We start from the raw sequence: 1,127,778 nt of genomic DNA on the forward strand, positions 1-1,127,778 counted from the left end.
ACTGGCCAAGAGAGCCAACGTTTGTCCGCAGAGAGTTTTTCCAGGTCATGTGGCCAGCATGACGAAGCTGCTTCTGGCGAACCAGAGCAGCGCACGGAAACGCCGTTTACCTTCCTGCTAGAGCCGTACCTATTTATCTACTTGCACTTTGACGTGCTTTCGAACTGCTAGGTTGGCAGGAGCAGGGACCGAGCAACGGGAGCTCACCCCGTCGCGGGGATTCAAACCACTGACCTTCTGATCGGCAAGTCCTAGGCTCTGTGGTTTAACCCACAGGGCCACCTGCGTCCCGCTATTTGCTAACTCCTTCCTTTAATTTTAAAGCCCCATCCATTTGCCCCTGGTATTTTGTTCAGACTGAAAAAAAGACAGTTGGAGTCAGGGCAGATCATTTTATTCTCTACAATCATTCAAGTTAGATTTATAAATATAATTCACAGTGTTTACCTTTTGCCGCCTTTTTGAACCGCCTTGAACTAGACTGAGGCCTGTTAATCAGTTCCAATCGAGAAATCTCAGAGCTTTTTTTGTTTGCTGGCAGAGAAGATTTCAAACTGCCAGTTGATAATTGCAACATCCAAATAGCTCACTTGCCTCAATTCTACCATCTGGTAAGGCCGGCCAAGGGGAAGTCAGATCTGCATTCCCCAGGGACTCAAACTAAATAAAGAAATAAATAGATCAGCTTAAAAACTGGCCGGTCTTGCGCTAGGAGATGAGTGTTAGCAGGTCTTCAGTACCCAGCCAAAAACGGGAAATTTGCATGAGAACAGAGTCATTTTGCTTTCGTTATATTGGTGCCATTTCCATGGCTGTTTGCAGGGGGGTGCAAACCAGGACAGGATCTTACTTTGCCTTCGCTCCCTGCAAGGAAGGAGACCACCCCTTCTCTTTATAGCCGCATCTCAGGTTCTTGAGGAAGGAGCTGTCTAGGCCCCCATTGGCGATGTTATAAGAATTTTAAGGTCTCAAATCTAGAATAAATGTTCATAAATGCACACATATCTAAATATATGAACCATGTGTCTGAAATAGTACAGGAGAGCAATCCTGGGGCCATTTTGACTCTCCCAATGGCTTCAAATATTCCTCTGCAATAGGGAGGCAAATGGGGGAAGCCTTCCCTTTGTCTTTTTGCTTGCAAATCCTGTCTTAAAGGCGCATTTGGGTGTGAATAGGGTGAGCCTGTGACCTGGATTCAGGAACTAAAGTATTAACCATCACAAAAGAATGGCCAGGCTGCCCAGGTAATGCAATCAGTGACCATTATCAGGTATCCTGGCAGGCAGGATTTCTGCTGTAGACTGCCTCTTCCTGTGATGTATGTATGATTGGGGGGGGGTCTTGGGCAACTGGGTGGGCAATTTCAAAACTCTCTATAAGGCCTTGCACACCATTGTTCAGGGTTCTCTCTCCTGTGTGTGGTGAGAGGGGACCGTTCCTTGAAGATCAGGCTTATTAGCTGCTTTGCTTCTGTTAACGGAGAAATCTGAGGGCTCCCTTGGACAAAAAAAACCAAGGACACCAGCCAGGAATACCAGAGCAAAACAGCAGCCAGTAGGCTTGGTCTTTATTGAAGACTGTGGTGACAGGACTCCCACCTGCCACCAGGTGGAACAAGATGGAAGCCCTGAACAAAAGAAGACCCCAACTTTTATTAGCTACTACTCCCCCATGCTACACCCCTAAGACTACATCATGACTACATCATTGACACATCACAAAGAGGAGGGGTTCAGGGAGGAGTTGTGGTAACCTGAGTGTCTTGTCACCTGTCCGGTCCCTCCTTTCCCCCTCCCCATGATTGCATTCCTGAGGACAAAGAGGAGTTCACTGTTTCCTGCCCCCAGAGGGAAGGGCTGGTCACTGTCCTTTGTTTCAGTCGGTACTGAATCCACTTCCATATGCAGGTCCTTTGTGAGTGTAATGATCTTCTGTCTAGGACCATCAAGGTTGGCATGCCAACTGGGTAGGGCTCCCTGCAGACGTGTTGGCTGCCTTGTGTCAAGTCACCCTCCTTTGATTGTCCTTCCTTCATGGTGTAAAATAAAAGTGGAACGGTACAGATCCGATGTACGGCTGATTTTCTATGAATTTATAATAGAAGTGTCACGTATGTCATGTGTGTGTGTCATGTTTGTACAAACTGAATGATGAGGGGGGCGTTTCTGCAACACTTCTCAATATTCTCTGGTTGGCCTCTGTTATTTCCTCCTACCGATAAGGGACCCACTTAAGGACTCTGTATGGGCTCTGGAATACCCCATAAGGGAAATGGAGCAGTTTTTCCTATAACAGTGACATCTCCCATCACTGGAGACCCATCCAGGTGAGCTGGGCCATGCCGTCGGGAATGGCCCGGAAGTACTGCAGGCTGGTCCTGTGAATCCGCCACTTATACTTGCCACAGGCCTTGACATACTGCATGAAATGAGGCGCGCCAGGGAAGATGATGTTGTCGGCCACGATGGTGGCCCCTTCCAGGAGGAGGTCGTGGGCCTCCAACAGCTGCAGGTCTCTCAGGTAGCAGCGTTTCCAGTGGTCCATGAAGATGAAGTCCACGTGGCTCAGCCCGTATTTCTCCTTCAGCTGGGGGATGACTTCCTGCGAGGGTCCCCGGATGAGCTCCACCTGCGCGAGAGAAGCGGTTGAAAGCGGCATTTGACAAGGTGCCCCATGATATTCTTGTAAAGAAGCTGGTAAAATGCGGACTTGACTATGCTACCACTCAGTGGATTTGTAACTGGCTGACTGACCGAACCCAAAGGGTGCTCATCAATGGTTCCTCTTCATCCTGGAGAAGAGTGACTAGTGGGGTGCCACAGGGTTCTGTCTTGGGCCCCGTCTTATTCAACATCTTTATCAATGACTTGGATGATGGACTCAAGGGCATCCTGATCAAATTTGCAGATGACACCAAACTGGGAGGGGTGGCTAACACCCCAGAGGACAGGATCACACTTCAAAACGACCTTGACAGATTAGAGAACTGGGCCCAAACAAACAAGATGAATTTTAACAGGGAGAAATGTAAAGTATTGCACTTCGGCAAAAAAAATGAGAGGCACAAATACAAGATGGGTGACACCTGGCTTGAGAGCAGTACATGTGAAAAGGATCTAGGAGTCTTGGTTGACCACAAACTTGACATGAGCCAACAGTGTGACGCGGCAGCTAAAAAAGCCAATGCAATTCTGGGCTGCATCAATAGGAGTATAGCATCTAGATCAAGGGAAGTAATAGCGCCACTGTATTCTGCTCTGGTCAGACCTCACCTGGAGTACTGTGTCCAGTTCTGGGCACCACAGTTCAAGAAGGACACTGACAAACTGGAACATGTCCAGAGGAGGGCAACCAAAATGGTCAAAGGCCTGGAAATAATGCCTTATGAGGAACGGCTAAGGGAGCTGGGCATGTTTAGCCTGGAGAAGAGGAAGTTAAGGGGTGATATGATAGCCATGTTCAAATATATAAAAGGATGTCACATAGAGGAGGGAGAAAGGTTGTTTTCTGCTGCTCCAGAGAAGCGGACACAGAACAATGGTTCCAAACTACAAGAAAGAAGATTCCACCTAAACATTAGGAAGAACTTCCTGACAGTAAGAGCTGTTCGACATTTTGACTCTCCCAATGACCTCAAATATTCCCCTGCAGGAAGGGAGGCAAATGGAGAAAGCCTTCCTACTTTCCTTTAGCTTGCAGTTCTTGTCTTAAGGGTGTACTTGTGTATGAATAGGGTGAGCCTATGACCTGGGACTCAAATATTTACAATCGCAAAAGAATGGCCAGGCTGCCCAGGTAAAGCAATCAGTGACCATTATCAGGTATCCTGGCAGACAGGATTTCTGCTGTAGACCGCCTCCTGTGATGTATTTCTTCTGTAGACCTGCCTCCTCCTGTGATGTATGTATGATGTTTTGGGGGGTGGTCTTGGGCTACAGGGTGGGCAATTTTAAAAGTCTATACAGTGGTACCTCAGGATGCGTATGGGATCCGTTCCGGAGCCCCGTTCGCATCCTGGAGCGAATGCAACCGTGCGGGTCACAATTCGCCGCTTCCGTGCATGCGGGTGACATCATTTAGACCGTCTGCGTGAGCAGAGAAACCCGGAAGTAACGCGTTCCGTTACTTACGAGTCGCCGTGGAGCGCAACCCGAAAGCGCTCAACCTGAAGCAACTTCAGCCCGAGGTATGACTGTACAGTGGTACCTCAGGTTACATATGCTTCAGGTTACAGACTCGGCTAACCCAGAAATATTACCTCGAGTTAAGAACTTTGCTTCAGGATGAGAACAGAAATCGTGCTCCGGCGGTGCGGCAGCAGCGGGAGGCCCCATTAGCTAAAGTGGTACCTCAGGTTAAGAACTGTTTCAGGTTAAGAACGGACCTCCAGAACGAATTAAGTACGTAAGCAGAGGTACCATTGTATAAGGGTTTGCGCACCGTTGTTCTGGGTCCCTCCTCCCTCCTGCGTGTGATGATAATAATAATAATAATAATAATAATAATAATAATAATAATAATAATAATAATTTTTTATTTATACCCCGCCCTCCCCAGCCAAGGCCGGGCTCGGAGCGGCTTACAAACAATAATAAAAACAAGAAGAATGATTACAACTTAAAAACAAAAATAAAATACAACATTAAAATAATGGAACATTAAAATATTAAAATGTAGCCTCATCGTAGGAGGAGAAGGAAAAGAAAAAGAGAGAGAGGGAGGGAGGGAATCAAATTGCCTCCAAGCCAAAGGCCAGGCGGAAGATGAGTGGGGACCCTGTTGCAACAGTTTAATAAAGATCAGGCTCACTAATTGCTTTGCTTCTCAATATACTCTGGTTGGCCTCTGTTATTTCCTCCTATTGATAGGCAACCTGCTTAAGGACTCAGCTGTGGAAGCCCAAGGCACTCACGGTGTCATCGTCGAAGCCAGCCAGGCGGATAACCTTCTCGGCCACGGCCGCTTTGCGCTCGTCCATCTCCACGGTGTACAGCCGGGCGCCCAGTGGCAACAGCTGCGCGATGAGGATGGTGGCATATCCGCAGTAGGTGCCCAGCTCCAAGACTCGGAGGGGAGCCTTCTCATAGATCAGCCGCTCCAGGATCTTGGCTAGAAGGCATCAAATCAAGGTTGCGTTTGGGGTGAGGAAGGATGGAGGGCGCCCAGCAGCCAGCCACCTCTTCCCAATTTATTCCCTGCGGTTATTCTAAGACAGCGTTTTCCAAGACGGTGCCCTCCACGGGGCTGGCCAGGACTGTTGGGAGCCAGAGTATGAAACCTCAGGAGGGCACCGTCTTGGGGAAGGCTGTGAAACCCAAAAGCCCACCAAGGCGAGAATATTACTAGCGAAGAATTGGAAGAAACAAGATTTACCAACTATAGAAGAATGGCAGACAAAGATGATGGACTATATGGAACTTGCCGAATTGACCGGGAGACTCCGAGAGAGAAGAGACGGTGGAAGAAGACTGGAAGAAGTTTAAAGAATATTTGGAAAAAATACGTTAATATTTAAATCTTAGAATAGCTTTGGAAGTGGATATAGGCTGTAGGGTTAGAAGTAGAAGACAGTGTGTTTTAAAATAGTATTATTAGTGAGTGATGAAATGTAAAGATTTTTAAGGTAAAAGTAAGTGTGATAAAAAATGGTTTAAATTTATGATATATGAAACTGCTAAAGATGAGGTAAAATGAAAATCAGATGGGGGGACTTTTTAAACACCTAATAATGTTTAGAAAAAATAAGGGTAAGACAAGAATTTGTATTGTTTGTATTTCTGTTTGTATTGTTTATTTGTGTTATAAAATGATTAAAAAATATTGGGGGGGGGGGGAGCCCACCAGGGCCCTACGAATAGCTGCTGCCTTCACAGTCCGAGGGCTAAAGTCTCATGCGGCGTGTACAGCTGTAGAAGCTATTTGGGGCCTGCTAATTTTGGCCGGCCGGCTGGACTTAGGGAGCTCAGTCTCCTGCCTGGATCAAGGCAGAAATGTGATCCTCTGGCTCCAAGCCCAAGGTTTTAGTGCTGTGGTTCCTCCGTGCCAGAGGTAAAGACTCTCTGCCCGTGCTCAGAGGCAATCTCTCCTCTTAGCTGGCTGGAGCGTGGTGCTGATAACGCCCAGGTTGCAGGTTCAATCCCTGCAAGGGGGGGGCGGACTACATGATCCTCAGGGTCCCTTCCAGCTCTAGAATTCTATTTTTTTAAATAATATTTTATTAAGTTTTGTCAAAGAAAAAGGTTACATAAAGAAAAACACAAAATAATATAAACATACAAAAAACATCAGAATACAATAAAAACAAGCAATTAACATATAAGAATAAAAAGAAAAAAGAAAAAAAGAAAAATAAAAGGAAAAATTAAAACACTAAAAGAGAATTCAAAAAGTTAAAAAAGAAAATCCCTCTCTTTAATTTCTTACCATTCATAATCCTATTTTCTTGACTTCCTCACACCCCCTTTCTTGTATTCCAATTTAAAATTAATTACCAAATTCCTTCTTATTAATTTTATCCTGAATTATCTTTCTTCACATATTGTTTGTTCCTAATTTTCATCTAATATCTATCCCTTCTTTCATATTCTTATTTTACCTTTTTTACTAGAACCCATTCATTTCATTTCAATGTCATCAACATTCAAAAATTTTACAATGTTTTTGTAGGTAGATTTTCAATTTCTTCCAGTCGTCTTCCAACAACTCTTCTCCCTGATCTCGGATTCTGCCCGTCATTTCTGCCATTTCCATAGAGTCCACCAGCTCTAGAATTCTAAGGGATGTGCTGTGACGCCGAAACCCGGTTGGCAGGCAGCTTCAGTGTTCCAACAGCCAATGCAGCAGGGGCACAACACTATTTGCAGCTGCCCTGTTGGCTCCTCGGCCAGAAACTGGCACAAAGCAACCAAAAGTCTATTAACATGATTCTTTGCTTGTGTTGGCTGTGGGTTGGGCCCTCTGGGAGGGGGTGGGAACTGCTTCCGCCATGCCTCTTTCGTGAATGTTGGTTCACTTAAACGCTTTGAAACTTCATCCTTTGAAAACCAACCGGTCCCTGGTGAGGGAACACCTGAGACCGGATGCCACTGGCTCCTACGAGTCTCTTTTACAATCGTATACTGAGTGTCTTGAAGCATAAGGGGGGAAATATAACTTAATAATAATTGTAATGCAAATTAATGCAATAATCAGTCCCTCAAACAGCCCAGGTGCATCAGGGCTAAAAGATGTTCCAAAGTGAATAACTAAAAGAGATGGTGAGCTTAGAAGCTCATTGAAACCAGGTTGTTTTCAATAACTGTTATATAGGTGCCTGGCTCGATTGCTGTAAATCAGGCATGCCCAAAGTCTGTTTCAGGGGCGTAATCCGGCCTGCCGGTCGGTTGAATCTGGCCCCTGTGGCAGTTTATTATTGGTCTCAACTAGGGCCAGGGCCTTTTCAGTACTGGCCCCGGCTTGGTGGAACGCTCTGTCACAAGAGACCAGGGCCCTGCGGGACTTGACATCTTTCCACAGGGTCTGCAAGATGGAGCTGTTCTGCCTGGCCTTTGGTGTGGACTCAGTCTGACCCTTATGTTTCCCTTCCCTTTTGGTTTTGATCAATGGGCTATTTTTAAAATGAGGCTGCATTTTAACCTGTATTTTAAATTAGGGTTGTTTTTCCCCCCTGTTATGTTTTTCCTGTAATTTTACTGATGTTAGCAGCTCTGAGCCCTGGCCGGGGAGGGCAGGGTATAAATAAATTATTATTATTATTATTATTATTATTATTATTATTATTATTATTAATTTCCTGGGGTAAAAGCCTAAAAAAAACCTCAACAACTTCAATCCAAAAGAAGCTCAACAGCTTCTATTCTTAAAAAAGCTCAACAATTTTGGTTGGCCCTTTGGTTGGCCCTTCACTTCATCAAATCTGGCCCTCTTTGAAAAAGTTTGGACATCACTGCTGTAAATGGCAGGGGGTTGGACTAGATGATGCTTAGGAAACCTTTCCAACTCTGCAATTCTGTGGTTCTACATTCCTTAATGCCTGCCGCGGTCTCTCTAGTCTTTGGCACAGCCTTCTACCAGAGGCGGTCTGGAACACTTTAAATAGGCAGAAAGAAAGAGGGATTGTGTGACCTGGCCTTATCTATTTGCGATTTGTGCTTCTAGCCTGCCCTTCACCAAATATTTCCAGGGCAGGTTACTGATTACTGCAACTGACATTAGTACAACGTATGCCCAAAATTCTATCTAGACTAAAACCACAAAAAAACGGCCACAGCTATAAATAAAAAACTCTGATTCGGGATCAGCAGTTTTGCTGCCTGCTTTAGAAGTTTGATTGCTTCCGCTATGATCTGCTTCTAAATGTGTAGATGTACTGTATTGGCCTGAATATAAGCCTCACTCCCCCCCCCCCCCCCAATTCTGATTGTGGAAAGTTACAGTGCGGCTTAAATTTGCGACCTAACAAAAATTGGCTTTTATGATATCGCTGCTGAAACAGACATACGGTAAAATGAAACGGGTGTGAGTGACTGCAGAATTTTAAGGGAGAGGCTTATATTCTGGTATTGTCTTTTTTTCTCCCCCCTCCCCCCCCGAATTTTAAAGGTGTGACTTATATTCAGGTGCGGCTTATATTCGGGCCAATACGATGCATCTAATAAAACAGCATCTTGAAGGGGCAACAGGAAGTTTTAAAACTACAGAATTCTCTCCCCCAGGAGGCAGTGAGGGCCACCAGTTCGGATGGCTTTAAAAGAAGATTCAACAAATTCACGGAGGAGACAGCTGCTAGACATGGTGGCCATTTTCTTTCTCTGCTGTTGTGCCTCTGAAGGGACCCCAGGATCATCTAGTCCAACCCCCTGCAATGATCTAGCACGGCTCTCCTTATGTCAGGCATGTCCAAAGTCCGTTTCGGGGGTCTAATCCGGCCCTCACTTCATCAAATCTGGCCCTCTTTGAAAAAAAGTTTGGGCACCTCTGCTTATGTCCTTACCAGTCTGTGCTCTCCCTCTCATTACAGTTAGACCTAAGAAGAGCCCATTCCCTGGAACTCCCCACCACTTGATTAAGTCAAGGGGCCAAGGCAATCGCATCGTGTCTCAGGCCTTCAACATGGGGTAGGTTGTTCAGAAAGAAACAGAGGCAAATTAAAAACAGACGGATCCAGGCTTCCTCACTGCATTCCCATCCCATCCAACATATCTCTGGTGAAAATAGGGATGTCCTATTCGATCCCCTCTGACAATTCTCCAGTAAAAATAAGGGCGTTCTATTCCATTTCTCCCAATGGAAACAGTGACGTCTTATTCCATCCCCTCCAACATTTCTCCGAGGGAAACAGGGACGTCCAATTCCATCCCCTCCAACATTCCTCCCATGGAAATAGGGACATCCTCTTCTATCCCCTCCAACATTTCTCCCATGAAAATCAGGATGTCCTATTCCATCCCCTCCAACATTTCTCCCATGAAAATCAAGACGTCCTATTCCATCCCCTCCAACATTTCTCAGATGCAAGCAGGGACATTCCCCTGTCCCCATCGCACACCTTTTTGGGGTCCCAGGTTGCTGAGATACTCGCAGTGGTAGCTCCAGTGGTCAAAGGTCTCCAAGATGTGCTGGGGGTCTCCTGGGATGGTGTGGGTCAAGACGTACTGGAAGGCCCTCTCTTCCTTGGGGATACCCGTCAGGTAGTCCCGCACCCGCCGCACCAGCACCGCCCGGTAAAAGAGGCAGAAGTAGTGCCGGTAGCGGATGAGCAGCGTCACCACGAAAGGGATGAACGCCAGCGCAATAGCCGGGGAGACCATGGCGATGTGTCGAGAAGCGGGCCGCTGTCCTCAGACCTGTGGGAGACACAAGCGGGGCAGGGAAGGCCTGGGTGACACCCCCAAATTCTGGATCAGCCTGCAGTCTCATGTTTATTTCCCTGGGAGCGAGTGCTGATCCCGGGGGGAAGGTTACCATTGGCGTAGTCAAAGTCCGGTCCTGGGTCACTAGCCTGGAATCAGTCCACAAGGAGCGGGGCGAGGTCCGAAGTAGGAAGCTGGGCGGGGACAGGAACACTGGAGGGTCAGGTCTGGGTCCGGGCAGGAACAGGTACTCAACAACGACGTTGCTCCCACAACCTGGGACCGGGCCGACTGGCCTTTATCTGTTCTGAGGCCAGGAGCGGTCCCGGCCCCTAGGAGACCCACCTCTCTTGGCCTTAAGGAGAGCACTCCTCCTGGGAGAAACCAGTTCCCTTCGCCTCTCTGCCCTGAGCCTCTGCAGTTCAGGAGAGGCTGAAGGGTTACTGGGCCCAGGGGGAGACTCACCTGCAGGCACTGAGTCCTCAACCACCTCTGGAGCCAGAGTGGAATCACCTGGTGCCTGCTCCTGAGGATCCGACACAGGTGCAGGCGCTTCAGAATCAAGGCCCTGCCCCAGTTCAGCTGGCCCTGGAGGCGGGGACTCGTGTGCAGGTTGGGATTCCTCTGGTTCAGCCTCTGAATCGGAATCCCAGGCCATCACAGAGCAAACTTCACAGATCTGGATGGAACTTACTTCTGAGTAGACATGAATAGACACCGTTAGTCCCTTTTATATGTCTTGGGCCCAGGATATCTGAAGGAGTGTTTTATCCCAAACGAATCTGCCCGGGGGGGAGCCCTTCTCTCTGTCCCTCCACCCTCTCAGACATCTTTGGTGGAGATGCAGGAGAAGACCTTCTTGGTGAAGAAGAAGAAGAAGAGGAGGAGTTTGGATTTGATATCCCGCTTTATCACTACCCAAAGGAGTCTCAAAGCGGCTCTCATTCTCCTTTCCCTTCCTCCCCCACAACAAACACTCTGTGAGGTGAGTGAGGCTGAGAGACTTCAGAGAAGTGTGACTGGCCTAAGGTCACCCAGCAGCTGCATGAGGAGGAGTGGGGAAGCGAACCTGGTTCCCCAGATTACGAGTCCACCACTCTTAACCATTACACCACACTAGTGGTGGCTTTCAAACAAAGATGTGCTCTTCTAAGCCCACATCCCCAGCCTGTTCACATTCCTGTCTATGCTGGCTTGGTCACATTCACGGAATGGAAGATGCAAGGTCCCCAAGGATGTTCTCTACCGGGAGCTGGCTTCAGCGCAAGGCCAGTTGGCAGGCTAACTTCGCTACGAAGATGTCTACAAACATGCCATGAGGGCTGGCAGCACCAAGCTGCCCGGTGGGAATCCCTTGCGGACGACTGCAGTGCCTGGAGACCGGCAGTCGAGTTGTGTATCTGTAGCAGTGACCAGAGGAGGAATGACCTCTGGGAGGAGCACAGAGAGAAGAAATGCCTGGGTGCATCTGCAACAACACAACCGGATGCCTTCCTCTGCCCCAGCTGCAACAAAACATGTCTCTCCTCTATCAGTCTCTACAGTAGGCACTGCAGCCTTCCAGCAGTTTGACTTCAGCCCCAAAGGCATGTTCCTCCATTGGTTGTAAAGAGTCTGGCACTCTAACCACTACACCTCACAGTCAGTGAGACCCTCCACCCAGACTGCATTATTCCAAAGCATGTAGCTTTTCTAACAAACCACATCCAGGATAACTGCTGGCTGCCTGCCTTGCTTTTAAGAGACCTCCAATATAGATAGGGGTGTCTTTTGAATTTGGTATCCACATCAACTCTTCTGGGCGGGGATAGTTCTGTAACATCAGTGCCAGCTGTCATTGGACAGATATAGTTCGCCATAAGGTGGTCATTCAGCATGTGAAATTGAAGAGGCAACTATTATACAGCGGTCATTTTATCATCAGAAGGGAATGGGGGGGGGGTCCAAAAAGACAAAGAAATAACCTCATGCGTTTTGCAAAGAACTTTCGGGGTAGGATCTGTGTGGAGCAGTTTAATAGAATGAGTAATAAACCAAAGGGAATTGGTTTCCTCACGGATTCTGAGCTCTGGGAGTGACCAAGAACCAGTGGGGTGTAGTGGTCAGAGCAGGGGTAGGCAACCTAAGGCCCGGGGGCCGGATGTGGCCCAATCGCCTTCTCAATCCAGCCCACAGATGGTCTGGGAATCAGCGTGTTTTTATATGAGAAGAATGTGTCCTTTTATTTACAATGCATCTCTGGGCTATTTGTGGGGCATAGGAATTCATTCCTTTTTTTCCCTTCCAAAATATAGTCCGGCCCCCCACATGGTCTGAGGGATGGTGGACCGGCCCCCTGCTGAAAAAGGCTGCTGACCCCTGGGTTAGAGTGTCGGACTAAGACTTTGGAGAGACCAGGGTTCAAATTCCCATTTGACCACTCGAAGCTCGCTTGGTGGGACGTTGGGGGCCAGTCGCTGTCTCTCAGCCTGCCCTACCTCACAGGGTTGTTGTGGGGATCAAATGAGGAGGGGGAGAATCATGCAGGCCATCTTTGGAGAAAAAGGCGATGGAGCAAATGAATAAAAATGCTTCCTCTCCTCTCTGCCTCACCTGAAATAACAGAGGCAGCGCTTCCGCAGGATGCTGAGGACACGGGGGGGGGGGCAGGGAGGCAGTTCTTACCTGCTCAGTTGTGTCCCACCTGGAGGCCGGGATGTGGAGACCCTCTTGACTCCCCTAGACGTCTGGGGCGAGAGGCCGAGCGGAGCAGCATCCCTCCTGCTCTGAGCCATAAATGATGGATGGTGTCACCTAAGCCGCCTCTTGGGTTTCGCTTCGCACCTGCCGTCATCCTGGCACAGGTGGCAAGGCAGAGGGAGCTCCGCTTCCGAGGGAAAGGTGGAGGCCCCTGAAGCCTCAGCAGAAGCGAAATAAGCGGTTTCGCAGGGTTACTGGGAGGATAAAAGGAGGGGAGCTATATCTATGAACCTTTGCATGAAGGGTGGCTCAATAATAATAATAATAATAATAATAATAATAATAATAATAATAATTTATTATTTATTATTTGTACCCTGCCCATCTGGCTGGGCTTCCCCAGCCACTCTGGGCAGCTTCCAACAAAAGTTTAAAAATACATTAAAATGTCACACATTTAAAACTTCCCTGAACAGAGCTGCGTTCAGATGTTTTCTAAAAGTCAGGTAGTTGTTTATTTCTTTGACATCTGGTGGGAGGGCGTTTCACAGGCTGGGCGCCACTACCGAGAAGGCCCTCTGCCTGGTTCCCTGTAACTTGGCTTCTTGCAGGGAGGGAACTGCCAGAAGGCCCTCGGAGCTGGACCTCAGTGTCCGGGCAGAACGATGGGGGTGGAGACGCTCCTTCAGGTCTACTGGGCCAAGGCCGTTTAGGGCTTTAAAGGTCAACACCAACACTTTGAATTGTGCTCGGAAACGTACTGGGAGCCAATGCAGATCTCTCAGGACCAGTGTTATGTGGTCCTGGCGGCCATTCCCAGTAACCAGTCAAGATGCCACATTCTGGATTAGTTGCAGTTTGCGGGTCACCTTCAAAGGTAGCCCCACGCAGAGCGCATCGCAGTAGTCCAAGCGGGAGATAACCAGAGCATGCACCACTGGCCAGACAGTCTGCGGGCAGGTAGGGTCTCATCCTGCATACCAGATAGAGCTGGGAGACAGCTGCTCTGGACACAGAATTGACCTGCGCCTCCATAGACACCTGTGAGTCCAGAATGACTCCCAGGCATGGCAATGCGTTCCAGCAATGGAGAGAGCCCTTTTTGCATCTATGTTCTTGATTAGGAGATTTTCAAAAACCAAATTCCTCAGCGCCAAAGAGCATAACTGGGAACACGCTGGAACAAATCTCATTTCACCTCGGTTGTTTCGGTTCCCTTTGAGAGGGGCCAGTTTCTCCTCCCCTGATCCCACCCGCAAGAGATTAGCCCAGGCTGTGCATTTAGCTGGAATGCTGCAAGGAAAGCAGAAGCTGAGCCTGTTGAACTTCTGCCTGCCATTCAGCTTGCACCACTATAGTTGCTACAGTGCTCCCTTGGGTTAAGTACAGTACTTAATTCATCCCGGAGGTCCGTACTTGACCTGAAACTGTTCTTAACCTGAAGCACCACTTTAGATAATGGGGCCTCCCACTGCCACCGCACGATTTCTGTTCTCATCCTGAGGTAAAGTTCTTAACCCAAAGTACTATTTCTGGGTTAGCGGAGTCTGTAACCTGAAGTGTATGTAACCTGAAGTGTACGTAGCCCAAGGTACCACTGTATTTATTAAATTTGCTGATGGCATCATTTTGCCATGCTCAAGAACCACCACCAATGCTGTGGTGGCAAATGCCAACAGTTTGCAGACTGGCTCACTGTCTCAGATTCCTTAAAAGACCCAGGCTGGCAGGATAAGAGTGTCAGACTGGGACCTGGGAGAGACCCGGGTTCAAGTCCCCTCCCTCGGCCATGAAGCTCGATGGGTGAGTTTCAGGCACCAATCACTGCCTTCTCTCAGCCTCATTGACCTCACAGAGTTGTCGTAGGGATTGAATCAGGTGTCAGGGAGAGAACAACATGTGGCACCTCCTCGGAGGAAAAGGTGGGATATAAATGGAATACACAAATAATAAATAAGAGGAGCTCCGTGGATGAAGAGATGCTTAATGAACAGCCCCTGCCCAAGTTCTTAACCTGAGAGAGACACTTATTTGACTTGTGGAACACATGTGCCTCTGAGTATGTGCAGAGTGCCTTTCCCCCTCATCACTGAGCTAACCAGAGCCTGCTCCTCCCCTTTTTCTCAATACATGTCTGAGTCCTTTCTGCTGAGGCCCCGTCCGACTTCAGCTTCCCTCCCAGCCAGAAACCAAGAAGAAAGCAAGAAAAAAGCACACCAAGTGGAAATGTAAAGAAAAAGAGGGTACCTTTTATCACATGTGGTGGACCTGCCCCAAGGTGAAAGACTTCTGGGAGAAGATTTATAATGAATTGAAAAAAATGTTGAAATATACATTTATTAAGAAACCAGAGGCCTTACTTCTTGGAATAACAGGTCTGCAACTATCCAAGAAAGATGTTAGATTGTTTTTGTATGCCACAACTGCAGCTAGAATTTTGTTAGCTAAGAATTGGAAAACACAAGAAGTTCCAACAGTGGAGGAATGGCAGAGGAAGATGATGGAGTTTTCGGAGCTAGCCGACCTCACCGGAAGAGCCCAGGAGGAATGGAAGAAATTCAAAGACTATTTAGTTAAATATGCTAAGATAACTTAATTGGAAAAACTTGCAAATACCAGATAGGCCTAGGATTTAAATATGTGATGTTAGAAAATAATATGTTTAAAGTTAAAATGAAAAAAAAGGAAGAAAGATGTTGTGATTAAATTAATTTTATGAGAAAATTGGTTTTGGAAAACTGTCACAATGAAATACACTGAAATTTAGCTAGGGGGATTTGAGGAAGTCACTTAACAATGTTACTAAAATTGGATTAAGTACAGCTAAAATGTATGTTTGTTTGTTTAAAAATTCTGGAAAATCAATAAAAAAAATTTGGGGGAAAAAGCACACCAAGAACTCAGGCCAATTTAAGTTAATAATCAATTGTAACAAAAACTAATCCATTCAAAAGTATGTATTCTGACAAGGATTACAAACTCAAATAGAGATTACAAACAGAGATTACAAACTCAAACTCATAAAGATATGTATAACACAATAATTCGTTACAGAATTAGAGATAAGAGTTTATGAGTAGAGATAAATTCATGTTAGTCCATAGTCAGATTTGACGTGAAGGTCTTAGTTTCAATCATTGAGGAGAAGTCAGAAGTCAATTATGGAACAGAAACCAGGACAGGGCCCTGTTTCGACGTATTCACCTTCATCAGCTAATTTTTTTAAGGGTTGTGTAAATTTGAAGACTTTCGGATAAATATATCCTGTTATTTTCTACGTTTCTAAGGGATAACAACTACGTGTGGTGTGCTTTTTTCTTGGTATATTTAATAAGAAGAACTCCAATTTATTTAATGTTAGAAACCAAGAAGGAGCTTTCACAAACAGCCGTATATTTATTGATTCATGTGTTGAAACAAATGTTTTAGTGGATAAACAAGCCACGAAATGTGAACACGCAGTATAAAATGCTGGATTTCGGGGAAATATCACACACACACACACACCCCGTAGTCTACTAATTTGAGGCTGGGGAGGGACAAATGTCTTTATCACTGCTGTTTCCACGCAGAGGTAAATTCTAATCCGGATGGAAGTTTGGAATGGTGGCACCCTAGAGCTGGAAACTGGCTAGCAAGAGAGGCCTTTTGGATAGGAAAGGAAGTTGCTTTTGTGCCTGAAATTGAGCATAAATTCAACGCCTCGCCTCTGCCAAGTTGCATCAGCGCATGGCACCTCTGTGTTTCTGGCGACCAACAAAGGCCAACTTCCCCAACCCCTCGCCAGTGAACTTTTATCCAATATTAGATACCATATCCTAACACCATCTGGAGGAAGTGTTGGGCACGCCAGAAGCCTGGCTAAATCTAAACGCATTGTCTGGCTTGAATCATAGACGTGCAAAGTCGGAAGGGACCCCACAAGGTCATCCATCCCAACCCCCCGTGATGCAGGAATTCCGCAGCAGAAGATAAATCGCAGAACCTGGTTGGGAGGGGAGGGGAGGAGGAAATGCGGCCGCCTCTTAACACTGCATTTTCCGCACGGCCCTGGTGAACTTCTTCAGCTCCTTCTCCCCCCGCCGCCACCTCCGGACCCAGGAGAGGACGAGCCGGCCAGCTACCCTGTGCCCCATGGCAAGGACCACGGACCCAGGCTCTGCCGCCGTCACTTCCTCGCAGGAGCAGGCCTCTCCGTCGGTCAGCCACAGAACCGGCTTCTTCAGCTCTTCCTCCGACCAGCCGTCCTGCCTGTAAAGGGTGCGCCCCCGGAGGTCAGGGGTCACCTGGAGGTCCCCGTCGATGGCAGATGAAGATTTGATGCTCATTTTTAAGGCTGCGGGAGACAGGGAGACATGGGGGAAAGGGACAGGGTTAATGGGGAGGCTCCTCTGCAAGTTGGGTTTTTTCCCTCCTCGCTCCCTGCCGTCAAGGGCTGCCCCTGGAATTCCGGTACCCATAGCTGTCAATTTTTCCCTTTTCTTGCGAGGAATCCTATTTGGAATAAGGGAATTTCCCTTTAAAAAAAGGAAAAAGTTGGCAGCGATGCCTGTACCATTTCCGGTGGCCATTGGCTAGGACCCCTCGACCGCGACCTCCGTGTGCCTCTTCACCAGGGCTGGATTCAGTTTGATGATGCCCTAAGCTCCTGAAGGTAATGGGGCCCTTTATATGCCCAGCTATCCTTTGTCAACAGCAAACCGTCACTGTTTTGAATATATGCTATCTGGTAATTTATGGACCCAATAGGTATCTAAAGCCATTTGCACATAACAAAATATGCATTTTATCAAAGTAATTGTTGAACTGAAATACAGTTAAGAAGTACATTAATAGTGAAATAATTAAGCTCTAACTTAAAATGATTTTTTATTCATAACAAACTTAATAATGCAAACACATTGGCATTTGGCGATAACAAACGTTCCTTTAGAAACACAATTTGTAAAGACTCATAATCTAGTCTCTAGAAACTTGCTATAACATGAAATAATGATAGGTGTAAATATATGATGCAAACTACAAATAATGATAAATAGCAGAATGTAGGCACCCTTTATATAGAAATGAGCAAACCAGTGATATTTTAGGGAGCAGGCTAGCAGGCGGGGCCCATGACTTACATCACAGGAGCCTACACAACACAAAACACTGTTGCTGTAGGTAGGTTTTATTTTATTTGTTTCTTATCTTATATTTTGGAAAGGTACATCCAGGTTTTCCCCCCTTTACATTTTTTGGGGGCCCCCAAGAGAGCGGGGCCCTAAGCTATAGCTTGTTTAGCTTATACGTAAATCCGGCACTGCTCCTCATAGAATTACAAGGTTGGGAGGGACCCAAAGGTCATCTAGTCCGACCTCCCACAATGCACGAACCACGGCTAATTTGGGGCAGGCAGGCAGGGTTGTAGATGCTGATTCCGTTCACAATCGTGGCTTGAAACACGTTAATATCATTCCATCCACCGTTGCATTTCAAGCTGCATTTGCACACAGAGGTGTTTTCTGTTATTTATCAATCAAATTTATATACTACCAGCCCTCTAAAGATCTCAGGGCGGTTCACATCAGAAAGAGGGGTGGGGTATGCCTTCAACAAATGTGCAGGACTTTTGGGGGTGGCCTCCACCGCAACCTCTCCCCCCCGCCCGATGTTCACGAAGCTGTCAAATGCACCAGCATAATGGCTGTTAGGGGGTGTCCACATTGTGGCTTACCCCGTATCCAGTTTTGTAATTGGTTTGATGAAGGGGGGGGGGCATCAAAAAGCAGCACTAGCCAAGAAACTACAAAACCGATATGGATTTTGCTGAACGTCTTGCGAATGTGGCTTCAAAAATTAGATAATAAAAAATAATAATAATTTTTTATTTATACCCCACCCTTCCCAGTTCAGAAAACCGGGCTCAGGGCGGCTAACAACATATTTAAAACACTTAATTGTTGCAACAAAAAACAGTGTAAAATACAGTATAAAATGTGATTAACAATAAATTCAAAAATCAAAAATCAATTTAGGGGGGAAATCCATCCAATAAACATTAGATGATCACCAGGGCTAGCTGGCTAAATTAGTCCTATTTGGGCCAGTGAGGAGACCAGGGGAGAATTAGCTGTGGGATCCCAGAGCGGGTAATCGTCATAAAAAGGGGGAGGGGGGAAGGAAGGGGAATAAAAGATGCGGAATAATTGGTAATGGGAGCATATTCCGAGTCAATGCGCCAGTTGAGCAACATCCGTGAGTGCAATGAATGAATTGGTCTTCCTTCTTCTCTCCCCAGGCACTTCCCAAACCACTTCTGGGGATCCCCCAGTAATTTGGGGGTTGAAGGAAAAGAGAAGGAAGTGCCATTGCACTTGTGGGCGGTTTTCCATTCACGTGAATTTTTCTCCCCAGACATACAGCACCACTTTTCCTCGGCTAGCACACAGAACGAGAGACTCACCAAAGTCCTGACTGCAGACGTTCTCCAGGAATTCCTTCTCCCCAATCTCAGTATGCAGACAGGCAGCACACACTGTGTCTGGAGGAGCAAAGGAGATATATCCTAAATATACCCAGCTCCTTCAACCGTTCCTCATCAGGCATGTATCCCGGGCCCTTGGTCCATCTTGTTCGCCCTTCTTTGCACACCTTCCAGCTTCTCAACTTCCTTCTTCAATTGAGGTGCTCAGAAATGGACGCTGCCTTTCCCAATTGAATCACAGCATACTTATATTGATATCTGTCGGGGCAGGTACCCAGCTGACCGGGTCGCATGGACACACTGATTTATTTTATGCCTTGCGTTTCTGTTTTGTCTATTGCACTTGCTCAAGGAAATAATATGTCCGACCTGCCTCTCCAAGGAGCTCAAGGTGCTGCACGCAGTTCTTTCCCCCTCCTCATTTAAAACCCCAACAACAACTCTGCGAGGTAGACTGGGGTGAGAGAAGTCAGCAAAGGGCGCCCAAGGGAGCTTCATGGCCGAGGGAGGGTGTGTGATGGCCTGGGGCTTGGGCTCAGAACCAGAGGAGACTCAGTCCGCACCAGATCCTCTGCCTCAGGCATCATCTCAACCAAGTCTGGGGCCTGATTCTGAAGAGCCCCAGTCTGCACAGGTTCCCCTGCAACAAGCACCAGCTGGGCCGAGTCAGGGGCCTGAGCCTGCCCTGGCTCCAGTTGCGGGGATGACCTCGTTGCCTCCAGCTGGACCATCACTTACAGCTGCTCCACTACCGGTTGGGTCAGGGGAGGCTGAGGCAGCCCCTCGGTCTAGTAACCCACCGACATCTCCTGAGCTGCAGAGACTCAGGTCGGAAAGAAGGAGAGACCTGAGTACTCGCAGGAGGAGTGCTCGCCTTCGGGTGAGACAGGGAGGTGAGTCACCGGGGGATCAGGACCGACCGTTACCCCGACAAAGATAAAAGGCTTTTGGACCCTGCCCCAGGTTGTGGGAGCAACATTGCTGTATGCTAGATCCTGCCCGAGATCCTGTGCCTGTCCTTGCCTGTTTTCCTGCCTTGTGTCCTGCCTTGTTGAAAGTACACTGAACAGGATATACCAAGAGCTCTGGCCAAAAGTTTCAATACTTCTAGCATTCTGTTGCGGATCCGTGATCGATGTTCGTTTATGCGTAGTTTAAATTTACTATTATGCGTTGTGTTTAAACTTACTATTATTTTAAAACTGTCGCACTTATACGTTGTGTTTAAATTTACTATTAGTTTAACACTGGTATTCTTAGCAGAATATACACGCTTTTCTTTTCAACTCTCGAGTAGGAATTATTCCTTGTATTGAAACTTTTGGCCAGAGCTCTTGGTATATCCTGTTTCGTGTCCTGCCTTGGCCGTGTCGGACTGAGGTCCTGGACTGCGTTTCACGGGTTACCAGCACAGGGTGCATGATTCGAACCCATGTCTCCCAAGTCCTTGTCCGACCCTCTGAGGGAAGCAGTGAGGGGGGGAAAGGCAGCTCAGAGGGAAGGGATAATTGGGCTGCTTGTGCCCCTTGCCCTGGTCCTCCCTGGGGGCTTTCCCGCCCCGGCCACCCGGCCCGCTCACCTCTCGCCTACCTTCTTTTGGGAGCCGCACCCTGTCGGCGGGGCCGGCAGGCGGGACGCAGAGCTCGTTCCCCCGGGGGAAGCGGCTGCAGTTGAGCATCTCCGGCCAAGGGAAGCCGAAGGCAGCCATGACGGGGGTGCAGCCGTCCCGGACGGCCTCGCAGAGGGAGCGGCAGGGGAAGATGGGCTCGTCCAGCTCACTGATGCAGACGGGGGCGAAGAGAGAGCAGAGGAACTTCTTGGTGTCTCGGTGGCACTGCTTGGTGAGGAGGGGCACCCAGGAGGCGGCTTGTTGCAGCGCCTCCTTCATGGTCTCGTGGCCCAGCAGGTTGGGCAAGCGCATCTCGCTGTAGCCCACGCCGTGGCACAGGCTCATGCTGCTGGGCACGGGCTTGCAGCTGCTGCGGCGGCTGCTCAGCTGGGCCAGCTGGTAGGCGAAGGAGGGCGAGGAGGAGCAGGAGGAGGGGAAGGTGCAGCTCCAGGCGGCCAGGAGGAGAGCAAGTGGGATCGGGACCTCCATCAGGAGCCTGGAGGGGATAGAGGGAACGACAGTGGTACCTTGGTTCTCAAACGCCTTGGTACTCAAACACCGAAAACCAGGAAGGAAGTGCTCCCTCCACCAAAAAAGAACAAATAATAAAACAAATCACCTCGCATATAAAATAAAATTCTTCCATATATCGGGACTTCTGTCATCCTCGATAGGGGTCCATCATTACCTTGTTGACTGCATAATTGCATTTTTTAAACTTATTGTCAATTGTCCACATTCTTGGTAGAATATAATTGCAGAAGTTGTTCAAAACATGTCAAAGATTTTATCTGAGAACAATGTTCTTTTAAATATAATTGGAATCAAACTCATTCTTTGTTAAATTCTTGGTTTGTCTGATTCCTAATTTTCCCTGTCATCTTTGCCAAGTCTACATATTCAAATAACTTCACCTGCCATTCTAATTTAGTTGGTACAGTATTTTATCTCCCTTCCACCATCTAGCTATTAACATTCTCGCCACAGCAGTTGCGTACATAAATACCTTTCTTAATTCTTTCGCTATATCTGCAGCAATAATACCTAACAAGAAGGCTCCCAGCTTTTTGATTTGAACGTTTTTGAAAGCTCATTAGAGATGATTTCCCAAGTTTTTTAAAAAATCTTTATGACATTTCTACCACATGTAATACATTGTTCCCTCTGATTCTTTACATCTCCAGCAAAGATTTGAGCTGGTTTTATACATTTTTGCCAGTTTGCTTGGTGTAACGTACCATCGGTAGAACATCTTCATAGAATTTTCTTTTAAAATATAGCAAGCCATAAACTTTAAGTCACTTCTCCAAAGCTTTTCCCAAGAGGGCATTCATAATAATTAGTATTATGAGATGATTACACCTGCCGTTATCTATTAAACGGCTCTGAGGGTGTGATCGAAGCAGGGATGGGATAGAGGTTTGGGGGCTAAGCATGGAGGAGCAGGGTTGTGGAAAGTAAACTTGAAATATACAGACTGCATATTATTGAGAGACAATTATATGAAAATGATGTATAGATGGTATGTATCACCAGTTAATCGGCAAAAATGTATAAAAAAGAAAGAGTGTTGGAGGTGTGAAGCAGAAGGTACGTTTTATCATATGTGGTGGGATTGCAAAAAGGTAAAAGCTTATTGGGAAATGATATATAATGAGTTGAAGAAAATGTTGAAAATAACATTTGTAAAAAACCCCAGAAGCCTTTCTACTAGGTATCTTAGGCCAAGATATACTGAAAGAAAAGAGGACTTGATTTATGGATGCCACTACAGCTGCGAGAATGTTGATTGCACAAAATTGGAAGACTGGAGAAATACCAACTAAAGAACAATGGCAAGAGAAGTTGATGAACTATGCAGAACTAGCAAAATTGGCAGACAGACTAAGAGAAAAAGGCAACAGAGACTTTGAAAAAGAATGGGAACCATTTATATTATACTTGCAGAAACAAAGAAAGTCTATAGACTTGATGGCAGGATTTAAATAAACTTTCACATCATTAGTCTTAGAAAATGTGTAGAAGATAGAGAAATAATATGGTGTACTTATTTCCATCTTTATGTTTTTAGGTTAGATGTTATTGTATAAATATGTTATTAGCATTATTTTCTTTTAGGAGGGAACAAAGTGGGTGAAAGGAGAAACAAACCAGAAGTGGAAGTTGGGGGAAGCCCAGGAGGGGAGGGAGGGAGGAATGCATAGTAAATGTTATGAATATGAGATGTATGTAATGAATGAAAATGAAAAATGAATATTTTTTTTTAAAAAAAAGCAAGGAGGAGCAGGGAAGGAGCATTGGTGCAACTGTCACCAACCCACATCTGAAGATGCCTGAATAGGTTTTCACATAGGCAAATATAGCCAAGTCTCTGCTGCCATGGAGCTTACAGAAAAGGGCTTGGGTTCAAGAAGCAGGGGACAACTGGCGTCTGTGTGCTATTCTAGGCATGGGGAGCAGGAGGGCAGAAGTCACGAAATGGGGGAGAAAGAAGGAACAGGAAGGAGACAAAGAGGGTTCAGCAAAGCAGGGGAGTGGAGTCAGGCAGAAATGCCACTGGGAGAGGACAATGTGCTACTAGAAGGCGGGGAGAGTTAAATATTTGGCATACAGTGGATATTTCATGCATTGTTTTCCAGGCTTGTTACCTTTTCTTCCTTCCTCTGGCCCAGGCTTCCTCAAACTCGGCCCTCCAGATGTTTTGAGACTACAATTCCCATCATCCCTGACCACTGGTCCTGCTAGCTAGGGTTCATGGGAGTTGCAGGCCAAAAACATCTGGAGGGCGAAGCTTGAGGAAGCCTGCTCTGGCCAGTTGGTTAGACCATGGTGCTGATAACGCCAAAGGTTGCAGGTTCGATCCCCATATGGGACAGCTGCATATTCCTGCATTGCTGAGGGTTGGACTGGATGATCCTCAGGGTCCCCTTCCAACTCTGAAATTCTATGTGTTGCCCCATAAGAGGACCATAACATAGGGTTCCCTTAGCCCAACATTCCCCATAATAATAATAATAATAATAATAATAATAATAATTTGTATCCCGCCCTCCCCTGCCAAGGCTGGGCTCAGAGCAGCTAACATCATATAAAAACACAATATAAATAAAAACAAACAATTGATTAAAATGCATCCCAAAAGTATTTCAAATAAATTAAAATTAGACTGGAGAAATGGCCACCCTCAAGTTAAAATTGAAATAATATTAATAATAATATTATTAATAATTATTATTATTATTTATATCCCGCCCTCCCCAGCCAAAGCCGGGCTCAGAGCGGCTAACAACAGAAAGTGGTTAATACTCGTCAGGACCAACTATTTCCACTGATATTATAAGGACCTGTGAACGGGCTCGGAAACCTCCTTCCTACTTGTTCATACAAACAGAAAATGAGTCAGACTGAACCCTGGCCAAAGGCCTCGCGGAACAGTTCTGTCTTGCAGGCCCTGCAAAAAGATGTCAAATCTTGCAGGGCCCTGGTCTCTTGTGAGGGAGCGTTCTACCAGGCCAGGGCCACAACCGAAAAGGCCCTGGCTCCGGTCAAGGCCAGTCTAAACTCCCTGGGCATCGGGATCTTCAGAGTGTTGTTATTTGTAGACCGTAAGGTCCTCTGTTCGGCATACCAGGAGAGGCAGTCCCATAGGTATGCGGGTCCTAGACCGTATAGGGCTTGAAAGGTTAAAACCAGCACCTTAAACCTGATCCTGTACTCCACCGGGAGCCAGCGTAGCTGGTATAGCACTGGGTGAATGTGATCCTGAAGCAAAGATGCCGTAAGGAGTCTCGCTGTGACATTCGGCACCCGCTGGAGTTTCTGGGTCAGTTTCAAGGGCAGCCCCGCGTAGAGCGAGTTACAATAGTCAAGCCTGGAGGTGACCGTCGCGTGGATCACTGTGGCCAGGTCAGGGCGGGAAAGGTAAGGGACCAACTGCTTAGCTTGGCGGAGATGGGAAAATGCCCCCTTTGTATAGCTGCAATCTGCGCCTCCATAGAAAGGGAGGTGTCAAAGATTACACCCAAACTCTTGACGGAAGGCGCTGGCACTAGTTGCGCCCCCACAAAAGATGGGACGTCGGTCCATTCGGCTCCGAATTGCCCACCCAGCCTGGCAGTGCCCCCCCCCCCAGGGCTTTGTGGAGAGGGAGCATTCCCAGCCCTACCTGAAGATGCGTGGGGTGGGGTTGGGGTGCGAACCTGCCTCCTCCTTCTGCAAGCCAAGCAGCTGCCCTGCATCTGAGCAACAAACTCCTTTTCTGCAGCTCTGCAATTTGCGCCTGGTTCCAAGCTCACAAGCTTCCCCTCCAGTCTGGGGTTTTGCTTCAGCCCTTTGCCCTCCGTCTGACTTTCACCCCCTTTGAGAAGAGCCTCCCCAGGTTAAGGTTTTACCTGGCTGGGTCTGGCTGGGCAGGAAGCCCTCCTGAAGCCAGGATGTTTTCAGGTCCTCTGGAGAGGCGAGGCTGCAGCAGCAGCAGCAGCAGCCAGGGATGCGTTTGGTCTTGAATGAGCAAGACGGGGAAATTTAACTGCAGGGAATCCGGTGGGGCTCACAAAAGGGCTGTAAAAGGCAGAGGGGGGGGGAACCCACACCACCCTGTAATTATACCTTAGTTCTCTCTCCAGAACAATAAACTGGAGGCTGTTTGTTTCCCCCACCCACCCAAACTGAGGTCCCCCTCCTTCTCCTAGTTTTGGCTAAGGCACATATGCCATGCTAAATGGTTTCTGCCTTGGAAAGCAAAAAAAACCCCCAACCCACTTCAGAGCAAAAGCCACTATCTCTCCCAGCCATCAGGGGGAAAAAAAGGTTGAAAACTTCAAGAGAAGAGAGGGAGGGAGACCCCAAACAGCAATGCATTTCCTTAAAAGCCTAGATAAGGAGGAATTCGCTTCTCCTCTTGCCCCCAAGCACATTTAGTCTGCATACACTTCAGTGGGGCTTCCTCCCCGTTGAGCATGTCTAGGACCTCCGCCTTACAATCACTGTTTTTTCCTCTTTTCTCTTGCCATGGTGCAGAAGTCAATTAGCGAAATCTACCCCCCATAGGGAAGTCCGAACATCTGCATGAATAACAGCAAGGCCCAGAAGGGCTCCAAAAGGAGCTCTCTGTTGGAGGTGGTCAAATGGCAAATGCAATTCAGTGCAAACAAGTTTAAAATGATGTGCGTGGGTGCAAAAAAATAAATAAATCCCTAATTTCACTTATTGACTCATGGGGCCTGATCTGGCGGTGATGGACCAGGACCAGGAGCAGCAGTGAACAGCGGTGAGCTCAGTGAAGATGTCAACCCAGTGAAACAGGCAAATTCCATGCTAGGGATAATTAGGAAACACAATTAAAACGGCCGATATCACAGTGCCATTATGCGAGTCTATTGTGCGACCACATTTTGAGTACTGTGTACAGTTCTGGTTGCTTTGCCTCTAAAATATTATTGTAGAGTTGGAAAAGGTTCAGAAAGCGGTGACCAAAATGATTATCAGGATAGAGTGACTCTCCTATGAAATGAAGTCTGTTTTGAGACTTTGCAGTTTAGAGGAAAGGCGAGCGTGAGACAACATGGCAAAGGTTTATGCAGTTGTGCCAGGCATGGAAGAAGTGGACAGAATAAAGTTGTTCTCCCTCTCTCATAAAACTGGAACCGGTGAACATTCGGTGAAGCTGAAAGTTGGGAAATCCAGGACAGATTAAAAAAGGGACTTCTTCATGCAGCACAGGGTTAAACTGTGGAACTCCCTCCCACAGGAAACAGTGATGGCCACCAACCTGGATGGCTTTAAAAGAGGACTAAGCAGGTTCATGGCGAAGGCAGCCAATGGCTAGTGTTGTAAACAAAAATCTGCCCTTTTTCCTTTATGGGGTATCCAAGATCCCATATAGAGTCCTTATATAGGTTCCCTATTGGTAGGAGAAAATAACAGAGGCCAACCAGAGAATACTGAGAAGTAAAGCAGCTAGTAAGCCTGATCTTTATTTTTCTGTTGCAACAGGGTCCTCACTCACCACACGCAGGAGGGAGGAGGAACCCAGAAAAATGGCGTACAAGGCCTTATATAGACATTTTAAATTCCCTGCTCTGGAGCTCAAGACCATCCCTCCAGATAAATCATACATACATCACAGAAGGGGTGTAGCTCAAGACCACCCTCCCAGATACATCATACCTACATTACAGAAAAGGTGGTCTACAGCAGAAATCTGAGTGCTTTATTTACCTCCTGTCTGCCAGGTTACCTGTTTACTGGTCACTTGATTGGATTGCCTAGGGAGCCAGGCCAGTCTTTTGTAATGATAAATACTTAGTTCCTGAGCCAGGTCATAGGCTTACACCCTATTCATATCTTAAATGTGCCCTTTCCTTCACAGGATTTGTGAAGGAAAAGGCAATGGAGAGGCTTTTCCATTTTCCTTTGACCTTGCAGAGAAAACATTTGCTCAGTTTGGGAATAAAAAATGGTTTCAGGTCGGTCTTTCTGTGCTGATCTATGTACATGCTTGGTTGGTACACTTATGAACATTTAACGTATATCTAAGACCTCAAAATTCCTATCACACTGGCAGCCACAATGGCTTTGTGGCCAGAGGCAGTATGTTTCTGAATATCATTTGCAGATGGGGAATATCGCAGGTGGGGAGAATAACCTTGCGCTGGAGTCTTGCTTGGATGTTTTCGACAGGCATCAGGCTGGCCACGGTGAAAGCAGGATACTGAACTAGATAGCCTCTTCTTGTGTACTTAGGGTAATGCTTAAAAATGTGAGGACAACGTGCAGTGGAGAGGGAAGGTCACTTAATTGGAATAAGGGTTGATGAACCTGTGTACATAAAGATTAAAGGACAAAGGGATTCATTCGTGGAGAAAAAGAGGTGATACTTGTCATGTTTCGGTTCATCATCTTGAGTCAACATTGAAGAATACTGCTGTCCTTTTCCAAACTATATACAGTGGTGCCTTGGTTCTCAAACGCCTTGGTTCCCAAACACCGAAAACCTGGAAGTGTTCCACTTTTCAAACGTTTTTTGGAAGCTGAATGTCCAATGAGGCTGTCAGCTATTGTTTCCGGGGCACCTTCACCAATCAGAAGCTACGCCTTGGTTTTCAAACATTTCGGAAGTTGAACGGAGTTCCGGCACAGGTTAAGTTTGGCGCTTTTGTTTTTGCTATTTATTTTGTGCTTTTGTTTTTGAGGCTTTTCCGGTTAGTTTGCTTTTGTGAGTGTGGAACCCAGCTCAGCTACTGATTGATTGTGTGATTGCAGAAATGGATAAAAGCCCCCCATCCAAAGAATTACTATCAGTGCAGGTAAAGAAAAAAATTAATTTTAATCTTTATCATCTACAATACAGTGGTACCTCAGGTTAAGTACTTACCGTAATTTGTTCTGGAGGTCCGTACTTAACCTGAAACTGTTCTTAACCTGAAGCACCATTTTAGCTAATGGAGCCTCCCGCTGCTGCCGCGCTGCCAGAGCACGATTTCTGTTCTTATCCTGAAGCAAAGTTCTTAACCTGAAGCACTATTTCTGGGTTAGCGGAGTCTGTAACCTGAAGCGTATGTAACTCTGAAGCGTATGTAACCTGAGGTACCACTGTAATGTCTTATTTATTTTATAGTACAGAACATTGATTATTGCTTTCATTTTATGGATCACTGGTCTCGTTAGATAGTAAAATCCATGTTAAATTGCTGTTTTAGGGGTTGTTTTTAAAAGTCTGGAACGGATTAATCCGTTTTGCATTACTTTCTATGGAAAGCGCGCCTTGGTTTTGAAACGCTTTGGTTTTGGAACGGACTTCCAGAATGGATTATGTTTGAGAACCAAAGTACCACTGTACAGGAAGCCCTCGACTTATGTGGGCATTATGTTCCAGAGACAGTGCCCAAACCAAAATCACATATAGTCAAAACACGTTGAGTGCAATGGCAGGTGAGAGTGCCAAAGTGTCCACCCCCTTTCAATTTTTCATCTTTTTCCTCAAGCACATAAAGTTGAAGGCACACAAGTTGGTGACTTTATCCCTGATCTTACCAATGTGGCGCTCAGTGCTTAAATCAGAAAAAAGAAAGACCGAAGAACTCAAGAGAACAGGCAGAGGGGTTTTCTCTCCAGTCTGGTTTGGAGATAAAGCTCTGGGGACTTGGCTGAGCACTTCCGGTGGCTTGCTAGAGCGCATCTGGTCAACAATCCAGCCCTGGTTTAAATTATGCACTGCCTGAAGTACTACCTCAGACCCTACAACATTTCTCTGATGGAAATAGGAACGTCCTATTTAACCATAACCGTAATTTTATTATGTATATGTCACCCATTAAACATTTAAAAAACTTCCCTATGCAGGGCTGCCTTCAGGTGTCTTCTAAAGGTTCTGTAGTTACTTATCTCCTTGGCGACGTGGATGGCGCTGTGGTCTAAACCACTGAGCCTAGGACATGCCAATCGGAAGGTTGGCGGTTCGAATCCCCGCGATGGAGTGAGCTCCCGTTGCTCAGTCCCAGCTCCTGCCAACCTAGCAGTTCTAAAGCACGTCAAAGTGCAAGTAGATAAATAGGTACCGCTCTGGCGAGAAGGTAAACGGCGTTTCCGTGCGCTGCTCTGGTTCACCAGAAGCGGCTTAGTCATGCTGGCCACATGACCCAGAAAAACTCTCTGCGGACAAACATTGGCTCTCTCGGCCAGTAAAGCGAGATGAGTGCCGCAAGCCCAGAGTCGTTTGCGACTGGACTTAACTGTCAGGGGTCCTTTACCTTTATACCTGCCAACATTTCTCTGATGAAAACAGGGATGTCCTAAGGAAAAGCGAACCATCCTGAGACCTCTGGGTATAGAGCGGTTTGTTTTTTTATTTATAAAATGAATGAATATTCCAGGATCAATAAGAAAGTGGGACGGCTTCTGCAAAACCAGGACTGTGCCTGGAGCATGGGTAGGCAAACTAAGGCCTGGGGGCAGGATGCGGCCCAATCATCTTCTCAATCCGGCTCGCGGATGGTCCGGGAATCGGCGTGTTTTTACATGAGTAGAATGCGTCCTTTTATTTAAAATGCATCTCTGGGTTATTGTGTCGTTCATTTTCTCCCCCCCAAAAAATATAGTCCGGCCCCCCACAAGGTCTGAGGGACAGTGGATCGACCCACAGCTGAAAAAGTTTGCTGACCCCTGACTTGGAGGGTCTGCTTTGCTCTGTCCTGAAGTTTGGCTGGATGATCTCACTGGGGCATTTCTTCCTGGGGGGAGGCTGGCGCAACCTGAAACCCAAACATCACCTGGCCGAGAGCAATCTCTCAAGGCTGCTGCTCCCTCCCACATTCCATCCCAAGCATTTCCAGAGCTGGAGGCAGCTTTCTCCTTCTAAGCATCCAAGGCTAAGACAACAAGGAGTCTTTGGACACATCTCTAGCCAGGCATTTTCATAAACATTCTGTACAGTGGTACCTCAAGTTAAGTACTTAATTTGTTCCGGAGGTCCGTACTTAACCTGAAACTGTTCTTAACCTGAAGCACCACTTTAGCTAACGGGGCCTCCTGCTGCCTCAGCGCTGCCAGAGCACGATTTCTGTTCTCATCCTGAAGCAAAGTTCTTAACCTGAAGCACTATTTCTGGGTTAGCAGAGTCTGTAACCTGAAGCGTATGTAACCTGAAGCGTACGTAAACTGAGGTACCACTGTACTGTTTTTAATGGTTTTTCGTTGGCATCGTGTACACAGTGCTGTACATTGATATTTTATGAGATGGTGGTGCATAAATGCTTATAGGAAACCACAGGAGGGGAGAGTATTGCTCTCGTGCTCGGATCCTGCTTGCAGGCTTCTCATTGAGGCATTTGGTTGGCGACTGTGAGAACAGGATGCTGGACTAGATGGGCCACTGGCCTGATCCAGCAGGCTCTCCTTATGTTCTTTTGGTGGCAAACACCTCTGTGGACTATTGAAGCACATCTGACATGGACTGTAGTCCACAAAAGCTTGTGCTATAACGTCACACAGCCATCCCAGCAGTCTCCAAGGGGGAAGGTATTCCAGGGTTCTGTTTCCTTTGGAAGAGGTCAGTGGAGACCTCCTTGTATCTTTAGGATAATAATAATAATAATAATAATAATAATAATAATAATAATAATTAAAAAAAAAATTTATTATTTATACCCCGCCCATCTGGCTGGGCCTCCCCAGCCACTCTGGGCGGCTTCCATAGAAAGCAAAAATACAATAAAATGTCACACATTAAAAACTTCCCTTAACAGGGCTGCCTTAAGATGTCTTTTGAATGTCAGGTAGTTGTTTATTGCTTTGACATCTGCTGGAAGGGCATTCCACAGGGCGGGGGCCACTACCGAGAAGGCCCTCTGCCTGGTTCCCTGTAGCTTTACTTCTCGCAATGAGGGAACCTCCATGAGGCCCTCGGAGCTGGACCTCAGCGTCCAGGCAGAATGATGGGGGTGGAGACGCTCCTTCAGGTATACTGGATATGTGGTTTAACTGACACATATATGCAAGCTGAGCATAGGATGGAGGGGCTCACGGTGCTAGCACTCCCATAGGTTCCCCCTTGGTTTTCCAAATTCTACCGCAGCGCTGTGATAAGAATTTTGAGGTCTTAGATATGTAATAAATGTTCATAAAAGTACCAAGCAAACATGTACATAAATATATAAGCCACATGTCTGAAAACCCCACAGAAAAAAAGGCCTGAACAAATTGACTTCAATTATTTCTCTGCAAGGTCAAAGTGGGAAACCTCCCCATTGTCTTTTTCCTTCACAAATCCTGTCTTAAGGGCACATTTAAGATATGAATAGGGTGTGAGCATGACCTGGCTCAGGAACTAAGTATTTATCATTACAAAAGACTAGCCAGGCAATCCAGTCAAGTGACCATTAAACTAGTAACCTGTCAGATGAGAAAAACAGATGAGATTTCTGCTGCAGACTGCCTTTTCTGTGATATAGGTATGATGTATCTGGGGGGGGGGTGGTCTTAGGTTACACCCCTTCTGTGATGTACGTATGATGTATGGAGGGGTGGTCTTGAGCTCCAGGGCAGGGAATTTAAAATGTCTATATAAGGCCTTACAGTAGCACCTTAAAGACCAACTGAGTTAGTTCTAGGTATGAGCTCATACCTAGAACTAACTCAGTTGGTCTTTAAGGTGCTACTGGAAGGAATTTTTTTATTTTGTTTTGACCATGGCAGACCAACACGGCTACCTATCTGTAACTGTATATAAGGCCTTGCGTGCCATTGTTCTGGGTTCCTCCTCCCTCCTGCGTGTGGTGAGTGAGGACCACGTTGCAACAGAAAAATAAAGATCAGGCTTACTAGCTGCTTTGCTTCTCAATATTCTCTGGTTGGCCTCTGTTATTTTCTCCTACCAATAGGGAACCTACACAAGGACTCTGTATGGGCTCTTGGGTATACCATAAGGGGAAAAAGGGCAGATTTTTGTTTACAACACCGCAAGACATCTTGTTGTGTCCTGCAGCTTCCAGCCTTCATCATCCAGTCTTTTTCCGTTCTCTCACACAACAACCCCAGTTGTTCCTTCTTCCATCTACCAGCCAAGGGAAGGAAAAATGCCTACCCCCCCCCCTTTCCCAGAGAGCGCCATCACTAGAGCTGCAGCTCTTGAAACCTGGCACATTCTTTGAGATGAGGATGACTCCATTAAACTGGCCAGCTGTTACGGCTAAAATCTGGGTGCGGGGCTACTCTCCCACCCAGCTCGTTGGACTAAGTGTCCCCGGGTCCCTGCGGAAGAAAATGAGCTCAGCCAGGCACAGGAGCAAACTACAGAAGATCCAAGTTTATTGCGCAACAGGTTCAAGACCAGATTGAACAGCGAGAAAGGGGTGACATCAACTTTTGAAACTTCCCTCCATGTCCCAGAATACAGTGCAAAATACATCATAGTTACATCATGAATACATTAAAGAGAGGTTGGGTTACACAGATTACATCATGAATACATTAAGAAGAGGTTGGGTTACACGGATTAACATATGGAGGAGGGAGGGGGGAATATGCAGAGCTGGAGATATGCGCAGATAAGCACATCCTGATGAGAAGACAATGGTCCATGTACTGAGAAGACAATGGTCCATGTACTGGCATTTCCTGTAGGAAAGGCTTGGCAGAGTGATTTGACAGGATTAGGGTCTTGACACCTTGCTTGAGGGATTATGGAGGACAGGGGAGGTGTGAGGGAGTCCTAGAGAAATTGAGCAAATTGGCACATTGATTTTCTATGGATTTTATAGATTTTTGTCCCTTTTGACATTGACAATTGGGAATAAATGGATATATTGTAGCGAAGAAGGTGAAGAAGACATGCCCCCCCTTCCGTAACACCAGCCAAAGCCCTTAACAAAGGAACAGGTTTGGCAGGCTCCGCTGCCTTTCCTACTCAGTTCTAGCCCTTGCTGGATGCAGGATCAGAGGCCTGGAAGGGATCCAGGTGACCCCCCCCAAAAAAACAACAACAACCCCTGTAACAATAAATCTGTAAGTGCTTAAAGTGCCTCTAGATGCTTTGTCATCTAAGTATGTGACTAAACACAGACCACAAAGCACCATGACCTTCCTTTTTTGCTTTTAACTTCCAGCTGAGGCATCTAATCATAAGCCTGCATTTTTATCAAAGCTTCTATATATTTCAATCAAGGTTTGTATTTAAAAATGAGCTTAAAAAAAGGATTTTCAAATGTTTCATGCCAGGCAAAAGACCAGCTGCCTAAAAGAACCTTGGCAAGATGTTTTTCCTCCTAAAACAAGAAGGGCCCCATTGATTTATAGTAGAAAAACAATTCTCAAAGTCATAAAAAAGGGAGAATTACATATGCTGCCCCAAGGCTGAGAAAACACCATTAGGAATGGGGAAAGATAATACTAATGTGCCTCCCAGTAAAATGAGCCAGATCTTCTTTCTAAGGTTGAAAGGCCAGGAGCAAATGGAAGGAAAAACATTTAGCTAGAAAGAAAGAGAGCATTTTTGGGGAAGTCTCTTCTAAAGCTGTTTCTTAAACTAAGAGAGTTAAAAAAGGTTAAAATGTGTTAAATGTTGGAAAGGCAACTGGCTTGGCAGAAGAAGCAGCTTCTTCCTATTTTATTTTGAGGCTGGAGAGGAGGGGGAAAGGGGGAGGTGCAAACTGAAGAGGCTTCTTTTAAAAGCTGTGTTTTATTGAGTTCCTTCCTTTTTACTTTGAAAAGCTTTATTCTTTTAAGAGGCTACCTATGATAAATGTATGAAATATATTAGCTTAAATATATTGGCTTAAATGTAATTATGCAAAGGATTTAAGGAATGCTAGATTCTTATTTCATATGGTTGTAAGAGTTGTATTTATCCTGAAATTAAGTCAGCCACCAGCCCCCCCCTTGCCAGACAGAAGACGCCATCCGGGCAGTCTTGATATATAGTTGTCAGGCATTTTGTTTAGAAACATTAAATGAAGGAAATCTTTCAATGTTGATGTGAAACTCAAGATCCTTGACATCTGTTGAACATAAAATGTAAGATTAAACCATTTGTTTTAGAAGGCAATAGGGCAAGAAGGGCAAGAGGTGAGCTGGTAATTAAGATTCCATGTAAGATATATTATTACTTATTTGTCATTTATATATAGCTCTTTGTCTCCCATATAAGGGCAAGGAAGTGGGTGTATCTTTTGTGGGTGTATCTTTTGTGATTGGCTCTAGCAAACAGCCAATAGGAATTTCAACCAGGCTGATTGGACAGAGGCAGCCACAGGAGGAGCAAAGGGGGCTGGATTAAGGGAATATAAGTGCTGGCCAGAATGGCAGGAGGCCAGGCCAGAGCTTGGTAACCACGTACCACTGAGCCTCTTATTTATTTGTCTGACAAATAAATTACTATTTTAATTTCTCTATTGCTGCGTTGAATATTTCATTCCAGCTAAGCGTTAACCACAAGCAGGGTGCTACATTTTATGGTGCCCTGTGACTCGGATAAGTGGTCTGCTGGAACGCAGCCCCTTCGCCCTACTGGGCAGGGTACAAGAGAGAGGACAACTGCTTACCCAAAGCGCGCACTGGTAAATTTTTCCAGGGGGAACGCAGAAGACTCGTCTGTCTGATACCCTGCTCACTGGCGGCGACGGACCGGGGGAAACAGGGAACCAACCAAGGGTAAGTGCACAAAGGGATTTTTGGCCCTCCAATTAATTGGGAGGAAGAGAAGTCTTGATCAAACTTCTGCGTCTCAGTAAGGGGAAACTGAGTACGCTAGGTGGTTGGGTACATCAGATGGTGATCTGGTGTAGGGAAAGGGAAAAATTGGGAGGTAGAGTGTGGTGAAGTATCCAGCGCATTGTATGTGTGAGAAAGTACAGAGCAATCTGTAGCTGACCCGAGTGTGGAGTGGGCAGTACTTCGGTTCCTAGTAAGGCGACTTCACTAGGCAAGGAAACCCACGAAGCGCGTCTGTGAGTGACTGAGTGGATACTTCACAGGGCCATACAATGGGAGTTGGGGGTTCAAAGGGGGAAAATACACCTCTTGAGTGTATGTTAAATAATTTTAAGAAAGCCTTCTCAGGGGCATATGGAGTCAAAATGACGCCAGAGCGCTTGAGAACGTTATGTGAACTAGAATGGCCAAAACAAATTACTGGATGGCCATCCCAGGGAACCTTTGATATAAATTTAGTAAGCAAACTTTGGACTGATATCGCCAAAGAAACTGGAGGGTGCCCAGAACAATTTCCATATATAGATTCCTGGCTGAGCACATTAAATAAAAATCCTCCATGGATAAGGGAATGCAAAGTCAAACGATGCAAATTATTGGCTGTAAAAGCCGAAGCTAGGAAAGGAATCTTGCCAAATAAACTCAAACCCATTTTTGAGGGGCCAGAGGAAGAGGTGCTTCCACCTCCACCCTATGCTCCACATCGAAGGGAGCTTAATCCAAACACTCCACCAGTTGTAACCACAAGGCAAGAAACTGGAATGAATAATGGGAGTGGAGTCACAGAGCTTGATTCCTTGATAGATTATGATAAATATCTTCAGGAGGCATTGGAGTCCTATAATAAAGCCCAAGCAGAAGTGGTTATTCCACCTGTGACTCCTAATAGACCTCCATCTACAGTCTCCTTTAGTGGAACAACTGATTGCCCACCCCAAACCCCTGTACATCCAAGTCCCAGAGAAATGTTACAGAAGTTACAGGGAGACCTTGCTCGGTCAGCAAGCAATACAGCCAGGCGTATAAAGCTGCTAAAAGAACGCCTTGCGACAGATACCATCCCCTATGATTTGAGGCCCCTAGAGCAAAGTGAAGAGAAAGATCACGTAGTAGCCCCTCTTAGAAGAGTATTTGATGCACTTGAGGAGCCTGCGCTGGTTAATGGGCAACCCGGACCACGGCCACCTCGAACTTCGACCCTGCAATATATTCCATTCACAACTACAGATCTGATGAATTGGAAAACACACACCCCATCTTTTGCAGAAAAACCTCAGGCTATGATGGACTTGGTGACTTCAATAGTAAATACTCATAGCCCTACTTGGACAGATTGTCGCCAGCTCCTAAATACTCTGTTCACCACTGAGGAAAGGAGAGACATAATTGAAAAGGCACAGATATATTTGCGTGAGCAGGCCAGAGCGGGAAATATTTATAATATTGACCGTCATCTCCAAGATAACTTTCCCTTGGAAGATCCTAATTGGGATCCAAACAATGCAATTCACCTGGCCAGACTCACCACCTACCGCCAGACACTTGTGCAAGGTATCCGCAGGGCATGCCAGAAGCCCACTAATATGTCTAAAGTCTCAGAAGTAGAACAAAAACCAAATGAGAGTCCGGGAGACTTTTTAGAGAGGCTGCAAGAAGCCTATCGTATATGGACTCCTTTTGACCCTGAAGCCCCTGAAAACAGTAGAATGATTACTGCTACATTTGTGGCCCAGTGCGCTTCTGACATTCGTAAGAAAATTCAGAAATCAGAAGGATGGGAAGGGATGCTGATGAGCCAAATTATGGCCATTGCACGCCGAGTTTATCGGAATAGGGATGAGGCTGAGAAGCAAGAGAAGAAGAAGTGGCAGAAGGAAAAGATGGTAATGCTAGCCACAGCAGTGAAGCAAGACCACCGCCCCTTAAATGGAGGGCGAGGGCGAGGAAGGAATCCACCACTGGGAAGGAATCAATGTGCAAATTGCAAGAAGGAGGGTCATTGGAAGCGGGAGTGTCCTGAACCCCTGAGGTTGGAAGAAGTACGCCCAGGCCCAGGCCCAGGCTCCGGCTCCGGCCCAAGAAACCAGGGACGGGGACGGGGAATGATCCGAGATGGAAGATATCAGAGACCAGGACAGGGACGGAGTAGAGACAATTTCATTGGACTGGCAGAAGAGGATTTTACCCAAGACTAGGAACGACCGGACTCCATAAAGTTAGGCTTCCAGGAGCCCACGGTCACGATTCAATTAGGGAGCCATTTAATAGATTTTATGATTGATACTGGGGCTGAATACTCAGTACTCCCAGAACTATTGCAGAAAAAGGCATCCAAAAGTGTAGTCATTAAAAGTGCTACTGGACAGTCAGCTAAGAGGTCTTTCCTCCAACCTTTGGAATGCCAGATTGGGGGACATCGTTTAACCCATCAGTTTTTGTATATACCTGAGTGTCCAATACCTCTCTTAGGTAGAGATATGCTGTCCAAATTGCAGGCCCAAATCACTTTCACTCCTCGAGGTCCAGAAATGAAACTGCCATCAAAAGCAGCAGGAATAATTACCCTCTCAGTACCTAAGGAACAATCATGGCGCTTAATGTCAGCCTTGCAAGTCCAACCCACATTGGATACAGAATTAGACAAGCTCCTCCGAACTCTACAGGTGCCACCAGGAGTATGGGCCGAAAATAGCCCACCAGGAATGGCTAAGAATATAGCCCCAATTGTAGTAACCCTAAAACCTATGGCTACCCCTGTATCTGTAAAGCAATATCCCTTACCCCGGCGAGCAGCGGAGGGCATCCAGAAACATTTGGACCGCCTATTAAAATATGGTCTGCTTAAGCCTTGCCAATCAGAATGGAACACACCCCTTTTGCCTGTTCGAAAACCTGGGACAGATGAATACAGGCCAGTGCAGGACTTGAGGCTCGTAAACCAGGCTATCGAGACCTTGCACCCAAATGTACCAAACCCATATACCTTGCTGAGTTTGATCCCACCAGAAGCAACATTTTTTACTGTATTGGACTTGAAAGATGCATTCTTCTGTTGCCGGCTGGCACCACAGAGCCAACCTATATTTGCCTTCCAGTGGGAAGACCCTTTGACAGGAACAAAAGGCCAGCTAACCTGGACAAGATTGCCCCAAGGATTCAAAAATTCCCCAACTTTATTTGGCACTGCCTTGGCGAGGGATCTAACAAGTTACCCCTCAATACCGGGAGAAAAGGTGGTTCTGCAATATGTGGATGATCTTATACTAGCTGCAAAGGATTTTGATACCTGTAAAGAAGGGACAGAGGAACTGCTCCACTTGCTCTGGGAAGCTGGCTACCGAGTTTCCCAGAAAAAGGCACAGTTATGTTTAGAAAAGGTCAAATATTTGGGCTTTGACATCTCACACCAACAACGAGCATTGAGACCAGAGAGGAAAGAAGCTATTTGCCTTATCAAGGAACCTACCACAAGAAAACAACTTAGGGGATTCCTGGGAACAGCAGGGTTTTGTAGACTATGGATACCTGATTTCAGCAGTCTGGCCAAGCCCTTACATGAAAGCACTCGAGGTGCAGAAAAGGACCCATTCGTATGGGGACCTGAGCAGAAACAAGCCTTTTTAGTTATCAAACAGCGACTTATGGAGGCACCAGCCCTTGGATTGCCTAATTCGGAAAAACCCTTTCAGCTGTATGTACATGAACAGAATGGGATTGCAGCAGCAGTCCTGACCCAGAGATTAGGAAGTTGGAACCGTCCAGTAGCTTATTTGTCTAAACAATTGGACTCAGTAGCAAAAGGATGGCCTCCATGCCTAAGGGCAGTAGCGGCCACTGCGAGCCTTGTCAAAGAAGCTGATAAATTTACCTTTGGCCAGACGATGTATGTGAATGTACCTCATGCTGTTCTGACACTCATGGAATATAAGGGTAGTTATTGGCTAACGAACCCAAGGATGGCTAGATACCAAGGCCTATTGTGTGAAAATCCCAGGATTCATCTACGAGTAGTGAATATGCTCAATCCAGCGACTTTGCTGCCCCTACCAGAGGTAGATGATGAGGAATCACATGATTGTCTCCAAGTAATGGATGAAGTTTATTCCAGTAGACCTGATCTGAAAGATGAACCATTAAAAAATCCAGATGTTGTATATTATACTGATGGTAGCAGTTACCTGCATGAAGGTGCCAGACGAGCAGGATATGCTGTGGTCACCAATGAGGAAGTTGTGGAAGCTGAGGCTTTGCCTGCTGGCACCTCAGCACAAAAGGCTGAACTTATAGGTTTAACTAGAGCTCTGCAATTGGCAGCCGGATGTAAGGCAAACATCTATACTGACTCAAAATATGCCTTCTTAACCCTGCATGCACATGGAGCTCTATGGAAAGAAAGAGGTCTAATCGGAGCCCACGGGAAGGCTTTGAAATATGGACCTGAAGTAGAAATCCTGTTAGAAGCAGTATGGGCTCCAGAACAGATTGCTGTAATGCACTGCAAAGGTCATGGACGAGGAAGGGATCCAATAACCAGAGGAAATCATGCTGCTGACAAAGCAGCCCGAGAGGCAGCCCAAAAGCCTGTGGGAGGATTTATAGCAGCCCTCATACCAGAGGTAGTTCCAGAAGATGTTAAACCTCACTATACCCCAGAAGAGAGGAAGTGGGCTGAACAGGAAAGAGCAGTTGTGAAGGACGGTTGGATGATCCTGCCGGACAATAGGATTTATGTACCTCATCATCTAGCAGGCACAATTGTAAGAAATTATCATGAATCTACTCACCTTGGCGGTACTGCAACTAGAGAGAGTCTCAGTCGGAAGTTGTATATTATTAATCTATCACAATTAGCAACTTGCATTTCACAGAAATGTGTTCTTTGTGCTAAAAACAATCCCAGGCAGGGACCGGTACAACCTCCTGGAATTCAGCATGTGGGATACGTCCCCATGGAAAGCCTAATTGTGGACTTCACAGAGCTGGTCCCTTCTAAGGGATTCAAGTATCTCCTTGTGTTTGTAGATACTCTTACCGGATGGGTTGAAGCTTTTCCCACCCGAACTGAAAAGGCACGAGAGGTAACTAAAAGACTCCTCACTGAATTGATCCCAAGGTTTGGATTACCTAGATGCATTGGAAGTGATAATGGGCCAGCGTTCATTGATCAAGTAGTACAAGATGTATGTCGAGTCCTACAAGTAAAATGGAGACTGCATACAGCATATAGGCCTCAGAGTTCAGGGAAAACTGAAAGAATGAATCGGACTCTGAAAACCCAATTGGCAAAATTAACCCAGGAAACGGGATTGGGATGGGTAGATGTGTTACCCATAACACTGTTTCGTGTTCGGTGTGCACCCACAAAAAGACTTAAGTTGTCACCTTTTGAGCTCCTGTATGGGAGACCGCCCTCCTTTGTTCAGGATATTCCAGCTGACCTTAAACAAATAGGAGATCATGTGACACAGGGACAAGTGCAATCTCTCTCCCGTGTTTTTGTTTCTCTTAACAGGTGGGCCCTCGAGCGCACGCCGTGCAGCATTGCCGAGCCGATTCATCAGTTCCAGGCTGGCGATAGCGTATGGGTGAAAGAGTGGAAACGCGATCCACTTGCACCTAAGTGGCGTGGACCTTACACCGTCTTGCTCTCTACTCCAACAGCGGTGAAGGTAGCTGAGGTGACCCCCTGGATTCATCACTCTCGTTTGAAGAAGTCTGAAGGCAGTTGGACGTGCAAAGGTGACCCCTCTAATCCTTTAAAACTAACTCTCTCCAAAAACCCCTGTATCTAGCCCTACCGGGAACGGGCTAGGTCACGGGCAACATTTGACGACCGGCCTGCTGCAGCCACAACCTGGAAGCTGGCTGACCTGCGCACGCCTGAAGCTTGAGGAGCGTCTGAACCAGCGACTGTGAACGGAAAGATTCTCTAATACAATTGATTGACTGCCCCCCCCTTGTGGAACAATTATCAGAGATATTACTCATTGGGGATCCTCGGGATATATGTTTTGGTCTTGGTGGTTCCCCATTTCTGTCACTGGGGGAATTATATTGGGGCTAATAATTATTTGCTATCACAATAAGGTAATCTTTTGTGGAAGGAATGCATATACTAGACATCAACATGATTTTATTAATCCTGATCCCTTGGGAAGGGGAAGGGTCCTTGAATCTGACCAAATTGGCTAAATATGGATTCAGCCATGACCACAATATGTGGGTAGGTTTAGCTGAAATGGTAGCTAATGTTGCAAATAGGACCAATTGCCTTGTTTGCTCTCTTGGGCCAGATGATTCAGAGGGAGGTATGCCGTTATTACCGATACCATTAGATGCTATTGGTATGGTAAGCGAAATGCCACACCAAACTGAAATACAGAATTTCCCCGGATGGAACTCAACTAAACCATTACGAGTTATACCTGTACAAGGGGAATTCTGTGTACATAAATCATCAGATGCAGCTGATTCTCCCATGATAGGCTCTTCTCATTGTCACTATACTTGGGATTATAAGAAGAATAGTCATACCTGGGCACACGGTACTACCTATCGAACTCGGAATGCCTTGCCCTGTGCACCTCCTTTTATTCATGCATGGAAAGTGGTGTGGAACATAACTGTGACAGAAGAAGGCAATCTAACATACTGCACTGTGAACTCTCTACCCCTTTTGGTATTTCGCCTTCTGTATTCCCCGTACCAAAAACCTCAGACCCGATGGTTGTGGTGGATATGTGGAGAATGGGCATACAAGAAACTCCCTTCCAAATGGAGTGGGACTTGTTTCTTGGGTTGGGTATTACCACCAATGTGGATTATGCCCACTAGTTCGGCCAGGCGAACACGAAGGAATGCTGATATTTCTCATATAGCAGGAGGAAGTACCCAAAGTTGGAGCGGTACTGATGATTGGCCGCCAGAGCGCATTATAGCCTATTATGATCCTGCCTCCTGGAATCCTGGTGAGCTCATACAAGGGGCACGGGATCCTATTTATAATCTAAACAGAATAATTCGATTGCAAGCAGTAGTGGAACTTGTAACCAATGCAACGGCCCAGAGTTTGAGACTTATTGCACAACAGTTGGATGAAAGTAGAGCCGCCATTTTGCAGCTGAAAATGGGAATGGATTATGTACTTGCCAGGCAGGGAGGCCTATGTGGAGTCTTGAACTTGACAGGGAATGCCTGTTGCTTTAACATTTCTGATAATGGTGAGGCAATCCGTGTGTTGGCCACAAAGATGGAGAATATAGCACATGTCCCAGTACAAACATGGGAAGGATGGGATATGGGATGGCTCACCAATTGGTTACCTAATGTCACAGGACTCAAAGGGATACTATTGTCTTGCTTGTTTTTCTTGACAGTAGTAGTATTGGTTTTATGTATGATGCCATGTATCATTTCATGTTTTAGAAGTACAATTAGCAAGATGGTTTCAAATGAAACTCTACCTCATATCATGGCCCTATACAGAGCTTTACCTCAGGAATATGATGAAGGTCAAGCTATCAAGGACACTTGGGATGAAGGTCCTTGAGCTTGAAAGGGGGGAATGAGGCATCTAATCATAAGCCTGCATTTTTATCAAAGCTTCTATATATTTCAATCAAGGTTTGTATTTAAAAATGAGCTTAAAAAAAGGATTTTCAAATGTTTCATGCCAGGCAAAAGACCAGCTGCCTAAAAGAACCTTGGCAAGATGTTTTTCCTCCTAAAACAAGAAGGGCCCCATTGATTTATAGTAGAAAAACAATTCTCAAAGTCATAAAAAAGGGAGAATTACATATGCTGCCCCAAGGCTGAGAAAACACCATTAGGAATGGGGAAAGATAATACTAATGTGCCTCCCAGTAAAATGAGCCAGATCTTCTTTCTAAGGTTGAAAGGCCAGGAGCAAATGGAAGGAAAAACATTTAGCTAGAAAGAAAGAGAGCATTTTTGGGGAAGTCTCTTCTAAAGCTGTTTCTTAAACTAAGAGAGTTAAAAAAGGTTAAAATGTGTTAAATGTTGGAAAGGCAACTGGCTTGGCAGAAGAAGCAGCTTCTTCCTATTTTATTTTGAGGCTGGAGAGGAGGGGGAAAGGGGGAGGTGCAAACTGAAGAGGCTTCTTTTAAAAGCTGTGTTTTATTGAGTTCCTTCCTTTTTACTTTGAAAAGCTTTATTCTTTTAAGAGGCTACCTATGATAAATGTATGAAATATATTAGCTTAAATATATTGGCTTAAATGTAATTATGCAAAGGATTTAAGGAATGCTAGATTCTTATTTCATATGGTTGTAAGAGTTGTATTTATCCTGAAATTAAGTCAGCCACCAGCCCCCCCCTTGCCAGACAGAAGACGCCATCCGGGCAGTCTTGATATATAGTTGTCAGGCATTTTGTTTAGAAACATTAAATGAAGGAAATCTTTCAATGTTGATGTGAAACTCAAGATCCTTGACATCTGTTGAACATAAAATGTAAGATTAAACCATTTGTTTTAGAAGGCAATAGGGCAAGAAGGGCAAGAGGTGAGCTGGTAATTAAGATTCCATGTAAGATATATTATTACTTATTTGTCATTTATATATAGCTCTTTGTCTCCCATATAAGGGCAAGGAAGTGGGTGTATCTTTTGTGGGTGTATCTTTTGTGATTGGCTCTAGCAAACAGCCAATAGGAATTTCAACCAGGCTGATTGGACAGAGGCAGCCACAGGAGGAGCAAAGGGGGCTGGATTAAGGGAATATAAGTGCTGGCCAGAATGGCAGGAGGCCAGGCCAGAGCTTGGTAACCACGTACCACTGAGCCTCTTATTTATTTGTCTGACAAATAAATTACTATTTTAATTTCTCTATTGCTGCGTTGAATATTTCATTCCAGCTAAGCGTTAACCACAAGCAGGGTGCTACACAGCCAGAGGAAGAGTTCTGGAAAGCTTGCCTGCTGTTAAGTCATCTTTTGCTTTGTGCTAAGAGATTTTACAGTTGGTTTTACAGGCATCGAGGATCCCTGGATTTATTATTTTCCTGATGGACCAAGAGCTTATGTCAGGGGTAGGCAACCTAAGGCCCCCACGGGGGCCAGATGCGGACCAGTCACCTTCTAAATCCGGCCTGTGGGTGGTCCGGGAATCAGCGTGTTTTTACATGAGCAGAATGTGTCCTTTTATTTAAAATGCATCTCTGGGTCATTTGTGGGGCATAGGAATTTGTGATCTGAGGGATGGTGGACCGGCCCACGGCTGAAAAAGGTTGCTGACCCCTGGCTTATGTTGTTTCTTGCAATGCTGCCGCTTAGTGGACGATTGTATCAGGGCTATCAGCAGCCACACTCTTGTCTCCCAATTCTTCTTCTTCTTTGACGATAACTTGTAGCCGAGTAAGATTGACTTTGTTATAAGAATTTTAAGGTCTTATACGTATAAAATAGATGTTCATAAATGTACCAAGCAAACATATACAAATATGTAAACCACATGTCTGAAACCCACAGAAAAGTACTGAAACCATTTTCTCTCTCCCAAAATGACCTCAAATATTTCTCTGCAAGGTCAAAGGAAATGGGAAATCTCCCCATGTCTCTGTGCTCACAAATTCTGCCTTAAGAGCACATTTAAGGTGTGAATTGGGTGAGCCTTTGACCTGGATTCAGGAATTAAGTAGTTATAATAACAAAAACATGAGTTTGATCAAACTGCGGGAGGCAGTGGAAGACAGGAGTGCCTGGCGTGCTCTGGTCCATGGGACGCGGGTGGCGCTGTGGGTAAAACCTCAGTGCCTAGGACTTGCTGATCGTAAGGTCAGCAGTTCGAATCCCCGCGGCAGGTTGAGCTCCCGTCGTTCGGTCCCAGCTCCTGCCCACCTAGCAGTTTGAAAGCACCCCTAAGTGCAAGTAGATAAATAGGTACTGCTTTATAGCGGGAAGGTAAACGGCGTTTCCGTGTGTGGTGCTGGTGCTGGCTCGCCAGCTGCAGCTTTGTCACACTGGCCACATGACCCGGAAGTGTCTTCGGACGGCGCTGGCTCCCGGCCTCTTGAGCGAGATGAGCGCGCAACCCTAGAGTCGGTCACGACTGGCCCGGACAGGCAGGGGTACCTTTACCTTTACTTTTGACCTGGATTCAGGAATTAAGTAGTTATAATAACAAAAGCATGAGTTTGATCAAACTGCGGGAGGCAGTGGAAGACAGGAGTGCCTGGCGTGCTCTAGTCCAGGGGGTCACGAAGAGTCGGACACGACTAAAGGACTAAACAACAACAATAACAAAAAAGTGGCCAAAACCCAGATAATGCAATCAGGTAAATGGCAGACTTTATGGTGCTGGAGGAGACTCTTGAGAGTCCCATGGACTGCAAGAAGATCAAACCTCTCCATTCTAAAGGAAATCAGCCCTGAGTGCTCACTGGAAGGACAGATCCTGAATCTGAGGCTCCAAGACTTTGGCCACCTCATGAGAAGAGAAGACTCCCTGGAAAAGACCCTGATGTTGGGAAAGATGGAGGGCACAAGGAGAAGGGGACGACAGAAGACGAGATGGTTGGACAGTGTCCTCGAAGCTACCAGCATGAGTTTGACCAAACTGCGGGAGGCAGTGGAAGACAGAAGTGCCTGGCGTGCTCTAGTTCAGGGGGTCACGAAGAGTCAGACACGACTAAACGACTAAACAACAACAAAATGGCAGACAGGAGATAAACAACACACTCAGGATTCTGTTTTATATCGCCCCCTGTGATGTATGTATGATGTATTGGAGGAGGTGGTCCTGGGATACACGCTTTCTGTGATATATGTATGATGTTTCTGGGGGTGGTCTGGAATTTGAGGGTGGACAATTTAAAAAGTCTATATAAGGGCGGGCACACCTTTGTTTGGGGTTCCTCCCCACCTCCTGTGTGTGTGGGAGCTCCCTGTTGCAACAGCTTCAATAAAGATTAGGCTTACTAGCTGCTTTGTTTCTCAATATTCTCTGGTTGGTCTCTGTTATTTTCTCCTACTGATAGAGAACCTACAAAAGGACTCTATATGGGCTCTTGGGTACACCATATGGGAAAAGGAGCAGTTTTTTTCTCATAGCATCTTTCATGAACATGGTCTTAACAGTGAGTCCGTAAGTGACTATGGAGGCCAATTCTGGGTCCACATGTCCTTCCACAGTGGGGACATAGGTTTCCAGGCGGGAGTTGATCACGGTGTGGATTTACCAAGCGTGCCTTCCTCTTAGCGTGTTTCTCCCTTGCGTCCTTAGTTCTAGTGTCTTCAAAATCCATGACACCTTTGGTAAAGACTGTTCTCCAACTGGATCGCTCGCAGGCCAGTGTTTCCCAATTGTTGGTGTTTTAGATTTGCCTTGAATACGCCTATGCTGTTGCCTCTGGGCAGACAACACCTGTCACAGCCCTAGATAGCAAGCTCATCATCTATTAACCCACCAACTTTCCTCCCTGGAACAAAGGTGTTATGAGAATTCTGCCATAGCCAGATAGCAGCGGCTATTTCTGTTATGTATTGAAGTTCTCACCCTGGCCAAAAGGAGTATCGTGTATGTAGTTTTCACTCAGGTCCACGTCAGTTATTTTAGGCGGGAAACCCTGGGTTGTTGTTGCTACAATGTTGACAGCCGGCTGCCTATAAAAGCAGGCCGGCTGAGCTGTTTGCTGCTCAGTTCTGTTCCAGCTTACATATAAAGAGCTGCTTTGGAGAAATCGCTGCGTCGTCTGCTATGCCGACGCACTATTCAACACTGGTGACGAGGATGGGATCGATGGACATTGGAACACAGCCAGACGCGGCCACCCTCTGAAATGAGCTGAATCACGGAGCTGAAACACTGAGCGAAATCACGGAGCAGAACCAATTCAGAGCTGACCGTTCTGGCTAGAGCATGGTGTTCCATCCATTGCCTCCACGCCAGCATCGGAACCATGGCTTCACTCGTGCCTCTACCGCCGTTTGCCCCAGCCTCTGAATCATGGGACTCCTACCTTGCTCGGTTCGACTGCTACCTCCAAGCAAATGAGCAGACAAGAGGGTCTGTAGAGCAGAAGCAGGGCCTCTTCCTTAGCCTTGTGGCCCTGAGGTGTTCGCGATGGCCCGAGCATTGGTTGTGCCTTTAGCAGTCCAGACAGTGCCATGGGACACGATCCAAGAGAAGCTCTGCAACCACTACGCGCCAAAGCCGTCCAAGATTGCTGCCCGCCATGCGTTCTACCACCGGAACCAGGCAGAGGGGGAGTCAATCAACAACTACACCACCGCCCTGCGACAGGCTGCAATACACTGCGAGTTCCGAGACTTAGACGATGCCCTGATGGATCGAATCGTCTGCGGGGTCCGGGACATCCATCTGCAACGGCGTCTCCTCGCCAAGCCAGACCTCACGCTACAGAAAACCATTGAGGAGGCCGTGGCCTCAGAAGCTGCTTAACTCTCCGCCCTGGAAATCCGCAAGGCCACCCGGACTCTGGTACTGGCCCTCGGCGATCCAGCAGGGTTTCCAAGTTCCAAGCGTATTTAAGAGACTATGTTCACTGGAGAAACCCTGGGTTGTTGTTGCTACAATGTTGACAGCCGGCTGCCTATAAAAGCAGGCCAGCTGAGATGTTTGCTGTTCAGTTCTGTTCCAGCTTACAAATAAAGAGTTGCTTTGGAGAAATCGCTGCGTCGTCTGCTACGTCTACCCACTATTCAACAATTTCTGCGTCTGAATCAGCCAAAGAAGACAATTTATTTACCATATTTTTCCATCTATAAGATACCCCCTATTTTGGGGGAGTCAGATTTAAGAAAATCCACCCTCAGCACTCCGTGTATAAGACGCCCCCTAATTTTGGACATTATTTTTTAGGAAAAAAACCTAGTCTTATACACAGAAAAATATGGTATATCCCCCTAAAAGTGGTTTTGTTCAATGTGATAATAGTGGAGATTTTTTTCATCTAATAGGTTGACACGGGTGTACTGTATAACTTTTTAAGGGCACTCAAAGAATCATGGACTTTAAACACTTCCATCCTGCAGTCTCCCTCAGGAGGCGGTGGACTCTCCTTCCTTGGAGGTTTTTAAGGAGAGGCTGGGTGGCCTGCTGTCAGGGACGCTTTAGCGGAGAGGCCTGCCTTGTGGGGATGGGGTGGACTAGAGGACCCCTGGGGTCCCTTCCCACTCCACGGTTATTAAGGCCCAGCATTTCCCCTCCTCTCACTGCCCTTACTTCCATTTCTTATTCTTCCCACAGCCTGCATTGTAAGCTCCTTGGGGCATGGCCCTGCAGGACTGTGCAGAGGGTGGCGTTTCAGGAAGAAGCAGTGGAGGCTCTGGAATTACTTGACAGTGAATTTACTCTCCATTCCTAAGAGCTGTTTTAAGTAAGGGACAATTAAGGGAAGGATATTATTCCTCTTGATAAGAAGTCTACTTTCCTTGTTAAGTAACAATTAAGGCCTTGACATTAATGTTTATTCTTATTACAATTAAGGCATTGACATTAATGCTTAATCCTATTTTTATCATCAATACGATTAAGGCCTTGACATTAATGTTTTTTATTATTTTTATTATTTTTATTATTTTTATTATTATTATTATTATTATTATTATTATTACAATTAGGGCCTTGACATTATTCAGGCCTTGACATTAATGTGTTTTTGTAAAAATTATTATTATTAATAATATTAATTATTACAGTTAGGGCCTTGACATTAATGCTTATTCAGGCCTTGACATTAATGTTTATTCAGGCCTTGACATTAATGCTTATTATTATTATTATTATTTATTACAATTAGGGTCTTGACATTAATGTTTATTCCTATTATTATTATTGTTGTTGTTGTTGTTGCTATTAATTATTATTACAATTAGGGTCTTGCCATTAATGTTTATTCCTATTATTATGCCCGCCCTCAGCGAGCATGCGCACTCGCCGCCGTACGATTTCTCCCTGGGAAACGCCTTTTCTCCGACTGCGCACGCGCGCCCCGTCCGCGCGGCCGGTTGGCGCGGCCGGAGAGGGAAACAAAAAACAAACGCCCTCCAAGCTCCTCCCCCTATTCCTCCTGTTCCGCATCACGTGAGCTCGCCTCCCTCCTCCCCCGCCCGGCCTTCGCCTGCCCCGGATGTTGTAGCCGCGCGGTCACGTGACAAAACACCTTTCCTCCCCCCGTAGGGCGAGCGTCACGTGGCCGGAAGAAGGGCAGGGAGGGGAAGAAGCACGAGAGAGCGGCAGCGCCAGGCGGGCGGGGGTCGCCGACGCCGCATGTGACCCGCCAGGCCAGGCCGCTCTCCGGACGCCGCCATGGGGTGTTGCTACAGCAGCGAGAACGAGGCCTCGGACCAGGTGAGAGGGGAGGGGAGGCCTCTTCCGCGGTCCGGCCTCTCCTGGCCACGCTCCCCGCCTCTCGGCTGGGCAGGCGGGTCTGAGGCTGGGGTGGCCCCTGGGGCCGGGGAGAAGAGGGGGCGGGTGAGGGGGCTCTAAGGTCCCCCTGACCCGTTCGAGGGGGCGCTGACATACAAGCTACGGGACAAGGACCACTTGGGAAGCCCTTACCCGAGTATTTGAAGGCGCAACAGAGCGAACTGGACTCCTTGGCTGGCTTGGAATAAACAGCCACAAACTTCTTTATGGATAATAATCAGCGAAATAGTTTGAGGATCTGTACAACTGCGCAACATGCAGAATACAGCATTCTTTGAGAAATAAAAGACTGGTACTGAGGGAAGTTGGGGGGGTGGGGGAGGGAGGGAGGGGAAAAATAAGGATGACATGTTTCTGGATAATATGTTTTGTTTTAATAAAAAAAGCTTAAAAAGAAAAAGAGGAGGCGCTTCCCTCCCAGGCATGGTGCGCGTGGAGACCCTCAGTGCCAACTCCCAGGGGCCAGGTCCCTTTGCCCCCCCCCCCAGTTCAAGCTTTGCCCTCCCCCTGGCGACGGGCATGGCCCTTCAGATGGTGTGCATGTGACCAATTCTGCGGGGTGGGGCCTAGCCCTCCCCCCCCCAAATATTGTGTCCAAGTAGCCACCCCTGGGGGAGACCCCCTGCCATGCCTACGCCTCGGGGCGGGGGGCTGGAGAGGGCGCTTGGTGGGCTCTGAGCATGTGCCCAGAAATGCATTGCTGGGGAGCAAGAAGGAAGCCGAGGAAATCGGGCTTGGGGAGGCGTGGGAAGGAATCGCCCTCTGCTTCCCTGCCTACACTACTGGCCAGTTGCGGCTTAAGCAATGCTGGCCTCCATCTTTCGCATCCTGAGTCTTCCTCCGCCTCCTTTGTCACTGTGGTTTCTCCGCCTGTTGCTCTTTCCTGCGCCCCGTTCTCTTATTGTCATTTGTGAAACTTTGTTCCTTCACATTGTCATGCCTTAGTAAGGAGAAGACATGTGCAACTTGCAGGCAAGGCTCTCTCTTGTCTTCTTCAGTCTCCTGATCTCACGTAGCACGGTCTGTGGTGCTATATGTCCCTAGTACCTGTTGCTTAAGAGTTTAAGAAATTTATCTTTGGGGGGGAAACGCTACCGTTGTTCAGTTCTCGTTGCCTTTCTTGGTTTCTGGCAAAGCCTTCAGTTGGGTCTGCTCCCACATTGCAGGTGAGGCAACCTGCAGCCCAGATGGGTGTGGCCCAAGGAAGCCTGTTTTGCTTCTTTCTAGCTTGCCTCTCTGGTGTGGTGTGTTTTGGCTCCTGCAGCATGTGAAGCAACAGGGTACCTCTTTGAGCCCCAGTGTTCAGCCTTCCCCTTTGCCTAAAGCACAACTTCCCAAATTCAAGTCATATGACTTCCCTGTAATGAAATGCAAGATCTGTTACATTCTCACTGCTCTCAAACGTGCAGGCTTGGTAAGTAAGGCAGGGAAAGGGAGCCCAGGCAGGCCTAGGAAAATATTTTGCATTCCAAGCAGCCAAGGTGGAGTTGTGAGGAGAAGTCCGGGCCATGAAGCGGCATTGGAAATTACTCTGATGTGTTTTACCTGAATGTCAGTTTACCCTGCGATGTGCAGCCTGAATGAAACAAAACTCTGGTTGCCTGGAGGCTCTTCGCAGGTGCCCTTGTTAGTGGCTGGCATATAGCACATTGTATAAGGCCAGAATAATAACCATAATCAGTAAGCAGAATTACTAATATAAAACAGCTGATGTATTGCTAGGCACCTAGGCTTGGTTTGTTTTTGGTTTTTGTTGAAGCATAGGAGAGAATCCTCTTTCTATTTGTAGTAGATTCTGCACAGAACTTGCTTCTCACATGACCAAGATAGAGAGGTCTTCAGAAATATCCTCTTCCCTTCAGATCTGAGGTTGCATCTTTTGTTGCTCATGCCTTGGCCAGGTTGTGTGTATTTGGGCAGTTGGGGGGGGGAGAGTGCAGAAATGCCTTGGCCTGAACTCACAGATCTCTGTTACTTGGCAAGCCCAGCCAGATCAGCTGTTCTGGGCTGTCAGCCTACTCACTTTCTATCTCTCCTGCTGCTATTCTTGGTGGCCTCTATTGCTGTCATCTTGAAGGGCACCTGTGAAACTGTCACCAGAGCCGTCAGAGGGTGGGGGAATAATCTGTGTGTGTGAGAGATAGAGAGAGATAGCGATTATCCAAGCATTTGTACTAGCCTTTCAACCAGCTAGCATTGCTAGCCTCCTAACAACATGGTTTATTTTTTCATTTAAAATACCTTTATGCTGCCTTCAAGGTTGCACCCACAGTACAATAGTTAGAAGTGGGATACTTCTTCTTTTTGTTTACTTTCTCTGCCGATCTTATCACAGTGAAGGGAAGAGTGGATCATGTCAGCCCTTTCCTGGAATCATTGTGTTTACCTCTGGCACACTGGCACGTCAGTTTCCATTGGCCCTTACTGTTTAATGCTCTCTGTGTTTGTGTGCTGTGGGTGGAGCATGCACAGCCTGAAAGGGAGAAGGGGCCCCTTCAGCCACCCATGTTCGTTTCTCCTGAGGTGACTTTTTACTTTGGCCACTGGTCTGACATTATTATTATTATTATTATTATTATTATTATTATTATTATTATTATTATTTATATACTGCCCTATACCTGGAGGTCTCAGGACAGTTCACAGAATAAAATCAAAATATAAAGCCACAAAATACATAATCAAAATACAGTGGTACCTCAGGTTACATTCGCTTCAGGTTACAGACCTCGCTAACCCAGATATAGTGCTTCAGGTTAAGAACTCTGCTTCAGGATGAGAACAGAAATTGTGCTCCGGAGGCGCGGCAGCAGCGGGAGGCCCCATTAGCTAAAGTGGTGCTTCAGGTTAAGAACAGTTTCAGGTTAAGAACAGACCTCCGGAACGAATTAAGTACTTAACCCGAGGTACCTTCGGGAGGCATGAAGACTTGGGAGTCAGGGGAACCCTCTTGATGCCGGGAATTCTGCACGTTTTTGCATTAAAGGAACTGAAGTGAAAATGTATCACTTTGTCCATCCTTCACCCCTTCTGGCAAGACAAAAAGTTCACTTCTTAGCATTGTGGCCGAGAAAGAAAGCAGAACTTTTCAAAACAGATCTTCCTCGTATGTTCTCCAGCCCTCTTTGGTTCAAACTCTGAAAGAAAGAACAGAAAGTTCTCTTGCGTAGATTCTGTGTAGCTTCCTTTTACTTTTGCCTTTCCAGCCTGTCCGGGGCTCGCGAGGCACCTCTTAAAACACGAAGGAACTTGGCGCTGGGGAGGGTCCTTGTTGCACTTCAAGATTTTGTTCGACTGTTGCAGGGCACTCTTGGAAGTCACACTTGGCGTGGGTCCTGCAAGGCTGCCTTGGTTTTGTTTAGGACTAGCACAGCCGTCTGCCCTGGTGGTCGCACTTCATGGGACTCCTTTCCCACTTTGACATGGCTGAGTCCCATATAGGCTTCATGGGCATTGGGGAGCAGTTAAGACTTTTGAGGGAGCTCTTGTCAGGCGTTGCCATGGAACAGAGAGCCCTTTGCTTGGGAAGGGCCAGAAGGACCAGAAGCACTCAGCAGCCGGGAAGGTGACTCAGAGGTTCTGGTGGAATCCCCTTCACAGGCAGGGAGAGCGTTTGCCCATTGCGCAACAGGCGTGGATGTCTCTGAGGCCTGGAGTGGGAACTCTGCAAGCAGTAGCTAGAGGGGGGAATTGTTTTCCTTCTGTAGTCTTGCTCGGGTACTATTGCATGCTTGGTGCAGCCAAGTGAGCTCTGTTGTCAGGCAAGAGGAGTGGGGAAGGGGGAGCCCTCTACCTCATGCCCTCAGTATTAGGTTTATCTATCTATGTGCTCAGGCTCTGTATCCCAGATATGCACAGATCTGTCTTTCCCTCTGCTTCCTTTCAAATGCAGAGATGTGGCTGAGGGTTGAGTAAGCTTGTGCCGGACCACTCGGGCTCCACGTGCCCACACAGTGCCCATAAGAGGTTGGGCCACGGCAGTGCTATTTTTCTAGAGAAAGAGGTGACATAACTCACCAAGGCACTGTGGTCTAAACCACAGGTCCTAGGGCTTGCCGATCAGAAGGTCGGCAGTTCGAATCCCTGCGACGGGGTGAGCTTCCGTTGTTCGGTCCCAGCTCCTGCCCCCCTAGCAGTTCGAAAGCACGTCAAAGTGCAAGTAGATAAATAGGTACCGCTCTGGCGGGAAGGTAAACGGCGTTTCAGTGCGCTGCTCTGGTTCACCAGAAGCGGTTTAGTCCTGCTGGCCACATGACCCGGAAGCTGTCTGCGGACAAACACCGGCTCCCTTGGCCAGTAAAGCGAGATGAGCGCCGCAACCCCAGAGTCTTCTGCGACTGGACTTAACGGTCAGGGGTCCCTTTACCTTTTAACTCACCATGAACGCCTCCCTCCTATGATAATGGCAACAGCACCCACCTGAGAAGGGCTGGAACTGAGTTGTGGTGAGTTCCGTCTGAAATAAAAGCCCTGGGCCCAGGTGCCCCCAAGGAGTTTGCCCAGAGACATGGGACTGCCTTTTCTGGGGCTGGGGACAAAGATTGGTTGCTCTTCCTCACACTGTTGTGGGTAGCAAGCCAGGCAGCTGAAGTTGGCTGCCATCAGGAGGGAACAAGGTCTTGGTCTGTTTCCAATTATGAGGACAGCAGTGGTAGTGGGAGCAACACCTTGGAGGGCTCAGGTTTCAGGAGCTTCAGGGAACTGCCTTGCCAGAGTTTGTGCTCTGAGCATTCCTGAGAGAGGCCCGGTGGGTCTGTCTGGCTGTATGAATGAGAGGCGAGTACTTGCTGGAAGCCGAGTGGCCCTTTGGAGTGATTTGGGACCTGCCCGGGGGGGCCACTAGGGGACGCATCGGAAGATGGCTGACAATAACATCTCTCCGATCCACACGAGGTAATTTGGAGGCAATGATGGGAGTAATTAGCCTCCCTACCACCCCAGGATGGTGGGGGGGGGACTGCCCTTGCCTGCTGTGCCCTATACCACCCCCGAATTTGTGGGGATGGGGGCACTAGGCACAAAGCCCTCCTGTGGGATTCCGGCACTCCTGGACGCCGTCCCTGATCCGCGTCACTAGCTGCAAGAACTTCAAAAGAAACAATTTGGATGAAGGAATGCACATATCTCAAGGAAGGAGGGGGAGTAAAGACTGCTAACAGAAGAGATCTCTGATAAAACAAGTCAAGAATAAAACATGAGAATATACGCCAAGATACGGTATGGCAAATGACTGATGGGGGAGGGGAAAAAACTTTCCTTTCTTTCCTTATGTGATTAAACAAGAATCCCCTCCCCTCACGAGTCAGAATTGTCGTTTTAAGGACTTAAGCTGTGCATTTAAGGCTGTGTGGAGATAAACTTTTGAACCAAAGCATGTTTTAAGAAGAGCGTGGAATGTATAAGAGCTTTGGAATGACGCAGTTAAAAATGCCGTCGCCATATTGGGAAGTTCTGTCGGAGGACTTAAGTCTGAGAGGAGAAATAGAGCTGTTTTTATATTGTGGGTGAAACTCCTCAGTGGGACTTAAGAGCGACAGTTTTGCGAGATTAATGATGGAAAGAGCGATGTTATCTATGAAGGCGATGATATATGGAAACCATCTCGATTTGAGGAGTGGAAGAACGGAAAATTCACACAGGATTATTATTGGTGTTTATCGGTTTAAGGAGACTATCAGAAGAGATCATAAAGAAAAAAGAGAAAATATATGAACAAGATGTGATGTGGAAACAGCAAGATAAGACTGGATAGAATTATGAACTCTCTTTGGATTGATTTGGACTGATTTGGACGTTAACGCAGTAGCAAGAAGATGATCAGAATCCCCCTTCGGATCTTGAAATATGGGTCCCCCCAACAAAATTTAAAATTCGGCTTTGTAATTCGGAATTTATGTGATGTGATGTGATTTAATTTGATTTGATTGGCCAGTTAATAAAAATTATAAATAAATAAAAAGATTTGGGACCTGCCCAGGGGGTTGAAAGCCAAGGAGGAGAGGACACCAGGTTGGAGAAAAGGTGTCATGGTACGTCAGCCTCCTTTTCCAGAAGGATGCTCAGAAATGTGGTCCCCTCGTGAAGGGTTGCTACCCAGTCAGGGCCAAAGGTGACCTGTGCTTGTTGGGCTACTTGTGAGCAGGAGGAACTTGTTATGCTGAGCCGAGTTGATTTAATATTTGTATCCTGCTTTCCCAGCAACAGATGTCGAGCTCAAAGTGGCTCACAATGATTGCAGTGGCATTAAAAAACAACACACATTGCTATCATTTTAATGCCAAAGACAGTAGCGTATAAGGCAAACAACAACAACAACAAATTCAAATGAAAACAACAAAACGATACAATTCAGTAAAGTCATAGTATTGCCAGGATCCTTCATGATCACATGGACTCTTGCTCCAGAACAACAAAAAACAGATTAGCTGTTTGTTGTCCAACGCATTGCTTTTTAGCACTGCAATGGGTGAAAGCCACATTCGCTGTTCATTCACTGTAGGCATTTACATGGAACTATCCAATTTGGGGTGGGTGGGCAAGGGGTGTCCAGAGCAACACCAGCGGGGAGAGGCTCAGGAAACCAGCCGCTAGTTGCTCCTCAGCCCAGAATTCTGTCGCTTTTCTAGCTGAGCCAGTGCAGGCAAGGGAGGGGATCTGCAGCCAAGGTGGATTTGATTTAAATCACTAGTCAGTAAGACTTGATTTAAATCATATTTTTTTACAGACTCTTTCTTGGTGGTATAATCTTAATATTTAGAACTGGGAAGAAGGGCCTGGAACCAGTGAACTCTTACTACTTGATTGGCAAGCACTTCAAGGTCTCACCAAGGACTTACAGATTCCAGTTACTATTTCCACCCCCACCCACCCCCTTTGGATTTGCTTCTACATTCAGGTGCCTATTCTGTGCAGTTAAGTGTTAGTGCAGTTGTTGGAACCCAAAGTGCTAGTGCAGTTGTTGGGACCTGGTGGGATTGGGAAGAGGTTGCCAGTCCTGAAGAGCCTTCAGCGCTTGCCTCAAGTTCTGAGTTGCACAGATATGCAACTGACTTGCACAATCGTTACACAAAGATCCCAAGACTTGTGGAGTATTCTGCTCACATGGTTGCACTTTCATTTTTACTGCTTCACACTTAGCTACTTGCGCATGTCCCTGACTCATTTCTCACCTGCCCACTGCCCACCCCTCTTACAAGCAGCCTCTGCTCCTGGGGAAGAAGCACTGAATTCGGCGAAGGGAGAGAGGAAGACTTAGGCACGGAAGTCTGAAGCACATTCTGTGTTCAGAGGAACTGCTAGGCTGCCTGGTTCTCTCAACTAGCAGCTCCTATAGAGGGGACAGGGGCCTGTTGGGGGCTTTGTCAGGCAAGATGATGTGCTAGGCAGTTTGCACAGTGGTCTGGCTCCAGCAGCGGGCTGTCTGTGTGCTGAGAGGAGGGGTGCATACCCTATTCCATTGTGCATTTGTCGTCATCCCCCGCCCAGAATGTCTGAACCAGGGTTGAACATTGAGCCGTTCTAACTCCTGTGTTCTAACTCCTGTGTGCACGCAATCTGCAGCAAGTGAACACTGGATTGGGACCCTTCCCTTGCCTGCCAGTGGCTGCTGGGTCCTCTGCAAATTCTGACCTCTGTCTTTCTTTTCCTCCTTGCTTTCCCCACCTTAGGGCGATGAGTCTAAGCCCCTGCTGCCCACTCCCTCCAGCCCACCCAAGCCCTTAAATGGAGCCGAGCACAACTGCCACAACCTGCCTTCAGCCCGGACGGACGAGCAGGCTCTGCTGTCATCGATCCTCGCCAAGACAGCCATGTGAGTTGAGTGTGTTTTTTCTTCAACGAGGAGGTGAAAAGTCAAAACAGATTCATAAAAACATAGGATTGCAGAGTTGGAAAGAACCCAAAGGGCCATTTAAGCCAACCCCCCTGCGATGCAGGAACAGAACGACTAGGACCAAAACAGGCTGTACTGCACCAAAAGCAGCCTTCCCCACCCGGGCGACGTTTTTGACTACAGTTCCCATCAACCCCAGGTTCCTACGTGGTGTTGGGGATGCTGGGAGTTGTAGTTCAAAACGTCTGGGCAGCTCCAGTTTGGCAAGAGCTGGCCTCTTGTATCTCTGGCGGAGGAGCCTCCTGAACCACCTTTTGCAGAGCTCTGAGGGTGCGTGCTCAGAGGACCAAGGATTGGGAGGCAAGCAGGGGAAAGGGCTGTGCCCCTCCTGGCATGCCTGTGGTCTTCCAGTGGGGCGCCCGGTTGGCCTCTGGGGGGTACAGGCTATGCTGGTCTCACACATTCTAAGGGAAACCTCCAAGGAAGGGGGGACCCTGTGACCTCTCAGATAGTTTGGGTTAATTTCTCCTTCAGGGAGCGGGTCTTCCCAAGGCTGGGCAATTAAGATTCTGGGCCAGCGACAGCTAAAGTTCGCAACACCCAAAAAATCGGAATAAAAAAGGGAGAAGAGTCGGTGGAAGAAGATTGGAAGAAATTTAAAGTTTATTTACAGAAACATTGTAAAATTAAGGAATGTTAGAGGGAGGCTGGAATGAAGTTATGTGGCTTTAGCGGAAATATTATAAAGGATTAAGTAAAAATAGATTGTTAATGGATGAAAGGAGGAAAGGTAAAGTTACATTATATTAAGATAATTTATAGGATAAAAATTGGGAAAGATGGAAAGGATTTGATGAAAAAGCTAACCGAACTAGAATACAAAAAAAGGGAGGTGCGAGGAGGTCAAGGAAACAAGTAAATGAAAGATAAGTTATGGGAAGGTTCGTTGTGTTTTTTAATTGTTTCTATTTTTCTGTTTTTCTGTTTTTTTAAAAATTATTATTATTATTATTTCTATTCTCTTCTTTTTTTACTGTGATGTGTTGTTATGTTTTTGTTTAACTTGGAATTATGTCTTTTTCTTCTTGTAACATTTAAAACTTTAATAAATATTATTTAAAAAAGAAAAATAAAAAGAAAAATCGGAATAAAAAGTACAGTGCAGAAGCTGCCTATCCGTGCTTGGCATGCTGACAGAGGGTCCATTCTCAGGTCTCCGTCAGCTGCTGGGAGGGTGGGTATGCGCAGGATATTTACTTTTATTAAATTTATATCCCACCTGTCAGGGAGCTGCCATTGGAACAGGTGAGGGAGCCAGGGAGATACAGAGAGCCTCCGGCGCCGCGATACAGAGAGTCTCCTCAAGCGGTGGGGAAAGCCATGCCTTCAGTGGAGCAGAGGGGGAAGGGGGGAGCCAAGCGAGGGGAGGGCTCAAGGACGCTACTGAGAGCCCAAGCCCCTAACTTAGCCCGGCTGGCCAGGAGGCAGTCATGCCGTTTCCGTCGCCCAGCTTACGCAGAGGGGTGAAACTGAAGGAGGGGAGGCGGAGATTTGGGGTGTCTAAGTTCTTATTCTGGGGGGGGGGGACCGGAAGGGGCCACTCTCGGAATCTGCAAGTGACTAAGATGGAGATGAACTTTGTAGATCTGCACTGTAAATAGTTTTGTACAATAAAACCTGTAAAAGACAGGTTGGAGTCTTGACTGGTTACTCACGAGCAACCAGCAGCAGCATCTGACACCCCCCTTCCTCTCAAGGGTGGCAAGCACATCAACGATAAAACAAGTTGAAAGGTCTTTAAAAAACAATTCAAAGGAAAAGAGAGAGAGAAAACAATTGTGCATGGTGAGGTATAAGATAAGGAGATTAGAGAGAGAGAGAGAGAAATTTACAAAAGAGGCAATACAGCAGTATTCCAAGGTCAGACGTATAAACAGCGGGTCAAAAACCTTTATAACCGAAACCAGTGTTGGATGAATTGGCGTTTGGGTTGGATTTGCTACCCACGAGATGATCGTTAAATGAGCTATTAAAAAACACACCAGTCCAGTGCATCCGCTTCCCCTCTGAGAACCTGCAGCGGGTGGGTCAGGGTCTCTGATCTCTGCCCTGGCTTTCTTGCAGCAACATCATTGACGTTTCGGCCGCAGATCAGCAAGGCATGGAGCAGCACGAGTACATGGATAGAGCCAGGCAGTACAGGTAGGTTCCCACACACCCCGGAGAGCCCAGAGCAACTCTGTCCTGCTTCTGTCCCGGAAATCCCCCCCCCCCCAATTTCCTCCCCACCTGCTTCTTTGCCCTTCACCTGCCAATTGTCGGGACCCTAAACTTAAGAGGTGGGCTGCTAAACACACGAATTAGGTACCAGGCAACTGAGAATTGCTCTGCTGTGGGACTCCATACTGGTCGGGGACTGAGATGCTTCACAGGCCTGGCCCTGCTTCACCTAGAAATGGAAATAATGTTCTCCCTTTAGAGCTGGGGTGGGCAGATCAGAGTCTATGGACTTGCTTTGAGTCGCTGAACTGATCCATTCCTGACTATCCCACCGTTTATTTGTTTGAGCTGGATAATTTAGTCGGGGGGTGGGGTGGAGTGGCGAGGGAATAATTTTGCTGTTATTTTAGGGGCCAGAAGTGTCTGCTGGAAAACACCCAGATCCATAGCTGTCAACTTTTCCCTTTTCTTGCAAGGAATCCTATTTGGAATAAGGGAATTTCCCTTAAAAAAGGGAAATGTTGACAGCTATGCCCAGATTGGTCTTAGGGCAGCAGTTCCCGAACTCCCCAGACTGGACCACTGAAAAATTCTGAGCATCTCGGTGGACCATTTAGTGATCTTTTCTTTATTTTTGCCTTTTATAACAATTGCAATACGCTGTACTAGATGCAGCTTTATGTTTTACAAACATCAAATGACCTGGACCACAGGTGGACCACAGACCCCGTCGTCATCCCACACCTTAGAGCAAAGTCTAGATGCCCACTTCCTTCTTTTTGCTCCCTGCTGGTCGGTCTCTCTCTCTCACACACACCACTCCCTTTTCTTCTCCTTCCTTTCCTTCCAGCACCAGGCTGGCCATGTTGAGCAGCAACCTGATGCACTGGAAGAAGCTCTCGACGCTCCCATCGCTCACCACGCAGCCCCATCAAGTGCTTGCCAGCGACCCCGTTCCCTTCGCAGACTTGCAGCAGGTGGGTACGCTCCCCCCAGGGCCTCGAGGCTCTGACGCCCACTTCTGCCGTCCCCCTGAAGCACGGCTGGAGAACACCTGTGGCCCTGCAGGTGGTGGGGTTGGACCGCGACCCTGTCGTCCCGAAAGAGAGCTCACATGGCATAGTGGGTAGAGTGTCAGCCTAGGACATGGAAGACAGGTCCAAATCCCCACTCAGGAATGAAGCTCCCTCCATGGCCAACCTTTGGGGCATCAGCTGAACCTCCCTCACAGGGTTGTTGTGGGGGGGGGGGACTCTGAATTCCAGCCCTGCTTTGGCTCTTGAAGCTGGCAGAGTGAGCTGGCCATGTGCACCATCAATGCTCAGCTGCAGGGCTGGGGCACGCCACCCTTCAGTATCTAATCAATAGATTAGATCCTCTTTTTAAAAAGGGAGCTGGCCAGAGTCACTCTGTGGTTATCAGCAGCTGCTGCCATGGTGCCTCTCAGGACTGGTTGTTGAGAAGCAGCCATGGGAGACGGTTCTGGCTGCCTTCCTCTGCTTTTGTGGGTCGCTGGATGTGCCCAGGAGGACCACTGGGCTGGATGAATCTGCAGGTGGATCCAGGTCCACTTTCTCGCCCCAGATCGGCATGTCCTGCCCGATTATGTATGCTGCTTCAGAAAGTTTTCTGATTAAGCAGTCTCTACAGTTTTTGTGGGACGCGGATGGTGCTGTGGGTTAAACCACAGAGCCTAGGACTTGCCGATCGGAAGGTCGGCGGTTCGAATCCCCGCAACGGGGTGAGCTCCCGTTGCTCGGTCCCTGCTCCTGCCAACCTAGCAGTTCAAAAGCACATCAAAGTGCAAGTAGATAAATAGGTACCACTCCGGCAGGAAGGTAAACGGCGTTTCCGTGCGCTGCTCTGGTTTCACCAGAAGCAGCTTAGTCATGCTGGCCACATGACCCAGAACCTGTCTGTGGACAAATGTCGGCTCCCTTGGCTAGTAAAGCGAGATGAGCGCCGCAACCCCAGAGTCATTCGTGACTGGACTTAACTGTCAGGGGTCCCTTTACCTTTACAGTTTTTGTATTTACTTATTTTTTTACATTTGCATACCGCCCTATACCCATAGATCTCAGGGGAGATCACAGTGTAAAATTACAATATAAACAGCACAAAATGTGTAAGAAAAATATGAACAAAAACAGAAAAACCTGGGCCCTACCTCCCCGTTTTACATTTCTGCCGCTCTGCGTGTTCACAAAGCACTTTGGGTGGGTGGAATCGGCCCCATGGAAGCCGCAAGGGGTGGGGTAAATGTCGCATGACCACGGTGTGATGAGACATCATCCTCCCTAAAAAAAAGAAGGCATTGGGGGCAGGCAAGGCCGGCCCTTCCAGGAGGCAGAGGGAAGCAGCTGCCTCGGGCGGCAAATTCCGCAGGGCCAAAACCGGCCAGGAACGTGAGCTTGTGTGGTCTGCCCAGAGCTAGTCTGCTGCCGCAGGGTGCGGTGGAGGACTGTTGCATCCCCAGCTCTGAAGAGTCAGCTTTTGCCCGGAATTTTTGCATTTGGGCAGCAAACAGGCTGCTCATAGCAGCAGAGGCATTGCGTCCTCACCTGTGGCCTTGCGCACCAGCCATATCCATTTCAGCCTTCGCCACGCAGGGGACCACGGGTTGTTTTGGCCTCTGTGTGCTGGTTGGGGCTGATGGGCGTTCGGATTCCGAAACATCTAGAGGTCCCCATTTTGGCAAAAGCTGAATCACTGGCGCTTTTGAGTTTGCATACGGGCCTTGTCTAAAACTGAAAAAGGCTTGGTCCCCCCTCCCCCAGCCCTGAGTTCAAATCTTGCCCCTTAGAATATGCTGGTTTTTGGGTGACGTGAATCTTCTCCTGGAGTGCCCTGTATACGGCTCACCCCTCCCTTCTCCCTGTCTCTCCCCAGGTCTCCCGGATAGCTGCATACGCCTTCAGTGCTCTCTCCCAGATCCGAGTGGATGCGAAAGAAGAACTGGTTGTACAGTTTGGGATCCCCTGATGCCGATCCCGCAGACGTCTGCAACTTCTTGTTTTTTAACAACCTCCCACTTTTCCTTTCCTCTCCTTCGCCACAGTCGGCTTTTCACTGCAGTGGGACTTGTACGGATCAGCGATACACTGAACTTCCTGCCACTTGCGCCCCAGAGACAGTCGCCTCCGCCGGCTGCCAGCTCCCCGGGGCTGGTCGGACCCACGTTTCTTTCCCCTCCCGTGTGTGTTTGTGTGTGTGGGGGGGGGGCATATTGGTGCCAGCCTGTACATGAATTGGTTTGAGGACGGGGCAGGCCCTGAGCACTGCATGCTAAGCCCAGTTCTAAAGAGGTGAGCACCGCACTATTGGTCATCGAGGGGACAGGGGACGGGATCCTGAGGCCCACTGGCGATGGGGGGGGGACAGCTGTGCTCGCTTTCATTATTTACCCTTTCCCCCCGTAATAAGGCCCTGAAATTCTGGCCTCCGGGGTTAGGGGGCTGAGATGCGTTGCAGCTGCTGCCTGCCCCCCCCCTTCCCTGCATTACTTTCCCGTTGCTGCCCGCAGAATGCTGGGCCTTCTTTTTAGGATTTGGGGGGGAACCAACGAAGGGTGCGTTGGCTTGTCTTCTTCTTCCTGATAGGAAGGAGGGGAGGGAAGAAGGCAAAGAGCAGCTTGGGTGGGGTGGGGGTGGGGAGCGGGACACACCCTGCAGCTCCTCTTTTTTTGGTGTCTCACCCATCACCGCCCTCTTTTTAAGTGGCTCGACTGTCGTTTCGTTTTAATTTTTTGGTTTCCTTTTTTTTTTTTTGCTAAAGTAGATAAAATATAAGTACGTTCATCATCCACGCAAAAGGCTCCTGGTTGTTTTGTCGTGCGACTCGGTCGATCCAGGGGATGGAGTGACCCCCGCCCCCCACCCCGTGAATAAACTTTGCGGCATCGGGGGCTTTTACGTTAACAGGAGAAGGCGAGGAAGAGGGAACTTGATAAAACCTTATACAGTGGTACCTCTGGTTACATACTTAATTCGTTCCAGAGGATTGCTCTTAACCTGAAGCACCACTTTTGCTAATGGGGCCTCCTTCTGCCGCTGCGCAATTTCTGTTCTTATCCTGAAGCAAAGTTCTTAAGCCGAGGTACTATTTCTGGGTTAGCGGAGTCTGTAACCTGAAGCGTATGTAACCTGAAGTGTATGTAACCCGAGGTGCCACTGTAAAGTGATGCACGGCACAGAGAAAGGGAGGGAGGAACACCAAAATTCTCAATCATCCAATGAAGCGGAGCGTTGGGGGATTTAGGACAGACAAAAGAAAAGGCCTTCACGCAGTGTGTAGTTAAGCTATGGGGCATCCAATGGAGGATATGGCAGCTACCAATTTGGATGGCTTTAAAAGAGTAGAGAGAGACGCGGGTGGCACTGTGGTCTAAACCACAGAGCCTAGGAAAAGGTCGGCGGTTCGAATCCCCGTGACGGGGTGAGCTCCCGTTGCTCGGTCCCTGCTCCTGCCCACCTAGCAGTTCGAAAGCACGTCAAAGTGCAAGCAGATAAATAGGTACCATTCCGGCGGGAAGGTAAACAGCATTTCCGTGCGCTGCTCTGGTTCGCCAGAAGCGGCTTAGTCATGCTGGCCACATGACCCGGAAGCTGTACACCGGCTCCCTCGGCCAGTAAAGCGAGATGAGCGCCGCAACCTCAGAGTTGGCCACGACTGGACCTAATGGTCAGGGGTCCCTTTACCTTTACCCTAAAAGACTAGAGAAATTCATGGAGGAGGAGGTGGCTGTTAGCCAGGATGGCTTTCTTCTGCCTCCCCAGTTGGAGGCAGAAGTGCTTCTGAATCCCAGTTGCTGGAAACCTCAGGAGGGGAGAGTTGCTCTTGTGCTCGGATCCTGCTACTGTATATCCCACTGGGGCACCTGGTTGCCCCTGTGAAAAGAGGATGCTGGGCTTCCGGTTTTTCCCGCTTCCCGAGACTGGTGCGCTCCATGGGCTTTCCGAAAAGGAGTGGTTGTTGGAGGAAAAAATTGGGGCAACGCGGCGTTTTGATATTTTTTAATTCAAATTAATAAAGATTTAATGAAAAGGGGGTGGGGGAGGATGCTGGACTAGATGGGCCACCGGCCTGATCCAGCAGCCTTTTCCTAGTTTCCTTCGTTAAGGGAGCGAGAGGAAACAGGAGCTGCCGTGTGGGGTGGAGTTGGGGAACGTGGGCCCTCCAAGCTCTGGAAGGAGGTGGGTGCTGGGATCTGAGTACTCTCTTTAAGTAAACAGCAGAACTGGAGGGCTGATACACCTGGTGCCACTTGGACAAGCATTTTTATTGGAAAAGAAACCGGCGAACGCCAACGAAGATACACAGCAGTGGGGGCGCCACCCTGCAAAAAGCAATTCCCCCGCACAAACGCCACTGAACGGAAACGGGTCTTGCAGCAGGTCTGGCGACTCTCCCTCAAGCTCCATAGGGACCAGGAGGTGCTCTCTGGTGCAGAGGTCTTTCCCGTCACTTAGGAGATTGAGATGGCAGGATCTGAACCCAGGACTCCCTGCGGGTGCTCTGCCACCAAGCCAGGGATAGGGGGAACCAAACTCCCAGTGTGTGAGGGCTGCACTTCCATGGGGAAGGGGGGGAAGGAGGAGAAGGGACTCAAGGCTGGCACAAGGAAAGGGTCTGGGAGGTGTCATTCCCTGTTCCCCCCACCGCCTCACCCCATTGTTAGGAGAATTTGGAGAGCAGCTGCTTTAAATCCACAGTGGCTGCATCCTTTGTGCGTCTGTTATGCTGCGCCAGAATCCTTGTTGGGTTTGCAGTGGCTTCACTTTGGCCAAGGGCAGCCTTCCCCTGCCCTCCAAGATGGCTGCCACCACGCAGGGGCTGATGGGAATGGAGAGTCCAGCACATCTGCAGGTCAGGAAAGGCAGGCTGGCTGGCTGGCTCCGGCCATCTGAAACAAAAAGGAAAAACGAAGGTGCCTTGCACACCTTCGGTTTGCAGAAGGTGGGGCTGGATGACTCTCCCGGCGCTACAATTCTCTGATCTCCTGGAGCGCTGCAGGTGCCCTAGTGTACACCGCTTGTTTTCCGCTGCTCCAGAAACCAACGGCTTCGAACGGCAAGAAAAGGAGATTCCGACTAAACACCAGGAAAAAGTTTCTGGCACTAAGAGCCGCCTGACCATGGAACGGACTCTCTTGGAAAATGATGGACTCTCCTAACTTGGAGGTTTTTAATTGTAGGTAGTGGGGGGGGGGCCATCTGCCAGGGATTCCTTACCTGCGATTTCTGCACTACATGGGATTGGGCTAGAGGATCCTTGTGTGTCCCTTCCGACAGCACAGTTCCAGGATCCCATGAACCACAGATTCCCCAACCTGACGCATCCCGGAAAGCGGGGAGGCTGAGGCCGTTGGGCACAACTGCAGGAAAGGCTCCCAGCCCCGCACCCCCCTAGGCCCTCTCCCTTCCCCCATCCATGCTCTACCATGCCAAGGTGCTCTAACTCTTTATTCCCAATTGAGGCTGGGGGTTGCAGGGTCCTCTCCCTGCTGCCAGAGCAGTGGGGCCATCAGTAGTCGTCCCTTCTCTTCCGGACTTTCTTGGGCCTGATGTTCATGCGCCTCCAGACGGCCGCGGTGGTGCGGTCGAGCTTCGTGACGCCGCTGAAATCGAAGGACTTCAAGTGGGGAAGAGTGGACAGGACGTAGCTCCTGCGCAACGTGCAAAGTACAGTGCTGGGGTCAGCGTTTGGAGGACAGCCTGCCTGCCTGCCTGGCTCCCCTGTCCTGTGTGCCCCACACTCCTGTTCCCTAAGAGGTTTTCTTTTTGGAGGGCGAGTGTTTACCTGTAGCCCTTCTCCTCCTCGACGGGGTTTCCGTGCAGCGTCAGGTTGCGCAGGTGCGGGAGCACCGCCAGCTTGTCCACCTCCGAAAGCTGCTGGATGGCGTTCCCGTGAAGGTTGAGGTGGCGCAGGTTGTAGAAGGAAGTCAGCACCTGGGCAGAGAAGCCGGCAAGCGGCGGGCTCAGAAAGGCAACAGCAGCCGGGCAGGCTGCAATCTGCCGGGTGCTGCGCTCGGCGGAGATCCCTACCGGTTTCCAAATCCAGCCCCCTTCTGGCAACATCCAGGCTGGACTACTGCAACGCACTCTCCGTGGGGCTGCCCTTGAAGGTGACTTCCGTTAGTTCAAAACACAGTCTGGGGCTCTATTTAGATCACATACCTTTTTCCCTGGTTGGTTTGTTGTATTAATATAATTTTTATTTAAAACTTTGTTTTTAATAAAACAAAGTTTTATTGTTTTAAAAACAGCTTCTCCCAGTTTCTGGGCCCCATTCAAGGTGCACAATTTGGTATTTAAATGACACAGACCCCAGATATCTGAAAGGTTGCCTCTTTCCCTACAGATCCTCTTGGGTGCTGAGATTGAAAGAGGGGGGCCCTTTTGTTTGTTCCTCCACCCCCAGAGGCCCAGGGGGAAAGGGCCTTCTCTGTGGCAGCCCCTAAGCCGTGGGACTCCCTCCCCACAGAGATCTGTCTGGCGCCTTCACTGCACCTCTTCATCCTGCCTTTTGAAGCTATCGTTGGGATTTCAAGCTGTTTTAAATGGGTTCTGATGTTGTGTTTTAATGCCGTAACCTGCCCTGGGAGCTCAGAGTGAAGGGCGGGTAATCAAATAAATGAAATAAATAATAGCTCCAGCACTCAACTGAGGCAGCTGCACCCCAGTTAGCATCTTGATGGCCCCCCACCAACAAACTTATCTGATGGCGGCAAGGACGGTGTTGCCGGTGCGTTGATCTGCTTTGCGGAGCAACAGTAAAATCTGTTTAAAGGAGCTCTGGGGAACGGACTACGCTACCGGGTCGATGATGGGCAGGTCATTGAAGGAGAGGTCGATCCAGTAGATGTCCTCTGGGTACTCCAGGAGCTTTCCCACAGTCTCCGTGAATTGGGTCAGCTCCCCGAGGGTGTTGTTGTTCAGCCAGATGGCCTGCGTCAGCAGCCGGCCCCCTTCGGACCGATGGATGGGCTTCAGGCCGGCCCTCGGCTCCTCCGTCAGCAGGTCTGGGGGTGGGAGAGAACCGGCAAGGCAGGTTCAGGGAAGCAGGAAAGGAGCACTTGCTGTGCATCCTTCCTGCGCGGCTAAGCTCTGCTGAAGCAGCAGACAGTGCCTCTGAGCACGCGCAGAGGACATTTCCATTGCCACCATGCAGCCGCTGCCTGCTTGTAGTGATGTTACAGGGAACCAGACAGAGGGCCTTCTTGGTAGTGGCGCCCGCCCTGTGGAAGATCCTGCCTTCAGACGTGAAGGAAATAAGCAGCTATCCTATCTTTAAAAGACATCTGAAGGCAGCCCTGTCTAGGGAAGTTTTTAGTATTTAATGTTGTAATGTTTTTAACACTTGATTGGGAGCCACCCAGAGTGGCTGGGGAAACTCAGCCAGATGGGCGGGGTATAAATAATGAATTATTATTATATTCTTGTAACGCTTGAGACCAGGGGTTCCCAGGTTTTAGGGGACCACCGTCCCCCTCAGTTCCATAAACTCACCTGCAGTGCCCCCTATCCTATAAAAAGCGTTATTCATAACAGCAGTTTGCATGACCCACTTAGGAAGGCAATAGCCCGATATAATTCAATTCATTCAAAATGCATTTAAAACGAGTTGAATTAATTCACCCAAAATGAATGACCTTGAGCCATTGTTCTGAATACGGCTATTAAATAGGGGGTGCTGGGGTGAGTTTGGGAACCGCCGGGTTCTTCCATACCTTGCATGAAGCTGATGCCCCGAAATGAGTAGTCCAACGGAGGCGCCTGGAGGGAGGCCGTGCTGTAGTTCCACCGGGCACAAGTCTTTCCCCCTGTGCTAACAAAACACAATCGCACACGCAGGAAGGTTGGTGCCATTTGTCCTTGGGGGGGGGTGTGTGTGTGTGTATTAGTTACACAGGGGGCCTTGCTCCCTCCTTGGTTGCTCTGCCCTGCCCACCTTGGCACTCCTTGCAATGTGTGGGACTTACAAACTCATTTAGGTAGGTAGCCGTGTTGGACTGACGCAGTAGAAATATATATATAAAATAAAAAAATTGTCCAGTAGCACGTTAAAAGGTAAAGGTAAAGGTAACCCTGCCCGTACGGGCCAGTCTTGACAGACTCTGGGGTTGTGCGCCCATCTCAAGAGGCCGGGGGCCAGCGCTGTCCAGAGACACTTCCGGGTCACGTGGCCAGCGTGACATCGCTGCTCTGGCGAGCCAGAGCCGCACACGGAAACGCCGTTTACCTTCCCGCTAGTAAGCAGTCCCTATTTATCTACTTGCACCCGGGGGTGCTTTCGAACTGCTAGGTTGGCAGGCGCTGGGACCGAGCAGCGGGAGCGTACCCCGCCGCGGGGATTCGAACCGCCGACCTTTTGATCGGCAAGCCCTAGGCGCTGAGGCTTTTACCCACAGCGCCACCCGCGTCCCTAGTAGCACGTTAGAGACCGACTAAGTTTGTTCTTGGTATGAGCTTTCGTGTGCATGCACACTTCTTCAGATACACTGAAATAGAAGTCACCAGACCTTTATATATAGTGAGAGGGTGGGGAGGGGTAGTGGCACCCGCCCTGTGGAATGCCCTCCCACCAGATGTCAAAGAGAACTACAGTGGTACCTCAGGTTACGTACGCTTCAGGTGTGCAGAGTGGTGACGTGTGCTTCTCGGGAAGTATCTTGTTCACCACTGCAAGCTGTCTTTAGGGGGTCTCTCCAAGAGCGACCGCCTTTCGTTACAACACAGGCGTTGCCTTGAAGTCAAACTGGGAGGGGGGTGGGTGGGAATGGCAAACACTGCAGGGCTGGCGCCAGAGACTGGTGGTGGGGCCGCGCCGCCTGTCTCCAGCGGAGGGCAGCAGTGTTCCTCTCGCTTTTGCTTCAGAGCAAAGGACACATTTCTATCCTTGCCTGCCACCATTACCAAAGGAGGCCAGAGGCTGTGCACACATCGTATGAATGGGGCCTTCAGACACTCCTCTCTCGCAATGCAAATACTGTGGTGGTCATAAAATTGAAGGCTGCCTGTTTTTGCTGTACGCGGCAAGCCATGCATCATGACTGCTTCTGCCAAACTAGGGCCTTCTAGATATTTTCTAAAGCTGGTCTATACTAACATGGAGCCAGCGGAGCTAAGATCCTTGCAAGAATTTTGCCAGCTGCAGGCGAACTAATATCAGTGTTCTCGCAGAAGCAAAGATCACCAGTGTTGAAGCAATGATTCTGGCCATGTTGTGCGGATGCCTGATTATCGTCTTCCAAAGCAACTACTCCATTCCAAACTTAAAAATGGAAAGCGTAATGCTGGTGGTCAACAAAAGAGGTTCAAAGACTGTCTCAAGGCAAATCTTTAAAAATGTAATATGAACACTGGCAATTGGGAAACACTGGCCTGTGAGCACTCCAGTTGGAGAACAGCCTTTACCAAAGGTGTCATGGGCTTTGAAGACACTCAAACTCAGGGCGCAAGGGAGAAACGTGCCAAGAGGAAGGCACGCTTGGCAAACCCTCACCATGATCAACTCACGCCTGGAAACCAATGTCCCCACAGTGGAAGGATGTGTGGATCCAGAATTGGCCTCCACAGTCACTTACGGACTCATTGTTCAAACCATGTTCATGGAAGACAATCTTACTCGGCGACGAGGGATCGCCAAAGAAGACGAAGGAGCAAGTGGGGCGTAGTGGTTAGAACATCGGACTAAGACCTGGGAGACCAGGGTTCGAATCCCCCCTTGGCCATAGGAAGCTCACTGGGTGACCTCGGGCCAGTCCCTCTCAGCCTGGCCTACTTTGCAGGGTCGTTGTGGGGACTAGAGGAGGGGAAGAACCATACAAGCTCCTTGGAGAAAAAGGTGGGCTATAAACAACACAATAGTTCTGAATCGGCTCTCACTAGCTAGGAGAGAAATCTTGTGGCGATAGTAGAAAGCTTTCTGAAAATGCAGTTTTTGCAGTATTAAAAAAAAACGCAGCAAGTAGAATTTTTAGAATTCTTAACAGCACAAATCTGTAGCAAAACTGTGTCAAGGTCGCGACTCACCTGGGAAACGATATCGCAGAACTAGCCTGAGGGAGATGGAAAAAGAAAGAAGCAAAGTGTATTATCAGCAGGGAGATCCAACATGCAGAGAAGTCTCACCTAGATATGGACAGCTGAATTTGTCCCCCCCCCACCAACAATTCAATGGGGCTGTGTACCCCATTCTACCAAGGTGTGAATTAAGAAGTCTGCCCCTCCCAAAGCAAATGGTTGTGAAGGTGTAAAACAACAATAAAAAACAGAGATTGGTTTTACTATACAGTGGTACCTTTGGATGTGAACAGGATCTGCTCTGGAGCCCCGTTCGCATCCAGAAGCGAATGCAACCTGCGGACGCATGTGCCACGATTTGTCGCTTCCGCGCATGACGTCATTTTGACTGTGCATGCACGAGTGGCGAAACCCGGAAGTAATGCGCTCCGTTACTTCAGGGTCAACGCAGTGCGCAACCCAAAAATACTTATCCCGAAGCTATTTCAATCCAAGGTATGACTGTATACACAGGCAAGCTACCCAATACAGAGTCAGGCCTTTAGTCCACCCAGCTCAGTACTGCCTGCACTGGCTGGCAGCAGCTCCCCAGGGTTTCAGCAGTGCCGTCTCCCAGCCCCACCTGGGATTTTCTGACACTGAGTAGGGCACCTCTATGCTTCATGAGAGTTGCCCTGGGGACACCTTGGCGCACATGCTCCACAACTGTGGAGGCTCTTGCTGGAAATGCTGCTCCAAAGCCGAGCTGCTTATGCTTCTAGCGCTCAGAGCCATGCCTGAAGGAGAGAGAGGCCCCCAAGCAGTTGGGAGTCTTGAGGATTGCAGAAGGGCTCCATTGAGAGACGAGGAAGGAAAGCTGTTGAGATCCATCACCTTGCAAACAGAAGGACCCTGGAGGAGCCCCCTAAACATGATAGCTAGCAGGCTTAAAAACAACAAACAAACCAGAAACCCATAGTTCTTTCCCCAATGCAACACTGGGGAGCCTCCATCCTGTTGTGGCAGGTGCTTTGCAAAATTGCTGCTCCGACAGCAGGGCCTACAAAGCAATGTGATTCCATGAAGAAGCAGCAGAGCAATTGCACGAAGGGATGCGGGGCTTCGGCCAGGTCCTGCACGCTCTCCTCCTTTTTCTTTCTTTTCTTTTTTCTTTTCTTTCTTTTTTTATATATATATTTTACTGGTTTTTTTAACATATCATTTCCAACAATCATTTAACCTAACTTCTAATCTTACACAATATTTTAGACTTCCGTCAACAACCTCTGAAGATTTTCCGTTCTTCATCACTTGTTCTGCATTTCTTAATTTCTCTTTTACTTATAATTATCATTAACTAATCATTCTTTTCAGGGTCTTCCTTGCAATATTTCACAAAGTCCTCCTTGTAAGAACGTCTTGCAGTCCTACTAGCGTCATCTGTTGATTACAATTGCTTTTCAAATAGTTCAAATATTTACTCCAGTCTTCTAAGAATTTCTGATCCCGCAGGCTTCGAATCCTTCCTCTTAATTTATCTAATTCCGCGAAATTAATTCCATTAACTTCCTTTGCCATTCTTCTTTCGCAGGCAATTCTCCATGCTCCCATTTTTTTGTGCCAAGCTCTCCTCCTTTTTTCACACGAGCCCCGCTGCGTTGCACTGATCCTGGCATTTGCACGCGCACCCCCGACGTGCCGCTTGCACGGATCCCTTCTCCGTCCCCGCGCCCGCCTTTGCACGCGCACTCACCATGCCCGCCGCTTCGCCCGCCTCTCTCTCTCTGCCTTGCACATTGGAACGCGGCGCGGACAGAGGGCGGGGCCGTCGCCACGGCAACCGAAACACACACACACACCGCGTGGGCGGAGTCTCCTTCGCGCCCGCCCGCCCGCCGCCGCGGCGCCCGCCGGGAAACGTAGTCCTTTAAACTCCTCGGCCACGCAGGGCTTGCCGGGAAACGAAGCCTTCCCTCCCGCGGGCGCGCGCAGGGCCCGCCGGGAAACGTAGTTCTCCGCCTCAGGCGCAGTCTCCGCCTCTGGGCTTCGAGGCCTCAGCCTTGTGGCTTCTCGGGCGCTTTATTTTTCTATTTTGTTCGGAAGTTTTTCACCCTCGCGGCGGCGCCTCTCCTGTCCCTTGGGCCGCGGGGGCGACCGAGGCCTAGCCGCTTGGATCCGGAGGCCGACTCGCGAGGAGGACGGCGGAGAGGAGGCCCCGCGGCAGGTAGGCGGGCGGGCGCGCGGGAAGATTTACCTCAGGAAGGCAGCCCTCCCCTCCCCGCTCTTCCTCTGGTGTGGTTTTTTTTGGGGGGGGCGCTCCCCAACTCCTGGAAAGGGAACGAGCCTCTCCGGTACTTTCCTTCCCCGTGTGTAAAATTGAAATTTAAAAAGAAAAGAAGAATCCCGCGAGGGGGGGGAGGGGCAGGTTCCTTTCGCGTCGTTTCATTTACCTCATGAAAGTAGGTTTTGGGACGGCCTCAAAGCGAGAGAACAAGGGGAAAAAACAAACAAACCCCCAAAGTGTTACTACCCATTTAAGAAAAGTTAACGCTGGGCTGTAAAACCACTTTTGTTTTTTCCCCTCATTTCATTTTAAAACTCGTTAAGATCTGGACAGGGTCGTCCGAAGGGGTTACAGAAAATGGAAATGTTTTCCGGCGGCGCCCAAAAGCGGGAGGGCGAACGAGGCGCTTCTCTTTTCCCCTCGTGTCAAGTGGCGGGTAGTTCCGCTTCCCCCGCCTGCTTTCTCAGTTAGCCTGGGGAAAGTGAGCAGCCCCGAGTTCGCCTGGAGGAGGAGGAGGGTGAGGAAGCCCCTCTCCCAACTGGCCTCTTAGTAAATAAATAATTTTAATGGTTTCTTTCACTTGCCTCCCACCTGTGGATACCAGGCCAGTTGTGAAATACAAAAGCGGCAATTATGTGTTTTCTCTGTTTATTGCAATTACAGTGGTGCCCTGCAAGACGAAATTAATCCGTTCCGTGAGGCTCTACGTATAGCGGTTTTTTCGTCTTGCGAAGCAAGCCCATTGACAGCTTAGCGGATTAGCGCTATTAGCGGCTTAGCGGCTTTTAGCGGATCAGCTGATAAGCGGCTTAGCGGCTTAGGAAAAGGGGAAAAAAGGGGAAAAACCCCGCAGGAACTCGCAAGACATTTTCGTCTTGCGAAGCAAGCCCATAGGGAAATTCGTTTTGCGAAGCGCCTCCAAAACGGAAAACCCTTTTGTCTAGCGGGTTTTCCGTCTTGCGAGGCGTTCGTCTTGCGAGGCACCACTGTACCGTATTTTTCGCCCTATAGGACACACTTTTCCCCCTCCAAAAATGAAGGGGAAATGTGTGTGCGCCCTATGGGGCGAATGCAGGCTTTCGCTGAAGCCTGGAGAGCGAGAGGCGTCGGTGCGCACCGATCTCCCTCGCTCTCCAGGCTTCAGGAAGCTCTCCGCAAGCCTGGGGAGCCCGGCGGGAACTCCTCAAGGCTTGCAAGGCTTGCGGATAGCAGCCTATTCTGGGGGCTGGGGTAGGGGAAAGCTCGGGCTTCCCCCGCCCCCAGCCTCACAAGCAAGCTCCCAGACCCTAGGCTAAAAACGAAGCCAGGACAGCGAGCGGGATCCGTCCATCTTTATTCCCCCACCCCAAAATAAGTGCGTCCTATGGGCCGGTGCGCCCTATAGGGCGAAAAATACGGTATATTTCCCGCATTTTCCCTCCCAAGGAGCTCCCTCCTTCCTCATTTAGTCCCCACAACAACCCTGCAAGGTAGCTGAGGCCGAGAGAGGCAGTGAGTGGCTCCCAAGGTCACACCTAGTGAGCTTCATCGCCAAATGGGGATTTGAACCCGGGTCTCTTCCAGGTCCTGGCTATGAAATTGACAAGAAGAGTGGGGATTTGGACCTGGGGTCCCTAATCCAGCAGCATTACCACTTTGCCACACGGGCTCGGAGTTGCTATATTGCTGCTTCTCTTTAGATCTGTTTTGAGGTTTATTGCTCTTTTCTTCGGTATGTATTTCTTCCTCCCTCCGTGAGCCTGGGCTTGAGTTTGCTTCCTTTTGGCACTCTGGACAGCCCTGCAAAGTAGGTTGAGCTGAGAGAAGGGATAAACACGGGCTGACCCAAAACTGGCCAAGTGGCAAATGGCCTTAATCTGAGGCTCTTAAACTTCTGCAGCTGCTTTATTTTGTAAAAAGAAAAGCAAGCATTTATGTTTCTGTCTTAAAAATGTAGAAGACCTTTCCTTCCGACCCCCCCACCCCCTTGCAAGTCACAAGCATTGGTGAATTAATTCAGAAAAAAAGTTTTAAAAGATGAAATCAGCCAGAAAACAAATACTCGCTTATCCAACGGCGCTCCCTCTGCCCAGTTCACAACAGAAGAGCCATATGTTGTACAATGAAGCATTTCAGATGAATTGAATATTTTGGTGGCACTTCTATCTGGGTATCTTGCACTTAATAATACTAGTAGCAATAGCAGTTCATCTTCAGTGTTTATAAATGCTCTGTATAGGGAAAGATCCGCTTTGCTAGCCCTTTGCATATATTGTTATCCATTACAGCCCCACCGAAGATGTAAGGGTAACTGCCCCAGGTTTGTGTGGTGCTTTGCATCCTGAATTGAAGATCACCCGCCCTGAGATCCCACAGCTAATTCTCCCCTGGCCCCCTCGCTGGCCCAAGTAGGACCAATTCAGCCAGCTAGCCCTGGGGATTATCTAATGCTTATTTCCCCTAAATTGATTTTTGAATTTTATTCTTATTCATGTTTTTATACTGTATTTTATGCTGCTTTTATAATTAAGTATTTTAAATTTGTTGTTAGCCGCCCTGAGCCTGATTTTTGAACCAGGAAGGGCGGGGTATAAATACAAATTTATTATGTTGATGATGAATTGGAACCGGCATGTCTGTCCCCCGTCTGGTGTCGTGGTCAGAATACTGACTCAGCAACCCAAGGCTCAGCTCTCCCCCTAAGCCATGGAACCTGTTGCTCGCAGCCCAGCACAGAGCGGTGTGGATAGAAAAGAGAAACACACACTGCTCTCAGCTCCTTGGAGGAAGAGCGGGAAACCAGTGGTAACTTTTTAAAAGTGCCCCACCAGGATCTGTGTGAGGGAGATGGCTGGGTGTGGCTGGTTAAATTATTTTTAGTTCTGCTTAGCAAGGGGAGGGAGGGGCCTTTTGGGTGGAGTCCAAATCAAGTACAGTGGGGCGGGTTATCAGGTTTGATGTATGGCAAGTGGCAGCTATTGATAGGGCCTTTTCTGTGGGGGTGTCCAGAGAAGTCTGCCCAGGTGTTAAAGTGTTATTTTTTTTGCAATACTTCACTGAACAATAACAGTGATACTTTTTTTTTACTTTTTTTCTTTTTATTTATTTTTTATTAAGGATTTTCTTGTTTTACAGAAGTGTAGTGCCTCGTGTATTTTTTTTCTTCTTCTTCTTCCATGTAACATTTTTACAAATCCGTTTCATTTGTTGAGGCATTAGGGGGAGAAGAAAACAGAAAGAAAAAAGAAAGGGGGGGTGGGGAGAGGGAGGATGGATGGGGGTGGGGTCGGGTGGCGGTGTTTCTATTATGTTTAATGTATGTAGAGTTTGGTGTCAGCGTTGCTTGTGTTGTTCACTTGTGTTCCTTTGGTGATGAGAGAGGTTGGGGTTGGCTTAGGGTGTGATTGTTTGCTTGTGATTGGCTGTGGTGATCTTTGTTTTCGTGTGTGAGTGAGGTGGGTGGGTGTTTTGGATCAGGTTAGCCATATTGATTTGTATGCTGTTGGTGGATTATTGTCATTGTCCTGTTGGGATAACAGTGATACTTGTCACTCCTGTGGAATTGTATTTTTTGCGCTGTGTTTAGTCTGCTCTCCTTTTTTCTCCTTTTGCCCTGTGTTTGTATTTTATGGCTGCCTTGTCAGTGTTGTTAAATTGAAAGGTGGTTTGCAAATAATGAGTCAGCTCAGCTATTCACCATCTCTTTGTGGTGGGAAAACAAGTACAGCGTTTCTAAGAGTTTTGTCACTATGCAGTTTCAATTAGTTGCCTATGATTAGGTCATTTTAATTGTATTTTAATTACTAAGTACAGTACAGACTTGAAAAACTAGTTACTGATAGCTTATTTGTTTAGTCGTGTCTGACTCTTCGGACACGACTTAACGACTTATTATGAATAGCTTATTATGGATTGTTATATGCAGGGAAAAGCCGGGATATAAATAAAATAATAGTAACAACAACAACATCCTGGCCAGCAACTGTTTTCAGTATATGTATGGTGAAAACTTAAAAACGTAATCTCAGAGTCTTTGTCTATAATTTTTGAGAATTCTCTGAGAACAGGTGAGGTCCCAGGCAGACTGAAGGCAAGGAAATGTCCCCATCTTCAAAAAGGGGAAATAAGAAGACCCAGGTAACTACTGACCAGTGAGCTTGACATCTATACTCAGAAAGGTCCTAGAACAGATAATTCAACAGTTGGTCGGTGAGCACTTAGAAAAGGATGCTGTGATTACTAAGACCCAGCATGAGTTTCTCAAAAACAAATCATGCCAGACAAATCTCATTTCTTTTTTTGATAAAGTTACAAGCTTGGAAAGTCAGGGAAATGCTGTGGACATAGTGTATCTTGATTTCAGTAAGACTTTTGACAAAGTTCCCTATGATATTCTTGCGAGAAAGCTGGTAAAATGTGGCTTGAACAAGGTAACTGTTAGGTGAATTTGTAGCTGGTTGACTGACTGAACCCAAAGATTGCTCAGTAATGGTTCCTCATCATCCTGGAAAAAAGTGACAAGTGGGGTGCCACAGGGTTCTGACCTGAGTGTATTATTGTTCAACATCTTCTTAAATGTCTTGGATGAAGGAATTGAGGGGATGCTCATCAAATTTGCAGATTACACTGAACTGGGAGGGGTAGCTAATGCTGTAGAAGATGGAATTCAAAATTACCATAACAAGATTATAAAACTGGGCCCAAACTAACCAGATACTTTACAGTTTCACAGCACGCTCACTCCGTGTCCCTGGTTGCATTGCATAGGATAGGTGGTGCTAAAGCGGGGGGGTGGGGTGTTTGCAACCATCTTTCGGGGGGGGGCTACATTCTCTCAAGGGTAATCTATGAGAAGAGGCAGAGGGAGGGCCGCTTTCACTCCCCTCCCTTCTCTTTATGTATTTTAGCTGGATACAAGGGTATGAAGATTGCTCTGTACTTTTGGGAAGAAATTTGAATGGGGAAAGGTGGCCCTCCATACTTCTTCCAAGAGGGACTTCCAAACATGTTTTTGTACAATGTTGTAGTTTTATAGTCATATGATATGAGGGTCACCTTATGAGGTCTAACCCCAAAATGTATATACAAATAATAAAACTAGGGGCAGAAAGGAAGAAGTCACGAAGGGCAAGATAGATAGTCAAGCCTAAGAAAGTCCAGAACCTCAAAGAGGTGGGTGTGGAAAAGAATGGAAAGGAAAAGAGGAGAGGCTCAAGAGTGAGCAACAATTGTTCCAGACTAGATGTGTGCAAAAGTACTAGAATCTATGTCGTAATTATTAGATAAACTAAACACATACACAATGTGCAACTAAATCTAAACAGTTTGGGAAACTGCTGAGGGTGGTTTGATGAGCCAACCAGCTAATTCATGCTTCCAAATTCCAAGATAATAAGATGAATCTCAAAACTTCCTGGAAAAAGACCAGCTGCAAACAGGCTTGTGTATACCTGCCCAATAATCCACTTTGTGCAGAACCTAACTTTAAATAAGCCCAGCAAATAGTCAACTCTTGCATTATACAAATGCAAGACATAGCAATACTTTAAAATGGTGGGTACAGAGAAATAATAAAAACTGATAGCAGAAGCAGCAGTCCTTTCTATTGTTTGATCCTGCTGAAATCTTCCCCAAAGGCTATCTGTACCCCTCAGAAGGGTGGCTAGAACAGCAAGCAGTAACTGGCCATGCTCTAAAAACCCTGTTTCAGCTTCAAGACTAACATTTGGAATACTGTGTCCTGTTCTGGGCGCCACAATTTAAGAAGGATGTTGACAAGCTGTAACGTGACAACTCTTTAGATATTTGAAGATAGTTATCGTGTCTCCTTTCAGTTTCCTCTTCTCCAGGCTAAACATACCCAGCTCCTTCAACAGTTCCTCATAAGGCTTAGTCTCCAGACCCTTGATCATCTTGGTTGCCCTCCTCTGCACACGTTGTAGCTTATCAACATCCTTCTTAAAGTGTGTTGTCCAGAACTGTACACAGTATTCCAGGTTTGGCCAAATAGAGTGGTATTATTGCTTTCCTTGATCTGGATACTATATATCTGTTGATGCAGGCTAGAATAGCATTAGCTTTTTTGCTGCTGCATCACACTGTTGGCTTGGGTTAACCCCTAGATCCTTTCCGCATGTACTACTGGCAAGCCAGGTGTCCGCGATCTTATATTTGTGCAGCTGGTTCTTCCTGCTTAAGTGCAGAACCTTACATTTGTCCCTACTGAAATTCACTTGATTAGTTTGGGCCCAGTTCTCCAAGCTGTTAAGGTCTTATTGAATCCTGATTCTGTCTTCTGTGGCATTAGCTGCTCCTCCCAGTACAGTGGTGCCCCGCAAGATGAACGCCTCGCAAGACGGAAAGCCCGCTAGACGAAAGGGTTTTCCGTTTTGGAGGCTCTTCGCTAAACGAATTTCTCTATGGGGTTGCTTCGCAAGACGAAAAAATCTTGCGAGTTCCCGCAGGTTTTTTTCGCTTTTTTCGCCCTTTTCCTAAGCCGCTAAGTCGCTTAACAGCTGATCCGCTGATAAGCCGCTTCTCAGCTGATCGCTAAAAAATCCGCTAAGCTGTCAATGGGCTTGCTTCGCAAGACGAAAAAACTGCTAGACGAAGAGAATCGCGGAACGGATTCTTTTTGTCTTGCGAGGCACCACTGTATGGTGTCATTTGCAAATTTGATGAACATCCCCTCAATTCCATCGTCCAAGTTGTTTATAAAGACATTGAACAACAACTCTGCGGCAATCCACTTACTATCTTTTTCAGGATGACGAGGAACCATTAGTGAGCACTCTTTGCGTTCAGTCAGTCAGCCAGCTACAAATCCTCCTAATAGGAAAGCAGTAAATAGCAATAAAGAGGTGGAGAGATCAGGTAGCAGAAAGGAGAAGGTCATTGTTGTTCACTGAAGTGATCTCAGAAGTGGGTTAGTAGAATCCAGATGTTGAAGCCTTTTTGAAGCCAAGGGGCTAGCTAGAGAGACGATGGCTGCTTCCAGGAGAGGAAGGTTGCCTGGAAAATGTTCTAAACTGGAAGTATTGCTGTTTGAACTCTGCCTCAAAAAGCAGAGGAGTAAACGAAGGAGCACTTGTGCTTGTTTTGTTTGTTGTAAATGCCAGGCGTGGGGGAGGGTGGTTGCTCAATCCAGAGCTGGAAAAATTCCAAGACCAGGAAAATTCTGTGTTGATGCCTAAGAACTTTTGGAACTTTTTCCATCCTTGACAGAGCAAACTCGAGAAACATTCTATTCCGCCTGCCACTTGAGAATGGGATGTCATCCCTGCCCCTCCCCTGGCTGAACACAAATTTGAGTGTGTGGAGGGGGATTTGATGTGTGGTGGAAGGTGGAAGTTGAGGTACTCAGAAAAAGGGGTTTACTTCTAAGCATGATGACCTCAGTGGTTCCAAACATTTAGCTCGTTGCCAGCGTTCTTCATTCTCATAGTATACCCATTGAAATTAATGGATGTGACTTATTCTGCTTAACGGGGACTTCCTGAATAGACATGGTGAGGCTTGCACTGTAACCATTCATTTCTTTGGGTCTCCTCTGACAAAAACTAGTGTTGGATGCAACTCCATTGTCTCAATTTTTGTTTGTTTGTTTGTTTTTTGTATCACGCTTTATGATCCATGGGTGGTGTGATTACTTTTTTAGGTTACATTTTATAGCCTACCCAGTGCCAGAGGGCTTAATTAACTCAGGTAAATCTGATTGTAATGCCTTAAACCAAAAGCAAATGAAAACCTTCCATCTCAGCATAGTTTTATTAAAAAATATATCAATCAGTCTCATCAAGCGTGACCTTTATAGTGAGGACTCTTTGATTTCATCATTCCAACTGCTTGCTTCAGAAATGCAATGCAAATTTAAATCATATGGCATGCCATTCTTCCATCTAAGAGTTCATCTTGAGAACATGAGGGCTGCTGCTATCATGATTAAATATTGCCACATTCCTGAGTGGGATGTGGCCTTGGAGAATCTCAAGTCAGAAATGAGGTCACCCAGTGCCAGAATACAGGAGCAGCATTTGTCATCTCAGAGCATCGGTACAATGCTTGACCTTTTAGGAACACTGAATATGTGACATTATTCCTACACAGAAATAGTTAACTGTACTGTCCAAAGTGTTGTGGTAGCCACTTTCCCAACTTTTGCCCTGCCCTTTGACACCTGAGGTGTATGTTTTAAAGACCCACTCCACTTTTTTTATTGCAAATTGATTTTAATGTTGCCATGGGACCTTATGGTGAAAGTCAAGTAATAAATCTAAATCATCGTTATCATCTACCCTGGGGCTCCCCGAAGAGCTGGTTGACGAGCTGAAGGTAAATGAGGAGAAGCCCAGGTCGGGGGAAGAACACCAGCAGGTCCTGTGGATATCACAAATGGCCTGAGAACATTTTGCTGTTACATTGTTTTGTGTTTTGTTTTATTCTTTTGTTTCCATATTTTAAATTCTAAGCTGACTGAAAAGCAGTACAGACAACTCCCAGTTTCTGCGGGGGTTATTTTCTGTGTCATTGTGCCCAATGGTGGAGTGCACATAAGTCCATTCCACCCCCTTTTCCGGCCACTCACAGGTTGCCACAATGAGTGTGTGCATGGTTGTGCATTGATTGCACCCATGTAAATCGGTTGTCGCCTGTATATGGTGGTCAGTGAGAGTTTGCACCTGTGCCAGTCAGACTACTCTGAGAACTGTAGGAAGTGGTGTCGTCAAGGTCTGGAATGTTAACAGGTAAATCAAGTTAAACTGGGTGTGTGATGAGAAGTCCCACGAGTCTTTGTGGCAAGCTGACCAGGGCAGACTCCTCAGTGCCTTATGTAATTATTTAGTGCATGCATGCCACAAAGACTCATGGGGCTTCTGAGTTGTGGGTCTGAGTTAAGATACATTGGCCTCTGCCCGTAAGACACTGGGTGAAACTGCCCCAGCTTTCACTTCAAGGGCTGAGGAGGTTTCACCCAGGCGTTTGCAGGCTCGGACAATGCAGCCTGTTTGTGCCACTCATCTGGGGATCGGGAAGGTTCCCTCTTCCCAGCTGAGACAGCCCCAGTGCTCTCACCGCTCACGTATGAGTGGATGGAGCATCTGGGCTCCTTTAACTGCTCGCTGCGAGGAGTGACAACTGCGCTTCCCTCAACTAAGCAGTTTCACAGAGCACCCACTTTGCTGCCAGCTTGTGGGAGCTGGAGCTGGGTTGGGGGCTCCTATAACAGCTCAACTGAGGCAAGGACAGCTGCACATTCCTTACTCAAGCAGTTTAAAGATGCAGAGGGAGGAACAAGCTGTATTGGCACCTTGCCAAAACAGCTTGTTTCTTCCTCTGTGACGTATGAAGACAGGGTGGAATGGCGATTTTCATTCAGCAGTGTATCCTTGGTGAAACTGCCACAGCTCCAGAGTCCCTCTGCTAGCAGCGCCCACTGGAGGAAGGAACTCTTCACTCCCCCCAGTGGACGCTGCTAGTGGAGGGACTCGGGAGCGGCAGCGATACACTGCTGAATGAAGCCAACATTGCGGTCTGCTCCTCATACCGGTCCTGGGCGATATATAGATATTTTGGCAGGCCTAGTCTGAGCATTGGACAGACCTCCTTTAAAAGGAGGGGGACAGTTGCTTGGATAGACCTGAGCAGAAACAGGACTGGTGTGTTTGCGAGGGGAGCAGCCTTCAGCATTTGTCCCAGGCGCTTTGTACCTGCATTAGCCTGGCTTGCTATTCAAGTTGGATAGGGGTACAGCCAATGCAGCTGATGTTGCACTGAAAAACTGTGCATTTGAGTGGCTAAGCTTACAGTTCCACCTGCAATTCAGCAGCTGCTGTTTGTTTGTGAAAGACTGAAAGTATGACATTGAGTGGGGTGGGGGGGAACACAATGAGAAAGATGGACACTGCTCCCTTTTACTCCCTGAATGTTCTTCTTGGGACTACTTTTGATGTAATGTTGGTCTTCAGAAAATAGATGAAAATAAAACCTACCTCCTTTATCCCTGTTCTTTATCTGATTAGCTCAGAATTTTGACCTTGTCTCCTTCCTGTTCCCCTCATGGGTGTAGCCAGGAGGGGCAGCTGCCCCCCCAATAAGTAAAAATCAATACAAAACTGAGGTTCTTCCCCCCCCTAACAAAAGCGTGCCCCCTAACAACAATCCTGGCAAGACCCATGCCCCTCCTCCTACCAGCAGAAAGGTAGCTATTTAAATGTGTGGTTTTTTTGCAAATAGAACATGTTTTATTTATAATTTATACAAAATACAGTTACATAAAATGATAGGAACATAATGAAATATTGTTGAAGCAAAAAAACCAAACAAACAAAAAACCAGAATCATGGAGCTGGAAGGGACCCCAATAGTCATCTTTCAAGTGCAACCCCTTGAAATGTAGGAAAATCAGCTAAAGCATCCATGACAGAGACCTGCTTAGAGACCAAGGGAGGAGAGTCCAGTACCTCCCGAGGGAGATCCATCTTCCATGTGTAATAAAAAGTAAGCAACACTTATTGGACCGCAGTTATTTGACACAGAGGGGGAAACCTACGGATACAGTCCAAAAGGCGCACAGGGAGTTCTGTATATATGGGAGAATTTTAAAAAGCATGTGGTCCTCACTGATGATGCAAAAAGATATTGTCATCTGGAGGAGCCCTGGTTGCCTACATAAAACACTATAGCTCCCCTGCCCTGTTGTTGTTCTTGAGTCGTGTCCAAATCTTTGTGACCCCATGGACCAGAGCACACCAGGCACTCCTGTCTTCAACTGCCTCCCACAGTTTGGTCAAACTCATGTTCGTAGCTTCGAGAACACTGTCCAACCATCTCGTCCTCTGTCATCCCCTTCTCCTTGTGCCCTCCATCTTTCCTAACATCAGGGTCTTTTTGAGGGAGTCTTCTCTTCTCATGAGGTGGCCTAAGTATTGGAGTCTCAGCTTCACGATCTGTCCTTCCAGTGAGCACTCAGGGCTGATTTCCTTAAGAATGGAGAGGTTTGATCTTCTTGCAGTCCATGGGACTCTCAAGAGTCTCCTCCAACACCAGAATTCAAAAGCATCAATTCTTCGGCAATCAGCCTTCTTTATGGTCCAGCTCTCACTTCCATACATCACTACTGGGAAAACCATACCTTTAACTATACGGACCTTTGTCAGCAAGGTGATGTCTCTGCTTTTTAAGATGCTGTTTAGGTTTGTCATCACTTTTCTCCCAAGAAGCAGGCTTCTTTTAATTTCATGACTGCTGTCATCATCTGCAGTGATCGTGGAATCCAAGAAAGTAAAATTTCTCACTGCCTCATAGAATCATAGAATCATAGAGTTGGAAGAGACCACAAGGTCCATCGAGTCCAACCCCCTGCCAAGCAGGAAACACCATCAGAGCACTCCTGACATATGGTTGTCAAGCCTCTGCTTAAAGACCTCCAAAGAAGGAGACTCCACCACACTCCTTGGCAGCAAATTCCACTGTCGAACAGCTCTTACTGTCAGGAAGTTCTTCCTAATGTTTTGGTGGAATCTTCTTTCTTGTAGTTTGGAACCATTGCTCCGTGTCCGCTGCTCTGGAGCAGCAGAAAACAACCTTTCTCCCTCCTCTATGTGACATCCTTTTATATATTTGAACATGGCTATCATATCACCCCTTAACCTCCTCTTCTCCAGGCTAAACATGCCCAGCTCCCTTAGCCGTTCCTCATAAGGCATCGTTTCCAGGCGTTTGACCATTTTGGTTGCCCTCCTCTGGACACGTTCCAGTTTGTCAGTGTCCTTCTTGAACTGTGGTGCCCAGAACTGGACACAGTACTCCAGGTGAGGTCTGACCAGAGCAGAATACAGTGGCACTATTACTTCCCTTGCTCTAGATGCTATACTCCTATTGATGCAGCCCAGAATTGCATTGGCTTTTTTAGCTGCCGCGTCACACTGTTGCCTCCACTTCTTCCCCTTCTATTTGCCGGGAGGTGATGGGCCCAGTGTCCATGATCTTCGTTTTTTTTGATGTTGAGCTTCAGACCATATTTTGCGCTCTCCTCTTTCACCCTCATTAAAAGGTTCTTTAATTCCTCCTCACTTTCTGCCATCAAAGTTGTGTCATCTGCATATCTGAGGTTGTTGATATTTCTTCCAGCAATCTTCCAGCTTGGGATTCATCCAGTCCAGCCTTTCGCATGATGAAATATAAGTTAAATAAGCAGGGAGACAATATACAGCCTTGTCTAGGCTTCCTCAACCTTGGCTCTCCAGATGTTTTTGGCCTACAACTCCCATGATCCCTAGCTAGCAGGACCAGTGGTCAGGAATGATGGGAATTGTAATCTCAAAAAATCTGAAGGCCCGAGGTTGAGGAAGCCTGACCCTGTTGTACTCCTTTCCCAATTTTGAACCAATTAGTTGTTCCATATCCAGTTCTAACTGCAGCTTCTTGTCCCACTTAGAGATTTCTCAGGAGACAGATGAGGTGATCAGGCACTTCCATTTCTTTAAGGACTTGCCATAGTTTGCTGTGGTCAACACAGTCAAAGGCTTTTGCATAGTCAATGAAGCAGAAGTACAGTGGTGCCTCGCAAGACGAAATTAATCCGTTCCGTGAGGCTCTTCGTATAGCGGTTTTTTCGTCTTGCGAAGCAAGCCCATTGACAGCTTAGCGGATTAGCGCTATTAGCGGTTTAGCGGCTTTTAGCGATCAGCTGTTAAGCGGCTTATCAGCGGATCAGCAGATAAGCGGCTTAGCGGCTTAGGAAAAGGGGGGGGAAAGGGGGGAAAAACCCGCAGGAACTCGCAAGACATTTCGTCTTGCGAAGCAAGCCCATAGGGAAATTCGTTTTGCGAAGCGCCTCCAAAACGGAAAACCCTTTTGTCTAGCGGGTTTTCCGTCTTGCGAGGCGTCTTGCGGGGCACCACTGTAAATGTTTTTCTGGAACTCTCTAGCTTTCTCTACAATCCAGCACATGTTTGCAATTTGGTCTCTGGTTCCTCTGCCTCTTTGAAATCTAGCTTGCACTTCTGGGAGTAAGGCCCACTCAACTCAGTGTGACTTTCTTCTGAATAGACAGTTATTTACTAGATGAAGTCAGCAGCACCAGACAACCACACTCGACTAGGTGCTAGAGTGGATTTCACCCCACGTCTTGCAATGCCAGGCCGATGCTGCCTTCGGATCCTGCACCCCTCGGCAACATCCGAAGGCCCTGATCCACTAGGTGCTGAGGTGGATTGCATCCTGCGCCTTGCAGAGTCAGGCCCAGGCTGCCACCGGGCCCAGCACTGGCAGCAGCAACAAGCAGCTGTGGCTCTCCTAGCCCAACCCATTGCCACCCCACCATTGCACTTACCGGACATGGGGGTCCTAGATTGTGGGCTCTACTGGTCAAACCAGGAGCCTCAGTGATCGCCTTTTTCCTCCAGAAACTGCTCCAAGAAAACGCCTGGCTGCGCCCTTACAAGCTTGTGATTGGCCAAGCGGATAGCCAGCCAATCAGGATTTTTTGTTAAAAAAATGTTTTTTCCCCTTCACTTCTTCTCTGGCCCCCTAGCCACATTTACGTATTTTTCACCTGTGTCCCCCTTGGAATATCCTGCCCCCCCCCAGGGGGCCATATGGCCCGTGGTTGGGAAACACTGATATACATTATGTCCTCCCACCTTTGTTGTCATAGCAAACTTGAGGCACAGGTTAGTTAGACTGAGATAGTAATTGACCAAACTTACCTACTAAGCTTCATAACTGTGTGGGGATTTAAATCTCACTGTCCTCGGTCGAAGGCCAGTCCTCTGCCTACCATATGACACTGGCTGTCTTCAAACTGGCACTCATATTTGCTGTCTTCAAACTGGCACTCATATTTGCTCATAGCCTTGAGCAGGAAACATTTGTACTGGCCCTGAGCATTTCTTTTTTTAAATAATAAGATTTTTTATGCTATTCTCTAAGGAGCTCATAGTGGTATACTACAACATTCTGTTCTTCCAGTCTCTCCATAAAAGGCTATTAACATGTCTTCATTCATTCCAGGGTATATTATCATGTCAGGGTCATCGTATCTCTATGCTAAGATGAACGAAACACATTGCTCTCCTCAAATACTTCTGGCCTGTGAATGCCACAAGGTGGGAAGGAACAATGTGAGGTTGAAATGGAGCCCCCTCCTCAGCTCAAATGGCTTGTACAGAAGGATTCCCTCCGACATCTTTGGTCACGAAACCAAACTGCAGATAGTTTTTCCAAAGAGAAGGGGGTGGGATTTCTGGTTGTGCAACAGACAAGTTAAGCCAGAAAATTGGTTCCCTTTGCCTCCTGATGGGGCCTCCTTCTAAGGAGGCCCAACTCAATCGTTGCTGGCTGACAGTAACTAAAGAAGTTTGCAAAACCTTGAGCTGTAACCTGTAAGTGTTACTTTGTCAAGTAGATTGTGGATTGCTTGATAGGATCCTGCTTTTTCTGTTAAACTAAATTTTTGGTTTCTCACATTTCCAAACTCCTTTTCAGAGAGAGATGTTTGTAGTATTTCAGTGTTCTTATTTCTTTGTGCTGCTTCATTTAGCTGCCAACCTCAGTGTTGTTAAAGAAAAAATTATGGGAGTACGGGCTTTACGCCGCTTCCCCCAGGGTTCCCTCCGGTCAGCAAAAGGAGGAGACTGCAGCCAAGTTGAAGAAGCAAAACAGCGGTCAGTAGACCTGATCTTTATTTGTTGCAACAAAGGTTCAAACAAAAAAAGAGAAACAACCCCGTGCAAGGAGTTGCAAGAGATTTTAAAACCTTCCCGCTTTCCCATGAAACATCACTCATAATCATCATCAAAATGTTACAAAACCAGCAGAAAAGAGGAGTGGTTGCCAGGCAGAAACATGAAACTGGTTGCTACCCCTGTTAATCAAGTAAGTTCCCAACACCTTCCAGCTACCTCTTCCCAAAGAACAATACAGTGGTACCTCTAGTTATGAACTTAATTCATTCCAGAGGTCCATTCTTAACCTGAAACTGTTCTTAACCAGAGGTGTGCTTTCACTAATGGGGCCTCTTGCTGCCTCTGCGCCGCTGGCACACGATTTCTGTTCTCATCCTGGGGCAAAGTTCTCAACTCGAGGTAAGTCTTCCAGGTTAGCGGAGTTTGTAACCTGAAGCGTTTGTAACCTGAGGTGTTTCTAACTCTAGGTGCCACTGTAAAAGTATTTACATATCCTCTAGCAGTGAGGCTTTTCAGAGCATCCTTTGAGAGAATCAGGCTTCAATGTACTAACTATACTGATGGATTTCTGTCTGGGGTACTTGTCCTTGAACACCTGCCTCACATTGTGAAGCTAAGGTCACACCTTAGGGAGGAGCAAGGAGTACATGACCTTATGCTCGTGGGATTATGAAGCCCTGGATTCCCCACTTCAAGAGGAGTCATTTGTTGATGGTGGTCAAATTGTTGAAATTTAATGATTATTTGAAGTTTCTGTAGGTTCTAGTCTCAGGTTTCAAGTTGCCATTGACCCTCTTTGCTGAAGATTAGTCGTACCTTGGTTTTCGAACAGCTTAGTTCTCAAACATTTTGGCTCCCGAACGCCACAAACCCAGAAATGAGTGTTCCGGTTTGTGAACTACTTTTAGAAGCCGAGCGTCTGACATGGCTTCCACGGTTTCTGTTTGACTGCAGGAGCTTTCTGCAGCCAATCGGAAGCCGTGTCTTGGTTTCAGAACATTTTGGAAGTCTTAACAGACTTCCAGAACGGATTCTGTTTGAGAACCAAGGTACAACTGTACTAGTAAGAAGGGCAAAAGGGGATTTTGTGTTTGTGTGGTGGCGAAGGGGATATTCAGGCTCATCGTCCTGACTGGGCTTAGGCATGGAGGGGATGTCATATATGTCACCCCCCACCCCACGGCAGTAACAGTGTATTACTGATTTCCAGAGGCATACTTGCTGATAAGGATCTAATTGGCTCCCCCCTCTTTGTTGGGGTATAAAAGGAAAGCTACTAGTCATCCTTGGCCATGAGATCTGAATGGTACAAAACTGGAAAGCAAATAAGAACTCTAAATGCTTTCGTAGCACTTTTAAGACTGCAATGTTATCCATGCTTTGTATGGAGTAAGCCACATAGAACTCGATTGGACCTAACTTCTAACTGAACATTCATAGGATTGGGTTTCAAGTGCCTTGCAATCATTTTCTCCTTCATTCTTTTAAAGACCCTACAAAGCAAGGCACTGTTGGTTCTTTTTAAAGTTACAGGCGGGGAACTGAGGCTGAGCAAATTGTAAAAGGCTACCTAGTGAGTATACAGCTTATGGCAGAGACTCTGGTTTCTTTTCTGTGTATCACTCACTTAGACATTCTGCTTGTAGGCTTCCTTCAGCTTGTATAATTCAAAACTCTTATGTGATTGTGGGGTTTATGGCAGAGAATGTTGGAAACTCTTCCCTGAAGAGAGTTAGAAAATCAAAGGCACAGTGAATTTGGACTCAGATCCCCACTCAGCTGTCACTGAGATACATTTTACAAGTTTGGTTTAGAAATTTAATAAACAAACAAATGTTTCAAAGTGGTATTAAAATTATAAAATAGAATAACTGTTTTTTTAACACATTAATTACATTTTAGCATGAAAAGTGATTGTGGCATCATACAACTATACTATATACATAATAATAAGTATATATTCTACTGAGGTCCCCTTTGAAATATTTTATCAATGGACAATAAAACATGCAGTTGACCTTAACAGAAACTTTATTCTTTGAGCCACAAATAGTAGCTGCGTATGAGGTTCCCCACCTCTGTTGTAAACAGGCAAACATGGGTCAGGGACAGTGGTGCATGTATTGTTTCTAATGTTCTGTTTCTCTGTGAGTTGAGATTCCAGTTTTACCCCACAGTAGGCAGGTGAGAAGCAGAGCAGGCAGCAACAGTATCTGTCTCCTCCCCACCCACCTTGTCCCCCCTGACCTTCCCTCAACCACACTGGAATGTTAAAGTTACTGGCAGGGGCTCTGGCATGCAGCTGCTTCAAGGTTTTTTCTTTTCCCCCAATCAAGTGGTATATAAATTTTAATAATAACAGTAATAAAATGGCAATCCCAATGACTGATGTTGGTTTTCCTGCACTCCCATTAAGGAGCCCAGGGAAATTTGGAGATGCATTGGCAAGTGTTAAGTCTGTTTGCAGGCCTCACAGCTCAAATTAGGTGCCCCTTAAATAACAAGGAATGCCCTTCTCAGGCAGGAAAATAATAGTCTCACCTATATTGTGATTGTGCTACAATTGTGTGTTGGGGCAGCCATTTTGGTTTATTCTTGCAGCTGAACCTGCTGCGAGCAGACTTGTTCTATTCCAGAAAACAAAATTGCTTTGATACCTCTCTGAGGGCAGTGGGATAATAGCAGCAAGAGGTAAGCCCCCCCCCCCCTCATTGGTTGGAGGCCTTTAATGTCCCATGGGACTGTTGCAGGAATGTGCCTCAGCCTTTAACAGCTGTTTCCAATGTAGTGTCTTGCAGTTCAGCAGACAGAGAAAGGGCTAAAGATATGGCAACCTCTTTTCTCTCTCTCCCAGTCACGGCATTTCTCTACATTTCATTTTTATGTTGGTTCTCCCTTGTTTAAGCAATTAGCTTGCTTGTCCATTCTCTCTGTGTGTAAATGTTAATGGCTTGTTATACACGTGTTGTGCTGTGCTTTCCATCTGATGAGGACTGAAGCTATAAAAATGCTGAAAGCCCATTTGCACTGTATTATCATTACCGCATCAAGAGAAAGAGGAATCCTTGCATTACCGTGTGTTCATTTGGGCCAGTGAGTTTTTGTGGTGCCTGCAGGCAGCTTTTTTTTCTCAGTTTCCTATGCAAGCTTGAGGGATGAGTTAAAAATCACTCCCAGGAAATGCAAAAACTCACTGGTCCACTGCAACCCACAGGTCATGATTTTCCTGGCCCTTCCTATTTTAGTGCTAATACACTTCCATTTGTGCATAATGCTGCTGGTCTTACAAGTTCAGAAACCAGAGGACCCCCAGATGCTCTTTCCAAATGGAGGCTCTTGAAGGTCTGGCTAGTGTTGCTAACCCCTTGTAAGACACTACCAGGAGTCCTGGCCTTCCCAATGGGCTATGAAAGGTGGTTCTAAAATTATTCCCTTCCTAATCCCCTGGAGACCAACTCTGAGCTGGAGTAGAAAGCATCACAATTGTGGCAGCAGTTCTGTTGTAGACCGCCTTTTCTGTGATGTAGTTATGATGTTTCTGGGGATGGTCTTGGACTCCAGGGCGGGCAATTTAAAATGTCCATATAAGGGCTTGCACACATGGCTTGGGGTCCTCCTCTTCTCTCCTGTGTGTGGGGGAGCACCCTGTTGCAACAGTTAATAAAGATCAGGCTTACTAGCTGCTTTGCTTCTAAAAAAATGCAATTGTGGCAGCGGGGGGGCCCCCCCAAACTGATTAGGGTATCTTCCTCTTTGTTGAAAATATGTGGATTAGCTTAAATGAGTGAAAGACTCCCTGCCAGAAGCTACTTTGCTTCTCATCACAGCAGGTCATCAATTGAACAGAGATGTGATGCAGCACATGCTTTTTCAAAGGAGGGTTTCTACACAAAGTATTTCCAGGACACAGCTATAGGGTATTTGTTGGTTTGTTTATTTGAAAAAAATTACAAACTGCCTCTGCTCTAATAGGAGCCCTTGCTTCATAATAAATACAAAAACTAAAGAACCTCAAGCAGTAAAATTAACAAGCACCTTGATTACAACAAGTGCAGTAAGATCATGTTTTATATTTTAAGTATAACATTTTAATCTCCTCCGTTCTAGGAACTAAAGTCATTATACGTGCTGTCCCTTGCCCATTCCTCCCATGTGGTGGTTAAGCTATGATGCTGTACCTGACCCCTGCTGAGCTTCATGGCTGAGCAAGCATCTGGACCCCCAGCTCCCTTGTCAAAGCTGAATATTCAAGCCATTACTAAGGTCTTTGGTTTCCACCTGAAAGGCAGTAGAGGAGTTGCAAATGGAACCTCTTTAGGCAGGGAGTTTCAACTCTGGGGTCTCAGCATCCAGAAGACTCTTGCCCACCTACTGCACAAGGTAGAGGCACTTGCAAGAGGGTCTTCTTGGAGTGCAAGGGATGGCATATAGGGTTGGAGTGATTCCTTTGAATCACAAGAAGCAAGGCAGCTGGCAAGTTCAAAGCAAGCCCTTTGCCTTGAGCAGAAAACGTAAAGGTAAAGGACGCCTAAAGGTAAAGGACGCCTGACAGTTAAGTCCAGTCGCGAACGACTCCCTCACTTTACTGGCTGAGGGAGTCAATGTTCGATGTTCGTCTGCAGAGAGTTTTTCCGGGTCATGTGGCCAGCATGACTAAGCCGCTTCTGGCGAACCAGAGCAGTACACGGAAATGCTGTTTACCTTCCTGCTGGAGTGGTACCTATTTATCTACTTGCACTTTGATGTGCTTTTGAATTGCTAGGTTGGTAGGAGCTGGGACAGAGCAACGGGAGCTCACCCCGTCGTAGGGTTCAACCTTCGATCAGCAAGCCCTAGGCTCAGGTTTAGACCACAGCACCACCTGCAGAAAACTAGCAGCTCACATATGCAGGTCTTGAGGACCTGATAAAATCCCACGTGGCTGTCCTTCCAGCCCTTGCTGTGTCGGAGCCATCTTCAGAGGTAGCATCTGTTGCCCGAACCCAGAGCTCCATCTTGTAGGTTTTGTAACCAGCTCCTGGCCTGCCTGTGGCAAATCGGGACTTCCTGGCCTCTGGGCGAGTAGGAGCCACCTCGCGCCCTCCTCCGTCGAAGGACAACTTGGCAATGAAAGGCGGCGAGGAGAAGACCCGCCTGGCCTTCGGGGCGCCCCTGTTCGCCTTGAAGGCCAGGAGGCGCAGGGCATCGCGCTCGCCTGTCTCTGCGTCGGGGTGGGGAGAAGCATTTAGCAGGCTGGCGCGCGGGGGGGGGGGATCCGAGTGGCTCAGCCGGCGCTCCTCCTTCCCTGGGCCGGGCGCCTTTAAAGCCTGCCGACTCCTTGCTGTGTGACGTGCGCCTGGCTCCTGGCCCGGCGAGGGGAGGAGCGGTGGCGCCGCTGCTGGTGCGGAGGGACCCTCTCCTCCGCCTCCTGCTGCTGCTGCTGTCAGCCCGCCCGCCTCCCTCTCCGAGAAGCGAAGCCACAACTTTTCTTTTGTGCGCGCGCGTTCACTCCCCCCTCCCCTTGGCTCTCTCCTCTCCAGATTTTAAACCCTAATGACGGATTAAAAATCTGGCGCCCAGAAACTGTGGCTTTAGAAGTCCGGTAAGGCCTGAACAAAGACTCTCTCTCTCTTTCTCTCGCTCTTTCCTTTTTCTGCTCTGCCTGGTTTGATTTGCACACAACCTGCGGGGAGGGGGCCGCCTCTCGCCTTTCCCCCTTACGGCTGTTCCTCGTCCCACTCCCCAGAGTCCCGCGGCCGCGAGAGGCGCCGAGCAAGGAGTCTCCTCCGTGCCCGCCTTTTGTCCGAAGCAGCGCAAAGCAGACGGGCATTGCCTGCTGGGGCGAAGTTGGCATTTGCCAACATCCGGGAGTTCGGCGGCTTGGTCGCTTTCCCGAAAGGGGAGGGCTGGATGGGGGGGGGAGAGAGCATGTTCTCTTTGCCTGTTTTCTGCCGCCGCCCAGGCCCGAGGCTCGAAGTGAGCGGGCTTCGGGGAGGTGCGCGCTTGTGTGTGTTTGTGCTTGCCTGCCCGAAGGAGCCCCATCGAGCCGAGCGGCGAGCCTCCAGGCCAGCCCCGCGGACTACGTGCTGGCTGGGCTCTTGGAGAGCGGAGCACGCCCCCTCCAGTCGCCTCCCTCCGCCTGGCCTCTTAATCTGCGCCAGAGCTTGGAGGGACCGGAGGGGGAAGAGCAGAGCGTAAACAAGGGCGGGAGGAGAAAGCGACCTGGGGCGCTCTCGCTTCCTCCTCCTCCTCGAGCCCCTTCTGCAAAGGTGCCCGTGGGCTGTAGGCAAGCTCCCCCGAAAGGCGGCCTTCGCCGCTGCTCCGCGCCGCCTGCTCGCGCCACAAGCCGATTGGTCGGGCGCTCTGCTGCCGCCATGACTCTCGGCTGCGCGGCATTACTGCTCTTCGCCCCGCAAGCCTGGAGGGGGGTGCGCTACGCCTTGCTTGGCCTCCAGTTCGAGGGATCGAGGTACAAAAGTGCGCGCTTGCAAAGCGCATCAGAAGTGTTGTTGCGTTTGCCTCGAAGATGCCCAAGAAACGTTGCCCTTGCCACTCTGGTGTGCAGCTTTGGCTGGCAGGCTTTCAAGAAGACAAGGCCTGCCTTTCGCAATGAGAGGATCAGGTCTGCTGCGTTTCGCCATTCCCGCCTGCCGACCTCTCTTCATTGAAATTAAGAAGCTCGCTCTTTCTGGACCTGCAGCCTCCCCAAAGCACTGGGTGCAGCTGCTGTGCCTCATACCTAAAGGCAGACCCCTTTTCGTTCTCTGCCAAGCAGTGGGGAAAATGCAGGGCCACAGAATTTGGTAAACTCCATAAAATAATTTGAGACATTGGGATTAGGTCGCCCGCTTCTGTAAGCAGCCTCTCTGTGTGTTGCCGCCCCCTCCCCCCCCCACATGGTTGAACTGTAGGCTATTGGAGTTTTTCTGTTCTCCAGAATCCCAGTGAATCCGTAGGAAAATTAGGGGGATTGCAACAAAAAATTGCAGTGCATCTCCAGCTCCTAAGAGGAATGCTGCTGTTCAGGGTTTCCAAATATCCTGGAATGTGAGCTTTGTAATAATGTTTAGGCATTGGAGAGGAATAAGGGACACCTTTTCTCTTCCCCGGCTGTGTTGTATAGTGCTAGAGGGCTGCTAGTTCCCACCTAGGCATTTTATTGCAATATAGTGTATATAATGGTTGTTTTGGAAAAGAAGTCTTTTTCCTCAATAAACAAAAATTCTGGAATACTGGAGGGACAGATGTGTTCCTCTTCCTTGAAGCCCCATCTGCGGAACAACAGTCCACTTTTCTGAAGTTGCCTGTCCCATGCTCTCAACAAATGAGCCAACATTTTTGTGTATGAAGTCCAAGACATCTACAAAAAGTGAAGTGCTCACACAAATGTTTTGTAGTCATTCATGGCACATAATTTGTATGAAAAGTCTCTGAGCCTTCTCTACTTCACATGTCCTTTTGAGTCTGGATACCTGCAGGCAGTTCTTTCCACTGGTAATCTGGCAGGTGGTTATCTAAAAGTCTGCCTTCAAAATACCTTCTTTCCTTTATGCAGAAACATGCCATATTTATGTGGATGAGGCTCAGTGGGCTTTCTAAGTTATGTCTAATGCCATCTTCCTGCCCAGAGCTAACAAGAAAGCAGGACTGGATGGGATGTTGGTCTGAACTGGAGGGGGGAGAGGGCGTTGATGGAACCAGAAGGTAGCCTTATTTTCATTTCTTAATTACAGCTAAAAGAGATTACTGTAATAGAAAATTGAGGCATCTTGCAGGTTTGACACCTAGGATTTTTGCTTAGCCTGCTCAAAAATAAATAGTTGTAGACAATTAGTTATCTGACTCTTAAAATTATTGCCTCTCTTAATTCCTAAAGTTCTGTTGCCCCAGAAATCTGCAGCATAGAGGTAGAACATCATTCCTTGCTTTTTATTGAAGCTGTGAGGCGAAAAGAGATTTTGGAAGGACACTTCATGAATTGAAGTTCTTAATTGCTGTACCATTTGTGGGTTAGATGGGAGAAACACACACCACATTTATCACTTTCATTACCTTCATCAGGCATAGGATGTTCCTACCAAGTCTGAACTATTGAAGTGACTGCTTTTCTGGGGATAAATTGTCTGGTTTGCTTGTGCCTGGTGACAGATTAACTTGCCTCAGAGTTTTCTGCCTTGCCACTGAGCCACAGGGGTAAAGTCCAAAGGGGTATGGCAGAGTGCTGGAGTAGCAGTTGTTCCAGTCAGAGTTCAGGTCCACACTGTGCTCACTGGATTAGTTTTTTAGCTCTAAAAGACAACGGTAGCATGCAAGCTGAGTGGGCTAAATAAATGTTGCAAGCCAGCTGTGGGAAGAAAAATCCTTTAAATATTTAGGTAGGGCATGAAATAGTATCCAGCCATTGAGCAGTCCCCACATCCCCATCACTGAGGCAGCCTTGGAAGCAGAGATAGGCTACAGCAGCATCATACTCACATTGACCAATTTAAAGTGGCTTATTACTGTGCTTTTATACTGCCTGCCTGTTGACAAACTTAGGGGCTTGCAATCTCCAATATTAAAACAAAACAGGATGCAGAAGTTGGACCAATAAAATAGAATTTTCACTTGTCATTCATAACCTGTTCAGGATCTCCCTTGACAGGCTCTCTCCTTCCATTTTCCTCTCAGTTCACACAGTTCTTTAATACCCAGGATGTTGTGGTTTCCCCAGCTGAACTTTCTCAGTTCTGGAGCTGATGGCATGAACTTGCTAGCTTGGGCTTAGAACAACAGTTCCCTGAGGAAGTACCTAAACTTATTTATTTGCCCTTTGCACAACAGAAGATGCAAACAGGGACTTGCCGCAAAACATTGCAGTGAATCCCCATCCCTAGCGGAGTGGAACAGCAGTCTTGTGGTTAGGCTCACGGAGGGCACCTTCTTTGCTACCTTCCCGAAAACTTCCCCAGCTGTGTTATAAAGTGCTAAAGCCCTCGCTTCACCCAGCTGCTCCTGTTTCTAGAGCAAGCAACTCTGGTGGTGGCAACACACACCATTACTTCAGATTGGCCTATTGTAATATGCTCCATGTGGATTTGCATTTGGGAATTTGTAAGAGAATGCTGGAGAATTTGTGGAGAATGCTGTTGCACTCATAGGAACATAACAGTAGCCTACTGGATCAGGCCAGTGGTCCATCCATTCCAGCATCCTGTTCTCACAGTGGCCAACCAGATGCCTGTGGGAAACTAGTGGGCAAGAGGCCCCATTAGCCAAAGCATGCCTCTAGTTAAGAACAGTTTCAGGTTAAGAACTAACCTCCGGAATGAATTAAGTTCATAACTAGAGGTACCACTATAATTCCCCCCCCCCCCGTCCTGAATCTTCCAATTAAGCTTCATTGGATGTCTACTAGTTCTAGTGTTACAAGAGATGGAGTAAAACTTTTCTTTATACACTTTCTTCTTTCCATGCATAACTTTATAAACTTTATAGAGAGAACCAGTGTGGTGTAGTGGTTAGGAGCGGTAGTCTCGTAATCTGGGGAACCGGGTTCGCGTCTCCGCTCCTCCACATGCCGCTGCTGGGTGACCTTGGGCCAGTCACACTTTGAAGTCTCTCAGCCCCACTCACCTCACAGAGTGTTTGTTGTGGGGGAGGAAGGGAAAGGAGAATGTTAGCCGCTTTGAGACTCCTGAAGGGGAGTGAAAGGCGGGATATCAAATCCAAACTCTTATTCTTTATAATCCCTTGCCTTTTCCCTGAACTAAAAAAGTCGCAACTGCTGCAACCTTTCTACATAGGGCAGTCGCTCCATCCCCTTGATCATTTTGATTGCCCTTTCCAACTCTACAATATCCTTTTTGAGTTGAGGTGACTAGAACTGTGCACAGTATTCCAAATGTGGATGCACCGTAGATTTGTGCAATGGCATGATATTGGTAGTTTTATTTTCAATTGTGCTGTGCACTTCTCAGAGGCGTCTGGTTGGCCAATGTGAGAATAATATATCCTTTTCTTCTCCCCCTTCTAACTATTCCACTTGTAACTTCATTTTGTGTATCTGCTTGGTCACTCTGTCATAGTATTTCCTAGAAGACAGAAATCCTTAGTTGAGTATAAGTGCTCCCTTAGTGTTCACATTTCACGGTTTAATGAAAAAGTGCTGTTGAGAAGCCTCCAGTTTGGATGTCCATATAGAATTCCCGCTAAAATTTGACACGCAAAGTAACTTTCTCAGCATTAACACAGCAGAGGCAGAATTGTAAATAGGAGGCTTTGTTAGGTGTGGTATGCGCTTGCATTAAGGTATATTTAAAAGTAGCCACCCCTATAACTTGTTCAGGGGGGTGGGGAACCTACTTAAGTCTGGGGGCCAGATTGGAACTTGTCCAACCTTTTGGGGGCCACATTCCAATGGTGAGTAGGGCACCTCTCAAATGCATGCAGCTCTGTCCCCCCTCCCCCTGGTCACAAGCACACATGCACTAGCCACACATATATCACAGAACTGGTACAGTGGTGCCTCGCAAGATGAAATTAATTCGTTCCGTGAGTTTTTTCGTCTTGTGATTTTTCCGTCTTGCGAAGCATGGACTTTGGAAAAGCTTCAAAAAGCACCAAAGTCTTCAAAAACCTCAAAAAAGGCTACCACACCGTGTGCTATGAGTTGCTCCTCGAAGTGAATGCACGGTTTTAAGAAAAAGGAAACAAACTCGCAAGACAAAGGAAACAAACTTGCAAGACGTTTTCGTCTTGTGAAGCAAGCCCATAGGGAAATCCGTCTTGCGAAGCAACTCAAAAAACAAAAAACCCTTTCGTTTTGCGAGTTTTTCGTCTTCCGAGGCATTCGTCTTGCGAGGTACCACTGTAGTTGTGTTCATGTATACACACTTAACACAATCAACACTTTCAGTCCACTCCACCACACTTGTGGGGACTGGAAAGCTATGTAGAGGTGATCTTTATAAACAGCAGGCAGAGGAATTTTATCTCTCCCGTCTTAGCACTAAAACTTACATATGTGTACAGTACTACGCAGGAAATTTTGTGGTATAATCATGGAATTGTAGAGTTGGAAGGAATGACTGAGAGTCCTCAGTCCAACCCCCTGCAACATTGCCAAATGATGTGCTTCCATCTTAAATGTTTGGTTAAAAAGTGCTGCAAGTGTTAAGAATCTTTGTACCCTGTGCAACTTTGCTAAAGCCAGTGTTCGAAATTCCCATTGTTCTGGGCGCATTTTGTGACAAGGAATTTCATTAGCGTGAGCAGTTTCTGAGCTCTGGACGCAGTACTGCGCCTAGGATTTCAGATTAAAACTGCAGAGTGGAAGAAAAGAAGGACCTTTTTCCTTCTCCCCACTTCCAGCTACTCTCTGAAGGCTGGAGAAGAGACCCTCTTAAGAATATTAGGGGGGTGGGCAGGGCAAGGACTAGACCATGTGAAAAATGAACATAATATTTTAGTGGCAGTTCATTAATCTTCAGCTTTATCGTTCTTGTTATTAAAAAAGTGTGCCTATACATTCTGTTGTTGACCCATGACCTAGGTTTAAGGTGCCATTTAGCTCCTAGCCTTCATATCTCAGTTTCTAACACTGGCTAACATCCTGCTTATCTGTTTGTGTGTGTTGCTTGAATCTGGCATGCTGCTTGCCTTGTTGTAAACTGTAAGACTGAAGGGCAGAAGGGTCAACAGAGGACTATAGCAAATGTGAATCTATTAAATTTTTATAGCTTTTCCCCAAAAATCTGAAGCTTTGCTAGCCAAGGGATATTAATGTAACTCATTCGTAGCACATCAATAGTGTGGGGGAAAGCCTATTTTCATGCAGTTTCCATGAACCAAGGATTACAGAATCCCAGCATTAAAAAGGAACACCAAATTTGCATGAAATTGTATTTTAATCCTTTTGCCCAGGGATGGGATTTCTAGCCAAAGCAGATAGGATCAAAATAAAATTTGGATATATAGGGAAGGTGCTGTGGCCATGAAACTGCACAGAGTCAGTATTTAGAAAATTTGCTGCACAGGGCATAGAAATCTCCCTGTGTGTTGGAAGCTTGCTTGTTTAATTTCTGAACCCCAAGCAGGTAGTTACAGCACTCTTGCAAGTTTTAACCTGCAATTATGAAATATAGACACTTACCCTTTTTTTGTATTATGAAAGCTGACATTGTCAGTTTTGATATTTCAGTACAGTGGTGCCCCGCAAGACGAACGCCTCGCAAGACGGAAAACTCGCTAGACGAAAGGGTTTTCCGTTTTTCGAGGTGCTTTGCAAGACGAATTTCCCTATGGGCTTGCTTCGCAAGACGAAAACGTCTGGCGAGTTTGCTTCCTTTTTCGTAAAACTGTTAATACCCAGGGAATCCGCGCTCTGCAAGACGAAAAAATCGCAAGGCGGAGCGACTCGTGGAACGAATTCTTTTTGTCTTGCGAGGCACCACTGTACAAAATCTGTTCGTGTGAAAAAAGCAAGTGGTTCCCAAATGCTCATGCCATAGTGGATTAGCTTGTCTCTAAGGTGCCACAAGAGCCTTCTGTTAGCAGTCTAGGGGATTATTTGAGGTGATGTGTTTCTCTTCTATAAGGATTGCATTAAGTGCTTATGTTTAGTGTATTTTCCCACATGGAATTTTTATTTTTTCATTCTGCTTTGCCAACTTCTCTACCAATCCCATGTCAGTGTTTGTAAAAAGCAAAAAAAGAAAGGAAAAGGTTCTGACCTCCCTTTGTCTCTTCAGCCTGGTCCTCGGACCCTTATCTGCATAAAAGAGTCCACGAGAATATCCTTGCAGAGTTTTATTCTTAAAAGTCTTTGTGCAAAACACGACTGAATAACTATACACACCAGCACTAACTAACTAACCAACCAAAACACCAGCCTCAGCAACCTACTAACATTTCTCACTCTATATACAGTGGTGCCTCGCAAGACAAAATTAATCTGTTCTGTGAGGCTCTTCGTATAGCGGTTTTTTCGTCTTGCGAAGCAAGCCCATTGACAGCTTAGCGGATTAGCGCTATTAGCGGATTAGCGGCTTTTAGCGATCAGCTGTTAAGCGGCTTATCAGCGGATCAGCTGATAAGCGGCTTAGCGGCTTAGGAAAAGGGGGGAAAAAGGGGAAAAACCCCGCAGGAACTCGCAAGACATTTTCGTCTTGCAAAGCAAGCCCATAGGGAAATTTGTTTTGCGAAGCGCCTCCAAAACGGAAAACCCTTTCGTCTAGCGGGTTTTCCGTCTTGCAAGGCGTTCGTCTTGCGGGGCACCACTGTATACAACTTGGTGCAGGCCGCTGAGTCATGCAGACCCAGCTTTATTCGCATTAAAGAAACAGCGGCCATTTTAGCCGTGACATCCCAGTTCTGCAGCGGGGATTAGTGTATGTGTGAGTGTGTGTGTGAGAGAGAGAGGTATGTACTTGTGTGCTGCATGTCTTAAGTGTGTAGGTTCTGTATGTGTGAGGGTATGTGATACAGTCTGGCATAAGGATTTAGAAGCAATCACCAGCCCCTTGAATTAAGCCCAGAAGTTGATAAGCCGCCAGTGCAACTTCTGCAATGTTGGCTAAAGGTGCTTTCTTCTCCTGACATTTGGCAGTTGCTCAGTGATTTATTGCACCTGCTGTGCTTCTGAATTGTCTTCAAGGGCAGCCCCGTATAAAGTGCACTGCAGTAGTATACCCTCAAGATGACGGGAGCTGGCGGAAATGACTGGCAGAATCCGAGACCAGGGAGAAGAGTTGGTGGAAGAAGATTGGAAAAAATTTAAAGATTATTTACAGAAATATTGTAAAATTAACGAATGTTAGAAAATGATGGAATGATGTTATATGGCTTTAGCAGAAATGTGATAAGGAACTAGGTACAGATAGATTGTCAATGTATTAAAGGGAAAAAACAAGGTTAGAATATGTTAAGATAAATTACAGGACAGAAAACAGAGGAAGATGGAAAGGAATTGCTGAAACAGTTAATTGAAGTGGAAAACAAAAAGGGAGGTGTGAGGAGGTCGCTGAAACAAGTGAACAAAAGTTATGATATCGAAATTAATGGATGTGTTTTTAATTGTTTTCGTTTTGTTTGGTTGATTCAATGTTTTAGGGTTTCGGTTGTGTGGTGTTTTTGTTTTTGTATTGTCTTGTCTTGTTTAATTCTTTTTCTTTTCTTTTGTAATCTTTAAACTGCTAATAAATATTATTTAAAAAAAACAACAAGATGACCAAAGCAGAGATAATTATGATGAGATCCCCCTGCAAAATAAGTGGAGCTAATGCACTAGGTGAAACTTACCTTATAAGGGGTGTTTCTGACCACCACCGCTATCTTTCCTACAAGCAAAACACAAGGACAATGTGGAACTATCCACGATGAGTCTGTGCTCTGCTTTATAGAGACAAAGTTGTTTTTTGTCTTGATGATGGGAAAAAATGGGGAAGACGAATCTGTAAATGTTCAAATAAATGATTTTTTCCAATAGATTTTAGAGATGTGGAGATTGCAGTTCTGCAGGCAGCTGTTAGGGAGGAGCAGTTCACAAGAGAGAACTGCTCTTTGCTCCGGGGTGTTTGATCTCCTCTTGTCAGCTGTGGTTTGACAGCCACAGGAAGCAAAGGCTGCTCTAGCTGAGGTGGCCTGGCAAGAAAGAGTGATACTGGAGCTCTTTGTGTGTCTGTGTACATATGTCTGCACATGCATGCACACACATGGAATAGGGTGTCTCACCCTGGAGTTCCTCTGGAGACTGGAACCTTAGTATGTGGCTTCTGTCTAGTTGCTTAAGAGCTTGTTCCTTGGTGCTATCACATTTAGACAGGAGTTTGTGTGCTGTGAAACAATATAGAAATTTTCATTCCACTTCCGGTAGGGATAAGACAAAAAGGCCTAGTTGCATGCAGAAATGGCAGATCTTCTTCATGACAGTCTTAATAATATTCACACATTTCATAAAGCTCTGGAGCAAATCAGGCTTGGTGACTTACAGTAATTGTAGAAATGTATACAGTACTTTAACCTTTGGCGTAAGTAGTTTATACCATAAAGTACACACAAAGGAGCCTTTGGTGGTCCTGTGCCTTGTTTTCTAACTGAGCTTCTTAGTTTCCTCCCCACTTTTCAATGTGTGATGGATGTTCTTTACGGCCAAATCAGCCTTTAGAGTTTTCTCTTTTCATCTTGCTGGGTTTTTTTGCGTGGGGTGGGGTGGAGTGAGGGAATGCCTAATGGAGGAGTGGCTTCTCTTTTGGAGATTTTGGATTGTGGCCTGAGTTAATGTTGACCAAAATTGAATGGAGAGCAGGAAGTTCAGTGTAAAGATATTTTATTAGGAAACTGAGAAAGGCCAGTTATGATCATATTTTTATTTACAGCATTTTACCAAAACCAGTTTGCATGCCAGAGTTCATTAAGTCATGCTCTCCGGGGGTCCAGGAGCACAATACCAGCAGAGTATTTTGTTAGCACTGTCCTAAGTGAGTATATTTGTAAACAGTAGCCAAGGTTATCCATAGCATTTATGCCACATAGGCAGGTTCTGCCTTGGCAAGGCATGTGTTGGCATCTCCCAGTCCAGATGGCATCTCTAAGAATCTGAGCCATGCAAAACTGTCCCACTGGGCATGATTTGTATTTACAAATGCAGCTCAGGTCTTCCCTTGCTTCATATCCCAAGGTCTGATCTCTGGCTTCAGTACTTGTTAACATGGATAGATGGCTGATGTCAGTTCCATGAAATATAAGCAGATACTGTACCTACACTAGATCAAAAGGAAACTTCTAGAAAGTAGTTAGTCCTTATTTGACCTTGAATTTGTGTCAAAATATGACTTGTTGACAAATGTGCGTGTGCATATGATGGGCCTAAACGTTTGGAGAAGGTTTAAATAAATATATGTACTGGCAGTAACTTTTCTGCATTGGGTTTGGGTTTCCTCTGTCTTAGCCAGCCTGAGGCATTTTCCTAGCCTCTTTAGTTGTTTCTAGAAAATGCAGACAGTGAGCATATGGAGTGTTTCAACGAAAATGCTGTTCACACTAAAAGCCCTGCTCTGAGTTACTGTGGAGCAGGTTTCTAAGAGATCATTTCCTTCTTCCTCAGAGTGACCAAGACCCTCATTCTCCATGACAGCGTGGCAGCTGTCAAGTCCCCAAAGGCCTTGTCCACCAACCTCTCTCAGCTTCTGCAGGTCAACCATTTTGGCCTTGGGAGAATGAACTTGGTTCCCTGAGGGCCAGGAACGTATTGCACTAAGCACACCCCCACGACTTCTGTCCAGAAGGCAGACAGCTGCATTTATAGTATTCTGTACAATACACTGCATGCTGTGCCCCAGCTGGCTTTCTCTCTGCATATCTGTTTTTACAGGTTATTGAGTTAGTTTCCTTTGGGAACTTAGGATTTGTAGTGAGGAGAGTAGTCTTCCCTGTCCTCCTTGCTCTGCTGTTGAATTCACTCTGCTGCTTTGTCACTGGGGCTGAGATGCCACATCTGGTGAGACTTTCCTCTTGCTCATCCAGTGGGCTTCTTCTCTGGGTGGTTCCGAATTTAAAGTCCTGACTGGCTTCCCTCTAGGTTTTGATGACTAAGCTGTCCGGGAGAGGCAAACGGGAAAAGATGAAAGGACAGAAACCAGCAGTTATAGAGAGCCTAAAGAGATTATCAGCAGCTTGTCGTCTGACAATCAGTCTGACGTAGAGGGGGAGGAGGATGAGCCTGGGACAAGTCATGCTGTACACAGAGGAAGTAAGGGGAGGAGTTTTCGCAGACTTGCATGCTGGGTGCGGAAAAGGAGGAAGTAACATTAGAGGGAGCAACTGCGCACAAGGGGAAGAAGGTTAATGGAAACGCTGGAGATGTACGTTTGAACTTTGTCAAATAAATCAATTGTTTGGAACTGGCTGGGAGCCCGGAGTCTTATCTATGGCCAGCTGGACAGCACTAAGCCTCTGACATAAGCGGTATATAAATCCTGTTACATAAATAAATGGCACCAGGTCATTGACATGTGGGTGGCCTCCTCCACCTGTCAGTGTTGGCCGGTGGGCTCTTGAATCTAGGATCTCTAAAGTATGGTGTGTGTCCCTCCTTTTGTGTTTTAAAGAGCCCTTGTGATTGTAACACCAACCCTACATTTTATAGGCAGCAATAGAAACTAATGGGGAGCAGCAAAAGAAACTAATGGGGAGCCATAGAGGTTCCCAGTGTTTCCTCAGGGGCCTTGATCACCCCTTCCAGCAGTAAACTTGTGTGCTTGTAATTTGGAAACGAAACAGCACTATCCAAAAACAATAGTGGCTTCCTCTACATATTCAGGGGACACCCTTGGTACACAGGGTTTTATATATATATTTTTAAAAAAATCACCTGTTTGTGTAATCCAGTAAACTGCATAAACTTACTACTCCAAGTTGAGTCTTGGGAAGTGGGGGCATGCAGATAAAATGTGTGAGTCCTTTGAGAGTTATGACTGGCATGTAGGCAGTTACAGAAAAAACAACTGATATGGGGCTTCATACATGACATTTTAATGTGCTGCTTTGTGAACCTGATGGCTTGTAACAGGTTACTGTGTAGAATTACTAAAGCCCAATATTACAAATGCCTGTTTTGCATGTTTCTATTTCAGCCGCGTCGTTTTGTGTACATTAGCACAGGATTCCAAGCCAGCTTCCCACATATTTCCTGTCAACTAACTGCTTTTTATGCTGGAAGACTCACACATTGAAGGAAAAGGCCTTCTAGAATTCTAGAATGAGGAAATGTTGCAGCTCAGAACTTGTGTGAAATCCAAGCTTGCCTCAGTTGTGCCACAAGTAAACCAGGGCATTTTGTTGCCGATTTGAAGTGAGCATTCTGCTTTTTCTTGATTTTTCTGCTGACTTATATTTTCCTTTGCTTTAAATTGGAGAGCGTAGCTAAAAAGAGCTGTTATTTCCTATAGTTGTGGTCTCTCTGAAGTCCTGGAAAGAGCTGTGAGGGACATTACTTGTGCTTTCTTGAGGAAATAGTATGTTTAGCATTGACCGTAGTCCTGGCTTTTCAGTCTTCTATAACTATCAGACATGCTGCTCTGAAGGTTGAGTAATGCCTTGGTTTTTATTCTTCCAAGCAGGTGCAGCGATTAACATTTTGCAGTGGTCTCCCTCAGAAGGTGGTGGACTCTCCTTCCTTGGAGGTTTTATGGCAGAGGCTGGATGGCCATCTGTCATTATGCTTTATTTGAGATTTCCTACATTGCAGGGGGTTGGACTGGATGATCCCTGGAATCCCTTCCAACTCTGCAGTTCTGTGAGTCTATAAATATATGACACTCAATTAGTCAAACTGTTAAACACTTGTGTTTCTGTATAATATAGATAGATAACTTGCTTCCACCTGGAAGCTGCATATATTTCTCCAGGAGGGTTTTCCCATCATCATTTTATTTGTATGCCATCTTTCCATAATTAAAACCATGCTCAATGCGTCTTACAACATAACAAGATTTACATAATTACAAACGTAACAGAAATAGTCAGAATAAATGAAACACATCAAAAAGTACACAACTGAATTGAAACAGTGTCCACATAAATCATAAGAATAAATCTTCCAGGACTTGCAAGACCCTCCAGAATGCTGTGATGCCATGTTGCCAGAAGCACTGAGGGTCCCCCAGGGTTTTGCGCTTTTTTTTTTTTTTAAACTGACTGCTCCTATAGGTACTCTGTTGTGATACTGTGATGCCCAAAGGTTTTTGCAAGGGGCCCAAAGCCCCTCAAGAATTGCCACAGAATATCTTGGCCTGTGGTCCCTGAAGGGTTTGACCATGGGTCACTGTGGTCCTTCACATAAGAAATGGTTAGCCACTGCTGATGCAAAATAACAGCAAGGAGTAAAAATATTTGACACATAAGACAAAACACTAGGAAGGAAACACTAGGCTCAAAACTTCCATGCCTATGGTTTTCAATGGTTGGTTCCAGGTTTTCCCCTTCCCTTTGATGTTGGTTCATAACAAGGTTCAAAGAAGGCCTGTCATTAGTAACAAGTGGCAAGTCAAAACAGATTGAATGACATCCCATTCTGCCCCCCTTCCCAGGCCAAATAAGAGGGGCAAATAGCAGCCCTATCTTAGGGCAGGCTAAATCTTGTTTTGGTTGGGGTTGCAAGAGGGGCCTTGTGTTTGCTTTGCTTCTGGACAGTTGTTTTCCTATTTCTTCTTCAAAGTCGCTGTTTGCAAAAGCCCTACTTTTACTAAAGGTTCTCAATACTCCATGAGCTTGTTTAGTTTCCGTGCTAGTTTTGTATGCGGAGATCGTAACAACAGGAAGCCTCTGTGATCCACTATTTTGTCACAACTGTTCCTCTCCACTTGGAGCCAGTCCAGGCATTCCCAGGTCATTTTTTAGACTTTTGAATAGCACGGTACTGTCATATGTATACTTGTAGGGGTTTGCATATTTGAATGTTCACTAGCATGTTTTGCCTATGCGTTGTCTAAAAGCTTTCAAATATACAGTCATCCTCCTAGACGTCTAAGATGGTACAGTCCTCTGTGCCTGTTTTTGTTTTAAAGAAAACAGACTGGCCTTGGCCAGGGCAAAAGATAACTGACTCAGCTTTTACAAAATCATTGCAGGATGTGGGGGTAGAAAGACTGGTAGCTGGAGAAGTGGAGCTGTCATGATGGATTGGTTTTATATTGCTGAAAGAAATCCTGTTTGAATCAAGTTCCCCATTGGTATGTCACATTAATACAGAAAAATGCATACTATTTGACTGGCCTAACCATGAAACATTGTTAATACAAACGTTGTTGGCCGGCCCTTCATATGAGCCTACATTTACAGTCTTGCTATCAAGGAATAACACTAAACCTTTCTGCGAGCCTTAGCATTGCATTTTCTGCTGGTTAAGAGATCTGAGGTAGGCTAAGGAGCCATGAAAGCAATAAGTGTGTTTCTCTCTCTTTACCTGTAAAAACATTGAACAAAGCCAGATACTTGAGTAATAGCTGTCCAGAACTTTAAAGAAGCAAGGGCTGATTATAAAGCTTTAAGCCCACTTTCCCTTTTATCGGAGGAGCTGAGGTTCCCACAAGGGACAGAACAGATACTCTTTTATGTTATTTGCTGTTGGAGTGTGATTTCTTGATGGGGAGTGAAAATTAATTTCAAACTTTAAATTCTTTCACCCTTTCTCTTGGCCTTTTTAGGTTGGAAGGTAACCTGGCAAAGCACCAAGATGTCGCTTCACAACACGAGAGCCTCAGCTCTCCTTGCTTGGGTAAGATGCCTCTTCTTTATTCTTTGTAGCTGCTTAGGATGTGGCCACACCTTGTGCTCTGGTGCCTTCTTTTCCCTCTGCGCTAACTGTGCTCTGTTATCCTTGTCCAAAGTGCTTTGTATAGCTGACAGTTCCCTTTGCGACACTGCGTTTTTGATCCAGCAGATCTTCCCTGTGAGAAACAAGTTACTGGGATGTAAAACATCTTACTTTAGGAAAGGCAAAACTGGCAGTAAAAACAGGGCAGTTGTAGCGAGAGAACCAGCTGTGTTTCAGTGACAAAACGGGCAATGAGATGTCCGTAACTCAATTGTAGGGCATCTTTTTTTTCTTTTTCTTTTCTTTTTTTGGTACACAGAAGGTTCTGGGTTCAGTTCCCAGAGTCTCCAGGTAGGGTTGAGGGAGACCTCTGCCTGAAGCCCTGGAGAGTGTTTAGTGTAAATTTTAAGTTGTCAGTTAACATGGTTTATTAGCCACATCCGCTCCATTATTTAGAAAATGTGCATAGAAGTATGCATGGGGAACTAGATTTAAGTCAGCTTCTCCCCCCCCCCCCATGTATGTAATGGGTTTAAATCAATGGCACCCTGAGGAAGCATGTCATTTGGGGGGGGGTTCTTTCCTTAGATGCTCTGTAAAGCTTTCAGATATGCTTAGTTCAGATAAGTATTGAGACCTTGGATTTAATCCAAAACTTCTGGATTTTATTTGCTTTTTATCAGGAAAGGGGTGGAGATGAGGAGTTGGACCTCTTTTTGAATGCCTAGAAAGCTCCTGGTGCTTCCTGGACGTTATGTTAATTGTCAGTTGCTCCCACTCCCTCAGACCCCTTAAAGATATTGATGAGATTTACGCATGTTTGGAAAAGGCCATGGTTAATGTGAGAGCTGTTTAAATTAAGTCTCCCGTAACTAGGAAAAAAATTCAGATACCCCCAGGCAGTCATGAAGAATGAGGGTTCATCGGAGCAATGTTGTTCAGTGGTTCCCATATAGAACTGTTTGTATTAGTTCCTACGTGGGGTTAAGGCACCAAGGCAGGGCACGTAAGAAAATCCCTGCTGAAACGATATAAATGTCTATCTGGTCCATCACTGTGAGCACCCAGAGCCCTCTGAGACGCTCACAAGCAGGACATGAGAGTACCATCCTTCTCCCACTGGTAACTGAGGCCTGCTGTCTCCTCTGGAGGTAGCATCTGGCCACTGGGACTTGTAGACTAAAATCCATGTAGAGTTGTATCAAGCAGGAGGCAAGGAAAGGAAATAATTTGTACTTCTTCTGCACCCTATTCCAAAGCCTCATGATCAGTTGTGATGTACCCATTAAGTTTTTTGCTTTATGGCAGATGGGTAGGGCATGTTCCTGTTGATGTGCTGAAGGCTATTATCTATCACTCATCTTTATGTCTGATCTGAGATCCTTCCATCTCCTAGTGCAAGGTGTATGTAGTGCTTGTATGTTTTCCTTAATGGGGTTTCCACCAAGCTTATGTGTGGGTAAACTCCAATTGGCACATTACCACAAGTTTCAGAATTGATACACTGACTGAGCTGTAAGATGCTGACCTTATTCCTTAACTTGCCAGCAAGTGGATTTCTAGCCTGTGATTTGATTCATCTTCTCTTCTTCAGGTGAACAGTCTGAAGCTGGATGATACCCTGAATTCATTGTCTCAGCTCCAAGACTGCAGCATCTTCATCAAGATAATCAACAAAATGTAAGAGGCACCGAGGACACCTTCCTTTTTCCTTGCTATACTGTGAAGTCAGTGTGCATTGCAATGTTGTTGTTTTTTAAGTCTTGTAGGGACAGAGGCTGAATGCTACAGCCAGTGAACAGCAGTAGCAAATAATGTACAAAAAGTGATCAGTATAACTGCTAGTCATAAAGATGATCAAGCTTTGAAGAGCCCTGCAGGCGCATCCCCTGGTGCTGGAAAACCTTTTAGTTAGTTCCCATCCCTCTAGTGCTTTTACCTCTACAGTGGTGCCCCACAAGACGAAATTAATCTGTTCCGCGAGTCTCTTCGTCTTGCGGTTTTTTCGTCTTGCGAAGCACGGCTATTAGCGGCTTAGCGGCTATTAGCGGCTTAGCGGCTTTAAGAAAAAGGAAACAAACTCGCGAGACATTTCGTCTTGCGAAGCAAGCCCATAGGGAAATTCGTCTTGCGGAACGACTCAAAAAATGGAAAACTCTTTCGTCTTGCGCCTTTTTCATCTTGCGAGGCATTCGTCTTGCGAGGTACCACTGTATGCTGTAGGCCACTCTTTGCAGTAACAAGTGCTTGGAAACCAGCTGCTTTAATAATGCACCTCCCTCCGAATGCTAATACAGAATTATGTACTTGTGTAAATTCTCATTTCCCCATAGCCCTGACAGTGAGCTTCCTCCCTTCCAGTGTTGTTCAAGTGCATAGGTGAAATCTGTAGCACTTTCAGAGTCTTAGGAATAACCGTAGTGGAACTCGGAGGTTTTAAGGAATAGTAGCCTGTTTGCTGTTGATTACATTCTTTGTCTCTTAATTGGATTCTGAATTAAATGCAGAACATATTCTGATACAGTGTTTTTTTTTATTTGATGAAAGTTATTTTTGTACTTTACATCCTAAGCTGGGAGAGCCTCTCTTGATGCACCTATTGTTACCTGTCCTGCTGGACAGCTGGAGGTGCATTTAAGAAATGATTCCCAGTTGTGTAGGAGGAGGTAGTGAAGAGGACTTCCTTCAGAGCCTGTATTTACTCAAAGCCTACTTAATCCCATTCCATCTGGTTTTGAACTCTGATAAACAAATCCATGAAACAAGCTGCGAGGTTAGGCCCTTTTCCTGCACTGTAAGGACTTTGGGGTTTGTGTAAAAGTTTGGGGAGGATGAGGAGACTCGGTTCAAAAACTGTAAATGATCTGTACCTCAGTTTATGAAGTACTGTGTGTAAAAGTGGTGTCAGGTTTTCTTTTAAGCCTCCTGCTGGATTTCAGGAATTAGTGGTGTCCCTCCATTGCAGTTCTGTATATACTTAATTTTCATCTTCTCTTGGTAATTGTTCTAGGAGCATATTAGAGGTGTGCAGGCAGCCTCACAATTTCTCTTGAAATGGTTGAAAGCACAAAGCACCCTGAAATTCAGCTTATACTGCCCAGATACCATCTTAATGTTTTATCTGTCTGGTGTTTTCATCATGCTAAGATGCTTAAACTACTTTTCTACAAATGTACCCAAAGAAACATATAAAAATAAATGCTAACTACTAGAATGTTGCAGGCAACCAAACAATCACAAAACAAACAGCAGACAAAAGTCAGAACTCTAAAACAGGAGGGCACCATTAAAAGTATTGTTAAATTTTGTTTTAAAAGTGTTACTCTGATATCCAAGTACTGATAAGAAGGTGCTGAACAATTTTGTTGGTGTTCCAAAAATGAGGTGCCACCATGCTCTCCCCACCAGACCGTGGAAGGTTTCAGAGGTTAGTCACATGTGGGTGAAGGTGACCCTCAATGTACTCGGTCCCAAGGTATTCACCACCCTGGATTCCTTTTGGGAGGAAGGGTGGGATATGAATTGAATCTTAATAAATTTGCTATTCTATACCTGCCTGGTTCAAGCACCTTGCAGTGAAGCAAATCCCTTCCTTGAATTTTTAGAGCTAACATTTTAATTCTTGGCAGTTTGCTGTGTCAGACTCTGAAGCTGTTTGGGTTCTGCTGAGCAGCCTGAGCTCAGAGTAGATGAGTGTGGGTGCTTGGCTGAAAAAATGCCACTGATCAAACGTCCTAAAATTGTGAAGCGTGGAACTGGGATAGCTCAAAAGTTGGTAGAGCATGAGCCTCTTGATCTCAGGGTTGTGGGTTCAAGACCCACATTGAGCAGAGGGTTCCTGCATTGCAGAGGGTTGGGCTAGATGACCCTTGCGGTCCTTTTCCAACTCTGCAGCTCCATGATTCTCAGATTGTTGTTTCAGGCAGTATAGTACAGGGGTTGTTCCAGGCTTGACTCTTAGTGTCGCAAACTTGAGAAGCAGCACAATTGGCTCCCCCTCGTGGCTCTTTTGGGTGCATCATTGTGAAGTCTCTAGTGGGCGTTGCTCACAATGTAAACAAGGAAGTAAACAGAATCTAATCGTTAGTAATTAAGTCTGGGGAGTTCTGCAAAGGATAAGTGGAGGACACCAGGGATAGCTGTTGTCTTTCTGAGGGTTCATTTTGTGTTCTGGTCTGTGTTAGTCTTGCAGTCTGATCATCAAGTCTTTTCCCCACCCACCGTTCCCAGTATGAACCCAGTCAGATGCTCCCATAGTTTCTGGTCATACAGAGATACCAATGACATTGATAAGCAGCTGGCAATTGTGGTGTTTCCCACTGCTGCCTTTTCAAGAACAATCAGATCAGCTTTCCCCAACCTGGTGCCCTCCGGATGTTTTGGACTACAACTGCTATCAGGCCCAGCACCATATGGTCATGATCATTGGGACTCATGGGAGTTGTAGTCCAAATCAACAGGAGATCATGGGGAGGGCTTGATTGGACAGCTTTAGGGACTGATACATCATTTAATCTTCTATGTTCATAGGAAGTCTATTTCAGATTGCTTTATTGTATGAATGCCCTTTACGAAGCAAGCAAAAAAAATCCTTTGCTTTGTCTTTTAGCTAGATCTCCTGCTTCATTAATGGCGTAATAGCTTAAAAATGCATACTCTTTTTCACTTAATGACACTTCTCCCTGCCCACAAATACACCAGCCTGCTTTGAATTGGAACTAGTTGTACCCAGACTACTTCCCTGTCCAGTTTCGCAAGGGAAACGGCTACCGTTTTACCATGTTACATAGCTTCAGGCTTCAAAGAGGTCCATTCTAGGTGCCACAGTAAACAGGCTGGACTGTAGATGTGAACTGCATTAATGTGTGTCCCTCTTCCTCATTTGTTTCCGATTCTCATCATCCCTCTGGTCAAATAGTTCATCAGGAATGACTCTGTCTCTCTGTTGAAGTGCTTGCTTTGTTCTCTTCCAGTCATGGCTCTGAAGAGGGACGGGACCCTTTGCAGCAGAGTTTGCCAGACCGGGTTGCCTATGTCGTCGGCTTTCTCAAGAGTAAGAGCTCCTGCCACTTGGTGCATCTTGGCTCTTTTCTGATTTAGATAATCTGTTGTCTACACATCAGCTTGAGCCTCCATCTGGCACACTCTCCAATGTGGGGGAAGCTGGCACACAAAGCTGTTGTTAATGCAGAAACTTCTTAACATTCTCCCCTGTTCCTAGAAGATGGCTAGAGTTGGTGGCAAGAGTGGCACTTTTCCATACTGCACTGCTTTTTCCCACTCATACAGTTAAAAATTACAAGAGTATGTGAGCCTATGTGCAGCTCCCACAATGATTTTGTGAAGATTGAGCATTGGAAGAAAGTAGCCAGGAGGTCCCTCTACCCATGTAAGGCCAGGGGAGGGGAGGGGAATAAACATGGCAAGACTTGCTAGACTTAAGTTCCCTTTCTGCCTGCTGGTCCCCCCTTGTGCAGGAGAGAAGAGAGAAAACTCAGCCAGAGACATTTAGCTGCCCAGAGGTGATTCTTACTTGCCTTGGGTCCACTTGGTTAAAGGCTATTTCAAGCCTGATCTCAGGTGCAGTCCAAAGGTGCTCACGGCAAGCTGCCCCAGCTAAAGGAGAGGAAGCCATTGGAACGCCTCTGCTGCTTCTGAGCAGTAAATGCCCCAGAGAAGCTAAAAGGATGGAAGTGTACATAGATGTAAAGCAATCTAAGCTTTAGAGGCGAAATGGACAAAAATGTAGTCGCTACACTCCTCATTTTTGCAGCCAAAAACCTTCCTAGACCTTTTTGATAAACCACCCCTGCACTCTCAGTTTGGCAGCCTTCCACCTGTGGATGGGGTGCAGGTGTGGGATTGTTTTGGGTTCCATAACTAGTCTAGACCTTTTCCTTGGGGGTTGGTGCTGTGATTGAATTCAAAGATGCCTTTTTAAAATTCACATTCCTCTTCCAGAACGTTGCAAGCACAAATCTACAGCACAGAACTTGGTATCTGAGGAGAAGCTTCTAGCAGCGGAGGAGTTGGAACTAGCCAAGGTATGCACACACCTGCTGCTCTCTCTCTTTAGGGGCTCAGGCTGGCAAGTTAAATCTCATTGTGGGAGATGGTGGTTAGCAGCGTCAAGAGGACATGCTAATGAGATTCTTAACATGCCCCAGAGGATGAGAGGGTGGTGCTCAAACAGGGCTCAATAAGCTGAAATGCATTAGAAAATAAATATTTTAAAGTCATCGACAGAAGAAAACACATTGCAGCTTATAAAACGGGTGAGCGTAATGGTATGAAGGAGCAATCAACAGTACATGGTACATGAATAAATATTGGGAAAGGGAAAAATAATGAACAATGTTATGCGGATGATGATTATATGGAAAGCAAAATAGAATATGAATATGTGACTTTGCTATTAGACTTTGGAAAGCAATATGCAAGATTAAAGTTAGCCATTGGTGGGTCATATGCTGCCTTCCCCCACAAACTCCACCAGCCCTCTAGATTTCCATCATGAGCTAGTCTCTTAACCAAAGTTTTATTCCACTCCACAGCTCTCCTAGATCACCTTCACTATGCATGCAGATGTGCCCTCACAGTGAAGTTCATTAACACAAGTCATTGTTTTAAACACATACAATGGTGGCCTGATAAGTGGGAGGAGCTATTTCCAAATTACGCACCAGGCTTATTTTAGAAAGGTTCTAAGGACATCTGTAGAAAGTGCTATACACATCAGAGTTCGCATCTTCTGACGGGCAAAATGCACAGTCTTGCGCTCTCTTTGTATGTATGTTAAATCACTCTGTCTCTGCCGTTGTTCAGGTGGTCATGCTGCTGTTTTACTATGCCTCCATGAGTGATAAGATTCCCAGAGAATGGACCACGGTTGAGTATGATCTCCAGGTAACTCAAACATTCTGCCTCCAGCTATAGATGCCTTATCAGCTAAGTGACCATTTGGAGCCTGGAAGAACTGTCTGTGGTGATGGTTGTGGGGTGGGTCACGTTCCACAAAGGATAGTCCAATCACAAGCTGCAGAGGAGAAAGCTTGCTTGAAGGGCAGGATACCTTCCTCTGGCTTTACATATGACCAGACGTGCCTTTGGCTGGGAACCACAAGTAGGGAGGGCTACATATTTCCTCCAGTGGGGACATCTGGTTGGCCACTGTGGGAAGAGCCGTATGCTGAACTAGAGGAGCCATTTGCCTCATCCAGCAATGAAGGCTGCTCTTGGGTTCACAGTTGCTCATTCTGCCCTGTCTCTTCCTCCTCCTCCCCCTCCTCCTCCCTGTTCCCTCAGGCGGAGATGGCTAAGTCACTGAACTTCATGTTGTACAATGAAGATTGCCTCGGTGAGAATCTGGAGACCTTCCTTCAAAAGAAAAGTAAGTGCCGGGTGAGCATGCAGGACTGAAATACCTTCAGGGGCACAAGGTTGCCCTGCTGACTTCAGTGGCTCAACCCAGATCAGGCCACACAGTTTGATCTCATGGCTGCCACACTGCAGGTTTGTTGGAACAGCAGTGAGCAGCTGGAGGGGGGCAGAGGTTCCTATACAGTGAGTCTAAAGAGGATAAAGACTGAGTCACTAGTTGGGGGTGGCATTATTTGGTGAGCTATCTGTTGAGGTGCAAGTGTTCTTGGTGAGGTTAAGGCATTGGTTCAAAAGCTACTGCCTGGCTTTTCCACAGGCTCTTTCAAAGCAAGTAGGAGCCAGGTGGACGCATTAGCATGGCAGAATTTACAGAGGTGGGGAGAGTCAAAGGGAACGATGCTGGCTGAGCTCTTGCAAATTGGTCGGAGTGAGCAGGAGCTTTAAGGGCCGGAAATACTGCATTGATGCAGAATACTGCTGTCCAGAGCTGACAGCCCTTATGTGGCGGCTTCTGAAAAACATTTCCCTGTGGAGGTACTCTGTCTGGCAGACAAAGCCTCTTCTTGCTTCTGGCCCATTGGCATGCAACATCTGCACACCAGTGATGCACATCTCCAGCCTCAATCAAGTTGTATATCTGCATGCAAATGAGTCAGAATAAGATTTTATGCCTTGTAAACTTTACATGTGGGATACAGAGTAAACATCATTATGCAGCCTCTGTATGGGGGCCCTAAACTGCAGAGAATCCTGAAAAGTGGTTTTCTCCTTGTCCTCACAAGACACTTTGATTGTGTGTTGTGTTTGCCTTTAGATTGGCTGGCTGTTACTGTCAGTGAAAGGCCCTTTATGCCTTGGGAACATACTATCTCCCATTTGGTATTCCTGATTCTATAAGCCACTCGTAGCCCCTCTTGCTTGCTTTTTTCTTCCTCCGCTAAAAAAACACAACTGAAACATTTTCTTCATAAGCTGGTTGATCTGTCCACTTAATAAACCGAATTGTTCATTCCTTGAACTTCTTCAGCTGACCCAAGCGGGGTGGATGGGGGGGGTGAATGGACCCTGGGCTTAAGGTTTTGCTTCTTTTGCTTCTTTCTTTGCTGCTGCCAAGCTGGCTCTGACATCCTGCGCACCTTCCCTCTTCCTCCAGTGCCACAATCATCCAGTATCTCCAGCACCAGCTCGGAGGAGACCACCCCACCAAGGCGAGAGGTACACTTCTTGAAGCTGCAGAAAGTCGCTTCTTCATCCGGCTTGAATAAGTAAGTTATTGACAAGTTGCTTCCCAGGATTCATGGTTGTGATTCCAGCAGTCTGATGCCACACAGGCAGATGGAAACCCTCCTTTCAGGGCACTTGCAGGATTTGATATGGCCCCTGCCTGAGGAAACCAAATTCTGTTCCAAGGAGACACCAGATCTCTGCTTTTGATCTAACTAAGTTACTTGAGGCTTTTTCCTCAGCTTGTGAAGGTGGAATCTGATTTTTTGTAGAATTCTGAGTTGCCTTTGGAAGCGTGGAATTTGTGGTTTGCACAGAAACTGGCAGGGAGAGAATAAAGAGGTGGTGAAGAGATGATAAGGAGTTGTATAGGCAGTGAAGCCCCATACCATAATTATTATTATTGCATTATCGCCTGCCCTTCACCAGCAGATTCTAGGTGGGTTATAACAAAATAAGACACAGAACTGAAAACAGCTGAAGGAAATTCAGTCGCAGGAATAGGCCGGGTTGTGAAAATATGTTGTACTTCTGGTCAAGAGCTGGAGTAAAGAGACTTCCTGGGGTATCCAGGTGAGGCCTGGGAACAGAGTTCTTCCTCCACCACAGCACCCCCATGTGGCCAAGCTGTGTGTCTGCTAAAAACAGAATTGGTGAATCCCATTGTGGTTGCAGGTGGGCTAAGAGACCTTAAATGTCAGTTTGGAAAGCCTATGTGTGCCTGCTCAATTCATGTTTCTAGTGATATGCCCAAGGAAGGAGGTTACATTTAAGCCAACTTAATGGAAACTTCTAAAAATAGAAGATAATAACATAAAAATGTATGCGAATGACAATATATCAAATATCATCTAGATTATAGAGTCAGCTGAGTAGCTGTAAGACTTCACAAGACCTTGGGTCTCTATGGTTCCTTAGATCACTTAATAACATTTTCATTAGATCTAGGTTCCCCCCACTCCGCACAGTGTTTTTCTGGTGAACAGTTGAAGGGAAACTCAGGAAAATACAGTGCATTCACCTGAGACAGTTCTTTTAAGCAGCTCTCACTCCAGCCCTTTAAATAGTTCCAAGTAAAATTTTTAAAAGCAATGTTGTTAGGTTCTGCTTCAGGGGAAGGGGCAGTAGCTCCATGGTAGAGAGCCTGCTTTGCATTGAGGAAGCGCCAGGATTAGTCCCCACAGGCACCTCCAGGTGAGACCCCTGCCTGAAATCCTGGAGAGCCACTGCCAGTCAGTGTAGGCTGTACTGAGCTGGATGGACCAGGGTTTGACTCAGGAACACAGGAAATTGCCTCACACTGCCTGCCAAGTGGGGCCAGAAGAATTCTGGAAGCCTGATTGGGAGCGAGTTCTGCCGTCAGCCGTAATGGAAGGTGGGGCATGTCGTAGAGCCTGAACCGTGTCCACTTCTTGGCAGTCTCTTTGTGATCTCACAGAGGGCCTTGTTCAGCTGAGCTCTCATTGCTGTCTGCAGTGACACAACTGCGGGTGTTGCTGACGTTGGCCGTGCTCTCATTGGCTGAGTGGCATGGGATAAGCCGGGATTTGAACTCTGCTTCAACCTCTTTGCAGCTTGCATGGTGGTATCCCTGGCTCTCCATTGCTAGTATTTGCTGAACTTGTGCAGAGAGAAGCTAGGAACAGATGCTTTCGTTGTCTTGCTCTAGACCATCTTCCCTGTTACAATGGCAGGGATGGCTTTCTAAGACCATATTACTTGCCCTGTAGCCTGAGTGAGGTTAGCACAGCATGTTTGGGGACATTGCAAAACCCATCTCTTTGTGTGTCAGCTAGATAAATGGGATGGCTGGGTCATGTTTCTTGGCAAAATGTGGAATTTTTAATAGTGCTTGTAGAATCTGTCTGGTTAACCATTTATACTTGTTTCCTTTTGGATGTCATAACATGAACCACATTTTGCTCAGCAAGCGTTTTGTGCAAGCGTCTTTCACATGTAAAAAATAAAAATTCAAATGCAGATGGCTGGTACTTCTTTGCAGGTTGCTCCCTGGCTCCTCTGCCTCTCCTATGGGTGACATCATGCATTCACCCCAGTTTCAGATAAGGAAGCTGAAGAAGCTGCTGGAAGACGAGAGAGAAAATCGGGATGAGCTGGAACACGAGCTGGCAGAGAGCCGAAAGCTCGTTGATGAGAAAGGTGAGGGGGTCAGCCACTGGAGTGGAGTGGTTGCTGCCAAGGCGCTGAGACAAGCAGAGCCCTTTTCTCAAGCACTTTTTGTGGGAAGAAGCAATGAAAGTGCTCCTGAACCTCTCAGTTGCAGGAAAAGAGGGTGGTAGCAGTGAACCATCGGGGATGGGTGTGGCGGCAAAAGCAATGCTAGCGGTTCCTTGGAGACTGTAGGTGTGGGTTTTTTCCTGCTGTTTTAACTGATGTTGTATGGCTGCCCTGGGCTCCTAGAGGGAGCTTGGGACAAAAAAAATTATTAATAGTTGTTGCACTCCACCCCAATCTCAGTGGGCAAGATTCCAGTGGTTCCAGGTCCGCTTACCCAGGGTTCGTGTTTCCTTTTGGAAATGAGGCACGGCTCAGACTGTGGTGTCTTTAGGATATATGGTTTGTTTATGCATATATACAACCTGAACCTGCGATGGAGGGACTCAGAGCATTAGCACCACAAAGGGCCTTGTTTGCATAGCTGCAGCCTTGAATTCAAACAAATTCACCATTGTGTGCTGACCCTCTCTCCAGCTTGCTGCCTTTGCCAGCCTGCAACCATTTTTCATCGCTAGGTCAGATTGCAGCCAACCCTAAAGACTCCACTTTAAACTCTCCCTCTGTCTTCTAACCAACTCTCTCATTTGCTATCGGCCCAGAGCCCCCTCCTTCTTTAGTTTTCCTAATGGCTTACCTTCCCAGTGTTCTCTAAATGGCTCATCTCCCAAGCTCTTACCTCAGGGATAGGCAAACTCCGGCCCTCCAGATGTTTGGGACTACAATTCCCATCATCCCTAGCTACCAGGACCAGCGGTCAGGGATGATGAGAATTGTAGTCCCAAACATCTGGAGGGCCGGAGATTACCTATGCCTGGCCTACCTCATCAGGAAACTGGCCTGGCTTCTATTTTAACATTTACCTTGATTAAATCCCAACCCCTATTGAACCCAGGAGTTTTAGGGAAGTCTGGTACCCACAAGTGCATAACATATCATAATCTAACTAGAAGGAATATTATCTAGATAAGAACTTGATGATCTGTTAGGATCCTAATGGAACTTTCCATGGACTAGAACTTAAAATCCTGCTCCTAATTGTGGTCAGCTGTAGATCCATCTGGCAAACCTCTTTACTGGCCCCACAAGTTCTCCTTTCTGTTAAAGAGGGCGCATGCCAGACGCAAACTCCCTCACTCTCCTCCCTCCAAATTCTGCAGTCAGATTAAATTTCTGCAAAGTGAGCAAGTTGCCTAATCCTGCGTTCAGATGCTATTGTTATTTGTCTTTGTTCCCTGTGCTGCTCTGTCTATTGTGCAACCCTGTTGTTGGGTTGCTGGGAGGCAGCGCAACACACAGCCCATCCAGAGTCGCTGTGTCTAGATGGAGAGGAGCCTGGTTGCTGTACAGGGGGAAGCCACCATGTGCCTTTTAGTTTCTGAATAATCAGTGCCCTCTCTTCTCCCCTCCTGCTTCAGAAACGCGGATCCTGATGATGAAGCAGCGGATCGACCGCCTGACCCTCCTACATGAGAAGCAAGCAGCGGATCAGCTGGAATCCAAGGAAATGGAGGAACTCAGAGAAAAAAACGAGAGGTACTTCCTCCCTCGGGCTGGAATGTCCCACTAGGGCAGCCCTTCTGGTTCTCTTCATTTTGTGTCTTGCTCACTACTTTGAAGACTTAGGTCGAAAAGTGGGATAGAAACCTACTAAATAATACTGATTTGCTCTGTTGGACTTTCCTGGCTCAGATCTGGGGTGCTGGGTTGTTTTGAAGAAGACTTTGCCGGGTAAGAAAATAGTGCTGGCCTCTGGCTTCACCTGCTGGTCAAAGGTGGTGAGGACACCTTGGGAACTAGGCAGTTCCCACCGTGCACCTCAGTTGTTCCTACCTTTAATCGAAGCAGCCAGGGTCTCTCCTTAGCTCCTACCCTTTTCATTATCCTTATTTGTCTTATTATCTTACTTGTTTTTGCTGCCCTTCACTATCTTTTGTGTGCTGTTTCGGCCTGTAGTGCCTTCCTTGCCATGACTGGTGCCTTTGCCTTAAAAGGCTCCAACCAATTTGCTCTCCACCCTCCTAGCATCTTTGCTTATCTTGTCTACCCTCCACCTTGTCCTTTCTATCAGCTATGAAGCTCACCCACTGACCCAGGGCCGGTTGCTGTCTCTGACTTAACCTGCTTCGTAGCATTATTGTCAAGAAAATTCAAAGGATCCATGTGCATTTGCTCTAGACCAGCTCCTTGAAAGAAAGGAGAGGGAGGAAACGCTGTCAGTGCTCTAGGGACTGTGCCACTGCTGTGGTGTTATAGCATCTGGCACATGGGTGCCATTTAAGAAACAGCTGAGAGTCATTTGCAAATCTCTTCCCTAGGCACACCTGGCTTTTGATTATATCCTATTATATCCTAGAGATCCATGGTAAGCAGGAACTGATGTGCTCAGTCTAGGGCAGGGTTTCCCAAACTTGGGTCTCTGGCTGTTTTTGGACTACAATTCCCATCATCCCTGACAACTTGTTCTGCTAGCTAGGGATGATGGGAGTTGTAGTCCAACAAAAGCTGGAGACCCAAGTTTGGGAAACCCTGGACTAGGATTTGTTGGCCCTCTGCTGTTGCTTTGACTAAACCCCCTTTTCAGAAGTTGACTTGGGCCCTGAGTAAGGGATGCTGGTTTGTCAGCCCCAAAGAGCCTTGTGCGTGGCATCTTTCAAAATCTACTGTATTGGACTTTGGATTTCATAGTACTTAAAGGGAGCTGAGCTGTTCTAAGCATGGAGCTCCCTCAAGAAGTCATAGCAGCAGCAGCAGCCCTTAATAGCTGTGGAGCAAGGCAGGCAACCAGGCTTTCTTTCAACCCAAAGAGCTCTCAGCCTTGTAGTGGAGGCTCAAGCCCCGCCTGTGTGTTGCCTGCTTCCTACGATCATAGAATCTGCAATGCAGGAATCTCAGCCGAAGCATCCATGACAGATGACCATCCAGCCTCTGCTTAAAAACCTCCAAGGAAGGAGGTGATCCGCACCCTGTGTTGGGAGAGGTTCCCTGAGGTGCTGCTCTGCTCTTGGCTCCAGAGCCCAGGCCAAGGGAGGGAGCCACTCTTGCTTCTTGTCATGCCCGCTTCTCTCTCTTTCTCCCTCAGCCTCCTCATGCGCCTACATGAGACACTGAAGCAGTGCCAAGACCTGAAAACTGAAAAAGGCCAGATGGACCGGAAAATCAACCAGCTCTCAGAAGAGAATGGGGATCTTGCTTTCAGGGTACGTGAGCACCTGTTTTCTGTTGCTGCAGCAGCCTTGTAGTCCCCAAATGTGGGGTTGGGGGTGGGAAGAAGCACAATTATACTAGACCTGCAGGCTTCCGTTTTGGAAAGGAACTAAGCGAGGTTGAGGTACTGCCTCTGCCTGAAACTCAGGTGACCCTTGATTCCTTTTCTGTGCCTTGAGAACCTGGAAAGGGTTCGTTGAGTTTTGGTCTTGGAGCAGAAAGGCATTGAGGTGGCACCCTGGAGAAATGTGCCCTGTTCTCAGCTCATGTGTCATAAGACCACAGGGAATCTTGAAACTCAAGTGGTTATTTTGTTTATTTATTAAAAATATTTCTATCCTGCCCTTCATCTATACAAATAGCAAGAAACAGTACATAAAACAAACCATATAATAATTACAAAACACAGCATCAGAATAAAGAGAGGCAAGTAAAAACTACAGCAGCAGAGCGGGTTACACAAGTCCCCATGTGAAGGCCTTAGAGGAACAGAGTCAGGCCACTGGTCCATCTTGTCTGCTCTGACTGGCCGTGGTTCCCTGGGACCCTCAGGTAGACAGAGGGGTCTCTTCCCCATTACCTTCTCCACCCTGAGCTATGAGGTCCCTTTCGTAAAACCTCGATCCCCCAATTCAAAGCCCCTTAGCAATGCTTATGCTTGTCTTTGAATTGAACACAGGGACCTCAGAGGAATCCCAACAAGGCCGACTGAGCTATAACCACCTGTATTCCACCAGTAGCGTCAATACTGTTAGCAGACGGCACAGCTTGGGTAAATTAGATTGGAATAATAACTTAATTTCTGGAGTTCAGAGGCTTTATTGATGTAGGAACTATTAATAGGATTTGTGGATCTGCGAGAGATGAAATTTTGCATCCTGTCTCAACAAGTTGGGAGAAAACAGCAACAAAATTGGTCAGTTTTTAAGCGGTGGAGTTAGCCTATAGAGACTTACAAGCAAGTGCAGGCTAGGTTGCTAGACAGTGTCCTCCTGTGGTTTAAAGTAACACGTGAATTGTCTTAGAAGTTCATTGAGAAGGAAATGTTATTTGCTTGTCTCCAACAAATGCCAGCCACATTTTGCTGCTGCCTTCTTCATCTTTCATTACACACTTGCAGTAGAGGGTTTGTTCTGCACAGTCTGCCACAATTTCAGGGCAGGGGAGTTTGTACCAATGCTAAAGACAAAGGCAGCAAGTGTCAAATAAATCCTTTCCCTGTTTTTGCAACACAGCTGCGGGAATTTGCTCACGTTCACACGGAGCTTCAGGAAGCCATGAATGAGCTCTCGGAAGAGCACAACACAGCTCTAAGGGAATGGGAGGAGCGGAGGAGCCGCCTGGAGAGGGAGCTGAGCAGTGCCCTCAGTGAGAAGGTCAGTGGGCAGGAAGAGACACCCCCCTTCCACCCCCAGGGGGTAAGGCCAGGAGGTCTGTTCTCCTTGTCCATATGGTCATCACCGTCATTGATTTTCTGCAGTAAAGGATGCTTCAGCCTGCTAACAAATACATAATTTCACTAAGCTACAAAATACAGGATTTTTTAAACAAGTTAATGAAAATGTCTCATTAACAAATAATCAGATTAAACAACCCCCCTCTAATTCATAAGAAGGCTGAACAACAAAAAGACAAAAAAAAATAAACAGCAAAAACAATGTGCCACCAGAATGAAAGCCCATAAACAGCCCCCTGCCCTGATTACCTCTAGACCTCCTGAGCAGCGTGTTTCTCTGGACTGGCAGGTAAGTTGGCCTCTGGCAACTCCAGCAGCAGCTTTTGTAGTTGGGATCAGTCTTGGCTTTCCCAGGCAGAGTGGAAATAGGCCAGTAAAGTAAGAAGCAGGTTAGATTGGCTCTGGTACCTTCAGCAGTAGCTTTTATAGCCCGTAATAGGAATGGCATGAAGAAGTAGGTGCGCCATTTGTACATCCTACAGTGTGCCGAAAAGGGATTTGTAACAACACGGATTGAGTTCCCAGTGCCTCTGCTTCTGGTCAGGGATATTTGCCTTTCAACAGATGCTTCTGTCATGCTTCCTGGGCTCTGAGTATGCTCAAAACATAGTTGCTGCTTGTGGCTGCCACTTCTGTTGTGCTCTCCCCCAAGAAGAGCTATTTAAGGGGGTTGTAGGTATGTGCCGTAATGGTGGTGGCTGTTCAGTTGTTATTCTTCACACATTTCACTCATGAAAGCCCGGCCAGGAGTTCTAACAAGCAGGGAGCCCTCCCCCTTAATGGAGAGGAGGTCATCCCTGGGTTCAGTCTTGGGCAACGGGTTTGTTTAGGGTGGGGGGAGTGAGTTGCAGATAAGTAATGTGGCTTTTTCCTTGTTGGACACCACACAGTCACATGGGTAGATCCCTGGAAAGGTTCACTAGATGGAAAAGGAGGAGGCACTGTGTGCTCATTGCCCATGGTCCTTTGCCTCCGTGGACCAGAAGAGGTGTGAGCAGGTGCATCTTCCTCCAGCAGTCAGAGGTGATGCGGTCTTCTGTGGCGGTGGCTGTTGCTGGTGGGGGTGGGGGTTGGACCAACTGGGTTGATGGGATGGTTCTTTCCAACTCTGGTTCCACAATTCCATTCCCCACTTGTGTCTTGTTCTCCAGAGGTGCTTGGAAGAGAAGCTGGAGATTCTGCAGGGAAAGTACTCCTTGCTGGAGGACCAGATGGCGAAGCTAAAGGAGACCACTTCCTTGCCAGAGAAAGGAGAGGTCATGGGTGACATTCTGAAGGTAGGAGCAGGGCCCTGGTGAGACGGATCCCAGTAGAGAAATGTCACTTGTCACACGGGGGGCCGGGGCGGTCAGGCGGCTCGCTCTCTGAAACCCTTGATAACGCCTTGTCACCAACTAGTTGAACTGCATGGTTGTATAAAAAGGAGTGTATATTTCAGGTGCCACATAACACCCCTTCCGCATTTGTAAGAACTCTCTTACCTTTTTGAGTGGCAGCACCTGCACTTTGGATCTCCCTGACTGTTGACGTCAGGCAGGCACCTTCACTGTACCCTTTTCAGCGCCTGCTAAAAACAGTTTTGTTTAGACAAGCCTACCCGGATGTTTAGAAAGTTGAAGCAAATGTTAAATCTGTTTTTAGTCTATTGTTCTTTTAACTTTCTGAATGTCCCCCAAAATCATTGTTGCTAATTTTTCTTGGTGATAATTTTGTTTTGTCTTTTGGGGGGGGGGTCACTCTGAAGGTGTGTGTTTTTTCCACAATCAAGCAGTGTATAAATCTTATGAAATTATAAAAAAGGGATGTTCTTGATTAAAATATACATTCATGCTTGTCCCATGTCCTCAGAACAGATATTTTTGTTGAATAAGAGGTGGGGTAACTAATGTTGCCCAATGGACTGGATGAAAAGGTGGCCAAACTCAGCTGACGGGCATTTGGTGCCAGATTCAAACTGCCAAATGCCAGCTGTGCAGGACACTTGGGATGGCACTTTGAGTGCCTGGCTTCCCATGGTTCCTTGCCAGCTGTGGCTTTACCTGTCCCAGGCCTGGTGGCATATGACATTGAGTGAGTGGCAAAGGGGTGTGGCTGGCTGGAAAGGGCCTCACGGACCAGGGATTCCCCACCTCTGAATTAGACTTTAGAGCTAGTTTCTTACGATAAGTGTGCCCACGGGAACTATTTGCCAAGGGATTCTGCATCAGCTCTGCTCGGAGGCACAGGCCAGTAACTCATCTATGTTAGGCTCGTGGTTTTAGTCATGAAACTCCGTAACGGAAAACCACATCTGGGCAGTTCAGGCCACTCTTTGCAGAGTTAATGCAGGCACTTGTGGCTTTTTATTGTTAATTCAAAAAAACATTAGCTTCTTTGACTTTTTGCATGTTAACATTGGGTATATTTATAGAGACACTTCCCTAAAAAAGAGTGTGACTTGAGGGAATTTCTGCCTTCGTTATTGCTAGCAGTCCTAACTAACCACAACACTGTTAACTTGGACCATTGTAAAAATATTTGATTCAGTTTCTGTTGTTAATGGACTATAACTAACCTGAAAAGTCCCTTCAGTTGTAGGAGTTGTCTCTCTCTGTGTATTCCCAGATATTGTTAGGTGGTGTTTTGGTCCACTGATTGTTAGCCTGGTCCACTGTATTGCAGTCCACTGTATTGCCTTATCTCTGGACTTGCCTACTCCTTCCGCTCCCTACAGCTTCAGCCTGCCTTACTGGCCAGTACATGTATCTTGTGGTCCACCCTGAGATCTTTGGATGAAGGGCAGTATATAAAATAAAGTAAGTCTGCCCCTGGCATTTCAAATGCTTTAGTCAGGCTCTGTTGTCTTTAAAAACAAACAACAGCAGCAAAACAAAAGCCAAACAAACAAATTTAAAACAGCCTCCACATTCATTAAAGGTACGAAGTGGGGGAAGTGACCTGTGGCATACACAGTCCGGCAGTTTGGATCCTCTGCCTTGGCTGGCTTCTGCTTCCGATAGGCAGAGCTGACGTCTCGAGTGTGGTGTTGAAGGCTGATGAGTACAAATCATGGCCTTCTGTCTAGGCACAGCCTCATTCTCACTGAGGAGTGGTATGTTCAACTCAACTTGATGCGGAGGTTACTTCCGGGGATAGCATGTAAACCCAACATCGCAAACAGTCAAAACAACCCTTTAAAGGCCATAAAAAGCACAGGGCTACACTTACTGTACACTCCCAAGGTCGCCCTGCACACCTGAATGCTCTCCCAGGGCGAGTGCAATGGCAGGTAGGATTGCTGGCTGTCTTCCCCCCTTTTGACTCCCCCACCTCTTCCACATGTTAGAGGGGGATTTTCCACTGGTGGCAGACGACAGAGACCGTGACACACTGAGACCGGTGTAAAACCAAACTAAATAAAGACTTTATTTCAAAACAACAAACAGCAAAGCAAGTGGGTGTTTTTCCTGCAGGCAGAGTACAAACCGCAGCTTTTCTCCTTTTGTAGCCATGGCCAGCTGCACCCAATTAGCCCAGAGCTCACAAAAACTGTTCTTAAAGGTAGAAACATGTTTCTGTGCAGAATGTCTCCCAACACCACACACGCTCCTTTAAAAAAAAATAAATTGGTCAAGCACGTAAAATTGAGATTCTGTAAGTTAAGTGCATAAGCTGTGAGTCTGTATTTGGGCAGTGTTGGAGGGGAAGGAGCAAGGCTCGTTCTGTGTGTTCTCTGGGTGCATAACCTTGTTCGCTGTTCCTTGTCCCACCAGCTTGAAGAACTGAACCAGCAGGTGGCCTGCCTGAGTGGCCAGCAGACTGAGCTGCAGGCAACAGTCCTCCGCCTCGAAGAGGAGAAGCACCTGCTTGAGGCCAACCTCCAGTCCGAGAGAAGCAGCTTTGAGGCAGAGAAGCGCCAGCTGACAGGCCTGCTCACGGAGCTGCAGAAGTCCCTCTCTGAGAGCTCTCGAGGCAAGGAGAAGCTGGAGCAGGATTTGCGAGCCCAGGAGGAGAGCCTGGTCGCTCAGGTCAACGCCCTGACGGCTGAGATTGCCAAGCTGATGGGCTTTCTCCATCAGAAGGACCAGGACCTGCTGGTTCTGCAGCAGCAGAAGGGCCAGCTGGCTGAGGACTTGCAGAAGAGCGAGCAGGCCTCCCGGGCAGCCCTTCAGGAGCTGAGCCTCCAGGTAGACCAGCTGACCAGCACGCTGCAGCAGAGCAGCCAGAAGCTGACGCAGGTGGAGGCTGCAGGCCAGGAAGCATACAACAAGGCTGCCCAGGAGAAAGAGCTGGCCCTGAGGCAACTCCAGGAGAAGGAGGCAGAACTGTCTACCCTGACCGAGCGGCTGCGTGCTCAGAGTGCCACTGCCACGGAAGCCCAGAGGGAGAAGGCCGATCTGAGCCACAAGGTCCAGGAGCTGGAGGCCAGGATCTTGACCCTCACTGCCCAGTGCCAGCAGAGCGAGGCCCAAGCAGGAGCTGTATCGGTGCTGAAAGGCCAGCTTCGTGAGGCACAGCAGAAGCTGGCTGACAAGGAGAAGCTGGCCAAGGAGAACACCCGTCTCCAGGAGCGGCTGCTGATCCTGGAGGAGTCCGTCTGCAACACAGAAGGCATCTTGGAGGATGAGAAGAGGCGGGCGGCCGAGTCCCTGGAGGGCAACCTTCGGCGGATTGCAGAGCTGGAGGAGCAGATTCAGGAACTGAGTAAGCACCGGGACCAGGTCCTGCGGGAGATGGGTGAGGAGAAGACCCAGAGGCAAGCCTTGGAGCGACAAGTGCAGCAGCTGGGGGAAGCGTCCAGGACCAAGGTGGAGGAGCTGCAGCACCAGATGGCAGAGCTCTCCTCTGTGGCTGCCAAAGGAGACCCAGGGGAGCTGGGGAGCCTTAAGGAGAAGGTCCGAGCGCTGAGCGGGGAGCAGGAGCAGGCCCACCTGAGGCTGCAGGCCGAGCAGCAGAAGGTGGCAGAACTGGAGGCTCAGGTGAAGCACCTGAACAGCAAGCACCAAGGAGCACTGGCTGAGCTCCAGGCGGACTTGGCTCGTGCCACGTCGCAGGTCAAGGAGAAGGAGGGCACAGAGGACCAGCTCCGGGCAGAGATTGCCTCTCTGCAGGAGAAGGTGGCTGTGGCTCAGAGGGAGGCTGCCCAGAGCCTGGCCAAAGGGAAGAAGGAGGGGCACGAAGCAGCCCAGGCGCTGGAAGTTGTCACCAGGGAGCTGGCAGAGGAGAAGCGCAAGGTAGCCGAGCTGGAGGCTCAAGTGAGGCTGGCAGGGGATCAGAGCCATAAGGACCTGAGTGCAGCTGAGTCCAGCCTCTCTAGCACCAGGGCAGCCCTGAAGGAGAAGGAGCGCGAGACAGAGAAGCTGTCTGGCCAGCTGAAGTCCCTGAAGGCCAAGCTGGAAGAGGCCTCCCAGCAGCAGAAGCAGGAGCTGGCCCTGCACAAGGAGGAAACCAAACGGCTGGCAGGCCAGGAGGAACGGGCCAGGGCGGAACTGGCCGCTGAGAAAGTCAGCAAGGCAGCCCTGGAGGTGCAGCTGCAGAATGTCACCAACGAGCACCGAGTGGAAGTCTCTGGGCTCCAGGAGGAGGTAGCCAGGGCCCAGGAGCTGGTTGGGGAGAAAGAGCGGGAGCTGGAGGAGTTGCGCCTCAAGAACATCTCCCGCAGCGAGGAGCTAAGGGACCTGCAGAAGACGGTCAGCAAGCTGAAGGGGGAACTGGCCTCCGCTGAGGCCCTGAAGGAGAGGGCTGCCAAGATGGAGAGCGAGCTGCAAGGGTTCCTGGAGGCAGCCCGGACCCAAAAGGCCGAGATGGACAGCATCAAGTCGATGATGCACTCCAAGGACGCCTCCCTCAAGAGCCTGGAGGAGCAGAAGCGGCAGCAGGAGCAGGAGTCCACCTCCAGCCGAGAGCTCTACCAGGGGCAGCTGAAGGAGTGCGAGGCTCTCCGCGCGCAGGTGGAGAGGCTGGAGAAGCAGTGCAAGGAGCAGCAGATCACTGTTGCCCGGCTGGAGAAGGTGGCAGCCGCCTCTGAGCGGGAGCAGCAGGTGGAGGCGGAGGCTTTGAAGCGGGAGGTGGCGCAGCACAAGGAGAGGGCCGCGGAGCAGGAGCAGCTCCTGGAGGCATCCAAGTCCAGTCTAGAGAAGCTGAAGAGGGAGCTCCATGACAAAGGAAAGGAGCTGACCCAGAGCAGAGAGGCAGCATCCCGAGCCGAGAAGGAGCTAGTCGTCCTACGTGCTGCAGCCCAGGAGAAGAGCAAGTCTGAGGAGAGCTGGAAGGAGCAGCTGTCACGCTGTGCCCAGGAATCGGAGCGCCAGGCCAGCATCATCAGCAGCATGGAGAAGGAGACCTCCATCATGCAAAGGCAGCAGCTGGAGAAGGAGGGGGAGATCAAGGACCTGAGGCGGCTGGCCCTGGCTGAGTCCGAGAAGAGCAAGAAGCTGGAGGAGAGGCTGCGGATCCTGCAGTCGGAAATGGCCACCGCCGCTTCCCGGGCAGCTGAGAGGTGCTCAACCATGAAAGCCGAAGCGCAGAGCTCCCAGGAGCAGGCGGAGAAGCTTCGGGTGTCGGTGGAGGCCCTGAAGAAGGAGCAGAGCGCTGCCTCCAAGCGGCAGGAGGACCTCTGCAAGGAGCTTAAGTCCTGGCAGGAGAAGGCCTTCCAGAAGGAGCAGCAGCTCTCCGCCCAGCAGCAGGAGTTTGCAGGGGCCCAGGCCCTGATCGCAGAGCTGATGCCCATCAAGTGCCTCTACCAGCAGCTGCAGGCCTCGCAGGCCTCGCAGGAGAGCAAGCACCGCGAGAAGCTGGAGCAGATGCAGAGCGCCGCCGGCCTCCTGCAGGCGGAGCTGGCCAGGGCCAAGCTGGAGCAGGCAGAGCTGCAGGCGGTGAAGGAGAGGCTCCTGGAGCGGGAGCGGGCCATCCAGCAGCTGCAGGCGGAGAAGGCCAGCTATGTGGGGCAGCTGGCCACCCTCCAGCAGGGCCAGGCGCAGCTGGCCGAGGAGAACCGGGGGCTGCAGCACCTGCCGGCAGAGCTGGCCCAGGTCAAGAAGCAGCACACGCGGGAGATGGAGTTGGTCAGGCTCGACTCGGAGAAGCGGGTGGCCGCCATGAAGCGGGTGCTCGAGGACACCCAGAAGAAGTACGAGGAGAGCAAGCAGAGGCAGCTGGTGCAGGTAAGGCCCCACACAGGATTCGGTTGCTTTGAGGGTTGGGGGTTGCCCAGGGGCTAGCCCTAGGCAGCTGCATCTTCCCAACCCACCCTGTGGTTTCTTTGCCCTCTTAAAACAGGGTGAAGGGGTGGGGGGCAAAGCTCATCCTCTTTGCGCCCCCCCCCACTTCGTCCCTACTCCCTTGCTTCACTTGGGGGCAGCCCTGCCTCTGGAGTAAACCGTCTGGGATCCGGCCTAGGTTTGCCTGCTGGACAGAAAATGATGGTGGCTCTTAATGGTTTTCCATGCTGCTTAGAAATTCTGGTTCCAGTTCGCTTAATGAAGGGGACAGCTCTGCAGGGCCACCCTTGAGCCACGGAAGCATCGCTCTCAGGATTGGATGAGGTTGCAAGACACCTGGGGGTGGGGGCGCACCTTGCTGCATTCTGTGTAGTGCAGTTCAGATTGAGGGAATGTTCAGAAGCAAGATGTGGCCTGAAAGGCTCAGCAGACCTTATTTGGCTCATGGGGTGCATCTTGAGCAATGGGGACCCTCCTTCCATCTCTAGCCCTCTAGAACATGGGTAGGCAAACTAAGGCCCAGGGGCTGGATCCGGCCCAATCGCCTTCTATATCCAGCCCGTGGACGGTCCGGGAATCAGTGTGTTTTTACATGAGTAGAATGTGTTCTTTTATTTAAAATGCATCTCTGGGTTATTTGTGGGGCATAGGAATTTGTTCACCCCACCAAAAAAATATATATATATAGTCCGGCCCCCCACAAGGTCTGAGGGACAGTGGACCGGCCCCTTGCTGAAAAAGTTTGCTGACCCCTGCTCTAGAACTTTGGTGTCTGCTGTAGGCCAGTAGTAGATACTTTCCCTGAAAGTTAAAGCATGTAAGTTAACAAAGGGGGTGCTGCTGTCCAGGAGCCATGTTTGCTTGAGATGCTGGCTATATGTTATCCTTGAATGGGCTCCCTTTTGCTCCTGCATGTACGCAGTGTTCTAGCATTGCCCCTCCAGGTTCCACAAGTCTTCTCCTCTGATTTATATACTACCCTCTCAGCTCTGAGCCTCTGGGGAAGGGATGAGCAACACCCTCTCGGTCTGGATTGGGTTGGCAGTTGAGTTCCCACCCTTGCCACAAGTTGCTCCAGCTGCTTTTTGTGGTGTTTTCACGTCTGCCTTCATTGCTTCCCCCTCCCACCCACCCCCCAATCCTACAGGTGGAGCAGCTAGAGGTATATCAGAAAGAGCGAGCTAATGCATGCCAGGTAATGCATGCCAGGTGTCAGCTGCTTAAACGGTGACAGTGCATGACGTAGCTGCTGCTGCTGCTTCCCCTCCATCATGGCTGCCATCTCCTGTTGTGAACTGTTTGCAATGGGGGCTTACAGAGGACAAGTAATAAGGCCGCCGCCACCCTCGTTTGGGGGCTGTGTGGGAAAACAGGGCTTCACAATACCTCTCTAAAACGCTGCACCTTATGCCCAGATGCCTCCTCACACAGGTCAGCAAAACTTTTGTTCTCTTACTTTGACAAAAAAAAATTACTTGGCAAGAGCAGAAAGCACACAAATCCTGTCCTTTGCCCCAAAGGCAAGACTGTCCATAGCTATGTGGCAAAGCCAAGGCTGGCAAAGGAAGTTGCGCCAGCGGGCAGCAAAGTCAGTCTACTTGGGATTGTTGCCCTTCCAGCAGGTCTCATAGTAGTATGAGGGCTTGCTACACACCCACACACCATTTTTTGTTGCCCTCCCCTTTAAAGATCTCCTTGGTGCCTCTTTTTCTGATAGCACCGCAGTACAGCACCGCATGCATTCTTTTGCGCCCTCTCATCCCAACACCTGGGAAGCCTTGGGAGCAGCTTGGGGCGTACCAATTACTTGCCCTGTAGAATTTCCCACTTCTCTTTGTAACTCCTAGTGGAACAACCTGCTGGAAGAGGCCAATGGCCCATCTAGTCGTCCATCCTGTTCCCAGTGTGGCCAAGCAGGTCCCCAAAAGGGAAACCCCCTCACAGGATTTGAGCACAAGAGCAACCTTCCCCTCCTGCAGTTTCCAGCAACTGGGATCCAGAAGTGCTGCTGCTTCCAGCTGTGGAGGCAGAGCATAGCCGCCAGGGGCTAGTAGCCATGGGGAACCTTTTCTCCTCCATGAATTTATCTGATCCTTGTTCAAAGCTATCTAGGTTGGTGGCCATGGCTGCTTCCTGGGGGAGTGAGTTTCATTATTTAGCTATGTGCTGTGCGACGGGGTGAGCTCCTGTTGCTGTGTCCCAGCTCCTGCCAACCTAGCAGTTCGAAAGCACACCAGTGCAAGTAGATAAATAGGTACCACTGCGTTGGGAAGGTAAACGGTGTTTCTGTGCACTCTAGCTTCTGCCACCGTGTCCCATTATGCCAGAAGTGGTTTAGTCCTGCTGGCCACATGATCTGGAAAGCTGTCTGTGGACAAATGCCGGCTCCCTCGGCCTGAAAGTGAGATGAGAGCCGCAACCCCATAGTCACCTTTGACTGGTCTTAACCATCCAGGGGTTCTTTACCCACCTTTACCTGCATCTGGCGCACTTTCTCCAGTTCTGGGCACCACTTTTTAAGACTACTGCGCCAAGAGGGGAGTAGCCATATGAAGCCAGAGGTCCTTTCTCCGAGGTCCTTTCCCGCTCCAGCTGCTGCATCTTTTGGCATATTCTGTCTTCTGTCTTCCCCATCTCCTTCCTATATTTTCCTTCGGTATAGGAGAGAATCTCTGTGAATGATACTGCTCTCGGGAGGGGAGACCTTGAGCTCCAGGCAGAGTGCAGGGTCTGCAATGCAGGGGGGCCAGCCCTCTAACCTTCAGGGTTACCAGGAGCTAAAAGCACCACCACCTCTCTTAGCCATCTGCAAGCATGGTTGCACCTGAAGACAAGTCCACCCCCTCACCCCTGTGTTTTAAATCCCTCCATTAAGAGCAAACCAGCTTAAACTAGAATCCCCTGAAACGGCCCCCTCCACTTCAGAAACCCTCTTGGATTCTAACCTTCAATGTTTCCGTGGATCCCTGATGCTCCCTTGCCCCCGAGCGCACGAGAGGCAAACAGTTGGCAATGGAGACCCTGCTTTGGGGTTGCTGGGGAGACCTGGAGGTGGGAAATGCAGGACGGTGGGTGTGGCTAATTAACTTCCAGCATCACTTTCATCGCATGTCAGAGCATCTGCTTGCAGCACACCCCAGCTCTTCTGCTTGTAGAGAGCTGCTCTTCCTGGGAAGCTGCTAACCCCCATGCACCATTTCTGCTCTGAAGCCCACTGACCCAACCTGCAGCTGGAATGTGGTGTTTGCGCAGCATAGATGTGTCGGTGGAGGGTTGGAGGCTGCTCTGGCACGCTCTCTGCTGCTGCTTCCAGGAAGCTCTTGCAGGGGCAGAATGTTTAGGACAAGGGGCTCCAGTGATACTGATGCTTCCTGGGTGGAAGGGAACCTGTCGGAGGGTATGCCTGGAATGTGGGTATGCCTGGAATGTGCTTCCAGGCATAGAGGACTCTGGCCCGCTGCATGCAGTTCTTTCTGTGTTCCTGTAGTAACTCTTGAGGGTCTGTGGCATTTGACAGAATTCAGACTATGGCATCATGGTTGCAAAAAGAAGCTTGAAAAAGGTGTGTAGTTCTGGGGGAAACGCCCTCAGTCTCAGGGAGGCTGAGCAGTGCGTGCATTGAATTGGGGCCTCACAGCTGTTTTCCTCCTAGCAATCAGAGTCCTTATCCAAAAACACATTCAGTGACCTATTAGTGTTGCTTTTACCAGGTGCAGAACTTGGCCCTCCCCCCTCTTTCTTTCTTTCGCATGGGGCTTGACTTACAAGAGAAGTCTTTGATGCTGAAGGGGCCAAGCTGAGTAACATAGACAGCACCAGATTCCTCCTTCCAACCCCCAAACTGGATAAAGTGGTCAGTCCCGAGATGTCCTAAACTGTGACTCTCTGATGCCTTGCTCATAGAATCATAGACCCCAAAGGGTCATCTAGTCCAATCTGCTGCAATGCAGGAGTCACAGCTTTTGGTAAAAGGGGGAGACTTCCTTGGCCTCCTGCCAGCCAGTCCTTTTCTAGGCATGGCTGTTCCAGTACAGTAGGTTTAGGAGGGGGACAGAGATTGCTGAATGGGCGGCTCTGTGCAGAGCCTCAAAGAGCCAGGAGGGAGTGGCTGACAGCGCTTTGAGCAGGAGGGGGAGGGGTTGGAATAACTATTCTCTCTCTCTCCCCCCCCTTTCCTTTCCAGCTGGAGGAGCTGAAACAGAAGTACGCTCAGCAGGAGAAGGTCACTCAAGCCCAGCAGCAGAGAGCCCAGGTGAGCTTCCAGGGATGGAGCCTGGAGAGAGTTCTCCTAGTGCAGAGGTGCCCAAGCTTTTGGGGGGCACTGTCCCATTGGCTTCATAAATTTATCCCCAGATCCCCACCCTACCCTATAAAAAGCATTCAGAATAGTGGTTTGCATGACCCACTAGTCTAATCCCCTGCAATCGAGGGCAAGGGGAATCAGGGAAGATAATAACAAGAAATGTGAAACAGTAACAATTTATTGCCTTTCCCCCCCCCAAATCCAATTAAAGCTATTTAGTTTTCACCGATGCCAGCTTTTCAAAGACAAGGGGTGGAAAGGACCCTTGTAAGTCTACTGAGCAACCTCACTCAGCTGGTGCAAGAGTCATGGGGATGAAAGAAAACAATTTCCCTCTCTGGCACTGTAAGGGAATATCTGGGTCTCTCCTCAGCAGGTGCATGAAGAAGAGCTTAAGCACCAGAATGAGAAGATCTTGGATCTCCAGTCTCAGGTGGCCCAGAAGGAACAAGCTGCTGAGCATTACAAGACACAGGTAGAAAAAGGGGAGCTGTCTCCCTCTGGGGCAGAAGTGAGGGGTGGGAGGGGAGAAAACTATCACCCTGGCTTCTACCCTGTATTAAACAGACACAGTTAAGGCAAGTACTAATTGCAAATGTGGGTGTGTGGAGGGTAAGAACACTTTGTGACGTTGCACAACGACATGGCTTAGCAAGGGTCTCTTAAGGAAGCACCAGCCTTGGCACCAGCCTTTTATTGTTTTTTGTTTATATTGTCTTATTTGTGTTTTGTTTTGTTTTTTTGTTTTTTTGTTTGTTTGTTTCTTAAAGGGGTTATTTTGTTCTTAAGGGGAGGGGTCAGGGCTGCCGGGGAATGGGCCCCAGCCCACAAAATGGCTGGGATATGCTTCACAGGGGGGAATGCACTGGGACAACCGATCTCAGTGATCACGGGTAGGAGGAGGAGTTACGCTAAGACCAGACCATGTCATTACAGAGGAGGCAGGTTTAGTCGTTGTCTGAGGACTATCCCTGCCTCTGGGTCTGGTCCTGACCGGATGAATACTAGAATCAGCAAGGGATACCCACATGACCTGAAAGTGTTGCTGTGCAATGCCAGGTCAATGATTCATAAGACCACTGCCATCCATGACTTGATCATGGATGGAGGACTTGACCTGGCATGTGTAACAGAGACTTGGTTGGATGAAGCAGATGGGCCTGTCCTTGCCGCTGCTTGTCCACCAGGTTTCTCTTACGCACAGCAACCCAGGTCATGTGGGCGGGGAGGGGGGGTTGCAGTGATTTTTAGGAAGTCATTAGTTTGCACCAGGCGTCCTATTGGGAAGACCCAGTTTTCTGAGTGCATGTTCTGGAAGTTGGGCAATAGGGGCAGTACAGGATTCCTTTTGGTGTACCGACCTCCCCGCTGCACCAAGGATTCCCTGCCCGAGCTGCTTCAGGTCGTGGCGGATGTTCTCCTGGAGACACCTAGCTTGGTCGTCCTAGGGGATTTTAACATCCATGCCGACACGACCTTACAAGGGGCCGCTCGGGACTTCGTGGAAAGCATGGCCTCCATGGGGCTGTCCCTGAATAAGTCTGACCCAACCCATAGCCGCGGACATGCCTTGGACCTGGTGTTTACCTCTACGGATGTTGGTGATCTGACACTAAGTAAAAGCGAAACGAAAGAAGTGCCATGGTCAGATCACTTCCTGGTGCAACTGGACTTCTCCGCGACCCATCCCCTCTGCAGAGAGGTGGGACCGATTCGGATGGTCCGCCCCCGCCACTTAATGGATCCAAATGGTTTCCAGAGAGTGGTTGGGGATGCTTTATCCCATGTTGATGGACTTTCAGCCGATTCCCTGGTGGCCCGCTGGAATGTGGAGTTAACCAGGGCTATTGACTGTTTGGCTCCGAAGCGCCCTCTCCGATTGCATGAAGCCCAGAGAGCCCCGTGGTTTTCCACGGATCTGAGGGCAATGAAACAATCGTTGAGACGGCTAGAGCGCCGGTGGCGGATAACTCATTCTGAATCTGACCGGACACGGGTTAGAGCTCAACGTCGAGCCTACCAAGTGGCGATAGCGACGGCGAAGAAGACTTTCTTCACCGCCTCTATTGCATCTGCAGAAAACAGCAGCAGGAGACTCTTTCAGGTGGTTCGCAATTTAGCGGAACCACCTGTAACATCGGGGCCCAGTACGGGCCACATGTTCTCCTGCAATGATTTTGCAAATTTTTTTGCAGATAAAATCGCTCAGATTCGGGAAGAAGTAGACTCCACCGTGGGAGCAGGGCCGGGGCGGGAGAGTGCTAGAGTCCTGTCTGGTCAAGTTGTGTGGGATCAATTTCAATCTGTTACCTCCGAGGATGTGGACAGGCTGCTTGGACGAGTGAAGCCAACCACCTGTCTCCTGGATCCTTGCCCATCCTGGCTTATAAAAGCTAGCCGGGAAGGACTGGGCGATGGGCTTCGTGGGGTGGTGAATGCTTCCCTCCGTGAGGGAGCCTTCCCAGACCCGCTGAAAGAGGCGGTTATTAAACCGCTTCTTAAAAAACCATCTTTAGATGCGGCCACGATGGCCAATTATCGCCCAGTCTCAAACCTCCCATTCTTGGGCAAGGTGATTGAGCGAGTGGTTGCTGAACAACTCCAGGCACGCCTGGAAGAAGCGGACCATTTGGATCCCTTCCAGTCGGGATTCAGGCCTCATCATGGGACTGAAACTGCCTTGGTCACACTGGTTGATGATCTCCGGCGGGCTAGGGACAAAGGTGAGAGCTGTTTCCTAGTTCTGCTGGATCTCTCAGCGGCGTTTGATACCATCGACCATGACATCCTTCTGGACCGTCTTGAGGGGCTGGGAGCTGGGGGCACTGTCATACAGTGGTTCCGCTCCTTCCTCCTGGGCCGTGTTCAGAAAGTGGTGGTGGGGGATGAGTGTTCAGACCCCTGGCCGCTCACTTGTGGGGTGCCTCAGGGTTCTGTCCTCTCCCCCATGCTTTTCAACATCTACATGCAGCCGCTGGGAGGGATCATCAGGAGGTTTGGGCTGGGTGTTCATCAGTATGCAGATGATACCCAGCTCTACCTCTCTTTTAAATCAGAACCAGTGAAGGCGGTAAAGGTCCTGTGTGAGTGTCTGGAAGCGGTTGGAGGATGGATGGCGGCTAACAGATTGAGGTTGAATCCTGACAAGACAGAAGTACTGTTTTGGGGGGACAGGAGGCGGGCAGGTGTGGAGGATTCCCTGGTCCTGAATGGGGTAACTGTGCCCCTGAAGGACCAGGTGCGCAGCCTGGGAGTCATTTTGGACTCACAGCTGTCCATGGAGGCACAGGTCAAATCTGTATCCAGGGCAGCTGTTTACCAGCTCCATCTGGTACGTAGGCTGAGACCCTATCTGCCTGCGGACTGTCTCGCCAGAGTGGTACATGCTCTGGTTATCTCCCGCTTGGACTACTGCAATGCGCTCTACGTGGGGCTACCTTTGAAGGTGACCCGGAAACTACAACTAATACAGAATGCGGCAGCTAGACTGGTGACTGGGAGCAGCCACCGAGACCATATAACACCGGTCTTGAAAGACCTACATTGGCTCCCAGTACGTTTCCGAGCACAATTCAAAGTGTTGGTGTTGACCTTTAAAGCCCTAAATGGCCTCGGTCCAGTATATCTGAAGGAGCATCTCCTCCCCCATCGTTCTGCCCGGACACTGAGGTCCAGCTCCGAGGGCCTTCTGGCGGTTCCCTCACTGCGAGAGTCCAAGTTGCAGGGAACCAGGCAGAGGGCCTTCTCGGTGGTGGCGCCCGCCCTGTGGAATGCCCTCCCATCGGATGTCAAGGCGATGGACAACTACCTGACATTCAGAAGACATCTGAAGGCAGCCCTGTTCAGGGAAGTTTTTAATATGTGACATTTTAGTGTATTTTTTATCTCTGTTGGAAGCCGCCCAGAGTGGCTGGGGAAACCCAGCCAGATGGGCGGGGTACAAATAATAAATTATTATTATTATTATTATTATTATTATTATTATTATTATTATTATTATTATTCCGATGTCCCGGCTTTGCGGGAAATTGGCTCAAGACTGGCAGGTGTTGTGCTTGACCGTTGTCTCACTTTTCCTCGCCCCTCAGATGGAGAAGGCCAAGACCCACTACGACGCAAAGAAGCAACAAAACCAGGAGCTGCTTGAGAGACTGGGAGTCCTGGAGGAGGTGGAGAGGGAGAACGCGGAGCTGAAGGCCAAATCAGAGCGCCTTATGAAGGAGCAGCAGGATTTGGTGAGGCAGATGCAGGAGGCCCAGCTCACCTCCAAGAACCTCTGCAGCCTCGAGGCACAGGTAGGGCCGAGGGGCGGTGGCTGAGGAGGCAGGGTGTGTGTCCACAGCAGGGCCCAGTCATTTCCATTCCAGGCCCTGCCCACCCACCTGCATTTCCCCTTGCAAGAAGGATCTGTGGGGTCCCTAGGTGCAGGAGGCACTCCTGGGCAGGTTAGATTCCCAGATAATTCAGTTTTTGGCAAAGATCAGGAGGGCTGTGGCTCAGTGGTAGAGCATCTGCTTTGCATGCAGAAAGTGCAGAGGCATTTGTAGGTGGTGGGAAAGGCCCTCCACCTGAGACTCCAAAGAGCCAGATGAAATCCTATGAGGGGTCCTTGGAGGCCTGCTAGTCCAACCCCCTGCTCACTGCAAGGAGCCCAGGGTTAGAGCACACCCCACCAGCACATGCATGACACGCTAGCCTCTACATGAAGACCTCCAGTGAGGGGGAGGCTCCACCAGCCCTCTGCGTAATCCCCACAAGGGCTTTTCTCCCAAGTTTTCCTCTGGAATCTGCCCTCCTGAAACTGAAGTCCTTGGAAACCTCATCTGGGGCAGCAGAGAGCGAGCCTTGGCCCTTGGAGCAGACAATGCTGGGCCAGAGGGACCCAGCCTGACTTGGGCTAAGGCAGCTTCCTGTGCACATGAGAGTGGGCGGGGCTCCACAGGTGTTGAGAGGAAGCAGGGAAGGACACACCAGCCCCAAAAACCAAGGTATGCATGGAGGGGAACGCTTGGGCATGCCAGATGCCACCGGTGGAATCCTTGGTGCCTGTGGCTGAGAATTAAGCTCCTGTCTCCAGGAGAGCCCCTGCAAGTCACAGCAGGCAAGACTGGGCGAGGGGAATCAAGCATCTGCTCTGAGGCTGTGGCTGCCTCCTTGTATGGTGTTAAGTGCCTTTGTAATTAGGCAAATAACATGGTAAATGGCTCGTGGTAGGTTTCCAGGACCTGCCCAGTGGTGTCTTGAAGTTGGTGAGAAGGGCTGGTGCAAAGTTGAGTAGGACAGTAGCGTGGGTGGGTGACCTGCACCAACAATCTCTATACTTTCTGTGCTAAGTGATGCTTAAGCGGCCCCCCACCCCCCGGCTTCTTGAACTGGGAAGCCACTGCCCCCCAAACTGGCAAAGAATCGGCCATGTGAGCTAGCCACTTCTGACAGACAACCTCTCCCCCATAATATAACAAGCCCATATTGTGTGAATGCTTCCCCCTTTGTAGCGTAGTCTTCCTGGCTAAGATGCAAAGCTTTAATAACTTGGAACCATCCTTTCAAACTTGGTGCTGCTTAATCTTAGACTTGCCCTAGAACTGAAGTTGAAAAACCTTCTGCCATATGCACAGAGCAGAGCAGCAGGCAAAGCACACCCTGCATATATCATCAAGGAAACGGAAAGTTCTGTGCGTCATGTATCTTAGCCTGTTTTCTGTACCCCAGGGATGAAGCCCAGGTGTTGCTGGGCTTCAAATCCCTCCAGCTCTAGCCAGGAAGCCAAAGGACATGGGGTGATGGGCGCTGGAGTCCAGCAACCTCTGGAGAGCCATGGGTTCCCATGCTTAGTATATATAGCAACATATTTACCTGCAACTGAAGTGAGGTGGACTTAGCCCAGTTACGTAGATGCATGCAAAGTAACATTTAATTAGCCATTTTGGTTCTAGCGGGTCTCTTGACTTCCTTGGTGCGCGTCTTGCTCGTGGCACCTTGCCCCTTACCGTTAACCAACCCAAACGCAGGTGGAGTTTGCAGATCGCCAGCTGCGAGAGCAGGGCAAGTTCCAGCTGGCCACAGATTCATTAAAAAGCCGCATCACCTTCCAGGAAAGCCCAGCCGACGTCAGCACAGACAGCCTGGACATGAGCACCAGCGATGAAGCACAGCCACTCAACTCCACCAGGTACTGGCCCTCAGCTTAGAAGGCAAACAGGCGGCTGCAGCAGAGCAGCTCAGCTTCCGTGCCAGATTTCTTTCCTCCTCCTCCTCCTTAGCTCTTTGATCGGCCATAGAGCAGAGGCTTCCCACCCTTGCAGCTCTAGGACCAAATGCATATTTCCCCAAGGGTGGCCACTTGCAGGGTCCTTCATTTGGCAGGCCTGACACTGAAGCAACTTTGGAGACATGGGGCGTTGTTGTTAGTTTTATACGCCACCCAACTGACTGGGTTGCCCCAGCCACTTTGGGCTGCTTCCAACACATTAAGACATCAAACACAGTAGTAAAACATCAGACATTAAACATTTCTAAAAGTCAGATAGTTGTTTATTTCCCTGACATCTGATGAAGGGAGGGTGTTCCACAGGGCGGGTGCCACTACCGAGAAAGCCCTCTGCCTGGTTCCCTGTAACTTCACTTCTCTCAGTGAGGGAACCACCAGAAGGCCTCAGAGGAGGACCTCGGTGTCCAGGCTGGACGATGGGGGTGGAGGCGCTCCTTCAGGTATACTGGGCTGAGGCCGTTTAGGGCTTGAAAGGTCAGCACCAACACTTTGAATTGTATTGTGAAAACTTCTCAGTTTCCTTGTTCTTGGGAATGTGAAGAGAGGGTTCTGTGGTTGTGGCCTCCCTGCCAGTTTCATGACACCCCCGCCCCCCATCTCTCTTCACAGCAGGAGGTCTCGCCGTTCTACCTCCGAATCTGGGACAGCAGAGCCGTCCAAGGCTTCCCACCGGCTGCCTCGGAAGGTGGAGTCTCTGGAGAGCCTTTATTTCACGCCCATCCCCACCCGCACGAGGTCCAAACTGGAGAACAGCGTTAACTCCACGGGCGACGTTTCCTTTGAGTCGGGGCGGAAAACACTCTCTGGCCGCCGGCGCACCACACAGGTCATCAACATCACCATGATCAAAGTAATGTGGGGGCCACCTAGGGATGGGAGCCAAGGTGTGGTGATGGTGGCTGTGGAGATAGGTGGCATCCAGGGCTGCTCAAATGTGCATCCTCCATAACCAGGTCCATCATACACTTTTAGCAGCCTGCTTCCCTGGGTGGGGGGGGGGGGCTAGCAGGCGACCCCTGCTGTTAGCGGTGGATTCAGGAGAGATGGGAGCTGCCCTCTTGAGGTGGTTTACTAGGAACAAGGAGTGATGAATCTGAGCTGGCAGACGGTTTAAGGATTTGGAAAAGCTCCAAGACAAGCTCTCCAAGTGGGGTAAACAGGCAGTAAAGCGGCAAATGCACTTCCGTGTAATCGAGTGTAAAATGATGTATGTCAAGGCCAAGAACACGAGCTTCACCTCCGCTCTCGTGGGGTCTGAGTTGACAGTGGTCATGAACGAGACCTTGGGGTCATCGTGGATAGCTTGATGAAGCTGTGGACCCGGTGTGTGGCAGCTGGGAATTGCTAGGGAAGAGAGGAAAGGAATTGGAAATAAAACTGCCGGTGCCATAATGCCATTATACAAACCTGTGGTGCAACCTCATTTGGGATGCTGTGTACAGATCCTCAGAAAGGATATTATAGAGTTGGAAAAGGTTCAGAAAAGGGCAGCAAAAATAATCTAGGGTTTGGAGTAACTCTCGAGTGAAGAAAGAATGCAGCGTTTGGTGCTTGTTAGCTTACAGGAAAGCCGAGTAAGGGATAGGGGAAGACAGGGCAGAGGCGTCTAATATTCTGTCTGGAGTGATGGAGGTGAAGAGGAGCAGCTTGGCGGGTGGGGGCAGAGTTAAGCAGCACCAGCAGCTCCTCTTTATACTCACCCTCCTCTTCCTCCTCCTTGTGCTTCTACACAGAAACACGCTGAGCCGGAAACTCCCCCGAGTGCTGACGCCTCTTTCCTCAGTGTGCAGTCCTCTGCTGCGTCTCAGAGCAGCAGCTCGAGCCAAGAGCCGGTCAAGACGCGCCTGCGTTCCGCATCCGCTTCCTCCACCCGCTCCCTCGCCAGCCTCCCCTCTCAGGAATCCCTCACCAGGCTGGGCACCTCTTCCCCCAACAACACGGCGTTGATGAGCCTGCCCGGCTATCGGCCTGCCACCCGCAGCTCCATGAGACGCTCCCAGGCCGGAGGGGCCAGCTCTGGTGAGTGCTGGGGGTTGTGGCGGCAGGACTGGGGCAGCCTTCACCTTGGTGGGCCCCTCTAGACGACGTCCTGGACTACAACTCCTGACAGCCCCCAGCCGAGCATGGCTGGATGATGCTGGGGCCATTGGGAGTCATAGCCCAAAGCATCTGGAGGAGCAGAAGAAGCTGGGCAAAGGCTGTTCTAGAGCTTCGCCCTCTGTGCCAGTCAGCAGAGTACAGCAATTGCTCTGGTGAATCTCAGAGGAGTCCAGTGAGCTCAGTGATCCACACAGAATCAGAGAATATGTTTGAAGGGACCCCAAGGGTCTTCTAGTCCACCCCCTGCACAGCAGGAATCACAGCTAAAGAGTCCCACCTCTGTTTATGAGCCTCCAACAAGGAGAGCCCACCACCTTCCACGGGGGTCTGTTCCATGGCAGACAACTCCTGCCCTAATAATAATAATAATAATAATAATAATAATAATAATAATAATTTATTACTTATACCCCGTCCATCTGGCTAAGTCTCCCCAGCCACTCTGGCATAACACTAACAATATCAGTTTTATTGTTTATACCCATCTACTCTGGGCAGCTTCCAACTCATATAAAAACATAATAAAATGATTTTAAAAGATATCCAGATGTGTGTCAGGAGAGCCGTGTGTGTGTGTGTGTGTGAGAGAGAGAGAGAGAGACAGACAGACAGACAGACAGACAGACAGACAGACAGACAGACAGACAGACAGGTGATGACCTGTCCCCTTGTGCATTTCTTAGGTTTTCCTTGCTCCTTGGTGTGAGTCTCCCAGAGTGAGACTTCCTCCCTTGGAGCCTGTTGGCAAACTGCCCGCTCCATGACTGTGGCCGGTGATGGCATGAATGTGAAGGTGGCACTGCTTGGCTCCTCCCTTCTCAAAAGCATCTCGTAGACAGCCCTCGCAAAGCCTGGAATGGCCATGCATAGAACAGCCAGCAGAGGTGGGACACCGGGAGAGCCAGGATGGATAAAAGGAAGGGCTTCTTCACGCAGTACATAATTATTCTGTGGAACTCACTTCTGCAGGAGGCAGTGAGAGCTACCAACTTGAACAACTTAAAATAAGATTGGACACATTCACGCTCTCCCTCCACAATTAGGGGAAGCAAGGCTTCTGAATGCCAGTTGCCTGTACCAGCAGGGTTCTTCTGAATGTTCTTTTGCAGTTGAGAAAGGCTGGCTCAGTTAACTGTGCACGGGGTGCTCTGTTTTGCCCTCTTTCCTCTTCGTGCCCATGGAGTGGGTGGGGGCAGAGGAATCTCTTTGCAACCTCCTTCCTTGATTGGGATTACTGTTGTCGATTATCTTGTGGAGAGCCACTTGGGGTGCCTCCCTTCTGTGTGGCAGGTGATGCAACCTGGGAAGTAAGCAGCTGACACCCTCCCCTGTTGTCCCCCCCCCCTTTCTCAGGGCGCAGCAGCTTCTACATGGGCACCTGCCAGGAGGAGCCAGAAGTGCTTGACGACTGGAGCCGCATCGCTGAGCTCCAGCAGCGCAACAGGATCTGCCCACCTCACCTGAAGACTTGCTACCCCCTGGAGTCTCGGGTGAGTGTCGCCAAAGGGCCAGCTATCCCTGACTCCCACAGCAGCTAGCGATAGGTTTTCAAGGCCAGGGAGGGCAGGGGGTGGGGATGCGATGCCTGCTGCTCCTGCTGCTGATTTAGTCAACGCCTGGAGAATTCTGTGAATGGAAAATTAGATTCTACAATGGAGATCAAGTTGGGGGGTTGGATTCCCACCGCCCAAAAAAACATGGCCCTTTGAGGGCTAGTGCATATTTATGTGAATATATGGGGGAGGGGAGGAGGGGTTTGGGAAGAGTGTGAAAGGGGTGCATAGACAGGGATGGTGAGCGGAGCAAGCAGGGGTGGCAGCCCCTTGTATGTGTGTTTGTGCATGTAAATCTTGCTCAGTCCTGGTCAATAGACACCTGGGGAGCTTCCTCCCCTGTGTGTTTTGGGGGCTGTTCCACTTTTGCAGTAGGCTCAACCTGGTGTGCGTGTGCACACAAAGAGCCTCCGTCTGATGACTGCACTGCTCCTCTTCCCCACCTGCCAGCCATCCCTGTCACTGGCCACCATCACAGATGAGGATATGAAGACAGGGGACCCCAGAGAGACCCTCCGCCGTGCCAGCATGCTGCCCTCCCAGGTTTCCGAGGGCCCAGCCACCCGCCGCAGCACCCTGAGCTCCGCGGCGGCAGCAGGGGGCATTGCCACTCGGCAGCAGAGGAAGCGCATTTCAGATGAATCCCACCAGGCTGCAGGGACCCCTGAGGTGAGTGGCAGTGGCTCTGCGGCACATTCAGCTGGCCTGAACCCCTTTCAAGCTGGGCGGGGTGGGGATATAGGGGAGGGTTATTATGGGAGTATTGGGTATGCCCAGAGTGTAATGGGGCAAGTTCGCCTGTGTCTTCTAGGGCAGGTGCTGGTGGGGTCCAGGGACCCTTCAGTCCCTCTGGGATTGCAGCTCCCATCATCCCTGAGCGTTGGGTGTGGCTGGCTGTGGTCGCTGGGAGTTGCAGTCCAGCGACATCTCCTGCTCCCCATTTCTCAGCTGCCCACCTTGGCGGGGAGGTGAAAGGCACCGTTGTCTTTTGCTCAGTCGCATCAGGCCCCAACTAATCTCTCTTCCACACACCCCTTTTCTCCGTTCAGTCCAAGAAATCTGCCAGCTGCTTCCCACGGCCCCAGACTCCCAAACTGCGGAGCGAGGAGCACAAGCACAGCACCCAAGCGGGAAGCAAGAAGGACAAAGCCCAGGCAGCCAAGCAGGTAAGGGAGCCTCGGAGCCTCTCGCTCTTCCATCGGGCTGGCAGAGCAGGGCGCAGGGAGCCTCTGAGGCTGCGGCATTGCTGAAGCAGAGCAGGCTGCGAGACCACCCCTACTCAGGCAGGGAAGTTTTTAAACAAAGGTTGGATTACCACCTGTCAGGGATTCTTTAGCTGTGATTCCTGTGTTGCAGGAGCATGGGGTCCTTCGAGCTTTACAGTTCCATGGTTCTACAAAGTATGATCTCTCCTTTCTGCCTATCTATACACAAACACCAGACTACCACATAACACAAATTCAATCTCTCCCTAGCTTCAGACATAGGCCTGGTGCTTCTCTGCAGTGATTATAATAACTGGGGTGGGGGGGTGGAGGAGGCGGTATGCCAAGGAATGCGAACTCTTCCCTTGAGTTCCCTTGCCGTGGGGATGAGAGAGCACAGAAGTGCTGCTGAGGTCTCCTGATTCTCCGGACTCCTTCCCCTTTTCCTGCAGCCCAACAGGCGCCAGTCGATGGCCTTCAGCATTCTGAACACTCCGAAGAAGCTGGGCAACAGCCTCCTGCGCCGGGGGCCCAACCGCAAAGTGACTCCCAAAAGCTCCCCCCGGAGCAGCAGCCGGAGATCCCCGAGGGCAGCGTCATCACCTAAGGGCAAGGTAGGAGGGAGAAGGGGCCTCCCCACGAGTCTCTCGTTCCCAGCATCCCCTTGGAGCAAGCATGGGCGGGAGAGAGATTTCGCCTGGAATGTGAGCCTGCATTTTAGTGTATTTAGATATATAGTCTGGTGGAGCTAATAGAGAGAGAAGAGGGCTGTGAAAAGCCATGAGTCTGGTACTCCTTGGAGCACAGAAGGCGGTTTGCCCGCAAAAGAACACCGGAAGAGGCTGCTGGATCAGGCCAATGGCCCATCCAGATGCCTGTGGGAGTCGAGCAAGGGCTGGGTCCATTGCTCAGTCGTAGGGTCGGGCACCCCCGCGTGCCAGGCCTGACTCCCCATCCTTTTGCTCCTTCAGGTCTCATGGGCTGCCAGAGCAGGCTGGCCTCTCCTTGTGCAGTGCGAGCAGGCCTGTATGGAACCTCTTCTGGCTGGGTCACACCAGGGGCAGCACGGACCTCCCCTTGGGCTGCCATCCCCTCCCTTCCCACTGGTGGTGTGTGGTTTCTGGGCTTTGCAGCACCTGTCCTGGGTGTGGGACTCTGCCCTAGGGGCTGACTTCACCTGCTGTCTTCTTCCTGATCTGCTGCCATGCAGAAGAGTGATAAGAGCTGCTCATCGTTCTCATAAGACTGCAGAGTTCAGCTTGGGTTTATCAAATCTGAGGGGCGGGGTGGGGGAATGAAGCAGCAGCGCTCCATCTTTTTTGTCCTCCTCTCTGGGTTTCCAATTAAGAGGCATGGCAAAGCAAGGCAGCTTCCTCAGGCAGCAGACTTTGGTGCCCTTGAAGGTGGCACGCTGGGAGTATTGTCCCCATGGGGCACTAGGTGTGGCTCAAACCAGCAGGAGAGCAGTGGGGTTGGCACGAGAGTTCTGCCCAAAGCTGTCCTTGGTTCGGTGGGGCTTGTACAGGAGAAAATCCCAGAGGATTGTAGAAACAGTGGGGTGGGGGGTCCCAATTAGATCCTTCTGCCTTTTGCGCTTCTAAAATCCCAGCAGGAGCCATTGAGCCCACCCAACTTCTGTCTTCTTTTTCCCTTCCTGCAGGCGAACTCCAGGTCCACGAGGAACAGCAAGTTCTAACACCGTTTTTCCTGGCTGAAAACTCCCCCGCCTGCCGCATCTCCCCAGAAGGAAGGGAGCCAGGTGCCAAGGCCCCCCAGTCTCTGCTACCAGCTGAGCCGCCAGCAGCCTTCCTCCCCCTCCTGGTCTTCCCTCCCAGCTCTGATGTGGCCTGAGAGCCCATCCCCAGCCTTTTGGTCAGGATGCCAACTGGTGCACGGACTCTTCTCCCGCCCCCTGGTTTCCACATGATGGTGGGTGGTGAGCCTCCTTGGCTGAGAGATTGGGGAGGGGGCTTTCCCCTCTGTGATGATGGCGTGTCGAGGGGGACGGGACAGTCTCCAAACCATTCCAGGGTCTGGCCCTTAATACCAGCCACTGTTCCATCAGGCAGGAATCAGGAGTGCTTGGCAAAGGAGGACTAGGCTGGCAGTATTTTACGCTCCCAGGGAGGCAGTGTCATAATATTGACCACCTTTGCCAATGCAACACCCCCTCCCAGAGTGGCACCTCCTATTGAGAAGCTAGGTCCCCCTCTCCTGACCCCCCCCCCAACGAATGCTCCCTCCCTTTCACGCTGAGTGAGGACGGGCGCTCTCTGCTTGCCTCATTGGCGCAGTGAACAGCCCAAGGCACCGAAGTCGGAGATGTTTTCTCCACCCGGCTCTCCTTTCCACTCACAAGGGGACCCTCTTCCCAGCCTCCTTGGTTCCTTAAAAAAAAAAAGTAAAGCAAGGGCCAACAGACTAGAGAATTGGGGTGGGAAGCTTCTGTCAGGCATTGAGGACTAGTCGCTTACTCATTACCAGAAGCAGTGGGGGGAAACACATTTCTCTCCTGTGAAAAACTTTGCCCTGGTTGTCATAGAGTCATGTGCCTGCTTCCTGGTGATCAGAGAAATCCTTTGGGAGCTGGGGTGGCTTTTGTGCAAGGGGGTGTTAAAAAATAAATAAATCCCTTGAGCCTGGCTAGAGGAGGAATCATTCCCTGGAGGAGGTGGGAGCGCTAGCTGCCTGAAGGGCCCCTCGCTGGTGGCTGGGCTGGAGGAGGAGGAGGAGGAGAAAGCTCCATTATGTACAGGCTGTGCATTCTCACCCTCCCCTTATTCCGCAGGCTTTACTTAGCTGTGTTGCTTTGTATTGTACTCTGTAGGCACTGGCATGAAGTGGGGCAGGGGGGAGGCCTCACTGCAGTGTCCCTCCTAAAAAGGGGGTGGAGGGATGCGTGGCTGTGCCGGGGCAGCAGTGGGGCCGGTGCCCACGCGTGGATCTTGGGGCCACAATCCGGCCGGACCTTTTCCTGCAGATGCTCCATCAGAGTGCACAGGAGCTGTGCAAAGGCCCCCGCTTCGGTTCCCTTCCGTGGGCAAGCGTCCCACAGCGGGGCTTGGCCCTCAGGAGATGCCCGCTGGATCTCCCTGGTGAGCTGTTTCCTGGACTGGGGGGCGGACACTGCCTGAGGGTGCCCCCACCGCCACCACTCGCAGCCCTCTAATACTCGCCTTTGTAGAGAAATTAGCAATCAAATGTGTCATTTTAAATAATGTTTCTACTTGTAAATAAATGGTATTTTTCTCCCAAAAAACAGTGGCTTGGAGATATTTCCTCCTGCTTTGAGTATAGCGGAGGGAGGGCACAGCCCAGAAAGTGGCTTTAGGTTAGATCAGGGCGTTAGGGCCAAGAGGTACGAGGAGCTGCCTCTGAGCTTTTTGGACAAAGTGCATTTTCTCTCAGCGCTTTTGAGTTTCCACAAAGATCAATTCCCCCAAACCCTTGAAAGGTGGCTTTTATTGAAAACTTTGGCACAGGACAGAGTCCGCCACTGTCCCTGCTGAGCAAGTCCTGTTCCAAACCTACCCACACCTGAGGCAGAACAGCCCCTTCCTTCTGGGGCATTAAAATAGCACTGCCTCCACCAGGAAAGTGCTGTCCAGCAGCTAGAGGAGCGGCCCTGGCCATTCACTGGGGACAGGCAGCGGCCACATTTGGGGCGGGGGGGGGAGATACTTGGAGCGTGGTGGATAATGGCATGGACTTGATTTTCAACTGAGTAACAAGGTGCGCTGAGAAGGGCTTCAGTCGGTGGCGGCTGCATAGTAAGGCCAGTGGAATTGTGTGTGTGCCAGTCAGCTTTAGGTAGGTTTTAAAATAGAATTCTGGAGGTGGAAGGGTCTAGCCCAACTTCCCGTAATGTTCTCAATCACTGCCTGACGGTCAAATGGTGGGATGCAAAAGGCCCCAAAAGGGTGAAGGTCCTATTGCTTTCCTAGGCGGATTTTGTTGGCCCCAGAGGGACATTGGAGGATAGATCCCTGGCCTGATCCATCAGGACTCTATATGTTTTTATCAAGAAAAAGTAGACCTCGCCTCTCCAGACCAGTGTCCCTTCTCAAGGTTTAGTTTCTGTTAATTCACCCTTCTCCCTTGCTCCTCTGAGGCAGTCCTTCGTAGAAGCCCCAGCCAGACCTGATGGCAGAAGGAAAGCAGAAGCAGAGTTGTGGGTCACCAGGTGGTTGACCTAACCAGCCTCTCCAGGCAGCTATACGAGGGTATTCAAAAAGCACATGAGCCAGGACGGGACTCTGCAAGGCCCTACAGCACAGTGCACTGCCCCTCACAAGAGCAGAGCTGTCTCTGCCCCCCCCCCACCACCTGGGGCCTGCCTGACCCCTGACAGTGGGACAGAGCCCTTTGCCACCCCTCCCCACGCGAGTGGCCCAGGAGGATTTTGTGGCCTCTTAAAGTTGCTGAGAGCCAAGAGGGTTGCATTCTCTCTATTCCTTGCCTCATCCAGGTTGTCCACCCCGAAGTCAGGCTGAAATAGACACAAACACCTGAGACAGGTACACCTACCACCTGTCTGCTTTATTGTCCAAAGGCAGGGCCTCTTTCCAGGGAAGGCGCTGCCCAGTTTTGCAGGAGCAAGACCTCAGAGGAGGATCTTGGTGCAAGGGAGAACATGGGACTCCCTTGTCCCTGACTCTTACATCTTTCTAAGACCAAACTAGCCCTGTGTGATGGGCCCGGCCCCCAAACTGGAAGCCAGTGAGAAGAGCATTTCACATATGAATTAAGCCCGTGCATATCTGTTGTCCAAAGAGGACCTTAGCTCAGTGATGGAGCACATCCTCCACCAGGGGAAGGAGCTTGGGATGCGAAGCTACTTAAAAGCGTCGTATTTCAGGCTCCTCCTGGGAGTGGAGGCGAGACGACGAAGGCAGCAGGAAAAACCAGCGGCAGCAGTCCACTTGTTCAAGCTGGAACTTAAAGAGGAGATACCTCTAGCTTTTATTTAATAGTTCTACATACTGCTGGGAGCTATATAGGTCAGGTTTAAAATCCTCCAGGAATTTTGCTACCTTTCCCATGCCCTCGAATGTCCCATTTGTTTTCCTTCTTCCTTGAGGAATGAGGTCTCCTTTCTTCCTCGGGAGTGGGTGGCAGAGGAGGTGCTGCCTGGAGCAGAGAGAGAGAGGTTGTGTGAGCCAACGGAGAGCAGAAGCAACCGGAAACTGGTCACCCAGCAGCCACAACACTTGCTCTTCTCCCATCCCTCGGCTGCTGTGCCGCACCGCTGCCCTCCTGCCTCTTGTGTCCCTGCGGAACCGCGAAATACAGAAAGGGTCGGTTTTCAGAGCAGCTACTGTATGTAGCACAAGATGCCACAGGCCTGAGGCCACCTCGTCAGATGTAGGGAGGAGGCGATTTCTCCTGTACCTACAAAGCAAGCTTTCCCCCAACATGGGGCTGATGGGAGTTGTAGTTCAAAACGTCTGGAGGGCACCAGGTTGGGGAAGCCTGGCTATTATACCACTGTACAGTACAGTGGTGCCCTGCAAGACGAATGCCTCGCAAGACAAAAAACCCGCTAGACAAAAGGGTTTTCCTTTTTTCGAGGCGCTTCGCAAGACAAATTTCCCTATGGGCTTGCTTCGCAAGACGAAAAAACCGCAAGACGAAGAGACTCGCAGAACGGATTCTTTTCGTCTTGCGAGGCACCACTGTAATACCTTGGTTCTCAAACTTAATCTGTTCCGGGAGTCCGTTCGACTCATGAAACAGTTTGAAGAGCAAGGCGCCACTTTCAATTGGCTGCAGGAGCTTCCTTCACTCAATCGGAAGCCGTGTCGGACGTTCAGCTTCCGAAAAACGTTAGCAAACCGGAAGACTTACTTACGAGTTTGCAGCGTTTGGGAGCCAAGCTGTTTGGTTACCAAGGTACCACTGTATACATAAAGGAAGAAAAATAGGTTGCAGGGGCTTAAATGATCCATTGGGTGCCTTCCAACACTACAATTCTCTCTCTCTCTCTCTCTCTCTCTCTCTCTCTCTCACACACACACACACACACACACACACACATGACACACACAAATGCATGCAAGCCACTTTGTGGGCATTTTTTTAACAAGTGGTGTATATTTTGGGGGGAAATAATGAGGCCACAATGTCAGGCTGTAGGCCTGTGTCAGTACAATGCAGAGCGTCAGAGGAGTGCAAGATCAACTCAGTGCTGGTGTAACTGGCTCATATCTTGTCAGAGAAAGCCCTGCTACCCCACCTGGGACTGCCAACAATTGCAGCTGCCTCTTTGCTGGAGAGCATCTCTCAGAATCTCCCATAAACAGGCACAAAGGTGGGGCCTTGCCGTTTTTGTGTCACAGGGCAAAGGGGGACCCTGAGCTGCTGCCACCTTAACAAGATGACAAAACCTGTTTTGCATTTAGAATTGTAGAGTGGGAAGGGACTGCCAGGGGCCATCTAGTCCTAGCCCCAGCAATGCAGGAATCTCAGCTAAAGTACCCCTGACAGGTGACGATATGCTTAAAGACCTTTACAGCTGGAAAGCCTGGGGACAGCGTTGCTGCGAGTGCCCAGCAAACACTTTTGCAGAATGCATTCTCCTTGCTGCCACACGGTTCTTCCGCTTGGAGAGAAATGTGGTGCTTCACAGGTCCAGTCCTTCCTCTTCTAGGCAAGGCCTCGCGCTCACAATTCTTGCACACAAGGAATTGGAAGGTGCAGAGAGTTTAGGGGAGCTGCCTGTTTACCTCCAAAGCTCTTGAAGTCCTTAGGCGCTGCTGCTGTCGATCTGCTCTGGGACTTTGCCAGGCTGATTCCTGAAACGCTTTTTCGGCTTCCATGTGACAGCCTTTCGCGCTGCGCCTGCTGGATCGAGGATGATGCATTCAAATTTTGTGTTCTGTATCTTCTTTGTGAAGGTGTTGATGATCAGCTCCCTTTTCAGGGACAGGCCTACGCCCTTGGCTTTCTCCCTGGGGTGGGGAAGAGAAAGAAGGCAGAAAATAAGTTGGAAGGGGGAACAGCGGACCTTGAGAGAGAACGAGATGGGGAAAGTGCGTGCCTTTGTTTAGTGTTGGTTGCATGAAATTTATACACTGCTTGGTTCTGGAAAAGCCTCAGAGGCTGACAAAAAGAGCAACACGGCGGGATTATTAGCAAAAACTTTAAATTGTTGGGAAAAGTTTGAAGCCAGCAATGACCTAAAAAACACATGGGCGTTCTAAACATTCTGGGTGGACGTCTCTAAACAAAAATGTTTTCTGCAGAGGCCCAAAAGAGCACATCTCTGCCTGGCATCAATAGGCAGGGAGATCCAGAGTGCAAGTGCTAGCACACTAGAAGACTGATTTCTTACAAATGCAGAACAGGTATAATGTACACCTGTAACACTGCCAGTTCCACAGATCAATGCAGTCGAACGGGCACCTGGATGCTTTAGTTGAGATTCCTGCATGGCTGGGGGTTGGACTAGATGTCCCTTGGGGGTCCCAACTCTGATTCTATGTGGAGTAAGGTGATCTTGCAAGTAACTGGTCCCAAGTTATTATGGGCTTCATATACACCTAAGAACATAAGGAGAGTCTGCAGAGTGAGGCCAGTGGGCCACCTAGCCCAATCCTTTGATCTCAAAGTGGCCGAGCAGATGTCCGTGGGAAGCCAGCGAGCAGGATCCGAGCCCAAGAGCCACTCCCCTCCTGTACTTTCCAACAACTAGTCCCCAGAAGTATTGCTACCTCCAGCTGTGTAGACAGAGCAATAGCCATTGTGGCTGGTAAAGGTAAAGGGACCCCTGACCATTAGGTCCCATCATGGCCAACTCTGGGGTTGCGGCGCTCATCTCGTTTTATTGGCCGAGGGAGCCGGTGTACAGCTTCCGGGTCATGTGGCCAGCATGACTAAGCCGCTTCTGGCAAACCAGAGCAGCGCACGGAAACGCCGTTTACCTTCCCACTGGAGTGGTACCTATTTATCTAATTGCACTTTGACGTGCTTTCAAACTGCTAGGTTGGCAGGAGCAGGGACCAAGCAACGGGAGCTCACCCCGTCCATCGCGGGGATTCGAACCGCGACCTTCTGATCGGCAAGTCCTAGGCTCTGTGGTTTAACCCACAGCGCCACCCGCGTCCCTTCATTTTGGCTGGTAGCCGTTAATAATTGGACCAACTTGAACGTGGCGAGGTGTAACAGCAGAGGCAGGTCCTCCGAAAGCTGCAGGCTGCTGCAGATGCCACATGGAAATGCTGGAGCCCAAGCAAAGCATCTCCTCCTTGTGGCCCCGAGAGTTGGGCTCATGGGGAAACCATGGAAGACCATTTCCCCTACTTTCCGTCCATGAGAGGCTGCCTTGGAGGGGAGTCAGCCAGCTGCTCCATTGAGCTCCTCTGACCAGCAGCAGTCGCTCTTCATGGGGTCAGAAGGGAAGGGGTTTCCAGCTCTGTCTAGAGGGGCTGCCACTGGGGACAGAACCTGGCACCTTCTGCATGCAAGGCAGGTGCTCTGACATTTCAGAACCATAGAACTGCAGTTACAGATAGGTAGCCGTGTTGGTCTGCCATAGTCAAAACAAAAAATTCCTTCCAGTAGCACCTTAAAGACCAACTAAGTCAGTTCTAGGTATGAGCTTTCGTGTGCATGCACACGAAAGCTCATACCTAGAACTAACTTAGTTGGTCTTTAAGGTGCTACTGGAAGGAATTTTTTGATAGAACTGCAGGTGTTTTTTTTGGGGGGGGGGGAATCCCAAGGTCCATCTAGCCCAACCCCTTGCAGTGAAATGGACCGACTGCCGGGTCCCCTGGAAGCCGCAGGGTTTACTCACTCAGTGTGCCCCTCGCTCACTTCTCCACCTGGGTACAATTCTGACACGAACTGGCCGTTGGCCAGCCAGTACATGATGCCACTGTCTTCGTAATCTGTGTAGCCCTCGCATGGGATGTGGATCTGTTTTCCTGAAGAGGAGGAGGAGGAGGAGAAGAGATCACACGGAGTCACCCGGCAGGGTCCGAAAGGAAGGCCAAATGGCCACCCCTTTGGAGGGAGTGGTTCTGGAGGACCAGGCACATGGCGCGTGAAATTACTGGGGTGCAGTTTAAATTCTGTTGCAGTATTCAAGGAACTTCAGTCTCCTTTAAATTGGGGGGGGGGCTAGCAGGTTCTCCCAGCTTCCCCCACCCTCTGGAATACAAGTTCCAAATGGCTGCCCAGGTGTGGGCAAATATATAAGAGGGTGCTGGATCAGGCCAACAGCCCATCTGTTCCAGCATCTTCTCACAGTGGCCAACCAGGTGCCCTGATGGGAAACACGCAGGCAGGATTCGAACACAAGAACCCCCTCTCCTCCTTCAGAAGCATTGATGATGCCCCCTGCAGGGGATCCAGAGCAAAGCAAGCCTGACTAGGAGCCATCAGTAGCCCTCCTCCATAAGTTCATCTAATCCTGCTTTAAATCCATTCAAGTTGGTGGCCATCACTGCCTCCTGTGGCAGGGAGTTCCACAGTTTAACTACGTGCTTCATAAAGAAGTCCTTTCTTCTCTCTCTCCTGGGTCTCCCAACATCCAGCTTCATTGGGTACCCACGAGCTTGCTGCTTGTGGGCTGCTTTGAGGTACCTGCTGGATTTGAGACAATATTCCTTGTGCAAAGAAATAATTCCCTGTAGGGGCTTTAATCCTTCTGCATCTAAATATTGGGAGTTCTCCAAGGAGAGGCTGACCGATTCTTCCTGACAAGTCTTGCGCTCTATACTAAGGACGACTCCAGCTGCTCCTGGTGGCTCTTGGAGGGGCAACCTTCATGTTCCGGGGGGGGGGGGAGGTTCCCAAAGCTAGGCTTCTTTTTTTTAAAAAAAAATAATTTTTATTCAATTTTTAAAACACATAATTAAAAGACAAACACATCACAAAACACAAACAAACATAAACAAATCAAACATAAATAAATTCATAGTCTTATTTTCTTGTAACTTCTTTCAATCGACTTCCCCATACCTCCCTTTCGCTGCATCCTTATTTTAGAAAGAATTTTTTTAGCAACCCTTTAGTCAATTTATCCATTTAGTTCCCTTCATTAAATTCCCATAAATTTGTTGGTTACAGCTGTAATTCTCTGCTTCTTACCCCTTGACATCTTAACACTCATCAATTTTACAACAGTTTTTAAGATATATTTTAAATTTCTTCCAGTCTTCTTCCACTGCCTCTTTCCCCTGGTCACGAATTCTGCCGGTCATCTCTGCCAGTCCCATGAAGTCAATCACCTTTGTCTGCCATTCTTCCAGAGTAGGTAGTTCTTGCATCTTCCAATACTTTGCCAGAACCCAAAGCTAGGCTTCATTGGCTATCGTCCCTCCATGGACCAATAGTTCCCTCGGACCCCCAGCACCCCTCTCGAGCTGGTCTGACTTGCTTGTGCAAAGCGGGCGGGACTTACCACAGGAAGGCTTCTGCATGACAAGGTCAGAAGAAATGTGTGGCTGCACATTTGCGGCTGCATCTGAAAAGAGAATTATTGGTAAGCCTTTTCTTCTGGTGCAGACAGGTGACCTCCTAACCTTCCCGATATGACCGGTGTGCGGTTTTAGATGGAGAAGCACGGCTTGACCTGCTTATTGTGTTGCAAAAAAGAGAACACTTTCCAAAAAGTGCAAAGGCATTCAGGCCACACACCCCTTGAAGGCATCATATGGACTCCTGAGCATCTTGGTAGACCACCACTGCCCCTTACTCTCTGGTTACCAAGCGCTGGCAAGCCCTGGGCCACAAAAGCCTGCGGAACAGTCTGCTCAGGGATTTGCAGACAGTTTCTGCTTGGCTCTCCCTTTGCATTTAACATCTGTTTCAGAGTTCCATGCTCTGGTGTCGCACCCGCTGTTGGCTCTGGAGCCTGTGGATTAGGCCCCTGCCTCATCCCTGCCAAAGAGCCAACAGGCTCTTTGTTCTGGGTAGAATTGTAGGGTTGGAAGGGGCTCCCAAGGGTCATCCAGTCTTGCAAGGCAGAAATCTCAGCTAAAGAATCCCTGGCAGATCCATACTGCCCCCCCACTTCTGCTTTAAACTCTCCAGTGAAGGAGAGTCCACCACCTTCCAAGTCCGCTCCACATTTGAACAGCTTTTACCACCAGAAAATTCTTCCTGGTAATAATAATAATAATTTATTATTTCTACCCCTCCCATCTGGTTTCCCCAGCCACTCTGGGCGGCTTCCAACAAAACATTAAAATACAATAGTCTGTTAAACATTAAAGGCTTCCCTAAACAGGGCTGCCTTCAGATGTCTGGGACAGCTATCACATCGCCTGTCATTCTTCTCCAGGCTAAACATGCCCAACTCCTTCAACCGTTCCTCACCAGGCTGGGTTTCCAGACGGAGATGTTGCCAAAGATGATGGAGACCCTCTGGAAAGGTCTGGCTGTGAACATTGTGGGGCAGCCGATCCCTGACTGCTAATCACTCACTTTTAAAAGGCCAATGGGGTTTTTTAAAGGGAGGGGGTGTTGTTAGAGGGTTATCTCCTCCCCACTGGCTGCTTTGCCTTACCTTGGAAGGAGGCGCCGCTGCAGATCAGGGCCAAGAGCAGGCAGCCTGCCTGGGGGCGGAGGCCTGGAAAGAGAGCGGGGGGGGGAGAGAGAGAGACAGTTAGCATGGGCAGCCAGCAAGAGTCTCCATCAGCTCATTGCTTGGCTCCGGAGCCCCCAGACCCCAAGGGAACCTCTCCCCAGCTCACAAGGTGCAAAGCGCTCCTTTGCACATTGTGAACCTTGGGAACTGCCTGCTGCAGGATGCTGCAGTGGCCACTGGCTTAGATGGCTTTGACAGGTTAAGAGAGAAAGGAGGTGGTCTAGCCATGTGCCTGGTTGTCGAATGGCCATGGCTGGAGCACAGGTTGGGGCTGAGCAGCAAAAGTGCTGCTTTGAGGCATCTAAAATGCCTGCCTGCAAAGATCTGCTTCTTTCCATTCCTTTGCCCATTAGCCTCCTTGTACCACAAAGGTCAGCAATGACAAACCTAGACAGCATCCTAAAAAGCAGAGACATCACCTTGCCAGGAAAGGTCCATATATTTAAAGCTATGGTTTTCCTAGTAGTGATGTATGGAAATGAGAGCTGGACCACAAAGAAGGCTGATTGCCAAAGAATTGATGCTTTTGAATTCTGGTGCTGGAGGAGACTCTAGAGAATCCCATGGACTGCAAGAAGATCAAACCTCTCCATTCTGAAGGAAATCAGCCCTGAGTGCTCACTGGAAGAACAGATCGTGAAGCTGAGGCTCCAAGACTTTGGCCACCTCATGAGAAGAGAAGACTCCCTGGAAAAGACCCTGATGTTGGGAAAGATGGAGGGCACAAGGAGAAGGGGACGACAGAGGACGAGATGGTTGGACAGTGTTCTCGAAGCTACCAGCATGAGTCTGACCAAACTGCGGGAGGCAGTGGAAGACAGGAGTGCCTGGCGTGCTCTGGTCCAGGGGGTCAGAAAGAGCTGGACACGACTAAACAACAACAACAAGAACAACAACCACAAAGGTCTCAAGGTGACATACAGCAAATGCAAAACAAAAGCAAAGCATGAGTGCCAGAGGTCCTAAGACGTAATAAAATGCGAAAAGTGACCAAGCGCTTAGTTCCCAGCAAGGGATTCCTTCCTCTCCCTCAAAGGGGGGCAGTCAGGCCAAGAGGAGCCCAGGGTACCCCCCGTCACACTGTCCCCAAGGCCACCACTGGGCCAGCTGTACGTCCTCCAGCCATTCATGGATGTGTCTTAGCATTTTAACTTTGTGTAGCACCTTGGCAGAAAGGCAAGGTGGAAGTGCAAGGAATAAATAAACGAGTAAATGCCGGCATAAAATGAATGGACAAATCATTATCTTTATCGCTATTACACCATGTTGAAAATGGCCGTTCACAAATGCCCCCATAGAACAAAATTGTAAGGGACCACAATGCAGGAACATACTCTCTAACATTTCCCTGATGAAAATAGAGAAGGATGATTTTACTGTTCATACCCGCACATCTTACTGGGTTACCCCAGACACTCTGGGCAGCCTCCAACATATATAAAAACACATTAAAACATTTTAAAAAACCCTTCCCTATACAGGATTGCCTTCAGATGGCTCGGGAGTCAGATAACTCCATACCTTCCAACATTCCTCCAATGAAAATAGAGACACCCTAAGGAAAAGTGGAACACTCCGCAGAGGATCAAATCAGAAACCAGGACGGCTTCTCTAAATCAGGGACGTCCCTGGAAAATAAGGACGCTTGGAGGGTCTGCAGGAATGAACAGCTCAAGAATCCCTGACCGAGACCCACCTCCCACTGTTGAACATCTCTTCCTGTCAGAAGTTGCTTCCTGCTGCTGAGTCGGAATCTCCTTCCTTGCTATTTGGATCCCTTGGTTCTGATCCCTCCCTCTGGAGCAGCAGAAATCTAGCTTGCTCCATCTTCCCCCTGGAAGGCATCTGAAGATGTCTTTCCTGCCTCCTCTCCGTCTCCTCCATTCCAGGCTCAGCATCCCCAGCTCCCTCAACTGTTCCTCACAAGGCTTGGTTTCCCTCACAGAACTACAGTTCCCAGCCCCCTTTGCTAACCACAGTTCCCAGGATTCTTCAGGGAAGTTGGGCTTTGAAGGTGCGCAGCCTCGGTTTGAAGTGTACAGACTTAGAAAGTTCCCCTTGGACCCGCAGCTGCTTCCTCCCTCTTTCCGGTGCCACTGAAGGGGCACGTCCGTGTGGGCGCAGATGGCGCCACTGAGGCTGCAGAGAGTGTGGCTAAGAAGCCTTGGCAGAGGCGGCAGAGGCGGCTGGCTCCCTACCTGTGGCTGAAGACATCCTCTTCGTCCTCTTTGCAAGGGGGATGTCTGAGCGGAGGGAGAAGGAAGAGCTTTATACATCTGGTTCCTGAGTCACAAAGGAAAGCCCTGCCTCCCACCCACATGCCCCCAGCAGCCAAAACAAAACAAAATGCCACATTCTTCACCAAATATTTTAAATTGTTTTTTAAGCATGGTTTAGAGCAGGGGTCAGCAAACTTTTTCAGCAGGGGTCCAGTCTACTGTCCCTCAGACCTTGTGGGGGGCCGGACTATATTTTTTTTGGAGGGGGAAATGAACAAATTCGTATGCCCCACAAATAACCCAGAGATGCATTTTAAATAAAAGGACACATTCTACTCGTGTAAAAACATGCTGATTCCTGGACTGTCCATGGGCTGGATTGAGAAGGCAATTGGGCTGGATCTGGCCCCTGGGCCTTAGTTTGCCTACCTATGCATGGCCTAGAGGTACCCATAAAATCTGCAGCACCTGTTTTTAACTAAAAGCTCTTTAATACTTCCAGGAAACCTGACAACTTCTCGTAAGATGTGGTTTGTCCCTTTCCCAGCAGAACATGAGCACGAGAGCACCTGGCCCTCCCGTGATTTCCAGGAACTGGCATGCGGAAGCATCGCTGCCTCTGACTGGCGAGGCAGAGCCGAGCCCTCCAGGCTAGGAGCTGCTTAGGGAAGTTTTTAATATCTGACGCTGTGTTGTTTTTAATATTCGGTTGGAAGCCGCCCAGAGTGGCTGGGGAAACCCAGCCAGATGGGCGGGGTATAAATCATGAATTATTATTATTATTATTATTATTATTATTATTATTATTATTATTATTATTATTTTATTTCCTCTGTGAATTTCTTTAAGACCGTCCAACTTGGTGGCCTTCGCTGTCGCCTGTGGGAGGGAGATCCATGCCTGAAAAAGTCCTCTCTTTCCTTTGCACTGAATCTTCGAACATTCGGCTTCTTGGGATGTCCACAAGTTCTGGTGGTCCACAAGAGAGGGGGGAAAGCTTTTCTCCAACCTCTTTCTCCATTCCATGCATAATTTGCCAACTTCCTATCATGTCGCCTCTTCTCTAAACTAAAATTACCAGTTTGTTTTTTCAATGAATCCGGGGACACTTTTCAACTTCCTATTAAATAGATAGATTTTGTCAGGGGACTGATTTGTAAATCCGGGGACTGTCGCCGGGAAACGGGGACGTCTGGTAACCTTACTCAAAACCAAAAAGTCCCAAATGCTGCAACCTTTCTTCGCAGGGGAGTCCCCCGGGATTCCAGTGCTATTTTTCTAGAGAAAGTGGTGCCAAAACTCACCCTGAATGCCTCCCTTGCTCTCTTAGACTGGCAATGGCGCCCACCTGAGAGGGTGGGGAGGAAAACCCTGTCTGGATCATTTCAGTTGCCCTTTTCCGAAGTCCAGTTTGTTTTCTACTGTTTTGTGAGTTTCGTCTGTTTCTGTAAATATGTACCATCCAGGCTTGCCCTTTCTCAATGTCTCCACTCAAAAAGAGGGCTGAAAGAGACTTGGGGGGAAAGGTTTCCTTGCATGGAGAAGCAGGTGGGTTGCAGAGGTCCTGGGGTGCTTTTGGGGGTCAGCACAGCATGTCTGCGTTCCAGCCTCTCTGCCCCCTGTTAGGATATACAGTGGTACCTCGGGTTAAGTACTTAATTCGTTCCGGTGGTCCATTCTTAACCTGAAGCACCACTTTAGTTAATGGGGACTCTGCCACTGCGCCACCACCGCGCGATTTCTGTTCTCATCCTGAAGCAAAGTTCTTAACCTGAGGTACTATTTCTGGGTTAGCAGAGTCCGTAACCTGAAGCGTATGTAACCTGAGGTACCACTGTAGTTCCATTCCACCTTAAAAGGGTGCAGGCATGACTGTTGTGTGTCACTTGCCTGTTTATTTCCAGCACAGTCTGCTGGGAACTTCCGTTTGTATATAGTGTTTGTTGTTGCTGTTTTGCTGGAGACGAAGGGAAGCAGACATGTTCTTTCCTTTGTTCCTGAACTATGCTGAATAAACGCTTGTAAATACTGCTTACACATGGCTCTGTCCGCCTCTTCCACTGTGCAAAGATTTATTCACTCTGCTCTAAATGTATCTGAGGCTTGTGCCACTGTTTGATGCTATTCCAAGGGAGACTGGTGATCGCCCGGCTGCCGGCCGGTGGCTGGAGCCAGCTGGGGGCCTGCCTGATGCCCCTGTCTGCCCAGTATCCCAAAACCCCCACGATGCACCAGTAAGTCAAAAAAGGACCAGACAAACCTGATGTTCGTTCTTTCAAGGACTCCCAGGAACATTTTGTGGATTGCTGATCCTTCAAAAGCCAACTTGGACTTCCCCCTTTCCTGGAAGCGGCAGCGCAACACCACTTCTGCGCCTCTCAGTTTTGCTTTACATTTCCGCTGGCATTGCTAAGTCATGGGAAACCCATTTCAAGACACAGATTACACTAATAATCCGAAAAATCTAGATGGTGTAGGGGGGAAAACCCTGCACAAGCTCAGAATGAATGTGATGTCTGGTGGGAAAGAACGCTGGCTCTTTCTCAACTTTTGTGCTGAGCTAGATTTAGCGCCACATGAGCTTCTGGTGCAAAGGCTTTCTGTTTTCTTTAGATAAGCCCTTTCTCACTCACTGCCCTCCTCGCCAGGAGTTCTGGTATCGTTCTTGAGCTCCGGACTGCAGAAAGTGCTTTTGTCCGAAATAAAGCCCTTAAGTCCACAACTGACCTGGAGTTGGAGTTCACTGCACTGACTCTGGGTAACTGTTCAGATTTCCACCTGCCAACCCTAGGAGTCAAGGGGTTTTTGCCCCCCCCCCATAAAATATTTGAGGGGGCCGCCCCCCCAAAAAAGTTGAAGGGCATTGCCATTCAAATGGTGTGAATCTAGCAGTGACCAGAGGAGGAATGGCCACTGGGAGGAGCACAGAGAGATGGAATGCCCTGGTGCATCTGCCTTAGTGAAACTGGACACCTTCATCTGCCCTAGCTGCAACCAAACATGTCTCTCGCTTTTCAGTTTCTACTACAGCCACAGCAGGTGCTATTGTTGGAAATTCAAGCCCTTTATCAGGAAGAAGCTGGCAGCAGTCCAGGCACCCCGGCTTGATTCCCTGATGACCTCCCTGGCTGCATTCCCCAGCAGACGCAGGCAAGGTCTCGATCGGCGATTCTCAAACGTGAGGAGAACACACCCCTCTTTCCTGCCTCCCCCCCAGGCAGGGGAAAGAGATAGACAGAAACGTATTTACATGCTTTTATTTCTGTCTTTGCAGCGTTACAGAAAATGTGACTGCTCTCTCCATACTCCAGCAGTGTTGTGATAAACACTCCCTGTACATCCTGTACAGCTCATATTACTCTGTGAGGTAATTCCGGTGCTGCGCACTGAGAAATGACTGCCACTCTGTTCCCACAGCAGTCCCAACATTCCCATCATGTTTACACTTCAAGCTAGGACTTTGCAGCTGCATTGCTTCATTTTCGTAACAGCTATAACTCCCCAATGATTTGACTTGACCCCCTGAAGGTGCACTCCTTCGTTGTCTCCCAAGACAGTGGTGGGAAGTAGGGGGAGGAGAGGTGGGGAAATCTTGTTAAAAAGGTGTAGTCATAGGTATAAGGTAAAGGTAAAGGGAGCCCTGACCATTAGGTCCAATTGTGACTGACTCTGGGGTTGCGGCGCTCATCTCGCTTTACTGGCCGAGGGAGCTGGCGTACAGCTTCTGGGTCATCTGGCCAGCAGGACTAAGCCGCTTCTGGCGAACCAGAGCAGCGCATGGAAACACCGTTTACCTTCCCGCTGGAGCAGTACCTATTTATCTACTTGCTCTTTGGCGTGCTTTTGAACTGCTAGGTTGGCAGGAGCAGGGACTGAGCAACGGGAGCTCATCCCGTCGCGGGGATTCGAACCGCCGACCTTCTGATCAGCAAGTCCTAGGCTCTGTGGTTTAAATTAAAAATAATAATAAAAAAATTGGAAAAGGAAATATTCTAAAACGGTTTTTTTTTTAATCATACCAACTTCCTAACCTTTAGGTTGGCACAGGCTGCAATACTACGGGTTTAATTTCTTTTGTCGCCTTAATAATTAACCTCTGGGAATGTGCAGTCAACCGCCTGCCTTTGTATCCTTAACACGTCCGCATTGCTGGGCACTTAATGTCTCTGCCCAAATTGTGCCCATTGGAACACTCTGTCCAGCCATCTGCCCACCCACCCACTGATCCTTCCTTCCTTCCTCCACCTCCTCCGCCTCCTTCTGGGAAACATAGTTCAGCTGCCGTCAACAGTCATGGTGAGCTCAGCGGGTCACTGGCTCTTCCCTAGCCTGGGGCGAGAGTGACTTCATAGCTCAGCCACGCTGCTGCCCATTGCCCACCTGCTTTGAATCAGTTAATGATGGAAGCCAGCTGTGGAGTTCTTTCTCCCAATGCAGAGGGATGGGAAGGGAAGCCCCCAAGCCCCATTGTTATGTACTGAGTTGAATAGGATCCAAAATGCAGCAGTCTGATTGGTCCTAGAACAATAGGATTCAGAATGCAGCAGTCTGATTGGTCCTAGAACAATGCAGCAGTCTGATTGGTCCGCAGGAGCCACCCAATCCAGCTCCAGGTGGAAGTGAACCCACAACCTGATTGGTCTACAGGAGAATCCCGGAATTAGCCAATCACGTGGGGCCCATTGTGTAAATGATGTATATAAAGCAGATATTGAATAATATCTATGAGCTGAATAAAGAGCAGGAAATCCACTCTCGACTCCGAGTATATTTCACTCATGGATGGCCATGGGGATTTCTTCGCAAATGGCCTGACGGTTGAAGGAATTGGGTTAGGTTTAGCCTGGAGAAGAAGCGTCCGAAGGGATATGAGAGCCATTTTCAAATGTCTCGAGGACTGTCCTGCGGAAGAAAGAGCAAGCTTGTTTTCTCCTGCTCCAGAAGGCAGGACCTGGACTGATGGACATGGCAAGAAAGGAGATCCCGACTAAACGTTCGGAAGATTTTTCTGTGATGATTTTTTTATTAAGGTTTTCAGTATTACAACAGATAGACAGATGTAACAAATACAAAATAAGGCAAAGACAAAAAACATAGCAGGCAGAGGACTGAAGGCCTATCTCCAAGGCAACTGACTAATCTGGAAAATACATATATCGCTGAATAGGAATAAGTCCAGGAAGAGAGTCTTATCACACCCATATTGCTCTCAAAACCAGTCAGAAGAGAAGAGCGGCAGATGAAGGTGACAGACTTTGCAGAACTGGCGAAGCTGACAGGAAAAATCCGAAACCAGCATGATCAAGTATTCCAAAATGACGGGAGTTGTCTGAAGACTTGTAATGAGAAATTTTCTATCTTTCTATCTTTCTTTAAATTTTTGAGATATTTTGCAATGGGTGTGATTGGAAAATGTATAAATTGCAATGATATAAAGGTTAATTTTGAAAGCCAGGAGGTGGTAGGGAAGGAAGTCGATAGGCTCTAAGAGCCAAGGCAGTATAGTGGATAAAGATGATGTGAATGTATAATGTTAAATGGAAAACAAATAAAAATTATATTTAAAAAACAAACAAACAAACAAACCCAGTGAGAGGAATTGATTTAGGTGCTCATCATTGGTAGATTGAACAAAGTCCCATCAAACCGCCACAAAAGAGTCCAGTTTGTTTTTTCAAGATAAAAATCCCATGTTCCATTTTACATTTTCTTGTAAGGCAATGCTCTAGATGCCGTTCCACGAATGTGATGTCCAATAAAGTTTTCTGATTTGGACAATCATGAAATGAGTTACCAGCCGCAAAAATATCAAGAGTTCTTTTGATTTGATCTTTACCTTCTGAAGGAATTATGGTTCTGACGAATTATGTTCAGGGCAATATCTACATCCACGAAAATCAGGGATTTTCTGATACAAACTAAATCTATTTCATTTCCCCCTGCAGCTCTGGCTTGAAACCTAACCAAGGCAAGAGGGGGAATTAACAATCTCCATCTTTGCTAGCAAGTGCCTTGACAAATACACCTGGAAAATTATGTTTGCTTTTAAAGGAAGAAAGTTTGACGTATAAATGAGGCCACCACTTCAGTGCTTTTGAAGATGAAAAGCCTAAAATAAAATTAAAAAACAGGAAGAGAAACAAGAGGCGGTTACCCACTTTGATTCAGAGACTGGTGCTTGACAGTCAGACATGCTCAGTGACTTGAACTCATGACAGATTTGAGTCAAAAAGAGCAAAATTATTCCACAGTCGAACTTTGGCCTTCAAACCAGCCGTGTGATTTGCACAGCAATTTATACGGGAATCAGGTGTTTTTTTCTAAAGGACCTGTTTGCATGCTTTGTCTAGGACAGCCATGCAAGATTTGAAATTATGCAGGGTCTGAGTTTTCTGAGGCTGACTGTTAGCTGCAGCAATAGCCTCACTGAAGTGGCCCTTGGCAACTTTTAGCACTAGGTGAGGTGACTGCAAAGGATTTGGCGCTGCCCTCTGGAAACATAAGCTGCTGCTCTAAAGGACAGTCTGTTCTAAAGTGACACAATTGGTTCTGCAGTTTGTTTCTTCTGAACGGGACTCTAGGCTCTATTTTTGGCCTCGAGAAGCCTCCATGTGGCCCTCAGTATCTCGAGGAATACATAATACCTGCAACATCACCTCAGCCCATAAATGCCTCACCAGCGGAACTGGCTGGGTTACAAGCTCCACCTAAGATCGCTTCAACATTTGTGGGAACTTGACATTTTAGTATGGCATAACAAGAGCAGGGATGCCCTCGCCTTTGTATACCTCGCCTTTGTAGACCTGACAAATGTGGGAATGTTCAGGGAGGCAGGAGAAGATATATCGTTTGTTAATATCCTTCCTGACTTGCGCTAGAAAGTTCCTTTACTTAGCAGAGTTTCACATTCCCCTTTTAAACGCACAGCAGATAGCTGGTTGCAGACTTGTGTAAGCCTCTCACTATTAGGTTCCTGGTAAGTTCCCTTCTATCCCTCTTAAAAGAATAAACATGCCACAATCTTGTTTAAAGTATATAAAAGAAGTTTACTCACATCATCAGTTCACAGTTGAATCCCTGAAGGCAGACTTAGTTGCATGTGGATCTATCCCATATGGGGATAATCCCAGTGTCCTCTGTTGGATGAAAACCAATAGAGCATTTCTAGCTAAAAAGCTGCTCCAATGACGGAGGAAGTCAAAGAGAGAGAGAGAGTGCTGTGTGACTCGTCCTTTTATCACCTAGACAGGTAAGGTCACGCCCACCTCTAGTCACATGCAAATGAAGTATGCCCCAGCCAGGAGGAAACAGGAAATTTTCAACTGGCTGCACCAAACATTCCCCCGCATGTCCACTCTAGGAAAACAAGGAATGTTGTACTTGACTGCTAGACATCACCTTGCCAACAAAGGTCCGTATAGTTAAAGCTGTAGTTTTCCCCGTAGTGATGTATGGAAGTGAGAGCTGGACCATAAAGAAGGCTGACCGCCAAAGTATTGATGCTTTTGAATTCTGGTGCTGGAGGAGACTCTTGAGAGTCCCATGGACTGCAAGAAGATCAAACCAATCCATTCTGAAGGAAATCAGCCCTGAGTGCTCACTGAAAGAACAGATTGTGAAGCTGAGGCTCCAATACTTTGGCCACCTCATGAGAAGAGAAGACTCCCTGGAAAAGACCCTGATGCTGGGAAAGATGGAGGGCACAAGGAGAAGGGGACAACGGAGGACGAGATGGTGGGACAGTGTTCTCGAAGCTACCAGCATGAGTTTGACCAAACTGCGGGAGGCAGTGGAAGACAGAAGTGCCTGGCGTGCTCTGGTCCAGGGGGTCACGAAGAGTCTGGCACAACTAAACAACTAAACAACAACAACACTTATGAATCACATCCCACAACAAAGGCCTTGGACCTCATCAGCCGAAAGGGGCTTTTCACGCTGCTCAACACGACAGGGTGCCCCCCATTATCATGCCATCTAGTAGCCTCGGATGCCTTCCTTGGAAAAGTGGTGTGAAACAGGGCTGTGTTCTCGCCCCAATGCTCTTTGGCACTTTGTTCTCCCTGTTGCTCTCCTGTGCCTTCAGCTCAACTGATGATAGTGTCATTATAGGAAAAAACTGCTCCTTTTCCCTTATGAGGTATCCAAGAGCCCGTCTAGTCCTTAAGTAGGTTTCCTTTCGGGAGGAGAAAATAACAGAGGCCAACCAGAAAATATTGAAATTGCCCATCCTGTAGCCCAAGACCCCCCCCCCAAAAAAAACAACAACATACATACATCACAGATGGAGGCGGTCTACAGCAGAAATCCTGTCTGCCAGGAAACCTGATAATGGTCACTGATTGCATTACCTGGGCAGCCTGGCCATTCTTTTGTGATGGTTAATAGTTTACTTCCTGAATCCAGGTTACAGGCTCACCCTAGTCATACACAAATATGCCTTTAAGACAGGATTTGCAAGCAAAAAGACAAAGGGAAGGCTTTCCCCATTTTCCTCCCTACTGCAGAGGAATATTTGAGGCCACTGGGAGTCAAAATGGCTTCAGGATTGTACTATTTCAGACACATGTTTTATATACTTATGTGTTTGCCTTGTAAATTTATGAATGTTTAATTTATTTTTGAGACCTTGAATTCTTATAAGAGTGTGTACATCCATACAAGGAGAGACAGGGGTCTGCTCACTCTGCAAGTCTCCGTGCCCAGACGAAAGTGTGGCAGATTCCTATCTGAGAGATGTTGCTTGCACATGATGGAGCCTTGACAGCGCACTCTGAGGAAGCTCAGCATAGGTTCATCATGGCTGCTGGGAGGAGAACAGAGAGATGAAACGCCCGGTGCATCTGCACAAACAGACAGACACCTTCATTTGCCCTGGCTGCAACAAAACATGTCTCTCCCCATCTGTCTCTACAGCCACGGCAGGCACTGTAACTCCCCAATGGTTTGACTTCACCCCCAAAGGTGAAGTCTTCTCCTCCATTGGCTACTGAGACAGATGGTTGAGTGACTGAATGCACCAGTTTGAAGCCTGTTTAATTTATTTTTTACACTTTTGCCTGGCTCTTCTTGCAAGGAATTCAGGGTGACATGGGTGGTTCTTCCGATCGCCAGCAGCTTTACCCTCACAATGGCCCTGTGAGGTAGGTCAGGCCAAGAGACAGGAGCTGTCCCAAGGCAGCCCAGTGAGTTCCATGGGTGAGAGCGGAATTTGCACCCAGGTCCCCTCAGTCTTGATCTGCATCGGTGAGCCTTAAGAGAACGCATACCAGTTAGAGGAACTGGGACTCAAATTACAGATAGGTAGCCGTGTTGGTCTGTCATAGTCAAAACAAAACACTCTTAACGACTGCAATAGGTCTTACAGGAAAAAGCAAGGGGTGAAAAGGTGACAAATGGCTTTGTCATGTATAATGAGATAAGAATCCAAGGTCTTTGTTCAGACCAGGTTTCTCCCCTTGCTTTTTCCTGTAAGACCTATTGCAGTCGTTAAGAGTCATCAACAGGCTCATCACAGCTATCTGCCAATCACCCATTCCCACCACCCTTCTGAGTAATACCCCTCCCCACCTTCTCACTATATAGAAGGGTCTGGAAACTTCTGTTTCAGTGTATCTGAAGAAGTGTGCATGCACACGAAAGCTCATACCAAGAACTGACTTAGTTGGTCTTTAAGGTGCTACTGGAAGGAATTTGTTTTGTTGGGACTCAAATTGTCAAGTTTGCCTGAAAAGCACAGTCACGATGAGTTTGAGTTAATCCAGATTCCCAATAATTGCAAAACTGATAATGATAATCTCTCTCTTCCCATTTCTCCAAAGTACTAGCAAGCTCTGAGTGAGTCCCACAACTCCAGAAATAGGCACTGCCTAAAACAATAATAATAATAAAACAGGAAGAGGAACAAGAGGTGGTTACCCACTTTGATTCAGAGACTGGTGCTTGACCATCAGACATGCTCAATGACTCGAACTCATGACAGATTTGAGTCAAAAAGGGCGAAATTATTCCACGGCCGAACTTTGGCCTTCAAATAGGGAGTTGTTGCAATTTTGGTCAGCAAGGGGGCATGATCCTGAGGAGCCCACAAGTAGTTTCCATTACACATTCTAGTGCTTGCGCTTCAGCCGATCACACCACAAAATCACCATGAATAATCACAGAGTGTGAGTGTGCGCGAGACAGGTTTATTTTATTAAACTTGTATCCTGTCCTCCCCAAAGGATCGCAGAGCAGAAAACATCAAAATGTTAAAACAATGCAACTGGAAATATCTGCAAGCAATTTAAAACCATCCAAATTGTGCCCGTGTCCCACATGGACTTGCTTGTGAAGATGTGACTAATTTCACTTGCCCTGAGAACTAGGGGTGAACATGAGACCAAACCTGCCCCATGGCAAAGTGCCTGTGAGGGATTTGGGCTCCTCTGAGGTGAGGTGCCATATGCTAGAGCAGTAAGGTAAAGGGACCCCTGACCATTAGGTCCAGTCGTGGCCGACTCTGGGGTTGCGGCGCTCATCTTGCTTTACTGGCCGAGGGAGCCGGCGTACAGCTTCCAGGTCATGTGGCCAGCAGGACTAAGCCGCTTCTGGCGAACCAGAGCAGCACACGGAAACGTCGTTTACCTTCCCGCCGGAGCGGTACCTATTTATCTACTTGCACTTTGACGTGCTCTCAAACTTCTAGATTGGCAGGAGCAGGGACCGAGCAACAGGAGCTCACTCCATCACGGGGATTCGAACTGCTGACCTTCTGATCGGCAAGCCCTAGGCTCAGTAGTTTAACCCACAGCACCACCCTCGCCCTATGTTAGAGCAGTAGCAGGATGCTTAAAGGCGACAAAAACCCACTGCAATTGCAACACTTCTGGAGTGTTATAAAATTTTAAGGTGCGCACACATAGCAGTTGTGCACGCCACAGAAAACCAATCCTTCACCCTGCAAAATTTAGGTAATATTGCCTGAGAAAATTACACCTTATTTTAGTGCACAGAGCAATCCCAAAAAGCCTTATGCAGAAGGGAAATACCGTATTTTTCGCCCTATAGGACACACTTTCCCCCCTCCAAAAATGAAGGGGAAATGTGTGTGCATCCTATGGGGCGAATACAGGCTTTCACTGAAGCCTGGGGAGCGAGAGGCGTCGGTGCGCACCAACCCCTCTCACTCTCCAGGCTTCAGGAAGCTACAGTGGTGCCTCGCAAGATGAAATTAATCCGTTCCGCGAGTCTCTTTGTCTAGCGGTTTTTTCATCTTGCGAAGCAAGGCCATTGACGGCTTAGCGGATTAGCGCTATTAGCGCTATTAGCGGCTTATCGGCTTAGCGGATAAGCAGATAAGCGGCTTAGCGGCTTAGAAAAGGGGGGGGGGAGGAAAAAAAACCCGCAGGAACTCGCAAGACATTTTCGTCTTGCGACGCAAGCCCATAGGAAATTTGTTTTGCGAAGCACCTCCAAAACGGAAAACCCTTTCGTCTAGCGGGTCTTCCGTCTTGCAAGGCATTCATCTTGCGGGGCACCACTGTATCCGCAAGCCTGCGGAGTCCGGCGCGACTTCCGGCTGGGCTCCCAAGGCTTGCAGATAGCAGTCTGTTCTGGGGGCTGGGGTCGGGGAGAGCTCAGGCTCCCGCTGCCCCAGCCCCACGCCTGGGGGGGGGGTCTTTATTCCCCCCCAAAAAAACTAGGTCCGCCCTATGGGCCGGTGCGCCCTATAGGGCGAAAAATACAGTATATTGAAGAAAGCTTTCCCAATAGCTCTTTCCACTTACAAATCCTTCAAATCCTGTCTTAAGGGCATATTTGGTGTATGAATAGGATGGGCCTGTGACCTGGATTCAAGAACTAAAGTATTTACCACCTCAAAAGAATGGCTAGGCTGCCCAGGTAACGCAACCATTAAAACATTATCAGGTATCTTGGCAGAGAGGAGAGAAGCCATACAGACCACCTCTTTTTGTGCTTTTAGGGTATAGGTAAAAGGACCCCTGACCATTAGGTCCAGTTGCGGACGACTCTGGGATTGCAGTGCTCATCTCAATTTACTGGCCAAGGGAGCTGACGTTTGTCTGCAGTTTTTCCGGGTCATGTGGCCAGCAGGACTAAGCCGTTTCTGGCAAAACCAGAGCAGCGCACAGAAACGGCGTTTACCTTCCCACCGGAGCAGTACCTATTTATCTATTTGCACTTTGACATGCTTTTGAACTGCTAGGTTGGCAGGAGCAGGAACTGAGCAATGGGAGCTCACCCCGTTGCGGGGATTTGAACCGCTGACCTTCCGATTGGCAAGCCCTAGGCTCAGTGGTTTAGACCCACATGCTTTCAGGGTAGTCTTTGTCTAAAGGATTGGACAATGTCGGGGACTTCCGGGTTAGCGCCTCCAGTAATGGCTGAATTCCTCTGATCGGGAGGAATTTGCCTCGTGGAAATCTGGGTCTGGCTGCCACGGCGAAGGCGGAAACCCACTAGAAATCACAGGCGGGTAAAGCCTGTGAACGTGGGATTCGGCTGGCACCTTTTGCGCCTCCCCTACTCGCGGGGAGACCCGGTTTCGGGGATCCGGAGCGACGTGAGGTGAGCGGCGCAGTGCTTCAAACTGACTGCTTCTTCCAGGGAATGAAGCTGCATAGCTGTTGCCGGAGAGCGCTGACTTTTTCCTGTGGACAATTTGATCTTAAAGCAACTACCCGTGAGTAGAGCTGAGAATTGGATTTTTAAACGTCTTAATTTGGTGCCGAAACGGGGAGGTCTAAAACAGGAAGTCCATCTTCCCCTTTTGTAAATAGATTGAAGCAATGAGGATGCAAGCTGAAGTCTCGGAAAGTCTATTGTAAAGGACTAAATTTCCATCAGTAAAAAATACCAATCCCCCTTGGTGGTAGGAGACGAGGGGGGAAAGTTTTGGACTGAGTATACCTGCAGGAGAGAGCGAACAGAGTTAATATACCACCGCTCCGATCCTGGAAACGGGCTGCCAACAGGACTGCCGTGATTAGAACGTTCACTGACAGTTAGTTAAATAAGAGGAATACATTGTTTCCATGGTCTCCATCTGCGTTTAAAAAGGAGTAAAAGTAACAGAAAAATGAAACCAACTTTATTGTTTGAATTGAGTTTAAAAGGACTAATACAAATAGAAACTGTTTCCCTCTAGAGGAACTGTTTCCCTCTAGAGGAAGCTTTTGAAACTGTCACAAGAGTTGAGCTGGGGGAATCTCCAGCTGCAAGATAAAAACCTGTGAGATTCTGGGGACCTTGAATCGGTTAAGAATGTTGACAGAAGAGGCCTTAGTGGTTGTATTATGTAAGATAAGTGACTCACTGGAACAGCTTCACAAAAAGGTGGATGTGGTAACCACCAAAATTGACAATTTGGGACAAAAAGTGAACACCAATATAGAAACTATTCAGAAACTGACACAGGAATCTACTTTGACATGGCAAACTGTGGAGAAGGCTAGGGAGAAAGTTATTGCTGTTGAACCTAAAGTAACACAATTGGAGAGAGAGTCCCAGCCTTACAGATGCAATTTGATGATCAAAAGTTGATGCCTGCTATGATTGAATTTAAAGAAAATCAGATCTTGAGGATCAGAGCCCTACCTGAACTGGAGAAGGAAAGTTTGATAGATTTCCTTACACAGGAATTTGATGACTTTTGGGACCAGGACTTGGGTCAAGAAGAGGTTAAAACTGTGAGGGCTCTCAGTCTTGGAAGAGGAGGGAAAAAAGAAAAGAATAAAATAAGAGACTGTTGGAAATACCAGAGGAACTTAGAAGAACAACAGTCAAGAGTGGAAATTTTGAAAGACGTCCTGAAATACCTTTTGTATCTTAAATTTAACTACGGAGATTTGGTTGCCCTGTCGAGAAGGAATAAAATCATCTTTAGGTGGGAGTTTCCCCGAGATCTACTCTTTAGCCTCAAAGGAAGGAAAATGAAAATAAGATCAGTGGAAGACAAGGTAAAGTTCATGTATAAATATGAAGAAGACTCGCAGAAGGGACTTGGAAAATAGTTAAGAGCATCGGACAGAAGATCACCAGGTTGATGGACTATAGGGAATTGGCGGATATGACTGGCAGAATCCGGGACCAGGGAGAAGAGTCGGTGGAAGAAGATTGGAAAAAGTTTAGGACTTCCGGGTTAGCGCGAACGGCTAATGGCGGATTCCCTCCGAGCTCCGGAGGGAATCGGCTCTACTGAGGACGGGTCTTGCCGTGCCGGCGACACGGGGACCCTCAGAAACCGCAGGCGTGGAAGCCTGCGGACTTGGTGACTCGGTGGGCACCTTAAGCGCCCTCCCCGACCCACGAAGAGCCTTTTTAAAGGCTGCGGAGAGGGTACGGAGAGTGGCGTGGTGCTGAGAGTAGACCGCTACTTCAGTGGAGTGAAGCCGCAAGCCATGGCCGGAGAGCGCTGACTTTCTTCCCAAAATTTGGACTGGATAACAAAGGACCCGTGAGTAGTGGAATTTGGACTTTAAAAATTTTATCCTGTGAATTCGGCACGATCGGGGGATGTGTTAAAGGGAAGTCCGCACCCCCTCTACTTATAGACGATTCAAAGCAAGGAACGGAGAATTAAGGCGGAAGGAATACTGTTTTGATGATTTAAAAGTTTTTCACAAATTTGATAGAAGAAGATTTTGTGCTGGAGAGAAAGGGAATTTTGGAACTTTGTGTGTAATCCCCCCCAAAAACCCGGGAGTGTCCTATTTGGATGCCGGAGGAAGAAGTGAAAGGAGTTTGACAGCTGTCAAAGAAGCTGTCAAACGGGCGGACAAAGTAAAGAATTTTGTTATTTAACAACTCTTGGAATTAAAGCTGATACATTTGGACTGAGGCGATTGGAAACAAAGTATTGATAATAACAAAGTAACAGATTATTGGAAAAGGACTACTAAATAACTGAAAGCCCCCTAGGGGGAATTAGTGACATTACAATGGCTGCAGAGGGAAAATTACTGGCGGAGATAGAAAAAATGTTCTTTCTCGTGGGAATCCTGCAGGAGCAGAGTATGGCTCTGAGTAAAGTTTTCATGACCTTGAATTCTGAAACAAACAACTCTGCTGAATGCACAAAGGAGACGCATGATAAAAACTCTGCAGCTGAGCAGGAAGAGATGCCTTTGGAATTGACAGAGAAGAAAGAAGGAGTTCAGACACTACAAGTGGAAAATATCAACCAGGAATCTGCATTGTTAGAGTATGAGCAAGAAGACCTTTGGATTACAAACCTGCGAAAGATGAGAAAGAAGAAGAGAGAAGTCCCTGGAGTACTTGGAATATTAAAACTAAAAAGAAATAAGCAACATGATTGGGACCTTTCTCTTGAGTATGGAAAACTAGATGGTCTTTCGCAGCAAACACTCTTTAACATTCTGGATGAAAGAAAATATGATGTGACTCTGACTGAACTCCTTCGGGGTCTTGGGACCAACAAAGAGGATTACCAACATAGTTGGCAGAGAGGGACTGACAGAGAATCAGACGCCTCGGACGTGAGGAATCCGGGCTAAGAACTATTTTTTGTTTGTTTTTCGGACATTTGTCTGGGAAGGGACAGAAACCGGGGCGGGGGGGGGGGAGAGAATAGAACTATAAAATGTTATGTTTTGTTTTACTTGGTCAATGTGACCTATAATTAATATAATAAAGGGAAATTTGTGGAGGGGAAGTTAGATCGACCTTAAAAAAAAAAAGAAATTAATGATTATAAGAGAATTGGATAAGTTGAATATAGATAAACAAAAAGAATTTAATTTTTAAAAACAATATTGTCAGGGGTTCAGGGAGAGAGACGCAGAGTGAGGGGGAAGGATTCCAGACTGACGAGGAAGAGGATGACAATGACCCAAGATTGTCCATGAGTCCGTCCAGTGAATCGGAGGACTCCCAAAAGGGAGCCCCTCTGGTCAAGCCAAGGGGAGCTAGAGGGGGAAGCAGTCAGGAGCAGGGAAAGGAAGGGGGAACCCCCAGTGGGAGTTGGAGAGCGAGACCGGCTGCTCCGCTGGAACGGAGTGAGGGGGGAGGAGTGACCAGTGTGTCAGAAGGAGCAGAACAGGAAGCAGAGAGGGGAAGGAGATCAGGGCAAAACATGCTGCCGGAAGGGGAGGAAAGTAGTATTGAGGGCAATGTAACTGTCGAAAGGAAGGTCAAGAGCAACGTAAGCGCGCCAAGTTCAAAATGGGAGGCGCGCGGAAATGAAGAGAGTCCTGGGGAGGAGCCTGGTCCCAAAGCCCGAAGGAGGGGGGAGGAGGCGGCAGAGGATTCAGCCTCGGGAGAGTCCCGAAGGGAGAGAACACAGGGGGGCAGAAAGACCCTGCGGAAAAGGAAAGAGAGAAAGAGGTGGACCAGTACAAGCCTCTTAAACTGGTGTCGAGGGGGGAGCGAGTCAGAGGGGACTTCAGCGGTCTAAGGGTAACAGACGTAGGGTCACGGACCTCGGATCTAAAGCTACTGATGTTCTTGAATAAAAGCTTTTGTACATAAGCTGGAGTGGACTTTGGTCTCTTGTGAGCTGGGACCACGGGTGACTCTGACAGTAAGTCCCCTCTCTTAGAACGCAAAATTTTTTTTTGCAAAGCTCACGAACGGTGGCAGCCATGAGTGCGGAGGAACAGCTGACAACACTGCGCAACGCAGTTACGGAACTCACCGCTGCAGTCATTGCATCTCAGAAGAAGAGTGATGAAGCGGAGAAGCGCTGCCAGGACCTGCAAATAAGGTGGGAGCGTGCTAGCAAGGAGGGGTTCCCAGGGTCCAGATCAGAGGGAATTGGACTTGGAAGGCGGGGGGGGCAGTCTAGTCACCCACTTCGATGGGAACCTAAAGCACTACCCAAGTTTCAGAGCAGACGTCTTGTATGCACTGCATTTGCTTCGTAATGACTTTAAAGATGAAGAGGAGAAAGTGGGGTTTATTGTGTCTCATTTGCATGGGGAGGCAAGAGCTTGGTTGCGCAATTTGTGGCGCGAAGACGGCCCTGCCCGCCGCGATTCTGATGAATTTATTAAAGCGATGGATGCTTGTTTCCAGTCAACCGTGGATCTTGATCTTGCACGCAGGGAAATGCACGGGTTGCGGCAAGGGAGAGCCACTGTGCGTCAGTATCATTCGCGATTTTTCGCCTTACTGACTGTATTGGGCTGGGAGAAGCACTGCAAACCAGTGAGAGATTTGTTCTGGGAGGGTCTCAGCGGCCCCATAAAAGATGAACTTGCCAGGGGAGACAGACCTCAGACCCTGGAGGACGTCGTGCAGAGGGCTCTTGCAATAGGGGTACGCCACGAAGAACGTCCTTGGCACAATGAGGAGGGACGCCAGGCGCGTGCACCGGCAAGGACGCCTCCTTTTCTCCCCAGAGACTTCAGCCAGGCACATCCCTCGCCTCTGGCGCGGCAGGGGGAGGAACCAATGGAAATTGGTGGTGCTAAGGCTCAGGCAACAGCCAGAGTTCCAGCATCCGGTGCAGTAAAGGCGAAGCCTCCTAGAGGGACCAGGAAATGTTACATCTGTGACAGTGCACTACACATGGCGAAAGAGTGTCCCCAGAGGCCCCAGAAGCACACTGCAGCCTTAGCAACAGTGGCAGCAGAAGTGATGCAAGAGGAGCAGTCTCAGGGAAACGACAGTGCCTGGCTGGAAGCAGAGCTGCTGGGGCTCAGCCAGGCGAATCTGTAGAGCAGTCCCCAGTGCCTTTGCAACGTACAGACCCTTTACCACCCAAGCCAACGGTGCAGCTCACTGCAACACTCCAGTTGCCGAACGGAACCACCCTGGAAGTCCCCATCACGATCGATTCTGGGAGCAACGCGGACTTTGTGGGGGTGCAGTTCGTCAAGCAGCATCGCATAGCGCTTCTGCCCGCGACAACGCCTCTAAACGTAGTCACGGTTGATGGCAGGAAATTGCTGGGAGGACAAGTTGTGCAACAGATGCCTCCCATGGAGATGCGGATTGGACATCATAGAGAAGTCATCAGCTTCAATGTCACCCGCCTGTCGGACACGCCTATAGTACTAGGCATGAGTTGGCTGGAGAGACACAGTCCTGCGATAGCGTGGTACCAACGGCAGATCACCTTTTGCTCATCGTACTGTGCTCAACATTGTATCCAGTCCAGCCAGGAGGAAGGGGCGGTGCAGCAGCTGCAACTTGGCATGGCGCAGGCAGTTCCTCGCAAGTACGAGAGTTTCCTGGAGGTTTTCTGCGAGAAGGAAGCTGACCGGCTGCCGCCCCACAGACCTTACGATTGCGCGATCGACCTGTTGCCGGGGGCGCAGCTGCCGACTGCGAAGCTGTATTCCATGTCTGAGGACGAGATGCAAGAACTCAGGGAGTTCATAGAGCATAATTTGAAGCGTGGATTCATCCGGGAGTCCAAAGCAGTGGGGGGCAGTCCTGTGTTTTTTGTAAAGAAGAAAGACACGCCCCAGAAAAGACTCATTGTGGATTTCAGGGCCATAAATTCCATGACCAAGCCCAAGGCCTTCCCCATGCCCAAGATTGATGACCTCCTAGCGACCGTGCGGAAGGGGAAGATCTTCACCAAGTTGGATCTGCGTGGAGCGTATAATCTCATCCGTATCCGGGAGGGCGATGAGTGGAAGACGGCCATGTTCACGCCTCTGGGCACGTATGAATACAGAGTTATGCCGTTTGGTCTCCAAAATGGATCTCACGTCTTCCAAGCCTTTATGCATCACGTGCTGGCGGGGCTCCTCTACAAGAAGTGTGTGTGTTTCCTCGACGACATCCTGATCTTTTCGGAATCGCAGGAGACTCATGAGAGAGACGTGAAGGAGGTCCTGCAGAGACTGCGAGAACACAGGCTCTACGCCAAGTTGGAGAAATGCCAGTTTGATGTGACGGAGGTGGATTTCCTCGGCTACAAGCTGTCTGACAAGGGGCTGGCCATGGACAGCGTCAAGGTCCGCGCCGTGTTAGACTGGAAGAGCCCACGCAATCGGAAGGAGGTCCAGAGATCTGTCGGGTTCGCCAATTTCTACCACAAATTCATCAGGGGTTTTGCAAAGGAGACAGCAGCAATCACGGACACCCTCAGTTCCAAAAAGAAGAAGTTCGCTTGGACGGAACAGGCAGAGCGCTCTTTTAGGAAGCTTAAAAGCCTCTTCGCTTCCGAGGAGCAGCTGCTGCACGTGAATCCGGGCAGACCCATGCGAGTAGAGACCGACGCCTCAGACAGAGCGGTGGGAGCCGTACTCCTGCAAGAAGATTCCCAAGGAGATTGGAGACCCTGTGCCTTTTACTCCCGAAAGCTCAGCAAGGCGGAGCAAAACTACACCATATGGGACAGAGAGCTGTTGGCCATCCACGCTGCCTTCAAAGCATGGCGACACTTCCTCATAGGTGCCAAGCACACAGTGCAGGTCCGCACAGATCACAAGAACTTAGAGTATTGGCGCACGGCGAAGCTCCAGAGCCAAAGACACATGCGCTGGGCTGAATTCTTCGCGGATTTCGACTTCAGGATAGAATACATCCCGGGAGAATCCAACGTTATAGCCGACGCGCTCTCCAGGAAACCGCAATATCTCGAGGAAGCAGCGCCAGTGGCAGCCAAGCACATTTTCGCACCGCAGGCGTGGACGTGCGCTACCATCGCAGTCGACCTGGACGCGGTGCGACGTGCGTTGCAAGTAGATCGATTTGCACAATTCAAGATGGAGGCGCTGCGCAGGGGTTCGCAGAGAGAAGATGAGTTCCAATTACGCGACGGGCTGTTAACTCACAAAGGTGCCCTCTACGTACCGGGCGAAGAGCTCCGCGCGAGGGTTCTGCAGCAGTTGCACGACGCCCCCAGTGCGGGCCACTTCGGCAAGGAGAAGACAATAGAACTGGTGGCCAGGGACTTTTGGTGGCCCCAGATGCGGGGAGAGATAGCGGATTACGTCGCCAGGTGTGACACTTGTCAGAGGTCCAAGCCAGTGCACCAGAAGCCAGCGGGGTTACTGGAACCGCTGGAGACGCCACAGCAACCGTGGGAGAGGGTGGCGCTGGACTTCGTCACTGACCTGCCCAGCTCCAGAGGCAAGACGGCGGTGCTGGTGGTGGTGGACTTGTTCACCAAGATGGCGCACTTCATTCCTTGCGCGAAGGTGGCGACGGCGGAACAGACCGCCAAACTCTTCATCGATCACGTGTTCAAGGTGCATGGGCTGCCACAATCCGTCCTGTCCGACAGGGGGCGCCAATTTGTTTCTACTTTTTGGTGGAAGCTTCTAGGTATCCTGCATGTCAAGATCAACCTAACGTCGGCAAGGCATCCGCAGACCAACGGCCAAGCAGAGAGAGTCAACGCGATCATGCAGCAGTACCTGAGATGTTACGCCAATCAGCGCCCGGCGGCGTGGGTAGGCTACCTGCCGATGGCGGAGTTTGCCTACAACAACACGAAGCATGCGTCGACGGGGGTGACGCCGTTCTTCGCGAACAATGGTCGTCATCCCAGAACCTTCCCGGGGTTCGTAACACCGGGAGAGGGGGTGACGCAAGAGGCCGACCAGTTCGCAGCAGAGCTGCAAGAGGTGCACGAGGAGCTGCGGAGACATTTGGAGCTAGCCAAACAAGCATATAAGGTGCAGGCAGACAAAAACAGGAGAGTGGGAGAGGACATCCAGGTGGGGGACTGGGTATGGTTAGCGGCCCAAGCGATGCCAGCCAGGTCGTTGGCTAAGAAGAAGCTGGGACACAGGCAGCTAGGGCCATACCAGGTGGAGGCTAGGATTAACCCTGTAGCTTTTTGACTGGCCCTCCCCGAAGGTTCCAGAGTGCACCCGGTCTTTCATAGGTCGGTGCTCACTCCCTACAAGACCCCGCACAGGTTTCAGGAGTCTGACACAGTACCGCACGCACGCACTCAGTCACCCGAGAGGGAGGGGGCGCCCAGGGCCGAACCACTCAACGAGGTCACTGAGATCCTGGACTCGAGATGGGGGGTAGAGGGAGTAGAATACTTTCTAGCCAGAGAGGGTACCCCGGCCAGTGCCAATATTTGGGTGCCGGACTACGCTTTAGACGAACCTCTTCTGAAAGACGAGTTCCATGCACTTTTCCCGCATAGACCCATGCCAGCCAAATATTTTGATGACTGGCTCTTTACGCCCACACTTTCAGACAGTACTTTCAGGGGCTTTTCTTCCGCCGAGGAGAGAACGCCAGAATCAAGCCCGCCCAGGGGATCGAGTTCGGGGGTAGACACAGAACCCTCTTACTGGTGGGACGAGCAACCAGAGGACGACTGGCGCAAGAAATGGCTGACGGGGCCTTGGCAGGCAGCACCAGACGAAGTAGCAATGGAAGAGGGAGCCGAGAACACCTTGGGTGAAGAACCCGCATTTGAACACACATACACCGAGCTGCTAGCAGAGGACATTGAAGCAAACGAACTGTATCCTGCATCTACCTCCGAGGAGATGCGGCTCCCACGACCTGCCTCCGAGGGCCGGGAGGGGGGAAGGGGGGGCTTCGAGAGGGGGATGGATGTCAGGGGTTCAGGGAGAGAGACGCCGAGTGAGGGGGAAGGATTCCAGACTGACGAGGAAGAGGATGACAATGACCCAAGATTGTCCATGAGTCCGTCCAGTGAATCGGAGGACTCCCAAAAGGGAGCCCCTCTGGTCAAGCCAAGGGGAGCTAGAGGGGGAAGCAGTCAGGAGCAGGGAAAGGAAGGGGGAACCCCCAGTGGGAGTTGGAGAGCGAGACCGGCTGCTCCGCTGGAACGGAGTGAGGGGGGAGGAGTGACCAGTGTGTCAGAAGGAGCAGAACAGGAAGCAGAGAGGGGAAGGAGATCAGGGCAAAACGTGCTGCCGGAAGGGGAGGAAAGTAGTATTGAGGGCAATGTAACTGTCGAAAGGAAGGTCAAGAGCAACGTAAGCGCGCCAAGTTCAAAATGGGAGGCGCGCGGAAATGAAGAGAGTCCTGGGGAGGAGCCTGGTCCCAAAGCCCGAAGGAGGGGGGAGGAGGCGGCAGAGGATTCAGCCTCGGGAGAGTCCCGAAGGGAGAGAACACAGGGGGGCAGAAAGACCCTGCGGAAAAGGAAAGAGAGAAAGAGGTGGACCAGTACAAGCCTCTTAAACTGGTGTCGAGGGGGGAGCGAGTCAGAGGGGACTTCAGCGGTCTAAGGGTAACAGACGTAGGGTCACGGACCTCGGATCTAAAGCTACTGATGTTCTTGAATAAAAGCTTTTGTACATAAGCTGGAGTGGACTTTGGTCTCTTGTGAGCTGGGACCACGGGTGACTCTGACAAATATGAATATCTTTAAGAGGTTAGGTAAGAACTTGCTGAATTAATTTTGGAACTGGGATGTAAGAGGAGGGGGTGGGGGGAAGTCAATGAAAGTGGGTAAAGAAAATTAGGGTATGTAATTGTATTTGTGTGTTCTTGTCTTTGTGTGTGTGTTTGTTGTTATAAAATGTAAAAACCCAATAAAAATTATTTTTTTTAAAAAAAGGAAAAAGTTTAAAGACTATTTATAAAAATATTGTAAAATTAATGAGTGTTAGAAAAATGTTGGAAAGGAGCTATATGGCTTTAGTAGAAATGTTACAAGGAATTAAGTACAAATAGATTATTAGAGTATTAAAGGGATAATAAAGTTAAAATATGTTAAGACAATTATATATTAAAGGGAAAAATAAGGTTAGAATATGTTAAGATAAATTACAGGACAGAAAACAGAGGAAGATGGAAAGGAATTGCTGAAACAGTTAATTAAAGTGGAATACAAAAAGGGAGGTGTGAGGAGGTCGTTGAAACAAGTAAATGAAAGTTAAGATACTGAACTTATTAGATGTGTTTTAAATTGTATTTGTTTGGTTTTGTTAATGTTTGGGGGTTGGTGTTGTGTGGTGTTTTTGTTTTTGCATTGTATTGTTTTGTTTTGTTTAATTTTTTGTCTTTCTTTTACAGTCTTTAAAATGTTAATAAATATTATTTAAAAAAAAAGGATTGGACAATGTCAAAAGTCTTCAAAGGTTCCTGCAAACTTTGTTCTTGGTCTCTCTTACCTCCTTGCAAGGTGGGGGGTGGGTGGGACTCTATTGCAACAAAAAATGAAAGATCTCCTTGCTTTCACGGGATCTTGCCTCCATCCATTCTTCTCTGACAGATCATGGACTTAGGGGGTGCAGAATCCCTTGGGGAGGTGGGCAGCAGAAGCCAACCCCCAATTCTTCTACAGCAGGAGGACAGGGTCAAAACCACCCCTGCTTCTCTCTTCTTCCTCCTTGCAATCAAAATTTAGATTCCTGTATGCTCTGTGAAGGCAGGGACCTGCTGTTTTATTCCTGCTTCTGAGATATGTTAAGCACCACGTTCCAATGATGATGGAAATTTACTACAGCCCAGAGTGCTGCTCTGTTAACCGAGTCAAAATGGACATGTTTCCCCCCTGCAAAGTCAGCACAGTGTAAATTAATGTCAAAAGTCTGAGTCACAGCAAGTCATCAGAATTATTTTGCTTTATTTTCCTTTCAAGGAACCCTGACGTGTTTTCATGTACAGAGTACCATTTGAGAAAAGAAACAGGAACCCTTCCGTCTTTCTCTCCCCTGACCCAAACTGCTCCAGCGCACGGTTCAGGCAAACCATTCCTAGACAGCCCAGACACCACTGGGATGGGAGCTGAAACAACCATAAACTGCTCAAGTGCATTTGGGTGGGGAGCATAAATAACGCTTTGCTTTTGAAAAGGGCTGGTAGGACCTGCAATAAAATGTTGCAGCACAGGGCTCCTGTTCACTGCTCCAGCCAGCCAGCCATGGCCTCTCCCCTGATGTTCAGCTGTACGATACTACATTCAGTTCCCTCTCAACAGTCAGGAGACCACCCGCACTGTGCATTGAAAGCACTATAACGCCACTTTCAGGCATCCAGGGTTTCTCCCAAAGAACCATGGGAACTCTTATTTTCTAAGGGCGCTGAGACTTTTCGGAGGTCCTGTCCCCTTTGCAGAGCTACAGTTCCCAAGCTTCCTGGTAACTGGAATTGCTTAAAGCGGTGCGATCCTGCTTTCAATGCATAGTGTGCCTATCACCACTTTTAGCTATTTCTTCAAAATGCCTCCCCCCCCCCCTTCTGCAAAGTTCCTCCCTGGGGACTGCAAGGGCCTTCCTCTTGAATGTGGATGTTGCTGCTTTGGCTACAAGGGACACATATAATACCACTAAGAGAGGAAATGATGCCCTCCTTGGTTAAATAGGAAAAGAAATCCATTCAAAATGCCTTTCAGACCTCGTCTGACGCACAAGACCCTCCCAGCCAAACAAGGAACTTCTTGGGAATACAAGGAGCATGCAGTTCGGCAGAATTTATTACACATTCGTTTAGGGGAGAAAAAGAATTAAGCCACGCTATGCCTTTCAAAAGATCTTTTCGCAGAAGAGATATCAGATTGCAAATGTCTGGTTTGTGGATTACACGGTGCAGACACAGAGTCAAACCAGACCTCCTCAGTGTGCATAACTAAATACGCTTCTTGGGGGGTGGCAAACGGGTGCAGAGTGTGGCTCAGCCCCATTGAAGCCTCTGCACCCTTACATAACTTGACTCTCCCCAAATTGCACCGTACCTTTTTGGATAGCGAGGTCACCCCACAAGGGATCCAGCGACACATTTTGACCCTCTGCCCCACTGGCTGCCCAACAGAACCCCCAAATACTGGCATGCATTGGGGCGAGGAAATTCTTGCAACATGCAGAACGTTATATCTGCCACCCTCGGAACTTCCCCCGTCTGACATCCCACTTGAAGCTTAGCGCAGAACCAGGAAGGTGCCCCCAGGAAAAGTGGGGCGGGTGGGTCCAGTTGCCGAGGAAGGTTTATTTCAGCCCTTGGAGACACCTCCCTCTCGCCCCAGGAAAGATTCCTCCCAATGCACTGGGGCTTTTTCACCCTCTTTCACACATGCACCTGCCTTTGGACTCCCAGCATCAAAACAGTGCAGAACAGGATGTTCTCATGAAGATCCTACTTTTGATCAAAAGTCCAGGAACAAGTCAGAGATGGCGGCAATCCTCAGCTGCAGCTCTGGAGAGCAATTCAGCATTTGCCACAGGGCAGGGGGCAAAATGCAAGGCTCGAGAGACCCCTCTCTCTCATCCATCCACAATATACCCAACTGGCCTAGCCACAAGCGGCGTTGCCCACAGCTTTCCCTATCCAGGGGCCTTGCAAATCCCGGGGCTGATGGGATTTGTGGTCCAAAACATCAGGAGAGTCCCAGGGGCAAAGGGAGGCTGAGCGATTCCAATGGGGGTGCCATTTCCCGCGGACTTCCTACGTCTGAGTCACCCCAACTGCACTGGAATCGGACGGACGGTGCCATCACTCTCCCCTGGGAGTTTTGGCTTCATGGGGTGACGCCAGGCTGCACAAGGAAGGCTTGGAGGCCAAGGGGTGATTGCCCATCTCGCCCCAGGAGGGTCCAGCCCGGCCTGTTTCCCATCACGGTGCGCCCAATATTCTGGAGAAGCCGGTTCTCGTCACCCAAAGGTGGCCGGTGGTGTGGGCAGCAGCCGAGCAGCAGGACAGACACAGCCTCTCTCACTGGCTCGGGGTTGTGGCACCCTTGCTTGCCAATTCCCTGCTGAGCGGCACCCTATTGCACACACAGGCCCACACTTTCCGTGGGGCTGCTTGGGTGAGGAGGAGTGGGAGTTCGGAAAGGGTTTCCCTCCGCCAAGAGCTCCCTCTTCTCTGTAGTTTGTCATCAACGTGCTTTCGGGAGAAACACCCGCATGCGTTCCTGCAGTTATGTCCAAACGCGGAAAGAACAGAGGTTGCAGGCAGAAATCGTCCCGCGGGATCCAAGGCGGCCGGCTTGTCCTTTTCGGGGAGAAGGGAAGAGTCGGCATGACAGGTCCCGATTCGCAGCTCCTGTTTGTCGAGAGCTGGTGGGCCCTGCCTCTTCTAACAAGAGACCAGCGAGACATGCTCTCGTAGAAAAGGAACTCACTGTACAAAAAAATGCCCGGCTACCAACAGGGATGTTGTAAGAGGAAAAATAGTGCAAAAATACAGAGAGAGAAAGAGAAAGCGAGGAGGAGGAGGAGATTTTTCTGAACCAGCCCAGGTTTATAAACCTAAGGCAAGCCAGGGGGTGGTTACTACTTTCAGCAAGGCAAGATACGTGAAGAAAGTTGGGAAAAGGCTGCTCCGAGCTGGAACACTCAAAGAGGGTTCTCTCCCTCCAACAAAATGCACATTATTGCTGCTACCCCCCCTCCTCTCCAGGCCGTTCCTGGGCAGCTGGTCTCACTTTGCCGGCCCCTCTCCTGTATCAGGATGGTGATGGGGTGGCAGGCAGAGACATTGCCCTCCCAGGCCTCATTTGGGCAGCCCAGCTGCATCCCACAGCCAAGTCTTGATTCTCAGAACTGCTGTGCTGGCTAGGAGGGGACCCCAGTGCGGATCCTGATCCCCCACAAGGGATGGGGCAGGGCTGGCCAGCAAGGACAGAAGGTCTGGGGCTGACAGTGCTGCTGCTGCTGCAGAACAGATCCTCTCTGCTTATTTCTTTTGCTCTATGGCAACCATAATAACTAAGGACGGCAGGGGAGCCCCCCCCCCCAAGGTTCTGTTTCCTTTCACATCAGCAATAAAAAGGTTTTAAATATGCTCATTAAAATAATTCTTTTCTTTTCTCTCTTTTTTTCTTAAAAAACAGATTCCTCTCCCTCCCAACCCAAGCGGCGGCAACACCCCCTTTTGTGCAAAGTCCTTCCCACCCCCCCAAATTCCAGCTGTCGCAGCAGCTGCTGAGCAAGAGGCCGTGATCCTGAGAGGTCAGTGATTCAAAACGCATCTCCTCCTTTGGGTGTCCTCAGCGCCGCCCTCCGCCACACGCAGCTCGGTGGCCGCAGCTCCCCAGACGCGACCTGGACAGAGGTGGGAGGAGGGAGCCGGCGGGGGGAGGGAGAGCGGGGTTACTCCAAGCCCAGGATGTAGTTGATTCCTTGGACCAGTCCGATGATGACCGGCTGCCAGGCCACCAGGTAGCGGAGCCAGTCGAGGAGCTGTCCGTACATGACGTGCGGCCGTTCCCAGCTGCGGCGGAAAGAGTTAAAAGGAAACTCGAGGTGCAAAAACCAGGGGGGCCCAAAGCCGGTGGGATACCTGCTCCTCCCGCTTAGAATTGCCCAAATTAACGAGTAATGAGTTTCAGACCCCTGCAGGTCCGAAGCTTTGGCAGCTGCAGGGAGAAGGTTCTTCCAGAGGAACATACCGTATTTTTCGCTCCACACACGTTTTCCCTCCTAAAAAGTAAAGGGAAATGTGTGTGCATCTTATGGAGCGAATGCAGGCGGGAGGCCGGCAGGAAAAGCCCCCAAGAGCCACACACCCTTTAAAGAGCGCATGGTTCTTGCTGGCTTTTGCGGGAGGTGGGGGAAGGGACAGAGGGCAGCCCCACCTCCCCGGAAAAGCCCCCAAGAGCCGCACTCCCTTTCACAAGCTGCCTGGAGGCTTTCCCCCCGAGGAAAGTCTGCGAGCACCGCACACACGCTCCACGCGGCTCCTGAAAGGGAGCGCTGAGCAGAGCCTGGAATGCGTACAGGCTCTGCTCAGCACTCCCTTTCAAAAAAAAATTTTCCCTTGCATTCCCCCTCTAAAAACTAGGTGCGTCTTATGGTGCGAAAAATATGGTAGTTAAAACTGTGGAGCTCTCTGCTGGAGGAAAGTGGTGGCAGCCAACCTAGAGGATTGGACAAATTCATGGAGGGCTGTTGATGCCTGCTAGCTCTGCCTCCATGCTTCTGAACACCAGTTGCTGGAAACCACAGGAGAGGAGAGGGCTCTTCTGGTCGGCTCCTGCGTGATGGTTTCCCATAGGCTGGCCACTGGGAGAAGAGGATGCAGGACCAGATCAGCCATTGGCCTGATCCAGCAGGCTCTTCTGACGTTAAGCCCAGGGCTAATCCCTTCCTCTCCTCCATGAATCTGCCCAGTCCTGCTTTAAAGCCATCTAGCCTCATGTGGGAGGGAGTTCCATAGGTTAACTGTGTGTCCTTTCTTTTTATCTCCGCTGGATGCCCGCGAGATCCGGGGTGATGACAGAGGAAAGGAAACTTTTCTCTGCCTGTCCCTTTGCCAGACCATGTATCATTTCAGGCACTACAGTGGTACCTTGGTTCTCAAACGCCTTGCTATTCAAACAACTTGGAACCTAAACACAGCAAACCTGGAAGTAAGTGTCCCGGTTTGCGAACTTTTTCCAGAAGCCAAACGTGCTCCGTTTTGAGTGTTACGCTGAGGTCTGCCTGTTTTCACTATTTTGCGTTTTTGTTTTTGCGACTGTGTGGAACCCGGTTCTGCTACTGATTGAATGATTGTGTGACTGCAGTAAGTTGATTATTGCTTTCATTTTATGGATCAATGGTCTCGTTAGATAGTAAAATCCATGTTAAGTTGCTGTTTTAGGGGTTGTTTTTAAAAGCTTAGAACAGATTAATCCATTTTGCATTACAGTGGTACCTCAGGTTAAGAACTTACCGTATTTTTCGCTCTATAACACGCACCCGACCATAACACGCACGTAGTTTTTAGAGGAGGAAAACAAGAAAAAAAATATTCTAAACGAAACAGTGGATGTATGATTTTTGTGGTTCATGCTGTGGCCACAGACGTGATCTGACGGTGAGTTTGGGGTAGCCCAGTGCAAAAATCCTGAGGATCCATGTGGTTCCATGCAGGCGAGGGGTTTAAGGGGACAAGGAGCACGCGTGGGGCGTGTGGAAAAGGAGCTTTTCCGAGAGCTGAGCGGGGAGGGGGGAGGGAAAGAGCACTGTTGCTTTAAAGGAGCCAACTGGACAGCAGCCACTTACAGCAGTGTAAGCAGCTCCTTTCCTCTCCCGCTTTCTTCCTTCTCTCCCTCTTTGCTTTACGCAGCTAATGGCGAACCCCCTGCAACCCAAGTCCTGCTCAGCGGATCAGCTGAGACGCTGGGAGAATCGTAATTTCCCCCTCTCCCTCATCCCGTGCCCTCCTGTCCCCAGCAGCCTTTTAAAAAACTTTTTTACTGGTTTTCACTGCGCTCGTGGCTCAGAGCCCTCCTGTGCCCTGCCGTCCCTCTCCAGCCTCATTGCTCCGTTTAGAGAGCGCACGGACTTTTGCTAGCTGAGGCTGCAGCAGCTGTTGCTGGCTACGCGGCGCTTTTTCCAGCTCGCTATGGCTCCCGTCTGTCCCTCCTCCCGTGTAAGCGGCTGCTGCCCGCTTTGCTGCCATGGCTCTCCTTCCCTCCCTCCTCCTCGGCTCCTCCCCCTCCTCCTGGCTGTAAAGCAAGCAAAGCTAGAGCGGGACAGAAGCCCTGCAAGCGGCTCCCGCTTTGCTTGACTGACGGCAGCCATGAGTGCATTCGCTCCGTAACACGCACAGGCATTTTCCCTTACTTTCTAGGAGCAAAAAAGCACGTGTTTTGGAGCGAAAATTACGGTAATTAGTTCTGGAGGTCTGTTCTTAACCTGAAACAGTTCTTAACCTGAGGTACCACTTTAGCTAATGGGGCCTCCCACTGCCGCTGCACAATTTCTGTTCTCATCCTAAAGCAAAGTTCTTAACCCGAGGTAATATTTCTGGGTTAGCAGAGTCTGTAACCTGAAGCACCTGTAACCTGAATTGTCTGTAACCCGAGGTACCACTGTACTTTCTATGGGAAAGCATGCCTTGCTTTTGGAACGGACTTCTGGAACGGATTAAGTTTGAGAGCCAAGGTACCACTGCCCTGCCATGGCTGCAACCTCTGAGGGACTGGGCAGATGAAGCTGCTCCTCTCCAGCCTGTGCCCAGCCATAGGCTGCTGTTTTTCAGTCAAAGGAGCTGCTTGGTGTGCCTGTTCTGGCTGCAGACGCTTCCGAGCTTCCTGAGCCACCCTTCCTCCCCTCTCCTGCAGACCCCCTTCCTTGAAGGATACGGGTTGCTGAACATCCTCTTCAGGTCCACCTTCTCTTTGCAGTAGGGGCAGGTCTGCTTCTTCCCAACGATGCACCAGCCGCGGATGCAGAACTCGTGGAAGCTGGAAGGGGCAGCGAGTTAAGGGCAGCGGGGGGAGGAGAGAGAAAAACCAGGCACACCCATGCACACACGGACTCGGGGAGGCAGCAGAGAGATCTGGCTGAGGGAGCCAAGCGCAGAAAAGGCAACAACATGATGGTCTGCTGCTGGCTGCCTACAGGGGTGGGGTGGGGTTCAGGTTCCACCCTGTGAAATGGGGGAGAGGAGGGACAGAGAGCCCCACGCCCCCCCAAATGTCCATCAGAAGCACCTGCTGCCTCTGACTTGCCCTGGCTGCAGCTGGACTTCTTGTTCACTGAGATTCCTGCACCGCAGGGGGTTAGACTAGATGACTTTCTGGGCCGCTTCTGAGTCCAGTTCTATGGTTCCAAAGGACCTGGCGGAGCTCCTGTGGTTAGGCAGAGGGCTCCAATTGGAGAACAGCCTTTAGCGAAGGCGCCATAGGCTTTGAAGACACTCGAACTCAGGACGCAAGGGAGAAACGTGCTAAGAGGATGGCACGCTTGGCAAATCCACGCCGTGATCAACTCCCGCCCGGAAACCTATGTCCCCACTGTGGAAGGACGTGTGGGTCCAGAATTGGCCTCCACAGTCACTTACGGACTCACTGTTAAGACCGTGTTTATAGAAGACAATCTTACTCGGCTACGAGGGATCGCCAGAGAAGAAGAAGAATGGTTCCATGTATATAATATGTGACCATACTTGTGATGCTGTCTTTGTGATTCATTGCCTGTACGCGGGTACATTCAAATGGAAAGCGGAATAGCGATGCAATAAATCAAATTGAATCCAAGCCCAATGCAGCCATTGGCTAGTTGGGCCCCTCCTGCCTTTGAAAGAGAAGCCTGCAAAAGTCATGTAGGGAAACGTACGCATGTACATAGATTCCAGCCATGACTGGACACCGAACTGTCATAGTAACAGGGAAGAAAAACAAACACACGAGGATCCCCCAGCGCTTGTGACGGACGCTTGCCAGTTCCACGCCTCTGCCTTCATGTGTCACTCCTGGTTCCTCTTTCTCCAACCACAACCACACACTAGGGAGCCGCAAGGGCTCTGCTGCGTCACTAACCAGGACTCCTGTCACAAAGCTCAAAGGCTGCGCTCAGGATCCCTAGAATCACGGAAATGTGGAGTCGGAAGGGAACCCCGAAGGTCCTCTAGCCCACCCCCTGGAACGCAGGACTCTTTCACGCAATGTGGAGTTCGAACCCACAACCTTGGGATTAAGAGTCTTGTGCTCTAACAACTGTGCTGCCTGGGGCTGCTGGGAGTCGTAGTCTGAAACAGCCAGCGGGTACCATGCTGGGAAAGACTGCTATGCAGCAAAGGATTTTCTCCCTCCCTCTTTGCTCGCTTTCCGCTCAAGCCTCCCTATGAAAGAGTGCAGAGGTACGAAATGTTTCCGGCTGAAACCAGCGGCCACAAGTCATGACATTTCAGCACAAGCCGCAAGGAGTCTTGCTCCCCCGGCGCACATGGAGGAAGCCACAAACCACCTCCCAGCCGCAGGGAGGCAGCGTCACAGAAACTGGGCCGGGGAGGCAGTCGTGAATTTAGTCAGGGCCTCAACGCTTCCCCTGGCTGCGGTGTGGGCGAACACACATGGGGATGACGGCACCCCTGCAAAGTCACAGCTTCCGGGAGAAGGGGCTTGGCCCTCTGAAGAATGAGAACGTCAGCACTTAGAATTGTAGAACTGTATAGAGTTGGAAAGGGACCCCCAAGGCTCATCCAGTCCAACCCCCCCCCCCCCGCAATGCAGGAATCTCAACTACACCATCCTTGAGAGGTGGCCAGCCAACCTCTGCATAGAAACTTCCAATGACGGACAGCCCACTGTATTCAGGGGCCGTGGAATCACAGAATTGTCGGGTTGGAAGGAGCCCCCCAGAACCACCTGTTCCACCCCACCCCCCGCGATGCCAGAATTACAGACAGCACCCCCGCCAAAGGATACACGTGATTGCAGGACAGCCTGTACGTGTTCTCGATGATCCCTTCTTCGTTGACGTCCACAAAGATCTGCTGGCCACAGACGGCACAGACACTGTCCGAGAGGTGCTTCGTGGGCATCCCTGACGCGCTGTAGAACTGCTCCGGAGGTGCCGAGAGGCCGGGAGGAAGACACAGAGGACCCGGGTGAGTGGAGGCATCTCAACTCAGGCTCCCTCCTGGGGGGAATACCAGCAAACTAGCCCCAGAGACCACCTTGGGTGCGAGTCCTTCAAGACCTGCTTCTCAGGATCTGCAGACTCACTTTAGGGGGTTTAGTTTGGGTCATGATTTAACTTTCACTGTTACTGTCATAAATTTCCCGTTTCTTTAATTTTAGATCTTTCCTGGGGTTTGCTTAATTTTGTTCCATGTGCCTTCAAATGTATTTATTTGCTGCTTACGACTACTTTTGTTACGTTTTCATTATTAGATGAACTTCTTGTGTTGCTAGCTGCCTTGAGCAGGGCTACAACTGTGGAAAAGCGGCTCAGGAATGAACTACGGTGATGATGAAGGCTGCAGCGAGAGCGCAGAGTAACCGCAGCCAGGTGGCAGCAGGTGACAAAACCTTAGCCATGAGAGGACCCCCCATCCGAGAAGCAAGACCTCATCCAGGGAGCTGAGGGTGGCTGCAAAAGGGTCAGGGGGTGATACTTTGTCACCCTTTGATTGCTGTGTTTATTATTTTAGCATAGTGGTACCTTGGTTGTCAAATGGCTTGGCTCCTGAGCAAATCAGCTCCTGAATGCCACAAACTTGGAAGTAAGTGTTCCGGTTTTTGAAAGTTTTTCGGAAGCCGAACGTCCGCCGCGACTTCTGCTTGAGTGCAGGAAGCTCCTGCAGCCAATCAGAAGCCGCGCCTTGGTTTTCGAACTGTTCCAGGAGTCGAATGGACTTCCAGAACAGATTAAGTTTGACAACCAAGGTATCACTGTGTTGTTAATGTTGTTCACTACTATTTATACAGCTGGTATGTTTCCTCTCCCAACAGTTTGCTATATGAAACATTCATGTATTATATGATTTCCTCTCCACCAACCATGACATTCTGTATTGTGTATCTTTCTTAATGGAGACTTTTGGGTCACAAGTGACTAATAAGTGTAATAAATGAAATGAGAGAGGTTGACACGAGACTTCCTCCAGCCTGGCTTCCTCGCTCTAGACCAGGGGTCCTCACACTTTTTAAACACGGGGCCAGTTCACTGTCCCTCAGACACTGTTGTGGGCCGGACTATAGTTTGAAAAAAATATGAACGAATTCCTATGCACACTGCACATATAATAAATTATTATTACTACGTATTATTAAGGAGGTTAAAACTTGGTACTCTGTTTCTAGTTTGATGTAGGCGCTGTGAGTCACTTTTATACTTCATTTCTTCTGGGTTATTTTTGATGTTGTTGTTCCTCATGCATATGACTTTCTATGCATTGAAGTTTATTTTCAAACTTGGGGAAGTGTGGGTGGAGAGCTCTATTTGAAAGGTTAACCCTCCACTATTTACATGGAGATTCCCTTGTACAATATACTGTTGTGATTCAGACTTCTCTTCTTGCTAATTCTATTTGCATATCTTGCCTGTGTTTTTGGTGCTTCCCTAAATTTTGAGGTTGCCAAGGTTGCCGGCCGCATGGGACCCGCAAGTGCGACAAGGAGGCAATCGGCCGGCGAGGCATGGCTCCGGTGGGTACGGAGCCGGCCTGAGGGGAAGGGCTGGCGTGGCAGGGGTTCCTTTGCCACCGTCCCATCCTCCGCCGACTTAAAGGGGCAGTGCGCCGTTACCAAGCAGCTGGTGGTGGCGCTAGCTACCGCATTACCAAGGCTTTGTTACACACGCACGCTTTTACCTCAGGGCTCTTCCCGCCCAGCCCCTTCTGAGCCTCGGGCCTTGCTGGTGGTGGTGGTGGTGGGGGGTTAGGAGCGATCTGGCAGGCTGGCCGGATCTGGCCCACAGGCTGTAGTTTGAGGACCCCTGCTCCAGATGGTTCGGGGCTACAAATCTGATCACCCTTGAATGTGTCAAGCGTGGCTGTCATGCACACATCTCTGAATGCTTCCCTCTGGAAACCGAGCGCATAGTCTGCCCCGTGTGGCTGCACTTTGCATCCTGAGGCGATTATGAAGAGTGCTTCTCAAAGAAGCTCTCTGGCACCGACTGGTGGCCAGAGTTTATCACGGAGGCAGAGAGAGACACCCCTCTGTCACTGCAATCACAGTATGACCTGCCAGCTCATCCTCCTGGTACAGTGGTGCCCCGCAAGACGAACGCCTCGCAAGACGGAAAACCCGCTAGACGAAAGGGTTTTCCGTTTTGGAGGTGCTTCGCAAAACGAATTTTCTATGGGCTTGCTTCGCAAGACGAAAATGTCTTGCGAGTTCCTGCGGGGTTTTTTTTCCCTTTCTCCCCCCTTTTTCTAAGCCGCTAAGCCGCTTATCTGCTTATCCGCTAAGCCGCTAATAGCGCTAAGCCGCTAAGCCGCTAATAGGGATGCTTCGCAAGACGAAAAAACCGCTAGATGAAGAGACTCGCGGAACGGATTCTTTTCGTCTTGCGAGGCACCACTCTACTGAGATCAGCTGTGGCATTAAAACCCTCCTTGCCCAGGGGAAAGCCTCCCCCCCCCAGTGTAAAATACTAGTCTAATACCTGGCGCTTGGCTTAGCTGAAAACCCAAGTGAAAGGCGGCTTTCACACTCAGAATTCAGCTGCCACCCAAGCTCAGGGCAGAGCAGCCCTCAGAAGCAGGATGCTGCCCAGGAAGAGCAGCCTCAAGGCAGTTGGGGCAGCAACACCGCCAGGCACCACCATCATGCCTCTTAGCCCTCTTTTCCGTTCCCGTTCTGTGCCTTGCAAAAACCCCATCGTTCCCACTGAACTGAAACTTGATTGAGCAAAATCTCTGGTTCAGCGGGTGAGACTGGATTTTTGCAGAATGACCAGAAAAGCTCTCGAACCCGGGGGTGGGGTGGGGAATTAATCGGGACACAATATGACCAAAATACGGGCCAAGTGAAAGTGTGGGTGAGCCCTTGGTGACCGACAAGATCGGATTATAAGCAACTCCCCCCACCCCACCCTCCTTTGTTTGTAACTTTTGGACTGAAGCACATCAATAAATTTCTAAAATTACTTGGGGCCCTATCAAGGGAGCTCCCCAACTATCTCTGCAGCCCGTTTTTAAGGATCTGAGCGTGGACATTCGGCCAAAGGACTGACTTGTGCTGCTGGATGCTGCCAGATTATCCATTGCTTGAAAGGGGAAAAGTATTACAAAACCTAAATATTTGTTTGGGGTATGTTAATGTCTGGGACTTGGCCATATCAGATGAGATGAAAAAAGGATCTGAGGATGCAGAAACTCAAGAGGGCATTTATCACAAATGCCAACGCTGACAATTTACAGCGCTCTTTTATCTGCACCACTGTATAAAACCTAGAATTCATCAACACTGATTATTTGTTGGTTTTTCAAAGTTTTGCCTACCCCCGTGTCAGATGGGACAGCGTTACTTGGCTTTCCTAAATTTATGTTTGTTATTTTGTTTCCCAAGGTTACGTTAACCCTTTTCTTTAAAAAGCAGCTTGCCCTGCATGAATCTTACCCCTATAGTGGAGGCCATGTAGTCAGCACACATTTCGGCAAAGTCTCGCTCCAGTACTCCGTAATAGAGGCCATAGAAGAGGAGAGAAATCCCAAAGTCCATTCCATCTTCTGGCTTGATTCTATCGAAGGGAACAGCCTTTCGTAAGTCCCACACTGACAGACAGCTCAGGGCAACTGCTAGGGCCTTTACTGAACACACCATGCAGAAGCCACGCTGCAGGTTCTCTCACGCCTGCTTAATTTCACCTCTTACGGGGGCAGAGGGAGCCTGTCTCAGGAAAACGTCTCCCTTCAGAACAAGATGCTCAGGGGCAGGCACGGTGGTTAGACTTCAAAATGAACAAACTCCCAGCGTATCTGTGGATCAGCCCCTTGGGAACTGTAGTTCCCCCAGACTTTCTGGAACTACAACCCCCCCCCAGCGAGTGGGGCCAATGGATGGGGCTGATGGGAGCCTGGGGGACTTCCTAGCTGCATGCTCAAGTGAACCAGGCCCTGCAGGTGCCTGAGGGGTTTGGCTTCCTCCCGGGTCCCTGATTCCTCGCTTTGCCCCGTGCTGCACTCTCTGAATGAGGCCCGATGTCTTCTGCACACCCAGCGTTTCTCAGCGCTAATGCAGAATCAGGGATCTGGCACGGAACTGGTGCCCTGAACACATCAGCTAGCATTTCTTCCTTTTTACAGAGAAAGGGGCTTGTGTCTCCCAGGAGAGTGGGATTCCTAGAAGTCAGGAAGTAAACATGGAGCAAGCCTTCCTGTATTTAAATGGGGAGGAGCTGCACGTCGCCCCCTCCTGGCCGCTGCTGCTTCCTGTGTTCCTCTCCATTCCTCTTTGCCTTTTGTCCCCCAATGCTGGATGATTTGGGTCTCTTTCTGGCACAGATCATGCTCAGATCCACTGACCGCATTCATGAGACAGACTGTGAGGGGAACTGAGAGTTTTGCCTGGGGTTTGTCTCTCTTCTGGGTCACGCTCAGCATCCCGACTCCCCAATTCAACAGTGAAGCAGGAGGGGGCAGAAGGGAGAGTGTGGGAACACCCCCTTGGGGCTGGGCATCTTCTGTGGCAACTGCACCACACCTGCTTAATTTAGGGCTGGCTTGGCTGTTTATTTGGACAGTAAAAGGTGCTCTGAGGCAGCATGAGATACAAAAGGTGCACCCCGTGAATAATATCCTCTCCCTGGGATCCTTGGTCCCTATTCCTGGGGCATGCCTCTCAGATCACAGGATGACGCTGGGAAAATGTCTCCTTTTCTGATTTCTAAGCATTTCACAGGGATAGAGCAGAGCCAGCGGGATGCAGTGGTTACGAATGCTGGACATCTCATAGCCCCGCACCCCTCATGTCTCGCTCTGTGCTGCCAGATTTGTGCCCATTTGACTGCCCCACTTCCCCAAACTATTCTTCTAATACGCCATGTACTAAGACAAGGACACATCTATGAAGAGGGCAGTTTCTGCAGCTAGTGGGAGACTTGAAAGCTAGATCTCTTGTAATGCCAAAAACAGAGGGGTTCTCTCACCTGAATAATAGGTTAAGCCCAAAGAGCGTGAACATCACAGCCATGTAGCCCACAATTCCCGTGGCGTAGCTGATCTTGTATATTAGCAGAAACCACTTGTACACCAACCTATGTGCAAAAGAGAGAAGCGGGAAAGAATGTATAATATTGATTAAGATTTGAAAGAGGGTAAGGAGCTGCTAAATTTGATTGTGTAAAGGGGAATGCAGGAAAGGGAGACGTGAGGAAGTCAGGAAAGAGGGTTATAAAGATAAGAATTCAAAAACTAATTTTTCTTTATTCTCTGTTCTTTTTTATTTTTTCTGTCAAATGTTTCTATATTGTGTTTTTTATCTCTGTTGGATTATGTTGTTTTTTATTGTATTTCTTTGTTGTTTTGTTTGATTGCAATATCTGTTTTATTATATAAAATCAAAATAAATATCTTTTTAAAAAAAGAAAACAAAAGAGAGAAGCGGGAAGACAGATTCAGGGCAGAGAGTCCTTCATGGAGCGCAGAGTTAAACTGTGGAACTCCTTCCGGCAGGAGGGAGGGATGGCCCCCAATCTGGATGGCTTTGAAAGAGGACAGGACAAATTCACAGAGGAGGAGAGGGCTATTGATGGCTCCTGGCCAGGATGGCTCTGCTCTGCCTCCACAGCTGGGAGCAGCAATGCTTCTGAATTGTTGGAAACCGCAGGAGGAGAGAGAGTTGCTCTAGTGCTCAAATCTTGTTTGCAGGTTTCCCTTTTGGGCGTCTGGTTGAGCACTGAGAGAACGGGAGGCTGGGTCTGGTGTGCCATTGGCTCCTGCGTTCCTATGTAAGAGCCAAGAGGTATCTGCTCACCTGGGAGTCGTCTGGACGAGAGGTTTGCGTGTTGCTCTGAACGTGACGAAAGCTGTGACGACCGAGAAGAAGACCCAGATTACCAGGAACCGCCACCAGTGCAGCTTGACTGTGAAGTAGAGGGGGACGACCCACATCTGGAAGAGGGTCACCATCTGCAGCAAGGGAAGAGAAGGAAAGAGTTCTGGGCAACGCAATTTAAGGAGGTTGTCAACAAGCTGGAGCGAGTGCAGAGGACGGGGACCAAGATGATCCAGGGTCTGGAATCCAAGCCTTAGGAGGAACGATTGAGGGAGTTGGGGATGTTTAACCTAGAAAAGAGCAGACTGAGAGGAGATATGGTCACCATCTTCAAATATCTCCAGGATGGAAGATGGAGCAAACTATACCACTGCCAAACACAGAATGCAAGCTGGGTTCATTCACATTTTCTAGTGTACTATTTGCACTGGGTTTTTTTGCTGCTTGCCCAGTGGGATACCATGTGAGTGGGCCTTCTGCCCAAAGAGAGAAGTCATAGCCACAAAGCCCAGCCCCACCTACAGAATGCAGCCTCATCCCCTTTCAGGTGGGGTTTCCATAGGTGGCACCCCTGTGAGGATGGTGGAGGGGTCTCGAGAACATGTACCCTGGGGAGGGGGCAGCTTACGTTATAGGAGCGGGGGTGCCTCTGCTTCCACTGCACCAGGAGGAGCTGAGCCACCACCAGGGTGGCGATCAGGATGAGGACCATCTCGGCGTGCATGGCCTCGTGGCCGCGGTGCTTGGCATGCATCCGAGCGTGTTCGACCCTGGAACGAGAGCAGAGCAAGTCAGGTCTCTCACACACTCACGGTCTTTGCAGCTCTTGCATCTCACGTAAGCACAGAGGGTTCTTGGCAGCATCACACCTGCATGGCAAACTGGACTCTGCAAGAAGACACGGAAGCAGGTGTGTGTGTGTGTGTGTGTGTGTGGGTCGTGGGCTGCAGGAAACATGGAGTTTGGTACAGTACGATTGCACACATTTAACTTCTTGCGGTTTCAACCGTACGTGGTTGGAGGGAGGCTTACTGAAACTGCACAAGTTAAATCAAGCAAGGCAGAGAGCTGAACAGTTTTTTGTTTCTTTTTTTGCAATAGGTTAGGGTTCTTAAAATGGAGGAAGGTTCCTGAATTGGTCCCTGTAGGAAGACAGTGGAATTTGCTGCCAAGGAGTGTGGTGGAGTCTCCTTCTTTGGAGGTCTTTAAGCAGAGGCTTGACAACCATATGTCAGGAGTGCTCTGATGGTGTTTCCTGCTTGGCAGGGGGTTGGACTCGATGGCCCTTGTGGTCTTTTCCAACTCTATGATTCTATGATGCGAAATGCCAGACCAATATGATCTTTGGCACCTTGAACACAAACAAGGATGGAAAGGAGCTACGAAGTGAATAAAAATTACACAGAGTAAGTAGCAGATGCATAACAATGTATTGGAAAAAAGCAATGGAAACAGGCTGGCTGGCGCTATTCGTCCAGGTTGCAAAGCTGGGCGGCGTTTGGCACAGGTGATGAGGTTGCACAGCCCAACGGTGGGCTCAAGCGCCGGGGGCATCTGTAGCTAAGCTGAACTATGGCCGCCTCCCTCAGTCAAAACAAGGGAGGGGAGTAGGACCCTTTTAAAGGAACCACCATCCAAATGTATCAACTGTTTGAGGTCCAGACCTGCTGCTCTGCCAGATACCATCTTAATACAGGATCTGTCAAGTTTTAAATGACCCCAAAATAGAGCGGCAGTTCAGCTCTCCTGCAAAGACTGTTGTTATAAAACAGAGAAGAGGGAGGAGACAGGAGATTCTTTTGAGAGGCACATGCAAACTGCATAATTTTACATTTCCACAAGTGCTTTGTGCAACAGCCATAAAGAAATCTGCACCAGGCAGGGAACTTGGTCTTTAAGGACCCAATAGAAGAGAATACAGGTGTCATCTGACAAGTCCATGAACCTGGCAGGCAGGCAGGCAGGCTCTTCACTCACCTCCATCTCTCCTCGGGAGCCAAATGCGATAAATCAACCTATGGGACACAAGAACAAGCAGTTACAGCATAAGCCTGGGAGAGAGAGTGAGAGAACGCAGGCGACAATCTCTAGCTTGAGCAAGAACCAAGCACAAAAACTGCTCCTGGATTCTTCCACGTGCCACGGGGCAGGGTTCAAGGAATGGCCCAAGGTGTGTCTGTGCATGCCTGTATTTAACAGACCTTTGGCTACAAACCAGGGAGAGGGAGGGGCATACATACATCAAAAGTCATGTCCAGAGGAGGGGAGCTAAACCCACTCCTTCCCCAACACTCTCTTGCTTCCAGCTCTTTGGTGGAAAGAAGGCAAGCCATCCCACCAAACGCACTTTAGAGTCGGCAAGGAGGCATAAGTGATTTGGCCCCGATCTCTCTGGAATGCAAAGCAAAGTTTGATAGAAGCTTGAGGTGCTCCACGAGCGCCACGTGGTTTTCTTTCAAAATACTTTTCTTAAATTGAAAGTGTGAACTTAAGACCCTGGAATAAAAACATGACATTCTCTCATTTCGCATGCCAGTTACTACTGCACCCTGCGCCGAGCCATCCCATGAGCAGCCTTGCCCAACCTGGCGCCCTCCAGAGGGGTTGGACTACAGCCCCCATCAGTTCACACCAGCATAGGCACAAGAGGGGCTAATGGGGGTTGGACTCCAAGACGTCTGCAAGGTATGACATTGGTTATCCCTGCCATACATAAAAATGAACCACATCTAATTGAAATGAGATTTCATTTCAAAATTAAGCCATTAAAGGTAAAGGTAAAGGGACCCCTGACCATTAGGTCCAGTCGTGAACGACTCTGGGGTTGCGGCGCTCATCTCACTTTATTGTCCGAGGGAGCTGGGCATACAGCTTCCGGGTCATGTGGCCAGCATGACTAAGCCGCTTCTGGTGAACCAGAGCAGCACACGGAAACACTGCTAACCTTCCCGCCGGAGTGGTACCTATTTATCTACTTGCACTTTGATGTGCTTTCGAACTGCTAGGTTGGCAGGAGCAGGGACCGAGCAATGGGAGCTCACCCCATGGCGGGGATTTGAACCGCTGACCTTCTGATTGGCAAGTCCTAGGCTCAGTGGTTTAGACCACAGTGACACCTGCGTCTCCAGAACCCTTAAGCAGTAACAGCAACAATAAGAATAATAATTTATTATTATTTGTACCCCGCCCATCTGACTGAGTTGCCCCAGCCAAGTGTTAAGCAGCGCTTCATGCAGGAATGCCAGGATCCCAGAAGGGATTTAGTGCTGCACCAACAATATTCAATTATTCCCTCCATTCTGGGCAGATTCCATGTACTCTTTTGCCAGCATGGAATCCCAGGGAGTGCGAAACCTCATTGTCACACGCTGGTAAATGACACAGGAATACACATGCGTAACCTGATTCATCCACTGCGTTTTCCGAGGGATCCAGGCACCGAGATCATTCAACCCCTATCTGGAAGTCTCCCTCAAGTTACCCAGGGGTAGCTGTGTTGCTACAGCACAAAGTACTTGTGGCATCTTGAAGAATCTATTTGCTGTCGCCATGGCTTCTCTGCTTTAGTGCAAGACAGGCATAGCTATAGAGAGACGTGCCATCAACCACGCCACTCACCTTTAGGACAGCCATCTCAACTCTTCAAAGCAGACAAGCATGGCTGACCTTCGACTCCCTTCCTCAAACTCGGCCTCTGTGAAATGCCAATCGGCCTTCCAACCCCCCCACTGCACTGAGAAACATACAGAACCTTTGCAGCCCCACAGATTCCACCTGTATTGTTAGGTCACCTTCTAGGAGAGGCTAGGGAAGATTCTTAGAGAAGTGCCAAACACCCCCCCCCCCCGCTTCCTTGGGGGTCGATTGGAATTTTGTCGGCACCATCTATGCCCCGCTGCACTTTTTACAGAGTAACATAACCAAAATGGCAGGTCCCTATCCCCAAAGAGATTACAATCCAATTTTGACTCTGGGGTGGTGTGAGAGTCTGATGGGGCTCCTGTGTGTAGCTCATCGCCTCCCAAGTTTCTTTGCAAGGCTGAAGGGAGGCAGCTGTCTCTTTTGCACAAAGGAGCTGCCTGTCTGGAGCTCAATAATTTAAAATGAGGTTGAATGATGGCCTGAAGATTATCTGGAAAGATTATACTATTAAAAAAAAACACAACTTCAAGGATTTCCCAAAGGTTGTGGCGGGGGGGGGGGGGGAGAATAAACATCTTTAACAGTGAAATCTTATATATGCCGTCTCAGATTGAGTTCAGAGGACCTTACTCCTGTGTAAGCATGCAATAAGGTTTAGACTAAGTGATAATCTGAAAAGATCAAGAACCTGAAGCAAAATGCATCTACCCAGCTACTATGCAGTCATATATTAGCTCCTAAAAGACCAGCAGATTTTACAGCTGAGACACCGTTGTGATTTCTCCTTGTTTCTGATTTTTCTCTGCACTCTTGAAAAATTGAGCCATCTCCCTTTAAAACCACGAGAATCAAAAACGCCCAGAATTTTACAACAAGGGCCTTTTGGTCATGAGAAATGTGTACGGTCTTTAGGAGACCTGCTTTAGTCCACCCTGGCACAGCAAAATATTTTAAGGCAAGAGGTAGAATTTCAATCTGCCGGTGGACCAAGGCCAACTTCCGGATTCTTGTAACAAGTGCTGGACTCTGAGGACTCCTCCAGCTAGCAAGCGTGTGCATATTTAGGATCACCAGACACACACTGAGTCATGCTCCTTAAAGGTCAAGAGACCACTAAGGCCCCCTCTCGCACCGTAAATTTAAGATGCAGCTGGTGGATCGCTGAATAACAAAAAACAGACCGAGCATCAGCCCCACCCTGGCTGTACGTGGCAACAGGTAGCCTGTGCCGGGGCTTACCTTACAGAGGGCAAAAGGACAAGCAAGGAGGAAAGAGCAGGCAAGAGCATGACTTAAGCAGCTGCTTGCAACACGAGGCGGCAGGCAGGGCAGATCTTGCTGTTTACTGCCACACCGGGGGGAAAGTGGGCCAACTCTCTCACCAACTCAGCTAACGAAGAAGGCTGATGCTGCAGCAGGAGTCTCTCTGCCCAGCCAACAAGCAGGGCAGGAAAACAACCTTTTTCCATGCAAGAGGGAAAGAAGCCCAGCAATACACCTGCTCACCAGATCTCTTAATGTCAAATGAGAAGCTCCGAGGTGTCTGCAATTATCTTGGAAGGTGCCGGAAGTGACTGCCAGCAACCTACTCAAGTAAACACGGTTTCTTGCTCAGAGGGACACATTGACATGGGCTTCCCCCGCATTGCTGTAGGTGCCCCATAGTGCCAACATTGGGGGCAGCCACACACGGGTCCTGCCCACATGCCCAGGGCTCGCCATGCAAGCACTGCCACTGCCATGGATCCTCGTGCACCCATGTTCCTTGTGTAGGAAAAGTACAGCAGAATTATTATCTATCAGCAACTCCGTCTGCAGGCAGAAATGAGGAGAAAAGCACTGCATGGCTCTTCCTTCCCCTGTCTAACCCCAGCTCCTCTCGTTGCAGTTTGCTGACTTCTGTCTTCCTATTAGCCCCCAAATTACTGGAATATCCAAGTATTAACAGGAGAAGGATTGCATGTTCACTTATTCTGAAATGTAGGATTTCTTAATTTTGCAGTTTGCAGAAATTATGTAACTAACTTCTTGTTTCTAAGAAAGGAGAATCCATGGAAGCTTTCCCTCAAATACCACATCCGAGACTGCTCAAGGAACCAGGAGCTTCCGTTGTCTAATTTCACACTGGGGTGACTGGGAGCCATCCATCTCTCCACCTTATCTTAGACACACAAGTCAGGAACTAAAGGTTTTTAAATGAACACATGCAATCTCTGCCTCCCTCTCAATCTTATGTCTCTTGGAAAACAATCCTAGGTACGCAGAACTGAACTGAGCAATAAGGCTATCAATAGCAACCAGCCAGGATGGCAACCAGGTTTTACTGATATGTCTGACTTTTAAAAATGGTTTTCATTTAAAATACAGTGCACTTCATAAATATTCAAATAAATAAAGTGGGGTTCTTAAAAAAATATCAGTAGGCATTTTAACAGAAGCTTGATTTTATAGTTTTAACTTGTTTTTATTTTGTATTGCATCTTTGTACGCTGCGTAGAAACTACTGCAGTTACACGGTATACAAATTATATTTAAAAAACTACTGCAGTTACATGGTATACAAATTATATTTTAAAAAAACTTTCGATATGAGAGGCAGCCAGTGATGGCTGGTGCCCACTGGGCCTGGTGAGGTGGAAGGCAGGGAGGCAAGCAGTAGGCAAGCCTATGCCAACGGCTTCTAGTTTTGTCTCCATCCTCCATCCAGGGTGACACTGAGGCAGAGGAGGAGGAAGCTGGTAGGCAGGGCCACCTGTTGGACTGTTGTAAGAAGGCACGTGAAGGTTGGCGGAGGGCAGACTGAGGTTGGTGGGGCAATGCCCCATTTGCCCTACTGGGCTGGCTCCACTAGAGGTGTGGTGTCTTTCTGAATACCAGCCACCAGGGTATCCAAGTAGAGGAAAGTGCTGCTGCCTTCATGTCCTGCCTCTGGGCTTCCCATTGGGGGGAGAGAGATTTTGTGTCTTTTCTATTGTGATTTTATGTTGTGAACTGCCCTGAGACCTACGGGTACAGGGCACTATACAAATTCTAATAATAATAATAATAATAATAATAATAATAATAATACAATTGATGATGGCCTAGATGGACGCCCTTTGATCTGATCTAGCAACCAGGGCCTTGTTACTCTTCCCCTGCCTCTGTAACATTTTTAACACTGTATGTTCCTTGGATGGAAGTGAGAGCTGGACCATAAAGAAGGCTGATCGCAGAAGAATTGATGCTTTTGAATTCTGGTGCTGGAGAAGACTCTTGAGAGTCCCATGGACTGCAAGAAGGTCAAACCGATCCATTCTGAAGGAAATCAGCCCTGAGTGCTCACTGGAAGGACAGATCGTGAAGCTGAGGCTCCAAGACTTTGGCCACCTCATGAGAAGAGAAGACTCCCTGGAAAAGACCCTGATGTTGGGAAAGATGGAGGGCACAAGGAGAAGGGGACGACAGAGGATGAGGTGGTTGGACAGTGTTCTCAAAGCTACAAACATGAGTCTGACCAAACTGCGGGAGGCAGTGGAGGACAGGAGTGCCTGGCGTGCTCTGGTCCAGGGGGGCATGAAGAGTTGGACATGACTAAACGACTAAACAACAACAAATGTTCCTTGGGGCAGGGACCAGCTTCTTTGCTTAAGCTGTATATTCAAGCCCCGCTCATTGGCAATCACACTATATGTGCAACAGCAACTGTAGCAGCAGCAGCAGCAGCAAAAAGGTGTGATTACTCTGGGTATTGGGCAAGGAATGTGACACTGGATTTAAAACAACAGAATTATAGAGTTGGAAGGGACTCAGAGGATCCTAGTAGCTCAACCCCCAGCAATGAAGGAATCACAGCTAATTTTATAGCACACCTGGAGCTCTGTGTCCTGTTCTGGGCATCCTGGTTTAAGAAGGATATTGACAAGCTGTGTGCAGAGGAGAATGACCAAGAGGAACAAGGGTCTGGAAACCAAGCCTGATGAGGAACAGTTGAAAAAGCTGGGCATTTTTAGCCTGTAAAAGATAAGACTGAGAGGAGATAGAAAAGCTGTCTTCAAATATCTCAAGGGCTGTCACGTGGCTATAATAATTTATTTGTACCCCACCCATCTGACTGGGTTGCCCCAGCCACTCTGGGGGGCTTCCGGCACATATAAAAACACAGTACAGTGGTGCCCCGCAAGACGAATGCCTCGCAAGACGGAAAACCCGCTAGACGAAAGGGTTTTCCGTTTTGGAGGTGCTTCGCAAAACGCATTTCCTATGGGCTTGCTTCACAAGACAAAAATGTCTTGCGAGTTCCTGCGGGTTTCCCCCCCTTTTTCTAAGCCGCTAAGCCGCTTATCTGCTTATCCGCTAAGCCAGTGTTTCCCAACCTTGGGCCTCCAGCTGTTTTTGGACTACAACTCCCATCATCCCTAGCTAGCAAGACCAGTGGTCAGGGATGATGGGAATTATAGTTCAAAAACAGCTGGAGGCCCAAGGTTGGGAAACACTGCGCTAAGCCGCTAATAGCGCTAATCCGCTAAGCCGACAATGGGCTTGTTTTGCAAGATGAAAAAACCGCTAGACGAAGAGATTCGCGGAACGGATTCTTTTCGTCTTGCGAGACACCGCTGTATGTGCTGGAGGAGGGAACAAGCTTGTTTTCTACTGTTTCAGAGGCTAGGACCGAAAGCAATGGCTTCAAGTTGCAAGAAAGGAGATTCTGACTAAATTTCTGATGGTAAGAGCCGTTCAGCAGTGGAATGGACTCCCTCAGAAGGTGTCATGGATGCTTTTGCTGAGATTTCTGCCTTGCAGCGGGTTGGACTAGATGATCCGCAGGAGTCCCGTTCCGACTTTATGATTCTTTGGTCTGAGAGGAGGGATGGTGAGAGAGAGAGAGAGAGAGAGAGATGGCAAAGTCTCGGGGTCCAGACTTGGGCGGCAGCCACGGCGCTCCCTGGGCGACCTTGGGCCGGCCGCAGCCCAGCCTACCTGGCAGGGTTATTGTGAGGGCAAATTGAGACCGGCCCGGGGGAGGAATGGAGCTGGGGGGCGGGTGGGGGGCGAGGGGGATACGCAGATGCCTCTGAGGAAGGGGAGAGGATTTTGTCTGTCAGGGGAAGGAAATGCAATGGAGAAACCAAAAGGGATAAGGTGCTACCATTGATTTGATAAAATAAAATAAAATAAAATAAAATAAAATAAAATAAAATAAAATAAAATAAAATAAATAAAATAAAATAAATAAAATAAAATAAAATAAAATAAAATAAAATAAAATAAAATAAAATAAAATAAAATAAAATAAAATAAAATAAATAAAATAAAATAAAATAGTTTAACCTAAGAAGCGAGTGGAGGTTAAACCGAGCATTAAGTGGCAAAGGCTGAGGTCCCCTGAGATTATATTTAATTAAGAAAAATGACAATGAAGCTGTTAATGATGTGGCAACAGTAATAATAGTACTAATAGTAATAATACTACCGGCGGTTAGGATGCTGCCCCTCCCCCTCCGGAGCCCCCCCGACCTCCGCCCCCCCACCCCTCCCCCCACAGGCCCCTCCCACCGCCGCCGTGGGGCAGCAAGCCCCGCCCTCACCTCCTCCACGTCGTGGTCCAGGGGGCCCCCAACCTCCACTTCCACCACCGCCGCCATCTTGCCCCCTCTCCCTCCCTCCAGCGCCGCGGCCAGGTGGCCCGCTCGCTTCCGCCGGAGCCCGCCAATCGCCGCTCACTGCCGGTTCCCGCTCGGCCAATCGCCCGGCGCGCGAGCCGCCGCCGGAGGGGCCGATTGGAGGGGGCGGGTCCGGGGGGCGGGTCCGAGCTGGCCAAAGGGGCCTGTCAAAGCGGGCGAGGGAGCGTCCGACATGTGGCAGCTTCGTAGGCGGGCGCAAAAAGGCCTGTCTGGCCGACAAGGCGCTCAGGGACCGAGTCCCGGCAGGCTGCGTTTTCACAGGCATTTTCTGGCAACCGCCGCAACAGACTTCACGGGATGGCCGGGTACTTTCTACGTTTCTTAGGCCAGCAGGAAATTGAGGGACGCTCCCTGGCGTCTGCCCCGCCCCTTAAATCCAGCTGCGCGAGGCGCTTTCGAGGCCGGCGGGAGGAAGGACTACGGTTCCCAGCATGCTTTGCGGCCTCTCCTGTCAGAGTTCCTTGTTTTAAAAAAATAAGGAACAAATTTAGCGTCGTGGTTCGAAACGAAGTTGGCTCTGCCATGTAGTAGAAAGCATTTATTTATTTATTTTGAAAACTTTTTTTTTAAAAAAACCAGTCCGTTAACGATCGACCTCGGTGACGTCACGAGGAGAGACGAGCAGCCAGCCAATCAGCGTCGAGGGTCAAGGGGCGGGCAGTATTGGCGGGAGATTGAGAAACCCCGGGAAACTGAGGAAGGCGCTCCCGGGATCCCTGGGGCGGGGAGAGAGATCTCTCTCATTTGCATATGTTAATTCCCGGGTCCCGCGGGTGCTGAGAGAAGCCCCCTCGGGAAGAGAAAGAGGTAAGTGCTGCAATCCCGGCTGTCGATTTCTACTTTTTGTATATTTTAGTTTTTGTCGTTTAGTTTTGGTTATTGTTTTTTTCTGGTCTTCTCTCCCCCCTTTTTCTTTTTAAGTGCTATTTTATTTATCTGAGATCCCTAAATATTTTTACTATGCACTTTTTTTTTATCTTAGTCTAATAATGATGATAATTTATTATTTATACCCCTCCCATCTGGGTGGGTTTCCCCAGCCACTCTGGGCGGCTTCCAACAGAATATTAAAATACAATAGTCTATTAAACATTAAAAGCTTCCCTGAACAGGGCTGCCTTCAGATGTCTTCTGAAAGTCTGGTAGTTGTTGTTCTCTTTGACATCTGGTGGGAGGGCATTCCACAGGGCGGGTGCCACCACCGAGAAGGCCCTCTGCCTGCTTCCCTGTAACTTGGCTTCTCGCAGCGGGAATGTAATGTATATGTAATGTAAGATCGATTTATCCTTTTTAAGCTTGCTGTGTACAATTATTTGGGGGGAAATCATTCACTCGTTTTGTTTTGTTTTGGCTGCTGGGGGCAGGGCTTTCCTGTGAGTCAGGAACCAGATATATAAAGCTCTTCCTTCTCCCTCCGCTCAGACACCCCCCTTGCGAAGAGGACAAAGAGGATGTCTTCAGCCACAGGTAGGGAGCCAGCCACCACCACCGCCTCTGCCAAGGCTTCTTAGCCACACTCTCTGCAGCCTCAGTGGCGCCATCTGCGCCCACACGGACATGCCCCTTCAGTGGCATCAAAAAGAGGGAGGAAGCAGCTGCAGGTCCAAGGGGAACTTTCTAAGTCTGTACACTTCAAACTGAGGCTGCGCATCTTCAAAGCCCAACTTCCCTGAAGAATCCTGGGAACTGTGGTTAGCAAAGGGGGCTGGGAACTGTAGTTCTGTGAGGGAAACCAAGCCTTGTGAGGAACAGTTGAGGGAGCTGGGGATGCTGAGCCTGGAATGGAAGAGACGGAGAGGAGGCAGGAAAGACATCTTCAGATGCCTTCCAGGGGGAAGATGGAGCAAGCTAGATTTCTGCTGCTCCAGAGGGAGGGATCAGAACCAAGGGATCCAAATAGCAAGGAAGGAGATTCCGACTCAGCAGCAGGAAGCAACTTCTGACAGGAAGAGATGTTCGACAGTGGGAGGTGGGTCTCGGTCAGGGATTCTTGAGCTGTTCATTCCTGCAGACCCTCCAAGCGTCCTTATTTTCCAGGGACGTCCCTGATTTAGAGAAGCTGTCCTGGTTTCTGATTTGATCCTCTGCGGAGTGTCCCACTTTTCCTTAGGGTGTCTCTATTTTCATTGGAGGAATGTTAGAGCTCTTCAGACACCCCCCTTGCGAAGAGGATGTATAGTGGACGCTCGGGTTGCGAACAGGATCCGTGCGGGATGCACGTTCGCAACCCGCAGTGTTTGCAACCCACGTCTGCGGATGCGTAGGTTGCTATTCGGCACTTCTGCACATGTGCAAAGCATGATTTAGCGCTTCTGCACATGCGTGACCGCCGAAACTCGTAACCCGTTCTGGTACTTCTGGGTTTCGGCAGTCCACAACCCCCCCAAAAAGGAACCTGAAGCGCCTGTAACCCGAGGTTTGACTGTATTTAGTGCAGTTATTACATTGTTATTGTGCCTCTTCGTTTAATCCCCGACACAACCTCCCTGCGAGGTAGGACAGGGCCGAGAGGAGGCCGTGGTCTTCTTCCCAATCCACCCGCCACAGGGTTGCAGGCATTGAGCTCTGTGGCCGAGAGGGAGAGGAGGATTTGAGCGCCCCCCCCCCAGGTTGGGGGTGAATTGTGGCTGGGCTGTGTCCTCACCTACGGAACAGAAGTGAAGGCCCCGGGCATCTCATCCCGAGGGAGCAAGAAGCGGAAAAGAAAACAAAGAAATCCATCTCTCTTCCCCCCCAAACCAGGTGGGACTCGGGATGGGAAAGCCCCATAAGCGGAAATGAAAACCTGAGCAAATGAGGGTGACTCACTGAATCCTTGGAAATGGCTCCAGTCAAAATCAAATACGTTGTGTCTTTCACATTTCAGGTAACATCCATGTTCTTTTAAATTAAGGGAAATAGGGAGTTACAAAACAAGCTGAGCTCAAAACATCCAGTATATTAGTAGGCAAACTAAAAATAGTAAAAAGCTTTAAATGTTGATTTTTTAAAAAAATAAAAAACACCAGTTAATATCATGTCACTAATTCATCATATAACTGGCTCTTTTTGTGTTCCAAATGGTAATCAGTTGATTTTATTATTTTACTAGCAGTGCAATGGGGAGCTTAGACCCAGAGTCTCTCCCCTATTAGTTCTCGCCCTCTTCTGACTCTAGGACCTTCTGGCATATGCATTTTCAAATTAAGGACTATAAACTTGCAGGAAAAGAGATCTGAGCATCTTGAGATGCCAATTCTAGTGCCAAATAGTGGACTGTGCAGTTCTGCAGCAATCTAGTGCGTGCAGAGGGATAAATACCGCCCTGAGGATATACAAAAGTAAGAGTCGTGTGCTGTGCTTCTCAGTTGTTCCTTCTCGCTCCCTTTCTGGGGCAGGATCCCAAGTCCCCGGTGGAGAACCTGCTGCTTGAAGAAGGGGTTCGGCCCTGGCTCAGCTCTCCCCAGGACCGGAGCAGGCAACTGAAAGCAGAGCTGCAGTTGGAACACGCAATCCGCATTGGCTACATTGATGTGGGTAAGCATGTGGGAGGAGGTCGCAAAGGAACCCCCCCTCCGGGAACAAAAGGGATAGAGAGAAGTTTTTATCCCTCTCTCACAACACTGGAACTTGTTGAAATCCAACGAACTGAATGTTGAGAGATTCAGCAAACATTAAAGTACGTTTCCAAGCACAATTCAAAGTGTTGGTGTTGACCTTTAAAGCCCTAAACGGCCTCGGTCCAGTATACAGTGGTGCCTCGCAAGACGAAAAACCCGCTAGACGAAAGGGTTTTCCGTTTTTCGAGGCGCTTCGCAATACGAAAACGGCTTGCGAGTCTTGCGATTTTTTTCGCTTTTTTCTCCCTTTTTCTAAGCCGCTAATAGCCGCTAAGCCGCTAATAGCACTAATCTGCTAATAGGGTTGCTTCGCAAGACGAAAAAACCGCTAGACGAAGAGAATCACGGAACGGATTCTTTTCGTCTTGCGAGGCACCACTGTATCTGAAGGAGCATCTCCACCCCCATCGTTCAGCCTGGACACTGAGGTCCAGCTCCAAGGGCCTTCTGGCGGTTCCCTCACTGTGAGAAGCAAAGCTATAGGGAACCAGGCAGAGGGCCTTCTCGGTAGTGGCGCCCGCCCTGTGGAATGCCCTCCCATCAGATGTCAAAGAGATAAACAACTACCTGACATTCAGAAGACATCTTAAGGCAACCCTGTTTAGGGAAGCTTTTAATGTTTGGTGCATTACTGTATTTTAATATTATGTTGGAAGCTGCCCAGAGTGGCTGGGGAGACCCAGCCAGATGAGCGGGATATAAATAATAAAGAATAATTATTATTATTATTATTATTGTTTTTCACGCAGCACAGAGTTGAACTGTGGAACTCCCTCCCACAGGAGACAGTGATGGCCACCAACCTGGATGGTTTTGAAAGAGGTTTAGACAAATTCATGGAGGAGAAGGCTTACCAGTAGCTGCTAACCATGATTGCTTTGCCTCTGTGGTTGGAGGCAGTAGTGATTCTGAATGCCGGGTGCTGGGAACCACAGGAGGGGAGGGTGTTGCTCTTGTGCTTGGATCCTGCTTGCAGCTTTCACATCATGGGCATCTGGTTGGCCCCTGTGAGAACAAGATGCTGGACTAGAAAGGCTTGATCCAGGAGGCCCTTCTTGTGTTCTTAAGGGCTGATGCTGTAACTGCAAGGCGGGATTACAAGCACAGAGCAAGTGACACACTGCTTTAAATTTAAAATATGTTAAGACAGCGTGTTCTTCAATGAGGTTTTGGCATTCTGAGCAAATGTATTGCAGTGTAGGTTTGTGTCCAGGTGATGGCTGGGTAGCTGAGTCCATGGCTCTTCAATACAGTTTTAAGTTTGAATTTATATATTTTTTAACTGTTGCTATATTTGTATTGGGACGCGGGTGACACTGTGGGTTCAACCACAGAGCCTAGGACTTGCTGATCAGAAGGTCGGCGGTTCGAATCCCTGCGACGGGATGAGCTCCTGTTGTTCAGTCCCTGCTCCTGCCAACCTAGCAGTTCGAAAGCATGTCAAAGTGCAAGTAGATAAATAGGTAACGCTCAGGAGGGAAGGAAAACGGTGTTTCCGTGCGCTGCTCTGGTTCGCCAGAAGCGGCTTCGTCATGCTGGCCACATGACCTGGAAGCTGTACGCCGGCTCCCTTGGCCAATAAAGCGAGATGAGCGCCGCAACCCCAGAGTCAGCCACAACTGCACCTAATGGTCAGGGGCCCCTTTACCTTTATATCTGTATTGTCCCTGTTATACCTGATTGCAAATTCAAATGTATCCCTGTTGTGTATTATAACTTCCTTGATATTGTTTGTGGGCTAGAACTGGTCTGTGACCGAAATAATAAATTTAAAAAGTGAAAAATTAATAAATGAAAAAACAAAAGGAGCAGGAGACTAGGGCAGGCTGCAGGGCTCTGAGTCTGAATGTTTGTGAACCCCATATGAGTGCACTGCAACTCAACTAAATTGAGGGGGAAAGGAAGGCAGGGCCAGCAGGAGACAACTTTCGGACGTTTGATAGTCAAAGTGCAAGTTCTTTGGTGCAGAACTTGATCTTCTGTTTGTGCTCTTCAGGGAACTGTGGCTCTGCCTTTCTTCAGATAGACGTGGGGCGATCCTCCTGGCCTCTAGACCAGAGCTACCTCACTCTGTTGCCCACCACAGCCTTGATGATGCCCGCCGATGCAAAGCTGGATAAGAATCGTTCTGCGGTCCGGATGTTTAAAGAAGGTAAGAAGGTGGGCACTCTTCAGCCACGTGGAGCCACCTGAGGACTGTAAATGGCCTGGATTGTATTTGCTCGGCATCTCCCTCTCTGTGCCCCACAGGAGACTTTCTGGCTTCAGCTCTAGGCGAGAAGTGGGATCGTGTCAGACTCACTTGTAGCCAGCCCTTCAACAAGCGCACGCAGTTCGGTCTCTCCTTCATCCGAATCCGCACTCCACAGGACGTAGACGACAGCAAGTCAGGCCCAGTCTCAATTCCTAGTCAGGTACAGATCCATGGGTCATGGGTAGCTATCCTGCAATTTTACGCAAGCATAGGGGCCGAAATCCAGAAAGTAAAGAATATTGTGCACAAACTGGGCGTTAAACTAGTGAAGTTGTTTGTGTAAATAAAATACTAAATACTAAAATACTAAAATACCAAAATAAAGTGTGCACAAGCTCCCCATGTATTTATTTTTTCAAAATTAAAATACAGTGGTACCTCTGGTTAAGAACTTAATTCATTCTGGAGGTGTGTTCTTAACCTGAAATTGTTCTTAACCTGAAGCACCACTTTAGCTAATGGGGCCTCTCGCTGCCGCCGTGCTGCTGCTGCTGCTGCACAATTTCTATTCTCATCCTGAAGCAAAGTTCTTAACCCGAGTTACTATTTCTGGGTTAGCGGAGTCTGTAACCTGAAGCGTATGTAACTTGAAGTGTCTGTAACCCGAGGTACCACTGTAATTAGCAGGCTGCCAATTCTGCTGTTTGTCTGCTCAAAAGCCACCCTCTCCCCCAGGAAGTCCATAAAATTATCCATGGAGGAAGTGAATAGAGAAAATACTAGAACTAGAACACTAGAACTTTTCGACATCCAGTGAAGCTGAAGATTCAGAGCAGATAAAGAAAGTGTTTTACGCATCGCATAGTTGAATTACGGTACTTGTTCGCAGGAGGCAGTGATTGCCACCTGCCTAGATGGCTTCAAAAGGTTAGACAAATTCATGGGGTATAAAGCTCTCAATGGCTACTAGCCATTGTGTGTTCCACTTCTACTGCCAGTGGCAGTAAGGCTTCTGAATACCAGTTGCTGGGAATTGCAGGAGGTGAGAGTCCTGTAGTGCTCAGGTCCTGCTTGCTGGGTTCCCACAGGGATAATAATAATAATAATAATAAAAATAAAAATAATAATAATAAATTTTATTTATATCCCGCCCTCCCCAGCTGAAGCCGGGCTCAGGGCAGCTAACAATAAAACAGTACAAAAGTACAGCAGAAACAACACTCTAAAATAATTCATTATAAAATTAAATAATAATAAAATAATAAAATTAAATAATAATAAAATCTGGTTACGAGAAGAGGATGCTGGGCTTTGGCCTGATCCAGCAGGTGGTTCTTATGTTCCCTGCAATATGAAATCACTCGAGGGATTTTTGAAGGTCTACTGTTCCTAGCAGCCACCATTATTCAGAAGCACAGTGACCTTGTTCTACCTTGCTTTGCCTGCCAGACGCTGGCAGGGATGCCCTGCTTGTGAACATCCCTGAGGCCTTTGATTGGCAGGATACTGAGCCAGGTGGGCTGTTGTTCTAGCCCAGAATGACCACTCTTATACTGATGAGCAAAATCTGTTGTTTGTTTTTTTTTTGTATTTGAGCTGAGCTATAGAAGCGGGGGACAAAAGGAGTTTAAGTCTAGTATCTTACACAGGACTTCCTCAGTTTGCTAATTATTGATCTAATTATTGATCTCTCAAATGTTACTTCTCTTCTTTCTTCCTATTTGTTGCCCACAGGCTCCTTCCGAGTCCAGCAGCAGCCCATGGCTCTCCAATGCAGCCTTCTGCAGGACGTTCTTCCCAGAGACGCCATCGTAAGTACCTGCGTGTGTGCATCCATTTCTCGCACCCACCCACCTCTGGCACAGGACCCCCAGAAAGATGGACAGAAGGGAATGCAGGCCTTAGCCTGAAAAAATGTTAGTTTGAAACTTCTGGAGGTCTTCAGGATAAGGCTGGACTGTCATCAGTGTGCTTTATGTGCAATACATTCCATTTTTGGACGGGGCAGGTTGGAGCAATGGAGAACAGACAGTCCTATTCCAGTTTCTGACTCTGTTCTTGTGGTTCTTTTGCTCACGTTCGTCTCTTGGTAGCAGCATTGCTTCCAGGAAGCTGGAGTCTTGGTTCTGCAGTGGCCTCTTGAGGAAGCAGCTGTTGGGTTTCTCTTTGCAGGAGCACCGAGCAGGAAGCGGTGCTAAAAAGCCGGCTGCAGCAGCTGGACCCAGCCTCCAGCCCTGGCACCTGTATGAGCCGCCCGGCCAGGATGGTGCTGCAGGGGGCCTGTGCCCGCAAAAGAGCCTTGCCCCTGGTGCCTGGCCCCAGCCCTCCTTCTGCAGAGAGCAAAGAGGGCGGGCAGAGCCAGCAGGAAGCTCAGGAGCCAGTTGCGTCGCGTGAGTATTGGGGATGTGGAGGGGGGCAGAGAGATGGGGACACTTCTGTCTGCCAATAAGCTACTCCTCCAAGCACCAGAATGGGGGCAGATCCACAAGGGGCAATTCAAACTACGTTTGATGTGTTGAGCTGATCTTGTGAATATTCCATCCCGTGTCAGAGAGAACGCCTTGAGCACACTGGAATAGTGCCCGACAAAATCTTAAAACCTTGGACTGACTAAGCCAGATTCCTTTTTCATTTCATTTCATTTTTTATTTGCATGCCGCCTTTCTACAGTTTAAAAAACAATGTTCAAGGCGGCTTACAGCATGATGTTTAAAGCCCTAAACGGCTTCAAAGGCCCAGTATACCTGAAGGAGCATCTCCACCCACATCGTCCAGCCCGGACACTGAGGTCCAGCTCCGAGGGCCTTCTGGCGGTTCCCTCCCTACGGGAAGTGATGTTACAGGGAACCAGGCAGAGGGCCTTCTTGGTGGTGGCGCCCGCCCTGTGGAACACACTCCCATCAGGTGTCAAAGAGAAAAATAACTTAAACTTTTAGAAGACATCTGAAGGCAGCCCTGTTTAGGGAAGCTTTTAATGTTTAATGGATTATTGTATTTTAGTGTTTTGTTGGAAACCGCCCAGAGTGGCTGGGGGGACCCACCCAGATGGGCGGGGTATAAATAATAAATTATTACTATTATATAACAAGATTTACATAATTACAAAAATCAAAAACAATAAATAAACCACAAAAAATGCACAACCAAATGGGGAACCATTTCCACATTAATCAAAATCTAAAACTAAGAATACAGTACAGCGTTAATATCACAGTTTAAAATGACATAGTTAAAAAATAACAGCAATTTAAACAAAAACAAAACAAAACGGAGCCCTCTCTGCCCAGCAGCAGCAGTGGCAGCAGTCCTTTATAGAGCCCATCAGGTGTAGAGCCCTGGGCCAGGTGTTGAGTGGCAGGACTGGGGCCCTCAGGCGCTGAGCAGGGGAGTCCTGATGGATCTGTGCTGCTGATTGGGGTTTTTTTCCTGGATCCTTAGTTGTGTCTAGAGGTGCAGGTGGCCTTGGTGGCAAAGAGTGCATTCTACCAGATTAGGCGTGTGGCCCAACTATGACCCTTTCTGGACAGGGATAGCTTGACTTCAGTTATCTTTTTTTTAAAAAAAATAATATTTATTCAGAATTTTAAAAATTACAAAAAGAAAAAAGAAAAATAAAAAATACAGAAAAAATACAATCACTTAAAAAAAAAGAACAGATTAAACCTTTACATAACTTGCTTCCTTTACTTATTTCCTTGACCTCCTCACACCTCCCATTTTTGTATTCTAGTTCAAATTATTATTTCAGCAAATCCTTCCAACCTTGTTTTTATCTTAATAATTTGTTTTAATATATTGTAATTTTACGTTCTCACTTTCATCAATTCATTTTTACTTAATCCTTGATATCATTTCTACCAAAACCACATAATTTTCTTTTTACAACATCTTTCTAACAATCCTTAATTTTACAATATTTTTGAAGATATACTTTAAATTTTTTCCAATCTTCTTCCACCGACTCTTCTTGGTCCCGGATTCTGCCAGTCATCTCCACCAATTCCATATATTCCATCACCTTCGTCTGCCATTCTTCCCGGTTGGGTGGATCTTGTGTCTTCCAATACTTTGCGATGAGTATTCTTGCTGCTGTTGTAGCGTACATAAAAAAAGTTCTCTCCTCCCTTCGCACCAGTTGGCCGACCATGCCCAGGAGAAAGGCCTCTGGTTTCTTCTGAAAGGTATATTTAAATACCTTTTTAATTTCATTATATATCATCTCCCAGAAGACCTTAATCTTTGGGCATGTCCACCAAAGGTGAAAGAATGTGCCCTCAATCTCTTTACATTTCCAACATTTATTATCGGGCAAATGATAGATTTTTGCAAGCTTGACTGGTGTCATGTACCACCTGTATCTCATTTTCATAACATTCTCTCGTAGGGCATTACATGCCGTAAATTTCATACCTGTGGTCCACAACTGTTCCCAGTCAGAAAACATAATGTTATGTCCAACATCTTGTGCCCATTTAATCATAGCAGATTTTACCGTTTCATCCTGAGTATTCCATTTCAACAGCAAGTTATACATTCTTGATAATATCTTAGCTTGACTTCAGTTATCAGGTGTGCAGCCTGGGAGTCATTTTGGACTCACCGCTGTCCATGGAGGTGCAGGTCAGTTCTGTGTCCAGGGCAGCTGCCTACCAGCTCCATATGGTATGCAGGATGAGACCCTCCCTGTCTGCAGACTGTCTCGCCAGAGTGGTGCATGCTCTGGTTATCTCTCGCTTGGACTACTGCAATGCGCTCTACGTGGGGCTACCTTTGAAGGTGACCTGGAAACTACAACTAATCTAGAATGCGGCAGCCAGACTGGTGACTGGGAGCGGCCGCCGAGACCACATAACACCGGTCCTGAAAGACCTACATTGGCTCCCAGTACATTTCTGAGCAAGGGACGCGGGTGGCGCTGTGGGTAAAACCTCAGCGCCAAGGACTTGCCAATCGCATGGTCGGCGGTTCGAATCCCCACGGCGGGGTGAGCTCCCGTCGTTTGGTCCCAGCTCCTGCCCACCTAGCAGTTCGAAAGCACCCTTAAGTGCAAGTAGATAAATAGGTACCGCTTTATGGCGGGAAGGTAAATGGCGTTTCCATGGCAGATGCAGCTGATGGATTATATGCAACTGGCCGAGATGACTGGCAGAATCCGAGACCTGGGAGAAGAGAGGATTGAGGAAGACTGGAAGAAATTTAAGATGTATTTACAAAAACATTGCAATTTGGTTGAATGTTAAGAAGGATGCTAGATTATAAAAAATTGGCCACCACTAAATTAGATTTAAATTGGATGATAAGTGAGATTAAAGAAAACATAATTTTTTTGGAGAATTGCTAGATTATATTTAAATGAGTGGATATAAGATTGTAAAAAAGTTGATAATTTGCTTGGAAAAACCTTTTAACGATGTAAATGGGAGCGGGAGACGCGAGGGAGTCCAAAGAAGTGATGAAACCACGTTGTGATAGAAGTAAGATTGTTTATTATTTGTGCATTTGTATTCAAAAACTCTAATAAATATTTAAAAAAATAAAAAAAAATGGCGTTTCCATGTGCTGCTCTGGTGCCAGTTCACCAGAGCAGCTTCGTCATGCTAGCCACGTGACCCGGAAGTGTCTGCCGACAGCGCTGACTCCCGGCCTCTAGAATGAGATGAGCGCACAACCCTAGAGTCTGTCAAGACTGGCCCGTACGGGCAGGGGTACCTTTACCTTTACCTTTTTACATTTCTGAGCACAATTCAAAATGTTGGTGCTGACCTTTCAAACCCTAAACGGCCTCAGTCCAGTAGACCTGTAGGAGCGTCTCCACCCCCATCGTTCTGCCCAAACACTGAGGTCCAGTGCTGAGGGCCTTCTGGCGGTTCCCTCCCTGCGAGAAGCCAAGTTGCAGGGAACCAGGCAGAGGGCCTTCTTGGTGGTGGTGCCTGCCCTGTGGAACACTCTCCCACCAGATGCCAAGGAAATAAGCAGATATCTGACTTTTGGAAGACATCTGAAGGCAGCTCTGTTTAGGGAAATTTTTAATGTCTGATGTTTTAGTATCTTCTGATGCTACCCAGAGTGGGTGGGGTAATCATCAATCAATCAATCAATCAATCAATCAATCAATCAATCAATGCTCTGGGAATCTCAAGACTGAACTATTTGTTGGTTTGCAAGCCCCCTCCATAGAGGCTGGCCCCTCTCACTGTCCTCGGAGCTTGCATACCGGTAACCTCCTCTGGCTGATATCCAGACAGACCAGGGAGATTTTGATAGGCGACATTTTCCCAAGCATGGGCAAAATGCACCACCCCTTCCTCCTGCTTCCGCAGGGGAAAGAAAACAAGTCAGAAATCTATTTACGTGGTGTTTATTTCTGACATTACAGCACTAAAGAAAAACACGTCCTTTCAGTTCAGTTCTTCCAGCAAGTCTGACAAACTTCCTGAACATGTGCAGACGGAAGGTTTCAGATTACACTCTTCACAAAGACTTATCCAGCCTGTGAACGTCCTGGGAAATTCTTCTTTCCCACAGACAGGCGCATCATGTGATGTCAACAAACTGGCTGTCTGCAGCGGTGATGTTTCCATATACTGACACTATTGTGATGTGCTTTATGAGGGGATGCCTTTGAAAATGGTTTGGAAGCATCGCTTGGTGCCTAAGCCACTGAAGAGAACTATAGACCTCCCTCACAGCCTACTATGAGCCACTAGAGGGAGGAAGAGAACCCATTATGGAGTCTCTGGCCAGTCAGTTCTTCCCTGCTGTCTTCTAGCTGCAGAGTAGATCAGCTACAATCTTATCCTGCCTGCAAAGATGAAAATAATTTAGACTGTTTAGCTTGGAAGGATAAAAAGGGAGAAGGGGGGGACAATAGCACTCTCCAAACAGGATGGCATGGATGAGGTTATTCTGTTTTCATCCTCACAGTAACCCTGTACAGATTGGTCTGTCGACAAACCAAGATGTGATGCAGGTGGCCTGTGAATGGCACCTTCCACTAAAACAGCGCAGGAGGGAGGGTTTTTTTTAAAAAAAAAGCCTCCTCAAGTGCCGTAGCATACTCCCCCCCCCCCCCCCGTTCCCCCACCTAGTGACTACTGGGTTGAGATCCTGCTTGTGAGTCTCCGGCTCAGTCCCCCAAGACTCTCCAAGACACATCCAATGGCTTTTTTGAGCTGTGGCGATTTTAATTATTTGTTTAAAAAATATTTGTATACTGCTGTATCATTAACATATCTATATATCTATATCTATATCTATATCTATATCTATATCTATATCTATATCTATATCTATATCTATATCTATATCTATATCTATATCTATATCTATATCTATATCTATATCTATATCTATCTATAAAGTTGTTTACAGAAATAAAAATCAGACAGAGGGCCTTCTTGGTGGTGGCGCCCACCCTGTGGAACGCCCTCCCATCAGATGTCAAGGAAATAAACAACTTTTCTGACTTTTAGAAGACATCTGAAGGCAGCCCTGTTTAGGGAAGTTTTTAACGTTTGATGTTTTATTGTGTTTTTAATATTCTGTTGGGAGCTGCCCAGAGTGGCTGGGGAAGCCTAGCCAGATGGTGTAGAAATAAATTGTTGTTGTTGTTGTTAGAACATAAAACCAATAAAAAGTTGACAGCTTTGAGCTCTGGTCTCCTCAGCTGAAGTCCCCACCTCTACCCACTATGTGTGACAGTGGATGTCTGCTTGGGGTACAGACAATGGTGGACAAAGGCGGGGGCTCGCCGCTCACCCCTCCCAAAGCGTGCCATGCCCCTGGATGTACACTGCTCCTGGTACCAGAGCAGGTAGCTCTGCCACTGGGTACAGCATGGCAGAATAATAATGATGATGATGATGATGATGATGATGATGTGTATCCCGCCCATCTGGCTGGGTTTCCCCAGCCACTGTGGAGTAAAGGTTTTCATCAGTGAGCAAGATCCCCTCTTTGGTGATCCTTTGTTTCCATCTCTCTCTGTGGGATCTCATTTGCTGTGGAGCAGTCAGCCCCACAGGTGAGTCTTAGCAGACACACCAGCCCTGCATGACTAATGCTGCTGACTTGGTTCATCTTGCAGGGCCCAAGCGGGAATCGTCTGCCAGAAGAGGGGGCACAAAAACGAGTCGAAGACGGGCATCATGCAGCAACCTGACGAGGTGATTTGGCCGTGTGGGGAATTTCCTTCCTGTTCAGTCCCAGTCAGCTGCCCTTCGGATGCAGCTCAGGGTTCAAGGTGGTGGTTTCCCAGAGCAAATCTGTGGCCATCTCTGCATCCTGCAGCTTCCGTTAACCCAGCAAAAAGAGATAGTGTTTCAGGACTCCTAAAGGGTGTGATACTGGCGGAATGACCTGAATGCAGCTGTTATAATGAGGGAAATAAACGCAGTCTGATTTGTTACCTCCCTGAAGATAAAAGACGAAGTACATTCATACCTCAGGATGAATACGCTTCAGCTTAAATATTTTCGGGTTGTGCTCCGTGGCGACCCGGAAGTAACGGAGCATGTTACTTCCAGGTTTTGCCGCTCACGCATGCGCAGATGCTCAAAATGACGTCACACGCATGCGCAGAAGCGGCGAAACGCGACCCGCAGATGTGCTGTTGCGTCTTGCATTCCATTCAGGATGCGAACGGGGCTCTAGAATGAATCCCGTTCGCATCCTGAGGTACCACTGTATACTCTCAAAGGGAAAATATCACCATGCATAGTAGTTGTTTTGAATAAATAGTGTATGTGTGCTGAGCTGTGTGTGGTATAAAGGGAGACTTTAAAAGGGACGCGGGTGGTGCTGTGGTCTAAATCACAGAGCCTAGTGCTTGCCTATCAGAAGGTTGGTGGTTCGAATCCCTGCGACGGGGTGAGCTCCCACTGTTCGGTTCCTTCTCCTGCCCACCTAGCAGTTCGAAAGCACGTCAAAGTGCAAGTGGATAAATAGGTACCACTCCAGCGGGAAGGTAAACGGCATTTCCATGTTCTGCTTTGGTTCTCCAGAAGCAGCTTAGTCATACTGGCCACATGACCGGGAAGCTGTCTGCGGACAAACGCCGGCTTCCTCAGCCTATAGAGCGAGATGACCACGCAACCCCAGAGTTGTCTGCGACTGGACGTAATGGTCAGGGGTACCTTTACCTTTTTTTAAAAAAGGGAGACTTTAAAATCTTTTAAATAAGCAACAACCTTCTCCACAGGTCTGCAGCAGCTTCTTCTGTCAAGCGTAGGGGTAATTCTCGAAGGGAGCGAAGAGCCGCAGGCCAGCAGGGAAGACGGAGGAACATGGAATGTGAAGGTGAAGAGGAAGAGAGATGGCCTAGAAAGAGAGCGGTGGGGTTGGGTGTGTGCCCCATCTGTGCAGGTGAGTAATAGAATGGAAAGAATAGCTAAAAGAGGAAACATGACGAGGACTCGGGGCTTGAAAAAGCATGTCGCTAGTAACAGATGGCAAATTCAAATAAGCTGCCTGCCAGGACCGGTGCGACCATTGGGCAGAGGGAGGCAGCTGCCTCAGAAGACAGATGAGCTGAGGGGCGGTAGCAGTACCACCTCCTTGGCTGCTCCCTTCTGTTAGAGGGCAGAAGCGGAGGTGCACGACACCCCCTAAACTAGCCGGCAGCCCTCAGGTGTGCTGGGGGATGCTGATGTCCTGTTGTCACCTTCTGAACATGGAAGGGGTCACACCATCTTGTCCATTGCCTCTGGCAGCAAAATGTCTTGGGCCAGCTCTGCTATCTGCAGTCAATCGCTGAGTAGCCATTTATTTTTCAATGATGCTTTCTTAGTGTTTGTTTGCGTGATGTTTCCCGTCTTCGATTTGCAACACGTGGCACTATTTGGCGGGGAGAAATTGTTGGGAGAAGATAGTGTTTTGTTTGCACCCTGCTGATTGGGGGAGAGAGCGCATTGTTTGCACCACGCTAAAGGGATTGGCATCGTATTTGCAACGTGCAGGAGGGTTGCACGTAATGGGGTTGCAGTAGTATTCTAACCTCAACTGGCAATCTCAGAGTGGATTGTGGCCAGAGACAGGGGTGGGAGAGAAGGGAGGTTCTAGCTTCTGATGGATCTTGTCAGACCCTGTTGCCTCCTTCCGCAGGCCATTTCCCCAGCAATCTCTTACCAGCTCATGCCTCCAGCTGTGGAGAAGAGGATTTTGAAACGAGATCTTCCTCCTCGTCTCCACCTTCGTGGGAAGAGCTTGTTGCAGACTGCGTCCACTGCCCCATCTGCCAGTTCAGTTTCCCCGCTGCTGAGATAGAGAGACACGCCAGCAACTGCGGGGAGCCGACTGAGGCCTTGGTGAATGAGCCCTCCTGGCTTTGGGCAGAACAGGGCGAGTAGATTGGGTCAAGTGCCCCAGGGCAGGCGGCCGTCGCTGGTCAAGTCTTTAACCATTCAGTCGCACGTTTGGTGATCAGCTGGGATCAGGATGTAGCCAGAACAAGGAGCTCACAAAGGACACACAGTGCTGCCACAGGGTTGGAAGTGAGACTAACGAGAAGAGAGTGAGAACTCCAGTAATCGGAGCGAGGAACATGTTCTTTGGGTTGCAGTGCCAGCACCTCTTACTCTCCCTCTGGTCTGATCCTTCTCATCAACATCAGCACACGCCAGAGCGCTGGGGCTCATCCTGACTTGTTGCTGTAGTTCATGGCCAAGACTGTCGGAAAGATTCCTTGGAAAGGCGGCTTTCTTCCCCGCTCACCTTCTCCTCTCCCTCAAGGAAGCTGAGGGGCAGGCACTGCGCAGCCCATACTCTTTTCCGTACTGACCAGCAGCACAAAAAACGAAGAGTGAATTAAATGTTTGCAAGACTTGCCAAACTCCTGTGCCCCCCTGGCTGGGCTGCTGGGGGCTGTAAGTTCTGCAACATGTGGAGGCTGCAGGTTCAAGACCATTTGGACCAAGGGGCCAGTTCTAGGAATGTGCCGGTGACAATCTTTGTTGTTAAAAATTGGGGGTTTTTTCCCCTGAAAAGTTGTGTTCTGTGTCACTGAATGAACCGACTGTCCTTTTTCTGAATTTTCCTCTGCACATTCATAGGCACCAATATTCCAAAGGCAACCCCTGTCCTGCACTACAATTTAGTGGGGAGCTTCATGCTTCTTCCCCTTCCCCTGGACCTCTCTTTCCGATACTTTCTGTTGTTGCAGAAATGCCCCACCGTAATGGTATCTTAGTGACCCACTGCTATTATTTGTGAGCTACCTCTTTAAAAGGAAAGAAAAGCGGCTGCCCTCATTGCTCCGCCCACTTTTAGCTCTGGCGCCACCCACCACTGGAGTGCGGCCCTCAGAATGTTGGCCAGAAGGGAAGGCGGTCCTTGGGGTGGAAAAGGTCCCCCAGCCCTGTTCCAGTTGCCCCAGATGGTCCAGATTTCATTCCAAAATGCTGAATGGCACTTTGGCTGTTCTCCTTGGTTAATGTTTTGAATGATATCCTGCTATTGTAACAGCAGTCCACTCCTCTTGTATGCCGCCTGCATCAACGGCCATGTGCTGTTGGGCTGGGGGCACTTGGACCCTGCTCCTGCGTGGGAAGCCTGCAAACACTCTGTCTCCAAGCAAGTGTTATTCCGAGGCACGAGTAGCAATCGAACCTAGCTGATATAGAAAAAGCCTGCTCCTTTTCCCTTGTGGGGTATCCAAGAGCGCATATGGAGTCCTTAAGTAGGTTTCCTATCAGTAGGAAGTCAACCAGAGTTTATTGAGTACCGTATATACTCGAGTATAAGCTGACTTTTTCAGCACATTTCTTATACTGGAAAAGCCCCCATGGCTTATACTAGAGTGAGGCGGGCGAAGCCGGCAGAGGGATGAGTGGCCTGAAAGGAGCCCTTTCTCGCCGCTGGTCCTGCTGCCGCCCGCCCGCCTCTCACAAGGGCAGGCATAGGAGCCGCCGTTGGGAGAGACACTACGCTGCACTGTGCCTCTCCCAACTGCGGCTCCTATGCCCGCTCTTGCGAGCGGCAGAGGCAGTGGAGGAGGGATGAGCAGCCCAAAAGGAGACCTTTCGGGCTGCTCCTTCCTCTTCCTCCGCCTTTGCCGGTGGCGGTGGCGGTGGCGGTGGCGGTGTTCTCCCTCCGCTGCTGCAGCCACCGCCAGGTTTGTGGTGTGGAAAATAAGTTTTCCCAGTTTTTTGTGCTAAAATTACCCTATTTTTCACCCTATAGGACGCACCATCCCATAAGGCGCACCTAGTTTTTGGGGGGGGAAATAAAGGGGAAAAATTATTTCCCCCCCCCCAGACGCGGGGCTGGGGTGGGGGAGGCCTGAGCTTCCCCCGCCCCAGGCCCCAAACAGGCAGCTCTCTGCAAGCCGTGGGAGCCCAGCGCTGGCTCTCACGGCTTGCAGAGAGGTCCGCAAAGCCTGGATGCGCTGAGCTCAGCGCGCGCAGGCTTCTGCATGCAGGCAACTCTCCGCAAGCAGCGGGAGAGGTCCGCAAAGCCTGCAGAGCGAGAGGGGTCGGTGCGCATCGACCCCTCTCGCTCTCCAGGCTTCAGCGAAAGCCTGCATTCGCCCCATAGGACGCACACACATTTCCCCTTCATTTTTGGAGGGGAAAAAGTGCGTCCTATTAGGCGAAAAATATGGTAGGTGCCTCGGCTTATATTCGGGTCGGCTTATACTTGAGTATATACGGTATATTGAGAAGCAAGGCAGCTAATAAGCCTGATCTTTATTAACTGTTGCAGCAGGGAGCTCACTGCCACACGCAGGAGGCAGGAGGGACCCAGAACAATGGTGCGCCAGCCCCTATATAGGCTTTTGAATTTGCCCACCCTGTCGCTCAGGACCACCCCCGAAAACATCATACATACATCACATCTACAGCAGAAATCTGCCAGGATACCTGATAATGGTCACTGATTGCTTTACCTGGGCAGCCTGGCCATTCTTTTGTGATGGCAAATACTTTAATTCCTGAAACCGGGTCACAGGCTCACCCTGTTCATATACGCATACGCCCTCCACACAGCTAAGCAAGAGACAATGGGAAAGCTTTTCCATTTCCTTCCTTCTGCAGAGAAATATTTGAGGTCAATTTGGGAGAGTCAAAATGGTTTGGGAGAGTCAAAATGGCTTCAGGACTGCTCTCCTGTACTATTTCAGACACGTGGGTTATATACTTGCCTCGTACGCTTATGAGCATTTATTTTATGTTTGAGAACTTAGAATTCTTGTAACACTAGCCATGGTGCTTGATGAAGCACACACTCTTCTCTTTAATAAAGGTAAAAGGACCCCTGACGATTAGGTCCAGTCGTGGCCGACTCTGGGGTTGCAGCGCTCCTCTCGCTTTACTGGCCAAGGGAGCCGACATTTGTCCGCAGACAGTATTTCCGGGTCATGTGGGCAGTATGACTAAGCCGCTTCTGACGAACCAGAGCAGTGCACAGAAACGCTGTTTACCTTCCCGCCAGAGCAGTACCTATTGATCTACTTGCACTTTGACGTGCTTTTGAACTGCTAGGTTGGCAGCAGCAGGGACCGAGCAATGGGAGCTCACCCCGTCGCGGGGATTTGAACCGCCGACCTTCTGATCGGCAAGTCCTAGGCTCAGTGGTTTATACCACAGTGCCACCTGTGCCCCTCTCTTTAATAAAGCAAGCCCCAAATGACTGGGGGGCGGGGCGGGGGAAACTGAACAGAAGCTGAATTGACCTCAACCCACCCAGTGAATTACCTGGGAAGGAAATCACAAAAGGAGAGAATTGCGCCTCTGTTCAAGGCTCCATTCCCCAGCCGTCCCCCTTTCTGCCACCCCAGTCCCTTTCCATGTTGGCCTGAGAGAAGGAAGGGGCTGGGGGCTAGCAGGGCAGATGTGCAAAGGGAGAGCCTAGGCAGGGAGGGAGGAGGGAGCTGAGAGCAGGAACCGGCTGCGGTGACAAACAGCCCAGGCTCCTGGGGGAGCAGGGTGAGGCCTTGCTGGAGGCTGCCCATGGCGTTCATGTGGCAACCCAGCCCCCTGGGGGGTTGGCAGGTGGGCCCCACTGTGCTCCTGCCCCTGCCAGGGAAAAACAAGAGATCCACACAGGCAGAGGGCTGGAGAGGAAAGCCTGGAGGAGAAGCAGGACGCCACCTTTTCAGCCAGGCCTTCCCCGGTTTCGTTCTGCTGGAAGGAGACGGACCTGGAGCATCCTTTGCCAGACACACCTGTAAGGAGCTGGCACTTCTGCCCTGGGCAAGATGGCCCTGGAGTTCGATGGAATCGCGGTGAGTGCAGAGCGGGGAGGGGGGCTCCCCAAGACTTTTCATGTGTGTACATACAGACATGTATGCTTCCTTGCTGTCTGCTTCTCTACTAAGATTGTCTGAACTACTTGTCCTGTAGTTCCTGGACTGCACTACTGCAGACCTTGGTGCCAATCCAAGGATTTATTCTCACAGTTGTTTCTGTAGCAAAAATTAGTTGCTCCCTTTCCTGTCTCTCCTGCTCCTGCTTCAAAGCCCGGCTCCTCCTGCCCTTGGGCTCTGGGTGAGAGTCACAGAGGTCCTTTGAATGTGCACAAAGCAATAAACCTTTCTATATAAAATTTCCAATATATTCAGAAAGCAATAAATCCTTAATTGTTATCCACATTCAGTTATAAGATAAAACATATGCGATGGGACTTGAAAGGAAGTCAGAATTGAAGAAAAGATTTTGTAAGATAAAAGGGGGAAAATATTTATTTTCATTATTATCATTATTGTGTGTGTGTGTGTGTGTGTGTATGGGATGTTTGAGAGGAAACAAGACGGTAAATAACAAATACCAAAGTATTGATGTACGTAATTTTTATTTCTCAGTTGTATTTTGTGGTAGTATGGTTGTATTATTTTTTGTAGTATAAAATCATTCAATATATATATATATATATATATTTTAAAAAAAGAGAGAGAGTCACAGAGGTCCTTCAGCCTTGCTTTTTAGCCATCCTGCATTAAAGCTCCCTCTCCATTGCACTGCCATTTACTCTCGGGTGCTAAATGGCCGGCAGCAATGCAAACCCTGATGCGGCAACCTTCTGTATCCTTTGGTATCCCTCACCCGGATAATGCCTCTTGGGCACCCTGCAGGCCTCTTCGGATAGCAAGGGAGGTGCTCCACTCCAGATGCAGCCTTCTTAGCTTTGTTACCTGGGCCTTTTCCGAGTGGCTGTCAGCAAGCCCCCCCCCCCCCTTGCCTTCTTCCTCAACAAGCAGCTTCCCCGGGGACTCTTTTTCAAATCCATTTGGCCCTCCTGTGCCAAGGCAACTGCTTGCGAATTCAATCGGGCGCAGCCAAGAGGGGAAGTGGAAATGGCACTTGGAAAGCAAGGGACTTAATTACAGAAGAGGTAATGAGTTGGGGCTCTGGGGAGGCAGGGAAACCACCTGGGCCAGGTTGGTTCTTTCCATCGCCTTTTGTGATGCGAGCAATTGCAGCAAATAAACACGGCCCCCTAATGCAGCTTTTGCCAACCGGGTGCCGATAACACCTAGCTGGCAGGCTGGACATCTGTCCAGGAAAGGTTTGTTCTAAGTGCCATCTAAGTGCCGAAAAGGTCTGACTCAAGATCCAGATGTCAGCATCAGTTCCCCTCGCTGTGAAATCTCCAAACATCTGCTCTGCTCTCCACCCTCTTCCCCACGCTTCCGTCCCTTCTGAGAGCCGTGTTACGTTTTTTCCTTTCACTTTTAAATTGTATGCTACCTTTCTATATCAGCCAAGGCAGTTTTGTTGTTGTTTAGTCGTGTCCGACTCTTCGTGACCCCCTGGACCAGAGCACGCCAGGCACTCCTGTCTTCCACTGCCTCGAGAACACTGTCCAACCATCTCGCCCTCTGCCGTCCCCTTCTCCTTGTGCCCTCCATCTTTCCCAACATCAGGGTCTTTTCCAGGGAGTCTTCTCTTCTCATTAGGAGGCCAAAGTACTGGAGCCTCAGCTTCAGGATCTGTCCTTCCAGTGAGCACTCAGGGCTGATTTCCTTCAGAATGGAGAGGTTTGGTCTTCTTGCAGCCCGCCTCCCAACACTACTACCTCCCCAAGCCAGCGCTGGGGGAGGCTTGGGAGTGGCCGGTGGGCTGCACACCATTGCCCCATGCTCCCAGGCTGCTTCCTGGGGGTGGGGCTGCTTTGCTGGCGGCCTCCCCCCTTCCTTACGATGGCTTGGGGGGGTGGGCTTGGGAGATGCAGTCGAGATGGGTGCCGTCCTGCACCCCTGACGGCCCTTGTGGGACCAGTTTCAGCAGCAATACTGTAGGGTGGCGAATATAAGCCGCACAATGGGAATTTGGAAAAAAAGTGTGGCTTATATTCGGGCCAAGACGATAATAGAGTTGCTTTGCCCAGGGGGAGTTTGAATAGAACAGCTCCTGCCAGGGAGGGCAATGGCCAAGTGAGTGCCTTTGTCCCCTCTGGCCTTCCATGCAGGCAGGGTTGCAGCATGGGCTAGACCACCTCCTCTTTTCCTTGTTCCCTGGGTGAGGACACCCCTCACCCAGCCCCCTGCTCCTGCCTTCATCCCTCAGCCCCTCTGCTTCCAGACCTGCTCCTTCCCAGTGTTATGAGAATTATAAGGCCTAAGATATAAAATAAATGTAGCAGGCAAACACATACATGAATATATAAGCCACATGTCTGAATCAGTACAGGAAAAGTCCTGAAACCATTTTGCCTCTCCCAAATTGACTTCAAACGTTTTTCTGCAAGGACAAAGGAAATGGGAAAAACTCCCAGTTGTCTCTGTGCTCATAAAGGGCGTATCTGTGTGTGAATAGGCTGAGCCTGTGACCTGAATTCAGGAACTGAGTATTTATCATCACAAAGGAATCACCAGGCTGCCCAAATAATGCAGTCAGTGATCATTCTCAGGTAACCTGGCAGACAGGTTTTGTGCTGCAGACTGCCTCTTCAGTGATGTATGTATGATGTATTGGGGGGTGGTAGTCTTGAGCTAAAAATCTTTCACTATTAGGTAGAGTGTTGACTATAAAGATGACTGTGTTACCAAGAATGTTATTTTTGTTTCAATCAATTCCGGTGATTGGCAAGACAGATTGTTTCAATGCATGGCAAAAATATATTTCTTAATATATTTGGCAAGGGAAAAAACCGAGAATAAAAAAATATAATATTGATAGAAAGAAAGAGGAGGTTTTTCCCTGTCTTTGTTGGTTGAAGGAATAGATAACATTAGAGAATTCACATATTCTATATATTTAAAGAAGATGAAATAAATGAGCAAATTAAGTTAATTTCGATATGCAGAAGATATTAAAAATAAATTTAAGAAACCGCAGAAAGAGGGTGAAGGAAGTTAAGTTTTAAAGTGGCAAAATGATTGTAAAATTAGTGAAATCTATAAAATTAGTGAAATGTATAAACTTGAAAAGTATAAATAAATAAATGGGGAAAAAAGAGATTGACCCTTGTTGTCTTTCCATCCACCCCCCTAGCAACCCGACTGGAAAGAAATCGTGAACAAGAAGTTGAAGTTCCCGGAAGGCCTCCTCAACGCCATCCAAGACGGGCAGCTGGTGAAGGTCCAGCAGCTGCTGCAGGTGAGTGACGGGATCCTGAGGCAGCTGGATGAGGCCGAGGACCGGGCGTGGCGAGAGGCTCTCAACCTGGCCATCCGCACGGGCGGCGAGGAGATCACCAAGACGCTGCTGCGCATTGTCAAGTTTGACTTCCGTCAGATCCATGAGGCCTTGCTGGTTGCCGTGGATACCAACCAGCCCACCGTGGTCAAGCTGCTGCTGGACCGCCTGGACCAGGAGAAAGGCCGCAAGATGGACATCAAGTCCTTCTCCTCGGCCTTGTTTGACAACTCCATCGACAACTCCCGCTTTGCCCCGGGCGTGACGCCCCTCACCTTGGCTTGCGAGAAGGACCTCTACGAAATCGTGGACATGCTGATGAAGAAAGGCCACGCCATCCCGGGGCCGCACAAGGTCTCGTGCTCCTGCCTGGAGTGCTCCAACGGCCGCAAGTTTGACCTGCTCAAGTTCTCGCTTTCTCGCATCAACACTTACAAGGGCATCGCCAGCCGGGCGCACCTCTCCATCGCCAGCGAAGACGCCATGTTGACGGCCTTCAAGCTCAGCCGAGAGCTCAAGCGCCTCTCCAAGAAGGAGCCTGAATTCAAGGTCTGTCTCTTGCCACACCAAGCATGTAGGTCAAGGTGGGGAACATCTACAGCCCTCCAGGTACTGGTGGACCACAACTCCCATCATCCCTGAACATTGGCCATGTGGGCTGGGAGTCCAACAACAACTGGAAGGCCACCAGATGTTCCTCAGCCCTGACATTGATGTTGCTTTTTAATTCCACAATATTCACATCACAAGCCTAACTCTTTTTAGAGGAAGGAGTTGGGGTGGGGAGTCCATGTAGACCACGCTGTGCATCTGGGCAATTCAGATTCTGCACACAGAAAAGCCGTTCTCTTCAGAATTGGGCTGGGCCCTTGTGCTGCACTTCCGAGTCAGAGCCAGACCCTTCCTTCCTTGACCCTGCCTTGTCCTTGTCCCCCTGTCCAGCCCGAGTACCTGGCCCTGGAGCAGCTGTGCCAGGAGTTTGCCTTTGAGCTGCTGGGAATGTGCCGCAACCAGAGCGAGGTGACGGCTGTCTTGAATGATGTTGCGGATTCCTCGAATGACGAGGAAGAGGAGGACTTTGATGACCAGGCCTTCGAGGAGGGCATCCCCAACTTGGCGAGGCTTCGCCTGGCTGTCAACTACAACCAGAAGCGGGTGAGCTTGTCAGAGGAACATGGTCCAGGGGCAGATGGGAGCAGTGCTGGATTTAAGGCAGTGTGGACCGTTCTCCTGCACAGGGCACCGAGCCAAGAGGGTGCAAAGCTATGACGTAGCACGCTTGAGAGTATGCACAGAATGGAGGGGGGGGGAGGGCGCCAAATTTTGTCCTCAGGGCACCATATTACCAAAGCCTGCTGCTGGTGGAAGGAAGGTCTTGCGGTGGGTTGGAGGTGTCTCACATACTGCCAGCCACAATGGCCAGCAGCATTTTCCGTTGTCAAAGATGCCATGGCACTTGTGTTCTGGTTGTGGACTTTCCTTGGGGGCCACCTGGTTGGCCACTGTGAGAACAGGATGCTGGGCTGGATGGGCCATCGGCCTGATCCAGTACAGGGGTTGCCGAAATGTGCGGAATCAGGTTTGAGAGAGCTGTTGCTTGTAATCTTCTCATGGCTTCCTAGTTTCATCTGGTTGGCCACAGTGGAGAAGTCTTCAGAAACTGCCCCAAGTACAGTGGTGCCTCGCAAGATGAAAAGAATCCGTTCCGCGAGTCTCTTCGTCTAGCGGTTTTTTTGTCTTGCGAAGCAAGCCCATTGACGGCTTAGCGGATTAGCGCTATTAGCGGCTTTTAGCGGCCTATCGGCTTAACGGATAAGCAGATAAGCGGCTTAGCGGCTTAGAAAGGGGGGGGGGAACCCGCAGGAACTCGCAAGACATTTTCGTCTTGCAAAGCAAGCCCATAGGAAATTCGTTTTGCGAAGCGCCTCCAAAACGGAAAACCCTTTCGTCTAGCAGGTTTTCCGTCTTGCGAGGCATTCGTCTTGCGGGGCACCACTGTACCTTTAAGACCCCAGTATATCTGTCTGTCTTGCCTTTCATAAACCAACAACCTTGTTCAAAAGTCCATCCTGCCTCTTGTGTTGTGTCCATCTCACGCTTATACCGGCCATATATAGTGGTACCTAGGTTTACGAACTTAATCCGTTCTGGAAGTCCGTTCTTAAACCGAAACCGTTCTTAAACCAAGGCATGCTCTCCCTAATGAGGCCTCCCGCCACCACTGCCCTTCCACTGTTCGATTTCCGTTCTTAGACCGAGGTAAAATTCACAAACCGTGACACTACTTCCGGTTTTGTGGAGTTTGTAAACCGAATCGTTCGTAAACAGGGCTGTTCTTAAGCTGAGGTACCACTGTAAACCATTAAGGGTTTTTCAGAGCCATTCTTAATGAGACCCTAAACAGCAGTGGGGCAGGTAGTCCTGAGACCACCAGGCAGGCCTTTGCTTTTTGAGCAGGTCAGCAACCTTTTTCAGCCATGGGCCGGTCCACCATCCCTCAGACCTTGTGGTGGGCTGGAATATATTTTGGGGGATAAATTAATGAACGAATTCCTATGTCCCACAAATAACCCAGAGATGCATTTTAAATAAAAAGACACATTCTACTCATGTAAAAACACGTTGATTCCTGGACCGTCTGCCGGCTGGATTGAGAAGGCAATTGGGCCGCATCTGGCCCCCAGGCCTTAGGTTGCCTACCCCTGGCTTTGAACCAGGAGCGACCTTTTCATCTTATTTCTGTCATGAATTCTACTCAATATACTGATCCAGAGCAGAACTCCAATGTATAGTTAGCAGAGTAAAAACTTAAAACATGTTGCAGGATTCCCCCCCCCCCAAAAAAAACAGACCAGAGGCAATTATATTTCATCTAGCAGAGCTTTACTGCTACTGAAGGCAAATGAGCATAATGGTCCCAAATCCCATACATTCAGGATTGGCCCTGTCCATACGAAATCCAGTTGCAGCAGACTTAACAAACTTACAATAACTTATAATAAGGCACTAAAATTTAACACTAAGCATACTGTGTTCAGAATAGCACGCCAGAAGGAAAAGATATAGAAAGAGAAAGTGAAACCCAGGCTCCTTCTGGCCTTACTTTTTAAACCAGCATCACCTTAACAGAAGAGATAAGAGAACCAGTTTAAGCCAGCTGTACTCAGCTTCTCTGAAGGAATAACCCAAACACGATGCACCTTCTACTTGTTTCTTTCACACAGAGAAGCTGCCAGAACCCTCTTGAATTAATTAGAATACACCAGTTCTGCAAAACTGCCAAAAATGACAGACAGACTACGAGAAAAAGACAACAGTGACTTTGACAAAGAATGGGAACCATTTATATCATATTTGCAGAAACAAAGAAAGTCTATAGACTTGATGGCAGGATTTAAATAAACATTCACATCATTAGTATTAGAAAATGTGCAGAAGATAGAGAAATATTGTGTACTTACTTTCATCTTTATGTTTTTAGGTTAGATGTTATTGTATAAATATGTTGTCAGTAATTTTTCTTTTAGGAGGTAGCAAAGTGGGTGAAACAAATCAGAAGCGGAAGTTGGGGGAAGCCCAGGAGGGGAGGGAGGGAGGAATGCATAGTAAATGTCATGGATATGAGATGTATGTAATGAATGAAAAAGGGAATTGAATACTTTTTTTTTTTAAAAAAAGAATGAATTAGAATAGGAGAGATCTCTGCACATCAGATCAATACTTTCTGCACTAAGAAATGCAATCTGACAATTCCCCTTCCCGCAGTTTGTCGCCCACCCCATCTGCCAACAAGTGCTGTCGTCCATCTGGTGTGGGAGCCTTCAGAGCTGGAGAGGCAGCACCTCGCTCTGGAAGGTCTTTGTCTCCTGTTCCATCTTCATGGGGATGCCGTTCCTGTGCCTCGTCTACTACGTGGCCCCCAAATCCAAGGTGAGGGGTTCGTGGCCGGGCTCCTTTCTTGGCCTCCACAACAGACAGATCAGCTTTATTATTTATACCCCGCCCATCTGGCTGGGGAAACCCAGCCAATCTGGGTGGCTTCCAACAAAAGATTAAAATACATTAAAATTAAAAATACATTAAAATTTAGACTACAATTCCCAAAACACCTAGGGGCATCAGGTTTTGGGGGTGCTGATGTACGACCATGGTGTGTGTGCCCCCTCTTTAAAACACTGTGTGCAACTCGCTGTGTGTTTTCTCATTCCTCCTCAGTTTGGCAAAATGCTGAAGATCCCCGTGATCAAGTTCCTTCTGCATTCGGCCTCGTATGTCTGGTTCCTGGTCTTCCTGCTGGCAGAGTCCCTGGTGCTGGAGCACAACAGCGAGACCTTTTCGGGGCGGAACCAGGACATGTGGGAGACGTCGCTGCACATGATATGGGTGGCAGGTCTGTGGCCCAGGGCAGACAGGCAGGGGAGGGCAAGGATGTGGGCAGGAGATAATTCTCCACTACCACCTTGAGGGCAACCCTGTGTTAGAATTCCTGCTCCATGATTGCAGTCATGGGATTGATGTCTATCACATGTCTGTATATGTTTTGACTCCACAGAGTGGCAAGTGATGGAGACCGGCTGTTTGTGTCACTGTGTTCCATGAAGTAGAACTATTGTCCTTTGTCTCTTTGCTGTCTGATGCTAGAGAGAGAGGGAGCCATGTTGCAGAGCTCCGTGTGTGTTTATATGTAAATAAAGTAGATTAGCCGAAATGCTGAGTTGCTGAGGTCTGTCGCGCAAGCTGCGAAGACTCTGTGGATTCCTAAGTGTGCCGATGTCTGTTGGCATCGGTTGCTGTGATGTTCGGGCTGAAGAAAGCTTTTGAAGCTCCCAAACCATCGTCCAGGAGGGAGGGAACATGCCAGTTGGGCATGTGTCTCTGCCAGGGTCCTACTCGAGTGTAGAACAAGCTCCTGACACCCGGATCCCTCAGTCCCACACTCTGTGTGGGCTATTATGTGTCGTCCAGGTAAAGATCTCCGCTTAAAAGAGCCAGTGCGGTGTAGTGGTTAAAAGCGGTGGACTCGTAATCTGGTGAACCGGGTTTGCGTCTCCACTCCTCCACATGCAGCTGCTGGGTGACCTTGGGCCAGTCGCACTTCTCTGAAGTCTCTCAGCCCCACTCACCTCACAGAGTGTTTGTTGTGGGGGAGGAAGGGAAAGGAGAATGTGAGCCGCTTTGAGACTCCTGAAGGGGAGTGAAAGGCGGGATATCAAATCCACACTGCTCCTCCTCCTCTTCTTCTTCTTGTAAAAGGAAAGCATTCAGCAGGCACTGAAAAAAAAAAAAAGAAATGGCACCTGCCTGATGTGTGTCAGGTTCAAGTTGCAGAGGATAGGTCACCCCCCCCAAAGACCCAATTCCTGTATGCCACGGACGTCCAACTCCCAAGAGACTGCAATCTACTCCCAGAATAAAAAACTTGTAGGGGGTGCCAAGGTTATTTTGCTTTGGAGGGCAGGAGCTAGGCCATAAATCGCTCACAAAAAAATAAAGCACACAGCGATAACTTTGTCTTGCGTTTTTGCAATCGTGCGCGAATGAAGGACAGAGCGAGGGGGTAGGGCCAGATGTCCGCCTCCACCCCCCCACAGAGGAAAATGAGCCTGCGATCGACCACTATCACCCAGGGATCAATCTGTCGATCGCTTTCGACCGGTTGGACATCCCTTCTGTATGCCACACAGAACAGACCAGCTGATGAATATTATTTTAAAAGCCACAGATTAACAAGCTATGGTTTATAGGCCAACAAAAAATCACTTCACATTGTGGCTTGCTGCCAGGAAACAAGTCATGGATTGGGCTGGGTTCCCACATTCAGGGCTGGGTATTCCCATTCAGACAAATCATCGTTAGTCTGAAGAAGCCGTGACCTTAGCATTATGGGCAAACGGAGACGAAGAGGGTAAGCTTAAGTGGAGAAAAAGAGATTGAGAAGAGGCATCAGAGGTTGACAGATGTTCTGCCCCTGGCAGTAGTCCCAGCTGGGTGATGGAGCTCTGGCCAAGTCAGGGACACCAGTTCACATACCACCGGGACCACTTCCAGGTTCAAGAAACAGAGTCAGGTCAGGTTCCAGCAGGGCAAAGTCAGACCAAGCAGAGTGTCATCCCAAATAAGCAATATCAGGCAAGGCAGAGGTCAAAACCAAAAAGGCAAAGAAGCAAGGTAGGTTTATAGATTCCAATATTTGGGAGTTTGGTTACAACATAACCTTAGATGGAAGGCCCATGTAGCTTATGTTACAAATAGAGCCAAAGCTATCTCCTTGGCGATCTTGCGGTTCTTCTTCACCGATGGGGCCCTTCATATCCCATCGGCGTTGAAAGTCTTCAAGGCCAAGGTGATCCCGACAATTGCTTATGCCATCTCAATTTGGGGGACTTTTGTCAACCTATCTCACCTGGAGGTTATTCAAAATCAGTTTTTAAGAGGGATATTGAAACTGCCCAACTGTGTAAGTAATACAGCGTTACGCATAGAACTTAATACTGTATCCCTGGAAAATGCTCTGTGGAAGCACATACTTTGTCACTGGTTATCTCTATGGCACAATCTCCCAAACTTGTACTTGATACAATGTATGTGGAGAGATGATTTCCAGAGCCCATGGGTAAAAAATTTACAGCTGAAAATTACGGCAATGGGAATCTCCCCATCCAAATTACTAGAGCAGGACATAGTTCCAGCTAAAAGAACAGTAACCTGTAAACTAGAGGAGATGGACTTGCAGCAGAAAATGGTCTTGGGCAATGGTACCTGCTCACCCCTAAATCTTGGTTTATTACCCCTCTTAAGGCTCCCAAACTATTTGAATTCCTTAACTTCTTCAGCTCATAGATATGCCTTTGTAAAGGCAAGTTTTCAGGGGAGCCTAGGCTGGAAGTTGGACAAGGCAGGCTTGAATGTTGCTTCAGCAGCTGAACAACCCAGGTGGAGCCTCAAAGAGGACTCCAGCTTCCTCTGAGCATCCATCCGTGTTGGGCAAAGCCTCTGAAAAAGACAGCCTGTTTTAGGAGCTCTTGAGGCTGGGTCTCCACTATGGTCTCCTCTTCAGGCCAGGGAGGGGCTGGCATCACAGACCACCTGGTGCTGGAACTTCTGAGGAGCCCGAGATGTCAAAAGACTAGCTCCCAGGGCACACACTCCTCCTCGCAGCCCAATATGTCTCCTAAACCCATGGCCTCTTCCCCCAAGGATGGGGACCCAGAGCCCTGGGCCATGGCAATGACCAGCCAAGGTTGCCCCTCCTCCAGCTGTGCCCAGTGGTGGGTTTTGATCCCCTGTGCTTTCCTCCTCCAGGTTTCTTCTGGTTTGAGTGCAAAGAGGTTTGGATCGAGGGCTTCCGCAGCTACCTCTTGGACTGGTGGAACTTCCTGGACATTGTCATGCTCAGCATGTACTTGGCCTCCTTTGTCCTCAGGCTCCTGATATTCTTCCAGGGCCGTGTTTTCTGTCTGGATAACAAGGAGTCTGCAGAATGCCGTTACTACACAAAAGCGGGTGAGCACCTCCCACAAGCTGGGATCTCATAGAATCATAGAATCCTAGAGTTGGAAGAGACCACAAGGGCCATCGAGTCCACCCCCCTGGCAAGCAGGAAACACCATCAGAGCACTCCTGACATATGGTTGTCAAGCCTCTGCTTAAAGACCTCCAAAGAAGGAGACTCCACCACACTCCTTGGCAGCAAATTCCACTGTCAAACAGCTCTTACTGTCAGGAAGTTCTTCCTAATGTTTAGGTGGAATCTTCTTTCTTGTAGTTTGGATCCATTGCTCCGTGTCCACTTCTCTGGAGCAGCAGAAAACAACCTTTCTCCCTCCTCTATGTGACATCCTTTGATATATTTGAACATGGCTATCATATCACCCCTTAACCTCCTCTTCTCCAGGCTAAACATGCCCAGCTCCCTTAGCCGTTCCTCATAAGGCATCGTTTCCAGGCCTTTGACCATTTTGGTTGCCCTCCTCTGGACACGTTCCAGTTTGTCAGTGTCCTTCTTCTGCATTGGGCACTGACTCCATAGGTGCATCGGCTTGTGAGTTCGATAGAACATAGATAGATATAGATAGATAGATAGATATAGATAGATAATACCTGGCTTTCTCTCTGACATGGTGCTGGAGGCAGGGAGGCACTGAGTGCAAAAGCACTTCGACTGTTGGTAACCCTCCAATGCTGCCATTAAGAAGCAGTGTTTCTTCTGTTCATTGAGAATTTAATTAGGATTAATGTACAGACACCTGCTGGTAATGATGGGACAAGATCAAAAACTGCCGAATTGAAAAGCTACAAGGCCGTACAGATTTAAATCGGAAAGAAGACTTCATTTGATCTAAAGGACTGTATGTGTGTGTGGGGGGGGGAGCCAATGGCTTTATAAATGACTTGGCAACCCCCTGAGAATACTCCTTTGTTGTTGTTGTTGTTTAGTCCTTTAGTTGTGTCCAACTCTTCGTGACCCCATGGACCAGAGCATGCCAGGCACTCCTGTCTTCCACTGCCTCCCGCAGTTTGGTCAAACTCATGCTGGTAGCTTCGAGAACACTGTCCCACCATCTTGTCCTCTGTCGTCCCCTTCTCCTTGGGCCCTCCATCTTTCCCAACATCAGGGTCTTTTCCAGGGAGTCTTCTCTTCTCATGAGGTGGCCAAAGTACTGGAGCCTCAGCTTCACGATCTGTACTACTACTACTAATAATTCATACAGCAAGTGAAGATGAAGGGAGTCGGGAGTATAGATATGGATTGCAATGACAAACAGAACTGTGTGAGGAAAATATCATAGTAATAATTTTAGGCATAAAGGATCAATTGATTAAAACTAATACAGTGGTACCTCAGGTTACAGATACTTCAGGTTACAGATGCTTCAGGTTACAGACTCCGCTAACCTAGAAATAGTACCTCAGGCTAAGAACTTTGCTTCAGGATGAGAACAGAAATTGTGCGGCGGCAGCGGGAGGCCCCATTAGCTAAAGTGGTGCTTCAGGTTAAGAGCAGTTTCAGGTTAAGAACGGACCTCCGGAACGAATTAAGTTCTTAACCAGAGGTACCACTGTACCTCACACAGGAAGAAGAAAGGAGAACTTCACTAGCGAACTTATAAATTATTAAATGTCTTAATACGAATTGAAGTTAAATCATTGTAGCTGTGGTATAAGGGATTTTATCAAGACTGGATTCTAATTGGACTGAGCAATAGTTTGGAAGCAGAATTAAACCGAATTATTAGACCTTGAAGCATGGGGGGCCATGTACATTTTATAATTGGCTATGTGGTTGATTTGTATTTGAATTGGCATTGTAATTTGGTTAATTGATAATGAAAAAAAATATTTAATATAATAATAATAATAAATGGACTGGGGCTGATGGGAGTTCAGATTGTCTGGAGGGTCCCAGCTTGCGGAAGAGAGTCTTTGGAATGTAAAGGCTTCAGACATGGGTACAGGGCTGTGACCAACATAAACCTTGCCCCATGAGAAGCTGTCTTGCAGAATGTGCGCCACACACCCAGCACAGATGCCCCTTGCTTCTCTCTGACCCTTCCTCCCCTTTCTGACCCAGACCGTCAGGAGTGGCACACTGAAGACCCCCAGTTCATCGCTGAGGTGCTGTTTGCCGTGACCAGCATGCTGAGCTTCACCCGCCTGGCTTCCATCTTGCCCGCCCACGAAACCTTGGGGACCCTGCAGATCTCCATTGGCAAGATGATTGATGACATGATCAGGTTTTTTGGGGTGTGGGGTGTGGAGGGGAATCAGGATCTTTCCCCGCCATCATCCTTGTTGGCTCTGCAGTGCACTGAGCCTTCTCTCTCAGTGAATCCCATGTCTCCCAAGTCTCTGGGGCATCACCTTGGCCCCTGAATGCAGTCCCAATATAGGACATGACTAGTTCTTGCCTTGAAGCGGAGACCTGTTTTGGCAAGGAGGCCAGAGTAGCAAGCTCAAGGCCAGCTGGGAGGAATGGGGCAGCAGCCTGTGTCTGTGACATGAGATAGTTGTCCTGAATGACTCAAATGACCCCAAGTATAGGATAGACCACCTCCTCCCCTACCATTAAGATGGGCAGAAAGGCCACTCTTGGTAGTTCCATTGCCCTCAGAAGTTTGGCACCCTGGGAGAGGGCTTTATCTGGGGCAGACTCTACCCCAGGGAATTCCTTCCCCATGGAGGTGTGTCTAGTATCCTCATTGAATAGCTTCCATCATATGCTAAAGAAACACCTCTTGACCTGGGCCATGGACACCCGAGATACATATTTTAAACCCACTCTTCTTGACTTTGTTTTAGATGGTTTTAGGTCTTTTTATTAGCTTTTTGGGTTCCTTGTGCTTCTTCCCCTCTCTAGGTTCATGTTCATCATGATGATCATCTTGACTGCTTTCTTGTGTGGGATGAACAACATCTACGTCCACTACCAAGAGTCTGAAAAGCTGGGGAGGTACGCCAACCTGCTTGTACTTTCTACAGAAAGCACAATCAGCTCACACGAAATCAGTATACAGTCACACCTTGGAAGCCAAACAACTTAGTTCCCAGATGTTTTGGCTCCCGAACGCCGCAAACCCGGAAGTGACTGTTCCGGTTTGCAAACTATTTTTGGAAGCCGAACATCCGACGGGGCTTCTGTGGCTTCCGATTAGCTGCAGGAGATTCCTGCAGCCAATCAGAAGTCGCAGTTTGGTTTTCGAATGTTTTGGAAGTCAAATGGACTTGCGGAATGGATTCCGTTCGATTTCCACAGTACGACTGTAGTCGAAAAACAAGGTTGGCTGCAGTCCTTCTTTTTTTGGTCTCAGGAGAAAATCCAGAATCAAATGTCAGTGCCACCACCACGTGCAAATCGCAAAACTTTGCCAGAGGCGAATCACCTGTGGGTGCCCCCCCAGGCTATTAGTATTTTTCAAGAAGTATTTGAGCGTGTGCTGGAACTTTAGGTTTGCAGAATTAAAATGAATTCAGGAGCTCTGTTGTTCTAGTGCGACAAATCCACAGTCTGGAATGTGATAGCAGAATGCATTGAAACATGTGGGATGAATGAATGATTAACAGGAAGACACGTAAACACCCCACAAGCAAATCGGGATGCTCATTCTCCTATAAGCATGCCATAATCAACAAATAAAAAGGAACGCTCAGCAAAGACTGGATATAATCAAACTTCCACATAAGCTTTGAGCAAGTAGATCAGGATGCATGTTGAATAAATATTGAATAAAGAGGTTTTCTGAACGTTATAAGAAAAAACCTGCTGCTTTTCCCTTATGGGGTTCCCGAGAGCCCATATAGAGTCCTTTTGTAGGTTCTCTATCGGTAGGAGAAAATAACAGAAACCAACCAGAGAATATTGAGAAGCAAAGCAGCTAGTAAGCCTAATCTTTATTGATCTGTTGCAACAGGGTGCTTCCCTCACACTCAGGAAAGGAGGAGGAACCCGAACAAAGGTGTGCCTGCCCTTATATAGACATTTTAAGTTCTTTGCCCTGGAGCTCCAGACCACCCCTCCATACATCATACATACATCACAGAAAAGGTGGTCTACAACAGAAATTTGAGTGTTGTTGTTTTTCCTGTCTGGCAGGTTTTCTGATAATGCCTTATCTGATTGCCTTTCCTGATAGTCTGTCACCCTTTGAAATGGTGATTACTCAATTCCTGAGACAATGGGAAGGCTCCCTGAGCCCCTCCCTCCTTGCAGAGAAAACATTTGGTCAGTTTGGGAGTCAAATTGGTTTCAGGTCAGTCTTCCTGCACTGATTGATCTATGTACGTGCTTGGTTGGTACATTTATGAACATTTATTATATGTCTTTGTTGGTACCTTTGTTGGTAAGGTGATGTCTCTTACCAACAAAGGTCCGTATAGTTAAAGCCATGGTTTTCCCAGTAGTGATGTATGGAAGTGAGAGCTGGACCATCAAGAAGGCTGATCGCCCAAGAATTGATGCTTTTGAATTCTGGTGCTGGAGGAGACTCTTGAGAGTCCCATGGACTGCAAGAAGAACAAACCGATCCATTCTTAAGGAAATCAGCCCTGAGTGCTCACTGGAAGGACAGATCCTGAAGCTGAGGCTCCAAGACTTTGGCCACCTCATGAGAAGAGAAGACTCCCTGGAAAAGGCGCTGATGCTGGGAAAGATGGAGGGGACAAGGAGAAGGAGACGACAGAGGACGAGATGGTTGGACAGTGTTCTCGAAGCTACCAGCATGAGTTTGAGCAAACTGTGGGAGGCAGTGGAAGACAGGAGGGCCTGGCGTGCTCTGGTCCATGGGGTCACGAAGAGTCGGACACGACTAAACGACTAAACAATAACAACAACATTATATGTCTAAGACCTTAAAATTATTATCACAATACAAATGCAGTAAAGAAGCAACGCTGTAGGGAGGAGTCACCCGCCCCCTGCCCCAGCTCTTTCAGCTTGCTATCCCTTCTCCCCTGCAGCTTCAACGAGACATTCCAGTTCCTCTTCTGGACCATGCTTGGGATGGAAGAGCACGATGTGGTGGACATGCCCCAGTTCCTCATGGCTCAGCTGGTGGGGAGGGTGCTGTACGGGGTCTTCACCATCGTCATGGTGGTCGTCCTCCTCAACATGCTCATCGCCATGATCACCAACTGCTTCCAGAAAATTGAGGTGAGTGCTGCTGCCGGGGGTGGGGGAGGGGATTGAGAGGTGGCCTTTAAGGTGCACTGGAACGGGACTGGGGGGTACAAAGGGACAGGTGAATGCCCCACTTGCCGCTAGGGATGTAAGGAGGCTGTGATTTCTCTCCTATTCGGCATTTGTCAAAATCAGTTCTGTTCCGCTACAGTTCAGCTTCCACTAAACCCTGTGTTGTTCGTCCTGCTATCTGCTGTGTCTGAAACTTACATTCCTTCATTATTTGATATATTTCAAAGGAAGGGAAGTGTCAGTGCTGTAAATAATCACGCCTGTAACATTTTCAGGCTACTGGCAGGTATGCGAACGGCAGGGATTTCCATTTTTGATGGAATTCTCCAAACATCTCTAATTTCATATCCACCAGCAGTAATGGCCCTTTCCTGCTATTGGTCAGACTTGGTATAAGTTAAAGTAAAGGTAAAGGGACTCCGGACCATTAGGTCCAGTCGTGACTGACTCTGGGGTTGCGGCGCTCATCTTGCTTTATTGGCCGAGGAAGCCGGTGTACAGCTTCCGGGTCATGTGGCCAGCATGACTAAGCGGCTTCTGGTGAACCAGAGCAGCGCATGGAAACGCCATTTACCTTCCCGCCGGAGCGGTACCTATTTATCTACTTGCACTTTGACGTGCTTTCGAACTGCTAGGTTGGCAGGAGCAGGGACCGAGCAATGGGAGCTCACCCCATGGCGGGGATTCGAACCGCCAACCTTCTGGTTAGCAAGTCCTAGGCTCAGTGGTTTAACCCACAGCACCACCTGGTATAAGTTAGGGCTGCCATATTTCCAAAAGTGAAAAATCTGGACACACAAAAAAATCACACAAAAATAATAATGAAGTTTCGAGCTATTTTTAAGGAAATACGCCAAAATCTACACTTCCAGCATGGGGTACGGATTCCAGCATATATGTACGGATTTCCCCAGGCACTTCAGTGATTTCTACCCGAATCCTGGCTATGTATGCCACCCCTAGTATACATCATCTTCAGCCATTCCTGGGCTGTGCCAGCTTAACCACGGTGGTCCTTGCATTGGTGACCTGAAGACTTGGTTACTGAAACACACTTTCCATGGGGCTGCCCCTGTGTTGGGTCCAGAAGCTCTACCCACCCAGGAAGAATGGCAGATGAAGGTGATGGACTATATGGGACTGGCAGAAATGACTGGCAGAATCCGAGACCAGGGAGAAGAGTCGGCGGAAGAAGACTGGAAGAAATTTAAAGACTACTTGCAGAAATATTGTAAAATTAATGAATGTTAGAAAGATGTTGGACAGAAATTAAGTGGTTTCTAGCTGTAATGCTTAAGAGAATATGAAAAAAAGGTTTAGAAATAAGTAAAAACTAATGGTGAGGATTTGCTGAACTAAATTTGAATTGGAATACAAAAAAGGGAGGTATGAGGTGGTCTGGAAAATAAGTTAAAAGAAAATAAGTAATGGAAATTCTATGTGTTTTTAATTGTTTTTATTTTTGTATTTTTGTTATTTTTCCTTTTTATTTTACATTGTATTATTTTTGAAAACTTTAATAAATATTCTATAAAAAAACAACAACAGAAGCTTCAGCGCGTGCAAATTGCAGCAGCTAGACTGCTTACAGGATCTAATCGCTGGCAACGTGCTACTCCACCGCTGAGAGAGCCAGGCCGATTGTCAATTTGCTACTGGGCCAATTTCAAAGTACTTGTGTTAGTTCACAAAGCCCTAAACAACTCAGGCCAAAAGTGGCTTTAGAGTGATTCAATGTTCTAAACTGAGATCACCACGATCCTCTAATGGGTTTGATGGTTCCCTGCAACCCTCTGACATTTCGTTGGCCATCACTTTAGTGCCCTGTGGAACTCCCTGCCAGTAGAGGTTCACCAGAAACCATCCCTGCTATATTTCAGATGCTTTTGGTTTTTGGAAAACTACATAGTTTAGGCAGGTCTTTGTAACAGGATTTTTGTGTGTGGAACCAATCAGCATTTATTGATATTGTTATATTTTTAGGGATACCCTAGCTTCTTCTATTCTCACATTCCTGCGGGCAAGCACTGTCTTGTTTCTAATAATAATAATAATAATAATAATAATAATAATAATAATAATAATCTTTATTGTCATTGCCCCCTCTCGGGGACAACGAAAATTACTTGGCTGCTCCATCCACCCAGGTAGGGCACTCCACACAAAATCAGAACAACGATAAAAACACTAATTAAAACAATACAGTATAATACAGCAAGGAAGATTAGATGACTTTCAAAGTCCAGGTTTCCCATTCAGGGCCGAGATCGCTCTGGAGAAGAAGCTGTTCTTGAGACGGCTCGTTCTTGTCTTCATCGTCCTGTATCTCCGTCCTGACGGCAGGAGCTCGAAGAGACAGTGACCAGGATGTGATGGATCTTTTACTATGTCCAGTGCCTTCCTCTGGCACCTTGTGGCATAAATCTGCTCTAAGGTGGAGAGTGGGCAGCCAACAATGCTCTCTGCTGCCTTAACAACTCTGCACAACCCCATCCTGTCCTGGGTAGTACAGCTTCCATACCACACACATAAGCCATAAGTGAGCACGCTCTCAATGGCACAGTGATAGAAGGCAAGCAGCAGTTTCTGCGGAAGATAGTTTTTCCTTAGGATTCTCAGAAAGTACTTGATAGTCTTGATAGTTCTATTGATCTTCTGTAAGGTCCCCTGGGAGACTTTTTGTGGGGCTGAAGAGCAGGGCAAAGATGCTCTAGATAAATAAAGAGCTCCCCTCGTATTTACCAGAGTCTTCCTTGCTGCCTCTTCTCTCCTGTGCTCTTCAGAACGATGCTGACGTGGAGTGGAAGTTTGCCCGCTCCAAGCTCTACTTGTCTTTCTTCAGAGAAGGCTTGACGCTGCCGGTGCCCTTCAACATCATCCCGTCACCAAAGTCCATCTTCTACGCCGTCAGGTAATTTGTCAGGCTGCTCCTGGGACCTTTGAGGTGGGGAGACTCTGGTAGTTCTGGGTTAAACTTAGCCTTTGGCAGCAGAGGACTGGTTTAAAGATTGGCAGACTCTGCAAAACTTTTGCTTTTACAAGCACAATGCCCCATCGTTCTGTCCGGACACTGAGTTCCAGCTCCGAGGGCCTTCTGGCGGTTCCCTCGCTGTGAGAAGCCAAGTCACAGGGAACCAGGCAGAGGGCCTTCTCGGTGGTGGCGCCAGCCCTGTGGAACGCCCTCCCATCAAAGAGAACAACAACTACCAGAATTTTAGAAGACATCTGAAGGTAGCCCTGTTTAGGGAAGCTTTTAATGTTTAATAGACTATTGTATTTTAATATTCTGTTGAAAGCCTTCCAGAGTGGCTGGGGAAACCCAGACAGATGGGTGGGGTGTAAATAAATTATTATTATTATTATTATTATCATCATCATCATCATCATTATCATTATCATTATCCTGCATTTGCCGGGAACCAGTCCTTGAATGTGACAGCCCATAATAGCAGGGCGCCATCATTGCATTATTTCTGGAACCCACCCCAAACTTCTCCCCCCCCAGGCAAGGTTATTCAGTCATGTTATTTTAAAATGAACTTTTATTATGTTTAATGCTTTCAAGATCTTATTCCCTTTTAAAATGGTTTTGGGGGGGGGCATATTGGGTTACTGTTTTTATTTTTTATTAGGTATTTTGTGGGTTTTTTATCTTGATTTTATTCTGTGAACCAACCTGAGACCCCCAGGTATAGGGAGGTATATAAATTCAATAAGTCAATAAAATCAATAAAAAAGATTTCTGATTTTGTTTATATTTTGATGCTGAGTATGTTTTTAATCCTGGCTGTTATTGAAATATCTTGATGAATAGTTTCTCTTTTGCAAAACAGGATATATATTTTTTCAAATAAACAGTATGTAAATTTAGTTAAATTTATTTTTAATAATAATAAATATTACAGTCAGCCTTGCTCACGGGCCTCTCGGCTCACCTCTTTCTTCCCCCATCTTCTCCCAGGGGCCTCTTCCGCTTCCTGTGCTGTTACAAACCAAAGCGCCAGCAGAAATACCCCCCCATCTCAACCATCGTAAGTTCCCTTTGTGGCTGTTTCAAGGGGGTGTTCCTTGCACCAAAGACTCTGCTTGCAGTAGGTTGTCACGCTCCCTTCCTAAACTTTTGGGGAGATTGGGGGAGAGATGCCCATTCCCCGCCCCACGAGTGCCTCTTGGCAGTAGCAGTTGAGAGGGTCGTGTGGGAGTCCTGCATCCCTGATGTTGTAAACAAAATTTGCCCTTTTTCCCTTATGGGGTATCCAAGAGCCCATATAGAGTCCTTACGTGGGTTCCCTATTGGTAGAAGAAAATAACAGAGGCCAACCAGAGAATATTGAGAAGCAAAGCAGCTAGTAAGTCTGATCTTTATTGATCAGTTGCAACAGGGTACTCCCCTCACACGCAGAAAAGGAGGAGGAACCCAGAACAATGGCGCGCAAGGCCTTATAAAGACATTTTAAATTCCCTGCCCTGGAGCTCAAGACCACCCCTCCATACATCATACATACATCACAGAAAAGGTGGTCTACAACAGAAATTTGAGTGCTGTTGTTTTTCCTGTCTGCCAGGTTATCTGATAATGCCTTATCTGATTGCCTTTCCTGGTAGTCTGGCCATTCCTTTGATTCCCCAATTCCTGTAACAAGGAAGGTTTTTTCCTCCCTCCTTGCAGAAAAACATTTGGTCAGCTTGGGAGTAAAAATGGTTTCAGGTCGGTCTTCCTGTGCTGATCTATGTATGTGCTTGGTTGGTACATTTATGAGCATTTGTTATTTATATATATAAGACCTTAAATTTTATTATTACACTGATGACATCACGGGCCCTCTTGAATTGACAACAATGGACCTTGGGTTAGGGTGGCTGACCTGACCTCCCAGCGGTGGACTCACCTCTGCACTGTGTGTGTGTGGGGGGGCTCCTGCTGGTGAATTTGCACAGGAATGACCTCCCCATTGTCTTGCCCCTTGCACTCTTCCTCCCAGTAAACGGCAGCAACTCTGTTGCCAGGAGGTCAGGTCTGTGGGAATGTTCTGGGGTGCAGGAGAGGATATATTGACTAATTATATCCTTATCCAACTTGTGCTAACAAGTTCCCAAAATATCAGCAGAGTTTATAGACATTCCCCTTTAAGTTCGCAACGGTAACGCCTGCACAGGTTCGCTAGAACCTCTATAATAATTACTCTGGTAATTTCCCCTTTTGTTCCCTCTTAAAATACAAGACACGACACAGTCTTTATAAAAGTATAAAAGAGTTTACTCACGTTCTGTTCACAATATGATCCCAGAAGGCAGACAGGCTTAAAAAGGTTACATACACTCAGAATCTATCTTATAGGAAGATAGTAGTCCTCTCTTGGCTGAGAGCCAAGAAGGCATCCTTAGATGTTTCCCCATCAAAGGAAGATGGCAGAGAGAGAGAGATGGCTGCCTGCCCTGTGCTTTTATCATTTACCTGCACAGGTGAGGCCACACCCACCTCTGGTCACATGCGGAGGAAGTCCGTCCCCAGGAAGTTTACCTGCTTGCTGGACAGACATCCCTCCCCATGTTCTAACATATACACTCTAGGAATGTTGTCATTGACTGCTCCTGTGTTTTACATCCCACAAGGTCCATACCTCCCCCTGACCCCTCCAGGCACTACCTATTGAACCCATTTTCCTCCATTCAATGACATTTATAAAAGACTGTTGCATCAATTAAAAGCAGTTAGGCCAAGTGCTTCTGTGCTGCACCAAGAAGCCTGTGCGCTCCTGGGGCCATAATTGTTGGGATGTGTCCAAGGAAACGGGGGCAATTGGCAGGCCCCCCATTAGCTCCAGCCCACCGGCCGGTAGCTGGACGATCTCCAGTCCTTGGATCAGCGTGTAACTGCGACTCGAGCTTCAGAAACCTTCAGAAGCTGAGCACGCAAGCCAGCAGAGTAAAAGAACTCTTCGCAACAGAAGGGCAGATAGAGGCTGTGTAAAGTGTATTTACAGGCATTTTATTCAGCATCAGGACAAAGGGAAAAACATGTCTGCTCTCCTTCATGTCTAAGAGCAGGAAGCATGAGGCAAAAGCTATACACAAACGGAAGTTCCCAGCAAGCTGTGCTGGAATGTAAATAGACAGGTGACATACAACAAGTCCACACATCTGCTAAGGTGGAACGGAATAGCATAACATCCTCCCCCTTTCCGTGTAACCTGTATCACCTGTGGTTCAACCCAATTGCAGCCGCTGTACACAAACCTCAAGCTGTTCTTTGTTAACAACCTTAGACAACAGATCTGCAGGAATTTCGTTTCCTGGCATGTAGGACACCTGAATGAGTTCTTTCTGAATACACTCTCTTGCACGATGTAACTTAATCTGCAAGTATTTGGTTATAATGTCCTGCTGTCTACTGCTTTTCAAATAATTGCATCTGTTTGTTTTTTGACTAATTATTTTGGAAGCCATGCCTCTCTGGGCACGCTGAAGCATGCGCAGAGTGCTTTGCAGCCACAACCTCCTGCCTGCTAGCCTCCAGATGTAGGCCTCCCCCCCAGGGCCCTTCCAGGAGGTGTGACCCCCTTCTGCCATGTTTCGTTTGGGAACCCTGTCACCCCCTGACTCTGCCCTTCTTCCCCCCCAGTCTAACCCCTCCACGGATGAGGGCGGCCAGCGTATGGAAGGCCGCGCTGCCTACCGGCGCCAAGTGCTGAAGGCACTGGTGCAGCGCTACATCGACACGGCCCGGCGGGAGTTTGAGGAGAGCCGCAGGAAAGGTAAGCAGTGTTGCCTCGGAAGGGGGATCCTGATGGGGTGCCATGTCCAGAAGGGCTTGCCCACCACCCTCCCTGCCAGACCTCTGCAACCGGGTGCCCTCAGCTGTCTCAACCACAGCTCCATCAGCCCCAGCCAGCTCTGGTGTAGGTTCTGGGAGTCCAAACCAACTGGTGGGCGTTCCCTGCTCCCTTTCTGCTCGGTTCCCGTATCTCTTTCTGTGAGGCCTCTGTCTCTTCCAACCCCCATTGCCCCTACGGTCCCTGCTTTGCAACCCATCTGTCCTGCTTCCTGCAGCCACCCTGGTTCTTCTTGGTGCCCCCACCCCGGTTGCCCCCACAACTTGATACTTTGCTACCCCTCAAGCCTTACTGTCTCTCCCACTTTGGGTGGGATTCAGTCAGAAAAACCAGATTCAGGTTGCACATTGAGAGCTGATTGGGCAGCCTTGCGCAACAAACCCACTTCCCCAAATGCTCTCTCTTTTTGCCCTAAGGAACGTAGTGGGCATAATGCCCTGGAAAGTGTGGGATGATGCTTGCTTTGACGCAGCATCGTCTAACCTTCCTGCAAGCAAATCGGAATGAAGGCTCAGTAGATAATCCACAATATCAAACATCCCTACAGATTAGTGCTCCTCATGGAGGAGCTGTCTCCAAAGCCTAGAGGAGGGGAAGCAGTAGGATTCCTAAGTGACTGGAATTTCCATGGGGCCTGGGCAGAATGTCACTCCCACGAGGGTTCCCTCTTTTGTGTCCTTTTTGTGGGAATGTTCAGGGTGGCAGGAGAGGATATATTGTTTATTAATATCCTTCCTACTTTGCGCTTGCAAGTTCCTTTACTTAGCAGAGTTTACATCCCCCTTTTTACAAGCACAGCAGAGAGCTGGTTGCAGGCTCGTGTGAGCCTCTCACTATTATACAATTCAGCCTGTCTATGATTGAATTGTACGTTCCTGGTAAGTTCACTTGAATACCTCTTAAAAGAATAAAGACGCCAGTGGCAAAACTACTTGCCCCACTACTGGGGGTGGAGATCAGGCGGGGTGTGGCTGGCGCCCCCTGGGGGCATGGCACGCATCCTGGGGGCATGGTATGCTGCCCACAAGGGCATGGCGCGCCTCCCGAAGGGGTGTGACTCACATTCTGGGGCGTGATGTGCCACCTGGCGCACGGGGGGGCGGGCGGGGGCGGTGCAGCATGAGTCTGGGAGGGGCGCTGTGATGGCACCCTACTGGAATAATGATGCCGGGGGTGAGCTGCTCCCTCCACACACCCATTCCTCCGCCAGTGAAAGACGCGACACTCTTATTCAAAGTCAATAAAAGAAGTTTACTCACATCAGTTTACAGCTGGATTCCTGAAGGCAGACTTAGTTACAAATATGTACATGTGGATCTACCCCATATGGGGAATAATCCCAGTGCTTCTGCTAGCTGAGAGCTGGCAGAGCAGTCCTAGCTAGAAGCTGGTCAAACGAAGAAGGAAGTGAAAAAGAGAGAGGTGTGCTGCGTGACTCGTCCTTTTGTTACCTGGACAGGTTAGGTCACGCCCACCTTCTATCACATGCGAAAGGAAGGATGCTCCAGCCAGGAGGAACAAGGAAGTTTCGTCTGGCTGGACCAAACATTCCATCAAATGTCTTCTCTAGCATAACAAGGAATGTTGTACCTGACTGCCTCTCATGGATCACATCCTGCACTTTTTGCCCACAGATCTGGGGAACCGCCTGACAGAGCTGAACAAGTCTGTGCTGCGCCTCCTCTCCGACATGAAGCAGCTGCGCCACACCGTGGCCGACAACGGCACGGCGGACAACCCCTTGAACGGGACCAGTGTCCTTCACAAGTACATCATGAAGGTGCGCAGCAGCTTCCAGAGCTACGACAATGGAGCAGGCGGCTCTGTGCAGGCAGCCCCCACGGACGCGGCCTTGCCCCAGGATGGCGCCGTTGCCAACGAGGACGCAACGCCGTTGCCTCAGGAACTCTCTGAGGGACAGGAGGAAGCTGAGGAAGGGCCGCTGCAGGTGGAAGCGGAGGAGAGACATCCTGGGGTGGAGGCTGAGGAGAGGCCGCTGGAGGTGGAAGCTGAGGAGAGGCCACCCCAGGTGGAAGTAGAGGTGGCAATTGAAGAGAACCCTGTAGGAGAGCCAGAGACTTGATCTGTCTTCTCTCCAAAGACGAGGGATCCACTGTAGAGGGTGGCGTTTCCATAGCAGCCTAGGGAGGAGTCGTGCTTGTAGAGTCTGCCCTGTTTCTGACATGTCCAAGGGGCAACACAGTGTCCTTTCTTAAGCCAACATCCTTTGCCAAGCGAGAGAATATGTATTTCACTTATCTGGCATGAGGGCTCTTTACTGAGCAGAACCATAGCTGTGAACCTTCCCTTTTTTTGCGGGAAATTCCCTTATTTCAGTGCTGTTTCCCACTGCTTCCTGCTGCTATCCCGGATTGTTAGATATCCCGTAGACTTTCCGTGGGACTGGTGAGGCTGCTGATCCCTTATTTTCAAATCCGAAAGTTGACAGCTATGAGCAGAACGGGAAGACTGTGAAGAGCTACAGTGGTACCTTTGGTTACATACGCTTCAGGTTACATACACTTCAGGTTACAGACTCCGCTAACCCAGAAATAGTACCTCGGGTTAAGAACTTTGCTTCAGGATGAGAACAGAAATTGTGCTCTGGTGGCGTAGCGGCGGCAGCGGGAGGCCCCATTAGCTAAAGTGGTGCTTCAGGTTAAGAACAGTTTCAGGTTAAGAACGGACCTCCGGAATGAATTAAGTACTTAACCTGAGGTACCACTGTACTTTATAAAGCCCCCCAAAAGCCGGACTCCTGCTATTGGCATTTTACCAAACCTTCAATGCACTTTGAATTCTGTTCTGCTTAAGATTTGAGATGGAGGTTTGTAAGATTCCACGAGGCCACCGTAACGGCTGCCCCCAGTATCTGGGGCCCACCTGGCCTACGAGGTGCAAACATCTGGGTCGGGGTGGTGGTGAAATGGAGGAAGCCTACCCAGATGGGGTTAGAAGCAGCGCAGTGAAGACGGGAAGGGAGGTGGCAGTTGCAAAACACCAGTCCTACTCTAGCAGTCTCTACCTCAGATTCCTTGACTGCCACAAAGTGCTTTTAGGCCTCATTGGGGCCAGAGGTTCCCCCAAACAGTCACTAAGAGGAGCGCCTCCCCCCCAAAATTTGCTACAATAACTGCATCTTTGTGCGCAGATTATGCAGTGTGTGTATATCCAGCTTCTTTACATTAAATTTATTAATCAAGTAAATGGATGTTATTAACTAAACTTAATAAATATGCTATGGGTAATATGCACTCCTGTGGTCCGGTGTTTGTTTAGCTAATATCTTTTTTTATTAATGTAAAATCAAAAGTACAGACAAAAAAAAAAGGGAAAGCATGGGAATTACAAAACAAGGAGCAGGTACAAAGACTGTATTTTCTAAATAGAGAGCATACAGTGTTGAAAAATAAAAGCAGCAACACATCATGAAAGTCAAATTTTGCAATTTGATGAGGGAAGAAAAGTGAGGTTACAGGGAACCAGGCAGAGGGTCTTCTTGGTGGTGGCGCCCGCCCTGTGAAACTCCCTCCCACCAGATGTCAAGGAAATAAGACAACTATCTGACTTTTAGAAGATATCTGAAGGCAGCCCTGTTTAGGGAAGTTTTTTAATGACTGGAGTTTTAATGTATTTTTAATCTCCTGTTGGAAGCTGCCCAGAGTGGGCCAGATGGGCGGGGTCTAAGTAAATAATAATAATAATAATAATAATAATAATAATAATAATAATAATAATAATATTGTGGGTTATTCTTTTCTGCAAAAGCCAGAGTCCACCTATTCTTGTACTACAACAAGAGGTTTAAGTCCTGTAGTGTCTTCTTATTTTGGTCCAGAGAATATCTCACTGCTTCCAGCATCCACATAAGAAGTCCCCTAAATTGGAAAACGGCTGTTTCATCTTCCCATGAGTTCATAAAGGCAAGTCCCATCTCTTCCCAGAAGGGCGCTGCCACTGCCATCCTAAGAGAATGAGGGAGGTGTTCATGGTGAGTTCTGGCACCTCTTTTTCTAGAAAAGTCACACTGTGTATGCTAAGGTACGGAAAGGAGATTCTACTCCCTCAAAATGAGATTGGCAAAATAAAATGTTAGAATATGAAGAACTAGCAAGATTCCGAGACCATACAGTTCAACTATTTAATAAAGACTGGAATATTTGCAGAGAATATTTTAAAGAACGTTGTAACAACATAAATTCTTTGGCAAGCCTGGATTGATTTCTGCATGAATTAACTACAGAATTAACAAAAAAGAGTATTTTAGGAGAGAGAAAGTTAGGTGTGCAGCTGTAAAATGAAACTTAGGAAGCACAATGGGGGGGGGGGTTGGAAGTTGTGTTATAATTAGTAACCACACAATTAAACCCCTGTGTTGCAAACAATTATCAGTAATATCCAAGGCAACACGATGACCAAGTACAACAATGCGATGTCAATATGAACTCTTTATGTAATCTATACAGAACATTGAACGGTATGAAATATATGAAATATGCACTCGCTGCAAAACCAAATAAAGAGAAATCTTACAAATCTCTGAAAGTCACAAAATAGGCACTCTTAATGGATACTCTTGAACACATAAAACCAAATAATAATAAGTCTTTTAAGTCTTTGTTTTGTTTTTAAAACTAATAAAGAATTAAAGAGGGAGAGAGGCAAGAGAAATATGTCCTCGACCTCTCAGTGGCTTTTGATGCCAACGACCATGGCAACCTTCTGGAGCAGCTGTCTGAGTGAAGGGTGGGTGGCATCGCTTTGCGGTTCTTCTGGTCCTACTTGGATGGTCATTTCCGGAGGGTGATGCTTGGCCCCATGGATCCTTCACTGTGGGGTTCCTTAGGGTTCAATGTTATCCCCCATGAAACTGCTGAGCGGGGATTTTAGGAGTATGTTGCCAACAATTTGCTGTCTACTAGACCAGACCAACATTAAAAAGAGCTTTTAATTGATGTGGGAGGACCATTCCTCTGGAGATCCTCATAGTTCGAGCTACGGAGCGCAGAGTTTCTGACAGTGTGATACACCAAGTTCCAAAAGACAACCCAGCCGGTGATTTACCTGGGAAGGAAATCACGAAAGGAGAGAATTGCGCCATCCGTTCAAGGCTCCATTCCCCTTTCTGCCACCCCAGTTGCTTTCCATGCTGGCCTGAGAGAAGGAAGGGGCTGGGGGCTAGCAGGGCAGATGTGCAAAGGGAGAGCCTAGGCAGGGAGGGAGGAGGGAGCTGAGAGCAGGAACCGGCTGCGGTGACAAACAGCCCAGGCTCCTGGGGGAGCAGGGTGAGGCCTTGCTGGAGGCTGCCCATGGCGTTCATGTGGCAACCCAGCCCCCTGGGGGGTTGGCAGGTGGGCCCCACTGTGCTCCTGCCTGCTCCTGCCCCTGCCAGGGAAAAACAAGAGATCCACACAGGCAGAGGGCTGGAGAGGAAAGCCTGGAGGAGAAGCAGGACGCCACCTTTTCAGCCAGGCCTTCCCCGGTTTTGTTCTGCTGGAAGGAGACGGACCTGGAGCATCGCTTGCCAGACACACCTGTAAGGAGCTGGCACTTCTGCCCTGGGCAAGATGGCCCTGGAGTTCGATGGAATCGCGGTGAGTGCAGAGCGGGGAGGGGGGCTCCATGATGTGATAGACAGATAGACAGATTGATAGATATGCCCTTTTGGTTTGGGTGACTTTCTCTACTGTCGGCTGCTTCTTCTCTGCTAGATTTTCTTTCCTACCTTTAAAAAAAAAAAAATTCATTAAGAATTTCAGCATAACAATTTATCAAAGACAGATCATCCTCACCCTCCCTGTTTTTCTCTCCCCCCTCCCCAAGAAAATAACACCCTCCCACCCCTGCCCAGACTTTCCTCGGCTCCCCTCTCTGGTTTTTCAGCACATGTTATTCTCTGCATATTATAAAATTGTAAAGATCTTTAAATTATCTGTCTATATGTTACCAATAATAAATTTGTTTTTGTTTATTCAAAACCTGCCAAGGAGTCCAGTTCATCTTGTTGTTTCTTTAAGTACTTTGTAAAAGGTTCCTATTCTTCTTTAAAGTCACAGTTGTCCTTATCATGGAGTTTGTGCGTCAATTTCGCCAGTTTGATATAGTCCATCAATTTCCCTTGCCACAGTTCTTTGGTCGGGATTTCTTCATTCTCCCATCCTTCTGCTATTAAGACTCCTGCTGCCGTTGTCACATACATGAATATGTTCTTCAGTTTCCTTGGCAGGTCTTTTCCTACAATCCCTAACAAAAATGCTTCAGGTTTTTTTTACAAATGTTAATTGGAACATTTTCTTCAATTGATTGTATATCATTTCCCAGAATTTTTTAATTTCACTACAATCCCACCACATGTGATAAAAATAAATCTCTGCTAGATTTTCTGAACTGCTGAGAGGCAAGCTTACATTTTGCCCCAGCAGGGAAAGGTCTCAGCCCTCTCGAGGGCGCAGGGCGCAGGGCGGAAAACGAATTTATTTCCTGGAGACTTTCAATAAAAGAGGAGGCAGCTTCCTGTCCACCTCCTGCGTCAGCCAAAGGCTCCTTCTGTCTTTAGGTTCTGAGTGAGAGTCACGGGGTCCTGCAGCCTCATTTTTTTTAGCTACCATACCTGACAGCTTCCTGCGCCCTCCCCCTTTGTCTCTGCTCCTAGTCTCCACCACCACAGATGATCCACCCCTTTCAGGTGTCCCTTTTGCAGCCCGTCATTCATTCAATACTATTTTTTAAAAAAATAAAAAGTCAAAGCCGAAAGTGACCATTTGGTGGGGCTTGCGCACTTGTGATGCTCTCCCTGAGTTCCTCCATGTACGTGTGCAATGTTGCTGCCCCAGAACATGAGTATTGACGCCTGAACTTAATACTTTAGAGGTTACTGACTATAACCACTTCCCAAAGCGCCCAGCGCAGCTTCCCTGGTGGCAGACGACAAGAGCTGTAGTCACACTCGAATGCACTGTTAAGAAATTACATTATGCAAGCATAATTGCCAATGCAATTCTGGGCTGCATCAATAGGAGTATAGCATCTAGATCAAGGGAAGTAATAGTGCCACTGTATTCTGCTCTGGTCAGACCTCACCTGGAGTACTGTGTCCAGTTCTGGGCACCACAGTTCAAGAAGGACACTGACAAACTGGAACGTGTCCAGAGGAGGGCAACCAAAATGGTCAAAGGCCTGGAAACGATGCCTTATGAGGAACGGCTAAGGGAGCTGGGCATGTTTAGCCTGGAGAAGAGGAGGTTAAGGGGTGATATGATAGCCATGTTCAAATATATCAAAGGATGTCACATAGAGGAGGGAGAAAGGTTGTTTTCTGCTGCTCCAGAGAAGCGGACACAGAACAATGGTTCCAAACTACAAGAAAGAAGATTCCACCTAAACATTAGGAAGAACTTCCTGACAGTAAGAGCTGTTTGACAGTGGAATTTGCTGCCAAGGAGTGTGGTGGAGTCTCCTTCTTTGGAGGTCTTTAAGCAGAGGCTTGACAACCATATGTCAGGAGTGCTCTGATGGTGTTTCCTGCTTGGCAGGGGGTTGGACTCGATGGCCCTTGGGGTCTCTTCCAACTCTAGGATTCTATGATTTGAGTATACAAGCATTTAAGCTACAGTCATACCTCGGGTTACAGATGCTTCAGGTTGAGTTTTTTTGGACCCGCCGAAACCCGGAAGTACCGGAACGGGTTACTTCTGGGTTTCGGGGGTCGCACATGCACACAAGCGCTAAATCGTGCTTTGCGCATGTGCAGAAGCCCCGAATTACAACTTGTGCGTGCACAGACGCGCTGCTGCGGGTTGCGAATGCTGCGGGTTGCGAACATGCATCCTGCACAGATCACATTCGCAACCCGAGTGTCCTCTGTACTAGTATTTACAAGTTCTTTAGAATGTGTGCTCTCCTCTTGCCCCCTCAAAATTGCAAACTCATCTCCCTTCCTGACACCAATTAAGCCTGGAGTGCCACTCCCACACATTGCAGAAACTTCTGGAAGGCTTTTTTAAACCTTATCTGTTTCATGAAGAATGTACAGTGGTGCCTCGCAAGACGACATTAATCCGTTCCGTGAGGCTCTTCGTATAGCGGTTTTTTCGTCTTGCGAAGCAAGCCCATTGACGGCTTAGCGGATTAGTGCTATTAGCGGTTTAGCGGCTTTTAGCGGATCAGCTGATAAGCAGCTTAGTGGCTTAGGAAAAGGGGGAAAAAGGGGGGAAAACCTGCAGGAACTCGCAAGACATTTCGTCTTGCGAAGCAAGCCCATAGGGAAATTCGTTTTGCGAAGCGCCTCCAAAACGGAAAACCCTTTCGTCTAGCGGGTTTTCTGTCTTGCGGGGCACCACTGTATTGCTAACGAAACAGGCCAGTGGTTGCTGCTGGATACTCTGTGGGTGTGAAAGGGCTTGAAGCACTGCAAACCCTGATATAGAGGCAGCTTTCTCCCTTGCTCTGCTGCACCCTCAGGCGCCCCTCAGGCCAATCGGCATAGGAAGGGAGGTGCCACAGTTAATTCAGCGTTGCAGCTGTAGCTTTTCTGAGTGGCTGTTAGCAAACCCCCCACTCCTTTTGCCTGTCGTCTCCCCTGGGGAACTTGTAGGTTGCATTCGAGGAAACTGCTGCAAACTGTTTTGAAACCAATAGAGAGGAGGAGTGTGACGGGAATCTAACCAGTAAATAATAAAGAGTTGCTTTGCCCAAGGGGGAATTTGAAGAGAACAGGGATGGCAATGGCTAAACAAGCAAAGCGCTTCTGGAGGCAGCCACTGGCGCTCCAGATGAGCAGAGCCACACAAGCAGCACAAATGGTGTGGAAACAGGATTCTGCTGAATTCATCCCTCAGGCCCTCTGCTTCCAGACCTGCTCCTTTCCAGTGGTACCCGGTGGAATCCTGCCTTGCCCTCCTGCCCTTAGGGCAGCTCAGCCAATCCCTGCAAGAGGCGTCAGTGTTCTTCATTGCTCTCAAAATCCTTTTGCAGACTGCAATGCAGACCCTTCTATCACCTTGCAAACCTAGATTCCCCAAGGGCAGAAACATCTTGCATTTCTCAAGTCCATTTTAGAAAACCCAAACAACAGCCCACAACTTTGAGAATGACCCTTGTTGTCTTTCCATCCACCCCCTCAGCAACCCGACTGGAAAGAAATCGTGAACAAGAAGTTGAAGTTCCCGGAAGGCCTCCTCAACGCCATCCAAGACGGGCAGCTGGTGAAGGTCCAGCAGCTGCTGCAGGTGAGCGACGGGATCCTGAGGCAGCTGGATGAGGCCGAGGACCGGGCGTGGCGAGAGGCTCTCAACCTGGCCATCCGCACGGGCGGCGAGGAGATCACCAAGACGCTGCTGCGCATTGTCAAGTTTGACTTCCGTCAGATCCATGAGGCCTTGCTGGTTGCCGTGGATACCAACCAGCCCACCGTGGTCAAGCTGCTGCTGGACCGCCTGGACCAGGAGAAAGGCCGCAAGATGGACATCAAGTCCTTCTCCTCGGCCTTGTTTGACAACTCCATCGACAACTCCCGCTTTGCCCCGGGCGTGACGCCCCTCACCTTGGCTTGCGAGAAGGACCTCTACGAAATCGTGGACATGCTGATGAAGAAAGGCCACGCCATCCCGGGGCCGCACAAGGTCTCGTGCTCCTGCCTGGAGTGCTCCAACGGCCGCAAGTTTGACCTGCTCAAGTTCTCGCTTTCTCGCATCAACACTTACAAGGGCATCGCCAGCCGGGCGCACCTCTCCATCGCCAGCGAAGACGCCATGTTGACGGCCTTCAAGCTCAGCCGAGAGCTCAAGCGCCTCTCCAAGAAGGAGCCCGAATTCAAGGTCTGTCTCTTGCCACACCAAGCATGTAGGTCAAGGTGGGGAACATCTACAGCCCTCCAGGTACTGGTGGACCACAACTCCCATCATCCCTGAACATTGGCCATGTGGGCTGGGAGTCCAACAACATCTGGAAGGCCACCGGTTGTTCCTCAGCCCTGACACTGATGTTGCATTTTAATTCCACAATATTCACATCACAAACCTAATTCTTTTAGAGGAAGGAGTTGGGGTGGGGAGTCCATGGAGACCACGCTATGCATCTGGGCAATTCAGATTCTGCACACAGAAAAGCCGTTCTCTTCAGAATTGGGGTGGGACCTTGTGCTGCACTTCCAAGTCAGAGCCAGACCCTTCCTTCCTTGACCCTGCCTTGTCCTTTTCCCCCTGTCCAGCCCGAGTACCTGGCCCTGGAGCAGTTGTGCCAGGAGTTTGCCTTTGAGCTGCTGGGAATGTGCCGCAACCAGAGCGAGGTGACGGCCATCTTGAATGACGTGGCGGATTCCTCGAATGACGAGGAAGAGGAGGACTTCAATGACCAGGCCTTCGAGGAGGGGATCCCCAACTTGGCGAGACTTCGCCTGGCTGTCAACTACAACCAGAAGCAGGTGGGCTTTTTATTTATATCCCGCCCTTCCCCGTTCAGAAAACCAGGCTCAGGGAGGCTAACAACAGATTTAAAACTCTTCATTGATGCAACAAAAGACCAGCATAAAATACAGTATGAAACGTGAATAATAAATTCAGAATTCAAATATCAATTTAGGGGGGAAATCCATCTAATAAACATTAGATGATCACCAGGGCTAGCTGGCTGAGTTGGTCCTACTTGGGCCAGCGAGGAGACCAGGGGAGAATTAGCTGTGGGGTCTCAGAGCGGGGAATCTTCATAAAAAGGGGAGGGAAGGAAGGGGAATAAAAGATCAGGCTAAATTCAGATTGAAAGCCAGGCAGAATAGCTCTGTCTTACAGGCCCTGCAGAAGGAAGTTAAATCCTGCAGGGCCCTGGTCTCCTGGGACAGAGCATTCCACCAGGTCGGAGCCATCACTGAGAAGGCCCTGGTGGAGGATAATCTGACTTCCTTAGGGCCCGGGACCTCTAAACTATGATTATTCATGGACCTTAAGGTCCTCTGCGGGGCAAACCAGGAGAGGCAGTCCCATAAATACTAGGGCCCTAAGCTACAAAGTGCCGGATTTAAGGCAGTGTATGTGGGCCGTTCTCCTGCACAGGGTACCGAACCTTTGCTTTGATCCAGGAGAGACCTTTCCACCTTATTTCCCCCCCAGTTTGTCGCCCACCCCATCTGCCAGCAAGTGCTGTCATCCATCTGGTGTGGGAGCCTGCAGAGCTGGAGGGGCAGCACCAATCTCTGGAAGGTCTTCATCTCCAGCTCCATCTTCATGGGAATGCCTTTCCTGTGCCTCCTCTACTACGTGGCCCCCAGATCCAAGGTGGGTGGTTTGTGTCAAGCATAACACACCGCCCTCTTCCCAACCAACGTGGTCTTGGCCTCTTCAGCCCGTAGGCAGCTTGGGGGACCTCCTTGTTGATTTCCTGGTGCCTATTGAATACTTATTCCAGCATGCTTTTTAAAAAAAATTTGCAGTCTGTATTGTAAACCCCTGAAAGACTACTGTAGTTAATTGCTATTTATGCAGATTTCTTTTCTTTAAACATAATTTTTTTATTAGTTTTTTATCATATCATTTTCAACAGTTATTAAACATACTTTTATATCTTATCCAGTTTTTTTTTACTTCCATCAATCACACCTGAAAATTTTCCAATCTTATCTCTTAATATACACTTCTTATTTTCACTATTACATTTAAATCTCATAACTAATGTCTCTCTTCTTTCTCTTCTTTACAATATTTCATATATTTCTCCTTACAAAACTTCTTGTAGTCCTACTACCATAATTTGTTGATTACAGTTGCTCTTCAAATAGTTCGTATATTTCTTCCAATCTTCTGTAAATCTCTGGTCCCGCAGGTTTTGAATCCTTCCTGGCATTTTATCTAATTCTGCATAGTCCATTAATTTCGTCTGCCATTCTTATTTCGTCGGTATTTCTTCTTGCTTCCATTTCTGGGCTAACAATACTCTTGCCACTGTTGTTGCATATAAGAACAAATTTACATCCTATTAATATCCTCACCTATAATGCCAAGTAAAGATGCTTCTGTTTTTTTTTTAAGAAATATTATTTCTTAATATTTTTGATGGAACAGAAATGGCCTTTGTGACATTATCCATGCCAGACTTGCACATCACCATAGCTGGTTGGGGCTGGTGGGTGTTATAGCCCAAAACACCTGGAAGGTAGCAGGTTAAGGCAGGCTGATGTGCACCTATGGGGCGCATGCCCTCTCCTAACATGCTGTGTGCCACTTCTCTCATCAGCCTGCCAAAATGCTGAAGATCCCAGTGATCAAGTTCCTTCTGCATTCGGCCTCGTATGTCTGGTTCCTGGTCTTCCTGCTGGCAGAGTCGCTGGTGCTGGAGTACAACAACGAGACCTTTTCGGGGCGGAACCAGGACTTCTGGGAGACTTCGCTGCACATGATATGGGTGGCAGGTCTGTGTGGCCCAGGTCAGACTGGCAGTGGCACCCCTCCTCGCGGCCCAAGATGTCCCCTGAACCCATGGCCTCTTCCCCCAAGGATGGGGATCCAGAGCCCTGGGCCATGGCAATGACCAGCCAAGGTTGCCCCTCCTCCAGCTGTGCCCAGTGGTGGGTTTTGATCCCCTGTGCTTTCTTCCTCCAGGTTTCTTCTGGTTTGAGTGCAAAGAGGTTTGGATCGAGGGCTTCCGCAGCTACCTCTTGGACTGGTGGAACTTCCTGGACATTGTCATGCTCAGCATGTACTTGGCCTCCTTTGTCCTCAGGCTCCTGATATTCTTCCAGGGCCGTGTTTTCTGTCTGGATAACAAGGAGTCTGCAGAATGCCGTTACTACACAAAAGCGGGTGAGCACCTCCCACAAGCTGGGACCTCGTTCCTTCTTCTGTGTTGCGATTCCGTGAGTTCTGGCTTCCGTCACGGGGTCCCATTGCATCAGAAGCGGTTTAGTCATCTTCTCTAATCTTCTCTAATCTAGAGAAGATTGGGAAACGTTTTTTGAATATATGGGAAATAATGGTGTACAGCTGAAAACGCTGGAAGCATTAAGATAAATTCAGCAGTGTAAATCAGTTTTGATGGATGCAATAATGGAATACTGAATGGTATAGTTTTTGTAAATTATGCAGGGATTTGTGATATGTAAAATGAACCATGGAAAGAGAAGAAGTCAAGTCATTGATATCTTAAGGATGTAAAAATGAGTTCTTTAAATTGTGAAGCAGAAAGTTTAATAAAAATTATATACACAAAGAAGAAGAAGAAGTGGTTTAGTCCTGCTGGCCACATGACCCGGAAAGCTGTCTGTGGACAAACGCCGGCTCCCTCGGCCTGAAAGCGAGATGAGCGCCACAACCCCATAGTCGCCTTTGACTGGACTTAGCCGTCCAGGCGTCCTTTACCTTTTGACCTTTTACTGGCTCCATTGGTGCACCTGTTTGAAAGTTCAGCATAGAGGAAGTAAAATTCACATTTCCCTTTGACATTAGATTGCATGAGATCATGTGAGTTTCAATTAACCACAATGGCTATGTTTCACTTCCACTGTGTGAAGTCCCAGGGCTTGGAGACTCAGGTGGTTCCCGCTATTGGGTTTCCCTTTGGGGAATCTGATTGGCCACTGTCAGAACAGGGATGCTGGACTAGATGGGCCTTTGGCCTGATCCCATGGCCAGTTTCTTCTAAGATTCCTAAAATTCTTCATTCTCTTTACATCTTAAATTCAGTTCTTGCTTGTCACAAATGTGAGAGACGTGAAATTCCGGCCATTTTTAAAATTCTTCATTAATTTAGAGAAATCCTGGCTCCAAACCGAGCCCCTTGTAATATTTGCCTCCAAGACAGGTAAGCATATGCACACCTGCACATTGTTGAAATAATATTGCCGTGCAAATGGGAAAGATTTGTTTGTTTTTCCTTTGGGAGAGGATGATACAAACTGGGAATTGCTGTCACATGATTAAACACGATCCAGGTCCCCACTGACCTCGCCCAGCCTTGCCCCCCCCCCTGCTGCCCTCCAGACATTTTGGACTGCATCTCCCATCAGCCCAAGAAAAATATGGCCACTCTGGCAGGGGCTGACGGGAGTCGGGGAAGGCAGCCTTTAGAACAAGGGGTTCCCAAACTAAGGCCTGCGGGCTGGATAAGGCCCGAGGGACTCATTTATCTGGCCTGCGGCGACCCCCGCCACCCGCTGCTGTCACCTCCTCTTAGTGGCGCTGCGCTGCACGGCTGCCCACTTCCGGGTCGGAGGAGCACCGGAAATAGCTTGAGTTATTTGCGCATGCACAAGCGTTATTTCCGGTGCACATCCGCGTCGGAGGAGGCCCGTGCACATGCGCACAAGCTATTTCCGGTGCTCCTCCGACCCGGAAGTGCGCCGGAAACAGCATGTGCGCACGCGTATGTGTACGCGCTCCCCTGCCCTCTGGCCCACCGCGTAATCGGTGCTGAAGACACCGGCCTGAGGCATGGTAAGTTTGCTGACCCCTGCTTTAGAAGGTAAAGGAAAAGGCTTCAGACGTTGGTACAGGAACGTACAAGGAAGGGCTGTGGCCAACAGAAACCTTTGGCGCACGGAGACAATGGAGCAGGGAAGCTGACTTGCAAAAGGTGTGACCACCTGACACAGACGTCACCTGGCACTCATCCCCCTCCCTTTTGTGACACAGACCGTCAGGAGTGGCACACCGAAGACCCCCAGTTCATGGCCGAGGTGCTCTTTGCAGTGACCAGCATGCTGAGCTTCACCCGTATGGCTTACATCTTGCCCGCCCACGAAACTTTGGGGACCCTGCAGATCTCCATTGGCAAGATGATTGACGACATGATCAGGTGTGTGTGGGGGGGGGATGCTGCCCTGGCCTTTTGACTTTGTTTTGCTGGTTTTAATGTTGTATTTGTAAAGAAATCTAATTTTGAGAACAAGAATAGCTGTTATAGGCTGTTTTCCCTTATGGGGTATCCAAGAGCCTGCATAGAGTCCTTAAGTAGGTTCCCTGTCGATAGGAGAAAACAACAGAGGCCAACCAGAGAATATTGTGAAGCAAAGTGACTAGTGAGCCCGATCTTTATTAAACTCTTGCAACAGGGTCCCCACTCACCACACACAGGAGGGAGGAGGAACCCAGAACAATGGTGCGCAAACCCTTATATAGACTTTTGAAACTGCCCACCCTCTTGCTCAAGACCACCCCCAAAAATATCATGCATACATCACAGAAGGAGGCAGGTCTACAGCAGAAATACATCACAGAAGGAGGCGGTCTACAGCAGAAATCCTGTCTGCCAGGATACCTGATAATGGTCACTGATTGCTTTACCTGGGCAGCCTGGCCATTCTTTTGTGATGGTAAATACTTCAGTTCCTGAGTCCCAGGTCATAGGCTCAACCTATTCATGCACAAATACACGGCCTTAAGACAGGATTTGTAAGCAAAAAGACAAAGGGAAGGCTTTCCCCATTTCCTCCCTCCTTTGGGAGAGTCAAAATGGTTTCAGGATTGCTCTCTGGTACTATATCAGACACATGGTTTATATACTTATGTATGTGTTTGCCTTGTACATTTATGAACGTTTATTTTATATTTGGGACCTTTGAATTCTTATAACAACAGGTGACCTGCTTTTCTTTAGCTTTTTGGCTTGTGCTTCTCCTCTTCAGGTTCATGTTCATCATGGTGATCATCTTGACCGCCTTCCTGTGTGGGATGAACAACGTCTACGTCCACTACCAAGACTCTGAGAAGCTGGGGAGGTACGGCAGCTGGCTTGGAGGCATCAAGGGTGGCCAAAAAGGATGAGATTGGACAGCTAGGAGATTGTCCAGGGTGCTGGCTCAAAGTCCAGTGTTTTGACATCCATGCCAAGCAGGTTCTGAACCTGGTCAGTACTCAAAGTGGGAGACCACCCAGGAACCCCATGTTTGTTTGGCCCCCACTAAACAAAGATAGGAGCAAAACCCATTGCTCCACCTACATTTGCCTCCAGCTCTGCCCACCATGGGAATGCAGCCCCTGAGAATGGTCCCCACGAGGGAAAGAAGCTCTTGAGCTGAAGATGGTTACCTAGACCTGATCTTGGCACTCAGACTCTTTGCGTCTATAGCAGGAAGCAGTTGTCAGGTAGCAGCTCTTTCCCTGCCTCAGGAGGGGTCCAAGATACCCATTTATTGTTATTTACATAATTTATATTCCACAAAAGTAAGAAATCAGCTTACACAAAATCAGCATAGTATAAAAAATAAGGCTGAATGCAATTCAGCTGTTTGGGTCTCAGGAGAAAACCCAAAATCCAGTCTCACCACCTGTTCAAATGGCAAAACCGGTGAGTTGCCTGTGGGCACCGCCAGACTGTCAGTATTTCACGAGAGGGATTCAAGCGTGTGCTGGAACTTCAGGTGCGCACAATTAGAATGAATTGAGGGGCTCTGTTGTCCACTTAAAGTGGCGTTTTACAGATTGGAAAGTGGCAGGGAAATAATGGAATAATAGAATCTTAGAGCTGGAAGGGACACAAGGGTCATCTAGTCCAACCCCTGTAGTACAGGAGTCTCAGCGAAAGCAGTAGCTTTAATTGCAGTAGCAGGAAGACCAGGGCCGGATTTAGGTTTGATGAGGCCCTAAGCTACTGGAGGTAATGGGGCCCTTTCTATGTCCAGTTGTCCTTTGTCAACAACAAATGGTTGCTGTTTTTTGTGTTGAATATATGCTATATGGTAGTTTATGAACCCAGTAGGTATCTAAAGCCACTTGCACATAACAAAATATGTATTTTATCAAAGTAATTGTTGAACTGAAAACCAATTAAGAAGAAGTATATTAATAGTGAAATAATTATTAAGCTCTAACTTAAAATGATTTTTTATTCATAACAAACTTAATAATGCGAACACATTCGCATTTGGCAACAACAAAAGTTCCTTTAGAAACACAATTTACCAAGACTCATAATCTAGTCTCTAGAAACTTGCTATAACATGAAATAATAATAGGTGTAAAGATATGATGCAAACTACTAATAATGATAAATAGCAGAATGTAGGCACCCTATATATAGAAAGGAGCAAAGCAGGGATATTTTAGGGAGCAGGCTAGCAGGTGGGGCCCATGACTTACATCACAGGAGCCTACACAACACAACACAAAACACTGTTGCTGTATGTAGGTTTTATTTTATTTGTTTTTTATCTTATATTTTGCAAATGTACATCCAGTTTTTTTCCCTTTAATTTTTTTTGGGGCGCCCAAGAGAGTGGGGCCCTAAGCTAGAGCTTGTTTAGCTTATACGTAAATCCAGTACTGAGGAAGATGTGTAAATACCCCACATGTATCAGGATGCTCTTTGTCCTATAACTGCCCCACAAGCAAATCAAAATGAGAGGTCAATGAAGACTGGATATAGTAATCTAACCTCTACATAAGCTTTGTGCAAGCAGATCAGGATGAATGTTGAAATAAACATTGAACGAGAATGTCCCCTGGAGGAAGCCTGGTGGGAGAGGGTACCCTGACCCGAAACCCCCAGCTGTTTCAGCTTGCTATCCCTTCTCCCATGCAGCTTCAACGAGACATTTCAGTTTCTCTTCTGGACCATGCTTGGGATGGAGAAACACGATGTGGTGGACATGCCCAATTTCTTCGTAGCTCAGCTGGTGGGGAGGGTACTGTACGGGGTCTTCACCATTGTCATGGTGGTCGTCCTCCTCAACATGCTCATTGCCATGATTACAAGGTCCTTCCAGAAAATCGAGGTGAGTGCTGAACCAGGAGGCGAGTAAGAGGGACCCCGCCTTATCCTTTGCATGGCATCTTACGTCTACTGGAATTGGACCGGGGTTTGGGAAGTGTGGAACAGTGAGATGGATTTCCAGATCCAGATCCACACTCTACATCAGCGGTTCTCAACCTGTGGGTCCCCAGATGTTGGACTACAACTCCCATCAACCCTGAGCTCTGGCCTTGCTAGCTAGGGGTGATGGGAGTTGTAGTTCAACAACATCTGGGGACCCACAGGTTGAGAAAGGCTGCTCTACATTCTCCAGGGACTTGCAGCTAGAGATGGGAGAGGGCAGCAACTTCCATCTTGTGCTGGGTTCATCACAACTCAGGGCTGTTTCCCTTCCACTACAATTCATCTTCCTCTTGCTGTCTGCTGTGGCCTGTAATTAATTTCAGTGGAAAGGAAACATCAAAAACAATACAGCAGATCAGACATAGGCAAACTTGGCCCTCCAGATGTTTTGGGGACTACAACTCCCATCCTCCCTGACCACTGGTCCTGTTAGCTAGGGTGATGGGAGTTGTAGTCCCAAAACATCTGGAGGGCCGAGTTTGCCTATGTCTGCAGTAGATAGACTAGAAGAAAAAAAAGAGAGCAAATGCCCACTTGTGTTTCCTTGTGTGGTGGTTTCCATTCCATTGTGTGGGGTTTCCACTCCCATTTGCATTTTCAACGGGCTCCTCTGACACATCCCTACTTGTAGCCAACAGAGGCAGCTCAGTGTACCATATCCACCATGTTTCTGGGTGGTGCACAATGGCTCTCTATTGCTATTCAGTCAGATTCACTGGGGCCTCCCCCTTGCACTGCTGATCTCCAGACGATGCTGCTACTCCCGGGAGACGCAGCTGCTGTTGGTCTTTGCTGTCCATTCCGTGTTTCTGGATTGCAAAATGGTACAGCAATTGCTCTGCACGCAGAGAGTCGCAGGCTCAATCTCCAACTAGGACTAGGCAAGACACGCACCCACCACACCCCCTCTGGAGAGTTGCTGCCAGCCATTAAGCTAGCTCAGGGTTTCCCAGACTTGGGTCTCCAGCTGTTTTTGGACTACTGTTCACATCTGGTCCCGCTAGCTAGGGATGATGTGAGTTGTAGTCCAAAAACAGCGGGAGACCCAAGTTTGGGAAACCCTGAGTGGATGGACTCAAAGGACTGGCTCAAAATGAAGTAGCTCCTTGCGTTCCTGTGTCTTCAAGGAAGACCCACAGCTCAGAGGTAGCACACCCGCTTGCGTGCAAAAGGTTCAGTCTCCCATGGCAGCTCCAGGCAGGGCTAGTAATGCCCCCCCCCCCAATCTGAAACCCTGGAGAGCCATTGCCTGGCACTGTTAATAATCCTGAGACAGATGGACCAATTGTCTGACAACTTGCCTGTGTTCCTATGTAAGCCTGCAGGCAAGGCCTGGGGGTTTGTATTCTTTCCTTAATGATCTTTTTGGACCGAAGAGCAGGGCAAAGATGCTCTAGATAGATAGATAGATAGATAGATAGATAGATAGATAGATAGATAGATATAGACAAATAATAATAATAATAATAATAAATTTTATTTATACCCCGCCTTACCCAGTCCAGACCGGGCTCAGGGCAGCTGACACCAGGTATAAAAACAATTGATTAAAATACAACTTAAAAACAAGATTAAAATACAACATTAAAATGCAGCCTCATCTCAGCAGAAACTCAAATCAAAAACTTTTGGGGGGATGAAAACGTCAAGTCTTCACCAAGGCTAACTATCCAGACTGCTCCTACGTGGGCCAGAAAAAAGACAGGGAAGTCCCCAAATAGGAGTTCCATCACAGAAGGTGAAAAGAAAAAGGAAAGAGGAAAGAGGGGAAGGGGATCGAGTTGATTCCAAGCCAAAGGCCAGGCAGAACAACTCTGTCTTACAGGCCCTGCGGAAAGAAATCAGATCCTGCAGGGCCCTGGTCTCGTGAGACAGAGCATTCCACCAAGTTGGGGCCAGTGCTAAAAAGGCCCCGGCTCTGGTTGAGGCTAATCTGACTTATTTAGGGCCCGGGACCTCTAGGGTGTTGCTATTTATGGACCTTAAGGTCCTCCATGGGGCATACCACCTCTCGTATTTACCAGAGTCTTCCTTGCTGCCTCTTCTCTCCTGTGATCTTCAGAACGATGCCGACGTGGAGTGGAAGTTTGCCCGCTCCAAGCTCTACTTGTCTTTCTTCAGAGAAGGCTTGACGCTGCCGGTGCCCTTCAACATCATCCCGTCACCAAAGTCCATCTTCTACGCCGTCAGGTAATTTGTCAGGCTGCTCCTGGGACCCTTGAAGTGGGGAGACTCTGGTAGTTCTGGGTTAAACTTAGCCCTCGGCAGCAGAGGACTAGCTTACTTTATGAACTGGCATGTTCTATACATGCCCCCTCTCTGCAGAACTGTTGCTGCTTTTACAAGCATAATGCTCCTTCCGCATTTGCCAGGAACCAGTCCTTGAATTTGACAGCCCATAATAGGAGGCTACCGTCATTGTTTTATTTTTGGAACCCACCCAAACTTTTTTTTTTTTTTTTTGGATTAAAAAAGGTAAAGGGACCCCTGACAGTTAAGTCCAGTCACAAACGAATCTGGGGTTGCGGCACTCATCTCGCTTTATTGGCCGAGGGAGCCGGCATACAGCTTCCAGGTCATGTGGCCAGCATGACTAAAACGCTTCTGGTGAACCAGAGCAGCGCACAGAAACGCTGTTTACCTTCCCGCTGGAGCGGTATCTATTTATCTACTTGCACTTTGACGTGCTTTTGAACTGCTAGGTTGGCAGGAGCAGGGACCGAGCAACGGGAGCTCACCCTGTCGCGGGAATTCGAACTGCCGACCTTCTGATCAGCAAGCCCAAGAGGCTCGGTGGTTTACTTATGTTATTTTAAAATGAACTTTAGTTTGTATAATTGTTTTAAGATTGCTGACTTTATTTCTGTTTATATGTCAAATTTGTTTCTAATCCATGCTTTCGTCGAAATATTATCAAGCAATACTTGAGGGCTTATCCACACATCCTCTTGTTCCTGCCGCTTTCCCCTGGGGGGAAGACGCCGCTTAGTGCTCCATCAGAGCAAGCAGCAATTTAGTCCCCAGATTGCCATTGGTTCCAATCTATCGCTAAGCATGTGCATGTTTTCCCTTGGAAAGGAGAGGAGGAAGGGGGAAAGTGCTCAGACCTCTGCCTAGAAGGTGCAGATGAAGTAGAAAACCACTCAGACTTGCATACCCCCCAACATTTCTCCACTGAAAATAGGGACATCCTATTTAACAACAACAACAACATTTATACCTTGCCCATCTGACTGGGTTGCCCCAGCTGCTCTGTGGGGCTTCTAACTTATATAAGAACATCATTAAACATAAAAAAAACTTCCCTATACAGGGCTGCCTTCAGTTACTGATCTCCTTGGCTCAGGGCAGTCATGCAACTCCATACACTCCAACATTTCTCCAATGAAAATCGGGACATCCTAAGGAAAAGTGGGACATTCCAAAATCAGGTCAGAAACCAGGACGGCTTCTGTAAATCCGGGACTGTCCCTAGAAAATAGGAACACTTGCTTTCTAGGCAAGACAGAAGCAAACATTTGTCCTTTGCAAAACACTTGAGGATTTTTGTCAAGTAATCAGCATGTAAATTTTGTTAAATTAGTAATAATAATAATAAACATCACAGTCAGCCTTGTTCACGGGCCTCTCGGCTCACCTCTTTCTTCCCCCATCTTCTCCCAGGGGCCTCTTCCGCTTTCTGTGCTGTTACAAACCAAAGCGCCAGCAGAAATACCCCCCCATCTCAACCATTGTAAGTTCCCTTTGGGGCTGTTTCAAGGGGCTGTTGCTTGCACCGAGGACTCTGCTTGCAGTGGGCTGTCGCACTCTCTTGCTCAGCCTTTGGATTTGTGCTGGGAGTGGCGAGGGAGAAGACCATCTAGCTAGCACATTAGAAGTGCTTTTGGCAGGGCAGCCACTGCTGCCTGCAAGGAGGGACAGAGGGAGGGGGAGGCAGTGGGGAGACTGGGGCCGAGAACCTGCGACTTCAGTTTCAGTGCCCCTTGTGCTCCATTCGGTGACATTTATGAAAGACTGTTGCATCAATTAAAAAATAGTTTATAGGCCAAGTTGCTTCCGTGCTGCACCAAGAAGCCTGTGCGCTCCTAGTGCCATAATGTCCTGTCGTCTTCTGCTTTTCAAATAACTGCACAAAACAAATGAAATACCGTGAAAATCCCTGAAACAAGATGTAATCAACTAGAAACATTATCTTATGGAAATAAACTAAATAATAAAAATCATAAAGTTTAAGGAAACAATTAGAAAAACCTAAAACTGAACAAAGACTTAACAGGATGCCGGCTACAAACCTCGTTTCACTGAACCATTCAGTTTCCTCAGAAAGAAATAGAAAAATAAACCTTAAATGACCAAAATTCAAAAAAGGGGGTAGAACTCCCAAAAATTCTGAAGTATTATAATCTTAGCTCGACCTAGGTGAAGCAAAGTGCAGTAATAAAGGATCTGTTTGCATCTGTTTGCTTTTCAACTAATTATTTCGGAGGCCATGCCTCTCTGGGCATGCTGAAGCATGCGCAGAGTGCTTTGTAGCCACAACCACCTGCCTTCTAGCCTCCAGATGCAGGCCTCCCCCCAGGGTGCTTCCGGGAGGTGTTACCCCCTCCTACTATGTCTCGTTTGGGAACCCTGTCACCCCCTGACTCTGCCCTTCTGCCCCCCCAGTCTAACCCCTCCACAGATGAGGGTGGCCAGCGTATGGAGGGCCGCGCTGCCTACCGGCACCAAGTGCTGAAGGCGCTGGTGCAGCGCTACATCGACACGGCCCGGCGGGAGTTTGAGGAGAGCCGCAGGAAAGGTAAGCAGTGTTGCCTCGGAAGGGGGATCCTGATGGGGTGCCATGTCCAGAAGGGCTTGCCCACCACCCTCCCTGCCACACTTCTGTAACCGGGTGTGGGGTTTCTGTTTGTGCCACTGTGCAGTGCTTTGGAGTCACAAGACTCTGTTTACATTCCAGAGATTCCAGACTGTTGGAAGTCTCACGGGGAGACGGATGTTGATATTACTGGTTTCCTGTTTCTTTGTACCAGTTGCCTCTCTGCTTTCACAGAGAGAGGGTGTATATTCTTTTCTGTCTGCATAGTTAGAAATAAAATTCAGGTTATTCAGGTTAAGAACTTTGCTTCAGGATGAGAACAGAAATCGGGCTCCGGCGGCGTGGCAGCAGCAGGAGGCCCCATTAGCTAAAGTGGTGCTTCAGGTTAAGAACAGTTTCAGGTTAAGTACGGACCTCCAGAACGAATTAAGTACTTAACCTGAAGTACCACTGTACTTCGTAATATATAAAGCAGCCAGTTAGGCTGCAGTCAGTCTGATTCCAGGAGCAGTTCTAACTGCTGCAATAGAGAGCTGTGCCCTTCGTCCATCTTTCCCACTATTCAACACCTGTCTTCTGCAGAAGCTGCATTCTTGGGCAACAGTTTCTCATGCATTTATCCTGAGAAAGCTGAATGTTTATGATTCTTCCCTCAGACCTTGTGCGGGGCCGGACTATATTTTGAAAAAAACATATAAATGAATTCTTATGCCCCACAAATAACCCAGAGATTTTAAATAAAAGGGCACATTCTACTCACGTAAAACCACGCTGATTCCTGAACCGTCCGCGGGGCGGATTGAGAAGGCGATTGGGCTGGATCCGGCCCCTGGGCCTTAGTTTGCCTACCCATGCTTTACAGTGTTTCTGTAGATACAGCCTAAACAGTTCCCAGTCTTTAAAAAAAATTCTCTCTATTGTCAATGTCCGCAGATCTGGGGAACCGCTTGACGGAGCTGAACAAGTCCGTGGTGCGCCTCCACTCGGAGATGAAACATCTGCGCCACACCGTGGCCACCAACGGAACAGCGGCCAACCCCTTGGACGGGGCCAGCGTCCTCCACAAGTACATCATGAAGGTGCGCAGCAGCTTCCAGGGCTACGACAATGATACAGGCAGCTCTGGGGAGGGGTCCCCTGTGGAAGCTGTTGTGCACCAGGATGGCGCCGTTGCCGAAGAGGACGCAACGCCGTTGCCTCAGGAACCCTCTGAGGGACAAAAGGCGGAAGCTGAGGAAGGGCCGCCCCAGGTGGAAGCGGAGGAGAGACAGCCTGGTGTGGAGGCTGAGGAGAGACCACTGGAGGTGGAAGCTGAGGAGAGGCCACTTCAGGTGGAGTTGAGGGTGCCAGAGGTGGTGATAGATCTGGCACCAGAAGAGAACCCTGTAGGAGAGCCAGAGACCTGAGCCGCCTTTCCTCCAAAGAGGAGCGATCTGTTTCATTCTCAGCCGGGATCCGCTGTAGAGTTCAGGGTGGCATTTCCTTAGCAGCCTAGAGGAAAGTCATGCTTGTAGAATCTGCCCCGTTATCTGAGATGTACAAGGTGCACACACAGGACAACACAGTGTCCTTTCTTAAACCAACATCCTTTGCCAAGGAGAGATAATGTGTAATTCATCCAGCTGGCACAAGGGCTTTTTACTGAGAGGAATGGGAAGGCAGTGAAGAGTTACTTAATACAGGCAAATGATTCTTAGAGCTGGGCTCCTGCTATTGGCAGTTGACCAAGCCTTCAACCCACGTTGATTTCTGTTGTGCTTTGGGGGTGGAGCTTGGGTGGCAGAACAGGTGGCACTGCAAGAAACAGTCTGATTTTGACATGCCACAAGCCAGCAGCCGGAGAATCACTGGGGCCAGAAGTTCCCCAAAGAGTCACCATTTCTTTTGGGGGGGAGAGAGCAGCCACCCCCCCAAATTGCTCTACAATAACTTCAACTTTGTGCACAGATTATGCAGTGTGTGTGCCTCCAGCTTTCTTACATTAAATTTGTTAATCAAGCAAATGGATGTTATTAACTAAACTTAATAAATCTTTTATGGGTAGTGAGTACTCCTGTGGTCCAGTGATTCTTAGCCAATATGTTGGGAAAGTTGGGCCATGCTACACGGCACAGATGTTTTTATAGGACTAGGTCAAAATGGGGGGCTCCGTTTCCTGAATGCTGATCCCACCCCTCCAGCAAGATTTCCCGGGTCACATAAACATGGGCAGGATCACTGTTCCTTTAGAGGAGAGGCAAATGCTTCTCCTGATTAATCTCCAGGCGGATGAAGCAAAAGCAATAGTAAAACAAGCCCCACAAGAGGGATAATAACTTTGGACTCGTCCCCTGTTATGTACTGAGCTTGGATCCTAGGAAAATAGGCAGGTAGGATCCCAAAATGCAACAACTTGATTGGCCTGCAGGAGCAGCCCAATCAGGCTCCAGGAGGGAAGCAGAGCTAGCCAATCACATGGGACCCATTGCGTAAATAATGTATATAAAGCCAGAGGTTTTGGGGGGAAATTCATTCACTGTTTACAAGCTGCAGCAAAGAGCATGAAATCACTACACGACTTGGGAGTATATTTCATCCCCACTTTCTCTTTGGTTTGATCCTGTCGTGCCTCAGTTGATTTCCCAGGCTCTGAGAGCTTTTCTAATTGCCTTGTGAATATTCAACCTTGCCTGCTGAATCGGATCTTATCAGATGCGCAAAAGATGCAAAGAGAGATTTTGCTTAACTGAGCTTCAGTTCAGTGGGTAAGATCAGATTTTCGCAAGGCAACATCAAGAAAAGCCTTTGGACCTGGGGGAATTAATTGGGGAGCAATACCATTCAAATAGGGGTGAAGAGAAAGTGTGGGTGAGCCCTTTGGGTGGTGAGCCAACTATTCCCAGAATTTGTTGAAGCCAAGTTCCAGCGTGTCAGATTCCTGCCCAGTGGCTTCACACTCCAGTCTCCCTTCAAAATTCTTCCTGGGTCAGGGCAGCTTCATTGTCCTGGGACAGCCTCCCTCAAGCTGGCTGGGGCTGGTGGAAGTCGTAGTCCTAAATATCTGGAGGGTACTGGCTTGGCTAAGGTTGTGTGTTACGGGGTGCAAGATTCCCCCTGGAGGTGGTTCTTCGTTAAAACAATTTTTGTTAAAGATTTTCTTGGTTTACAAAAATACGTGCATTGTCTCTTTTTTTCAGGCTGTGTTTTCTACAGATCAGCTGCATTTGTTGTGGGATGTTAGTGTTAAGGTTGGGGAAGCAAAGAAGGGGTGGCGAGAGGGGGTTGGCGTGGTGAAACCTATATTCTTTTAGCTGGTTAACGTGTGGGGTTTTGTGTCAGGAGATTCTGAGGCTTACCTGGTGCCCTCTGTCTTGTGACAGTTCATCACATCACCTGCTTTTAATTTATTTATCTGGAAATTTGCAATCCGCTCTTTCATTAAAAAAAAAAGAGGTGGCTCAGCAGACAAAATACAACAAAACGTACGGTAATTTAAAACACTGGTAAATTCTGATTGGTTTAAAGAAAAATTCATGCGGTGAAGGCCTGTACAGTTTTCAGAAGGCATCTGAAGAAAGACAAGAATGTTTCTTGCTGAAGGTCTATTGGCAGGGAGTTCCACAGGACACAGCCTGCCATGTTAAAGGTTTGGTCCCTAGTGGAGGCCAAGTGAACCTCAGGAGCTGCATGGGGAACCACATGAAGCCCCCCATCAGAGGATCTAAGTGATCAAGGATCTGCTGAGCTCTCTAGTTTGCCTGTCAGCCTCTAGCTCTTGTGTAATTAGGGGGTTGGCAGCCCAGGACCTCCAGACACACTGCCCAGGTTTGTGCCCCAGAGGGGTCGTTTGGGTGCTGTTAATGCTGCAAAAATGAGTTATAAGTGCAAGCTGATTGGCCTCCAGTGTGAATGCTGCGGGTTGCCTTCGTTGGTGGGAGAGATCATCCTGTCTCACTGGTCAGCTACCCTTAAGTTGGGCAGCTCCTGGTCAACCCACAACAGTGACTGGAGGAGGAATGACCTCTGGGGGGAGTGAAGAGAGGAGAAACCCCCTGCCACATCTGCAGCAGCACAATCGGACACCTCCATCCGCCCCAGCTGCAATAAAACATCTCTCTCGGAGAGCCAGTGTGGTGTAGTGGTTAAGAGCGGTAGACTCGTAATCTGGGGAACCGGGTTCGCGTCTCCGCTCCTCCAGCTGCTGGGGTGACCCTGGGCTAGTCAGACTTCTCTGAAGTCTCTCAGCCTCACTCACCTCACAGAGTGTTTGTAGTGGGGGAGGAAGGGAAAGGAGAACGTTAGCTGCTTGGAGACTCCTTAAAGGGAGTGAAAGGCGGGATATCAAATCCAAATTCTCCTTCTTCTTCTTCTCTCCCGTATCGGTTTCCTCAGCCACATCAGGCGCTGCAACTCTTCAGCAATTTGACTTCACCTGCAAGGCGCACTCCTCCATTGTCTCCCGACACAGACAGATGCCAACCAGCTGGTTGATCCAGGACTTTCTCTCAACATGTTGACCCAGCAGGAGCCCCTGCCCTGTAGCGGAGGTGGGTGGCGCTGTGGTCTAAACCACTGAGCCTCTTGGGCTTGCTGATCGGAAGGTCAGTGGTTGGAATCCGTGCGACAGTGGTGAGCTCCCATTGCTCTGTCCCAGCTCCTGCCAACCTAGCAGTTCAAAAGCACACCAGTGCAAGTAGATAAATAGGTACCGCTCCAGCGGGAAGGTAAAGGGTGTTTCCGTGCGCTCTGGTTTCTGTCACGGTGTTTCATTGCACCAGAAGCGGTTTAGTCATGCTGGCCACATGACCCGGAAAGCTGTCTATGGACAAACGCCAGCTCCTTCTGCCTGAAAGCGACATGAGCGCCGCAACCCCGTCGTCGCCTTTGACTGGACTTAACCATCCAGGGGTCCTTTACCTTTACCTTTTACCCTGCCCTGTATTCGAGAGGGATGCCTGACTATATTATTTACCTTTGGTATTCAACTCTGTTTTACTCAGGGTAGACCCACCAAAATTAATGAAGTTCAGGTCCATTCATTTGCTCTGAGTAAAACTCTGTTGATTCTGCCAGGGATCCTTGAGCTGAGATTCCTGCATTGCCAGGGACTGGACTAGATGACTCTCAGTGTCCCCCTGCCCATGCCACAGTTCTATGAATACCACCCAATGCATTCAATGCGAGCAAAATTGTTGGAGGGCTCTTGAATATTAATAGCTCAAGGGTGAGCAGCGCTGGCGGAGATTTCCAGTGGGTTCTATAAAAAGCCCCTTTGCCACCTGTCACGTCCAGAGAACAGCGTCCCACAGCTGAGAGGAGCCACCCGGGCGTGAGAAGCGGCTGCAGAGAGGGAACAGGGCCACAGATAAGTCTGACCATTTTATTTTCTGATGGTGAGAGAGAAAGAAGTCAAGGGATTGCTGCTTCTTTGAACCCAGTGTAAGAACAATTTCTTGCTCTTTGAAGCCGAGCTTCCGGCCTTGCAGCGGGTTGGGCTAGATGCCCTCGGGGTTCCTTCCAGCTCTACAATTCTATTATTCATCCCTGCCCTGAACTCCTTAAAACTGGGTGGATGATGCTGCAGGTTATTTCAGATGAGCTGTTTACTGAGCCTTCATCCTGATACTTCTGCCCAATGCTCACATGGAAGTTAGATTATATCCAGATTTATTGATTTCTTATAGAGCATTTGTTCTGATTTCTTGGCAAGGCAGTTATAACAACCATGAGCATTCACTCTGCATTCATCTTGGGTTGCTTGCAGAATGTCTACCTGCCTTCCGGCGTGCCATTTGTTGATCTCAGTATATTTACCCCATTGCTTTCCAAATTGCAAAAAAGAAGAAGTGGATTTGTTGTTTTTCTGGTATGCACTTGAATCCCTCCTGCAGGATACTGAGCCCAGAGGCACCTCTGTCAGGAGCTGCAATTCTCTGCTTCTGAATTGTTTCCCGGCACACTTCTATTTGCATATGCTGTGGGTTAAACCACAGAGCCTAGGGCTTGCCGATCTGAAGGTCAGCAGTTCGAATCCCTGTGACGGGGTGAGCTCCCGTTGCTCGGTCCCCGCTCTTGCCAACCTAGCAGTTTGAAAGCACGTCAAAGTGCAAGTAGATAAATAGGTACCACTCCGGCAGGAAGATAAATGGCATTTCTGTGCACTGCTCTGGTTCGCCAGAAGCGGCTTAGTCCTGCTGGCCACATGACCCGGAAGCTGTACGCCGGCTCCCTCGGCCAGTAAAGTGACATGAGTGCTGCAACCCCAGAGTCGGCCACGACTGGACCTAATGGTCAGGGGTCCCTTTACCTTTATTACAGAATAGAAATTCTAACCAATCACCCTGCTATTCGGGGGCATCGTGGGGGCAAAATCTCTGAAGCCTTTCCTACCTAACTGCTTATGCTGGGAGCAGATTGAGCAGCCTAGAATCACAGAGCTGCAGAGTTGGAAGGGATATCAAGGGTCATCTAGTCCAGTCCCCTGCAAGGCAGGAATCACAACTCAAGGATCCCTGACAGGTGGCAATCCTTAAAAAACACTTTTTTGGAGTCTGCTCCCAACATGAACATCACTTGGGATTCAACCACACTTCTGTACTTTCTTAGGAACGGATCTGAGAGGCTTCACTTTTGATCTACCACTTTCCCTGGGAAAATCTGCTGTTTACCACGGAATAGGAACAAATGTCAAACTGCAGAAAACCCAGCTGACCTTTGTTATGATTCAGAAGGAAACAGTAGGTTTTCCAGGGGAAAGAAGTAAGGCAAAAGGAGAACCTCTCAGACCCAGGCCTAAGAAGTATGCTTTGAGCAGAAATGTGGATGAGATCTCAGAAAGCTATTTCTAGTTATCAGTCAGACTCTCCTTTCTTTGCCATTTGAATCCAGCGGCTCGGTTCCTACCCTCTGGAGCAGCAGAAACCAAGTTTGCTCCATGAAACAATCTGCCTGTTGCTTTTCCTCTCCTCCCTTGGCAATTGTGCTATATAAAGGACTGAAAATATTGGCTGCAATACCTCGACAGCCAAAGTTAACGAAACATACTTTTAGGCTTGTAATTTGGGGTGTCCTCCCCCCGACTTTGTGGTTTGGGAGGAAGACAAAGTTTATTTTTGTTTTGATGCAAATCAAAAGCTTGAACCTTACCTTGAATTCACCAGATCTGTGAACCCCCAGGTCTGTTTTCAAAGGGTCAAGACACGGCTGTGAGATATCCAGGCTGGAGAGAAAAACTTGCTTCTTTTGTTTTGTTTTCAAAGGAGAGGGCGGTGAAGATGGCCTCTTTCTCTGTGATCCTGCTGCTTCACCTGGTGGGAATATTCCCAGGAGACCTTCAGGTATGAAGAGGGTGCAAGCAGTGGGAATTAAAAATCAAGATACACACACACTTCCACCCATCAGCCTCCTCAAGCCATCTCCTCGTCTATTCCTTACTGTGGTTATAAGTATTGCACCTATGGAAGCAATAGAATGAATAAAAACCGACTCTTCTTGGAAATAAAATATGATGGCTTCAAAGCTTTACTCACAGAACTTTCTTCAAAGCAGACTTAAAACAATAGTGATACATCCAAATAGTTGCATAAAACCATGTGCTTTTCAAGCCCGGGTTCAGCTCCTTAGAAATGTAAAATTACTCCAAACAGAACTGGAATCAAAACTCTTACACTCCACACAGACTCCATTCCAGCCTGAGGCTGTTCCCTCCTAGAAAGAATCATCACTAGTACAACCTTTTGTTTTGGTGGTTTGAGAACAAAGACCACTCCCTCAAAATGGAGATTTGCAACTGAATATTTTACTTGTGTGGTCTAAAGTTAAACATCACGTGAGAGTAGCAGGGAGACATTCTCAGCTGATTATCAACCTGTTAGGTACCAGAGATATCTTACTTAGCTTCAATGGAATTTTCCAAGTTCCCTTTAGCAATACACATAAGAGCTATTTTCCATTTTGATGTAAATTAAACAATTAACATTTCTTTCTGCTCCAGGTCCTCTGTTTCCCCATCCAAAGGAGAGACCTCTTCCCCATCAAAGTGTCCCCACTCGACATGGCCTTGACCTCTTTTGATGACCAGTACAAGGGATGTGCGGAGCAGATGGAGGCTGAGCTGGCCGAGCTGAACCGCACGGAGTTCGCCCAAAACAGAGTCTACGCCGAGGCCTGGGAAGAGGCCTCCTCCCAGTGGGAGGGGAGGAAAACCCCTTTGCCCGCAGGGCTCAAGCCCGAGTACGTCATCGCCATCATGGCTTACACCATCCAAGGGCGCCTCCACAGGGATTTCAACGCAGCCGTGAGGGAAGCCGGGCGCACGAGAGACTCTTACCTCAACAACTTCAACTTCAAGACCCTTCACTTCCTCCTGACCAGGGCCCTCCACGCCTTGGGGACCACCTCTCACCCCAGGTGCCAAAAGGTGTACCGTGGGGTGCGAAACGTCCGCTTCATCTCCGAGCGCCTCAAGGCAGTCCGCTTTGGTCACTTCACGTCCTCGTCGCTGAAGAACGAGAGCGCCCTGCAGTTCGGCACGGACACCTTCTTCACCATCGAGACCTGCTATGGGGTCAACATCAAGAACTTCTCCTTCTTCCCTGGCGAGGAAGAGGTCCTCATCCCCCCCTTTGAGAAGTTCAAGGTGGCCAACTTCACCAAAGCCAAGGAGACGACTTACATCCAGCTCCTCTCCCTCGAAGACGCCAGCGTCCACAACTGTGTCTTTGTGAAAGGTAACAGTCCTGTTGTTGCTGGGGAGCAACAGAGTTAAAAAAATAATAACCCCCTATATAGCACCCATAGATGTGCAAGGTCGCCACATTCTCCTTTCTATGTAATCCAAACAGCGCAGGTGGCTCAAGACAGCCAGCCAAGCTGCATCTGGAACAAAAGAAAAAAGGAAACTTCCAGGTCATTCAGCAAGCCAATCAAAAGGGAGTGGGGATTTTGGATTGCAGATATCACAACCCTTGAGTGCCTGGATGTGTACAAACCTATTCAGATGATCCAGTCAAAATTTGGGGGAAGACCACAGCTGAACTCTACAACGTGACAACCCTGATGAAATCGCAGGGGGAGCATTTTATGCTTAGCCATCCAATACCTTGGTAACCCCTCCCTTAGAGAGGCACTAAACATGTTATTATCTGCAATGTAGAGATCCCCCTGGCTCTGCGGGGTGGGGAAGAGGGACATATTCTGTGTCCCAGTCTAAATTTCTTGAGCTGCTCAGTAATGACACTCATGATGTTTTGTAATGTCAGTGTTTCCAGAAAGCAGGTAACTGTCCTTGTTTGAGGAACACTAGACCAGTGATTCCCAAATATTACCTAGCTGGGCTCTTAGAGGGAAGGAGGTGTCTGGGGTGTCTGCTGGAGGTGTAAATGAACTATCAGACTTTGACAAGCTGGTCAGACCCCTGGATCAAGCTTGTGCGTTTTGTTGACTTAATCAAACTAAACCATGCTAAATGGATTTTGCAAAACTGTGCAATTAATTGTTTTGCATTTTATTGTGTTGCTATCCTCCTTGGTGGGTTGTGTGAACCTCTGTTCTGAATAATGAAGGTGGACTCTCCTTCCTTGGAGGTTATTAAGCAGAGGTCGGATGCCCCTCTGTCGGGGGATTTTTAGTCGAGATTCCTGCATTGCAAGGGGGCTGGACTAGATGACCCTGAGGAGTCCCCTTCAACTCTACAATGCTATGATTCTATGAATGACTTGCTTATAACTATCTTTGCTTTACTCTTTGCAGAGAAAAAGTGCAAGCCCCCAAGGTGCCGGACCAGTTCAGGTGAGGGAGTAGCTGATAATTCTCTCCCCACACCCCACCCCAGACACTCATGCTATTAAAAGTATGCTAAAGTCCCCTCCTTTTTTTCTTATATTGACAGGTGCAAGTCAGAGCCATCTCTCTGCCAGTGTCCAAATGTCCTTCTTTCTCTGGGGTTCCCTCCTCCTTGCTGGCACCCTGGGACCCCCAGACCTCCTCTGATCTCCAGGATCAAACCTCTGCTTCTCCTCCACCCTTCGCATAGTCCGCTCCTGGGGAAGCAAAACAGGAGCAAATCGAGTGCGGCTGAGAGCGAACGTTAGTCTTTGCTTGAGTTAAGAGCCAAGCGGGTCGGCAGCTGCAAATAAGCCGCTTTCTAAACCCAGAGTGTGTTGCTGGCAAGAGCTCCATGGCATCTCACCCCATTATCCCTTTGCTGTTGCAGTAGCAATTTACGTAAATGGCGGTAACAGACCCTCCAATAACTCCTATTTTCCAGGAACAGTCTTGGATTTACAGCAGACGTCCCGGTTTATGATTTGATCCCGGAATGTCCCACTTTCCCTTTGTTGTTGTTGTTGTTTAGGCGTTTAGTCATGTCCGACTCTTCGTGACCCCATGGATCAGAGCACGCCAGGCACTCCTGTCTTCCACTGCCTCCCGCAGTTTGGTCAAACTCATGCTGGTAGCTTCGAGAACACTGTCCCACCATCTCGTCCTCTGTCGTCCCCTTCTCCTTGTGCCCTCCATCTTTCCCAACATCAGGGTCTTTTCCTGGGAGTCTTCTCTTCTCATGAGGTGGCCAAAGTCTTGGAGCCTCAGCTTCAGGATCTGTCCTTTCAGTGAGCACTCAGGGCTGATTTCCTTCAGAACGGAGAGGTTTGATCTCCTTGCAGTCCATGGGACTCTCAAGAGTCTCCTCCAGCACAATAATTCAAAAGCATCCATACATCACTACTGGGAAAACCATAGCTTTAACTATATGGACCTTTGCCGGCAAAGTGATGTCTCTGCTTTTTAAGATGCTGTCTAGCACTTTCCCTTAGGATGTTCCTATTCTCATCGGCGAAATGTTGGAGGGTATGGAGTCATGTGACCCCCAAACCAAGGAGATAAGTAACTAGACAACCTTTGGAAGACATCTGAAGGTAGCCCTGTCTAGGGAAGATTTTTAACGCTTGATGTTTTATTGTGTTTTTAATATGTGTTAGGAGCTGGGGTATAAATGTTATTGTTATTATTATTATGGAACAGGGCACCCCTCTTTTCATTGGAGAAATGTTGGAGGGTCTGTGTTAGGCTGCTAACCAGGGGAACCTGTGCTCTGCGCTGCGTTCATTGGACTCCAGCTCCCATTGGGCCATGCTTGGTGGGGCAGATGGGAGTTGGAGTCCAACAAGATCTGGAGCTCACCAGGTTAGCCAAGAAGGGCTGGACTAGAGGACCTCTGGGGGACCCTTCCAACTCTGCGATTCTATGATTCGAAGAGCCTGGCTGCTAGAGCAGAGCAAAGGAGGCCCACCTAGGCCACCTCCATCGGTCCCACCAAGCAGATGAATCTCCTGGGAAGGCCCCTGGCAGGACCAGAGGCCAATTCACCACTTAACTCCTGTGTTTCGTGACTCTGCATTTGGACAAAACCAGCCTCCGGAGAATTGGCTAGTGGGGTGCCAAGCAAGACAGCCCCATGCGGGGTGTCTGATCTCAGCAACCCCAGCTGTAACCAGCAGGGCATCTATCTCAGTGTTCAGAAGGAATCCTCCTTTCCCAGGAATGGCCATAGCTGGCCCAGCCCTGCAGCCTCAGTTCAGAAGGTTATGGGCTCTCCTTCTTCGGAGGCTTTTAAGCAGAAGTTGGATGGCCACCTGCCAGGGAGCCCCCTCCCCTTTAATGCTTTTTATTGATTTCCAACACAACAAAAATTATACATTCCAAATAAAACACAAAAGAAACAACAATTTTCCAAATAAACCAATACATACCAATATATATACAAATCCTTAAAGAGACCTAAGTCTTTTTCCTGATTCACAAATTCTTTTTTTAAAAAAATGAATATTTATTAGCTTTTTCAAAAAACACACAAAAACAAATTTAAACAAAAAACAACAAAAATACAAAATTCCAAAACTTAAAAAAGACAATAAAAAAAAACAAAAAAACACATAAAATTTCAATTACTTATTTTCATTTAACTTGATTCTCAGACCTCCTCTCACCTCCCCTTCTTGTATTCCAATTTGAATTATTAATTCAGCAAATCCTTATTACCTTATTTTCATTTAACTTAAACCATTTTAAAAGCCAATTTTAACTTATCCCAATTTAAACATCGGTACTTATACATTGTTACTCATTCTTAAGCATTTTCCCTAATGTCGACCGAAATTTCCCTTCCACAGCTTTCCCCAATTCCATACAGATAACAAAACAAAATAACAACAAAGCAAGTTATAGTTATATACCCTTTGGATTCCCAGACTCCACCCACCCCTTTCCCGGTTTCAGTCCCCAACAAGTGTTCATCAGTTCAATATATTACTTAGCCTGGAGATCTCACGTCCGAGGCTCTTAAATCTCTTTCAGTTCCTCTCTGCCGGCCTTTTTGATAGTCCTTAATGTTGAACCCCAAATCTCGGAGAGGCTTCGGCCCAACAGGATCCATATTTTTTCCAGTCAGCCCTCCATACTTAAAAATAGAGCCTATGGGGTACTCCAAATCTTGTTTCATGCTCCTTTCAAGTCCAAATGTCCCCAAAGCTCCAACTTCCACCTTAATCAAATTTGTAATCCTTCGGTCTTCAGATCTCCACATGAGGAGATCTCTCAATTTTAGGCTCTCCAGTTCAGGCCAGGCTTTCCACATCAAGTTTTTATTCTCCTTTGTTGCCTTCATGTCAGGCCACCAATTACAACTCTCCTTTAACATCTGCAAAATTACAGCTCCTCCTTCCTTTTCTTCAGGGGCAGCATATGTCTCCTTCTCCATATTCTCATGACTCTCAAATTTCTCTATTTGCCCAATTGTATGGGCTTCCTGCTTCAAGTCCTTATCAGCTTCAACAATGTTGTTTACTGCTAAGACCAAAGTTGTGACGCTTGTAGCCAAAACATCAATTTCACCTTGTAACTTTCCCAAGAGAACAAATGTTCTATCCAATTCAGTCTGGATTTTCCCTCCTCCAGCCATTCTTGTAATGTCCTAAACCCCCTCTAGGGGGATTTTAGTTCCTTAATGTCTTTCAGCTAAAGTCCAATAGTCAAGTTAGTTTGTATCAGCCCTTCCTTATTTTCAACAAATTTGTAACAAATATATATTTTTTTAAATATATATTTTATTAAAGTTTTTAAACATAAATGCAAAGATAGAAAACAGTATAACATATATCATAACATACTTTCGTAACTTCTTTGGACTCCCTCACATCTCCCGCTCCCATTTGCATCATTGTCAATTCTTGCCTGCAATTTATCATCTTGTTTACAATCTTGTGTCACATTCATTTAACTCTAATCTGTTAATTCTCCAATAGGTTTATAATTTTTCCTCAACTTACTCGTCATCTTAATTCCATCTAGTTTAGTGGTGCACAATTATTTATGATCTAGCATCCTTTCTTAACATTCAACCAAATTACAATGTTTTTTTTAATAAATCTTAAATTTCTTCCAGTCTTCTTCAACCCTCTCCTCTCCCAGGTCTCGGATTCTGCCAGTCATCTCGGCCAGTTCCATATAGTCCATCAGTTGCATCTGCCACTCTTCCAGTGTGGGTAGATCTTGAGTTTTCCAGTTCTTAGCGATGAGTATCCTTGCTGCCGTTGTTGCGTACATAAAAAATGTTCGGTCCTTCTTTAACACCTTCGGGCCGACAATACCCAGAAGGAAGGCCTCTGGTTTCTTGGTGAAGGTATACTTAAATATCTTTTTCAGCTCATTATATATCATTTCCCAGAAAGCCTTCACCCTAGGGCAAGTCCACCAGAGGTGAAAGAATGTACCTTCATTTTCTTTACATTTCCAACATTTATTATCAGACAAATGGTATATCTTGGCAAGTTTAACTGGGGTCATGTACCATCTATATATCATTTTCATTACATTTTCCTTCAAAGCATTACATGCAGTGAAGTTCAACCCAATGGTCCACAACCTTTCCCAGTCCTCAAACATAATGTTATGCCCAATATCCTGTGCCCACTTTATCATAGCCGATTTAACCATTTCATCTTGTGTGTTCCATTTTAACAGCAAGTTATACATTCTTGAAAGTACCTTAGTCTTAGGTTCTAACAGTTCTGTTTCCAACTTCGATTTCTCCACCTGGAACCCTAACTTTTTGTCATTTTTAAAAACTTCTTTAATCTGAGCGTAGTGTAACCAGTCTCGCACTTTATCCTTCATTTTCTCCAAACTCTGCAATTCTCTGCAAATTTGTAACAAATATAACCAGCAGAAGCGATGAAAACAAAGTTCTCTATTTCCTGCTGACAGCCAATTTGACAGCTGTCAAACTCTTCAATAGTTCATTCTCAGGCTCTGTCGCGGGACGCTCCCGGGTCCGGGGGGGGTGAAACTTCAGCTCTCAAAATTAATCTTTTATCCTCCAGTAAAGTTTATTATAGTGCCAAACCGTGAAGGTTGGAATCTTTTTTAAAAAAGAAAGAAAAGATTCTCTCGACCTTAGATAGCAGGTTCTTTGCTTTAGATTATTTACAAAGGGGGGGCGGACTTCCTTTTTAACCCTTCCCCGCTCGTTCCTAATTCAAGAAAGATTTCCCTTTAAATTCCAAATTCCGTATTACTCACGGGTTGTTACTTTAGAGTCCAATTGTTCCAAGGAAAAAGTCAGCGCTCTCCGACAATGGCTTGAGGCTTCGCTCCGCAGAAGGAGCAGTCTACTCACAGCACCGCGCCGCACCCCGTCCCCGTTCCGAAGCCTTTAAAAAGGCTCCCTCGCGGTTTGGGGGGGCGCAAATGGTGCCCGCCGAGTCACCACATTCACAGGCATCCGCGCCTGTGATTTTTAAGGGTCCCCGCCGCGGACAAGACCCAATCCTGCGGAGTCGATTCCCTCCGGAGCTCGGAGGGAATCCGCCATTAGTCGATGGCGCCAAACTGGAAGTCCCCCTGATTCACAAATTATTGATTCCTCCATATGACTCCCAACCTCCGCTCTGAGGGTTCCTCCCACCCTTTTATTATCACTGCTTTCGTTTTGTCTCATGTATTCTTCGTCTAACTTGCAGCTTGCAGAGCTTGGTCAAAATATGTCCAGGTTTTCACTTGTGGACAATGTTTAATTAAATATCGTTTATAAATCCCCCCAGGAACTGTACTGCCAGGGAGCCTTTAGCTGTGATTCCTGCCTTGTGGGAGGGGGATGGACTAGATGACCCTCGGGTCCCCCTTCCCAACTCTACAATTCCAGGGAAAGGCACTTTTCATCACAGCTGACTCCCTAAAACAACCCCTAGCTCACCATGATCCCCCAAGGCATGGTCCCCTCTAGAACAGGTGGAGCCTCCAGTGGTGAACCTACATTTCTGGGGTCCTGAATCTTGAACTCTTATGGGGACCCCTTTGCCATCAGCAATGATGTCTGGGAAACCGCTATTATCTTCTTCCGAGGGCCTGTTCCATCGCAGGCCACTATATCTTTACAGCATCTGTGCCACAGACTCTCAAACTTTGGGATTGTTGAAATATACACAACAGAAAATCAATCCACTTGAGTCCTGTGACTCACCATATTTTTCGCTCCATAAGACGCACTTTTTTCTACCTGGAGCCGAATTGCCCACGGACAAAAAGCAGGTGATGCTTTTTCTTTTCTTTTTTTGGAAGAGGGAAGTGGATTGTTGAAACAAAGCCGTTGATCATTTGCTGATCGGGGAGAGAGATAAGGGACGCTAGAGATAAAGGAGGCTGCCTGGGACAGGGGAGGTAAATACAGCAAACTTGCAAAGGGGGGGGGCAGGAAGACTAAAGCAATGAGGAGAGAAATTAGAAGAAAAGGAAGAGCAAAAAACTGCTCCAGCTAAGGAAAAAACACTAAGGCAAACAAGAGGGAAGGGAGTGTTGAAAGGAAACAGCTGATTGGTGGAATTGGAAGAGAGATAAGGGACACTAGCGGAGGCTGCCAGGGAGGGGGGAGGTAAAAGCCCATAGATCCTCAGGATTTTTACATTGGGTCACCCCAAATTCACCATCAGATCACATAGCTTGTCCATGGTTACAGTCCACACCAAAAAAAATCACGCACCCACTGTTGCATGGGACCGCAATGGAGCAAAAACATGGTTACAAAGCACGGATCCACATGGATCCTCAGGATTTTTGCATTGGGTCACCCCAAATTCACCATCAGATCACATATCTCTGGCCACAGCATGAACCACAAAAATCATACATCCACTGTTTCGTTCAGAACCCCCCCCCCCTTGTTTTCCTCCTCTAAAAACTAGGTGCGTCTTATTTTCAGGTTCATCTTATGGAGCGAAAAATACGGGGTCTACAAGACCCAACAATTGTGCCCTAAAGTCACTGCTGGGGTCCCTCCGGGGTTAGGAGCCCTGAAGCTGAACTTTCATTGGTTTCAGACGAGATCTGCTCCTGGGAGCTTCCACGCCAGCTGAGCTTCTCACCACGAACATCTCCTTCTTGAATGTATTAAGTTTTCTCCATCTTCATCCAGCTTGCATGTTTGCACACTGGAGGTCAGGGAATTTGTCTACTGGGCCCCAGTGTTTCCTCTGCCTCTGACACTCCAGGGTCCCCCCCCCAAACTCCTACTTCTTGAATCCTTTTTCAAATGGAAGACACCAGGAATTGATCTTGGAACCTTCTGCCTACAAAGCAGGTGCTCTGCTTGCGAGATCTGGTCCTTTCAGTTTTCAGAGTGTGTGTCCCCTCCCTTCACAGGCGAGTGATGTATACATTATATGAAATAAAAACAAAAATTGAGCTGAGTGTTATTGGCATCGTTACAGTGGGGCTGGTTTCAGTGTACATGATACTCGTGGGCCCTTTCTAAAGGAATTGATGGTCGGTTTGTTGCAGAAGTTATTTAGCTTGCTCCTCTTCAGCTCTATAACATAAGAGGAATATTCCTAGGAAGCTGCCTCGGACACGGTCAGTCCTATGACCCATCGACCTCAGCAGCACCTGCACTGACTGGCAGAAGCTCTCCAGGGTTTTGGACGGGGGGGGGCAGACATTCCCAGCCCCCCCCCCCGGAGATGCCGCCCAGGACAGAAGACCTGCATGCAAAGCACATGGTCCAATCCTGCGCTATGGAGACCCCTGGCCTGCCTGGGAGGATGTGGGGCTGGCCTCCCTTTGGGAATTGGGCTGCAGGAAGAAGGTGGTGAAAGGAAGATGCAGCCCAGGGGCAGGCGGAACTGCAGGGGCCTCCAAGTTCTGAAGGTGGAGCATAAAAACCAATACACCAATAGCAATGAAAAACAACAACAACACACATCTTATATTTCATATCTCCATCCTTCATTTACTTGTTTCATCGACCTCACACCTCCCTTTTTGTGTTCTAATTTAGTTATTTGTTTCAGCAAATTCTTTCCATCTTTCTCAATTTTTATTAGGTAATTTGTCTTAACAGTCTAATCTATTAGTTAACTCAGCAAATCCTTTCCATCTTTCACTATATTCTGTCATTCAATTTACCTTAATTTATTTTGACCTTATCTTACTATAAGATACCTTAAAGCTTAAAACTTAATATTTACAGTTATAGATAGGTAGCCGTGTTGGTCTGCCATAGTCAAAACAAAATAAAAAAATTTCCTTCCAGTAGCACCTTAAAGACCAACTAAGTTAGTTCTAGGTATGAGCTTTCGTGTGCATGCACACTTCTTCAGGTATCTGAAGAAGTGTGCATGCACACGAAAGCTCATACCAAGAACTGACTTAGTTGGTCTTTAAGGTGCTACTGGAAGGAATTTGTTTTGTTTTGACTATGGCAGACCAACACGGCTACCTATCTGTAACTGAAACAGAAGTCACCAGACCATTCTAAATAGTGGGAAGGTGGGGAGGGGTATTACTCAGAAGGGTGGTGGGAATGGGTGATTGGCAGATAGCTGTGATGAGCCTGTTGACGACTCTTAACGACTGCAATAGGTCTTACAGGAAAAAGCAAGGGGTGAGAAGGTGAAAAATGGCTTTGTCATGTATAATGAGATAAGAATCCAATGTCTTTGTTAAGACCAGGTCTCTCCATGGTTTTAAGTTTGGTAATAAGTTGCAATTCAGCAGCTTCTCTTTCCAGTCTATTTCTGAAATTCCTTTGTAATAGAACAGCTACTTTGAGATCTTGTATAGAATGTCCTGGGAGATTGAAATGTTCTCCTACTGGTTTCTCTGTCTTGTGATTCCTGATGTCAGATTTATGTCCGTTTATTCTTTGGCGTAAGGTTTGGCCTGTTTGTCCAATATAGAGAGCTGAAGGACACTGTTGGCATTTGATGGCATACACAATGTTAGATGATGAGCAATTAAATAGTCCCGAGATGGTATGTGTGATGTTGTTGGGGCCAGTAATGGTGTTGTCCGGGTGTATGTGGCAGCAAAGTTGGCATCTGGGTTTATTGCAGGCTCTGGTGCCAGTGTCCGTGTTAAGTCTGGTAGTAGTATTATTGTGGGTTAGGAGTTGTTTAAGATTGGGTGGCTGTCTGTAGGCAATGAAAGGTCTTCCTCCTAGAGCTTGAGAAAGAGAACTGTCATTGTCCAGGAGAGGTTGTAGATCTCTGATGATGCGTTGTACTGTTTTAACTTGTATGTGATGACTAGAGGTGTTCTGTTATTTTCTTTTTTGGGTCTGTCTTGCAGCAAGTTCTCTCTGGGTATCAGTCTGGCTCTGTTGATCTGTTGTCTAACTTCATCTGCTGGGTATTTTAGTTCTAAAAAGGTTTGCTGTAGATCTCTTAGGTGAGAGTCTCTGTCTGTAGAATTGGAACAGATGCGGCTGTAACGTAGTGCCTGGCTATACACAATGGACTGTTTGGTATGTTTGGGATGGTAGCTAGAGGCATGTAGATATGTTTGTCGGTCAGTTGGTTTACGGTATAAGGTGGTGTCTATGCGCCCATCCTGTATTTTTATAGTAGTGTCCAAAAAATGTATTTCTTGCATAGATTGATTCATTGTTAGGTTGATTGTGGGGTGAAAATCATTGAATTTCTGGTGGAAGGTGTCCAGGGTCTGTTGACCATGTGTCCAGATGATAAAAATATCGTCAATGTATCGCAGGTACAAGAGAGGATTGAGTGGGTAGGAGTTTAGGAAACGTTGTTCTAAATCTGCCATGAAGATGTTGGCATACTGTGGGGCCATGCGGGTGCCCATTGCTGTGCCGCTGATCTGAAGGAACAGGTCATCGCCGAATTTGAAGTTGTTGTGGGTAAGGACAAATTGGCAGAGTTTGGTAGCAAAGTCCGCTGTGGTTTTATCTGAAATGGTGTTCCTTATAGCTTGTAAACCATCGTTGTGTGGGATGTTGGTATACAGAGATTCCACATCCATAGTAGCTAGTATAGTATTGTTAGGAAGATTATTTAAAGATTGTATTTTCCTCAGAAAATCTGTGGTGTCACGTACATAGCTGGGAGCACTGATGGCATATGGTTTCAGAACAGAGTCCATATAACCGGAGACACCCACTGTAATAGTGCCAATACCTGAAATGATGGGGCGTCCTGGATTTCCTGGTTTGTGTATTTTAGGTAGAAGATAGAAAGTTCCTGGTCGAGGTTCTGTTGGTGTGTTTGTGAGGATCTGTTCTTGTTCTGTTCTTTTTTGTATTCTTGTGTGGGGTCTGAGTCCAATTTTATGTAAAAGGCGGTATTGGAAAGTTGTCTGTGAGCCTACTGAATGTAGTCAGTTTTGTTCATGATGACGACAGCTCCACCTTTGTCCGCTTCTTTAATTATAATGTCTGGGTTGTTTCTGAGATTATCTATGGCTCTCCTTTCAGCATGGTTTAGATTTTGTTGTAAGCGATGGTGATTTCTGGTCACATCTGTTTGGATTCTGTGGCGGAAGCAGTCAATGTACAAGTCCAGTGTGGCATTGCTTCCATCAGGAGGGGTCCATGTGGAGTCCCTTTTTGTGTAACACTTTTTCGGTGGTAGTTGGTGGTCAGTGTTCTGTTGGGAGGGTGGTTGTTGTTCTCCAGTGGGTTGAGAGGTGTTGTGTTGTGAAGTTGTTGCTTGTTCTGCTTTGTCTTGTTGTTGTGTGTGTTGAAAATACTCCTTCAGGCGTAAACGGCGGAAAAATGCTTCCAAGTCCCCACAGAACTGAATCATGAGCGGGGATTTGGCAGGGCAGAATGACAGTCCACGTGAAAGGACTGATTCCTCAGCTGGGCTGAGTGCTTGCTGTGAGAGATTGACAATATTGTTGATCTTGTTTTGGTTAGTAGCCTGTAGGTTGGAGAGATTAGAGAGTTTCTTGTTTTTCTGTTTTTTCAGTAGCTCCAGTTGAGAGTGGTAAATGTTTTGTTTGAATTTTTTTATTTTGTTTTAACTTAATATTTATTTATACATAATTCCTTGTTTGTTTGAATTTTTTTATTTTGTTTTAACTTAATATTTATTTATACATAATTCCTTGTTTGTTTGAATTTTTTTATTTTGTTTTAACTTAATATTTATTTATACATAATTCCTTGTATCATTTCTACTAAAGCCAAATATTTTCATTCCAACATTTTTCCTAATGCACCTTAACTTTACATTAATTCCCAAAATAATTTAAAAAAAAAAAAAAATTCTTCCAATCTTCCTCCAGCGTCTCTTTTTCCTGGTCTCGGGTTATGTCAATCCTTACTATCCATTCCATCTAATCCATCAACCTGGTAATCTTATGTCTGAGGTTCTTAAGTCTTTTCCATGTCCCTTCTGCAGATCTTCTTCTTGTTTGTACTTGCACTTTACCTCATCTTTTGTTGATCTCTTTCTTAATTTCTTTCCTTTCTCATTGAGGAGTAGGTCTCGGGGATGTTCCAACTCACAAATATCTCCGTCTCTCCTCAGCAGATCGGCCCATTCCCCACAGTCAACAGAAAAACCCAGAAAATATTTAAGGGCATATTTCAAAGTCCCTCCAAACTTAAGGGCCCCCACAACTCCAGACCCCCCCGGCCCACTCCAGATTCAACCTTCAACAACAACGGCTTATACTCCTGTACGGCCTCGGGCTTCTCCATTTGTATTACTTGAGGTTCAACGGCAGCCTCCTCCATTATCTTCTGCGTTTGCACTTGCTCTATCAAAACAGATTCTTGAGTTGGCTCCTGGATGATTTCTGTATAAATATTCACTGTTTGTCCAAAATTTTTGACTGCAACAGTCATCAAATCCATCTTCTCATGCATCTGCTCCAACAAAGCACTTGTCTTGCAAAAAGCAAGCACCAAAGCTTCTTCCAAACACATCTTTGTTCAAGGTCACAGTCTGATCCCACGATCCTTATCATCACAGCTGTAAAATCCCCAGATCGACTCCAGCAGCAATTTAACAAGCTCCCTCTAGAGGAGACAATTTCTATTTGTATCCATCTTTTGAAAGCAGATCCAACAAAAGAAAATTACTTTCATTTTTCAGATTTTTTGTTTCTTTTAAATGCAAAAGGCAACATTGGAGACAATTTATTTCTCTTCTTTAACTATCTGTCAACGAATGTTACTTTCACCAAGAAATCTCTGTCTCTGACACCCCATTCCCAGGTTTGAGACGGTGGAAATTTGTCTTTCTTTACTCTCTCTCCTGCAGGCTTAAACAGTCAAAAATCCCCCTCTTTACTCCTGCATCCAAGAGGGGTTTAGATGGTTAAATGCGAGGAATTTTAAACCTTTATGTACAACTTTCCAGACTTTAGCTTGCATGATTTTTGCTTCAGGCTATTTACAAAAACGGAAGGCGGACTTTCTGTTTTAGACCTTCCCGCTTGAGTGCCAAATTAAAGTGTTTCTAGCCCAATTTTCCGTTCTACTCACGGGTACTTGTTTAGAGTCCAATTGTCCACAGGAAAAAGTCAGCGCTCTCCGGCAACGGCTGTGCAGCTTCACTCCGTAAAAATAGCGGTCGATTCAAAACACTGCACCGCTTTCCCCATGTCGCTTCGGATCCCCGAAAAGGGGTTTCCTTGCGTGTAGGGGGGGTGCTCCTGGTGTCAGCCGAATCCCACGTTCCCAGGCTTCCTCCGCCTGGGATTTTTGAGGGGTCTCCGCCTTCGCCGCGGCGGCAAGACCCGATTTTCGCGGAGCAAATTCCTCTGGATCAGAAGAATTCCGCCATTGCCGATGGCGCTAACCCAGAAGTCCTGCTCAGGACTCAAAATCTCTTCTCTCTTTTCCTTCCTTGCCCTCCGGGGACCTGCTGGCTTGAACATGGAAGTGAAGTGGCACTTCCATAATCTGCTCTGACAGAGACCCCCAATGCTCCGCACCTCCTTCTTCTGCTTAGCATAAGTGTCCTGATGGCATCAGAGATGGTAAAGGGATGCCAGGGACTCTGTGGTGGGGGCAATGGGGGCCTCTTTGGCCCAGACTGGCCCCTGACCCTGAGACGCTCTTTCCTCCCACAGGACCTCCGATGTTACGCCCTTTGGGAAAGTGGGGAGCAACAGAAACCAGCAGCCAACAGCATCCCTTCTCTGCTGGTCTTTGCCCGAAGGTTCCCCCATCTCAGAGCAAGTAGCTCTCCCTCATGGATTCAGTCCTTTCAAAACTTCCATCTCCCCAAGAGGCTTCCAAGGCTACTCATCCTCTGCAGTTGAGAACAGACCTAACTGAAAAGAACGGCTTCCTCTTCTGGTGACACCTGAGAATTCTAGAAGACATTCACCCTTTCCATAGCAGTATGGATGCACGACAGTTCTTTAGTTGGAATCTCCTTTCTCGCAAGTCATTTGGGTCCTTGTCTCCAGAGCAGGAGCAGGCGCAAGCTTCTTGCAACTTCCATGTGGGAACCCTTTGGGCATTTGAAGACGGCTCTCAAGTCACGTCTCCGTCTCCCCTTCTCCAGGCTAAACATCCCCAACTGTGAAATCCACTTAAAAACTAATAATAATCTGGCCTTTTTGCAGTTTGGAAAATGAAGGGTAAATGCATTGAAAAGTGTGGTGGGAAGACTTTTAAGAAATTGGGGTGAGTGCTCATGGTCCTATACCTGCCCCACAAAGAAAACTGAATTGGATAGAATCTGATCTCCGTGTGCAGAACCTTAGATTTGCCCCTCTTGAAATTATTTCCTGCTCTGTGCCAGACTCCAAAGCTGGGCTTGGGGCTTTATGGGAAACCTAATGCAGAAGCAAGATCTGTAAGGGGGGGTGCTAAGAGCCCCTCCATCCTATGCTCAGGTTGTATATATGTGCAAATAAAGCCAGGTATCCTAAAGACTCTACAGTCTCTGCTAACCTTCCTTCCCAGAAAACTAAACCCCGGGTAAGGAGAAGCACCCCTGGAGTTTCTTGTTGCACAGAGATTGGGGTGCTGGGTAAGAAAAGGACACACCCTAGAGGTCAGAGCAATGGCGGATCGTGGCATCTCAAATGGTGGTGCTGCCCTGGACGATGCCAAATTCTGGCACCACCTCCCCCTTGCCTCACACTTTCCTCCACCCCCCCAGCTTTATTAATATCCTTACAATACATTATATATAGATAGATGGATAGTACACCTTGTAAAATAGATTAAAGTTTCAATCACATATATACAGACACACAAAAAGGAACATATACCTGTCTTTTCTTACATATTTATGAACCTTACGCTTCAACTGTATTATTTTTTTATGTGATATCCTATGTCCAGCTATGTGCACTGCTACACGTGCAAATAGCCTTAAGAGGAGGAGGAGGAGGAGGAGGAGGAGGAGGAGGAGGAGAAGGAGAAGAAGAAAAGGAGTTTGGATTTGATATCCCGCTTTATCACTACTCTAAGGAATCTCAAAGCGGCTAACATTCTCCTTTCCCTTCCTCCCCCACAACAAACACCCTGTGAGGTGAGTGGGGCTGAGGAGAGACTTCACAGAAGTGTGACTGGCCCAAGGTCACCCAGCAGCTGCATGTAGAGGAGCAGGGAAGCGAACCCGGTTCCCCAGATTACGAGTCCACCGCTCTGAACCACTACACCACACTGGCTCTCAAGATGCCTGACATGCAAGTCTCTTAAGATTTACACTAAGGCATCCATTTACAACAAACCAGGTTATTATTTGTGGGGCAACAATTTTTTAGAAAAAAATTATAGCCCTAAAGGGGGAAATGGTTAAAATATTTTTTTAGGATATACTATATAAATGTTCCTCAATGTACCAAGCAAATACATATATAAATATATAAACCACATGCCCAAAACCCACAGGAAAAGCCCTAAAGCCATTTTGACTCTTTCACTCACCTCAACTATTTCTCTACAAGGTCGAAGGAAATGCAGAAACCTCCCCGTTGTCTTTGTCCTCACAAATCCTGCCTTAAGGGCACATTTAAGGTGTGAATAGAGTGGGCCTGTGACCTGGCTCAGGAATGAAGTATTATCATTACAAAAGAATGGCCAGGCTCCCCAGGTAATCCAGTCAAGTGACCATTTACAGGTAACCTGGCAGACAAGGTAAAAACAACGCACTCAGATTTCTGTTGTAGACCGCTTTTTCTGTGACGTAGGTATGATGCATCTGGGGGGTAGTCTTGGGCTACACCCCTTCTGTGATGTATGTATGATGTATCTGGGGGTGGTCTTGGACTCCAGGGCGGGCAATTAAAAATGTCTATAGAAGGGCTTTCATGCAGGGCTCGGGGTCCTCCTCCTCTCTCCTACTTGTGGATGGAGAACCCTGTTGCAACAGTTAATAAAGAACAGGTTTAATAGCTGCTTTGCTTCTCAATATTCTCTGGTTGGTCTCTGCTATTTTCTCCTACCAATAGAGAACCTACAAAAGGGGAGACTTCCGGGTTAGCGCCATCGGTAATGGCGGAATCCTTCTGACTAGGAGGGATTTGCCTCGAGGAAATTGGGTCTGTCCGCTACGGCGAAAGCGGAGACCCTTCAAAAATCACAGGCGGGTGAAGCCTGTGAGCGTGGGGTTCGGCGGGCACCTTTTGCGCCCCCCCAATTCACAGGGAAACCCGACTACGGGTTCCGGAGCGAAGCGGGGTGAGTGGCGCGGTGCTGTGAATCAACTGCTTCTTCCTCGGAGCGAAGCCGCACAGCCGTTACCGGAGAGCGTTGACTTCTTCCTGTGACAGTTCGATCTTAAAAGCAAATTGGAAGAATAAAAGGAGGAAAAAGGCTTAATTTGGCACCTGTGCTGGTCCGGGGGGAGGTTACCATGGGGCGAGGTCCAGGACCTGAGCTGAGGGTCGGCAGACAGTCCTCCACGGGCGAAGCGGGGTCCACAGCGAGAAGCCGGGCAAGGACAGGAACTCTGGGTGAACAGGACTGGATGCTGGCTGAAACAGCTCTTCAACAATGTTGCTCCCGCAACCTGGGACCGGGCTGACTGGCCTTTATCTTCTCTGAGGCCAGGGGTGGTCCCGGCCCCCAGGAGACCTGCCTCTCCTGGCCTTAAGGCGAGCACTCCTCCTGGGAGAAACCAGTTCACTTCGCCTCTCTGCCCTGAGCCTCTGCAGTTCAGGAGAGGCTGAAGGGTTACTGGGCCCAGGGGGAGGACTCACCTGTAGGCACTGAGTCCTCAACCACCTCTGGAGCCAGAGTGGATTCACCTGGTGCCTGCTCCTGAGGATCCAGCACAGGTGCAGGCGCTTCAGAATCAAGGCCCTGCCCCAGTTCAGCTGGCCCTGGAGGCGGGGACTCCTGTGCAGGCTGGGATTCCTCCGGTTCAGCCTCTGACTCGGAATCCCAGGCCATCACAGCACCGAAGCGGGGAGGTTTAAATAGGAAGTCCGCCTTCCGCTTTTGTAAATAGATCAAAACAAAGAGAATACAAGCTAAAGTCCTGGAAAATCGTTTGGAAAGGACTAAATTCCTAACACAAAAAAGTATCAAACCCCCCCCCCCTTGAAAGCAGGGGAAGGAGGGAGGAAGTTTTGGACCATATATACCTGCAAGAGAGAGGGAAGTTAAAATCCACTGCTCAAAACTTGGGAATGGGCTGCCAATAGACAATAAGACTGCCGTACTTTGAATTGCGTATTGGCTGTGAATAGACCACTCGCTGACATTGTTGTTAGCTGTCCTCTTCTGTTCTTAAAAAGGAGGAAAAGTAACTGGAAAGTAACAGAAAATTGGAACTGTTTATTTTTTTTTGTCGGAGTTTAAAAGGTGTCACTTTGGACTATTGCAACTGTTTCCCCCTAGAGGAAGTTTCTGAAATTGAAACTAGGGGAATTTTCCACTTGGAAGATAAACTGTGTAGCTGAGGGACTGACCTTGGCTCTTTTATTGTTTAAGTGTTATGGCAGATGGGAAAGAAAAAGTAGATTCGTCACTCCCAGACAAAACAACAAGGTCTGGGAAGACTTGGCAGCGAAGGCCATCAGCCGCTGGTCTCTCTACCCCATCTGCGACTGTACTAACACAATCTAAGCCTAGTGCAATGTCATCAGAAGAAGCTCTAGCGATTGCATTAGCTAAGATTAATGAATATTTGGAGCAACTTAATAAGAGGGTTGAGGAGACAAAGACGATAGTGGACGAGACAAAGGTGAAAGTGGATTCCACAAATGCGAAGGTAGATGCAGCAACTACTAAAATCGACTTAAATACAGAAAGCTTAAATAGTTTGGGACAAAAGGTGAATACCAATACAGAATCTATTGAGAAATTGTTGTAGGAATCTACTTTGATCCGACAGACCACAGATGAAGCTAAGGAAAATGTTGCTGCTGTGGAAGTTAAGATAACACAACTGGAAACAGAGAGAGTCCCAGACTTACAGAGGCAACTTGAGGACCATAAGTTGATGCTTTCTATGATTGAACTTAAGGAAAAACAGACGAATTTGAGGATTAGAGCTGTACCTGAATTGGAGAAGGGCAGTTTGAAAGATTTTCTGACGCAGGAGTTTGCAGAGTTTTGGAAGTTGGACTTGGGACAAGAAGAATTTAAAATCGTGAGGGCCTTCAGACTTGGAAGAGGAGGGAAGAAGAATAAAATAAGGGACTGTCTGATTACTCTCCGATCTAAAGAAGAGAGAGATAAAATTTTTGGGTTTGCACTATCAGAATACTTTGACAATTTTGCAGTCAAGAGTGGAAATATTTAAAGATATTCCGAAACATCTTTTGGACCTTAGGTCCAATTTTGGAGATTTGGTTGCCCTGCTGAGAAGGAACAATATCATCTTCAGGTGGGAATTTCCCCAAGGCCTATCCTTTAGCTTTAAAGGAAAAAAGAAAAAATAAGATCAGTAGAGGAGAAAGAAAAGTTTTTGGAAAATCACGGAAAAGATCTGCAGAAAGAACTCGGAAAAGAGCCAGGAGCATTGGACAGAAGATCACCAAAAAGAGGGATACCAACACCACTGACAGAACTAGAACAAGCATTGGGTGCTGTTGGAGGAGAAGCAGAGTAACTACATCATGGCACTGCAAGCATTAAGCTGGAATGTGAATGGACTCAATTCCCCGGAAAAGAGACGGAGAGTCTTTCATTTATTAAAAAAAGAACAATTGGACTTGATTTGCCTACAAGAAACACATGTGATAAGGCTACACAGGAAGATATTGAGCAATAAAAGTTTGGGACATGAATTTATTTCATCAGACAAAGGTAAGAAAAGAGGAGTAGTACTTTACACAAAGGAGAGCCTATCACCGAAATTTTTATTTAAAGATGATCAAGGAAGATTTGTTGCAATTGAAATTCAATCACAAGGAGAGAAAATTTTGATAGTAGGCATCTATGCACCAAACGAGGGGAAATCGGAATTTTTCAAGAAGTTACATGAAACTCTGATGGACTATTTGGATTACAATATGATTTTGATGGGAGACATGAATGGAGTGGTGTCTACAAATATGGACAAGGCACAGAGACAGGTAGTTACTAAAGATGGTAGACTACCAAAAACTTTTTTTGACATGACTGACAATATGGATTTAGTTGACATTTGGAGAGCCAAGAACCCCTTGGGAAGAGAGGGAACTTTCTTCTCTGAGGCCAAAATGACATGGACAAGAATTGACCAAATTTGGGTAACTAGAGGGCTGGCCCCGAAGACTAGAAAAGTGGAAATCTGTCCTAAAACTTGCTCCGACCACAATGCTGTGAAGATGGAAATGAAACTAACACCAATTGGTTCCTTTAGATGGAGGATGAATGACACTTTGCTTAGGAACGAAGAAGTGACCAAGAAGGCCCAAAAAACCTTGAGAGACTATTTTGAGATAAATATGAACACCACTGTGGAAAAAAGAGTAATTTGGGACGCAAGTAAAGCAGTTATGAGAGGGTTTTTGATATAACGGAATGCAATATAGAAGAGAGCTCAAAATGGAAAAAAAAGATAAGATTTTGGAGAAAATAAAGGAAGGAGAGAAGAAACTGAGAATGAAACCAAAGTCACAGGAGATTCTGAAAGAGATAAAGTTATATCAAGTACAATATATGAAAATGATGTACCAGGAAATAGAATGGAAAATTAAACAGATGAGACAAAAGACATTTGAATCGGCAAATAAATGCGGGAAACTGCTGGCTTGGCAAATGAAAAAAAGACAAAAACTTAACACTATTACAAATTTGGAAGTGGAGGGAAAGAATATACAGAATCCAGTGGAGATCACTGATCGATTTTTAAAAATAAATGGATTACAAAAAATCTCTCAAGAAAATAAGCTAATGTTGAATTATAAAATAACAGTCCAGGAGGTAGAAGGAGCCATTCAGAACATGCAATTAGGCAAATCCCCGGGGCCAGATGGTTTGACTTCAAGATATTATAGATCCTTGAAAGAATGGTTAGTACAGCCTTTAAAGGAAGTTTGTAATGAAATATTGGAAGGGAAAAAGGCACCAGAGTCATGGAAGGAAGCTTATATTACACTTATACTGAAAACAGAGTCTGAGAAGACACAGGTTAAGAACTACCGCCCCATATCTTTGCTCAATGTGGATTACAAAATTTTTGCTGATATTATGGCTAAAAGACTAAAAAAGGTTTTAGTAGAAGAAATACATAAAGATCAAGCAGGCTTTCTCCCGGGCAGGCACTTGTCTGACAATACGAGGAACATAATGAACATTTTAGAAAAATTACAAGTGGATATTAATACCAAAGCAGTTTTGATATTTGTGGATGCAGAGAAAGCCTTTGATAATATTTCCTGGAGTTTTATGAAGAAAAATTTACAGGGTATGGGGGTAGGCCAAGGTTTTGAAAATGGTATAGGTGCAATCTATTCAGAACAGAAAGCAAAATTAATTGTGAACAATGTAGTCACAGAAGAGTTTAAGATTGAGAAAGGAACACAACAAGGTTGCTAAATCTCTCCATTGCTCTTTATATCGGTCCTGGAGGTTCTGCTAAATATGATTAAAAAGGACCAATTGGTTAAAGGTATACAAGTCGGAGCCAAACAGTACAAATTGAAAGCATTTGCTGATGATCTGGTATTGACATTACAGGAACCAGAATCCAGTACCAAAAGAGTATTGGAATTGATTCAAGAATTTGGTCAGGTAGCGGGATTTAAGTTGAATAAGATGAAAACTAAGGTTTTAGAGAAAAATCTAACAGTGATTGAGAGAGAGAGGTTTCAGAAGGAGACAGGATTAACACTGGTTAAGAAAGTGAAATACCTAGGGGTTAATATGACTGCCAAGAATGTGAATTTATTTAAAGATATTTATGAAAAATGTTGGACGGAAGTGAAAAAGGATTTAGAAATATGGTCAAATTTGAAGTTATCATTGCTAGGCCAAATTGCTGTGATAAAAATGAATGTATTGCCAAGGATCCTGTTTTTGTTTCAAACACTGCAAATTTTGGACAAAATGGACTGTTTCAAGAAGTGGCAGAGAGATATCTCTAGATTTGTCTGGCAGGGCAAGAAGCCTCGAATAAAATTTAAGATATTAACTGATGCCAAAGAAAGAGGTGGATTTGCCCTGCCAGACCTTAAGCTTTACTATGAATCAGCCGCATTTTGTTGGCTGAAAGAATGGCTGCTTCTTGAAAACACGGACTATTCTGGACTTAGAAGGTTTTAATAATGTTTTGGGGTGGCATGCATATTTGTGGTATGACAAGGTCAAAGTACATAAAGCGTTTAAAAACCATATTGTCAGGAAAGCAGTGTTTAATGTCTGGATAAGATATAAGGATTTCCTTGAAAACAAAACTCCAAGGTGGTTGTCACCAATGGAAGCGAAGGCTCAGAAAAAGCTCAATATGGAGGCCAAATGGCCGAAATATTGGGAAATTTTGGAACAAGAGGGAGATAGATTAAAACTGCAGAGTTTTGAAAAACTAAAAAACAAAGTGCAAGATTGGCTCCATTATTACCAAATAATGGAGGCTTATAATTTGGATAAGAAAATTGGCTTCCAGGTAGAAAAATCAAAATTGGAAACAGAACTGTTAGATCCCAAAACTAAGAACTTGTTAAGAATGTATAACTTGCTGTAGAAATGGAACACTCAGGATGAAACGGTGAAATCTGCTATGATTAAATGGGCACAAGATGTTGGACATAATATTATGATGGCTGACTGGGAACAGTTATGGACCACAGGTATGAAGTTTATGGCATGTAATGCCTTAAGAGAGAATATAATGAAAATGATCTATAGGTGGTACATGACACCAGTCAAGCTGGCAAAAATTTATCATTTGCCCGAAAATAAATGTTGGAAATGTAAAGAGACTGAAGGTACATTCTTTCACCTTTGATGGACATGCCCAAGGATTAAGACTTTCTGGGAGATGATCTATAATGAAATGAAAAAGGTATTTAAGTATACCTTTCTGAAGAAACCAGAGGCCTTTCTCCTGGCCATGGTCGGCCAATTGGTGCCAAAGAAGGATAGAACTTTCTTTATGTATGCTACAACAGCAGCAAGAATACTTATTGGAAAGTACTGGAAGACACAAGATCTACCCACCCGGGAAGAATGGCAGATGAAGGTGATGGACTATATGGAGCTGACGGAGATGACTGGCAGAATTCGAGACCAAGGAGAAGAGTTGGTGGAAGAAGATTGGAAGAAATTCAAAGTTTATCTACAGAAATATTGTAAAATTAAGGAATGTTAGAAGGATGTTGGAATGAAGTTATGTGGTTTTAGCAGAAATGATATAAAGGATTAAGTAAAAATGGATTATTAGTGAAAGAAGAGAATGCAAAATTATAGTATATTAAGATAAATTATTAGGATAAAAATAAAGATGGAAATGATTTGCTGAAATATCTAATTGAACTAGAATACAAAAAAGGGAGGTGTGAGGAGGTCAAGGAGATAAGAAAAAGAAAGTTATGTAAAGGTTGGATTTGTTTTTTAATTGTCTGTATTTACTTTTGTCTTTTTTCTTTTCTTTTTTTGATGTTGTTTGTTTTTATGCATTGTTTTGTTTGTTTTTTGTTTAACTTGGTGTTTTTTCTATTTTTCTTTTTGTAACCTTTAAAATCTTAATAAAAATCTATCAAGTAAAAAAAAAAAGAGAGAACCTACAAAAGGGCTGTATATGGGCCCTTGGGTACCCCATAAGGAAAAAGGAGCAGGTTTTTCTCCTTATATCACCTGCAATCATGTGTGGCGAGTTAGCAATTCACTCCTCCCGTTGCTGGATATTTGGCTAGTATGTCACATGCCCCTGTTTACTTTCCTAGGCTTGGGAAGTGTAAGAACAGAAGTTAGTCTTATCTCTTCCACTCTGCTGTGCTTTTGCACTGTTCTTTGTCTCCCTGTCTGTTGCTGAAGAAGGGAGAGGAGGATGCCATTATGATCCATTTAGTGTCATCTGCAAATGTGATGAGCATCCCTTCAGTTCCTTCATCCATGTCATTTATCAAGACCCTGCAGCACCCCTCTTGTCACTTTTCCCCAGGATGAGGAGGAACCATGAAGGAGTCCTCTTTGGGTTCGGTCAGTCAAATCCACCTAACAGTTACCTCATTCAGCCTCATTTTGCCAGCTTCCTCACATAAATGTCGCAGGGGACTTTGTCAAAAGCCTTACTGAAATTGAGATGCACTACTTCCAAAGCAATTCCCTGATCAACAAAGTTTGTAACTCCATCCAAAAAAAGAAAAGAATAAAAAATGAGATTTCTCTGGCTTGATTTGTTTGTGAGAAAGCCATGCTTTCATCCTGTATGTTTATATTGTAAATTTTCAGATGAAGGGCAAATAAATTTTAAAAAGAATAAATGAGGATATTGACAAGCTGGAACATGTGCAAAGGAAGGAGATTTATGTATTTTTTTAAATTGGGAAACCACCCGAACCAGTGGTGCCGACTCAAATAAAATATTGGTGGGGGGCCAGGTAAGGCCCGCCTTGCACTATCAATCACATGGTGCATGCATGCCATTTGAATGGCAATGCCTATAATGGCAGCAACTTTTTAAAAAAGTAATATTTTGAGCCCGTAGTTCAATTTCCCAGCAGCTCCCCTTGCCCCAGAGACACTTCTAGCATTCCATCTCCTCTACCTGTGGCATTGTTCAGCAGTGGGGAAAGTGACCTCTTCACAACGGATGTCCATTTGGTATGGCCCTTTCCAGGTTTTTTCCTGCCCCTTATGTTTGTCTTTCATTTGTTCTCCTATGTGTGTTCCCAGTAGAAGCCACAATTCTGTGGGTACTCTAGGTGGTGCAGAAAGCACCTAGAAGCTCCCTAGAGGTAGAAGTGCCAATCAAACTTCAATTTTGCGATCTATAAATTCCAATTAGCCAACAGAGGGTGTCACAGGGCCAGCCTACTTTCCCTTTAAAGCAAACTTGGGTCTCTAGCTGTTTTTGGACTACAGCTCTCATCATCCCTAGCTAGCAGGACCAATGGGGAAGGATGATGGGAACTGTAGTCCGGGAGCAGTTGGGGACCCAAGTTTGGGAAACCTGCTTTAAAGCAACTTTTGTGTTTGTTCCGCAAAGATGGGACCTGTCCACGTTTGTATTTTGTTTTTCTAATGACCTTTGTGCGTTTATTTTTTAATTTTTTAAGAGGGCAAATTGAAAGAGAAATTGTATGGCAAGTAGCAGAAGAAGAAAAAGGTTGCATTTGAAAAAACACAAAGAAAACCTGGGGGTGGCCTCCTCAAATATTTTAAGGGGGGGCAAACACCCCTAGGAATTTAAGAGTGGCTGTATTCCCTACACCCACATGTCTCAATGCTTAGAACATAAAAACACAACATAAAAACATAAAACATCACATGTTAAAATAGCATTAGATGTCAATAAGAAAAACGCCTGGTTAAAAAGGTGCGGATTTGCCTGGCTCCTAAAGCTATATAATGGTTTTTCCAACCTTTGTATGGATTCTTTGATGGGAAGTGAGTTTAGAGCTAACAGTGAAGCTCTTTCCACATTCCACACACTGATAGGGTTTCTCCCCTGTATGATGTCTCTGATGCTTAGTGAAATTGGAGCTATGAGTGAAGCTCTTTCCACATTCTACGCACTGATAGGGTTTCTCCCCTGTATGAATTCTTTGATGGGAAGTGAGATGGGAGCTCTGACTGAAGCTCTTTCCACATTCTATGCACTGATAGGGTTTCTCCCCTGTATGAATTCTTTGATGGGAAGTGAGAGAGGAGCTATCAGTGAAGCTCTTTCCACATTCCACACACTGATAGGGTTTCTCCCCTGTATGAATTCTTTGATGCTTAGTGAGATCGGAGCTATCAGTGAAGCTCTTTCCACATTCCACACACTGATAGGGTTTTTCCCCTGTATGAATTCTTTGATGGAAAGTGAGATGGGACCTATGAGTGAAGCTCTTTCCACATTCCACACAATGATAGGGTTTCTCCCCTGTATGAATTCTTTGATGGGAAGTGAGAGAGGAGCTACATGTGAAGCTCTTTCCACATTCCACACACTGATAGGGTTTTTCCCCTGTATGAATTCTTTGATGGGAAGTGAGAGAGGAGCTACATGTGAAGCTCTTTCCACATTCCACACACTGATAGGGTTTCTCCCCTGTATGAATTCTGTGATGGGAAGTGAGAGAGGAGCTCTGACTGAAGCTCTTTCCACATTCTACGCACTGATAGGGCTTCTCCCCTGTATGAATTCTGTGATGGTAAATGAGATCGGACCTCTTCCTGAAGCTCTTTCCACATTCCACACACTGATAGGGTTTCTCCCCTGTATGAATTCTTTGATGGGAAGTGAGACTGTGGCTGTGAGTGAAGCTCTTTCCACATTCCACACACTGATAGGGCTTTTCCCCTGTGTGAATTCTTTGATGATAAGTGAGAGAGGAGCTATGAGTGAAGCTTTTTCCACATTCCATGCACTGATAGAGTTTCTTTCCAATGAGATTTTGTTGATGGGAAGTGGAATGGGAGCTCTGACTGCAGCTTTCTCCACACTCCAAATTTTTGTGTGGCTTCTCCTCTCTGGGGAATTTTTCGTTGTCACCTTTGCTCTCAATTTCCAATTCATCACAATCTGCAATGGAGACAAAAAGGGATTAGAGCCTCAGGAACAAATGGAGAAGAACTAAAGGAATGTGGGTGGGTGTTCATTACCTGTATTTTTTTGTCATTAACCAACATATTTTTAATGAGATTCTGATGAGTTGTTGAATGTTGCTTTGTTTGATATACAGTAGTGGTCAAAATTGTGGAAGACTTTTGGAAAAAAGTGTATTTCAGAGGTTTGCTGGCTCATAACACCACTTCATTTGGAGTAATGTCATAAAATTATGTATCAGTGGAAAGATAATTCGATCAAGAATACAATCGAGATTGCAATCCAACAAAGTTTGTTCAATTACCCGTATTCTATCAAAATTATATCCAAATAACCAGAAAAAGAAAGCACAACTTGCTTAGGTTGACTTTTGTCGGTGTGTTATGTGATTGCTAACAAGTTGGTTTTGTGTGTTCTTTCATTTAGTGAGGAGTAAAACATAATAAAATTATAGAAATGGCACAAAGAGTTGACTTCTCCCCAGAAAGTGAGTAAGATTGTACTATTAAGTGAAGAAGGCTACAGTTATGGAGAAATTAGAAGAGAGATTGGAGTAAACATAACGAAAGCTGGCATTTCTATATTTTTGAAGAGGTATAAGGAGACTCAGTCACTACAAAATCAGACTTGACCCAGACTTGACTTCCGGGTTGGCGCCATCGCCGAATGGCGGACTCCCTCCGAGCTCCGGAGGGAGCCTGCTCGGCAGGGGTTGGGTCCCACTGCGCCGGCGACGCGGGGACCCTCAAAAACCATGGGCGCAGAAGCCCATGGACTTTGTGACTCGGCGGGCACCGTTTGCGCCCCCCCGACCCGCGAAGAAGCCTTTTTAAAGGCTTCGGAGCGGGGGATGGGGGGTGGTGTGGTGCTATGAGTCCTCCGCTTCCCCTGCCGAGCGAAGCCGCATGCCATTCGACGGAGAGCGCTGACTTCTTCTATTGAAAATTTGGACTGAAAATAATAACCCGTGAGTAATTGGAAAATCGGACTTAAAAGGAATTTTTTTAAAAAAAAATTGGAACGAGCGGGGGAGGTGCAAAAAGGAAGTTCACCTCCCCCCTGTTGTAGAGGATTTAAAGCAAGGATTTGATAATTAAGATCAAGAGAAGAGTTTGTTTTTTATTGAGAAAAGTTATTAATTTCATGATGGAAAATTATAAGATTGTGCTGGAGGAGAAAAGTGGATTGTGTGGATTAAAGTGCAACCCCCCCGGGAACCGGGAGTGATCCGTGAGAGTGCCTGGTGAGGAGATATAGAGATTTTGACAGCTGTCAAAGTAGCTGTCAAAGTTGGAGAATAAAAAGAGAACTTTGTTACGATGACTTTGCCGGTTAGATTCGTTACAATCTGGATATAAATTGTTGAAAACAAGGGATAACAAGTTACTTTGACTTTTGGGTGTGATCTGGAAGGAAATTGAGTTACCACAATCCCTGTAGAGGGGGTTTTGGGACACTACAAGAATTGATGCAAGTGGAAAAATACTTATGGAACTGAATAGGACTTTTTATCTCCTGGGAAAGCTGCAAAAATGAAACATTGTTTTGTCTACAGAGGTCTCTACACTAAAGGAGACAATAGATATATCTATTGAAGAACGGAAGGGACTTAACGCAAGTTTTTGTTCCTGAACAAATAAAGCCTCTGTAGAGGAACTAGAAGCTTTTGGAATTAGAACGTTTTTGCAGCGGAACAGGAAAAGAAACCAGAGGAAAGAGAGGAAGAGAACAACAAGAATTGGACAAAGTTGGAAGTGGGAACATTTGGGACATTCAGACTTAAAAAGGATTAAGAAACAAAATTTGAGTTTTACTCTTAAATATAGAGATCTGGATGGAAAAAAATGGACCTTCTTGAGATAGAGTTTTTCCAAGATGGGGAGTTTGAAACCAAAAACTATCAAAAAGATGGCAAAGACTATCAAAAAGACGGCAAAGTGGAGTAGAGAGAGATTTGGACATGGATGTGGGGTTCCCAGGCTGACAGCAGACTTGATGGACATGGGGGATCGAAACCAGGAAAGGGGGGTTGGAAATTCGGAATCCAAAGGGTATAAAATTATATTATGTTTGTGATGGGATGATGAGCTGCTAGTGCGTAAAAGCTTAGTCCCTCAGAGCTGGGGCCTGGTTGTCAAAGCTCTGTCTATAGCGGAGCCCCTTAAACATGACTCCCTCAATCGTTGGCAGAATCCGACAGTGGGCGTTTGCGGAATCTCTTCCAACATAAAAGTTCCTTAACGGAAACGCGTCTTCGGGATTCTCGGCGCGATAGTTTCCTGCGAGGAGTGGGTGTACCTATAGGAGGTCCTGAAACCTCTCCACTGTTTTCGCTGGAAGTCTCCCTGAGCCATCCCTCCGACTCACTTTCCCTTGGAGCTCCCTCTCTCCCCCTGCTGGTTCCCTCTTCCGCTGCCGAGTCTCTCCTAGCCTCTGTGAGCCCTTCCACCACCTGCCTCTCCGATGGCAGTTCCCTGACATCCACCTCCCCTCCAGGGCCCCCTTCACCCCCTCCCGTCCCTTCCTCCACGGGTGGTGAGGATGCAAAACCCCGGAAGGAACCTCCCTCATCTTCCGAAGACTCGAACACTTTCCTCCACCGGCTGCCGTCCCTTGTCCCCAAGTACTCCTCCTCATCGGAGTCTACTCCTTCTTCCAGCTCCGATTCTGGGAACCCTTCGAACTCCTCTTCCTCGTCGGTGGTGCCAAAGTATTCCCTCCGGAACCTCGTTACAGACTGAGGTTTCCTTGGGAACCGTTGATGAAACGTTTCTATTAAAACCTCGTCATTGACTTCCTCCTCTGTTACCCAGGTGTTCTCTGACTCTGGTTCCCCTTCCCAAGCTACCAAATACTCCACCTGATTTCCCTTCCACCTGGAGTCAATGATTTCTGCCACGTGGCTGTTACGTTCCCTCTCTTCTATGACTCGTCCCTGCGTACCCTCCCCTTCATGTCCCCCTCTGTACGGTGACAGTAAGGACCTGTGGAATACTGGGTGCAGTTTCATGTGGTCCGGTAACCTGAGTTTGAACGCCACCGGATTGACCTGTTGTACGACTTCAAATGGTCCGAATCTTTTGGGTCTCAATTTCTTACACCCCCCTTTGAACGGCAACCCTTGGGTCGATAACCACACTCGGTCCCCCACCCTTATGGTTTCACCTTCCCTTCTGTTCCTGTCTGCTTGCTTCTTGTATACTTCTTTGGCCCTTTCTAAGTTGAGTTGGAGCTGACGATGGATTGCTTCCATTTCTTCTACAAAGTGTTCCGCTGCCGGGACACTCCATCTTTCCCCTCCTTCCCCTGGAAATGCCCTGGGATGACACCCATAGTTGGCCAAAAAGGGACTCATCCCTGTGGACACATTCTCCGCGTTATTGTATGCAAATTCTGCCAGAGCCAACTTTTCTACCCAATCATTTTCTCTGTCATTGACATAACACCTTAAGTATTGTTGGAGAATACTGTTTGCTCTTTCCGCCTGCCCATTAGTTTCTGGGTGTCGGGCAGTCGAAAAATTAACCTCTACGTGCAGTAAGCTCATGAGTTACCTCCAGAACCTGGACGTAAATTGTTTCCCTCGGTCTGAGACCACCCTCAAGGGGGCCCCATGCAACCTAAAAATGTGTTCTACAAACAACTTGGCTGTCTCTTCTGCCGTGACTGCATGTGAGCAGGCTATAAAGTGGCACATCTTGGTTAATAGGTCTACCACAACCATGATAGCTGTTTTCCCCTTGGATTTCGGCAGATCCGTCATAAAATCTATGGATACTGCCTCCCATGGTCGTTCTGGTGTGGGTAATGGTTCCAATAACCCGGCCGGTGCCCGCCTCTCCCCTTTAGCCCGCTGGCATCGGTCACACCCTCTTACATATTCACGTACATCTTCCCTCACCTTGGGCCACCAAAACTCTCTGGTAACCAACCACATGGTTTTGTGTTGCCCCGCTGAGGGGCTGTCGTGCAACTGTTTGAGTACTCTCCCCCTCTGTTCTCCTTCGGGTATATATAGTGCCCCTTTGTAATACAATGCCCCATTCCTTTCCTCAAAACCCCCTGGGTTCTCTCCCTCCTCCCGGAGTCCTCTGAGCTTATCTTGGGCGTATTCATCATTCTCAGTTCCCTCTACCAGTTCTCTTTGCCCCACCAATGCCGCCCCACACACCCAGTGGTCCTCAGGGATGATATGTCTCTCTTCTGGCGCTTCCTCCCCCTTCAAATACTCTGGTTTTCTAGAGAGAGCGTCCGCCCTGACGTTCTCCGGCCCTGGCATGTAGCAAATTTCAAAGTGGAATTTGGAGAACTCCTGGGCCCATCTCACTTGTCGTTGGTTAAGTACTCGGGCCGTTCTCCAATACTCTAGATTCTTGTGGTCAGTGCACACTTGGACTTTGTGTTGTGCACCAATCAGCAAGTGTCGCCATCTCCGGAACGCTTCATGAATGGCGAGTAGTTCTCGGTCATACACGGTGTAGTTTCTCTCGGATTTATTCAACTTTCGCGAGAAGAAGGCACACGGTCTCCACTCCGACGCACTCTTCCCCGGCTGAAGAAGCACCGCCCCTACCGTTCGGTCTGATGCATCAGTTTCTACTCTCATCGGTTTTTGTAGATCCACGTGCAGGAGCTCTTCTTCCGACGCAAATGCTTTCTTTAACCTTTCGAACGCTCGCTGCGCCTCTGCCGTCCAACTAAATTTCTTCTTGCTGCTGAGACAATCAGTGATGGGAGCCGTCAAGTGGGCAAAGTTCTTGATGAACTTCCGATAGAAGTTCCCAAACCCTAGGAACCTTTGCACGTCTTTCTTTGTTTTAGGGGTCTTCCATTCCAGTACCGCCTGAACCTTGCCTGGATCCATGGCCAATCCCTTGTCTGACAAACGGTACCCCAGGAATTCCACCTCTCTGGTATGAAACTGACACTTCTCCAGTTTCACCCACAGCTGGTTTTCTTGCAACCTGCTCAGTACTTCCCTGACGTCTCGCACATGCTGCTCCTCATTCTCTGAGTACACCAATACGTCATCTAAGAATGCCACGCAATTCTTATAGAGCAAAGGTCCCAGGAGGTGATTCATGAATGATTGGAAGCAGGTGGAGCCCCCCTGTAGACCGAAGGGCATAACGAGGTACTCAAAGGCTCCCAAGGGGGTGAACATGGTGGTTTTCCATTCATCTCCCTTCCTCATCCGTATCAGGTTATACGCCCCCCCTCAGGTCCAGTTTGGTAAAAATCTTTCCCTTCCTCACTCAGGTCAAAATGTCATCAATTCTGGGCATGGGGAAAGCCACGGGTTCTGACACGGCATTCACGGCCCTGTAATCCACTACCAACCTGGGTTTATCCGTGTCTTTTTTGTCCACAAAGAATACTGGGCTACCCCCCACCTCTCTTGACTCCCTGATAAAACCGCGCTTGAGGTTCTTGTCAATGAACTCCCTTAACTCCTGCATCTCCCTGTCAGACATGGCGTACAGCTTGCCCACTGGCAGCTGGGCTCCAGGGAGTAGGTTAATTTGACAGTCGAAGGGTCTATGCGGGGGCAGTTTATCTGCTTCTCTTTCGCTGAAGACGTTACCCAGGTCGGCGTATTGTCGTGGTACCTTCCCTTTATCTGTTACTTCCATCCCTGCTAGAGTGGCCTTGGCTCCTCCCTGAGCCTCCCCCTCCTTGCAGTGTTCTAGGCAATGTGCTGACCCAAAGGAAACTACCCGCTGGTGCCATCCCACTAGCGGATCATGCAGCGCTAGCCAGCTCATTCCCAATATGATGGGCGCTCCTCCCAGGGTGGCCACATTGAACGCTATCACCTCCGTGTGTCTTGCCACCCTCATTATCATTGGGACAGTCTGTTGGTTAACTTCTCCCCCCAACAGCTCCCTCCCATCAATCGTTGTCACCTGCAAAGGGTTACTTAAAGGGATAGTCTGTATCTGGTGTTCGGCTGCAAACTCCTTACTCATAAAATTACAGGAGCTGCCTGAGTCCAATAGAGCTTTTATCTTTAGCGGGTGTCCGTTGGGTAGCTCTAGCAACACCTCTACAACAAGCGCTGGTCTTGGGGGTTCCGGCGTGGGCACGTTCACTGCTCTTTGGCCTGGCTGCTGTGCCCCGATGCTGGCAGCCAGGCGTTGGCTTTTACCTGCTCCTTAACCCCCTCCTCCTCACTCCCAACAGCTCCCGCCATCCCTTGCCATCCTTTCCTTTGAGGGCAGACTCTGGCAAAGTGACCTGGCTGTTGGCAGAGGAAGCATTTCTTGGCGCTCTTTCCCTCCTTCTTCCGCCCTTCATTGGGGTTTGAAACTCCGCGCACGCGCGCTGTTCCAATCTCCATCGGCTCTACTGGCGGGGAATGCTGCTCTGGCATCTCTGGAATGCGGAACTCACTCCAACGTTCCCCTTTCCCTTCCCGCTTCTCCAAGGCTCTCGCCTCCTGGCGCGCTCCTATGGCCAGCGCGGATTTGGTCAGCTGGTCCATAGACTCCGCCCTGGGCGCCCGGGAAAGTTCATCCTTCACCGCTGAGGATAATCCTTCTTCGAACAGCATTTGTATCGGGTCCGCAGACAGGTCCCACCCCAATTTATGGATCAACATGGTGAACTCAGTCCAGTACTCTCGGACGGATCGGTTCCCCTGTTTACACGCCATTAACTGTCTGCGCACCACTCCCTGCTCAATCTCGCTGGAAAACATCAGATCCATGGCGCGAAAAAACTTTCTCGAGTCCTTTATTCGCTGCCATCAGGGGCCTCACCCAGTCTTTCGCCCCTCCTTCAAGATGCCCAATAACATACGCCACTCTCGATTCCTCATCGGGGAAGTCATCAAACTGCAGACTGAGGGCGTACTGCATCTCAGTTCTAAAGGCTTGGTAATTTCTGGGATCACCCCCAAACTTTTGCACCAATCCTGGCACCTTCCTCGCAAGTGGGGTGGCCTTTCCCTTATCTGCATCCTGAGCCCGCCTCTCCTCGAGCCTCGCCGTTTGCAGCGCTAGCTGGAGCTCCAACACCCTGTACCTTTCTTCCAGGCTTGGACCCGCTCCAGCTCCTCCTGCGTCTCCGGCTCCTGTTGGGTTGCTCATGATGCCTCTCCTTGCACAAGCAGCTTTCAGGGACTGTCGGATTGCTGTGATGGGATGATGAGCTGCTAGTGCGTAAAAGCTTAGTCCCTCAGAGCTGGGGCCTGGTTGTCAAAGCTCTGTCTATAGCGGAGCCCCTTAAACATGACTCCCTCAATCGCTGGCAGAATCCGACAGTGGGCGTTTGCGGAATCTCTTCCAACATAAAAGTTCCTTAACGGAAACGCGTCTTCGGGATTCTCGGCGCGATAGTTTCCGCCGTGGAGTGGGTGTACCTATAGGAGGTCCTGAAACCTCTCCACTGTTTTCGCTGGAAGTCTCCCTGAGCCATCCCTCCGACTCACTTTCCCTTGGAGCTCCCTCTCTCCCCCTGCTGGTTCCCTCTTCCGCTGCCGAGTCTCTCCTAGCCTCTGTGAGCCCTTCCACCACCTGCCTCTCCGATGGCAGTTCCCTGACAATGTTCTTTATTCTTTTTTTTGTTCTGTTCTGCGTATTAAAGAGGGGAATTCGTGGAAGGGAACAGGGGTCGATCTTAGGGGGGAAAAATATTTTTAAGTTGAAGAACGGTTTGAATATTGGATCAATGATAATAAGCTTAAAAGTTGGGGTAAGAACTTGTTGAACTAACTTAATGGAAATGGAATACAAGAGGGGGTGGGGTGGGGAAGTCCTGGAAGGATGTTAATGAAAGTAAGGCCTAAATGCAAATGTTTCTTTTTTTATTTTTCTCTTTCTTCTTTCTGTTATTTTTTTTTTGGAAATTTCAATAAATATTATTTAAAAAAAACCAAAAAACAAACAAAATCAGACTTGATAAGGCAGGGAATGTGTACAAAGGCAAGTGATGATGGACGAGTGGAGAGACTGTGCCTACATGACAGAAGAAAATCATCTGGGTGTATACAAGATGACATGGAGCCATGTAATGGGAAGTTGAGTGCAAGGACTGGTCAAAATGTTAGAATTCTAAGGAAAAAGCCTTTGTTATCTGTCAAGCAAAGGTTGAAAAGATTAAACCCATGTTAACTGGACAGCGGAACAATGGGACACTACCTTACTTGACAGGTTGTTTCAAGATATGGCAAAGAGAAATTTCCCAATTCCTGTGGGAAGGGAAGAAACCTAGGATTAAACACCTGATCTTAATAGACATAAAAGAGAGAGGAGGCTTTTCCCTACCTGACCTAAAACTTTACTACGAGGCAGCCTGTTTCACCTGGCTAAAAGGATTGGTGCACGTTGCAGGATCCGGACCTCCTGGACCTGGAAGGTTTTGACAATCGTTCGGGATGGCACGCCTACCTGATATATGGAAAAGCGAAAATTCATAAAAAATTTACCAACCATATAATAAGAAAGTCACTCTTTGCTGTATGGGAAAAATATAAAGACCTGATGGAGGGATAATAATGGAGGGATACAATCTATTTCAGAGAAACAGACCAGACAAGAAAGGAGGAGGAGTGGCGTTATATGTCAGGGATGTGTATACCTGTGAAGAGATCCAAGATTTAGAACCTCGAAGCCAAAGTGAGAGTATTTGGGTCAAAATTAAGGGAGAGAAGAATAACAGTGACCTCATTGTGGGAGTTTACTATAGATCCCCAAGCCAAACGGAGGACATAGATGATGCCTTCCTGGAACAGATGGCCAAGCATGCAAAAGGAAGGGAGATAGTAGTAATGGGGGACTTCAATTACCCGGATATTTGTTGGATGTCAAACTCAGCCAAGAGCATAAGGTCAAACAGATTCCTCACTGGCCTTGCAGACAACTTCATTGTCCAGAAAGTGGGAGAAGCAACAAGAGGAACAGCCATTTTAGATCTGGTCCTAACCAATGTTGATGACCTGGTTAGTGGGGTAGAAGTGGAAGGATCATTAGGCGCGAGTGATCATGCTCTTCTGAAGTTTACTATACAGCGGAAAGGAGCAGCCAAGCATACTAGGACTCAATTTCTTGACTTTAAGAAAGCCGACTTCATAAAACTTAGGGAAGTGCTGGGTGAGATCCCATGGACAGTAATACTAAAAGGAAAGGGAGTTCATGATGGCTGGGAGTTTGTTAAGAGGGAGATAGTAAAAGCACAACTTCAGGCAATACCAATGAGACGGAAACATGGAAGGTGCCTAAAGAAGCCAGGGTGGCTATCTAAAGAACTTATAAGTGAGTTAAGATTGAAAAAGGATGTGTACAAAAAATGGAAAAGGGGGGAAACCACCAAAGAGGAATTCAAACAAATAGCCAGCATGTGTAGACACAAAGTCAGAAAAGCTAAAGCACAGAATGAACTCAGGCTTGCTAGAGAGGTTAAAAGCAACAAAAAAGGCTTTTATGGGTATGTTCGTAGCAAAAGGAAGAAGAAAGAAACAGTGGGGTCACTCAGAGGAGAAGATGGTGAAATGCAAGCAGGGGACACAGAAAGGGCTGAACTCCTCAATGCCTTCTTTGCCTCAGTCTTCTCCGATAAAGAAAACAATGCCCAACCTGAAGAATTTGGAGCAAATGATTCAGCAGAGGAAACACAGCCCAGAACAACTAAGCAGAGAGTACAAGAATACTTGGCTAGTTTAGATGTATTCAAGTCTCCAGGGCCAGATGAACTGCATCCAAGAGTATTAAAAGAACTGGCAGATGTGATCTCAGAACCACTGGCAGTCATCTTTGAGAATTCCTGGAGAACAGGCGAAGTCCCGGCAGACTGGAGGAGGGCAAATGTCCCTAATTTTCAAAAAGGGGAAAAGAGAGGACCCAAATAATTACCGCCCAGTCAGTCTGACATCAGTACCAGGGAAGATTCTGGAGCAGGTCATTAAGCAAACAGTCTGTGAGCACCTAAAAAGGAATGCTGTGATCACCAATAGTCAGCATGGATTTCTGAAAAATAAGTCATGTCAGACTAACCTGATCTCATTTTTTGACAGAATTACAAGCCTGGTAGTTGAAGGGAACGCAGTGGATGTAGCCTACCTTGATTTCAGCAAGGCATTTGACAAGGTGCTCCATGATATTCTTGTAAAGAAGCTGGTAAAATGCGGTCTTGACTATGCTACCACTCAGTGGATTTGTAACTGGCTGACTGACCGAACCCAAAGGGTGCTCATCAATGGTTCCTCTTCATCCTAGAGAAGAGTGACTAGTGGGGTGCCACAGGGTTCTGTCTTGGGCCCGGTCTTATTCAACATCTTTATCAACGACTTGGATGATGGACTCAAGGGCATCCTGATCAAATTTGCAGATGACACCAAACTGGGAGGGGTGGCTAACACCCCAGAGGACAGGATCACACTTCAAAACGACCTCGACAGATTAGAAAACTGGGCCAAAACAAACAAGATGAATTTTAATAGGGAGAAATGTAAAGTATTGCACTTGGGCAAAAAAAATGAGAGGCACAAATACAAGATGGGGGACACCTGGCTTGAGAGCAGTACATGTGAAAAGGATCTAGGAGTCTTGGTTGACCACAAACTTGACATGAGCCAACAGTGTGACGCGGCAGCTAAAAAAGCCAATGCAATTCAGGGCTGCATCAATAGGAGTATTGCATCTAGATCAAGGGAAGTAATAGTGCCACTGTATTCTGCTCTGGTCAGACCTCACCTGGAGTACTGTGTCCAGTTCTGGGCACCACAGTTCAAGAAGGACACTGACAAACTGGAACGTGTCCAGAGGAGGGCAACCAAAATGGTCAAAGGCCTGGAAACGATGCCTTATGAAGAACGGCTAAGGGAGCTGGGCATGTTTAGCCTGGAGAATAGGGGGTTAAGGGGTGATATGATAGCCATGTTCAAATATATAAAAGGATGTCACATAGAGGAGGGAGAAAGGTTGTTTTCTGCTGCTCCAGAGAAGCGGACACGGAGCAATGGTTCCAAACTACAAGAAAGAAGATTCCACCTAAACATTAGGAAGAACTTCCTGACAGTAAGAGCTGTTCGACAGTGGAATTTGCTGCCAAGGAGTGTGGTGGAGTCTCCTTCTTTGGAGGTCTTTAAGCAGAGGCTTGACAACCATATGTCAGGAGTGCTCTGGTGGTGTTTCCTGCTTGGCAGGGGGTTGGACTCGATGGCCCTTGTGGTCTCTTCCAACTCTAGGATTCTATGATTCTATGATTCTACCTCCTGGGAATAACAGATTTGGATATTCCACAAAAGAGGAAGGGTATCTTTTTATATGCGACGACGGCAGCAAGAGTTTTGATCGCAGCAAAATGGAAGAGTAATGAAATCCCCTCTATACAAAATTGGATCCCAAAGCTGACAGAATATGCCAAATTAGATGGTTTATCACAAAAAATAAAGAATAAATCAAAACAGGAATTTGTTTCAAAATGGGAGGTTTTCAAAGAATATCTGAAAAATAAATATAGTAGTTTAAATTCTGTCGCAGCATTCGAGGAACTTCAGTAATGGTTGCAAGGTAGATATATGAAATTAGATTTATTAAGAATAAGTTTAATTATGATAAAAGTGTGTATTGGCAATAAGTAATATGAATTTGAAATATGGAATAGACGGGAGGTTGGGTCTTTAGTGTTAAGACCAATAGATATTTTATTGTTTGCTAAGAAAATTATGTGTCTATGGTTATTTTTGTAATTTGTGTGTAATTTGGTATTTGTGTTTTTTTTCTTTTTTCTTGTTGTATAAATAAAAAACTTTATTTTTTTTTTAAAAAGGACACTACCTTGCTTCAGATAGGTAGCCGTGTTGGTCTGCCATAGTCAAAACAAAATAAAAAAATTCCTTCCAGTAGCACCTTAAAGACCAACTAAGTTAGTTCTTGGTATGAGCTTTCGTGTGCATGCACACTTCTTCAGATACACACTGAAGAAGAAGAAGTGTATCTGAAGAAGTGTGCATGCACACGAAAGCTCATACCAAGAACTAACTTAGTTGGTCTTTAAGGTGCTACTGGAAGGAATTTTTTTATTTTGTTTTGACTACCTTGCTTGGTAGTGATGGCAAGAAATACGCGAGTTTCTTTAATCGGAGGAGAAGAATCAGAGGAGAAGAATCAGAGAAGATTTACATCCTACTTGCATTACACCGACCGTGAAACACCCAGACAGTGTGATGATCTGGGGTTGTATGGCAGCAAAAGGTGTGGGCAGAATTAATGGCAATATAAATGCTCCAAAATGCATAAATGAAATATTTGTTTTTTTTTTTTTTTTTTATAATAATTTTTATTGATTTTACAACATAAAGAAAAAACAAAACAAACATAATGCGACTTCCCCAAACCTCCCCTTCACTGCATCCAAATTTCAAAATTTTTAGCAATTCTTCATCCCATTTTTATATTTAATTCTCTTTAAAAAGAGTTTCTGCTTTATAAATTTCGATTTATAGCTGTAATTCTTAGTGTCCAATCCCCTGACATCTTAACATTCCGAAATTTTACAACAATTTTTAAGGTAGATTTTAAATTTTTTCCAGTCCTCCTCCACTGTCTCTTTCTTCTGGTCACGGATTCTGCCGGTCATCTCTGCCAGTCCCATAAATTCAGTCACCTTGGTCTGCCATTCTTCCAGAGTAGGTAGTTCTTTAGTCTTCCAGTACTTCGCCAAAAGGATTCTTGCTGCTGTTGTTGCGTACATAAAAAAGGTCCTATCTTTCTTTGGTACCAATTGGCCGACCATGCCCAAGAGAAAAGCCTCCGGTTTCTTTACAAATGTCCACTTAAGGATTTTCTTAATTTCATTATAGATCATTTCCCAGTAGGCCTTAATCTTTGGGCAGGTCCACCAAAGGTGATAAAAAGTTCCTTCACATTCATTACACTTCCAGCAATTGTTATTGGGCAAATGATATATCTTTGCAAGCTTGACTGGGGTCATGTACCACCTATAGATCATTTTCATTATGTTCTCTTTCAGGGCACTACATGCCGTAAATTTAATACCTGTGGTCCATAACTGCTCCCAGTCAGCAAACATAATATCATGACCAATATCTTGTGCCCACTTAATCATGGCTGATTTAACCGTTTCATCTTGTGTGTTCCATTTTAGCAGCAGATTATACATTCTAGACAAATTCTTAGTATTGGGTTCTAGCAATTCTGTTTCTAACTTTGACCTCTCCTTCTGAAATCCTAGTTTTCTGTCCTGCTTAAAAGTTTCATTAATCTGGTAATAATGTAACCAGTCTCGGACTTTAGGTTTCAATTTCTCAAAACTCTGTAGTTTCAGCTTTTCACCATCATATTCTACAATTTCACAATATTCACAATGAAATATTTGAGCCCAAACTGAAGTGTTCCGCAGGTGATCTTTTCCCAGATACCGAAGCATTTAAATATTTTCAGCAGGATTCAGCTCTATGTCATGTTGCTGCTGTGTGCAAAAGGTACATTCAAGATAATGATATTTCACTGCTGGAATGGCCTGGGAATAATAATAATAATAATAATAATAATAATAATAATAATAATAATAAATTATTTTATTTATATCCCGCCCTCCCCAGCCGAAACCGGGCTCAGGGCAGCTAACAACAATAAAACAGTACAACAGTACAACACAACACTCTAAAATCATTCATTATAAAATTAATTCAAATCAAACCAATGGCAACCATTGGGCCAGAGCTCCGTGAAGATTGCCGAAGGAGGGAGTCAGGCTGTGCCCTGACCAAAGGCCTGGCGGAACAGCTCTGTCTTGCAGGCCCTGCGGAAAGATGTCAAGTCCTGCAGGGCCCTAGTCTCTTGTGACAGAGCGTTCCACCAGATCAAAGCCACAGCCGAAAAAGCCCTGGCTCTAGTTGAAGCCAGCCTAACCTCTCTGTGGCCTGGGACCTCCAAGATGTTTTTATTTGAAGATCGTAAGTTTCTCTGTGGGACATACTAGGAGAGGCGGTCCCGTAGGTACGAGGGTCCTAGGCCGTATAGAGCTTTAAAGGTTAAAACCAGCACCTTAAACCTGATCCTGTACTCCACCGGGAGCCAGTGCAGCTGGTATAGCACCGGGTGAATGTGATCTCGCAGCGAGGACCCTGTAAGGAGTCTCGCTGCAGCATTCTGCACCCGCTGGAGTTTCTGGGTCAGTCTCAAGGGCAGCCCCACGTAGAGCGAGTTACAATAATCCAGTCTGGAGGTGACCGTCTCGTGGATCACAGTGGCTAGGTCAGGGCAAGAGAGGTAAGGAGCCAACTGCTTAGCTTGGCAAAGATGGAAAAATGCCCCCTTTGTTATAGCTGCAATCTGCGCCTCCATGGAAAGGGAGGTGTTGAAGATTACACCCAAACTCTTAACAGACAGTGCTGGCACTAATTGCGCCCCCGCAAGAGATGGGAGTTGCCCCCCCAATCCCATATCGTCCCGTCCCAGCCACAGGACCTCTGTCTTCGAAGGATTTAGCTTCAACCGGCTCCCACGTAACCATCCAGCCACAGCTTCCAAACATCTGGTCAGTGTGTCTGGGGCCGAGTCAGGATGGCCATCCATCAACAGATAGAGTTGGGTGTCATCAGCATACTGATGGCGGCCTGAATAGCCCACACTTTAGTCCATACTGAATAGCCCACACTTTAACCCAATCAGAAATCTTTGGAGACGACGAAAGAAACTTGTTATTCAGAAGCAACCCAGCAATAAAGCCCAATTAACAGAGGCAATAATTCAGTCTTGGTTTCACATTCTTACAGCTGCAGAACTAAAAACTTGGTTCACTTCATGGGAAGGCATTGTAAGGCCGTAATTAAAGCTAAAGGTTACCAATGGTTACCAAAGGTTTCACATTTTTTCTTTATCACTGCTGTTCCAATAAATACTCCTTCATAAAAGTCATCGCATCTTCATTAAATTATCTTTCCATTGCTATATAATTTTATGGTATTACTCCACACAAAAGTGGTGTTATGAGCCATCAAACCTCAGAAATACACTTTTCACAAAAGGTTTCCACAATTTTGGCCACTAGTATAAGTTGTTCATTTTAAAGTTAAAGTTCTTTATATATGGGATCAGATTATTACTATTTATGTTTCATTTTTATATGTGTGTTTTGGAAGCTGCCCAGAGTGGCTGGGGGAATGCAGCCAGATGGGCAGGGTATAAATAAAAATTATTATTATTACTACAGTGGTACCTTGATTTAAGAACAGTCCTGTTCCGGAAAGTTTGTAAACCGAGGTACCACTGTATCATCATCATCATCATCATCATCATCATCATCATCACTGCTACTTCTACCTGAAATTCAATAAGTCTAGCTCTTCTCTGGGATGAATTTTGTTTGGCCCAGTCATGGCATCCCCTCCATCTCCAATGTCAGTCATCTCTTTGGTCAAACCAAGATTGACAGGAGCAAAAACAAAAGCAGAAAACCTGAAGCTACTTATCTTTCCTAACAATTCTGAAGCTGACAGTGAAGATGGCCTGGGCAGTTGAGACCAGCCCAATCGTGGTAGAAAAAGGAATAATCTGAGGAAGATTGTTCAAAGAGAAAACTATAATTTACTGTTTATTGTGGGGGTGTTAGGTTCCCAGGTGTTATAGGGGCCACTATTGAGCTCTGTGAAAATATGTTAGGTTGGTCTATAGACGTATTTTTTGAATTTCCAGGCAGATAGGACGATCCCACAGGGAGCCTTACCAAGAGAGGCCACGATCCCACGATTCTCCTCCATGACGTCCTTATGCAGAGCTCTCTGGTCAGGATCCAGCAACGCCCACTCCTCGTCCGTGAAATGAACAGAGACATCTTCAAAGCACACTGGACCCTAAAAGAAAAAGGGAAATGTCCTCCTCTGAGACAGCAGAAATATGATCTGCTCCAGAATGCTATGTTGTTTCCTTCCTGTAAATTGCGGTGTTGTTTCAATAGGATTGTTTTGCAGCACATTTTAATTATGGGTGCTTATTTTATTCTGCGTTTTAATTATGGGTATTTGTCTTTGTGCAAATAGGTGTTACTCCGCCTTGTGTTTTCCAAGTCATTCTGCCTACGCAAGCATTCCAGTTTCCCCGATGGAAGGATCCACTTTCTCCTCTCCTAGTGAGCTGTTCCAGGAAGGTTCCCTCCCAATGCCCTAGAGCCAAATTCAAGGGGTTCAGGGCGGCATGGAGAGGGGGAGGATTGGGGGGCAGGCCCCATTTTTCATCCGATGGGGCCGGTTAGGTGAATCCAGGCCACTATTTGTTCTCATTTGTCCACTGCTTAGAAAACAATTTTAGCATTCAGTGATCAATCTACAATTAAAATAAGCCTATTTTGGTCTCCTGGCTCTGAGAGACAAGCCGGAAGGGTGGCTTCTGGCAAAAGGAGAGGGAGCCACCGGTGGCTCTTACTTATCCTGACTCACCTCTGCCTCTCAACCTTCCTCTCCCACTCGCCTCCTCCCTCTTCTGCCTCTGATTCTGCCACAGAGTCTCCCAGCTCACTAAGCTCTGTAACCCCTTCAGCTTCTGACACCTCCTCTTCCCAGGCTTCTCCCTCTTCTCCCTCTACCCGCTCATCCTTCCTCCACTTCCACTCCTTCGGCTCTGAGCCATCTTCCCTTCCTGGTTCCCCGGCTGCTTCCTCCCACCATTCCTCTGTGCCCAACCAGTCCATGACATTGCTCCATCCCTCGGCCTCTGTCCCCACAAGGCAGCTTCCCCTGACCTGATCTGGTTCCACAGCCGCTGCTTCCCTTCTGCCTCCATGAAAAGGCGGATCAGGAGGTTTTGCTGGCATCCTTCTGCCATCTGCAAGAGAAAAAAGGTAAGCAGGACGCCAGGAGTGCCTGCATCTCTCACAGGTGAAACAGGGCATCTCAAACTGCAGATGGGCCTTTGAGAAATGCTTACCTACTGAGAGTATTTGGACGTTTGTGCCCATTTCATATGTTTGTTTGTGCAGAAATACATCTCCTCTCCTCTGGACCCTTGTTCCCAACTGTCTCCCCCCAAAACAAGATGAAAAAACCCTCAGATGAGTTGGGAAACCAACAGAATGAGACCAGTGGAGAAAAACCACCTTCCTCCTTACCCAGTGGCCTCTCTCTGGTGTCCAATGGAGGCCTCTCTGCCTCACAGGAATCCAGGTCCATTTCTGCAAAGAGATCCTTTCCCTGAGAAAGAAACAAGGATTCAAAACAGAGAATGGTGAGAAAAACTAGAAAGAGAATGACAAAGACTTGAAGGGTGTGAGATCTCATTCCATGGATGCTTTCCCAGAAAACGGATGGGCCATCAGCAGACCATTATGGGATGTTCTCTGTTTGGAGCCCCTTGGGAGTATCCAGAGGAAAGTCTCTCTCACCTGCTTTCTCTCCTCTGCCTGACTCAGGAGGAAACCTTCGGCCAGGGCCACCGCCTGGGAACTCGTCTCCACTCCGCATTCCCTCACCCAGCTCTCCATCTCCAGGGGAAGGACAGCCAGGAACTGCTCCAAGATCACCAAGTCCAGCATCTCAGCTTTCGTGTGCCTTTCTGGCTTCATCCACTGATGGTCAAGGTGGTAGAGTCGGCTGCAAACCTCTCGGGGTCCTTTGGCCTCCTGGCAGCAGAACTGCCTCACCTGCTGGCTCTGCACCTCTGAGCATAGAGTGTCTTCCTCACCCAGGATCTTCTGCACTGGGTTTTCCCAGAACCCCCCACTGCTCCCAGTTTGGCTGGCATGGCCTCTTCCTGCTTCAGGGCCAGCTGAGTCTCGCTCATCCATCCGTGCTCTCAGGAAGCCTCTGAGAGGTCAGAAGGAAGCCTTCGGTCTTCTGCCAAGTTCTGTCCGTCTAAATGAGAAGCTCTAGCAAATCTTACAAAGCAAATACATTGTTCTGTTACAGAATTTGTAGGACGGGGGGGGGGGGAATGGTTCCCTGAGGAAGAATGATGCTTCTTGCTGGGAACAAGGGCTGAAGTGCACCGCATCCCAGACCATGAGATATCTTTTTGAAAAGAAAGAGGAGGAAGAGGAGAAGAAATAAGTCTTTAGCCTTCAAGCAATGCAGAATGTGGAGGCAACTGAAGGGATTTCTGGGAGATTAATCAACCTGGTTTCTCCATCCTTCCAGTCAATGCATGAAGTCAGAACTGAATGACAAGGGAGTCATTTGTATCTTGTGATAAATGGATGCTTTTCTCTGGTGGGGGTCCTGACCTGGGGGTTCTCTGGAGTTGCTCCCCCCAGTCCCACCCTCACCCCACCTCCACTCCCTGCTTCTGTCTCCTTTTCTGCAATTTCTGCCGCTGTCCAGACAGATTCGTGGGGTGAGATCTCTTTTTCTCTCTTCTGAGGGCCAGGAATGTATCTGGCCAACCCCCAGAGGGCCAGGTGGGCGGGGCCAAAGACATCTCCCTTCATTTTTTTTATTTTTTGTTGTTCTATTAGATAGCTTAACACAAACTGGCTTGCAATGCAGCAGCCAGACTATGGCCTGGGATCCCTCTCTTTATTCCTGGCCTCTTTCCTACTTTTCCTTCCTTCCTGCCCGTTGGGTTTTTTTTGGGGGGGGGGCTAGTCCACCTCCTCGTTCAGCTTTGGAAAACCATTTGCACATGTTTCCTCCGTTGTGCAATGAGGCTGAGCGATGTCACAAAGAGTTAAAGTCCCAGGGACTCCTGCTGATCCCTTATTTTCAAATCTGAAAGTTGACAGCTATGGACTCACCAGATCCCAGGAGGGGACAGCGAGGCAGCCCTTGCAGGAGAGACCCCCAAGCAAGGAAAGGACTGGGGAGGGAGGGAGGGGGCTTGGCTCTGGAGGACCTGCCCCCTCTTGCTTCCTGGCCTCTCTAGGAAGGCAGCTCACTTCCCTTTAACCCTTGCCAAGCCGGGTCCCTCCAGCTCAGCCCTCTCTCGCTTGGCAGAACCTCAGATTTCTATTATTTCTTATGGATTTAGGGGGGCAGCTGCCCCCCTGGCTACGCCCATGCCCAGATATCCTTTTGGGGGTGAGGCTCTTGGCTGGACTCTGAGCATCTCCCTCCCTTGGCCAGAAACCAGAGGAAGAGCTTGCAGGGAAAAGGGCTTTGCAGGAGGCAAGGAAGCTCCTCCTGGAATTCAGGAGTGGAGAGAGAGGAGGGGATCCCAGGGTCATCTAGTCCAACCCGAAGCAAGAGGGGGCCGGGTCTAGTTCTATAATTATTATTACAACCCCCAGCAATGCAGGAATCTCAGCTCAAGCATCCATGGCGGATGGCCGTCCGATCTCTGCGTAGAAACCTCCAAGGAAGGAGAGTCCCCCACCTCCCAAGGGAGACCTTTCCCCTGCCCAACTACTCTTAGATGTCCCTCAAGGCAGAGGGTCCTGAGTTCTAGCCCTGCTGAAACAATTGCACTGGCTGCCAAGGAGGAACCAAGCAAATTTCAAAATAAATAAATCCTATTCTCATCATAAATGAGTAATACTTTCTTATGCACGCTTATGTACGCAACAAAAGTATGCCATTTCCCTTTCTAGAAATGCTTAATTGCTAATTCAATGGACTGAAAATGGATGGTTGTTGTTATTATGTTTAGGGAAGCTTTTAATATTTGATGGACTATTGTATTTTAATATTTTGTTGGAAGCCGCCCAGAGTGGCTGGGGAGCCCAGCCAGATGGGTGCGGTATAAATTATTATTATTATTATTATTATTATTATTATTATTATTATTATTCAGGTGAGTGTTCTTTCAAAAGAGGCAGGTGGAATCTCCATGGTTGCTAATAGTATAACGTTGTAAGTGCCGGGAAATATGGGGAGCCCTAGAGCATCTGCTTGGCATGCAGAATGTCCCAGGGTCAACCCCTGACATCTTCTGCAAGGGCTAGACGAGATCCCTGCCTGAAACTCTGGGGAGCTGCTGCCAGTCAGTGTAGACCAGGGGTCCTCAAACTATGTCCCGCGGGCCGAATCCAGCCCTCCAGGGTCGTGAATCTGGCCTGCACGACCATTTCAGAACCCACCAAGTGTTCAAGGCTGAAAGCATCTCGCCACCCGCTCAGTTAGTCCCTGCGCCGTGCTGAAGTATAACACCGGTCTTGAAAGACCTACATTGGCTCCCACTACGTTTCCGAGCACAAATCAAAGTGTTGCTTCTGACCTTCTGGCCGCTGGTGTAGCATACATAAGTAATATCCATTTTTCTTTTGGCAGCGCTTGGTTTGGGATACCTACATAGGCGCTGACTCCATGGGGCCTGAGGGGGCCCGAGCCCCCTCAAAAATTCGTTTGGGGGGGCTCAGCCCCCCCAATAATTTAAGAAAATTGCACACTTAGAATTTGTCCGGTGCGCGGACTTTCCCCTCTCTCTTCTTTTGCCCCGCGGATGGATAGGAAGGAAAGGACGAGGCTGCGAGCTCCCCAGCCCAGGCTCCTTGCAACGCTTCAAGCCCCGGCAAGCTGCACCCTCTCGGCGGCGGCGCGCTGCAGGTGCTTCCCCAATCCCGTCCGAGCACTAAGAGCAGGAAGTCGCCCTGCCGGCTCGGAGGAGGCAGCCCAGAAACGGGGCGGGAGAGCAGGACGCCGCCGCCCCCGCGCCACCTCGCCTCAGGCGCCGCCTTCTGCGCGCACACTCGTTTGCCGCTAGAAGCCCTGCAGAAAAGGGCGTCGGGTGCAGGAGCGGTGCCTACGTCGCGCTTCCCGGAGGGGGCGCGTCGCCCGGCATTGGCACGCGTTTGGGCGGGCTGCGGAGGGCGCGAGCGTGCGCCCCAGGAGGCCGGCGAGGGCGGGAAAGCGGGCAGCTCGCTCCTCCCGCGCGCCCGAAGGGGCTTTTTTGGTGGTTCTCCCGCTGCTACGAAGTCCTAAGCCAGTGTTTCCCAACCTTTTTTGGGCAAAGGCACACTTGTTTCATGAAAAAAATCTCGAGGCACACCACCATTAGAAAATGTTTAAAAAATTAACTCTGTGCCTATATTGACTATATATAAAGTAACTCTCTTTAATAGGCATCAAATAAACACAAAGAAAGTATTTTATAATTACTTTATTATGAAATAGTAAGTACCGTATTTTTAGGACGCTCCGTCCCATAGGACGCACCTACTTTTTTTGGGGGGGGGGAAATAAAGGAAATTTTTTTTCCCTTTATTTCCCCCTCCCCAAAACCAGGTCGGGGAACAGTGGGATGGCGGTGCTGCACCTCCCCGCTGTCCCCCGAGCTTGTGGGGCTGGCCCATGTCTGCCTGGTGCGAGGGGCGCTCTGCTTCAGGGCGCCCCGCGCGTCGGGCGGCAGGCTACAGTCCGCAGCATGGGGAACCCTCTGTTTCAGGGCGCCCCACGCGCCCCCCCGGGTGCGCAAGGCTTGCCAACACGAGCGCGGAGCACGGGGCGTCCTCCGAAGGGCGCCCCGTGCTCCGCGCCGCCCGCAAGCCTTGCGCTCTCGGGGGGAGATCCCCCGGGTGCGCAAGGCTGGCCAACACCAGCGCGGAGCACGGGGCGTCCTCCGAAGGGCGCCCCGTGCTCCGTGCTGCCAGCTGCCGCCCGCAAGCCTTGCGCTCCTGGGGGGAGATCCCCCGGGTGCGCAAGGCTGGCCAACACCAGCGCGGAGCACGGGGCGGCCTCCGAAGGGCGCCCCGTGCTCCGTGCTGCCGGCTTCCACCCACAAGCCTTGCGCTCTCGGGGGGAGATTCCCCGGGTGCGCAAGGCTGGCCAACACCAGCGCGGAGCACGGGGCGGCCTCCGAAGGGCGCCCCGTGCTCCGTGCTGCCGGCTTCCGCCCGCAAGCCTTGCGCTCTTGGGGGGAGATCCCCCGGGTGCGCAAGGCTGGCCAACACCAGCGCCGAGCACGGGGCGTCCTCCAAAGGGCGCGCAAGGCTTGCCGACACCAGCGCGGAGCACGGGGCGGCCGGCCGAAGCGAGCGGCGATGGGATGTGGGAGGGAGCTTGCTTGCCGCCCCGCGTGTGCTCGCCGCCGCCGCCCCGCCTCTCGCCGCCCGACTCGCCCGCCTCCCTCCCACGGCACACCAGGCAACGTCTCGCGGCACACTAGTGTGCCGCGGAACACCGGTTGGGAAACACTGTCCTAAGCAACGAGAAGGAAAGCGAGAAGGAAAGCGCCTCATGAGCATAGCACTGGAGGGTGAGTCTCAACTTTTCTGGACGAGCACTCAATGTGTTGCAGATATTAAGCATAAGAAACGCTCCTCATTGTCCACACCCATAAAAATATCCATTTTTTTTTAAATAAATATTTTATTAAATTTTCAAATACATAATACAAGATCCCTACACCAAAAAGCCAGAACCAAAATACCAAAGAGCCATATAGAAAGAAAGAAATAAAAAAGAAAAAAGAGAAAAATATAACCAACCATTCAGTACAACTTTTCTTATATAACTGATTGGACTTCCTCACATCTCCTTACCCTGCATTATTTATAATAAGAATGTCAGCAAATTATTACCTTGTTTCATACCTTATTTTGTACTTTCCAAATATTATACTTCTAAATTTAAAACAATTTTTATCAATTGCTCATACCTTAAAATTAAACGTAGTGTTGCCTTAAATTTCGACCTTTTCTTACTTATAACTTAATTTTCTATTTTACAAAGTCTATTTGCTGGAACTGATATTTTCTAAATCGTGCAAATACTTAACATTCATACAACTTATAATGTTTTTGTAGATAGTTCTTAAACTTCTTCCAGTCCTCTTCCATTGTTTCTTCTCCCTGGTCTCGGATTCTGCCAGTCATTTCAGCCAATTCCATATAGTCCATCAATTGCGTCTGCCACTCTTCCAGTGTGGGCAAGTCTTGTGTCTTCCAATACTTTGCAATAAGTATTCTTGCTGCTGTTGTCGCATACATAAAGAAACTTCTGTCCTTTTTTAACACTTTCTGGCCGACAATGCCCAAGAGGAAGGCCTCCGGTTTCTTAACAAAGGTATATTTAAATACCTTTTTTAGTTCATTATAGATCATTTCCCAGAAGGCTTTCACTTTAGGGCATGTCCACCAGAGGTGAAAGAATGTCCCCTCAGCCTCTCTACATTTCCAACATTTATTATCAGACAGGTGATATATTTTTGCGAGCTTGACTGGGGTCATGTACCACCTATATATCATTTTCATAATATTCTCCTTCAAGGCATTACATGCCGTGAATTTTATTCCGGTGGTCCATAACCTTTCCCAGTCCTCAAACATAATGTTATACCCTATATCCTGGGCCCATTTTATCATGGCTGATTTAACAGTCTCATCCTGTGTGTTCCATTTAAGCAGCAAGTTATACATTCTCGACAGTACCTTAGTCTTTGGTTCCAACAGTTCTGTCTCTAATTTCGACTTCTCCACCTGGAATCCTATCTTTTTGTCCAATTTAAAAACCTCTTGAATTTGAGCGTAATGTAACCAATCTTGCACCTTATTCTTTAATTTATCCAAGCTCTGCAACCTCCATTTATCTCCAATTTTTTCTATTATTTCCCAATATTTCGGCCAAAGTGCTATTACTGTGCGACAGCAATATTTTATGTTTTATTCTTTTAATGATAGTTTAGGATTTATTTAAATATCATTTCAGTCTTTTCAGAGCTATATATTCACTGCTCTGTAATAGTCTATAAGCATAATTGTTACTGTAAATTAAATTAGCTTTTTACGAAAATACCGTGCGTGTTTATGTTTTGTTTCTTTTTTCAAAGCCAAAAAGTGTTTCAGGCTTGTCGAGTTTCCCGGAGTGTGGAGTTATAGAGAGTCGAGTTTTCGGGGTTCTAATGTTGATCATATGACTCTATTTTTTTTTATAATATTTTTTATTAAGTTTATGGAATACAGAAACAAAAAGATTAAGGAACAGATATAACAAATAAAGTAAAAAAGTTACAAATTTCCATATTCCTTTTTTTCCCAAACTAGTGGACTTCCCCACATCTTCCAAACCCTGCATTCTCTGTAATACAGAACATCAGCAATTTGTTAACTTGTTTCAAAACTTATTGTATCCTTCGTTTTATCATGTTACCTAATTTCCAAGATGTTATAACCCAAATCATTTTCGTTTAACCACAATAAAGTTATTTCATTATTATACCTCTGGCTTCTTGTACCTTAATTTCCATTTCTTTAATTTACAATTGCTGAAGCTAAAATTTCCTAAAAAGTGCATTTTCTTAACATTCATACAACTTATAATATTTTTGCAAATAGTCCTTAAATTTTTTCCAGTCTTCTTCCATTACTTCTTCTCCCAAGTCTCGGATTCTGCCAGTCATTTCGGCCAGTTCCATGTAGTCCATCAACTGCGTCTGCCATTCCTCCAGAGTGGGTAAATCTTGTGTCTTTCAATGCTTCGCAATCAGGATCCTTGCTGCGGTAGTAGCGTACATAAAGAAAGTTCTATCCTTCTTTAACACACTCTGGTCTACCATGCCCAGAAGAAAGGCCTCCGGTTTCTTAGGAAAGGTATATCTAAATACCTTTTTTAGCTCATTATAAATCATCTCCCAGAAGGCCTTCACTTTCAGACATGTCCACCAGAGGTGAAAGAATGTCCCTTCCGCGTCCTTACACTTCCAACATTTATTATCAGACAGGTGGTATATCTTAGCCAGCATATGACTCTAAAATACTTTTAAAAAACTTTAAAACTCACTAATTTTCATCTAAAATTTAGAAAACTTCCCGGGGCAGGACCCCGGTATGGGCCCCCCCAATATTTTTTATAAGTCGGCGCCCCTGGATACCTAACAAAAAGGGTGTTTAAGAAAGTTCATTTTGAACATGACGCTGTTTACTTTCCTAGGCTTGGAAAGTGTAAGAACGGAAGTCAGTCTTATCTCTTCCACTCTGCTGTGCTTTTGCACTGTTCTGTGTCTCCCTGTCTGTTGCTGAAGAAGAGAGAGGGTGCCATTATAATCTCTTTGGTGTTGTCTTCAAATGTGAGGAGCATTCCCTCAGTTCCTTCATCCATGTCATTTATCAAGACGTTGAACAACAACGGGCCCAGGACAGAACCCTGCAGCACCCCTCTGGTCACTTTTCCCCAGGATGAGGAGGAACCATGAAGGAGTCCTTTTTGGGTTCGGTCAGTCAAATCCACATAACAGTTACCTCATTCAGTCTCGTGTTACCAGCTTCCTCACATAAATATCATGGGGGGCTTTGTCAAAAGCCTTACTGAAATTGAGATGCACTATTTCCACAACAGTCCATTGATCAACGAAGTTTTTAATCCATCCAAGAAAAGAAAAGAAGAAAAGGAGAGATTTCTCTAGCTTGTCTTGTTTTTGACCCCTGGGCTCTCACTTGTGGGGTGCCTCAGGGTTCTGTCCTCTCCCCCATGTTTTTCAACATCTACATGCAGCCACTGGGAGAGATCATCAGGGGGTTTGGACTGGGTGTCCATCAATATGCAGATGATACCCAGCTCTAACTCTCCTTTAAATAGGAACCAGTGAAGGCGGTGAAGGTCCTCTGTGAGTGTCTGGAGGCGGTTGGAGGATGGATGGCGGCTAACAGATTGAGGTTGAATCCTGACAAGACAGAAGTACTGTTTCTGGGGGACAGGAGGCGGGCAGGTATGGAGGATTCCCTGGTCCTGAATGGGGTAACTGTGTCCCTGAAGGACCAGGTGCGCAGCCTGGGAGTCATTTTGGACTCACAGCTGTCCATGGAGGCACAGGTCAAATCTGTGTCCAGGGCAGCTGTTTACCAGCTCCATCTGGTACGTAGGCTGAGACCCTATCTGCCTGCGGACTGTCTCGCCAGAGTGGTGCATGCTCTGGTTATCTCCCGCTTGGACTACTGCAATGCACTCTACGTGGGGCTACCTTTGAAGGTAACTCGGAAACTACAACTAATCCAGAATGCGGCTGGTGACTGGTAGCGGCCGCCGAGACCATATAACACCGGTCTTGAAAGACCTACATTGGCTCCCGGTACGTTTCCGAGCACAACTCAAAGTGTTGGTGCTGACCTTTAAAGCCCTAAACGGCCTCGGTCCAGTAAGAGCGTCTCCACCCCCATCATTCTGCCCGGACGCTGAGGTCCAGCGCTGAGGGCCTTCTGGTGGTTCCCTCATTGCGAGAAGCAAAGCTACAGGGAACCAGGCAGAGGGCCTTCTCGGTAGTGGCGCTCGCCCTGTGGAACGCCCTTCCAGCAGATGTCAAAGCAATAAACAACTACCTGACATTCAGAAGACATCTTAAGGCAGCCCTGCTCAGGGAAGTTTTTAACATGTGATTTTACTGTATTATTGGTGTCAGGGGTTCAGGGAGAGAGGCGCAGATGAGGGAGGAGACAGAGAGCGAGGGGGAAGGATTCCAGGGTGACGAGGAAGAGGACGACAATGACCCGAGATTGTCCATGAGTCCGTCCAGTGAATCGGAGGACTCCCAAAAGGGAGCCCCCCTGGTCAAGCCAAGGGGAGCTAGAGGGGGAAGCAGTCAGGAGCAGGGGAACGAAGGGGGAACCCCCAGTGGGAGTTGGAGATCGGGACCGGCTTCTCCGCCGGAACGGAGTGAAGGGGGTGGAGTGACCAGTGTGTCAGAAGGAGCAGAACAGGAAGCAGAGAGGGGAAGGAGATCGGGGCAAGACGTCCTGCCGGAAGGGGCGGAGAGTAGTACCGAGAGCAGTGTAACTGTCGAAGGGAAGGTCAGGAGCAACGTACGCGCGCCAAGTTCAAAATGGGAGGCGCGCGGAAGTGAAGAGAGTCCTGGGGAGGAGCCTGGTCCCAAAGCGCGAAGCAGGGGGGAGCAGGCGTCAGAGGATTCAGCCTCTGGGGAGTCCCGAAGGGAGAGAACACAGGGGGGCAGAAAGACCCTGCGGAAAAGGAAGGAGAGGAAGAGGTGGACCAGTACAAGCCTCTTAAACTGGTGTAGAGGCGGGACTGACTCAGAGGGGACTTCGGCGGTCTAAGCGTAACAGACGTAGAGCCACGGAGCTCGGATGTAAAGCTAAGAATGTTCTTCAATAAAAGCTTTTGTACATAAGCCGGACTGGACTTTGGTCTCTTGTGAGCTGGGACCACGGGTGGCTCTGACAATTGGTTTTTATGGAAGCCGCCAAAAGTGGCTGGGGAGGCCCAGCCAGATGGGCAGGGTATAAATAATAAATTATTATTATTATTATTATTATTATTATTATTATTATTATTATTATTATTATTGAGAAAGCCATGCTTTCATCCTGTATGTTTATATTGTAAAAACTTCAGATGAAGGGCAAATAAATTTTTAAAAGCATAAATGAGGATATTGACAAGCTAGAACTTGTGCAAAGGAGGGAGATTTATGTCTTTAATTTGGAAACCACATGACCCAGTGGTGCTGACTTTGATAAAATATTGGTGGGGGGCCAGGTAAGTCCTGCCTTGCACAATCCATCATATGATGCATGTGTGGGAATGTTCAGGGATGCAGGAAAGGATAAGTTGTCTAAGTATATCCTTATCCAACTTGTGTTAACAACTTCCACAATATCAGCAGAGTAACATTCCCTTTTATTTTAAATTTGCAGCATCTGCGTTTGCTCAGGCTCGCTAAAGCCTCTATAATAACTGTTCTGGTAATTTCCCCTTATTCCCTCATAAAATAGTAAAGACGACACAGTCTTTTACAAAAATATAAAGAGTTTACTCACATTCTGTTCACAATCAGATCCCAGAAGGCAGACTTAGCTTAATGAAGTAACATACACTTGGAGTCTATCCCTTAAGAAGACAGTCCCTTTTTCCTCTCTTGGCTGGAAGCCAAGAGGGCATCTCTGGCTTAGTAGATGTTGTGTCTTCGATGCATGTGGTGAAAGAGAGAGAGAGATGGCTGCCCTGCCCTGTGCTTTTGTCATTACCTGCACAGGTGAGGCCACACCCACCTCTAGTTACATGCAGAGGAAGTCTGTCTCGGCCCAGAAGGAAACAGGAAGTTTACCTGCTGGCTGGACAAACATCCCTCTCCATGTGTAAACATGTTCACTCTAGGAATGTTGTACTTGACTGCTCTTGTGTTTCACAGCATGCATGCCATTAGAATGGCAATGCCTATAATGGCAGCAACTTTTTAAAAAAGTAATATTTTGAGCCCGTAGTTCAATTTCCCAGCAGCTCCCCTTGCCCCAGAGACACTTCTAGCATTCCATCTCCTCTACCTGTGGCATTGTTCAGCAGTGGGGAAAGTGACCTCTTCACAACGGATGTCCATTTGGTATGGCCCTTTCCAGGTTTTTTCCTGCCCCTTGTGTTTGTCTTTCATTTGTTCTCCTATGTGTGTTGTCAGTAGAAGCCACAATTCTGTGGGTACTCTAGGTGGTGCAGAAAGCACCTAGAAGCTGACTAGAGGTTGAAGTGCCGATCAAGCTTCAGTTTTGCGCTCTATTAATTCCAGTTAGCAGTACTGGGGGTGGTTCACATTCTGGGGCAGTGCTTTTGGCCAGCAGAGGGTGTCACAGGGCCAGCCTACTTTCCCTTTAAAGCAAACTTGGGTCTCCAGCTGTTTTTGGACTACAACTCCCATCATCCTAGCTACCAGGACCAGTGGGAAGGGATGATGGGAACTGTAGTCCAGGAGCTGCTGGGGACCCAAGTGTGGGAAAGCCTGCTTCAAAGCATCTTTTCCATTTTGCCCACAAAGATGGGACCTGTCCACGTTTGTATCTTCTTGTATTTTGTTTTCCTCATGACCTTTCTGTGTTTGTTTTTTATTTTTTAAGAGGGCAAATTGAAAGAGAAATTGTATGGCACGTTGCAGAAGAATAAAAGGTTGTGTTTGAAAAAAACACACCAAAATCTGGGGGGTGGCATCCTTAAATATTTTATTGGGGGTGGGGCAAAGACCACTAGGCCTTTAAGAGTTGGCGCCTATTCCCTACACCCACAGGTCTCAGGATGGTTACAAAATTTAAAAAAAGATAAAAAACACCACATATTAAAAGGGCATTAGATGTGAATTAGCCAAAAGCCTGGTTAAAAAGGTGCAGATTTGCCTGGCTCCTAAAGCTGTATAATGGTTTTTCTGACCATTGTATGGATTCTTTGATGAGAAGTAAGATTGGCACTCTGACTGAAGCTCTTTCCACATTCCACACACTGCTAGGGTTTCTCCCCTGTATGAATTCTTTGATGGGAAGTGAGATTGGAGCTACATGTGAAGCTCTTTCCACATTCCACACACTGATAGGGTTTCTCCCCTGTATGAATTCTTTGATGGGAAGTGAGACTGTGGCGGCGACTAAAGCTCTTTCCACATTCAAAGCACTGATAGGGTTTCTCCCCTGTATGAATTCTGTGATGGGAAGTCAGATCGGAGCTACATGTGAAGCTCTTTCCACATTCCCCACACTGATAGGGTTTCTCCCCTGTATGAATTCTTTGATGGGAAGTGAGATTGGAGCTATATGTGAAGCTCTTTCCACATTCCTCACACTGATAGGGTTTCTCCCCTGTATGAATTCTTTGATGGAAAGTGAGAGAGGAGCTACATGTGAAGCTCTTTCCACATTCCACGCACTGATAGGGTTTTTCCCCTGTATGAATTCTTTGATGGGAAGTGAGAGAGGAGCTCTGAGTGAAGCTCTTTCCACATTCCTCACACTGATAGGGTTTTTCCCCTGTATGAATTCTTTGATGGGAAGTAAGGGAGAATCTCCTCCTGAAGCTCTTTCCACATTCCACACACTGATAGGGTTTCTCCCCTGTATGAATTCTTTTATGGGAAGTGAGACTGTCGTTGTGAATGAACCTCTTTCCACATTCCACACACTGATAGGGTTTCTCCCCTGTATGAATTCTTTTATGGGAAGTGAGATTTTGCTTCTGACAGAAGCTCTTTCCACATTCTGCACACTGATAGGGTTTCTCCCCTGTATGAACTATTTGATGGGAAGTAAGATTGGCCCTCTGACTGAAGCTCTTTCCACATTCCATGCACTGATAGGGTTTCTCCCCTGTATGAATTCTGTGATGGGAAGTGAGATTGGAGCTACATGTGAAGCTCTTTCCACATTCCACGCACTGATAGGGTTTCTCCCCTGTATGAATTCTTTGATGGGAAGTGAGAGAGGAGCTGCATGTGAAGCTCTTTCCACATTCCACGCACTGATAGGGTTTCTCCCCTGTATGAATTGTTTGATGGGAAGTGAGAGAGGAGCTACATGTGAAGCTCTTTCCACATTCCACGCACTGATAGGGTTTCTCACCTGTATGAATTCTTTGATGGGAAGTGAGAGAGGAGCTGCATGTGAAGCTCTTTCCACATTCCTCACACTGATAGAGTTTCTCCCCTGTATGAATTCTTTGATGGAAAGTGAGAGGGGAGCTACATTTGAAGCTCTTTCCACATTCCACGCACTGATAGGGTTTCTCCCCTGTATGAATTCTTTGATGGGAAGTGAGATTGGAGCTCTGACTGAAGCTTTTTCCACATTCCATGCACTGATAGAGTTTCTTTCCAATGAGATTTTGTTGATGGGAAGTGGAATGGGAGCTCTGACTGCAGCTTTCTCCACACTCCAAATTTTTACGTGGCTTCTCCTCCCTGGGGATTTTATCGTGGTCACCTTTGCTCTCAATTTCCAATTCATCAGAATCTGCAATGGAGACAAAAAGGGATTAGAGCCTCAGGAACAAATGTTGAAGAAATGAAACGAGTTGGGTGTGTGTTCATTACCTGTGTTGTTTGTCATTTTACCAACATATTTCTTATTAGATTCTGAAGAGTTGTTGAATGTTGTTTTCTCTGATATATAGTAGTGGTCAAAATTGTGGAAGGTTGAAGCTGACACTGAAGATGGCCTGGGAAGTTCTTCACACCAGCCCAATCGTGGTAGAAAAAGCAATATTTTGAAGAAGATTGTTCAAAGAAAAAACTGTAAGTTTCTGTTTATTGTGGGAGTGTTAGGTTCCCAGGTGTTATAGGGGGCAATGTTGAACTCTGTGAAAATAGATGAGGTTGGCCCACAGACGTATTTTTTGAATTTCCAGGCAGATATGACGATCCCGCAGGGAGCCTTACCAAGAGAGGCCAATATCCCACGATTCTCCTCCATGACGTCCTTATGCAGAGCTCTCTGGTCAGGATCCAGCAACGCCCACTCCTCGTCCGTGAAACGAACAGTGACATCTTCAAAGCACACTGGGCCCTAAAAGAAAAAGGGAAATGTCCTCCTATGAGACAGCAGAAATATGATCTGCTACACAATGCTCTGTTGTTTCCTTCCTGTTAATAACAACAACAACAACAACAACAACAACAACAACAACAACAACAACATATTATTTATAGCCCGCCCATCTGGCAACAACAACAACAACAACAACAATATATTATTTATAGCCCGCCCATCTGGCTGGGTTTCCCCAGCCATTCTGGGCGGCTTCCAAAAAACACTAAAAGACAATAATCTCTTAAACATTAAAAGTGTCCCTAAACAGGGCTGCCTTTAGATGTCTTCTAAAAGTTTGGTAGTTATTTTTCTCCTTGACATCTGGTGGGAGGGCGTTCCACAAGGCGGGTGCCACTACCGAGAAGGCCCTCTGCCTGGTTCCCTGTAACTTGACTTCTCACAGCGAAGGAACCGCCAGAAGGCCCTCAGCACTAGATCTCAGTGTCTGGGAAGAACGATGGAGGTGGAGACGCTCCTTCAGGTATACTGGACCGAGGCCGTTTAGGGCTTTCAAGGTCAGCAGAAACACTTTGAATTGTGCTCAGAAACGTTCTGGGAGCCAGCGTAGGTCTTTCAAGACCGGTGTTATATGGTCTCGGCGGTCGCTCCCAGTCACCAGTCTAGCTGCTGCATTTTTGATTAGTTGTAGTTTCCTGGTCACCTTCAAAGGTAGCCCCACATAGAGCGCATTGCAGTAGTCCAAGCGAGAGATAACCAGAGCACGCACCACTCTGGAGAGACAGTCTGCGGGCAGGTAGGGTCTCAGCCTGCATACCAGATGGAGCTGATAAACAGCTGCCATGGACACACAATTGACCTGTGCCTCCATGGACAGCTGCGAGTCCAGAATGACTCCCAGGCTGTGCACCTGGTCCTTCAGGGGCACAGTTACCCCATTCAGGACCAGGGAGTCCCCCACACCACGCCTCCTGTCTCCCCAAAATAGTAATTCTGTCTTGTCAGGATTCAACCTCAATCTGTTAGCCGCCATCCATCCTCCAACCGCCTCTAGACACACAGAAATTTCACCGCCTTCACTGGTTCCGATTTGAAAGAGAGGTACAGCTGGCTATCATCTTTATACTGATGAACACCCAGCCCCAACCCCCTGATGATCTCTCCCAGCGGCTGCATGTAGATGTTGAAAAGCATGGGGGAGAGGACGGAACCCTGAGGCACCCCACAAGTGAGAGCCCAGGGGTCTGAACACTCATCCCCCACCACCACTTTTTGGACACGGCCCAGGAGGAAGGAGCGGAACCACTGTATGTCAGTGCCCCCAGCTCCCAGCCCCTCACCACGGTCCAGAAGGATGTTATGGTCGATGGTGTCAAAGGCCGCTGAGAGATCCAGCAGAACTAGGAAACAGCTCTCACCTTTGTCCCTGGTCCACCGGACTTCATCGAACCAGTGCGACCAAGGCAGTTTCAGTCCCAATATGAGGCCTGAATCCCGACTGGAAGGGATGCAAATGGTGCACTTCTTCCAGGCGTGCCTGGAGTTGTTCAGCAACCACTCGCTCAATCACCTTGCCCAAGAATGGAAGATTTGAGACTGGGCGATAGTTAGCCACATTGGCACCATCTAAAGATGGTTCTTTAATAAGCGGTTTGATAACCGCCTTTTTCAGCAGTTCTGGGAAGGCTCCCTCACAGAGAGAAGCATTCACGACCCCACGAAGCCCATCTCCCAGCCCTTCCCAGCTAGCTTTTATAAGCCAGGATGGGCAAGAATCAAGGAGACAGGTGGTTGGTTTCACTTGTCCAAGCAGCCGGTCCACATCCTCGGAGGTAACAGATTGGAACCGATCCCACACAACTTGACTAGACAGGACACTATCTCTCTCCCGCCCCGGCCCTGCTCCCACGGTGGAGTCTACCTCTTCCTGAATCTGAGTGACTTTATCTGCAAAAAACTTTGCAAAATCATTGCAGGAGATCATGTGGCCCATACTGGGCCCCGATGTAGCAGGTGGTTCCACTAAATTGCGAACCCCCTGAAAAAGTCTCCTGCTGCTGTTTTCTGCAGATGCAATAGAGGCGGCGAAGAAAGTCTTCTTTGCTGTCACTACCGCCACTTGGTAGGCTCGACATTGAGCTGTAACCCGTTTCCGGTCAGCTTCAGAATGAGTTATCCATCACCGGCGCTCTAGCCATCTCAGCGATTGTTTCATTGCCCTCAGTTATCAATCTAGAAATAAAGTAAGCCTCTTTTGGATGGCCATCTGTCTTGGATGATCTAGCAGATTCCTGCATTGCAGGGGGTGCCTGGAAGCGGTTGGAGGTTGGATGGCGGCTAACAGATTGAGGTTGAATCCTGACAAGACAGAAGTACTGTTTTTGGGGGACAGGAGGCGGGCAGGTGTGGAGGATTCCCTGGTCCTGAATGGGGTAACTGTGCCCCTGAAGGACCAGGTGTGCAGCCTGGGAGTCATTTTGGACTCACAGCTGTCCATGGAGGCGCAGATTAACTCTGTATCCAGGGCAGCTGTCTACCAGCTCCACCTGGTACGCAGGCTAAGACCCTACCTCCCCGCGGACTGTCTCGCCAGAGTGGTGCATGCTCTAGTTATCTCACGCTTGGACTACTGCAATGCGCTCTACGTGGGGCTACCTTTGAAGGTGACCCGGAAACTGCAATTAATCCAGAATGCGGCAGCTAGACTGGTGACTGGGAGTGGCCGCCGGGACCACATAACACCGGTTCTGAGAGATCTGCATTGGCTCCCAGTACGTTTCCGAGCACGATTCAAAGTGTTGGTGCTGACCTTTAAAGCCCTAAACGGCCTCAGTCCTGTATACCTGAAGGAGCGTCTCCACCCCCATCGTTCAGCCCGGACACTGAGATCCAGCGCCGAGGGCCTTCTGGCAGTTCCCTCATTGCGAGAAGTGAGGCTACAGGGAACCAGACAGAGGGCCTTCTCGGTAGTGGCGCCCGCCCTGTGGAACGCCCTCCCATCAGATGTCAAAGAGATAAAGAATTACCTGACGTTCAGAAGACATCTTAAGGCAGCCCTGTTCAGGGATGTTTTTAATATGTAATGCTGTATTGTTTTTAATACTGATTGGGAGCCGCCCAGAGTGGCTGGGAAACTCAGCCAGATGGGCGGGGTATAAATAATAAATTATTATTATTATTATTATTGACTCTGGGAGACAAGCAGAGAGGGTGGCTTCTGGCAGAAGGAAGAGGGAACCACCGGTGGCTTCTCCTTCTCCTGACTCACCTCAGCCTCTCGACTTTCCTCTCCAACTTGCCTCCTTCCTCTTCTGCCTCTGATTCTGCACTGCATTCTTCTACAGAGTCTCCCAGCTCACTAAGCCCTGTTTCCCCTTCAGCTTCTGACACCTCCTCTTCCCAGGCTTCTCCCTCTTCCCGCTCATGCTTCCTCCACTTCCACTCCTTCGGCTCTGAGCCATCTTCCCTTCCTGGTTCCCCGGCTTCTTCCTCCCACCATTCCTCTGTGCCCAACCAGTCCAAGATACTGCTCCATCCCTCGGCCTCTGTCCCCACAAGGCAGCTTCCCCTGACCTGATCTGGTTCCACAGCCGCTGCTTCCCTTCTGCCCCCATGAAAAGGTGGATCAGGAGGTCTTTCCGACATCCTTCTGCCATCTGCAAGAGAAAAAAGGTAAGCAGGACGTCTGGAGTGCCAGTTTCTCACAGGTGAAACAGGGCATCTCTAACTGCAGATGGGCCTTTGAGAAAGCCTTTCCTGCTGAGAGCATTTGGAGGTTTGTGCCCATTTCATGTTTGTTTGTGCAGAAATACATCTCTCCTCCTCTGGACCCTTCTTCCCAACTGTCTCCCCCAAAACAAGATGAAAAGAACCCTCAGATGAGTTGGAAAACTACAGAACGAGACCAAATGGAGAAAAGCCTCCTTCCTCCTTACCCAGTGACCTCTCTCTGGTGTCCAACGGAGGCCTCTCTGCCTCACAGGAATCCAGGTCCATTTCTGCAAAGAGATCCTTTCCCTGAAAAAGAAACAAGGATTCAAAACAGAGAATGGGGAGAAATACTAGAAAGAGAATGACAAAGACTTGAAGGGTGTGAGATCTCATTCCATGGATGCTTTCCCAGAAAACGGATGGGCCATCAGCAGACCATTATGGGATGTTTTCTGTCCTGTTTGGAGCCCCTTGGGAGTATCCAGAGGAAAGTCTCTCTCACCTGCTTTCTCTCCTCTGCCTGACTCAGGAGGAAACCTTCGGCCAGGGCCACCGCCTGGGAACTGGTCTCCGCTCCGCATTCCCTCACCCAGCTCTCCATCTCTGGGGGAAGGACAGCCAGGAACTGCTCCAAGATCACCAGGTCCAGCATCTCAGCTTTTGTGTGCCTTTCCGGCTTCAGCCACTGGTGGCAAAAGTGGTAGAGTCGGCTGCAAACCTCTCGGGGTCCTTTGGCCTCCTGGCAGCAGAACTGCCTCATCTGCTGGCTCTGCACCTCTGAGCGGAGGGTGTCCTCCTCACCCAGAATCTTCTGCACTGGGTTTTCCCAGAACCCCCCACTGCTCCCAGTTTGGTTGGCATGGCCTCTTCCTGCTTTGGGGCCAGCTGAGTCTTGCTCATCCATCTGTGCTCTCAGGAAGCCTCTGAAAGATCGGAAGGAACCCTTTGGTCTTCTACCAAGTTCTATCCGTCTAAATATGAAGCTGTAGCAAATCCTACAAAGCAAATACATTGTTCTGTTACAGAATTTGTAGGACGGGGAGGGGGGGGGGAATGGTTCCCTGAGCAAGTACAGATGAGTCTTGCTGGGAACCAGGGCTGGACTGCACCACATCCCAGACCATGAGCTATCTTTTTGAAAAGAAAGAGGAGGAGGAAGAGGAGAAGAAATACATCTCTAGCCTTCTAGCAATGCAAAATGTGGAGGCAACGGAAGGGATTTCTGTCAGATTAATCAACCTGGTTTCTCCATCCTTCTAGTCAATGCATGAAGTCAGAACCGAATGACAAGGGAGTCATTTGTATCTTGTGATAAATGGATGCTTTTCTCTGGTGGGGGTCCTGACCTGGGGGTCCTCAGGAGTTGCTCCCCAGCCCCAGCCCCACACTCACCCCACCTCCACTCCCTGCTTCTGTCTCCTTTTCTGCAATCTCTGCCGCTGTCCAGACAGATTCGTGGGGTGAGATCTCTTTTTCTCTCTTCTGAGGGCCAGGAATGTATCTGGCCAACCCCCAGAGGGCCAAGTGGGCGGGGCCAAAGACATCTCCCTTGATTTTTTGATTTTTTTGTTGTTCTATTAGATAGCTTAACACAAACTGGTATGCAATGCAGCAGCCAGACTATGGCCTGGGATCCCTCTCTTTATTCCTGGCCTCTCTTTCCTACTTTTCCTTCCTGCCTGCCAGTTGTTTTTTTTGGGGGGGGGGGCTAGTCCACCTCCTCCTCCAGCTTTGGAAAACCATTTGCACATGTTTCCTCCGTTGTGCAACAATGAGGCTGAGCGATGTCACACAGAGTTAAAGTGCCAGGGACTCCTTTGTTTCAAAAAGGGAGATTTTGTGGGAGTCAGGGATCCTCTGATCTGCAGGAAGGAGAGCGTGGCAGACCTGGCCCCTCCCTGGCAGGACCCTCTCCTCCCTGACTTGGGGTCCCCCCCTGCAGGAGCACATCTGGCCCCCCAGGCATCCTCTCCAGCTGCAGCCCTGGGACCCCCGTCTCCCCACTGCACCCTTTGGGGGGAGAGAGAGGAGACTCACCCATAGCTGGCAACCTTCCCTTTTTTTGCGGGAAATTCCCTTATTGCAGCGCCGTTTCCCCGCTGCTTCCTGCTGCTATCCCGGATTGGTAGATAGGAGAGGCTGCTGATCCCTTATTTTCAAGGCTGCTGATCCCTTATTTTCAAGGCTGCTGATCCCTTATTTTCAAGGCTGCTGATCCCTTATTTTCAAGGCTGCTGATCCCTTATTTTCAAGGCTGCTGATCCCTTATTTTCAAGGCTGCTGATCCCTTATTTTCAAGGCTGCTGATCCCTTATTTTCAAATCTGAATGTTGACAGCTATGGACTCACCTGATCCCAGGAGGGGGCTGCGATTCGGCCCTTGCAGGAGAGACACCAAAGTAACACCCCCCCCCTCCTTGCAGGAAAGGACTGGGGAGGGAGGGGCCTTGGCTCTGGAGGACCAGCCCCCTCTTGCTTCCTGGCCTCTCTAGGAAGGCAGCTCACTTCCCTTTAACCCTTGCCAAGCCGAGTCCCTCCAGCTCAGCCCTCTCTCGCTTGGCAGAACCTCAGATTCTTATTATTTTTTATGGATTTAGGGGGCAGCTGCACCCCTGGCTACGCCCATGCCCAGATATCCTTTTGGGGGTGAGGTTCTTGGCTGGACTCTGAGCATCTCCCTCCCTTGGCCAGAAACCAGAGGAAGAGCTTGCAGGGAAAAGGGCTTTGCAGGAGGCAAGGAAGCTCCTCCTAGAATTCCGGAGTGGAGAGAGAGGAGGGGATCCCAGGGTCATCTAGTCCAACCCCCAGCAATGCAGGAATCTCCGCTCAAGCATCCATGGCAGATGGCCGTCCGGTCTCTGCTTAGAAACCTCCAAGGAAGGAGAGTCCCCCACCTCCCAAGGGAGACCTTTCCCCTGCCAAAATGAGCAATAACGAGTATATAATTAAATGGGTAAATGAGTAATTTCTCATGCATGCTTTTTATGCTAATATACAAAAGTATGCCATTTCCCTTTCCAGAAATGCTTAATTGCTAATTTAATGGACTGAAAATGGATGGTTGTTGTTATTATGTTTAGGGAAGCTTTTAATATTTGATGGACAATTGTATTTTAATATTTTGTTGGAAGCTGCCCAGAGTGGCTGGGGAACCCAGCCAGATGGGTGGGGTATACATTATTATTATTATTATTATTATTATTATTATTATTATTATTATTATTATTCAGGTGAGTGTTCTTTCAAAAGAGGCAGGTGGAATCTCCACGGTTGCTAATAGTATAACATTGTAAGTGCAGGGATATATGGGGAACCCTAGATTATCTGCTTGGCATGCAGAATGTCCCAGGGTCAGCCCCTGACATCTCCTGCCAGGGCTGGACAAAATCCCTGCCTGAAACTCTGGGGAGCTGCTGCCAGTCAGTGTAGACCAGGGGTCCTCAAACTATGTTCCACGGGCCGAATCCAGCCCTCCAGGGTCGTGAATCTGGCCTGCACGACCATTTCAGAACCCACCAAGTGTTCGAGGCTGAAAGCATCTCGCCACCCGCTCAGTCAGTCCCTGCGCCGTGCTGAGGTATAACGCCGGTCTTGAAAGACCTACATTGGCTCCCACTACGTTTCCGAGCACAATTCAAAGTGCTGGTGCTGACCTTTAAAGCCCTAAACGGCCTCGGCCCAGCATACCCAAAAGAGCGTCTCCACCCCCATTGTTCTGCCCGGACACTGAGGTCCAGCTCCAAGGGCCTTTAGGCGGTTCCCTCATTGCGAGAAACAAAGCTACAGGGAACCAGGCAGAGGGCCTTCTCGGTAGTGGCCCCCGCCCTGTGGAATGCCCTTCCAGCAGATGTCAAAGCAATAAACAACTACCTGACATTCAGAAGACATCTTAAGGCAGCCCTGTTAAGGGAAGTTTTTAATGTGTGACATTTTTGTGTATTTTTGGTTGCTGTGGAAGCCGCTTAGAGTGGCTGGGGAAACCCAGCCAGATGGGCGGGGTAGAAATAAATTATTATTATTATTATTATTATTATTATTATTATTATTATTATTATTTGCTTTTGTTGTTGTTGTTGTTTAGTCGTTTAGTCGTGTCCGACTCTTCGTGACCCCATGGACCAGAGCACGCCAGGCACTCCTGTCTTCCACTGCCTCCCGTAGTTTGGTCGCTCATGTTTGTAGCTTCGAGAACACTATCCAACCATCTCGTCCTCTGTCGTCCCCTTCTTCTTGTGCCCTCCATCTTTCCCAACATTAGGGTCTTTCCCAGGGAGTCTTCTCTTCTCATGAGGTGGGCAAAATACTGGAGCCTCAGCTTCAGGATCTGTCCTTCCAGTGAGCACTCAGGGCTGATTTCCTTCAGAATGGATGCGTTTGATCCATGGGACTCTCAAGAGTCTCCTCCAGCACCATAATTCAAAAGCATCAATTCTTCGGCGATCAGCCTTCTTTATGGTCCAGCTCTCACTTCATACACCACCACTGGGTAAACCATGGCTTTAACTATACGGACCTTTGTTGGCAAGGTGATGTCTCTGCTTTCTAGGACGCTGTCTAGGTTTGCCATCGCCTTTCTCCCAAGGAGCAGGCGTCTTTTAATTTTGTGACTGCTGTCACAAAATTTATCATTATTATTATTAGGTAAACGCCACCAGTGTGGTGGCGGTTATACCAATGAAAGGCCAGGGGTTTTGCCCGGGGACGGGGAAGGGTTGTCTTTTGGCTTGAAGCGTGAAGTTGAGTTCGGAGTTAACCACGCAGCTAACCAATTATTTTAGGAAGGCAAGTCCAATACCAACTGCCCAAACTTTGGCACGCAAAATGCCCTAGAAGCCAACCGTAATTGCTAAATTGGAATTCACGGCACCTAGCACTTTAACTCAATTGATTTAAATTAACTTACTCGGAGTCACACCAATTAAATTCACAATTTGACTGTAGGAAACCTTAGCCATTAAATTTAGTCCCTTTGCATAAGAACCAATTAAAGTAAGGAATTGACCGCAGAAAAACCTAACCCTCAGCAACTAAAAATATATTAAATCCCTCCTGATCACGATTAAATTCCTAGCACTTTCGTAACTCCCCAGAGAAAGAGCCCTTATAACAACCCCCCTGAGCAGCCGTGTGGCAAGCAAGCACCCCCCCCCCACTGGGACAGCAGTTGAACCAAAAAAGTGCGCTTGCCAGAACCTAATGAAATCAAATGCCGTATGCTGAAACTCCGCCCTTGTCCTTATGTTCTTATAATTAAAGCGCAATGAGAAATTGAAGCCGATAAGCTAGGGGTGGAGTCTATTAGCCTCTCCCAAGATGGCGCCGATAATCCCCATAGCCGAGGAACCACGTGGTTTACTCAGAATGGCGACGCTGCGTCGTGCCACCCCGGCAAGCGAAAAATTCATATAACAGCTCGAATCGGTCAGTGGTAGCCCTAATGCGCCGCTGCCCCTTTTTTCCTCTGTTTGGCTTCTCGTGAGGGAATTTAGCCCCAAAGCCCGAAGAACGCTGCGCAAGACAAACCTGAGGCGGGGAATTGCCACACTTAAAATGGCCGCCTTGATCAACCCCCTAACACACAGGTGGGGCACACATGTGGGCCTACCGCGAGCGACGCTGTGCCGTGTAACCTAGGCCCGCTTAATAAAAATTAAACCAGATTACAAGAAAGGGGGACAGTCCCGCAGCCCGTTAAACAATTAACCCAATCGGGCCGCCCGAAACAAATCCAGCCCCCGGGCAGTGCTCCCCAATACGGTACCACCTCAGACGGAGGGTGCTTAGCCGCCCAGGAAGCGGCAGGCAGGCGCCCGGGGAAGGGAAGGGGATGCCGAGATAAAGCACCTCGAGCGCCGTTTCCACGCCGATGTCGTTGCACGCTCTGAATACGCTTCCGCCAGCGGCAACAGGGAAGAAGCAGCGAAAACAACCCTAAAAATCAACCCCCCCCCCCAGCGATTTCAGTTCTGAACACGGAAAAAAATATATCTGGCAAGAGCCTGGTCACCACGAGGCCAGGAGCCCATTGGCTGGTGGCCGCGATCTGCCGGTCGGAGCCGAAAAAGAGAGCTCGCGGAGGCCAAAAGAGAGCTCGCTAGCGGTCCGAAGGAGATCCAAATGAAAGTGACCCGAAGCAACCCAAGCCCAGCCAGAACCCTGCGCGTGATTTCAGCTCTTTCAAAGGCGTCCGGCAGCGGCTTCTTCGGCGAGGCGGGAGTGCGCGGACGGCCTGGCGCGCCCCGTGGGGTCGGAGGGCTACGCACGGGTCGCGGGTGAAAAGATAGACCGACTAAGAAGTGAGCAGGGAAGCAGTGCGAAAACTGGAGCAAAAGCAGCAAGGAGCGAATCCAGCCCGTCAGCATCGTGAATCTGGCCTGCATGACCATTTCAGAACCCGCCAAGTGTCCGAGGCTCAAAGCATCTCGGCCGGCCGCTCAGTCAGTCCCCGTGAGGTACATGCCACTGGCGTGATGGCGGCTCTACCCATGAAAGGCCAGGGGGTTTCACCCGGGGACGGGGAAGTGTTGTCTTTTGGCTTGAAGAGCGAAGTTCAGGTTAGTGGAGGAAGGCAGACTTGGGTCGATTCGGTTTCATTACGTAGACGTTTAAAGGTGGGAGAAGGAAGTACAGTCCTATTTCTGTGAGTGGCACAGGGGTCTTTCCACTCCTGTGGTTTACATGCTCTGAAAGCTAGGATCTGTTTTGATATTTCAATTTTAACAGGATGGAGTGGAACCGGAGATTGACCATCTTGTTAGCCTGGGGCAGGGGGCAGCAACCTTTCTCAGCCATGTGGGCCAGTCCACCGTCCCTCAGACCATGTGGGGGGCCAGACTATATTTTTTTTGGGGGGGGGATGAACAAATTCCTATACCCCACAAATAACCCAGAGATGCATTTTAAATAAAAGGACACATTCTACGCATCTGAAAACACACTGATTCCTGAATCGTCTGTGGGCCGGATTGAGAAGCCGATTCCGCATCCGGCCCCCAGGCCTTAGTTTGCCTACCCCTGGCCTGGGGAGCCACATTCTGGTTGAAGGAGGCCAGGACTGGCCCCCAAGGCCTGGGGTGTCCCTCCTCCCCTGCAGTAGGGCTTGGAATCCAGGAGAAAACTCTTGGAATAGCCTTGCCAGGAGCTCAGAGACGGACTCACCTGTCCCCATGTCCTTCTCTTTGCAGATGTGCTGTGGTTGCGCATCCCTCCCCCAGGGGTGAGTATTGGAGAGAACCAGAGCAGGGACTCAGACCTGCCCTCCTTGCCCCCCACTCTGCCCTCTCGGAGGTGGAGAAGCCCTCCCTTCGTGAGGAACTGACAGACTGACTTTTGCCTTTCAGCTGCTGGAGGGAGATCAGCTGTACCTGCCGGAGGTGATCCTGGTTGCCAGACAGCTCAGCTGAGGGGGCTCTGAAGGAGGAGGACCCTACTGGCCTAGGTTCACATACCCTGTTTGAAAGGGGAATCATCAATATTATGAAAATGATGTACAGATGGTACATGACCCCAGTCAAGCTTGCAAAAATTTATCATTCGCCCGATAATAAATGCTGGAAATGTAAAGAAACTGAAGGTACATTCTTTCACCTTTGGTGGACGTGCCCAAGGATTAAGGCTTTCTGGGAGATGATTTATAATCAAATGAAAAAGGTATTTAAGTATACCTTCCTGAAGAAACCAGAGGCCTTTCTCCTGGGCATGGTCGGCCAATGGTCTGGAACAAAGGACAATAATCAGCTCTTCCCTCTGGGGGCAGGAAACTGCAAACTCCCCTCAGTCCCACTCAGAGGAAGACTCTTTGGAGCCTCTCTCAATTAACAAACATTTGCACACTTCATTCTCATTTTTGTCCTGTTTAAGATTGATAAGGCCCAACATGGCTTCCTTAGATTTTAGTGGTTAAGAGTGGTGGACTTGTAAACTGGTGAACCGGGTTCGCTTCCCTGCTCCTCCACCTGCAGCTGCTGGGTGACCTTGGGCCAGTCACACTTCTCTGAAGTCTCTCAGCCCCACTCACCTCACAGAGTGTTTGTTGTGGGGGAGAAAGGGAAAGGAGATTGTTAGCCGCTTTGAGACTCCTGAAGGGGAGTAAAAGGCGGGATATCAAATCCAAACTCTTCTTCTTCTCTTCTTCTTCTTCATTTATAGAGAAGCTAAGATCTCTAATGCGTGGGCTCTCAGGCTGGGTTATTATTATATCTACTGCCTTCTGAGCCCCATTAAGTTTACGGTTTCATGTTCTAGCTTTAGGTTATAGTTTAACAACACAAATTTGATGTGCTCAGCTCTCCCTAAGGGTTCACACCTTGATTTTGTTGAAGGATCCCTGAGGTGGCCGCTGTGTCCTGGGTTCCAGGTGGTGGGCCTAAGCCACCCATTAAAAGTTACAACGGTCTCACAATTTGGACTTGGAAAGACCATTTCGCCCCTTTAATTTATTTTATTTTATATATTTTTCCCAATTGGAGATGACAAACTGGAGGGGCGTATTAGAATCCTCTCTGGGGCAAAAAGGCTTCATGGAAGCTTTGTTGTCAGGAAGAGTCCCGCTAGGGTGTTTAGAAGAGTGAGCTCCCATTTCCCTCTAATACCGAGCGGGGGTTGCTCGATAACAAGTTACACAAGGAGATACATAAACAGAGATACAAGAGATGGACAAAGGGGGGGGGGGAGAGAGAAAAGAATATCCTATCAGTATTATTCAGTCTAACACTCAAGTGCCCCTCTCGGCCCTTTCTGGGCAAAACTCCGACGGATCGGACCGGAGAAGGCTAGCAGAAATCCAAAGGCAATCCCTGCCTATAACTTAAACCACAGACAACTAGCCTGGAAACAATGGGTCTCTTAACCCGGAAAAACCATGGATCCGGAATTCACTCAGCGCTGCTCACAAAACTAATCCTAGTGCGGGGCCCCGTCTTCTTCCTGAACCTCCCGCTCTACCGTCCACAACAGCCTCCTGCCTGATCTTAGAACTATGTCCGGAACTCCCTACTGGACGCTTGCACAGTGCAGTGCCAGACTGGGGTCCGAGAAGACAAAGGTTTGAAAGGAAGCAAATGACACACACACAGAGAGAGAGATTTTCCATGACCCTTCCGGCCACGCTCCGAAAGAAGGCGTCAAGGAGAGAAAAAAGAGATTTTCCACGATCCCTTTGGCTACACTCCGAAGAAGAGAAGGACTTCCAGGACGCTTCCGGCCGCACTCCGAGAGAAGACGTCAAGGAGAGGAAAAAGAAAAGTTCAGCTGCCGTGGAGACATTATTCTTCCACCCCCCTCCCACCGTACTAACTTCAAACCATACTCACATCCTTGAATGTCCCTCGTGGATCCCAGGATCCTTTTATTTGGCCGGCTTGACCTTGCCTTTGCTCCCCTGGTTGAGCTTTCTGGTGATGATTGATTACCGCCCGCAAAGAGGAGGCAAGGAGAGGAAAAAGGATCCCTGGGCTAAGGTTGCCCAGTGGCGCCCGATCCCCTCTATCTCCCCCCTCACCTTCACAGGAGGACCAAGAGTCCCTGAGCATGGTCGCCAAATTGTTAACGGAAAAATCCGAGGGCTCCCTTGGACAAAAACAAAGATACCAACCAGGATAACTTGGAGCAAAACAGCAGCCTGTAGGCTTGGCCTTTATTGAGCTGTTGCAACAGGGTGCTCCCCTCACTTGCAGGAGAGAGGAAGGACCCAGAAAAATGGTGTGCAAGGCCTTATAAAGACTTTTGAAGTTGCCACCCTGTAGATCAAGCCCACCCCCAGAAACATCATACATACATCACAGAAGGGGTGTAACCCAAGACCACCCCTCAGATACATCACATCTACATCACAGAAAAGAGGGGTTGAGGGAGGGGTTGTGGTGGTAACCTGAGTGTCCTGTCACCTGGCAGGTTCTTCCTTTCCCCCTCCCCATGAGTACTTTCCAGGTGACAGAGGGGAGTTTGCAGTTTCCTGCCCCCAGAGGGAAGAGCTGATTATTGTCCTTTGTTCCAGACCATGCTGAATCCACGCCCATAAGCAAGTTCTTTGTGATCTTGATGGTCTTCTGTCTAGGACCATCAGGGTTGGCATAGCAACTGGGCAGGGCTCCTGTGTATGTGCTGGTATGCTCAAGGGATTATGGCTGCCCTCTTTCAAACCTTCCCCATTTTGTACACCTTCCTTCATGGAGTAAAATAAAAGTAGAACAGTGTAAATCTGATGTATGGTTGATTTTCTATGAATTTATAACAGAAGCGTAGCGTATGTAGTGTGTGAGTGTGTGAAGTTTGTACAAACTGAATGTTTGGGGGGGGGTTCCTGTGACATCACAATATCATGGGCTTCATCCGATGTACATATTCTAAGTAATGTAAATGAATATAATGTCATAATTCAACATATTTTAACAAATTAACAAACCTGTGTATGGATAAAGTTTGTTTTACATTTGTTGTTTTAAAAGGCTCACTTTAAGAAGAAAACCTTACAGCTGCAGATTGCTGTCACCTGTAACTAAAATCAATGCTGCGCCTGTCTACATACATTGTAAGACTTGTTGTTCACTGCAGAAACCACTATAAGTTCCATTATCTGGATACTTCATATATGGTATGTACTTTTACAGCATGATTTTTTATATAATTTTAATTTGTTAGATGATCTTGTGGTCGATCCACAACTCTGGTCACTGCTCCCTGAGAAAAGCTCAAGAACTCTGGGCAAAGACAATGGGTAGATCACTGGCAGGATTTTTATTACTGAACTCTGGGCAAAGACAATGGGTAGATCACTGGCAGGATTGTTATTACTGGGAGTAGATCTCAGTCTCTTGGAAGTTCTGGCATTGTGGCTAGTTCAAGGTACCAGCACAACTTTAATTGCCACTCATCTTGTTGATGTTAACTCATTTTCCAGTATTTTGCTATTAACATCCTAACCGCTATTGCCGTGTAAAGAACCAAAGCTTTCCTATTTAACTTTCTAATGATAAGCATACCAAATGAAAAATCATTAGAATGTTAAATAGGAAAGCTTTGGTTTTCTTTAAAATAAATAGCATTTATTTTATTTTATTTTATTTTCCCTTTGGGGACATATCCACCACATGTGGAATAAGGTTCCCTCATTTTGTCTGCATCTCCAACACTTATTGCTGATATTTATTTATTTTGACTGATTTGGATGGGGTCAGGTACCATCTAAAAATCAAATAGCATGTGGTGAATTTTAAGTCTTTTCCCATAATTTCCCTCATTTTGCATCTTCATTGGATATCCACAATCGTGTGTCCATTTCACCATCACCTCCTTCACCTCCTAGTCCTTAAGGTTCCAGTCCAGTAACAATCTGTGTGGTTTTGATAATTTGTTTGTATTATTTAATATATATATATATTTTAAAAATCCGCTGTTGTTCTGTCAAGTCCATTTATTTTTTATCTGGAAAAAATTGTTTAACTGGTAATCTTTCTTTTTTACTTTTGAATTCCTTTTATATTTTTACTTTTTTGTAATTTTAGCATATAATAACAGTAGTAATTATATGGAAATAGGATAATAATATTGTAATGAATAAAATGCTTAACTCGCCAAGATTTTTATTGTTTGCAGCTTCCCAAGAAAACTGAAGGAGATTCTCTCCTTTTTGGCTTTTATCTCTTCCCTTTATAACTGTCTCTTTAAGTCCCAACAGTCCTGCCCCACCCTCCCATTTACAGGATATCCTTTCTACAGATGTCAACGCAGACCCAATGATGGAAAACCCTCCGCCCAATTCCTCGTGACCACAAGGCTATTTATTACCTGCAGCAACACCAACAAAAGCCACCAGAGTGGCCACAGCTATCTCTTTCCAAAGGATATAGACTGACAGGGAGGGGGCTGACAGTCTTTTCTGTGATGTGGGTATGATGTATCTGGGGGGGGGGTCCTTGGGCTACACCTCTTCTATGATGTATGTATGATGTTTCTTGGGGTGGTCTTGGACTCCAGGGTGGGCAATTAAAAATGTCTATATAGGGGCTTTCATGCATTGCTCGGGGTCCTCCTCCTCTCTCCTGCGTGTGGGGGAGCACCCTGTTGCTAGTATGTCACATGCCCCTGTTTACTTTCCTAGGCTTGGGAAGTGTAAGAACAGAAGTCAGTCTTATCTCTTCCACTCTGCTGTGCTTTTGCACTGTTCTGTGTCTCCCTGTCTGTTGCTGAAGAAGAGAGAGGGTGCCATTATGATCAGTTTGGTGTTGTCTTCAAATGTGAGGAGCATCCCCTCAGTTCCTTCATCCATGTCATTTATCAAGACGCTGAACAACAACGGGCCCAGGACAGAACCCTGCAGCACCCCTCTGGTCACTTTTCCCAGGATGAGGAGGAACCATGAAGGAGTCCTTTTTGGGTTCGGTCAGTCAAATCCACCTAACAGTTACCTCATTCACTCACACTTTACCAGCTTCTTCACATAAATATCACAGAGGACTCTGTCCAAAGCCTTACTGAAATCGAGGTGCACTATTTCCACAACAGTCCACTGATCAACGAAGTTTGTAACTCCATCCAAGAAAAGAAAAAAAGAAAAGGAGAGATTTCTCTGGCTTGTCTTGTTTTTGACCCCTGGGCTTTCACTTGTGGGGTGCCTCAGGGTTCCGTCCTCTCCCCCATGCTTTTCAACATTTACATGCAGCCGCTGGGAGAGATCATCAGGAGGTTTGGGCTGGGTGTTCATCAGTATGCAGATGATACCCAGCTCTACCTCTCTTTCAAATCAGAACCAGTGAAGGCGGTGAAGGTCCTCTGTGAGTGTCTGGAGGCGGTTGGAGGATGGATGGCGGCTAACAGATTGAGGTTGAATCCTGACAAGACAGAAATACTGTTTTGGGGGGACAGGAGGCGGGCAGGTGTGGAGGATTCCTTGGTCCTGAATGGGGTAACTGTGTCCCTGAAGGACCAGGTGCGCAGCCTGGGAGTCATTTTGGACTCATAGCTGTCCATGGAGGCACAGGTCAAATCTGTGTCCAGGGCAGCTGTTTATCAGCTCCATCTGGTACGTAGGCTGAGACCCTATCTGCCTGCGGACTGTCTCACCAGAGTGGTGCATGCTCTGGTTATCTCCCGCTTGGACTACTGCAATGCACTCTACATGGGGCTACCTTGGAAGGTGACTCGGAAACTACAACTAATCCAGAATGCGGCAGCTAGACTGGTGACTGGGGGTGGCCGCCGAGACCATATAACACCGGTCTTGAAAGACCTACATTGGCTCCCAGTACGTTTCCGGGCACAATTCAAAGTGTTGGTGCTGACCTTTAAAGCCCTAAACGGCCTCGGTCCAGTATACCTGAAGGAGCGTCTCCACCCCCATCATTCTGCCCGGACGCTGAGGTCCAGCACCGAGGACCTTCTGGTGGTTCCCTCATTGCGAGAAGCAAAGCTACAGGGAACCAGGCAGAGGGCCTTCTCGGTAGTGGCGCCCGCCCTGTGGAACGCCCTTCCAGCAGATGTCAAAGCAATAAACAACTACCTGACATTCAGAAGACATCTTAAGGCAGCCCTGTTCAGGGAAGTTTTTAACATGTGATTTTACTGTATTATTGGTTTTTATGGAAGCCGCCAAGAGTGGCTGGGGAGGCCCAGCCAGATGGGCGGGGTATAAATAATAAATTATTCTTATTCTTATTCTTATTCTTGAGAAAGCCATGCTTTCATCCTGTATGTTTATATTGTAAAAACTTCAGATGAAGGGCAAATAAATTTTTAAAAGCATAAATGAGGATATTGACAAGCTGGAACTTGTGCAAAGGAAGGAGATTTATGTCTTTAATTTGGAAACCACATGACCCAGTGGTGCTGACTTGGATAAAATATTGGTGGGGGGCCAAGTAAGTCCTGCCTTGAACAATCCATCATATGATGCATGTGTGGGAATGTTCAGGGATGCAGGAAAGGATATGTTGTCAGAGTATATCCTTATCCAACTTGTGTTAACAACTTCCACAATATCAGCAGAGTAACATTCCCTTTTATTTTAAATTTGCAGAGTCTGCCTTTGCTCAGGCTCGCTAAAGCCTCTATAATAACTGTTCTGGTATTTTCCCCTTATTCCCTCATAAAATAGTAAAGACGACACAGTCTTTTACAAAAATATAAAAAGAGTTTACTCACATTCTGTTCACAATCAGATCCCAGAAGGCAGACTTAGCTTAATGAAGTAACATACACTTGGAGTCTATCCCTTAAGAAGACAGTCCCTTTTTCCTCTCTTGGCTGGAAGCCAAGAGGGCATCTCTGGCTTAGTAGATGTTGTGTCTTCGATGCATGTGGTGAAAGAGAGAGAGAGAGATGGCTGCCCTGCCCTGTGCTTTTGTCATTACCTGCACAGGTGAGGCCACACCCACCTCTAGTTACATGCAGAGGAAGTCTGTCTCGGCCCAGAAGGAAACAGGAAGTTTACCTGCTGGCTGGACAAACATCCCTCTCCATGTGTAAACATGTTCACTCTAGGAATGTTGTACTTGACTGCTCTTGTGTTTCACAGCATGCATGCCATTAGAATGGCAATGCCTATAATGGCAGCAACTTTTTAAAAAAGTAATACTTTGAGCCCATACTTCAATTTCCCAGCAGCTCCCCTTGCCCCAGAGACACTTCTAGCATTCCACCTCCTCTACCTGTGGCATTGTTCAGCAGTGGGGAAAGTGACCTCTTCACAACGGATGTCCATTTGATATGGCCCTTTCCAGGTTTTTTCCTGCCCCTTGTGTTTGTCTTTCATTTGTTCTCCTATGTGTGTTGTCAGTAGAAGCCACAATTCTGTGGGTACTCTAGGTGGTGCAGAAAGCACCTAGAAGCTGACTAGAGGTTGAAGTGCCGATCAAACTTCAGTTTTGCGCTCTATGAATTCCAGTTAGCAGTACTGGGGGTGGTTCACATTCTGGGGCAGTGCTTTTGGCCAGCAGAGGGTGTCACAGGGCCAGCCTACTTTCCCTTTAAAGCAAACTTGGGTCTCCAGCTGTTTTTGGACTACAACTCCCATCATCCTAGCTACCAGGACCAGTGGGAAGGGATGATGGGAACTGTAGTCCAGGAGCTGCTTGGGACCCAAGTGTGGGAAAGCCTGCTTCAAAGCAGCTTTTCCATTTTGCCCACAAAGATGGGACCTGTCCACGTTTGTATCTTCTTGTATTTTGTTTTCCTCATGACCTTTCTGTGTTTGTTTTTTATTTTTTAAGAGAGCAAATTGAAAGAGAAATTGTATGGCACATTGCAGAAGAATAAAAGGTTGTGTTTGAAAAAAACACACCAAAAACTGGGGGGTGGCATCCTTAAATGTTTTATTAGGGGTGGGGCAAAGACCACTAGGCCTTTAAGAGTTGGCGCCTATTCCCTACACCCACAGGTCTCAGGATGGTTACAGAATTAAAAAAAAAAAAAAACGATAAAAAACACCACATATTAAAAGGGCATTAGATGTGAATTAGCCGAAAGCCTGGTTAAAAAGGTGCGGATTTGCCTGGCTCCTAAAGCTGTATAATGGTTTTTCTGACCATTGTATGGATTCTTTGATGAGAAGTAAGATTGGCACTCTGACTGAAGCTCTTTCCACATTCCACACACTGATAGGGTTTCTCCCCTGTATGAATTCTTTGATGGGAAGTGAGATTGGAGCTATCAGTGAAGCTCTTTCCACATTCCACGCACTGATAGGGTTTTTCCCCTGTATGAATTCTTTGATGGGAAGTGAGATTGGAGCTACATGTGAAGCTCTTTCCACATTCCACACACTAATAGGGTTTCTCCCCTGTATGAATTCTTTGATGAGAAGTAAGGGAGAAGCTCTTCCTGAAGCTCTTTCCACATTCCAAGCACTGATAGGGTTTCTCCCCTGTATGAATTCTGTGATGGGAAGTCAGATCGGAGCTACATGTGAAGCTCTTTCCACATTCCCCACACTGATAGGGTTTCTCCCCTGTATGAATTCTTTGATGGGAAGTGAGAGAGGAGCTACATGTGAAGCTCTTTCCACATTCCTCACACTGATAGGGTTTCTCCCCTGTATGAATTCTTTGATGGAAAGTGAGAGAGGAGCTCCGAGTGAAGCTCTTTCCACATTCCTGACACTGATAGGGTTTTTCCCCTGTATGAATTCTTTGATGGGAAGTGAGAGAGGAGCTCTGAGTGAAGCTTTTTCCACATTCCACACACTGATAGGGTGTTTCCCCTGTATGAATTCTTTGATGGGAAGTAAGGGAGGATCTCTTCCTGAAGCTCTTTCCACATTCCACACACTGATAGGGTTTCTCCCCTGTATGAATTCTGTGATGGAAAGTGAGACTGTCGTTGTGAATGAACCTCTTTCCACATTCCACACACTGATAGGGTTTCTCCCCTGTATGAATTCTTTGATGGGAAGTGAAATTTTGCTTCTTACAGAAGCTCTTTCCACATTCTGCACACTGATAGGGCTTCTCCCCTGTATGAACTATTTGATGGGAAGTAAGATTGACCCTCTGACTGAAGCTCTTTCCACATTCCATGCACTGATAGGGTTTCTCCCCTGTATGAATTCTGTGATGGGAAGTGAGATTGGACCTATCAGTGAAGCTCTTTCCACATTCCATGCACTGATAGGGTTTCTCCCCTGTATGAATTCTTTGATGGGAAGTGAGATTGGACCTATCAGTGAAGCTCTTTCCACATTCCATGCACTGATAGGGTTTCTCCCCTGTATGAATTCTTTGATGGGAAGTGAGAGAGGAGCTGCATGTGAAGCTCTTTCCACATTCCACGCACTGATAGGGTTTCTCCGCTGTATGAATTCTTTGATGGGAAGTGAGATTGGAGCTATCAGTGAAGCTCTTTCCACATTCCATGCACTGATAGGGTTTCTCCCCTGTATGAATTCTTTGATGGGAAGTGAGAGAGGAGCTGCATGTGAAGCTCTTTCCACATTCCACACACTGATAGGGTTTCTCCGCTGTATGAATTCTTTGATGGGAAGTGAGATTGGAGCTATCAGTGAAGCTCTTTCCACATTCCACGCACTGATAGGGTTTCTCCCCTGTATGAATTCTTTGATGGGAAGTAAGGGAGGAGCTCTTCCTGAAGCTTTTTCCACATTCCATGCACTGATAGAGTTTCTTTCCAATGATATTTTGTTGATGGGAAGTGGAATGGGAGCTCTGGCTGCAGCTTTCTCCACACTCCAAATTTTTATGTGGCTTCTCCTCCCTGGGGATTTTATCATGGTCACCTTTTCTCTCAATTTCCAATTCATCAGAATCTGCAATGGAGACAAAAAGGGATTAGAGCCTCAGGAACAAATGGAGAAGAAATGAAACGAGTTGGGTGTGTGTTCATTACCTGTGTTGTTTGTCATTTTACCAACATATTTCTTATTAGATTCTGAAGAGTTGTTGAATGTTGTTTTCTCTGATACATAGTAGTGGTCAAAATTGTGGAAGGTTGAAGCTGACACTGAAGATGGCCTGGGAAGTTCACACCAGCCCAATCGTGGTAGAAAAAGCAATATTTTGATGAAGATTGTTCAAAGAAAAAACTGTAAGTTTCTGTTTATTGTGGGGGTGTTAGGTTCCCAGGTGTTATAGGGGGCAATGTTGAACTCTGTGAAAATATATGAGGTTGGCCCACAGATGTATTTTTTGAATTTCCAGGCAGTTATGACGATCCCACAGGGAGCCTTACCAAGAGAGGCCAATATCCCACGATTCTCCTCCATGACGTCCTTATGCAGAGCTCTCTGGTCAGGATCCAGCAACACCCACTCCTCGTCCGTGAAACGAACAGTGACATCTTCAAAGCACACTGGACCCTAAAAGAAAAAGGGAAATGTCCTCCTCTGAGACAGCAGAAATATGATCTGCTACACAATGCTCTGTTGTTTCCTTCCTGTTAATAATAATAATAATAATAATAATAATAATAATAATAATAATAATATATTATTTATACCCCACCCATCTGGCTGGGTTTCCCCAGCCATTCTGGGTGGCTTCCAAAAAACGCTAAAAGACAATAATCTCTTAAACATTAAAAGTGTCCCTAAACAGGGCTGCCTTTAGATGTCTTCTAAAAGTTTGGTAGTTATTTTTCTCCTTGACATCTGGTGGGAGGGCGTTCCACAGGGCGGGTGCCACTACCAAGAAGGCCCTCTGCCTGGTTCCCTGTAACTTGGCTTCTCGCAGCGAGGGAACCGCCAGAAGGCCCTCAGCACTAGATCTCAGTGTCTGGGAAGAACGATGGAGGTGGAGGCGCTCCTTCACGTATACTGGACCGAGGCCGTTTAGGGCTTTCAAGGTCAGCAGAAACACTTTGAATTGTGCTCAGAAACGTTCTGGGAGCCAGTGTAGGTCTTTCAAGACCGGTGTTATATGGTCTCGGCGGTCGCTCCCAGTCACCAGTCTAGCTGCTGCATTTTTGATTAGTTGTAGTTTCCGGGTCACCTTCAAAGGTAGCCCCACATACAGCGCATTGCAGTAGTCCAAGGGAGAGATAACCAGAGCACGCACCACTCTGGAGATACAGTCTGCGGGTAGGGAGGGTCTCAGCCTGCATACCAGATGGAGCTGATAAACAGCTGCCATGGACACACAATTGACCTGTGCCTCCATGGACAGCTGCGAGTCCAGAATGACTCCCAGGCTGTGCACCTGGTCCTTCACCTCAATCTGTTAGCCGCCATCCATCCTCCAACTGCCACAGAAATTTCACCGCCTTCACTGGTTCCGATTTGAGAGGTAGAGTTGGGTATCATCCACATACTGATGAGCACCCAGCCCAAACCCCCTGATGATCTCTCCCAGCGGCTGCATGTAGATGTTGAAAAGCATGGGGGAGAGGACGGAACCCTGAGGCACCCCACAAGTGAGAGCCCAGGGGTCTGAACACTCTGCTAGATGATCTAGCAGATTCCTGCATTGCAGGGGGTCTCTTGACTCTGGGAGACAAGCAGAGAGGGTGGCTTCTGGCAGAAGGAACAGGGAGCCACCGGTGACTCCTCCTTCTCCTGATTCACCTCAGCCTCTCGACTTTCCTCTCCAACTTGCCTCCTTCCTCTTCTGCCTCTGATTCTGCACTGCATTCTTCTACAGAGTCTCCCAGCTCACTAAGCCCTGTTTCCCCTTCAGCTTCTGACACCTCCTCTTCCCAGGCTTCTCCCTCTTCCCGCTCATGCTTCCTCCACTTCCACTCCTTCGGCTCTGAGCCATCTTCCCTTCCTGGTTCCCCGGCTTCTTCCTCCCACCATTCCTCTGTGCCCAACCAGTCCAAGATACTGCTCCATCCCTCGGCCTCTGTCCCCACAAGGCAGCTTCCCCTGACCTGATCTGGTTCCACAGCCGCTGCTTCCCTTCTGCCCCCATGAAAAGACGGATCAGGAGGTCTTGCTGGCATCCTTCTGCCATCTGCAAGAGAAAAAAGGTAAGCAGGACGTCTGGAGTGCCAGTTTCTCACAGGTGAAACAGGGCATCTCTAACTGCAGATGGGCCTTTGAGAAAGCCTTTCCTGCTGAGAGCATTTGGAGGTTTGTGCCCATTTCATGTTTGTTTGTGCAGAAATACATCTCTCCTCCTCTGGACCCTTCTTCCCAACTGTCTCCCCCAAAACAAGATGAAAAGAACCCTCAGATGAGTTGGAAAACTACAGAACGAGACCAAATGGAGAAAAGCCTCCTTCCTCCTTACCCAGTGGCCTCTCTCTGGTGTCCAACGGAGGCCTCTCTGCCTCACAGGAATCCAGGTCCATTTCTGCAAAGAGATCCTTTCCCTGAAAAAGAAACAAGGATTCAAAACAGAGAATGCGGAGAAATACTAGAAAGAGAATGACAAAGACTTGAAGGGTGTGAGATCTCATTCCATGGATGCTTTCCCAGAAAACGGATGGGCCATCAGCAGACCATTATGGGATGTTTTCTGTCCTGTTTGGAGCCCCTTGGGAGTATCCAGAGGAAAGTCTCTCTCACCTGCTTTCTCTCCTCTGCCTGACTCAGGAGGAAACCTTCGGCCAGGGCCACCGCCTGGGAACTGGTCTCCGCTCCGCATTCCCTCACCCAGCTCTCCATCTCCAGTGGAAGGACAGCCAGGAACTGCTCCAAGATCACCAGGTCCAGCATCTCAGCTTTCGTGTGCCTTTCTGGCTTCAGCCACTGGTGGCAAAAGTGGTAGAGTCGGCTGCAAACCTCTCGGGGTCCTTTGGCCTCTTGGCAGCAGAACTGCCTCAACTGCTGGCTCTGCACCTCTGAGCGGAGGGTGTCCTCCTCACCCAGAATCTTCTGCACAGAGTTTTCCCAGAACCCCCCACTGCTCCCAGTTTGGCTGCCATGGCCTCTTCCTGCTTTGGGGCCAGCTGAGTCTTGCTCATCCATCTGTGCTCTCAGGAAGCCTCTGACAGATCGGAAGGAACCCTTTGGTCTTCTGCCAAGTTCTGCCCGTCTTAATGAGGGGCTCTAGCAAATCCTACAAAGCAAATACATTGTTCTGTTACAGAATTTGTAGGACGAGGGGGAAATGGTTCCCTGAGCAAGCATGGATGAGTCTTGCTGGGAACCAGGGCTGGACTGCACCGCATCCCAGACCATGAGCTATCTTTTTGAAAAGAAAGAGGAGGAGGAAGAGGAGAAGAAATAAGTCTCTAGCCTTCTAGCAATGCAAAATGTGGAGGCAACGGAAGGGATTTCTGTCAGATTAATCAACCTGGTTTCTCCATCCTTCTAGTCAATGCATGAAGTCAGAACCGAATGACAAGGGAGTCATCTTGTGAAAAATGGATGCTTTTCTCTACTTGGGGTCCTGACCTGGGGGTTCTCTGGAGTTGCTCCCCCCAGTCCCACCCTCACCCCACCTCCACTCCCTGCTTCTGTCTCCTTTTCTGCAACATCTGCCGCTGTCCAGACAGATTTGTGGGGTGAGATCTCTTTTTCTCTCTTCCGAGGGCCAGGAATGTATCTGGCCAACCCCCAGAGGGCCAAGTGGGCGGGGCCAAAGACATCTCCCTTGATTTTTTGATTTTTTTGTTGTTCTATTAGATAGCTTAACACAAACTGGCTTGCAATGCAGCAGCCAGACTATGGCCTGGGATCCCTCTCTTTATTCCTGGCCTCTCTTTGCTACTTTTCCTTCCTTCCTGCCAGTTGTTTTTTTGGGGGGGTGGGGGCTAGTCCACCTCTTCCTCCAGCTTTGGAAAACCATTTGCACATGTTTCCTCCGTTGTGCAACAATGAGGCTGAGCGATGTCACACAGAGTTAAAGAGCCAGGGACTTCTTTCTTTTAAAAAGGGAGATTTTGTGGGAGTCAGGGATCCTCTGATCTGCAGGAAGGAGAGCGTGGCAGACCTGGCCCCTCCCTGGCAGGACCCTCTCCTCCTCCCTGACTTGGGGTCCCCTCCTGCAGGTGCAGATCCGGCCCCCCAGGCACCCTCTCCTGCTGCAGCCCTGGGACCCCCCCCCCCGTCTCCCCACTGCACCCTCTGGGGGGAGAGAGAGGAGCTTCAACCCATAGCTGGCAACCTTCCCTTTTTTTGCGGGAAATTCCCTTATTGCAGCGCCGTTTCCCGCTGCTTCCTGCTGCTATCCCGGATTGGTAGATAGGTGAGGCTGCTGATCCCTTATTTTCAAGGCTGCTGATCCCTTATTTTCAAGGCTGCTGATCCCTTATTTTCAAGGCTGCTGATCCCTTATTTTCAAGGCTGCTGATCCCTTATTTTCCAGGCTGCTGATCCCTTATTTTCAAATCTGAAAGTTGACAGCTATGGACTCACCAGATCCCAGGAGGGGGCTGCGATTCGGCCCTTGCAGGAGAGACACCAAAGTAACACCCCCCCTTCCTTGCAGGAAAGGACTGGGGAGGGAGGGAGGGGCCTTGGCTCTGGAGGACCTGCCCCCTCTTGCTTCCTGGCCTCTCTAGGAAGGCAGCTCACTTCCTTTTAACCCTTGCCAAGCCGAGTCCCTCCAGCTCAGCCTCTCTCGCTTGGCACAACCTCAGATTCTTATTATTTTGTATGGATTTAGGGGGCAGCTGCCCCCCTGGCTACGCCCATGCCCAGATATCCTTTTGGGGGTGAGGCTCTTGGCTGGACTCTGAGCATCTCCCTCCCTTGGCCAGAAACCAGAGGAAGAGCTTGCAGGGAAAAGGGCTTTGCAGGAGGCAAGGAAGCTCCTCCTAGAATTCCGGAGTGGAGAGAGAGGAGGGGATCCCAGGGTCATCTAGTCCAACCCCCAGCAATGCAGGAATCTCAGCTCAAGCATCCATGGCAGATGGCCGTCCGGTCTCTCCTTAGAAACCTCCAAGGAAGGAGAGTCTCCCACCTCCCAAGGAAGACCTTTCCCCTGCCAAAATGAGTAATAATGAGTAATAAATTAAATGAGTAAATGAGTAAAAATTTCTTATGCGTGCTTTTCATACTAATATACAAAAGTAAGCCATTTCCCTTTCCAGAAATGCTTAATTGCTAATTCAATGGACTGAAAATGGATGGCTGTTGTTATTATGTTTAGGGAAGCTTTTAATATTTGATGGACAATTGTATTTTAATATTTTGTTGGAAGCCGCCCAGAGTGGCTGGGGAACCCAGCCAGATGGGTGGGGTATACATTATTATTATTATTATTATTATTATTATTATTATTCATCATCAGGTGAGTGTTCTCCTTTCAAAAGAGGCAGGTGGAATCTCCACGGTTGCTAATAGTATAACATTGTAAGTGCAGAGAAATATGGGGAACCCTAGATTATCTGCTTGGCATGCAGAATGTCCCAGGGTCAGCCCCTGACATCTCCTGCCAGGGCTGGACAAAATCCCTGCCTGAAACTCTGGGGAGCTGCTGCCAGTCAGTGTAGACCAGGGGTCCTCAAACTATGTTCCGCGGGCCGAATCCAGCCCTCCAGGGTCGTGAATCTGGCCTGCACGACCATTTCAGAACCCACCAAGTGTTCGAGGCTGAAAGCATCTCGCCACCCGCTCAGTCAGTCCCTGCGCCGTGCTGAGGTATAACACCGGTCTTGAAAGACCTACATTGGCTCCCACTACGTTTCCGAGCACAATTCAAAGTGCTGGTGCTGACCTTTAAAGCCCTAAACGGCCTCGGCCCAGCATACCCAAAAGAGCGTCTCCACCCCCATTGTTCTGCCCGGACACTGAGGTCCAGCTCCAAGGGCCTTTAGGCGGTTCCCTCATTGCGAGAAGCAAAGCTACAGGGAACCAGGCAGAGGGCCTTCTCGGTAGTGGCCCCTGCCCTGTGGAACGCCCTCCCATCAGATGTCAAAGCGATAAACAACTACCTGACATTCAGAAGACATCTTAAGGCAGCCCTGTTAAGGGAAGTTTTTAATGTGTGACATTTTTGTGTATTTTGGGTTGCTGTGGAAGCCGCTTAGAGTGGCTGGGGAAACCCAGCCAGATGGGCGGGGTACAAATAAATTATTATTATTATTATTATTATTATTATTATTATTATTATTATTATTGTTGTTATTAGTTGCTTTTGTTGTTGTTGTTGTTTAGTCGTTTAGTCGTGTCCGACTCTTCGTGACCCCATGGACCAGAGCACGCCAGGCACTCCTGTCTTCCACTGCCTCCCGTAGTTTGGTCGCTCATGTTTGTAGCTTCGAGAACACTATCCAACCATCTCGTCCTCTGTCGTCCCCTTCTTCTTGTGCCCTCCATCTTTCCCAACATTAGGGTCTTTCCCAGGGAGTCTTCTCTTCTCATGAGGTGGGCAAAATACTGGAGCCTCAGCTTCAGGATCTGTCCTTCCAGTGAGCACTCAGGGCTGATTTCCTTCAGAATGGATGCGTTTGATCCATGGGACTCTCAAGAGTCTCCTCCAGCACCATAATTCAAAAGCATCAATTCTTCGGCGATCAGCCTTCTTTATGGTCCAGCTCTCACTTCATACACCACCACTGGGTAAACCATGGCTTTAACTATACGGACCTTTGTTGGCAAGGTGATGTCTCTGTTTTCTAGGACGCTGTCTAGGTTTGCCCTCGCCTTTCTCCCAAGGAGCAGGCGTCTTTTAATTTCGTGACTGCTGTCACAAAATTTATCATTATTATTATTAGGTAAACGCCACCAGTGTGGTGGCAGTTATACCAATGAAAGGCCAGGGGTTTTGCCCGGGGACGGGGAAGGGTTGTCTTTTGGCTTGAAGCGTGAAGTTGAGTTCGGAGTTAACCACGCAGCTAACCAATTATTTTAGGAAGGCAAGTCCAATACCAACTGCCCAAACTTTGGCACGCAAAATGCCCTAGAAGCCAACCGTAATTGCTAAATTGGAATTCACGGCACCTAGCAGTTTAACTCAATTGATTTAAATTAACTTACTCGGAGTCACACCAATTAAATTCACAATTTGACTGTAGGAAACCTTAGCCATTAAATTAACTCCCTTTGCATAAGAACCAATTAAAGTAAGGAATTGACCGCAGAAAAACCTAACCCTCAGCAACTAAAAATGTATTAAATCCCTCCTGATCACGACTAAATTCCTAGCACTTTTGTAACTCCCCAGAGAAAGAGCCCTTATAACAACCCCCCTGAGCAGCCGTGTGGCAAGCAAGCACCCCCCCCCCCACTGGGACAGCAGTTGAACCAAAAAAGTGCGCTTGCCAGAACCTAATGAAATCAAATGCCGTATGCTGAAACTCCGCCCTTGTCCTTATGTTCTTATAATTAAAGCGCAATGAGAAATTGAAGCCGATAAGCTAGGGGTGGAGTCTATTAGCCTCTCCCAAGATGGCGCCGATAATCCCCGTAGCCGAGGAACCACGTGGTTTACTCAGAATGGCGACGCTGCGTCGTGCCACCCCGGCAAGCGAAAAATTAATATAACAGCTCGAATCGGTCAGTGGTAGCCCTAACGCGCCGCTGCCCCCTTTTCCCTCTGTTTGGCTTCTCGTGAGGGAATTTAGCCCCAAAGCCCGAAGAACGCTGCGCAAGACAAACCTGAGGCGGGGAATTGCCACACTGAAAATGGCCGCCTTGATCAACCCCCTAACACACAGGTGGGGCACCCGCGTGGGCCTACCGCGAGCGACGCTGTGCCGTGTAACCTAGGCCCGCTTAAGAAAAATTAAACCAGATTACAAGAAAGGGGGACAGTCCCGCAGCCCGTTAAACCATTAACCCAATCGGGCCGCCCGAAACAAATCCAGCCCCCGAGCAGTGCTCCCCAATACGGTACCCCCTCAGACGGAGGGTGCTTAGCCGCCCAGGAAGCGGCAGGCAGGCGCCCGGGGAAGGGAAGGGGATGCCGAGATAAAGCACCTCGAGCGCCGTTTCCACGCCGATGTCGTTGCACGCTCTGAATACGCTTCCGCCAGCGGCAACAGGAAAGAAGCAGCGAAAACAACCCTAAAAATCACCCCCCCCCCAGCGATTTCAGCTCTGAACACGGAAAAAAATATATCTGGCAAGAGCCTGGTCACCACGAGGCCAGGAGCCCATTGGCTGGTGGCCGCGATCTGCCGGTCGGAGCCGAAAAAGAGAGCTCGCGGAGGCAAAAAGAGAGCTCGCTAGCGGTCCGAAGGAGATCCAAATGAAAGTGACCCGAAGCAACCCAAGCCCAGCCAGAACCCTGCGCGTGATTTCAGCTCTTTCAAAGGCGTCCGGCAGCGGCTTCTTCGGCGAGGCGGGAGTGCGCGGACGGCCTGGCGCGCCCCGTGGGGTCGGAGGGCTACGCACGGGTCGCGGGTGAAAAGATAGACCGACTAAGAAGCGAGCAGGGAAGCAGTGCGAAAACTGGAGCAAAAGCAGCAAGGAGCGAATCCAGCCCGTCAGCATCGTGAATCTGGCCTGCATGACCATTTCAGAACCCGCCAAGTGTCCGAGGCTCAAAGCATCTCGGCCGGCCGCTCAGTCAGTCCCCGTGAGGTACATGCCACAGGCGTGGTGGCGGCTCTACCCATGAAAGGCCAGGGGGTTTCACCCGGGGACGGGGAAGTGTTGTCTTTTGGCTTGAAGAGCGAAGTTCAGGTTAGTGGAGGAAGGCAGACTTGGGTCGATTCGGTTTCATTACGTAGACGTTTAAAGGTGGGAGAAGGAAGTACAGTCCTATTTCTGTGAGTGGCACAGGGGTCTTTCCACTCCTGTGGTTTACATGCTCTGAAAGCTAGGATCTGTTTTGATATTTCAATTTTAACAGGATGGAGTGGAACCGGAGATTGACCATCTTGTTAGCCTGGGGCAGGGGGCAGCAACCTTTCTCAGCCATGTGGGCCAGTCCACCGTCCCTCAGACCATGTGGGGGGCCAGACTATATTTTTTTTGGGGGGGGGGATGAACAAATTCCTATACCCCACAAATAACCCAGAGATGCATTTTAAATAAAAGGACACATTCTACGCATCTGAAAACACACTGATTCCTGAATCGTCTGTGGGCCGGATTGAGAAGCCGATTCCGCATCCGGCCCCCAGGCCTTAAGGGGTAGTAAGGGGTAGTTTGCCTACCCCTGGCCTGGGGAGCCACATTCTGGTTGAAGGAGGCCAGGACTGGCCCCCAAGGCCTGGGGTGTCCCTCCTCCCCTGCAGTAGGGCTTGGAATCCAGGAGAAAACTCTTGGAATAGCCTTGCCAGGAGCTCAGAGACGGACTCACCTGTCCCCATGTCCTTCTCTTTGCAGATGTGCTGTGGTTGCGCATCCCTCCCCCAGGGGTGAGTATTGGAGAGAACCAGAGCAGGGACTCAGACCTGCCCTCCTTGCCCCCCACTCTGCCCTCTCGGAGGTGGAGAAGCCCTCCCTTCGTGAGGAACTGACAGACTGACTTTTGCCTTTCAGCTGCTGGAGGGAGATCAGCTGTACCTGCCGGAGGTGATCCTGGTTGCCAGACAGCTCAGCTGAGGGGGCTCTGAAGGAGGAGGACCCTACTGGCCTAGGTTCACATACCCTGTTTGAAAGGGGAATCATCAATATTATGAAAATGATGTACAGATGGTACATGACCCCAGTCAAGCTTGCAAAAATTTATCATTCGCCCGATAATAAATGCTGGAAATGTAAAGAAACTGAAGGTACATTCTTTCACCTTTGGTGGACGTGCCCAAGGATTAAGGCTTTCTGGGAGATGATTTATAATCAAATGAAAAAGGTATTTAAGTATACCTTCCTGAAGAAACCAGAGGCCTTTCTCCTGGGCATGGTCGGCCAATGGTCTGGAACAAAGGACAATAATCAGCTCTTCCCTCTGGGGGCAGGAAACTGCAAACTCCCCTCAGTCCCACTCAGAGGAAGACTCTTTGGAGCCTCTCTCAATTAACAAACATTTGCACACTTCATTCTCATTTTTGTCCTGTTTAAGATTGATAAGGCCCAACATGGCTTCCTTAGATTTTAGTGGTTAAGAGTGGTGGACTTGTAAACTGGTGAACCGGGTTCGCTTCCCTGCTCCTCCACCTGCAGCTGCTGGGTGACCTTGGGCCAGTCACACTTCTCTGAAGTCTCTCAGCCCCACTCACCTCACAGAGTGTTTGTTGTGGGGGAGAAAGGGAAAGGAGATTGTTAGCCGCTTTGAGACTCCTGAAGGGGAGTAAAAGGCGGGATATCAAATCCAAACTCTTCTTCTTCTCTTCTTCTTCTTCATTTATAGAGAAGCTAAGATCTCTAATGCGTGGGCTCTCAGGCTGGGTTATTATTATATCTACTGCCTTCTGAGCCCCATTAAGTTTACGGTTTCATGTTCTAGCTTTAGGTTATAGTTTAACAACACAAATTTGATGTGCTCAGCTCTCCCTAAGGGTTCACACCTTGATTTTGTTGAAGGATCCCTGAGGTGGCCGCTGTGTCCTGGGTTCCAGGTGGTGGGCCTAAGCCACCCATTAAAAGTTACAACGGTCTCACAATTTGGACTTGGAAAGACCATTTCGCCCCTTTAATTTATTTTATTTTATATATTTTTCCCAATTGGAGATGACAAACTGGAGGGGCGTATTAGAATCCTCTCTGGGGCAAAAAGGCTTCATGGAAGCTTTGTTGTCAGGAAGAGTCCCGCTAGGGTGTTTAGAAGAGTGAGCTCCCATCTCCCTCTAATACCGAGCGGGGGTTGCTCGATAACAAGTTACACAAGGAGATACATAAACAGAGATACAAGAGATGGACAAAGGGGGGGGGGGAGAGAGAAAAGAATATCCTATCAGTATTATTCAGTCTAACACTCAAGTGCCCCTCTCGGCCCTTTCTGGGCAAAACTCCGACGGATCGGACCGGAGAAGGCTAGGGGTCCGAGAAGACAAAGGTTTGAAAGGAAGCAAATGACACACACACAGAGAGAGAGATTTTCCATGACCCTTCCGGCCACGCTCCGAAAGAAGGCGTCAAGGAGAGAAAAAAGAGATTTTCCACGATCCCTTTGGCTACACTCCGAAGAAGAGAAGGACTTCCAGGACGCTTCCGGCCGCACTCCGAGAGAAGACGTCAAGGAGAGGAAAAAGAAAAGTTCAGCTGCCGTGGAGACATTATTCTTCCACCCCCCTCCCACCGTACTAACTTCAAACCATACTCACATCCTTGAATGTCCCTCGTGGATCCCAGGATCCTTTTATTTGGCCGGCTTGACCTTGCCTTTGCTCCCCTGGTTGAGCTTTCTGGTGATGATTGATTACCGCCCGCAAAGAGGAGGCAAGGAGAGGAAAAAGGATCCCTGGGCTAAGGTTGCCCAGTGGCGCCCGATCCCCTCTATCTCCCCCCTCACCTTCACAGGAGGACCAAGAGTCCCTGAGCATGGTCGCCAAATTGTTAACGGAAAAATCCGAGGGCTCCCTTGGACAAAAACAAAGATACCAACCAGGATAACTTGGAGCAAAACAGCAGCCTGTAGGCTTGGCCTTTATTGAGCTGTTGCAACAGGGTGCTCCCCTCACTTGCAGGAGAGAGGAAGGACCCAGAAAAATGGTGTGCAAGGCCTTATAAAGACTTTTGAAGTTGCCACCCTGTAGATCAAGCCCACCCCCAGAAACATCATACATACATCACAGAAGGGGTGTAACCCAAGACCACCCCTCAGATACATCACATCTACATCACAGAAAAGAGGGGTTGAGGGAGGGGTTGTGGTGGTAACCTGAGTGTCCTGTCACCTGGCAGGTTCTTCCTTTCCCCCTCCCCATGAGTACTTTCCAGGTGACAGAGGGGAGTTTGCAGTTTCCTGCCCCCAGAGGGAAGAGCTGATTATTGTCCTTTGTTCCAGACCATGCTGAATCCACGCCCATAAGCAAGTTCTTTGTGATCTTGATGGTCTTCTGTCTAGGACCATCAGGGTTGGCATAGCAACTGGGCAGGGCTCCTGTGTATGTGCTGGTATGCTCAAGGGATTATGGCTGCCCTCTTTCAAACCTTCCCCATTTTGTACACCTTCCTTCATGGAGTAAAATAAAAGTAGAACAGTGTAAATCTGATGTATGGTTGATTTTCTATGAATTTATAACAGAAGCGTAGCGTATGTAGTGTGTGAGTGTGTGAAGTTTGTACAAACTGAATGTTTGGGGGGGGGGGGTTCCTGTGACATTATCACAATATCATGGGCTTCATCCGATGTACATATTCTAAGTAATGTAAATGAATATAATGTCATAATTCAACATATTTTAACAAATTAACAAACCTGTGTATGGATAAAGTTTGTTTTACATTTGTTGTTTTAAAAGGCTCACTTTAAGAAGAAAACCTTACAGCTGCAGATTGCTGTCACCTGTAACTAAAATCAATGCTGCGCCTGTCTACATACATTGTAAGACTTGTTGTTCACTGCAGAAACCACTATAAGTTCCATTATCTGGATACTTCATATATGGTATGTACTTTTACAGCATGATTGTTTATATAATTTTAATTTGTTAGATGATCTTGTGGTCGATCCACAACTCTGGTCACTGCTCCCTGAGAAAAGCTCAAGAATTCTGGGCAAAGACAATGGGTAGATCACTGGCAGGATTTTTATTACTGAACTCTGGGCAAAGACAATGGGTAGATCACTGGCAGGATTGTTATTACTGGGAGTAGATCTCAGTCTCTTGGAAGTTCTGGCATTGTGGCTAGTTCAAGGTACCAGCACAACTTTAATTGCCACTCATCTTGTTGATGTTAACTCATTTTCCAGTATTTTGCTATTAACATCCTAACCGCTATTGCCGTGTAAAGAACCAAAGCTTTCCTATTTAACTTTCTAATGATAAGCATACCAAATGAAAAATCATTAGAATGTTAAATAGGAAAGCTTTGGTTTTCTTTAAAATAAATAGCATTTATTTTATTTTATTTTCCCTTTGGGGACATATCCACCACATGTGGAATAAGGTTCCCTCATTTTGTCTGCATCTCCAACACTTATTGCTGATATTTATTTATTTTGACTGATTTGGATGGGGTCAGGTACCATCTAAAAATCAAATAGCATGTGGTGAATTTTAAGTCTTTTCCCATAATTTCCCTCATTTTGCATCTTCATTGGATATCCACAATCGTGTGTCCATTTCACCATCACCTCCTTCACCTCCTAGTCCTTAAGGTTCCAGTCCAGTAACAATCTGTGTGGTTTTGATAATTTGTTTGTATTATTTAATATATATATATATTTTAAAAATCCGCTGTTGTTCTGTCAAGTCCATTTATTTTTTATCTGGAAAAAATTGTTTAACTGGTAATCTTTCTTTTTTACTTTTGAATTCCTTTTATATTTTTACTTTTTTGTAATTTTAGCATATAATAACAGTAGTAATTATATGGAAATAGGATAATAATATTGTAATGAATAAAATGCTTAACTCGCCAAGATTTTTATTGTTTGCAGCTTCCCAAGAAAACTGAAGGAGATTCTCTCCTTTTTGGCTTTTATCTCTTCCCTTTATAACTGTCTCTTTAAGTCCCAACAGTCCTGCCCCACCCTCCCATTTACAGGATATCCTTTCTACAGATGTCAACGCAGACCCAATGATGGAAAACCCTCCGCCCAATTCCTCGTGACCACAAGGCTATTTATTACCTGCAGCAACACCAACAAAAGCCACCAGAGTGGCCACAGCTATCTCTTTCCAAAGGATATAGACTGACAGGGAGGGGGCTGACAGTCTTTTCTGTGATGTGGGTATGATGTATCTGGGGGGGGGGGGTCCTTGGGCTACACCTCTTCTATGATGTATGTATGATGTTTCTTGGGGTGGTCTTGGACTCCAGGGTGGGCAATTAAAAATGTCTATATAGGGGCTTTCATGCATTGCTCGGGGTCCTCCTCCTCTCTCCTGCGTGTGGGGGAGCACCCTGTTGCTAGTATGTCACATGCCCCTGTTTACTTTCCTAGGCTTGGGAAGTGTAAGAACAGAAGTCAGTCTTATCTCTTCCACTCTGCTGTGCTTTTGCACTGTTCTGTGTCTCCCTGTCTGTTGCTGAAGAAGAGAGAGGGTGCCATTATGATCAGTTTGGTGTTGTCTTCAAATGTGAGGAGCATCCCCTCAGTTCCTTCATCCATGTCATTTATCAAGACGCTGAACAACAACGGGCCCAGGACAGAACCCTGCAGCACCCCTCTGGTCACTTTTCCCAGGATGAGGAGGAACCATGAAGGAGTCCTTTTTGGGTTCGGTCAGTCAAATCCACCTAACAGTTACCTCATTCACTCACACTTTACCAGCTTCTTCACATAAATATCACAGAGGACTCTGTCCAAAGCCTTACTGAAATCGAGGTGCACTATTTCCACAACAGTCCACTGATCAACGAAGTTTGTAACTCCATCCAAGAAAAGAAAAAAAGAAAAGGAGAGATTTCTCTGGCTTGTCTTGTTTTTGACCCCTGGGCTTTCACTTGTGGGGTGCCTCAGGGTTCCGTCCTCTCCCCCATGCTTTTCAACATTTACATGCAGCCGCTGGGAGAGATCATCAGGAGGTTTGGGCTGGGTGTTCATCAGTATGCAGATGATACCCAGCTCTACCTCTCTTTCAAATCAGAACCAGTGAAGGCGGTGAAGGTCCTCTGTGAGTGTCTGGAGGCGGTTGGAGGATGGATGGCGGCTAACAGATTGAGGTTGAATCCTGACAAGACAGAAATACTGTTTTGGGGGGACAGGAGGCGGGCAGGTGTGGAGGATTCCTTGGTCCTGAATGGGGTAACTGTGTCCCTGAAGGACCAGGTGCGCAGCCTGGGAGTCATTTTGGACTCATAGCTGTCCATGGAGGCACAGGTCAAATCTGTGTCCAGGGCAGCTGTTTATCAGCTCCATCTGGTACGTAGGCTGAGACCCTATCTGCCTGCGGACTGTCTCACCAGAGTGGTGCATGCTCTGGTTATCTCCCGCTTGGACTACTGCAATGCACTCTACATGGGGCTACCTTGGAAGGTGACTCGGAAACTACAACTAATCCAGAATGCGGCAGCTAGACTGGTGACTGGGGGTGGCCGCCGAGACCATATAACACCGGTCTTGAAAGACCTACATTGGCTCCCAGTACGTTTCCGGGCACAATTCAAAGTGTTGGTGCTGACCTTTAAAGCCCTAAACGGCCTCGGTCCAGTATACCTGAAGGAGCGTCTCCACCCCCATCATTCTGCCCGGACGCTGAGGTCCAGCACCGAGGACCTTCTGGTGGTTCCCTCATTGCGAGAAGCAAAGCTACAGGGAACCAGGCAGAGGGCCTTCTCGGTAGTGGCGCCCGCCCTGTGGAACGCCCTTCCAGCAGATGTCAAAGCAATAAACAACTACCTGACATTCAGAAGACATCTTAAGGCAGCCCTGTTCAGGGAAGTTTTTAACATGTGATTTTACTGTATTATTGGTTTTTATGGAAGCCGCCAAGAGTGGCTGGGGAGGCCCAGCCAGATGGGCGGGGTATAAATAATAAATTATTCTTATTCTTATTCTTATTCTTGAGAAAGCCATGCTTTCATCCTGTATGTTTATATTGTAAAAACTTCAGATGAAGGGCAAATAAATTTTTAAAAGCATAAATGAGGATATTGACAAGCTAGAACTTGTGCAGAGGAAGGAGATTTATGTCTTTAATTTGGAAACCACATGACCCAGTGGTGCTGACTTGGATAAAATATTGGTGGGGGGCCAAGTAAGTCCTGCCTTGAACAATCCATCATATGATGCATGTGTGGGAATGTTCAGGGATGCAGGAAAGGATATGTTGTCAGAGTATATCCTTATCCAACTTGTGTTAACAACTTCCACAATATCAGCAGAGTAACATTCCCTTTTATTTTAAATTTGCAGAGTCTGCCTTTGCTCAGGCTCGCTAAAGCCTCTATAATAACTGTTCTGGTATTTTCCCCTTATTCCCTCATAAAATAGTAAAGACGACACAGTCTTTTACAAAAATATAAAAAGAGTTTACTCACATTCTGTTCACAATCAGATCCCAGAAGGCAGACTTAGCTTAATGAAGTAACATACACTTGGAGTCTATCCCTTAAGAAGACAGTCCCTTTTTCCTCTCTTGGCTGGAAGCCAAGAGGGCATCTCTGGCTTAGTAGATGTTGTGTCTTCGATGCATGTGGTGAAAGAGAGAGAGAGAGATGGCTGCCCTGCCCTGTGCTTTTGTCATTACCTGCACAGGTGAGGCCACACCCACCTCTAGTTACATGCAGAGGAAGTCTGTCTCGGCCCAGAAGGAAACAGGAAGTTTACCTGCTGGCTGGACAAACATCCCTCTCCATGTGTAAACATGTTCACTCTAGGAATGTTGTACTTGACTGCTCTTGTGTTTCACAGCATGCATGCCATTAGAATGGCAATGCCTATAATGGCAGCAACTTTTTAAAAAAGTAATACTTTGAGCCCATACTTCAATTTCCCAGCAGCTCCCCTTGCCCCAGAGACACTTCTAGCATTCCACCTCCTCTACCTGTGGCATTGTTCAGCAGTGGGGAAAGTGACCTCTTCACAACGGATGTCCATTTGATATGGCCCTTTCCAGGTTTTTTCCTGCCCCTTGTGTTTGTCTTTCATTTGTTCTCCTATGTGTGTTGTCAGTAGAAGCCACAATTCTGTGGGTACTCTAGGTGGTGCAGAAAGCACCTAGAAGCTGACTAGAGGTTGAAGTGCCGATCAAACTTCAGTTTTGCGCTCTATGAATTCCAGTTAGCAGTACTGGGGGTGGTTCACATTCTGGGGCAGTGCTTTTGGCCAGCAGAGGGTGTCACAGGGCCAGCCTACTTTCCCTTTAAAGCAAACTTGGGTCTCCAGCTGTTTTTGGACTACAACTCCCATCATCCTAGCTACCAGGACCAGTGGGAAGGGATGATGGGAACTGTAGTCCAGGAGCTGCTGGGGACCCAAGTGTGGGAAAGCCTGCTTCAAAGCAGCTTTTCCATTTTGCCCACAAAGATGGGACCTGTCCACGTTTGTATCTTCTTGTATTTTGTTTTCCTCATGACCTTTCTGTGTTTGTTTTTTATTTTTTAAGAGAGCAAATTGAAAGAGAAATTGTATGGCACATTGCAGAAGAATAAAAGGTTGTGTTTGAAAAAAACACACCAAAAACTGGGGGGTGGCATCCTTAAATGTTTTATTAGGGGTGGGGCAAAGACCACTAGGCCTTTAAGAGTTGGCGCCTATTCCCTACACCCACAGGTCTCAGGATGGTTACAGAATTAAAAAAAAAAAAACACGATAAAAAACACCACATATTAAAAGGGCATTAGATGTGAATTAGCCGAAAGCCTGGTTAAAAAGGTGCGGATTTGCCTGGCTCCTAAAGCTGTATAATGGTTTTTCTGACCATTGTATGGATTCTTTGATGAGAAGTAAGATTGGCACTCTGACTGAAGCTCTTTCCACATTCCACACACTGATAGGGTTTCTCCCCTGTATGAATTCTTTGATGGGAAGTGAGATTGGAGCTATCAGTGAAGCTCTTTCCACATTCCACGCACTGATAGGGTTTTTCCCCTGTATGAATTCTTTGATGGGAAGTGAGATTGGAGCTACATGTGAAGCTCTTTCCACATTCCACACACTAATAGGGTTTCTCCCCTGTATGAATTCTTTGATGAGAAGTAAGGGAGAAGCTCTTCCTGAAGCTCTTTCCACATTCCAAGCACTGATAGGGTTTCTCCCCTGTATGAATTCTGTGATGGGAAGTCAGATCGGAGCTACATGTGAAGCTCTTTCCACATTCCCCACACTGATAGGGTTTCTCCCCTGTATGAATTCTTTGATGGGAAGTGAGAGAGGAGCTACATGTGAAGCTCTTTCCACATTCCTCACACTGATAGGGTTTCTCCCCTGTATGAATTCTTTGATGGAAAGTGAGAGAGGAGCTCCGAGTGAAGCTCTTTCCACATTCCTGACACTGATAGGGTTTTTCCCCTGTATGAATTCTTTGATGGGAAGTGAGAGAGGAGCTCTGAGTGAAGCTTTTTCCACATTCCACACACTGATAGGGTGTTTCCCCTGTATGAATTCTTTGATGGGAAGTAAGGGAGGATCTATTCCTGAAGCTCTTTCCACATTCCACACACTGATAGGGTTTCTCCCCTGTATGAATTCTGTGATGGAAAGTGAGACTGTCGTTGTGAATGAACCTCTTTCCACATTCCACACACTGATAGGGTTTCTCCCCTGTATGAATTCTTTGATGGGAAGTGAAATTTTGCTTCTTACAGAAGCTCTTTCCACATTCTGCACACTGATAGGGCTTCTCCCCTGTATGAACTATTTGATGGGAAGTAAGATTGACCCTCTGACTGAAGCTCTTTCCACATTCCATGCACTGATAGGGTTTCTCCCCTGTATGAATTCTGTGATGGGAAGTGAGATTGGACCTATCAGTGAAGCTCTTTCCACATTCCATGCACTGATAGGGTTTCTCCCCTGTATGAATTCTTTGATGGGAAGTGAGATTGGACCTATCAGTGAAGCTCTTTCCACATTCCATGCACTGATAGGGTTTCTCCCCTGTATGAATTCTTTGATGGGAAGTGAGAGAGGAGCTGCATGTGAAGCTCTTTCCACATTCCACGCACTGATAGGGTTTCTCCGCTGTATGAATTCTTTGATGGGAAGTGAGATTGGAGCTATCAGTGAAGCTCTTTCCACATTCCATGCACTGATAGGGTTTCTCCCCTGTATGAATTCTTTGATGGGAAGTGAGAGAGGAGCTGCATGTGAAGCTCTTTCCACATTCCACACACTGATAGGGTTTCTCCGCTGTATGAATTCTTTGATGGGAAGTGAGATTGGAGCTATCAGTGAAGCTCTTTCCACATTCCACGCACTGATAGGGTTTCTCCCCTGTATGAATTCTTTGATGGGAAGTAAGGGAGGAGCTCTTCCTGAAGCTTTTTCCACATTCCATGCACTGATAGAGTTTCTTTCCAATGATATTTTGTTGATGGGAAGTGGAATGGGAGCTCTGGCTGCAGCTTTCTCCACACTCCAAATTTTTATGTGGCTTCTCCTCCCTGGGGATTTTATCATGGTCACCTTTTCTCTCAATTTCCAATTCATCAGAATCTGCAATGGAGACAAAAAGGGATTAGAGCCTCAGGAACAAATGGAGAAGAAATGAAACGAGTTGGGTGTGTGTTCATTACCTGTGTTGTTTGTCATTTTACCAACATATTTCTTATTAGATTCTGAAGAGTTGTTGAATGTTGTTTTCTCTGATACATAGTAGTGGTCAAAATTGTGGAAGGTTGAAGCTGACACTGAAGATGGCCTGGGAAGTTCACACCAGCCCAATCGTGGTAGAAAAAGCAATATTTTGATGAAGATTGTTCAAAGAAAAAACTGTAAGTTTCTGTTTATTGTGGGGGTGTTAGGTTCCCAGGTGTTATAGGGGGCAATGTTGAACTCTGTGAAAATATATGAGGTTGGCCCACAGATGTATTTTTTGAATTTCCAGGCAGTTATGACGATCCCACAGGGAGCCTTACCAAGAGAGGCCAATATCCCACGATTCTCCTCCATGACGTCCTTATGCAGAGCTCTCTGGTCAGGATCCAGCAACACCCACTCCTCGTCCGTGAAACGAACAGTGACATCTTCAAAGCACACTGGACCCTAAAAGAAAAAGGGAAATGTCCTCCTCTGAGACAGCAGAAATATGATCTGCTACACAATGCTCTGTTGTTTCCTTCCTGTTAATAATAATAATAATAATAATAATAATAATAATAATAATAATAATATATTATTTATACCCCACCCATCTGGCTGGGTTTCCCCAGCCATTCTGGGTGGCTTCCAAAAAACGCTAAAAGACAATAATCTCTTAAACATTAAAAGTGTCCCTAAACAGGGCTGCCTTTAGATGTCTTCTAAAAGTTTGGTAGTTATTTTTCTCCTTGACATCTGGTGGGAGGGCGTTCCACAGGGCGGGTGCCACTACCAAGAAGGCCCTCTGCCTGGTTCCCTGTAACTTGGCTTCTCGCAGCGAGGGAACCGCCAGAAGGCCCTCAGCACTAGATCTCAGTGTCTGGGAAGAACGATGGAGGTGGAGGCGCTCCTTCACGTATACTGGACCGAGGCCGTTTAGGGCTTTCAAGGTCAGCAGAAACACTTTGAATTGTGCTCAGAAACGTTCTGGGAGCCAGTGTAGGTCTTTCAAGACCGGTGTTATATGGTCTCGGCGGTCGCTCCCAGTCACCAGTCTAGCTGCTGCATTTTTGATTAGTTGTAGTTTCCGGGTCACCTTCAAAGGTAGCCCCACATACAGCGCATTGCAGTAGTCCAAGGGAGAGATAACCAGAGCACGCACCACTCTGGAGATACAGTCTGCGGGTAGGGAGGGTCTCAGCCTGCATACCAGATGGAGCTGATAAACAGCTGCCATGGACACACAATTGACCTGTGCCTCCATGGACAGCTGCGAGTCCAGAATGACTCCCAGGCTGTGCACCTGGTCCTTCACCTCAATCTGTTAGCCGCCATCCATCCTCCAACTGCCACAGAAATTTCACCGCCTTCACTGGTTCCGATTTGAGAGGTAGAGTTGGGTATCATCCACATACTGATGAGCACCCAGCCCAAACCCCCTGATGATCTCTCCCAGCGGCTGCATGTAGATGTTGAAAAGCATGGGGGAGAGGACGGAACCCTGAGGCACCCCACAAGTGAGAGCCCAGGGGTCTGAACACTCATCCCCCACCACCACTTTTTGGACACGGCCCAGGAGGAAGGAGCGGAACCACTGTATGTCAGTGCCCCCGGCTCCCAGCCCCTCACCACGGTCCAGAAGGATGTTATGGTCGATGGTGTCAAAGGCCGCTGAGAGATCCAGCAGAACTAGGAAACAGCTCTCACCTTTGTCCCTGGTCCACCGGACTTCATCGAACCAGTGCGACCAAGGCAGTTTCAGTCCCAATATGAGGCCTGAATCCCGACTGGAAGGGATGCAAATGGTGCACTTCTTCCAGGCGTGCCTGGAGTTGTTCAGCAACCACTCGCTCCATCACCTTGCCCAAGAATGGAAGATTTGAGACTGGGCGATAGTTAGCCATATTGGCACCATCTAAAGATGGTTCTTTAATAAGCGGTTTGATAACCGCCTTTTTCAGCGGTTCTGGGAAGGCTCCCTCACAGAGAAAAGCATTCACGACCCCTCAAAGCCCATCGCCCAGCCCTTCCCGGCTAGCTTTTATAAGCCAGGATGGGCAAGAATCAAGGAGACAGGTGGTTGGTTTCACTTGTCCAAGCAGCCGGTCCACATACTCGGAGGTTAACAGATTGGAACCGATCCCACACAACTTGACTAGACAGGACACTAGCACTCTCCCACCCCAGCCCTGCTCCCACGGTGGAGTCTACCTCTTCCTGAATCTGAGTGACTTTATCTGCAAAAAACTTTGCAAAATCATTGCAGGAGATCATGTGGCCCATACTGGGCCCCGATGTAGCAGGTGGTTCCACTAAATTGCGAACCCCCTGAAAAAGTCTCCTGCGGCTGTTTTCTGCAGATGCAATAGAGGCGGCGAAGAAAGTCTTCTTTGCCGTCACTACCGCCACTTGGTAGGCTCAACATTGAGCTCTAACCCGTGTCCGGTCAGCTTCAGAATGAGTTATCCATCACCGGCGCTCTAGCCATCTCAGCGATTGTTTCATTGCCCTCAGTTATCAATCTAGAAATAAAGTAAGCCTCTTTTGGATGGCCATCTGTCTTGGATGATCTAGCAGATTCCTGCATTGCAGGGGGTCTCTTGACTCTGGGAGACAAGCAGAGAGGGTGGCTTCTGGCAGAAGGAACAGGGAGCCACCGGTGACTCCTCCTTCTCCTGACTCACCTCAGCCTCTCGACTTTCCTCTCCAACTTGCCTCCTTCCTCTTCTGCCTCTGATTCTGCACTGCATTCTTCTACAGAGTCTCCCAGCTCACTAAGCCCTGTTTCCCCTTCAGCTTCTGACACCTCCTCTTCCCAGGCTTCTCCCTCTTCCCGCTCATGCTTCCTCCACTTCCACTCCTTCGGCTCTGAGCCATCTTCCCTTCCTGGTTCCCCGGCTTCTTCCTCCCACCATTCCTCTGTGCCCAACCAGTCCAAGATACTGCTCCATCCCTCGGCCTCTGTCCCCACAAGGCAGCTTCCCCTGACCTGATCTGGTTCCACAGCCGCTGCTTCCCTTCTGCCCCCATGAAAAGGTGGATCAGGAGGTCTTTCCGACATCCTTCTGCCATCTGCAGGAGAAAAAAGGTAAGCAGGACGTCTGGACTGCCTGTTTCTCACAGGTGAAACAGGGCATCTCTAACTGCAGATGGGCCTTTGAGAAAGCCTTTCCTGCTGAGAGCATTTGGAGGTTTGTGCCCATTTCATGTTTGTTTGTGCAGAAATACATCTCTCCTCCTCTGGACCCTTCTTCCCAACTGTCTCCCCCAAAACAAGATGAAAAGAACCCTCAGATGAGTTGGAAAACTACAGAACGAGACCAAATGGAGAAAAGCCTCCTTCCTCCTTACCCAGTGGCCTCTCTCTGGTGTCCAACGGAGGCCTCTCTGCCTCACAGGAATCCAGGTCCATTTCTGCAAAGAGATCCTTTCCCTGAAAAAGAAACAAGGATTCAAAACAGAGAATGGGGAGAAATACTAGAAAGAGAATGACAAAGACTTGAAGGGTGTGAGATCTCATTCCATGGATGCTTTCCCAGAAAACGGATGGGCCATCAGCAGACCATTATGGGATGTTTTCTGTCCTGTTTGGAGCCCCTTGGGAGTATCCAGAGGAAAGTCTCTCTCACCTGCTTTCTCTCCTCTGCCTGACTCAGGAGGAAACCTTCGGCCAGGGCCACCGCCTGGGAACTGGTCTCCGCTCCGCATTCCCTCACCCAGCTCTCCATCTCCAGTGGAAGGACAGCCAGGAACTGCTCCAAGATCACCAGGTCCAGCATCTCAGCTTTCGTGTGCCTTTCTGGCTTCAGCCACTGGTGGCAAAAGTGGTAGAGTCGGCTGCAAACCTCTCGGGGTCCTTTGGCCTCTTGGCAGCAGAACTGCCTCAACTGCTGGCTCTGCACCTCTGAGCGGAGGGTGTCCTCCTCACCCAGAATCTTCTGCACAGAGTTTTCCCAGAACCCCCCACTGCTCCCAGTTTGGCTGCCATGGCCTCTTCCTGCTTTGGGGCCAGCTGAGTCTTGCTCATCCATCTGTGCTCTCAGGAAGCCTCTGACAGATCGGAAGGAACCCTTTGGTCTTCTGCCAAGTTCTGCCCGTCTTAATGAGGGGCTCTAGCAAATCCTACAAAGCAAATACATTGTTCTGTTACAGAATTTGTAGGACGAGGGGGAAATGGTTCCCTGAGCAAGCATGGATGAGTCTTGCTGGGAACCAGGGCTGGACTGCACCGCATCCCAGACCATGAGCTATCTTTTTGAAAAGAAAGAGGAGGAGGAAGAGGAGAAGAAATAAGTCTCTAGCCTTCTAGCAATGCAAAATGTGGAGGCAACGGAAGGGATTTCTGTCAGATTAATCAACCTGGTTTCTCCATCCTTCCAGTCAATGCATGAAGTCAGAACCGAATGACAAGGGAGTCATCTTGTGAAAAATGGATGCTTTTCTCTACTTGGGGTCCTGACCTGGGGGTTCTCTGGAGTTGCTCCCCCCAGTCCCACCCTCACCCCACCTCCACTCCCTGCTTCTGTCTCCTTTTCTGCAACATCTGCCGCTGTCCAGACAGATTTGTGGGGTGAGATCTCTTTTTCTCTCTTCTGAGGGCCAGGAATGTATCTGGCCAACCCCCAGAGGGCCAAGTGGGCGGGGCCAAAGACATCTCCCTTGATTTTTTGATTTTTTTGTTGTTCTATTAGATAGCTTAACACAAACTGGCTTGCAATGCAGCAGCCAGACTATGGCCTGGGATCCCTCTCTTTATTCCTGGCCTCTCTTTGCTACTTTTCCTTCCTTCCTGCCAGTTGTTTTTTTTGGGGGGTGGGGGCTAGTCCACCTCCTCCTCCAGCTTTGGAAAACCATTTGCACATGTTTCCTCCGTTGTGCAACAATGAGGCTGAGCGATGTCACACAGAGTTAAAGAGCCAGGGACTTCTTTCTTTTAAAAAGGGAGATTTTGTGGGAGTCAGGGATCCTCTGATCTGCAGGAAGGAGAGCGTGGCAGACCTGGCCCCTCCCTGGCAGGACCCTCTCCTCCTCCCTGACTTGGGGTCCCCTCCTGCAGGTGCAGATCCGGCCCCCCAGGCACCCTCTCCTGCTGCAGCCCTGGGACCCCACCCCCGTCTCCCCACTGCACCCTCTGGGGGGAGAGAGAGGAGCTTCAACCCATAGCTGGCAACCTTCCCTTTTTTTGTGGGAAATTCCCTTATTGCAGCGCCGTTTCCCGCTGCTTCCTGCTGCTATCCCGGATTGGTAGATAGGTGAGGCTGCTGATCCCTTATATTTTCAAGGCTGCTGATCCCTTATATTTTCAAGGCTGCTGATCCCTTATTTTCAAGGCTGCTGATCCCTTATTTTCAAGGCTGCTGATCCCTTATTTTCAAATCTGAAAGTTGACAGCTATGGACTCACCAGATCCCAGGAGGGGGCTGCGATTCGGCCCTTGCAGGAGAGACACCAAAGTAACACCCCCCCCTTCCTTGCAGGAAAGGACTGGGGAGGGAGGGGCCTTGGCTGTAGAGGACCTGGCCCCCCCTTGCTTCCTGGCCTCTCTAGGAAGGCAGCTCACTTCCTTTTAACCCTTGCCAAGCCGAGTCCCTCCAGCTCAGCCTCTCTCGCTTGGCACAACCTCAGATTCTTATTATTTTGTATGGATTTAGGGGGCAGCTGCCCCCCTGGCTCCGCCCACGCCCAGATATCCTTTTGGGGGTGAGGCTCTTGGCTGGACTCTGAGCATCTCCCTCCCTTGGCCAGAAACCAGAGGAAGAGCTTGCAGGGAAAAGGGCTTTGCAGGAGGCAAGGAAGCTCCTCCTAGAATTCCGGAGTGGAGAGAGAGGAGGGGATCCCAGGGTCATCTAGTCCAACCCCCAGCAATGCAGGAATCTCAGCTCAAGCATCCATGGCAGATGGCCGTCCGGTCTCTCCTTAGAAACCTCCAAGGAAGGAGAGTCTCCCACCTCCCAAGGAAGACCTTTCCCCTGCCAAAATGAGTAATAATGAGTAATAAATTAAATGAGTAAATGAGTAAAAATTTCTTATGCGTGCTTTTCATACTAATATACAAAAGTAAGCCATTTCCCTTTCCAGAAATGCTTAATTGCTAATTCAATGGACTGAAAATGGATGGCTGTTGTTATTATGTTTAGGGAAGCTTTTAATATTTGATGGACAATTGTATTTTAATATTTTGTTGGAAGCCGCCCAGAGTGGCTGGGGAACCCAGCCAGATGGGTGGGGTATACATTATTATTATTATTATTATTATTATTATTATTCATCATCAGGTGAGTGTTCTCCTTTCAAAAGAGGCAGGTGGAATCTCCACGGTTGCTAATAGTATAACATTGTAAGTGCAGAGAAATATGGGGAACCCTAGATTATCTGCTTGGCATGCAGAATGTCCCAGGGTCAGCCCCTGACATCTCCTGCCAGGGCTGGACAAAATCCCTGCCTGAAACTCTGGGGAGCTGCTGCCAGTCAGTGTAGACCAGGGGTCCTCAAACTATGTTCCGCGGGCCGAATCCAGCCCTCCAGGGTCGTGAATCTGGCCTGCACGACCATTTCAGAACCCACCAAGTGTTCGAGGCTGAAAGCATCTCGCCACCCGCTCAGTCAGTCCCTGCGCCGTGCTGAGGTATAACACCGGTCTTGAAAGACCTACATTGGCTCCCACTACGTTTCCGAGCACAATTCAAAGTGCTGGTGCTGACCTTTAAAGCCCTAAACGGCCTCGGCCCAGCATACCCAAAAGAGCGTCTCCACCCCCATTGTTCTGCCCGGACACTGAGGTCCAGCTCCAAGGGCCTTTAGGCGGTTCCCTCATTGCGAGAAGCAAAGCTACAGGGAACCAGGCAGAGGGCCTTCTCGGTAGTGGCCCCTGCCCTGTGGAACGCCCTCCCATCAGATGTCAAAGCGATAAACAACTACCTGACATTCAGAAGACATCTTAAGGCAGCCCTGTTAAGGGAAGTTTTTAATGTGTGACATTTTTGTGTATTTTGGGTTGCTGTGGAAGCCGCTTAGAGTGGCTGGGGAAACCCAGCCAGATGGGCGGGGTACAAATAAATTATTATTATTATTATTATTATTATTATTATTATTATTATTATTAGTTGCTTTTGTTGTTGTTGTTGTTTAGTCGTTTAGTCGTGTCCGACTCTTCGTGACCCCATGGACCAGAGCACGCCAGGCACTCCTGTCTTCCACTGCCTCCCGTAGTTTGGTCGCTCATGTTTGTAGCTTCGAGAACACTATCCAACCATCTCGTCCTCTGTCGTCCCCTTCTTCTTGTGCCCTCCATCTTTCCCAACATTAGGGTCTTTTCCAGGGAGTCTTCTCTTCTCATGAGGTGGGCAAAATACTGGAGCCTCAGCTTCAGGATCTGTCCTTCCAGTGAGCACTCAGGGCTGATTTCCTTCAGAATGGATGCGTTTGATCCATGGGACTCTCAAGAGTCTCCTCCAGCACCATAATTCAAAAGCATCAATTCTTCGGCGATCAGCCTTCTTTATGGTCCAGCTCTCACTTCATACACCACCACTGGGTAAACCATGGCTTTAACTATACGGACCTTTGTTGGCAAGGTGATGTCTCTGCTTTCTAGGACGCTGTCTAGGTTTGCCATCGCCTTTCTCCCAAGGAGCAGGCGTCTTTTAATTTCGTGACTGCTGTCACAAAATTTATTATTATTATTAGGTATATATAGGTTATACCAATATAGGTATATAGGTTATACCAATGAAAGGCCAGGGGTTTTGCCCGGGGACGGGGAAGGGTTGTCTTTTGGCTTGAAGCGTGAAGTTGAGTTCGGAGTTAACCACGCAGCTAACCAATTATTTTAGGAAGGCAAGTCCAATACCAACTGCCCAAACTTTGGCACGCAAAATGCCCTAGAAGCCAACCGTAATTGCTAAATTGGAATTCACGGCACCTAGCACTTTAACTCAATTGATTTAAATTAACTTACTCGGAGTCACACCAATTAAATTCACAATTTGACTGTAGGAAACCTTAGCCATTAAATTAACTCCCTTTGCATAAGAACCAATTAAAGTAAGGAATTGACTGCAGAAAAACCTAACCCTTAGCAACTAAAAATGTATTAAATCCCTCCTGATCACGACTAAATTCCTAGCACTTTCGTAACTCCCCAGAGAAAGAGCCCTTATAACAACCCCCCTGAGCAGCCGTGTGGCAAGCAAGCACCCCCCCCCCCACTGGGACAGCAGTTGAACCAAAAAAGTGCGCTTGCCAGAACCTAATGAAATCAAATGCCGTATGCTGAAACTCCGCCCTTGTCCTTATGTTCTTATAATTAAAGCGCAATGAGAAATTGAAGCCGATAAGCTAGGGGTGGAGTCTATTAGCCTCTCCCAAGATGGCGCCGATAATCCCCATAGCCGAGGAACCACGTGGTTTACTCAGAATGGCGACGCTGCGTCGTGCCACCCCGGCAAGCGAAAAATTCATATAACAGCTCGAATCGGTCAGTGGTAGCCCTAATGCGCCGCTGCCCCTTTTTTCCTCTGTTTGGCTTCTCGTGAGGGAATTTAGCCCCAAAGCCCGAAGAACGCTGCGCAAGACAAACCTGAGGCGGGGAATTGCCACACTTAAAATGGCCGCCTTGATCAACCCCCTAACACACAGGTGGGGCACACATGTGGGCCTACCGCGAGCGACGCTGTGCCGTGTAACCTAGGCCCGCTTAATAAAAATTAAACCAGATTACAAGAAAGGGGGACAGTCCCGCAGCCCGTTAAACCATTAACCCAATCGGGCCGCCCGAAACAAATCCAGCCCCCGGGCAGTGCTCCCCAATACGGTACCACCTCAGACGGAGGGTGCTTAGCCGCCCAGGAAGCGGCAGGCAGGCGCCCGGGGAAGGGAAGGGGATGCCGAGATAAAGCACCTCGAGCGCCGTTTCCACGCCGATGTCGTTGCACGCTCTGAATACGCTTCCGCCAGCGGCAACAGGGAAGAAGCAGCGAAAACAACCCTAAAAATCAAACCCCCCCCAGCGATTTCAGTTCTGAACACGGAAAAAAATATATCTGGCAAGAGCCTGGTCACCACGAGGCCAGGAGCCCGTTGGCTGGTGGCCGCGATCTGCCGGTCGGAGCCGAAAAAGAGAGCTCGCGGAGGCCAAAAGAGAGCTCGCTAGCGGTCCGAAGGAGATCCAAATGAAAGTGACCCGAAGCAACCCAAGCCCAGCCAGAACCCTGCGCGTGATTTCAGCTCTTTCAAAGGCGTCCGGCAGCGGCTTCTTCGGCGAGGCGGCAATGCGCGGACGGCCTGGCGCGCCCCGTGGGGTCGGAGGGCTACGCACGGGTCGCGGGTGAAAAGATAGACCGACTAAGAAGTGAGCAGGGAAGCAGTGCGAAAACTGGAGCAAAAGCAGCAAGGAGCGAATCCAGCCCGTCAGCATCGTGAATCTGGCCTGCATGACCATTTCAGAACCCGCCAAGTGTCCGAGGCTCAAAGCATCTCGGCCGGCCGCTCAGTCAGTCCCCGTGAGGTACATGCCACTGGCGTGATGGCGGCTCTACCCATGAAAGGCCAGGGGGTTTCACCCGGGGACGGGGAAGTGTTGTCTTTTGGCTTGAAGAGCGAAGTTCAGGTTAGTGGAGGAAGGCAGACTTGGGTCGATTCGGTTTCATTACGTTGACGTTTAAAGGTGGGAGAAGGAAGTACAGTCCTATTTCTGTGAGTGGCACAGGGGTCTTTCCACTCCTGTGGTTTACATGCTCTGAAAGCTAGGATCTGTTTTGATATTTCAATTTTAACAGGATGGAGTGGAACCGGAGATTGACCATCTTGTTAGCCTGGGGCAGGGGGCAGCAACCTTTCTCAGCCATGTGGGCCAGTCCACCGTCCCTCAGACCATGTGGGGGGCCAGACTATATTTTTTTGGGGGGGGGATGAACAAATTCCTATACCCCACAAATAACCCAGAGATGCATTTTAAATAAAAGGACACATTCTACGCATCTGAAAACACACTGATTCCTGAATCGTCTGTGGGCCGGATTGAGAAGCCGATTCCGCATCCGGCCCCCAGGCCTTAGTTTGCCTACCCCTGGCCTGGGGAGCCACATTCTGGTTGAAGGAGGCCAGGACTGGCCCCCAAGGCCTGGGGTGTCCCTCCTCCCCTGCAGTAGGGCTTGGAATCCAGGAGAAAACTCTTGGAATAGCCTTGCCAGGAGCTCAGAGACGGACTCACCTGTCCCCATGTCCTTCTCTTTGCAGATGTGCTGTGGTTGCGCATCCCTCCCCCAGGGGTGAGTATTGGAGAGAACCAGAGCAGGGACTCAGACCTGCCCTCCTTGCCCCCCACTCTGCCCTCTCGGAGGTGGAGAAGCCCTCCCTTCGTGAGGAACTGACAGACTGACTTTTGCCTTTCAGCTGCTGGAGGGAGATCAGCTGTACCTGCCGGAGGTGATCCTGGTTGCCAGACAGCTCAGCTGAGGGGGCTCTGAAGGAGGAGGACCCTACTGGCCTAGGTTCACATACCCTGTTTGAAAGGGGAATCATCAATATTATGAAAATGATGTACAGATGGTACATGACCCCAGTCAAGCTTGCAAAAATTTATCATTCGCCCGATAATAAATGCTGGAAATGTAAAGAAACTGAAGGTACATTCTTTCACCTTTGGTGGACGTGCCCAAGGATTAAGGCTTTCTGGGAGATGATTTATAATCAAATGAAAAAGGTATTTAAGTATACCTTCCTGAAGAAACCAGAGGCCTTTCTCCTGGGCATGGTCGGCCAATGGTCTGGAACAAAGGACAATAATCAGCTCTTCCCTCTGGGGGCAGGAAACTGCAAACTCCCCTCAGTCCCACTCAGAGGAAGACTCTTTGGAGCCTCTCTCAATTAACAAACATTTGCACACTTCATTCTCATTTTTGTCCTGTTTAAGATTGATAAGGCCCAACATGGCTTCCTTAGATTTTAGTGGTTAAGAGTGGTGGACTTGTAAACTGGTGAACCGGGTTCGCTTCCCTGCTCCTCCACCTGCAGCTGCTGGGTGACCTTGGGCCAGTCACACTTCTCTGAAGTCTCTCAGCCCCACTCACCTCACAGAGTGTTTGTTGTGGGGGAGAAAGGGAAAGGAGATTGTTAGCCGCTTTGAGACTCCTGAAGGGGAGTAAAAGGCGGGATATCAAATCCAAACTCTTCTTCTTCTCTTCTTCTTCTTCATTTATAGAGAAGCTAAGATCTCTAATGCGTGGGCTCTCAGGCTGGGTTATTATTATATCTACTGCCTTCTGAGCCCCATTAAGTTTACGGTTTCATGTTCTAGCTTTAGGTTATAGTTTAACAACACAAATTTGATGTGCTCAGCTCTCCCTAAGGGTTCACACCTTGATTTTGTTGAAGGATCCCTGAGGTGGCCGCTGTGTCCTGGGTTCCAGGTGGTGGGCCTAAGCCACCCATTAAAAGTTACAACGGTCTCACAATTTGGACTTGGAAAGACCATTTCGCCCCTTTAATTTATTTTATTTTATATATTTTTCCCAATTGGAGATGACAAACTGGAGGGGCGTATTAGAATCCTCTCTGGGGCAAAAAGGCTTCATGGAAGCTTTGTTGTCAGGAAGAGTCCCGCTAGGGTGTTTAGAAGAGTGAGCTCCCATTTCCCTCTAATACCGAGCGGGGGTTGCTCGATAACAAGTTACACAAGGAGATACATAAACAGAGATACAAGAGATGGACAAAGGGGGGGGGAGAGAGAAAAGAATATCCTATCAGTATTATTCAGTCTAACACTCAAGTGCCCCTCTCGGCCCTTTCTGGGCAAAACTCCGACGGATCGGACCGGAGAAGGCTAGCAGAAATCCAAAGGCAATCCCTGCCTATAACTTAAACCACAGACAACTAGCCTGGAAACAATGGGTCTCTTAACCCGGAAAAACCATGGATCCGGAATTCACTCAGCGCTGCTCACAAAACTAATCCTAGTGCGGGGCCCCGTCTTCTTCCTGAACCTCCCGCTCTACCGTCCACAACAGCCTCCTGCCTGATCTTAGAACTATGTCCGGAACTCCCTACTGGACGCTTGCACAGTGCAGTGCCAGACTGGGGTCCGAGAAGACAAAGGTTTGAAAGGAAGCAAATGACACACACACAGAGAGAGAGATTTTCCATGACCCTTCCGGCCACGCTCCGAAAGAAGGCGTCAAGGAGAGAAAAAAGAGATTTTCCACGATCCCTTTGGCTACACTCCGAAGAAGAGAAGGACTTCCAGGACGCTTCCGGCCGCACTCCGAGAGAAGACGTCAAGGAGAGGAAAAAGAAAAGTTCAGCTGCCGTGGAGACATTATTCTTCCACCCCCCTCCCACCGTACTAACTTCAAACCATACTCACATCCTTGAATGTCCCTCGTGGATCCCAGGATCCTTTTATTTGGCCGGCTTGACCTTGCCTTTGCTCCCCTGGTTGAGCTTTCTGGTGATGATTGATTACCGCCCGCAAAGAGGAGGCAAGGAGAGGAAAAAGGATCCCTGGGCTAAGGTTGCCCAGTGGCGCCCGATCCCCTCTATCTCCCCCCTCACCTTCACAGGAGGACCAAGAGTCCCTGAGCATGGTCGCCAAATTGTTAACGGAAAAATCCGAGGGCTCCCTTGGACAAAAACAAAGATACCAACCAGGATAACTTGGAGCAAAACAGCAGCCTGTAGGCTTGGCCTTTATTGAGCTGTTGCAACAGGGTGCTCCCCTCACTTGCAGGAGAGAGGAAGGACCCAGAAAAATGGTGTGCAAGGCCTTATAAAGACTTTTGAAGTTGCCACCCTGTAGATCAAGCCCACCCCCAGAAACATCATACATACATCACAGAAGGGGTGTAACCCAAGACCACCCCTCAGATACATCACATCTACATCACAGAAAAGAGGGGTTGAGGGAGGGGTTGTGGTGGTAACCTGAGTGTCCTGTCACCTGGCAGGTTCTTCCTTTCCCCCTCCCCATGAGTACTTTCCAGGTGACAGAGGGGAGTTTGCAGTTTCCTGCCCCCAGAGGGAAGAGCTGATTATTGTCCTTTGTTCCAGACCATGCTGAATCCACGCCCATAAGCAAGTTCTTTGTGATCTTGATGGTCTTCTGTCTAGGACCATCAGGGTTGGCATAGCAACTGGGCAGGGCTCCTGTGTATGTGCTGGTATGCTCAAGGGATTATGGCTGCCCTCTTTCAAACCTTCCCCATTTTGTACACCTTCCTTCATGGAGTAAAATAAAAGTAGAACAGTGTAAATCTGATGTATGGTTGATTTTCTATGAATTTATAACAGAAGCGTAGCGTATGTAGTGTGTGAGTGTGTGAAGTTTGTACAAACTGAATGTTTGGGGGGGGGTTCCTGTGACATCACAATATCATGGGCTTCATCCGATGTACATATTCTAAGTAATGTAAATGAATATAATGTCATAATTCAACATATTTTAACAAATTAACAAACCTGTGTATGGATAAAGTTTGTTTTACATTTGTTGTTTTAAAAGGCTCACTTTAAGAAGAAAACCTTACAGCTGCAGATTGCTGTCACCTGTAACTAAAATCAATGCTGCGCCTGTCTACATACATTGTAAGACTTGTTGTTCACTGCAGAAACCACTATAAGTTCCATTATCTGGATACTTCATATATGGTATGTACTTTTACAGCATGATTTTTTATATAATTTTAATTTGTTAGATGATCTTGTGGTCGATCCACAACTCTGGTCACTGCTCCCTGAGAAAAGCTCAAGAACTCTGGGCAAAGACAATGGGTAGATCACTGGCAGGATTTTTATTACTGAACTCTGGGCAAAGACAATGGGTAGATCACTGGCAGGATTGTTATTACTGGGAGTAGATCTCAGTCTCTTGGAAGTTCTGGCATTGTGGCTAGTTCAAGGTACCAGCACAACTTTAATTGCCACTCATCTTGTTGATGTTAACTCATTTTCCAGTATTTTGCTATTAACATCCTAACCGCTATTGCCGTGTAAAGAACCAAAGCTTTCCTATTTAACTTTCTAATGATAAGCATACCAAATGAAAAATCATTAGAATGTTAAATAGGAAAGCTTTGGTTTTCTTTAAAATAAATAGCATTTATTTTATTTTATTTTATTTTCCCTTTGGGGACATATCCACCACATGTGGAATAAGGTTCCCTCATTTTGTCTGCATCTCCAACACTTATTGCTGATATTTATTTATTTTGACTGATTTGGATGGGGTCAGGTACCATCTAAAAATCAAATAGCATGTGGTGAATTTTAAGTCTTTTCCCATAATTTCCCTCATTTTGCATCTTCATTGGATATCCACAATCGTGTGTCCATTTCACCATCACCTCCTTCACCTCCTAGTCCTTAAGGTTCCAGTCCAGTAACAATCTGTGTGGTTTTGATAATTTGTTTGTATTATTTAATATATATATATATATTTTAAAAATCCGCTGTTGTTCTGTCAAGTCCATTTATTTTTTATCTGGAAAAAATTGTTTAACTGGTAATCTTTCTTTTTTACTTTTGAATTCCTTTTATATTTTTACTTTTTTGTAATTTTAGCATATAATAACAGTAGTAATTATATGGAAATAGGATAATAATATTGTAATGAATAAAATGCTTAACTCGCCAAGATTTTTATTGTTTGCAGCTTCCCAAGAAAACTGAAGGAGATTCTCTCCTTTTTGGCTTTTATCTCTTCCCTTTATAACTGTCTCTTTAAGTCCCAACAGTCCTGCCCCACCCTCCCATTTACAGGATATCCTTTCTACAGATGTCAACGCAGACCCAATGATGGAAAACCCTCCGCCCAATTCCTCATGACCACAAGGCTATTTATTACCTGCAGCAACACCAACAAAAGCCACCAGAGTGGCCACAGCTATCTCTTTCCAAAGGATATAGACTGACAGGGAGGGGGCTGACAGTCTTTTCTGTGATGTGGGTATGATGTATCTGGGGGGGGGGGGTCCTTGGGCTACACCTCTTCTATGATGTATGTATGATGTTTCTTGGGGTGGTCTTGGACTCCAGGGTGGGCAATTAAAAATGTCTATATAGGGGCTTTCATGCATTGCTCGGGGTCCTCCTCCTCTCTCCTGCGTGTGGGGAAGCACCCTGTTGCTAGTATGTCACATGCCCCTGTTTACTTTCCTAGGCTTGGGAAGTGTAAGAACAGAAGTCAGTCTTATCTCTTCCACTCTGCTGTGCTTTTGCACTGTTCTGTGTCTCCCTGTCTGTTGCTGAAGAAGAGAGAGGGTGCCATTATGATCAGTTTGGTGTTGTCTTCAAATGTGAGGAGCATCCCCTCAGTTCCTTCATCCATGTCATTTATCAAGACGCTGAACAACAACGGGCCCAGGACAGAACCCTGCAGCACCCCTCTGGTCACTTTTCCCAGGATGAGGAGGAACCATGAAGGAGTCCTTTTTGGGTTCGGTCAGTCAAATCCACCTAACAGTTACCTCATTCACTCACACTTTACCAGCTTCTTCACATAAATATCACAGAGGACTCTGTCCAAAGCCTTACTGAAATCGAGGTGCACTATTTCCACAACAGTCCACTGATCAACGAAGTTTGTAACTCCATCCAAGAAAAGAAAAAAAGAAAAGGAGAGATTTCTCTGGCTTGTCTTGTTTTTGACCCCTGGGCTTTCACTTGTGGGGTGCCTCAGGGTTCCGTCCTCTCCCCCATGCTTTTCAACATTTACATGCAGCCGCTGGGAGAGATCATCAGGAGGTTTGGGCTGGGTGTTCATCAGTATGCAGATGATACCCAGCTCTACCTCTCTTTCAAATCAGAACCAGTGAAGGCGGTGAAGGTCCTCTGTGAGTGTCTGGAGGCGGTTGGAGGATGGATGGCGGCTAACAGATTGAGGTTGAATCCTGACAAGACAGAAATACTGTTTTGGGGGGACAGGAGGCGGGCAGGTGTGGAGGATTCCTTGGTCCTGAATGGGGTAACTGTGTCCCTGAAGGACCAGGTGCGCAGCCTGGGAGTCATTTTGGACTCATAGCTGTCCATGGAGGCACAGGTCAAATCTGTGTCCAGGGCAGCTGTTTATCAGCTCCATCTGGTACGTAGGCTGAGACCCTATCTGCCTGCGGACTGTCTCACCAGAGTGGTGCATGCTCTGGTTATCTCCCGCTTGGACTACTGCAATGCACTCTACATGGGGCTACCTTTGAAGGTGACTCGGAAACTACAACTAATCCAGAATGCGGCAGCTAGACTGGTGACTGGGGGTGGCCGCCGAGACCATATAACACCGGTCTTGAAAGACCTACATTGGCTCCCAGTACGTTTCCGGGCACAATTCAAAGTGTTGGTGCTGACCTTTAAAGCCCTAAACGGCCTCGGTCCAGTATACCTGAAGGAGCGTCTCCACCCCCATCATTCTGCCCGGACGCTGAGGTCCAGCACCGAGGACCTTCTGGTGGTTCCCTCATTGCGAGAAGCAAAGCTACAGGGAACCAGGCAGAGGGCCTTCTCGGTAGTGGCGCCCGCCCTGTGGAACGCCCTTCCAGCAGATGTCAAAGCAATAAACAACTACCTGACATTCAGAAGACATCTTAAGGCAGCCCTGTTCAGGGAAGTTTTTAACATGTGATTTTACTGTATTATTGGTTTTTATGGAAGCCGCCAAGAGTGGCTGGGGAGGCCCAGCCAGATGGGCGGGGTATAAATAATAAATTATTCTTATTCTTATTCTTATTCTTATTCTTGAGAAAGCCATGCTTTCATCCTGTATGTTTATATTGTAAAAACTTCAGATGAAGGGCAAATAAATTTTTAAAAGCATAAATGAGGATATTGACAAGCTGGAACTTGTGCAAAGGAAGGAGATTTATGTCTTTAATTTGGAAACCACATGACCCAGTGGTGCTGACTTGGATAAAATATTGGTGGGGGGCCAGGTAAGTCCTGCCTTGAACAATCCATCATATGATGCATGTGTGGGAATGTTCAGGGATGCAGGAAAGGATATGTTGTCAGAGTATATCCTTATCCAACTTGTGTTAACAACTTCCACAATATCAGCAGAGTAACATTCCCTTTTATTTTAAATTTGCAGAGTCTGCCTTTGCTCAGGCTCGCTAAAGCCTCTATAATAACTGTTCTGGTAATTTCCCCTTATTCCCTCATAAAATAGTAAAGACGACACAGTCTTTTACAAAAATATAAAAAGAGTTTACTCACATTCTGTTCACAATCAGATCCCAGAAGGCAGACTTAGCTTAATGAAGTAACATACACTTGGAGTCTATCCCTTAAGAAGACAGTCCCTTTTTCCTCTCTTGGCTGGAAGCCAAGAGGGCATCTCTGGCTTAGTAGATGTTGTGTCTTCGATGCATGTGGTGAAAGAGAGAGAGAGAGATGGCTGCCCTGCCCTGTGCTTTTGTCATTACCTGCACAGGTGAGGCCACACCCACCTCTAGTTACATGCAGAGGAAGTCTGTCTCGGCCCAGAAGGAAACAGGAAGTTTACCTGCTGGCTGGACAAACATCCCTCCCCATGTGTAAACATGTTCACTCTAGGAATGTTGTACTTGACTGCTCTTGTGTTTCACAGCATGCATGCCATTAGAATGGCAATGCCTATAATAGCAGCAACTTTTTAAAAAAGTAATACTTTGAGCCCATACTTCAATTTCCCAGCAGCTCCCCTTGCCCCGGAGAACACTTCTAGCATTCCATCTCCTCTACCTGTGGCATTGTTCAGCAGTGGGGAAAGTGACCTCTTCACAACAGATGTCCATTTGATATGGCCCTTTCCAGGTTTTTTCCTGCCCCTTGTGTTTGTCTTTCATTTGTTCTCCTATGTGTGTTGTCAGTAGAAGCCACAATTCTGTGGGTACTCTAGGTGGTGCAGAAAGCACCTAGAAGCTGACTAGAGGTTGAAGTGCCGATCAAACTTCAGTTTTGCGCTCTATGAATTCCAGTTAGCAGTACTGGGGGTGGTTCACATTCTGGGGCAGTGCTTTTGGCCAGCAGAGGGTGTCACAGGGCCAGCCTACTTTCCCTTTAAAGCAAACTTGGGTCTCCAGCTGTTTTTGGACTACAACTCCCATCATCCTAGCTACCAGGACCAGTGGGAAGGGATGATGGGAACTGTAGTCCAGGAGCTGCTTGGGACCCAAGTGTGGGAAAGCCTGCTTCAAAGCAGCTTTTCCATTTTGCCCACAAAGATGGGACCTGTCCACGTTTGTATCTTCTTGTATTTTGTTTTCCTCATGACCTTTCTGTGTTTGTTTTTTATTTTTTAAGAGAGCAAATTGAAAGAGAAATTGTATGGCACATTGCAGAAGAATAAAAGGTTGTGTTTGAAAAAAACACACCAAAAACTGGGGGGTGGCATCCTTAAATGTTTTATTAGGGGTGGGGCAAAGACCACTAGGCCTTTAAGAGTTGGCGCCTATTCCCTACACCCACAGGTCTCAGGATGGTTACAGAATTAAAAAAAAAAAAAAACGATAAAAAACACCACATATTAAAAGGGCATTAGATGTGAATTAGCCGAAAGCCTGGTTAAAAAGGTGCGGATTTGCCTGGCTCCTAAAGCTGTATAATGGTTTTTCTGACCATTGTATGGATTCTTTGATGAGAAGTAAGATTGGCACTCTGACTGAAGCTCTTTCCACATTCCACACACTGATAGGGTTTCTCCCCTGTATGAATTCTTTGATGGGAAGTGAGATTGGAGCTATCAGTGAAGCTCTTTCCACATTCCACGCACTGATAGGGTTTTTCCCCTGTATGAATTCTTTGATGGGAAGTGAGATTGGAGCTACATGTGAAGCTCTTTCCACATTCCACACACTAATAGGGTTTCTCCCCTGTATGAATTCTTTGATGAGAAGTAAGGGAGAAGCTCTTCCTGAAGCTCTTTCCACATTCCAAGCACTGATAGGGTTTCTCCCCTGTATGAATTCTGTGATGGGAAGTCAGATCGGAGCTACATGTGAAGCTCTTTCCACATTCCCCACACTGATAGGGTTTCTCCCCTGTATGAATTCTTTGATGGGAAGTGAGAGAGGAGCTACATGTGAAGCTCTTTCCACATTCCTCACACTGATAGGGTTTCTCCCCTGTATGAATTCTTTGATGGAAAGTGAGAGAGGAGCTCCGAGTGAAGCTCTTTCCACATTCCTGACACTGATAGGGTTTTTCCCCTGTATGAATTCTTTGATGGGAAGTGAGAGAGGAGCTCTGAGTGAAGCTTTTTCCACATTCCACACACTGATAGGGTGTTTCCCCTGTATGAATTCTTTGATGGGAAGTAAGGGAGGATCTCTTCCTGAAGCTCTTTCCACATTCCACACACTGATAGGGTTTCTCCCCTGTATGAATTCTGTGATGGAAAGTGAGACTGTCGTTGTGAATGAACCTCTTTCCACATTCCACACACTGATAGGGTTTCTCCCCTGTATGAATTCTTTGATGGGAAGTGAAATTTTGCTTCTTACAGAAGCTCTTTCCACATTCTGCACACTGATAGGGCTTCTCCCCTGTATGAACTATTTGATGGGAAGTAAGATTGACCCTCTGACTGAAGCTCTTTCCACATTCCATGCACTGATAGGGTTTCTCCCCTGTATGAATTCTGTGATGGGAAGTGAGATTGGACCTATCAGTGAAGCTCTTTCCACATTCCATGCACTGATAGGGTTTCTCCCCTGTATGAATTCTTTGATGGGAAGTGAGATTGGACCTATCAGTGAAGCTCTTTCCACATTCCATGCACTGATAGGGTTTCTCCCCTGTATGAATTCTTTGATGGGAAGTGAGAGAGGAGCTGCATGTGAAGCTCTTTCCACATTCCACGCACTGATAGGGTTTCTCCGCTGTATGAATTCTTTGATGGGAAGTGAGATTGGAGCTATCAGTGAAGCTCTTTCCACATTCCATGCACTGATAGGGTTTCTCCCCTGTATGAATTCTTTGATGGGAAGTGAGAGAGGAGCTGCATGTGAAGCTCTTTCCACATTCCACACACTGATAGGGTTTCTCCGCTGTATGAATTCTTTGATGGGAAGTGAGATTGGAGCTATCAGTGAAGCTCTTTCCACATTCCACGCACTGATAGGGTTTCTCCCCTGTATGAATTCTTTGATGGGAAGTAAGGGAGGAGCTCTTCCTGAAGCTTTTTCCACATTCCATGCACTGATAGAGTTTCTTTCCAATGATATTTTGTTGATGGGAAGTGGAATGGGAGCTCTGGCTGCAGCTTTCTCCACACTCCAAATTTTTATGTGGCTTCTCCTCCCTGGGGATTTTATCATGGTCACCTTTTCTCTCAATTTCCAATTCATCAGAATCTGCAATGGAGACAAAAAGGGATTAGAGCCTCAGGAACAAATGGAGAAGAAATGAAACGAGTTGGGTGTGTGTTCATTACCTGTGTTGTTTGTCATTTTACCAACATATTTCTTATTAGATTCTGAAGAGTTGTTGAATGTTGTTTTCTCTGATACATAGTAGTGGTCAAAATTGTGGAAGGTTGAAGCTGACACTGAAGATGGCCTGGGAAGTTCACACCAGCCCAATCGTGGTAGAAAAAGCAATATTTTGATGAAGATTGTTCAAAGAAAAAACTGTAAGTTTCTGTTTATTGTGGGGGTGTTAGGTTCCCAGGTGTTATAGGGGGCAATGTTGAACTCTGTGAAAATATATGAGGTTGGCCCACAGATGTATTTTTTGAATTTCCAGGCAGTTATGACGATCCCACAGGGAGCCTTACCAAGAGAGGCCAATATCCCACGATTCTCCTCCATGACGTCCTTATGCAGAGCTCTCTGGTCAGGATCCAGCAACACCCACTCCTCGTCCGTGAAACGAACAGTGACATCTTCAAAGCACACTGGACCCTAAAAGAAAAAGGGAAATGTCCTCCTCTGAGACAGCAGAAATATGATCTGCTACACAATGCTCTGTTGTTTCCTTCCTGTTAATAATAATAATAATAATAATAATAATAATAATAATAATAATAATATATTATTTATACCCCACCCATCTGGCTGGGTTTCCCCAGCCATTCTGGGTGGCTTCCAAAAAACGCTAAAAGACAATAATCTCTTAAACATTAAAAGTGTCCCTAAACAGGGCTGCCTTTAGATGTCTTCTAAAAGTTTGGTAGTTATTTTTCTCCTTGACATCTGGTGGGAGGGCGTTCCACAGGGCGGGTGCCACTACCAAGAAGGCCCTCTGCCTGGTTCCCTGTAACTTGGCTTCTCGCAGCGAGGGAACCGCCAGAAGGCCCTCAGCACTAGATCTCAGTGTCTGGGAAGAACGATGGAGGTGGAGGCGCTCCTTCACGTATACTGGACCGAGGCCGTTTAGGGCTTTCAAGGTCAGCAGAAACACTTTGAATTGTGCTCAGAAACGTTCTGGGAGCCAGTGTAGGTCTTTCAAGACCGGTGTTATATGGTCTCGGCGGTCGCTCCCAGTCACCAGTCTAGCTGCTGCATTTTTGATTAGTTGTAGTTTCCGGGTCACCTTCAAAGGTAGCCCCACATACAGCGCATTGCAGTAGTCCAAGGGAGAGATAACCAGAGCACGCACCACTCTGGAGATACAGTCTGCGGGTAGGGAGGGTCTCAGCCTGCATACCAGATGGAGCTGATAAACAGCTGCCATGGACACACAATTGACCTGTGCCTCCATGGACAGCTGCGAGTCCAGAATGACTCCCAGGCTGTGCACCTGGTCCTTCACCTCAATCTGTTAGCCGCCATCCATCCTCCAACTGCCACAGAAATTTCACCGCCTTCACTGGTTCCGATTTGAGAGGTAGAGTTGGGTATCATCCACATACTGATGAGCACCCAGCCCAAACCCCCTGATGATCTCTCCCAGCGGCTGCATGTAGATGTTGAAAAGCATGGGGGAGAGGACGGAACCCTGAGGCACCCCACAAGTGAGAGCCCAGGGGTCTGAACACTCATCCCCCACCACCACTTTCTGGACACGGCCCAGGAGGAAGGAGCGGAACCACTGTATGTCAGTGCCCCCGGCTCCCAGCCCCTCACCACGGTCCAGAAGGATGTTATGGTCGATGGTGTCAAAGGCCGCTGAGAGATCCAGCAGAACTAGGAAACAGCTCTCACCTTTGTCCCTGGTCCACCGGACTTCATCGAACCAGTGCGACCAAGGCAGTTTCAGTCCCAATATGAGGCCTGAATCCCGACTGGAAGGGATGCAAATGGTGCACTTCTTCCAGGCGTGCCTGGAGTTGTTCAGCAACCACTCGCTCCATCACCTTGCCCAAGAATGGAAGATTTGAGACTGGGCGATAGTTAGCCATATTGGCACCATCTAAAGATGGTTCTTTAATAAGCGGTTTGATAACCGCCTTTTTCAGCGGTTCTGGGAAGGCTCCCTCACAGAGAAAAGCATTCACAACCCCTCAAAGCCCATCGCCCAGCCCTTCCCGGCTAGCTTTTATAAGCCAGGATGGGCAAGAATCAAGGAGACAGGTGGTTGGTTTCACTTGTCCAAGCAGCCGGTCCACATACTCGGAGGTTAACAGATTGGAACCGATCCCACACAACTTGACTAGACAGGACACTAGCACTCTCCAACCCCAGCCCTGCTCCCACGGTGGAGTCTACCTCTTCCTGAATCTGAGTGACTTTATCTGCAAAAAACTTTGCAAAATCATTGCAGGAGATCATGTGGCCCATACTGGGCCCCGATGTAGCAGGTGGTTCCACTAAATTGCGAACCCCCTGAAAAAGTCTCCTGCGGCTGTTTTCTGCAGATGCAATAGAGGCGGCGAAGAAAGTCTTCTTTGCCGTCACTACCGCCACTTGGTAGGCTCAACATTGAGCTCTAACCCGTGTCCGGTCAGCTTCAGAATGAGTTATCCATCACCGGCGCTCTAGCCATCTCAGCGATTGTTTCATTGCCCTCAGTTATCAATCTAGAAATAAAGTAAGCCTCTTTTGGATGGCCATCTGTCTTGGATGATCTAGCAGATTCCTGCATTGCAGGGGGTCTCTTGACTCTGGGAGACAAGCAGAGAGGGTGGCTTCTGGCAGAAGGAACAGGGAGCCACCGGTGACTCCTCCTTCTCCTGATTCACCTCAGCCTCTCGACTTTCCTCTCCAACTTGCCTCCTTCCTCTTCTGCCTCTGATTCTGCACTGCATTCTTCTACAGAGTCTCCCAGCTCACTAAGCCTTGTTTCCCCTTCAGCTTCTGACACCTCCTCTTCCCAGGCTTCTCCCTCTTCCCGCTCATGCTTCCTCCACTTCCACTCCTTCGGCTCTGAGCCATCTTCCCTTCCTGGTTCCCCGGCTTCTTCCTCCCACCATTCCTCTGTGCCCAACCAGTCCAAGATACTGCTCCATCCCTCGGCCTCTGTCCCCACAAGGCAGCTTCCCCTGACCTGATCTGGTTCCACAGCCGCTGCTTCCCTTCTGCCCCCATGAAAAGACGGATCAGGAGGTCTTGCTGGCATCCTTCTGCCATCTGCAAGAGAAAAAAGGTAAGCAGGACGTCTGGAGTGCCAGTTTCTCACAGGTGAAACAGGGCATCTCTAACTGCAGATGGGCCTTTGAGAAAGCCTTTCCTGCTGAGAGCATTTGGAGGTTTGTGCCCATTTCATGTTTGTTTGTGCAGAAATACATCTCTCCTCCTCTGGACCCTTCTTCCCAACTGTCTCCCCCAAAACAAGATGAAAAGAACCCTCAGATGAGTTGGAAAACTACAGAACGAATGGAATGGTTGGAATGAGTGGCACAGGGAAAACAAGAGCAGCCAAAGCTAAAGAAAGAGAAAAAGAAAAAGAAAAAGAAAGGAAGCCTGTGCAACTCGTCCAAACAACTTTAGCTCATCATCGCAGATCATCTGTTCCAACCGTCCTGATAGCACAGGAGGTGGAGGCCGAACAGCCTGCTGAAGAGGACATGGCAACAGGAGGATCTGACACAGTTTTGAAACAAATTCTAGAACAACTAGCAATTTTAAATCAAAAGGTGGACAGTCAATCACTAAAAATAGACCAAGCAACAACTACTATTGGCGTACTTTCTGAAAAGGTCTCTCAGAACACACAGGCAATTGAGAATCTACAAGGAGCTACAGCTGAAAATCATAAATTAGCTGTGGAAGCCTATCAAAAAGCGGAGCAAGCAAGTAAAAAAGTTGATGAGATTAAAGGCGAAATCAAGCCTCTGCAAAGACAGGTAGGGGAACAACAGGCCTACCTGTCGATGGTGGAATTGAGAAACAAGGAGAATAACCTCAGGTTGAGAGCTGTCCCAGAATTGGAGGAAGGCAACTTGGAGGGATTTTTGACACTTTTATTCTCCAAATTTTGGGGAATTGAAGAGGATAAAGACTTCAAAATTGTAACTGCATTTAGACTGGGCAGATCGGTGAAGAAAGACAAGTCCAGAGATTGTTTGGTTATTCTGAAATCAAGAGAGGAAAGAGACAAGATACTAGGCCTACACTTCAAAAAACCTCTAGAGATAGAAGGTAAAAAGGCTGAAATTTACAGAGATATACCCAAATTGTTATTGGATCTTAGAGCCTCATACTTGGAACTGGCTAAGTTGCTGAGAAACAACACAATTCCTTATAGGTGGGAGTTCCCGCAAGGACTATCATTTAGCTATAAAGGAAGGAAAACTAGAATCAGAACACCAGAGGACCAGCAGAAGTTTCTTCACGACAACGGGGAAGACCTCCAGAAAGGAGCAGTTGCGTCTTGGCCACCTCTACCACCAGGAACTAAACAGCCTGGAGCTGGACCATCACTGCCACCGCCGGGAACGGGAGATCTAGACACCCCATTGTAAGGCCTATAAATTGACTCAGGATGTCTCTGCAACTTCTTAGTTGGAATATAAATGGCGGAAATTCCCCAGAAAAAAGAAGGAAAGTATTCCATATATTGAAGAAAGAGCAATTGGACATTATTTGCCTGCAAGAAACACATGTGACAAGGCTTCATCGGAAAGTGCTAATCAATAAAAGGCTAGGCCAAGAATTTATTTCTTCGGACAGAGTTAAGAAAAGAGGAGTAGTGATCTACGCAAAGGAGAGCCTGTCACCGAAATTTCTATTTAAAGATGAACAAGGCAGAATTTTGGCTATTGAAATTTACATACATGGTGAAAAATTTTTGATTTTAGGAATTTATGCGCCAAATGATGGAAAATCGGAATTTTTTAAGAAGCTGCATGAGACTTTATTGGACTATTTGGATTATGACAACATTATTATGTTGGGAGATATGAATGGGGTTGTCTCCGTAAATATGGATAAGTCGCAGAGTGTAAATATAACAAAAGAAGGCAGACTACCTAAAACTTTTTTTGAAATGACAGACAATATGGATTTGATTGATATATGGAGAGTCAAGAACCCCCTAGGAAAAGAAGGAACTTTCTTTTCTGAAGCTCATTTGACATGGACACGAATCGACCAAATATGGATAACTAAAGGACTGGCACCTAAAACTAGAAAAGTGGAAATCTGCCCAAAAACTTGCTCCGACCATAATGCTTTGAAAATGGAATTGAGACTAAATATAACCGGATCCTTCAGATGGAAAATGAATGACACTTTATTCAGAGATCAGGAGATTGTGAAGAAGGCCCAAAAAACTTTGAAAGATTACTTTGAGATAAATCTGAACACTACGGTGGAAAAAAGAACAATCTGGGACGCAAGTAAAGCGGTGATGAGAGGGTTTCTAATACAACAAAACACTGTAAAGAAAAGACTCTGGAATGAAAAGAAGCAGAAGATACTGGAGAGAATAAGTGAGGGTGAAAGGAAATTAAGATCTAGGCCCAAGTCTAAGGAAGTGTTGAGAGAAGTGAAATTTTTCCAGGCCCAATATATGAAACTGATAAACCAAGAAGTGGAGTGGAAAATTAAACAAATGAGACAAAGATCTTTCGATTCAGCAAATAAATGTGGGAAACTGCTAGCATGGCAGTTGAAAAAAAGACAAAAATTAAATACAGTTACAAATCTAGAGATTGAAGGAAGAATGGTTCAGAAGCCTGAAGAAATTAGGAAATGTTTCCAGAGATATTTCAAAGATCTCTATGCACAAGGGCCGCAGAAAGAATCCGAGATAGATCAATTTATTAAAACTAACGGATTACAAAAAATTCCTCAGGAAATGAGAACAACCCTGAATGTTAAAGTTACACAGCAGGAAATCGAGAGTGCCATACAGAACCTCCAATTAGGCAAATCTCCAGGCCCTGATGGACTTACCTCCAAATATTATAAGGTTTTGAAGGACTATTTGATACAACCCTTGATGGAGGTATGTAACCAGATTATGGAGGGTAAGAAGGCACCAGAAACGTGGAAAGAAGCTTTCATCACATTGATTCCTAAAACAGAAACTGAAAAGACTCAACTTAAGAACTACCGTCCCATCTCACTCCTAAACGTGGATTACAAAATTTTTGCAGACATTTTGGCAAATAGATTTAAAAAGGTATTGAATGAAGTGATCCACAAGGACCAAGCAGGCTTTCTCCCGGGTAGGCATTTGTTTGACAACACGAGAAACATTATTGACATCTTGGAACTCTTACAAACAAATATCAATACTAGAGCAGCGTTAATTTTTATTGATGCGGAGAAAGCCTTTGACAACATTTCTTGGATGTTCATGAAGAAAAATTTGGAAGGGATGGGAGTGGGACGGGGGTTTGAAAATGGTATAGAAGCAATATATTCAGACCAAAAAGCTAAATTGATAGTAAACAATGTGGTGACGGAGGAATTCAATATTGAAAAAGGGACACGGCAAGGGTGCCCCCTATCCCCATTACTGTTTATCTCGGTCCTGGAGGTGCTTTTGAACATGATTAGAAGGGACCGGTCAGTTCGGGGCATTGAGGTCGGAGTGAAACAATATAAACTGAAAGCATTTGCAGATGACTTGGTATTAACATTACAGGAGCCAGTTTCTAGCACAAAAAGAGTTTTGGATTTAATATCTGATTATGGTCGGGTGGCGGGATTTAAGTTGAACAAGCAAAAGACTAAGGTCTTAGCTAAGAACCTAACGTCTACAGAAACAGATGAGTTTTTGAAAGAGACAGGATTAAATGTGGTTAAAAAGGTAAAATATTTAGGGGTGTTCTTGACTTCTAAAAACTTGAATTTGTTTAAGGACAACTATGAGAAATGTTGGTCAGAAATCAAAAGGGATTTGGAAATTTGGACAAGACTAAAACTTTCCTTGTTAGGCCGAATAGCAGCTATAAAGATGAATGTTTTGCCGAAAATGTTATTTTTGTTTCAGACCCTGCAGATTGTGGACAAAGTGGTATGCTTCGAAAAGTGGCAGAGGGATATTTCTAAGTTTGTTTGGCAGGGCAAAAAGCCCCGAATTAAGTTTAAAATACTAACAGATGCGAAAGAAAGGGGGGGATTTGCCCTGCCAGACTTGAGGTTATATTATGAATCTGCAGCCTTCTGCTGGTTGAAAGATTGGTTTTTGTTAGAGAACACCGATGTCCTAGATCTGGAAGGGTTTGATAACGCTTTTGGGTGGCATGCGTATTTGTGGTATGACAAGGTTAAAGTTCATAAAATGTTCAAAAACCATATTGTTAGAAGAGCAATCTTTATGGTCTGGACAAAATATAAAGACTTATTGGAGAGTAAAACTCCAAGGTGGCTTTCACCGGCAGAGGCCAAGGCACGCAAGAGACTTAACATGGAGGCCTACTGGCCAAAATATTGGGAATTAATAGAAAAAGATGGTGACAATTGGAAGCTGCAGAGTTTTGAAAATGCAAAAAGTAAGGTGCGAGACTGGTTGCATTATGCCCAAATTCGAGAAATTTTCAAAACAGACAAAAAGGTTGGGTTCCAGGTGGAAAAATCGAAATTAGAGACAGAATTGTTAGAACCTAAAGACAAATTACTTTCAAGAATGTATAACTTGCTGCTCAAATGGAATACACAGGATGAGACAGTCAAATCCGCCATGATAAAGTGGGCACAGGATATTGGACATAACATTATGTTTGAGGACTGGGAAAGGTTATGGACCACCGGATTGAAATTCACGGCATGTAGTGCCCTGAAAGAAAATATTATGAAAATGATATACCGGTGGTACATGACCCCAGTCAAGCTTGCTAAGATATATCACCTGTCTGATAATAAATGCTGGAAGTGTAAAGAGGCGGAAGGGACATTCTTTCATCTCTGGTGGACATGTCCGAAAGTGAAGGCCTTTTGGGAAATGATCTATAATGAGTTAAAAAAGGTATTTAGATATACCTTGCCTAAGAAACCGGAGGCCTTCCTTCTGGGCATTGTAGACCAGAATGTGTTAAAGAAAGATAGAACTTTTTTTATGTATGCTACAACAGCAGCAAGAATTCTCATCGCAAAGTGTTGGAAGACACAAGATTTACCCACACTGGAGGAATGGCAGACGCAGTTGATGGACTATATGGAACTGGCGGAAATGACTGGCAGAATCCGAGACTTGGGAGAAGAAAAAATGGAAGAGGACTGGAAAAAATTTAAGGACTATTTACAAAAATATTATAAGCTGTATGAATGTTAAGAAAATGTACTTTTTAGGAAATATTAGCCCCAGCAATGGTAATTAGGTGAAATTAAAATTAAGGCACAAGAAAAGAGAGGTGAAATTAAGAAAAATCTTTATTGCATTACGTTCTAATCACAATATATAAGATTATGGTTACAATAACTTTGATTTTGGTAACATGAAATTGAAAGATACAATAATGAATTGAAAGATACAATAAGTAATGAAATAAGACAATAAATAGCTGAAGATTTTGTATTATGAACATTGGGTTATAAATATATTGAAAAGGGTAATATGACAAAATGAAAGATACAATAAGTGATGAAACAAGATAACAAAATGCTGAAATTGGTATTATAAATAATGCAGATTCGGGATGATGTGGGGAAGTCCAAAAGATTCTGTAAAAGAAATATGATTTATGAAACTTTTGTATTTTATTTTTTGTTCTTTTCTATTCTGTAAAATTAATAAAAATTTTTTAAAAAAAAAAAAAAGGAAAACTACAGAACGAGACCAAATGGAGAAAAGCCTCCTTCCTCCTTACCCAGTGGCCTCTCTCTGGTGTCCAACGGAGGCCTCTCTGCCTCACAGGAATCCAGGTCCATTTCTGCAAAGAGATCCTTTCCCTGAAAAAGAAACAAGGATTCAAAACAGAGAATGCGGAGAAATACTAGAAAGAGAATGACAAAGACTTGAAGGGTGTGAGATCTCATTCCATGGATGCTTTCCCAGAAAACGGATGGGCCATCAGCAGACCATTATGGGATGTTTTCTGTCCTGTTTGGAGCCCCTTGGGAGTATCCAGAGGAAAGTCTCTCTCACCTGCTTTCTCTCCTCTGCCTGACTCAGGAGGAAACCTTCGGCCAGGGCCACCGCCTGGGAACTGGTCTCCGCTCCACAGTCCCTCACCCAGCTCTCCATCTCCAGTGGAAGGACAGCCAGGAACTGCTCCAAGATCACCAGGTCCAGCATCTCAGCTTTCGTGTGCCTTTCCGGCTTCAGCCACTGGTGGCAAAAGTGGTAGAGTCGGCTGCAAACCTCTCGGGGTCCTTTGGCCTCCTGGCAGCAGAACTGCCTCAACTGCTGGCTCTGCACCTCTGAGCGGAGGGTGTGCACCTCACCCAGGATCTTCTGCACTGGGTTTTCCCAGAATCTCCCACTGCTCCCAGTTTGGCTGCCATGGTCTCTTCCTGCTTTGGGGCCAGCTGTGTCTCGCTCATCCATCTGTGCTCTCAGGAAGCCTCTGAGAGATCGGAAGGAACCCTTTGGTCTTCTGCCAAGTTCTGTCCGTCTTAATGAGGGGCTCTAGCAAATCCTACAAAGCAAATACATTGTTCTGTTACAGAATTTGTAGGACGAGGGGGAAATGGTTCCCTGAGCAAGCATGGATGAGTCTTGCTGGGAACCAGGGCTGGACTGCACCGCATCCCAGACCATGAGCTATCTTTTTGAAAAGAAAGAGGAGGAGGAAGAGGAGAAGAAATACATCTCTAGCCTTCTAGCAATGCAAAATGTGGAGGCAACGGAAGGGATTTCTGTCAGATTAATCAACCTGGTTTCTCCATCCTTCTAGTCAATGCATGAAGTCAGAACCGAATGACAAGGGAGTCATCTTGTGAAAAATGGATGCTTTTCTCTACTTGGGGTCCTGACCTGGGGGTTCTCTGGAGTTGCTCCCCCCAGTCCCACCCTCACCCCACCTCCACTCCCTGCTTCTGTCTCCTTTTCTGCAACATCTGCCGCTGTCCAGACAGATTTGTGGGGTGAGATCTCTTTTTCTCTCTTCCGAGGGCCAGGAATGTATCTGGCCAACCCCCAGAGGGCCAAGTGGGCGGGGCCAAAGACATCTCCCTTGATTTTTTGATTTTTTTGTTGTTCTATTAGATAGCTTAACACAAACTGGCTTGCAATGCAGCAGCCAGACTATGGCCTGGGATCCCTCTCTTTATTCCTGGCCTCTCTTTGCTACTTTTCCTTCCTTCCTGCCAGTTGTTTTTTTTGGGGGGTGGGGGCTAGTCCACCTCCTCCTCCAGCTTTGGAAAACCATTTGCACATGTTTCCTCCGTTGTGCAACAATGAGGCTGAGCGATGTCACACAGAGTTAAAGAGCCAGGGACTTCTTTCTTTTAAAAAGGGAGATTTTGTGGGAGTCAGGGATCCTCTGATCTGCAGGAAGGAGAGCGTGGCAGACCTGGCCCCTCCCTGGCAGGACCCTCTCCTCCTCCCTGACTTGGGGTCCCCTCCTGCAGGTGCAGATCCGGCCCCCCAGGCACCCTCTCCTGCTGCAGCCCTGGGACCCCCCCCCCCCCGTCTCCCCACTGCACCCTCTGGGGGGAGAGAGAGGAGCTTCAACCCATAGCTGGCAACCTTCCCTTTTTTTGCGGGAAATTCCCTTATTGCAGCGCCGTTTCCCGCTGCTTCCTGCTGCTATCCCGGATTGGTAGATAGGTGAGGCTGCTGATCCCTTATTTTCAAGGCTGCTGATCCCTTATTTTCAAGGCTGCTGATCCCTTATTTTCAAGGCTGCTGATCCCTTATTTTCAAGGCTGCTGATCCCTTATTTTCAAGGCTGCTGATCCCTTATTTTCAAGGCTGCTGATCCCTTATTTTCAAATCTGAAAGTTGACAGCTATGGACTCACCAGATCCCAGGAGGGGGCTGCGATTCGGCCCTTGCAGGAGAGACACCAAAGTAACACCCCCCCTTCCTTGCAGGAAAGGACTGGGGAGGGAGGGGCCTTGGCTGTAGAGGACCTGGCCCCCCCTTGCTTCCTGGCCTCTCTAGGAAGGCAGCTCACTTCCTTTTAACCCTTGCCAAGCCGAGTCCCTCCAGCTCAGCCTCTCTCGCTTGGCACAACCTCAGATTCTTATTATTTTGTATGGATTTAGGGGGCAGCTGCCCCCCTGGCTACGCCCATGCCCAGATATCCTTTTGGGGGTGAGGCTCTTGGCTGGACTCTGAGCATCTCCCTCCCTTGGCCAGAAACCAGAGGAAGAGCTTGCAGGGAAAAGGGCTTTGCAGGAGGCAAGGAAGCTCCTCCTAGAATTCCGGAGTGGAGAGAGAGGAGGGGATCCCAGGGTCATCTAGTCCAACCCCCAGCAATGCAGGAATCTCAGCTCAAGCATCCATGGCAGATGGCCGTCCGGTCTCTCCTTAGAAACCTCCAAGGAAGGAGAGTCTCCCACCTCCCAAGGAAGACCTTTCCCCTGCCAAAATGAGTAATAATGAGTAATAAATTAAATGAGTAAATGAGTAAAAATTTCTTATGCGTGCTTTTCATACTAATATACAAAAGTAAGCCATTTCCCTTTCCAGAAATGCTTAATTGCTAATTCAATGGACTGAAAATGGATGGCTGTTGTTATTATGTTTAGGGAAGCTTTTAATATTTGATGGACAATTGTATTTTAATATTTTGTTGGAAGCCGCCCAGAGTGGCTGGGGAACCCAGCCAGATGGGTGGGGTATACATTATTATTATTATTATTATTATTATTATTATTATTATTCATCATCAGGTGAGTGTTCTCCTTTCAAAAGAGGCAGGTGGAATCTCCACGGTTGCTAATAGTATAACATTGTAAGTGCAGAGAAATATGGGGAACCCTAGATTATCTGCTTGGCATGCAGAATGTCCCAGGGTCAGCCCCTGACATCTCCTGCCAGGGCTGGACAAAATCCCTGCCTGAAACTCTGGGGAGCTGCTGCCAGTCAGTGTAGACCAGGGGTCCTCAAACTATGTTCCGCGGGCCGAATCCAGCCCTCCAGGGTCGTGAATCTGGCCTGCACGACCATTTCAGAACCCACCAAGTGTTCGAGGCTGAAAGCATCTCGCCACCCGCTCAGTCAGTCCCTGCGCCGTGCTGAGGTATAACACCGGTCTTGAAAGACCTACATTGGCTCCCACTACGTTTCCGAGCACAATTCAAAGTGCTGGTGCTGACCTTTAAAGCCCTAAACGGCCTCGGCCCAGCATACCCAAAAGAGCGTCTCCACCCCCATTGTTCTGCCCGGACACTGAGGTCCAGCTCCAAGGGCCTTTAGGCGGTTCCCTCATTGCGAGAAGCAAAGCTACAGGGAACCAGGCAGAGGGCCTTCTCGGTAGTGGCCCCTGCCCTGTGGAACGCCCTCCCATCAGATGTCAAAGCGATAAACAACTACCTGACATTCAGAAGACATCTTAAGGCAGCCCTGTTAAGGGAAGTTTTTAATGTGTGACGTTTTTGTGTATTTTGGGTTGCTGTGGAAGCCGCTTAGAGTGGCTGGGGAAACCCAGCCAGATGGGCGGGGTACAAATAAATTATTATTATTATTATTATTATTATTATTATTATTATTATTATTATTGTTATTAGTTGCTTTTGTTGTTGTTGTTGTTTAGTCGTTTAGTCGTGTCCGACTCTTCGTGACCCCATGGACCAGAGCACGCCAGGCACTCCTGTCTTCCACTGCCTCCCGTAGTTTGGTCGCTCATGTTTGTAGCTTCGAGAACACTATCCAACCATCTCGTCCTCTGTCGTCCCCTTCTTCTTGTGCCCTCCATCTTTCCCAACATTAGGGTCTTTTCCAGGGAGTCTTCTCTTCTCATGAGGTGGGCAAAATACTGGAGCCTCAGCTTCAGGATCTGTCCTTCCAGTGAGCACTCAGGGCTGATTTCCTTCAGAATGGATGCGTTTGATCCATGGGACTCTCAAGAGTCTCCTCCAGCACCATAATTCAAAAGCATCAATTCTTCGGCGATCAGCCTTCTTTATGGTCCAGCTCTCACTTCATACACCACCACTGGGTAAACCATGGCTTTAACTATACGGACCTTTGTTGGCAAGGTGATGTCTCTGTTTTCTAGGACGCTGTCTAGGTTTGCCCTCGCCTTTCTCCCAAGGAGCAGGCGTCTTTTAATTTCGTGACTGCTGTCACAAAATTTATCATTATTATTATTAGGTAAACGCCACCAGTGTGGTGGTAGTTATACCAATGAAAGGCCAGGGGTTTTGCCCGGGGACGGGGAAGGGTTGTCTTTTGGCTTGAAGCGTGAAGTTGAGTTCGGAGTTAACCACGCAGCTAACCAATTATTTTAGGAAGGCAAGTCCAATACCAACTGCCCAAACTTTGGCACGCAAAATGCCCTAGAAGCCAACCGTAATTGCTAAATTGGAATTCACGGCACCTAGCACTTTAACTCAATTGATTTAAATTAACTTACTCGGAGTCACACCAATTAAATTCACAATTTGACTGTAGGAAACCTTAGCCATTAAATTAAGTCCCTTTGCATAAGAACCAATTAAAGTAAGGAATTGACCGCAGAAAAACCTAACCCTCAGCAACTAAAAATATATTAAATCCCTCCTGATCACGACTAAATTCCTAGCACTTTTGTAACTCCACAGAGAAAGAGCCCTTATAACAACCCCCTGAGCAGCTGCATGGTAAGCAAGCACCCCCCCCCCACTGGGACAGCAGTTGAACCAAAAAAGTGCGCTTGCCAGAACCTAATGAAATCAAATGCCGTATGCTGAAACTCCGCCCTTCTCCTTATGTTCTTATAATTAAAGCACAATGAGAAATTGAAGCCGATAAGCTAGGGGTGGAGTCTATTAGCCTCTCCCAAGATGGCGCCGATAATCCCCATAGCCGAGGAACCACGTGGTTTACTCAGAATGGCGACGCTGCGTCGTGCCACCCCGGCAAGCGAAAAATTCATATAACAGCTCGAATCGGTCAGTGGTAGCCCTAACGCGCCGCTGCCCCTTTTTTCCTCTGTTTGGCTTCTCGTGAGGGAATTTAGCCCCAAAGCCCGAAGAACGCTGCGCAAGACAAACCTGAGGCGGGGAATTGCCACACTGAAAATGGCCGCCTTGATCAACCCCCTAACACACAGGTGGGGCACACATGTGGGCCTACCGCGAGCGACGCTGTGCCGTGTAACCTAGGCCTGCTTAATAAAAATTAAACCAGATTACAAGAAAGGGGGACAGTCCCGCAGCCCGTTAAACCATTAACCCAATCGGGCCGCCCGAAACAAATCCAGCCCCCGAGCAGTGCTCCCCAATACGGTACCCCCTCAGACAGAGGGTGCTTAGCCGCCCAGGAAGCGGCAGGCAGGCGCCCGGGGAAGGGAAGGGGATGCCGAGATAAAGCACCTCGAGCGCCGTTTCCACGCCGATGTCGTTGCACGCTCTGAATACGCTTCCGCCAGCGGCAACAGGAAAGAAGCAGCGAAAACAACCCTAAAACTGCAAACTCCCCTCTGTCCCACTCAGAGGAAGACTCTTTGGAGCCTCTCTCAAATAACAAACATTTGCACACTTCATTCTCATTTTTGTCCTGTTTAAGATTGATAAGGCCCAACATGGCTTCCTTAGATTTAAAATTTAAAAACTATGTGCACTTAAGAACATAGTCTGTGGATGCTGAAGCCAATGTAAGCACAAATCCTTTAAATCTAAATCTTGGAGTACATCTCTTATTCATTTCAGAGAGCCAGTGTGGTGTAGTGGTTAAGAGTCACGTAATCTGGTCTCCGCTTCTCCACCTGCAGCTGCTGGGTGACCTTGGGCCAGTCACACTTCTCTGAAGTCTCTCAGCCCCACTCACCCCACAGAGTGTTTGTTGTGGGGGAGAAAGGGAAAGGAGATTGTGAGCCGCTTTGAGACTCCTGAAGGGGAGTAAAAGGCGGGATATCAAATCCAAACTCTTCTTCTTCTCTTCTTCTTCTTCATTTATAGAGAAGCTAAGATCTCTAATGCGTGGGCTCTCAGGCTGGGTTATTATTATATCTACTGCCTTCTGAGCCCCATTAAGTTTACGGTTTCATGTTCTAGCTTTAGGTTATAGTTTAACAACACAAATTTGATGTGCTCAGCTCTCCCTAAGGGTTCACACCTTGATTTTGTTGAAGGATCCCTGAGGTGGCCGCTGTGTCCTGGGTTCCAGGTGGTGGGCCTAAGCCACCCATTAAAAGTTACAACGGTCTCACAATTTGGACTTGGAAAGACCATTTCGCCCCTTTAATTTATTTTATTTTATATATTTTTCCCAATTGGAGATGACAAACTGGAGGGGCGTATTAGAATCCTCTCTGGGGCAAAAAGGCTTCATGGAAGCTTTGTTGTCAGGAAGAGTCCCGCTAGGGTGTTTAGAAGAGTGAGCTCCCATTTCCCTCTAATACCGAGCGGGGGTTGCTCGATAACAAGTTACACAAGGAGATACATAAACAGAGATACAAGAGATGGACAAAGGGGGGGGGAGAGAGAAAAGAATATCCTATCAGTATTATTCAGTCTAACACTCAAGTGCCCCTCTCGGCCCTTTCTGGGCAAAACTCCGACGGATCGGACCGGAGAAGGCTAGCAGAAATCCAAAGGCAATCCCTGCCTATAACTTAAACCACAGACAACTAGCCTGGAAACAATGGGTCTCTTAACCCGGAAAAGCCATGGATCCGGAATTCACTCAGCGCTGCTCACAAAACTAATCCTAGTGCGGGGCCCCGTCTTCTTCCTGAACCTCCCGCTCTACCGTCCACAACAGCCTCCTGCCTGATCTTAGAACTATGTCCGGAACTCCCTACTGGACGCTTGCACAGTGCAGTGCCAGACTGGGGTCCGAGAAGACAAAGGTTTGAAAGGAAGCAAATGACACACACACAGAGAGAGAGATTTTCCATGACCCTTCCGGCCACGCTCCGAAAGAAGGCGTCAAGGAGAGAAAAAAGAGATTTTCCACGATCCCTTTGGCTACACTCCGAAGAAGAGAAGGACTTCCAGGACGCTTCCGGCCGCACTCCGAGAGAAGACGTCAAGGAGAGGAAAAAGAAAAGTTCAGCTGCCGTGGAGACATTATTCTTCCACCCCCCCTCCCACCGTACTAACTTCAAACCATACTCACATCTTTGAATGTCCCTCGTGGATCCCAGGATCCTTTTATTTGGCCGGCTTGACCTTGCCTTTGCTCCCCTGGTTGAGCTTTCTGGTGATGATTGATTACCGCCCGCAAAGAGGAGGCAAGGAGAGGAAAAAGGATCCCTGGGCTAAGGTTGCCCAGTGGCGCCCGATCTCCTCTATCTCCCCCCTCACCTTCACAGGAGGACCAAGAGTCCCTGAGCATGGTCGCCAAATTGTTAACGGAAAAATCCGAGGGCTCCCTTGGACAAAAACAAAGATACCAACCAGGATAACTTGGAGCAAAACAGCAGCCTGTAGGCTTGGCCTTTATTGAGCTGTTGCAACAGGGTGCTCCCCTCACTTGCAGGAGGAAGGACCCAGAAAAATGGTGTGCAAGGCCTTATAAAGACTTTTGAAGTTGCCACCCTGTAGATCAAGCCCACCCCCAGAAACATCATACATACATCACAGAAGGGGTGTAACCCAAGACCACCCCTCAGATACATCACATCTACATCACAGAAAGGAGGGGTTGAGGGAGGGGTTGTGGTGGTAACCTGAGTGTCCTGTCACCTGGCTGGTTCTTCCTTTCCCCCTCCCCATGAGTACTTTCCAGGTGACAGAGGGGAGTTCACTGTTTCCTGCCCCCAGAGGGAAGAGCTGATCTCTGTCCTTTGTTCCAGTCCGTGCTGAATCCACTCCCATAAGCAAGTTCTTTGTGATCTTGATGGTCTTCTGTCTAGGACCATCAGGGTTGGCATAGCAACTGGGCAGGGCTCCTGTGTATGTGCTGGTATGCTCAAGGGATTATGGCTGCCCTCTTTCAAACCTTCCCCATTTTGTAGACCTTCCTTCATGGAGTAAAATAAAAATGGAACAGTGTAAATTTGATGTATGGTTGATTTTCTATGAATTTATAACAGAAGCGTAGCGTATGTAGTGTGTGAGTGTGAGTGTGTGTGTGTGAAGTTTGTACAAACAATGTTGGGGGTGGTCCTGCGATATTATCACAATATCATGGGCTTCATCCGTTGTACATATTCTAAGTAATGTAAATGAGTATAATGCCATAATTCAACATATTTTAACAAATTAACAAACCTGTGTATGGATAAAGTTTGTTTTACATTTGTTGTTTTAAAAGGCTCACTTTAAGAAGAAAACCTTACAGCTGCAGATTGCTGTCACCTGTAACTAAAATCAATGCTGCGCCTGTCTACATACATTGTAAGACTTGTTGTTCACTGCAGAAACCACTATAAGTTCCATTATCTGGATACTTCATATATGGCATGTACTTTTACAGCACAATTGTTTTTATAATTTTAATTTGTTAGATGATCTAGTGGTCGATCCACAACTCTGGTCACTGCTCCCTGAGAAAAGCTCAAGAACTCTGGGCAAAGACAATGGGTAGATCACTGGCAGGATTTTTATTACTGGGAGTAGATCTCAGTCTCTTGGAAGTTCTGTCATTGTGGCCATTTCAAGGTACCAGCACAACTTTAATTGCCACTCATCTTTTGTTGATATTAACTCATTTTCCAGTATTTTGCTATTAACATCCTAGCTGCTATTGCCGTGTAAAGAACCAAAGCTTTCCTATTTAACATTCTAATGATAAGCATACCAAATGAAAAATCATTAGAATGTTAAATAGGAAAGCTTTGGTTTTCTTTAAAATAAATAGCATTTCTTTTATTTTATTTTCCCTTTGGGGACATGTCCACCACATGTGGAATAAGGTTCCATCATTTTGTCTGCATCTCCAACACTTATTGCTGATATTTATTTATTTTGACTGATTTGGATGTGGTCAGGTACCATCTAAGAATCAAATAGCATGTGGTGAATTTTAAGTCTTTTCCCATAATTTCCCTCATTTTTCATCTTCATTGGATATCCACAATCGTGTGTCCATTTCACCATCACCTCCTTCACCTCCTAGTCCTTAAGGTTCCAGTCCAGTAACAATCTGTGTGGTTTTGATAATATCTTTGTATTATTTAATATTTTTTTAAAAAAATCCGCTGTTGTTCTGTCAAGTCCATTTATTTTTTATCTGGAAAAAATGGTTTAACTGGTAATCTTTCTTTTTTACTTTTGATTTCCTTTTATATTTTTACTTTTTTGTAATTTTAGCATATAATAACAGTAGTAATTATATGGAAATGGGATAATAATATTGTAATGAATAAAATGCTTAACTCGCCAAGATTTTTATTGTTTGCAGCTTCCCAAGAAAACTGAAGGAGATTCTCTCCTTTTTGGCTTTTATCTCTTCCCTTTATAACTGTCTCTTTAAGTCCCAACAGTCCTGCCCCACCCTCCCATTTACAGGATATCCTTTCTACAGATGTCAACGCAGACCCAATGATGGAAAACCCTCCGCCCAATTCCTCATGACCACAAGGCTATTTATTACCTGCAGCAACACCAACAAAAGCCACCAGAGTGGCCACAGCTATCTCTTTCCAAAGATATAGACTGACAGGGAGGGGGCTGACAGTCTTTTCTGTGATGTGGTATGATGTATCGGGGGGGGGGGTTGTCCTTGGGCTACACCTCTTCTATGATGTATGTATGATGTTTCTTGGGGTGGTCTTGGACTCCAGGGTGGGCAATTAAAAATGTCTATATAGGGGCTTTCATGCATTGCTCGGGGTCCTCCTTCTCTCTCCTGCGTGTGGGGGAGCACCCTGTTGCTAGTATGTCACATGCCCCTATTTACTTTCCTGGGCTTGGGAAGTGTAAGAACAGAAGTCAGTCTTATCTCTTCTGCTCTGCTGTGCTTTTGCACTGTTCTTTGTCTCCCTGTCTGTTGCTGAAGAAGAGAGAGGGTGCCATTATGATCCGGTTGGTGTCGTTTGCAGTCGTTTGGTGTCGTCTGCAGATGTGATGAGCATCCCCTCAGTTCCTTCATCCATGTCATTTATAAAGACGCTGAACAACAACGGGCCCAGGACAGAACCCTGCAGCACCCCTCTTGTCACTTTTCCCAGGATGAGGAGGAACCATGAAGGAGTCCTCTTTGGGTTCGGTCAGTCAAATCCACCTAACAGTTACCTCATTCAGTCTCATTTTACCACCTTCCTCTCATAAATATCACAGAGGACTCTGTCAAAAGCCTTACTGAAATCGAGGTGCACTATTTCCACAACAGTCCACTGATCAACAAAGTTTTTAATCCATCCAAGAAAAGAAAAAAAGAAAAGGAGAGATTTCTCTGGCTTGTCTTGTTTTTGACCCCTGGGCTCTCACTTGTGGGGTGCCTCAGGGTTCCGTCCTCTCCCCCATGCTTTTCAACATTTACATGCAGCCGCTGGGAGAGATCATCCGGAGGTTTGGCCTGGGTGTTCATCAGTATGCGGATGATACCCAGCTCTACCTCTCTTTCAAATCAGAACCAGTGAAGGCGGTGAAGGTCCTCTGTGAGTGTCTGGAGGCGGCTAACAGATTGAGGTTGAATCCTGACAAGACAGAATTACTGTTTTGGGGGGACAGGAGGCGGGCAGGTGTGGAGGATTCCTTGGTCCTGAATGGGGTAACTGTGCCCCTGAAGGACCAGGTGCGCAGCCTGGGAGTCATTTTGGACTCATAGCTGTCCATGGAGGCACAGGTCAAATCTGTGTCCAGGGCAGCTGTTTACCAGCTCCATCTGGTACGTAGGCTGAGACCCTATCTGCCTGCGGACTGCCTCGCCAGAGTGGTGCATGCTCTGGTTATCTCCCGCTTGGACTACTGCAATGCGCTCTACGTGGGGCTACCTTTGAAGGTGACTCGGAAACTACAACTAATCCAGAATGCGGCAGCTAGACTGGTGACTGGGGGCGGCCACCGAGACCATATAACACCGGTCTTGAACGACCTACATTGGCTCCCAGTACATTTCCGAGCACAATTCAAAGTGTTGGTGCTGACCTTGAAAGCCCTAAACGGCCTCGGTCCAGTATACCTGAAGGAGCGTCTCCACCCCCATCATTCTGCCCGGACACTGAGGTCCAGCGCCAAGGGCCTTCTGGCAGTTCCCTCATTGTGAGAAGCAAAGCTACAGGGAACCAGGCAGAGGGCCTTCTCGGTAGTGGCGCCCGCCCTGTGGAACGCCCTTCCAGCAGATGTCAAAGCAATAAACAACTACCTGACATTCAGAAGACATCTTAAGGCAGCCCTGTTCAGGGAAGTTTTTAACATGTGATTTTACTGTATTATTGGTTTTTATGGAAGCCGCCAAGAGTGGCTGGGGAGGCCCAGCCAGATGGGTGGGGTATAAATAATAAATTATTATTATTATTATTATTATTATTATTATTATTATTAAGAAAGCCATGCTTTCATCCTGTATGTTTATATTGTAAAAACTTCAGATGAAGGGCAAATAAATTTTAAAAAGCATAAATGAGGATATTGACAAGCTAGAACTTGTGCAAAGGAGGGAGATTTATGTCTTTAATTCGGAAACCACATAACCCAGTGGTGCTGACTTTGATAAAATATTGGTGGGGGGCCAGGTAAGTCCTGCCTTGCACAATCCATCATATGATGCATGTGTGGGAATGTTCAGGGATGCAGGAAAGGATAAGTTGTCTGAGTATATCCTTATCCAACTTGTGTTAACAACTTCTACAATATCAGCAGAGTAACATTCCCTTTTATTTTAAATTTGCAGCGTCTGCGTTTGCTCAGGCTCGCTAAAGCCTCTATAATAACTGTTCTGGTATTTTCCCCTTATTCCCTCATAAAATAGAAGAGACGACACAGTCTTTTACAAAAATATAAAAAGAGTTTACTCACATTCTGTTCACAATCAGATTCCAGAAGGCAGACTTAGCTTAATGAAGTAACATACACTTGGAGTCTATCTCTTAAGAAGACAGTCCCTTTTTCCTCTCTTGGCTGGAAGCCAAGAGGGCATCTCTGCTTAGTAGATGTTGTGTCTTCGATGCATGTGGTGAAAGAGAGAGATGGCTGCCCTGCCCTGTGCTTTTGTCATTACCTGCACAGGTGAGGCCACACCCACCTCTAGTTACATGCAGAGGAAGTCTGTCCCAGCCCAGAAGGAAACAGGAAGTTTACCTGCTGGCTGGACAAACATCCCTCCCCATGTGTAAACATGTTCACTCTAGGAATGTTGTACTTGACTGCTCTTGTGTTTCACAGCATGCATGCCATTAGAATGGCAATGTCTATAATGGCAGCGACTTTTTAAAAAAGTAATATTTTGCGCCCGTAGTTCAATTTCCCAGTGGCTCCCCTTGCCCCAGAGACACTTCTAGCATTCCATCTCCTCTACCTGTGGCATTGTTCAGCAGTGGGGAAAGTGACCTCTTCACAACGGATGTCCATTTGGTATGGCCCTTTCCAGGTTTTTGCCTGCTCATTGTGTTTGTCTTTCATTTGTTCCCCTGTGTGTGTTGCCAGTAGAAGCCACAATTCTGTGGGTACTCTAGGTGGTTCAGAAAGCACCTAGAAGCTGACTAGAGGTTGAAGTGCCGATCAAGCTTCAGTTTTGCGCTCTATTAATTCCAGGTAGCAGTACTGGGGGTGGTTCACATTCTGGGGCAGTGCTTTTGGCCAGCAGAGGGTGTCACAGGGCCAGCCTACTTTCCCTTTAAAGCAAACTTGGGTCTCCAGCTGTTTTTGGACTACAACTCCCATCATCCCTAGCTAGCAGGACCAGTGGGGAGGGATGATGGGAACTGTAGTCCAGGAGCTGCTGGGGACCCAAGTGTGGGAAAGCCTGCTTCAAAGCATCTTTTCCATTTTGCCCACAAAGATGGAACCTGTCCACGTTTCTATCTTCTTGTATTCTGTTTTCCTCATGACCTTTGTGCGTTTGTTTTTTTATTTATTAAGAGGGCAAATTGAAAGAGAAATTGTATGGCAAGTTGCAGAAGAATAAAAGGTTGTGTTTGAAAAAAACACACCAAAAACTGGGGGGTGGCATCCTTAAATATTTTATTGGGGGTGGGGCAAAGACCACTAGGCCTTTAAGAGTTGGCGCCTATTCCCTACACCCACAGGTCTCAGGATGGTTACAACATTAAAAGAAAAACGATAAAAAACACCACATATTAAAAGGGCATTAGATGTGAATTAGCCAAAGGTCTGGTTAAAAAGGTATGGATTTGCCTGGCTCCCAAAGCTGTATAATGGTTTTTCTGACCATTGTATGGATTCTTTGATGAGAAGTAAGATTGGCACTCTGACTGAAGCTCTTTCCACATTCCACACACTGATAGGGTTTCTCCCCTGTATGAATTCTTTGATGGGAAGTGAGATTTTGGTTCTGACTGAAGCTCTTTCCACATTCTGCACACTGATAGGGTTTCTCCCCTGTATGAATTCTGTGATGGGAAGTGAGAGAGGAGCTACATGTGAAGCTCTTTCCACATTCCACACATTGATAGGGTTTCTCCCCTGTATGAATTCTTTGATGGGAAGTGAGAGAGGAGCTGTTTCTGAAGCTCTTTCCACATTCCACACACTGATAGGGTTTTTCCCCTGTATGAATTCTTTGATGGGAAATAAGGGAGGAGCTCTTCCTGAAATTCTTTCCACATTCCACGCACTGATAGGGTTTCTCCCCTGTATGAATTCTTTGATGGGAAGTGAGACTGTGGTTGTGAGTGAAGCTCTTTCCACATTCCACACACTGATAGGGTTTCTCCCCTGTATGAATTCTTTGATGGGAAGTGAGAGAGGAGCTCTGACTGAAGCTCTTTCCACATTCCACACACTGATAGGGTTTCTCCCCTGTATGAATTGTTTGATGGAAAATGAGACTGTGGTTGTGAATGAAGCTCTTCCCACATTCCACACACTGATAGGGTTTCTCCCCTGTATGAATTCTTTGATGGGAAGTGAGAGAGGAGCTTTCAGTGAAGCTCTTTCCACATTTGACACACTGATAGGGTTTCTCCCCTGTATGAATTCTCTGATGCTTAGTGAGATTGGAACTCTTCCTGAAGTTCTTTCCACATTCCACGCACTGATATGGTTTCTCCCCTGTATGAATTCTTTGATGGAAAGTGAGAGAGGAGCTCTGACTGAAGCTCTTGCCACATTCCACGCACTGATAGGGTTTCTCCCCTGTATGAATTCTTTTATGGGAAATGAGAGAGGAACTATGTGTGAAGCTCTTTCCACATTCCACACACTGATAGGGTTTTTCCCCTGTATGAATTCTTTGATGGAAAGTAAGATGGGAGCTATTCCTGAAGTTCTTTCCACATTCCACGCACTGATAGGGTTTCTCCCCTGTATGAATTCTTTGATGGGAAGTAAGGGAGGAGCTCTTCCTGAAGCTTTTTCCACATTCCATGCACTGATAGAGTTTCTTTCCAATGAGATTTTGTTGATGGGAAGTGGAATGGGAGCTCTGACTGCGGCTTTCTCCACACTCCAAATTTTTATGTGGCTTCTCCTCCCTGGGGATTTTATCGTGGTCACCTTTGCTCTCAATTTCTAATTCATCAGAATCTGCAATGGAGACAAAAAGGGATTAGAGCCTCAGGAACAAATGGAGAAGAAATGAAACGAGTTGGGTGTGTGTTCATTACCTGTGTTGTTTGTCATTTTACCAACATATTTCTTATTAGATTCTGAAGAGTTGTTGAATGTTGTTTTCTCTGATATATAGTAGTGGTCAAAATTGTGGAAGGTTGAAGCTGACACTGAAGATGGCCTGGGTAGTTCACACCAGCCCAATCGTGGTAGAAAAAGCAATATTTTGAAGAAGATTGTTCAAAGAAAAAACTGTAAGTTTCTGTTTATTGTGGGGGTGTTAGGTTCCCAGGTGTTATAGGGGGCAATGTTGAACTCTGTGAAAATATATGAGGTTGGCCCATAGACGTATTTTTTGAATTTCCAGGCAGATATGACAATCCTGCAGGGAGCCTTACCAAGAGAGGCCAATATCCCACGATTCTCCTCCATGACGTCCTTATGCAGAGCTCTCTGGTCAGGATCCAGCAACGCCCACTCCTCGTCCGTGAAACGAACAGTGACATCTTCAAAGCACACTGGACCCTAAAAGAAAAAGGGAAATGTCCTCCTCTGAGACAGCAGAAATATGATCTGCTACACAATGCTCTGTTGTTTCCTTCCTGTTAATAATAATAATAATAATAATAATAATAATAATAATAATAATATATTATTTATACCCCGCCCATCTGGCTGGGTTTCCCCAGCCACTCTGGGCGGCTTCCCAAAAACACTAAAATACAATAATCTATTAAACATTAAAAGTGTCCCTAAACAGGGCTGCCTTTAGATGTCTTCTAAAAGTTTGGTAGTTATTTTTCTCTTTGACATCTGGTGGGAGGGCGTTCCACAGGGCGGGTGCCACTACCGAGAAGGCCCTCTGCCTGGTTCCCTGTAACTTGGCTTCTCGCAGCGAGGGAACCGCCAGAAGGCCCTCGGCGCTGGACCTCAGTGTCCGGGCAGAACAATGGGGGTGGAGACGCTCCTTCAGGTATACTGGACCGAGGCCGTTTAGGGCTTTCAAGGTCAGCACCAACACTTTGAATTGTGCTCAGAAACGTTCTGGGAGCCAGCGTAGGTCTTTCAAGACCGGTGTTATATGGTCTCGGTGGCCGCTCCCAGTCACCAGTCTAGCTGCCGCATTTTTGATTAGTTGTAGTTTCCGGGTCACCTTCAAAGGTAGCCCCACATAGAGCGCATTGCAGTAGTCCAAGCGAGAGATAACCAGAGCACGCACCACTCTGGAGAGACAGTCTGCGGGTAGGTAGGGTCTCAGCCTGCATACCAGATGGAGCTGATAAACAGCTGCTGTGGACACACAATTGACCTGTGCCTCCATGGACAGCTGCAAGTCCAGAATGACTCCCAGGCTGCGCACCTGGTCCTTCAGGGGCACACTTACCCCATTCAGGACCAGGGAGTCCCCCACACCACGCCTCCTGTCTCCCCAAAATAGTACTTCTGTCTTGTCAGGATTCAACCTCAATCTGTTAGCCGCCATCCATCCTCCAACCGCCTCTAGACACTCACACAGAAATTTCACCGCCTTCACTGGTTCCGATTTGAAAGAGAGGTACAGCTGGCTATCATCTTTATACTGATGAACACCCAGCCCAAACCCCCTGATGATCTCTCCCAGCGGCTGCATTTAGATGTTGAAAACCATGGGGGAGAGGACAGAACCCTGAGGCACCCCACAAGTGAGAGCCCAGGGGTCTGAACACTCATCCCCCCCCCACCACCTTCTGAACACGGCCCAGAAGGAAGGAGCGTAACCACTGTATAACAGTGCCCCCAGCTCCCATCCCCGAAGGATGTTATGGTCGATGGTGTCAAAGGCCGCTGAGAGATCCAGTAGAACTAGGAAACAGCTCTCACCTTTGTCCCTGGTCCACCGGAGATCATCGAACCAGTGCGACCAAGGCAGTTTCAGTCCCAATATGAGGCCTGAATCCCGACTGGAAGGGATCCAAATGGTGCACTTCTTCCAGGCATGCCTGGAGTTGTTCAGCAACCACTCACTCAATCACCTTGCCCAAGAATGGAAGATTTGAGACTGGGCAATAGTTAGCCATATTGACAGCATCTAAAGATGGTTCTTTAATAAGCGGTTTAATAACCGCCTTTTTCAGCGGTTCTGGGAAGGCTCCCTCACAGAGAGAAGCATTCACGACCCCACGAAGCCCATCTCCCAGCCCTTCCCAGCTAGCTTTTATAAGCCAGGATGGGCAAGAATCAAGGAGACAGGTGGGTGGTTTCACTTGTCCATGCAGCCTGTCCACATCCTCGGAGGTAACAGATTGGAACTGATCCCACACAACTTGACTAGACAGGACACTAGCACTCTCCCGCCCCGGCCCTGCCCGGCTGTACCTCTTCCTGAATCTGAGCGACTGTATCTGTCAAAAACTTTGCAAAATCATTGCAGGAGATCATGTGGCCCATACTGGGCCCCGATGTAGCAGGTGGTTCCACTAAATTGCGAACCCCCTGAAAAAGTCTCCTTCTGCTGTTTTCTGCAGATGCAATAGAGGCGGCGAAGAAAGTCTTCTTTGCCGTCACTACCGCCACTTGGTAGGCTCGACATTGAGCTCTAACCCGTGTCCAGTCAGCTTCAGAATGAGTTATCCGTCACCGGCGCTCTAGCCATCTCAGCGATTGTTTCATTGCCCTCAGTTATCAATCTAGAAATAAAATAAGCCTCTTTTGGATGGCCATCTGTCTTGGATGATCTAGCAGATTCCTGCATTGCAGGGGGTCTCTTGACTCTGGGAGACAAGCAGAGAGGGTGGCTTCTGGCAGAAGGAAGAGGGAGCCACCGGTGGCTCCTCCTTCTCCTGACTCACCTCAGCCTCTCGACTTTCCTCTCCAACTTGCCTCCTTCCTCTTCTGCCTCTGATTCTGCACTGCATTCTTCTACAGAGTCTCCCAGCTCACTAAGCCCTGTTTCCCCTTCAGCTTCTGACACCTCCTCTTCCCAGGCTTATCCCTCTTCCCCCTATCATTCTTCTACCTCCACTCCTTCGGCTCTGAGCTGTCTTCCCTTCCTGGTTCCCCAGCTGCTTCCTCCCACCATTCCTCTGTGCCCAACCAGTCCATGACATTGCTCCATCCCTCGGCCTCTGTCCCCACAAGGCAGCTTCCCCTGACCTGATCTGGTTCCACAGCCGCTGCTTCCCTTCTGCCCCCATGAAAAGACGGATCAGGAGGTCTTGCCGGCATCAATCTGTCACCTGCAAGAGAAAAAAGGTAAGCAGGACGCCAGGAGTGCCTGCTTCTCTCACAGGTGAAACAGGGCATCTCTAACTGCAGGTGGGCCTTTGAGAAAGCCTTATCTGCTGAGTGCATTTGGATGTTTGTGCCCATTTCATATATGTTTGTTTGTGCAGAAATACATCTCCCCTCTTCTGGACCCTTGTTCCCAACTGTCTACCCCCAAAACAAGATGAAAAGAACCCTCAGATGAGTTGGAAAACCAACAGAATGAAACCAGTGGAGAAAAACCACCTTCCTCCTTACCCAGTGGCCTCTCTCTGGTGTCCAACGGAGGCCTCTCTGCCTCACAGGAATCCAGGTCCATTTCTGCAAAGAGATCCTTTCCCTGAAAAAGAAACAAGGATTCAAAACAGAGAATGGGGAGAAATACTAGAAAGAGAATGACAAAGACTGGAAGGGTGTGAGATCTCATTCCATGGATGCTTTCCCAGAAATAGGATGGGCCATCAGCAGACCATTATGGGATGTTCTCTGTCCTGTTTGGAGCCCCTTGGGAGTATCCAGAGGAAAGTCTCTCTCACCTGCTTTCTCTCCTCTGCCTGACTCAGGAGGAAACCTTCGGCCAGGGCCACCGCCTGGGAACTGTTCTCCGCTCCGCATTCCCTCACCCAGCTCTCCATCTCCAGTGGAAGGACAGCCAGGAACTGCTCCAAGATCACCAGGTCCAGCATCTCAGCTTTCGTGTGCCTTTCCGGCTTCAGCCACTGATGGTCAAGGTGGTAGAGTCGGCTGCAAACCTCTCGGGGTCCTTTGGCCTCCTGGCAGCAGAACTGCCTCACCTGCTGGCTCTGCACCTCTGAGCGGAGGGTGTTCTCCTCATCATGGATCTTCTGCACAGAGTTTTCCCAGAACCCCCCACTGTTCCCAGTTTTGATGGCATGGCCTCTTCCTGTTCCAGGGCCAGCTGAGTCTTGCTCATCCATCTGTGCTCTCAGGAAGCCTTTGAGAGATCGGAAGGAACCCTTTGGTCTTCTGACAAGTTCTGTCCGTCTTAATGAGAGGCTCTAGCAAATCCTACAAAGCAAATACATTGTTCTGTTACAGAATTTGTAGGACGGGGGTGGGGTGGGGATGGTTCCCTGAGCAAGTACGGATGAGTCTTGCTGGGAACAAGAGGAGGAAGAAGAGGAGAAGAAACAAGTCTCTAGCCTTCTAGCAATGCAAAATGTGGAGGCAACTGAAGGGATTTCTGAGCGATTAATCAACCTGGTTTCTCCATCCTTCCAGTCAATTGATGACGTCGGAACCTACTGACAAACGAGTCGTTTCTATCTTGTGAAATATGGATGCTTGTTTCTAGTGGGAGTCCTCACCTGGGGGTCCTCAGGAGTTGCTCCCCCCACCCCCACTCCACTGCTTCTGTCTCCTTTTCTTGCAGTTGGACTCTCTGCCGCTCTCCAGACAGACTCCTGGGGTGGGGTCCCTTTATCTTTGCCCTGAGGGCCAGGTATGTATCTGGCCAACCCTCTGAGGGCCAAGTGGGCAGGGCCAAAGACATCTCCTTTGAAATTTAGGAGGGTAATTTTTTATTCTTATATTATTATTATTATTATTATTATTAACGCGCACACAGCCATTGATGCCAAGGTCCCTGGAGGCTGGGTGAGTAGGAGCGCCCATTTCCAGGTGGTTTTCCAGCAACAATCCCTTTGGGGCAGAGAGGATGTGGTCCTGGGATGCTATGCTCTGGTTGCGAGGGGATTGCTGCAGTGGCGGGGAGCTGCCCTTGGAGACGATTGGGAAAGAGACTGCCCTTTGTCTCCCACATTAACTTCCTCCCTCCCTGTAGGGTGTTTTTTGGGAGGGGGCTAGTCCACCTCCTCGTCCAGCTTTGGAAAACCATTTGCACATGTTTCCTCTGTTGTGCAATGAGGCTGAGCGATGTCACACAATGTGACTCCTTTGTTTAAAGAAGGGAGATTTTTTACTGAAAGGGGGGGGGCGGAGGGCCAGGTGAGTTTGGGATCCTCTGATCTCCAGGAAGGAGAGCGTGGCAGACCTGGCCCCTCCCGGATCAGGCCCCCCAGGGATCCTCCCCTGCTGCAGCCCTGGGACCCCCCCCCGTCTCCCCACTGCACCCTCTGGGGGGAGAGAGAGGAGACTCACCAGATCCCAGGAGGGGACAGCGAGGCAGCCCTTGCAGGAGAGACCCCCAAGCAAGGAAAGGACTGGGGAGGGAGGGAGGGAGGGGCCTTGGCTCTGGAGGACCTGCCCCCTCTTGCTTCCTGGCCTCTCTAGGAAGGCAGCTCACTTCCCGTTAACCCTTGCCAAGCCGAGTCCCTCCAGCTCAGCCCTCTCTCGCTTGGCACAACCTCAGATTCTTATTATTTTTAATGGATTAAGGGGGGGCAGCTGCCCCCCTGGCTAGGCCCATGCCCAGATATCCTTTTGGGGGTGAGGCTCTTGGCTGGACTCTGAGCATCTCCCTCCCTTGGCCAGAAACCAGAGGAAGAGCTTGCAGGGAAAAGGGCTTTGCAGGAGGCAAGGAAGCTCCTCCTGGAATTCAGGAGGGGAGAGATAGGAGGGGATCCCAGGGTCATCTAGTCCAACCCGAAGCAAGAGGGGTCTAGTTCCCTAAACAGGCAGCCCTGTTTAGGGAAGCTTTTAATGTTTAATAGGTTATTGTATTTTAGTGTTTTATTGGAAGCCACCCAGAGTGGGTGGGGAAACCCAGCCAGATGGGCGGGGTATAAATAATGAATTATTATTATTATTATTATTATTATTATTATTATCATCATCATCATCATCATCATCATCATCATCATCATTATTATTACAACCCCCAGCAATGCAGGAATCTCAGCTAAAGCATCCATGGCAGATGGCCGTCCGATCTCTTCTTAGAAACCTCCAAGGAAGGAGAGTCCCCCACCTCCCAAAGGAGACCTTTCCCCTGCCCAACTTTAATATTTGTTGGACTATTGTATTTTAATATTTTGTTGGAATCTGCCCAGAGTGGCTGGGGAAACCCAACCAGATGGGCAGAGTATAAATGTATGATTATTATTATTATTTATTAAATTGATTAGGTGAGTTTTCTCCTTTCGAAAGAAGGAGGTGGAATCTCCACGGTTGCTAATAGCATAGCGTTGAAAGACTAAGGAAATATGGGGAGCCCTAGAGCATCTGCTTGGCATGCAGAATGTCCCAGGGTCAACCCCTGACTTCTCCTTCAAGGGCTGGACGAAATCCCTGCCTGAAACTCTGGGGAGCTGCTGCCAGTCAGTGTAGGCCAGGGGTCCACAAACTATGTCCCATGGGCCAAATCCAGCCCTCCAGGGGCGTGAATCTGGCCTGTACGGTCATTTCAGAACCCGCCAAGTGTCGGAGGCTGAAAGCATCTCGCCACCTGCTCAGCCATTCCTCGTGCAGCGCTGAGGTAAACACTACCAGCGTGGCGGCAGCTCTACCAATTAATCCTATTTCTGTAAGTGGCACAGGGGTCTTTCCATTCATGTGGTTTACATGTTCTGAGAGATGGGATCTATTTTGTTATTTTAATTTTAAAAGGGTGGAGTGGAACCGGAGATTGACCATCTTGTTAGCCTGGGGCATTGGTCAGCAACCTTTTTCAGCCGTGGGCTGGTCCACTGTCCCTCAGACCATGTAGGGGGGCCAGACTATATGGGGGGGGGGGAACGAACGAATTCCTATGCCCCACAAATAACCCAGAGACGCGTTTTAGATAAAAGGACACATTCTACTCATGTAAAAACACACTGATTCCCGAATTGTCCGCGGGCCAGATTGAGAAGCTGATTGGGCCACACCCGGCCCCCAGGCCTTAGCTTGCCTACCCCTGGCCTGGGGAGCCACATTCTGGTTGAAGGAGGCCAGGACTGGCCCCCACGGCTTGGGATGTCCCTCCTCCCCTGCAGTAGGAATTTGGAATCAGGAGGAAACTCTTGGAATAGCCTTGCCAGGAGCTCAGAGACAGACTCACCTGTCCCCATGTCCTTCTCTTGGCAGATGTGCTGCGGTTGCACATCTGTCGCTCAGAGGTGAGTATTGGAGAGAACCAGAGCAGGGACTCAGACCTGCCCTCCTTGCCCCCCACTCTGTACTCTCGGATGTGGAGAAGCCCTCCCTTCGTGAGGAACTTTTGTCTTTCAGCTGCTGGAGGAAGACCAGCTGTACCTGCCAGAGGTGATTCATCACTGCCAGGCAGCTCAGCTCAGGGGGCTCCTAACCCTGAAGTGCTCCAAGCAGAAGACAACCAAAGCCATCCTGGTGACTGATGGGTGGTGTGGGGGACCCCCACGGGGAAGTGGGGGAGGGAGGGGCTTTGGAGAAGGGGTTGTCTGTCTGCCAGAGAGGAGGACCGAACTGGCCTGGGTTCACGTATCCTGTTTGAAAGGGGAATCATCTGAGGGACTTCCTGTGAACATCTGGGTCAGGAATGCTGTTCCTGGAATGGACAAACACAAGACGTTCATCCATAAAGACCAAATGTCGGCTAGTTTCTGTTCCACATACGTTCATAAAGTCCAAATTGGGGACTACTACAGTTCCACAGTGTTGACAAGGTCTGATGGCCTGGGATTCAGACTTGGATGCTGAAACTGAGGGATCCCAGCCTGCACAGGATTCCCCACCTCCAGAACCAGCTGAGCCAGGGCTGGGGCATGAGCCTGAAGAGTCCTCACCTGTGCTGGATCCCCAGGTGCAGGCACCAGCTGAGTCTGCTCTGGCTCTTGAGGTGATGGAGGGCCCATTGCCTGCAGGTGCTCCACTCTCAGCCCCGTCAGAGAAAGCTGAGGTTGCCTCTGGGTCCGGTAACCCTCCAGCCTCTCCTGAGCTGCAGAGGCGGAGGGAACTAAGTTCCCGCAGGAGGAGCGCTCGCCTCCAGGCCAGGAGAGGTGAGTCACCAGAGGATCAGGGCCGCCCTGTGCCTCGGGGCAGATAAAAGCCAGCCAGCCCCAGTCCCCAGTTGCAGGAGCAACATTGTTGGTTGCTAGTTCCTGCCTGAGCTCCTGACCCACCCTGGCTACCTGCTTGCAAGCCTGTTCCTAACTTCACCCAACTCCCTGCCCTGCACCCAGCTTCAGCTACTACGGACTGTCTCCACATTGCACCTTTGACCACGGACCGGACTTGGATCTAGCCTCTCGGGTAACCCATGGGACCAGCACAGTTTGCTCCCGCCACACCCGCACTCCACCTTCATTGGGGTGTGTTCGGGAGGAACCAGAAGCCATGGCTGACCAGGCGGCTGTGCTGGTGGCATTGGCTCAGGAAAACCAGGTCTTGACCCACACCATTCGGCAGCTAAGCAATGCAGTTACAGTGCTTCAGCAGCGTTTGGACGCCTTAACAGCTTCTGGTGCCGACGCCCCAGCTTCTGGCAAGTAACCAGTGGCCCTGCCAGAGAAATTCAATGGGTCCCCGGCCAGCTTTCCCATGTTTCTTTTCTTTTCCCATGCCCAGGCCAAGCTGTATATTCAGGGGCGAGCCCGGCATTTCCCCGATGACCGCACCAAGGTGCACTTCCTGATCAGCTTGCTGAAGGACCGGGCAGCCAAGTGGGCATTGCCGCTGCTCCGGCAAGACTCTCCTTTGCTGACAGACTATACAGGGTTTTGCAACCATCTGGAAACCGCGTTCGGCAACCCTCAGAAGGGGAGTCAAGCCAATCAGGCGATTTGGCAGTTGAAACAGGACAAGTACACTGTGGCCGCCTATGCCACAGAATTTTTGGCACAGGACTTGTCCTGGAATGACTGCAACCTTCAGGACCAGTATCTCAAAGGGCTTTTGGATGAGATACTGGACCAGCTGGCCATGATGGATTGACCCACCACGGTGGACACCCTCATTCAACGGAGCCTGCAGATAGACGATCGGTTGGAGGACAGTTGCCAGGCTCAGGCGCTCCCGGCACTCCCGGCTCCCGGCTCTGGTCCTTCCCAGCAGTTCCACAGCCACAGCCAAGTCGCTGGAGGAGCCAATGCAGCTCGGGGCAGCGCTGCCTCGCCTCTCCCCCTCGGAGAAGACTCACCATCTGGAGGGGAACCTGTGTCTCTACTGCGGCGGGAGTGGACACAATGCGTAATCTTGTCCCGAGAAAACGCCGGCCACAGGGAAATGGCCAACCCCAGTAGCCGATAGCCCATAATAATAATATAATAATAATAATTTATTATTTGTACCCCGCCCATCTGGCTGGGTTTCCCCAGCCACTCTGGGCGGCTTCCAACAGAGATAAAAAATACACTAAAATGTCACATATTAAAAACTTCCCTGAACAGGGCTGCCTTCAGATGTCTTCTGAATGTCAGGTAGTTGTCCATCGCCTTGACATCCGATGGGAGGGCATTCCACAGGGCGGGCGCCACCACCGAGAAGGCCCTCTGCCTGGTTCCCTGCAACTTGGCCTCTCGCAGTGAGGGAACCGCCAGAAGGCCCTCGGAGCTGGACCTCAGTGTCCGGGCAGAACGATGGGGGAGGAGACGCTCCTTCAGATATACTGGACCGAGGCCATTTAGGGCTTTAAAGGTCAGCACCAACACTTTGAATTGTGCTCGGAAACGTACTGGGAGCCAATGTAGGTCTTTCAAGACCGGTGTTATATGGTCTCGGCGGCCGCTCCCAGTCACCAGTCTAGCTGCCGCATTCTGTATTAGTTGTAGTTTCCGGGTCACCTTCAAAGGTAGCCCCACGTAGAGCGCATTGCAGTAGTCCAAGCGGGAGATAACCAGAGCATGTACCACTCTGGCGAGACAGTCCGCAGGCAGATAGGGTCTCAGCCTACGTACCAGATGGAGCTGGTAAACAGCTGCCCTGGATACAGATTTGACCTGTGCCTCCATGGACAGCTGTGAGTCCAAAATGACTCCCAGGCTGCGCACCTGGTCCTTCAGGGGCACAGTTACCGCATTCAGGACCAGGGAATCCTCCACACCTGCCCGCCTCCTGTCCCCCAAAAACAGTACTTCTGTCTTGTCAGGATTCAACCTCAATCTGTTAGCCGCCATCCATCCTCCAACCGCCTCCAGACACTCACACAGGACCTTTACCGCCTTCACTGGTTCTGATTTAAAAGAGAGGTAGAGCTGGGTATCATCTGCATACTGATGAACACCCAGCCCAAACCTCCTGATGATCGCTCCCAGCGGCTGCATGTAGATGTTGAAAAGCATGGGGGAGAGGACAGAACCCTGAGGCACCCCACAAGTGAGCGGCCAGGGGTCTGAACACTCATCCCCCACCACCACTTTCTGAACACGGCCCAGGAGGAAGGAGCGGAACCACTGTATGACAGTGCCCCCAGCTCCCAGCCCCTCAAGACGGTCCAGAAGGATGTCATGGTCGATGGTATCAAACGCCGCTGAGAGATCCAGCAGAACTAGGAAACAGCTCTCACCTTTGTCCCTAGCCCGCCGGAGATCATCAACCAGTGCGACCAAGGCAGTTTCAGTCCCATGATGAGGCCTGAATCCCGACTGGAAGGGATCCAAATGGTCCGCTTCTTCCAGGCGTGCCTGGAGTTGTTCAGCAACCACTCGCTCAATCACCTTGCCCAAGAATGGGAGGTTTGAGACTGGGCGATAATTGGCCATCGTGGCCGCATCTAAAGATGGTTTTTTAAGAAGCGGTTTAATAACCGCCTCTTTCAGCGGGTCTGGGAAGGCTCCCTCACGGAGGGAAGCATTCACCACCCCACGAAGCCCATCGCCCAGTCCTTCCCGGCTAGCTTTTATAAGCCAGGATGGGCAAGGATCCAGGAGACAGGTGGTTGGCTTCACTCGTCCAAGCAGCCTGTCCACATCCTCGGAGGTAACAGATTGAAATTGATCCCACACAACTTGACCAGACAGGACTCTAGCACTCTCCCGCCCCGGCCCTGCTCCCACGGTGGAGTCTACTTCTTCCCGAATCTGAGCGATTTTATCTGCAAAAAAATTTGCAAAATCATTGCAGGAGAACATGTGGCCCGTACTGGGCCCCGATGTTACAGGTGGTTCCGCTAAATTGCGAACCACCTGAAAGAGTCTCCTGCTGCTGTTTTCTGCAGATGCAATAGAGGCGGTGAAGAAAGTCTTCTTCGCCGTCGCTATCGCCACTTGGTAGGCTCGACGTTGAGCTCTAACCCGTGTCCGGTCAGATTCAGAATGAGTTATCCGCCACCGGCGCTCTAGCTGTCTCAACGATTGTTTCATTGCCCTCAGATCCGTGGAAAACCACGGGGCTCTCCGGGCTTCATGCAATCGGAGAGGGCGCTTCGGAGCCAAACAGTCAATAGCCCTGGTTAACTCCACATTCCAGCGGGCCACCAGGGAATCGGCTGAAAGGCCATCAACATGGGATAAAGCATCCCCAACCACTCTCTGGAAACCATTTGGATCCATTAAGTGGCGGGGGCGGACCATCCGAATCGGTCCCACCTCCCTGCAGAGGGGATGGGTCGCGGAGAAGTCCAGTTGCACCAGGAAGTGATCTGACCATGGCACTTCTTTCGTTTCGCTATTACTTAGTGTCAGATCACCAACATCCGTAGAGGTAAACACCAGGTCCAAGGCATGTCCGCGGCTATGGGTTGGGCCAGACTTATTCAGGGACAGCCCCATGGAGGCCATGCTTTCCACGAAGTCCCGAGCGGCCCCTTGTAAGGTCGTGTCGGCATGGATGTTAAAATCCCCTAGGACGACCAAGCTAGGTGTCTCCAGGAGAACATCCGCCACGACCTGAAGCAGCTCGGGCAGGGAATCCTTGGTGCAGCGGGGAGGTCGGTACACCAAAAGGAATCCTGTACTGCCCCTATTGCCCAACTTCCAGAACATGCACTCAGAAAACTGGGTCTTCCCAATAGGACGCCTGGTGCAAACTAATGACTTCCTAAAAATCACTGCAACCCCCCCTCCCCGCCCACATGACCTGGGTTGCTGTGCGTAAGAGAAACCTGGTGGACAAGCAGCGGCAAGGACAGGCCCATCTGCTTCATCCAACCAAGTCTCTGTTACACATGCCAGGTCAAGTCCTCCATCCATGATCAAGTCATGGATGGCAGTGGTCTTATGAATCATTGACCTGGCATTGCACAGCAACACTTTCAGATCATGTGGGTATCCCTTGCTGATTCTAGTATTCATCCAGTCAGGACCAGACCCAGAGGCAGGGATAGTCCTCAGACAACGACTAAACCTGCCTCCTCTGTAATGACATGGTCTGGTCTTAGCGTAACTCCTCCTCCTACCCGTGATCACTGAGATCGGTTGTCCCAGTGCATTCCCCCCTGTGAAGCATATCCCAGCCATTTTATGGGCTGGGGCCCATTCCCCGGCAGCCCTGACCCCTCCCCTTAAGAACAAAATAACCCCTTTAAGAAACAAACAAACAAACAAAAAACCACAAATAAGACAATATAAACAAAAAACAATAGAAATTACAAAAATTACAAAAACATAAAATCAAACAAATTCCCAGGCCCAATAAACATCCACCGCACCCCCCCCCACATACAAAAAATTCAAAATAAAAATTTTAAAACATTTTAAAAGCACTCTGCACCCCTCCGGCAGTAACAGCAACTGTTCCAGTGAGGCCCGTCAGGCCCTGCCCCAGGCCAGATGGTGAATGGCAGGAAGGAGCAGGGCCCTCAGACACTCACATGCAGGAGAGTCCTCCCGGGCAGCAGAGTCCAGCAGTCCTTTATGAGGCTTCAGGCCCCGCCCCAGGCCAGATGGTGAGTGGCAGGAAGGAGCAGGGCCCTCAGACACTCACATGCAGGAGAGTCCTCCCGGGCAGCAGAGTCCAGCAGTCCTTTATGAGGCTTCAGGCCCCGCCCCAGGCCAGATGGTGAATGGCAGGAAGGAGCAGGGCCCTCAGACACTCACATGCAGGAGAGTCCTCCCGGGCAGCAGAGTCCAGCAGTCCTTTATGAGGCTTCAGGCCCCGCCCCAGGCCAGATGGTGAGTGGCAGGAAGGAGCAGGGCCCTCAGACACTCACATGCAGGAGAGTCCTCCCGGGCAGCAGAGTCCAGCAGTCCTTTATGAGGCTTCAGGCCCCGCCCCAGGCCAGATGGTGAGTGGCAGGAAGGAGCAGGGCCCTCAGACACTCACATGCAGGAGAGTCCTCCCGGGCAGCAGAGTCCAGCAGTCCTTTATGAGGCTTCAGGCCCCGCCCCAGGCCAGATGGTGAGTGGCAGGAAGGAGCAGGGCCCTCAGACACTCACATGCAGGAGTCCCAGGCTACCTGGGGTCCCAAACTTCGCATGATGGGCCCTCACTGGTGGAATTGGAACACCTCATGGTTCTGGTGCGTCTATACCCCCCCGGCGGGCCCTGGTTTCTCACCCACACTCTGGTAGATTCATGTGAGAGTTCAGAACTTAACTGGTTAAGTGTTCTGAGATGTGCGTCACTTTCTGACGTCAGCTTGGAAGCTGGGAGGAGTCTGGGAGGAGACTGTACTTGTTGTTCTCTCTGTGTGTTTGAGAGAGACGGACATGTTTTCTCCCTGTGTTTGAGAGATGGCTGCAAGCAGCGATGGGCTGAAATGTTTCAATAAAGAGCTGTAAATAGACAAACCTGTCTGTGTATGCTTGCATGGAGCAAAGGAGAAAAAGACTGCTTTACACCGCTGTATGCTACTCTGCTAAGCCGTGGCTAAAGAGACAGCAGAATTTGTTGCGCAGCTAGGAAGGAAGTGTGCTGGACGCAGTAAAAGACTGATTGGGATCGTAAACCTATCAGAGGCCACGGCTCAAAGATCGGGGTCCAAAGATCGTTATCTCAACAGGTTATGGAGGTCAGTAAACGCTCGTAAAACAGTCGGCTTTGAGCCACTGGAATGCTTTGAAGTCCGCACGGAAGCTAGCCGGAGGTTGGAGGCTGCATTCCGTGAGTCTAGCCTGGTGCCGGGAAGCAGAGGGAGTTTTTGCCTGCTTCTGAGAGGCAAGAGAGCTGCTGAGAGACAGAGCTAAACGCTAAGAGCAGCTGAAATCGTTCCTCCACGGAAGGCTGAGCCGGAGCAGCTGGGCCGTTTCTCCACGTACAGGAGCCGGAATCAGCTGGTACTGAGTAAGTACAGCTTGTGGGGCACCTTGGGAGAACGGGAGAAAATGGCAGAGAGCCAGGACATGCCGGTGGAAAAGCTCACTTTAAAAAGTTGGGCAACCTGGAGCAGAAGAATAAGGGGCTGGTTCCTGGTCCATGGGCTTTGGGAAGGAAGCCAGAGGGAGCCAAAAGCAACACCCCTTAGCTGGCAAGCAGCTGGAGCAGGCGTTGCAGGCTGTGGGGCTGAAGACAGCCAGCAGAAAATGCTTCAGAGAGAGCTGGATATGCTCAGAGCATGCGTTCATGCATCGCTGAGACCCCATTTGGAGGGTGTACAGTCAGCAAGGGCTGCCTGGGATGTGCTGAAGGGCTTGTGTGAAGCTTCAGCAGAAGGCCAGAGCCCTGGAGACGCTGGACTGGCAGGCACATTTCCCGATGTATCGGCCTCTAGGAGCGCTGGTGAGCAGATCGGGGGGGCGAAGAGTTCCAAAGGCAAGTTTAAGAAACTTTCCACAGGAAGTGCTGAAGCGAAGAGGAGCTTCAATGGGGGCCAGGCTGGTGGGAGGCGCCGTTCCAGGAGAAGGAAGGCCAGGCCAGCTGGGAGGAGCCCCGGGCAGTGTTTTTCCACTGGAGTTCAACGTCTGCGTGGCAGTTGCCCCCACCGGAGCACACAGGCACGGCAGGATGTTGTGAAGGACACTTCTCATGGGAATCAGGCGGGTTTCCATGGCAACAAGCCTGCAAAGGCAGGTAAGCGTGGGATTGAGTCCGGCCGTCGTGGTAAACAACAGGAAGAGTCTTATCAAGTCACTGCTAGCATGGCTTTGTTTGAGAACAGCTGTGTGGAAAATTCCGAACTTAGCTTTGTCATCGACTCTGCAGCTAACCGCAACATGGTTCCAGAGACCCCTGCAGTCGAGATGTGGAATTGCACGGCAGTTCCAAAGGGGCAGGGACAGACTGTTAAGTTTGCAAATGGACAAAGAGCTGAAGTTTATAAGTTTGCTAATGCCTATTTTTCTGTTTTGCAGGAAAGGATGGAGTTTTGTATTGTCCCAGAGGTGCATCACTGTTTGTTATCTGTGCCTTATTTGTTGAAAAAAGGGTTTCAGGTTTGTTTCCAGGATGATGTCTGCACAATCTCCAAAGGGGAGAGGGTACTTGCCAAGGTTAAGAAGGGGCAGAATGATCTTTTCATTCTTAAAACGTCTCTTGGGGGTGAGGGGAAGGATGAGAGAGCACAGGCGCAGCGTGCTACAGTTCCCACTCATGTTCAATGTGCTTGTGCATGGCATCAGAGGACCAATCATAGTCCTGTAGAGGATTTGCAGGTTTTACCTGAGGTTACCAGAGGGTGTAAAATTAGAAATTGTAAAAGTGCCGTTAATTGCGCCACTTGCAAGCAGGCGAAGAAGAAAGGGTGCAGTTACCCAAAGGTGGAACGGGTAACCACTAAACCTTTTCAGCTGGTACACATAGATCTGTTCAATCCTGTCAGGGAACAGAGTCTAGGGGGGGCCAGGTATCTGCTAACGTTTCAGGATGATTTTTCGCAGAGCACCTGGACTCACGGTCTCAAATCCAGGGAGGATGCAGCACAGCTGATCAAGAGCTGGATTGAGGGGGTGGAACTAAGGTTCTCCACCAAGGTGAAAGCAATCGTCAGTGACAGAAATGCTAGGTACACTGGTTCTGCTTTGCAGCAGTTCTTTCACAAAAGAGGGATAAGTTACACAGGTACTTCACCCAGTAAGAGGGGGGTGGCAGAGCTGAGGAGTGAAGCTCTGGTTAAGGCTGCACAGGTGATGCTAACGGAAGCTAGGTTACCTCCAAAGTTTTGGCTGGAGGCAATCCGTTGTGTGTCTTTCACCTGGAATTGTGTCTACAACTCACTGGTAGGTGACACACCGTACTCTTTGTTGAATGGCAGAAAACCCCAGGTTCACTTTCTGCGCAAGTTTGGATCTCCTGCGGTTGTCCCTGTGCCTAAGGCTTTGCAAGGGCCAGATGGAGCCAAAGTCCAGAAAATGATCTTCTGTGGGTATGAGCCAGACGCTCGTGCATGGAGATTTGCTTACCCGTCAGGTGATCAGAGTAAGGTGCTGATCAGTAAACACGCTGAGTTCTTTGAGCAGGATGAAAGGCCAAAGATTTCTGCACAGCATGATGTTCTTTCAGAATGTCTCTCTGATCCAGAGGACAGTTCTGTTGAGGAGGAAGGAGAGGCTGAGTCTGCTGATGACGATCAGGTCACTGACCAAGGTCAGGAGCAGGATGGGGCGTCCCCACAAGTTGTTAGAAAAGGACAGCCCAAGAGTGAGCCTAGTTCTCCTGTGAGTGTAATGGAAAGGATTCGAAGACGCTTTAAGTCAGAGGGGCAATCCTGTGATGCAGAGGACACACCTGCTGGTGACAGTGAGCCAGAGGAAACACCAGAGTTTGTGCCCAGGCGATCCAGTCGCACAACCAAGGGTATTCCACCTGAGAGGTACCAGTCCACAGGTGCGTGGGTAAGTTTCGCACAGTGCGATTCTGAGAGTTGTGAGGTGATTCCACAGATGCCTAACAGGTACTCCAAGGGAGGGCGCAAGGCATTGGGGAAGGGATTGATCTCACAGGGTGTTGCTGAAGATGTTACACAGGTCTTGTCAGAAAGCAACGCAAGGGTGTGTGTGAGAGTTCAGAACTTAACTGGTTAAGTGTTCTGAGATGTGCGTCACTTTCTGACGTCAGCTTGGAAGCTGGGAGGAGTCTGGGAGGAGACTGTACTTGTTGTTCTCTCTGTGTGTTTGAGAGAGACGGACATGTTTTCTCTCTGTGTTTGAGAGAGAGATGGCTGCAAGCAGCGATGGGCTGAAATGTTTCAATAAAGAGCTGTAAATAGACAAACCTGTCTGTGTATGCTTGCATGGAGCAAAGGAGAAAAAGACTGCTTTACACCGCTGTATGCTACTCTGCTAAGCCGTGGCTAAAGAGACAGCAGAATTTGTTGCGCAGCTAGGAAGGAAGTGTGCTGGACGCAGTAAAAGACTGATTGGGATCGTAAACCTATCAGAGGCCACGGCTCAAAGATCGGGGTCCAAAGATCGTTATCTCAACAATTCAGGGGCAACCCGCTCCTATATGGACATTGCCACCATGCCCCGGTTTCCCCTGGTGCTCGGGATGGACTGGCTGGAGTCTCACAATCTTCAAATCGACTGTGTCAATCAGACTGTGTGCTTTCCAGAACCATGTCTCCATGCTCGGTCCAAGATGCTAGTGGCGCCCCCACAGGGGAAGCTGTGTCAACGCTCCCCGCTGCTTACCAGGACTACCAAGAAGTGTTTGAGGAACTGGGGGCAGAGCAGCTGCCGCCTCTGTAGTAAAGTTAGTACTAGTAGTAGCTGTTCTTTGGTCAAGTGGAGAGTGAGGCCTTGTGGGAAACCAGTAAGGATTATGAGAGCCGTCCTGTTGCTTTAATTTGTGGGCCCATTGGCTCCAAGGGCGTGAGGATTTCTATGGGAAAGGAATTGTCGGGCTAAATTGAAGGTTTAACACCTGTGTTCAAAGCTATGAACATACCCTCTGTAATGTTATCTATCCTTGATTGCTTGGGAATGTGCATCTGCCTAAGCACCACCAATCTCCATGGGAAGGGAGGAAACACCTTGATCTAGGTTCTGAAGGCTTAATTGGCTCAGCTGCCACAAGTTAGAATTATTAGCCCACAAACTGGTCATTGGAGAATTCAAATGTAATCAAGGGATTCTGATTGGTCCTGGGGTTTCTGATTCCACGTGCAAATTATGGATAAAAGATCTAGAGAATGGTTTGAAAGCGCGCGCTCTGCAATTCGCAAAGAATCGCGCGGCTGCTGACGTCCACCAAGCAGCCGTCCTTTCGTCCTTTTGCACTGAAGATTTTCTGAGACCTTTGGATGCGGATTTCTGAAAGACTCTAACTAACCTATCTTTGCCTTAGAGTATAGAAGTGAGTACTAGCTAGCTATATTTTACAACGTTCTTATTTTTCTCTGTACTTGTATTTCACAAAAAGTTGTGCCTGCTTATTAGCATGTTCTTTATACTTTTTAAATAAATTTTAAGAAAGAACTTTCTTTTGTCTTGTGTGTGCCTATCCGGGGGAATGGCTAATTCCAATGCCTAGACTTCTTGGTCGCGCTGTATCAAAGGATTTCTGCCTGCAAGCTTGTGGAAGCAACTTGTAGTTTGGGGGTTAGCCGGTAGCAAAGGAGCACAGCTGACTCCCTTGAGCTGTGGCTTCTGGTAACCCTGGGTCGAGGGAGTGGTGGCAGCCCTACCAGTTCTATTATGTCCTGTTTCTGAAAAGCAAACAGGTTTGCCAGCCTTGCCCAAGAAACCTGATCTGGCTGGAGAGCAAAGACAGGTGAGGGAGGGGCAAGACATTGGGCGTCTGTTTACCACAGCCTCATTGGTCTTTCGACTGTGGCATAGACCTCCAGCCCTGGGTGCCCCTGCCTGTGAGCCGCCTATACTTTCTTACGGAGCCAGAGCGCTAAGCCTTGCAGGACTTCCTTCGCAATAACCTGGAGAGCGGGTTCATTTGGCCCTCTACCTCACTCACCGCTTCTCCAGTACTCTTCCATAAGAAGTGTGGGGAGCTACGTCCCTGCCATGATTACCAGGCCCTGAATAAGATTCCACCAGCGGTCAGTGGACTTCGTCAGTCACCAACTCTCCCCTGATGGGGTGCAGATGGATCCCGGGAATGTGGTAGCAGTTCGGGAGTGGGCAGCAACCCGGAATTGCAAGGACCTACAGCGATTCCTGGAATTCGCCAACTATTACTGGACCTTCATTGTGGACTATGCTCATCATGCCACCCTGCTAACCTGACTGCTGTGCCCCAGGACACCGTTCTCCTGGGACAAGGAGGCAGAGGTGGCGTTTCAGGGGTTGAAAGCCTGTCTCCAGAGGGCGCCGCTTTTACAGCATCCTAATCCCTCTCGTCCCTTCGTGGTGGAGACAGACGCCTCCAGTACGGCTCTCGGTGCCGTCTTGTCCCAGCAGCACGGTCCTGATGCGGGGCTGTTACTCTGCGCCTACTATTCCTACCAGCTTCTTCTGGCAGAGTGTAACTATACCATGTGGGAGCGGGAACTACTGGCCATCAAGGTGGCCTTTGAGGTCTGGGGCCATCATCTTGAGGGGGCAAGACACTTGGTGGAACTGAGAACCGACCACCGGAACCTGGAGTACCTCCAGACTGGGTCGACCACTTGCCATTGGAGGAGTTCGCTTACAACAACGCGGTGAACGCCTCCACCCAGCAGACCCTGTTCCAGGCCATGTACGGTTACCATCCGTGTTTGTTCCTGGATGTGCTGCCAGCATCTGCGGTCCCCACGGTGACAGATTGGCTCCAGGAGCTCCAGTCTCAGTACCAACTATTGATGGAGCAACTGCACCACGCCAAGGATGCATACAAGGCCCAGGCCAACCGCCGCCACCAAGTGGGACCGGAACTCCACATCGGCGAGCCATGGGGCTATATAAATTCTAATTGGACTCTGCTTGAATTGGGCAAGTGTATCCAGGCTGCAATTAGCTTTTTGGTCCCTTAGGAACAACTGAGCAAATTCCTTAGAGTGCAAGACCAGAGCCTATAATAATAAAAATCCCATAAAAAGGCCAAGGCACAGACATCTCTCTCAAGAAATGTCCCAACCTGCACCACTACAAGGTGACATGGTCAATATGAAAGCCCTATGGGGATTCACCAGGGATTGTTGCTGCTGTGATATGATGGAGGTGGGAGACCAGATGAGAGCTAGCTTTGACACCTGGGAGCACACACAAAAGGCAGAAACAAAACAAACTGCATTTTTCACTCATTATTTGACCTTCCCGCTAAGTGTAAAGCAGAGACCACAATTGAGAAAGTTTCTCCTAAGCTGCTAGAATGCCACAAGTAATTTAGTACAAAATGCAACATGTGTTATTTTTTATGTGATATCCTATGTCCAGCTATGTGCACTGCTATACCTGCAAATAGCCTTAAGAGGCCTGACATGCAAGTCTCTTAAGATTTACATGAAGGCATCCATTTACAACATACCAGGTTATTATTTGTGGGGCAACTATTTTTTAGGGGAAAACAAAATATCCCCCAAGGGGGGAATTGTTATAACAATTTTTAGGATATCTATATAGATATAGATATACGTACCAAGCAAACACATATTTTATGGGGGGGCAAAGACTCCTAGGAATTTAAGAGTGGCTGTATTCCCTACACCCACATGTCTCAATGCTTAGAACATAAAAGCACAACATAAAAACACAAAACATCACATGTTAAAATAGTATTAGATGTCAATAAGAAAAAGGCCTGGTTAAAAAGGTGTGGATTTGCCAGGCTCCTAAAGCTGTATACTGGTTTTTCCAACCATTGTATGGATTCTTTGATGGGAAGTGAGTTTAAAGCTATCAGTGAAGCTCTTTCCACATTCCACACACTGATATGGTTTCTCCCCTATATGAATTCTTTGATGGGAAGTGAGAGAGGAACTCTTTCTGTAGCTCTTTCCACATTCCACACACTGATAGGGTTTCTCCCCTGTATGAATTCTTTGATGGGAAGTGAAATTGGACCTCCTACTGAAACTCTTTCCACATTCCACACACTGATATGGTTTCTCCCCCGTATGAATTCTTTGATGGGAAGTGAGATGGGCACTCGTCCTGTAGCTCTTTCCACATTCCGCACACTGATAGGGCTTCTCCCCTGTATGAATTCTTTGATGCTTAGTGAGATCAGAGCTCTGACTGAAGCTCTTTCCACATTCCGCACACTGATAGGGTTTCTCCCCTGTATGAAGTCTCTGATGCCTAGTGAAACTGGAGCTATCACTGAAGCTCTTTCCACATTCTACGCACTGATAGGGTTTTTCCCCTGTATGAATTCTCTGGTGCTTAGTGAGAGAGGAGCTATCTGTGAAGCTCTTTGCACATTCCACACACTGATAGGGTTTCTCCCCTGTATGAATTCTTTGATGGGAAGTGAGATCAGAGCTCTTCCTAAAGCTCCTTCCACATTCCACACACTGATAGTGTTTCTCCCCTGTATGAATACTGTGATGGGAAGTGAGAGAGGAGCTCTTCCTGAAGCTCTTTCCACATTCCACACACTGATAGGGTTTCTCCCCTGTATGAATTCTTTGATGGGAAGTGAGATTCTGGGTGTGACTGAAGCTCTTTCCACATTCCACACACTGATAGGGTTTCTCCCCTGTATGAATTCTGTGATGGGAAGTGAGATGGAAGCTCTTCCTGAAGCTCTTTCCACATACAAAGCACTGAAAGGGTTTTTCCCCTGTATGAATTCTTTGATGGGAAGTGAGAGAGGAGCTCTTCCTGAAGCTCTTTCCACATTCCACACACTGATAGGGTTTTTCCCCTGTATGAATTCTCTGATGCTTAGTGAGATTGGAGCTGTTCCTGAAGCTCTTTCCACATTCCACACACTGATAGGGTTTCTCCCCTGTATGAATTCTTTGATGGGAAGTGAGTTTGGAGCTTTCAGTGAAGCTCTTTCCACATTCCACACACTGATAGGGTTTCTCGCCTGTATGAATTCTTTGGTGGGAAGTGAGAGAGGAGCTGTGAGTGAAGCTCTTTTCACATTCCACACACTGATAGGGTTTCTCCCCTTTATGAATTCTTTGATGGGAGGTGAGATTGGAGCTGTTCCTGAAGCTCTTTCCACATTCCGCACACTGATAGACTTTCTTTCCAATGATATTTTGTTGATGGGAAGTGGAATGGGATTTTTGACTGCAGCTTTCTCCACACTCCAAATTTTTACGTGGCTTCTCCTCCCTGGGGATTTTATCGTGGTCACCTTTGTTCTCAATTTCCGATTCATCACAATCTGCAATGGAGACAAAAGGGATTGGAGCCTTTAAACAAATGGATAAGAACTCAAGGGAGTTGGGTGTGTGTTCATTACCTGTGTTGTTTTCATTAACCAACATATTTATTATGAGATTCTGATGCGTTGTTGAATGTTGCTTTGTTTGATTTAAAGTAGTGGTCAAAATTGTTGGAAAAAAGTGCTGTTCTTGTTTTGGAGTAATATTGTAAATTTATATATCAATGGAAAGATAATTTGATCAAGAATGCAATCCAACGAAGTTTTTTCAATTACCCATATTCTATCAAACCATATAGCCAAATAACCAGGAAAAGGAAGCACAACTTGCTTAGGTTGACTTTTGTCAGTGTCTTATGTGATTGCTATCAAGTTGGTCATTTAGTGAGGTTGAAAAACATAATCAAATTTTAAAAATGGCACAAAGAGTTGACTGGTCACCCAGAATGTGATGTAAAATTGTACTATTAAGTGAACAAGGCTACAGTTATGAAGAAATTAGATGAAAGATTGGGAAAAACTTAACCAAAGCTGGCCTTTCTATATTTTTGAAGAGGTATAAGGAGACTCAAAGTCAGTACAGGAAAAACACCCACAAGCTTTGCTGTTTGTTGTTTTATAATAAAACCTTTATTTAATTTGGTTTTACACCAGTCTTGTGGTGTCACAGGTTCTGTCATCTGCCACCAGTGTAAAATCCCCCTGTAACAGGTTATGGGCCCAGTCCTGAGTGGACAGAGACAGAACATGAAAATAACCCAGAGACTAGAAGCAACTCAGCGTTTCTCAAGCAGCTGGCTGTGTGGAGGCGCCAGCAGAGAGTGTCTGTTTGAGACCAGGAGCCGAACAATTCTTCAAGCCACGTGTGAGTAAAGACTGAGTGGAAAGCTGAAAGCTGAGTGGAGCCATGGCTGGACTTGGACTTGGAGCTGGAGCTCAAGGGAGAGCTTCATATTTTCCAGTAGAGAAACTGGGAGAGTCCGAAAATAGGATTTCAGAAGGAGAGGTCAAAATTAGAAACAGAATTGTTAGAACCCAATACAAAAAATTTGTCAAGAATGTATAACTTGCTGTTGAAATGGAATACACAGGATGAAATGGTGAAATCAGCTATGATTAAATGGGCACAAGACATCGGTCATGACATTATGTTTGCTGACTGGGAACAGTTATGGACCACCGGTGTTAAATTTACGGCATGTAATGCCTTAAAAGAAAACATAATGAAAATGATCTATAGGTGGTACATGACCCCAGTCAAGCTTGCATGAGAGGGGGTGTTGGAAACATTCGGCACAGAAAAGATGTTTGTACCTTTAAGAACAGTTTCTGTAAGCTCTGGGTAAATTGGGTACAGCTGGCCATGACTACAAAAGGAGAAAAGCTGCAGTTTGAACCTGCCTGCAGGAAAAACACCCACAAGCTTTGCTGTTTGTTGTTTTATAATAAAACCTTTATTTAATTTGGTTTTACACCAGTCTTGTGGTGTCACAGTTTCTGTCATCTTCCTACTAGTGGAAAATCCCCCTCTAACAGGAAAAGGTGCACAAAGGCAAGTGACGGTTGAAGAATGGAGAGACTGTGCCTACATGACAGAAGAAAATCATCTGGGTGTATACAAGATGACATGGCACAATGTAATGTGAAGTTGAGTGCAAGGACTGGTCTAAATGTTAGAATTCTAAGGGAAAAGCCATTGTTATCTCTCAAGCAAAGGTTGGAAAGATTAAATGCGTGTTAACTGGACAGCGGAACAATGGGACACTACCTTGCTTGGTAGTGATGGCATGAAATACGCAAGTTTCTTTAATCGGATAAGAGGAGAAGAATCAGAGAAGATTTACATCCTACTTGCATTACACCGACCGTGAAACACCCAGACAGTGTGATGATCTGGGGTTGTATGGCAGCAAAAGGTGTGGGCAGAATTAATGGGAATATAAATGCTCCAAGATGCAGAAATGAAATATTTGAGCCTAAACTGAAGTGTTCCGCAGGTGATCTTTTCCCAGATACTGAAGCATTTATATATATTTAATATATATAATTCCAAAATGGCGTCGTCGTTAGTGGTAGCGTCGCATCAGTTGATGCTGTTTTTATTATTTTTATCCCTTTTTATTAGCTTTTATCAGCCTCAGTATTTTATCTTTGTTATTTGGTAAGCATTAATTTACAATGCTTGGAAGGTGCCTAAAGAAGCCAGGGTGGCTATCTAAAGAACTTTTAACTGAGTTAAGATTAAAAAAGGATGTGTACAAAAAATGGAAAAGGGGGAAACCACCAAAGAGGAATTCAAACAAATAGCCAGCACGTGTAGACACAAAGTCAGAAAAGCTAAAGCACAGAATGAACTCAGGCTTGCTAGAGAGGTTAAAAGCAACAAAAAAGGCTTTTATGGGTTTGTTCGTAGCAAAAGGAAGAACAAAGAAACAGTGGGGTCACTCAGAGGAGAAGATGGTGAAATGCAAACAGGGGACACAGAAAGGGCTGAACTCCTCAATGCCTTCTTTGCCTCAGTCTTCTCCAATAAAGAAAACAATGCCCGACCTGAAGAATTTGGAGCAAATGATTCAGCAGAGGAAACACAGCCCAGAATAACTAAGGAGATAGTACAAGAATACTTGGCTAGTTTAGATGTATTCAAGTCTCCAGGGCCAGATGAACTGCATCCAAGAGTATTAAAAGAACTGGCAGATGTGATCTCAGAACCACTGGCAGTCATCTTTGAGAATTCCTGGAGAACAAGCGAAGTCCCGGCAGACTGGAGGAGGGCAAATGTTGTCCCAATTTTCAAAAAGGGGAAAAGAGAGGACCCAAATAATTACCGCCCAGTCAGTCTGACATCAATACCAGGGAAGATTCTGGAGCAGATCATTAAGCAAACAGTCTGTGAGCACCTAGAAAGGAATGCTGTGATCACCAATAGTCAGCATGGATTTCTGAAAAATAAGTCATGTCAGACTAACCTGATCTCATTTTTGACAGAATTACAAGCCTGGTAGATGAAGGGAATGCAGTGGATGTAGCCTACCTTGATTTCAGCAAGGCATTTGACAAGGTGCCCCATGATATTCTTGTAAAGAAGCTGGTAAAATGCGGTCTTGACTATGCTACCACTCAGTGGATTTGTAACTGGCTGACTGACCGAACCCAAAGGGTGCTCATCAATGGTTCCTCTTCATCCTGGAGAAGAGTGACTAGTGGGGTGCCACAGGGTTCTGTCTTGGGCCCGGTCTTATTCAACATCTTTATCAATGACTTGGATGATGGACTCAAGGGCATCCTGATAAAATTTGCAAATGATCATTCAAAATGATCTTGACAGATTAGAGAACTGGGCCAAAACAAACAAGATGAATTTTAACAGGGAGAAATGTAAAGTATTGCACTTGGGCAAAAAAAATGAGAGGCACAAATACAAGATGGGTGACACCTGGCTTGAGAGCAGTACATGTGAAAAGGATCTAGGAGTCTTGGTTGACCACAAACTTGACATGAGCCAACAGTGTGACGCGGCAGCTAAAAAAGCCAATGCAATTCTGGGCTGCATCAATAGGAGTATTGCATCTAGATCAAGGGAAGTAATAGTGCCACTGTATTCTGCTCTGGTCAGACCTCACCTGGAGTACTGTGTCCAGTTCTGGGCACCACAGTTCAAGAAGGACACTGACAAACTGGAACGTGTCCAGAGGAGGGCAACCAAAATGGTCAAAGGCCTGGAAACGATGCCTTATGAGGATTGGCTAAGGGAGCTGGGCCTGTTTAGCCTGGAGAAGAGGAGGTTAAGGGGTGATATGATAGCCATGTTCAAATATATCAAAGGATGTCACATAGAGGATGTTTTCTGCTGCTCCAGAGAAGCGGACACGGAGCAATGGATCCAAACTACAAGAAAGAAGATTCCACCTAAACATTAGGAAGAACTTCCTGAGAGTAAGAGCTGTGCGGCAGTGGACTTTGCTGCCAAGGAGTGTGGTGGAGTCTCCTTCTTTGGAGGTCTTTAAGCAGAGGCTTGACAACCATATGTCAGGAGTGCTCTGATGGTGTTTCCTGCTTGGCAGGGGGTTGGACTCGATGGCCCTTGTGGTCTCTTCCAACTCTATGATCTTCCAACTCTGTGATCATACAGGATCTTGGAAGCACCATTGGCAAACCTCCCTTCAAGAGGCGGAGATTACAAAGCTAGCCATACATAGATTCTTCTTCACAAAGGGCGGCAAATATGTTCCAGCAGCCTTAAGGGTTTTCAACGCAAAGCCCGTTTCCCAACTCCTGTATGCAGGAAATGTCTGGCATAATGGGGACCTGCCAAAGCTAGATGGCTTTCAGGCAAAATTTATATGATCTCTGCTGCAGGTACCTAACTGTGTCCCCAGCTCCGTACTTCTGTTAGAAGCTGGTGAATGCCCAATTTCAACTAAAGCGTGGTGGTCTGCCCTAAAACATTGGCTCAGGATTTCAGTGTTTGATCTAGGGAAGGGTCTGTACCAACATCTGACCCAATGAAGAATTTGTCAGCAAATGGCAGAAAACCATGGCTAGAAAAGCCACCTCTATTGGTCTGTCTCCCCCCCCCAACTGTTTTACCTGGGTTATGAAGGCGCCCTAAAGACGTTAAAGCAAAGATTATGGGACAATGCACACAGTGACTTGAGATCTCGATCACACGCAGTCTGTAGTCCGCTGGCAGCAGGAGTTCAATATGGGTATGTCTTTAAGTTAACATCTTACATCAAAAACCTGACAGTATCTAATTACCGAAGGCTTTTCACCAAAGCCAGACTAAATGTCTTCCCCTCTGCAGTGTTGGATGGTAGGTTTAGAGGAGTTCCCTACCAGGACAGACTTTGCTCGTGTGCTCAAGACATCGATTCCATAAATCATATTTTGTTGCATTGTGCAAAATATGAGCAGGCCAGGGCTGAACTGATACTACCCTTGCTGGTACCTTTCCTGGGAAAATCAGAGGCTCACTATGTCAGGTTCCTACTGGAAGACCGGACAAAAACTAGAACGTTAGCAGTGGCAAAGTTTTTATCAGTGGTTGCAAGAACAAATGAGTCCTATATTCTAAACAAAATGCTTGATTAACCCGGAGGTAGGCTGTATGAACTGTGTATTGATTTGTAATGATTTGTTGGGTCTCTGGACCGTGATAAAGATTGTTGTTGTTGTTGTTATATATATTTATATATTTATATTTATTATTTCAACAGGATTCAGCTCCATGTCATGTTGCTGCTGTGTGCAAAAGGTGCTTTCAAAATAATGATATTTCACTGCCGGAATGGACTGGGAATAGCCCAAACTTTAACCCAATCAGAAATCTTTGGAGCCGACTAAAGAAACTTGTTATTCAGAAGGAACCCAGCAATAAAGCCCAATTAGCAGAGGAAATGATTCAGTCTTGGTTTCACATTATTACAGTTGCAGAACTAAAAACTAGGTTCACTTCATGGGAAGGTGTTGTAAGGTCGTAATTAAAGCTAAAGGTTACCAATGGTTACCAAAGGTTTCACATTTTTTCTTTATGATTGCTGTTCTAATAAATGCTCCTTCATAAAAGTCATCACATTACATTCTTCATTAAATTATCTTTCCATTGCTATATAATTTTATGGCATTACTCCACACAAAAGTGGTGTTATGAGCCATCAAACCTCAGAAATACACTTTTCACAAATGGTTTCCACAATTTCGGCCACTAGTATAAGTTGTTCATTTTAAAGTTAAAGTTCTTTATATATCGGATCAGATTATTATTATTTATGTTTCATTTTTATATGTGTGTTTTGGAAGCTGCCCAGAGTGGCTGGGGGAATGCAGCCAGATGGGCAGGGTATAAATAAAAATTATTATTATTACTACTACAGTGGTACCTTGATTTAAGAACAGTCCTGTTCCGGAAAAGATTAAGTTTGTAAACCGAGGTACCACTGTATCATCATCATCATCATCATCCTCATCATCATCATCATCATCCTCATCACTGCTACTACTACCTGAGATTCCATAAGCCTAGCTCTTCTCTGAGATGAATTTTGTTTGGCCCAGTCATGGTATCCCCTCCATCTCCAATGTCAGTCGTCTCTTTGGGTCAACCCAAGACTGACAGGAGCAAAAACAAAAGCAGAAAACCTGAAGCTACTTATCTTTCCTAACAATTCTGAAGCTGACATTTTAGATGGCCTGTGAAGTTCAGACCAGCCCAAAACTGGTAGGAAAAGGGATAATTTGAGGGAAATTGTTCAAAGAAAAAACTGTAAGTTACTGTTTATTGTGGGGGTGTTAGGTTCCCAGGTGTTGTAGGGGACGCTGTTGAGCTCTGTGAAAATTTATGAGGTTGGTCCATAGAGGTATTTTTTGAATTTCCAGGCAGATACGACAATCCCACAGGGAGCCTTACCAAGAGAGGCCACGATCCCACAATTCTCCTCCATGACGTCCTTATGCAGAGCTCTCTGGTCAGGATCCAGCAACACCCACTCCTCGTCCGTGAAACAAACAGCGACATCTTCAAAGCACACTGGAGCCTAAAAGAAAAAGGGAAATATCTTCCTCTGAGACAGCAGAAATATGATCTGCTACACAATGCGGTGTTGCTTCCAGTTTGCCTGATGGAAGGATCCACTTTCTCCTCTCCTCTTGAGCTCTTCCACGAAGGTTCCCTCCCAATGCCGTAAAGCCAAATTCAAGGGGTCCATGGGAGCATGGAGAGGGGGAGGATTGGGGGGCAGGCCCCATTTTTCATCCGATGTGGCTGGTTAGGTGAATCCAGGCCACTATTTGTTCTCATTTGTCCACTGCTTAGAAAACAATTTTAGCATTCAGTGATCAATCTACAATTAAAATAAGCCTATTTTGGTCTCCTGGCTCTGAGAGACAAGCAGGGAGGGTGGCTTCTGGCAAAAGGAGAGGGAGCCACCAGTGGCTCCTCCTTCTCCTGACTCACCTCTGCCTCTCGACCTTCCTCTCCCACTCATCTCCTTCTTCTTCTGAGGCAAGGGAGAAGGGCTACCCCTATGCTATCCACATAATCAGTTATCAGAAACCAATATATTCAATATATATCCAAATATGCTTATACAAATCAAGGATTACAGTACTTTATAATCCATTTTGAATCAAAAGGGAAGCTGTGCTTTAGCAAACTGCAAACTGCTTGAAACAGCAAAATTAGGAGCCGACCTTTCCCCTAAACATCTGTGCACCCCGGACAAGGGGGAAAGACATGAATCAGAGATTCTGATACAAATTCCCCTCAGATACAGGCTAAATTAATCCACAGAACAGGAAGAGCAAAACCACAGAATGTCCAAGCTCCCTGTCCCGTCATAATTGGGGGAAAGGTTAAACAGAGCGTCACTGCAAGCATCGGAAAGCAGAACTAGAATCCGGTGCTGACCAAGGTTTGACCGGGGGTCAAGTAGCGTGACAACCGCTTGCTGATTGGCTGATTCTCGCTGACAATATTGTGAATCCCTCATGATTGTCTCATGATCAATGATTTGCTGTGTTCTGCTCAGGTATAAAGACCTCTGGATTTCTGTCAATCGGGGTCCCAGTTCTTTGGAAAATATTCCAACTGGGTCCTTATTGCCTGGCAATAAACCTCACCTTCTTATTCCCCAATTGCTGTCTGGCTGATCCTTATTTAAACACTTCGCGGATACCTATTTGCTTCACTTCTGCCTCTGATTCTGCACTGCATTCCGCCACAGAGTCTCCCAGCTCACTAAGCCCTGTTTCCCCTTCAGCTTCTGACACTTCCTCTTCCCAGGCTTCTCCCTCTTCCCCCTCTGACCGCCCAACCTTCTTCTACCTCCACTTCTTGGGCTCTCAGCCATCTTCCCTTCCTGGTTCCCCGGCTGCTTCCTCCCACCATTCCTCTGTGCCCAACCAGTAAATGACATTGCTCCATCCCTCGGCCTCTGTCCCCACAAGGCAGCTTCCCCTGACCTGATCTGGTTCCACAGCCGCTGCTTCCCTTCTGCCCCCATGAAAAGATGGATCAGGAGGTCTTGCCGGCATCCTTCTGTCACCTGCAAGAGAAAAAAACATAAACAGGACGCCTGGAGTGCCTGCTTCTCTCACAGGTGAAACAGGGCATCTCTAACTGCAGGTCGGCCTTTGAGAAAGCCTTACCTACTGAGAGCATTTGGATGTTTGTGGCCATTTCATATGTTAGTTGTGCAGAAATACATCTCCCCTCCTCTGGACCCTCCTTCCCAACTGTCTCCCCCCAAAACAAGATGAAAAGAACCCTCAGATGAGTTGGAAAACCAACAGAATGAGACTAAACTGGGAAAAACCACCTTCCTCCTTACCCAGTGGCCTCTCTCTGGTGTCCAACGGAGGCCTCTCTGCCTCACAGGAATCCAGGTCCATTTCTGCAAAGAGATCCTTTCCCTGAAAAAGAAACAAGGATTCAAAACAGAGAATGGGGAGAAATACTAGAAAGAGAATGACTAAGACATGAAGGGTGTGAGATCTCATTCCATGTATGCTTTCCTAGAAAACAGATGGGCAATCAGCAGACCATTATGGGATGTTCTCTGTCCTGTTTGGAGCCCCTTGGGAGTATCCAGAGGAAAGTCTCTCTCACCTGCTTTCTCTTCTCTGCCAGACTCAGGAGGAAACCTTCGGCCAGGGCCACCGCCTGGGAACTGGTCTCCGCTCCGCATTCCCTCACCCAGCTCTCCATCTCCAGGGGAAGGACAGCCAGGAACTGCTCCAAGATCACCAGGTCCAGCATCTCAGCTTTTGTGTGCCTTTCCGGCTTCAGCCACTGATGGTCAAGGTGGTAGAGTCGGCTGCAAACTTCTCGGGGTCCTTTGGCCTCCTGGCAGCAGAACTGCCTCACCTGCTGGCTCTGCACCTCTGAGCAGAGGGTGTCCACCTCACCCAGGATCTTCTGCACTGGGTTTTCCCAGAATCCCCCACTGCTCCCAGTTTGGTTAGCAGGGCCCCTTCCTGCTTCAGGGCCAGCTGAGTCTCGTTCATCCATCTGTGCTCTCAGAAAGCCTCTGAGAGATCAGAAGAAATCCTTTGGTCTTCTGACAAGTTCTGTTTGTCGTAATCAAAAGCTCTAGGAAATCCTACGAAGCAAATACATTGTTCTGTTACAGAATTTGTAGGACGTGGGGGAAATGGTTCCCTGAGCAAGAATGGATGAGTCTTGCTGGGAACAAGGGCTGGACTTTACCGCATCCGAAACTTTCTTTTTTGAAAAGAAAGAGGAGGAAGAGGAAAAGAAATAAGTCTCTCGCCTTCTAGCAATGCAAAATGTGGAGGCAACTGAAGGGATTTCTGGGAGATTAATCAACCTGGTTTCTGCTGCCTTCCAGTAAATGCATGAAGTCAGAACCAACAGAGAGAAGAATTGTTTGTATCTTGTGAAAAATGGATGTTTGGCTCTAGTGGGGGTCCTCACCCGGGGGTCCTCAGGAGTTGCTCCCCACCCCCACTCCCCTGCTTCTGTCTCCTTTTCTTGTACTTTGACTCTCTGCCGCTCTCCAGAAAGACTCCTGGGGTGGGGTCCCTTTTTATTTGCTCTGAGGGCCAGGTATGTATCTGGCCAAACCCCTGAGGGCCAAGTGGGCAGGGCCAAAGACATCTCCTTTGAAATTTAGGAGGGTAATTTTTTATTCTTATATTATTATTATTATTATTATTATTATTATTATTATTATTATTAACGCGCACACAGCCATTGATGCCAAGGTCCCTGGAGGCTGGGTGAGTAGGAGCGCCCATTTCCAGGTGGTTTTCCAGCAACAATCCCTTTGGGGCAGAGAGGATGTGGTCCTGGGATGCTATGCTCTGGTTGCGAGGGGATTGCTGCAGTGGCGGGGAGCTGCCCTTGGAGACGATTGGGAAAGAGACTGCCCTTTGTCTCCCACATTAACTTCCTCCCTCCCTGTAGGGTGTTTTTTGGGAGGGGGCTAGTCCACCTCCTCGTCCAGCTTTGGAAAACCATTTGCACATGTTTCCTCTGTTGTGCAATGAGGCTGAGCGATGTCACACAGAGTTAAAGTCCCAGGGACTCCTTTGTTTAAAGAAGGGAGATTTTTTTTCTGACAAGGGGGGGGGGGCGGAGGGCCAGATGAGTTTGGGATCCTCTGATCTGCAGGAAGGAGAGCGTGGCAGACCTGGCCCCTCCCGGATCAGGCCCCCCAGGCCTCCTCCCCTGCTGCAGCCCTGGGACCCCCCCCGTCTCCCCACTGCACCCTCTGGGGGGAGAGAGAGGAGACTCACCAGATCCCCGGAGGGGACAGCGAGGCAGCCCTTGCAGGAGAGACCCCCAAGCAAGGAAAGGACTGGGGAGGGAGGGAGGGGCCTTGGCTCTGGAGGACCTGCCCCCTCTTGCTTCCTGGCCTCTCTAGGAAGGCAGCTCGCTTCCCTTTAACCCTTGCCAAGCCGAGTCCCTCCAGCTCAGCCTCTCTCGCTTGGCAGAACCTCAGATTTCTATTATTTTTTTATGGATTTAGGGGGGGCAGATGCCCAGATGCCCAGATATCCTTTTGGGGGTGAGGCTCTTGGCTGGACTCTGAGCATCTCCCTCCCTTGGCCAGAAACCAGAGGAAGAGCTTGCAGGGAAAAGGGCTTTGCAGGAGGCAAGGAAGCTCCTCCTGGAATTCAGGAGGGGAGAGATAGGAGGGGATCCCAGGGTCATCTAGTCCAACCCCCAGCAATGCAGGAATCTCAGCTCAAGCATCCATGGCAGATGGCCGTCCGGTCTCTGCTTAGAAACCTCCAAGGAAGGAGAGTCCCTCACCTCCCAAGGGAGACCTTTCCCCTGCCAACATGAGTAATAACGAGTAATAAATTAAATGGGTAAATGAGTAATTTCTCATACATGCTTTTTATGCTAATATACAAAAGTATGCCATTTCCCTTTCCAGAAATGCTTAATTGCTAATTTAATGGACTGAAAATGGATGGTTGTTGTTATTATGTTTAGGGAAGTTTTTAATATTTGATGGACTATTGTATTTTAATATTTTGTTGGAAGCCGCCCAGAGTGGCTTGGGAACCCGGCCAGGTGGGGAGGGTATAAATATATTATTATTATTATTATTATTATTATTATTATTATTATTATTTAAATTGATTAAATTGATTATTAAATTATTATTATTATATGATCAGGAGAGTGTTCTCCTTTCGTTTTTTTAAAAATAATTTTTATTAATTTTCATAAAACCAAAAAACACACAAATAAACAACACATGACTTCCCCACGCCTCCCCTTCACTGCACCCCTGTTTCAGAAATTTTTAGCAATCCTTCATTCCTTTTCAATATTTCGTTTCCCTCAAAATTTTCTTAACTTAACTATTTACAGCTATAGTTCTTTATTTCTTGACCCTTAACATTTTATCAGTCCGAAATTTTGCAACAGTTCTTAAGATATAGTTTAAATTTTTTCCAGTCTTCTTCCACCGTCTCTCTCCTTTGATCACGGATTCTGCCGGTCATCTCTGCCAGTCCCATAAATTCAGTCACCTTCGTCTGCCATTCTTCCAGAGTAGGTAATTCTTGCATCTTCCAATACTTTGCCAGGAGAATTCTTGCTGCTGTGGTTGCGTACATAAAAAAGGTTTTATCTTTCTTTGGTACCAATTGGCCGACCATGCCCAAGAGAAAAGCCTCCGGTTTCTTTGCAAATGTCCACTTAAGGACTTTCTTAATTTCATTATAGATCATTTCCCAGTAGGCTTTAACCTTTGGGCAGGTCCACCAAAGATGATAGAAAGTTCCTTCGCATTCATTACATTCATTACATTTCCAGCATTTATTATTGGGCAAATGATATATCTTTGCAAGCTTGACTGGAGTCATGTACCACCTATAGATCATTTTCATTATGTTTTCTTTCAAGGCACTACATGCCGTAAATTTAAGGCCTGTGGTCCATAACTGCTCCCAGTCAGCAAACATAATATCATGACCAACATCTTGTGCCCACTTAATCATAGCTGATTTAACTGTTTCATCCTGTGTATTCCATTTCAGCAACAAGTTATACATTTTAGACAAATTCTTAATATTGGTCTCTAACAGTTCTGTTTCCAATTTTGACCTCTCTTTCTGAAATCCTAATTTCTTGTCCTGCTTAAAAGTCTCATTTATCTGATAATAATGTAACCAATCTCGAACTTTGGATTTTAATTTCTCAAAGCTCTGTAATTTGACTTTTTCACCATCATACTCTATAATTTCACTATATTTTGGCCAATTTGAATCCATATTAAGTTTTTTAACTGCTCTAGCTTCCATTGGTGACAACCATCTGGGTGTTTTATTTTCCAACAAATCCTTATATCGATTCCAAACATTATATAAAGCTTTCCTGACAATATGATTTTTAAAGCCTTTATAGATCTTTGCCTTGTCATACCATAAATATGCATGCCAGCCAAAATTGTTATCATACCCTTCCAAATCTAAAATATCTGTGTTTTCAAGAAGTAGCCATTGCTTCAGCTAGCAGAAAGCTGCTGCTTCATAATAGAGTCTTAAGTCCGGCAGCGCAAAACCCCCCCTTTCTTTTGCATCAGTTAAAATCTTAAATTTTATTCTGGGTTTTTTGCCCTGCCAGACAAATTTTGATATATCTTTCTGCCACTTCTTGAAACAATCCATCTTATCTATAATTTGTAGTGTCTGGAACAAAAAGGAGAGTGTTCTCCTTTCGAAAGAGGCAGGTGGAATCTCCAGGGTTGCTAATAGCAAAACGTTGAAAGGCTAGGGAAATATGGGGAGCATCTGCTTGGCATGCAGAATGTCCCAGGGTCAACCCCTGACTTCTCCTTCAAGGGCTGGACGAAATCCCTGCCTGAAACTCTGGGGAGCTGCTGCCAGTCAGTGTAGGCCAGGGGTCCACAAACTATGTCCCATGGGCCAAATCCAGCCCTCCAGGGGCGTGAATCTGGCCTGCACGGTCATTTCAGAACCCGCCAAGTGTCGGAGGCTGAAAGCATCTCGCCACCTGCTCAGCCATTCCTCGTGCAGCGCTGAAACTCTGGGGAGCAGCTGCCAGTCAGTGTAGGCCAGGGGTCCTCAAACTATGTTCCGCAGGATGAATCCAGCCCCCCAGGGTCGTCAATATAGCCTGCACAGCCATTTTAGAACCAGCCAAGTGTCAAGGCTGAAAGCATCTCGCTATCCGCTCAGTCAGTCCCCGTACCGCACTGAGGTATAACACTGGTCTTGAAAGACCTACATTGGCTCCCAGTATGTTTCCGAGCACAACTCAAAGTGTTGGTGCTGACCTTGAAAGCCCTAAATGACCTTAAAGGCTCAGTATACCTGAAGGAGTGTCTCCACCCCCATCGTTCTGCCTGGACGCGGAGGTCCAGCTCCGAGGGCCTTCTGGCGGTTCCTTCATTGCGAGAAGCAAAGCTACAGGGAACCAGGCAGAGGGCCTTCTCGGTAATGGCGCCCGCCCTGTGGAACGCCCTCCCATCAGATGTCAAAGTGATAAACAACTACCTGACATTCAGGCAGCCCTGTTCAGGGAAGTTTTTAATGTGTGAGATTTTAGTGTATTTTTGGTCGCTGTGGAAGCCGCCCAGAGTGGCTGGGGAAACCCAGCCAGATGGACGGGGTACAAATAATAAATTATTATTATTATTATTATTATTATTATTATTAGGTAAACGCCACCAGTGTTGGCGCTGCTTTCCCCCACCGCCAGCCTCAAAGACCAGACTCTCCTGGTTTCAGCGAAAGCAACTCCAAGCCTCCGGAGTGCACGCTTCAGAGGCTTCGGGTTGCTATCGCTGAAGCCAGGGAGCCTGCATTCGCTCCATAGGACGCACACACATTTCCCCTTAATTTTGAGAAGTTGAGAAGAACTGACAGTCTGACATTTGCTGGAGCCAGAACAAGACCTCTTCCTCCAGGTGATGCAGAGCTGCCAGGCAGCTGCCGTTTAAAAAAGTAATACTTTGAGCCCGTAGTTCACTTTCCCAGCAGCTCCCCTTGCCCCGGAGACACTTCTAGCATTTCAAATCCTCTACCTGTGGCATTGTTCAGCAGTGGGGAAGGTGACCTCTTCACACCGGATGTCCACTTGGTATGGCCCTTTCCAGGTTTTTTCCTGCCCCTTGTGTTTGTCTTTCATTTGTTCTCCTCTGAGTGTTGCCAGTAGACGCCACAATTCTGTGGGTACTCTAGGTGGTGCAGAAAGCGCCTAGAAGCTCCCTAGAAGTTGACGTGCTGGGGGAGGGGACCACTAGGGGCTCATCAGAAGATGGCTGACAATAACATCTCTCCGACCCACACGATGTAAATTGGAGGCTGTGATGGGAGTAAATAGCCTCCCTACCCCCCAGGATTTTGGTGGGGGACTGCTCTTGCCTGCTGTTCACCCCCGAATTTGTGGGCACTAGGCACAATGCCCTCCTGTGGGTTGGGTTTTTTGCTTTTGTTCTTTTTGTTTTTGCTGCTGGTTGCTTAATTTTTTCCTTCCCGATCCAACCCCTTCTGTGCCCTGCCATCCCTCTGCATCCTCATTGCTCCGTTAAGAGACAGCGCGGACCTTTGCTAGCTGAGGCTGCAGCAGCTGTTGCTGGCTACGCAACGCTTTTAAAAGCGCCTGCTGGCGTTTAACCGCCTGCCTCCTTCCGACTCGCTATGGCTCCCGTCTGTCCCTCCTCCCGTGTAAGCGGCTGCTGCCCGCTTTGCTGCCATGGCTCTCCTTACCTCCCTCCTCCTCGGCTCCTCCGTAGGTTGCTTTAAAGCAAGCAAAGCGAGAGCCGCGCAAAGCAGGACAGACGCTTTGCTTGACTGACGGCAGCCAGGGCTCCAGTCCAGTGCATTCGCTCTGTAACACGTACAGGCATTTACCCTTACTTTCTAGGAGCAAAAAAGTGCGTGTTATGGAGCGAAAATTACGGTAGTTATTCTCCTGATCAATCAGCATTACATATCTAAGGCAAATAAACATTTACTAACCTGTTATTACACCATTCACATCCCACATAACATTGGTACATCAATTACTTTGTTCTTGCAAAATATACATTTATACATAAAACCTGATATATCTTAGGTATTCAGTTAACTACAGAAAAATTATAACCGTGCACTGGTTAACTTTCAACCGCAGGTCTTTTTGATAAGGCATCTGCAATGGCGTTCAGGGACCCTTTCACATTTTTAATTGTAAAATTAAAGTCACCTCATCAACTTACTATTCTTCATTGTTCTCAGCCACAGCAAGGGTGAATGGTCAGTACATAAGATAAAAGTTTGGCCCCTGATGTACAGCTTCAGTTTCTGTAACGCCCACACGATGGCAAGGCATTCCTTCTCGATGGTCGAAAATGTATTTCCTTCGAAAATAATTTCTTGCTTATAAAGTTGATTGGATGCAGGTCGTCCTTCTCTCCCTGTTGACACAGTACGGCCCCGATCCCAGCATTGGAGGCATCGGTGAAGATGGTGAACTCACGATCATAATTAGGAGCGACAAGGACTGGTCCTTGTCCTGACGTCAAGGCGCATTTAAGGCATCAAAGGCCTGCTGACACGCTGCTGTCCATTTAACCATATCTGGCTCCTTCTTCCGAGTTAGGTCAGATAAAGGTACTGCTAACTGACTAAATTTTGGAATAAATATTCGATAATACCCGGCTAGTCCTAGGAAAGCTCTGACTTTCTTCTTGGAGGTAGGGATAGGCCATTTTGAAATGGCTTCTACCTTTGTCTCTAAAGGTTTCATCACTCCTCCCAACATGTGTCCCAGGTATTGAATAATCGAGCCCCCTATCTGGCATTTGTTGGCTTTGATGGTTAAGCCCACCTCTTTAATTCGCTGTAGCACTATCCCGAAGTGCTCTTTGTGTTTATCCTGAGTTGGACTGTACAAAGCAATATCGTCTAAATAAGCAACTGTGATCCCTCGTAATCTGTTCAGGATTTTGTCCACCAGTCGCTGAAAAGTGGCTGGCGCATTCTTTAAACTCAAACTGCCCGAAGCGACTTCTAAAACCAGTTTTCTCCTGGTTCCTAGGGTCCATTTTTACTTGATAGTATCCCTTTGTTAAGTCTAGGCAGGTGATGTAATGACACTGGCCTATAGCTTTGATCAGGTCATCTAAATGTGGCATTGGATATGCATCTGCTTTAGTGACATGGTTCAGCTTCCTATAATCCAGGCAAAATCTGATAGATCCCTCAGGTTTGTCTAACAACACTTTGGATGCTACCCAGGGGCTTTCCGAAGGGGTTATGATCCCTGCCTTCAACATCTCATTTACCTCATTGCTAACTTTCCCCACATATTCTCCTGTTATCCTATAGGGGGTTACAGCAATGGGCTCAGCATCCCCGGTGTCGATATGATGTGCAACTCCCTTAGCTCTACCTGGAGTATTACTGAAAATTTCCTTATAATCTTGTAGGATCTGTTTAACCTCCACCTGCTGATTAAGGGTTAATGTAGGAGCTATCTTAATTTCTTGTAGATTGCACAATTGCTCCCCTCTCCCTTCCCAGCATGTTCTATCGGCTTCCTCTGGATCTACACGTGTTGCATACACTGTCCAGCCTTCTGGTCTAAGATAAGGCTTTAACATGTTCACACAAACCACCTGACGCCCTTCTTCCCCTTGTTGGATTACGTAATTTACATCACTCATTTTGGGCACGATTTTGTATGGCTCCTTCCATGCTAGTTGCATTTTATTTCCTTTGGTTGGTCTCAGTAGCAACACTTCACTATTGGGTTCAAAAGTTCTTACTCTGGCCTTTTTGTCGTACCAGGTTTTCTGCTTTGTTTGGGCTGCCTCAAAACAATTAATTAAATCAGCATCCTCTTTCTGTTCTTGGGCAAAACTAGGTTTTTGGTTTTTTGTAAAAGGAACCAGTAGGGCTTCATTTCTCCCCTCAGAGATCTGTTCCTCAGCTTTGTCTCCTTTGACAACAGTAGCATTCCCCTCAGCATCGGGTGACTGTTGAACCCCCCCTTGGAGTGAGTAACTACAAAAGAACTCTGTTCATGCTCTAAGAGATCCCATCCGATCAGCACAGCGGTGGGAATCTCCTCAGAAATAGCAACCTGCCACTGTCCTGACCAATCTTGGAACTTAACATGGATCTCTGCAACGGGGAATACCTCAGGCTGCTTTGAAATTCCTTTTAATCGCATAACTTTCCCTGGAATTATTTTGGTGGGACAGATTATCTCTGGGTGGACAATAGTGACTTGCGAGCCTGCATCTTTTAACCCTAGAAATCTCCTCCCTTCAATCCAAATAATTTCCCCAGCGTTTTTCAAAAAAGGTTGTCTTGTTTAATGGCATAGCAATGTGCCACTTTAGCCTCCACCACTTCAGCAGGCTTCGGCCTATCCTGACTAGCTTGGCTCTCCTCAGCTGCTTTGATACAATATGTTTTTTTTTGGAGGGCTAACATTTCCCCTCCAGTTCTACGATTAAAATTTTTGTGGCCAAATTTTCCACATCCCCAGCATTTCGGTTCTTTGAGATTTGTATAATTTGTTTTCCACTCTTTCTCCTCAGTGAGACTGGTGTTTGCTTGGGCCTTGTCATTTTGCCCTTTTGACAATGGCCTATTTCCCTTGTCTGTCTCTGAAGATGGGTTTCCCTTTGCCTGTTGGAATCTATTTCTGGTAGTCCCCCACACCAGTGTGGTGTAGTGGTTAAGAGCAGTGGACTCGTAATCTGGGGAACCGGGTTCGATTCCCTGCTCCTCCACCTGCAGCTGCTGGGTGACCTTGGGCCAGTCACACTTCTCTGAAGTCTCTCAGCCCCACTCACCTCACAGAGTGTTTGTTGTGGGGGAGGAAGGGAAAGGAGAATGTTAGCCGCTTTGAGACTCCTTAAAGGGAGTGAAAGGCGGGATATCAAATCCAAACTCTTCTTCTTCTTCTTTCCCGCCAAAACTTGGTTCATCACACCTATGGTCCCTTATTTCATTTATTCAGTCAGCTAAGTTAGCGGCTTCTTGAAGTGATTGAGGGTGTCTTTCCTTTATAAGATATTTTAATTGGCCGTTTATCATTTCATAAAATTGTTCCAGAGCAAACACTTCTGATTTTTGGAACGGAGTCTGCCCTCTCCTGTTCTAAGCATTTTGTGAGGTAGTTTGAGATTTTAGCCCCAAACTGAGCGTATGTCTCCTCCCTCACTTTAGTCACACTTCTAAATTTCTTTCTCAGTTGTTCTGGGGTAATCCCAAACCTGGTATATATTAGTTGCTTAAACATATCAACATTTTTGGATTGGTCCTCAGTCATTTGGGCATAGATTTCAGCTAATGCACCACTTATTTTGGCTCTAAGTATCTTCATCTTATCTTCATCTCTCACTTGAAAATCTTGACAAACTCTTTCAAATGATATAATAAAAGTCTCGGGGCTATCTTTTTCCTTAAACACAGGAAAACGCTTTAAATCTACCTTCACTTGAGTTTGACTAATGGTGTTATTACTATTATTTTGATTTTCCATAGCTGCTAATTCCAGTTTCCTCATCTCCAGCTGAAATTGCATTCTTTCACTCACTTTCCCTCTCCTGCTCAGCTCTCATTCTTTCGCTCTCCTGCTAAGCCCTAATTCTTTAGCTCTCACTTTCAGCTTTAATTCTATTTCTTGTACAGATCTAATCTTTTCTAAATCCAATTTATATTCTTGTTCTAACTTCCACTTTAAAAGTCTTCAGAGAATTTTGGACCTCCTGCCTCAGGTTGAATGTTAGTTACATTTTCTAAACACTGCTCTCCCCTCTGAGGATTTCCATTCTCCTCTCCTTCAGAACTTTCATAAGTTGTTTCCCTCACAGGGTTTCTTATCTTTTTGGGCGGCATAATGTGTGAGTGAGAATTGTCAGTAAATTAAAAAAAATAAGAGAAATTTCCTCTCAGTACCGTTCCCTCTGGCTAGGCTTCTCTCAAGACTCTGGTCCCAAAGTTCTGCTATGGGTTTTCTCTCTAACCCTTCAAGCTTACTTCCTCTGACCACGAGCCTAAACCCTCTGCCAGAACAGATTTTGAGCTCTCTTTTTCCTTGTTATTTTGGCTTTGTGGCTTACCTTGGGTATTTTACAACTACACACTCAGGCTAGGTAATCACTTCACAGATTTACCCTTCCCCCTCCAAGTGTATTGTTTTCCCCAACACAGGCGTATCTATCTGATCCCGCCTCAAACATATTGATTTGGATCCCACTGCTGCTGTCGCTTTTTTGGTGACTAGGCGCAACAATCTAAATATCCCACCACAGGGTATTGAATGGATCTCACAGGCGTATTGATGTTATCCCACCGCTGCCAACACTTTTGTGGCGTTCACACAGGGTCCCCGGACGTTTGACAGTCTATTGATCCCTGTGCCACCACTGGATCGCTTCCCCGCTGCCACCAAGCCGTTTCTCTCAGGTACACATTGCATCTAGACAGTTGTTAACATTAAACCAAATAAACAAGTTTATTTTATAAGCATTAACAAGTTTATGGTTTCAGATAATTTTTCTTTTTTTTAATGAATATTTATTAGCATTTTCAAAAAAGAACAACACATATAACAACAAAGACAAAGATAAACAAACAAAAAGAAAAAATACAAAAATCCAAAACTTAAAAATAAAAACAATTAAAAACACCTGAAAGTTCAAATACTTATTTTCTTTTAACTTGTTTCTCAGACCTCCTCACACCTCCCCTTCTTGTATTCCAATTTAAATTATTGGCTCAGCAAAACCTTAATTTACTTCTCCATTTTAACTTAATTTAATTTATTCTAACATATTGTTATTTTATTTTTCTTCTTTCTTCCATTTCCTCAATTTATATTTACAAACCTTATTTTCCTTTAATTTTAGCCATTTAAAAAAAAGATCAATTTTAACTTAACCAAATTTACACCTACAATATTTATACCTCATTATTTTTTCTTAAACAAAACGTATTTCCTAAAGTCGACCAAAATTTCCCTTCCACGTCTTTCCCAATTTCCATACCAATAACAAAGCAAAATAAAAATAAAACAAACTATATTTATATACCCTTTGGATTCCCAGATTCCACCCACCCTTTTCCCGGTTTCAGTCCTCAACAAAAATCCATCAGTCTCAATATACTGTTTAGCCTGGAGATCTCACGTCCGAGGCTCTCAATTCTCTCTCAGTTCCTCTCTGCCGGTCTTTTTGATAGTCTTTTATGTTAAACTCCAAGTCTCGAAGAGGCTCCAGCCCAACAGGATCCAAATCTCTAAGAAACTCCGGCCCAACAGGATCCATATTTCTACCAGCCAGACCTCCATTTTTAGTGATAAAGCTTATGGGGTACTTCAAATCTTGTTTTATACTCCTTTCAGGTCCAAATGTCCCCCAGGCTCCAACTTCCACCTCCAATTCAGGCCAGGCTCTCCACATCAGATTTTTATTTTCCTTTTTTGTCATCATGTCAGGCTTCAAAATGTTGCTCTCCTTTAACTTCTGCACAGTTTCAGCTCCTCCTTCCTTTTCTTCAGGGACAACATCTGCCACCTGCTCCATATTGTCAAAGCTCTCCGTTTTCTCTATTTGTTCAATTGGATAGGCTCCTTGTTTCAAGTCCTTATCAGGTTCAACAATGTTCTTTACTGCTGAATCCAGAGCTGTAACATTTCATAGCCAAAACATCAGATTGGCCTCGTAACTTTCCCAAGAGAACAAATGCTCTGTCCAATTCAGCCTGAATTTTCCTTCCTCCAGCCATTCCTGTAATGTCACTAAACCCCTCTAGGGGGATTTTAGTTCCTTAGTATTCCTTTCAGCTCAAGTCCAAAAGTCAGGTTATTTTGTATCAGCCCTTCCTTATTTTCAACAAATTATTACAAATTAACCAACAGAAGCAACAGAAACTAGGTTCTCCTTTTCCGTCTCGACAGCCAACTTGACAGCTGTCAAACTTTCCAGTCTTTCATCAACAGACTCTCTCGTGGGACATTCCCGGGTCCGGGGGGGGGGTGTGAAACTTCAGCTCCCAAAATTAATCTTTTAATCCTCCAGCAAAAATTCTTATAATGTCAAAACCGTGAAATTAAAGTCTTTTACTAAAAAAAAAAAAAAAAAAGAAAGAAAAAAAGATTCTCTCGACCTTAGCTAGCAGGTCCTTTGCTTTAAATTGTTTACAAAAAGGGGGGTGGACTTCCTTTTTAACCCTTCCCCGCTCGTTCCTGACCCGCAAATTTTTTCTTTAAGATTCCAATTTCCGTATTACTCACGGGTTGCTGTTTTAAAGTCCGAATGTTCCAAGGAAAAAGTCAGCGCTCTCCGATAATGGCTCGTGGCTTCACTCCGCAGATGAAGGAGTACTCTCAGCACCGCGCAGCACCCCGTCCCCGTTCCGAAGCCTTTAAAAAGGCTCCTTCCTGGATTGGGGGGGCCCAAATGGTGCCCGCCGAGTCACTACGCTCACAGGCTTCTACGCCTGTGATTTTAAGGGTCGCCGCGTCGCCGCAGCGGTAAGACCCGGTCTCTGCAGAGCCGATTCCCTCCGGAGCTCGGAGGGAATCCGCCATTAAACGATGGGTCCAACCCGGAAGTCCCGGTTTCAGATAATTTTTCTTGTCAGTTTCTTAACCTTAGTTTCATTACCGGCCTATACCTTCCTAATACCTTCTAACTGATTATCCCAGCTGCTTAACTGACTCCTCTTAACAGATTCTCTCACTCTCTCGCATCAAACTAGCCCAACCCAATGACTTATCCTCCCTCTCCCTTCTCTAACTCCAGACTCACTTCTTAACAACTCTAACTCCTCCCCTTGGGTTCCTATTGGTTAATCATTTTACACTTAGTTAACCCTTTCCTTATGACCCAGTATGATGCCATACACCTAGGAGGGCAAACGCCACAGGCCAAATTAAAAATTTAATGGGGGGGAGAAGCCTAGGTCTTTAAATATTGGCGCATATTCCTACACCCACAGGTCTCAGGATGGTTACAACATTAAAACACAAAACACCACATGTTCAAAAGGCATTAGATGTCAATCAGCCAAACACAAGGTAATAAAGGTGCGGATTTCTTAGCTCCTAAAGCTGTAAAATGGTTTTTCCGACCTTTGAATGGATTCTTTTATGTGAAGTGAGTTTGGAGCTTTGACTGAAGCTCTTTCCACATTCCACACACTGATAGGGTTTCTCCCCTGTATGAATTATGTGATGAGAAGTGAGAGAGGAGCTCTGACTAAAGCTCTTTCCACATTCCATGCACTGATAGGGTTTCTCCCCTGTATGAATTCTTTGATGAGAAGTGAGACCATTGCTGTGACTAAAGCTCTTTCCACATTCCACACACTGATAGGGTTTCTCCCCTGTATGAATTCTTTGATGGGAAGTGAGATGGTAGTTCATCCTGAAGGTCTTTCCACATTCTACACACTGATAAGGTTTCTCACCTGTATGAATTTTTTGATGGGAAGTGAGATGGGAGCTCTTCATGAAGCTCTTTCCACATTCCACACACTGATAGGGTTTCTCCCCTGTATGAATTCTTTGATGGCAAGTGAGATCGCAGCTCTTCCTGAAGCTCTTTCCACATTCCACACACTGATAGGGTTTCTCCCCTGTATGAATTCTTTGATGGGCAGTGAGATGGGAGCTCTGACTGAACCATTTTCCACATTCCACACACTGATAGGGTTTCTCCCCTGTATGAATTCTCTGATGGGAGGTGAGACTGTGGCTGTCACAGAAGCTCTTTCCACATTCCACACACTGATATGGTTTCACCCCTGTATGAATTTTTTGATGTGAAGTGAGACTGCGGCTGTTACTGAAGCTCTTTCCACATTCCACACACTGATAGGGTTTCTCTCCTGTATGAATTCTTTGATGGCAAGTGAGATCGCAGCTCTTCCTGAAACTCTTTCCACATTCCACACACTGATATGGTTTGTTTCCAATGAGATTATGTTGATGGGAAGTGGAATGGGAGCTCTGACTGCAGCTTTCTCCACACTCTAAATTTTTACATGGCTTCTCCTCTCTGGGGATTTTATCGTGGTCACCTTTGTTCTCGATTTCCGATTCATCACAATCTGCAATGCAGACAAAAAGGGTTAGAGCCTCCGAGAAGAACTGAAGGGAGTTGGGTGTGTGTTCATTACCTGTGTTGTTTGTCATTAACCAACATATTTATTATGATATTCTGATGTGTTGTTGAATGTTGCTTTGTTTGATATGCAGTATTGGTGAAAATTGCAGAAGCCTTTGGAGAAAAATTTCAGAGGCTTGATGGCTCAAAACTCTGCTTCTTTTGGAGTAATATTATAAAATTATATATCAATGGAAAGATAATTTAATTTAATCAAGAATGCAATTCAAGAAAGTTTCTTTAATTACCCGTATTCTATCAAACATTATAGCGAAAAAAACAGAAAAAGGAAGCACAACTTGCTTAGGTTGACTTTTGTCAGTGTGTTACGTGATTGCTAACAAGTTGGTTGGTTTTCTGTCTTCTTTCATTTAGTGAGGTTGAACAACATAATAAAATTAAAGAAATGTCACAAAGAGTTGATTGGTCACCCAGAAAGTGATGTAAAATAGTACTATTAAGTGAACAGGGCTACAGTTATTAAGAAATTAGAAGAAAGATTGTGGAAAACATAACCAAAGCTGGCCTTTCTATATTTTTGAAGACGTATATGGAGACTCAGTCACTAAAAAATCAGACTGGTTAAGGCAGGAAAAGGTGCACAAAGGCAAGTGACGATCGAAGAATGGAGAGACTGTCCCTACATGACAGAAGAATATCATCTGGGTGTATACAAGATGACATGGCGCAATGTAATGTGAAGTTGAGTGCAAGGACTGGTCGAAATGTTAGAATTCTAAGGAAAAAGCCATTGTTATCTCTCAAGCAAAGCTTGAAAGACTAAACCCTTGTTAAGTGGACAGTGGAAGAATGGGACAGTGTTATTTGAAGGGATGAGACCCAAATCTCCTTGCTTGGTAGTGATGGCATGAAATACGCGAGGAGAAGAATCAGAGAACATTTACATCCTACTTGCATTACGCCGACCGTGAAACACCCAGATAGTGTGATGATCTGGGGTTGTATGGCAACAAAAGGTGTGGGCAGAATTTGCGTCATTAATGGAAATGTAAATGCCCCCAAATACATAAAGGAAATACCTTAGCCCAAACTGAAGTGTTCCACAGGTGATATTTTCCCTGATATTTATTTATTTATTTTTCTATTTCAACAAGATTCAGCTCCATGTCATGTTGCTGGTGTGTGCAAGTGGTGCTTTCAAGATAATTCTATTCCACTGCCAGAATGTCCTGGGAATAGCTCAGATTTTAACCCAATCGGAAGCCCAATTAATAGAGGCAATAATTCAGTCTTGGTTTCACATTCTCACAGCTGCAGAACTAAAAACTTCATGGGAAGGCATTGTAAGGCCGTAATTAAAGCTAATTAATTAATTATGTTAATTAATTAATTTTAATTAATGATGCAGCCCTGGGACCCCCCCCCCCGTCTCCCCACTGCACCCTCTGGGGGGAGAGAGAGTAGCCTCACCCATAGCTGGCAACCTTCCCTTTTTTTGCGGGAAATTCCCTTATTCCAGCGCCCTTTCCCGCTGCTACCCCGGATTGGTAGATAGGTGAGGCTGCTGATCCCTGATTTTCAAGGCTGCTGATCCCTTATTTTCAAATCTGAAAGTTGACAGCTATGGACTCACCAGATCCCAGGAGGGGACAGCGAGGCAGCCCTTGCAGGAGAGACCCCAAAGCAAGGAAAGGACTGGGGAGGGAGGGAGGGGCCTTGGCTCTGGAGGACCTGGCCCCCTCTTGCTTCCTGGCCTCTCTAGGAAGGCAGCTCACTTCCCTTTAACCCTTCCCAAGCCGAGTCCTCCCTCGCTCAGCCCTCTCTCAGATTTTTATTATTTCTTATGGATTTAGGGGGGCAGCTGCCCCCCCCCCCCGGCTACGCCAATGCCCAGATATCCTTTTGGGGGTGAGGCTCTTGGCTGGACTCTGAGCATCTCCCTCCCTTGGCCAGAAACCAGAGGAAGAGCTTGCAGGGAAAAGGGCTTTGCAGGAGGCAAGGAAGCTCCTCCTAGAATTCAGGAGTGGAGAGAGAGGAGGGGATCCCAGGGTCATCTAGTCCAACCCCCAGCAATGCAGGAATCTCCGCTAAAGCATCCATGGCAGATGGCCATCCAATCTCTGCTTAGAAACCTCCACAGAAGGAGAGTCCCCCACCTCCCAAGGGAGACCTTCTCCCTGCCCAACTGCTCTTAGATGTCCCTCAAGGCAGCGGGTCCTGAGTTCTAGCCCTGCTGAAACAATCGCACTGGCTGCCAAGGAGGAACCAAGCGAAGTTCAAAATAAATTAATCCTATTCTCATCATAAATGAGCAATACTTTCTCATGCATGCTTTAATGCTAATATACAAAAGTATGCCATTTCCCTTTCCAGAAATGCTTAATTATTAATTCATTTGACTGAAAATGGATTGTTGTTATTTTTATGTTTAGGGAAGCTTTTAATATTTGATGGACTATTGTATTTTAATATTTTGTTGGAAGCCGCCCAGAGTGGCTTGGGAACCCAGCCAGTGGGCAGGGTATAAATATATGATGATGATGATGATGATGATGATGATGATTTGATCAGGAGAGTGTTCTCCTTTCGAAAGAGGCAGGTGGAATCTCCAGGGTTGCTATAGCATAACATTAAATGGCTAGTGAAATATGGGGAGCCCTAGAGCAGTGTTTCCCAACCGGTGTTCCGCGGCACACTAGTGTGCCGCCAGACGTTGCCTGGTGTGCCGTGGGAGGGAGGCGGGCGAGAGCGCAAGGCCTGGGGCGGCAGCTGGCAGCGCGGAGCACGGGGCGCCCTTCGGAGGGCTCCCTGTGCTTCGGGCAACAGGCTGCCGCCCCAAGCCTTGCGCGCCCGGCGGGAGCTCCGCGCGGGGCAGACATCTGCAGCTTAGGGAGCCCTGCAGGACTTCCCCGCAGGGCTCTCCAAGCTGCGGATAGCAGCCTGCTGCCCCGCACGAGGGGCGCTCTTAAGCAGAGCGCCCCTCGCGTGGGGCAGACATCTGCAGCTTGGGGAGCCCTGCAGGACTTCCCCGCAGGGCTCTCCAAGCTGCGGATAGCAGCCTGCTGCCCCCCACGAGGGGTGCTCTTAAGCAGAGCGCCCCTTGGGCGGGGCAGACATCTGCAGCTTGGGGAGCCCTGCAGGACTTCCCCGCAGGGCTTTCCAAGCTGCGGATAGCAGCCTGCTGCCCCGCACGAGGGGTGCTCTTAAGCAGAGCGCTCCTTGGGCGGGGCAGACATTCACAGCTTGGAGAGCCCTGCAGGACTTCCCCGCAGGGCTCTCCAAGCTGCGGATAGCAGCCTGCTGCCCCGGACCTGTCCTGAAGGCTTGCAGCGGGAGGAGGGCTTTCCTCCCCACCGCCAACATTCAGAATGCTGTTCTGAATGTTGGCGGTGGGGAGGAAAAACCCTCCTCCCACCGCAAGCCCCGGGAAGAGAGGAGAAGCTGTGCGCCTTCTCTTCTGTTCCCGGACCTCCCACCGCAAGCCTTCAGGACAGGTCCCAGAACAGAGGGGAAGGCGCGCAGCTTCTCCTCTCTTCCCGGGGCTTGCGGTGGGAGGAGGGTTTTTCCTCCCCACCGCCAACATTCAGAACAGCATTCTGAATGTTGGCGGTGGGGAGGAAAGCCCTCCTCCCGCCGCAGGCCTTCAGGACAGGTCCGGGAACAGAGGGGAAGGTGCGCAGCTTCTCCTCTGTTCCCAGGGCTTGCGGTGGGAGGAGGGTTCCCCGCTGTCCCGGAGATTTCCCTATGGGCTTTCGTCTTGCGAAGCAAGCCCATAGGGAAATTCATCTTGCGAAGCCGCTAAAAAATCGGAAAACCCTTTCGTCTTGCGGGTTTTTCGTTTAGCGAGGCATTCGTCTTGCGGGGCACCACTGTACTTTATATATAGTCAATATAGGCACAGAGTTAATTTTTTAAACATTTTCTAATGGTGGTGTGCCTCGAGATTTTTTTCATGAAACAAGTGTGCCTTTGCCCAAAAAAGGTTGGGAAACACTGCCCTAGAGCATCTGCTTGGCATGCAGAATGTCCCAGGGTCAACCCCTGACATCTCCTTCAAGGGCTGGATGAAATCCCTGCCTGAAACTCTGGGGAGCTGCTGCCAGTCAGTGTAGACCAGGGGTCCTCAAACTATGTCCCACGGGCTGAATCCAGCCCCCCAGGGTCGTGAATCTGGCCTGCACGGTCATTTCTGAACCCACCAAGTGTCTGATGCTGAAAGCATCTCACCATCCACTCAGTCCTTGCGTCACACAGAGGTAAACACCACAGGTGGCCAAGTGACTGAGGCTGAAAGCATGAAGCCGTCAGCTCAGTCAGTCCCCGTGAGGAAGCTTTTAATATTTGATGTACTACTGTATTTTAATATTTTGTTGGAAGCCGCCCAGAGTGGCTGGGGAACCCAGCCAGATGGGCGGGGTATAAATATTATTATTATTATTATTATTATTATTATTAAAATTGATCAGGTGAGTGTTCTCCTTTCGAAATACTTCCATCTCCCCAAGAGGCTCCCAAGGCTACTCATCCTCTGCAGTTGATAACAGACCTAACTGAAAAGAACGGCTTCCTCTTCTGGTGACACCAGAGAATTCTAGAAGACATTCACCCTTTCCATAGCAGTATGGATGCACGATTCCCACAGACAAGTTTCTTGGCAAGACAAGGGCCTTTCCTGGCCATAGAGTGTCCTCCTCAGCATCCCCAACGAAGGAGCTGGGTTGCAAGAGCTGCAGCTAATGGGGGGCTGTCCTCCCCCCTCCCATCTCACCTGGCTGCTAGGTAGAAAAGCAAGACCCAGAGAGAGTTGTGGGAAACCCCGAAACCAGCTTGCTCTGTGCTGGAGCCAAAGCTGCCACTAATTTAGAAGCAAGATCTGTTCGGGTGTTGATGCTGTGAGCCCCTCCGGTTGTGTATACGAATAAATAAAACTAGATATCATAAAGACAACACAGTCTCCACTGATTTTCGTTCCAAGGAAACCGAAGATGGGGAAGTTCCTGGGACCCTTGGAATCTCACCCCTCAGAGACTGGGGTAGTTTGCAAATACAAACACACACACAATAATTTGTGCCTGTGTTCCTAATAGATAACTAAGTGTGAAGAGCATGTCATGTGCTTTAGCAACAGCCCTCCTGTAAATAAGGAAATGCAACCCCCATTGCTGGTTGACTCAAAAAAACAACAAGGGAATCTGCTCTGGTGTCCCATGAGGTCTGTGCGGCCCTTAAGTAAGAGGAGCCACTTTTAATAACTGAATTAAAGAAATTTTAACATAATAAAACATTCAAATTACATTTTACAATTTTAATTAACACCCCCCCGCCGCCATGTGACTTCCCCCAACTTCTCTTCCTGGTTTATAACACCTCTGTTTCTTTTGCTTATAATTTTGTATTCCTTATATATTAAAATGTTATAACATTTGTCTCTTCCTTCTCATTTTTACCTCATAATTGTATTTTCTGTTTGTATTTGTCCACTGTAAGTGTATCACTCAAATCCTGCCAGTGAGTTCATTTCTATGCACTGTTTCTCTATATACATCTTAAAAGGTTCCCAATCTTTTAAAAAGTCATTATTGTCCTTATCTTTAAGTCTCTCAGTTAGCTTCGCCATTTCAGCCTATTCCATCAACTTTTCTTGCCAGTGTTCTTTCGCTGGTATTTCATCGCCTTTCCATCTTTGAGCTAGTAAAATTCTGACCGCTGTTGTCACATACATGAAGAGATTTCTCTTATCTTTTTAGTAAATCCTGCCCTAAAATACCTACTAAAAACCCTTCTGATCTTCTAACAAAGGTTATCTTAAAACATTTTTTTCATTTCACTATAGATCATCTCCCAATAGGTGGAGCCAGGTGGGCCCAGGTCCAGGTGAGGGGGGGGTTGCCATGGTGACAAGGACCACAGACTTGCAGGCAGCCATTTTGTTTTACCAGTGAGGCGAGTGGAGGAGAGAGCAGTTGCTGGCAGTTGACGGAGGACAAGGCGAGGCAATCAGTGGATTCTTATTGTCTCAGCTTCTTATTTCATTTATTACTTGTTTTTCTCTTCTTGAAGATGTGCCACAGGCTTTCTTCATCCAGCAATGGTGAGTATTGGAGGAAACAAGAGTAGGGAGAGCATAGCTGTCAACGTTTCCCCTTTTTTTAAGGGAAATTCCCTTATTCCGAATAGGATTCCTCGCAAGAAAAGGGAAAAGTTGACAGCTATGAGGGAGAGGATCCCAAAGAACTGCTCCCCGCTGGGAGGAACGTGACAGCCTGACTTTTGCTGGAGCCGGAGCAAGACCTCTTCCTCCAGGTGATGCCGAGCTGCCAGGCAGCTGCCCTGAGAGGCCTCCAGGCCCTTCAGGTGTCCAAGCACCAGACAGCGGAGGCCATTCTGGGGAGGGACCCCCATGGGGAGGTGGGGGAGGGAGGGGCTTTGGGGAAGGGGTTGTCCGTCTGCCGGAGAGGAAGACCCTGCTGGCCCAGGTTCACGTATCCTGTTTGAAAGGGGAATCATCTGAGGGACTTCCTGTGAAATTCTGGGTCAGGAATGCGGTTCCTACAATGGAGGCATGTGCAACACTACTACACTGTGGAACTGTAGCAGGCTCCAATTTGGACTTTATGAACATATGTGGAACAGAAACTAGCAGACACTTGGTCTTTATGAATGAACTGATTTATTGCACTTTATGTGTTGTTTATGTGCAAGATAAACATTTGATATTGTGATAAGAATATATAGAAGAGTATTGTTTATGTGAATCCACAGCCGGTTACGTCTTGTGTTTGTCGAATGTATTTCAAGTAACGCAAGGTTTGATGTTGTTTTACAAATTCCTAGAATGGAATCTTGGAAGTTGGACGTCCCTTCTATAATGCATAGGTAAAGGTAAAGGGACTCCTGACCATTAGGTCCAGTCATGGCCGACTCTGGGGTTGCGGCGCTCATCTTGCTTTATTGGCCGAGGGAGCCGGCGTACAGCTTCCGGGTCATGTGGCCAGCATGATTAAGCCGCTTCTGGCGAACCAGAGCAGCGCACAGAAACGGAAGGCGAAGGGGTAGATTTAAGAGACCAAATTCCCAACGGCATAAAACCTCTTCAGTCAGTTTAAAATCCACTTTCCCAGTTTGATGTCCTAAGGCATATATCTCATTCAGCCCACATTTTACCAGCTTCCTCACATAAATCTCACGGAGGACTTTGTCAAAAGCCTCACTGAAATCAAGATGCACAATTTCCACAGCAGTCCCCTGATCAACAAAGTTTGTAACTCCATCCAAAAAAAGAAAAGGAGAGATTTCTCTGGCTTGACTTGTTTTTGAGAAAGCCATGCTTTGATCCTGTATGTTGTAAAATCTCCAGATGAAGGGTGAATAAATTTTAAAAATAATAAAAGAGGATATTGACATGTGCAAAGGAAGGAGATTTATGCATTTATTTAATTTGTAAACCAACCAACCCAGTGGTGCCAACTTGAATAAAATATTGGTGGGGGGCCAGGTAAGGCCCGCCTTGCACAATCAATCACATGATGCATGCACACCATTTGAATGGCAATGCCTATAATGGCAGTAACCTTTAAAAAAAGTAATGTTTTGAGCCCATACTTCAATTTCCCAGCAGCTCCCCTTGCCCTGGAGAACACTTCTAGCATTTCACATCCTCTACCTGTGGCATTGTTCAGCAGTGGGGACCTCTTCACACCGGATGTCCATTTGGTATGGCCCTTTCCAGGTTTTTGCCTGCTCATTGTGTTTGTCTTTCATTTGTTCTCCTATGTGTGTTGCCAGTAGAAGCCACAATTCTGTGGGTACTCTAGGTGGCGCAGAAAGCACCTAGAAGCTCCCTAGAGGTTGAAGTGCCGATCAAACGTCAGTTTTGCGCTCTATAAATTTCAATTAGCAGTACTGGGGGTTGTTCAGATTCTGGGGCAGTGCTTTTGTCCAGCAGAGGGTGTCACAGGGCCAGCCTACTTTCCCTTTAAAGCAAACTTGTGTCTCCAGCTGCTTTTGGATTACAAGTCCCATCACCCCTAGCTAGCAGGACCAATGGGGAGTGATGATGGGAACTGTAGTCCGCAAAACTTTTGCGTTTTGCCCGTAAAGATGGGACCTGTCTACAGGGTCCCCGGACATTTGACGGTCTATTGATCCCTGTGCCACCACTGTGATCACTTCCCAGTTGCCACCAACCCATTTCTCTCGGCTACACACTGAGTCCAGACAGTTGTTAAAATTAAACCAAATAAACAAGTTTATTTTATAAGCACTAACAAGTTTATGGTTTCAGATAATTTTTCTTGTCAGTTTCTTAACCTTAGTTTCTTTACCGGCCTATACCTTCCTAATACCTTCTGATTATCCCAACTGACTCCTCTTAACAGATTCTCTCACTCTCTCATATCAGACTAGCCCAACCCACAGACTTATGCTCCCTCCTTCTCTAACTCCAGACTCACCTCTTAACAACTCTCACTCCTCCCCTTGGGTTCCTATTGGTTAATCATTTTATACTTAGTTAACCCTTTCCTTATGACCCAGTATGATGTCACACGCCTAGGAGGGCAAACCCCACAGGCCTCCTTAAATATTTTATGGGGGGGGGGGAGACGCCTAGGTCTTTAAGCATTGGCGCCTATTCCTATACCTACAGGTCTCAGGATGGTTACAACATACAAACACAAAACACCACATGTTTAAAAGGCATTAGATGTCAATCAGCCAAACACCAGTTAATAAAGGTGTGGATTTCTTGGCTCCTAAAGCTATATAATGGTTTTCCCGACCTTTGTATGGATTCTTTTATGGGAAGTAAGTTTGTCCTTCTTACTGAAGCTCTTTTCACATTCCACACACTGATAGGGTTTCTCCCCTGTATGAACTCTTTGATGGGAAGTGAGAGAGGAGCTACATGTGAAGCTCTTTCCACATTCCACACATTCATAGGGTTTCTCCCCTGTATGAATTCTTTGATGGGAAGTGAGATGGGACTTCTGACTGAAGCTCTTTCCACATTCCACACATTCATAGGGTTTCTCCCCTGTATGAATTCTTTGATGGGAAGTGAGACTCTGGCTGTGACTAAAGCTCTTTCCACATTCCACACACTGATAGGGTTTCTCCCCTGTATGAATTCTTTGATGGGAAGTGAGAAGGGAGCTCTTCCTGAAGCTCTTTCCACATTCCACACATTCATAGGGTTTCTCCCCTGTATGAATCCTTTGATGAAATGTGAGAATGTCCTTCTTCCTGAAGCTCTTTCCACATTCCACACACTGATAGGGTTTCTCCCCTGTATGAATTCTTTGATGGCAAGTGAGATGGGACTTCTGACTGAAGCTCTTTCCACATTCCACACATTCATAGGGTTTCTCCCCTGTATGAATTCTTTGATGGGAAGTGAGACTCTGGCTGTGACTAAAGCTCTTTCCACATTCCATGCACTGATAGCGTTTCTCCCCTGTATGAACTCTTTGATGGGAAGTGAGAGAGGAGCTACATGTGAAGCTCTTTCCACATTCCACACATTCATAGGGTTTCTCCCCTGTATGAACTCTTTGATGGCAAGTGAGATGGGACTTCTGACTGAAGCTCTTTCCACATTCCACACATTCATAGCGTTTCTCCCCTGTATGAATTCTTTGATGGGAAGTGAGACTCTGGCTGTGACTAAAGCTCTTTCCACATTCCATGCACTGATAGCGTTTCTCCCCTGTATGAACTCTTTGATGGGAAGTGAGAGAGGAGCTGCATGTGAAGCTCTTTCCACATTCCACACATTCATAGGGTTTCTCCCCTGTATGAACTCTTTGATGGCAAGGGAGATGGGAGCTCTGACTGAAGCTCTTTCCACATTCCACACATTCATAGCGTTTCTCCCCTGTATGAATTCTTTGATGGGAAGTGAGAGAGGAGCTACATGTGAAGCTCTTTCCACATTCCACACATTCATAGGGTTTCTCCCCTGTATGAACTCTTTGATGGCAAGTGAGATGGGAGCTCTGACTGAAGTTCTTTCCACATTCCACACATTCATAGGGTTTCTCCCCTGTATGAATTCTTTGATGGGAAGTGAGACTCTGGCTGTGACTAAAGCTCTTTCCACATTCCATGCACCGATAGGGTTTCTCCCCTGTATGAATTCTTTGATGGGAAGTGAGAAGGGAGCTCTTCCTGAAGCTCTTTCCACATTCCACACATTCATAGGGTTTCTCCCCTGTATGAATTCTTTGATGGGAAGTGAGAGAGGAGCTACATGTGAAGCTCTTTCCACATTCCACACACTGATAGGGTTTCTCTCCTGTATGAATTCTTTGGTGGGAAGTGAGAGAGGATCTCTGATTGAAGCTCTTTCCACATTCCACACACTGATAGGGTTTCTCCCCTGTATGAATTCTCCGATGCTTAGTGAGATTGGAGCTCTTCCTGAAGCTCTTTCCACATTCCACACATTCATAGGGTTTCTCCCCTGTATGAATTCTTTGATGGGAAGAGAGAGAGGAGCTACATGTGAAGCTCTTTCCACATTCCACACATTCATAGGGTTTCTCCCCTGTATGAATTCTGTGATGGGAAGTGAGATGGGAGCTATGACTGAAGCTCTTTCCACATTCAACACACTGATAGGGTTTCTCCCCTGTATGAATTCTTTGATGGGAAGCAAGACTGTCCTTCTTACTGAAGCTCTTTCCACATTCCACACACTGATATGGTTTCTTTCCAATGAGATTTTGTTGATGGGAAATGGAATGGGAGCTCTGACTGCAGCTTTCTCCACACTCTAAATTTTTACGTGGCTTCTCCTCTCTGGGGATTTTATCTTGGTCACCTTTGTTCTCGATTTCCAATTCATTACAATCTGCAATGGAGACAAAAAGGGGTTAGACACTCATGAACAAATGGAGAAGAACTGAAGGGAGCTCGGGGGGGGGTGTTCATTACCTGTGTTGTTTGTCATTAACCAACATATTTATTATGAGATTCTGATGTGTTGTTGAATGTTGCTTTGTTTGATATACGGTAGTGGTCAAAATTGCAGAAGCCTTTTGGAGAAAAGTGCATTTCAGAGGTTTGATGGCTCAAAACTCTGCTTCTTTTGGAGTACTATCATAAAATTATATATCAATGGAAAGTTAATTTTATTAAGAATGCAATTCAACAAAGTTTGTTTAATTATCCATATTCTATGAAACATTATAGCCAAATAACCAGAAAAAGGAAGCACAACTTGCTTAGGTTGACTTTTGTTGGTGTGTTACGTGATTGCTAACAAGTTGGTTGGTTTTCTGTCTTCTTTCATTTAGTGAGGTTGAAAAACATAATAAAATTATAGAAATGGCACAAAGAGTTCACTGGTCACCCAGAAAGCGATGTAAAAATGTACTATTAAGTGAACAGGGCTACAGTTATGAAGAAATTAGAAGAAAGATTGGGGAAAACCTACCGTATTTTTCGCACCATAGGACGCACTTTTCCCCCTCCAAAAATGAAGGGGAAATGTGTGTGCGTCCTATGGTGCGAATGCAGGCTTTCGCTGAAGCCTGGAGAGTGAGAGGGGTCGGTGCGCACCGACCCCTCACGCTCTCCAGGCTTCGCACACCTCTCCGCAAGCAGTGGGAGCCCAGCGCTGGCACACCTCTCCGCAAGCAGTGGGAGCCCAGCATGACGAAGCCTGCGCGCGCTGAGCTCAGCGCGCCCAGGCTTCACGGACCTCTCCGCAAGCAGCGGGAGCGCTCCCCCTGCTTGCGGAGACTTGCCTGCATGTTGAAGCCTGTGCGCGCTGAGCCCAGCGCGCCCAGGCTTTGCGGACCTCTCCACAAGCAGCGGGAGTGCTCCCACGGCTTGCAGAGAGCTGCCTGTTTGGGGGCTGGGGTCGGGGGAAGCTCGAGCTTCCCCCGCCCCAGCCCCCGCCTGGGGGGGAAATAATTTCCCCCCCTTTATTTCCCCCCCAAAAAACTGGGTGCGCCCTATGGTCCGGTGCGCCCTATGGTGCGAAAAATACGGTAACCAAAGCTGGCATTTCTATATTTTGGAAGAGGTATAAGGAGACTCAGTGACCATGAAATCATACCGTTAAAGGCAAGAAAAGGTGCACAAAGGCAAGTGACGATTGAAGAATGGAGAGACTGTGACAGAAAAATATCATCTGGGTGTATACAAGATTACATGGCGCAATGCAATGTGAAGTTGAGTGCAAGGACTGGTCTAAATGTTAGAGTTCTAAGGAAAAAGCCATTGTTATCTCTCAAGCAAAGCTTGAAAAGATAGAAGAAGAAGAAGAAGAAGAAGAAGAAGAAGAAGAAGAAGAAGAAGAAGAGTAGTAGTAGTAGTAGTAGTTTGGATTTGATATCCCACCTTTCACTCCCCTTCAGGAGTCTCAAAGCGGCTAACAATCTCATTTCCCTTCCTCCCCCACAACAAACACTCTGTGAGGTGAGTGGGGCTGAGAGACTTCAGAGAAGTGGGACTGGCCCAAGGTCACCCAGCAGCTGCATGTGGAGGAGTGGAGACGCGAACCCAGTTCACCAGATTACGAGTCTACCGCTCTTAACCACTACACCACGCCATGACTAAACCCTTGTTAAGTGGACAGTGGAACAATGGGACAGTGTTATTTGGAGGGATGAGAGCCAAATCTCCTTGCTTGGTAGTGATGGCATGAAATACGCGAGGAGAAGAATCAGAGAAGATTTACATCCTACTTGCATTACACCGACCGTGAAACACCCAGATAATGTGATGATCTGGGGTTGTACGGCAGCAAAAGGTGTGGGCAGAATTTGCGTCATTAATGGGAATGTAAATGCCCCAAAACACATAAATGAAATACTTTAGCCAAATTGAAGCCTTCCGCAGGTGATCTTTTCCCTGATACTGAAGCATATATATATATATATATATATATATATATATATATATATATATATATATGCAGGTTTTGGTGTCCTCGGGTGTCTTCCCGTGTAAAAGTTGGGGTGTCTAGGCGACGTTTCGACGAGGTCTCACTCGTCATCTTCAGGCTGGTGCTTTCGGCTTCTTGTTACTGGAACAGAGCAGGATCTCAGTGTTTGAGTTCCTATAAATACTGTAGAGGGGGTGTGGTGTATAGCCTCCAATGTTCTGGGCAGAGAGGAAGTTCCCAGGCTAGTGTGCCTTTTCTTCTTTTGTTCCTTAATTACTTGAGAGATATCTTGAGTGATTTCTTGAGTGATATCCTGAGTACCACTTAGGTGGGTCATTAGGTGTGGATTAGTTGCTAAAGTCTTTGTGTCTTGACCTCTTGAACTTTGTGAAGAGTTTTCCTGAGAAGATGGCTGTACTGTACTTAGTTGTGCTCTGGCTTGGCTTCGTGTATAGGGGCGAGCTGTGGTTTTGTGGCTTGTGTCAGCCAGATCTGTGTAGGGATTGCAGGGGGGTGCAGCATCCGGAGGTGCCACCATGGATTGGCTACTGGATGGTGTCTGTAATTCATCTGTGGAGAGGGTCTGGGTTTGGGTCTGGTGTGGTTGATTGGTGTTGGCGTTCTGTGTGCCTCTGGATCTGGTGTCAGTTTTTGTGGGGAGGGCTAATTTCCAGATGTCTGGCAAGCGGGATGTGTCGTCACGCTTGTTCATGTTGTGAGGGTGTTTCTCTATCTTGATGGCTTCCATGATTATTCTCTTGTGGTGATGTTCCGTGTTAAAGAGCAATTTGGAATCTGCAAAATTAATTTCGTGTCCTGTTTCTTTCATGTGTTGGAAAAGAGAAGAAGTTTTTTCTTCTTTTTTGACGGCATTCTTGTGTTCTGCGATACGTGCATTTATTCGTCTGTTTGTTTGTCCAATGTACGTGGCTGGGCAGACTTTGCAGGGTATTTCATAGATCCCTTGGTTTTCCAACTGGATTTTATCCTTGGGGTTTCTGAGGATATTGGCTATTTTTTGGTTGGTGCAAAAGGCTGTTTTGATATTGTGTTTATGGAGGATTTTGCTAATTTTATCTGTAGTGCCCTTGATATAAGGAAGGAGGGCCATGCCATTGTTTTCTTCTGTGTCTTGGTTTTTGGGGGGTGTTTCCTTTTGGATTAGCTTCGTAATCCTGTTTTGCTGGTATCCATTGGCAATTAACACGTTTGAGAGATTCTGTAACTCAGTTGTCAAGTGGTCTTTGTCAGCCAGGCGTTTGGTTCTGGAGATGAGAGTCTTGGCTACGGAGTTTATTTGTGCAGGGTGGTGGTGTGATTGTGCATGTAAGTAGCGGTTGGTGTGTGTTTTTTTCCGGTAGATAGTGTGTCCTAGGGAGCCATCAGGTTTTTTGTAGATTAGGACGTCAAGGAAGGGAAGTTGGTTGTTGGCTTCTATTTCCATAGTGAATTGTATTTTGGGGTGTAAGTTGTTGAGATGTGTGAGGAAGCTATCCAGTTTTTCCTGAAACACCCTCACAACATGAACAAGCGTGACGACACATCCCGCTTGCCAGACATCTGGAAATTAGCCCTCCCCACAAAAACTGACACCAGATCCAGAGGCACACAGAACGCCAACACCAATCAACCACACCAGACCCAAACCCAGACCCTCTCCACAGATGAATTACAGACACCATCCAGTAGCCAATCCATGGTGGCACCTCCGGATGCTGCACCCCCCTGCAATCCCTACACAGATCTGGCTGACACAAGCCACAAAACCACAGCTCGCCCCTATACACGAAGCCAAGCCAGAGCACAACTAAGTACAGTACAGCCATCTTCTCAGGAAAACTCTTCACAAAGTTCAAGAGGTCAAGACACAAAGACTTTAGCAACTAATCCACACCTAATGACCCACCTAAGTGGTACTCAGGATATCACTCAAGAAATCACTCAAGATATCTCTCAAGTAATTAAGGAACAAAAGAAGAAAAGGCACACTAGCCTGGGAACTTCCTCTCTGCCCAGAACATTGGAGGCTATACACCACACCCCCTCTACAGTATTTATAGGAACTCAAACACTGAGATCCTGCTCTGTTCCAGTAACAAGAAGCCGAAAGCACCAGCCTGAAGATGACGAGTGAGACCTCGTCGAAACGTCGCCTAGACACCCCAACTTTTACACGGGAAGACACCCGAGGACACCAAAACCTGCATTCCTGTACCCGTGAAAATCTACGAAAGCAAATATATATATATATATATATATAATATTTATTTATGTAACTATCTATCGTCTATCTATCTATCTATCTATCATCATCTATCTATTTTTCTATTTCAACAAGATTCAGCTCCATGTCATGTTGCTGCTGTGTGCAAACGGTGCTTTCAAGATAATCCTATTCCACTACCAGAATGTCCTGGGAATAGCTCAAACTTTAACCCAATCGGAATTCTATGGGGCCGACTAAAGAAACTTGTTAATCAAAGGCAACCCAGCAATAAAGCCCAATTAAAAGATGCAATAATTCAGTCTTGGTTTCACATTCTCACAGCTGTAGAACTAAAAACTTCATGGGAAGGCGTTGTAAGGCCATAATGAAAGCTAATGGTTACCAAAGGTTTCACGTTTTTTCACAAAAGGTTTCCACAATTTTGACCACCAGTGTAAGTTGTTCATTTTAAGTTAATGTTCTTTTTATATGGGATCAGAATATTATTATTTATGTTTCATGTTTATATATGTGTTGGAAGCCGCCCAGAGTGACTGGGGCAACCCAGTCAGATGGGCAGGGTAGAAATAAAAATGTCAGCTTTGTTCCGGATTGACAGAGGCTGGAATGTATGAAAGCAGGTAAAGAGAGAGAAGGACACTGGAATGTGAGCCGGAATGTGAGAGGGAGGAGGGGCAGCCGAGTGGCAGAGCTTCAGAGAACATAGAGCAGGCAGCAGGTAGCAAAGATCCACAAAATACCAATCTTAGCTCAGAGACAGAAGGGGAGAGGCCAGGAATAGCTAGCCCAAAAACTCGAAGGCGCAAAAAGGTCAGTGAGAGGAGGGGGAAAGAGAGGAAGTGAAAGGGTTTTTCACCTCTTGGAAGAGGAAGGGGCGGAGTTTAGACTTGGCAACTGCAAACTTGAAGTCAGACACGGAGTGAAGGAGCTCCGGAGTGATTTATGTGTTTGAGCAATAAACCCGAGATAATTACTGCCGGTGTCTCGCTTCTGTGGGGGAGCCAAGCCATTACAAAAAATTATTATTATTACTACAGTGGTACCTGTTCTGGAAAAAATTAAGTTTGTAAACCGAGGTACCACTGTATCATCATCCTCATCCTCATCACTGCTACTACTACCTGAGATTCCATAAGCCTAGCTCTTCTCTGGGATGGATTTTGTTTGGCCCAGTCATGGCATCCCCTCCATCTCCAATGTCAGTCCTTGTTATGGCTTGGTCTCTCCCACAAACGTGAGACGACTCTGGCTGTTAATAATTTCAGATTTACTGCTAAAACAACAAACTTGGACGGAGCTCCTCTACTCTTCGTCCTCCCCACAAGATGGAGTTGCCCAGGCAGAGCTCCTCCCCCTTCCCCAGAACGGAAGCCCCCACCTTCTCTTCCAGTATCTTTAAATTTGGCAGAGAATGCTTCCTGCATTCCAGCCTCTGACTCACTCCTGTAGCTCTCACACAGCTGTCTGTCACTCTGTCTCTCTTTTTCTTCTCCCCTTTGTTCAGAGCTCAGATGACAGTTCCTCTCCCCCTCCTCTCGGCCTTCCGCTGCTAACTCTCCTCTCCCTAGGCCTGCTTCTTCTCTGGCTGGCAGCACCTGAGCTTCACTGCCAGTCGTCTCTTTGGTCAACCCAAGACTGACAAGAGCAAAAACCAAAACCTGAAGCTACTTAGCTTTCCTAACAATTCTGAAGCTGACGGTGAAGGTGGCCTGGGAAGTTCAGACCAGCCCAATCTCTTGGGATGCGTCCAAGGGAAGCGGGGGCATTTGGCAGGCTCCCAGCTGGCTCCAGCCCACCAACCGGTAACCGGGCAAACTCCGGTCCGCGGAACAGCATCAAACAACGACCCGCAGCTTCAGAACTCTTCAGAAGCTGGAGCACCCTCTAATCAGCAGAGTAATTAACTCTTTGCGACAGAAGGGTGGAAGGGGAGGAAACCCAGAATTAAATGCAAATTACGGATTCCAAAGAAAGAGGGGGATTCTCTCTGTCAGACTTAAAAATCTATTTTGAAGCTGCCACACTTTGTTGGATTAAACAATGGATGAAATTAGAAGATACAGATTTACTAGATTTGGAGGGATTTGATAATGTGTTTGGTTGGCATGCATATTTGTGGTATGATAAAGTAAAAGCCCATAAAGCATTTAAAAATCATATAATTCGGAAATCGTTGTATAATGTTTGGATAAAATACAAAGACCTTTTAGAAAGAAAGACGCCCAGATGGCTTTCACCAATGGAGGCAAAAGCCCAGAAAAAAATAAATATGGATACCAAATGGTTGAGATATTATGATTTATTAATAGAAGAAGAGGAAGGTTATAAATTAGGACCATTTGAGCAAATTAAAGATAAGCAAAATTGGCTACATTACCACCAGATTAATGAATTGTATAAACTGGATAAGAAAAATGGTTTTGCCTTGGAAAAATCTAAGTTGGAGATGGAGTTGTTAGATACTGAAGGTAAAAACTGATCTAAAATGTACAAGCTTTTGCTGGAGTGGCATACGAAAGATGAAGAAGTTAAATTGGTGATGATAGATGGGGCAAGAGATTTAGGACATAACATAATGTTTGAGGACTGGGAAAGATTGTGGCAGAAAGGGGTTAAGTTCACCGCATGTACTTTGTTAAAGGAAAATATTATGAAAATGATGTATAGATGGTATTTGACTCCTGTAAAATTAGCAAAGATGTATCATAATTGTGATAATATATGTTGGAAATGTAAAGAAAAGGAAGGAACATTCTTTCATATGTGGTGGACCTGCTCCAAGGTGAAAGACTTCTGGGAAAAGATTTATAACGAATTGAAAAAAATGTTGAAATATACATTTATAAAGGAACCAGAGGCCTTTCTTCTTGGAATAACAGTTTCGGAATTGCTCAAGAAAGATGTTAATCTGTTTTTGTATGCAACAACTGCGGCTCGTATTTTGTTAGCTAAAAAGTGGAAAACTCAAGAATTACCAACAGTAGAAGAATGGCAGATGAAGATGATGGATTTTATGGAGCTAGCTGATCTAACCAGAAGAGTCCGCAACCAGAAGGAGGAGGAGCACCACGAAGAATGGAAGAAATTTAATGATTATTTAGCTAAATTTGTTAAGCTAAAATAACTGGAAATGGCGCCCACATACTTAATGGGTTTAGGATTGTATTTATGTTAACTGATAAAATAATATGTTTAATACAAGAAGGAGAAGATTTAAAGATGTTAATGTTTAATTTAAAGGGTTACAGATAGGTAGCCGTGTTGGTCTGCCATGGTCAAAACAAAATAAAAAAATTCCTTCCAGTAGCACCAGATAGGTAGCCGTGTTGGTCTGCCATGGTCAAAACAAAATAAAAAAATTCCTTCCAGTAGCACAGATAGGTAGCCGTGTTGGTCTGCCATGGTCAAAACAAAATAAAAAAATTCCTTCCAGTAGCACAGTGCTACTGGAAGGAATTTTTTTATTTAATTTAAAGGGTATTAAAATTGGGATTTGGAAAACCGTTATAAGGATATGCAATGAAAGGATATGCAATGAAATTCAACTAAGGGGGAACGAGGAAGTCGTTTTACAAAGTAAATAACTTATTTTCAATAAGGTTATGATTTATGTTTGTTATGTTTTGTTTGTTTTATATTTTTGTTTGTTGTTGATATTGTAAAAACTAATAAAATGTGTCTTTTTTAAAAAAAAGAAGGGTGGACAGAGGCATATGTAAAGCATATTTACAAGCAGTTTATTCAGCATAGATCAAGACAAAGAAAAGCATGTCGGCTCTCCTTCATGTCTAAGAGCAGGAAGGATGAGGCAAAAGCTATACACAAACGGAAGTTCCCAGCAAGCTGTGCTGGAATGTAAACAGACATGTGACATACAATAGCTCCACACATCTGTTTAGGCGGAACGGAACATCAATATCCTAACACAATCATGGTAGAAAAAGGAATAATTTGAGGAAGATTGTTCAAAGAAAAAACTGTAATTTACTGTTTATTGTGGGGGTGTTAGGTTCCCAGGTGATATAGGGGCCACGGTTGAGCTCCGTGAAAATATATGAGGTTGGTCCCATAGAGGTATGCTTTGAATTTCCAGGCAGCTATAACATTCCCACAGGGAGCCTTACCAAGAGAGGCCAGGATCCCACGATTCTCCTCCATGACGCCCTTATGCAGAGCTCTCTGGTCAGGATCCAGCAACGCCCATTCCTCATCCGTGAAATGAACAGCAATATCTTCAAAGCACACTGGACCCTAAAAGAAAAAGGGAAATATCTTCCTCTGAGACAGCAGAAATATGATCTGCTACACAATGCTCTGTTGTTTCCATCCTGTACATTGTGGTGTTGTTTTAATACGATTGCTTTGCTGCACATTTTAATTATGGATGCTTATTTTAATCTGCATTTTAATTATGGGTATTCGTTTCTGCGCAAATAGATGGTACTCCACCTTGTGTTTTTCAAGTCATTCTGCCCACGCAAACATTCTAGTTTCCCCAAGGAAGGATCCACTTTCTCATCTCCTTGTGAGCCGTTCTGGGAAGGTTCCCTCCCAATGCCCTAGAGTCAAATCCGAGGGGGTCATGGGGGCATGGAGAGGGGGAGAAATGTGGAGCAAGCCCCATTTTGCAGTAGATGGGGCTGGTTAGGTGAATCCAGGCCACTATTTGTTCTCATTTGTCCACTGCTTAGAAACCAATTTTTGCAATCAGTGATCAATCTAGAAATAAAATAAGCCTCTTTTGGATGGGCATCTGTCTTGGATGATCTAGCAGAGATTCCTGCAATGCAGGGGGGTCTCCTGGGTCTGAGAGACAAGCAGGGAGGGCGGCTTCTGGCAAAAGGAGAGGGAGCCACCGGTGGCTCTTACTTATCCTGACTCACCTCTGCCTCTCGACCTCCCTCCTCCCACTCGCCTCCTTCCTCTTCTGCCTCTGATTCTGCACTGCATTCTGCCACAGAGTCTCCCAGCTCACTAAGCCCTGTAACCCCTTCAGCTTCTGACACCTCCTCTACCCAGGCTTCTCCCTCTTCCCCCTCTGACCGCCCATCCTTCCTCCACCTCCACTCCTTCGGCTCTGAGCCATCTTCCCTTCCTGGTTCCCCGGCTGCTTCCTCCCACCATTCCTCTGTGCCCAACCAGTCCATGACATTGCTCCATCCCTCGGCCTCTGTCCCCACAAGGCAGCTTCCCCATACCTGATCTGGTTCCACAGCCACTGCTTCCCTTCTGCCCCCATGAAAAGGCAGGTCAGGAGATCTTGCCGGCATCCTTCTGCCACCTGCAAGAGAAAAAAGGTAAGCAGGATGCCAGGAGTGCCTGCTTCTCTCACAGGTGAAACAGGGCATCTCTAACAGCAGATGTGCCTTTGAGAAAGCCTTATCTGCTGAGAGCATTTGGATGTTTGTGCCCATTTCATATGTTTGTGGTGCAAAAATACATCTCCCCCCCCCCCTCTGGACCCTTTTCCCCAACTGTCTACCCCCAAAGCAAGATGAAAAGAACCCTCAGATGAGTTGGAAAACCAACAGAATGAGACCAGACAGAGAAAAATCACCTTCCTCCTTACCCAGTGGCCTCTCTCTGGGGTCCAACGGAGGCCTCTCTGCCTCACAGGAATCCAGGTCCATTTCTGCAAAGAGATCCTTTCCCTGAGAAAGAAACAAGGATTCAAAACAGAGAAAGGGGAGAAATACTAGAAAGAGAATGACAAAGACTTGAAGGGTGTGAGATCTCATTCCATAGATGCTTTCCTAGAAAATGGATGGGCCATCAGCAGACCATTATGGGATGTTCTCTGTCCTGTCTGGAGCCCCTTGGGAGTATCCAGAGGAAAGTCTCTCTCACCTGCTTTCTCTCCTCTGCCGTCTGACTCAGGAGGAAACCTTCGGCCAGGGCCACCGCCTGGGAACTGGTCTTCGCTCCGCATTCCCTCACCCAGCTCTCCATCTCCGGGGGAAGGACAGCCAGGAACTGCTCCAAGATCACCAGGTCCAGCATCTCAGCTTTCGTGTGCCTTTCCGGCTTCAGCCACTGATGGCAAAAGTGGTAGAGTCGGCTGCAAACCTCTCGGGGTCCTTTGGCCTCCTGGCAGCAGAACTCCCTCAACTGCTGACTCTGCACCTCTGAGCGGAGGGTGTCCTCCTCACCCAGAATCTTCTGCACTGGGTTTTCCCAGAATCCCCCACTGCTCCCAGTTTGGCTGGCATGGCCTCTTCCTGCCTCAGGGCCAGCTGAATCTTGCTCATCCATCTGTGCTCTCAGGAAGTCTTTGAGAGATCGGAAGAAACCCTTTAGTCTTCTGACAAGTTCTGCCCTTCTAAATGAGAAGCTGTGGCAAATCCTACAAAGCAAATACATTGTTCTGTTACAAAATTTGTAGGACAGGAAAATAAATATTTCCCTGAGCAAGCATGGATGAGTCTTGCTGGGAACCAGGGCTGGACTGCACCGCATCCCAGACCATGAGCTATCTTTTTGAAAAGAAATAGGAGGAAGAGGAGAAGAAATAAGTCTCTAGCCTTTTAGCAAGGCAAAATGTGGAGGCAACTGAAGGGAATTCTGGGAGATTAATCAACATGGTTTCTGCAGCCTTCCAGTCAAGACATGAAGTCAGAACCAACAGACAAGAGAATCGTTTGTATCTTATGAAAATGGATGCTTGGCTCTAGTGGGGGTCCTCACCCGGGGGTCCTCAGGAGTTGATCCCCCCCACTCCCCAGCTTCTGTCTCCTTTTCTTGCAGTTGGACTCTCTGCCACTCCCAGACAGACTCCTGGGGTGGGGTCCCTTTTTATTTGCTCTGAGGGCCAGATATGTATCTGACCAACCCCCTAAAGGCCAAGTGGGCTGGGCCAAAAACATCTCCCTTGAAATTTAGGCGGGTAATTATTATTATTATTATTATTATTATTATTATTATTATTATTATTATTATGTTAGATAGCTTAACACACACACAGCCATTGATGCCAAGGTCCCTGGAGGCTCGGTGAGTAGCTGCGCCAATTTCCGGCTGCTTTGCCAGCAACAATCCCTTTGGGACAGCGAGGATGTGGTCCTGGGATGCCATGCTCTGGGTGCGAAGGGATTGCTGCAGTGGCCTCTGTGGGGAGCTGCCCTGGGAGACGACTGGGAAACTGGTCCGCAATGCAGCAGCCAGACTATGGGCTGGGATCCCTCTCTTTATTCCTCTCCTTTCTCTCCCACCTTTCCTTCCTTCCTCCACGTGGGGTTTTCTTTTGGGGGGAGGCTAGTCCACCTCCTCGTCCAGCTTTGGAAAACCATTTGCACATGTTCCCTCTGTTGTGCAATGAGGCTGAGCGATGTCACACAGAGTTAAATCCCAGGGACTCCTTTGGTTAAAGAAGGGAGATTTTTTTCTGAAAGGGGGGGGGGCGGAGGGCCAGGTGAGTTTGGGATCCTCTGATCTCCAGGAAGGAGAGCGTGGCAGACCTGGCCCCTCCCGGATCAGGCCCCCCAGGCCTCCTCCCCTGCTGCAGCCCTGGGACCCCCCCCCCGTCTCCCCACTGCACCCTCTGGGGGGAGAGAGAGGAGACTCACCAGATCCCAGGAGGGGACAGCGAGGCAGCCCTTGCAGGAGAGACCCCCAAGCAAGGAAAGGACTGGGGAGGGAGGGAGGGAGGGGCCTTGGCTCTGGAGGACCTGCCCCCTCTTGCTTCCTGGCCTCTCTAGGAAGGCAGCTCACTTCCCTTTAACCCTTCCCAAGCCGAGTCCCTCCAGCTCAGCCCTCTCTCGCTTGGCACAACCTCAGATTCTTATTATTTTTAATGGATTAAGGGGGGGCAGCTGCCCCCCTGGCTAGGCCCATGCCCAGATATCCTTTTGGGGGTGAGGCTCTTGGCTGGACTCTGAGCATCTCCCTCCCTTGGCCAGAAACCAGAGGAAGAGCTTGCAGGGAAAAGGGCTTTGCAGGAGGCAAGGAAGCTCCTCCTGGAATTCAGGAGGGGAGAGAGAGGAGGGGATCCCAGGGTCATCTAGTCCAACCCCCAGCAATGCAGGAATCTCAGCTCAAGCATCCATGGCAGATGGCCGTCCGATCTCTGCTTAGAAACCTCCAAGGAAGGAGAGTCCCCCACCTCCCAAGGGAGACCTTTCCCCTGCCCAACTGCTCTTAGATGTCCCTCAAGGCAGCGGGTCCTGAGTTCTAGCCCTGCTGAAACAATCGCACTGGCTGCCAAGGAGGAACCAAGCGAAGTTCAAAATAAATAAATCCTATTCTCATCATAAATGAGTAATACTTTCTTATGCATCTTTTTATGCTAATGAAAGAAGTATGCCATTTCCCTTTCCAGAAATGCTTAATTGCTAATTCAATGGACTGAAAATGGATGGTTGTTGTTATTATGTTTAGGGAAGCTTTTAATATTTGATGGACTATTGTATTTTAATATTTTGTTGGAAGTCGCCCAGAGTGGCTGGGGAAACCCAGCCAGATGGGCAGTGTATAAATAAATTATTATTATTATTATTATTATTGTTGTTGTTGTTGTTGTTGTTGTTGTTGTTGTTGAAATTGATCAGGAGAGTGTTCTCCTTTTCAAAGAAGCAGGTGCTAATAGCATAACGTTGAAAGGCTAGGGAAATATGGGGAGCCCTAGAGCATCAACCCCTGACATCTCCTGCAAGGGCTGGACCAAATTGCTGCCTGAAACTCTGGGGAGCTGCTGCCAGTCAATATAGACCAGGGGTCCTCAAACTATGTCCCGTGGGCCGAATCCAGCCTGTCAGGGTCATGAATCTGGCCTGCACAGCCAGGAACCCGCCAAGTGTCCGAGGCTGAAAGCATCTTGCCACCCGCTCAGTCAGTCCCCACGCCTCGCTGAGGTAAGCGCCACAAGTGTGGTGGCGGTTCTACCAATGAAAGGCCAGGGGTTTCGCCTGGGGACGGGAAAGTGTTGTCTTTTGGCTTGAACAGTGAAGCTGAGGTTCCTTACTGTTAAGTTGTGGGCGAACATAGCAGATGACACAGCGATTTCTCCAAAGCAGCTCTTTATTTGTAAGCTGGACAGAACTGAACAGCAAACAGCTCAAATCCAGGGTTTCCCGCCTAAAATAACTGACGTGGACCTGAGTGAAAACTATCTACAGTATCCCCATGCTGGCCCAGGCTGAGAACGTCAGTACATAACACTTACGTATACCTTAAAGGTGGGAGAAAGAGGTATAGTCCCATTTCTGTGAGTGGAGCAGCGGTCATTCCACTCCTGTGATTTACATGCTCTGAAAGTTGGGATCTGTTTTGATATTTAAATTTTAAAAGGGTGGAGTGAAACCAGATATTGACCATCTTGTTAGCCTGAGGAGCCACATTCTGGTTGAAGGAGGCCAGGATTAGCCCCCAAGGCCTGGGGTGTCCCTCCTCCCCTGTAGTAGGACTTGGAATCCAGGAGAAAACTCTTGGAATAGCCTTGCCAGGTGCTCAGGGACGGAGTCACCTGTCCCCATGTCCTTCTCTTTGCAGATGTCCTGCAAACTGTGTTAAAATGTGACATCAAGCTTTATTTACAGCGGAAAATAACAAAGAAACATGGCGTGAGCTGTCTTCCACAGCCGTCTCCTCCTCGGTCAGAGTAAAAGAGAAGAAAGGATGGAAGTGATTTACAGACTGACTTCCATTCTTACACAGACAGTACAGAAGGTGTAAACATGGATATCATGTTACACTAGCAATGGGAGAATGAAATACTGACAGTTTGACCCCCAATTTGGTCCACAACCAAAGTTGGCAACCCTCATGGCCCAGGAGTGTCAGGGACTCCGTGGTGGGGGCAGTGGGGGGTGCTTTGGCCCAGACTGGCCCCTGACTCTGAGGCATCTTTCCTCCCGCAGGACCTCCGATGTTACGCCCTCTGTGACAATGGGGAAGAGCGGAAACCAGCAGCCAACAGCATCCCTTCTCTGCTGGTCTTTGCCCTAAGGTCCCCCATCTCAGAGCAAGTAGTTCTCCCTCATGGATTCAGTCCTTTCAAAACTTCCATCTCCCAAAGAGGCTCCCAAGGCTACTCATCCTCTGCAGTTGATAACAGACCTAACTGAAAAGAACGGCTTCCTCTTCTGGTGACACCAGAGAATTCTAGAAGACATTCACCCTTTCCATAGGATTATCCTCTTGGTTCATGTGGGAACCAATGACACTGCAAGCAATAGCCTCCAGAAGATCAAAAGAGACTATGAGGCTCTGGGCAGGAAATTGAAGCAATTAAATGCACAAATTGTCATCTCATCTGTCCTCCCAGTTGAACGACGTGGCCCAGGGAGAGAGAGAAAAATAGTGGAAGTGAACAGCTGGCTTCGCAAATGGTGTAAACAGGAACGGTTTGGATTCTTAGATCACGGACTGCAGTTTCTTGAAGATGGACTTCTGGCAAGCGATGGGCTGCACCTCACAACAGTTGGGAGGAATGTTTTTGCTAAAAATCTCAGAAACCTCATCAGGAGGGCTTTAAACTGACTAATGTGGGGGAGGGAGACAGTGCTCCTGAAGGTAGCAGTCTATCAATTGATGAAGATGATCATCCAAATGTCATAGACCAAGTGGAGCAAACAGCACACAGACCTAGTGGTGGGAGGAAAAAAATCCTTAAATAAGAGACACGGGGGAATGATTAATGGACTTCAATGTCTGTACACTAATGCGCAAAGCATGGGTAATAAACAAGATGAGCTTGAGCTCTTGGTACAGCAAACTAAATATGACATAATAGGCATCACTGAAACCTGGTGGGATACAACCTGGTGAGGAACAGCCATTCACACAGGGGAGAAACCTTATCAGTGTGTGGAATGTGGAAAGAGCTTCAGTCAGAGCCACAATCTCACTTCCCATCAAAGAATCCATACAAAGGTGGGAAAAACCATTATACAGCTTTAGAATCCAGGCCTTTGGCTAATTAACGTGTATGAAGATCAAAGTATTATGGGTCTTAATTAATCATGAGTTTAAAAAAGTGTTTGGAATAACCTTTCTAAAAAGACCAGAGGGATTTCTGTTGCGTATTGTTGGCAGGGACATCCCGAATGCCTTTAGAGAGGTATTTTTATATGCAACGGCCACAGCTCAGACTTAGGTGGGAAAGGGGTGGAAGGAAGACAAAAACGGACTGGCATAACAAGTTACAAGAATTTGCTGAAATGGTGCAGTTGACAAATAGCCTGAGAGGCACTTCAAAACAAAAAATTATTTAAAAACGGGATAGATATATGTTCAAAAATACAGTAAAGTTTCGCTATCTATGCTAGCATTCAATTGACGTTGGAAAGAGACTGAGTTGAGAAATAAGACCAAGGGTACATATTGATATAGGAATGTATTAGAAAAAAATGTAAAGAAATATACAATAATAAGAATACATTCATTTGTGAAAAAGGAATATACAACGGGATAGACAGGAAGTCTCAAGTGTTGGTACATATATGATTTTTGAATAATTTTTTGTCCTTGTTTTTTTTTTCTTTTAGCATGTCAACTTTGTATACATGTTGAAAATTATAGTAAAATAAGCCTTGTGATGTAACATGATCATGTTTACCGATGTAACATAAGAACATTAATAAATATTTTTTAAAAAATATATCTAATGCCCTTTTAACATGTGATGTTTTGTGTTTTTATGTGGTGTTTTTATGTTGTAACCATCCTGAGACCTGTGGGTGTAGGTAATAGGCTACAACCCTTAAAGGCCTAGGGGACTTTGACCCATCCCCCAATAAAATATTTGAGGATGCCACCCCCCAGTTTTTGGTGTGTCCCCCCCCCCCAACACAACCTTTTATCCTTCTCTTAAAAAATAAAAAAAACTCACAAATGTCATGAGGAAAACAAAATACAATAAAATACAAATGTGGACAGGTCCCATCTTTCTGGGCAAAACGCAAAAGTTTCTTTAAAAGAGGCTTTCCCAAACTTGGGTCCCCAGCAGCTCCCGGACTACAGCTCCCATCATCCCTCCCTATTGGTCCTGCTAGCTAGGGATGATGGGAGCCGTAGTCCAAAACCAGCTGGAGACCCAAGTTTGCTTTAAAGGGAAAGTAGGCTGGCCCTGCGACACCCTCTGCTGGCCAAAAGCACTGCCCCAGAATCTGAACCACCCCCAGTACTGCTAACTGGAATTAATAGAGTGCAAAACAGAAGTTTTGTGCTGATCCCGGGGGGAAGGTTACCGTAGGCGTAGTCAAAATCCAGTCCTGGGTCACTAGCCTGGAATCAGTTCACAAGGAGCGGGGCGAGGTCCGAAACAGGAAGCCGGGCGGGGACAGGAGCACTGGAGAGTCAGGTCTGGGTCCGGGCAGGAACAGGTACTCAACAACGACGACGTTGCTCTCACAACCTGGGACCGGGCCGACTGGCCTTTATCTGTTCTGAGGCCAGGAGCAGTCCCGGCCCCTAGGAGACCCGCCTCTCCTGGCCTTAAGGCGAGCACTCCTCCTGGGAGAAACCAGTTCCCTTCGCCTCTCTGCCCTGAGCCTCTGCAGTTCAGGAGAGGCTGAAGGGTTACTGGGCCCAGGGGGAGACTCACCTGCAGGCACTGAGTCCTCAACCACCTCCGGAGCCAGAGTGGAATCACCTGGTGCCTGCTCCTGAGGATCCGGCACAGGTGCAGGCGCTTCAGAGTCAAGGCCCTGCCCCAGTTCAGCCGGCCCTGGAGGCGGGGACTCCTGTGCAGGCTGGGATTCCTCTGGTTCAGCCTCTGAATCGGAATCCCAGGCCATCACAAGTTTGATCAGCACTTCAACCTTTAGGGAGCTTCTAGGTGCTTTCTGCGCCACCTAGAGTACCCACACATAGGAGAACAAATGAAAGACAAACACAAGGGGCAGAAAAAAACCTGGAAAGGGCCATACCAAATGGAGATCCGGTGTGAAGAGGTCACATTCCCCACTGCTGAACAATGCCACAGGTAGAGGAGATGGAATGCTAGAAGTGTCTCTGGGGCAAGGGGAGCTGCTGGGAAATTGAAGTACGGGCTCAAAGTATTACTTTTTTAAAAAGTTGCCCCCTTTATAGGCATTGCCATTCAAATGGCATGCATGCATCATGTGATTGATTGTGCAAGGCGGGCCTTACCTGGCCCCCCATCAATATTTTATTCAAGTCGGCAGCACTGGGTCGTGTGGTTTACAAATTAGATAAAGACATGAATCTCCTTCCTTTGCACATGTTCCAGCTTGTCAATATGCTCATTTATTCTTTTTAAAATTTATTTGCGTGCATCTGAAGATTTTACAATACAGGATGAAAGCATGGCTTTCTCAAAAACAAGTGAAGCCAGAGAAACCTATTTCTTTTTTTGGATGGAGTTACAAACTTTTTTGATCTGGGAACTGCTGTTGAAATAGTGCATCTCGATTTCAGTAAGGCTTTTGACAAAGTCCCCTGTGATATTTATGTGAGGAAGGTGGTAAAATGTGGGCTGAATTAGGTAACTGTTAGGTGGATTTGACTGACCGAACCCAAAGAGGACTCCTTCATGGTTCCTCCTCATCCTGGGGAAAAGTGACAAGAGGGGTGCTGCAGGGTTCTGTCCTGGGCCCGTTGTTGTTCAACGTCTTGATAAATGACATGGATGAAGGAACTGAGGGGATGCTCATCACATTTGCAGACAACACCAAAGGGAAAGACACGGGGGAATGATTAATGGACTTCAATGTCTGTACACTAATGCGCAAAGCATGGGTAATAAACAAGATGAGCTTGAGCTCTTGGTACAGCAAACTAAATATGACATAATAGGCATCACTGAAACCTGGTGGGATACCGGTAAGTCCCACGACTGGAATGTAATAATGGAGAGATACAATCTATTTCAGAGAAACAGACCAGACAAGAAAGGAGGAGGAGTGGCGTTATATGTCAGGGATGTGTATACCTGTGAAGAGATCCAAGATTTAGAACCTCAAAGCCAAAGTGAGAGCATTTGGGTCAAAATTAAGGGAGAGAAGAATAACAGGGACCTCATTGTGGGAGTTTACTATAGATCCCCAAGCCAAACGGAGGACATAGATGATGCCTTCCTGGAACAGATGGCCAAGCATGCAAAAGGAAGGGACTTAGTAGTAATGGGGGACTTCAATTACCCGGATATTTGCTGGATGTCAAACTCAGCCAAGAGCATAAGGTCAAACAGATTCCTCACTGGCCTTGCAAACAACTTCGTTGTCCAGAAAGTGGGAGAAGCAACAAGAGGAACAGCCATTTTAGATCTGGTCCTAACCAATGTTGATGACCTGGTTAGTGGGGTTGAAGTGGAAGGATCATTAGGTGTGAGTGATCATGCTCTTCTGAAGTTTACTATACAGCGGAAAGGAGCAGCCAAGCATACTAGGACTCAATTTCTTGACTTTAAGAAAGCCGAATTCATAAAACTTAGGGAATTGCTGGGTGAGATCCCATGGACAGTAATACTAAAAGGAAAGGGAGTTCATGATGGCTGGGAGTTTGTTAAGAGGGAGATAGTAAAAGCACAACTTCAGGCAATACCAATGAGACGGAAACATGGAAGGTGCCTAAAGAAGTCAGGGTGGCTATCTAAAGAACTTTTAACTGAGTTAACATTAAAAAAGAATGTGTACAAAAAATGGAAAAGGGGGGAAACCACCAAAGAGGAATTCAAACAAATAGCCAGCACGTGTAGACACAAAGTCAGAAAAGCTAAAGCACAGAATGAACTCAGGCTTGCTAGAGAGGTTAAAAGCAACAAAAAAGGCTTTTATGGGTATGTTCGTAGCAAAAGGAAGAACAAAGAAACCGTGGGGTCACTCAGAGGAGAAGATGGTGAAATGCAAACAGGGGACACAGAAAGGGCTGAACTCCTCAATGCCTTCTTTGCCTCAGTCTTCTCCGATAAAGAAAACAATGCCCAACCTGAAGAATTTGGAGCAAATGATTCAGCAGAGGAAACACAGCCCAGAATAACTAAGGAGATAGTACAAGAATACTTGGCTAGTTTAGATGTATTCAAGTCTCCAGGGCCAGATGAACTGCATCCAAGAGTATTAAAAGAACTGGCAGATGTGATCTCAGAACCACTGGCAGTCATCTTTGAGAATTCCTGGAGAACAGGCGAAGTCCCGGCAGACTGGAGGAGGGCAAATGTTGTCCCTATTTTCAAAAAGGGGAAAAGAGAGGACCCAAATAAGTACCACCCAGTCAGTCTGACATCAATACCAGGGAAGATTCTGGAGCAGATCATTAAGCAAACAGTCTGTGAGCACCTAGAAAGGAATACTGTGATCACCAATAGTCAGCATGGATTTCTGAAAAATAAGTCATGTCAGACTAACCTGATCTCATTTTTTGACAGCACTACAAGCCTGGTAGATGAAGGGAACGCAGTGGATGTAGCCTACCTTGATTTCAGCAAGGCATTTGACAAGGTGCCCCATGATATTCTTGTAAAGAAGCTGGTAAAATGCGGATTTGACTATGCTACCACTCAGTGGATTTGTAACTGGCTGACTGACCGAACCCAAAGGGTGCTCATCAATGGTTCCTCTTCATCCTGGAGAAGAGTGACTAGTGGGGTGCCACAGGGTTCTGTCTTGGGCCCGGTCTTATTCAACATCTTTATCAACGACTTGGATGATGGCCTCAAGGGCATCCTGAAAAAATTTGCAGATGACACCAAACTGGGAGGGGTGGCTAACTCCCCAGAGGACAGGATCACACTTCAAAACGACCTTGACAGATTAGAGAACTGGGCCAAAACAAACAAGATGAATTTTAACAGAGAGAAATGTAAAGTATTGCACTTGGGCAAAAAAAATGAGAGGCACAAATACCAGATGGGTAACACCTGGCTTGAGAGCAGTACATGTGAAAAGGATCTAGGAGTCTTGGTTGACCACAAACTTGACATGAGCCAACAGTGTGATGCGGCAGCTAAAAAAGCCAATGCAATTCTGGGCTACATCAATAGGAGTATAGCATCTAGATCAAGGGAAGTAATAGTGCCACTGTATTCTGCTCTGGTCAGACCTCACCTGGAGTACTGTGTCCAGTTCTGGGCACCACAGTTCAAAAAGGACACTGACAAACTGGAACGTGTCCATAGGAGGGCAACCAAAATGGTCAAAGGCCTGGAAACGATGCCTTATGAGGAACGGCTAAGGGAGCTGGGCATGTTTAGCCTGGAGAAGAGGAGGTTAAGGGGTGATGTGATAGCCATGTTCAAATATATAAAAGGATGTCACATAGAGGAGGGAGAAAGGTTGTTTTCTGCTGCTCCAGAGACGCGGACACGGAGCAATGGTTCCAAACTACAAGAAATAAGATGCCACCTAAACATTAGGAAGAACTTCCTGACAGTAAGAGCTGTTTGACAGTGGAATTTGCTGCCAAGGAGTGTGGTGGAGTCTCCTTCTTTGGAGGTCTTTACGCAGAGGCTTGACAACCATATGTCAGGAGTGCTCTGATGGTGTTTCCTGCTTGGCAGGGGGTTGGACTCGATGGCCCTTGGGGTCTCTTCCAACTCTATGAGTCTATTATTCTATGATTCTAGGTGTCCAAACACCGGACAGCAGAGGCTGTTCTGGGGAGGGACCCCCATGGGGAAGTGGGGGAGGATGGGGCTTTGGGGAAGGGGTTGTCCATTTGCTGGAGAGGAGGACTCTACTGGCCTAGGTTCACATATCCTGTTTGAAAGGGAAATCACCCTAGGGACTTCCTGTGAAATTCTGCGTCAGGAATGCTGTTCCTACAATGGAGGCACGTGCAACACTACTACACTGTGGAACTGTAGCAGGCTCCAATTTGGACTTTATGAACATATGTGGAACAGAAACTAGCAGACATTTGGTCTTTATGAATGAACTGATTTATTGCACTTTATGTGTTGTTTATGTGCAAGATAAACATTTGATATTGTGATAAGAATATATAGAAGAGTATTGTTTATGTGAATCCACAGCCAGTTACGTCTTGTGTTTGTCGAATGTATTTCATGTAACGGAAGGTTTGATGTTGTTTTGCAAATTCCTAGAATGGAATCTTGGAAGTTGGACGTCCCTTCTATAATGCATAGGTAAAGGTAAAGGGACTCCTGACCATTAGGTCCAGTCATGGCCGACTCTGGGGTTGCGGCGCTCATCTTACTTTATTGGCCGAGGGAGCCGGCGTACAGCTTCCGGGTCATGTGGCCAGCATGATTAAGCCGCTTCTGGCGAACCAGAGCAGCGCACAGAAACGGAAGGCGAAGGGGTAGATTTAAGAGACCAAATTCCCAACGGCATAAAACCTCTTCAGTCAGTTTAAAATCCACTTTCCCAGTTTGATGTCCTAAGGCATATATCTCATTCAGCCCACATTTTACCAGCTTCCTCACATAAATCTCACGGAGGACTTTGTCAAAAGCCTCACTGAAATCAAGATGCACAATTTCCACAGCAGTCCCCTGATCAACAAAGTTTGTAACTCCATCCAAAAAAAGAAAAGGAGAGATTTCTCTGGCTTGACTTGTTTTTGAGAAAGCCATGCTTTGATCCTGTATGTTGTAAAATCTTCAGATGAAGGGTGAATAAATTTTAAAAATAATAAAATATTGACATGTGCAAAGGAAGGAGATTTATGTATTTATTTAATTTCTAAACCAACCAACCCAGTGGTGCCGACCTGAATAAAATATTGGTGGGGGGCCAGGTAAGGCCTGCCTTGCACAATCAATCACATGATGCATGCACACCATTTGAATGGCAATGCCTATAATTGCAACAACTTTTTAAAAAAGTAATATTTTGAGCCCGTAGTTGTTTCCCAGCAGCTCCCCTCGCCCCGCAGAACACTTCTAGCATTCCATCTCCTCTACCTGTGGCATTGTTCAGCAGTGGGGAAAGTGACCTCTTCACACCGGATGTCCATTTGGTATGGCCCTTTCCAGGTTTTTTTCCTGCCCCTTGTGTTTGTCTTTCATTTGTTCTCCTATGTGTGGGTACTCTAGGTGGCGCAGAAAGCACCTAGAAGCTCCCTAGAGGTTGAAGTGCCGATCAAACTTCAGTTTTGCGCTCTATTAATTCCAATTAGCAGTACTGGGAGTGGTTCAGATTCTGGGCCAGTGCTTTTGTCCAGCAGAGGGTGTCACAGGGACAGCCTACTTTCCCTTTAAAGCAAACTTGGGTCTCCAGCTGCTTTTGGATTACAACTCCCATCACCCCTAGCTAGCAGGACCAATGGGGAGTGATGATGGGAACTGTAGTCCGGGAGCTGCTGGGGACCAAAGTTTGGCCCGTAAAGATGGGACCTGTCCACAGGGTCCCCGGACGTTTGACGGTCTATTGATCCCTGTGCCACCACTGTGATCACTTCCCCGCTGCCACCAACCCATTTCTCTCGGGTACACACCGAGTCCAGACAGTTAACATTAAACCAAATAAACAAGTTTATTTCATAAGCATTAACAAGTTTATGGTTTCAGATAATTTTTCTTGTCAGTTTCTTAACCTTAGTTTCTTTACCGGCCTATACCTTCCTAATACCTTCTGATTATCCCAACTGACTCCTCTTAACAGATTCTCTCACTCTCTCATATCAGACTAGCCCAACCCACAGACTTATGCTCCCTCCTTCTCTAACTCCAGACTCACCTCTTAACAACTCTCACTCCTCCCCTTGGGTTCCTATTGGTTAATCATTTTATACTTAGTTAACCCTTTCCTTATGACCCAGAAGGATGTCACACGCCTAGGAGGGCAAACCCCACAGGCCTCCTTAAATATTTTAGGGGGGGGGAGACGCCTAGGTCTTTAAGCATTGGCGCCTATTCCTACACCCACAGGTCTCAGGATGGATACAACATACAAACACAAAACACCACATGTTAAAAAGGCATTAGATGTCAATCAGCCAAACGCCAGGTAATAAAGGTGCGGATTTCTTGGCTCCTAAAGCTGTATAATGGTTTTCCCGACCTTTGTATGGATTCTTTTATGGGAAGTGAGTTTGGAGCTTTGACTGAAGCTCTTTCCACATTCCACACACTGATAGGGTTTCTCCCCTGTATGAATTATGTGATGAGAAGTGAGAGAGGAGCTCTGACTAAAGCTCTTTCCACATTCCATGCACTGATAGGGTTTCTCCCCTGTATGAATTCTTTGATGAGAAGTGAGATCGGACCTCTTCCTGAAGCTCTTTCCACATTCCACACACTGATAGGGTTTCAACCCTGTATGAATTCTTTGATGGCAAGTGAGTTGGTCCTTCCTCCTGAAGCTCTTTCCACATTCTACACACTGATAGGGTTTCTCCCCTGTATGAATTCTGTGATGGGAAGTGAGATCGGACCTCTTCCTGAAGCTCTTTGCACATTCCACACACTGATAGGGTTTCTCCCCTGTATGAACTCTGTGATGGGAAGTGAGATTGTGGCTGTGACTAAAGCTCTTTCCACATTCCATGCACTGATAGCGTTTCTCCCCTGTATGAATTCTTTGATGGGAAGTGAGACTGGAGCTATCAGTGAAGCTCTTTCCACATTCCACACATTCATAGGGTTTCTCCCCTGTATGAATTCTGTGATGGGAAGTGAGACTGTGGCTGTGACTGAAGCTCTTTCCACATTCAAAGCACTGATAGGGTTTCTCCCCTGTATGAATTATTTGATGGCAAGTGAGATGGGAGCTCTGACTGAAGCTCTTTCCACATTCCATACACTGATAGGGTTTTTCCCCTGTATGAATTCTGTGATGGGAAGTGAGATCGGACCTCTTCCTGAAGCTCTTTGCACATTCCACACACTGATAGGGTTTCTCCCCTGTATGAATTCGCTTATGGGAAGTGAGACTGGAGCTGTGACTGAAGCTCTTTCCACATTCCACACACTGATAGGATTTCTCCCCTGTATGAATTCGCTTATGGGAAGTGAGACTGATGTTGTGACTGAAGCTCTTTCCACATTCTACACACTGATAGGGTTTCTCCCCTGTATGAATTCGCTTATGGGAAGTGAGACTGAAGCTGTGACTGAAGCTCTTTCCACATTCCACACACTGATAGGGTTTCTCCCCTGTATGAATTCTTTGATGAAATGTGAGAATGTCCTTCCTCCTGAAGCTCTTTCCACATTCCACACACTGATAGGGTTTCTCCCCTGTATGAACTCTTTGATGGGAAGTGAGAGAGGAGCTCTTCCTGAAGCTCTTTCCACATTCTACACACTGATAGGGTTTCTCCCCTGTATGAATTCGCTTATGGGAAGTGAGACTAAAGCTTTGACTGAAGCTCTTTCCACATTCCACACACTGATAGGGTTTCTCCCCTGTATGAATTCTGTGATGGGAAGTGAGAGAGGAGCTACCTGTGAAAGTCTTTTCACATTCCACACACTGATAGGGTTTCTCCCCTGTATGAACTCTTTGATGGGAAGTGAGATCGGAGCTCTTCCTGAAGCTCTTTCCACATTCTACACACTGATAGGGTTTCTCCCCTGTATGAATTCTCTGATGGCAAGTGAGATAGGAGCTCTGACTGAAGCTCTTTCCACATTCTACACACTGATAGGGTTTCTCCCCTGTATGAATTCTTTGATGGGAAGCAAGACTGTTCTTCTTGCTGAAGCTCTTTCCACATTCCACACACTGATGGGGTTTCTCCCCTGTATGAATTCTGTGATGGGAAGTGAGAGAGGACCTACCTGTGAAAGTCTTTTCACATTCCACACACTGATAGGGTTTCTCCCCTGTATGAACTCTTTGATGGGAAGTGAGATCGGAGCTCTTCCTGAAGCTCTTTCCACATTCTACACACTGATAGGGTTTCTCCCCTGTATGAATTCTCTGATGGAAAGTGAGATGGGAGCTCTGACTGAAGCTCTTTCCACATTCCACACACTGATAGGGTTTCTCCCCTGTATGAATTCTTTGATGGGAAGCAAGACTGTTCTTCTTACTAAAGCTCTTTCCACATTCCACACACTGATATGGTTTCTTTCCAATGAGATTTTGTTGATGGGAAGTGGAATGGGAGCTCTGACTGCAGCTTTCTCCACACTCTAAATTTTTACGTGGCTTCTCCTCTCTGGGGATTTTATCTTGGTCACCTTTGTTCTCGATTTCCGATTCATTACAATCTGCAATGGAGACAAAAAGGGATTAGACACTCATGAACAAATGGAGAAGAACTGAAGGGAGCTCGGGGGGGGGGTGTTCATTACCTGTGTTGTTTGTCATTAACCAACATATTTATTATGAGATTCTGATGTGTTGTTGAATGTTGCTTTGTTTGATATACAGTAGTGGTCAAAATTGCAGAAGCCTTTTGGAGAAAAGTGTATTTCAGAGGCTTGATGGCTCAAAACTCCGCTTCTTTTGGAGTACTATCATAAAATTATATATCAATGGAAGGTTAATTTTATCAAGAATGCAATTCAACAAAGTTTGTTTAATTATCCATATTCTATGAAACATTATAGCCAAATAACCAGAAAAGGAAGCACAACTTGCTTAGGTTGACTTTTGTCAGTGTGTTACGTGATTGCTAACAAGTTGGTTGGTTTTCTGTCTTCTTTCATTTAGTGAGGTTGAAAAACATCATAAAATTATAGAAATGGCACAAAGAGTTGACAGGTCACCCAGAAAGCGATGTAAAATTGTACTATTAAGTGAACAGGGCTACAGTTATGAAGAAATTAGAAGAAAGATTGGGGAAAACTTAACCAAAGCTGGCATTTCTATATTTTGGAAGAGGTATAAGGAGACTCAGTGACTACAAAATCAGGCCGGTAAAGGCAGGAAAAGGTGCACAAAGGCAAGTGACGATCGAAGAATAGAGAGACTGTCCCTACATGACAGAAGAATATCATCTGGGTGTATACAAGATGACATGGTGCAATGCAATGTGAAGTTGAGTGCAAGGATTGGTCTAAATGTTAGAGTTCTAAGGAAAAAGCCATTGTTATCTCTCAAGCAAAGCTTGAAAAGATAGGAGGAGGAGGAGGAGGAGGAGGAGGAGGAGGAGGAGGAGGAGTTTGGATTTGATATCCCACCTTTCACTCACCTTCAGGAGTCTCAAAGCGCCTAACAATCTCCTTTCCCTTCCTCCCCCACAACAAACACTCGGTGAGGTGAGTGGGGCTGAGAGACTTCAAAGAAGTGTGACTGGCCCAAGGTCACCCAGCAGCTGCATGTGGAGGAGTGGAGACGCGAACCCGGTTCACCAGATTACGAGTCTACCGCTCTTAACCACTACACCACGCCATGACTAAACCCTTGTTAAGTGGACCGTGGAACAATGGGACAGTGTTATTTGGAGGGATGAGAGCCAAATCTCCTTGCTTAGTAGTGATGGCATGAAATACGCGAGGAGAAGAATCAGAGAAGATTTACATCCTACTTGCATTACACCGACTGTGAAACACCCAGATAGTGTGATGATCTGGGGTTGCATGGCAGCAAAAGGTGTGGGCAGAATTTGCAACATTAATGGGAATGTAAGTGCCCCCAAATACATAAATGAAATACTTTAGCCCAAACTGAAGCCTTCCGCAGATTATCTTTTCCCTGATACTGAAGCATACATATATATATATATATATATATATATATATTTGCTTTCGTATTTATTTATTTATTATTATTTATTTATGTAACTATCTATCGTCTATCTATCTATCTATCATCATCTATCTATTTTTCTATTTCAACAAGATTCAGCTCCATGTCATGTTGCTGCTGTGTGCAAACGGTGCTTTCAAGATAATGATATTTCACTGCTGGAATGTCCTGGGAATAGCTCAAACTTTAACCCAATCGGAATTCTATGGGGCCGACTAAAGAAACTTGTTAATCAAAGGCAACCCAGCAAAAAAGCCCAATTAAAAGAGGCAATAATTCAGGTTTCGTTTCACATTCTCACAGCTGTAGAACTAAAAACTTCATGGGAAGGCGTTGTAAGGCCGTAATGAAAGCTAATGGTTACCAAAGGTTTCACGTTTTTTCACAAAAGGTTTCCACAATTCTGACCACCAGTATAAGTTGTTCATTTTAAGTTAATGTTCTTTTTATATGGGATCAGAATATTACTATTTATGTTTCATGTTTATATATGTGTTGGAAGCCGCCCAGAGTGGCTGTGGCAACCCAGCCAGACGGGCAGGGTAGAAATAAAAAGCCCTTTGTTCAGAGCTCAGATGACAGTTCCTCTCCCCCTCCTCTCTGCCTTCCGCTGCTAACTCTCCTCTCCCTAGGCCTGCTACTTCTCTTGCTGGCAGCACCTGAGCTTCGCTGCCAGTCGTCTCTTTGGTCAACCCAAGACTGACAGGAGCAAAAACAAAAACCTGAAGCTACTTATCTTTCCTAACAATTCTGAAGCTGACATTGAAGATGGCCTCAGTAGTTCAGACCAGCCCAATCCTGGTAGAAAAAGGAATAATTTGAGGAAGACTGTTCAAAGAAAAAACTGTAATTTACTCTTTATTGTGAGGGTGTTAGGTTCCCAGGTGTTGTAAGGGGCGCTGTTGAGCTCTGTGAAAATAGATGAGGTTGGTCACATTGAGGTATTTTTTAAATTTCCAGACAGGGAGCCTTACCAAGAGAGGCCACGATCCCACGATTCTCCTCCATGACGTCCTTATGCAGAGCTCTCTGGTCAGGATCCATCAACGCCCACTCCTTGTCCATGAAACGAACAGCAACATCTTCAAAGCACACTGGACCCTAAAAGAAAAAGGGAAATGTCCTCTTTTGAGACAGCAGAAATATGATCTGCTACACAATGCACTGTTGTTACCTTCCTGTTAATAATAATAATAATAATTTACTATTTATACCCCGCCCATCTGGCTGGGTTTCCCTAGCCACTCTGGGCGGCTTCCAACAAAACACTAAAATACAATAATCTATTCAATATTAAAAGCTTCGCTAAACAGGGCTGCCTTTAGATGTCTTCTAAAAGTTTGGTAGTTATTTTTCTCTTTGACATCTGGTGGGAGGGCATTCCACAGGGCGGGTGCCACTACCACTAAGGCCCTCTGCCTGGTTCCCTGTAACTTGGCTTCTCGCAGCGAGGGAACCGCCAGAAGGCCCTCGGCACTGGACCTCAGTGTCTGGGCAGAACGATGGAGGTGGAGACGCTCCTTCAGGTATACAGGACCGAGGCCGTTTAGGGCTTTAAAGGTCAGCACCAACACTTTGAGTTGTGCTCGGAAACGTACTGGGAGCCAGTGTAGGTCTTTCAAGACCAGTTTATATGGTCTCGACAATCGCTCCCAGTCACCAGTCTAGCTGCCACATTTTAGATTAGTTGTAGTTTCTGGGTCACCTTCAAAAGTAGCCCCACATAGAGCGCATTGCAGTAGTCCAAGCGAGAGATAACTAGGGCATGTACCACTCTGGTGAGACAGTCTGAGGGCAGATAGGGTCTCAGCCTACGGACCAGATGGAGCTGATAAACAGCTGCCCTGGACACACAACTGACCTGTGCCTCCATGGACAGCTGCGAGTCCAGAATGACTCCCAGGCTGCACACGTGGTCCTTCAGGGACACAGTTACCCCATTCAGGACCAGGGAGTTCTCTACACCTGCCCGCCTCCTGTCCCCCAAAAACAGTACTTCTGTCTTGTCAGGATTCAACCTCAATCTGTTAGCCGCCATCCATCCTCCAACAGCCTCCAGACACTCACACAGGACTTTCACCTCCTTCACTGGTTCTGATTTAAAAGAGAGGTAGAGCTGGGTATCATCCACATACTGATGAACACCCAGCCCAAACCTCCTGATGATCTCTCCCAGCGGCTGCATGTAAATGTTGAAAAGCATGGGGGAGAGGACAGAACCCTGAGGCACCCCACAAGTGAGAGCCCAGGGGTCTGAACACTCACCCCCCCCACTTTCTGAACACGGCCCAGGAGAAAGGAGCGGAACCACTGTATGACAGTGCCCCCAGCTCCCAGCCCCTCAAGACAGTCCAGAAGTATGTTATGGTCGATGGTATCAAATGCCGCTGAGAGATCCAGCAGAACTAGGAAACAGCTCTCACCTTTGTCCCTAGCCCGCCGGAGATCATCAACCAGTGCGACCAAGGCAGTTTCAGTCCCATGATGAGGCCTGAATCCCGACTGGAAGGGATCCAAATGGTCCGCTTCTTCCAGGTGTGCCTGGAGTTGTTCGGCAACCGCTCGCTCAATCACCTTGCCCAAGAATGGAAGATTTGAGACTGGGCGATAGTTAGCAGCATCTAAATATTATTAGATTACTAGATATTAGCAGCATCTAAAAATGGTTTTTTAAGAAGCGGTTTAATGACCGCCTCTTTCAGCGGGTCTGGGAAGGCTCCCTCACGGAGGGAAGCATTCACCACCCTACGAAGCCCATCGCCCAGTACTCCCTGGCTAGCTTTTATAAGCCAGGATGGGCAAGGATCCAGGAGACAGGTGGTTGGTTTCACTCGTCCAAGCAGCCTGTCCACATCCTCGGAGGTAACAGATTGGAATTGATCCCACTCAACTTGACTAGACAGAACTCTAGCACTCTCCCGCCCCGGCCCTGCTCTCACGGTGGAGTCTACTTCTTCCCGAATCTGACCGATTTTATCTGCAAAAAACTTTGCAAAATACATTGTTCTGTTACAGAATTTGTAGAACGGGGGGGAGAGGGGAATGGTTCCCTGAGGAAGCATGGATGAGTCTTGCTGGGAACCAGGGCTGGACTGCACCGCATCTGAGACCGTGAGCTATCTTTTTGAAAAGAAAGAGGAGGAAGAGACCAGACAGAAATAAGAAATAAGTCTCTCGCCTTCTAGCAATGCAAAATGTGGAGGCAACTGAAGGGATTTCTGGGAGATTAATCAACCTGGTCTCTGCTGCCTTCCAGTCAATGCATGAAGTCAGAACCGACTGACAAGGAAATCGTTTCTATCTTGTGAAAAATGGATGCTTGGCTCTAGTGGGGGTCCTCACCCTGGGGGTCCTCAGGAGTTGCTCCCCCCACTCCCCTGCTTCTGTCTCCTTTTCTTGCAGCTGGACTCTCTGCCGCTCTCCAGACAGACTCCTGGGGTGGGGTCCCTTTTTCTTTGCTATGAGGGCCAGGTATGTATCTGATCAACCACATGAGGTCCAAGTGGGCAGGGCCAAAGACATCTCCCTTGAAATTTAGGCGGGTAATTTATTATTATTATTCCGCTAGATAGCTTAACACACACACAGCCATTCATGCAAGGTCCCTGGAGGCTTGGTGAGTAGCAGCGCCCATTTCCGGCTGCTTTGCCAGCAACAATCCCTTTGGGACAGCGAGGATGTGGTCCTGGGATGCCATGCTCTGGGTGCGAGGGGATTGCTGCAGTGGCCTCTGTGGGGAGGTGGGGAGCTGCCCTGGGAGACGACTGGGAAACTGGTCCGCAATGCAGCAGCCAGAATGTGGGCTGGGAAATCTCTTTTTAATCCTGGCCTTTCTCTCCCACCTTTCCTTCCTTCCTTCCTCCCCGTTTTTCTTTTTTTTGGGGGGGGGGGGCGGCTAGTCCAGCTTTGGAAAACCATTTGCACATGTTCCCTCTGTTGTGCAATGAGGCTGAGCGATGTCACACAATGTGACTCCTTTGTTTAAAAAAGGGAGATTTTTTTCTGAAAGGGGGGGGGCGGAGGGCCAAGTGAGTTTGGGATCCTCTGATCTGCAGGAAGGAGAGCGTGGCAGACCTGCCCCCCCCCTCCCGGATCAGGCCCCCCAGGCCTCCTCCCCTGCTGCAGCCCTGGGACCCCCCCCCCCGTCTCCCCACTGCACCCTCTGGGGGGAGAGAGAGGAGACTCACCAGATCCCAGGAGGGGACAGCGAGGCAGCCCTTGCAGGAGAGACCCCCAAGCAAGGAAAGGACTGGGGAGGGAGGGAGGGGCCTTGGCTCTGGAGGACCTGCCCCCTCTTGCTTCCTGGCCTCTCTAGGAAGGCAGCTCACTTCCCTTTAACCCCTGCCAAGCCGAGTCCCTCCAGCTCAGCCCTCTCTCGCTTGGCACAACCTCAGATTTCTATTATTTTTTATGGATTTAGGGGGCAGCTGCCCCCCTGGCTACGCCCACGCCCAGATATCCTTTTGGGGGTGAGGCTCTTGGCTGGACTCTGAGCATCTCCCTCCCTTGGCCAGAAACCAGAGGAAGAGCCTGCAGGGAAAAGGGCTTTGCAGGAGGCAAGGAAGCTCCTCCTGGAATTCAGGAGTGGAGAGATAGGAGGGGATCCCAGGGTCATCTAGTCCAACCCCCAGCAATGCAGGAATCTCAGCTCAAGCATCCATGGCAGATGGCCGTCCGGTCTCTGCTTAGAAACCTCCCAGGAAGGAGAGTCCCCCACCTCCCAAGGGAGAGCTTTCCCCTGCCCAACTGCTCTTAGATGTCCCTCAAGGCAGCGGGTCCTGAGTTCTAGCCCTGATGAAACAATCACACTGGCTGCCAAGGAGGAACCCAGCGAATTTCAAAATAAATTAATCCTATTCTCATCATAAATGAGTAATACTTTCTTATGCATGCTTTTTATGTTGTTGTTGTTTAGTCGTGTCCGACTCTTCGTGACCCCATGGACCAGAGCACGCCAGGCACCTCTGTCCTCCACTGCCTCCCGCAGTTTGATCAAACTCATGCTGGTAACCTCGAAAACACTATCCAACCATCTCGTCCTCTGCCGTCCCCTTCTCCTTGTGCCCTCCATCTTTCCCAACATCAGGGTCTTCTCCAGGGAGTCTTCTCTTCTCATGAGGTGGCCAAAGTACTGGAGCCTCAGCTTCACAATCTGTCCTTCCAGTGAGCACTCAGGGTTGATTTCCTTCAGTATGGAGAGGTTTGATCTTCTTGCAGTCCATGGGACTCTCAAGAGTCTCCTCCAGCACCATAATTCAAAAGCATCAATTCTTCGGCGATCAGCCTTCTTTATGGTCCAGCTCTCACTTCCATACATCACTACTGGGAAAACCATAGCTTTAACTATACGAACCTTTGTTGGCAAGGTGATGTCTCTACTTCTCAAGATGCTGTCTAGGCCTGTCACTGCCCTTCTTCCAAGAAGCAGGCGTCTTTTAATTTCGTGGCTGCTGTCACCATCTGCAGTGATCATTGAGCCCAAGAAAGTAAAATCTCTCACTACCTCCATTTCTTCCCCTTCTATTTGCCAGGAGGTGATGGGACCAGTGGCCATGATCTTCGTTTTTTTGATGTTGAGCTTCAGACCATATTTTGCGCTCTCCTCTTTCACCCTCATTAAAAGGTTCTTTAATTCCTCCTCACTTTCTGCCATCAAGGTTGTGTCATCTGCATATCTGAGGTTGTTGATATTACTTCCGGCAATCTTAATTCCGGCTAGGGATTCATCCAGCCCCGCCTTTCGCATGATGAATTCTGCATATAAGTTAAATAAGCAGGGAGACAAAATACAGCCTTGTCGTACTCCTTTCCCAATTTTGAACCAATCAGTTGTTCCATATCCAGTTCTAACTGTAGCTTCTTGTCCCACATAGAGATTTCTCAGGAGACAGATGAGGTGATCTGGCACTCCCATTTCTTTAAGAACTTGCCATAGTTTGCCGTGGTCGACACAGTCAAAGGCTTTTGCATAGTCAATGAAGCAGAAGTAGATGTCTTTCTGGAACTCTCTAGCTTTCTCCATAATCCAGCGAATGTTTGCAATTTGGTCTCTGGTTCCTCTGCCTCTTCTAAATCCAGCTTGCACTTCTGGGAGTTCTCGGTCCACATACTGCTTGAGCCTTCCTTGTAGAATTTTAAGCATAACCTTGCTAGCGTGTGAAATGAGTGCAATTGTGCGATAGTTGGAGCATTCTTTGGCACTGCCCTTCTTTGGGATTGGGATGTAGACTGATCTTCTCCAATCTTCTGGCCACTGCTGAGTTTTCCAAACTTGCTGGCATATTGAGTGTAGCACCTTAACAGCATCATGCTTTTTATGCTAATATACAAAGTATGCCATTTCCCTTTCCAGAAATGCTTGATTGCTAATTGAATGGACTGAAAATGGATTGTTGTTATTTTTATGTTTAATATTTGATGGACTATTGTATTTTAATATTTTGTTGGAAGCCGCCCAGAGTGGCTGGTAAAACCCTACGGGCGGGGTATTATTTGTTTATTTGTTTGTTTATTAGATTGATCAGGTGAGTGTTCTCCTTTCGAAAGAGGCATGTGGAATCTCCACGGTTGCTAACAGCATAGCGTTGAAAGACTAAGGAAATATGGGGAGCCCTAGAGCATCTGCTTGGCATGCAGAATGTCCCAGGGTCAACCCCTGAAATCTCCTTCAAGGGCTGGGCGAAATCCCTGCCTGAAACTCTGGGGAGCTGCTGCCAGTCAGTGTAGACCAGGGGTCCTCAAACTATGTCCCACGGGCCGAATCCAGCCTGCCGGGGGCGTGAATCTGGCCTGCATGGCCATTTCAGAACCCGCCAAGTGTCTGAGGCTGAAAGCATCTCATCATCCGCTCAGTCCCCGCACTGCACTGAGGTAAACGCCACAGGCGTGGTGGCGGCTCTACCAATGGAAGGCCAGCGGGTTTCGCCCAGGGACAGGGAAGTGTTGTCTTTTGGCTTGAAGAGCAAAATTGAGTTTGGCGGAGGAATGCAGACTTGGGTCAATTTGGTTTCGTTACGTAGAGGTTTACTTTAAAGGTGGGAGAAGGGAGTATAGTCCTATTTTTGTGTGTTCTTTCCACTCATGTGGTTTACATGCTCTGAAAGTTGGGATCTGTTTTGATATTTAAATTTTAAAAGGGTGGAGTGGAACCGGAGACTGACCATCTCCTTAGCCTGGGGAGCCATATTCTGGTTGAAGGAGGTCAGGATTTCCCCCCAAGGCCTGGGGAGTCCCTCCTCCCCTGCAGTAGGGCTTGGAATCCAGGAGAAAACACTTGGAATAGCCTTGCCAGGTGCTCAGGGAGGGATTCACCTGTCCCCATGTCCTTCTCTTTGCAGATGTGCTGCAGTTGTACATCCCTCCCCCAGGGGTGAGTATTGGAGAGAACCAGAGCAGGGACTCAGACCTGCCCTCCTTGCCCCCCACTCTGCCCTCTCGGATGTGGAGAAGCCCTCCCTTCCTGAGGAACTGACTTTTGCCTTTCAGCTGCTGGAGGAAGATCAGCTGTACCTGCAGGAGGTGATTCATCACTGCCAGGCAGCTCAGCTCAGGGGGCTCTGAACCCTGAAGTGCTCCAAGCAGGAGACGGCCAAAGCCATCCTGTTGAGTGATGGGTAGTGTGGGGGACCCCCATGAGGAAGTGGGGAGGGAGGGGCTTTGGGGAAGGGGTTCTCCGTCTGCCGGTGAGGAGGACCCTACTGGCCTAGGTTCACGTATCCTGTTTGAAAGGGGAATCATCTTAGGGACTTCCAGGGAAAATCGGGGTCAGGAATGCTGTTCCCGGAATTGACAAACACACAAGATCATAGAATCATAGAGTTGGAAGAGACCACAAGGGCCATCGAGTCCAACCCCCTGCCAAGCAGGAAACACCATCAGAGCACTCCTGACATATGGTTGTCAAGCCTCTGCTTAAAGACCTCCAAAGGAGACTCCACCACACTCCTTGGCAGCAAATTCCACTGTCGAACAGCTCTTACTGTCAGGAAGTTCTTCCTAATGTTTAGGTGGAATCTTCTTTCTTGTAGTTTGGAACCATTGCTCCATGTCCGCTTCTCTGGAGCAGCAGAAAACAACCTTTCTCCCTCCTCTATGTGACATCCTTTTATATATTTGAACATGGCTATCATATCACCCCTTAACCTCCTCTTCTCCAGGCTAAACATGCCCAGCTCCCTTAGCCGTTCCTCATAAGGCATCGTTTCTAGGCCTTTGACCATTTTGGTTGCCCTCCTCTGGACACGTTCCAGTTTGTCAGTGTCCTTCTTGAACTGTGGTGCCCAGAACTGGACACAGTACTCCAGGTGAGGTCTGACCAGAGCAGAATACAGTGGCACTATTACTTCCTGCTTGGCAGGGGGTTGGACTCGATGGCCCTTGTGGTCTCTTCCAACGCTATGATTATATGATTCCCTTGATCTAGATGCTATACTCCTATTGATGCAGCCCAGAATTGCATTGGCTTTTTTGGCTGCCGCATCACACTTTTGGCTCATGTCAAGTTTGTGGTCAACCAAGACTCCTAGATCCTTTTCACATGTACTGCTCTCAAGCCAGGTGTCACCCATCTTGTATTTGTGCCTCTCATTTTTTTGCCTAAGTGCAATACTTTACATTTCTCCCTGTTAAAATTCATCTTGTTTGTTTTGGCCCAGTTCTCTAATCTGTCAAGATGTAATCGGCTGTGCATTCACATAAACAATACTCTTCTATACATTCTTATCACAATATCAAAGGTTTATCTTGCACATAAACAACACATAAATTGCAATAATAAGTCCCCAGTAAATCAGTTCATTCGAAAGACCAAATGTCTGCTAGTTTCTTTTTTTTATATATAAAATATTTATTAGGGTTTTTTATAAAAGAAATACAAAGATAATAAACAGCATTGCTTTGTTTTAACAAAATTTCATAACTTCTTTGGACTTCCTCACGTCTCCCGCTCCCACTTACATCGTTAATAAATTTTTTCAAGCAAATTATCATCTTATTTGCAAATTTATAACCGCTCAATTCAATATAATGTAACAATTCTCCAACAAATTTTGTTTCTCTTAATCTCATTTATCGTCAATTTCCGATCCAATTTAGTGATGGCCAATTGTTTATAACCAAGCATCCTTATTAACATTCCTCTAAATCACAATACTTTTGTAGATAAATCTTGAATTTCTTCCAGTCTTCTTCAATCCTTTCTTCTCCCAGGTCTCGAATTCTGCCAGTCATCTCCGCCAATTGCATATAGTCCATCAGCTGCATCTGCCATTCTTCCAGTGTGGGTAGATCTTGAGTTTTCCAGTTCTTAGCGATGAGTATCCTTGCTGCCGTTGTTGCATACATAAAGAATGTTCTATCCTTCTTTAACACCTTCTGGCCGACAATACCCAGAAGGAAGGCCTCTGGTTTCTTAGTGAAGGTATACTTAAATACCTTTTTCAGCTCATTATATATCATTTCCCAGAAGACCTTCACTTTAGGGCAGGTCCACCGGAGGTGAAAGAATGTTCCTTCGTTTTCTTTACATTTCCAACATTTATTATCAGACAAATGGTATATTTTGGCAAGTTTAACTGGGGTCATGTACCATCTGTATATCATTTTCATTACATTTTCCTTTAAAGCATTACATGCAGTAAAGTTCAGCCCAGTGGTCCACAACCTTTCCCAGTCCTCAAACATAATGTTATGCCCAATATCCTGTGCCCATTTTATCATAGCCGATTTAACCATTTCGTCTTGTGTATTCCATTTCAACAGCAAGTTATACATTCTTGAGAGTACCTTAGTCTTAGGTTCTAACAGCTCTGTTTCCAACTTTGATTTCTCCACCTGGAACCCTAACTTTTTGTCATTTTTAAAAACTTCTTTAATCTGAGCGTAATGTAACCAGTCTCGCACTTTATCCTTCATTTTCTCCAAACTCTGCAATTTCCAATTATTTCCATCTTTTTCTAAAATTTCCCAATATTTTGGCCAGTCGGCTTCCATATTGGGTCTTTTTCGGGCCTTAGCTTCCAGAGGTGAAAGCCACCTTGGAGTTTTATTTTCCAATAAGTCTTTGTATTTTGTCCAGACATTAAATACTGCTTTCCTGACAATATGGTTCTTAAAGGCCTTATTGATCTTAACTTTGTCATACCATAAGTATGCATGCCAACCAAAAGCATTGTTAAAACCTTCCAAATCCAGCACGTCAGTGTCTTCGAGAAGTAGCCAGTCTTTTAGCCAGCAGAAAGCTGCGGCTTCATAGTACAACCTTAAGTCTGGCAGGGCAAAGCCCCCTCTTTCTTTCGCATCGGTTAATATCTTAAACTTGATTCTGGGCTTTTTGCCCTGCCAGACAAATTTGGAAATATCTCTCTGCCACTTCCGGAAGCACTCCGTTTTGTCCACAATTTGCAACGTTTGGAACAAAAATAGCATCTTTGGCAATACATTCATCTTAATAGCTGCAATTCGGCCTAACAAAGAAAGCTTCAATTTTGTCCAGCTGTCCAAGTCTCTCTTGATTTCAGACCAGCATTTTTCATAATTATCCTTAAATAGACTCAGATTTTTTGCTGTTATATTTACCCCTAGGTACTTTACCTTTTTGACCAATGATAATTCTGTTTCTCTCTGAAACCGTTCTGACTCTGTATCTGTCAAATTTTTTCCCAACACCTTTGTTTTCTGTTTATTTAGCTTAAATCCCGCCACCCGACCAAAATCATGAATCAATTGTAATACTCTTTTCGTACTAGATTCTGGCTCCTGCAATGTCAAAACTAGGTCATCTGCAAAGGCTTTAAGTTTATATTGTTTCGCTCCGACCTGAATCCCTTGCACCAACCGGTCCCCTCTAATCAAATTCAAGAGCACCTCCAAAACTGAGATAAATAACAAAGGAGAGATCGGGCAGCCTTGTCGTGTTCCTTTTTCAATTCTAAACTCTTCTGTTACCACATTGTTAACTATCAATTTTGCCTTTTGTTCTGAATATATCGTGTCAATCCCATTTTCAAAACCCCGCCCCACTCCCATTTCTTTTAAATTTCCCTTCATGAATTTCCAAGAGATGTTGTCAAAGGCCTTCTCCGCGTCTATAAAGATTAGCACTGCTTTAGTGTTTATATCTGTTTGCAAAAGTTCCAAAATGTCAATAATGTTCCTTGTATTAGCAAACATGTGTCTACCTGGGAGAAAGCCAGCCTGATCTTTATGTATTACTTCATTTAAAACTCTTTTAAGTCTGCCTGCCAAAACATCAGCAAATATTTTATAATCCACATTTAAAAGGGAGATGGGGCGATAGTTCTTGAGTTGTGTCTTTTCAGTTTCTGATTTGGGTATCAATGTGATAAAAGCTTCCTTCCACGATTCCAGCGCCTTCTTTCCCTCCATAATTTCATTGCTAACCTCCAACAATGGTTGAATCAAATAGTCACTTAATATCTTATAGTACTTGGAGGTCAAGCCATCTGGCCCTGGAGATTTGCCCAATTTCATGTTCTGAATGGCACGTTCGATCTCTTGTCGTGTTATTTTGCTGTTCAGGAGTAATCTGTTTTCTTGTGACAGTTTTTTAAGTCCATTTTTTCCCCAAAATTGTTCAATCTCAGCCTCATTTTGCGGCCCTTGAGTATATAGTTTTTTAAAATATTTCTGGAAACACTTTCTAATCTCCACAGGGTTCTGAATATTTCTTCCTTCAATTTCCAAATTTGTTACTATATTCAACTTTTGTCTCTTCTTCAACTGCCAGGCCAGCAGTTTCCCACATTTATTTGCCGATTCAAACGTTTTTTGTTTCATTGATTTAATCTTCCATTCTATTTCCTGGTTTATCAGTTTAGAATATTGTGCCTGATGAAGTTTAATTTCTCTCAAGATCAGCTGTGATTTCGTATTTATTCTTAACTTCTTCTCTAATTCTTTAATTTTCCCCAAAATCTTTTCTTTCTTTTCATTTTGTGTTCTTTTCTTTATAGCATTCTGTTGTATCAAGAACCCTCTCATCACGGCTTTGCTTGCGTCCCAAATTATTCTCTTTTCCACCGAAGTGTTCAAATTTATCTCAAAATAGTCCTTTAAAACTTTTTGGGCCTTCTTAATGATATCCTGATCTCTGAACAAGTTGTCATTCATCTTCCATCTAAAGGAGCCAGTTGGTAATAGTGTCATATCCATTTTCAAAGCGTTATGGTCGGAGCAGGTCTTTGGGCAGATTTCCACTTTCCTGACCTTAGGTGCCAGACCTCTAGTAATCCATATTTGGTCGATTCTTGTCCAAGTCAGCTGGGCTTCAGAGAAGAATGTTCCTTCTTTTCCCAGGGGGTTCTTGGTTCTCCATATATCAATCCAGTCCATATTGTCTGTCATTTCGAAAAAAGTCTTTGGTAGTCTGCCATCTTTAGTAACTTTTTGGCTTTGTGACTTATCCATGTTAGTTGATACAATCCCGTTCATATCTCCCATCATAATGATGTTATCATAATCCAGATATTCCAGCATGCTCTCATGCAACTTCTTATAGAATTCCGATTTCCCATCATTTGGTGCATAAATTCCTAATAACAAAATTTTTTCTCCTTGATGTTGTATTTCAATTGCCAAAATTCTGCCATGTTCATCTTTGAATAGAAATTTAGGTGAAAGGCTCTCTTTTGCATATATCACCACCCCTCTCTTCTTCACTATGTCTGAAGATATAAATTCCTGGCCAAGTCTTTTGTTTATCAACACTTTTCTGTGGAGCCTAGTCACATGTGTTTCTTGCAGACAGATAATGTCCAATTGTTCCTTTTTTAATATATGAAAAATTTTCCTCCTTTTTTCTGGAATGTTACAGCCATTTATATTCCAGCTCAAAAGTTGCAGAGACATCCTGAATAAATCTGGTTATTTTTCTGGGGGTGGTACCTTATTCGCTGGATCTTCAGGATCCAAGGGTGCAGGTGCCTCTGGTGCTCCAGGCCCCGAAGGTAATCCAAGTCCTTTATGAAGGTCTTCTCCGTGCTGGTTCAGAAACTTATCTCTGTCTTCCAATGTTCTAATTTTATTCTTCCTCCCTCTGAAAGTAAAAGATAGTCCTTGCGGAAAGTCCCACCTAAAAATGATGGAGTTGCTCCTCAGCAGTCTTGCTAGTTCCAAATATTCAGATCTCAAATCCAAAAGCTGTTTAGGAATATCCTTGTAAATTTCAATCCTTTTGTCCAAAATGTCCAGTGACTTCCCGTAGTGTAGGCCCAAAATCTTGTCCCTCTCCTCCTTTGATCTCAGTGTTATCAAGCAGTCTCTGGGTTTGTCTTTTTTTGTCAATCTTCCAAGTCTGAAAGCTGATGTAATCTTGAAGTCTTTCTCCTCTAAATTCCAGTGCTTGGAAAATATTTTGGTCAGAAACTCAGCCAGGTTATCTTCTTCCACTTCCGGTACCAGCCTTATCCTTAAATTAGTCTCCCTATTTTTCAATTCAATCATCGAGAGGTAGGTCTGATGTTCGCCTACTTGTTTGTTGAGTGGTCTCACCTCTTTTTCTAGCTTTCCAAGTCTTTGGCTAGTGTCTTCAGCCAATTTCCTGTTCTCCCCTGTAGCCTCCTTCAATTCTGCAATTGTTTGGGCGTTCTGTGCCACTTGTCCAGTTAGTCTATTTAAACTTTCTGTGTTTTGATCTATTTTAAATGTTTGTTCATCGGCCTTTTTATCCAAAGATTCCACTTTCTTGTCCAAAGATTCCAATTTTTCATAGATTTTTTCTAAGATAGAAGCAGCTGTTCCTGAGGCCATATCTTCCAGTTGTAATTCCTCTGTTTCTCCTTCCCCTGCACATGGCAGTGAAGCGGTTTCTTCCTCAGAAAGCAAAATAGGCACAGACGATCTGCGTTGCTGTAAAGTTGAGGCTAAGGTTGTTTGTCTAGTTCTTGGTCTTTGTTCTTTTTCTTTAGGCTCCTTTTTCTTTGCGCCACTCATTCCAAATTTATCTAAAAGTCAAGGTCAGGCTGAGTTGTTCCCATGAGAAAGAGACGGCCCAGATGGTAACAGTCAGCCAGGAGGCCGGGAAATAGAAAGTAAAACAGTGTCACTGCTGTAAAGTCCAAAAGCCTCTAGGGGGGGCTTAAAATGTCTTTCAGGAAGGAATCAGTTAGTACAATTCACAGAGAAAATGAAATTAATGTCCAAAAACCTTCAAATGTTAGATTTTCAGCAGAGTTGGTGTTAGATAAACACAATGTCTCAAACAGTGCTTGCTGGTACTTCTAATGGTGTTTCAAAGTAACAAAGTCCAAATCCCTCAGATTTTTTCCCCAGTTTATGTTTCAAAGTATTTAAGTCTGCAGACTGACTGCTACTGTTACCAGGCAGTTCCAGTACCTGGGTTTCTTCTTTAAATTGTAAATTCAACAGAGGAAGATTCCACCATCCAAATCAAAGCATAAATCCAATGCTTACAGTCCTTTTCTGCATTAAAAAAGATTCAATGAATGCTCAGATCCAATTTGTTAAAAGTTCAGTCACTGCCTCCACTCCTCCTGCTCTTTGCTTTGAAGTTTAGTGACAGCGGAAGACGGACTTCCTTTTTTTTCGTCCTCCGCTTTCAGCCAAATTTTGCAGCTTTTGATCTTTAAATTGTTTAAAAGTCCTTATTACTCACGGGTTGCTGCTTTCCAAAGTGCCAAATCCAGGAAGAAAGGTCAGCGCTCACCGGCAACAGCTACGCGGCTTCACTCCGCCGATTGCGGAACGACCCTCAGCGCCGCAGCCTCCTCCACGATCCGGAGCCCCTTACGGGGTTCCTTCAACGTTTTGGGGGCCGCTCCTGGCGCCCGCCGGGTCCCAGGACTGCAGGCTTCTGCCGCCTACGGTTTTCCGTTGTGGGTCTCCGCTTCGCCGTAGCGGACGACCCGTTCTCGAGCGGAGCTCCCTTCCCGGTTAGGAAAGGGCAGCCATTACCCTTCGCGCCGCCTCCGGAAGTCCAAATGTCTGCTAGTTTCTGTTCCACATACGTTCATAAAGTCCAAATTGGAGCCTACTACAGTTCCACAGTGTTGACAAGGATTTCTGGAATAATGCCTTGTTTCACTCTCATGGGCTTCATCTGTTGCACATATTCTAAGTAATATAAATGAATACAATGTTGTAATTCAACATATTTTAACAAATTAACAAACCTGTGAATGAATAAAGTTTGTTTTACATTTGTTGTTTTAAAGGGGTCACTTAAAGAAGAAAACCTTACAGCTGCAGATTTCTGTCACCTGAAGCTAATATAAATGCTGCGCCTGTCTATATACTATTCGTGTGAATATAAATCCTGCGTCCAGCCAGGCTTCCCTGCGCAGCCTCTGTGTCTCCGAAGCTGGCCTAGCAGGATAGCAGAGTAGCAGCGGTCCTGCGTCCGTGTGAGAAAAGGGATAAATCAAGTCCAGAGACAGCTCGGTTCTTATCTCTAGAAGCGTTTATTTACAAGCCATAAATCAGTCTCTTTCCATCGGAACTTTCCGGCATCGTGCTCCAAAGCACACACACAGCTTGCAGCCTCGGAGCTGTGCTGTGTCTCTCAGGCAGAAGCGAAAGCAACTCTGCTCACAGACTGTGACACACTTCTCTGCGTGAAGCTCCTCCCAGATACAGGACACCATGGAGTTTTAACCCAGTCAGTTCCAAACTCCACACCCCCTCTTGTCCTGCATCTGGGGACAATAGCCAACAATGCTTTCCCCATACACAAACCCTCAGAGAACTCCTCGTGCTTCTGGAAGGTCAATGGTTTTGTGAAACCATCAGCGAGGTTCTTGGATGAGGGACAGTATTTCAGAGCAACTAGCCCCTCACGAACGCTCTGACACACATTCTGAAAACATATGTCCAAATGTTTGGTCCTCGCCTTGAACTGCCCCGTCTCAGCCAAGTTAAGACACAGTTGATTGTCTTCATGCACAACGGGCAGACAATTCTCTCCACAGTTTTCCTTGACCAAACACACTTCTCTGCGTCAAGCTCCTCCCAGATACAGGACACCACGGAGTTTTAACCCTGTCAGTTCCAAACTCCACATATACCGTATTTTTCGCCCTATAGGACACACTTTTTCCCCTCCAAAAATGAAGGGGAAATGTGTGTGCGTCATTGGCTTCAGCGATAGCAACGGAGGCTTCACATTGCTTTCCAGAGACTTCGCGTTGCTTTCGCTGAAGCCAGGAGAGTCTGCTCTTTGAGGCTGGCAGTGGGGGAAAGCAGCGCTTCTCCCCACCGCCTGCCCCACAAGCTGGGGGGGGGCAGCGGGAAGATGCGTGACGCCTAAGCGCTGCTCCATGACCCGGCTTTGAGGCTGGCGGTGGGGAAAAGCAGCGCCAGCCCCACAAGCTGGGTTGAAAAGCCCGCAGGAGCCGCGCGCTCTTTAAAGTCCCTTCTCCCTCCTGTGGGCTTTTGCGGGAGATGGGGGAATTCCCCCACCTCCAGCAAATGCCCGCAGGAGCCGCGCGCTCTTTAAAGGGTGTGTGGCTTCTGCGGGCTTTTCTACGAGGTGGGGGAATTCCCCCACCTCATAGAAAATCCTGCAGGAGCCGTGCAGCCTTTAAAGAGCGTGCCACTCTTGGGGGCTTTTCCCCAAGGAGGGAGAAGGGAATGACTGGCTGAGTAAGTCCCTTCTCCCTCCTGTGGGCTTTTGCGGGAGATGGGGGAATTCCGCCACCTCCCGCAAAAGCAGGGAGAAGGTCTTGGAGTAGCGCACAGGCTCCCAGAGCTTAGGGGGGTGATCATATATTTTTCCTTGATTTCCCCCCCTGAAAAATAGGTGCGCCCTATGGACCAGTGTGCCCTATAGGACGAAAAATACGGTACATTGTAAGAGTTGTCGTTCACTGAAGAAACCACTGTGTTAAAAGTTCTGTTATCTGGATACTTCATATATGGCATGTACTTTTATAGCACAATTGTTTATATAATTTTAATTTGTTAAATGATCTAGTGATCGATCCACAACTCTGGTCACTGCTCAGTGAGAAAAGCTCAAGAACTCTGGGCAAAGACAATGGGTAGATCACTGGCAGGATTTTTATTACTGGGAGTAGATCTCAGTCTCCTGGAAGTTCTGGCATTGTGGCTAGTTCACGGTACTAGCACAACTTAATTGCCACTCATCTTTTGTTGATATTAACTAATTTTCCAGTATTTTGCTATTAATATCCTAGCCGCTGTTGTCGTGTAAAGAAACACTCTTTTATTTTCATTTGGTATGCTTATTGTTAGAATATCAAATAGGAAATCTTTGGTTTTCTTTAAAATAAATAGCATTTATTTTATTTTATTTTACTTTATTTGTGAAATAAGGTTCCCTCATTATTTTTTATCTGGAAAAAAATGTTTAACCGGTAATCTTTCTTACTTTTGTTTTCTTTTTATATTTTTACTTTTTTTGTATTTTTAGCATATAATAACAGTAGTAAATACTGGTATATGGAAATGTGATCATAATATTGAAATGAATAAAATGCTAAACTCACTAAAATAATAACAGTGAAATGAATAAAATGCGTGCAGCTTCCCAAGAAAACTCAAGAAGATTCTCCCCTTTTTGGCTTTTACCTCTTCCCTTTATAACTGTGTCTTTAAGTCCCAAAAGTCCTGCCACCCCCCCACCCCCCGCTTACAAGATATCCCTTCTCCAGATGTCAACGCAGACCTCGTCACAAGACTATTCATTACCTGCAACAACAAAAACAACAAAAGACACCAGAGTGGCCCCAGCTATCTCTTTCCAAAGGATATAGACTGATGGGGGGGGGCTGACAAAGGGGGGAAAGTTGAATTGCAAGCACATTCTCTCACCTTTTAAACCTCAAGACTCTGTGCCCCAGGATTGAAAAGATATGTAAAAGATCACAATTGCCTCAAGATATGTAACTGAGATTTTCCGTATTTTTTGCTCTATAGGACGCACCCGACCATAGGACGCACCTTGCTTTAGAGTGGGGAGACCATGGGGGGAAAAATCTCCCTCTCTCTGCAGAGTGCCCCTTCAGCGAAGCGGCAGGAGAAACGGAGCCCCTTCCATTTCTCCTCCCGCTTAGCTGAAGGGGCGCTGCACCTTAGCTGAAGGGGCACCTACCCTTCAGTGAAGGCAACCCCGAAGCCTCTGGAGTGCAGCGGGAGCTCCGGCCGCGCTCCGGAGGCTTCAGGCGGCTATCCTTGAAGCCTGGAGAGCGAGAGAGGACAGTGCGCACTGACCCCTCTCGCTCTCCAGGCTTCAGCGAAAGCAATGTGAAGCCTCTGGAGCATGGCAGCAGCGCTCCCACTGCGCTTCGGAGGCTTCGCGTTGCTATCGCTGAAGCCAAGGAGCCTGCATCCATAAGACGCACACACATTTCCCCTTAATTTTTGGAGGGGAAAATGTGTGTCTTATAGAGTGAAAAATATGGTAATTAGTATGTGGTGTATTGTGTGATATTATGTAGGAATGCTAACATGTGTCTGACAGTATGTTATTTCCGCAAAGATTGGGACCCAAATTTTGTGTATAATTGCTATTATGCTCAATGTATAGTGTCTTATTGCCTACACCCCAATGGAGGATTCTCATGCATTTTAAGCTTTCAAATAGAGCAGGCTATTGTGTAGTCCAGTATTTAGATTAGATGAATTTAAGTGGTTAAAATGAATATTCTGCCAAAAATGATATTCCTCTTTCAATCAGTCCCAGTAATTGTGAAAGATGAATGTTTCAAAAAATGGCAGAAAGAAATTTCCAAGTTTATCGGGGGGGGGGGGGTCGAGGATATGATACTTACAGACATAACAGACAGAGGTAGTTTTGCCCTCCCAGACCTTTCATTATATTATGAAGCTGCATGCCTGGTATGGATTAGGGACTGGGTGAAGTTGGAAAAGGAAGAAGCATTAGAATTGGAAGGACATGACAAAAGATTTGGCTGGCATGCATATTTATGGCATGGGAAAGGGAAGGTATATAAAAGTTTTTATAACCATATAATTAGGAAATCACTAATGAGCATATGGGAGAGATATAGTGGTACCCCAGGTTAAGTACTTAATTTATTCCGGAGGTCTGTTCTTAACCTGAAACTGTTCTTAACCTGAAGCACCACTTTAGCTAATGGGGCCTCCTGCTGCCGCTGCGCTGCAGGAGCCCGATTTCTGTTCTTATCCTGAAGCAAAGTTCTTAACCTGAAGCACTATTTCCGGGTTAGCGGAGTGTGTAACCTGAAGCGTATGTAACCCGATTTACCACTGTATAAAGATATGTAAGAACAGAAGACCCCTTGGTGGCTTTCACCACATGAAGCTTTACTGCTCAAACCACTTGGAAAAATAGGAAAGTGGCTTACGTATGCTGACTTGTTAAAGGATCAAGAAGGAAAATGGAAATGAAGAGATTACGCGGAAAGAAAATACCACTTTCAGAGTTGGTTACGCTATCGGCAACAACATGAAATATACAAAGAAGAGAATAAGAAAGGATTTAGCTACACGACATCTAGATTTCAAAAGGAAGTTGTAGAAGGGAAAGGGAAGTTGCTGAAAGATGCATATAGTATTCTGCTAGAATGGGAAACAAAAGATGAAGAGGTGAAATCAGTCATGATTAAATGGGCACAAGATATAGGTCATAATTTAATGTTGGAAGATTGGGGAAGATTGTGGAAAACTGATTTAAAATTTAAAGACCGCTCTTTGCTGAAAGAAAATTACATGAAAATGATGTATAGATGGTATATATCACCAGCGCAGATAGGAAGAATGTCTAAAACTGGCTCAAATATATGTTAGAAATCTAAGGAAAAAGAAGGGACTTTTTACCATATGTAGTGGGCTTGTAATAAAATTTTAAAAAAAATCCTTCCAGTAGCACCTTAAAGACCAACTGAGTTAGTTCTAGGTATGAGCTTTCGTGTGCATGCACACTTCTTCAGATACACTGAAACAGAAGTCACCGGACCTTTCTATATAGTGAGAAGGTGGGGAGGGGTATTACTCAGAAGGGTGGTGGGAATGGGTGATTGGCAGATAGCTGCGATGAGCCTGTTGACAACTCTTAACGACTGCAATAGGTCTAACAGGAAAAAGCAAGGGGTGAGAAGGTGAAAAATGGCTTTGTCATGTATAATGAGATAAGAATCCAATGTCTTTGTTCAAACCAGGTCTCTCTATAGTTTTAAGTTTGGTGATAAGTTGCAATTCAGCAGCTTCTCTTTCCAGTCTATTTCTGAAATTCCTTTGTAATAGAACAGCTACTTTGAGATCTTGTATAGAATGTCCTGGGAGATTGAAGTGTTCTCCTACTGGTTTTTCTGTCTTGTGGTTCCTGATGTCGGATTTATGTCCGTTTATTCTTTGGCGTAAGGTCTGGCCTGTTTGTCCAATATAGAGAGCTGAAGGACACTGTTGGCATTTTATGGCATACACAATGTTAGACGATGAGCAATTAAATAGACCCGAGATGGTATGTGTGATGTTGTTGGGGCCAGTAATGGTGTTGTCCGGGTGTATGTGGCAGCAAAGTTGGCATCTGGGTTTATTGCAGGCTCTGGTGCCAGTGTCCGTGTTAGGTCTGGTTGTAGTATTATTGTGGGTTAGGAGTTGTTTAAGACTGGGTGGCTGTCTGTAGGCAATGAAAGGTCTTCCTCCCAGAGCTTGAGAAAGAGAACTGTCATTGTCCAGGAGAGGTTGTAGATCTCTGATGATGCGTTGTACTGTTTTAACTTGGGAGCTGTATGTGATGACTAGAGGTGTTCTGTTATTTTCTTTTTTGGGTCTGTCTTGCAGCAAGTTCTCTCTGGGTATCAGTCTGGCTCTGTTGATCTGTTGTCTAACTTCATCTGTTGGGTATTTTAGTTCTAAAAAGGTTTGCTGTAGATCTCTTAGGTGAGAGTCTCTGTCTGTAGAATTCTTATCTCATTATACATGACAAAGCCATTTTTCACCTTCTCACCCCTTGCTTTTTCCTGTTAGACCTATTGCAGTCGTTAAGAGTCGTCAACAGGCTCATCGCAGCTATCTGCCAATCACCCATTCCCACCACCCTTCTGAGTAATACCCCTCCCCACCTTCTCACTATATAGAAAGGTCCGGTGACTTCTGTTTCAGTGTATCTGAAGAAGTGTGCATGCACACGAAAGCTCATACCTAGAACTAACTCAGTTGGTCTTTAAGGTGCTACTGGAAGGATTTTTTTTATTTTGTTTTGACCATGGCAGACCAACACGGCTACCTATCTGTAAATAAAATTTTAAAAATTCTGGAAAATGATATACAATTGAGTTGAAGAAAATGTTCCAATTAACTTTTGTAAAAAAAGCCTGAAGCATTATTGTTCAGGATTGTAGGAAAAGAAGAAGAAGAAATGCACCTTGGGCTTCTTGCCGTGCAGCAGAAAATAGGGCGTGTCCCCTACTACAGAACTGTAAGAAAGATTCAGAGTGAAGGACGCAGATTTCCACGCTTCCACCCAAAACTGCTGGGGCAACCCTGTTGCATGGCTTCGGTTGCCTCCTGCAGCGTTCTCTCCCTGCATTCTGCAACTCCATTCTCCTGAGGAGAATTTGCTAGTCAACCTGTGGCGTATGCCTTTCTGGCAGAAGAAGTTCTGCAACGCAGACCTGGTGAACTCTCCACCGCGATCTGATTGAAAGCTCTTGACCCGCAGTGAGAACTGTAGTTCTACTGCCGTTATCCAGTCTTTCACCAAAGCAGCGCCTCTCACTTGTGCTTCAGAGAGAAAATGCACCCATTTCTGGAGGAATCATCGACCAGAGATAGCAAAAATTTGGCCCCGCCCAGACTGGCAACTGGCATAGGGCCCCAAAGGTATGCAAGGACTAGCTCAAAAGGTTTTGTGGTTACCCTGTCAGACCTAGGATAAGAGCATGTCTGAACCTTAGTTTTCTTGAAGGCCCTGCATTCCAAGTATTTGTCACATACCTTCATCTTGCACCCCTCAGTGCACCCTGGGACCTTCTTCACGTACCTCCAGTTGACATATGACATTCTCTGGTGCCAAACGCCATGATGTCACCCATCATGGATGGGAACCTTAGCACACTGTGCTTGTGGATCCTCAGTGGGACCTTTACCTGCAATAGGCGTTTCTAGCACAACCAGCCTGTCTTTGCACTCAACACTGACCAGTTGTCGCCCACCTCTGGAAAAGGAACACACATTATTTTCAAAACACACTTTGAACCCATCATTGACAAGAGAGGAAACAGAAAGCAAACAGCACTGCATCTCTGGAACGACATAGGCCTAAATCTTTGCCTGTAAAAAAGAACAATAAACAGAGCCAGACATAGTTAGTTGGCGCTTGGAACCATCTGCAAGAGTTACACTTCTTCCAGTTTTCAGAGCCTTGCAGTTCCACAAAAAACCACTAGATGGCGATGGCATGAGATGGTGACTGGTCCCACTGTCAATCACCCAGCTCAGCCCATGGCCCTGGTCGCAGTTTTTCACTGTTGCCATAGCAGCAGCCAAATGATGCTGTGACGACATGTCTCTGCCACTTCTCTTGGGACTTTTGTGAGGCTTCTCACACTTGGCAACTGCTGCTATCTCGTTGCCACAGAAAACGGCCTTGGAGACATCCTGTCCCTCCACTGGACAATTCCGGACCAGGTGGAATTCAGAGCCACACCGGAAACGTCGGGAAGAAAAAGCTTTCACTGTTTCTTCACTTCTCCCTTCTCCCTTCACCCCCCCTCTTGGGCGCAACACAGCCTGGGCCTGCTCACCCTCCAGCTTTCTCCCTGTAATGCCTATAATGGCAGCAACTTTTTAAAAAAGTAATATTTTGAGCCCGTAGTTCAATTTCCCAGCAGCTCCCCTTGCCCCGAAGAACACTTCTAGCATTTCAAATCCTCTACCTGTGGCATGGTTCAGGAGTGGGAAAAGTGACCTCTTCACACCAGAGGTCCATTTGGTATGGCCCTTTCCAGGTTTTTTCCTGCCCCTTGTGTTTGTCTTTCGTTCTCCTCTGCGTGTTGCCAGTAGAAGCCGCAATTCTGTGGGTACTCTATGTGGTGCAGAAAGTTGGCAGCAATTCCCTACACCCACAGGTCTCAGGATAGTTACAACATAAAAAAACACCAAAAAAACACACAAAACACCACATTTTAAAAGGGCATTAAATGTCAATCAGCCAAAGGCCTGGTTAAAAAGTGTGGATTTGCCTGGCTCCTAAATCTGTATAATGGTTTTTCCAACCTTTGTATGGATTCTTTGATGGGAAGTGAGATTCTGCCTGTGACTAAAGCTCTTTCCACATTCCACACACTGATAGGGTTTCGCCCCTGTATGAATTCTTTGATGGGAAGTGAGATGGGAGTTCTGAATGAAGTTCTTTCCACATTCCACACACTGATAGGGTTTCTCCCCTGTATGAATTCTTTGATGGGAAGTGAGATTGGAGCTATCAGTGAAGCTCTTTCCACATTCCACACACTGATAGGGTTTCTCCCCTGTATGAATTCTCTGATGCTTAGTGAGATTGGAGCTCTGAGTGAAGCTCTTTCCACATTCCACACACTCATAGGGTTCCTCGCCTGTATGAATTCTTTGATGGGAAGTGAGACTCTGGCTGTGGCTGAAGCTCTTTCCACATTCCTCACACTGATAGGGTTTCTCCCCTATATGAATTCTTTGATGGGAAGTGAGATTCTGACTGTGACTGAAGCTCTTTCCACATTCCACACATTGATATGGTTTCTCCCCTGTATTAATTCTTTGATGTGAAGTGAGACTGTGGCTTTTTCTGAAGCTTTTTCCACATTCCACACACTGATATGGTTTCTCCCCTGTATGAATTCTTTGATGGGAAGTGAGACTGTGGCTGTGACTGAAGCTTTTTCCACATTCCACACACTGATAGGGTTTCTCCCCTGTATGAATTCTTTGATGGGAAGTGAGACTGTGGCTGTGACTGAAGCTTTTTCCACATTCCACACACTGATAGGGTTTCTCCCCTGTATGAATTCTTTGATGGGAAGTGAGATGGGAGCTCTGACTGAAGCTTTTTCCACATTCCACACACTGATAGGGTTTCTCCCCTGTGTGAATTCTTTGATGGGAAGTGAGATGGGAGCTCTGACTGAAGCTTTTTCCACATTCCACACACTGATAGGGTTTCTCCCCTGTATGAATTCTTTGATGGGAAGTGAGATCGGAGCCCTGACTGAAGCTCTTTCCACATTCCACACACTGATAGGGTTTCTCCCCTGTATGAATTCGCTTATGGGAAGTGAGATCGGAGCCCTGACTGAAGCTCTTTCCACATTCCACACACTGATAGGGTTTCTCCCCTGTATGAATTCTTACATGAGAAGTTAGAATGCCCTTCGTCCTGAAGCTCTTTCCACATTCCACACACTGATAGTGTTTCACACCTGTATGAAGTCTCTTATGGGACGTGAGATCGGAGCTCTTCCTGAAGCTCTTTCCACATTCTACACACTGATAGAGTTTATCTCCCGCATGAATTCTTTTATGTAAAGTGAGATTGTGGCTGTTTCTGAAGCTCTTTCCACATTCCACACACTGATAGGGTTTCTCCCCTGTATGAATTCTTTCATGGGAAGTGAGAGAGGAGCTCTGTCTGAAGCTCTTTCCAAATTCCATGCACTGATAGAGTTTCTTTCCAATGAGATTTTGTTGATGGGAAGTGGAATGGGAGCTCTGACTGCAGCTTTCTCCACCCTCCAAATTTTTGCGTGGCTTCTCCTCTCTGGGGATTTTTTCGTGGTCACCTTTGTTCTCGATTTCCGATTCATCACAATCTGCAATGGAAACAAAAAGGGATTAGAGCCTCAGGAACAAATGGAGAAGAACTGAAGGGAGTTTGGGGGGGTGTTCACTACCTGTGTTGTTTGTCATTAACCAACATATTTATTATGAGTTTCTGGAGATTTGTTGAATCTTGCTTTGTTTGATATACAGTAATGGTCAAAATTGTGGAAGCCTTCTGGAGAAAAGTGTATTTCAGAGGTTTAATGGCTCAAAACTCTGCTTCTTTTGGGGTAATATTATAAAATTATATATCAATGGAAATATAATGTTATCAAGAATGCAATTCAACAAAGTTTATTTAATTATCCGTATTCTATCAAACGTTATAGCCAAATAATCAGAAAAACGAAGCACAACTTGCTTAGGTTGACTTTTGTCAGTTTGTTATGTGATTGCTATCAAGTTGGTTGGGGTTTTTTTGTTCTTTCATTTAGTGACATTGTAAGACATAATAAAAATATAGAAATGGCACAAAGAGTTGACTGGTCACCCAGAAAGCGATGTAAAATTGTACTATTAAGTGAACAAGGCAACTGTTATGAAGAAATTAGAAGTGAGATTGGGGAAAACATAACCAAAGCTTCCTTTCTATATTTTGGGAGAGGTATAAGGAGACTCAGTCACTATAAAATCAGACTGGTAAAGGCAGGAAAAGGTCACAAAGGCAAGTGACGATCGAAGAATGGAGAGACTGTCCCTACATGACAGAAGAATATCATCTGGATCTTGCCGCTGCGGCAAAGGCGGAGACCCCTTAAAAATCCCAGGCGGAGGAAGCCTGGGAACGTGGGATTCGGCTGACACCAGGAGCACCCCCCTACACGCAAGGAAACCCCTTTTTCGGGGATCCGAAGCAACGTGGAGTGGCGCTGTGTCTTGAATCGACCGCTATTTTTTACGGAGTGAAGCCGCACAGTCGTTGCCGGAGAGCGCTGACTTTTTCCTGTGGACAATTGGACTCTAAAACAAGTACCTGTGAGTAGAACGGAAAATTGGGCTAAGAAACATTTTAATTTGGCACTCAAGCGGGAAGGTTCTAAACAGGAAGTCCGCCTTCCGCTTTTGTAAATAGTCTGAAGCAAAAATTGTGCAAGCTAAAGTCTGAAAAGCTGTTCATAAAGGTCTAAAATCCCTCCTGTTTTAACCATCTAAACCCCTCTTTGAAGCAGGAGTAAAGAGGGGGAATTTTGACTGTTTAAGCCTGCAGGAGAGAGAGTAAAGAAAGATAAAATTTCCGGAGGACTTCCGGGTTAGCGCCATCGACTAATGGCGGATCCCCTCCGAGCTCCGGAGGGAATCGGCTCCGCAGGATTGGGTCTTGTCCGCACCGGTGACGCGGGGACCCTTAAAAATTGCAGGCGCTGATGCCTGTGAGCGTGGTGACTCGGCGGGCACCATTTGCGCCCCCCCAAACTGCGAAGGAGCCTTTTTAAAGGCTCCGGAACGGGGACGGGGTACGGCGCGGTGCTGTGCTGTGAGTAGATTGCACCTTCTGCGGAGCGAAGCCGCATGCCATTGTCAGAGAAGCGCTGACTTTTTCCTTGGAACATTTGGACTCAAAAACAAGAACCCGTGAGTAAATATGGAATTCGGAATTTAAACAAATTTTTGCTGAATTGGAAACGAGCGGGGAAGGGTCAAAAAGGAATTCGCCCCCCCTCTTTGTAGATACTTTAAAGCAAAGAGTCTGCAACCTAAGGTCGAGAGAATTCTTTCTTTTTTAAAAAACAAAGCCTTTAACCATCACGGCTTGACGCTACAGAATTTTACCGGAGGATAAACGTATCGTTAGGAGCTAAAGTTTCACCCCCCCGAACCCGGGGGCGTCCCGTGAGAGAGCCTGCTGAGGAAGTATTGAAGAATTTGACAGCTGTCAAATTAGCTGTCAAAGGGAAAGGAAAAAGGGAACTTTGTCTTTGTTGCATCTGCTGGCTATATTTGTTGCAATTTCCTGAAAATAAGGGAGAGCTGTTACAAATTAACTTGTTTACTGGTTTTAAACTGAAAGACATTAAAGAAACAAAATCCCCCTTGCGGGGGACAGAGACATTACAAGAATGGCTGAAGGAAGTAAAAATCAGACTAAACTTAACAAAATACTGGTTCTCCTGGGAAAGTTACAAGATCAGACTGATGTTTTGACTACAAGTGTGAACACTCTGGTCCTGGCAGTAAATAACATTGTTGAAACTGACAGGGAGTGGAGGCAAGAAGTTTACACAAATAAACAACAAGAGAAATCTGAGAGCCATGAGATTGTGGAAGAGACACATGCTGTTTTTGAAGAAAAGGAAGGAGGAGTGGTAATTTCGCAGATGTCAAGGGAGAATTACATTTTGGGGCCTGACATCCAGACAACTAAGGAGAATAAAAATTCGAGGTGGAAAGTGTGGGCTGAGCTGGAAATTGTAAAATTGAGAGCGGAGCACCTCATAAGCACCAATCTTAAACATGAAGGGTCAACTGGAAATATCATGGATCTTGTTGGGTCAGAGCCCCTCTGAGCTCTGGGGCTCAATTTAAAGGACTATCCAAGAGGCCGGCAGAGAGGAACTGAGGATGACTTGAGAGCCTCGGATGTGAGATCTCCAGGCTAAACAGTATTGACTGATGAACACTAATTGGGGACTAAAACCGGGAAAGGGAGGGGGTGATGTTTGGTAATCCAAAGGGTACATAATTATTAACTATTTTGTTTTAATTTGTTCTGTTATTTGTATGGAAGTTGGGAAAGCCGTGGAAGGGAAAAATTGATCGACTTTAAGAAATATGTTAAAGAATAAGAAATGAGGTATAAGATATTTTAGATTAGATGAGTTAAAATTGGTTTTTAGAATGGTTAAAAGGAAATGAAATTAAGGCATGTAAAAGTAATTAAATGGAAGAAAGAGGAAAGGTAAAACAACAGTATGTAAAAATTATTAAGTGAAGGTTGAGAAATAAGTAATAAGGATTTGTGGGATTAATAACTTGAATGGGAATACAAGAAGGGGAGGGGTGAGGAGGTCTGAGAAAGAAGTTATATGAAAATAAGCAACTGAAATTTTATTTGTTTTTAATAGCTTTTTAAAGTTTTTTGTATTTTTTTGTTATTTTCTCTTTTTCTTTTTTTGTGTTTATGTTTATTATTGAAAATGCTAATAAACATTTATTTAAAAAAAAAAAAGAAAGATAAATTTCCACCGTCTCAAACCTGGGAACGGGGTGTCAGAGACAGAGATTTTTGGTGAAGTTCATTGACTGGGAAAGGAACATCTTTTTGACAGATAGCTAAAGAAGAGAAACAAATTATCTCCAATGTTGCCTTTTGCATTTAAAAGAAACTAAAAACTCAAAAAGTGAAAGTAACTTTCTTTTGTTGGATTTGCTTTCAAAAAATCATAGAATCATAGAGTTGGAAGAGACCACAAGGGCCATCGAGTCCAACCCCCTGCCAAGCAGGAAACACCATCAGAGCACTCCTGACATATGGTTGTCAAAAAAAAAAAGATGGATACAAATAGAAATTGTCTCCTCTAGAGGGAGTTTGTTAAATTGTTGCCGGAGTCGATCTGGGGATTTTCTAGCTGTGGTGATTAGGATCCTGGGAACAGACTGTGACCTTGAACAAAAATGTGTTTGGAAGAAGCTTTGGTGCTTGCTTTTTGCAAGACAAGCGCCTTGTTGGAGCAGTTGCATGAGAAGATGGATTTGATGACTGTTGCAGTCAAAAATTTTGGACAAACAGTGAATATTTATACAGGAATTATCCAGGAGCCAACTCAAGAACCTGATTTGATAGAGCAAGTGCAAATGTAGAAGATAAGGGAGAAGGTTGCTGTTGAACTTCAAGCAATACAAATGGAGAAGCCCGAGGCCCTACAGGATCATAAGCCGTTGTTGAAGGTTGAATCTGGAGTGGGCTGGGGGGGTGGAGTTGTGGGGGCCCTTAAGTTTGGAGGGTCTTTGATATTTTCGAGTTGGAACATTCCCGAGACCTACTCTTCAATGAGAAAGGAAAGAAACTTAGAAAGAGATTAACAAAAGATAAGGTAAAGTACAAGTACAAACAAGAAGATCTGCAGAAGGGACATGGAAGAGACTTAAGAGCCTCGGACACAAGATTACCAGGTTGATGGACTAGAAGAAATGGACAATAAGGACTGACATAACCCGAGACCAGGAAAAAGAGACGCTGGATGAAGACTGGAAGAAAGTTTTTAAAGATTTATTTTGAGAATTAGTGTAAAATTAATGAATATTAGGAAAAACGTTGGAATGAAACTATTTGGCTTTAGTAGAAATGATATAAGGAGTTATGTATAAATATTAGGTCTTAAGCTTTAAGGTATTTTATGGTAAGATAAGGTTAAAATAAATTAAGGTAAATTGAATGACAGAATATAGTAGAGAAAGATGGAAGGACTTGTTGAGTTAATTAAGAGGTTAGACTTTTAAGATAAATTACTTAATAAAAATTGAGGGTTATTAGGTGAAAATGTAAAGTTATAACATATTAAGATGAATTATCAAGATAAAAGCAAAAATGGAAAGGATTTGCTGAAATTACTAATTGAACTAGAATACAAAAAAGGGAGGTGTGAGGAGGTCAGGGAAACAAGTAAATGAAAGACAAGACATGGAAAGGATGATGTGTTTTTAAATTGTTTCTACTTTTTTGTATTTTGTATTTTTTGTTTATTTTTTCTTTTTGTATTTCCTCTTTTTCCTATCTTTGTAACCTCTTTGAAACTTTAATAAATATTATTTTAAAAAAACAAAAAACAGAAGAATATCATCTGGATGTATACAAGATGACGGTGCAATGTAATGTGAAGTTGATTGCAAGGACTCGTCTAAAGGCTAGAATTCTAAGGAAAATGCCATTGTTACCTCTCAAGCAAAGTTGAAAGACTAAACCCATGTTAACTGCACAGTGGAACAATGGGACAGTATTATTTCGAGCGATGAGACCCAAATCTCTTTGCTTGGTTGTGGTGGCATGAAATACACGAGGAGAAGATTCAGATAAGATTTACATCCTAAATGCATTACACTGACCGTGAAACACCCAGATAGCGTGGTGATCTGGGGTTGTATGGCAGCAAAAGGTGTGGGTGGAATTTGCGTCATTAATGGGAATGTACCGTATTTTTCGTTCTATAGGACGCACATTTTCCCCTCCAAAAATTAAGGGGAAATGTGTGTGCGTCCTATAGAGCGAATGCAGGCTGCGCCACTAAGCCCAAAGCCAGAACAGGAAGACGGAGCACTGCGGAACGCTCCGCCTCGCTGCTCTAGCTTGGGGACGGCTGTGCGCACAGCCTCTCCAGGGCAGTGGGTTGCCTTCACCCCGCTGTCCTGCAGAACCTAGCAAGGCTGTTCCCAAGCCAGAACAGCGAGGGCTTGGGGACGGCTCCGCGCAAAGCCTCTGCAGGGCAGCGGGGCGCTGCGCTCCAAAGGCTTCAGGGATCTTTGAGGCTGGCGGTGGGGGAAAGCAGCGCTTCCCCCCACCGCCAGCCCCACAAGCTCTGGTGAGTGCACCTTGAACGCACCTTGTTTTAGAGGGGGAGAACAAGAAAAAAATATATCCCCTGTTCTCCCCCTCCTATGGTCCGGTGCGTCCTATGTTCCGGTGCGTCCAATGGAGCGAAAAATACGGTAAATGCCCCAAAATACATAAATGAAATACTTTAGTCCAAACTGAAGCGTTCCACAGCTGATCTTTTCGCAGATATTGAAGCATTTATATATATTTTTATAAATATTTATTTATTTATTTATTTATCTATTTCAACAGGACTCAGCTCCATGTCATGTTGCTGCTGTGTGCAAACGGTGCTTTCAAGATAATCCTATTCCGCTGCCGGAATGGCCTGGGAATAGCCAAAACTTTAACCCAATTGGAAATCTATGGGGCCGACTAAAGAAACTTGTTAATCAAAGGCAACCCGGCAATAAAGCCCAATTAACAGAGGCAATAATTCAGTCTTGGTTTCACATTACAGTGGTACCTCACAAGACGAATGCCTCGCAAGACGAAAAACGCGCAAGACGAAAGAGTTTTCCGTTTTTTAAGTCGTTCCACAAGACGAATTTCCCTATGGGCTTGCTTCGCAAAACGAAATGTCTTGCGAGTTCTTGCGAGTTTGTTTCCTTTTTCTTAAAGCCGCTAAGCCATTAATAGCCGCTAAGCCGCTAAGAGCCGTGCTTCACAAGACGAAAAAACCGCAAGACGAAGAGACTCACGGAACGGATTAATTTCGTCTTGCGAGGCACCACTGTATTAGAGCTGCAGAACGAAAAACTTGGTTCACTTCAAAGGAAGGCTTTGTAAGGCCGTAATTAAAGCTAAAAGTTACCAATGGTTACCAAAGCTTTCACGTTTTTTCTTTATGACTGCTGTTCCAATAAATACTCCTTCATTAAAGTCATTGCATTACATTCTTCATTAAATTATGTTTCCATTGATTGCTATATAATTTTATGGTATTACGCAACACAAAAGTGGTGTTATGAGCCATCAAATCTCAGAAATGCACTTTTCACAAAAGGTTTCCACAATTTTGGCCACTAGTAGTTGTTGTTAGATCTATCCAATTACCGCCCGGTCTCGAATCTTCCATTCCTGGGTAAGGTGATTGAGAGAGCGGTTGCTGAACAGCTTGGTAGGTTTCTGGATGAAACATCTGCTCTGGATCCATTCCAGTCTGGCTTCCACGCTGGTCATGGGACCGAGACGGCTCTGGTCGCCCTAACAGATGATCTCTGCAGGCAGCTGGATCGAGGCGGGTCGGGGCTGCTGATTCTTCTAGACCTGTCAGCAGCCTTCGACATGGTCGATCACAAACTCCTCGACCACCGCCTTGCCGACGTGGGGATCCAGGGCACAGTCCTTCAATGGCTGCGCTCGTTTCTCTCTGGTCGGGGACAGAGGGTGGCGCTTGGGGGGGAATTGTCATCGCGCCACTCCTTGGTGTGTGGAGTGCCTCAGGGTGCGATTCTCTCCCCGATGCTTTTTAACATCTTTATGCACCCCCTCGCCCAGCTTGTCCGGAGTTTTGGGCTGGGTTGCCATCAGTATGCTGATGACACCCAACTCTATCTGTTGATGGATGGCCATCCTGACTCGGCCCCAGACACACTGGCGAGATGTCTGGAAGCTGTGGCTGGATGGTTACGTAGGAGCCGGTTGAAGTTAAATCCTTTGAAGACAGAGGTCCTCTGGCTGGGGCGGGACGATATGGGATTGAGGGGGCAACTCCCATCTCTTGTGGGGGTGCAATTAGTGCCAGCACCGTCCGTTAAGAGTTTGGGTGTAATCTTCGATACCTCCCTCTCTATGGAGGCGCAGATTACAGCTATAACAAAGGCGGCATTTTTTCATCTCCGCCAAGCTAAGCAGTTGGCCCCTTATCTCTCTCGCCCTGAGCTAGCCACTGTGATCCATGCGACAGTCACCTCCAGACTGGATTATTGTAACTTGCTCTACGTGGGGCTGCCCTTAAGACTGACCCAGAAACTCCAGCGGGTGCAGAATGCCGCGGCGAGACTCCTTATGGGGTCTTCGCTGCGAGATCACATTCATCCGGTACTTTACCAGCTGCACTGGCTCCCGGTGGAGTACAGGATCAGGTTTAAGGTGCTGGTTTTAACCTTTAAAGCCCTATACGGCCTAGGACCCTCGTACCTACGGGACCGCCTCTCCTGGTATGCCCCACAGAGAAACCTACGGTCTGCAAATAATAACATCCTCAAGGTCCCAGGCCTCAGAGAGGTTAGGCTGGCCTCAACTAGAGCCAGGGCCTTCTCGGCTGCGGCTCCAATCTGGTGGAACGCTCTGTCACAAGAGACTAGGGCCCTGCGGGACCTGACATCCTTCCGCAGGGCCTGCAAGACAGAGTTCTTCCACCAGGCCTTTGGTCAGGGCGCAGCCTGACTCCCTCCTCTGGCAACCTGCACAGAATCTTGCTTAATCAGTTGCCATTAATTTGATTTTAATTGATTTGTATAATGAAATATTTTTAGAATGTGCGATTATCTGATTGTTTGATTGTTTGTTTGTTGTTAGCCGCCCTGAGCCCGGCTTTGGCTGGGGAGGGTGGGATATAAATAAAATTTATTATTATTATTATTATTATTATTATTGTTCATTTTCAAGTTAATGTTCTTTTTATATGGAATCAGATTATTGTTTTTTATGTTTCATAATTATATATGTGTTGGAAGCCAGAGTAGCTAGGGCAACCCAGCCAGATGGGCAGGGTAGAAATAAAAATTATTATTATTATTACTACAGTGGTACCTCGATTTAAGAACAGTTCTGTTCAGGAAAAGATTAAGTTTGTAAACCGAGGTACCACTGTATTACTATTGCTATCATCATCATCCTCATCATCATCATCCTCATCACTGCTACTACTACCTGAGATTCCATAAGCCTAGCTCTTCTCTGGGATGGATTTTGTTTGGCCCAGTCATGTCATCCCCTCCATCTCCAATGTCAGTCCTTGTTATGGCTTGGTCATGAGACGACTCTGGCTGTTAATAATTTCAGATTTATTGCTTAAACAACAAACTTGGACAGAGCTCCTCTACTCATCGTCCTCCCCACAAGATGGAGTTGCCCGGACTGAGCTCCTCCCCCTTCCCCCAAAAGGAAGCCCCCACCATCTCTTCCAGTATCTTAAAATTTGGCAGAGAATGCTTCCTGCATTCCAGCGTTTGACTCACTCCTGTAGCTCTCATAGAGCTGTCACTCTGTCTCTCTTTTTCTTTTCCCCTTGTTCAGAGCTCAGATGACAGTTGCTCCTATCTGCCTTCCGCTGCTAACTCTCCTCTCCCTAGGCCTGCTTCTTCTCTTGCTGGCAGCACCTGAGCTTCACTGCCAGTCATCTCTTTGGTCAACCCAAGACTGACAGGAGCAAAAACAGAAACAGAAACCCTGATGCTACTTATCTTTCCTGAAAATTATGAAGCTGACATTTTAGATGGCCTGTGAAGTTCAGACCAGTCCTATTGTGGTAGAAAAAGGAATCATTGGAGGAAATTGTTCAAAGAAAAAACTATAATTTACTCTTTATTGTGGGGGTGTTAGGTTTCCAGGTGTTATAGGGGGCGCTGTTGAGCTTTGTGAAAACAAATGAGGTTGGGCCCATAGAGGTATTTTTTGAATTTCCAGGCAAATATGACGATCCCACAGGAGCCTTACCAAGAGAGGCTACTATCCCACGATTCTCCTCCATGACGTCCTTATGCAGAGCTCTTTGGTCAGGATCCAGCAACGCCCACTCCTCGTCCGTGAAAACAACAGCAACGTCTTCAAAGCACACTGGAGCCTAAAAGAAAAAGGGAAATGTGTTCCTCTGAGACAGCAGAAATATGATCTGCTACACAATGCTCTGTTGTTTCCTTCCAATGCGGTGTTGTTTCAATAGGATTGCTTTACTGCACATTTTAAATATGAATGCTTATTTTAGTCTGCATTTTAATTATGGGTGTTTATCTTTGTGCAAATAGGTGGTGCACCACCTTGTGTTGTCCATTCTGCCTATGAAAGCATTCCAGTTTTCCCAATGGAAGGATCCACTTTCTCCTCTCCTCCTGAGATGTTCTGTGGAGTTCCCTCCCAATGCCCTAGAGCCAAATACAAGGGGGTCTTTGAGAGGGGAAGGAATGAGGGGCCGGCCCCTTGTTGTAGCGGATGGGGCTGGTTTGGTGAATCCAGGCCACTATTTGTTTTCATTTGTCCAGTGCTTAGAAGACTATTTTAGCATTCAAAGATCAATATAGAAATAAAATAAGCTTGTCTTGGATGACCATCTGTCTTGGATGATCTAGCAGAGATTTCTGCAATGTACGGGATCTGCTGGCTCTGAGAGACAAGCCGGGAGGGTGGCTTCTGGCAAAAGGAGAGGGAGCCACCGGTGGCTCTTCCTTATGCTGACTCACCTCTGCCTCTTGACCTTCCTCTCCCACTCGCCTCCTTCCTCTTCTTCCTCTGATTCTGCACTGCATTCTGCCACTGTCTCCCAGCTCACTAAGCCTCTAACCCCTTCAGCTTCTGACACCTCCTCTTCCCAGCCTTCTCCCTCTTCTCCCTCTGACCGTCCAACCTTCTTCTACCTCCACTTCTTGGGCTCTCAGCCGTCTTCCCTTCCTGGTTCCCCAGCTGTATCCTCCCACCATTCCTCTGTGCCCACCTAGTCCATGACATTGCTCCATCCCTCGGCCTCTGTCCCCACAAGGCAGCTTCCCCTGACCTGATCTGGTTCCACAGCCGCTGCTTCCCTTCTGCCCCCATGAAAAGACGGATCAGGAGGTCTTGCCAGCATCCTTCTGCCATCTGCAAGAGAAAAAAACATAAACAGGACGCCAGGAGTGCCTGCTTCTCTCAGAGGTGAAACAGAGCATCTCTAACTGCAGGTGGGCCTTTGAGAAAGCCTTACCTACTGAGAGCATTTGGAAATTTGTGCCCATTTCATATTTTAGTTGTGCAGAAATACATCTCCCCTCCTCTGAACCCTTCTTCCCAACTGTCTCCCCCCAAAACAAGATGAAAAGAACCCTCAGATGAGTTGGAAAACCAACAGAATGAGACCAAACGGAGAAAAACCACCTTCCTCCTTACCCAGTGGCCTCTCTCTGGTGTCCAACGGAGGCCTCTCTGCCTCACAGGAATCCAGGTCCATTTCTGCACAGAGATCCATTCCCTGAAAAAGAAACAAGGATTCAAAACAGAGAATGGTGAGAAATATTAGACAGAGAATGAAAAAGACTTGAAGGGTGTGAGATCTCATTCCATAGATGCTTTCCCAGAAAACGGATGGGCCATCAGCAGACCATTATGGGATGTTCTTTGTCCTGTTTGGAGCCCCTTGGGAGTATCCAGAGGAAAGTCTCTCTCACCTGCTTTCTCTCCTCTGCCAGACTCAGGAGGAAACCTTCAGCCAGGGCCACCGCCTGGGAACTGGTCTCTGCTCCACAGTCCCTCACCCAGCTCTCCATCTCCAGGGGAAGGACAGCCAGGAACTGCTCCAAGATCACCAGGTCCAGCATCTCAGCTTTCGTGTGCCTTTCCGGCTTCAGCCACTGATGGTCAAGGTGGTAGAGTCGGCTGCAAACCTCTCGGGGTCCTTTGGCTTCCTGGCAGCAGAACTGCCTCAACTGCTGGCTCAGCACCTCTGATCGGAGGGTGTTCTCCTCATCATGGATCTTCTGCACTGGGATTTCCCAGAATCCCCCACTGCTCCCAGTTTGGCTGGCATGGCCTCTTCCTGCTTCAGAGCCAGCTAAGTCTTGCTCATCCATCTGTGCTCTCAGGAAGCCTCTGAGAGATCGGAAGGAAACCTTTGGTCTTCTGACAAGTTCTGTCTGTCGTAATGAAAAGCTCTAGGAAATCCTACGAAGCAAATACATTGTTCTGTTACAGAATTTGTAGGACGAGGGGGGGGGACATGGTTCCCTGAGCAAGCATGGATGAGTCTTGCTGGGAACCAGGGCTAGACTGCACCGCATCCCAGACCATGAGCTATCTTTTTGAAAAGGAAGAGGAGGAGGAAGAGGAGAAGAACTAAGTCTCTAGCCTTCTAGCCACGCAAAATGTGGAGGCAACTGAAGGGATTTCTGGGAGATTAATCGACCTGGTTTCTGCTGCCTTCCAGTCAATGCATGAAGTCAGAACCAATAGACAAGAGAATCGTTTGTATCTTGTGAAAAACGGATGCTTGGTCTAGTGGGGGTCCTCACCCGGGGGGTCCTCAAGAGTTGCTCCCCCCCACTCCCCTGCTTCTGTCTCCTTTTTTTGCACTTGGACTCTGCCGCTCTCCAGACAGACTCCTGGGGTGGGGTCCCTTTTTGTTTACTATGAGGGCCAGGTATGTATCTGATCAACCCCCTGAGGGCCAAACGGGCAGGGCCAAAGACATCTCCCTTGAAATTTAGGCGGGTAATTTATTATTATTATTCTGTTAGATAGCTTAACACACACACAGACAGGCATTCACGCCAAGGTCCCTGGAGGCTTGGTGAGTAGCAGCGCCCATTTCCGGCTGCTTTGCCAGCAACAATCCCTTTGGGACAGCGAGGATGTGGTCCTGGGATGCCATGCTCTGGGTGCGAGGGGATTGCTGCAGTGGCCTCCGTGGGGAGGTGGGGAGCTGCCCTGGGAGACGACTGGGAAACTGGTTTGCAATGCAGCAGCCGGACTATGGGCTGGGATCCCTCTCTTTGTTCCTCGCCTTTCTCTCTCACCTTTCCTTCCTTCCTTCCTTCCTTCCTCCATGTGGGGTTTTCTTTTTTTTGGGGGGGGGAGGCTAGTCCACCTCCTCGTCCAGCTTTGGAAAACCATTTGCACATGTTCCCTCTGTTGTGCAATGAGGCTGAGCGATGTCACACAGAGTTAAAGTCCCAGGGACTCCTTTGTTTAAAGAAGGGAGATTTTTTTTCTGAAAGGGGGGGGGTGGCGGAGGGCCAGATGAGTTTGGGATCCTCTGATCTCCAGGAAGGAGAGCGTGGCAGACCTGGCCCCTCCCGGATCAGGCCCCCCAGGCCTCCTCCCCTGCTGCAGCCCTGGGACCCCCCCCCCGTCTCCCCACTGCACCCTCTGGGGGGAGAGAGAGGAGACTCACCAGATCCCAGGAGGGGACAGCGAGGCAGCCCTTGCAGGAGAGACCCCCAAGCAAGGAAAGGACTGGGGAGGGAGGGAGGGAGGGGCCTTGGCTCTGGAGGACCTGCCCCCTCTTGCTTCCTGGCCTCTCTAGGAAGGCAGCTCACTTCCCTTTAACCCTTGCCAAGCCGAGTCCCTCCAGCTCAGCCCTCTCTCGCTTGGCACAACCTCAGATTTCTTTTTTTTTTTTACGGATTTAGGGGGGGTAGATGCCCAGATGCCCAGATATCCTTTTGGGGGTGAGGCTCTTGGCTGGACTCTGAGCATCTCCCTCCCTTGGCCAGAAACCAGAGGAAGAGCTTGCAGGGAAAAGGGCTTTGCAGGAGGCAAGGAAGCTCCTCCTGGAATTCAGGAGGGGAGAGAGAGGAGGGGATCCCAGGGTCATCTAGTCCAACCCCCAGCAATGCAGGAATCTCAGCTCAAGCATCCATGGCAGATGGCCGTCCGGTCTCTGCTTAGAAACCTCCAAGGAAGGAGAGTCCCCCACCTCCCAAGGGAGACCTTTCCCCTGCCCAGCTGCTCTTAGATGTCCCTCAAGGCAGCGGGTCCTGAGTTCTAGCCCTGCTGAAACAATTGCACTGGCTACCAAGGAGGAACCAAGCGAAGTTCAAAATAAATAAATCCTATTCTCATCATAAATGAGTAATGCTTTCTCATGCATGCTTTTTATGCTAATAAAAGAAGTATGCCATTTCCCTTTCCAGAAATGCTTAATTGCTAATTCAATGGACTGAAAATCAATGGTTGCTGTTATTATGTTTTGGGAAGCTTTTAATATTGGATGGACTATTGTATTTTGATATTTTGTTGGAAGCCGCCCAGAGTGGCTGGGGAAATCCAGCCAGATGGGCGGGGTATAAATATATTATCATTATTATTATTAATTGATTAAATTGATCAGGTGAGTTTTCTCCTTTCAAAAGAGGCAGGTGGAATCTCCACGGTTGCTAATAGCATAACGTTGAAAGGCTAGTGAAATATGGGGAGCCCTAGAGCATCTGCTTGGCATGCAGAATGTCCCAGTCAGTATAGACCAGGGGTCCTCAAACTATGTCCTGCACGGCTATTTCAGAACCCGCCAAGTGTCTGAGGCTGAAAGCATGTCATCAGTCCCCGCACTGCACTGAGGTAAACGCCACAGGCCAATGGAAGGCCAGGGGGTTTCGCCCAGGGATGGGGAAGTGTTGTCTTTTGGCTTGAGGGGCAAAGTTGAGGTTGGTGGAGGAAGGCAGGCTTGGGCCAATTCGGTTTCGTTACGTAGAGGTTTACTTTAAAGGTGGGAGAAGGAAGTATAGTCCTATTTTTGTGCATGGAACAGCGGTATTTCCACTCATGTGGTTTACATGCTCTGAAAGCTGGGATCTGTTTTGATATTTAGATTTTTAAAGGGTGGAGTGGAACCGGATATTGGCCACCTTGTTATCCTGGGGCAGGGGTCAGCAACCTTTTTCAGCCATGGGCCAGTCCACCGTCCCTCAGACCATGTGGGGGGCCAGACTATTTATTTTTGGGGGGGGGTTGAACAATTCCTATGCCCCACAAATAACCCAGAGAGGCATTTTAAATAAAAGGACACATTCTACTCATCTAAAAACACACTGATTCCCGAATTGTCCGCGAGCCGGATTGAGAAGGCGATTGGGCCAGATCCAGCCCCCATGCCTTAATTTGCCTACCCCTGGCCTGAGGAGCCACATTCTGCTTGAAGCAGACCAGGATTAGCCCCCAAGGCCAGGAGCTCAGAGACGGACTCACCTGTCCCCATGTCCTTCTCTTTGCAGATGTGCTGCGGTTGCACATCTGTCGCTCAGAGGTGAGTATTGGAGAGAACCAGAGCAGGGACTCAGACCTGCCCTGCTTGCCCCCCACTCTGCCCTCTCGGAGGTGGAGAAGCCCTCCCTTCTTGAGGAACTGACTTTTGCCTTTCAGCTGCTGGAGGAAGAGCAGCTGTACCTGCCGGAGGTGATTCATCACTGCCAGGCAGCTCAGCTCAGGGGGCTCTGAACCCAGAAGTGCTCCAAGCAGGAGACGGCCAAAGCCATCCTGGTGAGTGATGGATGGTGTGGGGGACCCTCATGGGGAAGTGGGGGAGGGAGGGGCTTTGGAGAAGGGGCTGTCCGTCTGCCAGAGGAGGAGGACCATGTTGGTCTAGGTTCACATATCCTGCTTGAAAGGGGAATAATCTTAGGCACTTCCTGTGAAAATCTGGGTCAGGAATGCTGTTCCTGGAATGTACAAACACACAAAACATAACAGTCTGTGGATTCACATAAACAATACTCTTCTATATATTCTCATCACAATATCAAATGTTTATCTTGCACATAAACAACACATAAATTGCAATAATATAGACGGAAGTCCCAATAAATCAGTTCATTCAGAAGACCAAATGTCGGCTAGTTTCTGTTCCATATACGTTCCATAAAGTCCAAATTGGAGCCTATTACAGTTCCACAGTGTTGACAAGGATTTCCGGAATAATGCCTTTTTTCGCTCTCATGGGCTTCATTCGTTGTACATATTCTAAGTAATATAAATGACCATAATGTCACAATTCAACATATTTTAACAAATTAACAAACCTGTGTATGGATCAAGTTTGCTTTACATTTGTTGTTTTAAAGGGGTCACTTAAAGAAGAAAACCTTGCAGCTACAGATTGCTGTCACCTGTAACTAAAATCAATGCTGCGCCTGTCTATATACATTGTAAGAGTTGTTGTTCACTGAAGAAACCACTGTGTTATAAGTTCCATTATCTGGATACTTCATATATGGTATGTACTATTATAGCACAGTTGTTTTTATAATTTTAATTTGTTAAATGATCTAGTGGTCGATCCACAACTCTGGTCACTGCTCCCTGAGAAAAGCTCAAGAACTCTGGGCAAAGACAATGGGTAGATCACTTGCAGGATTTTTATTACTGGGAGTAGATCTCAGTCTCTTGGAAGTTCTGGCATTGTGGCCATTTCAAGGTACTAGCACAACGTTAATTGCCACTCATCTTTTGTTGATATTAACTCATTTTCCAGTATTTTGCTATTAACATCCTAGCCGCTGTTGTCGTGTAAAGAAACACTCTTTTATTTTCATTTGGTATGCTTATTGTAAGAATATAAAATAGGAAAGCTTTGGTTTTCTTTAAAATAAATAGCATTTATTTAATTTTATTTTCCCTTTGGGGACATGTCCACCACATGTGGAATAAGGTTCCCTCATTTTGTCTGCATCTCCAACATTTATTGCTGATATTTATTTTGACTGATTTGGATGTGGTCAGGTACCATCTAAATATGTCTTTTTCCATAATGTCTTTTTCCATAATTCCCCCCATTTTTCATCTTGATTGGATAGCTACAATCGTGTGCCCATTTCGCCATCACCTCCTCCACCTCCTAGTCTTTAAGGTTCCTGTCTAGTAACAATCTGTGTGGTTTTGATAATATCTTTGTATTGTTTAATAATGTTATTTAAAAAAAAAAAACAACCCGCTGTTGTTCTGTCAAGTCCATTTATTTTTTGTCTGGAAAAAAGTGTTTAGCTGGTTATCTATCTTTTTTACTTTTGTTTTCCTTTTATATTTTTCTTTTTTGTATTTTTAGCATATAATAACAGTCGTAATTATATGGAAATGTGATAATATTGAAATGAATAAAATGCTTAACTCGCCAAGATTTTTATTGTTTGCGGCTTCCCAAGAAAACTCAAGGAGATTCTCTCCTTTTTGGCTTTTACCTCTTACCTTTATAACTGTGTCTTTATGTCCCAAAAGTCCTGCCCCACCCTCCCGCTTACAGGATATCCCTTCTACAGATGTCAACACAGACCCAACGATGGAAAACCCTCAGCCCAATTCCTCGTGACCACAAGACTATTTATTACCTGCAGCAACAACAACAAAAGACACCAGAGTGGCCACAGCTATCTCTTTCCAAAGGATATAGACTGACGGGGGGGGCTGACAAAGGGGGGAAAGTTGAATTGCAAGCACATTCTCTTACCTCTTAAACCTCAAGACTCGGTGCCCCAGGATTGAATAGATATGTAAAAGATCACGATTGCCTCAAGATATGGAACTGAGATTTCATTAGTATGTTGTGTGTTATTATGTAGGAATGCTGTGTCTGACAGTATGTTATTTTCACAAAGGGGGGATTCAATTTTTGTGTATAATTGTTTTTATGTTCAATGTATAGTGTCTTATTGCCTGCACCCCAATGGAGGATTCTCATGCATTTTAAGCTTTCTAATAGATCAGACTATTGCGGAGTCCAGTATTGAGATTAGATCAATTTATGACCACATTTCCTTGTTCCACCTGGCACTCTGCAGTGTGCCAACCTTCTCTATCCATTTTTAAATGGTTTCAAATTCACTTCGCCAAGACAAAGCTTCAGGAGCCATTAAACAGCAGATACATGAAGGTGTATATGCTTTGACTTAGCAGGAATGGTCCCTTATAGAGTTAAAATGACTAATTTGAACAACTGCCCTTTTTAGAATGGTTTTTCACAGACATAAAAGACAGAGTCGGTTTTGTCCTCCCAGACTTTAAATTATATTATGAAGCTGCATGCCTGATATGGATTAGGGACTGGGTGAAGTTGGAAAAGCAAGAAGCATTAGAATTGGAAGGACATGACAATAGATTTGGCTGGCACGCATATTTATGGCATGGGAAAGGGAAGGTACATAAAAGTTTTTATAACCATATAATTTTGAAATCACTAATGAGTGTATGAGAGAGATATAAAGATTTGTAAGAACAGCAACCCCCTTGGTGGCTTTCACCACATGAAGCTTTACTGCTCAAACCTCTTGGAAAGAAAGGAAAGTGGCTTACCTATGCTGACTTGTTAAAGGATCAAGAAGGAAAATGGAAACGAAGAGATTACGAGGAAATAAAAGACCATTTTCAGAGTTGGTTACAAGAAGACAATAAGAAATGATTTCGCTACACAAGATCTAGATTTCAAAAGGAAGTCATAGAAGGGAAAGGGAAGTTGCTGAAAGGTGCATTCTGCTAGAATGGGAAACAAAAGATGAAGAGGTGAAATCAGTCATGATTAAATGGGCACAAGATATAGGTCATAATATAATGTGGGAAGGGAGGTTTTCTTTCTGGGGGGAGGGGAAAATGGGGGGAATGAGGATGATGTGTTTTTTATAAATTGCTGTTGAAATTCCTAATAAAAAATATTCAAAAAAAAAAGTTGAGAACCATGGGGCTATATAAATTCTAATCGGAATCAGTTTGAATTGGGCAAGTGTATCCAGGCTGCAATTATCTTTTTGGTCCCTTAGGAACTGTGGGGTTAGGCTCTGCGATCCAGAGCCTGTGGAGTCCGATACTCTTACGCTGCGACTCAGCTTCCTGGACTTGTAGCAGAGAAACACAGCTTTGTGCTTGTGTGTGTAAGCATGCAGAAAACAGCATCTATACACAGCCACTTTCTAATCTAAGCAGCTTTATTTATGTACAGAAGCAAAAATAAATCATCCGTTCTGGGAGCGGCAGATATCGCTACTCCTTTCGTCTTGGTCAGAAAACGAAAGCAGAAAGACAAATAAGAGATCCCGCATGTAGGGATCTCCACCCCTCAGTGGGCACAACACAAGACTCTGAGCTGTTTTAACCCTGTAAGCTCTGATTCTCCTCACACCCCCTCTTGTCCTGCACTGCTGGGGCTCGTAAGCATCAACACTTACCCCCAAAACAACCCTGCACAGAATTCACTGTGCCTCTGGAAACTCAAAAGGTTTAGTAAACCCATCTGCCAGATTCTGCTGGCTTGGACAGTACTTCAGCATCACCAAGCCTGACTGGACATTCTGACACACATTTTGGAAACGTATGTCCAAATGTTTGGTTCTGGCCTTAAACTGCCCAGACTCTGCCAACTTCAGACAGGGTTGATTATCCTCCCAAACAGTGACGGGCAAACAACAATCCCTGCAGATTTCTTGGACCAAACACGTGTAAAACTCTAGTTCTCTGCAAAGCTCTGACAATGCACTGAATTCAGCTTCAGTAGAGGAAAGCGCAATGAGACTCTACTTCCACCCAACTAGAGTGTCCCCAAACTTTATTCCCATCCCAGGCACAGACTTCCTGTCTTCCAGATTCGCCCAGTCGCTATCAGTTCAGAACGTAAGCTTGGTTTCACCCTTAGCCGACAGTTTGAGACAGAAATCTTTGGTATCCTGCAGGTAACCCAGCATCCTCTTGATACCATTCCAGGCACTCACACTTGGCCTTGTAGCTTCCCTGCTGAGCAGATTGGTAGCAAATGCTAGCGTATGTCTGGTCTGCTCCACTGGGAGAGATACAGCAAACTACCCAGAGCTGACTGAAAGATCTCAGTGTTTTCGAACTTGGCACATTCCCCTAGCTGACTGTCTTTCATGTAGCTTGTCTCCACGGGTGTACTGACCCCTGCACATTCAGACATTCTGAACTTCTCAAGCAACTGCTCAATCTGGCCTTTCTGACTGAGCAAGAAGCTTCCGTCCTGGGACCTATCTATCTGGACGCCTAGGTAAACTTTCACTGGATCTAGGTTTTTGAGTTGGAAATGTTTTCCAAGCTCTGTGGCAAACCCTTGAACCTCTTTCCCTGTCTTTGCCACATAGATTGTATCATCCACAAAAATCAAGACCACCTCTTGTGACTCCTGACCCTTTCAGGTACAGGCAGCTATCAGCAAGACTCCTCTTGAAACACATGCTCTCTAAGGCTTCATTCAGACACAAGTTCCAGTTCCTGGCCGATTGCTTCAGACCGTAAATGGACTTATGAAGCTTCCCCACTGCATCTGGCCTATTGCTCTCAAGCCCTGGAGGAGGATGCATGTACAGATCCTACTGGAGGTCTGAGCTCAAATAGGCTACATCCACATCAAAGTGATGCACCTGATCAGTGGCGTAGCGTGGGTTGTCAGCACCCGGGGCAAGGCAAGTAATTTGCACCCCCTAACCCGTGGATTTGCGCCCCCTAACCCGTGGATTTGCGCCCCCTAACCCGTGGATTTGCCCTAACCCCAGATGTTGCGCCCGGTGCGGCCGGCCCTCCCTGCACCCCCCACGCTACGCCACTGCACCTGATGACCTCTCTGTGCAGCAATGGCTAAGAGCATGCACAGACTTTTACTTCTGGAAGTAGGAGCATACACCTCAGTGTAAGGCAGCAGTTCCACTGCGTAAACCCTCTGGCTACCAGTCTAGCCTTGTACTGCGGTTCTCCAGTTGCTGTGGGTTTAAGACGGTAAACCCGGCGGCTGCTCACGGCCTGCTTGCCTGCTGGCAGCATCGTGATGGAGAACACACCTAGAGACTCCATTGAGTTCATTTCCTTCTGCATTGCCTCTTGCCACTTCCTGGCTTCCTCTTCAGGCAACTTCTGAACTTCCTCAATACTCTCTGGTTCACACTGAGCCACACCAATCCACACGCTAGAGACCTCAAACCTTTCAGGTGGTTTTCCTTTAGTAGTGTGAGCTGAACACCTCAGCACAACCTCAGGTACCCCCTCTGACCCACTAGGGCCAACTAGTATGTTCTTGCTCTCCCCTCTGACTTACTGCGCATTCTGGATTTCTCAACTGGACTTGTGGGTGAGGAGGAGCACGCTTTGGCTCTAGCTTAACAGCTTTAGGAGATGCCCTTTCCTGTTCCTGCTCTGGGTTGGGACTCTGAGCCTCAGCAGCAGGATCAGTTTCTACCTTTCCTTCATCAGCAGAGTCAAGCAGACTCTCTGAAAGAATGTCTGGATTCCCATGTATGCATTTCCACCCACTCTGCTCACAGAACTCAGCACTCCTGCTGACTAGAACCCTAGACTGATTGCCTTCTAGATAGGCAAATCTCCACCACTTGGTCCCTGGCTCATACCCACAAAGGATCATTCTCTGGGACCTAGGGCCACCCTTTCTGTGTTTGGCACAAGGACCCAAGCCGCACATCCAAAGACAACTTCATTCAAGGTATTTGTCACATACCTTCATCTTGCACCCCTCAGTGCACCCTGGGACCTTCTTCACGTACCCCCAGTTGATATGTGACATTCTCCGGTGCCAAACGCCATGATGGCACCCATCATGAATAGGAAGGTTACCACACTGTGCTTGTGCATCCTCAGTGGGACCTTTACGTGCAATAGGCGATTCTAGCACAAACAGCCTGTCTTTGCACTCAACACTGACCAGTTGTCGCCCACCTCTGGAAATAGAATAAACATTATTTTCAAAACACACTTTGAACCCAACATGGACAAGAGAGGAAACAGAAAGGAAACAGCACTGCATCTCTGGAACGACATAGGCCTCAATCTCCGCCTGTAAAAAAGAACAATAAACAGAGCCAGACATAGCGCTTGGAACCATCTGCAAGAGTTACACTTCTTTCAGTTTTCACAGCCTTGCAGTTCCACAAAAAACCACTAGATAGCAATGACATCAGGTGGTGACTGGCCCCACTGACAATCACCCAGCTCAGCATATGGCCCTGGTCGCAGTTTTTCACTGTTGCCATAGCAGCAGCCAAATGATACTGTGACGACAGGTCTCTGCCAGTTTCCTTGAGACCTTTTGAGGCTTCCCACACTTGGCAGCTCCTGTTATCTGGTTGCCAAAGAAAACAGCCTTGGAGACATCCTGTACCTCCACTGGACAATTCCGGACCGCATGGAATTCAGAGCTGCACCGGAAACGCATCGGGAAGAAAAATCTTTCAGTCTCTTCACTTCTCCCTTCTCCCTTCACCCCCCCTCTTGGGTGCAGCACAGCCTGGGCCTGCTCACCCTCCAGCTTTCTGCCTGTAATGCCTATAATGGCAGGTATTTTTTTAAAAAAGTAATATTTTGAGCCCGTAGTTCAATTTCCCAGCAGCTCCCCTTGCCTGGGAGAACACTTCTAGCATTCCATCTCCTCTACCTGTGGCATTGTTCAGCAGTGGGGAAATGACCTCTTCACAACAGATGTCCATTTGGTATGGCCCTTTCCAGGTTTTTGCCTGCTCATTGTGTTTTGTCTTTCATTTGTTCTCCTTTGTGTGTTGCCAGTAGAAGCCATAATTCTATGGGTACTATAGGTGGTGCAGAAAGTTGGCAGCTATTCCCTACACCCACAGGTCTCAGGAGGTTACAACATAAAAAAACAAAATAAAAACACAAAACACCACATTTTAAAAGGGCATTAAATGTCAATCAGCCAAAGGCCAGGTTTAAAAAGTGTGGATTTGCCTGGCTCCTAAATCTGTAAAATGGTTTTTCTAACCTTTGTATGGATTCTTTGATGGGAAGTAAGATTGCCCCTCTGACTGAAGCTTTTTCCACATTCCACACACTGATATGGTTTCTCCCCTGTATGAATTCTTCGATGGGAAGTGAGACCGGAGCTGTGACTGAAGCTCTTTCCGCATTCCACACACTGATAGGGTTTCTCCCCTGTATGAATTCTCTTATGGGAAGTGAGATCGTGGCTCATTCTGAAGCTCTTTCCGCATTCCACACACTGATAGGGTTTCTCCCCTGTATGAATTCTTCGATGGGAAGTGAGAGAGGAGCTTTCAGGGAAGCTCTTTCCACATTCCACACACAGATAGGGTTTCTCCCCTGTATGAATTCTTCGATGGTAAGTGAGACCGGAGCTGTGACTGAAGCTCTTTCCGCATTCCACACACTGATAGGGTTTCTCCCCTGTATGAATTCTCTTATGGGAAGTGAGATCGTGGCTCATTCTGAAGCTCTTTCCGCATTCCACACACTGATAGGGTTTCTCCCCTGTATGAATTCTCTTATGGGAAGTGAGAGAGGAGCTTTCAGGGAAGCTCTTTCCACATTCCACACACTGATAGGGTTTCTCCCCTGTATGAATTCTTCGATGGCAAGTGAGAGAGGAGCTTTCAGGGAAGCTCTTTCCACATTCCACACACTGATAGGGTTTCTCCCCTGTATGAATTCTTTGATGGTAAGTGAGACCGGAGCTGTGACTGAAGCTCTTTCCGCATTCCACACACTGATAGGGTTTCTCCCCTCTATGAATTCTTTGATGGTAAGTGAGACCGGAGATCTGACTGAAGCTCTTTCCGCATTCCACACACTGATAGGGTTTCTCCCCTGTATGAATTCTCTTATGGGAAGTGAGATCGTGGCTCATTCTGAAGCTCTTTCCGCATTCCACACACGGATAGGGTTTCTCCCCTGTATGAATTCTTTGATGGTAAGTGAGATCGGAGCTCTTCCTGAAGCTCTTTCCACATTCCGCACACTGATAGGGTTTCTCCCCTGTATGAATTCTTCGATGTGAAGTGAGAGAGGAGCTCTGAATGAAGCTCTTTCCACATTCCACACACTGATAGGGTTTTTCCCCTGTATGAATTCTTTGATGGGAAGTGAGATGGGAGATCCAACTGAAGCTCTTTCCACATTCCACACACTGATGGAGTTTCTCCCCTGTGTGAATTCTTTGATGGGAAGTAAGAGAGGAGCTTTGGCTGAAGGTTTTTCCACATTCCATGCACTGATAGAGTTTATTTCCAATGAGATTTTGTTGATGGGAAGTGGAATTGGAGCTCTGATTGCAGCTTTCTCCACACTCTAAATTTTTACGCGGCTTCTCCTCTCTGGGGATTTTATCGTGGTCACCTTTGTTCTCAATTTTCGATTCATCACAATCTGCAATGGAGACAAAAGGGGATTAGAGCCTCAGGAACAAATGGAGAAGAACTGAATGGAGTTGGGTGTGTGTTCATTACCTGTGTTGTTTGTCATTAACCATCATATTTATTATTATGTTCTGATGAGTTGTTGAATGTTGGTTTGTTTGATATACAGTAGTGGTCAAAATTGTGGAAGACTTTTGGAAAAAAGTGTATTTCAGAGTTTTGATGGCTTATAACACCACTTCATTTGGAGTAATATCATAAAATAATATATTAATGGAAAGATAATTTAATGAAGACTGCAATTCAACAAAGGTTGTTCAATTACCCATATTCTATCAAATGTTATAGTCAAATAACCAGAAAAAGGAAGCACAACTTGCTTAGGTTGACTTTTGTCAGTGTGTTATGTGATTGCTGTCAAGTTGGGTTTTTGTTTTTTTTGTTCTTTCATTTAGTGAGGTTGTAAAACATAATAAAATTATAGAAATGGCACAAAGAGTTGACTGGTCACCCAGAAAGCAATGAAAAATTGTAGTATTAAGTGAACAGGGCAACAGTTATGAAGAAATTAGATGAAAGATTGGGGAAAACTTAACCAAAGCTGGCATTTCAATATTATTGAAGAGGTATAAGGAGACTCAGCAACTATAAAATCAGACTGGTAAAGGCAGGAAAAGGTGCACAAAGGCAAGTGACGATCGAAGAATAGAGAGACTGTCCCTACATGACAGAAGAAAATCATTTTGGTGTATACAAGATGACATGGTGAGATGTAATGTGAAGTTGAGTGCAAGGACTGCTCTAAATGTTAGAATTCTAAGGAAAAAGCCATTGTTATCTCTCAAGCATGAGTTTAACCAAACTGCGGGAGGCAGTGGAAGACAATAGGACCTGGCGTGCTCTGGTCCATGGGGTCACAAAGAGTCGTACACGACTAAACGATTAAAGAAAATCTCTCAAGCAAAGCTTGAAAAGATTAAACCCATGTTAACTGGACAGCGGAACAATGGGACAATGTTTTTGGAGGGATGTGACCCAAATCTCCTTGCTTGGTAGTGATGGATTTCCCGTCGTCAATCCTCAATTCCAGATGGTTCCCATAAATCGTCACCTTCGGAGATAAGATCACTTTTCCCCTCGTAAATTATAGCTCTGTCGCTCTTAAGACCTCTTTGAGGAGTTTCTCCCACGATGTAAGAACGCTCTCTTTCACTCTTCCTTCTCCCGGACTTAGTCCTCCGACAGAGCTTCCCAAAATGGTGACGGGATTTTTGACTGTGTCAGAACAAAGCTCTTATACAAAAAAGTTAGGGTTCCAGGTGGAGAAATCGAAGTTAGAAACAGAATTGTTAGAACCAAAGACTAAGGTACTATCTAGAATGTATAACTTGCTGTTAAAATGGAATACACAAGACGAAATGGTAAAATCGGCTATGATAAAGTGGGCGCAGGACATTGGGCATAACATTATGTTTGAGGATTGGGAAAGGTTGTGGACCACTGAGCTGAACTTCACCGCATGTAATGCTCTGAAGGAAAATGTAATGAAAATGATATATAGATGGTACATGACCCCAGTTAAACTTGCCAAAATATACCATTCGTCTGATAATAAATGTTGGAAATGTAAAGAAAATGAAGGAACATTCTTTCACCTCTGGTGGACATGCCCTAGGGTGAAGGCCTTCTGGGAAATGATATATAATGAGCTGAAAAAGGTATTTAAGTATACCTTTACTAAGAAACCAGAGGCCTTCCTTCTGGGTATTGTCGGCCAGAAGGTGCTAAAGAAGGACCGAACATTCTTTATGTATGCAACAACGGCAGCAAGGATACTCATCGCAAAAAACTGGAAAACTCAAGATCTACCCACACTGGAAGAGTGGCAAATGCAGCTGATGGACTATATGCAACTGGCCGAGATGACTGGCAGAATCCGAGACCTGGGAGAAGAGAAGATGGAGGAAGACTGGAAGAAATTTAAGATGTATCTACAAAAACATTGTAATTTGGTTGAATGTTAAGAAGGATGCTAGATTATAAAAAATTGGCCACCACTAAATTAGATTTAAATTTGATGATAAGTGAGACTAAAGAAAATATAAAATTTTTTGGAAGAATTGCTAGATTATATTTGAATGAGTGGATATGAGATTGTAAACAAGTTGATAATTTGTTTGGAAAAAAACTTTTAACGATGTAAATGGGAGCGGGAGACGCGAGGGAGTCCAAAGAAGTGATGAAACTATGTTTGTGACAGAAGTAAGATTGTTTATTATTTGTGCATTTATATTTAAAAACTTTAATAAATATTTATTATAATTAGAACAAAGCTCTTATACATTCCACAGTCTTCTAGAAACATGCTTTGGTTCGAAAGTTTATCTCCACACAGCCTTAGATTCACAGCTTAAGTCCTTAAAACTGTTGTAATCTCTAGCCTTGTCAGAGGAATTTGCCATTCTCCATGCACCCGGCTTAGATTACTGTTGACCTCCCTGTCCGCGACTCCCGGCAGGAGACAGGCGGGGTCTCTATCGGCGATCCTCCTCAAACATGAGAAGAACACAACACTCTTCCCTCCTCCCTGCATTCCCCAGGAGGGGGAAAGAGACAAACAGAAATTTATTTACATGCCTTTATTTCTGTCTATGCAGCAGTACAGAGAAACATGTCTGCACTCTCCAAACACCAACAGCAGAGAGAGAAACTCCACCCCTGTACTTCCAGTACAGATCAGATGACACTCTGAGCTAACATCTGGTGCTCAGTACAGTGAATAGACTGCCCCTTTGCTCCCATGGTACAGTCCCAAACATCAACATCCTGTTTGGCTTTCCAGCCAGCTGCAGCTCGCTGCTACATTGCTCCTTTTCTCATTTCTGGCTTTTGCCTCTTGAAGGGAGGGGATTCTTGGGTTTAATCACATAAGTAGGAAAATAAAACATTTTTCCCCTCCCCCTTCAGTCCTTTGCCATACCGTATCTTGACATGTCTTCTCATAATTTAAATCTTATTTTTCCAGAGACCTCTTCTGTTGCAGTCTTCACTCCTCCTCATTTCCTGAAGCATGTGCATTCCTTCGTGCCAAATTGTTTCTTTTGAAGTTCTTGCAGCTAGTGGCGCAGGTCAGAGACAGCGTCCAGGAGTGCCGAGATCCCACAGGAGGGGTTTTGTGCCTAATGCCCCCATCCCCCTCAAAAATTCGGGGGTGATATTGGGCACAGCAGGCAAACGGCCCCACTCACCGTCTTGAGTGTGTAGGGAGCCTAATTACTCCCAACATAGCCTCCAAATTACCTCCTGTGGGTCGGAGAGATGTTTTTGTCGGCCATCTTCCTATGCGCCCCCTAGTGGCCCACCGCAAAGGTTGAAAAGATTAAACCCATGTTAATTGGACGCGGAACAATGGGACAATGTTTTTGGAGGGATGTGACCCAAATCTCCTTGCTTGGTAGTGATGCCATGAAATACACAAGGGGAAGAATCAGAGAAGATTTACATGCTACTTGCATTACACCAACCGTGAAACACCCAGATAGTGTGATGATCTGAGGTTGTATGGCAGCAAAAGGTGTGGGCAGAATTTTCATCATTAAAGGGAATGGAAATGCCCCCAAATAAAAAATGAAATACTTTAGCCCAAACTGAAGCCTTCCGCAGGTGATCTTTTATTAGGTTTCATATTACCGAATTAAACACATCAAACCAATTAGTCCAAATTATAACAATACATAATCCAATTATTTTCCAAATTATAAATTTTTGTGGGGGGTACTGTGATGGGATGATGAGCTGCTTGTGCGTAAAAGCTTAGTCCCTCAGAGCTTGGGCATGGTTCTCAAAACTCTGTCTTTAGCGGAGCCCCCTTAAACATGACTCCCTTAATCGCTGGCAGAATCCGACAGTGGGCGTTTGCGGAATCTACTCCAACATAAAAGTTCCTTAACGGAAACGCGTCTTCGGGATTCTCGGCGCGACAGTTTCCGGCGAGGAGTGGGTGTACCTATAGGGGGTCCCGAGACTTCTCCACTGTTTTCACTAGAAGTCTCTCGGAGCCCTCCCTCCGACTCACTTTCTCTCTGCGCTCCTTCTCTCCCCCTGCTGGTACCTTCCTCCGCTGCCGAGTCTCTCATGGCGTCCGAGAGCCCCTCCACTGCCTGCCTTTCCGATGGCAGTTCCCTGACATCCACCTCCCCTCCAGGGCCCCCTTCACCCCCTCCCGCCCCCTCCTCTACGGGCGGTGAGGATGGAAACCCCCGGAAAGAACCTCCCTCCTCGTCAGAGGACTCGAAAACATCTCTCCACTGACTCCCGTTTCTTCTTCCTGAGTACTCCTCCTCATCGGAGTCTATTCCCTCTTCCAGCCCTGATTCTGGGAACCCTTCGAACTCCTCTTCCTCATCGGTGGTGCCGAAGTGTTCCCTCCTGAACCGTGTCACCGGCTGAGGTTTCCTTGGGAACCGTCGATGAAACGTTTCTATTAAAACCTCATCATTGACCTCTTCTGCCGGTACCCATGTGTTCTCTGACTCCGGTTCCCCTTCCCATTCTACCAAATACTCCACCTGATTCCCCTTCCACCTGGAATCAACGATTTCTGCCACATGATTGTTGCGTTCCCTTTCTTCTATGACTGGTGTCTGTGTAACCTTCCTCTCACGTCCCCCCCACTCCCGCCCCTCTCAGTACGGCGACAGTAAGGACCTGTGAAATACTGGGTGTAGTTTCATGTGGTTGGGCAACCTGAGTTTGAATGCCACTGGGTTGACCTGTTGTATCACCTCAAATGGTCCCAGTCGTTTAGGTTTCAATTTCTTACACCCGCCCTTGAACGGCAGCCCTTGGGTGGACAACCACACCCGGTCCCCCACCCTTATGGTTTCACCTTCCCGTCTGTTTCTGTCTGCTTGCTTCTTGTATTCTTCTTTGGCCCTCTCTAAATTAAGTTGGAGTTGCCGGTGGATCGCTTCCATTTCTTCTACAAAGTGTTCCGCTGCCGGGACACTCCATCTTTCCCCTCCTTCTCCTGGAAATGCTCTGGGATGACACCCATAATTAGCCAGGAATGGACTCATCCCTGTGGACACATTCTCCGCGTTGTTGTAGGCAAATTCTGCCAGTGCCAACTTATCTACCCAATCATTTTCTCTGTCATTTACATAACACCTCAGGTATTGTTGTAAAATCCCGTTTGCCCTTTCCGCCTGCCCATTGGTTTCTGGGTGCCGGGCAGTCGAAAAATTGACCTCTACGTGCTGTAAGCTCATGAGCTTCCTCCAGAACCTGGAAGTAAATTGTTTCCCGCGGTCTGAGACCACCCTCAAGGGGGCGCCATGCAACCTAAAAATATGTTTTACAACCAACTGGGCGGTTTCCTCCGCTGTGACCGCATGCGAACAGGCTATAAAGTGGCACATCTTGGTTAATAGGTCTACCACCACCATGACAGCTGTTTTCCCTTTGGATTTTGGCAGATCCGTCATAAAATCTATGAATACTGCCTCCCATGGCCTTTCTGGTGTGGGTAAGGGTTCCAGTAGCCCCACCGGTGCCAGCCTCTCCCCTTTTGCCCGCTGGCAGCGGTCGCACCCCCTTACATATTCCCTTACGTCTTCCCTCACCTTGGGCCACCAAAACTCCCTGGTAACCAACCACATGGTTTTGTGTTGCCCGAAGTGCCCTGCTGTGGGGCTGTCGTGCAATTGTTTGAGTATCCGGCCCCTCAGTTCTCCTTCGGGTATGTACAGTGCCCCCTTGTAATACAACGCTCCGTTCCTTTCCTCAAACCCCCGTGTTCTCTCCACCTCCCCGGAGTCCTCTGAGCTTATCTTGGGCGTATTCATCGTTCTCGGTTCCCTCTACCAGTTCTCTCGGCCCTACCAATGCGGCCCCACACACCCAGTGGTCCTCGGGGATGATATGTCTCTCCTCTGGCGCTCCCTCCCCCTCTAAATACTCTGGTTTTCGAGAGAGAGCGTCCGCTCTGACATTCTCCGGCCCTGGCACGTAGCAAATTTCAAAATGGAATTTGGAGAACTCCTGGGCCCATCTCACTTGTCTCTGGTTCAATACTCGGGCAGTTCTCCAGTATTCTAGATTTTTGTGGTCGGTGCACACTTGGACCTTGTGCTGTGCTCCAATCAGCAAGTGCCACCATCTCCGGAACGCTTCATGAATGGCGAGTAGTTCTCGGTCGTACACGGTGTAGTTCCTCTCGGATTTGTTCAATTTCCGTGAGAAGAAGGCACACGGTCTCCATTCCGACGTATCCTTTCCCGGCTGAAGAAGCACCGCCCCCACCGCTCGGTCTGATGCGTCTGTTTCTACTCTCATCGGTTGCTGCAGATCCACGTGCAAAAGTTGTTCTTCCGACGCGAACGCCTTCTTTAGCTTTTCGAACGCTCGCTGCGCCTCTTCCGTCCAGACAACTTTCTTCTTGCTGCTGAGACAATCAGTGATGGGCGCCGTTAAGTGGGCGAAGTTCTTGATGAACTTCCGGTAGAAGTTTCCAAACCCCAGGAACCTTTGCACGTCCTTCTTTGTTCTCGGTGTCTTCCATTCCAGCACCGCTTGAACCTTGCTGGGATCCATGGCCAATCCCTTGTCTGACAAACGGTACCCCAGGAATTCCACCTCTCAGGTATGAAACTGACACTTCTCCAGTTTCACCCACAGCTGGTTTGCTTGCAGTCTGCTCAGTACCTCTCTTACGTCCTGCACATGCTGCTCCTCATTCTCTGAGTACTCCAATACGTCATCTAAGAATGCCACACAGTTTTTGTACAGTAAAGGTCCCAGGACGTGATTCATGAATGATTGAAAACAGGCTGAGCCCCCCTGTAGACCGAAGGGCATAATGAGGTACTCAAAGGCCCCCAAGGGGGTGAACATGGTAGTTTTCCATTCGTCTCCCTTTCTCATTCGTATCAGGTTATACGCCCCCCTCAGGTCCAGTTGGGTAAAAATTTTCCCCTTCCTCACTCGGGTCAAAATGTCATCGATTCTGGGCATGGGGAAAGTCACGGGTTCAGACACTGCATTTACGACCCGGTAATCCACTACCAACCTGGGTTTATCCGTGTCTTTTTTGTCCACAAAGAACACTGGACTGCCCCCCACCGCTCGTGACTCCCTGATGAAACCTCGTTTGAGGTTCTTGTCAATGAACTCCCTTAACTCCTGCATCTCCTTGTCGGACATGGCATACAGCTTGCCCACTGGTAGCTGGGCTCCTGGGAGTAGGTTAATTTGACAGTCAAAGGGTCTATGCGGGGGCAGTTTATCTGCTTCTCTTTCGCTAAAGACGTTACCCAGGTCGGCGTATTGTCGTGGTACCTTCCCTTTATCTGTTACTTCCATCCCTGCTAGAGTGGCCTGGGCTCCTCCCTGAGCCTCCCCCCCCCTGCAGTGTGCTAGGCAATGTGCTGACCCAAAGGAAACTACCCGCTGGTGCCATCCCACTAGCGGATCATGTAGTGCTAGCCACCTCATTCCCAATATGATGGGCGCTCCTCCCAGGGTGGCCACATTAAACGCTATCACCTCCGTGTGTCTTGCCACCTTCATTATCATGGGGACAGTTTGTTGGTTAACTTCTCCACCCAACAGTTCCCTCCCATCAATCGCTGTCACCTGCAAAGGGTTACTTAAAGGGATAGTCTGTATCTGGTGTTCAGCTGCAAACTCCTTGCTCATAAAATTGCAGGAGCTGCCTGAGTCCAATAGCGCCTTTATCTTTAGCGGATGTCCGTTTGGTAGCTCTAGCACCACCTCTACGACAAGCGCTGGTCTTGGGGGTTCAGGCTTGGGCACATTCACTGATCCTTGGCCTGGCTGCTGTGCCCCGATGCTGGCAACCAGGCGTTGGCTTTTACCTGCTCCTTAACCCCCTCCTCTTCACCCCCAACAGCTCCCGCCATTCCTTGCCATCCCTTCCTTTGAGGGCAGACTCTGGCAAAGTGACCTGGCTGTTGGCAGAGGAAACATTTCTTGGCGCTCTTTCCCTCCTTCTTCCGCCCTTCGTTGGTGTTTGAAACTCCGTGCGCACGCGCTGTCCCAATCTCCATCGGTTCTACTGGCGGGGAATGCTGCTCTGGCATCTCTGGAATGCGGAACTCACTCCAACGTTCCCCTTTCCCTTCCCGCTTTTCCAAGGCTCTCGCCTCCTGGCGTGCTCCTATGGCAAGCGCGGATTTGGTCAGCTGGTCCATAGACTCCGCCCTGGGTGCGCGGGAAAGTTCGTCCTTCACCGCCGAGGATAACCCTTCTTCGAACAGCATTTGTATCGGATCCGCAGACAGGTCCCACCCCAATTTATGGATCAGCATGGTAAACTCGGTCCAGTACTCTCGGACGGATCGGTTTCCCTGTTTACACGCCATCAACTGTCTGCGCACCACCCCTTGCTCAATCTCGCTTGAAAACATCAGGTCCATGGTGCAAAAAAACTTTCTCGAGTCTTTTAGAGCGTCATTATTCGCCGCCATCAGGGGCCTCACCCAGTCTTTCGCCCCCCCCTTCGAGATGCCCAATGACAAACGCCACTCTCGATTCCTCATCGGGAAAGTCATCAAACTGCAGATTGAGGGCGTATTGCATCTCTGTTCTAAAGGCTTGATAATTTCTGGGATCACCCCCAAACTTTTGCACCAACCCTGGCACCTTTCTTGCGAGTGGGGTGGTTTTTCCCTTGTCTGCATCCTGAGCCCGCCTCTCTTCGAGCCTCGCCGTTTGCAGCACTAGCTGGAGTTCCAACACCCTGTACCTTTCTTCCAGGCTTGGACCCGCTCCAGCTCCTCCTGCGTCTCCAGCTCCGGTTGGGTTGCTCATGATGCCTCTCCTTGCACAAGCGGCTTTCAGGGTCTGTCGGATTGCTGTGATGGGATGATGAGCTGCTTGTGTGTAAAAGCTTAGTCCCTCAGAGCTTGGGCATGGTTCTCAAAACTCTGTCTTTAGCGGAGCCCCTTAAACATGACTCCCTTAATCGCTGGCAGAATCCGACAGTGGGCGTTTGCAGAATCTACTCCAACATAAAAGTTCCTTAACGGAAAAGCGTCTTCGGGATTCTCGGCGCGACAGTTTCCGGCGAGGAGTGGGTGTACCTATAGGGGGTCCCGAGACTTCTCCACTGTTTTCACTAGAAGTCTCTCGGAGCCCTCCCTCCGACTCACTTTCTCTCTGCGCTCCTTCTCTCCCCCTGCTGGTACCTTCCTCCGCTGCCGAGTCTCTCATGGCGTCCGAGAGCCCCTCCACCGCCTGCCTTTCCGATGGCAGTTCCCTGACAGGTACCCATGCTTCTTGATCGGCAGGAGTCCAATCCTCGAATATTTTCTGCTGCTTTCATATTAAGAATGATATTTCCAGTCCCTTCTTCTAAATCCTTGTCATAACTCATTTTCCTTTTCATTAACCTCCAAATTGCTCCGCAAGTGGGTTGAAAGAAACAGTCTTGTTTGTATTTCTGTGTGGGCTTTGTACTGCTCTCTCGTAAATCCCAATAATCCAGGCATTTCCGCTCAAGCAAGCCATCGCCTTCTTGTTGTTCTGATGAAATACAGTCCAAAAGCTCGCTCTTTAACTTTCCCGACCTGTTGCATCGTAAATTAGTCTTTTTCCAGGAGGGCTGCCCCTTCCAGTTCACAATCTCATCGAAAGTAATAAATCTTCGGCTCGCCCTCCCCAAGACCAAACCTCCTGCAACACAGGTCTCGTATCAAATCTCCATTCTAACTGCGTCACAAAGAGAGCCCTTCTTTCCAAATCCTTTACAGAGTAAAACCTTTAAATTCATATTATTCCCACACAGTTCCTTTTTAGTCCCATTTGCCAATTAGTTGCTGTGATGGATATTCTAAGAGGGAGGGTTATTAGTTAATCACACAGAGCAAAAAAAGATTAAAAGTCATTCCCCCCCCCTTTAGTTCTGTTGCACTCCAATCCACATACCAGCATGTCTGTAGTTCTTTGATGTAATCTTCTGTCTCAGTCTTCTTCATTTCAGTGGTAAAATTGTTAGGAGATAAAAACCTCCTGCCTCTCTTGAAGCTTGTGCGTTATCTTTCACCAATCTTTTTCCTTTTAAGTAACACTAGTTTCGCTCCTGGAAGTAGCTTCGGAGGAGTTCCGAGGCCCGCCGAGGGTTGTGCATCCAGTGCCTCACCCCCTCCTTCTTCCGAACTCGGGGGTGATTTATGGCAACAGCGAGTGAAAACTGCATCTCTCCCCCCTGGAGAGATGAGGGAGACTGATTTACTCCCTATAATCAGCCTCTAATTACCTCGTGCAAGCTGGATAGATGTTAATATCCGCCACCTTCCAAGGCGCCCCTAGCGGCCCCCTCCTACTTATATATTTATTTTCTATTTCAACAGGACTCAGCTCCATGTCCTGTTGCTGCTGTGTGAAAAAGGTGCTTTCAAGATAATCCTATTCCACTGCCGGAATGGCTTGGGAATAGCCCAAACATTAACCCAATCAGAAACTCAGTCAGCTTTGTTCCGGAGCTGACAGAGACTGGAATGTATGAAAGCAGGCAAAGAGAGATAAGGACACTGGAATGTGAGCTGGAATGTGGGGGGGGGGGGCAGCCGAGTGGCAGAGCTTCAGAGAACATAGAGCAGGCAGCAGGTAGCAAAGATCCACAAAATACCAATCTTAGCTCAGAGACAGAAGGGGAGAGGCCAGGAATGGCTAGCCCAAAAACTCGAAGGCGCAAAAAGGTCAGTGAGAGGAGGGGAAAGAGCGGAAGTGAAAGGGTTTTTTCCCCCTCTTGGAAGAGGAAGGGGCGGAGTTTAGACTTGGCAACTGCAAACTTGAAGTCAGACACGGAGTGAAGGAGCTCCGGAGTGATTTATGTGTTTGAGCAATAAACCCGAGATAATTACTGCCAGTGTCTCGCTTCTGTGGGAGAGCCAAGCCATTACAAAAAATTATTATTATTACTACAGTGGTACCTGTTCTGGAAAAAATTAAGTTTGTAAACCGAGGTACCACTGTATCATCATCCTCATCCTCATCACTGCTACTACTACCTGAGATTCCATAAGCCTAGCTCTTCTCTGGGATGAATTTTGTTTGGCCCAGTCATGGCATCCCCTCCATCTCCAATGTCAGTCCTTGTTATGGCTTGGTCTCTCCCACAAACGTGAGACGACTCTGGCTGTTAATAATTTCAGATTTACTGCTAAAACAACAAACTTGGACGGAGCTCCTCTACTCTTCGTCCTCCCCACAAGATGGAGTTGCCCAGACTGAGCTCCTCCCCCTTCCCCAGCACGGAAGCCCCCACCTTCTCTTCCAGTATCTTTTGCGCTCAGATCCTACGAGATTTGGCAGAGAATGCTTCCTGCATTCCAGCCTCTGACTCACTCCTGTAGCTCTCACACAGCTGTCTGTCACTCTGTCTCTCTTTTTCTTCTCCCCTTTGTTCAGAGCTCAGATGACAGTTCCTCTCCTCCTCCTCTCGGCCTTCCGCTGCTAACTCTCCTCTCCCTAGGCCTGCTTCTTCTCTGGCTGGCAGCACCTGAGCTTCGCTGCCAGTCGTCTCTTTGGTCAACCCAAGACTGACAAGAGCAAAAACCAAAACCTGAAGCTACTTAGCTTTCCTAACAATTCTGAAGCTGACGGTGAAGGTGGCCTGGGAAGTTCAGACCAGCCCAATCTCTTGGGATGCGTCCAAGGGAAGCGGGGGCATTTGGCAGGCTCCCAGCTGGCTCCAGCCCACCGACCGGTAACCGGGCAAACTCCGGTCCGCAGAACAGCATCAAACAACGACCCGCAGCTTCAGAACTCTTCAGAAGCTGGAGCACCCTCTAATCAGCAGAGTAATTAACTCTTTGCGACAGAAGGGTGGAAGGGGAGGAAACCCAGAATTAAATGCAAATTACTGATTCCAAAGAAAGAGGGGGATTCTCTCTGTCAGACTTAAAAATCTATTTTGAAGCTGCCACACTTTTTTGGATTAAACAATGGATGAAATTAGGAGATACAGATTTACTAGATTTGGAGGGATTTGATAATGTGTTTGGTTGGCATGCATATTTGTGGTATGATAAAGTAAAAGCCCATAAAGCATTTAAAAATCATATAATTCAGGCCTTCCGGGTTGGCGCCATCGCCAAATGGCGGACTCCCTCCGAGCTCCGGAGGGAGCCTGCTCGGCAGGGGCTGGGTCCTACCGCGCCGGCGACGCGGGGACCCTCAAAAACCATGGGCGCTGAAACCCATGGGCATGGTGACTCGGCGGGCACCGTTTGCGCCCCCCCGACCCGCGAAGGAGCCTTTTTAAAGGCTGCGGAGCGGGTGATGGGGGGGTGCGATGAGTCCTCCGCTTTCCCTGCCGAGCGAAGCCGCATGCCATTCGACGGAGAGCGCTGGCTTCTTCCATTGAAAATTTGGACTTAAAAGAATAACCCGTGAGTAATTGGAACTTGGATTAAAAAGGGGATTTTTTTTAAAAAAAAATTCGGAGCGAGCGGGGGAGGTGCAAAAAGGAAGTCAGCCTCCCCCGTTGTAGAGGAGTTAAAGCAAAGGATTTGACAACTGGATCGAGTGCAACCTTATTTTGATAAAGTCATTAATTTCGCGATGGAAAATTACAAGACTGGGCTGGAGGAGAAAAGTGGAATGTGAATTAAAATGCACCCCCCCCCCCGGAAACCCCGGGAGCGATCCGTGAGAGCGCCGGGAGAGGAGAAATAGAGGTTTTGACAGCTGTCAAAGGAGCTGTCAAAGCGGAAGAACAAAAAGAGAACTTTGTTACGAGGACTTTGCCGGTTACATTTGTTACAAATTGGATATAAATTGTTTAAAACAAGGAATAATAAGTTATTTTGACTGTTGGGTGTGATCGGGAAGGAAACTGAGTTACCATAATCCCTCTAGAGGAGCTGTGGGACACTACAAGTATTGCTGGCATGGAATTTGAATAGGACTTTTTATCTCCTGGGAAACTGCAGAAATGGAACACTATTTTGTCTACAGAGGTCTATACACTAAAGGAGACAATAGATTTATCTACTGAAGTATGGAAGGGACTTGACGTAATGTTTTGTTCCTGAATAACAAAGCCTCTGCAGAGGAATTAGAAGCTTTTGGAATTAGAACATTTGTGCAGGAGAGCAGGGAAAAAAAGAAAAAAAAGGGGGGAGAGAGATCAACAAGAACAACAAGAATTGGACAAAGTTGGAAGTGGGAACATTTGGGACATCCAGATCTGAAAGGTCTAAAGAAATAAAATTGGAGTTTTTACTCTTAAGTACAAAGATCTGGATGGAAAAAATGGACCTTTTTGAGACAGAATCCTTCCAAGATTGGACATTCGAAACTAAAGATGACCAAAAGACGGCAAAGACTATTAAAAAGACGGCAAAGCGGACTGGTGAAAGACTATGGTTTAGATGTGGGAGCTCCAGGATGACAGTAGACATTGACGGACATTGGGAACGCAACCGGGAAAGGGGGGAGGGAAATCTGGAATCCAAAGGGTTTTAAATTACATTTTATTCTTTTTTATATTTTTTTTTACATTAATCTGTATTGCATATTAAAGAGGGGAACTCGTGGAAGGGAACAGGTCGATTTTAGGGGATGGGAAATTTTTTTTAAGTTGGGACAATGATAATAATTTTAAAACTTGGGGTAAGAATTTGTTGAATTTATTTGAAAGAATTGGAATACAAGAGGGGGAGGGGAGGGGAAGTCCTGGAAAGATGCCATTGAAAATAAGGTTTTAAATTTGGATGTTTTTCTTTTTCTGTTATATTTGAAAATCTTTAATAAATATTAATAAAAAAAATAAAAATAAAAATCATATAATTCGGAAATCGTTGTATAATGTTTGGATAAAATACAAAGACCTTTTAGAAAGAAAGACGCCCAGAAGGCAAAAGCCCAGAATGGAGGCAAAAGCCCAGAAAAAAATTAAATATGGATACCAAATGGTTGAGATATTATGATTTATTAATAGAAGAGGAAGGTTATAAATTAGGACCATTTGAGCAAATTAAAGATAAGCAAAATTGGCTACATTACCACCAGATTAATGAATTGTATAAACTGGATAAGAAAAATGGTTTTGCCTTGGAAAAATCTAAGTTGGAGATGGAGTTGTTAGATACTGAAGGTAAAAACTGATCTAAAATGTACAAGCTTTTGCTGGAGTGGCATACGAAAGATGAACAAGTTAAATTGGTGATGATAGATGGGGCAAGAGATTTAGGACATAACATAATGTTTGAGGACTGGGAAAGATTGTGGAAGAAAGGGGTTAAGTTCACCGCATGTACTTTGTTAAAGGAAAATATTATGAAAATGATGTATAGATGGTATTTGACTCCTGTAAAATTAGCAAAGATGTATCATAATTGTGATAATATATGTTGGAAATGTAAAGAAAAGGAAGGAACATTCTTTCATATGTGGTGGACCTGCTCCAAGGTGAAAGACTTCTGGGAAAAGATTTATAACGAATTGAAAAAAATGTTGAAATATACATTTATAAAGGAACCAGAGGCCTTTCTTCTTGGAATAACAGTTTCGGAATTGCCCAAGAAAGATGTTAATCTGTTTTTGTATGCAACAACTGCGGCTCGTATTTTGTTAGCTAAAAAGTGGAAAACTCAAGAATTACCAACAGTAGAAGAATGGCAGATGAAGATGATGGATTTTATGGAGCTAGCTGATCTAACCGGAAGAGTCCGCGACCAGAAGGAGGAGGAGCACCACGAAGAATGGAAGAAATTTAATGATTATTTAGCTAAATTTGTTAAGCTAAAATAACTGGAAATGGCGCCCACATACTTAATGGGTTTAGGATTGTATTTATGTTAACTGATCAAATAATATGTTTAATACAAGAAGGAGAAGATTTAAAGATGTTAATGTTTAATTTAAAGGGTATTAAAATTGGGATTTGGAAAACCGTTATAAGGATATGCAATGAAATTCAACTAAGGGGGAACGAGGAAGTCGTTTTACAAAGTAAATAACTTATTTTCAATAAGGTTATGATTTATGTTTGTTATGTTTTGTTTGTTTTATATTTTTGTTTGTCGTTGATATTGTAAAAACTAATAAAATGTGTTTTTTTTAAAAAAAAGAAGGGTGGACAGAGGAATATGTAAAGCATATTTACAAGCAGTTTATTCAGCATAGATCAAGACAAAGAAAAGCATGACTGCTCTCCTTCATGTCTAAGAGCAGGAAGGATGAGGCAAAAGCTATACACAAACGGAAGTTCCCAGCAAGCTGTGCTGGAATGTAAACAGACATGTGACATAAAATAGCTCCACACATCTGTTTAGGTGGAACGGAACATCAATATCCTAATACAATCATGGTAGAAAAATGAATAATTTGAGGAAGATTCTTCAAAGAAAAAACTGTAATTTACTGTTTATTGTGGGGGTGTTAGGTTCCCAGGTGATATAGGGGCCACGGTTGAGCTCCGTGAAAATATATGAGGTTGGTCCCATAGAGGTATGCTTTGAATTTCCAGGCAGCTATAACATTCCCACAGGGAGCCTTACCAAGAGAGGCCAGGATCCCACGATTCTCCTCCATGACGTCCTTATGCAGAGCTCTCTGGTCAGGATCCAGCAACGCCCATTCCTCATCCGTGAAACGAACAGCAATATCTTCAAAGCACACTGGACCCTAAAAGAAAAAGGGAAATATCTTCCTCTGAGACAGCAGAAATATGATGTGCTCCACAATGCTCTGTTGTTTCCTTCCTGTACATTGTGGTGTTGTTTTAATACGATTGCTTTGCTGCACATTTTAATTATGGATGCTTATTTTAACCTGCATTTTAATTATGGGTATTCGTTTCTGCGCAAATAGATGGTACTCCACCTTGTGTTTTTCAAGTCATTCTGCCTAGGCAAGCATTCCAGTTTACCCAAAGGAAGGATCCACCTTCTCCTCTCCTCCTGAGCTGTTCTGGGGAGTTCCCTCCCAATGCCCTAGAGCCAAATCCAAGGGGGTCATGGGGGCATGGAGAGGGGGAGGAATGTGGAGCAAGCCCCATTTTGCAGTAGATGGGGCTGGTTAGGTGAATCCAGGCCACTATTTGTTCTCATTTGTCCACTGCTTAGAAACCAATTTTTGCATTCAGTTATCAATCTAGAAATAAAATAAGCCTCTTTTGGATGGGCATCTGTCTTGGATGATCTAGCAGAGATTCCTGCAATGCAGGGGGGTCTCCTGGGTCTGAGAGACAAGCAGGGAGGGCGGCTTCTGGCAAAAGGAGAGGGAGCCACCGGTGGCTCTTACTTATCCTGACTCACCTCTGCCTCTCGACCTCCCTCCTCCCACTCGCCTCCTTCCTCTTCTGCCTCTGATTCTGCACTGCATTCTGCCACAGAGTCTCCCAGCTCACTAAGCCCTGTTACCCCTTCAGCTTCTGACACCTCCTCTTCCCAGGCTTCTCCCTCTTGCCCCTCTTCCCGCTCATCCTCCCTCCACCTCCACTCCTTCGGCTCTGAGCCGTCTTCCCTTCCTGGTTCCCCGGCTGCTTCCTCCCACCATTTCTCTGTGCCCAACCAGTCCATGACATTGCTCCATCCCTCAGCCTCTGTCCCCACAAGGCAGCTTCCCCATACCTGATCTGATTCCACAGCCACTGCTTCCCTTCTGCCCCCATGAAAAGGCGGATCAGGAAGTCTTCCTGGGATCACTCTGTCACCTGCAAAAGATAAAAGGTAAACAGGATGCCAGGAGTGCCTGCTTCTCTCACAGGTGAAACAGGGCATCTCTAACTGCAGATGTGCCTTTGAGAAAGCCTTATCTGCTGAGAGCATTTGGATGTTTGTGCCCATTTCATATGTTTGTGGTGCAAAAATACATCTCCCCCCCTCTGGACCCTTTCCCCCAACTGTCTACCCCCAAAGCAAGATGAAAAGAACCCCCAGATGAGTTGGAAAACCAACAGAATGAGACCAAACGGAGAAAAACCACCTTCCTCCTTACCCAGTGGCCTCTCTCTGGTGTCCAACGGAGGCCTCTCTGCCGCACAGGAATCCAGGTCCATTTCTGCAAAGAGATCCTTTCCCTGAGAAAGAAACAAGGATTCAAAACAGAGAAAGGGGAGAAATACTAGAAAGAGAATGACAAAGACTTGAAGGGTGTGAGATCTCATTCCATAGATGCTTTCCCAGAAAAAGGATGGGCCATCAGCAGACCATTATGGGATGTTCTCTGTCCTGTTTGGAGCCCCTTGGGAGTAACCAGAGGAAAGTCTCTCTCACCTGCTTCCTCTCCTCTGCCAGACTCAGGAGGAAACCTTCAGCCAGGGCCACCGCCTGGGAACTGGTCTCCGCTCCGCATTCCCTCACCCAGCTCTCCATCTCCGGGGGAAGGACAGCCAGGAACTGCTCCAAGATCACTAGGTCCAGCATCTCAGCTTTCGTGTGCCTTTCTGGCTTCAGCCACTGGTGGCAAAAGTGGTAGAGTCGACTGCAAACCTCTCGGGGTCCTTTGGCCTCCTGGCAGCAGAACTGCCTCATCTGCTGGCTCTGCACCTCTGAGCGGAGGGTGTGCACCTCACCCAGGATCTTCTGCACTGGGTTTTCCCAGAATCGCCCACTGCTCCCAGTTTGGCTGGCATGGCCTCTTCCTGTTCCAGGGCCAGCTGAATCTTGTTCATCCATCTGTGCTCTCAGGAAGCCTCTGAGAGATTGGAAGGAACCCTTCGGTCTTCTGCCAATTTCTGCCCTTCTAAATGAGAAGCTGTAGCATATCCTAAAAAGCAAATACATTGTTCTGTTACAGAATTTGTGTGTGAGGAGGGGGAATGGTTCCCTGAGCAAGCATGGATGAGTCTTGCTGGGAACCAGGGCTGGACTGCACCGCATCTGAGACCAGGAGCTATCTTTTTGAAAAGAAAGAGGAGGAAGAGGAGAAGAACTAAATCTCTAGCCTTCTAGCAATGCAAAATGTGGAGGCAACTGAAGGGATTTCTGGGAGATTAATCAACCTGGTTTCTGCTGCCTTCCAGTCAATGTATGAAGTCAGAACCGACTGAGAAGGGAGTCATTTGTATCTTGTGAAAAATGGATGCTTGGTCTAATGGGGGTTCTCACCCGGGGGTCCTCAGGAGTTGCTCCCCCCCACTCCCCTGCTTCTGTCTCCTTTTCTTGCACTTGGACTCTGCCGCTCTGCAGACAGACTCCTGGGGTGGGGTCCCTTTTTGTTTACTATGAGGGCCAGGGATGTATCTGATCAACCCCCTGAGGGCCAAACGGGCAGGGCCAAAGACATCTCCCTTGAAATTTAGGCGGGTAATTTATTATTATTATTCTGTTAGATAGCTTAACACACACACAGACAGGCATTCACGCCAAGGTCCCTGGAGGCTTGGTGAGTAGCAGCGCCCATTTCCGGCTGCTTTGCCAGCAACAATCCCTTTGGGACAGCGAGGATGTGGTCCTGGGATGCCATGTTCTGGGTGCGAGGGGATTGCTGCAGTGGCCTCCGTGGGGAGCTGCCCTTGGAGACGACTGGGAAACTGGTCCGCAATGCAGCAGCCAGACTATGGGCTGGGATCCCTCTCTTTGTTCTTGGCCTTTCTTCCCCACCTTTCCTTCCTTTCTCCCTGTTGTTCTTTTGGGGGGGGGGCTAGTCCCCCTCCTCGTCCAGCTTTGGAAAACCATTTGCACATGTTTCCTCTGTTGTGCAATGAGGCTGAGCGATGTCACACAGAGTTAAATCCAAGGGACTCCTTTGTTTAAAGAAGGGAGATTTTTTTCTGAAAGGGGGGGGGGGCGGAGGGCCAGATGAGTTTGGGATCCTCTGATCTCCAGGAAGGAGAGCGTGGCAGACCTGGCCCCTCCCGGATCAGGCCCCCCAGGCCTCCTCCCCTGCTGCAGCCCTGGGACCCCCCCCCCCGTCTCCCCACTGCACCCTCTGGGGGGAGAGAGAGGAGACTCACCAGATCCCAGGAGGGGACAGCGAGGCAGCCCTTGCAGGAGAGACCCCCAAGCAAGGAAAGGACTGGGGAGGGAGGGAGGGGCCTTGGCTCTGGAGGACCTGCCCCCTCTTGCTTCCTGGCCTCTCTAGGAAGGCAGCTCACTTCCCGTTAACCCTTGCCAAGCCGAGTCCCTCCAGCTCAGCCCTCTCTCGCTTGGCAGAACCTCAGATTTCTATTATTTTTTATGGATTTAGGGGGCAGCTGCCCCCCTGGCTCCGCCCATGCCCAGATATCCTTTTGGGGGGTGAGGCTCTTGGCTGGACTCTGAGCATCTCCCTCCCTTGGCCAGAAACCAGAGGAAGAGCTTGCAGGGAAAAGGGCTTTGCAGGAGGCAAGGAAGCTCCTCCTGGAATTCAGGAGGGGAGAGAGAGGAGGGGATCCCAGGGTCATCTAGTCCAACCCCCAGCAATGCAGGAATCTCCGCTAAAGCATCCATGGCAGATGGCCGTCCGGTCTCTGCTTAGAAACCTCCAAGGAAGGAGAGTCCCTCACCTCCCAAGGGAGACCTTTCCCCTGCCAACATGAGTAATAATGAGTAATAAATTAAATGAGTAAATTAGTAATACTTTCTTATGCATGCTTTTTATGCTAATATACAAAGTATGCCATTTACCTATCCAGAAATGCTTAATTGCTAATTTAATGGACTGAAAATGGATGGTTGTTGTTATTATCTTTAGGGAAGTTTTTAATATTTGATGGACTATTGTATTTTAATATTTTGTCGGAAGCCACCCAGAGTGGCTGGGGAACCCAGCCAGATGGGCGGGGTATAAATATATGCTTATGTTTATGATTATGATTATTTATTAAATGAAAGAGGTAGGCGGAATCTCCATGGTGGCTAATAGCATAACACTGAAAGGCTAGTGAACTATGGGGAACCCTAGAGCATCTGCTTGGCATGCAGAATGTCCCAGTCAGTGTAGACCAGGGGTCCTCAAACTATGTTCCACGGGATGAATCCAGCCCGTCAGGGTCGTGAATCTGGCCTGCACAGCCATTTCAGAACCCGCCAAGTGTCGGAGGCTGAAAGCATCTCGCCACCCGCTCAGTCCTTGCGTCGCACTGTGGTAAACGCCACAGGCGTGGTGGCGGCTCTACCAATGGAAGGCCAGGGGGTTTCGCCCGGGGACGGGGTTGTCTTTTGGCTTGAAGAGCGAAATTGAGGTGGGTGGAGAAAGGCAGACTTGGATCAATTTGGTTTCGTTACATAGACATTTACTTTAAAGGTGGGAGAAGGAAGTATAGTCCTATTTTTGTGCCTGGAGCAGCGGTCTTTCCACGCATGTGGTTTACATGCTCTGAAAGCTGGTGTCTGTTTTGATATTGAAATTTTAAAAGGGTGGAGTGGAACCGGATTTTGACCATCTTGTTAGCCTGGGGCAACCTTTTTCAGCCATGGGACAGTCCACCGTCCCTCAGACCATGTGGGGGGCCAGACTATATATTTTTTTGGGGGGGGGGGAAATGTCCATCTGCCAGAGAGGAGGACCATGCTGGCCTAGGTTCACGTATCCTGTTTGAAAGGGGAATCATCTTAGGGACTTCCTGTGAAAATCTGGGTGAGGAATGCTGTTCCTGGAATGTACAACACACAAGACGTAACCGGCTGTGCATTCACATAAACAATACTCTTCTATACATTCTTATCACAATATCAAAGTTTATCTTGCACATAAACAGCACATAAAGTGCAATAATATAGAGGGAAGTCCCCAATAAATCATTCATAAAGACCAAATGTCGGCTAGTTTCTGTTCCACATACGTTCATAAAGTCCAAATTGGAGCCTACTACAGTTCCACAGTCTTGACAAGGATTTCCGGAATAATGCCTTGTTTCGCTCTCATGGGCTCCATCCGTTGTACATATTCTAAGTAATATAAATGAATATAATGTTGTAATTCAACATATTTTAACAAATTAACAAACCTGTGTATGGATAAAGTTTGTTTTACATTTATTGTTTTAAAGGGGTCACTTAAAGAAGAAAACCTTACAGCTGCAGATTTCTGTCACCTGTAGCTAAAATCAATGCTGCGCCTGTCTATATACATTGTAAGAGTTGTTGTTCACTGGAGAAACCACTGTGTTAAAAGTTCTATTATCTGGATACTTCATATATGGTATGTACTATTATAGCACAGTTGTTTTTATAATTTTAATTTGTTAAATGATCTAGTGGTCGATCCACAACTCTGGTCACTGCTCCCTGAGAAAAGCTCAAGAACTCTGGGCAAAGACAATGGGTAGATCACTGGCAGGATTTTTATTACTGGGAGTAGATCTCAGTCTCTTGGAAGTTCTGGCATTGTGGCCATTTCAAGGTACTAGCACAACTTTAATTGCCACTCATCTTTTGTTGATATTAACTCATTTTCCAGTATTTTGCTATTAACATCCTAGCCACTGTTGTCATGTAAAGAAACACTCTTTGATTTTCATTTGGCATGCTTATTGTTAGAATATAAAATAGGAAAGCTTTGGTTTTCTTTAAAATAAATAGCATTTATTTTACTTTATTTTATTTTCCCTTTGGGGACATGTCCACCACTTGTGGAATAAGGTTCCCTCATTTTGTCTGCGTGTCCAACCTACTGCTGATATTTATTTATTTTGACTGATTTGGATGGGGTCAGGTACCATCTAAAAATCAGATAGCACGTGGTGAATTTTATGTCTTTCCCCATAATTCCCCCCATTTTTCATCTTGATTGGATAGCCACAATCGTGTGCCCATTTCAACATCACCTCCTTCACCTCCTAGTCCTTAAGGTTCCAGTCCAGTAACAATCTGTGTGGTTTTGATAATATCTTTGTATTATTTAATATTTAATAATAACTTTTTAAAAAATCTGCTAACTTTGAATCAAGTCCATTTATTTTTTATCTGGAAAAAATGTTTAACTGGTAATCTATCTTTTTTACTTTTGTTTTCTTTTTATATTTTTCCATTTTTTGTATTTTTAGCATATAATAACAGTAGTAAATACCGGTATATGGAAATGTGATCATAATATTGAAATGACTAAAATGCTTAACTCGCTAAGATAATAATAGTGAAATGAATAAAATGCTTGGAGCTTCCCAAGAAAACTCAAGGAGATTCTCCCCTTTTGGGCTTTTACCTCTTCTCTTTATAACTGTGTCTTTAAGTCCCAAAAATCCTGCCACCCCCACCCCCACCCCCGCTTACAGGATATCCCTTCTACAGATGTCAACGCAGACCTCGTCACCACAAGACTATTCATTACCTGCAGCAGCAACAACAAAAGACACGAGAGTGGCCCCAGCTATCTCTTTCCAAAGGATATAGACTGACGGGGGGGGGGGCTGACAAAGGGGGGAAAGTTGAATTGCAAGCACATTCTCTCACCTTTTAAACCTCAAGATTCTGTGCCCCAGGATTGAAAAGACATGTAAAAGATCATGATTGCCTCAAGATATGTAACTGAGATTTAATTAGTATGTGGTGTATTGTGTGATATTATGTAGGAATGCTAACATGTGTCTGGCAGTATGTTATTTCCACAAAGGGGGGGACCCAATTTTTATGTATAATTGTTTTTATGTTCAATGTATAGTGTCTTATTACCTACAGCCCAAAGGAGGATTCTCATGCATTTTAAGCTTTTAAATAGATCAGGCTATTGTGTAGTCCAGTATTTAGATTAGATCAATTTATGTGGTTAAAATGAATTTTCTGCCAAAAATGATATTCCTCTTTCAATCAGCCCCAGTAATTGTGAAAGATGAATGTTTCAAAAAATGGCAGAAAGAAATTTCCAAGTTTATCGGGGGGGGGGGGCAAAAGGTCGAGGATATGATACTTACAGACATAACAGACAGAGGTGGTTTTGCCCTCCCAGACCTTTCATTATATTATGAAGCTGCATGCCTGGTATGGATTAGGGACTGGGTGAACTTGGAAAAGCAAGAAGCATTAGAATTGTAAGGACATGACAAAAGATTTGGCTGGCACACATATTTATGGCATGGGAAAGGGAAGGTACATAAAAGTTTTTATAACCATATAATTAGGAAATCACTAATGAGCATATGGGAGAAATACAGTGGTACCTCAGGTTAAGTACTTAATTCGTTCTGGAGGTCTGTTCGTAACCTGAAACTGTTCTTAACCTGAAGCATCACTTTAGCTAAAGGGGCCTCCTGCTGCCGCTGCGCCACCGGAGCCCGATTTCTGTTCTTATCCTGAAGCAGAGTTCTTAACCTGAAGCACTATTTCTGGGTTAGCGGAGTGTGTAACCTGAAGCGTATGTAACCTGAAGTGTATGTAACCCGAGGTACCACTGTATAAAGATATGTAAGAACAGAAGACCCCTTGGTGGCTTTCACCACATGAATCTTTACTGCTCAAACCACTTGAAAAGAAAGGAAAGTGGTTTACGTATGCTGACTTGTCAAAGGATCAAGAAGGAAAATGGAAACAAAAAGATTACGCGGAAATAAAATACCACTTTCAGAGTTGGTTACGCTATCGGCAAATACATGAAATATACAAAGAAGACAATAAGAAAGGATTTAGCTACACGACATCTAGATTTCAAAAGGAAGTCGTAGAAGGGAAAGTGAAGTTGCTGAAAGGTGCATATAGTATTCTGCTATAATGGGAAACAAAAGATGAAGAGGTGAAATCAGTCATGATTAAATGGGCACAAGATATATGTCATAATATAATGTTTGAAGATTGGGAACGATTGTGGAAAACTGATTTAAAATTTAAAGACTGCGGGGGGGGGGCCACCAGGTGGCGCATTGGAAGATGGCCGACAATAACATCTCTCTGACCCAAACAAGGTAATTAAGGGGCTGCTATGGGAAGTATGCAGTCTTCCTCCCCCCCCAGGAGATGGGGGGCGCTGCCTTGCCAGCGGTGTTCACAATGCACCCCCAGATCCGTGAGAAGGGGGTGCTGAACACTGGGCGCGAGCCCTCGGTGGAGTCAGATCATCCTGACGCCGATTCCAATTAGCGCGTGCTGGTTGCTTCAGCTCAGAATTATAATTGGAAACAAATGATTGGAAATGAAGCTGAAGCACATACATCAAGTAATGCTTGAGGATAAGACTGCTGATTAATGGATCTCTGTGACTGGGAGTGACGGATGGATAAGTAAATCTTCTGATGAATCTGTTAGGATATTTCCGTTCCACCTTAAAAGGGAGCAGGCTATGTGAGTCACAGAGTCTGCGTATTTCCTGTTCACAGGATGTTTGTGTTTTGATAGAGCTGTTGTCTCTCTCTCTCCCTCCTGCGCCAGAACACGCAAGCAGGCAGTCATGTTTTTTCTTTGTTCTGACCAACGCTGAATAAACTTCTAAATAATGCTCTCCTGAGTGCATCTTTCGCTGTATGAACTCTGAGATAGAGCGTGCATGTGCTCTGGAATGTGAAAAGCTATTTTCTGGAGCTTGTGTCGCTAATTGCTGATACTGTATCTACGGGAGGTCAATGGACGTCCGGAATCGACGTGGAGGCAGTGATGGCCTGTCTCCCTGGCAGTATCCCAACAGAATCACCACTAGGAGACTGTATGTATGGAACGAAGGGGGGTGGAGGAAAAAGCTCTTTTTTTCTCTTTGCATGATGTGATATTAATTACCCTTCACCCCAGATAGAAATAAGATTGTTGCGTTTTTATTAAACACAAGGAGGAATTCAAGAACTGTGTGGGATGGATTATAACAGGACAGAGGATTGAACGGTGAGAAAGAGGAAATTTTTTATGACACAGTTTAAAAATGGCGACTCGCCAAGACAGGCTTGCCAGAGAAAGGACAGGGGGAGGAGAATCAGGATTGTTCGAAAGAGAAGGAATGTTGGGACGCAAGCTTGACCTGACAGAGCCCCCTGACTCACTCATTTGATTTATTTGGCAAGCCTGAGAAAAATAAAGGACAGACCGAAGATTAATTTTGTTTATGGAAGTGTTGAACAGAGGCTGTTCCTGAGCGATATGATCTTTGAGTACAAAACCCACACAGAGATGCCTGTTTTCAATCTGCTTGTGAAAATCATCAGAGATTGCAAAGAAAGGAATATACGATAACAACAAGAAGAGAAAGAAAGTAATAAAGGACTATCCGGATCGAACTGGATAGAACTGTCTAATTAAAGCAGTAATATAAGTGATGCTTGGACTTGTCCGGAGTTTTGGACTCGTGCGGAACATGATGTATGGGTACCCCCAACAAAATTTAAAATTTGGCCGTATAATTTGGAACTAATGTGATTTGGATAATGTGATGTGATTGGCCTGTTAATAAAAATTATTTTAAAATAAAATAAAATTTAAAGACTGCTCTTTGCTAAAAGAAAATTACATGAAAATGATGTATAGATGGTATATATCACCAGTGCAGATAGGAAGAATGTATAAAACAGGCTCAAATATATGTTGGAAATGTAAGGAAAAAGAAGGGACTTTTTACCATATGTGGTGGGATTGTAATAAAATTTTAAAAATCTGGGAAATGATATACAATGAGTTGAAGAAAATGTTCCAATTAACCTTTGTAAAAAAAAGCCTGAAGCATTATTGTTAGGGATTGTAGGAAAAGAAGAAGAAATGCACCTTGGGCTTCTTGCCGTGCAGCAGAAAATAGGGCGTGTCCCCTACTACAGAACTGTAAGAAAGGTTCAGAGTGAAGGACACAGATTTCCACGCTTCCACCCAAAACTGCTGGGGCAACCCTGTGTCAAAGAGCATGGCTTCGGTTGCCTCCTGCAGCGTTCTCTACCTGCATTCTGCAACTCCATTCTCCTAAGGAGAATTTGATACAGTCAACCTGTGGTGTATGCCTTTCTGGCAGAAGAAGTTCTGCAAGGCAGACCTGGTGAACTCTCCACCGCGATCTGATTGAAAGCTCTTGACCCGCAGTGAGAATTGTAGTCCTACTGCCGTTATCCAGTCTTTCACCAAAGCAACGGCCTCTCACTTGTGCTTCAGAGAGAAAATCCACCCATTTCTGGAATCATCATCCACCAGAGATAGCACAAATTGACTTCAAGATATTATAGATCCTTGAAAGAATGGTTAGTACAGCCTTTAAAGGAAGTTTGTAATGAAATATTGGAAGGGGAAAAGGCACCAGAGTCGTGGAAGGAAGCTTATATTACACTTATACCGAAAACAAAGTCTGAGAAGACACAGCTTAAGAACTACCGCCCCATATCTTTGCTCAATGTGGATTACAAAATTTTTGCTGATATTATGGCTAAAAGACTAAAAAAAGGTTTTAGTAGAAGAAATACATAAAGATCAAGCGGGCAGGCACTTGTCTGACAATACGAGGAACATAATGAACATTTTAGAAAAATTACAAGTGAATATTAACACCAAAGCAGTTTTGATATTTGTGGACGCGGAGAAAGCCTTTGACAATATTTCCTGGAGTTTCATGAAGAAAAATTTACAGGGTATGGGGGTAGGCCAAGTTTTTGAAAATGGTATAGGTGCAATTTATTCAGAACAAAAAGCAAAATTAATTGTGAAAAATGTAGTCACAGAAGAGTTTAAGATTGAGAAAGGAACACAACCAGGTTGCTAAATCTCTCCATTGCTCTTTATATCAGTCCTGGAGGTTCTGCTAAATATGATTAGAAAGGACCAATTGGTTAAAGGTATACAAGTCGGAGCCAAACAGTACAAATTGAAAGCATTTGCTGATGATCTGGTATTGACATTACAGGAACCAGTACCAAAAGAGTATTGGAATTGATTAAAGAATTTGGTCAGGTAGCGGGATTTAAGTTGAATAAGATGAAGACTAAGGTTTTAGAGAAAAATCTAACAGTGATTGAGAGAGATTTCAGAAGGAGACAGGATTAACATTGGTTAAGAAAGTGAAATACCTAGGGGTTAATATGACTGCCAAGAATGTGAATCTATTTAAAGGTAACTATGAAAAATGTTGGACAGAAGTGAAAAAGGATTTAGAAATATGGTCAAATTTGAAGTTATCATTGAGAGGCAGAATTGCTGTGATAAAAATGAATGTATTGCCAAGGATGCTGTTTTTGTTTCAGTCATTCCAAATTTTGGACAAAATGGATTGTTTCAAGAAGTGGCAGAGAGATATCTCTAGATTTGTCTGGCAGGGCAAGAAGCCTCGAATAAAATTAAGATATTAACAGATGCCAAAGAAAGAGGTGGATTTGCCCTGCCAGACCTTAAGCTTTACTATGAATCAGCTGCATTTTGTTGGCTGAGAGAATGGCTGCTTCTTGAAAACATGGACATTTTGGACTTAGAAGGTTTTAGTAATGTTTTTGGGTGGCATGCATATTTGTGGTATGACAAGGTCAAAGCACATAAAGCGTTTAAAGACCATATTGTCAGGAAAGCAGTGTTTAATGTCAGCATAAGATATAAGGATTTGCTTGAAAACAAAACTCCAAGGTGGCTGTCACCAATGGAAGCGAAGGCTCAGAAAAAGCTCAATATGGAGACCAAATGGCCGAAATATTGGGAAATCCTGGAACAAGAGGGAGATAAATTAAAACTGCAGAGTTTTGAAAAACTAAAAAACAAAGTGCGAGATTGGCTCCATTATTACCAAATAATGGAGGCTTATAATTTGGACAAGAAAATTGGCTTCCAGGTGGAAAAATCAAAATTGGAAACAGAACTGTTAGATCCCAAAACTAAGAACTTGTCAAGAATGTACAACTTGCTGTTGAAATGGGGTACTCAGGATGAAACGGTGAAATCGGTTATGATTAAATGGGCACAAGATGTTGGACATAACATTATGATGGCTGACTGGGAACAGTTATGGACCACAGGTATGAAGTTCACGGCATGTAATGCCTTAAGAGAGAATATAATGAAAATGATCTACAGGTGGTACATGACACCAGTCAAGCTTGCAAAAATTTATCATTTGCCCAAAAATAAATGTTGGAAATGCAAAGAGACTGAAGGTACATTCTTTCACCTTTGGTGGACATGCCCAAGGATTAAGGCTTTCTGGGAGATGATCTATAATGAAATGAAAAAGGTATTTAAATATACCTTTCTGAAGAAACCAGAGGCCCTTCTCCTTGGCATGGTCGGCCAATTGGTGTCAAAGAAGGATAGAACTTTCTTTATGTATGCTACAACAGCAGCAAGAATACTTATTGCAAAGTATTGGAAGACACAAGATCTACCCACCTGGGAAGAATAGCAGATGAAGGTGATGGACTACATGGAATTGGCGGAAATGACTGGCAGAATCCGAGACCAGGGAGAAGTGTCGGTGGAAGAAGATTGGAAGAAATTTAAAGTTTATTTACAGAAACATTGTAAAATTAAGGAATGTTAGAAGGATGTTGGAATGAAGTTATGTGGTTTTAGCAGAAGCGTTATAAAGGACTAAGTAAAAATGGATTGTTAATCAGCGAAAGAAGAGAATGTAAGAATATAGTATATTAAGATAAATTATTAGGATAAAAACAAAGAAGGAAAGGATTTGCTGAAATATCTAATTGAACTAGAATACAAAAAAGGTAGGTGTGAGGAGGTCAAGGAAATAAGGAAAGGAAAGAAAGTTATGTAAAGGTTTGATTTGTTTTTCAATTGTCTGCATGTTTTTGTCTTTTTTTGTTTTTTTGATGTTGTATGCATTTTTTTTCTTTTTTGTTTAACTCGGTATTTTTTCTATTTTTCTTTCTGTAACCTTTAAAACCTTAATAAAAATCTATTAAAAAAAGAAAAAAGAAAATCCACCCATTTCTGGAATAATCATCCACCAGAGATAGCACAAATTTGGCCCCGCCCAGACTGGCACCTGGCATAGGGCCCCAAAGGTCTGCATGGACTAGCTCAAAAGGTTTTGTGGTTACCCTGTCAGACCTAGGATAAGAGCATGTCTGAACCTTGGCTTTCTTGAAGGCCCTACATTCCAGGTATTTGTCACATGCCTTCATCTTGCACCCCTCAGTGCACCATGGGACCTTATTCACGTACCCCCAGTTGATATGTGACATTCTCTGGTGCCAAACGCCATGATGTCACCCATCATGAATGGGAACCTTAGCACTCTGTGCTTGTGGATCCTCAGTGGGACCTTTACCTGCAATAGGCGTTTCTAGCACAAACAGCCTGTCTTTGCACTCAACACTGACCAGTTGTCGCCCACCTCTGGAAATGGAATAAACATTATTTTCAGAACACACTTTGAACCCATCATGGACAAGAGAGGAAACAGAAAGCAAACAGCACTGCATCTCTGGAACGACATAGGCCTCAATCTCCGCCTGTAAAAAAGAACAATAAACAGAGCCAGACTTAGCACTTGGAACCATCCGCAAGAGTTACACTTCTTCCAGTTTTCACAGCCTTGCAGTTCCACAAAAAATCACTAGATGGCGATGGCATGAGGTGGTGACTGGCCCCACTGTCAATCACCCAGCTCAGCCCGTGGCCCTGGTCGCAGTTTTTCACTGTTGCCGTAGCAGCAGCCAAATGATGCTGTGACAACATGTCTCTGCCAGTTTCCTTGAGACCTTTGCGAGGCTTCCCACGCTTGGCAGCTCCTGTTATCTGGTTGCCAAAGAAAATGGCCTTGGAGACATCCTGTGGCTCCACTGGACAATTCCGGACCGGGTGGGAATCAGAGCCGCACCGGAAATGTCGGGAAGAAAAAATTTCCACGGTTTCTGAAGGAATGGGTTTCTGTGTAGTAAGCTTAAAAACTGACTCAACCTCCCCTTTTGTTCTTTCAAAAGAGAGCACTTTTAAATGCGTAAACTTGAACTGTTGAGCAAAACCATAATAAGGACACAACTGCATAAACAGTTCTCTCCTTTATCAGGACAGGCAAGGGATGGCCCTGGCTCTCCAGGGGAACAAAGAAAACACGTCAGAACTTTATCTTATGTGCTGACCACAAAATACGCGTAAGACCAATGTCCAGGAAAAATGCCAAAAGCGTGTTCCCGGAGATTATGACCTCTTCCCAGATAAGAGTAGAAAGAGGAAGATCCTTTTATGGTCAGAAGTACAGGAAGGAAGATCCTTTTATGGTTGAGAGTACCAGAGCAGGAACATATGTGATGTCAACCTGCGTATACAAGTTGACGTGGCTGGGGAAGGGGGAGAGGATGCCTGGAGGATATATATACTGCATGAAACTTGTCATGTCTTTGGACTTGTCGTGGACTTGATCACACAAGTGCCTTCTGCTATCCGGAGAGCAGAATAAACTCTTTCTTTGAATCCACCTCAGTGTCGTTTTAACTTCCTTCCTCCTGTTCAGGAGCAACGCAGACCCAATCGGTGAACTCCAAAAAGGCTACATTTCACTTCTCCCTTCACCCCCCCTCTTGGGTGCAGCACAGCCTGGGCCTGCTCACCCTCCAGCATTCTGCCTGTAATGCCTATAATGGCAGCAACTTTTAAAAAAAGTAATATTTTGAGCCCGTAGTTCAATTTCCCAGCAGCTCCCCTTGCCCCGGAGAACACTTCTAGCATTCCATCTCCTCTACCTGTGGCATTGTTCAGCAGTGGAGAACAGCAGAAGCCCAGAATAAAATTTAAGATATTAACTGATGTAAAGGAAAGGGTTGGATTTGCCCTGCAAGACTTTAAACTCTACTATGAATCAGCAGCATTTTGCTGGTTGAAAGACTGGCTACTTCTTGAGAACACAGACATTTTGGACTTAGAAGGATTTAATAATGCTTTTGGGTGGCATGCATATTTGTGGTACGACAAGGTTAAAGTACATAAAGCATTTAAAAACCATATTGTCAGGAAAGCTTTGTTTAATGTCTGGATAAGATACAAAGATTTATTGGAAAACAAAACCCCAAGGTGGTTGTCACCAATGGAAGCGAAAGCTTTCAAAAGACTTAATATGGAGTCCAAATGGCCAAAATATTGGGGAATTTTGGAACAAGAGGGAGACAAATTGAAATTGCAGAGTTTTGAGAAACTAAAAAATAAAGTGCGAGACTGGCTTCATTATTATCAGATAATGGAAGCTTACAAATTGGACAAGAAAATTGGATTCCAGGTGGAAAAATCAAAATTAGAAACAGAATTGTTAGAACCTAAAACTAAGATTTTGTCAAAGATGTATAACTTGCTGCTGAAATGGAACACTCAGGATGAAACGGTGAAGTCTGCTATGATTAAATGGGCACAGGATGTTGGACATAATATTATGTTTGCTGACTGGGAACAGTTATGGACCACCGGTTTGAAATTTACGGCATGTAATGCCTTAAGAGAGAATATTATGAAAATGATTTATAGGTGGTACATGACCCCAGTCAAGCTTGCAAAAATTTATCATTTGCCCGATAATAAATGTTGGAAATGCAAAGAGACTGAAGGTACATTCTTTCACCTCTGGTGTATGTGCCCAAGGATTAAGGCTTTCTGGGAAATGATTTATAATGAAATGAAAAAGGTATTTAAATATACCTTCTTGAAGAAACCAGAGGCCTTTCTCCTAGGCATGGTTGGCCAATTGGTGCCAAAGAAGGACAGAATTTTTTTTATGTATGCGACAACAGCAGCAAGAATACTTATCGCAAAATACAGTAGTGCCCCGCAAGACGAATGCCTCGCAAGACAAAAAACTCGCTAGACGAAAGGAGTTTTCGTCCGCGATTTGCCTCGCAAGACGAATTCCCCTATGGGCTTGCTTCGCAAAACGAAAACGTCTCGCGACTTTGTTTCCTTTGTGTAAAAACCGTTAAAACCAAGGGTGCTTAGCTTGAGCAGCTGCAGTTGCGACTTGACTTCGAGGAGCAACTGTTAGCGCGTGGTTTGGTAGCCTTTTCTCAGACTTTGCTCACTTTTGAAGATTTTCCAAAACTTTTCCAGAACTTCTCTTTCATCCATTTGGTAAGTTAAACTTTTAAAACTTTTTTGGGGGGTTTTGGATTTTGGGTTGGGGTGTTTGGGATTCAAGGACTTGGTGTTGGGAAGGGGTTTGCGATAATCTGGGGGCTTGTGGGCCTTTTTTGGGAATTTTTATGATTTTCTGTGACCACTGGGCCAGGTTGGTTTTTTTTTGAAAATTTTTCTGAGTTTGAATTTCTGAGTGCTGGCTGGCTAGGGGAACAGTTGGGGAGGTTTCTGCAGAAATCTGGGACCATGTGGGGTTTTTTGGGGAATTTTTATGATTTTCTGTGACCACTAGGCATGGTTGTTTATTTTCAATTTTTTTTTTCTGAGTTTGAATTTCTGAGTGCTGGCTGGCTAGGGGAACAGTTGAGGAGGTTTCTGCAGAAATCTGGGACCATGTGGGGTTTTTTGGGGAATTTTTATGATTTTCTGTGACCACTAGGCATGGTTGTTTATTTTCAAATTTTTTTTTCTGAGTTTGAATTTCTGAGTGCTGGCTGGCTAGGGGAACAGTTGAGGAGGTTTCTGCAGAAATCTGGGACCATGTGGGGTTTTTTGGGGAATTTTTATGATTTTCTGTGACCACTGGGCCAGGTTGGTTTTTTTTTGAAAATTTTTCTGAGTTTGAATTTCTGAGTGCTGGCTGGCTAGGGGAACAGTTGGGGAGGTTTCTGCAGAAATCTGGGACCATGTGGGGTTTTTTTGGGAATTTTTATGATTTTCTGTGACCACGAGGCATAGTTGTTTATTTTCAATTTTTTTTTTCTGAGTTTGAATTTCTGAGTGCTGGCTGGCTAGGGGAACAGTTGGGGAGGTTTCTGCAGAAATCTGGGACCATGTGGGGTTTTTTGGGGAATTTTTATGATTTTCTGTGACCACGAGGCATGGTTGTTTATTTTCAATTTTTTTTTCTGAGTTTGAATTTCTGAGTGCTGGCTGGCTAGGGGAACAGTTGGGGAGGTTTCTGCAGAAATCTGGGACCATGTGGGGTTTTTTGGGGAATTTTTATGATTTTCTGTGACCACGAGGCATGGTTGTTTATTTTCAATTTTTTTTTCTGAGTTTGAATTTCTGAGTGCTGGCTGGCTAGGGGAACAGTTGGGGAGGTTTCTGCAGAAATCTGGGACCATGTGGGGTTTTTTGGGGAATTTTTATGATTTTCTGTGACCACTGGGCCAGGTTGTTTTTTTTTGAAAATTTTTCTGAGTTTGAATTTCTGAGTGCTGGCCATGTTGTTATTTTTTGAAATTTTTTTTTGTCTGGGTGGGGAAGCAGTTGGGGAGGGGTTTGCAGCAGTTGGGGAGGGGCTGGGGGAGCAGTTGGGGAGGGGTTTGCAATTTCTGTGTTGTGGGTGGGTTGGTGCGTGTCTGTGGGAGCAGTTGAGGTTTTTGAAGACATTGGTGATTTTTGAAGCTTTTCCTAAACTTATTTTGCAGCCATTTGAGGTTTCTGAGGACTTCGGTGGTTGATTGTTGAAGCTTTTCCAGAACTTCTCTTTCATCCATTTGGTAAGCTAAACTTTTAAAACTTTTTTGGGGGTTTTTGGATTTTGGATTTGGGGTTGGGGTGCTTGGGATTCAAGGCCTTGGTTCTGGGTTTTAATTTCTGTGTGGTGGGTGGCTGGCTGCTTTTGTATTTTTTGGGTTTGAAGCACATCACTGATTTTTTTTTTTCTGAGTTTACGAAGGTAGGAGCTGTGCTGCCATGGGACCCAAGAAGACTGCTGCTGCGGTGGCCGGCGAGAGGAAGAAGGAGAAGGTGACGCTGGAAATGAAGAAGGAGATCATCTGGAAGCACGACGGCGGAATGCGTGTGACGGACATCGCCAGGGAGTACGGCAGGAACCCATCGACCATCGGGACCATCCTGAAGATGAGGGAGAAGATCCTGGCGACTGATGCAGCCAAGGGAGTCACCAGGATCGTGAAGAACCGCCCAGCTGTCCTGGAGGAGGTCGAGAAGTTGCTGCTCATCTGGATAGAAGAGAAGCAGCGTGCAGGGGACACAGTGTCTGAGGCCGTCATTTGTGAGAAGGCCAAGGCCTTGCACGCTGACCTCATCCGGGAACAGCCAGGAACCTCAGCCGAGCCAGAAGTCTTCAAGGCTAGCAGAGGTTGGTTTGACCGGTTCAAGACAAGATCTGGCATCCACAGCGTGGTCAGGCATGGAGAGGCTGCCAGTTCTGATGTTCCTGCGGCTGAAGACTTTGCAGCGGAGTTCCTGGAGGTTGTGACGACGGAGGGCTACGTTCCGCAGCAGGTCTTCAACTGCGACGAGACCGGGCTGTTTTGGAAGAGGATGCCCAAAAGGACTTTCATCACTCAGGAGGAGTCCAGGCTGCCTGGCCACAAGCCCATGAAGGACCGCCTGACCCTGCTCTTCTGTGCCAACGCAAGCGGCGACCTGAAGATCAAGCCCCTGCTGGTGTACCACTCGGAGAACCCACGGGCCTTCAAGAGACACAAGATCGACAAGGAGCGGCTGAGTGTCATGTGGCGATCCAACAGCAAGGCTTGGGTCACACGTGTGCTGTTTGTGGACTGGGTCAATCTTGCTTTTGGCCCTGCTGTCAAGCAGTACCTGCTGGACAACGACCTGCCGCTGAAGGCTTTGCTTCTGATGGACAATGCTCCTGCCCATCCTAAAGGCCTTGAGGTGGACTTGTTGGAGGAGTTCAGCTTCATCAACATCATGTTCCTGCCGCCTAACACCACGCCACTGCTCCAGCCGATGGATCAGCAGGTCATCGCCAATTTCAAAAAACTCTACACCAAGGAGCTTTTCAGGCGATGCTTCGAGGTGACTGACTGCACCACCATCACCCTGCGGGAATTCTGGAAGGACCACTTCGACATCATCACCTGCTTGAAGATGGTCAACACGGCCTGGAAAGGGATCAGCCAGAGAAATTTGAATTGCGCTTGGCGCAGCCTGTGGCCGGACTGTGTGGCACCAAGTGACTCTGATGCACCAGAGTCAACAGTGGTGCAGGACATTGTTGCCTTGGGGAGGACCATGGGCCTGGAGGTCACGGAGGAGGACGTCTGCGAGCTGGTGGAGGGGCACGACGACGAGCTGACCACCGTGGAGCTGGTCGAACTGCAGGCAGAGGCTGCGCAGGAGCAGGCCTCACTGGAAGAGGAGGAAGCAACTGAGGAACGGCTGTCCTCCGAAAGACTGAGGGACATTTGCCAGAAGTGGAAGGAGGTGCAGACTTTTGCAGATCTACACCACCATGAGAAGCACGTGGCACATGACGCTGGGAACTTTTATGATACGAGGGTCATGTCGTCTTTCAGGGAGCTACTGAAAAGGCGGATAAAGCAGCAGACTATGGACAGGTTCTTGACCAAGAAGCAAAGAGTGGAAGAGGAGCCTTCTTCGAGTGGTCCCCCAGAGTCTTAGAAAATGTACTGTACACTTTGTTGATTTTTAAATGTTTTTCTGTCATGTTTATAAAGTTAATTTATTTTCCCTTCAATTTTTGAACTGCTCTTTACAGTATGTGTGACTTTAAAGAGCAGTTAATAAACTGTTGTTGTACCAAATTTGGCTTTGTTTGGACTTTTTTTGACCATAGGAACGCATTAATTGATTTTCAATGCATTCCTATGGGATTTCGTGCTTCGCAAGACGAAAAATTCGCTAGACGACAAAAATTGCGGAACGAATTAATTTCGTCTTGCGGGGCACCACTGTATTGGAAGACACAAGATTTACCCACTCTGGAAGAATGGCAGATGAAGTTGATCGACTATATGGGATTGGCAGAAATGACCGGCAGAATCCGAGACCAGGGAAAAGAGTCGGCGGAAGAGGATTGGAGGAAATTTAAAGATTACTTGCAGAAATATTGTAAAATTTTTGAATGTTAGAATGATGTTGGACAGAAATCAAATGGTTACCAGCTGTAATGCAAAGGTAGAGCAATAAGTTATCTTAAGTTACAATAAGGATTTGCTGAGTTAAGAATTTGAATTGGAATACAAAAGGGGGAGGTGAGAGGAGGTCCGGGAAACAAGGTAATGGAAATAAGTAATGGGAATTATACTTGTTTTGGTTTTTTTGTCTTTTTTAATTGTGTATTTTTGTATTTTTGTTATTATTTGTGCATTTTTTTGGTTTTTTGTTGGTTTTGTATTAAATTGGAAATTCTAATAAATATCTTAAAAACAAAACAAAACAAAACAGAAAGCACCTAGAAGCTGACTAGAGGTTGACGTGCCAATCAAACTTCAGTTTTGTGCTCTATAAATTCCAATTAGCAGTACTGGGGGTGTTTCACATTCTGGGGCAGTGTTTTTGGCCAGCAGAGGGTGTCACAGGGCCAGCCTACTTTCCCTTTAAAGCAAACTTGGGTCTCTAGCTGTTTTTGGACTACAACTCCCATCATCCCTAGCTAGCAAAACAATTGGGAAGGGATTATGGGAACTGTAGTCCAGGAGCTGCTGGGGACCTAAGCTTGGGAAAGCCTGCTTTAAAGCAACTTTTCCGTTTTGCCCACAAAGATGGCAAGGGTATATGTTTGTATTTTCTTTTCCTCATGACCATTCTGCGTTTGTTTGTTTGTTTGTTTGTTTGTTTGTTTAAGAGGGCAAATTGAAAGAGAAATTGTATGGCAAGTAGCGGAATAAAAGGTTGCATTTGGAAAAAAAGAAAAAGACCCCGGGGGGGGGGCCTCCTAAAATATTTTATTGGGAGGGAGACGCCTAGGTCTTTAAGCATTGGCACCTATTCCTACACCAACAGGTCTCAGGATGGTTACAACATACAAACACAAAACACCACATGTTAAAAGGGCATTAGATGTCAATTAGCAAAAGGGCTGGTAATAAAGTTGCGAATTTCCTGGCTCCTAAAGCTGTAAAATGGTATTCCCGACTTTTGTATGGATTCTTTCATGGGAAGTGAGAGTCTGATTGTGACTGAAGCTCTTTCCACATTCCACACACTGATAGGGTTTCTCCCCTGTATGAATTCTTTTATGGGAAGTGAGATCGGAGCTCTTCCTGAAGCTCTTTCCACATTCGACACACTGATAGGGTTTTCCCCCTGTATGAATTCTTTGATGGGAAGTGAGAGAGGAGCTCTGAATGAAGCTCTTTCCACATTCCACACACTGATAGGGTTTCTCCCCTGTATGAATTCTTAGATGAGAAGTTAGAATGTCCTTCGTCCTGAAGCTCTTTCTACATTCCACACAGTGATAGGGTTTCTCCCCTGTATGAATTCGCTTATGGGAAGTGAGATGGTAGTTCTGACTGAAGCTCTTTCCACATTCTACACACTGATAGGGTTTCTCCCCTGTATGAATTCTTTGATGGGAAGTGAGAGAGGAGCTATGAGTGAAGCTCTTTCCACATTCCACGCACTGATAGGGATTCTCTCCTGTATGAATTCTCTTATGGGTAGTGAGATTGTGGGTGATTCTGAAGCTCTTTCCACATTCCACACACTGATAGGGTTTCTCCCCTGTATGAATTCTTTGATGGAAAGTGAGAAGGGAGTTCTGACTGAAGCTCTTTCCACATTCCTCACATTGATAAGGTTTCTCCCCTGTATGAATTCTTCGATGGGAAGTGAGATTCTGACTGTGACTGAAGCTCTTTCCACATTCCACACACTGATATGGTTTCTCCCCTGTATGAATTCTTTGATGTGAAGTGAGACTGTGGCTGTGACTGAAGCTCTTTCCACATTCCACACACTGATAGGGTTTCGCTCCTGTATGAATTCTTTGATGGGAAGTGAGAGAGGAACTCTGACTGAAGCTCTTTCCACATTCCACACACTGATAGGGTTTCTCCCCTGTATGAATCCTTTGATGGGAGGTGAGAGAGGAGCTATCAGTGAAGCTCTTTCCACATTCCACACACTGATAGGGTTTCTCCCCTGTATGAATTCGCTTATGGGAAGTGAGATGGGTGCTCTGACTGAAGCTCTTTCCACATTCCACACACTGATAGGGTTTCTCCCCTGTATGAATTCTCTTATGGGAAGTGAGATCGTGGGTGATTCTGAAGCTCTTTCCACATTCCACACACTGATAGGGTTTCTCCCCTGTATGAATTCTTTGATGGGAAGTGAGATGGGAGTTCTGACTGAAGCTTTTTCCACATTCCATGCACTGATAGAGTTTCTTTCCAATGTGATTTTGTTGATGGGAAGTGGAATGGGAGCTCTGACTACACATTTCTCCACACTCCAAATTTTTACGTGGCTTGTCCTCTCTGGGGATTTTGTCATGGTCACCTTTGTTCTCTATTTCCGTTTCATCACAATCTGCAATGGAGACAAAAAGGGGTTAGAGCCTCAGGAACAAATGGAGAAGAACTGAAGGGTGTGTGTTCATTACCTGTGTTGTTTGTCATTAACCAACATATTAATTATGAGATTGTGATGTGTTGTTGAATTTGCTTTGTTTGATATACAGTAGTGGTCAAAATTATGGAAGCTTTTTAGAAACCAGAGGCCTTCCTTCTGGGCATTGTTGGCCAATCAGTGCTAAAGAAAGACAGAACACTCTTTATTTATGTAACAACTGCAGCAAGAATACTTATCGCAAAGTATTGGAAGACACAAGAATTACCCACCTTGGAAGAATGGCAGATGCAACTGATAGACTATATGGAATTGGCAGAAATGACTGGCAGAATCCGAGACCTGGGAGAAGAGTCGGTGGAAGAGGACTGGAAGAAATTCAAAGATTACCTCCAAAAACATTGTAAAATGTTTGAATGTTAAAATGATGTTTGGATGTGGAGATAACATGGCATCAGTGACATAGTAAAAAGAAATATGTAAAAATGTTTTAAGGGAAAAATGGGTAAGACCAGAGTAATATTATTATGTTGAAGCTGAACAAATGGTATAAGGGATTAAGTTATTAAGAATATGTGATAAATCGAATTAAAAGGAAAGGGAAAATGAAGATATAATAGGGTGAAATGTATAATATTAAATAAGATCTGAAAGAGGGCAAGGAATTGCTGAATTTGATTGTGTAAAGGGGAACACAGAAAAGGGAGATGTGAGGAAGTCAGAAAAGAAGGTTACAATGATAGTAAGTTAAAAAGCGGATTCTTTTTTTTTTGTTCTGTCATTGTCTTACTTATGTTTTTATTCGCTTTTCTTTTTTATTTTTTTCTTTGATGTGATGTATTCTGTATTTTGTATTCTCTGCTTTTCTTTCTCTTTATTTTTGTATTTTTTTGAAACTTTAATAAATATTATTTTTAAAAAAATAAAAATTATGGAAGCTTTTTGGAAAATAGTATATTTCAGAGGTTTGATGGCTCATAACACCACTTCTTTTGGAGTAATATCATAAAATTATATATCAATGGGAAGATAATTTAATCAAGAATGCAATTCAACAAAGTTCATTTAATTATCCGTATTCTAGCAAATGTTATAGCCAAGTAATCAGAGAAAGGAAGCACAATTTGCTTAGGTTGTAAAATAAAATTATAGAAATGGCACAAAAAGTTGGCTGGTCACCCAGAAAGAGATGTAAAATTGTAGTATTAAGTGAACAAGGCTACCTTTATGAAGAAATTAGATGAAAGATTGGGAAAAACTTAACCAAAGATGGCCTTTCTATATTTTTGAAGAGGTATAAGGAGACTCAATCACTATAAAATCAGACTGGTAAAGGCAGGAAAAAGTGCACAAAGGCAGATAACGATCAAAGAATGGAGAGACTGTCCCTACATGACAGAAGAAAATCATATGGGTGTATACAAGATGACATAGAGCAATGTACTGTGAAGTTGAGTGCTAGGACTGGTCAAAATGTTAGAATTTTAAGAAAAAAAGCCATTGTTATCTCTCAAGCAAAGCTTGAAAAGATTAAACCCATATTAACTGGACAGCGGAACAATGGGACAGTGTTATTTGGAGCATTGAGACCCAAATCTCCTTGCTTGGTGGTGATGGCATGAAATATGCGAGAAGAATCAGAGATTTACATCCTACTTGCATTACACTGACCGTGAAACACGCAGATAGTGTGATGATCTGGGGTTGCATGGCAGCAAAAGGTGTGGGCAGAACGTGCGTCATTAATGGGAATGTAAAACGCATCACCATAAAGAAGGCTGATCGCTGAAGAATGGATGCTTTTGAATTATGGTGCTGGAGGAGACTCTTGAGAGTCCCATGGATTGCAAGAAGATCAAACCTCTCCATTCTGAAGGAAATCAGCCCTGAGTGCTCACTGGAAGGACAGATCGTGAAGCTGAGGCTCCAATACTTTGGCCACCTCATGAGAAGAATAGACTCCCTGGAAAAGACCCTGATGTTGGGAAAGATGGAGGGCACAAGGAGAAGGGAACGACAGAGGACGAGATGGTTGGACAGTGTTCTCGAAGCTACAAACATGAGTCTGACCAAACTACGGGAGGCAGTGGAAGACAGGAGTGCCTGGCGTGCTCTGGTCCATGGGGTCACGAAGAGTAGGACACGACTAAACAACAACAAAACGCATCATGGAGCAAATAGCACGCAGACCTAGTGATGGGAGGAAAAAATCCTTAAATAAGAGACACGGGGGAATGATTAATGGACTTCAATGTCTGTACAGTAATGCGCAAAGCATGGGTAATAAACAAGATGAGCTTGAGCTCTTGGTACAGCAAACTAAATATGACATAATAGGCATCACTGAAACCTGGTGGGATAAGTCCCACGACTGGAATGTAATAATGGAGGGATACAATCTATTTCAGAGAAACAGACCAGACAAGAAAGGAGGAGGAGTGGCGTTATATGTCAGGGATGTGTATACCTGTGAAGAGATCCAAGATTTAGAACCTCAAAGCCAAAGTGAGAGCATTTGGGTCAAAATTAAGGGAGAGAAGAATAACAGGGACCTCATTGTGGGAGTTTACTATAGATCCCCAAGCCAAACGGAGGACATAGATGATGCCTTCCTGGAACAGATGGCCAAGCATGCAAAAGGAAGGGAGATAGTAGTAATGGGGGACTTCAATTACCCGGATATGTGCTGGATGTCAAACTCAGCCAAGAGCAAACAGATTCCTCACTGGCCTTGCAGACAACTTCATTGTCCAGAAAGTGGGAGAAGCAACAAGAGGAACAGCCATTTTAGATCCGGTCCTAACCAATATTGATGACCTGGTTAGTGGGGTAGAAGTGGAAGGATCATTAGGCGCGAGTGATCATGCTCTTCTGAAGTTTACTATACAGCGGAAAGGAGCAGCCAAGCATACTAGGACTCAATTTCTTGACTTTAAGAAAGCCGACTTCATAAAACTTAGGGAAGTGCTGGGTGAGATCCCATGGACAGTAATACTAAAAGGAAAGGGAGTTCATGATGGCTGGGAGTTTGTTAAGAGGGAGATAGTAAAAGCACAACTTCAGGCAATACCAATGAGACGGAAACATGGAAGGTGCCTAAAGAAGCCAGGGTGGCTATCTAAAGAACTTTTAACTGAGTTAAGATTAAAAAAGGATGTGTACAAAAAATGGAAAAGGGGGGAAACCACCAAAGAGGAATTCAAACAAATAGCCAGCACGTGTAGACACAAAGTCAGAAAAGCTAAAGCACAGAATGAACTCAGGCTTGCTAGAGAGGTTAAAAGCAACAAAAAAGGCTTTTATGGGTATGTTCGTAGCAAAAGGAAGAACAAAGAAACAGTGGGGTCGCTCAGAGGAGAAGATGGTGAAATGCAAACAGGGGATACAGAAAGGGCTGAACTCCTCAATGCCTTCTTTGCCTCAGTCTTCTCCGATAAAGAAAACAATGCCCGACCTGAAGAATTTGGAGCAAAAGATTCAGCAGAGGAAACACAGCCCAGAATAACTAAGGAGATAGTACAAGAATCCTTGGCTAGTTTAGATGTATTCAAGTCTCCAGGGCCAGATGAACTGCATCCAAGAGTATTAAAAGAACTGGCAGATGTGATCTCAGAACCACTGGCACTCATCTTTGAGAATTCCTGGAGAACAGGCGAAGTCCCGGCAGACTGGAGGAGGGCAAATGTTGTCCCTATTTTCAAAAAGGGGAAAAGAGAGGACCCAAATAATTACCGCCCAGTCAGTCTGACATCAATACCAGGGAAGATTCTGGAGCAGATCATTAAGCAAACAGTCTGTGAGCACCTAGAAAGGAATACTGTGATCACCAATAGTCAGCATGGATTTCTGAAAAATAAGTCATGTCAGACTAACCTGATCTCGTTTTTTGACAGAATTACAAGCCTGGTAGTTGAAGGGAATGCAGTGGATGTAGCCTACCTTGATTTCAGCAAGGCATTTGACAAGGTGCCCCATGATATTCTTGTAAAGAAGCTGGTAAAATACGGACTTGACTATGCTACCACTCAGTGGATTTGTAACTGGCTGACTGACCGAACCCAAAGGGTGCTCATCAATGGTTCCTCTTCATCCTGGAGAAGAGTGACTAGTGGGGTGCCACAGGGTTCTGTCTTGGGCCTGGTCTTATTCAACATCTTTATCAACGACTTGGATGATGGACTCAAGGGCATCCTGATCAAATTTGCAGATGACACCAAACTGGGAGGGGTGGCTAACACCCCAGAGGACAGGATCACACTTCAAAATGACCTTGACAGATTAGAGAACTGGGCCAAAACAAACAAGATGAATTTTAACAGGGAGAAATGTAAAGTATTGCACTTGGGCAAAAAAAATGAGAGGCACAAATACAAGATGGGTGACACCTGGCTTGAGAGCAGTACATGTGAAAAGGATCTAGGAGTCTTGGTTGACCACAAACTTGACATGAGCCAACAGTGTGATGCGGCAGCTAAAAAAGCCAATGCAATTCTGGGCTGCATCAATAGGAGTATAGCATCTAGATCAAGGGAAGTAATAGTGCCACTGTATTCTGCTCTGGTCAGACCTCACCTGGAGTACTGTGTCCAGTTCTGGGCACCACAGTTCAAGAAGGACACTGACAAACTGGAACGTGTCCAGAGGAGGGCAACCAAAATGGTCAAAGGCCTGGAAACGATGCCTTATGAGGAACGGCTAAAGGAGCTGGGCATGTTTAGCCTGGAGAAGAGGAGGTTAAGGGGTGATGTGATAGCCATGTTCAAATATATAAAAGGATGTCACATAGAGGAGGGAGAAAGGTTGTTTTCTGCTGCTCCAGAGAAGCGGACACGGAGCAATGGTTCCAAACTACAAGAAAAAAGATTCCACCTAAACATTAGGAAGAACTTCCTGACAGTAAGAGCTGTTCGACAGTGGAATTTGCTGCCAAGGAGTGTGGTGGAGTCTCCTTTGGAGGTCTTTAAGCAGAGGCTTGACAACCATATGTCAGGAGTGCTCTGATGGTGTTTCCTGCTTGGCAGGGGGTTGGACTCGATGGCCCTTGTGGTCTCTTCCAACTCTATGATTCTATGATTCTATGATCAATGAAATACTTGAGCCCAAACTGAAGCGTTCCGCAGGTGATCTTTACCCAGATACGGAAGCATTTATATTTGTTTGTTTGTTTGTTTTCTATTTCAACAAGATTCAGCTCCATGTCATGTTGCTGCTGTGTGCAAAAGGTGCTTTCAAGATAAACTTATTTCACTGCCGGAATGGCCTGGGAATAGCCCAAGCATTAACCCAATCAGAAATCTATAGAGCCGACTAAAGAAACTTATTAGTCAGAAGCAACCCAGCAATAAAGCCCAATTAATAGAGACAATAATTCAGTCTTGGTTTGGCATTCTTACAGCTGCAGAACTAAAAACTTGGTTCACTTCATGGGAAGGCGTTGTAAGGCCGTAATGAAAGCTAAAGGTTACCAATGGTTACCAAAGGTTTCACGTTTTTTCTTTATGATTGCTGTTCTAATAAATACTCCTTCATAAAAGTCATTGCAATACATTCTTCATTAAATTGTCTTTCCATTGCTCTATAATTTTATGGTATTACTCCACACAAAAGTGGTGTTATGAGACATCAAACCTCAAAAATACACGTTTCACAAAAGATTTACACAAGTTTGGCCTCTGGTATAAGTTGTTAATTTTAAAGTTAATGTTCTTTTTATATGGGTTCAGATTATTATTATTTATGTTTCATGATTATATATGTATTGTGCCGCTCAGAGTGGCTGAGGCAACCCAGCCAGATGGGCAGGATAGAAATAAAAATTGTATTACTATCATCATCATCATCATCCTCATCCTCATCACTGCTACTACTACCTGAGAATCCATAAGCCTAGCTCTTCTCTGGGATGGATTTTGTTTGGCCCAGTCATGGCATCCCCTCCATCTCCAATGTCCGTCGTCTCTTTGGTCAACCCAAGACCAACAGGAGCAAAAACAAAAACCTGAAGCTACTTATCTTTCCTAACAATTCTGAAGCTGACCTTTAAGATGGCCTCAGAAGTTCAGACAAGCCGAATCCTGGTAAAAAAAGGAATAATTTGAGAAAGATTGTTCAAAGAAAAAACTGTAATATACTCTTTATTGTGGGGGTGTTAGGTTCCCAGGTGTTATAGGGGGCGCTGTTGAGCTCTGTGAAAATAGATGAGGTTGGTCCCATTGAGGTATTTTTTGAAGTTCCAGGCTGATATGGCGATCCCACAGGGAGGCTTACCAAGAGAGGCCACAATCCCACGATTCTCCTCCATGACATCCTTATGCAGAGCTCTCTGGTCAGGATCCAGCAACGCCCACTCCTTGTCCGTGAAATGAACAGAGACATCTTCAAAGCACACTGGACCCTAAAAGAAAAAGGGAAATGTCCTCCTCTGAGACAGCAGAAATATGATCTGCTACACAATGCTCTGTTGTTTCCTTCCTGTACATTATGGTGTTGTTTCAATAGGGTTGCTTTGCTGCACATTTCAAATATGGATGCTTATTTTATTCTGCGTTTTAATTATGGGTATTTGTCTCTGTGCAAATATGTGGTTCTCCACGTTGTGTTTTCCAAGTCATTTTGCCTGCGTAAGCATTCCAGTTTGCCTGATGGAAGGATCCACTTTCTCCTTTCCTCCTGAGCTGTTCTGGGGAGTTCCCTCCCAATGCCCTAGAGCCAAATTCAAGGGGTTCATGGGGGCATGGAGGGGGGAGCAATGGGGGGCAGGCCCCGTTTTGCAGCCAATGGGGCTGGTTAGGTGAATCCAGGCCACTATTTGTTCACATTTGTCCACCACTTAGAAACCAATTTTAGCATTCATTGATGAATCTTGTATAAGGTTACCAGATTTTTTTCAATGAATCCGGGGACACTAAGTATAAATATATAAATAAATAATACTACATGTGTGGGACGTTGACATAGGCGCCGACTCCATGGGGCCTGAGGGGATCTGAGCCCCCTCAAAAATTCAAAAATTCAGCCCCTCTCTCTCTCTATGGCCAAGGAGGAGAAGAAGCCCTTCAGCCAGTCTATGGCCGAGTGGCGGAGGTTCATCTACAACCCCAACAGCGGCGAGTTCCTGGGGCGAACGGCCAAGAGCTGGGGTGAGGAGGGCGAGCGAGCGAGCGAGCGCGCGCGCGCGGGGAAGGGAGGGGAGGGGGCGGCCGGCACGAGGGGCGGTGGGAGGCGAGGCGTGGCACTTGCCTTGCCCACCACGCATCTCTCTCCTTCTCGGTCTCTCTCCCTCCCTCAGCTGGCGAGGGGGCCACGAAGCGGGCGGCAGCAGCAGCAACGGGCCGGGAGCGGCTCTTAGAAAACTTCCCGGGGCAGGACCCCGGTATGGGCCCCCCCAATATTTTTTATAAGTCGGCGCCCCTGGACATTGATGCTGCAGCGATGGAGGTGGAAGAGGGGCGGCCACCACCTTGACCTCAACCGCCACAGTTCCCATTCCTCCAAGGCTTTTTCTCCTTTCTCCATGAGCCTGGGTAGCCCCTGAGTTGTTGGTTCTTCGGTGGTGGTGGTGGTGGTGGGGAAGCGCTGGGCGGTGGGTCAGGCATGGAAGGCGAAGAAGGAAGGCCAAGAGCAGCGGCAAGGCTCGGGCAGCGCGATGCCTCCCTTCTCATCGGAGCAGCCCCAATTCCATTCCTACTTGCATGCTAGCAGGAGGGAGCGTAGATCCCTTAGCTGCGAAGCGAGGCTTTACACTGCCTTTCGGAGCAGCCCCATCCCAACTGCTACTTGCGTGCAAGCAGGAGGGGGCAGGGATCTCTCAGGCAGCTCTGGGCTGCTGAGACTGTCACTGCTGCGTTTCCAGGGGACATTAGATGAAATCTGGGGACATGCCAGGGATGGTATTTGTCCACAGACTTATTCACAAATCCAAGGACAGTCCCTGGGAAACAGGGACGTCTGGTAACCGAAGTCAAGAAAAAAAATAAGACTATTTTGAATGGCCATCTGTCTCTAGCATGATCTAGCAGAGATTCCTGCAATGCACAGGGTCTCCTGGCTCTGAGAGACAAGCAGGGAGGGTGGCTTCTGGCAAAAGGAAAGGGAGCCACCGTTGGCTCTTCCTTCTCCTGACTCACCTCTACCTCTCAACCTTCCTCTCCCACTCGCTTCCTTCCTCTTCCTTCCTCTTCTTCTGCTGATTCTGTACTGCTTCTGCCACAGAGTCTCCCAGCTCACTAAGCCCTGTAACCCCTTCAGCTTCTGACACCTCCTCTTCCCAGGCTTCTCCCTCTTCCCCCTCTGACCACCCATCCTTCTTCTACCTCCACTTCTTGGGCTCTCAGCCATCTTCCCTTCCTGGTTCCCCGGCTGCTTCCTCCCGCCATTCCTCTGTGCCCAACCAGTCCATGACATTGCTCCATCCCTCGGCCTCTGTCCCCACAAGGCAGCTTCCCCTGACCTGATCTGGTTCCACAGCCACTGCTTCCCTTCTGTCCCCATGAAAAGACGGATCAGGAGTTCTTGCCGGCATCCTTCTGTCACCTGCAAGAGAAAAAAACATAAACAGGACGCCAGGAGTGCCTGCTTCTCTCAGAGGTGAAACAGAGCATCTCTAACTGCAGGTGGGCCTTTGAGAAAGCCTTACCTACTGAGAGCATTTGGATGTTTGTGGCCATTTCATATGTTAGTTGTGCAGAAATACATCTCCCCTCCTCTGGACCCTCCTTCCCAACTGTCTCCCCCCAAAACAAGATGAAAAGAACCCCCAGATGAGTTGGAAAACCAACAGAATGAGACTAAACTGGGAAAAACCACCTTCCTCCTTACCCAGTGGCCTCTCTCTGGTGTCCAACGGAGGCCTCTCTGCCTCACAGGAATCCAGGTCCATTTCTGCAAAGAGATCCTTTCCCTGAAAAAGAAACAAGGATTCAAAACAGAGAATGGTGAGAAATATTAGAAAGAGAATGGCAAAGACTTGAAGGCTGTGAGATCTCATTCCATGGATGCTTTCCCAGAAAAAGGATGGGCCATCAGCAGACCATTATGGGATGTTCTCTGTCCTGTTTGGAGCCCCTTGGGAGTAACCAGAGGAAAGTCTCTCTCACCTGCTTTCTCTCCTCTGCCTGACTCAGGAGGAAACCTTCGGCCAGGGCCACCGCCTGGGAACTGGTCTCTGCTCTGCATTCCCTCACCCAGCTCTCCATCTCCGGGGGAAGGACAGCCAGGAACTGCTCCAAGATCACCAGGTCCAGCATCTCAGCTTTCGTGTGCCTTTCTGGCTTCAGCCACTGGTGGCAAAAGTGGTAGAGTCGACTGCAAACCTCTCGGGGTCCTTTGGCCTCCTGGCAGCAGAACTGCCTCAACTGCTGGCTCTGTACCTCTGAGCATAGAGTGTCCTTCTCACCCAGGATCTTCTGCACTGGGTTTTCCCAGAATTTTCCACTGCTCCCAGTTTGGCTGGCATGGCCTCTTCCTGTTCCAGGGACAGCTGAGTTTCGCTCATCCATCTGTGCTCTCAGGAAGCCTCTGAGAGATCGGAAGGAACCCTTTGGTCTTCTGCCAAGTTCTGCCCTTCTAAATGAAAAGCTCTAGGAAATCCTACAAAGCAAATACATTTTTCTGTTACAGAATTTGTAGGACCGGGGGGGGGGGGGATGGTTCCCTGAGCAAGCATGGGAGATTAATCAACCTGGTTTCTGCTGCTTTCCAGTCAATGCATGAAGTCAGAACCGACTGACAAGAGAATTGTTTGTATCTTGTGAAAAATGGATGCTTGGCTCTAGTGGGGGTTCTCACCCGGGGGTCCTCAGGAGTTGCTCCCCCCCCCACTCCCCTACTTCTATCTCCTTTTCTTGCACTTGGACTCTCTGCCGCTCTCAGACAGACTCCTGGGGTGGGGTCCCTTTTTCTTTGCTCTGAGGGCCAGGTATGTATCTGATCAACCCCCTGAGGGCCAAACGGGCAGGGCCAAAGACATCTCCCTTGAAATTTAGGCGGGTAATTTATTATTATTATTTCACTAGATAACTTAACACACACACAGCCATTGATGCCAAGGTCCCTGCAGGTTCGGTGAGTAGCAGCGCCCATTTCCGGCTGCTTTGCCAGCAACAATCCCTTTGGGACAGCGAGGATGTGGTCCTGGGATGCCATGCTCTGGGTGCGAGGGGATTGCTGCAGTGGCCTCCGTGGGGAGCTGCCCTGGGAGACGACTGGGAAACTGGTCCGCAATGCAGCAGCCAGACTATGGGCTGGGATCCCTCTCTTTGTTCCTGGCCTTTCTTCCCCACTTTACCTTCATTTCTCCCCGTTGTTCTGGGGGGGGGGGCTAGTCCCCCTCCTCGTCCAGCTTTGGAAAACCATTTGCACATGTTTCCTCTGTTGTGCAATGAGACTGAGCGATGTCACAAAGAGTTAAAGTCCCAGGGACTCCTTTGTTTAAAGAAGGGAGTTTTTTCTGAAAGGGGGGGGCGGAGGGCCAGATGAGTTTGGGATCCTCTGATCTGCAGGAAGGAGAGCGTGGCAGACCTGGCCCCTCCCGGATCAGGCCCCCCAGGCCTCCTCCCCTGCTGCAGCCCTGGGACCCCCCCCCCCCGTCTCCCCACTGCACCCTCTGGGGGGAGAGAGAGGAGACTCACCAGATCCCAGGAGGGGACAGCGAGGCAGCCCTTGCAGGAGAGACCCCCAAGCAAGGAAAGGACTGGGGAGGGAGGGAGGGGCCTTGGCTCTGGAGGACCTGCCCCCTCTTGCTTCCTGGCCTCTCTAGGAAGGCAGCTCACTTCCCTTTAACCCTTGCCAAGCCGAGTCCCTCCAGCTCAGCCCTCTCTCGCTTGGCAGAACCTCAGATTCTTATTATTTTTTATGCATTTAGGGGGCAGCTGCCCCCCTGGCTACGCCCATGCCCAGATATCCTTTTGGGGGTGAGGCTCTTGGCTGGACTCTGAGCATCTCCCTCCCTTGGCCAGAAACCAGAGGAAGAGCCTGCAGGGAAAAGGGCTTTGCAGGAGGCAAGGAAGCTCCTCCTGGAATTCAGGAGTGGAGAGAGAGGAGGGGATCCCAGGGTCATCTAGTCCAACCCCCAGCAATGCAGGAATCTCCGCTAAAGCATCCATGGCAGATGGCCGTCCGATCTCTGCTTAGAAACCTCCAAGGAAGGAGAGTCCCCCACCTCCCAAGAGAGACCTTTCCCCTGCCAAAATGAGTAATAATGAGTAATAAATTAAATGAGTAAATGAGTAATACTTTCTTATGCATGCTTTTTATGCTAATATGCAAAAGTATGCCATTTACCTATCCAGAAATGCTTAATCGCTAATTCAATGGACTGAAAATGGATGGTTGCTGTTATTATGTTTTGGGAAGCTTTTAATATTTGATGGACTATTGTATTTTAATATTTTGTTGGAAGCCGCCTAGAGTGGCTGGGGAAATCCAGCCAGATGGGTGGCATATAAATAAATTATTATTATTATTATTATTATTATTATTATTATTATTATTACTATTATTCAGGTGAGTGTTATCCTTTCGAAAGAGGCAGGTGGAATCTCCATGGTTGCTAATAGCATAACGTTGAAAGGCTAGGGAAATATAGGGAGCCCTGGAGCATCTGCTTGGCATGCAGAATGTCCCAGGGTCAACCCCTGACACCTCCTGCAAGGGCTGGACGAATTCCCTGCCTGAAACTCTGGGGAGAAGCTGCCAGTCAGTGTAGGCCAGGGGTCCTCAAACTACCGTTTTTTTTGCTCTATAAGACGCACCAGACCACAAGACGCACCTAGTTTTTGGAGGAGGAAAACAAGAAGAAAAAAAATTCTGAATCTCAGAAGTCAGAACAGCAAGAGGAATCACTGTGCAGTGAAAGCAGCAATCCATCTTGCTGTTCTGGCTTCTGGGATAGCTGTGCAGCCTGCATTCGCTCCATAAGATGCACACACATATCCCCTTACTTTTTAGGGGGGGGGGGAAGTCTTACAGAGCAAAAAATATGGTATGTTTCACAGGATGAATCCAGCCTGCCAGGGTCGTGAATCTGGCCTGCACGGCCATTTCAGAACCCGCCAAGTGTCTGAGGCTGAAAGCATCTTGCGGCCCCCCTCAGTCAGTCCCTGCGCTGAAGTAAATGCCACAAGCGTGGTGGTGGCTCCAGCAATGAAAAGCCAGGGGGTTTCGCCCAGGGACGGGGAAGTGTTGTCTTTGGCTTGAAGAGCAAAATTGCGGTTGGAAGAGGAAGACAGACTTGGGTCGATTTGGTTTCCTTACGTAGACATTTACTTTAAAGGTGGGAGAAGGAAGTATAGTCCTATTTCTGTGAGTGGCGCAGCGGTTTTCCACTCCTGTGATTTACATGCTCTGAAAGTTGGGATCTGTTTTGATATTTTAAAATTTAAGGGTGGAGTGAAACCAGATATTGACCATCTTGTTAGCCTGGGGAGCCACATTCTGGTTGAAGGAGGCCAGGATTAGCCCCCAAGGTCTGGGGTGTCCCTCCCCTGTAGTAGGACTTGGAATCCAGGAGAAAAATCTTGGTATAGCCTTGCCAGGTGCTCAGGGACGGAGTCACCTGTCCCCATGTCCTTCTCTTTGCAGATGTGCTGCAAACTGTGTTGGAATGTGAAATCAAGCTTTATTTACAGCGGAAAATAACAAAGAAACATGGCGTGAGCTGTCTTCCACAGCCGTCTCCTCGGTCAGAGTAAAAGAAAACAAAGGATGGAAGTGATTTACAGACTGACTTCCATTCTTACACAGACAGTAGAGAAGGTGTAAACATGGATATCATTTTACACTAGCAATGGGAGAATGAAATACTGACAGTTTGGCCCCCAATTTGGTCCAAGACAAAGATCTGCAACCCTCATGGTCCAGGAGTGTCAGGGACTCCGTGGTGGGGGCAGTGGGGGCCACTTTGGCCCAGATTGGCCCGACTCCGAGACGCTCTTTCCTCCCGCAGGACCTCCGATGTTACGCCCTTTGAGAAAGTGGGGAGCAACAGAAACCAGCAGCCAACAGCATCCCTTCTCTGCTGGTCTTTGCCCGAAGGTTCCCCCATCTCAGAGCAAGTAGCTCTCCCTCATGGATTCAGTCTTTTCATCACTTCCATCTCCCCAAGAGGCTTCCAAGGCTACTCATCCTCTGCAGTTGAGAACAGACCTAACTGAAAAGAACGGCTTCCTCTTCTGGTGACACCAGAGAATTCTAGAAGACATTCACCCTTTCCATAGCAGTATGGATGCACGATTCCCACAGACAAGTTTCTTGGCAAGACAAGGGCCTTCGCTGGCCATAGAGTGTCCTCCTCAGCATCCCCAATGAAGGAGCTGGGTTGCAAGAGCTGCAGCTAATGGGGGGGGGTTGTCCTTCCCCCTCCCATCTCACCTGGCTGCTAGGTAGAAAAGCAAGACCCACAGCTTGCTCTGTGCTGGAGCCAAAGCTGCCACTAATAGAGAAGCAAGATCTGTTCGGGTCTTGATGCTGTGAGCCCCTCCGTCCTACACTCCGGTTGTGTATGTGAGTAAAACTAGATATCATAAAGACACCACAGCCTCCGCTGACCTTCGTTCCAAGGAAACCGAAGATGGGGAAGCGCCTGGGACCCCTGGAATCTCACCCCTCAGAGACTGGGGTAGTTTGCAAATACAAACACACACACAATAATTTGTGCCTGTGCTTCTAATAGATAACTAAGTGTGAAGAGCATGTCGTGTGCTTTAGCAACAGCCCTCCTGGAAATAAGGAAATGCAACCCCCATTGCTGGTTGACTCAAAAAAACAACAAGGGAATCTGCTCTGGTGTCCCATGAGGTCTGTGCGGCCCTTAAGTAAGAGGAGCCATTGCTTTTCTTTCTTTTCTTTTTTTTTAAAATAAGTTAATTAAAGAAATTTTAACATAATCAAATATTCAAATTTCATTTTACAATTTCAATTAACACCCCCCCCCCCGCCATGCAAATTCCCTCAACTTCCCTTCCTGGTTTATAACATCTCTGTTTCTTTTGCTTATAAATTTGTATTCCTTATATATTAAAATGAAGGTTATAACATTTGTCTCTTCCTTCTCATTTTTACCTCATAACTGCATTTTCTGTTTGTATTTGTCCATTGTAAGTGTATCACTCAAATCCTGCCTGTGAGTTCATCTCTATGCATTGTTTCTGTATATACATCTTAAAAGGTTCCCGATCCTTTTTAAAGTCATTATTGTCCTTATCTTTAAGTCTCTCAGTTAGCTTCACCATTTCAGCCTATTCCATCAACTTTTCTTGCCAGTGTTCTTGCACTGATATTTCATCGCTTTTCCATCTTTGAGCTAGTAAAATTCCAGCCGCTTTTGTCACATACATGAATAGATTTCTCTTATCTTTTTAGTAAATCCTGCCCTAAAATACCTACTAAAAACCCTTCTGGTCTTTTAACAAAGGTTATCTTAAAACATTTTTTTCATTTCACTATAGATCATCTCCCAATAGGTGGAGCCAGGTGGGCCCAGGTCCAGGTGAGGGGGGGGTTGCCATGGTGACAAGGACCACAGACTTGCAGGCGGCCATTTTGGGTTAGCAGTGAGGCGAGTGGAGGAGAGAGCAGTTGGTGGCAGTTGACGGAGGACAAGGCGAGGCAATCAGTGGATTCTTATTGTCTCAGCTTCTTATTTCATTTATTACTTGTTTTTCTCTTCTTGAAGATGTGCCACAGGCTTTCTTCATCCAGCAATGGTGAGTATTGGAGGAAACAAGAGTAGGGAGAGCATAGCTGTCAACTTTTCCCTTTTTTGAAGGAAAATTCCCTCATTCCGAACAGGATTCCTCGCATGAAAAGGGAAAAGTTGACAGCTATGAGGGAGAGGATCCCAAAGACCTGCTCCCTGCTGCGAGGAACGTGACAGCCTGACTTTTGCTGGAGCCGGAGCAAGACCTCTTCCTCCAGGTGATGCAGAGCTGCCAGGCAGCTGCCCTGAGAGGCCTCCAGGCCCTTCAGGTGTCCAAGCACCAGACAGCGGAGGCCATTCTGGGGAGGGACCCCCATGGGGAGGTGGGGGAGGGAGGGGCTTTGGGGAAGGGGTTGTCCGTCTGCCGGAGAGGAAGACCCTGCTGGCCTAGGTTCACGTATCCTGTCTGAAAGTGGAATCATCTGAGGGACTTCCTGTGAAATTCTGGGTCAGGGATGCTGTTCCTAGAATGGAGGCACGTGCAACAGGTCAGTCGCAATCTGCTGGTGGATCCACAACTCTGGTCACTGCTCCCTGAGAAAAGCTCAGCAACCCTGGGCAAAGACAATGGGTAGATCACTGGCAGGTTTTTTATTACTGGGAGTAGATCTCAGCATCTTGGAAGTTGGACGTCCTGTAGCCTTTCTAGGCCTTTTAACCATGGGTAGGAAAACGTTGCAGCCGGGCAGAGACGAAAAGGGTCAATCGACACCAAGGCTTAAATCCAGAGAAAGAGCTTTATTCTGCCATGGATGGGGGGGGGGCAGAGGCACCTGTGCGATGGATTCACAAAACAGGCCGCAGAAAAAAACATTTTACAGCAGGTTTTTATCCTTTTCCCCCAACCCCCATTTTGCCTTTCCCCCTTCGCAGGATTGCATAGAAATGTTTCTCTTGTTCCCTGGCTCTGTTCCCGGAAAAGTTTGCCACAATCTAGATGTACCGTTTGACAAGGTCAGCTAGGCCTGAGAAGCGAAAAGGCTTTGTTCTAATTCAGCTACCTTTGTTACATAGAAAGATGCTGAGCTAAAAGCTTTTAGCCTTAGAGAGAGAAAAACTTTGAAAAGTGCAGTTTGAAAAGTGCTTGAGGCTTTGAGGCCTGGCTGGGGGAGGAAATTCACAAACAGTTTTAGGGAAACCTAACTGTTCCCCCTAACTGTCCCCCTTCAGTCCCTGCTATAATGCATAGGTATATACACACAAAACAAAACCTGGTAAAATCGATAAAAAATCCATTAAATAAAACAACTACTCGGAGACAATTCAGAGTGGGAGAACTCTGAAATTTACCTGTGGAAAGAATCTTGCATGTTAGATTTGGACCTTGGCAACCTTTCTTCCATAGTTGATGGTTCAGTACTTCACCATTATTTCCCCTTTGGGACCCCCTAGGGCAAAGATTTGGGGCAACCAACCATTTTACACAAACACACAAAAGGGGTCCTTCTCACTGCCGTTCCCTCAATGGCTCCCAAATTTACAAAAAGAAATTTGAATCAAGTTTCATGTGCAGAGCATAGCTTTGTCACCTCTTGGTTTAAACCTACTTTTTCTTTTCTTTTCTTCTTCTTTTAAACTAAGGTAGCCACTGTACATGTACAGGGTACATGATTCAGCAATCTATTATACCATTTGAAGTGTTGCATCACCTGACTAAATTACCATTTGAATAAATCCATGATTGGCTTTTCTTACCAGGGACTCAAGGAAGGTGAAGGGGTAGATTTAAGATTCCCAAGGGCATAAAACCTTTTCAGTTAGTTTAAAATCCACTTTCCCAGTTTGATGTCCTAAGACATTTCTGATACGTACGCTTTCCTGTTTCTTTTTGCTTAGCAAGCAGGCTTATAGATCTGAAACTTTAAATAGATCAGAACTTCAACATTCAGACAACCCAACAACTCAACTTTCCCACCAAAAGCCAGTAATAAAAGTTTGGTCAAGGCACATTCCACCTAATTATGAATTTGTATGTGCTTTAAACTTTGGCTGGACTTTAGCATATTTGAAGTCTGATTTGAATAAAAAGACAAAGTGATGAAAATCCCCAGATAATCACTCAAATGCTTGATATCGCCAGCTCTGCTCCAAAACATCACTTCCTTCACCTCCCACTTCTTAACACTCTATTCCAAACTCGGAAAACCAATCCTTCCATCTTTTTCTACCAAAGAGCAAAGCTTGGCTGAATTTCAGCCCATCACCCCACCCCACCCCACCATAACTTAAAATTCACTCTCCAATGCTTGCAGACACGACCCTTCTCCTTCGGTGATGCCCAGAATTCACATTGTGGCAACTTTAAAGATGTGCCACCCCATGTCATTTCCGTAACACCTGCAATCATGTGTGTTGTGTTAGTAATTCACTCCTCCCGTTGCTGGATATGTGGCTAGTATGTCACATGTCTCTGTTTACTTTTTTAAATGAATATTTATTGAATTTTATAACAAATAAAAATACAGATCTCAATCATCATGTTATTTGCCATTGTTTTCCCTCCCCTCTTCTGGACTTCCCTCAACTTCCCCTCTGCTGAGTTATTTAGCTTTATTTGTTGTATCCTGCTTTTCTTATATAAAAGCAATTTCCCAAATCATTTCTCTAAAGTGTCTGTTACTGAAATAAAGTTGTGAACGTTTATTCAAACCCTGCCACTGAATCCAGTCCATTTTGTTGCTTCTGCAAATAGACTGTAAATGGTTCCCAGACTCTTTTGAAGTCCTTTTTGTCCTTCTCTCATAGTTTATCTGTTAGCTTAGCCAACTCTGCATAGTTCATCAGTTTTTCTTGCCTTTATTCCTTTGATGATATGTCTTCTGTCTTCCAATATTGTGCAATCAAGATTCTGGCCGCTGGTGTAGCATACATAAGTAATATCCATTTTTCTTTTGGCAGCGCTTGGTTTGGGATACCTAACAAAAAGGGTGTTTAAGAAAGTTCATTTTGAACATGAAGCTGTTTACTTTCCTAGGCTTGGAAAGTGTAAGAACGGAAGTCAGTCTTATCTCTTTCGCTCTGCTGTGCTTTTGCACTGTTCTGTGTCTCCCTGTCTGTTGCTGGAGAAGAGAGAGGATGCCATTATAATCTGTTTGGTCTCGTCTGCAAATGTGATGAGCATCCCCTCAGTTCCTTCATCCATGTCATTTATCAAGACGTTGAACAACAACCGGCCCAGAACAGAACCCTGCAACACCCCTCTGGTCACTTTTCCCCAGGATGAGGAGGAACCATGAAGGAGTCCTCTTTGGGTTCGGTCAGTCAAATCCACCTAACAGTTACCTCATTCAGCCCCACATTTTACCACCTTTTTTTTTTTTTTAATGAATATTTATTGGCATTTTCCATAACAAACACAACAAAAATAAACACAAAAAAGATAACAAAACTACAAAAACAAAAACTTAAAAAGAAAACAGTTAAAAACACAAAAAAATTCAAATGCTTATTTTCATACAACTTATTTCATCGACCTCCTCGCACCTCCCCTTCTTGTATTCCAATTCATGTTGTTAACCCAGCAAGTCCTTGTTACTTATTTCTCAACCTTAACTTAATAATCTTATTTTTTCACACTGTAATTTTATTTTACCTCTCTCTCCATTTCCTCAATTTATCTTTGCAAATCTTATTTTAAATTTTTTCCATTTCCTCAATTTACTTTTGCCAGCCTTATTTTCATTTCATTTCAACCACTCTAAAAATAAATTTTAACTTATCTAAACATCAATACTTATACATCTTTACTTATTCTTGAACATACTTCTTAAAGTCGACCGGATTTTCCCATCCACGGCCCTCCCAACTTCCATATAAATAACCAAACAGTCAAAACAAAATAAATTATGCTTATATACCCTTTGGATTACCAAACTCTATCCGCCCCCTTTCCCGGTTTTAGTCCCCAACAAATGATCATCAGTCTAATATACTGCTTAGCCTGGGGATCTCACGTCCGAGGCTCTCAAGTCCCCCTCAGTTCCTTTCTGCCGGCCTCTTTGACAGTCCTTGATGTTGAACCCCTTAAGATTGATGCTTGTGGGGTACTCCAAACCTGGCTTCATCTTCCTCCCAAGTCCAAAGGCTCCCCAAACTCCAACTTCCAAATTGGTCAAGTTTGTAATCCTTAGGTCTTCAGATCCCCACCTAAGGGGGTCTCTCAATTTTGCAGCTTCCAACTTAAACCAAACTTTCCACTTCAAACTTTTATTCTCCTTTATTGCCTTCATATCAGTCCCCAAATTGTAACTCTCCTTTGACATCTGCGAGGTTGCAACTTCTCCCTCCTTTTCTTCGGCATCATGTGTCTTTTTCTCCACAATCTCAAGGCTCTCAAATTTCCCTAACTGTTCAGTTAGAACTTCTTGCTTCAAATCTTTATCAGCTTCCACAATGTTATTTAATGTCAAGGCCAAAGTGTTCACACTTGTAGTCAAAACATCGGTTTGGTCTTGTAACTTTCCCAAGAGAACAAGTATTCTGTTAAGTTCAGTATGAGTTTTACTTCCTTCAGCCATTCTTGTGATGTCTCTACCCCCCACCAGGGGGATTTTTAGTTTAAATGCCTTTCCGTTTAAATCAAGTAAACAAATTAGTTTGTATCAAGAAATTGCAGCCAATATGTCCAGCAGAAGCGGCAGAAACAAAGTTCCCCTTTCCTTTCTTTTTGACAGCTAATTTGACAGCTGTCAAGTTCTTCGATACTTCCTCCACAGGCTGTCTCGCGGGACACCCCCGGGTTCGGGGGGGGGTAAAACTTTAGCTCCCAAAGTTACTTTTATCCTCCGGTAAGATTCTTTTAACGTCAAACCATGAAGGTTAAACACTTTTAGAAAAAAGAAGAGATTTTCTCGACCTTAAATAGCAAGCTCTTTGCTTTAAAATATTTACAAGGGGGGGGGGCGACTTCCTTTTTGACCCTTCCCTGCTCGTGCCTAATTCAGCAAAATTTCTTTAAATTTCAAATTCCCTATTAACTCACGGGTTCTTACTTTAAGTCCGAATGTTCCAAGGAAAAAGTCAGCGCTTCTCCGACAATGGCTTGCGGCTTCACTCCGCAGAAGGAGCAGTCTACTCACAGCACCGCGCCGTACCCCATCCCCGTTCCGGAGCCTTTAAAAAGGCTCCTTCGCAGTTTGGGGGGGCGCAAATGGTGCCCGCCGAGTCACCACGCTCACAGGCATCTGCGCCTGTGATTTTTAAGGGTCCCCGCGTCGCCGTCGCGGACAGGACCCAATCCTGCGGAGCCGATTCCCTCCGGAGCTCGGAGGGAATCCGCCATTAGTCGATGGCGCCAACCCGGAACATTTTACCACCTTCCTCACATAAATATCACAGAGGACTTTGGCAAAAGCCTTACTGAAATCGAGATGCACTATTTCAACAGCAGTTCCCTGATCAACAAAGTTTGTAACTCCATCCCCCCCCCCAAAAAAGAGGTTTCTCTGGCTTCACTTGTTTTTGAGAAAGCCATGCTTTCATCCTGTATATTTATATTGTAAAATCTTCAGATGAACGCAAATAAATTTTAAAAAGAATAAATGAGAATATTGACAAGCTGGAACATGTGCAAAGGAAGGAGATTCATGTCTTTATCTAATTTGGAAACCACACGACCCAGTGCTGCCGACTTGAATAAAATATTGATGGGGGGCCAGGTAAGGCCCGCCTTGCACAATCAATCACATGATGCATGCATGCCATTTGAATGGCAATGTCTATAAAGGCGGCAACTTTTTAAAAAAGTAATACTTTGAGCCCGTACTTCAATTTCCCAGCAGCTCCCCTTGCCCCAGAGACACTTCTAGCATTCCATCTCCTCTACCTGTGGCATTGTTCAGCAGTGGGGAAAGTGACCTGTTTGCCTTTCATTTGTTCTCCTATGTGTGTTGCCAGCAGAAGCCACAATTCTGTGGGTACTCTAGGTGTCGCAGAAAGCACCTAGAAGCTCCCTAAAGGTTGAAGTGCTGATCAAACTTCTGTTTTGCGCTCTATTAATTCCAGTTAGCAGTACTGGGGGTGGTTCAGATTCTGGGGCAGTGCTTTTGGCCAGCAGAGGGTGTCACAGGGCCAGCCTACTTTCCCTTTAAAGCAAACTTGGGTCTCCAGCTGTTTTTGGACTACGGCTCCCATCATCCCTAGCTAGCAGGACCAATAGGGAGGGATGATGGGAACTGTAGTCCAGGAGCTGCTGGGGACCCAAGTTTGGGAAAGCCTCTTTTAAAGAAACTTTTGCGTTTTGCCCGGAAAGATGGGACCTGTCCACGTTTGTATTTTATTGTATTTTGTTTTCCTCATGACATTTGTGAGTTAATTTTTTTATTTTTTAAGAGAAGGATAAAAGGTTGTGTTTTCTTTCGGGGGGGGACACCAAAAACTGGGGGGTGGCATCCTCAAATATTTTATTGGGGGATGGGTCAAAGACCCCTAGGCCTTTAAGGGTTGTAGCCTATTCCCTACACCCACAGGTCTCAGGATGGTTACAACATAAAAACACCACATAAAAACACAAAACATCACATGTTAAAAGGGCATTACATGTATTTTTAAAATTATTTATTAATGTTCTTATGTTACATCGGTAAACATGATCATGTTACATCACAAGGCTTATTTTACTATGATTTTCAACATGTATACAAAGTTGACATGCTAAAAAAAAAACAAGGACAAAAAATTATTCCAAAATCATATATGTACCAACACTTGGGACTTCCTGTCTATCCCGTTGTATATTCCTTTTTCACAAATGAATGTATTCTTATTATTGTATATTTTTTACATTTTTTTCTAATACATTCCTATATCAATATGTACCCTTGGTCTTATTTCTCATCTGTCTCTTTCCAATGTCAATTGAATGCTAGCATAGATAGCGAAACTTTACTGTATTTTTGAACATATATCTATCCCGTTTTTAAATAATTTTTTGTTTTGAAGTGCCTCTCAGGCTATTTGTCAACTGCACCATTTCAGCAAATTCTTGTAGCTTGTTATGCCAGTCCGTTTTTGTCTTCCTTCCACCCCTTTCCCACCTAAGTCTGAGCTGTGGCCGTTGCATATAAAAATACCTCTCTAAAGGCATTCGGGATGTCCCTGCCAACAATACGCAACAGAAATCCCTCTGGTCTTTTTAGAAAGGTTATTCCAAACACTTTTTTTAACTCATGATAAATTAAGGCCCATAATACTTTGATCTTCTAAAGCTTTGGATTCTAAAGCTGTATAATGGTTTTCCCCACCTTTGTATGGATTCTTTGATGGGAAGTGAGATTGTGGCTCTGACTGAAGCTCTTTCAACATTCCACATACTGATAAGGTTTATCCCCTGTGTGAATTCTTTGATGGGTAGTGAGATGGGAGCTCTGACTGAAGCTCTTTCCACATTCCACACACTGATAAGGTTTCTCCCCTGTATGAATCCTTTGATGGGTAGTGAGAGAGGAGGTATGAGTGAAGCTCTTTCCACATTCCACACACTGATAGGGTTTCAACCCTGTATGAATTTTTTGATGGGAAGTGAGAGAGAAGGTCTGACGGAAGCTCTTTCCACATTCCACACACTGATAGGGTTTCTCCCCTGTATGAATTCTTTGATGGGAAGTGAGATGGGAGCTCTGACGGAAGCTCTTTCCACATTCCACACACTGATAGGGTTTTGCCCCTGTATGAATTCTTTGATGGGAAGTGAGAGAGGAGCTATCAGTGAAGCTCTTTCCACATTCCACACACTGATAGGGTTTCTCCCCTGTATGAATTCTTTGATGGGAAATGAGAGAGGAGCTCTGAATGAAGCTCTTTTCACATTCTACACACTGATAGGGTTTCTCCCCTGTATGAATTCTTTGATGGGAAGTGAGATTGCGGCTGTTTCTGAAGCTCTTTCCACATTCCACACACTGATAGGGTTTTGCCCCTAAATGAATTCTTTGATGGGAAGTGAGAAAGGAGCTATCAGTGAAGCTCTTTCCACATTCCACACACTGATAGGGTTTCCCCACTGTATGAATTCTTTGATGGGAACTGAGATGGGAGCTCTGACTGAAGCTCTTTCCACATTCCACACACTGATAGGGTTTGGCCACTGTATGAATTCTTTTATGGGAAGTGAGATGGTGGCTGTGACTGAAGCTCTTTCCACATTCCACACATTGATAAGGTTTCTCCCCTGTATGAATTCTTTTATGGGAAGTGAGAGCAGAGCTCTGATTGAAGCTCTTTCCACATTCCACACACTGATAGGGTTTCTCACCTGTATGAATTCTTTGATGGGAAGTGAGATTGTGGCTGTGACTGAAGCTCTTTCCACATTCCACACACTGATAGGGTTTCAACCCTGTATGAATCCTTTGATGGGAGGTGAGAGAGGAGCTATCAGTGAAGCTCTTTCCACATTCCACACACTGATAGGGTTTCTCCCCTGTATGAATTCTTTGATGGGAAGTGAGATGGGAGCTCTGACTGAAGCTCTTTCCACATTCCACACACTGATAGGGTTTCTCCCCTGTATGAATTCTTTGATGGGAAGCAAGATTCTGGCTGTGACTGAAGCTTTTTCCACATTCCATGCACTGATAGAATTTATTTCCAATAAGAGTTTGTTGATGATAAGTGTAATGGGAGCTCTCACTGCAGCTTTCTCCACACTCCAAATTTTTACGTGGCTTCTCCTGTCTGGGGATTTTTTCACGGTCACCTTTGTTCTCAATTTCCAATTCATCAGAATCTGCAATGGAGACAAAAAGGGATTAGAGCCTCCGGAATAAATGGAGAAGAACTGAAGGGAGTTGTGTCATATGACAAAGACACATGAGAGCAGAAGCAGGAAACAGAGCTCAGATGACAGTTGCTCTACCCCTCCTCTCTGCCTTCCGCTGCTAACTCTCCTCTCCCTAGGCCTGCTTCTTCTCTGGCTGGCAGCACCTGAGCTTCGCTGCCAGTCGTCTCTTTGGTCAACCCAAGACTGACAGGAGCAAAAACAAAAACCTGAAGCTTCTCAGCTTCCCTAACAATTCTGAAGCTGACATTGAAGATGGCCTCCGAAGTTGAGACCAGCCCAATCTGGTGGTATGCGTTCAAGGGAAACGGGGGCATTTGGCAGGCCCCCAGCTGGCTCCAGCCCATCGGCTGGTAACCGAGCAAACTCCAGTCGGTGGAACAGCATCAAACAGCGACCTGCAGCTTAAGAACTCTTCAGAAGCAGGAGCATCCTCTAATCAGCAGAGGGTCTTTGCGACAGAAGGGTGGACAGAGGCATATGTAACATAACTTATATGCAGAATTCATCATGCGAAAGGCTGGGCTTGATGAATCCCAAGCCAAAATTAAGATTGCCGGAAGAAATATCAGATATGCAGATGACACAACTTTGAGGGCAGAAAGTGAGGAGGAATTAAAGAACCTTTTAATGAGGGTGAAAGAGGAGAGTGCAAAATATGGTCTGAAGCTCAACATCAAAAAAAGGAAGATCATGGCCACTGGGCCCATCACCTCCTGGCAAATAGAAGGGGAAGAAATGGAGGCAGTGAGAAATTTTATTTCCTTGGGCTGATCACTGCAGATGATGACAGCAGTCACGAAATTTAAAGACGCCTGCTTTTTGAGAGAAAAGCAATGACCAACTTAGATAGTATCTTTAAAAGCAGAGACATCACCTTGCCAACAAAGGTCCATATAGTTAAAGCTATATGGGAAAGTTGGAGGGCACAAGGAGAAGGGGACGACAGAGGATTAGATGGTTGGACAGTGTTCTCGAGGCTACGTGCATGAGTTTGAGCAAACTGCGGGAGACAGTGGAAGACAGAAGTGCCTGGCGTGCTCTGGTCCCTGGGATCACGAAGAGTCGGACACGACTAAGCGATTAAACAACAACAACAGTGGCCAAAACTGTGGAAGCCTTTTGGGGAAAAAGTGTATTTCAGAGGTTTGATGGCTCATAACCCCACTTCTTTTGGAGTAATATTATAAAGTTATTATCAGTGGGAAGATAATTTAATCAAGAATGCAATCCAAGAAAGTTTGTTCAATTATCTGTATTCTATCAAACATAATAGCCAAATAAGCAGAAAAAGGAAGCACAACATGCTTAGGTTGACTTTTGTCAGTGTGTTACGTGATTGCTAACAAGTTGGTTGGTTTTAAACGGCATTTCTGTGCGCTGCTCTGGTTCGCCGGAAGAGGATTGGTCATGCTGACCGCACGACCTGGAAGCTGTACGCCGGCTCACTTGGCCAATAAAGTGAGATGAGCGCCACAACCCAAGAGTGGTTCGCCACTGGACTTAGCAGTCAGGTGTCCCTTTAACTTTAAACGCACCCCAAATAAATAAATGAAATGCTTGAGCCCAAACTGAAGCGTTCCGCAGGAGATCTTTTCCCAGATACTGAAGCATATTTATTTATTTATTTCAACAGGATTCAGCTATGCAATCGACTAAAGAAACTTGTTAATCAGAAGCAACCCAGCAATAAAGCCCAATTAACAGAGGCAATAATTCAGCCTTGGTTTCACATTATTACAGCTGCAGAACTAAAAATTTGGTTCACTTCATGGGAAGGTGTTGTAAGGCCGTAATGAAAGCTTAAAGGTTACCAATGGTTACCAAAGGTTTCACATTTTTTCTTTATGACTGCTGCTCCAATAAATATTCCTTCATAAAAGTCATTGCATTACATTTTTCATTAAATGATATTTCCATTGCTATATAATTTTATGATATTACTCATTTTCCACAAAAGGTTTCCACAATTTTGGCCACTAGTATAAGTTCATTTTAAAATTAATGTTCTTTTTACATGGAATCAGATTATTATTATTTAAGTTTCATGATCATATTATTTATGTTTCATGATGATATATGTGTTGGAAGCCGCCCAGAGTGGGAGGTAGAAATAAAATTTTTTATTATTAGTATTACTACAGTGGTACCTCGATTTAAGAACTGTCCTGTTCCGGAAAAGATTAAGTTTGTAAACCGAGGTACCACTGTATTACTATTACTATCATCATCATCATCATCATCATCCTCATCACTGCTACTTCTACCTGAAATTCAATAAGCCTAGCTCTTCTTCTCTGGGATGGATTTTGTTTGGCCCAGTCATGGTATCCCCTCCATCTCCAATGTCCGTCGTCTCTTTGGTCAACCCAAGACCGACAGGAGCAAAAACAAAAACCTGAAGCTACTTATCTTTCCTAACAATTCTGAAGCTGACATTTAAGATTGCCTCAGAAGTTCAGACCAGCCCAATCCTGGTAGAAAAAGGAATAATTTGAGGAAGATTGTTCAAAGAAAAAACTGTAATTTACTCTTTATTGTGGGGGTGTCCCAGGTGTTATGGGGGCGCAGTTGAGCTTTGTGAAAATAGATGAGGTTGGTCCCATAGAGGTATTTTTTGAATTTCCAGGCAGATATGACGATCCCACAGGGAGCCTTACCAAGAGAGGCCACGATCCCACGATTCTCCTCCATGACGTCCTTATGCAGAGCTCTCTGGTCAGGATCCAGCAACGCCCACTCCTTGTCCGTGAAACGAACAGCAACATCTTCAAAGCACACTGGACCCTAAAAGAAAAAGGGAAATGTCCTCCTCTGAGACAGCAGAAATATGATCTGCTACACAATGCTCCGTTGTTTCTTTCCTTTTAATAATAATAATAATAATAATAATTTATTTATACCCCGCCCATCTGGCTGGGTTTCCCCAGCCAGGACTCTGGGCGGCTTCCAACAAAACACTAAAATACAATAAGCTATTAAACATTAAAAGCTTCCCTAAACAGGGCTGCCTTTAGATGTCTTCTAAAAGTTTGCTAGTTATTTTTCTCTTTGACATCTGGTGGGAGGTTGTTCCACAGGGCGGGTGCCACTACCGAGAAGGCCCTCTGCCTGGTTCCCTGTAACTTGGCTTCTCGCAGCGAGGGAACCGTCAGAAGGCCCTCGGCGCCGGACCTCAGTGTCTGGGCAGAACGATGGAGGTGGAGACGCTCCTTCACATATACTGGACCGAGGCCTTTTAGGGCTTTAAAGGTCAGCACCAACACTTTGAATTGTGCTCGGAAACGTACTGGGAGCCAGTGCAGGTCTTTCAAGACCAGTTTATATGGTCTCGACGGTCGCTCACAGTCACCAGTCTAGCTACCGCATTTTGGATTAGTTGTAGTTTCTGGGTCACCTTCAAAAGTAGCCTCACATAGAGCACATCACAGTAGTCCAAGCGAGAGATAACCAGAGCATGCACCACTCTGGTGAGACAGTCTGCGGGCAGGTAGGGTCTCAGCCTGCATAACAGATGGAGCTGATAAATAGCTGCCCTGGACACACAATTGACTTGTGCCTCCATGGACACTGTGAGTCCAGAATGACTCCCAGGCTGCGCACCTGGTCCTTCAGGGGCACAGTTACCCCATTCAGGACCAGTGAATCCTCCACACCTGCCCACCTCCTGTCCCCCAAAAACAGTACTTCTCTCTTATCAGGATTCAATCTCAATCTGTTAGCCGCCATCCATCCTCCAACAGCCTCCAGACACTCACATAGGACTTTCACCTCCTTCACTGGTTCCGATTTGAAAAAGAGGTACAGCTGGCTATCATCCGCATACTGATGAACACCCAGCCCAAACCCCCTGATGATCTCTCCCAGCGGCTGCATGTAGATGTTGAAAAGCATGGGGGAGAGGACAGAAACCTGAGGCACCCCACAAGTGAGAGTCCAGGGGTCTGAACGCTCATCCTCCACCACCACTTTCTGAACACGGCCCAGGAGGAAGGAGCAGAACCACTGTATGACAGTGCCCCCAGCTCCCATCCCCTCAAGACGGTCCAGAAGGATGTTATGATTGTTCAGAAACCACTCGCTCAATCACCTTGCCCAAGAATGGAAGATTTGAGACTGGGCGATAGTTAGCCATATTGGCAGCATCTAAAGATGGTTTTTTAATAAGCGGTTTGATAACCGCCTCTTTCAGTGGGTCTGGGAAGGCTCCCTCACAGAGAGAAGCATTCACGACCTCGCAAAGCCCATCGTCCAGCCCTTCCCGGCTAGCTTTTATAAGCCAGAATGGGCAAGGATCAAGGAGACAGGTGGTATTATAGTATTAATGGAAAATAAGGTTAAAATAAGTTAAGATAATTATATGACAGAAAATAGAGAAAGATGGAAAGGAATTGCTGAAACAATTAATAGAAGTGGAATACAAAAAGGGAGGTGAGAGGAGGTCGATGAAACAAGAATATGAGCAACTTTATGGGCAAAATCATTGCAGGAGATCATGTGGCCCATACTGGGCCCCGATGTAGCAGGTGGTTCCGCTAAATTGCAAACCACCTGAAATAGTCTCCTACTGCTGTTTTCTGCAGATGCAACAGAGGCGGCAAAGAAAGTCTTCTTCGCTGTCACTACCGCCACTTGGTAGGTTCGACATTGAGCTCTAACCCGTGTCTGGTCAGCTTCAGAATGAGTTATCCGTCACCGGCGCTCTAGCCATCTCAGCAATTGTTTTATTGCCCTCAGATCCATGGAAAACCACGGGGCTGAGTGGGCTCCATGCAATCGAAGAGGGCCCATCTGCTTCAGCCAATCAAGTCTCTGTTACACATGCCAGGTCAAGTCCTCCATCCATAATCAAGTCATGGATGGCAGTGGTTTTATGAATCAGTGACTTGGCATTGAACAGCAGCACCTTCAGGTCATGTGGGTATCGCTTGCTGATTCTAGTATCCGTCCAGTCAGGACCAGACCCAGAGGCAGGGATAGTCCTTAAACAATGACTAAACCTGCCTCCTCAGTAATGACATGGTCTGGTCTTAGCGTAACTCCTCCTCCTACCCGTGATCACTGAAATCGGTTGTCCCAGTGCATCCCCCCCCCCCCTTGGAACATGCCCCAGCTATTTTGTGGGCTGGGACCCACTCCCCGGCAGCCCTGACCCCTCCCCTTAAGAACAAAATAAAACCCTTATTTAAAAAAATCTAATTCCCGAACCCAACCAAACATCCATGCCACCCCCCACAAAAAAAAGGAATCAAAAGGGAAAAAAGAAAATTTTAAAAACATTTTAAAAAGAACATTGCGCCACTCCGAGTCCTCCTGGCCAGTAGCAGCAGCAGCAGCAACCATCCTTATGAGGCCTGTCAGGCCCCGCCCTGGGCCAGGTGGTGAGTGGCAGGAGCGGGGCCCTCAGGCACTCACGCAGGGGAGTTGTTTCAAGAGGATTGCTTTGCTGCACATTTTATTTATGGATGCATATTTTATTCTAAGTTTTAATTATGGGTGTTCATCTTTGTGCAAATAGGTGGTACTCCACCTTGTGTTGTCCAAGTCATTCTGCCTACGCAAACATTCCAGTTTCCCCAATGGAAGGGTCCACCTTCTCCTTCTGAGCTGTTCTGGGGAGTTCCCTCCCAATGCCCTAGAGCCAAATTCCAGGGGTTCATGGGAGCATGGAGAGGGGGAGGAATGGGGGGCAGGCCCCATTTTGCAGCCGATGGGGCTGGTTAGGTGAATCCAGGCCACTATTTGTTCTCATTTGTCCACTGCTTAAAAACCAATCTGAGCATTCAGTGATCAATCTAGAAATAAAATAAGCCTGTTTTGGATGGCCATCTGTCTTGGATAATCTAGCAGAGATTCCTGCATTGCAGGGGGTCTCCTGGCTCTGAGAGACGAGCATGGAGGGTGGCTTCTGGGAAAAGGAGAGGGAAACAATCTTCCTTATCCTGACTCACCTCTGCCTCCCGACCTTCCTCTCCCACTCGCCTCCTTCCTCTTCTGCCTCTGATTCTGCACTGCATTCTGCCACAGAGTCTCCCAGCTCACAAAGCCCTGTTTCCCCTTCAGCTTCTGACACCTCCTCTTCCCAGGCTTCTCCCTCTTCCCCCTCTGACCACCAATCCTTCTTCTACCTCCATTTCTTGGGCTCTCAGCCATCTTCCTTCCTGGTTCCCCAGCTGTATCCTCCCACCATTCCTCTGTGCCCAACCAGTCCATGACATTGCTCCATCCCTCGGCCTCTGTCCCCACAAGGCAGCTTCCCCTGACCTGATCTGGTTCCACAGCCGCTGCTTCCCTTCTGCCCTCATGAAAAGGTGGATCAGGAGGTCTTGCCGGCATCCTTCTGCCACCTGCAAGAGAAAAAAGGTAAGCAGGACCCCAGTAGTGCCTGCTTCTTTCACAGGTGAAACAGGGCATCTCTAACTGCAGATGGGCTTTTGAGAAAGACTTACCTGCTGAGAGCATTTGAATGTTTGTGCCCATTTAATATGTTTGTTGTGCAGAAATACATCTCCCCTCCTCTGGACCCTTGTTCCCAACTGTCTCCCCCCAAAACAAGATGAAAAGAACCCTCAGATGAGTTGGAAAACCAACAGAATGAGACCAAACGGAGAAAAACCACCTTCCTCCTTACCCAGTGGCCTCTCTCTGGTGTCCAAGGGAGGCCTCTCTGCCTCACAGGAATCCAGGTCCATTTCTGCAAAGAGATCCTTTCCCTGAAAAAGAAACAAGGATTCAAAACAGAGAATGGTGAGAAATGTAGGAAAGAGAATAACAAAGACTTGAAGGGTGTGAGATCTCATTCCATGGATGCTTTCCCAGAAAATGGATGGGTCATCAGCAGACCATTATGGGATGTTCTCCTGTTTGGAGCCCCCTGGGAGTATCCAAAGGAAAGTCTCTCTCTAAAAACCAAGCGGGCTTTCTCCCAGGCGGACATTTGTCTGACAATACAAGGAACATAATAAATATTTTGGAGAAACTACAAGTGAACATTAACACTAAAGCTGTTCTTATATTTGTGGACGTGGAGAAAGCTTTCGACAATATTTCCTGGAGCTTTATGAAGAAAAATTTACAAGGGGTGGGGGTTGGTCAGGGGTTTGAGAATGGTATAGGTGCAATTTATTCAGAACAAAAGGCTAAGTTAATTGTGAACAACGTAGTTACAGAAGAATTTAAGATAGAGAAAGGAACACGACAAGGTTGCCCAATTTCCCCATTGCTTTTTATATCTGTTCTGGAGGTTCTGTTAAAAATAATTAGAAGAGACCAATTGGTTAAAGGTATACAAGTTGGAGCAAAACAGTACAAATTGAAAGCGTTTGCTGATGATCTGGTACTGACATTACAGGAACCAGAGTCCAGTACTAAGAGAGTACTGGAACTAATTCAAGAATTTGGCCAGGTAGCAGGTTTTAAATTGAACAAAATGAAAACCAAAGTGCTAGAGAAAAATCTAACAGAGATCGAGAAAGAGAGGTTCCAGAAAGAGACAGGATTAACACTGGTTAAAAAAGTGAAATATTTAGGGGTGAATTTGACAGCTGAAAATGTGAACTTATTTAAGGACAATTATGAAAAATGTTGGTCGGAAGTGAAAAAGGATTTAGAAATATGGTCAAATTTGAAATTATCAATGCTGGGCCGAATCACTGCTATAAAGATGAATGTATTGCCTAGAATGTTGTTTTTGTTTCAAACACTGCAAGTTATAGATAAGATGGAGTGTTTCAAGAAGTGGCAGAGAGATATCTCAAAATTTGTCTGGCAGGGCAAGAAACCTCAAATAAAATTTAAGATTTTAACTGATGCTAAAGAAAGAGGTGGATTTGCCCTGCCGGACCTTTAACTATATTATGAAGCAGCGGCGCTTTGCTGGCTGAAAGAATGGCTACTTCTTGAGAATACTGATATTTTGGATTTGGAAGGTTTTAACAACGTATTCGGATGGCATGTGTATTTGTGGTATGATAAGGTCAAAGCACATAAAGCATTTAAGAATCATATTGTCAGAAAATCTCTTTTTAATGTCTGTATAAGATTTAAGGATTTATTGGAAAATAAAACCCCAAGGCGGCTGTCTCCAATGGAAGCGAAAGCTCAGAAAAAACTCAATATGGAGGCCAGTTGGCCGAAATATTGGGAAATTTTGGAACAAGAAGGAGATAAACTGAAATTACAGAGCTTTGAAAAGTTAAAGAATAAAGTGCATGATTGGCTTCATTATTATCAAATAATGGAGGCTTATAATTTGGACAAAAAAATTGGCTTTCAGATGGAAAAATCAAAACTGGAAACACAGCTACTAGACTCCAAAAGTAAGAATTTGTCAAAAATGTATAACTTGCTGCTGAAATGGAATACTCAGGATGAGACGGTGAAATCAGCTATGATAAAATGGGCACAAGATGTTGGACATAACATTATGATGGCTGACTGGGAACAGTTATGGACCACTGGTATTAAATTTATGGCTTGTAATGCCTTAAGAGAGAATATAATGAAAATGATATATAGGTGGTACATGACACCAGTCAAGCTTGCAAAAATTTATCACTTGTCTGATAATAAATGTTGGAAATGTAAAGAGTCGGAAGGTACATTCTTTCACCTTTGGTGGACATGCCCAAAGATCAAGGCCTTCTGGGAAATGATCTATAATGAAATTAAAAAGGTATTTAAGTATACCTTTCTGAAGAAACCAGAGGCCTTCCTCCTGGGCATGGTCGGCCAATTGGTGCCAAAGAAGGATAGAACTTTCTTTATGTATGCTACAACAGCAGCAAGAATACTCATCGCAAAATATTGGAAGACACAAAATCTACTCACCCGGGAAGAATGGCAGATGAAGGTGATGGACTACATGGAAATGGCGGAAATGACCGGCAGAATTCGAGACCAGGGAGAAGAGTTGGTGGAAGAAGATTGGAAGAAATTTAAAGACTATTTACAGAAACATAGTAAAATTAAGGAAGTTTAGAAAGAGACTGGAATTAAATAATCTGACTTTTGCATAAATATTTTAAAGAATATATGTTCAATAAATTATTGACGGAAAGCAGGAAAGGTTAAATTACCTTGTTTTAATAAAATATGGATAAAAATTTGGGAAAGATGGAAAGGATTTGCTGAAATAACAAATTGAAGCAGAATACAAAAAGGGAGGTGTGAGGAGGTCAAAGAAACAAGCTAATGAAAGTTATACTATAGAAGGTTTAAACTAATTTTGTGTATTTTTTATTGTTTGATTGTTTATTTTCTGTATTTGTGTTGTTTTGTTGTTATTGTTGATGTTATATTGTCAAAACTTTAATAAATATTACTTTAAAAAAACAAAACAAAGGAAAGTCTCTCTCACCTGCTTTCTCTGTTCCTGCTTTCTCTCCTCTGCCTGACTCAGGAGGAAACCTTCGGCCAGGGCCACCGCCTGGGAACAGGTCTCCGCTCCGCATTCCCTCACCCAGCTCTCCATCTCCAGGGGAAGGACAGCCAGGAACTGCTCCAAGATCACCAGGTCCAGCATCTCAGCTTTCGTGTGCCTTTCCGGCTTCAGCCACTGATGGTCAAGGTGGTAGAGTCGGCTGCAAACTTCTCGGGGTCCTTTGGCCTCCTGGCAGCAGAACTGCCTCACCTGCTGGCTCTGCACCTCTGAGCGGAGGGTGTCCTCCTCACCCAGGATCTTCTGCACTGGGTTTCCCCAGAATCCCCCAGTGCTCCCAGTTTGGCTGGCATGGCCTCTTCCTGCTTCAGGGCCAACTGAGTCTTGCTCATCCATCTGTGCTCTCAGGAAGCCTCTGAGAGATCGGAAGGAACCCTTTGGTCTTCTGCCAAGTTCTGTCCGTCTAAATGAGAAGCTCTAGCAAATCCTACAAAGCAAATACATTGTTCTGTTACAGAATTTGTAGGACAGGGGAAAAAATGGTTCCCTGAGGAAGCATGGATGAGTCTTGCTGGGAACCAGGTCAGGATTGCACCGCATCCCAAACCATAAGATATCTTTTTGAAAAGAAAGAGGAGGAGGAAGAGGAGAAGAAATAAGTCTCTAGGCTTCAAGCAATGCAGAATGTGTAGGCAACGGAAGGGATTTCTGTCAGATTAATCAACCTGGTTTCTGCTGCCTTCCAGTCAATGCATGAAGTCAGAACCGAATGACAAGGGATTCATTTGTATCTTGTGATAAATGGATGCTTGGCTCTAGTGGGAGTCCTCACCTGGGGGTCCTCTGGAGTTGCTCCCCAGCCCCAGCCCCACCCTAACCCCACCTCCACTCCCTGCTTCTGTCTCCTTTTCTGCAATCTCTGCCGCTGTCCAGACAGATTCGTGGGGTGAGATCTCTTTTTCTCTCTTCTGAGGGCCAGGAATGTATCTGGCCAACCCCCAGAGGGCCAAGTGGGTGGGGCCAAAGACATCTCCCTTGATTTTTTGATTTTTTTGTTGTTCTATTAGCTTAACACAAACTGGTTTGCAATGCAGCAACCAGACCATGGCCTGGGATCACTCTCTTTATTCCTGGCCTCTCTTTCCTACTTTTCCTTCCTTTCTCCCCGTTGTTTTTTTTTTGGGGGGGGGGGACTAGTCCACCTCCTCCACCAGCTTTGGAAAACCATTTGCACATGTTTCCTCCGCTGTGCAATGAGACTGAGCGATGTCACACAGAGTTAAAGTCCCAGGGACTTCTTTGTTTTAAAAAGGGAGATTTCGTGGGAGTCAGGGATCCTCTGATCTGCAGGAAGGAGAGCGTGGCAGATCTGGCCCCTCCCTGGCAGGACCCTCTCCTCCTCCCTGACTTGGGGTCCCCCCCCCCTGCAGGAGCAGATCCGGCCCCCCAGGCACCCTCCCCTGCTGCAGCCCTGGGACAGCCACCGTCTCCCCACTGCACCCTCTGGGGGGAGAGAGAGGAGACTCACCCATAGCTGGCAACCTTCCCTTTTTTGCGGGAAATTCCCTTATTGCAGCGCCGTTTCCCGCTGCTATCCTGGATTCTTAGATGTCCCGTAGACTGTCCCCGGGATCAGGCTGCTGATCCCTTATTTTTGAGGCTGCTGATCCCTTATTTTCACATCTGAAAGTTGACAGCTATGGACTCACCAGATCCCAGGAGGGGGCTGGGATTCGGCCCTTGCAGGAGAGACACCAAAGTAACACCCCCCCTTCCTTGCAGGAAAGGACTGGGGAGGGAGGGGCCTTGGCTGTAGAGGACCTGGCCCCCCCTTGCTTCCTGGCCTCTCTAGGAAGGCAGCTCACTTCCCTTTAACCCTTGCCAAGCCGAGTCCCTCCAGCTCAGCCCTCTCTCGCTTGGCAGAACCTCAGATTCTTATTATTTTTTATGCATTTAGGGGGGCACTGCCCCCCTGGCTCCGCCCATGCCCAGATATCCTTTTGGGGGTGAGGCTCTTGGCTGGACTCTGAGCATCTCCCTCCCTTGGCCAGAAACCAGAGGAAGAGCTTGCAGGGAAAAGGGCTTTGCAGGAGGCAAGGAAGCTCCTCCTGGAATTCCGGAGGGGAGAGAGAGGAGGGGATCCCAGGGTCATCTAGTCCAACCCCCAGCAATGCAGGAATCTCAGCTCAAGCATCCATGGCAGATGGCCGTCCGATCTCTGCTTAGAAACCTCCAAGGAAGGCGAGTCCCCCACCTCCCAAGGGAGACCTTTCTCCTGCCCAACTGCTCTTAGATGTCCCTCAAGGCAGCGGGTCCTGAGTTCTAGCCCTGCTGAAACAATCGCACTGGCTGCCAAGGAGGAACCCAGCGAAGTTCAAAATAAATAAATCCTATTCTCATCATAAATGAGTAATACTTTCTCATGCATGCTTTTTATGTTAATATACAAAAGTATGCCATTTCCCTTTCCAGAAATGCTTAATTGCTAATTCAAAGGACTGAAAATGGATGGTTGTTGTTATGATGTTTAGGGAAGCTTTTAATATTTAATGGACTATTGTATTTTAATATTTTTTTGGAAGCTTCCCAGAGTGGCTGGGAAACCCAGGCAGATGGGTCGGGTATAAGTTTGTTGTTGTTGTTGTTGTTACTACTACTACTACTCCTCCTATTGACCAGGTGAGTGTTCTCCTTTCGAAAGAGGCATGTGGAATCTCCAGGGTTGCTAATAGCATAACGTTGAAAGGCTAGGGAAATATGGGGAGCATCTGCTTGGCATGCAGAATGTCCCAGGGTCAACCCCTGACATCTCCTGCAAGGGCTGGACGAAATCCCTGCCTGAAACTCTGGGGAGCTGCTGCCAGTCAGTGTAGGCCAGGGGTCCTCAAACTATGTCCTGTGGCCTGAATCCAGCCCGTCAGGGTCGTGAATCTGGCCTGCACGGTCATTTCTGAGGCAGAAAGCATCTCACCATCCTCTCAGTCCTTGCGTCACACTGAGGTAAACACCACAGGTGTGGTGGCGGGTCTACCAATGAAAGGCCAGGTGTTTTCACCTGGGAACGGGGAAATGTTGTCTTTTGGCTGGTTGCTGCAGGTTGGTGGAGGAAGGCAGACATGGGTCGGTTTCATTACGTAGATGTTTATTTTAAAGGTGGGAGAAGGAAGTACAGTATAGTCCTATTTCTGTGCGTGGAGTAGCGGTCTTTCCACTCATGTGGTTTACATGCTCTGAAAGTTGGGATCTGTTTTGAGGAGGGTGGAGTGGAACTGGATATTGACCATCTTCTTAGCCTGGGGCAGGGGTCAGCAACCTGTTTCAGCCATGGGCCGGTCCACCGTCCCTCAGAACATGTAGGGGGGCAGACTATATTTTTGGGGGGGGGGCTGAACGAATTCCTATGCCCCACAAATAACCCAGAGAGGCATTTTAAATAAAAGGGCACATTCTACTCATGTAAAAACACGCTGATTCCTGAATTGTCCGCAGGCCGGATTGAGAAGATTGGGCCACATCTGGCCCCCAGGACTTAGTTTGCCTACCCCTGGCCTGGGGGGCCACATTCTGGTTGAAGGGGGCCAGGATTGGCCCCCAAGGCCTGGGGTGTCCCTCCTCCCCTGCAATAGGAATTTGGAATCAGGAGAAAACTCTTGGAATAGCCTTGCCAGGAGCTCAGAGACGGACTCACCTGTCTAGTAACAATCTGTGTGGTTTTGATAATATCTTTGTATTGTTTAATATTATTTTTTTAAAAAAACAACAACCCGCTGTTGTTCTGTCAAGTCCATTTATTTTTTGTCTGGAAAAAAATGTTTAGCTGGTTATCTATCTTTTTTACTTTTGTTTTCCTTTTATATTTTTCTTTTTTGTATTTTTAGCATATAATAACAGTCGTAATTATATGGAAATGTGATAATAATATTGAAATGAATAAAATGCTTAACACGCCAAGATTTTTATTGTTTGCGGCTTCCCAAGAAAACTCAAGGAGATTCTCTCCTTTTTGGCTTTTACCTCTTACCTTTATAACTGTGTCTTTATGTCCCAAAAGTCCTGCCCCACCCTCCCGCTTACAGGATATCCCTTCTTATCCCTTCTACAGATGTTTTCCACCCAAAGATGGAAAACCCTCAGCCCAATTCCTCGTGACCACAAGACTATTTATTACCTGCAGCAGCAACAACAAAAGACACCAGAGTGGCCACAGCTATCTCTTTCCAAAGGATATAGACTGACAGGGAGGGGGCTGACAAAGGGGGGAAAGTTGAACTGCAAGCACATTCTCTTACCTCTTAAACCTCAAGACTCGGTGCCCCAGGATTGAAAAGACATGTAAAAGATCACGATTGCCTCAAGATATGCAACTGAGATTTCATTAGTATGTTGTGTGTTATTATGTAGGAATGCTGTGTCTGACAGTATGTTATTTTCACAAAGGGGGGATTCAATTTTTGTGTATAATTGTTTTTATGTTCAATGTATAGTGTCTTATTGCCTGCACCCCAATGGAGGATTCTCATGCATTTTAAGCTTTCTAATAGATCAGACTATTGAGGAGTCCAGTATTGAGATTAGATCAATTTATGACCACATTTCCTTGTTCCACCTGGCACTCTGCAGTGTGCCAACCTTCTCTATCCATTTTTAAATGGTTTCAAATTCACTTCGCCAAGACAAAGCTTCAGGAGCCATTAAACAGCAGATACATGAAGGTGTATATGCTTTGACTTAGCAGGAATGGTCCCTTATAGAGTTAAAATGACTAATTTCAACAACTGCCCTTTTTAGAATGGTTTTTCACAGACATAAAAGACAGAGTCGGTTTTGTCCTCCCAGACTTTAAATTATATTATGAAGCTGCATGCCTGATATGGATTAGGGACTGGGTGAAATTGGAAAAGCAAGAAGCATTAGAATTGGAAGGACATGACAATAGATTTGGCTGGCACGCATATTTATGGCATGGCAAAGGGAAGGTACATAAAAGTTTTTATAACCATATAATTTTGAAATCACTAATGAGTGTATGAGAGAGATATAAAGATTTGTAAGAACAGCAACCCCCTTGGTGGCTTTCACCACATGAAGCTTTACTGCTCAAACCTCTTGGAAAGAAAGGAAAGTGGCTTACCTATGCTGACTTGTTAAAGGATCAAGAAGGAAAATGGAAATGAAGAGATTACGAGGAAATAAAAGACCATTTTCAGAGTTGGTTACAAGAAGACAATAAGAAATGATTTCGCTACACAAGATCTAGATTTCAAAAGTCATAGAAGGGAAAGGGAAGTTGCTGAAAGGTGCATTCTGCTAGAATGGGAAACAAAAGATGAAGAGGTGAAATCAGTCATGATTAAATGGGCACAAGATATAGGTCATAATATAATGTGGGAAGGGAGGTTTTCTTTCTGGGGGGAGGGGAAAATGGGGGGAATGAGGATGATGTGTTTTTTATAAATTGCTGTTGAAATTCCTAATAAAAAATATTCAAAAAAAAAAAGTTGAGAACCATGGGGCTATATAAATTCTAATTGGAATCAGTTTGAATTGGGCAAGTGTATCCAGGCTGCAATTATCTTTTTGGTCCCTTAGGAACTGTGGAGTTAGGCTCTGCGATCCAGAGCCTGTGGAGTCCGATACTCTTACGCTGCGACTCAGCTTCCTGGACTTGTAGCAGAGAAACACAGCTTTGTGCATGTGTGTGTAAGCATGCAGAAAACAGCATCTAAACACAGCCACTTTCTAATCTAAGCAGCTTTATTTATGTACAGAAGCAAAAATAAATCATCCGTTCTGGGAGCGGCAGATATCGCTACTCCTTTCGTCTTGGTCAGAAAACGAAAGCAGAAAGACAAATAAGAGATCCCGGATGTAGGGATCTCCACCCCTCAGTGGGCACAACACAAGACTCTGAGCTGTTTTAACCCTGTAAGCTCTGATTCTCCTCACACCCCCTCTTGTCCTGCACTGCTGGGGCTCGTAAGCATCAACACTTACCCCCAAAACAACCCTGCACAGAATTCACTGTGCCTCTGGAAACTCAAAGGTTTAGTAAACCCATCTGCCAGATTCTGCTGGCTTGGACAGTACTTCAGCATCACCAAGCCTGACTGGACATTCCGACACACATTTTGGAAACGTATGTCCAAATGTTTGGTTCTGGCCTTAAACTGCCCCGACTCTGCCAACTTCAGACAGGGTTGATTATCCTCCCAAACAGTGACGGGCAAACAACAATCCCCGCAGATTTCTTGGACCAAATACGTGTAAAACTCTAGTTCTCTGCAAAGCTCTGACAATGAACTGAATTCAGCTTTAGTAGAGGAAAGCGCAATGAGACTCTGCTTTTGGTACTTCCACCCAACTAGAGAAGAAGAGAAGAGTAGAAGAAGAGTTTGGATTTGATATCCCGCCTTTCACTCCCTTTAAGGAATCTCAAAGCAGCTAACATTCTCCTTTCCCTTCCTCCCCCACAACAAACACTCTGTGAGGTGAGTGGGGCTGAGAGACTTCAAAGAAGTGTGACTGGCCCAAGGTCACCCAGCCGCTGCATGTGGAGGAGCGGAGACGTGAACCCGGTTCCCCAGATTACGAGTCCACTGTTCTTAAACACCACACTAGAGTGTCCCCAAACTTTATTCCCATCCCAGGCACAGACTTCCTGTCTTCCAGATTCGCCCAGTCGCTATCAGTTCAGAACGTAAGCTTGGTTTCACCCTTAGCCGACAGTTTGAGACAGAAATCTTTGGTATCCTGCAGGTAACCCAGCATCCTCTTGATACCATTCCAGGCACTCACACTTGGCCTTGTAGCTTCCCTGCTGAGCAGACTGGTAGCAAATGCTAGCGTATGTCTGGTCTGCTCCACTGGGAGAGATACAGCAAACTACCCAGAGCTGACTGAAAGATCTCAGTGTTTTCGAACTCGGCACATTCCCCTAGCTGACTGTCTTTCATGTAGCTTGTCTCCATGGGTGTACTGACCCCTGCACATTCAGACATTCTGAACTTCTCAAGCAACTGCTCAATCTGGCCTTTCTGAGCAAGAAGCTTCCATCCTGGGACCTATCTATCTGGACGCCTAGATAAACTTTCACTGGATCTAGGTTTTTGAGTTGGAAATGTTTTCCAAGCTCTGTGGCAAACCCTTGAACCTCTTTCCCTGTCTTTGACACATAGATTGTATCATCCACAAAAATCAAGACCACCTCTTGTGACTCTCCTGACCCTTTCAGGTACAGGCAGCTATCAGCAAGACTTCTCTTGAAACCCATGCTCTCTAAGGCTTCATTCAGACACAAGTTCCAGTTCCTGGCCGATTGCTTCAGACCGTAAATGGACTTATGAAGCTTCCACACTGCATCTGGCCTATTGAGCCCTGGAGGAGGATGCATATACAGATCCTCCTGGAGGTCTGAGTTCAAATAGGCTACATCCACATCAAAGTGATGCACCTGATGACCTTTCTGTGCAGCAATGGCTAAGAGCATGCACAGACTTTTACTTCTGGAAGTAGGAGCATACACCTCAGTGTAAGACAGCAGTTCCACTGCGTAAACCCTCTGGCTACCAGCCTAGCCTTGTACTGCGGTTCTCCAGTTGCTGTGGGTTTAAGACGGTAAACCCGGTGGCTGCTCACAGCCTGCTTGCCTGTTGGCAGCGTCGTGATGGAGAACACACCCAGAGACTCCATTGAGTTCATTTCCTTCTGCATTGCCTCTTGCCACTTCCTGGCTTCTTCTTCAGGCAACTTCTGAACTTCCTCAATACTCTCTGGTTCACACTGAGCCACACCAATCCACACGCTAGAGACCTCAAACCTTTCAGGTGGTTCTCCTTTAGTAGTGTGAGCTGAACACCTCAGCACAACCTCAGGTACCCCCTCTGACCCACTAGGGCCAACTAGTGTGTCCTTGCTCTCCCCTCTGACTTACTGCACATTCTGGATTTCTCAACTGGACTTGTGGGTGAGGAGGAGCACTCTTTGGCTCTAGCTTAACAGCTTTAGGAGATGCCCTTTCCTGTTCCTGCTCTGGGTTGGGACTCTGAGCCTCAGCAGCAGAATCAGATTCTACCTTTCCTTCATCAGCAGAGTCAAGCAGACTCTCTGAAAGAATGTCTGGATTCCCATGTATGCATTTCCACCCACTCTGCTCACAGAACTCAGCACTCCTGCTGACTAGAATCCTAGACTGATTGCCTTCTGGATAGGCAAATCTCCACCACTTGGTCCCTGGCTCATACCCACAAAGGATCATTCTCTGGGACCTAGGGCCACCCTTTCTGTGTTTGGCACAAGGACCCAAGCCTCACATCCAAACACACGGAAGAAATGCACCTTCATTCCAGGTATTTGTCACATACCTTCATCTTGCACCCCTCAGTGCACCCTGGGACCTTCTTCACGTACCCCCAGTTGATATGTGACATTCTCCGGTGCCAAACGCCATGATGGCACCCATCATGAATAGGAAGGTTACCACACTGTGCTTGTGCATCCTCAGTGGGACCTTTACGTGCAATAGGCGATTCTAGCACAAACAGCCTGTCTTTGCACTCAACACTGACCAGTTGTCGCCCACCTCTGGAAATAGAATAAACATTATTTTCAAAACACACTTTGAACCCAACATGGACAAGAGAGGAAACAGAAAGCAAACAGCACTGCATCTCTGGAACAACATAGGCCTCAATCTCCGCCTGTAAAAAGGAACAATAAACAGAGCCAGACATAGCGCTTGGAACCATCTGCAAGAGTTACACTTCTTTCAGTTTTCACAGCCTTGCAGTTCCACAAAAAACCACTAGATAGCGATGACATCACGTGGTGACTGGCCCCACTGACAATCACCCAGCTCAGCCCGTGGCCCTGGTCGCAGCTTTTCACTGTTGCCATAGCAGCAGCCAAATGATACTGTGACGACATGTCTCTGCCAGTTTCCTTGAGACCTTTTGAGGCTTCCCACACTTGGCAGCTCCTGTTATCTGGTTGCCAAAGAAAACAGCCTTGGAGACATCCTGTGGCTCCACTGGACAATTCCGGACCGGGTGGAATTCAGAGCTGCATCGGGAAGAAAAAGCTTTCAGTCTCCTCCCTTCTCGCTTCACCCCCACTCTTGGGTGCAGCACAGCCTGGGCCTGCTCACCCTCCAGCTTTCTGCCTGTAATGCCTATAATGGCAGCAACTTTTTAAAAAAGTAATATTTTGAGCTCGTAGTTCAATTTCCCAGCAGCTCCCCTTGCCTGGGAGAACACTTCTAGCATTCCATCTTCTCTACCTGTGGCATTGTTCAGCAGTGGGGAAAGTGACCTCTTCACACCGGATATCCATTTGGTATGGCCCTTTCCAGGTTTTTGCCTGCTCATTGTGTTTGTCTTTCATTTGTTCTCCTATGTGTGTTGCCAGTAGAAGCCACAATTCTGTGGGTACTCTAGGTGGTGCAGAAAGTTGGCAGCTATTCCCTACACCCACAGGTCTCAGGATGGTTACAACATAAAAATAAAAATAAAAACACAAAACACCACATTTTAAAAGGGCATTAAATGTCAATCAGCCAAAGGCCTGGTTAAAAAAGTGTGGATTTGCCTGGCTCCTAAATCTGTACAATGGTTTTTCTAACCTTTGTATGGATTCTTTGATGGGAAGTAAGATTGGCCCTCTGACTGAAGCTCTTTCCACATTCCACACACTGATATGGTTTCTCCCCTGTATGAATTCTTTGATGTGAAGTGAGATTGTGGCTGTGACTGAAGCTCTTTCCACATTCCACACACTGATATGGTTTCTCCCCTGTATGAATTCTTTGATGGGAAGTGAGTTTGGAGTTCTGAGTGAAGCTCGTTCCACATTCCACACACTGATAGGGTTTCTCCCCTGTATGAATTCTCTGATGCTTAGTGAGATAGGAGCTCTGAGTGAAGCTTTTTCCACATTCCACACACTGATGGGGTTTCTCGCCTGTATGAATTCTCTGATGCTTAGTGAGATAGGAGCTCTGAGTGAAGCTCTTTCCGCATTCCACACACTGATAGGGTTTCTCCCCTGTATGAATTCTTCGATGGGAAGTGAGAGAGGAGCTTTCAGGGAAGCTCTTTCCACATTCCACACACAGATAGGGTTTCTCCCCTGTATGAATTCTTCGATGGGAAGTGAGAGAGGAGCTTTCAGGGAAGCTCTTTCCACATTCCACACACAGATAGGGTTTCTCCCCTGTATGAATTCTTTGATGGTAAGTGAGACCGGAGCTGTGACTGAAGCTCTTTCCGCATTCCACACACTGATAGGGTTTCTCCCCTGTATGAATTCTTTGATGGTAAGTGAGACCGGAGATCTGACTGAAGCTCTTTCCGCATTCCACACACTGATAGGGTTTCTCCCCTGTATGAATTCTCTTATGGGAAGTGAGATCGTGGCTCATTCTGAAGCTCTTTCCGCATTCCACACACAGATAGGGTTTCTCCCCTGTATGAATTCTTCGATGGGAAGTGAGATCGGAGCTCTTCCTGAAGCTCTTTCCACATTCCGCACACTGATAGGGTTTCTCCCCTGTATGAATTCTTCGATGTGAAGTGAGAGAGGAGCTCTGAATGAAGCTCTTTCCACATTCCACACACTGATAGGGTTTTTCCCCTGTATGAATTCTTCGATGGGAAGTGAGATGGGAGATCCAACTGAAGCTCTTTCCACATTCCACACACTGATAGAGTTTCTCCCCTGTGTGAATTCTTCGATGGGAAGTGAGAGAGGAGCTCTGGCTGAAGGTTTTTCCACATTCCATGCGCTGATAGAGTTTATTTCCAATGAGATTTTGTTGATGGGAAGTGGAATTGGAGCTCTGATTGCAGCTTTCTCCACACTCTAAATTTTTCTCTCTGGGGATTTTATCGTGGTCACCTTTGTTCTCAATTTTCGATTCATCACAATCTGCAATGGAGACAAAAAGGGATTAGAGCCTCAGGAACAAATGGAGAAGTACTGAAGGGAGTTGGGTGTGTGTTCATTACCTGTGTTGTTTGTCATTAACCATCATATTTATTATTATGTTCTGATGAGTTGTTGAATGTTGGTTTGTTTGATATACAGTAGTGGTCAAAATTGTGGAAGATTTTTGGAAAAAAGTGTATTTCAGAGTTTTGATGGCTTATAACACCACTTCATTTGGAGTAATATCATAAAATAATATACCAATGGAAAGATAATTTAATGAAGACTGCAATTCAACAAAGGTTGTTCAATTACCCATATTCTATCAAATGTTATAGTCAAATAACCAGAAAAAGGAAGCACAACTTGCTTAGGTTGACTTTTGTCAGTGTGTTATGTGATTGCTATCAAGTTTTTTTTTTTTTTGTTCTTTCATTTAGTGAGGTTGTAAAACATAATAAAATTATAGAAATGATACAAAGAGTTGACTGGTCACCCAGAAAGCAATGTAAAATTGTAGTATTAAGTGAACAGGGCAACAGTTATGAAGAAATTAGATGAAAGATTGGGGAAAACTTAACCAAAGCTGGCATTTCAATATTATTGAAGAGGTATAAGGAGACTCAGCAACTATAAAATCAGACTGGTAAAGGCAGGAAAAGGTGCACAAAGGCAAGTGACGATCGAAGAATAGAGAGACTGTCCCTACATGACAGAAGAAAATCATTTTGGTGTATACAAGATGACATGGTGAGATGTAATGTGAAGTTGAGTGCAAGGACTGCTCTAAATGTTAGAATTCTAAGGAAAAAGCCATTGTTATCTCTCAAGCATGAGTTTAACCAAACTGCGGGAGGCAGTGGAAGACAATAGGACCTGGCGTGCTCTGGTCCATGGGGTCACAAAGAGTCGTACACGACTAAACGATTAAAGAAAATCTCTCAAGCAAAGCTTGAAAAGATTAAACCCATGTTAACTGGACAGCGGAACAATGGGACAATGTTTTTGGAGGGATGTGACCCAAATCTCCTTGCTTGGTAGTGATGGATTTCCCGTCGTCAATCCTCAATTCCAGATGGTTCCCATAAATCGTCACCTTCGGAGATAAGATCACTTTTTCCCTCGTAAATTATAGCTCTGTCGCTCTTAAGACCTCTTTGAGGAGTTTCTCCCACGATGTAAGAACACTCTCTTTCACTCTTCCTTCTCCCGGACTTAGTCCTCCGACAGAGCTTCCCAAAATGGCGACGGGATTTTTGACCGCGTCAGAACAAAGCTCTTATACATTCCACAGTCTTCTAGAAACATGCTTTGGTTCGAAAGTTTATCTCCACACAGCCTTAGATTCAAAGCTTAAGTCCTTAAAACCTCATTTCTGGCTTTTGCCTCTTGAAGGGAGGGGATTCTTGGGTTTAATCACATAAGTAGGAAAATGAAACATTTTTTCCCCTCCCCCTTCAGTCCTTTGCCATACCGTATCTTGACGTGTCTTCTCATAATTTAAATCTTATTTTTCCAGAGACCTCTTCTGTTGCAGTCTTCACTCCTCCTCATTTCCTGAAGCATGTGCATTCCTTCGTGCCAAATTGTTTCTTTTGAAGTTCTTGCAGCTAGTGGCGCAGGTCAGAGACAGCGTCCAGGAGTGCCGAGATCCCACAGGAGGGGTTTTGTGCCTAATGCCCCCATCCCCCTCAAAAATTCGGGGGTGATATCGGGCACAGCAGGCAAACGGCCCCACTCACCGTCTTGAGTGTGTAGGGAGCCTAATTACTCCCAACATAGCCTCCAAATTACCTCCTGTGGGTCGGAGAGATGTTATTGTCGGCCATCTTCCTATGCGCCCCCCGCAAAGGTTGAAAAGATTAAACCCATGTTAATTGGACGCGGAACAATGGGACAATCTTTTTGGAGGGATGTGACCCAAATCTCCTTGCTTGGTAGTGATGCCATGAAATACACAAGGGGAAGAATCAGAGAAGATTTACATGCTACTTGCATTACACCAACCGTAAAACACCCAGATAGTGTGATGATCTGAGGTTGTATGGCAGCAAAAGGTGTGGGCAGAATTTTCATCATTAAAGGGAATGGAAATGCCCCCAAATAAAAAATGAAATACTTTATGTGATGGGATGATGAGCTGCTTGTACGTAAAAGCTTAGTCCCTCAGAGTTTGCTCAGCTCAGTAAGACTCTGTCTTTAGCGGAGCCCTTAAGCGTGGCTCCCTCAGTCGCTGGCAGAATCCGACAGTGGGCGTTTACGGAATCTACTCCAGCATAAAAGCTCCTTGACGGAAACGCGTCGTCTGGATTCTCGGCGCGACAGTTTCCGGCGAGGAGTGGGTGTACCTATGGGAGGACCTGAGACTTCTCCGCTGTTATCACTGGAAGACTCCCTGAGCCAGTCCTTCGTCTCTCTCTCTCTCTGATCTCCCATTCTCCCCCTACTGGTGCCTTCCTCCGCTGCTGAGTCTCTCCTGAGCTCTGAGAGCCCCTCCACCTCCTGCCTTTCCGATGGCAGTTCCCTGACATCCACCTCCCCTCCAGGGCCCCCTTCACCCCCTCCCGCCCCCTCCCCTGCTGGCGGTGAGGATGGAAAACCCCGGAAAGAACACTCCTCGTCATCAGAGGATTCAAACACTTCTCTCCACTGCCTCCCGTCTCTTCTCCCTGTGTCCTCTTCCTCGTCTGAGTCTATTCCCTCTTCCAGCCCTGATTCTGGGAAACCTTCCAACTCCTCTTCCTCATCGGTGGTGCCGAAGTGTTCCCTCCTGAACCGTCCCATGGGCTGAGGTTTCCTTGGAAACCGTTTATGAAACGTCATTGACCTCCTCTGCCGGTACCCATGTGTTTTCCGACTCTGCTTCCCCTTCCCATTCTACCAAATACTCCACCTGATTCCCTTTCCACCTGGAATCAATGATTTCTGCCACATGCATGTTGCGTTCCCTTTCTTCTATGACTGGTGTTTGAGTAACCTCCCTCTCACGTTCCCCCCACTCTCGCCCCTCTCGATATGGCGACAGTAGAGACCTGTGAAATACTGGGTGCAGTTTCATGTGGTTGGGCAATCTGAGTTTGAATGCCACCGGGTTGACCTGTTGTATGACCTCAAAGGGTCCCAGCCGTTTGGGTCTCAATTTCTTACACCCTCCCTTGAACGGCAGTCCTTTGGTGGATAGCCACACCCTGTCCCCCACCCTTATGGTTTCACCTTCCCTTCTGCTTCTGTCTGCTTGCTTCTTGTATTCTTCCTTGGCCCTCTCTAAGTTGAGTTGGAGTTGCCGGTGGATCGCTTCCATCTCTTCAACAAAGTGTTCCGCAGCCGGGACACTCCATCTCTCCCCTCCTTCTCCTGGAAATGCCCTGGGATGACACCCATAATTAGCCAGGAAGGGACTTATCCCTGTGGACACATTCTCCGCCTTGTTGTAGGCAAATTCTGCCAGGGCCAACTTATCTACCCAATCATTTTCTCTGTCATTTACATAACACCTCAGGTATTGTTGTAAAATCCCGTTTGCCCTTTCCGCCTGCCCATTGGTTTCTGGGTGCCGGGCAGTAGAAAAATTGACTTCCACGTGCAGTAAGCTCATGAGCTTCCTCCAGAACCTGGAAGTAAATTGTTTCCCTCTGTCGCTGACCACCCTCAAGGGGGCGCCATGCAACCTGAAAATATGCTTTACAAACAACTTGGCGGTTTCTTCCGCTGTGACCGCGTGTGAACAGGCTATAAAATAGCACATCTTAGTTAATAGGTCTACCACCACCATGACAGCTGTCTTCCCTTTGGATTTTGGCAGATCCGTCATAAAATCTATGGATACTGCCTCCCATGGCCTTTCTGGTGTGGGTAAGGGTTCCAATAGCCCCGCTGGTGCCAGCCTCTCCCCTTTCGCTCGCTGGCACCTGTCGCACCCCCTAACATATTCCCGTACGTCTTCCCTCACCTTGGGCCACCAAAAATCCCTGGTAACCAACCACATGGTTTTGTGCTGCCCGAAGTGCCCCGCTGTGGGGCTGTCGTGTAACTGCTTGAGCACTCTGCCCCTCAGTTCCCCATCGGGTATGTACAGTGCCCCTTTGTAATACAACGCCCCGTTCTTTTCCTCAAACCCCCCTGTGTTCTCCCCTGTCCCCCTGAGTTCTCTGAGTTTCTCTTGGGCGTATTCATCGTTCTCGGTACCCTCTACCAGTTCTCTTTGCCCCACCAATGCCGCCCCACACACCCAGTGGTCCTCAGGGATGATATGCCTTTCCTCAGGCGCTCCCTCCCCCTCTAAATACTCAGGTTTTCGAGAGAGAGCGTCCGCCCTTACGTTCTCTGGTCCTGGTACGTAACGAATTTCAAAATGGAATTTGGAGAACTCCTGGGCCCATCTCACTTGTCTCTGGTTCAGTACTCGGGCAGTTCTCCAGTATTCCAGATTTTTGTGGTCGGTCCGCACTTGGACCTTGTGCTGCGCCCCAATCAACAAGTGTCGCCATCTCCGGAACGCTTCATGAATGGCGAGCAGTTCTCGGTCGTATACGGTGTAGTTCCTCTCGGATTTGTTCAACTTCCGCAAGAAGAAGGCACACGGTCTCCATTCCGACGTATCTTTTCCCGGCTGTAGAAGCACAGCCCCCACCGCTCGGTCTGAGGCGTCAGTCTCCACTCTCATTGGTTGCTGTAGATCCACGTGCAAAAGTTGTTCTTCCGACGCAAACGCCTTCTTTAATCTTTCGAACGCTCGCTGCGCCTCTTCCGTCCAGACAAATTTCTTCTTGCTGCTAAGACAATCAGTGATGGGCGCCGTTAAGTGGGCAAAGTTCTTGATGAACTTCCGATAGAAGTTTCCGAAGCCCAGAAACCTTTGCACGTCCTTCTTAGTTTTCGGTGTCTTCCATTCCAGTACCGCTTGAACCTTGCTGGGATCCATGGCCAATCCCTTGTCTGACAACCGGTACCCCAGGAATTCCACCTCTCTGGTATGAAACTGACACTTCTCCAGTTTCACCCACAGCTGGTTTTCTTGCAGTCTACTCAGTACCTCTCTTACATCTCGCACATGCTGCTCCTCATTCTCTGAGTACACCAGGACGTCATCAAGAACGCTACACAGTTCTTGTAAAGCAATGGTCCCAGGACGTGATTCATGAACGATTGAAAACAGGCCGAGCCCGCCTGTAGACCGAAGGGCATAACGAGGTACTCAAAGGCCCCGAAGGGGCTGAACATAGTGGTTTTCCACTCATCTCCCTTTCTCATACGTATCAGATTATATGCCCCCCTTAGGTCCAGCTTGGTAAAAATTTTCCCTTTCCTCACCCGGGTCAAAATGTCATCGATTCTGGGCATGGGGAAAGTCACTGGTTCTGACACTGCATTTAGGGCCCGGAAGTCCACGACCAATCTGGGTTTATTAGTATTTTTTTTGTCCACAAAGAACACTGGGCTGCCCCCCACCGCTCGTGACTCTCTGATGAAACCTCGCTTGAGATTCTTGTCAATGAACTCCCTTAACGCCTGCATCTCACTGTCTGACATTGCATACAGCTTGCCCACTGGCAATTGTGCTCCTGGGAGTAAGTTAATTTGACAGTCAAAGGGTCTGTGCGGGGGCAGTTTATCTGCTTCTCTTTCGCTGAAGACGTTAACCAGGTCTGCGTATTGTCGTGGTACCTTCCCTTTATCTGTTATCTCCATCCCTGCTAGCGTGGCCTGGGTTCTTACTTGGGCTTCCCCTTCCTTGCAGTGTGCCAGGCAATGCGCTGACCCAAAGGAGACTATTCTCTGGTGCCATCCTATTAGCGGATCATGCAGCGCTAGCCAGCTCATTCCCAAAATAATGGGCGCGCCTCCCAAGGTGGCCACATGAAACGCTATCAGTTCCGTGTGTCTTGCCACCCTCATTATCATTGGGACAGTCTGCTGGTTAACTTCTCCTCCCAACAGCGCCCTCCCATCAATCGTGGTCACCTGCAAAGGGTTACTTAAAGGGATAGTCTGTATCTGGTGTTCGGCTGCAAACTCCTTACTCATAAAATTACAGGAGCTGCCTGAGTCCAATAGCGCCTTTATCTTTAGTGGGTGTCCGTTTGGCAGCTCTAGCGACACCTCTATTACAAGCGCTGGTCTTGGTGGTTCCGGCGTGGGCACATTCACTGCTCTTTGGCCTGGCTGCTGTGCCCCGATGGTGGCAGCCAGGCGTTGGCTTTTACTTGCTCCTTCACTCCCTCCTCCTCCCCCCCAACAGCCCCCGCCATCCCTTGCCATTCCTTTCTTTGTGGGCAGACTCTGGCAAAGTGACCTGGCTGTTGGCAGAGGAAACATTTCTTGGCGCTCTTTCCCTCCTTCTTCCGCCCTTCACTGGGGTTTGAAACTGCCCGCGCGCGCGCTGTTCCAATTTCCATCGGCTCTACTGGCGGGGAATGCTGCTCGGGAATCTCTGGAATGCGGAAATCCCTCCAACGTTCCCCCTTCCCTTCCCGCTTCTCCAAAGCTCTCGCCTCCTGGCGTGCTCCTATGGCCAGCGCTGATTTAGTCAGCTGGTCCATAGACTCCGCCCTGGGCGCCCGGGAAAGTTCGTCCTTAACCGCCGAAGATAGCCCTTCTTCAAAGAGCATTTGTATGGGTTCCGCCGAAATGTCCCATCCCAATTTATGGATCAACATGGTGAACTCAGTCCAGTACTCACGGACAGATCGGCTCCCCTGTTTACACCCCATTAACTGTCTGCGCACCACTCCCTGCTCAATCTCGCTGGAAAACATCAGGTCCATGGCGCGAAAAAACTTCCTCGAGTCCTTTAGGGCGTCATTATTAGCTGCCATCAGGGGTCTCACCCAGTCCTTTGCCCCCCCTTCGAGATGGCCAATCACAAACGCTACCCTCGATTCCTCATCGGGAAAGTCATCAAACTGCAGATTGAGGGCATATTGCATCTCTGTTCTAAAGGCTTGATAGTTCCTGGGATCCCCCCCAAACTTCTGCACCAATCCTGGCACCTTCCTCGTGAGTGGGGTGGCTTTCCCCTTTTCTGCATCCTGAGCCCTCCTCTCCTCGAGCCTAGCCGTTTGCAGCGCTAGCTGGACCTCCAACATCCTGTACCTTTCTTCCAGGCTTGGACCAGCTCCAGCTCCTCCTGCGTCTCCAGCTCCGGCTGGGTTGCTCATGATGCCTCTCCTTGCACAAGCGGCTTTCAGAGTCTGTCGGATTGCTGTGATGGGATGATGAGCTGCTTGTACGTAAAAGCTTAGTCCCTCAGAGTTTGCTCAGCTCAGTAAGACTCTGTCTTTAGCGGAGCCCTTAAGCATGGCTCCCTCAGTCGCTGGCAGAATCCGACAGTGGGCGTTTACGGAATCTACTCCAGCATAAAAGCTCCTTGACGGAAACGCGTCGTCTGGATTCTCGGCGCGACAGTTTCCGGCGAGGAGTGGGTGTACCTATGGGAGGACCTGAGACTTCTCCGCTGTTATCGCTGGAAGACTCCCTGAGCCAGTCCTTCGTCTCTCTCTCTCTGATCTCCCATTCTCCCCCTACTGGTGCCTTCCTCCGCTGCTGAGTCTCTCCTGACCTCTGAGAGCCCCTCCACCTCCTGCCTTTCCGATGGCAGTTCCCTGACACTTTAGCCCAAACTGAAGCCTTCCGCAGGTGATCTTTTATTAAGTTTTATATTACCGAATTAAACACATCAAACCAATTAGTCCAAATTATAACAATACATATCATGTAATCCAATTATTTTCCAAATTATAATTTTTTGTGGGGGGTACCCATGCTTCTTGATCGGCAGGAGTCCAATCCTCGAATATTTTCTGCTGCTTTCATATTAAGAATGATATTTCCAGTCCCTTCTTCTAAATCCTTGTCATAACTCATTTTCCTTTTCATTAACCTCCAAATTGCTCCGCAAGTGGGTTGAAAGAAACAGTCTTGTTTGTATTTCTGTGTGGGCTTTGTACTGCTCTCTCGTAAATCCCAATAATCCAGGCATTTCCGCTCGAGCAAGCAATCGCCTTCTTGTTGTTCCGATGAAATACAGTCCAAAAGCCCGCTCTTTCACTTTCCCGACCTGTTGCATCGTAAATTAGTCTTTTTCCAGGAGGGCTGCCCCTTCCAGTTCACAATCTCATCGAAAGTAATAAATCTTCGGCTCGCCCTCCCCAAGACCAAACCTCCTGCAACACAGGTCTTGTATCAAATCTCCATTCTAACTGCGTCACAAAGAGAGCCCTTCTTTCCAAATCCTTTACAGAGTAAAACCTTTAAATTCATATTATTCCCACACAGTTCCTTTTTAGTCCCATTTGCCAATTAGTTGCTGTGATGGATATTCTAAGAGGGAGGGTTATTAGTTAATCACATAGAGCAAAAAAGGATAAAAAGTCATTCCCCCCCCCCTTTAGTTCTGTTGCACTCCAATCCACATACCAGCATGTCTGTAGTTCTTTGATGTAATCTTCTGTCTCAGTCTTCTTCATTTCAGTGGTAAAATTGTTAGCAGATAAAAACCTCCTGCCTCTCTTGAAGCTTGTGTGTTATCTTTCACCAATCTTTTTCCTTTTAAGTAACACAACTAGTTTCGCTCCTGGAAGTAGCTTCGGAGGAGTTCCGAGGCCCGCCGAGGGTTGTGCACCCAGTGCCTCACCCCCTCCTTCTTCCGAACTCGGGGGTGATTTATGGCAACAGCGGATGAAAACTGCATCTCTCCCCCCCTGGAGAGATGAGGGAGACTGATTTACTCCCTATAATCAGCCTCTAATTACCTCGTGCAAGCTGGATAGATGTTAATATCCGCCACCTTCCAAGGCGCCCCTAGCGGCCCCCTCCTACTTATATATTTATTTTCTATTTCAACAGGACTCAGCTCCATGTCCTGTTGCTGCTGTGTGAAAAAGGTGCTTTCAAGATAATCCTATTCCACTGCCGGAATGGCTTGGGAATAGCCCAAACATTAACCCAATCAGAAATCTATGGAGCCAACTAAAGAAACTTGTTAATCAGAGGCAACCCAGCAATAAAGCCCAATTAACAAAGGCAATAATTCAATCTTGATTTCACATTCTTACAGCTGCAGAACTAAAAATTTGGTTCACTTCATGGGAAAGCGTTGTAAGGCTGTAATTAAAGCTAAAGGTTACCAATGGTCACCAAAAGTTTCACGTTTTTTCTTTATGACTGCTGTTCCAATAAATACTCCTTCATAAAAGTCATTACATGACATTCTTCATGAGCCACCAAACCTCAGAAATACACTTTTCACAAAAGGTTTCCACAATTTTGGCCACCAGTATAAGTTGCTCATTTTAAGTTAATGTTCTTTTTATATGGGATCAGAATATTATTATTTCTGTTTCATGTTTATATATGTGTTGGAAGCCGCCCAGAGTGGCTGGGGCAACCCAGCCAGACGGGCAGGGCAGAAATAAAAATGTCAGCTTTGTTCCGGAGCTGACAGAGGCTGGAATGTATGAAAGCAGGCAAAGAGAGAGAAGGACACTGGAATGTGAGCTGGAATGTGAGAGGGAGGAGGGGCAGCCGAGTGGCAGAGCTTCAGAGAACAGAGAGCAGGCAGCAGGTAGCAAAGATCCACAAAATACCAATCTTAGCTCAGAGACAGAAGGGGAGAGGCCAGGAATGGCTAGCCCAAAAACTCGAAGGCGCAAAAAGGTCAGTGAGAGGAGGGGGAAAGAGCGGAAGCGAAAGGGTTTTTTCACCTCTTGGAAGAAGAGGAAGGGGCGGAGTTTAGACTTGGCAACTGCAAACTTGAAGTCAGACACGGAGTGAAGGAGCTCCGGAGTGATTTATGTGTTTGAGCAATAAACCTGAGATAATTACTGCCGGTGTCTCGCTTCTGTGGGAGAGCCAAGCCATTACAAAAAAATATTATTATTACTACAGTGGTACCTGCTCTGGAAAAAATTAAGTTTGTAAACCGAAGTACCACTTTATCCTCATCCTCATCACTGCTACTACTACCTGAGATTCCATAAGCCTAGCTCTTCTCTGGGATGGATTTTGTTTGGCCCAGTCATGGCATCCCCTCCGTCTCCAATGTCTGTCCTTCTTATGGCTTGGTCTCTCCCACAAACGTGAGACGACTCTGGCTGTTAATAATTTCAGATTTACTGCTAAAACAACAAACTTGGACGGAGCTCCTCTACTCTTCGTCCTCCCCACAAGATGGAGTTGCCCAGACTGAGCTCCTCCCCCTTCCCCAGCACGGAAGCCCCCACCTTCTCTTCCAGTATCTTTTGCGCTCAGATCCTACGAGATTTGGCAGAGAATGCTTCCTGCATTCCAGCCTCTGACTCACTCCTGTAGCTCTCACACAGCTGTCTGTCACTCTGTCTCTCTTTTTCTTCTCCCCTTTGTTCAGAGCTCAGATGACAGTTCCTCTCCCCCTCCTCTCGGCCTTCCGCTGCTAACTCTCCTCTCCCTAGGCCTGCTTCTTCTCTGGCTGGCAGCACCTGAGCTTCGCTGCCAGTCGTCTCTTTGGTCAACCCAAGACTGACAAGAGCAAAAACCAAAACCTGAAGCTACTTAGCTTTCCTAACAATTCTGAAGCTGACGGTGAAGGTGGCCTGGGAAGTTCAGACCAGCCCCATCTCTTGGGATGCGTCCAAGGGAAGCGGGGGCATTTGGCAGGCTCCCAGCTGGCTCCAGCCCACCGACCGGTAACCGGGCAAACTCCGGTCCGCGGAACAGCATCAAACAACGACCCGCAGCTTCAGAACTCTTCAGAAGCTGGAGCACCCTCTAATCAGCAGAGTAATTAACTCTTTGCGACAGAAGGGTGGAAGGGGAGGAAACCCAGAATTAAATGCAAATTACGGATTCCAAAGAAAGAGGGGAATTCTCTCTGTCAGACTTAAAAATCTATTTTGAAGCTGCCACACTTTTTTGGATTAAACAATGGATGAAATTAGAAGATACAGATTTACTAGATTTGGAGGGATTTGATAATGTGTTTGGTTGGCATGCATATTTGTGGTATGATAAAGTAAAAGCCCATAAAGCATTTAAAAATCATATAATTCGGAAATCGTTGTATAATGTTTGGATAAAATACAAAGACCTTTTAGAAAGAAAGACGCCCAGATGGCTTTCACCAATGGAGGCAAAAGCCCAGAAAAAAATAAATATGGATACCAAATGGTTGAGATATTATGATTTATTAATAGAAGAGGAAGGTTATAAATTAGGACCTTTTGAGCAAATTAAAGATAAGCAAAATTGGCTACATTACCACCAGATTAATGAATTGTATAAACTGGATAAGAAAAATGGTTTTGCCTTGGAAAAATCTAAGTTGGAGATGGAGTTGTTAGATACTGAAGGTAAAAACTTATCTAAAATGTACAAGCTTTTGCTGGAGTGGCATACAAAAGATGAAGAAGTTAAATTGGTGATGATAGATTGGGCAAGAGATTTAGGACATAACATAATGTTTGAGGACTGGGAAAGATTGTGGAAGAAAGGGGTGAAGTTCACCGCATGTACTTTGTTAAAGGAAAATATTATGAAAATGATGTATAGATGGTATTTGACTCCTGTAAAATTAGCAAAGATGTATCATAATTGTGATAATATATGTTGGAAATGTAAAGAAAAGGAAGGAACATTCTTTCATATGTGGTGGACCTGCTCCAAGGTGAAAGACTTCTGGGAAAAGATTTATAACGAATTGAAAAAAATGTTGAAATATACATTTATAAAGGAACCAGAGGCCTTTCTTCTTGGAATAACAGTTTCAGAATTGCCCAAGAAAGATGTTAATCTGTTTTTGTATGCAACAACTGCGGCTCGTATTTTGTTAGCTAAAAAGTGGAAAACTCAAGAATTACCAACAGTAGAAGAATGGCAGATGAAGATGATGGATTTTATGGAGCTAGCCGATCTAACCGGAAGAGTCCGCGACCAGAAGGAGGAGGAGCACCACGAAGAATGGAAGAAATTTAATGATTATTTAGCTAAATTTGTTAAGCTAAAATAACTGGAAATGGCGCCCACATACTTAATGGGTTTAGGATTGTATTTATGTTAACTGATAAAATAATATGTTTAATACAAGAAGGAGAAGATTTAAAGATGTTAATGTTTAATTTAAAGGGTATTAAAATTAGGATTTGGAAAACCGTTATAAGGATATGCAATGAAATTCAACTAAGGGGGAACGAGGAAGTCGTTTTACAAAGTAAATAACTTATTTTCAATAAGGTTATGATTTATGTTTGTTATGTTTTGTTTGTTTTATATTTTTGTTTGTTGTTGATATTGTAAAAACTAATAAAATGTGTCTTTTTTTAAAAAAAGAAGGGTGGACAGAGGAATATGTAAAGCATATTTACAAGCAGTTTATTCAGCATAGATCAAGACAAAGAAAAGCATGACTGCTCTCCTTCATGTCTAAGAGCAGGAAGGATGAGGCAAAAGCTATACACAAACGGAAGTTCCCAGCAAGCTGTGCTGGAATGTAAACAGACATGTGACATACAATAGCTCCACACATCTGTTTAGGTGGAACGGAACATCAATATCCTAACACAATCATGGTAGAAAAAGGAATAATTTGAGGAAGATTGTTCAAAGAAAAAACTGTAATTTACTGTTTATTGTGGGGGTGTTAGGTTCCCAGGTGATATAGGGGCCACGGTTGAGCTCCGTGAAAATATATGAGGTTGGTCCCATAGAGGTATGCTTTGAATTTCCAGGCAGCTATAACATTCCCACAGGGAGCCTTACCAAGAGAGGCCACGATCCCACGATTCTCTTCCATGACATCCTTATGCAGAGCTCTCTGGTCAGGATCCAGCAACGCCCATTCCTCATCCGTGAAACGAACAGCAATATCTTCAAAGCACACTGGACCCTAAAAGAAAAAGGGAAATATCTTCCTCTGAGACAGCAGAAATATGATCTGCTACACAATGCTCTGTTGTTTCCTTCCTGTACATTGTGGTGTTGTTTTAATACAATTGCTTTGCTGCACATTTTAATTATGGATGCCTATTTTAATCTGCATTTTAATTATGGGTATTCATTTCTGCGCAAATAGGTGGTACTCCACCTTGTGTTTTTCAAGTCATTCTGCCCACGCAAGCATTCCAGTTTCCCCAAAGGAAGGATCCACTTTCTCATCTCCTTGTGAGCCGTTCTGGGAAGGTTCCCTCCCAATGCCATAGAGTCAAATCCAAGGGGGTCATGGGGGCATGGAGAGGGGGAGGAATGTGGAGCAAGCCCCATTTTGCAGTAGATGGGGCTGGTTAGGTGAATCCAGGCCACTATTTGTTCTCATTTGTCCACTGCTTAGAAACCAATTTTTGCAATCAGTGATCAATCTAGAAATAAAATAAGCCTCTTTTGGATGGGCATCTGTCTTGGATGATCTAGCAGAGATTCCTGCAATGCAGGGGGGTCTCCTGGGTCTGAGAGACAAGCAGGGAGGGCGGCTTCTGGCAAAAGGAGAGGGAGCCACCGGTGGCTCTTACTTATCCTGACTCACCTCGGCCTCTCGACCTCCCTCCTCCCACTCGCCTCCTTCCTCTTCTGCCTCTGATTCTGCACTGCATTCTGCCACAGAGTCTCCCAGCTCACTAAGCCCTGTTCGCCCTTCAGCTTCTGACACCTCCTCTTCCGAGGCTTCTCCCTCTTCCCCCTCTGACCACCCATCCTTCTTCTACCTCCACTTCTTGGGCTCTCAGCCATCTTCCCTTCCTGGTTCCCCAGCTGCATCCTCCCACCATTCCTCTGTGCCCAACTAGTCCATGACATTGCTCCATCCCTCAGCCTCTGTCCCCACAAGGCAGCTTCCCCATACCTGATCTGGTTCCACAGCCACTGCTTCCCTTCTGCCCCCATGAAAAGGCAGGTCAGGAGATCTTGCTGGCATCCTTCTGCCACCTGCAAGAGAAAAAAGGTAAGCAGGATGCCAGGAGTGCCTGCTTCTCTCACAGGTGAAACAGGGCATCTCTAACTGCAGGTGGGCCTTTGAGAAAGCCTTATCTGCTGAGAGCATTTGGATGTTTGTGCCCATTTCATATGTTTGTGGTGCAAAAATACATCTCCCCCCCCCCCTCTGGACCCTTTTCCCCAACTGTCTACCCCCAAAGCAAGATGAAAAGAACCCTCAGATGAGTTGGAAAACCAACAGAATGAGACCAAACGGAGAAAAATCACCTTCCTCCTTACCCAGTGGCCTCTCTCTGGTGTCCAACGGAGGCCTCTCTGCCTCACAGGAATCCAGGTCCATTTCTGCAAAGAGATCCTTTCCCTGAGAAAGAAACAAGGATTCAAAACAGAGAAAGGGGAGAAATACTAGAAAGAGAATGACAAAGACTTGAAGGGTGTGAGATCTCATTCCATGGATGCTTTCCTAGAAAATAGATGGGCCATCAGCAGACCATTATGGGATGTTCTCTGTCCTGTTTGGAGCCCCTTGGGAGTATCCAGAGGAAAGTCTCTCTCACCTGCTTTCTCTCCTCTGCCTGACTCAGGAGGAAACCTTCGGCCAGGGCCACCGCCTGGGAACTGGTCTCCGCTCCGCATTCCCTCACCCAGCTCTCCATCTCCGGGGGAAGGACAGCCAGGAACTGCTCCAAGATCACCAGGTCCAGCAGCTCAGCTTTCGTGTGCCTTTCCGGCTTCAGCCACTGGTGGCAAAAGTGGTAGAGTCGGCTGCAAACCTCTCGGGGCCCTTTGGCCTCCTGGCAGCAGAACTGCCTCAACTGCTGGCTCTGCACCTCTGAGCGGAGGGTGTGCACCTCACCCAGGATCTTCTGCACTGGGTTTTCCCAGAATCGCCCACTGCTCCCAGTTTGGCTGGCATGGCCTCTTCCTGCTTCAGGGCCAGCTGAGTCTTGCCCATCCATCTGTGCTCTCAGGAAGCCTCTGAGAGATCGGAAGGAACCCTTCGGTCTTCTGCCAACTTCTGCCCTTCTAAATGAGAAGCTGTAGCATATCCTAAAAAGCAAATACATTGTTCTGTTACAGAATTTGTGTGTGAGGAGGGGGAATGGTTCCCTGAGCAAGCATGGATGAGTCTTGCTGGGAACCAGGGCTGGACTGCACCGCATCTGAGACCAGGAGCTATCTTATTGAAAAGAAAGAGGAGGAAGAGGAGAAGAACTAAGTCTCTAGCCTTCTAGCAATGCAAAATGTGGAGGCAACTGAAGGGATTTCTGGGAGATTAATCAACCTGGTTTCTGCTGCCCTCCAGTCAATGTATGAAGTCAGAACCGACTGAGAAGGGAGTCATTTGTATCTTGTGAAAAACGGATGCTTGGTCTAGTGGGGATCCTCACCCAGGGGTCTTCAGGAGTTGCTACCCCCTACTCCCCTGCTTCTGTCTCCTTTTCTTGCACTTGGACTCTGCCGCTCTCCAGACAGACTCCTGGGGTGGGGTCCCTTTTTGTTTACTATGAGGGCCAGGGATGTATCTGATCAACCCCCTGAGGGCCAAACGGGCAGGGCCAAAGACATCTCCCTTGAAATTTAGGCGGGTAATTTATTATTATTATTTCACTAGATAACTTAACACACACACAGCCATTGATGCCAAGGTCCCTGCAGGTTCGGTGAGTAGCAGCGCCCATTTCCGGCTGCTTTGCCAGCAACAATCCCTTTGGGACAGCGAGGATGTGGTCCTGGGATGCCATGCTCTGGGTGCGAGGGGATTGCTGCAGTGGCCTCTGTGGGGAGCTGCCCTGGGAGACGACTGGGAAACTGGTCCGCAATGCAGCAGCCAGACTATGGGCTGGGATCCCTCTCTTTGTTCCTGGCCTTTCTTCCCCACTTTACCTTCATTTCTCCCCGTTGTTCTTGGGGGGGGGGGCTAGTCCCCCTCCTCGTCCAGCTTTGGAAAACCATTTGCACATGTTTCCTCTGTTGTGCAATGAGGCTGAGCGATGTCACACAGAGTTAAATCCCAGGGACTCCTTTGTTTAAAGAAGGGAGATTTTTTCTGAAAGGGGGGGGGGGCAAATGAGTTTGGGATCCTCTGATCTCCAGGAAGGAGAGCGTGGCAGACCTGGCCCCTCCCGGATCAGGCCCCCCAGGCCTCCTCCCCTGCTGCAGCCCTGGGACCCCCCCCCCCGTCTCCCCACTGCACCCTCTGGGGGGAGAGAGAGGAGACTCACCAGATCCCAGGAGGGGACAGCGAGGCAGCCCTTGCAGGAGAGACCCCCAAGCAAGGAAAGGACTGGGGAGGGAGGGAGGGGCCTTGGCTCTGGAGGACCTGCCCCCTCTTGCTTCCTGGCCTCTCTAGGAAGGCAGCTCACTTCCCTTTAACCCTTGCCAAGCCGAGTCCCTCCAGCTCAGCCCTCTCTCGCTTGGCAGAACCTCAGATTCTTATTATTTCTTATGGATTTAGGGGGCAGCTGCCCCCCTGGCTACGCCCATGCCCAGATATCCTTTTGGGGGGTGAGGCTCTTGGCTGGACTCTGAGCATCTCCCTCCCTTGGCCAGAAACCAGAGGAAGAGCTTGCAGGGAAAAGGGCTTTGCAGGAGGCAAGGAAGCTCCTCCTGGAATTCAGGAGGGGAGAGAGAGGAGGGGATCCCAGGGTCATCTAGTCCAACCCCCAGCAATGCAGGAATCTCAGCTAAAGCATCCATGGCAGATGGCCGTCCGATCTCTGCTTAGAAACCTCCAAGGAAGGAGAGTCCCTCACCTCCCAAGGGAGACCTTTCCCCTGCCAAAATGAGTAATAACGAGTAATAAATTAAATGGGTAAATGAGTAATACTTTCTTATGCATGCTTTTTATGCTAATATACAAAAGTATGCCATTTCCCTTTCCAGAAATGCTTAATTGCTAATTTAATGGACTGAAAATGGATGGTTGTTGTTATTATGTTTAGGGAAGTTTTTAATATTTGATGGACTATTGTATTTTAATATTTTGTCGGAAGCCACCCAGAGTGGCAGGGGAAATCCAGCCAGATGGGCGGGGTATAAATATATGCTTATGCTTATGAATATGATTATTTATTAAATGAAAGAGGTAGGTGGAATCTCCATGGTGGCTAATAGCATAACACTGAAAGGCTAGTGAACTATGGGGAGCCCTGGAGCATCTGCTTGGCATGCAGAATGTCCCAGTCAGGCGTGGTGGCGGCTCTACCAATGGAAGGCCAGGGGGTTTCGCCCGGGGACGGGGTTGTCTTTTGGCTTGAAGAGCGAAATTGAGGTGGGTGGAGAAAGGCAGACTTGGATCAATTTGGTTTCGTTACATAGACATTTACTTTAAAGGTGGGAGAAGGAAGTATAGTCCTATTTTTGTGCATGGAGCAGCGGTCTTTCCACGCATGTGGTTTACATGCTCTGAAAGCTGGTGTCTGTTTTGATATTGAAATTTTAAAAGGGTGGAGTGGAACCGGATATTGACCATCTTGTTAGCCTGGGGCAACCTTTTTCAGCCATGGGACAGTCCACCGTCCCTCAGACCATGTGGGGGGCCAGACTATATATTTTTTTTGGGGGGGGGAATGTCCATCTGCCGGTGAGGAGGACCATGCTGGCCTAGGTTCACGTATCCTGTTTGAAAGGGGAATCATCTTAGGGACTTCCTGTGGACATCTGGGTCAGGAATGCTGTTCCTGGAATGGACAACACACAAGACGTAACCGGCTGTGCATTCACATAAACAATACTCTTCTATACATTCTTATCACAATATCAAAGGTTTATCTTGCACATAAACAGCACATAAAGTGCAATAATATAGACGGAAGTCCCCAATAAATCATTCATAAAGACCAAATGTCGGCTAGTTTCTGTTCCACATACGTTCATAAAGTCCAGATTGGAGCCTATTACAGTTCCACAGTGTTGACAAGGATTTCCGGAATAATGCCTTGTTTCGCTCTCATGGGCTCCATCCGTTATACATATTCTAAGTAATATAAATGAAGTTACAGATAGGTAGCCGTGTTGGTCTGCCATGGTCAAAACAAAATAAAAAAAATCCTTCCAGTAGCACCTTAAAGACCAACTGAGTTAGTTATAGGTATGAGCTTTCGTGTGCATGCACACGAAAATCTGAAGAAGTGTGCATGCACACGAAAGCTCATACCTATAACTAACTCAGTTGGTCTTTAAGGTGCTACTGGAAGGATTTTTTTTATTTTGTTTTAATATAAATGAATACAATGTTGTAATTCAACATATTTTAACAAATTAACAAACCTGTGAATGGATAAAGTTTGTTTTACATTTGTTGTTTTAAAGGGGTCACTTAAAGAAGAAAACCTTGCAGCTGCAGATTTCTGTCACCTGAAGCTAAAATCAATGCTGCGCCTATCTATATACATTGTAAGAGTTGTTGTTCACTGGAGAAACCACTGTGTTAAAAGTTCTATTATCTTGATACTTCATATACGGTATGTACTTTTATAGCACAATTGTTTTTATAATTTTAATTTGTTAAATGATCTAGTGGTTGATCCACCACTCTGGTCACTGCTCCCTGAGAAAAGCTCAAGAACTCTGGGCAAAGACAATGGGTAGATCACTGGCAGGATTTTTATTACTGGGAGTAGATCTCAGTCTCTTGGAAGTTCTGGCATTGTGGCCATTTCAAGGTACTAGCACAACTTTAATTGCCACTCATCTTTTGTTGATATTAACTCATTTTCCAGTATTTTGCTATTAACATCCTAGCCGCTGTTGTCGTGTAAAGAAACACTCTTTGATTTTCATTTGGCATGCTTATTGTTAGAATATAAAATAGGAAAGCTTTGGTTTTCTTTAAAATAAATAGCATTTATTTTACTTTACTTTACTTTATTTTATTTTCCCTTTGGGGACATGTCCACCACTTGTGGAATAAGGTTCCCTCATTTTGTCTGCGTGACCAACACCTACTGCTGTTATTTATTTATTTTGACTGATTTGGATGTGGTCAGGTACCATCTAAAAATCAGATAGCACGTGGTGAATTTTATGTCTTTTCCCATAATTCCCCCTATTTTTCATCTTGATTGGATAGCCACAATCATGTGCCCATTTCACCATCACCTCCTTCACCTCCTAGTCCTTAAGGTTCCAGTCCAGTTGAAGGGGTACAGTTAGGGTTACCCCAGAAAGCCCTAAAAAAACCTGTTTGTGAATCCCCCCCCCCAGCCAGGCCTCGGCGTACACATGTTAAAAAACTGCATTTTCCTCTAAGACAAAAAGCACGAGCTAAGCAGTCCTCTGTAACAAAAACGCTGTAACAAACCCATAGCTGAGAACAGTAAAAGCTTTCGCTTCCCAGATCCCAGATAACTTTGTCCTGGTACATTGATTTGCAACATACTTCCGGGAACAGGGCCAGAGACCGAAAAGCAACATTTCTATGTAAGAATCTGTGAAGGGGGAGAGGAAAAAAGGGGTTTGAAAAAAGGATAAAACCTGCTTGTAAAATGTTTTCGGGGCGGCCTGTCTTTTGTGAACTGAATCACACAGGTGCCTTCTGCCCCCCCCCCCCGGATGGCAGAATAAAACGCTCTTTCTCTGGATTAACCCCTTGGTGTTGTTTGACTCCTTTTGTCTCTGCTCGGGTGCAACAATTATTCCTACCCATGGATTAAAAAGGCTACATATTTCTGGTGCGTTGGCCGGGAATAAGCACGTTCCCCGAGATCGAGGGACAAAAAGGTCCAGGGCGTCACTGCAAGGCGAGCAGCTCGGGATCCTGGGTCAACAGTTCCAGTGCGCATCCTGCCAACTTCGTGGGAGGGACTGGCCACCCGTTCCTGAGTGGACACGCGACAAGTGACGGAGAGAAAGAGCAATGGCCGTGCAGAAAGAAGGTACCTCGAGGAACAAGGTGAGCTCCACAGGGTATAGGTGGGAGCAAGCTCCACAGGGATAGGTGCGAGCAAAAAGAGAGCCTGATCAGCTCCGCCAGCAGGGTAGAAGAAGTGCCACTGGTTTTGGTGTTGCCCAGAAAAAGCAGTAAAGGGTACTGCTGGGCCCCGGTCGAAGTCTAAGCGCTGCCGGTTATGGTTGGTTGTTGGTTTTGTGCCCAGAAGAAGCAGTAAAAAAGGTCTCTTGGGCCCCGGTCGAAGTTGTGAAGCACTGCCGGTTGTGGTTTTGGTTTTGTGGTAAAAAAAGGGGATTGGGGGAGGTGCATGGGGTTTTTCTGAATGTGCGTGTGGGGACACTCCAGTGAATGTTTTGAGTGTGTGGGACGTTGAAAGCAACGTCTGGCCTGTGACTGAGTGAAAAAAAATAACTTTAGGAGGGCTGAGTGTCCCAGTGTCCCCAAGATCCCAGAGTCATGGGAAATAAAAGCAGTAAAACAATTCTTGAGACACCACTACAGAGCTTTCTGGAAAACTGGAAAAGTGCCACGAAAGCAGAAGAGTGGGGATGTAAACTCAAAAAAAAGCAGACTCCAACATTTATGTGAAGTTGACTGGCCTTCGTATTTACCAGAATGGCCTCCTGGAGGATCTTTTGATCCAAACTTGGTCAACATTTTATGGAGTACCGTTTTCAAGGCCCACACAGATCAGATTCCCTATATTTCTATCTGGAAAGCCAATGTGGATCAAAATCCCTCATGGCTTCGGAAAAATAGAATTGTGACTGCCCAAGTCAAACTGTGTTCAGTACAATTACAAGTTAAAAAACCACAGTTTTGCCAGTCCTAGAAGAGGAGATAATTACCCCCACCACCACCACCATATGCAGCAACTGCGCAAAGGGAACCAAATCTGGGAGCAAACAGGGCTGCTTCTCCGCCCAGTGCCCAGACTGAGGACCCAAATGAGAAGATTCCCCCCTCTGCCCCTCCCCTACCCCCATTTGATGCAAGCAAGGAAGGTGAAGAGAAAGGTGATGATGATTATGATGATGAAGACTTCAGAAAAACTCTAGATAAAGAGATAAGATGGACTAGTAAGCAGTTTGACAGAGTGTTCCAGTATGTAGAACCGTTTAACACAGAAATGTTTTAGAAGGCATGAGATGGGCAGTGAAAAGGCCTACAAATATGGGGAAATTATCTGAGATTTTTCAGCTGCCCAATGAGCCTCCAGGAGTATTTTTGAAGAGATTAAAAGAGGCATTCCGCAAGTACACCCCCATAGACCCTGATGATGATGCCCAAGAGGTGATTGTAAAAACCACCTTTGTGATGCAAGCAGCTTCTGACATAAGACGTAAAATTCAAAAAAATGAGAATTTCATGGGAAATCGACTTGAATGGATGTTAATCCTTGCACAGACCACTTATAATCAGAGGGGTGAAGAAACAGAAAAGCAGAGAGAAATACCAGACCAAAACATTAATGGCACAAAGAGCTGGCCAGCAGCCAGACAGCCAGAAACAAGAGGGTGTCCACGGGAGGGGCAGAAGACGCCTAGGGAAGAAACCAGTGCGCCATCTGCAGGCAAGAGGGTCACTGGAAAATGGAATGCCCACAGGCCCCTCGCCCGACACACCCCACCCCCACAGGCTGGGAACAATAAGATTTTCTCAAAAAATGATTTCTTCTCATCTCTGTTCTTGCTCAAAGACTGTTGCAGCAAAGCAAGTGAACTAACTGTTTCTAACATTCATTCATGCAAGTAACAGGACATCAGCTTTTTTTCCCCCCTTGTGCCAGGCGCTTGGAGTAGTTTATCTCTTGGCAGCTATCTCAGAAGGACACTGCTGCATTCAGCCAGCTACTCTGACCTGCTACTGCCTGGAGCCAATTAGGATTTACAGTCAAGCGACATAAACCCAGAAGGCCAAGGGTTACCCACCCCCTTGCCCCAAGCACTAACCTGGAAAAGCGACTTTCTTAAAAAAGCAAGTGAACGCTTTCTGTGAACTTTGTCAAAAGTATTTTTCTTTTAAAGGTGCAATTTTACTCTGAAAAAGGAGCCACAGCATAACATAGGAACTGATACTTTGAGGAATTTGAAAGTTTGCCAGAAGCAAGGAGCGCATTGTTCTTTCTACAGACACTGGCAAATGAACTGAAATTTGCAACATGGCTTAAAGCTCTGAAACTTAGAGCAGACGAATGAGACTTTTAAAAAATCTCACCTGGCAAAAAAAAAAACTTAACCCAAGGAACAGAACTGTTAACCCCTTGCGAAGTTTCTTGCCATGCTATCCCCTTTGAGTTACTATGCCTTGTGTGTGAATGTTATCTATCAATGCACAGTCGCTGCCGTGTCTGTTTTTCTCTTCTCTTGACAGGTAAACCCGCCAGAGACTGTCCTGTTATCTACAGCTGTTAAGGACGCCGGCATCTGTGACACCTGATCTACACCGGCCCGTTCGACTCACCACAGACATCGCTCCAGCATTGTTGGAAGGGACCCAAAACGCCCACCAGACGACCCGACGTCCGTGAGATGACCACCCTGCCTTCCTGCATCACGCTGACGCTTGGCACGGCTCCAGAATCCAGCATGGATTGAAAGAGGACATTTTCTTTCCTTTTGCATAACTGAATTTTATTGAAGGTACCTGGGCCTGGTTTGCTTTACGCCACCCCTGCAGAGGAGGGTGTCTAGTGGATCTTTTCTTTCAGTGTAATTACACCCCAGCCCACTCTCTAGCACTTACCTAAGCCCCTCCCCGTGCATACAATGGCTCAAATACAACTGTGGGTCCCCATGCTGGTATTTCTGCTGCCTTTGACCTTTGAAATGCCAATACCACTCACAGTGACTAGACAACTGCTGCAATCATGGGGAGCCCACCACACATATAAGTGGATTCAGATTGCTGAGATGGTTGCGTTCTCTGCAAATCGGACCAATTGTGCCGTTTGCACTCTGGCCCCTGTAGATGCTCTGGGAGGAATGCCACTCCTCCCTGTGCCTTGGAATGAATCCTTGGTTACAACTCCACTTGTTGCCTTCCAGCCTCTGGGCAACCATTCTTCTTTATGGAATCATTCCATCCCTTTCCAGGTTCACAGGGTCACTGGCTGCCTTTGTGTCAACAAATCAAGTGATGCTCAGATCTATGTGGGCACTTCCCACTGTGATCGTACCTTCCCAGCCCCAACTAACATGCCTGAGTCCGAGACAGGAACCTTTTCTGGTTCCAATTTGACTGCATGCCTCGCCGGCTTGCTGAGAGGCACCATATCTGCCCATGGTCAGGACGTTTACTGGGTGTGTGGCAGGAAGGCCTATCATGCCCTCCCAAGAGGATGGTATGGGGTCTGTTTTCGAGCCTACTCAATACCCCCCTATGTGGATTCCTGACCAGATTGCCTCTGCACCCCCTAGAAGGAGGCGTTCGGCTGACCTGGCAACACTTGCAGGTGGCAGCTCCCAGAATTGGGGTGAAAATCAGTGGCCTCCGGAAAGGATACTGGCCCATTATGCTCCAGCCTCATGGAATCGGGGAGAGAAAATCTCTGGGGCAAGGGGGCCGATCTATAACTTGAACCGCATAATCAGACTCCAGGCAGTGGTAGAGATTGTTGCTAACACAACAGCCACGGCCCTTAGGCTAATTGCCACGCAATTGGATGAGACACGCAATGCGTTTCTCTCAGTCCGATTAGCGTTGGACTTTCTCCTGGCGCAACATGGCGGCTTTTGTGCAGCGTTAAATCTCACGGGTGGGGCCTGTTGCATTAACATCTCTGATCATGGTGAGGCCATTCGCAATTTGGCAGCGGGAGTTGAAACAGTGGCCCATATTCCTACCCAAACCTGGGAGGGCTGGGACATGTCATGGCTAGACTGGTTGCCAAACCTAGGATGGGCAAAAGGCCTGTTTTTGCTGCTGCTTGGCCCACTTTTCATTTTGCTAATTTTTTGCTTTTCTGTACCTTGCTTGCTGCAATGCTTGCATACAATGATGATTTCTCACATGCTTCGCCCCCAGATTATAGCTCTGACCCGAGAATATCAGCCTGTGCCTTCCTGGGACGAGCCTTTTTTTGAGAAAAAGGCTGTCCAAATTTGAGAGGTATGGAATGAAGGGGTACAGTTAGGGTTACCCCAGAAAGCCCTAAAAAAACCTGTTTGTGAATTCCCCCCCCCCCAGCCAGGCCTCGGCGTACACATGTTAAAAAACTGCATTTTCCTCTAAGACAAAAAGCACGAGCTAAGCAGTCCTCTGTAACAAAAACGCTGTAACAAACCCATAGCTGAGAACAGTAAAAGCTTTCGCTTCCCAGATCCCAGATAACCTTGTCCTGGTACATTGATTTGCAACATACTTCCGGGAACAGGGCCAGAGACCGAAAAGCAACATTTCTATGTAAGAATCTGTGAAGGGGGAGAGGAAAAAAGGGGTTTGAAAAAAGGATAAAACCTGCTTGTAAAATGTTTTCGGGGCGGCCTGTCTTTTGTGAACTGAATCACACAGGTGCCTTCTGCCCCCCCCCCCCCCGGATGGCAGAATAAAACGCTCTTTCTCTGGATTAACCCCTTGGTGTTGTTTGACTCCTTTTGTCTCTGCTCGGGTGCAACAATTATTCCTACCCATGGATTAAAAAGGCTACATAGTAACAATCTGTGTGGTTTTGATAATATCTTTGTATTATTTAATATTTAATAATAACTTTTTAAAAAATCTGCTAACTTTGACACAAGTCCATTTATTTTTTATCTGGAAAGAAATGTTTAACTGGTAATCTATCTTCTTTACTTTTGTTTTCTTTTTATATTTTTACTTTTTTTGTATTTTTAGCATATAATAGCAGTAGTAAATACCGGTAATATGGAAATGTGATCATAATATTGAAATGATTAAAATGCTTAACTCGCTAAGATAATAATAGTGAAATGAATAAAATGCTTGCAGCTTCCCAAGAAAACTCAAGGAGATTCTCCCCTTTTTGGCTTTATCCTCTTCCCTTTATAACTGTGTCTTTAAGTCCCAAAAGTCCTGCCCCCCCCCCCCGCTTATAAGATATCCCTTCTACAGATGTCAACGCAGACCTCAGACCTCGTCACCACAAGACTATTTATTACCTGCAGCAGCAACAACAAAAGACACCAGAGTGGCCCCAGCTATCTCTTTCCAAAGGATATAGACTGACGGGGGAGGGCTGACAAAGGGGGGAAATTTGAATTGCAAGCACATTCTCTCACCTCTTAAACCTCAAGACTCGGTGCCCCAGGATTGAAAAGACATGTAAAAGATCACGATTGCCTCAAGATATGCAACTGATATTTAATTAGTATGTGGTGTATTGTGTGATATTATGTAGGAATGCTAACATGTGTCTGGCAGTATGTTATTTCCACAAAGGGGGGGGGGCAATTTTTATGAATAATTGTTTTTATGCTCAATGTATAGTGTCTTATTACCAATAGCCCAAAGGAGGATTCTCATGCATTTTAAGCTTTTAAATAGATCAGGCTATTGCGTAGTCCAGTATTTAGATTAGATCAATTTAAGTGGTTTAAATGAATTTTCTGCCAAAAATGATATTCCTCTTTCAATCAGTCCCAGTAATTGTGAAAGATGAATGTTTCAAAAAATGGCAGAAAGAAATTTCCAAGTTTATCGGGGGGGGGGAGAGGTCGAGGATATGATACTTACAGACATAACAGACAGAGGTAGTTTTGCCCTCCCAGACCTTTCATTATATTATGAAGCTGCATGCCTGGTATGGATTAGGGACTGGGTGAACTTGGAAAAGCAAGAAGCATTAGAATTGTAAGGACATGACAAAAGATTTGGCTGGCACGCATATTTATAACCATATAATTAGGAAATCACTAATGAGCATATGGGAGAAATACAGTGGTACCTCAGGTTAAGTACTTAATTCGTTCTGGAGGTCTGTTCGTAACCTGAAACTGTTCTTAACCTGAAGCATCACTTTAGCTAAAGGGGCCTCCTGCTGCCGCTGCGCCACCGGAGCCCGATTTCTGTTCTTATCCTGAAGCAGAGTTCTTAACCTGAAGCACTATTTCTGGGTTAGCGGAGTGTGTAACCTGAAGCGTATGTAACCTGAAGTGTATGTAACCCGAGGTACCACTGTAATAAAGATATGTAAGAACAGAAGACCCCTTGGTGGCTTTCACCACATGAAGCTTTACTGCTCAAACCACTTGGAAAGAAAGGAAAGTGGCTTACGTATGCTGACTTGTTAAAGGATCAAGAAGGAAAATGGAAATGAAGAGATTACGCGGAAATAAAATACCACTTTCAGAGTTGGTTACGCTATCGGCAACTACATGAAATATACAAAGAAGACAATAAGAAAGGATTTAGCTACACGACATCTAGATTTCAAAAGGAAGTCGTAGAAGGGAAAGTGAAGTTGCTGAAAGGTGCATATAGTATTCTGCTAGAATGGGAAACAAAAGATGAAGAGGTGAAATCAGTCATGATTAAATGGGCACAAGATATATGTCATAATATAATGTTTAAAGATTGGGAACGATTGTGGAAAACTGATTTAAAATTTAAAGACTGCGGGGGGGGGCCACCAGGTGGCGCATTGGAAGATGTCCGACAATAACATCTCTCTGACCCAAACAAGGTAATTAAGGGGCTGCTATGGGAAGTATGCAGTCTTCCTCCCCCCCCCCAGGAGATGGGGGGCGCTGCCTTGCCAGCGGTGTTCACAATGCACCCCCAGATCCGTGAGAAGGGGGTGCTGAACACTGGGCGCGAGCCCTCGGTGGAGTCAGATCATCCTGACGCCGATTCCAATTAGCGCATGCTGGTTGCTTCAGCTCAGAATTATAATTGGAAACAAATGATTGGAAATGAAGCTGAAGCACATACATCAAGTAATGCTTGAGGATAAGACTGCTGATTAATGGATCTCTGTGACTGGGAGTGACGGATGGATAAGTAAATCTTCTGATGAATCTGTTAGGATATTTCCGTTCCACCTTAAAAGGGAGCAGGCTATGTGAGTCACAGAGTCTGCGTATTTCCTGTTCACAGGATGTTTGTGTTTTGATAGAGCTGTTGTCTCTCTCTCCCTCCTGCGCCAGAACACGCAAGCAGGCAGTCATGTTTTTTCTTTGTTCTGACCAACGCTGAATAAACTTCTAAATAATGCTCTCCTGAGTGCACCTTTCGCTGTATGAACTCTGAGATAGAGCGTGCATGTGCTCTGGAATGTGAAAAGCTATTTTCTGGAGCTTGTGTCGCTAATTGCTGATACTGTATCTACGGGAGGTCAATGGACGTCCGGAATCGACGTGGAGGCAGTGATGGCCTGTCTCCCTGGCAGTATCCCAACAGAATCACCACTAGGAGACTGTATGTATGGAACGAAGGGGGGTGGAGGAAAAAGCTCTTTTTTCTCTTTGCATGATGTGATATTAATAACCCTTCACCCCAGATAGAAATAAGATTGTTGCGTTTTTATTAAACACAAGCAGGAATCCAAGAACTGTGTGGGATGGATTATAACAGGATAGAGGATTGAACGGTGAGAAAGAGGAAATTTTTTATGACGCAGTTTAAAAATGGCGACTCGCCAAGACAGGCTTGCCAGAGAAAGGACAGGGGGAGGAGAATCAGGATTGTTCGAAAGAGAAGGAATGTTGGGACGCAAGCTTGACCTGACAGAGCCCCCTGACTCACTCATTTGATTTATTTGGCAAGCCTGAGAAAAATAAAGGACAGACCGAAGATTTTGTTTATGGAAGTGTTGAACAGAGGCTGTTCCTGAGCGATATGATCTTTGAGTACAAAACCCACACAGAGATGCCTGTTTTCAATCTGCTTGTGAAAATCATCAGAGATCGCAAAGAAAGGAATATACGATAACAACAAGAAGAGAAAGAAAGTAATAAAGGACTATCCGGATCGAACTGGATAGAACTGTCTAATTAAAGCAGTAATATAAGTGATGCTTGGACTTGTCCGGAGTTTTGGACTCATGCGGAACATGATGTATGGGTACCCCCAACAAAATTTAAAATTTGGCTGTATAATTTGGAACTAATGTGATTTGGATAATGTGATGTGATTGGCCTGTTAATAAAAATTATTTTAAAATAAAATAAAATTTAAAGAGTGCAGATAGGAAGAATGTATAAAACAGGCTCAAATATATGTTGGAAATGTAAGGAAAAAGAAGGGACTTTTTACCATATGTGGTGGGATTGTAATAAAATTTAAAAAATCTGGGAAATGATATACAATGAGTTGAAGAAAATGTTCCAATTAACCTTTGTAAAAAAAGCCTGAAGCATTATTGTTAGGGATTGTAGGGAAAGAAGAAGAAATGCACCTTGGGCTTCTTGCCGTGCAGCAGAAAATAGGGCGTGTCCCCTACTACAGAACTCTAAGAAAGGTTCAGAGTGAAGGACACAGATTTCCACGCTTCCACCCAAAACTGCTGGGGCAACCCTGTGTCAAAGAGCATGGCTTCAGTTGCCTCCTGCAGCGTTCTCTACCTGCATTCTGCAACTCCATTCTCCTAAGGAGAATTTGATACAGTCAACCTGTGGTGTATGCCTTTCTGGCAGAAGAAGTTCTGCAAGGCAGACCTGGTGAACTCTCCACCGCGATCTGATTGAAAGCTCTTGACCCGCAGTGAGAATTGTAGTCCTACTGCCGTTATCCAGTCTTTCACCAAAGCAACGGCCTCTCACTTGTGCTTCAGAGAGAAAATCCACCCATTTCTGGAATAATCATCCACCAGAGATAGCACAAATTGACTTCAAGATATTATAGATCCTTGAAAGAATGGTTAGTACAGCCTTTAAAGGAAGTTTGTAATGAAATATTGGAAGGGAAAAAGGCACCAGAGTCGTGGAAGGAAGCTTATATTACACTTATACCGAAAACAGAGTCTGAGAAGACACAGCTTAAGAACTACCGCCCCATATCTTTGCTCAATGTGGATTACAAAATTTTTGCTGATATTATGGCTAAAAGACTAAAAAAAAAGGTTTTAGTAGAAGAAATACATAAAGATCAAGCGGGCAGGCACTTGTCTAACAATACGAGGAACATAATGAACATTTTAGAAAAATTACAAGTGAATATTAACACCAAAGCAGTTTTGATATTTGTGGACGGGGAGAAAGCCTTTGACAATATTTCCTGGAGTTTCATGAAGAAAAATTTACAGGGTATGGGGGTAGGCCAAGGTTTTGAAAATGGTATAGGTGCAATTTATTCAGAACAAAAAGCAAAATTAATTGTGAAAAATGTAGTCACAGAAGAGTTTAAGGTTGAGAAAGGAACACGACAAGGTTGTCCAATCTCTCCATTGCTTTTTATATCGGTCCTGGAGGTTCTGCTAAATATGATTAGAAAGGACCAATTGGTTAAAGGTATACAAGTCGGAGCCAAACAGTACAAATTGAAAGCATTTGCTGATGATCTGGTATTGACATTACAGGAACCAGTACCAAAAGAGCATTGGAATTGATTCAAGAATTTGGTCAGGTAGCGGGATTTAAGTTGAATAAGATGAAGACTAAGGTTTTAGAGAAAAATATAACAGTGATTGAGAGAGAGAGATTTCAGAAGGAGACAGGATTAACATTGGTTAAGAAAGTGAAATACCTAGGGGTTAATATGACTGCCAAGAATGTGAATCTATTTAAAGGTAACTATGGAAAATGTTGGACAGAAGTGAAAAAGAATTTAGAAATATGGTCAAATTTGAAGTTATCATTGCTAGGCAGAATTGCTATGATAAAAATGAATGTATTGCCAAGGATGCTGTTTTTGTTTCAATCATTCCAAATTTTGGACAAAATGGATTGTTTCAAGAAGTGGCAGAGAGATATCTCTAGATTTGTCTGGCAGGGCAAGAAGCCTCGAATAAAATTAAGATATTAACAGATGCCAAAGAAAGAGGTGGATTTGCCCTGCCAGACCTTAAGCTTTACTATGAATCAGCCGCATTTTGTTGGCTGAGAGAATGGCTGCTTCTTGAAAACATGGACATTTTGGACTTAGAAGGTTTTAATAATGTTTTTGGGTGGCATGCATATTTGTGGTATGACAAGGTCAAAGCACATAAAGCGTTTAAAGACCATATTGTCAGGAAAGCAGTGTTTAATGTCAGGATAAGATATAAGGATTTGCTTGAAAACAAAACTCCAAGGTGGCTGTCACCAATGGAAGCGAAGGCTCAGAAAAAGCTCAATATGGAGACCAAATGGCCGAAATATTGGGAAATTCTGGAACAAGAGGGAGATAGATTAAAACTGCAGAGTTTTGAAAAACTAAAAAACAAAGTGCGAGATTGGCTCCATTATTACCAAATAATGGAGGCTTATAATTTGGACAAGAAAATTGGCTTCCAGGTGGAAAAATCAAAATTGGAAACAGAACTGTTAGATCCCAAAAGTAAGAACTTGTCAAGAATGTACAACTTGCTGTTGAAATGGGGTACTCAGGATGAAACGGTGAAATCGGTTATGATTAAATGGGCACAAGATGTTGGACATAACATTATGATGGCTGACTGGGAACAGTTATGGACCACAGGTATGAAGTTCACGGCATGTAATGCCTTAAGAGAGAATATAATGAAAACGATCTACAGGTGGTACATGACACCAGTCAAGCTTGCAAAAATTTATCATTTGCCCGAAAATAAATGTTGGAAATGCAAAGAGACTGAAGGTACATTCTTTCACCTTTGGTGGACATGCCCAAGGATTAAGGCTTTCTGGGAGATGATCTATAATGAAATGAAAAAGGTATTTAAATATACCTTTCTGAAGAAACCAGAGGCCTTTCTCCTTGGCATGGTCGGCCAATTGGTGTCAAAGAAGGATAGAACTTTCTTTATGTATGCTACAACAGCAGCAAGAATACTTATTGCAAAGTATTGGAAGACACAAGATCTACCCACCTGGGAAGAATAGCAGATGAAGGTGATGGACTACATGGAATTGGCGGAAATGACTGGCAGAATCCGAGACCAGGGAGAAGTGTCGGTGGAAGAAGATTGGAAGAAATTTAAAGTTTATTTACAGAAACATTGTAAAATTAAGGAATGTTAGAAGGATGTTGGAATGAAGTTATGTGGTTTTAGCAGAAACGTTATAAAGGACTAAGTAAAAATGGATTGTTAATCAGCAAAAGAAGAGAATGTAAGAATATAGTATATTAAGATAAATTATTAGGATAAAAACAAAGAAGGAAAGGATTTGCTGAAATATCTAATTGAACTAGAATACAAAAAAGGTAGGTGTGAGGAGGTCAAGGAAATAAGGAAAGGAAAGAAAGTTATGTAAAGGTTTGATTTGTTTTTCAATTGTCTGCATGTTTTTGTCTTTTTTTGTTTTTTTGATGTTGTATGCATTTCTTCTTTTTTGTTTAACTCGGTGTTTTTTCTATTTTTCTTTCTGTAACCTTTAAAACCTTAATAAAAATTTATTAAAAAAAGAAAAAAGAAAACCCACCCATTTCTGGAATAATCATCCACCAGAGATAGCACAAATTTGGCCCCGCCCAGACTGGCACCTGGCATAGGGCCCCAATGGTCTGCATGGACTAGCTCAAAAGGTTTTGTGGTTACCCTGTCAGACCTAGGATAAGAGCATGTCTGAACCTTGGCTTTCTTGAAGGCCCTACATTCCAGGTATTTGTCACATGCCTTCATCTTGCACCCCTCAGTGCACCCTGGGACCTTCTTCACGTACCCTCAGTTGACATGTGACATTCTCTGGTGCCAAACGCCATGATGTCACCCATCATGGATGGGAACCTTAGCACACTGTGCTTGTGGATCCTCAGTGGGACCTTTACCTGCAATAGGCATTTCTAGCACAAACAGCCTGTCTTTGCACTCAACACTGACCAGTTGTCGCCCACCTCTGGAAATGGAATAAACATTATTTTCAGAACACACTTTGAACCCATCATGGACAAGAGAGGAAACAGAAAGCAAACAGCATTGCATCTCTGGAACGACATAGGCCTCAATCTCCGCCTGTAAAAAAGAACAATAAACAGAGCCAGACTTAGCACTTGGAACCATCCGCAAGAGTTACACTTCTTCCAGTTTTCACAGCCTTGCAGTTCCACAAAAAATCACTAGATGGCGATGGCATGAGATGGTGACTGGCCCCACTGTCAATCACCCAGCTCAGCCCGTGGCCCTGGTCACAGTTTTTCACTGTTGCCATAGCAGCAGCCAAATGATGCTGTGACGACATGTCTCTGCCACTTCCCTTGGGACCTTTGCGAGGCTTCCCACGCTTGGCAGCTCCTGTTATCTGGTTGCCAAAGAAAATGGCCTTGGAGACATCCTGTCCCTCCACCATAGGCGCCGACTCCATGGGGCCTGAGGGGGCCTGAGCCCCCTCAAAAATTCGTTTGGGGGGGCTCTGCCCCCCCAATAATTTAAGAAAATTATTACCGTATTTTTCCTTCTATAACACACAGACTTTTTCTCCTAAAAAGGAAAGGGAAATGTCTGTGCGTGTTATTGAGCGAATGTGTGGTCCCTGGAGCCAATTGGTGCAAGGGGAGGCAAAAAAAAGCAGGCAAAAATCAAATCGCGCGTCTCCTAGAAGAGAAATCTGATAAGAGGAAGCGGCTGCTTTCCGGCATTCTGCCTCAGGGTCTTACTGCCCACCCACCTCTGTTTCCTTGCTGTGTTTGCTCAAACGGAACAAAGAGCAGGGAAAGCCCCTCCCCTCGAGGCAAGCAGAAGGGAAAGCTGAAAACATGCAGGAGGGAGAGAGAGAGAGAGAGAGAGAGAGCGCGCGCTGGTTGGCTTGGGTGGGTAGGTGAGGGAAAACTTTTGCCTTCCTTTCCTCCCTACCCCTCTCCTGCATTCTTAGCCAGCTGCTTCTCTGCACACCCCTCTCCTGCTCCTTGTCCCTTCTGTGTTTTTCCTTCCCTCCCCACTTAAAATGTGGTTAAAAAGCATGGATCCACATGGATCCTCAGGATCTTTGCATTGGGTCAGCCCAAATTCACCATCAGATCACATAGCATGTCCATGGCTACAGCCTGCCCCCCCCAAAATCACGCACCCACTGTTGCCTGGGGCTGCAATGGTGCAAAAACGTGATTACAAAACATGGATCCACATGGATCCTCAGGATTTTTGCATTGAGTCACCCCAAATTCACCATCAGATCACATGTCTGTGGCCACAGCATGAAGCACAAAAATGATACATCCACTGTTTCATTCAGAATGTTTTTTTCCCTTGTTTTCCTCCTCTAAAAACGATGTGCGTGTTATGGTCAGGTGCGTGTTATAGAGCGAAAAATACGGTAGTTATATTATGCTTTGTAAAATCACAAAATTATGTTGGTATTTTTTATTTTCCTTGTTTGAGGATAGTTACCTTTTAAAATACATTCAGTAATGAGTTAAAACAAATAATTATTACGGTAGTAAAAGAGGCGGCGCGAGTAGTTTTGCTCGGTGCGTGCGACTGGCCCAGCCCCTCTTTCCTTTTCCTCTCTTCTGCTCTCCCGCCGGGCACCTGAGGGAGAGTTACTTAGCGATTCTGAGGAGCCGCTGTTGTTTCGGCAGGGGAAAAACCGCCGCCCGCGAACCGCCGAGCTCCCTGTCTCTTTCCAGCCTCTCTCTCTCTCTCTCTCTCTCGCTATGGCCAAGGAGGAGGAGAAGCCCTTCAGCCAGTCTATGGCCGAGTGGCGGAGGTTCATCTACAACCCCAACAGCGGCGAGTTCCTGGGGCGAACGGCCAAGAGCTGGGGTGAGGAGGGCGAGCGAGCGAGCGCGCGCGCGCGCGCGGGGAAGGGAGGGGAGGGGGCGGCCGGCACGAGGGGCGGTGGGAGGCGAGGCGCAGCGGGCACTTGCCTTGCCCAACACGCATCTCTCTCCTTCTCGGTCTCTCTCCCTCCCTCAGCTGGCGAGGGGGCCACGAGGCGGGCGGCAGCAGCAGCAACGGGCCGGGAGCGGATCTTATAAAACTTCCCGGGGCAGGACCCCGGTATGGGCCCCCCCAATATTTTTTATAAGTCGGCGCCCCTGCCCTCCACTGGACAATTCCGGACCAGGTGGAAATCAGAGCCGCACCGGAAACATCGGGAAGAAAAAGCTTTCACGGTTTCTGAAGGAATGGGTTTCTGTGTAGTAATTTTAAAAACTGACTCAACCCCTGCCTTTTGTTCTTTCAAAAGAGAGCACTTTTAACTGCGTAAAACTTGAACTGTTGAACAAAACCATAATAAGGACACAACTGCATAAACAGTTCTCTCCTTTATCTGGACAGGCAAGGGATGGCCTTGGCCCTCCAGGGGAACAAAGAAAACACGTCAGAACTTTATCTTATGTGCTGACCACAAAATACGCGTAAGACCAATGTCCAGGAAAAATGCCAAAAGCGTGTTCCCGGAGATTATGACCTCTTCCCAGATAAGAGTAGAAAGAGGAAGATCCTTTTATGGTCAGAAGTACAGGAAGGAAGATCCTTTTATGGTTGAGAGTACCAGAGCAGGAACATATGTGATGTCAACCTGCGTATACAAATTGACGTGGCTGGGGAAGGGGGAGAGGATGCCTGGAGGATATATATACTGCATGAAACTTGTCATGTCTTTGGACTTGTCGTGGACTTGATCACACAAGTGCCTTCTGCTATCCAGAGAGCAGAATAAACTCTTTCTTTGAATCCACCTCGGTGTCGTTTTGACTTCCTTCCTCCTGTTCAGAAGCAACGCAGACCCAATCGGTGAACTCCAATAAGGCTACATTTCACTTCTCCCTTCACCCCCCCCTCTTGGGCGCAACACAGCCTGGGCCTGCTCACCCTCCAGCATTCTGCCTGTAATGCCTATAATGGCAGCACCTTTTAAAAAAAGTAATATTTTGAGCCCGTAGTTCAATTTCCCAGCAGCTCCCCTTGCCCTTCTAGCATTTCAAATCCTCTACCTGTGGCATTGTTCAGCAGTGGGGAAATGACCTCTTCACAACAGATGTCCATTTGGTATGGCCCTTTCCAGGTTTTTTCCTGCCTCTTGTGTTTGTCTTTCATTTGTTCTCCTTTGTGTGTTGCCAGTAGACACCACAATTCTGTGGGTACTCTAGGTGGTGCAGAAAGCGCCTAGAAGCTCCCTAGAGGTTGACGTGCCAATCAAACTACAGTTTTCCGCTCTATAAATTCCAATTAGCAGTACTGCGGGTGGTTCAGATTCTGGGGCAGTGCTTTTGGCCAGCAGAGGGTGTCACAAGGCCAGCCTACTTTCCCTTTAAAGGAAACTTGGGTCTCTAGCTGTTTTTGGACTACAACTCCCATCACCCCTAGCTAGCAAAACAATTGGGAAGGGAATATGGGAACTGTAGTCCGGGAGCTGCTGGGGACCTAAGCTTGGGAAAGCCTGCTTTAAAGCAACTTTTCCGTTTTGCCCACAAAGATGGCAAGGGTATATGTTTGTATTTTCTTTTCCTCATGACCATTCTGCACTTGTTTTTGTTTGTTTGTTTGTTTGTTTGTTTGTTTAAGAGGGCAAATTGAAAGAGAAATTGTATGGCAAGTAGCAGAAGAATAAAAGGTTGCATTTGGAAAAAAAGAAAAAGACCCCTGGGGGGTGGCCTCCTTAAATATTTTATTGGGGGGAAGATGCCTAGGTCTTTAAGCATTGGTGCCTATTCCTACACCAACAGGTCTCAGGATGGTTACAACATACAAACACCAAACACCACATGTTAAAAGGGCATTAGATGTCAATTAGCAAAAGGGTTGGTAATAAAGTTGCGAATTTCCTGGTTCCTAAAGCTGTAAAATGGTATTCCCGACCTTTGTGTGGATTCTTTGATGGGAAGTGAGAGAGGAGCTCTGAATGAAGCTCTTTCCACATTCCACACACTGATAGGGTTTCTCCCCTGTATGAATTCTTTAATGGGAAGTGAGATCGGAGCTCTTCCTGAAGCGTTTTCCACATTCGACACACTGATAGGGTTTCTCCCCTGTATGAGTTCTTTGATGGGAAGTGAGATTGTAGCTCCGACTGAAGCTCTTTCCACATTCCATGCACTGATAGAGTTTCTTTCCAATGAGATTTTTCGTTGGGAAGTGGAATGGGAGCTCTGACTGCAGCTTTCTCCACACTCTAAAATTTTTATGTGGCTTCTCCTCTCTGGGGATTTTATCATGGTCACCTTTGTTCTCAATTTCCGATTCATCCCAATCTACAATGGAGACCAAAAGGGATTAGAGCCTCAGGAACAAATGGAGAAGAATTGAAGGGAGTCGGGAGTGTCATTACCTGTGTTGTTTGTCATTAACCATCATATTTATTATTATATTCTGATGAGTTGTTGAATGTTGGTTTGTTTGATATATAGTAGTGGTCAAAATTGTGGAAGACTTTTGGAAAAAAGTGTATTTCAGAGGTTTGATGGCTCATAACACCACTTCTTTTGGAATAATATCATAAAATAATATATCAATGGAAAGATAATTTAATGAAGACTGCAGTTCAACAAAGGTTGTTCAATTAGCCATATTCTATCAAACGTTATAGCCAAATAACCAGAAAAAGGAAGCACAACTTGCTTAGGTTGACCTTTGTCAGTGTTTTATGTGATTGCTATCAAGTTAGTTGGGGGTTTTTTTGTTCTTTCATTTAGTGAGGTTGTAAAACATAATAAAATTATAGAAATGGCACAAAGAATTAGGATATAGTTCCGTTCCACCTTAAGAGTCAGGCATGATTGTTGTGTGTCACATGCCTGTTTACTTCCTGGTCACTGGGAGTTTCCATTTTGTATATAGCTTTTGTTCTGGCTGTTTTTTGTTCCGGCTGTTGTAGAAACTCTGCAGAAAGAGTGTGCACAAGATTCGGAATGTGTCTGAGCCTCGTGTCGCTAAATGACTGATGCTGTCCTATGGGAGACCGGGAGATTGTCCGGAGACGACATGGAGGCTGCCTGATGGCCACGTCTCCTTGGCAGTATCCCAACAGACTGGTCACCCAGAAAGCGATGTAAAATTGTACTATTAAGTGAACAAGGCTACAGTTATGAATAGATTAGATGGGGGACTTCCGGGTTAGTGCCATCGACTAATGGCGGATTCCCTCCGAACTCCGGAGGGAATCGGCTCTGCAGGATCGGGTCTGGTCCGTGGCAGCGACGCAGGGACCCTTAAAAATCACAGGCACGGATGCCTGTGAGCGTGGTGACTCGGCGAGCACCATTTGCGCCCCCCCAAACTGCGAAGGAGCCTTTTTAAAGGCTACGGAACGGGGACGGGGTGCGGCGCGGTGCTGTGAGTAGACTGCTCCTTCCGCGGAGTGAAGCCACAAGCCATTGTCGGAGAGCGCTGACTTTTTCCTTGGAACAATTGGACTTTAAAGTAAAAACCCGTAATAAGGAATTTGGAATTTAAAGAAAAATCTTTGTTGAATCAGGAATGAGCGGGGAAGGATTAAAAAGGAAGTCCGCCCCCCCTCTTTGTAGATAATCTAAAGCAAAGAACCTGCTATCTAAGGTCGAGAGAATCCTTTCTTTCTTTTTTTAAAAGACTTCAACCTTCATGGTTTGACACTATTAAGAAATTTTACTGGAGGATAAAAGATTAACTTTGGGAGCTGAAGTTTCACCCCCCTCGGACCCGGGAGCGTCCCGCGAGAGAGCCTGTTGATGAAGTACTGAAGAGTTTGACAGCTGTCAAATTGGCTGTCAGAAGGAAAAAGAGAACTTTGTTTCTGTGGCTTCTGCTGGTTATATTTGTTACAATTTGTTGAAAATAAGGAAGGACTGATACAAATTAACTTGATTATTGGATTTGAGCTGAAAAAACATCAAGGAACCAAAATCCCCCAAGAGGGGGTTTAGGACATTACAAGAATGGCTGGAGGAGGGAAAATTCAGACTGAACTGGATAGAACATTTGTTCTCTTGGGAAAGTTACAAGGTGAAATTGATGTTTTGGCTACAAGCGTCACAACTCTGGTCTTAGCAGCAAACAATTTTGTTGAAGCTGATAAGGATTTGAAGCAGGAAGCTCATACAATTGGACAAATAGAGAAACTTGAGAGTTATGAGAACATGGAGAAGGAGACATATGCTGTCCCTGAAGAAAAGGAAGGAGGAGCTGTAATTTTGCAGATGTCAAAGGAGAGTTGCAATTTGTGGCCTGACATGAAGGCAACAAAGGAGAATAATAATTTGATGTGGAAAGCCTGGCCTGAATTGGTGAGCCCAAAACAGAGAGATCCCCTAATGTGGAGATCTGAAGACCGAAGGATTATAAATTTGATCAAGGTGGAAGTTGGAGCTTTGAGGACATTTGGACGTGAAAGGAGTATGAAACAAGATTTGGAGTACCCTATAGGCTCTATCTTTAAGCATGGAGGGCTGGCTGGAAAAAACATGGATCCTGTTGGGCCGAAGCCTCTCCGAAATTTGGGGTTCAACATTAAGGACTATCAAAAAGGCCGGCAGAGAGGAACTGAAAGAGATTTAAGAGCCTCGGATGTGAGATCTCCAGGCTAAACAATATATTGAACTGATGAACACTTGTTGGGGACTGAAACCGGGAAAGGGGTGGGTGGAGTCTGGGAATCCAAAGGGTATATAACTATAACTTGCTTTGTTTTTATTTTGTTTTGCTATTTGTTTGGAATTGGGGAAAGCCATGGAAGGGAAATTTTGGTCGACTTTAGGAAAAATGTTTAAGGAGCAACGATGTTTAAGTATTGATGTTTAAATTTGGATAAGATAAAATTGGTTTTCAAAACGGTTTAAATTAAATGAAAATAAGGTTGGTAAAAATAAATTGAGGAAATGGAAGAATTATCAAGTTAAAGTTGAGAAATAAGTAATAAGGATTTGCTGAATAATTCAAATTGGAATACAAGAAGGGGAGGTGTGAGGAGGTCTGAGAAATAAGTTAAATGAAAATAAGTAATTGGAATTTTATGTGTTTTTAACTGTTTTTCTTTTTTAAATTTTGGATTTTTGAATTTCTGTTATTTTCTGTTTAATTGTTGTTTTTGTGTGTTTTTTGAAAATGCTAATAAATATTCATTAAAAAAAATAAAAAATGAATAGATTAGATGAAAGATTGGGAAAAACTTAGCCAAAGCTGGCATTTCTATATTATTGAAGAGGTATAAGGAGACTCAGCCACTACAAAATCAGACTGGTAAAGGCAGGAAAACATGCAGAAAGGCAAGTGATGAGCAAAGAATGGAGAGACTGTCTCTACCTGACAGAATAATAATAATAATAATAAATTTTATTTATATCCCACCCTCCCCAGCCGAAGCTGGGCTCAGGGTGGCTAACAACAATCAAAATAATCCAACATTCTAAAAACATTCATTATAAAATTAATTAAAATCAAAATTGATGGCAACCATTAAGCAAAATTCTGTGCAGATTGCCAGAGGAGGGGGTCAGGCTGCACCCTGACCAAAGGCCTGGTGGAACAGCTCTGTCTTGCAGGCCCTGCGGAAAGATGTCAGGTCCCGCAGGGCCCTAGTCTCTTGTGACAGAGCGTTCCAAGAAAATCATCTTGGTGTATACAAGATCACATGGCGAGATGTAATGTGAAGTTGAGTGCAAGGACTGGTCTAAATGTTAGAATTCTAAGGCAAAAGCCATTGTTATCTCTAAAGCATGAGTTTGACCAAACTGTGGGAGGCAGTGGAAGACAGGAGTGCATGGCGTGCTATGGTCCATGGGGTCACGAAGAGTCTTACACAACTAAAGAAAATCTCTCAAGCAAAGGTTGAAAAGATTAAACCCATGTTAACTGGACAGTGAAACAATGGGACAGTGTTATTTGGAGGGATGAGACTCAAATCTCCTTGCTTGGTAGTGATGGCATGAAATACACAAGGGGGGAAATCAGAGAAGATTTACATGCTACTTGCATTACACCGACCGTGAAACACCCAGATAGTGTAATGATCTGAGGTTGTATGGCAGCAAAAGGTGTTGTCAGAATTTTCGTCATTAATGGGAATGTAAATGCCCCAAATATATAATTGAAATACTTTAGCCCAAACTGAAGGCTTCCACAGGTATCTTTACCCAGATACTGAAGCATTTATATATATTTATATAAATAATTATTTATATATTTATTTTCTATTTCAACAGGATTCAGCTCCATGTCATGTTGCTGCTGTGTGCAAAAGGTGCTTTCAAGATAATCCTATTCCATTGCTGGAATGGCTTGGGAATAGCCCAAACATTAACCCAATCAGAAATCAATGGAGCCAACTAAAGAAACTTGTTTGTTAGAAGCAATCCAGCAATAAAGCCCAATTAACACTTCTTTTGGAGTAACAGAGGCAATACGGTAATTCAATCTTGGTTTCACATTCTTACAACTGCAGGACCAATGGGGAGGGATGATGGGAACTGTAGTCCGGGAGCTGCTGGGGACCCAAGTTTGGGAAACGTTGCTTCAAAGCAACTTCTGCGCTTCACCCGCAAAGATGGGACCTGTCCACGTTTGTATTTTCTTGCATTTTGTTTTCTTCATGACCTTTGTGAGTTTATTTTTTAATTTTTTAAGAGAAGAAGAAAAGGTTGTGTTTGAAAAAACACACACCAAAAACTTGGGGGTAGCATCCTTAAATATTTTATTGGGGGTGGGGCAAAGACCCCTAGGCCTTTAAGAGTTGGCACCTATTCCCTACACCCACAGGTCTCAGGATGGTTACAACATAAAACACAACATAAAAACACAAAACATCACATGTTAAAAGGGCATTAGATTTTTTTTCAAGAAAATTATTTATTAATGTTCTTATGTTACATTGGTAAACATTATCATGTAACATCACAAGGCTTATTATATATAATTTTCAACACGTATACAAAGTTTATATGCTAAAAGAAAAAGAAAACAAGGACAAAAAATTATTCCAAAATCATATATGTACCAACACTTTGGACTTCCTGTCTATCCCGTTGTATATTCCTTTTTCACAAATGAATGTGCTCTTACTACTGTATATTTCTTTATATTTTATCTAATACATTCCTATATCAATATGTACCCTTTGTCTTATTTCTCAAATCAGTCTCTTTCCAACGTCAATTGAATGCTAGCATAGATAGCGAACCATTACTGTATTTTTGAACATATATCTATCCCACTTTTCCATACATTTTTGTTTTGAATTGCCTCTCAGGCTATTTGTCAACTGCATTTCATCAAATTCTTGTAGCTTGTTATGCCAGTCCATTATTGTCGGGACTTCTTCTTCCTTCCACCCCTTTCCCACCAAAGTCCAAGCTGCAGCCATTGCATATAAGAATACCTCCCTAAAGGCATCCGGGATGTCCCTGCCAACAATACTTAACAGAATTCCCTCTGGTCTTTTTAGAAAGGTTATTCCAAACATTTTTTTAAACTCATCATAAATTAAGGCCCATAACACTTTGATTTTCATACACGTCAATTAGCCAAAGGCCTGGATTCTAAAGCTGTATGTTTTTTCCCACCTTTGTATGAATTCTTTGAGGGGAAGTGAGATGGTGGCTGTGACTGAAGCTCTTTCCACATTCCACACACTGTTAGGGTTTTGCCACTGTATGAATTCTTTGATGGGAAGTGAGATGGTGGCTGTGACTGAAGCTCTTTCCACATTCCACACACTGATAGGGTTTCTCCCCTGTATGAATTCTTTGATGGGAAGTGAGCTCGTAGCGTGTCCTGAACCTCTTTCCACATTCAACACACTGATAGGGTTTTACCTCTGTATGAATTCTTTGATGGGAAGTGAGAGAGGAGCTACCAGTGAAGCTCTTTCCACATTCCACACACTGATAGGGTTTCTCCCCTGTATGAATTCTTTGATGGGAAGTGAGATTCTGGATGCGATCGAAGCTCTTTCCACATTCCACGCACTGATAAGGTCTCTCCCCTGTATGAATTCTTTGATGGGAAGTGAGAGTAGAGCTCTGTCTGAAGCTCTTTCCACATTCCACACACTGATAGGGTTTCTCCCCTGTATGAATTCTTTGATGGCAAGTGAGCACATAGTGTGTCCTGAACCTCTTTCCACATTCCACACACTGATAGGGTTTTTCCCCTGTATGAATTCTTTGATGGGAAGTGAGAGAGGAGCTATCAGTGAAACTCTTTCCACATTCCACACACTGATAGGGTTTCTCCCCTGTATGATTTCTTTGATGGGAAGTGAGATTCTGGATGCGATCGAAGCTCTTTCCACATTCCACGCACTGATAAGGTTTCTCCCCTGTATGAATTCTTTGATGGGAAGTGAGAGCAAAGCTCCGACTGAAGCTCTTTCCACATTCGACGCACTGATAAGGTTTCTCTCCTGTATGAATTCTTTGATGGGAAGTGAGCTCGTAGCGTGTCCTGAAGCTCTTTCCACATTCCACACACTGATAGGGTTTTTCCCCTGTATGAATTCTTTGATGGGAAGTGAGAGAGGAGCTATCATTGAAGCTCTTTCCACATTCCACACACTGATAGGGTTTCTCCCCTGTATGATTTCTTTGATGGGAAGTGAGATGGGAGCTCCGACGGAAACTCTTTCCACATTTCACACACTGATAGGGTTTCTCCCCTGTATGAATTCTTTGATGGGAAGTGAGAGAGGAGCTACCAGTGAAGCTCTTTCCACATTCCACACACTGATAGGGTTTCTCCCCTGTATGAATTCTTTGATGGGAAGTGAGAGAGGAGCTATCAGTGAAGCTCTTTCCACATTCCACACATTTATAGGGTTTTTCCCCTGTATGAATTCTTTGATGGGAAGTGAGATAGGAGCTCTCATTGAAGCTCTTTCCACATTCCACACACTGATAGGGTTTCTCCCCTGTATGAATTCTTTGATGGGAAATGAGATGGGAGCTCTGACCGAAGCTCTTTCCACATTCCACACACTGATAGGGTTTCTCGCCTGTATGAATTCTCTGATGCTTAGTGAGATTGGAGTTCTGACTGAAGCTCTTTTCACACTGCATGCACTGATAGAGTTTCTTTCCAATGAGATTTTGTTGATGGGAAGTGGAATGGGAGCTCTGACTGCAGCTTTCTCCACACTCCACATTTATACCTGGCTTCTCCTCTCTTGGGATTTTGTCATGGTCAGCTTTGTTCTCGATTTCCGATACATAGCAATCTGCAATGGAGACAAAAAGGGATAAGAGCCTCTGGAATAAATGGAGAAGAACTGAAGGGAGTCGTGTCATGTGACAAAGACACATGAGAGCAGAAACAGGAAACAGGCTGGCAGGTGCTGGGAATGCACAATCATTTGGGTCTACTAAAGTCATTCAGGCCTAACTGCTAACTGTTGAGTCACTCTGACATGTGACTTGGCAGCCATTTTCTCTCTGTGTTCTCTGTAAAATTTCAGTCAGAGTCAGTCTGCCTCAGTTGTGAGCAGAGTCAGTATGTAATCTCAGTCAAACTGTTTGGAACCATGTTTTTATGAAGAAGTTAATTTTAACTCAGTAAAGATCTTATTCTTTCACTTAAGAACTCTGCACTATTAATTTACACTGTGCGTCAAATTGGGTGTGTGTTCATTACCTGTGTTGTTTGTCATTAACCAACATATTTATCATGGGATTCTGATGAGTTGTTGAATGTTGCTTTGTTTGATACACAGTAGTGATCAAAATCCCCTTCATGGATCACTGCCTTGCCGTGGCGAAGGGACTTGAATAACTCAGAGAAGCTATGCAAAGAAATAGAGGAAAACAATAGAATGGAAAAAGCAGAGATCTGTTCAAGAAAATTGGAGATATGAAAGGAACTCTTTGTACACAGATTACCATAATAAAGGACAAAAGTGGAAAGGAGCTAACAGAAGCAGAAGACATCAAGAAGAGGTGGCAAGAATACACAGAGGAATTATACCAGAAAGATGTGGATGTCTCATACACCCCAGGTAGTGTGGTTGCTGACCTTGAGCCAGACATCCTGGAGAGTGAAGTCAAATGGGCCTTAGAAAGCACTGCTAATAACAAGGCCAGTGGAAGTGATGATATTCCAAATGAACTATTTAAAATTTTAAAAGATGATACTGTTAAGTTGCTACACTCAATATTCCAGCAAGTTTTGAAAACTCAGCAGTGGCCAGAAGATTGGAGAAGATCAGTCTACATCCCAATCCCAAAGAAAGGCAGTGCCAAAGAATGCTCCAACTACCACACAATTGCAGTCATTTCACATGCTAGCAAGGTCATGCTTAAAATTCTACAAGGCAGGCTAAAGCAGAGAACTCCCAAGAGTGCAAGCTGGATTTCAAAGGAGCAGAGGAATCAGAGACCACATTGCAAACATGCGCTGGATTATAGAGAAAGCTAGAGAGTTCCAGAAAGACATCTACTTCTGCTTCATTGACAAAGGAAAAGTCTTTGACTGTGTTGACCACAGCAAACTTAAAGAAATGGGAGTGCCTGATCACCTCATCTGTCTCCTGAGATATCTTTATGTGGGACAAGAAGCTACAGTTAGAACTGGATATGGAACAACTGATTGGTTCAAAATTGGAAAAGGAGTACAACAAGGCTGTATATTGTCTCCCTGGATGAATCCCAAGCCAAAATTAAGATTGCCGGAAGAAATATCAGATATGCAGATGACACAACCTTGATGGCAGAAAGTGAGGAGGAATTAAAGAACCTTTTAATGAGGGTGAAAGAATAGAGCGCAAAATATGGCCTTAAGCTCAACATCAAAAAAATGAAGATCATGGCCACTGGGCCCATCACCTCCTGTCAAATAGAAGAAGAAGAAATGGAGGCAGTGAGAGATTTTACTTCGTTGGGCTCCATGATCACTGCAGATGGTGATAGCAGTCACGAAATGTAAAGACGCCTGCTTCTTGGGAGAAAAGCAATGACAAACCTAGACAGCATCTTAAAAAGCAGAGACATCACCTTGCCAACAAAGGTCCATATAGTTAAAGCTATGGTTTTCCCAGTAGTGATGTATGGAAGTGAGAACTGGACCATAAAGAAGGCTGATCACTGAAGAATTGATGCTTTTGAATTATGGTGCTGGAGGAGACTCTTGAGAGTCCCATGGACTGCAAGAAGATCAAACTGATCCATTCTGAAGGAAATCAGCCCTGAGTGCTCACTGGAAGGACAGACCCTGAAGCTGAGGCTCCAATACTTTGGCCACCTCATGAGAAGAGAAGACTCCCTGGAAAAGACCCTGATGTTGGGAAAGATGGAGGGCACAAGGAGAAGGGGATGACAGAGGACGAGATGGTTGGACAGTGTTCTTGAAGCTACCAGCATGAGTTTGACCAAACTGCAGGAGACAGTGGAAGACAGGAGTGCCTGGCGTCCATGGGGTCACGAAGAGTTGGACACGACTAAGCGATTAAACACCAACAGGAGTGGTCAAAATTGTGGAAGCCTTTTGGGAAAAAAGTGTATTTCAGAGGTTTGATGGCTAATAACACCACTTCTTTTAGAGTAATATTATAAAGTTATATATCAGTGGGAAGATAATTTAATCAAGAATGCAATCCAAGAAAGTTTGTTCAATTATACGTATTCTATCAAACATTTTCTATCAAACCAAATAACCAGACAAAGGAAGCACAACTTGCTTAGGTTGACTTTTGTCAGTGTGTTACGTGATTGCTAACAAGTTGGTTGGTTTTCTGTGTTCTTTCATTTAGTGAGGTTGAAAAACATAATAAAATTATAGAAACGGCACAAAGAGTTGACTGGTCACCCAGAAAACAATGTAAAATAGTACTATTAAGTGAACAAGGCTACAGTTATGAAGAAATTAGAAGAAAGATTGGGGAAAACATAACCAAAGCTGGCCTTTCTATATTTTTGAAGAGTTATAAGGAGACTCAGTCACTATAAAATCAGATTGGTTAAGGCAGGAAAAGGTGCACAAAGGCAGATGACGATCAAAGAATGGAGCGACTGTCCCTACATGACATCTGGGTGTATACAAGATGACATGGCACAATGTAATGTGAAGTTGAGTGCAAGGACTGGTCTAAGGCTAGAATTCTAAGGAAAAAGCAATTGTTATCTCTCAAGCTACGCTTGAAAAGATTAAAACCGTGTTAACTGGACAGTGGAACAATGGGACAGTGTTATTTGGAGATATGGGACCCAAATCTCTTTGCTTGGTAGTGACGGCATGAAATACGCGAGGAGAAGAATCAGAGAAGATTTACATCCTACTTGCATTACACCGACCGTGAAACACCTAGATAGTGTGATGATCTGGGGTTGTATGGCAGCAAAAGGTGTGGGCAGAATTTGCGTAATTAATGGGAATGTAAATGCCCCCAAAATGGGAAGTGGGTGGCATTGTGGTCTAAACTACAGAGCCTAGGGCTTGCCAATCAGAAGGTCAGCAGTTCGAATCACCACGACGGGGTGAGCTCCAGTTGCTCGGTCCCAGCTCCTGCCAACCAAGCAGTTCGAAAGCATGTAAAAGTGCAAGTATATAAATAGGTACCGCTCCAGTGGGAAGGTAAACTGCATTTCTGTGCGCTGCTCTAGTTCGCCAGAAGAGGATTGGTCATGCTGACCACACGACCTGGAAGCTGTACGCCGGCTCCCTTGGCCAATAAAGCGAGATGAGCGCCACAACCCAAGAGTCGTTCGCCACTGGACTTAGCAGTCACGGGTCCCTTTAATTTTAAACGCCCCCCCAAATACATAAACGAAATGCTTGAGCCCAAACTGAAGCGTTCTGCAAGTGATCCTTTTCCAGATAAGCTTGCTTATTTATTTATTTCAGCAGGATTCAGCTCCATTTCCTGTTGCTGCTGTGTGCAAACGGTCCTTTCAAGATGATCCTATTCCACTCCCGGAATGGCCTGGGAATAGCCCAAACTTTAATCCAATCGGAAATCTATGCAGCCGACTAAAGAAACTTGTTAATCAGAGGCAACCAAAGCAATAAGGCCCAAGTAACAGAGGCAGTAATTCAGTCTTGGTGTCACATTATTACAGCTGCAGAACTAAAAACTTCATGGGAAGGTGTTGTAAGGCCGTAATTAAAGCTAAAGGTTACCAATGGTTACTAAAGGTTTCATATTTTTTCTTTATGACTGCTGTTCTAATAAATACTCCTTCATAAAAGTCATTGCATTACATTCTTCATTAAATTATCTTTCCATTGCTATATAATTTTATGGTATTACTCCACACAAAAGTGGTGTTATGAGCCACCAAACCTCAGAAATACACTTTTCACAAAAGGTTTCCAGAATTTTGGCTACTAGTAGCAACCCAGCCAGATGGGCATTGTAGAAATAAAAATTATTATTATTATTACTTCAGTGGTACCTCGATTTAAGAACTGTCTTGTTCTGGAAGAGATTAAGTTTGTAAACCGAGGTACCACTGTATCATCATCCTCCTCATCCTCATCTCCAATGTCATCTCCATCTCCAATGTCAGTCGTTGTTATGGCTTGGTCTCTCCCACAAACGTGAGACGACTCTGGCTGTTAATAATTTCAGATTTATTGCTAAAACAACAAACTTGGACGGAGCTCCTCTACTCATCGTCCTCCCCACAAGATGGAGTTGCCCAGACTGAGCTCCTCCCCCTTCCCCAGAACGGAAGCCCCCACCTTCTCTTCCAGTATCTTTTGCGCTCAGATCCTACGAGATTTGGCAGAGAATGCTTCCTGCATTCCAGCGTCTGACTCACTCCTGTAGCTCTCACACAGCTGTCTGTCACTCTGTCTCTCTTTTTCTTCTCCCCTTTGTTCAGAGCTCAGATGACAGTTGCTCTCCCCCTCCTCTCTGCCTTCCGCTGCTAACTCTCCTCTCCCTAGGCCTGCTTCTTCTCTTCTGCCAGTCGTCTCTTTGGTCAAGCCAAGACTGACAGGAGCAAAAACAAAAACCTGAAGCTACTTAGCTTTACTTACAATTCTGAAGCTGACATTGAAGATGGCCTGGGAAGTTCAGACCAGCCCAATCCTGGTAGAAAAAGGAATAATTTGAGGAAGGTTGTTCAAAGAAAAAACTGTAATTTACTCTTTATTGTGGGGGTGTTAGGTTCCCAGGTGTTATAGGGGGCGCTGTTGAGCTCTGTGAAAATAGATGAGGTTGGTCCCATAGAGGTATTTTTTGAATTTCCAGGCAGATATGACGATCCCACAGGGAGCCTTACCAAGAGAGGCCAATATCCCACGATTCTCCTCCATGACATCCTTATGCAGAGCTCTCTGGTCAGGATCCAGCAACGCCCACTCCTCGTCCGTGAAACGAACAGCAACGTCTTCAAAGCACACTGGACCCTAAAAGAAAAAGGGAAATGTCCTCCTCTGAGACAGCAGAAATATGATCTGCTACACAATGCTCTGTTGTTTCCTTCTAGTACATTGCGGTGTTGTTTCAATAGGATTGCTTTGCTGCACATTTTAAACATGAATGCTTATTTTAGTCTGCATTTTAATTATGGGTGTTCATCTTTGTGCAAATAGGTGGTACTCCACCTTGTGTTTTGCAAGTCATTCTGCCTACGTAAGCATTCCAGTTTGCCTGATGGAAGGATCCACTTTCTCCTCTCCTCCTGAGCTGTTCTGGGGAGTTCCCTCCCAATGCCCTAGAGCCAAATCCAAGGGGGTCATTGAGAGGGGAAGGAATGAGGGGCCGGCCCCTTGTTGTAGAGGATGGGGCTGGTTCGGTGAATCCAGGCCACTATTTGTTCTCATTTGTCCAGTGCTTAGAAGACTATTTTAGCATTCAAAGATCAATACAGAAATAAAATAAGCTTGTCTTGGATGGCCATCTCTCTTGGATGATCTAGCAGAGATTTCTGCAATGTACGGGATCTGCTGGCTCTGAGAGACAAGCCGGGAGGGTGGCTTCTGGAAAAAGGAGAGGGAGCCACCGGTGGCTCTTCCTTATCCTGACTCACCTCTGTCTCTTGACCTTCCTCTCCCACTCGCCTCCTTCCTCTTCTGCCTTTGATTCTGCACTGCATTCTGTCACAGAGTCTCCCAGCTCACTAAGCCCTGTTCGCCCTTCAGCTTCTGACACCTCCTCTTCCCAGGCTTCTCCCTCTTCCCCCTCTGACCACCCATCCTTCTTCTACCTCCACTTCTTGGACTCTCAGCCATCTTCCCCTCCTGGTTCCACAGCTGCATCCTCCCACCATTCCTCTGTGCCCAACCAGTCCATGACATTGCTCCATCCCTCGGCCTCTGTCCCCACAAGGCAGCTTCCCCTGACCTGATCTGGTTCCACAGCCGCTGTTTCCCTTCTGCCCCCATGAAAAGACGGATCAGGAGATCTTGCCGGCATCCTTCTGTCACCTGCAAAAGGAAAAAACATAAACAGGATGCCAGGAGTGCCTGCTTCTCTCACAGGTGAAACAGGGCATCTCTAACTGCAGATGGGCCTTTGAGAAATCCTTACCTGCTGAGAGTATTTGGACGTTTATGCCCATTTCATATGTTAGTTGTGCAGAAATACATCTCCCCTCCTCTGGACCCTTCTTCCCAACTGTCTCCCCCCGAAAGAAGATGAAAAGAACCCTCAGATGAGTTGGAAAACCAACAGAATGAGACCAAATGGAGAAAAATCACCTTCCTCCTTACCCAGTGGCCTCTCTCTGGTGTCCAACGGAGGCCTCTCTGCCTCACAGGAATCCAGGTCCATTTCCGCAAAGAGATGCTTTCCCTGGAAAAGAAACAAGGATTCAAAACAGAGAATGGTGAGAAAGGCTGTGAGATCTCACTCCATAGATGCTTTCCCAGAAAATGGATGGGCCATCAGCAGATCATTATGGGATGTTCTCTGTCATGTTTGGAGCCCTTTAGGAGTATCCAGACGAAAGTCTCTCTCACCTGCTTTCTCTTCTCTGCCAGACTCAGGAGGAAACCTTCGGCCAGGGCCACCGCCTGGGAACTGGTCTCCGCTCCGCATTCCCTCACCCAGCTCTCCATCTCCGGGGGAAGGACAGCCAGGAAATGCTCCAAGATCACCAGGTCCAGCATCTCAGCTTTCGTGTGCCTTTCCGGCTTCAGCCACTGGTGGCAAAAGTGGTAGAGTTGGCTGCCAACCTCTCGGGGTCCTTTGGCCTCCTGGCAGCAGAACTGCCTCAACTGCTGGCTCTGCACCTCTGAGCATAGAGTGTCCTCACACAGGATCTTCTGCACTGGGTTTTCCCAGAATCCCCCACTGCTCCCAGTTTGGCTGGCATGGCCTCTTCCTGCTTCAGGGCCAGCTGAGTCTTGCTCATCCATCTGTACTCTCAGGAAGCCTCTGAGAGATCGGAAGGAACCCTTTGGTCTGTCGTAATGAAAAGCTCTAGCAAATCCTACAAAGCAAATACATTGTTCTGTTACAGAATTTGTAGGACAGGGGGGGAAATGGTTCCCTGAGCAAGCATGGATGAGTCTTGCTGGGAACCAGGGCTGAAGTGCGCCGCATCCCAGACCATGAGCTATCTTTTTGAAAAGAAAGAGCAGGAAGAGGACAAGAAATAAGTCTCTAGCCTTCTAGCAATGCAAAATGTGGAGGCAACTGAAGGGATTTCTGTGAGATTAATCGACCTGGTTTCTGCTGCCTTCCAGTCAATGTATGAAGTCAGAACCGAATGGCAAGGGAGTCATTTGTATCTTGTGAAAAACGGATGCTTGGTCTAGTGGGGGTCCTCACCCAGGGGTCCTCAGGAGTTGCTCCCCACCACTTTCCTGCTTCTGTCTCCTTTTCTTGCACTTGGACTCTGCCGCTCTCCAGACAGACTCCTGGGGTGGGGTCCCTTTTTGTTTACTATGAGGGCCAGGGATGTATCTGATGAACCCCCTGAGGGCCAAACGGGCAGGGCCAAAGACATCTCCCTTGAAATTTAGGCGGGTAATTTATTATTATTATTATTATTATTATTATTATTATTATTATTATACTGTTAGATAGCTTCACACACACACACAGCCATTGATGCCATGGTCGCTGGAGGCTTGGTGAGTAGCAGTGCCCATTTCCGGCTGCTTTGCCAGCAACAATCCCTTTGGGACAGAGAGGATGTGGTCCTGGGATGCCATGCTCTGGGTGCGAGGGGATTGCTGCAGTGGCCTCCGTGGGGAGCTGCCCTTGGAGACGACTGGGAAACTGGTCCGCAATGCAGCAGCCAGCCTATGGGATGGGATCCCTCTCTTTATTCCTGGCCTTTCTCTCCCACCTTTCCTTCCATCCTTCCTTCCTCCACATGGGGTTTTGTTTTTTTAGGGGTGCTAGTCCACCTCCTCGTCCAGCTTTGGAAAACTATTTGCATATGTTTCCTCTGTTGTGCAATGAGGCTGAGCGATGTCACACAGAGTTAAAGCCCCAGAAAGGGGGGGGGGGGGCGGAGGGCCAGATGAGTTTGGGATCCTCTGATCTCCAGGAAGGAGAGCGTGGCAGACCTGGCCCCTCCCGGATCAGGCCCCCCAGGCCTCCTCCCCAGCTGCAGCCCTGGGACCCCCCCCCGTCTCCCCACTGCACCCTCTGGGGGGGGAGAGAGGAGACTCACCAGATCCCAGGAGGGGACAGCGAGGCAGCCCTTGCAGGAGAGACCCCCAAGCAAGGAAAGGACTGGGGAGGGAGGGAGGGGCCTTGGCTCTGGAGGACCTGCCCCCTCTTGCTTCCTGGCCTCTCTAGGAAGGCAGCTCACTTCCCTTTAACCCTTGCCAAGCCGGGTCCCTCCAGCTCAGCCCTCTCTCGCTTGGCAGAACCTCAGATTCTTATTATTTTTAATGGATTTAGGGGGGGCAGCTGCCCCCCTGGCTAGGCCCATGCCCAGATATCCTTTTGGGGGTGAGGCTCTTGGCTGGACTCTGAGCATCTCCCTCCCTTGGCCAGAAACCAGAGGAAGAGCCTGCAGGGAAAAGGGCTTTGCAGGAGGCAAGGAAGCTCCTCCTGGAATTCCGGAGTGGAGAGAGAGGAGGGGATCCCGGGGTCATCTAGTCCAACCCCCAGCAATGCAGGAATCTCAGCTCAAGCATCCATGGCAGATGGCCGTCCGATCTCTGCTTAGAAACCTCCAAGGAAGGAGAGTCCCCCACCTCCCAAGGGAGACCTTTCCCCTGCCCAGCTGCTCTTAGATGTCCCTCAAGGCAGCAGGTCCTGAGTTCTAGCCCTGCTGAAACAATCGCACTGGCTGCCAAGGAGGAACCAAGCGAAGTTCAAAATAAATAAATCCTATTCTCATCATAAATGAGTAATACTTTCTTATGCATCTTTTTATGCTAATGAAAGAAGTATGCCATTTCCCTTTCCAGAAATGCTTAATTGCTAATTCAATGGACTGAAAATGGATGGTTGCTGTTATTATGTTTTGGGAAGCTTTTAATATTGGATGGACTATTGTATTTTGATATTTTGTTGGAAGCTGCCCAGAGTGGCTGGGGAAATCCAGCCAGATGGGCGGGGTATAAATATATATAAATATATATATAAATATATTATCATTATTATTATTAATTGATTAAATTGATCAGGTGAGTTTTCTCCTTTCAAAAGAGGCAGGTGGAATCTCCTCGGTTGCTAATAGCATAACGTTGAAAGGCTAGTGAAATATGGGGAGCCCTAGAGCATCTGCTTGGCATGCAGAATGTCCCAGTCAGTGTAGACCAGGGGTCCTCAAACTATGTCCTGCACGGCTATTTCAGAACCCGCCAAGTGTCTGAGGCTGAAAGCATGTCGCCGTCAGCTCCGTCAGTCCCCGCACTGCACTGAGGTAAACGCCACAGGCGTGGTGGCGGCTCTACCAATGGAAGACCAGGGGGTTTCGCCCAGGGATGGGGAAGTGTTGTCTTTTGGCTTGAGGGGCAAAGTTGAGGTTGGTGGAGGAAGGCAGGCTTGGGCCAATTCGGTTTCGTTCCGTAGAGGTTTACTTTAAAGGTGGGAGAAGGAAGTATACTCCTATTTTTGTACATGGAGCAGCGGTATTTCCACTCATGTGGTTTACATGCTCTGAAAGCTGGGATCTGTTTTGATATTTAGATTTTTAAAGGGTGGAATGGAACCGGATATTGGCCACCTTGTTATCCTGGGGCAGGGGTCAGCAACCTTTTTCAGCCATGGGCCAGTCCACCGTCCCTCAGACCATGTGGGGGGCCAGACTATTTTTTTTTTTTGGGGGGGGTGAACGAATTCCTATGCCCCACAAATAACCCAGAGAGGCATTTTAAATAAAAGGACACATTCTACTCATCTAAAAACATTCTACTCATCTAAAAACTTTGAATCCAGGAGGAAACTCTTGGAATAGCCTTGCCAGGAGCTCAGAGACGGACTCACCTGTCCCCATGTCCTTCTCTTTGCAGATGTGCTGCGGTTGCACATCTGTCGCTCAGAGGTGAGTATTGGAGAGAACCAGAGTAGGGACTCAGACCTGCCCTCCTTGCCCCCCACTCTGCCCTCTCGGAGGTGGAGAAGCCCTCCCTTCCTGAGGAACTGACTTTTGCCTTTCAGCTGCTGGAGGAAGATCAGCTGTACCTGCCGGAGGTGATTCAGAACTGCCAGGCAGCTCAGCTCAGGGGGCTCTGAACCCAGAAGTGCTCCAAGCAGGAGACGGCCAAAGCCATCCTGGTGAGTGATGGGTGGTCTGGGGGACCCCCATGAGAAAGTGGGGAGGGAGGGGCTTTGGGGAAGGGATTCTCCGTCTGCCGGTGAGGAGGACCCGACTGGCCTAGGTTCACATATCCTGTTTGAAAGGGGAATCATCTTAGGGACTTCCTGTGGACATCTGGGTCAGGAATGCTGTTCCTGGAATGGACAAACACAAGACGTAACCGGCTGTGGATTCACATAAACAATACTCTTCTATATATTCTTATCACAATATCAAAGTTTATCTTGCACATAAACAGCACATAAAGTGCAATAATATTGTTACGGAAGGGGGGGGCATGTCTTCTTCACCTTCTTCTTCGCTACAATATATCAATTTATTTCCAATTGTCAATGTCAAAAGGGACTAAAATCTATAAAATTCATAGAAAATCAGCGTGCCAGTTTGCTCAATTACTCTAGGACTCCATCACACCTCCCCTGTCCAGCATAATCCCTCAAGCAAGGTGTTAAGACCCTAATCCTGTCTGATCAGCCTTTCCTCCAGGCAATGTCAGGTGGCAGACTATGCATATTTGGGACCATTGTTTTCTCATCCCCAGGAAGTGTTTATCTGTGCATATCTCCAGCTCTGCATATTCCCCCCTCCCTCCTCCATATGTTAATCTGTGTAACCCCCTCCACCTTCCTGAAGTGCTGATCTGTGTAACCCCCCCACCTTCCTGAAGTGCTGATCTGTGTAACCCCTCCACCTTCCTGAAGTGCTGATCTGTGTAACCCCACCTTTCTGTGATGTATTCATGACGTGTTTTGCACTGTATTCTGGGACATGGAGGGAGTTTCAAAAACTCATGTCACCCCTTTCTCACTGTTCAATCTCGCCTTGAACCTGTTACGCAATAAACTTGGATCTTCTGCAGTTTGCTCCTGTCTCCGGCTGAGCTCATTTTCCTCCGCAGGGACCCACGGACTTAGTCCGATGAGCTGGGTGGCAGAGCAGCCTCGCACCCAGATTTTTGCCGTAACAGTTGGCGCCCCAACGTGGGGCATGCGGTTCTCCCGCGTTGCTGACCGGGGGCCCCGAAATCTTCAGCCGGCACCAGGCCATTTTGCCTGGGAAGATCCTTTGGACCCCCGGCCATCTTCCGGGCGGTAATCAAAAGCCCCAGGAGTTCAGCCGGGGAGCAAAGAGGGATCCAGCCGGCTTATTCATCAATCCCGGGATCATCATAGAAGACATGTGAGTATAAGGAAAAGGAAAAATCCAGTGCACTGGTGGGAAAGGGGTGGAAATCTCCTGGCAACTGAATTCTCTGCCCTCCTCTCTATTGCTCCTTCTTGCCTGTCTCTTGGTCCAATTGGTGAGAGAGACCGTGGACTGCTGCTCGACCCAAAAGGGGGGTTCTGAGCTCTATCTCTTTCTCCTCTCAAACCCTCCAGTCAGCTGCACCAATTGAGAGTCCGAAAGTAAGACGGAGAGACCCGGCTTGGAAAGACAGCCGACTCTCCGCAATGGGCATCTCAGTTGAAAGCAAGGGGCTGGAGTTCTTCTTCCGAACTTCCCGAGCGCCCTTACGGAGGGGGCAGGAAGGGGTCTTGCTTTCTGTATCAATCCCAGCCGCACTGGTCGGTGCCACGTAACACGTGTATCGTGCGTGAGCCCGCTTCCAAAAGCAAGGGGGATTTTCGGTTCAAAACTCTATCCAGGGATCACCCGATCTGGCACCGCATGGCGCGGGCATTCAGTAGGGCCCCTTTTCCTGAGATTGACGATAGGTAGGAGGTTGCCAGGAGGGATAGCCCATGAGGAATTGGGCGGGATCGGCAGAGTGGAAAAGGACCCCAGGTTATTGACTAAGGAAATAGGAAGGAATACCGGATAGCTAGAGCTCTTTAAAAACCCTCTAAGGAAGTTGCCAAGCGACTAAAGACCCCTCTTTACTATAAATCCCGTATTAAGTATATCAATCTCCTAGATATACCAATCCTTACCACCCTTTCTCTTCCCTCTTTCTGTCTAGACACGCGTAAAACATAAAATGGGTACCCAGGCTTCCAAACGCGAGCGGGCTCACTCTGGGAAGAAGGCTTCTAGAAAGCCATCTCAGTCTCAGAAGGACCCTGACTCTCCTCTCCAATTTGTCATCACGTATTGGAAGACGATTCCTGGCCACAAATTATTATCGAAGCAAAATTAGAGAACCTCTGTTCTGAAATCTGGCCTGCCAGCACCACCTCCGCCAAGCCCGAATTGCGTTGGCCGGCTGGTTAACTGGTGGTGTTTGAAGAGGCAAGGAGGCTCTTAAAACCATGTGGGACCTTCCTACTAATTTCACTTAATGAAGCTAAAGGAAGCAGCCCAACTCCTTGCAATAACCAACTAAAGGATGAGAGTATATATGTTTACATGTTGTCTGTTATGTGTGTTGTGTGTTAATACATATATGAGAATATGTGTGTTTACATGTTGTCTGTTATGTGTGTTGTCTGTTCCTTCTGTCTCTGACAGACTGCCTTTCTTAAGCGCGCATAGTTTAAACTGCAAGCTTGCTTCAAAATTTTAAATCTAAGGAAGCCATGCTGGACCTTATCAGTCCTAAATAAGACAAAATGAGAATGAAGGGTGCAAATGTTTACCCCACCTCTTGCTTTGCCGCAACTTTTCAGATCGTGAGTCTACAGTCTATTTTGGAATGTGAATGTTTCTAATGTGAATTAGATGTTTCTGCTGCAAAAGTGTAGGTGAGCAGAACTGCTCTCTCAAGCTAAAATGCAGTGTATTTATTTCATGAAGCACATGCCTATGAAAGTATGGTCTTCCTTCTAAGAAAATATCTGAGTCCAGTTTTAACTTTGATTTGGTTGGACAGAAGAGTTATTGTAAGGCTCCTGATATCAGGCCTCTTTTCTTAGAAAATGCCCCCCCCTTGTTTCATTCTGTCTCTTTCAGGTTTTTTTTTTTTCCCCCCCTCTTCTTCTGTGCCAGGTAAATTTACTTCCGAGTAAGCTTCCTTTAAAGGAAACTGCAAAAGGGGGGGGGGGCATAGATTAGGCTTACTATTCCTCTGCAAATTCAGGAAAAATTGTCACTTTTGTATTCCCTTTAAATCAAATCTATGGCTGTTTTAACTATGCTTTATAAGAGATCCTCTCCCTCTTAGGAAAAATGTTCACTTCAATCTTCCTTTAAAGATAATTTCTCTAGGAACTTAAAGGAAGCAAACTCACTCAAACTAATCTCAAGATCTGCTAAAGGGTTCTGTATAAAGTTGGGAATTTTTATTTTCCTCTTCCTTAGTACATGATAGGAGCACTGATTGTGCTCTCTTCCCCAGTAGTGCCTGTATACATAAGTATGTGTGTGTAGTACAAATCTTGCTGTGAAATCTTGCTGTGAACCCTTTATTTTGGAGGGTTGGACTAGATGACCCCAGGGTCCCTTTCAACTCTCCCAATTTGTGGCTGTGTGGAAGGACATGTGTCCGCAAGCATTGCAGGGTAATTCTTAAATTCTGGTGTGGTGATGGAGTTGAAATTCAGCCTAGCTTTGCTCTTTAGTTTTAAAAAGGTGAGAGGTGAAGCTGTGATGTTTTGAAGCACAACTGGTAATATCAAGCATTTGAGTGATTACAGTGTTTATCATTTTGTCTACTATTTAAAAATCAGACAAATACATATGGGCCTTGACCAATCCTGTAAATAAAGGGGCAGGAAAATTTTTGTCTGCAAATGGTAAGGCCGAAAACTTAGAATGTTAAAAAATATAAATATATATATATATATATAAAATAAATCCTATGAATTCTGACTCTCTGGCCATTTTCCCCATATATAAGGGCGTGGCATTGTTCCGCGAATGGCCAGAGGGATATTAGCCCTTTACTGTACATAAAGGAAGCAGTCTCTTTGCTTGGGCTGAAATTACTAGCTTTTGTTGGTGAATACTTCAATTGCTGAGTTTCTCTTTTTTGTTTTAAATCTAACCCTCTTTTAAAATCTACTCCTTACTCTTCCCTTATTCAAATTCTAATTTTGCCAAAAGATGCAACATTTCAATAGTAAAAAAGATTTGTTGAGACATGAACTCTGCACATGCACAGAGGCTAGATCAGCAAAAAAAGGGGGAGAGGAGCTTGGGCTGCAGGGGGAAATTTATCCAAATTTCCTTATGTAAAACTTGGAACCATTGAGAGAAATCACCCTTAATGTGTCCCAAGTTTGAAATCTTAACATGCCAAATTCTTTTCACAGGTAAATATCAAAGAATTCCACCCCTCAATGGGATTTAAATCACAGACTTTGTTTGTGTGCATTTTAGGAACAGCATTTCCTGACAGGCTTCTCACATGAAATAATTTTCCCTTTTAACAGGATATGTGAACCCCGATAACAAAGTGTTTGTCCCTTTTTTCTCCCACAACAACTTTCTTTCTGTTCTGTGAAATCCCTGCTGTATTAACTTTCTTTCTGTTCTGTGAAATCCCTGCTGTATTAGTGACTTCCATCTCTTCGTGGCTTTGACACTTTTAAAGTTACAAATAATCTGTTTCCATTTATTTAATCCGTTTTTCCATGATGTCTATGAAATTAATCGAAGCATAACCAAACATTGTTTGTGGAATGGTATTTGTTTACCTTTTGCCTGAGCATTTCTTATTAATTCTGTCATTTTGGCTAGTTCAAGGTACTTGCACAACTTTAAATTGCCATTAAGTCATTTTCCAGTATTTTGCTATTAACATTCTAGCCGATGTTGTCACATCAAGAAACACTCTTTTATTTTCATTGTTACTTCAGATTTCTTAAAATTGTGTGTCTTAGCATTTATTTATTTTTCGTTCCTCATAGGTCATTGTGTGTGTGTGTTTGTGTTTTATTATTATTTTAACCTTGTATTTTTTTACAGTTCTCTTTCTCTCCAAAGTGAAGGAAAGCAAACAAACTTAGCAGATAATAACAGTAATTATATGGAAATGTGATAATAATATTGGAATGAATGAAATGCTTAATCCGCTAAGATTTTTATTATTTGCAGCTTCCCAAGTAAATTGAAGGACATCCTTTTGCCCCTTCCCCTTACTAACTCCTGTCTTTTAAGTCTCCAAAACCCTGCCCCTTACAGGACGTCACTTCTACAGATGTGTTACTACAGACCTATGATGAAAAAGCTTCGCCACCACCTGCAACAGCAGAAGACACAAAAGTTTCAAAGTGGCCACAGCTATCTCTTTCAAAGGATATAGACTGCGGGGGGAGTGGGGCTGACAAAGGGGGGTGGAGTTGAATTACAAGGACATTTTCTGACTTTTGAACCTCAAGATACATAAAATATCCCAATTGTCTCAAGATATGCAACTGATATTTAATTAGTTTGTTTTGTATTATGTGTTATTACGTAGGAATGTTGAAATGTGTCTGACAGTGTGTCATTTCCACAAATGGGGGGGCTATTTTGTGGCTATTTTTGTGTGTAAGTGTTTTATGTCTAATGTCTTATTCCTTACACCCCAGTGGAGGATCCTCATACATTTTATACCTTTTAACAGATCAGGCTATTATGTAGTCCAATGTTTAGACTTAGATAAATTTATTACCATATTTCGTTGTTTCACCTGGCACTCTGCCAACTTCCCAACCCATTTTAAAAAATGTGCTAAAACCCACTTTACCAAGGAGAAGCTTCAGGACGGTGTATATGCTTTGGTTTAGCCGGAATAATCCCTTATAGAGTTAAATTGACTTATTTGGAGAAATGCCCCTTAAGAATGGTTTTGCTTTAATAGATTGGTTGAAAAGTTGAGAACCATGGGGCAAGATAAATTCAAATTGGACTCAGTGTGAATTGGGCAAGTGTATCCAGGCTGCAATTAGCTTTTGGTCCTTAAAGTGCAAGTGAGCAACTTCCCATGACTGCAAGACCTGAGCCTACAGTAATAAAACCCCCATAGGAAGCCAAGGCAAGGACATTTCCCTCAGGACGTGTCCAAACCTGTGGCAGCTGTGGTGAGTGCCAGGCAACATGGTTAATATGAAAGCCCTAAGTGGATTCACCAGGGATTGCCACTACTGTGAGACCACAGAAAAGCTACCGTGACACCTGAGAACACAAAAAATGGCGGGGGACAAAGCAAACTGCATTTTTTTCCAGTCAGTAGTGGACCTTCCTGCTAAATGTAAAGCATAGACCACTATTGAACAAAATACAACAGGTGTCCTTTTATGCGATATCCTATATCCAGCTATCTGCACTACTATACTTGCAAATGGCCTTAAGAGGCATGATTTGCAAGTCCCCTTCAGGTTTGCACAAACCCACACATCTAGTACGATAGATACAAAGTTATTATTTAGTGCATATCTATATAACATACACATACATTGTATTGGTCCGTGTTGCTCCCTCCTTTGTTGCCCTGCTCAACCCACCTCCTTTTCCATTAGGGCCTATTCCCACTCACACGGCACCCCTACCTTCACCGAGATTTAGGGTGCGGAGAAAAGATTTGCAAGTTCTTACAGAACTTTAATGCAAATCTATCTCCGAATGGGGGACTGTTACGGAAGGGGGGGGGGCATGTCTTCTTCACCTTCTTCTTCGCTACAATATATCAATTTATTTCCAATTGTCAATGTCAAAAGGGACTAAAATCTATAAAATTCATAGAAAATCAGCGTGCCAGTTTGCTCAATTACTCTAGGACTCCATCACACCTCCCCTGTCCAGCATAATCCCTCAAGCAAGGTGTTAAGACCCTAATCCTGTCTGATCAGCCTTTCCTCCAGGCAATGTCAGGTGGCAGACTATGCATATTTGGGACCATTGTTTTCTCATCCCCAGGAAGTGTTTATCTGTGCATATCTCCAGCTCTGCATATTCCCCCCTCCCTCCTCCATATGTTAATCTGTGTAACCCCCTCCACCTTCCTGAAGTGCTGATCTGTGTAACCCCCCCACCTTCCTGAAGTGCTGATCTGTGTAACCCCTCCACCTTCCTGAAGTGCTGATCTGTGTAACCCCACCTTTCTGTGATGTATTCATGACGTGTTTTGCACTGTATTCTGGGACATGGAGGGAGTTTCAAAAACTCATGTCACCCCTTTCTCACTGTTCAATCTCGCCTTGAACCTGTTGCGCAATAAACTTGGATCTTCTGCAGTTTGCTCCTGTCTCCGGCTGAGCTCATTTTCCTCCGCAGGGACCCACGGACTTAGTCCGATGAGCTGGGTGGCAGAGCAGCCTCGCACCCAGATTTTTGCCGTAACAATATAGACGGAAGTCCCCAATAAATCATTCATAAAGACCAAATGTCGGCTAGTTTCTGTTCCACATACGTTCATAAAGTCCAAATTGGAGCCTATTACAGTTCCACAGTCTTGACAAGGATTTCCGGAATAATGCCTTGTTTCGCTCTCATGGGCTCCATCCGTTATACATATTCTAAGTAATATAAATGAATACAATGTTGTAATTCAACATATTTTAACAAATTAACAAACCTGTGTATGGATAAAGTTTGCTTTACATTTGTTGTTTTAAAGGGGTCACTTAAAGAAGAAAACCTTGCAGCTGCAGATTTCTGTCACCTGTAGCTAAAATCAATGCTGCGCCTGTCTATATACATTGTAAGAGTTGTTGTTCACTGCAGAAACTACCGTGTTAAAAGTTCTTTTATTGTGATACTTCATATAGGGTGTGTACTTTTATAGCACAATTGTTTATATGATTTTAATTTGTTAAATGATCTAGTGGTCGATCCACAACTCTGGTCACTGCTCCCTGAGAAAAGCTCAAGAGCTCTGGGCAAAGACAATGGGTAGATCACTGGCAGGATTTTTATTACTGGGAGTAGATCTCAGTCTCTTGGAAGTTCTGGCATTGTGGCCATTTCAAGGTACTAGCACAACTTAATTGCCACTCATCTTTTGTTGATATTAACTCATTTTCCAATATTTTGCTATTAACATCCTAGCCACTGTTGTTGTGTAAAGAAACACTCTTTGATATTCTAAGAATAAGCATACCAAATGAAAATAAAATAGGAAAGCTATGGTTTTCAATAAAATAAATAGCTTTTATTTTATTTTATTTTACTTTATTTTATTTTCCCTTTGGGGACATGTCCACCACATGTGGAACAAGGTTCCCTCATTTTGTCTGCATCTCCAACATTTATTGCTGATATTTATTTATTTTGACTGATTTGGATGAGGTCAGGTACCATCTAAAAATCAGATAGCACATGGTGAATTTTATGAATTTTCCCATAATTTCCCCCATTTTTCATCTTGATTGGATAGCTACAATCATGTGCCCATTTCACCATCACCTCCTTCACCTCCTAGTCTTTAAGGTTCCTGTCTAGTAACAATCTGTGTGGTTTTGATAATATCTTTGTATTGTTTAATATTTAATAATAACTTTTTAAAAAATATGCTATCTTTGAATCAAGTCCATTTATTTTTATCTGGAAAAATGTTTAACTGGTAATCTATCTTTTTTACTTTTGTTTTCTTTTTATATTTTTCCTTTTTTTGTATTTTTAGCATATAATAACAGTAGTAAATACCGGTATATGGAAATGTGATCCTAATATTGAAATGAATAAAATGCTTAACTCTCTAAGATAATAATAGTGAAATGAATAAAATGCTTGCAGCTTCCCAAGAAAACTCAAGAAGATTCTCGCCTTTTTGGCTTGTACCTCTTCTCTTTATAACTGTGTCTTTAAGTCCCAAAAGTCCTGCCCCCCCCCCCCCCCCCGCTTATAAGATATCCCTTCTCCAGATGTCAACGCAGACCTCCTCACCACAAGACTATTCATTACCTGCAGCAACAACAACAAAAGACACCAGAGTGGCCCCAGCTATCTCTTTCCAAAGGATATAGACTGACGGGGGGGGGGGGCTGACAAAGGGGAAAAAGTTGAATTGCAATCACATTCTCTCACCTTTTAAACCTCAAGACTCTGTGCCCCAGGATTGAAAAGATATGTAAAAGATCACAATTGCCTCAAGATATGCAACTGATATTTAATTAGTATGTGGTGTATTGTGTGATATTATGTAGGAATGCTAACATGTGTCTGACAGTATGTTATTTCCACAAAGGGGGGGGGGACCCATTTTTTGTGTATAATTGCTTTTATGCTCAATGTATAGTGTCTTATTGCCTATACCCCAATGGAGGATTCTCATGCATTTTAAGCTTTCAAATAGATCAGTCTATTGGGTAGTCCAGTATTTAGATTAGATCAATTTAAGTGGTTAAAATGAATGTTCTGCCAAAAATGTTATTCCTCTTTCAATCAGTCCCAGTAATTGTGAAAGATTTTTCAAAATGTTTCAAAAAATGGCAGAAATAAATTATCAGGTTTATCGGGGGGGGGGGGTCCTCACGCATATTTATGGCATGGGAAAGGGAAGATATATGCGGAAATCGATCTCTGAGCTTGATCGATGGAGCCGCGATCTCAGACAGCTTTACGATCCCAATCAATCACTTACAGCGGTCCGGCACGCTTCTTCTGCTGTCTCTTCAGTCACGGCTTTAAGCAGAGTGAAACACGCAGCGTTGTAAAGCAGCCTTGCTTCTCCATGCAAGCATACATAGACAGTGTGTCTATTTACAGGTCTTTATTAAAACATTATAACATCAAAGTCCGTCACTGCTGGCAGCCATTGCTGCAAAACATGTCCGTCTCTCTCAAGACACACACAGAGAGAACAACAAGATACAGTCTCCTCCCAGACTCCTCCCAGCTTCCATAGCTGACGTCAGAAAGTGACGCACACCTCATAACACTTAACCAGTTAAGTTCTGAACTATCACACACCCCCTTGCATTGCTTTCTGACAAGACCTGTGTAACATCTTCAGCAACACCGTGTGAGATCAATCCCTTCCCCAATGCCTTGCGCCCTACCTTGGCGTACCTGTTTGGCATCTGTGGAATCACCTCACAACTCTCAGAATCGCACTGTGCGAAACTTACCCACGTACCTGTGGCCTGGTACCTCTCAGGTGGAATACCCTTGGTTGTGCGACTGGATCGCCTAGGCACAAACTCTGGTGTTTCCTCTGGCTCACTGTCACCAGCAGGTGTGTCCTCTGCATCACAGGATTCCCCCTCTGACTTAAAGCGTCTTCGAATCCTCTCCATTACACTCACAGGAGAACTAGGCTCACTCTTGGGTTGTCCTTTTCTAACAACTTGTGGAGACGCCCCACCCTGCTCCTGACCCTGGTCAGTGACCTGGTCGTCATCAGCGGACTCAGCCTCTTCTTCCTCCTCACCAGAACTGTCCTCTGGATCAGAGAGACATTCTGAAAGAACATCACGCTGTGCAGAAATCTTTGGCCTTTCATCCTGCTCAAAGAATTCAGCGTGTTTACTGATCAGCACCTTACTCTGATCACCTGACGGGTAAGCAAATCTCCATGCACGAGCGTCTGGCTCATACCCACAGAAGATCATTTTCTGGACTTTGGCTCCATCTGGCCCTTGCAACGCCTTAGGCACAGGGACAACCGCAGGAGATCCAAACTTGCGCAGAAAATGAACCTGGGGTTTTCTGCCATTCAACAAAGAGTACGGTGTGTCACCTACCAGTGAGTTGTAGACACGATTCCAGGTGAACGACACACAACGGATTCCCTCCAGCCAAAACTTTGGAGGTAACCTGGCGTCTTTCAGCATCACCTGTCCAGCCTTAACCAGAGCTTCACTTCTCAGCTCTGCCACCCCCCTCTTACTGGGTGAAGTAACTGTGTGACGTATCCCTCTTCTGTGAAAGAACTGCTGCAAAGCAGAACCAGTGTACCTAGCATTTCTGTCACTGACGATCGCTTGAACCCTGGTGGAGAATCTCTGTTCCACCCCCTCAATCCAGCTCTTGATCAGCTGTGCTGCATCCTCCCTGGATTTGAGACCAAGAGTCCAGGTGCTCTGCGAGAAATCATCCAAAAAAGTTAGCAGAAACCTGGCCCCTCCCAGACTTGGTTCCTTGACAGGACCGGCCAAATCTATGTGAACCAGCTCAAAAGGTTTAGTGGTTACCCGTTCCACCTTTGGGTAACTGCACCCCCTCACCTTCGCCTGCTTGCAAGTGGTGCAACTAATGGCACGTCCACAATCTCTAATTTTACACCCTCTGGTAACCTCAGGAAGTACTTGCAGTTCTTCTAGAGAACTATGATTGGTCCTCTGATGCCATGCACAAGCACATTGAACATGAGTGGGAACTGTAGCACGCTGCGCCTGTGCTCTCTCAACCTTCCCCTCACCCCTAAGAGACGTTTTAAGAATGAAAAGATCATTCTGCCCCTTCTTAACCTTGGCAAGTACCCTCTCCCCTTTGGAGATTGTGCAGACATCACCCTGGAAACAAACCTGAAACCCTTTTTTCAACAAATAAGGCACAGATAACAAACAGTGATGCGCCTCTGGGACGATACAAAAATCCATCTGTTCCTGCAAAACAGAAAAATAGGCATTAGCAAATTTATAAACTTCAGCCCTTTGTCCATTTGCAAACTTGACAGTTTGTCCCTGTCCTCTTGAAACTGTCGTGCAATTCCACATCTCGACTGCAGGGGTCTCTGGAACCATGTTGCAGTTAGCTGCAGAGTCGATTACAAAAGCCATTTCCAAATTTTCCATTCGGCCGTCTTCGAACAATGCCATACTCGCAGAGACTTGATAAGCCTCTTCCTGTTGTTTACCACGACGCCCACCTGCACGTCTTCCTGCCTGGCCAGTCTTGTTGCCATGGAAACTCGCCTGTTTCCCATGAGAAGTGTCCTTGCAAACATCCTGCATCGGCTCTCTGCTCCGGTGGGGGCAGCTGCCACGCAGACGTTGAACTCCAGTGGAAAAATACTGCCTGGGGCTCCTCCCAGCTGGCCTGGCCATCCTCCTTCTGGAACGGCGCCTCCCACCAGCCTGGCCCCCTCTGAAGACACTCTTAGTGGAAAACTTTTCAAACTTGCCTTTGGAACTCTTCGCCCCCCCGATCTGCCCAACAGTGCTCCTTGAGACTGAAGTACCGGGAACTGGGGCCGCAGCCATCTTGGGGCTCTCCATTTCTTCTCCAGGGCCCTGGCCTCCTGCTGCAGTTTCACACAAACTTCGCAGCACATTCCAGGCAGCCCCTGGTGTCTGTACACCTTCCAAATGAGGCCTCAGTGAAGCATCAACGCATGCTCTGAGCATATTCAGCTCTCTTTGCATTCTCTGCTTGCCATCTCCAGGCACCGCAGATTCACAGCCTGCTTCAGCTGGCTCTGACTGGCTTCCTTCCCAAAGCCCAGTGACCAAGAACCAACCCCTGACTCTTCTTGACCATTCTTGCCAACTTTTTAAAGTTAGCTTTGCAAACGGAATGTCCACAAGAGCCTGGCTCTCTGCCATGTTCTCCCGTTCTCCCAAGGTGCCCCTCAAGCTGTACTCACTCAGAACTCAGTACCAGCTCCTCCGGGCTCTCCCTTCTCCGTGGAGAAACGATTTTTCAGCTGCCTTTTAGCTTTTAGCTCTGTCTCTGAGCAGCTCTGCCTTCCAGCATCAGGCAAGACTCACTGAAAGCAGCCTCCGCCTCCGGCCAGCTCTCTGTATCAGAAGCTCTCACTGTCTCTCGGAAGCAGGCAATTAATCATTCTTGCTCACCGGCATCCACGCTGACTTCAAAGCGTTCCTGGAGCTCACACCGACTGCTTTACGAGCGTTGTCTGACCTTCCCATAACCTATGCGGAAATCGATCTCTGAGCTTGATCGATGGAGCCGCGATCTCAGACAGCTTTACGATCCCAATCAATCACTTACAGCGGTCCGGCACGCTTCTTCTGCTGTCTCTTCAGTCACGGCTTTAAGCAGAGTGAAACACGCAGCGTTGTAAAGCAGCCTTGCTTCTCCATGCAAGCATACATAGACAGTGTGTCTATTTACAGGTCTTTATTAAAACATTATAACATCAAAGTCCGTCACTGCTGGCAGCCATTGCTGCAAAACATGTCCGTCTCTCTCAAGACACACACAGAGAGAACAACAAGATACAGTCTCCTCCCAGCTTCCATAGCTGACGTCAGAAAGTGACGCACACCTCATAACACTTAACCAGTTAAGTTCTGAACTATCACAAGATATATAAAAAATGTTTTTATAACCATATAATTAGGAAATCACTAATGAGCATATGGGAGAGATACACTGGTACCCCAGGTTAAGTACTTAATTCATTCTGGAGGTCCGTTCTTAACCTGAAACTGTTCTTAACCTAAAGCACCACTTTAGCTAATGGGGCCTCCTGCTGCCGCCGCACGATTTCTGTTCTCATCCTGAAGCAAAGTTCTTAACCTGAAGCACTATTTCTGGGTTAGCGGAGTGTGTAACCTGAAGCGTATGTAACCCAAGGTACCACTGTATAAAGATAGGTTAGAACAGAAGACCCCTTGGTGGCTTTCACCACATGAAGCTTTACTGCTCAAACCACTTGAAAAGAAAGGAAAGTGGCTTACGTATGCTGACTTGTTAAAGGATCAAGAAGGAAAATGGAACCGAAGAGATTACGAGGAAATAAAAGACCACTTTCAGAGTTGGTTACGCTATCGGCAACTACATGAAATATACAAAGAAGACAATAAGAAAGGATTTAGCTACACGACATCTTGATTTCAAAAGGAAGTTGTAGAAGGGAAAGGGAAGTTGCTGAAAAGTGCATATAGTATTCTGCTATAATGGGAAACAAAAGATGAAGAGGTGAAATCAGTCATGATTAAATGGGCACAAGATATACGTCATAATTTAATGTTTGAAGATTGGGGAAGATTGGGGAAAACTGATTTAAAATTTAAAGACTGCTCTTTGTTGAAAGATTACATGAAAATGATGTATAAATGCTATATATCACCAGTGCAGATAGGAAGAATGTTAGGGATTGTTAGGGATTGTAGGAAAAGAAGAAGAAGAAATGCACCTTGGGCTTCTTGCCGTGCAGCAGAAAATAGGGCGTGTCCCCTACTACAGAACTGTAAGAAAGGTTCAGAGTGAAGGACACTGATTTCCACGCTTCCACCCAAAACTGCTGGGGCAACCCTGTGTCAAAGAGCATGGCTTCAGTTGCCTCCTGCAGCGTTCTCTACCTGCATTCTGCAACTCCATTCTCCTGAGGAGAATTTGATACAGTCAACCTGTGGCGTATGCCTTTCTGGGAGAAGAAGTTCTGCAACGCAGACCTGGTGAACTCTCCACCGCGATCTGATTGAAAGCTCTTGACCTGCAGTGAGAACTGTAGATCTACTGCCATTATCCCATCTTTCACCAAAGCAGCGGCCTCTCCCTTGTACTTCAGAGAGAAAATCCACCCATTTCTGGAATAATCATCCACCAGAGATAACACAAATTTGGCCCCACCCCGCCTGGCACCTGGCATAGGGCCCCAAAGGTCTGCATGGACTAGCTCAAAAGGTCTTGTGGTTACCCTGTCAGTCCTACGATAAGAGCACGTCTGAACCTTGGCTTTCTTGAAGGCCCTGCATTCCAAGTATTTGTCACATGCCTTCATCTTGCACCCCTCAGTGCACCCTGGGACCTTCTTCACGTACCCCCAGTTGACATATGACATTCTCTGGTGCCAAATGCCATGATGGCACCCATCATGGATAGGAACCTTAGCACACTGTGCTTGTGCATCTTCAGTGGGACCTTTACCTACAATAGGCGTTTCTAGCACAAACAGCCTGTCTTTGCACTCAACCCTGACCAGTTGTCGCCCACCTCTGGAAATGGAACACACATTATTTTCAGAACACACTTTGAACCCATCATGGACAAGAGAGGAAACAGAAAGCAAACAGCACTGCATCTCTGGAACGACATAGGCCTCAATCTCCGCCTGTAAAAAGGAACAATAAACAGAGCCAGACATAGTTAGCTGGCGCTTGGAACCATCTGCAAGAGTTACACTTCTCCCAGTTTTCACAGCCTTGCAGTTCCACAAAAAAACACTAGATGGCGATGGCATGAGGTGGTGACTGGCCCCACTGTCAATCACCCAGCTCAGCGCGTGGCCCTGGTCGCAGTTTTTACATCTTTTTGCCTGCAATGCCTATAATGGCAGCAACTTTTTAAAAAAGTAATATTTTGAGCCCGTAGTTCCCCTTGCCCATGAGAACACTTCTAGCATTTCAAATCCTCTACCTGTGGCATTGTTCAGCAATGGGGAAAGTGACCTCTTCACACCAGATGTCCATTTGGTATGGCCCTTTCCAGGTTTTTTCCTGCCCCTTGTGTTTGTCTTTCATTTGTTCTCCTATGTGTGTTGCCAGTAGAAGCGACAATTCTGAGGGTACTCTAGGTGGTGCAGAAAGTTGGCAGCTATTCCCTACATCCACAGGTCTAAGGATGGTTACAACATTAAAAAAACAGCAACACAAAACACCACATTTTAAAAAGGCATTAAATGTCAATCAGCCAAAGGACTGGTTAAAAAAGTGTGGATTTGCCTTGCTTCTAAATCTGTATAATGGTTTTTCCAAACTTTGTATGGATTCTTTGATGGGAAGTGAGATTCTGACTGTGACTGAAGCTCTTTCCGCATTCCACACACTGATAGGGTTTCTCCCCTGTATGAATTCTCTTATGGGAAGTGAGATCGTGGCTCATTCTGAAGCTCTTTCCACATTCCACACACTGATAGGGTTTCGCCCCTGTATGAATTCTTTGATGGGAAGTGAGATCAGAGCTCTTCCTGAAGCTCTTTCCACATTTCACACACTGATAGGGTTTCTCCCCTGTATGAATTCTTTGATGGGAAGTGAGAGAGGAGCTCTGAGTGAAGCTCTTTCCACATTCCACACACTCATAGGGTTTCGCTCCTGTATGAATTCTTTGATGGGAAGTGAGAGAGGAGCTCTGACTGAAGCTCTTTCCACATTTCACACACTGATAGGGTTTCTCCCCTGTATGAATTCTTTGATGGGAAGTGAGACTGTGGTTGCCACTGAAGCTCTTTCCACATTCCACACACTGATAGGGTTTCCCCACTGTATGAATTATTTTATGGGAACTGAGATGGGAGCTCTGACTGAAGCTCTTTCCACATTCCACACACTGATAGGGTTTCTCCCCTGTATGAATTCTTTGATGGGAAGTGAGATGGTGGCTGTGACTGAAGCTCTTTCCACATTCCTCACACTGATAGGGTTTCTCCCCTGTATGAATTCGATAATGGGAAGTGAGATTCTGACTGTGACTGAAGCTCTTTCCACATTCCACACACTGATAGGGTTTCGCTCCTGCATGAATTCTTTGATGGGAAGTGAGAGACGAGCTCTGACTGAAGCTCTTTCCACATTTCACACACTGATAGGGTTTCTCCCCTGTATGAATTCGCTTATGGGAAGTGAGATCGGAGCTATCAGTGAAGCTCTTTCCACATTCCACACACTGATAGGGTTTCTCCCCTGTATGAATTCTTTGATGGGAAGTGAGAGAGGAGCTCTGACTGAAGCTCTTTCCACATTCCACACACTGATAGGGTTTCTCCCCTGTATGAATTCGCTTATGGGAAGTGAGATCGGAGTTCTGACTGAAGCTCTTTCCACATTCTACACACTGATAGGGTTTCTCCCCTGTATGAATTCTCTGATGGGAAGTGAGATTGGAGTTATTCTTCAAGCTCTTTCCACATACTACACACTGATAGGGATTCTCCCCTGTATGGATTCTCTGATGGGAAGTGAGAGAGGAGCTATGACTGAAGCTCTTTCCACATTCCACACACTGATAGGGTTTCTCCCCTGTATGAATTCTATGATGGGAAGTGAGATGGGAGTTCTGAGTGAAGCTCTTTCCACATTCCACACACTGATAGGGTTTCTCCCCTGTATGAATTCTTTGATGGGTAGTGAGTTTGGAGCTGTGACTGAAGCTTTTTCCACATTCCATACACTGATAGAGTTTCTTTCCAATGAGATTTTGTTGATGGGAAGTGGAATGGGAGCTCTGACTACAAATTTCTCCACACTCCAAATTTTTACGTGGCTTGTACTCTCTAGGGATTTTGTCATGGTCACCTTTGTTCTCTATTTCCGTTTCATCACAATCTGCAATGGAGACAAAAAGGGGTTAGAGCCTCAGGAACAAATGGAGAAGAACTGAAGGGTGTGTGTTCATTACCTGTGTTGTTTGTCATTAACCAACATATTAATTATGAGATTGTGATGTGTTGTTGAATGTTGCTTTGTTTTATATACAGTAGTGGTCAAAATTATGGAAGCTTTTTGGAAAAAAGTGTATTTCAGAGGTTTGATGGCTCATAACACCACTTCTTTTGGAGTAATATCATAAAATTATATATCAATGGGAAGATAATTTAATCAAGAATGCAATTCAACAAAGTTCCTTTAATTATCCGTATTCTAGCAAATGTTATAGCCAAGTAACCAGAGAAAGGAAGCACAATTTGCTTAGGTTGTAAAACATTATAAAATTATAGAAATGGCACAAAAAGTTGACTGGTCACCCAGAAAGAGATGTAAAATTGTAGCATTAAGTGAACAAGGCTACCGTTATGAAGAAAGTAGATGAAAGATTGGGAAAAACTTAACCAAAGATGGCCTTTCTATATTTTTGAAGAGGTATAAGGAGACTCAATCACTATAAAATCAGACTGGTAAAGGCAGGAAAAAGTGCACAAAGGCAGATAACGATCAAAGAATGGAGAGACTGTCCCTACATGACAGAAGAAAATCATCTGGGTGTATACAAGATGACATGGAGCAATGTACTGTGAAGTTGAGTGCTAGGACTGGTCTAAATGTTAGAATTTTAAGAAAAAAAGCCATTGTTATCTCTCAAGCAAAGCTTGAAATGATTAAACCCATATTAACTGGACAGCGGAACAATGGGACAGTGTTATTTGGAGCATTGAGACCCAAATCTCCTTGCTTGATAGTGATGGCATGAAATACGCGAGGAGAAGAATCAGAGATTTACATCCTACTTGCATTACACCGACCGTGAAACACGCAGATAGTGTGATGATCTGGGGTTGCGTGGCAGCAAAAGGTGTGGGCAGAACGTGCGTCATTAATGGGAATGTAAAACGCATCACCATAAAGAAGGCTGATCGCTGAAGAATGGATGCTTTTGAATTATGGTGCTGGAGGAGACTCTTGAGAGTCCCATGGATTGCAAGAAGATCAAACCTCTCCATTCTGAAGGAAATCAGCCCTGAGTGCTCGCTGGAAGGACAGATCCTGAAGCTGAGGCTCCAATACTTTGGCCACCTCATGAGAAGAGAAGACTCCCTGGAAAAGACCCTGATGTTGGGAAAGATGGAGGGCACAAGGAGAAGGGGACAACAGAGGACGAGATGGTTGGACAGTGTCCTCGAAGCTACAAACATGAGTCTGACCAAACTACGGGAGGCAGTGGAAGACAGGAGTGCCTGGCGTGCTCTGGTCCAGGGGGTCACGAAGAGTAGGACACAACTAAACAACTAAACAACAACAAAACGCATCAATGAAATACTTGAGCCCAAACTGAAGCGTTCCGCAGGTGATCTTTACCCAGCTACGGAAGCATTTATATTTGTTTGTTTTTTGTTTTCTATTTCAACAAGATTCAGCTCCATGTCATGTTGCTGCTGTGTGCAAAAGGTGCTTTCAAGATAATCTTATTTCACTGCCGGAATGGCCTGGGAATAGCCCAAACATTAACCCAATCAGAAATCTATAGAGCCTACTAAAGACTAAAGAAACTTATTAGTCAGAAACAACCCAGCAATAAAGCCCAATTAACAGAGACAATAATTCAGTCTTGGTTTGGCATTCTTACAGCTGCAGAACTAAAAACTTGGTTCACTTCATGGAAAGGCGTTGTAAGGCCGTAATGAAAGCTAAAGGTTACCAATGGTTACCAAAGGTTTCACGTTTTTTCTTTATGATTGCTGTTCTAATAAATACTCCTTCATAAAAGTCATTGCAATACATTCTTCATTAAATTGTCTTTCCATTGCTCTAGAATTTTATGGTATTACTCCATACAAAAGTGGTGTTATGAGACATCAAACCTCAGAAATACATGTTTCACAAAAGATTTACACAAGTTTAGCCTCTAGTATAAGTTGTTAATTTTAAAGTTAATGTTCTTTTTATATGGGTTCAGATAATTATTATTTATGTTTCATGATTATATATGTATTGTGCCGCTCAGAGTGGCTGAGGCAACCCAGCCAGATGGGCAGGATAGAAATAAAAATTACTATTATTATCACAGTGGTACCTCGATTTAAGAACAGTCCTGTTCCGGAAAAGATTAAGTTTGTAAACCTAGGTACCACTATATTACTCTTGTTATTATTGTTGTTGTTGTTGTTAAGTTTGTAAACCGAGGTACCACTGTATTACTATTACTATCATCATCATCATCAGGTTCCCAGGTGTTATAGGGGGCGCTGTTGAGCTCTGTGAAAATAGATGAGGTTGGTCACATTGAGGTATTTTTTGAATTTCCAGGCAGATATGGCGATCCCACAGGGAGCCTTACCAAGAGAGGCCACGATCCCACGATTCTCTTCCATGACATCCTTATGCAGAGCTCTCTGGTCAGGATCCAGCAACGCCCACTCCTCGTCCGTGAAACGAACAGCGACATCTTCAAAGCACAATGAACCCTAAAAGAAAAAGGGAAATGTCCTCCTCTGAGACAGCAGAAGTATGAACTGCTACACAATGCTCTGTTGTTTCATTCCTGTACATTGCGGTGTTGTTTCAATAGGGTTGCTTTGCTGCACATTTCAAATATGGATGCTTATTTTATACTGCGTTTTAATTATGGGTATTTGTCTCTGTGCAAATACGTGGTTCTCCACATTATGTTTTCCAAGTCATTTTGCCTACGAAAGCATTCCAGTTTGCCTGATGGAAGGATCCACTTTCTCCTTTCCTCATGAGCTGTTCTGCGGAGTTCCCTCCCAATGCCCTAGAGCCAAATTCAAGGGGTTCATGGGGGCATGGAGGGGGGAGCAATGGGGGGCATGTCCCATTTTGCAGCCGATGGGGCTGGTTAGGTGAATCCAGGCCACTATTTGTTCACATTTGTCCACCACTTAATAACCAATTTTAGCATTCATTGATGAATCTTGTATAAGGTTACCAGATTTCTTTCAATGAATCCGGGGACACTAAGAATGAATGAATGAATGAATGAATGAATGAATAAATAAATACTACATGTTGATGCTGCAGCGATGGAGGCGGCAGAGGGGCGGCCACCACCTTGACCTCAACCGCCACGGTTCCCCTTCCTCCAAGGCTTCTATCTCCTTTCTCCATGAGCCTGGGTAGCCCCTGAGTTGTTGGTTCTTCAGTGGTGGTGGGGGAAGCGTTGTGCGGTGGGTCAGGCATGGAAGGCGAAGAAGGAAGGCCAAGAGCAGCGGCAAGGCTCGGGCAGCGCGATGCCTCCCTTCTCATCGGAGCAGCCCCAATTCCATTCCTACTTGCATGCTAGCAGGAGGGAGCGTAGATCCCTTAGCTGCAAAGCAAGGCTTTACACTGCCTTTCGGAGCAGCCCCATCCCAACTGCTACTTGCGTGCAAGCAGGAGGAGGCAGGGATCTCTCCGGCAGCTCTGGGCTGCTGAGACTGCCACTGCTGTGTTTCCCGGGGACATTAGATGAAATCTGGGGACATTCCAGGGATGGTATTTGTCCGCAGACTTATTCACAAATCCGAGGAAAGTCCCTGGGAAAGGGGGACGTCTGGTAACCGAAGTCAAGAAATAAAATAAGACTATTTTGAATGGCCATCTGTCTCTAGCATGATCTAGCAGAGATTCCTGCAATGAATGGGGTCTCCTGGCTCTGAGAGACAAGTAGGGAAAAGGTTCTGGCAAAAGGAGAGGGAGCCACCGGTGGCTCTTCCTTATCCTGACTCACCTCTGCCTCTCGACCTTCCTCTCCCACTCGCCTCCTTCCTCTTCTTCCGCTGATTCTGCACTGCTTCTGCCACAGAGTCTCCCAGCTCACTAAGCCCTGTTCGCCCTTCAGCTTCTGACACCTCCTCTTCCCAGGCTTCTCCCTCTTCCCCCTCTGACCACCCATCCTTCTTCTACCTCCACTTCTTGGGCTCTCAGCCATCTTCCCTTCCTGGTTCCCCGGCTGCTTCCTCCCACCATTCCTCTGTGCCCAACCAGTCCATGACATTGCTCCATCCCTCAGCCTCTGTCCCCACAAGGCAGCTTCCCCTGACCTGATCTGGTTCCACAGCCGCTGCTTCCCTTCTGCCCCCATGAAAAGATGGATCAGGAGGTCTTGCAGGCATCCTTCTGCCACCTGCAAGAGAAAATAGGTAAGCAGGACGCCAGGAGTGCCTGCTTCTCTCACAGGCAAACAGGGCATCTCTTACTACAGATGTGCCTTTGAGAAAGCCTTACCTACTGAGAGCATTTGGATGTTTGTGCCCATTTCATATGTTAGTTGTGCAGAAATACATCTCCCCTCTTCTGGACCATTGTCCCCAACTGTCTACCCCCAAAGCAAGATGAAAAGAACCCTCAGATGAGTTGGAAAACCAACAGAATGAGACCAGTGGAGAAAAACCACCTTCCTCCTTACCCAGTGGCCTCTCTCTGGTGTCCAACGGAGGCCTCTCTGCCTCACAGGAATCCAGGTCCATTTCTGCAAAGAGATCCTTTCCCTGAAAAAGAAACAAGGATTCAAAACAGAGAAAGGGGAGAAATACTAGAAAGAGAATGACAAAGACTTGAAGGGTGTGAGATCTCATTCCATGGATGCTTTCCCAGAAAAAGGATGGGCCATCGGCAGACCATTATGGGATGTTCTCTGTCCTGTTTGGAGCCCCTTGGGAGTAACCAGAGGAAAGTCTCTCTCACCTGCTTCCTCTCCTCTGCCAGACTCAGGAGGAAACCTTCGGCCAGGGCCACTGCCTGGGAACTGGTCTCCGCTCCGCATTCCCTCACCCAGCTCTCCATCTCCGGGGGAAGGACAGCCAGGAACTGCTCCAAGATCACCAGGTCCAGCATCTCACCTTTCGTGTGCCTTTCCGGCTTCAGCCACTGGTGGCAAAAGTGGTAGAGTCGGCTGCAAACCTCTCGGGGTCCTTTGGCCTCCTGGCAGCAGAACTGCCTCACCTGCTGGCTCTGCACCTCTGAGCGGAGGGTGTCCTCCTCACCCAGGATCTTCTGCACCGGGTTTTCCCAGAATCCCCCACTGCTCCCAGTTTGGCTGGCATGGCCTCTTCCTGCTTCACGGCCAGCTGAGTCTTGCTCTTCCATTTGTGCTCTCAGGAAGCCTCTGAGAGATCGGAAGGAACCCTTTAGTCTTCTGACAAGTTCTGTCCGTCTTAATGAGAGGCTCTAGCAAATCCTACAAAGCAAATACATTGTTCTGTTACAGATTTTGTAGAACGGGGGTGGGGGGGAAATATTCCCTGAGTCTTGCTGGGAGTTTTGCTGGGAACCAGGGCTGGACTGCACCAGATGCCAGACCATGAGCTATCTTTTTTAAAAGAAAGAGGAGGAAGAGGAGAAGAACTAAGTCTCTAGCCTTCTAGCAATGCAAAATGTGGAGGCAACTGAAGGGATTTATGGGAGATTAATCAACCTGGTTTCTGCAGCCTTCCAGTCAATGCATGAAGTCAGAACCAACAGACAAGAGAATCGTTTGTATCTTGTGAAAATGGATACTTGGCTCTAGTTGGCTCCTCAGGAGTTGCTCCCCCCCCCCCTGCTTCTGTCTCTTTTTCTTGCACTTGGACTCTCTGCCGCTCTCCAGACAGACTCCTGGGGTGGGGTCCCTTTTTGTTTACTATGAGGGCCAGGGATGTATCTGATCAACCCCCTGAGGGCCAAACGGGCAGGGCCAAAGACATCTCCCTTGAAATTTAGGTGGGTAATTTTTTATTTTAATATTATTATTATTATTATTATTATTCTGTTAGATAGCTTCACACACACACAGCCATTGATGCCATGGTCCCTGGAGGCTTGGTGAGTAGCAGCGCCCATTTCCGGCTGCTTTGCCAGCAACAATCCCTTTGGGAAAGAGAGGATGTGGTCCTGGGATGCCATGCTCTGGGTGCGAGGGGATTGCTGCAGTGGCCTCCGTGGGGAGCTGCCCTTGGAGACGACTGGGAAACTGGTCCGCAATGCAGCAGCCAGACTATGGGCTAGGATCCCTCTCTTTATTCCTCTCCTTTCTCTCCCACCTTTCCTTCCTTCCTCCACGTGGGGTTTTCTTTTGGGGGAGGGGGCTAGTCCACCTCCTCGTCCAGCTTTGGAAAACCATTTGCAGATGTTTCCTCTGTTGTGCAATGAGGCTGAGCGATGTCACACAGAGTTAAAGTCCCAGGGACTCCTTTGTTTAAAGAAGGGAGATTTTTTACTGAAGGGGGGGGCGGAGGGCCAGATGAGTTTGGGATCCTCTGATCTCCAGGAAGGAGAGCGTGGCAGACCTGCCCCCCCCCATCAGGCCCCCCAGGGATCCTCCCCTGCTGCAGCCCTGGGACCCCCCCCCGTCTCCCCACTGCACCCTCTGGGGGGAGAGAGAGGAGACTCACCAGATCCCAGGAGGGGACAGCGAGGCAGCCCTTGCAGGAGAGACCCCCAAGCAAGGAAAGGACTGGGGAGGGAGGGAGGGGGCTTGGCTCTGGAGGACCTGCCCCCTCTTGCTTCCTGGCCTCTCTAGGAAGGCAGCTCACTTCCCTTTAACCCTTGCCAAGCCGAGTCCCTCCAGCTCAGCCCTCTCTCGCTTGGCACAACCTCAGTTTTCTAATTTTTTTTACGGATTTAGGTGCCCAGATGCCCAGATATCCTTTTGGGGGTGAGGCTCCTGGCTGGACTCTGAGCATCTCCCTCCCTTGGCCAGAAACCAGAGGAAGAGCTTGCAGGGAAAAGGGCTTTGCAGGAGGCAAGGAAGCTCCTCCTGGAATTCAGGAGTGGAGAGAGAGGAGGGGATCCCAGGGTCATCTAGTCCAACCCCCAGCAATGCAGGAATCTCAGCTCAAGCATCCATGGCAGATGGCCGTCTGATCTCTGCTTAGAAACCTCCAAGGAAGGAGAGTCCCCCTCCTCCCAAGGGAGACCTTTCCCCTGCCCAACTGCTCTTAGATGTCCCTCAAGGCAGCGGGTCCTGAGTTCTAGCCCTGCTGAAACAATCACACTGGCTGCCAAGGAGGAACCCAGCGAAGTTCAAAAGAAATAAATCCTATTCTCATCATAAATGAGTAATACTTTCTCATGCATGCTTTTTATGCTAATAAAAGAAGTATGCCGAACTTCCGGGTTAGCGCGAACGGCTAATGGCGGATTCCCTCCGAGCTCCGGAGGGAATCGGCTCTACTGAGGACGGGTCTTGCCGTGCCGGCGACACGGGGACCCTCAGAAACCGCAGGCGCGGAAGCCTGCGGACTTGGTGACTCGGTGGGCACCTTAAGCGCCCTCCCCGACCCACGAAGAGCCTTTTTAAAGGCTGCGGAGAGGGTACGGAGAGTGGCGTGGTGCTGAGAGTAGACCGCTACCTCAGTGGAGCGAAGCCGCAAGCCATGGTCGGAGAGCGCTGACTTTCTTCCCAAAATTTGGACTGGATAACAAAGGACCCGTGAGTAGTGGAATTTGGACTTTAAAATTTTATCCTGTGAATTCGGCACGATCGGGGGATGTGTTAAAGGGAAGTCCGCACCCCCTCTACTTATTGACGTTTCAAAGCAAGGAACGGAGAATTAAGGCGGAATGAATACTGTTTTGATGATTTAAAAGTTTCTCACAAATTTGATAGAACAAGATTTTTGTGCTGGAGAGAAAGGGAATTTGGAACTTTGTGTGTATCCCCCCCCAAAAAAACCCGGGAGTGTCCTATTTGGGTCCCGGAGGAAGAAGTGAAAGGAGTTTGACAGCTGTCAAAGAAGCTGTCAAACGGGCGGACAAAGTAAAGAATTTTGCTATTTAATAACTCTTGGAATTAAAGCTGATACATTTGGACTGAGGCGATTGGAAACAAAGTATTGATAATAACAAAGTAACAGATTATTGGAAAAGGACTACTAAATAACTGAAAGCCCCCTAGGGGGAATTAGTGACATTACAATGGCTGCAGAGGGAAAATTACTGGCGGAGATAGAAAAAATGTTCTTTCTCGTGGGAATCCTGCAGGAGCAGAGTATGGCTCTGAGTAAAGTTTTTATGACCTTGAATCTTGAAACAAACAACTCTGCTGAATGCACAAAGGAGATGCATGATAAAAATTTTGCAGCTGAGCAGGAAGAGATGCCTTTGGAATTGACAGAGAAAAAAGAAGGAGTTCAGACACTACAAGTGGAAAATATCAACCAAGAATCTGCAGCGTTAGAGTATGAGCAAGAAGACCTCTGGATTACAGACCTGCGAAAGATGAGAAAGAAGAAGAGAGAAGCCCCTGGAGTACTTGGAATATTAAAACTAGAAAGAACAAAGCAACATGATTGGGACTTTTCTCTTGAGTATGGAAAACTAGATGGTCTTTCGCAGCAAACACTCTTTAACATTCTGAATGAAAGAAAATATGATCTGACTCTGACTGAACTCCTTCGGGGTCTTAGGACCATCAAAGAGGACTACCAATATAGTTGGCAGAGAGGGACTGACAGAGAATCAGACGCCTCGGACGTGAGGAATCCGGGCTAGAACTATTTTTTGTTTGTTTTCTGGACATTTGTCTAGGAAGGGACAGAAACCGGGGCAGGGGGGGGAGAGAATAGAATTATAAAATGTTATGTTTTGTTTTACTTGGTTAATGTGACCTATAATTAATATAATAAAGGGAAAATTTGTGAAGGGGAAGTTAGATCGACCTTAAAAAAAAAAAAGAAATTAATGATTATAAGAGAATTGGATAGTTGAATATAGATAAACAAAAGAATTTAATTTTCAAAAGCAATGTGAATATCTTTAAGAGGTTAGGTAAGAACTTGCTGAATTAATTTTGGAATTGGGATGTAAGAGGAGGGGGTGGGGGGAAGTCAATGAAAGTGGGTAAAGAAACTTAGGGTATGTAATTGTATTTGTGTGTTTGTTTGTCTTTGTCTCTGTGTGTGTGTCTGTTGTTATAAAATGTAAAAACCCAATAAAAATTATTTAAAAAAAAAATAAAAGAAGTATGCCATTTCCCTTTCCAGAAATGCTTAATTGCTAATTCAATGGACTGAAAATGGATGGTTGCTGTTATTATGTTTTGGGAAGCTTTTAATATTGGATGGACTATTGTATTTTGATATTTTGTTGGAAGCTGCCCAGAGTGGCTGGGGAAATCCAGCCAGATGGGTGGCGTATAAATAAAATATTATTACTATTATTCAGGTGAGTGTTATCCTTTTGAAAGAGGCAGGTGGAATCTCCTCGGTTGCTAATAGCATAACGTTGAAAGCTAGGGAAATACGGGGAGCCCTAGAGCATCTGCTTGGCATGCAGAATGTCCCAGGGTCAACCCCTGACACCTCCTGCAAGGGCTGGACGAAATCCCTGCCTGAAACTCTGGGGAGCAGCTGCTAGTCAGTGTAGGCCAGGGGTCCTCAAACTACCGTATTTTTTGCTCTATAAGACGCACCAGACCATAAGACGCACCTACTTTTTGGAGGAGGAAAACAAGAAAAAAAATTCTGAATCTCAGAAGCCAGAACAGCAAGAGGGATTGCTGCGCAGTGAAAGCAGCAATCCATCTTGCTGTTCTGGCTTCTGGGATAGCTGCGCAGCCTGCATTCGCTCCATAAGATGCACACACATATCCCCTTACTTTTTAGGAGGGAAAAAGTCTTACAGAGCAAAAAATACGGTATGTTCCACAGGATGAATCCAGCCTGCCAGGGTCGTGAATCTGGCCTGCACGGCCATTTCAGAACCCGCCAAGTGTCTGAGGCTGAAAGCATCTTGCGGACCCGCTCAGTCAGTCCCTGCGCTGAAGTAAATGCCACAAGCGTGGTGGTGGCTCCAGCAATGAAAAGCCAGGGGGTTTCGCCCGGGGACGGGGAAGTGTTGTCTTTGGCTTGAAGAGCAAAATTGCGGTTGGAAGAGGAAGACAGACTTGGGTCGATTTGGTTTCCTTACGTAGACATTTACTTTAAAGGTGGGAGAAGGAAGTATAGTCCTATTTCTGTGAGTGGCGCAGCGGTTTTCCACTCCTGTGATTTACCGTATTTTTCGCTCTATAAGACGCACCAAGTTTTTGGAGAAAGAAAACAAGAAAAAAAACATTCTGAATCTCAGAAGCCAGAACAGCAAGAGGGATCACTGTGCAGTGAAAGCAGCAATCCCTCTTGCTGTTCTGGCTTCTGGGATAGCTGCGCAGCCTGCATTCGCTCCATAAAACACACACACATTTCCCCTTACTTTTTAGGAGGGAAAAAGTGAGTCTTATAGAGCAAAAAATATGGTACATGCTCTGAAAGTTGGGATCTGTTTTGATATTTAATTTTTAAAAGGGTGGAGTGAAACCAGATATTGACCATCTTGTTAGCCTGGGGAGCCACATTCTGGTTGAAGGAGGCCAGGATTAGCGCCCAAGGTCTGGGGTGTCCCTCCCCTGTAGTAGGACTTGGAATCCAGGAGGAAACTCTTGGAATAGCCTTGCCAGGTGCTCAGGGACGGACTCACCTGTCCCCATGTCCTTCTCTTTGCAGATGTGCTGCAAACTGTTGGAATGTGACATCAAGCTTTATTTACAGCAGAAGATAACAAAGAAACATGGCGTGAGCTGTCTTCCACAGCTGTCTCCTCCTCGGTCAGAGTAAACGAGAAGAACGGATGGAAGTGATTTACAGACTGACTTCCATTCTTACACCGACAGTACAGAAGGTGTAAACATGGGTATCATGGTACACTAGCAATGGGAGAATGAAATACTGACAGATTGGCCCCCAATTTGGTCCAAGACTAAAGTTGGCAACCCTCATGGTCCAGGAGTGCCAGTGACTCCGTGGTGGGGGCGGTGGGGGCCGCTTTGGCCCAGAAAGGCCCCTGACTCCGAGACGCTCTTTCCTCCTGCAGGACCTCCGATGTTACGCCCTCTGTGACAATGGGGAAGAGCGGAAACTAGCGGCCAACAGCATCCCTTCTCTGTTGGCCTTTGCCCTAAGGTCCCCCATCTCAGAGCAAGTAGTTCTCCCTCATGGATTCAGTCCTTTCATCACTTCCATCTCCCCAAGAGGCTCCCAAGGCTACTCATCCTCTGCAGTTGAGAACAGACCTAACTGAAAAGAACGGCTTCCTCTTCTGGTGACACCAGAGAATTCTAGAAGACATTCACCCTTTCCATAGCATTATGGATGCACGATTCCCACAGACAAGTTTCTTGGCAAGACAAGGGCCTTCGCTGGCCATAGAGTGTCCTCCTCAGCATCCCCAACGAAGGAGCTGGGTTGCAAGAGCTGCAGCTAATGGGGGGCTGTCCTCCCCCCTCCCATCTCACCTGGCTGCTAGGCAGGAAAGCAAGACCCAGAGAGAGTTGTGGGAAACCCCGAAACCAGCTTGCTCTGTGCTGGAGCCAAAGCTGCCACTAATAGAGAAGCAAGATCTGTTCGGGTCTTGATGCTGTGAGCCCCTCCGTCCTACACTCCGGTTGCATATGTGAGTAAATTTGTGCCTGTGTTTCTAATAGATAACTAAGTGTGAAGAGCATGTCGTGTGCTTTAGCAACAGCCCTCCTGGAAATAAGGAAATGCAACCTCCATTGCTGGTTGACTCAAAAAAACAACAAGGGAATCTGCTCTGGTGTCCCATGAGGTCTGTGGGGCCCCTAAGTAAGAGGAGCCATTGCTTTTCTTTATTTTTTTAAAAATATAACTGAATTAAAGAAATGTTAACATAATCAAACATTCAAATTACATTTTACAATTTCAATTAACCCCCCCCCCCCGCCATGCGAATTCCCCCAACTTCCTTCCTGGTTTATAACATCTCTGTTTCTTTTGCTTATAAATTTGTATTCCTTATATATTAAAATCAAGGTTATAACATTTGTCTCTTCCTTCTCATTTTTACCTCATAACTGCATTTTCTGTTTGTATTTGTCCATTGTAAGTGTATCACTCAAATCCTGCCTGTGAGTTCATCTCTATGCATTGTTTCTGTATATACATCTTAAAAGGTTCCAAATCCTTTTTAAAGTCATTATTGTCCTTATCTTTAAGTCTCTCAGTTAGCTTCGCCATTTCAGCCTATTCCATCAACTTTTCTTGCCAGTGTTCTTTCGCTGGTTTTTCATCGCCTTTCCATCTTTGAGCTAGTAAAATTCTGGCCGCTGTTGTCACATACATGAATAGATTTCTCTTATCTTTTTAGTAAATCCTGCCCTAAAATTCCTAATAAAAACGCTTCTGATCTTTTAACAAAGGTTATCTTAAACCTTTTTTTTTTCATTTCATTATAGATCACCTTCCAATAGGTGGAGCCAGGTGGGCCCAGGTCCAGGTGAGGGGGGGGTTGCCATGGTGACAAGGACCACAGACTTGCAGGCGGCCATTTTGTTTTACCAGTGAGGCGAGTGGAGGAGAGAGCAGTTGGTGGCAGTTGACGGAGGACAAGGCGAGGCAATCAGTGGATTCTTATTGTCTCTGTTTCTTATTTCATTTATTACTTGTATTTCTCTTCTTGAAGATGTGCCACAGGCTTTCTTCATCCAGCAATGGTGAGTATTGGAGGAAACAAGAGTAGGGAGAGCATAGCTGTCAACGTTTCCCTTTTTTGAAGGAAAATTCCCTTATTCCGAATAGGATTCCTCGCAAGAAAAGGGAAAAGTTGACAGCTATGAGGGAGAGGATCCCAAAGACCTGCTCCCCGCTGGGAGGAACGTGACAGCCTGACTTTTGCTGGAGCCAGAACAAGACCTCTTCCCCCAGGTGATGCAGAGCTGCCAGGCAGCTGCCTTTTAAAACATTAATACTTTGAGCCCGTAGTTCAATTTCCCAGCAGCTCCCCTTGCCCCGGAGAACACTTCTAGCATTTCAAATCCTCTACCTGTGGCATTGTTCAGCAGTGGGGAAAGTGACCTCTTCACACCGGATGTCCATTTGCTATGGCCCTTTCCAGGTTTTTTCCTGCCTCTTGTGTTTGTCTTTCATTTGTTCTCCTTTGTGTGTTGCCAGTAGAAGCCACAATTCTGTGGGTACTCTAGGTGGCGCAGAAAGCACCTAGAAGCTCCCTAGAGGTTGAAGTGCCGATCAAACGTCAGTTTTGCGCTCTATAAATTTCAATTAGCAGTACTGGGGGTTGTTCAGATTCTGGGGCAGTGCTTTTGTCCAGCAGAGGGTGTCACAGGGCCAGCCTACTTTCCCTTTAAAGTAAACTTGGGTCTCCAGCTGTTCTTGGATTACAACTCCCATCATCCCTAGCTAGCAGAACCAATGGGGAGGGATGATGGAAACTGTAGTCCGGGAGCTGATGGGGATCTAAGCTTGGGAAACCCAGCTTCAAGGCAACTTTTCCGGTTTACCTGCAAAGATGGGACCTGTCCACGTTTGTATTTTCTTGTATTTTGTTTTCCTCATGACCTTTGTGCATTTTTATTTTTTTATTTTTTAAGAGGGCAAATTGAAAGAGAAATTGTATGGCAAGCGGCAGAAGAATAAAAGGTTGTGTTTGAAAAAACACACACCAAAACCTTGGGGGTGGCATCCTTAAATATTTTATTGGGGGATGGGGCAAAGACCCCTAGGCCTTTAAGAGTTGGCACCTATTCCCTACACCCAAAAGCCTCAGGATGGTTACAACATAAAAAAAACAAGAAACAAAAAAAAACACACCACCTATTAAAAAGGGCATTAGATGTCAATCAGCCAAAAGCCTGGTTAAAAAGGTGCATCTGCCTGGTTCCTAAAGCTTTATAATGGTTTTTTTGACCGTTGTATGGATTCTTTGTAATTATATTTTATTAATTTTTCCATACAATCGTACCACATTACAATTTCTGTTAAACTTTTCGATTTTTTGACTTCCTTTGGCTTCTCTGCCAATCATTCAAAATTTAATTTCTTTAAATACACATTTCCAAATTTTAATATTGCCTTTATACCTCCCCACCTCTTATATTTTACTTTTTTTACAATATTTCTTATTTTGTCACAGAGCTTCTCTAAATGCCACTAACGTTATTTCGTTATCACTTATACATTCCCAGTAATCTGTTAATTTTCCCCAGTCCTCGATGAATTTTTGATCTCGTTGATATCTAATCTTCCCAGTCAGTTTATCAAGTTCTGCATAGTCCATCAGCTTCGTTCTCCATTCTTCCAACGTTGGTAATTGCTGCCGTTGTATGGATTCTTTGATGGGAAGTGAGATTGGAGCTCGTCCCGAAGCTCTTTCCACATTCGACACACTGATAGGGTTTCTCCCCTGTATGAATTCTTTGATGGGAAGTGAGAGAGGAGCTATGACTGAAGCTCCTTCCACATTCGACACACTGATAGGGTTTCTCCCCTGTATGGATTTTTTGATGGGAGGTGAGACTGTGGCTGTCACTAAAGCTCTTTCCACATTCCACACACTGATAGGGTTTTTCTCCTGTATGAATTCTTTGATGGTAAGTGAGAGAGGAGCTCTGACTGAAGCTCTTTCCACATTCCACACACTGATAGGGTTTCTCCCCTGTATGAACTCTTTGATGGGAAGTGAGATCGGAGCTCTTCCTGAAGCTCTTTCCACATTCCACACACTGATAGGGTTTTTCTCCTGTATGAATTCTTTGATGGGTAGTGAAAGCAGAGCTAAAACTGAAGCTCTTTCCACATTCCACACATTGATAGGGTTTCTCCCCTGTATGAATTCTCTGGTGGGAGGTGAGACTGTGTTTGTGACTGAAGCTCTTTCCACATTCCACACACTGAAAGGGTTTCTCCCCTGTATGAATTCTTTGATGGAAAGTGAGAGAGGAGCTGTGAATGAAGCTCTTTCCACATTCGACACACTGATAGGGTTTCTCCCCTGTATGAATTCTTTGATGGAAAGTGAGAGAGGAGCTGTGACTGAAGCTCTTTCCACAATCCACACACTGATAGGGTTTCTCCCCTGTATGGATTCTCTGATGGGAAGTGAGAGAGGAGCTATGACTGAAGCTCCTTCCACATTCGACACACTGATAGGGTTTCTCCCCTGTATGGATTCTCTGATGGGAAGTGAGAGAGGAGCTATGACTGAAGCTCTTTCCACATTCCACACACTGATAGGGTTTCACCACTGTATGAATTCTTTGATGGGAAGTGAGATAGTGGCTGTGACTGAAGCTCTTTCCACATTCCACACACTGATAGGGTTTTTCTCCTGTATGAATTCTTTGATGGGAAGTGAGATTCTGACTGTGACTGAAGCTCTTTCCACATTCCACACACTGATAGGGTTTTTCTCCTGTATGAATTCTTTGATGGGAAGTGAGATAGTGGCTGTCACTGAAGCTCTTTCCACATTCGACACACTGATAGGGTTTCTCCCCTGTATGAATTCTTTGATGGGAAGTGAGATTGGAGCTCTGACTGAAGCTCTTTCCACATTCCACACACTGATAGGGTTTCTCCCCTGTATGAATTCTTTGATGGAAAGTGAGAGAGGAGCTCTGACTGAAGCTCTTTCCACATTCCACACACTGATAGGGTTTCTCCCCTGTATGAATTCTCTGATGGGAGGTGAGACTGTGGCTGTCACTGAAGCTCTTTCCACATTCCACACACTGATAGGGTTTTTCTCCTCTATGAATTCTTTGATGGTAAGTGAGAGAGGAGCTCTGACTGAAGCTCTTTCCACATTCCACACAATGATAGGGTTTCTCCCCTGTATGAACTCTTTGATGGGAAGTGAGATCAGAGATCTTCCTGAAGCTCTTTCCACATTCCACACACTGATAGGATTTTTCTCCTGTATGAATTCTTTGATGGGAAGTGAAAGCGGAGCTAACACTGAAGCTCTTTCCACAATCCGCACACTGATAGGGTTTCTCCCCTGTATGAATTCTTTGATGGAAAGTGAGAGAGGAGCTGTGACTGAAGCTCTTTCCACATTCCACACACTGATAGGGTTTCTCACCTGTATGAATTCTTTGATGGGAAGTGAGTTCATAGCATGTCTTGAACCTCTTTCCACATTCCACACACTGATAGGGTTTTTCTCCTGTATGAATTCTTTGATGGGAAGTGAGTTTGTCCTTCTTCCTGAAGCTCTTTCCACATTTCACACACTGATAGGGTTTCTCCCCTGTATGAATTATTTGATGGGAAGTGAGTTTGTAGCGTGTCCTGAAGCTCTTTCCACATTCCACACACTGATAGGGTTTTTCTCCTGTATGAATTATTTGATGGGAAGTGAGATGGGAGTTCTTCCTGAATCTCTTTCCACATTCCACACACTGATAGGGTTTCTCCCCTGTATGAATTCTTTGATGGGAGGTGAGACTGTGGCTGTGACTGAATCTCTTTCCACATTCCACACACTGATAGGGTTTCTCCCCTGTATGAATTCTTTGATGGGAGGTGAGACTGTGGCTGTGACTGAAGCTCTTTCCACATTCCACACACTGATAGGGTTTCTCCCCTGTATGAATTCTTTGATGGTAAATTAGTTTGGAGCTGTGACTGAAGCTTTTTCCACATTCCATGCAGTGATAGAGTTTCTTTCCAATGAGATTTTGTTGATGGGAAGTGGAATGGGAGCTCTGACTGCAGCTTTCTCCACACTCCAAATTTTTACGTGGCTTCTCCTCTCTGGGGATTTTATTGTGGTCACCTTTGTTCTCGATTTCCGATTCATCACAATCTGCAATGGAGACAAAAAGGGATTAGAGCCTCAGGAACAAATGGAGAAGAACTGAAGGAAGTTGGGGAGTGTTCATTACCTGTGTTGTTTGTCATTAACCAACATATTTATTATTAGATTCTGATGAGTTGTTGAATGTTGGTTTGTTTAATATACAGTAGTGGTCAAAATTGTGGAAGCCTTTTGGAGAAAAGTGTATTTCAGAGGTTTGATACCTCATAACACCACTTCTTTTATAAGGATAACATAAAATTGTATATCAATGGAAAGATAATTTAATCAAGAATGCAATCCATCAAGAATGCAAGTATGTTCAATTACTCGTATTTTATCAAATGTTATAGTCAATTAACCAGATAAAGGAAGCACAACTTGCTTAGGTTTAGTTTTGTCAATGTGTTATGTGATTGCTATCAAGTTGGTTGCTTTTTTGTGTTCTTTCATTTAGTGAGGTTGTAAAACATAATAAAATGATAGAAATGGCACAAAGAGTTGACGGGTCACCCAGAAAGCGATGTAAAATAGTACTATTAAGTGAATAAGGCTACAATTATGAAGAAATTAGATGAAAGATTGGGGAAAACTTAACCAAAGCTGGCATTTCGATATTATTGAAGAGGTATAAGGAGACTCAGCAACTATAAAATCAGACTGGTAAAGGCAGGAAGAGGTGCACAAAGGCAAGTGACGATCAAAGAATGGAGAGACAGTCCCTACCTGGCAGAAGAAAATCATCTTGGTGTATATAAGATGACATGGCGAGATGCAATGTGAAGTTGAGTACAAGGACTGGTCAAAATGTTAGAATTCTAAGGAAAAAGCCATTGTTATCTTGAGGCAAGGAAGAAGGGCTACCCCTATGCTATTCATATAATCAGTTATCAATATATTCATATATGCTTACACATAATCGAGGCTTACAGTGTTTGAAAATCCATTTTGAATCAAAGGGAAGCTGTGCCTTAGCTAACTGCACATTGCTTGGAACAGCAAGATTTAGAACCTACCTTTCCCCTACTACTTCTGTGAACCCTGGACATGGGGAAGACGTGAATCAGAGATTCTGGTACAAAACCCCCTCAGATACAGGCTAAATTAGTCCACAGAACAGGAAGAGCAAAACCACAAAAACTCCAAACTCCCTGTCCTGTCATAACTAGGGGAGAGGTTAGACAGAGCGTCATTACAGGCATCGGAAAGCAGAACTTGAACTCGGTGTTTGACCAGTGCTTGTCCAGGTGCTGGACGCATGGCCGGAAGCTTGCTAATTGGTTATTCCTTGCTGACAATATCGTGACTGTCTCATGATTGTCTCATGATCTATGATTTGCTGTGATCTACTCAGGTATAAAGACCTCTAGATTTCTGTCAATCGGGGTCCCTGTTCTTTTGGAAGAGATTCCAACTGGGTCCTTATTGCCTGGCAATAAACTTCACCTTCTTTTTCTCCTATTACTGAGTCTGCCTGATCCTTATTTTGCACCTAGTGAGTTCCTGCTCACGCTCACCTGCAACAATCTCTCAAGCAAAGGTTGAAAAGATTAAACCCATGTTAACTGGACAGTGGAACAAAGGGACAGTGTTATTTGGAGCGATGAGACCCAAATCTCCTTGCTTGGTAGTGATGGCATGAAATACACAAGGAGAAGAATCAGAGAAGATTTACATCCTACTTGCATTACACCGACCGTGAAACACCCAGATAGTGTGATGATCTGAGGTTGTATGGCAGCAAAAGGTGTGGGCAGAATTTGCATCATTAATGGGAATGTAAATGCCCCCAAATACATAAATGAAATACTTGAAAGAAACTTGTTAGTCAGAAATAACCCAGCAATAAAGCCCAGTGAACAGAGCCAATAATTCAATCTTGGTTTCACATTATTAGAGCTGGAGAACTAAAAACTTCATGGGAAAGCGTTGTAAGGCAGTAGTGAAAGCTAATGGTTACCAATGGTTACCAAAGATTTCACATTTTTTCTTTATGACTGCTGTTCTAATAAATACTCCTTCATAAAAGCCATTGCATTACATTCTTCATTAAACTATCTTTCCATTGCTATATAATTTTATGGCATTATTCCACACAAAGGTGGAGTTATGAGCCATCAAACTTCAGAAATACACTTTTCACAAAAGGTTTCCACAATTTTGGCAACTAGTATAAGTTGTTCATTTTAAAGTTAATGTTCTTTTTATATGGAATCAGATTATTATTATTATTATGGGCAGCGTAGAAATAAAAATTATTATTATTACTCCAGTGGTACCCGTTCTGGAAAAGCTTAATTTTGTAAACCGAGGTACCACTGTATCATCATCATCCTCATCACTGCTACTACTACCTGAGATTCCATAAGCCTAGCTCTTCTCTGGGATGGATTTTGTTTGGCCCAGTCATGGCATCCCCTCCATCTCCAATGTCAGTCCTTCTTATGGCTTGGTCTCTCCCACAAACGTGAGACGACTCTGTTATTAATTTCAGATGTATTGGTAAAAAAACAAACTTGGTCAGAGCTCCTCTACTCATCGTCCTCCCCACAAGATGGAGTTGCCCAGACTGAGCTCCTCCCCCTTCCCCAGCACGGAAGCCCCCACCTTCTCTTCCAGTATCTTTAAATTTGGCAGAGAATGCTTCCTGCATTCCAATGTCTGATTCACTCCTGTTGCTCTCACACAGCGGTCTGTCCCTCTGTCTCCCTTTTTCTTCTCCCCTTTGTTCAGAGCTCAGATGACAGTTCTTCTCCCCCTCCTCTCTGCCTTCCGCTGCTAACTCTCCTCTCCCTTGGCCTGCTTCTTCTCTGGCTGGCAGCACCTGAGCTTCGCTGCCAGTCGTCTCTTTGGTCAACCCAAGACTGACAGGAGCAAAAACAAAAACCTGAAGCTACTTAGCTTTCTTAACAATTCTGAAGCTGGCATTGAAGATGGCCTGGGAAGTTCAGACCAGCCCAATCCTGGTAGAAAAAGGAATAATTTGAGGAAGGTTGTTCAAAGAAAAAACTTTAATTTACTCTTTATTGTGGGGGTGTTAGGTTCCCAGGTGTTATAGGGGGCACTGTTGAGCTCTGTGAAAATATATGAGGTTGGTCACATTGAGGTATTTTTTTATTTTCCAGGCTGATATGATGATCCCACAGGGAGCCTTACCAAGAGAGGCCAATATCCCACGATTCTCCTCCATGACGTCCTTATGCAGAGCTCTCTGGTCAGGATCCAGCAACGCCCACTCCTCGTCCGTGAAACGAACAGTGACATCTTCAAAGCACACTGGACCCTAAAAGAAAAAGGGAAATATCCTCCTCTGAGACAGCAGAAATATGATCTGCTACACAATGCTCTGTTATTTCCTTCCTAATAATAATAATAATAATAAATTTATTATTTATACCCCGCCCATCTGGCTGGGTTTCCCTAGCCACTTTGGGCGGCTTCCAACAAAACACTAAAATCTATTAAACATTAAAAGCTTCCCTAAACAGGGCTGCCTTTAGATGTCTTCTAAAAGTTTGGTAGTTATTTTTCTCTTTGACATCTGGTGGGAGGGGTTTTGACATCAACGTGGGCGGAGTTTCTTCGTGATTGACTCTGGCTGTTCCAACCACGTAGCCAAAGATAAGGATCTCTTTGTTCAGCTTGAGAAGCAAGAGAAAGAAATTCATCAAGCAGATGGGACAGTTCTCACGAGTGAGGCTAAGGGAACTGTGTTCTTAAAGAGCCTGAATGCAACAATTAAGAATGTCCTGTATGCGCCTGATATTCAGGACAATTTGTTGAGTGTTTCCCAGCTTGATCATCAGGGTTTTAAGGTGGTGTTTGCTAAATCTCGCTGTGAAATTCGTCGAGATGGCAAGCTCATTCTATATGCAAAATGTGTAAATGGTCTGTATCAATTGCCTTTTGTTTCAGGTACAGGTACTGCAGAAGCAACTGAGAAAGAGTGTTGCAATTTGTCTATTGATAAGAATGAGAAGTTGCATGACCAATGTATTCATTAGTACCACCGTGTTTATGGTCATTTGAATTTCCAGGCTGTGGCAAAAATGCCTGATATGGTTCAGGATATGAAGCTGAAAGAATGTCCCTACCACATGAAATGTGTTTCTTGTGCTGAGAGTAAGGCAAGGCAAGCTCCCAAAGGTACAGAGTCTGGGAGAGAGGCCAAGAAACCATATGAAGTCATTCATGCAGACTTAGTGGGGCCTCTAGCGCCTTCTAGAGGCAATTCAAGGTTTTTCATGGTTTTGATAGACTCCTACTCTAAATATGCATGGGTCTATTTGCTGCAGAAAAAGTCTGAAGCCTTTACCAAGTTTCGTCAGTTTTGTAAATGGCTCAGGAATGTACATAATGAGAATGTACGTTGTATTTTCACTGACAGAGGTGGAGAGTTTTGTTCAGAAGAGTTTGAGGCTTTTCTTTCTGAACAGGGCATTGAGCATAGGACTGCCATGCCCAGATCGCCCTGGCAGAATGGTTTATGTGAGAGAATAAACCAGACCCTGCAGCAAGGAATTAGAACACTGTTACATGATTCGGGGCTGCCCAATCCTTTTTGGGCCGAAGCTCTTTCGTTTTTCTGTCACGTGTATAACAGGAGGTACCAATCCGCAGTAAATTGCACCCCATATGAGATGCTTCACGGAAGGAAGCCATGTGTGAAACACTTTAAAATTTTTGGTTCAGAGGTTTGGGTGCACACCTCGCAGGGTGACAAACTGAGTAAGCGTGGAGAACAAGGTGTTTTCCTAGGATATGAGAAAGGGTCTTATCGTGTCCTGATCACAGACACGAAAACCATAAGGCTGACCAGGAGCATTGACGACAATCCACAATGGGACAGAGTTGGCGTTTTTCAGTGCCATCCCATTTGTGATGATGGTGCAAAAGGGGCAAAGACAGTTAAGAGGGAGGCAAGTTCTGTTGTAGTTGGCGATAATTCTGATGCCAATGTAGACCCAGATGGTGGCACAGATTATCAGAGCCCAAAAGCCTCAGGTGAGTCTGACGCTGATTCAGACTTAGCAGCTTCATATACTTTAGCTCCCCATTCTCCCAAAGAGGAGGAAGCACCAGAACAAGAGGATCAAAGAGTTTTGCGCAGATCTGAGAGAACCACCAAGGGTGTACCACCGAAAAGGTTTTCTGAAGAGTTTGCTAAGGCTGCGGTCACATGCAACTCTGGTGGGGTTTTTAAACCTAGCATGAAGTGTGCTGAGAGTAGTAGCACAAAACGCTGCATTTATTTCCTTACCTGATATTTGAAGGAGCAAGCATGTGTTTAAAGTGGTTTGTTCAAATCTGCCTAATTAGAAATGTCAATTTGTATCTAAGAGGAAGAAATGTGTGTGAAGATTTTTCCAGAAGCTGCTTATTCATTTGTGTATTCACAATGTGTATTTTGTGTGAGTTACAGGTTGAGATTTATGTTTTAACTCTTTCCTAATAGACACAGAGTGATTGCAGATGTGATAAAGTGTCTTAGATAAGGGGGAGAGAGATACCTGCAGATATGTTACCAAGGTTGTAAGCAGAGAACAACTTTTGGAGTGTGTGTGTAAATTGCAGTTATGTTAAAGATTCTTGAATGGTCGGATGAAATGGGGGAGGATGAGGAGATTTCACCCCTCCCATACCCAAGAATCTCCTGAGAATCTCCTGAGGTCTCTGCTGACTCTACAGAGAGGAGGAGCAATGTACTGCTCTCTACTTAATTAGTCAAGTGAGTGAATCTGTGTGAGAGAGAGAGTCAGTCAGTGTGTCGGAGAGAGAGTGCAAGAGATCGTGTTTAGTGATAAGATTGCTGCTAAGAGCAGCTGCAGGCACTCAGAGTATAGCATTGATTTATGCTTAGAATTTGTAGCTCTGTATATAGTTTTGTATCATAGTTGTAGCTATAGAATAAAAGGAAGATATTTTACAGAGCTGCTCTCCGAGTGGTTTATACTCTGCAAGACTCTGCAAAACGCTGCTGCGCAACGACTGCATTATTGAGACAGTGAATCCGGTGCTCTCAGCTCCAAGCTGTGAGTCCACAGCACTGTCACCTGTTCCTGTGGGAAAGGAGGTCTCTGGCAGTGCTACCCAGCTCGCCTAGCCCAGTCGGGGCTGTAGTGCCTGAGTCCAGTTGGTACACTGGCTCAAGGGCGATGCTGACAGTTCCACAGGGCAGGTGCCACTACCGAGAAGGACCTCTGCCTGGTTCCCTGTAACTTGGCTTCTCGCAGCGAGGGAACCGCCAGAAGGCCCTCGGCACTGGACCTCAGTGTCTGGGCAGAACGATGGAGGTGGAGACGCTCCTTCAGGTATACAGGACCGAGGCTGTTTAGGGCTTTAAAGGTCAGCACCAACACTTTGAATTGTGCTCGGAAACGTACTGGGAGCCAGTGTAGGTCTTTCAAGACCGGTGTTATATGGTCTCGGTGGCAGCTCCCAGTCACCAGTCTAGCTGCCACATTTTAGATTAGTTGTAGTTTCCGGGTCACCTTCAAAGCTAGCCCCACATAGAGCACATTGCAATAGTCCAAGCAAGAGATAACTAGGGCATGTACCACTCTGGTGAGACAGTCTGAGGGCAGATAGGGTCTCAGCCTGCGTACCAGATGAAGCTGATAAACACCTGCCCTGGACACACAATTGACATGTGCCTCCATGGACAGCTGTGAGTCCAGAATGACTCCCAGGCTGCACACCTGGTTCTTCAGGGACACAGTTACCCCATTCAGGACCAGGGAGTCCCCCCACACCTGCCCGCCTCCTGTCCCCCAAAAACAGTACTTCTGTCTTGTCAGGATTCAGCATCAATCTGTTAGCCGCCATCCATCCTCCAAGAGGACTTTCAAACAGGACTTTCACCGCCTTCACTGGGTCCAATTTGAAAGAGAGGTAGAGCTGGGTACCTTCCGCATACTGATGAACACCCAGCCCAAACCCCCTGATGATCTCTCCCAGCGGCTGCATGTAGATTTTGAAAAGCATGGGGGAGAGGACGGAACCCTGAGGCACCCCACAAGTGAGAGCCCAGGGGTCTGAACACTCATCCCCCACCACCACTTTCTGAACACGGCCCAGGAGGAAGGAGCGGAACCACTGTATGACAGTGCCCCCAGCTCCCAGCCCCTCAAGACGGTCCAGAAGGATGTTATGGTCGACGGTATCAAACGCTACTGAGAGAGCCAGCAGAACTAGGAAACAGCTCTTACCTTTGTCCCTAGCCCGCCAGAGATCATCGACCAATACGACCAAGGCAGCTTCAGTCCCCATGATGAGGCCTGAATCCTGACTGGAAGGGATCCAAATGGTCCGCTTCTTCCAGGCGTGCCTGGAGTTGTTCAGCAACCACTCGCTCAATCACCTTCCCCAAGAATGGAAGATTTGAGACTGGGCGATAGTTAGCCATATTGGCAGCAGCTAAAGATGGTTTTTTAATAAGCGGTTTGATAACTGCCTCTTTCAGCGGGTCTGGGAAGGCTCCCTCACAGAGAGAAGCATTCACGACCCCTCAAAGCCCATCGCCCAGCCCTTCCCGACTAGCTTTTTTAAGCCAGGATGGGCAAGGATCAAGGAGACAGGTGGTTGGTTTCACTCGTCCAAGCAGCCTGTCCACATCCTCAGAGGTAACAGATTGGAATTGATCCCACGCAACTTGACTAGACAGGGCTCTAGCACTCTCCAGCCCCGGCCCTGCTCCCACGGTGGAGTCTACCTCTTCCTGAATCTGAGCGACTTTATCTGCAAAAAACTTTGCAAAATCATTGCAGGAGATAATGTGGCCCATACTGGGCCCCGATGTAGCAGGTGGTTCTGTTATATTGTGAACCAACTGAAAAAGTTTCCTGCTGCTGTTTTCTGCAGATGCAATAGAGGCGGCCAAGAAAGTCTTCTTTGCCGTTGCTATCGCCACTTGGTAGGCTCGGCATTGAGCTCTAACCCGTGTCCGGTCAGCTTCAGAATGAGTTATCCGCCACCGGCGCTCTAGCCGTCTCAGCGATTGTTTCATTGCCCTCAGATCTGTGGAAAACCATGGGGCTGTCCAGGCTCCATGCAATCGAAGAGGGCGCTTCGGAGCCAAACAGTCAACAGCCCTGGTTAACTCCGCATTCCAGCGGGCCACCAGGGAATCAGCTGAAAGGCCATCAACATGGGATAAAGCATCCCCTACCACTCTCTGGAAACCATTTGGATCCATTAAGTGGCGGGGGTGGACCATCTGAATTGGTCCCACCTCCCTGCAGAGGGGAAGGGTCGCGGAGAAGTCCAGTTGCACCAGGAAGTGAACTGACCATGGCACTGCAACCCCCCCTCCCCGCCCACAAGGCCATAGCTGTCAACTTACAGATTTGAAAATAAGGGACCAGCCTTGAAAATAAGGGACCAGCAGCCAAAATAAGGGACCTGCAGCCTCACCTGTTCCAGGCACTTCAGTCTTCCTGTCCTCCTGCAGTCTGGTCAAACTCATGCTGGGTAGCTTCGAGAAGACTGTCCAACCAACTTTGTAACCAGAGGTTCAACTGAATCGAATCTGAATCACATGCACCACAAGGCCTAGGCAGCCTCAACTTAAGATGGCTCCGCAGCCTGGCTTTGCACTGTAAAGTTTGCAGCAGCACGTGCAACAAAATGGCGTCCAGCATTCAAAAACACCCTCAGCTTGCATTAACTAGCCACACACAAGGCATGCAAGCTCCACCCCCCAGTCGTTCTTAGACTTCTTATTGGGTGAGCAACACAGCCAAGCAACACAGTTGGAGCCTCCCTCCTCCCTGGCTGGGAGGGAGGGAGGGAGAGGAGCTGCTTCCTTTGAAATTTAAGGGACATCATTTAAGGGACATCTATCAATAAGGGACAGCAGTGGGACATGGCGCTGGAATAAGGGACTGTCCCTTCAAATAAGGGACACTTGACAGCTATGCACAAGGCCTGGGTTGCTGTGTAAGAGAAACCTGGTGGGCAAGCAACGGCAAGGACAGGCCCATCTGCTTCATCCAACTAAGTCTCTGTTACACATGCCAGGTCAAGTCCTTCATCCATGATCAAGTCATGGATGGTAGTGGTTTTATGAATCATTGACCTGGCATTGCACAGCAGCACCTTCAGGTCATGTGGGTATCGCTTGCTGATTCTAGTATCCGTCCAGTCAGTACCAGGCCTGGAGGCAGGGATAGTCCTCCAACAACGACTAAACCTGTCTCCTCTGTAATGACATGGTCTGCTCTTAGCGTAACTCCTCCTCCTACCCGTGATCACTGAGATTGGTTGTCCCAGTGCATCCCCCCCATGGAACATGCCCCAGCTATTTTGTGGGCTGGGCCCCACTCTTTGGCAGCCCTTACCCCCCCTTAAGAACAAAATAAAACCCTTAAAGAAAAGAAAGAACACACAATAAATCAATACAAACAAAAAACTGTAAAAATTACAATCAAAATCAAACAAATTCCCGAGCCCAACCAAACATCCATCCTACCCCCCACAAAAAAAGTAATCAAAAGGGAAAAAGAAAATTTTAAAAACATTTTAAAAAGAACATTGCGCCGCTCCGAGTCCTCCTGGCCAGCAGGAGCAGCAGCAGCAACCGTCCTTATGAGGCCTGTCAGGCCCCGCCCTGGGCCAGGTGGTGAGTGGCAGGAGCGGGGCCCTCAGGCACTCATGCAGGGGAGTTGTTTCAATAGGATTGTTTTGCTGCACATTTTAATTCTGGATGCTTATTTTATTCTAAGTTTTAATTATGGGTATTTGTCTTTGTGCAAATAGGTGGTACTCCACAATGTATCCTCCAAGTCATTCTGCCTACACAAGCATTCCAGTTTCCCCAATGGAAGGGTCCACTTTCTCCTCGCCTCCTGAGCTGTTCTGGGGAGTTCCCTCCCAATACCCTAGAGCCAAAATCCAGGGGTTCATGGGGATATGGAGAGGGGGAGGAATGGGGGGCAGGCCCCATTTTGCAGCCGATGGGGCTGGTTAGGTGAATCCAGGCCACTATTTGTTCTGATTTGTCCACTGCTTAGAAACCAATCTAAGCATTCAGTGATAAATCTAGAAATAAAATAAGCCTGTTTTGGATGGCCATTTGTCTTGGATGATCTAGCAGAGATTCCTGCATTGCAGGGGGTCGCCTGGCTCTGAGAGACAAGCAGGGAGGGTGGCTTCTGGGAAAAGGAGAGGGAGCCACCTGTGGCTCTTCCTTATCCTGACTCACCTTTGCCTCTCGACCTCCTCCCACTCGCCTCCTTCCTCTTCTGCCTCTGATTCTGCACTGCATTCTGCCACAGAGTCTCCCAGCTCATTAAGTCCTGTAAGCCCTTCAGCTTCTGACACCTCCTCTTCCCAGGCTTATCCCTCTTCCCCCTATCATTCTTCTACCTCCACTCCTTCGGCTCTGAGCTGTCTTCCCTTCCTGGTTCCCCAGCTGCTTCCTCCCACCATTCCTCTGTGCCCAACAAGTCCATGACATTGCTCCATCCCTCGGCCTCTGTCCCCACAAGGCAGCTTCCCCTGACCTGATCTGGTTCCACAGCCGCTGCTTCCCTTCTGCCCTCATGAAAAGACGGATCAGGAGGTCTTGCCGGCATCCTTCTGTCACCTGCACGAGAAAAAAGGTAAACAGGACGCCAGGAGTGCCGGCTTCTCTCACAGGTGAAACAGGGCATCTCTAACTGCAGATGTGCCTTTGAGAAATGCTTACCTACTGAGAGCATTTGGAAATTTGTGCCCATTGCATATGTTTCTTGTACAGAAATACATCTCCCCTCCTCTGGACCCTTCTTCCCAACTGTCTCCCCCCAAAACAAGATGAAAACAACTCACAGATGAGTTGGAAAACCAACAGAACGAGACCAAACGGAGAAAAGCCTCCTTCCTCCTTACCCAGTGGCCTCTCTCTGGTGTCCAACGGAGGCCTCTCTGCCTCACAGGAATCCAGGTCCATTTCTGCAAAGAGATCCTTTCCCTGAAAAAACCCACAATGATTCAAAACAGAGAATGGTGAGAAATACTAGAAAGAGAATGACAAAGACTGGAAGGGTGTGAGATCTCATTCCATGGATGCTTTCCCAGAAAACGGATGGGCCATCAGCAGACCATTATGGGATGTTCTCTGTCCTGTTTGGAGCCCCTTGGGAGTATCCAGAGGAAAGTCTCTCTCACCTGCTTTCTCTCCTCTGCCTGACTCAGGAGGAAACCTTCGGCCAGGGCCACCGCCTGGGAACAGGTCTCCGCTCCGCATTCCCTCACCCAGCTCTCCATCTCCAGGGGAAGGACAGCCAGGAACTGCTCCAAGATCACCAGGTCCAGCATTTCAGCTTTCGTGTACCTTTCTGGCTTCAGCCAGTGGTGGCAAAAGTGGTAGAGTCGGCTGCCAACCTCTCGGGGTCCTTTGGCCTCCTGGCAGCAGAACTGCCTCAACTGCTGGCTCTGCACCTCTGAGCGGAGGGTGTCCACCTCACCCAGGATCCTCTGCACTGGGTTTTCCCAGAATCCCCCACTGCTCCCAGTTTGGCTGGCATTGCCTCTTCCTGTTCCAGGGCCAGCTGAGTTTCGCTCATCCATCTGTGCTCTCAGGAAGCCTCTGAGAGATCGGAAGGAACCCTTTGGTCTTCTGACAAGTTCTGTCCGTCTTAATGAGGGGCTCTAGCAAATCCTACAAAGCAAATACATTGTTCTGTTACAGAATTTGTAGGACGGGGAAAAATGGTTCCCTGAGCAAGCATAGATGAGTCTTGCTGGGAACCAGGGCTGGACTGCACCGCATCCCAGACCATGAGCTATCTTTTTGAAAAGAAAGAGGAGGAAGAGGAGAAGAAATAAGTCTCTAGCCTTCTAGCAAGGCAAAATGTGGAGGCAACTGAAGGGATTTCTGTGAGATTAATCAACCTGGTTTCTGCTGCCTTCCAGTCAATGCATGAAGTCAGAACCAACAGACAAGAGAATCGTTTGTATCTTGTGAAAAATGGATGCTTGGTTCTAGTAGGGGTTCTCACCCCGGGGTCCTCAGAAGTTGCTCCCCACCCCCACCCCCACTCCCCTGTTTCTGTCTCCTTTTCTTGCACTTGTACTCTCTGCCACTCTCCAAACAGACTCCTGGGGTGGGGTCGCTTTTTCTTTGCTCTGAGGGCCAGGTCCCTGACCAATCCCCTGAGGTCCAAGTGGGCAGGGCCAAAGACATCTCCCTTGAAATTTAGGCGGGTAATTTATTATTATTATTCCGCTAGATAGCTTAACACACACACAGCCATTCATGCAAGGTCCCTGGAGGCTTGGTGAGTAGCAGCGCCCATTTCCGGCTGCTTTGCCAGCAACAATCCCTTTGGGAAAGAGAGGATGTGGTCCTGGGATGCCATGCTCTGGGTGCGAGGGGATTGCTGCAGTGGCCTCTGTGGGGAGCTGCCCTTGGAGACGACTGGGAAACTGGTCCCCCCCCCGTCTCCCCACTGCACCCTCTGGGGGGAGAGAGAGGAGACTCACCAGATCCCAGGAGGGGACAGCGAGGCAGCCCTTGCAGGAGAGACCCCCAAGCAAGGAAAGGACTGGGGAGGGAGGGAGGGGCCTTGGCTCTGGAGGACCTGCCCCCTCTTGCTTCCTGGCCTCTCTAGGAAGGCAGCTCACTTCCCTTTAACCCTTGCCAAGCCGAGTCCCTCCAGCTCAGCCCTCTCTCGCTTGGCACAACCTCAGATTTCTATTATTTTTTATGGATTTAGGGGGCAGCTGCCCCCCTGGCTACGCCCATGCCCAGATATCCTTTTGGGGGTGAGGCTCTTGGCTGGACTCTGAGCATCTCCCTCCCTTGGCCAGAAACCAGAGGAAGAGCTTGCAGGGAAAAGGGCTTTGCAGGAGGCAAGGAAGCTCCTCCTGGAATTCAGGAGTGGAGAGAGAGGAGGGGATCCCAGGGTCATCTAGTCCAACCCCCAGCAATGCAGGAATCTCCGCTCAAGCATCCATGGCAGATGGCCATCTGATCTCTGCTTAGAAACCTCCAAGGAAGGAGAGTCCCCCACCTCCCAAGGGAGACTTTTCCCCTGCCAAAATGAGTAATAACGAGTAATAAATTAAATGAGTAAATGAGTAATACTTTCTTAGGCATGCTTTTTATGCTAATATACAAAGTATGCCATTTCCCTTTCCAGAAATGCTTAATTCCTAATTCACAGGACTGAAAATGGATGGTGGTTGTTATTATGTTTAGGGAAGCTTTTAATATTTGATGGACTATTGTATTTTAATATTTTGTTGGAAGCCGCCCAGAGTGGCAGGGGAAACCCAGCCAGATGGGCAGGGTATAAATATATTATTATTATTATTATTATTATTATTATTATTATTATTATTATTAAAATTGATCAGGTGAGTGTTCTCCTTTCAAAAGAGGCAGGTGGAATCTCCAGTGTTGTTAATAGCGTAACGTTGCTAATAGCGTTTCGTTAGCCTGGGGAGCCACATTCTGGTTGAAGGAGGCCAGGATTAGCCCCCAAGGCCTGGGGTGTCCCTCCTCCCCTGTAGTAGGACTTGGAATCCAGGAGAAAACTCTTGGAATAGCCTTGCCAGGTGCTCAGGGACGGACTCACCTGTCCTTCCCCCCTCCCATCTCACCTGGCTGCTAGGTAGGAAAGCAAGACCCAGAGAGAGTTGTGGGAAACCCCGAAACCAGCTTGCTCTGTGCTGGAGCCAAAGCTGCCACTAATAGAGAAGCAAGATCTGTTCGGGTCTTGATGCTGTGAGCCCCTCCGTCTTACACTCCGGTTGTGTATGTGAGTAAAAACTAGATATCATAAAGACAACACAGTCTCCACCGATTTTCGTTCCAAGGAAACTGAAGATGGGGAAGCACCTGGGACCCCTGGAATCTCACCCCTCAGCAACTGGGGTAGTTTGCAAATACAAACACACACACAATAATTTGTGCCTGTGCTTCTAATAGATAACTAAGTGTGAAGAGCATGTCGTGTGCTTTAGCAACAGCCCTCCTGGAAATAAGGAAATGCAACCTCCATTGCTGGTTGACTCAAAAAAGCAACAAGGGAATTAAGCCCCATGTGACTTCCCCCAACTTCCTTCCTGGTTTATAACATCTCTGTTTCTTTTGCTTATAAATTTGTATTCCTTATATATTAAAATGAAGATTATAACATTTGTCTCTTCTTCTCATTTTTACCTCATAACTGCATTTTCTGTTTGTATTTGTCCATTGTAAGTGTATCACTCAAATCCTGCCTGTGAGTTCATCTCTATGCATTGTTTCTGTATATACATCTTAAAAGGTCCCCAATCTTTTTAAAGTCATTATTGTCCTTATCTTTAAGTCTCTCAGTTAGCTTCGCCATTTCAGCGTATTCCATCAACTTTTCTTGCCAGTGTTCTTTCGCTGGTATTTCATCACTTTTCCATCTTTGAGCTAGTAAAATTCTGGCCGCTGTTGTCACATACATGAAGAGATTTCTCTTATCTTTTTAGTAAATCATGCCCTAAAATACCTACTGAAAACCCTTCTGGTCTTTTAACAAAGATTATCTTAAACATTTTTTTTCATTTCATTATAGATCATCTCCCAATAGGTGGAGCCAGGTGGGCCCAGGTCCAGGTGAGGGGGGGGTTGCCATGGTGACAAGGACCACAGACTTGCAGGCGGCCATTTTGGGTTAGCAGTGAGGCGAGTGGAGGAGAGAGCAGTTGCTGGCAGTTGACGGAGGACAAGGCGAGGCAATCAGTGGATTCTTATTGTCTCTGTTTCTTATTTCATTTATTACTTGTATTTCTCTTCTTGAAGATGTGCCACAGGCTTTCTTCATCCAGCAATGGTGAGTATTGGAGGAAACAAGAGTAGGGAGAGCATAGCTGTCAACGTTTCCCTTTTTTGAAGGAAAATTCCCTCATTCCGAACAGGATTCCTCGCCAAGGATTTCCTTGCCTTGCGGAAATAGCAAGGCAAACTGGAAGAATCCAACAGCAGGAAGATGAGAAATTCCAAAAAGAATGGTCCAAATTTATGATATACTTAGAGAAAACTGTACATAAAAAATGGTTTTGCCTTGGAAAAATCTAAGTTGGAGATGGAGTTGTTAGATACTGAAGGTAAAAACTTATCTAAAATGTACAAGCTTTTGCTGGAGTGGCATACGAAAGATGAACAAGTTAAATCGATGAAGATAGATGGGGCAAGAGATTTAGGACATAATATAATGTTTGAGGACTGGGAAAGATTGTGGCAGAAAGGGGTTAAGTTCACTGCATGTAGTTTGTTAAAGGAAAATATTATGAAGATGATGTATAGATGGTATTTGACTCCTGTAAAATTAGCAAAGATGTATCATAATTGTGATAATATATGTTGGAAATGTAAAGAAAAGGAAGGAACATTCTTTCATATGTGGTGGACCTGCCCCAAGGTGAAAGACTTCTGGGGAAAGATTTAAAATGAATTGAAAAAAATGTTGAAATATACATTTATAAAGAAACCAGGGGCCTTTCTTCTTGGAATAACAGGTTCAGAATTGCCCAAGAAAGATGTTAATTTATTTTTGTATGCCACAACTGCGGCTTGTATTTTGTTAGCTAAAAAGTGGAAAACTCAAGAATTACCAACAGTAGAAGAATGGCAGATGAAGATGATGGATTTTATGGAGCTAGCCGATCTAACCGGAAGAGTCCGCAACCAGAAGGAGGAGGAGCACCACGAAGAATGGAAGAAATTTAATGATTATTTAGCTAAATTTGTTAAGCTAAAATAATTGGAAATAGCTTCCAGATACTTAATGGGCTTAGGATTGTATTTATGTTAACTGATAAAATAATATGTCTAATACAAGGAGAAGACTTAAAGATGTTAATGTTTAATTTAAAGGGTATTAAAATTGGGATTTGGAAAACCGTTATAAGGATATGCAATGAAATTCAACTAAGAGGAAACGAGGAAGTCGTTTTACAAAGTAAATAACTGTTATTTTCAATAAGGTTATGATTTATGTTTGTTATGTTTTGTTTGTTTTGTGTTTTTGTTTGTTGTTGATATTATAAAAAGTAATAATTTTTTTGTTAAAAAAAAAGAGAGAGAAAAAACTGTACATAAATAAAGACACTCACAGGACTGGAATAAAACTCATAACGTTTATTGTAAACATTTGGTTAGACCACAAGATGTAATGCTGTAATAAGGAATGTATGTCTAAAGTATAATACAAAAATTTATTAAGGAATTATAGACATTTATAGAATGTATATATAGTAATCACGCTTAAGTAAGAGCAATGTGGAGAAGCCGGAAGAGGGGTAGAGAGAAGTCAATTTGGATAAGATATAGATTGAAAGGAGAATAATATTATTATTGTGTTTACGACATTTGGGAAAAAATAATAAAAATTATTGGGGGGGGAGAGAACAGAAATTGGCCCTTGTGGGCTCCCCCCCCACTTGCTCAGTGCTCAGGCCCTTGAGCCTGCCCTCCTCTCCAAAGCCGGCCAGCCGATGGACGCTTCAGGCCAGCCCAAAGTGGAGCAGCAGCCTTTTCCAAGCGTGGAGAAAGAGTTTATTCTCCACAGCAGAGGCAGGGAGGCAGGAAGGAAGGAGTCTGTGTAGCGTAGTTTAGTTCCGTTTGCAGGATGAAGGACGTGGCCAGGCATCCGGGCATGGGGCTTTCTTTGTGTTGATCCACGACCTTTCTTCTACAGCGGTACCTCAGGTTAAGAACTAAATTTGTTCCGGAGGTCCGTTCTTAACCTGAAACTGTTTTTAACCTGAAGCACCACTTTAGCTAATGGGGCCTCCCGCTGCCTGAGCACCATTTCTGTTCTCATCCTGAAGCAAAGTTCTTAACCTGAGGTACTATTTCTGGGTTAGCGGAGTCTGTAACCTGAAGCATCTGTAACCTGAGGTACCACTGTATTAGCGTTTTCTCCCGGAAACAGCAGCTCTGGTGCCTGTGCAAATGAGGGATCTCGGATCCTATATTAATCCTGCCCTGTAATTGTTTTGGAAATATGTTTTCCCTCTCGTCGAACTAAATGCAGATTTTAGGATGTCATATGTCATCTGCCATTGTTACAACTGATTGTGGGGCAGGAAACAGAGACTGGTAGAATCGCTAGAACTTTAGTGACTTTCCTTTAGGCCAATGCGGAAACTCCAAATGGTGACCCTGCTCCGGGAAGATGTTCCTGTCTGCTTCATAGGCAGGATGGGGTTGGCCCAAGACCAAAACTTGCAGCCTTCGGGGGGCCAGTAGGTGGCGCATCGGAAGATGGCTGACAATAACATCTCTCCGACCCACACGAGGTAATTTGGAGGCTATGATGGGGGTAATTAGCCTCCTTAACCCCCCCAGGATTGTGGGGGATGGACGGCCCTTGCCTGCTGTGCCCTATACCACCCCCGAATTTGTGGGGGTGGGGGCACTAGGCACAAAGCCCTCCTGTGGGATTCCGGCACTCCTTGACGCCGTCCCTGATTCGCGCCGCTAGTTGCAATGATCTTCAAAAGAAACAATTTGGACGAGATTAATTGCACATGCTTCAAGGAAAAAGGGGAGTAAAGACTGCTGACAGAAGAGATCTCTGATAATAAAACAAGAATAAAATATGAGAAGATACGTCAAGATACGGTACGACAAATGACTGAGGGGGGAGCGGGGGGAAAACCTGCCTTCCCTTTTTTCATGTGATTTAACAAGAATCCCCTCCCCTAATGAGTCAGAAATTAAGGACTTAAGCTGTGGATTTAAGGCTGTGTGGAGATAAACTTTCGATCCAAAGCAATGTTTCAAGATGAAGCTGGAAAGCTAAGAGTTTTGGAATGACGCAGTTAAAAATGCGGTCGCCATTTTGGGAGGCATTGTTGGAGCTCTTGGGTCTGGGAGGAGAAAGAGAGAAATAAAGTTGTTTACATATCGTGGATCAACTCCTCGGTGGGACTTAAGAGCGACAATGCCAAATTTATGATGGAAAGAGTGATGTTATCTACGAAGGAGATATATGGAATCCATCTGGACTTAGTGGAGGAACGGGAAATCCACACAGGATTATTATACTTGCTTATCGGCTTAAGGAGACTAACAGAAGAGATCGTAAAGGAAAAAGAGAAATTATATGAACAAGATATGATGTGGAAGCACCAAGATAAGACTGGATAGAATTATGAACTTTGTCTGGACTGATTGGGACTGATTTGGACATTAACGCAGTAAGAAGAAGATGATCTGAATCCCCCTTTGGATCTTGAAGTATGGGTTCCCCCAACAAAATTTAAAAATTTGGCTTTGTAATTTGGAATTTATGCGATGTGATTTAATTTGATGTGATTGGCCAGTTAATAAAAATTATTTTAAAACAAACAAACTTGCAGCCTTCATGGTTCAGGAGTGCCAGGGACTCTGTGGTGGGGGAGTGGAGGCCGCTTTGGCCCAGACTGGCCCCTGACTCTGAGATGCTCTTTCCTCCCGCAGGACCTTCAAGGCTACGCCCTTGGGGAAAGTACCGGCTTCAACATTTTTGAACTGCTGGCCTTTGCGCAGAGATTCCCCCACCTCAGAATAAGTAGCTCTCCTTCCTGTATTCATTTCTTTGGTTGCTTCCATCGCTCCCGAGAGCACACCCCCAAACAACTTTCAACACAGATGATGCAGTATGTGTCCCTGGGTGCCAGGATGAGGCCAGAGGCTTTTCCTGCCCCCTTTCCTGATTCTGCCCTTCCACCTCTGCCCAGGAGGCTGTGGGGCCCAGGGAGGTCCTCTGGAGCAAGGGATTGGGTCCAAACCAGGGGGAGCCCCATCCTTCCTGGCTTGGGGCTGCTTCTGTGCTCTCTTGCAGCCATCCAAGGTGGGTTTTGTGGTGTCATCTGACCCACATTTTTCTTTCCTCTTCAGAACGTAATACAGGTGAAACTCAGAAAATTAGAATATCGTGGAAAAGTTTATTTCAATAATTCAACTTAAAAGGTGAAACTAATATATGAGATAGTTTTATGACCGGCAAAGCGAGATATGTTAAGCCTTTATTTGTTATAATTGTGATGATCATGGCGTACAGCTGATGAAAACCCCAAATTAACAATCTCAGAAAATTAGAATATTAAATGAAATCAACAAAACAAGGATTGCAAATAGAGCAATATTGGACCTCTGAGAAGTAGAAGCATGCATATGTACTCAATACTTGGTTTGGGCCCCTTTTGCATCAATTACTGCCTCAATGCAGCGTGGCATGGATGCTATCAGCCTGTGGCACTGCTGAGGTGTTATGGAAGACCAGGATGCTTCAATAGCAGCCTCCAGCTCTTCTGCATTGCTCGGTCTCATGTCTCTCATCTTTCTCTTGGCAATGTCCCAAAGATTCTCTATGGGGTTCAGGTCAGGTGAGTTTGCTGGCCAATCAAGCACAGTAATCCCATGGGAATTGAACCAGGTTTTGGTACTTTGGGCAGTGTGGGCAGGTGCCAAAGTCGTGCTGAAAAATGAAGTAAGCATCCCCATAAAGCTCGTCTGTGGAAGGAAGCATGAAGTGCTCCAAAATCTCCTGGTAGACGGCTGCGTTGGCCCTGGACTTAATGAAGCACAGTGGACCAACACCAGCTGATGACATGGCTCCCCAAATCAACACAGACTGTGGAAACTTCACACTGGACTTCAAGCATCTGGCATTGTGTGCCTCCCCATTCTTCCTCCAGACTCTGGGTCCTTGGTTTCCAGATGAGATGTAAAAGCTGCTCTCATCAGAAAATAGATTTGGGGAGCCATGCCACAGCAGAGAGTGTGCTATTTCTTCACACCCATCATGCTAGAACCCAACCCTTGGTCATCCAATGAAGATGAATGCCAGCCAAAAAGGCATGTCACACAGCACATAGTTAAACTAGGCAAGCCTCTTCTTATGTCGATTGCATAAGAAGAGGCTCTCCCCGCAGCCCAACTGCTGCAAAGTTTCTGGCTTGCCTGGAATGCTGAACAACAGCACTCCTGTTAGGGACTGAGAGGGGACATAACGTATTTTTCGCTCTATAGGATGCACATTTTCCCCTCCAAAAATTAAGGGGAAATGTGTGTGCGTCCTATAGAGCGAATGCAGGCTGCGCGGCTAAGCCCAAAGCCAGAACAGGGAGACGGAGCGATGCGCAGCGCTCCATCTCGCTGTTCTAGCTTGGGGTTAGCGGCGCAAAGCCTCCTGTCTTGCAGAGTCTGTGCGTCAGCGTGCTTACAAGGGGAGCTCTGCCATCCTGTCTCCACTGACAAGGTCATCCATTAAGCGTCACGGACTGATAAAGGAGAGAGCTGCTGTTTATACAGCTGGGTTCCTGTTACACATTTGCTCAGGTGCTTATGTTAATGGTTTTTAGCTAATACATCCTTGGAGGAGGAAAAAATGGGAATTTTGGGGCCCGTTTCAGACTGACTGAACAGTCAGGTTTTAGATTTGGGAAACCCATTCCTTCATTACCTTTTTATATAACCCTGGCTGCCCTGTTGCCTCCCTGGGTCCATCAGGGAGCCACAGGCAAGGCTGCATCTAAACTGCAACCCCCCACACAGAGCACAGAAGGCAAAATTCATCTGCCTCACAATTTGGTTTTAATAAGAAACAAACAAGGGTTCGAGTCTCCCTCCAGAGAGCCCAGGAAATTATCTGGTCACAAAGAATCCCCCCGCAGTCCTTTTCAAAAGCTGGAGAAACAAAGACACAGAAGAACACTTCTACAAGGAGAACGTTTTATTAACTTAACACTTTATTCAACTAAACCCACTTCATAATCCAGACACAAATAAAATACTTCCAACAGAATCAAAGTGCAAATTTTCAGTCCATATTGATAATACACCCATTGTCTCTTAGGCAGAAAAGCACATCTGAAATGAAAGAAGGATAATGAAATTTTTTTTTTTAGTATATGTGCTGCCGAAGCGAGCACGAAAGAAGGATAATGAAAAGCTTGCCTGGTACCACTCTTTAGATTTAGTTGAAGGGCAGTCCAAGATGGTGACTACCCTGGTTAAAGCAACAGTCCTGAAAATGAAGTCAAGGAGGATACATAAAAAGGAAGCTGAAGGTTGGGCTGGGCAGGTGCTAAGTGCATCACCTCCTTACAAGCTAGGTGGGCTACCAAACGAAGGCAGGCACAGTAAGGGGCGAAGCCTCACTTTGCTTTTTGTACTCCGTGTTTTGTACTACACACACCCAGTCTTGTGGGAAGGGTACACCTATGTAAACTTAGGACATGCGCATCTTTCAGAACAAAACAAAAAGAAGAGACATGGAATCTTATCAGTTGTAAGAATCACACCCTCAACTCCTACCATTCCAGCTTTTGAGTGGCAGATAACACTGCAAGGTCCCAGAGGAAACACACAAGGTCTCTCATTATGGCACATATGATGTGTGCTTCCAATAAAGGGCAAAACTCTCTCTCTCTCTCTATTTATTCTTGAAGTCTCTCAACAGTCTGGAGCTTTGTGAAAAGAGGAAGGGGGAGGTGCCACATTATAGCCTGGGATGTTGCTGGGTTGGGGCAGCCAAACAAGTATTCCAACCGAGTCTCATTTCAGCTGGCATTCCTGCTGCACTTGGGCTGTCTGCAATAAACAGTCCAGAAGAAGCGGTACACATTTCTGAAAGTCTCAGTACACACTGAACAAAAATTATGAAGGAAGGTCTTGCTTTGAGTCAAACATCTATGAACGGTCAGCCCCACCTGCAAAAAAGTGAATTATCTTCACACTGATCAACAGAATGCTTTATGACCTTAAGTTCTACACAAGCTCCAGTGCTTGTTTGCGCAAGCGCACATTGCAGAGCATGACTCCCCATGCCCTGAAAGCATCCTTAAGTGAGATGAAATTGGATGCAGTGAGGCACAGGTGAGCTACGAAGCTCCATCCACCAGAACCAACAACGTGTCAGTCAAAGAGACTCATCTCCGCTTGGCCAATTTTTGCTGTGATTCTCCCTATTTGGCCTAGGAGAGTTCAGCTCCCTGAGATGTTGCTGGGCTCCCTGTCAGCGTAAAGCACAGCTGCTCAGGCAGCAGTCAAGGCTGAAACACACAGGAGAGCCCCGGCTGGGACTTGTAAACCTGGCACAGGGAGTGGCAGGAGCTGGAAGAAACGGGCAGGGGGCTGGATGTGCCGTGCCAGTTTCGAAAGGTTATTTCAACACACACTGTTGGCATGAGGACTTAAAAACTTACTGAGTGTGATTTGGAGCTCCAAGTATATAGAGCCCACTATAGCACTGGACTCTGCTGATAATGGAAAAAAATCTTGCTTGCATGTGCGGGGCTTCTTCTTTATGGGATGTGATTCATCAAGTGCAAGGCTGCACCAGAAAGGGAGTCTTCTCCATAATAAAAATGAGACCAGATTTTAGGCTCTTCCTTTGCAGTTGATATTACAAGGGAAAATCTGTTCTCTCCCTCACCCATTCCCAAAACAGTGGTTGCCATTTTTTGTCATAACAAAGTTAAGACGATGAAGACCATTAAGACGTTTTCTTATTGGGTAGGAAAGGGGACGTCTTCTCAAAAGCATGCTCAAGTAAGCCAAGTAGCCAAAGTGAATTATAAATATTCTCAACTAGCAAACTTCATGTGTGTGTATGTGTTGCTTTTTCAAAGCCTGCATTTTAAGCTGCAAACCTATACTTTTTCAGCTTGGAGTAAGTCCCACTGTATTCACTGGGATTTACTTCTGAGGAGACATGCACAGAGACCATGCTACAGAATTTCAGGAGACGAAAGTGCTTTCCGCAAAGCATTTCAAGATTTGAAAGAGCAAAACAACAAACCACCCCCCACCTTATCAAATCATCATACAACAACCTGGTGATATCGCTCCACACCAACATCTTAGAAGGGAAGAGGCATCTTAAGCAAACCACAGTGTGTTTCTGAATTGGTTTCAAATACTTTTGCCCATCATGCCACATTATAAATGTTCCTGGCATCAGTCAAGAGAAACCCCGCAGGGAAGGAGGGTGGGAGCAGAAGCCCAAAGGACCTCCATGTTGCTCATTGGTGAGGTAAGAGGAGGAGGTGATCTTTCACAGTTAAGAAAAGCAGGGAAGAGAAGAAAAAGAAACTTCCCCCAATGGAATAGGATGGATTTTCAAGCATTGTGAACAATTGGAAAAAAAAAAAAACCCACCGACAGCAGCGGTTCCAGCAGAAATAATCAAATCCTTAACAAGTCAGCTTTCTCAGGACACTAAACAAAACTGGAGCCATAGCCCTCTTTCCCATACATTTTGGGGGTATATGCCCCCCCTCTCTTAAACTCTTGTCCCAGCACAGAATCAATCCGATAGTGATCCCTATCATGTGAATTGGGAGGACGTAGGCTGCCACCTCTGCTATCCTCTCTACAGGTAGAAAACTTGTCAATAAATATGTTGCTTTGTTCTTCCATGACTTATGTTTGTTCAAACTAAACCAGAGAATGAGGGTTCTTTCCCTCCAAATCAGCAAAGGATTCAGAAGGAGCCTCTTAAGGCCTTGGATTCTGCTCTCTCTGTTCCAAACAGCAACACATTAAGGAGATGGGAATTGGATTCTTAAAGGATGACCAAACTCCCATGAGGCAAACATTTGCCCCCAATGTCTTTGGATGCCTTCTGGCACGTAGGTTGGTGCAGCTCTGTCGCTTTAATTGCCCCCTCGTAATTTCTCCTCGCTACGCTGCAGCACTTTCAAATATACAGTAAATGAAAAAGAAAACAAAGAGTAAAAAATAAAATAAAAAGGAAGGTTTTTTGGCATTCAATACATTTCACTCAGATATATACGAACAACCTGGAAGGCATTTAAGCATTAAATAATAAAAATAATAAATAAATATTGCATGTAAATCAACGGCAAAACACAACAGGAAAACGTCCCGCGCGCAGGACAAGTTCCTGGTGGATCTTGCCCCGAAAGCCTCGTGCAATACAAGCAAGTTCCTGCTGTCCACATACATTCAGATACCACAAAGGTACTTTGTTATGCCACAGAGCAAAAGCTTCAGTTGGCACCAATCCCCCCCTTTCCCCCCAAACCCCCAACCCAGATATACAAGAAATGGAGTTTCTTGTCCCTGTGGCCTAAAGCTGGGTCAAAGAACAGAAGTCACCTGCACCACCTTATCAGATCCAACTCACAAAGGGCGTAAGGAGAAAGAGGAGGACAAAGTCAAGCAACAGTGGCAAAGCTATATCAACTGGGCTACCGAAACTCAGCTTTTCCGTCAACTCAGAAGAAAGAAGCTACTGGGTTTGGAAGAAGAAGAAAAAAATCTGCTTGGAAACTTTGGTAGTGCCAGATGGGGAAACGGATGGGACTTCTCCCTGTTTCAAATATATACTTGATCAATTTAACCAAGCGGCATTATGTCTAGTTCTGAGGTGGCAAAGCTGTGTCCGGGCTGTACCATTTCACATTGCAGCTTGGAGGCGCCCATGACCAAATGCTGTTCACTCTTAGATTTGGATGGATTATTGAATACTGCTTTATTTGATGTAGGTTGTTTATTTTAAAGATACTTTAAAATAGTGGCAAGTGAAGGCAAAGCAATGATCAATTTTTTTATCCCCTTGAGCCAAGAGGTCTGCATTCTGTCTTGCTTCCTAACTTCCAAGAAGCCCAGTAGGCAGTCCGAGGGCCAAAAGAGGAACGAGGTGATCCATCATACCTGCTTTGGCCCCAGGGCTAGCCAGCTACACCTCATACGATATAGCTTGCCACTACTGCTTAACTGTCGAGTAAACTTCAGCAAATACACAGACAGATAAGAATACAATGCACAAAGAGCACCTTTCAAAAGAAGAGATTTAAAGAGCTGGAACCGTTATGACTTCTAAACAACTTCTGCACTAGAAAACCCTAAGTACTGAATTCTACTGAATAGACTGATTTTTTAAAAAAGGTAAGACTCAACAGTACAGTAAAGATACCTACACTCAAAACAGCTACAAGGAAGCAGGACCATTCTGCCAGTCCAATATGATCACCCAGGCCAGCTGCCAAGGGACTGAGCAAGTTGAAGACTTCAGATACCCAACACTGGTTTAATACAAGGCGGCAGCCAGGAAAGCCTCCAGGTTTGCATTTATTTCGTTTTTGAGGTGCGGCGGTAGAGGAAGTCCCTTTCACCAATCACTCCTGGCAAATTTGCCAGAACCTGCTCAGCCTTTTCCTTTTGGCTTGATGGATCTCTGTGGGAGCCCAAAGCTGTCTGGTAATCTGCTTCTCATTTTGGAAAGAAAGCTGACAAAATGATACTGCTTCCATATAAATATGCTGGCTAAGGAACATATATATATCTATATATAAAACACACACACACGCACACAGAGGCATTCATATATATATATAGCATATATATAAATGCAAACAGGAGTTATCATCTTGGTTCCTTTGTTCCACATTACGCAGTGCATGGAGTGACTGCTATCACAGCCAATGGCAGCAGCAGCAGCAGCAGGAGGAGGAAGGCTACACCGAACGCCAGATTAGTCCATTCTTACTAGGCTCCAGAAAATTCTCAATCAGGGCATCAATGAGGTTCTGTAGATCCTCTTCCAGGAAGACCGTGTCGCTAAAAGGGAAGAGGAGTCAGAGGTTATTAAGATACCCCTCCACAATCCAAAATGCCAACTCACATTCTAAAAAGAAAAGTTCTATCAGACTTCCATTCATTTTCTTCATGCCAAAGCTACTCTGCTGTCACAGAATCATAGAACTATAGAGTTGGAAGGGACTAGGGTCATCTAGTCCAAACCCCTGCAACGTAGAAATCTTTTGCCCAATATGGGGCTTGAATCCACAACTCTGAGATTAAGAGTTTCATGCTCTAGCTATCAGAAGACCATGCATGCTCTGCCTGGCTGGACTTTGCAGAGATCAAGTGAGAAGTTGTGTCCAGATCAAGCCACAATGAGACACCTTCTACTCTCTAAATGCTTGGTTCAGACAAGACTGTTCACAGAACCACTGGCAGGCATAAAACCTAACTCATGGGAGTGATGACACAAACAGAATTCCCCACCTCTGTTCCGGTGGTGCGCACATCTCTGCATAATATTTTATCTTTGGTTCAGTTCCACTTGTCCGAAGGGTGGCGACACAGCCATTCTGAAAGGTGAAGGTGATCATCTGACTGTTTTTACTCACAGGCAGTACCTGCAGCGACAACAACAAGAGCAGCAGAATATCAGGAGAAAAATCATTGTGGAATTGATGTAGGGGTTCCTGCAGCCTCCCCCCACCCACTAATTAAATATCAAGTGCTCCAGTTAAGTGTTTTGTGGACAAGTTTCAACCCAAAGACTAAAAACACTGCATTATGATGGTGATAGTGATAGTATCTGTAGACCTGAATTTACTCTCTAAAGCACAGATGGCACGGTACAAATAAATCTGTCACATGTTCGTTGCTGTTCTGCGATTTTAAGTTACAGAATTGTGCAGATGAACCCATCGATGAACTAGTTAGACCTTATTCAAAGTATATACAACAGAATTTGTCAATTGCTGTTTATTTATAGAGAGGTTCCTTTGACTCTCAAGTTAGGAATGGTAAATTCCTTAGCCAGTTCTGGCAGGAGGAAAAAATTATTTGAACACTGCAAGAAGAGTCCTCCTAAAGGATTTTGAATCCAGTTAGCCTGTTTTACACCCCCAACCTTGTGCCCTCCAGATGCTTCAAAGTGCATCACCTATTGGCTGAGGCTCATGGAAGTTGTAGCCGAAGTCATCTAGGGGGCACCAGGTTGGGGAAGGCTGTTCTGTATATAGGCTAACAATTTCATATTCTGCTCTGAGGAATTTGGTGTCAGACTCAGTCCTGACCGGAGTTTACTTTTTGTTGAGGGAACATGGGATGTGGATGTAATTTTAATACGCAGGATTGTGATCAAAGCACACAGAACTCTGCACTGTGCTCAACTACAAACCAACACATAAGGCAGCTGAAGTTTATGTGAACCATCATAAGTATCTGCATGCCCATATGATCTTTTATGGGTTTCCTCCTTTAAGGTGGCAACTCACCTGCTGAAAGGTGGTCAGCCTGACAGAACCTAGGCCAGTGTGCCCCCAAGTTGGGTCTCCAACTGTTTTCGGACTACAATTCTCATCATCCCTTAACACTGGTCTTGCTAGCTAGGGATGATGGGAGCAGTAGTTCATAAAGAGCTGGAGCCCCAAGGTTAGGAAACACTGGCCTAGACTGAAATGACATACTCGCTTCTCTTTCTCAACATCCAAGCCTACAATCTACCATATTTTTCGCTCCATAAGACGCACCAGACCACAAGACGCACCTAGTTTTTGGAGGAGGAAAACAAGAAAAAAAATATTCTGAATCTCAGAAGCCAGAACAGCAAGAGGGATCACTGCACAGTGAAAGCAGCAATCCCTCTTGCTGTTCTGGCTTTTAGGATAGCTGCGCAGCCTGCATTCGCTCCATAAGACGCACACACATATCCCCTTACTTTTTAGGAGGGGAAAAGTGAGTCTTATAGAGCAAAAAATACGGTAATTACTGATTTCCTCCAAGCAACACCTCTGTTACTTGAAAACTCTGCAAAGGGTTGCAAGGCAAAAGGGTTCAGATTAAAGCTATTATGAGAATGATCTGTAAGAGCTTCCTAACAAGAGTTGCACAACTCACCGACTTCTTATTTGGCTGGCTGCTGTCATACCCAGTGGTCACATCCCGGATGTCCAATATACTGAAAGTGCCACAAACTGCTGGGTAAGAATTAGGCGATGTAAAGTTTCGGAGTCTTTCAAATATCCTTTTGATAGTAGGAGGATCATAACACAGGAAATACGAGGTTTTTGAAATGTGGTAGCCATACCTACACAAAAACAATATATAGTCAGCCATGGTAATCTAGATCTCTAAATTCTGTCACTAGGAAAAGAAAGGAAAGCTAAGCACAAACCTCCTTATCACTAAACGTATCTATGATGTCTCTACAAATGGTGGCACAGAAAAGGGATAAAGTAAGGCCCCGCCAGAAGTTCTTTTTCGAATGCTACCCTTTCAGCCACTTCCAACATTTCTGAGTTATCTCACAGGCAAAAACAGAGGAAAGACAATTCCTACTCTTTTCCATTCAGATTTATTTATGGAAAGCATTTTAACGTCACCCTTTGGCCAAAAAGGCTCCCAGAATAGCTTTCAAAAATCAGTGCCACAAGATACTCCCTACCTCACACTTATAATCTAAAAAGGCACAACACACAAGGGAGCAATGTGGAGGAGGAGAAAAGCAAGATCAAGCTTTAAGTTACAGTTCTAGTAATGACTAAACTTATTTTTCACCCGCTGGAATTGATGCAACCAGCTCCATGAGTAATTTCCGTGATGGAAAGTCGCTTTAACTGTCTTCAGCATTGTGTTTCAATGTTGTAACCTGCCCTGGGACCTCAGGCGAAGGGAGGGTAATAAATCAGAATAGCGATGATGATGCACAGAACTTACATTTTATATATTTCTGTTAGTTGGGATGCCAGCATTTGGCCCTTGGTATCTAGATAAGCAGCCATTTCTGCAATCACCACAGCTGCACTGACGCCATCTTTGTCTAGCACGGAAGTGCCACACATGAAGCCTGGAAAACAAAAATTTGCAAAACAGCATTTTGTTTTATTTTATCCACATGTCTCCTTAAATCCATCATCTTAACATTTCTGTACAACAGAACCAAACACAAAGAGTAGCTTCCTAGAAATTTCCTTATCCAGCTCATCTGAGCATCTAATACGCGGAAATCTCAGCTCCAAGTTGGTAGGCCTGGGGGGGTTCAAGTCTGTCATTAAAGAATAGGTCCCTTTTTACATCAAAGTGGAAGCAAAGTGGTAAGTGATCATTGTATACCCACCCCTCCACCCTGCATTCAAGGGATCTATTCAGAAGGTTATATGATGCTAGAACCAAACACAAAGAGTTTGAGAGTTAAGACCATGCAATGGAGTGATGGGAAACAACAGCCTGAAGGGAGAGGCCAGATTCTAGGACTGGGCTCTGGCCCCACCTTCTGCCTGGCATAGCACCCAACACTTGCTGTGCTTACCAATGGACTCTTCAAAGGCAAAAAGGACTTCTTTGCCGCTGTCCAGGAGGTTTTTAACTCTGCTGCCAATCGATTTGAAGCCAGGGAGTGTATCCTGAAAGACAGGAAGGTGCCTTCACTTAATACAGATCGTTCTCATGGAACATGCCAACTGCAAATTCACCAAGCTGCTCATTCCAGGAGGCCTTCTGAGAGCAACTCTCTTTTAAGTATGCAGTCCTGAGTGGGCTTAGAATTGCAGCCGGGTCACCCAAGATTGGGAAAAGGTTACTCAGAAGAGAGTCCTAAGCATGGCTCTAAATGGGCAAAAAAGGGTTCCTTCTTATATGCCAGCACATTGTAGAATGGTACCCAAATTAAAAATAGTCCTCTGGCCCAAGATCAGTGGTCCTGGAAGACGTGACTGAAGTTTCCTTTTCTCAAAAGTCTACCATAACGAAACAATTTCTTTTGACCATTAGAATAATTGTCTGCCCTGTTTAAACTGCACACAAGGACGGTGCTGCAAAACAGAAACTGAAGGCTTGAAAGGCCTAACAAACAAAACAGATTTTCTCAGAAAGATGCCACAGCAGCTGTGCTCCAGAAGGGGCACTAGAGGGCAGTAAGAGTTGCGATGATGAAAAGGAGTCAATGCTCACTCTACAGCTTTAATCATCTCAGCCCTTGCAATCTAGTCACATGGCACTCTATAAATTCATTATATATCACATTGAAGCTGACCAGAGCTAGGTAAATTGCCTGCAAGAAGCAAAAGACAGATGCTGCCCGAACCCAAACTTGTACATCTGCACACCATCTGGATCAACTTGATACTCCCCCCACAAAAATTTTATTCAGAGTAAACCCATTGAAATTAATGGATCTAACTTAAGTCTTCTACATTAATTTCAATGGCGTCTCAACTGTTTTCCTACAGCAGTTCTGTCGGGTCGTTACTCCAGAGTTTCCATCGCAAATAGAACATGCACCTGCAATGACACGGCTCTGGAGACTATGGAACATGTAATGCTCTTCTGTCCCAACTGGACAGATGAAAGATCTCGGTTTCTAACTCCTCTCGTGAACAAGCTTCATCTCCCAATCCAGCCTTGGATAGTGTCCCTTCTTCTGACTGTTGGATTACCGAGATGACAGCTAATTTTCTGCTTAGTGTGATGAAGAAGAAAGTGGCACCAACTTCTTCTTTAATACCACAGATGTAGTCGATACGCCGCACAATCAAACCTGTTTTTGTATTCTCTGTCACTCAATGTTTTAAATCCCGTTACTTTTGTTATCCCCATTTTCTCAAAGGATTCGCCAGGACGACATCCACTTTTATCTCCCCACCCCCATTTTATGTTGTTATTTCTATGTATATTATGCTATGGCCACATGGCTAATGCAATAAAATCGATTGAATTTCAATGGGTCCCCTCTGAGTATAACTTATTCCATGTCAAAGGCAGAAGTGAGGGGGTGCTCACTGCTTCTAACATTTTGCGTGTCCTTTAAAAAGACCTCTGAATTGCGCCCCAAACGCTCAAAAGTTTCCCCTTCTGCCTGGAGCTCCTTCCCAGAGCAGCTTCAGTTCTCTCCTTTAGCTCATAATGAATGTAGTAATATTCCATACCCCATCATGGTCAGATGCACCCTGTACAGTAGTATCTCGGGTTACAAACACTTCGGCTTGCAAACTTTGCCCCAGGATGAGAACGGAAATCACGCACTGGCAGCGTGGCAGCAGCGGGAGGCCCCATTAGCGAAAGCGCACCTCAGGTTAAGAACGGTTTCGGGTTAAGAACGGACCTCCGGAACGAATTCAGTTCCTAGCCCGAGGTACCACTGTACAAAGACGGCTGGGATTTACTCAGCCAAACCACAACCCTAAACACCATTCAGCTCTTACTTCAAAGTGAAATCCTTTTTTTTGTGAGATGGCCTTCAGGATCTTAGAGGAGACCGTGGTGGCCAGCATGTAAACATTCTTGACGTCGGCATCTTTGGAGCAATTCTCCTTCCAACAAGTAAACATCCACCACCCAAACAACGCTGCCAGCTCATTGCCAGTGAAGACTTTCCAGCGGCCACTGCAGGAGGAGAAGGAGGAGGAGAGCACCAGAGGTCAAAAGGAATACGCACAAGAATCCAAAACACAGAGGAACGCAGCAACAAACACAATGGCTGCTTTAAAAGTTTCTTCTGTGCAGAAGAGGAGACTTGTCCACCAGCAGGGCTTCTTAAACGGCTGCCTGTGGGTGCCACTACAACACTCCATCGTTTTCAGAACGGTCCAGGAAGCAGAGTTTCCCAGGTGACTGAAGCTCCTCCCCTGCACTCATTGAACTGTGGACTCATTCATTTGAAAGGGAATTTCAGGTTGAGGCTTAATTTTTCAAACAATTCAGACTTTGGCAACAGGTGATTTTTGTTTTTAAGTTATTGGATTTTTCACAGGATGGGTAAATTGAGATTTATTTATTTTTAATTGAATTTATAGGTAAGGTAAAGGTACCCCTGCCCGTACGGGCCAGTCTTGACAGACTCTGGGGTTGTGCGCCCATCTCACTCAAGAGGCCAGGGGCCAGCGCTGTCCGGAGACACTTCCGGGTCACGTGGCCAGCGTGACATCGCTGCTCTGGCGAGCCAGAGCCGCACACGGAAACGCCGTTTACCTTCCCGCTGGTAAGCGGTCCCTATTTATCTACTTGCACCCGGAGGTGCTTTCGAACTGCTAGGTTGGCAGGTGCTGGGACCGAGCAGCGGGAGCGCACCCCGCCGCAGGGATTCGAACCGCCGACCTTTCGATCGGCAAGTCCTAGGTGCTGAGGCTTTAACCCACAGCGCCACCTGCGTCCCAATTGAATTTATATACCACCCTGAACCCGCAGGTCTCGGGACAGTTCACAGAATAAAATCAAAATATGTAACCACAAAACATGTAATCAAAATATTATCATGATATAATCATAATATATAATCAAAATAAAAACAACCCAATAGGTGGATGTGGGAATATGGGCAGGAATCCTGATGACGACAACAATGTCCAGATGCTGCAAGAAACCTGCAGGTATGTGAATCACCCATCCCTCAACACAGACTTGTTTGGAAGTGGCCTGAGAACTAGCGGTGGAAGGAGAGGCAGGGAGAGTACTAGGAGAACTCAGAAGAATAAGTTGTGGCAGAAAAGTCTCCCAGTTGGAAGGTTTATGGAGAAGGAAACAAGAGGAGTAAAGAAAGAAAGAAAGAGAGGGAGATATATCTGGCAGAACAAGCTGGTAGCAAAGGGGAAATGAGATGGGCCAGGACAAAGAGAACAAGAACAGCTCCACATTTTTCTGCAATTTTTGCTACTTATAGGCACACTGGAACCTTTGGGCATTTCCCTAAGCACTCCCTGCTCGCAAACTGGGAGCATCCTTGCCAGTGCTTTTTTTCCTAGAAAAATAGGTGCCTGTACTCACCATAAAGTTGTTACAGTAAGTGCCACAATTTTTAACAACTACAAAAGAGGCGCTGGTACCAAGTACCCCTGAGTACCCCCTGAAAGAAAAAAGCCCTGATCGTTGCTGTGTACAGTATAGAAACAATCTAAGAGCTTGCTAACTGGAACGGAGCCATGGGATAATGGTGTGGTAGGGAGGGGATGGAGATGGTGGCAGAAGGGAAAACAGAAACCGGGCTGCTTTTATGCGTTGGTGCGGTGTATCTGTTTGTTTCTCTTCTGATGTGGCCTGAGAGAGGCAGGTGCAGATATATTCCTGGACTATAGAGGAATCTGAGGATTTTCATGTCCCTTCCAAGCCTTTAATTCAATTTCTTGGAATATCTGAAGCACAGGGAACTTCAGCTATATGTGCTTTTAGTGGATCTGTGGGTTAAACCACAGAGCCTAGGACTTCATTGAATCATAGAATCATAGAGTTGGAAGAGACCACAAGGGCCATCGAGTCCAACAGAAGGTCGGCGGTTCGAATCCCCACGACGGGGTGAGCTCCCGTTGCTCAGTCCCTGCTCCTGCCAACCTAGCAGTTCGAAAGCACCTCAAAGTCCAAGTAGATAAATAGATACCACTCCGGCGGGAAGGTTAACGGCATTTCCGTGCACTGCTCTAGTTCACCAGAAGCAACTTAGTCATGCTGACCACATGACCCGGAAGCTGTACGCCAGCTCCCTCGGCCAGTAAAGCGAGATGAGTGCCGCCACCCCAGAGTCGGTCACGACTGGACCTAATGGTCAGGGGTCCCTTTACCTTTACCTTACCACCACCCCACTTACAATTACTGGTGTCATTTTTAAAACAAAAGTTTAGATATTCAAACATTATTCGGTATGGGTCTGCATCTCAAGGAACACCCACAAGACTTGCCTGTCTTTTCCCCTTCACAGAGTAAACTCTCTCTCACACACAAACACACGCTTACTTCTTCTGCAGTTCTGCCACAGCTAATCTGTCTGCATCAGGGTCAGTTGCCACCACCACCCTGGCACCTTCCTTCTCCGCAAGCCTCAAAGACAATTCCTGGAAGAGGAAAGTTATTATTTTTACTCAACACAAAACAGCCAGTCGGTTTCGCCCACCCTTATTTACATACAGAACTGTTGACGAAATCGCCTGCCAAACTTACTAGCACAGATTCTCCTTCTTCAGGATTCGGACATTTTACAGTGGAGAAATCTGGATCTGGGTCTTTTTGTTCAGGAACTGGAATGGGAGGCTGAAAGCCAAACGCCTGAAAAGCCAACTGCACGTAGTCGTGCCCAACCCCATGAAAGGACGTGTGAACAAATTTCAAGCTGCTCTTTGTGTTCAGCTCCCTATAAAGAAAACAACACAATGGATTAATAGGAGACCTGCTGTTCCCAAAAGGTGATGTGGCATCACATGAGATGGTGACATGCCCAGACGCCAAAGCAGACATCATATAAAAACAGCTCACAGCACCTGTCCAGCATTTGCAGAATGAGCCAGGCTTTCATGGGACACTGCAACTAAAAATGATAGACATGGATGACCAGCAAATCTAATGTGGGATCAGCCGTTACCTTTGCCCTTCTCCTAGACTTCAAGTGCTCTGTCTGGTAAAGTTCTCTGGGTGGCTTACAGCAAATAAGGGGGGGGGGGCAAAGTAAATACAAAACTAAACATAAAATCTGAGGGAGGTACAGAAGGTGGCCGCATAAGAATGAGCCTTTTCAGTAGTGGCCCCTTCCTTCGTGGAATGTTCTCCCCAGGGAAATGTGGCCTGGCTCCATTGTTCTCAATTTTCAGGCACCAGGCTACATCATTTTTATTCAGTCAAACCTTTGGCAACTAAGTTTTCCTCTACAGTGGTGGCCATCTTTCAGAAGTCTTTGTCCAGAAAGGTGGTCTTATAAACGAAAATTTAAAAATACACACTCTTCTTCTGCTCTTCCCTGTTCAAATATCTATGCCCAAACCAAACTTTTGCATCTTACCTGCTTCCAATTCTGAACCTCCACCTTTGAGGGCTTCTAACATATGGAATTGATGCTTACATCAGTTGTGCTTTGATTTCTTACCTATGGTAACAGATCTTTTTCAGATCCTCCATGTAGCTTGCACAGATTTCCTTCAAGGGATCTCGCGTGAGAGGGCTGCTTTCTACCAGATTCTCATTCCAGGAGTCGTTCCACGGCTCAACACATTCTTCTATACACTTCAGGATTTCTTTGTCATGAGGAGATGTGATCTGAGCGCCATTTTCCCAGTATACCTAACGTGAGAGTTGGGAAAGGGTATGAATTCAACCACTGCAAGACCTCTGGGAAGGGTCTGAGCACTCCAAAATTTAAATGCCAAACGTTCAGCAACTATAGCACGAGAATGCATGTGGTGATGTTTAAATAAACATTCACATCTTTATTGATAAAGAACAATTAACGTGATGAAGGAATGATATAGTGGATTGTATAAAACAGTGGTATAATAAGGAGGCAATAAATCAGAAATGGAAGCTGAGGGAAGTCCAGGAGAATCATAGAATCATAGAGTTGGAAGAGACCACAAGGGCCATCGAGTCCAACCCCCTGCCAAGCAGGAAACACCATCAGAGCACTCCTGACATATGGTTGTCAAGCCTCTGCTTAAAGACCTCCAAAGAAGGAGACTCCATCACACTCCTTGGCAGCAAATTCCACTGTCGAACAGCTCTTACTGTCAGGAAGTTCTTCCTAATGTTTAGGTGGAATCTTCTTTCTTGTAGAGGGAGGGAGGGGGTGACCATGTGTAATATGTATGTTATTGATATGAGATGTTTTTAAATAATAGAAAAGAAAACTAATTTAAAAATTCTTTAAAAAAGAAGAAAAAGAATGCATGTAGTGATGCAAGCTCTACGAGAAAAGTGAGGAACCTGAGGCCTAGGGGCCAATGTGGCCCCTCAGCCATCTATACTTGGCTCTCAGAAGTCTCACCAGACCACGGCTCCTTAGAAGCCCTCCTCAAGTGCTTCTGTCCAGCTAATACCTCCTGCGTGCCTGGAGAGAAATGTGGGTGGGTGGGCTTGCAGGGCTAGACTGTAGCCTACTGTAAGAAGCTAAGCATCATATCTGCTGTTCTGCCTGCTTTGACTTCATTTGGGCTGAAAAAGCCTTGATCTATAAAATGCAACAGCAGCACACTTTTTCAAAAACGGTGCTGGTATATCACTTTTCTATGTAAGTATTCTCCACTTGGTTTGTATTTTTGAAAACAAAATTGAAATGATCAATAAACATACATGCTCATTTAGCAATACAGAACTAAGTTCCACTTTGGAAAGAACTCTGAAGGGCAAATAAGTCAATATTTGATAGTCTGATGTATCAGAATAATAAAAAGCTGTGGTTGGTGTTTTATTATCCACTTTTAGAAATTCATAGTAAAGACAGTAATTAATTATATCAAAAACCAACTTTTACTCTGCATAGATCCACTGAAATCAACAAACCTGTTATTTATAGCCATTAAGTTCAATGAGTCCGCTCCAAGTAAAAGTTAGTTGAATACAACCCTAGTATTTGTAAAGGCCAGGGGCTATTTGGAAAGAGAGGGTTTCCTGTTGCTCTGTGCTGCTCATTCAGGCAGGCTCCCTTTAAAATTGTGTTAAAATGATATCTGATGGCATGGAAATGCACCTACAATGCCAGCTTTCAATACTCTGGGGGTGTCAAAATAAAAAGTCTTTTCACCAAAGTGTGAAAAACTCCCTTCACTCTCCCTTGGAGGGTATTTTCACCCAACATCATCCTATCAGCAGAGCTTGGCAGATGGACCAGGCCAAAGGTCCATTTAGCCCAGCATCCTTGTTCTTACAGTGGACAGGGAAGTTTTTAATGTGTGACATTTTAATGTATTTTTAATCTTTGTTAGAAGCTGCCCACTGTGGCTGGGGAAACCCAGCCAGATGGGGGGGTTCAAATAATAAATTACTATTACTATTACATCTGTTTGTCTATGGGAAGCCTGCAAGTAGCATTGAGCTCTCCCCACCTGCAAGTCTCAGCAAGTTTTAGCAGACATTTTACATATAAACACAGAAAAAAGAACAATTTATTGCAGGGGTCGGCAAGGTTTACCTCGCCTGGGCTGGTTCACTCCAGTGGAGATCCCTCTGTGGGCCGGATTGTGCGCGCCCACAATTTCTGGCGTCTGCGCGGACATGATTTCCGCCATCTGTGCATGCACAGGCACAATTTCCGGCGCCACGGAAGAGAGGCCCTGCACCGCGCTGCACCAGTTTAACGCAGCGCGTGGGGACTCACCAAGCAATCTGTTCGGTTCGGGGGCGGCTAGTGGGCCAGTTAAACAACCCCCGTGGGCCGCTTGTGGCCCATGGGCCTTAGGTTGCCTACCCCTGATTTATTGTCTGCGCAAACCAGAAGGGGCCAAAGAACCAAAGCAGAAAGCATGCATTTATTTTCATTAAAAGGCAATTATTCCACTAACAGAACATACAGTATGTGGTGTTCCATTCTTGAGCATTTCCCATAATATTACAGTCTGGAAACTTCCTGACATCAGGTCAGACCACTGGATCCATCCACAAGGATGGAAGAATGAGGAAACCCCGACTAAAGAACTACGACAAGAGAAACTGATGGACTATGCAGAACTGGCAAAACTGACACATAAACTACGGGACAAGGATAACTGTGACTTTAAAGATGAATGGGAACCTTTTACAAAGTATTTAAAGAGGCAACAAAGTGAACTGGACTCCTTGGCAGGCTTTGAATAAACACTCACAAACTTTTTATTGATAATAATCAGTCAGATAAATTAAGGATTTATACAATTTTGTAACATGCAGAAAATAGCATCTATAGAGAAACCAGAGATTGGAACTGAGGGAAGTTGGGGGGGAGGGGGTTGTTTTATGGGGGGGGGGGAATTAAGGATGATATGTTTTGTTTATATTCCATCCATATATATATATATATATATATATATATATATATATATATATATGACCATTGAATCCATCTAGCTCAGTACTGTCTACACTGACTGGCAGTGACTCTTGAGGGTTTCACACAGGAGTTTTTTCCAGCCCTAACTAAATATGCCATTGGGGACTGAATCTAGGACCATCTGCTCTACCGCTGATTTAGGACCTTTCCCCAAACAATTACAGCATCTAACACAGATCTTTTCTTAGACTCTTGATTTAAAGGATTGTTAACAGCTAGCAGGCATCTAGAGAGTTCTCTGACGTACCTTGTAGCCATTGTCTTCCTTACGGTTATGGGAAGCAGTAATCATCACCCCAGCTACAGCTCTGAGCTGCTGAACTGCGTAGGGCTGCAAGACAAAAACCACATTCACTCTCCAGCATGCCAGGATTTCCGAAACAGCCCAGATAGGAACTCAGGATATTCCAAGCGTCTGGACAACTGATGCAAGAAGAATATGTGGACCCTTGAATGACAGCTGCCATTCAGTATGACCTTTGAGTTAAGCAGCGTTTTTGGCTTAACATTGCTATTAAACAAAAGAAGAATCCCTAGATATTTCCCAAGTCATATCCTCTAAACAAGCAAGTTATTATAAGTGCTCAGAGCTGTTCATAAGATTAGTGCCAAAGATACAGGAAAATCAATATGCCTAACTGAGCCCAAGATGGTTCATTCCAATGATATCAAAAGGCCTGAAAACATGTTCATCTCTCTCTGTATTGCACCCAAGGCTGCAGTCCAGAAAGCCCCAGGCAGATGAAAGCAAAGGCTTCGGGTTTTGTTTCTAAGCACAAGCCACGCCACACCCAAGGGAAGAGTTCAAACGTCTACTGCGCATGCTGAGATGGGTTGGAGCCCAGGATTTTGACCTTTCACAACTCTGGAAAGCAAGTGCTACAAACGGTAATAATGGTAATCCATACATTTGAGGAGCACATCTGCCATAAGTCGAGATATGTTCAGTGGGCAGACCTTCTGTAATGTTATTTGTGCAATTTCTGGTATGAGAAAGAATTGCAGCTCCAAGAGACTTCCAGTAACACATATTCACACCACACCCCCATTTAATTATTTATTTGATTGATCAAATTTATACACCACCCTTCATCCAAAGATTTCAGGGTGGTTGGCAAGATAAAAATACAGGGTAAAAGCACAAAATAAATAGTGAAAACAAAAACAAAACAAAAAAAATAACCCCCAAGCATCTGATATATACATGTCGATGTTGCAACAGGTTTCAAATGGTTTTGAAACAGGGGTTCAAGTCACCTATTCCGACTCTAGCAAAGGATCACCAGAGGATATATACCGGTAATTTCATCAAGCCAAGGCCTGACATTATTCAGAATTCTAATTTCTACTTTAGGTATCAAGCACACCACTGCTCCATTACCATATGTAAATGCTAGCCCTTACAGCAAACAAACTGTGATCAATCCAAACATTCATTTCTTACCCCAGGGACTGCTGTGCCACAACATTCAATAAGGGTTCGCTCTGGAGATGTGGATCCAGTTTAGAACCTGCTGGCCATGTTCCCAATAATAATAATATAAGGACGGACTTACCACAAAAGGAGTGGGAACATATCTTGAGAACAGGTAGACAGGTACACCCTTAGCGAGCAGGACTGCTGCTGTGAGCTTTGCAAGTCTGTGGAAGACAAAGAATGATAATGCGGCTCTCCTGTCCATTGCACTCTGCCCAAAATCCTAAGACAAGACAAATTCCCATTTCCTTTTTTAAAAGAAGAAGAAGAAAGTGGCAAATGGAGAAATAAATGGGTAATGTCACCTGACCCAATGTAGGGCAGCTAAGGGTAGCTTCCCTGTTAAGAATCATTATGAAAGGGATCAAGAATAAACTGCAAATATCACTATGCTTTTATAGGCATCTATAGTATTGATCTATAGTATCTAAGTATCTAAGGGACGCGGGAGGAGCTGTGAGTTAAACCACAGTGCCTAGGACTTGCCAATCAGAAGGTTGGCGGTTCAAATCCCCGCAATGAGATGAGCTCCCGTTGCTTTGTCCCAGCTCCTGCCCACTTGGCAGTTTGAAAGCACGTCAAAGTGCAAGTAGATCAATAGGTACCGCTCCAGCAGGAAGGTAAATGGCGTTTCCGTGTGCTGCTCTGGTTCACCAGAAGCAGCTTAGTCATGCTGGCCACATGACCCGGAAGCTGTACACCGGCTCCCTCGGCCAATAAAGCGAGATGAGTGCCGCAATCCCAGAGTCAGCCACGACTGGACCTAATGGTCAGGGGTCCTTTATAGTATTACCACACCTGGAACACTATGCACAGTTCTAGTTGCCACATCTCAAAAAGAGGATATTGTAGAGCTGAAAAACATGCAGAGACAGGCAATCAAAATAATTTGGAGTCTGGAGCTACTCTCACACAAGGAAAGAGCGCACCGTTGGGGGCTTCTTAAGGTGCGTAAGGGGAAATATGACAGAGAAATATAAGATTGTGCCTGGTGCAGAGAAAGTGGATAGAAGAAGAAGAAGAAGAAGAAGAAGAAGAAGAGGAGGAGGAGGAGTTTGGATTTGTTTTTTTTTTTTTTAATAATATTTATTAAAATTTTCCAATTAATTACAAATTAATAAAACATCCAATTTCAAATCTTTTTCCAATTACATCCTTTCAGGACTTCCCCTTCCCTCCCCCCCTTGTATTCCAAATCTCTCAAATGATCTCAACAAGTTCTTCTCCTCAATTCAAACTTGTTATCCTTAACCCAATTTTTTTTTTTAAAAAAAAAACAACAACATTATTTTCCATTCCCCTAAAATCGGCTTATTCCCACCACGAGTTCCCCACTTTAGAATACCATATAAATGTATATAGCCTAAATAAAACATAGTTTACGCCTTTAAGGATTCCACATTTCCCACCCCCCCTTTTCCCGGTTGCGTTCCCAATGTTCCTCAATGTCCGATATTTCCACGTCTCTCTAAATCATAGTCCTTTGCCAGTCCTCTTTAATTTCGAGTGTCCAATCATGGAAGGATTCTGTCTCAAAGAGAGGCCCATTTTTTCCATCCAGATTTTTATATCCAGGAGTGAAAAACTCCAAATTATAATCCTTAAGCTTGTCAAATCTGGATGTCCCAAATGTCCCCACTTTTGACTTGGTCCAATTCTTGTTATTTTGTTGTTCTTATTGATCAGACTCCTCTTTCTATTTCTTTCTGTCCCTGTTTTCCTGCACAAATGTCCTAATTCCAAAAGTTAGTTCCTTTACAGAGGCTTGTTATTCAGAAACAAAACATTACGTCAAGTTCCTTTCATTCCACAACAGATGATTCCATTGTCTTCTTCGATGTAGTGGCCTCTGTAGTCATAATAATGTTCCATTTCTGCAGTTTCCCAGGAGATAAACAGTTCAGTTCCAATTTCCAGCTAAAACTTGTAATATCCCTCGGCTCCTCTAGGTGGATTGCAAAAACTGGGTTCTCTTCCAGATCGCATCCATTAGCCCTAGTAACTTTGTAATCCTTATTTAAAACAATTTGTATCCAATTTATAACAAATATAACCAGCAAAGTCCTTGTAACATAGTCTCTATCTTATTTTCCGCTTTGACAGCTCTTTGACAGCTGTCAAAACTTGCCTTTCTCCTCTCCAAACTCCGTCATCGATCGCTCCCGGGGTTCCAGGGGGGGTTGTTTTTAAGTCCGAATTCTACTTTCCTCCTCCAGCTCAATCTCATATTCTTCACTCGTGAGGTTAAAAACTTGCCAAAATGATGTTACTCCGATCTTAGTTATCAGATCCTTTGCTTTGATCCTTCTACAATGGAGGGGGTGGCTGACTTCCTTTTTTGCGCCTCCCCCGCTCGCTCCGAAATTTTTAAAATTTTTATCCCTCTTTTTAATCCAAGTTCCAATTACTTACAGGTTGTTCTTTTAGGTCCGAATTTTCAAAGGAAGAAGCCAGCGCTCTCCGCCGAATGGCATGCGGCTTCGCACGGCAGGGATAGCAGAGGACTCAAAACACCACGCTTCTCCCCGGCACCCGATCCGTAGCCTTTAAAAAGGCTCCTTCACGAGTCGGGAGGGCGCTGACGGTGTCAGCCGAGTCTCCATGTCCACGGCCCCCGTGGCCGTGGTTTTTAAGGGTCCCCGCATCGCCGGTGCGGTAGGACCCAGCCCCTGCCGTGCAGGCTCCCTCCGGAGCTCGGAGGGAGTCCGCCATTCGGCGATGGCGCCGACCCGGAAGTCGAGGAGTTTGGATTTGATATCCCGCCTTTCACTCCCTTTGAGGAGTCTCAAAGCGGCTCACATTCTCCTTTCCCTTCCTCCCCCACAACAAACACTCTGTGAGGTGAGTGGGGCTGAGAGACTTCAGAGAAGTGTGACTGGCCCAAGGTCACCCAGCAGCTGCAGGTGGAGGAGCGGAGACGCGAACCCGGTTCCCCAGATTATGAGACTACCGCTCTTAACCACTACACCACACTGGCTCTCTCCCCCTCATCTAATTTTTCTCCCCCTCATCTAATAAGACTATAATTTGGGATCATCTAATGTAGCTGAATAGTGGGGGTCAGTTCAGGACAGAATACAGGGAAGTCCCGCTTGATGACAATCAACTTGGACAGCTTTAAGAGGGGATTAGTCGAATTCATGGCGCAAAAGGCTATCAACAGCTGCTGGTCATGGCAGCAATATGCCACCTCCAGGATCAGAGGCAGGCAGCATATGCCTCTGGACGTGGCACTGGGGAAAGAACAGCAGGAGGGCTATGCTGTTCATGTGCTACTTGAGGGCTTCTTGCGGGACAATGTGGGAAACAGAATGCTGAAGCAACTAGGCTTTTGGTCCAATCCAGCAGGGCTCCTCTTGTGTTATGCTTGAGACGGAGAGCTGAGTCAGCATTCAGTTCACTGGTACAAACACCTATCATTTGAGTTGCAAGGCGAGAAGGAAGCTAGGCTATATTCCTTATACTATGTTTGTCTGCACTCCAAATCTACTATGGTTCTCTCACTCTCCCTCCAGGGGGCACAATATGATGTCTGTAATGTGCCAAACATGGGACATATCTGCTCTCTAATTCTAAACTACTGAAACTCAAAGAAAATACAACAATACACACACACTGCCAGAAGGTCTCTCTTGAACTGGCCTCATATTAAATAGTTCAGTGGCTTTTGAGAGAAGTTTTTAAAGCATCAGGAAGGCTTGGGCAGAGGTTCTGCAAATCTGCCTGATCCTAGGCCTTATCTGTAGGACCTGACACAAATTATGCATTTAATGAAAAGAGCTAGGCCTGTGCAACAGGTGTAATGCCTAAGTATCAAATCCATGGCTTGAGTTACTCTGTGCCTGACTTCAGCCACCAAACTGCCCCTTATGACTGAAATGAGATCTGTAATGTGGCAGAACGGAGACTACGCCTTTGTGACGCTTTCAGATACAGACGTTCACATTCAAAAAGAACTGATATATAGTCCATGTTTCTTCTCATCTTCAAATTTTAAAAGTTTGATTTCTGCTTAGTGCAAAGGGGTCTTAGTCATTCCATGGCAATCTTGTTTCTACTCCCAACAAAGCCCATACCTTAAGCTGCTGCAACTGCTGGTTATCTGGCCTCGAGTATCATATCCAACAACAAAACCACGTTGCTTGAAGTCTGGAAACGATTTCTCAAGGTATTTATACATCCCCTGCAGGAAAGTAAAAAGAGAAGTCCCATGCATGAAGCCTCCTAGTTGATTAGGTTTTCAGACCTTCCCTATTCCACTGGCACAGGGAAGTTGTAATAAAGAATTCTCTGTCCCAATTACGTAATCTGAATTCGTCATGGTGGACAAATTATATTATCAATTAGAGTTGTTTCCTTCTTTATTGAGCAATCTCAGGAGAAGCTATAGTACAATGTTTTCTCATTAGTAACTTCACATCAGTCCTGCAACGTTGGCTACACCAAGTTAATTACCCAAAGCCTCCTGGTTGGGGAGCAGGTGGAACATCTGAACCTTGGTCAACCATAGTCTCAAATCTGGCACTGATTACTGCCATCAGCAAGGCAAGAGAAACAAAAGGAAATCCATAAATTTGACTTTAATTCACCCTTACCAACTGTCTCCAGTGCTATTCAATGAAAAGGTTCCCTACATAGTAAGCCAGGTACAGTATGAGGAATCTTTTTGGCCCAGAGAGCCAAATCATTAGCTTCCCCCAATCCATGAGCCAACTCTGACAGGTGGGTAAGGCCACCCACCTATCAATCATCTGATGTCGCAATTATGCCAGGCGACTGAAAGATGGGTGGTACCATGGGATTTCTCTAAAGTCGACCCAGGAGGAAAGGGTCTGCTTCACTAGCAAAGCAGCAGCCAAGCAGGACTGAACTCCACACATCAGCTGACATCACCCAGTGATGTAAACTGATGGTCAGGAGGGTGTGGTTTGGGGAAAATAACCTTATGGGACAACCTTGGCAGCAGGTGAAGACTGGCCCACAGGCTGGAGGTTCCCCACCCCTGTCAGCAAACCTTCACAATGAATGGTACAGTGGTACCTCATGTTACAGACGCTTCAGGTTACAGACTCCACTAACCCAGAAATAGTACCTCGTGTTAAGAACTTTGCTTCAGGATGAGAAAGGAAATCGCACAGCGGCGGCAGTGGAAGGCCCCGTTAGCTAAAGTGGTGCTTCAGGTTAAGAACAGTTTCAGGTTATTTACTCGGCAGTAAAGCAAATTATTCTTCACATAATAATGGCTATTACTTATTCATATAGTCTCCAGCAAACATGGCATCTGCAGTTGTAGAACACTGTGGCCCAATTCAAACCACCATCGCTCGGTTTAATTAGCTAATATGAAGAAATATTGTGCCTATACTCATAGACCCTCTCCCACTCAGGAAAAATATTTAAAATATGGTTACCAGGCTTGGAATAGGCCAGGATGGTGAGCCATCTTCAACCCGTGTTTTAAGAACCTGTCTTTTCCCAAACTTGGTAACCATGGTGGCCCTGTTTAGACATTAACAGGAAACTTTGGTTAACTGAAGACTTCCTGGTTTATTATAGCACAGTGAGAATTGGTGCGGCCATTTATTTATTTAATAGTATTTCTAAGCAGTGTCCAAAGTGACATTAAAACACTACCATACAGAAATCCATTGGTTTTTTGCATGAGGATGACATGCATGGGCAAATGGATCATGCTCATCTCGGTTTATTCAGCTGTGGTATGAACATCCAATCTAGACCTCTGCCATGGACTCTCCAAGGAGTCCCTAGGACTTGGCATCAGAAATTATGCTTAGTGCAAAATGCAACTGATGCCAGCCCTAGCATGTTTCATAGCAGTCTGCACTTGAGGTCTCTGATTAAGCAGATGGTTCCATAGGGAAGCAAGCAACCCTTTCCAAATGCAATACCACAATTTGTAATTTTACTTGGTCTGGGAGAACTTTTAGTACCAATTTCACTTTCAGAATGGCTGAAATAATGGTGCTGCTCATATTGAAAAGCCCCTTTTCTTCAGCTTCCCACAAATCCAGCATGGTTGTGGCTCAGATTGTGTACCATAGGACACCTCTTCTCTTGACTCAGCATAAAGCCAACATAGAGGCTCAAAACCTGAATGCTGATTAAGCTCCTGGCACTTCAGCCATGGCCAGCAGAAATCTCAGTCACGAGATTGCTGACCAGCTAGTTAGCATGCTTATCTGAGGCTCAGTATGACTGCACTGCAAAGCCTTTCGCCCATCATGCTGACTTTGATATAGATTTAGCTGGGACACCATGAAGGGCTTGGGGGTCTGCAAATTCATGCAAGGAGAATGGTGGACATAGTTTCATACTGCCTCTTTCCCCCTCAAAAGTGTAAGAACGGGGAGCTCCAGAATCTGAGCTCTAAGGTGCCAAAGGTGGCCAACTCCCCATTCCCATGCCAGCCTGCCGGTTGCAACCCAGGCGGATGTGTGCCAAAAGAGGAGAGCAGCTGCACCACACTAAGCGCTTGATTAGCAAATAGTTCCAAATGGTATTAGCAAGCCAGCCAGGATACGATACAGGAGGGCATATGCAACCCAAGGCCGTTAACCAGTCTGTCCTAAGGGGAATAATCTTCCCAATCTAAATATTTAATTTCATTTCACTTTTAGTTGTATACCGCGTTTCTACATTACTACATTACTATATGCGAGTCAGTTTACAAGCTGAAGAAACAACAAAATAGACAACAAAGATGGTTTTATAACACTCTAATCCAATACAAAAAATTAAAATAATAAAAACATAACTTTAAAATAAACAACATATATCAAATAGTTCTATTCAATAATCTAAGGTATACCTGTACAGTGGTACCTCGGGTTAAGTACTTACCGTATTTTTCGCTCTATAGGACACACTGGACCATAGGACGCACCTTGTTTTAGAGTGGGAGAACAAGAAAAAAAAAATTTCTCCTCCCGCTTGGCTGAAGGGGTGCTGCGCAGCTCTCCCTCTCTGCTGAAGCCGGGAGAGCAAGACTCTCCTAGCTTCAGCAAAAGGAACCTGAAGCCTCCGGAGAGCATCAGGAACTTGCGCTGCGCTCCGAAGGCTTCAGGCAGCTATCCCTGAAGCCTGGAGAGCAAGAGGGGTCGGTGCGCACCAACCCCTCTCGCTCTCCAGGCTTCAGCAAAAGCAACGCGAAGCCTCCGGAGCGTGGAGGGAGCGCTCCCTCTGCGCTTTGGAGGCTTCGCGTTGCTATTGCTGAAGCCAAGGAGCCTGCATTCGCTCCATAGGACACACACACATTTCCCCTTGATTTTTGGAGGGGGGAAAGTGCATCCTATACAGCGAAAAATACGGTAATTCGTTCCGGAGGTCCGTTCTTAACCTGAAACTGTTCTTAACCTGAAGCACCACTTTAGCTAATGGGGCCTCCTCCTGCTGCTGCTGCTGCTGCCACGCCACCAGAGCACGATTTCTGTTCTCATCCTGAAGCAAAGTTCTTAACCCGAGGTACTATTTCTGGGTTAGCGAAGTCTATAACCTGCAGTGTATGTAACCCAAAGTACCACTGTATTTGGCATGGCAAAGCTGGACCAGCCCTGTACTTATTTATTTTCTAGTCAATGCAAAATGCAAATGTTTAGTCAAAACCAGTAATGTAGCTGGCAGCCTCCCAAAATGATTTCCCAGTCTTAGCCTTCACCAAAATGCAAATATAAACCTGAAACAAAGGACTTGAAGAAGACAAACAAGGATTTTCAAGAACTCCTGAAGTTCAGGGGAAAACCTGCCTTAACCCACTTGTCAAAGAATGCTGTCTTATGCAACAAAAAATCATTACCGAAGAAAATAACCACCAGTAAGGGAGATAACCTGCAAAGCTAGCACAACAGTGTTCGCAGAGACTTCCTGGTATCTGAACTGAAGTCTTCTGCCAAGAATGCTTATTATTACTTAGCAGCCAATCCAAAGTTCCTCGTGCTTCCAGTAGACCAAAAGCCGGCACGTGCTCTTCAGGCTGTCACAGCATGAACACTTTCAAAGTGAACAAAACAGAAAGGTCAGAAAGTACAAAGCTGTGTTTGCTTCCTCAGCAGTTGAGCAAGGCCCATGAGCACGTTTAGTTCCTTAAAGCCTGCCCTGTAGTAAAAGTGCTTTGGTACTCCTCATATGCACATATTAATTCGGTAATCATTTATAGTTGAAGGCTTTCAGCTTGTCAGCCGCTCATGTTCACAAAGGGAATTACATCGACCATACGCACACGGGAAGCTCAAATTTATATGGCAAGGTAGTTGACTTTTGTGTGAAACAGCTCTCTTTTGGAGCTCCTGAAATTTCAGCAAAGCCAACATAAACCCCCAAAAGAGAAGCCACACTGATGTGTGGTTCAGCTCTTTGGGCACAACTTTGCACAACTGAGTTCCTGCTTAGTGAGGCAGCAATGATGCCACTCTTTGTTTCCTCTGAATATACAGTGATATCTCAGGATGCGAACGGGATCTGGAGCCCCGTTTGCTTCCTGAATGGAACGTAAGATGCAACAGCGCGTCTGCGCATGTCATTTTTCGCTGCTTCTGCGCATGCGTGTGACGTCATTTTGAGCGTCTGCGCCTGCGTGAGCAGCAAAACCCAGAAGTAACGCACTCTGTTACTTCCCGGTTGCCGCGGAGTGCAACCCAAAAGTGCTCAACCTGAAGCACATTCATCCACAGACACTGAAGATTTTTTAAAATGTAATGAATAAAAATGTTTTAAAACCGTAAGGCGGCAGTTCAGGGAGGCATTTGACTGCTCCACCTGGTCTTTTTAACTGCACAATAACCCTGTGAGGTAGATTAAGTTGCGAGCTAGAGACTGGCCTTAGCTAACTGCTCTAAACAGACAGGCAATTTTGTTCCCCTGAATTCTCTGTGCAGACTCAATTGGACAAAGCTTTTGTTCACCCTCCATTGTCCAGAGGTCTGCTCCCTCAAAGACTCTGCCCTTTCTCCCTTGCTACCCTGTTTGCTCAGAACTCTTTCCCAGAACACCAATATGATGCCATCTCTCTTCCTTGCTATCCCTCCAGGCCCACCTTTACCACGAAGGTTTCGTTATAACCTGCTATTTCCTTGCCCTACTGTAACTCATTCAGCAACTATACCTTAGCATGTGCCAGTACCACTGAAACAGCTGTACATGGGGCTCCACATGCCTCCACTCCCCGCACTGTTGTTTCCGTTGTGCTGTATTAGATTGCAAGCTCCTCGGGGCAGAGATCTGCCCTCTTGTGCACACAGGTGACACTTCATAAATAACAGTAATTTTTGATTTCCTCTACTAATTGACTCCACGGCGTCCATACTCTTTGGGGCAACTACTACACACCAGAAGGGCTCAGGACTGGAAAGTGAAATGTTTGTGTTTGTAAAATACAAATATTTGTATTTGCAAGAAGAGGGACAGACAGTAGCATATAGATTTCCTGCCTGCACCATGTTGCCTGGAACTCACCTGTGTTGACTGGATCACAGTAAGATCATTGATGTAGCAAAAGCCGGCCCCCATGGCAGAGCGGAGCCCGGCAGTTCCAAAGGTAAGCCGATGGCATAGACGGTCCCGCAGCTCCTTATTCTTCCCATTTCGTAGCAAGTTTTCAATTTGCTCTTTCGTTTTCGGATTCTGCAAATGAAACACACAATAGGGTTATGTTTTACAAACACAAAACTCAGAACTGGACAGCATTTATGCTGCATGAAATCATGTATGTTTGGGTTATATCTGAGGACTAAGTCTCACAGCCCTTTCAGCACATAAAAGCCACAATTGTTACGTCTGAATCTGCAGTAGCACACCAAAGCCAAGCCAAGTACAGAGCACGTTCCCTGCTGCCTTGACACAGCCTGACATGGTTACTGTATACACCAACATGAGCCCTGGGTGTGTGTGTATGTGCAGAATCTCTGCTGCTGTGGACAGGGAGGTTTGGTGAATCAACCCTGGCTGTTCTTCATCTGATTATGTCTTTACCCCTCTAGAGAAGTGAGTAAATGTGGCCCAAGTACCCCAAACCAAGCTGATGTCAGTAGATAGCATCTTAATAAACCTCATGGCTGACTGCAAAGTCCGAACACTAGGATATAAGGGGTCAAGGGCATTAACAGATCATACAGTTCATAGCATGCAGGATCTACTCCCTTCAAAACAAAACAAATAGACTTATGTAAATTGTGCCAAGAAACATTTTCAAGCCAGAGAACATGTAGCATAAGTAGGTACGTTGCCCAGTTAGTCAGTATGGAACACAAGGCAACAAAACAGCCACTTGTCAATAAAATATCATTAAAAACAGAGAATCAAATAAAATACAATAAGCAGCAGTGATAGTATCTGTAGCAACCTGCCCCCAACAATTACTACATGATCCAAATGCCTGGCATCTCCAGACGCCACTGAGAAGATTGCCATCCTAGCCTGTGTTATGTGTAGGATGACGATCTCGTTCAGAGCTTTCCAAACTGTGTGTTGCGACAGGTTAGTATGTCAGCTATAGTGTGTAGGTGTGTTATGCACCATAAAAATATATTCAAGTTTACCTGAGAAGAAGAAAAACTAGAGGAAGAGCCAGTGTAGAGTAGTGATTAGAGTGCTGGAGTAGACCTGGGAGACCAGGATTCAATCTCTACTTGAGAATGAAGGCCACTGGGTGACTTTCAGCCAGTTACTGTCCTACAGCTTAACCTACCTTACAGGGTTGTTGTGAAATAAAAAGAAGAGGGGGGGAAAGTGTGTATGCAACTTGAGCTCTTTGGAGAAAATGTGTGATATAATAATAATAATAATAATAATAATAATAATAATAATTCATTTAACCGATTCCCGTTCCCCCACCTTCTCAATGTCTATCTCCCATTCAGGTGTCCCCAGGGCACACGTATGAAGCACCAGCAACTCATTCCAGTCATATTCACTAAATGCTAAGAACAAGACAAAACCTGTTCTGAGATTAGGGGGAAATTCCAAGGTGATTTGTGGGAGCCTTGCACATATGCAAAGATTTGTTCTGCCAGACTCTCTGAAGTGGATATGTAATCACAGCACCCTTTGCTAGTTATTGCTTTCATGCTTCAGCCAGAACTTGGAGCTGGCTGGCTGACAGCACGGAATGATCTTAAGTGCAATTTGTACTACATAATAAAACCAAACTACTTTTGATAACATAGAGTTGCTCAACAATATGCATGTCTCTGAAGCCATTCTCCACGGTGAGCAGGGTAAACAGGGCTCCTCAGCAGGGGTTTAAAAAAGGCAATGGAATCTGAAGTCTCAAGGGTGAGTGAGCAACGGTGACATTTACCACAAAGAGGTCAGCCAGCTTCTAGGTCCAGCAACTGCAAGGCACCAATCAGCTTGTGAGGCCTGAATAATATTTATTTCAGAATGAGGAAAACACCCATGGTGCAGTTTTAATGTTATTCAGTCTCCAGATCTAGCATTGCAAGCAGTTCAATAGAAGAAAGTCCTGAGAGTCACAGAGGGAAACTTTCAAAAAAGTTTCATTTCCTGTTGAAACCAAAGCAACTATGCAGCACCATGGAAATGAATATCAACAAACGGTTCTTCGTGTCTGTTTTTTAATTATTCTTCATCTGAAGATATCAAAGCGGTTTACAATATAAAGACAAAAATACACACTGTAATAACAACCTGCCACTAGTTAAAGAGTTTCATAGAATGCAATATATATATATATATATATATGCAGGTTTTGGTGTCCTCGGGTGTCTTCCCGTGTAAAAGTTGGGGTGTCTAGGCGACGTTTCGACGAGGTCTCACTCGTCATCTTCAGGCTGGTGCTTTCGGCTTCTTGTTACTGGAACAGAGCAGGATCTCAGTGTTTGAGTTCCTATAAATACTGTAGAGGGGGTGTGGTGTATAGCCTCCAATGTTCTGGGCAGAGAGGAAGTTCCCAGGCTAGTGTGCCTTTTCTTCTTTTGTTCCTTAATTACTTGAGAGATATCTTGAGTGATTTCTTGAGTGATATCCTGAGTACCACTTAGGTGGGTCATTAGGTGTGGATTAGTTGTTAAAGTCTTTGTGTCTTGACCTCTTGAACTTTGTGAAGAGTTTTCCTGAGAAGATGGCTGTACTGTACTTAGTATATATATTAAGAACCAAAGTGTTCAAAGTGTTGGTGCTGACCTTTAAAGCCCTAAGTGGCCTCAGTCCAGTATACGTGAAGGAGCGTCTCCACCGCCATCGTTCTGCCCGGACACTGAGGTCCAGCGCCGAGGGCCTTCTGGCAGTTCCCTCGCTGCGAGAAGCCAAGTTACAGGGAACCAGGCAGAGGGCCTTCTCGGTAGTGGCGCCCGCCCTGTGGAACGCCCTCCCACCAGATGTCAAAGAGAAAAATAACTACCAAACTTTTAGAAGACATCTAAAGGCAGCCCTGTTTAGGGAAGCTTTTAATGTTTAATAGGTTATTATATTTTAGTGTTTTGTTGGAAGTCGCCCAGAGTGGGGGGGTATAAATAATAAATAATAATAATTATTACTACTACTATTATTATTATTATTACCAACATCCAGATTACACACCCATATTCTGGAACACTTGAGCGTTTGGTGGGTGGTGGAGCAGATGCACTGACTGCTTTAGTCCTCACCCACTTCACTTTAGTCCTCACCCACTACTGCCTGCTTTATAACCCAAGTTCCCCTGATTCAAAACTATTTCTATCAGTTCCCATTCATTTATCGACAGATGCTCTATGCCACTGGCACCTGGCGGCCAGCTTTTGCAGGGCTTCAAGCCAATGACTTGGCTCTGATCAGGGTTGTAGGCATTCTGCCATTCTACAGCTGCATCATGAAGGAGTGGAATTTTATTATTTTTAGAATAAATCAATCAATAACAAATGCAGCTGGCTCCACGGCAATGAATATAGAACAGCAGCAAAGCCATCCCTGCTACCACACTCCCTGATTGCCCACTCCTGAGCAGCTCCTGCTTTGCGCATCTGCTGCGGGTGGCTGTTCTCCAGGGCTGTAGCTTCATCCCACTCCACTCCATCAGCAAGACAAAAGGGGCAGAAGCTGCTGAAAATGGACCAGGATGTTGCTTAGGCCCAGCGCCAGCTGCTCTCCCCACCAATTAGAGGGCCTCGGAATTGGTTAGGCAGAGACGTAGTGCCACTATTATTATACTTCTTTCTGCACGAATGGGGTGGGGAATTGAATCTTGCCGAAAGGGTAAGATGTGAGCGACTGCAAATAATGAACAAAGCAGAGGGATGATTCATGGACTGTGGGAAATTAACCTTGGTTGAACTCTATTTTCTAGGAATTAATGCTCCTTTCACCACTGTGGCCTGGAAAAACAAAATCTTGCATCCCCAACTATCTCTTCTACAAACAACGCCGGGTCTAATTTTTGCTCTGAACTCTATTTGTAAAACAGGAGGATAGGAAAAATAAATTAAATATCATAGAATGAGTAATAAAATGAAAAGGAGGTAGAAACTGTGAGTGGAATTCATGTTATGACGAATGTTCTGTTTGTGCAGGCATTGGAGCTTGCCAGACAGAATGACCCCCCTCTCCACCAGCCCCCATGCACTGTTTGGGGGCTTCTCCCAACCCCCTCCTGCTGTTTTGGGGGCACATGGGGGGAGGAGGGCAGGGACAGCACCATTGCACAAGCTTATGTCCTTGCACAGGGTTTTTGCTGATGGGATTTGATAGGTGAATCCCACCCTGTAGATTTATATCTCTAAATAACACTCGATGGAAGGTAAGCATTTATTAATAAATGCCATTTTGCATTTTCTTTTGCAGGGAGATGAAGGGCTAGACTCATGCATGGCTATGCATCGGGAGGTGAGCTGTATAACTTCCTTGTACTAGCACTGTTTTTCAAACCTTGACTGGATCTGCTAGCAGGGTTAGTAAAGAGTTTAGCTAAGGACAATTTGAAGTTTGCTTAATTTGACCGCTACTTTTTGTTGAAGAAACAGAAAATTCTAAGTGGGCGCAAAACCCATTTGCAACTGATGTCACAAAGTTGTCTTTCTGCAAAAAGAGCGCATTTTAAAAATATTTATTTATTGCTTTTCATTTATTTATTTATTTATTTATTTATTTATTTATTTATTTATTTATTGCAATATAAAATGCTTGCTCTTCAAGCACAATATTCCATTACATTCAGAGCTGTCTTATTGCTGCATTTTGAATATTCTCCCCTGCCCCACCCACTCTTTGCATCTCAACTTGCAACTCTGTACAGTGGTACCTCGGGTTACATATGCTTCAGGTTACATACGCTTCAGGTTACAGACTCCGCTAACCCAGAAATAGTACCTCGGGTTAAGAACTTTGCTTCAGGATGAGAACAGAAATCGTGCTCCGACAACGTGGCAGTAGCAGGAGGCCCCATTAGCTAAAGTGGTGCTTCAGGTTAAGAACAGTTTCAGGTTAAGAACAGACATTTGGAACGAATTAAGTACTTAACCCGAGGTACCACTGTAATGATAGGTCATGACAAGGAGAGGGAAGGCTGGGTAATGAAAGGCTCTTGAAAATGTGTAGAGTGGTCACTTTCTTCCTACGGCTACCATATCAGAAAGTGGAACTCTTAGCAAATTCTTCAAACACCCCACCCCACCAGCTTAGGAGATGAAAAAGACAACATACTACATACATTTTCCCATAGTGCTCACTAGAAGCTAGAAGCTACCTGCTTTTCCCCCCCAGGTACAAATGATAAGCATGCTTTTTATTTTATCGATTTGGGTTGCATCCAGCAATTCTGCCCAGCACTAAGTCTTCCAGGGAGGGAAGCAATATCGCTGCTGCCCCCCCCCCCCCCGCCCTGCATTCCGGAACCCTCCAGACAATTTTAGGAAGGGGAGGAGGGGAATTGCTGAAAATTATTTCCTTCCCCATTCCGATGACAGAAACCTGTCAACTGAACAAGGTTGTTTGATACAACCCTTCATAGCTCACCTCTCCTGATTTGTCAGACACAAGACTACAACAATTAAACTCTGATAAATATAAAACGGTAAAAGAGGCACACACACAATGCAATATCCTCTAGGCATGCAAAGGAACAGCACCAGCGCAAGCTTTCGAAAGCCAAAGGAACAGGTTTCTTCTGCTTTTCCAAGAACCAACTTGATGATTTACTGTCATCTCTCCTCTGGAAAGAAGAGAGGAGGAGGCGAGCACCAGAATGCAAAGAAAATTAAAGACCAACACCACCTCTCCTACTATCTTTTTCAATTTATTAAGCAAGGTATTCAGCAAAGCTTTAATCAGAGTAATGGTAAAGGTATAGGGACCCCTGACCATTAGGTCCAGTCGTGACCAACTCTGGGGTTGTGGCACTCATCTTGCTTTATTGGCCAAGGGAGCCGGCATACAGCTTCCGGGTCATGTGGCCAGCAGGACTAAGCTGCTTCTGGCGAACCAGAGCAGTGCACGGAAACGCTGTTTACCTTCCCGCTGGAGCGGTACCTATTTATCTACTTGCACTTTGACGTGCTTTCGAACTGCTAGGTTGGCAGAAGTTAACCAGAGTAGACTCAGTTAAATGGACACGACTAAGTTAGGCCCATTAATTTCAATGGGTCTGAGTAAAACTTAGCTGAATAGCATTCTAAGTTTATATCCTGCCCTTCGTCCCAAAGGAGCCCAGGGTGGCAACTGGACCTGGCGAACAGGTAGAAGCAGAACAGCTGCCTGCCACTGTGTGTGGCTGAATATGACCCCATCTCCCCACACCCAGGAGGCAGGCTGGAGCATTCTGCACCAGCTGAAATATGTGGAATGTTTCAAAGGGCTGCCCCACCTGGAGCACCTCCTATAGTCAGTAAGCCCTGGAACCAATGCAAGGACAAAAGGACCGGAGGCTGAAGAATCAATAAAAGGGCTGGGACTGATCCTCCCTCCTAGGGAGTCATGATGATGCTTTTCAGAGCAAGACAAATGGTGCAGATATGCTCTCTGGCCTCTTCCGCCATCCAGCAACAGGTTGGATTACTTAAGATCAAGGCAATTCAAGTTTTGACCTGAAATAGCCAAGCAAAATATATGTGATGGGGATGATGATGAATTAAATATGTATACTACCCTTCATCCAAAAATCACAGGATGGTTCACAAAATTATAATACAAAATGAGAACACAAAATACATCATAATAAAAATTTCAAAAAACAATAAGCCCCATCCCACTCCCATTATCATCTTGCCCATAACATTTTATTTATGTATAGCCATACTTTCTAAATCAGCATGCATACCCAAAATAAAATTAGCACACGCTAATCTTAAAAAGACCTGAAAGATATGAAAGTAAGCCTAATTCAACTGAATGGGTATATCTTTGAAAGATGTGAATTATTTCTACGTGAAATTTAATGATGTGGGCGGAAGGTTTTCCAAGATGTGGAGTTTTCCAGTGCTTATTTTTTCTGCAGAAAATTTTCCATTAATAAGTTCAGCTTTAACCATGAATGGATGCCAAATGCAAAGACACTATTAGGAAAGCTTGGCAGGTTCAAGGTTTTTAGCACTCTTCACTAAATACAAGTAAAATAAACAAGAGTATCAGAATTTTTTTCCTGTGAAAGGGTTCCTATGCAAAATTACCATAACATTTTTTTTCTGGAAAACCCACACCGCCAGTTAAAATGGTGTAGAGTTTTTCACACTGTAAAATTGCATCCCTATTCTCTAACCAGTCCTTCTGCACCCTGCACGCTATGCTGGAAGTTTTACTGAGCAAGTCAGATTAGATCTTACATCCCTAGGCTGTTATTTTCACAGACACACAGCACCTGAGCATGCACAATACTGATTCACCAAGCTCCAGCATAACTCTTTGCTCTACACACCGCCATCTTCAACAGAAATCGGACATTCACAATGCAAACCAAATGAAGAAAGTTGTTTAGTGTAATCTGAGACACATTTAAGTACCGTATTTTTCGCTCTATAAATTTTTGGAGGAGGAAAACAAAAAAAATATTCTGAATCTCAGAAGCCAGAACAGCAAGAGGGATCGCTGCACAGTGAAAGCAACAATCCCTCTTGCTGTTCTGGCTTCTGGGATAGCTGCGCAGCCTGCATTCGCTCCATAAGACGCACACACATTTCCCCTTACCTTTTAGGAGGGAAAGGGTGAGTCTTATAGAGCAAAAATTACGGTATCTTCTTTATAACACCAGAGAACAAGCTGCAGTTACGCACATATCTCAAATGGTCAGCTTCACAAGAGTACATTTTTTGTATATTTTTAAAACTGAGAAGTGATCTCATTTGTGCAAAATTCCAAGCATGAGAAAGGGCAGTGGCTCAGTAGTAGAGCATTTCTGTTTTGCCTGCAGAAGGTCCCAGGTTCAATCCCTGGTATCTTCAGGTAAGGTTGGGAGAGATGCCTGCCTGCCAGAAACCCTAAAAAGCCACTGTCAATCAGAGTAGACAATGTGGAACTAGATGCACGGCCCGTCTGACTGTGTACTGTATAAGGCTGCTTCCTATGTTCCACTGAGAAGAAAGAGCTGATAAAGATGAGGCAGATCTGTGTTTTTCCACAATTTGAAAAGTTTCCATAGTGGGTGCAGAATCAAAAGCCTGAGATAGGAGCCAAGCAGACAGAGCCCTGCTGTAAAACAGGGCTAAAAACAAGGGATTAAGCTCTTACACTATAGACAATCCTGATGTGATTCATATAGTTGTTTCCTAAAACCTTTACAGTGGTACCTCAGGTTACAAACGCTTCAGGCTACAGACACTTCAGGTTACAGACTCCGCTAACCCAGAAATAGTACCTCGGGTTAAGAACTTTGCTTCAGGATGAGAACAGAAATCGAGCGGCGGCGGCAGGAGGCCCCATTAGCTAAAGTGGTACCTCAGGTTAAGAACAGTTTCAGGTTAAGAACGGACCTCCGGAACGAATTAAGTACTTAACCCGAGGTACCACTGTATATAGATTTATATTTGCCTTATCTAAATGCATAGCCAATCCCCTATAGGACTAATCCCCGTTACAGAGTGTTCGTGACTTATCAGCGCAGTCATCCCTGCCCAGCTATCCATAAACCTATAAGCCTAAGAATGTGATGTACTGTAAATTATATTCACCTCCTCCTAACTATGGCTCATTAAATATGACAAAATACTAGGCCAGCAAGAAGTTACAAGGAAGCAGCAGTTTTACTGTCTTCATGGACACAGTACATTAAGCTTCAGTTTAATTATATGCCGCTTTCCACAAGAAACTGTGCCCACAGTGGCTCACAATACACAATAATTTACCAAAATTCTGGCAAAAAAAAAAGGTTCCCTGCCATACATTCCTACTTCATAATTCCCCTGACATTCCCAGTGAATTGTGGCAGCAATTAAGCTCTTCAAAACGCAGCTGCCCGAGGTGAAGTGCATTCAGTTGCATTACGTCTACATTTTAGTGGCTTGCTCACCTGGATCAGACCCTGGCGCAGAAATCAACATGCCAAAGATGAAATCCAGGATCACTTGAGCGAGGCTTCAGAGAGCTTGCGTAGAAGCAATCTACAGCCTGTTAACTGATGTGCCAAAATAAATACATGCATGACCTTCATTCCTTACAAGTTTCCATTAAGAACCAGGCCTTATATGGGTTTTAGTAGGAGGTAAAAAGTCACTTCAAGTTATCCAAATAATAATAATATGAATACACTGTATGTGGTATCCAATTGGGTCATTCTCACAGGAGACACACATAAATCAATTTCAGTGGAATGACTCTGAGAGTGATTGTTAGGTATGTAATCCTATAAAATAATTTATCCATGGCAGGTCTAATTCCAAGACCTACAGCCTTATCAACTATGCACATTTATTATGCATGCTTTTTGCTTATGACACCATAAAATATCATATACAATCAATTTGCTAGATAAATAATACATCCCACTGTAATCAATGGAGTTTATTCCCTGAAAAGTGTGCATATAATTGCAGTTTTAGTCTTACTAGTTAATATATTATTTTGTTTTCTCTCTTTTAGTTGTCAATTCATTTTAAAGTTCTAACATCTTCAAGTCTTCAAAACACGTTTGTCTTATTCCTAACTCTTAAAAGAAAGCAATATTTATTTCATTGGAAGACAGGCCCAGATACCAAAACACTACAAGCACTTATTCAGCTAAATCAATCTGTTATAGCCGCTTTAAGGTGAAAGTCAAAAATATTAGTTTTGTGCATTCACCCACAACTGAGTCCCACTGTGCTCAATTGGAACTATGTTACGGGGGAAAGAGTTACGGACAGTATCCCCTTCTCCCAACATTGGGAGTAGGTGTCTTGCAGACACATCAAGTACCAAGGCCCCAAATAGAACCAATTTTATCAGCATCTTTTAATCCTTTAGCGGCTAGTTTGGTGATGGTTTAGTAAGCGTGTGTGGGGCATGAACACTACTTGCAGTCTCTCCTCCCACTGGAGATGGCAGGCCCAGACCCCTTGATTCCTACTGGAACCATGGCAGGAGCAAAAAGTTGAAGTCTCCCTTCCCCACCACACCGTCCCCACCACAGTGTCTGGATGGGGACACTTGTATTTATATATTTTAAACCCCAAACACTCAAGGGCTAAAAACACAAATAATGTGACTTTTAGTTCGGCCCTGAAAATCAGAGATTCTAGACTGGCTCCAAGCATCTGGGCAACTCAAGTCAGCTACCTGTGGTACAACTCCTGTAAATAAACTCTACCCACCATAGTTCTAGGTTTCCAAATACTGGACAGAGCTTGATTCTAATTTCTGGAAGTCAAATCCCAAAGAGAAAGGAGACAAGAATGTTCCATGTATTATTATTATTATTATTATTTAAATTTATATTCTACTGTCTGCTTCATAAAACCATTATCAACTTATCTTCTGAATTATTGGCTTTGTTTGACAGTTTTTCAGTAAACCAAAGATAACAAAACAGTTTTTCAGTAAACCAAAGATAACAAAACAGACAGAATTATGTATGCACTTCTGCTAAAACAAAACTTAAAATCTTACCTAAGAAATCCCAATTTCATGGCCTAGCTTTCACATACATTCAGAGAGAGAGAGAGAGAGAGAGAGAGAGAGAAACAGGCGCACACAAAACTTGTTTTATTTGTACAAGCTCATCTGTTTCTAGAATAAGACGACATAGGTTGCAAAAAAGTATTTTGACATTTCTCCAAATGTGATATCAATTATCATGTAATGCTCCAAGTCTACACCTCATGCCTGAATAAGAGAAATGTCACAGAGCTTATGTGGGTCACCATGATTACACCTTTAAAGTTACACCTTTATTCCACTTGATCCAATTAAGCAAAGTACTTCAATTTAAATTGGATGTGAATCTAGCCATTTGCTGATCTCCTGTAACTCAAAGTAACTTCAAGACACAGGTAAGTACATTTAGGAGCACAGGAAACGGCCTTATCCTGGGTTGATTCACTCACCTAGCCCAGAACAGCTACTCTGACTTCCAGCATCGCAGCCAGGGCTATTTCACATCACCTGCTACCTGACCCTTTTTTAATCTGGAAATTTTAGGGATTCAACCTGGAATTTTCTGTAAGCAAAACATTTCCTCCATCACTGAACTCCCCCCCCCCCACTGTATCCTTCACATTTCAAATGCAGGATGATTCTTTTTTTACTAACTTTCCTCACTTATACAATTAGTGGCATGCATTATTAATCGCTTGCTACATCCAACCTCAGAGGCAACTGTTCCTAAAAATAGGCCCCAAGCCAATCTGCAGCATCAACTAGCTGCACAGACAATGAAATATTGATGTATGGCCATTGTTACCAAAAAGAAAAAAAAAAGAAAAAAAAAGAGCTGCAGTACTTGGGTACAATTTTGACGTCACATACTGGGGCTCAGGTGCCACCTGCCTCTTTGTAAGATTTTGTATTAACAAAGGAACAATTAAGCTCAAAATGAAGCAATGACCCATGTAGGCTGCCATCTACATCACAAGCCCAGGTTAACTGCTGGAAGTGACAAGAGTGGAAAAACTGAAATATGTGGAATTATGTAAAGCTGTTGAAGAGCATGGAATAAAATGTTGAAACGTCAAAGAGATGCAAGGTTTGGAGAAGCACATTTTTAAATGCCTGGAATTCCCATAGACAACCATAGTCATCTAAGGATATAACTATGGAGCACCTGGAAGCAGTAAAACATGTTAAGCTTCTTTTACATATTGTACACTAAATTTTAGAGTGTAATAATGCACATAGTCACATCAGTCACATCTGCAGGAAGGCAAGATCACCCTTTTGCAATAACGTAGAAACTGTTGGTCTCCCAAGTTTATTTGAAAAATGCAGACACCAAAATGTCCTCCTTCCCCTTGAAAAAATACATCCGTAGTCCACCTGCAAGATGACATGTTCTTTTCCAATATTTCAGTTTTATTTTTGTGCTAAATATAAAAGCTATTTTACAGAGAACCTTCCAATACTGAGAATTCAAAAAATAAAATTGTCTATTTCCAAATTTCTGATTGTTGCCTTTCAGACAGCTCTCACCCCCTAGACCACTTCACAAGGTTTCCTCTGCACAATGCTAATCAGACTCTGTATGACATCACCAAGCAAGCAAGAGGAGGAAGAGTAAGACATCAGGGAACCAGATCAGCTATAACTGGCCAAAAGACCTACACACTACTGATAACCAAGTACAAAAGCAAATTTGATGCCAGACTGAAATAGCTTCCCGGAGGAAGCAGAACAGTGCAAAACAAAACAAGCAACAAAGCAAAGCCACACGGTTTGCAGCACTGTCTAGTTTAAAAAAAAAAGAAGAAGAGAGAGAGAAAAGGGAAGTGTCTTAAGACAGTAACACACAAATTGTGACTTGCAAATTAATCTGTATTCTGCAATGTCATACCTTTCCAAGAATGATAGTGTCAAGGGAACTTGTGGGGCACTTATGTCAGAACAGCCCACCCAAGAAAGTTGTTTAAGCTTGGTCTTAGAATTGCACAGCTTTGCAAAAACAAAATGAAATCAAAATAGCAGAGCTGCCCTCTGCTGAAAACAGAAATTTCAGAGCAGGAAAATGCAAAACATCCAGCTCTCAGAAACACTTTCCTTTGTCTACAACATAGATGAGTCACTGGTCTACATTGCATCACTGTTTATTAAGCACTACTGCTTAAGGATAGCAGTACATGGTGCTGAAATAAGGGAGAAGAATCTCTTTTGAAGTGAGGGGATGCCCTAATTTCTTTCTTCCAGAGCCACATGAGCCCCCTACTCAGAGAGGGGCTGCACCCCAATTTTAAACTATGGTCTTCTGCCTAATTACATGGACCAGGAGCCCTATTTTAAGGGAACATGAATGCAAAGGTTTGCTGGACACTAAGGAATCCCTCGCAATATAAATAGGAGTAGCCATGTTAGTCGTTTGCAGAGAGACTTTGGCAACTTAAAAGACTTAGCAAATCTATTATGGCGCAAGCTTTTGTAGACTACAGTCTTCAGATGCGTGAAACGTTATGCAGCAGGGCTTCGTTTTTGAGAGAGGCGAGAAATGGCAGAGGCAAGGGAAAACACGCACGCCGATCTCGATCGCACATTCACAATTAAAGGCAACCGATAACGGTGAATTTCTTGCCAGCGCCGAAAATTCACCTACGCTGCAAAGGAGGCAGATGTGAGTTTCCACGAAGCCACCCCCCCCCTCCAGCAAGTTAACGTGCGCACGATTTTCCAGCAGTGCCCAGCGCAGCAAACTCCTATTTCTGGCGTTGGCAAAGCCCTTTAACTGCACGAGGAGCGAAATGTATAGTATCGCCCCCTCTCTCTCTCTCTCTGGTAGCTACATAACAGATCCTGGAGGCTGGGGGGGGGGGGCTATTGGGAAGAAGAGCCCGACCCACCTTGTCCCAGGTCAGCCACTGCCAGATGGCCTTGTCCAGCTGCAGGTCCCCCGTGCTGAAGGGGATGAGCAGGTTCGAGTTGACGTCGCCGGCCTCTCGGTGGTCCCCCATCGCCTCCCCAGGGGTCCCGGTGGGCGCCAGCAGCAGCAGCACTTCGGGCGATGCAGCGAGGGGCGAGCGTGCAGACGGGCGCTGCTCTCGCAGGCACACGCGTGTGTGTGTGTATGCGTGTGCAAAGGCTCACCCCCGCCCCCTCCCACGCCCCCACCCCACCTGCTGGCCGGCTGGGTGGGCGGGGCTGCCGCTGGCACGGAGACCGCCCAGCAGCCCAGCCAAGGGCATGGAGGCGCTCACTGCCCCCACCCGGCGGGGGGGGGGGGAAGGGCTGGTCCAAAATTGGTCGGGGGGGGGCGTGGAAGGGAGGAGGGGCCTGTCAATCTCCCCCCATAAGCCCTCAGTCGGTTTTGGGGTGGGGGAAGCCCCTCCTCTCACGTGCAGAGAGAATTCGCCGGGAGCGGGGAGGCGGCAAATATTTGGGTGTGGGGTTTTTTTTGTCGAAAAAAGGCACCCCTACCCCTTTTCAGGCAAAAAGAAGCCCCTTCCCTCACAGGGCGGGAGACCTTCCCCTCACTTTTCCCTCACGGAGAAGGTGCCCCACCCCCCCTTCAAGTTTCCCCTCAGAGGAGCTGCGCGCGCAACCGAGCGCGCTCGCGAACTTCCAAGGCGCGCGCACCGAGCCGGCCTCGACCACCGGGCGCCCGCTGTAAATAAGAGAAAAGACGAGCTGAGCCCCGCCCCCGCCAGGCCCCGCCCAAGGAGCCGGCAGGCCCCGCCCTCGCGCTCAACCGCCGCCCGCACGCGCCCAACGGCCGGGCCGGAGCAGGAGGACGGGGCGGGAACCAGCCAAGCCCCGCCCCTCAGGCCAAGTAACGCGCTGCGGCAGGCTTGGATTGCGCGCGCAGCTTTCCCTAAGGGGTTGTCCCGAGGGCTGATGGGGCGTGTAGTTTTTTCGCTCTTTTCTCTGTCTCCCACTTGGGGGGGTTTGTTGTCCCTGACAGGTTCCCTTGAGAAATGTGGAATTGTAGAGCTGGAAGCAGGGCTGGATTTAGGTTTGATGAGGCCCTAACCTCCTGAAGGTAATGGGGCCCTTTCTATGTCCAGCTGTCCTTTGACAACAACAAACGGTCGCTGTTTTTTGTGTGGAATATATGCTATATGGTAATTTATGGACCTCATAGGTATCTCAAGCCATTTGCACATGTTGCCATGCAACCAGTCCATGCAGAATGTCGGCACCCTATATATAGAAAGGAGCAAACCAGTGATATTTTAGGGAGCAGGCTAGCAGGCGGGGCCCATTACTTACATCACAGGAGCCTACACAACACAAAACACTGTATGTAGGTTTTATTTTATTTGTTTTTTATCTTATATTTTGGAAATGTACATCCAGTTGCTTTTTCGTTACATTTGGGGGGGGGCCCTCAAGAGAGTGGGGCCCTAAACTATAGCTTGTTTTGTTGTTGTTTAGTCATGTCCGACTCTTCGTGACCCCCTGGACCAGAACACGCCAGGCACTCCTGTCTTCCACTGCCTCCCTCAGTTTGGTCAAACTCATGCTGGTAGCTTCGAGAACACTGTCCCACCATCTCGTCCTCTGTTGTCCCCTTCTCCTTGTGTCCTCCATCTTTCCCAACATCAGGGTCTTTTCCAGGGAGTGTTCTCTTCTCATGAGATGGCCAAAGTATTGGAGCCTCAGCTTCAGGATCTGTCCTTCCAGTGAGCACTCAGGGCTAATTTCCTTAAGAATGGAGAGGTTTGATCTTCTTGCAGTCCATGGGACTCTCAAGAGTCTCCTCCAGCACCATAATTCAAAAGCATCAATTCTTTGGCGATCAGCCTTCTTTATGGTCCAGCTCTCACTTCCATACATCACTACTGGGAAAACCATGGCTTTAACTATACGAACCTTTGTTGGCAAGGTGATGTCTCTGCTTTTTAGGGTGCTGTCTAGGTTTGTCTAGCTTGTTTAACTTATATGTAACTCCGGCACTGGCTGGAAGGGATCCTGAGGTTCAATTATATTCCAGCCGTGCAGGAATATGCAGTCACAGGGAATCAAACCTGTAACCTTGGCGTCATCAGCACCATGCTGTAACCCACTGAGCTGCCAGGGTTGACTGCGTGTCCTGAAGAAGGAGCTTGCATTCTTCTAAGGATTCTTCGCGTGTAGTGCAGGCTACATCTGGAAACCGTCGCAGGGATTCCCGCCACCTGCTGCTGCCACCAGGCATCTCTTTCACACACCCCTTTTTAATTAACGTATTTTTCGCTCTATAGGACGCACTTTTTCCCCTCCAAAAATGAAGGGGAAATGTGTGTACGTCCTATGGAGTGAATGCAGGCTTTTGCTAAAGCCTGGAGAATGAGAGAGGTCAGTACGCACCGATCCCTCTCGCTCTCCAGGCTTCAGGCAGCTATCCGCAAGCCTGCGGAGCACTCCAAAGGCTTGCGGATAGTAGCCTGAAGCCTGAAGCCCGGGGAGCGCAGCGCCAACTGCCGCTGCACTCCCCGGGCTTCAGAAAGCTATCCGCAAGCCTTCGGAGCACGGCGGGAGTTCCCACGAGGCTCCGAAGGCTTGCGGGTAGCAGTCTGTTCTGGGGGCTGGGGTCGGGAGAAGCTCAGGGTTCCCCCGTCCCCAGCCCTGCAAGCTCCAGGAGGGCAGCAAGGTTGCGTGCAATCTCGTCGCCTCTCCTGGACCTGTTTTGGGGGCTGGGGTCGGGGGAAGCTCAGGCTTCCCCCGCCCCAGCCCCACGGCTAAAAACGAAGCCACGCACAACCTCTCCCGGCTGGAGAGGTTGCACGTGGCTAAAGAGGAAGCCAAGACAGCCAGCGGGATGGATCCCGCTCACTGTCTTGGCTTCTTTGCTCTTTGGGGCTGGAAGGGGGGGGTCTTTATTTCCCCCCCTCAAAACTAGGTGCGCCCTATGGTCCAGTACGCCCTATGGAGCGAAAAATACGGTACCTGTTTTGCATTCAAAATAAGCAGCAACCATTGCCAGGAGGCGGAAAGGGAAAGTACAAGTCCGTTAAGTGGCTTGTTGTTCCAGTGAAAGCATCTCGCTGCCGTGCGGCTTAATGATGGATTTCTCATAATAACTCTTTTCTGTCGTCACACCTTCCTGGTTAGATACCGGCGCTGGAGATTCTTCCCCATCTGCCTTCATTTTCCTTGCTATCTCCCACTTCCGAACTAGCTTCTGGAACAAAATGCGTTTAACAAACTGAACCTATTCATTTGATAGTATGGAGTCTAAAATTAAATTGCACCTGGATGTAAATCGCATTTATTTATTTTATATCTCACTGTTTCCAGCAAGGAGCTGGAGGTGGTGTACCTGGTTCTCTCCCTTATTTAATGCCCACAACAATGCTGTGAGGTAAGGTAAAGGTAAAGGATCCTAGACAGTTAAGTCCAGTCAAAGGCAACTATGGGGTTGCGGCGCTCATCTCGCTTTCAGCCTGAGGGAGCCGGCGTTTGTCCGCAGATAGCTTTCCGGGTCATGTGGCCAGCAGGACTAAACCGCTTCTGGTGCAACGGGACACCGTGATGGAAACCAGAGCGCACGGAAACGCCTTTTACCTTCCCGCCGGAGCGGTACCTATTTATCTACTTGCACTGGCATGCTTTCAAACTGCTAGGTTGGTAAGTCCCCCCGTGTGAGATTTTTTCTCTCTGGTATTGGGAGAATCTTATGAATGCAAAGCCCCACTAGAACAGGCCAGATACCTCAAAAGGAAACCCACAAGAAGATCACAAGACCACTCTCTTCTCCATCAGCTTCCAGCAACTGTTATTCAGAAGTGTTACTGCCTCCTTCCATGGAAGAAGCATCTAGCCATCCTGCCAATATTAGTAGCCATAGATAGACTTATCCTGCTCTCTAGTTCTTCTAGGGCAAAGCCCGCAAATGGATCAGTCCTGGATGTTTGCCAGACATCTTGAACTGCAGGCTTCAATCAGGATAAACAACAGCAGCTTTGAGAGACCAATAGTTTCACCCAGGAGAAGGCATTAAAAAATATAAGAGGCTGCTGGATCAGGCCAGTGCCCTGTCTAGTTCAACCAGGTGTCTATGAGAACTGCCCACAAGCAAACTGTAACCTTCAGAAATCCAGGTTTCATATAAACACACCCCGCCCCCTTAAAACCCAAAGACGAGTTCCAAAAGTTTAGACCAATTTGTGGTTCCGTTAATGAGAGCGTGTTTTACAGATGTATAAAGTTGTGGTGTATGTAATGGAAGATAGGTTTTCATAATGTATTTTGGAGGACAGGGGTCTCGGGGGAAATTTAAAGAACACAATTAAAAAATAATAACCCCAATTACATGTGTAAAACAAATATCAACATTTTAATAAGACATCCTTCAAAGACAAAAACGGGGAGGCTGATATACAGGGTGGGGAGGGGCTGCCCCGATATACAGAAGATGTGCATGGAACTTAGATATCTGAAATATGTTCTGAGGCTGGACTCTGACTCAAAAGCTCAAATAAAGGAATTTTCACAGTGTGTCTGGAGGCTGGCCTTCCCTTTAAAGCCTGCTGCTAGAGAAGGAAGCACAGGCATCCTTGAATCCATTATCAAGTCTTCTGTTGCCATGGTGACCACAGGCATTGCAGAGAAATCTGGATCATCTGGGCAGGAAGGCTGTGGCAATGGAGCTGTTTGCGTGTCTCTGGGTCCTGGAGGGGCACCCCACCCCTGAAGCAATGGATGCCCATCTTCCCCAGAAACACAAGTAGTGGGTCCGGACCCTCATAAATCCCGCTTTTGGATAAACACAAAAATGATGGACACAAAGCAGGGGTGACAGATGACGGAATTTTATCCTGCGCAGGGCTTGGCGTAATTGCTCTTCATTCCTTTCGCTCTTTTCATATCTGTAAAGAGGTTTCACTGATTTTCAGATGGGTGCAGCTTTCATCTGTAAATTAAATTACATTTAGTCAGATGCCATTGTTTTGCTGTTTATCAATACGAGCCGCGTTATCGTAAAATTGCACAAGGGAAAAATAATAAATGCGTTTAGCTCTGGGACGAGTGAAACCCTAAAGAAAAGTGTGTCTCACGAGCAGAAGGGGACTGAACTCCTAAACCTGCTTTCCTGAGAAGAAGCCTCAATGGACCGGCGGGACCTCCTTTTGTGTAAACCCTTAATTGCACAATGCAAACCTGTGTGCTTACTGGGGACTAAATTGGATGATACATTTGCTCTGCATCCGTGCCCATAGGTGCAAGGTTTTTTAAAAAACAAACAAACACAAATTGCCAACCCAGGGGCCTGATCTGAATTGGGAACTGTTGTAAAGAAAACAAAAAAAAATATGCCCTTTTCCCCCTTATGGGGTATCCAAGAGCCCATATAGAGTCCTTACGTAGGTTCCCTATTGGTAGGAGAAAATAACAGAGGCCAACCAGAGAATATTGAGAAGCAAAGCAGCTAGTAAACCTGATCTTTATTGATCTGTTGCAACAGGGTCCTCACTCACTACACGCCGCAGGGAGGAGGAACCCAGAACAATGGCGCGCAAGGCCTTATATAGACATTTTAAATTCCCAGCCCTGGAGCTCAAGACCACCTCTCCATACATCATACATACATCACAGAAGGGGTGGTCTACAGCAGAAATCTGAGTGGTTTGTTTACCTCCTGTCTGCCAGGTTACCTGTTTAATGGTCACTTGATTGGATTGCCTGGGGAGCCTGGCCAGTCTTTTGTAATGATAAATACTTCATTCCTGAGCCAGGTCACAGCCTCACATCCTATTCATATCTTAGATGTGCCCTTAAGACACGATTTGTGAAGTAAAAAGAGAATGGGGAGGTTTCCCACTTTGACCTTGCAGAGAAATAGTTGAGGTCAATTTGTTCAGGACTTTTTTCCGTGGCGTTTTCAGACATGTGGTTTATATATTTATGTACATGTTTGCTTGGTACATTTATGAATATTTATTACATACCTAAGGGACGCAGATGGTGCTGTGGGTGAAACCACAGAGCCCAGGACTTGCCGATCAGAAGGTCGGTGGTTTAAATCCCCGCGACGGGGTGAGCTCCTGTTGCTCGGTCCCTGCTCCTGCCAACCTAGCAGTTCGAAAGCACGTCAAAGTGCAAGTAGATAAATAGGTACTGCTCCGGCGGGAAGGTAAACGGCATTTCCGTGCGCTGCTCTGGTTTGCCAGAAGCGGCTTAGTCATGCTGGCCACATGACCCGGAAGCTGTACGCCGGCTCCCTCGGCCAATAAAGCGAGATGAGCGCCACAACTCCAGAGTCAGTCACGACTGGACCTAATGGTCAGGGTTCCCTTTACCTTTAAGACCTGAAAATTCTTATCACAGAACCTAGTGCGAAGGGCTGGGGGCTTTAAGCCTCTGCCTCTATCCAGACCAGGGGCCTTGGCCCACCTTGCATGGATGTGGTAGGACTACAGTGTTGGACCTCCACTGCATGAGGCAATATGCTTCCAAATGCTACTTGCTGGGAATCTCAAATGGGCATCCCATTGGGGCATGTGGTTGGTCCCTGAGATGCGACCAGGTTGCTGAACTATATGGACCTCATATGGACCTATATGGATTCAGCAAGACTCTTGCATTCTTAGGTTCTTATATTGCATCAGCCTTTCAGGGTCATGCAAGGTGACCTTGGTGGCTCTCCAGAAGACCAGCTGCACACAATCTCCTTTTTCCAAGATGCCTTTTGTCTGATCATTACTTATTTAACACCAATACAGTCCTGCTTTATCTTGGACGTCTCAGATTACGAGGCACTGATACTCTGGGGGCTGGATGTTTCGCTTTGTCCCTGAAGCTGGTGTGTGTGTGTGTGTTCATTCCCAACCTCTGGCAAACCTTAAACTTGGGGTTTTTTTTTAATGAAAGCATCTTCAATGCTGGCTCACTGCAGGAGGAGCAACAAAGAAGCATAGCTGTCAACCGTCCCTTATTTGGCGGGAAAGTCCCTTATCCCAGTGCCGTGTCCCAATGCTGTCCCTTATTGTTGATGTCCCTTAAATTTCCTGGGTTTCAAAGGAAGCAGCTCCTCTCCCTCCCTCCATGCCGGCCAGGGAGGAGGGAGGCTCCAACTGTGTTGCTTGGCTGCATTGCTCACCCAATAAGGAGTCTAAGAACGACTGGGGGGTGGAACTTGCATGCCTTGTGCCAATCAAATCGTCCATGTTGCCTGGGGACTCGCCTTTGCTCAGCGCTTCCCAGCGGAGAGGTGATGGTGGTTTTCCTTGCTGCATCCCCTTTGCCGGGTTGCTGCGCTGTGGGAACCACCACTTGAGGCTTCGTTTGGCTGCTGGCTGGGCTTTTTGCCTTTGGCTCGGAGCGGCTCAGAAGTTGAACATACCTGTGCCCAGAAAATCCCTTATTTTGGCTGTTGGTCCCTTATTTTCAAATCTGTAAGTTGACAGCTATGCAAAGAAGTGAAGCGGTGAGAATGTACAGGATGAGTAGTAAGATATGTTGGAAATGCAAAGATAAAGATGGAGATTTTTACCACATGTGGTGGACATGTGAGAAAAGGAAACAGTTTTGGGAACTGATTTATAACGAATTGAAAAAGATATTTAAATACACTTTCCCGAAAAAGCCGGAAGCTTTCTTGCTAGGCTTGATGGAGAGGAAATAGAAAAAGCAGATCAAAGTTTATTTATGTATGGTATGATTGCTGCCAGAATTTTGTTAGCCCCAAAATGGAAAGTACCGGAATTACCAACAATAGAGGGGTGACAGACGAAGATGGTTGATTATGCGGAACTAGCAAAACTGACCTGTAGAACCCGAAATCAGGAGGAAACAAAATTCCAAAAAGATTGGAGTAAATTTATGGGGTACATAAATAATAATTGTAGAAATTTGAAGACCCTGGCAGGACTGAAATAAATCTTACGATGTAGATAGGATTGGATACAATAAGAAACTGTGGAAAAGTAACTGACATAAGAAAACCTGTTGAAGGGAGGGAAGGAACTCAATGCTCAGCAGAGTGTGGGGAAGGAATGTGGGTAAATGACTGTTGAATTTTACTGTATTTTGTTTGTTTGTATTAAATGAAACACCAATAAAAAGCATTAAAAAAAAAATAAAGTGAAGTGGCTTGGTCCTGAGCTGAGTTTCTCGTTTTACCTGGGGTCACAGCAGTTGAGCGTTTTTGTCCCATTCAACCCAAAGGTTAAGAATGTAAGAAGAGGCCAGCTGGATCCAGCCAATGGCCGATCTAGTTGTTGTTGTTGTTGTTATTATTATTATTATTATTAGCTAATAATAATAATAATAATAATAATAATAATAATAATAATAATACCCCGCCCATTTGGCTGAGTTTCCCCAGCCACTCTGGGCAGCTTCCAATCGAGTGTTAAAAATAATATAGCATTAAATATTAAAAACTTCCCTAAACAGGGCTGCCTTCAGATGTCTTTTAAAGATAAGATAGCTGCTTATTTCCTTCACATCTGGTGGGAGGGTGTTCCGCAGGGTGGGTGCCACTACTGAGAAGGCCCTCTGCCTGGTTTCCTGTACTTTGCTTCTTGCAGTGAGGGAACTGCGCTGGACCGCAGTGTCCAGGCTGGATGATGGGGATGGAGACACTCCTTCAGGTCTACTGGGCTGAGGCCATTTAGGGCTTCAAAGGTCAGCACCAGCACTTTGAATTGTGCTCGGAAACGTACTGGAAGCCAATGTAGTTCTTTCAAGACCGGTGTTATGTGGTCCTGGCAGCCGCTTCCAGTCACCCGTCTAGCTGCCGCATTCTGGATTAGTTGCAATTTCTGGGTCACCTTCAAAGGGAGCCCCACATAGAGTGCATTGCAGTAGTCCAAGCGGGAGATAACCAGAGCATACACCACTCTGGTGAGACAGTCCGCAGGCAGGGAGGGCCTCACCTGCGTACCAGGATAAGATGGAGATAGCAGCCAGGTTTTAGCAAAATGCAACGAGGATTCGTGAATGTTAAAATGCAACTTAAGTGTTAGATGCAGGTTTTTGATGAGTGATTTTATTGAGCTGAACCCTCCTGGAATCTTGTATATATGCCAATAATGGTTTGAAAATTTGAACTGGATTTGCCTCCTGAGTTGCACAGTATAACTATGCACAATATGAAGGAGTCCTCCTTTTAATCTGCTCTGAATCTTCCAGACTTCCACTTTGTTGGATGCCCACAAGATCAATGGCAGGCAGGCAGCTCTGCCGCGGAATCATAGTCCCTAACCTCCAGCGGGCACCGGGTTGGGGAAACCCGTTTTGTAGCAAAAGCCTTGCTATGGAGGTGGTGGGCCAATGCTTTGGAATTCTGCAGCGTCCCTTTGATTGGCTGCCGGTGATGTCATCCCCTGGCCTTCACCATTCAGGTTGACTCTGCTGTTCCTTGATCACAATGGTAAAAATCTCTCCCCGGTTTCATTGAATGCGAAGTCAGATGCGGCCCTAGCAGAATTTGCAAAGGTTTTGCTGGCTCTCCGTCCTACCACTTTATTATCATCAATGCAACAGAGTCATCGCCCTTCTCCTGACGACACGTTTCCTTCCCTAGGTCCCATGTTTGGGTCCCAAAAGCTGCTTCCAGTCACGGTATACCTTCCTGGGTCCGCACTTTCAACCTGAATGGAACTTTTTTTTTTACTTTTTATTTTACTGCATATTTGCAGGATGACCTTGGAAACAAGGAGCGCTAAATGCCCTGCCTAGATTACTGCTCAGGAACACAAGGGTCATCTGGTCCAACCCAGTCCCTGCAATACAGGAATCTTTTGCCCAATGTGCGGCTTGAACCCATGACCAATGAAATGAAGAGTTTCGTGCCCTACTGGCTGAGCTGGAATTGTGGATTAGTTCCTTGTCAGGATCCAAGCCACAAACTTCCCACTGGAGCAGTGTGGGAACAGAGATGATAGATAGATAGATAGATGATAGATAGATAGATAGATAGATAGATAGATAGATAGATAGATAGATCTGTAACATTACAATTTGTGGACATTCAATGAAGCCGAACATGGGAAGATTCAGGAAAGAGAAAAGTAAGCACTTCTTCATGCAGTGCAAATAATACCTGAATAGCTCAGCTGGTTACCAACACGGTGCTGAGAACGCCAAGGTTGCAGGTTCGATCTCCATATGGGACAGCTGCATATTCCTGCATTGCAGCGGGTTGGACTAGATGACCCTCGGGTCCCTTCCAACTCTACAATTCTATGATTCTATGATGGAATATTGGGCTGGCTGGGCTGGTGAGCTCCAGGATCTGGCGGGATTCCCATACATGAAACCCCTTCTTTATATCACGGCTGGATAAAAAGTCCACTAAACCAGGGGGGCTAAGCAGTTTGTTGGACTGCAACTCCCATCATCCCTAGCCAGCACGTCCAGTGGTCAAGGTTGATGGGAACTAGAGTCCAGCAATATCTGAAGTGCCACAGGTTAACCGTCAAATTGCATTTCTTGGTACAAATAGTATTGATATGATGTGCAGATATCTTTCCTATTCTACTTAATTCAAGAGGGTTCTGGAAGCTTCTCTATGTGAAAGAAACAAGCAGAAGGTTCATCATGATGTTTGGGTTATTCCTTCCAAGAAGCTGAGTACAGTGGGCTTAAACTGGCTCTGTTATCTCTTTCTGACAAGCTCATGCTGGCTATAAAAGTAAGGCCAGAAGGAGACTGGGTTTCACTTTCGCTTTCTATCTCTCTTTCCTTCTTTCTTTCTGGTGTGGTGTTCTGTACACAGTATGCTTAGCGTTAAGGTTTAGTATTATTGCAAGTTATTAAGTCTGCTGGAACTGGATTTCTTATGGACAATGCCAATCCTGAATGTACTGGATCTGTGACCTTTATGCTCATTTGCCTTCAGTAGCAGTAAAGCTCTGCTGCATGAAATACAATTGCCTCTGATCAATTTTTTTATTTCTTTTTTTTTTTTTTTTTTTGAGAATCCTGCTACGTGTTTAAGTTTTTGCTCTGCTAACTATACGTTGGAATCTGCTCTGGATCAATATTGAGTAGAATTCAATGACAAAAACACGGGTCAGAAGTGCCAGACCTGTTAGCCTTTCAATGCATAATCCATCTTTGAGAGCAATGCCAGACTTTGAAACTACAGTGGTACCTCGGGTTAAGTACTTAATTCGTTCCGGAGGTCCGTACTTAACCTGAAACTGTTCTTAACCTGAAGCACCACTTTAGCTAATGGGGCCTCCTGCTGCCGCCGCGCCACCGGAGCCCAATTTCTGTTCTTATCCTGAAGCAAAGTTCTTAACCTGAAGCACTATTTCTGGGTTAGCGGTGTCTGTAACCTGAAGCATCCGTAACCCAAGGTACCACTGTACTCAGTATAAGAACATAAGACGAGCCTTGCTGGATCCGGCCAATGGTCCGTCTAGACCAGCATCCTCTTCTCACAGTGGCCGACCAGATGTCTCTGGGAAACCCAAAAGAGAAACCCACCACAAGAGCAATTCTCCCCTCCTGAGGTTTCCAACATTGGTGTACAGAAGCATTGCTCTGGAAGCAGAGCTGAGCTCAGAAATTCAGCCTTCTCCTCCGTGAATTTGTCTAACCCTCTTCCAAAGCCATCCAGGTTAGTGACCATCCCTGCTTCCTATGGCAGAGTTCCATAGTTTAACACAGGGGTCAGCAAACTTTTTCAGCAGGTGGCTAGTCCACTGTCCCTCAGAGTTTGTGGGGGGGCTGGACTATATTTTTTTGGGGGGGGAAATGAACGAATTCCTATGCCCCACAAAGAATCCAGGTAAAGGTAAAGGGACCCCTGACCATTAGGTCCAGTCGTGGACGACTCTGGGGTTGTGGCGCTCATCTCGCTTTACTGGCAGAGGGAGCCGGCGTACAGCTTCCAGGTCATGTGGCCAGCGTGACTAAGCCGCTTCTGGCAAACCAGAGCAGCGCACGGAAATGCTGTTTACCTTCCCACCGGAGCGGTACCTATTTATCTACTTGCACTTTGACGTGCTAAGTTGGCAGGAGCAGGGACCGAGCAACGGGAGCTCACCCCGTCACAGGGATTCGAACCACTGATCTACTGATTGGCAAGTCCTAGGCTCTGTGGTTTAACCCACAGTGCCACCCACATCCTTTAAATAACCCAGAGATGCATTTTAAATAAAAGGGCACATTCTACTCATGTAAAAACACGCTTATTCCCGGACCGTCCGCGGGCCAGATTTAGAAGGCAATTGGCCCGGATCTGGCCCCCGGGCCTTAGTTTGCCTACCGGTGGTTTAACAAGTACAGTCGTGTTTTCTTTTATCTGCCCTGAAATCTTCCGGCCATGAGTTGTAGCATGATGAGAGAGGGAGGAAAACCTTTTCTCTATCCCCTTTCTCCAATCCATCCCTAATTTTATAAACTCACCTGAACTCAACGTTGAGAAAAGCTTCGTGAGCCCAGGGACCACATCGCCGGGTCACCTTGGTCCACCCTTTATTACCTGTGTGTTTTCATAGCAACTCTGCCCTGCGGTTTCCCGGGTGACCCCATCCAGCTGCAGTGTAAACCCTCCACCCAGTGAATCGCCCCCCCTCCCCAGCACTAGCTGCCCTTGTTGCGATGTAGGGCTGAGTTTTGCCTCTTGAGCTGCTTGCCTGGAGTGAACCGAAGATCAAATCTATTCTCAGCTGGGCAGTAAGTGCTACAGATCTGTGGTCCTTTTTTTCTGGAGGAATAAGCTGCTTGCATCATCTCAGTTCGTTAGGAAAGGTGAAGTCACACAGTGCATCTACAACACAGATAAATTAAGACCCTCTCGTTCCCTGGAGGTTTCCAAGCAGAGATCGGATGGCCATCTGTCATGGTTTAGCTGAGATTCCTGCATTACAAGGAGGTTGGAATGGGGTTCCATTGCAACTCTATGATTCTATGATTCTAAATCATGATGGAATCATTATTTTACCCTCTTGATTCCCAGCAGCAGCAGCTCACCAGCAGCATCCACATTACAGATGTAGGAACCTGTCAATTTCATAGAAACTTCTCATAATATACTCATTTTTGTATGTGATTTTTGCCAAAAAGGGGCACCTTTTTGTAAGAAATACAATGCATTTTGTATGCTGTTTTCATGAGTTTATGTGTTTTTAGGCACGCTCTCACCTAATATACACATTGTCATGCCCAAATTTTGTTTGAAGAGCTGCATCGCAAGAATAGATTGGGAAAAAGGAGAATTTCAACAGGTTTCAGTTGGTGAATAGTTTCAGGAAGAGCAAATTGGGCTGGTCATATTAAAGTGCAAACGAAACCAGTTTTCTCCTTCATCCTTTGCATACATAACTAGGACTGTGATTTTTTATATATATTTGAGAAGCTCCTGCCCATATATGTTTGCTTAAGCTATAATAATGGGGTCCCTGAATGGCATAACAACATCAGAAGAGTCTGTCTGGATCAGGCCAGTGACTCATTTAGTCCTTCATCCTGTCCTCTCATTGGTCTCTTTCGGGGAACCTGCAAGCAGGATCTGAGCACAAAATCAATTCTCTCCCCTCCTGTGGTTTCCAGCAGCTGGGATTCAGAATCACTGCTGCTTCCAGCTGTAGAGGCAGAGCATAGCTATTGCGGCTAGCAGCCATTGGTAACCTTATCCTTCATGAATTTCTCCAGTCCTCTTTTAAAGCCATCACTGCTTCCAGTGGCAGTGAGTTCCATAGCCGCCAAATGAAAAGCTGCAGCAGGACAGCCTAGCTGCTTTGGTGGCGCTGCGCTCTAAACCACTGAGCCTCTTGCGCTTGCCGATCGGAAGGCCGGCGGTTCTAATCCCCGCGACGGAGTGAGCTCCCGTCACTCTGTCCCAGCTCTACCTCTCTTTCAAATCAGAACCAGTGAAGGCAGTGAAGGTCCTCTGTGAGTGTCTGGAGGCGGTTGGAGGATGGATGGCAGCTAACAGATTGAGGTTGAATCCTGACAAGACAGAAGTACTGTTTTTTGGGGACAGGAGGCGGGCAGTTGTGGAGGACCCCCTGGTTCTGAATGAAGTAACTGTGCCCCTGAAGGACCAGGTGCACAGCCTGGGAGTCATTTTGGACTCACAGCTGTCCATGGAGGCACAGGTCAGTTCTGTGTCCAGGGCAGCTGTTTATCAGCTCCATCTGGTACGCAGGATGAGACCCTACCTGCTCGCAGACTGTCTCACCAGAGTGGTGCATGCTCTAGTTATCTCCCGCTGGGACTACTGCAATGTGCTCTGCATGGGGCTACCTTTGAAGGTGACCCAGAAACTACAACTAATACAGAATGCGGCAGCTAGACTGGTGACTGGGAGGGGCCGCTGAGACCACATAACACCAGTCTTGAAAGACCTACATTGGCTTCCAGTACGTTTCTCAGCACAATTCAAAGTGTTGGTGCTGACCTTTAAAGCCCTAAACGGCCTCAGTCCAGTATACCTGAAAGAACGTCTCCACCCCCATCGTTCTGCCCAAACACTGAGGTCCAGCGCCGAGGGCCTTCTGGCGGTTCCCTCCCTGCAAGAAGTGAGGTTACAGGGAACCATGGCAGAGGGCCTTCTCGGTGGTGGCACCCGCCCTGTGGAACACCCTCCCACCAGATGTCAAAGAGAAGAAGAACTACCAGACTTTTAGAAGGCATCTGAAGGCAGCCCTCTTTAGGGAAGCTTTTAATGTTTAACAGACCGCTGTATTTTAATACTTTGTTGGAAGCCGCCCAGAGTGGCTGGGGAAACCCAGCCAGATGGGCGGGGTATAAATAATAAATTCTATTCTGTTCTATTCTATTCCTTTACCTTTACCTTTACCTTACCTTTTGTTTCTGTAAACAAAACCTGAGGTGTCCCTTCTTCCTGTCTGTTGCAGAATGGATTTGAGCAGCTACCTGGGAGACTATGAAGACGACATCTTTCGAGGGTCTTCCCCCCTGGGGTGGGAAGATTCTGAAATTTTTCTGGGTAGCCAGAGCGGGACAGATCTGAGCCAAGGGGACTTGCAGGATGACTCAACCGAGTCTATCACGGATGAAAGCGGGCCGCTGCTTCGATGTCTCAAGAAAATCTACCGGAAGGGAAAGAAAGAAAAGACGAGGAGACGAAAAACCATGACTTCAGGTAAAGCAAGGTCTCTGCGCCTCAGATTGCGTTGTAATTGTGGATGCGAGGAAAAACAAATACATATGAAAGGATAATTCCTAGATGCCAAGTTCCAGGTTTGGGGCTAGTGCTCTTTGGTGAAGGAATTCCAGCAGAGATTTATAATATGCAGCAAAGTGAAATAATAATAATAATAATAATAATAATAATAATAATAATAATAATTTTTATTTATACCCTGCCCTCCCCAGCCAAGGCTGGGCTCAGAGCGGCTTACAAGCAATAATAAAAAACAAGTTAAATTATTACAACTTAAAAACAAAATTAAAAATACAACATTAAAATATTGAAACATTAAAATATTAAAATGTAGCCTCATCGCAGGAGGAGAAGAAAAAGAAAAAAGAGAGGGAGGGAATCAAATTGGCTCCAAGCCAAAGGCCAGGTGGAACAACTCTGTCTTACAGGCCCTGCAGAAAGAAATCAGATCCTGCAGGGCCCTGGTCTCATGAGGCAGAGCGTTCCACCAGGGTGGGGCCAGTGTTGAAAAAGCCCTGGCTCTGGTTGAAGCCAGTCTAACTTCCTTAGGGCCCGGGACCACTAGGGTGTTGCTGTTTATGGACCTTGAGGCTCTCCATGGGGCATACCAGGAGAGGTGGTCCCGTAGGTACGAGGGTCCTAGGCCGTGAAGGGCTTTAAAGGTCAAAAGCAGCACCTTAAATCTGATCCTGTACTCCACCGGGAGTCAGTGCAGCTTGAAAAGCACTGGGTGAATATGCTCCCACGGCAGAGACGCCGTGAGGAGCCTCGCTGCAGCATTCTGCACCCGCTGGAGTTTCTGGGACAGCTTCAAGGGCAGCCCCGCGTAGAGCGAATTACAGTAGTCAAGCCTGGAGATGACCGTCACATGGATCACTGTGGCCAGGCCGGGGCGGGAAAGGTAAGGGACCAACTGTTTGATGCAGCGAAGGTGGAAAAATGTCACCTTGGCTGTTGCTGTAACTTGCGCCTCCATGGAAAGGGAGGCGTCAAGGATTACACACAAACTCTTAACGGAAGGTAATGGCACTAATTGGGCCCCCGCAAGAGAAGGGAGTTGGTCCCTCATCCCCATGCCATCCCGACCCAGCCGTAGGACCTCTGTCTTCGAAGGATTTAGTTTCAGTCGGCTTGGGGCAGCAATATTGGCTGTTAGGCCTTTAAAATATGCCTTTGTGAGTAACCGAACAGTCCCTGCTGCCCCAAGCATAGGAAAAGACCACAGGTTTGGTCAGTTAAAAATGGGTTTACTTACAAACTCTTCAAAGGTCAGGTTCATGTGCTTTTCCACATACTCATCAGAAAAGTTGCACAGGCAGTAAAACCTGGCTTAGTTACAGTGGTGAGAGTTCCCAAATTATTGGTATAGAAATTCAAGTGTGGCTTGTAAGAGCCATGTGGTCTGAGCTGCAGCAAGTGCAGCTCAGTGCAGCTCAGACCCGGGGCCGGATTTAGGTTTGATGAGGCCCTAAGCTACTGAAGGTAATGGGGCCCTTTATATATGTCCAGCTCTCCTTTGTCCACAACAAATTGTCCCTGTTTTTTGTGTTGAATTTATGCTATATAGTAATGTATAGACCTAATAGGTATCTAAAGCCATTTCACATAACAAAATATGTATTTTATCAAAGTAATTTGTTTTTATCTTATATTTTGGAAATGTACATCCAGTTTTTCCCCCCTTTAAATTTTTTGGGGGGCCCCCAAGAGAGTGGGGCCCTAAGCTATAGCTTTTTTAGCTTATATGTAAATCCGGCACTGCTCAGACCTCCTCACACACTTCTTTGGTAGACTGGCATCAGACAGTGCCCCAAATTCTTAATTCTATATCACATGCAGGCACAGAAGTTGAGGAAAGCTTTCATGGATCCTGCAGGCCAAGGCTGGGAGATCTTTTGCAGACTGAGGGCTGCCCTCCCTTGCCATTGGTGGGCGGGGCCTGTGAGGAGAATCAGAACTTACAGGGTTAAACAGTTCTGTGTGACGTCTCACATTCTGAGGCGTGGTTATATTCACATACAGGAATCTTTCTTTGTGTGTGAGTTTTCTTTCGGTTTTGACTGAGAGGCGAAAAGATGCCTGCTCTATCGCCGGGCTAATTTACGATGTTTTTCTACTCATTAAAAGACTGTTGGAGATAGGAGAGAAGCTTGCATTCAGTCTGATTTATTATCCACACACGGCAACAGTTTCTCCCGCTGCTGAACTCTGCTGAACTCTGCTAGGACTATGCTAAGGGAGCTCGAGTTTTCGATCGGCACGGAAGCACAGTGGCGCAGAAGAAACGTGCCGGATGCCATCTTTACTCACAGGGCCAGAGGCAAAAGTGGGCGGAGCAATGAACAAGATGCTTAGCTTTGCAACATAGGCTGATTTCACTCCTCTCTATTCTCCATCCAGGGCAGGTGACCTAGAGAGGAGGGGTGGGTGGCCTGGAGAAAGTCCTGCCGGCCAGGGAGAGGTGCCAAGCAGGCTGAATTTGGCCCCCGCATTTGCATAGCTGCCAACTTACAGATTTGAAAATAAGGGACCAGCAGCCTCGAAAATAAGGGATCAGCAGGGCACAGGGATGTTCAACTTCTGAGCCCCTCCTAGCCAAAAGCAGAAAGCCAAGCCAGCAGCCAAACAAAGCCTCAATAATAATAATAATAATAATTTATTATTTATACCCCGCCCATCTGGCTGAGTTTCCCCCAGCCACTCTGGGCGGCTCCCAATCAGTATTAAAAACAATACAGCATTACATATTAAAAACATCCCTGAACAGGGCTGCCTTAAGCGTTGGTTCCCACAGTGCAGCAACCCGGTAAAGGGGATGCAGCAAGGAAAACCACCATCACCTCTCCGCTGGGAAGTGCTGAGCAAAGGCGAGACCCCAGGCAATGCGGCCGATTTGATTGGCACAAGGCATGCAAGCTCCACCCCCCAGTCATTCTTAGACTCCATATTGGGTGAGCAACGCAGCCAAGCAACACAGTTGGAGCCTCCCTCCTCCCTGACCGGCAGGGAGGGAGGGAGGGAGAGGAGCTGCTTCCTTTGAAACCCAGGAAATTTAAGGGACATCATCAATAAGGGACAGCAGTGGGACACGGCGCTGGGATAAGGGAGTTTCCCGCCAAATATGGGACAGTTGACAGCTATGCGTATTTGGCCCACCCCTGCTACAGGCAAACTACTTCTGGAGACTTATCAAGGGACCCTGAATCCCCATTAGGAGAGTACAGTGGATGCTCGGGTTGCGAACGTGATCTGTGCGGGTTACACATTCGCAACCCACAGTGTCTGCAACTCGCAGCGGCACATCTGCGCACGCGTTGGTTGCGATTCGGTGCGTCTGTGCATGCGCAAAGCGCGATCTAGTGCGTCTGTGCATGTGCGACCGCCGAAACCCAGAAGTAACCTGTTCCGGTACTTCTGGGTTTCGGCGGTCCACAACCCAAAATAAATGCAACCTGAAGCGTCTGTAACCCGAGGTATGACTGTACAGTGCTACCTCGGGTTAAGAACTTAATGTTGGGAATATGAATACGTGCAGCTACTCACACAGAGTCAATTAGGCTTTGGCCGACAGTCAAGGCAATGTGAAGGAGTAAGTCTGCCTGGTGATACAGAGGCATGGAGACAGCTCCATGATTGGTCAAGCTCTCTCACGGGAATAATGATTAATGGCCTACTAACTGGTATGAGGTTCAGTGTAGGAGTTGAGAGCTGTGAGTCGTGTAAGAGAGAGCTAGCTAAAGATCCATGTTCTGTTCTGTTTCTGTAAGTAGTCCACTGTATATAATAAACACCTAACTACAAGTTACTGGTTCCTGCTTCGTCTATCCTGTCTGCAGCCAAGTTGCCAATTGCTTTCATGAACTCTGCGTTTACTCTGCTAGGTCTGGCTAAGGTCCTGCAACTAGTCGGAAAGTTGTGAAACACCAACAGGTTTTGCCAATACTTAATTCGTTCTGGAGGTCTGTTCTTAACCTGAAACCATTCTTAACCTGAGGTACCATTTTAGCTAATGGGGCCTCCTGCTGCCACCACGCGATTTCTGTTCTCATCCTGAAGCAAAGTTCTTAACCTGAGGTACTATTTCTGGGTTAGCGGAGTCTGTAACCTGAAGCGTCTGTAACCCGAGGTACCACTGTAATTGATTTCTCCTTTCTCTCTTCTTCCCTGGCACTTATAGTCCCTGATCTCTCTGCTATGGCAACCATCTGGGAAGAAAGCGAGAACCCTGGTTCTGCTCAGGAGCCTGAGCTCCTGCTGAACTCCTGGAGGAGCACCATAGATTACTTCAACAGTAAAAAAGAGGTAAGGGGGCACGATTTAGGAGCAGGCTATCTGAGGGACCGTACTGTCCCATACGAGCCCACCCAGGCTTCAAGGTGTTCAGGGGAGGCAGAAGGCAGGGCAACAAAGAGGGAGTAGAACGGACTCCCTCAGGACGTGTGGGCTCTTCTTGTATTGTTTTCAAGCAGAGTTTGGATGGCCGTCTGTCATGGATGCTTTAGCTGAGATTCCAGCATTGCACGGGGTTGGACTAGATGACCCTCAGGGTCCCTTTTTTACTTTTTAACCATTATCTTTTATATGTTCTTAGCTGTGTGTATTTTTCCTCTCTTCTTTTAATTTGTGTAAGCTACCTTGAGTCCTGGACTGGGGAAAAGGTGAGATATAAATAATAATAATAATAATATAATAGCAAAATTTGATTATTTATACCCCGCCCATCTGGCTGGGTTTCCCCAGCCACTCTGGGTGGTTCCCAACAGAACACCAATAACAATAATTTAAAAAGCGAAAAAACATCAAACATTAAAAACTTCCCTAAACGGGCTACCTTCAGATGTCTTCTAAAAGTCAGATAGCTGTCTATTTCCTTGACATCTGCTGGGAGGGCATTTCACCAGGCAGGTGCCACCACCGAAAAGGCCCTGTGCCTGCTTCCTTGTAACCTCACTTCTTGCAGGGAGGGAACCACCAGAAGGCCCTCAGAGCTGGACCTCAGTATCCGGGCTGAATGATGGGGGTAGAGACGCTCCTTCTCTCTCTCTCTCTCTCTCTCTCTCTCTCTCTCTCTCAACACCACAATGTAGGGTTATCAACTGCCAGCCTAAGCATCCAATCCAGCCTCCAGGGGGCTCCCCATCTGACCCCCATTCTGGATCCAAAGGATCCCCCATCTTTGTACACTGTCTACTTTCTCCTCCATGGGCACAGGACAAAGGGAGCCAGTGTGGTGTAGTGGTTAGTGTCAGACTAGGACGTGGGAGACCAGGGTTCGAATCCCCACTGGGCCATGAAGCTCACTGGGTATATGACCTTGGGGCCTGTCACTGTCTCTTTCAGACTGGCCTCCCTCACAGGGTTGTTGTGGGGCTTGAAAGAGCAGAGGGAGAACCCTGTGCTCCACCCCAAGCTCCCTGAAGAAAAAAGGCAGGATAGGTCTGCAATAAATCCATAATAATAAGAAATACTTTTCTCTCACACACACCCAATTTCCTTTAGGAAGATGTCATGAAGAAAAGTTTTTTCAGGTTCTTATCCATCCTCAGCAAGACAATCAACTGGAGCAACATGACTGATTTTTTTATGGATAACTTTACGTCCGATGTTGTGGGAATCTTAACAGTGAGTTTCTCTATTTGCTTGTTTGCCTGTTTTCAATCTGATCCCGCTCTTGAAAATACTTACTCAACCCTTCCTTTTCCCCCTGTACATGCAGAGCCCTCCTTGTACCTTAACTGGAGTTGAGGTTCCTCCTGTTACCAATCTTGTGGTCAGGCGGATACTGACCTCACTGTTGATGAGTTTTGCAGGATTTCTACCTGACTCACTGAGGATGTCTCACTTCTCGTTTACAGGAGATGATTAAGAGAGATTTTCCAGAATCCAGCGTCGTCTGTCTTCATGCTATGGCCACCGTTATTGACTTGAGGTAGATTCAATTCCTTAGCTCACTTCCTGGGTTGACGTCTAACTCATGACCCGCTGCGGCAACTGCGTTGAAGCTTTCCGCTGTGCAAAAGGAATCTGTTTTACACTTGTGGCAGAGGGTTTCAAACGAAGTGGCGCCTCATAGATTAGGAGGAGATATAACATAGCGCCCTCCAGAAACCCTTGGGCCTCCAACTCCTATCAGCCCCAGCAATCATAGCCAATGGCCAGGGGTTGTGGGAATTGTAGTCCAAAACATTTGTAGGCTGCCACATTGGTGAAGGCTGCCCAAAACGTCTAGGCCCAGCACTATCTAAAGGGTCATTTTCTTCCACTTGAACCTATCCCTCAGTAAATATGTTGTTCAGAGACCTGTCTTCTAATTTCCCTGCCTTCTGAGGTCTAGCAGGAAGCTGCTGGAGAAGAGGGCCTTCTCCTTGGTGGCACCCAAATGGTGGAAAACTCTCCGCTGAGAAGTTTGCTTGGTCACATCTCTACCATCCTTTGGGCACCAGGCACTGCCCGTCCTGCTCTCTTGGGCTTTTAATGGTAGATGAGATCTTTTAATGCCCTTCTGTGTTACCCTGTTGCTTAGGACTCTGCTGTTCCTTTTTCTAGGAAAAAAGGGATGCCAGAACTCACCATGAACGCTTCCCTTGTTCTCTTATAATGGCAATGGCGCCCACCTGAGAGGTGCCGGAATTGACTTCTGGTGATTTCTGGCTGAAAAAAAAGTCCAGCAACTATGTATGCTAACTAACTAACTAACTAACTAACTAACTAACTAACTAACTAACTAATCAGTTGCAATCCTTCATTGTTTCTATAATAATACAGTGGTACCTTGGGTTACACACGCTTCAGGTTACAGACTCCGCTAACCCAGAAATAGTACCTTGGGTTAAGAACTTTGCTTCAGCATGAGAAAAGAAATCCCGTGGCGGCAGCGGGAGGCCCCATTACCTAAAGTGGTACCTCACGTTAGGAACAGTTTAGTTCTTTACCCGAGGTACCACTGTAATTTATTATTTATACCCCACCCATCGGGCTCGGTTTCCCCAGCCACACTGGGCGGCTCCCAACAGAACACTAAAAGCACAATAAAACATCATACATTAAAAACTTCCCTAAGCAGGGCTGTCTTCAGATGTTTTCTAAAAGTCAGATAGTTGTTTATTTCCTTGACATCTGAAGGGAGGGCGTTCCACAGGGCAGGTGCCACCACCGAGGAGGCCCTCTCCCTGGTTCCCTGCAACCCCACTTCTTGCAGGGAGGGAACCGCCAGAAGGCCCTTGGAGGTGGACCTCAGCGTCTGGGCAGAACGATGGGGGTGGAGATGCTCTTTCGGGCATGCTAGGCCGAGGCCGTTTGGGCTTTCAAGGTCAGCACCAACACTTGGAATTGTGCTTGGAAATGTACTGGGAGCCAAGGTAGGTATTTCTGTATTATTGTCCTAAAATGACAGATTTGAAGAAAAACGAAAAGGGTCAATCTGTGAGATCATAGGTCAAAAGACTGGGTTGAAATCTTAAAAGTAACACGAGCGAGTCATTCCCCAGCCAGACGCCCACCAGAATTTTCAGACTCCATCTCGCATCATCCCCAGCTGGCAAAATGCTATTTTCTGACTCCCGTTTTTTCCACCAGCAAGGCGAACGTCACAAAAACGATGGGGTCCTACAAGAAGGGGATATTGCTCCGCACCTTTTTCAAGAGCGTCTTTGCCCTTTCACCCCTGAAGGCGGGACAAGAGGAAGGAGCGGCCAATTCTGCCAATGCCCAGTACGCAAAGGTAGTTTTGTCTTCCTCTCTGGCTTAGAACATAAGGAGAGGCTGCTGGATCAGGCCAATGGCCCATCTAGTCCAGCATCCTGTCGTCTCAGTGGCCAAGCAGATGCTTCAATGGGGATCCTGCAAGCACAAGAGCTCTCTTCCCTCCTGTAACCTATGGCAGCGAGTCACATAGTTCAGCTATCATAAAATCATAGAACTGCAGAGTAACCTAAAGGTAAAGGGACCCCTGACCATTAGGTCCCGTCGCAGACGACTCTGGGGTTGCGGTGCTCATCTCGCTTTACTGGCTGAGGGAGCCGGCGTACAGCTTCCGGGTCATGTGGCCAGCATGACTAAGCCGCTTCTGGCAAACCAGAGCAGCGCACGGAAACGCCGTTTACCTTCCCGCCGGAGCGGTACCTGTTTATCTATTTGCACTTTGACCTGCTTTTGAACTGCTAGGTTGGCAGGAGCTGGGACCGAGCAACGGGAGCTCACCCCGTCGCGGGGATTCGAACTGTCAACCTTCTGATCGGCAAGCCCAAGAGGCTCAGTGGTTTAACCCACAGCGCCACCCACGTCCCGCAGAGGAACTTACAACAAGACTAAACCATAACGCTAAGCATACTGTGTACAGAACACCACACCAGAAAGAAAGAAGGAAAGAGAGATAGAAAGAGAAAGTAAAACCCAGTCTCCTTCTGGCCTTACTTTTATAGCCAACATGAGCTTGTCAGAAAGAGATAACAGAACCAGTTTAAGCCCACTGTACTTGGAAGGAATAACGCAAACATCATGATGAACCTTCTGCTTGTTTCTTTCACATAGAGAAGCTTCCAGAACCCTCTTGAATTAAGTAGAATAGGAAAGATATCTGCACATCATATCAATACTATTTGTACCAAGAAATGCAATTTGACGGTTAACCTGTGGCACTTCAGATATTGCTGGACTCCAGTTCCCATCATCCTTGACCACTGGACCTGCTGGCTAGGGATGATGGGAGTTGCAGTCCAACAAACTGCTTAGCCACCCTGGTTTAGTGGACTTTTTATCCAGCCGTGATATGAAGAAGGGGTTTCATGTATGGGAATCCCGCCAGATCCTGGAGCTCACCAGCCCAGCCAGCCCAATATTCCATCATAGAATCATAGAATTGTAGAGTTGGAAGGGACCCGAGGGTCATCTAGTCCAACCCGCTGCAATGCAGGAATATGCAGCTGTCCCATATGGAGATCGAACCTGCAACCTTGGCGTTCTCAGCACCGTGTTGGTAACCAGCTGAGCTATTCTGGCATTATGTGTGCTGCATGAAGAAATGCTTACTTTTGTCTTTCCTGAATCTTCCCATGTTCGGCTTCATTGAATGTCCACAAATTGTAATGTTACAGATCTATCTATCTATCTATCTATCTATCTATCTATCTATCATCTATCTATCTATCTATCTATCTATCTATCATCTCTGTTCCCACACTGCTCCAGTGGGAAGTTTGTGGCTTGGATCCTGACAAGGAACTAATCTACACTTCCAGCTCAGCCAGTAGGGCACGAAACTCTTCATTTCATCGGTCATGGGTTCAAGCCGCACATTGGGCAAAAGATTCCTGCATTGCAGGGACGGGGTTGGACTAGATGACCCTTGTGGTCCTGAGGAGTAATCTAGGCAGGGCATTTAGCGCTCCTTGTTTCCAAGGTCATCCTTTCCTGGGCCCTTAGTGAATTGGTCTCCTTCAACATTCCTATCTCCTCCTCTAGAACCTCTTCATCAGAACATACCAGACCTTCAGTGAGATGCTACAGCAGCTGATGGTGGAAAACCCAATTCCTTCGGAGCTGGAGAGGATCTTGCAGGTAAGAGGAAAGGAGTAAATAATAATAATTTATTATTTATACCCCACCCATCTGGATGGGTTTCCCCAGCCGCTCTGGACAGCCCCCACAGGCTAAAAACAGAATAAAACATCAAACATTAAAAACTTCCCTAAACAGGGCTGCCTTCAGAAGTCTTCTAAAAGTCAGGTAGTTGTTTATTTCTTTGACATCTGGTGGGAGGGTGTTCCACAGGGCAGGCGCCACCACCGAGAAGGCCCTCTGCCTGGTTCGCTGTAACCTCACTACTCGCAGGGAGGGAACCGCCAGAAGGTTCTTGGAGCTGGACCGTCCGGGCTGGGTGATGGGAGTGGAGACGCTCCTTCAGGTCTACTGGATCGAGGACGTTTAGGGCTTTCAACGTCATCACCAACACTTTGAATTGTGCTCGGAAATGTACTGGGAGCCAGTGTAGGTCTTTCAAGACCGGTGTTATGTGGTCTCGGCGGCCGCTCCCAGTCACCAGTCTAGCTGCTGCATTCTGGATTAGTTGTAGTTTCCAGGTCACCTTCAAAGGTAGCCCCAAATAGAGTGCATTGCAGTAGTTCAAGCGGGAGATAACTAGAGCACGCATCACTCTTGCGAGACAGTTTGTGGGCAGGTAGGGTCTAAACCTGTGTACCAGGTGGAGCTGGTAGCCGCCCTGGAGATATAATTGACCTGAGCCTCCATGGACAGTATCTTCAGACTGTCAGGATTCCATCTTACTGCCCATGGGTTTGGTTGGTGGCTAAGTGGGAGTTCCTGCTCAACCTCTATATGAAGGAGCGTCTCCACCTCCATCATTCTGCCCGGACACTGAGGTCCAGCGCCGAGGGCCTTCTGGCGGTTCCCTCATTGCGAGAAGTAAAGCTACAGGGAACCAGGCAGAGGGCCTTCTCGGTAGTGGCACCCGCCCTGTGGAACGCCCTTCCAGCAGATGTCAAAGCGATAAACAACTACCTGACATTCAGAAGACATCTTAAGGCAGCCCTGTTCAGGGAACTTTTTAACGTGTGATATTTTATTGTATTTTTGCTTTCTATGGAAGCCGCCCAGAGTAGCTGGGGAGGCCCAGCCAGATGGGCGGGGTATAAATAATAAATTATTATTATTATATTAATAAATTATAATATTATTATAATATTATTATTAAAATTATTATTATTATTATTATTATTATTATTATTATTATTATATATAGTAACCTTGGGTTACAGATGCTTCAGGTTGCGTTTTTTCAGGTTACAGACCGCCAAAACCCGGAAGCACCGTTACTTCCAGGTTTCGGTGGCTACACATGCGCAGAAGCGCTAAATCGCGCTTTGCACATGTGCAGAAGCACCGAATCACAACCCACGTGTCCACTGTATATGCAGTGTCTGCTCCACCTAGATAATGTTTATGGGCACACATTCAAAATGTACGCTACATGTTTCTCATGGACACTGACGCTAGAGGGCTCTGCACTTTCTGGTACTTTGGGAAGACAAGTGAATAGACCGGATGGCTGCAGAATTTTCTCACTCTGTTGCATTTCCCCTCCCCAACAGCTGATGGCTCCTTGGTTACAGTCCTCGGAGGCCGACCTGCGAGAGAGGGCTATCTGGACCAGTGCCTCGCTGCTCAACTTTGTGGCCAGCAAATTACAGCTGGATGTGAGTAGACTGTGAAATAATCAACTGAGCTATCCAACAAACTTTCCTCTAAGGCAGGCATCCCCAAACTCAGCCCTACAGATGTTTTGGGACTACAACTCCCATCATCCCTCGCTGATAGGACCAGTGGTCAGGGATGATGGGAGTTGTAGCATAGCTATCAACTTACAGATTTGAAAATAAGGGACCGGCAGCCTCGAAAATAAGGGATCAGCAGCCAAAATAAGGGATTTTAGTCAGCCAGCTGCAGTACAAAGTTAAAAGGGACCAGCACCAGTTTTTAGCCCTTTGTTTCCAGAGGTTGCTGCTCAAGACACCAGCTGATGAAACACTGCAATTAAATAACTACAAGCAGCAACCACTTTTCGCGCAAAACGAAGTCCAAGCTACGAAGATGCTGCTGCAGTTCTGTATCTTTTCTCTTGTGCTCCATCTGCAGCTCTCAGTTCCATCAGGTGAGGCGGGAGGAGGGGGGGAAATAGCGCCCGAAGTAAACCCGCAGATCAGACCATCTATGCTAGTCTACCACTATAAATCTATGGGAGAAGTGCTTGCGGTCCTTCCCTTGTAGCCCTTGGAACACCTGCCCACGCCTCCTCCCCCTCTCTCTGAACTGCTTTCTCTATGGTTGCCCTCGCTCTCCTCTCAAGGCTCCCACCAGTCCCGGCAGGAAGGGGCTCCTGGGGGCCGAGGCTGGTGAGAGGAGGCCGGAGGGGAGCGGGCCGGGCAGCCAAGCAACACAGTTGGAGCCTCCCTCCTCCCTGGCCGGCAGGGAGGGAGAGGAGCTGCTTCCTTTGAAACCCGGGAAATTTAAGGGACATCATCAATAAGGGACAGCAGAGGGACACGGCGCTGGGATATGGGAGTTTCCCGCCAAATAAGAGACGGTTGACAGCTATGAGTTGTAGTCCCAAAACAGCTGGAGGGCTGAGTTTGGGGATGCCTGCTTTAAAGTCCCAAATGCTGCAAGCTTTCCTCATAAGGGAGCTTCTTCATCCCCTTGATTATTTGGGCCACTCTTTTTTGAACTCGTGGGGCTCCCTGAGACTCCTTCCTCGTGCTCAGCACTGCTGCACCCCCTTTAACAGCATGGGAAGAACTATGGAGAAAGAACTGGAAATTTACAGCCTGTGAAGTATTGAGGGAAAATCTAATCAAGATGTTTTAAAGATGGTACTTAAAGGTAAAGGGACCCCTGACCATTAGGTCCAGTCGTGGCCGACTCTGGGGTTGCAGCACTCATCTCGCTTTATTGGCCAAGGGAGCCGGCGTACAGCTTCCAGGTCATGTGGCCAGCAGGACTAAGCCGCTTCTGGCAAACCAGAGCAGCGCACGGAAACACCGTTTACCTTCCTGCCGGAGAGGTACCTATTTATCTACTTGCACTTTGACATGCTTTCGAACTGCTAGGTTGGCAGGAGCAGGGACCGAGCAACAGGAGCTCACCCTGTCGCAGGGATTTGAACTGCCAATCTTCTGATCGGCAAGACCTAGGCTCTGTGGTTTAACCCACAGCGCCACCCACGTCCCTTAGATGATACTTAACACCTACCAAAATACCAGTAGCTAAAATGTATAAGACAAAAACAAATCTGTGCCGGAGGTGTGGTAAAACAGAGGGGACACTTATACATGTTTGGTGGACCTGTGGAAAAAATCAAAAGCTTCTGGAACATAGTATATGACAAGCTTAAAAAAATGTTTAAGTATAACTTTATGAAAAATGCAGAAGCTTTTCTACTAGGGATAACGGACACAGGTACAGCAAGAGAAAATCAGAAAATATTCCTCTATGCCACAGGAGCGGCAAGGATCCTAATTGCCAAAAACTGGGAAAAAGGAACTGTGCCAACAAAAAAGGAATGGCAAGGCAAACTGTTAGAGTATATTGAACTGGCTAGATTAACAGAGGCAATTAGAGATCACACTAGACAAGAGTTTCAAAAAGCATGGGGAAAATGCAGAGAACACTTTACAAAACAGTGCCCTAAAATACATACCTGGACTTGTTTCGATTAATGTCTGCAGGAGACTTTGTGGATATTTTAGTTATAATTAGAAAAATCTCAATAATTATTCGTAAAGGAAATGGCTTATAAGAAGTAAATAAGGAGGCCAGATACAGGATAAAGGAAGTCTTTTATTTGGTGGTTTGTATCGTTGTATATTATGCACAGTGCAGGTGGCGCTGTGGGTAAAACCTCAGCACCTAGGACTTGCCGATCGTATGGTCGGCGGTTCGAATCCCCGCGGCGGGGTGAGCTCCCGTCGTTCAGTCCCAGCGCCTGCCAACCTAGCAGTTCGAAAGCACCCCCGGGTGCAAGTAGATAAATAGGGACCACTTACCAGCAGGAAGGTAAACGGCGTTTCCATGTGCTGTGCTGGCTCGCCAGATGCAGCTTGTCATGCTGGCCACGTGACCCGGAAGTGTCTGCGGACAGCGGCCTATAGAGTGAGATGAGCGCACAACCCTAGAGTCTGGCAAGACTGGCCCGGACGGGCAGGGGTACCTTTACCTTTACCTTATGTTATGCTTATTGTATGTCATGTTCGCGTTTAATGAGGGTGGATTTCTGTATTAGGGGAGTGGGGGCTTTATGTTATGTTGTAAATAAAATTTCCAATAAACATTTTTTTTAAAAGCACTGCTGTGCCCCCTTTTCCCCCTTTCCTCCGCCAGACGCTGTCCAAATTCTCCCGGCTGGGCCACCTCGTCGCGGTGCTGGGGATCTGCTGCGGAGACGCCGTCAAGTCTATCAGCTCCAAGGCAGCCAAGAGCGTCCACCTCCTCCTGGCGATCGTGCTTGGCCAGAAAAGTAAGAAACGGGCAGCGAAGCCATCCTTGAGCATGTGCAGAGTGCGAGGGGGGCCGTAGCTCAGTGGCAGAGCCTCTGCCTCGCAAGCAGAAGGTCCCAGGTTCAGTCCCTGTCATCTCCTGCCTGGAATCTTTGGAGAACAGCTGCCATTCCTTGCAGGCAACACATCCTCCTTCCTTTTCCCTTTCATCCCAGGGCCGGCTCACCCATGAGGCAGGGTGAACCAATGGCCATAGGGTGGCCAGCTCAGAACCACTGGGAAGGATGTCAGACCACGGCGAGAGGGGGGGATTATTGGTTTGTTTTTGTTCTTATTTTTATTGTGTTTTTTATATTGTGATTTTATGTTGCAAACCACCCTGAGATGATATAACAACAACAACAACAACAAATTTTATTTATACAACAACAACAAATTTTATTTATACAACAACAACAACAACAACAACAACAACAACAACAAATTTTATTTATACCCTGTCCTCCCCAGCCAAGGTGGCTAACAACCAATAATAAATAATAAACCAATAATAAAAACATGTTGATTAAAATACAATTTAAAAACAAGATTGAAATCTAAGGTGATTTATAGCTCAGAGTGCTTCCACGGCAGCAGGCCTTCAAACGCATACCAAAGGTCTGAGCAAAACAGAGTCTAGCAGCGGTCAGAAAATAAGCCTCTGTCTTCTGTGTGTAAATCAGACTCTCACACTGAGTTACTAAAAGCTAAAAGCAGTTTATTTACAGCAGAATTATCCACAGTCACGGAACATCGTGCAAGCATGCCTGTCCCGGACAGGAACCGAAAGCAGAATAGAACCAAGGACTGAGACTCTCAGAAGTGACACAGAGTCAGGGCAGGACTCACACTCGGAGCTGTTTAACCCTGTAAGCTCAGGTTCTCCTCACATAAAATACAACATTAAAACATTAAGATGCAGCCTACAGATGAAGGGCAGTAAATAATAATAATAATAATAATAATAATAATAATAATAATAATAATAATAATAATAGATGGTGATGGTGACAATAATAATTGTTGTTGTTGTTGTTGTTATCACCATCACTATCTATTATTATTATTATTATCATCTATTATTATTATTATTATTATTATTATTATTATTATTATTTACTGCCCTTCATCTGCAGATCTCAAGGTGGTTAGCAACATAAAATCACAACAATAATTATTATCACCATTTATTATTATTATTATTATCATCATCATCATCACCACCACCATCGTTGTTTTTTATTATTATTATTATTATTATTATTATTATTATTATTATTATTATTATTCCCCACCCATCTGCAAGCAGCCACTCTGGTCAGCTTCCAACAGATTACACAAAAACACAACAAAACATCAGGCATTAAAAACTTCCTGATATAAAGATGTCTTTGGAAAGCTGTGTCGTTGTTTGTTTCATTGCTATATTTACTTACTGATTCCATTCCATAAGATTTATATACCGCTTGATTGAAAAAATATCAAGCGGATTACAAAAAGATTTCTTAAAAAGCAAGAAAAATCACATTACCTTAAAACACACAAAAAGTTAAATAAAGGCAGCTTAAAATTCACACCGGCTTTTGAAGCATCTGGGTAGGTTTGCCTAAACAAGAATGTTTCTAGCATAATTATTCATTTTTAATTATGATGTGTACATTTGGAGTGCGGATTTTACCTGGACAGCTTTTCTGATCAAACGGCTTATAAGTCCTCAAAATAAATAAATGTGAGATTAGTATAGTTTCCCAGGAACTTTGTGCACCTAATTAATATGCCCAATAGGTAGGTCCCCATTGTGTATAGAAATATTCATCTCCTTACGGCACCGCCTCTCCTGGTCTGCCCCGCAGAGGACCTTAAGGTCCATGAGTAACCATAGTTTAGAGGTCCCGGTCCCTAAGGAAGCCAGACTATCCTCCACCAGGGCCAGGGCCTTCTCAGTGATGGCTCCAACCTGGTGGAATGCTCTGTCCCAGGGGACCAGGATTTAACCTTCTTTCACCGGGCCTGTAAGACAGAGCTATTCCGCCTGGCTTTCAATTTGAATTCAGCCTGATCTTTTATTTCCCTTCTCTTCCCTCCCCCTCCCCTTTTATGAAGATTACCCACTCTGAGACCCCACAGCTAATTCTCCCCTGGCCTCCTCGCTGGCCCAAGTAGGACCAATTCAGCCAGCTAGCCCTGGGGATTATCTAATGCTTATTTCCCCTAAATTGATTTCTGAATTTTGAATTTTATTGTTAATCATGTTTTTATACTGTATTTTATGCTGCTTTTACAATGAAGTGTTTTAAATTTGTTGTTAGCCGCCCTGAGCCCGGTTTTTGAACCGGGAAGAACGGGGTATAAATAAAAAAATATTATTATTATTATATCATATTATATTTATTATATTTATGCCCCACCTTTCCCTGTGATTTTATTCCTCCCCATTTGCTCCGCACAACAACCTTGTGAGGTGGGTTAGGTTGAGAAGGCAGCAACTCTCACCCAGCGAGCTTCATGGCTGAGCAAGGATTTGCACCCTAGCCCCTGCTCTAACCACTACACTGCGCTGCCCTGAAACTGACGGGTGTGTTCTTGTTTTTTTAAATTTCCGGGGTGTGTCAGTTGCGAGGCTGGACGAGAAGAACGTCCACACGGAAGCCATCAAGCGCAAGCACAAGGAGTTCTTGGAATCTTGGAATCCGTCCGTGTTTCTCAAAAACCCCTCCAGAGTTGCAGAGGTAACTGGGAGGACACAACTGGGGGGTGGGCATTATCCCTGGACAAATTTATGCCTGGATATTGCTCACTACAATATCCGTGGCTCCATGAATCCCCTTGGTTATTTTCAGGTTGGGATATTAAGTTTCCCACCATATATATATATATATATATATATATATATGCTTTCGTAGATTTTCACGGGTACAGGATATTGGCTATCCTCAGAAACCCCAAGGATAAAATCCAGTTGGAAAACCAAGGGATCTATGAAATACCCTGCAAAGTCTGCCCAGCCACGTACATTGGACAAACAAACAGACGAATAAATGCACGTATCGCAGAACACAAGAATGCCGTCAAAAAAGAAGAAAAAACTTCCTCTCTTTTCCAACACATGAAAGAAACAGGACACGAAATTAATTTTGCAGATTCCAAATTGCTCTTTAACACGGAACATCACCACAAGAGAATAATCATGGAAGCCATCGAGATAGAGAAACACCCTCACAACATGAACAAGCGTGACGACACATCCCGCTTGCCAGACATCTGGAAATTAGCCCTCCCCACAAAAACTGACACCAGATCCAGAGGCACACAGAACGCCAACACCAATCAACCACACCAGACCCAAACCCAGACCCTCTCCACAGATGAATTACAGACACCATCCAGTAGCCAATCCATGGTGGCACCTCCGGATGCTGCACCCCCCTGCAATCCCTACACAGATCTGGCTGACACAAGCCACAAAACCACAGCTCGCCCCTATACACGAAGCCAAGCCAGAGCACAACTAAGTACAGTACAGCCATCTTCTCAGGAAAACTCTTCACAAAGTTCAAGAGGTCAAGACACAAAGACTTTAACAACTAATCCACACCTAATGACCCACCTAAGTGGTACTCAGGATATCACTCAAGAAATCACTCAAGATATCTCTCAAGTAATTAAGGAACAAAAGAAGAAAAGGCACACTAGCCTGGGAACTTCCTCTCTGCCCAGAACATTGGAGGCTATACACCACACCCCCTCTACAGTATTTATAGGAACTCAAACACTGAGATCCTGCTCTGTTCCAGTAACAAGAAGCCGAAAGCACCAGCCTGAAGATGACGAGTGAGACCTCGTCGAAACGTCGCCTAGACACCCCAACTTTTACACGGGAAGACACCCGAGGACACCAAAACCTGCATATATATATATATATATATATATTATAATTTTTATTAATTTTAACATATAAATTATAAATTGTACCACAAAACTTTGTCACCTATACATTTTTTTTGGACTTCCATCAGCACCTGTGATGATCCACTGTTTTAACCACTTCTTATGCATTTCTTAAATTTATATTACCTTTAAATATCTTAGCGAATCATTCCCCCCCTTTATCCATTTTTGCAATAATTCCAATGATACTCCTCACAAAACTTCTTGCAAACCTACAAATGTCGCCTGATCTTCACAAATACTTTTCAAATAATCCGTAAATTTACTCCAGTCTTCTGTGAATTTCTGGTCCCGCCGATTTCGAATCCTTCCTGTTAGTTTATCCAGTTCTGCATAGTCCATTAATTTCGTCCTCCATTCTTCTTTCGTCAGTAATTCTTCTTGCTTCCATTTTTGGGTCAATAATGTTCTTGCTGCCGTTGTTGCATATAAAAAGAGCTTACATTCTTTTCTATTTATATCACTCCCTACAATGCCCAATAAGAATGCTTCTGGTTTCTTTAGAAATGTATATTTCAACATTTTTTTCATCTCATTATATATCATCTCCCAGAAGCTTTTCCCACTGTTCTGACCATCCTGGATGGGGAAAAAAGGCTCACCTCTTAGCTGAGATGGCAAAATTGACATGTTTAATCAGAGAGAAGTCACTGCTAATGTTTCTTAAAGAATGGAAACCTCTCAATGACTTTTTGCTTGAAAAAGAAATAACGATATCTGGATTTGAGGATATTTCAGGATTTGTTGATAGAAAACGGCTTTGTTGGAAGTGAATATTGTTTTTACATAGCGGACAGATCAATCAGAAATTCTTTATTTTCTGAGACTTATTTTTCTATCTGCCTCTTTTAAACTCTTTCCTATTATTTTTTTTTAATATTCCTTTTTCTTTCTCTAGTTCTCCCCCCCCCTTTTTTTGTGTCCTTATGGTATCTAAAGTCTTTTATCTAAAGTCTTGGTTTGGTTTAAAATAAGAGAAAAGATATTAAGCTTCAATTTTTTCTCTGCAAGCCTTAATAGAATTTATCATCATCAACCTTTATTACGGTCCAGAGACCCAACAAATCGTTACAAAGCAATACGTAATTCATACATCCCACCTCCATGTTAAACAAGCATTTCGTTCAGAATATAAGGATCATTGGTTCTTGCAACCACCGATAAAAACTTGGCCACTGCTAATGTTCTAGCATTTGTCCGGTCTTCTAATAGGAACCTGACATAGTGAGCTTCTGATTTTCCCGGAAAAGGTACCAGCAAGGGTAGTATCAGTTCAGCCCTGGCTTGCTCATATTTTTCACAGTGCAACAAAATACATTTTATGGAATCGATGTCTTGAGCACACGAGCAAAGTCTGTCCTGGTAGGGAACTCCTCTCAACACTGCAGAAGGAAAGACGTTTAGTCTGGCTTTGGTGAAAAGCCTTCGACAGTTTGGTACTGTCAGGTTTTTAATGTAAGATGCTAACTTAAAGACATGCCCATATTGTGCTCCTACTGCCAGCGGACTACAGACTGCGTGTGACCGAGATGGCAAGTCACGGTGTGCATTATCCCATAATCTTTGCTTTAACGTCTTTAGGGCGCCTTCATAACCCAGGTAATACAGTTGGGGGGGTGACAGACCAATAGAAGTGGCTTTTCTAGCCATGGTTTTCTGCTAATATAATTTATTTTAAGAAAATGAAAAAAGCAGGGGCATCTCTGCACAACCCGCCCCAGCCAACCACACGCCAACAGCGTTCCTCCCTCCCTCCCTCCCCTTGTGCTCCAGGTCTTTGGCGTCTACTTCAGCCCGAGAGAGAAGACCGACTTCATCCTGACCGCTTTGGATGGCTTGACGGTGCAGTGCACCACCCATTGCTGCGCCACCACAGAGGGGCTCCTTGCCAGCATGGCAAGGCACTGTGGCGCCGAGATAGAGAAGGTGGGGCAGGTCTGAGGCAGCAGGTGGGCGTCCTGAGGATGCTGATTTGGCAGGTGGGGAGTCCTTGCAGTGGCGTAGCGTTGCTTGCCGGGGCCCGGGGCGCGGAGGGTGAACGGAGCTCACCGCACCAGCCCAATCCTCACCGCCACCGCAGGAGCAACGCCAGCCCTACGTTGCTTTGCCAAATGCACAGTGCCCCCTAAAAAAATGTGTCTCCCCCTCACACTGTACCCCTGAGTCCTTCCTGCAGCGGGGCTGAGCTTTTCTGAACTTCACAATAGCCACTCCACTGGGTGACTACAACCTGAAGAGACCTGCCCATCACTCAAGACTCTGCCTGAAGGTCTTCTTCTCTTTCTTCTCCTCCTCCTTCACTTTTTCTCCTCCTTCTCCTTCTCCTCCTTACTCCGCCTTCCCCCTCTCCTTCTCCTGCATCTCCTCCTTCTTCCTCCTGCTTCTCCCTCTCCTTCTCCTCCTTCCTCCTCTTTCCCCCTCTCCTTCTTCTCCATCTCCTCATTCTTCTTCCTCCTTCCCCATCTCCTCCCTCCTCCTTCCTCCTCTCCATCTTTTCCTTCTTCCTCCTTCCCCATCTACATTTCCTTCTTCTTCCTCCTTCCCCATCTCCTTCACCTCCTCCCTCCTCCTTCCCCCTCTCCTTCTCCTCCATCTCCTCCTTCTTCTTCTTCCTCCTTCCTCATCTCCTTCACCTCCTCCCTCCTCCTTCCCCCTCTCCTTCTCCTCCATCTCCTCCTCCTCCTCCTTCCTCCTCCTTCCCCATCTCCATCTCCTCCTTCCTCCTCCTTCCCCCTCTCCTTCTCCTCCATCTCCTCCTCCTCCTCCTTCCTCCTCCTTCCCCATCTCCTCCTCCTTCTTCCTCCTCCTTCCCCCTCTCCTTCTCCTCCATCTCCTCCTTCTTCTTTCTCCTTCCCCATCTCCCCCTCCTCCTTCATCTTCCTTCCTGCCCTCCTACCTCCCAACCCCTTTCCCCTTCCAGGTCTCGGACATTGTGGACGGGATCTGCAGCCGCCTGGACCTGATCCACCAGCCCAGCGCAAGGAGGCTGGTGATGAAGCTGGTGGGCTTGCTGGCAGGCAGGACCGAGCACTTGGACACGGTCATCTCCAGCCTCCTGGAGCATTCCTTCCCACCAGACAGGTAACATGTTCCTCGCGTTTCTCCATTGAGAACCAAACCCTAGGCAGCAAGTCTCTGTCCACATGGGAAATCCTGGTGCCTCTGGTTTTTAGCATGGATGGTAGTCAGCTAGATGGATCGGTGGTCAGACTGAGAACAAGACAATTTCCTATGTTCATCAGGTGCATCCATAGCTCAGTCCAGGCACCTACTTTGACGAAGGTATTGGGTTCAATCTTCAGGGACATTTCCAGGTATGGTTTGGTTTCAGATTGGATGTATTGCGTGGCAAGTTCCCGCCCCGCCCCCAGGTGGAAATAATGACACATGACACACTTATTACAGTTAATGGGCTAAAAAAGGCCACAACTTTATTGGTTACAGGGATGAGCGGTATTGGCTTAGGCATTGGTCCTAACTGACTATATCCGACTTCAGCCCGTCCGCTTGAAGTCCAGGAAGGGTTAACCACCAGTAGGGGGAGTCCTGCTGATGCACATCAACTAGGAACTCCCCCGGGGTCACCGATAGGGGGGTTGTCTTAGGCCCTCACCTCCCCAGGCTTCGGACAGGGCCACACACCCCGGAATCCTTTATCGGACTACCCTTCAATATGTGGGGCAGGTGATGGCATTACCTTCCCATTTTCCATCTACAGGACTGTCCCAATGCCTAACTGCCAATACCCAGAAAGTTGTGACAATTTGCTACGAGGGAGGCGAAAATCAAGTGGCTGGTGCCAATTTGCCAAGTAGAAAAATTCCTACCAGGCCCCTCAACAGCAACCAACTGAGGTCCATAGCAAGGTCAAAGAATGAGAACCTTATAGGGCGGGAGGGTGGGATATTTTAGGTGATATTTTAGGGAGCAGGTGGGACCCACTGCTTACATCAGGCATAGGCAGACTCGCCCCTCCAGATGTTTTTGGGACTACAACTTCCATAATCCCTGGCCACTGGTCCTGTTAGCTAGGAATGATGGGAGTTGTAGTCCCAAAACATCTGGAGGGCCGAGTTTGCCTATGTCTGACTTAAATCATAGGAGTCATTTAGTCGTGTCCGACTCTTCGTGACCCCCTGGACCAGAGCACGCCAGGCACTCATGTCTTCCACTGCCTCCCGCAGTTTGGTCAAACTCATGCTGGTAGCTTCGAGAACACTGTCCAGCCATCTCGTCCTCTGTCGCCCCCTTCTCCTTGTGCCCTCCATCTTTCCCAGCATCAGGGTCTTTTCCAGGGAGTCTTCTCTTCTCATGAGGTGGCCAAAGTATTGGAGCCTCAGCTTCAGGATCTGTCCTTCCAGTGAGCACTCAGGGCTGCTTTCCTTCAGAATGGATCGGTTTGATCTTCTTGCAGTCCACGGGACTCTCAAGAGTCTCCTCCAGCACCAGAATTCAAAAGCCTACACAACACAAAACACTGCTGCTGTGTGTAGGTTTTATTTTATTTGTTTTTTATCTTATATTTTGGAAATGTAAAGGTAAAGGTAAAGGGACCCCTGACCATCAGGTCCAGTCGTTTCCGACTCTGGGGTTGTGGCGCTCATCTCACTTTACTAGCCGAGGAAGCCGGTGTACAGCTTCTGGGTCACGTGGCCAGCAGGACGAAGCCGCTTCTGGCGAACCAGAGCAGCACACGGAAACACCGTTTACATTCCCGCCAGAGCGGTACCTATTTATGTATTTACACTTTGACGTGCTTTTGAACTGCTAGGTTGGCAGGAGCAGGGACTGAGCAACGGGAGCTCACCCTGTCGCGGGGATTTGAACTGCCGACCTTCTGATCAGCAAGTTCTAGACTCTGTGGTTTAACCCACAGAGCCACCCGCGTCCCTTTTTGGAAATGTACACCCAGGGTTTTTTTCCTTTAAAATCTTTGGGGGGGGGGCAAGAGAGTGGGCCCCTAAGCTATAGTTTGTTTCACTTATACATAAATCCGGCCCTGAGAGCGAGGGAGTGGGGAAGGAACAGAGGCAGGAAGGAGTCCGTATCAGACCACTAAACTCCTTGATACAATTTGTCTTCTGGGTGAATTTTCCATAAATCCAGTCCAGCTCCTTTGCAGTGCAGGAATCACAGCTACAGAACCCCCGACACACAGCCATCCAAGCTTTGTCTAAACACTTGCAATGAAGGAGAGTCCACAACCTCATGAGGGAGACTGTTCCACTGTCTAACAGCTCTGACTGTCAGAAGGTTCTTCCTAATAATCGGAATCTCCTTCCTTGTAACTTGAAGTCATTGCTTCAGGTCCTCCCCTCCGGAGCAGCAGAAAAACAAGCTTGCTCCTGTTGTGGTTCTGGACAGTTAACACTCCAGGAAGAAGAAGAGGAAGAAGAAGAAGAAGAAGAGTAATAGTAGTAGTAGTTTGGATTTGATATCCCGCTTTATCACTACCCGAAGGAGTCTCAAAGCGGCTAACATTCTCCTTCCCTTCCTCCCCCACAACAAACACTCTGTGAGGTGAGTGGGGCTGAGAGACTTCAGAGAAGTGTGACTGGTCCAAGGTCACCCAGCAGCTGCAGGTGGAGGAGCGGAGACGTGAACCCGGTTCACCAGATTATGAGTCCACTGCTCTTAACCACTATACCACACTGGCTCTCTGGAAGCGTTTTTATTCACTGGGTGCACTGCCCACATGACCCGGGCATTTTCCTTTGATCTGTGCTCTCTGGGGGCTGCTGAGAGCAGTCTGTCTGAGAATGTGAGCAAGTTAGTTTCATTTTTGTTCGAGACAGAAAGCTGCAAGCATGCAGCTAGATTCTGTAGGCTTTTCTTTTCTTTTTTTGTATGCTTCTAAATAAAGAGTGATAAAGGATGTGGGTAGCGCTGTGGGTTAAACCACAGAGCCTAGGACTTGCCGATCAGAAGGTTGGCGGTTTGAATCCCCGCAACGGGGTGAGCTCCCGTTGCTCGGTCCTTGCTCCTGCCAACCTAGCAATTCGAAAGCATGTCAAGGTGCAAGTAGATAAATAGGTACCACTCCGGCAGGAAGGTAAACGGCGTTTCCGTGCGCTGCTCTGGTTCGCCAGAAGCGGCTTAGTCATGCTGGCCACATGACCCGGAAGCTGTACGCCAGATCCCTAGGCCAATAAAGCGAGATGAGCGCCGCAACCCCAGAGTCAGTCACGACTGAACCTAATGGTCAGGGGTCCCTTTACCTTTACCTAAATAAAGAGTGATAGATTAGAAGCACTGGTGTCGAGCTGAGTTATCAAAGACACCATACAGACACAGACAAAGCCATTTTACGCTGCTTGTGAACTCTGCCACTATCCAACAACTGAGAAGAGAGGCAGCGCGTGAGTGGAAGCGTGTGGGAGCCATTGAAGTTTGCCAGAGTGCCAATAAATCAGATTTATTGCAGTGCCATTGCAGCAGACTCCATGGGATTTACAACCCATGGTCATAAAATCCAGTCAAAGGCCTGGAAACGATGCCTTATGAGGAACGGCTAAGGGAGCTGGGCATGTTTAGCCTGGAGAAGAGGAGGTTAAGGGGTGATATGATAGCCATGTTCAAATATATAAAAGGATGTCACATAGAGGAGGGAGAAAGTTTGTTTTCTGCTGCTCCAGAGAAGCGGACACGGAGCAATGGTTCCAAACTACAAGAAAGAAGATTCCACCTAAACATTAGGAAGAACTTCCTGACATTAAGAGCTGTTCGACAGTGGAATTTGCTGCCAAGGAGTGTGGTGGAGTCTCCTTCTTTGGAGGTCTTTAAGCAGAGGCTTGACAACCATATGTCAGGAGTGCTCTGATGGTGTTTCCTGCTTGGCAGGGGGTTGGACTGTTGGAATTCAGGCTCGGTCAGAGGTATGTGCCTATCTGCAGGCACCGGCTGAATTCCTTTGACCTCCCTCCGGCGACTCCCGGCAGGAAAAACACACGAGGTCCGTTCCGGCGATTTTCCTCAGGCTGTGAGAAAAACACACCAACTGCTTCTCCTCCTTCTCCTCCTCCCTGCATATCCCCAGGGAGGGGAATGAGACACAGACAGAAATGTATCTACATGCTTTATTCCTGTCTTTAGCAGTCATACAGTAAAAGATGTCTGCTCTCTTCAACAAACAGAGAGAAACTCCAAACTCCACCCATGTACATCCTGTACAGGTCATATGACACACACTGAGCTCATATCCTGTGCTCAATAAGGATGGACTGCCCCTTTGTTTCCATGGCAGCAGTCACACACATCCTGTCTGGCTTTGCAGCCACTAGCAGCTGTCTGAGCTGTTAGAGCCTTTGCTTGCTGCAGCATTGCTGCTTTAGAATAACATGGACTTGATGGCCCTTGTGGTCTCTTCCAACTCTATGATTCTATGATTCTATTCTATGATTCTACGACTCCCTCTTCTGTGTGACACCCCTGTAGGTAGTTGAATATGGCTATCCTATCTCCTCTCAGTCTCCTCTTTCCCAGGCTAAACATACCCAACTCCTTCAACCGTTCCTCATCAGGCTTCGTTTCCAGACCCTTGATCACCTTGGCCGCCCTCCTCTGCCCACCTTCCAGCTTCTCAGCATCCTTCTTAAATTGTGGTGCCTAGAACTGGACACAGGACTCCAGGTTGGGGGTCCGACCAAGGCAGAGCAGAGTGGGACGACGAGACCCGTTTCAGAGGCCCTCAGCCGTTGATGTTGCTCCATCCTCTTTTGGCCCTTTGCAGCAATTCGTCCGAGTTGTGGCAGTCCCTCTCTACTGAGGAAGTCGTGGAGGAGCAGCTGATGGAGAATTTGCTGGCCAGGCTTCAGGACCACCACAGCACTGAGCTGCAGACCTCCGCAGCCTCTATTGCCGTGAGTCTTGCCATATCTTTGGAGATAACAGAGCTACGGGTCTCTCTGAACATCACCCGCTCTAAAAGGCCATCGATAGTTAAAAGCCAAAGGCCTGGTTAACAAGAAAGGTTTTTCCCTGGCACATAATGCTATATAATGACGGTGCCAGGCAAGCCTCCCTGGGGAGAGTGTTCCATAAGCAGGGAGCCAATACCAAAAAGGCCCCATTCTCGTCTTGCCACCGTCTGAGCTGACCTGGGCAGAATGAAGATTGGGATCTGATTGGCAGATCTCTGGGTGATTGGTAAAAGTTCCCAGTTCCCCATTTTTTAACTAAAGGACTGCTCTCAGTTACACTAAGAATATTAGGTAGCCACCCTTGCTAGATTGCTTTAGATTGCCTGCTGAAAAGGATTTATTTTTCCAGCAAGCCAATCGAGGCATATAATTTTATTACTTACATCTGTTTTTAAATATTTATTAGTTTTGTGTTTGCTTTTAATGACAGTGGTTCTGTATATATTTTGTTTAGCTGCGAGTGTTCATTTCTTAAGCTTATTTTATATTTAGTGACAATTTGTGGATTTCAAGGGGTTGGACTAGACAGTGGCATAGCGTGGGGGGTGCAGGGGGGGGCCGGCCGCACCGGGCGCAACATCTGGGGGGGTGCTCGCACTCGCACTCACAGCTCTCTGCCCCTACCTGGCTCACTCACTCTCTCTCACTGCTGTGCGAATCCGATCCAAGTCGCCGGGTCGCCGCCCACTGTGGAGGGGGGGTGCCAGGCGTGCGGGTTAGGGGGCGCAAATTACTTGCCTTGCCCCGGGTGCTGACAACTCACGCTACGCCACTGGGACTAGATGACCCTTGGGGTGCTCTCTTGCAGCTCTACAGTTCAATGATTCTAACTCAGGAAGCTGCCTGTCAAAGCGTTTGTTTATATGTTTGTGTGTGTTTGTTCAATGATGATCTTATACACTGTTTTTCATTGGACTGTGGGTTTTAGTCGCGTTTCGTCTCCCGTTTTATTTGCAAACCGATTGGAGAGATTTTTGATCAAGCAGTTTATAAATCAAAATAAATTAATACTGCTGAATTGAAGAAAGGGAGGCGGTGGTAACCAGGAGGCACATCTTGTGTGGAAGACTGGGTGCCCCATTTAGTCAAGAAACAGATTCCTGGACTTCTTAAATTGAAGGCGTCGCATCTTTTGCACCAAGGTCCCTGACACAAGAGAGATTTGTCCTCACGGATTCACTTTCAGATCACACAGGCTCTCTACGAGCTCATCTCGGTGCCTGAATCCAAGTAAACTGGCAAAAATGTATAAATTTCAATCAAAAAAGTGCTGCAAATGTAAAGAGAAAGAAGGTTCTTTTTATCATATGTTGTGGTCTTGTAGTAAGGTTAAAGCTTATTGGGAAATGATATATAATGAATTGAAAAGGGTGTTCAAAATAACTTCGATTAAAAACCCAGAAGCCTTCCTTTGGGGAATTATAGGGACAGAACTACCTAAATTCTATAGAAACTTATTCAGGTATGCTATTACAGCAGCAAGAATTTTCACTTGCCCCAAAATGGAATAAGCAGAAGTCCCAATAAAGGAAGAATTGATACAAAAACACATGGAATATGCAGAGATGGCGAAACGTACTGGAAGAATAAGAAAGCAAGATAACAAACGTCTTATAAAAGAATGGAAATTGTTTATTGAATCTTTACAGATAAATTGTAAACAGATAAAAACATGGGTAGAATTAATGTAATAACCTGCAGTATCATAAGAGTATATATTTAAAGCAGATGGATAAATGAGCAAGTTGGGTATGCAGAAGATATTAAAAAATTAAATTAAGCAACTGCAGAAAGAGGGGGAAGGAAGTCAAAGTTTGGAAATGTTAAATTGATTGTAAAACTAATGAAATGCATAAATTTGAAAAATATAAATAAAAAACTACAGTGGATGCTCGGGTTGAGAACATGATCCGTGCAGGAGGCACGTTCGCAACCCGCAGCGTCCGCAACCCGCAGTGCCGCGTCTGCGCATGGGCAGGTTGCAATTCAGTTCTTCTGTGCATGCACAAAGCACGATTTAGCGCTTCTGCACATGCGCGACCGCCAAAACCCGGAAGTAACTCGTTCCGGTACAGTGGTGCCCCGCAAGACGAATGCCTCGCAAGACGGAAAACCCGCTAGACGAAAGGGTTTTCTGTTTTGGAGGTGCTTCACAAAACGATAAGCCGCTAAAAGCCGCTAAAAGCCGCTAATAGCGCTAATCCGCTAAGCCGTCAATGGGCTTGCTTTGCAAGACGAAAAAACCGCTAGACGAAGAGACTCGCGGAACGGATTAATTTCGTCTTGCGAGGCACCACTGTACTTCTGAGTTTTGGCGGGTCCATAACCTGAAAAAATGCAACCAGAAGTGTCTATAACCTGAGGTATGACTGTATTTTAAAAAGACATGAGAGAATTGTCCTCAAAGCCTCCCCACCCACTGTTTTCTCTCCTCCCCAATCAGATCACTCAGGCTCTCTACGAAGTGATCTCGGTGCCTGAATCTAAAGACACCATCCAGAGACTTTATCCAGACCTTCTGACCGCTCTGCTCATCGAACTCTACTTCAGCAATCAGGCCGAAGCTCTGCCAGATACGAATTTCCTCCGGAAGCAATGTGGTCGTGGGGAAAACCTCGCGAGGTGGGTACCTTGGTTGCCCGGCGAGGGCATTCAGTGTCAGGAGTTCAGCCTACACTCGAGTAGGACCCTGGCAGAGACACATGCCCAACTGGCATGTTCGCTCCCTCCTGGTTGATCGTTCAGGAGCTTCCAAAGCTTTCTTCAGCCGAAAATCACAGTGACCGATGCCAACCAACATCGGCACACTTAGGGATCCGCAGAGTTTGCACAGCTTTGTGTAACAGACCTCAGCAACTCAGCATTTTGGCTAATCTACTTTATTTACGTATAAACACACATGGAGCACTGCAACATGGCTCCCTCTCTCTCTAGCATCAGACAGCAAAGAGAAAAAGGACAAAGGACAATAGTGCCACTTCATGGAACACAGTAACACAAACATCCTGCCTCCATCACTTCCCACCCTGTGAAGTCAAAACATGCCACCCCATGTGAAAGACAAAAATCCCATGGCTGCAATCACGGAGCAGGAATTCTAACATTCAGATTAGCAAATGTCGCCTTTTAACCTGAAAGGGTTAAAAGAGTATTGGGAAATAATCTATAACAAATTGAAAAAAATAATGTTTAAAAGTACTTTTCCAAAAAAACCCAGTCTTTTTTGTTGGGGATAATTCAGACTGAAATTCCCAGTTCTCAAAAAAAGACTATTTATTTATGCCACTACCACAGCCCATGTTTCGTTAGCCCCAAAATGGAAAACGAGCGAGGTCCCAACCAAAGAAGAATGGCAACATAAGCTGACAGAATATGCGCAGCTTAAAGACTTAACCTATAGAATAAGAGAACAAGAAGAACATACATTCAGAGAAGACTGGAAAGCATTTATTGACTTTATGGGTGGAAATTGTGTATGTTTGAAAACGTGGGCAGCGTTAAGATAAATTCAACAGTGTAAACAAGTTTTCATGGATGTAATAATGGAATACTGAATGGTTTAGTTCAGTGTTCCCCAACCTTGGGCCTCCAGCTGTTTTTGACTACAACTCCCATCATCACTCTCTAGCAAGACCAGTGGTCAAGGATGATGGGAATTGTAGTCCAAAAACAGCTGGAGGCCCAAGGTTGGGGAACACTGGTTTAGTTTATGTAAAATATGCAAGGATTTGTGTTATGTAAAACGAACCATGGAAAGAGAAGGAAGGAAGTCATTGATATTTTAAGGTTGCTTAAATGAATATTCTAAAATGCATAATAGAAGAACTTAATAAAAGTTATATATTTTTAAAAAAGATTAAGAAATGTAACCTGGTTAGTCTCTCCGCAGTATGATAGCTATCCATTTTGTATAACACAGAGCTGGGCTTTTTCACTGGTAGCCCCATGGTTATGGAACATGCTCCCTGGTGAAATAAGGAGAGGCATCCATCTGCATTGGCATACCGCCGGCTTTCGAAGACAGGCCTGTTTACCCAGGCATTGCCTTGATCTCAACACACACAAGTGTTAAAATATAAGCCAGGCACCTATGTCGCTGGGCACCCATAGTCTGAGGCCTGACCCGGGTCCTCTGCTAGTGGGTGACAAGGAGAGAACACTAGAACTCGTAAACATCTGTATGTTGGAAAATTCAGGACAGTTAACAGCACTTGTTCATGCAGCACATAGTTAACTCCCACAGGAGGCAGTGATGACCAACAACCTGGATGACTTTCAAAGAGGATTAGACAAATTCATGGAGGGCTTTGGGGGGCTATTAGCCAGGATGGCTCTGCTCTGCCCTCTTGTTGCTCTTGTGTTTGAATCCTGCTTGCAGGTTTCCCACAGGGATCTGGTTGGCCGCTGTGGGAAAAGGATACAGTCATACCTCGGGTTGAGCATGTTCAGGTTGCGCTCCACTGCGACCCGGAAGTAATGGAGCACACTACCTCTGGGTTTCACACCTCGCGCATGCGCAGACGGTCAAAATGGCATCACGCACATGCGTGGAAGCGGCGAAACGCGACCCGCGCACGTGCAGACGCGCTGTCGCGTCTTACGTTATGTTCAGGATGCGAAGGGGGCTCCGGAACAGATCCCGTTCGCATCCTGAGGTACCACTGTACTAGATTAGATGGGCCATTGGCTGGATCCAGCAAATCCTTATGTTCTTACATTATTCTCCATTTCTACCCAGACTATTATTATTATTATTATCATCATCATCAACAACAACAATATTTATGTGTTGCTTGCTATGAATTATGTCAAGGCGATTTCACAATGCAATAAAGACATGCACAAAACAATTGCAGGTATAAAAACAGTTAAGACCGTTAAGAAGAGCCTGCTGCATCAGGCCAAATCTGCCTATCTGGCTGAGCATCCTCATGGCCTGATCCTGCAGAGCTTCACTTATGTCCTTATGTAACCAGGCCGTCCTCTTGGCTTAGCTTTTCAGTGGAGGCCCTCAAGTTGCTCCTGATTCGCACTGGCTGCCGCTACGAGGTCACGTTCATGGAGAGGACGCGGGGCTGGAGCATGCTGCAGAGTGCCAGGGAAGTGCTCCAGGGGGCCACGCTGCTGGCAAGGTGAGGGCCCTGCTGTTCCGCCAACTTCGCCCCTGGCCAAGGAGAGGCACCCGCCAGCACCCAGACTGCCACGCTGGCTCTGCCATTTTGAAAACCATCACAGCTCTTCTTCAAGGGAGCCTAGGCCCTGGGCCCAGAAGGCTGGTGTCAGGTTTCAGGGAATCGGCTCCACCCCTCCGGGGGGGGGGGGGAGTAGATAAGCAAACAAAAGAAAAGGAGTCTTCTTACCAGTTAGAAACTTTAATAATCACAGCGAGAGAACAGGGAGTCTTCTCTTCTCATGAGGCGGCCAAAGTCTTGGAGCCTCAGCTTCAGGATCTGTCCTTCCAGGGAGCACTCAGGGCTGATTTCCTTCAGAATGGATCGGTTTGATCTTCTTGCAGTCCATGGGACTCTCAAGAATCTCCTCCAGCACCATAATTCAAAAGCATCCATTCTTCGGCGATCAGCCTTCTTTATGGTCCAGCTCTCACTTCCATACATCACTACTGGGAAAACCATGGCTTTAACTATACGGACCATTGTTGGCAAGGTGATGTCTCTGTTTTTTAAGATGCTGTCTAGGTTTGTCATTGCTTTTCCCCCAAGAAGCAGGCGTCTTTTAATTTTGGGACTGCTGTCACCATCTGCAGTGATCATGGAGCCCAAGAAAGTAAAATCTCTCACTGCCTCCATTTCTTCCCCTTCTATTTGCCAGGAGGTGATGGGCCCAGTGGCCATGATCTTCGCTTTTTTTGATGTTGAGCTTCAGACCATTGGCAAGATGGTTTGCTGCAATTTGCATCTTAGTTTCTTCAGGTTTTATCCTTCTTGAACCCACATGGATTCAAACTTAGAAACCAATCAGTTCTTTGGATTAATTAGCAATTTGCCAATGGTTACGTGGAGGAACAATAACTCAGGCTTGTTAGCTGAATTCTGTTTATCGAAAGGGCCTTGAAGATTAAAGCATTCCCAGAGACAGACCAAATTCTTTGAGTTGTAAATTAGCCAGTTAACCCTCTCACACTGAATCTACGTCCCAGACACCCAGGTGTCAAAACCACAAATCAGCTAGAAACTTTATTCTTATGAAGGGAAAGAGATAACCCTGTTCACACTTTTAAAGTCTGTAATTGAGACCCAGATACGCATTCCCAACAGTCTGGTTCTCCCAGCATGCTCCTCTTCTACATGAACCAAACAGAGATTTCCCAATATCACTACAAGAGGGGTGCTGCATTATTCAGCTGCGGTCGCCTCGCAGGGGTGGCGTTACCCTCCTTCCTTGTAACAAAATGGCGCCTTCCCCCTTTGTCTTCCAGAGCCATGCTGCACTTTGCTTGCCCCGAGACCATGAGAATCTTGGACGTGATGTTCTCTCTGCTCAGCAAAGGCAGCAAGAAACTCAAGCCGACCACCATCGCTTTCTTCGTAGAGGTAAGAGATGCGCAGGACAGGTAGAGCGACAACCTGGGACCAGGTGACCTGAGAGAATGCCTTCTCCCATACAGGGCCAGGTGGGGAAACAGAGCCGTCGTTCTTGTTGGGCTTACTGGCGCTGGCCTCTCAGGGGTGCCCCAGCGAGTGGGGGAGCTGCACAGCTTTGCTGGCGGCCTTCCCTTTCCCTGCACGACCGCCAGCTGTGCCCTGTCAACCATATGGCCGGCGGGCGTGCAGCTTGCCTCTCAAGCCTCCACAGGAGTAATAATAATCATAATATTTTTTTATTTGTACCCTGCCCATCTGGCTGGGTTTCCCCAGCCACTCTGGGCGGCTTCCAACAAAGATTAAAAATACATTAAAATGTCACACATTTAAAACTTCCCTGAACAGGGCTGCCTTCAGATGTCTTCTAAATGTCAGATAGTTGTTTATTTCCACAGGGTTCCACAGGGTGGGTGCCACTACCGAGAAGGCCCTCTGCCTGGTTCCCTGTAGCTTTGCTTCTCGCAGCGAGGGAGCCGCCAGAAGGCCCTTGGCGCTGGACCTCAGCATCCGGGCAGAACAATGGGGGTGGAGACGCTCTTTCGGGTATGCTGGGCTGAGGCCGTTTAGGGCTTTAAAGGTCAGCACCAACACTTTGAATTGTGCTCGGAAACATACTGGGAGTCAATGTAGGTCTTTGAGGACAGGTGTTATGTGGTCCCGGCGGCCGCTCCCAGTTACCAGTCTAGCTGCCGCTTTCTGGATTAGTTGTAGTTTCCGAGTCACCTTCAAAGGTAGCCCCATGTAGAGTGCATTGCAGTAGTCCAAGCGGGAGATAACCAGAGCATGCACAGCTCTGGCGAGACAGTCTGCGGGCAGGAAGGGTCTCATCCTGCGTACCAGATGGAGCTGGTAGACAGCTGCCCTGGACACAGAACTGACCTGCGCCTCTATGGACAGCTGTGAGTCCAAAATGACTCCCAGGCTGCGCACCTGGTCCTTTGGGGGCACAGCTACCCCATACAGGACCAGGCGGAGAGCGATCCCCGCAGAGGCTTAGGGTGGATGCTGCGTCCCAAGGCCGTCGTTCAGGGCTGGAGCATCTCCTTGGCATCCAGAACCTCTCCAGGTTCAATCCCCCGGAAGGGCTGGAAGGATTCTGGTCCAAAACCCTCAGACGCCTTCTCTGAGCCTATCCTACCGCACAGGGTTGTTGTGGAGAATGAATGAGGAATGGGAGAACCTCGCACACACAACCTTGAACTCCCTGGGGAGAGAGGTGGAATAAAAATGCAATAAGGAAATAAGAAACACGGCGTGTGCTTTTAAATGTGCAGTGAGGAGAAAATCACCTAGCAAGTTTGAAGCAAAGGAGAGACTGAACCGTGGTCTTCCTTCCCTCTTCACAGGCAACCCCATTCGGAGTCTGTGTGTTTAAGGGGTTAAAGACATTTTAATTTTTGGAAGCTATTTTGATTCCTCCTGTGAGAAATGCTGGGGGGGGGGAGAGAAAGACTGTATCCTAAGGATGAGCTCAGCTCATCAATTTAAAAGACATTTAAATCAAATGGAATTAAATGTAACGGACTAATGAGTTATCTAAATGGCTAATTTTGAGGTGAGTCCTTAGTTGATTAAGGACTGTTTAAACAGCAGACAGGCCTAATGAATTGGTTGAGGATTTTTATTTTTATTTAATTTGCTTGCCTCTTTATCCTTGCACCCAGGGCTGATTACATGCAGCTCAGTCAACCTAAGTAAACATGTAATAAAGATATTGTATGGTAAGTAAAGGGTTAAGACCTGGCTCCCCAAATTAATGTTTGGGCTAAAGGCGGGTCCTGGGTCAGAAAAGGTAGAAAACTACTGCCCTAAACCACCTCATCGTTTTTGCACACAATGAGAAGCAGCTGGGAGGAGAGTTCAAGGATAGTTGTTGTTGTTGTTGTTGTTGTTGTTGTTGTTGTTGTTATTTTATAAGTTGTGTGCCCTTGTTTCTCAATTTAATCCTTTTACATCGTCTTGCATGACTTGTCGAATTTTATGCATTGTGATTTGCTGCTGTTTTTATCCATTATGGATGAGTAATTCTTTACTGTAATTGATAACTGTTTAATTATTACTAGCTGATGTTTCATTTTAGTGTTTACTGTTGGGTTATTGCATATTGCTTTATTTGGTATACGTTGTTTATTTTAAAGTTATTGTGACCTATTTTATGTAGGATCTGATTGTTACTATTAATGTTTGATGTTTTCTTATTATTTTTGTGTGCTGGAAGCTGCCCAGAGTAGCTGGGTATAATAATAATAATAATAATAATAATAATAATAATAATAATAATACAAACACACGCACACAGCATTTTGGAGACTTAATGCGGACGTTTTTACGGCTGTTAGTCCTGCTCTTCTAGGCAAGCTCCATTCCGGGGAAAGAGGTGGTCGCATCCTGCCCGTTCCTCTTTCACGTGGCCGATGGTCCTTTCTTGTTCCTCAGCTTCTCCACTACCAGGAGATTGAGCAGCTGCCAGCGGACCAGATCTTTGAGAGTCTTGAGGAGTGGACCAGGAATCCCAGCCCGGACGTCCGTTCCCTTGGCCTGAGAGCTCTGGGCATCTTAGCCATCCACCCTGATAAGGTGAGGAAGGAGGGGGCAGGGACAACCCCTCTGTTCTCTCACATGAATCATGGGAATTGTGGAGTTGGAAGGGCTGGCAGCTGTGGAGAATGTACCATATTTTTCGCTCTATAGGACGCGCCCGACCCGCTGGAGCAGTGCTTATTTATCTACTTGCACTTTGTGCTTTCGAACTGCTAGGTTGGCAGGAGCTGGGACCAAGCAACGGGAGCTCACCCTGTCGCAGGGATTCAAACCGCCGACCTTCCACACTCACACTGGTCCTTATTATCCTTCCTCACTCACGCTAGTGAGCTGGTGGCAGAGCACATTCCCCTATATATTGCAGGAAGCAATCTGGTAGATTCGTTTGAATCTCTTGAGTTAAGCAATCCAGTCTGGCGGCTTCTTCTTCTTCTTCTTCTTCTTCTTCTTCTTCTTCTTCTTCTTCTTCTTCTTCTTCTTCTTCTATTAAATTCCCATTTAATCCCTCTTTAAAAGAATAAAGACACAACAGTCTTCTCTTAAAAGTAACAAGAAATTTACTTACATTCAGTTCACAATTCGATCTGGAAAGCAGGCTTTAGCTTGAAGTTACAGAAGAGAGTTTGATTCCATCCCATATGGTAGGGGTGGCCAACTCTCAAGAGACTGCGATCAACTTTCAGAATTAAAAACTGGCAGTGATCTACCCTCGTTTTGGTGGTGGGTTCAGCTCAAAGTTGTTGAGCCTTTTTTAGGGAAGAGAGGAGCCCCGATTTTGGGGAAGTTAAAAAAATAACTTTTTTGGGGGGGGAGTTCTATTGGGGGGGTTAAAGGCAAGGGACAAAGGGGTAAAGTCACTAACAAAAAGATTGTTGTGGATCAAAACAGCAGCACAAAGAAATCTCCATCTTCCCTTCCAGAAATCATACAACAATGGAGGGCGGGACGAGGGGGGTGGGGCAGGAGTCAGTTTTAGCGACACTAAGGAAAGGGAGCCAGAGATTGACCACGATCTACCAAAACCTCATGGGGATCTACCAGTAGATCACGATCGACCTGTTGGACATCCCTGCCATACGGGAATGAGCCTATGTGCTGCTGGCTGAGAGCCAGCAGACATCAAAAGGAATCAAGATGGGGGTCTCCCAGGGTCATGGCCATCTACCTGGTCACATGTGGGGGGGGGGGAGGATGCTCCAGACCAGGTGTGACAGGAAGTCCTCCTGGCTGGAGCAACATTCCCCTGTGTGTCCACTCTGGGCAAACAAGAAGTGTTGTACTTGTCTGCTACATTGATGGCACACCCCACATTATCTAGAGACCCAAGAGTCAGCTTTCTGTCCAGAAGAAGCTTGGGGAAGGGAGTGATGTTCATCTGCTTCCTGTTTGCAGGTGGAGGAGGTCAAGACCCTCATGCCAACGCTCTTGGGCAGCTTGGAAGAGGCAGACGGTGTGGTTGTCGCTGAGGGCATCACGGCCATCCAGAATCTTTTGAAGTTCATGCAGAGGAGCGACATTGTCAGCCTGGCTGAGAAGCTGCTTCCTTTGTTCAGCAACGTAAGAATTTGGGGGAGGTTACTTTCCAATCCGGGGTGTGCCTCCCACCGCCCTGTGACCCCAGAACTCTCCATGGTCCTATCGTGCCCCCTACTTCTGTTTTCAGGGCTCCCTGTGCCCCCTTCTCCCTCCAATCCCTGGTGGCTTGGCTATGTCCCCTCCATTAGCCCTGAAAATGGAGAGGCTGGGTCAGTGCGAGACCCATAAGGTGCGGGAACGTTGTGGGTAACAGGAGAGGATATGTTGATTAATATTATCCTTCCTAACTCGCACTAGCAAATAGCAGAGCGCATTCCCCTATTACATAGCCAGAAGCTGGTTGTAGACTCGCGTGAGTCTCTTGAAACAATAAGCAGTTCAATCTGGTTTGCCCAGATTGGGATATGTTCCTGGTAATATCCCTTGGATCCTGAAATATACTTGGAGTCAAGAGTAGATTTCATGCTCTTTATTCAGCTCATAGTGGCGAGGAGGAATGGAAGTTCCCCCAAAATATCTGCTTTATATGCATTATTTACACAATGGGCTGCACGTGATTGGCTAATTCCGGGATTCTCCTGTAGGCCAATCAGGTTGTGGATTCACTTCCACCTAGAGCTGGATTGGGTGGCTCCTGCAGACCAATCAGACTGCTGCATTGTTCTAGGATCAATCAGACTGCTGCATTTTGGATCCTATTCAACTCAGTACATAACAAAACCCTAAAAGAATAAAGACACAACAGTCTTGTTCATAAGTAACAAAAAGAAGTTTACTCACGATCAGGAAGAGCACAGTGTGATTGATCCCTGAAGGCAGGCTTTAGGCTTAAGGTTGCAAATATGTACAAATAGGTTTACCCCATATGAGAGATAACCCAGGGACTGCTGGCTGAGAGAGCCAGCAGCGCGGTCCAGGTGAAACAGAAAGCAGGCAGGACGAAAAAGAAAGGAAGATGGCTACATGACTTGGCCTTTTACCAGATCTGGAAAGGTCACACTCACCTACTGGTCACATGCAAAGGAAGGATGCTCCAGCCAGGTGTAACAGGAAGCTCGACTGGCTGGACCAACATCCCCTGCATGTCCACTCTAGCAAAACAAGGAATGTTGTACAGTGGTGCCTCGCAAGACGAAATTAATCCGTTCCGCAAGTCTCTTCGTCTAGCGGTTTTTTCGTCTTGCGAAGCAAGCCCATTGACGGATTAGCGGATTAGCGCTATTAGCGGCTTTTAGCGGCTTTTAGCGGCTTATCGGCTTAGCGGATAAGCAGATAAGCGGCTTAGAAAAAGGGGGGGAAAGGAAAAAAAACCCGCAGGAACTCGCAAGACATTTTCGTCTTGCGAAGCAAGCCCATAGGAAATTCATTTTGCGAAGCACCTCCAAAACGGAAAACCCTTTTGTCTAGCGGGTTTTCCGTCTTGCAAGGCATTTGTCTTGCGGGGCACCACTGTACTTGACTGCCCCAGTGGATTACATCCCACGTAAAGCCGGGCTGGGGAATGGGCTGAGGGCAAGGGTGGGAAGAGGGCAGAGCTAAACTCCCCCCCTGCTCAAAGATCTGGGCAGTGGGGGTCAAATAATGAGGTTCAGATGGTTGGTCAGCGAGGGTGAAATGTAGGAATTGAAGGCTGGAGACATGGTCAGTGTTATGTACTGAGCTGAATCTTAGCTCAATAGGATCCAGAATGCAGCAGTCTGATTGGTCCGCAGGAGCCACCCAATCCAGCTCCAGGTGGAAGTGAATCAGAACCTGATTTGCCTGCAGGAGCATCCAATCAGGCTTCTGGAAGAAGTGAATCTGCAACCTGATTGGCCTGCAGGAGCAGCCTGAAATTAGCTAATCACGCGGGGCCCATTGTGTAAATAATGTGTATATATAGCTAGACATTTTGGGGGAAGTTTCATTCATTGCTACTACGAGCTGAATAAAGAGCGTGAAATTTATTAAGCAGTGGGTGAACAAAGCAGACACCACAGAGATTTCTCCAAGTAGTTCTTTATTAGTAAGCTGGAACTGAACTGAACTGAACAGCTCAGCTGGCCTGCTTTTATAGGCAGCCAGCTGTCAACATTGTAACAATAACAGCCCAGGGTTTCCTGCCTAAATTAACTTATGTGGACCTGAGTGAGAACTATATACACAACCCCCCCTGGTGGCCAGGGTGAGAACTTCAATACATAACAAAATTCACACTCGACTCCGGGTATATTTCAGTCAGCAAGGGCTAGGGGCAGTCAGAGTGGCAGGTTTCTCCCTTCTCAAGGCTTGTGGGACCTCCCCATTTGATCAACCCATGCTTTCAGCCAAGCTCTGAAGTTTGAAGACTCACCCACATGAAGCAGCCTCTGTTGCCCACAGGCAGAGGCCAGGACCCGCAATTCCGCCATTGCCCTGTTTGCTGAGCTGCCCAACGTGGTCAAGAAGAAGGAGAAGTACCTTATCCAAGAGCAGGTGACCCAGAGTCTGCTCCCGCTGCTCCTTCACCTGCAAGATGAGGAGCCCGAGGTGGTGAAGGTGAGTCAGGAACAGAGGATGCAGTTGCCTTACCCTGAGTCAGGACCTTGGGTCATAGCTGTCAACCGTCCCTTATTTGGTGGGAAACTCCCTTATCCCAGCGCCGTGTCCCGCTGCTGTCCCGGATTGATGATGTCCCTTAAATTTCCCGGGTTTCAAAGGAAGCAGCTCCTCTCCCTCCCGGCTGGCCAGGGAGGAGGGAGGCTCCAACTGTGTTGCTTGGCTGCCCGGCCCGCTCCCCTCCGGCCTCCTCTCACCAGCCTCGGCCCCCGGGAACCCCTCCTCGCTGGGACTGGCGGGAGCCTCGGGCCTGTCCACCGCCATCCTCCTCGCGGCCGCCAAACTGAGCGACTCTGCCTGGGGCCTCCCCTCTGCCCGTCGCTCCCGCTTGGCCGTATTGCAGCTGCGCCGCCGAAGGACCTGGGTGAGATGGGCAGCCTGATGCACCCTATGAATTGCTGAGTAGCCTTGAGAGGAGAGCGAGGGCAACCATAGAGAAAGCAGTTCAGAGAGAGGAGGAGGAGGAGGAGGAGGAGGAGGAAGAGGAAGAGGAAGAGGAGGCGCGGGCAGGTGTTCCAAGGGCTACAAGGGAAGGACCGCAAGCGCTTCTCCCCTAGATTTGTAGTGGTAGACTAGCATAGATGGTCTGATCTGCGGGTTTACTTCGGGCGCTATTTCCTTTTTTAAAAAAAAATAATATTTATTAAAGTTTTAAAAATTACAGAAAGAAAAAGTAAAAATACCACATTAAACAAAAACAAAGCAACACATCACAATAAAAAAACAAAAAAACCAGAGAAATAAAACCCATTAAACAAAAACAAAAACGCAAAAAATAATAATACATCAGATCTCCTCATTACTAATCTTTCATTAGCTTATTTCCTTGACCTCCTCACACCTCCCTTTTTTGTATTCTAGGTCAATTATCCACTTCAGCAAATCCTTTCCCTCTTTTTAAAATTTTTGTCCTGTAAATTGTCTTAATATAATGTAACTTTACTTTTCCTCCTTTCACCAATTAACAGTCAGTTATTCCCAAATCCTTTATATCATTCCTGCTAAAATCATATAATATTATTCCAACATCCTTCTAACAGATATTAATTTTATAATGTTTCTGTAAATAGTCTTTAAATTTCCTCCAATCTTCCTCCACTGACTCTTCTCCCTGGTCTCGGATTCTGCCTACTTTGGGCGCTATTTCCTCCCCCCTTCCTCCCGCCTCAACTGATCGAACTGAGAGCTGCAGATGGAGCACAAGAGAAAAGATACAGAACTGTAGCAGCATCTTTGTAGCTTGGACTTCGTTTTGTGCGAAAAGTGGTTGCTGCTTGTAGTTATTTCATTGCAGTGTTTCATCGGCTGGTGTCTTGAGCAGCAACCTCTGGAAATGAAGGGCTAAAAACAGGCGCTGCTCTCCAAAATTATCTGGTCCCTTCTAACTTCGTACTTCTGCTGGTTGACTAAAATCCCTTATTTTGGCTGCTGATCCCTTATTGTCGAGGCTGCTGGTCCCTTATTTTCAAATCTGTAAGTTGACAGCTATGCCTTGGGTCCATCTAGCTCAGTAATGTCTGCACTGACTGGCAGCAGCTGTCTTAAGATCTCAAACAGGGGACATTCCTAGTCCGACCCAGAGATGCCGTTGAACCTGGGACCTTCTGCATGCCAAGCAAATGTCCTACCACTGAACCCAACCTTTCCTTGCTCTGAGTTTGCAGAATCCGATTTCCCTGTGCTTCATGGACCAGTGTATCGTATTTTTAATATTTTGTTAGAAGCTGCCCAGAGTGGCTGGGGAAACCCAGCCAGATGAGCAGGGTATAAATAATAAAAAATTATTTTTATTTTTATTTTTATTAGAAATACATATGGAAGGATGCAGGGAGTGCTTTTTGACTTCTCCTCCTGGATCTTAATGTTACATAATAATAATAATAATAATTTATTATTTATACCCCGCCCATCTGGCTGGGCTTCCCCAGCCACTCTGGGCGGCTTCCAAAAAAAATATTAAAATACTGTAATACATCAAACATTAAAAGCTTCCCTAAACAGAGCTGCCTTCAGATGTCTTCTAAAGACATCATATGATTTCTATGCTCTCCCACCCCCAAACAATTTTTTAAAAATGTGTGTTCAATTTCCCCCCGGGTCACAATTTACAAATTTTAATACAAATTGAAAATTAAAATGAGGAAGACAACATAGGGGATGGAAATGGAGGTCAGGATGGTTGTGAGCAGAGGCAGAGGTTGCCAGCTTGGCGGTCGCTGTTGCCATTGACCTGCCCTCTCCCTGACTGACCCTTGTCGCCCCTTTTGACTCCCCACGGCAGGGTTGCCAGGATGCCCTCGCCAGGTGCTTCCGCTTCCTGGGCTGGTCCCTCCCGAAGAAGATTAACAGCAAGAAGGCTTGGCATGACCACCCTCAGATCGCAGAGACCCTCTGCCGGCAAATCGTAAGTCACCAGCCTTTGTCTAGCAACGGCTTGGCAGGGTATGCTCCAAATTTCCCCCTGTAGGGCCAGGTGGGAGACAAGTCAAAAAATGACAAGTACCCCCATTTCAATTTCAGATTCTATCTCTGCAAATCCCCTCAAGTCTTTCTGGATCCCACAATTTTTGGTATTCAGTTTCTAGGATTCCTGGTTTGGCCCTTTCAAATATTTCGACCACACATTCCAGATTTTGTAAAAACTCTCGAGTTCACTGAGTCCAGTTTATGTCTCTAAATACCAGTTGCTGGGAATCTCAGGGGGCAAAGGGGTCTTGTGTTCAAATCCTGCTTGCAGGTTTCCCCTTGAGGCTGTCAGTTTGCATTTCCTATTGCAGAAAGTATTGAACTGATGTGTAGAGACCTTTCCTATTCTACTTAATTCAAGAGGGTTCTGGAACATAGCTGTCAAAGTTTCCCTTTTTTAAGGGAAATTCCCTTATTCCGAATAGGATTCCACGCAAGAAAAGGGAAAAGTTGACAGCTATGTTCTGGAACTTCTCTGTGTGAAAGAAACAAGCAGAAGGTTCATGGTTCTAGATTCCGGTAGGTAGCCGTGTTGGTCTGACACAGTCGAAATAAAAAGAAAAATGGCCAGTAGCACCGTAGAGACCAACTAAGCTATGTTAAGTGATGAATTAATATGTTTAATTCCATAAGGTGAAGATCTAAGGATGTTAATGTTTAAGTTAAATTTCATAAAAATTGGGATTTGGAAAACCGTTAAAAGGTCATGCAATGAAATTCAACAAAGGGGAAGTGAGGAAGTCACTTAACAAAGTTAATAACTGTAATTTTCAATAAGGCTATGATTTATGTTTGTTTTGTGTGTGTGTGTGTGTTTGTTTTTTATAATATTGTGAAAACTAATTTAAAAATTGGGGGGGGGGGGATAGAGACCAACTAAGTTTGTTCTGGGTACGTATAAGCTTTTGTGTGCATGCAATCTGATTTCGTGGTATCTGAAGCTTATACTGTACCCAAAACAAACTTAGTTGGTCTCTAAGGTGCTACTGGACATTTTTAAATTATTATTATTTCAAGGTTCATGATGTTTGGGTTATACCTTCCGAGAAGCTGAATATAGCGGGCTTAAACTGGTTCTGTTATCTTTTTCTGTCAAGGTCATGCTGACTATAATAGGCCAGAAGGAGCCTAGGTTTCACTTTCTCTTATCTCTTTTCCTTCTGGTGTGATGTTCTGTCGATAGTGTTAAGGTTTAGACTTATAAAAAGTTATTGTAAGTTTAAGTTAAGTCTGCTGGAACTGGATTTCTTATGGCCAGTGCCAATCCTGCATGTTTTGTGTAGGGATATCGCGGAGTGGGCAGTGGGGTCTGGAGGGAGCACACTTCCCCACCAGCAGGCACCCACAATCTGCCTGCACGCGTGACCTTGGGGTGCAGGGGCAACCCCCCCCCAGACAAGCCACAGCTGTCTGTACATCGTGGCGGCCAGACCCTAAATTCCACGGAGCAAGTTCCTCCCGATCAGAGGAATTCCGCCATTGCCGGAGGCACTAACCTGGAAGTCCTTAACTTTTAACGTTTTAATTGCCACAAATTGTTCAAACCTACCTAAATACAGGTGAAACTCAGAAAATTAGAATATCGTGGAAAAGTTCATTTATTTCAGTAATTCAACTTAAAAGGTGAAACTAATATATGAGATAGACTCATGACATGCAAAGCAAGATATGCCAAGCCTTTATTTGTTATAATTGTGATGATTATGGGGTACAGCTGATAAAAACCCCAAATTAACAATCTCAGGAAATTAGAATATTGTGAAAAAGTGCAGTAGCTACTCAATCCATAACCCCTGCAATGGGTTCCTGAGCCTTTAAATGGACTCTGTCTGGTTCAGTAGGAAGCACAATCATGGGGAAGGCTGCTGACCTGACAGTTGTGCAGAAAGCCGTCATTGAGACCCTCCAAAAGGAGGGAAAGCCTCAAACGGTAATTGCAAAAGAAGTTGGATGTTCCCAAAGTGTTGTATCAAAGCACATTAATGGAAAGTTATGCAGAAGGGGAAAGTGTGGAAGAAAAAGGTGTACAAGCAGCAGGGATGACCACAGCCTGGAGTGGATTGTCGGGGAAAGACCATTCAAATGTTTTGGGGACTTTCACAAGGACTGGACTGAGGCTGGAGTTAGTGCATCAAGAGCCACCACACACAGACGGATCCTGGAGATGGGCTTCAAATGTTGTATTCCTCTTGTCAAGCCGCTCCTGAACAGGAAACAACGTCAGGAGAATCTTGCCTAGGCTAAAGAAGAAGAAGAAGAAAAGAACTGGTCTGTTGCTCAGTGGTCCAAAGTCCTCTTTTCTGATGAGAGCAACTTTTGCATCTCATCTGGAAACCAAGGACCCAGAGTCTGGAGGAAGAATGGGGAGGCACACAATGCCAGATGCTTGAAGTCCAGTGTGAAGTTTCCACAGTCTGTGTTTATTTGGGGAGCCATGTCATCAGCTGGTGTTGGTCCACTGTGCTTCATTAAGTCCAGGGCCAACGCAGCCGTCTACCAGGAGATTTTGGAGCACTTCATGCTTCCTTCCACAGACGAGTTTTATGGGGATGCTGACTTCATTTTCCAGCAGGACTTTGGCACCTGCCCACACTGCCCAAAGTACCAAAACCTGGTTCAATTCCCATGGGATTACTGTGCTTGATTGGCCAGCAAACTCACCTGACCTGAACCCCATAGAGAATCTTTAGGACATTGCCAAGAGAAAGATGAGAGACATGAGAGCGAGCAATGCAGAAGAGCTGAAGGCTGCTATTGAAGCATCCTGGTCTTCCATAACACCTCAGCAGTGCCACAGGCTGATAGCATCCATGCCATGCTGCATTGAGGCAGTAATTGATGCAAAAGGGGCCCAAACCAAGTACTGAGTACATATGCATGCTTCTACTTCTCAGAGGTCCAATATTGCTCTATTTGCAGCCCTTGTTTTGCTGATTTCATTTAATATTCTAATTTTCTGAGATTGTTAATTTGGGGTCTTCATCAGCTGTACACCATGATCATCACAATTATAACAAATAAAGGCTTGACATATCTTGCTTTGTATGTCACGAGTCTATCTCATATATTAGTTTCACCTTTTAAATTGAATTACTGAAATAAATGAACTTTTCCACGATATTCTAATTTTCTGAGTTTCACCTGTATTTAGGTAGGTTTGAACAATTTGCGGCAATTAAAATGTTAAAAGTTAAATAAACCTTGTGGATGGAAGAGTGTTAACGTATATAAAACTGTACATATGGTTGATTTGAATATGTTATTATTGATTATGTATACCCAATGTATCAGCTGCCTGGGGGGTTTCACTGTTTGTGTTTGGTTGTTGGTAAAAAATAAAAAAATTAATAATGAAAATAAAAAAACACTATACGATGGAGTTCTGCTCTGGATCAATAGGAGTAGAATTCCACGACAGAGGCATAATGTTGGCCACTGTGAGGACAGACGGCTGGTCTAGATGGGCCATTGGCTTGATCCAGCAGCCTCTGCTTATGTTCTTAACGTTCCTCTTTGCTTTGCTAGTCCTGGAAGGTCAAGACCATCCCTGCCATCTTGCTCCAATGTCTGGACCACCTTCAGTGCCCTCAGGTCTCGATCCGGAGAGCAGCTGCCATCTTTCTTGGTGAGCAAAATAGTGGCCCTATTCCTTTAATCACTAGTTGAAGGCGGTTGGAGGATGGATGGCGCTAACAGATTGAGGCTGAATCCTGACAAGACAGAAGTACTGTTTTGGGGGGACAGGAGGCAGGCGGGCGGGTGTGGAGGATTCCCTGGTCCTGAATGGGGTAACTGTGCCCCTGAAGGACCAGGTGCGCAGCCTGAAAGTAATTTTGGACTCACAGCTGTCCATGGAGGCGCAGGTCAATTCTGTATCCAGGGCAGCTGTCTGGTACGCAGGATGAGGCCCTCCCTGCCCACAGACTGTCTTGCCAGAGTGGTGCATGCTCTGGTTATCTCCCGCTTGGACTACTGCAATGTGCTCTATGTGGAGCTACCTTTAAAAGTGACCCAGAAACTGCAATTAATCCAGAATGCGGCAGCTAGACTGGTGACTGGGAGCAGCCACCGAGATCATATAACACCAGTCCTTAAAGACCTACATTGACTCCCCCTACATTTCTGAGCACAATTCAAAGTGTTGGTACTGACCTTGAAAGCCCTAAACGGCCTCGGCCCAGTAGACCTGAAGGAGCATCTCCACCCCCATTGTTCAGCCCAGACACTGAGGTCCAGTGCTGAGGGACTTCTGGTGGTTCCCTCGCTGTGAGAAGCCAAGTTACAGGGAACCAAGCAGAGGGCCTTCTCAGTTGTGGCTCCCGCCCTGTGGAATGCCATCCCGTCGGATGTGAAGGAAATAAACAACCATCTGACTTTTAGAAGACATCTGAAGGCAGCCCTGTTTAGGGAAGTTTATAATGACTGATAATTAAATGTATTTTTAATCTTTTGTTGGAAGCCACCCAGAGTGGCTGGGGATACCCAGCCAGATGGGCGGGGTATAAATAAATTAATGTTATGTTGTTATGTTATGTTATGTTATGTTATGTTATGTTATGTTATGTTATGTTATGTTATGTTATGTTATGTTATATTGTTCTCCTTTTTCCTCTTACCTGATGCTATATACCTGCTGGAACCAAATTAACCATTTAAAATTAAAAGGGAAAATGAGTGAATTGTTTGAGGTCACACAATGTGTCCCTGTTCTAGGCAGCCTTGAGCTGCCTCTCCTCTCTGTCCCTGGTGGTCTTCCTAGTCCCGGAGCAAAGGAGGTGGGATGCTCGTGGGAAAGGTGTGACTTCCTGAGAGGCTCAAGGACTTCCTGTCTTTCAGGTTGCGTTGCCCAGTGTGCAGAGCCAGTTGCGATTACTCAGGAAAAAAAGGACTTGATATTCCTCTGTAAGTAACAACACTGCGGGACTCAAGCCCCTTTGCATGATGACATGAACTCCTAGCTCCAGGGAGACTTACAAATTAAAAACTGTCTCTAGCATGTCTAGTTTAAAAAAAGAGAAGGGGTCTATGCCATATGTTTTGATTTGATATCATTTACGAATAAGGAGGCATATGGTCCTTGCAGCTTACGCTGAAGTGCAAAAATACAATCCATAAGATGCCACACACCCATTCTGTTTTAATTTATCTAATTGTATCGTATTTAATTCTCACCATGTCTCCGTTCATATGGTGTACGCATGATGTGAAGGGTGTTAAGATTAACATAAATTCTAATGCAGATTTAAACCAGGGTTAGGGTTAACGGTAGGAGTTAAGGTTAGGGGTTAGGGTTAGAGGGTTATGGTTAGAGTTAGAGTTATTGACAGAGTTAGGCTTAAGGATAGGGGTAGGTTTGTGTCAAGGTTAGGATTATGGTTAGGGTTGGGGTTAACAGTAGGGGTTAGGGTTAGGGTTAGAGTTATAGTTGGGGATAGGTTTAGTCTTAGGTTTATGTCAGGGTTAGGATTAGGGTTGGGTTAGGGTTACGGTTAACAGTAGGGGTAAGTTTAGGGGTTAGGGTTAGAGGGTTACGGTTAAGGTTAGAGTTATGGTTGAGGTTGGGGTTGGGTTAGGGTTAGAATTAGGTTTGTGTCAGGGTTAGGGTTGGGTTAGAGTTAGGGTTAACAGTAGGGGTTAGGGTTAGGGTTAGGGTTAGAGTTAGAGTTATGGTTGGGGTTAGGTTTATGTCAGGGTTAGGATTAGGGTTGGGTTAGAGTTAGGGTTAACTGTAGGGGTTAGGGTTAGGGTTGGGGTTAGGTTTAAGTTTAGGGTTAGGGTTTCGGTTTGTGTCAGGGTTAGGGTAAAGGCCTGGGTTTGGGGTTCGCATTCTCAAATCTTATAAAAATGAAGCAAAACCAATGGCAATTTATGTTGGCTATTTGCAGATTAGTTGCGCTGCAGAGCACTTGCTGGGGCACACATTACAAGGAATGCAAAATAACTTTAGCTAGGTTTTAATAACAAAAACTCCTTTTACTTTAATTATAATATATCAATAAGCACAACCCATCCACCAACCGAACCACCAGGGTACTGAGAGATCTACGTGCTGCTCTTTATATACTATACCCAACAGCTTAATTAACATAGCTTAACAGCACCTGCTGTACTGTTTCACAGCTGTAAAACTAGGTCATATTATTTGCTCTGGCCCTTAAAGAAATACACAACTTGTGGAACAATAATGAACCTTCAAATTTAAAGAGACCATTCAACAATTTAAACCAGGCAGCCATGGGCTTTATCTCCCCGGGTTCATTCCATTTCTGCCTTTGTCCAAAGTGTGTCCTCCTGCCTTTCTCTCCCTTGCTCCAGCGCTCTCCAAACTGCGGCAGGATCACGACCCCTCCGTCCGCCTGACGGCCTTGCAAGCCACCCGGATGGTGCAGGAAGCCTGTGGTGTCTCGGCTGCCGTCTCGCCCCGATTTTCTGGCTCGGAGGGCGAAGACAGCCTCTCCTCTGACCGGGGCCACTGGGACACGCCGGATCCTGCCCTGACGCACCGGTGGAACCCAGCTTCCCCCACCTCCCACCGGTTGGTGCCCAGCGCTGCCCGGAAGAGAGGTTTCGGGCCAACCCGGCAGGCCTGATTCCACCCACCAAGATGCCCCTGCGCTCCCTTGGGAGGCGCTCGACGTAAGCTCAGGAGACCTGCACACAATTCCCAGTCGAAAAGGCACCGGAGCCACAGATGATGGGAGAGGACCGGAAAGGAAGGAGAAGGAGAAAGGAGGCGGCGGGAGAAGGATGCTCAGCGTGCCTGGATTCGGCCAGCGTCCACAGCAGGACAGGAACAGGGAACGTTCTGTGGTGCGAACCATCAAGACTTCCTCTTGCATTCCTCCATAGAACCAGGATGGCCTTGCACGGTGAGTGCCCATTAAGGGGAGGAAAGAGTGAAATGGGGCCAGGTATTGAGATCCCATTTATTTTCATTCCCTTTGCACTGTTGTGAGATCTACAGGTATAGGGTGATATACAAATTTAATAAACAGATAAAAGGTTATGATGATGAGAGTACCGCCCACTTTGAGAACCATTGGCCTAAACCAGCCTTCTCCAACCTGGGAATAATACCCTCTAACATTTCTCAGCCAGATGTGTGGAATATAAATATAAATATAAATATTATTATTATTATTATTATTATTATTCTGAATCCCAGTTGCTAGAAACCACAGAAGTGGAGAGAGTTGCTCTGGTTGGCTGCCCAGAGTGGCTGGGGAGAGACAGCCAGATGGGCAGGCTATAATTTTTTTAAAATTATTATTATTGTTGTTATTGTTATTCAGGTAGGTAGCTGTGTTGGTCTGACGCAGTAGAAATATATTTTAAAAATGAAGAAGTGTGCATGCACACGAAAGCTCATACCAAAAACAAACTTAGTTGGTCTCTAAGGTGCTACTGGACATTTTAAAATATATTTTTAATATTTCTATTATTATTATTATTATTATTATTATTATTATTATTATTATTATTATTCCCACCTATATAAAAACATAATGAAACAATAAACTTTTTTTAAAAAACTTCCCTAGACAGGGCTGCCTTCAGATGTCTTCTAAAGGTTGTCTAGTTACGGTACTTATCTCCTTGGCTCAAGAGTCACATAGCTCCAAACCCTCCAACACTCCTTCCTAAGGAAAAGCAGGACATTTCAGGATCAAATCAGAAATCTGGAATACAACTCCCATCATCCGTCGCACCATTGGCCGACAAGGGCGCCATGTTGGCCACTTCTGAGATAGACGTTTGGTCCGGCCCACCTGGGCTCTCTTTACACTGTGTTTACTCCTCCTTGAGGACTGGGAGCTTGGGCCCCAAGCCCAAGGAGCCTGTTTCCATGCTCAACACTTACAAGAACACAGTGCCCTCGGCCGTAATGGCCAGGACTGATGGGAGTTGTAGTCCAAAACACCTGGAAGTCGCAGAGTTAAGGAAGCCTGTTCTCCGCTAGAATATTAGCTAGCTTTTTTTAAAAAAATGCAGAGCTGCCCTCTTGTGGCAAATGTGGAAATCAGCCTTACCTGGGAGATGCCAGGGATTGAATCTGACACCTTCTGCAGGTGAAGCAGAGGAACCTTTGCCCCTCCAGATCTTGCTGAACTACAACTCCCATCATCCCTGACCACTGCCCATGGGTTGTTGGGAATTGCAGTTCAGTGCCGCCTGGAAGGTTGCAAGTTCCCTCCCCCCCCCTTTCAGATATTTGAAGATGGCTCTCCTATCTTCTCGCAGTCTCCTCTTTCGCAGGCTAAACACACCCAATTCATAGAATCATAGAATCATAGAATCCTAGAGTTGGAAGAGACCACAAGGGCCATCGAGTCCAACCCCCTGCCAAGCAGGAAACACCATCAGAGCACTCCTGACATATGGTTGTCAAGCCTCTGCTTAAAGACCTCCAAAGAAGGAGACTCCACCACACTCCTTGGCAGCAAATTCCACTGTCAAACAGCTCTTACTGTCAGGAAGTTCTTCCTAAGGTTTAGGTGGAATCTTTTTTCTTGTAGTTTGGAACCATTGCTCCGTGTCTGCTTCTCTGGAGCAGCAGAAAACAACCTTTCTCCCTCCTCTATGTGACATCCTTTTATATATTTGAACATGGCTATCATATCACCCCTTAACCTCCTCTTCTCCAGGCTAAACATGCCCAGCTCCCTTAGCCGTTCCTCATAAGGCATCATTTCCAGGCCTTTGACCATTTTGGTTGCCCTCCTCTGGACACGTTCCAGCTTGTCAACATCCTTCTTAAATTGCGGTGCCCAGAACTGACACAGTATTCCAGGCAGGGACATCTTACCCATAGTTCTGGAGGGTGCCAGGGAAAAGGCAGAGGCTGGACACAGCCCCTCCCAGCACCAGTTCGCTGCCCTTGCCTGCCTCTGCCATGCCGCCCGTGCCACACCTGGAGCCTCCGTCTGCCATGGCCACCACGGCGCAAAGTGGCCAGCTGAGCTGGGAGGTGCTGCCCGCCTCCTCCAGCCCCGCGGGCAGTGCCATCCTCCCTCTGGGAAATGGGGGGGGGGGGCTTTGCACCATGGTGCCAGATATGCTTAAGATGTCAGAATAGAGGGGGTGGGTCTGTGGTCTAAACCACAGAGCCTAGGACTTGCCAATCAGAAGGTCGCCGGTTCGAATCCCCACGACGGGGTGAGCTCCCGTTGCTCGGTCCCTGCTCCTGACCAACCTAGCAGTTCGAAAGCACGTCAAAGTGCAAGTAGATAAATAGGTACCGCTCCGGCGGGAAGGTAAACGGCGTTTCCGTTCGCTGCTCTGGTTCGCCAGAAGCGGCTTAGTCCTGCTGGCCACATGACCTGGTAAAACTCTCTGCGGACAAATGCTGGCTCCCTCGGCCTGTAAAGCGAGATGAGCGCCGCAACCCCAGAGTCATCCGCAACTGGACCTAATGGTCAGGGGTCCCTTTACATGTATGACTTCCCGTGATCTGGACACTTGACTTCTGTTGATGCAGCTTAGAATAGCATTAGCTTTGTTTGTTGCTGCATCTCACAGCCAAGCCAGTTGTCCACCTTCCCTGTTAAGTGGTACCTCGGGTTAAGAACTTAATTTGTTCCGGAGGTCCGTTCTTATCATGAAACTGTTCTTAACCTGAAGCACCACTTTAGCTAATGGAGCCTCCTGCTGCTGCTGCTGCTGCTGCTGTGCCGCCAGAGCACGATTTCTGTTCTCATCCTGAAGCAAAGTTCCTAACCCGAGGTACTATTTCTGGATTAGCAGAGTCTGTAACCTGAAGCGTCTGTAACCTGAAACGTATGTAACCCGAGTTACCACTTAATTCAGGCTCCCAAGACTTTCTGCTTCCTCCCCCGCCCCCTCTCCTGGCACAGATCAACAACCACAAGAGGGCGTTCTGTCCTTTCTTTCTTTCTTTCTCTCTCTCTCTCTCACCAGGAGCTTTCTGGCTGCAGGAGGACAGAGCCAGTGGTGGCTGCAGGAGAAGCCTCAGTCGAAGGATGCAGATGAGAAACCCAAAATATGGTGGATGCAAGCTGACAGTTCTTGCTTGCTGAAGAACCCTTACCGTAAGGGCCTTCACGCTGCTTGCAAAACGCAGCTTCCTGCATCAAGTTAGAATTTGCAAGCAATATATAGCAATGTTCTCATGTATATATATATTTATATGCACATATGCCTTGAGGACTTTAAACCAGTAAATTTGTGTTTTCTGATTTATTTTTTAAAGTTGGTTTGTGTTTCACAAAAGTGGAATAGATTTCTCTTTGTGTGTGTACCTAACTGACTCAGCTATGATTAAATGGGCATAAGATGTTGGATAGCTGACTGGGAACAGTTATGGACCACAGGTATGAAGTTCACGGCATGTAATGCCTTAAGAGAGAATATAATGAAAATGATCTACAGGTGGTACATGACACCAGTCAAGCTTGCAAAAATTTATCATTTGCCCGAAAATAAATGTTGGAAATGTAAAGGGACTGAAGGTACATTCTTTCACCTTTGGTGGACGTGCCCAAGGATTAAGATTTTCTGAGAGATGATCTATAATGAAATGAAAAAGGTATTTAAATATACCTTTCTGAAGAAACCAGAGGCCTTTCTCCTGGGCATGGTCGGCCAATTGGTGTCAAAGAAGGATAGAACTTTCTTTATGTATGCTACAACAGCAGCAAGAATACTTATTGCAAAGTACTGGAAGACACAAGATCTACCCACCCGGGAAGAATAGCAGATGAAGGTGATGGACTATATGGAACTGGCGGAAATGACTGGCAGAATCCGAGACCAGAGAGAAGAGTCGGTGGAGGAAGATTGGAAGAAATTTAAAGACTATCTACAGAAACATTGTAAAATTAATGAATGTTAGAAGGATGTCGGAATGAAGTTATGTGGTTTTAGCAGAAATGTTATAAGGGTTTAGGAAAAAATAGACTGTTAATTGGTGAAAGGAGGGAAAGTAAAGTTACATTATATTAAGATAAATTACAGAACAAAAATTAGAAAAGATGGAAAGTATTTGCTGAAATCGTTAACCAAACTAGAATACAAAAAAGGGAGGTGTGAGGAGGTCAAGGAAACAAGCAAATGAAAGATAAGTTATGGGAAGATTAGCTGTTTTTTTTTTCTTTTCTTTTTCTTTTCTTCCTTATTGTGATGTGTTGTTTTGTTTTTGTTCAATGTGGTGTTTTTACTTTTTTTTTGGTAACCTTTAATATATATATATATATATATATATATATATATATATATATATATATATATGACTCTTGGGACCTGTTTGTTGAAGTCTGTGTTCGCCTCCAGATTTGCCACTATCTTGCAGCATTATTATTATTATTATTATTATTATTATTATTATTATTATTTCAAGTGCATGCCAGAGATGTAGGCTTGTGCAATGAAAGTGGATTAAAGCGCTCTATTGTCCTAGTGAAGGGAGATGGGAAAGGTTTCTCTCAATATTCTCTGTACCTTGTACCTTGTACCTAAGAAGGGTTGCTCTCAATATTATCTGCAGTAAATTCCTGTGCTAATCCTGTGCTAATCCTACTTCTGCTATTGTGGTCAGACAGCTAGCAAGAAATTGCAGAAGTGGCTGTTTGCTAAATCTGTCTGGCAGGTCAAGAGTCCATTTCCTGCCTTGCTAGCTTGCAAGAAAATTGTAGCTGTTTGCAGATTTAATTAGGCCTGCTAAGGAGGCCGTTTCTGCCTTATGCTTAGTAATGCAAAGATAAGAAGGACACGTGTAAGCAGAAGGGGAAGGGGAAGTGCTTAGCCAGCAGAAAGACATGTATAATGTTTAGCCAGCAGTATAGATGTGTTTAGCAAGCAATATAGATGTGCCATATAAGGGAATAAGTTGAACATTTGCCAGCTGATTGAGGAAGTCTGGGGAAGGTATGGGAGGGGGGAGAGTGCTCAGAAAGTATAAGAAAGTTTGCTGAAGTGTCTTGCTACACAGCCAGTCTTTCAGGAGGTATCCTGCTGGTTGTCTCTGTGCACAGATTGCAATAAACTCTTTTCTCCAAAGAAGAATCTTTCCTGGTGCTTTTTGCTCTCTCCGGCACTGGGGACGCGGGCAAACGATTCCCTGGCAGGACAAGGTTCAGGCTACACTAGTGCAAGAAATCCTCTTTTTTTATTTAAAAAATAGATTTTATCCGGTTGAGGAAGTACACTAGGGAAAAGTGTGGGATTAATGGGGAAACGTATACAAGCAAATTGGGGTGAATTGTAGGATGGAGTATCATCCATTTAGGGTCATCTAATCAGAGCCCCTTGCAATCACATGTGCTGCGTGTGATTTCTCTAAAAGCTTTGGTGTCCTCGTAGGCTTAGGAGTTCTTGCTGGCCTTGTCCTTGGAAGGGCCATGTTCAAATTCCAAAGCTGCATAGGTTTTCGTTTTAAAAATCCATAGGATCAAGTTAAATATGGCAGCCTTATATATATGGGTGTGGGGTGCCTGCTATCACATTGGAGACATCCCTGAGCCTACAGGAAGCAGGGACAAACCAGTCTGGTCAGCCTTTATCCAAACTGGTAGCTTCTAGGCCATGAGTAGGCAAACTAAGGCCCGGGGCCAGGATCCGGCCCAATCGCCTTCTAAATCCGGCCCGCGGACGGTCCGGGAATCAGTGTGTTTTTACATGAGTAGAATGTGTGCTTTTATTTAAAAGGCATCTCTGGGTTATTTGTGGGGCATAGGAATTTGTTCATATTTTTTTCAAAATATAGTCCGGACCCTCACAAGCTCTGAGGGACAGTGGACCAGCCCCCTGCTGAAAAAGTTTGCTGACCCCTGTTCTAGGCATTTTGGACTAAAACTCCCGGCAGTGCCAGCTTCACAGAAATCTCCCGTTCTGAACAGGGACTTGCCTCAAATCCAAACCTGGCATCACAGCCAACGCAAGGCAGGAAATGATCCTTGTTAATGTATACACCCAATATTTAGTTTTAAGTCTCTATCTTAACTTTCTGCCAAGCTTAGCCCACCTTCCAGGGTTGTTGGTTTTTTTGGAAAACGGGACGAACCAGAGGCTGCCGCCCATGTTTAAATCTCAGCGCGATATAGGAAAGAAAAACAAATCTATTAAGCATGCGTGTGGCTTCAGAGCGGATTTGGCAAGCTCACTGAGTAAACACATTTCACTGTGTGGCGGAGGGTGGGGAGGAGAAAGGACGACGTTCTCGGGCTGGGAAGAACGAATCCTTTATCCTATTGTGGGATTATATTGCCCCATAAAAACGATCTCTTTCTAGCGCTGCAGGAAGTGTTTGAAGACGTTATGAAACCACCAAGGAAGGGGAGAATTTGGGGGCGGGCAGTCCAAGAGGAAAGACAGATTTACCTGCTTCAGGGCTGATGCCCAATATCCTGTTGGCATAGAAGTTGTTTCTTATCAAGTCCGCTTTCAAGGGAAACAAAAGAAGAATTCATGGGGCTTGCCTTGACTGCCACTGAGGTGAATTTGCCTTGGCTGGTTCCCAGAACAGATAAATCAGGTCCCCTAAGCTAATTCACTAGATGCTTTGGATCCCTTCCAGTCGGGATTCAGGCCTCATCATGGGACTGAAACTGCCTTGGTCGCACTGGTCAATGATCTCCGAGTGGGCTAAGGACAAAGGTGAGAGCTGTTTCCTAGTTCTGCTGGATCTCTCAGCGGCATTTGATACCATCGACCATAACATCCTTCTGGACCGTCTTGAGGGGCTGGGAGCTGGGGGCACTGTCATACAGTGGTTCCGCTCCTTCCTCCTGGGCCGTGTTCAGAAAGTGGTGGGGGGGGGATGAGTGTTCAGACCCCTGGGCTCTCACTTGTGGGGTGCCTCAGGGTTCCGTCCTCTCCCCCATGCTTTTCAAAATCTACATGCAGCCACTGGGAGAGATCATCAGGAGGTTTGGGCTGGGTGTTCATCAGTATGCGGATGATACCCAACTCTACCTCTCAAATTGGAACCAGTGAAGGCAGTGAAGGTCCTGTGTGCGTGTCTGGAGGTGGTTGGAGGATGGATGGTGGCTAAGAGATTGAGGTTGAATCCTGACAAGACAGAAGTACTGTATTTGGGAGACAGGAGGCGGGTGGGTGTGGAGGATTCCCAGGTCCTGAATGGGGTAACTGTGCCCCTGAAGGACCAGGTGCGCAGCCTGGGAGTCATTTTGGACTCACAGCTGTCCATGGAGGCACAGGTCAGTTCTGTGTCCAGGGCAGCTGTTTACCAGCTCCATCTGGTACGTAGGCTGAGACCCTCCCTGCCCGCAGACTGTCTCGCCAGAGCGGTGCATGCAATCTCTCGCTTGGACTACTGCAATGCACTCTATGTGGGGCTACCTTTGAAGGTGACCTGGAAACTACAACTTATCCAGAATACGGCAGCTAGACTGGTGACTGGGAACGGCCGCCGAGACCATATAACACCATCTTGAAAAACCTACACTGGCTCCCAGCACGTTTCCCAGCACAATTCAAAGTGTTGGTGCTGACCTTTAAAGCCCTAAATGGCCTCGGTTCAGTATACCTGAAGGAGCGTCTCTACCCCCATCGTTCTGCCCGGACACTGAGGTCCAGCGCCGAGGGCCTTCTGGCGGTTCCCTCCCTGCAAGAAGTGAGGTTACAGGGAACCAGGCAGAGGGCCTTCTCGGTGGTGGCACCCGCCCTGTGGAACGCCCTCCCACCAGATGTCAAAGAGAAAAATAACTACCGAACCTTTAGAAGACATCTGAAATCAGCCCTGTTTAGGGAAGCTTTTAATGTTTAATAGGTTATTGTATTTTAGTGTTTTGTTGGAAGCCGCCCAGAGTCCTGGCTGGGGAAACCCAGCCAGATGGGCGGGGTATAAAGAATTATTATTATTATAAAAATACTGGATGTGAATTTGTTAATCCTGTAGGACCAAAGAACACACAATATTAGATGAATCAGGTATCCTAGACCCTGTCCAACCCTCTTCTGCGACTTCCACTGGATTATCAACCTTAGGCACCAGAACATCTTCCATCACTCCTGAAGGCTAGTAATTTAATTCTCAGGGTAGGAAACTGATCTGTTTATTGTGTACTGGGGGCAGGGAAGGAGGAATCAATCAAACGTGTACTATATATATATATATATATATATATATAAAATCCTCTTGATAATCTGTGATTTGAAGGCTCCCCCACCAGTCCAAATTTATTTGAAAACAGTGTTTCCTCTCCCCGCATCTTAGATTTCCACCCATCAGCACAGAGGTGCGCCTCAGTTCTAGAGGCGGGGATATATCTGGAATAGGAAAAGCAAGATTCATCAACCCAGTGCCTGGACTACAACTCCCATCAGCCGCAGCCATGTTGGTAGGATGACTCCTACTGGTTAGAAAAGGTACTGCCCCATTGAGATATCATCTGTACTGTATCTGCAGCACTGACTTTAGGGAGGCTTAAATTAGCCCTGAGTGCTCACTGGAAGGACAGATCCTGAAGCTGAGGTTCCAATACTTTGGCCACCTCATGCGAAGAGAAGACTCCCTGGAAAAGACCCTGATGTTGGGAAAGATGGAGGGCACAAGGAGAAGGGGACGGCGGAGGACGAGATGGTTGGACAGTGTTCTCGAAGCTACAAACATGAGTCTGACCAAACTGTGGGAGGCAGTGGAAGACAGGAGTGCCTGGTGTGCTCTGGTCCATGGGGTCATGATAAGTCGGACACGACTAAACAACTAAACAAACTCCCAGGTAAGTGAGAATAGGTTTGGAGCTGAAGGCTTTGGATCTCTGCAAAATTTAAAAGGCAGCTCATGTGGCAGAACCTTTTTTAACCAGTAGGGGTTGTTTGTCAGCCCTGGCTGATGGGAGTTGTAGTCCAACACATCTGAAGGGCGCCAGGTTGGCAAATAAAAGGCAATAAAAGGTGTGTCGTCTTCTTGCAAAGGATGCACCAAGGATTTCTGCCTTGGGGCATCTCAAGTCCTTTCTGCCTTGGTCCTCCCTCCTCATATCATGGACACCCGATTCTTGATGTAAACATGATAGGGGTCACTCTGCTTGTCCACCTCCTTGCGGGATCTGGTGTAGCCGAGGATCAGGCTCCCCACCGTCGCGGCAAAGAGGATCATCACGAAGAGGATGTAGATGCAAGCGTAGCTGTCCTTCTCCTCTTCCTCGATGGGCTTCGCATCGTGGGGGCAAGCCTGGGAGAGAGTCTGGTTCAGGGCCCGCATCATCGAGTCCAGCTTCTGAAGCCAGGTCTCCGTCCGGTTTCCCAACGCGGAGGCCATCATCTGATCCCGGGGGGTGCCGTCGCTGCTGCAAAAAACAAAAACAGGAACCGTTTCAGAACAAGCAAACCTCTGAAAGCACATGGGGTGGCCTCATTCGCACTCAGAGCCGGCCCAAGATATTCTGCTGCCCCAGAAAGCACAGGAAATGGAGCGTAGGCACCCTCAGGCACACAGATGTTGTTGTTGTTAATAAATAATAATAATAATAATAATAATAATAATAATAATAATAATAATAATACAGTGGAACCTTGGTTCTTGAACTTAATCCATTCCGGAAGTCCATTCGATTCCCGGAATGTTCGAAAACTGAGGTGCGGCTTCCGATTAGAATAGGCACCCTGGAAACAAGAGCTGCCAGCCGCATCGGACGTTCAGCTTCCGAAAAATGTTCAAACACTGGAACACTTACTTTTGACTTTTCGGCATTCGGGAGCCAATTTGTTCATCAACTAAGCCATTCGAGAACCAAGGTTCCACTGTAATAATAATACAGCGGTACCTCGGGTTACAGACGCTTCAGGTTACAGACTCCGCTAACCCAGAAATAGTACCTCGGGTTAAGAACTTTGCTTCAGGATGAGAACAGAAATCGAGCGGCGGCAGCGGGAGGCCCCGTTAGCTAAAGTGATATCTCAGGTTAAGAACAGTTTCAGGTTAATAACGGACCTCCAGAACGAATTAAGTTCTTGACCCGAGGTACCACTGTAATAAATTATCATTATCATTTCGATTTGTAAACTGCCCTTCATGAGATTATCCCAAGGCGGCGTCCAACATTAAAAACACATTACAGAACACCAATGATAAAAACATAATAAAAAGCAGACAGTTGGTTCATCTACTTCAGTACTGACTACACTGGCTGGCAGCAGCTCCCCAAGATTTCAAGGAGTCTCTCCCAACCCTGAAGTGAAGGCCCAAGACAGGAGTTGCTCATCATGTGAGCTGCGCACAGGTGGGCTGAAGCGAGCGGCTGCCATTGCTGTGGAGCCTCCTTTTACTGAGACAAATATGCAAGCCAGGCAAATACATTTTGGGCTGTGACCTTTACACATCTTCCGTCCCGAGATCGTGGGGCGGTACAAAGCTATTTTGGCACCTGTTCCACAGCATCATTTTTCCCTTGCACAGTGTATGACAAATGGAGACAAAAGGTCCAGTGGCGTAGCGTGGGGGGTGAAGGGGGGGCCGGCCGCACCAGGCGCAACATCTGGGGGGCGCACGCTCGCACTCGCAGCTCTCTGCCCCTACCTGGCTCACTCAGGGTTAGGGGGCGCAAATTACTTGCCTTGCCCTGGGTGCGGACAACCCACGCTACGCCACTGAAAAGGTCTCAGGGACAAAAGGTTACAGACAGGACACCGCTGACTGCTGGGACGATGTTCCGACAGCCGTGGCTTGTCTGGGGGGGGGGTCCCTGCACCCCAGGGTCACGCATGCAGGCAGACTGTGGCTGCCTGCTGGTTGAGAGTGTGCTCCCTCCGGACCCCACTGTCCACTCCGCGATATCCCTACACAACCCTATGTGGCAATGCCTTTGAGGATTGAATTTGGGACCTCCTGCTTGCAAGGCAAGCACTCTACCATGGAGCTATTGCTCCACCCTCTCCAGTGGTCCATTTAGCTCAGTATTGCCTACACGGACTGGCAGTGGCTCTCCAAGGTTTCTGGCAGCCTTACCTGAAGAATCCAGGGATTGAACCTGGGGCATGCAAAGCAGCTGCCCCATCACTGAGCTGCTGCCCCACCCTCTACATTGCTCCAGTTACCTCAATAGTGCCTGCACTGGCTGGCAGCAGCTCCCCAGGATTTCAAGCCGGAGTCTCTCCTACCATTGGGGACTGACCCTGAAACCTGCTGTGTGCATAGCAAGCACTCTGCCGCAGAGCTACACCATTTCCTGGTTTAAAAAGTAGACCAGGGATGAGGAACCGGTGGAATTTTGCAGGTGAATGCAGACACAATATTATACAATGCTGGACAGTTACTCATTCACTTCACAATCCCAGCTTCAGAAGCCAGCGTGTTAGTAAACAGACCGTAACCATCTCCTTATCTTGACCCTTAAGAGGTTCGCTGGAGAGATTATCACGGCCCAAGATACAGCAGGAGGGGGCAGGGATCTATCCTCCCATCGGAGCAGCTCAGCTGGGAAGGGAGGCATCCCATTGCCTAACTGAGAGATCCCTGCCCCGTCCTGCTTGAACGCAAGCTCTGATGGGCAGCGTGAAGCCTCCCTTCACAGCTGAGAGATCCCCGCCCCGCTTGCACTCAAGTAGGAGTTTGGAGGCTGTTCTGATAGGCAGCATGAAGCCTCCCTTCACAGCTGAGTTGCTGGGCTCAGGGAAGGTGGAGGCAGCCCGGGAGCTGCATCTTCGAGCTCCTGCACCACCATCACATGGGGGACTTCCCAGCAGCTCCTGAAGCCAGCCAGAGCCAACTGCTCCGGGCTACTGAGACTGCCACTGCTGCGTTTCCCGGGGACATTAGATGAAATCCGGGGATGGAATTTGTCCGGGGACTTATTTGCAAATCCGGGGACTGTCCCTGGGAAACGGGGACGTCTGGTAACCCTATTCCAGACATGGAATCATAGAACTGTAGAGTTGTAAAGGACTACATGGATCATCATTCTAGTCCAACTCCCCTGCAATGCAGGATTTTATTTTATTTTTGCTTAAGGTGGGGCTTGAACCCACGGCCATGAGATTACGACTCTTACGTTCTACCAGCTGAGCTTGTTTTGAACTACAAGATTGATTCCTTTTCGAGGTGGAACCGGCACCCATAAGTACCTTGGGTTAAGAACTTAATTCGTTCCGGAGGTCTGTTCTTAACCTGAAATTGTTCTTAACCTGAAGCACCACTTTAGCTAATAGGGCCTCCTGCTGCCGCCGCGCCACCGGAGCCCGATTTCTGTTCTTATCCTGAGAGCAAAGTTCTTAACCCGAGGTACTATTTCTGGGTTAGCGGAGTCTGTAACCTGAAGCGTCTGTAACCTGAAGCGTATGTTACCTGAGGTACCACTGTACTACGTAAGGCGATCTCGCAAGCAAACTGGTCCCAAGTTCCAGTTACAGATAGGTAGCCGTGTTGGTCTGCCAATCACCCATTCCCACCACCCTTCTGAGTAATACCCCTCGCCACCTTCTCACTATATAGAAGGGTCTGGAAACTTCTGTTTCAGTGTATCTGAAGAAGTGTGCATGCACACGAAAGCTCATACCAAGAACTGACTTAGTTGGTCTTTAAGGTGCTACTGGAAGGAATTTTTTTTTGGTCCCAAGTTGTTAAGATAAAGTACCCCTGGACGGTTAAGTCCAGTCGCAGACCACTCTAGGGTTGCAGTGCTGATCTCGCTTTCAGGCCGAGGGAGCCAGCGTTTGTCCACAGACAGATTTTCGGGTCATGTGGCCAGCAAGACTAAACCGCTTCTGGCGCAAAGGGACACAGTGACGGAAACCAGAGCGCAAGGAAATGCCATTTACCTTCCCACCGCAGCAGTACCTATTTATCCACTTACACTTTGACATGCTTTCGAATTCCTAGGTTGGCAGGAGCTGGGACCGAGCAACAGGAGCTCACCCTGTCGTGGGGATTCGAACCGCCAACCTTCCAATCGGCAAGCCCAAGAGGCTCAGTGGTTTAGACCACATCGCCACCCACATCCCTAAGAGCTTTACCTGACACTTCAGTCGCAGACGACTCTGGGGTTGCGGCACTCATCTCGCTTTACAGGCCAAGGGAGCCGGCGTTTGTCCACAGACATTTTTTCCGGGTCATGTGGCCAGCAGGACTAAGCCGCTTCTGGCGAAACCAGAGCAGTGCATGGAAACGCCGTTTACCTTCCCGCCAGAGTGGTACCTATTTATCTATTTGCACTAGTGTGCTTTCGAACTACTAGGTTGGCAGGAGCTGGGACTGAGCAATGGGAGCTCACCCCGTCGCAGGGATTCGAACTGCCGGCCTTCTGATCAGCAAGCCCAAGAGGCTTAGTGGTTTAGACCGCTTCATGTTACATACGCTTCAGGTTAGACTCCGCTAACCCAGAAATAGTGCTTCAGGTTAAGAACTTTGCTTCAGGATAAGAACAGAAATCGGGCTCCGGCGGCGCGGCGGCAGCAGGAGGCCCCATTAGCTAAAGTGGTGCTTCAGGTTAAGAACAATTTCAGGTTAAGAACGGACCTCCGGAACGAATTAAGTACTTAACCCAAGGTACCACTGTATACTAATAGTAGCACCTTGAACCCGAAAAGGCTCTTGAGAGTCGTGTCTGAGAAGGACTCCTAACTCCTCAGCCCCTCACTCTCCTTTTACCCCCTCCCTTGAAGTCCCCATATACAGATGTCCTGGGTTTCTTGATTGAAAATGCCTCGATCTTCCCTGATCTGATGCAACATCTGTACAGACCCAATTCTGCTTTGCTGCGACAGAAGCCCTGTTGTGTCCACATAATAAGTGACGGGTGGCGTCTACAAACCCTTCGGCTTTTATGCCGCCAGCTGACCTTCAGCTGATCTCCCATGGCCGTTGCAAAGAAAGGCTGGTGCCAGTTATGTGCTGGCAGGAAGGCGAAAATCCTTTGCTAGCCAGGCAACAGGGCCTGATTCATGCCACTTCGCACGGTTTCCATACTCTCGCTTACAGCGCAATCGTCATTTGCCCTGCAGAGCTCAACAAGATTTACTCCCAGGGAAATGTGTACTGCCGCCTCTTTTCTCATTGCCATACATCTTTCCTCAACCTCAATGTTTTTGACTACAACTCCCAGAAACCCCCGGCCAGCACTTCATTCCTAGCACAGCCTTTCGCCAACCCGTCACCGTCTACTCTAGACAATTTGAACTACAATTTCCATCCGCCACAGATAAATAGCCTTCACATTGCTCCCTATCCTCCTCTTTTGTCTGACTCCCCATCTAAAATAAAGCCTAAGAACACATAACTATTTTTGCACACACTCACTCGTCCTTTGCTGACTTTCTCTCTCCTCCTTCCCTTTCTCTCCACCACTATCAAATTTTTGATTGCAATGCCCTTGGGAGCAGGGACCTATTTTTTCAGCACTGTAGGATTTAGGATAGTACCAAAGCTGATTTACAGTGATAATTTTTTAATGAATAATTATTAGGTTTCAAGATTTCATCCACTGCACAATGAGGGCTCGAAGTTTGTATTATTATTACAGTGGTACCTTGATTCTCAAACGCCTTGGTTCTCAAACGCCGAAAATGCGGAAGGGAGTGTTCTGGTTTTCAAATGTTTTTCAGAAGCCAAACATCTGATGCAGCTGTCGGCTATTGTTTCTGGGGCACCTGCTCCAATCAGAAGCTGCGCCTTGGTTTTCAAACATTTCAGAAGTCAAACGGACTTCTAGAACGGATTAAGTTTGGTGCTTTTGTTTTCGCTATTTATTTTGCATTTTTGTTTTTGGAGGCTTTTTCGGTAAATTTGTTTTTGTGATTGTGTGGAACCCAGTTCAGCTACTGATTGATTGATTGTGTGACTGCAGAAATGGATAAAAGCCCCCCATCCGAACAATGACTATCATCAGTTCAGGGAATAATAATTTTCATTTTTCTCATCTACAATACTGTCTTATTTATTTCATAGTACAGTACATTGATTATTGCTTTCATTTTATGGATCAATGGTCTCGTTAGATAGTAAAATTCATGTTAAATTGCTGCTTTAGGGGTTGTTATTAAAAGTCTGGAACGGATTAATCCCTCTTGCATTACTTTCTATGGGGAAGCACGCCTTGGTTTTGGAACACTTTGGTTTTGGAACAGACTTCCAGAACAGATTAAGTTTGAGAACCAAGGTACCACTGTATTATTATTTATAATGGAACAGGGGCACACATCTGCACAATGGGAACATTCCTGCTAAGTAAGTATAAAGCAGCTCTGTGTTGGAACTAATTCCATCGCAGCTCTGCTTGCTCAAAGATCTTCAAGGGCTTTGCAAACATGAATGAATTATGCTTTATTGCCCTTCTGGAAAAGCAAACAAACATTACCTACATGTGTGGGAATGGTAAACTCAATCGAGAAAAAGCAGTTTGCTGTGAGGCTGAGCTCCTGTGCTATCATCGCTCTAGCATTATTATTTTCCTGCCCTGAGAGTTTTCCTTTTTTTAAGGACCTTGCGAAGTTGGAAAACATTCAGACGGGGAAACCCAAATGATCAAGGAGGGGTGCAACTCCCCAATGAAGAAAGTTTGCAATGTTTGCAGGGCTGCCACACGCCCGGATTATCCTGGACATTTCCGGGATTAGTAAAGGTAAAGGGACCCCTGACCATTAGGTTCAGTCGTGGCCGACTCTGGGGTTGCGGCGCTCATCTCACTTTATTGGCCAAGGGAGCCAGCGTACAGCTTCTGGGTCATGTGGCCAGCATGACTAAGCCACTTCTGGCGAACCAGAGCAGCGCACGGAAACACCGTTTACCTTCCCGCCAGAGCAGTACCTATTTATCTACTTGCACTTTGACGTGCTTTCAAACTGCTAGGTGGGCAGGAGCAGGGACTGAGCAACGGGAGCTCACCCCATCGCAGGGATTCGAACTGCCGACCTTCTGATCAGCAAGTCCTAGGCTCTGTGGTTTAGACCACAGCACCACCCCGGTCCGGGATTACAAAGGTGGAACTGACGTCCGAAGGAAATTTCCGAAAGGCGGCGCTTTGTCCTGGATCTTAGGCGAGTCAGTCGAAAAACAGATTTGTACAATGGCACGATGGTGTTGGCGGTACTATGACTCTACATGATTCTATGACTCTATCATATGATTCTATGATTAGCTGAGATTCCTGCGTTGCAGGCGGTTAGACTAGATGACTTGTTCCAACTCTACAATTCTTTGACTCAAACCTCTACTGATTCCAGCTGACATATTTGACTTCCTGGTCTTGCTTGGGTGCTGCAGTCCCAAGCACCCTTCCCACCCCCACCCCTTTTCTGTTTTGTGAAAGCCGCTATTGTTCAGGGAGGGGGAAAGACTGATAAGCCCCTGGCCAAGAGCTCCGTGGTCAACCAAAAAACCAGGCCGTCCACAATTCCATTGTGCCTGCCCGGCTGAGCTTGCCAAACTCCCTTTCTGCAAAAAATGAGGAATGCAAATAAGAAACCACTTCCTTGCTGGCTGCAGGCGCAGGAGAGAAACATGATCCAAGATCCTGGCACAATCAGACAGCAGTACCAAGTACGGAGAGTCAGTGTGGTGTAGTGGTTAGAGCACTGGACTAAGACCTGGGAGACCAGGGTTCGAATTCCCCACTCAGCTCACTGGGTGAGCTTGGGCCAGGCACTCGCTCTCAGCCTAACCTACCTGGCAGGATTCTTGCTGGGATTAAATGAAGAGGAGGAGAACCGTTTACGCCAGGCATAGGCAAACTCAGCCCTCCAGGTGTTTTGGGACTACAACTCCCATCATCCCTGACCACTGGGCCTGTAAGCTAGGGATGATGGGAGTTGTAGTCCCAAAAACATATGGAGGGCCCAGTTTGCCTATGCCTGGTTTACGCCACCTTGAGGAAAAGGTGGAAGAGATATGCAATAAATGAATAACAACTAAGTCCAAGGGGGATATCTGCAAAGACAGGTAGAGGGCCAGAGGAGGATGAGATTTTGAGGGCTGACTGGCTAGCCTGAAAAGGCTACTTTGCAGCCATGGGGGATTGGTGGGACAGATATACAACAGTGCGTGAATCTGGGTTGGGGGGAGAAATTCAGTTTTGGTTGTATTTTAATGAGAAACCACCCTATTTGTACTTCTTGAGTGAGTACGTGAACCAAAACACAGGGGCGTCCTTCAAAATCAGAACATCTCTGTATTTTGCACTATAGTTCGTCCATGCTTCTGCCTAGGATGGATAGCTCAGCTGGTAGAGCACAGGGCTCTTAACCTCATGGCTGTGGGTTCGAGTCCCACATTGGATGAAAGATTCCTGCATTGCAGGGGCTGGACTAGATGACACTCGTGGGTCCCTTCTAGCTCTGATTCTAAGATTCAACCAGCCGAGGCGTGCAAAAGCCTTGTAATGGGGGGATGTGTATCAAAAGACATATTCTGATCCTAGAAATAACATATGAATTGCCACCTTCACAAAAAACATGCATTGCTGTGCTTTGCAATGGCACAGAGGGTGATTGGGTGCAATGTCTGGACAGTGCTCAAAAACTGCCTTCAAATATACTCAAACATCCCTGCAAGCAGGGCCAGATTTAGGTTTGCTGAGGCCCTAAGCTACTGAAGGTAATGGGGCCCTTTACATGTCCAGCTGTCCTTTGTCAACAACAAATTGTCCCTGTTTTTTGTGTTGAGCTAGATGGTAATTTATGGACCTAATAGGAATCTAAAGCCCATGTTGCCTTGCAACCAGTCCATGCAGAATGCAGGCACCCTATATATTGTTGTTGTTTAGTCGTTTAGTTGTGTCCAACTCTTCGTGACCGCACGGACCAGAGCACGCCAGGCACTCCTATCTTCCACTGCGTCCCGCAGTTTGGTCAAACTCATGCTGGTAGCTTCAAGAACACTGTCCAACCATCTTGTCCTCTGTCGTCCCCTTCTCCTTGTGCCCTCCATCTTTCCCAACATCAGGGTCTTTTCCAGGGAGTCTTCTCTTCTCATGAGGTGGCCAAAGTCTTGGAGCCTCAGCTTCAGGATCTGTCCTTCCAGTGAGCACTCAGGGCTGATTTCCTTCAGAATGGATCGGTTTGATCTTCTTACAGTCCATGGGACTCTCAAGAGTCTCCTCCAGCACCATAATTCAAAAGCATCCATTCTTCGACGATCAGCCTTTTTTGTGGTCCAGCTCTCACTTCCATACATCACTACTGTGAAAACCATAGCTTTAACTATACAGACCTTTGTCGGCAAGGTGATGTCTCTGCTTTTTAAGATGCTGTCTAGGTTTGTCACTGCTTTTCTCCCAAGAAGCAGGCGTTTTTTAATTTCGTGACTGCTGTCACCAAACCAGTGATATTTTAGGGAGCAGGTTAGCAGGCAGGGCCCATGACTTACATCATAGGAGCCTACATAACACAAAACACAGTTGCTGTATGTATTTTATTTGTTTTTTATCTTATATTTTGGAAATGTACATCCAGGGTTTTTTCCCTTTAATTTTTTTGGGGGCCCCCAAGAGAGTGGGGCCCTAAACTATAGCTTGTTTTGCTTATACGTAAATCTGGCACTGCCTGAAAAGCATCCCTCCTCGGTTGCACACCTATGGCGACGCTGAGACGTCTCTGGCGAGGCCCATTCAGGTATGAGCAGCAAGGGGGTTTGGCGAGGCCTCCCTCATTCCACACCCTTCAGTATTTACACTGGGGAATTAGCTGCATATTTCCAAGGACTGCTTGGGCTGTGTGCTTTTACAGATTTGCGCAAACAAAGTTCTCCAGTTTCATGACACCTGCAGTGGGCGTGTGTTACACTCAGAAGCCCAACACTACACCTGAAAGCATCATCAGACACTGTATGTTTTGGCAGGGCAAAACAGTGCCGTCTCGTCCCATCCCCAAAAGGCAGAACGGCAGCCAGATCCTAGAATTGGGGTCACATCCAGACTGAGTGTAGGAAACCTTAAACCCTCCAGATATCGCAGAACTATAGCTCCCATTGCCTTGCACCGTGGCCATTCTTCAATAATAATTTTTATTAAAGGTTCTGTTTTACAATTTCAGATAAACATTGTACAGTCATACCTTGGGTTAAATATGCTTCAGGTTGAGCGTTTTCAGGTTACGCTCCGTGGTTACGGAGTGCGTTACTTCTGGGTTTTGCCGCTCGCGCATGCGCAGATGCTCAAAATGACGTCATGCGCATGCGCGGAAGTGGCAAGATGCAACCTGCGCGCACGCAGACGCATGTTCCGTTCTACTCAGGATGCGAATGGGGCTCCAGAACGGATCCTGTTCGCATCCTGAGGTACCAGTGTACAAACTTTAAAATATCCAGTGACTTCCCCCTTCTTCTCTTTCCGTGGTTCGTTTTACATATCTTACATCCCTGCGTATTCTACTATAGCCATTCAAATAAATTTTCCACTATTACATCCATCAAGAATTATTTACTCTTAACGCTGCCAGCGTTTTCAGCTGCACACAGCTGTTTTCCATATACTCAATAAACGTTTTCCAGTCTTCTTTAAACGTATGTTCTTTCTGCTCTCTTATTCTATATGTAATACTGCAAATTGTGCATATTCCGTCAACCTGAGTTGCCCATCCTCTAGAGTTGGGACCTTGCTCACTTTCCATTTTGGGGCTAACAACACACGGGCTGCAGTTGTTGCGTACATAAATAATCTTTTCTGACACCTGGGAATTTCAGTCTGGGTTATCCACAGCAGAAAGGACTCTAGATTTTTGCGGGGGGGAAGTAATTTTAAACATTTTCCCCAGTTCATTATAAATTATCTCCCAATACTCTTTTACCTTTTTACATGTCCACCACATGTGGAAGAATGTTCCCTCTACATTTTTACACTTCCAGCATCTTGGCCACTCTTGCTGGGACTGAACTCCAACCACACAAGAGATTTCTCTTTTCACTTTTACAGTAATATCTTATTTTATTTCACGAATCAGAGTTACACTCTATCACTCAACAGCTATAATCCCATTTCACAACACAAGCAACTTCCCGCTCAACCAAAATTACGATTACAGTGGTATCTCAGGTTACAGACGCTTCAGGTTACAGACGCTTCAGGCTACAGACTCCACTAACCCAGAAATAGTACCTCAGGTTAAGAACTGTGCTTCAGGATGAGAACAGAAATCGTGCTCCAGCAGCGCAGCGGCAGGGGGAGGCCCCATTGGCTAAAGTGGTACCTCAGGTTAAGAACAGTTTCAGCTTAAAAACGGACCTCCAGAACGAATTAAGTTCTTAACCTGAAGTGCCACCGCCCCCCCCCCCCAAGGAAAAACACATTTTAAAAGGGCATAGGATGTAAATCAAATCACCCGAAGGCCTGGTTGAAAAAGAACGTTTTTGCCTGGCACCTAAAGGTGTATAATGAAGGCGCCAGGCGAACTTCCCTGGCGAGAGCATTCCACAGACGGGTAGCCACTGCAGAGAAGGCCCCGTTCTTGTGTTGCCACCCTCCAGACCTCTCGAGGAGGCACAGGAATTAAGTTCTTAACCCGAGGTACCACTGTACAGGCAATTGCATTTTAAAAATTCCATCATCTCCAGTTTCGTGCTTTTAAACAAATTTCTTACCGTGTTCTGCATTGCTGACTCTAACTGCGGAGGCAGAGTATGGTCGGAGTGGCTATTAGCGAGCCTGCAAGTCTGTCTACGTTGGGCATGTGGAACATTTGGCCCTCCAGATGTGGCTGAACTACAACTCCCATCAGCCCCAGCAAGGATTGTCAGGGACAATGGGATTTTAGTTAAGTAACAGGAGGAGGGCCAAACATCAAGAAGATCTTTCTTACAGAAGCAGCTGTTTGATGGTGGCACAGTCTCCCTTGGGAGGCAGCAAACTCTCATTCCTTGGAGGTTTTTAAACAGAGGTTGGATGGCTATCTGTCTTAGATGATTTAGCTGAGATTTCTGCATTGTAGGGGGGTTGGACTAGATGACCCTGGGGTCCCTCCTGCCTCAACAATTCTATGATTCTACGACCTGAGCACAAGAGTGATCTCCTCTCAAAGAATGCCCTCTGAGGAAGAATGGTGGATGAGAACCACGAAATTCGCAGAGATGGCAAAACTGATGGTGCAGATGAGAGACCCAAGTTTGGAATCTTTTGAGGAGGACTGGAAACTTTCTCCGGTCTTGTAAATAAAGTAATTTCTCATATGCAAAGTCCACAGCGGGGTTGGCATGGCTAGCAGCAGGAACCAGAATCCTAGTAAATATACAGTGGTGCCTCGGGTTGATCGCCAAAGAAGGCTGATCGCCGAAGAATGGATGCTTTTGAATTCTGGTGCTGGAGGAGACTCTTGAGAGTCCCATGGACTGCAAGAAGATCAAACCGATCCATTCTGAAGGAAATCAGCCCTGAGTGCTCACTGGAAAGACAGATCCTGAAGCTGAGACTCCAAGACTTTGGCCACCTCATGAGAAGAGAAGACTCCCTGGAAAAGACCCTGATGTTGGGAAAGATGGAGGGCGCAAGGAGAAGGGGACGACAGAGGACGAGACGGTTGGATGGTGTTCTCGAAGCTACCAGCATGAGTTTGACCAAACTGCGGGAGGCAGTGAAAGACAGGAGTGCCTGGCGTGCTCTGGTCCATGGGGTCACAAAGAGTCAGACACGACTAAATGACTAAACAACAACAACACCTCGGGTTAAGAACTTAATTCGTTCCGGAGGTCCGTTCTTAACCTGAAACTGTTCTTAACCTGAGGTACCACTTTAGCTAATGGGGCCTCCCGCTGCCACTGCGCCGCTGCCATGCGATTTCTGTTCTCATCCTGAAGCAAAGTTCTTAACCCGAGGTACTATTTCTGGGTTAGCAGAGTCGGTAACCTGAAGCGTCTGTAACCCAAGGTACCACTGTATAAGGAACTGTTTGCCCGCTGAACCGTTCTGTGTTAACACAAAAGCTTGCACATGATCCACAATCCTTTGGCTGCCTGGGGAAAGTGTCCAGTGATTGGTGGACTTGGGCGCCATTGTGCTTTTGACAAAGGCGCAAAACCCCCGAGATACCAAAGGTGTGTTGTGGCATCACAAAAACGGCTTGATTTGAGCAGAGAGGCAATTGGAGCCCTGCAACAGAGGCAGGGACCCTGCCAACCAGGTTTCAAAGGTAGCCTTCGAAGGCTTCCTTCCAGGCCCTGTGGACTCTTCCCTCAGGCCAAATCTCTCACTAGTCCTGTCTCACGACCTCCTCACACGATTTCAATTACCTGGAAAGCGTTCTTGAACCGTTAGGGTGCCTTTTGCTTGCAGGGATGGAAGATACAGAGATTTGTGTGGGTAGAAACCTCTGCTTTTCGCGTAGCTGGAAGGCAAGGTGAAGAGTCACATCCATTGCTCCGCCCCCTTTTGCGTTTGGCCACGCCCACTGCATGCGGGCCCCCAGAAACTTGCCCATGGGGGATTGTGGCCCTCAGACTAGAAAGAAAAAGATTCCTCTCCAGGGTGTACAGGAACCCTTTTCCCCCAATGCCAGTGTGGAACACAGAACGTAATAATCATTTGCTTTCTGAGCATGTGCAGAGTGCTTTTGCCCCAGGAATCACGACTCGCCTGTAAATACCTGGATCTGGGAATTCCCAGCAGAAGTTTCTTCTGCTACCAACCAACCTGCCTTTTTGTATTAGACGTTTCATCAAGGGCCTTTCATACAATGATAATTCACAATTCTATATTGTTCCAGGGGTGCCATTTGATCACAAAAGTCACCACATGCAATTGGGAAGGAAAACAGCAGCTGGAACTCTAATCCACAAACAGATACACACAGGGCTGAATTTAGGTTTGATGAGGCCCTAAGCCAGGGGTCAATGAACTTTTTCAGCAGGGGGCCGGTCCACTGTCCCTCAGACCTTGTGGGGGCCCAGACTATATTGGGGGAGGATGAACAAATTCATACGCCCCACAAATAACCCAGAGATGCATTTTAAATAAAAGCACACATTCTACTCATGTAAAAACATGCTGATTCCTGGCCGGATTGAGAAGGCAATTGGGCCGGATCCGGCGCCCAGGCCTTAGTTTGCCCATCCATCCCCTCAGCTACTGAAGGTAATGGGGCCCTTTATATATGTCCAGCTTTCCTTTGTCCACAACAAATTGTCCCTGTTTTTTGTGTTGGATATATGCCATATGGTAATTTATGGACCTAATAGGTATCTAAACCCATTTGCACATAACAAATAGGAGCCTACACAACACAGAAGACTGTTGCTGTATGTAGGTTTTATTTGTTTTTTATCTTATATTTTGGAAATGTACATCCAGATTTTTTTTCTTTAATTTGGGACCCAAACCCAGCCTCCCCTGTCCCCAGAGAAGTTTGCAAGAAAGCAGGGTGGATAAGAAAAAAAATCAATGATTATATATATATATATATATATATACACAATATAAAATTTGATTTTTTTAATTTAAATCAGATTTTTTAAATTTAAATTGGATTTTTAAAATAAAATGCTTTTGGAGGAAAAAAACTTTCTAAAGATAGTTTTCTATTTAAGTTACATTATAGTCCAAAGGGTATAATATCAGGAAATAAGGATTTGTTTTACGTTTCTCATGTGTGCTAAAACTCAGTCTAAGTTTTTTTTATTTTTAAATGTTTAACCACATCAGTTAACAAACATGGATGCATATGCTATAAAGTTACTGCTTCAGTTAAATAAATTGTTTAGTTATTCAGGAAACGATTGCTTTTCTCCTTCTGATAAAGTACAGCGGAAAAGTTGTCCAAATCTAAACAGTTAACTTATTAAACTTATTAAATCAGGCTGCCCCAAAGGAGGGTGGCATCAATTCATAGCATCGTAGAATTGTAGATACAGAAGGGAACCCCGAGGGTCATCTAGCGCAAACCCCCCCCCTGCAATGCGGGAATCGCAGGTCAAGAATCCCTTGACACGTGTCCAGGGGGCAGCTCCATCAATTTAGAGCTGTTGGGGCTTTCTAAGAAAATGAGGTTGGGCTCCGACGGGCGAGAGGAGTCAACACGTGTCTGCATGTTCTGGGAGGGTGCACCCTCTCCTTCGTAAGGAGTTGCCTCGGCCGGATCGGGACCCAAACCCGCGATCCGCGTGTCCCCAGATAAGCGCTTTCACACGAGACAGTGGGTCGCGTGTCCCAGGCAGCGCTTCGCCACAGGTGGGGAGAGGCAAACGGTTCGGGCGCTGAATCTGGGGCTGATGATGATCTTCCCCGCGCCCGGCCTCAGTTTCCCCTGCGCGCTGCACCGGACTCACCTCCACCTGCTGCTGCTCCAAAGGCGCCGGCTCACTCGCCTGCGGGATTCTGCGGCGGAGCGTCTCCCGGCAGCAGCCGCCTTGGGCGAGGCGAAGCCGGCCCTCCCCTTGGGCAGGGGCCGTCGCTCCCTCCCTCCCTGGCAGGCAGCCCAAGCCGAGGCCGCCAGCTGATCCTGAAGGCAGCCCTTTCCTGGGCAGAAATCCAACAGGTGGGAAGTTAAATTAATTGGAAACAGCTTGCAGATACTGAATTGGTTTAGGATTTTATATAAGTTAAGTGATGAATTAATATGTTTAATTTCAAATGAAAAGGCTTAAGGAAGTTAATGTTCAATTTAAAATTTTGTAAGAGCTGTGATTTGGAAAACCTTAAAAAGATATGCATTGAAATTCAACCAAGGGGAAGCGAGGAAGTCACTTAACAATGTTAATAAGCGTAATTTTTAATAAGGTTATGATTTATGTTTGTTTGTTTATAATTTTGTGAAAATCAATAAACAAATTTGGAATAAGAAGTCCAACAGGTGGGGCTTTACCTGTTGAAATTCTGCCTGCCGCAAAACGACAACAACAAACCTATGGTTACGTGAAACATAATAAACACACAAGACATAACCGGCTGTACTTTTGAATAAATAAGATATACCATTCATTGTATCAGATTGTAGATTTCAACGGAAGTCTCATAAACTTCAAGGAAAAAAGGAGAAGACCCAGTGGATCAGTTCGTTCTCTAGACAGTTCGTGCGTAAGGTCCATACATGTTTACAGGTATCTATTCCACCTGTCTGTTCAAAGAGTCCAATCATCCACATGAAAGGTTGTTACAGTTCCGCAGAATCCTTTCACAGAGTCTAAGACAAGGATTTCCGGAATATTAGCCTTGTTTCGCCATCCTAGGCTTTATCAATAGAACAGGCTCTAGGTAATGCAAATAAATACAATATCATAATATCACTGCGCAAGAGAGATCTGCTGTTTGCATGTGTTTTCAGTACCCCATAGAGTCTGCAGCACATGAAAAACAAAAGCAAAAACTCTTATTCATGCTTACCTGGAGGTAAGTCAAGTGCTTTCTTTTTCTATATATATATATAAATGTTTAGTGGTACTGTACTCTGATTTTGACTCAAGAAAACCACCATTTTATAGTTCAAATTGGGGGAAATGAATACAGTAAATGGACCAAAGTACAAAGATTCACAAAATGTTTAGGGATATGCGCAGTGCCGGATTTATGTATAAGCTAAACAAGCTATAGCTTGGGGCCCCACTCAGTTAAAATAGTTAATCAGATTGGAATATCTCTTTTGTTTAAGGTTAATTCTGGACATGACAGAAGAGGTAAAGGGTTTGGATTATCATAAAATATGTGGGAGGAATTGATTAATGATAGGACCCACAAAGGGGAGGATGGAAGTCCAGGAGGTTCCTTGGAATCTTGTTTTTTTATGATTTATGTTTGATATACCTTTGTAAAATTTTAAGCTGAAAAACCAAATAAATAAATTAGAGAGAGAGAAGAAAGTGCATAGTGCGTAGTTAAACTGTGGAACTCCCTCCTGCAGCACCAACTTGGGTGGCTTTAAAAGAGGATTAGACCATACAATTGTATGGAAAAAATACAGAATAACAGATACAATTTTGCTTAAAATGTATATATAGGAAGTGCAGTGCAAGCGATGGAAGTCAATTAATGAAATTTTATTATTGAGATATCTGTAGAATAAATTCGGAAGAATACGATATGATACGATACGATAATCTTTATTGTCATTGTCTCATACAGAACAACAAAACTGAAAAAAATCTACATCAGACATTCAAAAACCAACAAGCCTGCTATCCCAGCTATCCCAACCTGGTTAGCCCCCTAAAAACTCTGATACTCCCATAATTAAATACAATATACTCACATAGAGACTACCTTGCACTGCGTTTAAAACCAAAATTGCATTTGGAAAGAAACTGTTTCTCAGGCGGCTAGTCCTAGTCTTAATAACCCTGGACCTTCTTCCAGAAGGCAGAAGCTGAAAGAGATCATTTCCGGGGTGCGCACTATCCTGCGCTATCTCAGCAGCTTTCTTGTGGCACCTGGAAGCATAGATTTGATCCAAGGTGGGAAGAGTGCACCCAATTATTCTCTCTGCAGTCTTTACAACCCTGGATAGCATTGTTTTTCCCCTGAACGTGCAGCTCCCAAACCACACACAGAGACCATAAGTTAATATACTCTCCACAGTCCAATGGTAAAATGCCATCAACAGGTCCTTTGAGAGATTGTTCTCATACTTTGCAACGTGCTTCTGGTTTCACTCCTGTTTGCCACACAGCAGGGTCCGCATCAGGCTTGCCCTGCAGAGGTGAGCATGGCAGTTGAGTGAACATCAGAGTTTCACTTGATTGACATTCGTGCAGACATGTCCTAAGCCACCGCCTCAGTCTTTGTTTTATTTTTTCCTCCTGCAAGATGGCAGGGCTAAATTACTGCCTGGATTTATGAGTTAAATCTGCAGATGCGGTGCATATTTCGGGCTACAAACCTGGGACGACTTACGCAATTGTGGGGCATGTCTCAGCTGCGCTGGAAGGTCTTTTTTTAAAAAAATAATTTTTATTAATTTTCCAATTTTAACAACGAAACAACACCAAACAATACAAACAACAACAAACATAGACACATACATACATTTTTGCTTTCTTAACCTCATTTTCATAAGCCTCCTTTCAATTACACTTTGAATCAAAAGATATATATAGCTGTAATTATACATCTTCCTTTCCCTTAACACTTTAACACTCCTCAATTTTATAGCAATTTTTAAGATATGCTTTAAACTTCTTCCAGTCTTCCTCCACAGTCTCTTTCTCTTGGTCACGGATTCTGCCGGTCATTTCTGCCAATCCCATAAAGTCGATCACTTTCACCTGCCACTCTTCCAGCGTGGGTAACTCTTGTGTCTTCCAATACTTTGCTAGAAGGATCCTTGCTGCCGTTGTGGCGTACATAAAAAAGATCTTATCCCTCCTTGACACCAATTGGCCGACCATACCCAAAAGAAATGCCTCTGGTTTCTTATGAAAAGTACATTTAAGTACTTTCTTAATTTCATTATAAATCAGTTCCCAGAAGGCCTTAATCTTTGGGCAGGTCCACCAAAGGTGAAAAAAGGTACCTTCGGTCTCATTACATTTCCAACATTTATTATTGGGCAAATGATAAATCTTCGCAAGCTTGGCTGGGGTCATGTACCACCTGTAAACCACCTGTAAATCATGTAAATCATGTACAGGTGCGCTGGAAGGTCCTGACCTCATCTTCCCTCTGAACAGGAGAGGCCGCTCCCATTCCTAGAAGCCATAAATGTGGCACAGTGGCAAGGATGGGCTATTTGGCAATGGAGCAAAGGTTGAGAGACTCCTGGCTGTTTCGCTAAGCAACAATAGTGGCGTATCTCCATGCTCAGAAACCACTAGTTCCGCTAGCTGAGAAAAATGGGGCTGATAAAATGCTTTTAAATGAAAGCGATCTGAGGTTGAGTTAAGTATGACTGAAAGCAGGAACCCCTGCAAGCTGTTTGGGGGTGCCTAGCAAGATCGGAGTCATATAGTCCAATTCCAGATTTACGTAAAAGCTAAACAAACTATAGCTTAGGGCCACACTCCCTTGGGGCCCCCAAAAAAATTTAAAGGGAAAAAAATGGATGTACATTTCCAAAATATAAAATAAAAAACAAATAAAATCAAACCTATAGACAGCAGCTATGGGACGTGGGTGGCGCTGTGGGTTAAACCACAGAGCCTAGAGCTTGCCGATCAGAAGGTCGGTGGTACGAATCCCCGCGACAGGGTGAGCTCCCGTTGCTCGGTCCCTGCTTCTGCCAACCTACCAGTTCAAAAGCACGTCAAAGTGTAAGTAGATAAATAGGTACCGCTCTGGCGGGAAGGTGTTTCCGTGCGCTGCTCTGGTTTGCGATAAGTGGCTTAGTCATGCTGGCCACATGACCCGGAAGCTGTACGCCGGCTTCCTCGGCCAGTAAAGCGAGATGAGCGCCGCAACTCCAGAGTCGTCTGCGACTGGACCTAATGGTCAGGGGTACCTTTACCTTTACATACAGCAACAGTGTTTTGTGTTGTGTAGGCTCCTATGGGCCCCGCCTGCTAGCCTGCTCCCAAAAATATCACTGGTTTGCTCCTTTCTATATATAGGGTGCCTACATTCTGCATGGACTGGTTGCAAAGCAACATGTGCAAATGGCTTGAGATACCCATTAGGTACATAAATTAGTATATCACATACATTCAACCACAAAAAACAACAGAAACAATTGGTTGTTGACAAAGGACAGCCGGACATATAAAGGGCCCCATTACCTTCCATAGCTTAGGGCCTCATCAAACCTAAATCTGGCCCTACATGCATATTTAGAATCAATGATTTGTAGAGATGGAAGGGACACCAACCCCCTGCAAGGCAGGAATTTACTTGGCAGTAAAGCCCACTTTTTTCAATGACGCTTACCTCCAGGTAACTGTGCACAGGATAAGGGACACAGGTGGCTCTGGGGTTAAACCACTGAGCCTTGGGCTTGCCGATCGGAAGGTCAGTGGTTCGAATCCCCGCGAAGGAGTGAGCTCCCGTTGCTCTGTCCCAGCTCCTGCCAACTTAGCAGTTCAAAAGTATGCCGGGGCAAGTAGATAAATAGGTACCGCTGCGAAGGGAAGGTAAATAAACAAAAAACTGCACAGGATTGTAGCACCCATGAGGCAAACAGGGACAGACCTCAGGCATCTTCTGAAAGATCTACTGTTTATAGACAGGCCTTCACAATGAGTTTCTCCCTTTTAACCAACTCGTAATGATCTGTGTTATGTTTTATGGAGATTTGTATGAACTGATTATATGGCCACGCTGCAAGCTGCAGTGATACACTTTATAAAAGTGTGACTCATATTTATTTCAATAAATGATACTACTCTTTACTCAGGGAACCCTTGCAGTTTGCTTGGATTATTGCCCACATTCCTGTGGGAAATTGACTATGAGCCTTAATGCCACTAACTCAAGAATCCCCAACTTTCTCTCAACAGAAGAAGCCTCAAGGAAACACAATTGCTGAAAACTTTAAAAAGAACTCCACAAAAAAACCCCATCATTGTACTCTTCTAAGCAGGCCACTGGCTATATGCCATGATTCTCTGGCCAAGCCTAACCTGGTATTAAAAAAACCAAACCCATATAATTCATTTAATAAATAACGTCAGATAAATCAAAGTGTCAAATGGTAGAGATGGGAAGGGCAGAAAGAGAGCATTCTTCCCTGGAACGACATTTAGCTCCAGTTAAGGAGCAGAGGTGAAAGGGAAAGCCTTTTTAATCAGGGTTTTTGAACAAATGTTGACTTTGGACCTCTTCACTTCCATCTTAATACTTGTACACACATATTTTAAGAATCACCTTCTGACTGAGAAGCGATGCTCTAACATTCACAAGCTAGCCAGGTTTTTGCAGAGCTGAAACCTGTGAAGTTATAAAGGTTTGTAGCGATTCTTCAACACTTTAAAAAATATTTTTAGACCCTTCAGAAAAGCCCACTGTGAACTGTTTGCAAGGCACCTTGAGAGTCACTTGCCATCATAGCAATCTTCATGGTGATCCGTGTTCACGGCTGTCTCCAACGAGGTGTCCAGTGGTGTTTGCTGCAAGTTCATGGGATTGGTTTCAATCAATGACGTGGACAAGTTCCTCGCAATGATGTGGCTAGCAGTGTGTCTGTCCCCTTGACACCTTTGGGCTTATTAAAGCCTGCCAAGGGGATGTGAGTGGGTGGATCCGGCATGTAGTCAATGTGTTAGGGAAGGAATGGTCTCAGCTGTCCCGAAAGACACCATGATCTCACCACTCCAGAAAATCTGTTGGTTGGTGTTGACCTTTAAACCCCTAAATGGCCTCGGCCCAATATACTTGAAGGAGCGTCTCCACCCCCATTGTTCTGCCCGGACACTGAAGTCCAGCTCCAAGGGCCTTCTGGCGGTTCCCTCACTGCGAGAAGTGAGGTTACAGGGAACCAAGCAGAGGGCCTTCTTGGTGGTGGCGCCCGCCCTATGGAACGCCCTCCCATCAGATGTCAAACAACTACCTGACATTTAGAAGACATCTGAAGGGAAGTTTTTAATGTGTGACATTTTAATGTACAGTGGTACCTCAGGTTACATACGCTTCAGGTTACATACACTTCAGGTTACAGACTCCGCCAACCCAGAAATAGTGCTTCAGGTTAAGAACTTTGCTTCAGGATGAGAACAGAAATCGGGCTCCAGCGGCACGGCAGCAGCAGGAGGCCCCATTAGCTAAGGTGGGGCTTCAGGTTAAGAACAGTTTCAGGTTAAGTACGGACCTAAGGAACGAATTAAGTACTTAACCTGAGGTACCACTGTATTTTTAATCTTTGTTGGAAGCCGCCCAGAGTGGCTGGGGAAACCCAGCCAGATGGGCGGGGTACAAATAAATTACTACTACTACTGCCTAGTCCCAAAGACCCATTTCAAGAAGGTTTGTGACAGGGTTGTGGGGAAATACTTGCCAAGTACTCTTGGAACAGATTGTCTCGACGTCTTTCAATGTGGGTTCATGCCTAGTTATGGGGCCAAATTGGCTTTTTGGTCGCCTTCTCGAGAGAAGGATCATGTCTTTGTGGCATGGCTCCTTTCTGCAACATTTGGGGAAATATCAGACACCCAGAGCCACATGAGAAGTATTGCTATGCCTCTTCTCCCCACAACACTGTTGCCTTTCCAGAAGGAAAGAAGTACAGTGGTACCTTGGTTTAAGAACGGCTTAGTTTACAAACAACTTGGATTAAGAACGCTGCAAACCCGGAAGTATGTGTTTTGGTTTGCGAACTTTGCCTTGGAAGCAGAACATGTTCCGCTTCCTGTTGAGTGTGTTCCATTTGTAAATCGAGTCCCCCACTGCTATGGGAAAGCATGCCTTGGTTTAAGAACGGACTTCCAGAACGGATTAAGTTCGTAAACCAAGGTACCACTGTACTGTGTTCTCCTGCCTTATGGGCTGGGGGGTTCCTTTGTGATCTCCCCAAAAGGCAACATACATAAAGAAAGAAAAGTTTCCCACCCCATTCCTCCACCTGTATACAGGTGTTTCTTTGTTATCCAGGAGGGATTCAGAAGCAGAGCTGGAAAAACGTTTTGCCATTAGCCAAAAACATTTTTGCTCTGCCAATACATTTTATTCATTGTTGGGTCATTTGATCTTGTACGCTACCATTTTATGTTGTATGTTTTCAATTTTATTTGTTCTGTGCTGCCACAGTGTTATGTGCTATTACGGCTCATAAATACCTTTATAGATACAAGAATAAAACGCTTCCTATGAGAGTAGTTGAGTGTCGACCATCAAACTTAGTTAGAACCTCCCATCTTTCCTGCTGCCAGACAGACCCAAATTTCCTTTTCCCCATACACTAATACTTGTCAGGTTAGGCTGCAGCCTCTGAATCCCAAAACATGTCTAGACATCCACCAGGGCTTCATCTGGCACCACCCAGCTATTATGAAAACCATTTTATTCTGGATGTGGGATTCTAGAATATCTTAGCCCTTGCAGATCAGAACTGCAATGACATTCATAAGAATGCTGTCAAGTAGTGGAACTAATCTACTTATCTAGCATTCTTTAACCACCTCAGTTGTGACCACAGAAAGGGGACCTGAAAGCAGGTTTCAGCTGTCCAGAAGAAATATATATATGGCAGCCACTGGCCTTTCAATTAGAACAATGAAAATATTTCATATTAACTTGTCTCAGGAGGCCGTACGTACCCTTTAAGGCTGCAATCCTAAACCTATTTACTAGAGGAAGTCCTGTGGTTTACTTCCAAGTAAGCATTTTTCGGATCACATTGTATCGCCAGAATATAAATTTACCCTAGTCAATGAAGAATGGAAATACTTGACAAGGACACGCAGTTGAATGACCTCCACTGAAAACCCACCTAACAAAGATGGCTTTATAGATTATTTATTCTGTTAGTTTACTGGGTATGGGGGGGGGGGAAGAGGCGATTGGGAAAATTCAAAGTGTCTTAATCCATGTTAAGCGATCTCCAAACATTTGGGGGGAAAACCTTCAACATGTTATCAGAGCGAACCCTGTTCCACTTCTACAATCATCTCTAAAATCACGAGGTCTATATTCTTTCTCTGTATACAGATGTACCTCAGGTTACATACACTTCAGGTTACAGACTCCGCTAACCCAGAAATAGTGCTTCAGGTTAAGAACTTTGCTTCAGGATAAGAACAGAAATCGTGCTCCGGTGGCGTAGCAGCAGCAGGAGGCCCTATTAGGTAAAGTGGTGCTTCAGGTTAAGAACAGTTTAAGGTTAAGTACGGACCTAAGGAACGAATTAAGTACTTAACCCGAGGTACCACTGTACTTGATTCTGACCAAACTAAACCGCCTGAGGTATTTTTTGTTCCAGCAGACTTAGTTGGGTCAGAATCGAGTATATGAGCCACCATAGCTGCTAGAGGGCTGTGAAAATTTGTCTCCAGGACTTTTTAGACTTGTCTACCCAGGTACTATCTGAAAATCTGAAACCAGAGGGGAACGTTGTGTTGCCAGATGTGAAATATATTGGCATTATCTTCAGCTCTCCTAACAGAAACAACTGAACAGAAACCCCATTACACCACAAACTTTGAACACCTTTAATACCATCACGGCTTCCTGGAAACCGTAGTTTATTTGAGATGCTGAACATTCCATTCGAAATTCCTTGGGACTCTCCTTTTACAAAAAAGCAAAATTCCCAGGACTGGCTGGGAAAGGAATCGCCAGCATTTCAAGTCTATGCAGCAGAATTGGGTTAGCCCAGTCTCTCCAGATGTTGTTGAACTCCAGTTCCTATCATCCCCAGCTCACACAGCTAATGGGATAATGGGAGTTGTAACACAGTAATATCTGAAGGCAACACATTGGCAGCAGAAGACAAACCTCATACACAAAGGCATACAGAGATTTTCATGATTCAGTAGATCTTCTGTCGGAAACAGCACTGTGTGTTCCTAAGGAGCAGGCGGATATTAGGACAATTCATTCTCCCAAACTCCTAATTCTCTGTTGGAGATCCTTCTATCAAAGTGCACTTGAACACTTCTTGAAAGGCAGCCAGAAAAGGCTCTGTGGCTTCTTCAACTGAGACGTGTCTCTGGAGTTCTCTGCTCAGAGAGGTCACCTCCTTCCCCTCCAGCCCACAAGGAACAATGTGGTCAAACCACGTCAAGTCGGTGCAGCAGTTCAGAGCCAAACCGTGCGAGGTGATATGCCTTCCGCAGTGGATGCCTGGAGAGCGAGACAAGAGAGATGCATTAAACTTACTGGGAAGGGAGAGCAGCCGTCAATTTATCAAGTGCTGTGCCGCAATACAGTGGTACCTTGGTTCTCAAACTTAATCCGTTTCGGAAGTCTGTTCCAAAACCAAAGCGTTCCAAAACCAAGGCACACTTTCCCATAGAAAGTAATGCAAAATGGGTTAATCTGTTCCAGACTTTTAAAAACAACTGCTAAAACAGCAATTTAACATTGATTTTACTATCTAACAAGACCACTGATCCATAAAAATGAAAGCAATAAACAGTGTACTGCAGTCACACAATCAATCAATCAGTAGCTGAACTGGGTTCCACGCAGACACAAAAACAAAACGAAGAGAGCCGCAAAAACAAAAACGCAAAATAAATAGCAAAAACAGACAGACCTCAGTGTAACACTCAAAACGGAAGTGTGGCACTCAAATCAGAAGCGTAACACTCAAAACGGAGCATTTCCAGCTTCCGAAAAAAGTTCGCAAACTGGAACACTTAACTTCCAGGTTTGTATTGTTTGGGTTCCAAGTTGTTTGAATACCAAGGCATTTGAGAACCAAGGTACCACTGTACTGAAGAAAACTACTGCATGGAGTAACCTCAGAGTGAACACCGGAATAAATCAACTTCCAGCAAACTATTAACCCTGCATTTAAAAGGTAGCAAAATTTAAGATTAGGGCTGCAATATTTAATTGACTCACCAGGGAAATGAATTAACTTACAAATAGTTTAATTGGCTAAAGGCTATCAGCATGTGTTAATGCTGTAAATGGCAAGTCCGAATTTAAGAAAGGAATGTTCCCTCGAGTGTTTGTTTCTCTCACACACTGGAGGGAACAATTCTTCTAAGATGATGCCTAGAAGACATGTCTGCATCACCCAAAAGTGAACAAAAGATGCGTCTTCCTTCAGGATAGACGGATCGGTCCATTTCCACCCCATGATATACTGTACAGCTGTAGATGCTGATAGATACAGGTATAGCCATAGATATACATAGATATAGATATACCAGTAGATAGATATGATATATAGATATAAAGGTAGATAGATAGATAGATAGATATAGACATAGACATATATATAGAAATAGAAATGGCTATGGCTATAGCTAGATATCGACATAGCCCTAGGTAGATATAGAAAGAGATAGCCATATAGATAGATAGGGATATAGATGTGGATATGGGTATGGGTACATATATAGATACAGATACCCATAGATATATATATAGAGAGAGAGAGATGGATATAGATATAGTCCTAGGTAGATATGATATGATTTATACAGATGGATAGGTATAGAGATAGATATGGATATAGATGTGGATATAGGTATAGCCCTAGGTACATATAGATAGCCATAGATACATATACAAAGAGAGAGATGGATATATAGAGATAACCCTAGATAGATATTTATATATATATATACATACACACACACACACACACACACAGAGCAAGATATAGACAAGTATATATAGACAGGTATATATAGAGAGAGAGACAGGTATATATATATAGAGAGAGAGAGAGGTGTGGTGTGTGTGTGTGTGTGTGTGTATGTGTATGTATATATATATAGAGAGAGAGAGAGAGAGGTATAGCAATAGATACGGTTCTAGACATGGATATGGGTATAGCCCTAGGTACATATAGATAGCCATAGATACATATACAAAGAGAGAGAGAGAGAGAGATGGATATATAGAGATAACCCTAGATATATATATATATATACACACACACACACACACACACACACACACACACAGACCTCGTCGAAACGTCGCCTAGACACCCCAACTTTTACACGGGAAGACACCCGAGGACACCAAAACCTGCATAGACAGGTATATATATATAGAGAGAGAGAGGTGTGGTGTGTGTGTATGTATGTGTGTGTGTGTATATATATAGAGAGAGAGAGAGAGCGAGAGAGAGAGAGAGGTATAGCGATAGATACGGTTCTAGACATGGATGTGGGTAGAGCCCTAGGTACATATAGATAGCCATAGATACATATACAAAGAGAGAGAGAGAGAGAGAGAGAGAGATGGATATATAGAGATAACCCTAGATATATATATATACACACACACACACACACACACACACACACAGCAAGATATAGACAAGTATATATATACAGGTATATATATATAGAGAGAGAGAGGTGTGGTGTGTGTGTGTATGTATGTGTGTGTATGTATATATATATATATATAGAGAGAGAGAGAGAGAGAGAGAGAGAGAGAGGTATAGCGATAGATATGGTTCTAGACATGGATGTGGGTAGAGCCCTAGGTACATATAGATAGCCATAGATACATATACAAAGAGAGAGAGAGATGGATATATAGAGATAACCCTAGATACACACACACACAGCAAGATATAGACAAGTATATATATAGACAGGTATATATATATATATATATAGACAGGTATATATATAGAGAGAGAGGTGTGGTGTGTGTATGTATGTGTGTGTGTATGTATATATATATAGAGAGAGAGAGAGAGAGAGAGGTGTATAGCGATAGATACGGTTCTAGACATGGCTGTGGGTCGAGCCCTAGGCAGACAGAGCTGTGCCTCTGGAGGAGAGAGATTCCTCTCCCCTCACGCACCGATGGCGCAGACCTTCCTCCCTCGGAGCCAGACGCCGGTGCAGGGCGGCGGCAGGGCGGCGGCTCGCGGGAGGCCGAGCCTGCGGCAGGCGGCCAGGGCCACGCGCTCCAGGGCGGCCACGTAGCCCCGCACGGGCAGCCCGAAGCGCCGCAGGTCCAGCACCGGGTAGGCCACCAGCTGGCCGGGCCCGTGGAAGGTGGCCAGGCCGCCGCGGGGGACGCGCTCGAAGCCGGCGCCCAGCGCCCTCAGCCGACGCTCCTCCTCCTCCGCCGCCGAGGCCCGCCGGGCGTCCAGGCCGCGCAGCCCCACCGTGAAGACGGGGCCCGACGGCTCCCACAGCAGCAGCCGGTGCGGCGCCTCAGAGGAGGGGGAGGCCGAGGCCTCGCGGTGGCGCCTCACGCAGCGGCCCTGCGCCGCCAGGGACTCCAGGTAGGCCGCGCGGCCTAGGCGCAGCACCCGCACCGCGGGGTCCGCCGCGCGCGGAGGCCGCATCCGGCAGCAGGGGTCCGGGGTGCGGGCACGCCAGCGGGAAGGAGGAGAAGGGCAGAGGCGGATCCCCCGGCTTCGGAGGAGGAGGCAGGAAGGGGAAGTTCTGGCGCAGGCCGCGAGAGGGCTCCGGGGCGCGTGCAGAGTGCAGACGACGACGCCGGGGGGGGGGACCGGGGGGGGTTTATTTTGGCTGCGGCTGCTACTGATGGTAGTAATACATTAATGATAATAATGCAGTATAGTATCAGTGTTGTTGTTGTTATTAATATATGAATAAATATTATTATTAGGTGGTGTAGAAATTAATAATAATAACAGCTGCTACTGATGATAATAAATTAATAACAATAATATAGTATCATCATAGTGTTATTATTATGAGGATATGAATAAACATTATTATTAGGTGGTGTATAAATTAATAATAATAACAGCTGCTACTGATGATAATAAATTAATAATAATATAGTATCATCATAGTGTTATTATTATGAATATATGAATAATTATTATTAGGTGTGTATAAATTAATAACAATAACAGCTGCTACTGATTATAATTAATAATATAGTATAGTATCAGTATTATTATTATGAATATATGAATAATTATTATTAGGTGTGTATAAATTAATAACAATAACAGCTGCTACTGATTATAATTAATAATATAGTATAGTATCAGTATTATTATTATGAATATATGAATAAAAATTATTAGGTGTGTATAAATTAATAACAATAACAGCTGCTTCTGATGATAATAAATTAATAACAATAATATAGTATCATCATAGTGTTATTATTATGAATATATGAATAAACATTATTATTAGGTGGTGTATAAATTAATAATAATAACAGCTGCTACTGATGATAATTGATAACAATAATATAGTATAGTATCATAATAGTATTATTATGAATATATGAATAAATATTATTAGGTGGTGTATAAATTATTAATAATAATAATAACAGCTGCTACTGATGATAATAATAAATTATTAATAATAATAATAGTAACAGCTGCTACTGATGATAATAAATTAATAATAATAATAGTAACAGCTGCTACTGATGATAATAAATTAATAATAATAATAGTAACAGCTGCTACTGATGATAATAATAAATTAATAATAATAATATAATATAGTATACAGTGGTATCTTGGGATGTGAACGGGATCCATTCCGGAGCTCCGTTCGCATCCTAAACAGAACGTCAGATGTGTCTGCGCGTGTGCAGGTCGCGTTTTGCCGCTTCCGCGCATGTGCGTGACGTCATTTTGACCATCTGCACATGTGCGAGCAGCGAAACCTGGAAGTAACACGCTCCGTTATTTCTGGGTCGCCGTAGAGCGCAACCTGAAAATACTTATCCTGAAGCGCATTTATTCCGAGGTATGACTGTAATAGTATAACAACAACAACAGTATATCTATGAATAAATATTATTATTTTTATTAGGCAGCGTATAAATTAATAATAATAACAATAATCAGTGCTTTTTTTGCAGAAATATTGCGAAAGAAAAACCACACGTATCTGATTCTATTCGGTGAGTTTTAGCAGTTTCAGCTGTTTTAGTTCATTTAAATTGAATCGAGCATAATGCGCCCCATCAATAAATTAACAGGAGCAAAGTACCATATTTTTCGCTCTATAAGACGCACCAGACCACAAGACGCACCTAGTTTTTGGAGGAGGAAAACAAGAAAAAAAATATCTTCTGAATCTCAGAAGCCAGAACAGCAAGAGGGATCGCTGCGCAGTGAAAGCAGCAATCCCTCTTGCTGTTCTGGCTTCTGGGATAGCCGCGCAGCCTGCATTCCCTCCATAAGACGCACACACATTTCCCCTTACTTTTTAGGAGGGAAAAAGTGAGTCTTATAGAGCAAAAAATACGGTAATTGCCTGCCTAAACCCTCCCCTTGTGCAAATAGTGTGAAGTCTGAGCTGGTTAAACAGTAAAGGTAAAGGGACCCCTGACCATTAGGTCCAGTCGTGGCTGACTCTGGGATTGCGGCTCTCGTCTCGCTTTACTGGCCGAGGGAGCCGGCGTGCAGCTTCCGGGTCATGTGGCCAGCAGGACTAATCCGCTTCTGGAGAACCAGAGCAGCGCACGGAAATGCCGGTCACCTTCCCGCCGGAGCGGTACCTATTGATCTACTTGCACTTTGACATGCTTTCGAACTGCTAGGTTGGCAGGAGCTGGGACCAAGCAACGGGATCTCACCCCATCGTGGGGATTCGAACCACCGACCTTCTGATCGGCAAGTCCTAGGCTCTGTGGTTTAACCCACAGCGCCACCCGCATCCCAACAAGTCTGTTGAAAACTGGGTAAAACTGAGTTGGATACTGCCCCTTTCTCCTGGGAAAATTCGTGCTGCGGTTGCAGATGCCCTGGGTATGCAGATTTGGGCATAAGCTCTGTTAAATTAGCTATGATTCCTTCACTGCATGGGGTTGGACTGGATGACTTTGGGTACATCCCCAACAAGTTCTATGTTTCTATGAATTTAGCAGGGCTTAATTCCAAGTAAACTAGCCTGGGAGTGCATTGTAAAGCTGCAGTCCCTGTTGCACCTACGGAACAGTAAACCCAACTAAACTCTCTAGAATTTATTTATAAAAACATTTAGGGTGTCCAAACTTTTTTCGAAGAGGGCCAGATTTGATGAAGTGAAGGGCCATGGGGGCCGACCAACGTTGTTGCCATTTTTTTTAGGATTGAAGTTGTTCAGCTTTTTTCAGGATTGAAGCTGTTGAGCTTCTTTTAGGATTGAAGTTGTTGAGGGTTTTTTTTTAGGATTTTACTCCAGGAAATAAACTGCCACAGGGGCCGGATTAAACTGACTGGCGGGCCAGATTAGGCCCCCAAAACGGACTTTGGACATGCCTGATTTAGGGGGTTCAATATGCTCTCTGTTCCTGTTTTTGAAAATGAAAATAAAAAAAATGGAACTTTTTTTGCTTCTTTAAAAACAATTATATGGTGTCTTTCTGCATGAGACTCTGTTTGAGAGGCATTAGCACAAGTTTATCTGTTAGGGTTGGTGGGCAAAGACATACCACATATGAAAAAAACAATCTTTTTCTATTCAGCAACAGCTGCCAAGGTAGTGAATGCTACTAAATGGAAATCTTAGGACATACCAACAAAGGAAGAGTGGATTTGTAAAGTAAGTGAGTATATAGAATTGGCAAAATTAACTTCAGTTACAAGATATCAATCAAATCAAAAGTTAAGAATGGAGTGGAAGTATTTCGAATATTATATGTCCAAATATTGTTCTAAAAATGACATGTTAATTGGCTTAGAATAAAAAATGTAAGCATTAACAAAACAAATACAGTGGTACCTCGGGTTACATAAGCTTCAGGTTACATATGCTTCAGGTTACAGCCTCCGCTAACCCAGAAATACTGCTTCAGGTTAAGAACTTTGCTTCAAGATGAGAACAGAAATTATGCTCCTGCAGCGCGGCAGCAGTAGGAGGTCCCATTAGCTAAAGTGGTGCTTCAGGTTAAGAACAGTTTCAGGTTAAGTACGGACCTCCGGAACGAATTAAGTACTTAACCTGAGGTACCACTGTAAAGAAAGAAGGAAAAATCAGAATTTAACAAAAATAATTTATTATAGAATGCGGGGGGGGGGGGTGGGAGGTAGAAAGAAATATAAAGAAGTTGAATTGCTGTGGAGGGGTGGGTGGTGGGTTTTATAATTAAGTGTACAGTGGTGCCCCGCAAGACGAATGCCTCGCAAGACGGAAAACCCGCTAGATGAAAGGGTTTTCCGTTTTGGAGGTGCTTCGCAAAACGAATTTCCTATGTGCTTGCTTCGCAAGACAAAAATGTCTTGCGAGTTCCTGCGGTTTTTTTCCCCTTTCCCCCCCTTTTTCTAAGCCGCTTATCTGCTTATCCGATAAGCCGCTAATAGCGCTAATCCGCTAAGCCATCAATGGGCTTGCTGTGCAAGACGAAAAAACCGCTAGACGAAGAGACTCGCAGAACGGATTCTTTTCGTCTTGCGAGGCACCACTGTATAATTATGCAGCTGTTGTAATTTAGGTATTATATTTTAAGTGAGGGAATCATTGGGAATTTTGGTTATTATGTATATATGTTAATTTTCAATAAAGATATTTGAAAATTAAAGGGGGGGGGGCATTAGCAGGGCTTTTTCAGCTGAAACTCACAAGAACTCAGTTCCAGCACCCAGTGGCGGAGCTCTATGCTCTGGCACCGGGGGTGGGGGGTGCGTGTCCTGGGGGTGTGTCCTGCTGCCTGCGGGGGCGTGCGCCCAGCGGGGGGGGGGGCAGCCGCGATGGCACCCCACCCCCCTCTTCTTCTGTCAGTGCCAGCACCTCCCAGGTGTGCGCCATTGCCGTTCTAAGAGAACAAGGAAGAATGTCATTGTCAGCTCCAGCACCTCTTTTTCAAAGAAAAAATAGCACTGGTCATTAGGATATTATTTTTCTCTGAGACAGCTACAGTGATAGAAGTTCTATGACATGATAGAAGTTTATAACATTATACATGGATAGATAAAGGTGTGGGGGGGCGGGAATCCCTCTCTCGCAACACTCTCTCGCAATTGGGGACATCGAATTTTGTGTTTGTTTTGTGTTTCCCCCAAAAATCAGTGCAGAACTTCGCAGCCTTAAAACAAGTTATGGGGATCTGTTATGCAACAGCTCATTGAAAGTCCACGTGTATCCTTCACGATATGTGTTTACATGCTTCTGCTTACTACAAACTTTTATATAGCTCCAAAACTTCTAAAACTCTTACAGTGCTTTTAGGGAACTAGCCAAGTGGCTTGCAGCGTTTTAAAAGGCCTAAAAGAATAATAAAATGATCTAAAAGTAGCTTTTACTGACCATTTCCCACATAATAAAACTTCACCTGCAGAACTTCCAGCCTAAGCTGGTTCTGGGGTGAGCCTCACGCATGCCCTGATGGTGCTTCTTTCAAGAGACTCACACCGCGCACTCCAAGATATAACAAACAGGAGCTAAACCAGGGGCAGTAACCTTTTTCAGCCGTGGGCCAGTTCACTGTCCCTCAGACCTTGTGGGGGGGGGCAGACTATATTCTTGGGGGGGGGGAATGAATGAACTCCTATGCCCCACAAATAACCCAGAGATGCATTGTAAATAAAAGGACACATTCTACTTGTAGAAATGCATGCTGATTCCCGGACTGTCTGCTGGCCGGATTGAGAAGGCGATTGGGCCAGAACCGGCCCCTGGGCCATAGTGTGCCTACCCATGAGCTAAGCAGTGTTCAGTATCCCATGCTGTACAGTGGCTCTCTGGGTCTTGTTGACTCTGCAGATAGTGCAGATTGCAGAAGAAGAAGAAGAAGAAGAAGAAGAAGAAGAAGAAGAAGAAGAAGAAGGAGAGGAGGAGTTTGGATTTGATATCCTGCCTTTCACTCCCCTTCAGGAGTCTCAAAGCGGCTAACAATCTCCTTTCCCTTCCTCCCCCACAACAAACCCTCTGTGAGGTGAGTGGGGCTGAGAGACTTCAGAGAAGTGTGACTGGCCCAAGGTCACCCAGCAGCTGCATGTGGAGGAGCGGAGACGTGAACCCAGTTCCCCAGATTACGAGTCCACCGCTCTTAACCACTACACCACACTGGCTCACCATAGCTCAGTGGGACCTTCTACATCTGCTTTGCAGCCAGAAGTTCCCAGGTTCAGTGTGTGGCCTTTCCAGGTAGGGCTCTAATGTCCCCTGTCTGAAATCATGGAGCCCTGCTGCCTGTCAGTGTTGACAGTACTAAGCTAGATGTTAAAGGTAAAGGACCCCTGAATGGTTAAGTCCAGTCAAAGGCGACTCTGGGGTTGCGGCGCTCTTCTCGCTTTCAGGCTGAGGGAGCCGGTGTTTGTCCACAGACAGCTTTCTGGGTCATGTGGCCAGCAGGACTAAATCGCTTCTAGCACAACAGAAGAGCATGATGGAAACCAGAGCGCACAGAAACACCATTCACCTTCCCGCCGCAGTGGTACCTATTTGTCTACTTGCACTGGTGTGCTTTTGAATTGCTAAGTTGGCAGGAGCTGGGACAGAGCAATGGGAGCTCACCCTGTCACAAGTATTCGAACCACCGATCTTCCGATCAGCAAGCCCAAGAGGCTCAGTGGTTTAGACCACAGCGCCACCCACATCCCCTGAGCTAGATGTATCAAGAGTCTGATTCAGTATGAGACAGATTCTTACATTTCCATATACATCTGTCCTGTGCCACTAAGAGGATTGCTTGCATCATAGAAGCCATAGGATTGGAAGGGACCCCAAGCATCATTTAGTCTAACCCCTTGCAATGCAGGAATCACAGCTAAAGAATCCCTGGCAAATAGCCATCTAACCTCTGCGTAAAAACCCGCAATGAAGGAGCGTTCACCACCTTCTGAGGTATGTAGTCTGTTCCACTGCTGAATGGCTCTTACTGTTGGACAGTTCTTCCTAACTTTTAGTCAGAATCTTCTTCTTTGTAACTTGAATCCATTGAAGCTGCAGAAAACAAGCTTGTTCCGTCTTCCATCCTTGAGATATTTGCCGATGAATGCTCACTGGAAGGACAGATCGTGAAGCTGAGGCTCCAATACTTTGGCCACCTCATGAGAAGAGAGGACTCCCTGGAAAAGACCCCGATGTTGGGAAAGATGGAGGGCACAAGGAGAAGGGGAGGACAGAGGACGAGATGGTGGGACAGTGTTCTCGAAGCTACCAGCATGAGTTTGACCAAACTGCAGGAGCCAGCACTACCAGCAATGCAGGAGGCAGTGGAAGACAGGAGTGCCTGGCGTGCTCTGGTCCATGGGGTCACGAAGAGCTGGACACGACTAAACGACTAAACAGCAACATCAGATCCTATCACATCTCAATCTTCTCTTCAGGCTGAACATACCCAAATCCCTCAACTGTCCCTCATATTGCCTGGTTTCTAGACCTTTATATCTTGGTTGCCCTCTTCTGCACATGTTCCAGCAGTATCCTCCTGAAAATGTGGTTCCCACAACTGGACACAGGACTCCAGGTGTGATCTGACCAAGGCATGATAGAGCAGGACTATAGGCATGATAGAGCAGGCGCTAGACTTCTGTTGATGTAGCCTAGAATCACACTAGCTTTTTTTTTTGCTGCACTGTTGACTCACCTAAACCTGTGGCCCACCAAGACCCCTATATCCTTTGACATGCTCTGCTGTCAAGCCAGGTGTCCCCCATTTTATATCTGTGCAGCTGGTTCTTCCTGCTCAAGTCTCCTGGCACATGCGGCAAGCGAACCTTTGAACATCACAACCCCTGCACGCTTTCTCGTGGAGTCTATAATGTCTCATCGTTTCCACTGCAGTGGTACCTCGGGTTACAAACACTTTGGGTTACAGACTCCGCAAACCCGGAAGTAGTACCTCGGGTTAAGAACTTTGCCCCAGGATGAGAACAGAAATCGTGGGGTGGCAGTGGGAAGCCCCATTAGTGAAAGTGCGCCTCAGGTTAAGAACGGTTTCAGGTTAAGAACGAACCTCCGGAACGAATTAAGTTTGTAATTAGAGGTACCACTGTACTTCCTAAAATACGTAAACTGTGCCACAGACTGCAACAAGCATAAAGGAATGCGCTTCTGTCCATTGTTTACTTTCTCACTCATTAAATAAAGTAGGGGAGAAGGGACCGTAAGAAAGACTGTTAACTTTGTTTATGAGAAAAGCGTTGTCCAAGACAACACCGGTAAAACTCATTGTTCCTAGTCAAATCTCACATAATACAACCAGGGCAAGTCCTCAGATACATCATTTGACTCCCTGTTCAGTTATGGATCCAGATAATGTTCGTCAGTGTTTCTCACAATAAACCTTGAAGACCTTTGTGTCAAAAGACAAATTGCCACCCGCCCTGCGGAAGTCCAAGCTACCAGGTGTTGGGCAAAAGGAAACTCTTCCAAAGGAATTTTCGCCGTTCATTTGTATAGAAGCAGCTGCACACCCCTTTCCTTTCTTCCTGGTTTCTGCTTCTTGGTCAGGCTGTAGGCAAGGTGGGGGCCTTAAAAATCTCTCCACCTGGGGGTGGGGGCAAGGTCTGCTTAGCACCAGCTTTGGACATGTAGCCATGATTGCGCAGGGCCGCTCCAGAGGGTCATCCTGGCTTTACGTGATTTTGTAAGGATAGCCAGGAGTGTAACCTCCACATAAGATGAGATCTACCTATAATAAGGTGTTGGATAACCACAGTTGTTGGCTGAGACAACTTCCAAGCTTTGCTTAGTAGGAGCAGCGTGGGGTAGAGTGTGGGGGCATTGCCTGGGAGCTGTCCAGGGTCCTGATCTGCTTCCTGATCTGCCCTTTTGTCTTGTTTCCACTTCTCCTGGGAATCCCAGGGCAGCCGGGTGCCAATTTACCGCAACTGCTATCATGAATGAATAACATTTCTTACATCAGCCCATGGATCACAGCAGATTGAAACAACAAAAAGCGCCAAGTGTTCGATTCCACCCCCACCAAAAAAAGTGCAAAGGTTGCTCTAAAATGAATATATAAAATGCATACATATCCTTAGAATAAACAGAACTTTTAAAACAGATAAGCATTGCTATTGCATCAACCGCCCTGCCCCCCCCCCCCCGGAGCAAGATCAGGGGGCATTCGGGAATTGTTTCCAGGACACATTTAATACTCCCATTTTATACTGCCAGTTTGCAGAAATGGAGTCCCAAGAATTTCCCCATTATCTGGTGGTCTTTGCTGCAAATGAAGTCAATGAAGGCGCATTCCGGCTTGTTGCTTGCAACCGAAAGCCCAGTTTCTCCTCTCCTCCCCAGTACTTCATTCTCTTTCAAGAGGGCTCCAGAAAGTGTTCCCTAATATCAACACAAACGCACAAGTTGGTGTGCTGTAGAATCTTCCCGACTGCAGTCATTGATAACATTCGTTCGGAACATTTTGTTTGAAAGCTTTTCAATATTCCATTGCCATGGGGAGTAGCAAGTATTTTTCAAATTGATGCTGGTGTAAGGCACCTGCTCACCATTTCGTTGTTCCTGAGGATGTGAGGGCAAACAACTGCTATCAAAACCACACCTTTAAAAAAAATTAAAAATGGCAAAATTTCATATTTATATAAATTTATATAAATATGAAGGCTGGCACCAGGACTGAGTCTGGGCAAGGATTCCCACTTCCAGTAAGCTTAGCAATTGGTGGTCCAGGGCAGGCACTCCTATTTTTTCCTCTATCCCCCCTTTTTTTTACATTTTTACTCAAGCGGTATGTGCTGTAAACTGAAGTGTTGACTGAGAGGCTACAGCTGTCTACGTCCTTCTTCCCCCCAGAATGTTCCTAGAGTTTTGTAGCACATCTGTCCCCACTGGAAAAACGAAATGGGGCAGGGGAAGAAAGAAGGACGCTGGTGACTGCCTGCAGCCCTGCTTGGTTTTTGTAGGGCATTTTTCTGACTATGGCAAGTCTGGACCTGGCAGTAAATTGAACAACAAGGCTTACACAACCAAGAATGAGCCCTAACAGCCCAGCAAGGACAAAATGTGGATTGGGCTTTCTGGGTTCTAGTTATTATTTTTCATTTAATGTTATAGGGGTTTTTTTTGCAGGGAGTGGGGTCAGTCTCAATGATCCCTTCCAGTACATGGGGTCCTGAGCCCAGTAAGGGTTGAAAACTAATTGATGTGGTTGCTAGACTGGTCAGGCAATGACCTTAGCTGGCCATCAGCATCCCAAAAGAATCTCAGTTTCAAGAACTAAAACTAAGGGATGATGCCCTCCAGTCTAACGCTAAAGGAGAAGCAAGATCTGTTTTGGTGTTAATGCCGTGAGCCCCGTCATCATGCTCAGGTTAAATGTAAAAAAGGTAAAGGACCCCTGGACGGTTAAGTCCAGTCAAAGGCAACTATGGGGTTGCGGCACAAATCTTGCCTTCAGGCCAAGGGAGTCAGCGTTTGTCCACAGACAGCTTTCAGGGTCATGTGGCCAGCATGACTAAACTGCTTCTGGCACAACGGAACACTGTGACGGAAACCAGAGCACATGGAAACACCGTTAACTTCCCGCCACAGTGGTACCTATTTATCTACTTGCACTGGCATGCTTTCAAACTGTTAAAATGTATGTGCAAATCAAACCATATATCCTAGACACCACAGTCTCCGCTGACCTTCATTCCAAGGAAACCAAACCTGGGTAAGTGCCTGGAACCCCTGGAGTCTCTCGCCGCTTGGAAATAGGGGTCACATGTATTATTATTTACATGATTTATAGCCCCCAAAAGGTGGCTTACAGTAAAAACAAGTAGATCAAGAATACATAACATCCATAACGGGGGGGAAACACAGCCTGTTGCATTGAAAATGCACACCGATGACTAATAGCGGCAAAAAAGCTGTTGACCAGCTTCCTGAAGCCAGGAAATATGGGGCCACACACACCTCATTAGGCAGAGAGAGTGCCACATGCAAAGAGTTTGTTTTCTCCAGCTCGGATAAGGTTTGTGAACACGCACAAATACGAGCCAACCCGCCTCGTTTCATTTGCGTATGTTTATCGCCCAGTTGTTTTCCTCCTTTCTGGAGGAAGCACCACATTTCATTTCCAAATATCAAAGGCCAATGCTTTTCCTCCCTGGCTGGCCGTGGGGAAGCAAGGACCGGACGCAGCGGCAGGAAGGTTGCGTGATCCAAACAGGTCAGGGTTCCTGTTCAAAATAGGAGGAGGGGAATGTTGTGGTCAGTTTACTGCCAACCTCCTGCTTGTTATGCAGAGAGAGGTCTTGGTTCCAGGTCCTGCCGCGAAAGAGGCAGTTTGTTGTTCCTACAAATGTAAAGGCACAGATAGGGCTGTGATGAGTCCCTCCGTTTAGATAAATATTTTTTTAAAGGCATCAAGGAGAGGCAAGTTCGAAAGATGACTCGGTATGCATTCTGCAGCCTGCTTTCCCCCTACCTTTTATTTCTAATAAAAGTTCCACTATTTGACCACCAAAGTGTGTACAATTGCCAGTGTCAGGGTTCTCAATTAGGAGCCAGTGTGGTGTAGTGGTTAAGAGTGGTGGACTCGTAATCTGATGAACTGGGTTCGATTCCCTGCTCCTCCACATGCAGCTGCTGGGTGACCTTGGGCCAGTCACACTTCTCTGAAGTCTCTCAGCCCCACTCACCTCACAGAGTTTGTTGTGGGGGAGGAAGGGAAAGGAGAATGTGAGCCACTTTGAGACTCCTTAAAGGGAGTGAAAGGCGGGATATCAAATCCAAACTACTCCTCCTCCTCCTCCTCTTCCTCTTCCTCTTCTTTTCAATTCCTTGCCTGTCTAGATGCTTGAAATCCAGCTTACTGAATGAAATCTACTCGGAGTCAAGAGTGGATTTCATGCTCTTTATTCAGCTCATAGTGGTGAGGAGGAATGGATGTTCCCCCAGAATGTCTGCCTTATATACATTATTTACACAGTGGGCCCCAGGTGATTGGCTAATTCCGGGATTCTCCTGTAGGTCAATCAGGTTGCGGATTCCCTTCCACCTGGAGCTAGATTGGGTGACTCCTGTGGACCAACCAGGCTGCTGCATTCTGGATCCTATTGTTTTAGGACCAATCAGACTGCTGCATTCTAATCCTATTCTAGGACCAATCAGACTGCTGCCTTTTGGATCCTATTCAACTCAGTACATAACACTGAACGTATAGGATCAGAGTTGTGGGACACCAGCATGCTCTCCTGAGCTCTGGATGAGACTTGGGGAACATGGGCTGCCTTTACATTCTGTGTAAACTATCAGGGAGCTGTCTGGAAAAACTCCAAACAACTCTCAGTTCCCAGGATTCTTTGGGAGAAGCTACGATTGTTGAAAGCAGCGCAGCACTGCTTTAAATGTCCCGTGCAGATGGGGCCACACCAACAAGGATTATCCATGAGAAAAATGTACTTGGCACCTTCTGTAGAGACAATATGGGCCAAGGAGCAGCTGAGGCTATGCGCCAACATGAACTGTGCAACTGTGGCCTCCATGCCTTGCCAAACCACCAGGAGGAATTCTGGATCAACTTCCTTCATGGTTCTTACAGGGCATGAAGATGAGAAGTCGGACGCAAACACGAACTTCCTCGCATTTCCTCTCTTCCCATCACTGTCTCGGGAGTGTAATTTGGGGTCAGCAAATACGCACATGGACCAGGGGGCATGGTGGAGAGGAGCAAAATCATCATTATTATTCTAGTAAGGAATCCAAGGGCTTCCGCAGCCCAGAGGACTGAATGACCCTTCTCTACCCAAAGCAGAACAGCATGATGCACAAGGCGTTGGCAAAACGGTGTGACACCCCTCCTTCCCGCCTAGCTCCCCTAAGCAGATGGTTATCTTGAATGGCAAGGTGCCATTTTGCTGGTATTTCTCAAGCTAGTTTGCTGATAGAGTGTTTTAGAACTTGCAAACATTTGCTACGAAGTTAAGTACGTTTCTAAGCACAATTCAAAGTGCTAGTGCTGACCTTTAAAGCACCAAACTTCCTTTGTCCTGTATACCTGAAGGAACATCTCCACCCCCATCGTCTAGCCCGGACACTGAGGTCCAGCTCCGAGGGTCTTCTGGCAGTTCCCTCACTGCAAGAAGCAAAGCTACAGGGAACCAGACAGAGGGCCTTCTCAGTAGTGGTGTCTGCCCTGTGGAATGCCCTCCCATCAGATGTCAAGGAAATAAACAACTACCTGACATGAGAGCCAGTATGGTGTAGTGGTTAAGAGCGGTGGACTCGTAATCTGGTGAACTGGGATCGATTCCCTGTTCCTCCACATGCAGCTGCTGGGTGACCTTGGGCCAGTCCCACTTCTCTGAATTCTCTCAGCCCCACTCACCTCACAGAGTGTTTGTTGTGGGGGAGGAAGGGAAAGGAGAATGTTAGCCGCTTTGAGACTCCTTAAAGGGAGTGAAAGGCGGGATATCAAATCCAAACTCTTCTTCTTCTTCTTCAGTCCTGTTTAGGGAAGTTTTTAATGTGTGACATTTTAATGTATTTTTAAGCTTTGTTGGAAGCTGCCCAGCGTGGCTAGGGAAACCCAGCCAGATGGGCAGGGTACAAATAAATTAGTATTAGTATTAGTATTAGTATTCCTGCAAGAAGTGAGATTACAGGGAACCAGGCAGAGGGCCTTCTCAGTAGTGGCACCTGCCCTGTGGAACGCCCTCCCATCAGATGTCAAGGAAATAAACAACTACCTGACTTTTAGAAGACATCTGTAGGCAGCCCTGTACAGAGAAGTTTTTAATGTTGTTGTTGTTGATATTTTGCTGGAAGCCACCCAGAGTGGCTGGGGCAACCCAGTCCGATGGGTGGCATATAAATAATAAAATGTTGGACAATATTGTCGGACATAACCTACACAATCAGGGCTGGCCCAACACACTTTGCTCCCTGAGGTCAAAGAACAAGATGTTGCCTCTCTCCATTCCATGTGCAAAAGCTGACTAGACTGGCAACTGCGGTTTCAAGCACATGACTTCTCCCCAAAGAATCCTGGGAACTGGAATTCACTGAGGGTTCTGGGAATTGTACTTCCGTAAGGGGCAGATGACACTTCCTGGAATTCTTTGGGGGAAGCCATGTGCCTTAAAAGCACCGTGCGGATGTAAGCTGAATCTCACTTCGGCATCCTCCATTGCCTCTGAGGGGAGCAGGGGAGCTTCAGGGGCCCAGGAAAGACTTCATGGCACACACTCAAGAACTCTGTCCCCTCGCCACCCTTCAGCATTGGCTGCCTGAGGCAGCTGCCTCACTTGGCCTCCTGGTAGGGCCACCTCCATCTACAAGTTAGGAGAGCATCTTGGTGGACTTGGACCACATTCTCCATGCATCTAAAGTGATACAGTATGATACCACAGCATCGTAGAGTTGGAAGGGACCCCAAGAGGAATCTCAGCTAAAGCATTCAGGACAGATGGCCACCCAGCCACCTGAAACTGTCATGGCCGCCCTCAAGGATGCCAAAAATTGTTAGGAGACTTCCTATTCCCCTCGCAGAGCTAGAGTCCCCAGAATTGCCTGGGTAGAGAGCTTGCCTATTAAACCATAAAGGCTTCCAGTCGTGCACCTGGGCAGGTGCCCCAGATTCTGAGCTTTTGCTTTCAAAAAAGCATGTCTGTAGCCCTGCGAGAAATAAAAATTTGAGTGTGCAGCATCTTCTAGGCTGTATCTGTGAAAGGAGTGTGGTGTGGGAATGTTGTGATTTGTTCCTGGTACTGAGGAATGTTCCCTGTTGTTATGACATACACAAAGTATCAAATGTGGTGACAGTAATAATAATTCAAGAAAACAACACCACCACAAACTGGCTTATAAAACCAAATTTACTAGAATAATAGCTAGAATAGAGATAGACTTGTAAGCATTCAAACAACAAACATGCTAAGGTGCCATGTGCGAGACAAAGCCTGGAGATACTGTAAACATGGAGTGGATAAATGTACAACTCTATCTTAACAAGTTACATGTGCAGTAAACGTTATACAGACTGGGTAAATGAACCCTTCAACAAGTAGCGTAAGTCCAGTCACAGGATGGCAACCCCGTGCCGCCACAACGGAAATGAAAAACTGCATTGAAATACTTTTTCATATTCTCCAGCGTGCTACCCTTGCTGTTTTGGCTTTGTCTTGCACACTGGTATGTTTGTTGTTTTAATGCTTACAAGTCTATCTCTATTCTAGTTATTATTCTAGTAAATTTGGTTTTATACTTATAAGCCAGTTTGTGGTGTTGTTGTTTTGCTGCTCTGTTGTTCTTAGACAGCAACATCATCTATGTGTGTGTGTGATCTCCATAATCAGGACATAGCTGTCTTCCCATGGTAAATATAAGGCTGTTAAGAGTGGTTGTCTCTCTCATTTTGGGTTACGCCGTTCCCCACAGCCAGCCATTTTGCACTGTGCCATGTCTCCTCTGTGGAAGCTATTATGTGAGGGGCGCTCCCAGAACTCTCAAAATTCAAAATGTGTCCGCTCTTCCAAAAAGTTGGCAGCCCTTGGGCTGTTCCATGGGGACTCTAGTGTATGTTGTTAACACTAATTGAAATCCTTACTCGCCGAGTCAGGCAAAACCTCTTCATCTCCTGACCCCAAACAGGGGTTCTCTTCAGCAGTCTCCAATAGGTTTCTTGTGACCAGGCCAATGGGCCAGCTTTTTAATTTCATTAACTGTATGTCATAAGATACGCCACCCGTCATTGACTCCTCAATCCATACAACTCTTTCCCCCTCTACACACTACAGATTTGCTCTCCTAGGGACTCCCTTGTCCTGTGGGAATATCAGTTCAAAGGGATCCCATTGAACGGTGCGATTGTTCCCAGTGGATTTCTAAGCAGAAGGAGTTGGAGCCAAGTCGGTCTCCTTCATCTTGAAGTCTCTCCAAGGAAATGGCTGCCTTTGTGAACCTTAATTTCTTTTTGCTGGTGCTGTTCCTGGCTATAGCTGCTGCTGTCTGTGAGTATGGGGCAATATCCCTCATCCCTTAATTTTTAGAGGGGTAACTATCAGTATCCCTTATCCCTTGACCTTAAAAAAACAAATCAATCCCCTTTCCTCAAAGGAACTTGGAGTGGCACGCACAATTTTTAAGCAGAGGCTGGTAGGGGGTTGGACTGAGGACCCTTAGGGATAGCTTCCCACTTGACAATTCTATGATTCTGCCATTCCTATTTTATCCCCACAATGTGAAATAAGTGAGGCTGAGGTGGTAAGTGGCCCAGGTCACCCAGTGAGCTTCACCGCTGTCTAGATGCAAAGACTGTATTGCTTTGAAATCTTTTAACTGCAAGAAGGGTCATTTAGTCAAACCCCCTGCAATGCAGGAATGCATAGACAGAGTTTGTCCCAGAGTTTGTCATTGGCTCCCAGTACATTTCTGAGCACAATTCAAAGTGTTGGTGCTGACCTTTAAAGCCCTAAACGGCCTGGGTCCAGTATTCCTGAAGGAGCTTCTCTACCCCCATCGTCCAGCCTGGACACTGAGGTCCAGCTCCGAGGGCCTTCTGGTGGTTCCCTCCCTGGAAGAAGTGAGGTTGCAGGGAACCAGGCAGAGGGTCTTCTCGGTAGTGGCACCTGCCCTGTGGAACGCCTACCTAGCTGATGTCAAGGCAATAAACAACTATTTTACATTTAAAAGACAACTGAAGGCAGCCCCGTTTAGGGATGTTTTTAATGTCTGACGCTGTATTGTTTTTAATATTCAGTTTGGAGCCGCCCAGAGTGCCTGGGGAAACCCAGCCAGATGGGCGGGGTATAAATAATAAATTATTATATTATTATATGTGTACAGTGGTACCTTGGGTTACATACGCTTCAGGTTACAGACTCTGCTAACCCAGAAATAGTGCTTCAGGTTAAGAACTTTGCTTCAGGATGAGAACAGAAATTGGGCTCCGGCGGCGCGGCGGCAGCAGGAGGCCCCATTAGCTAAAGTGGTGCTTCAGGTTAAGAACAATTTCAGGTTAAGAACGGACCTCCGGAACGAATTAAGTACTTAACCCGAGGTACCACTGAACAGTGTAATGTGTGTGAAGAAGTCTGTCGAGTCCAGCCACTGGTCCACGCATCCCAGTATTGTCTGCAATGACTTGCAGTTTCTCCCTTCCTTGCTTGGAGACGGCGGGCATTCTGCACACAGTTCGGAATCTTCTGCACACAAATGCTCTGCTGCTGAGCCACAGCCCTTGCCCAACACCTGTGCATTATGCTTCCCCAAAGGGAGAAGATATCAAGGGAAGAATGAAATTCCCTGTTGCTTGCAGCAGACAAAAAGCATGCCACAATGATTTCGCCCCGAAAAAATCTCCCTCTCTGGGCAAACTGCAGCAGAACCTATCTTTTAAGAGGGCATTCATGTGCTTGGTTTTTCCTTTCTGCTGTTGCCGTTCACAGGTCTGGATGTTCGCACTGGAGAATGGGGTTGCGGAAACTTCCGAGGCTACTGCCGCAAGGACTGTTTCCCCCAGGAAAAATCTCTGGGGCCCGAAGACTGTGCTGAAGGCTTGGTGTAAGTCTCCTTTCTATGCCCCCTTCCCTGTTTTGATCTTTCTGTTGTCGAGATGATAAATAATTCTCAGAGCACAACAGCCTGGTGGGAAATAAGGGAAACCAAACTTAAATGGCAGTGAGAGATTTTACTTTCTTGGGTTCCATGATCACTGCAGATGGTGACAGCCGTCACAAAATTAAAAGACGCCTGCTTCTTGGGAGAAAAGCAATGACAAACCTAGACAACATCTTAAAAAGCAGAGACATCACCTTGCCAACAAAGGTCCGTATAGTTAAAGCTATGGTTTCCCCAATAGTGATGTACGGAAGTGAGAGCTGGACCATAAAGAAGGCTGATCTCGGAAGAATGGATGCTTTTGAATTATGGTGTTGGAGGAGACTCTTGAGAGTCCCATGGACTGCAAGAAGATCAAACCGATCCATTATCAAGGAAATCAGCCCTCAGTGCTCACTGGAAGGACAGATCCTGAAGCTGAGGCTCCAATACTTAGGCCACCTCATGAGAATAGACCCTGATGTTGGGAAAGATGGAGGGCACAAGGAGAAGGGGACGACAGAGGACGAGATGGTTGGGCAGTGTTCTCGAAGCTACCAGCATGAGTCTGACCAAACTGTGGGAGGCAGTGGAAGACCGGAGTGCCTGGTGTGCTCTGGTCCAGGGGTCACGAAGAGTCGGACATGACTAAACGACTAAATGACAACAAAACTTAAATGGAAACTGGCAACAGAACCAAACTTCTGTAACGCGATGGCTGGAATGTTCTTTATTTGTTACTATTTATTTCTTGCGTTTATAGCCCAACTTTTCTCTAAGGATCTCAAGGTGGTGTACGTAATTCTCCCCCACCCTCTTTTAATCCCCACAACAACCCTGAGAGGTAGGTTAGGCTGAGAGTGAATGACTGGCTCCAAGGGGAGCCCCACAACTGAGTGAAGATTTGAACCCTGGTCTCCCAGGTCCAGGACTCTCAGCGCTACACGGCACTGGCTTTTGGTAGGGTGTGCAAGTGTCCCACTTGACAGAGTGCAGTCCTCTCGTTGTCTGATGCAAGTCCAGTTTAAAAAGAGAGAGCGCTACATGCCTGAGAGAACTTTCATGACACACTGAAAACCAATTTTCAGTTTCTGCCAACATCCAGAAATCTACAGAATTGGGTAGAACTTCTTAAACTGCATGTCACTTGGTGGTAACAGAAATCTAAAATTCTGTGAACCACCCTGAGACCTCCGAGTATAGGATGGTATATAAATTCAATGCATAAATAAAATAAAAATAGTAGTTGCCAATCAATAGTTTGCAAGTGACCAGGGCCGTCTTCCCCAGTATGGTGAAATGCATCATATGCAGTTTAAATCCTAGCAATTATTTCTAAATTTGCATCTATCTATCTATCTAAAAATTAGCACGTGCAGAATGTATGCAAATTTGTAAATCTTTTGTCCTTTTTGGAAAACACACAGGTGATCACCCAAAATCCTGCGATGTCTCAGTGTGGTTTTTTTTTTTTTTAATTAATGCACTAGAGGACCATCTTTTGTCACTACTAGCTGTGCGCACACACCATCCCTTTAAAGCACATTCTTTCACTCAAAGAATTCTGGGCACTGCAGTTTGTTCAGGGTTGATGGGAACTGTAACTCTGTGAGCGCTAAACTACGGTGCCCAGAATTCTTTGAGGGAAAGAATGTCATTTGATTGAGTTTTAAAGGCATAGTGCATACACAGTCTTCTTAGTATTGTGCATTGTGTTTTTAATATTCGGTTGGGAGCCGCCCAGAGTGGCTGGGAAAACCCAGCCAGATGGGCGGGGTATAAAAAATAAATTATTATTGAATTATTATTAGTCATGATGACTATATATGGTACGTATATCTTGGACACTGAAGTTCAGGTTTGCTAATAATTTGGTGTACTAGCATTGGTTTCTCTTAACCATTTATTCTTTCTGTTTACAGCTGCTGCATATCAGGCATGTTGGGATAGCAATTTGGATTAATAACCGAGTGACTGGGCTGTGAAGAGTATTTCTTGAGGATGCTTGCAGGAGGGCAGGCAACAAAGAGAACAAAACGACAGCCCCTTCAGTGCAGCAAACAGCGTGCAAACAATAAAATTATTTCTCCTCAGCTTTTGCTCTGACTTATGATGAATCATTTCTTTATCATTAGTTATGGCAACTTCCCTACCCAGACCTAGGAGCGGGCAGGAAAATACAAGATGGTTCGGGGGGGGGGGGTGTCCCTTCTGTCGCACTTCTGAGCTCAGGGCACCTACGGGTGCCTCCAGATTATCAGTGTTTTGCAGGACAGACTCGGCTGCATGGCAGCACTCTAGATTTGCACATTTAAAGTGCATTAAAGCACTCCAGAAGCACTCTTAGAAGACATCTGAAGGCAGCCTTGTTCAGGGAAGTTTTTTTTAAATAATATTTTTTATTCATTTTCCAATACAGCATTATACAATCCATTCATCTTAATTACATCCCATTCCTCTTTTTTTGACTTCCCTCAACTTGTCTGAAAATCCTTCATAGTTTTACTTCTTCCACATTTCTAACTTATACTTTTATTATTGTATATATTAAACCCTATTTTTTTTGGGGGGGGTAATTATTTTAACATTTTTCCTCACAAAGCTTCATTATCATTATCTGATTATCACTTAATTTTTGCATATATTCAATAAATTTTCCCCCAATCTTCTGCAAATCTCTGATCTCGTCGATTTCGGATCCTTCCCGTCATTCTATCCAACTCTGCATAGTCCGTCATTTTCATCTTCTATCGTAGGTAGCTCCTCTTGTTTCCATTTCTGGGCCATCAGTATTCTTGCTGCTGTCACTGTATACAAAAATAACTTCTTTTCTTTCTTATTTATCTCATTACATGTTAATGCCTTGTAGAAATGCTTCTGGTTTCTTACAAATGTATATTTCAACATTTTCTTCAGTTCATTATATATCATTTCCCAAAAGCTTTTAACCTTCTTGCATTCCCACCACATAAGAAAATGTACCTTCCTTTTCTTTACATTTCCAACACTTATCTTGTTCAGGGAAGTTTTTAATGTGTGACATTTTAATGTATTTTTAATCTTTGTTGGATGCTGCCCAGAGTGGCTGGGGAAACCCAGCCAGATGGGCGGGGTACAAATAATAAATTACTATTACTATTACTCTAGCACAACAAATACACTTTTTATAAGGTGCCTTTTTGGTTTTTGCTGTCTGGAAAGTAACAGGGAAGTGCATTGAAAAGTCTGGGTCGAATGAAAGATTAACAGGAAGATGTGCAAACACTCCCACAGAGAAATCAGAATGGATGAATGCTCCACCCAGCACACAGGGCCATTTTCTGAACCTTTTCCGACTGTATATCCTTTAATTTTTTTTAAAAAAAAAATTATGCATTTTCCATAGTTTGATATATCCACTTTATAATCATTTATCGTACATTATTTTACTTCCCCACACATCCCTCCATGGGTTCATATTTAATCCTCATTGAGCTGCATTTCCTTAATTACTACCCCGCTACTGGTTGTTTTTAACTGCTGCTCATATATCTTGTCCTACTTCGGAATTTATCTGGCTCCTGTAATTATTTAAGTATTCTCCATTTTATTCCCACTCCTCAGACTCATCCTGCCTTCTTATATTTACAGTCAACATTGCTAGCTCCGCATATTCTATTCACTTATTCTGCCAGTCTTCTTTTGTCCTTCCACCTTTGTGCATAGATTATTCTGGCCGCTGCTGTTACACATCCTTTTGTAGGTGAGGCGACTGGAACTGTACACAGTACTCCAGATGTGGTCACACCACCGATTTACACAATGGCACCATGATATTGGCATCTTTATTTTTGATTCATCTTGGACTCTGAGGTCCAGCGCCGAGGGCCTTCTGGCGGTTCCCTCACAGCGAGAAGCCAAGTTAAAGGGAACCAGGCAGAGGGCCTTCTCGGTGGTGGCACCAGATGTCAAAGAGTAAAACAACTACCAGACTTTTAGATGACATCTGAAGGCAGCCCTGTTTAGGGAAGCTTTTAATGTTTGAGGCATTACTGTATTTTAATATTGTGTTGGAAGCTGCCCAGAGTGGCTGGGGAAACCCAGCCAGATGGGCGGGGTATAAATAATAAATTATTATTATATTATTATTTCCCAATGATCCCTAGCATGGGGTTTGCCTTTATCACAGCAGCGTTTCTCACTCCTGGACTACACCCTTATCAATGGTTTGGACTGATGCAAAGGTCTCACTCGTCATCTTCAGGCTGGTGCTTTCGGCTTCTTGTTACTGGAACAGAGCAGGATCTCAGTGTTTGAGTTCCTATAAATACTGAGATTGTGCATGTAAGTAGCGGTTGGTGTGTGCCAACAACCAACTTCCCTTCCTTGACGTCCTAATCTACAAAAAACCTGATGGCTCCCTAGGACACACTATCTACCGGAAAAAAACACACACCAACCGCTACTTACATGCACAATCACACCACCACCCTGCACAAATAAACTCCGTAGCCAAGACTCTCATCTCCAGAACCAAACGCCTGGCTGACAAAGACCACTTGACAACTGAGTTACAGAATCTCTCAAACGTGTTAATTGCCAATGGATACCAGCAAAACAGGATTACGAAGCTAATCCAAAAGGAAACACCCCCCAAAAACCAAGACACAGAAGAAAACAATGGCATGGCCCTCCTTCCTTATATCAAGGGCACTACAGATAAAATTAGCAAAATCCTCCATAAACACAATATCAAAACAGCCTTTTGCACCAACCAAAAAATAGCCAATATCCTCAGAAACCCCAAGGATAAAATCCAGTTGGAAAACCAAGGGATCTATGAAATACCCTGCAAAGTCTGCCCAGCCACGTACATTGGACAAACAAACAGACGAATAAATGCACGTATCGCAGAACACAAGAATGCCGTCAAAAAAGAAGAAAAAACTTCCTCTCTTTTCCAACACATGAAAGAAACAGGACACGAAATTAATTTTGCAGATTCCAAATTGCTCTTTAACACGGAACATCACCACAAGAGAATAATCATGGAAGCCATCGAGATAGAGAAACACCCTCACAACATGAACAAGCGTGACGACACATCCCGCTTGCCAGACATCTGGAAATTAGCCCTCCCCACAAAAACTGACACCAGATCCAGAGGCACACAGAACGCCAACACCAATCAACCACACCAGACCCAAACCCAGACCCTCTCCACAGATGAATTACAGACACCATCCAGTAGCCAATCCATGGTGGCACCTCCGGATGCTGCACCCCCCTGCAATCCCTACACAGATCTGGCTGACACAAGCCACAAAACCACAGCTCGCCCCTATACACGAAGCCAAGCCAGAGCACAACTAAGTACAGTACAGCCATCTTCTCAAGAAAACTCTTCACAAAGTTCAAGAGGTCAAGACACAAAGACTTTAACAACTAATCCACACCTAATGACCCACCTAAGTGGTACTCAGGATATCACTCAAGAAATCACTCAAGATATCTCTCAAGTAATTAAGGAACAAAAGAAGAAAAGGCACACTAGCCTGGGAACTTCCTCTCTGCCCAGAACATTGGAGGCTATACACCACACCCCCTCTACAGTATTTATAGGAACTCAAACACTGAGATCCTGCTCTGTTCCAGTAACAAGAAGCCGAAAGCACCAGCCTGAAGATGACGAGTGAGACCTCGTCGAAACGTCGCCTAGACACCCCAACTTTTACACGGGAAGACACCCGAGGACACCAAAACCTGCATTCCTGTACCCGTGAAAATCTACGAAAGCATATATATATATATATATATATATACACACACACACACATGTACAAGGCGTTTGACAACCAAGGTATGACTTATACACCACCCATCTGACTGGGTTGCCCAACCACTCTGGGCAGCTTCCAACATAATATAAAAACACAGCCAAGCATAATACAGTGGTACCTCGGGTTACATACGCTTCAGGTTACAGACTCCGCTAACCCAGAAATAGTACCTCGGGTTAAGAACTTTGCTTCAGGATGAGAACAGAAATTGTATGATGGCGGCACAGCGGCAGCAGGAGGCCCCATTAGCTAAAGTGGTGCTTCAGGTTAAGAACAGTTTCAGGTTAAAAACAGACCTCCGGAATGAATTAAGTTCTTAACCTGAGGTACCACTGTAAACTTAAAGCTAAACAACAACCAAGGCGTTTGACAACCAAGGTACGACTTATACACCATCCATCTGTCTGGGTTGCCCAGCCACTCTGGGCAGCTTCCAACATACAGTGGTACCTCAGGTTAAGTACTTAATTCGTTCCGGAGGCCCGTTCTTCATCTGAAACTGTCCTTAACCTGAAGCACCACTTTAGCTAATGGGGCCTCCTGCTGCCGCCGCGCCACCGGAGCACGATTTCTGTTCTCACCCTGAAGCAAAGTTCTTAACCTGAGGTACTATTTCTGGGGTACGGGAGTCTGTAACCTAAAGCGTATGTAACCTGAAGCTTTTGTAACTTGAGGTACCACTTACAGATAGGTAGCCGTGTTGGTCTGCCATAGGTCTTACAGGAAAAAGCAAGGGGTGAAAAGGTGAAAAATGGCTTTGTCATGTATAATGAGATAAGAATCCAAGGTCTTTGTTCAGACCAGGTTTCTCCATGGTTTTAAGTTTGGTAATAAGTTGCAATTCAGCAGCTTCTCTTTCCAGTCTATTTCTGAAATTCCTTTGTAGTAAAACAGCTACTTTTATACTTTTATACTTTTATACAAAGTAGCTGTTTTACTACAAAGGAATTTCAGAAATAGACTTGCTTTTTCCTGTAAGACCTATGGCAGTCGTTAAGAGTCGTCAACAGGCTCATCACAGCTATCTGCCAATCACCCATTCCCACCACCCTTCTGAGTAATACCCCTCCCCACCTTCTCACTATATAGAAGGGTCTGGTGACTTCTGTTTCAGTGTATCTGAAGAAGTGTGCATGCACACGAAAGCTCATACCTAGAACTAACTCAGTTGGTCTTTAAGGTGCTACTGGAAGGAATTTGTTTTGTTTTGACATTAAGAAGAGGTTGGGTTACACGGATTAACATAGGGAGGGGGGAATATGCAGAGCTGGAGATATGCGCATGCACACGAAAGCTCATACCAAGAACTGACTTAGTTGGTCTTTAAGGTGCTACTGGAAGGAATTTGTTTTGTTTTGAGGTACCACTGTAAACTAAAAGCTTCCCAATACAGATGTCTTTGGAAAGTTGCGTAATCAGATGTCAGAGAGGCAGGGATGGCGCTCCACATATTATTATTATTATTATTATTATTATTATTATTATTATTATTTTGTATGCCGCCCTTCATCTGCAGATCACAGGGCCCTTCTCCACACATAGCACGGGCTGCTGCATACTGTGGAGGAAATGACCAGGGGGATTCCTTGGTTGTAAGAGCTCCCGAATGGAGCCTCCATCTCCAGAGGCAGTCTACCTCTGAATTACCAGCGGCTGAGGGAGGGGCAAAGCAGCAAACCTCTTGGGAGGGCATTCTGGCCTGCCCTAGCGGGGGCAAAAATCTACCCCAGCAAGACGCCACAACCCCGATACGCCGAGGGCCGCCTTCCCTGGAGACCCGGCGCCCTCCCTGGAACCTTCTGGACTACAACTCCCGTCAGCCCCCGGGAGAGCGGCCGAAACGCGCGTGCGCGAGCGCGGGAAGCGGGAAGCGGAGGCGCCTCAGCCGCCTTTGGCCCGGCGCGCTTTCCGTAACGCGCGCGCGCGAAAGAGAAAGACCGCGCTGAGCGTGTCCCCGCGCGGCCGCCGTAGCGCGCTCTTTGGAGGGAGGCCTCAGGTTGCCATGGCGGCGGTGGCGGTTTCCTTCGTCTCCGCTCGGCGCCTGTGAGGGGGAAGTGGGCGAGTGCGGGGCCTAAGTTGGCGCTGCCGACCCGGCCGGCCATGGAGGACGAGCTGTACCTGGAGAACATCGACGAGTTCGTCACGGACCAGAACAGAGTCGTGAGTGGGGGGAGGGGTGCGAAAACGGGGGGGGGGGAGGACCTTCTCGCAGGTGCCTCAGAGGGGGAGGGGCGGGAGGAGGGGGGCTGTTGGGGGAGGGGAGGGGGATTGGGCGGAGCGGGGGGGGCCCCCAACTCACAGAATATTTTTATTTTTACATATAATTTTTTTATTAGTTGTTTTTTTTTTAACCTATCATTTTCAACATGAATTAAACATACTTTTACACCTTATTCAAATGTTTGTCTTCATCAATCCTGTCTGAAAATTTTCCAATCTAATCTCTCAGTATGCATTTCTTACCTTCCAAATTACAGTGGTACCTCGGGTTACATGCGCTTCAGGTTACACACTCCGCTAACCCAGAAATAGTGCTTCAGGTTAAGAACTTTGCTTCAGGATGAGAACAGAAATTGTGCTCCGGCGGCACAGCGGCGGCAGCAGGAGGCCCCATTAACTAAAGTGGTGCTTCAGGTTAAGAACAGTTTCAGATTAAGAACGGACCTCCGGAATGAATTAAGTTCTTAACCTGAGGTACCACTGTACATTTCAAACTCATGACCAATATCTCTATCTTTTTCTGCTTTGTAACACTTCGTATATTTCTCCTTACAAAACTTCTTGTAGTCCTACTGGCGTAATTTGTTGATTGCAGTTGCTCTTCAAATAGTTCATATACTTCTTCCAATCTCCTGTAAATCTCTGGTCCCGCAGGTTTCGAATCCTTCCTGTCATTCTGTCCAATTCTGCATAGTCCATTAATTTCGTCTGCCATACTTCTTTCGTGAAGGCTCCCTGCTGTCCTGAAGAGGCTTCGTACGGCTAAGCCAGAAGCTAGAACAGTGAGAGGGATCGTTGCGCAGCCATCCCTCTTGCTGTTCTGGCTTCTGGGATAGCTGCGCAGCCTGCATTCGCTCCATAAGACGCACACACATTTCCCCTTACTTTCTAGGAGGGGAAAAATGCGTCTTATAGAGCAAAAAATACAGTATATCCTACCTTTAACCTAATGGCAGTGGGTTAAAAGAAATTGGCACAGAAATTACGACCTTGGCTCTCTATGGGCGATTGCAGTAATGATGGTTGGCAGTTTTTTGGAGGGCTGCTGGCACTTGTTGCATGTTGAGATTGGATTGTTCTCCATTGCAGGTAACATACAAATGGCTGAGCTATACACTAGGTGTTCACGTCAACCAAGCTAAGCAGTAAGTATTGATATATTGATAAAAAGTCTTCTCAACTGTAGCTTCAGTTCTCCTCTTAAGGCTAAATAATTCTCCGTGGGATTTTTTAAAAAAAGATTGAGTAGAATAATTATTTGTTGGACTCTTGACCCACCAGGCCACCTCCAAGGTGTGTGGTCTGCATTCACTAATAATAACTTTATCAAGGAACTAAAATCTTCATTTTAGTGTCTCTGTCCCTTGCCCTCATTTGCACAGGATGTTGTATGACTATGTGGAACGAAAGCGGAAGGAGAATTCAGGAGCCCAGTTGCATGTCACCTATTTAGTGGCCGGAAACCTCGTTCAGAATGGACACACAGTGAGTGCACAGCTTCTTCCATTAACAAGTACAAATGCGGTGGAGTTCAGTGGGTTACAAAGGGAAACAGAGCTTTCTGTTTGGATTTTCATTTGGAAAAGAAACCAGAATCCTTTCTCCTAGGTATCATGTCAGAGGAAATAAAAAGAACAGTCAGACCAATATTTATGTATGCAACTACGGCGGCAAGGTTATTGATTGCCAAAAATTGGAAAAGCAGCAGTGTCCCAACTAAAACAGACTGGTTATCTAAAATGATGGAATACTTCCATATTGCCGAAGTAACAGGGAGGATAAGAGGAGATATGGTACAAAAAGTGAATAAGGAGTGGGCTATCTTTAAGGAATCCATCAGAATTTATGTGGAAAAAGTAGAATTTCTGAAAGATACTGAGTGAATCCAGAAAATGATTAGAGCGAAAGGAGAGTAAAGTTAAGATAAAAGAAGAGATTAAAGAAATAATGAAATCCATTTAAGCTAGTTGGAAAAATAGTAACAAGAATGGCTGGAAGTCAAGTTACTTAGTGGGTGTTCATGTGGGGTAGGTGTGTAGGTATGTTGATATGTATAGTATAAAGGTAAAGGGACTCCTGACCATTAGGTCCATTCGTGACAGGCTCTGGTATAGTATAGGTAGGTATTATATAGAGTAATGTGTAGTGTAGTGTAGTGTAGTGTAGTGTAGTGTAGTGTAGTGTAGTATAGGTATTATATAGAGTAATGTAGGTATGTTTTATGTTATGAAAATTAGGTAGTGTGTTGTGTACGTGTATTGTGTAAGTGTATATGTATGTGTTTTATATGTTAATAAAATAAATAAATAAAGTACATATAAAGGGAAACAGAGCAGATGGGGCTTATCAACCTGGGAAGGTAGCCCAACCAGGAGAAGGAAGACTCTGATCCTAAACATCCACTGCCTTCTGGGATATCTTTGGGAGAAGAAAAAGCCAAGGAACAAACCCTACACAAATCTGTAGTGGAGTCCCTAAGATGGTTGGATGGCAGCTTGTGCACTTCCTTCCAGAGACTTCTGCAGCCAAGCTGGTGCCAAACATATTGCTCTGTTTTTCTTTGGACCCCATCAATGAGGGTGTGTGTGTGTGTGTCTTGTCGTCTGGGAGGCCTAGGACCTCCGTACACACAGCCCAGGCTTGTGCCCCGAGGAGGTCACCTCAGTGCTGCTAATGCAGCTGCTTGACCTCACCCCCGGAGGCACGCTCCATTGTTAGGACAACGGGCTAAAGAAAGCGCACATTGCTTCTGTAGTCAGTAACAGTTACTGAAATTGTGTCTTACTGAAGCATTAAGTGTTTGGGTTAAAACCAAAGTGACTAAAAATATTTGCATTTCCAACCAACTTTGCTCAGTGTGTTGAGTGTGCTACTTTTCCATACATTCTAGAGCAGCGTTCCATGCAGGAAAAAGTTCGAACGCTGTCATGTCTCTACAGCAGGGGTAACCAACATAGTGCCCTCCAGATAAGGCATCTCCAAACTCGGCCCTCCAGCTGTTTCGGGACTACAACCCCCAAAATCCGTAGCCAACAGGTTAGGAATGATGGGAATTGTAGTCCCAAAACAGCTGGAGGGCCAAGTTTGGGGGTGTCTGATCCAGATGATGCTGGACTACAACTCCCATCATCCCTCACCATTGGCTGTGCTGGCAGGGGCTGATGAGAGTTGCAGTCCACAATGTGGGAGGGCACCCCATTGGCTGCTCTTACTCTACAGCATCTGAGGTCCATGGTGGTAATAGAATCATAGACTTGTAGAGTTGGAAGGGGCTCCAGGGGTCATCTAGTCCAACCCCTTCCAATGCAGGAATCTCAGCTAAAGCATCTATGACAGATGCCCATTCAACCTCTGCTTAAAAACCTCCAAGGAAGGAGAGTCCATCATCTCTTGTGGGAATCTGTTCTTATTGTCAGAAAGTTCTTCCTGATGTTTAGTTGAAATCTTCTTCCTTGTCACTTGAAGCCGTATGTTCAGGTCCTCTCCTCTGGAGCAGCAGAAAACAAGCTTGCTCCATCTTCCATGTGACAGCCCTTAGATATTTGAAGACTGCTATCCTATCTCCTCTCAATCTCCTCTTGCTTCCTTTTGGCATAGAAGTCCTCTTCAAACTTCATTCAATCAGATCTGTTTTCATTGCCTTCCAACAGTGAGTCTTGTATCCAAAGGCTTTCCACACATTTTGGAATCCTGGACAGTGAACAAACGGAAGGTGATGAAAATGGGTACTGGGGGCGGGGGCCAGATCCGGCATGCTTATTCCTGCCCTCCTCATGAGTTGTTAACTGAAGAAGAAATAAATGAAATGGCAACTCTCTTGTAGTAATGAGCTTGGTCCAGCAGAGGGCACTACTGTGCTGCGAAAGGGACATTCCTGAGCACTGGGTGTTTGAAATAAAGGCTTTTCAAGGTTGTGGGAGGTGTTGAGCTGATACTGTTGTCTGTGATGATTTATAACTGATAATTTTAATTGTTTTGTACAATACATTTTGCAGTATGTTGTAGCCCACCCTGGGACCATAGGGTGAATGGTGTATAGTTCATAATAGTAGTAGTAGTAGTAATAATACTAATAATAATATAAAAAATATATATACTGTCAAGGTGTTTGCTGAAAGCTTTTTGGATATTTGGTCTGGCATGCTATATGAGAGGGCAGCCCCCCCCCCCGCCCCGAAATAGGATCACTGCCTAGTACTACAGTGGTGGGCAAGGGAAACCAGAGCTTATGGCACCTAATATCAGGTATCTTATTATTCACACAACAAGAGAAATTCACACAAGTCCTTTTGAAATACTTAAGCTAGAAGTTGGGGGACAAGACTGAGGCTGCAGTCCTAAGTTGCTTTCTTAAAAGTGAGTTTTACTGAGATCTAAAAGATTTTGTTGAATATTGCTTTACTATCTAGAACAAAGATCTCAGGGTCATGAGTTTGAACCCCACGCTGGGCGAAATATTCCTGCACTACAGGGGGTTGGACTGGATAGCCCTTGTGCCCCCTTCCAATTATATGATTTTATATTTTGCTTCTTTAATAAGTTGCCATTTCTTTACAGTGCCACAAGGTTGCAGTAGTGAAAGAAGAAAAGCTGGAAGGTAGGTCCATTGAGAGCAGTGCTTCCAAAGAAGCTTGCTCTGTCTTTGTAAATAATCCTAACATCACTTTTTTCCGTTTGCAAATTTATGAGTTTGGGTAGTATTGCTGGTTTGTCTGGAACACCTTGCTTCCATGCTATTTTCTAAGGATGTCCCCACATTTGTTGCCAACTCACCTCTGTGTCATAGTAATGCCGCTAGAGTGAGGAACGGAAAACACAGCATTTGACATTGGTTTGGAATACTTAATGCAACTATGGTGTGAGAGTGAGGAAGAGAAAATAGACAAAGCTACATAGGACTTCACCTTCACATACCTTTGGAAAGGTGTCTGCAGCAGCAACCTTGGTAGCTTTGTATTTAGGCACTTTGTATCTGGGGGAAGAACTGTAGCCTAATTGTAGGGCATCTGTTTTGCATCCAGAAGTCCCCAGGCACCTCCAGATAGGGCTGGTTTTTAGATCGCTGTCTGGAAACCTGGAGAGTCTCTGCCAGCCAGTATAGAAAATACTGAGCCAGGTGGACCAGTGTTCCTACTCTGTCTAAGGCAGTTTGCATGCAGGTGAGGGAGTGGGTAGGGAAATAATGCAAATAGCCACCTTCCCCCACTGAGCCTCTGATTGCTCTTGGCGTGGAGATTGGTTGGCTGAAATGTGAGAGGGTTAAGGGAGCTTGTACCTGTTGGAAGTCAATTATAATAAAGAGGTGGATGAAGGTTACCTCTGGAGAGGCTCGGCATGTCTTGCCTTATATACTTAACCATTAACTAAAGGTAAAAGGTAAAGGGACACCTGACCACTAGGTCCAGTTGTGGCCGATTCTGGGGTTGCAGCGCTCATCTCGCTTTATTGGCCAAGGGAGCCGGCGTACAGTTTCTGGGTCATGTGGCCAGCATGACTTAAGATTTCTGCATACATGACTTAAGATTTCGGCATACAGTTTCTGGGTCATGTGGCCAGCATAACCAGAGCAGCGCACGGAATCGCCGTTTACCTTCGCGCTGGAGTGGTACCTATTTATCTACTTGCACTTTGACGTGCCTTTGAACTGCTAGGTTGGCAGGAGCAGGGACCAAGCAACGGGAGCTCACCCCATTGCGGGGATTCGAACCGCCAACCTTCTGGTTGGCAAGTCCTAGGCTCTGTGGTTTAACCCACATTGCCACCCATGTCCTGTGAACCATAAACCACTGTATCCCAAAAACTTGAGGGAAATAACTTAAAAGAGCACAAACCCCTTTAATGCAGAATAGAACCTAGACTGAATGTTAACAAGCCACATACCTGGTTTAAACTCTAATTTCTGAATGCTCAGTCCTTTTTCATTCCTAAGGGGACATTGCCTACATGTCAGCTTTCCCCTACCCTGTTCTACTCGCTCCTTTCATCCAGTTAAACCTCTGTGTTGTCTGACCTTTCTCAGGGGGAGTTGTCATGCTTCCTGTCCCCTCTTGCCTTTTCCTCTTTACGGGTTCCCCTTCCCCCCCTCAAGCCACACAAACAGTATTCAAGGACTAGACTCTCAAACAACTTCCCAACAATTGTCAATTTGGTGCTCCAGTTGCTGCAGTCCCTGAGGTCAAACACGGAGGAGACAGATGATCAGGTGTTCCCTGAATGAGTTGTCCTGAAGCACTCTCCTTGGAAGTCTCCTCTTCCTGGTTTGAGCACATGCAATTTTTCAGTTGCGGCCAGGACAATATCCCTCCCTGCTTTGAGGACTATGACAAGCACCAGACCCAGGCCTGGGTGGAGAGCCAGGCTTGTCCACATTGGGCTGTGCTGTCCTTTGCAGGCACATGAAGCACTTCTGAAGCACACCGTGATTGCGGGGAGAATCCTGCCCCATCTCCAAACACAGGCAGTTAGAGCTTCAGAAGCGTGGTGCAATGCGTACTAGTCCCAGCCCTCATCCTGAGCTTGGAAAAAGTGATCTTTTCCCAGTCTTGCACTCTGCTCCAGAAGCACTTAGACAGCCTCTGAGATCCAGCACGACACCAGAGATAAAGATCCCATCCCAGGCAACAATTCTGGCCAGAATCAATGTGCTTCTGGCTGCAAGTCTGTCCTGCAAAAATTGTGCAACCTCAGCCAGTTGTCCGCATGGGGTGGGAGGTGGGGAAGTGTGATGCAGAAGCGAAAGCATCTGAGATTACAGCCAGCTACTGTAGAGGTGAGGCAGACATTCCTCCAGACTTCTGTTTCGACCAAACTCTGCTTCGTGTGATCTGATACAGCCTTGGCAGAAGCGCTTGGGCTGCAAGCCCTCAGATTGTTATCGCAGGGCTAATGTTTCTCCTTCCCAGGGGAGAGGCATGTGGGCTAGACATTTTGACTACAAATGCTTTTGTAGCCATAATTCAGCTGTATGGTAGACAGTCTTACATTGTGAGTCTCTTGACCGCCAAACGTTCAGCTGCCAAGAGCATGATAGTTTCAGAATAGCCGCTTTAGGTACTGAGTGAAACTGGCAAGGAGCAATGCAGCCTTCTCCTGAGAGTCTTCTAAGGTGTCCTGGGATTGGTTCGTTTGTTGGGTGTCCATTCTCGATTTTAAGAGTTATCCCCTCCCAATGTTTCCCCCAGTTTTGTGCCATGATCATACACATACAGTGGTGCCTCGCAAGACGAAATTAATCCGTTCCTTGAGGCTCTTCGTATAGCGGTTTTTTCGTCTTGCGAAGCAAGCCCATTAACAGCTTAGCGGATTAGTGCTTTTAGTGGCTTTTAGCGGATCAGCTGATAAGCGGCTTAGCGGCTTAGGAAAAGGGGGGGGGGAACCCGCAGGAACTCGCAAGACATTTTCGTCTTGCGAAGCCAGCCCATAGGGAAATTCGTTTTGCGAAGCGGCTCCAAAACGGAAAACCCTTTCGTCTAGCGGGTATTCCGTCTTGCGAGGCGTTCGTCTTGCGGGGCACCACTGTATTGCCATTGTATATGGAGGCACCAGTTTGCACAAGCTTCATCTGAGCATACAAGTATGGCCTCCCAGCAGCCCGGTGCACTCCCAGATCGCTTGTTGAGTTGTGAACCATGCCACTGCAAAATGGTTGCTTTTTATAAGGTCCTTTCCATTTCACAGACCTGTCTTCCTTTTCAGCAATGAAGTCGAAGCTGTCCACCGTTGCCAGCGTGCACGTCTACAGCATCCAAAAAGCCATGCTCAAGGACAGCAGTCCGCTCTATAACACGGACTACGATGTCATCAAAGCAAACCTGCAGAACTGCAGCAAGTGAGTTCTGTCTTGGTAACTGATCTGCTGGTCATCCAGATAATCCCACCTTTATCTTGCCGTCATTGTAGATTGTGCTCAGGCTGTAAGCGATCTCCAAGGCCCATCCCAGAGGGTTCCTTCTTGTGCCCCTGCAGTAGTGGTTTCCCCCACTCTGCTAGGAAAAGTTTTGAGCTGTTTCTCCCCCCTCACAGTGCTGGTTTTTCTTTTGCTTACTGTTTCAATTCAGAGTCGGCAGCATGCAAAGTGTTCCAAACTTTTCCTTTCTGACAGTCCGTTCAAGTTTAATTGCTATGTTCTCATTTACCGTATTGGCCCGAATATAAGCCACACCTTTTTTCCTAATTCCAACCGTGAAAAGTTAAAAGTGCAGCTTAAATTTGTGACCTTGCAAAAATTGACTTTTTTTCGATATCGCTGCTGAAACAGACATACAGTAAAATGGAATGGGTGTGAGTGCCTGCAGAATTTTAAGGGAGTGGCTTATAGTTGGGTATTGTCTTTTTTTCTCCCCCCCCCCCATGAATTTTAAAGGTGCGGCTTATATTCAGGCCAATACAGTATTGCTTCACTTGGATTGACTGAGTGATTATTATTTATTTAATTCATAAAAACTGAACGTATCTTAATTGTAAAAAAATCTCAAAGATGTTTACAAAAGATGAACAGTAAAATCAAGAAAAAATTACAACCCTACTTTAAGGCATGCAGAAGCTAAAATACTAAAACAGGTTAAAATCACCTCAACTTTCTAAGCAGCTGAGTAAACTTGTCTAAACTGGAATGTTTTTAGCAGGTGCAAAAAGAGTACAGTGAAGGCACTACTTGATCTCAATAGGCAGGGAGTATTTCATATATTTATATCCTGCCCTTTCCCCCAAGTTGGCATGAAAATAATTTTGTTCTTCTGGCCAGTTCTCTTCAGTGAAAAGAGATTCCCTTGCTTCCTGCCCACACCGCTGTGCTTGGGCAAGTGACTCTTAGGACAAGTTTAAAAGACATTTGTATAAAATGGAACAGAAACCTTTCTTGGTCTACTCCCATCTTATTGGTCAGTATGACATAACGTTGTCGCACATGTTTAAGGAATGCATGAGAAATGAAACAGGAATTGTTTTCTCAGGAAACACCTTTATCCCAAGGCTCTTTGAGAGTTTTTGGCATGGACGTCAAATGTTAAAATTTCCAAGTCGTGCTAACTGAAGTTCCCCCCCTCCTGCTACCCAGGTTTAGTGCTATTCACTGTGCTGCTGCAGTTGCTAGGACAGCCGCTGAAATGTCTCGCGTCGAAACCCCGGCCCAGGTGGATCACCAGCCACCTCATGGCATGGATAAAGCTGCTACTCCTGTGGTCAACGGCCATGCCCCAAGCGCTTCTTCAAAGCAGACCTCCCAGCAGGCCAAGGGCATTATGGGAATGTTTGCAGCCAAGTCTTCCACCAAGTCCCAGGAGACCCCGAAAGAGACCAAAGTGGAAGCTAAAGAGTTGCCAAGTGTAAGTTTCCAGGCTTTGGCACCCTTTGTCATTAGCTATCCTCCCCCCCCCCCCGGGACGCGGGTGGCGCTGTGGGTTAAACCACAGAGCCTAGGACTTGCCGATCAGAAGGTTGGCGGTTCGAATCCCCACGATGGGTTGAGCTCCTGTTGCTCGGTCCTGGCTCCTGCCAACCTAGCAGTTTGAAAGCACATCAAAGTGCAAGTAGATAAATAGGTACCGCTCCGGCGGGAAGGTAAACGGTGTTTCCGTGCGCTTTGAATATGTTCATTCCTTCCAGGCCTCCACAGCAAGTAGCAAGGCACCTGCTAAAGGAAATCTGCTGAACAACTTCTTTGGAAAAGCTGCTCTGGGTAAGGATTGTCGAGCTCCTGCTTGTGTTGCCTGCCCCATTGTCAAGGGCTAAATACAGCTTACAGCATTTACATTCAAATCCTTGGCTCCAAAGGGCTTATTATAGCTAGATAAAGGATAAACTAGCAATTTGTTCCTAAGCATGTCTCTTCATTTGCAAATCTTAAGGAGTTCAGCGGGGAAATATAGGTAAAATGTTTTCAGCAGGCTTGATGAGGATGCCAGCATAATGTCAATAGGCAGGGATTTCCATGGCACAGGTGCTGCCATTTTTTGGCTCCTCCACTGAAGGTCTGGAGGGTGGCAACACGAGAAGAGGCCTTTCCAGTGTTGGCTTCTCACTTGTGCTCTACCCAGAGGCTCACTTGGTGCCTTCATTACTTATCTTTAGGCACCAGGCAAAAAGATTTAATTTCCCCAGGCCTGTGGCTTTTAGTTATCTGTGGGTAGGTTTTTTTAACCTTTAAAAAATATGAATGAGTTTTATATTTTTATCTTGTTTCAGTTTTATGCTGGTTTCAATGTGTGTGTCACTGATTTGTTGTTGTAAATCACTTTGAATTATTTTGTTGGAAAAAAGCGACAAATAAGACTACTTAAAAAGAAATAAATCCTGCTGTACATGCAGACCAGGCCTGAGTACAGTGGTGCCCCGCAAGACGAATGCCTCGTAAGACGAAAAACCCGCTAGACGAAAGGGTTTTCCGTTTTTCGAGGCGCTTCGCAAGATGAATTTCCCTATGGGCTTGCTTCGCAAGACGAAAACGTCTTGCGAGTCTTGCGATTTTTTTCACTCCACCCCTTTTTCTAAGCCACTAATAGCCACTTAGCCACTAAGCCGCTAATAGCGCTAATCTGCTAAGCCGCTAATAGGGTTGCTTCGGAAGACGAAAAAAACGCTAGACGAAAAGACTCGCGTACAGTGGTGCCTCGCAAGACGAAAAGAATCCGTTCCGCGATTCTCTTCGTATAGTGGTTTTTTCGTCTTGCGAAGCAAGCCCATTGACAGCTTAGCAGATTAGCGCTATTAGCAGTCTAGCGGCTTTTAGCGATCAGCTGAGAAGCGGCTTATCAGCGGATCAGCTGTTAAGCGGCTTAGCAGCTTAGGAAAAGCAGGAAAAAAGCAGAAAAAACCCGCGGGAACTCGCAAGATATTTTCGTCTTGCGAAGCAACCCCATAGAGAAATTCGTTTAGCGAAGCGCCTCCAAAACGGAAAACCCTTTCGTCTAGCGGGTTTTCCGTCTTGCGAGGCGTTCGTCTTGCAGGGCACCACTGTACGCTTGGGACTGCTGTATTGTGTGTGATTTATTACACTGCTCCAGTAGCCTCTGTCCAGATTTTCTTTTGTCGTTTTGCAACATACTTCTATCCCTTCCCCACCTTTTGTGAGAGTAGAGCCCCTTGTTGTAGCCAGATCCTACCATAGGGAGCAAACTGGTAAACTGCAGCCTTCCTGCTTTCCCTTGTGACCAATGCAGGCAAAGCAAGCCCTGAACCCGAACAGCGAAAGGAAGACAAAGCTGCAGCCAAGTCCCCAGTGGAACCCAAATCACTTCCGGGTGCATCAGAACGTGAGAAACCCAGCAAGAAAGCTGATCCTGCAAGAGAACAGCTGAAGGACAAAAAAAGGTAGCCCTCCCCATTTAAGTTTGTGGTTGTCTAAGGCTTTTGGGGTATAAATGGCCAGCTTGGCTCATTCATCTGCAGGAGTTCATTGTACTGTAAAGGAGTGCCTGGAAGGGGAGGAATCAGGCATACAGATTTTTAAAAGGCCGAGTCAAGCACTGAATTGCATAAGAAGTCTTGAACTCCATTGACTTTCTTCCAGACTGATTGCACTTCTAAATGCTCAGAAACTAGGCGCAGGATTGCAAATGACGTCAGTATTAAAGCTGGGGCTCGTTGCTGTTTTCCATCCTAATTTTTCTTTTTAAAAACCACTCAAAATGTGCACACACAATGCAGTGTTTTGGTGTAATACTTGAGTATTACACAAATAACAAACAGTCCAGTGATTCAGCTTTAAACTAGCTGCAATTGTCATCACTTCTCTGATTCTGATTTTGAGAGCAGCAGAGCAAAAGCTGCTAGATACTCTGCAACTGCTAAACCTAAATTTGTGTCCAGAGTAAATTTTACCAATATTGCAGGCTTCTGTGAGTTTCTGGAGCTCAGATACTTCTCTTCAGCGCTAGATTTGTATGTGTATAGAGTGCCTGGAAGGACTGAGGTGCAGGTGGGGAGCATTGTAGGGGGGTGCAGAAAGGAACGGGTTGTTGAAAGACAGAGCAAGACAAGAAAAACGCATGCATGCATGCACACACCCCATATTGCATTTGTATACTTTAGCTTGGTGCCTAATAGAAATCTATCACAGGATGACAGGAATAGCTGCTTCACCAGAATCATATAATAGCAGAATTCTGGACTGGTATCCTTCTGTGCTTACTTTTAATTTTAGCTCAAGCATTTGTCTGCAGCCTGGTGTGGGCAGTTTCCTGTTGTGGAGGCCCCCTCCTCGCTTGACTTTTAGCCAGTCAGCTGATTCTAACTAGCTGCCTTGTTTTTTGCCCCAGAGGCCTGGAGAAAAGGATGCCCCTTTGGCAGAAGAGCAGAGGCCGCAGTGCCCAGAGTTGTCTCTGCCACCAGCGCTAGCTCGCTGGCACCTTCCCATCAATGCTGAAAGAAGCCATTTAATTTATTTTTTTTCCACTAGTAAAAATATGATCATGCTAAAATGTATTTCAAAGCCACTCCAGACATCTGAGACACTACCTCATAGCGACTCCATTAAAAGGGTATTGATTGAGCATTTGAGACATGATTTCTTGTAAAAACTGTGCTTTGGGGACAAACTTGTTTAGACCCCCTGAGGCAGGATGAGATCCCAGGTCTGGGGGATATTAGCTTTCACAGCTCTGCAGTCACTTTGGTAACGTGGCATTTTGCATCTGAGATGTCATTGACTTTTACGTCCTGCCCTGTTCAAGGGTTCAGAACAAGTTGATTCGTTTTGAGGGATCTTGGGTGGGCTGCTGGTCGATGCTGTTTTTAATAACATATTGTTTTGTTGGCCTCAAGTCAGAGGGTGCTGGCTGGTAGTTACCGCGGTGGCACTGAGGTCTAAACCACTGAGCCTCTTGGGCTTGCTGATTGGAAGGTCGGCGGTTCGTATCCCCATGACGGGGTGAGCTCCCATTGCTCTGTCCCAGCTCCTGCCAACCTAGCAGTTCGGAAGCATGCCAAAAAGTGCAAGTAGATAAATAGGTACCACTCCAGCGGGAAGGTAAAACGGCGTTTCCATGCACTGCTCTGGTTTCAGTCTTCCGTTGTGCCAGAAGCGGCTTAGTCATGCTGGCCACATGACCCGGAAAAACTGTCTGCGGACAAACATCTGCTACCTCGTCCTGTAAAGTGAGATGAGCGCCGCAACCCCAGAGTTGTCAACAACTGGACTTAACTGTCAGGAGTCCTTTACCGTTACCTTTTCCAATTGCTAGGAAACCAGTTTCCTCTGGATAGAATCACTACCTTGGTTTGTTCTGTTCGTTTTTGATTGCAGAACATACATGACCCTGGGAGCATCTTTTCAGCTCGCTTCTTCCTCTAGAGTTCAGTGCATGCAGCCGTCTTTTAATTACAGGTGGTAGAAGAGGAAAAGCATGCTGCTATTGTTCTTTGCTCCAGATTAGCAGTTGCACGTTTTGCGTTTGGAGAAGTTGTTCTCTTTTCACCTGTTCCACACCCCCAAATACATTTGAAGTGACGAGCCTTATTTGTTTGCAGAATAAAGAGGCTGGAGATGTCAGATGAGGAGGAGAAAGAGGTTGAGAGCCTGAAGAGAAAGAGGCGTCGGATCAAACAGCCTCAACCCGAGAGCAGCGATGACGAGGGTAAATGGAAGATGGTGGGTGGAGGTTTGATGAGATTGCAGTTACATTGAAGCCAGTACAGTGGTGCCTTGCAAGACGAAATTAATCCGTTTTGTGAGGCTCTTCGTATAGCGGTTTTTTCGTCTTGCGAAGCAAGCCCATTGACAGCTTAGCGGATTAGCGCTATTAGCGGTTTAGCGGCTTTTAGCGGATCAGCTGATAAGCGGCTTAGGGCTTAGGAAAAGGGGGGGGGGAAACCCCGCAGGAACTCGCAAGACATTTTCGTCTTGTGAAGCAAGCCCATAGGGAAATTCGTTTTGCGAAGCGTCTCCAAAACGGAAAACCCTTTCGTCTAGCGGGTTTTCCGTCTTGCGAGGCGTTCGTCTTGCGGGGCACCACTGTATCTCTAGTAGATCCTGGTCTTCTTGGAAGTGGGTACAGCATTGCTAAGCACCTGCCCTGAATAAGTGCAAAGTCTCGTCGGACGAGGCTTCTCTTTCTATAAATGGTTATTCTTTCTGCCCAGGCATACGACCCTTCGTCTTACCACTAGTGAAATGCAGACTGCCATGCTGAAAAGAGATCAGCTCTTTGCAGGTGTTTTATTTATTTCTGAGTTGCAGAATTCTTCCCCATCATATTGGTTTCAAATGAGCCGGGGGGGGGGGGGGGCTTAACAAAGAGCTTCCAATAAAACACAGCTCATGAAAAGGAGATGCAGCAGAAATTAAAAATATACGATATGTGATTAACAAAGCAGGCTTAATTTCTGCAGAAATTAACAGAAATTAAATCTGCTTTGTAAACCAAAGCCTGAGCCCTCTCTCTGATACAGTGGCAACAGAGGTGGTGGCAATGAGAAGTCTGTTGTAACCAACTAAGTTCTGCTCTTGAGTAGAGCTATTGAAAGGAATGGATTTAAGTCATAACCACAAATATAAGTGGATCTGCTCTTGAGTATGGTTAATGTTGGAGACAACCCTTTGTTACGCAAGATACACAAATACCCATAATTCACTTTCTCTATGGAATCCATGATATTTCTTTTGCAAGAAACTTGGATCTTTTTCTTTTTAGCATAACCTTGATAATAGGTAAGCGAAGGGCAATAGGAACTGTGTATGGAAGACAGTATCCCAAATGAAAGGCAGGATGTAATTTAAAAACAAGTAAGGGGAGGCAGGAAGACAAGCACAGTAGCTCCCACCCCAAATACTGACACCCTCTGCAAGTATCAGCAGTCTCTCTTTCAAATGCATCTCCGCAGCCCTCTGGACCAGCAGCTTTCTGGGTGATTTTTTTAAAAAGAAAGGTAAGATTTTTTAAAAGACATTTCTTGCAGAGTGAGACTAGTTGGCTCCCTATTGGAGCTGAGTTCTGTTTCTTGGCAAGAGCCTGCTGCCATGAGTCTCCCCAAAGCTTTTGTTCTGTCTTCTGGGAGCAGCAGCATCTAGCCAGGCCCTCATAACTCACCACAGCTACCTTTTCTCAACGAATAAGCCGGGGTTTGTTTTGTGGAGAGTCGTAGGATTCAAAATTGTTTCTAAAATGGTCCAAGTGATGGCACTGAAAGCCAGGCTGCCAAGACAATGGATACGTCTCCAGGATGCTCACCTGTAACAAGGACTTCTGTGTTCCCATCTGGGCAGATGCAGGGCTGCTCTCTGTAGTAAATTACCGTATCATAAGTTGGGAACCAGATGTAGTGGGAGTAATAATAATAATAATAATAATAATTTATTTATACCCCGCCCATCTGGCTGAGTTTCCCCAGCCACTCTGAGCGGCTTCCACCGAATATTAAAAACAATACAGCGTCAGACATTAAAAACTTCCCTAAACAGGGCCGCCTTCAGTTGTCTTTTAAAAGTAAAATAGTTGTTTATTGCCTTAACATCTGCTGGGAGGGCGTTCCACAGGGCAGGCGCCACTACCGAGAAGGCCCTCTGCCTGGTTCCCTGTAACCTCACTCTGAACCTGCGCTCTGAACACAACAGGCATCCAGCAAGCCAGGCAGCAGAATAAATTTGGGAGGCCAAAGTTAAAGTGTAATTAGCAGCATCACAGAAGAAAACAAAACCAGATACTGTGTTGGTTTGTCCCAGGAAGGCTGGGAATACACAGTTAAAGCTGTTCCTCTGCCTTAAAGGCTGCATGGTGGAAATCGTCATCATAACCTTTGCTGCTGCCATTTAGTATTCGTATACCAACATCAAGGTACAAATGGTACCTTGTCACTTTTTGCAGTTAAGGTATATAAGCACCTGGTGGACAGGCTGGAATTTTTCAGTAGCACCTTGCAAGTTACAAAGGGGCTTGCTGGAGGGGTGAACCGGATTTTTCACCTCGACCCCAACTGCATTTATTCTCACAATCGGATAACCGCGAGAATTTGGGATTTAAGCCCTTAAAGGAACCTCTTGGTTACTGCATCAGTCCTCATCAATACGATGACAGCACACCTTGGCTGCTGTCACCGCTTCATCTGACTGCGCATATTGAGGTGTGTATTTTTGTGCGATGCCCCATGCGCTGCCATCTACCTCGCTGCTCGTGTTTCCACTCCTCCCCTGACAGAAGAACGCAATTCATTCTTCCGTGGTTGGAAGCCGTCCACCAGTAGATCTCAGCCCTGCTTAACCTGCGAAAGGTCGCTTGGCCTGATGCCTGGCCCAGACGCAGCATTCCTGGTATTGACCTAATAAGCTGGGCTGGTTTCATGTCCAAAAATACACAAGTCGCAACTATGGTATGATCACAGAGCTGCCGCCAGCCAAATGTGGATTGAAAGGGAAGCTTGGCTGTTGTTCTGTCCAACATTTCCGTTCTTTCTATTAAGCAAGCAGGTTAGCAGGGCAAGTCCCTTCTCTGCTTGCTTACCCTGAGAGAGACTCCCCATGGCAGTTATTCTCCTTGAACTCAGCAGGGCTTCCTTGCAACCTTTCAACTAGTCAGGGTGACGCAGCGGGGGGTTGAATGATAGAGGTGCCACTGCTAACGCAGTTTCCGCATTCCTGTCAGATCAGGGGAGCATTAAAATGAAATCTGCCTTGTGATCATCAGTGGCTTTCGCCATTCTCTTTGGCAGAACCACAACAGGTTGTAACTTGCTGCTGTAGCTGAACCCAAATAGTGCAGAGTAATCCACGCGAAATGCCCAGGGTTTAGTCGGGAAAGGATCAGAGGACCAAAACATTTTTGAAAGTGTCTTGTGGAATTGAGGAGAGGTTAGTAACCTCTGTATTGACGTGGTTTTTAGACTGCTTGATTGTATCAGGGGTTTTTTTAAGCCACCTCTAGCCATTAGAAGGGATGCGGGTGGCGCTGTGGGTTGCTGATCAGAGGTTTGGCGGTTCGATTCCCCGTGACGGGGTGAGTTCCCGTTGCTCGGTCCCAGCTCCTGCCAACCTAGCAGTTAGAGAGCACGTCAAAGTGCAAGTAGATAAATAGGTACCACTCCGGCGGGAAGGTAAACGGCGTTTCCGTGCGCTGCTCTGGTTTGCCAGAAGCGGCTTAGTTGTGCTGGCCACATGACCCGGAAGCTGTACGCCGGCTCCCTTGGCCATTAAAGCAAGATGAGCGCCGCAACCCCAGAGTCGGTCACTACTGGACCTAATGGTCAGAGCTACCTTTACCTTTACCTTTACCTTTACCTTTACCTTTACCTTTACCTTTATCTTTACCTTTACCTTTACCAGCCATTAGAGATGCATTTTCCCAAAGCTAGTGTCAATGCTTCCAGTTTCATACGTTAAACTGCATTCATGGATATGGTTCAAGAGGAACATACTTTTGATAGGTTTTGCATTCCAGTAAACTGAGGATGGTCTGGTGCAAGGACTGGTTAGATAGTCAAGCTGCCAAGAATTTATCTAATGGCATAGCAGGCCTGAGATGTAGTGGGTATATCACAAGGGAAAGCAGAGTATTTCTGGGTGCCTTTACGAATTTGTCTTCTTACGATCCAGCTCATATAACGCAGCTCCTGCAAAATCTCAAATCTGAGCTTTCAGTACTGAAGGATATGTTTTTATTTGTGCTTGTTGCAGAGAACGTCTTAAATGTGTGAATTTACAGGAGTGTTGGGCTATAACATGAGTTTTTCCGAGGGGGTTGTTAGAAAAGTTGCTTTTGAGTCCATTCTACCACACTTTGCTGTACCCTCTCGCCCAAAGAATCAAGCACATTTAAGAGCCCTAAACGGCCTCAGCCCAGTATACCTGACGTCCAGCGCCGAGGGCCTTCTGGCGGTTCCCTCATTGTGAGAAGCAAAGCTACAGGGAACCAAGCAGAGGGCCTTCTCAGTAGTGGCGCCCGCCCTGTGGAACGCCCTTCCAGCAGATGTCAAAGCGATAAACAACTACCTGACATTCAGAAGACATCTTAAGGCAGCCCTGTTCAGGGAAGTTTTTAATGTGTGACATTTTAGTGTATTTTTTGTCTTTGTTGGAAGCCGCCCAGAGTGGCTGGGGAAACCCAGCCAGATGGGCAGGGTACAAATATATATATATATATATATTTTTAAAAGAGCCTATATTGGCTGACCAAAATGGAGCGTGTACACTTTTGCTTTTGAAAGGTGCCTCACTGCTTCATTTTCCAAGCTGCCATCAGGGCCCTTATGAAGATCAAGCCTCAAATACAGTGTTGCCCCGCAAGAAGAACGCCTCGCAAGATGGAAAACCCGCTAGACGAAAGGGTTTTCCGTTTTGGAGACGCTTCGCAAAACGAATTTCCCTATGGGCTTGCTTCGCAAGACGAAAATGTCTTGCGAGTTCCTGCAGGGTTTTTTCCCTCCCCCCCCCTTTTCCTAAGCCCTAAGCCGCTTATCAGCTGATCCGCTAAAAGCCGCTAGACCGCTAATAGCGCTAATCCGCTAAGCTGTCAATGGGCTTGCTTCGCAAGACGAAAAAACCGCTATACGAAGAGCCTCACGGAACGGATTAATTTCGTCTTGCAGGGCACCACTGTACATATTTCAGTGGCTGATTTAGAAATGAGGCATGTTTGCCCTGGCTTGAACTAGACAGGCAGTAATAAATATCCAGCGTGCCATGTGGAGGCGCACGAGGCTGCTACCATTCCTTGGGTTCTGTGATGGAAGCAAGGCAAAATGCAAAGGTAGGAAAATAAATGAATAGAATGATACAATAATGCTGCAATCTCTCGTTGGGCCATGGTTCCAAAACTGCAACTTAACTCCTCTTTTCCCCTGCAGATGTCCCGGAATCGCCTGTAACTCCTGAAGTGAAAGACCTTTCTCCTGAGCCAGACGCGAACCCAGAGCCTGATCCTCTGCCCATGGAGGTAAAGACTGGCTTTGCAGGCATGTTTCAGACAGTGGGAAACCCCACATTCTGAACATGGGGTTGTTTTTTATACAAACGTCCTTCGCTTGCTTGGCTTACGTAATTTTATGGAGTGGGGAGAGTTTTTGTGAGGTTGGTAAAAAAAAAGGTAAAGGGACCCCTGACCATTAGGTCCAGTCGTGGCCGACTCTGGGGTTGCGGCACTCATATCACTTTATTGACCGAGGAAGCCGACGTACAGCTTCCGGGTCATGTGGCCAGCATGACTAAGCCACTTCTAGCAAACCAGAGCAACACACGGAAACGCCGTTTACCTTCCCACCAGAGCGGTACCTATTTGTCTACTTGCACTTTGACATGCTTTTGAACTGCTAGGTTGGCAGGAGCAGGGACCAAGCAACAGGAGCTCACCCCGTCGTGGGGATTCAAACCACCGACCTTCTGATCGGCAAGTCCTAGGCTCTCTGGTTTAACCCACAGCGCCAACCGTGTCCCTTCTTGTGGGGTTGGAGGCAGAAGGAATTAAGGAGGAAGTCTTGCCTTGGTCTAAACTACATTTCTAAGGTCTCAGTAGAAGCTTCATTTGCTTCTTAATCTTGCTTAAAAATATTTATATAAATGTATCTCAAGCTGTTGCTTCTCATATCACTGGCCCAAAGTGGCAGAATTGGGAATGTAGTGCAAGATGAGTGATTCTCAGTTCAGCTCTAATTGCTTTCAGCGCCTTCTTTGTGACTGATGGGCTTAGTGAGAAGTGAATTCTTCATGGCCACAGCCTCCGTTACAAATGATCCGACCCAGTCATGCAATCACAAGCAGATGCCACTTTGCTCTTAACGCTTGGCTGAAAACCTAAAATTTGGCAAAGAGACAAAACCTATTTGCGTTTTTGTCGGAGTCGGTTAACATCTCCAGAAGCCCAAAAGGTTTCACTTCAGAATCAATTCAGCAATCTTCTCTCTTCAAAGTGGGGTGAATGAAGAAATTGGATGTATTCTGGTTGTTATAAAACGCCACCCAACTTCCAACTCACCCCAGTTATGCACTTTGATTTTAAAAGCTGAACTGAAATTTCTTTTTTTCTTTAGTGGTGCTTGTTTCTGAGTAAATATGCATAGATCCAACCTGTAAAATACACCTCTCCGCTTTTGGAGGCAGAGGGAATTACAAGTGGGGAGAATGCTGTTGCAGTCAGGTCCTGCTTGTGGGTTTCTCACCATTGTGAGAATAATGAGGAGGAGGATAATAATAATAATAATTTATTATATGCTGCCCCTTGGACTGGGTTGCTCCAGTCACTCTGGGCGTCTTCCAACAAATCAAAACATCAAACACAGTAAAACACTGAAATCTTCCCTATACAGGGCTGTTTTCAGGTGAGCCTTTGGCCTAATCCAGCTTGAAGGTGGTTCTTACGTTTTTAATGTTCAGAATCTTCTTTCTTCACACCTTTTGAATTTCAGCTGGTCATTGCTAACTGTAGTGAAAATGGAAAGCCTCATTCTCACCATGACAATGTGGGCCCATTCCCCTAATTACCCTGGCGGGTGAATTTGTCAAAGCCTAGCCATCGCTCTGCCCTTACTCTATGTAAGAAAGTATATGTGCTTGAACCCAGGAATGGTGGGTTGGAATAGCCATTTCCTTCTCCTTCCTGGGGCCAGTTTTGGCTTATAAGGAAGGGCATTTCAAGGGTAAGCCATGGGCTGGTCGTGGAACAGTTGGCTGTTTCCTCTGGAGAGGCATCAGTGCTTGCTGATTAGGGCAGTTCATAAAAAACTTTTTAAAAAAAAAAAAAATGTCTGCTCCAAAGGTCTTACCTTACTACACTAGGGATTATATAGCTACATCTGAAATTTCAGGCATATCAGTTAATACAGTGGTGCCCCGCAAGACAAACGCCTCACAAGACAGAAAACCCGCTAGACGAAAGGGTTTTCCATTTTGGAGGTGCTTTGCAAAACGAATTTCCTATGGGCTTGCTTCGCAAGACGAAAATGTCTTGCGAGTTCCTGCGGGTTTTTTCCCCTTTCCCCCCCCTTTTTCTAAGCCGCTAAGCCGCTTATCAGCTGATCCGCTAAGCCGCTTATCAGCTGATCTGCTAAGCCGCTTATTAGCTGATCCGCTAAGCCGCTAATAGCGCTAATCCGCTAAGCCGCTAATGGGCTTGCTTCGCAAGACGAAGAGACTCGCGGAACGGATTCTTTTCGTCTTGCGCGGCACCGCTGTATTTCGACCCTGCTCCATTAAATTGAAATTTCAGCCTTCACAACAGAAAAACGGCCAAGAAAACAGCTATTTTCGTGGGGGAGGGTTTTTTATAAACCGCTGTACTGAACACCCAATGATTTTCAGTGGAGGAGGGTCGAGGTATTAACTGATATGCATGAAATTTCAGATATAGCTATATAATCCCTGGTGTAGTAAGATAAGACCTGTGGAGCAGGCATTTTCAAAAAAGTTTTTTATGAACTGCCCTAGTGCTGATGGCAACTGTGCTGTGGAATAAAACTCCCCACCCTTTTATAAACTCGCTTTTAAAGGTAGCTTGAAAGCTGCTTGTTGCTAGTAACCCATGATCGATCCAGTGACATTTGCCGAATGTGACACAGTTTCACCTTTGGAACCTGCTTTCCGACCGGAGGAAGCGACCTCTTCCATTGGTAGCACATTGAGCCCCTCCCCTGGTCCCAGGCAACCACTAGAAAGAAGCAAAAAAGTAGATGCTGTTTGTCGCAACGTTCACTGCACACCATCTTCACAGTCTGCACTATCCTCTTTTTCAGGCATCAGCAGGAGAGAAAAAACGAAAGCGGAAGCGAGTGCTGAAGTCCAAAACGTTTGTGGATGAGGAAGGCTGCATAGGTGAGGCTTAGCTATGGAGCTGTCCTGGGATTAACTAATGAACCGTGTTCGTTTTAACTGATCGATTAAGTAACGTTAACAGTAGCAAAAACAGTGAGCTGCTGTTGGATACGGGAGGGCAAATCCCTTTGGGCTCTGTATTAACGGGTGCGGTGCAGTTTGCATAGCATCCTATGTTACCCTGCCAACCTCAGGACGCGCTGTCATTTTGTGTAGGACACCTTTCTCAACACCCGTTGCAAGTGGGGGCCTAGGGAGCCTGGAGGAAAGTGGGGAAGTCTGTCCGTGTGTTGATGAGAAACCCTTGGTGCACATTCGTCATGCAAGCCTCTAGCCTGGGTTTTGTCAAGTTAGAAATGGATTAAGGATCTGACTTTCCAAGTTTGGCCAAGTGCTCTGGCCTCCACTTCAGGCGCCTCTGAAGAAACAGGCTCTTTCTTTTCTGTCTATCCTCAGCCAACCTTCCCCCCCACCCCCCACCCCTCCAAAAGGATGCATACAGAGCTTGCAATAACAAAGATGGACCCCCCCTCCCCTTCCAAAAAAAGTGTGGGTTTTACTCTTTAACTTCAGTCTTTTCTAAACATGTCAAGAGTGGGAAGCTTTCCTTCACCACTTGGAATAAATAGTCCTCTGTGGAATGCTGACATTACGGATTTGCAGTCCAGATCCGGCCCAGTTCATTGCTACCCGCACCTCTGGTGTCTTCTTGGCAGAAGGTCTGGTGTAGCAAAGAAAGAACGGAACGGAATCGTGGTGAGAATTGTTTGGATGGGAGAAGCGGCCTAGCCATACATTCAAGTCAGAGATCTGAATGTTGCCTTTGCTGAACTTCCAGAATGTTTATATTTGTATATGTACATCTGTCAGGGGTTGGGATTAGGGGCATTTGGGTCGTAGGTATGTAGAGGATTTCTAGGTGTCCCACTCCTCCCATGTTTAACTTTGGGTTTGTGTTGGGAGCCAAGCCATTATGGCTTGCATCATTATGGCTTTTCATACTACAGTCATACCTTGGGTTGAATATGCTTCAGGTTGAGAATTTTCGAGTTGCGCTCCGCGGCAACCCGGAAGTAACGGAGTGTGTTACTTCCTGGTTTCACCGCTCGCGCATGCGCAGACGCGCGCCGCTTTTCGCATGCGCAGATGTGCCATCACTAGTTAGGTTTCCTTCTGGATGTGAACGGGGCTCCAGAACGGATCCCGTTCGCATCCCGAGGTACCACTGTATGTGGATTCAGTCTAAGGGTGAGGAAAGGCCAGCGGGCCCAGGAATATAGTTCTGCAGGAGAAGAACGGTGAAGGAAAGATGGGAGTTGAGTTGGGTTGGGCAGCAATCAGGAGTCCGTGTCTTGCTTGCCTCCAGTGGTGGCCTTCAGAATTGGGGGGGTTGATCTGGGGCAGTTTTAAGAGACTGTTGGGTAACCCAGAAGCTGCAAGAATCAGGGACTTTCCAGTGGTGCAACCAGTTCACGCCGCCCTTTTGTTTCCAGTGACCGAAAAGGCTTACGAGAGCGAGTCCTGCACAGACAGCGAAGGCGACTTCCGCTCCAAGCCCTCCACGGCTCGCAAGCCGCCTGCCGGGGCTGCCAAAAAGGAGCCCAAGGAGGAGAAGAGAGGCGCAAAGAGAGCCACAAAGGCCAACAAGCAGGCCTCCATCATGGGCTTCTTCCAGAAGAAATGAGCTCCAGCCACTGCCTGGTTTGCAGAAGCTGCGTCAGAGCAGGCCGCCACCCTTTTTTGAGGCACAAATACTTACCGTGTAAGTGGGCTTTCTCCAGAACCCGGAAACGAGACTTGCCACGCGCAGGAACCTTTCGCTGCCAAAGCTGCTTAGAAAGCAGCCACTACAGGCAACAGAGCCGCTGTTCGAGAATCAAATTAATTTGCTTTGTGCCGGCCTGTTAAATATATATCTCTATATGTAAAGGCCAGTTGTTTCTTTTAGCCGCCCCGTCCTGCGGCAAGCCCCGCAGGTGGGCTGGCTTCTCCCACTGGCTCAGGTCAACGAAATGTGATGCGACTCAGTGTCCCCACCAGCTATCGCTGTCCCACCCCCAACCCTTTCCTCTTCACAGTGGTGCCTTCAGAGAGCTTGATCGAGTCTTCAAGGTTTCTCTGCGGCCAGGCAGCTATTTGGAAGGGAAATCTCGCGGGGCCTTCACACAGTTGCCTGCTCTTGTAGCTATGCGGAAGGGCAGTGATAGCTTAAGAACGTTGGTGGGTCTTTTTCCTTGTCTCAACCAAACGCTGTGAAAGGCGGGAGAAGCCATGGCAGCTTTAGAAATGTCGAAAAGAGTATTCTTGCCGTGAGTCTTGACGCAGGCTGCCTCTCTTATGATAAACACTGGAAATGAGAAACAATTCAGAACCAGCCCGGACTGCCCTCTTCGCTCCATCTGTTTGTATGGGGCTTTTGCCCAAATGATCTTTTGCCCTCCTCGTCTTCCTCCTGTCATTCAGAAGGCGAGCCCAACCAAAGACCGCCTGTAGCTGCTGCCTTGCATGGGGTTTGTATCAGTTTTAGCGTAAACAAGGTGGATTGGGGGTCTCTTGACTGGTTGGCTTCCTTGTTCAACTGCCAAGCAGGGTGTGTGCCCCCCCCCACTTTAATGGAGAAACCACTTGTTAATGAGGAACCAAATGACGAGCAACCCCGTTTCGGAAGATCCAACTCTCTTTTTTAAAGTTAGAATGAAAGGAAGGGAGCAGGGAGGAGACTGGCTATTCTTCTCACAATGCTGCAGTTTGGACAGGTCCGTTTAGTGAAACATTGAGAGAGGGCAAGAATTCCATTCTGGTTTAGTTTAGGTCTAGCGGTGGAGTGGGCGGTCTTCCACAGCCACTCACTAAACCACAACCAAAATAGAGTAGCAGGCAGAGCTGCTGGTGACATTAAAAAAAAAAAAGTCATTTGCCTATTATAGATGGCGCCCAGGCCAAAGGAGAAACAAAAGGGGTTCATTATTCAAACCCTGTATTACAGAAATTATATTTTTATTTTGAGGCTAAGCAGTGGAGGTTTCTCAACCTCCCCAAGCCCCTTCTGAAACTACAGCCTGGTTTCTGAAATCCGTTATTTGAAGGATCAGAATCCGTTCGCGGCTGTTGCAGATGCACGAACTGGCCTGCTCCTCTGACTGGCGTCCTTGGGGGTTTCCCGTTCAGCATGGTGTTCTTGTAGTTGCTGATTTTATAAGGGAGTGCATTCAAGCCTTAGCCCAGGCTGACTTTCCTGCTTGGCCTTCTCTTCCCAGGTTTTCCCTACACATGGGAAGGTGGGTTTGGCAGCATCCTCGCCTCCGACCATTCCTTCCCCAACCTGGTACCCTCCAGGTGAATTTGTCTATTAACTCTCACCAGACACAACCAGCAGGGGTGTTCTGGGGAGAGAGTTACAGCCCAAAACGTGGAGGGCACAAGGTTGAGTGAGACTACTCTAAGGAGTTCAGGCCAACAGCTGAGTAAGGCTTCACATCCTTGGGTTAGCGTTGGTTGTTTTTTAATATGAAATAGGAGGCCTCTATTGGAAAGCCTTACTCCATTTTTTGCCAATCTTTTTTTAAAAACTCTTTCCCAATAAAATAACGCTTTCCCCTTCCTCCTTTCTGTGCTTAGATGTTTATGTTGGGGCGAAAGAGCAAAATGTTAAATAAAGATGCGGTCTTCTGCTAAACATCTTTTTTTTAATAAATAAAAAAATCTTGCTGAAGAGATGTTTTTGTGTCTGAACTTGTGATACTACCGCTTGGCTGAAGCATTTTCATTGAGCTTTGAAGGTTTTTCCATGCAACCGAATACTTAAGGATGGAGTCGTCCAAGAACTGTCTCTATCATGTTCAGAAGTACAAATACACATATAATTTAAAAGCCAGCTGGAATTCCTCACCTATCGCAGGGCAGCCAGGGATTTCAGAAGGGGCTTTTGAGCTGCTGAGCCTGCTGTCGACCCTTTCCTTTGCATGGAGGAAGCAGTCACATGACAGCTGGGCTCATATTGCTCGCCCATCAGCAACATGCAGGCTGGGGCTGATGGGAGTTGTGGCCCAAAACATCTGGAGGGGCACCAGGGGGGCATAGGTGCCCCAGAACCTGTACTACTCTGTGATTGGACAGGGGTGGCACTGTGGTCTAAACCACTGAGCCTCTTGGGCTTGCCAGTCAGAAGGTCGGCAGTTTGAATCCCCGCGATGGAGTGAGCTCCCGTTGCTCTGTCCCAGCTCCTGCCAACCTAGCAGTTCGAAAGCATTAATAAAATAATATTAGTAGCAATTATTATTATTATTATTATTATTATTATTATTCCCCAGCCACTCTGGGTGGCTCCCAACAGAAAAAAACGTGATAGAACATCCAAAGTTAAAAAGCTTCCCTATACAGGGCTGCCTTCAGATGTCTTCTAAATGTCAGACGTAGTTGTTTATTTCCTTGACATCTGATAGGAGGGCATTCCACAGGGCGGGCGCCAATACTGAGAAGGCCCTCTGCCTGGTTTCCTGTAACCTCACTTCTGACATCCCTGACCACTGGTCCTGTTAGCTAGGGATGATGGGAGTTGTAGTCCCAAAACAGCTGGAGGGCTGAGTTTGGAGATGCCTGATCTGGAGGGCACCATGTTGGCTACCCCTGTAACCTCACTTCTCTTAGGGAGGGAACCGCCAGAAGGCCCTCGGAGCTAGACCTCAGTGTCTGGGCTGGACGATGGGGGTGGAGATGCTCCTCCAGGTCTACTGGACTGAGGCTGTTTAGGGCTTTAAAGGTCAGCAGCAACAATTTGAATTGTTCTCGGAAACGTACTGGGATCCAATGTAGGTCTTTCAAGACCAGTGTTATGTGCTCTCGGCGGCCGCTCCCAGTCACCAGTCTGGCTGCCACATTCTGGATTAGTTGTAGTTTCTGAGTCACCTTCAAAGCTAGCCCCATGCAGAGTGCATTGCAGTAGTCCAAGCGGGAGATAACCAGAGCATGCACCACTCTGGCAAGACAGTCCATGGGCAGATAGGGTCTCAGCCTGCGTACCAGATGGAACTGGTAGACAGCTGCCCTGGACACAGAACTGACCTGCCCCTCCATGGACAGCGGTGAGTCCAAAATGACTCCCAGGCTGCGCACCTGGTCCTTCGGGGGCACAGTTGCCCCATTCAGGACCAGGGAGTCCCAGGGAGACTTCAAATCTGGTCCAAAATGATTTGACAGCATTTTCTCCCTGTAATGCTGCACAATGTCTCTAGATGGAGTTGTGCCTTTATTTGCCTTAGCATCCCATTCACATCCACTCAGTGCTACCTGCAGCTGGAACATAGGAAACTGCCTTTGCTGAGCAAGACCATCTCGCAGGAGGGCCAGTCTCTGAGCAAAGAAGGTTCCTGCGTTCTTGCTGCTCAGAATCAAAATTGTTTCGGTTTGCAGGCAAGTCGTTAGAACTCAGGACATAACAACATTTCAACCCACAGCTCTGCCCTAGGGCATGTGGAGCTACAGAGTGCCTCTGAGCCTTTGGGGAGTACCTTTGCAGGCAGCCAGGAACCTGTAAAATGATGCATTTTGCGCTTTTCTGTTGCAAACCGCCCTGCGATCTTCGGAGGAATGGCGACATATAACTTTAATTAACAATTAGAAGAAGAAAAAGCATCCAAACTTTGGCGCTTGCTACATCCAGGCCTGCAAGGAAGCTGGCTTTCTCATTAGCAGAAAGGTCAAGCTGTTTTGCTGCTTTGAGGTCTGGGAATGGCTCCAAATTAACCTCTGTGCATGATATTAATAAGGAGAGAGTGAAAGGCCACCATTTCAATGGGGAAGGAAAAAGGAAGGCTGGCAGCTTCTGAACCCCAGGCTGGGAGCAGCAGGTGGCTGGCTCCCTGTTGGCGTCGCGATTGACGTACACCGACCTTGGCTGCCTGCTTGTGCCTGCAAAGGCAGCAGGGGCGCCAAGGTCAGGGCGGAGGTATTGGGTCACAGATCAGGTACCCAGGTGGGTCTTGGGTCAGATCCAGCTCTGGTGCTGATGGGAGGTCAGAAGCGATGCACGTTAGCAGAAGTAAACTTGATGTAAGGAGGGGGGAAAGAGATCTATTGGTCCAGGTGATGAGAGATGCCTTGGAGGAACTGCAGAGTTGCAGGTGGGAAGGCAAATAGGGACGAATAAAGTCGGCAGCAGCTCCTCCCAATACTGCTGTCGTTGTTTAGTCGTGTCCGACTCTTCGTGACCCCCTGGACCAGAGCACGCCAGGCACTTCTGTCTTTCACTGCCTCCCGCAGTTTGGTCAAACTCATGCTGGTAGCTTCGAGAACACTGTCCAACCATCTTGTCCTCTGTCGTCCCCTTCTTGCGCCCTCCATCTTTCCCAACATCAGGGTCTTTTCCAGGGAGTCTTCTCTTCTCATGAGGTGGCCAAAGTCTTGGAGCCTCTGTACTTCCAGTGAGCTCTCAGGGCTGATTTCCTTCAGAATGGATAGGTTTGATCTTACAGTCCATGGGACTCTCAAGAGTCTCCTCCAGCACCATAATTCAAAAGCATCCATTCTTTAGATATCAGCCTTCTTTATGGTCCAGCTCTCACTTCCATACATCACTGCTGGGAAAACCAGAGCTTTAACTATATGGACCTTTGTTGGCAAGGTGATGTCTCTGCTTTTTAAGATGCTGTCTAGGTTTGTCATTGCTTTTCTCCCAAGAAGCAGGCGTCTTTTAATTTCGTGACTGCTGTCACCATCTGCAGTGATCATGGAGCCCAAGAAAGTAAAATCTCTCACTGCCTCCATTTCTTCCCCTTCTATTTGCCAGGAGGTGATGGGTCCAGTGGCCATGATCTTCATTTTTTTGATGTTGAGCTTCAGACCATATTTTCCGCTCTCCTCTTTCACCCTCATTAAAAGGTTCTTTAATTCCTCCTCACTTTGCAAACCCCCAAAACACTCTCCCCTGAGGCCACACCTCTCCTTCCTTCCTTCCTTCCTTCCTTCCTTCCTTCCTTCCTTCCTTCCTTAAACAATAGTGTTTATTAAATATCTTCTGTTACAAAACAAACAAACAAACAAGGAAAAGTACACATTGTGTCTCCATTTTTTATTCATAGTCTTTTTCACCGTTTGTGTTCGGTATGAGACAAGGTTACCTAGAAGGAAATGTTGAAAATCGTCCCCCCTCCCACCCTCCTGCTGTAGGATTTGTGCTCCACGACTGCGAGATTTTCACTTTAGCGCTGACCGCAGACACAGCTGTGGCTACAAAGCGCCTCTGTCTATCATGGATTATACAGCCGTGCTGTTTAAAAATAAGTTTTGCACCGTCATACAATAAAGTCCTGCCCGTACCTTGGATGCGAGAAGGGATTGTTTTCTTTCAGGGGCATAAATACATAAATCATTCTCCGCCGCCAATTGCCCGATAAGTCATAAACCCAAATCTCTGAATGGTGTTTGGCCAGGTTTTTAGCAAGTCTCCCCAGAGAACGAGTCATCTCAATGGGGTCCCTCTGTTTTATATCTCCGCTCCCCGGTTTTACAGTCCTGAGAGGTCAAGCTAATATTTGCTGAACAAATAAGGTTTCTGTCTTCGGTTTAATAGACTGACACTCGGGTGAAACGTGTCAGTTCTGATGAAGAAATCAGGTAATGGCTCATGGCTGGGGAAGCGAGAAGCTGCTGGTGAATGTGCAGAGAAAATATCTTGCACCGAGCCAAGGAAAACACGGAGGGCTATTAAAGGGTGAGTAATTGAGTGGCACAACAGCCGTGCAGAGACGTAACTTTTCATGAAAAAGGAGTGGACCCACTTTTCTGGGATTTCTGAGCACCTTGTTATTTCTGATTGGCTTCTTATAAAGTTTTGTGAAACAAGAAGAGGGGAAAGAAATGGAGCAAATGGAAAATAATGAGTGAAAGCATCGTCCAAAGTTATTAGTGGAGATTGAATTTGGTGCTGCGCCCCCTGAGCTACGGTCCTACAACAGATTAGCCAACAAGTCATTTTAATATTTTCACACCAGTTTGACCTTCAACAAAATGTTGCAGCATAAAGTGCTTCTGGTCCAAGGTCCCGGCCAAACCCTATTCCAGGATACTCCACCCCATTCCTGTTTTCTGTGGCCTCAACAGCAAGCATTTGGCACCCACTGAGCATGCTCAGTCCTGGACTGTTTTGGGTGGCATCCACCCCTTTATGGTGCCCCATCCTTATTATGCCAGGGGTAGGCAACCTGAGGCCCGGGGGCTGGATCCAGCCCAATCGCCTTTTCAATCCTGCCCGCAGACGGTCTGGGAATCAGAGTGTTTTTACATGGGCAGAATGTGTCCTTTTATTTAAAATGCATCTCTGGGTTATTTGTGGGGCATAGGAATTTGTTCATTTTTTTCTTCAAAATATAGTCCGGCCCATCACATGGTCTGAGGGACAGTAGACCGGCCCATGGCTGAAAAAGGTTGCTGGCCCCTGACTTATGCAAACCTTGATGTTTCCCTGAGCCAGCTGATCCCTTCCGCTTGTCCATGAAATACCGTGTTGATTGGCTGACGCTCTGGCAGTTTGTCACCTTCTGCTGGCAATGGCTGATTTATTGACGTGTGTGGCTGAGCAATTTTAGGCAATCCCCCTAGAAAAAGCTCAACAACCCTGGGTAATCCCCTCCCCAAATAAAGCTCAACAACTCTGTGCCATCTCCCCTCATTTTCTTAAATTAGAGTCCCCCAGAATAGGGGACGTCTTATACATGGGGGTGGTGGTGTTATAGATGGAAAAGTACGGTATACTGTTTTGGTTGTATAAGCATTCACATATATAGGGCTGGATTCAGCTAACCTGTTCCACTAGCAGAAGTTAGCACAAGGAATCCTGCTCTCTCAAAAAAACTTTCCTCCTCCTCACCCAACACCTTCCCCAAATCCACTCTAGAAGGTTGGGGGAACCCCCAGAACAGCATGTTTGCCCTCCCGTCTTAGCAATGTCTAGGCTGGCTTGCTCATCTCCCCATGGGCAGTTAATGTCCTAAGCTCAATCTCCATCATCTTCAGTTTAAAACAACCAGGTGATGGAGAAGAAGACTCTTCTCTGCCTGAGACCTTCAGATACCTGTTGAGTAGATTGATTGATTGATTGATTGATTGATTGAATTTATATACCACCCTATACCCGGGGGTCTCAGGGTGGTTCACAGAATGAAATCAAGATATAAAACCACAAGAGACCTAATACAGTGGTACCTCGGGTTACAGATGCTTCAGGTTACAGACTGCTAACCCAGAAATATTTCCTCAGGTTAAGGACTTTGCTTCAGGATGAGAACAGAAATCGTGCGGCGGCAGCGGGAGGCTCATTAGCTAAAGTGGTACCTCAGGTTAAGAACAGTTTCAGGTTAAGAACGGACCTCCGGAACAAATTAAGTTCTTAACCCGAGGTACCACTGTAAAAATAAAACAAGAAACCAATAGCCCCCCCCCCCAAGAAAAACACCTTTTAAAAGAGCATAGAATGTAAATTGGATCAGACAAAGGCCTGGTTGAAAAGGAACACTTTTGCCTGGTGCCTCAAGGTGTATAATGAAGGTGCCGGGCGAACATCCCTGGGGAGAACATTCCAGAGACGAGGGGCCACCGCAGAGAAGGCCCTGTTCTTGTGTTGCCAGCCTTGGGACCTCACGAGGAGGAGGCATACGAAGGAGGGCCTCAGAAGGTGATCTCAGGGTCTGGGTAGGTTCATATGGAGAGAGGCGTTCCTTGAGGTACTGCTGTCCTGAGCCGTTTAAGGCCTTATAGGTCACAACCAGCACTTTGAATTGGGCCTGGAAACTAATTTTTAGCCAGTGCAGTCGGTGTAATATGCTCAGACTGTCTTGCTCTGGTGAGCAACCTGGCCGCTGAATTCTGCACCAGCTGGCATTTCCGAACCGTCTCTAGAGACAGCCCTATGCAATGAGTGACTGAGATCCATCCATGAACCAAAGGTCTGGTTCAAGTTCAAGCGGCCGCAAGAGTGCAAGGGGAACTGTACAACTTCGGTTTCCTCATGGTGGTTCTGCCAGGTTCTGTGAGTCATCCCAATAACTCCCAAGAAGACCACCTGGATCCTTTGCTCACGACATCCCTTCCCAGCCGGCCGTAAAACCCCGTTCCGGCAGCCAAACTCTCAGCGCCTTTACAAGCTGCCCTGACCATGGTCCGTCGAGCGGCAGACAGACCCTTCCCCTCATAGCCTCTTCCCAACCTGTTGGGTCTTCTCATTTATCCTTGTCACATATGCACAAAGACATCCCTTCCAATATCTGGTTGCTTCTCCTCAGTGGAAGTGCTCCAAGCCACAGACCCCCCCCCTTCCTCCCCGTTCCAACTCAAGGCTGACGTTCTCAGCTTGCTTCCAAAGGCCCATTTTGTGCTGGGAGCCCGACTCTCACTTGGCGTGTGATTTTAATTAGATTCTGGTTACGCCGCCTGGCAGATGTGGAATGTGGTGTCCTCTCTCTGTCCAGGTGGGGTAGAAAAACAACGCAACCCTCTTATTAAATCCTCCTGTCGTAAATGGGGAGGAAAGTGTGGGGTGTGTGTGTGTGAGAGAGCTCTTGTTCCCTAAGCCCCTTAAACACAACCACCTTTCTTAAGTGCTTAAAGGTAAAGGTAAAGGGACCCCTGACCATTAGGTCCAGTCGTGACCGACTCTGGGGTTGTGGCGCTCATCTCACTTTATTGGCTGAGGGAGCCGGCGTACAGCTTCCGGGTCATGTGGCCAGCATGACTAAGCCGCTTCTGGCGAACCAGAGCAGTGCACGGAAACGCCATTTACCTTCCCACCGGAGTGGTACCTATTTATCTACTTGCAATTTGACGTGCTTTCAGACTGCTAGGTTGGCAGGAGCAGGGACCAGGCAACGGGAGCTCACCCCGTCATGCGGATTCAAACCGCCAACCTTCTGATCGGCAAGTCCTAGGCTGTGTGGTTTAACCCACAGCGCCACCCGTGTCCCTCTTAAGTGCTTAGTGCCTTTTCATTTGATTATACATCCCGTTTGCCACGTATAAGGCCCATAAGCTGAGATACAGCTGTGTTTGACAGGCAGATGTTTGGTTTGCTATCCTAAAACTGGCAGAGAACAACCCAAAGGGGAGTTAAGGTGCTGCAAGGGTACCAAAGTCACTCTCCTCTTCCTTGCGTGGAGGTGAGTCCCAGTATTAGGGGTTACTGCCCACACACTTCTACTGCGCTTTCTGCTTGTGTGGCGACACCTCAGTAAAACCACCTCTTACCGTTTTCTAGCAGAGTTTTCCCTGGAGGCAGAGGACAAGAACAGGAGTCATACTCAAATTCACAGTCAAAAGCTTCTTTATTGCTTGACTGGTAGCACAATCATTTCTATTACTATTATATACAAGCTATTTACTTTCCTTCTTTATGTGGTCTGCCCCGCAGAGGACCTTAACGTCCATGAATAACCATAGTTTAGAGGTCCTAAGGAAGTCAGACTATCCTCCAGCAGGGCCAGGGCCTTTTCAGTGATGGCTCCAACCTGGTGGAATGCTCTGTCCCAGGAGACTAGGGCCTTTCAGGATTTAACCTCCTTCCGTCGGGCCTGTAAGACAGAGCTATTCCGCCTGGCCTTTAATTTGAATTCAGGCTGATCTTTTATTTCCCTTCTCTTCCCTCCCCCTCCCCTTTTATGAAGATCACCCGCTCTGGGACCCCACAGCTAATTCTCCCCTGGCCTCCTCGCTGGCCCAAGTAGGACCAATTCAGCCAGCTAGCCCTGGGGATTATCTAATTGATTTTTGAATTTGATTGTTATTCATGTTTTTATACTGTATTTTATGCTGCTTTTATAATTAAGTGTTTTAAAGTGTTTTAAATTTGGTATAAATATTATTATTATTATTATTATTATTATTATTATTATTATTATTATTATTATTATCTCTCCAGCACGGTATAATCTCAGTCCAGTAATTAACAATCCTGAGGCAGCAAAACTCGCAGTATCCGTGTGGCTGTCCCATGCTGTTTTATCAACCTGTGGCTGAGGCTGAGGGTGGCCAGAAGGGGGCACTGCCGCCACCCCTTCTGTCCCCGGGGTGCAGGCACCCTGCCCCTCAAACACAAGCCCTGCACCCCTTTGCCAACTGAGTCAAAGCTTTCCATTCCTTGAGGGCTCCTGTCAACGATAGCGAGAATTCTGTTTCCTCCGGGCAAGTTCCAACTATTGGAAAATTAAAAACCCACCCAATAGAATGAAATTAAATTAAAACGTCCCAGGGTGCCAAGGCTTTCTGATTGCACAGTGCGGGAAGATGCTGGTTGTGAGCTTCCAAGAAATTAGAAAGAAGAGCGGCAGGTGCCAAGAACATTAAAGGAAGAATCCTGTCTCTCTCCTGCTTAGCATTACACAACCAGCTGGGGGTTGGCATCTCTGGAGGGCGCAGGTATCACAAGAAAACCTCGTGGTCGCATGCCTAAGGCCCAAACCAGCCCCAAAGCCTCACAGACCCCAAAACTTCTTGCCTTCCTCTGCCACTGCCATTGAATCCCTTCCAGTCGGGATTCAGGCCTCATCATGGGACTGAAACTGCCTTGGTCGCACTGGTTGATGATCTCCGGCGGGCTAGGGACAAAGGTGAGAGCTGTTTCCTAGTTCTGCTGGATCTCTCAGCGGCGTTTGATACCATCAACCATAACATCTTTCTGGACTGTCTTGAGGGGCTGGGAGCTGGGGGCACTGTCATACAGTGGGTCCGCTCCTTCCTCCTGGGCCGTGTTCAGAAATTGGTGGTGGGGGATGAGTGTTCAGACCCCTGGGCTCTCACTTGTGGGGTGCCTCAGGGTTCCTTCCTCTCCCTCATGCTTTTTAACATCTATATGAAGCCGCTGGGAGAGATCATCAGGGGGTTTGGGCTGGGTGTTCATCAGTATGCGGATGATACCCAGCTCTACCTCTCTTTCAAATCAGAACCAGGGAAGGCGGTGAAGGTCCTGTGTGAGTGTCTGGAGGTGGGTGGAGGATGGGTGGCAGCTAACAGATTGAGGTTGAATCCTGACAAGACAGAAGTACTGTTTTGGGGGGACAGGAGGCGGGCAGGTGTGGAGGATTCCCTGGTCCTGAATGGGGTAACTGTGCCCCTGAAGGACCAGGTGCGCAGCCTGGGAGTCATTTTGGACTCACAGCTGTCCATGGAGGCACAGGTCAAATCTGTGTCCAGGGCAGCTGTTTACCAGCTCCATCTGGTACGCAGGATGAGACCCTTCCTGCCCGCAGACTGTCTCGCCAGAGTGGTGCATTCTCTGTTTACGTCCTGCTTCGACTACTGCAATGCGCTCTACGTGGGGCTACCTTTGAAGGTGACCCGGAAACTACAACTAATCCAGAATGCAGCAGCTAGACTGGGGACTGGGAGTGGCCGCCGAGACAACATAACACCGGTCTTGAAAGGCCTACATTGGCTCCCAGTACGTTTCCGAGCACAATTCAAAGTGTTGGTGCTGACCTTTAAAGCCCTAAACAGCCTCGGTCCAGTATACCTGAAGGAGCGTCTCCACCCCCATCATTCAGCCCTGAGGTCCAGCACCAAGGGCCTTCTGGCGGTTCCCACCCTGCGAGAAGCCAAGTTACAGGGCACCAGGCAGAGGGCCTTCTCGGTGGTGGCACCCTCCCTGTGGAACGCCCTCCCATCAGATGTCAAAGGAGAAGAACAATTACCAGACTTTTAGAAGACATCTGAAGGCAGCCCTGCTTAAGGAAGCTTTTAATGTTTAACAGACTACTGTATTTTAATACTTTGTTGGAAGCTGCCCAGAATGGCTGGGGAAACCCAGCCAGATTGGTGGGGTATAAAATTATTATTATTATTATTATTATTATTATTATTATTATTATTCCCAGCTTTCTCGGGCTCCGGCTGGGTCCTGTCACAACCTTGCAAAAAATTTTCATTCCAAGGTGTTCCGATCACACCCAATATTGTGGGTCTGTCCAGGCTCAGGTTGGCACCTCAGGTTCTTCTGTTTTCGTTACGAATTTTGTGCTTTTATGTTGTGACTGCCCCAAGACCTGTGGTTCAGTCTAGGTCGTTTGACATGCCTAACTTCTTACATATCACCCTAATCCTTGTACATGTCATTACAACGTTTGGCATGACTCAGAAGGGGACGGCGGAGGTCTGTAAAACCATTAGCTATGCAAAGCGAAGGCGTCAGAAAGAAATTCCTCTCTGTGTGCGTTCATAGAGTCGTATAATTCTCACACCTGCAAGATTGCCTTACCCAACATGTGGCCCACACAACTACTTCACTCTGCAGAACCAGCAGAACTGTTATAGATGCCACATAATACCCGTTCTGCGTTTGTAAGAACTGGATATTTTAATGTGGCAAAACCTGCCCTCTGGAACTCCCTGCCACTTGACACCAGGCAGGCACCTTCACTGTACTCTTTTCAGCACTCAAGGGGGTGGGACTTGTTTAGACATTGGTCTATGTTTTAATCTCTTTTTCATTGTTTTTGGTTTGCTTCTTCTGTTAAATTGCTTTTAAATTGTTGTTTTTTGAAATATTTTTAAAATATATATTTTATGGTGTTATAACTGTCTTTAACCTACATCCTGTGCCCTTTTAAAATGTGCTGGGGGAGATTTGGGTTGTTGTTGCTCTTATTTGATTATGTACTTTGTGGTTTTAAATTCTGATGTCGTCCTGTGAACTGTCCTGATACCTGCAGGTATAGGGGGTAATAATAATAATAATAATAATAATATTAATAATAATAATAATAATAGTTTTATAGAGCATTTTTACAGACAATGTTATTGTTTTATTTTCTTGCTGTAAACCGCCTTGTGTGTAGTTTTTTTAAAATAAAACACCTTTATTGAAAGTTCAAAAAGTACATAATTATATGTGCACTAAACATGGTGAGATGTAAATAAGAGAGAGAGAGAGAGAAAAGAGAAACAGAACTCACGTAGAAGAGAAAATAAAGGAGACCCCAAAATTGTTTATTTTACAATTGTAGTTCACCAGATCTTAACCTATTACAGTATTTGAAAGAATGGATTCAGAATAACACTGAATTTGTCCATGACAAGTCTTATATGCAAGTTGTTCATATGTTGCAAGTTTGTATAAGTCTTCGATTCAATCATGGAAGGGAGCTGCATTTTTCTTTTTCCAATTCATCAGCATCAGTCTTTTTGCTGTGGTAAACTGCCTTGTGTGTAGTAATATTGAAAAGGTAAAGGTACCCCTGACCGTTAGGTCCAGTCACAGACGACTCTGGGGTTGCGCGCTCATCTCACTCTATAGGCCGAGGGAGCTGGCATTTGTCCGCAGACAGCTTCCGGGTCATGTGGCCAGCATGACTAAGCCGCTTCTGGCGAACCAGAGCAGCGCTCAGAAACGCTGTTTACCTTCCCGCCGGAGCAGTACCTATTTATCTACTTGCACTTTGACGTGCTTTCGAACTGCTAGGTTGGCAGGAGCAGGGACCGAGCAACGGGAGCTCACCCTGTCGCGGGGATTCGAACCGCTGACCTTCCCATCGGCAAGCCCTAGGCTCTGTGGTTTAGACCACAGTGCCACCCGCATCTTTGCTGTGGTAAACGACCTTGTGCGTAGTGATATCGAAAAGCAGTACACTACAGTGGTACCTCAGGTTAAGTACTTAATTCGTTCCGGAGGTCTGTTCTTAACCTGAAACTGTTCTTAACCTGAAGCACCACTTTAGCTAATGGGGCCTCCTGCTGCCGCCGCACCACCGGAGCACAATTTCTTTTCTCATCCTGAAGCAAAGTTCTTAACCTGAAGCACAATTTCTGGGTTAGCGGAGTCTGTAACCTGAAGCGTATGTAACCTGAAGCGTATGTAACCCGAGGTGCCACTGTAATCAAAAGTGGAATGCAATGCAACTGAGATGGCTTCTTGGAGGGGAGAGCATTGCTGCTTTCTCACTCAGGTCCTGCTTGCCCGATTCCCGTCAGGGCATCTGTTTGGCCAGAACAAGATGCTGTATTAGATGCCTCTGGCCTGATCCTGCAGGGCCTTTTCTGATCTCTCAGGGGTGATGTCATTTCTGCAAAGGATGCGCCAGGGCTGCTTTCTCTTTCCTGTATCTTTGTAGTATCTTGCAGTGGTTTGTTGTTGTTGTTTTGAGGGCACGACAATCCCTCATTTTCAGTTTCCAGGATCTTTCAGCCCTGGCACCGCAGAAACCTTTTGACGCTCACCATACGACAGGATGTTGCTGTGCTGGGCCCAGGAATGACGGCAGAAGCCGAAATCCGTTCCCCGCAGGGGGAAGGCATTCCAGAAACAGCCACCCACTCGGTGCTAGAAATGGCTCAAAGCACCCACGGCCCGGCAAGGGCTTCCAGCACCCAAGAGCTGTCTTTTCTCATCCCACCCACCCACCTCGGGCTGCCAAGCGTCTTGCTTTTGCTTGCTGGTGAGACGCAGTCAGTTCGCGGGAAATCAAAAGGTTGGAGCCGCTTATTAAAAACTGGGTTCCAGGAAGCAGTGACAGCTCAGCAAAAAGGTCAATTCCCCTGAAGGAGGAGAGCAAATAATCCAAGGATAGGAGCAGTGCCGGATTGACGTATAAGCTAAACAAGCTATGAAGGGATGCGGGTGGCGCTGTGGGTTAAACCACAGAGCCTAGGGCTAGCCGATCAAAAGGTCGGCAGTTCGAATCCCCACGACGGAGTGAGCACCCGTTGCTTGGTCCCAGCTCCTGCCAACCTAGCAGTTTAAAAGCAAGAAGTGCAAGTAGATTAATAGATACCGCTCTGGCGGGAAGGTAAACGGCGTTTCCGTGCACTGCTCTGGTTCGCCAGAAGCGGTTTCGTCATGCTGGCCACATGACCCGGAAGCTGTAAGCTGGCTCCCTCGGCCAATAAAGCGAAATGAGCGCCCCAACCCCAGAGTTGGTCATGACTGGACCTAATGCTCAGAGGTCCTTTTACAGGGAGTCGCGGGCGGGTGGCCATTCCCCAGTTTTTTAAAACCTCTGCGCATTTATGTTTCACAGGGTGTGAAAGAAGGGCTTTGCACCTTTATACAATATGCACGTGTACTTGGGCCCAGGGTCTTTTGCCTCACCATCCCCACTACTGACTCCCTGTTGCTACTCGGGGGGGGGGAGTGTCCCCAGATTCATTGAAAAAAATCTGGTAGCCATACCATGAATGTAATGAAGGAATAAATAAATAAACACTGCAGTAAAATGGGATGATGCAGAAAGGGAGCTGTTTCTGCCTCGGTTTTCCCTGGAAGCGGAGGAAAAATCCACTTCTCTAATCCACCCCATGCCCCAGGCCTTGCGTTCCGTTTTTTCATTTGCAGGTGCAATGTTGCATAATGGACGCCTTCCTTGCTCTGCCGAGCTGCACTGCAGATGGTCAGCATATCGAGAGAAGCCAGCAGGAGAACACTTCAATCTCCCAGGACATTCAATACAGGATCTCAAAGCAGCTGTCTTATTACAAAAGAATTTCAGACTTGAAAGAGAAGTTGCTGATTTGGGAAATGATATACAATGAACTGGACACGGGTGGCGCTGTGGGTTAAACCACTGAGCCTTGGGCTTGCCGATCAGAAGGTCGGCGGTTCGAATCCCCGCGATGGGGGTGAGCTCCCGTTGCTCGGTCTCTGCTCCTGCCAACCTAGCAGTTTGAAAGCACGTCAAAGTCCAAGTAGATAAATAGGTACCACTCTGGTAGGAAGATAAACAGCATTTCCGTGCACTGCTCTGGTTCGCCAGAAGCGGCTTAGTCGTGCTGGCCACATGACCCGGAAGCTGTACGCCGGCTCCCTCAGCCAGTAAAGCAAGATGAGCGCCACAATCCCAGAGTCGGTAATGACTGGACCTAATGGTCAGGTGTCCCTTTCCCTTTATACAATGGTACCTCGCAAGACGAAATTAATTCGTCTTGCGATTTTTTCGTCTTGCGAAGCACGGACTTTGGAAAAGCTTCAAAAATCACCAAAGTCTTCAAAAACCTCAAAAAAGGCGTGCTATGAGTTGCTCCTCGAAGTCAAGTCACAACTGCACCCCCTGAATGCACGGTTTTAAGAAAAATGAAACAAACTTGCAAGACGTTTTCGTCTTGCGAAGCAAGCCCATAGGGAAATTTGTCTTGCGAAGCAACTCAAAAAACAAAAAACTATTTCGTCTTGCGAGTTTTTCGTCTTACGAGGCATTCGTCTTGCGAGGTACCACTGTACAATGAACTGGCCTCCACAGTCATTTATGGACTCCACAAACCATGTTTATGGAAGACAATCTTACTGGGCTAAGAGTGATCACCAAAGAGAGAAGACAGAGACCTGTTCAGACACCTTTCGGCACCTGAAAGCCTGGCCAATTAAACCGTGCGGAAAACCCGCAATGAGGTGGCCTATTTTATGAAGAAAAAGTTTGCATAATGATTAGCAACATGACCTGTGATGTCAATGCTGCTAGCGATGACTCACTGTTGTTCAGAAAAGCAAGTTTGGGAACATAAGAACAGCAGGGAACATTCTTTCAAATGTGGCAGACTTGTAAAAGGGTAAAAGAGTATTAGGAAATGATCCATAATGAATTGAAAAAAAATGTTTAAAAGTGCTTTCCCCACCAAAAAAACAGAGTCCTTTCTGTTGGGGGTAATTCAGCCTGAAATTCCCAGGTGTCAAAAAAGGTTGTTTATGTATGCCACTACCACAGACTGTGTTTTGTTAGCCCCCAAATGGAAAATGAGAGAGGTCCTAACTAAAGAAGAATGGGAACTTAAGTTGACAGAATATTCACAACTTGCAGACTTAGCATATTGAATAAGAGACCAAGAAGAAGATACGTTTAAAGGAGATTGGAAAACATTTTTTAAATATATGGGAAATAATTGTATATGGCTGAAAATGCTGGCAGCATTAGGAAAAATTCAACAGTGTAATCCAGTTTTGATTTGATGCAATAATGGAATACTTAAAGGTATAGTTTCTGTAAAATATTCAGGGATTTATGATATGTAAAATAATAATAATAGTAATAATAATAGTAATAATAATAATAATAATAATAATAATAATAATAATAATAATAATTTTTATCTATATCCCGCCCTCCCCAGCCGAAGCCGGGCTCAGGGCGGCTAACAACACTAAAACAGTGCAACATTATAAAAACATTATAAAAATTAATTAAAATCAAAATTGATGGCAACCATAAACTAAAGTTTTGTAAAGATTGCCAAAGGAGGGAATCAAGCTGAGCCCTGACCAAAGGCCTGGTGGAACATCTCTGTCTTGCAGGCCCTGCGGAAAGATGTCAAGTCCTGCAGGGCCCTTGTCTCTTGTGACAGAGCGTTCCACCAGGTTGGAGCCGCAGCCGAAAAAGCCCTGGCTCTGGTTGAGGCCAGCCTAACCTCTCTGTGGCCTGGGACCTTCAAGATGTTTTTATGTGAAGACCGTAAGTTCCTCTGTGGGGCATACCAGGAGAGGCGGTCCCGTAGGTACGAGGGTCCTAGGCCGTATAGGGCTTTGAAGGTTAGGTTAAAACCAGCACCTTAAACCTGATCCTGTACTCCACCGGGAGCCAGTGCTGCTGGTATAGCACCGGATGGATGTGATCTCGCAGCGAAGACCCCATAAGGAGTCTCGCTGCGGCATTCTGCACCCGCTGGAGTTTCAGGGTCAGTCTCAAGGGCAGCCCCACGTAGAGCGAGTTACAATAATCCAGTCTGGAGGTGACCGTCGCGTGGATCACAGTGGCTAGGTCAGGGCGAGAGAGGTAAGGGGCCAACTGCTTAGCTTGGCGGAGATGAAAAAATGCCGCCTTTGTTATAGCTGTAATCTGCGCCTCCATGGAAAGGGAGGTGTCGAAGATTACACCCAAACTCTTAACGGACGGTGCTGGCACTAATTGCACCCCTGCAAGAGATGGGAGTTGCCCCCCCCAATCCCATATCATCCCTACCCAGTCAAAGGACCTCTGTCTTCGAAGGATTTAACTTCAACCGGCTCCCACGTAACCATCCAGCCACAGCTTCCAAGCATCTGATCAGTGTGTCTGGGGCCGAGTCAGGATGGCCATCCATCAACAGATAGAGTTGGGTGTCATCAGCATACTGATGGCAACCCAGCCCAAAACTCTGGACAAGCTGGGTGAGGGGGCGCATAAAGATGTTAAAAAGCATCGGGGAGAGAATCGCACCCTGAGGCACTCCACACACCAAGGAGTGGCGCGATGACAATTCCCCCCCAAGCGCCACCCTCTGTCCCCGACCAGAGAGAAACGAGCGCAGCCATTGAAGGACTGTGCCCTGGATCCCCACGTCGGCAAGGTGGTGGTCCAGGAGTTTGTGATCGACCATGTCGAAGGCTGCTGACAGGTCTAGGAGAATCAGCAGTCCCGACCCGCCTCGATCCAGCTGCCTGCGGAGACCATGGAAAATGAACCATGGAAAGAGAAGAGGGGAAGTCACTGATATCTTAAGGATGTAAAATGAGTATTTGAATTTGTAAAACAGAAAACTTAATAAAATTATATACAACAAGAGCATGAGACGAGCCTGCTGGATCAGGCCAGTGACCCATCTAGTCCAGCATCCTGTTCTCACAGTGGCCAGCCAGATACCTGTGGGAAACCAGCAAGCAGGATTCGAACACAGGAGCACTTCTCCCCTCTTGTGGTTTCCAGCAATTGGTACCTGGAAGCATTGCTGCCTCCAGCTGTAGAGTCAGAGCTTCTCCTCCTCCTCCTCCTCCTCCTCCTCCTCCTCCTTCTCCTCCTCCTCCTCCTTCTCCTTCTAATTTTGTATCTTAATAATTAAACATTCAATCTTATATATCTGCTTAGCTTAGTTTAGCTTAGCTTAGCTTAACTTTGTGAAATCAGTCTATACATATCAATACATATCTATACATATCAATAGCTCACTGGAAGGACAGATCGTGAAGCTGAGGCTCCAATACTTTGGCCACCTCATGAGAAGAGAAGACTCCCTGGAAAAGACCCTGAAGTTGGGAAAGGGCACAAGGAGAAGGGGACGACAGAGGACAAGATGGTTGGACAGCGCTCTCAAAGCTACCAGCATGAGTTTGACCAAACTGCGGGAGACAGTGGAAGCCAGGAGTGCCTGGCGTGCTCTGGTCCAGGGGGTCACGAAGAGTTGGACATGACTAGATGTGTTATGTACTGAAGTTCTCACCCTGGGCCAGCAGGGGGATACTGTAGATAGTTATGCAAATGAAGGATCGAAAGTGACGTTCAGTGATTGGATAGTTTTTATGCAAATGAAGGATCAAAAGTGACATTCAGTGATTGGATTGTTTTAGAAAGTTGCTACAGTAATGTTGTACTGGAGCTCTATACAGTGGTGCTTCGAAAGACGAAAAGAATCCGTTCCGCGAGTCTCTTCGTCTAGCGGTTTTTTCGTCTTGCGAAGCAAGCCCATTGACGGCTTAGCGGATTAGCGCTATTAGCGGTTTAGCGGCTTTTAGCCGCTTATCGGCTTAGCAGATAAGCGGATAAGCGGCTTAGCGGCTTAGAAAAAGGGGGGGAGGGGAAAAAACCCGCAGGAACTCGCAATACATTTTCGTCGTGCGAAGCAAGCCCATAGGAAATTCGTTTTGCGAAGCACCTCTAAAACGGAAAACTCTTTCGTCTAGCGAGTTTTCCGTCTTGCGAGGCATTTGTCTTGCGGGGCACCACTGTATAAGCAGGCTGACTGAGCCCTTCAGTTCAGTTCTGTTCTGGCCTCTGAATAAAGAAGAGCTGTTTGAAGAATCGCTGTGTCGTCTGATATGTTCACCCACAACTTAACAAAATGACTAAACAACAATAACAACATATCAATAAACTCTTGTTGGAGCATCTTTTGGTCATGTATTCTTCCACACATTTCCATTCCTGTTTGAGATTCTGATTGGATTGCATTCTAACTGTTGCCGTCATTTTTGCTAATTCAATCGTTTCAAAAAAATTATTTTGCCCATCTTTCAATGTTGGTACTTCTTCTGATTTCCATTTTTTTGCAATCACTAACCTTGCGGCAGCTGTTGCATATAAAAAGATTCTCTTCATGTCTTTTGGGATGTCATTTGTTATAATTCCTAAAAGGAATGTTTCCGGCTTCTTACCAATTGCTATTTTAAACATTTTTTTTCAGTTCCTCATGTATATTTCCCAAAAAATTCCTAATTTTATCACATTCCCACCATACATGATATAAGAATCCCTCTGATACCTTACATCTCCAACACAGATTCGATGTTAGTTTATAAATTTTAGCCAGTTTTACAGGGGTTAAGTACCAACATTAGCCAACATTCATACCTAGAACTTGGCTCCAATGATGATGGCGATTGCCAAAACACCCAGAAACATGCCGTAACTTAAAAGCACAGAACAAAACCTCTTTTGAAGTCTGGTTCTGGCAAAATTTGGAGATTGTGCCTTCTGTGCCAGCTTTTGTAGGGATACTAAATCTGATTGAATTGTGTGTTTTTCAAATGTTCTATGCCTAATGGCAGTTCCTGGTACCTGTAGGGGCCATGGCGGGGGGGGGGGCATTGAAAACCTTGCCTGGCATTCTTCTTTTCTTTTGCAAAGGTGCCTCCCCCATCCTCGACATTTACTGGCAAAACCATCAGAGAGAATGGTAGATTCACAGGTGCAAGCAGATCAATAGAGACTCCTGGTTGGTGTTTTTGATCACAAAATTCACCATGGGCAAAAAAGAAAAAAAGGGGAAGGGAGAAAAGGAGGGTGAATAATGACTGCAGAACTGGAAGCGACTCCAAAGGAGAGGTTCAAGGGCCTTCACAAAGCAAGGCTGTTGTTTGGCTGGCAAATCTGGCTTCAAATTCCCCCCGGCAGCAAAGCAGATACAGAGGAGATATCTGGGGCAGGTGTTATAGCTCTGCTTTACGGAAGACACTCCTCTGTTTGAAGGGCTGTTGGAGGCAATCCTCGTTTGAAAGCAGCATTAACACATTAGCTTAGGGCCCTCGTATTTATGGGACCGCCTCTCCTGGTCTACCCCGCAGAGGACCTTAAGGTCCGTGAATAATCATAGTTTAGAGGTCCCGGGCCCTAAGGAAGTCAGATTATCCTACACCAGGGCCAGGGCCTTCTCAGTGATGGCGCCAACCTGGTGGAATGCTCTGTCCCATGAGACCAGGGCCCTGCAGGATTTAACTTCCTTCTGCAGGGCCTGTAAGACAGAGCTATTCCACCTGGCTTTCAATTTGAACTTAGCCTGATCTTTTATTCCCCTTCCTTCCCTCCCCCTCCCCTTTTTATGAAGATTACCCACTCTGGGATCCCACAGCTAATTCTCCCCTGGTCTCCTCACTGGCCCAAATAGGACTAATTCAGCCAGCTAGCCCTGGTGATCATCTAATGTTTATTGGATGGATTTCCCCCCTAAATTGATTTTTGAATTCTGAATTTATTATTCACGTTTTATACTGTATATTATGCTGTTTTTTGTTGCGCCAATTAAGTGTTTTAAATTTGTTGTTAGCCGCCCTGAGCCCGGTTTTCTGAACCGGCTAGGGAAGGGGTATAAATAAAAAATTTTTTATTATTATTTATTATTAACACGCAGTGGCTGATCAGATATCCCAAAGGGAAACCAACAAGCAGGATTCAAACTGCGGAGGCGGATCATAGCCAAGACGATACATCTGCTCACCTCCCTTGGTGTGGCGGCGTTGCGGGACGGAGTAGGTTTCACTGGGGCCCCGACGGTGGAATTCAAACTGCAGTGCCCTTCCGGATCAGGAACTGGATCCTAGCCTGCACCCTACATGGTCAGCACCAACACTTTGAATTGTGCTCAGAAACGTACTGGGAGCCAATGCAGGTCTCTCAGTGTTATATGGTCTCGGCGGCCACTCCTAGTCACCAGTCTAGCTGCCGCATTTTGGATTAGTTGTAGTTTCCGGGTCACCTTCAAAAGTAGCCCCACGTAGAGTGCATTGCAGTAGTCTAAGCGGGAGATAACTAGAGCATGCACCACTCTGGCGAGACAGTCTGCGGGCAGGGAGGGTCTCATCCTGCGTACCAGATGGAGCTGATAAACAGCTGCCCTGGACACAGAGTTGACCTGTGCCTCCATGGACAGCTGTGAATCCAAAATGACTCCCAGGCTGCGCACCTGGTCCTTCGGGCGCACAGTTACCCCGTTCAGGACCAGGGAGTTCCCCACACCCGCCTACCCCCTGTCCCCCCAAAACCATACAGCGGTACCTCTAGCTGCAAATGGGATCCGTTCTGGAGGCCCATTTGCAACCTGAAAAGAACGCAGCCGGCGTCTGCACATGCACGGGTCACAATTTGCCACTTCTGTGCTTGCACACGACGACATTTTGCGCTTCTGCACATGGGCGAGCGGCGAAACCCAGAAGTAACCCTTTCCGGTACTTTGGGTCGCTGCAGAACGCAACCCGAAAACGTGCAACCTGAAGCAAACGTAACATGAGGTATGACTGTACTTCTGTCTTGTCAGAATTTAACCTCAATCTGTTAGCCGCCTTCCATCCTCCAACGGCCTCCAGACACTCACACAAGACATTCACCGCCTTCACTGGTTCTGATTTAAAAGAGAGGTTGAAAACATGGCGGGTGAGGGGGGGGGGAGAGATGCTGACTCCTTTTGCCTGAGAGTTATTGATTTTCTTCCAGAGGAAATTGGGTGGAGCAGCAAAAGCAGCCCAGCCTGTGTTGCCTCCCTCCCTCCGGGCTTTGCTAGCAGGGTGGCAACGTTCACCAGTCATGTTCCTTCTCCCCTGATCGATATGTTTGCTTCTGTGCTTTTATGTTTTGCCGGGGCAGGGAACAAGCCCTGAGAGGCATATGCAAACCCAGCACGTGATTCTCCTCTTGGATCTTCCCAAGAGGACTTTGCATGATAAGACGGTTGTTCGCACCTCTGAGGGTGCAGCTGGCTGTGGCTGGCCCTGTGCCTGCTTGGAACTATAAAGCACTGGAACCTAGAAAGAGGAGAGAAACAAATTATTATTTATCATTTCACGCGGTGCCTCCTGCCATGGTTTTTGATCGTGGGCTTTCAACAATACATAACATTGCACCTTTGATATGAAATGAGCTCTGCTGCAAAATAGGAAAACGCCTTTTTAAGGTTGGAGCCGATTTATTTGGTGGAGCATTGAACTGCCGTTATATAGCTCCTTTTTGGGCAGACCAGAAGAAGGTAAAAAGGTAAATGACCCCTGGATAGTCAAAGATGACTATGGGGTTGCGGCGCTTATCTCACTTTCTGGCCGAGGGAGCTGGCATTTGTCCACAGACAGCTTTCCTGGTTGTGTGGCCAGCAGGACTAAACAGCTTCTGGCACAACAGGACACCGTGACAGAAGCCAGAGTGCATGGAAACACCAATTACCTTCCTGCCACAGTGGTACCTTGCGCTGGTTGTTGCGCTGGTAGGTTGTCAGGAGCTGGGACAAGGCAACAGGAGCTTTGTCTTTCTGTTATAGTGCAGAACACCAGGACCTTTAAAGCCCTAAAAGGCCTTGGCCCAGAATTCCTGAAGGAGCGTCTCCATCCCCATCGTTCAGCCCGGACACTGAGGTCCAGCGCCGAGGGCCTTCTGGCGGTTCCCTGACTGCGAGAAGTGAAGTTACAGGGAATCAGGCAGAGGGCCTTCTCAGTAGTGGCACCCTCCCTGTGGAACGCCCTCATCATCAGTTGTCAATAAACAACTACCTGACTTTTAGAAAACATCTGTTTAGGCAAGTTTTTGATGTTTGTTGCTTTATTGTGTTTTAAATATTCTGTTGGGAGCTGCCCAGAGTGGCTGGGGAGGCCCAGCCAGATGGGCAGGGTATAAGTATTATTATTATTATTATTATTATTATTATTATTATTATTAGAGTTGAGCTTCTTAGCTGCGTTTCTGCTATCCTAACTTCAACAAGCCTTTCGTCAGATGGGAGTCATTTCAACAGTATCTCATTTCCACCCATCCTGCAAAGTGTGCCCTGATCCAAATTGACAGGTCAACATGCCAAGGGTGGCGTTGCTAAGCCAAACCCTTTTATGGGAGGGGAGGCAGGTCGGTCCGTGATTAATGGGCCCACACAGGTGGCGTGTCCTTCGCTGGCCTTTCCTCAGAGTCTGCTGCCAAAGGAACGTCAGCCAAAGAGGAGCAGTTTTCCCGCTGAAATGCATCTCAATGTCACGGCAAAAGCAGATCACAGATATCTGGCACCAAAGTCTAGGCAGGAGAGGTACTGGAGCACCAGCAAGGACATTGTGCATTTTTATTTTTATTTTTATTTTTGCTGCAGCAGGGGGTGGGGGGGTGGAATCGAGCGGAAATTAGAAGCAGGAAGAATTTGGAGAGAGGGGAGATGTAGAAATGAAGATCTGGGAGGAGATAAGGAGAAGCCTGGCCATAAATGGGAAAGGCAGGGAAGGAGATGTCAGTTCAGGGAAAGAGATATTGCTGGGGATTGTGGGGATTGCAAGATTTGGACATTTGGTGGTCACCCAAACTGGATGACATTTGCTTTCAGCTGTGCTCCACATGCTTTCGTTCCATCTTGAAACAGGAAAGTTAAGCGGGGACTTTTCTAATGGATCAAGGGCCACACCCCCTCCTGAGGAAAGTATTGTTATAAGAAAAATACTGTTCCTTTTCCCTTATGGGGTATCCAAGAGCCAGTATAGAGTCCTTAAGTGGGTTCCCTATTGGAAGGAGAAAACGACAGAGGCCGACCAGAGATTGAGAAGCAAAGCGGCTACAGTGGAACCTCGGGTTACAGACGCTTCAGGTTACAGACTCCGTTAACCCAGAAATAGTACCTCGGGTTAAGAACTTTGCTTCAGGTTGAGAACAGAAATTGCACGGTGGCAGCGGGAGGCCCCATTAGTAAAAGTGGTGCTTCAGGTTAAGAACAGTTTCAGGTTAAGAACGGACCTCCAGACAAATTAAGTTCTTAACCCGAGGTACCACTGTAGTGAGTCTTTATTAAACTGTTGCAACAGGATAGCCACTCACCACACGCAGGAGGGGAACCCAGAACAATGGTGTGCAAGCCTTTAAATAGACTTTTGAAATGGCCCACCCTGTAGCCCAAGACCACTCCCCAAAACATCATACATACATCACAGAAGGAGGCGGTCTACAGCAGAAATCCTGTCTGCCAGGATACCTGACAATGTTCACTGATTGCTTTACCTGGGCAGCCAGGCCATTCTTTTGTGATGGCAAATACTTTAATTCCTGAGTCCAGGTCACAGGCTCACCCTGTTCATACACAAATACACCCTTAAGACGGGTAAGCAAATGACAGTGCAGATGACTACTTGCAGAGAAATATTTGAGGTCAATTTGGGAGAGTCAGTGTTATGTACTGAGTTGAATAGGATCCAAAATGCAGTAGTCTGGTTGGTCCTAGAACAATAGGACCCAGAATGCAGCAGTCTGATTGGTCCACAGGAGCCACCCAATCCAGCTCCAGGTGGAAGTGAATCCGCAACCTGATTGGCCTACAGGAGAATCCTGGAATTAGCCAATCACGTGGGGCCCATTGTGTAAATAATGTATATAAAGCAGACATTCTGGGGGAACTTCCGTTCCTCCTCACCACTATGAGCTGAAGAAAGAGCATGAAATCCACTCTCGACTCCGAGTATATTTCAGTCAAAATGGTTTGGGAGAGTCAAAATGGCTTCAGGATTGCTCTGTACTATTTCAGACACACGGTTTATATAGTTATGTATGTGTTTGCCATGTACAGTTATGAACGTTTATTTTATATTTGGGACCTTAGAATTCTTATAAGAGTATCATATAACCCCCAACATTCTGCTGATAAAAATGGGGCCACAGGACTCACACCTCCTTTCCGAAGCCTGGTAAGAGCTTGCCTGGTTTTGGGAAGCAGGTTCTTCTTCTTCTTCTTTGGCGATTCCTCGTAGCCGAGTAAGATTGTCTTCCATAAACAAGGTTTTAACAGAGAGTCCGTAAGTGACTGTGGAGGCCAGTTCTGGATCCACATGTCCTTCCACAGTGGGAACATTGGTCTCCGGGCGGGAGTTGATCCCGGTGTGGATTTGCCAAGCGTGCCTTCCTCTTACCACGTTTCTCCCTTGTGTCCTGAGTTCGAGTGTCTTCAAAGCCCATGACACCTTTGGTAAAGGCTGTTCTCCAACCGGAGCGCTCGCAGGCCAGTGTTTCCCACCTGTTGGTGTTTATACCACATTTATTTATTTATTTATTTATTTATTTATTTATTAAAAAAATTAAACAATTTCAACATACCAAATTATCAAATCATATAACCACATACATTATTTGGTGAACTTCCAGCTACTTTGACTATAACTCCCATCATTCCCAGCCAGTACGGTCAATTCCATGTGGCCATGGCGGACCCTGAAACTTCAACTGCCATGGGGGCCCCTTCACAACCAGCAACATCGGGTACCATCAATACTGTCTTCAGTGGAGTTGTTCCATGACAGATCGCTACCCCCTTTGCAATATCTGTGCTGCAGCCCTGTTTAGGGAAGTTTTTAATGTTTGATGTTTTATCGAGTTTTTAATATTCTGTTGGGAGCCGCCCAGAGTGGCTGGGGAAACCCAGCAAGATGGGCGAGTTATATTTAAATTATTATTATTATTATTATTATTATTATTATTATTATTATTATTACTGTTGCACGAGAAGCAATGTCTGCAAAAGGCAGAGGTTTCTACATCTTCCCGACGCATCTCCCCCCCCCCCATCCCTCCAGACAATATTGCAAGTGGCGCTATCCCACATCCCAGCCTGCCAAAAGCCAGTCTGCAGTCTGTAATCCCTGCCCACCGGGCAAGCTTAGTGCTCACCTGGCTGTTTTGCCAATTCTCTCTTGTTTGGGGTTTTCCCCACCACCCCCTCCATTTTGTTTCTGCACTGATTGTCGATCCGAGCTGCATTATAATATTGGATTTCTCCTCCATTGATTTCCATGGGCAGCTCCATTGATTTCCATCCCTGAAGTCATAAAGGTAAAGGTAAAGGGGACCCCTGACCATTAGGTCCAGTCGTGACCGACTCTGGGGTTGCGGCGCTCATCTCGCTTTATTGGCCGAGGGAGCCGGTGTACAGCTTCCGGGTCATGTGGCCAGCAAGACTAAGCCGCTTCTGGCGAACCAGAACAGCGCACGGAAACGCCGTTTACCTTCCCACTGGAGTGGTACCTATTTATCTACTTGCACTTTGACATGCTTTCGAACTGCTAGGTTGGCAGGAGCAGGGACTGAGCAACAGGAGCTCACCCTGTCGCGGGGATTCGAACAGCCGACCTTCTGATTGGCAAGCCCTAGACTCTGTGGTTTAACCCTCAGCGCCACCCGTGTCCCTATCCCTGAAGTCATAAATGGGTCTAAAAAAGGATGGGACGTAGGTGGTGCTGTGGTCTAAACCACTGAGCCTCTTGGGCTTGCCGATCAGAAGGTCGGCGGTTCGAATCCCCGCGACAGGATGAGCTCCCGTTGCTCTGTCCCAGCTCCTGCCAACCTAGCAGTTCGAAAGTATGCCAGTGCAAGTAGATAAACAGGTACCACTGCTGTGGGAAAGTAAATGGCGTTTTCGTGCGCATCGGCTTCTGGCACGGTCCTCCATGCTCCAGAAGCTGTTTAGTCCTGCTGGCCACACAACCAGGAAAGCTGTCTGTGGACAAACGCCAGCTCCCTCAGCCTGAAAGTGAGATGAGCGCCTCAACCCCATAGTCAGCTTTGACTCGACTTAACCGTCCAGGGGTTCTTTACCTTACCCTGAGATATTTGACAGGCATGATGGCAACTGGATGTTGTGGATTTGGGAGTCAGGATGATGCCCTGTGTCCCTCCCCAATTCTTGGGGTCCTGGAATCTAAGAGAAGTTTCTTTTGCTGAACTGGTCTGACAAATGAGAAGTCAATGACCTCACCTGAGTGGCCCCCTGAGTGTCCTCATCAGCATCCCTAAAAGATGAGCCAGGTTGGGAGAGATACAGCTAATAGAGGGTGGGCTAATGGGTGGGTTTTTCCTCCAGCCCCCTCACCTATCTGCTGGGTAGCAGAACAAGAGCGAGAGAGTTGTGTGAGAGCCGAGTTGAAGGAAGGATGGGAGCTGGAGACACAGAATCCTGGTTGCTCTGTGCTAGACCCAAAGCTGCGACTAATGGAGAAGCGCGACCTGTTTTGGTGCTGATGCTGTGAGCCTCTTCGTCTTATGCTCAGGCTGTTTATACTAGGGGTAGGCAACCTAAGGCCTGTGGGCCAGGTGCAGCCCAATCGCCTTCTCAATCCTGCCCGCGGACAGTCGGGGAATCAGCGTGTTTTTACATGAGTAGAATGTGTGCTTTTATTTAAAATGCATCTCTGGGTTATTTGTGGGGCCTGCCTGATGTTTTTACACGAGTAGAATGTGTGCTTTTATTTAAAATGCATCTCTGGGTTGAACAGCTCTTACTGTCAGGAAGTTCTTCCTAATGTTTAGGTGGAATCTTCTTTCTTGTAGTTTGGAACCATTGCTCCGTGTCCGCTTCTCTGGAGCAGCAGAAAACAACCTTTCTCCCTCCTCTAGGTGACATCCTTTTATATATTTGAACATGGCTATCATATCACCCCTTAACCTCCTCTTCTCCAGGCTAAACATGCCCAGCTCCCTTAGCCGTTCCTCATAAGGCATCATCTCCAGGCCTTTGACCATTTTGGTTGCCCTCCTCTGGACACGTTCCAGTTTGTCAGTGTTCTTCTTGAACTGTGGTGCCCAGAACTGGACACAGTACTCCAGGTGAGGTCTGACCAGAGCAGAATACAGTGGCACTATTACTTCCCTTGATCTAGATGCTATACTCCTATTGATGCAGCCCAGAATTGCATTGGCTTTTTTAGCTGCCGCGTCACACTGTTGGCTCATGTCAAGTTTGTGGTCAACCAAGACTCCTAGATCCTTTTCACATGTACTGCTCTCAAGCCAGGTGTCCCCCATCTTGTATTTGTGCCTCTCATTTTTTTTGCCCAAGTGCAATACTTTACATTTCTCCCTGTTAAAATTCATCTTGTTTGTTTGGGCCCAGTTCTCTAATCTGTCAAGGTCGTTTTGAAGTGTGATCCTGTCCTCTGGGGTGTTAGCCACCCCCCCCCCCAGTTTGGTGTCATCTGCAAATTTGATCAGGATGCCCTTGAGTCCATCATCCAAGTCGTTGATAAAGATGTTGAATAAGACCGGGCCCAAGACAGAACCCTGTGGCACCCCACTAGTCACTCTTCTCCAGGATGAAGAGGAACCATTGATGAGCACCCTTTGGGTTCGGTCAGTCAGCCAGTTACAAATCCACTGAGTGGTAGCATAGTCAAGTCCGCATTTTACCAGTTTCTTTACAAGAATATCATGGGGCACCTTGTCAAATGCCTTGCTGAAATCAAGGTAGGCTACATCCACTGCGTTCCCTTCATCTACCAGGCTTGTAATTCTGTCAAAAAACGAGATCAGGTTCGTCTGACATGACTTATTTTTCAGAAATCCATGCTGACTATTGGTGATCACAGTATTCCTTTCTAGGTGCTCACAGACTGTTTGCTTAATGATCTGCTACAGAATCTTCCCTGGTATTGATGTCAGACTGACTGGGCAGTAATTATTTGGGTCCTCTCTTTTCCCCTTTTTGAAAATAGGGACAACATTTGCCCTCCTCCAGTCTACCGGGACTTCCTTAATATGATTAAGGAAGATATTATTTTTATTCCCCCCCCCGCACAGTTTTATATTCTTTAATATACAACCACAGTATAAAGAGTATAATGAGAATGATTGGAAGACTTGTTTTGCTAGAAGTCTTTTTTATTTAAGTGTTTAATTAAGTATTAATTAGGAAGATTAAAAAAAAAACATGTACGTAAATCTGCTTTTTCTTCTTTCTTTTTTCTCTATTTTCTTCTTTCCTTTTTTCTTAATTTTTTTTCTTTAATTTTCTTTTTGTAGTATGAGTTTGTAAATTCTTTGTATAAGTGTGTAATTTAAATTAATAAAGATTATTATTTAAAAAAAGGAAGACATTATATATATATAAAATAGCAGGAGGAGGATGCTTGGCTTCAGAAACCAGTTTATTCCAGTCTATGAGACAGAGACACGCATCTCCAAATAAATAGATTTCTCCCCAAACACCCCCAATCAAAACAGGCATAAATACATTTATCAGACTGTGAACCTTTCCCCCCCAAAACGGACAGGGGTGAGTTGAGTGCAAGTCCCTTTGCACGCTCCCCTCTTGTGACAAATGGATCACATTTGGTTCTTGGGAAGATGCATCTTTCAGTTGAGCTGAGTGCAGCGGAGAACGGCGTGAGATACATTATAAATGTGATATAACCATGTACTAAACCACTACCGTAGTGCACAGTGTAGACAGTCTGCGCGAGACCCGTGGCGCCTAAACCGCCATCATTCCAGGCACAGGCGAGTGATGGGGGAAAGTCTGGTTTTAAACACAGGGACAGCTGAAAGGGTTTTCCAGCAGTCACAAAATTAAAAGACGCCTGCTTCTTGGGAGAAAAGCAATGACAAACCTAGACAGCATCTTAAAAAGCAGAGACATCACCTTGCCAACAAAGGTCCGTATAGTTACAGCTCTGGTTTTCCCAGTAGTGATGTATGGAAGTGAGAACTGGTCCACAAAGAAGGCTGATGGCCGAAGAATGGATGCTTTTGAATTCTGGTGCTGGAGGAGACTCTTGAGAGTCCCACGGACTGCAAGAAGATCAAACCTCTCCATTCTGAAGGAAATCAGCCCTGAGTACTCACTGGAAGGACAGATCCTGAAGCTGAGGCTCCAAGACTTTGGCCACCTCATGAGAAGAGAAGACTCCCTGGAAAAGACCTTGATGTTGGGAAAGATGGAGGGCGCAAGGAGAAGGGGACAACAGAGGAGGACGAGATGGTTGGACAGTGTTCTCGAAGCTACCAGCATGAGTTTGACCAAACTGCGGGAGGCAGTGGAAGACAGGAGTGCTTGGCCTGCTGTGGTCCAGGGGGTCACAAAGAGGCGGACACGACTAAACGACTAAACAACAACTCCACGTGGGAAGGGCTGAACTACTTTTGAGAACATGAGAACCTGCTGGAGCCAGCCAACGGCCCATCTAGTCGAGCGTTCTGTTCTCACAGTGGCCAGCCAGAAGCCCGCAAACAGGATTCGAGCATAGGAGCCCTCTCCCCTCCTGGCGGCTGGGATTCAGAAGCAGGGCTGCCTCTGAATGTGGAAGCAGAATGCAGACCTCATGTGTCCCAATTCTTCCATGCAGCATTTACCAGCTCTGCCATTTTAAAATATATATATACATACAGCGCATATGCACCTAGGTAGTTTGCACGTGCTGGACAGTTGCCGAACGTGAGCCTGGATAGCTCAGTTGGCTGGAGCCTGGTAATGATAACGCCAAGGTTTCAGGTTTGATCCCCGTATGGGACGACTGAACATTCCTGCATTGCAAGGGGTTCGACTAGACTTGCAGCGGTTCTCAACCTGTGGGTCCCCAGATGTTGATAGACTACAACTCCCATCATCCCTGAGCTAGCTGGTCGCTAGAGGATCCTTGATTTCCCTTTCAACTCTGAAATTCTACAGTTCTATGGTAAAATGTTAGAGGGTTTCTTTTAAAATCCGTCCAGCTCAGCGGTTCCCAAAGAGGGTGGTATCGCTCAGTGGGATTACGCAGTGGCAGAAGAAGCCTCTTGGGCACCTGGGGCAGGGCACCCAGGGGTGGGGCAATCCCCCCATAGGGGTGAAGTGGGGTGTGCGGTGCCCGTATGGGCTAGGAACAGGCCGCACTGCATGGTGCCCATAGGGACGGGCAGAGGCGGAGCTAGCGGCGTCGGCATGCGTTCCGGGGGGGTGCTCCAGTGTGAGCACGCATCCTGGGGGTACACCGCCCATGGCAATGTTACCCCCCTCAGCGATGGCACCTGGGGCGGACCGCCGCCCCTCATCTTGCTCCGCCTCTGGGATTACGGAGAGGGCACTAAGAGTGGGGCTTCTGGAGGAGTAAATGGCCACCATCAGACTTTGAAAAACAGATATCAGTGGGTCATCCATTTTGCTCATTTGGATATGCGGAAGATTTTAAAAATAAATTGAAGGAACCGAAGAAAGAGGGGGAAGGAAGTCAAGTTTCGAAATATCGAACTGATTGAAAAATGAGTGAAATGTATATATCTGAAAAGTATACAGTGGTACCTCGGGTTACAGACGCTTCAGGTTACAGACTCCGCTAACCCAGAAATAGTACCTCGGGTTAAGAACTTTACCTCAGGATGAGAACAGAAATCACACAGTGGCAGTGGGAGGCCCCATTAGCTAAAGTGGTACCTCAGGTTAAGAACAATTTCAGGTTAAGAACAGACCTCCAGAACGAATTAAGTTCTTAACCCAAGGTACCACTGTAAATATATATAAATAAAGTTCATCCATTTTTCTGATTTTGGGGGGTTGGCGGCAGCGGGAAGGGGGTTATAGTTTTGCTTTGCTATGCATTTGCTATTTTTATCTTGTGTTTTTATGCTGTGAGATCTCTGGATGAAGGGCGGTATACACATTTAATAAATAAAAATAATAAACGAAATCGTTTCTATTGACTTTGGAATAAATGTGCAATTGCTACTGTTTTGAATTTTGTTGTGTTATTATCGTCCTTGGTGGGTTGTGCAAACTGCTTTTCTGAAGAACGCTTTTCACAGGGTAAGGTAGCGAGGGAATGGGGATGAGTTTGCGGAATGCCAAGGCGGGGAAATTTGGGGCAACCTCTGCACCAGACACCCAAACAAAACAAAAAGCCCTTGACATAAGGTTTACATTCAAAATTCAAAGGAGAGGCAGAAGGAGAGCGGGCTTTTAAAAGCGTAGTTCCTCAAAGTATCCAGGGGAGATCATTTGGAATTTTGGAATTTGGAATCCAGTTCCTGAATTCAGATTTCAAATTCTGGCATCGGATGACAAAACTTGTGAGTTTGGAGTTTCATCAATTCTTGGTTGCACCCAAAACCTCAAGCGACACAGAGACTCCGACAGAGCGGCAAATGAAAAATATTCCGTTTCTGCAACGGAAACCCTCTTCCTATTTGCCCTTTGCTATCCCAGAATAGTCGGTGAAACAGCAGAATCAAAGCTCTGTTTTGATGGTTTCCTACGTGCTCTATAGGAAGCGGCAGCCCCTCAGTCTCCCCTTCCCCTAAAAGGTTAAAGCATCTTTCTTGGTACCCTTTGCAGATAGCAGGCGAAAGAGCCATCCATTCACTCTTGCAGCATTTGGAAAAGCTGGTTGCATCGGCAGAATCTAGAGCGTTGAAGTCAAGCAGCCATATTGGCCGTCCTCATTCCCATGGGTTAATTTGCTGGCATTTTCACAAAGCTCGTTGTAGATTGTCTTTCCTGCTTCTGTGGCGATAGTTTACTCAACAATGCAACTTTCCCCCATATATATTAATATCAATAGACTCCACCCCACGCCCCCCAATTCTTTTACAAGTTCTTAATTTCTCTGTCCGGATTTTCAGAGATCTTCGCCTCTGGGCCTTGCACCAGGAACGTGTTCCAATAAGCTGAGAGAAGATAGAAGGATATTCATTACTCACTATTCCCATGAAACGTATACCCTATAAGGGCAATAAACTATTTATAGAATATTATCTCTCCCCCACCCCCCATCCTCAAAAAAAATAAAAAATGCTAGCAAAGAGAAAGGATTCTCTGGTACTTTAAATACTAATTTATTGCAGCGTGACCTTTTGTAAATTAGAATCTCCTTCTGTCCTCCTTTTGCGAAATGAATCTATTCCTTCACAAACCACACGCCCTCTATAAGGAATGCAGGAAGATGACTTTGGCTAGGTTGAAACATTGAGTACGCCTAGCTTGGTACTGCCAACACCAGATTTTGGCAGCCTGGCGAAACTCCAGATGTCTTGAATATAACTCCCATCGTTCCCAGCCAGCATTGTCAATTGCATCTGGCTGTGGTGGACCTAAATTTTGGGGACCATGAAGCTTCAATTGTCATGGGGGCCCCGTTCGCAACGTTGGGTGCCATCAATATCGTCTTCAATGGAGTTGTTCCACAACAGATCGCAACCCCCTTTAGAACAACTTTGCTGCTGGCTCTCAGACTTTGAGATTGTTAAAATCTTCACAACAACAAAAATAACCCATTCGAGTTGCGCAACACACATTGGGTTTACCAGCTCCAATTTTTTTAAGCGATGTGGAGTCAAGTTGCTTCTGGGGCCACTCCAGGATCATGGGCCCAGAAGCTGCAGCTCCATGAGTTTCTTAGTACCGTATTTTTCGTCCCATAGGACGCTCCGTCCCATAGGACGCACCTACTTTTTTGGGGGGGGGAATAAAGGAAAATTTCCCCCCCTTTATTTCCCCCCAAAAACCAGGTCGGGGAACAGTGGGATGGCGGCGCTGCACCTCCCCGCTGTCCCCCGAGCTTGTGGGGCTGGCCGATGTCTGTCCGGCGCGCGGGGCGCTCTGCTTCAGGGCGCCCCGCCCGCCGGGCGGCAGGCTGTGGACACCTGCGCAAAGCACAGGGCGTCCTCCAAAGGGCGCCCCGTGCTCCGGGCTGCCGTCTGCCGCCCGCAAGCCGTGTGCGCCGGGAGGAGTTCCCCCGGGCGCGTAAGGCTTGCGGACACCTGCGTGAAGCACGGGGCGTCCTCCGGAGGGCGCCCCGTGCTCCGCGCTGCCGGCTGCTGCCCGCAAGCCGTGCGCGCCTGGGGGGAGTTCCCCCGGGCACGCAAGGCTTGCGGATAGCTTCCTGGAGCCTGGAGAGCGAGAGGTGTCGGTGCGCACCGACGCCTCTCTCTCTCCAGGCTTCAGCGAAAGCCTGCATTCGCCCCATAGGACGCACACACATTTCCCCTTCATTTTTGGAGGGGAAAAAGTGCGTCCTAAAGGGCGAAAAATACGGTATATCCAGCCCTGGCACTTGGCAGGGCAATGGTAGTGCCAAACAGCTGGAGGGCACCAGGTTGCCAAAGGCTGGACCACGCTGGCAGTGGATTTCCAAGGTTTCGGCCAAGGGCCTCTCCAAGCCTGCCTCTAGATTCGAGCTGACCAAAGACACCGAGGTCCTGTTCTGAGGGCCTTCTGGTGGTTCCCTCCCTGCGAGAAGTGAAGCTACAGGGAACCAGGCAGAGGGCCTTCTCGGTGGTGGCACCCGCCCTGTGGATCGCCTTCCCATCAGATGCCAAGGAAATAAACAAATATCTTACTTTTAGAAGACATCTGAAGGCAGCCTTGTTTAGGGAAGTTTCTAACGAGATCATCACCCGACTAGTACTAACCATCCCAGGGCGCCCAGCCACTGCCACAATGGCCTTTCTTCTATCAGATAACAGCAAAGGTTGCTAGGTTCATAGCAGGGGGAATCAGAATAAGGGCCACTAACTGACGGCTGATTCAGGACTTTAAATTGTGCTCTTATATCCAGTTTCCTTTTCTGCATATACTGTAATGTTTTACTGTTGCTATGGCCATTGGCTAATGCGAATAAAGTTTTGTCTTAAGGTGATGTGTTCACTCCGGGTAAAGTCTGCAAGGGCAGCTGGTTTGAAGCTCGCCCCACATTCCATTCCTTTCCGGCGCTTGTCAGGTTGGAGAAGTGTTTATTTGGGAACAGAGAATGGCGGCAGCTAGACTGGGGACTGGGAGCGGTCAGCGAGACCACGTAACACTGGTCTTGAAAGACCTACATTGGCTCCCAGTGCGTTTTCGAGCACAATTCAAAGTGTTGGTGCTGACCTTGAAAGCCCTAAACGGCCTCAGTCCTGTATACCTGAAGGAGCATCTCCACCCCCATCGTTCTGCCCGGACACTGAGGTCCAGCGCCGAGGGCCTTCTGGCGGTTCCCTCATTACGAGAAGCCAAGTTACAGGGAACCAGGCAGAGGGCCTTCTCGGTGGTGGCACCCTCCCTGTGGAACGCCCTCCTGGCAGATGTCAAGGAAATAAACATCTGACTTTTAGAAGACATCTGAAGGCAGCCCTGTTCAGGGAAGTTTTTAATGTTTGATGTTTTATCGTGTTTTTAATATTCTGTTGGGAGCTGCCCAAAGCGGCTGGGGAAACCCAGACAGATGGGTGGGATATAAATAATAAATTATTATTATTTATTATTAGGGCGCCAGGCTGACTAAGGCTGTCCTATCATAACATTCCCAGGCATCTTCTCCCCGCCCCCCAACCAAAAGACTCTAAACTTTCTCTGGCGTGTTAGTGCTCTGTAAGCCAGGAGTTATTTTCCACTGGGGAGCATTCAAACACACAAGACACACACCCCCCAACCTGGAATCTCAGTGGTAGACTCCCAAGAGGGCTTTGCCTCGCATGGCATGCTTACTTTTACAAGAAGCCCCCGTTCGATGTTGTTAGCTGTACCAGAAAGTAAAGTGTCTGGGAGGGGTGTGCATTAATCTCAACAGCTAAGAAAGCCAAATGTTTCAAGGCATCTTGTCTTTGAATTTTATTGCATCCCTCCCCCCCAAAAAAACACCCCACCACTGGTCTTGCAATCCTACCTCATCTTTCCTGCTTCAACGCATAGCTGTCAACGTTTCCCTTTTTTTAAGGGAAATTCCCTTATTCCGAATAGGATTCCTTGCAAGAAAAGGGAAAAGTTGACAGCTATGCTTCAACGGAAGGGACGCAGGTGGCGCTGTGGGTTAAACCACAGAGCCTAGGACTTGCCGATCAGAAGGTCGGCGGTTCGAATCCCTGCGATGGGGTGAGCTCCTGTTGCTCGGTCCCTGCTCCTGCCAACCTAGCAGTTCGAAAGCCTAGTTCGAAAGCCTAGTTCGAAACCTAGCAGTTCGAAAGTAGATAAATAGGTACCGCTCCAGCGGGAAGGTAAACAGCGTTTCCATGTGCTGCTCTGGTTTGCCAGAAGCAGCTTAGTCATGCTTCCCACATGACCTGGAAGCTGTACGCCAGCTCCCTCGGCCAATAAAGCGAGATGAGCGCTGCAACCCCAGAGTCGGCCACGACTGGACCTAATGGTCAGGGGTCCCTTTACCTTTACCTTTACGCTTCAACGGAGAGGGGAGGGGGAATTAAATACATTTTTGTAAGTTTGGTTGTTCCTTCCGCTGGAGTTAACAGCATTTTTACCAAACCACCACCTCTCTGGGATTCTGTGTTGGCAAAGCCCCAAACAGACCCAATCCGAACCGCCACACCAAATTCGAAAGTTCAGCTTGGGTCAGCCATACCTTCGTTTGTCCTGGAAACCAGTCGGAAGTTCTGCACTTCTTGCCGGAACTCTTGTTTCTTCACCTTCTTGATCTGGATCAAATGAAAGATTCCTGCAAAAAAAAAAAAAAAAAAAAAAAAAAACAAGAGCCAGACACAGATGCATAGTTTAGAAAATTACGTGGGATGTGATACATAGATAGCAGTCAAGTACAACATTCTTTGTTTTCCTAGAGTGGACATGCAAGGGGATGTTTGGTCCAGCCAGTCAGAACTTCCTGTTTCCTCCTGGGCTGGGACTTACTTCCTCTTACATGTGATTACAGGTGGGTGTGACCTTACCTGTCCAGGTAACAGAAAAGGACAAGGCACCCTGCATACTCTCCCCTCTTTGACTTCCTCCATCGTTGGAGCAGCAGCTTTTTAGCTAGAGATGCTTCCAGCCAACAGAGGACAAAGGGACTCTCTCCATATGGGATAGATTCCACATGTATATACTTTGTAACTAAGTCTGCCTTCAGGGATCCATCTGTGAACTGAATGTGTGAGTAAACTTCTTTTATATATACTTTACACAAGATTGTGGCGTGTCTATTCTTTTAAGAGGGATATGAGGGATATAAGAGGGATATAACCTAAAGGGATGCGGGTGGCGCTGTGGGTTAAACCACAGAGCCTAGGGCTTCCCGATCAGAAGGTTGGCTGTTCAAATCCGCAGGGTGAGCTCCCGTTGTTTGGTCCCTGTTCCTGCCAACCTAGCAGTTTGAAAGCACGTCAAAGTGCAAGTAGATAAATAGGTACCACTCCAGCGGGAAGGTAAACGGCGTTTCCTGAGCTGCTCTGGTTCGCCAGAAGCGGCTTAGTCATGCTGGCCACATGACCCGGAAGCTGTACGCCGGCTCCCTCAGCCAATAAAGCGAGATGAGCGCTGCAACCCCAGAGTCGTCCGTGACTGGACCTAAAGGTCAGGGATCCCTTTACCTTTACCTTAAAAAGGTAAAGGTAGCCCTGCCCGTCAGGGCCAGTCGCGACCGACTCTAGGGTTGCGCGCTCATCTCGCTCAAGAGGCCGGGAGCTGGCGCTGTCCGAAGACACTTCCAGGTCACGTGGCGAGTGTGACGAAGCTGCATCTGGGGAGCCAGCACCAGCGCAGCACACGGAAACACTGTTTATCTTTCCGCTAGAAAGCGGTCCCTATTTATCTACTTGCACTTCTCTACTTGCACCTTTACCTTACCAGGAATCTAATGTTGAGAAGCTTAAACAAGCCTGCAACAAGCTAACCGCTGTGCGTTTAAAAGGGGAATGTAAAATTCTGCTAAGTTTTAGAAGCTGCCGCTGGCAAACCACTATGTGCATGTGCGGCGTCACTACGTACAGATCATGCATTGTACGTAGCGATGCTGCGCATGCACCCTACACGGGCGTCACAATGCCTTCGTTCGCCCCTGGCCTGGCACACAGCTTAACACCTCAATGGGCCTCTGGTTAGCCACTGTGAGAACCACATGCTGGACTAGATGGACCACTGGCCTGATCCAGCAGCCTCTTCTCATGTTCTTATGCAGACTGAAGTGGCACAGGCCATGCTGCCTTGCCAGGATTCGACCACCTCATTCTGTCACATGTGTGGACAACTCCCCGGCCTCAGGTATGTCGCTGGAAGCGAACCTAAGAACAGCCTCAAACCATTTCCTTGGAGGTTTTTAAGGAGAGGCTGGGTGGCCATCAGTCATGGATGCTTCAGCTGAGATCCAGGGGGCTGGACTAGATGACCGCTGGAGACCCCCTCCAACAATCCTATGACTCTTTGGCTCTATTGTCGAACCACCTGGAGCTCTGGCCCTGCTGTAACATGGAGCATAAAAAGGACATTTATTTTATTTTGCCCGTTCATCCCTTCTCCTATCTAGGAGAAACCTTCTTCTCCTCTCTGCCCTTCCCTTTTTTTCCACAGCTCTGGCCAAACATGGTGCATATTTCATCCGTCCTGGCAGACACAGCAACTGGGTTTTGGGTTTCTGCTAATCCCCCGACGTTTAGAAACGTGGCTCAAACAGGAAATATAAAAATATTTGTCTGCAGATTTATGCGCCTTTCTGTGCCGCTGCCATTGAGTCAATTGTTTAAAGCGGAGAGGAAAACGGACTGAGAGAGAGAGAGAGAGAGAGAGAGAGAGAGAGAGAGAGGGTGGGTGCCCACATTGAGTCACGGAGGCGAATCCTGCCAAGAGATTTAAGCAGGGGCAATTTGCTAGGCACATAAAAGATCTGGGGCTGCAGCCTCGGGGCACAACTTTGCATGGAATTTGCATATGCTAATTCCCACGTACACAATGCAGATCCATAATTTGAATGCCACAGAAGGCATGCCAACTGATATTTACATCCAGCCCTTTGCCAGATAGTCTCCTATTAATTGGGGCTCCACCCCAGATTACTTTAGGTCAGGTCCTTCCAATTAACTTCACCACAGATCCTGCTCCAAATAAACTCAGTTCCCCTTCAATTATCACCCCCTGAACACGCCCCCCCCGCAACTCTAGATAAAATCATCTTCAATTAGTTTATTTCCTCGTGTAAATATCCTACCCAGTTACTCCCATTCGATCTCTCCAAAATTAATTACCTACTGAGAAACATCTGGGGCACTCAGAAAAAAAATGGTTTGGGGGTCTGGGCCCTGCTCTGTGTGGAGCGGATGGTTGGACTAGATGACGCCTTGAGGGCCCTTCCAACTCTACAATTCTGCGATTCTGTGAAATGGGCCCTCAGACTCAGGGCGGATCCAGAGATGATGATAATAATGATAATGAAAATGAAAATGATAATGATAATAATTTATTGGCAGAGGGGCTTTGGGATCACATTTCTGCACGAAGGCAGATGTAACCTAAATTAACCCGAGAACTTGAAATGTTTTCCACAGAGAACTTTCAGCGAAAAACAAATTGGGAGAGCCCCCGAAACCACCCACTCTTCCTAACACACTGAAATAAAAAATTTAAGGCCTTATATATATAATAAATGTTCATAAATGTACCAAGCAAACACATCAATACATAAACCACATGTCTGAAGCAGCACAGGAAACCAGCCCTGAAACCTTTTTGACTCCCAAACTGACCAAATGATTTCTCTGCAAGGTTGAAGGAAAATGGAAAAGCCTCCTCATTGTCTTTTCCTTCACAAATCCTGTCTTAAGGGTATGTCTGTGTTTGAATAGGGTGTGAGCCTGTGACCTGGCCCAGGAACTAAGTATTTGTCATTACAAAAGACTGGCCAGGCTCCCCAGGGTATCCAATCAAGTGACCATTAACAGGTAACCTGCCAGACAGGAGCTAAACAACGCACTCAGATTTCTGTTGTAGACCGCCCTTTCTGTGATGTAGGTATGATGTATCTGGGGGGTGGTCTTGGACTCCAAGGCGGGCAATTTAAAATGTCCATATAAGGGCGGGCACACCTTTGTTCGGGGTCCTCCTCCTTCTGCGTGTGAAGGGGGCACCCTGTTGCAACAGATCAATAAAGATCAGACTTACTAGCTGCTTTGCTTCTCAATATTCTCTGGTTGGCCTCTGTTATTTTCTCCTACCGATAGGGAAAGGACTCTATACGGGCACTTGGATACCCCATAAGGGGAAAAGGGCAGATTTTGTTTACAACAGAGGCCATGAAGTTCCCTGGGTGGCCTTGAGAGCCTTCTTCAGCCTGACCTACCTCTGAGGGTTGTTGTTGTTGTGGGGGTTAAATGAAGAGGGGGAGAAACATGTACGCCACCTGGAGCTCCTTAGGGGGGAAAGATGGGGCACAAATGCAATTAAATAAATGCCATTAAAGAATAATAATAATAAAGGTTCTTTCCTGCTCCCCATGAGACTCCTGCCTTCCGGGTTAGACTAGATGACCCTTGGTGTCCCTTCAAACTCTGTAATTTTATGATCCTATTATCTATGGGTAGGCTTGTTAAAGGGGCCCAGGCTGCTCTTCCTTCCTCTGTTTTATCCACACAACAACCCTGTGGGGTAGGCTAGGCCAACGGATAGTGAGACATGGAACGCCCCAGGGAGGGTTCGTGACCAAGCGAGGATTTCGAACCCTGGTCTCGCTCGCCTTAGCCCAACCACTACATTGCGATGTGGCCGGCGGAGAGGTGACGGTGCTCCACCAGCCTCCTATCAAGCCTAGAGGGCTGTGTGGTCTAGCGGTTAGAGTGCCAGGATTGCGGAGTCCTGGGTTCAAATCCTGACTCGGCCTTGAAGTTCACTGAGCGACTTTGGGACAATCTCTCACATGCCAACCTTCTGCGCATGTTTTTTTGGGAGGCCCAACTCATTGGGAAAACCTGAAATTCAGTTCAGCTTGTTCCGCTGCCCTGTTCCGCTGCCCAGAATCTTTCCTTCCACATCACTCCTTTTGGGTAGTTCCTCTCATCCGGCCTCCAGCCTAGGGACCACCCAACGAATGCCGTATAAAACTGGCAAACCCCCCAAACATAGCGCCTCCACCGCTGGCAGGTTGTAAGCGATATCACTGGTCAAACATGACAAGGAACTGGGTGACCTACTCACTCAGTCCAGAAAGCATTTGTTACTCTGGAAGTATTTATTACCCCCTCCTTCCGAGTAGCTTTGAGTTTGGACTCTCACGCTGTGAAATATACTCGGAGTCGAGAGTGGATTCCGTGCTCTTTATTCAGCTCATAGTGGTGAGGAGGAATGGAAGTTCCCCCAGAATGTCCACAATGGGCCCCACGTGATTGGCTAATTCCGGGATTCTCCTGTAGGCCAATCAGGTTGCAGATTCACTTCCACCTGGAGCTGGATTGGGTGGCTCCTGTGGACCAATCAGACTGCTGCATTCTGGACCCTATTGTTCTAGGACCAACCAGACTGCTGCATTAAAGGTGCGGCTTATATTTGGGCCAGATTCTAAGTAAGTAAATCTTACTTCCCAGGTTATTGCCTGATTCTCTATTAAAAGCAACACGATGGGCAGAAACAATAACAACGTGAAAAACTTTATGGAATAATTCAAAACATCAAAACTAACAAACTGAAGTCTCTGAAAGTCCTTAAATGAATCACAGTGCCAGACTTTACCCAGCGGAGAGCAGGCTGTGAAGCTTTGTATAATCAGCAAATGTCCAATTTTGATGTCTATATCTTTTCGAAAAAAGATTGGTTAATGAAGAAATTGCATATCTCTCTACTTACAAGTGTTGAACTAATTGGCTGATGAAGAATTCAACAAAACAGGTTTAAATGGAAAATTAATAATAATTATTATTTAAAAAAGAGAAAATGCTTTGGTTGTGTATAAGTCCTCGAAATAAATAGATGAAACTCATAATACTCATTAAAAGCAAGGCCAAAACCCAGGCGCACAAAAGCGAGAGCGCTGCAGGTTCAAAAGAGCTCCTCACCTTTCACGAGCTTCCAGATGTAGATCTCGACATCTTCCGAGGATTCCCGCTCGATCGCAATCTTCCTCAAGTTCTCTTTGGGGTTCTCCGAGGTGGAGGACGGAACAAACATGTAGACGGACACTTGGCATCTGGTGGTATCGACCCCGCTGTCGGTGGGCGCCTCTTTGTCCTCTAAAAGCACACACAAACAGAGATGTCTTTACCACTGGGCATAGTGGCGCGGCGAGCCAGGGTGCCAAGCCATGGAGGGCGCCAGGCAGAGAGTCCGGGGAGGGGAGAGCGGGGAGGTAAGCGAGGCGGAGCGGAGCCTTGGTGCCTGCGGGTCTCCAATGCCTGTCAGAGGCGAGAACGCTCCGGATGTTTTCCCACAGTCCAGAGCTCTCTCTGCCGGCTCCACGACACACCACCTCCTCGGCTGCATGGTGTGTGCTTGCATCCCAAGCTCTGCGCATAATAAACATGACTCTACCACCGCTCCCCCCGTTCACCCTACCTCAAAAGACCCCCATGCTCGAGGCTACATGCTGCAACTGCTGCCCCCAGCGCCCCTCCCTCCTTCCCTTGCTTTTCCACCGCCTTGCACGGAGCCTGTTAGAATTCCTGCTCCATGACTGCAGTCATGGGATTGTTGTCTATCACATGACGGTATGTGTTTTGACTCCCCAGAGTGGGAAGTGACGGAGACAGGACGTTTGGTGTCACTGTGTTCCGTGAAGTGAAGCAGACACGGAGCAATGGATCCAAACTACAAGAAAGAAGATTCCACCTAAACATTAGGGAGAACTTCCTGACAGTAAGAGCTGTTTGACAGTGGAATTTGCTGCCAAGGAGTGTGGTGGAGTCTCCTTCTTTGGAGGTCTTTAAGCAGAGGCTTGACAACCACATGTCAGGAGTGCTCTGATGGTGTTTCCTGCTTGGCAGGGAGTTGGACTCGATGGCCCTTGTGGTCTCTGCCAACTCTATGATTCTATGATTCTAAGTGGGACTATTGTCCTTTGTTCTTTTTCTCTTTGCTGTCTGATGCTAGAGAGAGAGGGAGCCATGTTGCAGTGCTCTGCGCGCGTTTATATGTAAATAAAGTAGATTAGCCAAAATGCTGAATTGCTGAGGTCTGTCACACAAGATGCGCAAACTCTGCGGATCCCTAAGTGTGCCTGTTTCTGTTGGCATCGGTCATTGTGATGACTGAAGAAAGCTTTTGAAGCTCCTGAACAATCGACCAGGAGGGAGGGAACATGCCAGTTGGGTATGTGTCTCTGCCAGGGTCCTACTCCAGTGTAGGCTGAACTCCTGACAGAGCCGGGCTCATCCCGCTGCCCACACTGCCTCTGCACTCCTTCACATGAACCACGTTTCCTTCCCCTGCCCTGTTGTGTCCTCCTCACCTGCCCTCCAGCTGGGCTCTGTGCCATGCTTGGCTCGCAGGGCACCGTGAATGCACCCCTCAAAGCAGGGTGGTGTTGGCAAGCCAGGCTACCCGCTGTGTGGCTGGGCAGGGGGCACAGCATTGCCCAGCTTGACTCCAGTGGACAAGGGGCGCTCTAGCTGTGCGCTCTGTCCCCATGGCGCACTGCATATCCCCTGCCCCCCCCACCTGCCCTGGATGCCAGCAAGGGCCGCTCTGCCACTGCTTCCAGGTGACAGCCCTTTCAATATTTGATGACAGCTATCCTATCTCCTCTCTGTCTCCTTTTCCTGCATACAGGCTTCCCAACAAGGACACTGCTGTGTAGGGTTGCCATATTGCAAAAACTGAAAATCTGGACACAAAAGTTCTCATTGGGCAAAGTTGTTAAGCTTTTCTTTTCTTGCAAAATCTAAAATAAAAATTGAAGTTACTGAGCTATTTTTTAAGGAAATCAGCCCCCCCAAAAAACAACACTTCTAACACGGAAGTGGTTCCCCCTCCAGGATGCTATTTACGATGGACGTATCCCAGGTATGTCTGGGAAATCCCAGACGAACGGCAGCCCTATTGCTGTGAGAACGGGATGCTGGCGAGATGGGCTGTGGGCCTGATCCAGCAAGGCTCTTCCTGTGTTCTCATGTCAGAGTCCCAAGGGCTTGATACAGCTTCCCATGTTCAAAACCAAAACCAAAACAAAGCATCTCTTTATGTAGTAACCTGAGCCATCAGGGCAAGTGCTAAACTTCTGTCTCTCTGGTGCTCCAGTTTGTTCCACCATCTACCCGGTGGAATCAGCACGCTAGATTGATGCAGCCCAATAATAATAATAATAATAATTATTATTATTATTATTATTATTATTATTATTATTATTTATACCCCACCCATCTGGCTGGGTTTCCCTAGCCACTCTGGGCAGCTTCCAACAAAACACTAAAATACAATGATCTATTAAACTTTAAAAGCTTCCCTAAACAGGGCTGCCTTCAGATGTCTTCTAAAAGTTTGGTAGTTATTTTTCTCTTTGACATCTGGTGGGAGGGCATTCCACAGGGCGGGCGCCACTACCAAGAAGGCCCTCTGCCTGGTTCCCTGTAGCTTTGCTTCTCGCAATGAGGGAACCACCAGAAGGCCCTCAGCTCTGGACCTCAGTGTCCGGGCAGAATGATGGGGGTGGAGACGCTCCTTCAGGTCTACTGGGCTGAGGCCGTATAGGGCTTTAAAGGTCAGCACCAACACTTTGAATTGTGCTCGGAAACGTAGTGGGAGCCAATGCAGGTCTCCCAGGACCGGTGTTATATGGTCTCGGGGGCCACTCCCAGTCCCCAGTCCAGCTGCCGCATTCTGGATTAGTTGCAGTTTCCGGGTCACCTTCAAAGGTATCCCCACATAGAGTGCATTGCAGTAGTCCAAGCGAGAGATAACCAGAGCATGCACCGCTCTGGCGAGACAGTCTGCCAAAGCCTCAGGTCATGGCATGGCCCCAGTTCCAGGACCCAAATGAGTGACACCCCGCTGGCTCCTTCGCGCACTCATGCCGAAGTGTCATTTACACTCTTCCCAGTTCCCCCTGCATCGTTCTTGTTTTCCAACTGCCTGCCATGTTTATCTTTGGCCTGCCAAGGGGCTCACGGAGACATAGTCTGGCCCTCAGGGTTTTTCCTTCACCAGCCACTGGTAATGTTCTGTTTTTGCTTGCGGAGTGATTAATAAATTAAGTTTGGGTTTATTGTGTCTAGTTGAGGTTCTTGGACACCCCAGTTGGCCATGGCCTCTTCCTTGAGATTTTCTTCCTGGGACAGAGCTATAAATAAGTGGTGTTTAATTCAGAGGCGGCAGCTCTGGATACAAGCAACATGTACCAAAGTTCATGCATCAGGGAACCCTGTGAAATTTCTCCTGGCAGAGATGCGGGAGCCAGATTTGTACCCAGTGATGTGTAGACTTCACATAACCCTGGCGTACCCTTGCATTAAAGGTAAAGGGACCCCTGACCATTAGGTCCAGTCATGAGCGACTCTGGGGTTGCGGCGCTCATCTCGCTTTATTGGCCGAGGGAGCCGGCGTACAGCTTCCGGGTCATGTGGCCAGCATGCCTAAGCCTCTTCTGGCGAACCAGAGCAGCGCACGGAAACGCCGTTTACCTTCCTGCTGGAGTGGTACCTATTTATCTACTTGCACTTTGACGTGCTTTCGAACTGCTAGGTTGGCAGGAGCAGGGACCGAGCAACGGGAGCTCACCCTGTCACGGGGATTCAAACTGCCGACCTTCTGGTTTAACCCACAGTGCCACCCGCGTCCCAACCCTTGCATTGGGATGAGCCAATCCATCCATTTTGCGAGCTCCCATATTCTCATTTTCCCCACTTTCCCATTCTCCACATTTCAATTTTTTAAAAATACTTTTTATTAGTTTTCAATTACAATAATCCAATAATAGCCTCATTATGAAAAGGTAAAGGTAAAGGACCCTTGGCAGTTAAGTCCAGTCGCGAACGACTCTGGGGTTGCAGTGCTCATCTCGCTTTACTGGCTGAGGGAGCTGGCGTTTGTCCGCAGACAGTTTTTTCCAGGTCATGTGGCCAGCATGACTAAGCCGATTCTGGCGAACCACAGCAGTGCACGGAAACACCGTTTGCCTTCCCGCCGGAGCAGTACCTATTGATCTACCTGCACTTTGATGTGCTTTTGAACTGCTAGCTTGGCAGGAGCTGGGACAGAGCAACAGAAGCTCACTCCGTCACCGGGATTCGAACCACCAACCTTCCAATCGGCAAGCCCTAGGCTCAGTGGTTTAGACCACAGCGCCACCCACGTCCCCTAACCTCATTATAACAATGCCAAATTACAATACAACTAAAAATACCAATCACCGAGATGCCAAATTAAACAATTTAGGTGGCCCCGTGTGCTAGAATTGATGGCTTGATGATTTACTTTATTTCTGCGTTCCAAGATCTTACAAATTCCAATTATGCTCCAGTCGAAATCCTTTATATCGCAGCTTCAGCTTTAACGACTTCCATTCGTATCGGCACATGAAATGATTTATACACCCACAGATGAAGCATTCAAACTCTCTTCTGGTTCTTCCTGTGTGTGGCAATTATTCTGTCTGTAATGTTTCTTTCTGTCCTTGTAATATATGGTGTCTATCCATTCTCCACATTTCTACACCCGTTTGCAATCTGAGTGCAAATTTGTATTCAGTGTTGCCTAAAATTCACATTTTGGCATGCATATTTCCCCTAGTGTTTTGGGAATATGTGCATTTCTGTGCACACCCCACCTTAGTATTCTTCCTAGTGCTAAACTCCTAGAATTGTAGATTTGGAAGGGAACCCTGGGGGTCATCTAGTCCAACCCCCTGCCCCCCCCAGTCTTATACAGCAAAGGGGAAATACACACAAGCATGAAATGCAGTCAGTGTGTCTGTTTATTACCTGGGCAGACTTTACAACATTTCCCTTCCACATTTTCGGGTTCCTCGCAGGGGTACTCCTTGGGGCATGTGATCTTCCGGCAATCCTGGCTCCCATCTTTGCAGGTGCACAAGATGCAGGGCAGGAGCACGAAGTGGCGGATCGTAGGGTGCCACACTTCTCCGTGCGAGTAGGTCTTCCCGTTGTACACACAAGCTGGAAAGAGAGAGAGAGAGAGAGAGAAGACCACAGGTGAAAATACAAAAAAATTAAGAGTGCAGTCCAAGTTCAAGCCATTTCAGATGTGTGGGAAAATTTAGGGTAGTAGGAAGGTAAAAGGTAAAGGTGCTGGAGGAGACTCTTGAGAAGAAGATCAAACCTCTCCATTCTGAAGGAAATCAGCCCTGAGTGCTCACTGGAAGGACAGATCCTGAAGCTGAGGCTCCAGTACTTTGGCCACCTCATGAGAAGAGAAGACTCCCTGGAAAAGACCCTGATGTTGGGAAAGATGGAGGGCACAAGGAGAAGGGGGCGACAGAGGACGAGATGGTGGGACAGTGTTCTCGAAGCTACCAGCATGAGTCTGACCAAACTGCGGGAGGCAGTGGAAGACAGAAGTGCCTAACGTGCTCTGGTCCATGGAGTCACGAAGAGTCAGACACAACTAAACGACTAAGGGTAAAAAGGATGCACCGGACCATAGGAGGGGGAGAACAAGAAAAAAAAAAGTTTTTTTCCCTTGTTCTCCCCCTCTAAAACAAGGTGCGTTCTGTGCGTTCAAGGTGCGTTCACCTGAAGCCTCCGGAGCCCAGTGGGAGTTCCCAGGTCAGGGAGCCGCGCAGAGGCGGCACGCCGCCTTCCCGCTGCCCCCTGAGCTTGTGGGGCTGGTGGTGGGGGGAAGCACTGCAACCTTCCCCCCACCTTCGTTCAGCTTTCGTAGCTTCTGCAGGACAGCGGGGTGAAGGCACCCCTCTGCCCTGCGGAGGCTTTGAGCAGCTAACCCCAAGCTAGAACAGCGAGATGGAGCGCTGCACAGCGCTCCATCTCCCTGTCCTGGCTTTGGGCCTAGCCGCGCAGCCTGCATTCACTCTATAGGACGCACACGCATTTCCCCTTAATTTTTGGAGGGGAAAAAGTGCGTCCTATAGAGCGAAAAATACGGTAATTTTGCCAGCTAGCCCTGATGATCATCTAATGTTTATTGGATGGATTTCCCCCCCTAAATTGATTTTTGAAATTCTGAATTTATTGTTATTTACATTTCATACTGTATTTTATGCTGTTTTTCATTGCATCAATTAAGTGTTTTAAATTTGTTATTAGCCGCCCTGAGCCCGGTTTTCTGAGCCGGGAAGGGCGGGGTATAAATAAAAATTTATTATTATTAAAAGATGCATTAAAAGATGTTTTAAAATTATTATTATTTAAAAGATTAAAATGTGGAACCCATGGATGGAGGGAAGGAAGTTCAGAAGAACCATGTATTTTAATGTTTGAAATGATTATGTTAAATATGTATAAAATTATCAAAAAAAGCCAATTAAAAAAAATATTAAAAAAAGGAAAGTTGAAAAATCTAACAGGCCCTAATCCTGCGTTGACCGCCGCTTCAGGCGTGAGGGAAGAAGCCTCGCCTAGAGCGCATCGCAGTGTTCACCTGAACTGACGTTACCTTTTTTGTTCTGCTCCTTCAGGATGATTCTGACCGTCGTTCCGCCGCTCCCCACTTTCTGTTTGATGCTCTTGGGGATCAGTTCCAGCGAGGCTCCCGTCGGGGGATCAACTGCTCCAGCAGATCCTCTGCTCCCGGCGCCCACCGCGCAGTGGTAACGGGGGTGCCTCTGCGGAGCCAGACAACATGGCAAGATCCCCAGTCAATTCAGCGGGCGATCTCATTGCACGGGGTCAGGCTGGATGACCCTCAGGTGTCTCTGCCAACTTTGATTCTACTCTCATTCAGTTAAAGGCTCTTTAGAGTTTGAGTTCCTGAGATGCGGGGACTAACAGGAGGGCAATCAAAGCGGATTCTGAGAGCCCTTACGAAGGCTAGTAGCCTTCGACAGCCCTCTCCTCCTCTGTGAATTAATCTAATCCTCTTTTAAAGCCATCCAGTTTAGTGGCCATCGCTGCCTCATGTGGCAAGGAGTTCCATAGTTCAACTGTGCACTGTGTGAAGAAGTCCTTTTCTTTTATCTGCCCTGAATCTCCCCAAATGCAGCTTCAATTTCAATATTATGTGAGGAATTCTTCAGCTGGGATTCCTGCATTGCAGAGACTAGATGGCTCCCTTCCAGCTCTATAATTCTATGAATCTATAACAAAACTATAAATCTATTTTAAAAAATCCTCTTCTCTATCCACTTTCTCTATATCACCTTTTATTACGGCAAATTCTGAGAACCCGTAATGTTTATTGCACATGAGACGACCTGCTAGTGGGCAATATCGAAAGAACATGCCTCTTAATTAATTGAGTATTTCAAAGAAATAAAAACTGAAAGCTTTACTTACGACGCCTCTGTTTAATTGGGGCTCTTCTATCAACCTCTCAAAGGAATTATCTGCAAAGAGGAAAGAAAAAGCATAGATCTAGTTCACATAGCTTCACATAGTAAGGATACATCTTGGTCCGTCAGTTTAGCTAGTCCTGTTTATTCATTCAGATTCCTAACCTGACCAAAGCATTATTTGAGTGGCGGCACCCCTTTGTAACACTCACTATATTTTGTCCAGCTGAACCATCTCCTCTCCAGGATCAAGTAAAATGAAAAACTGAAAAGCTTCTGGGAGATGACATATAATGAGATGAAAAAAATGTTGAAATATACATTTTAAAGAAACCAAAAGCATTTTTACTGGGCATTGTAGGAAGTGATATAAATAGAAAGGAATGTGAGCTGTTCTTATACGCAACAACAGCAGCAAGAACGTTACTGGCCCAAAAATGGAAGCAAGAAGAATTACTGAGGAAAGAAGAATGGAGGATGAAATTAATGGACTATGCAGAACTGGATAAATTAACAGGAAGGATTCGAAACTGGCAGGACCAGAAATTCACAGAAGACTGGAGTAAATTTACAGACTATTTGAAAAGTATTTGTGATGAACAGACTACATTTGTAGGTTTGCAAGAAGTTTTGTGAGGAGTATTATTAGAATTATCGCAAAAATGGATAAGGGGGAGGATGGTTAGTGAAGACAATTAAAGGTAATATGATTTTAAGAATTGCATATGAAGTGGTTAAAACAGTGGATCATCAGATGAGCTGATGGAAGTCCAAAAAAGGTTGTATAAGAGATGAAGTTTTGTGGTATGTACTATAATTTATATGTTAAAATTGAATAAAAATTATTATTAAAAAAAAAGAAAGAAAAACTGGATCTGCAGCTTTAAGAAGATGGCCACTGAGCACAGCATGGACTGGCTGGTGCCTGTGACATCACGCACCCATTTTTCACTTATTGGCCTGAAAGCACTTTTGCAGTCCTTTTTAAATTGATCGAGTTGTCTTTCTTGTCTCCGTTTGAAAGATAGCAAATGAATGTTTTCGTCTGAAACGTTTTACGTGTAGTTCTTTAAGAAGTGATTGCTGCATTTCAAATTTTAATGTTATGTGTGCATAAAGTTAACCCGGTTGAAAGTTAACTTTCAAATTGTGAGGGCCGCAAATTTCTGGGATCTTTGGGCTTAATAGGAGCACCCCGAGGTGAAACACAGTCGACCACACACACCACCCCGTCATGACACCCTATTGCCCTTCACTCCCAAGGAAGTAACTATTCACTATATCAAACAGAGGGAGAAAGAAACTTCTTAAGGGAGAGAACTTGAAGAAACTGTAGAACATGGGTAGGCAAACTAAGGCCCGGTGGCTGGATCCGGCCCAATCGCCTTCTACATCTGGCATGCAGATGGTCCAGGAATCAACTCTGGCCCTCCAGATGTTTGTGACTACAATTCCCATCATCCCTGACCACTGGTCCTGTTAGCTAGGGGTGATGGGAATTGTAGTCCCAAGCATCTGGAGGGCCGGTGTTTGCCTATGCCTGCTCAAGCCCATGGGTAGGCAAACTAAGGCCCCGGGAGCTAGATCCGGCACAATCGCCTTCTAAATCCAGCCTGTGGACGGTCGGGGAATCAGTGTGTTTTTACATGAGTAGAATGCGTCCTTTTATTTAAAATGCATCTCTGGGTTATTTGTGGGGCAGAGGAATTCGTTCATATTTTTTTTCTTCAAAATATAGTCCGGCCCCCCACACGGTCTGAGGAACAGTGGACCGGCCCCCTGCTGAAAAAGTTTGCTGACCCCTGCCACAGAATCTCTACCTCCACTGCCCTATATAACCAAATGCAAGGAGTTCAGATGGAATGGAGAGAGACACAGCCAGTCCTTCCATGAGTCAGAGCGAGGCAACTGCCTCGGGCGGTAAATTCAGGTGGTGTTGCGATGGAGCTAGGAATGGGGGCCACGTGGTCTGCCCTGCAGACCCCAAACTACCCAGCTTCCCTAAAGTTCTGCCTCAGGCAGCAAAACAGCTCTAGTTGCTCCTGGGTAAAGGTAAAGGGACCCCTGACCATTAGGTCCAGTCGTGGCCGACTCTGGGGTTGCGGCGCTCATCTCGCTTTACTGGCCGAGGGAGCTGGCGTACAGCTTCTGGGTCATGTGGCAAGCATGACTAAGTCATTTCTGGTGAACCAGAGCAGCGCACGGAAAAGCCGTTTACCTTCCCGCCGGAGCGGTACCTATTTATCTACTTGCACTTTGACGTGCTTTTGAACTGCTAGGTTGGCAGGAGCGGGGACCGAGCAACGGGAGCTCACCCTGTCGCGGGGATTCGAACCGCCAACCTTCTGATCGGCAAGCCCTAGGCTCTGTGGTTTAACCCACAGCGCCACCCGGAAAAATAATCTTCCTCTATGAGGAGAGCAAAGGAACTTGAGATAGAGCTAGAAAAACAACCAATTCCTACAAACGTTTTCAAATGTTTACAATTTTCTTTCATGTAAAATATAAATTTGCTCCAGTCCTTTTGAAACAGTTCGTCTTGCCGTTTCCAGATCTTCCCCAACAGCTTTGCCAACTCTCAACTCTCGACCATCTTTAACTGCCATTTTTCCAACGTAGGAAGTTCCTGCTGCTTCCATTTCTGGGCCAGAAGTATCCTTGCAGCATTTGTAGCATACATAAACAAATTTACATCTTTTTTCTGAATTTCCTCTCCAATTAAACCTCTGGTTTTTTATCGAAATTATATTTAAAAACCTTCTTTAATACATTATATATTATATCCCAGAAGGCTTTGACCTTAGTACAAACATTTGTAGGTTTGAGTTGAAATATTTTGTAATGTTAAAATAAGGAGCTGTTTTACATATAATGAGGTGAAATGTTAAAAGAAGACAGAAGGTAAAAAATGAGGTGGAATGTTAAAAGAAGATAGAAGGTAAAAAAGTGGTTATAGAAATCCTAAGAATCTACTAAAACATTTTTGGAAGTCAGAAAGAGGGAGGGAAGGAGGTCGATGCTCTGTTTGAGCAATGCTTAAGGTTATAGATTTATGTAATAAAATGTGACTAAATATGGAAAACTCAACAAAAATTGTTATACAAAAGAAAAAGAAAAAGAAAGAAAAACAACCAATTCCTGCACAGGGCAGCCTAGGAAATATTAACAAAGGGCAGTGTTTGGCAGCAGACTAGAACTTGGTATAAATGGTGGAAGTCTTTTTAAAACATTTTAATTAAGGCTGATGTCTTGCAAGACGGAAATATATAGTAGTATGCAAGCATAGATCTGGAGCTGTTGTTTATAGCGAACACTTTTCTATTTTCTAAATTTCTATTTTAAATCCTTCTTTTTTCTTTTATTCCTTTTTTCTTTCTTTGTCTATTCTTTTTTCCTTCTCCCTCTTTCTTTCTGAATATTGTTTTATGGATGTATAAATAATCATGTTTATGTGTATATGTATGAAATTTGTTTTGTATTTCTTTTTTTATTTGATATTCTTTTTTGTATTCAATAAAATTTAATAATAATAATAATAATAATAATAATAATAATAATAATAATAATAGATCTCTGGCTGTTTTTCCCACCCCTCCAAAGGTCTATGGTGTGGGAGTGAGGGATGCGGCGAGGATCATGGTTCTTACATTTATTTTTTTATAATAAATTTGTATTAAGATTTTAAAGGTTACAAAAAATACAAAATACAATAAACAATCAAAGAAGGGAAAGAAAGAACGGTGCATATAAGCAAAAAAGAAAAAAGATAAAGGACCAGTCCAACCTTTAACTCACTTACTTACATTCACTTATTTCCTTGACTTCCTCACACCTCCCATTTTTGTATTCTAATTCAATTAAATATTCCAGCAAATCCTTCCAACTTTGTTTTTATCCTAATAATTTATCTTAACCTATTGTAATTTTACATTCTCTCATTCAACAATTCATTTTTACTTAATCCTTTATATCTTTTCTGCTAAAACCACATAGTTTTCTTTCCCCCCTGGTTCTTACATTACCTCTGCAGACTTGGCAGCAGGAGCCTGGCATGGTTTCGGGAGAGGCACACAGCACCTCTGGGCAGGTCACCAGGCCGCAGTAAATGTGGCCTTCCTGAGAAAAACACAAGAAATCCATACACTTCGTCAATAGCAGCACATCCCCACCTGATGTGTTTTGAGCTAGCTAGCATTTCCAAACCGTCTTCAAGGGCAGGCCCAGTTACATCACATTGCAGTAGTCTAACCATCCGTTTCCCCATAGCTTGGGTGTCCAGCTTCTGACTGAAAAGGCTCCTGCCTGTACACTCCTACCTTTCCAATAATAATCATATCATAATAATTTATTATTTCTACCCAGCGCATCTAGCTGGCTTTCCAAGGTAAGGTGGATCAAATCTACGCTTCCAGGTGCCATAAGAAAGCTGCAGAGATAGCGCAGGATAGTGCTGTCAGCATCGCCCTTGAGCCAGTGTACCAACTGGACTCAGGCACTACAGCCCCGACTGGGCTAGGCGAGCTGGGTAGCACTGCCAGAGACCTCCTTTCCCACAGGAACAGGTCACAGTGCTGTGGACTCACAGCTTGGAGCTGAGAGCACCGGATTCACTGTCTCAATTATACAGTCGTTGCGCAGCAGCGTTTTGCAGAGTCTTGCAGAGTATAAACCACTTGGAGAGCAGCTCTGTAAAGTATCCTCCTTTATTCTATAACTACAGCTATAATACAAGACTATATACAGAGCTAAATATTCTGAGCATAAATCAATGCTATATTCTGAGTGCCTGCAGCTGCTCTTAGCAGCAATCTTATCTATAAACACGATCTCTTGCACTCTCTCTCCGACACACTGACTGACTCTCTCTCACACAGAGACTGACTCACTCACTTGACTAATTAAGTAGAGGGCAGTACATTGCTCCTCCTCTCTGTAGAGTCAGCAGAGACCTCAGGAGATTCTCAGGACATTCTTGGGTATGGGAGGGGTGAAATCTCCGGAAACCCCGGAAATGATCTCTTTCAGCTTCTGCCTTCTGGAAGAAGGTACAGGGTCATAAAGACTAGGACTAGCCGCCTGAGAAACAGTTTCTATCCAAATGCGATTTTGGTTTTCATTTAAAACCAAAGGTAGTCTCTATGGGAGTACAGTGGTGCCCCGCAAGACGAACGCCTCACAAGACGGAAAACCTGCTAGACGAAAGGGTTTTCCGTTTTGGAGGCGCTTCGCAAAACAAATTTCCCTATGGGCTTGCTTCGGAAGACGAAAATGTCTTGCAAGTTCCTGTGGTGTTTTTTTTCTCCCCCCCCCTTTCTAAGCCGCTAAGCCGCTTATCAGCTGATCCGCTAAGCCGCTAAGCCGCTAAAAGCCGCTAAGCTGCTAATAGCACTAATCCGCTAAGCTGCTAATGGGCTTGCTTCGCAAGACGAAAAAACCGCTAGACGAAGAGACTCGTGGAACAGATTAATTTCGTCTTGCGAGGCACCACTGTATATTGTATTTAAAAATGGGGTATCAGAGTTTTTAGGGGGCTAACCAGAGTTTTTAGGGGGCTAACCAGGCTGGGATAGCTGGCTTGTTAGTTTCTGAATGCCTGATGTAGATTTTCAATTTCGTTGTTCTGTATGGGACAATGACAATAAGGATTATTGTATTGTATTGTATTGTATTGTATTGTATTGTATTGTATTGTATTGTATTTTTTTTTAATAATATTTATTAAGGGTTTTTTAATTACAACACAAAAAACAAAGCATACAAAAATATCACATTTTATAACATATTTTCTTATCCTCTTTGGACTTCCTCACATCTCCCGCTCCTACGTTCCAAAATTATAGAAAAAATTAGTCCAGCAATTTATCACCTTGTCCCCACCTTAGAATCTAGTTTTCCAATGTTATATCTTAAATTTTAGATATATTCATTTCACTCTTTAAAACATTTAGCTTAGCCTAATCATTATCTAAAAAATTGATTTTTCCATGAATTTAACTTATCTTCATAATTCACTTCATCTAATTCGATGGTGCCAAATTGTTTATGATCAAGCATCCTCCTTAACATTCATACAGTTTACAATATTTTTGCAAATAGTCCTTAAATTTCTTCCAGTCTTCTTCCACCGTCTCCTCTCCCAGGTCTCGGATTCTGCCAGTCATCTCAGCCAGTTCCATATAGTCTATCAGTTGCATCTGCCATTCTTCCAGTGTGGGTAGATCTTGGGTTTTCCAGTGCTTGGCAACGAGTATCCTTGCTGCTGTTGTTGCATACATAAAAAATGTTCGATCCTTCTTTAACACCCCTTGGCCAACAATACCCAAAAGGAAGGCCTCTGGTTTCTTAAGGAAGGTATACTTAAATACCTTTTTCAGTTCATTATATATCATTTCCCAGAAAGCCTTCACCTTGGGGCAAGTCCACCAAAGGTGAAAGAACGTTCCTTCATTTTCCTTACACTTCCAACACTTATTATCAGACAAGTGGTATATTTTTGCAAGTTTGACTGGGGTCATGTACCATCTATATATCATTTTCATTACATTTTCTTTCAGAGCATTGCATGCAGTGAAATTCAGCCCAGTAGTCCACAACTTTTCCCAGTCCTCAAACATGATATTATACCCAATGTCCTGTGCCCACTTTATCATAGCCGATTTAACCATTTCTGTTGAATGGTTTCTTTAAATGTAAAGGTTCATCATTGTTCCACCTAATGTGTATGTCTTTAAGGGGCCAGAGCAAGATAACGAGACCCAGCTTTACAGCTGTGAAACATAGCAGGTGCTGCTGAGTTGCATTGATTAAGGTGTGTCAGCATTTGCATGTAGTATATAAGGAGCAGCACCTAGCTCTCCCATTACCCTGGGGGTTGGGTTGGTGGTTGGGTCTGGTTTGTTGTTAATGTATTTAGTGTATAAGGAGTTTTTTTTTTGTAATTAAAACCTTGTTTAAGTTATTTTTGAGTCCCTTTCTTTTTAATGCATGGTCTCCCCAGCAAGCTCTCTGCAGCGCTACCATACTGCAAATAGCCAACATCTTTGGTTATGGGCCCAGCTGCTGAGTGGATGACTGCATATTTTTGGACTCTGAGAAAGGTTTGAAAACTCCTTCTCCTGTTAGTGTAGTTTTTGTGGGTCTGGAAGATTTCCAGAATGGTTGACCGGGTTCCTGAAGCTGAGAAGGCTCTGGTCTTCCCACAGCTAACAGATGAGAACTATAGTTTATGGTCTTTTCGGGTGGAGGCGCTTTTGACCTCTAGGGAAGTATGGACCTATGTAACTGAAGACCCTCCTGACCCTGTAACTAATGCTTGGTCGAAAGGAGATGCAAAAGCCAGGGCGATAATTAATTTGGCAGTCAGCGACCAGCAAGTAGTCTATATAAGAAATAAGAAAACTGCCAAAGAAATGTGGGACAGTCTTGCAGCAGTGCATGTTAGAAAAGAGTCAGCGTCTGCATTGACGTTTTTCAAGCAGCTGTACCAGACGAAGTTGCAGCCTGGTGGTGATTTGGCAGCACACTTGAGACGTCTGGAGGCAATACGCGGCGAATTAATTCGAAGGGACATGGACATACCTGATATTCAGTATGTTTTTATCATTCTTTGTTCCCTTAATGAGGACTTTGATGGTATAGCTAGCCAGATATCTGCCGTCCCACCAGCACAATTAACTGTGGAAGGGGTAACGGCAAGATTAATGGGCGAGTTGGATAGAAGGGAGGCTTGTGCCATAAGCACTCCTATTTCCAGAAGTAATGAGGAACGCCATATGCAAACTTGTGGTGATGCGACTGCATTTAAAGCTGCAAAGCGTTGTTGGTTCTGCAATAAGCAAGGACATTTTGCAAAGGACTGCAGAGTCAAAAGAAAGCAAAGTACTCCCAAGCCTGTTTCTGATCGTCAGTCACAGTTGTCATCTCAGCAGCCAACATCATATTGTAAAGACAGAAACGAGCCGCGAGCTTTTCACGCTCGGACTACAGATAATAAAAGAATTAAAGGTGCCAAGTGGAATTCTTTTATTGTGGACTCAGGAGCCTCTCACCACGTTTGCAACGATCGAAGTTTATTTATTTCTTTCGAAGAGGAAATTGGTAATGTACATTTAGCCAATTCACAAGTCTTGCAGTCACTTGGCAGAGGTACTGTTAAACTTGACTCTTTAAACATTACAATAGCGAACTGCATTTACTGCCCATCAGTGGACAACTTATTATCAGTAAGGTGTTTTGCTCGTCAAGGCATAAGTGTGCGTTTCTTAAATTCAATGTGTGAGTTTTTTGAGGGGAACAAACGTCTATTGTATGCCCGGGACTCTGATGGTTTATATAGACTGTATTTTCGCACCTACTCCCAATTGCCTATAAACTGCAGAGCAGCACAGTCAAGCCAAGGGTTGAGGAATGCAAGGCCTCATTCCGGGTGTCTCTACGAGGCGCACAGAATTCTGGGACACTTGAATTTTGCTGATGTAATTAGGACGAAGAATATTGTTAACGGCCTCAACTTAAAGCCATGTAAATTCTTTATGCAATGTTTATCCTGTTGCAAGAATAAGATTAAGGTTGCACGCAAGGGTAGGTGCTCAGATAGGAAAGTAACTGAGCCATTTGAACGTGTACATTGTGATTTAGTTGGGCCACTCCCACCATCATTAGGAGGTTCTAAGTACTGGCTTACCCTGATAGACCAGTATAGTAGATACTGTTGGACTTATGCAATAGCTGAAAAGTCACAAGCATTTGAGAAGTACAAAGTTTTTTGCAACTGGGTAAAAACGCACCTTAACAAACCAATTAAGAACCTGTTTTCTGACCGGGGCGGGGAATTTGTTTCTGAGGATTTTGAGAAATTCCTGGAAGCGCAGGGGACTACTCATGAGTTATCTTGCCCCCGAAGTCCCTGGCAAAATGGGCTTGTTGAAGTTGTGCAGCGTGACTTACAGGCAGGGGTTAAAACGTATCTGCACGATGCTAATCTGCCCAAAGACTTTTGGGCTGAAGCACTTAATGCGTTTTGTTATGTCAGAAATCGCAGTTATCATTCTGGTTTAGATGTCACCCCCTATGAGAAGCTGTTTAAAAAACGCCCTAATCTGAAATACCTATGCATTTGGGGTTCAGATGTAATTATGCATTATCCCGCTAAGCAAAAATTGGATGAGCGTAGTGTTCAGGGAAAATTAATGGGCTACCAGCAGGGGGCGTACAGAATTTACATACCAGCAACTGGCAAATTTCATATTACCAGAAGCATGATACAAACTGTAAATTGGAATGGAGTTGCTGTTTTCCAAGATACTGATGGTATAGATAATACTGAGGAAGAAGAGGAAGAAGCAGCAGCAGGAGGAAATGGTGCTTCTGTATTAATGGAAAAAGACAAAAAGCCTGTTGAATCTGATAATTTGTTTGATGATTTAAAGTCACAGGCACCCAAGGATAGGTTAGATTCTCTTGAGTTTTCTGACCGTGAGCTTAGCCTACAGGCACCTCTTCAGTCTGACAATGATGATTTACAACCTGAAACTAGTAGTTCACTTAGTCCCATTAAGTCTGAGGAGTCTGACTCCCCTTCTGGACTAAGACGTTCAGATAGAAAGAGGCAGAAGCCACAACGATTTGCAGATGAACATTTTAATACTGTGTATGCCAATAAGGTGGTTTTTGAGCCAAAAAGCTACAGTGACATTCAGAATTTACCTAAGCACCAAGCTGCAAATTGGTATAAAGCTATGAACTCTGAGATAGCTTCTTTAAAAGAGCATAACACTTGGTCTCTTGTACCACAAACCCCAGATATGAGACTTATTGATTCAAAATGGGTTTATAGAGTTAAAATGAATGACAAAAATGAAGTTGTAAGGTACAAAGCAAGATTAGTTGCTAGGGGTTTTCAACAAATTCCAGGCGAAGATTATGATTTGTGTTATTCACCAAGTGTAAAATATGAAACAGTTAAGCTTTTGTTAAAAGATGCATCACAACGTGGACATTCTGTTTATCACCTAGATATAAAAACTGCATATTTGTTTGCAGATTTAAAAGAACAAATTTTTATGCGTGTTCCTGAAGGCATAGACGCTGCTGAAGGTTTGGTATGCAAATTAAATAAATCCCTTTATGGTCTGCACCAAAATGGAAGGAATTGGCACCAAACTTTAGCAAAAGAATTGCTGGATATTGGTTTTTCACAAGGAAAGACAGACAATTGTGTGTTTATAAAGGAAAGGGCAAACTCTGTAACAAAGATATGTGTGTATGTAGATGACGTGTTAATTTCTACAAAAACTAAAAATGAATATGTCCCAGGTGATAATCAAATTGCGGACATTTTTACAAAAGCACTTCCAAAGGTTACACATGAAAAACATGTACAAAGTATGCTTTATGTTTTTGTTCCACAATGATGAACCGCAGGGGAAATGTTGAATGGTTTCTTTAAATGTAAAGGTTCATCATTGTTCCACCTAATGTGTATGTCTTTAAGGGGCCAGAGCAAGGGCCAGAGCAAGATAACGAGACCCAGCTTTACAGCTGTGAAACATAGCAGGTGCTGCTGAGTTGCATTGATTAAGGTGTGTCAGCATTTGCATGTAGTATATAAGGAGCAGCACCTAGCTCTCCCATTACCCTGGGGGTTGGGTTGGTGGTTGGGTCTGGTTTGTTGTTAATGTATTTAGTGTATAAGGAGTTTTTGTTTTTGTAATTAAAACCTTGTTTAAGTTATTTTTGAGTCCCTTTCTTTTTAATGCATGGTCTCCCCAGCAAGCTCTCTGCAGCACTACCATACTGCAAATAGCCAACATCTTTATCTTGTGTGTTCCATTTTAACAGCAAGTTATACATTCTTGAAAGTACCTTAGTCTTAGGCTCTAACAGTTCGGTTTCTAGCTTCGATTTTTCACCTGGAATCCTAACTTTCTATCAAGTTTAAAAACTTCTTTAATCTGAGCATAGTGTAACCAATCCCGCACTTTGTCTTTCATTTTCTCCTGACTCTGCAATTTCCAGTTATCTCCATCTTTTTCTAAAATTTCCCAATACTTCGGCCATTTGGCCTCCATATTGGGTCTTTTCCGGGCCTTAGCTTCCAGTGGTGAAAGCCACCTTGGAGTTTTATTTTCCAATAAGTCTTTGTATTTTGTCCAGACATTAAACACTGCTTTTCTGACAATATGGTTCTTGAAATTCTTATTAATCTTGACCTTGTCATACCATAAATATGCATGCCAGCCAAACGCATTGTCAAAACCTTCCAAATCTAAAACATCAGTGTCCTCGAGAAGCAGCCAATCTTTCAACCAGCAAAAAGCTGCTGATTCATAATACAGCCTTAAGTCTGGCAGGGTGTATTGTATTGTATTGTATTGTATTGTATTGTATTGTATTGTATTGTATCGTATCCTATCCTATCCTATCCTATCCTATCCTATCCTATCCTATCCTATCCTATCCTATCCTATTCCCACCAGGGCCCTACCCTGATGTTGGTGTGTGCTAAGCAAATACTTTCTTTCGTTTTCCCTGGCCTGTTGTCATATATTGCAGCGCCTCAATTTTGATACATGCTTGGGTTGCCCTGTTCCGTGAGATTTGATCATTTGGGTTTCCCTCTTCCGAACCTTTCCCAACTCCTCAACGACCGTTTTGCGGCGAGGCGTCCAGAACGGCTCTCCGAAGCCACTTACCGAACAACTGCACTGGGTGCACTGATTTGACTGCCTGGAAGGGAAGAGCTCGTTGTGGGTGAAGATGTCGCCATGCCGGTAGGCCGTGCCGTTGTAGCGGCAGGAGGAATTGGCTGGTGTCTGGATCCCAGGCGGGGTGAGCAGCTCTGCGGAGGAAGAAGAGACGATCAAGAACATTTTCTCCCCCTGCGACGATTTTTCCAGGAGTGGTCAACTGTGGCAAACCACATGTTTGCTCTGGCAGGCTAGCAAGCCCCAATGAGAAGTAATAACCCTCCGGCAATTTTATGTACAGTGGTACCTTGGTTCTCAAACCTAACCCGTTCCAAAACCAAAGCGTTCCAAAACTAAGGTGCACTTTCCCATACAAAGTAATGCAAAATGGATTAATCCGTTCCAGACTTTTAAAAACAACCCCTAAAACAGCAATTTAACATGCAGCGAGGTTGAGAGAGGAGTCTTGTTGTCTAGGCAGCCCAAGACCTCCAGGCTTGCTCCCTGGAGAGGACACTTTGGTGCTGCTAACACAAACCAAGATGGCTTTACACACTGAAATATACTCAGAGTCGAGAGTGGATTTCATGCTCTTTATTCAGCTCATAGCGGTGAGGAGAATGGATGTTCCCCCAAAATGTCTGCTTTATATACATTATTTACACAATGGGCCCCACGTGATTGGCTAATTCCAGGATTCTCCTGTAGGCCAATCAGGTTGCGGATTCCCTTCCACCTGGTGCTGGATTGGGTGGCTCCTGTGGACCAATCAGACTGCTGCATTCTGGATCCTATTGTTTTGGGACCAATCAGACTGCTGCATTCGGAATCCTATTGTTCTAGGACCAATCAGACTGCTGCTTTTGGATCCTATTCAACTCAGTACATACACACACACAGAGAGAGAGAGAGAGAGAGAGAGAGAGAGAGAGAGAGAGACCTGCTTTCCCTTCTTAGAGTCCTTCATCTTTAAACTGGGCTTGGACCGGACAGGCCCCGGTCTATTGGATTTCGACTAGCTTGCATCGCCGAATCAAGTTATTCCATCTCGTTGAGTTAATTAAACTAAATGGTTTTAATTGGATTTTGAGTAAGTGTGCAATCAATTGCCGCTGCTTTGGATTTTATTGGGTTGTTATCTCCCTTAGGGGGACATGCAAACCGTTGTTCCTAATGTTGCTTTTTATAGGATAGGGGGCACTGCGGAGGCGTTTGTGGGACCAAGGGGGCAGTAGCCCGGAAAAGTTTGGGTGCTGCTGCAATAGAGGACTGTCTACTCTAAAGGAGGGACACACAGCCACACTACCCACAACACAGAGAAGCCCCTAGGCTGGAAAGGGATTGTAGAAATGTTGGTATGATCAATACATTTTGTAATGGGGATAAGAAACCTAGAATTAACAAAAAGAAGATGGCATAAACCCCAGAAAACAGGAGGACTGTCTCCCCAACATAAAGTTATATTATATAGCAAATCAGTTAAGATACAGTGGTACCTCAGGTTAAGTACGTAATTTGTTCCAGAGGTCCGTTCTTAACCTGAAACTGTTCTTAACCTGAAGCACCACTTTAGCTAATGGGGCCTCCTCCTGCTGCTGCTGCTGCTGTGCCGCCGGAGCACGATTTCTGTTCTCATCCTGAAGCAAAGTTCTTAACCCGAGGTACTATTTCTGGATTAGCGGAGTCTGTAACCTGAAGCGTATGTAACCCGAGGTACCACTGTATATTATAGATGGGATAACAGAGCAAGGAGAGATAGAATGGTTAGAGAGTGGTAAAGTGGACCCTCTGGTTATAAATTTTCTTTCTTTCTTTCTTTCTTTCTTTCTTTCTTTCTTTCTTTCTTTCTTTCTCTCTTTCTCTCTCTCTCTCTCTCTCTCTCTCTCTCTCTCTTTCTTATTTTTTTTAAACTTTATTCCAAAACCGAAAAAGAATTACAAACATCCAATTCAAAATCCATATTCATTTTGTAACATAAGCCTATTACATACAGTTGTTGACCAGATTAAAATATACCTAATTGCTACAGACTTCCCTTTGCTATATATAAATGCAACGCAATTAGAAATATTATATTAGAAATTTTTATAAATTCCCCTATACCCCCCACTCCCCTTCACACATGTGTGATCTCAATATTTTTTTAAACTTCTTCCATCTTGTTGTGTTGTCGTAGTTTAATAATTATTCAATTGAGTCTTTTATTATTTCCTTGCTTACCCCTGCACGTTTTACACATTATCTATTAATATTCCAGTTCCAGAACCATATTTTTTCATGTTTTCCTTCACTCCATCCCACTCCTAATTATTCTCTGATTTGAATGGCCTCTAATGATTGCGGTCAATTTTGCCATTTCCACAAACCCACAGAGTTTGCTTTGCCATTCTAATAATGATGGTATTTTCTCCCCCTTCAAGTTCTTTGCAATCAATATTCTGGCCCCTTAATTTAATTTGTTTTGAGGGTCCTGCGCACGCTGAAAAATCTGTAACCAGAGGTGCCGCTTCTGCACATGCGCATGGCGCAATAGAGCGCTTCTGCGCACGTGCGAGTGGCAAAACCCGGAAGGATACACTTCCGGGTTTGCCGCTTTTGTAACCTGAAGATTACGTATCCAGAGCGATACATAACCCGAGGGTCCACTGTACACAGGAAAAGAGGGAGAAGTTAGCAAATATATTTTTTTATCAAACCAAGCAGGCAATGGTGACAGAATATTGAAAATCCCTGATTAAGAAATATCACTAAGATGTGGGTGAACTATAAAGGAAAACTGATATCAGCAAATTCCCCTCTAACCCAAGTGGTGATGATAGAAGACTTCTCAGTAAATTTAAAAAAGGAAATTGAAAAAGAAATGTTGGTAGCAAAGCCTAGTGAGGTTGTGTCAGGGTGAAGCCTATAGTTTAGTGCCAGAATCCAGATGCAGTTTAGGAAGTTGTCCAGAAATCCACCCCCAAAATTCAGAAGGCTGGGCTTCTCTCTCAGCTTTCACCAAATGCTACAATTAATGGGGACACAGGTGGCGCTGTGGGTTAAACCACATAGCCTAGGGCTTGCCAATCAGAAGGTCAGTGGTTCGAATCCCTGCGACGGGGTAAGCTCCCATTGCTCGGTCCCAGCTCCTGCCAACCTAGCAGTTCGAAAGCACATCAAAGTGCAAGTAGATAAATAGGTGCCACTCCAGCGGGAAGGTAAACAGCGTTTCCATGCACTGTTCTGGTTCGCCAGAAGCGGCTTAGTCATGCTGGCCACATGACCCGGAAGTACGCTGGCTCCCTCAGCCAATAAAGCGAGATGAGCGCCGCAACCCCAGAGTCAGCCACGATTGGACCTAATTGTCAGGGGTCCCTTTACCTTTACTTTATCTGAAAAATAACATTGGCAAAGCGCTCACAAGACACAGTTTTAATCCCATATCCCTATCTTTGAGCAGAAGAGATTGCAACTGAAGTCACATTATCTTGCTTGGTAAAAATGCCTGCTTTATTTCCTCACTTAAAAAAAAAAAAATAGTTCACTTTTGGGGGCTGAACTTATTCCAACCCTACGATTTGATGATATCCACATTTCTGCATCAGTTTTCATTTTGAAAAGTCATGAAAAGTCATCAGCCTTTTACTGGAAATTTCTCCTACCAGAGACACTTCTTTTCCAGCAATTTTGCCTCCCCGCCCCCACCCCCCATATGAGGATATTTCTCACCAGTGCATTCACACGTACATTTCTGGGGAAGGGGGGGCACTGCTATAAACAGCAGGATATAGATATGTATAAACTGTTTATGTGCTGTCAGGGAAGGGGCATTCAAATCCACTTACCTGGGCACTTAGGACAGCATTGGTGTGGGTCGCTGATGGGATTCGGACACTGAAGAGGCGGGCACTGGATTTGGGAGCAGCTGACATTGGTATCCTGCAAAGAAAAGGGAATAATCAGTGAGGTTGAATTTTTGGCTCAATATCTATCAACAGAACAAATCCTCACCACTTCTTCTCTCTGACCTGGAAGCCTCAGCCTTTTTCAAGAAGACAGTTCTTAGTGCAGCGAAAGTCTTTAAACAGTTCCATGCCCTTTCATTTCCTTTGTTTGACTGGTCAATGTTTATCCAGATAGATCAATCAATCAATCAATTGAATTGAATTTTATTATTTCCGTCACAGACCAGTTCTAGCCTACATACAATATCAAGGAAGTCATAAAACACAATAGGGATACATTTGAATTTGCAATTAGGTATAATCGGGACAATACAGATATAGCAGCAGTTAAAAAATATATAAATTAAAACTTAGAATCAATAAATAGATCGATAGACAGTCAAACCTGTTATGTATTCAGTGGTCTGAGTTTGCCTGAGCTTGAGTCTGGACTAAGGATTCTGATAAGCGCCTGTGTTCTGATTTGATACATGATGTCCAATCACAGAACATTTCAGGATTTGGGCCTCTCCCATTGGCCCTCGAACTCTTGAGTCGTGATTCGCAGTTTAGAAGTTTAGACAGCCAATCACGTTGGGAGTGGGAGTGGCCCAGGCTTTCAGGAATGTATATAAGCAGTTGCTTTGCCCCTGTTTCCCAGTTGTGTAGTTCAATGAAGGTTCTTGCTGTTATTGCTGTGTCTTGCCTCGTGGGAACCCACCTACACTTCACTGGTGAGAAGGATGGGATGCTAGGCTAGGTATGCAGCCTTGGCTAGCTTCCACAAGCTGACATCACTGCTGGGCAATGATCACCTCGGCTGAGCTGAAATCACTGACTGCAGCCACGAGGCAGATCACACAGAGCGGACGTCTACCAATCCTTACCCCACCATCTCACACAGTGCAGATTTATGTATAAGCTGAACAAGCTATAGCTTAGGGCCCCACTCTCTTGGGGGCCCACAGAAAATTTAAAGGGGGAAAAAACTGGATGTACATTTCCAAAATATAAGATAAAAAGCACATAAAATAAAACCTCCCTACAGCAACAGTGTTTTGTGTTGTGTAGGCTCCTAGGATCAGTGGCGTAGCATGGGAGGTGCAGGGGGGCCCGGCCGCACTGGGCGCAACATCTGGGGGTTAGGGTTAGGGGGCGCAAATCCACGGGTTAGGGGGCGCAAATTACTTGCCTTGCCCCAGGTGCTGACAACCCACGCTACGCCACTGCCTAGGATGTAAGTCATGGGCCCCGCCTGCTAGCCTGCTCCCTAAAATATCACTGGTTTCAGTTCAACAATTACTTTGATAAAATGCATCTTTCGTTCTGTGCATGGACAGGTTGCATGGCAATATGTGCAAATGGCTTTAGATACCTAAAGGTAAAGGGACCCCTGCCCATTAGGTCGAGTTGTGACCGACTCTGGGGTTGCGGCGCTCATCTCGCTTTATTGGCCGAGGGAGCTGGCGTACAGCTTCCGGGTCATGTGGCCAGCATGACTAAGCTGCTTCTGGCGAAATCAGAGCAGCGCACGGAAACACCGTTTACCTTCCCGCTGGAGCAGTACCTATTTATCTACTTGCACTTTGACGTGCTTTCAAACTGCTAGGTGGGCAGGAGCAGGGACCGAGCAACGGGAGCTTATCCCATTGCGGGGATTCGAACCGCCGACCTTCTGATCGGCAAGTCCTAGGCTCTGTGGTTTAGATACCTATTAGGTCCATAAATTACAATATAGCATATATCCAACACAAAAAACAGACACAATTGGTTGTTGACAAAGGACAGCTGGACATGTAAAGGGCCCCGTTACCTTCAGTAGCTTAGGGCCTCATCAAACCCAAATCTGGCACTGGTCTCACATCAGACATGAAATATCCTCGAGCCTTTGCCCCCTCCCTACTGCACTGCTCCCTCCCTGATTTCTTCAAACTTCTGCTGTTGCTTAAAACCACAGATACATTTCTTTGTATTTTTTTGGTTTAAAATGTTGTATCACCTATACAGTGGTGCCCCGCAAGACGAATGCCTCGCAAGATGAAAAACTTGCTAGACGAAAGGGTTTTCCGTTTTGCGAGGTGCTTTGCAAGACGAATTTCCCTATGGACTTGCTTCGCAAGTCGAAAACGTCTTGCGGGTTTGCTTCCTTTTTCTTAAAGCCGTTAATACCCGGGGAATCCGTGCTCCGCAAGATGAAAAAATCACAAGACGAAGCAACTCGCGGAACGAATTAATTTCGTCTTGCGAGGCACCACTGTACATTTTCATTTAAAAAAATTTATATTACTGTGCTTTATGCAAACCGCTTAGGGATATTGCACATTAAGCAGCATATACGTATTATTGATGGCGATGGCCGCTCAGATCATCGTCACTCAAAATATCTCATCTGGAGATCCTGCCCCCAAGCCAGTTAAGGATTTCGCAAGGTACCTCAGAGCAGGTGCACCTAATGCAGTACATCACTCCTTGCGGCTCCAGGTAAGGGTGCCAGCTCTCTCCTGCCTTGTACCTCTTGCTGTTAAATATGCAGGAGACATCCGGATCTGGAAATCAAAACATGGGGGTGTTGTGTTCAAAGTGGGGAGAGGAAAAGCAATCAGGAGGTAAAGGTAAAGGGTAAAGGGACCCCTGACCATTAGGTCCAGTCGTGGCCGACTCTGCGGTTGCGGCACTCATCTCGTTTTATTGGCCGAGGGAGCTGGTGTACAGCTTCCGGGTCGTGTGGCAAGCATGACTAAGCCGCTTCTGGCGAAACCAGAGCAGCACACGGAAATGCCATTTGCCTTCCCACCGCAGGGGTACCTATTTATCTACTAGCACTTCTTGCTTTCAAACTGCTAGGTTGGCAGGAGCAGGGACCGAGCAACGGGAGCTCACCCCGTCACGGGGATTCGAACCACTGACCTTCTGATCGGCAAGTCCTAGGCTCTGTGTTTTAACCCACAGCACCACCCGCGTCCCTTATCGGGAGGTAGAATGACCCTAAAACAGGGGTCAGCAACCTTTTTCAGCCATGGCCGGGCCACTGTCCCTCAGACCATGTGGGGTTGCCAGACTATATTTTGAAAAAAAATATGAACGAATTCCTATGCCCCACAAATAACCCAGAGATGCATTTTAAATAAAAGCACACATTCTACTCAAATAATAATAATAATAATAATAATAATAATAATAATATTTTTTTATATACCCTGCCCTTCCCAGCCAAGACCATGCTCAGGGCAGCTAACACCAGGTATAAAAACAATTGATTAAAATACAACTTAAAAGCAAGATTAAGTACAACATTAAAATGCAGCCTCATTTCAGTAGAAACTCAAATCCAAAACACCAGGCAGACCCCACAAATAACCCAGAGATGCATTTTAAATAAAAGCACACATTCTACTCATGTAAAAACACGCTGATTCCCAGACCGTCTGTGGGCCAGATTGAGAAGGCGATTGAGCCACATCCGGCCCCCAGGCCTTAGGTTGCCTACCCCTGTCCTAAAACAACATGTCCCTCACTGAGTATGGGGGAGCAAGCAACTCATATTTCAGTGAGAGTCTTTATGACCCATGAGGTCTAGAAACTTGCTTTAAAGATGAAAACTGAGATTCTCATAAATTCAGAGCTTGGTTCCCCAAGGATAGTCCTGCTTTGTAGATTGAGCAAGAGTATTAAAATTCTTTTATCCATCTCCTTCTCCTGAACATATTACATGGAGAGGGCCAGGGGGAGCTTGTGGATAAACCAGTAGCCTACTGGCCAATTCCCAATAAGCCTCTCAGCTTGCTGGTGGTTGGGTGCCTGTAGCGATTGTTAGATATAAGAACCAGGGTCGTCTTTAGCATATGCGCCGCTGGGGTGCAAAGATCCTCCCAGAGCCCCCAAATTTAGTTAATTTCATGTGCATGGTACCATTGAGAATGACAAGCACGTCGTTGAGTCTGACAAGTGCTGCCATTGCGAATGACAAGCGCTGCCACTGGCGCAGCGTGTCTTTGGTAAATGGTAAATGCGTCAAAAGCCCTTTAGTGAAATAGTAGGCATACATTTCGGCAATACCTAGGTATATATGTATTTTGCTTTTCTAGCTTGATCAAAATTCTTTATTATTTCATAACAGGTAGATAAGAGCTTAGGCGGCTTCAGCAGCAGGTGCCTGGCACCCCCCCCCCAAATTTGGCTCCCAGGTGCCCTGCACCCCTTGCACCCCCGGGTAAAGGCGGCCCTAATAAGAACATAAGAAGAGCGGCTGGATCAGGCCAAACCCCATCAAGTCCAGCATTCTGTTCTGACAGAGGCCATGCTCGATAACGTCTAACTATCTGAGCTATGCACTGACAAATATGTTGCCAGTGTTTGAGATGTCTCTGTCATGGCCCGTTTTCAGATTAAATTCCCGTCGGGAAGTGCTCCTGTTTTTGTCTGGAAGCTGTTCCTGGCAAGGCCATCTTTCAAAGACAAAGGGCCACGAAGTTCCCATTTGCTGTGTACAAGAGAAGGGAGAGGTCAGGTGGTTGGGTGGAAAATTAAGGATGGAAGCCTAATTCCGAAGAGGAGCCTTCGAAATTATGACCTTGAAGATTCCTCCAGATCTGATGAATCGTCGATGTTTTTTACACCTGTATAAAAGTGTAGTCATTTGTAACTTTTTATACTTAAAAAGTTGCTTCTGAATTATGGTGCTGGAGGAGACCCTTGAGAGTCCCATGGACTGCAAGAAGATCAAACCTCTCCATTCTGAAGGAAATCAGCCCTGAGTGCTCACTGGAAGGACAGATCCTGAAGCTGAGGCTCCAAGACTTTGGCCACCTCATGAGAAGAGAAGACTCCCTGGAAAAGACCCTGATGCTGGGAAAGATGGAGGGCACAAGGAGAAGGGAACGACGGAGGACAAGATGGTTGGACAGTGTTCTCGAAGCTACAAACATGAGTTTGACCAAACTGAGGGAGGCAGTGGAAGACAGGAGTGCCTGGTGTGCTCTGGTCCAAGTGGTCACAAAGAGTCGGACACGACTGAACGACTGAACAACACAATACATTAAAAAAAAAAATCAGAGTGTCTTCTGTTCACAGGGGATACATAAGAAATGTGTAATAGAAAAAGAAGTATGAAATTAGGTTAAAGGTGTGTGAAAGAAAGTAATAGAAGTGGAAAGAAATTGCAGTTGAGTAGATTGGAAGTGTAACACAAAGGTGGGGTGAGGGGCGGTGGATGGTGATGGGAAAAGAAATTATCTGTGGGACTGAATGTAGGTATGTTTGCATATATTTAATGATTGTATGAAATGTATGTTTGTATGCTTGTATATTTGCAATATGTGTGTATTTTCTAATAAAAAACAATAATAATAAGAAATTGAGATGTATGTAATGAATGAAAAAGAAAAATGAATAAAAAAATTTTAAAAAAGAAATTATTGAGCTGATTTTCACAATCCTATGTGAGGCCAATGGAGTGAATAGCTTCTAAGAACATTAGGATTATTGGTTTCTTTGCTGAGAGCATTAAGTAGCCTGGAGATAGTCCGATGAAAACGACAAAGGGAAAGTCAGGAGAAAAATGAGTATGTCACAGTCTTGCATAAGCTCATCTCTTCTTTTGGAACTAGTTGAAAAGGTGATGACCCTGTTAAAGCTAAACAAGCGTGTGCTGAGCTTGCAGGTTTCGGTTTAAATGCTGCTTAACTCTGCCGAATTTATAGTAAATCAGAAAAGAGCCCGCTGGTTCAGGCTAAACCCCATCAAGTCCAGCATTCTGTTCTCACAGTGGCCAACCAGATACCTGGGTAAAACTTGCAAGTAGGATCCGAGCACAACCAACATTCATTTAGTGGATTTCCACGAGTTATTGGGGGGACGGATGTCTCTTGAGTCACTTTCTCAACGCCATGCATCATTTTACAAACTCCTATCATGTTCCTATCAGCTGTCACGGAGAGCTGCTCTGACAGTCCGTGCAGACAACATGGGCCAATGGTTTGATTCACCACAAAGCGGCTTCCTGTGCTCAGCTTCCTTCTCTGGTATTCGCACAGGCAGATCAGCAAAGGCGGAGATACCCATCTGCGGTTGCACAGACAAGTTGTGGTTGTGTTTCTCACCCAGAAAACAAGTGTTTCCTCCCAGGGTGTGGCCTGCCCTCCAACATTTGTCAGGTGAGCATTTGATTTACATTCTGTGAGCTCTGTAAACACTGTGAATCTGAGGCGCTCTCCCATGAATACAGACCCTCCAAGTGTCCCTATTTTCCAGAGGCGGCTTCTGATTTACAGCAGCCATCCTGGTTTCTGATTTGATCCTGAAATATCCCACTTTTCCTTAGGACGTCCCTATTTTCATCAGAGAAATGTTGGAGGCTATGGAGTTATGTGACCTCCCCGAGCCAAGGAGATAAGTAACCATACAACTTTCAGAAGACTTCTGAAGGCAGCCCTGTACAGTGGTGCCTTGGTTCTCAAACGCCTTGGTACTCAAACTATTTGGATCTGCCTGCAATAAAACTTCCTGGCGAGTCGTCGTTTTAGCGCTCTCCATCTGTCCAGCGAATTGGGCTAATTGGAAGGAGAATGTAAGCTTACAAGGGAACATGGGAACTTGAACCAGCTTTAGCGACCGGGAGTGAAGAACCAGGGGCTGGTTGCTATTCTAGGCTGATTAATATGTGTGTGACCTTGTGAGATCATTGGAGAAGAATCAAAGTGCTCCTGTGGAGGAGAGTTGGATCTTGGACCCAGGAGATCTGGGTTCAGATCCCACTGAGCAAGACATTTCTCTTTTGCTTTCAACGCCACTGCTACCCAGCAATAAAATGAGAAAAACGTTTAAGCGTGATAGATTTAACCAAATTGCAGTTTTCGATACCCCTGTTGATGTGGTGTGTGCTCGAGTCACCTGCTCCAAAATGCACGAGGGAGACTCATTCTTTTTTCTTTCTTTTTTTGAAGAATATGTCTCGGTTAGGGACATTGGTGGCGCTGTGGGTTAAACCACTGAGCCTAGGGCTTCCTGATCAGAAGGTCGGCGGTTCGAATCCCCGCGACGGGGTGAGCTCCCATTGCTCGGTCCCTGCTCCTGCCCACCTAGCAGTTCCAAAGCACGTCAAAGTGCAAGTAGATAAATAGGTATCGCTCTGGTGGGAAGGTAAACGGTGTTTCCGTGCGCTGCTCTGGTTCACCAGAAGCGGCTTAGTCATGCTGGCCACATGACCTGGAAGCTGTACGCCGGCTCCCTCAGCCAATAAAGCGAGATGAGCGCCGCAACCCCAGAGTCGTCCGCCACTGGACCTAATGGTCAGGGGTCCTTTTACCTTTACCTATGTCTCGGCTGGTTTGCATAGCTGTCAACTTTTCCCTTTTCTTGCAAGGAATCCTATTCGGAATAAGGGAATTTCCCTTTAAAAAAGGGGAAAGTTGACAGCTATGCCCATTTATGATTCTAGATATCATTTTTTCCTTGCTTATTTCCTTGAATTATTCCCTTCCTTTCAACCAGAGTCACACTCTCAAGACTCTGTAGCCTCAGCTCAAGAGGTTGGCCGTAGCGCACCTGAATTGGCTGTAGAGAGTCCTGGGTTCGAGGTGTGGGAAAGACCTCTGCTGTCGGCTGGGGGAGATGGGCTTGAGGGATCTCCACTTGGAGAACTACTGCCGTCAGTAGAGACCCTACTGAGCCAGCTGGACCAATGGTCTCATTCAGTGCAAGGCAGTTTGCTATTTTCTGAATAATCTGACAGCACAAGGCAGCGTCCTATGGGAATACGTAGGATTTAGAGACATCACCTTGCCAACAAAGGTCCATATAGTTAAAGCTATGGTTTTCCCAGTAGTGATGTATGGAAGTGAGAGCTGGACCACAAAGAAGGCTGATCGCCGAAGAATGGATGCTTTTGAATTATGGTGCTGGAGGAGACTCTTGAGAGTCCCATGGACAGCAAGAAGATCAAACCAATCCATTCTGAAGGAAATCAGCCCTGAGTGCTCACTGGAAGGACAGATCCTGAAGCTGAGGCTCCAAGACTTTGGCCACCTCATGAGAAGAGAAGACTCCCTGGAAAAGACCCTGATGTTGGGAAAGATGGAGGGCACAAGGAGAAGGGGAGGACAGAGGACGAGATGGTTGGACAGTGTCCTCGAAGCTACCAGCATGAGTTTGACCAAACTGCGGGAGGCAGTGGAAGACAGGAGTGCCTGGCGTGCTCTGGTCCATGGGGTCACAAAGAGTCGGACACGACTAAACGACTAAACAACAACAACAGGATTTTTCTGCTACCGACACAAATCTACTCTGTTTTTCAACTTGACCCCGTCATCTTAATTTGTTCTGCGCAAGTGAGCTACAGAAGTCCAGTTTGCGGCAAAGCCTTGGTGATTCCTCAGAGATGGAAATCTTTACCACACTGTAGAATTTTAATATTCCTTGATGTCAACCAAATCCCTAAATATTTCACTTTATTATGAATATTTCTACCTATTTCTTGTTGAATTTTTTTCTCTATCATATTCTGGTATATTTTTAACTAATAATTTCATCTTATTTTTGTTAAGTTTGAAACCTGCAACTTGTCCAAACTCTTGTATCTTCTACTCAAGTGAATGGGTCTTCTACCGTAATTACTAAATTATCAGGAAATCTTTACCACACTGTTGAAGGGAGCAAACCACAACGCGCAGCCTATCTCCTCCCAAGCACCCATATTCATTCCAGGTTCTTTTCTTAGGTGCACCTGAGTAAGAAAATGCGTCCGTTTCTATAGGTACAACTATGGGTTGGACCCGATGGTTGGACAGAGAGCAAGGGAGTTTAAGCACCTGAAGGCTGCTGTAGTCTCCAGCAGGGCTCTTCAAGCTTGAGTCCCCAGACATGGTCAGACTACAACTCCCATAATCCACAACCGACAATCCACAATCGGACCAAAAATTAGTAAAAGAATAAGATTGTGTTAAAGAATATATGAAAAAAAACCATTGTTCTGGAGTAAGTATATCGGTATGTAACGAATGAAGCTTTGCAGGGTTAAAGAAAGTGGAAAATGGTGAAAAAGCATAAAGATAGAGGTAATTTACATCAGACACAACAATTTAGAAAGATTAAAAATTTTGAGATCTCAAAACAAAGGAAGGAAGTCAATATGTGCGTAATGATTAGTATGACGATATGGTTTTCTTTGTAGACGTGTGATCTTTTTTGTGTATTTTTGGGGTTTTTTTTGCTTTTCTTGTTTGTACAGCTTTGTTTTGGACTTTATGTTTGTAATTTTTGTTGTAATTTTGCATTGGGGGGAAAAATTAAGTTAAAAAAAAATCCACAACCGACTCGGAAGATGGGATTTGTAGTTGAACATCTGGGGGCTACAGGTTGAAGAAGGCTGGTCTAGAGGATGTAAAATGGTATCTACAGGACTTAAAGGGAGCAAGAATCATCAAACTGTAGAGTTGGAACACATTTGGCAATGTAGAAGCCACACCACCACAATAACAACCAAGAATACAGATACTCTCACACTTAGCCCAGGTCACTGTGGGCCTCAGCATAAAAGCCAGAAGAAGCTTTTTACGTTCTATGATTTCCCGGAGGTACAATGCTCCTGGCGACTCATGCAAGCGAGCCAAGCCACATAGTCCTGCGCCACAAATGAAGGAAGGAAAACCCAAGAAAGGGAAGCTCACACAATCCACTCTAACCAGGAGAAGTACCTCATCTCTTTCAGCTTCTGCCTTCTGGAAGAAGGTACAGGGTTATAAAGACTAGGACTAGCTGCCTGAGATACAATTTCCATCCAAATGTGATTTTGGTTTTAAACGCAGTGTAAGGTAGCCTTTATGTCAGTGTTTCCCAACCTTTGGTCTCCAGCTGTTTTTGGACTACAACTCCCATCATCCCTAGCTAGCAAGACCAGTGGTCAGGGATGATGGGAATTGTAGTCCAAAAATAGCTGGAGACCAAAGGTTGGGAAACACTGCTTTATGTGAGTATATTACATTCAATTATGGGGTATCAGAGTTTTTAGGGGCTAACCAGGCTGGGATAGCTGGGACAGCAGGCTTGTGGGTTTTTGAATGCCTGATGTAGATTTTTTCAATTTTGTTGTTCTGTATGGGACAATGACAATAAAGATTATCGTATCATCTTTCTTTTGTCACTTTAATTTTCATTGCCCGCTGGCCCCCACCCCACAACAAACAAGCTGACTCAACTGAACGACCATTTTTATGATGCGTCTTCCCTCTTAGCAAGGTAATATGGGCATCTCAGCTACAAAAATCTGCACCCTGTTGAGTTGATTCAAAACAGATTCCTCCTGTAAGTGAGTCAGTTCACATACTGCCAGGGCAGGAGAGAGAGAAGGAAATTCCAGAGGACTGCAGAAAGGGCAATCATGTCAGCAAGTGGGAACCCCTTTCAGATCCTGCCCGTTAAATCTTTCCATTTAGATTGGAACATACATAGCAAAATAACACAACATCCTTCCTTTAAGTCTGCATTGAATCACAGAATTATGGTTGAAAGAATCATAGAATCTTAGAGATGGAAGGGACCCCGAGGGTCATCTAGTCCAACCCCCTGCAATCCAGGAATCTCCGCTAAAGCATCCATGACAGATGGCCGTCCGATCTCTGCTTAGAAACCTCCAAGGAAGGAGAACCCACCACCAATTGTGGGAGTCTGTTCACTGCCAAACAGCTCTTTCTGTCAGAAAGTTTCCCCCCGAATTAGTCACAATCTGCTTTCTTGAGACTTGAAGCCATGGGTTCGAGTCGTACTTGCCAGACCAGGAGAAAACAAGCATGCTCCCTCTTCCATGTGACAGCCCTTAGTGCATTTCCTCATATCTCCTCTCAGTCTCCTCTTTTCCGGACTAAACATACGCAGCTCCTTCAACTGTCCCTCATCAGGCTTAGTTTCCAGACCTTTGGTCGCCCACCTCTGCACACCTTCCAGCTTGTCAACATCCTTCTTAAATTGTGGTACCGGGAATTGGACACGGTATTCCAGGTGGGTGTCTTGACCAAGGCAGAAGAGAGGTAGACTATTCTGCTTTGGTGAGAAAGGGATGGCTAGCAGCCATCGATAGCCTTCTCCTCCTCCACAAATTTCTCTAGAGGAGGGGCCAGCAAACTTTTTCAGCAGGGGGCCAGTCCACTGTCCCTCAGACCATGTGAGGGGCTGGACTATATTTTGGAAAAAATATATGAACGAATTCCTATGCCCCACAAATAACCCAGAGATGCATTTTAAATAAAAGCACACGTTCTACTCATGTAAAAATGTGCTGATTCCTGGACCGTCCGCAGGCCAGATTTAGAAGGCGATTGGGCCAGATCTGGCCCCCAGGGCCTTAGTTTGCCTACTCATGCTCTAGAGCAGGCAGAGGCAAACTCCAACCCCACCAGATGTTTGGGACTACAATTCCCATCATCCCTAGCTAACAGGACCAGTGGTCAGGAATGATGGGAATTGTAGTCTCAAACATCTGGAGGGCCAGAGTTTGCCCATACCTGCTCTAGAGACATTCCCCCATTCATCGTTACAACAGCGTCACCTCTGCTACAAATCGGGAGCTGAGATTGAGAGGGAAAGAGCAATTTGATTGAATCTGGTTGCATGAGATCTGACACAGGATGGTTGGTGCGCTCCTGGCAGCGCTGTTGCAAAGGTGAGCAAAAAAAGTCTCCTGCACGTGGCTCAAATAGGGCACAATCCGCCCAGAGAATCTCCCTAGCGCAAGCCCCAACTAAAAGGAAAGGGGCCCCAGGAAGAACATCCGAACGGGTCTCGCATCAGAGGCACCCCCAGTCGATCATCGTGCTGTAGGAGTATTATAGAAACAGGTCAAGCAAACTCTTGCTGACTTTATCTCCCTTTGCTAGACGCAAATCTCATAACAGACGCAAATCTAAACGCCTTGACAATATTTGCGCAGTCAAAATTGGCACACTGAGTCCTCAGGTTTATTTATTATTATTATTATTATTATTTATTTATTGCATCCATCCCCAAGGTAGCTGACGGGGTTCCCTCTCCCTATTTAATCCTCACAGCAACCCTGTGAGGTAAAATAGGCTGAGAGGGACTGTGACTGGACCCCCCCCCCCTCAGGTGACCCAGTGAGCTTCATAACCAGGTGGAGATTCAAACCCTGGTCTCTGCCAGGTCCTTAGTTGGCACTCTAACCACTGCACCACACACCCTCCTTCAGCCAACAGATCCTCCGCCTCCCCGTCCGTTCACCTGGACCTTTCTATCGTTTTTGTTTAAGCCTTCCCATCGCAGTTTACTTACCGGCATCGGTTTCCAGAGTTAAATAAAGGAGCAAGCATCCCAGGCCAAAAATAACCTCTTGGACTTCTGCAACCATTCTTCTGCTCAAGATGCGACGCCAGGAGAGAGGGAGGGAAAGAAGAGAAAAAATGTAGATGTATCCCGATATCTATCTCTCTATCTCTCTATCTCTCTATCTGCCTCTCTTTGGAGAGTTTCTGGGCACCGGGATCAGAGAGAGCAGAGACCAGAATCATCAGATTTCAGATGTCTTCTTGGCCATCCACCTGGGAGAACTACGCTGGTCCTTGCCGGCAGAACCAGGTGCCCTGAGCTCAGCAATAATGCCTCCTTCAGGGAAAGCAAGGAACCACTGGAGCACAATTTCTAAAAAATCAGCCTTTAAAAACCTCTCTCTTCTCTCCCCCCCCTTCCCAAGTTTTCTTAAGCAAAGCAGCGGGAGGGGCTGAAATCCGGAAAACCTTAACTCCTTCATTTCTGAGACTTCTCCTTCCTTCCTTCCTTCCTTCCTTCCTTCCTTCCTTCCTTCCTTTTTTTGGATTCTTCGCTCGTTAAATGCCAACAACTATTCAGATGTTTCCATCCTCTCCTCCCTCGTGAGAAGAAACTTGGGAGGTGAAGGAAATAGTCAGGCTGGTCTATCTGTACCTTTTGAGTAAGCATCTAAGTCACGTTGCCGGAACGTTCTCTGATGATGATAATAATTATGATGACAATTGCCAAAGCATCTGGAAACACCTTAACGTAGAGCAGTGGTTCCTAATTTTTTTTGCCGGGGGGGGGGGACTGCCCCCTACTTGCTTCCATAAACTCATTCCCAATGGGTGCTAGAAAAAGCATCATTCAGAACTGCTTTTTGCATGACCCACGAAGGAATATAATAACACAACTAAATTAAAAGCAGTAACAATTAACTGTGCATGTAGTCAAAATCCAATAAAAACTGAATAAATTTAATTACTGTATTTTTCCATGTATAACACGCCCCCGTGTATAAGACGCCCCCTCTTTTTTGGGGGGGTTGCCCACATTTCCTGAGCTTTTTTGGGGGGTGGGGATTGCCTGGACTTGTTGAACATTGGGGGGGGGTTGAAAATATACATTTTTTAAAAAACCAGAAGCATTTTTACTTGGTATTATAGGTCAGGACATTAATAGGCAAGATGTTAAATTGTTTTTATATGCAACAACTGCGGCAAGAGTATTGCTAGCCCAGAAATGGAAACAAGAAGAAATTCCGACGAAAGAAGAATGGCAGACAAAATTAATGGACTATGCAGAATTGGACAAAATGACAGGAAGGATTCGAAACCTGCGGGACCAGAGATTTACAGAAGATTAGAAGAAGTCTAGGAATTATTTGAAGAGCAACTGTAATCAACAAATTATGCTAGTAGGACTACAAGAAGTTTTGTAAGGAGAAATATACGAAGTGTTACAAAGTAGAAAAAGATAGAGATATTGGTTATGAGTTCGAAATGTAATAGGGAACATAAGAAATGCATACTGAGAGATTAGACTGGAAAATTTTCAGACAGGATTGATGGAAGTCAAAAATCTGAATAAGATGTAAAAGTATGTTTAATTACTGTTGAAAATGATATGTTAAAAAAAACTAATAAAAAAATACACACACACACACACACACATATATATATATATAATCACTCATCCGCAGGACCAGCACAGCCAAATGCATGCACATCGATGAAGCCACCAATCGTCTGCGTGCTCACCAAAAGCAAGCGCCAATCGCCCGCCCCATTGCCGCCGCAGCCAATAGCCAGCGCACCCACCAATCACCCACAAAAATGACACTGACGATCGTCTGCTCGTGGCAGCCACCAATTGCCTGTCCCACCTCTCCACCATCCGTGTATAAGACAATCCCCAAATTTTTAAATAATTTAAAAATAAAATAACCTCGTCTTATACATGGGAAAATACGGTAATTCAACAAAACCGATGAACTTTATCCACTGATATTCGTTTACACCTTCACCGCTGCTGCCACCCCCTTGACTCTTAGGCAGAGGGAGCCCTGACCATTAGGTCCAGTCGTGGCCGACACTGGGGTTGCAACGCTCATCTCGCTTTATTGGCCGAGGGAGCCAGCGTACAGCTTCCAGGTCATGTGGCCAGCATGACTAAGCCGCTTCTGGCGAACCAGAGCAGCACACGGAGACGTCGTTTACCTTCCCACCGGAGTGGTACCTATTTATCTACCTGCACTTTGACGTGCTTTCGAACTGCTAGGTTGGCAGGAGCTGGGACTGAACAACGGGAGCTCACCCCGTCACGGGGATTCGAACCGCCGACCTTCCAATCAGCAAGTCCTAGGCTCTGTGGTTTAACCCACAGCCCCACCTGCATCCCTTGCCTCTTAGCAGCCACTAAAAATCCCCTGTACCCTAGGAAGCGAGACCACCCACTTTCAGAACCACTGAGCTAGATGCTCTTTGAGGTTGCTTCCAGGTCTACGATTATACGAAGGAGGGACTGCATCTGCTCCAGCCTCCCTTATCTCTCACATCTTTGCAGTTTCTTAATTGGAACAAGCACAAGGGTAGCACGTGGGGCCAATTCAGACGGGCCCTGAGGACCACCCTGCAGCGAATCGAAGTTGTGCAACAGCTCAGCTCCTTTGATGGTGAAACTGTCACTTTGAAAAGATCTGCATCGACCTTGAACCCTGGATGGTTTTGGCAGCCACTCTGGATTCCTTGTTCCTCAGGCAGTACTCCTCACTGTAATGATTATGGGTTCGGGATCAGCAGCGTGTGACTGGCACACTCCCTTCCCCAGATTCCAGCCCTCAACCTGCCCCACCTAGACGAGGCTGGGCAAGATGCCAGCAAAAAAGAGGTTAGATTCGCTGGCGATGCTCCCATTGTCAAACGCCCTGGCCGGAGACGGCCACCTGGTCCTAGGGCGAATCTGTAGATTTCAGCATCTTTCAGTTTCTCACTCTTCCAGTCTTAAATCCAGTTCTCTCCATTCCGTGTTTTGGAGGGGAAGAGAAGACCCCTCGTGAAAACCCACCAGCATTTTTGTGAAAATTTGTTCCAACGTTTGCATGTCTGCATGCAATTTTGCAAAAATTTTGCAAACCAATTTCCCCAAACATAATGCGTTTCTGCATGATATTTCCCCTTGTACATTCATTTTTACGTACCCTTTACCCCACTGTGTGCATTTCTGTACACACTGCTTGGCTGGCGAACAGCATTGCAAAATTCAGAGGAGTGCAATTTTTTGGACGGCTGTGTTTTGGTTCACCTATTGTTTCAGAAAATGTAAACTATGTAGGTTTGCCTTATTCCCTCAGGCCTTTTTAAAATTCTAATTACGTTGTAAACCACCTAAGGAACTTTGTTTAGTAGTCAGGATATAAATACTGTAGATCAAATAATGCGTTTTTCCTCCAATGTTTTTTCCCCATTGGTTTTTATAATGCTTTCTTTATGTTTATCCATTTTCATGCTGTGTGGTTTTACTTTATTCTGGCTTATGACTTTTCATGCATTTGTAATGAGGTGTGGTTTTTTTAAAAAAACCAACAACACTGAGTTGTGTTTATGCATTTTGTTTTGTTTTTTTGTAAAAAACCCCAAGAGACTCTGGCTGATGGGCAGCCTTGAAATTTAATAAATCAATAAACTCAGGATAATGGTGGCTTATACTGAGCATCCCCTTGCCAACAAAGGTCCGTCTAGTTAAAGCTATGGTTTTCCCAGTAGTGATGTATGGAAGTGAAAGCTGGACCATAAAGAAGGCTGATCGCCGAAGAATGGATGCTTTTGAATTATGGTGCTGGAGGAGACTCTTGAGAGTCCCATGGACTGGAAGAAGATCAAACCGATCCATTCTGAAGGAAATCAGCCCTGAGTGCTCACTGGAAGGACAGATCCTGAAGCTGAGGCTCCAAGACTTTGGCCACCTCATGAGAAGAGAAGACTCCCTGGAAAAGACCCTGATGTTGGGAAAGATGGAGGGCAGAAGGAGAAGGGGACGACAGAGGACAAGATGGTTGGACAGTGTTCTCGAAGCTACCAGCATGAGTTTGACCAAACTGCGGAAGGCAGTGGAAGACAGGAGTGCCTGGCGTGCTCTGGTCCAGGGGGTCACGAAGAGTCGGACACGACTAAAGGACTAAACAACAAACAACAAACAATACTGAGCCAGACCAATAGCTCTAGGTCTAGCTCAGAGCTTTAAGAGCATCAGAGCATAGCTATCTTGACTAGTAGCCATTGTTTACAATAATTGGCAGTGGCTCTCACTCTTTCAGGCGAGGGTATTTGCAAAGTAAGTGTTTCGCCACTAAGCCTTGTGCATGATGGTGTTGAACACTAGACAGAACACTAAAGGAAAAAGAAATTTGGAGGGAACAGGATACCAATTAAGGCACCAATTCTGCACCATGCCATTCGGAGCAGTGTTGCAAGTTTGATTATCAGATTAATCAGCCAAAGCTTTAGTTAACTAGCAGAGACCCATTTTAATTAGTTAAAGCTAATTTTAATCCACAAAGGGCTGTTTTAATCAGGAAGGGCTGATTCCATCTGAGCTTTCATCCTTTTTTGGTTTTGATGTGCAACATCATTGAGGAATAGGGGTGGCGATAAGATATTGCAGAGGTCTTTTCAGCTGCCAAGAATGTGCGGTAGCCTTTTTGACTTATCAAATTGCAAGTTATTCCTTCAATAGTACAGAAAGTGGCTTCTCTTGTTCAAGATAGGTAAATGCAATTGTCAAGGACAAAAACGGGATCTGGCCAGATTTACAGCTTTGTTTTTCACCCAATGCTTTAATCCTCAATATGCAGAATGTGTTTGGAAACAGACAGACAGAGGTCTTTCTTCACAACGGTCCACCAGGCTGTTCCTTTCATGGGGTGAACCTGCAGCATAGCTGCCAACGTTTCCCTTTTTTAAATGGAAATTCCCTTATTCCAAATAGGATTCCTCGCAAGAAAAGGGAAAAGTTGACAGCTATGACCTGCAGAGAAAGCAAAAGGAAGAGTAAGAAACCAGAATTCAGTGGTGAAAATGCTCCAAGCTAAACATGATACCACCCAATGTCTGAAACATTAATTTATATTGATTTAATATATGATTTGTGTAGCAATTAGGACCACAATCCTGTTGAAGGTAAGTCCTATTAAATGCTACACGGCTTACTCCCAGGTAAGTGGATCTAGGGTGGAATTCTTAGGTGACAAATCTCAACTTCTGTTAGAAGAATGATAAGAATAACGGTCAAAACAGTTTTGTACAGATGGCCTCATGCGATCCGGCAGATTTTGGTTCTCTACTTTTATAACTTAGGGCCTCTCTAGAATTCATTCCCCCCCCCCAATTGTGGATTCATAATGATTTGTGCTCTTTATGTTCTTGGAGTGATCACACACCATCTTATTTTCACACTCCTTCATTTGCAATCCGTGCTTATCCCTGTAACCCCCAGCTGAAATCCCACAACTTTTTACGCCACAAATGTTCCGGTTTATTTTTGCCCGGCTTTCGTTGCCCTAGAGCCCTCCAAAGAGCGGAATTGGGCTCGCATAGGGGAAGCAACGCAGAACAAACTCAAGCAGAATAAACCCACTGCTACTATTGCGCCAAGAACATGTTGCGAAATGCACACCCAATAAAATACCAGTCCGAGGGGCCCTGGAGAGGAGGTTGGATCCAGACTAATGGTCCAAACCATGCCTAGAACCCCTGTACCTACAGGACCGCCCCTCCTGGTATGCCCCGCGGAGGACCTTAAGGTCCACAAATGACAAGACTTTGGAGGTCCCAAGTCGCAAGGTGGTTAGATTGGTCTCAGCTAGGGCCAGGGCCTTTTCAGTACTGGCCCCGACTTGGTGGAACACTCTGTCACAAGAGACCAGGGCCCTGCGGGACTTGACATCTTTCCGCAGGGCCTGCAAGACAGAGCTGTTCCGCCTGGCCTTTGGTTTGGACTCAGTCTGACCCTTACGTTTCCCTCCCCTTATGGTCTTGATTTATCAGCTATTTTAAAATGAGGCTGCATTTAAAATTGTATTTTTAACCTGTATTTTAAATTGTCCCCCCCCCCACCTATTATGTTTTTATTGTAATTTTACTAGTGTTAGCCGCCCTGAGCCTGGCTCTGGATGGGAAGGGCGGGGTATAAATAAAAAAAAATATTATTATTTTTTATTATTACACAGTGGGGCTTGTTCCAAGGTAAGTGGAATGACAATTGGAACGTGAGGGAGCTATGAGACATTCAAGTTTTTAACGTTTACTGTTTTATTATGTTTTTGTATATGCCAGAAGCCGTCCAGAGCGACTGGGGTAACCCAGTCAGATGAGTGACGTACCATGATGATGATGATGATGAAGGTAATTATTGAGGCTCTTTAAGTTTTAGGATCCACCAGAGGACACTAGGGAGAAGAGAACTGTGGTTGGCATCCCATTCTGAGGGGTATAAAACGCAGCAGTTTTATTGCCAGGTGAGGAAAAAAGCGAGTAAGAGGCGTCATGATAGAAGTCCGTAAAATTAGGCCTGGCATGGAGAAAGTGAAAAGAGAATATATATTTTTTTATCCCTCTCACATAACACTGGAACTTATGGACATCTGATGAAGATGAAGTTTGGAAGATTCGGGGCAGAGAAAAGAAAGGACTTCTTCACGCATTACGTAAACTGTGGAACTCCCTGCCACAGCAGGCAATGATGGCCAGCAACCTGCATGGCTGTAAAAAGAGAGGGTTGGAGAAATTTATGGAGGATGAAAGGGCTATTGATGGTTACTGGCCACAATGGCTATGCTCTGCTTTCGCGGCTGGAGGAAGAAATGTATCTGAATATCAGTTGCTAAAAACCATGGGAAAGGAGAGTGGTCTTGTGTGAAAGGAGATCCTGCTTGTGGGTTTCCCATAATGGGCATCTGGTCGGCCACTTTAAGAACAGAATGCTGGACAAGATGGGCTATTATTAGGTTAATTGGTTTTTTGTTTTTTTACAAAATTTATTGGGTTTTTTAAAATTACCACACACAGTGTTGCCTTCCAAGACAAATACTGGTAATTTTATTGTTTTATTCCATTTGTAAACCACTTTAAGGTTTGGGGGGTGTTTTTTACAATCAAGTGGTATATAAATTTCACTAAACAAATAAAAAAATAAAATAAAATACATGTAGAGATGTTAAGTATTCTTAAGCTCATATTATATAAGAAGAGTGAATCTGCCTCCCTGCCTAACACAATATTATCAAGTAAGTTAGGTGAGTTAGTTAAAAAAATTACCATGAATCAGAAGTGACTCGTTCCTCATCACAGGAAGAATTCCTTTGTTGGGGAAGTGACGCCCCCCTTCCTTGTGGGGTGAAGCTCCCTTTAAACAACGGGTCATCTTTGCTAAGCATGTCTAAGATATTTAGGTCCCAGGTAGAGAAAAGTGCATGTTAGAATCTCATAAAGCAAATCAAGCCTTTTGTTATTTAATATTGATGTGCACAGCTTACAGTTTCAGGTTTATTTTCACTTGCAAAGGGGTGTGTGTAAGAGCCTGACAAAACACAAGCCCACGGGGAAGTCCCATCTGCAGAACCCATCATATTTCACCATCAGGTCTGATGGAAGGGCGTTCCACATGGTGGATGCCACCACCAAGAAGGCCCTCTGCCTGGTTCACTGTAACCTCACTTCTCGCAGGGTGAGAACCACCAGAAGGCCCTCGGAGCTGGACCTCAGTGTCCAGGTAGAATGATGGGGGTGGAGATGCTCCTTCAGATATACTGGGCCTTTGAGGCCATTTAGGGCTTTCAAGGTCAGCACCAACACTTTGAATTGTGCTCAGAAACGTACTGGGAGCCAATGTAGGTCTTTCAAGACCGGTGTTACATGGTCTCGGCGGCCGCTCCCAGTCACCAGTCTAGCTGCCGCATTCTGGATTAGTTGTAGTTTCCAGGTCACCTTCAAAGGTAGCCCCACATAGAGCGCATTGCAGTAGTCCAAGCGGGAGATAACCAGAGCATGCACCACTCTGGCGAGACAGTCTGCGGGCAGGGAGGGTCTCATCCTGCATACCAGATGGAGCTGATAGACAGCTGCCCTGGACCTGTGCCTCAATGGACATACCAGCCAGTCTGACGGGCGCTAAATACCACTTCAACACCATCCTGTTCAACAGCTGAATGGACTGCTTTGAAAGGTAATGGACTCTCCTTCATGCGAGGTTTCTAAGCATCTGTCATGGATGCTTTAGCTGTGATTGGTCTGGATGACCCTTGGGGTCCCTTCCAAGCCTACAATGCTATATTTCTTTATATTTTTTTTTCTTTCAATGTCAATTTTTAATTTTGTTTGCAACATAGTCCACAACAACTCATACATACAAACAAACCCACCTGCATTGACAATTGACTTATCAAATTTAAACTCCTATCCCCTTACACAAAGAAAACATAACATAATGATGAGTTGCGCAGAGTTGGCTAAATTGACATACAAATTGCCGGACAAGGACAACTGTGACTTTAAGGAAGAATGGGAGCTTTTTACCATTTATCTAAAAAGACAACAAAATTAATTGGGCTCCTTGGCAGGTTTTGAATAAACATACACAAAATTATTGGTTGATAACATGGTAGATTGATAATGTAAGGATATGTATAATTTTATAACATGCAGAGAACAATATGTGCTGAGAAATCAGAGAGAGGAGCTGAAGGAAGTCTCAGGGGGAGGGTTTGAAGGGGGGAAAGGGGGAATAATGAATATAATATGTTTTGATAATTTGTTATGTTGAAAATGTTAATAAAAACTTTTTTTAAAAAAAGAAAACATAAAAATAAAAGACTTCCTTTATTGTGTAAATGGCCTCCTTATTTCCTTCTTGTGTACTGTTTCTTTTATATGTGATTATTTACCATTTTTCCTAATTATGACTTTAAAAACCGCAATGTCTCCTATAGAAATTAATTGAAACAAGTCCAGGTATATATTTGGGGGCACTGTTTGGTAAAGTATTCCCTGCAGGTTGGTGCTGTTAGCAGAAGGCAAACTGAGTTCGGTGGGCAGTGCCCCTGTTTTCTTTAATGCAGGGACGTCCAACACCCAAGAGACTGCGATCTATAAAAAACTGGCAGCGATCTACCCATTGGGGGTTTTTTTCAGCTTTTTTAAAGGACCAAGTCTAAATTGTCAACCTTTTTTTATGGGTGCAGGTCAAAGTTTTTGATCTTTTTTTAGGGGGGACAGCTGATACTTCTGCCGCTTTTCTGGTAGGGCTGCGACATAAATCAATAAACAATAAGTCATCCCGCTAGTGGAAACTCCATCTTCCGTTCTCGAAATTGTGCGCGATAAAGGACAGAGGGAGGGGGGTGAGGTCGAATGCTCCCCCCCCGGCGGATGAAAAAGAGCCAACGATCGACCGCGATCGACTTCTAACAACCGGGGGCCGACCTGCCAATCGCGGTCGACCTGTTGGACATCCCTGCTTTCATGGATCAGCCTCCAATGAGTTGAGCATTAGGAAGAACACATGGGTGGCAAGAGCATTTTGAGCATGCAATCAGTAACCCAAAGGTTCTGTCTTGCTGGCGTTCTTCACAGCTATCTGCACTGAGCAGGAGATTGGACTCTCATAGCCTTCGGGATGAACCAAACTCCATAATGCTAAGGTTCAACCAAGTTTCACAGACACCTCTTCAATCTTTTCCTGCTTCCCCTTTCTTCTGTTGCTTCCCGATTGAAAGTATTCTTGCACGCCACCCCAATCTCTGAGCGGTGAGAGATCACAGAGGTTCTAGCATTTGCACAAGTTCAGTTTCCTTGGAATGAAGGTCAGCAGAGACTATGGTGGGGTAGGCAACCTAATTGCCTTCTCAATCCGGCCCGCAGATGGTCCAGGAATCAGCGTGTTTTTACATGAGTAGAATGTGTCCTTTAATTTAAAATGCATCTCTGGGTTATTTGTGGGGCATAGGAATTCGTTCATTTCCCCCCAAAAAACATAGTCCGGCCCACCACATGGTCTGAGGGACAGTGGACCGGCCCCCTGCTGAAGAAGGTTGCTGACCCCTGGACTATGGCATCTTTATGATATCTGGTCTTATTTACACATATACACATACACAGAGTGGCTGGGGAAACTCAGTCAGATGGGCGGGGTATAAATAATATATTATTATTATTATTATTATTATTATTATTATTATTATTATTATTATTCAGCCTGAGTGTGCTAGCATTTCACTCCTCTGATGCTGCAGATGAGATTGGTGTAAATCACATGCCTGTCTGGGAAGTACTGTATGTACTATTGTACTGTACTTGTGCTTTTACTTGTTCCTGTTCTTCTCTCAGACCTGGAGAGAGAGGATACCATAATTCCTCTGTCTGTACATAGTGTGTAAATAAATACATAGATTAGCTCTACGATGTCTCATGCTTCTTGCTGTGTTATGCTAGAAGATTAGTGTGCATATATCATTTGATATGGGATGCGGGTGGCGCTGTGGGTTAAACCACAGAGCCTAGGGCTTGCCGATTGGTTCGAATCCCTGCGACGGGGTGAGCTCCTGTTGTTCAGTCCCTGCTCCTGCCAACCTAGCAGTTCGAAAGCACATCAAAGTGCAAGTAGATAAATAAGTACCACTCTGGTGGGAAGGTTAATGTTTTGAGATATTTGCTGTGCTCCTTCATATATTCTATAAAGTTAGTCTGTTATTTTTTAAATTTATTGTCCTCTTGGTGTCTAATCTTCCCAGTCAATTTTGCCATTTCGGCATAGTCCATCAGTTTCAATACTGTATCCATTCTTCTTTCAATGGAGTTCTTTCTTCCTTCCATCCCTGGGCATACAACATTCTTGCCACTGCCATCACATATATAAATAGTTCCCTTTTGGCAAAGGATCTTATTCTTTTGGGATGATGATGAGGACACTTAAATGGCCAGCTAAGGCCACTGTCTTGCTTGCCTGTCCGGTTCTGCAACCTCCTCAGGGCAACATCCAGACTGACCCACCTGAGTTATGAACAGTCTCACACACGCACACACACAAAATATTTTAAAGCTTCAACATTGGGTGGTTTTAATGGTGGTATATAAACTTAAGAAATAATAAATTTAATAAATAACAACAACTGTGACTGTGTGGCGGGGATCGTTGTTTTGTTATTATTGTGTCATGCATTTTGTTGTTTTTATGCTGTAAACTCTCCTGTGATCTTTGGGTGAAGGGTGGGATATAAATTTAATAAATAGTAATAGAAAGAAAGAAAGAAAGAAAGAAAGAAAGAAAGAAAGAAAGAAAGAAAGAAAGACACCTTCATTACATATATTTAGGGACCAGGGAAAAATATTTCTGTATAACCAGGTCTTTGGTTGATTAACATTATATCACCTTTTGTCAGGGAACTGCCATCAGTACTGGAGGGGGAGCGCAAAAGCCAGAGGGATTCCAGAGAGCGTCCAGGGATCGGGAGGAGCAGCCCATCTTCTGGGGAAGAGAATCAGCGTAGCACCAGTGGAGAAGGGGGGCAGGTGGGGGAAGTGGCAAGGCAGTCCCATGACTCCTTGCCTGGGACCAGCGGGGAGAGTAGGGGTCCTCCGTTGCCCACACCCTCCCTGTGCAGAAGGCTTCCGCACAGAGAGGGTGGACGGAGACTAGGCGTCAAAGAGCTTCTTTGCTGGAAGAAGTTTAAGAAACGCCCACTCACGGATTCTGCCAGCGATTGAGGCAGCCACGGGTGAGTGGCTGTCCAGACAGAGGAGGTTCACTTTGGCAGCCCAGCCAGGTGTTTGCATCCAGCCGGGGAGATAGGCACCTGCTTACGCACGAGCAACCCCTTAGAACCATTACACATTTTAAATGTGTTTTTGTTTTAGGCAGATGAAAGTGATAGACTATATGGAAATGGCGGAAATGACTGGCAGAATCCGAGACCAGGGAGAAGAGTTGGTGGAAGAAGATTGGAAGAAATTTAAAGACTATTTGCAGAAACATTGTAAAATTAATGAATGTTAAAATGATGTTGGATTGAAATCAAACGGCTTTAGCAACAAGGCTAAAAAGAGTATGTAAAAAATGGATTGATAATCAGATGAAAATATGAAGCTATAATATGTTAAGATATAGAATTAAGATAAAAACAAAGAGGGAAAGGATTTGCTGAATTAACCATGTGAACTGGAATACAAAAAAGGGAGGCGTGAGGAGGTCAGGAAATAAGTAAACAAAATATAAAATATGAAAAGATTGATTTATTTTTCTTTTTTTCTTTTTTTTCTAATTGTTTTTTATTTTCCAGGTATTGTGTATTTTTTTCGTATTTTTGTATTTGTAATTTTTCCTTTTTATTCTGTAATTACTTTCTTTTTTCTGTTTGTAAAACCCCAATAAATATCTTTTTTTTTAAAAAGTGTTTTTGTTTTATTATGTATTTCCCCCATTTTGTAGTTTCATGTTGTGAACTGCCTTGTGGTGTTCAGATGAAGGACGGTATTCAGATTTGCTAACAATGTAAATATTAAAGGGGAACTACGGTAATACTTGCTATCCTGATCTCCATTGATCTGCATGTGTATGTGATTATTCCATGTCAATTAACACTCCAGTTGGAACAATTGAATTTGTGGGCAACAGAGACATCTGCTGGGAACTGTGGTGGAATGCATGCCGGTTACACATGGATTTTCATTCACACCTTTGGTACATTTCTATAAATTAAAATATCAGATATAAGAACATAGGAGTAGCCGGCTGGACAAGGCCAATGGCCCATTTAGCCAAACTGTAGAAAACTAGCAAGCAGGAACCAGGAACTGGTTTCACCAGTTTATTATTATTATTATTATTATTATTATTATTATTATTATTATATAAAAAAAGATGAAAAGCGAAATTATTTTCACAACATAAATTTAACTCTACTGACTTTGTCTCACCACGTGGAAAATAGACACAGCTGTACGCTTTAAACTGGACCTTTTACTTGAGATCTAATTTTTGGATACAACAGAAGCAAACGAGAAAAGTGAAAGGGAGATTAAATAGATTACTCAGGAGTAGACCACTGAGCCTGATGTTTTTGGGTGCACAAACCATTCAGTGGCTGATTTTACCTCAGTACTGTAGCAGTAATTTATGAACACGTTGGGGGGGGGGTTGCCCCTCCAGCAGATATCATGCACATGCAGCCCACTACCAAAACCAGCACAATCACTTTTGTGACTTTTGTGATTTGTCCCCACAAAGCACTTCATCACAGTTTCTTCCTATCTATTCAAAGGGCCTTTGCTGCACGATATACCAAATGTAAGAATTCACTGATCAATGTATCTGTGTACTGGCTCACTGGGAAAGCTTCAGAAATTCCTATAGACATGTGGGCTCAGCTACTCAGCAGCCCCTCTGCCTGAGTGATAATTCCTGGCATCCTGATACCTGAGCGCCAGACAGGTACTCATTCCAGAAATAACAAACCCAGATGGAGACAAAAGGGTGTGATTAACTTGGCTGGGAAACAGGGAAATGTACCGTATTTTTCCCTCTATAACACGCAGATTTTTTCTCCTAAAAAGGAAGGGGAAATGTCTGTGCGTGTTATAGAGCGAATGTGTGGTCCCTGGAGCCGAAAAATCAGGCAAAAATCAGGCAAAAAATCAAATCACGACGCTGCACGGAGAAGCGAAACCTGAAAAGAGGAAGCGGCTGCTTTCCTGCATTCTGCCTCAGGGTCTTACTGTCCACCCTACTCTGTTTCGTTGCTGTGTTTGCTGAAATGGAACAAAGAGCAGGGAAAGCCCCTCCCCTCCAGGCAGGCAGAGGGGAATTCCTCTCTGTGCTGCTGGGGGAGAGGGAGAGAGAGGGGGGAAGGGAGAGAGAGAGGGGGAGGGAGAGAGGGGGGGAGGGAGAGAGAGAGGGGGAGGGAGAGAGGGGGGGAGGGAGAGAGAGAGGGGGAGGGAGGGAGGGAGGGAGGGAGAGAGAGAGAGAGAAAGAGAGAGAGATGGCTGGCTTGGGTGGGGGGAAACTTTTGCCTTTCTTTCCTCCCTCCCGTTAAATCCCTCTCCTGCATTCTTAGCCAGCTGCTTCTCTGCACACCCCTCTCATGTCCCTTCTTTGTTTTTCCTTCGCTCCCCACTTAAAATGTGGTTACAAAGCATAGATCCACATGGATCCTCAGGATCTTTGCATTGGGTCACCCCAAATTCACCATCAGATCACATAGCATGTCCATGGCTACAGCCTGCACCAAAAAAATCACGCACCCACTGTTGCCTGGGGCTGCAATGGTGCAAAAATGTGGTTACAAAGCATGGATCCACAGGGATTCTCAGGATCTTTGCATTGGGTCACCCCAAATTCACCATCAGATCACATAGCATGTCCATGGCTACAGCCTGCACCCAAAAAATCATGCACCCACTGTTGCCTGGGGCTGCAATGGTGCAAAAATGTGGTTACAAAGCATGGATCCACAGGGATTCTCAGGATCTTTGCATTGGGTCACCCCAAATTCACCATCAGATCACATAGCATGTCCATGGCTACAGCCTGCACCAAAAAAATCACGCACCCACTGTTGCCTGGGGCTGCAATGGTGCAAAAACGTGGTTACAAAGCATGGATCCACAGGGATTCTCAGGATTTTTGCATTGGGTCACCCCAAATTCACCATCAGATCACATGTCTGTGGCCACAACATGAAGCCCAAAAATGATACATCCACTGTTTCATTCAGAATGTTTTTTCCCTTGTTTTCCTCCTCTAAAAACGATGTGCGTGTTATGGTCAGGTGCGTGTTATAGAGCGAAAAATACGGTAAATATCTTTTTTGTTACACTTGATGGGTGTTTGGTGGAGGGCAAGGAGAACCATGGGGCAGGGTCCAGGATGCTCAGATTACTGCCACCCTTAATCTCAGGGCTGTCCTTTGAGCCCCATGTAGAGGAAAAGATTCCTGCAGGGGCTGGACTTGAAGACGCTCGTGGTCCCGTCTAACTTTGCAATTCTATGATTCTGTAATCTAAGGGCATTGCTTTCAAGGGAAATCATTCTCTGCGCACTCACAGTTCAAACACATTCAAAGGTTTTAATAAAAAATTATCATTATTAAATATTTTTCCAGATGAAATACATTGTTGCCAAGAGATTTGCATGGGGAAATCTTTTCGATTCCGCAATAATAAGGGGCAGTGGGGTGAGGGAGGCCAGGGCCACTTCCACACCATTTCATGCGCTATGAAGCCGCTTTAAACACTCATGGCTTCTTCCCCCAAAGAATCTGGGAGCTATAGTTTGAAAAGGGTGCAGAGAGTTGTTAGGAGACCCCCTGTTCCCCTCCGAGAGCTACAATTCCCAGAGTTCCCTGGCAAAAAGGGGACTCTACCCCTACCCCTACCCCTGACGCTAACCCTAACTCTAACTCTAACCCTAACACTAACCCTTAACCTTTAACTAGAGCTACAATTCCCAGAGTTCCCTGGCAAGAAGGGAACCCCAACCCTACTCCCTAACCAGAGCTAAATTTCCCAGAGTTCCCTGACAAGAAGGGAACCCTACCCCTACCCCCTAACCAGAGCAACAATTCCCAGAGTTCCCTGACAAGAAGGGAACCCTACCCCCTAACCAGAGCTACAATTCCCAGAGTTCCCTGACAAGAAGGGATCCCTACCCCTACTCATGACGCTAACTCTAACTCTAATGCTAACCTTTAAGTAGAGCTACACTTCCCAGAGTTCCCTGACAAGAAGGGAACCCTAAGCCTACACCTTAACCCTTAACCCGAGCTACATTTCCCAAAGTTCCCTGACAAGAAGGGAACCCTAACCCTACCCCAACTCAACCCTGCCCCTGCCCTACTCCTACTCCTACTCCTAAGCCTAACCCGCCTAACAACTCTCTGTCCCCTTAACCACCTACAGTTCCCAGAATCCCTGAGGGGAAGCCATTCCTGTTCAAAGCGTCTTCATAGCACTTCCAATGGACGGACGGTGCGCCTAATGTGGCCTAATGTTTCCTCCCTCTTTTTCTTCTCTCTCCCCACTGCCCCATCACTTGCAATGCAGCAGATGTCCGCCTGCAGTCTCCCTTCAAAGCTCCTTCTCTCAGGTACGGCCACGGCCTTGTCCATTGCTCACTGCCAGGATTTCACATTCATTTCTCTGATGTAAATAGGGACATCCTGCGGTTCTCTTCATAACTTTGGACTTGGGGAAAACCTCACCGGCTCCGGACATCCCTGTAAGGCAAAGGCAAACAGGTGAGTGGGATGGCCCCCATCCAACAGCGTCCCCCCAGACTCCTCCTCTGTTTGGCTGCCTGTTAACAGACAAGGCTTCCAAACCACTTTGCATCCATCTCAGCCAGCGTAGCCTCGCGGCCTCCACTAGCCTGAACGCAAACTCTTCCAACAACCACCCACCAGCTGCAGCCTCGCCAGGTCCATTGCCAGACACCAGCCAGCTTCAGAGCTGAATATCAGTCGCCTTCAAGTAGCGATCCCACCAGCAAGTAAACTTTGTACTTGCCTTCTCCTTGCTCCACAGCATCCCAGCACCGGCCGATTGCCTCCTTCCGCTTGCCAGCTTGCTGCCACGGGGCAGGAGACCACCAGGGCTGAGTGCCACCGAGCTACCCATTTCTCTCTGGGGAGGGCAACTGCCGAGGCTTGCGCCTTGGCCCACATTTATACCCACTCAGCTGCCAAATGCTTTTGTGGCATCACAGTCAACCCACAGACAATGGCAGCAGCTGGGGAGGCATCACCATCACCCCCTCAGCCCTCACAATGGGGGGTGCAGCTCAGCAGCCACCACCCCCCACATTGTGCCAATATCTGTGAAGGCCACACTAGAAACCCAAGGGGGCAGGAGGGGACATTTTTCAGCCCAGGGGCTGCATTTACCTCCACACAACACTAGTCAAATGCACAAGCCTTATCTTTGCACAGGAAGCTGTGCAAGGAATGACATATAGAGACAAAGTTAGCATCTCAGTAAAAAAGCACTTTTTCACCAATCAGTCAGTCATTCAATCAATCAATCAATCAATCAATCAATCAATCATTTATTTATTTATTGTATTTGACTAAAAGGCATTACCGATCCAGTTACAAAAGCATCAAACCCTATGACCCAAACTATAGCTCCCAGATTCATTTGCTCTTCCGATATCTGGACACTCCTTTTTCAGCTTCTCATAGTCTGCATTCACCGCATAGAACTGAAAGAGGGCAGCACGGTTAAGCGTTATCTCCAGCTTGGACTACTACCATGCGCTCTAGGTGGGGCTACCATTGAAGGTGACTTGAACGCTACAACCTTTGCCTCAGTGGGGGAAAGGATCTCTAATCATTCAACTTTAATGGGCTTAAAAGCAATTTTGCAGAAAGAACCACAAGTCAATGGCATAAACTCAGGGATCTATCCTGCTTATTCAGTCAGAGTTTAGAAGATTGAACTGGAGAGGAGAATGAAGAATCATAGAAGGACCCCAAGGCTCATCTAGTCCAACCCCAAATGCTGTGATCACACACACCAGGCCTTCCAAAGCTGAAGCTTATTATTCCTCCCACCAAATGGCCATTATTATTATTATTATTATTATTATTATTAGCCCATCTTCCGTAGATTTCAGGCATGGGGCTGATGGGAGTTGGAGTCCCAACAATCTCTGCTGGACACCAGGCTCCCCATCCCTGGCCTATAAGATAACCAGCATCATAACCCTAGTTAAGTATTTCGTGCCATACCTTGTACTGGTTGTTGGGTCACAGCTTGTTCCAAGGCTCTGGGTTGCTCTTTTTGTCCCAGCCAGGCAGAGAAACGTGACAAGAGGCAGACAGCAAGGAGTACATCTTTGTAAGAAGAAGAAAAACATACAGCATAAAGCATAACGCTCTGTCCAACTGTTGGCACGTGGTTCTCACCAAATTTAACAATCATGGCTTCCTCAGTGCCATCAGAAGAGCACACTTCTTTCATAATGTGGGATGTAAAAAAAGCCCATCGTACCAAAAGTATTTGTAAAAGCCCTTTAAAGCCAGTTAACGCATAGTTACCTAAATGCAAGGGCAGCTTCTCACTGCCTTTCACCAGAGACAGCGGCAAGTTGGTGAGGCAGTGCTGGACAGAACTCGATGCTGGCAACCCAATCCTACACTTTCTCCATGACAGGCCCCTGCTACACTTTGTGCTTTCTGCACACACAGTTCATTGGCTTTACTCTCTTCCCAAATACCCGGGTGGCACTGTGGGTTAAACCACAGAGCCTAGGACTTGCCGATCAGAAGGTCGGCGGTTCGAATCCCCGTTTGGTCCCTCCTCCTGCCAACCTAGCAGTTCGAAAGTGCATCAAAGTGCAAGTAGATAAATAGGTACCGCTCAGGAGGGAAGGTAAACGGTGTTTCTGTGCGCTGCTCTGGTTTGCCAGAAGCGGCTTCCACATGACCTGGAAGCTGTACGCCGGCTCCCTCGGCCAATAAAGCGAGATGAGCACCACAACCCCAGAGTCATCCACGACTGGACCTAATGGTCAGGGGTCCCCTTTACCTTTACCGCTCATTGCAATGCCTTGGATACAACTTGGCTGAGGAATGGCAATGCTTATATGGTTGCTTTTCTTACTCTAAAGCTAAGAAGCTGACGCTAATGTTTTACTGTAGTTTTATAATTTGTTTTATAACTATTATTATTATTATTCTACCTCTGGAGCACAGAAGGCCATATTTTATTCAGGTGGTGCTTTAAGATGCAATACTTAAAGAAGTGGCAAAAGCTCTGTCCCCAAGGAGCTTGGAAGGGTGCTTATCAGGCTGGCCAACCAGGCCACCAGTCCCTGCCGCTGGGTCCCCAGACACTCTTCAGTGGCAGTGTCGCTTCTGAAAAGAAGCCAATCTCACTCCCATCCACTCAGGCCACGGATCCCTGTGGCTAATTCTGAGTTGCGTAAAGTGGTGGGCAGCTGCCACGGATGGGAGTCCAGCTGAGGTCCCATTCAAAAGCGCTGCCTCACATCCATCAGTGAAGGACACCCAGGGGCCACTGGGAGGCGGGGAGCACGTGACGTGGTTTTGCGGGGATGGCAGTTGTCAGCACCATGCCAAGGGCTGATCCTGCCCTGAGGGGTGGCACTTACCTGACATCAGGGTTGCGAAGAGCAAGGCGCATGGTGCACAGGCCGGTCCCTCTGATTCCAATAAAGACGAACAGAGGAATCAGCTGTGATAAACAGAACGTTTTGAGATCAAAAGCCGAAGTTGAAAACCGGAATAAGTTGCCTAAGACAGTGTGCGTGGGAGAGGTCAACTACGAGTGACACCAGATTCAGGTGGAAGGCCATGTTGATCTATCATAGTCATAATAAATAACAAGATGAAAAAATCTTTTTTAATAATTCCAGTGGCACCTTAAAGATCAACTCAGTATAAGTTTTCAAGGTATGAGCTTTCGTGTGTAATACACACTTCGTCAGATACTTCAGCCTTATAACTGCTGAGGAATGTTATAGCCAGTTGGTTCCACAAAGAAGGGCAAGGGATTCTTAAAGGGATAGATGACCAAAATTAGCTTCTAATTGCATTCTATACAAGATCTTAAAGTAGCTGTCTTATTGCAGAAGAATTTTAGAAATACACTTGAAAGAGAAGTTGCTGAATTACAACTCATTACCAAACTAAAAACTATGGAGAGACCTGATCTGAATGGAGATATTGGATTCATGTCCCATTATACATACTAAAGCTAAATTACTGGAATTATTAAAAAAGATCTTTTCATCTTTCATCTTGTTATTTATTCCGAATGACACTGGGAAGTCTGCCGTGGAGGGGTGCAGAACATTATATCCCAAGAGTATCTCTTGTGGCCCCTTTCATAGCTTCAGCAAGCTTGGCTCCGAAGTGGCGGTCAGTCGCGGCTCCTGGTCTCTTAGTGCAACCTCCTCCAGCTAGTACTGAGGTGGTTTTGCCCTTCGTTCTCTTCCTTTTCCCCATCATCTTTCACCAAAAAGCCAAGCCTCCAGTAAAACAATACTTTCCCCTGTCACCTCACACACCTCGGCAAACCCCTGTTTTGCACAGACCTGAGAACCTTCTTAAATACGTAGATGACCAGCCATTGTTTCATCTTGGCTTGCATTCAGCCAGCTTGACCAGGCTGGTTTGAATAAGCTGGCTAAGTTCTGTAGCTTGCATTTTCCCTTACTATCCCAAATATTAGCTACCGTATTTTTTGCTCCAAAAGATGCACTTTTTTCTTCCTAAAAAGTAAGGGGGAATGTCTATGCTTCTTATGGAGAGAATGCGTGGTCCCTGGAGCTGGATTGCCCAGGGGCGAAAAGCAGATTGTTAAGTTGTGGATGAACATATCAGACGACACAGCGATTCTTCAAACAGCTCTTGTTTATTCACCGGCCAGAACAGAACTGAACTGAAGGGTTCAGCCAGCCTGCTATATAGAGCTCCACTACAACGCAACTGTAACAACTTTCTGTAACTATCCAATCACTGAATGTCACTTTCAATCCCTTATTTGCATATGTGGACCTGAGTGAAAACTATCTACAGTATCCCCCTGCTGGCCCAGGGTGAGAACTTCAGTACATAACACAGATCATTCTCTCCTTTTTTTGCTCTTTTTTTTTTTTTTTGAAAGAGGGAAGGGGGTGTTGAAAGGAAGCCACTGATCGCAAGCGATCGGAAGCGAGATAAGGGAGGCTAGCGATAAAGGAGGCTGCCTGGGAGGGGGGAGGTAAAGACAGCAAATTTGCAAGGAGAGGTGACAGGAAGACTAAAGCAATGAGGAAACTAGAAGAAAAGGAGGAGCAAAAAAACTGCTCCAGCTAAGGAAAAGACACTAAGGCAAACAAGAGGGAAGGGAGTGTTGAAAGAAAGCAGCTGATCGGTGGGATCGGGAGGGAGATAAGGGAGGCTAGCGGAGGCTGCCTGGGAGGGGGGAGGTAAAAGCTCATGGATCCTCAGGATTTTTGCATTGGGTCACCCGAAATTCACCATCAGATCATATGTCTGTGGCCACTGCATGAACCAGAAAAATCATACATCCACTGTTTCATTCAGAATATTTTTTTCTGGTTTTCGTCCTCTAAAAACTTGGTGCGTCTTATGGTCAGGTGCATCTTATGGAGCGAAAAATACGGTAGATTCTGACATTCATGAATTTATTTATAACTATGTGAAGGAACACCTCTTCCCATGTACCAACTCCCCTCTGCTGTGTTTTCCTGAGGCCTTAGGCTGAATGATGCCCCCACTGTCAGAAGCGCAGTAAAACCGCTTTGAGGTTTTTGTTTTGTTTTGTTTTTTAAATCAAGCATTATATAAATTCTTTTAAACAAATAAATAAAATCCAGGGCCTTCTCAGTTGTGGTACCAAACTGTGGGACTGCCCAGCTAGCTCTCTGCCTACCATTAGAAAATAAATAAATCGGTATTTATATTTATGTATCGCCCAATTGCAAAATATCCAGAATGTGTGTACAGAAATATAGAAAAACATTCAAAGCAGTGCAGAAAAATCTGCAAAATGGCTGGGTAGTGGGGGGAAATGGTTCAAGCCACTGTTGCATAGGCTTGTGGGCATAAATAAGCCTTGATGAAGCTGGAAATTTAATTCAGGGAAATTTAATTCTATGTATGTATAGAATAGTAGCCACAATTGAAAGTATCTGTAGCATCTGTGCAATTCAGATCAACAGTCCAATCCAGCTGGACTTTAAAAGACAATCTCTAGTTCTGAATTAAATTTCCAGGGAGCTCAAAGGACAAGATCCATCTCTTTGTGGCTTCTGGATGCTTCCTCGCTTTTGACTTTCACGTGTAAAAAGCTTCATATATATATATAACTGACCCTGCCAAGAAAACTCCATGGACAACTCAATATGACACAACCTTGATGGCAGAAAGTGAGGAGGAATTAAAGGGTGAAAGAGCAGGGCGCAAAATATGGTCTGAAGCTCAACATCTGTTATGTACTGAGTTGAATAGGATCCAAACTGCAGCAGTCTGATTGGTCCTAGAACAATAGGCTCCAAAAGGCAGCAGTCTGATTGGTCCTAGAACAATAGGATTCAGAATGCAGCAGTCTGATTGGTCCTAGAACAATGCAGCAGTATGATTGGTTAGCAGGAACCACCCAATCATGCTCCAGATAGAAGTGAATCCACAACCTGATTGGCCTACAGTAGAATCCTGGAATTAGCCAATCATGTGCAGCCCATTGTGTAAATAATGTATATAAAGCAGATACTTTGAGGGGACATTCATTCATTCCTCCTCACCACTATGAGCTGAATAAAGAGCATGAAATCACTTTGCGACTCTGAGTATATTTCACTGGCGACGAAGGTGGGATCCCGCTGAGCTGACTGCCACACACAGCACCGCAGCACCGCCACCTGCCGCACCGCTGCCTCGCACCGTGTATCCAGGCTTCAGCTCTGGGACACAAGGAACTCAGAATGGCAACTGACAGCAGCTTCTCGCCATTCAACCCAGCATCTGGAGACTGGGAAGCGTACGCCTCCCGTTTCACCTTCCTCCTAGAAGCCAAAGGGGTCACCGATGAAGAAGACGCCAAGAAGAGGGCAATATTCTTCAGCGTCTGCGGAGAGGAGACATTTGAAATCGCCCGGGCTCTCCTTGCGCCTGAAGACGTCGCTACTGTTCCATACAAAACAATAATGGAACAGCTGAAGGGGCACTTTTCGCCACAGCCCTCAGTGGTGGCTTGTCGAAATGCCTTCTACGCAAAGCGGCAAGCCCCTGGGGAAACCATAACTGGGTTTGTGACCTCTCTCCGCCAAGCTGCCCGGTTCTGCAACTTCTCAGAGCTGGAGAACATGCTTCGTGACCGCCTCGTCGGTGGCCTGAAGGATGAGAAGCTGCAACGACGCCTCTACGCTAAGAAGAACCTAACGTTCCAGGTCGCTCTGGAGGAGGCCCTGGCAACGGAAGCTGCTGAGAGGTCGACGCAAGAGGCACGGCTGAGCCAGCCGTCCCAACCGAGGGTCCACCACGAAGACCTCACCAACGACTCGGGATCCGACAGGGAGGAGGTGCACCGAGTACAGCAGCGCACTCAAGCAGCCCACATACCACAGCTGCCTCGACGAGAAGGAGGGAACTGCGCAAGCTGTGGAGAAAGTCACGAGAGGAGGACCTGCCGTTTCCGCAACGCAGAGTGCAGGCAGTGCAGAAAATTGGGACACATCGCCCGGGTGTGTCGGGCTCGGCCCACCCGAAGCCAGGCATCAGATGACCAATCCAAGAGCCCCAGGTCCCGGGGCCCAACGCACCAAGGCAACTCGACGGAGCTCACAGACTTCCAGGTATACCAGTTGCCCCACCCCAACGTAGAGAAAATTTATGTAGAGGTACAGATAGAGGGGGCCCCATGCTGCATGGAGCTTGACACGGGTTCAACTCTATCCATAATCTCGGCAAGGACCTTAAGGAAACTGTGTCCTACTGGGGGTCCCAAACTCAGGCCGGCCCCATTCACCCTCCGGGACTTCCAGAAACGTAAGGTCCCCACAATGGGGGTGGGGACCTTCAGGGTGCAATACCGAGGGCGGACGCGGCAACTGGACTTGCTTGTGGTCAAGGGCCCCTACATTAGCTTACTGGGGTTGGCATGGTTTGGACCACTGGGACTAGCCATCACCGGGGTGAACCACATGAGCTTACAAGTGGACGTGGACGCCATATGCAAGGAGTTTCCGGGGGTTTTCGATGGGAAATTGGGACAGTATACGGGCCCCCCCATTGCTCTACAGCTTGACCCCGCAGTACGACCAGTCAGGCTCAAGGCCCGCCGGGTCCCATTCGCCCTGAAACCCCGTATAGACGAGGAATTGGACCGACTCGTGGAGCAAGGAGTGCTGGAGCCGGTGCCTAATGCCCCCTGGGAAACCCCAATCGTCACACCCGTCAAGCCTAATGGTTCGGTCCGCATCTGCACAGACTACAAATGTACCATAAACAAGGCCCTCATGGCCCATGCATACCCAGTGCCAGTGGTCAGCCATGTCCTTGCCACCCTGGCTGGGTCGAAAATTTTTGGCAAGCTGGACTTGGCCCAAGCATATCAACAGCTGCCAGTAGATGAGGCCACAGCAGAGGCACAGACGATTGTGACGCACAGAGGAGCGTTCAGGGTAAAGCGGCTGCAATTCGGGGTCAGCGTGGCACCAGGCATATTCCAGAATCTAATGGACTCTCTCCTTAAAGGGATTCCTGGTGTCACCCCCTTCTTTGATGATGTGTTGATTGCCGGGCCCACACCAGAGGAGTTTGAGGACCGCCTCCGCACTGTTCTGCACCGTTTCCAGATGGCGGGTCTCAAGGTGAAGCGGGAAAAATGTCTACTAGGAGTGCCTCAAGTGGACTTTCTGGGATTTATGGTGGATGCAGAAGGGGTTCACCCGACTGGGGACAAGGTACGGGCCATTTGTGATGCCCCAGCGCCCAAGAACAAGACTGAACTTCAGGCCTTCTTGGGATTATTGAACTTTTACCATTCCTTCCTTCCCCACAAGGCGGCGGTAGCGGAGCCCCTACACAGACTCCTGGACAAGCGGGCCCCTTGGGTGTGGGGCCAGCGCCAGGAGGCCGCATTCCAGGCAGTCAAGGACTTGCTTGTCTCAAACTCGGTCTTGGCACACTTCGACGAGAGGCTGCCGGTGGTGCTAGCATGCGACGCCTCGCCCTATGGCATCGGCGCTGTCCTGGGACACCAACTCCCGGATGGAAGAGAGGTACCGGTAGCATACTTTTCCCAGACACTCAACGAAACCGAGCGGAACTACTCGCAAATCGACAAGGAGGGTCTGGCAATCGTGAAGGGAGTAAAAAAATTCCATGATTTCTTGTACGGGCGGCCCTTCACCGTGGTGACTGACCACAAGCCGTTGCTTGGCTTGTTTGCCCCCGAAAAGCAGACCCCCCAAGTGCTGTCTCCTCGCGTCCTCAGGTGGTCAATTTTCCTTGCCAGCTACCAGTATGCACTGATTCACCGCCCTGGAAAGGCGATGGGCCATGCAGACGCCCTCAGCAGGCTACCACTACCGGAAACAGGCCCCGACCCAGCACCTGCACAAGAGGTTATGAGCCTGGAGCTGCTTCCTGACCGCCCCATTCAGGCACAAGAAGTTGCACACCATTCCAAGAAAGATAGGGTCATCTCCCGGGTCCTGGACTGGGTGTGGAGGGGATGGCCCAGCCGCAGCCCCGGGCCAGAATTCGCCGGCTACACAACCCGCAAACATGAACTGTCAGCCCACAAGGGGTGCCTGTTATGGGGAAGCAGGGTCGTTGTTCCCCAGCCCCTCCGCAAAAGGGTCCTCACAGCCCTACACGAGACACACCCAGGGGTAGTAAGAATGAAGGCCCTTGCCAGGAGTTATGTGTGGTGGCCGGGGATCGACGGAGAGATAGAGGCCTGGGTCAAACACTGCCAGGCCTGCCAGGAATCCTGCCCAGATCCCCCAAGGGCCCCAGTCCAGTCCTGGGAGTCCGCCCGAGCACCATGGTCACGCCTGCATGTGGACTTCGCTGGCCCCTTTCAGGGGAAAACATTCTTCATAGTGGTGGACTCCTACACCAAATGGCTGGAAGTCGCACTGGTACCGTCCACTTCTACGTCCGCAGCCATCCGGGTACTACGCAGGCTGTTTGCAACCCACGGGCTCCCTGACACTCTCGTCTCAGACAACGGGACTGCATTTACATCAGGAGAATTTCAAACCTTCACAGTGCAGAACGCCATCCGCCACATCCGTTCGGCGCCATTCCACCCTGCCACCAATGGCCAAGCAGAACGCATGGTGCGGACCACCAAGGACACCCTTCGCCGCATGACGCAAGGGGATTGGGAGTACCGCCTTGCCACATTCCTTCTAGCACAGCACAGCACCCCCAGCTCAACGACTGGCCGGAGCCCCGCTGAACTACTAATGGGTCGGCGCCTTGCAATCAGATTGGACCGCCTTCACCCCGATAGAGCTCAGGATGAGGTAGTGGTGGGGGAAGGCAGGAACCCCCGGACCTTCGAGGCCCAGGACCCAGTGTACGCAAAGAATTTTGGGGCAGGCCCTGCATGGGTACCTGCCACAGTCACCAGGGTCACGGGCCCCGTGTCGTACGAGGTGCTAACAGATGGGGGGCAATGCTGGCGCCGCCACTGCGACCAGATACGGCGACGATTCCCGGGAGAAAACCAGGAGGAGGAGGACAGGTCAGAGGAGTCCCAAGGGAACAGTGGGGCAGTGAGGCCCATAGAGCAGCAGGGGCAAGCAGGAGAGGCAGAATCAGTAAATACAGAGAGGACCCGCGAGGCCGAAAGGACACCGGAACCAGAACCACGACTGAGCGAGCCGGTTGCGCCAGACCAAACAGCCCCATCCTTGGAACACGAGCCAGAACCTGAACCCCGGACCAGGGAACACCCCAGGCCGCAACGCACACGTAGGCCACCGGCGTACCTTGAGGACTATGAATGCGACCTTCCGGGCAGGACTGGAACTTAGAGGGGAGGGGTGTTATGTACTGAGTTGAATAGGATCCAAACTGCAGCAGTCTGATTGGTCCTAGAACAATAGGCTCCAAAAGGCAGCAGTCTGATTGGTCCTAGAACAATAGGATTCAGAATGCAGCAGTCTGATTGGTCCTAGAACAATGCAGCAGTATGATTGGTTAGCAGGAACCACCCAATCATGCTCCAGATAGAAGTGAATCCACAACCTGATTGGCCTACAGTAGAATCCTGGAATTAGCCAATCATGTGCAGCCCATTGTGTAAATAATGTATATAAAGCAGATACTTTGAGGGGACATTCATTCATTCCTCCTCACCACTATGAGCTGAATAAAGAGCATGAAATCACTTTGCGACTCTGAGTATATTTCAACATCAAAAAACGAAGATCATGGCCACTGGTCCCATCACCTCCTGGCAAATAGAAGGGGAAGAAATGGAGGTAGTGAGAGATTTTACTTTCTTGGGCTCCATGATCACTGCAGATGGTGACAGCAGCCACGAAATTAAGAGACGCCTGCTTCTTGAGAGAAAAGCAATGACAAACCTAGACAGCATCTTAAAAAGTAGAGACATCACCTTGCCAACAAAGGTCCGTATAGTAAAAGCTATGGTGTTCGCAGTAGTGATGTATGGAAGTGAGAGCTGGACCATAAAGAAGGCTGATCGCCGAAGAATCGATGCTTTTGAATTCTGGTGCTGGAGGAGACTCTTGAGAGTCCCATGGACAGCAAGAAGATCAAACCAATCCATTCTGAAGGAAATCAGCCCTGAGTGCTCACTGGAAGGACAGATCCTGAAGCTGAGGCTCCAAGATTTTGGCCACCTCATGAGAAGAGAAGACTCCCTGGAAAAGACCCTGATGTTGGGAAAGATGGAGGGCACAAGGAGAAGGGGACGACAGAGGACAAGATGGTGGGACAGTGTTCTCGAAGCTACCAGCATGAGTTTGACCAAACTGCGGGAGGCAGTGGAAGACAGGGGTGCCTGGCGTGCTCTGGTCCAGGGGGTCATGAAGAGTCGGACACGACTAAACGACTAAACAACAACAACATATATAACTGATACTTATAGTTGGTGTGTGACAGACTATGCATTGCAAACAGGAAAAGTGAACCAAATAGGGAGCTGACCTGAGAAACAATTTTTTATATACAGGGTGAGTACTTTAAAAGAGGCCCTGTGGATACTCTTTTAAAAAGACTCACCCTGTATATATATAAAATCAGAAACTAGGATAGCTTCTGTAAATCAGGGACGTCCCAGGCAAAAAGAGAGCCTTGGAAGGTCTGAGATGGGTCTGAGTTTGAGACTTTATATCACACACACACACGTGCTATATAAAAACGTTGTTTTTGCATTGTAAAATTTTTGAATGTTGATGACATTGAAATGAAATGAATGGGTTCTAGTAAAAAAGGTAAAATAAGAATATGAATGAAAGAAGGGATAGATATTAGATGAAAATTAGGAATAAACAATATGTGAAGAAAGATAATCAAGGATAAAATTAATAAGAAGGAATTTGCTAATCAATTTCAAATTGGAATACAAGAAAGGGGGGTGTGAGGAAGTCAAGAAAATAAGTTTATGAATGGTAAGAAATTAAAGAGATGGATTTTTATTTTTAACTTTTTGAATCTTTTTTAGTGTTTTAACTTTTTCTTTTTCTCTTGGTTTTTTCTTTTTTTATTATATGTTAACTGCTTGTTTTTTGTTTTGCATTCTGATGTCTTTTGTATGTTTATATGCTCTGTGTTTTTCTTTATGCAACCTTTTTCTTTGATAAAACTTAATAAAATATTATTTTTTTAAAAAACGTTGTTTTTGTAAGTATCTGAGTGTTTTATCTGCATACCCCGTTACACAACACAACACAGAGATCCGTCTCTGTATTCTCTCCCTCAGTGATATGCGAGACACACGTTATATGCACCCTTTTCGTGTAAATATGCGCATGTCTAGACACAGATACACGCGTGTTTCCAGTCACTTTATTTGCGTTCATTGACAACGTGCAGCCGTGTAACCTGAGGGAAAAAGCAGGGCGAAAAGCGAACGACGCCTGTGAGGCGGTGGGGGGGGAGGGGGCCGCGGCGTCACTTATACAGCAGGAGGAGGAGCCTCCTTCCCGGCCCGCTCCTCTGACTGGGCGCGGCCGACCCACCTTCGCCTGGCTATTGGGTGTGGGGGAGAAGTGGGCGGGGCTCCGGCGGCGGCCGAGGCAGGCGCGGGCCTTTTCCTAACCGTCGTCCGCGGCGCGCGCATTAACGGACTACCCTCCCCCGCCGCCACCATCACAAACAAGCAGCGGAGGAGGAGGAGGAGGCTGGCGGTGGAGGGGCTCATGAATATGCAGGAGGTGGGCGTGGCCGACGCGGGGGCTCGTTTCCCTCCCCTCACGCCGTGAGAAAATGGCGGCGGCGGCGGCGGCGGCAGCAGCATCGGCGGCGGCGGCGCTGGGCGTCCGGGCCGCGGGGTCTCCGCCGCCGCCTCCGCTCCTGCGACGGGGCCGGAGGAGGCGGCGCCAGGGCGGGCCTGAGGAGAAAGAGGCGGAGGGCGGCGGGCCCCGGTGCGCCTGCGGGCCGCGGCGCTGCCCGCCTCAGGGCCCCGGCCGCCCGTTTTGCCGCAGCCGCCTCGGCAGCTTCTCCTCGGTTCGGGCCCCGTCGGAAGGGGAGACGCCGCCGCCGCCGCCTCCTCCTCCTCCGCCACCGCCCGCCCAGGCAGAGCGAGGTGCGGCGCCCGCCCGTGCGCGACACGTATCGTGTGAATGGGTTACGTGTACGTGTGTGAGAGAGTGAGAGTAGGAAATGCACGCGACTCGTTGACGTTGTCTGGGCGCGCGCGTGCCTGCTCGCGTTTCTGCCTACGTGGGCAGCGGAGCCTCAGGGGGTGCGTGGTTTTGGGACAGGCGCCCCAGGTGCCAGCGAAGCACGTCGGGATGCGCCCAGGCGCGGCGCGCGTGTGTGAACGGGTAAATTTCACGGGGGCGGGCGTAGGCGCGGGGGCCTGCGGGCAGGTGGCTGTTGTTGTTTGTTAATTAAATTTGCATTCGTAGATCTCGGGGCAGTTCGCAACATGAAAAACACAAGATGCAAACAGGAAATGCCGTGGGCCTGTGTCACGCGGGGAGAGCAGCTCTGCGTGGGGCTTCGCCCGAGAAGCCCAATTGCATTTATTTCTAGCTAAATGGACACAGGCTTGAGATGCGTGTGGTGGCTGCGGTGGTTGTTTTGCAATGCCTTCAGAGCAAATGATGGAGCCGGATGATGCGTGTTGACCCACCTTTCAGGTGACCCCAAAGACCCGTGTTTTCCACCTGCTTTTATCCACTCTCTGCTAGTCTTGCTGAAATCGATTCCTTCAGGCTTTATTTCCAGGAAGAATTGGTTAAATACCCAGAAATAATTGATCTCTTTCTTAATAAAAAATACAAGTTGGCTCCCAAAAAAGAATGGTTTTAAGGAATTTGCTAACATTGGGGTATGCATGTGTGTGTTTGTTTGAAAACATCAGCAATGTGCTGGAGGTCCATGTTTTATACATCTTTGGTGCACTCAAAGGAGGAGTGTAACAAGCACATGTATTGTGCAGTCAGTTGCAATTGACTGTGCACCTTTGTGTTTGCGTTCTTATCTTTTGCATTATCCTCACCCTTTGGCACCGTTGGCATCTGTCTGAAGTTTATCTTGTGAAGTGAAGGAGTCCCGTGTGTGTATTTCTTCCTCGCAGGGGCAGGTCATTCAGGGGAACAGTCTCCAGACATGCCCCATTCAATTTTCTTTTTTTATTGCCTTTTTACAGTCATAGGTAAAGGGACCCCTGGCCATTAGGTCCAGTCGTGACCGACTCTGGGATTGCGGCACTCATCTCGCTTTATTGGCCGAGGGAGCCGGCGTACAGCTTCCGGGTCGTGTGGCCAGCATGACTAAGCCGCTTCTGGCGAACCAGAGCAGCGCACGGAAACGCTGTTTACCTTCCTGCTGGAGCGGTACCTGTTTATATACTTGCACTTTGACGTGCTTTCAAACTGCTAGGTGGGCAGGAGCGGGGACCGAGCAACGGGAGCTCACCCTGTCACGGGGATTCGAACCCCCGACCTTCTGATCGGCAAGTCCTAGGCTCTGTGGTTTAACCCAGATGCTTCGGGTTAAATCTTTTCAGGTTGCGTCCCAGCGCGACCCAGAAGTAACGGAATGGGTTACTTCTGGGGTTCGCCGTTCACACATGCGCAGGCGCTCAGAATGACGTCACGTGCATGCGCAGACGCGGGTTGCGTTCTGCTCATGATGTGAACGGGGCTCCAGAACGGATCCCGTTCACATCCAGAGGTACCACTGTATCCCACTTTCTCTCCCAAGTTGCTCAAGGCGTATTCTTCCTCCCCATTCCCACCCCCCCACAACAACCTTGTGAGGTAGGTTAGGCTGAGAACTAGCCCAAGGTCACCCTGCGAGTTTCATGGCTGAGCTGGGATTTGAGGCCTGGCCTCCCAGCTCCTAGTCTCTAACCACTACACCACACGGGTTGATCATCCGTTGGCTATGGGGCATGGGCAGTGTGATGGACGTGTTACTGTGAGGCTTTTCAAGTATGTGTTAACCAGAGGTACCAAAAAGTACAGCCTTTGTGGGTCTCGAGAGTTGTGATAAATTCAGTGCCTGATTGACTGGGTGTGTTGAGGTTTGCTTTGAGTCAGGTGTTGAGAGGAGGGGTGGACAGAGGAGAATGTAGCATTGAAAGCCCAAGAAATGTAGTATTGTGTTGTACACATGGGCCACAACAGTGTAAAGAGAAATGGGATGCCTTTGGGGTGTGTGTGTGTGTGTGTGTGTGTGTGTGTGTGAGTTCTTGGGTGTGATAGTCATGCACATTGGGAAAAGGCGTATACATCACTAATTGTTTGTGGAGCACAGTATTATTAGAACAATATGACACTTAGTAAGTGAGGTGGTGTTCCTAAGAACAAGAGGTTGGCTGTGTAATGATGCATATGCAAAATATGTTTCTAAGTCTGCTAATTTCCTGTTTTTGGTTACTGATGGAACGATAGCCACTCCTTGAATCACTTACATGGATTACAATTGTACACAAACATAAGATGATTCTTTTTTTAGTCACTCTGCCTGTGTATTTGAAAACAACTAACACTCATGGTGCTGAATTAGTCCAAAATATATTTTGCATGGTGTAAAGCAGGGCTTTGTGTATGTGTGTTTGAGAGTTTTATCATGGAGTGTGAATTTGCACCTTTTAAACATGCTCAGGAGATGAGCAAGTGTGAGTTTAGTTTTGCTTCTGGTGTTGGTCATATATTTCTTGACTTGTGGGTAGATGTATTGAATGTTCTGGACATAGAATTAAATCATAGAATTGTAGAGTTGGAAGGGCCCACAAGGGTGATCTAGTTCAATCCCCTGCAATGTTGGAATATTTTGCCCAACATGGGCTATGAACCCACAACCCTGGGATTAAGAGTCTCATGCTCTACCTGCTGAGCTACATAATGTATGCTGGACACATAATGCTGCCAAAAAGAAGATGATTGGTGAATTGAGACGGTGATAGTATGGGGAAAGATTTTCCTAAGGTGTGTATACAGGGAATGGCCATGTCCCTTCTCTGGTCAAAGGTGCAAGGGTCACCTGGACTTACTGTTATTCTCCAATTCCTACCGCCTTCCACAAGGTTGTTATTCTGTCCTAAAGCAAGGGATTTGATGGGTTTTAACAACCACCACTACCTTGGGCGCTGAATCGGATGTCATGAGTAAATTCAGTTTTGATCCATTTTCCTGTACTTGTCTGGGCTGGATCTCCACTAAGCAGATTACCTTCATTTTGTCTGACCTGTGTTCAGGACTGAACCCTTCTTTTTTCTTTCTTGTTATTGAGAGAGCGTTCCTTGTGCAACAGATCCCTAGATTCCAGTGTGCCATAAAACTTTGTGTTATCTATGCTGAAAACCTTTTCATCTCTAAAAGCACTTCAGTGCCACTAATTTTATCGGCTCCCCCCCATAAATTGACATTTTCTGGTTGTTCTGGTCTGCTGTGCAACTACAGAAAAGAATGAATAGCTTAGTGTTGGATGGAAAGTCTGGGTTAGGTGTAGTTTGACAGGTTTTCTGAAAACTGCTTTTTGAAATTGACTATTCAGTTCAGGAGAATTCCTCAGATAATGCTGTGTTGAGCTTTGGCCTGCAAGTTGTACTTTTGCCACTCCTTGATGTCACCTGAGGGGGACACAAAGAGTTAAGGTGGAGTCTTGTGGATCTTCAGATCTCAATGGTTGGCTTTCTTGCTTTGAATAGAAGTCACTGTCTGATTCTTGAGCACACAAAATAGGGGTTGTAATTGCAGGGGGGGTACACAGCAACATTCTGCTGTTGGTCTGATTATGGGAAATTGCAAATGAAGCTTGAATTAATTTATTTTCTGTTATCATATGTACCAGGTTACATTTATTTGCAATATCCAGCTCTTCTATCTAAATTGGATTATCACAATGGACAAAAGTGTTCTATGTCAAGATTGTGTATGGCATGGTTTCAGGTTAACTAAACGCAGTAAACGGTCACAAACATGTTAAGAAATAGTTTATTCAAAGTCAGTTTTTCTTCCCTAGCTTTAAGCATCTAGGCACTGACCCAAACTCTGACCTGCTAAACTTCAGAGAGGGTCTTCTGCTTTTAGGCCCGGCCCTGCCCTGGCCATTAAACTTCCTCAAACAGGAAACTGGATTTTGTTTTGTTAATCTAGGAAATTCTGTCTAGTCTTGAGCAACAGTTCTGTCAGATTTCATGCAACCCAATGTTGGGTCGCTTCAGAGCAACGTCTGCCATGGGGACATGCTGTTTTGTCTTAGGGGAACCTTGCATGAGTACACAAAGTTGCTAGATCTGTCTCTCCATACACACACTTCTTCTTCTTCTTCTGTGATCCCTCATAGCCGAGTAAGATTGTCTTCCATAAACACGGTTTTAACAATGAGTCCGTAAGTGACTGTGGGGATCCACACATCCTTCCACAGTGGGGACATTGGTTTCCGGGTGGGAGCTGATCACGGTGTGGATTTGCCAAGCATGCCTTCCTCCTAGCACGTTTCTCCTTTGTGTCCTGAGTTTGAGTGTCTTCAAAGCCCATGACACCTTTGGTAAAAGCTGTTCTCCAACTGGAGCGCTTGCAGGCCAGTGTTTCCCATTTGTCAGTGTTTATACTACATTTTTTTAGATTTGCCTTGAGACAGTCTCTAAACCTCTTTTGTTGACCACCAGCATTACGTTTTCCATTTTTAAGTTCGGAATAGAGTAGTCGTACCTTGGGTTGAATGAGCTTCGGGTTGAGTGCGTTCGAGTTGTGCTCTGTTACTTATGGGTTTCACCGCTTGCACATGCGCAGATGCTCAAAATGACGTCACGTGCATGCACAGAAGTGTCGAAAAGCGACGCGCACGTGCGCAGATGTGCTGTCGCTAATTACGGTTGCTTCTAGATGCGAATGGGGCTCCGGAACGGATCCTGTTCGTATCTAGAGGTACCACTGTAGTTGCTTTGGAAGACAATCAGGCATCCATACAACATGACCAGTCCAACGAAGTTGATGTTGAAGAAACATTGCTTCAACGCTGGTGCTAAACCATTAAATGATTAAAAAAAAAATCAAAAAAAAATCCACGTGTTGTGAGGCTTCCCTGGGTCCCTGCAGATAAATTTTGCTCACAGCTGACTGGCTGTGTAGCTTTGTGCATGCCTGTGTTATGGGTGCTGCTGGTGTGGGAATCTTGATGTTTGTGCGCACGCATGCTCCTCCCCCGTAGATTTATCGTGACCTTGTGCCAAGAAAGGCAAACTAACTTGTCTGGAAATTAAAGGATGCAATTTGCCACTAGAAAGGAGTATTGAGAGCCAGACGTGGTTCCCTTTAAGCATTTCCACTCTGTTATACAATCATGCTCCTTTTCAAGTGATAGGGAAATTCAGGACAGGCCTCCTTTGTATAAAGGAGAGCACATTTAGAGACTCTTTGACTTTCTGGCAAATCCTGACTTTTCAAATGTTTGTTAGGGAAAGAATTGACATAAGTCCCTTAACGCATGTATGATAATGTACATTCAATGCAGGCACCTTTTTGGGGTGCTGTACACATGTCACCCCCATGTCATCTAGGGCTGGGCAATATGTCGATAAATCGTCCAAAACCAGTTTGAAGTTAATACAGTGGTACCTCAGGTTACATACGCTCCAGGTTACATACGCTTCAAGTTACAGGCTCCACTAACCCAGAAATAGTGCTTCAGGTTAAGAACTTTGCTTCAGGATGAGAACAGAAATCGTGCTCCCGCGGCACAGCGGCAGCAGGAGGCCCCATTAGCTAAAGTGGTGCTTCAGGTTAAGAACAGCTTCAGGTTAAGAACGGACCTCCGGAACGAATTAAGTACTTAACCCGAGGTACCACTGTATTGTGATAATGGCTTCATGATTTTTGACCTGGCAGTATATCACAAATGGGTGTTTGTAGTCCAAGCTGATGCCTAGAAGATGGGGCAGTGACAGAGGCACACGGTACATTTTTTATTTTTGCTTCTTGCACTCATGTCCACACACTTAACGTCTGAAAATAAACATGCCCACGTGATACTGAAATGGGTCCTGCGTTTGGTAACTTAAATGTGGAAAGTTTTCTTAAAGCTAGCTGGCGGTATTGTGTGGGCACAAATTGTGGATTGGCTAACCTGTCCCTTTTCAGCTTCTTATCGGTGACTTATATTTGTTTTGCGATAGTCTCTTCTTTGCAAACATGATGAGATAAAATTGGATGGCTTTATGGATGACTTGGTCTTGAATTCCTTTGTAGAGAATCTCTGGTTCCAGAGAGTGACTTGCCTGGGCATGTGTTTTGCCAAAGTGGGTGTGGTTTTTAAAGTTGCTGTTGAGCTTTTTACTAGAGATGGCACAGGAGGTAGTGCGACATTTTGCTCTCCAACAGCAGGACATCTATGTGCGCGAACCCTGCTTAGTTTCACTCAAGTTGCATAGGTAGGCTACCATTGTTGCACTTGATTTTTAAAAAAAGTTTTGAGAGGCCAGGGGCTGTTTTTTGGATCGTTATTTTAGCATGCAGTTGCCAAGTGGATTCATCTCCTTGTGGTGAGCCCCAGTATGAGGAAAACACACATTTCTGATATAGTAGTAAGAATAACCATGCTTAGCTGCATTTCTGTGAATGCTCAAAACGCTAAACAACTCCTCCAACCCCTCTTTCTGTCTGCAGATTTTATATTCAGAGCACCCATCACATTAAGCAAGCCTGGAGAGCTGCATGAGGAATACAAAAGCCAGCTACGAAAGGTAAGACAGTTGGATTCTGTGATAAATTATTGCAGCCATATCATCAAGACCAGGATGGGCAATTGGTGGCCCTCCAGAAATTTCTGGAGTCCACCACCCATCTTCCCCGACACTTTGGACCTTCTGGTGGGGCTTAGTGGGAGTTGGGAGTCCAACAACATCTGGAGGGCCAGAAGTGCCCTGCCCCTGTTCTAGGTCTATGGTGGTTAAAGTTTAAAGCAGTCACTGCTACATGTGCCTAGTGTGTATCTGTCTCCAGCATAGAGCCGGTGTTTATTCTGTGCTCATCCTTTTGTAGTACTGACAGATATTCTTGGGGGCTGATAGGCTCCATACCCTATTTTTAATAAGCATTTTGCATTCAGGGGTGTTAAGGCATGCAGTAGACTCTTGCAGATTTCTGTTGTCTTCTCTTTCTGAATGTCAGATCAATTATCTATCTGTCTATCTATCCATTTATTTACATCAAATTTATACACATCTCTGTAAATGTGAATTTGGGCAGTCTTTTACTACTGAGGGCGATTTAAAGTACAGTGGTGCCTCGCAAGACGAAATTAATCCGTTCCGTGAGGCTCTTCGTATAGCATTTTTTTCGTCTTGCGAAGCAAGCCCATTGACAGCTTAGCGGATTAGCGCTATTAGCGGTTTAGCAGCTTTTAGCAATCGGCTGTTAAGCGGCTTATCAGCGGATCAGCTGATAAGCGGCTTAGCGGCTTAGGAAAAGGGGGGGGAGGGAAAAAAACCCGCAGGAACTCGCAAGACATTTTCGTCTTGCAAAGCAAGCCGATAGGGAAATTCGTTTTGCGAAGCGCCTCCAAAACGGAAAACCCTTTCGTCTAGCGGGTTTTCCGTCTTGCGAGGCGTTCATCTTGCGGGGCACCACTGTATGTTAATTGTTGTTCTCTTCCTTGACTAAGGAGGTTTGCTTGGGCACAATTGAGAACTTCTGTTTCATTTCGTTGGAACCTTTTTCAGCCCTGGTAGAGGAGAGAAAGAGATTAGGTGGAGCAAAGGAGATAACTGCGCAATGTTTTCCATGCTTTCTACAAATTATTATTGCAAGAGCTCCCAACCCTTGTAGACCTGTGGAATGTTGAGAGTGTGCCAGAGCTGTACACCTCAGTTTCTCTTCTTCCCTTGCCACTCCCAGTGCTGTCATGACACACAGATGTTGATCCAAGTCATGGATCTTTGTGGATCTTGCGTGATTTTTACATGGGGTGCCAACAAAATGACAGTACGCATCCATGGATGCGTTTGAGGGAATCCCTTGTAAAAATCACACAAATTGTATCATGTTTTTAATATTCAGTTGGGAGGCTCCTAGAGTGGCTGGGGAAATGGGCGGGGTATAAATAATAAATTATCATTGTTATAAATTCAGGTTGCTTTGTTTTATTTCCACGGGATTCTACATTTGCCAGGCCCATGGAAAAGCAAGGAGGACACATGCCTGCAGGGTGCTGTGTGTGCCTGTGTTGTGCAAGTGCTTTGTCTTTTGTGGGGCGGAAGACATTGTGCAAACCAGGCTTGACCCCTATACCCTTAACTCATTCCTCGTTATCGCTCTGCTCATTACCCTCACCTCTTCCATCATTCTTTTTCCATCTCCATTGCTCTTTTTGCCCCTACCATCTCCTCCTTAAAACTATTTTCCCTGGGTGGTTGGACACACTGCAAAGCAGTCCCCTAGCTACCCGCCATTTAAATTTTCTCCAGAGGGACTCTAGGCCCCATGTACTTTGCTTGGTAAAGCACCCAGTTGCCCAGTAGAAATAGTTATTAGTTTTTAATTCTCCATGAAGAGCCTTCTGGGTGATTCATTCAAAACTGCAGGATTATAAATAAGATAGCACAGTTGCCTACTGGCCACCAGAGGGGGGGAAATAGAAATGTTCTGCATGCAGTATCATAGAGGTGAAATAATGAATTCCTTATACAGATCTTGTAGTTTTAAAGCCTGCAGCAGCAGACGCCTGGTGACTTTAGGGAAGGGAAGCTCGGAATTGCATATCCTACACAGCTTCCTTGTTGAAACTGCACTAAGATTTTCTTCATGCTGTAGAAGCATTTCTGGCAATAGTTCTAATGATTTCCTTTACAGCAATTGAGGAGAAAATGTTCTCAAGTGTTTCTGGGGCTCTGACTCTGCCACATGTGCAGTTGGGAGACAGCTTTTTGTCCACTTCCTGTTTGGCTTGCTGGCCCTGCTCTTTTTCTTCAGACACACTGGCAGAGCTTAGATGTGCTTCCTCTCAATGTTTAAACACCTTTTCTGAACTTTAAACTGTGGCCAAAGGAAGCAGATTCCTAAACCTATGCTCAGGTGGGACATATAGATTGTCCAGTGCCTAAATTCAGGAGTTACTGCCAAGTCTTGGGATTTAGTCCTATGCTACACCTGATCTTTTCACTATAATTTTTGCATAATAGATAGGAAAATAGGAGTCAGATCTTTGCTCCATCTTGCTCAATATTGTCGACACTGACTGGCCGTCTCTCTCCAGGGATTCAGACAAGACATTTCCAGCTCTACTTGAGATGTCAGGGATTGGTTCTGAGATTTTTCTGCATGAGGAACAGCTGCAGCTCCAGTCTTCCCCATCATAACTGCCTTATTTTTTATTTATTTTTTAAAAAGCATAACCTTGCAACACCAAAAATAAGTAATTATATTTCTAAAATGGCTACCCTGAGCCAACTTAGGTCCTCTTATGGGTCCCTCTGCCTTGAGTGGTGACCACAATAGGGGCCTTTTGATTGTGGGACCTGGATTCTGAAATGTTCTTCTCAGAGAGGCCTACATGATGCAGAGTCTGAGACCTTTTCAGTGCTAGGTGAAGACTATCTTTATTTGTTTCCACCTTTCAGTGTTTTCAGGTTTTAATGATGTGTTTTATCTGGATTTAACGTTACCGTTGTTCAGCTGTTTTATTGTATTTCTATAGATTGCTTTGTTTTTAAGTTATGTTAACTGCTTTGGAAGGTTTTGCCATAAAATCAGTGTAAAAGTCACTTCTCCATGCTAAAGAGACCCAGGTCTTTCCATCATTTGTCATACACTTTGGTTTCCAGTCTCCTCGCTATCCTGGTCACCCGTCTTGGGACACACTGCAATTGGTCAATGTCTCTCTTTAACTGTGGCAGCCAAATGTAGCCGCAGTAATAAAACAGCTGCATTTTTTAAAAAGAAGAGCGGCAGCCAAAGCAAGATTAAACCAGGACATGAATTCTCATTTGCTTCTAGTTGAGGGATGAAAAACTGCAAGAAGAGAGAACCTCTGATGATTTTATTCACAAGCTGATTGTTGAGGACACTACTGATGCAGGGAAAAGAAAAACAGAAGATCAGAAGAAAGAGGAGTCCTTAATGGTCAAAATGACCCAAGAACGTGTAAGTAGCTGTGGGTTGTGCTACGCTGCTTTGTCTCCCCACCACCACCAAAAAACCCCCTGTATACCTACCTGCCATAACCAGGATAGCCTGGAGGCATCAGAGATTGAACCTTTTGTGGGCAAAACATGTGCGGTGCCCCCCCTCCAAAATACTACAATTTAGTTATAGTAGGGTTACCAGATGTCCCCGGATTTGCAAATCTGTCCCCGGGAAACGTGGCAGCGGCAGCCCGGAGCCAGCCAGAACCAACTGCGCTACCAGGCTGACTCTGGGCTGCTGACTGCCACTGCCAAAGGAGAACTGGGGACATCCGGCAGTAAACCTCTCCTGCCTCCTTCCCCCTTTGTTTTGACTGATCGGGGGAGGCTCGGGAGTCACGGGTGGGCAGCCGTTGCCCAGTTTTTAAAAAACTCTGCACGTTTGTTTCACAGGGTGCGAAAGAAGGGCTTTGCGCCTTTATACAATATGCATGTGTGCTTGGGCCCAGGGTCTTTTGCCTCGCCATCCCCACTACTGACTCCCTGTTGCTACTCCGCTTCCCCCCCCCAAAAAGTGTCCCCAGATTCATTGAAAAAAATCTGGTAACCATAAGTTACAGTCCATATGGTGGATGTAGGATAAAAAAAAATACCGCTGCTTTTAATGCAGAAGCCAATAATTTGGGTGTTCCTCCTAGAAATATCTTGCAGACACTAAGGACTATGTCACGTGATGATGGCACACTGTCTTCTCCTGGGACTTTATTGTCAGGTTCATGCCAAACCAAATTCAGTGCAGAATTGAAGGGGGAACTTTTGAGACCTTGTTTCCTCTGGAACATCTTGCCGTAGGAAGCCACAGATATTGTTGTTCAGTTGTGTGAACCAACACAGGACAAAGATTTCCACGAATATGGACTGCAGGGATTGAAAGCGCTGAGCAGGCTCCTCCTCCCTAGCTATAACTACATGAATGTGCGGACAGAATGCTGAGTGGGATGGGAGAACGGGGCATCTAATTCAGGGGTCAGCAACCTAAGGCCCATGGGCCGCAAGTGGCCCATGGGGGTCGTTTAGCTGCCCCCGAACCGAGCTGCCTGCTCAGCGAGTCCCTGTGCACTGTGTTAAACCAGCACAGCACGGTGCCGGGACTTGCTTCCACGGCGCCGGAAATCATGTCTGCACAAATTCCAGAAATCGCGGGCGCGCTCTCTCTCACACACGCGCAATTGGCCCATGGAGGGATCTCCGCTGGAGTGAACTGGCCCAGGCGATGTAAACCTTGCTGACCCCTGTTTTAACTAGATGACAGCCTAGACCTTAAAGCTTTGCTCAAAAGAAAGCCAAGTTGATTTCAGTAGGACTCGCTTTCAGACATGTGTATCAAGAAGTACAGAGTAATCTCCCATGGGATGTTGATGAGCTAAGGATTTTAGGACCCAGGCATAGAAACTGGATTGGCTAGCATCCCTTTCCCTCTGTAATTCCCCGGTGACTGGTATTCAGAGGCATACTCCCTGTGATGTTGGATATAAATCTAGCCATCATGACGTATTAGTCGTGGATAGCCATAGCTGCCATAGTACAGTGGTACCTTGGGTTCCAAATGCTTTGGGTTACAAACTCCGCTAACCCAGAAGTAGTACCTCTGGTTGAGAACTTTGCCCCAGGATGAGAACGGAAATCGTGCGGCAGCGGGAGGCCCCATTAGCGAAAGTGCGCCTCAGGTTAAGAACGGACCTCCGGAACAAATTAAATTCGTAACCCGAGGTACCACTGTATTTTAGTCCCTTAACTCTGAAACCATGGCTATATACTGGTCAGGATTTTACTGTTGTGAGTTTTTTTACATCTTAAGACTTTGCAGTGATGAGCATGTAGAAATCTATTTGACAATGACGTAAATCACCTTCAGACACAGAGGCAGTATCCCTTTGCATTCCAGCCTCTGGGAAAAAATAGTGGGAGAAAGAGCCGTTTGCCTCCGTGTCATGCTTTTGGGCTTCCCAGGGGCATCTAGTTGGGCCACCAAGGGAAGCAGGATGCTTGACAAGATGGGTCTTTGATCTGATCCAACAGAAAGGCTCTTCTTTTGTTCTTCTACTGTTGTCTCAAATTTGGTTACAGGCAACAAATCCCCCTCTGCTCAGTGCGTACTTCAAACGTAACTGCTCTGTGGAATGGAGGCTCAAAACACTGTTGGAAGAAGCAGTGAATTGCCAGAGTGAGGCTGTTTGTGGTCCACTGTATGCCACATTGGTACTTTTTGTGTGTTGGCGGTTTAAAATATTGTTATAAATAAGGAAAGTGTCAACTAATCTTTCCTTGATCCTTTCAGTTTCCGGAACGCCTCTCTGATTCCGAGAACGAGGAACCATTCCAGGGCAAATCTGCACATCGGTCAGCTTTTGTCTCCAAGGGAAGCACCTACTCAATAGCATTGGTGGCAGGGTAAGTCCTTGGTCACTCTCTGAGTTGTCTTTAGGGGAAAGTTCCAGCTAAGGCAATGGTGGTAAGTGGGGCAGGGAATATTAGGAGAGTGAGCAGATGACTCTGGACTGTGTTATAGTGGCCCAGAATTTGTTCCTGGAATAAACTGCAAATTAGAAACCACTTCAAAATTGTGTGCACATTTATGCAGATGTGTTACAGGGACTGGGGCACAAGGAAGTTGTGACTCCTGGTTTTTGTGGAGCTGTAAGGGGGGGGGCAGTGTTGCGTGAAGGGACAATTTAGCTGGATTTTGTTTGCCTGCTTTGCAGTCTTCTTGGCAATCATGTGGACCAGAAATGCTGAACACTTGGAGCTCCTCTCTATAAAGATTTCACAGCCCCTTCATGTTCTGGGTGAGGCGGCTCTCTGTAGGTCATGGGCCATTAGTAAAAATAAATGGTTTTTATACCATATCTGAAGTATCCTTATTACTAATGGGTTCACAACATTTAAAATAAAGCTCAGTCCATTAGAAGCAATAACACTAAAACTAGTGAAATATGATTTCTAGATAGAGGGCATGTGGCTGAATCAGAACAGTACCTTGTTCAATACATGTAAGTCTACCTGCATATATACTGTGGGTCTGCCTCTACCTTCCCCCAGGTGAGACGAAGAGGAAGATATTGCACAAAGATCAAACGGGTGTTTAATGATAGCATTATGTAGGCATTGTGTTAATTTATGGTGCTTTCCCCACTAAACTTTTGTTTTCTTTACATTTTTTTAGAAGCTTAAGCTCCAAGGTAGAAAGGAGCCAGAGCTGCAACGACACCCTTCGAGAAAGATCCAAAAGCAGGCAAAGATCAGCTCCAGTCCGAACAAAGGTGATGATGTTTTTGAAAATGGTGGCTATCGTGTTGGGTTCCACTGCCTCAAAATGTCCTGAGCTATTTTGCAAAGAGTCTTTGATTTGACCAGGGGACTGCTGCATCCGCTGGCTTTCTGTAATATTGACTGTGTGTTTCTTGACATATTCCTTTACTACCGCAGAGGGTCCTGTGGGTGCTTCCATGTGGCAGTTTGTAGTTGGCTCAAGCCAAAGACCCACCCAGCTTAGCACCCTCTTTTCACAGAGGTGCCCATAAGACACCCCCAGGAAGCGCTCTCCCTACTTGCAAATTCCAACAACTGGTTTTCACAGGCATTTCATAGGCTTTTACTGCCCTATAGTGAAGGTTGGACGCAGCCTTCATGGCTAGCAGCTAGTGGGATCTCTTCCTCTAGGAATTTGTCCCTTAAAGTCACCTGAAGTTTGGGACATCGCTACATCATTTGGGAGCGAATGCCATAGTTTTAACTCTGCACTGTATGAATAAGAACTTTCTTCTTCCTATCTTCTTCTTTTCCATCATTTAGCTTCATCCAATAACCTTGGGTTCTTCCTATTGTACTGCACTGTTCTGTCTCTGTCCCCTTCACCATCCACAATCATTATAACCACTATCATGCTTCCCTCTTTATCCACCTGTTCACTGAATTAATCCCCAAATGTTGTGTAACCTTTCCTCATTGGTGAATTGCTCCAGCCCCACAATCACTTCAGTCGTGTGTTTTTTTTAACCTTCCAGCTTTCCAATGTCATTTTTTAGGTGTGTTGACCAGAACTGCGCAGTACTTCTAGTGTGGTTGTACCATAGTTTTGTATAACATCGTCATGATATTGACAGTTTTATTTCCTGTTCCCGTTTTTAATGATCTATAACATGGAATTTGCCCCTTTTTTTGTAATGTGCTTGGAGGGCTGTGTTACAGCTGTTTTCATTATTACCCTGAATCTGCCTTCCATGTTAATGTGCAGCAGCAGTTCTCAACGTAATCTCTGAAAATCGTTTTTATCCCGTGGTACCTTGGTTTGCATGTTTTGGATTACAAACACGTCAAACCCAGAAGTGCATGTCCCAGTTTGCAACCCATTTTATTTGGATTGCGAACAAATTTTTTTGGGAGGCCCCATTGGCGAAAGCGCGCCTTGGGTTACAACCTGTTTTGGTTTACAAACGGACGTCCGGAACAGATTGGGATTGTAAACCAAGGTACCCCTGTACTTTGTAAACCCCTTTTGGCATTAAGCTGTGTATAAATTAGTTGTTAATGATACCCAATTGCTCCTTGCAGATAAACCAGTTATCTGGTGCGCCTGCTCCCCTCGTTGGAGTTTTATCGTCCACCCAGAACAATCGCTGCCTCTCCGCCCCAGACCTAACAGCTGATAAGCGCCTTGTCTTCCATGCAGCTGCTTCCTTCTCCGTCCTCCAGAAGCCAGAGCGCTCTATCAGCCCCGAGAGCAATGACAGCATTTCAGAAGAACTCAATCACTTCAAGCCCATTGTCTGTTCCCCCTGCACACCTCCAAAGCAGCTTCCCGATGGCGGAGTTCTCAGTCCTCTAATTATCAAGTCTACTCCGAGGAACCTAACGAGGAGTTTACAGAAGCCAACCACTTACGAAGCCAGTCCCAGGATCTTGAAAAAATGGGAGCAGATATTCCAGGAACGGCAGGTGAAGAAGACTCTCTCTAAAGCCACGCTAACATCCCTGGCCCCAGAGGCGGGGGAAGATTTTCTGGTTCCTAGCGCCAACTCACTCGTCAAAGAGCCCCTGCAGATATCAAACGATGTGCTGCCACCTGAAACCACCACGCATGTGCAGGCAGCGACAGACTGTTCGCCTTCTGTCTGTGTTTCAAAGTTTGAAAGCTCGGGCAATATCAGGAGAGACTTGGAGGCGGTGGAAGATTACCCCAAAGCACCCGTAGCGAGACCCAACGCAAGCACCCTAAACACCAGGATTTCTGAGGTCCCCAGCACAAAAGCAGCCTTGCGGCAGACGGAAACGTGTCTGAACGTCGATGCCAAAATGGTGACCCGGAAAGTGATTAGAGTCAGCTCAGAGTTTCCAGAGAACGGGGCCCTCGGCCCATCGGTCAAGGCAGCCGGCAGGAAGCAGCTGAAGTACCGGAACGAAAGTGAGCGGAGCAACTTCCCAAACGGCGTCTGTATCGAGAAAGCCCTCGGCGACGAGGCCTCGCCTTTGAGGAGGGGCCGAAAGAGACAGTGCAAAATGAAGCACTTGGAACAGGCCGGCTCGGTCAAGAGACTGAGGCAGGTGGCCTGTCACCACGGGGCGCTGGCTGCTTCCGAACCTCCGAGGAAGAGGAGGAGGAGTGAGGTGGAGCAGAGGCTGAAGCAGGAGGAGGAAGACCGCCGGCTGGCCTTGCAGCTCCAGCGGAAGTTTGACAACGAAAACAGGACAGTGGCAAGGCGGAAAGGGAGGGCAGATCAGTATTTCCTGCGGTCAAAGAGCACCACGGGTGCAAAGTAGCACTTATTGAACAATGTTGCCTTTTCTAGTTAATGTGAGGTTGGTCAAAATGATCTGGGAAGGAGGAAGACCTGTTTTGTTATCCTACCTCCCCCTCCCCCGTTTGCGTTTCCTTTTTTTTTATGGTAAGGTGAGTTAAATCCAGTTCACGCTACAGTCAAGGTCTTTGCACAGATGTAGGCTACACTTTATTCTTTTTACTGAAGTTGCTTCTGAGACTCTTCTGACCCACTCACAGGAATGCATTTAAATTTCACTGATCAGAAGGGCATAGACCCGTGTCTACAGCTGAGTCCCACTGGTATGCAAACTGCTTCCAGGTTGTGAGTAGATGACACTATTGGATTGGCATTTTATGTCACTGAAACCAGTTGCTGTAAGTGATCTTTTAACCTCAGGAGCAGCCTTGAGAGGGAGGGAGGCCAGTCGCTTGAACTGTGGGATACACAGGAATGTATTTAAATATACAGTGTATTACTGAGCATTCACATCTATGGAGGGCTGTTTATACAGAACCCAAACTAATAACCTTTTGCCAGATCTGTGGCTGCTGTTTGTGCTGTCCATCTCTTAACACCTGGCACAATCCGTTTGCATTGCCATAGATTATTTTTTGATCCCAAGGCCATGTTAATAGGAGTCAGATTTGCAGAGTACAGCTACAAGGCTTCCCACTCAGGCGAGACAGAACTGAAGGCAGAGAAATTGCACCTAGTCTCTCTCACTACCGTGGCGATTTGTTTGTTATCCCAAGCCTTTCTCTTGGTCCTCATCATGCACAGCTTTGGGGATATAAACTATGACAGCAGTGGAATGACTTCTGTGACTGGAAATGTGTGCGGATGTGTTGTGTGAATGAGACGGCCGTGGAGAGTGGATTCTGTTGAACTCTTCCAGTGTCTGGTTTTTGAGATTGCTGAGTTGAAAGGCCCAATGCAGATGACTAAACTGTCCCATTTAAAGTGGGTTTTGAATTGGAGATAGGTGGGGTTGGTAGTATTTTCTGGACACCCGCCCTAACCAGTGCTCACTTGGTCAACAAGTTAAAGTTTCCACATGTGAAAGTGTGTCATATTTACAATCTCTTCAGCAATGCTTGTTTCCTAGTGTGCTGCAGAGGGTTTTTTGTTTTGCTGTAGGCTTTTCACAAGCCTGCTTTGTCGTAAGAATTGGAAGAGGATAAGTTGGCGCATGATGACTTCAGAAGTGGCCACTGCAATCAGCCAGGTTTGTCCCACACTAGGTGTTTTTAAGCCCCTTAGAACTACGTACCATGATAGATTGACATTGAGGCCTCTGGGTTTGCTGCTCAGAAAAAGTTGAAAGCCACAAAAAGTGAAATACAGAGTAAATAGTCTATAAGTACATCAACCTAGTATGGTTAGAGCCAAAGAAGCTCTCAATGGGTGGAAACTTGTAATCTCTAAAAACAGGTTGCGGTTTAAAAATGCGCTTAGCACTTCAACAGTCACTTGTAGACCCAAGTTTATGTTGACATTTCCATTCCACCTTATGGAACAGACATGAGATTGTTACGTGTCACTACTTAGTGTGCCCTGGCTGTGAAGCCCAGGTCACTGGTTTACGTCGGAGCAGAGGTGATGGTCTTTGCACCGGGCTGCTGGAAGGAGACGGCACAGCCGGGGCTAGCCAGCTGGCCTCCCGGCCCTCTGCATGCCGACAGTTTTTGTTGTGCCGCTGTATTCCTTTGGAATATTTCCTTCTCTAAAAATTATGTGGAGGAAAGTGTTGCTCTCGCCCTTTGAACCAATTCCAAATTGGTTTGTTTTTCCTGTCAAACAGAACTAGAATATGTTTTGGTTTCACTTTTGCTTCATTTCCTTAGGTTCTTACCATTCTATCATAGTTAGAAGGAAGCCCCACTGATTTCAGTGGTGCTCACTTTTTGGTAAGCTTGAGTAGAATTGCAACCTTACATTTTGCTGATCTGATAGAGACAGAAAATGCTTATGCAAAATGCAATTTTTCCTTGCTGAAAACCTGGGAGCAATTGGTATTATTCTCAACGTGCCAAAGACTGCCATTACAGTAAGGAAACCCTTATGGAGACCAGACCTTTTCAGGCCCTTTGGAAAGATGTGGCCCCTTAGTAAGAAAAGGGGATTGGAAAGACACTTCAGAGGAGGAGAATTGGGCCTTAAAAACTTGGAAAGTATGAGTTCATTTCAGATGCTTATTTCAGCATAATCTCTGGTGAATGTAGAGCACTTTTTCCAAGTGATCGCACGTCAAGTAACATAAGCTGATGATCATGTCTCTTAATGGGAATTTAGGATCATCACTGGAAGAATTATGTGGATTTCCAGTTCTTTTGTTGCACTACCGTACACAGGTAGTCAGGCTGTCTGTTCCGTGTTGTCCCAGTGCATGTTGCAGGGGCTCAGCCCTCGAGACCCATTTAGGGCCCAGTGACGTTCCCTCCACCCCACAGGCCCTGGCAGGAGATGAATGCTAAAGGCTCCAGCTCAAGGCTGGCGTGGAGTAACAGAGAATATCACTCTGCCATGTCTCATTACTGGTAAAAACGAATGGGTGAGAGTGAAGGCCTCTTCACCCACGGATGTTAGACTTTTGATCAGTACACCCTCGGGGTGTTCAAGTGATTTAAATGAGTGCCAGAAACACAGGGCATCCTCCAGGTACACCTGTTGGCAAACTGGGATAGCAGAAGCAATGGCGAAGTCAGATGTGTGATATGGCCCTGACTGAATGTGGAAAAGCATAGTCTAGGTCTTGACAGTCTATGGAAAGGTAGGGAAGCAAAGCTTTACCCATGTGGCATCTTCACACCAGCGCTCTCCTTCCAGGATATGCTGTGAAAAGGTCTAGTGCTGTCCTTGTGGTCTCAGACAAGAGACTGCCTATGGCTGCAATTGGGGACATCAAGATTTCATGGTAAGGGGCACAAAGGACAACTCCACAAATTATACAGGAACAAACCCAGATTTTTGACTGATTATGCGCTCGGAAGGAAAGCGAAGCCAATCTGAGCACCCTGAGGAATGTAATGTGCCTGCACACCTGCACATAGCCAAAGTGATGTATCAATTCGGCTCTTAACTTCCTTGCAGTGGACTATTGAAGTAGCCCTATGGCCTAAGGGGCGCCTAGTAGTATTCTGGGTCTTGCCTTCTTTTTGAAGGAAACACACCAGTTGCAAAAGAGCTCTAGCCCTCTTGCAAACAGAGATCTGCTATATGCTCTTGTAATCCAGGGCAATGTCTGGAAATAGGCATAAGGAGCAATATTTGTTGTTTAGTCATGTCCGACTCTGTAACCCCATGGACCAGAGCACACCAGGCACCCAGAGTTTGGTCAGACTCATGTTGGTAGCTTTGAGCAATATTCTCCCCTGCGATTTTGCTGCGTGAAGCTCCAAACCGAAGCACATTCTGAAAGTGGATCTATTCAATGAGCGAGCGGCCTCAGCTTGGTGTTTCAAATGCAGGCATTCCGGAAGAGGGGTGTGTATGGAACGCAAACATGACTGTTTCAGGATGTGAACAAGATTCAGGAGTAGGAGGCCAAACAAGGCTCTTGCGTGTGTGTGTCTACATGTGTGTGAGCGAGAGATCACTTATTAGATGAAGTCATGGCTGTGAACCTCCCTGCCATGCATCATTAGCTAGCGGGGGATGTGGCGATGCACACTGCAGGGATGTAATCTGACAAGAGGTAGCTGTGTGGCCCTTACATCCTCTAAACTGGCCCTTAGGTAGGGCAGTTGCAAACTATTACTAGAGTGCTGGCCGACCTGATGCCAAACATGAATCTCTTTGGACTGATGAGCCTATTGGCCACTGAATGTATTAACGGGCCCTTTAGTCTAGATAGATGTGGGGGGGCCTTAATCTTGCAAGGTTGGCTGCCCACCTCATAGCCTAAAAGCGTGCCCGGTGTTTTTGTGTTTTCCTTGCCTTTGAGAGATCTGCCCTCATTTGGTCAGAAACTGACCCAGGATTGCCTACGTATCAAGGAGAGCACTACGGTTGGGCCTGTTACGTACTCACGGAGGTCAAAGTGTGTCTTGCCATAAATGTCAGTGGCTGTGAACTTCCTGCTCTTGCCTTTGTCAGACTTCTGGTTCCTGATGAGGTTGAAAAATGGGGTTCTGTTTATAGCTCAGTTGGGGGGGGGGAGAGATCTTGACAGTGAGTGAATGAATGCAGCTGCCAAAGACACAATCTGACCCTGAAAATCCACTTTGACCCTCCTGATATCCCTGTTTGGAAAAGGAAGCGATGCAAGTTCTTCAGTTGATTACGGATGTTGGTGGAAATAGCAAAGATGGGGAAAGTGCCAAAAGATTGGATTTTGTACGATGATTGTATTGCATTTTATTATATAACTGTCAGTATTCTTTCTCTTCAAATGTATTGTGGGGCATGTCATGGACTACAGGTCAAACCCAAGCACTTTGTTGAAGTTCTCTCAATGAAGGCAAAGGAAGAGGAAAGTACAAGCCTTAAAGACTTTCTATAATGCATTGATTCCCCCCCCCCCAAAAAAAATGGACAAAAAACAAACCTGGACATTGCTTCAATGAGCACCTGCAACGCTTCTTGTTGGGCTTTTAAAAAGGATCACACTGGCATCTTGATTTTCATCTTTACCGGTGGATTAAGGCGGCCTTGCCTTCAGGAAGGTGCCACCCAAAACCAGTTTCAGCTCTTGGAGAGGACCAGATGCAGTCGCTTAAAGTAACATTCCTTGCCCAAGAACTGACTGGATGTGAAAGTCCATCAATTTCGACGCTGGTCTGTGAGATACTCTGTGCCGAGTCTCCACAGTAAGGTCAAAACTGCACTGCTGAACTCTGCAGCTGGTGCCGCCATCTTCCTAAATGTTGTGTTATTAGGAATCTGATGGAAAACATTGTTCCTTTTCCAACTATTTAAAACACTGCAAGCAGGTATAGAATTAGCTATCCACTATGCAAACAAAGAAAACACATTTTTTGGGTTACCATTGGTGGGATTCTGTATAAGCTAGGTTCTACTGGTGTTTACTGTCAGACTGTTCCCAGAAAAATTGATGTTGCTGCATTTATCTACTTCCCTTCTCCCAACAGCCCCCCCCCCAGTATGCTTTAAATCATTTTGTGCTTTGGTGTGTATCCTCCGCTTGGTACTTGAAAAACCAGTGCAGTACAAGACAAAGCATCATTTTTGAGATCGCAACTGAATCACTGTGGCTTCATCAGATTTTTTGATAAAACAAATCTGTTTACTGAGAAACGAATGTCTGTGTGTGTGTGTGTGTGTGTGTGTGTCTTTATGGGTAAAGGTACACAAGTCTCCCTCACTAAGTTCTTAGAAATGGATTTTTGGGGGTGGGGGAAGAGGGTTTGCAACAGTAAAAAAGAAAAGTGGATGTCCTTTAACCCAACCCAGCTACTGATTCTAACACAATGAAATTGCATGCTTTCCTAAAACTCCCTCTTTGACAAGCCCCTTCACTTAAAATAAGATAGTTGAGTTGACCAGGAAATGACTGTGGAGAGTGGATCATTTTTGTAGTTATTCAACCACAACCCCCTTTAGCGTAGCTTTACCTACGTTGCCACCCTGAACAAGGATCAATACTTAACTAGCAGTCAGATGAATTGGAAGGGGGAGGGGACTTAGCCCATCTTCCATGCTGATCCAGCAGTGGTTATTTTAACTCTTCTTTAGAGATGCTTTTATTTCTCCCATCTACTTTCTTAGAATTTCTTAGAATTTTCCAAGGCCTACTCAGACGCACATTCAGTAGCCTACGTATGCAAAACTTGGTTCCCTACCTCTGTCTAGTAGTCCCACTGTATCAACAAGGTAGAATGCAGCCCCAAGACTGGCTTGGGTTTCAAGGAATTTTAGAGAGTTCTCTGCAACAAAAATAGATTTCGATCTGAGAGGGTAAAATGTGCTTCATGCTCCAGAGAGGGGGCTCACAGAGGAGACAGGCCGAGCCGATCTCTGTGCATGTACCTTCATGCTCCCATGTACATGCCCAGGGAATGAGTTGCAGGCATTCCCACGCACGGGCAAAAGAGAAGTGCTTAAATCTAGAGAAAACATTATGGTGACTCAGTGTGAGGAAGCCAAGCCATTCTGCATGAGCTCATGGGAAAAAAGCCATGGGAGTCGGAAGTCTGGACTATGAGAACGAATGGGACTGAGGTGGGGTCCTGTGTGTACATGGTAGCCTGCCGCTGGGGGTGGCCATTGCCCTTACCTCTCCCTCCCTGCAGAACTGTACTAATTTAAGTGGTTGCCATTTGAACCTTGGGTGGTCTAAAGAGGGAATTCTGCCTTGGTAAAAGAAAGAGCAAGGTTTGGCCCATGAATTGCTACTGGGTGGTTTAGCTAACTGATCTGAAAAGACCACATCTGCAAATGCCAATTCTCTTTGAGCTCAGAGAGTGGATTGTGAAGGATTATCGGGTACGTAAAGCAGAATATTAACTGCACAATTACCTAAAGGATTAAATATTTAATTACTTTTTTTCCCCCTAGAGTCACAGCCTAAGGGGAAAGGAAAGAGTTGGGGCAAGCGGTCGTGAGGTGCCGGGGGCAATTTAAACCTGCAAAGCAAAAGAAGTGTCCAAGGGACAACATGCCCTTTTACCGACACCCCTGGTTTGGGGCAAGCAGAAGGAAGTGGGGAAATGTCTAGCAAACTGCATGGGCAACTGGGGTCTTACAATAAGGCACTGGAAGTGTGACAAAGCCTTTCTGTGCCAGTCATTGCTTCTATGGAAGGCTGTCTTGGCATGACTTCTTTCCCTCTCCCAACAGATTCTACCAAGGTTCTTCCATCTGAACAATTGTAAAAGGGGGGACTTAGGCCGTAGTCATTCGATAAAAGCGGAGGCCCACCATGACACCTTTATTTCAATGCTTTTGCGGCGGCTGCCTGGGTCCAAGTCTCATGATTTAGATGGGAACTGCATCCTGAAACAGCCTTTCGGAGTGCACCTAGCGGTTCCCGTCGGTTTTCTGTTGCGCTTCTGAACGTCTGCACTGAACTACTATTAGCCTGTAACCCTGAGCGGGTCAAACCTTCGCAGAGGGTTTTGTAAGTAGATAACCTCCGTTCCTATGGTTGCTAGTTACACCACTATAGCCTCCTAGGACAAAGGGCTTTTCGGAAAATACAGCAAATAGCTCTTATGTCTTGTAAAAAGAGGAGGTTCCTCAGCAGTCCGGTTTAAATTGAGCTTTCTTCGGATTGGATGGAGAAAATCCTTTCTCCTCCGTAGGGACCGAGGATTCTTCAAGCGACTGCCCACCCACCTCAGCCTCAGGGAGACCCTCGAGCATCAGGTTTTGGCTCGTCTCTGCACTGGTACCCTTCTTACTAATGGCTTTGGACTCAACCTGCTTGTTGCAGCTGGCCACTGCCGCTTTATACTCCTTCCGGAACTCCTTCAGCATCGCCAAGGCCTGCCGGTACTCGCGCCAGTTGTCTTTCTTCCTCCGCAGGATGCACACTGCAAAGAACGCAGGAAAGAAAGGGCCTATTCATGCCGTACACAACTAAACTATGGAACTCCCACAGGAGGTAGTGATGGCCACCAACTGGGACATAGCTGTCAACTTTTCCCTTTTCTTGCGAGGAATCCTATTCGGAATAAGGGAGTTTCCCTTTAAAAAAGGGGAAACGTTGGCAGCTATGCACTGGGATGGTTTTGGAGGACGATTAGACAAATGCATGGAGGGCTATCGGGGGCTACCAGCCACGATGGCTCTGTTCTGCTTCCAATGTTTCTGAATCCCAGTTGCTGGAAACCACAGCAGGGGAGAGGGCCCTTGCGCTCGGATCCTGATCGCCGGTTGGCCACTGTGAGAACAGGATTCTGCATTAGGTGGGCCACTGGCCCAGTCCAGCAGACTCTTGTGTTCTTATTAAGAGAACCAAACTGCAGTCAGGCAGGTCTATTTTTCATTGCATTTGCAGAATGTACAGTGGTACCTCGGGTTACATACGCTTCAGGTTACAGACTCCGCTAACCCAGAAATAGTACCTCGGGTTAAGAACTTTGCTTCAGGATGAGAACAGAAATTGTGCAGCGGCAGCAGGAGGCCCCATTAGCTAAAGTGGTGCTTCAGGTTAAGAACAGTTTCAGGTTAAGAATGGACCTCCGGAACGAATTAAGTACTTAACCCAAGGTACCACTGTATTCTGCTTCTGCTAGCTGCCAGAGAGGAGCAAGGGAGGTTAGATGGAAAACAGCCTAGCGTTGCTGTGTGAGTGAGTCTTAATCTCTTCTTAGTCTATTTTTGTTTTAAGTTTTCAGAAGGTTTCATAGAGTTGGAAGCGACTCTGAGGGTCATTCAGTTCAATCCCCTGCAAAGCAGGAAAGGGCAGCTGCCCCATACGGGGATCGAACCTGCAACCCTGGCATTCTCAGCACCACCTTCTAACCAACGGAGCTAAAAAAGGTAAAGGTAAAGGACCCCTGATAGTTAAGTCCAGTTGCGAACGACTCTGGGATTGCGGTGCTCATCTCACTTTACTGGCCGAGGAAGCCGGCGTTGTCCGCAGACAGTTTTTCCCAGGTCATGTGGCCAGCATGACTAAGCCGCTTCTGGCGAACCAGAGCAGCGCACGGAAATGCCGTTTACCTTCCCGCCAGAGCGGTACCTATTGATCTTCTTGCACATTTGACGTGCTTTCAAACTGCTAGGTTGGCAGGAGCTGGGACCGAGCAACGGGCGCTCACTCCGTCGCGGGGATTCAAACCGCCGACTTTCCAATCGGCAAGCCCTAGGTTCAGTGGTTTAACCCACAGCGCCACCCGCGTCCCCCACCAACAGAGCTAAGTGTTGCTCATTTTTCTTAATTTTTCTCACTGATACTTTCGTTGCTTTACCTTGTTTGTAATCCACTCAGAGGTTTCTTCTTTCTGCAATCAAGTAGTGCGTTAATTTTATGAAATAAATAAATACCTAGCGGCATCTGTATGATATTCGTGGGGTTGCGCATCTTCAGGAGGATTTCTTCCAGCTTCTGCAGCCGGGTCTTTTCAGCTGGTGGCGGACGGACACTCAAGGCCTGCACAGAAAACGGATCAAAATGAGAAGACGACAGACAATCCCCGCATCTTCACTTACCGTTCCCTCTATTGCTGATGCTCAGGAGTGCGGGCCGATCCTTATACTGTGGTACCTCAGGTTACATACGCTTCAGGTTACAGACTCCGCTAACCCAGAAATAGTACCTCGGGTTAAGAAATTTGCTTCAGGATGAGAACAGAAATTGTGCTCTGGCAGCACGGCGGCAGCAGGAGGCCCCATTAGCTAAGGCGGTGCTTCAGGTTAAGAACAGTTTCATGTTAAGAACAGACCTCCAGAACGAATTAAGTACTTAACCCAAGGTACCACTGTATAGCCAAAATGGTGCGGGGGGGGGGGAGTGCTAAAAAACAATGAGGCAGCTGGATGAGGACTGAGCATGCTCAGTGGCCATGGAATGCCCAGTGTCTGCTTTTTTTCGGGGGGGGGGACAGGAGAGGAGGCAGGAATGCAAATGAGCATCATGGAGGGTGTTGTGTCTGTCTGCCTGAAGCCCTTCACGCTCCACGCTGCAACCTTTTGCTCGGGATTGCCTACCGAGGTATAAATAAAGGTAAAGGTAAAAGACCCCTGACAGTTAAGTCCAGTCACGAACGACTCTGGTGTTGCGGCGCTCATCTCACCTTCAGGCCAAGGGAGCCGGCGTTTGTCTGCAGACAGTTCTTCCAGGTCGTGTGGCCAGCAGGACTAAGCCACTTCTGGAGAAACCAGAGCAGCGCAAAAATCTGTGCCTCCCCCCGGCTTCCATTCCACATCAGGTTCTGCACCTAGTGTGACCAAACCAGTTGTGTCCCCCTAAATCTGCCTCTGTTGTCATCTTCCTTAGTGCTATTCTGAATATTGCTTTTTATAGGGTACAGTAATGGAGATGGGCAGGGACGTGGGTGGCGCTGTGGGTTAAACCACAGAGCCTAAGACTTGCCAATCAGAAGGTACCCCCACGACCGGGTGAGCTCCCGTTGCTCAGTCCCTGCTCCTGCCAACCTAGCAGTTCAAAGCACGTCATGTGCAAGTAGATAAATAGGTACCGCTCCGGCGGGAAGGTAAACGGCGTTTCCCTGCACTGCTCTGGTTCGCCAGAAGCGGCTTAGTCATGCCGGCCACATGACCCAGAAGCTGTACACCGGCTCCCTTGGCCAATAAAGTGAGATGAGCGCCGCAACCCCAGAGTTGGCCATGACTGGACCTAATGGTCAGGGGTCCCTTTACCTTTAATGGAGACGGGCAGTGAGTTTACGGAACCTAAAGGGGGGGTGGCCCCGAAAAGTTTGGAAGCCACTAATCTAGAGGGTGACCCCAGTACAATTTAGCATCAATATTTTGCAAAGTATTTCACAAAGCACTTTCTTGATGTGCTTGTTCATTTGACAACACCCCCCCCTCCCTTTGTATCTTCCCATTTTACAGATAGGGGACTGAGGCACAGAGGGAACCATTTGCCAGACACCCCTCCCCTGAGTAGAAGTTTGAGCTCCAACCTCCCAAGTCTAGAGGCAAGAGTTTTACTTCCCTGGATACAATTTACCGTATTTTTCGCTCTATAAGATGCACCTTTTTCCTCCTAAAAAGTAAGGGGAAATGTCTGTGCGTCTTATGGAGTGAATGTGTGGTTGATCGCTGGCTCCCTTTCCTGCCCCGGCCCTTGCCCAGGCCTCCATTCTTGAATGTTCTGCAAACGGAGGCTGTTTGTTTCCCCAGCGACATGAGACTGGCTGATTAGATAATCTGTCTGGAAACAGAAGAAACAGCACCCTTTCCTTTCCTAAAGAAGCTGCAGAACTGTGAGTTGAACCCCATAAAAACAAGATTTTTTCCCTTTGCAAAAGAAGTTGCACAACTTTGAGCTGATCTCAGAAAAATGGGGCTTTTCCCCTTTGCAAAAGAAGCTGCATAACTGTGAGCTGATCCTCAAAAAAACCCAGGGGTTTTCCCCTTTCCTCCTCTAAAAACTAGGTGCGTCTTATGGTCTGGTGCGTCTTATGGAGCGAAAAATACAGTACCTTTTTCTCTGCAGGCACATAAGGCTTCTGGTAGCTGTCCAGCCTGGCCTTTGATTCGCGGTACACACGGGGATATCGGAGCGCCTTCTCCAGAGCTTGGACATTGTGCTGTATTCCTGGTTGAAATAAAAATGGGAGCACAGGGGAAATTGGGGTTGGGAACCATGTTAACGTAAACCCTTAGAAGATCTCTCAGGAATCCAACTAGAAAATAAATTCCACCACGACATCACAAAGCTCTTCAAAATAAGCAACAAGCAATAAGATACACCACCCATCTATTTCTGAATTATGTTAGGGTGGGAAAGAGCAAAAGACGACCCCCTGCTTCCCCCTCCCCATACAAGATTATGAAGGGAAATGAATCCCTTTTACTCCCCCAACAGAAAGCCCTGAACCTTTTCTCCTCTGCAATTGGGGAGGCTTAATCCACTCTGAAGTGGCCTGCAAATTTAATCCACTTTATCCAAAAAGGGGGAAAGTTATACAGTGGTAGATCGGTTTTCAAATGGTCCGGAAGACCATTCGAGTTCTGAAATGTTCAAAAACCGAAAACACAATATGGAAAATTCGATGTTCGACTTCCGAGGCATGTTTGAAAACCGAAGCGTTTACTTGCAGGTTTGCAGCGTTCAAAAAACGAAATGTTCATCAACGGAGATGTCCGAAAGCCGAGGTAACCACTGTAGTTGTTTTTAGATTTACCATTCTAGTGAACGGGGACCACAGAGCTTCATTTTACACACAGCAACTCAGCACCCGAAACACAGATCAATGCAGAGAGTACAGAGTGACTTCAAGAAATAGATGTGCATTTTTAAAAACATGAGTACATACACTAGGTGAATCTTGAGGGCCCATACAATGTAGACAATGCAGAGACAGATGGACCTTTGCAAAAGTTAGATGGTAGCTCTCTGTGTGATGGGAGAGGAAAGTTCAACCATGGGCCCCAGCCAAGATCCTTTTGTCAACTGGAACAAGGAAGGTCAAAGCCTGCACTTGACATTTCCAGCAGTCCCAGGTCAACTCACCCACTGGGTCAACGAAATCCGCACCAGGGTCTCCGCCGAGCAGCTCTTCATAACCCTTGTATTTTTCGGGGACTGGCTGGGCTTGCCTTTTTCCTTTGCCTGACATCTTACGTGGGGATGCCACCCTTTCAGTCTTCGGCAAGGGACCAGACTCCTCGTCCACCTTCAGACCCAAGAAAGAAATGGAGCTATGTGAGAGTCATACACAAAACCCACACAGAAACATATCATTGCTTATTTCAACTCGCTTGTGGAAACAACTCAGAGGCCATGAAAGAAGGAAGGTTAACAACAGGAAGATTTAAAGGAACTATTGGAAAGACTATTCAAGGCAGCAGAGATATGAGATGATCAGAGCCCCCCACCCAAACGTGAAGCATGGGAAGTCCCAACAATTTTTTTTTAATAATTTAGGCAGAATATTTGGACTAGAGGGACGCGGGTGGCGCTGTGGGTAAAACCTCAGCGCCTAGGGCTTGCTGATCGTATGGTCGGCGGTTCGAATCCCCGCGGCGGGGTGAGCTCCCGTCTTTCGGTCCCAGCTCCTGCCCACCTAGCAGTTCGAAAGCACCCATAAGTGCAAGTAGATAAATAGGTACCGCTTTATAGCAGGAAGATAAACGGCGTTTCCGTGTGCTGCGCCGGTGCTGGCTCGCCAGAGCAGCTTCATCACGCTGGCCACGTGACCTGGAAGTGTCTCCGGACAGCGCTGGCCCCCGGCCTCTTAAGTGAGATGGGCGCACAACCCTAGAGTCGGACACGACTGGCCCGTACGGGCAGGGGTACCTATTTGGACTATTTGATATGTATATGTAGTCCCCAAACATCTGGAGGGCCGAGTTTGGAGATGCCTGCAATATGGACTTCAAACCGGTTTTGGGACGATACATTGTCTAGTGTAGACTACAGGTTGGGATTCTAGAATGGCTTCATTGGTAAACATCTCTTGCTTAAATACCATGGCGTACTGCCAGCTGACATACCTGTGTCATGAAAATGGATTCTGTTTCCTCTGCCTCCACGAACTCCCCGCTGCCGCTAAACACCTCGCCCTCACTAGAAAGACTATCATATGTTTCAAAAATAGGCTTCGTGCTCGAGTGGACTTTGGCAAAGAGCATGTAAAGCTCCCTAGAAGACGACCCAGACAGGCCACATTCCACAGACGTTAAGCTGGCTGGTCGAGATTCTGAAAACTCCTCTTCCTCTGATCCATCTTGGAGCTCGGAACCCGATCGGTCAGGTTCTTGGACCGGTGAGGTGGCCGGTGGAACGGGTTCCAGATGATCCTGCCCTCCTGGAGGGGATCCGGTTGGTTGCGAAGTCCAAGAAAGATTCCGTTCAGCTGAAGGAGGGCTTGGCTGGGCCAAATCTTGCTCCCCTGGAGAGGATCCAGGTGGTGGAACGGTCTCTGGTGGAATCTGCTCTTGTGCGGGTGAGGTGGGCAATGGAGCAGATTCCAGGTGATCTTGCTCTGCTGGAGGGGATCCAGGTGGTGGAACAGGCTCAGAGGGAGCTGGTTCCTCCAAGCGGGGCATCGATGGAGAGACGGGTTCTGCCAGGTCCTGAGAGGGCTCCACCTGATCTTGCCCTTCTGGAGGAGAAGTGGTCGGCAGGAGAGTCCCAGACAAGTGTGGTGGAGCAGGTCCAGGCAAACTTTCGGAAGCTGAGCTGTGTGGCAGAGGTGGCTCCACCTGACCTTGACCTTCTGCAAGAGAAGTGGTTGTCAGGAGAATCCCCGGTGGACCTGCTGAGGTTGATCTAGTAGCTGAGACAAGTTCTGGCAAATCTGGTCCTGGAGGAGCTGAGCTGGCTGGTGGGATGGGTTCCGGGTGATCACCCTCCACTGCCGGCGGTCCAGCTGGTGGAGAGGCATCAGGAAAGCCCTGTCCCACTGACAGGGATCTGGCCGGAGACCTGGACAAGTCCTGCTCCCCTGCGGGAGAATGAGCTGGTGGAAGAGGTTCTGATCTACTTTGCCCTGGCAAAAGCGAGCTGCGGGGTGGAAACGGCCTCAGCTGATCTGGTTCTGCTGGAGGACCTTCGGAGAGACCCTGCTCTTGCAAAGGCAAAGGTGAGTTGGGAGGAGGAACAGGAGCCCCGTGGTCCTGGCCTGGCAAAGACAATGAGATGAACTGAGGCCTCCTGGGCAGGTCTTGTCCTTGTGAAGGTGCTGTGATCAGAGGGCTGGGTTCAGGCAGATTCTGTTCTGGTGGGAGGGATTCAGGTGGGAGCTGCTCCACAGGAGGTTGAGTGGACGCAACATTTCCAAACACTAAGTCAGCTAGCGAAGACTGGCCTTCAGGAACGTCTTCCAGCTGGTCTGCTGAGAGCTGGTCTGCTGAAGCATCACAAACACAACACTCCAGAGAGGAGGGTGCAGATATTTCCTCCTCCTTAAGAGGCAAAACGGGCTTCTCTGGTTTGTATGGTAGTGAAAATCTCTTGATGGGTGGAAGAGGCTCGTCCAGACTCACTCTTTTATTGGGATCCAGATCTGCACCTGTCCACAGCTGCCAGAAGGTGGTCTCCAGGTGGTCTTCTAGCATCTGAGGCCGCTTTTGGACCTTGGGCAGCTGTGCTTTCACCTGCACAAGACACAGAAGGCCACGGTGTGATGCATTCTAGACCTGGGAGGACCACAGCGGAACAGTCTCCTGTCTTTCCAAACCCAGCACCCATCCCTGGCCGCAACCTACAGCTCTTAAAACCCTAACCATTAATCAGCGGAGCTGGCACTATTTCAGCTGCCCCATGATGCCCATTCCACAATTGTAAGGCCTTCTTGTCGTTGTTTTGCAATCAAATGGTGCAAAAACTTCATGAAATAAATAACCACAAGTGTCGTTCTTCCTGCACCCCACCCAATCATAGCTGTCAACTTACAGATTTGAAAATAAGGGACCAACAGCCTCAAAAATAAGGGATCAGCAGCCAAAATAAGGGATTTTGCTTAGCTTATGCACGTCGGGGCTGCTGTCGTCCTGGCGCGAGGAGTTCCATCGGCGCTTCCCCGCCCGAGAGAGAGGGAGGGAAGGAGGGAGAGAGACTCTCACCCATGAGCCTGGCATGAGGCGGTTGCGGCACAGCTGCAGCCGCTGAAGCACCGCCCTTCTCCATCCCTCCCCATCCCCTCCTCTTCCTCCTCCCTCAGGCCGCTTCCTCAGCCACCGCCGCCTCCAGCTTCCCATGGCAGCGCAGTGGAAGTCTCACAAGGGAGCCCGCCACCACCTGTCTCCTCATGACGTGCCCCTGAGGGGGAAAAGGGAGAGATGGAGACGCGGCAGCTTGTGCGCACTCTCTCTCTCTTGCTCTCTCGAGGCGGAGGACCCTGAGCCACCGCTTCCCTCCCGAGCTGGGTGAGCATGAAACCCGGGAAATTTAAGGGACATCATCAACCCCGGACAGCAGCGGGAAATGGCGCTAGTATAAGGGAGTTTCCCGCCGAATAAGGGACGGTTGACAGCTATGCACCCAATCACCATTGCACTTTTCAGAAACTAAGCAGTGGGAGAAAACAGCACCCCTTTTCCCATTGCAGAGGAGTATCTTTAGGAAGATTTGGGGAATGAACAGAGCTGAGAAAATGAGAAGCTGGCCTGGGAAACTCAGGGCTTGAGAGATGGATGGAGGAACCCATAGGCCCCCCAGATGTGGTCAGGCTCCTTCTCCCATCAGCCTCATCCAAAGTGGCCAAGGGTCAGGGAGGATGGGAGTTGGGAGTTCAAAATCTGAAAGGTCCAGAAGTTCCTTATTCTGAGCCTAGAAGGGGATGCATCTGCTGCTGGCAGAACAGGAGTAGGCAGGACTTTGGAAGGGAAGGAATGAGATCTTGGATCTCAAAGCTACAGGGAACCAGGCAGAGGGCCTTCTCGGTGGTGGCACCCGCCCTGTGGAACGCCCTTCCAGCAGATGTCAAAGCGATAAATAACTACCTGACATTCAGAAGACATCTTAAGGCAGCCCTGTTTTTATGGAAGCCGCCCAGAGTGGCTGGGGAAACCCAGCCAGATGGGCGGGGTACAAGTAATAAATTATTATTATTATTATTATTATTATTATTATTATTATTATTATTATTATTATTATTGGATCTGGGTTGCCAAATAACAACAACTGGTTGTTGTTGTTGTTGTTGTTATTTCTTACCCAGGATGGGGGGAGTGGGGGTTACTGGTATGTTTTTCTTCTGGCTTTCATTATGTATTTAGTGTTTTTATCTCGTATTTTTATGCTGTGAACCGCCCTGATACCTTCGGGTGATGGGTGGCGTACAAATTTAATAAATAATAATGAAATAATTCATCCTAAGGCCCAAGGGCAGGTCATAGCAATTTGATATGAAAACGAGTTTAAAACAAATGACCGCCACAGCAATTGGTCGGGTCCTGAAAATGCACATTTCAGGTGTCAGGGGCCAGGGAAAGGAGGCGTGTCTCCAGCTTATGATGGAAACTACGGTATGCAAGGAAGTTGCCAAGCGCACCTTTGTGGGGAGGGAATTCCATGGCTGAGTGTCTGTGACACAGATTGCATTCTCCCAGGCCGCCCCCACCAGCTTGCGCCTGAGAGTGGAGAAACTACTAAGAGGGCCCCCCTCTGCTGATCTTAACACCTGGGAGGGTCTGTAGGGGAGCAGCAGTAGGTGGGCAGAAGCTAAAATTAATATATTAAATTGAACTCCATGTGCCAGCCAAATCTTTAGGTTATGAGTCTCTCTCAGCTGCAGGGAGCTTCCTTGGCCCTTCTAAGTTTGATGAGCAACAGCGGAAACATCATCTTCCTCTTGCCCCCTTCTCCTCAATAAACAACAACAGAATCATAGAGCTGGAAGGGACCCCACCAGTCATCTAGTCCAACCCCCTGCAATGCAGGAATCACAGAGAATTCCTACGCCCCCCACCTCTGTTTAAAAGCTTCCCATTCTGAAACGGACTTCCTTAACGCCTTCCTAAAGGGCTTCCTACCTTCCGGCTAGGCTTGTTGGGTATAAAGATACGTGGCTTTTCCAGTTTCGAAATTTTCTTCCGAACCATTTTAATCCCCAGCTTGTTCTGAAGGAAACTGGTGAGTAAAGGTGGGTCACCTGGAAAGGAAGGGAAGAAAAGAAAGGGGGAGGGAATCATCTTTAAGCAACTGGGTGGTCTATGTTGAATAGATTAGCTTCATTTCCATGATGCATTTCGGCTAGCGACAAAGAGGAACCATAAGGCAGCACAGAGAGTGGAGGCAGCCGCAGCAGTGCTGTGCAGACTTGGGACTGAAAAATTTGCACCTGGGCGCTCCAAACTCTATGAATTCTGCAACCTACATAAAATGTGCAGATTGAGGCAACGTAACTTTATTCTGATGACTTTGCCCTCTTTATTCTGGCTCTCCTAGTCACAGGAAGAGGTGAGATCTGCAGAGCACAGAAAATCTAATTTAGGCACCTTCTGGTTTCTAAGGTTTCACAGGAGGCATTTTCATGCCTATAACCACAGGGACAGGGACGCAGGTGGCGCTGTGGGTTAAACCACAGAGCCTAGGACTTGCCGATCAGAAGGTCGGCGGTTCGAATCCCCGCAACGGGGTGAGCTCCCGTTGCTCGGTCCCAGCTCCTGCCAACCTAGCAGTTCAAAAGCACATCAAAGTGCAAGTAGATAAATAGGTACCGCTCCAGCGGGAAGGTAAATGGCGTTTCCGTGCGCTGCTCTGGTTCACCAGAAGCGGCTTAGTCATGCTGACCACATGACCCAGAAGCTGTACGCCGGCTCCCTCGGCCAATAAAGCGAGATGAGCGGACCTAATGGTCAGGGGTCCCTTTACCTAACCACAGGGACTAGAAACTTGTTGCTGGCCACGCCCATAACCACAGGGACTAGAAAATGGTTGCTGCTGTTCTCGTTTTACCGCTGCGTGATGTGGTGAAAGGGTTGCCGTGGAACGTCAGCTCGGTCAGCGATGGGAAAAGAGCCACGGCTAACAAATCTTCCTCGTGTTCGATCTGCAAATCAGAACACAGCAGCGCTTTCAGGCTGGTAGGCGACCGTGAGTCACCGCTGTGAAAGGGAGCCAGCGTTAAAAGGACCAGCATTACGATTTAGGCTTAGGAAGGAGGCTGGTGCATTGGGGCTACCCCACTTCAAAAAGGAGCTCACAGGACCGAATATTCACACAATCTATCCATCCATCCATCCATCAATCAATTCCTGGTCATAGAAAATGCACCCAGCATCAAGGAAACAATTCTGAAGATAATGCAGACATTGTATTTAACCTCAGGTAAATATCAATATGCGCATAAACATACTCCACTGATGTGCTGGTGAGCATGTGGGAACAGAGGCAGCTACAGACACCTGTGGTGGACATGCACAAAAGTGGCAAATTGGGGGGAACAAGTGTTTAATGCGATAAGTAAAATTACTCATCAGCATATCATGAAGTCTCCAGAGCCTACGCTACAGAGCCTGTATTTAAACGACGACTGAAATCAGGGCTTGGTGGATGAACCAGTAATTGGATTTTATTTAGCAGCAGTCCATAGGGTTATAGCCACATTCGGAAGAGACTTAAAGGGTGCACATTTGAACGCTTGGTACAAGGGAGGGTGGCATATTGCCCTGAGGGGAAAATTGCCTCACAAATTAAGACTGGCAGGGGGAAGAAAGCAGAGAGGTGCCTTTGCTGGAGCTTCATTTCGTTCACTAATTATCCAGGAAACCGAAGACCAGAAACAAAGGCAACTTGTGGGTCACTTCATAAGAACATGTTTTACAGATGGTTAGATACTATTTTAAGTTGTAGTGCATGTATAGGAATAAAGGCCTTTGTAACGGGTGGCGCTGTGGGTTAAACCACAGAGCCTAGGACTTGCCGATCAGAAGGTTGGCAGTTCGAATCCCCGCGACGGGGTGAGCTTCCGTTGCTCAGTCCCTGCTCCTGCCAACCTAGGTACCACTCCAGCGGGAAGGTAAACGGCGTTTCTGTGCGCTGCTCTGGTTCGCCAGAAGCGGCTTAGTCATACTGGCCACATGACCCGGAAGCTGTACGTTGGCTCCCTCAGCCAATAAAGCGAGATGAGTGCCACAACCCCAGAGTCAGCCACAACTGGACCTAATGGTCAGGGGTCCCTTTACCTTTAAAATATATATATATATATATATATGCAGGTTTTGGTGTCCTCGGGTGTCTTCCCGTGTAAAAGTTGGGGTGTCTAGGCGACGTTTCGACGAGGTCTCACTCGTCATCTTCAGGCTGGTGCTTTCGGCTTCTTGTTACTGGAACAGAGCAGGATCTCAGTGTTTGAGTTCCTTGCCAGACATCTGGAAATTAGCCCTCCCCACAAAAACTGACACCAGATCCAGAGGCACACAGAACGCCAACACCAATCAACCACACCAGACCCAAACCCAGACCCTCTCCACAGATGAATTACAGACACCATCCAGTAGCCAATCCATGGTGGCACCTCCGGATGCTGCACCCCCCTGCAATCCCTACACAGATCTGGCTGACACAAGCCACAAAACCACAGCTCGCCCCTATACACGAAGCCAAGCCAGAGCACAACTAAGTACAGTACAGCCATCTTCTCAGGAAAACTCTTCACAAAGTTCAAGAGGTCAAGACACAAAGACTTTAACAACTAATCCACACCTAATGACCCACCTAAGTGGTACTCAGGATATCACTCAAGAAATCACTCAAGATATCTCTCAAGTAATTAAGGAACAAAAGAAGAAAAGGCACACTAGCCTGGGAACTTCCTCTCTGCCCAGAACATTGAAGGCTATACACCACACCCCCTCTACAGTATTTATAGGAACTCAAACACTGAGATCCTGCTCTGTTCCAGTAACAAGAAGCCGAAAGCACCAGCCTGAAGATGACGAGTGAGACCTCGTCGAAACGTCGCCTAGACACCCCAACTTTTACACGGGAAGACACCCGAGGACACCAAAACCTGCATTCCTGTACCCGTGAAAATCTACGAAAGCAAATATATATATATATATATATATATATATATATATTGGGGGGGGGTCTTTCTTTGGAAGGAAGGAAGGAAGGAAGGAAGGAAGGAAGGAAGGAAGGAAGGAAATTTGCATGTCAGGGAGAAGAGTTCTAGCCTTTTCTCCTCCCTGAGGGGTCTAGATTTCTGTCTGGAAGCTTGGTTTTTTGGGGCTGTTTTTATGAAGAAGAATGATGGGCAACAACTTAAAACTCTGAAGTGCCAGAGAGATTTGCCACCTCTGTGAGAACTTGTTCTTAGTGGTGGTGTCTGAGTGCTGTCATATTTTCTAGGCAGGGCAGAGCATCTTCTTGGCATGCAAAGGTGTTTCCTGCCCCACCCCATACTGAGTGTGGTCTCCTCTGCCACCAGAAGTACCTGCAAGGGAGTGGCTTTGAAACGTGAGGTCCTCTAGACACCTGAAAGAACGTCTCCACTCCCATCGTTCTGCCCGGACACTGAGGTCCACCTCCGAGGGCCTTCTGGTGGTTCCCTCCCTGCGAAAAGTGAGGTTACAGGGAACCAGGCACAGGGCCTTCGTGGTGGTGGCGCCCGGCCTGTGGAACACCCTCCCATCAGATGTCAAGGAAATAAACAACTATCTGACTTTTAGAAGACATCTGAAGGCAGCCCTGCTCAGGGAAGTTTTTAATGTTTGAAGTTTTATTTTGTTTTCAGTTCTGTTGGGAGCCATCCAGAGTGGCTGGGGAAACATAGCCAGATGGGCGAGGTATAAATAAAATTATGATGATGTTGAGGACTAGAAGCCAGGTCCTCCAACGGGGTGATAAAAGATCGTAGCGATTCCTAGACAAACCCGCCTCTACCACTTAGTTGCAAAAGATCAGTGTGTCTCGTTAACAGTGGAAAAGGAAGGATCCAGTCACCTGGTTGTTGGCCAGGCTGAGAAACCTCAGCTCCGGTAGGGGAAGCGTGAACTCGGGGTTGAAACTGGCACAGGAGGCCTTAGAAGCGATCTGCGGCGAAGGAGAACTGTCCTGAAAGGAAGGCAGAGGAGAGGTGAGAAACAGAAACAGAAAGAAGAAAGAGGACCTGCCCCAATGCATCATGGGTTGTCGTGATCCTCCTTCTTAGAATCTCTGCATATGGGCATGTCAGTCTCTCCCTGGGACTGTCCGACTCCAGAAGGCAAGTGTTGGCTCTGTGATGCCACCTGACAATAACATATAATAATAATACCTTTATTGTCAATGTACAGCCTGTGTACAATGAAATTAATCAAGCCTCCGCCTCCAAAACACTCAATCTCATTGCACTGTGTGTGCTTGTCACACAACACACCAACCCCAAAAGGCAGTTGCACTATAGTATTTTTTGTTCAGCAGCCTAACAGCCCACAGATAGAAACTGTTTTATAGCCTGTTGGTACGACTGATTAGACTTCTATATCTCCTGCCCGAGGGTAGAAGATTAAAGAGGTGCTGGCCAGGGTGTGAAACGTCCCTGAGAATTTTTCTTGCTCTCCCAAGGCATTGATCCCGTGCGATGTCATCTAGCGGGCTCAGGAGACAGCCCATGATATCATGTGCTGTGTTCACCACCCTCTGTAAAGATATGTGGGTAGTACCAGACTTCGGGAAATCAGATCCCTCCCCCAGTGGCAGTAAACAAGCAGATTAAACAAAAGGAGCATTCTTACCGGTTGAAAAAAAAGGTAAAGGACCCCTGACAGTTAAGTCTAGTCGTGAACGACTCTGGGGTTGCAGCGCTCATCTTGCTTTATTGGCTGAGGGAGCCGCCGTTTGTCCGCAGACAGTTTTTCCAGGTCATGTGGCCAGCATGACTAAGCCGCTTCTGGTGAAACCAGAGGAGCACACGGAAACGCCATTTACCTTCCCACCACAGTGGTGCCTATTTATCTACTTGCACTGGTGTGCTTTCGATCAGAAGGTCGGTGGTTCGAATCCCCGCGACGGGGTGAGCTCCCATTGCTCAGTCCCTGCTCCTGCCAACCTAGCAGTTTGAAAGCACGTCAAATTCCAAGTAGATAAATACTCCAGCGGGAAGCTAAACGGCATTTCCATGCGCTGCTCTGGTTCACCAGAAGCGGCTTAGTCATGCTGGCCACATGACCCAGAAGCTGTATGCCGGCTCCCTCGGCCAATAAAGCGAGATGAGCGCTGCAACCCCAGAGTCGTCCGCGACTGGACCTGACGGTCAGGGGTCCCTTTACCCTTTACCTAGAGCCGATGAGGATGACTTGAAAGAAAAGAAAAATCTTACCTGTGTTGGCAGGTCTGGGGACCAGGATGGAAAGATAACTTCTATTTTTGGAAAAAATAAAATAGAGAAAGAGGAATATCAGTATCAAGATGCTGAATACAGGTGAAGGATAAACAGGACTAAGATGGCAGCCCTAACCATGGTTATATCCTATGAGATTCAATGGGGCACTTCCAAAGAAACTGTGAGCTGTAATCAAGGGTTGTTCCTGACTCGTGGTTTGTTTTGGGGAGAAAAACTCTGAACTGCCCAGCAGTCCATCCAGCTCAGTACTATTAGTATTGTTGTTGCTGCTGTTGTTGTTACAACCTTGCATTTTATTGCTCCCACACATACTGAAGAGCCTTCACTTTTCAATAAATTGATTAGATGGTCTTCCTTCTCTTCTCCTTACTAGGTCTGTCAGTTCTATCATTTGCACTGCTCCTAGGCTAGCTATACATCTGACGTCAAAGAGTTAAGATTTTCACCCAATTAATAGCCATACGAGTGGATATCAATACTGTATTGGCCTGAATATAAGCCTCACTTCCCCCCCCCCCCCCAAATGCTGACCGTGGAAAAAATGTGGCTTAAATTTGCGACCTTACAAAAATTGGCTTTTACGATATTGCTGTTGAAACAGACATACAGTAAAATGGAACGGGTGCCTGCGGAATTTTAAGGGAGCAGCTTATATTCAGGTATTGTCTTTTTTTCTCCCCCCCCCCCCCGCCTTGAATTTTAAAGGTGTGGCTTATATTCGGGTGCGGCTTATATTCATGCCAATACGGTAAAGAAGAAGAAGAAGGAGGAGGAGGAGGAGAATTTATTTATATCCCGCCCTCCCCAGCCGAAGCCGGGCTCAGAGTGGCTAACAACAGTAAAATGATACAACATTCTAAAATCATTTCATTATAAAATCAGTTCAAATCAGATTAATGACAACCATTGGGCTAGAGTTCTGTGAGGATTGCCAAAATGTACTGTCAGTTCTCTTATCTTCTGATAAAACCTGGTCCTTAAGTTAAAATTTTATGCTGTTAATAAATGGCTTATGTTTTGTTTCTTTTTTGTTTCCTAGGCTTGGTTCGCTTCTTTCACCATCATCCACGGGGGCCAGGAGCACCACTGCACTACAAAGGAATAATATATAATTATGGCCCACCAGTCCTGTCTGGGTCCTTGCTGTTTTGGAAGACAATGTACTCTGGCTGCCCACCACCAGCCGGGGACTTATCCTGGCGAATCTGTTTCCCAGCACTCTTGCGGCTGCGCAATCCTTCCCTGATGCCCGACTTGGCGGATAAAGGATGGATGGAGAATCGGCCGCTGTCCAAGTGGTGGAGATACGGCACCTCTCTGATTCCGTTTCTGTCCAAGTTTAACTGCTTCAGGCTGAAATGGAAACAAGGAGGCCAGCGGTAAGGCCAAGGTTTGCAGAACTGCTGCAGAAACCAGGGCAAGGTGCAAGACTGTTTTCCAATTATTACTATATAATATTATTGCTAAATTTATTGGTCACTTTTTGCCACGTGACTTACAAGATGACTTACAAAAAAATAATTACCATATAGGAAAACTTGGGGTGGGTGGGGAATACGGTAATATATCCCACACTCTCTAAAATGCCATAGATAGTTAAAGCCAAAGAAAGGCCTGCTTAACAAGGAACTGTTTTGCCTGTTGCCTGAAAATAGATAACAATGGTGCCAGGAGAGACTCCCTGGAAAGAGCATTCCACAAAAGGGGAGCCACCACTGAAGAGGCCCGTTCTCGTGTTGCCACCCTCCAGCCCTGCCATGGACGTTCTCTCCCCCCCCCCCCCATCGTTCAGCTCAGACACTGAGGTCCAGCTCCAAGGGCCTTCTGGCAGTTCCCTCCCTGCAAGAAGTGAGGTTACAGGGAACCAGGCAGAGGGCCTTCTCGGTGGTGGCACCCGCCCTGTGGAACGCCCTCCCATTAGATGTCAAGGAAATAAACAACTATGTGACCTTTAGAAGACATCTGAAGGCAGCCCAGTTTAGGGAAGTTGTTAACGTTTGATGTTTTATCGTGTTTTTAATATTCTGTTGGGAGCCACCCAGAGTGGCTGGGGAAACCCAGCCAGATGGGCGGGGTATAAGTAATAAATTATTATTATTACATTATTATAGCAAGCATAGGAGGTCTTCCTTACCTGCGGAGGTTGGCGAGGCTGACAAAGACGTTGGCGTGGGAGAGGCGGTTGTCGTCCAAGAGCAAGACTTCCAGAGCCGGGAACCTCGGGGAGCTCTCACTGCCAAGGGAAACATACAGTGACTTTCGCTATGCCACATCAGTCAAGAAAAGGCAAAAGGGGAGAGGAGGGGGCAGTGTAATACTTTGACAGAGAAACGAAGAGAGGAAGCCAATGTGGAGCCCTTGAGATGATGCTGAACTACAACTCCCATCATCCCCCAGCTAGCATATCCTGTGGCTGGAGGTGATGAGAATCGCCCCGACCTGGGCACAGTGATCCATGCGACGGTCATCTCCAGGCTTGATTACTGTAATTCGCTCTATGTGGGGCTGCCCTTGAAGCTGTCCCAGAAACTCCAGCGGGTGCAGAATACTGCTGCGAGGGTCCTCACGGGGTCTCTGCCATGGGAGCATATTCACCCAGTGCTTTTCCAGCTGAACTGGCTCCCGGTGGAGTACAGGGTCAGATTTAAGGTGCTGGTTTTGACCTTTAAATCCCTTCACGGCCTAGGACCCTCGTACCTATGGGACCGCCTCTCCTGGTATGCCCCACCCCTCAAGGTCCATAAATAGCGACACCCTAGAGGTCCCGGGCCCTAAGGAAGTTAGATTAGCCTCAGCCAGAGCCAGGGCCTTTTCAACACTGGCTCCGGCCTGGTGGAATGCTCTGTCTCATGAGACCAGGGCCCTGCGGGATCTGAGTTCTTTCCACAGGGCCTGTAAGACAGAGTTGTTCTGCCTGGCCTTTGGCTTGGAGCCAATTTGATTCCCTCCCCCTCTTTCTTTTTTCTTTTTCCTTTCTCCTCCTGTGATGAGGCTGCATTTTAATATTTTAATGTTGCATTTTAATCTTGTTTTTAAGTTGTATTCATTCAGCTTGTTTTTATTATTGCTTGTTAGCCGCCCCGAGCCCAGCCTTGGCTGGGGAGGGCGGGGTATAAATAAAAATTATTATTATTATTATTATTAATGCACCACGTTGGCTTTCCCTGATCTACAGGTTCCACAAACCCCATGCAGCCCGACCTCCCCCCCAAAAAAACAAATAAAAACTCTTGCTTGCCGCCTTCCTCTCCCCATGGGCTTACCTCTCGGGGGCAGCCAGATCGAGGGGAAGCGAAGTGAGCCCATTGGCAGTGAGATGGAGGGCTTTTAAGTGGGACAAAATTCCCAGGGCTCGAACATCCTCGGGAGAAAGGTTGTTGTATGAGAGATCCAAGACCTGGAGCAGAGGCAAAGCAGGCAGTTCCATGGCTGGGGAAGAACCAGCGTCACCTCTAACCCAGCCACAGCAGAAAGAACGACACTGTGAGATGTTTTTATTGCCAATGGCTTTGGGGGTGAAATAAAAAAGTTAAGGTCTTATATATAAAATAAAAGTTCATAAATGTACCAAGCAAACACATACATAAATATATAAAAACCACATGTCTGAAGCAGCACAGGAAGACAGCCCTGAAACCATTTTGACTCCCAAACTGACCAAATGATTTCTCTGCAAGGTCAAGGAAAGTGAAAAAGCCTCCCCATTGTCTTTTCATTCACAAATCCTGTCTTAAGGGTATGTCTGTGTATGAATAGGGTGTGAGCCTGTGACCTGGCTCAGGAACTAAGTATTTATCATTACAAAAGACTGGCCAGGCTCCCCAGGGTATCCAATCAAGTGACCATTAACAGGTAATCTGCCAGACAGGAGATAAACAACGCACTCAGATTTCTGTTGTAGACCGCCCTTTCTGTGATGTATGTATGATGTTTCTGGGGGGTGGTCTTGGACTCCAAGGTGGGCAATTTAAAATGTCTATATAAGGGCTTGCACGTATGGCTCGGGGTCCTCCTCCTCTCTCCTGCGTGTGAGGGGAGCACCCTGTTGCAACAGTTCAATAAAGATCAGGCTTACTAGCTGCTTTGCTTCTCGATATTCTCTGGTTGGCCTCTGTTATTTTCTCCGACCGATGGAGAACCTGCAAAGGACTCTATAAGGGCTCTTGTGTCCTCCATAAGGGAATACGGGCAGGTTTTCGTTTATTACAAGGGGCCTGAATTAAGGTGACAGGTTTTGCCATGGGTTACTTTTTTCGAGTCATTTATTGAGATCCAATGGGATTATCTTCTCTTTGGTTTCTCGTTTTCCCATCACGAGACCTCCAAAGGCAGCTGGGAGGGAGTGAAAGGAGGAATTAAACAATCGTGTTGCAATGTCTCCTCCTCCCTGGTGTAACAAATGGCTTAAAGATGTATGGGCCTAAAGATGGCTGAAGAACACCACAAAATAGATGCAATGTCTTTGAACTGTCAGTGAACTGATAGTGAGCTGCGTTGTATAAGCGATAATGGAATGTGGAAAACATCACAATGTTTGGGCAAAAACAGTATGTACCAGGAATGGTACAGAACAGCAAATACAGATGAACAACGAGGTGTATATATGGGAAATCCCTCCAGCCTAAGTTGTAAGCCAGATATTGACTGTGCTGTCATCTGCCAATCGTGGCTCTTACTGAACCTGATCAATCCAGTGAAGAGTGGTATGAAAGGTGTACGAATGGATGTATGGTTGAGTGCATATTCCTTGTCTTGACATGTGAATTACTTGTTAATGAATAAAGCAATATTACAGAGAAAATCCAGGACTGGTTGTCTGAGGTTTACTTGTGCCTTTCTAGTGTGTACTGGGTCTCATCTATGTTAAACACCTAAACAGATTAAAAGGAACCTAATTGGTCATTTCACAGGGACCTGAGAGTTTCAAAAAAGACAGGGACTCATCAGAAAATTCCAGGCTACACACATGTTGCTCTCAACATGCAAAATTGACCTCCAGGGCACTTTTTGAAATTGAAAAGTCACTTTGGGGAGGGGAAATGTGAAGCAGAGAAGCAGATGAGGAGGAAGAGGGGGCCTGACCCACTCCCTCCCGGTGGTTTATTCCCCAGCCACCCCCGGTGAGGTTCTAAAGGCATATCTGAACACAGGAATGATCAAATTACTTTAATAGTGGCTGAATTTTTGAGTGCTGTCCACGTAGAAAGACTGGGCCATTACAAAGAGATTTAGCAGTTCTTAATTGATCGGTGATGTGGTAGTGTTGTATTGTATTATTTATGCAAATTGATTTCCTCTGGAGTTAAAGATCTGACGGGGACAAACCTTGTTATGCTGAGCTCGTATTTTGCACAATTTGTATACGGTGTCTGTTTGATAATGCGTGGTTTGCTATGCCTAATAAAGGATATTTGATTGATTGATCTGCATGAACAGAGGAAGTGGCCTTATAATGAGCCAGGCCATTGGTTCATAGAAGCTCAGTATAGCCTGCACTGACTGGCAGTGGCTCTCCAGGACTTCAGCACAGGGGCTCCAGACATCCCTGGAGACTGAACCAAGGACCTTCTGTGTGCAAAGAAGATGCCCTGTTACTGAGCTACAACCTCTTCCCTAAGTTAAGAATCCTAAGGGGAGCATAGGAAAGTGGTCAATCAAGCTCAGTATTTTTGACACTGATTGGCAGCAGCTTCCCAGTGTTTCAGGCACTGTTCTTCCTGTACTTCCTGGAGTTGACAAGGTGTAGTGATCAGGTGTTGCCGGACGAAATATCAACAACCTCAGATATGCAGATGACACAACCTTGATGGCAGAAAGTGAGGAGGAATTAAAGAACCTTTTATTGAGGGAGAAAAAGGAGAGCGCAAAATATGGTCTGAAGCTCAACATCAAAAAAACAAAGATCATGGCCACTGGCCCCATCACCTCCTGGCAAATAGAAGGGGAAGAAATGGAGGCAGTGAGGGATTTTACTTTCTTGGGCTCCATGATGACTGCAGATGGTGACAAAAGCCACAAAATTAAAAGACACCTGCTTCTTGGGAGAAAAGCAATGACAAACCTAGACAGCATCTTAAAAAGCAGAGACATCACCTTGCCAACAAAGGTCCGTATAGTAAAAGCTATGGTTTTCCCAGTAGTGATGTATGGAAGTGAAAGCTGGACCATAAAGAAGGCTGATCACCAAAGAATGGATGCTTTTGAATTCTGGTGCTGGAGGAGACTCTTGAGAGTCCCATGGACTGCAAGAAGATCAAACCGATCCATTCTGAAGGGAATCAGCCCTGAGTGCTCACTGGAAGGACAGATCCTGAAGCTGAGGCTCCAATACTTTGGCCACCTCATGAGAAGAGAAGACTCCCTGGAAAAGACCCTGGTGCTGGGAAAGATGGAGGGCACAAGGAGAAGGGGAGGACAGAGGAGGAGATGGTTGGACAGTGTTCTCGAAGCTACCAGCATGAGTTTGACCAAAGACAGGAGGGCCTGGCGTGCTCTGGTCCAGGGGGTCACAAAGAGTCAGACACGACTGAACAACTAAACAACAAACAACAAGTGATCAGGTGGGATTGCTATGAGGAATTATAAAAAATATGGAGCAAGCCATTTGTGTCAGCAATGAAAGCATTGCGTTGACTGGGTTTAAGCCATTTTGATATGATTTCTGATCAATCCACGCCTATGCATCCCTGTCCTATTTCTCTTGCGTGACAAGTCACGCACACAGCCCAGTTGCCGGTTGCTTCGCCAGGCATCCTGGGTCGTAAAAGATAGTAGGCAGTTTCTCTGATGTATCCTTGGTTTTGTTAATCTTAGGGCCTGGAAATAGTTTCACAGGAAGGTGATAAAGATACCTATCTCCTTGCCATCCTTCCTCTCGTGTTTATTGCTTGCTTATGACACCTGGGGTTGCTGAATGCATTCCTTCTTTTTAGTCCTGTTTTATTTACCCTAGAAGTATGCATGCTTAAATTAGCTTTTGTAGTGTAACTTTGTCCCCACGTGGAACAGAGAAAATCTGATTGGTTCTTACGAACACTGTGTAAAAAGTTCTTTTGTGAATAAAACGACCTGGGCTGAGGGGTGGAGAGGAATTATTATACCCACTCCTCGCAGAGTCTTGCTGGTCAAAGCCTCTGTGTGTATTTTATTAATCAGAGTCCAATCCTTCCTTGCTTTGGGAACACCACAACAAGGAATGGACCCAGGACATTCTGCAGGAAAAGCCGCTGCTCTTCCAGTGAGTTCCAGGCCCTTTCCCTACATGCCACGAGAAGCTAGTCCCTTAAGCTCTATCAGTCACCCCTCTGACTTACTTCCAAGTGTGGAAAGTCCCCGGCGTTGACTTTTAGATTCCTTAGGCCGTTCAAGGAGAGTTCCAGTTCCCGGAGCCCAGGAAATGTACGGAAAGCGTCTGAATGGGTGATAAAAGGGAAGGCAACATCAACCGAAAGAATCAGTGCCGATTGTTTTGGATTACTGGGCACAAAGCATGTGAATGGTATAGCCGCCACCCCCCATTTAGGACTCCCCAGATGTGCATGTTCTTTTGGGCAACACTGAGTCTCCAAAAAAGGGAACCACACAAACACACTTTCTAAGCAGTTGGAGGGCCAGCTCAAGGCATTTTGCCACCCAAAGCAAAGGACAAGCTGGCTGAATCTCACTTCAACACTTGGAAAGGGGAAAGGTCTTCTAGTGTCCCTGAGGCCAGAAGTCTAGCTTATAGGAATGCCCTCCCACTAGATGTCAAAGAGAACAACAACCAGCAGACTTTTAGAAGACATCTGAAGGCAATCCTGTTTAGGGAAGCTTTTAATGTTTAACGGACCTCTGTATTTTAATATTTTGTTGGAAGCCACCCAGAGTGGCTGGGGAAACCCAGCCAGATGGGCGGGGTATCAATAATAAATTATTATTAATAATAACAATAATAATAACATTAATAACATTAACATTAACATTAACATTAATATTAGATGCATGACAGGTCTATGGCACATGCCACTCTGATCTCCAGCTAGGGATGGGGGCAAAATGATCTCCAGCTAGGGATGGGGGTTCGGTTTGCAATAATAATAATAATAATTTTCTTATTTATATCCCACCCACCTGGCTGGGTTTCCCCAGCCATTTAAATCCAAATCGATCAAATTTGCAGTTTCCAAAACAAGACGAGAACTGAAACACAGCCATCCTTCAGAATGTGCCCTTCTCTGAACCAAACGATGCTTACCAAAATACATATATTGGGGGAAAGTGTGCATAAAAATGAGTACCGTATTTTTCGCCCTATAGGGTGCACTGGCCCATAGGGCGCACCTTGTTTTTGGGGGGAGAAATGAATAAAAAAAAATTATTTCCCCCACCCAGCCCCAAGAACAGGCTGCTATCCGCAAGCCTTGCGAGCCCGGCGGCAACTCCCGCCGGGCTCGCAAGGCTTGCGGATAGCTTCCTGAAGCCTGGTCACACCGACCCCTCTCGCTCTCCAGGCTTCAGCGAAAGCCTGCATTCGCCCCATAGGACGCACACACATTTCCCCTTCAAAATGGCTGTGGGTCATCGCCAACAGGCCAGGTTGGAGCCATAATGGCTAAGAAACACAAGGTCATGTAGTGTTGTGAGTTTGTGGGGTGCCTGGACTACCCTTCTACTTCCTGGACCACCCCCACCCTTCCTGAGTGCCAGTCACTGGATTTAGCACATTAACATTTGGGTGAAACCAGCTTCCCGTGTTCAGGAAATCACCTGGGAAAGGAGCCATTGACCAAGAATGAAGCAGAGGTGATGGTGCATTAAGAAAGCCATTAAGAAGGAAAAGTCTGAAGTGGGTGGGACCACTCCTCCAGCTCTGAGGAAGCCTAAATCTACATCCTTGTGCAAATGAATTGAAACAAAGCATGTTTTCTATCTAAGAGAAGCTTTGTGATTGCCACATTGATCAGTCTGTCAAGCACCCACAAAAGTTGTTTTGGGGATGCTTCTGTTATTATGGTGTTGGAAGCCTGCAGCCAATAGAAGGAATGATGCGCTCGCCACAATATATTGAGGTTCTACGAAAGAGAGTTATTCCAGAGCTGGTAAAGAGGTATCCTGACGGTACTGGGATATTGCAGCAGGATCTAGCCCCCTGTCACACATCGAAAGTGGTGAAGAAATTCATGACAGAGCAGCAAATACAGGTACTTGATTGGCCAGGGAATTCCCCGGCCGTAAATCCCATTGAGAATTTGTGGGCTATATGCAAAAGTCGCCTCCGTTCTGTAGACTGTATGACTATGGAGCTCATTCAGGCGCTGATTCAAGTGTGGTGCATGGATCCGAAAATCAACAGTGACTGTTTGTAACTAGTACAGTAGACTCCATGCCATGTTCAAATGCTACTTAAAAAATAGCGGAGGTCATATCCATTACTAATGTACGTATATGTGAGTTTTGTACAATAAGCTACTAAATTCATTGTTTGTTTCAATTAATTTGCACAAGGATGTACCCTAATAGCCGTTGTGCAGGCGCAGATGACAGCTGAATGAATGGGAGTTGCAGGAGGCAGGGGAACCCAAAAAACCATGTGTTTCAGGTGAAGACACCCCCAACCCCATTTTGATGCAAACATCTCTGTGCAAATGCGGAAAATGACCTCTCTGCATTTCAAGCCGCCTGTGTGAACATGCCTGCTGATTCTTCATGGCCCACCCAACAGTCCAATTAAAAATAACATGCCAGTGCTGAAGCCCACAAACTGCCACGCATTCCTTACCCAAGGTCAAGAGATTTTCTGTGGCGTTGATATAGGCAACGCAGTCAAACTGCTCAAAATCTTCTTCTTTTGCCTGTAGAATGAAAAGGAAACAAGCTCCATCCACAGAGAAGTAGGGCCAACTGCAGAGCAGTTGGACCCCAGCCCCCCAACTAAAGCAAAGGTAAAGGACCCCTGGATAGTTAAGGCCAGTCAAAGGCAACTATGGGGTTACGGCGCTCATCTCGTTTTCAGGCCGAGGGAGCCGACGTTTGTTCACAGACAGCTTCCGGGTCATGAGGCCAGCAGGACTAAACCACTTCTGGCACAACAGAACAGCATGATGGAAACCAGAACGCACGGAAATGCCGTTTACCTTCCCGCCCCAGAGGTACCTATTTATCTACTTGCACTGGTGCTTTTGAACTGCTAGGTTGGCAGGAGCTGGGACAGAGCAACGGGAGCTCACCCCGTCGCGGGGATTCGAACCACAGACCTTCCGATCAGCAAGCCCAAGAGGCTCAGAGGTTTAGACCCCAGCGCCACCCGCATCCCATAGAAGCCCCCCAACTAATGGTTGCATAGCAACGTGACTTTCCAGGCTTGAGCCATGGCTATATTCAGCCACTTAGGTGGGTTGTTGTTCCAACCCATTTCACCAGATCTGCTGCTATCCCAGTACAACGCACACCAGAGTAAATTCACAAGGCAAGCCTCCTACTCACCAAGACAAAATTTTGGTTACTGATGTCCACAGAGCACAAATGTGACGGGCTTTTCACGTGGTGGAGCTTAATCTGGAAATAATAATAATAATGATATATCATTTGTACCCTGCCCATCTGACGCTGGCAGCTTTCAACATAATATAAAAACATCAAGCATTAAAAACTTCCTGAAAATTCCTTATTTATGTATGCTACTACAGCGGCAAGTATGTTACTTGCCCAAAAACAGAAAGAAGAAGAAGTCCCAGCAAAGGAAGAATGGATACAAAAATTCAGGGAATATACAGAAATGGCGAAACTTACTGGGAGAATAAGAAATCAAGATAACAAACTGTTTATAAAAGAATGGAAATGGTTTATTGCATACAGTGGTGCCTCCCAAGACGAAAAGAATCCGTTCCGCGAGTCTCTTCGTCTTGCGGTTTTTTCGTCTTGCGGAGCAAGCCCATAGGAAATTCGTTTTGCGAAGCACCTCCAAAACGGAAAACCCTTTCGTCTAGCAGGTTTTCCGTCTTGCGAGGCATTCGTCTTGCGGGGCACCACTGTATTTGCAAATAAATTGTAAACAGATAAAAACACTGGCAGGATTATTGTAACAACCTGCAGTGTTCATATTTAAGGAAGATGAACAAATGAGCAAATTAAGACAATTATGATATGCAGAAGATATTAAAAATAAATGTAAGGAACCGCAGAAAGAGGGGGAAGGAAGTCAAGTTTTGACATGTGAAAATGATTATAAAATCAGTGAAATGTATAAACTTGAAAAGTATAAATAAAATTTAGAAAAAAAGGGGGGGACTTCCTAATACAACAAGCCAGAAAACAGGGTTGTGGACACACACTGCCCAAGGAAGGCAGTGTGGCCTAGTGGCCAGGGTGTTGGACCAGGACTTTGGAGACCAGAGTTCAGTTCCTTGCTCAGCCATGAAATCTCACTGGGCGACCTTGGGCTAGTCACCAACCACCTCAAAGGGTAATGGGGAGAGCCATGAAGCCCACTTTGAGCTCTTGGGAGGAGCAATACAGAAAAAATAAAAATGCAAAATCCTCTACCAAGGAAAGCCAAGCTCTGGGCCTCTTCGAATGATGCTCGAGTTTTTCATGCTCTCAACCACCCCCAAATGGTACAACTAAAATGGTCAAAGAGCTGAAGAGCCGAAATAATAATAATAATAATAATAATAATAATAATAATAATAATAATAATAATTTATTATTTATACTCTGCCCATCTGGCTGGGCTTCCCCAGCCACTCTGCCCGGACACTGAGGTTCAGTGCTGAGGGCCTTCTGGCAGTTCCCTCGCTGCGAGAAGCCAAGCTACAGGGAACCAGGCAGAGGGCCTTCTCAGTGGTGGCGCCCGCCCTGTGGAACACCCTCCCACCAGATGTCAAAGAGAATAACAACTACCAAACTTTTAGAAGACATCTGAAGGCAGCCCTGTTTAGGGAAGCTTTTAATGTTTAATAGGTTATTGTATTTTAGTGTTTTGTTGGAAACCGCCCAGAGTGGCTGGGGAAACCCAGCCAGATGGGCGGGGGGTATAAATAAAAAAATTATTACTATTATTATTATTATTATTATTATTATTATTATTATTATTATTATTAACATATTTGTGCAAGGATCAGCACCAGTCTCAAGCTGTACGGTCTCTTCCTTGAAGCCACTCCACACACACAACAGAAAAGCAGCAATACCCCGATCACACTCACCAGTTGTGCACCATCGAGAGTTTTGTTGTCCAGAAGCCTGTAAGCCCCACTCGCTGTTTCTGGTCTTCTCAGCCTAACTTGGGGGACTTTGGTCCCAAACAGCAACTCGATCTTGGTCTTCTCCGCTGTCCGGCGGGCCACTTGCCAGTGGCCAGCCCCTGAGGAGCCACGGCGGAAAACAGCCAGCATCAAATCAGGAGAAAGCGCACTGTGGATTTGCCACACGCGACCTCATTCATTTATTCCTATTCATTTCGTAAAATTTCTACACCGCTCCATGTGAGCTTCGGTATATAAAGAGCTCTGTCCTGGTCGCTCCAGCCGGATGGCTTCAATCACCCTCTTTTGTTTCAGACCAAAATGGAGCGTGAAACTTGTGTTTTTCTACACCAATAGTTCAGAAACTTCTACCGTTTGTAACTAAGCAACATTTTAAACTGCCTGTGCACCTTGCCTGACTGCTGCATGGAAAACCACATGAATCTGACCTTTGAAGAGCTTTGTAAGTAAACCATGACTTACCTACTGTGTAGTCTATCTCAGTGCTGGGGAAGTGGAAAACCTTGGAGCGAGCTTTTAGAAGGAGACACTTTAGGACTCACTGGAAGGGCACATTCTAAAGCCTGCATTTCCACACTTTTCTGTGCTGCATGTTTTGCAGTGCTAAATCTCTGCTGGGGTTCCCTCACAAAAGAGTACTTGCCCCAAACTTGGCTTCCAGGGATCTAAAACAGGAACACTTTGCACCAGCTTAGCCTTGCCTGCTACTGGATTGCCTGCCTGCACCGAATCTGACCATGGTCGGCTCTGACCTTGCCTCTCGCTTCACTCTTGTTGTGGTCTGTCCTAGCCTGGACCCTGACCTTGATCAGGCCCTGGATGTTACCTTATTGGTGTTGCATGAGTTGAGTCCTGTGTTTACCCAGGAGCCCAGGGAGAACAGGACATGTACAGGACATCTGATGCTCTCCCCATTCCTGCCTCTAGCCTCACCCGCCACTGGGGTGCAGCACCCAGGTTGCCCTTGAGGTGGGGGAAGGCCTAAGAGGGAGCCCTATTGATCTCCAGGAAATTTATTTCCACGTTATCAACGTCGGGATGGGTTACCTTCCTCATATCTGGACCGCAAAAGGCTCCGGGCCGGAAAGCAGTTGCTGGGGCAGCAGTTTCCATCGTCCAGTTTATACATTCCTTTGGTAGCCATGTTGTCATTCTAGCACCTAAAGGCAGCAGAGAAAGCGATCAAAGATTTCCTAGAACAGCAAGGCTCTCAAGGCTAAATCAATGGGTTTTTTTAGCACCCTAGGAAAACAGAAAGCTTCCTTATACTGAGTCACATCTCTCCTACACCAGCAGGTCTCTCCAAGTGTCCCTATTTTCCAGGGACAGTCCCAGATTTACAGAAGCCGTCCCAGTTTCTGATTTGATCCTGGAATGTCCCGCTTTCCCTTAGGATGTCCCTATTTTCATGACTGGCTTGTCCCATTGATTTCAATAGGTTTAATCGAAGCACAATGAATAAGTCTGGATCCAACCCAACATGTTTATATACATGTTGGGTTGGATCCAGGCTCTCTTTTTATTTAAATGTTTGATGATATTTTAAAGCCTGTTTGGATTTTGTAATGGCCATTAGCTACGCAAAAGGATGACTGACGGAACGATGCTGTTTTATTTGTTCGGGTAATCTATATACTGCTTAGCTACAACTGCCCCAGGGAGGGTTGACAATATTGCTCTGGGTGGGTCAAAGATTGGGTTCGTGTCATGAAGCTGCCTGCATCAGATCACTGGTTGATTGAATCCAGGACTGGCTGCTGTGAGAGCTCACTAGGGCTGGGCGATACCTGGTTTTCAACATCGCAATATATCACGATGACTGAAATAAGGATGGAACTATGTAGAGGCGAACAGCAGCGCTGGGCAATATCTGGTTTTCAACTTCATGATATAGCACCATCTAAACATTGTGATATACAGTGGTACCTCAGGTTACAGACACTTCAGGTTACAGACGCTTCAGGTTACAGACTCCGCCAACCCAGAAATAGTACCTCGGGTTAAGAACTTTGTTTCAGGATAAGAACAGAAATCCTGCTCCGGCAGCGCGGCAGCAACAGGAGGTCCCATTAACTAAAGTGGTGCTTCAGGTTAAGAACAGTTTCAGGTTAAGAACGGACCCGCAGAACGAATTAAGTACGTAACCAGAGGTACTACTATACTAATATATCACAACGTCTGAAATAAGGATGGAGCTGGTTTTCAACTTTGTGATATATCCCTAGCTGAACATTGCAATATCTTGATATATCACTGTCTGAAATAAGGATGGAGCTATGTAGAACCATTGGCTGGCTTCACAGTTTTTCCACATTCCGATTTTTGCATAGCACACATACACACACATCATGATTCGCGATATATTGTCAGGTCAAGAATTATAAAACCGACATCACAATGTGGATTTCAAACCGGTTTGGGATGCTATATTGATATATTGACCAGCCCCAGTGCCCAAACCCTTTCCCAGCCCTGATGCCCAGGACCCTTCTTCTAAATGGGAGATACCAGGGATTTGCCACTAAGCTGCAGACCCTCAAACCCACAAGTGCAAGAAAATGTGCATGGCACTGATTGAATCTTTAGGGGCCTGGCAAAGTGTGCACATACTCGGGGTCCTCACGTTTGCATCATTCCCTTCTCCAAGAAGTGCAGGGTACAGATGGAGCTGTGCCATTCTTGTTGGGATACTGCCAGGGAGAGGGAGGCATTAGGCCTCCACGTCGTCTCCGGATGATCTCCGGTCTCCCGTTGGAACAGCATCAGTCAATTAGCGACACGAGCCTCAGACACATTCCAAGACTCGTGCACACCCTTTTCAGCAGTCTCCACAATGGAAGATTCAGACAGAAGAGCATATTTACAGCTTTATTCAACGTAGATCAGAACAAAGGAAAAACATGACTGCTTGCATCCGTGTCGAGGAAACAGCCAGAACAAAAGCTATATACAAAACAGAAGTTCCGAGAGAGAACAGTGCTGAGAGTAAACAGGCATGTGACACACAGCAATCATGCCTGACTCTTTTAAGGTGGAACAGAACTATATCCTAACAATTCTTTCCTCTCAAACAATCGTTGGAAGCGGGCCAAGGCAGCAAGAAAATGACTTGCTCCAGACCAGCCATGGAACTGCATGTCTGAGCAGGGGTTTGAACCCAGGCCTTCCAAATTCAAGTCCAATGCTCCATTCCGCTATCCCACACAGGGCCTTGTCTACTGCCGGTCGTTCCAAAAATTGCATTACAATGCAAGAAGAGGCTGCTGGATCAGGCCAATGGCCCACCAAGTGCAACATCCTGTCCTCCCAGTGGCCAGCCAGATACTTACTGGGAAGACCACCAGTAAGGTAAAAAAGATAAAGGACCCCTGGACGATTAAGTCCAGCCCAAGGCAACTATGGGGTTGCATCGCTCATCTTGCTTCAGGCTGAGGGAGCTGGCATTTGTCCACAGACAGCTTTCCAGGTCATGTGGTCAGCATGACTAAACCGCTTCTGGTGCATAGAGGACTGTGACGAGTACCAGGGTGCACAGAAATGCAATTTACCTTCCCGTCACAGTGGTACCTATTAATCTACTTGTACTGGCGTGCTTTCCAACTGCTAGGTTGGCAGAAGCTGGGATAGAGGAACGGGAGCTCACTCGGTTGCGCGGATTCAAACCGCCGACCTTCTGATCAGCAAGCCCAAGAGGCTCGGTGGTTTAGACCATAGCGGGACCAGTAGGAACTGGGTACAATGGACCTCTCCCCACTTGCGATTCCAAGCAACTGGGATTCAACAACATATGGCCTCTGATACAGAACAGTCCTTGTGGCCGGAAGCAGAATATTGCACCTCTATTGACCTCTACACAAGCCCCATCATAAGGGCTTGAGACTTTATGTACTGCTGCTGCTCTAAGTAAACCCACGTGATGTCTTTGCTGAGCAAAGCAGCCTAGCTTCTGTGACACAACACAAAGGCCCCCTTCCCGCCAGCACCCTCTGCAGAGGGGCAGAGCCCAGCAAGCACCATGGCATCGCGGCAGTGAGGACGGTCAGCGATGCGGGTGACACATGGGGACGTGAGGGTTAACATCAAGCTGAAGCCATGGTGCAACGTTCCCAGAGAACGCCTACAAGAAAAGACCTTCTCTTCGCCGTTGCCTTGCACCAGCAACGGAACAAGGAGGAACCATGGCAGGGGACGTGAGGTATAGGCAGGAACGTTGCAAAGTTCAGCCTCGTTTGTTTAGAAGTCGCGGACTGACCCCCAGAAATCACGTCTTCCCTTAATGGTTTGGGTTTTATCAGATTAGCACCCCATCTTTCCCCGAAGGCACGGTGGTGGTGCGGTGAAGGCTCATCCCCTTCCGTATGCCCCTGTGTGAGAGCCAGTGTGGTGTAGTGGTTAGAGCGTCAGACTAAGACCTGGGAGACCAGGGTTCGAATCTCCACTCGGCCATGATGAAGCTCGCTGGGTGTGTGACCTTGGGCCAGTCATCGCCTCTCAGCTGAACCTACCTCACAGCATGTTTTGTGGGGATTAACTGAGGAGGGAGAGAGTCTCATATGCCATCTAGAGGTCATTAAAGGGGAGGGGAAGGAGGGATATAAATACAATATATAATAAAATATATACGGGGTCCTTAAGGGACGCGGGTGGCGCTGTGGGTTAAACCACAGAGCCTAGGACTTGCCGATCAGAAGGTCGGCGGTTCAAATCCCCGCGACGGAGTGAGCTCCCGTTGCTCGGTCCCTGCTCCTGCCAACCTAGCAGTTCGAAAGCATGTCAAAGTGCAAGTAGATAAATAGGTACCGCTCTGGCGGGAAGGTAAACAGCGTTTCCGTGCGCTGCTCTGGTTCGCCAGAAGCAGCTTAGTCATGCTGGCCACATGACCCGGAAGCTGTACGCCGGCTCCCTCGGCCAATAAAGCGAGATGAGCGCCGCAACCCCAGAGTTGGCCACGACTGAACCTAATGATCAGGGGTCCCTTTACCTTATACGGGGTCCTTGCCATGGGATCACATTCATCCAGTGCTTTACCAACTGCACTGGCTCCCGGTGGAGTGCAGGATCAGGTTTAAGGTGCTGGTTTTAACCTTTAAAGCCCTATACGGCCTAGGACCCTCGTACCTACGGGACCGCCCTACGGGACCGCCTCTCCTGGTATGTCCCACGGAGGACCTTATGGTCTTCAAACAAAAACATCTTGGAGATCCCGGGCCACAGGGAGGTTAGACTGGCCTCAACCAGAGCCAGGGCTTTTTCGGCTGTGGCCCCGATCTGGTGGAATGCTCTGTCACAGGAGACTAGGGCCCTGCGGGACTTGACATCTTTCCACAGGGCCTGCAAGACAGAGCTGTTCCACCAGACCTTTGGCCAAGGCACAGTCTGACCCCCTCCTTCTGTAAACCTCATAGAACTCTAGCCCAATGGTTGTCATTCATTTGATTCTGAATTGGTTTTATTGATGTATTTAATGTATTTCAATTAATTGACTGTGATTTTATGTAAACTGTGCTATTTTTGCTGCTGTTAGCCGCTCTGAGCCTGGCTTTGGCTGGGCAGGGTGGGAGATAAATAAAATTTTATTATTATTATTATTATTATTATTATTATTATTATTATTATTATGGCAGGGACAGGCAGAAAACTGTTCCAGATTTCGTACCTTAAGAAATGCTGTAGGAATCTTCACATAAAAACCCGTTCCTTAAACTTCACACCACAGCTTTAGTGTTGGAAACAGAGTTCAGGAGCTGGAGGCTGCACAGACAGGAACAGAGCTGATTCTTGATAACTGGGGTCAAAGCAGGCCAGGATCAGTGTTTCTGCAGAACACGCTGCGACTTCCTCCTGTTGTAAATCAATGGTTGCCATTCATTCCTTGAAAGAAAAGCAATGGTCTGCTCTCAGATACAGCATTATGTCTTCCACACTGGGTCCTTAAATGCAGGGCTTTATTTTTTAGCATATAATGGGGGGCAGGAAGAGGAAGGGCCGTAGCTCGGAGGCCCAGCAACTGCTTTGCCTGCAGAAATCTACCCACAGTGGCATCTGCTTCCTATGTATGTTTTGTCTAGGGCTCTGTTTATTTATTTACTTATTGCATTTACATCCCACATTTTTCTCCAAGGAGAAAATGCTTCTCCCACTCATCATATAATTCCCAAAACAACCCTTCAGGGATGGGTAGGCTGAGAGGCAGTGAGCTTTGTGGCCAGGTAGGGCTTTGAACCCCCCTTTCCTAGTTCATAGTATGACACTCTAACCACTACACCACACTGCCTCAAGCATGGGATACTTGAACACTTTGCCTCTGCCCTTCCCCTCCAGTCCTGATTACAGTGGACACTTGGATTGCGAACGTGATCCATGCGGGAAGCAGGTCCGCAACCCGCAGCGCCGTGTCTGTGCACACTTGGGTCGCAATTGGCGCTTCTGCACATTGCAAAGTGTGATTTAGCGCTTCTGCACATGCGCAGAAATCCGGAAGTACAGTGGTGCCTCGCAAGACGAAAAGAATCCGTTCCGCGATTCTCTTCGTCTAGCGGTTTTTTCGTCATTGACGGCTTAGCACTATTAGCGGTTTAGCGGCTTTTAGCGGCTTTTAGCGGCTTATCGGCTTAGCGGATAAGCGGCTTAGCGGCTTAGAAAAAGGGGGGGGAAGGGAAAAAAACCCGCAGGAACTCGCAAGACATTTTCGTCTTGCGAAGCAAGCCCCTAGGAAATTCGTTTTGCGAAGCACCTCCAAAACGGAAAACTCTTTCGTCTAGCGGGTTTTCCGTCTTGCAAGGTGTTCGTCTTGCGGGGCACCACTGTAACCTGTTCCGGTACTTGTGCAACCCAAAATTGTGCAACCCAAAGCGTCTGTAACCCGATATATGACTGTATTATTACTTTTTGAGGAGGGGCAACACGTCAGCAACCTGCACAGGGAAAATGCAGCCTCTCCCATTTGCTTCAGTTGCAATCAGCCAGGCACCCCTCCCTCCTTCCTTCCTTCTCACTCTCTCTCACACAATCATAGGATCGTAGTTGGAAGGGGCCTTGAGGGTCATCTGGTCCAACCCCCTGCAATGCAGGAATCTTCTGCCCAACAAGGGGCTCGAACCCACAACCCTCTTTGTGCTCTGCGGACTGAGCTACCCACACCTCTCCAACTACAATTCTACCTTCCAGGCACCCCACAGCTGCCACGAGGACTGGAATGTTGCAAGCTTACAATCCTTGCCTGTCCATCTCACACACCCTCCAGTGTCCTAGAGTATGATCCCAGCCCCTTCCCTTATCCCATTTTATCTTCTCAGCAACCCTGTGAGGTAGTGCCTTGGGCTGCTGAGAAAGAAATAGAAAGAGAGAAATATAGATATGACTGGCCCATTTTATCTTCACACTGTAAGGTTGCCACCTGTCCTGCACAATACAGGATTGTCCCGTATTTTGATGTAAAATGCTACGTCCTGTATTGATACAGTTTTGTCCTGTATTTCTCTCTCTCTCTGCCAAGTTAAGGATCCTCTCCAAATGCATGTGCTTGAAAGGATGTGCAAAAGGTCATGTATTTAAGTTTTGGGTAGCCAAGCACATGTAGATTTACACATTCACGAGAGTGTGTGTGTGTGTGTGTGTGTGTGTGATAAATTCCAGAGGGGCCACCCTGTTGGCTGCAATAGATTGTACTTGATTGCTTTGAAGACACTTCAGCACCAGGTGGGGAACCCCCCCCCATGGGTGTAGCCAGGGGGGAGCAGCTGCCCCCACCTAAATCAAGTAAATAAATAAAAAAAATTAACTAAAAGTAGAAATTGTAGAAAGATTTTGACAGATTTTCCAGAGCCCTTGGGGTCAAAAGAAAGTACCGTATTTTTCGCCCTATAGGACGCACCGTCCCATAAGGCACACCTAGTTTTTTGGGGGGGGAATAAAGGGGAAAAAATTATTTTCCCCCCCAGGCGCAGGGCTGGGGCGGGGGAAGCCCGAGCTTCCCCCGACCCCAGCCCCCAAACAGGCAACTCTCTGCAAGCCGTGGGAGCCCAGCGCTGGCTCCCGCTGCTTGCGGAGAGGTCCGCGAAGCCTCGACGCGCTGAGCTCAGCGCGGGCAGGCTTCAGCATGCAGGCGACTCTCCGCAAGCAGCGGGAGCCCAGCGCTGGGCTCCCGCTGCTTGCGGAGAGGTGCGCGAAGCCTGGAGAGCAAGAGGGGTCGGTGTGCACCGACCCCTCTCGCTCTCCAGGCTTCAGCGAAATCCTGCATTCGCCCCATAGGACGCACACACATTTCCCCTTCATTTTTGGAGGGGAAAAGGTGCGTCCTATAGGGCGAAAAATACGGTAATTTAAAATAACTCTTGCTGAGACATTTCATTCTGAATCTGCTAGCTATGCTCATGGTCCTGTGCTGTATTTTCCCAGAACAAAGGTGACAACACTACTTCACAGCCACTCAGTGCCTGGGGCTGCTGAGAAAGAAATAGAAAGAGAGAGACAGAGAAAGAGAGAAAGAAAGAAAGATAGATAGATAGATAGATGAGAGAATGTCTGGCCTGTTGTATCTTCACAGCAACCCTGCGAGGTAGTGTCTTGGTCTGCTGAGAAATAGAAACAGAAAGGAAGAAAGAGAAATATATATACGGCTGGCCCCTTTTATTTCCACAGCACCCCTGTGAGGTAGTCCCTTGGGCTGCTGTGAAAGAAACCGAAATATAGATATATAATAGATATAGGGAAATAGATAGATAGATAGATAGATAGATAGATAGATAGATAGATATGGCTGGCCCATTTTGTCTTCACAGTACCTCTGCGAGGTAGTCCTTTAGGTTGCTGATAAAGAAATGGAAATATAGATAATAGATATATAGAAACAGCTGGCCCGTTTTATTTCCACAGCACCCCTGCAAGGTAGTCCCTTGGGCTGCTAAGAAAGAAATAGAAATAGAAAACATATAGATATGGAAATAGATAGATAGATAGATAGATAGATAGATAGATAGATAGATAGATATGGCTGGCCCATTTTTTCTTCACAGCACCCCTATGAGGTAGTCCATTGGGTTGCTGATAAAGAAATAGATAGATAGATAGATAGATAGATAGATAGATATGGCTGGCCCGTTTTATTTTCACAGCACCCCTATGAGGTAGTCCACTGGGTTGCTGACAAGGAAATAGAAATATAGATAAATAATAGATATATAGATACAGAAATAGATAGATAGATAGATAGATAGATAGATAGATATGGCTGGCCCATTTTGTCTTCACAGCACCCCTATGAGGTAGTCCACTGGGTTGCTGATAAAGAAATAGAAATATAGATAGATAGATAGATAGATAGATAGATAGATAGATAGATAGATATACAGATAGATATGGCTGGCCCATTTTATTTTCACAGCACCCCTATTAGGTAGTCCATTGGGTTGCTGACAAAGAAATAGAAATATAGATAAATAATAGATATATAGATACGGAAATAGATAGATAGATAGATAGATGATAGATAGATATGGCTGGCCCATTTTGTCTTCACAGCACCCCTATGAGGTAGTCCATTGGGTTGCTGATAAAGAAATAGAAAGATAGATAGATAGATAGATAGATAGATAGATAGATAGATAGATATGGCTGGCCCGTTTGATTTCCACAGCACCCCTGTGAGGTTGTCCCTTGGGCTGCTGAGGAAGAATGAGAGAGCCTGCGCGCGCAGCATCTCTGCCTGGTCCCCAGCACCCCCAGCCATCTTCACAGCTGAGTGGGAAGGAGGGCAGGCCTGGGGCTCTGCGTCCTGAGCCCGACCCCCTCACCTGTCCGGGGTCACCTGTCCAGGTGTGAGGCAGCATTGGGGGTGGGGAAGCCATAGAGGTCGAAGACCTCCAAGGGCTAGAAAGGCGGCGACAGAGAAACAGAAAGAGGGGGGGGGGTTGTTTTCATTCTCTACCACGCTTTACCTGGCCTTTGCCCCGCAGCAGTCAGGCTACTCCGCCCCCTCCGGAGCAAGACCACCCCCACCCCCCGCTCGCCTTCTTTCCCTTCCCCCTTTACGAGGAGGCCCCGGTTCCCATGTCCTCGCCCGGCCACGCGGTTGCCACGGTAACGAGGAAGCCGGAAGCCGGGGGGAACTACGCCTCCCAGAATGCCACGCGGGGGGGGGCGGTGAAGGGGAATCCGGGCCATTGTCGCGCAGGGCACGCCAAGTTCTTCCCAGAATTCCACAGTCCATTTTAAAAAACAACAGGCCAACCCCCCCCAATGCGCACGCGCACACGCGCCGGCCTATCTCCCTCCACGCAAGCCGCCGCGTTCCAAACTACCAATCCCGCCGTCCCTTGCGCGCCCCGTTCCTCCCGCTGCCGGCCAATCAGCGGCGAACAGGTCGCTAAGCAGGGAGGAGGAGGCAAGATGGCGGCGAAAGGCGGCGGCGCTGGAGGAGGAGGCGGCGGCGGCGCTAACAAGAACGGGATATTGGACAAGGTGGACCGGGCTAAGCGGGCAGGGGTCGTTCTGCTTCGAGGGACCCGGGCTGGAAGGGCCTCGGCGAGGGAGGAGGGAGCAAAAAAAAAAAACCCACACGCGCCTGGACGAAGGCAGTGGCGGGGAGTTCCGTAGGCTAAGGAACGTTTCTGAGCACAATTCAAAGTGCTGGTGCTGACCTTGAAAGCCCTAAATGGCCTCGGTCCAGAAGACCTGAAGGGGCGTCTCCACCCCCATTGTTCAGCCCAGACATAGCCCAGGAGGTCCAGCTCCGAGGGCCTTCTGGCGGTTCCCTTCCTGCGAGAAGTGAGGTTACAGGGAACAAGGCAAAGAGCCTTCTTGGTGGTGGCGCCTGCCCTGTGGAACGCCTTCCCATCAGATGTCAAGGCAATAAACAACTATTTTACTTTTCAAAGACAACGGAAGGCGGCCCTGTTTAGGGAAGTTTTTAATGCCTGATGCTGTATTGTTTTTAATATTCAGTTGGAAGCCGCCCAGAGCAGCTGGGGAAACCCAGTCAGATGGGCGGGGTATAAATAATAAATTATTATTATTATTAGGCTCCATCCATCCATTCCCTGAGGAGCCACAATGCAGCTTTCCCCCTCCCCCAACTCCTGGTTCTTTACGCCGTTAGCGCGCGGAACTCGCAGCCACAAGAGTTAGCCAGCAATTTGGGTGGCTTCGGAGGAGGCGGCAAAAGCGCGGAGGTGCGGCGCCTGTGATGCCACCAGGGTCATCTAGTCCAGCCCCCTGCAATGCAGGGATCTTTCGCCCAACGTGGGGCTCAAACCCGCGATCCTGAGAGCAACAGCCTTGTGCTCTACCCACTGAGCTCTCATGTCACTGCTATCATGTCAGGATGCTGGGCGGGGGGTTAGGGGGTGTCCCTTTGGCCTGACCCAGTTGCAGGGCTCTTCTTGTGTTCCTTGATGTTGTTGGTGTCCACCAGCTGCGTTGGCTTTGAAAGAGGGATGTTCATGGAGGAGGAGGCTGTTCTCTCCCTCCCCTACAGCATTTCTTTGCACAATTTAATAATGATGATGATGATAATAATAATAATAATAATAATTTGTTATTTGTACCCCGCCCATCTCGCTGAGTTTCCCCAGCCACTCTTGGCGGTTTCCAACAAAGATTAAAATGTCACACATTAGTATCACCTACACTGATGGGCAGCTGCTCTAGACTTCCAGAGTCTTGTACAAATCTGAATTGTTGCCCTCCTGCGTCGGATTATATCATATTATCCACAGGAAGGCTTGCTTTCTGTCTCCCGTGTTGGAAAGGGATGGATTCAGAATTCCCTTTGAACCTTGAGCAGTTGAAACTCTCCCTCTGTCTTAAGAAGGATGATGTGTACTTTAAGAGGGGTGATGTGTCTCTCTGTTTTAGGGTTGTAGCGCGTAACAGGAAGCAACCTGCAGAAATGGAAGGAGGAAGGAAGTTCATGGCTTAGCCTCTGACCGCTAGGCCACATTAGCTCTTAGTATCTTTATTAGGCAGGGCTCCATTCAGTCATACTCGGGAGTAGGAATTGAAGGGCATGACTAACTTCAATGTATTCATTACAGTAAGTAAAACTTCATTTAATGCAGCCTAGGGCTTATGCTTCAAGCTTATGCATCTTTTCAAAAGCCTGTGTTGATTCCTGCTACACTGTTCCACAAGCATATGTATCTTAACAACTGTTTATAACCAAATATGAGGGAGAGTTTTTTGTTTGAACATGCAAAATGGATCATTTAGCCCCGTATTTTCTCTGTGCATGGGGAGAGGGGCTTTCACTCTTTGCCCTACCACAGTCCTGTTCCAGTCTTCTTATTGCGGTGTGTGTGTGTGTGGCATGGTCCTAAGCTGGCTGTGCTCACAAGCAAACACCCTGTAGCATAAAATGAAGCGCGTCAGGGCTGAAGACATCAACACCACATCTTGTTTGGCCCTGAGATGCTAGAGCAGGGGTTGGCAACCTAAGGCCCATGGGCCACAAGCAGCCCATGGGGGTCATTTAACCGGCCCATGGGCGCCCGCTCGGTCGGCTCCCGTGTGCCATGCTAAACTGGCACAGAGCAGAGCGGGGACCGCCTTCCACGACGCTGGCCAACTTCCCATTGGTTGCAGGAAGCTCCTGCAGCCAATGGGAGGCTGCGCTCGCATCCTCTGCGCCGGAAGGAGAACCAGCCCACACCACAAAAACTTTGCCAACCCCTGTGCTAGAGCCTGGGTTCTTGGGAAGACTTGTGATTTGCCAGCCTCTGAGCTGTGGCGTCTCCTGTTGTAATGGTCAGTGTTATAGGGGTCCCCATGACATGTGAGGTCTATCAATCAACCCCTGACTGCAGGGGAAACTACTATGGACATTTCACGTGGGCTGTATCCAGCTAAGTCATACACGAGATAAGCCCATTGAAATCAATGGATTTGCATTAGTCATGGCTAACTTAAGCCCATTGGTTTTAGTGTGTCTCCCCTCGAGTATGACCTTCTTGGATGTAATCCAGTGTATTTATCGTCACGTTTAATTGCAGGCAGAGGTCTTTGGCAAGCTGCACCTGGTGTTCCTCTGCAACACACATTATTCCGTCGCTGTCGGCATTGCACATTTCAGGAGCACTGCGCTGAAAACATTCACCAGGCCCCAAATTGGAAATGATTTGGGAGCCAACCAGACGTTGCTGTTGACATATAGAAGAGATGATTATAAATTTAACAGACGCACAAGATGAGTGACCGTTTTCACCTGTGATAATTGAGGTGCACTCATTGATGCAACTCTTGCTTGTGTTTTTGTTCCTTTACCCCACAGTGGAAGATTGATGACAAACCTGTAAAAGTGGACAAGTGGGATGGTTCAGCCGTGAAGAACTCGTTGGACGATTCTGCCAAAAAGGTACCATTTCCCCTCCCTTGTGGAATAGCCAGGTACAGTGGTGCCTCGCAAGACGAAATTAATTCGTTCCGCAAGTTTTTTCGTCTTGCGAGTTTTTCGTCTTCCGAAGCACGGTTTCCCATAGGAATGCATTGAAAATCAATCAATGCGTTCCTATGGAAACCGCCTTCAGACCAGGTCCGGGGACAGTCTGTCCCCCGACCCCTTCTGAAGGCTGGGGGTGGGGGGGGACAAGGGCTTTTCTTCCCACCCCCAGCATTTTAAAAAACCCCGGGACAGCGGAGGACTTCTCCGCTGTCCGGGGCGATCTTAAAATGCTGGTGGGCGGCAGAGAAGCCTTTGCTGCCGCCTGCCAGCATTTTAAAAAAACCCCGGACAGCGGAGAACTGCTCCGCTGTCCAGGGCGATCTTAAAATGCTGGTGGGCGGCAGAGAAGCCTTCGCTGCTGCCTGCCAGCATTTTAAAAAAAACCCGGACAGCGGAGGACTGCTCTGCTGTCCGGGGCGATCTTAAAATGCTGGTGGGCGGCAGAGAAGCCTTCGCTGCCGCCTGCCAGCATTTTAAAAAAACCTGCCTGCCTTCCCGGGAGAGCGAAGAAACGCGCGTTTCTCCGCTTTCCCAGACGGCTTTTGAAGTCCGCTGTCCGGGGCGATCTTAAAATGCTGGTGGGCGGCAGAGAAGCCTTCGCTGCCGCCTGCCAGCATTTTAAAAAAAACCTGCCTGCCTTCCCGGGAAAGCGGAGAAACGCGCGTTTCTCCGCTCTCCCGGGAAGGCAGGCAGGCAGGGGGGAGCAAAGACTTTTGCCCCCCGCCGGCCTTCAGAAGAGGTCCAGGACCTCTTCTGAAGGCCGGCGGGGGGCAAAAGTCTTTGCTCCCCCCCCCCCGCCTTCAAAAGCCGTCCGGGATAGCGGGAAGTGCTTCCCTGCTATCCCGGACCGCTTTTAAAATGCTGGCGGTGAGGAGCAAAGCCTTTCGGCCCGCGCCGGCCTTCCTGGACCTCTTCTGAAGGCCGGAGGGGGGGGAAAGGCTTTGCTCCCCACCGCCAGCATTTAAAAGAGGTCCCCGGAGATTTCCCTATGGGCTTTCTTCTTGCAAAGCAAGCCCATAGGGAAATTCGTCTTGCGAAGCGCCTCAAAAAACGGAAAACCCTTTCGTCTAGCGGGTTTTTCGTCTTGCGAGGCATTCGTCTTGCGGGGCACCACTGTATTTCCTTCATGGTTTTGCAGGCTTCGTTACTCCTCCTTGCTAGCCTCCTCAGCAGTCCGTTGGGGAATACTTTGCTAAATTTCTCTATCTCTCCATCGCTCTGATGCTATGACTACTCGAGGTCTAGATCGAGTTTGCTCTTTCCTTTGTTAAATGCGCTTCTTTCCCTCCCTCTAGGTTCTGTTGGAAAAGTACAAGTACGTGGAAAACTTCTGCCTGATAGATGGCCGCCTTGTTATCTGCACAATCTCTTGCCTCTTCGCCATCGTGGCTTTAATATGGGATTACCTTCACCCCTTCCCCGAATCCAAGCCAGTTCTTGCTGTCTGTGTTGTATCATATCCTTTTTTGTGGGCAGGGGCCTCAGCCTCCCCCAAGCATTCATTCCCCTTCATGGCTTGGTTGCCGAAATCAGATCTAGCCTGCCCTTAAGAGGGTGTCTTGTCAAAGCTGCCCCCACCCCGCTTGCACAAGATGGAAAGTGCAATTTTGGAAAGACCTGGGATAGCTCAACTGGTAGAGCATTAGACTCTTAATCTCAGGTTTGTGGGTTCGAGCCCCACGTTGGGCAAAGATCCCTGCATTGCAAACGGTTGAACTACAGTTGCAATCAAAATTATTCAGCTCCCATTGCAAATCGGGTTTATTATCAAAAACCTACAGGCTTTCAGCTGTTTGTAATGGGCAAATCAAACAAAAGCAATTGAAATACAGTGGTACCGTGGTTTACAACCATAATCCGTTTAGGAGGTCCAGTTGTAAACCAAAACAGGTTGTAACCCAAGGCGCACTTTCACCAATGGGGCCTCCCCCCCCAAAAAAAATTGGTTGTAAACCCAAAAAAAGTGGGTTGTAATCCAAAATAAGGGACATACACTTCTGGGTTTGACGTGGTTCTAATCCAAAACAGTTGTAATCCAAAGCGGTTGCAAACCAAGGTACCACTGTAACTCGACACAACAGATGCTTCAGGTGGTTTCCCCAGATTCAGCTGAAAATGAAACTTATACAGTGGTACCTCGGTTTAAGAACAGCCCTGCTTATGAATGATTTGGTTTACGAACTCCCCAAAACCAGAAGTAGTGTCCCGGTTTGCGAACTGTACCTCAGTCTAAGAACGGAATCCGAACAGTGGAAGGGCGCCAGCAGTGGAAGGCCTCATTAGGGAAAGCACACCTTGGTTTAAGAACACTTTCGGTTTAAGAACAGTCTTCTGGAACGGATTAAGTTCATAAATTGAGGTACCACTGTACGTTGATATTCACTAGAATGTCAAACGCAATGGCATATAAAGCAAACAACAACAATGAAATATAAATAAAAAAGTTGTCCAGTAGCACCTTAGAGACCGCCACCCCAGAGTCGTCCACGACTGGACCTAATGGTAAGGGGTCCCTTTAAGTTTGTTCATGGTATGAGTTTTCGTGTGCATGCACACTTCTTCAGATACTGAAGAATACTGGAGGTATCTGAAGATGTGTGCATGCACATGAAAGCTCATACCAAGAACAAACTTAGTTGGTCTCTAAGGTGCTACTGGACATTTTGTAAATTTATTTTTATATATTTCTACTGCATCAGACCAACACGGCTACCTCCCTAAATCAACAACAATGAATTCATCAAGACAATTCAATGAAGTCGTAGTAATACATAGCATTGCCAAGATACTTCCTAATCGCATGGAACCTTACTCCATAACCCTGTCCACACAAGAGGAAAGGCAACACTGCTGGGGAAAACCCCTTTCTGATTTCTTGCGATTTTGTATAGGATTGCAGAGTTGGAAGAGATCCAGAGCGTCATCTAGTCCAAACCCCCCCCCCCAAATGCAGGCATCCTCCCATCCAATTTGAAACCATGCTGGACCATTGCTTAGCTTTGCAAATGCGCTGGCAGTTTTATTTCTGCTCCCGTCAAGTGGGCTTGAGCCCGGTGGCATTCCTCATTTGCAAAACCGTCGGATCCGGACAACGTGGCTTTGAATAGGGCAATAATTCTCTGTAGAGGACAGGCTGACTCTTACCGCCACTCTGTCGCCGCGTTCTCCAGTCTCCAGCCACCGACACTCTTTTCCTTAATGTCTCCCCACGTATTTTGTTATGATGGGGATTCTGACCATCTATACCTCGTATAAGGAGAAGAGCATCTTCCTGGTAGCACATAGGAAAGATCCAGCTGGAATGGATCCCGATGACATCTGGCAGCTTTCCTCGAGTCTGAAAAGGTACCAGCCTCTTCTCTTCTCTCCCCTCCCGCCCCTGGGAGAAACCTTGTAACGGTGTTCAGGGCTTTTGAGTATTCTTGCCATTTCTGTATTTGTACCCTGCAGCTGTAGGGGATGGTTTTGGCTGTCGAATTTGGCACCCTGAGAATCTCGCCGGTCATTTGTTTCTGGAGGAAACACAAGCTTCTAGCCCTGGATGTTGCGCATGTAGCTCAGAGGCAGAGCGCCTGTCTCTGCTTACATGCCTGCCATCTCCCAGCAGGGCTCTCCAGGACCCGTCTGAAACACTAGGGAGCTGCTGCCTGTTAGTGTAGACAGTACTGAGCTATATGGACCCAGTAGTCTGACACTGTGTTCTTGCATAAGCTGAAACAGCCTAAGCCAGAGGTGGGCAGCTGAGCAGAGTTTCCAAGGTATAGGAGGGGAGGTTCTGAGATTTTGCCTATTTCCTTGGCGACCAGAATAAATTGGGCCAGGCATAGGCAAACTCGGCCCTCCAGATGTTTTGACACTACAATTCCCATCATCCCTGACCACTGATCCTGTTAGCTAGGGATGGTGGGAGTTGTAGTCCCCAAACATCTGGAGGGCCAAGTTTGCCTATGCCTGAATTGGGCCCAGTAAGCAAACGTGGTGCAGCTCTAGTTAATTCGCAGAGTTCGCTCAGGCCACGGATGCTGCTCCTTGGTGCAGAAGTAATGTCTCCCCGGCAGAGCATGCACGGCCGTGCCTTGCTATCCTCAGTTCCCCATTTCTGCCCTCTTCCCATTTGCCAGCTGTGCCACCTCATTTATTTATTCTATTTATTAAATTTATATACAGCCCTTCATCAATAGATCTCGGGGCAGTTCACAGAATAAAATGCAGGTTAAAGGTAAAGGGACCCCTGCAGCCAATCGGAAGCTGTGCCAGATGTTCGGCTTCTGAAAATTGTTTGAAAACCTGGACACTTGCTTCGGGGTTTCGATCGTTCGGGAGCCAAGGCGTTTGGCCTCCAAGGTACGACTGTACATAGAAGAGCACTCCACAAATGGGGAGCCACTGCCCGTTCCTGTATTGCCACCCTCTGGACTGAAGAGGCACACAACGAAGGGCCTTGTGATGAATGCAGAGTCCTGGATGGTTGATATGAAGAAAGGTGGTCCTTGAGGTATCGCGCTTGTAAGACCTGGAACCTTAACCTCGCCGCCGCAGAGTATAGCAGCCAAATGTTGCCCTCACAGCCCTGCAGACTGCCTTGCCGCTAATTATTCAGATTAAGCATGTGAAACCTGTTCTTGCTACACGATCACCGTTATCCATAAGACAGTTTGAAACAGATAAGTCTTGGCTTGCGAGCAGGATCTCTTGGCTTGCTGAAAGCTTGTTCTTCACCACGCTGCTAAACTGGACGTAGGAGGCTCTCGCCCAGGGAAAGCTGCATGCAGAAAAATCCCTTCCACGTACAGAGCTAGGATTTGCTCTCTCGGGCTAGTTTTCTACGGGGACAGTGGGAACTGCTTGTGGAAAATCATGTTGGCCTTCGCCTCTTGCCCCTGGAGTGGTTCAGCCGTCCCCAGTGAGAGTCGGGCTGAATTATCACAAGTTATTGAGTGCTATTATCTAGGATGCCCTTTTTAAAGTGTTGGAGAGGAGAGAGGTGTTATTGGGTTGTTTTAAATTTTTATTATGTACGGTGGTACCTCAGGTTACATACGCTTCAGATTACAGACTCCACTAAGCCAGAAATAGTACCTTGGGTTAAGAAGTTTGCTTCAGGATGAGAACAGAAATCGTGCTCTGGCGGCGCAGCGGCAGCAGGAGGCCCCATTAACTAAAGTGGTGCTTCAGGTTAAGAACAGTTTCAGAATGGACCTCCAGAATGAATTAAGTACTTAACCCGAGGTACCACTGTATTTTGTGTTTTTTTATATTGTGGTTTTCTGTTGTAACCACCCTGAGACCTGGAGGCATAGGGTGGTACAGTGGAACCTCGGGCTGCGAACGTAATCTGTGACGGAGGCATGTCCGCAACCCGCAGCGTTCGTAACCTGCAGCGCTGCATCTGCGCACGCACGTGACATGATTTGTCGCTTCTGCGCATGCACAAGCGGCGAAACCCGGAAGTAACCCTTTCCGGTACTTGCGGGTTTCCCACAGTCCGCAACCTGAAAACGAATTAAGTACTGTAACCCAAGGTACCACTGTACACCAATTTAATAAATAATAGTAATAGCAATAATACTAGTTTCTGGAAATCAAAAGAGGGGAGGGTGTTACTCTTGGGCTTGACTCCTGCTTACAGGTTTCCCAAAGGCTCCTGATTGGCCACTGTGAAAACAGGATGCTGGACTCAATAAGCAGTGCAGGGCGTCTAGTGAGATTCTGATCCGTTTAACCAGACTAATATAATAATAATTTATACCCCACCCATCTGGCTGGATTTCCCCAGCCCCTGTGTGTGGCTCCCAACAAAATATTAAAAATACAATAACTATTAGGTTCAGCTCTATAATGCAGCTGCAACCAGAACTTAAATGGCTTGACCTCCAGCTCTCTCTGCTCCTGCAACCACCTCTCTAGGTTTGACGACAAATACACCCTGAAGATGACATTCATCAGCGGCAGAAGCAGGCAGCAGAGGGAGGCGGAATTCACAATGTCCATCGCCAAATTCTTCGACTGCAACGGCACCTTAGTCATGGAAGCCTTTGAGCCAGAAGTCTCCAAGCTTCACGACAGCCTGCTCACAGAGAGGAAGATAAAGTAGGCTCCGTCCGGCGTCCACCTTACCCGCTGGGCTCATGCTGAGTTTAAGCCAATAAAGCAAAATAGCAACGAATGTTAGCCTCTGTTTTTGTCCTGAGATCTCTCTTTCTCTTTCTCTTTCTCTTCCTCTTCCTCTTCCTCTCTCTCTCTCTCTCTCTCTTTTTCTCTTTCTCTTTCTCTTTCTTTTCTTCCTTCCTTTCTCTGTCTCTCTCCGGGGGGGGGGGGGGAGAAAAGATTTTAAATTTGAGACATACAAAACAGATGCAAAGATCCAGCCAGGATTCGCTTTGCCTTGCTTTGAGAATGCCTTCAACCTGCTCCATCAGGTTCCTTTGCTCCTATGAAGGTGGACTTGCTAAGGACTCTCAGAAGGGGGGAGGTTGCATCGCCCTCTGTATAATTATTTTTATTTTAAGCTGGCAACTGCTTTAGGCAGCCCTGCACCACGCGGCATTTATCACAAAAGCTATGCTGAATTAATTTTTGTCTTGGCTGCTGGCTGCAAAAGGACTCTTAGTTTTTATGTTAGGGATTCAAGACAGGACTTCCATTATTAAACCAACGTTGTCCATTTGCAAGCAAGTTTTGATTTTTTTATATATATTTATCAATCAGGCAGAAGGAAAATGATTTTTTTTTTTTTAAGAAAACCTTTTATTGGATGGGAGAGAGACCTGGGAAGGAAGCTGAGTAAATCTGCCAGGGTGTATTTCAGGACAAAGGCAACGGCAGGAGTTTTTAAAAGAAAACAACAAGGAGGGGTTTAAAATCCATTCCATCTGTTTTTTGTCCCATCTGGTGCGTTTTATTCATGCTGAAAAATCTCTTCTATCCCTTCTGTGAACAACCATTTTCTAAAATGTCGTTTTTCTCCAATAAAAGGAACAAATTTATGTCAAAACAGTGTGAAAGTGTTAATGGGGAGTGGAATCAAAGCAGTCCTGTTGTCTCTCGCAAATGTAATGCATTGTGTGACCTCAACACATACATATAGATAAGAAGAAGAAGAAGAAGAAGAAGAAGAAGAAGAAGAAGAAGAAGAAGAAGAAAATTTATTTATATCCCACCCTCCCCAGCCAAAGCTGGGCTCAGGGCGGCTAACAACAATCAAATAAACAATCAAATAATCCAACATTCTAAAAACATTTCATTATAAAAATTAATTAAAATGAAATTGATGGCAACCGTTAAGCAAAATTCTGTGCAGGTTGCCAAAGGCTGCGCCCTGACCAAAGGCCTGGTGGAACAACTCTGTCTTGCAGGCCCTGCGGAAAGTTGTCAGGTCCCGCAGGGCCCTTGTCTCTTGTGACAGAGCATTCCACCAGATTGGAGCCGCAGCCGAGAAAGCCCTGGCTCTAGTTGAGGCCAGCCTAACCTCTCTGTGGCCTGGGACCTCCAGGATGTTTTTATTTGCAGACCGTAGGTTCCTCTGTGGGGCATACCAGGAGAGGTGGTCCCGTAGGTACGAGGGTCCTAGGCCGTATAGGGCTTTAAAGGTTAAAACCAGCACCTTAAACCTGATCCTGTACTCCACCGGGAGCCAGTGCAGCTGGTATAGCACCGGATGAATGTGATCTCGCAGCAAAGACCCCGTAAGGAGTCTCGCTGCAGCATTCTGCACCCCCTGGAGTTTCTGGGTCAGCCTCAAGGGCAGCCCCACGTAGAGTGAGTTACAATAATCCAGTCTGGTGGTGACCGTAGCGTGGATGACAGTGGCTAGGTCAGGGCAAGAGAGGTAAGGGGCCAACTGCTTAGCTTGGCGGAGATGGAAAAATGCTGCCTTCGTTATAGCTGCAATCTGCGCCTCCATGGAAAGGGAGGTGTCGAAGATTACACCCAAACTCTTAACGGACGGTGCTGCCACTAATTGTGCCCCCGCAAGAGATGGGAGTTGCCCCCCCATCCCATATCGTCCCGTCCTAGCCACAGGACCTCTGTCTTCGAAGGATTTTGCTTCAACCGGCTCCCACGTAACCATCCAGCCACAGCTTCCAAACATCTGGTCAGTGTGTCTGGGGCCGAGTCATCGGCATGCTGATGGCAACCCAGCCCAAAACTCCGGACAAGCTGGGCGAGGGGGCGCATAAAGATGTTCAAAAGCATCAGGGAGAGTATCGCACCCTGAGGCACTCCACACACCAAGGAGTGGCGCGATGACCATGACAATAACAGATATGCGTAACACAAACGTACACCAGCAGCCAAATTTGGAAACCTTTTAGAAAATATGTATTTCTGAGGTTTGATGGCTCATAACAGCAGCCTTTTAAAAGAGTAACACCATAAGATTATGTATCATTAGAAAAATAATATAATGCAGAATATAATGCGACAAACAAGACAGTGACGTAAGGAAGAAGCTGAATTAATTTTAGTTGAGAAGCTGTTTTCTACTGAGTCAAGGACCTACTCCATGCAAGCAGATGTTCTGCCACTGAGTTCCATCTCTTCTCCCATCCAATGCTTTTAATCTGCAGCCTTCTGGTAAATACTGTATTTTTCACTCCATGAGACGCACCTGACATAAGACACACCTAGTTCTTAGAGGAGGAAACAAGAAAAAAGAATTCTGAATGAAACAATGGCTGTATGATTTTTGTGGTTCAAGCTGTGGCCACAGACATGATAAGTGATTTGACGGTGAGTTTGGGGTAGCCCAATGCAAAAATCCTGAGAATCCATGTGGATCTGTGCTTGGTAACCACATTTTTGTGCCATTGCGGCCCCACGAAACAGTGGGTGTGGGGGTTTTTGGTGCAGGCTGTAGCCATGGACATGCTATGTGACCTGATGGAGAATTTGGGGTGACCCAATGCAAAAATCCCGAGGATCCATGTGTTTTTCCTTCCCCTTCCCAGGCAGCCTCCTTTATCTCTAGAGTCCCTTATCTCCCTTCCGATCCCTTGCCTCTCAGCTGCTCAGCGGCTTTATTTCAACACTCCCTTCCCTCTTGTTTGCCTTAGTGTCTTTTCCTTAGCTGCAGCAGTTTTTTGCTCCTTTTCTTCTAATTTCTCTCCTCATTGCTTTAATCTTCCTGTCTCCTCTCCTTGCAAGTCCGCTGTCTTTACCTCCCCCCTCCCAGGCAGCCTCCTTTATCTCTAGCATTCCTTATCTGTCTCCCCATCACGATCAGCGGCTTTGTTTCAACACCCCCTTCCCTCTTTTTTTAAAAAAAGCATGATCTGCTTTTCGCCCCTGGGCAATTCAGCTCCAGGGACCACGCATTCGCTCCATAAGACACACAGACATTTCCCCTTACTTTTTAGGAGGAAAAAAGTGTGACTTATGGAGAGAAAATGTGATGGCCTGGGAATCCGATTCAGAGGCTGAACCGGAGGAATCCCAGCCTGCACAGGAGTCCCCGCCTCCAGGGCCGGCTGAACTGGGGCAGGGCCTTGACTCTGAAGCGCCTGCACCTGTGCCGGATCCTCAGGAGCAAGCACCAGGTGAATCCACTCTGGCTCCGGAGGTGGTTGAGGACTCAGTGCCTACAGGTGAGTCTCCCCCTGGGTCCAGTAACCCTTCAGCCTCTCCTGAGCTGCAGAGGCTCAGGGCAGAGAGGCGAAGGGAACTGGTTTCTCCCAGGAGGAGTGCTCTCCTTAAGGCAAGGAGAGGCGGGTCTCCTGGGGGCCGGGACCGCCCCTGGTCTCAAGAGAAGATAAAGGCCAGTCAGCCCGGTCCCAGGTTGCAGGAGCAACGTCGTTGAAGAGCTGTTTCGGCCAGCATCCAGTCCGGTTCCCCCAGAGTTCCTGTCCTTGCCCGGCTCCTCGCTGTGGACCCCGCTTCGCCCATGGAGGACTGTCTGCTGACCCTCGACTCAGGTCCTGGACCTCGCCGCACAGTAACCTCCCCCCTGGACCAGCACAGAAAAATACGGTACTGTAATTAAATCACCGCCATCATTTTATTTGCAAGCCACCTTTCCGTCCACTAAAAAATCAAAGCGACTTCCAACAACAAAAACAGCGATACATCTCAAAATCGATCTCAAGAACAAAATCGACCCACCCCCTCTCTCTTGTTTCAGCAGCCTAGAAGTTTGAGCAAAACTTGAGCGGTGTCCAACACACCTGTTCCATGTTTTTAATGTTTGAAATTTTATTCTGTTTTTAGTGTTCTGTTGGGAAACCCAGACAGATGGGCTGGGTATAAATAATAAAATTAGGTCCAGTCATGGACAACTCTGGGGTTGCGGCGCTCATCTCACTTTACTGGCCGAGGGAGCTGGCATACAGCTTCCGGGTCATGTGGCCAGCATGACTAAGCCGCTTCTGGCGAACCAGAGCAGCGCACGGAAACGTCATTTACCTTCCTGCCGGAGCGGTACCTATTTATCTACTTGCACTTTGACATGCTTTCAAATTGCTAGGTTGGCAGGAGCTGGGACCAAACAATGGGAGCTCACCCTGTCGCAGGGATTCAAACCTCCGACCTTCTCATCGGCAAGCCCTAGCCAGCGCCACCTGCATCCCTAAACATCTAGGTAGGCTTGTCTCCATCATTGCAAAAGGCAGGGTTTAAAATTCATTTTTGTTTATTTAACAATATTTTTATACTGTGTGTGTGTGTGTGTGTGTGTGTGTGTGTGTGTGTATACACACTATACAGTGGTACTTCGGGTTACATACGCTTCAGGTTATAGACTGCTAACCCAGAAATAATACCTTGGGTTAAGAACTTTGCTTCAGGATGAGAATAGAAATTGGGCTTTGGCAGCACGGCAGCAGCAGGAGGCCCCATTAGCTAAAGTGGTGCTTCAGGTTAAGAACAGTTTCAGGTTAAGAACGGACCTCCGGAACGAATTAAGTACTTAATCCAAGGTACCACTGTATAGGCATATTCTTCAAGCAGTTCCCCACTCCTGATATATAGAGAGCTGGAAAACTTTTGGGTACCAGACAATTTCATACTGGGGCCATCTTTTTACACACCCTGCCATTCTTCAAGGACTTGAGAAGAGTCCCAAGGGCCTTGGAAAGACTGGGACGAGAACAGAATAGTACTTTGTGCACAGAGTCAGACTATTGGCCTAGTTAGCCTCGGCCCAGTATACCTGAAGGAGCATCTCCACCCCCATCGTTCTGCCCGGACACTGAGGTCCAGCTCCGAGGGCCTTCTGGCAGTTCCCTCCCTGCGAGAAGTGAGGTTACAGGGAACCAGGCAGAGGGCCTCCTCGGTGGTGTCACCTGCCCTGTGGAACGCCCTCCCATCAGATGTCAAGGAAATAAGCAACTATCCAACTTTTAGAAGACATCTGAAGGCAGCCCTGTTTAGGGAAGCTTTTAATGTTTGATCTTTTATCGTGTTTTTAATATTCTGTTGGAAGCTGCCCAGAGTGGCTGGGGAGACCTGGCCAGAGGGTGAGGCATAAGTAATAAATTTTATTATTATTATTATTATTATTATTATTATTATTATTATTATTATTTATTATTATTATTATTATTATTATTATTATTTATTATTATTTTATTTTTATTATACGATCCTCGGGATCCCAAATCTGTTAAGTACTTAATTCGTTCCGGAGGTCCGTTCTTAACCTGAAACTGTTCTTAATCTGAAGCACCACTTTAGCTAATGGGGCCTCCTGCTGCTGCCGCGCTGCCAAAGCCCAATTTCTGTTCTCATCCTGAAGCAAAGCTCTTAACCCGGCCTTAAACGGCCTCTGTCCTATATACCTGAAGGAGCGTCTCCACCCCCATCGTTCAGCCCGGACACTGAGATCCAGGGAAAATTTGTACCTATTGCAAAGAAGGTACATGAACATGATGCAACTTTGGCTCTTATGGAATTGGAGAGGAAAGGTAAAAATCTGAAACTGAGACTGGTACCGGAGGAGGAAGAGGGCAACCTTGGGGAATTTCTCACAGATAAATTTCAAGAATTTTGGACTGACGAATTAGAAGGAGAAGAAGATGAATTTGTAATAACTACAGCCTTCCGGATTGGCAGGAAGCAAGGCAAGAAACCAAGAAACCAAGGGATTGTTTAATCACCTTGAGATCAAAGGAAGAAAGAGATAAAATATTGAACCTACACTTCCAGAAGGCATTGATTATTAAGAATTCTCAAATACAGATTTTTAAAGATATTCCTAAATATTTTTTGGAGGCCAGGACTCAATTTAAAGATTTAGTGGATTTGCTGAAACAAAACAACACTCCATTCAGGTGGGAATTCCCACAAGGGTTGTCCTTTAACTTTAAAGGGAAGAAAATTAAAATAAAAACAATTCAAGACAAGGAACATTTTCTGGAGAGAAATTTTGAAGACTTTCAGAAAGGAACTGTGAGTGAGAGAGAAATACCGGATATTGCAAACCTATCATTTGGACTGACCCCAGCACCGACCGATCAGGAACAAGAACTTGGAGCAGTCGGTGGAAAAGACACCCAGTAACAAAAATGTCTCTGCAACTTCTGAGTTGGAACTGCAATGGCCTTAACCATCCCCGAAAAAGGACTCAAGTGTTTCATATATTAAAGAAAGAACAATTAGACATAATATGTTTGCAAGAAACTAATATTGCCAGAATACACAGGAAACTTTTGACAAATAAGAGATTAGGACTGGAATTTATTTCCTCAGATAAAGTTAAGAAAAGAGGAGTGGTGATTTATATTAAGGAAAAATGGGAACCAAAAATGATCTTTAAGGATGAACAAGGAAGATTTTTGGCAGTGGAAATTCAAATGCAAGGAGAAAAAATTTTGATCGTAGGAATTTATGCACCTAATGAGGGGAAGGCTGAGTTTTTCAAGAAGTTGCATGAGACACTAACGGATTTTATGGACTATAAAATTATAATGATGGGCGATATGAATGGAGTCGTCTCCACAAACATGGATAAAGCTCAAAGACAAGTAATTTCTAAGGATGGGAGACTACCAAAGACTTTTTTTGAACTGACTGACACAATGGATTTGATTGACATTTGGAGAACAAGGAACCCTCTGGAAAGAGAGGGGACCTTCTTCTCTGAAGCAAAAATGACATGGACCAGGATTGACCAAATATGGATTTCTAGCAATCTGGCACCAAGGGTTAAAAATACAGAAATCTGCCCAAAAACTTGCTCCGACCATAATGCAGTAAAGATGGAAATGAAATTGACAACAACTGGAACTTTCAGATGGAGAATGAATGACACCCTTTTTAGAGATGAAGTAATTTTCAAAAAGGCCCAAAAGACCCTGAAAGATTACTTTGAAATAAATCTAGGAACAGATGTGGAAAGAAGAATAATATGGGACGCAAGTAAGGCTGTCATGCGTGGTTTTCTAATCCAACAAAATTCGATAAAAAGGAAACAACAGAATGAGAAGAAAGAAAAAATTTGGAAACAGATGAAAGAAGGAGAGAAGAAACTGAGGTCAAAACCAAAATCCCAGGAGATCTTAAGAGAAATAAAGTACTATCAGACCCAATATATGGAATTGATGAATCAAGAAATAGAATGGAAAATAAAACAAATGAGGCAAAAAACTTTTGAATCAGCTGACAAATGTGGGAAACTGCTGTCATGGCAACTGAAAAAGAGACAAAAATTGAACACCGTGACGTCCCTTGAAGTAGAGGGAAAATTTATAAATAAACCAAATGAAATTAGTAATTGTTTTCAAAGTTTTTTTAAGAAATTGTACGCACAAGGGCCAAAAGATGAACAAGAGATAGAAGAATTTATCAAAAAATATGGACTATCAAAGATCTCGGAAAAAAATAAAAGGAGTTTAAATGAAAAAATTTCGTCCTATTTATTATGAACCCCGCCACCTCTCCAAATTTCTCAATTTCGTCCAGTATTTCTTTTGCTGACTCCAGCGGATCTTCAGCCGTCAGCACTAAATCATCCGCAAAGGCTCTTATTTTATGTTGGTCTTTTCCTACCGCCACCCCTTTTATTCTTTCATTTTTCCTTATTGAATCTAATAACACCTCCAGGACCATGATAAATATCAATGGAGACAATGGACAACCTTGTCTGGTGCCTTTTGAAATTTTTATTTCTTCTGAGATCACACTATTTACTATCAATTTGGCTCTTTGTTCCATGTATATTGCCTTTATTCCGTTGAGAAAATCATTACCCATATCTCTCTGTTCGATATTTTTCAGCAGAAAGTCCCATGATACATTATCAAATGCTTTTTCCGCATCCACGAACATTAGCATTGCCTGCTTCTCATTCCTGGCAGACAAATATTCTATAATATTTATAATATTTCTCACATTATCTCTCATTTGTCTGCCAGGAAGAAAGCCTGCCTGGTCTTCATGTATAATTCCTTGTAGAACCTTTTTCAGCCTTTCTGCCAATATCCCTGCAAAGATTTTGTAATCCGTATTCAATAAAGAAATTGGCCTATAATTTTTAACTTGCGTCAAATCCGCATCGTCTTTTGGGATAAATGTTATGAATGCTTCTCTCCACGTCTCCGGAATTTCTTTCTCCTTCAAAATCATATTCATCACTTCTTTCATTGGTTGTGACAAGGTTGTCTCCAATTCTTTATAGTACCTTGCTGTGAAACCGTCTGGTCCCGGAGCTTTTCCATTTTTCATTTTTTTAATTGCCTCTTTTATCTCTTCCAATCTTATTGGAGTGTTCAACCTTTCTTGTGCCTCTATCGAAATCTTCTGTATCTCTTTCTCTTTTAAGTATCTTTCTATTTTCCTTATGTTGTTCTTTTCTTTCTTTCTGTACAGTTGATTGTAGAAATCCAAAAATCCTTTCCTAATCCCTTTAGGGTTAGTTATCTCCTCTCCACCCACTTCTATTTTGTTTATTGTGGTTCGTTCTTTTCTTTCCTTGGTCTGCCATGCCAGCCACTTCCCTGCTTTATTTGCAAATTCAAAGTTCTTTTGTCTTAGTCTTTTGATGTTCCACTCAACTTCTTTGTTTATCATCATTTCAAACTCCTTTTGCAGCACCTTAATACTTTGTTTGATTCTAGCATTGTTTGGCTTCTTTATCAGTTTCTGTTCATTTTCCATAATTTGTCTTAGTATTTCCTTCTTTTCTCTTTCTCTGTTCTTTCTTTTAATCGAGTTCTGTTGGATAAAATACCCTCTCATCACCGCCTTGCCCGCGTCCCAGACAACACTCCTCTTCGTTCCTTTATCCCAGTTATCTTCAAAATATTCTTTCAATTTCTTCCTGGCCTCGTGGATTACCTTTTGATCATCCAATAAGTAGTCGTTTAATTTCCACCTAAACGATCTTTCTTCCAAACCTTTAAGTTCCAATTCCAGAGGGCTATGGTCTGAGATGACTCTCGGTTGAATTTCTACCTGAGATGTTCTTGGTGTCAACTCATTTGATATCCAAATTTGATCAATTCTGGACATTGATTCGTTTGGGTCGGAGTAAAATGTGAATTCTTTTCTCAGAGGATGTCTTAACCTCCAGATGTCTATTAGGTTACAGCTCTTTACCATCTCAAAAAAAGACTTGGGTAACTTCCCTTCCTTTGAGTTGTTATTTCTTAGTCTGTCCATTTCTAAGGAGACCACCCCATTCATATCTCCCATCAGAACTATCTTTTGGTCTGCAAATTCTGATAACTTGTCCTCCAATTTTTTGAAGAATTCGGATTTGTTTTCGTTTGGTGCGTAGATCCCGACCACCATTATTTTTTCACCTTTTAATAAATAGGAAGAAAACTAAAATCATGGTCAAAAATATGGAGAAAACAGCAATGGAAGAATTACAGCAACAAATAGGAATTGAAATTGTTAAAAAAGTGAAATATTTAGGAATTTGGCTGACCCCCAAAAATATCGACCTATATCAGAACAATTATACACCGATATGGAACAAAATTAAGAAAGACCTGATAATTTGGAACAGATTAAAATTATCCTTCTGGGGCAGAATTTCACTAATTAAGATGCTAGTATTGCCCAAAATGCTATTCCTATTCCAAATGCTACCAATATTAAAAGGAACGTCGATTTTCAAAGAATGGCAGAGGCTGATCACAAGATACGTTTGGCAAGGGAAAAAACCAAGAATTAAATATAAATTATTGACAGATACAAAGGAGAGGGGGGGCTTTTCCCTGCCAGACCTGAAGATATATTATGAGGCATCATGCCTCTGTTGGCTGAAAGAATGGATCAACCTCAAGAATACAAAGCTGTTAGATTTGGAAGGATTCGACAATAGAGCCGGATGGCATGCTTATTTATGGAAAGAGAAGAAGAAGGGCTATAAGTCATTTGATAACCATATTGTTCGGAGAGCGTTGTGGGAAGTATGGGATAGATATAAAAACATATTGGAAGTAGGAGTCCCACACTGGCTGTCCCCATTAGAGGTGTTAGCTGTTAAAAAAGTCAACATGAGAGATAATTGGGCAACATATGGAGAATTGGTGATGAAGGAAGGAGGAAAATGGAGGATAAAACCATACGAACAAATAAAAGGTAAGGTTTATGATTGGCTGCATTACCTCCAAATAAACGAAATGTTTAAGAAAGATGCAAAGGAAAAAGGGTACAGAGAAAGAGAATCTAAATTTCAAACAGAAATAGTGAACAGCAATTATAAGGTGATTTCAAAAATGTACAAAATCCTGCTAGATTGGCATACGATGGATGAGGGGGTAAAGGATGTGATGATTCAATGGGCCAGAGATTTGGGATACAATATAGAAATAGATGATTGGTACAAAATATGGAACGAAAACATAAAATTTACAGCTTGTGTCTCCCTAAAAGAGAACTCAATGAAGATGGTGTACAGATGGTATCTAACGCCAGTAAGATTAGCCAGAATGTACAAAATCAGTAATAAATGCTGGAGGTGTGGAGAGAAGGAAGGTACATTCATGCATATGTGGTGGGAGTGCAGTAAAATAAGGGAGTTTTGGGGGACAATATATAACGAACTGAAGAAAATACTAAGATATAACTTTGTTAAAAAACCTGAAATTTTCCTATTAGGAATAACAAGAAAGGATATAACAAGGAAAGACTGTAAATTTTTTCAATATGCTATTACGGCGGCAAGGATGTTGGTGGCTCAGAATTGGAAGGGAAAAGAGGTCCCAACTCTGGAAGATTGGAGGGTAAAGCTTATAGATTACGCAGAATTAGACAAATTAACAGGTAAAATAAGATATCAAAAAGATCAGAAATTTTTGGAAGACTGGGGGAAATTTACGGAATATTTGGAAACTGCATGTGAGGAACATACAACGTTAGTGTGTTTTAAAGAAGCTTTGTGAAAGAATGAGGAACGTTACGTGAAGATATATAGAGACAGAACTGTAACACTTAATAGTAATGTTGAAGTTAGGAAATGTGTAGATAGGATGGAAATCACGAAAGATTGTCGGAAGAGTTGAGGGAAGTCCAGATAATGAAAATAAGTGATATGTACTTGGATATAAATAAGTTTTTCTTTTTGTGTTGTTAAAAACTCAATAAAAATATATGGGGAAAAAAAAAAAAATGAAAAAATTTCGAATCAGGAAATTGAGGGTGCCATTCAGAATATGCAATTAGGAAAATCACCAGGACCAGATGGACTGACGGCGAGATATTATAAAGCAATGAAGGAATGGCTAACACAACCATTGAAAGAAGTTTGTAACCAAATTTTAGAGGGAAAAAAGGCCCCCGAATCGTGGAAAGAAGCATTTATCTCACTTATACCGAAGACAGAAACTGAGAAACATCAAGTTAAGAACTACCGCCCTATATCACTCTTAAATGTGGATTATAAAATTTTCGCAGATATTTTGGCAAAAAGATTTTAAAAAGTGTTGTTAGAGGAGATTCATAAAGACCAAACAGGCTTTCTCCCAGGGAGACATATGTCAGATAATGTAAGGAACATTATAGATATTTTGGAACTACTGGAGACTGACATAAATAGAAAAGCAGTTTTGATTTTTGTGGATGCGGAGAAAGCCTTTGACAATATCTCTTGGAGTTTTATGAAGAGGAATCTCCATGGGATGGGGGTAGGCCAAAATTTCGAAAACGGTATAGGTGCAATATATTCAGAGCAAAAAGCTAAATTAATTGTGAATGGTGTAGTTATGGATGAAATCCCAATAGAAAAAGGGACACGACAGGGTTGCCCAATATCCCCTCTATTGTTTATATCGGTCCTGGAGGTGTTGTTGAACATGATTAGAAGGGACCAGCTGGTTGAAGGAATACACCTCGGAGCTAAACAATATAAGTTAAGAGCATTTGCAGATGACCTAGTTTTGACTTTACAGCAGCCAGAAGCCCTACAAAAAGAGTTTTAGAATTAATAGAAATATTTGGTCATGTGGCTGGTTTCAAATTAAATAAACAAAAGACAAAGGTACTGGAAAAAAATCTAACGATGGGGGAAAAAGATAGTTTTCAAAGGGAAACTGGTTTGGAGATAACAAAAAAGGTGAAATATCTGGGGGTGAATCTAACATCTAAAAACATGAATTTGTTTAAAGACAATTATGAGAAATGTTGGTTGGAAGTTAAGAAAGATTTTGACATATGGTCTAGATTGAGATTATCCTTGTTAGGCCGAATTGCTGTTATCAAGATGAATGTATTGCCGAGATTGTTGTTTTTGTTCCAGACACTGCAAGTTATAGACAAGATGGATTGTTTCAAGAAGTGGCAGAAAGATATATCGAAATTTGTCTGGCAGGGCAAAAAACCCAGAATAAAATTTAAGATTTTAACTGATGCAAAAGATAGGGGGGGTTTTGCGCTGCCGGACTTAAGACTTGTTCAGTTTCTGTTAATTGATTCTCATGAAAACTTGCAGATTCTGGCTTCACACAATTAACTCAAGGCAGTGTCAATTTACTCTTGGCAGAAAGCCAAGGTCTGCTTGACCTAGAAACTACTCACTCCGATTGGTTAACGACCAGCCCTCAACTCTGTTATCTAGGAATGCTAGCACAGTTTGGTGTTAGGTGTGTTAGGAGAAGGAGTGCTGTGTATGGTTAAAAGAGAGACAGAGAGAGAGAGAGAGAGAGAGAGAGAGAGAGAGAGAGAAAGAGAGAAAGAAAGGATTTATTTTACTTTGTTTTGTATGCAGAAACTCTGCTGGTTTCTTTTCCTTTTAATAAATCCTGTAAATAGTTATTCTGAGTCTAGCTGACTAGTCATTTCCACCTCAACTAGCTTCTTCGCTGTGCAGGAAAACTCTGCTACGTTTGGGCTAAAGCCATTAGAGCTATGCCTGACACTTCAAACTTCCAAGAGGTTATGGGCCCAGTGCTGCCAGCCTGAGTTGTGCTGGTGTCAGCATCAACGGTGTTGGTTCCAGTAGTTCCGGAAGTTGTTGTTCCTGTTGGTGCAGCAGATGGACACTGGCTGGTTCCTGACTGTTGTGAGCTGGTGACGCAGTGGACACAAGGACAACAGCTGCAGCGTGTGAGTGCTGGGTTGCTGTGGTTCCCGTTTTCTCTCTCAGTGGTCATGAGTAGCTGGTTCCGGGTTCCAGGGACATCGCTCTCAAGATGGCCTCTCAACCAGTTCAGATGGCTTTTGAGCGTCTGAATGACTCCAATTACTTGCTGTGGTCGGAACGCATGCAGGCAGTGCTGCAGAGGGATCGTCTCTGGCAAGTGGTGAGTAAGTTTCCTGCGAAGCCTGATGATGAAGACCTCGATAAAGACCAAAGAGCAAGGGCCACAATTGTTTTGGGGCTGGAAGATTCCCAGTTGCCGTATGTGAGGGGAATCAAGACAGCTAGAGGTGTGTGGCTAGCACTTAAAGAACTTCATGTGCGTGAGACAGCGGTTTCCAAGCTGTTCATTCGCAAGGCATTGTACAAGGCAATGTTACAGCCTGGGGTTACAATGCAGGAACACCTACACAATTTACAGTTAAAGTTTGCTGCGCTACAGGAAAGAGACTGTGCGTTAGACCAGCAGGAGAAGGTGGCTATTATTTTGAGTTCTCTCCCGGAAAGCTGGGATAATTTAGTTTTGTCTCTAGAAAGCATACAGGAGCATGATTTATCAGTCAGTTACGTCACTGGGCGTTTGATTGAAGAATGGCAGAAGAGGCAAGAAAGGTTGTTTGCTGCAGAGGCTTCTACAGGCGGGCGGTTTGGAAGGAGTTCTCATGCCGTGCCAGAGTTGAAGCAAGAGCAGCGTACCGGTGAGGAGTCAGCGTTTGCTGTTAGCCGTTGTTTCCGATGTGGGTCTTCAGCGCATCTAAAACGACAATGTCCGGAGTTGGTCAAGTCTCAGTGGCCGGTGCAAGAGCAGAGACGAGATCAGCAGCAGCAGCAGTGTAAAAAGAAATTCTTCAAACAAAAACAGTCGGCTCAGCTGGTGACCGCCGAGGTCAAGATTGCTGATGAGAAACAAACTGTCTGGGTGGTCGATTCGGGCGCGTCTCGGCACATCGTAAATTCAGATGAATTGTTTGTTTCCAAGAACTCAGCACAGCGCAGCCAGGTAGCCCTAGCAGACGGAAGTACTTCCGAAGTGATTTCGGGGGGTGCAGTTTTTGTTCCTTGTTTTCGTGAATGCCTGCAAAATGTACTTTGTGTGCCTTCATTAAGGAGCAATCTGATGTCTGTAGATTGTTTGCTAAAAGCTGGGTTTAAAGTGTATTTTGAAGGAGACAGTTGCATTATTAAGAAGGCTGGTGAGATTTTAGGCACTGCTAAGTCAGAGGGAGGCTTGTTTTGGCTTAAAGCAGGATCTCAAGTTGCAGCAGTAGTCAGTAAATCTCAGCCTGCAGTGAATAACAAAGCTATACATGACAACTGTGTGCACTTATTGCATAGGAAAATGGGGCATGCTTGCTGGAAAAGTGTACTAAAAATGTCTGAATTGGCTGATGGGGGTAATTTAAAGAGTTGTAACAAGTACCTTGATTGTAATGTCTGTAAAAAGGTTAAAACCCACAGAGTCTCTTACCCCAGAAGTGACAGAGTTAGTGAGTCACCGCTACAGCTGGTTCACATGGACGTAATTGGTCCATTTGCTGTAAGCAGGGGTGGATCGCGTTTTTCATTAACAATTGTGGATGACGCCACGCGTTACTCTTGGGTTTTTCCCATGAAGAATAAGGGTGACGTGTTCACTAAGTTTAAAGGCTGGGTGGCATCTGTGGAAAGATTTCTGTCCATTAAACTCAGAAGGATTCAGACGGACAGAGGTGGCGAATTTATGTCAAATGCTTTTAGAGATTGGTTACAAAAGCGTGGCATTGGGCATAGAAAAACAAATGCTTTTTCCCCAGAGGAGAATGGCGTTGCAGAGCGAAAACACAGATCTTTACAAAATATGATGTTTGCCATGCTTGATGATGCTGATTTGCCCATGTCTTATTGGGGGGAGAGCATGCTCACCGCGTGTTATCTCCAAAATAGGCTCTTTCATCAAACAATAGGTACAACTCCGTACTTTAAATTGTTTCAGAAAAAACCCAAAATTGACCATTTGCATGTGTTTGGATCAAAAGCCTGGGTACTAATTCCAAAACAAATGAGAAAGAAGGGAGATCCTAAGACCAAACAGTTAGTGTTTGTGGGTTACCAGGAGCTGGGAAAAGGTTTCCGCTTTGCTGAAGGGACAAATGGCATTGTGATCTCCAGGAATGCCAGTTTTTGTGAACATAGTGGCTGGGAGAGACTACATGCCAATACTGAGGTTTGGTTTGAACCTTCCCAGGAGCTTCATGACTCTGAAGGTAAACATAGAGAATCAGAGTCTGAGGGGGAGGAAAGTTCAGATAAGAGTTCTCAAGAAAGTGGAATTAGCCAGAGACCAGTTGCTAAGCAACAAAAGAGAGGTCGTAGTTCTGAGGAGGAAAGTGGGTCAGAAGAAAAATTTTCTCCCAGAAGATCTAAAAGACAAAACAAAGGAGTGCCTCCGGTGCGTTTTTCTCCAGATACTGCAAATGTGTTTAGTGTAATTGCAGAGCCCAAGAGTTTTCAGGAGGTGTTAAAGTTACCAAAAGAGGAGGCAGAGCTCTGGAAACAGGCAATGGAAGAAGAGATGTCCTCTCTGAATGAGCACAAGGTCTTTACACCAGTAGCAGCGCCTGAGGGGGCAAAGATTGTAGGCTGCAGGTGGGTGTACAAACTTAAACCTCTGGTGACAGGAAAGTACAAATACAAAGCTCGTTTAGTGGCTCAAGGATACTCTCAGAGGCCTGGAAAAGATTATGACGAGACTTTTTCCCCTACTGCTAAGGGGGACAGTGTAAGGCTGATTCTAACGCTTGGAGCAAAGAGAAAACTCCTGTTAAACCATTTTGATATCCAGACTGCATATTTACATGCATCAATATCAGAAGACCTGTATCTAGCCGAACCGCCTGGTTATGAGACAGGTTCCAATAGAGTGTTGAAATTAAACTAAGCTTTATATGGTCTCAAACAGGCGGCAAGATCTTGGAACAAATGTTTCCATGAGGCCTTAAGTGTCATTTGGTTTCAAGCAGAGTACAGCTGACAATTGTGTTTATGTACGTGGTACAGGCAGTGATCAAGAGTTTTGTCTGATTTATGTAGATGATGTATTGTATGCTTGTAAAACAGATAAACAAACTAAAAGGTTTGCCAAGCAATTGTCCAGTAAGTTCAAAATGAAGGACTTAGGCCCGGTTAGGACATATCTAGGGTTGGAAGTGTGCTGGGCCCAAGATGGCAGCTGCCTAATTAGTCAGCAGAACAAAGTTAAACAACTACTGACTACATACAGGATGCAGGATTGCAAAGGGGCAGTGGTGCCTATGGATCCAGGTTTCATAAAAACACTTCATATAGATGAGAGTCCTGAATTTGAACATCCTGATATATATCATTCTGTAATTGGAAGTTTATTGTATCTAGCACAATGGTCCAGACCTGATATTAGCTATGCAGTAGGCATATTGAGTAGATTGGTCTCAAAACCCACACTAAATGCCTGGAAAGGGGTAAAACAAGTTCTGAGATACCTCAAACAGACAATTGGCTATATGTTACAATTAAATTCTTCAGAGGATGAAATGTTGAGTTGCTTCTGTGACAGTGACTGGGGAAATTTGCCAGATAGAAAATCTGTCACAGGACTAGTCATAATGGTCGGTGGAGCTTTAATCAGCTGGCGGTCACGCAAGCAAGACGTTGTAAGTGTGTCATCAACGGAATCCGAGTACGCCGCATTGAGTGAATTGTGCAACGAGGTGATTTATTTCAAGCATTTGTTAGCAGATTTAAATGTAAATTGTGGAGAACCAGTACGAGTTTACATTGATAATCAGGCTTGTATAACCTTAAGTAAAACAGAGGGTTTCAAATCACGTTCCAAACATATCTCTGTAAAATACCAAAATGTACGTTGCTGTGTACAAGACAATATAATCACATGTACTTATGTATCAAGTGAAGAAAATGTAGCTGATGTATTAACTAAACCATTGGCAAAGATAAAGAACAAGCAAATGTGCAAGGGTTTAGGTTTGCTGGAAAAACAATCTCCTACATAGGTGTTATTTGATGTTAATTGTCCAGCAGAATCTGTGAGGGGGTGTTCAGTTTCTGTTAATTGATTCTCATGAAAACTTGCAGATTCTGGCTTCACACAATTAACTCAAGGCAGTGTCAATTTACTCTTGGCAGAAAGCCAAGGTCTGCTTGACCTAGAAACTACTCACTCCGATTGGTTAACGACC

The 1,127,778-nt window shown here is 46.5% G+C and overlaps 34 protein-coding genes and 8 long non-coding RNA genes across 76 annotated transcripts; 13 read left to right on the top strand and 29 right to left on the bottom strand.

Annotated features, from left to right (window-relative positions):
* Positions 1-1,475: 1,475 nt before the first annotated feature.
* On the bottom strand, positions 1,476-9,812 carry LOC309341221 (transmembrane O-methyltransferase homolog; the record flags this gene model as incomplete). Its single annotated transcript, XM_081860783.1, has 3 exons — positions 1,476-2,631; positions 4,916-5,112; positions 9,551-9,812. 3 exons carry the CDS (start codon positions 9,810-9,812, stop codon positions 2,311-2,313), a joined length of 780 nt encoding a protein of 259 aa, XP_081716909.1. The 3' UTR covers positions 1,476-2,310.
* LOC309341197 (secreted frizzled-related protein 2-like) lies at positions 7,143-48,055 on the bottom strand. Of its 3 annotated transcripts, XR_014156160.1 has the most exons (5): positions 25,000-25,238; positions 20,590-21,104; positions 18,979-19,056; positions 16,029-16,869; positions 7,143-7,155 (listed from the first exon to the last, which is right to left on the bottom strand). XR_014156160.1 is itself a non-coding variant. In XM_081860726.1 (4 exons), the coding sequence occupies exons 2-4, from the start codon at positions 21,095-21,097 to the stop codon at positions 16,559-16,561; spliced, it is 897 nt and encodes a 298-aa protein (XP_081716852.1). In that variant the 5' UTR covers positions 21,098-21,104; positions 48,015-48,055; the 3' UTR covers positions 15,906-16,558. The 3 variants fall into 3 exon arrangements, 2 of the variants coding, with proteins under 2 accessions (XP_081716852.1, XP_081716851.1); XM_081860726.1 differs by lacking the exons at positions 7,143-7,155; positions 25,000-25,238 and adding an exon at positions 48,015-48,055 and having other exon boundaries at positions 15,906-16,869; XM_081860725.1 differs by lacking the exon at positions 7,143-7,155 and having other exon boundaries at positions 15,906-16,869.
* Positions 48,056-49,016: 961 nt separating this feature from the next.
* LAMTOR1 (late endosomal/lysosomal adaptor, MAPK and MTOR activator 1) lies at positions 49,017-63,082 on the top strand. Its single transcript, XM_081860849.1, has 5 exons — positions 49,017-49,142; positions 56,888-57,030; positions 59,176-59,253; positions 60,122-60,248; positions 62,161-63,082. Exons 1-5 carry the CDS (start codon positions 49,101-49,103, stop codon positions 62,251-62,253), a joined length of 483 nt encoding a protein of 160 aa, XP_081716975.1. The 5' UTR covers positions 49,017-49,100; the 3' UTR covers positions 62,254-63,082.
* Positions 63,083-65,711: 2,629 nt separating this feature from the next.
* Positions 65,712-72,199, bottom strand: LRRC51 (leucine rich repeat containing 51). Its single transcript, XM_081860892.1, has 6 exons — positions 72,028-72,199; positions 70,305-70,330; positions 68,000-68,097; positions 67,086-67,291; positions 66,070-66,218; positions 65,712-65,935 (listed from the first exon to the last, which is right to left on the bottom strand). The coding sequence occupies exons 1-6, from the start codon at positions 72,028-72,030 to the stop codon at positions 65,794-65,796; spliced, it is 624 nt and encodes a 207-aa protein (XP_081717018.1). The 5' UTR covers positions 72,031-72,199; the 3' UTR covers positions 65,712-65,793.
* A 78-nt stretch (positions 72,200-72,277) lies between these two features.
* Positions 72,278-148,888, top strand: NUMA1 (nuclear mitotic apparatus protein 1). Of its 9 annotated transcripts, none has more exons than XM_081860011.1 (26): positions 72,278-72,498; positions 107,387-107,457; positions 109,091-109,176; positions 112,470-112,549; positions 113,458-113,540; positions 114,322-114,402; positions 114,802-114,886; positions 116,030-116,141; positions 118,103-118,260; positions 119,754-119,871; positions 121,418-121,535; positions 122,778-122,918; positions 124,150-124,275; positions 126,751-130,140; positions 131,345-131,392; positions 134,381-134,449; positions 134,877-134,975; positions 138,589-138,795; positions 140,512-140,672; positions 141,381-141,621; positions 142,505-142,790; positions 144,225-144,361; positions 144,875-145,093; positions 145,474-145,590; positions 146,082-146,243; positions 147,290-148,888. In XM_081860011.1, the coding sequence occupies exons 2-26, from the start codon at positions 107,416-107,418 to the stop codon at positions 147,323-147,325; spliced, it is 6,402 nt and encodes a 2,133-aa protein (XP_081716137.1). In that variant the 5' UTR covers positions 72,278-72,498; positions 107,387-107,415; the 3' UTR covers positions 147,326-148,888. The 9 variants fall into 9 exon arrangements, with proteins under 9 accessions (XP_081716137.1, XP_081716131.1, XP_081716136.1 ...); XM_081860005.1 differs by lacking the exon at positions 72,278-72,498 and adding an exon at positions 92,592-92,805 and having other exon boundaries at positions 134,874-134,975; positions 141,384-141,621; XM_081860010.1 differs by lacking the exon at positions 72,278-72,498 and adding an exon at positions 92,592-92,805 and having other exon boundaries at positions 134,874-134,975; positions 140,596-140,672; positions 141,384-141,621.
* Positions 148,889-151,731: 2,843 nt separating this feature from the next.
* Positions 151,732-159,417, bottom strand: IL18BP (interleukin 18 binding protein). The gene is made up of 5 exons (XM_081860807.1): positions 158,922-159,417; positions 157,145-157,207; positions 156,038-156,100; positions 154,427-154,556; positions 151,732-152,579 (listed from the first exon to the last, which is right to left on the bottom strand). Exons 1-5 carry the CDS (start codon positions 159,121-159,123, stop codon positions 152,375-152,377), a joined length of 663 nt encoding a protein of 220 aa, XP_081716933.1. The 5' UTR covers positions 159,124-159,417; the 3' UTR covers positions 151,732-152,374.
* A 23,492-nt stretch (positions 159,418-182,909) lies between these two features.
* On the bottom strand, positions 182,910-206,762 carry RNF121 (ring finger protein 121). Of its 4 annotated transcripts, none has more exons than XM_081860645.1 (9): positions 206,671-206,762; positions 199,439-199,476; positions 198,090-198,231; positions 197,441-197,595; positions 196,614-196,721; positions 195,086-195,206; positions 191,441-191,574; positions 189,374-189,475; positions 182,910-186,513 (listed from the first exon to the last, which is right to left on the bottom strand). In XM_081860645.1, the coding sequence occupies exons 1-9, from the start codon at positions 206,725-206,727 to the stop codon at positions 186,393-186,395; spliced, it is 978 nt and encodes a 325-aa protein (XP_081716771.1). In that variant the 5' UTR covers positions 206,728-206,762; the 3' UTR covers positions 182,910-186,392. The 4 variants fall into 4 exon arrangements, with proteins under 4 accessions (XP_081716771.1, XP_081716770.1, XP_081716772.1 ...); XM_081860644.1 differs by lacking the exon at positions 206,671-206,762 and adding an exon at positions 204,955-205,104; XM_081860646.1 differs by lacking the exon at positions 206,671-206,762 and adding an exon at positions 201,080-201,230.
* Positions 206,763-206,850: 88 nt separating this feature from the next.
* XNDC1N (XRCC1 N-terminal domain containing 1, N-terminal like) lies at positions 206,851-223,533 on the top strand. 2 transcript variants are annotated; one of them, XM_081860569.1, is made up of 11 exons: positions 206,851-207,573; positions 208,131-208,233; positions 209,509-209,632; positions 210,144-210,282; positions 212,362-212,517; positions 212,616-212,779; positions 214,294-214,370; positions 214,732-214,949; positions 220,646-220,724; positions 221,759-221,922; positions 222,661-223,533. In XM_081860569.1, exons 3-11 carry the CDS (start codon positions 209,588-209,590, stop codon positions 222,903-222,905), a joined length of 1,287 nt encoding a protein of 428 aa, XP_081716695.1. In that variant the 5' UTR covers positions 206,851-207,573; positions 208,131-208,233; positions 209,509-209,587; the 3' UTR covers positions 222,906-223,533. The 2 variants fall into 2 exon arrangements, with proteins under 2 accessions (XP_081716695.1, XP_081716696.1); XM_081860570.1 differs by having other exon boundaries at positions 208,189-208,233.
* A 2,529-nt stretch (positions 223,534-226,062) lies between these two features.
* Positions 226,063-251,755, top strand: LOC309340944 (short transient receptor potential channel 2-like). Its single transcript, XM_081860215.1, has 13 exons — positions 226,063-226,780; positions 229,989-230,681; positions 231,075-231,287; positions 233,898-234,062; positions 234,348-234,522; positions 237,435-237,635; positions 239,704-239,866; positions 240,490-240,582; positions 242,586-242,778; positions 245,601-245,728; positions 246,779-246,848; positions 249,440-249,572; positions 251,285-251,755. The coding sequence occupies exons 1-13, from the start codon at positions 226,754-226,756 to the stop codon at positions 251,731-251,733; spliced, it is 2,703 nt and encodes a 900-aa protein (XP_081716341.1). The 5' UTR covers positions 226,063-226,753; the 3' UTR covers positions 251,734-251,755.
* Positions 251,756-254,812: 3,057 nt separating this feature from the next.
* On the top strand, positions 254,813-274,274 carry LOC309340940 (short transient receptor potential channel 2-like). 2 transcript variants are annotated; one of them, XM_081860205.1, is made up of 13 exons: positions 254,813-255,244; positions 258,773-259,465; positions 259,858-260,070; positions 260,753-260,917; positions 261,873-262,047; positions 262,238-262,438; positions 264,266-264,428; positions 265,258-265,350; positions 267,153-267,345; positions 269,509-269,636; positions 271,110-271,179; positions 272,112-272,244; positions 273,196-274,274. In XM_081860205.1, the coding sequence occupies exons 1-13, from the start codon at positions 255,218-255,220 to the stop codon at positions 273,666-273,668; spliced, it is 2,727 nt and encodes a 908-aa protein (XP_081716331.1). In that variant the 5' UTR covers positions 254,813-255,217; the 3' UTR covers positions 273,669-274,274. The 2 variants fall into 2 exon arrangements, with proteins under 2 accessions (XP_081716331.1, XP_081716332.1); XM_081860206.1 differs by lacking the exon at positions 260,753-260,917.
* Positions 267,387-269,564, bottom strand: LOC309341403. Its single transcript, XR_014156305.1, has 3 exons — positions 269,468-269,564; positions 268,741-268,839; positions 267,387-267,746 (listed from the first exon to the last, which is right to left on the bottom strand). It is a non-coding gene; the product is annotated as an uncharacterized lncRNA (long non-coding RNA).
* A 3,272-nt stretch (positions 274,275-277,546) lies between the features above and the next one.
* Positions 277,547-282,843, top strand: ART1 (ADP-ribosyltransferase 1). Of its 6 annotated transcripts, none has more exons than XM_081859348.1 (5): positions 277,547-277,634; positions 279,501-279,578; positions 280,235-280,970; positions 281,992-282,030; positions 282,131-282,836. In XM_081859348.1, exons 1-5 carry the CDS (start codon positions 277,632-277,634, stop codon positions 282,229-282,231), a joined length of 957 nt encoding a protein of 318 aa, XP_081715474.1. In that variant the 5' UTR covers positions 277,547-277,631; the 3' UTR covers positions 282,232-282,836. The 6 variants fall into 6 exon arrangements, with proteins under 6 accessions (XP_081715474.1, XP_081715476.1, XP_081715478.1 ...); XM_081859350.1 differs by having other exon boundaries at positions 277,547-277,680; positions 282,131-282,835; XM_081859351.1 differs by having other exon boundaries at positions 277,559-277,610.
* A 22,399-nt stretch (positions 282,844-305,242) lies between these two features.
* On the bottom strand, positions 305,243-409,020 carry LOC309341032 (uncharacterized protein). 2 transcript variants are annotated; one of them, XM_081860433.1, is made up of 6 exons: positions 408,837-409,020; positions 323,976-324,467; positions 323,703-323,784; positions 323,337-323,419; positions 322,326-322,452; positions 305,243-306,611 (listed from the first exon to the last, which is right to left on the bottom strand). In XM_081860433.1, exons 2-6 carry the CDS (start codon positions 324,375-324,377, stop codon positions 305,443-305,445), a joined length of 1,863 nt encoding a protein of 620 aa, XP_081716559.1. In that variant the 5' UTR covers positions 324,378-324,467; positions 408,837-409,020; the 3' UTR covers positions 305,243-305,442. The 2 variants fall into 2 exon arrangements, with proteins under 2 accessions (XP_081716559.1, XP_081716560.1); XM_081860434.1 differs by lacking the exon at positions 408,837-409,020 and adding an exon at positions 324,912-324,967 and having other exon boundaries at positions 323,976-324,193.
* On the bottom strand, positions 335,377-427,300 carry LOC309340989 (uncharacterized protein). Its single transcript, XM_081860350.1, has 6 exons — positions 427,237-427,300; positions 341,914-342,406; positions 341,636-341,717; positions 341,274-341,356; positions 337,592-337,718; positions 335,377-337,166 (listed from the first exon to the last, which is right to left on the bottom strand). Exons 2-6 carry the CDS (start codon positions 342,313-342,315, stop codon positions 335,671-335,673), a joined length of 2,190 nt encoding a protein of 729 aa, XP_081716476.1. The 5' UTR covers positions 342,316-342,406; positions 427,237-427,300; the 3' UTR covers positions 335,377-335,670.
* Positions 355,573-363,211, bottom strand: LOC309340969 (uncharacterized protein). The gene is made up of 6 exons (XM_081860308.1): positions 363,157-363,211; positions 361,363-361,855; positions 361,085-361,166; positions 360,723-360,805; positions 359,088-359,214; positions 355,573-358,665 (listed from the first exon to the last, which is right to left on the bottom strand). The coding sequence occupies exons 2-6, from the start codon at positions 361,762-361,764 to the stop codon at positions 357,167-357,169; spliced, it is 2,193 nt and encodes a 730-aa protein (XP_081716434.1). The 5' UTR covers positions 361,765-361,855; positions 363,157-363,211; the 3' UTR covers positions 355,573-357,166.
* Positions 372,998-383,222, bottom strand: LOC309340615 (uncharacterized protein; the record flags this gene model as incomplete). The annotated part of the gene is made up of 7 exons (XM_081859499.1): positions 383,084-383,222; positions 381,556-382,048; positions 381,278-381,359; positions 380,916-380,998; positions 378,265-378,391; positions 376,991-377,842; positions 372,998-373,113 (listed from the first exon to the last, which is right to left on the bottom strand). The coding sequence occupies exons 2-7, from the start codon at positions 381,955-381,957 to the stop codon at positions 372,998-373,000; spliced, it is 1,662 nt and encodes a 553-aa protein (XP_081715625.1). The 5' UTR covers positions 381,958-382,048; positions 383,084-383,222.
* Positions 395,147-399,464, bottom strand: LOC309341048 (uncharacterized protein). The gene is made up of 3 exons (XM_081860477.1): positions 398,663-399,464; positions 398,322-398,470; positions 395,147-398,241 (listed from the first exon to the last, which is right to left on the bottom strand). The coding sequence occupies exons 1-3, from the start codon at positions 398,695-398,697 to the stop codon at positions 396,743-396,745; spliced, it is 1,683 nt and encodes a 560-aa protein (XP_081716603.1). The 5' UTR covers positions 398,698-399,464; the 3' UTR covers positions 395,147-396,742.
* Positions 406,984-468,625, bottom strand: LOC309340616 (zinc finger and SCAN domain-containing protein 31-like; the record flags this gene model as incomplete). The annotated part of the gene is made up of 3 exons (XM_081859500.1): positions 468,573-468,625; positions 407,306-407,798; positions 406,984-407,109 (listed from the first exon to the last, which is right to left on the bottom strand). Exons 2-3 carry the CDS (start codon positions 407,705-407,707, stop codon positions 406,984-406,986), a joined length of 528 nt encoding a protein of 175 aa, XP_081715626.1. The 5' UTR covers positions 407,708-407,798; positions 468,573-468,625.
* LOC309341000 (uncharacterized protein) lies at positions 420,308-468,826 on the bottom strand. 2 transcript variants are annotated; one of them, XM_081860374.1, is made up of 6 exons: positions 468,736-468,826; positions 425,652-426,144; positions 425,374-425,455; positions 425,005-425,087; positions 422,271-422,397; positions 420,308-421,848 (listed from the first exon to the last, which is right to left on the bottom strand). In XM_081860374.1, exons 2-6 carry the CDS (start codon positions 426,051-426,053, stop codon positions 420,479-420,481), a joined length of 2,064 nt encoding a protein of 687 aa, XP_081716500.1. In that variant the 5' UTR covers positions 426,054-426,144; positions 468,736-468,826; the 3' UTR covers positions 420,308-420,478. The 2 variants fall into 2 exon arrangements, with proteins under 2 accessions (XP_081716500.1, XP_081716501.1); XM_081860375.1 differs by lacking the exons at positions 425,005-425,087; positions 425,374-425,455; positions 425,652-426,144; positions 468,736-468,826 and adding an exon at positions 423,733-424,206.
* LOC309340986 (uncharacterized protein) lies at positions 442,335-489,856 on the bottom strand. The gene is made up of 6 exons (XM_081860348.1): positions 489,787-489,856; positions 488,072-488,567; positions 452,355-452,436; positions 451,987-452,069; positions 450,434-450,560; positions 442,335-444,024 (listed from the first exon to the last, which is right to left on the bottom strand). Exons 2-6 carry the CDS (start codon positions 488,474-488,476, stop codon positions 442,514-442,516), a joined length of 2,208 nt encoding a protein of 735 aa, XP_081716474.1. The 5' UTR covers positions 488,477-488,567; positions 489,787-489,856; the 3' UTR covers positions 442,335-442,513.
* Positions 489,857-499,797: 9,941 nt separating this feature from the next.
* LOC309340933 (uncharacterized protein) lies at positions 499,798-650,993 on the bottom strand. Its single transcript, XM_081860194.1, has 6 exons — positions 650,924-650,993; positions 649,256-649,748; positions 648,978-649,059; positions 648,607-648,689; positions 617,164-617,290; positions 499,798-503,300 (listed from the first exon to the last, which is right to left on the bottom strand). Exons 2-6 carry the CDS (start codon positions 649,655-649,657, stop codon positions 501,118-501,120), a joined length of 2,877 nt encoding a protein of 958 aa, XP_081716320.1. The 5' UTR covers positions 649,658-649,748; positions 650,924-650,993; the 3' UTR covers positions 499,798-501,117.
* LOC309341246 (zinc finger and SCAN domain-containing protein 31-like) lies at positions 539,590-542,245 on the bottom strand. The gene is made up of 4 exons (XM_081860823.1): positions 542,169-542,245; positions 540,448-540,940; positions 540,170-540,251; positions 539,590-539,884 (listed from the first exon to the last, which is right to left on the bottom strand). Exons 2-4 carry the CDS (start codon positions 540,847-540,849, stop codon positions 539,742-539,744), a joined length of 627 nt encoding a protein of 208 aa, XP_081716949.1. The 5' UTR covers positions 540,850-540,940; positions 542,169-542,245; the 3' UTR covers positions 539,590-539,741.
* Positions 544,261-573,948, top strand: LOC309341319. Its single transcript, XR_014156205.1, has 2 exons — positions 544,261-544,635; positions 573,624-573,948. It is a non-coding gene; the product is annotated as an uncharacterized lncRNA (long non-coding RNA).
* Positions 547,663-550,176, bottom strand: LOC309341316. Its single transcript, XR_014156203.1, has 2 exons — positions 549,312-550,176; positions 547,663-549,123 (listed from the first exon to the last, which is right to left on the bottom strand). It is a non-coding gene; the product is annotated as an uncharacterized lncRNA (long non-coding RNA).
* On the bottom strand, positions 606,446-724,975 carry LOC309341212 (uncharacterized protein). Its single transcript, XM_081860763.1, has 3 exons — positions 724,913-724,975; positions 633,157-634,802; positions 606,446-608,786 (listed from the first exon to the last, which is right to left on the bottom strand). Exon 2 carries the CDS (start codon positions 634,654-634,656, stop codon positions 633,472-633,474), a length of 1,185 nt encoding a protein of 394 aa, XP_081716889.1. The 5' UTR covers positions 634,657-634,802; positions 724,913-724,975; the 3' UTR covers positions 606,446-608,786; positions 633,157-633,471.
* LOC309341262 (zinc finger and SCAN domain-containing protein 31-like) lies at positions 620,859-625,685 on the bottom strand. The gene is made up of 3 exons (XM_081860845.1): positions 625,592-625,685; positions 623,862-624,369; positions 620,859-621,216 (listed from the first exon to the last, which is right to left on the bottom strand). The coding sequence occupies exons 2-3, from the start codon at positions 624,276-624,278 to the stop codon at positions 621,073-621,075; spliced, it is 561 nt and encodes a 186-aa protein (XP_081716971.1). The 5' UTR covers positions 624,279-624,369; positions 625,592-625,685; the 3' UTR covers positions 620,859-621,072.
* LOC309341353 lies at positions 656,370-659,247 on the bottom strand. Its single transcript, XR_014156255.1, has 2 exons — positions 657,088-659,247; positions 656,370-657,031 (listed from the first exon to the last, which is right to left on the bottom strand). It is a non-coding gene; the product is annotated as an uncharacterized lncRNA (long non-coding RNA).
* Positions 703,266-711,771, bottom strand: LOC309340972 (uncharacterized protein). Its single transcript, XM_081860311.1, has 6 exons — positions 711,695-711,771; positions 710,010-710,502; positions 709,732-709,813; positions 709,367-709,449; positions 707,665-707,791; positions 703,266-705,218 (listed from the first exon to the last, which is right to left on the bottom strand). Exons 2-6 carry the CDS (start codon positions 710,409-710,411, stop codon positions 703,624-703,626), a joined length of 2,289 nt encoding a protein of 762 aa, XP_081716437.1. The 5' UTR covers positions 710,412-710,502; positions 711,695-711,771; the 3' UTR covers positions 703,266-703,623.
* Positions 718,770-734,429, bottom strand: LOC309340921 (uncharacterized protein). The gene is made up of 7 exons (XM_081860156.1): positions 734,358-734,429; positions 733,041-733,533; positions 732,762-732,843; positions 732,395-732,477; positions 725,049-725,175; positions 719,409-721,901; positions 718,770-718,999 (listed from the first exon to the last, which is right to left on the bottom strand). Exons 2-7 carry the CDS (start codon positions 733,440-733,442, stop codon positions 718,974-718,976), a joined length of 3,213 nt encoding a protein of 1,070 aa, XP_081716282.1. The 5' UTR covers positions 733,443-733,533; positions 734,358-734,429; the 3' UTR covers positions 718,770-718,973.
* A 12,760-nt stretch (positions 734,430-747,189) lies between these two features.
* On the bottom strand, positions 747,190-784,281 carry PGM2L1 (phosphoglucomutase 2 like 1). The gene is made up of 14 exons (XM_081860426.1): positions 783,746-784,281; positions 770,325-770,492; positions 764,933-765,039; positions 760,936-761,020; positions 759,627-759,710; positions 756,449-756,642; positions 755,533-755,722; positions 755,329-755,426; positions 752,811-752,991; positions 750,920-751,013; positions 750,328-750,457; positions 749,509-749,698; positions 747,883-748,016; positions 747,190-747,432 (listed from the first exon to the last, which is right to left on the bottom strand). Exons 1-14 carry the CDS (start codon positions 783,854-783,856, stop codon positions 747,330-747,332), a joined length of 1,869 nt encoding a protein of 622 aa, XP_081716552.1. The 5' UTR covers positions 783,857-784,281; the 3' UTR covers positions 747,190-747,329.
* A 434-nt stretch (positions 784,282-784,715) lies between these two features.
* LOC309340924 (maestro heat-like repeat-containing protein family member 7) lies at positions 784,716-850,746 on the top strand. 4 transcript variants are annotated; one of them, XM_081860163.1, is made up of 24 exons: positions 784,716-784,881; positions 798,644-798,891; positions 803,090-803,214; positions 804,412-804,534; positions 804,768-804,841; positions 806,488-806,632; positions 808,372-808,467; positions 810,018-810,122; positions 812,803-812,938; positions 815,571-815,686; positions 818,679-818,831; positions 819,826-819,986; positions 824,635-824,764; positions 827,268-827,446; positions 829,819-829,956; positions 831,261-831,375; positions 833,863-834,003; positions 835,360-835,524; positions 837,865-838,020; positions 840,362-840,484; positions 844,072-844,171; positions 845,383-845,448; positions 846,862-847,415; positions 850,465-850,746. In XM_081860163.1, the coding sequence occupies exons 2-23, from the start codon at positions 798,645-798,647 to the stop codon at positions 847,134-847,136; spliced, it is 3,069 nt and encodes a 1,022-aa protein (XP_081716289.1). In that variant the 5' UTR covers positions 784,716-784,881; position 798,644; the 3' UTR covers positions 847,137-847,415; positions 850,465-850,746. The 4 variants fall into 4 exon arrangements, with proteins under 4 accessions (XP_081716289.1, XP_081716288.1, XP_081716290.1 ...); XM_081860162.1 differs by lacking the exon at positions 784,716-784,881 and adding an exon at positions 796,326-796,457; XM_081860164.1 differs by lacking the exons at positions 784,716-784,881; positions 815,571-815,686 and adding an exon at positions 796,326-796,457 and having other exon boundaries at positions 818,679-818,854.
* Positions 788,142-796,283, bottom strand: LOC309341368. The gene is made up of 2 exons (XR_014156271.1): positions 796,188-796,283; positions 788,142-788,736 (listed from the first exon to the last, which is right to left on the bottom strand). It is a non-coding gene; the product is annotated as an uncharacterized lncRNA (long non-coding RNA).
* Positions 850,747-856,242: 5,496 nt separating the features above from the next.
* On the bottom strand, positions 856,243-871,818 carry KCNE3 (potassium voltage-gated channel subfamily E regulatory subunit 3). Of its 8 annotated transcripts, none has more exons than XM_081860885.1 (3): positions 871,691-871,805; positions 869,669-869,763; positions 856,243-856,811 (listed from the first exon to the last, which is right to left on the bottom strand). In XM_081860885.1, exon 3 carries the CDS (start codon positions 856,787-856,789, stop codon positions 856,502-856,504), a length of 288 nt encoding a protein of 95 aa, XP_081717011.1. In that variant the 5' UTR covers positions 856,790-856,811; positions 869,669-869,763; positions 871,691-871,805; the 3' UTR covers positions 856,243-856,501. The 8 variants fall into 8 exon arrangements, with proteins under 8 accessions (XP_081717011.1, XP_081717008.1, XP_081717009.1 ...); XM_081860882.1 differs by having other exon boundaries at positions 856,243-856,814; positions 871,691-871,804; XM_081860883.1 differs by having other exon boundaries at positions 856,243-856,814; positions 871,700-871,710.
* An 8,600-nt stretch (positions 871,819-880,418) lies between these two features.
* LIPT2 (lipoyl(octanoyl) transferase 2) lies at positions 880,419-884,220 on the bottom strand (the record flags this gene model as incomplete). The annotated part of the gene is made up of 2 exons (XM_081859501.1): positions 880,419-881,066; positions 883,728-884,220. The coding sequence occupies 2 exons, from the start codon at positions 884,218-884,220 to the stop codon at positions 880,834-880,836; spliced, it is 726 nt and encodes a 241-aa protein (XP_081715627.1). The 3' UTR covers positions 880,419-880,833.
* A 15,235-nt stretch (positions 884,221-899,455) lies between these two features.
* On the top strand, positions 899,456-903,387 carry LOC309341297. Its single transcript, XR_014156175.1, has 3 exons — positions 899,456-899,706; positions 901,144-901,258; positions 903,217-903,387. It is a non-coding gene; the product is annotated as an uncharacterized lncRNA (long non-coding RNA).
* A 5,694-nt stretch (positions 903,388-909,081) lies between these two features.
* On the top strand, positions 909,082-934,769 carry POLD3 (DNA polymerase delta 3, accessory subunit). Its single transcript, XM_081860548.1, has 12 exons — positions 909,082-909,273; positions 910,423-910,478; positions 910,716-910,818; positions 913,891-913,930; positions 917,029-917,161; positions 918,389-918,656; positions 918,937-919,009; positions 920,490-920,640; positions 922,798-922,904; positions 928,102-928,190; positions 930,979-931,057; positions 932,551-934,769. The coding sequence occupies exons 1-12, from the start codon at positions 909,214-909,216 to the stop codon at positions 932,739-932,741; spliced, it is 1,350 nt and encodes a 449-aa protein (XP_081716674.1). The 5' UTR covers positions 909,082-909,213; the 3' UTR covers positions 932,742-934,769.
* A 30,777-nt stretch (positions 934,770-965,546) lies between these two features.
* CHRDL2 (chordin like 2) lies at positions 965,547-1,011,309 on the bottom strand. Its single transcript, XM_081860572.1, has 11 exons — positions 1,010,899-1,011,309; positions 1,001,056-1,001,168; positions 998,524-998,617; positions 994,706-994,851; positions 987,035-987,128; positions 983,017-983,066; positions 982,178-982,346; positions 980,527-980,721; positions 975,673-975,846; positions 970,269-970,361; positions 965,547-966,603 (listed from the first exon to the last, which is right to left on the bottom strand). The coding sequence occupies exons 1-11, from the start codon at positions 1,010,972-1,010,974 to the stop codon at positions 966,524-966,526; spliced, it is 1,284 nt and encodes a 427-aa protein (XP_081716698.1). The 5' UTR covers positions 1,010,975-1,011,309; the 3' UTR covers positions 965,547-966,523.
* Positions 1,011,310-1,025,984: 14,675 nt separating this feature from the next.
* On the bottom strand, positions 1,025,985-1,030,393 carry LOC309341321. The gene is made up of 4 exons (XR_014156207.1): positions 1,030,033-1,030,393; positions 1,028,648-1,028,752; positions 1,026,594-1,027,135; positions 1,025,985-1,026,319 (listed from the first exon to the last, which is right to left on the bottom strand). It is a non-coding gene; the product is annotated as an uncharacterized lncRNA (long non-coding RNA).
* Positions 1,030,394-1,038,538: 8,145 nt separating this feature from the next.
* Positions 1,038,539-1,061,248, top strand: RNF169 (ring finger protein 169; the record flags this gene model as incomplete). The annotated part of the gene is made up of 7 exons (XM_081859538.1): positions 1,038,539-1,038,558; positions 1,039,807-1,040,180; positions 1,046,719-1,046,795; positions 1,050,046-1,050,192; positions 1,052,512-1,052,624; positions 1,053,397-1,053,493; positions 1,054,785-1,061,248. 7 exons carry the CDS (start codon positions 1,038,539-1,038,541, stop codon positions 1,055,988-1,055,990), a joined length of 2,034 nt encoding a protein of 677 aa, XP_081715664.1. The 3' UTR covers positions 1,055,991-1,061,248.
* Positions 1,061,249-1,062,865: 1,617 nt separating this feature from the next.
* XRRA1 (X-ray radiation resistance associated 1) lies at positions 1,062,866-1,100,620 on the bottom strand. Of its 2 annotated transcripts, XM_081860113.1 has the most exons (19): positions 1,100,546-1,100,620; positions 1,096,267-1,096,481; positions 1,091,658-1,091,770; positions 1,090,551-1,090,708; positions 1,088,830-1,088,901; positions 1,088,126-1,088,198; positions 1,085,682-1,085,779; positions 1,081,632-1,081,765; positions 1,080,503-1,080,601; positions 1,079,492-1,079,721; positions 1,078,345-1,078,385; positions 1,076,988-1,077,098; positions 1,073,997-1,074,090; positions 1,073,072-1,073,190; positions 1,069,088-1,070,692; positions 1,068,105-1,068,267; positions 1,067,071-1,067,186; positions 1,064,945-1,065,050; positions 1,062,866-1,063,485 (listed from the first exon to the last, which is right to left on the bottom strand). In XM_081860113.1, exons 3-19 carry the CDS (start codon positions 1,091,752-1,091,754, stop codon positions 1,063,190-1,063,192), a joined length of 3,612 nt encoding a protein of 1,203 aa, XP_081716239.1. In that variant the 5' UTR covers positions 1,091,755-1,091,770; positions 1,096,267-1,096,481; positions 1,100,546-1,100,620; the 3' UTR covers positions 1,062,866-1,063,189. The 2 variants fall into 2 exon arrangements, with proteins under 2 accessions (XP_081716239.1, XP_081716240.1); XM_081860114.1 differs by lacking the exon at positions 1,096,267-1,096,481 and having other exon boundaries at positions 1,100,546-1,100,569.
* On the top strand, positions 1,077,012-1,079,448 carry LOC309341439. The gene is made up of 2 exons (XR_014156341.1): positions 1,077,012-1,077,120; positions 1,079,408-1,079,448. It is a non-coding gene; the product is annotated as an uncharacterized lncRNA (long non-coding RNA).
* On the top strand, positions 1,094,597-1,110,211 carry SPCS2 (signal peptidase complex subunit 2). 2 transcript variants are annotated; one of them, XM_081860765.1, is made up of 5 exons: positions 1,094,597-1,094,805; positions 1,103,875-1,103,958; positions 1,105,341-1,105,500; positions 1,107,255-1,107,390; positions 1,109,953-1,110,211. In XM_081860765.1, exons 1-5 carry the CDS (start codon positions 1,094,656-1,094,658, stop codon positions 1,110,137-1,110,139), a joined length of 717 nt encoding a protein of 238 aa, XP_081716891.1. In that variant the 5' UTR covers positions 1,094,597-1,094,655; the 3' UTR covers positions 1,110,140-1,110,211. The 2 variants fall into 2 exon arrangements, with proteins under 2 accessions (XP_081716891.1, XP_081716890.1); XM_081860764.1 differs by lacking the exon at positions 1,094,597-1,094,805 and adding an exon at positions 1,100,914-1,101,068.
* Positions 1,110,212-1,127,778: the final 17,567 nt, after the last annotated feature.

Source organism: Podarcis erhardii (assembly GCF_964252035.2).
Source record: "Podarcis erhardii genome assembly, chromosome: 4".
In the NCBI taxonomy this organism is placed as follows: Eukaryota; Metazoa; Chordata; class Lepidosauria; order Squamata; family Lacertidae; genus Podarcis; species Podarcis erhardii.

Coding starts and splice junctions, on each gene's coding strand:
- LOC309341197 (XM_081860726.1), bottom strand. CDS start 21,097: ATGGAGGTCCCGATCCCACTTGCTCTCCTCCTGGCCGCCTGGAGCTGC. Junction 19,057..20,589: donor GGTGCGGCTCCCAAAAGAAG/GTAGGCGAGAGG, acceptor TTGCTCCTCCAG/ACACAGTGTGTGCTGCCTGT. Junction 16,870..18,978: donor CGTCTGCAGTCAGGACTTTG/GTGAGTCTCTCG, acceptor TGTCTCCCGCAG/CCTTAAAAATGAGCATCAAA.
- LAMTOR1 (XM_081860849.1), top strand. CDS start 49,101: ATGGGGTGTTGCTACAGCAGCGAGAACGAGGCCTCGGACCAG. Junction 59,254..60,121: donor GATAGAGCCAGGCAGTACAG/GTAGGTTCCCAC, acceptor CTTTCCTTCCAG/CACCAGGCTGGCCATGTTGA. Junction 60,249..62,160: donor CCTTCGCAGACTTGCAGCAG/GTGGGTACGCTC, acceptor GTCTCTCCCCAG/GTCTCCCGGATAGCTGCATA.
- LRRC51 (XM_081860892.1), bottom strand. Junction 68,098..70,304: donor TCTGCGATATCGTTTCCCAG/GTGAGTCGCGAC, acceptor GTGTTTTGTTAG/CACAGGGGGAAAGACTTGTG. Junction 67,292..67,999: donor GGGCATCAGCTTCATGCAAG/GTATGGAAGAAC, acceptor TCCCACCCCCAG/ACCTGCTGACGGAGGAGCCG.
- NUMA1 (XM_081860003.1), top strand. CDS start 107,416: ATGTCGCTTCACAACACGAGAGCCTCAGCTCTCCTTGCTTGG. Junction 119,872..121,417: donor CTCAGAGAAAAAAACGAGAG/GTACTTCCTCCC, acceptor TTTCTCCCTCAG/CCTCCTCATGCGCCTACATG. Junction 130,141..131,344: donor AGCAGAGGCAGCTGGTGCAG/GTAAGGCCCCAC, acceptor CCAATCCTACAG/GTGGAGCAGCTAGAGGTATA.
- IL18BP (XM_081860807.1), bottom strand. CDS start 159,123: ATGCTGAGCCTGGAATGGAGGAGACGGAGAGGAGGCAGGAAAGACATC. Junction 156,101..157,144: donor CAGCGGCGCCTCCTTCCAAG/GTAAGGCAAAGC, acceptor TTCTCTTTTCAG/ATGCAGCCGCAAATGTGCAG. Junction 152,580..154,426: donor GTGAGCGAGGGGCACACTGA/GTGAGTAAACCC, acceptor TCCCCACCCCAG/GGAGAAAGCCAAGGGCGTAG.
- RNF121 (XM_081860644.1), bottom strand. CDS start 205,089: ATGCCCAGCTTTTTCAACTGTTCCTCATCAGGCTTGGTTTCCAGACCC. Junction 195,207..196,613: donor GGGCTTAACCTATTATTCAG/GTGAGAGAACCC, acceptor TCCCTTCGATAG/AATCAAGCCAGAAGATGGAA. Junction 191,575..195,085: donor ACATGGCCTCCACTATAGGG/GTAAGATTCATG, acceptor CCTCCGGAGCAG/TTCTACAGCGCGTCAGGGAT.
- XNDC1N (XM_081860569.1), top strand. CDS start 209,588: ATGGCTCCAGTCAAAATCAAATACGTTGTGTCTTTCACATTTCAG. Junction 212,518..212,615: donor GGTCCGGATGTTTAAAGAAG/GTAAGAAGGTGG, acceptor TGTGCCCCACAG/GAGACTTTCTGGCTTCAGCT. Junction 220,725..221,758: donor TCATGCAGCAACCTGACGAG/GTGATTTGGCCG, acceptor CCTTCTCCACAG/GTCTGCAGCAGCTTCTTCTG.
- LOC309340944 (XM_081860215.1), top strand. CDS start 226,754: ATGGCCCTGGAGTTCGATGGAATCGCG. Junction 234,523..237,434: donor GCACATGATATGGGTGGCAG/GTCTGTGGCCCA, acceptor TTCCTCCTCCAG/GTTTCTTCTGGTTTGAGTGC. Junction 239,867..240,489: donor ATGATTGATGACATGATCAG/GTTTTTTGGGGT, acceptor TCCCCTCTCTAG/GTTCATGTTCATCATGATGA.
- LOC309340940 (XM_081860205.1), top strand. CDS start 255,218: ATGGCCCTGGAGTTCGATGGAATCGCG. Junction 260,071..260,752: donor TCAACTACAACCAGAAGCAG/GTGGGCTTTTTA, acceptor TTTCCCCCCCAG/TTTGTCGCCCACCCCATCTG. Junction 262,439..264,265: donor CCGTTACTACACAAAAGCGG/GTGAGCACCTCC, acceptor TTTGTGACACAG/ACCGTCAGGAGTGGCACACC.
- ART1 (XM_081859348.1), top strand. Junction 279,579..280,234: donor TATTCCCAGGAGACCTTCAG/GTATGAAGAGGG, acceptor TTTCTGCTCCAG/GTCCTCTGTTTCCCCATCCA. Junction 282,031..282,130: donor AAGGTGCCGGACCAGTTCAG/GTGAGGGAGTAG, acceptor TTATATTGACAG/GTGCAAGTCAGAGCCATCTC.
- LOC309341032 (XM_081860433.1), bottom strand. CDS start 324,377: ATGGATGAGCGAGACTCAGCTGGCCCTGAAGCAGGAAGAGGCCATGCC. Junction 323,420..323,702: donor CACCAGAGAGAGGCCACTGG/GTAAGGAGGAAG, acceptor TTTCTCTTGCAG/ATGGCAGAAGGATGCCAGCA. Junction 322,453..323,336: donor CGGCTGTGGAACCAGATCAG/GTCAGGGGAAGC, acceptor TTTTTCTTTTAG/GGTCCAGTGTGCTTTGAAGA.
- LOC309340989 (XM_081860350.1), bottom strand. CDS start 342,315: ATGGATGAGCAAGACTCAGCTGGCCCCAAAGCAGGAAGAGGCCATGCC. Junction 341,357..341,635: donor CACCAGAGAGAGGTCACTGG/GTAAGGAGGAAG, acceptor TTTCTCTTGCAG/ATGGCAGAAGGATGTCGGAA. Junction 337,167..337,591: donor TGGGATATTGGCCTCTCTTG/GTAAGGCTCCCT, acceptor TCTCCATTGCAG/ATTCTGATGAATTGGAAATT.
- LOC309340969 (XM_081860308.1), bottom strand. CDS start 361,764: ATGGATGAGCAAGACTCAGCTGGCCCCAAAGCAGGAAGAGGCCATGGC. Junction 360,806..361,084: donor CACCAGAGAGAGGCCACTGG/GTAAGGAGGAAG, acceptor TTTCTCTTGCAG/ATGGCAGAAGGATGCCAGCA. Junction 358,666..359,087: donor TGGGATATTGGCCTCTCTTG/GTAAGGCTCCCT, acceptor TCTCCATTGCAG/ATTCTGATGAATTGGAAATT.
- LOC309341048 (XM_081860477.1), bottom strand. CDS start 398,697: ATGGAGGAGAATCGTGGGATATTGGCCTCTCTTGG. Junction 398,471..398,662: donor GGGATATTGGCCTCTCTTGG/TAAGGCTCCCTG, acceptor TTTTCTACCACG/ATTGGGCTGGTGTGAACTTC. Junction 398,242..398,321: donor TAAAATGACAAACAACACAG/GTAATGAACACA, acceptor TCTCCATTGCAG/ATTCTGATGAATTGGAAATT.
- LOC309341000 (XM_081860374.1), bottom strand. CDS start 426,053: ATGGATGAGCAAGACTCAGCTGGCCCTGGAACAGGAAGAGGCCATGCC. Junction 425,456..425,651: donor AGGCAGAGGAGAGAAAGCAG/GTGAGAGAGACT, acceptor TTTCTTTTTCAG/GGAAAGGATCTCTTTGCAGA. Junction 422,398..425,004: donor CGGCTGTGGAACCAGATCAG/GTCAGGGGAAGC, acceptor TTTTTCTTTTAG/GGTCCAGTGTGCTTTGAAGA.
- LOC309340986 (XM_081860348.1), bottom strand. CDS start 488,476: ATGGATGAGCAAGATTCAGCTGGCCCTGAGGCAGGAAGAGGCCATGCC. Junction 452,070..452,354: donor CACCAGAGAGAGGCCACTGG/GTAAGGAGGAAG, acceptor TTTCTCTTGCAG/GTGACAGAAGGATGCCGGCA. Junction 450,561..451,986: donor CGGCTGTGGAACCAGATCAG/GTCAGGGGAAGC, acceptor TTTTTCTTTTAG/GCTCCAGTGTGCTTTGAAGA.
- LOC309341246 (XM_081860823.1), bottom strand. CDS start 540,849: ATGGATGAGCAAGACTTAGCTGGCTCTGAAGCAGGAAGAGGCCATGCC. Junction 540,252..540,447: donor TGGCAGAGGAGAGAAAGCAG/GTGAGAGAGACT, acceptor TTTCTTTTTCAG/GGAATGGATCTCTGTGCAGA. Junction 539,885..540,169: donor CACCAGAGAGAGGCCACTGG/GTAAGGAGGAAG, acceptor TTTCTCTTGCAG/ATGGCAGAAGGATGCTGGCA.
- LOC309341262 (XM_081860845.1), bottom strand. CDS start 624,278: ATGGATGAGCAAGACTCAGTTGGCCCTGAAGCAGGAAGAGGCCATGCC. Junction 621,217..623,861: donor AGCAGGAACAGAGAAAGCAG/GTGAGAGAGACT, acceptor TTTCTTTTTCAG/GGAAAGGATCTCTTTGCAGA.
- LOC309341212 (XM_081860763.1), bottom strand. CDS start 634,656: ATGGAATGTGGAAAAACCTTCAGCCAGAGCTCCTCTCTCACTTCCCAT.
- LOC309340933 (XM_081860194.1), bottom strand. CDS start 649,657: ATGGATGGGCAAGACTCAGCTGGCCCTGAAGCAGGAAGAGGCCATGCC. Junction 649,060..649,255: donor AGGCAGAGGAGAGAAAGCAG/GTGAGAGAGACT, acceptor TTTCTTTCTCAG/GGAAAGGATCTCTTTGCAGA. Junction 617,291..648,606: donor TGGCTGTGGAACCAGATCAG/GTATGGGGAAGC, acceptor TTTTTCTTTTAG/GGTCCAGTGTGCTTTGAAGA.
- LOC309340972 (XM_081860311.1), bottom strand. CDS start 710,411: ATGGAAGAGCAAGACTCAGCTGGCCGTGAAGCAGGAAGAGGCCATGCC. Junction 709,450..709,731: donor CACCAGAGAGAGGCCACTGG/GTAAGGAGGAAG, acceptor TTTCTCTTGCAG/GTGGCAGAAGGATGCCTGCA. Junction 707,792..709,366: donor CGGCTGTGGAACCAGATCAG/GTCAGGGGAAGC, acceptor TTTTTCTTTTAG/GGTTCATTGTGCTTTGAAGA.
- LOC309340921 (XM_081860156.1), bottom strand. CDS start 733,442: ATGGATGAGCGAAACTCAGCTGGCCCTGGAACAGGAAGAGGCAATGCC. Junction 732,844..733,040: donor AGGCAGAGGAGAGAAAGCAG/GTGAGAGAGACT, acceptor GGGTTTTTTCAG/GGAAAGGATCTCTTTGCAGA. Junction 725,176..732,394: donor CGGCTGTGGAACCAGATCAG/GTCAGGGGAAGC, acceptor TTTTTCTTTTAG/GGTCCAGTGTGCTTTGAAGA.
- PGM2L1 (XM_081860426.1), bottom strand. CDS start 783,856: ATGGGGGACCACCGAGAGGCCGGCGACGTCAACTCGAACCTGCTCATC. Junction 770,493..783,745: donor AGTGGCTGACCTGGGACAAG/GTGGGTCGGGCT, acceptor TTTCATTTGCAG/AATCCGAAAACGAAAGAGCA. Junction 755,427..755,532: donor AAGAAGGAGAATCTGTGCTA/GTAAGTTTGGCA, acceptor TTCCTCTTCCAG/GAATTGTCTTTGAGGCTTGC.
- LOC309340924 (XM_081860163.1), top strand. CDS start 798,645: ATGGATTTGAGCAGCTACCTGGGAGACTATGAAGACGACATCTTTCGA. Junction 804,535..804,767: donor ATGTTGTGGGAATCTTAACA/GTGAGTTTCTCT, acceptor TCTCGTTTACAG/GAGATGATTAAGAGAGATTT. Junction 812,939..815,570: donor GATCGTGCTTGGCCAGAAAA/GTAAGAAACGGG, acceptor GGGGTGTGTCAG/TTGCGAGGCTGGACGAGAAG.
- KCNE3 (XM_081860884.1), bottom strand. CDS start 856,789: ATGATGGCCTCCGCGTTGGGAAACCGGACGGAGACCTGGCTTCAGAAG.
- POLD3 (XM_081860548.1), top strand. CDS start 909,214: ATGGAGGACGAGCTGTACCTGGAGAACATCGACGAGTTCGTCACGGAC. Junction 922,905..928,101: donor CGAGAGCAGCGATGACGAGG/GTAAATGGAAGA, acceptor TTTCCCCTGCAG/ATGTCCCGGAATCGCCTGTA. Junction 928,191..930,978: donor CTGATCCTCTGCCCATGGAG/GTAAAGACTGGC, acceptor CCTCTTTTTCAG/GCATCAGCAGGAGAGAAAAA.
- CHRDL2 (XM_081860572.1), bottom strand. CDS start 1,010,974: ATGGTTGCAGAAGTCCAAGAGGTTATTTTTGGCCTGGGATGCTTGCTC. Junction 980,722..982,177: donor GAAGGAGCAGAACAAAAAAG/GTAACGTCAGTT, acceptor CTCTCTTTCCAG/CTTGTGTGTACAACGGGAAG. Junction 966,604..970,268: donor GGTTTCCAGGACAAACGAAG/GTATGGCTGACC, acceptor ATCTTCTCTCAG/CTTATTGGAACACGTTCCTG.
- XRRA1 (XM_081860113.1), bottom strand. CDS start 1,091,754: ATGGCTACCAAAGGAATGTATAAACTGGACGATGGAAACTGCTGCCCC. Junction 1,080,602..1,081,631: donor GATCTGGCTGCCCCCGAGAG/GTAAGCCCATGG, acceptor TTCCCTTGGCAG/TGAGAGCTCCCCGAGGTTCC. Junction 1,073,191..1,073,996: donor TTTCACCACATCACGCAGCG/GTAAAACGAGAA, acceptor CTTCCTTTCCAG/GTGACCCACCTTTACTCACC.
- SPCS2 (XM_081860765.1), top strand. CDS start 1,094,656: ATGCGGGTGACACATGGGGACGTGAGGGTTAACATCAAGCTGAAGCCA. Junction 1,103,959..1,105,340: donor TGGACGATTCTGCCAAAAAG/GTACCATTTCCC, acceptor CCCTCCCTCTAG/GTTCTGTTGGAAAAGTACAA. Junction 1,107,391..1,109,952: donor CTTTCCTCGAGTCTGAAAAG/GTACCAGCCTCT, acceptor CCACCTCTCTAG/GTTTGACGACAAATACACCC.